The sequence below is a fragment of the Podarcis filfolensis genome (assembly GCF_964270895.1).
Source record: "Podarcis filfolensis genome assembly, chromosome: Z".
NCBI classification, from domain to species: Eukaryota; Metazoa; Chordata; class Lepidosauria; order Squamata; family Lacertidae; genus Podarcis; species Podarcis filfolensis.
Window position 1 is genome coordinate 40,935,102 of NC_139617.1, and position 992,272 is coordinate 41,927,373.

The 992,272-nt window shown below is 45.1% G+C and overlaps 9 protein-coding genes and 3 long non-coding RNA genes across 48 annotated transcripts; 8 read left to right on the plus strand and 4 right to left on the minus strand.

Moving 5' to 3' along the window:
* Nucleotides 1-954: 954 nt before the first annotated feature.
* Nucleotides 955-11,944, minus strand: LOC310754881 (uncharacterized protein). Its single transcript, XM_083597377.1, has 7 exons — nucleotides 11,788-11,944; nucleotides 8,435-8,659; nucleotides 6,279-6,372; nucleotides 5,372-5,481; nucleotides 3,821-3,891; nucleotides 3,102-3,231; nucleotides 955-1,844 (listed from the first exon to the last, which is right to left on the minus strand). Exons 2-7 carry the CDS (start codon nucleotides 8,641-8,643, stop codon nucleotides 1,274-1,276), a joined length of 1,185 nt encoding a protein of 394 aa, XP_083453503.1. The 5' UTR covers nucleotides 8,644-8,659; nucleotides 11,788-11,944; the 3' UTR covers nucleotides 955-1,273.
* Nucleotides 11,945-15,420: 3,476 nt separating this feature from the next.
* Nucleotides 15,421-25,553, plus strand: LOC310754941. The gene is made up of 2 exons (XR_014544089.1): nucleotides 15,421-16,256; nucleotides 23,998-25,553. It is a non-coding gene; the product is annotated as an uncharacterized lncRNA (long non-coding RNA).
* A 2,666-nt stretch (nucleotides 25,554-28,219) lies between these two features.
* On the plus strand, nucleotides 28,220-39,996 carry LOC310754697 (uncharacterized protein). Its single transcript, XM_083596777.1, has 3 exons — nucleotides 28,220-29,526; nucleotides 37,365-37,375; nucleotides 38,650-39,996. The coding sequence occupies exons 1-3, from the start codon at nucleotides 28,601-28,603 to the stop codon at nucleotides 39,819-39,821; spliced, it is 2,109 nt and encodes a 702-aa protein (XP_083452903.1). The 5' UTR covers nucleotides 28,220-28,600; the 3' UTR covers nucleotides 39,822-39,996.
* Nucleotides 39,997-63,512: 23,516 nt separating this feature from the next.
* LOC310754945 lies at nucleotides 63,513-75,203 on the minus strand. Of its 2 annotated transcripts, XR_014544094.1 has the most exons (4): nucleotides 75,158-75,203; nucleotides 71,936-72,091; nucleotides 69,584-69,679; nucleotides 68,002-69,188 (listed from the first exon to the last, which is right to left on the minus strand). It is a non-coding gene; the product is annotated as an uncharacterized lncRNA (long non-coding RNA). The 2 variants fall into 2 exon arrangements; XR_014544093.1 differs by lacking the exons at nucleotides 68,002-69,188; nucleotides 75,158-75,203 and adding an exon at nucleotides 63,513-63,761 and having other exon boundaries at nucleotides 71,936-72,615.
* Nucleotides 75,204-82,422: 7,219 nt separating this feature from the next.
* On the plus strand, nucleotides 82,423-99,774 carry LOC310754885 (glutamine synthetase-like). 2 transcript variants are annotated; one of them, XM_083597395.1, is made up of 7 exons: nucleotides 82,423-82,641; nucleotides 91,111-91,285; nucleotides 93,600-93,761; nucleotides 93,883-94,029; nucleotides 96,449-96,576; nucleotides 97,039-97,238; nucleotides 98,938-99,774. In XM_083597395.1, exons 2-7 carry the CDS (start codon nucleotides 91,120-91,122, stop codon nucleotides 99,287-99,289), a joined length of 1,155 nt encoding a protein of 384 aa, XP_083453521.1. In that variant the 5' UTR covers nucleotides 82,423-82,641; nucleotides 91,111-91,119; the 3' UTR covers nucleotides 99,290-99,774. The 2 variants fall into 2 exon arrangements, with proteins under 2 accessions (XP_083453521.1, XP_083453520.1); XM_083597394.1 differs by lacking the exon at nucleotides 82,423-82,641 and adding an exon at nucleotides 85,119-85,334.
* Nucleotides 99,775-123,983: 24,209 nt separating this feature from the next.
* Nucleotides 123,984-177,449, plus strand: ARRDC1 (arrestin domain containing 1). 2 transcript variants are annotated; one of them, XM_083597373.1, is made up of 8 exons: nucleotides 123,984-124,402; nucleotides 149,092-149,202; nucleotides 169,634-169,684; nucleotides 172,713-172,867; nucleotides 173,142-173,321; nucleotides 174,010-174,186; nucleotides 174,650-175,061; nucleotides 175,878-177,449. In XM_083597373.1, the coding sequence occupies exons 1-8, from the start codon at nucleotides 124,285-124,287 to the stop codon at nucleotides 175,940-175,942; spliced, it is 1,269 nt and encodes a 422-aa protein (XP_083453499.1). In that variant the 5' UTR covers nucleotides 123,984-124,284; the 3' UTR covers nucleotides 175,943-177,449. The 2 variants fall into 2 exon arrangements, with proteins under 2 accessions (XP_083453499.1, XP_083453498.1); XM_083597372.1 differs by having other exon boundaries at nucleotides 123,987-124,402; nucleotides 173,139-173,321.
* Nucleotides 177,450-190,513: 13,064 nt separating this feature from the next.
* EHMT1 (euchromatic histone lysine methyltransferase 1) lies at nucleotides 190,514-328,614 on the plus strand. Of its 25 annotated transcripts, none has more exons than XM_083597174.1 (30): nucleotides 190,540-190,609; nucleotides 192,618-192,736; nucleotides 248,517-248,611; nucleotides 256,525-256,612; nucleotides 258,821-259,362; nucleotides 269,333-269,486; nucleotides 272,641-272,777; nucleotides 273,935-274,117; nucleotides 277,272-277,352; nucleotides 277,585-277,731; nucleotides 282,608-282,728; nucleotides 284,719-284,850; nucleotides 288,227-288,372; nucleotides 291,691-291,834; nucleotides 293,730-293,956; nucleotides 296,000-296,167; nucleotides 296,689-296,771; nucleotides 297,920-298,026; nucleotides 299,192-299,314; nucleotides 303,173-303,274; nucleotides 303,988-304,092; nucleotides 306,181-306,335; nucleotides 309,435-309,602; nucleotides 310,383-310,527; nucleotides 311,752-311,829; nucleotides 313,520-313,635; nucleotides 317,391-317,477; nucleotides 321,840-321,918; nucleotides 323,229-323,404; nucleotides 326,817-328,614. In XM_083597174.1, exons 4-30 carry the CDS (start codon nucleotides 256,534-256,536, stop codon nucleotides 327,007-327,009), a joined length of 3,978 nt encoding a protein of 1,325 aa, XP_083453300.1. In that variant the 5' UTR covers nucleotides 190,540-190,609; nucleotides 192,618-192,736; nucleotides 248,517-248,611; nucleotides 256,525-256,533; the 3' UTR covers nucleotides 327,010-328,614. The 25 variants fall into 25 exon arrangements, with proteins under 25 accessions (XP_083453301.1, XP_083453292.1, XP_083453296.1 ...); XM_083597176.1 differs by having other exon boundaries at nucleotides 192,618-192,733; XM_083597175.1 differs by lacking the exon at nucleotides 192,618-192,736 and having other exon boundaries at nucleotides 190,514-190,609.
* Nucleotides 299,336-303,075, minus strand: LOC310754936. Its single transcript, XR_014544082.1, has 3 exons — nucleotides 302,022-303,075; nucleotides 299,942-301,975; nucleotides 299,336-299,870 (listed from the first exon to the last, which is right to left on the minus strand). It is a non-coding gene; the product is annotated as an uncharacterized lncRNA (long non-coding RNA).
* Nucleotides 328,615-365,182: 36,568 nt separating the features above from the next.
* Nucleotides 365,183-693,354, plus strand: CACNA1B (calcium voltage-gated channel subunit alpha1 B). Of its 10 annotated transcripts, XM_083597106.1 has the most exons (49): nucleotides 365,217-365,723; nucleotides 369,050-369,156; nucleotides 381,501-381,640; nucleotides 478,265-478,356; nucleotides 482,232-482,384; nucleotides 485,547-485,734; nucleotides 509,585-509,688; nucleotides 530,160-530,275; nucleotides 537,854-537,910; nucleotides 539,199-539,273; nucleotides 545,666-545,755; nucleotides 548,002-548,211; nucleotides 557,998-558,110; nucleotides 564,139-564,251; nucleotides 564,393-564,524; nucleotides 566,867-566,939; nucleotides 572,872-572,989; nucleotides 576,268-576,335; nucleotides 584,062-584,168; nucleotides 590,041-590,103; nucleotides 599,761-600,588; nucleotides 606,154-606,371; nucleotides 608,130-608,259; nucleotides 609,324-609,453; nucleotides 609,953-610,012; nucleotides 611,494-611,600; nucleotides 622,583-622,679; nucleotides 623,653-623,813; nucleotides 625,953-626,090; nucleotides 626,251-626,452; nucleotides 627,116-627,280; nucleotides 628,825-628,935; nucleotides 630,070-630,153; nucleotides 645,759-645,875; nucleotides 647,744-647,809; nucleotides 649,481-649,572; nucleotides 653,323-653,473; nucleotides 655,194-655,321; nucleotides 662,936-663,032; nucleotides 672,179-672,287; nucleotides 673,343-673,447; nucleotides 674,456-674,568; nucleotides 675,037-675,158; nucleotides 676,613-676,754; nucleotides 678,555-678,665; nucleotides 682,013-682,048; nucleotides 685,462-685,663; nucleotides 687,006-687,205; nucleotides 688,423-693,354. In XM_083597106.1, the coding sequence occupies exons 1-49, from the start codon at nucleotides 365,420-365,422 to the stop codon at nucleotides 688,960-688,962; spliced, it is 7,185 nt and encodes a 2,394-aa protein (XP_083453232.1). In that variant the 5' UTR covers nucleotides 365,217-365,419; the 3' UTR covers nucleotides 688,963-693,354. The 10 variants fall into 10 exon arrangements, with proteins under 10 accessions (XP_083453238.1, XP_083453241.1, XP_083453240.1 ...); XM_083597112.1 differs by lacking the exon at nucleotides 682,013-682,048 and having other exon boundaries at nucleotides 365,183-365,723; nucleotides 678,555-678,704; XM_083597114.1 differs by lacking the exon at nucleotides 682,013-682,048 and having other exon boundaries at nucleotides 365,216-365,723; nucleotides 678,555-678,704; nucleotides 689,959-693,354.
* Nucleotides 693,355-703,232: 9,878 nt separating this feature from the next.
* LOC310754819 (uncharacterized protein) lies at nucleotides 703,233-852,885 on the plus strand. The gene is made up of 68 exons (XM_083597134.1): nucleotides 703,233-703,514; nucleotides 739,849-739,996; nucleotides 741,555-741,713; nucleotides 744,147-744,342; nucleotides 745,999-746,154; nucleotides 747,964-748,005; nucleotides 768,582-769,391; nucleotides 770,251-770,295; nucleotides 772,756-772,875; nucleotides 775,296-775,334; nucleotides 777,593-777,646; nucleotides 779,044-779,097; nucleotides 779,517-779,624; nucleotides 780,201-780,254; nucleotides 784,448-784,501; nucleotides 785,830-785,874; nucleotides 786,133-786,186; nucleotides 787,517-787,561; nucleotides 790,059-790,112; nucleotides 791,146-791,190; nucleotides 791,588-791,641; nucleotides 792,050-792,094; nucleotides 794,268-794,321; nucleotides 800,388-800,432; nucleotides 801,556-801,609; nucleotides 803,125-803,232; nucleotides 804,917-804,970; nucleotides 805,719-805,772; nucleotides 806,543-806,587; nucleotides 808,014-808,067; nucleotides 809,419-809,463; nucleotides 810,066-810,119; nucleotides 811,329-811,382; nucleotides 811,735-811,788; nucleotides 813,904-813,957; nucleotides 815,907-815,960; nucleotides 817,148-817,192; nucleotides 818,240-818,284; nucleotides 818,496-818,603; nucleotides 819,310-819,363; nucleotides 819,898-819,951; nucleotides 820,680-820,733; nucleotides 822,158-822,265; nucleotides 822,647-822,700; nucleotides 825,702-825,809; nucleotides 826,352-826,405; nucleotides 827,281-827,334; nucleotides 827,534-827,587; nucleotides 831,938-831,991; nucleotides 832,437-832,544; nucleotides 834,095-834,148; nucleotides 834,625-834,678; nucleotides 835,531-835,584; nucleotides 837,576-837,629; nucleotides 838,254-838,307; nucleotides 838,722-838,775; nucleotides 840,711-840,764; nucleotides 841,060-841,113; nucleotides 841,769-841,822; nucleotides 842,428-842,481; nucleotides 843,074-843,091; nucleotides 844,436-844,489; nucleotides 845,357-845,419; nucleotides 846,952-847,117; nucleotides 848,830-848,936; nucleotides 850,229-850,309; nucleotides 851,193-851,381; nucleotides 852,253-852,885. Exons 1-68 carry the CDS (start codon nucleotides 703,391-703,393, stop codon nucleotides 852,400-852,402), a joined length of 5,610 nt encoding a protein of 1,869 aa, XP_083453260.1. The 5' UTR covers nucleotides 703,233-703,390; the 3' UTR covers nucleotides 852,403-852,885.
* A 13,056-nt stretch (nucleotides 852,886-865,941) lies between these two features.
* Nucleotides 865,942-965,366, plus strand: NIBAN2 (niban apoptosis regulator 2). The gene is made up of 14 exons (XM_083597283.1): nucleotides 865,942-866,311; nucleotides 911,654-911,784; nucleotides 927,762-927,890; nucleotides 928,979-929,084; nucleotides 935,508-935,675; nucleotides 948,242-948,357; nucleotides 948,886-948,990; nucleotides 951,465-951,627; nucleotides 953,372-953,559; nucleotides 954,587-954,742; nucleotides 956,741-956,857; nucleotides 959,044-959,151; nucleotides 960,857-960,968; nucleotides 961,685-965,366. The coding sequence occupies exons 1-14, from the start codon at nucleotides 866,257-866,259 to the stop codon at nucleotides 962,422-962,424; spliced, it is 2,394 nt and encodes a 797-aa protein (XP_083453409.1). The 5' UTR covers nucleotides 865,942-866,256; the 3' UTR covers nucleotides 962,425-965,366.
* A 1,717-nt stretch (nucleotides 965,367-967,083) lies between these two features.
* SLC31A2 (solute carrier family 31 member 2) lies at nucleotides 967,084-979,188 on the minus strand. Its single transcript, XM_083597468.1, has 4 exons — nucleotides 979,004-979,188; nucleotides 971,826-971,892; nucleotides 969,375-969,567; nucleotides 967,084-969,129 (listed from the first exon to the last, which is right to left on the minus strand). Exons 1-4 carry the CDS (start codon nucleotides 979,010-979,012, stop codon nucleotides 968,961-968,963), a joined length of 438 nt encoding a protein of 145 aa, XP_083453594.1. The 5' UTR covers nucleotides 979,013-979,188; the 3' UTR covers nucleotides 967,084-968,960.
* Nucleotides 979,189-992,272: the final 13,084 nt, after the last annotated feature.

The window sequence follows — 992,272 nt, forward strand, 5'->3', positions numbered from 1 at the left end:
AGAGTCCACCACCTTCTAAGGGAGTCTGTGTTCTACTGTCAGCTCTGATCCCCAGGAAGTTCTTTCTAAAGCTAAGTCAGAAACTCCTTGCATGTGATTTGAATCTGTTGGTTCAGGACCTGCCCTCTGAAGCAGCAGAAAGCAAGCTTGATCCGTCATCCATGTGACAGCCCTTTATTTGAAGGTGTTGTTTATTACCTGCCCTTCAACAGCAGCTCCAGGTTACAACAATTTCAAATTCAGTATTTTAGAACTGTTAAATCAGTCACCTTGAAAATACCTCGGGTATCAAAGGCAAAGAAGCAAAGAAGTGCATCTTCAGTGAGAAGTGCATGTAAGCATCTTCCTGGATGCAGGGCAGGAAGGCAGTTTAAAGTGCCAAAGTCATGACCCACAAGCTTTGAAGTAGCCCTAGGTGAGTTGGTGGTACTGGCAAGGAAGCACAAAAAGCAACACCACTGCCAGTGTTCCATGCACCCCTCTCAATTGGAACCATAGTTCTTAATTCTCTCCCCGTGGTCCTTGAATAGACAAATGATCCTCTACCAAGTATTCTAAGCTAAGCTGCAAAGAATTAACTCCTAGTCGTACAAGCCAATATATGATGCAGCTATAGCATCCTTGGCAGATGACTGTCCAGCTTTAGTTTAAGTATCTCCAGTTCCCAAGGCAGGCAGCTCCACTGTCAAACAGCTTGTGGTACTAGGAAGTCCCTCCTAATGTTCAGCCTTGCTGTTTCTACCCATTTGCTTCTTATTAGGTGGACCAGTATTCTGGTCCCTTGGGTCTGCAGGTGTTCCTGGGCTACAACTCCCATAATCTCTGGCCAGCTTAGCCCTAAAGCCAGGGTTAGGGTTAGGGTTGTAGTCCAAGAACATCCAGTGATCCAATCTTAAAGAACACTGAGCTAGACTCCTTGCTTTCATTCTCAAATATATATATATTTTAAAATAGTTTTGTGAAATAAGATTTTATTGTTGCTGCTATTGTCAAGCCTTTCACATGTCTAGAGTATATTTTTAAAAAATTGCCCCAACATTGTCCTTGTTCAGCTAGATCCAACAGTGAAATTGGGATTTCTGCATCAGAAGTCCACCAGGTGTCAGTCCCTGGGGGCTTGCACATCCAGCTCCTCATGACTTTAAAAGAGTTTATCTGCCCCTTTCCCTCACGGGTGTGGGGTGCAAGCATTCCAGCCACATTCTCCCTCACTGCAGGCTGGCAAATGGTTACATGCCAGGGGTGGGGGTGGGGGACCTGGGCACCCATGGTGTCAGTTGCCTTCGCTGGAGGAGTCCTGGCTGATATATGGGATGACAATGGCACTCCGGGCATGAGTGATAACGGCTCTCCTGCTCGCGCCAAGGCCAGGCTGGATTCCAGTGGTGTCCACTTCTCCAAAAGTCTCCCCATTCCATTTCTCTCTGCTGCTGAAGAGCTGGGTCAGAGAAAAGCCTTCATAGCAATCCTTTGCCGACACAGGTCTCAGCTTCGGGGGGCTCCCTGGACACGCGTGGGACTCAGTAGGCGCATTCCTAGCACCTCCTTGTATGAACCAGTCTGGGTCATACCCCATATCTCCACTCCATCCTTCTTTGCCCCCTTTCCTTGCAGGGTACCCATGGAAGACGTCTGCTGGGGGCACTGCTTTTTCAGGAGCTGGCTGTTGCTCTGCTGGGCTTGCAGGGTTTTCTCCAGGGAACGCCTCTGTCTCTTTGTTGACAAGCACCAATTTATTGATTTTGTACGTCAGGCTGGCAAGTCCGTGTGGTAGGGTGTTCAGGGGCATGCTTCTCAGAAACTCACCGCCAATCAGGCATTTGGCATCCGTGCTTGCTTTCCCCCTAGGTGTAGAGGAAGAAGCAAGGGGGTGTGGGGACCACAGAGAGACAGTTGCACTAATCCTTTTTCGTGGACTGCTCGCTGAATTTGGGCCCAGGATAAGTAGCCAGAATGCCTTCTTCCCATCGGTGGGGACTGGTCCATTAGGGCAAATAGGGCACTGACCCCCAACAAGCTCAGTCTGCCAAGCCAGCCCCAACTTGCCCAAATACTTACAAATCCAGGGTGCGTGTTGGATTCCTCCTTAGTGTCAGTGTTGCTCTTGTAAAATTCAGCAGGGAAAAGGATGGGGCGAAGCTAGAATTAGTTAACTCAGCCTATCATTGGTTCTGGTGCCACATACTGTTGGGCTCCCCATCTTCCACCCTACCAGTTTCAACAGCTACCAGCCACCACTGCCTCCCGTACAAACCAACTTCTGTTTTTAGGAAGGAGGATTGCTGTCACTAAGCAGCAATGCTCCCACATGCCACTTTTCTAAGCCGCTGCTCCGAACGACTTACAATCCAAAATTCAGCAGAGGAAGGGTACTGGAAATGGAAGCAGGGGCAGCTAAGGAAATGAAAATGCCTTTACTCCAGTACTAACATTACATAGGCTTCGGGACATAGGAAGCTGCCTTTAAATGCATCAGATAATCTAGCTCACTGTCTACACTGGCTGATAGCAGCTCTCCAGGGTTTCAGACCAGAGCCATTCCCAGTCCTCTGAAATATACTCAGAGTCGCAAAGTGATTTCATGCTCTTTATTCAGCTCATAGTGGTGAGGAGGAATGAATGAATGCCCCCTCAAAGTATCTGCTTTATATACATTATTTACACAATGGGCTGCACATGATTGGCTAATTCCGGAATTCTACTGTAAGCCAATCAGGTTGTGGATTCACTTCTATCTGGAGCATGATTGGGTGGTTCCTGCCAACCAATCATACTGCTGCATTGTTCTAGGACCAATCAGACTGCTGCCTTCTGAATCCTATTGTTCTAGGAGCAATCAGACTGCTGCCTTTTGGATCCTATTCAACTCAGTACATAACACCTCCCTGGAGATGCTGGGGATTGAACGAACCTGGGACCTTCTGCATGCAAGGCAGATGTTCTACCACCAAGCTGAAGCCCTTTCTTAGCCATAGGTACATAGAAAGCTGCCTTATACTGAGCCAGACCTTTGGTCCATTTAGTTCAGAATTCCCCACACTGACAAGCAGAAGCTCCCCAGAGTTTCAGGTTATGGAAACTACCGGTAATCCTAACTGTACCTTTGGGCTTTCTTTGTCTCCTGTTGGCACTGAGGGTTCTGGATCAATGGCTTATGTCTTGCATTTGTTGTAGAGAGGGTACAAGGCTGTTGGTTTTCATTTTTGCCAGTGCAATAGTAAACGGCCTTTCCTGTGGAGGAAAGACAGATTTATAAAACATAGTGGGCGCCGTACTCAGAAGGGTAACAGTCTTGACAGCAAGGCAGACTTTGCACAGGGTGGTGTTTTTTAAATATATATATAACAATCTTTATTGGTTTTTACATATACAGTAACATATATATAACATAATACACATTCATTACAAATATCCGGCCACATATTAACATAGATTATTCCTATTAATCCATACACATAATCCTAATATCCAGCATATAAAGTCCTGAGAACAGCACGAAAGTTGTTTTATCCATTACAAATTGTTCTTCCCAGGGGGAAACACAGTTCAAGCCATACTACTCAGGATAGCCATATCTGCAAAGATACTTTGGAGAGTATCTTGAAGACCAGTTTCATTTGCATAGTGAATAAATGGCCATCATACTGTGTATCATTTGTCCATTGCCCCCCTGTTCTGTTTATCACTTCCAAGTTGTGAGTTGTTTTCTCAGCAACAGCCAATCACCATTTTTAATATACTAAGTCCAGGGACAGTCTTTGTAAAGCATTCCAGTTTCAGCTATAGATAGCCAATGGGTTTACTTTTTGTTTTGTTTTACCTGGATATATAAACTGGTATTCGGAGACTGCCTGATATTGCCTCTTCTCCACAGCGCTGGGTTGTTTCAACCTTTTTGTCCAGACAGCATGGGAGACAAAGGGATTGAATTGAACTGAATGTAGGAAGGGAAGCATTAAATTACATTGAAAGACTTGTCATTCAAGTTGAGCCCACCTATTCATTCTTGATGTTGACTGTATGGGCTCATCCACAACTCAGCTTGTACCACTGCTTTCCTCCAGGAAAACCTGTGGTTTACTTCTGAAGTGGACCAAATGGCAATTGGGTTTCCCATGGTTTGCTGCTTATTCCGATTCAGCAGTGAAGAGTGGGTTTTCCAGGGCAAAGCTGTGGGGCAAATGCAAAACTGCTTGGACCTGTGCCTAGAAAGCATGCGGCAAGTGGAAAACCACTCAGCCCTGTGCTTTCTAGGCACAGGACTAGGTGAAGGGTGGATGAACCCTTGCAATCGTACTATGTGTTAAATGTGCCAGAGAGCTATTTCTGGCTGGTGATGTCAAAAGCACTTCTGTAAAGCAAATCCTGCTGTGCACAGGGACAGTGAGTTAGATGCTCATGGAGTCCTTAAGTACAGGCTCTAGGAGACCATCTTGCTGCAGGCTTGTGTTAAGAGCCCTGACAAGGAGCTGCATTAAACACCCTCAATAAGCTCCCTATGTTATCAGCAGCTTCATGGAGTGTTAATCTGTCAATCATGGTTCAACAGACAATGTGTGGTTTTAGAAGTGAGTTAAATGTGATCCGTAATCAGATATCCCAGTGTGCTTTTAGAATCTTAAAAGCACCAGTGGATGCCTCTGATGTTGATGAAAACTGTAGCACAAGAGGAGGGTGGTGCGTAACCTTGGTGTTTTCCTTCTCAGAATACCCACCCCCAAAGTTGCTGTTAGCCCTGGGGTGTGGAGCAGGAGGAGACAGGTACAATATTTAACCTACAGGGTCCTTCCTCACAGCAACACACTGTGGGCAAAGTCACCTAGAAACAGACACACATTTTGCACAACAGCAGCTAATTAAAGTTTGAAATGTCCTTAAAGCTTTTAAGGATGACTTTTAAAAGTTTTATAGGGCATTGGGAAATTTAGTTTGCGGCTGTGACAAGAGTACAGGCACCTCTCTCACAATTCCGGTCTCTGAAAGGGGACACCATTCCCATCCTGGGCATGCAGGATTGCAATTTTAAATTAATCTTAAAATTGATTTTTGGATCATAAAATCTCAGAATGGCATTGAGAATAGGGAGATGTTGTTGGGTAACTTCTATCCAAGGGCTATAGCTCAGTGGTAAAACACTCACTTTGCAAACAGAAGGTCCCATGTTCAGGCACTAATTAGTGCTGGGAAAGACCCCCATTTGAAACCCCAGAGAGCTGCTGCCAGTCAGTGTGGTCAGTATTGAACTGGATGGACCAATGGTCTGACTCAGTACAAGGCAGCTTCTTATGCACCTGTGCTAAGGACAATGGGGATAACAGTTTCCAGAGAGCACCACACGTTTATTCAAAACACTGTCTTGTGGTTGCATTACCTTGGGTTTTCTCTTATGCTGATAACGTTTTTTTGTTTTTCAGAACTCTCCACTCTTTTGCTGGGCACATTTTTCTCCTTAGCGTTCACCCCAGGAATGTTTAACTGTCCCTGTGTTTGCAAAGGAAAGGAAGAAATGAGGAGGAGCAGGACAGCACATCTGCATCACAAATCTAAACCAGCTTCAAGCCTGATTGGCTGCTATGGCTCTGTGCGCCTGGATAGGCATGCGGAAGGTTTTCAGCAGGCATCTAAAACAATGCAGTCAAGGCACCTGACTGGCGTCAATAGGCAGGAGTTCCAGAGCACTGGTGTTGCCACACTTAGCATTAAACTGTTATCCCTGTGACTTAGACTTGTTAGTTGCTTGTTACTCAAAGGTTGCCAACTGACTTAGATTTAAAACATAAATATAAAGTTACCCCATCCAGGGAGTCCTCCACACCTGCCAGCCCCTGTCCCCCCAAAAAAGTACTTCTGTCTTGTCAGGATTCAACCTCAATCTCTTGGCTGCCATCCATCCTCCAACCACCTCCAGACGGTTGAAGAAAAAGACTCCTTGCCCTCTGCTCCGCTCCTCCTTTCTTCCTGCCCAGGGCAGCGCTGCCCTCTGCCTGCCCCTCAGAGCCAGCTTGGCACATGGTGTTGGGCCTCAGCAGTGGCAGCCTCTTCTCCTCCTTGCTCGCCCCCCAGCAGCTGTTACAAGCTGCCCAAGGGAGGTGTTTGGCGAGCGCGACTGTAGAAAGGCCACAGAGAGGCCACAGGATGCTCCCTCGCTGCCACAGCTAGGGACAAGCGCTGGCTCATTCTCCTCCCTGGGCTGTCGTGGCGGCAGCACTGGCGGGGGGGGGGGGAATAGGGACATTCTGGGGCCGAAACTGTAATCATAATTCATGTAGTTTGGATACCTTGAATGGAAGGATTTCAACTTTGGGTTCTGGAGTGAAGTTGACTATGGCCCCCTTGAAACAGCAACACCTCTCTTGTCTTTGGAGTGGCAGCCTGTCCAAGGCAAAAGAGACAAAAAGCAAATAAACATCTGCTAGGAATCATCTGTACTCCTGGCATTACAACAGGCATCCTTTTTACCATGCACTCATGGTGCCACTCGCAATACTGTTTGTAGCTGCAAATATTCCAGGACAGACATGCTGCTTTGTTTCCAACCAGTGCATGTCCTGTAACTTCCTGCTGAAATTATTGCATTTGTTTCCATACCACAAATGCTCTGGTTCGTTTTATTTTATTTACTTTGCTCAGTTTTTATTGTGCTTATAAGCAACAATAATGCAGTAACACTGAAGAAGCATCCCGGAACAGCTAATAAAGTGGAATGACACGTGGATGGTCCAGTATAAACCCACCACTAATGCACTATTAATGCACGTGGGTGGCACTGTGGTCTAAACCACAGAGCCTAGGGCTTGCTGAGCAGAAGGTCGGCAGTTCGAATCCCCGCTATGGGGTGAGCTCCTGTTGCTCGGCCCCTGCTCCTGCCCACCTAGCAGTTTGAAAGCACATCCAAGTGCAAGTAGATAAATAGGTACCATTCCGTTGGGAAGGTAAATGACGTTTCCATGCACTGTTCTGTTTCACCAGAAGCGGTTTAGTCATGCTGGCCACATGACCTGGAAGCTGTATGCCGGCTCCCTCGGCCTATAGAACGAGATGAGTGCGCAACCCCAGAGTCGTCCTCGACTGGACTTAACAGTCAGGGGTCCCTTTACCTTTAATGCACTATTATTGGATCAATGACATGTTGCAGAATACTCCCACAAAAGGCAAAAGCTAAAGCCCTTAGGCCAACGTGCCCTGTATCCAACCTTCCCTAATCTCAAAGTGTACCATTATCAAGACCTGTGTTCCAGAGCGCCTTTACACGAATTGTGAAGGTTGCCATCCCATCCCGTGCTGGGAATTCTAGCTCTGTGAGAGGGAAACTCTAGCTTCCAGCATTATTTAGTGAAAACTGATGTCCTTTAAGTGTGTGTTAAATGTGTTTTATCATGTGCTTTATCAAGCTTCTGACCTGGGATTTGGAACAGATCCATTATCCCAAATTTTGACCTAACTCCCAGGCAGTATGTCATCTGCATTCATTCATTCATTCATTATTTTATTTTATTTAATAAGCTTGGTTGGAGAAAAAATATCCTCAATGAGATAAAACAATAACATTTTCATTAAAAGATTTTACAACCACAATTTAAAGCATACAGGAAGTTAAAACGGCAATAAAATAGACTAAAACAAATAAAATTACATGCTAACTTTCTAAACACCTGGGTAAAAAGCTAAAGGTAAAGGACACCTGACAGATAAGTCCAGTCGCGGACGACTCTGGGGTTGCGGCACTCATCTCGCTCTGCTGGCCAAGGGAGCTGGCGTTTGTCCGCAAACAGTTTTTCCAGGTCATGTGGCCAGCATCACTAAGCCGCTTCTAGCAAACAAGAGTAGTGCACGGAAACACCGTTTCTAAACTTTCTAAACATCTAGGTAAAAGGTAAAGGGACCCCTGACCATTAGGTCCAGTCGTGACCAACTGGGGTTGCGGCGCTCACCTCGCTTTATTGGCCGAGGGAGCCGGCGTACAGCCTCCGGGTCATGTGGCCAGCATGACTAAGCCACTTCTGGCGAATCAGAGCAGCGCACAGAAACGGCGTTTACCTTCCCGCCGGAGCGGTACCTATTTATCTATTTGCACTTTGACGTGCTTTTGAACTGCTAGGTTGGCAGGAGCTGGGACTGAGCAACGGGAGCTCACCCCGTTGCGGGGATTCGAACAGCCAACCTTCTGATCGGCAAGTCCTAGGCTCTGTGGTTTAACCCACAGCCCCACCCACATCCCTAAAACATCTGGGTAGGCTTGTCTAAATAAGAATGTCTTCAGCAGGCTCCAAAAAGAATACAGCAAAGGTGCCTGCCTGGTATCAATAGGCAGGGAGTTCCAAAGGGTTGGTGCTGCCACACGATACAATTGAGTTCTTACAGATGCAGTGCAGGTATTAGGTGCCACTTGTGAAGAGTTGTAGATGGGAGAAGCCAACGATAGGTGGCCCTTTACCTAAGGGCTGAGCAGCTTCTGCCTTGCACTTTGAGCTTGCTGGTGCGCTTGGTCCTTTGCCGTTGGGAGCCGCAAGATTTTATCCGCCGCCTCCGAATGCGCTTCTTCTTCTTCCGTGGCTGCTTAATGATCTGTGCTGAGCTGGGTTCCACCATGGTGGGCTTGCTTTTTGCCTTCTGGGCAACTTTCGTTAGACTTCCTCCGTACATTTGGGTACCCAGTGACCTGTTTGCAAAGATGGGAGTGATTAAGTGCACAGCAGGGAGGGGAGGGAGAAAGAAGTGAGCACCTGAGCACAATAGGGCAAGAGGAGGTTCTGGCAAAAGTATGCTTTCTAACAAAGGAATGGGGAACCTCAGGCTCAGGGAATGAATGAGTGGTCCTCACAGCCTCTCTGTTGTTGGAAATGCAACAGCAGGGATCGTTTAGGTTGTAATTTAGAGTATTAATTCTGTTCTCTGTAAACTACATAAGGAGTGGTGGTGGAGGAATGGCTTAGCAGCCAGGACTTGTAGCATGATCTCTAGTGAGGTATCATGTGCTCTGATTGGCTGTGTAGTTCTGTGGGAGCTTTCCTCTGCATGTTTGGTTGAATGTCTCCTTGCTATGTAGACGGCCTGGAGTAAGAAAGAGAAAACAGGTTACCACAACCCTCCTGCAACCATTCAGCAAACTGGTTGTGCTGTCCTGCGATAAGTGTGTGGTCTAGCACTGTGTTTCCCAGCCAGGGACCACATGGCCCCCTAGGGGCCCCCAAGATATTCCAAGGGGACTACAGGTGAAAAATGCATAAATGGGGGGCCAGAGCATGGGAAAAACTGGTCTAGCTTCTTGGTCTCAGAACTGTGCCCATGACCCAATCAAACCCAGTGGGTAGACAGAAAGGGGGATTGACTTCTTATCTGGGCCAAAACGTTTAATAAATGGAACTTAATTAATTAAAAGCCTTTGTAATCAACTCAAAGGGCGTCTCCAATTCAGCAGGCAACATGTTGCTTTTGGGTTGTACTAAGCTGAGCCAGTGATGGTGGTGGTCGGGACTCCTCTAGGGCAGGAGGCTCACTTGTCATTGGTCAATCGGACAACATTACTGGATGACATTGGCTGATAGGCAGGGTGGGGCAGGGTTCAATCCTGCTTGGTGCAGCTTCGTCAGTGGGTCCCATGCAGGAAATGAGCTGTCAAAGCAGAGAGCAGTACTGATGTCTCTGTGCATTAGCAAGAAATGCACCACCAAAGCTGATACCTCTCCATGGGTCAACTTTCACAGATGGGTGGGACTGCCCACCCAATAGCCACCTGATGTCATCATGATGTCAGAAGATGAACAAGTGAGTTGCCCCTGTCCACCTCCCACAGTTGACCCAGCTAAGCAGGGTCCTGTATGGTTTCAAATTGGATGGGCCCCCATGTGTTGAGATTCCTGCATTGCAGAGGGTTGGACTGGATGACCCTCAGGATCCCTTGCAACTCTGCCGTTCTATGATTCTATTATTCTACCCTGTCCAATAAAAGGTTCCCCACCCCTGAACTAAGTTATACTCAGAGGAGGCCAATTGGGCAGATCTAAGCCATGTCTATTAATTTAACTGGGCCTATTCCAAATGTGACTAACATTGGAAGCAATCCTTTGTTTGCTAATGTTAATTGTTTTTAACACAAGTGTTTCTGAAAACTGCAGATGGAACAGAAGAGATTACCACTCTTCCCTATCTACAGGCATCTGCTGTGACATACATGCACTGTCTAAAAACACAGAACGTATCATTATTTCTTAACAGTCTTGTCTTGATTCATATGCAAATGAATGCAGATGTAATTGGTTAAAACGGATTAATAAGAGAGCCAGTGTGGTGGTTAGAGTGCTGGACTAGGGAGACTGGGGTTCAGATCCCCACTCAGCTACAAAACTCACTGGGTGACCTTGGGGCAGCCATTCTCTCCCAGTCTGTCCTACCTCACAGGGTTGTTCTGAGGATATAAGGCAGAAGGGGAGAAGTGTGTAACCAACCACGTTGAGCTACTTGCAGAAAAGGTGGAATATAGATGTAATAATAAAATAACAAGTAATAAAATAAGTTTTCATTAATAAAAATTTTTAAATAGTTTTAAAAAAACTGGTCTACATTTCTTCTTGTTTCGGTGTTAATTACTGTATTTCGTTTTTTTCAGTTCAAGTGCGGTGCTAGGTTTTATTCTTAACTCCTGTTGTTTAGCTTTTCTAATCACAGTTAGACCGCTGTTATGAAATGTTTGTTTCGTGATTGCTGTTGTTGCAAACGAAGTCTGTGTTACGTGACTGCAAGCTGGTTTTGTGAATGAATGAATGAATGAATGAATAGGTGTTCAATGATGCTCCTTCTCAGAGTAGACCATTGAAGGTAATAGGCATGAATAGCTTAGGGTGAATAATTTTATTCAGTCTGAGCAGGACTTAGTTGAATACAACCGATAAATAAACCAGCTAAGATTCATTGAGTGACAGTCACTCTTTCAGTCCCTATCTGCTCATTCTAAGATTGCATCCATTGTGAGGAACAGAATTGGCTGGCTTATCAGAGAAGCAGACATCTTCTCATGTGTAGAAAAGGTGGCCAGGGAGGGTGCCAAGGGGCAGCTTAAAGGGAAAAAGTACTTCCAAAGGCACCAGAATGATCAGATAGTAGGGTAGAGCTTTCTAACAATGAACATTCTGTCCCCTTGACCTGTTGCATCACAAGACCATCCATCCATCCGTCTTCCTACATTTATATCTTACTAATACTGTCCCACACTGATTTCATAAGCCCCCTGCATTAGTTTAGAAAATGAGCCACTCCAATTCCCCCTCTCCTGAGAGAAGTTGCTTGCTTTCTGGCTAAACTGACACGGCATATGAATCACGCATCCCTATTTTGAAAGAAGAATGAAGAGTTTAAAATCAGATAGTGCCCAAGTGAGGGCGAATGGACATCCAGAAGTAGAAGCAGAAACATTTAAGAATGGTCCTGGTGCGCTCAGGGTTGGACCTTCAGGGCAAACACACAGATGTTCAATTTACTCAAATGATACAGGAGGGTGTGAAACAGGGGTTGGTAAGGGTTGTGGCTTGGGGAGAGTCCTCAGGGCCAGTTAGAGAGGCCTCTGGGCTTCTCCATCCCTGATCTAAAAAGAAGAGGCATCAACAAACCATTGTGATATTTAACATTTGCGTAACTTCAGTGAAGTAATCATATTCTATAAGCTAGTGGGATTCCCAAAGGCATCTGGTTGGCCATTATGTTAACAGACTGCTGGGCTAGATGGGTCATTGGAGTGATGCAGCAGAACACTTCCTATGTTTAACAAAAAATATTGATGCTGTCCTCACTCACCTTGGGCAGGTTGCCGCTTTCACTGCCAAGACTGAAGGAGAGACTTAATAACAACAGCAGAACCCATGGGCTGAACTGGGCCATGAGGGGGACCACTTGCACAATGGGAGCAAGGATGCTGCCAGTTATACCTTTCTCAGGTAGCCTGGCAACTGCCTTTGTTGCTATGGGAACCGGATTCTAACTTCCTTCCATGTGGTACTCTGTTTCTCTGTTTATAAACTTTGCTCTGGATTAGCTGCTTTCCACGCATATGGTTGGGTCCACTTAAACGTCACATACTTGATTCATTTTTTTAATTAAAAAAAAACTTTCCCCCTTTCCACACAAAGTTGCCACACCCCCAAAAAAGGAGAAGCAGGAAAAGAAATGAAATATACCACTACCAGCCACAATGGCTACATTCTACCCTTCATTACTGGAGGCAGTAGGTCTCTGTTATGTACTGAGTTGAATAGGATCCAAACTGCAGCAGTCTGATTGGTCCTAGAACAATAGGATTCAGAATGCAGCAGTCTGATTGGTCCTAGAACAATGCAGCAGTATGATTGGTCCGCAGGAGCCACCCAATCCAGCTCCAGGTGGAAGTGAATCCACAACCTGATTGGCCTACAGGAGAATCCTGGAATTAGCCAATCACGTGCAGCCCATTGTGTAAATAATGTATATAAAGCAGATATTGTGGGGGAACTTCCATTCCTTCTCACCACCATGAGCTGAATAAAGAGCATGAAATCCACTCTTGACTCTGAGCATATTTCAGTCTCTGAATGCCCAATTCCTGGGATTCGCATGTGGGGAGAGCGCTGCTACACTTAGGTCCTGCTTGCAAGTGTTCCCCACTGGGACATCTGGTTGACCACTGTGAGAACAGGAAACTGGACTAGGTAGGCCTCTGGCTTGATGTTCCAGCAACCCTGTGAGTGCCCTGCTACCAACAGTGAAAAAACACTGGTTTGGGGCCACAGCACATTCATTTTGGTTGAGATATTGACTGAAGTTGCATGAGATCTTGTGGAGCGTGCAATATCTCACACGATTTTGGGCGAGAACTTGACATTAGCATGGTCTTGATTGAAATTTGCACCGCTGCTCTACCAGTAGCAGACACAGCAAGGCAAACAGCAGTGGCAGAGCAGGTGGGTGGTGCTGGGAGTGGTGGCAGCAGCGCATGGATTGCTCATGTCATCTGCTTCCAAATGTGTCCCTGTTGGGATGGGAGGAGCAAAACCTCAGGATGTACCTTCCTATTACACACGTTGCTGAACATATGGGAAGGGTCTGCAAGTGTCGCCTGGGGCTCTGTAGTGCTTCAGCTAGACAATTGTCTCTGAGTCCCTCCTCCTCATTCCCATATTGGGCATAATAACTGAACAAACCTTCCAAGTACGCTGTAAGCATTGCAAGAATCTGGCATGTTTAAGCAAAATGCTTACCCCAGAGAATCTTGTGTAGCTTATTTTCACAAAGCTACAATTCTGAGCAACTTTTAAAAAGCTACAAGATTAATTGGTAGTGGCGGTGGGGAGATTGGTATGTTTTAAATGCAGCCTGCATCTGGAGTAGCAGTGGGATTTTTTTAAAAAAATCTCTGTGGCCAGCTTATCCACACAGACTCCCCTGCTCCCCACATTCCTGTCTTGTACTAGGTATCAGTGAGAAGCAACTCATTCCCCACACGGGCTCCACTCAAACAATTTCTGCATATTAAGGTAAAGGTAAAGGACCCCTGACAGTTAAGCCCAGTTGCAGACGTCTCTGGGGTTGCGGCTCTCATCTCGCTCTATAGGCCGACGGAACTGGTATTTGTCCGCAGACAGTTTTTCCGGGTCATGTGGCCAGCATGACTAAGCCGCTTCTGGCGAACCAGAGCAGTGCACGGAAACGCTGTTTACCTTCCCGCTGGAGTGGTACCTATTTATCTACTTGCACTTTGACGTGCTTTCGAACTGCTAGGTGGGCAGGAGCTGGGACCGAGCAATGGGAGCTCACCCCATCGCGGGGATTCAAACCGCTGACCTTCTGATCAGTAAGCCCAAGAAGTTCAATGGTTTAGACCACAGTGCCACCTACATCCCTTTCTGCATATTACCTGCATTGTTATAATACTGTGTAATTATAAGCACATTATTATACATATAATAATATACAGATGTACATTCAAGTTTTCCTGAAGTAGCCAGCACATGAACATGTGCATACCACAATAGATACAGCTGTGTACCAAAATACTTAGGTATTGATGCTTACAGTTTATACTGCAGAAGTCTATTATATGTGTTGTGCACAAGACACATCATATGGGGACTCGGTGTAGGAGCTGAAGACACGCTGCCAGGCGCCACCGCTGGGCGAGAGCTGCGCAGGGGTCACTGCAACTTGGCGCTCAGCTTGTCGTTGACGCCACTGTCCAAGACCGGCAGCTCAGGCTCTGGCTTGGCCTCCAGGTGGTGCTTGGGCGGCTGTGGCTGCTGCTCGGCTTTGCCATTGTGCTTCTGAACTTGCATGCAGTGGCTCAGCTTGTCAGCCAGCTCGTCACTGGCCATTGCAGATGAGAGGCGAGCAGGAGACAAGCTGATCCGGCCCAAGTGTGCCTCCTCCCACTCGCTCACCACCGGCTCTGCCCCGGACACACTGACTGGGCGCACCATGGCGTGGATGGGCAGCCACCGGACAATGCCTGTGCAGCAGATGCCCAGACAGGTGGGCAGGGCAGCAGCAGGAGGAGGGGGTTTCTGCTAACCCTTACTCCTGAGTAAGTCTGTAGGGGATCGCATTGCAAGGAGGGAGAGAGAGGGAGGGAGTGGGGAAGCACGGCTAGCGCTCCAAGAAAGGCCGGGACCCAGAGGAAGGCCACACAACAGAGGAGACCACAGAAGAGAAGATATTACTTCTTTATTTTCTTCATAACTATTCCCCTCTTTTATATATATATATATATGTGTGTGTATTGTGTCCCTGGATTCATTGAAAAAAATCTGATAACTTTCTGTAAAATTCTATTTTATAACCTGTTCCTTCTCCTAGAGCATTGTGGATAAAGAATGCCAATATAATCATTAGGAAGTAGGGATGGGCAGCTTCGTCAATTTTGGTTTCTCCCAGTTCCCCATGTTTCCAGTCTTCAATTCAATTCAACTTCCACATCAGTTTGCAATTTCCTTCCCTTTTTTTTTAAAGGCCTCATGAAAATTTATCAGCAATTTAGTGCAAATTTCTCCTAATGTACAAATTATTATATGCAGTTTGACCTACTATACACTATGACAAGCAATTTTGCTTAATATAATGCACTTTTGAATGTTATTTTAAGCAATTATGCATTTTAATGTGCACTTTACTTCAGTTTATCCGTTTTCACATGCTTTACTTGGCTAGAGAACCACACTGCAAAATTCAAGGAGCTGTAAATTTTGAAGAACTGCTATGTTCCAGCTCCTGAATTGTTTTGAAAAGTACAAATTAAATGCAAACTGAACTGAATTTCTTCTCAATCCTTAACAGACAGTCAAAAGTAAGACTGGAGCAAGACTCAGGAGTTTGACTGAATCTGTGGGTGTAAGGGTGTGAACAAAGCCAGATTTAAACTCACAGTACATTGTTTAGGCGATCACCATACTAAACGCACAGAGAGGCGAGAGAATAATGCCAGCGTTTTCCTGCCTTGGTGGTGAATCTGCAAACATAGCCATTCTTCTTATAAGAACCCCGTTCCCAAAACCTTCATTAGTCTTTAAGACTCTGTAGCTTTTGCTGCAAGAGACGAACATGGCTACCCCTCTGCAAAATATTTGCAGAAGGCTAATGTCCGTAGAAGTCTAGGTCCTCCTGATAAGCTGACTTTGGACCCCTGCAGCACTGTAAGGGAGGCAGCTAACCAGTGCTTTTTCTGCTCCTGCTCCTCCCAATGGATTGATCTAGAGACAAGCTTGTTTTGTGTCTCAAGAAAGATGCAAAATGCTCCTTTGTTCTTGCGTCTGCCTGCACAGGCATCCGCAGAACGATGCAGTAAATAGCACCAGAGCGGAGGACAGGAGCCAGCCTGCAGACAGACGAGAGATGGTGGTGGAGGCAGAGGGGCAGACGGAGACAACATGTGTGGCCACATCAGAGCTGCTCAGCGGCATGGAAAGCACCTGCCTCCTGCCTCCAACAGCAGTAAATCACTCTGCACGGTCCCAGCCAGCAAGCCATCATTTATGACAGCTGCTTTTGCATCCCCACTCCTCCTGTTTGCCAGACAGAGACGGAAGAGCAGACAAGAATTATCCCTCCTCTGCCTTTTGCTCCGTTGCATCCATGTCCCCCGGGCCCAATGAAGCAGACCCAGAAGTGCCCCAAATGGACCCGGCCATCCTCATCTTCCTCCTTTATCTGATGATCATCCACGAGCTGGTGAGTGGCTGGATGGAGTACCAGAAGCAGGCAACCAAACCCAAGAAGCAAGCCGGGCCTCTCTGGTCATCCAGGTAAGTTGATTAATGCTGAAGTATAAAGGCAAGAGAGGATTCATCCAGCACACCAAAACGTAGGTTTCTGCGTTTGCATGTGAGTGTGTGTGTGTGCACGTGAAACATTTTGCATGCCGAACATGTGCTCTGCCACTGAACTAGGGCTCTTGTCTCCCCCTGAGGCTCTCTGTCTGTGAGACAGATTTGGGTGGCAGAAATTTTGGCTGCCAGCATGTACTGGTGCTACAGATGCACGCAATATCACAATGATCTGTGTTAATTCATCTGAAACAATGAAGCCACCTAACCCTGGTTTTGACACCCCAGATTACTTCCAGACAGCGTGCTTATTGAGCATTCATCCTGCTTTGCTTGCACACAGCTTACAGTGGGGTTAGACCATGTCCAATCTTTATTGAGCATTTGTTTGGATTTGTTTCCAGAGCAGCATTAGGACAATGAGCATGCATCTTGCATCCATCCTGACTTGCTTGCAGGGTGTTTACACGTCTTCCTCCTATCAAGTCTCCTGCACCAGGCATCCTTTTAATTGTGCATTCATGATTATTTGTGCTCATGATGGCCTCAGGATGGATATACACAATCCTGCTTTCAATACCATTTGCAAAAGTTTTTGGACAGACATGCTTCTGTGCTTCTCATTGGTGCATGTTCCACAACTTCCTGCTGAAACCTGTAACTTTTTATACTACAAATGTTCCCAAGGGGCGGGGTGTCACACCTTTGCTGCACTATAGCACAAGGTGGCAATAATGTGGTGACATTGGGGAAGTCTTGCAGAACAACTAACAAAGCAGAATGATGTGTGGATGTTCCAGTATAAATCCACCACTAATGTACTATTATGTCCATGGTATATTGCTGGGGGGGGACCAGGGACCACCAACCTAGAAGGGACTTCCTTTGGCCAACCCAGTTTTCAGTGCTTTTCCCTGCAATGTTTGTAACTGCAAATAGTCTGATGAAAGGGGTGAAATCATCAAGCTAGTGTGACAGAGAGCTTTAATTGCACAAATCTAAATTAAACTGTATGCACTTGAATCCCTCCTGAAAAATACTGGTAATTTTACTCTAATGCAAAACAGTCCACCACCACTGAGTCAAAAGGTTGGCAAGAAAAATGAAATCCAGAATCACCAGGCTCTGAATGTTGCAAGTTGGCTAAATGACCTCAAGGAGGGGAAGGGCCATAGCTCAGAAGCAGAGCACCCACTTTGCATGCAGAAGGTCCCAGGTTCAGTCCCTGGTGTCTCCAGACAGAGCTGGGAGAGGCCCTCATCTGAAACCCTAGAAGCCCTCAGCCACTGCTGATCAGTGCAGAGCAGAGCTTTTCAGACAGTAGATCAAGACCACCAGGTGGGTTGCAAGGCCATCTCAGGTGGGTCAAGGCAAAGCTCTTGCTGCCATGTCTGACTCCAGGTAAGCCTGACCAAACCAAAGCAACACTGCATGCACTGCTTGAGCTACAAAACATTCTTCTGACGAGACACACATTTTATTAATTTCCATGGATGCTACAAAGTGGCAGGAGAAAGGCAAGAGCCTTCTTCAATAGAGAATACTGTATAGTCTTCCTTATCACCTTCCTGTAGCTATGCTTGTAGTGAGGGAGCTCTCTGTGGAGCAGGGACAAGTCTGTTTGCTTTCTAGTCTGTTTCTATGGCTTTCTAGACTTCTCCCAGTATGGAAGTATGCTAGGGACTAGAATGCAGAAGTGTCCACTGCAGCTGGCAGCTGGGCAGTTGTGCAGCACCTACCATCATGAGTCTTAAAGAAAACCCACTGGGTTTCAATAGCTTCTCAGCCTTTTGGACAAGAACAAGTGTAAAAATCACTGGCTTTCATTTGTGTAAGCTGCCTTGGGTCTAGGGGAAATGTGGGATATGAATACTACTACTACTACTACTACTACTACTACTACTACAACACTATGTTGAGAGGGAAGCTCTGACCTACTCCTTGTACAGTGGTACCTAGGGTTAAGAACTTAATTCGTTCCAGAGGTCCGTTCTTAACCTGAAACTGTTCTTAACCTGAGGTACCACTTTAGCTAATGGGGCCTCCTGCTGCCACCACACCACCGCCACCCGATTTCTGTTCTCATCTTGAAGCAAAGTTCTTCACCCAAGGTACTATTTCTGGGTTAGCGGAGTCTGGAACCTGAAGCGTCTGTAACCCGAGGTACCATTGTACTGCTAAATGAAGCTGTGTATCATCATATGCCTCTAACTTCTGTTTGTCCTTTGGTTTCTAAACACGGATCCAAGAGGTTTTCCTTTTGCCCTCCCACTTTCCCCAGGAAAACCCTTGGTTTACTGCTGAATCAGAGTGAAAGTCGACCGGGTTTCCTGCTGATTTATGTTTGTTCCGTTTCAGCAGGAAACAGTGGGTATTTCTGGGAAAAGCGGTGGGGCAAAAGATAAACATCTCAGACCCGTGACTAGGAATCAAGGGACAAACAGAAATGAGCCCTCAGTTGATGGGCAGCAACAGCAGAAGGCCCCTGCCGTCATGCCCACAGGGTTGCCACACATCCAGAATTTCCCAGACATATCTGGAATACTGTAGTCGGAAGCAGTGTCCAGGCGGAAATCGCTAAACTGCCTGGGAAAATCCAGGTGTATGGCAACCCATGTCAGCGGTGTAGTTTTTGGCTCAAAAACTCAAAAAGCACAAAACTTTTTTAAATTTTTTTTGCCAAAAAAGCTCAACAACTTTTCTGGTGGATTTTCAGAGTTTGAAATATGGCAACCCTAGTCATGCCTTATCTGTGAATTTCCTGATATGTTTGCCGGAGCTCCAGTCTCCAGGTTTTCCTGGCCCCCTCCAGGTGTAGGGCTTGAATCTCCAAGTGGGTAAGAGTCCCTCTTATATTAGTAATACAGTGGTACCTCGGGTTAAGAACTTAATTTGTTCTGGAGGTCCATTCTTAACCTGAAACTGTTCTTTACCTGAGGTACCACTTTAGCTAATGGCGCCTCCCGCCGCTGCCACGCCATCATCATGTGATTTCTGTTCTCATCCTGAAGCAAAGTTCTTAACCCGAGGTACTATTTCTGGGTTAGTGGAGTGTGTAACCTGAAGTGTATGTAGCCTGAGATACCACTGTAGTAATAGTAATACTTAAGACTACGCACAAAGCTAACAAGCTTCCTCTTGCAGGAGCTGGCTCCTGGTTACATACCCCAACATTCCTCAGATGAAAATAGGGACATTTCTCACTCTCCCCACAACTGACCTCCTCAGCCTACCATTTTTGCGTGTGTCCTCCTATCTGAAGAAGGGCAATATCATCACCACTACTACACCAACGGGACACAGCACACACACACAGGCGCTTCATCGTCCCGAGAAACCCCTTAATCCCAGTTTTGTTTTGTTTTATTCTTTGGGAGATTTACAAAAAGGAAAACACACAGCAATAAATAAATTCTAGAACGGGGCAAGATTAAAAGTGGATGCACAAAGCATTTATTGTTTTTATTTTTAATCAATACTCCTTGCCCTCTGCTCTGCCTTTCTCCCTGCCCAGGAACCTCTGCCCTCTTACTGCCCCTCCGAGCCAGAGCATCACACAGGGCTGGTGATTGACAGTGGCCGCCTCTCATTCAGGCAAGCAGCATGGAGAGGACGGGGGGGGGGGAGGGCATAGCCCCAGGCACATGATTTTTGAGGGGGTGCAAATCAGGTGTCCCCCAGTGGTGTAGGGAGCTCCAGTGGCACCCGTGGTGCATGCTGGCACACACACGCCACACCATGCAGGCGGGACATGCCAGGGTAGGGCGTGCTGGGCTTGGCCGCCAGAGCTGCGTCCCTCACTGGCACACTCCACCTGGAGGGGGGGCTGAGGGGGACGTGGCCTGCATGTGCTGATCCCACGCTGCCCACAAAAGCAGCACGGGGCTTGGGAGCCAGTGTGGTGTAGTGGTTAGGAGCGGTAGTCTCGTAATCTGGTGAACCGGGTTCGCTTCCCCGCTCCTCCACATGCAGCTGCTGGGTGACCTTGGGCTAGTCACACTTCTCTGAAGTCTCTCAGCCTCACTCACCTCGCAGAGTGTTTGTTGTGGGGGAGGAAGGGAAAGGAGAATGTTAGCCGCTTTGAGACTCCTTAAAAAGGTAAAGGGACCGCTGACCATTAGGTCCAGTCGTGACCGACTCTGGGGTTGTGGCGCTCATCTCGCTTTATTGGCCGAGGGAGCAGGCGTACAGCTCGGTCCGGGTCATGTGGCCAGCATGACTAAGCTGCTTCTGGTGAACCAGAGCAGCGCACGGAAATGCCGTTTACCTTCCCTATTTATCTACTTGCACTTTGACGTGCTTTCAAACTGCTAGGTTGGCAGGAGCAGGGACCGAGCAACGGGAGCTCACCCCATCGCGGGGATTCGTACTGCCAACCTACTGATCGGCAAGCCCTAGGCTCAGTGGTTTGAACCCACAGCGCCACCCGCATCCCTTGGGGTAGTGATAAAGCGGAATATCAAATCCAAACTCTTCTTCTAAAATAAAATAAAATAAAATAATAAAATAAAATAAAATAAAATAAAATAAAATAAAATAAAATAAAATAAAATAAAATAGCAGCCCAGGGCTGACACCCAAGCCGCCACATTCCCATAGCTGTCAACTTTCAGATTTGAAAATAAGGGATCAGCAGCCTCACCTGTCCCGGGGACGGTCTATGGGATATCTAACAATCCGGGATAGCAGCGGGAAACGGCACTGAAATAAGGGAATTTCCTGCAAAAAAAGGGAAGGTTGACAGCTATGCACATCCCTCCCAGGCACCCTTCAGGTGGAGCACAGCTGAGGGGGAGGCGGAGGACGGAGGACGCCCAGGAGAAACGTGCTGGCTTGGGCACACTGCAGGCCCATTGCTGCTTCCAGGGGCCAGTGTGCGCCGGTTGTGTCCTTCTCAGCTAACCTCTGGAGGCTGGGGGGGGGGGAGGCAGCAGCTTGGTGCACTGTGAGCCCAGCCCTGGGCCACGGTAATTTGGGAGTGGTGCGCTAGGCTCTGGGGCACCTGGGCTTGCATGCCAGCTTGAGCTCTGACGTACCGCCTCGAAAGGTAAGTGCTGCCGGGGCGCCCCTCCACTCTGCCCTCTAGCTACACTACTGGAGCTCCTACACTACACTCCTGGGTGGTAGCAGCCACAGCAGCAGATGTTATAGGCCTGTCAGGCCCCACCCTGGGCCAGGTGGTAGTGGCAGGACTTGGGCTGGTATGGGGGGGGTTTACCCTCTGGGCCCAGCCCCTGGTCCTGTCTGGTGCATGTGCATACATGTGTGCACACTGGGCGCCAGCAAAGGACGCAATGCTGCTGCTCTCATCCTCTTCACCCCCTATCCAGCAGTCACTATGAGCGATTTCATTAGATCATTGGGAAAAACTTTGGAAATCAGATATTAATTTCACCGCTTGTATTACTATCAAAGAAAACATTATGAAGATGTTTTACAGGTGGTACTTAACCCCTGTAAAACTGGCTTAAATTTATAAACTTAACATTGAATCTGTATTGGAGATGTAAGGTATCAGAGGGATCCTTATGTCATGTCTGGCGGGGATGTGATAAAATTAAAATTTTGGGGAGGAAATATACATGAGGAACTGAAAAAAATGTTTCAAACAACAATTGCTAAGAAGCTGGAAACATTCCTTTTAGGAATTATAACAAATGACATCCGCAAAGACATGAAGAGAATCTTTTTATACACAACAGCCGCCACAAGGTTATTGATTGAAAAAAATTGGAAATCAGAAGAAGTACCAACATTGAAAGATTGGCGACATAATTTTTTTGAAATGATTGAATTAGTGAAAATGACGGCAATTAGAATGCAATCTAATCAAAATCTCAAACAGGAATGGAAATGTGTAGAAGAATAGATGACCAAAAGATGCTCCACCAAGAATTTATTGATATGTATAGACTGATTTCACAAAGTTAAGCTAAGCAGATATATAAGATTGAATGTTTAATTATTAAGATACGAAATTACAATATCTCAATAATAAATTTACAAAATAATAAGAAGGAAGTCACGCACGGGTGGAGGGAAGACACAGAAATAAGAAATGGATAAGCGTTGGTACATAATGAAATGTGAAAATGTGAATTTACGAATATAATGCGTATGCATCATTATGTAAAGATTTCATATATGTATCGCAACATTAATAATAAATAAATAATAGCTGCCCAGTAGAGGAGGCCAGTGGCAGTCATGGAGAGGCAGCAGGGGTCTCCCTTGCAGCAGCCACAGCCACCTTCGCCATTGCTTGGGACAAGCACCAGCTCATCCTCCTTTCTGAGCTTTGCGCTGGCAGGGCTGGCGGAGGGAACAGGGGCGTCCCAGGCTCAAATCAGAAGCTGGGGTGGCTTTTGTAATTCCTAGGACTGTCCCTGGAAAATCAGGGTACTTGTGGGAGGCTATGAGATTATAGAATATACATGCTGGCTCAGTCGTGTAGGTATATGATATATGGTATATTGTACACCAAACTTACTTACTTATTCACTTGTTTACTTAATTTGGGGTTCAGGGAATATTCACTTTGATTCTCATTTAAGTTTTTTTTTTACAAGTTTACTGCCATCTTCCTGATCCTTTGGGCAAAGTTGGCAGGTGGCTTATATGGCATTTGAATGAATGTTCAGAGAAAAGCCAACTAGTTTCCAGGGAGGTTCGATGATGTTGCCTCAAGCAATTGTTATCTAACAATTTCCAGAGCATTTTTACATCTGTAACTTTATTGCAAAAAGTCTGATTTCAGGCAAGTGGGTTTTGCAAAAGGTGCCAAATCAGCTTTAATTGTGCAACCTAAATGTGGTGGGATGCGCTTAGAACCATAGAATCACAGAATTGTAAGGCTGGAAGGGAATCCCAAGGGCCATCTAGTCCAACCCCCTGTAATGAAAGAATCACCCCTGACAGATGGCTGTCCAATCTCTGTTTAAAAACTTCCAGTGAAGGAGAGTCCACTTTCCTGAATCTCAGGTGAAAATACCAGTGGTCTGACTAAGTTGCATTTTGAAGTTTTGTGCAAAGAAGGAACTCAAAACTAGTAGCCAACTAGAGCATCATTCCAGCAGGGCTCTTCTTGATTTTCTCCTTTTGCTTTTTCCCCCATAATAATTTTTATTAAGTTTTCCATTTTTTCATGTTCACATTTTGTTACATAATTCCATATCCTAATACATTGCTCTAACAGAGCATCGACCTCCTTCCCTCCCTCTTTCTGACTTCCATAGTAAAGGTAAAGGGACCCCTGACCATTAGGTCCAGTCATGACCGACTCTGGGGTTGCGGTGCTCATCTCGCTTTATTGACCGAGGGAGCCGGCGTACAGCTTCCGGGTCATGTGGCCAGCATGTCGAAGCCACTTCTGGCAAACCAGAGCAGCGCATGGAAATGCCGTTTACCTTCCCACCAGAGCAGTACCTATTTATCTACTTGCACTTTGACGTGCTTTCAAACTGCTAGGTTGGCAGGAGCAGGGACCAAGCAACGGGAGCTCACCCCATCGTGGGAATTCGAACCTCCGACCTTCTGATCGGCAAGTCCTAGGCTCTGTGGTTTAACCCACAGCGCCACCCGCATCCCATACATCTGACTTCCATATATCTTACTAAATTCTTAGCATTTCTATAATCACTTTTTTATCTTTCTTCAATATTTCACCTTATTTTTGGTAAGTCAGTTCCTTATATACTTACATCCTTTTGCTTTTTTTCAGCCATTTCTCACGGATGAACCATTCAGGCTTTTCTCAGCCGCTGGTTTACCCACCACGGAGGGACCGGTACAAAGACTGGAGGAAGCCAGGCAGAATCCTCAGGAAGGTATAAGGACTCCACTTGAGGGCCACAAGGGGGCTCAGCAGAGCAACTGACTGCAAGGAACACAAGAACATTTTCATGCCGTTCATGACCACAAATACCTTCCATCTTCCAGCAACCAAGTCAGGAGCATCCCATGAACAAGATGGACTTTTTGGAGCTCCCCTCCAGCTTTTCCTTCTTGTGGCTCATGGTGCTTGATTGTTCCCAAGCAGCTGAGACTAAAAGAGGAAATGGAAATGAGAGACAAACTCACCCATTGCAAGAGCAAACAGTGGCAGAAGTGAGACAGGATTATTTCTGCTGCTCTTGCAAACAATAGCCTACCAGCTCCATCATTTGTCTGAATATTGTCCGCCCTTCCCTCTGCTGCCACTGGTCTGGTGCACTCTGTATCTAAAACAGAGTACAACATGAGAATTCAGCATCAGTCCATCTGCATTTGGGTTCCAGGTTTGAGGGCTAGATTGCGGAACTGTTGGCAAATGTAAAGGACAAACGACATTTGGAAGGACCTGCGAGAAAACGTGGCAGGGCAGGGCCCTTCCAGACAGCCTTTTCATTGTACACCCGTGATTATTTGTTCTCATAATGCTAGTGGAGTGGCCGTATGCAAATCTGCTTTCAGTGCTGTCTGCTACCTGTGAAAAGTTCTGGGGTGGCCACACGGCTTCATTTCTCATCTGTGCATGTCCCATAACTTCCTTCTGAAATCCCAGAACTTTTCATGCTCACAAATGTTCTGATTTTGTTGCTCTATAGTCCCCACCCTGCTCTGGACAACCAAAATATGGTGCCATTGGGAGCGCATCTCAGAACAAACTAAGGCAGAAATATACCCATCACTAATGCACTTTTTTGTGTCAAGAACACGTTGCAGAATACACTTGCAATAAAACCCAGGTCTAGAGGGGCCCATAGAGTGCTGCTCTTCAGGGTCCCAGTGACTCCATTACATTCCCCTACTCACCTCTCTGCTCCACTCCCCATCCTTCAATAATCGGTTTCCTGTGTCCACCAAACACACTCCATCCTTGCTGAGGGTTTTTTTTGGGTTCCCCCATTAGGGTCCCTCTCCCCAAAAGATGCTTGTACTTCTGCAGACTTTGAGTTCTCCCAAGGCTGCTGATACCTCCCTCCTGTGTTTGGGTGGTGCTGTTTCGGCTACATAAGGAAAGGCACACATACACTAAACACTAGAAATAGTGGGAAGGAGTCCAAGCTGAAAGAGGCTGTGTGGTTGCAGAGACAATGTGAATCATCAATATGAACCAGTACAGACTTAGCACTTTGACATTTCTCATCTGAAAGCTTAAAAGTGAGAAAGGAAGTCTTCTTGTCACACTATAAAGGAGAATGCATTTATTGTACAGTAAACTTTCACTGGACAGAAGCCTCATGGTCAGATGGAACCTTACGCTACAATAAACCTGCTAGTGATTGTGGCAGACAATCCCTGCTTGTTTTAGCTTGCAATGGGTGAGGGATCCGAAATTTCTGACTTGTGAAGGCTGATAATGAGGAATTTGTGCATGCATAATTGAGGGGGGGTGCACCCCCCCAAATCTTGCCAAATATTTTTAAAGGTTAACTCTTTATTTATTTAATAAATTAAGTACTTCGTACTTAAGTACTGCACAGCTCATGTCAGGACTGAAGCCCACAATGGATCTCCAGCTAAGAACTGGAAGTATGTTGGGGCCAAGAATTAAATTGTGCACCCTCATTAAGCTCTGGTTGATTGAGGGGAGTTGGAGATTCGTCTTAGGAGTCTTCTTTGCGGCAATAGGCCAAAGGGTTCAGGTGACTGCCCCTAAGTAGAAGATCTGCTCCCGCCAGCTAGAGAGAGCTCACCCTCCTTTCTCGTGAAAACTTCGAAGAATATGATCTGCGCTCCCCACCCAATAATGATTGCAATCCACTAACCATCTACCGTGACCTTCAAAGTACTCGCACTCCCAGGTAATCAGCCCAAACAGATAGCTTGTTGAACACCTGATTGACCACCACCCAAGGCTCACCAGGAGCTCAGTGTTTCACTCTTTAACCCATAGGTGGAAAGCTTTTTCAGCCCAGGGGCTAATCCCCTTCCAGGCAATCTTCCAAGGGCCACATGCCAGGCAAAAGCAGGTGGACGCTTAATGTATATTTTCCCTTCATACAGTAGGCCGGTTTCCACTCTCTCACACAAACACACACCCCTATCCTCAATCTAGACAAGCAAGAGGGTTCAGAGACACATTCCAGTCAAACAAAAACATTCAGGGGGCAAAATAGGAGCAGCAAGGGGCGTGGCCTGGGGAGAGTGCTGAGGGCCAGATAGAAAGCCCTGGAGGGACACGTGTGGCCCCCAGTCCTAAGGTTTCCCCATCCTGGCTTAACCCATTCTCATACCTACTTGCATAAGCAGCAGGCTTGGCTCAGCTCACAGGAGAAGTATTCCAGGTCACTTTGTTCTTAATTTAATTTTTTATCAATTTAAACCGTACAAAGTACAAAGAAGCATGACAAGACCAGCCACCAGTAAAGAGAAGCATAGAAATAAAGTGCTGAGTCAATGAGGAATATTTATAAAAAGGCCACTGTAGGAATACTTTGGATTATTAACTAAGCTTAATTGTATAAGAAATATCCCCTCCACTGTGGGGCATGGTTCGCATGCTTCACATGCTGCCGAGTTTGCCCTGTTAGGACAAATGGGGCAGTGCCCTATACTCCATCTGCCCTCAGCTTGCTCTTAGCTAGCTGTCGCCTGCCTGCCTGCCTGCCTATTTAAAACCTGTCTGGGGCAGACAATGCCTATCGGCTTCCTCCTCCTTAGTGCTGCCCCTGTAGAACTGGAGAGACACTGTGGTGAAGTGGTTAGAGCAGGGGTCAGCAAACTTTTTCAGCAGGAGGCCGGTCCACTGTCCCTCAGACCTTGTGGGGGGCTGGACTATATTGGGGGGGGGGGAGTGAACGAATTCCTATGCCCCACAAATAACCCAGAGATGCATTTTAAATAAAAGGACACATTCTACTCATGTAAAAACACGCTGATTCCTGGACTGTCCGCAGACCAGATTTAGAAGGCGATTGGGCCGCATCTGGCCCCCAGGCCTTAGGTTGCCTACCCAGGCAGGGGTTAGAGTGTCAAGCTGGGAGCTGGGGGAGACCAGGGTTCAAATCCCCCACACAGCCATGAAGCTCACTGGGTGGCATTGGGCCAGTCACTGCCTCCCAGTCTAACCTGTCTCCCAGGGTTGTTGTGGGAATTACACAAGGAGGGGGAGAGCCACATATGCCACCTTGAGCTCCTTGGAGAAAAGCATGGAGTATTAGTGCAATAAGTAAGTAAATAAGTGAACTCAGCAGGAAGGAGGATAAGAACAAAAGTAGAATGAGTTGACTTTGCCACTCATTATCTCCGGCGCCACCAGGGATCCCTTTCTCCTGCCCTACCAATTCCAGTGGGCACCACCATCTTTGCTGGTACTTGGCACTTCAACCTCTCCATCTGCACTGAGGTAGCTCAGCTGGTGGAATATGAGACTCTTAATCTCAGGGTCATTGGTTTAGGCGCTATGTTGGGCAAAAGTTTCCTGCATTGCAGGGGTTGGACTAGAATGACCCTTGTGGTCCCTTCCAGTTTTCCAGCACTACAATTCTATGATTCTATGCATCTGGACCTGAGCGATTGAGAAGTGTGGGTGCACAGGGGAATGGTTGTAACCAAGTGCAATTTCGACACTGCGCAATGTCATTAGTAACCACAGGTAGGGATGGAGGAGAAATTCAACTCAGGTGACATTTTAGGATGACAGGTGTTTTCAGCGCTGTACATTTAAAACAGTATCACATCGTTGCCAACAGTCTTGGCTTCCCTGCCAAAAGGATTATGGGAACTGTAATTTGTTCAGAATGCTGAGAGTTCTTAGGAAACCCCCACTCCCCATGCAGAGCTACCATTCCCATAATGTTTTAAGAGTCAATCCTTTTCCTCAGGAAACTGGCAATTGCAGCTCTGTGAAGGGGAACAGGGGGTCCCCTAAGAAATCTCAACACTCTGAACAAACTACAGTCCCCAGGACTCTTTGGGGGGAGCCATGAATATTTAAAGTGGTATGGTGATGCTTTAAATGTACGTATAATGCAGATGGGGCCTTAGATGGACTCAGCCCCATGCTTTTAAAGTTCAGTGTTAAACTCTCTGAAATAAAAACAAAAACCGAAAGACTTGAAGTGTCAGTGCCAGATTTCCGTGCAAGAGAAGCAACACAAGTTTCAGTCTTTCTTTTGGGTGTGAAACTGACTCAGAAGAAGCCCCGAGAAAAATAGGAAATGGGCAGGGGAGAAGGGCCCCACCTCAGCCACACTTTCAGGGCTGTGACAGAAGGGCACTGCTAGCAGCCGACTTCACCTACCACAAGCAAATCATCATTCCTCCTGCTTGCCAACTCTGTATTCTGAACTGGAACGTGTACGGACAACTCTACTTAGGCCACCTGTCTCCTTCACCGAATGAACACCACCAACGTGACACAATGCCAGCCAGAGGGGATCCACTTTGCCCTCCCAGTAATTTTGGGCATCGTCTCAGTGGGCGGGTTGGTCTTCAACAGCATCAGCCTCTGGATCTTCTGGTTTGCCATCAAGCGCTGGAATTCTGGCATCATGCTTCAGTTCAACCTGGCCTTGGTAGACATCATTGTCCTTCCGGTCATGCCATTGATGGTGGCCTATTTCAGCTTGGGAAACCACTGGCCCTTTGGGCAGTTTGTCTGCCAGCTTCAAGTTTTCCTGCTCAGCACCCATCTGTATGGAAGCATCTACTTCCTCATGCTCATCAGCATCCACAGGTACCAAGCCATTGTCCACTACAACACCAAGACCCTCTGGAGGAAGAAGTCTGCCTTGAGAAAGCTGGTCTTGGTCTTCTGGGCTTTCCTCTTCCTGCAGGGGCTTCCACTCTTCTTCTTCCTCAAGACTTCAGTCATCGGCAACTCGGTCAAGTGCCTGAGCATCTACCAGTCAGAGCTGACCTATCTCTACCTAGCCTATGGCATCTTCCTGGGGATCTTCTGCTTCCTCATTCCCTTTGCCATCTCTCTGGTGTCCTACGTGATGCTGTGGGCCTACATTGCTAAAATCAGTCAAGCCAATCTCCGAGGCCAGGTAATGAAGACTAAGTCGAAGCAGATGATCACCATTGCCCTGGTCATCTTTGCCACCTGCTTCACACCCCTCCACATCTGTGGGTCCATGGCTTCCATTGTGAGATATTATGGTGTGTCCTGCAAGGTTTTGTACCACATAGAAGTCACCTATTACATTTCTTTGGTCTTCAGCATGGTCAACTGTTGCTTGGATCCCTTCATCTACAACTTTGCCAACGAGAAATTTCACAGGCTCTTTTCCAATTCCCTAAGAGGATTATTGGTGTCCAAGTGAGAAAATGTCCTTCGGAAAAGGAAAGGTAAAAGATAAAACACTATGGGGTTGTAAGCAATGTTAGATATTGTCAGGTGCCGGGATGCTGACAGGATCTGAGCCACATAAACTCTATGTGGATTGTGCCAGCAATCTGTTGACAAGAACTGCTGCTTATATACATATGTTAACTCTACCTACCTCATAGGGCTGTTGCAAATATGAAGGTGGGGAGGATAATGTACACAACTATCAGCATCTGGGAAGAAAAGCAAGTTACAAAGATATAGCGCCATTCACAGATCATGAAAAGAAAAATAAACATGCACAAAGCCAGAAAAGCAGCTTAAATGCAACATGTGATATTTACAGCAAACTACCAGACCCCATGGGACGTGGGTGGCGCTGTGGGTTAAACTACAGAGCCTAGGACTTGCCGATCAGAAGGTTGGCAGTTTGAATCCCTGCGACGGGGTGAGCTCCCGTTGCTCGCTCCCTGCTCCTGCCAACGTAGCGGTTCAAAAGCACGTCAATGTGCAAGTAGGTAAATAGGTACCGTTCCGTCGGGAAGGTAAACGGTGTTTCCGTGTGCTGCTCTGGTTCGCCAGAAGTGGCTTAGTCATGCTGCCCACATGACCAGAAGCTGTACGCCGGCTCCCTCGGCCAATAAAGCGAGATGAGCGCCACAACCCCAGAGTCGGTCACGACTGGACATAATGGTCAGGGGTCCCTTTACCTTTACCAGACCCCAAATTGCCTGATAAATAACCACAAGCAAAGCAGTTTCACAGTTTCGGGGACTGAATTACCAACTCTCAGCCTAGCCTACCTCGCAGGGGTGCTGTGACCATAAAAAGTGGGGAGAGGAAGACAAGATCCACAGCCCTGAGTTCCTGGGAGGAAAAGCAAGGCACAAACATGCAGCAAGCAACACATCCTCTAAGTGTATGTAGTTTTGGATCTCTTAGCAAAACACAAACACACACACACACACACACACCCCAGCCTTGATAAACAAAAAATATATCCCTGTGTTAAAGTATAGTTGATAGGGATCTTAACTTGCTGCAGCTGCATAGTGTTTTATAGTTTTATGGTTGTATTCGTTGCCTTTTGGTGGTTTTTTTATCTGTATACAGACATTTATTGAAATATGTGGAAATTTAAAGCTGCCCATCTGCTACCATCGAGGCTGAACTAAATAAAATCAGAGGATATAAATAAGCAAAGAAAAAGGAACAGAAATCAGCTTTCAATGTGAAATTCTTAATAATATGCACACTCAGACTCATGAGAGTTTCTGTTTCTGAGTTGGAGGGTAAAGAGACTTAGGGGAATGGGGAATATTGCATTAGTCTTCCTTATAATGCTAGCTCCTCTCTCATGTTTTCTAATACTCCTTTCACACTGTGGTACCCGTTGCATTAGACCAATATGCTGACATGTCATGCTAAATTTCATTCACACCAATGAACATCGGTGGTCAACATTGCTGCTCCCCCACCCTGTCCGCTCGGGCTTGCTTCTGTTCCCCTGTGACTCTCCCATGAAAATGGCAGGAAGGAACTGTAAGCTGCCCCAAATTTCCTCACTTTACTTCTGAGTTTTCTGTTTTAAGAGGGCTGCATAGAGATACTTTCTGCAATCAGATAACATAGACGTGAGCACTAAACATGAACTACAGTCCATTTGCTTCCCAGAAATGGCTTTTACATTGCGTGAAAGCTCAAACATAATGTGAAAATTAAGATAGGGAAATGGAATAAACTGCCACATGAATGTGACCTCCAGTTTTAACCACAGGTATATTTTCTTTAAAAAGTGAGGCATCAGCAGCATACCTATTAAGTTTTAAGACTTGCCAGGTGGTTGGCAAATAAGCAGAATGCTCTTCACGTTCATGGCTCCTGGCTGCTTGATTCATTGTGCACAGTTAAGAGGAAACAGCAGGCTCTGGAGCACTGTTTGACTATCTCCTATATTGGCAAATATTGTGAAAGGGGGAAGCAGAACATCTTTATCTTTACTCAGTAGGGTACATAGAGAAACCAGTTTGCAATCTGGTTGTACAGAAGGAGAGGGAAAGGGAAACAGCAATCCACTTCCCACAAAGAAATCCCACATTGGTTTGCAGACCTGGCTCTGTTACGGGGCCAAGTCTGCAACACACTCTACATACAGCTTCCCTTGTACAGTACTTGATCCAGAAGCTGCAGTTGGTGCAGAATGCTGCAGCACAGTTGCTGTCAGAATGTGACCTGCTTCTGTCTGCCTATAACACCTCTGCTCAGACACCTGCAACGGTTGCTCACTTGCTACTGGGCCAAGTTCAGCTGTTATTATTCGTGTGAGAAGCCATTAACAGCCTGGGGTCAGTTTATTTGTGGGATTCACCTTACACCACTCGAAAGCTTCGATCTGCAGAGCGGGTACTATTACAGGTGCCACATACCATAATACCCATTGTGCACTTCTAAGGAATTCTTCTTTCAGTGTAGCAGCACTTACACTTTGGAACTCCCTGCCTGTTGGCATTAGACACGCATTTTCACTGTTCTCTTTTCAGTGCTTGCTTAAAACAATGTTATTTAAGCAAGCAAGCAAGCCTACCCAGACGCATAGAGGATGAGCCGACATGTTTTAGTCTCTTTTTAGTTTAATGCTGATCTTAATTGTTTTCAAAAGGTTTCTAATTACCTGTTTTTAAATATATTTTGTCGATAATTTTAATTTTAGTTTTTTCCTGTAAACCGTCTTAGAGGTTTTATTACAATCAAGCTGTGTATAAATGTTGTGAAATAAACACACACAGATTCATTTCGACCCAGTTAGTAACTGGCTTTGATTTGACCTCTGGCTTAACTTTTCGTTATGACCATGCCTTTTCAGGTAACTATTCATCGTTTGGGTGTTAGGGGAGGGGTAGTACCTCTGGTGGGGGAACGGTCATTCTCCATCTGGGCTAGTTTGTCCACCTTTGGTCAATACCCTGCACACAGCTCTCACCTGTAGCATCCTGACAGGCAGGATAGTAGACTAGAAGGGTCTTCCTTGGGCTGATTCAGCAGGGCTCTGATTATTGCTCTTGTTCCAAAAAAAAGTCCCACCCCAACCCTGGATGAATCACCCCAGTTTTTGTCAGCCACCACTGGCACTGTGGGTTAAACCACAGAGCCTAGGACTTGCCAATCAGAAGGTCAGCGGTTCGAATCCCCGCGACGGGGTGAGCTCCTGTTGCTCGGTCCCTGCTCCTACCCACCTAGCAGTGCAAGTCAAAGTGCAAGTAGATAAATAGGTACCACTCTGGTGGGAAGGTAAACGGCGTTTCCGTGCGCTGCTCTGGTTCACCAGAAGCGGCTTAGTCATGCTGGCCACATGACCCAGAAGCTGTACGCCGGCTCCCTCGGCCTATAGAGCGAGATGAGCGCCGCAACCCCAGAGTCGGCCACTACTGGACCTAATGGTCAGGGGTCCCTTTACCTTTTACTGGCTTACCTAGGATGGCAAGAGAGAGGGACAAAGACCAGAGGCGGCCAGGCCAAATCCTAAGGGAGGTGCAAAGGCCCCACTTGTCCCCAGACATGAAGCAATGGACCCCAAGGACCCCAATGCGCACCAAGGAAGCATCCATGCTCATCATGCCCACAGGTACCTCCCTCCTTGCAGGAGCCTCATGTAAGCACCATGGGCTGCTGGCATTCTGCCTCAACCTTATTTTCCTGTGACTGACGATGCTTGATTGTTCTCAAGAAACCAAGCCCAGTAGAGGAAATAATGGTGAGAAATTTCTAGGGCTGTGGCTTGTCAAACCACAGGAAACCTACCGTGGGACCCATTTATTTCTGCAAATAGCATTCTGGCAGGTCTACTCCTTCCCAAAACCAGGGAAGCTTCTACCTGGCTTAGAGAAGGAGGCATGATGTCCATGTGCACAATGCCAATGTCACATGTGCAACAACACCCCCACCAATTGCCCTCACAAGCTGGCACCTCTGGTCCTAACTGCTCCCCTGCAAAAAAATATAAAAAAATTCACTGCAGCTTGCTATGTCTCTTCTGCCATTAAGATGTGGTATTATGCATGCTTACTCAGCAGCAAGCCTCACTGAGCACAACAGGACTTGCTTCTAACTAAACAAGTCAGGTTGGGCTGAACACCACTTAGTTATTACATTGTCACAGGACTCTGTTGGGTTTTTTTTCATTGTCACAGCCCTGGCTTTTTAAAATGCTGCTTTTGCAGAACACTTGGGAAGCCCAGGATATGAGTTTTTTTAATTTACAAACACTAAATCTTGTTGATCAGCTCTTCAGATGGAATGGTGGGGAACGGGTGGCCCCTCAGATGTTGACTGCTGGGAGCTGAAGGACAACATCAAGAGGACAGCTGTTTCCCCAGTCCTGTTTTAAGGCCATTAGATTTGCTTCACAGTCACACCAGTTTGTGACTTACTGGTCCAGATCACAAGCAATGGCACAAGCCCTTATCTTGCAAGTTCCTTCTGCTCCTTCCTCTATGCATGAATGGAGGAAATTAGAAGGTTCTGCTTCTGGGTTGCACCAAACCGATACTTCTTGCATTTTGATGCAGTGGGAAACAATGGCTTATCTCAGGGGTGGGGGACATTTTTCAATCCAGGGGTGTCACATTCCCTTCTGAACAAATGTTAGGGGCTGCATAGCAGTGGTGGGCTGGGCCAGAGGCAAAAGCAGCCCCCCAACCTTCCCTTAAAGGTAAAGGGACCCCTGACCGTTAGGTCCAGTTGTGGCCGACTCTGGGGTTGCGGCGCTCATCTCGCTTTATTGGCCGAGGGAGCCGGTGTACAGCTTCCGGGTCATGTGGCCAGCATGACTAAGCCGCTTCTGGCGAACCAGAGCAGCGCACGGAAAACGCCGTTTACCCTCCCGCTAGAGTGGTACCTATTTATCTACTTGCACTTTGACGTGCTTTCAAACTGCTAGGTTGGCAGGAGCACGGACTGAGCAACGGGAGCTGACCCCCTCACGAGGATTTGAACCGCCGACCTTCTGATCGGCAAGTCCTAGGCTCTGTGGTTTAACCCACAGCGCCACCCACGTCCCTCAACCTTCCCTTAGGCACAAATAATTAGATAGAGGTCTGAAAGCAAAAAGTGAAGATCTACCGTAATTCCAATATGGGGAATATTTTGCCCTCTAGTTGTTGCTGAACTACAACCTGCATCAGCCCTGACCATTGGCTGTGCTTGCTGGGGCTGATGGGAGTTGTGATTCAGAAACATCCAGTGGCGTAGCGTGGGGGGTGCAGGGGGGCCGGCCGCACCGGGCGCAACATCTGGGGGGGCGCTCGCTCGCACTCGCAGCTCTCTGCCCCCTGCTAAAATCCACGGGTTAGTGGACGCAAATTACTTGCCTTGCCCCAGGTGCTGACAACCCACGCTACGCCACTGGAAACATCCATAGGGCCAAAGGCTGCCCACTTCCATGCAAGTTGCCAATAGGCTAGTTTTGTTTTGGCTCAGAGGTGGGCATGGATTTCAGGAAGTACATACCCCTATTTGATTTCCTGCTTCTGTTCTGGCTTGCAGGAGAATATGTCACAGAGGAAATGGATTTTGGAAATAGTGAACCCGGGTGGTCATAATTAGGGAACTGAAATTAGTGTTGTGTGTGGGCAGTATTTGAGTCTGGACTCAATGCCTTATAGGGAGCAGCAAGGAGACTCTCTATGGTAATGTGTGTTGCTTTGTGTACTTCAAAATGTGGCAAGCCAGCTCTGCTGCATTGTGAGGGGAGGGGGCTTCTTCTTGTTATGCTAAGTGGGGCCCCTGGGCATCTGACCTAAAATTCAGTCCTGATGGCGCCACTGACTGCAATGGAGTTAAAGAAACACATGTATACAGTCTTGTACCAAACATGTCTCACACACATCTTTTCCTTCTCTTTATCCCTATCCTCAGCAGGGGAAAAAATAGCAGCACTGTAGATGAAATATACTCGGAGTTGAGTGTAAATTTCATGCTCTTTATTCAGCTCGTAGTAGCAATGAATGAAACGTTCCCCAAAACGTCTAGCTATATATACATTAATTACACAATGGGCCCCGTGTGATTGGCTAATTCCGGGCTGCTCCTGTAGGCCAATCAGGTTGTGGATTCACTTCCTCCAGAAGCCTGATTGGCTGCTCCTGCAGGCCAATCAGGTCGCTGATTCACTTCCACCTGGAGCTGGATTGGGTGGCTCCTGTGGACCAATCAGACTGCTGCATTCTGGATCCTATTGTTCTAGGATTCAGCTCAGTACATAACAGTAGAGAACTAGGGAAATGTGTTGGGCAGTCTGTCACTATTTTGCAATGGGATTGAATATCACCAAATTAAGGATTGCAAAATTGAAGCTGATACATATGACACAAACACAGAGACACAGAGACAGACAGACAGACAGACAGACAGACAGACAGACAGACAGACACACACACACACACACACACACACACACACACACCGTATACTTAAAGCACATGGCTTCCCTCCAAGAATCCTGGGTACTGTAATTTACTCCACATTGAGCGACAATTCCCAGCGCCTGTAACAAACTACAGTTCTCAGGCTTCTTTGGTGAAAGTAATGTGTTTTAAATTTGTGTTGCATGTGATTTAAATGTATGGTGTGGTCCACAATAGCTTTTACTACACTGTTTTAAAAGTAAAGTCTTTCCTTTCTCTGTTTAATTAAACACAACATTGGACAAAAAAATGTATATACTAGTGCAGTTAGCCTTTAACACAAGAGCATTTTATAAATACATTGCAACCAGCCATGCTCCCCACCTCCTATTGTCTTCTGATTTCCTGTAGGAGCTGTAGATTATGCCACACTGAGTTACAATTCCCAGCACCTGTAACAACCTGCAGTTCCCAAGCTTCTTTAAGAGAAGCCATGTGCAAGGCCAGTATACCTCCTAAATCCCAGCTGCTGGTGTCAGACATTAAAGGGTTCTTTGTGCATTAGGAGTGTCCCGGGGCACCAGGCCTGCTTGGAAAGAGGATGCTGGGGAAAATCCCTGCATTGCAGTGGGGTTGGACTAGATGACCTTTGGGTTCCCTTCCAACTCTGAAATTCTATGACTCCATGTGCTTCAAAGGTACGGAGTAATGTGACCTAGGGTCTACATATAGTCACTCCTCTCTAGTCTCTGTCCAGACAAGCAAGAGGCATGATCACAGTTGAAGGACACATCCCAATGAAGCAAAAATACTCAAGGAGGGTGCAAGGTAGGGCCAGTGAGAGGTGTGGTCTTCTGTGGAGGAAGGGTGGGATGTAACTAGTGTTTATGTGTGTATTCTTTTTAAAGAAAGCAGAAAACTAGCCAATGGGAAACCATAATGTGGTATGGGCAGACGGGGAGTAAGAATGCTCTTGTTGCCTCAACCCCCAATCCTTTAAGGTTTGTTTAATGTTATTTATAGTAGAATAAAACACCTTTTTTAGAAATAGGAAGAAAAGAAAAGAAAACCAGCCTTTTGTCTTTGGGAGTGTATTTACATCATTCAAGACACCAGTGTCCATGTGTCATAGACTGGCTAGACTCAGAGGAATGGTGGGAGAAAACAGCTGGGGAACCCCCAAGAGAAAAAGGCTCAGAGCCCATGGATTGGTGGTGGAATGATGATGAGTGGTTAGAGGGGGAGCCTGGGAGGAGGTGGTGTCAGAAGCTGAAGGGTCTGTAGCAGAGAGAAGTCCCGAATCAGAAGCGGAGGAGGAAGCTGGAGAGGAGGGAGGCCAAGAGGCAGAGATGAGTCAGGCTGGTGAAGAAGCCAGGAGGGTCTCCCCCTCCTGCTGTGACAAGCTCTCTTCCCACCTTGGTCTCCCAGGACTGGGAAAGGTATGAGGCAAGAGGAGCAGGTGCCTCATAGGTGTAGTCTCAGGTTGTTTGGGAAGGACTGGGAGGACGAGGAGACTTAGCCATGAGAAGGCAGGGTCCTTTTGTCTCCACAACTGCCTCACAGGGGCAAGACCTATCGTGAAGAGTTGCTGTGTTCATTAGGCCTGCCTCCCCTGAGAAGACTGTTTCTTTTAATAACGAGTTAACTTCACTTACTTTGTGTGATTTATTTCTGGCTGGCTCCCTGACAATGTGCCTCTTTTCAGACCTGGATGGTGATGATGATGATGATAATAATTTATTTATACCCCACCCATCTGGCTGGGTTTCCTCAGCCACTCTGGGCAGCTTCCAACAGAATATTAAAGTACAATAGTCTATTAAACATTAAAAGCTTCCCTAAACAGGGCTGCCTTCAGATGCCTTCTAAAAGACTGGTAGCTGTTTTTCTCTTTGACATCTGGTGGGAGGGCATTCCACAGGGTGGGTGCCACTACCAAGAAGGCCCTCTGCCTGGTTCCCTGTCACCTGGCTTCTCACAGCAAGGGAACCGCCAGAAGGCCCTCAGTGTCCGGGCAGAACAATGGTTCATCATCATCATCATCATCCCACCCCTCACCCTAAAGCCTGAACCTTCTATAAGCCTCTATAGGAAACTCACAAGCAGGACCTGAGCTCAAGAGCCTTCTTTCCACCTGTGGTCTCTAGCAATCGGCAATTGGAAGCACTGCGGCTTCTGGCTGTGCAGGCAGATCATAGCCTTCATGGCCAGTATGTTGCACATTTAGAGCCCATTGGGAGCTCTCACATGGCAAACCCACTCCCCCTCGAAATTAGAAAATGCACTGCAAAGTCTGGGATAACATTTGCTTTGACACAGCTTCATCTAGCCTCTGTGCAAACAAATGTGAATGCATGCTCCAAAAATGGCAATTGTCATCAAATCTGAGCTGCTGCGCACAGGTCCTGCTTTGCAGGCTTGGCATTGGGACATCTGGCTAGCCACTGTGAGAACAGGTTGTTGGGCTAGCTGGGCCACTGGCCTGATCCAGCAGGGCTCTTCTTAGTTTTTCTGCACACAAATCAGGACGAATGCTCAATAAACAAGTGTTCTAATTGAAGTGCCCTAGTTTTAAAGACGTTCTCAGATTTCTCTAGCATTTGAAGGACCAGATAATTTCTGAGAACACCGCAAAGGTCATGAAATGAACAACAGGTTCCACCTTTTGGGGTTGTTTCCCGTTGTCTGAGGACATATTAGAAGACCTTAAAAGGAAATGTACCTTCACCTACAACATACAAAAGGGGGTGGGGGACACACAGCACAACACAACTACACAACAGAAAGGACACAGTTGAACCATATCTTCTAGGAAGTGGCAGGGAACTGAAAACCTGTCTTTTGTTTCTCCTCTTTTCTTCCTGGACGAGCAGTCGTGTGGACCTCTCTTCCAAAGCATCTGGAGCCACCTGCCTCCGTCACATAATGAACACCACCAACGTGACACAATGCCTGCCATGGGAGCTCCACTTTTCCATCCCAATCCTTTGGGGCATCCTCTCAGTGGGCGGGTTGGTCTTCAACAGCATCAGCCTCTGGATCTTCTGGTTTGCCATCAAGCGCTGGAATTCTGGCATCATGCTTCAGTTCAACCTGGCCTTGGTAGACATCATTGTCCTTCCGGTCATGCCATTGATGGTGGCCTATTTCAGCTTGGGAAACCACTGGCCCTTTGGGCAGTTTGTCTGCCAGCTTCAAGTCTTCCTGCTCAGCACCCACCTGTATGGAAGCATCTACTTCCTCATGCTCATCAGCATCCACAGGTACCAAGCCATTGTCCACTACAACGCCAAGACCCTCTGGAGGAAGAAGTCTGCCATGAAAAAGCTGGTCTTGGTCTTCTGGGCTTTCCTCTTCCTGCAGGGGCTTCCACTCTTCTTCTTCCTCAAGACTTCAGTCATCGGCAACTCGGTCAAGTGCCTGAGCATCTACCGGTCAGAGCTGGCTTACCTCTATCTAATATACAGAATCTTCCTGGGTATCTTCTGCTTCCTCATTCCCTTTGGCATCTCTCTGGTGTCCTATGTGATGTTGGGAGCCTACATTGCTAAAATCAGTCAAGCCAATCTTCGAGGCAAGGTGATTAAGACCAAGTCCAAGCAGATGATCACCATCACTCTGGTCATCTTTGGCATCTGTTTTACACCCCTCCACATCTGCCAGACAGTGGGTTTGATTGTGAGATATTACTGGACATCCTGTGGGCTTCGGTACCGTGTAGAAATAGCTTATTATGTCTCCTTAGTTTTCAGCATGGTCAACTGTTGCTTGGATCCCTTCATCTACAACTTTTCCAATGAGAAATTTTACAAGTCTTTTTCTGTCTCCCTGCAAAGATTGTTCTTTGCCAAGTGTAAGAAAGAAGTCCCTCAGAGTAGAGATTAGACACCATGAGAAGGAATGTTCAGTCAAGCATCAAAGAAGGGCTGAGATCGAAGCAAGAATCTCTGGAGGGTGAATCCTCACATTTTGTTTCTTTGTGGAGCTCCAGTTTGGATTAGGAAAGAATTATCTGTCCATATTGAGGTACAACCACAAAAATATTTTTCTAGGTAATCTTTGTCCTACCTTACATTTTGCTTCTGCTAATTGTGCAGAAAATGTTTATTCAGCATTTTTTCCAGCTTTGCAATATTTCTCTCCCCAAGCCCCAGCAGCCATGAAGGAATTGGACTTCACTGTACTCTTTGAATGGGCAGATGCATACTGTGCATGCGTGGACTTGCATGTCATACAAACATGTCTTTCTTGCTTGTGCATTGGGAATTACAGGGATATCTTGGAAAGCTACTGAATGCCCTGAGGCTCAGATGTCAAGGGAGGCATCTCAAGCAGGGCCAGTGCACCCATGAGGCAAGGTGAGGCAACTGCTTCAGGCGACACAATGTACAGGGGCAACAGATCTGACCTTCAAGGATACATAGCGGCCACAGCTGTGGTGTGCTACTTGGGGGCTGGGTGTACTGCCTCCTTGGCAGCCTTCTCCAGTGGCCTCTGATGGTCTTCTCCACCCCACCCAGAAGGAAATGGTGGGTCTGCCCTCTGAGGTCTCCTGGGCTCTGCATCTACCTGGCATGATTCTGAGTGGGCCCCTTCCCCTACCCCCCGACAACCTTTGATTCCACTTCAACCATCAGTTAAGGCTGATTTGATTCCACACACCTTGCCTTGTTCCTGATGTAGATCTTCACTCACCCCTTCTTCCCGGGGGGGGGGATGCCATTTTGTGGTTTGCCTTAGGTGCCAAAATGCATTGGGCCAGCCCTGGTGAAAAGTATGTGAGGGGTGGAACCTGGAAGGCAAGGGGTGGAGCATGAGGTTGACAAGGAGAGCCCATGTTAACCAGGAAGCAATCCTGGAGGAACTCAATGTGATAAGGAACAAGGGAAATAAAGGGTTGTTACTCAGGAGCAAGATTCTTCCGAGAGTCTGATATGTTATGGATTGTGGAAGCCCAGTGAGGGTAGATTGCATTTTAATCTGCTTTATTTTGGTTTTCTTTGCTCCAAAGAGAATATCATGGTTTTCTGTAGCTTAAGCATTGCATATCTTTGTCTTAAAAGTCCTTCTTTCTGTTTTAGTAAACTTCAGAACTTGTTTCATAAACCTGTTGTAATGGCTTCTTGTTTTAACATCAACACACTAGGACACTATATACCCCACTACCTCGAGATGCCCTGGGCCTAGGGGAATTTGGAGGCTGGTAGAGAAGGGGCAGACTTGTGGGAATATTTGAGCCCCTTGCATGTTGGCAGCTGTGAACTTTAAAGGGGGCGAGCGGGCCAAGCAAAGGGGTGCACTCTGTGTTAGCCACAAACGCCCTTCCCTTGGATGGCAGGGGACCCAATGCAGCTGGGAGGTGGCCAGCACACAAATCCTTAGAAAGGGGGGGGGTTATTGGAAAATTCTGTAGTTTAACAAAAATACAAATATCATGGGGAAAGTAGTAGCAAGCAAAAACGGGTTACAGAATCAGATAGTGCATCTGTTGTAAAATAAATACATTAGAAGTGTTACAGAAAAATCTAGGTGCGAGGCTGCTCAGTCACCCAGCTCGTCAGGCAGAGCCCGCGGGTCCCTGCGGAATAAAGGAAGGAGTCCAGCCACCAACCGGAGCAAATAGCTGTAGACCAAAGTTTATTGCGCAACAGGTTCAAAGAGGAATTTTGAACCCCGAGGGTGGGGTGACAAGGACTTTTAAAACTTTCCCACCATATCCCAGAATACAGTTCGTACAGCAACATTGATACATCATTGGAACATCACTGACATGAGACAAAAGGGATGGGGTAGACAGGGGTTACACTAGTTTAACCTTGGCAAACATGTCCAGACAAGTCCTTGGTAGAAGATTGATACAAGCAGACATGTCAAAGAAAGACCCAGGTATAAGATTAGCCTCTGAAGTCCCACCACCCAAAGTACAATAGAACCTCCTTTGCATGTCTGAAGCCTGAGACAAGTCTGGTGATGAGATTTGGCTTCCCTTGGAGAACAATGAGCCCAGCAATTGTCACCTCTGGGCGTTTCCTGGGGTAGGAGGTGTGTATCCTGGCTTGGGGAGGTGGCAGGGGAAAGAGTCCTTTTTCCAAGGGCAAAATGGTGTTGGAATTGAGGTGTGGATTTTATCTGATTCATAAAGCTAGGTATATTCCCTGAGCTGTCAAGTCGAAAGGATACATTCAGGCATAATATTTGTAACTGTTAACAGTTACCCTTCCGTAATTTCCGTAATTACCGTAACAGTAATGAGATGATTTCTTTGTAAGTTAAGTCCTCAAACTCAATTTTTAAAGTTATTTAGGACCATTGTTTACTGTCTAAAAATAACCTTTGGTTTCCAAGATAAGAGCATAATGAAAACCAGCTGGATCAAGCTAAAAGGCCCATCTAGTCCTGCCTTCTGCTCTCACAGGGGCTGCCCAGATGCCTATGGAAAGCCTGAAAGTAGGGCCTGAGTGCTAAATCACTTTCCCCACATACAGTTTCCAGCAACTGTTGTTCAGATGTAGTAGCAGCAGCAGTATTATTTGCATTTTACCCTACCTTTCCCCCCAAAAGTTCAATGTACGTAGTTCCCACGGACTGTCTCGCCAGAGTGCTGCATGCTCTGGTTATCTCTCGCTTGGACTACTGCAATGCGCTCTATGTGGGGCTACCTTTGAAGGTGACCCGGAAACTACAACTAATCCAAAATGCGGCAGCTGGACTGGTGACTGGGAGCAGCTGCCAAGACCACATAACACAGTCTTGAAAGAACTGGTTTCCGAGCACAATTCAAAGTGTTGGTGCTGACCTTTAAAGCCCTAAACGGCCTCGGTCCAGTATACCTGAAGGAGCGTCTCCACCTCCATCGTTCTGCCCGGACACTGAGGTCCAGCGCTGAGGGCCTTCTGGTGGTTCCCTCATTGCGAGAAGCCAAGTTACAGGGAACCAGGCAGAGGGCCTTCTCGGTAGTGGCGCCTGCCCTGTGGAACACCCTGCCACCAGATGTCAAAGAGAAAAATAACTACCAAACTTTTAGAAGACATCTAAAGGCAGCCTTGTTTTAGGAAGCTTTTAATGTTTAATAGGTTATTGTATTTTAGTGTTTTGTTGGAAGCTGCCCAGAGTGGCTGGGGAAACCCAGCCAGATGGGCAGGGCCATAAATAATAAATTATTATTATTCTCTCCCTCCTCATTTAATCCCCACAACAAACCTTGTGAGGTGGGTTAGGCTGAGAGTGAGAGTGACTGGCCCAAAGTCCCTCAGTGCGCTTTATGACCAAGTGGGGCTTTGAACTCTAGTCTACCAGAACCTAGTCCAACACTCTAGCCACTGCACCACATAGCCACCAGGGCTAGCAGCCATTGATAGCTTTATCTTTCATCAGTTTATATAACCCTCTTATCCAAAGCCATCCAAGCTGGTGGCTATCACTGGCTCTTGAAGGAGGGAGTTCCGCAGTTTAACTATGGGGTTCCATAGTTTAACTAATGTGTTTATCTGTTCTTATTTTATCTGTAAGCTGCCTTGGGTCCCTGTCAGGGGAAAAGGTGCTGCATGAATATATATATATATATATATATATATATATATATATATATATATATATATTTGTTTTTAAAAAATATTTATTGAAGTTTTACAAAAAGCAGAAAACTACAGAACAAAAAGAAAACAAGAGAGAAAAAGAAGAAAAATAGAAAAATACAAAAATACACAGAAAAAGACACAAAACACAGAAGAAGCAAATAGAAAAAATTAAAAAAAACAAATCCATTTTTCATATCTTGAATTTCGTTTGCTTATTTCCCTGACCTCCTCACACCTCCCTTTTTTGTATTCCCGTTCACATAGTTAGTTCAGCAAATCCTTACCCTCTTTCATTTATCTTAACTCTATATCTCAACATATTATAACTATATATTTTCATCCGTTATCAATCCATTTTTACATATTCTTATTAACCTTGTTGCTAAGGCCGCTTAATTTCAATCCAGCATCATTTTAACATTCATTAATTTTACAATGTTTCTGCAAATAGTCTTTAAATTTCTTCCAATCTTCTTCCACCGACTCTCCTCCCTGGTCTCGGATTTTGCCAGTCATTTCCGCCAGTTCCATATAGTCCATCACCTTCATCTGCCACTCTTCCAGGGTGGGTAAATCTTGTGTCTTCCAATACTTTGCAATGAGTATTCTTGCTGCTGTTGTAGCATACATAAAAAAAGTTCTATCCTCTTTTAACACCAACTGGCCGACCATGCCCAGGAGAAAGGCCTCTGGTTTCTTCTGGAAGGTATATTTAAATACCTTTTTCATTTCATTGTAAATCATCTCCCAGAAGGTCTTAATCTTTGGGCATGTCCACCAAAGGTGAAAAAAGGTACCTTCACATTCTTTACATTTCCAACATTTATTATCGGGCAGGTGATAAATTTTTGCAAGCTTGACTGGAGTCATGTACCACCTGTAAATCATTTTCATAATATTCTCTCTTAAGGCATTACATGGCGTAAACTTCATACCTGTGGTCCATAACTGTTCCCAGTCAGCAAACATAATGTTGTGTCCAACATCCTGTGCCCATTTAATCATAACAGATTTAACCGTTTCATCCTGTGTATTCCATTTCAACAGCAAGTTATACATTCTTGACAGGTTCTTAGTTTTAGGTTCTAACAATTCTGTTTCCAATTTTGATTTTTCCACCTGGAAACCAATTTTTTGGTCCAAATTATATATCTCCCTTATTTGATAATAGTGAAGCTCCGCCACTGACTGCAGCTGCATGAATAAGTACTGTCTTTTCCCCTCTCCTGAACCCTCTGACATTCAGCTTCACCACCTGCCCATGAGTTCTATCCAGCATTATGAGCAAAACTTTTCTCTATCCACTTTCTCCATGCCATGTGTAATTTAATAAACTTCTACCGTGTCCCCTCTTGCTCATCTTTTCTCTAAACTGTTGTTGTTGTTGCTTAGTCGTGTCCGACTCTTCATGACCCCCTAGACCAGAGCACGCCAGGCACTCCTGTCTTCCACTGCCTCCCGCAGTTTGGTCAAACTCATGCTGGTAGCTTTGAGAACATTGTCCAACCATCTCGTCCTCTGTCGTCCCCTTCTCCTTCTGCCCTCCATCTTTCCCAACATCAGGGTCTTTTACAGGGAGTCTTCTCTTCTCCTGAGGTGGCCAAAGTACTGGAGCCTCAGCTTCATGATCTGTCCTTCCAGTGAGCACTCAGGGCTGATTTCCTTAAGAATGGAGAGGTTTGATCTTCTTGCAGTCCATGGGACTCTCAAGAGTCTCCTCCAGCACCATAATTCAAAAGCATCAATTTTTCAGCGATCAGCCTTCTTTATGGTCCAGCTCTGACTTCCATACATTACTTCTCTAAACTAAGAAGCCGCAAAGCCGCAAAATATCATTGGGTATATGACACCCCCCCACACACAATTCCAAGCAGATATTCACAGTCATGATGGCATACAAAGCCGTTTCTCAAAAAAAAAAAAAAAGCTCAAAAACTGAGATTCTCAGGGATTGAGATTATGTGTGCAAAATTGCAGTCCCCTCCCATTTTCTCTTCCTTCTTTCTCTCTTTTTTATTCACATTTCCATAGAATTACAGCACACACCGGCATTACAACCAAGAGGAATTTCTGCCACCCTCTGGTGTGAAACCATGGAAACTGGATTCTGTATTGAGGGTGGAATCCTAAACACACTTGCAAGGGATTAAACTCCGTTGAACACAGTGAGGCTTTCTCCTGAGTAGGGTTGCCCAGGATTTGAGCACAAGCTTTCCTTCAAGGTGCATGGTGTTTTTTTTTAATTGAGCATTCATGACACCGTGTGTCGATGATGATATCAAACCTGTCACACATGTTCCTGCTTTCGGTACTGTGTGTACCTGGGAAAATATCAGAGGACATTCTGCTTCTTTTCCAGTTTCGACATGTGCTGCAACTTCTTGCTGAAATCCTGGAACCTTTTGTGCCACAAATGGTCAGGGCTTTTTGTTATCTGTCTGCTCATGTTCTAACACAATACTGTATTTTTCACTCTATAGGACGCACCCGACCATAGGACGCACCTAGTTTTAGAGGGGGAGAACAAGCAAAAAAAATTCTTTCCCTCTCTGTGCAGCGAAGCGGCAGGAGAAACGGAGCCCCTTCAATTTCTCCTCCCACTTCGCTGAAGGGGCGCTGCGCAGAGAGGGAAAGCTGTGCAGTGCCTCTCCAGGCTTCAGCGAAAGCAATGCAAAGCCTCTGGAGTGCGGCAGGAGCTTCCGCTGCGCTCCGGAGGCTTCAGGCGGCTATCCCTGAAGCCATGGAGCCTGCATTCACTCCATAAGACGCACACACATTTCCCCTTAATTTTTGGAGGGGGAAAAGTGTGTCTTATAGAGCGAAAAATACGGTAGTTCCTCTCTGCGGTAACAGTGCAGAAGCATCACAGAACGACTAATAAAACAGTATGTTGTACTGTATAACAGCTCTCCTGGTTCTCAGTAATCTCTCCCAGCCCTACTTGGAGATGCCAGAATGAGGTCACCTTCTCAGAGGAAAAGCATGCCTGTGTTATCTGAGCTGGGTGCCAGATTCAGCAAGAACAGGGTGCCCGCTCTCTATCACTCAAGGCGGGGTTTGACCTGCATAAACATTCTTTACAGATTCTTAATATCTGTATTCTAGTGTTAGAAACTGAGATATGAAAGCTAGGAACTAAATGGCACCTTAAACCGAGGTTACGGGCACAATAACAAAATGTCTCCCCACTCCCCTAACATTTTTTAAATGGTCTCTTCTCCAGTCTTCATAGACTAGCTACAAGTGGGAAGGCAGAAAAAGGTCCTCCTTTCCTTCCACTCTGCAGTTTTAATCTGAAATCTTAGGCGCAGTACTCCACCCAGAGCTCACGCTAATGAAATCCCCTGTTGCAAAATGCGCCTAGAACAATGGGAGTTTTGAACACTGCTATATTCTTATATCTAATATTCTTAATATGCTTTGAGAAAGCTGATTCTCCTAATAGCCTTTCACACTCTTTTTTTTTTTTTACAGTTTTTACATCTCTTCACATTTAGTCTATCAAAGTGTATACTATAATTCCTGTCCTGTCTATTTAGTTCAATGGATATACTCTCACTAGGACTAATCATGGGATGCAATCCATGCTGGTTTTGTTGTCTGTTACATGTGGTCTTTGATGCAAACTGCTCATCTAAGTTTGCGTCTTGGGGCGGTTTGCTGCTAAGAGACAATAAAGCAGAAACAAAGCAGTTACAATGGTGTCTTCTCCTTCTTTGTGTAATGCTTTTAGTGTGCATGACACACTTCAGGATATAAGGACAGTTTCCTGCCCTGGGGAGGGAAATATACTCAGAGTCGCAAAGTGATTTCATGCTCTTTATTCAGCTCATAGTGATGAGGAGGAATGAATGAATGTCCCCTCAAAGTATCTGCTTTATATACATTATTTACACAATGGGCTGCACATGATTGGCTAATTCCGGAATTCTACTGTAAGCCAATCAGGTTGTGGATTCACTTTTATCTGGAGCATGATTGGGTGGTTCCTGCCAACCAATCATACTGCTGCATTGTTCTAGGACCAATCAGACTGCTGCATTCTGAATCCTATTTTTCTAGGACCAATCAGACTGCTGCCTTTTGGATCTTATTCAACTCAGTACATAACAGGGAGCATGCAATTGAAAATTCATAACATGGTGCAACAACAGGAGAAAGGGCGGTACGAGAGCAAAAATATTTTCTCAGCAGCAGCTGGGGAAAACGCAATGTCTCCCTCAAAGCAGGAAGATCTCCCTCTTCATCCAGAAATGAGCAACAATCTCAAAAAAGCTTTCTGGGTTAGTTGTAAATATGAACTTGGCCACGAGGTGTTGCTCAAGGTTAAATAATGTCTTGAACTGGAGTTGTGGGGAGCTACAGGGACTAAAGTTTATTGTGGGGGGAAGGGAAGACCTGGGGCTTTCCAAACAATGTTTCTGGTCTCCAGCTCCCATTAGCCCCAAGCCAGCATGACTGGTGGCCAAGGGTGAAGGGATTTGTAGTCCAGAAACACCTGGAGGGGCACAGTTCCTCCCACCCCAGTCTCGTTGTTATTTATTTAATGTATTTATATCCCACCTCTCTCCCAAGCTGGGATCCAAGATGGCTCTCAACATCTCCCAACCTTACAAAATCTAATGTTATAAAAACAGACCGGTTAAAAACAATAATTATAATGGCAGCCTGGTTGTCAGCATCACCTGCACCTTAGTTGTCAAAAGTGTGTCTTGAAGAGGAAGGTCTGAGCCTGCCGTCAGAAGAATAACAAAGAGGGAACCATCCTCTTGGGAGGAAATCTCACAATATGGAGGGACAGCATGGAATAGCCTCTTTCTCATGTCACCACCAACTAAGCATCTGATGTAGATGGGCAGGGGTGCCAACTTGAATAAAATATTGTGGGGGCCCAGGTAAGCCCCGCCCTCCATAATCAATCGCATGATGCAGTGCACACACACCATTTGAATGGGAATGACCATCAACTTTGTGGGGGCCTGGCCCTCTCAAATAATTTACTGTGGGGGCCGAAGACCCCACAGCCCCCAGGAGTTGGTTCCTATGTTGATGAGACCAAGATGAGATGCTCATCCAAGGATCTTAGCACTCAGGCAGTTTCATATAGGGAGTTTGGTCTTTCAGGTAACCTGGGCACAACCTTGCCATCTCTCCTCCTCCTCCTCTCTCTCCCTCTCTGTGTGTGTTTCCCTGAATACCTCCATGTACACTTTGAAATGGATGTATACAAGAAGTATGCTCTCTCTCTGTGGGTTCTTTTACTCCATTATTGTTTACCGTTTAGGGTAATTATGTCCTCCCATTTGTTAAAAAATTATATGGTTCTGATCTCCATAATCAATCAACACTTTTTGCTGTGTTTCATGGCATTTTTATTTCTTCAGCTGCTGTTGTTAGGAGGGATAAGGGAGACATTTAATTCAGTTCACATTTAAAGGCAAACCTACCTAAGTCTGCAATGTTCAAAAGCAATATGTAAACTAGAACACAGCCATCCAAAGTTCACTCCAAATTATGCAGTGCCAGAGTCAAGCAATATAAAAATGCACATACAGTGGTACTTCAGGTTACATACGCTTCAGGTTACAGACTCCTCTAACCCAGAAATAGTACCTCAGGTTAAGAATTTTGCTTCAGGATGAGAACAGAAATCGTGCTCCGGCAGCACAACGGCAGCAGGAGGGCCCATTAGCTAAAGTGGTGCTTCAGGTTAAGAACAGTTTCAGATTAAGAACAGACCTCCGGAGGTACCACTGTATTAATGAAAACCTTTGTCACTCGAGGCACAGGAGGCCTTGATGGTTAGGAATGCCTTCTGCCAGCTTTGGCTGGTTAAGACTGCTAGGACCATTCCTGGACTGAGATGGTTTGGATGCTGTGTTCTTGGCATTGCTAACCCCAGAAATGGATTATCACAGCACAATATATGTGGGGCATCTCTTGGGCTTCACCGCTGAGAGTATCATATGCCCCAGAGGTGCACCTTGCTTGTGCTAGCAACCAGGCTTTTAGTGTGGCAGCTCCAGCATTCTAGAATCAATTGCCAGCTGAAATTAGACAGGCACCCAGAGTCAAAACATTTAGGCAGCTAATGAAGATGTCAGAGAGAGGACAGGGAGCCCAACAGTAGGTGGAGCCAGAGCTAAGGACAGGCACAGCCAACTCATTCTAGGGTTGTTGTTTTTTTATATTTTATTTGCTATTGCATTCCTTTTACACCTTACCTCCAAGAAGCTCAAGGCAGCACATATAGTTTCCCAATTATATCTTCACAACAACCCTGGGAGACAGGTTAAGCTGAGAGGCAGTCACTGGCCCAAGGTCACCTAGTGACCTACATGCCTGAGTGGAGATTTGAATCCTGTTCTCCCAGGTCCTAGTCCAACACTCTAACCACTGCATCACACTCCTCCTCCTTGCTGCTTTGTACAAGGGCAGCACTGACACTAAGAAGGAGGAAACTGACAGTCAGGGCCACCCCCTGGGTTGCTTGTAAGAAAGAAGGCAGGTAAGTAGGGACAAGCTAAGGGCAGGCTAAGGTTGGTTGGGGAGTGCCCCATTCACCCTGGTGCATCAGCCTTCACTGGCCTTGGGTCAACTCTGCTCCTGGATACAAGCACATGTATTTATATACGTGGAGGATTAGGTTGGGAAGTCCAGGGTTGCATCTTCTGGCCCAACCCCCTGACTGCAATTGACTGACACACAGCATAGGCTCCACCTGTGACTCTAGGGTAGTGGTGACTCTAGGGTAGGCATCCCCGACTTTGGCCCTCCAGATGTTTTGGCCTACAACTCCCATGATCCCTAGCTAACAGGACCAGTGGTCAAGAGATGGTGGGAATTGTAGTCCAAAACATCTGGAGGTTGGGGATGCCTGCTCTAGGGCCTTACAGGTGTTTGGATGAGATGTTGTTGGGCCACAGTTCCCAACATCCTTGATCACTAGCAATACTGGCCAGGCCTGATGGGGAATGGAACTCGGTGACACTTGGAGGACCATGGTTTTATTTTGCATTGTTATTTCTTAATTTTTTTGTATTTTAATCCCACCCTTCGTCATCCTGTCTCAGGGCAGGTTTGGAAGCAGTTAGAAAAACAAACAATAAACAATAAACTGTTCAGGGAAGTTTTTAATATGTAATGCTGTACTGTTTTTAACACTTGATTGGGAGCCGCCCATAGTGGCTGGGAAAACTCAGCCAGAAGGGCAGGGTATAAATAATAAATTATTATTATTATTATTATTATTATTATTATTATTATTATTAACCTAAAGCAAACTGAAGAATACACACACACACATATACACTGGACCCAAACCCAGTACTTCCAGCAGCAGAAACTAAAGCTATGAAGTCAAAGAGTCTGACCAAACAGATAGGTCTAAACCTGCAATGGAGGTTCCCAATCCCTGATCTATAGACACACCTAAATGCAATGAAATCTGATCCATTGTGCCAAATGGGGTGAGACAAATCCAAGCAAATCAGGATTAATGTGAGATGAAAGCTCAGTGACCTATAACCTTCCTGAAAACAAATAAAAACAAATGCTGAATAAAGAGCAGAAATTGTCTAAGCTCCATGTGAGCTTTGGAAAGGGAAATCTGGGGGAATGCTCGATGGATGTGTCATCTAGAGGAGCCCTCACAGAGTGGGGAAGGAGGGGTCCTTGAATCAAGTCCACACCCACGCCCCTACCAGAGTTGCAAATTGGCATAACAAAAAAAGTGTGTGCTAACTGCAGTCACACAATTTCACAATCTCATCTAGTTTGTCTCAGAGTCAAAGCAAAGCCCAGCTCGGCCCTGTCCAGCCATGATAATTGCCCCATTTGCACCAAGCAGCAATTAAAGGCTCTTTCCTAATGATCGCAGAGCATTCTAATTAGGGTCTCTGTGGATGCAAAGAAACCACAAGTGTTCCTTCCTGCTTGAGTAAGGAAAAATGAGGGGAAAGTGGGTCAGACCCACAGCTCATGGCTACAGTGCTTTCTTTCTTTTTTTAAGTACATAGATGGGTATCTTTGTGGACCACCTGCTGGAAGGGGAGTTGTGCATAAACCCACATCTATAGACACTGGGACAGCACCCTGCTGTCAGTGGTGGTTAGAAATGAATGGGGCAGTGAGCAGAGTAGCTAATAGGAGCTAGAGACAGGTGGTTCACTGGAGGTGGAGTCCTCTTATTCTGTTTTTCTCCCCCATCCTCCTCCTCTACAAAAACACAGGGGATGCTTAAGCAATTGTCAGATGCAAGCATCAGATATTTAAGACCCAAACACCAAGCAGAACAGCCAGACACCAATGAATTTTACAGTTCTACAAAGTCGGCATCAAATGCCTAGATGTACCTGTGGTTATTCAGTTCAGCTGATCCCAGGCTTCTGAAACTAGAAGTATTACCGTATCTCCTGGGATCCTTCTTTGTTGCTGAGCTGTTTTTACATGGCTGCTTCTTGCTAATATTTAACCTACTTCTTCCTTCCTCAGAGGCAATTGGGAGCAATTAACTTCCCTCTCCTCCAGGGTAAATGGTAGTTACACTAAACCATTACCTGATTCCATTGCAGCCTGATTTGCTCATAAACTCCTTAGCCAAAAGAGTTTACCAGGTCCGAGATATCTGCTCCGTGTCCTGGGCAGGGTCGTGAGCATTTTTATTTTTCTCTTTGTGCCAAAGAATGAATGAATAGACTTTATTTGCGTAGCCAACAGGCCATAGCATCAAAGGACAAACACCGACAAAAATACATTACGTTTGTGCCAAAGACAGAGAGGTAAGTTTACAGCTGGAGACACAACACAGCATACACCTTGTGTTATATTCCTGTATTTAGAGGAAGGCACAGAAGGGAATGTGAGCCTGCAATAAAAATGATTCGAGTATTAATTCTGCAACCGTAGCTTCAGCTTCACTGGTGAAGCAGGATTTCTACTACTGGTATATGGGCAGGAGAGGGTTGTGCATTGAGTCTGATTCTTTGCATTTCTAATTAAAGACTCTACCAGCTTGCAGACACCAACTTCAATGGCTTTTAAAGGAAGGGGGCTCTGGCCCCATCTGCACTATACATTTAAAGCAGTACCATACCACTTCCCCCAGTTCTGGCTTCCCCCAAATAATCCCGGACACTTTAGTTTAAAGTGGCATGATACAGCTTTACAGTGTTGACGGAGCCTAATTCAGGGGTGCGGAATCTCTGGCCAATGGGCCAAATTCAGCCCACATGACCTTTGAGTCCAAGCCACACTCATCTGATTGGTAGAACTTGCCTAGTGCAGTACCTTGCCCAGGCAGTTTGTTTTCAGATCATACAGGCAAAACCTGACACAACTGTGACATTATGTGACTGACAGGTGACTGACAGGCCCACAAATGATGTGGGAAGATAAGGTCCTGGCCAACTAGATCCAGTTCCTTGTTGTTGTTGTTTAGTCGTTTAGTCGTGTCCGACTCTTCGTGACCCCGTGGACCAGAGCACGCCAGGCACTCCTGTCTTCCACTGCCTCCTGCAGTTTGGTCAAACTTATGCTGGTAGCTTCGAGAACACTGTCCAACCATCTCGTCCTCTGTCATCCCCTTCTCCTTGTGCCCTCCATCTTTCCCAATATCAGGGTCTTTTCCAGGGAGTCTTCTCTTCTCATGAGGTGGCCAAAGTATTGGAGCCTCAGCTTCACGATCTGTCCTTCCAGTGAGCACTCAGGGCTGATTTCCTTCAGAATGGATAGGTTTGATCTTCTTGCAGTCCATGGGACCCTCAAGAGTCTCCTCCAGCACCATAATTCAAAAGCATCAATTCTTCGGCGATCAGCCTTCTTTATGGATCCAGTTCCTTACGCCTGGACAAATCTGTGGAAGATGTCACTATCAACATATGCTACTCATTGTGATGGCTATATGATACTGTCCAGGTCCAGAGACAATTTGACTCTGAATATCAGCTGCTGAGGGAACAGCAGCTCAAGATAAGTGGACCACTGCTCCAATGAAGAGATTGAGTTCCCTTTTGGCTCCACGGATCTGCTCCTTTTCAGAATCAGCCTTGTGGGTCAAAACTGGATAATGGGCAGGGAGCCGCCTACTTTTCAGGCACATGACATCACTGTGATGTGACATAATTTGACAGGTGGGCAGGGCTACTCATCCGTCAAATTCCCTTTTCTGGGGTTCCTTCTTGGAAACCACACCGCAAGGGTTGCTGTCAGCCCCATGTCTGGTGCTTTGTGATAAAGATTGAGGCGGGGTTGGTGGCTTAGATTCTGTGCACATTTGGAAGCAAGCCTACCTAAATCTGCACTTTCTGAAACAATGCATGAACCAAAACACAGCCATCCTTCAGAATACAGACTTCTCCAAACATTGCTTTGCAGTTCTGCAGCCATGTAATGTGTACTAATTCGCACACAGAAGTGTGTCTGCTGGGATAAATTCATCCATGAAACACTGGTGATTTTTCACTAGGGCATTAAAAAAAAAAAGAATTTGCAGACTGACGCAGAAAGGTGGAGAACAGAAGATTAGAAGAATGAGAAGCAAGGAAACCTGCTGACAGATTCACCCATTCCCATTCTGCTGGGAGCTGAACCTGGGACCTTCTGCATGCAAAGCAAATGATCTTCCACTGAGCCATAGCTTTCCCTCTGCGGTGAAATGTTAGGCAATTGATGACACCTGTAGAACCTGACGCTATTCAGAGCAGAAATGAAAACTCTAATCAGGGTGCCTGTGTTGTATCAAGTCCAACAAATCATTAAAAATATAATAGCAATAGCAATAGTAATAACAGCTCACCTGGCAGCCTATGAAACAACCCCACCCAAAGCTGATCTCCCCATCTGCCAGCTTGGGTGTTGACCTGACAATGTCTCAAAACTTGTTGGCTGCTTAATTCTTCTGAAAAACATAGATGATGGACACCTCCCTTGAGCTTTCTACATCTGCAATAGGTGTGTCCTGAATATAACCTACTTGGCCTGGGAAAACAAGAGAAGGAGCGGTACTGATGCCAGTCTTGTAAAACAACAGTAAGAACAGCACAATGTTATCTTGAGAAGAGTCTAAGAACCAAAGGCCAAAGGCAGAAATAAGTGTCTGGGAGAATTGGGGGGGGGGGAATTAAAATTTGCTGCATGTTACATATTGAAGGAAAACTATATCAAAATGATCTATAGGTGGCATTTAAAACCAAGTAAATTAGCTAAGCCATGCAAGACTGAAACTGATACAGTGGTACCTCGGGATGTGAACGGGATCCGTTCTGGAGCCCCATTCACATCCTGAATAGAACGTAAGATGCGATGGCGCATCTGTGCGTGCGCAGGTCACGTTTTGCCGCTTCCGCGCATGTGCGTGATGTCATTTTGAGCGTTTGCGCATGTGCGAGCGGCGAAACCCAGAAGTAACACGCTCTGTTACTTCTGGGTTGCCAAGGAGCGCAACCCGAAAGCGCTCAACCTGAAGCACATTCAACCAGAGGTATGACTGTACTTGTTGGAAATGTAAAGAAAAAAGAAGGTACATTTTATCATTTGTGGTGGACATGCAAAAGGGTTTTAAAAAATTATGTGAAATGATATATAATGAGTTGAAAAAAAAATGTTTTAAAAGCCATTTGTCAAAACCCCAGAAGCTTTTCTTTTAGGTATAACAGATGTAAATATACCAGGGAACACAAATCTCTTTTTATGTATGCAACTATAGATGCACAAATGGTGTATGCTCAGAGATGGAGGGAAGATGGAGGAAAGAAGAATGGCAGACAAAGTTAATAGAATATATAGAAATGGCAAGACTGACAAACAGAATAAGAGATCAGGATAAAAAAAAAGTATTTGAGGGAGACTGGAAATATTTTATGGAGTATTTAGAGACATATTGTAAACAAATTAAGTAGTTAACAGTAACAAAATAAATTCAGCAGTAAAATAAAAATAAAAATTGGGTGCCTCCTTTTTTACTTTTTCCTTCTCTGCAAAATTATTGCACGTCACCCCAATCTCTGAGCGGTGTGAGATTCCAGGGGTTCCGGGCACTTCCAGGGCTCGTGTTTCCTTTGGAATTAGAGACAGCAGAGACTGTGGTGTCGTTTGGATATATGGTTCATTTACACATTAAAGAACCTGAGCCTGCAATGGAGGAGTTCACAGCGTTAACACTCCAAGAGAGACTTGCTTCCCTCCTAGCTGCAACCTTGGATTCAAACAGAAATCCGACTGCTTTTAAGCCAACAGCTTTTCTTCCAACTTCTAGCTCCCATCATTCAACTCTTATCTCTGGCCTTTGTCTTTCTAGCTACCTGCAAGTTGAGGGAGGCATTTGCTGCCTGGCACAGAGCTACTCCCTTTACTTCATCAGGTCCATTACCTCACCAGGAAGCTAGCCTGGCTATTCCAGAAATTGGAAGGGGGCCCAGGCATTAGAAAGGTCTCAACATCAACCCTACCCACCCATCCCCAAAAACTCAAAACACTGTCCTTTGTGGGGCAGGGCAGCCTGGGGACAATGTTGAGAGGAGACGTTGTGCCTTGTGGCAGTGAAGACTTATTAAAGAGCCCTAAGATAATGTTGTCAAAGGAATTTACAGTATTGCCCAATGCTAGGCTCCCCCACAGTTCCTCTGCTATCTTTAGTTCATGCTGCGGTAAATCCACCATATTTTAACTGCACAAAGTTAACTTGTTTTTAATGTTTCTATTATGGATAGTGGAGGAATGTGATGCAGTTTGCATTTACAGTGGCACCTCGGATTAAGAACTTAATTCGTTCTGGAGGTCCATTCTTAACCTGAAATTGTTCTTAACCTGAAGCACCACTTTAGCTAATGGGGCCTCCTGCTGCTGCCACGCCGCCAGAGCACGATTTCTGTTCTTATCCTGAAGCAAAGTTCTTAACCCAAGGTACTATTTCTGGGTTGGCAGAGTCTGTAACCTGAAGCGTCTGGAACCCAAGGTACCACTGTAAAGGCGAATCTATTGATATTGCACTTTCTGAAATAATATACAAACTGAAACAGAGCCATCCTCTGAAATATGTACTTATCTGAATTTTGCAGTGCAGTTCTCCATCCAACCAGTGTTAACAAAAAAATGCATATATCAGGTAAAAGTGTGTATATAGATGAAGATATTGTTGAAAGGGACGCGGGTGGCGCTGTGGGTAAAACCTCAGCGCCTAGGACTTGCCGATCGCATGGTCGGCGGTTCGAATCCCCGCGGCGGGGTGCGCTCCCGTCGTTCGGTCCCAGCGTCTGCCAACCTAGCAGTTCGAAAGCACCCCCGGGTGCAAGTAGATAAATAGGGACCGCTTACTGGTGGGAAGGTAAACGGCGTTCCGTGTGCTGCGCTGGCTCGCCAGATGCAGCTTGTCACGCTGGCCACGTGACCCGGAAGTGTCTGCGGACAGCGCTGGCTCCCGGCCTCTAGAGTGAGATGAGCACACAACCCTAGAGTCTGTCAAGACTGGCCCGTACGGGCAGGGGTACCTTTACCTTTATTGTTGAAAGCAACATAGCAAAAATGCATTAAATTAGAAGAAATTGCCTTTTTTTTTAAAAAAAAAAAGTCTCTTAGTGAAAGCAGCATAGGAAAATGGGTGTTGAATGTTCAGGAGAATTGAATTTAAGATTGGGAAAATCTTTCTTTTGTTCTCTTAAGGACTCATCACCCAGGCTGGCTTGGCTATTCCAGCAATTGAATCCTTGCTGGATCCAGGAATCAAAAGAGGACTCATTCAGCCTAACATGTCCCCCCCCAAAAAAAACCCTAACACTCTTTAAAATCCATGGAGTGAGTCAGGCTGCCAGCCCCCAAACCAACCTTTGTTCCTGCACCTTTACAGCAGTAGCCCATCTGCAAAAGTTTAGTAGTTGAAACCTTTTAACTCCTATCATTCTTGTTCTACCTCTAGGCCAAGAAGTGATTTTCTGGCTAATCTTCTCTGTGTTTGGAATGCAACCTTGATTACATTTACAGCATTAAACCATCACACAACGGCAACCTTTCCCATGAATACTATTGCAAGCTTCTGGGGGGGGGGGGCAGAAAGGGGCAGAATTTGTCTGCATCAGCACCATACATTTAAAACACAGTTAAAGAGTGTACACCCACACCCACACACATGCCCAATAATTTGTGGACCCTGACCATTAGGTCCAGTCATGCCGACTCTGGGGTTGCGACGCTCATCTCGCTTTATTGGCCAAGGGAGCCGGCATACAGCTTCCGGGTCATGTGGCCAGCATGACTAAGCTGCTTCTGGCAAACCAGAGCAGTGCACGGAAACACCGTTTACCTTCCCGCTGGAGCGGTACCTATTTATCTACTTGCACGTTGATGTGCTTTCGAACTGCTAGGTTGGCAGGAGCAGGGACTGAGCAACGGGAGCTCACCCCCGTCGCAGGGATTCGAACCGCCAACCTTCTGATCAGCAAGCCCTAGGCTCTGTGGTTTAGACCACAGCGCCACCCGCCCTCAGAACTACAATTCCAAGCAACCTTAAAAAATTTGTTCCTCGAGTTGGGGAGGTGATTTAAAGTGTGTTTCAAATGTACAGTCTGTATGTACATGGTCTGCCTGGTGGTTCATGGTCTGCCTGGTACCTAAAGATCCTAACATCATGTATTTTAACTTCAAATCTATGGCTATGCAGAGGCATGAAACAGCACCATACAGGAGCGAGGCCAAGGATTCAAAGCGAACAGGAAGGGTAAACCCTGGAAAAACATGACTGGCTCGTTGGAACTCAGTCACACTTCAACTGCATGCTTATTCCACTGTATTTCCCCCTGATTAGCCCTCTCCAGGAAAAGCTGCCATCAGGAGACACTTGTTGTGCAGCCTGAGGCTCCCAAGGTACTTTCCTGCTCCCACATGGTACACTGTCAGGACCTGCACGGTTGTAGGAGGTTCTGCGTGGGCATCACAGATGCTGCGCATCAGACTAAGCATCACTGGTTCCTTTTGCAAACATTTGCTCTGCATTACCTGCTGAGGTTGTTTATCAACTGACTGGGGGAGAAACTGATCTGCTCTGCTCACAGGTCTTCAACAAGCACTGATGTGCAGAAATGTATGCATATGTCTGCATCATTTAATCATTTAGGATCAATTTAAGAAGGATCTTGACAAGCTGGGGCATCTGCAGAGAAGGATGACTGCAACATGGGTGTGGCCAAGGGGGGGCAGGGGGCAGCTGCCCCCAATCAATACAAATCTGAGCTTCTGCCCCCCCCAAAAAAAATCCTGGCTACGCCCATGGACCATGATGATCAAGGGTCTGGAAACCAAGCCTTATGAGGAACAGTTGAGGGAGCTTGGTATGTTTAGCGTGGAAAAGAGGGGACTGAGAAGAGATAGGATAGCCATTTTCAACACACCCAAACCTACCTCACAAGGTTGTTGTGGGGATTAAATGAAAAGTAGGAGAACCATGTACGCCATATTGAGCTCCTTGGAGAAAAGCGTGGAATACAGTGGTATCTCGGCTTAAGTAATTATTTCGTTCCGGAGGTCCGTTCTTAACCTGAAACTGTTCTTAACCTGAAGCACCACTTTAGCTAATGGGGCCTCCTGCTGCTGCCGCGCCGCCGGAGCCCGATTTCTGTTCTCATCCTGAAGCAAAGTTCTTAACCCGAGGTACTATTTCTGGGTTAGCGGAGTCTGTAACCTGAAGTGTATGTAACCTGAAGCGTATGTTACCCGAGGTACCACCGTATAATGCAATGAATAACAATAAAAGCAACAACAACAATTTAATTTTCAGCACCCTTAACAAACGACATTTCCAAGATTCTTTGGTGGGAGCCACGTGTTTAAAATGTGATTTCCATGTATGGAGTGGATTTGATCAAATCCTCTGTTCCTCAGAAAACAACAGCCCCTCCCCATCATGTTAAGACAACATAAGCATCAGACGAAGCCCCTTAAAGACAATGAATGGAGGGACATTTGCCTCTGTGTTTTGTTCCATCCTCTCAGTGATCTCTTCCTGCTTCCTGCTTGCTCATTAGACAATCTGGGCTGAAACACGGAAACATGCTCACCTGTGGGCATAACATACATACACTCCTCCCTGGAGCAACAGGGTGAACAAGTTTAACAGTCCTGTGAGCTGTTGGCCCCACCTTTGAGCAGAGGCATCTTCTGTCCTCATCCATTGCAGAAGAACATGGGGGTGGGTGCATGAAAGTAGGGGTGACAGATTCACCTAAGCTGTTTGGAGGGATGGGTGCCAATCCTTACGGCATCTGGCTGTTTCCTGGAAAAATGCACAGTGATCTGTTACCCTGATCAGAAAAGCTCCACTCCGCAACATTCTAATGCATTTTAACACTTCTCCCTGCTTACCAAGGGCACTCCCTATTTAGAGGGGCTCTGTCCTGGATAAATCATGGTTCCTATTTATTGTATTCTAGCCTTCTGGGGTTGCTAGGAATCTTTGAGTTGCTAATATTGCTAAGCTTCGGGATTCAGTTTCTCCCTCCAGGGTGTTTAGAAGGTAAATCTCTGGGTGGCTGAATGAGCATGTAAGGGAAGATCATGCATATGAACACTGATGCAGTTCGCAGCCTGTTAATACTAACACAAATACTGGCCATTGACCATGATAAAGAGATTTTAAATTTAAATACTTTACTAATACAGTAGAGAGCCTGCCTGGTAAACATGAACCAGCAGCCCATAAGCAGCCAGGTGAATATGAACACTATGAAGCATACAGACTTTTAGGTTAAAGTGCGCACATCAACACTAAGGCTGTACACACTCTAACCTGTTTGTAGCACAACAAAGCAGCTTTTATCAATCCAGAATAGTTCATGCTCATCCTCAACAAGCTATTTTCATTTAAAACACCTTACCCCTTCCCTGCAATAAGAATCACTGAGCTGCAGTTCCCAATATTTTTTGTTGGGGAAATATGCTTTAAATGTATGGCGCAAGGGGGGATGTGACCTGGCTTGCCAGTTGACCAGACTTGAAGGGTGGGGTGGGATGGGGAGAGAGACAAAGAAAAACTGGAGACAAAGTCTAGCAAAACAAAAACCCACAGACTTTCATTTCTTCTTTTGGGAACATTTAAAAGCAGCTGCAAAGGGGCTTTCTAAGTTTTGGCAAGAGGTTGCATTACTTGTTTGCTTGATCTTAACGTCAGACAAGACAGATAACAAGGATGGAAACTCCTTGAGGCAAACTGTCCTCTGACAAACAACAAGCAACTCTTGTGACAGCAGAATAAGGGCACATTATTATCTATACTCTGTATTAATTATACCAGCTGTCGGTGTTTACCAGGAACTGCTTCCTACATCTCCTGTGTAGTCTGGAGAAGTGCTGGACTCAAGGCCCCATCTGCACTTAAGGCATTTAAAGCAGCACCATACCCCTTTAAGCAGCAATAAGGTAAAGGTAAAGGGACCCCGTGACCGACTCTGGGGTTGTGGCGCTCATCTCGCTTTACTGGCCGAGGGAGCCGGCGTACAGCTTCCGGGTCATGTGGCCAGCATGACTAAACTGCTTCTGGTGAACCAGAGCAGCGCACAGAAACGCTGTTTACCTTCCCACCAGAGCAGTACCTATTTATCTACTAGCACTTTGACGTGCTTTCAAACTGCTAGGTTGGCAGGAGCAGGGACTGAGCAACGGGAGCTCACCCCGTCGTGGGGATTCGAACCGCCAACCTTCTGATCGGCAAGTCCTAGGCTCTGTGGTTTAATCCACAGTGCCACCCGCATCCCTTAAGCAGCAATAGGTTCTCCCAAAGAATCATGGGAGCTGTAGTTTGTCAAGGTGCTGAGAGTTGTTAAGGTAAAGGTAAAGGGACCCCTGACCATTAGGTCCAGTCGTGGCCAACTCTGGGGTTGCGGCGCTCATCTCGCTTTACTGGCCGAGGGAGCCAGCATACAGCTTCCGGGTCATGTGGCCAGCATGACTAAGCCGCTTCTGGCGAACCAGAGCAGCGCACAGAAACACCGTTTACCTTCCCGCCGGAGCGGTACCTATTTATCTACTAGCACTTTGACGTGCTTTCAAACTTCTAGGTTGGCAGGAGCTGGGACTGAGCAACAGGAGCTCACCCCATCGCGGGGATTCGAACCGGCAACTTTCTGATTGGCAAGTCCTAGGCCCTGTAGTTTAACCCACAGTGCCACCCACATCCCTTAAGCAGCAATAGGTTCTCCCAAAGAATCATGGGAACTCTAGTTTGTCAAGGTGCTGAGAGTTGTTAGGCAACCCCTATTCCCTCCACAGATCCACAATTCACAGGGTGGGTTGACAACAAATTTCTCTTCCCAGGGGATCCTCTCTTTCCTCCCCCCAGGGAAAGCTCTCTGCTTTCTATGAATGGTCTGCATTTGGGCACCTCCTGACAGTGGTAGAGGAAGGGGGATGCGGTGGGTGCAGTCCGCTCTGGGTGTCATCCCTGGGGGAGGGTGACATTGCCGTGCCACCCCCTGGAACACTTGTCACAGGCGGCGCCCCCCACCCTGGGACTCTCGCCGCTCACTGCAGGCGGCTTGCCCCGTCCGGGGTCCACACCATGTGTGCCGCTCCAGGTGCCAGAGCAGCTAGCTCCGCCTCTGCCTCCTGACCAAATTTTGCACGATGGTTCCTGAGGTGAAATAACAGGTTTCTGTCTATATCTGGATGCAATTGGGCCAGTGGCGTAGCGTGGGGGGTGCAGGGGGGCCCGGCCGCACCGGGCGCAACATCTGGGGGGGGGCGCGCTCGCACTCGCAGATCTCTGCCCCACCTGGCTCACTCACTCTCTCTCACTGCAGTGCTGGCTGTGCGAATCCGATCCAAGCCGCCGGGTCGCCGCCCACTGTGGAGGGGGTGGGTGCCAGGCGTGCGGTGTGGAGAGAGAGCGAGGGACTATCTGGGGGAGGGACAGTGCAGCGGCCGCCCAGCGCAGCGCTGAGCGCAGGAGAGAACCACACCAGACCAGACCAGGCAGCAGCAAGAAGAAGCTAGCAGCGGCGGCAGGTTAGGGGTTAGGGGGCGCAAATTACTTGCCTTGCCCCGGGTTTGGGGGCGCAAATTACTTGCCTTGCCCCGGGTGCTGACAACCCACGCTACGCCACTGAATTGGGCACCCATTTAACCACGATGTCCAGGCTCCCCCTTGGACGAAGAACTCAATACCAGATTACGTTTGCTGCCCACAGCACTAATGTTCAAATCAGTATAATGCAAAAGCAGGGCTAAAGTCAAAGGCACAACAGATGCAACACATGTCTAGGCAAGTTAAGGCATTGATCCAACAGCCAACACACTCCATGGACCCTCCTTATGTAAAGGTGAGGTGGGCATGACTTTAGCGTGGCAAGTGGGCTGCATCTTTGGCCTGGGTAAGCAGATGAGAATTCCTTCTAGCAGACTAGGCCTGAGCAGTCTGTTTGACATCTCCATGTCCTACGTGACAGAGGTAGAGACTCAGCCAGTTCAGAGCTAGACTTGGCATCAGACATTTTTGTAGGCGGAGACTCGCCAGCAACAGGGGCTTCAGGTTGAATTGGCATGAACTGATCCAGTGATAGCCCACTGAGCCCCTCCATAGGGAAACTCACCATACTAATAATTAGGGCTTTTTTCAGTCGGAACTCACTGAAACTTAGTTTTGGCACCTCTCAGGTGGGCACCATTGCTATTCAAAGAGAACAAGGTACCTCTTTTTCTATAAAAACAGCACCGCTAATAATCCATTTCAAAGATGCAGAATCTGAGACATTTCCTGTTAATCTATTACAGTTCTTCGTATCTTTAATTTCTGCAGCAGCAAAAAAAAAGAAATCAGTTCCATAATTATTTCAGTGAAACATAGACTAATATGTATATTTCTCTCTCTGAATGAACTACATTTGTACTGATAGGGTGCCTAAAGAAAGCAAAAGCCAGTACATGACCGAATTCTTAGGGAGGTCATTCCAGAGTCACCGAAGTTATTTCTGTGTATGCAAAATTATATAGGATAAGATGATTAATCAAACTCATAAAATCATTCAGCAGAGAGGCCTTTAATCAAACAAAAGATCTAAAACATTTCAAAGGAAAAGTATAAATGGAGCTGAAGTATGCTTAGGCGCCTGTCAAAAGGGCACTGCCGCCACCAGCTCTGGTTCTCCCATTCCTCATTTCCAAAGACAGCCGTTACATACTCAGTTGCAGTTAATTGGTAACCGTTTCCATGGTGATCCCCAAGTTGCTTCAGATGGAGAAGGAGGAGGGGGTTGAGATGACCAGCAGTTTTCTGCATAGAAGGCAATGTGGAAATTGGAAAAGGGAAGTTTTCTCCAGCAGGGTGTGAAACTCATGCAATGATATGACAGATACAAATGTGTTTTGAACAGTAACACAATATCTGTGGGAGATGGAAAAAAACACTTAAGCACTGATGCAAACTGAAGGGAGAAGTATTGATTTAGAGAGGAGTGTCATATATCTGGAAATTGTTCCTGAAGCCCAAGTCACCCATGAACTGGGAGATACCAGCCTGTCTCATTAACAGCAGATTGAATATTGGGCATTGACCATAATAAAGAGATGGATTGAATGGTTGTTGTTGTTATGGCTATTGTTGTTGTTGTTATTAATAATATTTGAATTTATATACTGCCCTGTACCCAGAGGCCTCTTAATCTGGTTAGCAGCAGATTAAGCAGAAACTTAATGGTTTCCGATTTGATCCCAGAATGTCCCGCTTTTCCTTAGGACGTCCCTATTTTCACCAGAGAAATGTTGGAAAGTATGGCAGAACATCAGCGGGTATAGAGTTATGTGACCCCCGAGCCAAGGAGATAAGTAACTATACAACCTTTAGAAGACATCTTAAGGCAGCCCTGTATAGGGAAGTTTTTTAATGTTTAATGTTTTGTTATATTTCTATATAATGGTCTAGACCACTGAGCCTCTTGGGCTTGCCGATCAGAAGGTCGGTGGTTTGAATCCCTGCGTTGAGGTGAGCTCCCGTTGCTCGGTCCCTGCTCCTGCCAACCTAGCAGTTCCAAAGCACATCAAAATGCAAGTAGATAAATAGGTACCGCTCCGACGGGAAGGTAAACTGCGTTTCCATGCGCTGCTCCGGTTCGCCAGAAGTGGCTTAGACATGCTGGCCACATGACCCAGAAAAACTGTCTGCGGACAGGAGCCAGAATCTAGTACCAAAAGAGTTTTAGAATTAATTCAAGAATTTGGTCAGGTGGCAGGATTTAAACTGAACAAGTCCAAAACTAAGGTTTTAGAGAAAAATTTGACATTGTTTGAAAAAGAGAAATTTCAGAATGAAACAGGTTTGACTGTGGTGAAGAAAGTGAAATATCTGGGGATTAATATGACAGCTAAAAATGGGAATTTATTTAAAAATAATTATGAGAAATGCTGGTTAGAAGTGAAAAAAGATTTGGAAATATGGTCAAATTTGAAGCTTTCCTTGATGGGTCGAATTGCAGCTATAAAGATGAATGTATTGCCTAAAATGTTATTTTTGTTTCAAACATTGCAAATTGTTGACAAGATGGATTGTTTTAAGAAGTGGCAGAAAGACATTTCTAAATTTGTCTGGCAGGGCAAGAAGCCCAGGATAAAATATAAGATTTTAACTGATGCAAAAGAAAGGGGTGGTTTTGACCTGCCAGACTTCAAACTTTACTATGAATCAGCAGCATTCTGCTGGTTGAAAGACTGGCTGCTTCTTGAAAACACAGACATTTTGGATTTAGAAGGTTTTAACAACGTTTTTGGATGGCATGCATATTTGTGGTATGACAAGGTTAAAGCACATAAAGCATTTAAAAATCACATTGTTAGGAGATCTTTGTTTAATGTTTGGATCAGATATAAGGATTTACTGGAAAATAAGACCCCAAGGTGGTTGTCACCAATGGAAGCGAAAGCCCAGAAAAAGCTCAATATGGAGGCCAAATGGCCGAAATATTGGGAAATCTTGGAACAAGAAGGAGACAGATTGAAATTGCAGAGCTTTGAGAAACTAAAAAACAAAGTGCGAGACTGGCTTCATTATTTTCAGATAATGGAGGCTTACAATTTGGACAAGAAAATTGGCTTCCAAGTGGAAAAATCTAAATTAGAAACAGAAGTGCTAGAACCTAAAACTAAGATCATGTCAAAAATGTATAACTTGCTGCTGAAATGGAATACACAGGATGAAACGGTTAAGTCAGCTATGATTAAATGGGCACAAGATGTTGGACATAACATTATGTTTGCTGACTGGGAACAGTTGTGGACCACAGGTATGAAATTTACGGCATGTAATGCCTTAAGAGAGAATATTATGAAAATGATATACAGGTGGTACATGACCCCAGTCAAGCTTGCAAAAATATATCATTTGCCCGATAATAAATGTTGGAAATGTAAGGAGGTTGAAGGTACATTCTTTCACCTTTGGTGGACGTGCCCAAAGATTAAGGCTTTCTGGGAAATGATTTATAATGAAATGAAAAAGGTATTTAAGTATACCTTCTTGAAGAAACCAGAGGCTTTTCTCTTGGGCATAGTCGGCCATTTGGTGCCAAAGAAGGACAGAACTTTCTTTATGTATGCTACAACGGCAGCAAGAATACTTATAGCAAAGCACTGGAAGACGCAAGATCTACCCACTTTGGAAGAATGGCAGATGAAGTTGATTGACTGTATGGGATTGGCAGAAATGACCGGCAGAATCCGCGACCAGGGAGAAGAGTCGGCAGAAGAGGATTGGAAGAAATTTAAGGACTATTTACAGAAATATTGCAAAATTAATGAACTTTGAAAGGTGCTGGATTGAACTTATGTGGTCTCTAGCTGTTATGATAAAAAGAACTGGGATTAGTTTAAGTTATAAAATTTAAAACGTTGATTGGAAAAAAAGGTGTTAGTTAAAAGGAATGTTAAGAGATTAGGATTTGCTGGATTAACAATTTGAACTAGAAAACAAGAAGGGGAGGTATGAGGAAGTCAAAGAAACATGTTATTGAAAAATTGACATTGAAATTGATTTGTTTTTAATATTTTTCTTTTTCTTTTTCTTTTTGTGTTTGTATAAAATTGGAAAATTGAATAAATATTTATTAAAAAAAAAAAACTGTCTGCGGACAAACACCAGCTCCCTCAGCCTCTAAAGCGAGATGAGCGCTGCAACCCCAGAGTCGTCTGCGACTGGACTTAACTGTCAGGGATCCTTTACCTTTATATTTCTATATATGTTGGAAGCTGCAAAGAGTGGAGCAGGGTATAAAGATGATGATGATGATGATGATGATGATGATGATGATGGAGGTGATGATGGACATCCCTTTTTTCATTATAAAAATGTTGGCGAGCCACTGCCAGTCGGTGTTGACAGTGCTAAGTTAAATGGACCACTGGTCTGATTCAGTATAAGGCAGCTTCCTATGCTCCTACATTGAGGAAGGGCTGGAGCTCAGTGGTGGAGCATCTACTCTGCAGACAGAAGCTCACAGGGTCAATCCCCAGCATCTCCAGACACACTGGGAAAGGATCCCTGTCTGAAATCCCAGGGAACCAGTACCAGTCAGTGTTGACAGTATTGAGCTAGGTGGACTACTGTTCTGACTCCATGCAAGGCACCTTCCTATGTCCCTCACCTGGGGCTCTATTGGAAGACAGTGGAATGCACTGCTGAAATGCTTTGTGCCCCTCAGGGGGCCCCTGATATATGCTGGCTCTCTTACCATCTCTGCAATGCATAATGAGGGTTATGATGCCACATGTTCCTAAGCACCCTTTTCTTCTGAGCAAGATAAAAAGTGTTGCCCTTAAGCAGCCTCAAAGGCAAGGTCAGCACCTCTCTGTTTTGCTGCATTTCTTTCTCTCTCTCTCTCTTTAAAACAGGCTTAACAAAGAACGCCTCTGTGCAAAGCCTGGGTGTTTCCCTTCTCAAAGAAAACTGGAGAACAAAAGCAAAACTGTCCTCTTTCATGCAGATTAACTTACACTCATCTTATCCACGGCTAATATTAAGCAAGGTTTACGTAACTCACCTCAGAGCACAATCAAAGGGCTGTGGGTCAGCAAGCATTAGCACATGTGAAAGTTTCCCAGTTCAATTCCCAGTGATTCCAGCTTTGGCTGGTGGAGGGCAAGGGAGGCTCAATGTCTGAAACCTGGGAGAGTCACTGCCAGTCACTATAGACCAGGCTTCCTCAGTCTCGGCCCTCCAGATGTTTTCTTGGCCTACAATTCCCATGATCCCTAGCTAGCAGGACCAGTAGTAAGGGATGATGGGAACTGTAGTCTCAAAACATCTGGAGGGCCGAGGTTGAGGAAGCCTGGTGTAGACAGTGTAGAAGCCCCATCTGCACTATACATTTCAAGCTTTGTCATACCACTTTGTATAGGAATGGCTTTCCTATTATTATTATTATTATTATTATTATTATTATTATTATTAACTTGTAGCCCACCCACCTGAGTGGGTTGCCCCAGCCACTCTGGGCAGCTTCCAAACACAGCAAAACATGATACCTTAAAAACGTATGGGAACTGAAGTTTGTTAAGTGTATTGGGAATTCTAAGGAGTCAATCCCTCTTCCCAAGGAACTCTGGGAATTGTAGCTCTGTGGGAGGAACAGGGGGTCTCCTAACATTTGTCAGCACCTAGAGCAAACTACAGTTCCCATGATTCATTGAGGGAAGCCATGACAGTTTAAAGAGGCATTCCTATGTTCTTTTGAGCATATGGCAAACTGGAGGTTCAAGGTGTGGTGGCACCTGCTTCTCAGTAGCGGACCCCCAACCTCTGAAATTTCTTGCCCCTAGATTGCACCCAGTTGCCTACATTGTACACATTCTGACAACACAACCCAGACATACATTTTCACCTAGGCTTTTGCAGGCAATGAAAAAAGCATACAGCAGATGGACTAGAAACTTTAGCAATATGTAGCTGGTGGCTACAAGGAAATCGGACAGCATACCTCAGTCTAGTGCTCTTGCCAGTTTGTAATGTTTGTAGCTGTGAATGCAGCATTGGGGAACCCATGGCCTTGGGCTAAATCAGGCCTGCCAAGATTTCACATTTGGCCCTTGATGCCTATGTAGCCAAGCCACACTTACCTGCCATGTAACCTCCTTCTGCATCAGCTTTGTGGAAGCAGACCAGTGCTCATTGCCCTGCAGCTTCCTTTGACAGCTTGGAGGCGGCTTGGGAATCGCAGCATGCCGAATGTTTGCCATGGGTGGCTTGCTCCACCCCCATGGGCGGCTCGGTGCGCCCCTGGCAGATATCCCGCGCCTGGGAGGGAACCCTCTATGCTACGCCCCCCTCAGGAGCGCACCCGCCCTGGGTAGCGTGGGCATATGCTCCGCTGCTGGGATAATCTTTATGCAAACAAATCAGGATGAATGCTCAATAAACAAATGTCCAGAGGAGTCCTTAGTTCCTATGTTACCCAACGATGCTCCAAGCCCTGCTGGGAATGGGATAAGTTGGCAACCTGATAAGCAGAAACTGCTCCCAGGTTGCTGACACCCAGAGTTCTCTAAAAAGGCATTTTCTGTTCTGAGTGTATGTATCAGGCTTGCTTCAACAGGCTGGCTCATCTGCTGGTTTTTCAGTTAATCTCCCCGCACATCTGGAGTTTGATATAGGGGTTATGGTCAAAGGACGGAAGGAGGAGAGTCAGCTCCTGAGGCTGGGCCACGGGTGCTGACTCTGAAGCAAAAGATGAAGAATTTCATGATCTGCAAAGTGAGCCTCAGTTTCCCCAGTGTGGGAGAAAGAAGAAAGGATTTTTGCTCTTTGGCTAACTTCCTCCTACAACTCAAAATAAACTTTTTTTTTGAAAAGGATAAGGGGAAAGGTCAAAGGGCAGGCAAAGGGGAAGACTTGACCAGCATAAACATCATAAAAGGATCAGAGGGTGAGATAACCTTCTCAGAAAGGACTCAGGATGATGGTACCCTCAGCTCCATCCTACGCATGTTTACCTGGAAGGTAAATCAAGCTGAGTCAGTATGCATAAGATCAGTGGAGGCTGGTACATTAGGGTGAATGGGACATTGCCCCACCAAGCTCAGTCTCTCTTCAGCCAGACCCCACCTGCTCACCTTTTGCTTACAGTCAGTCCAAGAAGTAGCACTGGATACCAGATCCCTCCTTCTTAGTCTCAACTCCGCCTCTCACAGAACTCAGCAGGGAGCAGGCTGGGGAGAAAACTAGAATGGGTTTGCTCAGCCTGCCGTTGGTCCTGCCTCTGTTTGTCATTGGCTTCTGCCCCACCCACTTTCCCAAGATGTCCCAACAAGTTTCCCCATCCTTCCTGCCAAGCTTTTAAAGATAAGGCATGGCACGCTCGCTCGCAAGACTCTTTTGACCTGTGGGAATGTCAGGATTGCAAGCACGGGCTCCCATTGGGATGGGCCGGTTCTGCTCTCACCTGAGAAGGCAGCGACTTGGTTGCAGGTGACAAGACTGCATCCCCCCTCCCCTGCTCAGGCTTCTGTTCAGCCTCCCCTCTTGACTGATTAAAGATATCCCCAGCCTCCCACTCTTCAGGAAGATTGTAGTGGGGTGAACTGGCATCCCTGTTTCTTCTTCCAAAGCAACTGAAATCAGGATGGAAAAGGGAGACCTCCGCTCCTCCAACGCAAGTTCCTACAATACAACCCCTCACTTCCTCCCCATCCACCTGTCTTCCAAGCCCTATCATACCAACATTGCGGGGCTTAAGATACCTGGGACATTCTACATGCAAGGAAGATGCTCTGCCAGCAAGCTGCAGCCCTCCCCAGATTATTTGTGGGGGGCAGAGGGAAGCAGGCTTGTTACACAAGATTGTGGCTGACTCCCACCCACAAAATAGAACCCAGAGTGTCAAGGAGCTGCTGGGATCTCTCTGGGTGTGACTGACTTGTGTGAGCAATTGGGGAGCTTCAGGCAGCAGCCTTTTCCAACGGAGTCTTCCTGAAGGATTCTGCCCACACAAGCTGGTTTCTGGGTTCCTTTGGGCAGGAAGGAGTATAAAGGTCTCTCTTTCCCAACCAGCAGCCATGCTTCAGCAACATGGCCTGAGAGCTGTGGGATCAGGGCCAGCCTGCCCATGAGGTGGGCTAAGGCAGCTGCCTTGGGCAACTGAAGCACCTCTGACGCCGGTGGTTTATCATGAGATCTTGCTGAAATCTCCATGAGATCTCACAAGAGCTCTGCAAGATCTCACCGGAACCCACTGTTGCTGTTTCATGGGTGCTGCTGCCCAGGCGAGGTAAGAGAAGCAGTGGTGGTGGGTGGGTCAATGTGGCAGCCCCCATGTGGGATGTTCCTGCATCCTTAAGGCCAAGGTCACCCTTTACGGCTGAGTGCAGGGTTCGAAACTTGGCCTCCTGGCCCATGGTCTAGCATTGTAACCACTGCCCCACACTGACTCATCCACAGTTTATGGTTCCCAGCTCCTTACCCTGGATTATGGCCCACAGAGCCCAGCCCTGACACAAGGGGCTTCCCCAGACTTACATGGAGATGCTAGGAATTGAACCTGGAACCTTCTGCACCCAAAGCATTTGCTGTATCCCTGAGCTGGAGCTTTCCCCGGACTTCTTCCCTTCCACACCAGATCACAGGATCAGGCTTTTAGTTTTTATATTTCAATTTATCTCTTCAGTTGTTGTTTTGTTAGTGCCCTTCATCCCAAGAGATCCCAGGACAGATTATGAAATATTATATGGTAGGGAACCTCAGACCCAGAGGCCAAATAGGGCCCTCCAGTTCCTTCTTTCTGACCCTCAGGACTCTGCCCCAAGCCCAACCCAGCTTTGCACCCTCAGTGAGTGTTTTTGCCTGGCTCGGATGTGTCTTTGATTATCCTCCAGGCAAGGAAGAGATATTAAGTAGGAGGCCATGTGCAGAAATTGTTGTTGTTGTTTAGTCGTTTAGTCGTGTCCGACTCTTCGTGACCCCATGGACCAGAGCACGCCAGGCACTTCTGTCTTCCACTGCCTCCCGCAGTTTGGTCAAACTCATGCTGGTAGCTTCGAGAACACTATCCAACCATCTTGTCCTCTGTCACCCTTTCTCCTTGTGCCCTCCATCTTTCCCAACACCAGGGTCTTTTCCAGGGAGTCTTCTCTTCTCATGAGGCGGCCAAAGTATTGGAGCCTCAGCTTCACGATCTGTCCTTCCAGTGAGCACTCAGGGCTGATTTCCTTAAGAATGGAGAGGTTTGATCTTCTTGCAGTCCATGGGATTCTCGAGTCTCCTCCAGCACCATAATTCAAAAGCATCAATTCTTCGGCGATCAGCCTTCTTTATGGTCCAGCTCTCACTTCCATCCATCACTACTGGAAAAACCATAGCTTTAACTATACGGACCTTTGTTGGCAAGGTGATGTCTCTGCTTTTTAAGATGCTGTCTAGGTTTGTCATTGCTTTTCTCCCAAGAAAATTTAGTGCAGAAATTAGCTTACAATATAAAGTTACAATTTTCAATAGCTGCCAGGGCCAGCCCACCCATGAGGCAAGGTTGGGTGATTGCCTCAGGCGGGAGGATCCACAGGGGCAGCAGAGCCAATGCAGATCTTTATTCTCTCCTTGCTCCTGCTGTAGATCTTCACTCTCAGCTTCTTCCCTGGAAGGAAGCAAGGCACCATTTTGTGGTTTGCCTCAGGTGCTAAAATGTATTGGGCTGGCCCTGATCATTGCCTCTGGCCCCTCCTACCCCTAGCATGTGGCCCCCAGAAGGTTGCCCAGAACACAATACAGGTCTTGGGTTGAAAAAGCTCCAGCCTTTTCCCAGATAATGGCTCAAGAAACACTATTCAGCGGCTCAGAAGAAGAGGATCATAGATCACTGATAGAAAACACCGTAAAGCTGCCCAGGACTAACAACCAAACATTAGGCCTGACTGATAAGCTCAGAAACTGAATAGATCTTTCCCTTTCATCAACAGGAACTGATAGCCAGTCCTGACCAGTTTCTTAGTGATGATGCTTCTAGAGTAGGCTTGTCAGCAAAGAGGCTGATTCACGTGAGGTTACTCATTCAAGCCACAAACATCAGCATATCTACTAGGAAGTCAATGAACTCAGTGCCTTTTGTTTTGCAGCAAGCATCTTCGGGTACCTCCAGACTGTCAATAACTGGAACTTGAGGTTTTGTGCATTTATAGTGGATTAAAGCACTCTGGTGCACTTGTGCAACAAATACACTGAGAACACTGGCTTTTTGCAGGGGGTTGGGGGTTGGAAAGGGTTGGAGAAAAACATTGAAAGGTGTGGAGTGGATGGATGGATGGCTAAGAAGAAGATATATAAACACCCAGCAAGTAAATAAGGATGAATGCAGGACAATGGCTCATCATCGTATTACCTCCCACAGACAAGTTAGAACAAATGCTCAGCAATGACTGGACATAGTCTGACCTCTGCGAAAGCTCTGTGCAAGAAAATCTGGGTGAATTTTAATCAATAAACTGTCTGGAGGAATTATTTGTTTACATATATACTTCTTTGAGGCCTCACAGACTGCGTCACCCTTCCAACATGTTCAAGGTGACTTTGCAACCTACATAACAAAATCACAAGCATTTTGGAACAATATTTAGAAGAGAGCTATTACTACTACTACTACTACTACTACTACTACCCCACCCATCTGGCTGGGTTTCCCCAGACACTCTGGGTGGCTCCCAACAGAACACTAAAAACACAATAAAACATCAAACATTAAAAACTTCCCTAAACAGAGTTGCCTTCAGATGTCTTCCAAAAGTCAGATAGTTGTTTATTTCCTTGACATCTGATGGGAGGGCGTTCCACAGGGAGGGCGCCACTACCGAGAAGGCGCTCTGCCTGGCTCCTTGCAACCTCACTTCTTGTAGTGAGGGAACTGCCAGAAGGCCCTCAGCGCTAGACCTCAGTGTCTGGGCAGAAAGATGGGGGTAGAGACGTTTCTTCAGGTATACTGGGCCGAAGCCGTTTAGGGCTCTAAAGGTCAGCACCAACACTTTGAATTGTGCTCGGAAACATACTGGGAGCCAATGTAGGTCTTTCACGACCAGTGTTATATGGTCTCGGCAGTCACTCCCAGTCACCAGTCTAGCCTCCGCATTCTGGATTACGTAGCTGTAGTTTCCCGGTCACCTTCAAAGGTAGCCCCACGTAGAGTGCATTGCAGTAATCCAAGCAGGAGATAACCAGAGCATGCACCACTCTGGCAGGACAGTCCATGGGCAGGTAGGGTCTCAGCCTGCGTACCAGATGGGGCTGGTAGATAGCTGCCCTGGACACAGAATTGACCTGCGCCTCCATGGACAGCTGTGAGTCCAAAATGACTCCCAGGTTGAGCGCCTGGTCCTTCAGGGGCACAGTTATCCCATTCAGGACTGGGGGGGGCATCCAAATCGGTCCCACCTCCCTGCAGAGGGGAAGGGTCGCAGAGAAGTCCAGTTGCACCAGGAAGTCATGCAACCATGGGACTTCTTTTGTTTAAAACAATAAAAGTGTCCTAGTGCAAATGCACAGTGCATTTGGCCCCGTCCTACAAAATATCATCTGGGAAAACTCATGGGCATAGTGTGGTGGGTGCCAGTGGGGCCGTGGCCCGGGAGCATAGTTTTTGAGTGGGCACAAACCAGGCGCCCCCATGCAGGCCAGTGAGGCCCAGTGCTCCTTTCAGCCTGCCAAGGGCCACATTGGCTGGGTCGGCAGGTGAGCTGGTGGCTCAGCGCAGCCCCGCTTTACTCTAGTGAGGGGAGGTGGTGGGCAACTGGCTACAGGGCTGGAAAGACACAAAATAAACATCAGCAGTAACAAAAGCAAAATTACAGGAATTCAGACTCACAGGTAAAACTTCAAGTTCCATGGCAGCATTAGCAGGGCGATACACCTGATGCACTGCTGACGCATCTGGTTCAGTGTCATTTGGTTTTTTCACTCTTGAGACCCCAAGATGTTGTTGGACTACAACCCCCATCATCACCAGAAAGTTTAGCCAATGGTCAGGGATGATGAAAGCTGTAGTCCAACAACATATGGAGACCCAAGGTTGAAGAGCACTGCGTTACGGAACCATCAGGCAAGTTTTCCCGGGGAGAAGTCTATTTGCTGCACCTTCTATCCTTCAGCCAGGAGCCCCTTAACATCTGTCAGCAAAGATGCCCAGAGAAGGGCTTTTGATGATGAGCTCAACAAATGGAGAAGCTTGCCAGAAATAGATGCCCAGTGACTGTTGCCACCTTTTTATTCTGCTCCTGCTCTTCTGCCTTTAACAGCAGCATGATGCACAGAAACTAAGCACAGAAAATACTTACCAGACCAGAATATTCATCTATTATTATTATTATTATTATTATTATTATTATTATTATTATTTCTATCCTGCCTTTCATCTGAGGATCACAGGTCATTTTACAGCCCCACTTATAACTCATTGCAGTAATCCAACCTTGAGGTTACCAGAGCATAGACAACAGTAGTTAGGCTATCCCTGTCCAGATAGGAGCGTAGCTGGGTCACTAGTCGAAGCTGATGGAAGGCACTCTGGGCCACTGAGGCTACCTGAGCCTCAAGCAACAGCAAAGGATCCAGGAATACCCCCCAAGCTATGTACCCGCTCCTTTAGAGGGAGTCTAACCCCATCAAGAGCAGGCAATCTCCCACCCAACTGGTCTAGGTAACCACCCACTAACAGTGCCTCAGTCTTATCTGGATTGAGTTTCAGTTTGTTGGCTCTCATCCAGTACATTACTGAGGCAAGACACCTGCCCAGCACTTCCATTGCCTCACCTGCAGAAGTAGGAGAAATAGAGCTGAGTGTCATCAGCATATTGGTGACAACGTACTCCATAACTTGGAATGACCCCACCCAGTGGTTTCATGTAGATGTTAAACAGTCTGGGAGATAAAATTGAACACAAAGGAACCCTGCATTGAAGACTCTATGCAGCAGAACAACACTCCCCAAGCATCACCCTTTGGAAATGATGATCCAAGTAGAACCAGAACCATCACAAAGTGGTGCTACCCACTGCTAATTTGGACAGCTGCTCCAGAAAGCTACCATGGTCAATGGTATCGAAAGCCACTGAGGAGTTGAGGAGAATTAACAGGGATACATTACGCCTCTCTCTCTCCCAACAGAAGCTATCATTCAGGGAGACCAAAGCAGTTTCTGTGCCAAAACCAGGTTAAGCCCCCACTTGAAGTGGATCTAGAAAATCAGCATCCTCCAAGAGCACCTGGATCTGGCCCGTGACCAGCTGCTCAGAAACCTTGCCCAAGAAGGGGAGATTAGCAACCGGCCAGTAATTACTTAGATTTTCTGAATCCAGGGAGGGTCTCTTGAGGAGTGGTTTTATCTCTGTCTCCTTCAGGCAGGTAAGGACCAGCCCTTCTCACAAGAAGCCATTAATCATCCTCCTGGCCCAGCCGGCTGTCCACTCCCTGCTAGTTTTTTTAATCAGCCATGAGGGGCAAGGGTCCAAAGTGCAAGTGATCACCTTGGCCAATCCAAGCACCTTGACCTCAAGCCTTACCAACTGCAACTCATCCAACACAACAGGACCAGACAGTACTCTGGACACCCCATGAGATTCATCTGCTATAACAGAGGAGTCAAGATCCTGGTGAATGCAAGTGATTTTATCCTCAAAATGCTTTGCAAATAAGTGACATTGAACTACCATTTGTTCTGTCACCTCCTTCAGACTGCAAAAGTCCCTGCTCTACCCAAAATAGCTGTGCTGGACAACACAATGAGGATGCAATGGAGGCAGCAAAGAAGGCATACTTTCACTGCCACTAGGTAGGCTCAATGATGAACCCCCACTAGTGTTCAGTTGCATTCGACTGGAGTTTTCCTCCACTTATGTTCAAGCAATCTCCCAGCTTGTTTCTTGCCTAAACTCTGGAGTATACCAAGGAGCCAAATAGGCTCCATGAAGCAGGAAGAGGGTTCTGGGGCCATCATGTCAACGACCCAAGCCATTTCCAATGTTCCAGAGGTCAACCAGGGCTTTGACAGGAGTGCTAGTTATATCAGCCAGAAAATCCGATAGAGCAGTCCACCAGCCTCCAAGGTAAGACTGCCCTCATAAGTTCCCCGCCTCTGCAAAGGGGAAAAGGTGCTGAAAGCCTCAATCAGGCTTCCTCAACCTCGGCCCTCCAGATGTTTTGAGACTACAATTCCCAGCATCCTTGACCACTTGTCCTGCTAGCTAGGGATCATGGGAATTGTAGGCCAAAAACATCTGGAGGGCCGAGGTTGAGGAAGCCTGGCCTAAATATCAGCTGGAGGTGGTCCAGAGGCCCTCCAGGGTCTCAAGAAGATGGGAGTATTTCTCATCACCTGCCACCTGATCATAACAACATAAGAAGAGTCCTGCTGGATCAGGCCAGTGGCCCATGTACTCCAGCATCTGTTATCTCAGAGATCAACTAGATGCCTCTTTGGAAGTCTGCAGGGATGCGGGTGGTGCTGTGGTCTAAACCACTGAGCCTAGGGCTTGCAGATCAGAAGGTTGGCGGTTCGAATCCCCACAACAGGGTGAGCTCCCATTGCTCGGTCCCAGCTCCAGCCAACCTAGCAGTTCAAAAGCACCTCAAAGTGCAAGTAGATAAACAGGTACCACTCCGGCAGGAAGGTAAATGACATTTCTTTCTTTCTTTCTTTTTATTTTTTTTATTAAAGATTTTCTTGTTTTACAGAAGTATGTGTCATGTCTCTCATATTTTTCCATGTAACATTTTTACAAATCAATTTCCTTTGTTGAGGGTAAACGACGTTTTTATGCGCTGCTTTGGTTTCAACAGAAGTGGCTTAGTCATGCTGGCCACATGACCTGAAAAAACTGTCTATGGACAAATGTCGGCTCCCTCGGCCAGTAAAGCGAGATGAGCGCCACAACCCCAGAGTTGTTCGCAACTGGACTTAACTGTCAGGGGTCTATTACCTTGACCTTTTTTGGAAGTCTGTAAACAGAACTTGAACACAACAGCACTCTGCGCTCACTCTGGAGCAGGCCCAGAGACATCTGTGGCCTGGAAAGAAGGGGTGCTGCCCAGGGAGATTACTGACGGCTGGACCACAAGACCCGAGCCTCAGGATCACCGTCCCTGGTCTACAATGACCTAATGATACAATGGCCTTCCTCCTCTTTCAGTTGCAGAGAGCCTCAAGCAATGTCACTATACTCGTTAGTCTGATAAATGTTGGTGCTATTCACATTCTTATCTCGGATGAGCAATGCTTCATTGTATAAAGGCCTGCAGCTGAATGTGTGAACGAACTCCGTTTAAAAAAGAGTAAGTGCAACGTCTGGACTTGTGTCTACAATTCCTTATTCAGCCTTGATGCAAATTCAGCGTGATGAGTGATAAACAGGACTGTATGAGTCACCCCATACGAACATAAAAAGGAAGTCCAACATCAGTGACCAACTGCATCAATAAGGCCACTGATGCATGGCCAAAAAGGAGGGCATTCATTTGCATAAAATATTCATATGCTAATTAAGGGCAGGTCCACAACACACATTTAAAGTATAGCGATCACACATTTAAGGCTGTTCCCCCCCCCAAAAAAAATCCTGGGAACTGTAGTTTGTTAAGCCTGCAGTGCACTGTAGCTCTGAGGGGAAAACTGCATTTCCCAAGATGCTTTGGGGGAAGTAATGTGCCTTAGATGTGCTCTAAGTGTATGGTGTGGATCTGATAGAAGCACATTTAGAAATTATTACTACAATTGAAATACATCTGAAGCTAACGGGAAAGATGTCTGAACAGGTAACATGTGTGCCTGCTCAGTTTGCTGTTGAGGTGCTCATGAATGATGGGCATTCATCCATTGTTTTTCTAAGAACATTTAAACTAGACTAGGACCAGGCTTCAAATAGAGCAAGGATGGAGACTCCAACTCCCAGCAGCCAGAGGCCAGCAGGGCTGACAACCAGCAATGGTGGGATCTGGAGTCTAGCAACATTTGGAGGGCCACCATAAACCTGGGAGAAGAGTTGAGCAGCTTCAAAGAAAACAAAAGGGAAGGGCTCAGGGACAGGGCATCTGCATTGCATGCAGAAGGTCCCTGGTTCAATCCCTGGCATCTTCAGGTAGGTCCGGGAGAGCCTCTGTGCCTGAAATCCCAGAGAACTTGCTGTCACTCTGTGTCAACAATGCTGAGCTAGATGGTCCGAATCAGCAGAAGGCAGGTCCTGGTGTTCCTAAATGAGGCTGGCGACTAGTTGTCTCCAGACTGAGGTCACTCTCTGCAACCTCCTCGCAAAGACACAACAAAGGGCTTTCAAGAACACCCCTCGATACGAAGCCCCCTTTGGATTCTTATCAATCTCTGCAAACCAGGCCAGTCATTAACTGCCAAGCAAACAAACCAATTCATTTTCATATTTGATCTGAACAGCATGAGCACACAGACACACATGCACACACACCCTCACCCAGTTCTGAAATCCTTTCTCCTAAAAAGGAGAAGCCTGGGACAACTGGGCCTTTTGCAAAGGGGGAGGGGGGAAGCGAGGCTGTCTTTCCTCTGACAAGGTCCTTTTTCAAGATTTAATCTATCTGACCTTTTGCCAAGAGGAGGGAACACGCCTGTTTCAGTTCTGGCTCCACCAGCATGTCTCTCCATGCGACCTTGGGACCAGTGCCTTGAGCCACACTTCGCTCACTTGCTCTGCTTTCAAGTGTAATATTTGCTGTACCTGCCTGGCCATAGCACCACTGAGCTCAATTCATTCCATGTTGAGATCACTGGGCAAGACAATTTCTTTTACCTGCTTATCCTCTCTGCTTTTCCCCATTCGCAGCACAAATCCTCAGTACAGTGGTACCTCGGGTTACATACACTTCAGGTTACATACACTTCAGGTTAAAGACTTCGCTAACCCAGAAATATTACCTCGGGTTAAGAACTTTGCTTCAGGATGAGAACAGAAATTGTGCAGTGGCGGCGCGGCGGCAGCAAGAGGCCCCATTAGCTGAAGTGGTGCTTCAGGTTAAGAACAGTTTCAGGTTAAGAACGGACCTCCAGAACGAATTAAGTTCTTAACCTGAGGTACCACTGTAGAAGTAAGACTCAGTGAGCTCAAGGGGACCTAAAGGTAAAAGTAAAGGGACCCCTGACAGTTAAATCCAGTCGTGGACGACTCTGGGGTTGCGGCGCTAATCTCGCTTTACAGGCAGAGGGAGCCGGCGTTTGTCCACAGACAGTTTTTCCAGGTCATGTGGCCAGCATGGCTAAGCCACTTCTGGCGAAGCCAGAGCAGCACACGGAAACGACGTTTCGCTTCCCGCCGGATCGGTACTTATTTATCTACTTGCACTGGTGTGCTTTCAAACTGCTAGGTTGGCAGGAGCTGGGACCGAGCAATGGGAGCTCACCCCATTGTGGGGATTCGAACTGCTAACCTTCTGATCAGCAAGCCCAAGAAGCTCTGTGGTTTAGACCACAGCACCACCCGCATCCCATCCAAGGGGACTTAACCACCAGTAAATATGTATAGCCTTAAACCATGTCCACACATTTAAAGCACATTTAAAACTGGGAAATTATATTTTGTTGTGGGTGCTGGGAATTGTAGCTTTGTGAGCGGGTGAACTACAATCCCCAATATTTTTTAGGGAAAACCATGGGCTTTAACTGTATGGTGTGGAGCCACATTTACAGAACCATGATTTCTCTAATTATAGTAGATGATTTCAAACAGCTGGTTGCCTTATGCCTTGTTGAATAAATAGGTGCCTGAACTCACCATGAATGCTTCCCTTGTTCTCTTATTTTTTTTAAAAAAAAATATTTATTGAAGTTTTACAAACATAAGTTTACAAAATAAAAAAGTCATATAAAAAGAAAAAGATACAAAAAAGAGAACATAGAAAAATACATGAAAAAGAAAAAAAGGAATAAAAATACAAAAGACAAATAGTTAACAAAGAATTAAAAACAAATCCGTTTTTTGTAACTTTGAGCTCATTAGCTTATTTCCTTGGCCTCCTCACACCTCCCCTTTTTGTATTCCCATTTAAATAATCAAATCAGCAAATCCTTACCCTCTTTCATTTATCTTAACTCTGTATCTTAACATATTATAACTCTATATTTTCATCCATTATCAATTCATTTTTGCATATTCTTATTAACTTTGTTGCTAATGCCACTTATTTTCAATCCAACATCATTTTAACATTCATTAATTTTACAGTATTTCTGAAGATAGTCTTTAAATTTCTTCCAGTCTTCTTCCACCAACTCTTCTCCCAGGTCTCGGATTCTGCCAGTCATTTCCGTTCCCTTGTTCTCTTATAAGGACAATGGCGCACACCTGAGAGATGCCAGAACTGAGTTCTGGTGAGTTCCGGCAGAAAAAAAGCCCTGTCCTTATCACCCTTTACTTTCCGTGGTGTGTGTGTATGTGTGGTTGTTGCCTGTTTCAGTACATATGTGCCTCAGTGTCTAAGGCTGGGAGATGCAGGGAAACAGACAAGTCAAGATAGCAATGTTTGTGGTTCAGTGGCTTCCATGTTGTGTTCAATCAGAGAGATAAAATGTATGTGCAGGGACTCCAGGTGAGCTAAGGACTAATGCTCTCTGAACAGTATGAGGCTGTCCTATGTGTTCTGGTTTTTATTTTAGGCATCTGACGTTAGAGGTGAAAACAGAACTTGGGGCATTTTATCTTCCACCCCCCTCTGAAAAAGATTTTGGTTCTAATGATACAAAACAGTAGCAACAGCACTGATAGAACACCAAATATTTCCTAAGTACCGTGCCTATTGTTGTTGTGTCATTTAGTTGTGTCTGTCTCTTCGTGACAACATGACACCAGAGCACGCCAGGCACTCCTGTCTTCCACTGCCTCCCGCAGTCTGGTCAAATGCCATGCCTATAGTTAAAGATTAACACAGCCCCTTCCCCCACACTCACAATCTAGCTGCTGCTGGTGTAGTGGTTACCTAACATGCAGTGTTCAAAACTCCCATTGTTCTAGTCGCATTTTGCGACAGGGAATTTAATTAGTGCGAGCAGTTTCTGAGCTCTGGGCACAGTACTGCGCCTAATATTTCAGATTAAAACTGCAGTGTGGAAGGAAAAGAGGGCCTTTTTCTGCCTCCCCACTTCCAGCTGCTCTCTGAAGACTGGGGAAGAGACCCTCTTGAGAATACTAGGGGGGTAGGCAGGAGAAGGACTAGACCATGTGAAAAATGAACATATTTTAGCTGTAGTTCATTCATTTTCAGCTTTGTATTCTTGTTACAAATAAGCGCACCTAGACATTCCATTGTTGTGCCCGCACCCTAGGTTTAAGGTGCCATTTAGCTCCTAGCTTTCATATCTCAGTTTCTAACACTGCTCACAAGACTGTTGTGAGGATAAAAGGAACTCTGCGTGCCACTTTGAGCTGCTTGCAGGAAAAGATAGGATACAAATTAAGTAAGTAAGTAAATGTAAATAAATTGCAGTTGTCCTCAACTTTTTCAGGCCTGAGGTCGACCTTTAACCCAAATATATAATTGAGGTCCCATTTCTTAATCCTGCACGCATATCTTGATGGTGATAGTGCAGTGGTAACTCATTTTGGATCAGGCCACAACCCAGTCATAGATCCTGAACGACCAGTTGAAGACCAATGATCTATTGGATACAACACAAAAAGAAAAAGGAATGGGGAGAGGAGAGGAGAGAAGAGGTGAGGAAACACAAGCATCAAGAGTAGCTGTTCCATCTCTGGCTATTGGATTAAGGCAAAGTTAGCCTCCCCTTACCACGACAGTGTTTCTAGGAAGCAGGAAGTGGCCTGGACAGTGGTGGCAGAGAACATACCATGCCTCCCGTTAGTTCTCCAGACCTTTTTATTATGGTCCTTATTACTCCTGGTGTCTCAGCTCCAGCTGTTAAAGGGATCAGATTGTTACTTCCCAGGCTGCCTCTAGACCCCAGAGCCAGGAAGCAAACCTTTTATGACATCATGGCTTTCCTGCCCTCCTCCCTCTAGCTTCCCCCAGTCTGTCTCCACCTGAACCACACACCTGGAGAAGGCAACTCACCTGGGCACCCTAGTGCCACCCAACAGCCATCATGAGGGAAGCTGATCAAATCCTGGTTGATTGACTTACTTGTTAAGCAGGGAACCACCTCTTTCATCAGACACAATGAAATCAGGTCAGTAGAGTAATGCAGTCCCTGGGGACTGGTTCCTACAGTAGAAGACTGTACATCCAAGCTGCTGGGTTTTTAAAACATAATGTATGAATGAGACGAAATTGTGCGTCCTATAGGTCAGGAGAGGGGAACCTTTTTCTTCTGATAAGGGCCAAACTCCCCTTATAGACTCCTTTGGAGGCCATAACCAGAGCACAAAGTGCATGGACCCAGAAACAGAATAGGGTAGAGACAAGAACAGAAGTAGCTAGGGCACCCCCTTTTGTCTCTTTCTGCCACCCCTTTTCCCCATTCTCCTCACCACAACCATCTGCATGACATCAGGCCACAAGTTGCCCGTTCTATGATTTCTGCTCTAAGTACACACACATCAGGGAGTCAGGATTGGCTGGTGCTGCTTGTCAGGTGTGTACACTCCTCAGCACATCCTCAACTAACCAGCTACTTTCAGGTGGAGTGGATAATTCTGGCCCATGGCCCATTGGCTTCTGTACTATTACAGTGTTTTGTGGGAGGGGGAGATTTTTGCCTTTGATGTCAGGTGGCCAGACTTATTTACCTGCTCTTTCATTAAGCTACCTGGGCCCTGCCATCATCATCTAAGGCCCTTTTCCATATACATCTTCAGAAGGAGGTACAGAGGGTGGCAATAGAAGAGAAGAAGAGGCCTTTTCCGTGAGGTCTTCCTATCTGCAGTACACTCTCCCCAGAGTCCAACTTTAGTTAGTATTTAGACACAAGACTAATATATTCCACTTTGGTATTTAACTTAGATCACACTGCAGGGTGATTTATGCCATTTGTGGTGCTCATCTTTTACTGGGGTGCAGGTGGGGTGGAGAGTAGGATTCGTACCTTATATTCATTTTGGATGAGCACCTCTATTCATTTTGGTTCTGTTCTCTTGTCACAAGAACATAAGAAGAGCCCTAGTGGATCAGGCCAATGATCCATCTAGTCTGGCATGCTGTTATCATGGTGGCCAACCAGGTGCCTATTGGAAGCCTGCAAGCTGGAAGTGAGCTCAACGGCACTCTGCCCACCTGTGACCCCCCAGAAACTGGTATTTGGAGGTACAATGCTACTGACAGTGAAGCTGGAATATAGACTTGTCCTCCATGAGTATGTCCAACCCTCTAAGTTTGGTGGCCGCCACATGAAAAAGTACTTTTTCCTCTTTGGGCAAGAGTATTCCAACACTCAGCGTCATTGGATGTTCACAAGTTATACTCTTATGAGAGAGGCATAAAAACTTTTCTCTATCCACTCTCTCGGGACGCGAGTGGCACTGTGGTCTAAACCACAGAGCCTAGGACTTGCTGATCCGAAGGTCGGCGGTTCGAATCCCCACGACAGGGTGAGCTCCTGTTGCTCGGTCCCAGATCCTGCCAACCTAGCAGTTCGAAAGCACGCCAGTGCAAGTAGATAAATAGGTACCGCTCCGGCGGGAAGGTAAACGGCGTTTCCATGCGCTGCTCTGGTTCGCCAGAAGCGGCTTAGTCATGCTGGCCACATGACCCGGAGGCTGTACACCGGCTCCCTCGGCCAATAAAGCGAGATGAGCGCCGCAACCCCAGAGTCGGTCACGACTGGACCTAATGGTCAGGGGTCCCTTTACCTTTACCCACTCTCTCCATGCCATACATCAGTGCTTCCCAATTAGCTAAGTACTGTGAACCCTCTGTTTTTCATAAGCCGAACCATGGACCCTCTACATTTGAAAATTTTTATTATCTCTATGGTAGTTTTTGTTACGTGAATGGAACCCCTGGGTGGATTATGCGGACCCTCTGAGATCCACGGACCACCAATTGGCATCCACTGCCATGCATTACTTCGCAGATTCCTATAATGTCTAACTCTTCTTGCCCTATCTCTAAACTAAAAGGGCTCAAACGCTGCAGCCTTTCTTCATTTCGGCTGCCCATTTCCTGAATCTTTTCCAACCCTACAATATGTTTTCCCCTCACTGTCCTACGGATTTGTTTAAAAACATACGGCTGTATCCAACTAAGTTTTACTCAGTCAGCCTATTGAAATCAATGTACCTACGTTAGTCAGTGGGTCTACTCTGTGCAGGACTAGCATTGGCTACAGCTTGGGGGAAGAGTCAGGCTGGACCAGGCAAAAGGCTTCTCTCTTCCAGCATCCTGTTCTCACAGTGGCCAAAAAGATACCTTTGACTGTTGTTGGGGGATTTGGAAGAGACCAGGGTTCAAACTCCCCTCCTCAATGAGGCTCACAGGGTAAACTGGGGCCAGTCACTGCCTTACAGGCTTGTTGGGACAATTGGGGAAATCGCGTGCGCCACCTTGAGGTTCTTTGGAGGAAAAGCGAGCGATAACCGCAACGAATAAATATTAATAATAATTAGAAAGTACTGGCGATTCCCACCAACTGGCATCGAGGCGCGCGCACAAAGGCTCTGACACTGGCAGTAACCAACCTGCGTCTTTGCCGCTGATAGCCTTCGCCCATGAAAACAGTATTTCCAGCGCCGCACCCACACTGGTTTGGGGGCGCCCGCCCTCTTCCCCGCCCCTCGCTCCGCCTCCGGCCTCTGGTCCGCAGGGGGCGGCTATAAGAAAGGCCGGCAGGAGCCGGCAAAGGTGCAGCTGCTCCGCGAAGCTTGTGGGTTGGGATCGCGCTTCTGAAACCATCCGAGCGCGCCAGAGACTCCCCCACAGCCGGAGGTAAGTGCGTCCCCGTGCGCTCCCGCCGCGTTCCCCGCGACCCCCTTCCGAAAGCGGGCGAAAAGCGCCGCGACTCGGAAGTCAAGTCCCGAAGTGAATCCGTATATTGTTTCCGAGTAAAGCCTCACGGGCGCCGCAGCCCCAGAGCCGCGTTCCGCCGGATGGAGAGGTTAATCGGGGTGAAAAGGAGATGAGATCGGGGTTCTCCTTTTTAGAGGGGCTTCTTCTATTTCTCGCCTACCCATCTCTGCGTCGAGGTTACGCGCGCTCGCGCGCTCGCACCGGGCTCGACCCACTTCCTAGGGGGGAAATGCACGGTTTTCGCCCAACTTCTGATCCACGAGGGCTCTTGGCGCGGTTTAGGGGGCGTCAAGTTGCTTTCTTCCGAGTAGCCCCCACTGAAATCGCTTGGGACGCCCCCGCGTAAAAGCACCCAGGGGGTTGCCGTTCAACAAGACTTTTGCTTTTGTGTCCAGCCAAGTTCTTCTCGGGCTTGAAGTTGTAGTTCTCGGGAATGTAGGCGAAAATCGCGCCGGCATTTTCTGCAGCTGTGTGGCGCTGCCGGCTGGTGATTGACCAGCCCTGGGGCCTTTTTCAAAAGGAAGCTGAGCGTGAAAAACTCAAAACGTATTTAACGTATTTACATTTACTGGTGTTATTAGTGGTTGTATTGGCCCTTTAGCGGGTTTCATGAGGGGGCATGCTTTAAAAAAATTAAAATTAAAAAAAGATCTTATTAGTTTACAAAAGTACTGTACATGGATTGTTTTCATGTTGTTTTCTACAGATCAATTACATTTGTGGAGAGACATTAGTGTTATATGCAGTATAAGGCTGGAGAAGAAAAGGGGGGAGGGGTGGTGGTAAAACCTATATTCTTCCACTCAGCTCAGTGTTATGTGTGGGGTTTTGTGTCAGTGCCCCTTGGGTAGGTTCCCTGTCTATTTGCTTGTTATATTTCCTTGGTAGTGAGAGGTTGGAGGGGGGCGCATTTTGTAAGTCACTCAGGCATCTTGTGAAAAGCTATGAATTAATGTAATTAATCGTAACAGCAGTGAGTGAGATTTTGAATTCAGTAAGACTCTTTTATCAGGCTGGATGATGATTTAAAAAAAGGGGGTTGTGAGAAATTTATTTGTAGTTTCTTTAAAATATTACCTGGGACGTGGGTAGCACTGTTGTTTAAACCACTGAGCCTCTGGGGCTTGTGGTCCAAGCTTCTGCCAACCTAGCGGTTCGAAAGCACGCCCAAAAGTGCAAGCAGATAAATAGGTACCACTCCGGCGGGAAGGTAAACAGCATTTCTGTGCACTCTGTCTTCCGTCAAGGTGTTCTGTTGCACCAGAATCTGTATTTGATGCATATTTAAAACTTAATGTAGAACATATGACGTAACACTTGTGACGTAAAGAGTCTTTTGAGGAAAAGAAACTGCAGATAAAAAATCATATAATATATTCTGAAACCGAGATGAAGGGAAGTCAATTAATGTTGTGTGTTATTTAGTTATTTAGTTAATGTAAGTTAATTAGTTGGTGTTTTATGTTAGGAGATGGTTTTTTTGTTTTTTTATTATTTCTTTTATTTATGTACTCCTTTTTTGTATGTATGTGTTATGTATGTTTATTTTTTCACCTGTTTTAATGTTGGATGTAGCAAAATGAATTAAAATCAATAATAAAAAAATAAAACTTAATGTAGAACAATGGTTGAATAAAATAACCACTTAAATGAGTGTTTTTAAAAAAATTATACAAACTAAATTCCACCACGTCATCAACACAAACTGTTAGCCTATTTGAATGCCTCTGGGAATAGGTTTTAAGTGCCAGGAAAGAGAAAAGCTGGATGAATAACCATCGAATACAAAAGATAAATTACTCTTTAAATACCGTTTTGAAAATATGTAAAAATTAATCAACCCCTGATTTCCCTGGAGAGAGTGGTAAGCAATTCTACCGTCATCATGAAAATGATATTGTGGATTGTATAAAATGTCAATCTTAATTCAGAATTGACTTGTTGAAATGAATGGATGCAACAAACTTAAATACCACTCCATCTCTGCTAATTTTTAAAGTGTAGAATCTTTTGTTACTATTATTTAGTTATGATTTCTTTATTTAGCTTTGTATACAGTCCTATATCTGTAGATTTCGGGACAGTTGACAACATAAATTTGCAATATAAAAAACACAAAATACTGTACATAATAAAAATTTAAACAAAAACAATCCAGTAATCCCTCTCACCCCCAAAAGCCAACAACTTTAAAACATGGCCATAAATATGGTAAAATTACAAATATTTTGAAAACTTTGTATAAACTGCCCAAGAACAGGGTGAATGATAGATAAATTGAAATAACTAATCATCAAGAAGAGCCTGACTGCTGGGTTGAACAAAAGGCCCCTCTAGTCCAGCTCCTTGTTCTCAGATGCCCCAATAGGAAGCCTGCAATTAGGCCCCAAGCCAACAGCAACTCCCCCCCCCCCCAACTCGTGACTTCCAGCAGCTGCTACACAGAGGCACATAAGGAGTGCAAAGACGTCTTGCTGTTTTTCTGCTGCACAGGTGAAGCAAGGGACCCCATCCAGGAAAAGAGACCTGTAGCCCCTGCATTATTACTTCTCTCACATTTTCTCAGAATGCTAGAACACTAGAAGGGAAATGGCTTTGTTGCTTGGAGTGTTGGAAGAAGCCCAGAGAGGGAGCCTCCACTACAGTGGTACCTCAGGTTAAGAACTTAATTTGTTCCGAAGGTCCATTTTTAATCTGAAGCTGTTCTTAACCTGAGGTACCACTTTAGCTAATGGGGCCTCCTGCTGCTGCTGCTGCGCCGCCGCTACACAATTTCTGCTCTCATCCTGAGGTAAAGTTCTTAATCCAAGGTATTATTTCTGGGTTAGCGGAGTCTGTAACCTGAAGCGTCTGTAACCTGAGGTACCACTGTACAGTTACATATGCTTCAGGTTACAGATGCTTCAGGTTACAGAGTCCGCTAACCCAGAAATATTACCTCAGGTTAAGAACTTTGCTTCAGGATGAGAACAGAAATCATGCTCTGGCGGTGCAGCAGCAGTGGGAGGCCCCATTAGCTAAAGTGGTGCTTCAGGTTAAGAACAGTTTCAGGTTAAGCACGGACCTCCGGAACGAATTAAGTACTTAACCTGAGGTACCACTGTACTGCCTTATCTGCCTCAAGGCCCTGGAATGTTGTGCAAGGGGCAGAAAGCCTCAAAGGCTGACCTTAAGGCACTGGTTTAGTCTGTGGGGGTGCAGTTGGTTTTTAAGGTAACAAGAGTTCTAAATTATTTACATTAGGAATGTGGCATCCCAGATGTAGTTGGATGACAGCTCTCTTCACCCCCTGACCATTGGCCATTTTGGCCAGTGCTGGTGGGAGTTGGAGCCCAACGGGGGGGGGGGGACACACAGCTTCCCCATTCAAATTTTCAGCCTTAAAAGCCCCCATCATTTCTGTTTAACGGATGGAGGAGGGGGCAGAGTGAGAAGTCAATGGGTGTGATTTTTTGCCATGCCCCATAAAAAAAAAATCTTCATCTTTCACTGCCTCCATTCTCTTAACATTCAAACCTGTTAGTCTCAAAATCTTCTTTGCCTGCTTTGCAACATAAGTTCAGTCGGCCCTAAGATATATATTTTGCCCAGAGGTGAAAAGAAGATGTGGTAGCAACCAAGGAAGAGTGGCTAATTAAATTAATGGGATTGTGCTTAAATGGCAAGGGTAACGGGTGTAATAAGAAACCGAGAAGGGGGGGGGGGAGTTATTAAAGATTGGGGGGAAATTGTGGAATAATGGAAAAATTCATGTATGCAAATATGTTCATTAACAGGGTTTAATATGTAATGTTAAACATATTACTAAGAGAAACTACAGAATATTTTAAAGATGGAGTAATGTGGAAAATAGGGACGTGGGTAGTGCTGTGGTCTAAACCACAGAGCCTAAGGTTTGCCGATCAGAAGGTCGGCGGTTTGAATCCTCGTGACGGAGTGAGCTCCCGTTGCTCGGTCCCTGCTCCTGCCAACCTAGCAGTTCGAAAGCACGTCATAGTGCAAGTAGATAAATAGGTACTGCTCCGGCGGGAAGGTAAACGGTGTTTCCATGCGCTGCTCTGGTTCGCCAGAAGCAGCTTAGTCATGCTGGCCACATGAGCCGGAAGCTGTACGCCGGCTCCCTCGGCCAGTAAAGCTAGATGAGCGCCTCAACCCCAGAGTCAGACACGACTGGACCTAATGGTCAGGGGTCCCTTTACCGTTAATGTGGAAAATGCAGTATAAAAAGTAAAACAAAACAAAAAACCACAAAGGGGAGGGGAGGGAAGCCAGACGTGTGTACAGTATTAGAAATGTAGGTGATTTGTCTTTTTGTAAGTTGTATGTCTGTTAATTTTTGAAAACCCAAAAAAATTTAGATTGAAAAAAAGAAAGATATTTGCCTAGTGTCACCTTAAGGTGGGCTCTGCTTCTTCCTCCAGCGTTAAATTGGCCTACAAATTCCAGTGTTTGTTTTCCTACTTCCTTGCTGGGTGTTATCTTAGTGGCGGTTGGCAAGTTCCTGGATCTCTACTGACTGCTCTAGGAGAAAAAAAAACTTTAGGCTGAAAACTTGTTTAGGAAGCCAAACCAATACTTTAACAAGCATAGCTGCCACCTTCTCCCAGTTCGGTTTAGTGCAGGGATGCAGACTTATTTCTTGTTTTGATTAAGCTCTTTATCCATTTTAATGCACCGGCATCAGCTTCCCTCCTCTTCCCAATCTCCAGGTGCCAATTTGTACCCTTATCCAGGGATGGAAGGAACCTGTAGCCCTTCATAGGTTGTTGGACAACAACTCACATCGTCCCTCACTATTGTTCACGCTGGGTGGGCCACTGGTGGGAGTTGGCACCCAAGATCTGGAGGGTCAGAGGTCTCCCCCCCCCCAGTGAAACTGAAACTGTGGATATTTACATTGCTTAATTTTAAAAATTAAAATTCTGTGTGCATGCAGAGTGCAGTTGTGGAAACTTTTTGATATTACTGCTTATTAGCACTATGTGGAATTTCATGAGTAAATGGGGAAGGTTTTTTGGGTGGGGGAGGAAAGAGACGGGGGGGGGCCCTCCCAGGAAGAGTCTGTTATATAATTCTCCTTCCAAAAGTTACCAGCTTGTATTAACCCAATCTTCAACCACTGTGAAAAATGGACCTGTCTGATATCTCTTTCATTGTCTCCCCTGCCCGCAGATCAATCTTGCATTGCCCTAGAGCAGGCTAGCTAGTAGGGGTGGGGTTGATTCACAGCAGATAACTCCTTCTCAGCTGTGATATGTTTGAAATAACAATCCTATTCACTCCACCTCTGATCTGAGCCCCTGCAGCCACACTCTTATGCCTGGGGTGTGGTTAATCCAATCATACTAAAAACTCCCTACTCCAAAGCGTCTATCTCCTTCACCTCTTTCAGGGAAGACTGCTGAGGTTCCAACTGCTTAAAGAGGAGTGAAGCTGGGAAAGGAGATGTTGAGGGGAAGAGACCAGTTGTGCAAGCTTGGTGGTGCTTTCATTTGTCTAGGAATACAGGGAGCTGCCTTATACAGACTGTTGGTCTATCTAGCTCAATATTGTCCACTATAAGCAAGCCTTATTATCACTTTGTTCACCTAGCAGCGCAAGGAAGGTTTGGTCATTTACCCCAGCAGATGAGCTCTGAAACTCCCACCCAGAGTTTGAAGGGGATCTAAAACGTCTTCCTTCCTCTCCTCCCTAGGTTGCCACCATGTCTGTGTCACACAGTTCCAAGCTGAACAAGGTGGTCAGGGACCAGTACATGAAGCTGCCCCTGGGAGACAAGGTGCTGGTCACATACATCTGGATCGATGGAACTGGCGAAGGCCTTCGCTGTAAAACCAGAACACTGAGCCAGGAACCAAAGACCATTGAAGGTAAGGCTGGGCGGCGGTTGCTTTCATCCTCTCTTGCAGGGGCAAGGAACCTTTTCTTTCAGTTCCCCTCTGGAGAACCTTCCAGGAGGCCACATGCAAGTGGCAGGAGGAGCCAGGGGCAAAAGTGGGCAGAATTTTGGGTGTTACATGTCACCTCTGTAGTGTAGGCTAGTTTCTGCACAGCAAAGGGCAAGGACTCATCCCACCAAGGCAAAAACACTCAGGGAATGGTGCAAAGCAGAGCCAGTAGGAGGTATGGTTTGGAGAGTCCCGAGGGCCAGATAGAAAGGCTTTGAGGGCCACATTCAACCTCTGGGCCTGAGGTTCCCTTATTCCTGCTCTCTTTGGTGGCTCTGCTTGTGGTTAAAAGTCGTTCCAACACCTTGTGCAGTGTGGCTTCCTCTGTTCTCTCTACCTGTTTACAGTCCAGCTTTGGATCTGTCGACTCCCAGCATAGTCACACCCAGGTAGCAATCTAGTGTTAGGAGCTAGAAACTTGCAGAATCCTTTTTAAACAGGCAGGTCTCCAGACACCTGGCTTTATTATTATTATTATTATTTTCTACTTTGCTTCCTGAAATGTTTGCCAATGTAATTGGAAGCGACTTTTTACTTCCTTTTGGGGATTCTCAACTGCAGGCTGGGCTGCAGTTAATGTGGATGCCACTTGGCCTATGCAAATCCTCAGTGACAGGTACATGAATGAACCGGCCAGGCTTTGATTACAGGAAGTGGAAGAAGCAGGGCTGGGTTCCTTTTGATGCCCTCTTGTGCATCTTAAGGAGAGTTATCTGTTAGGCTTTTTTACAGGGAAATGTCACCCCAAGGTGAATAACCCGTTCATTTAATCATGTGTGAGGAACCTCTAGACTGCAGGCTTAATGAGGCCTACCAGTCCTCACATATTTGGCAAAGTCTCATCCACCTGACGTCATAGGAACATATGAGATTTACTTGTAGTGTATCAAGGCACTGGTCAATGTAGTTTAGTTTTTTTTACACTGATTTGCAGCAGCTCTCCAGAACATTCCCAACTCTTCCTAGACATCCCAGGAATGGAACCTGGGGCCTTCTATGTGCAAGACAGATGTTCAACCTTCCCTCTGAGCTACAGCCCTTCCCTCTGATGCCTGAGGTGTGGAAAGGCAGCTGAGTTGGCCCAAAATGGGCTTCTAAAGTGCCGCTGAACTGTTGATCATCGGGACTTCAGGTCACAGCGAATGGGTCTTTTCAAGCCCCTTCCTAAGCATGATGCTTAGAAGACTGGATGATCAGCTGGTTTTTCAGGGCTCCGGAGTGCAAGGCAGGGCTCTTTGCAGGCCCCTTGCAAAGTGACCTATGCTGTTCCGTCAGATTTGGACCACAGCAGGTAGGGGAGATAAGGATCTGTGTTGCTGACCAGGTCCAGTTTTCCCAGCCGATGGTCTGAACTGAACCGAGAAAGCTGCCTTATACCACCTAATGCCACATACTGTTTGCTGTGCGCTGGCAATGTGTTGCATCTTTTAGTGCAGAAGCACCTCCTCTCTGGAACTCGCTGCCTCTTGTTATTATGCAGGGTGCCTTTAATGTGTTGTTCCTGGAACCTACTAAAAACTGGTCAGCTTGCTTAAGTCAGGCTCCCCAGACATCTAAATTTATTATTAGGCATAAATGTGTTTAAAAACAAAAACAACTGCTGGTTTTATTTATATTTTGATAAATGTTTCTGCTTTTCTAGTTTTTCTGTTTTTTAATATTTTTTTACTCCCTTAAGTGTATTTTCTTTTTGTTCTATGCAAACTGCTTAGGGGTTTTAGTTTATGTATATATAAACTCCCCACTCCAAGGAGTTGATTAATTAATAAGTTAGTTAGTTAGCTAGTTAGTTAGTTAAATAAATAAATAAATGCAGGATCTGTCTATGGCAGGCATAGGCAAACTCTGCCCTCCAGATGTTTTGGGACTAAAACTCCCATCATCCCTGACCACTGGTCCTGTTAGCTAGGGATGATGGGAGTTGTAGTCCGAAAACAGTGGAGGGCGGAGTTTGCCTATGCCTGGTCTATGGGTTCACGTAGCTGAGTATTATTGCTGCTCACTAGAAGCGACTCTCCAGGATATTTCCACACCTGGGGCAAAAGCAGGGTGTCTCCCCTTGTCCTACCTGTAGATGCCAGGGATTGAACCTGGGTTCTTCTGCATGTAAAGCAGGTGCTCTACCTCTGAGCTATGGCCCTTATTCTCACCAAGCATTTCCCCCCGGCCAGCCTCTAATAGGTCTGGATTCAGTGGAGTGATACCTAAAACACCTTTATTTCAATCCCTCCTGCAGATCTCCCAGAATGGAACTTCGACGGATCCAGCACAGGCCAGTCTGAAGGCTCCAACAGCGACATGTTCTTGATCCCCGTTAAGATATTCAGAGACCCTTTCACCCTTGACCCCAACAAGCTTGTCTTATGTGAGGTTCTGAAATACAACCGGAAGCGGGCAGGTGAGGTCTTATTCAGTGTTCCATGTCCTCTAAGTTGGACAACCAATAATAGCCTTTGCACACCTGCAAACCTTGGGCTTGAAGCAAAATTCCGTGTTGACATAACTTTTCTTCCTTGCAGAAACCAATCTGAGGAGCAGCTGCAAGAAAATCATGGACATGGTCAAAGAGAGTCAGCCTTGGTTTGGGATGGAGCAAGAATACACTTTGCTGGGTGTCGATGGGCACCCATATGGCTGGCCCAAGAATGGTTTTCCAGGCCCACAAGGTAAGAAGAATAAGGCTTTCAGCTGAAATGGATGGATGCAGGTAGGGGTATGAGAGGACGTGCCTTCTGGCTGGCACCATATCAGATATACCGCAAAATTCTTTGGCTTTAATGATATATTACATATATACTGCAAGAATGAGCGGCTCCTGTAAATTGTCCTTGGACTACTTGATTGATTAATTTATTTGAAGCATCCTGACCTGCTCTTCAGTCAAATAAGGCTTCCAGATTTCATTTCACCCTTCCTGCCTTCAGGCTTAACTATCTAAAATGCATGACATAAAAGTAAAAAGGGATGGGGAGGGAGGAGGAAAAAGAACCTTTCATGTGCTTCTTGGCCTAATTTAATTACTGTATTTTTTGCTCTATAAGACTCACTTTTTCCCTACTAAAAAGTAAGGGGAAATGTGTGTGCATCTTATGGAGTGAATGCAGGCTGCACAGCTATCCCAGAAGCCAGAACAGCAAGAGGGATTGCTGCTTTCACTGCACAGCATCCCTCTTGTTGTTCTGGCTTCTGAGATTCAGAATATTATTTTCTTGTTTTCCTCCTCCAAAAACTAGGTGCGTCTTATGGTCTGGTGCGTCTTATAGAGCAAAAAATATGGTGGTATGGTGAGGAGGGGGAAAGGAAGCGGCAGAGCTACAGACAAAAGATGCTGCTTTGCCAAGCTTGGTGAAAATGCCATTGCAGCAAGGGTGGGGTTTTCTGACGGGGGCCAGGGGAGCTCAGTCTTTGAACCTCTGCCTGTTGCTAGCAGGAGAATTCACAAATAGTCCCCTTTCCCCTAAAGGTTTTGGTAGATGTTTGTTATGCCATAAGTCAAGATGGTTGCCTGCCAAGATCCTATATAACTCGGAGATGAAAAACATTGGTGGTAGTTCACCTGCTTTGCATGGAGAAGGTCTCAGGTTCAGTTCCTGGCATCTACAGGCAGGGGTGGGAAACCGTCCCTGACTCAAAACCTGGAGAGCCGCTTGCCGTCACTGCAGACAATAATAAGCTAGATGGACCAAAGATCTAACCTATATGAGGCAGCTTCCCATGTTTCTATGTTCCTGCCCTGTGGGACCAAATGCACTGTCCAGGCCTCTCCACCTGGTTTCCTGTTTGCCAGGATGGATGATGGAAGAGATGTGAGTCAGTTAACACTTGTTGCTTCACCCACTTTTGGCTGTTCCTGCCACTAGTAGGTGGCTCCCAGAAGGTTCCTTCAGGAGGGAATGTGGGCGTTGTCTAAGAAATGTTCCCCAACTCTGTGATGAATTGATGGGTCCCTGCTGCTGAGTCACAGATAAGGGCCTCAGAATGCTCATGTGATCAAGTACTGTCTTGCTGATGCAAGCAATACACATACATACGCGTGCACACACAGATATGCATGCTGCCTTGCAGTTGCCATCTGTGCATTGTGTATCTTGCAAATCATCTGACCTTTCCCTCCCTGACGTTGCTTGCCTGACCGGGCATTGCACAAAAGTTTCCACTCGCTAACCGGTTTGGTTGCGAAATCTTCCTTCGTGTGAGGGATTACTGAAAGGTGCATGCCAGGCCCTTTCAGCAAAGAGTGTTCTGCCCTTGCCATGCGCCTTGCAAGCAAGTCTCTGAACTGGGGCAACTAGTGGAGGCTGCTTTGTTAGGGCAAGTAGAGCACTACCCTACCAACTTAAGCCTGCCCTCAGCCAGCCCCCTCAACATTTTTCTCTGTCACTGCTTTCCCCCTTCTCAGTGCACCTCCCTTCTTTCTCCCATGCCTTGGCCACTGCTGTTCTGTTGTAGCCTGCCTTCGCTTTTGCTCCACTCTCCTGCCCTGACTTCACGCAAATCCAGATTGCGACACAGTGCCTCAAATCCTCCAATGGGGGAACCTTATGTTTTTATTATATAGAGACAAGTGGCAGGGCCCCTCTGACCCTCCATATATTGTCGAATTCTTTCTTCCACCAGCCCTGGCCAGCATGGCCAATGGTCAGGAATGATGGGAGTCCTAGTCCAAAAAATCAAAAGGGCCACAGCTATAAACAGAGGTAATGTTTGGAAGTGTTACTTGCTATGTCATAAATAAATCTTGGCAAGTGCTGGGACCCAGTGCTTTTTTTCTGGAGGTACTCAAGGGTACTTAATACAGCACTTTCTGTAACAAATTCATGTTGAGTACTGGCACCTTTTTTTCTTCTTTTTAAAAAGCAAAGGATGGACCTAACATTTTAACAGGTGAAGACTGTGTGTAAGGAAGAGGAGATAGATCCCAATGGTGGTTTTTCCAACTTAGGGGAGACATTCCCTTGTCCCTGTCTCTCTGTCTTTGTTTCTTATGCAGTTCTTTCCTAAGATGGCACCTCCTGTTGGATATGCACATATCTCCTAACAAAGCAGCAGGCTAACTGTATGTGTCATGTGCTTTTTCTTTCCTAGGACCTTATTATTGTGGCGTTGGGGCCGACAAGGTGTATGGGCGTGACATAGTGGAGACCCATTACAGGGCCTGCATTTATGCTGGTGTGGAGATCTGTGGCACCAATGCTGAAGTCATGCCTTCTCAGGTATGTAGAAAGAGGACCTATGGGGCATATGTTTTGCATGCAGGAGTCCCAGATTCAACCCCAATACCATCTCCAGGTGGGGCTGGGTGAGAAAGGAAGCTGCTGCTGGTCAGTGTAGACAAGACTGAACTAGATGGGCCAGTTGTTTGATTCGGTATAAGACAGTTTCCTGCATCCCTGTGATGAGGAAGTGTGCATTCCCTGGGTCCCCTTACAGAAGGTGGGAGGAGTGATCAAGAGCTGGATATGCCCACTAAATGTGGCCTGCCAGTTGTTGGCTCTTACTACAGCTTATTGCTTCCCCTTATTGCTCTGACTTCCCAGCCTGAAGCTTTGATCTACCACCTGCTCCAGCCCTCTTTTCTTTTACGGGCACCTCTGCCCTGGCAGAGTGTGTTTGGCAACCTTGAAGACTAGGAACCTGTTTCATTTTGCACTAACAGCATCTCTTTCTACCTGCAGTGGGAATTCCAGGTGGGGCCTTGCGAAGGTATTGAGATGGGTGACCACCTGTGGATGGCGAGATACATTTTGCATCGGGTCTGCGAAGACTTTGGGGTCATCGCCACTTTGGATCCAAAACCAATAACCGGCAACTGGAATGGCGCTGGGTGCCACACCAATGTCAGCACGAAAGAAACAAGGCAGAAAGGGGGTATCAAGTGAGTGGACTTTCCCTTATAGGACACTTGAGTGGGTCATTTGAGAGTCTGTGGGTGGAGCTGGAGCCTCCCCAAAACACTGCAGCAATGTTGTCTCCATTTGCTTGCTTAAGTTGTTTGCCTTCTGGCGGTTCCCTCACTGCGAGAAGCCAAGTTACAGAGAACCAGGCAGAGGGCCTTCTCGGTGGTGGCACCCGCTCTGTGGAACGCCCTCCCACCAGATGTCAAAGAGAACAACAACTACCAGACTTTTAGAAGACATCTGAAGGCAGCCCTCTTTAGGGAAGCTTTTAATGTTTGATGCATTACTGTATTTTAATATTTTGTTGGTAGCCACCCAGAGTGGCTGGGGAAGCCCAGCCAGATGGGTGGGGTATAAATAATAAATTGTTGTTGTTGTTGTTATTACCCCGGTGTTTTTGCTGTAGCCCACCTACTCCATTCTTTCCACTTCTGCCATCCTCTCGCTCCCCTTGGGCAGAGAAGATGAGTGGCGACGCCATGCAGAATGCCAGGCCTCTTGGCAAACAGGTGTGGGGGGCATTCTGGAGTATGGCTGAAGTGGTGGGGGAATAGTGGGAGTGCCCAGGAGGTGGCGCTTTCCCATTTTGCCTCGGGTGGCAAGGCGGTACAAGCCACCTCTGGCTGTTTGACTGTCAGGTGTGCTTCTGTATTTGCCAGGCTTGTAGCAAGAGCATCCTTGGAGGTGGTGATTCCGCTTGCGCGTATATAATGAACAAATGCCAAATTGTGCAAAAAGTGTCTGGAGGCTCCTGCTCCTCAAATCGTGTGTAATTTTCCCCATTAAAACTATATTGCAGAGGGAGTGCCACCAAGCTTCCAGTGTAAGATTTGGGGCTGTCCCTTTCAGGGGAAATACATAAGTTAATATAATAAAATATTTCTGTTGAGTTCCAATTACAATTCAAGTTGCCAAGATCATACATAGTATCAATTCTTTTGACAATATCTACCATTTGTACAATCAAAAATATTCAGAAGCACTAATTTTGGACGTGATCAGTGGTTTGCTTTTGTAAAATTTATGGTCACTGTCAGAATAGGTTTCCAGAAATCTTCTACCAACATATTCCCATCTTAAATTTATATACAGTGGTACCTCCGGTTAAGAACTTAATTTGTTCCAGAGGTCCATTCTTAATCTGAAACTGTTCTTAACCTGAGGTACCACTTTAGCTAATGGGGCCTCCTGCTGCTGGTGCGCCGCCGCCGCACAATTTCTCTTCTCATCCTGAAGCAAAGTTCTTAACCCGAGGTACGATTTCTGGGTTAGCGGAGTCTGTAACCTGAAGCATCTGTAACCCGAGGTACCACTGTATACAAAATCAATCTCTCTCTCTCTCTCTCTCTCTCTCTCTCTCTCTCTCTCTCTCTTTCTCTCTCTCTCTCTCTCTCTCTCTCACACACACACACACACACACACACACACAACCATTTTTGACATTTGCAGAGGAGAGTGTGATGTCGTCTGCCATAATTTCAAGAAGTTTTCCTGAACGTTAATACTTGCTTTTCTAATGTGCTCCATCTGATGCTTGACTCTGTGATTGTCCTGCTCTCCAGAGACGCACTGTCTCTGCCCTGCCATCACAGTCGCCCCCAATACTTTTTGCTTATTTTTCCTTGGTGTGCCTGCAGTTCCTCAACACATATTTTTTTTTCTGCCTCTCCTCTTCAGGTTCATTGAAGCTGCCATAGACAAGCTGAGCAAACGCCACAAGTACCACATCCGCATGTACGACCCTCGCGGGGGCCAGGACAACTCCCGGAGGCTGACGGGCCAACATGAGACCTCCAACATCTTCGAGTTCTCAGCCGGCATTGCCAACCGTGGGGCCAGCATCAGGATCCCCCGCCAAGTTGGGCAGGATGGCTGCGGGTACTTTGAGGACCGCCGCCCCTCTGCCAACTGCGACCCATATGCCGTTACAGAGGCCATTGTGAGGACTGTCCTCCTCAATGAGTCCGGGGACGAGCCCGAGGTTTATAGCAATGAGGAGCGGTTGCAGAGTGAGGCCACCAAAGACTAAGCCCCCATGGCCCCCTCACTCCCTAAAGTGTTGTCCCGTAGCAGTTAGTAAATGGCTGACATCTTTGGAACTCCTCGCATCGTGACATGTTGACTTACAGAACATATTTCTATATGTATACATATATATTTTTAGGAGAGAAAAATTATTTTCCTAGTGGGCTTAACGAGTTCCCTGGTTGTTGTTGTTGTTGTTTAGATCATAATGTGGGCTTTTGAAGTAAGGGTGGGGGGAACTTGTGGCCCTCCATTGGTTGTTGGACTATCGTTCCCGCCAGCAGGGCCAGCGCTCCTGGATGATGGGAATTGTAGTCTAGTGGTATCTGAAGGGCCTGCATGCTCCCCAGCCTTGCTTTATGGTTGGGCTTGTTTCTTTGTTTAAATTGACTTTGTTAAGTGGGAAGATCGAGTTTTGTATAAATTTGTACACTCCTCCCACCCTTTTTCTGTCTCCACTACAATGAAATAATAAAGTGCAAGATCTTAGCTGCTGTTGGCCCCAGTGTTCATTCGGTTCGTGCATCCTTGAGCCAAATCATTTAGAACAACATGCCCCACGATTGCAAAGGTGCGATCTCCCATTCCCTGGCCTTGTACCCTGAGTGCATTTGCCAGGCTGGAATGTGTCCTTAAAACCTGATTGTGCCTGTTGTGTGGGTGGAGGCCAGAGGGGTCTCTGAATGTGTGCAGAAGCTAGCCTATGGTACATAGGCAAAACTTAGATTTGTTCTCCTACAAATGGACCTTGAGCTTGTTTGGAGGTTCTAGCAGGGGAGCGCAGCTATCGTATACCCTTGACCGAAGAACAGTACACTCCTTCTATCTGGGATGGTCGTCCTCTTCCACCGAGCGCGCAGCTTCGGGAGGGACGCACATGGAGCGGTGAGGGAGGAAGGGGACACCCGCCTAGCCAGCCAGATCAGCCGAATCAACCCTGGCGATCAATGGGGTGACAGATGTCGCAGCCAGATCGCCCTCACATCCACCCACTTTTGCCTCCGGCCCCACCCACCCCTGGCATGTAGCCAGGAATGTGGCGCTCAGGCAAAAAAACAAAACAAACCCTTCTGTACCCTATGAAGATGACTGGCAGTCAACAAGTAAGATTGCTGCTGCAGCCAAGAATTGAATTGGGGAAGCATATTCTCCCTCACACTCGCACACAAAACCACAACCCTGGGAGATATGTTAGCGTCTCCACCCCCATTCTTCTACCCGGACACTGAGGTCCAGCGTCGAGGGCCTTCTGGCGGTTCCCTCACTGTGAGATGCCAAGTTACAGGGAACCAGGCAGAGGGCCTTCTCGGTAGTGGCGCCCGCCCTGTGGAACGCCCTCCCACCAGGTGTCAAAGAGAAGAACAACTACCAGACCTATCTGAAGGCAACCCTGTTTAGGGAAGCTTTTAATGTTTGATGCATTACTGTATTTTAATATTTTGTTGGAAGCCACCCAGAGTGGCTGGGGGAGCCCAGCCAGATGGGTGAGGTATAAATATTATTATTATTATTATTATTTATTTATTTATTATTATAGGCTGTGATTGGCCCAGGTCACTCAATGAACTTCATGGCCAAGTGGAAAGAGATGAACCCAGGTCCTAGTCCAACCCTCTAGACCAAGCACACACCTGCAGTCCTGTGCTATGACATTAAGCCCTCGTAGAACAAAGGGTGCCTAGAGAATTGGGGGAAAGGGAATAACTGAAAACTCTGCAGGCACCTGATGGAAGTTTGCCAAGGAAGTGAGAGGGCAGTGCTGAGTTTTCAGAAAGACTTGCAAGCCTTGTAAGGAAACTCTACCACCTGTCCTGTCAGCCCATGGGCAGGGGACCAGATGCAGGCCAGCAGGTTCCCTGTGGGTGCAGCTACCCACCTGCAATCACCTGACATTACTGTTGTAGCATGTAACCAGTTTTTTTACATTGGCAGCCTGGCTTGAATTCAAAACAACTGGATTCCTACCACATGTAATAAGATTAACATTTGGTCCTGTTAAAGTAAAGGTAAAGGGACCCCTGACCATTAGGTTCAGTCGTGACCGACTCTGGGGTTGCGGCGCTCATCTCGCTTTATTGGCCGAGGGAACCGGCATACAGCTTCCGGGTCATGTGACCAGCATGACTAAGCTGCTTCTGGCGAACCAGAGCAGCGCACGGAAACGCCGTTTACCTTCCCGCCGGAGCAGTACCTATTTATCTACTTGCACCTTTGTGCGTTTGAACTGCTAGCTTGGCAGGAGCTTTTTGAACTGCTAGCTTGCACATATTTTCAATTTTCATTTTTTTCAACATATTTTGAACATGAGCTTTTTGAACTGCTAGCTTGGCAGGACCGAGCAACGGGAGCTCACCCCGTCATGGGGATTCAAACGGCTGATCTTCTGATCGGCAAGTCCTAGGCTCTGTGCCACCCGCTGTGGGTTAAACCACAGAGCCTAGGACTTGCCGATCAGAAGGTCAGCGGCGGGTCCTGTTACCTGCCAACAAAAATTGCGTGTGGGGGTGTGTGTTTGTGGCTGTGTGTCAGGATTTCCTTGGGTCCAGCAGCTGTACTGTTGGTTGGAATTACTACACTTACATTGCAGGAGTGGAGAACGTTTTTCCACCTTGAAGGGCCACATTCCCTTCTGGGTCTTCCATGGGGCCATTTGCCAGTGTTGGGCAGAAAGTGAGGCAAAAGTGGGCAGTTAAGGAATCCAAGGGCATATTCCAGCAGGGCAAAAGCAATCAAGGAATGTGTAAATCATGGCTGAGTAAGGGGTGTGGCCTTTAAAAAGTTCCAAAAGCCAGATGGAAAGACTTGCAGGCTGCATTGTGCCCCCTGGTCTAACCCTTTGCATCCTCAGAAACACTTTTAAAAAATCCAAATAATAGTTATTGTGCAAGAGTACACCTAGAATAATGGCTTGAGCCAGCTCTGAATTTTCCCTGCTGCCTTTTTAAAAATCTCCCTTCGTCAGAAAACTAGCACTACACAGAATAAGCCATGTGCCAGAATGCTCCCTTTTGGTGGGCTAGTTTAGAAGCACTCCAACTGTGGTCCATGAACTTCATCCAGCTCACACTTGGAAAAGTTGCAGAACAAGAGAGAATGTGTTTACTTGGCCTGAGACCTCCTTTCCCTCCCTGGTAACGGAGATATGAAGCTCTTTTGATCAGGGCCAGATTAACAAACAGGTTTAACAAAGCCCTGCCCAGGGGACTCTGATACTCATATTACATTTGCAGGTGAAGTTGACTCATTTGTCTCTTCCAAATGTACCAGGGACTAGGGCACCTCTCAACTGCCCTGGCTCAGGCATGTGGTTTTCGGCACAGGAGTCAAAAGGGTATATTGGTGGTCCACCAAGACACGTGGCAATTTCCAAGTGGTCCACAGTTCATTAGGATAGTTTGGCAACTGCTGTGTTGATAGAATATCTTCCTATATACAAAGAAGTACAGCTGTTGTCACGCTCTGCAGTGTGGCCACCGCTAGGTAGTGTGGCCGTACCAACTGCAGCATAAGGAACGGCAGGCAGACCCAGGTGAGCCGTTTAACAGAGTGAGGGAGGCACCTACAGTGAGATTTAACAGAGCAGGTGTGTCACACAGCAGTTGTGTGAAGAGCTCCATTAAACAAGCCTGCAGAGATGTTGAAGAGGGAAGCTACACAGAGCAATTTAGAAAGTAAGCAGCATTAGCGAGTAGAGCAAGCAGTCCCTAGCAATATCTCTAGGAAATCATATATAAATGACATTCCTTCCCTGCACCTTGAAGGGGTGCAACCTGTTCTATCACCTCTGGATATCCACCACATTCAGAGGCAACTTTCGAACACCATAACCAGACACTGGAGAGACCTGTCAGGAATAAGCATGGACCAATGGTACCAAATAGTATGGGAAACAGCCCTACTAGAAAAATTAACCAACAAACTGAAACTGACACAGGGACAAACGGAAGAAGATGCCTTCATCCCGGTATGGCTCCCCTTTATCACATACACAGCCCAACAAGTCAATGACAATAATCCACCAACAGCATACAAATCAATATGGCTGACCTGATCCAAAACACCCACCCACCCAACTCACACATGAAAACAAAGACCACCACAGCCAACCGCAAACAAACAACCACACCCTAGGCCAACCCCAACCTCTCTCACCACCAAAGGAACACAAGTGAACAGCAGAGAACCTGCACGAGCAACGCTGACACCAAACCCTACATACATTAAGCAAAATAGAAACATCGCCACCAGACCCCACCCCCACCCCCACCCATCTTCCCCCCCTCCACCCCTTTTCTTCCTAATGTCTCAACAAATGAAACTGATTTGCAGGGCACACTGTGTGGAGCCTCTCTGCAGCCTCCCCCTCAGTTGTAGGGTGGCTGAGGCAGTGGGCAGATGCAAGCCCTGCGCTGCTCAAAAAAGCAGCGCAGAGCTTGCAGGCAGTCTGCCCTTCACCTCCCCCTCAGGAGAGACATGTGGCTCAGGCATGCTGCAGGCCCCCCGGTGTGACACCCAGTGCCCCCCGCCTCACCTAGCTACCAGTTTTGTAGGTAGGGGGTGCGGTGGGTGTGGGAGTTTTTTTTTTCTTTCAAAAAAAGTGCCATGAGCCTAGTTTTTAATTTTTTTAAAAAAAAATTTTTTACCAACAACCAAACACAGTGAAAACCCCCCAGGCGGCTGATACATTGGGTATACATAATCAATAATAACATATTCAAATCAACCATATGTACAATTTTATATACGTTAACACTCCTCCATCCACAAGGTTTATTTAACTTTTAACATTTTAATTTCCCCAAATTGTTCAAACCTACCCAAATAATTCAGTATCTTCTCAAACCAATCCTCCTCTTTCTCACTGACCTTAAACCCTTTCATTCTGTGTATCTTCACAGTTAGATATTCTAAAATTACAATATTATTCTGTTTTTTCCTCCATTGGTTCACCCCTAGCTCTTCTGCATTTTTCCAATTCCTTGCTATAACCTGTCTGGCTGCAGTTACCATCAATTTTACCCATTTACATTCCTCTTTTGTTTTTAACTTGGTGCTACTCAGACTAATAAGAACCATTAATTTAGATATTCCCACCTTCATACCCACAATTCCCGGTATTTCTATACCAATCTGTTTCCAAAATTCATTAACTAACAGGCAATCCCACCACATATGACTGTACGTTCCCATCACTCCACATTTCCTCCAACAATTCTTACTTCCAGATTTTGTAATAGGATATAACCTTACAGTACCATTTTTGTACCAACTTCAACCCCTGTTCCTGGATTATCCTAGAGACCGCAACAAAGGGTTGCACCCTTTGGTGAGCCCAGTTTTTAAAACAGATATTTTTGCCATTTTGTCACCCCCTCAATGATGACACCCGGGGCGGCCCGCACCCACCACACACCCCTTCCTACACCACTGGTTGGCTGGGGCTTAGTGGGAAGTGGATGCTGCAGAAGGGTAGACAAAGTTCTTTTTCCCTAAGCATATAGGAGTGTAGCTGGATCTGACAAATCTGCAAAGTGCTTGGGATGTGGAGGAGTGTGGACTAGCTGACTGACTCAGCCAAGGGAGAGAGCTTCTTAGATGCTTCCTTCGTGTCACGTGGCTTCGTCCTGCAGTCAGATGAGAGCCATGGATTGCTTCACCCCTCCTTAAGCACATCAAACAAACAGAACAGGAGGCAGACTCAGTAAGGATCGCTGCGTGTTCACACACCAGCTGTAAAGAGGGGGAAGAGTTTTTGTTATTTTAAAACATGTATATTTTTGCCTTTGCTTTTGAAAAAGAAAGAAAAAGATATTCAAGCAGGTCAACTGCAAATTGCATAATAAAAACACAGGATCAAGTTACTAAAAGAAAAAGAAAAAATGACATGGATTGGCATAAGAAGAGCTCTTAGTCCAGACTCTGGTTCTCAGCCAAGTGCCCCTGGGAAAACAACAAGCAGGAAGCAAATGCAACAGCACTCTCCCCATTTGAGACTCTGAAAAGCAACTGCAACTCAGAGGCACATTTCCTCCTTTCTATCTAGGAGAAGGAAAACTCTGATCCTATACCTTTGCTGCCCTATGGGATATCTTCGGGAGAAGAAAAGGTTCAGGAGCAAACCATACACAAATTCAAAGTGGAGTCCCTAAGATGGTTGGATAATAATAATAATAATAATAATAATAATAATAATAATAATAATAATATATTATTTATACCCCACCCATCTGGCTGGGCTTTCCCAGCCACTCTGGGTGGCTTTCAACAAAATATTAAAATACAGTAATGCATTAGACATTAAAAGCTTCCCTAAAGAGGGCTGCCTTCAGATGTCTTCTAATAATCTGGTAGTTGTTGTTCTCTTTGACATCTGCTGGAAGGGCATTCCACAGGGTGGGCACCACTACCGAGAAGGCCCTCTGCCTGGTTCCCTGTAACTTGGCATCTCGCAGTGAGGGAACCGCCAGAAGGCCCTCAGCGCTAGACCTCAGTAGAACGATAGGGGTGGAGACGCTCCTTCAGATATACTGGACCAAGGCCGTTCCTTGTATGTATGTTTCCGTCTGGCAGTTCCTGCAACCAAGCCGGTACCAAACGTATTGCTCTGCTTTCCTTTGGACCACATCAGGTAGGCTGAGAGGGAAGGTCTTGTCGCCTGAGCAGCCCAGGACCTCCATACACACTGCCCAGGCTTCTGTTTCGAAGAGGTCACTACAGGGCTGCTAACACAGCAGTTCAGCTTCAATCCATTGAGACAAATGGATGCCAACAGCTCCCTCTGAGAGTGGATGGAGAACGTGGCCATCATTGGTCTTATCTTTCTCCATGAATTTGTTGAAGGCATCCAAGTTGGTGGCTCTCCCTGCTTCTTGTGGGAGCAAGTGCCATAGTCTAAATAGCCTTCCTTGTGCCCTTCCAGCAAACAAACATGGTGTACAATCAACACCAAGAATTCGTATTTGGCAGTTGGCCATCACCCAGAAGACATTACCAAAAAAGAAAAGAAGAAGAAGACCAAGCCAACCCCATCTCACCATAAAGCACCAATCTGTGAGCAAAGACAGCTGCCATCATCACTCACAACTTGGCTGCCAGATGTGTGCACTGCAATCCCACAGGAGAATAAGGAAGAAAAGGACAGAATCAATGTCAGAAGGGTTAGGAAATTTAGAGCTTTGTCCTATTGCAATAATTTCTGCGAATTTGCAGAACAATAGCAAGGAAGAAGAAGAAGAAGAAGAAGAGTTGGGATTTGATATCCCGCCTTTCACTCCCCTTTTTAAGGAGTCTCAAAGCGACTAACAATCTCCTTTCCCTTCCTCCCCCACAACAAACACTCTGTGAGGTGAGTGGGGCTGAGAGACTTCAGAGAAGTGTGACTGGCCCAAGGTCACCCAGCAGCTGCATGTGGAGGAGCGGGGATGCCAACCCAGTTCACCAGATTATGAGACTACTGCTCTTAACCACTACACCACACTGGCTCTAAGGAACTTTTTTTTTCAGCCAGAGGGCTGAGGGGAGCTGTAGTTCAGCAACATTCGGAAGGCCGAAGGATCCCCACACAGCTGTCCTCAAAGCTGAAAATCCCACCCTCTTCATTTAAACTTCCTTTAAAGGTAAAGGGACCCCTGACCGTTCGGTCCAGTCGTAGACGACTCTGGGACTGTGGCGCTCATCTCGCTTTATTGGCCGAGGGAGCCGGCGTACAGCTTCTGGGTCATGTGGCCAGCATGACTAAGCCACTTCTGGCGAACCAGAGCAGCGCACAGAAACACCATTTACCTTCCCGCCGGAGCGGTACCTATTTATCTATTTGCACTTTGATGTGCTTTTGAACTGCTAGGTTGGCAGGAACAGGGACTGAGCAACGGGAGCTCACCCCATCGCGGGGATTCGAACCGCCGACCTTCTGATCTGCAAGTCCTAGGCTCTGTAGTTTAACCCACAGCGCCACCCGCTTCCTTTAGACATGTTAATTTAGGAGATCTGGGCAAGTGGAGGGAATTTGCCTGAAAAACTTCCCAGGGGTTTTAGATTTCTAATTCAAAAGTTGGTTATTTCAACATGAGTGATTCCCATATCAGTCACAAATCTTAAAAAGCAGCTGCTGTAATATTGTCTCTGCCCACTGGAGGGAGGCAGCGGTGCTTTTTTTAAAAAAACAAACCCCGTGCTCACCTTTCAAAACCAAAACACATGGGCTTGAGAGACAGGAAAGTGAGTTGTGATGGGGAATGTGGCTAAGTTCTCTCTATGTAGGATCAAATATGTGGAAATGCTTCACCCTCGTCAGTTGATGCTGAATGCCTTTGTTAATTTTTAAAGTGCCAGGAGGCTGCATTTTGCTAAATCAACACAGAAAATTGTGATCCCTTAATTTTAAAGGCTAACAAATCTGCTCTTCAGGTTATGCATGGATATTCTGACTTCCTGGTACACACACACACACACACACACACACACACATGGGTGGGGAAAGTTGTAAACAGCAACATCAAGAGGAAACAAAATGCAGAAAAACTCCAGATGGTGATAATTAAGTTATTAATGGTAGCCATTTGCAGGCGCGCACACACTTAATGATGTTGTTGATAACACAGCCATCTTGGCACTGGTAATCCTGTTGACACCTGTAGTGTGATTTTAAAGAAACCTTTATCCCAATTCAATCCACAACTGAATCCAGGACTGAACCTAAGAGGAAATCACATAAAGGTATCATCAAGCAGAGATGGGAAACTCTAGGCTGTCCAGATGTTGTTGGACTACAACTCCCATCATTCCTGGAGATGCTGAGGCCAATGGAAGTTGGAGTCCAGCAGCATCTGGAGGCACCCCCACCCCCGCCATCACTTTCAACAATCAAGAGTTTTGTATGTTTGCCCAATACATTTCAAGCTTTTTGTTCTATCTCCCAGCAGGGGAGAGCAGGACTTTTGTTGGGGGTGGCGGAACTGACATGATTGGTCAGTTTGTTAAGTACCATATTTTTTGCTCTATAAGACTCACTTTTTCCCTCCTAAAAAGTAAGGGGAAATGTGTGTGCGTCTTATGGAGCAAATGCAGGCTGCGCAGCTATCCCAGAAGCCAGAACAGCAAGAGGGATTGCTGCTTTCACTGCGTAGCGATCCCTCTTGCTGTTCTGGCTTCTGAGATTCAGAATTTTTTTTTCTTGTTTTCCTCCTCCAAAAACTAGATGCGTCTTGTGGTCTGGTGTGTCTTGTAGAGCAAAAAATACAGTATTTCTATTGTTTTACTTGATCAAGGGAGCAGCTGCCTGCCCCACCCTGCCCCCTTGGCTACACCCATGCAGGGATGGGGATTCTCAGGCCCACAGGCAAAATATGGCCCTCCAAGTCTCTCTGTCTGGCCCTCAGGACTGTCCCCAGGCCACACCCCTCACCAGCCCTGCTTCTTACCCTCCTTGAGTGTTTTTGCCTGGCTGGGATGTGTCCTTGAACTCTGATCATGCCTATTGCTTGCCTGAATAGAGAACAGAGAATATGTGAGTTTTGGAGGAGCTAGCCCACTGCACAAAGGTAAGGTGTGCATTCATTGCTTTACCCACTTCAGTTCATAGCCCTGCTCACCCCGGTATGTGTCCCCCTCCCAAGGGATCGAGGCCCTCTGGCTGAAGCAAGTCCCCCAGCCCTCTTCTCTACCAAGAAACAAAAAATACATGAGCATCCCTGAAAGATGGAGACATTATTCTAGTTATCATGCCTAAAGAATGTGTTCAGTATATCAATATTTGTGTTTTTAACTAATTATGGTCACTGCAACAACAATTATAAAAAAATAAAATGGATGATCAACAATACTCAAGAACACTCTGTCTGTGGAACAGAGAGAATTGAAGTCAATATGCTTCACATTCAAGATACACAACAATCAAGGCATCTGCATTGATTTAAAACAAAAACAAAATGGATTTAAGGAGAAGTTATTAAAATGACTGGATCATTTTTATTACAGTGAATGTTATAAATACATACCTATTGATTTGCACATACATTGGAAGCTTCTTTAGACGTGATAAAGGATATTCTTTCAGCTGTATGTATTCATTTTGATTCCATGGAACCCTCATTAAAGAGCAGAAAGCTTTTGAAAGAGATGTGGAGCATGTGTGTAAATTAACAAATTGTCCTTGTTTTGCCCTCCAGCACATTCTGGATGTCCTCTTCTCTTTATGAACAGAAGGGTGGGGTGGAATTTTTACTCCCAAATTGGCATTAAAAAGGTAAAGGACATCTGACAGTTAAGTCCAGTCATGAACAACTCTGGGGTCATCTTGCTTTACTGGCCGAGGGAGCCGACGTTTGTCCGCAGACAGTTTTTCTGGTTTATGGGGCCAGCATGACTAAGCTGCTTCTGGCGAAACCAGAGCAGCGCACGGAAACACTGCTTACCTTCCCTCTGAAGGGGTACCTATTTATCTACTTGCACTTTGACATGCTTTCGAACTGCTAGGTTGGCAGGAGCTGGGACCGAGCAATGGGAGCTCACCCCATCACAGGGATTCAAACCGCCAACCTTCCGATCGGCAAATCCTAGGCTCAGGGGTTTAGACCACAGTGCCACCCACCTGCCCTTTGATTTCACCACCAAATTATGCCTATCCGTCTCACGTAAAGAATACCTGAACTCAGAGCCATTCAATCAGTGATGTAGTGTGGGTTGCTGGTGCCCACAGCACGGCAAGTGTTGTGTCCCCCTGGTGGACTGGGCAGCTGGGGGAGCAAGACAGGGTGGTGTGCCAGGGCAGCCCATGCGGAGGGTGAACTGAACCCACCTCCAACAGACTCCTTGCCCGTTGCCTCCAATAGGGATTGGGTGGTGCTGTGGTCTAAACCACTGAGCCTCCATCATGAGGACTACAGGATCCAATAGGGCTCTTCTTACGATTACTTTAGTTGGTGGGTCGGGCAGGAGAAACCTTTAGTGGATTCATGGAGGTTAAGGCTATTGGTGGCTAGTAGCCACAGTTAGTATGTTCCCCCCACCCCACTGTCAGAGGTGGTATGCCTCTGAATGATGGGAACTGCGGGTGGGGAAAGGACAGAGGTTGGACGGCCATCTGTCAGGGATTCTTTAGTTGTGACTCCTGCATTTCAGGGGGTTGAGCTAGATGGCCCTTGGGGTCCCTTCCAACTCTACAGTTCTGTGATTCCACATTACCATCTGAAGAAGCACACATACTGCCTTGAAGACCGTTAAACTCTTATCTACTCTGAAACTAAAATCACCTAACTGTAGCACTGGTTCTGAGTTCCCCTTTGAAGGGAAGGGCTCTCATTTTGTAATAGCCTAATAACAGTCCTTTCTGCCTCCCAAAGCCGGCCTTATCTCACCAAACGCTAGAGGATCACCTGTGTTGAATCATCAGGGTCATATCCTGCCTTCCTCAGTAGAATCCAATGCATTGAGTTGATCATGAGACTGGACACCAGGAGGTGCTACTCAGCAGTCTGAATCACTCTGCAGGCTTGGGGGAAAGATCATGTCTCCTTTGTGTCTCATCCTTCCTACCTGGGAAATGGGGAGAGTAGCATTTGTCTGTTTCATAACCTGGGGTTGCAGGTTATTCATGGCCATCTGCTTTGGTTCCTGACTCATAGGGGTTGTTTTAAGGATCATCCTATGTGTGTCCCAGCCCCAGCACCCACCTCCCAAGGACCAGATTCAGGTATCTAACTGGCAATATGAAAGGTGTTTTTCCAAAGCAACATTAGTTTATTTTTCAAAATGAGCAATTCATCACAGTAAGCTGTAGTTTGGTCCACCAGCTCAAACTTCACAGATCTTTCTGAGTTGTCTACAACCAGTGCTATTTTTCTAGAGAAAAAGATGCTGGAACTCACAATGAACACCTCCCTTGTTCTCTTAGAATGGCAATGCCGCCCACCTGAGAGATGCTGGAACTGAGTTCCAGCTGAGAAAAAGCCCTGTCTACCACCATTTAATTTAATTGATCCTTATTAGTCATGTCCATTAATTTTAATGGGCCTGCTCACGGAAAACATTGGCTACAATCCTGTTTTTTGAAGAGTAAGTGCTGATGTCAGCCTCAGTCAGTGCCCTTTAGCCCTTCAGGTAGGAATTAGGTAGGAAGATGAGGCAGATAAGAAAAGGGACCACTTTGATTTTGCTATATTCCTGCCGTTACAAAGACAACTGCAACAATTTACAAGCAGAGGCAGCAGCATTCATATATGATATTATGAGGTTTGGGGGGGACTAGATCTCCCTAAATGTGATTTAGTAAAAATTAGAATTAATCGAAGTTTGATTAAACTTTTTCGAGCAGGGAAACCCCCTGGATTTATGCTAATGAGCCAAGCCAGCTCCTAGAAGTATCTGAATGAGCCATGATTAGACAAAGTCCAATAATGGTCCATCCAGGAAACCATCAGAGGACAACAGCCAGGCAAGGGGGAGTTGGGCCCCTTCTTTGCAGGGTGCTAGTTGTTGTTGTTTAGTTGTTTAGTCATGTCCGACTCTTCGTGACCCCATGGACCAGAGCACACCAGGCACTCCTGTCTTCCACTGCCTCCACAGTTTGGTCAAACTCATGCTGGTAGCTTTGAGAACACTGTCCAACCATCTTGTCCTCTGTCGTCCCCTTCCCCTTGTGCCCTCCATCTTTCCCAACATCAGGGTCTTTTACAGGGAATCTTCTCTTCTCATGAGGTGGCAAGAGTATTGGAGCCTCAGCTTCAGGATCTGTCCTTCCAGTGAGCACTCAGGGCTGATTTCCTTAAGAATGGAGAGGTGTGATCTTCTTACCATCCATGGGACTCTCAAGAGTCTCCTCCAGCACCATAATTCAAAAGCATCAATTCTTCGGCAATCAGCCTTCTTTATGGTCCAGCTCTCACTTCCATACATCACTACTGGGAAAACCATAGCTTTAACTATTCGGACCTTTGTTGGCAAGGTGATGTCTCTGCTTTTTAAGATGCTGTCTAGGTTTGTCATTGCTTTCCTCCCAAGAAGCAGGCATCTTTTAATTTCGTGTCTGCTGTCACCATCTGCAGTGAGTCTTTGTAATACATGGTTTTATTTACACATATATACAACCTGCACCTAGATGGAGGGATTTCTGAGCATTCACGTGCTATGAGGTTCTGGCTGCTTCTCCCATAAGTGCAGCATTTACTTCAAAGGACAGCAAAAAGCCATCTTCTGTATCTCATTGTTCAAGCCTCTGGGGATATATCATCCCCAGCTCACTTGGAGTTCTGCCTCTCCTTCTCCTTCTTGCTGTTAAGTGACTCCCAGGACCTCCCTTCAGCATATATCATTAAATGTTGGAACACTAAACCTGAAGATTTTTCTTCATAAACCTCCAAGAAATGTTGTCAAAGGCTTTCTCCGCATCTATAAAAATTAAAACTGCTTTGGTATTTATATTCACTTGCAGCTTCTCCAATATGTTAATTATATTCCTCGTATTGTCAGACAAGTGTCTACCTGGGAGAAAGCCAGCTTGGTCCTTATGAATCTCTTCCACTAATACTTTTTTTAACCTATTAGCCAAAATATCAGCAAATATTTTGTAATCCACATTAAGCAGGGATATGGGGCGGTAGTTCTTAAGTTGCGTCTTTGCAGACTCAGTTTTCGGTATAAGTGTAATATAGGCTTCCTGCCACGACTCCGGTGCCTTTTTCCCCTCTAAAATTTCATTGCAGACCTCCTTTAGTGGCCGAATTAACCAATCTTTCAAAGATCTATAGTATTTGGAGGTTAGGCCATCCGGCCCTGGAGATTTGCCCAACTGCATATTCTGAATGGCACCTTCCACCTCCTGTTCTGAAATTTTATGGCTCAACATTGTCTTATTTTCTTGAGAGATTTTTTGTAGTCCATTTTTTCTCAAAAATTGGTCTAGGTCAGTCTCTTTCCGTGGCCCTTGTGTGTATAGTTGTTTAAAATATCTCTGGAAACACTTTCTAATTTCCAATGGATTCTGTATGTTCTTTCCATCTACATCCAGATTTGTAATAGTATTTAATTTCTGTCTTTTCTTCATCTGCCAAGCTAGCAGTTTCCCACATTTATTAGCCAATTCAAATGTCTTTTGTCTCATCTGCTTAATTTTCCATTCCACTTCCTGGTTTATCATTTTCATATATTGTACTTGATATAACTTGATTTCTCTCAGAATCTCTTGCGATTTTGGTTTCACTCTTAGTTTCTTCTCTCCTTCTTTTATTTTTTCCAAAATTTTACAAGGAGAAGGGGTCCGGCAGAGGACGAGATGGTTGGACAGTGTTCTGGAAGCTACCAGCATGAGTTTGACCAAACTGCGGGAGGCAGTGGAAGACAGGAGTGCCTGGTGTGCTCTGGTCCATGGGGTCACAAAGAGTCGGACATGACTAAACGACTAAACAACAACAACAACAACAACAACAACATTACAAAGACACCACAGTCTCTGTTGCACCTCATTCTCCAAAAGGGAACACAGACCCTGGCAAGCGATTCTGCAACCGCTGGAATCTTGCACTGATCATGGAGCTTGGGGTTGCAAGTAGCAATACACACGCACATGCCTGCAGCGCATTCATCTAAAATCCTGTGTCAGGTAAAATGCACTTGTGCAACAAGTACTAATTAGCTAAACTTCTGCTAATTACAGGGAGGAGCTATGACCACCCCTCCCACGAGTGTTGGTGATTTCATCAGTGACAGCTCACACATTTCTTTCACGAGGGCCAGAAACTTGAGCAGTGAGTTTCTCAAGATTGCTGAATTCTCAGCTTGGTATCAAATGCAGTGCTGCCCTGACCCGTTGCATGGGCAGAACAACTTCTGTGGGTCCCCTTATCTTGCAAGAAGCAAGGGGGGTGCCAAATGAGAATGCGCCTAAGCTGCCTCCAATCTTGAACAACCCTGTGCAAAGTTAGAATCACAGATGGTGGGTTGGAGCACTGGTTTCGTAGCCTCAGTTATTAGTATTGAACCTGTTGGCTGATTTGAGAAACCTTGATTAATCACTGAGGATCATATTCAAGTAAGCTTCACTCAGAGTCAAGCCATTGAAAATTATGGACCAAACTTTGTCATGTTCATTAACTTTAATGGGTCCACTCTGAGTAGAACTTAGTTGGGATACTACTCTGTTTTAGTTGATTAACTGTTTCATTGATTAATCCTGTATCCCTTTTTACCTGTCAAAAACTACAAACGGTCCAAAGTGAGGAGAGCATCCTTTGTTTATAAAAGATGGACACATAGCGGCACTTACCGTAAGTTGTGGGTCAAGACAACAGTGTTGTTAATTAAAGGTGTGTGTGTGTGTGTGTGTGTGTGTGAGAGAGAGAGAGAGAGAGAGAGAGAGAGAGAGAGAGAGAGAGAGAATATAATGCCTCTTTTCATATGTCACCAGTCACCCATCTCCCTGTGTTGCACAGTTATCCATGCACATGTGAGTGCAGGTATCATATTAGAAGTTTCCTCTCTGCTAAAGGAAGAGGGAATGTCTTTTCTTGGAAGAGACTGTGCTGAGTGGGGTTCTGTGTATGTGTCACAGCCTGCATCCTATCTCTTCAGATAACACCCTCCACCACCACCCCTACATTGCCTGTAGGTCTTACAACAAGCCTTGTCTATGAAGAAGCATTCTCTCTTCTGAGGGAATAAAGCCTCTAAGACAGGGCTTGTCGCCTGAAGCTCTTTCAACTCACAATAGTCAATTAATTTTGTCATTAATTGATATGGTTGCATGTTTATTTTATGATTTATTTATTTTTTTTTTTGCTAGGGGCTAACAGCTCTGGTTGCATCACTTCCCATGAACGTAGCCAGGATTTTTTTTGGGTGGGGTGACAGGCCCTTTGTTAGAGGGGGCAAAAAGGTAAAGGTAGAGGGACCCCTGACAGTTAAGTCCAGTTGCGGATGACTCTGGGGTTGCAGCGCTCATCTTGCTTTACTGGCTGAGGGAGCCGGCATTTATCCGCAGACAGTTTTTCTGGGTCATGTGGCCAGCATGACTAAGCCGCTTCTGGTGAAGCCAGAGCAGCACACGGAAACGCCGTTTACCTTCCCACCAGAGCGGTACCAATTTATCTACTTGCACTTTGACATGCTTTCATACTGCTAGGTTGGCAGGAGAAGGGACCCAGCAACGGGAGCTCACCTCATCGCGGGGATTCGAACCACGACCTTCTGATGGGCAAGCCCTAGGCTCTATGGTTTAGACAACAGCGCCACTCGCGTCCCAATTAGAGAACCTCAGTTTGTATTTTTTTGCATTGGCGGGCAGCTGCCCCTCCCTGCCCCCCTTGGCTGCACCCTATCTCTTTGCTGTCCCCTCACACTTGGCCAGACCTTGCTCCCTTTACACCTTGCCCCCTTCCTCACCTATTCCCCCATTGCTGGCTTGGCTTGGCCCAAGCTCCACCACCCAGCCTACCTTTAAAAGACCTGGAGGTGCTTCACAGAGTGGCTTGCTAAACGGGTGTGCGTAGTGCCCCCCCACTCACCCTGCTGCAGGCATATTTAACAGAGGTTTGGAAGAGGCACATCTCAGCATGCAAACCACAGAGCATGATGGCACCTTAAATTTATATAGTAAGATAAGAATATTTGTATACTGCAATTTCATTTATTTTTTTAAAATGTGGCTAACAACAATTAAAATAAGAGCAATGCAAAAATTAAGCAAGCCACCAGCTGACTGTTACAGAACAGTATGTTTTTCTTAATTGTCCTCATAATGGTCATATAAATCAAACCGAGTTGTTTGCTGGATTGTCGAATTAAAGTTTCAAAATGATTTAGTATTTGAATGTTATTGTAACAATTGACTTGCATTTTTATTGCTCTGTTGTCAGTCACTTTGAGCCTGTTTATAGGGAATGTAGCATTCAAATTTAAATAATAAATTAAAAGTTTCCCACATTCATCTTAATCATTTGGGGGGTTTTTTAAAAAAAATGTTTATGATTATCTGGGAGTGATTTTTAGCTGACCAAAACTTTTAAAAAATTGATGTTGTTGGACAACAACTCCCATCATTCCTGAGCTCTGGCCTTGCTGGCTAGGGGTGATGGGAGTTGTAGTTCAACAACATCTGGGGACCCATGGGTTGAGAAAGGCTGGCTAGCTGATGAGCCAGTTCCAACATGGCAGCTTTCATTCCTTTACGTGTCCCATGTCACGACACTGACTGATAGCAGACCGTTCAGAGCTGACTCAGGTGAAGAGATGACATAATCTGCCATCTCTTGTGGGTCACTGTCTTGTGGGTTGTGACATGGTAGGAGTGTGCCCTTCGTAACTGGGCCACGCGGAGAAACAGGTTCCTCCTGCATCACCTCACGAGAGCCCTCTGGCAAACACAGTTGTGAGCTCTGGAAATAGACCCGATCATCCCTAATTGTTATTCCATGTCTACTCCCAGTCCCAGTTAGTCCTACCTAAGGAAGAGCTACTGAAATTTATGGGCAACTAACTTAGGTTCGTAGGACGTGGGTGACGCTGTGGGTTAAACCACAGAGCCTAGGACTTGCCGATCAGAAGGTCAGCGGTTCAAATCCCCATGACGGGGTGAGCTCCCGTTGCTCAGTCCCTGCTCCTGCCAACCTAGCAGTTCAAAAGCACATCAAAGTGCAAGTAGATAAATAAGTACCACTCCAGCGGGAAGGTAAATGGCATTTCCGTGCGCTGCTCTGGTTCGCCAGAAGCGGCTTAGTCATGCTGGCCACATGACCTGGAAGCTGTACGCCAGCTCACTCGGCCAATAAAGCGAGATGAGCGCCACAACCCCAGAGTCGGCCACGACTGGACCTAATGGTCAGGGGTCCCTTTACCTAACTTAGGTTCATGAATTCCAGTGGGTCTGCTTTGAGGAGGACCTAGTTGGAATACAAATCACAGCTGCTCTGGAAGACGAGGAGCCTTGGTACAAAACCGAACCGTTCTTCCAATGTAGGCACAGAGAGCCTGAATTCAGATTGAAGTCATAATCTCTCTGTGTGTCTGTGTGTATGAGAGAGAGAGGAGGAAGGATGAAAGCTCCCTACCACCTGGGACCTGATATACATTGGGGTTTGTCTACCCCCACTACTTGCCTTTTTAAAATTCCATGCAGTTGCCTTGCATACATTGGTGGAAAGGCAGGGCAGAAATCTATTTTTGTTATTAAGTAATATTAAGGTTGCTGCTGACCCATGACAGAGCCTTCTCAGTGGTGGTTCCCTGGTCGTGGAATGTCCTGCCTAGTAAGATGTGCTTGTTTCCATTACAGTCATACCTCGGGTTAGATGTGCTTTAGGTTGAGCACTTTCGGGTTGCGCTCCGCGGCGCTTCTGGGCAATCTCCGCTTCTGGGCAATCTTCTGAGGGCCACATGCCAGGGGTTGGCAGAGCAAAAGGCAAAAGCGAGTGGAGCAAATTAATGCTAGGACCAATGGGTGTGGCCTAGCAAGAGTTCTGAGGGATACACAGACAGGCTTGGAAGACCACATCCAGCCCTTGCCCTGAGCTTCCCCACTGCTGCTCAGTACTGTGCTAGCTTTTCACTGATCACCAGAAAGCTTTCACACAGCTGTTTCTTTCGGACATGTGCATTTATTTTCACACTTTGGTCACAGCCACGTTAATTGTGGTGTCCGTTTACGTTCCAACTGCTTGTGATGCTCCTCTCAGATGTGTTGTCATTGAGAGCAATCTTCAGGGGCCAGCCATAGACCTGATGTGCATATCTGCAAGTTTTTGCTTTGTGTGTTCAGTCAGATGATTATCAGCTACTTTCATCACTTGACGTGCAGAGGTGACTAAGGAGGAGAGGCGTGTAACCGTGTACTTGACAAAGAGCCTTGGAGGCTCAGGATTGATCCGCAAGGCTTCGGTCCTGCATTCCTGGACTTCCCCCTGCTTTGTTTGTGTTTTGTAAGGCAAACCTGCTTTGTCACCATTCCTGATCACTGATCATGTAAAAAAAAATTCCTGGAATCATAAAATCAAAGGCTGTGAAATGTCTTCTCAGCAGAAAGGAAAGCACGCTGGTTGCGTCTTTTAAACAGGCACACCTGAGTGTTGTAGAACAGCGGTGGGGAGTCCTCAAGGCCACGTCCCTCACCACCTTTGCCCCACCCACTTTTACATCTGGCCCTGCCCATCCCTGGATTGCAGCCCCCAGTCTATAAAAGTACAGAGGTATCTCGGGTTAAGTACTTAATTCGTTTCGGAGGTCCGTTCATAACCTGAAACTGTTCTTAACCTGAAGCACCACTTTAGCTAATGGGGCCTCCTGCTGCCGCAACACTGGAGCCCGATTTCTGTTCTTATCTGAAGCAAAGTTCTTAACCTGAAGCACTATTTCTGGGTTAGCGGAGTCTGTAACCTGAAGTTTATGTAACCTGAAGCGTATGTAACCCGAGGTACCACTGTACAGTGGTACCTCGGGTTAAGTACTTAACTCGTTCCGGAGGTCCGTTCTTAACCTGAACCTGTTCTTAACCTGAAGCACCACTTTAGCTAATGGGGCCTCCTGCTGCGGCCACGGCGCCGGAGCACAATTTCTGTTCTCATCCTGAAGCAAAGTTCTTAACCTGAAGTACTATTTCTGGGTTAGCGGAGTCTGTAACCTGAAGCATATGAAACCTGTATTCCATCCCTGTTGGGTTGAGAGGCTGTGTTTGTTTCCCCCATTATTGCATCTCTCCACTGCAGGGGGAATGTCACTGTCAAATAATCTATGCCTCACTGGAGATATAAGAAGAGGCAGTGCGGTTTAGGGGTTGGAGTCCTAGGCTATGTTTGTGGAGTCCTTGATTCACTGCTGCACTCGGATGCAAAGTTTGCAGGCTGTACGTTGCTGAGCCAATCACTATCCTTCAGCCTAGCCTACCTTGGAGGACTGTGGTGAGAATAAAAGGTGTATGGGAATAAAAAATGAGGTGTGTGCACACCTTCCCACAGTCCCCCCCCCCCACATTATAATCCTTCAGCAGGAAGGAGGATGGGGGCAAAATTAAAATTAGTTGGCTCTGCCTATTCTCGGCTGTGGCTCCACTTCCTGTTGGCTGCCCTGCCTTCTGCCCTTATCAGTCCCATATAAAACTGCAGAGTCACCCGTCACTGAAAGCCCTCTTGAAAAATAAGTTCTGCAAAACTAAAAGCAAAAATGTTAGACAAACTTGTCAACGCTTGACCAGGAGCTGATCCATAGAAATGGAGCCACCACACCGAACCCCCAGTTTACAGAATTCTTAACAACACTGCTATGGAAGCGTACAATTGCAGGACAGGTGCTTATACAGTGGTACCTCAGGTTACAGACGCTTCAGGTTACAGACGCTTCAGGTGACAGACTCTGCTAACCCAGAAATAGTACCTCGGGTTAAGAACTTTGCTTCAGGATGAGAACGGAAATTGCACAGCGGGAGGCCCCATTAGCTAAAGAGGTGCTTCAGGTTAAGAACAGTTTCAGGTTAAGAACAGACCTTCAGAATGAATTAAGTTCTTAACCCGAGGTACCACTGTAGAGACAAGGGGGCGCTTCAGGTAACCTGGCCCCCAAGCTGCACTGGGCTTTAAAAATACTGTGCTGAAAACAAAACATTGAATTGAGCCCAGTAAAGTAGCCATTTAAACAAGCAAATGTTTTGCACTCCTCTGTAAGTGTGCAAAAGGCAACAGGTTGTATATAAAGCTTGTTGTATGCCGCAGAGAGCCATTGATAAATAATGGACATGGCCAACTTAGATCAGGGTCTACTCTGAGTAGAACTTAGTTGGCGACACCCCTAAGTTTGCAGTGGAAAGGGCAGTCAACAGTAGGCTATTAACACACACACACACACACACACACACACACACACACACACACACACACACCCCTACATTACCAGTTTGTTTCCAGGCCAGGTTCAAGGATTTTGTGTTAATTCCAAAAGCCCTAAGCAACTTGGATCCAGAGAACTATCTAATCCCTTATATTCCACCTTAATTCTCTGATAGGGCACTTATGGGGTTCTCCATACTCTTCAGGGTTTGGTTGACCTTTACTACGTAGGTGCCCTGTGGAACTCACTGCCACTAGAGGTTAGGGCAGGAACCGTCCCTGCCTTTTTTCAGACATCTTCTGAAAACTATTGTTTAGACCTGCCTTTGCTCTATGAATTTCTCTTTTTGACCAACTGGTATCTACTTATCATTTTTTGATGTTTTTTTTTAAAATTAATTTTACAGGTATTTATGTATCAATTTCATTCTGTTTTGTAACCTGCCTGGAGATTATAAAGGTGAGATTATAAACATTTAAATAAGATATAGAATATATAAATATAAACTTAGGGATGCTGGGGTAGTGGAATTCCTACATTGGCTGGGGGGTTGCTAGATGACCTCTGAATTCCTTCCAGCTCCCTTATTCTGTCTACCATGTGCCTAGCTGATCTCTTTTCAATCTTTGCTTCAGCTGGGTTCCACTTCGGAGAGCTATGAAAAAGGTCAGAGGGTGGGAAGTGAGAGAGGATGTCCTGACCCACAGGCCCAAAGGAGGTGGTTTGGTGCTTGGAAATGAAAGAAGGATGTCAAAACCACCAGAATGGCCAGTTCTAGTGCTTTATTAATGAAAGGTGTAAACTTACAACACAGCCCTTTACAGACTCCAGAGGGATGCCAAAGCACCAAGCTGTCGCCATGACTTGTCTGCTAGGTGCCATTAAAGATTCAGGGAGGTAGCCGTGTTGGTCTGACGCAGTCTAAATAAATTAAAAAATTTAAAAAATGTCCAGTAGCACCTTACAGACCAACTAAGTTTGTTCTGGGTATAAGCTTTCATGTGCATGCACATTTAGGTGCTGTTAAGTTACTCATTAAAAGGTAAAGCGACCCCTGACCATTAGGTCCAGTGCTCATCTCGCTCTATTGGCCGAGGGAGCCGGCGTACAGCTTCCGGGTCATGTGGCCAGCATGACTAAGCCGCTTCTGGCGAACCAGAGCAGCGCACGTTTACCTTCCTGCCAGAGCGGTACCTATTTATCTACTTGCACTTTGACGTGCTTTCAAACTGCTAGGTGGGCAGGAGCAGGGACCGAGCAACGGGAGCTCACCCCGTCACGGGGATTCGATCCGCGACCTTCTGATCGGCAAGTCCTAGGCTCTGTGGTTTAACCCACCGCGCCACCCGCATCCCTTAAGTTACTCATTACTTATACACAAAGGCTGGCATCATTAGCCCACCCCTGGCTTAGAGGCCCATTCCCAACTCTTCATCCATCTCCCAGGTAAGGGAGTAGCTACTGGCTCCTCCCCCACTTACCTAAAACTAAGGCTTCAAAGCAGGTAAACGTATATGAGCTCATTCTTGCAGCTCTTAACTATTAAGATGGCATTTATAGGCCTTCTGGAACATTTTCACCATTTGGTTCTACACAGGGGACCACTTGCTTCTGTCAAAATTAAGTAATTTATCCATAGGAGGGGGGTGTTATTTCACCCACTCCTTGACTTACATCTTGTCACTGCAGTAAATGAATAGAGAGAGACAGAGAGACAGACAGAGAGAGAGAGAGAGAGAGAGAGAGAGAGAGAGAAAGAGAGAACACATGCGCTTGGCTGCCCTTCATGTGGCTAAACACTCTTGTTGCCGATAACCACCAGCCACTAAGTTCCTGGAACATGAATCAGTGCTCTGAGCTCAGGAGCCTGTCATTAACCGTGACAGAGGAGACAGCTCTGGGACAATGTGCAGCAGGCTAGCTTTTCCCTTTAATAGGGTTATCAATGGTTTGTGTGCCATTATGGTTTACTCTAGGGGTGTATGGGGGGGGGGAACCTTCTATCAATCCCTTCCAGGTGAAATCTACATTTGTTGCTCCACCCCACCTTTGCCCCTGGCTCTGCCTATTATTAGCATATGGCCCCCAGTCGGCTGCCCAGAAGGGAATGTGGCTCTCAGGCTGAGAAAGGTTCCCCACTCCTGCATCAGGAGCTCCTGTGCAGAGCAACATGGGAACAGGGAGGAAAAAGTGCACCCCCATAGCCACAGCTCTGGCATCACGATTGGTGTGTTTCCCTGCTTCCTGGTGTCCATTCTCACAGCCCTTATCGCGCATGGTTCCAGGTTTCGTGGAAACTTCCACATGTACAGCTGTATGCTCTAAAGCTCCCCTTCCCTGCAGTACTCTGCACTTTGCACATGACACGAGAAGCATGGCTGCTTGGTCTGGTTGCGTCCAAGCACTCCTCTTTGTGAGTGCTATAGCACTCCACTAATGCTTAAGCCATTCTAATGCTTAAGAAGTAATTTTAGAAGTCATTCTAAGGCTGGGGATAACAAGTTAAAGGTAAAGGACCCCTGACAGTTAAGTCCAGTTGCGGACAACTCTGGGGTTGTGGCACTCATCTCGCTTTACTGGTCAAGGGAGCCGACGTTTGTCCACAGACAGTTTTTCTGGTTTATGGGGCCAGCATGACTAAGCCACTTTTGGCTAACCAGAGCAGCGCACGGAAACGCTGTTTACCTTCCTGCTGGAGCAGTACCTATTTATCTATTTGCACTTTGACGTGCTTTCAAACTGCTAGGTTGGCAGGTGCTGGGACCGAGCAACGGGAGCTCACCTCGACGTGGGGACTTGAACTGCCGACTTTCTGATCGGCGAGCCCTAGGCTGCACAAGGGCATGAATAATTCCCAAAATATAATTACAAATGAGCCTCTTAAATATGTAAAAGTATGCATTCAATGAGAGGCGTGAACTTGCTTTTGCTGTGTTATCTCATTTATATTAGGTCTAACTTGAGACAAACAAACTCTCATCTCCTCATCAACACAAATAAACCTTTCTATTTTCTGATCTTTAATATTTGTCAGAATTGAAAATCCCTGTTCCCAACAATGCATCGTGGAGAACTATAGAAGAATAGCCAATGCTCTTGGAAGGAGGCATGGTTACTGCTTCCATACTACATGGAAATCTTTGATGTTTCTTTGATTGTCCCTGAATCTTCCTGCCCCACTTACCATCCTCTCCTTCCACACCAGTGTGGGGCATTGCACCCTTAAAAACCACTATAAGTTTATAGTATAGAGAAACTTCCAGCTCTGAATGGCTGGAATGTAGTCTACTGTAGAAAGGGAAGAGGCATGTCCATTTTCCTGCCCACTTTTGCCCTTGACCCTGTCCGTCCACGGGCATATGGCCCCTGGAAGGTAGTTCACAAGTGAATTTGGCCCTCGGACTGAAAAAAGCCCCCACCCCCAATGCACAGGATATTGACTAGAGGGACCGATGGTGTGACTCAGTACTAAGGTGCCCCCAACCCCCGCGCAGAAGACTGGGTGAGATAGGATGGCAGGCTTTGCTTCTGTTAACTTGTTAATTCTGTGGTTTTCTGAAGCTGTGCAAGGGTGATGATTGAGAGATTCAGCAACTATCTTTTGCACTGGACTTGAGTGAGAATGGCCCCCAAAGCCCTGTCCTGACGGCGCTGCTGCTTGCGGCCGGGCGATAGACTGCCTCCGAGTCGGGAGGCTCTATCCTCAGCTCTTCTGTCTGGAAGATAAACCTGAACAGCGTCTTATGAATGCGGCCGATCCTCGTGTGTTAAACACACACAGACCCAAGCATAGACCCAACTTCCAAGATAAATCCATCATCACATCTCGCGGGGATGAAATCCAAGCGCGTAAATAGCGGCGGCGGCGGGTTAGTGTTTCCTTGACTGGCTGCCTCTGAAGCTGAACACCAGGATTAAGGAAGGCAGGAGGAGAGGAGGCGGGGCCACGGGATGGCCCTTTAAGGGGCCGGCCATGCGCAGGCCGTCCCCTGAGCAAGCAGGTAGAGAGCGAACGAGAGACGAGCTGCGCCTTCCGCAGTTTTGCCCGGAGAGGCGGAGAGAGCAGAGCGGAGCGTAAAAGCGCAGCAGGCATCAGCCGCCGCCGACCGTCGTCCCGAAGTAGGAAAAAAAGAGGAGCCCGTAGCTACAGCAAGAGCGCAAGGCCTCCATCGTCCGACCCCTTCCAGCCCCGGCTCGGCTATGGGGAAGATCCAGCTCTTCGAGATCCGCCTGGGCGACAGCCGCGTCGTCTACAGCCCCGGCGAGCCTCTGACTGGCACGGTCACCGTCCGCCTGGCTGGAGCGCTCCAGTACCGCGGTGAGCGAGCAAGTAGGGAGGGAGCGCCGGGCGGAGGGGAGGGGGACTCCGTTTCCCACGTCCGTTCCACTACCCTCTCCACGTCTTCCTATTCACATTAACCCTCTGCGCGAAGCCTGCCTGCGAATAGGTGCAAGGGTTCACAGCTGTCGGGACACTTTTTTGGGTGGGTGGGGGGAACCTTTCCACCTGTCGTCCATCTTCTATCACTCTCTAAGCCCCCTTGCAGTTAGGTGCCGAGGCTCACAGTCGCACCGTGTAGCGCCAGGATTACTTTCTTCTTCCCACTTTCTTTCGTGGGGGAGAAAGAGGAGTGGCTTTGATGTGCGCGCAGCGGGGGGAAGTTTAATTACGGTTGAGGGAAATATCCTCTGTCTATGCTCAGGGACTGTGTATTGTATCTTTGCCTGGTTTGAGCAGCGAGACTTGATTTTGGGGCGTTGAAGGAGGCCTTATCGTCAAATAAGCCACACCCCACAACTACCTGTCTGAAATGATAACTTTTTTTCTGTTGTCTGTGGCTCTGTCTCCCTCTGTCCCATGTCTTTGCTGCCATGTAGGTGTATTTCTGTCTGTGTCTCTTCTGTAGACCTATGGTGGTAAAAATCCGCTGAAGTGGGGGGATGAATCTTAAAATACTTTAGGACCTACATTTTTATTATTGTAAGTTGTTTTAAACTGTTGTTGACATTTCTTTTTAGTGTTATAACCTGCTTTGGGACCCTAGGGTTAAAGGCAGGTAATAAATTAATAATAGTAATAGCCACACACAAGGAAACCCCCCCCCCCCCAATTGTCTGGCTAACTCTTCAGCATTCTTTCGGAAAGGAGTGCCCCAGAGGCTTAACTCCTGAGTGAGTGGTCAGGTCTGGTAAAACCACTTTCTGTATGCTTTGCCTTGTGACGTGATTGTGTTAGGAGCTTCTGAACATGTGGAGAGTGCTTCAAGTTCTTGGTGCTTAAGTAATCTTAAGCATCTGAGCTTAATGGGCTCAGTGCTTCCAGACTTGGTGGAATAGGAGAGTGACAGCACCCCAGAACTCTCTTAGTAGAACTTAAGTGTGTTCAGCACAGTTAGGGAGTTTGTGTGAACTTGGGTGGGGAGTGGTCTTCTGGAAGGGGACAGTGTTCTGTTTGTTTTAAGGCGGGTTGGGCAGGAGACAACCTGTGGTCCTTCAGATGTCACTGAAGTCCAACTCCCACCAGTGCCAACCAGCATGGCTAGTAGTAAAGGATTATGGGAGCTGTGGCTCAGCAACATCTGCAGTGCCTCAGGTTTCCCCACATGTATAAGAAGCAACCCTGAGCATTCTGAAATATTGGTTGCAGGGGAGACAACTTTTTCTATATTCAGCTGAGCCAGAATGAATCAAATATACCAAAAGTCCAAGTTGCATCCCTCCTTGTTGATGGTTGACTGAGGCCACAATCCTGTGCATGTTACCTGAGAGTAAGCCCTACTGAGCATAAAACAACTTGTTGTAGACATGTATATCATTGCTCTATCTGTGGCATAAACTCCGGACAAACCTTTTTCTGCACGAGGAGAAAAAGGCTGGGTGAGATATATTATTACATTGACTTCTTGAATTTTATGGCTTCCCACCAACCTTGCATGGTAGGTGGGTGACTGGCCCATAGTGACTAGGTGAGTTTTGTTGAGTGAGGATTTGAACCCAAAGCTCCCTAGCTCTGATCCAATGCTCTTAGTCACTACCCCAGAGGTAGCCAATGTGCCCGCCAGATGTTGCTGAAGTGCAACTCAACCGTGACCATTGGCTGCACTTGACTGGGCCTGATGGGAGCTGGAAGTCTTGAAACATCTGGCAGGCACCAGTACACCACTAGCTATACCTGCACTATTAGACGCATGAATAGCCTCTGGAGGCAGAGTGACTTGCTGTGCCCTTTGCGTGGATGCGCATAATGTGTGAAATGTATATAGCATTGACATCTGGAAATTGGAACATATGGTGGACTTGGATAAGCAGGTTAGGCTTGCGTGTTGTGTGGCCAGGTGGTGGTTGGGGAAGGTGTAGAGCAGAGCTTTCCAAACTTTTCATGTTGGCGACGCACTTTTTAAGACATGCATCATTTCGCGACACAGTAATTCAGTTTTACTAGCAAACCAGAAGTTAAACTAACCCCTTCCCAGCCCTAGAAGGGAGTGTGGGGAACATTTGCGTGACACACCTACACACTGCAGCCTGACACATTAATGTGTCGCGACACACAGTTTGGAAAGCTCTGGCACAGAGGAACCTGGATAAAACAGATGCCTACTTTGGGAGTGGATGTGGAAGTAGATTTCCTTCAACGGTGCGGATCTGCAAGGTAGGGATTGAAGCTTCCAGTTTTCTTGTTTTCAGCCTCTCCCAATGAGATATAATGCCATGATATTCATCAGCAGGTAGGGAGACTTCTACCAGCCTGAGGTCCGCATTCCTCTCCTAGGCAGTGTTCCAAGGGTTGCATGACAATGGCGGGCACAACCAGAACCCAAAAGTAAATGGAACAATGGCTTGTACAGTAGGCTATAGTACACCAAAACCAAGATCAAGTTCAGTCTATAATTTTTATTATGATGACCCACCCTTTAGCAGCAGGTCCCAGGGCAGGTTACAATAATTTAAAATCCAGTATTAAAAGCAGTGAAAACAGACTGCAGTCACAGGAATGGGGTGAGCTTTAAAGTCACATAGTTCAGGTTTGTCTGCATATACACACAATCTTCCATTCTTCAGTCACACAGAAGCACTCAAGGAGGACACAAAGTGGGAGTGGAAAGGGGTGTGGTCTGAGAAGAGGGGTGTGGCTTGCAGAGAAGGAGTGGCCTAGGAAGAGACCCAAGGGCCACATCTGGCCCTCTGGTCCTGAGATTTCCCCCTTCCTGATACTTGTAGTGCAATTCTTGAGCGCTCAAAGTGATTTTCTTATATCTCCAGTTGTTCTCACAGTAGCCCTCTCAGGTAGGCTGATGATATTAACCACATGGTGCAGCTTGTGTAGGTTGGACTTGAGTTGTTATTATGTTATTATTATTTATTAAGTTTATATACCTGTACCCACGCTTCACAAGATAAAATCGCAATATAAAAACGCAAAATGCATAATCAAAATAAGGCAGCTCAGTGAAGTCCCTGTTGGAGGTAAGGTTCCAATGGGGAGGGTACTTCTTCATCATACACAGCAAATACTTCCACATGCTTACTGGGGGAGTAAGTCCCCCTGGGGCTTAGTAAATTGACTTGGTATAGCTCAACCTCAGCATGTTTACTCACAAGTAAGCCCCTCTAAGTTCAATGGGAATTCCTAGTAGGTGTACTTCAGGCTGCAACCCTAATATCTCTTGGCCACCTTTGTTAGAACTTTTATTGCAAAATATAACCTATATATCTTCTGAGTATGCCTGGTATCTGAAATGGTAAGTATCATTGCAATGTCCTTGCAAAGAAGTAGGATAGACTGAGAGGTGGTGATTTGCCCAAGGCCACCTACTGAACTTCAAAGTTGAGTGGGCATTTGGACCTGGTGTGACACTCTAACCGGAATGGCCCATGGTCAGAGAGGATGAGAATTTTAGTACAACAGCCAGTTGTGCTGTGGTCTGTTGTCAGAGACCTGTTGCTATTTCTGCAGCAGGGGCCCTGCTTCTAGCATTATAGAGCCGCTCCATCAGCATGAAAGGGGGCTTTTTAGCCACTGTGTACTCCAAATCGGGATGCAGGTGGCCCTGGGATGCAGGTAGCACTGTGGTCTAAACCACAGAGCCCAGGGCTTGCTGATCAGAAGGTTGGCGGTTCGAATCCCCATGATGGGGTGAGCTCCCGTTCTCGGTCCCTGCTCCTGCCAACCTAGCAGTTCGAAAGCACGTCAAAGTGCAAGTAGATGAATAGGTACTGCTCCGGCGGGAAGGTAAATGGCATTTCCGTGCGCTGCTCTGGTTCACCGGAAGTGGCTTAGTCATGCTGGCCACATGACCCGGAAGCTGTACGCCGGCTCCCTCGGCCAGTAAAGCAAGATGAGCGCCACAACCCCAGAGTCGTCAGCAACTGGACCTAATGGTCAGGGGTCCCCTTTCCTCCTTACTCCAAATCTAAGTATTTAGGATTACTGAAAACACAAGGAGCTCCATTTTCAAGAGCATGGCATGCAAGCTCTTTTAGGTACAATGGAACTCCACAGGAATCACAGTTCAAGTCATTCTGAAAGAAGATATTGGATTACATGCCTACTGCCCCAGGAAATTATTTTCTATGAAACATTCCAAAATTACACCAAGCTTAACTCTGCATTGTCATGCAAGACAATGTCAAGAATACTGCCCTATGCCAATCATAGTGTACATAGGGTGGGGTTTATACTCCCAGTGCCTTATATATTTCTAAATACACTATGTTTTGGGCAACCAGAAACCATACACTTGCAGAGCTCAGAGAGTGCCTTATATATTTCTAAATACACTATGTTTTGGGCAACCAGAAACCATACACTTGCAGAGCTAGGAGAGTGTTTCCTCTTAGATGTCCCAGTGTTGTCTCTAGGTCAACACTAAGTTTTCTTTCCAGGGTAGGGAACCTTTTCCAGCCTGGGTGCCGCATTCCCTTCTGGGAAAGCTTCCAAAGGTCAGTGGTTGGTGGGGTCAGAGGCAAAAGTGGGTGGAGCAAGTAATGTAAATCATTTAATGCACGGTCGCCAAAATTCTACACTCACTTGCATACCCTTCTCCATCCTTCAGCTAAACAAGGAAGAGGCATGATAAGAATTCAAGGACATACAGCGGACACTTGGGTTGCGAATGTGATCCGTGCAGGAGGCACATTCACAACCCGCAGCGCCGCGTCTGTGCACTTGTAGATCGTGACTCGGTGCTTCTGCACATGTGCAAAGCGCAATTTAGTGCTTCTGTTCATGCGTGAGTGCCGAAACCTGGAAGTAACCTGTTCTGGTACTTCTGGGTTTGGTGCAGTGCGCAACCTGAAAACGCGCAACCTGAAGCGTCTGTAACCCAAGGTATGACTGTATTCTAGCCAGGCAAAAACACTGAAAAAAAGGGGTGAGGCATGTGATCTAGGGAAAGTTCTGAGGACCAGATAGAGAGGTGTGGAGGACGACAATGGGATTCTGGGTCTCTCTGTTCCTTATTCCTAATGGTTCCTGGGTCTGAAAAGGTTGACGACAACTGTCCTGAAGGATACATTCTTGGTTGTGTCATTGTAGGATAGGATGTTGTTCAAAGCTATGGGACAAGGATAACTGTGACTTTAAAGGTGAATGGGAACCCTTTACAAAGTATTTGAAGACGCAACAAAGCGAACTGGACTCCTTGGCTGGCTTTGAATAAACATTCACAAACTTTTTATTGATAATAATCAGCTAAAGAGTTTGAGGATCTATACCACTTTGTAACATGCAGAAAACAGCATTCTCAGAGAAATCAAAGATTGGAACTGAGGGAAGCCGGGGGGGGGGTGAGTGGGGGGGAGGGAGAAAAAATGGGGGGGGGGATAAGGTTGATATGTTTCTGGATAATATGTTTTGTTTTAATTTTGAATTTTTTTTTTAAAGGATGATGTTCAAAGCTTAGGGTGCATCCCTCCACTTCCTTACTTTTAAGTGTGTTTTGGGGTCACCCCAGGTTTAATAGCATAGAACTAACAAACAGGCTCTTACTGAAGATTGTTCTTCTGCATTGCACATGGGACAGGTCCTCAATCATGGAGGTGTATTGGCTATGGGAAAGTTAGGTCATATAAGCATCAACTTCTTATCGAGCCTCTGCACTTTTAAAAATGTATTCTTGTTATTTCTGAAACACATGCAACAGGCAAACATAGAGAACAGCAATCATATTGTGGCTGATCCCTAAATGGGGATGCATGGAGAAAATAACAGTCTTGAAAGGTATCAGACATGTATATTCATTTCTTAAAGAATTCAGTCCAATAAGTCTCTCCACAGGTTATAGTGGAGAGCGTGCTTTGTTTTGAACTTATGTGGGAATCTGGAATGGAGAGCTAATAACCCACTTTGACCTTGTGAAAAGTGAACTATTTTGTTGTTTTTAAAGTTATCCACTTCTTGGACATAAGGTGACTTGAAGGCAATTCTCTGTAGTTAGCAGATAAAACCGTGCTACTATATATATATATATATATATTGCAAAAAACCAAAACCACCATATCTTCTTGAGTTTTCCTCTGTCCCTATAAACAGGTGGAAAATCTGTGGCTCATCAGGTGCACAAGAATATTAAGATTTGATTGGTAATTTTGCTGATGATTTTATAGTTTATATTCTTTTTGTAAATTGATTTGAGATATTTATTATTTATTTATTTTTACAACCAAGTGGCATATAATTGTATGAAACAAACCAAAAATCCACATGGCTGGGGGAATGCCTTGAGTCTTCCAGAAATCTTCATCAGGTGTGATCAAGGTTAGGGAGCCTCAGTTCCAGGGGCCAATTGTGGCATTTCCAAACCTTTCTGCTTGGCCCTGGGATGCACCCCAGGACATCATCATCATCATCATACCCCGCCCAACTGACTGGGCTGCCACAGCCACTCTTGGGGGCTGTGGAGATGCCTTATGCTTTTCTGGAAGGAGGAGGGTGAAAGTATATATTTAGCTGGTGGTGAAGCCATCACTGTCTGTATCTTGGGTTAAGAACATAAAAATAGCCCTGATGGATCAGGTCAAAGGCCCATTTAGTTCAGCCACCTGTTCTCACAATGGCCAACCAGATGCCCCAATGGGAAGCCTGCAAGCCAGACCTGAGGGAAACAGCAGCTTGTGATTCCCTGCAACTGGCATTTAGAGGCATATACCATATTTACCAGGGGAACGCAGGTGGCACTGTGGTCTAAACCACTGAGCCTCTTGGGCTTGCTGATCAGAAGGTCAGCAGTTCGAATCCCTGTGACGGGGTGAGCTCCCGTTGCTCGGTCCCTGCTCCTGCCAACCTAGCAGTTTGAAAGCATGTCAAAGTGCAAGTAAATAAATAGGTACCGCTCTGGCGGGAAGGTAAATTGCATTTCCATGTGCTGCTCTGGTGTCAGTGTTCCAGAAGCGGCTTAGTCATGCTGGCCACATGACCTGGAAAAACTGTCTGCGGACAAACGTCGGCTCCCTTGGTCTGTAAAGCAAGATGAGCGCTGCAACCCCAGAGTTGTTCGCGACTGGACTTAACTGTCAGGGGTCCTTTACCTGTACCTTTTTACCGTATTTACACAAATCTAATGCACCATCGAATCTAATGCACACCTTGAAACCAAAAAAGTATTTGCTGGCGAATGTAAACACGTCCTAAAATCTAATGCACACCCTAATTTTCATGACATAATTTGGCCAAAAAAGGTGTGCATTACATTTGAGTAAATATGGTATACTGCCTCCAGTACAGGAATTGGTCCACAGCCATCAGGAATAGTAGCCATTACCCTCCTCCATGGGTTTGTGTAACCCCCCCACCCCCAATCCTTTGCTAAAGCCATCTTAAGTTGATGGCAATCACCTACATTCTGTGGCAGCAAATTTCCAGTGTATAATTCTGTGTTGTGTGAAATATTTCCTTTTGTTTGCCCTGGATCTTCCAATATTCAACTTCATTGGATTAGTGCAGGTTCTAATACAATGAAAAAGGTAGGGGGAGAAATGTAACTCTGTCCGGTTTTATATACCTCTGTCTTGTCTCCTTACTACCTTTTTATACAGACTAAAAAAGCCCCAACTGTTCCTTGATCGGGAGTTCCTCTCACCCAGTGATTATCTTGGCTGCCCTTTTCTGAATCTTTTTTCCAGCCTTACAATGTCCTCCTTGAGATTCAGTGACCACAGCTGTACACAGGATTCAAAGTGTGGTTGCACCATAGATTTGTATAATGGTGTTACAATATTAGCAGTTCCTTTTCAATCCTAACGATCCCTTACATCGAAATTGTCTTTTCGGCAGTGGCTGTACACAGGACCAGCATTTCTGCCAAGCCACCCACCGTAACGCCATAGCCCCAATATATTTCCTGTGAGTCACACTGCCCTTTGCAGACCCTATCAGTGTATATTTGAAACTGGGGTGTATTCCCCCCCAGCATGCATCGCTCCACGCTTCCTTACATTGCATTGCATTTGCCTCTTAATGCCCATTCACCCAGTCTGGAGAGATCCTTTTGGAGCTCAACACCAGGACAGTTACATATATGTTGGAAAGCACAGGTCTCAATACTGATGCCTTACTCCACTTTTTAACATCCCTCCTTTGTAGGCACCATTAACCATGCTGGTTGGGAGCTGGGAGTCAGATATAATGGAGGGGCCCTTGATATGGCCGGCTGTAATGACAGATAAGCCTTTCTCAGTAGTCACACTCAAGGTAGAATTTATTTCCCTTTTGAGTTTGGATGGCTTCCTCTTTAACTGCCTTCCAAAGGCTAGTGAAGGCAGAATTAGTAGTAGATTTTGCCCAGCCGGGCATATCACCATCTTTTTATCTTAGAGTTTTGTTTGTAATCAGTTTTGCCTACTCGTGTTCTGTATTGTATGGTTTTAAAAAATACGTGTGTGTGTATATATGTGTTTGTTTTTATAACGATTCTGTGAGTTTAACTGTTATAAGCTACCCTAAGTGATGCATCTGCATTAACAGGGTAAAATTTTACAAAGATACACATATATTGCATTTATATCCCACTTTTCTTCCAATGAGCTCAAAGTGGCATACATGCTTCATCACAACCCTGGTTAGGCTGAAAGACAGTCACTCACAAGAGGTTACCCAGTGATCTTCAGTATAGCTGACTGGTGATTTGAACCCTGGTCTCCCAGTTCCCAGCAGGGGCCTGTAACCACCATACCACTGGCTAATAAATAGGTAAATACACTTGGGGTGTTTCCGTACCACAAATCTACATGAGTTGTTCTGCCTGGCTTTGCATCTGGCCCACCCACAATTGGCATATGGCTCCTGAAAGGTTTCCTAGAAGGGCATGTTGCCACAGACCGAAAAAAGTTCCCCATGCTCTTGATTTGGAGCAATATGAATGGGCTTCTGAGTTCTCAACTGGCTAACGGGAACCAAGGAACCTTTATAAAGCAAGCTGCCAACTGAGGCAGGGAGCCAGGACCACCCTCCTCTCCTACACAGGGATGGCCTTGGACAAATGCAGATGCCTTGAAGTTGGGAAGGGACTGTTGACTCAGCAGCTCCTGGAACATCTTGGTCTTTTCTCTGGCTGGGGGCTGCAAAAACAAGGGAGCAGGCTGGCTTTGCCTCTTTCAGCATGCTATGTTCTGTTTCTCTCTCTAGGATCAGAGCTGTGAATATTAACACTTTGGGTGGTGTGGTGGTGAGAGAAATTCTCTTGGGTAGGCTTGGTGAGAAATCGCCAAAGCAGGCAAGAGAAGCCCTCACCTCATACCCTGGCTTCAGATTTTTGCATTCAGTTTGCATTTCTGCCCTGCCTTGTAGCATAAACAGAGATGGCAGCCTTGGCCTGAGGTCATGCATGGGGGGGGGGCTGAACCCCTGTCCCAAACCAGCATGGTTCACTCCTCTTGTCGCAGCAGCTAAGGCAGTGTCTGGTTGGCTAGGGTGAGGTGTGCCAAGTTGCCTTGGCAGTGGTGTGTGTGTATATATGAAGGTGTTTTGGAAAGAACACCCAAACAACTGCCAACTTTTTGGGGGGTGGGAATGCTGGAATTGCTTTTATAAATAGCTTTTTAACGCTGCCTGTGGCAATTATTCTGGAGTAAGAGCTAGCAAAGGGACACGGGTGGCGCTGTGGGTTAAACATCAGAGCCCAGGGCTTGCCGATCAGAAGGTCGGCGGTTCGAATCCCCGCGACAGCGTGAGCTCTAGTTGCTCGAGCCCTGCTCCTGCCAACCTAGCAGTTTGAAAGCACACCAGTGCAAGTAGATAAATAGGTACCACTCTGGCAGGAAGGTAAACGGTGTTTCCGTGCGCTGCTCTGGTTCGCCAGAAGCGGCTTAGTCATGCTGGCCACATGACCCGGAAGTTGTACGCCGGCTCCCTCGGCCAATAAAGCAAGATAAGCACTGCAACCCGAGAGTCGGTCATGACTGGACCTAATGGTCAGGGGTCCCTTTACCTTTACCTTTAAAAGCTAGCAAGAAATTGGTAGCAGATTCCAATTTTAATACCTCACCTCTTCTCCCCATGATCCCTTGAGCTGGAACAAAGGCCTTATGTCAAGTCAGACGACTGGCCCCTCTAGGTCCCTCTATACTGACTGGCATCAGCTTTCCAGGATTTCAGACAAGAGGTTTCTCCCCACCCTATCTGGAGATGCCAGGGATGCCAGTGGGGGGGGGATGAGTGTTTAGACCCCTGGGCTCTCACTTGTGGGTTGCCTCAGGGTTCTGTCCTCTCCCCCGTGCTTTTTAACATCTACATGAAGCCGCTGGGGTGTTTGGACTGGTACGCAGATGATACCCAGCTCTACCTCTCTTTCAAATCAGAACCAGTGAAAGTCCTGTGTGAGTGCATGGAGGTGGTTGGAGGATGGATGGCAGCTAATGGATTGATGTTGAATCCTGACAAGACAGAAGTACTGTTCTTGGGGGACAGGGGGCGGGCTGGTGTGGAGGACTCCCTGGTCCTGAATGGGATAACTGTGCCCCTGAGAGACCAGGTACGCAGCCTGGGAGTCATTTTGGACTCGCAGTTGTCCATGGAGGTGCAGATCAATTCTGTGTCCAGGGCAGCTGTTTATCAGCTCCATCTGGTACATAGGCTGAGACCCTACCTGCCCACAGACTGTCTCGCCAGAGTGGTGTATGTTCTAGTTATCTCCTGCTTGGACTACTTCAATGCGCTCTGTGTGGGGCTCCCTTTCAAGATGACCCAGAAACTGCAACTAATCCAGAATGCGGCAGCTAGACTGGTGACTGGGGGTGGCCGCCGAGACCACATAACACTGGTCTTGAAAGACCTACACTGGCTCCCAGTACGTTTCCGAGCACAATTCAAAGTGTTGGTGTTGACCTAAACGGCCTCGGCTCAGTATATCTGAAGGAGCGTCTCCACCCCCATCGTTCTGCCCGGACAATGAGGTCCGGCTCCGAGGGCCTTCTGGCGGTTCCCTCATTGCAAGAAGCAAAGCTACAGGGAACCAGGCAGAGGGCCTTCTCTGTAGTGGCACCCACCCTGTGGAACGCCCTCCCATCAGATGTCAAAGAGATAAAGAACTACCAGACTTTTAGAAGACATCTGAAGGCAGCCCTGTTCAGGGAAGTTTTTAATGTGTGACATTTTAATGTATTTTTAATCTTTGTTGGAAGCCACCCAGAGTGGCTGGGGAAGCCCAGCCAGATGGGTGGAGTACAAATAATAAATTATTATTATATTATTATTATATTGAACCTGGGATTTTCTCCATGGAAAGCAGATGATTTGTCACTGAGCTGCAGTTTAGGAAGGTTGTTGGCAAACTGGAAGGTGTGCAAGATGATAAAAAATCTGGAAACCAAGCCTTATGAGGAAAAGTTGAAGGAGCTGCGTATGTGTCAGAGCTGCCCAAGGTCCCAGCTCACAAAGGACCAACGCTGCTTCGTTGTTAAGTACAAAAGTCTTTATTGAAGTTCAGTTTCACTTCCAGAGCCGCAGCGCGCAGCTCTACGTCTCACTGTCAGACCGCTGATGATCCCTCTGAATCTCCTCCCCCTGTACACCAGTTTAAGACCCTCGCCTTGCTCCACCTTTTCCGCTGCTCTTTCCTCCTCTGGGTCCGCCTGCCCGCCGGGGTCTCGCCCTTTCTAGCCTCTTCTGACGCTGATTCCCCTGAGCCTTCTCCCTCCCTCCGGCGGGCTTTAGGAGCTGGTTCCCCATCCGGGTCTCCTGCTGTCCCCCGCGCCTGCACATTTGAACTTGGCGCGCGCGCCCAGCCAGCAGCTTTCCTCCTGACCGTTTCACTGCTGCTGTCACTGCTTCCCCCTTCGGGGGGGGCTAGCTGCAACTGACCTCCCCTCCATTCCCCCACTCTCCGATGGAGGCGTGGTCAGCCCTGACTCACCTCCTCTGCCGGCTGGAGGGGACGCTGGCCCTGACACATGTGACTCTTCCCCCCCACTACGCTCTGGTGGGGAAACTGGTCCCAATCCCCCACTGCTGCTTTGGGGTTCCCCTCTGGCTCCTTGTTTCTGGTGCGTCCCCTCTGGGACCCCCCTTGCTCTGACCATCGGCGCCCCCTTCTGGGAATCTTCTGATTCGCTGGAGAAGCTCATGGAATCTCTCGGGCCACTGTCATACTCCCCTACGCTTCCCTCGGATTCTTCCCCTTCGCTCTCCAATTCCTCTCTCCCCAGTGCTCCTGCTCCTGATTCCCTGACAGTATGTTTTGCCTGGAAAAGGGGGAGACAGAGGAATTATGATAGCTGTCTTCCAATGTCTCATGGGCTTTCACATGGAAGATGGAGCAAGCTTGTTTTCTCCTGCTCTGGAGGGTAGGACTCAAACCAAGGGCGTCAAGTTACAAGGAAGGAGATTCCAACTGAACATCAGGAAGAACTTTCTGACAATAAGGAACGGACTTCCTCCCTCGGGAGGCTGTGGACTCTCCTTCCTTGGAGGTTTCTAAGCAGAGGTCAGATGGCCATTTGTCATGGATGCTTTAGCTGAGATTCCTGCACTGCAGGGGGTTCGACTAGATGACCCTCAGGGTCCCTTCCAACTCTACAATTCTATGATTCTAAGACTTTTGCTGCAGAAAGGTTTGTGGTTCTCTGTGCCCAACCCCAAAAGAAATCAATGGCTAGGACATTTGGGTAGTCAGTGGAGAATTAGTGTGATGTCCCAGGATGTGGAAACTTGTTGAAAGCTGCATTTAAATGGGGGGGGGGGCAGCACTCAAACATGTGACTTGCTCCACCTGCATTCTAAAGTAGGGTTGTACCACATGCTCTATTCCTGATTGTATGAGTCTGCTTGCTTGTGCATCATCTGAACATGGTGCTAAGCTGATGGGGCAGCAACACTTAACCATTCTGACAGTGGGGGAGGAATTTGTGATGACTCCACTCACGTTTACCATTGGTGACTCATGAACATGCATGATGTGTGAATTGGACCTTGGAACCTGTGGCAGAAGAGTGACTCAGCTGCACCCAAGTTTCCAAAGGTGCTTACAGGTGTGGACGTTGAACAGTGTCCCAATTATTGCTGCTCTCCTTTAAGCTGTGAGTGGAATAGCTACTCTAGTTCCATATTTCTTTAATTCAAATAACAGCCTTCCCCTCATTAGCCAGTGTGGTGTCCCCAGTCACGTAATCTGGGGAACCGGGTTCGCGTCTCCGCTCCTCCACATGCAGCCCCACTCACCTCACAGAGTGTTTGTCGTGGGGGAGGAAGGGAAAGGAGATTGTTAGCCGCTTTGAGACTCCTGAAGGGGAGTGAAAGGCGGGATATCAAATCCAAACCCTCCTCCTCCTCCTCCTCCTCCTCCTCCTCCTCCTCCTCCTCCTCCTCCTCCTCCTCCTCCTTCTTCTTCTTCTTCTTCTTCTTCTTCTTCTTCTTCTATACATTTAAATCACTGAACAGGTGAATATGAGGGGGATGATTTGCTCGTGATGTCTTGCAGAAAAAAGGGAGCCTGGCAATTCTGTGTTGAGTGCCCAGTGTAGAAGTAAACCTAGACTGTGGGTGGAGAACCTCAGTCCCAAGGGCAAAATGCAGCCCTCAAGGCCTCTCTGTTTGGTCCTTGGAACTCACACCTCACCAACCTGGCTTTGCAACCTGAGAGCTCTTTTGCCTGTCTGGAATGTGTCCTTGAATGCTGTGCTTGCTTGCCTGGGTGGAGAATAAAGAGGTGTGTGTGCATGCATTTGCATAGAAAGTAGCCGACTGTACAAAGGTGAAATTTACATCCCTTGCTCAACCCATTTTTATCTCTGACCCCACCCACCCTCAGGCACTGAAAAAAAGACTTGAAAAGATTATCCAAATCACCAGTCATCACAATTGGGGCAGGATAAGAAACTGCACTCCATCCTAGCTACATGAACAGGCTTACGAGTGTGTACAAAACAGTTTCCTTCAGACTTGCAAGATAATCAAGGGTGGCTGGGGAGCTTGATCTGTCCTGGTGCTAGGAACTGATAATAGGAGTAGATGGGTGGGGGTGTGTGTGTTTCTCTTTAGAGCAGTGGTTCCCAAACATTTTTGGGCCACCGCTTCTTTGGTTCCACAAACTCATCCCCTGTGTCCTCTGCCCAATAAAAAGCATTGTTCAGAATAGCAGCTTGCATGACCCACTAAAGACGATAGCAACACAAGAAAATACAGTATTTTTCGCTCTATATGACACACTTTTTCCCTCCTAAAAAGTAAGGGGAAATGTGTGTTCGTCTTATGGAGTGAATGCAGGCTGCGCGGCTATCCCAGAAGCCAGAACAGCAAGAGGGATCACTGCGCAGCGCTCCCTCTTGCTGTTCTAGCTTTTGGCTTAGCTGCGTGAAGCCTCTTCAGGGCATGGGGAGCCTTCATCCCGCTGCCCTGAAGAGGCTTCGTGTGGCTGTTGCTGGCTGAGGGCCGCCCCTCATTCTATTCCCCCACCTCCCAGAAAAGCCCGCAAGAGCCGTGCTCTCTTTAAAGAGCCACGCGGAGCGTGTGTGTGGCTCTTGGGGGCTTTTCCCCGAGGAGGGAGAAGCCTGCAAGCACCGCACACATGCTCCTTGCGGCTCGTGAAAGGGAGTGCTGAGCAGAGCCTGGGACGCATACAGGCTCTGCTCAGTGCTCCCTTTAAAGAATATTTTTTTCTTGCATTCCCCCTCTAAAAAGTAGGTGTGTCTTACGTTCAGGTGCGTCTTATGGAGCAAAAAATACGGTACTAAACAATAACCAATAATCATAGATTTATTCAAAATTCAATTAAAACTATTCAGTTTAATTAACTCAACAAAACTGATGAACTTGACCCAGTCATACCAGCTTTTCAAAGCCTGATAGTCACTTACACCTCCAGTGGCCTCTTGCTGCCCCCTTGCCTTTTAGCTCCCCACCCCACAAGGTAATCCTACTGTCCCCCATGGGGCAGTACCACCCCTTTCGGGAACCAATGCTATTAGACCTTTGTGACTTCTAATGTCATGTTGGATTAATGTTTTGTTGTTAAAGCTGCACAATGGTGTCAGTGGAGCCGTGGTGTCTTGCAGTGTTGGTCCTGCTGTTTGAAGATAATCTCTCTCCCATTTGCTCAGTGGATTCTGAAAGGTGGGGGGAGCTTAGGCAGAGAAAGAGAAGCCAAATATCGAAGCTGGTCAGCAGATCTGTTCTGTGATTGTGCCCTGTCCCTTGTGCTCAGCCTCAGTTTGTTATTTTGCTGAGATTTGAAGTGGGTGAGTGTGGAATCGTAAGCTTCTGGCTGCTCATTGCAATCTCACAAAACCCCTCCCGTGTCTTGTGAATGCTGGTCATCCAAATAAAAATGAGTTGATTAAAATTGAGGAATAGCAACTTAATATTGAGGCGTTGCAGGACTAGACAATTTATTCTGTCAAAGAAGTGGCAAGTTTTTAGGGAACTAAGAGTGCATTAGATTAATCAGCTCCAGTCTACCAAAGCTGGTGCCACAATAAATTGCTGTGTGTTTTTAAGAGTGTTTTATGGGTCCTCATTGTTAAGCTGCCATTTCTCATGTTTTTATCTACTCTCGTTTGACTGTAGCTTAAAATTTATTTCATTCATATAAACTGACGCATGCCACTGTCCTGGACCCTTGCATCTTATTTATAACCAATTGTTGTTAAGAACATAAGTAGAGACCCTGCTGGATCAAACCAGTGCCCATCTAGTCCAGCATCCTGTTCTCACAGTGGCCAATCTGATGCTTATTATGGGAAGCCCACAGACAGGACCTGAGTGCAACAGCCAGTACTTGTGATTCTCAGCAACCTTGGTAGTTGTGATGATTTAGAGTTCCAATCTGTTAAGTATCTGGTGAGGACCTTCCTCTTCCAGTGAGCCTTTTAAGTAGATGTTTTCCCCAGTCTTTATCTGTACTGGAACTGTGTTTAGATTAATAATAAAAACAATTTGTTACCTGTCCTTCACCCTAAAGTCCCAGGGCGGGTTGTAACATTAAAACACAATATTAAAAATTGTTTTCAAACAACTTACAATCACAAATGTTGCATGATATAAACTTAACTTATATAGGGTGATAACTTATACACTACAGGGGTGCCCAAGCTTTTTCAAAGAGGGCCAGATTTGATAAAGTGAACATGTGTGAGGGCCGACCAAAGTTGAGCTTTTTTTTTACAATTTTACCCTAAAGTTGTTGAGCTTTTTCTAGGATTTAACCCCAAAGCTGTTGAGCTGTTTTTTAGGATTGAAGCTGTTGAGCTTTTTTACCGCAGGACATATATTGCCTGTTATGCAGGGTGTCTTTTGGGATGGTACCCAATCTTTGTTCTACTCAGAGTAGACCCAATGAGACCAATGGACCAAAGTTAGCCATGCCCATTAGGAATAACTATTGGATTCAACTCTTGGAACCAGCACTCTCGAGAGGACTTATTGAAAAAGCCTTTGGGGTACAGCCGCAGAACAGATTGTTTGGGGATCAGACCTGAGTGGCACATCAAACGCTTGATTGGTTCTCTTATCTGGCATAGAATTGGTATAAAGTTGGTCTGCTCCCTGTTTGGTTTTGCACAATGAGCTCTGGCTCTCTGTGATCCCCCCTGTGCCTGCTTTCCAAAGACAGCGGCAAACTAGACCTTCAATCAGCATTTTCCATCCCTCTAACATTGTCCTCTTGCTTGGGGAGGGATGGAGTGTCTGCTGCACTGGCTTTGCCCCAGAGGCACCACACAGTTCCCTGTAGCCATTGCACACAATCCAGAGCAGCCTGCTCCACTGCTTTGTGTTGCAGGCTGGTATGAAGTGCATTACTCATTTTGGAATGAAGTGCCTAGGAGGGAGACTTTCAGAGGGTTTGCTGTGGTAAGTCTGTTGTTGCCAAAAAAAAGAAAGAAAAGAAAAAAAGGTCACACAGCACCTTTTTATGAACTAACAGGTGTTGTGGCATAATGTTTGTGGAGTAGAACCCATGTCATCAGATGTATGTCTACAGCACTGGAGGCTGCTTCATTAAGGCGAATGGGGCACTGCCCCATATCCTCAGTCCTCCCTGAGTCACCCCTTGCCTGCCTGCTATTCTTACTTACAAACTAGCTCAGGGGGTGGCCAGCTTCCTTCTCCTCCTGAGGGCTCATCCAGACTTCTGCTTCTCCTGCCACTTTCCCCCAAGGAAGACCCCATCTTTACTGCTGATTTGGAGCAAACATCAGTTGGGTTTTCCACAGATTCATATTTGCTCCAATTCAGTGCTTAAAGAGCAAGGTTTCCAGGGGAAGCAGTGGAGCAAACAGAAAACTGCTTGGACCTGTTCCTTCTAGAACTAGAACAAGCGGAAGTGTGGAAGAGTGTTAGTCCTGGTAGAACTCAGCAGGGAGGAAGATGGGGACAAAGCTAGGATTGGTTGGCTCATTGACTCTGGGTCCTCCTATCATTGGTTCTGGCACCAACAACTTTTGGGCTCCTTGCTTTCCACCCTACCAGTCTAGTAGCCACCAACTGATACTGTACCCTATCTACCAGGGAGTTTCTCTTCCTCCCCTCTTCCTGTTCCTTTATTTGCCTTGGGTGGGGGGTGCACCTTGTTTGATACCACTTTAAACAGTCATGACTCCCTACCCCCCAAACATCAGGGAGCTGGAGTTTAAGGATGCTGAAAGAAGCCCCCCATTATTTGAAAGAAGCCATGACTGTTTAAAGTGGTGTCATAGTGCTTTAAACATATTGTGTGAATGTGGCCTTAGCCGTGTTTGATGACAGAGGGGTAGGACCAGCTTGCAGGTGAGGGTAGCCCTTCCTGTCTGAATGTGAGCGTTGTCAGAATACCATCTGCAGGGAGCAGCAGGGTCACAGTATGGCTGTGGCTCTTCAAGTTTGCTTTCTTGTTAGCACATAGACGGGCGGGTGGTCTGGTTCTGGGCTCCAAGCCAGCCATGCCCTTTTGTACTTATAGCCATTTGAGGTGGTGGGACGTCGTCACAAACTCGAAGGGTCTCTGTGTCTGTTGCTAAGGAACTGTAGAGTTGACTGTGGCAGTCCTTTCTCTTTGAAAGGCTGCGTGTCCCGCCCCCCACCCCACCCCCCATTTCTGTCAACCCTAATCTCATGCCTACCCTACAGGACTCAAGGCTTGCTGTTTTGATCATGCATGTAACCCACCGCTCTGGTGAGCAGCAGCAAAGATTTGGCAAACCATCTTGAGCCAGGTTGGGCCGCCTGGCACATTTCCAGGTGGCCCGTGTGTTTGTTCCCCCTCCTATTTGCCTGAATGCTGAATAAAACCCCATTGGGTTAAAAATAATGGGTGAATTCATGCACCTTGTGCTGGTGCTGGCTTTCCATCGTCTTGGAAGGGGTGGGTGATGTAGAGCCATTGCTGCCCACAACCCAGATGCTCTTTTTAGTGCTGGAAGTGAACGAACATCGGTAGCTGCCTCCTATTGAGTCAATGCTATCTCTAGCTTAGCATTTGCTACACTAGAAGATAGCAGCTCTCCAAGGTTTAAGGTTGCAGACTTTCCTAGCTCTACCCAGAGATGCCAGGGGGAATTGAACCTGGAACTTTCTACCTCTACCACTCTACCCTCTACCACTGAGCTATAGCCCTTGTTGTGCTCAAATGTGTTTTTTTTGCCTGCACTTCAAAATAGTAACAAGAACACCATCTGCACTGTACTTTCAAGCAGTGTCACACCACTCTGGCTTTCCCCACAAAGATTCCTGGGAATCGTAGTTCACGAAGGGCGCCAAAAGCTGCTAGGAGATCCCGATTTCCTTCAAAGAGCTACAAGTACCTGTGTGGTTCATAACAGCCAGTTGCTCTTCCCAAGGAACTATGGGAACTGTAGCTCTGTGAGGGGAAAGGAGGGTGCTCTCAGCATTGTTAGCAAACTATAGTTCCCAGGATTCTTTACAGGATGCCAGAGCTGTTTAAAGTGCTATGATGATGCTTAAAATGCATAGTGCAGATGGGGCATTACTGAAACGCTGTCTTTTATTGCCAGAGAATGCCGATATACAGCATAACATAAATCAGTGTAAAACACACTGTCCCTGTGAAGGTATATTAGAGATAGGCTTCAAAAGAGAAATTAATCAAGGAAATCTTTGCTATTTGGGTTGCAGAAGTCTGGAACCAGACTTGATATTCTTCTTACAGATTAAAGGAGAGCAGCAAAAATTGGGCACTGTTCATCACCCACACCTGTAATCCTAAGACTCAGAAAATGGGCTCAAGGTGTATAGTGGTTGACAGCTGGGTGGAAGATTTCTCAGAAGCCCCTTATAAGTTGCAGCAGGATAGAAATACATAAAGTAATACACAAGCAGAATTAAAACAAAAAACAAAAACCAGAATCCCACTTGAGAGGCAGTGTGGTGTAGTGGTTAGGCTGAGTATTGGAGGTGGTTGAGAACAAAATGGGTTAACCCAGTGATTTCCAACCAGTATGCTGTGGCACCCCAGGGTGCCTTGAATGATGGTCAGAGGTGCCATGGGCAACACTGGCCTCTGCCACTCTTAGCTTCCCTGCTCTGATGCCCTCTCTAGTCTCTGCTTCCAAAAGGCCTGCACAGCTGTTAGTTGCAGCAGCCCTGGCTACAAGCTCCCTGGGTGAATAGTGCTTCTGGGGATGGCCAGGAGGTGCTTCCCAGGCCCCTGTGGGGCAGTGTGAGGAGGCACCTCTCTTTGGGGTGGGGAGGGCAGCTCAGATACCAGGGGTGGCAGCAGTGCCTGCCCAGAGGACTCCCAGGGAGAGGGGAGAGGAGGTTGAGGAAACACTCCACAAAGGAGGGTGTTCGAAAAGGGGTGAGAGGCTGCCAGCTTGGCTGGCAAAGGGTGACATAACTGGGTTCCTGAGCCCCACAGGGGTGCCGCAGAAAGCATGTAGTTGGTCAAGGAAGCTGTGGACTCAAAAAAGTTGAAACCCTATGGGATAACCCCATGGCTCCTTGTAAGAAGGATGACAACACGACTTCAAAACATTCTCTCTTTTTCATTTCTTTCAGTACCATTGACTATGGTATCCTTCTGGAGCAGCTGTCCGAGTTAGGAGTAGGTGGAACTGCTTTTTGGTGGTTCTGGTCTTACTTGTCTGGTTGTTTCCAGAGGGTGATGCTTGGGGAGTGTTCTTCAGCCCCGTGGAGCCTTCAGTACAATTTTATTCCTCATGCTGTTTAACATCTATATGAAACCACTGAGTGGGGTTATTCGGAGGTTTAGAGTATGTTGTCAGCAGTATGCTAATGACACACAGCTCTACTTCCACTTTACCTCTGCAGGTGAGATAGTGGATGTGCTGGATCATTGTCTTGCCTCAGTAATGGACTGGATAAGAGCCAACAAACTGAAACTCAGCCCAGATAAGACTGGAATAGCGGGTGGTTCACTAGACAGGATGGAAGGGAGGTTGCCTGCTCTTGATGGGGTTACACTCCCTCTGAAGTGCTGACCTTTAAAGCCCTAAACAGCCTCGACCCAGTATACCTGAAGGAGCATCTCCACCCCCATCGTTCTGCCCAGACACTGAGGGCCTTCTGGTGGTTCCCTAGCTGTGAGAAGCAAAGCTACAGGGAACCAGGCAGAGGGCCTTCTCGGTAGTGGCGCCCGCCCTGTGGAACGCCCTCCCATCAGATGTCAAAGAGATAAACAACTACCTGACATTTAGAAGACATCTGAAGGCAGCCCTGTTCAGGGAAGTTTTTAATGTGTGACATTTTAATGTATTCTTAATCTCTGTTGGAGAGATGGGCCAGATGGGCAGGGTACAAATAATAATAATAATAAATAATAATTATAATTATTAATCTGTAGGTGCCAGACAAAACAGTTCCTCTTTCCCCATGCCTTTGGCTAATTAAATAATCTATGGTCATTTAAACTGTATTGGGTGGTGTTCTGGTTTTTGTTTGTTACTATGCTATGTATTTTTGTGTTTTTATATTTAAAACATTGTGATCCTCGAATGAAGGGCAGTATAAAAATTTAATTAATTTAACAAACAAACAAAGAAATAATGAGGTGTATGGGTTGTTAGGCCGCGTTCAAAATTATCCTGCATCTCTAACTAAGAAAGATCAGGTACTGAGAAAGGCTTCTGCCTGAGATTCTGGGCAGCTGCTGCCAGCCAGGGCTGGATGAACCAACTATGGTATGTGGCAACCCTCTGTGGTCCTAGGAGACTCTGGTAATCAGTTCCAGTTCTCCTTTTTAAAAATCTCCTTTTGTGACTGGATCGAAATGTCCTGGCGCCACCCTCGGTGCCTGGCACCTTCACTTGCCTGGCTGCAATCAGCTGGTCTGTCGAGCACAGCGGTAGCAAAAGACCTTGCGCCTTTTGCTGTCGCGCTACCCCCACCAAACCTCTGATTTGCCTGGCAGCATAAATGAATAAATAAATTGCTGCTACCCTGCAGACCCCCTGATTTGCCCAGCAGCAAGTTAAATAAACAAATCCCCTTTCCCCCCGCTGCCGGGTGAATCATGTTTTTTGTGCAGTAGTGCCATAGCAAAAGACGTGGCAAAATCAGCAGACCACCTTAATTCACCCAGCAGCATTTGGGGGGGGGTGTCTGCATGGCTGCCTGGTCTGGTAGCAGGGCAAAAGAAGAAGAAAAATACATTGTTTTGGCGCCAGCAACCTAGGTCCCTTGAGCCCCATGACTCCTATCAGTCCTATCCCAGTTTCTAACACTGGTGTTAGGGGAGGGGTCGTATCTCTGGTGGGGAGCAAATTGTGCTTCTTCTGGGGCAGTTTGCTCACCTTTGGTCCCCACTCTGCACTCAGCTCTCACCTGGGGCTCCTGGAAGCTGTCAGCTTATAGCAACAGCCACACCCTAGGAAATGGCTTTGACTGGCTGGCTAAACCAGGTGAGGGCAGCCGATGGGTCTGAAATCCTTGTTGAGTTAGGGTCTTCCTGTGCACATGAAGACAGGCTCTGGAAGATTGAGTGGACAAAAAGACCAAGAGTGGCTCCAATGGTCAGGAAGGCAGTTTCTGCATGTGCTGTAGAGCAGGGGTCACCAAACTTTTTCAGCAGGGGGTCAGTCCACTGTCCCTCAGTCCTTGTGGGGGCCGAACTATATTTTTGGGGGGAGGGAGTGAACGAATTCCTATGCCCCACAAATAACCCAGAGATGCATTTTAAATAAAAGCACACATTCTACTCATGTAAAAACACGCTGATTCCTGGACCGTCTGCGGGCCAGATTTAGAAGGCAATTGGGCCGGATCCAGCCCCCGGGCCTTAGTTTGCCTACCCATGCTGTAGAGCAGTGGTTCTTAACCTGTGGGTCCCCAGATGTTGTTGGACTACAACTCCCATAATCCCTGAGCTCTGGCCATGCTTGCTGGGGCTGATGGGAGTTGTAGTTCAACAACATCTGGGGAGCCACAGGTTGAGAAAGGCTGCTGTAGAGGGAAGTGCGGGGCAGATGGGGCTCACCAACCTGGGAAGGTAGCCCCACTAGGAGAAGGAAAACTCTGATTCTAAACTTCTGCTGCCTTGCAGGAGAAGATTGGGTGGTTGGGTGGAGCCTTGTATACCTCCTTCTGGCAACTCTGCAGCCAAGCTGGTGCCAAATGTATCGCTCTGCTTTCCTTTGGACCATGTCAGTGAGGCTGAGAGGGGTGTCTTGTCATCTTGGCAGCCCAAGACCTCCATACACACTGCCCAGGCTTGCATTCCAGGGAGGTCATTTTAGTGCTGCTAATGCAGAGGTTTGGTTTCATCCCCAAAGGCAGACTCTATCGTCTCTCAAGACAGACAGTTGCAAACAATAATTATGGGTGTGATTTTTTTTTTAAAAAAAGCATAATTTCTTCATAACTGATTTCTGTGTTGTTTTCTTCCTGCTTTCGCTTCCTTGCAATGAGGGTGTAGCTTGGCATACATTTCCTGGCTATGTGGGTGAAGAGCTGCAGCTCAGTGAACTTGGCATGCAGTAGGTCTCGCTTTTAATCCCAGACATCTCCAAGAAGTGCTAGGAATGCCCTCTTTCTGAAGCCCCAGAGAGAACTGTTGCCAGTCAGTGTATATACTACTGAGCTGATGGGCCAAGGGTCTCACTCTGTGTTAGGCAGCTTCCTATCCTTTTTAGTTGACATGGCATTCACTGAAAGCAGTGGGTATCTAACTTAAAAGCTGATTTAATTCATTGGGACTTTGGAGCTGGTTTGCAGACTTAGTTTGGAGCACAATTGGTGGCTTAGATACCTACCTTGCTTAACTGAAACTCTGTACTAAGCTTTGTCTGCAATGGGTGGCATTATTGACAGATGGCTGTCTGGTCCAGCGGAGGATTCTGTCAGCAACACTGCAGTGGGAAGCCATTTTTTTGCCTATTCCCTCTGTCCCCAGTCATGCTGTTCTGCCCTACCACCCATCTGCAGCAGATTTTGGAGGGTGCAGGGGCACGTGGACAAAATATCCCCGTGGTACTGACAGAACCCTCTATTGGGTCAACAAGCTGCCAGGACACTGTGAAGGACATTGCTATTGGATATGTGCTAAAAACTGCTTGGTTCCACCCTCCCAGCCTACCCCCGCCAAGAATAGCATAAGAGAGAAAGGCGTTGCTAGGAGACGTACCTAAATCATAAATTGGGTGATTGCTTTATAGAGAAAAGATACCGTATTCTAATATTTGGGTTGCAAGTACAGTGCATGTTTGTTTGTGTGTGAGAAAGAGAAAGGGAGGGAGGGGAGGGGGGGGAGAGAGAGAATCTCTTCCAGTGCCAAGTCTGTATGTTCATCATTTGGGGCAGGACACAAGAAGAACATTTTGGGCAATATGGAACTTCATTCTGTCCCACTCTTAACATGGCATACAGACATGGTATTAGGGTAGGGTGGCCCAGCACAAAGCCTGTGGGGACTTTTTTGGTGGCCGTTGGCAACATTTGATGGCCCACTGCCCTCACACTGCCTTCCCAAAGCCTGGTTATTGAGATGCTGGGCTTTGGGAAGGAGGCATGAGGGCTCTAGGACCGTGCCAGAGCCTCAGGCCTCCTTCCCAGAGCCTGCTGCCTCACTTACTCAGCTTTGGGAAGGCAGCACAAGGGCTGGAGGGGCATCAAATGTTGACCTCACTCCTGTCCCTCCCCACAAGGCAGTTATTGTGGCCCACTTGGTATGAAAAGTTGGACAGGTCTGTATTAGAGGAACCTTGGGTATATTTGTACCACTGCTTTAAAACACCGAGAACACCCTGTCACCAGTGGCGTAGCGTGGGTTGTCAGCACCCGGGGCAAGGCAAGTAATTTGCGCCCCCTAACCCGTGGATTTTAGTAGGGGCAGAGAGCTGCCAGTGCGAGCGCCCCCCCAGATGTTGCGCCCGGTGCGGCAGGCCCCCCCTGCACCCCCCACGCTACGCCACTGCCTGTCACGGCTCGGTGCCAGCAACATCTGGACTTCTAACAGAGCATAGTTAGGGAGCCACAAGGTTCCTCAACTTCAGAGAATTGATTGCCTTACTCAGCACTGGGCAGCTTCTTAAGTTGATATGCTGATAAATACTGATACTCTTTATTTTGGCTTGCCAAGAAAGCTAATATTTTCTCCTCCCCTCTTCTTCTTCTCTTCTCCTTTCCAGCTATCAAGGTGAGCTGTGTGGGTTCCTGTGGGGTCTCCAGCAAAATAAATGACACTGCGTGGACTGTGGAGGAGCAGTACTTCAATACAACCCTTTCAATGGCTGATAAAGGTATGATTGGAGGAGGAAACTCTGGATGTAGATGGGTCTGGTTGTTGAAACACTTGTGTGGCAGCAAGGACTTGTATTGTCTCCTGAAGAGGTCTCAGACTCTTTTCCTGGTAGCTGGTAAAAGTCAAAGCACAGCTATGCATAAGTCTCTAACTCTGCCTTTGGAGTGTCAGACTTGGACCTGGAAGACCTGGGTGCAAATCCCCACTTGGCTATGAAGCTTGGTGGGTGACCTTGGGCCAGTCACTACCTCTCAGCCTCACCTACCTCACAGGGTTGTTGTGAGGATTAAATGAGGATGGGGGAAACCAGTAAGGCTAGCTCTGAGCTCCTTGGAGAAAAGAGGGGGGAGGGGTAGATATGCAATGGGTCAATCTGTTTTCCCCCTACCCCGGTATTATGAGGCCATTGTGCTTCTCCCCTTATATTGAGTCAAACCATTGGCCCTTTTGCCTTTTATTAGAAGATGCTATAAAACCAAGTGTCTGCTTGGCAGGGGGGAAGAGCTTAACAAGTGGAAAATGCTCTTCTTGCCTTTCCCCTTCTAGTTGCCACCTGCCTTGCATCTTGCAGGGCATCCTGAATACAGCATTGGCAGGTGACCTTGGTTTGCAGGTGGGTTGGTAATGGGAGTGGGCAGGTCCCAAACCATGTGGGATTTTACAGCAGGTGCAAGAAGCATATGGTCCTCCAGGTGTTGCTGAACTTTGACTCCTGTCATCCCTGGCCACACTGACCATGCTTGCTGGAGCTGATGTGAGTTGCAGTTCAACAAACTCTTGGAAGGCCAGAGGTTCCCCGCACCTCCTTTAGAGATGAGCACCAGAACCTTGGGACTGGAAACGGATTGGAAGCCGGAGGAACTATTGAGCGTTGGCAAGGTTCTGTATTTAAGAGGGTCTTCCTCTGGTGCCCATGAATCTCTTGAGTCCCCCACTCCCCTGTGTCCTCTTGGTCATGAGTGATAGCCCTTGAGGTGTTTCACTTGCACCCACTCCCCACCTACTATCCTCTTGGTGGTGAGTATTGCTTTTTAACTTCACAGTACCAGCCCCTTTTTCTTCCAAATGTTAAAAGTGTAGCACTTGCTGTAACAGCTTCGTGGTGAATACTGACACCTTTTCTTCTTTTTTTAAAGCACTGGTTTTGAGGGGCGTTACCTCTCCACCACCACACTTGAGAAGTACATATTATTATTATTATTATTATTATTATTATTATTATTATTATTATTATTTCATTTATACCCCACCCTTCCCGGTTTAAAAATCGGGCTCAGGGCGGCTAACAGCAAATATAAAACAATGATTAAAAATAGCATAAAATACAACGTAAAATGCAGCATCAATATCAATAAAATTCAAAAATTCTGGGGTCATTTTGGGCGGGGGGGGGGAACCCAGGCAGTAGACATCAAATGATCACCAGGGTTAACTGGCCAAGTTGGTCCTACTAGGGCCAGCAAGGAGACCAGGGAAGAATTTAAATGTGGGGTCCCAAAAAGGGTTTCTTCATAGAAGAGAAAAGGGAATAGAGGATCAGGCTAATTCAGATTGAAGGCCAGGCAGAATAGCTCTGTCTTACACGCCCTGCGGAAGGAGATCAAGTCCTGAGCTGAAGGAGGAAGTTGAGAGAGTGACACCCTTTCCCACTTCCACTTTCGGCTCTATATGCTTTTCAAGGCTCAGATTAATTCCACTGGGTATACAGCTTTTAACAAGAACTCTTGGAAAAAGCAAAACGTTTGTGCGCTTTAAATTTAAAATTCCTTATAATACTGTGCTTTAATGCTGTAACCTGTGCTGGGACCTTAGGGTGAAGGGTCATACCTTGGATGAATACGCTTTAGGTTAAGCATTTTCGGATTGTGCTCCACGGCAACCCAGAAGTAACAGAACGTGTTACTTCCAGGTTTCGCCGCTCGCGCATGCGCAGATGCTCAAAATGACGTCACGCTCATGCGCAGAAGCGGCAAAACGCAACCCGCATGCGCGCAGTTGCATGTTACATTCACTTCAGGATGTGAACGGGGCTCCGGAACGGATCCCGTTTGCATCCAGAGGTACCACTGTAATCATTTGTCTCTTGCTAGTTCAGAGAAGCAGAGAGAAAGGTGGCTGGGCTGGTGGCGCCTACAGAACTTTCCCAAACCCCCAAATGTGCTCAAGTGGGCCTTGGAGGGTTGGTGGCCCCTGCTGTACTAACTGCAGTTCCCCTGCTGCCTTCAAGGGCAGCCCCATGTACAATGTAAGGCAGTATCATATTAAAGAGAACCAGTGTGCTCCCAGCAATAATGCAAACTCTCCTTTTTGCATGCATCCTGTCCCCCAGAAGGAAGGACATTTAACTAGTACAAAAAAATCGCTTTTCTGGGCACAATGGCTTCCTCCCTGGTGGGAACAGCATCTTTCTTTGGGGGCTGCCTCCTCTTGAAAAGAGCCCCAGCCCACCTGAAAGATTCCTGTTAATGAGCCACTTGGCACAGATCCATGGTGTAAGGTGGATGGGGGACCTGGCCACGTTCCAGAGACTCTCTAGGGTTGAATGATCGGCGCCTTCCACTGGCTGGCAAACAGGTTGCAAAGGGCACAGATTAATTTTGAGCATCGAAACTAGTTGGTGAAAAACAGCAGCAGCCACTGCTGCACAGTGGTGCTTTGTTAGTAAATGTACACTGGAGGGGAGGGGAAGGGTGTGTAAGAGCAGAGGAATTTCAAATGACGTACTGAAAAAAATGGGATATGTGGCCGAAGGGAGCAGCCAGACTCGCTTGGCAACTTCTGCTTGACTGCGGACTTTGAAGCAAGGTGAGGGGAAGCTACTTGTGCACCCTGAGCCGAAGTGTTGCTCCAGCTTCGATCCTCAAGCCCCACAAGGTGGTGTTCCTTTGCTGTTGCAGGTGGCCTTGGGATCTTGCTTAGAGCCCTGTTTGTGTGTGTGTGTGTGTGTGTGTGTGTGTGTGTGAGAGAGAGAGAGAGAGAGAGAGAGAGAGAGAGAGAGAGAGAAAACAAACTTCAGGTTGTTGCTTTCAGTAGGAGGTTCCTCTTCTGCCTTTAAATGCCCAGAGCAAAACAGAAGAAACCAGCTGAGGATTTCATCCCTCCAAGTGTTTTGGCAAGTTCTGCAGCAGACGCATACTCCAGTCTGAATCTGGATTGCTGGGCTATGACTCTTTAAAGGGCACTGGTTCTTGAGAAGCTATAGGACATATTTCTGCTGATAATTTGTCAGTATGCTGCCTCTGAACGTGGGGGTTCTACCTGGCTATTGTTTGCCAAAAGCTATTGATTAGACATCTCGTGTATGGATTTGTCCAACTCCTTTTGTGTCTATCACACCTTGTGACACCAAGTTCCTCTATAAATTTATTGTTTCATGAAGCAATTTATTTTGCTTTCCCTGAATTTACCTGGTCTTTAGGTTTTCATTAGGTAACCTCCAAGTGCTAGTATTATAGTGAAAAACAGCCTCTGTGGCCACTGTCTTCTGGTTTTGTAGGGAAAACATGCCGTAGTGCTCACAAACTACTAGATAATTCGGAGCATTGTTGCTTACGAGAGGAGGTAAGTTTAGATGAAAATGTAGGTGGTTTATCTTAACCAGGCTTAGTGGTTACATTAGAGGGAATGGATGGCACTTTGCTCTAAACCACTGAGCCTCTTGGGCTTGATGATTGGAAAGTCAGCGGTTCAAATCCCCGCAACCAGGTAAGCTCCTGTTGCTCTGTCCCAGCTTCTGCCAACCTAGCAGTTCGAAAGCACATCAGTGCAAGTAGATAAATAGGTACCACTGTGGTGGGAAGGTAAACGGCATTTCTGTGCACTCTGGCTTCCGTCACAGAGTCCTGTTGCAGCAGAATTGGTTAGTCATGCTGGCCGCATGACCTGGAAAGCTGTCTGTGGACAAACGCCAGCTCCCTCGGCCTGAAGCGAAATGAGCACTGCATCCCATAGCTGCCTTTGACTGGACTTAAACGTCCACGAGTCCTTTACCTTTTTTCTTTTTCTTTTAACCTTTAATGGTTACATTAGTCCTAGCTTTACTGCAGTTCTGCTAATTGACATCAGGACCTGGGTGGGAGCCCAGATCAGTGTTAACCAGGCATAGGCAAACTCGGCCCTCAAGATGTTTTGAGACTACAACTCCCATGATCCCTAGCTAACAGAGCTGATAGTCAGGGATGATGGGAAATGTAGTCCCAAAACATCTGGAGGGCCGAATTTGCCTATGCCTGGTGTTAACCATTGTTAACTTGATGGAACAAGTAGCCAGGGATAACTAGCCAGTTAGGCAAACAGAGGGAATTGGATATGTGAGCAAGGGGAAAGTATGTGCAATCACGTGACCCTCTTAACCACAATTAAGACACATCCCTAGCACAGCCTCATTTGCAGAGCTAAAGGAACCTTTGGCCCTCTAGATGTTGATGGGCTATAGCTCCCATGATCCCTAACAATTGGCCACGATGGCTGGAGCTGATGGGAAATGGAGTCGAAGTACTGTACTAGTTTTATGGGAAAGCAATGCAGTTGATGGGTCCCGGAGAGGCAAAGACCGCATAGACTGGTATAGGTGTAATTGTTCTTTTTAACATTTTAAATGTGGTTTTTCTTATATGGTTTTATGTTTTATTTGAGATATACAGTGGTACCTCTACTTACGTGCCCCTCTTGTTATGTATCCTTTGGGATACGCACGTGGCAAACCTGGAAGTATATTTCCAGGTTTCGCCACATGCGCAGAAGCGCTCTACCACGCCGTGCGCATGCACAGAACAGGCACCTCCAGTTGCAGAAACCGTGGGATCCGACTGGAGTTCCCATCCACAACCGGAGGTACTGCTGTATATGATGATGTTGCACTAGATAGATAGATAGATAGATAGTAAGCCAATAAGCCCAACATTAACTTTTAACTATGCTCAAGACCGCACACCCTCCCCTCTCGTACAGAGATCCCTCCCCAACCTCCAATTGACTGCACAATTTTGGGGACCTGTCAAATAAAATGGGCCATGTTTGCATGGGGCAGTATGCCAAACCTTGGCTATGGGCAAAAGTGCAACCCTGCTGGCTGCTAGAGAAGGGCTCTCTCCTGCTTTCTCCTCCTTCTCTGTTGAATGCAGAACTGCAGCTCAGACTAGGATTATTTGGGACCAAGAGGTGGTGATGCCATACAGGAACAGGAGGTGCAAGGCTCTGGAGCTCCCTTCTTGCTTCCACTGGGTGTTATACAATATATGTATAAACAATTTTTTGGTATGGAACTACCTGCTGCAAGGTTCAGTGACCATAGGCTTAGATGGTTCTCAAATGGGATTAGAGAAGATACCTGGTCAACAGCTTTTGGCAACTGAGGATTGGAATTAAGGTCCCCCAAGCGCAACCAGCAACTGCGGGACAAAACTTGGTTACAGAATGTGGCACCTAAACCATGACCTCGAGATTGGATGACACATTAAGTCAAACCTTGAACACAGTTAAAAAAGCATTTGCTAACCATCACCCACCACCCAGTCCCTGGAGTCCTTCCCATTCTGGCCTGAAGGGGCTGCACTCTCCCACTTCATCTCATCAGATTTATTTTGGAGCCCCTCCTGTCAGTTTTTTCTCTGCCATTTTTTCCATCTGGTTGCCAATACGCACCTGGAATGTGGCTTGGTGAAACAACTGAATTTGTCCATTTTGGGTGTAGCAGAACCACAGATACATGGCCCCATAAACCTCCTTGAAGGTCACTTCCCTGACTTGCTCTGCACACTGCAATGGTTTCGTCTTGGGCTTTTGAATTGGACTGCGGGAGGAGTTTGCAATACCCCCCCTTTCTTATCCACTTCTTCCTACCTGTATGTGATGACACCAGAACACTCTGTCTGCCATTCCCTTGCCATATAACTTCCTCATGACCCGCCTGGGGGTGGGGAATAAAAGTAAAGGTAAAGGTACACCTGACCGTTAGGTCCAGTCGCGGATGACTCTGGGGTTGCGACGCTCATCTCGCTCTATAGGCTGAGGGAGCTGGCGTTTGTCCGCAAAAGGCTTCCAGGTCATGTGGCCAGCATGACTAAGCTGCTTCTGGTGAACCAGAGCAGCACACAGAAACGCCGTTTACCTTCCCGCCGGAGCGGTACCTATTTATCTACTTGCACTTCGACGTTCTTTCGAACTGCTAGGTGGGCAGGAGCTGAGACTGAACAACGGAAGCTCACCCCGTCATAGGGATTTGAACCGCTGACCTTCTGATTGGCAAGCCCTATTTCCTCCCCTGCCCTCACCCCCCCATGCACAAGTGGCCACCCTCCAAGGGATTGTTCCCCACCCCTTAACTTTAGTTTTTGGGGACTGCACCGCTGGTTCTTCTTTAATTTTCTTAAAAAGGTTGCTGTTTTCTTCCCTACTTTTTGCTTTTTTTAATGCTTGGTAATTTTGTGTTTTTATGGTGAGGTGTTTTTAGTTGCTTTTGAAGCTGCTCTAGTTGCTTTTGATGTGCAGGGTCTAAAAATATTGTTTTTATTTTACGAGAAGTGCTTCCTTTGATGGTGCTGTTGTGATCCTTTCTGGGTGGTTATGAGGCTGCTGGTACTTATTGCTACTAATACCGATAATGATTATACATAATAACAGCGATAATTTAAAAAAGAGAACTGGAATTGATTACCAAAGTCTCCTGGGATCATGAGGGAGTTGCCACATACCAGTAGTTGGTTCATCCAGCCCTGACTGGCAGCAGCTCTCTGGCAGAAGCCTTTCTCAGTACCTGATCTTTCTTAGTTAAAGATGCCGTGGGCTGAACCTTCTGCCACTGAGCTCTGGTCCCTGACTGTTCTCAAACTTTATTTTATTTACTTATTTCATAATTTTTTTACTACTACTGTACTTGATTGCAAGACAAAAACAAAAGAACCTCAAAGCTGTTTACAAAAAAACAAGAAAACCAGTTTTGTTGATTTTTTTTTTAAAACCAACTCAGTTAGAAACAAGAAAATTTAAACTTGCAAAAATGGTTAAAACCAGATTAAAATACAGGTCAGCGTTCTACATGTCTGAGTAAAGATAAAGGTAAAGGGACCCCTGACCGTTAGGTCCAGTTGTGGCCGACTCTGGGGTTGCGGCACTCATCTCACTTTATTGGCCGAGGGAGCTGGCGTACAGCTTCCAGGTCATGTGGCCAGCATGACTAAGCCACTTCTGGCGAACCAGAGCAGTGCATGGAAACGCCGTTTACCTTCCCGCCGGAGCGGTACCTATTTATCCACTTGCACTTTGACATGCTTTTGAATTGCTAGGTTGGCAGGAGCAGGGACCGAGAACGGGAGCTCACCCCGTCGCAGGGATTCGAATCACGACCTTCTGATCAGCAAGTCCTAGGCTCTGTGGTTTAACCCACATGTCTGGGTAAGCTTGCCTATACAGAAATGTTTTTAGCAGGCACTGAAAAGAGTATGGTGGAAGTCTATGCTTGATGTAAATAGGCAGGGAGTTCCAAAGTGCAGGTGCTGCCGCACTAAAAGATTGATTTCCTACAAATGCGGAATGAGTGTTACGTGGCACCTGCCTGCTCTGCAGAATGGAGCGGTTGGACAGGCCTTTATGGGGTAAGGTGATTTTTCAGGTAAACTGGTCCCAAGTTAATGGGAAGTTGGTAGTTCTGGGTGCACCTGGACCTCCTTAGTTCCTGTAACACATTTCACAGAGTCTTTGGGGAAGCAACACTGACCCACTGGCTGGGTAGTCTGTCTGCACTCCAGAAAGCAAGCCAGAAAGGGCCCTTCCTTCTTCCATGCCTTCAGACAGCAAGCTGAAGCCACGTGTGCAGATAAAAGCCTGGCTATGTCTAATCCTCTGTGTCTGAATTCCCATCTTTCCTCTGACATCACCTCCATTTGCAACCAGGTGTTGTTCGTGCGTCACATAAACCTCTCAACAGCAGCTTACTACATGCACAAGAGCTGAGTCACCAGACGGACTCAGACCACAGAGGTCCATCAGCAGACCTTCTCGGAGGCCCAGAGAGGCCTGTGCCACTTCCAGCTTTCAATGCCCCTGGCCATTTTTTAAAAAAAGTATTGATGACTCACGGGGGTGGGGGGAAGAATGCATGTCTCTTGCATGTCTTCTTGCTGAAATTTGGAGCTTTAAGCTGAAAGAGTGCATCACGTTTGGGCTGATGTGTATAAATATATAACAAATGTCTAAACTTGTGACTCTCGCCCAAAGGCCCTCCTGGCTCTCCCTACCTCACTCCCACCTCCTCTAATTGGCACCTGGATCTAGAACAGGATGCAGGCCTGACCCAACAGGTGGTTCTTGGTTTCTTGTATAAACAGGTGGATCTTCACATGTGAAACTGGGTAGAAGTCTCCCTCCATCCCTCGTGTCAAAAGTAAGATTGGCTGGGTTGGTAGCAGAGGGAGTTTTGTATTGGAGCTGTTTGCTCCACACACAGCTATCCCTTTTGACTTTGCTGCATCGTCATTTGTGCCAAGTTTCTTTGTGTGTGTGTGTGTGTGTGTGTGTGTGTGTGTGTGTGTACCTAATGACACACACCATACACTACCAAATTGGTTTCCAGTAAGGTTGTATGCTTGTTAGTTCAACTAAGCCTTTGGTTTATTCACTCGTGGAATGGAGAATGTAAGACTGCTTCTTTTCAACCCTTGATTCTGTCATTCCACTTTCCTCAAAGAACCCTGAGAACCATAGTTCTGAAAGTTGTCAAGAGACCCCTATTCACCTCACCAGTTGTTTTTCCCCTGAAAAATAAGGTGGGGGAACTCACCACAAAGTTGCTTGGTTAGTTTATTGTGGGGCCAGTCATAGTGCCACCCCCCTACCTGGTCAGTGGCTAAATGTAAGATATGAATAATAAACTCAAGCAGACAATGGTTTGGATTAGAAACGGCCACAACTTACTGATTATTGATATAAGTGGATTTTTGGCTTTGGGAGTATATCCATTCCAGCCCCCGGCCCCATACAAAAAATAATTATTATTTAATTTTTAAAAGGTAAGGGGAAAAGGTTACCTCAAGTTTAAAAATAAATAAATTGCACCTTTCAGAGGTACAATTTCAGGATAGGTCATCACACTCAGTCCCTCTTCCCAAGGAACTGTGGGAACTTTAGCTCTGTGGTGGAGATACAGAGTCTCCAGTCAATTCTTGGGACCCTTAATGAGCTATACTTCCCAGGATTCTTTAGGGAAGCCATGACTGTGTGATACAGGAGTGTCGCAGTGGATACGACCAGCTTGCTTTTGCTTCAAATGATAAGCTTTCTATCTCATTCTCCTTTTCCACCTTCAGATGTAGAAGCCAAAACAGGTTTGAATATATGCAGTCTTAACTGGTTGGTGGGCAGATGACTAGTGAATAGTAAGACTGGAAGCTGCCTTATACTGAGTCAGACCATTGGTCCATAAAGCTCAGTATTGTCTTCATTGACTGGCAGAAGCTCTCCAGGGTTTCAGACAGGGGACATTCTCAGCCCTGCTTGTTGTTGTTTAGTCGTTTAGTCATGTCTAACTCTTCGTGACCCCCTGGACCAGAGCACGCCAGGCACTCCTGTCTTCCACTGCCTCCCGCAGTTTGGTCAAACTCATGCTGGTAGCTTCGAGAACACTGTCCCACCATCTTGTCCTCTGTTGTCCCCTTCTCCTTGTGCCCTCCATCTTTCCCAACATCAGGGTCTTTTCCAGTGAGTCTTCTCTTCTCATGAGGTGGCCAAAGTATTGGAGCCTCAGCTTCAGGATCTGTCCTTCCAGTGAGCACTCAGGGCTAATTTTCTTAAGAATGGATGTGTTTGATCTTCTTGCAGTCCATGGGACTCTCAAGACTCTCCTCCAGCACCATAATTCAAAAGCATCAATTCTTTGGCGATCAGCCTTCTTTATGGTCCAGCTCTTACTTCCATACATCACTACTGGAAAAACCATAGCTTTTACTATACGGACCTTTGTTGGCAAGGTGATGTCTCAGCCCTACTAGCATCATGTAAATATATGGTAAAGGATTAAGCAGTGGTTACCCAATGCAAGCTTGGGTTAAAACTGGGTCCTGGGGCTGAAACAGTTGGGACAAGCCTGCTCTGTACTGAGCTAGAAGGAACATAATAAGCTGCTTTGTTCCCAAGTGGGTGTTCCAAGCCGCTTGACTGTTGCTCCACGGAATGCAGTTCCTCTTCTCTAGCAGACAGGATCTGGCCACTCTTGGCTCCTTGCAGCTCCCAAACAGCCTCCCTCACAGAAAATGATGAAGTTACCTTTGCTGCTCATGTTTCGAGTGTCTCTTCTCCTCTGAAACCAGATCGCCTCCTCCAAAGCATCCAACCTGTGCCTTGTTATTATATTCTAGAGAACAATTCAGCAGTGTGGCCAGTGAGGCAGGTAGCAGCCACCTGGATGGGATGGGAAAGGCGCAGAGATATGCTTGCATTCAAAGCCATGGAAACTTGGCCTCTATCCCACAGACTTATCTGCACCTCAGAGGGGAGAGGGTGAAGGAGGTAGTACTAGGGGAGAGGGTTCTTGCTTATTTAAGGGTCTTACTTATATTTCTTGCTTATATTTTGACCTTCAGGGTCGAAAGAGGCCAAATATTTCTATTGCCATTTCAAAAGATGGATAGCAAGTTTTTGTGTTTTGTTAGCTTACTATCAGTGTGTATTTTACTATTAGTATTTTAACAAAAGAGAGATTCCGCTTAACTGCATATAAGTCCTCTAAGCAGTTTACAAAGTATATCAACATTGGAATTATCAGCAAAAAAAAAAACTCGTAAGAAGAGCAGAACGAGTAAACTCAACAATTAAAAGTATGCGTTATAAGGTAAAAATACGGATTAAAATATATGTCAACTTCACATGTCTGGGGAGGCGTGCATAAACAGAAGTGTTTTTAGCAGGCACACAAAACAAGACAGCAAAGGTACCTGCCTTATGTCAATGGTAATTGGGCAACAATCAAACCAAAAACTTAAAAGAGTGGGAAAGTATGGAAGAATATATTATAAAACATTGTTCCCAAATCAAACCCTTGATATGCATTGACTAAATTTCACAAAGTAAAAATTCAGATAGATATGTTATTTATTGTGTGCAAATGAGATAACAAAGGTAATCAACACAACTGAAAAGAAAATAGAATAGAAGAAGCTGCAGTGTGGTTGTGGGAAGTCACGGGTGAAGAAATGTGGATATTATTTGGATTTGTTTTACACTTAACATAAGTTAAAGCATAGATTGGAATATGTAATTGTATAACGAAAGAAAATCAAATAAAAAGCATCACAGGAAAAAAATGTCATGGGCAGAGAATTCAGAGCTTAGGATTTTTTGATTGTTATTTTATTGGTTAATTGCGTTATTGTGGGGGAGATGTTTCAGTGACACTTAATAATGAAATAAATTAAAATAGATAAAATTAATTAAAAGCCAAATTAAAATGATATACAACACAAAATTCCCCCCAAAACCCCCAACTCTCATCCAGCTGTACATACAATAAAAAGAACAAGCTTTCTCCTGTCACACTCCCAACAATTAAAGGAAAACAAAGCTGGGAGACCTTTGACCCCTCTTGATGCTGATGGACTCCAGTTCTTACCAGCCCCAAGTTTTAGAGTTGATGGGAGTTATAGGTCAGAGTTTCCTCAGCCTTTGGTGTGTTTTGAGTTGGCATCTGTTTGCCTCAGGAAACAATGGAGGAGTGCATCTTCGGGGGTCAAGTCAAACTGTTGGGCAGTTGCAGCGCCTGCTGTGGCTGTAGAGACTGAAATGGGAGAGACATGTTCTGTTGCAGATGGGGCAGGTGAAAGTGGCTGGTTGTGCTGCTGCAGATGCATCATGGCATTTTTCTCTCTCTGCTCTCCTCCCTGTGGTCATTTCTCCTTTGGTCACTGCTGTGGATTGAATGATTGTCTCCAAGCCCTGTGGTAATCTGCAAGGAATTCCCACTATAACTATTGAGGCTGTGTACACACCACACATTAGAACGGATTCCTGGGAACTGTAGTTTAGGGTTACTGGGAATTGTAGCTCTGGCATGTTCAGTCTTTTTAAACAATCTTTAAAACCTCTCCTTTCCTGATCTTGCTGGCTGGTGAAATCTGTGCAAGTACAGTGGTACCTCAGGTTAAGTACTTAATTCGTTCCGGAGGTCCGTTCTTAACCTGAAACTGTTCTTAACCTGAAGCACCACTTTAGCTAATGGGGCCTCCCGCTGCTGCCGGAGCACGATTTCTGTTCCCATCCTGAAGCAAAGTTCTTAACCTGAAGCACTATTTCTGGGTTAGCGGAGTCTGTAACCTGAAGCGTATGTAACCTGAGGTACTACTGTATCTCAATTACCTCAACGATAAATTAGTGTGTAACTTGACGAAAAACCAACAAATCATCCTTCAAAATATTTGTTGCTTTTATTGTCTGTGCCTGGAGCAGGGGGAGGGGCTCGACCGGAAAATCTTGCTCTAAGCCTTGCTTACACTGGCAGACCATCAATATATACTGCTCAGTTTTCTTTTCTTTCTAAATGAAAGCTCCATATGGCTTTCTGCAGAAATAAGGCATGACGCTCTCCAAGAGGTTTCCTAGCTATCTCTCCACAGAGTTCACTGCTCCCACCTAAGCCCCTGCCTGTCTCCCTCCCTGGACAAAGGGGACAATGGGAGGGGGCATTTACAGGTGGAATCTGACCTAGCAGCCTCTAGGCATAATGACTTTCTCTCAGAGGTATTTTTAGCTGTGAACAAATTTCAGGAAAAGCTTTTGTGTGGGGAGACACTGAGCCCTTTGTTCAGGCTTCTGGGAATGAAGTAAGCCCTGAATGGTTTTTAGAGTTTTATACACTGAACTCCTGTCTGCCATGATCAAGACTTTTTTTTATTTTTAATGGGGCAGAAATGGCATTTTGAGCAAATCTTGGAGGAAAAAAGGGCTGTTTCTCTGATCAAGACTTCTTGGACCAAGGTAACTTGAGGAGAGTCAAGGTGACTTGGGAAGAGTCTAGCCCAATAGTATCTGCTTGAGTTTTGAACTTCTTTCTTAGGCCCTGGGGATGAAGTCAACCCCCAGCCTTTGTGCTTGATGCCCTTAGCTGGAGATGCCAGGGGGTTGACAGTGGTGCTTTATGCATGCAATGCCAGGGGCTTTTACCCACTGAGCTATGGGCTTCTTTACAGTCATACCTTGGGTTACAGATGCTTCAGGTTGTGTTTTTTCGAGATGCGGACCGCCGAAACCTGGAAGTACCGGAATGGGTTACTTCCAGGTTTCGGCGGCTGCGCATACGCAGAAGCTCTAAATCACACTTTGCGCATGCACAGACGTGCCAAATCACAACCCGCACATGTGCAGACATGCCGCTGCGGGTTGCGAACGTGCATCCCGCACAGATCACATTTGCAACCCAAACGTCCACTGTACATGGATCCAGCATTTCCTGCTGCTAGCTCACATTACTTTTATAAGCATTTTACAACAACCCTCTAGGATAGGTCATTGTCATTATCTCTCCCCCCCCCCCCCATAACACAGACAAGAAGCTGAAAGTGGCTTTGTTGCAGACTTCCTAGTGAGAACATAGCAGGAGTGGGGTTCAAACCTCAACCTCTGAGAACAACACCAACCGAGTATTGCTGTTGGCGTCTAGCACAGCACACTTTAGAATGTGTGAAGAACTTGGCAGACATTCATTCATCTTTGCAACAACCCTCTTGTAAGGCAGGCTTGCATTCCCCTGTACAGTGTGCAAACCTTGGCCCATCACCCCAAGGCATCTCTCAAATGCATCACTCCCTGGGCTCATCCAAACTTCCACTTGTCCTATGCTTTCCAGGCATGAGCTTGAGTGGTTTTTCATTTGCCCTGCTGCTTTTTAACCCGCTGATTAACACTGAATCAGAACAAACATAAAAGGTAAAGGGACCCCTGACCATTAGGTCCAGTTCCAGGTCATGTGGCCATAATGACTAAGCTGCTTCTGGCGAACCAGAGCAGCACACGGAAACGCCGTTTACCTTCCCGCTGGAGCGGTACGTATCTACTTGCACTTTGACATGCTTTCGGACTGCTAGGTTGGCCGGAGCAGGGACCGAGCAACGGAAGCTCACCCCGTCGTGGGGATTCGAACCGCCAACCTTCTGATCAGCAAGTCCTAGGCTCTGTGGTTTCACCCACAGCGCCACCCGCGTCCCATAAATGCACCCCACTGATGTTTGGGGACAGGCAGAATTGTGGATGAGCCCTCTCTGTCTGCTTAACCCTCCTTGACTGTGACGTTGCCTAAAGTCACTAACCAGCAAGTCTCTTTTTATTAACAACTCTCAGTGTTTGAGAGCTGCTGCTTCACATATTGTGAGTGCTGTCAATTGCATCTTTTCCTCTTCCCCCTCTGGGGTGGGGATTAGGCTTTTGTTTGCGCTGTAAACAGAATACACAGTAGACTGTAGACACCAGGTTTTATTCTGTTCTCTCAACAATCAAGGAAATATTTTGTTGGGGAGTGGGGAGAGAGAGAGAGATTTTGCTGGGCTCAGTATGCAAATAATGGGTGGTGGAGAGAAGGTACCGTAGTTGTCCTGCTGTAAGCATTGACCTCTGCCACAGCAAGGAGATGCTAAACTTCCTTGTGCAAGGCTCACACTAAATGCCAGAAGAGAACAAAGATACAGTGTTGGGGAGGGGAGGGGAGGGGAGCAGAGCTCTAATGTTGCTTCAGCAACAGCCAGCCTTATACTGGGCCCTATATAGGAGCAAGCAGTTCTTCTTAAGTTGTATAACTTGGGTTAAGTACTTAATTCATTCCAGAGGTCCGTTCTTAACCTGAAACTGTTCTTAACCTGAGGTACCACTTTAGCTAATGGAGCTTCCAGCTGCCGCCGCGCCGCTACTGCATGATTTCTGTTCTCATCCTGAAGCAAAGTTCTTAACCCAAGGTACTATTTCTGGGTTAGCGGAGTCTGTAACCTGTAACCTGAAGCATATGTAACCCGAGGTACCAATGTACTCTACTTTCACATAAAGGTACTTCTTCAGTTAAATAGGGGCCACCAGTGCCGGATTTACGTATAAGCTAAACAAGCTATGGCTTAGGGCCTCACTCTCTTGGCCCCCCCCCAAAAGTTTAAAGGAAAAAACAAACTGGATGTACATTTCCAAAATACAGTGGTACCTCAGGTTACATACGCTTCAGGTTGCATACGCTTCAGGTTACAGACTCCGCTAACCCAGAAATAGTGCTTCAGGTTAAGAACTTTGCTTCAGGATGAGAACAGAAATTGTGCTCCGGCGGCCCGGTGGCAGCAGGAGGCCCCATTAGCTAAAGTGGTGCTTCAGGTTAAGAACAGTTTCAGGTTAAGAACGGACCTCCGGAACGAATTAAGTACTTAACCTGAGGTATCACTGTATAAGATGAAAAACAAATAAAACAAAACCTACATATAGCAACAGTGTTTTGTGTTCTGTAGGCTCCTATGATGTAAGTAATGGGCCCCCCGCCTGCTAGCCTGCTCCCTAAAATATCACATTTAAAGGGCCCCATTACCTTCGGTAGCTTAGGGCCTCATCGAACCTAAATCCGGCCCTGGGGACCACCCTGTTCTAGCAGTCTTTGCTCAGCTGACCTCCTTCACATGCTTTAAAAAAATCTTAGCAGTTTATTTTTCCTTTTACAGTTGTAGGGGATTTGCATTCCCCAGTGGTTACAAATTTGGAGTCATGTTGGGATGCATTTAGCACAGCGCTGCAGCTGTTTCCTCCACAAGTTGCACAGAGGTCAAGGGGTGGCTTCCCCTTTAAGCTGTGCTCCTCTATACACCTTTCGGAGGAGGAGTCATCGGTGCCATCAAGGAAGGCCTCTGGGCTGGATGTACAGAGTTGCACTAAGCAGAATGAGCAGGAGGGCCCCCAGACACAGCAAGGCTTCAGCAACACAGGAAACTGCCTTATACTGCATCAGGCTATTGGCACATGTAGCTCATTATTGTCTACACTGGCTGGCAGCAGCTCCTCCGGGGTTTCAGGCAGGGATCTCACCCAATCCTACTTGGAGATGCAGGGATTGAACCTAAGACCTTCTGCGTGCAAAGCATGATGCTCTGCCTGTGAACTATGGCTCTTCCAGCTGTGAAGCAATATGCATTACAGTGGTACGTTGGGTTACATGCGCTTCAGGTTACAGACTCCGCTAACCCAAAAATATTACCTCGGGTTAAGAACTTTGCTTCAGGATGAGAACAGAAATCGTGCAGCATGGCAGCAGGAGGCCCCATTAGCTAAAGTGGTGCTTCAGGTTAAGAACAGTTTCAGGTTAAGAACAGACCTCCGGAACGAATTAAGTACTTAACCCGAGGTACCACTGTACTGTCTAAGGAGGGGATGGTGTGGTGTACAGGTACAGTTAATTTTTCCAAGTATGCCAGAACTAGACAATAGGTGACTGCACCGAGCTTAATTTATACAGGGTGAGTCTTTTAAAAGAGGCCCCGTGGAACATGTGTACTCTGTATCCACAGGACTTCTTTTAAAGGACTCACCCTGTATTTATACCTATATTTGAAAAGCTACTGCTGATCCCCCTAGTGGCCAGGCAGGGTATTATATTTCAGCCAATTTGTAGGACAAGAAGAGCCTGAAGCTGAGCACACTGGGGTAGCCAACATTGTTGGATAACAGCTCCCATCCTCCCATCATGGGATCCTTGGCCATTGGGCATCCTGTGCGGGGCTGATGGGAGTTGGAGGGATGAAAAATCCACCCATGCATGAAGGCCTTTTAGCTTCCTGCCCAGTCTCGTAAAGGTAAAGGGACCCCTGACCATTAGGTCCAGTCATGGCCAACTCTGGAGTTGTGGCGCTCTTCTCACTTTATTGGCTGAGGGAGCCGGCGTACAGCTTCCGGGTCATGTGGCCAGCATGACTAAGCTGCTTCTGGCAAACCAGAGCAGCGCACGGAAACGCCGTTTACCTTCCCGTCGGAGCGGTACCTATTTATCTACTTGCACTTTTGTGCTTTCAAACTGCTAGGTTGGCAGGAGCAGGGACCGAGCAACGGGAGCTCACCCCGTCGCGGGGATTTGAACCGCCGACCTTCTGATTGGCAAGTCCTAGGCTCTATGGTTTAACCCACAGCGCAACCCGTGTCCCACATGTCTGGGTCCTAGGGGGACCTCATCTGCATCACTGCTCCAGGACAGTCCACTCTGCTCTATCAAGGAATTCCTCCTCTTGGCCAGTAGCTCAGAGTGTGGCTAAGTGAGCTCAAGCTGCTGTGCCTTCTCGTTCAGCAAGGCAACCGAGTGTAGTTTTGCACCTTCTCGGGCAAGAAGACAAACATGGCACAGGTGTTGCTGGTCACTGCAGCAGCTCCCTCACCACCCACGTCTCTTGGTCCTGGGTACCCCCTGAGGCAGCACTTGGGACCTTCACCTCAAACCACCCTCACAAATCCCCCTGTTTACAAGTTCATATCATAATATCACACAATAATGATATTATACAACCGTATTTTGCAGCCATATCATTAAATCATGCAACCACAAGATCACATTATCATACAATCGTAAGATCCCAATACAGTGGTCCTTCGGGTTAAGAACTTAATTCGTTCCGAAGGTCCGTTCTTAAGCTGAAACTGTTCTTAACCTGAAGCATCACTTTAGCTAATGGGGCCTCCTGCTGCTGCCGTGCAATTTCTGTTCTCATTCTGAAGCAAAGTTCTTAACCCGAGGTACTATTTCTGGTTTAGCAGAGTCTGTAACCTGAAGCCTCCGTAACCCAAGGTACCACTGTATCTTACAATCATAATATCATACGATCATACAAATACAACACCATATAGATATCACAACATCACAAGGTCATACAATCTTAATATCACAAATCACTATATCATAATATCATATCACACAATCACATCATAACATCATCAGATATAATAGCCCTCAATGATACCCCCCACATATGATTGGATGAATGTGTGACAGTGTGATATGATTTTATGATATTGTTATTTTGTGATATTGATTGTATGATATGATGATTGTGTGATAATCATATTTGTAGCGTGTTAATTATTTTTATAGAGACAAGCTAACCAGATTCATTTTGCACATTTGGCCATTCTGTTCCCAGGATGGACCATGGAGTGGTTTGTGGCTTTTCCTGACCACGAATATACAGTCTTGTGGGACTGAGTCAGTTGTGAAGTCTGTCTGGTTGCCATTCTCAGTTTAAATGGGAATAAACTCCATTAAACATATTAGGACTTAGTTTGCATTTCCTCTGATGTATGCAAATTGTGTGTAATTTTGTCTAAAATTTGCACTTTTGCAGCCAGTTTCCCCTAATATAGTATAGGTAATTATATTGCTTTCATCAGTATTTTTATGTACACTTTCCCCAAGTATATACTCTCTTTTTTTACATACTTTTAAAAATTGGAAATCCGCCCTGCAAAATTTGGAGGGGTGTGAATTTCAAATGATAGATGCATTGGGTTCATCTGCTGCCTTTGGGAAGTGTTAATTGGGTAGAGTCACAATGAAATGGGAACTGATTCAGTTTCTCACATGTCTTCATTTGCATCCCAAGCTATGAAGATCTACAAGCAACATTTAGAGTGTACTTGTATTACTAAAGGGTATGCTGGTGACAGCATTTATCCTAATCTTTTTTTTAAAAAAAAAAATTTGAACAGTGAGAAATACATTTTTAGTTGGTGTTCTTTTTATTTTTTTTAACTGAGCTTCCTTCACCCTCGTCGTATGAAGTCAAACATTTTCATGTGAGATGTTGAAGGCCTGTGGATTATTAATTAACTTGAAGTAGCAACTAGTAAATTTCCTACAGTCATACCTCATGTTACGTCCGCTTCATGTTACGTTCTTTCAGGTTACGTCCCACAGCGACCCGGAAGTACCAGAAAGGGTTACTTCCAGGTTTTGCAGCTCCCGCATGCGCAGAAGCGCTAAATTGCACTTCGCGCATGCACACAAGCACCAAATCGCATCGTGCACCTGCGCAGATATGGCGCTTCAGGTTGCGCTCTTTTGATGTTGCGAACGGGCCTCTGGAACGGATCCCGTTCGCAACCAGAAGTACCATTGTACTCTATGTAAGAGGCAGAACGTAAAAAGAGACCTGCAGCTGGATGAGGCCAGGGGCCCATCTGGTCCAACATTCTATTCCTACAGTGGCCATCTAGAAACCTCAATAGGGAGCCCACAGGCAGGACCTGAGCCCAACAGCCCCTCTCCCCACCCCCTTGTGATTCCCAGCATCTGCCACTCAGAGGCAGACTGCCTCCAACAGCGGAGGTGAAACAGAGGCATCGTGGCCAGCAGCCTGTTCCTCCATGAATATATCTAATCCTCTTTTGAAGCCATCCAGGTTGGTGGCCCAAATTTGATTAGGGTTGATAATCTAATCAAAATCCATCTTACGGGAGACTTGTAAGCAGGACCCAAGTGCCACCCGACTATTCAGAAAATGAAGAAATGGGACAGATTCCGTCATACACGTGCTGTTACAGCTAATGTCTTGAAAGGTAAAGGGACCCCTGACCATTAGGTCCAGTCATGGACGACTCTGGGGTTGCGGCACTCATCTTGCTTTATTGACCAAGGGAGCCGGCGTGCAGCTTCCGGGTCATGTGGCCAGCAGGACTAAGCCGCTTCTGGTAAATCAGACCAGCGCACGGAAATGCCGTTTACCTTCCCGCCGGAGTGGTACCTATTTATCTACTTGCACTTTGACATGCTTTTGAACTGCTAGGTTGGCAGGAGCTGGGACAGAGCAACGGGAGCTCACCCTGTCGCAGGGATTCGAACCGCCAACCTTCTGATCGGCAAGCCCTAGGCTCTGTGGTTTAACCCACTGCGCCACCTGCATCCCATCTCATATATGTATTGCAACATTAATATATATATATAAAAGGTCTCCAGTAAGATGGGGCATCTGGTTGGCTGCTGTGAGATCAGGATGCTGGACTAGATGGGCCTTTGGCCTGATCCAGCCGCAGGGTTCTTTTTACATTCTACCCCCCACCCTCTCTGAATAACAGTTCCTGGGATTGCAAGTGCAGAGCATGCTCTGGTCCTGCCTCTGGGCTTCCCACAGGTATCTTGTTTGTCAAGGTGAGAACAGGATGCTGTACTAGATGGGCCACTAGCCTGACCCATGCTCTTCTTTCGTTCTGTCTCCTCTGTTGGAGGCAGTATATGCCTCTGGATAGAAGCTGCTGAGAATTACTAGTGGAGAAAGGGTGTTTGCATTCAGGCCCTCCTTTTGAGCCTCTCACTGAGGCCACCTGGCTGGCCACTGTGAGGCCAGGATGTGGGTCTAGATGGGCATGTGGCCTGTTTCTTCTTAAGTCCTGTTTTACAGTTCCCTGCTGACTTCTTCTTTTACCTACACTTATTCTGCATTTATATTTTGCAGGGGTCCTGGCAGCTGGGGAGCACACATTCCCTTTCCAGTTCCTGCTTCCAGGTACAGTGAATTTATTCTTTTGCTCTCTTGTTCCCATTGATTTCCAGGACTGCGACTGAACAGTGACTTCCTATAACCTTGGTTTTAATGTCCTGTGAGCACAATCACAGGGTTGCCTGGGGTGTCATTCAAGTGCTTAACTGCTGTCAGATATTGCTATTATTATTGGTAATTTTATTTGGATTTCTTACCTGCCTTTCACCCTAACTTACCATGGCAGGCTGCAATGATTTAAAATACACTGTTAAAACAGCTTACAACTAAGTTAAAAATCATAGGAGTGTGGTGGGTCTCAGCTGCATCAGCGGACAGAAAAGGAAGGTTTATTTTCAGCATACGACAAAAACTATGCAACAAAGGTGTCAGATGCACCTCTGTGGGGTGGGAATTCCAAAACCTGTGCAAGAGCTAGCCATGGTTTTGTGTCAAGTGAATGAATGTGAATGAGGTGTTGTTCTGATGACCCCAGTCTGCTTTCAGCAAGCCCCCACCTGTCTACCTTGCTGCTTACTGCCCAGTCCAGTAGCTGTCAGATTGCGCCGCCGCCTCCTCCATCTCAATGTTGCCTTTGTAGAGGGAGGAGGAGGAGGAGGAGGAGGATGGGGACAGAACTAGAATGGGTTGGCTCTTCCTCCCCTTTGGCAGCACCTCCTGTTGGGCTCCCTGTCTTATTTATTGGTTTATTTATTAAATATATATATATATACGACCCTTCATCTGAGTTCACATGGTCACAAGTCACTATGGGCTCATACACACTAATGGTTCACTGTGCTTTTTAGGCACAGTTCTGTGCTTTTCCAGTCTGTGTCGTAGCATATGTATTTTAATTTTTTCCTCCTCAGCCGCTTTCCTCACAGAAACCCACTCTTTAAGGCACTTGGCAACTTGCAGAAAAGCCCAAATTGTCATTTGTTCCAATTCGGCGTAAAAGATCAGGTTCTCTTGGGGAAAGTGGTGGGGTTGGGGGAAAGTACTCTAGCGCAGACCAGGAAAGTGCAGGTCTGTTGCCTAGAAAGCACGGGGCAAAAGCTAAGTGTGAATGAGCCCTACAGCTGAATATGTGGAGCAGAAGCTGATCTGCTGTGCTCCCCCCCCCCCCAATTTGCACCCATCGGGGTCTTAAGGTTCAAATCATGCCCTCCATTCTCTCTCTTAATTTTTAAAATTGGTTGTTTCTATATAAAACTGTGAAACATTAAACAAGAACATTATTCCCCCCCTCCAAAAGAAAACCCTGCTTATTCATCATAGGGTTTTTTTGTTTGTTTGTTTTAATTGAATGGCTGAACTTTGTGTGTGTGCATAAGACCATCTTCTCTGTCATGAAGCTCACTGGGTGGACTTTGGGCTGGTCACACCTTTCCTGCCTAGCCTACTTGAAGAGTTGTTAGGCTGGTGTCCATGGGGGTGTTTACAGTTTGTCTTGTTGTTTGTTTGTTTGTTTAAAGGAAGATTGGGATATAAAGAATAAACAGTTAACTAAAATAACTAGTAACTTCTAAATCAGTAACTTTCTAAATCTCTTTGAAAAAGAGAGTTTAAAAATGCTTAGAAAGCGGGGCTGTTGAAGAACGTGTCTGTCTGGGGCTGTTCATAGTCCATGCAAACACCAAATTAAAAACAGACTTTGATGCAAAGCACAGAACTGAACATTCCTAAGAATATTTACATTCTGAAATTTGATATCTATACTAATTATGGATGGTATGGATTTCATCATGCCGTTTCTGGAACACCAATTTTATCATGTCCCTTTTTTAAAAAAATGCTGTACCGTTTTTGGTACTATGTATGTTCCATATATTATTCTGTAATGTACATTGCTTAGAGAGCTATGATTGCAGGTGATTCATGAATATTTTAAACAAATAAAAACAATTGGCATTCGTAAGGCAGCTTACAATATCCGCCTGCTTTTCCTTTTTTTAAAAAAGAAAGCAACAATTTTCTAGTCCTTATGACCTGCACAACATACGGCCCACTTGCAGCTCCCCCAAGGATGGCCTGCAAAAAATGTAAAAGAAAGTAAAGATGTAATGAGTGCTTTTCCATGTGCCACTTGAACTGCCTTCTGCTATTGTGCCCAATGTTTTTCTTCTAGGGGAAAAAGGTGTTGGTACTGCATGCCCCTGAGTAACCCCAGAATATAAGCGCTGATTGTGCCCATCATGTAATTTGGTAGATGGGTTGCCACTGAACATTCTCTCCTGTTTGTCACGTAACCCACGGCAACCAACCATTGCCAATCTATCTCTAGTCCGAGAGGAGTGAGAGTCATATATTTCCGCTGTGTTTTTGGTCGTCAGGGACCAACGCAGCTGACACCTGCTATGCGGTGAGCGGCAGCAACATGAGGGCTTCTTACCCCACCCTTGCTGCGCAGCAGCCCACCAAGTTAATTTATCTTAATTGAAATTTCCCTTTTTAATAATATGGTTTATTTGCAAAACAGTTTAATCATTAATTATACCTTTACTTGGAAATTGGTCCGAAGAAGTTTAGCCTATTTTAATTTTGGCCCCTACCTACTGCCAAGTTGTGCAGGTCTGCCTTATGGTCAGGGCCGGCTCAGCCGTGAGGCGAAGTGAGGTGACTGCCTCAGGTGGCAAGATCCACCAGGGCAGCAGATCCTGATGTCAACCTTTCCTCCCACCCCCACCTTATTCCTGATGTAGATCTTCCCTCACCATTTCTTCCCTGGTGGGGAGGGAAGTGCCATTTTGGGGTCTGCCTCAGGTGCCAAAATGTCTTGGATTAGCCGTGCTTATGGTTGTAAAATGCCCCACATCACCTTCCTCCCCAAAACCATCAGAAATCAAGAAGATGTACGGTTTTGGTTTTACTTCTAATGTTTGCAAAACATATGCATGTCAAAACCTTTTCCTAGAGTAGAATGAGATTTTGGCAAAATATTTTTGTTGTTCTTTTCTAGTGCAAGTCATAAGAGAGTGTGTTTGTGTGGGTGTTTAAAAGGTGGGTGGAAGTACATTATATGCCATTTGTCTCTTTTCTCTTTGGAAAACAGCTTCAGCTCCTACATCCTTTGAGGGTCCCTTTGGGAAGGTCTTGCACCAGGTCAAAGCTGTGATAGAGACACCACGGTTTTCCAAGGATCACAAATGCAGCAAGATATTCTATGTCCTGTGCCCGCTGAACCTGAATGATATCCCTGAGATTGAGGTAAGGGTTGGTGGGAAGGAAGGAAGGTGGTAGGCACCCCCACACCTTGCTTTTCAATCCCAAGGAATAGATCATTAAACCACTTTGGGAATTCCGTGAGGGGAATAGGAATCTCCTCGCCATCTTCAGCAACCTTAAACTATAGTTCAAAGGTTTCTTAGAGGAGGAGCCAATGGCGGTTAGTGCTTTAAATGAATAGTGCAGGTGGGGCCTAACTCAGTGGGAGGCAGGCTGTGTTTTCCCTTCTCATCCTAGTGTTCCTTTTCTGCAGCAGCCAAACACAACGTCGATCACAAAGAAGTTCAGCTACAAGCTCGTGAAAACTGGCAACGTGGTCCTGACAGCCACCACAGACCTCAAGGGCTACGTTGTAGGGCAGGTCATCCAGTTGCGGACAGACATTGAGAACAAATCAGGCCGGGACACCAGCACCATTGTAGCCAGCCTCATCCAGGTAACCGGGCTAGGCTTTTGATAGTGTATTGTAGGTGCTCAGCTTTGCTTGAGGGGCACTTGTTCATTTTTCGTTCCCTTGCTGCAGATGCAATCTTAGGAACTTAGGAACATAGGAAGCTGTCTTTATGAAGAATTAGGATTATCTGTTGATGAGTCCAAGGCAAAACTATAGGGTTGTATTCAACTGAGTTCTTCTCAGAATAATAGGCCCATTTTGGAGTACTTGGAGTAGGTCTGGATGTTGTTGTTTAGTCGTTTAGTCGTGTCCGACTCTTCGTGACCCCATGGACCAGAGCATGCCAGGCACTCCTGTCTTCCACTGCCTCCCGCAGTTTGGACAAACTCATGCTGGTAGCTTCGAGAACACTGTCCAACCATTTCGTCCTCTGTCGTCCCCTTCTCCTTGTTCCCTCAATCTTTCCCAACATCAGGGGCTTTTCCAGGGAGTCTTCTCTTCTCATGAGGTGGCCAAAGTACTGGAGCCTCAGCTTCAGGATCTGTCCTTCCAGTGAGCACTCAGGGCTGATTTCCTTCAGAATGGATAGGTTTGATCTTCTTGCAGTCCATGGGACTCTCAAGAGTCTCCTCCAGCACCATAATTCAAAAGCATCCATTCTCCGGCGATCAGCCTTCTTTATGGTCTGGATACAACCCCTTATTTTCCCCTTCTCTTCTCCCCAACCCAGAAAGTTGCCTACAAATCCAAGCGGTGGATCTATGACCTGAGGACCATAGCGGAAGTGGAGGGTTCGCCCGTGAAGGCCTGGAAGCATGCAGAATGGAGAGAGCAGATTCTCGTCCCAGCGCTGCCTCAGTCCATCCTGCAAGGCTGCAGCCTCATCCATATTGACTACTACATCCAGGTAAGGTCCAAGTTCTGCTGAGGATTATGAACACAGGTTGTGGGCTACCAATATAGCAGAGGCGGCAGCAGGGGGTCTTTTTCAGCCCGAGGGCCACATTTCCTCCTGGGCAGCCTCTTGAGGGCCAGAAGCAAAAGTAGGCGAGGTAACAGGGAGACAGGGGTATCAAGCAGCACATATATTTTGTAAATAATAAAAAAGCCCTTCCAGGCACCAACATCCCTAGGGAGGGATGAAATGTAGCCCTGAGTAGAGTCCTGAGGGCTAGACAGAGAGGTCTGGAGAGCCATATTCAGCCACTAGAACTGACACTTCCGTACCCCTGATGTATGAGTCCTTGGTCTGACCCCACAGGACTGCTCCTTATAGAGTCATAGCATTGGAAGGACTCTAAGGGCCGTCCAGTCCAAACCCCTGCAATGTCCTCATGCTTGCTGTCATATTGTTGTCTCCCTGCCCCTAGGTTTCCCTGAAATCTCCTGAGGTTTCTGTTGCTCTCCCGATCTACATTGGCAACATCGCTGTGAACAGGATCCCCCTCAACCCGACCCGCTCGGTCCCTCACGTCCCGTCGCCCGTGATCCCGAGTGCACCGCCGGTGGACGAGGAGGCTGCCGGTGGCTACCACCCCATGGACAACATTTCCATCCCAACCAAGAGCCACTCCCAGCAGCAGCCTTTCAGCTATGCACCAGGCTTGAGCTTCCCGGAAGCAAGGCTGGACTCTGAGCAGGGCAGCTTGCCCAACCACCCCACACTCTGCCTCTCGACAGGAGCAACGGTCCCTTACTATGCCGAGGGGACGGTGGTTCCGGTTCCCACAGCCAGCTCCCTCATCCTGCCTCCAGAGTATAGCACCTGGGGTTACCCCTACGGTAAGCGCCTGCCTAGCCTCAGATAGGATTCCCTGGCTGGGGCAGAGACCCCAGGGGTTGCGCTGTTTCCCATATGGGCAGCAGTGTGTGGTGCCTATGGGGACTGGTGGGGCAGAAGGGCAGGGAGGTCAGCAGCCACTGGCACCAGAGCAGATGACAGACAAAGCCAGTATATTCTATCTTTGTCTCCTCCTCTCTGCTGAGTTCTGAAGGGCAACACCAAGACTAAAAAGGAAGGCCCACAGCTCTGTGACAGAGCACCTGCTTTGCATGCAGAAGATCCCATGTTCAGTTCCCAGCATCTCCCAGAAAGAACGGGAGAGTCTCTTCCCTGGGGAATTTGCAACTAGGCAGCCTCAACAGCACTGAACTGAATGGACCACTGGCAGCTTGTTATGTTCCTCAGGCTGCAGACGGTTAGAGCTCATGGACCACTGATCTGTGGACCATAAGAACATCAGAAGGCCAGTGGCCCATCTAGTCCAGCATCCCATTTTCGCAGTGGCCAACCAGATGCCTGCAGGACCTGAGCTCCAGAGCCTTCTCCCCTTGTGTAGGTTGCAGCAACTGGTACTCAGAATCATTGCTGCCATGGAGGATAGCCATCATGGCTAGTAGACACCATTAAATTTACTCCTCTGTTAATTGGTCTAATCCTCTTTTGAAGCCTTGCAAGTTGGTGGCCATCACAGCCTCCTGTGAAGTTAAGTTCCGAAGAATGACTAGGGAATGACTAGGGACTGACTGTGTGACCACAGTTTGAAAACTCTGAACTAGATGGCTTTCAACTTCTCTCTCTCTTTTGCTTCCTTCCAGAGGCACCCCCTTCATATGAACAAAGTTGCAGCAGCGCAACCTCCAGCCTGAGCAATGGCAACTAGCCACGAGCTCACAACCTGATGTCTGGCATGCCAAGCTGGGAGAAAGGACAGTACAAAACATTGCCTGGAGGGGGCGCTCTCTCCCCCAGCAATAGTTCCCTGGGCCATGGCTGCCTTGCACAACAATCTCTTTCCTTGTGCTGTACAGTTCATCATCTTACTTGCTGCTTTATAATCCGAACACCCGTGATGCCTTATCTGAAATGTGGGAGTCATCGTGTATGGAAAGATAGAGGTGTGTGCAGATCAGTGTGTGTGTGTGTGTGTGAGAGAGAGAGAGAGAGAGAGAGAGAGAATGAACGAACGAACGAACAAATGAATGAATGAATGTACATATGTATATATTTTGAGTGCCACCCCATATCTGTTGTGTTCTAACCAGAAAAGGTGTGTGGGTGTAGACAAATTGCTTCTCTGCTGGGCATCCCGTGATTTAAGCCCAGTGCGCCCTTTTGCACTAGCTTGCCCTCTAGAGAACAGTACAAGCAGTGCAGGAAGAGCTGCTATCAACATTCCTTCTGATGTAGGGCAACTGGCATTTCCCTGCCATTTTTTTAAAAAAATGTGGCATAGCACATCTGATTTTTACTCTGGGTGCTTGTAGTAGTTCCCTTTTTGGCTCTTGAGTGCTTGTAGTAGCTACCATTTTCCCTCTCTCTGCCACCCCTGTAATCCACAGACTGGAGACAACTGACAATCACAATTCTAGCCTAACTCTACCTCTTGACTTTGCTTCTCCCAGGAAGTGAGTCCAGATGGAGGAGGGGAAGGAGGAGAGCTTTTTGGAAAAGAAAAGAAAAACATACAGTTTGTTAAGCAGAATTCCAAATAGTTAGGAGCTTTGGGTAGTGATGCACTTGATCCATTGGATAACAGTGGGTGGGAACAGGTCTCATGCTGTGCTCCACAGTGAGTGCCTCTGCAGCTTTGCAGCTCATGGCCAGTGGAGGTGGGAGGCTGGTTGGCTATATTCCTTCTGGAGTTTCTTGCCTCCTCCTTCAAATAGAGAGTTCTGCCTGCTTACTAGCATAGCAGTTTTAAAAGTGGACTAGCTGTTGCCCAGAGAGGCTCCCGGCCTCTGCAATCTCAATGTTACAGAACAGCCAATGTCAAAGTACTTTTAAAGCAGGGCTTCTGACACACTGTGTGTGTCTGTGGGCTTGTGGGGGGGTTATTTTTTCCATGGCTATTTACCACATTGGGCGTTAGGTTTTTCTGTGTGTGCAAGTCTGATCTGCTAAGCACCACCTCTGGAGTAGTGAAGCCTTTTTCCTTTCTCTCGGCCAGCCTTTCTTCATGAGCTCCTTCAAGTTTGCTGGGTGGCTGATCCAGCAACATGGACATGCAAACGTTCACATTCCCAGCACCACGTGGTTTTTATAGGACAATTGATCCTCTTCCACGACCCTTTTTATTTGTGTCTTTTTCCAATCAGCTTTGTTTAAATGGTGAAACTTTGAAAACACAGATTTTAAATGTATTTAATAAATTATTCTGAGACCTTGAATGTAAAAATGTCTTCTTTGCTTCACTCGCACGCCCCCCCCCCTGCACTCCTCTCAGCAGCTCTGATTGAATCAGGAGTTGGTCCTCTAAGTGCTGTTCCGAACAACTGCCGGCCTCATCCTGCCTGTGTGTGACAAAGAGTTTTCCAGCAATAGAGGGCCAGAGGTTCCCCATCTCTGGATTTAACCATAAATGTGAAGCAGGAGTCATTCTGCCTGTCTTGGCTTATTTTGCAAATCCCCCCGTTTCTGAAGGGATGCAGGTGGTGCTGTGGGTTAAATCACAGAGCCTAGGACTTGCTGATCAGAAGGTCGGCGGTTCGAATCCCCGCGACGGGGTGAGCTCCCGTTCCCTGCTCCTGCTAACCTAGCAGTTCGAAAGCACATTAGAGTGCAAATTGATAAATTCGTTACCACTCTGGCAGGAAGGTAAACGCAATTTCTGTGTGCTGCTCTGGTTCGCCAGAAGCAGCTTAGTCATGCTGTACGCCGGCTGCCTCGGCCAATAAAGCGAGATGAGCACTGCAACCCCAAAGTCGTCCGCAACTGGACCTAATGGTCAGGGGTCCCTTTACCTTTTACTGTTTCTGAAACAGAAGAATGCTGGTGCTAATGTAGTCAAATCAGCAACACCCCCCAAGAGGGGGTGTATCAACAGGAGGTATGAGAATTACCAAAAGTTGGCAGCCAGTGTAGGGTGGAGAGGAGAGAGAGAGACAGAGAATCTAGGTGCCCACGGTGAGATCTGGGTATGTTCAATGGACAATTGAGTGTCTGTAATGGGGATATGATGGGAAATGATTCAGGATAGATAATGGAATGGAGCAGCTGGAATTATGGAGAGGGAGCCCTTGAAATACTGTTGTTCCATTGCAAGCCGTCACCTGTCTTTAATTTGCAATGAAGTAATTCATTTGATGTATTTCATTTAATGAAAAGGCATATACACTCCTTGAATGTAAGAAAACCTTGAAACAGTTTAAAACATTCAAATTATTGCTTGAAAAGGAGCATTGTTTTTAAGACAAACAAAAACAAAAGATGATTGAAATCAACAGGTAAAACCAAACTCAGCCTTCATTTGCTACAGTGCTGAATGGCAATCCTGTACAAACTGTACAATTTCAGCTGAGGCATAAACCCAAGATGTGCGTGTCTGATCCACGTCAGATATAAGGCTCGTGCCGGAGGACTTGATTTGCTTGTGAGGCATCTTCTGGTATCTCTTCCCTGCCATCGTCTCCTCTGCCAGTGTTGTGGCATTTCCAAAAGCCAGTTCTTCGTCTCCAAACCAGACGCCTACCAATCACAGCTGTCTGTCTGTCTTGCCCTGAAGGGGCATGGAGGGCATCCTTCAAATATTCATAGGAAGTACCGTATAGGAGGCAGGGCTGGCTGATGTTCAGAGAGAACCAGGCAGCGGCTGGATGGCTGGATGGTCTTGGCTTCTGCTTCCTGTAGTGGGAAGCTCTGCAAAGTCTTGTGTCAGCCATTTCCTCTTCTGGTTTTAATCAAGTGGATTCTGTAAAAGCAAGACCCTATTAAGCACATATCTGGCATCTCTGAGCTGGGGTCGCTGCTAACACTTTCCCTGGCATTCCCATTAATAAATATGAATAGTCCAGCTTGGTGATTTGAGCAGTGTTGGGTAGCTGGGTGTGGTGGCCATATATTTCACAATGTCCCTGATCTGAAGGAGGGTGAGGAGAACTTTATCATAATGGGGGCCACACGCCAGTCTTGGGCAGGGCCACAACAATGGGTGTACATTACCTTTGTAAACCATAGGCTAATTTCTACATACACAGACACAGCCCTCTCTGTACCCCAAACAGGCTACCAAGAGGTGTTCTCAGAGTTTAAGGATACATTCCAGCCAGGTAAATACCCTCTAGGAGGGTGTGAAGCGAGGGTGGTGAAGGCATGGCTGGGATGCCACATTTGGCCTCTGTTCTGGATGTGGGTGGCGCTGTGGGTTAAGCCACAGAGCCTAGGACTCAGAAGGTTGGCGGTTCGTATCCCCGTGACGGGGTGAGCTCCCGTTGCTCGGTCCCTGCTCCTGCCAACCTAGCAGTTCGAAAGCATGTTAAAGTGCAAGTAGATAAATAGGTACCGCTCTGGCGGGAAGGAAAATGGCATTTCTGTGCGCTGCTCTGGTTCATCAGAAGCAGCTTAGTCAAGCTGGCCACATGACCTGGAAGCTGTATGCTGGCTCCCTTGGCCAGTAAAGTGAGATGAGCACCGCAACCACAGTCGTCCGCGACTGGACTTAACGGTCAGGGTCCCTTTACCTTTACCTGGAGCATTCTGGGAAATTAAAATGGCCATGTAGCTTGGCCATGCAGTGCTCTTTAGTATTCAGGCAAACCCTGCACAAAAGCATATTGTATTGCCCCTGCTTCTGGAAACTGCCACACCGCTGGCTTCTACCTGTGCACATTCCTATGTGCACTCTATTATCTAGGCTCCTAATGATGCCCAGGTAGCCTTTTTTTTTTTAATGCACCTTCTAAGTCTTCCACTTGTCAATGCACTGTGTTTTCTGATATCGCTCAGTGCTAAATCACTACCGTGTGTGTGTGTGTCCGTGTGTGCCTCCATGTGTGCCTCTTATGAATGCCTTTTAAAACATTTTGTCAGCTGTGGTGACTAGCAGCAATCCCCCAGCTAGGTTCTACCCATCTCCAAGCCTAACTTCAGCCCTTGAAGGTGGCAGATTCATCCTGACCCTAGTATATGTGCAATGATTTTATCCACAATGATTAAAGAAGAAAGCCCTCCTTAGTGTCTTTGGGGGGGGGGTTGGGTGGGGGGAGTTCACAATTGGATAAGATCAATTAGCAGAGCACCAAGAGAGCCCTCCTGGATCACACCAAAGACTAATCTAAGAGAGCATCTTCTTTCCACTGCAGTGGTAAACCAGATACCCCGGAAAGCCCATGGCCAGGACAATGGTTCTTTCCTGTTCCTCAGCAACTGATCATCATGACTAGTAGCAGTTGATAGCCTTATCCTCCCTATAAGCTAGACATGTCCAAAGTCCAAATAGGGGCCTAATCCCTAAAAAAAAAAAAAAAGCTCAGCAACTTTGGGGTAAAATCCTAAAAAAAAAACACCTTCAGTCCTAAAAAAAGGTCAACAACAAATCTGGCCCTCTTTCAAAAAAGTTTGGACACCAGTGCCTAAGCCACTTCAGCTGGTGGTTCCCACATCCTGGGACTTCCATACTTTAAATGAACAATGTGACAAATTCCTTCTGTCTGTCCTGAATCACCCATCATTCAGCTTCATCAGATGGCCTTGGGTTCTTGAGTTCTTACAGAAAGAAAACACCATCACCCGATTTCTCCACAACATGTGTAAAACTCTACATCATGTATCTCCTTAAGTTAAATTAATATATTTAAAAGTACAAAAAAAAGTTGGTAGTTTTAGCTAACGTGGCTGAAAGCAGGAGCTTGGAGGCATGGCGGAGAGACTCATTAGGTGCAGAAGAAAATATAAAAGATTGCCTCCTTTGTTACAGAACTCCCACCTAGAGGAGGCAAAGAAAGTGACCATACACAGAGCATCCTCTTTAGGAAGTTGAAGAACTCTGTAATTGTCTAGCAAAACATGCACTTGTGATTTTGGCTGCAAACCCCACACCTTCTGCATGCAAACCAAGTGTACTACAGTACCACTGAACTGTGGCCATATCCTTGAATCTATTAAAACCGAACTGAACAGCTGAAGACCAGTGTTCTAGGATCATATGTGGCTATGCACTGCTGGAAACAGAACACTAAGCTGGAATGGATCTTCATTCTCATCTAGGAAATCAGTTCTCGTGACCTGGAAAACAAGCATGTCAATATCTTTGGGCTCAGTCATGTACCAGCAAATTCAGGATGTGCAATTACAGTTAAATTGGGAGCTCTTGTACAGCACACCTGCTTCCTCTGAAGATCAGACTTTTTCTGATGAGGAAACAGGTGAGGAAATGATGCAAAGGTCCTCTAACCTCCCTGCAAACAATTCAGAGGGTTGTAGCCTGCTAAGTTATACTCACGAGTAGCCCCTATGAAGCTAAAGGATCTAAGTTAGGTACATCCATTATTTTCAGTGGGTCTACCCTGAGCAGGACTAGCAATTGGCTCAACCAAGAGCTACCAGCCCATGTCATCTTATCTCCCTGCAAACAAATCAGGAATACAATAAACAGGACATCCTGCAGGCGCCCCCCCCAGATGATGCAGTCATTCCAGGGTACCATTGCCCACTGTACCCTAAGTCAAGCGTCCTGGTAGGTGGGAGGTGGGCAGCCTGGTGAAGGCATATATCTCTTACCAATGGATTTTGCAGTCGGGAAAGACTTTTATTTTGGCAGCAGCTTTGGGATGGGCCGTTCTGCAAAGCCACCATTGGATGGCAGCAGCGTATTGGTTTTTTTTCCTCCTGCTTGCCTGCAAAGGGTTGGGCTGATGGCCTACTTCAGCTAAGAGCCAAGGTCTGCAGCCTGGTGCCTTTTGTGGGGGACTCATGGTTTTGCCAAGAGATCTAAGGCGGGCTCTCAACACCCTCCTCCCCCACCTCTGGGGTGTGCAGTATTTGTTCCCGGAACAACCTCTTAGGCATCCCCTGTTGGATAAACCCAAGGCAGTCAGCCACAGAGGCCACCATGCCTGCGATGCAGAGCTATAATGGGCAATGGGTGATCATGGCTGCACCAGTGGCTTCTTTGGGTTATATAATTTTTAACATCATAATCGAGTTTGGCAATTTTATCTGCTTAGCAATGTTGCTACGTCCCTATTTTGCATAAAAAAAATTAACATTTCATATTTTGATTTAGTTTGGTAATTTTACCTGCTCAATAGGCTTTCCATATTAGTATTTTAAACTCAAATTGGAAAGTTCCTGTGGCTGATGCAAACATCTACCGATCTATCTAATTTATTTATTTATCATCTCTTCTTTATTCTTCCTTGTGCACACCACCTAAAATCAAACTCCACTTTGGCTAACACAATCCTGACGAATGCCATTTCATGCCTGATTTTATGCTGCTCAATATCATTATATTCCCCTCCCCCCCCCCCCCCGATTGTCACCATCACCATTCGTTTATTTTGGCTGTTGGACCAAAAATAAGACTACAAATAAACCAATTAAATCTTAAATGCAGGACAAATACTATAAAATGTATTTTGTTAAAAAGGGGCAGTGGCGGCTGCATACCATACATTTAAAGCACATTCCCTTCCCCAGGAAGCCTGGGAACTGTAGTTCACAGCGCTACAATTCCCGGCAGCCTTAGCAAATGGCCAGTAGTTTCTAGGATTGTTCCGTGGGAGGATTGGGGGTGTCCTTTAAATGTGTGTGATGCCATAGTAGCAGCCATAGCTCAGTTATATACAAAATAACAAATAACCTCAGTTGTCCCTGGAAATCACTCTTCCAGCTTCAAGTGGTAAACTACCTTCTTTCTCTCTCTGCCAGTACGTAATAGATATTTGGTCACTGTCAACCACCCCATGGGATTTTATATCCCAGCAAATATTTAACTTAGAACTGAGCTGCCCCTTCTGGTAGTTTTGGCCAGTAAAGGTAAACTGACCATTAGGTCCAGTTGCGGACGACTCTAGGGTTGTGGCGCTCATCTCGCTTTACTGGCTGAGGGAGCAGGCATATAGCTTCCGGGTCATGTGGCCAGCATGACTAAGCCATTTCTGGCGAACCAGAGCAGCGCACGGAAACGCCGTTTACCTTCCCGCCAGAGCGGTACCTATTTATCTACTTGCACTTTGACGTGCTTTCGAACTGCTAGGTTGGCAGGAGAAGGGACCGAGCAACGGGAGCTCACCTCGTCACGGGGATTCGAACCTCCGACCTTCCGATCGGCAAGTCCTAGGCTCTGTGGTTTAACCCACAGCGCCACCCGCGTCCCTGTTTTGGCCAGTAAAGCACCAATAATTTTGCTGAGGAGCTGCAGCCTAGAAACTGCAGAACAGAAGAACCCCTTCCACAGATGCCACCTGCTGGTTGTTGTTCTTTTCTTAAACGCTGGTACATATTTTTTCTTGCAAATAAATAAATAAAACACATGAGGGCTGCAGTCCTGCAGGCATGCCAGAGGCTGGCTGAGGCCACTGGTATGGTACTAGCCATGATGGCTATCTTCAATCTCCACTGTCAGAGGCATTATTCCTCTGAATACCAGTGGCTGGGAGTTTTGGGTGGGTGGAGGGCTAGGGAAAAAAATTACGATTAGTTTCATCCACCTGTCATTAGCTGTGACTCTGCCTACCTTTGACTCTGGCGCCACCTCCTGATGGCATCCCTGCCTTCTGCCCTACCAAGTCCAATGGGCACCAGCCACTAGTGATTGACTGGCAGTGCCTCTCCAGGGTCTCAGACAGGGGACATTTCCCTGCCCTACCCCTGCATGCAAAGTCTCCGTTTTTATTGCAGAAACACCAGGACAATATCAACAATTGATAGCAGAGTATGTGAAAGAAAGGTTAAAACAGAGTAGGTCAAATAGGCCTCACAGGGGAAGGAGTTCCACGAAGCTGAGGCCTCGCCTGTAAAAGCCTCATCCTTGGTGCCCGTCAATAAAACCAACATTGTTGTTGGCATCTGTCTGCCTAAGGAGACAATGGAGGAGTGCGCCTTTGGGGGTGGAGTCACACTGTTGGCAGGTTACAACGCCTGCTGCGGCTGTAGAGACCAATACAGGAGAGACATGTTTTGTTGGAGCTGGGGCAGATGGAGTGATGGGGGAAGGGTAGTACCTCTGGTGGGGGCATGTCATGCTCCATCTCAGGGTAGTTTTTCCACCTTAGGTCCTGACCCTGGAGAGGTCATTTAGGTGCTGCAAATGCAGAAAACCAACGTCAATGGTGGGTTTTCTTGTGCATATCCCTTTGCCTCTACCTTATCACCCATCTCCTAGCTAGTGCTACAAGGACAGAAGCAGGTGGTGGGGTTAGGGGTGGTGTATGCATCATCACTTATGAACCATGGCTCCACTATTTATTTTGCTGCAAGTATATTTATGTCAGGGCAGGATGCGGAGGGGGTCTGTGCAGTATCTGAGGCCCCACACAACTGAATGTGGAGGAGGATACCATATGCAAAAGACAGTGCTGGATTAAACCCTGTGGAGGCCCCTAGGCAGTTGAACTCTTGGGGGTGGGGGGCCTTGTACCTGTGCTCTAGAGGGATAGCATTGATCTAAGAAAGCTTGATTATAAAATTATTTCAAGATCAAATCAATATTATTTTGATTCATTGTTGCAGGGCCGCTAAAAGGCACGGAGTTCATAGGCTGCTGCCTACTCTGCCTATATGGCACTGATGAACCAGAACCACCTGAAGGGCATGCCAGAGCCCTCCCGCCTCCTCCCCAAAGCCTGCTAAGTGCTTGCCCAGCTTTGAGAAGGGTGAAGGGCTCTAGGACCCAGAGCCCTGGAGCTTCCTTCGCTGAGCCAGGCGCCTTATTACTTAGCCGCAGTGCGGGATTTAGGGCGATGGCGGCAATTCCGCGGAGCTGAGGTGGCGCAAAATTGAGAATATCCATTTGGGGGCGCCAAATGTCCTCCCACAAGGAGCCATTTTATAAAAGACTACAAAAGTTCCACCATTTTGTCTGGCTTTTGGGAGGGCGGTGCTAGGGCTCTAGGATGCTGCCAGAGCCCTGGCACTGCCATTCCAAAGCCGGGCAACCTTGTGCAATCGCAGCTTTGTGCAGGTATATGTGGGGATAAATGGGACAGTGGGTATCCCCTGCTCTCCATTTATTTTTAACCCCACCCCCATAAAGATGCAATCACGTAAGTAAAATAAGCGTAGGATGTGAGTTACCTGTAGTGCTGCCATCAGGGCAGGATTGGGGGTGGGGGGTTCAAATCTGGGGTTCAATTCCACACAATAAGCTGGAGGGTTCCTCAAGCACAACCAGACTGGCCTTTTGAAGTTAGTGAAGTACTGTAATGTAGCCAACCAGTGTGTGTGTGTGTGTGTGTGTGTGTGTGTGTGTGTCTGTGTGTGTGTTAAAGACCCTTTTACAGATTCTAAAACAAGCTTTGTCAACCTAGCACCCTCCATATATTGCCAGGTGGCATCTTCCACCATCCCTAACCATTAGCCATTCTAGCTTCATCGTGAGGGGGGCTGGACTAGATGACCCTCGGGGGTCCCTTCATACACTACGATTCTGTGAAATAAAATAGAGATCTGGTGGTGGTGGTGTAGTTAGAGTGCTGGACTAAGAACTAGGAGGTTGATGTTCTATTCTGCATGCAACTATGAAGCTCACTGGGTGTCTCTCAGCCTAACCTATCTCGCAGGGTTGTTATGAGGATGAAACAGAGAGTGGGGGAGAATGGTGTGCACCACCTGGCGTTCCTTGGAGGAAACGTGCAATACAAATATACACGAATAAATAAATATCTAGAGGACACTAGGGTTGGTGAAGGCCTGTCTTAAAATTACCAACCTGCACCATTGATCTACGTAAGGAAAACATTGTGCACACAAAGAAGCCCACAGTGGGATTCCGGAAATTCAGGTTCTTGGTCTGCATGTTTTGGGGGTTAAACATCCGAAAGTGATGAGCTCGCCCACTGGTTGCTGATTAATAGGTCTGATTATGAATATTCCTTTCTCCTCTGTGAGTCCTGCTGCTATCCTTCTCACCTAAGCACATCTTCTCTTGATTGGCAAAGGCATCAATCAAGGCTGGATGCTTCTGATAGCAGCCCACTATATGGAGAATGAGAACCACCCTCTTTGTCTCGGTTAAGGCTGTTAAGAGGATTAATTGCTGCCCTATTTGAATGGCTGGTGTTTATTGTTCTCCCCAGAGGAGCTGAAGGATGGAACGTCATTTTTAATTTATTTTTTTAAATTTTGCAATTAAATCAAAACACTTCTGAACAGCAAGAGAGGTTTGAGGGTGCTGCAGAACATAAACCTCATTTCAACATTTGCAAGAGTAGGATGGAGAAGGCAAAACCCTTTTATTGGGTTAAATTTGTTTTGGCCGCAGATTTTCTGCTGGGCATTTACAAGCTTAGGACTCAATTCTGGCCAAATTAGCAGCTGTTCCAGAAATCTTTTATTAACCCAGGAAGTGTTAGAAAAAAACACGATGTTTTAATAAACACCCTCCCTTGTAGGATTTTACAGCAGTCTTATGGCCTTCTGGTGGGTTTTCCTTGTATTTTGTTATTAAGAGATTTCTATACTTCCCTTCACCAAAAGACTGTCACTGTTTTTTTTTAATGATAAAAAGTAAGGTATTATGAAAACATAATAAATATGATTAAATAATCTATGGCCTTTAAATCTCTGTGTCTTTTTGTTACTATGCTATGTATTTCTGTGTTTTTATACTGTAAACTGCTCTGTGATATTCAGTTGAAGAGAGGTATATAAATTTAAATTGTAATCATTTAAGTAATTCTCATAAATTACATAACTGACATCATATAAATGACTTAACCCACCAGTCCCTAAAAGCCTAACAAAAAAGGTGGGATTTTTACAATTAAAAGGGTAAGAGGTTGGGATAAGATGTGCTTCAGTGAGGAATTCATTCTACATGTGTGGAGCTGCCACTGAAAAGTCTCTTCTGTAGACCCCCCCCCCATTTACAGTCATACCTCATGTTACGTCCGCTTCATGTTACAGTGGTACCTCTAGATGTGAAAGGGATCCGTTCCGGAGCCCCGTTCGCATCTAGAAGCAAACATAACCAGTGATGGCACGTCTGCGCACGTGCGCGTCGCTTTTCGTCACTTCTGCACATGCGCGTGATGTCATTTTGAGCGTCTGTGTATGCATAAGCGGCGAAACCCGGAAGTAATGTGCTCCGTTACTTCCAGGTTGCCGTGGAGCGCAACTCGAACACGCTCCCAAAGCACACTCAACCCAAGGTATGACTACGTTCTTTCAGGTTTGTCCCGTGGCAACCCGGAAGTACCGAAAAGGGTTACTTCTGGGTTTTGCCGCTCGTGCATGCGCAGAAACGCAAAATGACGTCACGCACATGCGCAGAAACGGCGAATTGCAACCCGCACGTGCGCAGATGCACTGCTGTGGGTTGTGCTCTTTTCATGTTGCGAGTGGGCCTCTGGAATGGATCCTGTTTGCAACCAGAGGTACCACTGTACTTCATTTAGTGGAGGGAAGCTCCCTGATTTTAACGCATGGGCAGATTATTCAGCCATATTTTAGCATTTGAAAATTTTGATATTGTTTTAAGTGTATTTATTACGATCATGTCTTGCACTAACCTGCTGTTGACGGATTTAGGTGGGACAAAAATTATTATAAAAAATTAAACATATTTACTCAGAAGCATGTCCTATTGAGTTCAGTGAGACTTAATTCTCACATGAGTCCTTCTCAACTCTATATGGAAGGCCACGGATTGAACCCAGGACCTTCTGCACACAAAGCATATGTTCTACCACTGATCTTGGTCATTCACTTAAAATACAGCAACAAGGGAAGCCACCATACACAGATTGGTTCATCTAACTCCTTATTATCTATGATGACAGGCAGAGGCCTTTTTGTAGTTCTACAAACACTGGGATTCCGTGCAGCGTTTCCATACTCACTTGTTGTGAGCGGGTGGTACTTACGCACAACCCCAACCTCTGAGCAGTGCGAAATGGAAGGGGTACCAGGTTTATTTGCACATATATACAACATGAGCCTGTGATGGAGGGGTTCAACAGCATTAACACCCCAAGAGGTTCTGGCTTCTCCCATAGCCACAGCAGCCTTGGACTTTAACAGATGCCAACCACTGCTCTCATATATTGCTCTCTGATTCTCTCTCTCTCTCCCTCTAGCCCACTGCTTCATATTTCCTTTGCGTTGTTTTAATGGCTCATCCCCAGGCTATCACCTAAAAAGCAAATTAGGCAGACTTAATTAGCTTTTCACACTTCTTTATTCCCTGGGATTAAAGAGGTGTCTGACACAATGCTTAAAACACATGGGTCTTGATTAGATACTAGCATGTGGGTTTCTGATATGCAGTTTTAACACACAAGCCTTAATTAAATTCTAACACTAGCTTGATTTGGAATAGTGGTACCTCGGGATGCGAACAGGATCTGTTCCGGAGCCCCGTTCGCATCCTGAATGGAATGTATGATGCGACGGCGCGTCTGTGTGGGTCGCGTTTTGCCGCTTCCGCACATGCACGCGACGTCATTTTGAGTGCCTGCGCATGTGTGAGCGGCGAAACCCAGAAGTAACGCGCTCAACCTGAAAAAGCGCTCAACCTGAAGCACATTCAACCCAAGGTATGACTGTATAGGGTGTATTGGACCCAGCAACTCATAACAGTACTATTTTGCCTGCACAAGTATCCAAAGTTAGAGAGTACGCTGGCTCCAATTTATAGTATACAAAAACGTAAGAACCCTGCTGGATCAAGCCAAATGCCCTTCTTGCTTTAATTTCTTACTTCCAGGCATGGGGAAGGAAGGGCCTCCCCCCCCCCCCCGGAGAATACCAGAATTGTGTACAACCACACTCCACATACCTGTACAACAAAAACAACACCCAAATGCTTTTATATAAACAGGAACCCAATACTAAGAATTTGTCAAGAATGTATAACTTGCTGTTGAAATGGAATACACAGGATGAGACGGTTAAATCAGCTATGATTAAATGGGCACAAGACATTGGTCATAACATTATGTTTGCTGACTGGGAACAGTTATGGACTACCGGTATAAAGTTTACGGCATGTAATGCCTTAAGAGAGAACATTATGAAAATGATCTATAGGTGGTACATGACCCCAGTCAAGCTTGCAAAAATTTATCATACGCCCAATAATAAATGCTGGAAATGTAAGGAAACTGAAGGTACTTTCTACCACCTTTGGTGGACGTGCCCAAGGATCAAGGCCTTCTGGGAAATGATCTACAATGAAATTAAGAAGGTACTTAAGTGTACCTTTCATAAGAAACCAGAGGCCTTCCTCCTGGGCATGGTGGGCCAATTGGTGTCAAGGAAAGATAGGACGTTTTTTATGAATGCTACAACAGCAGCAAGAGTTCTTTTAGCAAAGTATTGGAAGACACAAGAACTACCCACGCTGGAAGAGTGGCAGACGAAAGTGATTGATTATATGGGATTGGCTGAGATGACTGGCAGAATCCGTGACCAAGGGAAAGAGACGGTGGAAGAAGATTGGAAGAAATTTAAAGTTTATCTTAAGAACTGTTGTAAAATTAATGAGTGCTAAAATGTCATGGGTAATGTAAAACAGAATTGCAGTGATAAGTAATTGGATAAGAGGAAAAAGATCAGAAATTGTATTACAAGTATTGAAATTAGGGGTTGCTGGGAAAATTTAAAACAGGGATGCAGAAAAGGGAGGTATGGGGAAGTCGTTGAAACAGGGTTTAAGAAAGAGAGGTTAAGAAATTATATGTGTTTACATGTTTGTTTGTTAATGTGTTATGTTGTGAATTGTTAGTTGTCTTGTGTGTTAATATATGTTGTAAAACCAATAAAAATTTATTACAAAAAAAAAATGCTTTTATATAAACTTTTTTTAAAAAAATAAAAAACCCCATTTCCCATAGGTGCATAGCTGTCAACGTTTCCCTTTTTTTAAAATTCCCTTATTCCGAATAGGATTCCTCGCAAGAAAAGGGAAAAAGTGACAGCTGTGCATAGGTGAGATCGATTTGGGAAAGCAGAACAAAAAATGCAACTTTTTTTTAAAAAATGCGCTTTTTAAAAAATATAAAAATGCATTTTTAAAAATTTATTTACAAAAATGCACCCCACGCTGTGCAAGAAAGCACGTAAGCTAATTCTGTAGTATTACATCCCTCCTCCCCTCTCCTTCAAGAATTTCCCTTTCTCCCGGATCTGTGGGCATTCCTGGCCCGGCGCGGTACTGTACGGACAAACGGAGTTTTCATGGGCGCCGCCATGACAGCCAGAGAGGAGCAGTGGGCGCTGCCATGCCATGCAAGGCGGCGCAGGCGCAGCGGGAGCCTCCCTAGCGAATGAATGGAAGGGGGCGGGGCGCGCGCGCCTGAGAGCGTTCAAAAGGGAGAAGGGGGGAAAAACTAAGTGGGCGGAGTTTCGCTCTAGGGTTGCTCCGGCCACGGCCACAGCGGATGCCGAGGTTGGTAACACTTTTGGGGCTTCACTGGGGAGGGGTGCTGTGGGAGGAAGAGGAGGAGGGAGCTGGGAGGAGTAAGAGGAAGAGGTGTCGAGGGGCAGACCCGGGGTGCGGGGAAAGAAGGGCCGCTCATGGCATTGCCCCAAGTCAGGCGCGACCTGGCAGCGAAGCTTCCACACGCGCTGTTCTGTACTCGCACCCACCCTCCGGCACCCCATGGTTCGGTCCAGTCCCTCCAAAGGAAAGCCGGCGTGCTCGCCGCTTCCATTGTGGGCGACGGGGGGGGGGGAAGGGGAGAAAGCAGCCCGGGAGAGGATGCCCACCCCCGTAGCCCTGCATAGAGCGCTTGGTGGAATAGAGGGTGGTGTGGCTGCTATGCAGGTTCCGGGGTTCCTCCGGCGGTGGCAGACTATGCAGAGTCCTGGGGTCGGCGTGGAGAGGCCTCGGGCCCGGGTTCTCGCCGGAGGGGCGGGGCCAGCCGAAGGGGAGGGGGCGGAGCGTGTGCTTGTTTGCGTGTGGCCTTTGGGATAGCGCACGCAGGGCCGCCTTATGCCTGAATTCAGGGCGCGGGGTCCACGGGCTGTTATGAGGTGTCCAGGCTGCGGGGCTCTCAGTGGGTCAAGCCGAGGGCGGGAAGGGTTGGGGGAAGCCAACCCTTCCCCGCTCCCCCTCGTTACTATTGGTTGGAAAAGCAAGTTTTTTTAAAAAAACCAAACACGTTTAATCTAAATCTTACGAAAAATAAAATGTGTTTGCGGTTTTTTTTTTAAAAACTTGCTTTTTAAGACATACAAAAAGTTTAAGACGCGTAAGGCACATTAAAGTCACTTCAGCCATTTCTAAGCACCTGAGTGGGGTTGCCGAAACGGGAACGTTTTTAACAGCAGGCGCCGAAAATAGCACAGCGGAAGCGGCCGCTGGGTATCAAGGGGCAGGGCGTTCCGAAGGTGTGGGAACCACCGCGCTATAAAGAATTGTGTCCTTTATAGGTGTGTCCTTCACAAGCGCACTTGCAACGGTGTGGATTCCGCCAATGGAGTTGAGGCTACACCTGCATCAGATTCTCTTAAAGCTGTTGCTCCGCCCCCTCCTTTTAATGGGGTAGAACTTGTATTTGTGTATTTATTTATTTTAATTCAGAGATTTATTTACTTTAATTCAAAGGTTGTTGTTGTTTTCATAGCATAGAGTGGTTAAAACCATTTCCATTTCCACCACTAAATATTTCACCTCCTGGGGTAAAGTCAAACTGCTGCACCCCGGCAGCACAGAAGGGACTTCCCTGGGGTCAGTTTGTGGGGAGTTCCTGGGCTGCCCTCACCAATGTTGTCCAAAGGAAAGCAGAACAATATGTTTGGGACCATCTTATATTCAGGAGTTGCAGGAAGGAGGCATACAGGGCATCATCCAACTCTTTGGGGGGCTCCACTCTGGAGCAGCCCCATCTGCCCCTCATTTCCCTCTACACTACAGCAGGTGCAGAAACCACCTTCTTAACCATTGGATCCACTATTGCTTTCATCTGCTCAATCCGTGGGATTGTATGCAGTCTTTGTATGCAGGGGAAGGATTTGAAATTTACTAATTACTTTCACCTGGTTTAGCTGGCCAATCACAGCCATTCCTGGGGTGTGGCTGCTGTTGCATGCTGAGAGCTTCTAGAAGCCACAGGTGAGAGCTGAGTGCAGCCCATACACACTCCAGTTAAGTGTTATTAACACTACTAATATTTATTAGTCACTTTACTCATAGAAATAACCAAGAGCAACTTCTAACCGCAACAGGAATACTAACAAACACAGCAGGGCCACTTAATAGAAACAATTGATTGCTCTAATTTTTCATAATCACATAAAATAGATTAATTCTGTTTCCATCCAAATCAGTCAGATTTTATATATATATATGTCAAAAAATTAAGGTTAAAAAATGCTTTGAGGGTGTTTTTTTTAAAGCGGTGTGTAAATTTTATGAAACAAGCAAACAAAATAAACAAATCCTGTTCTCACAGTGGCCAACCAGATTCCTGTGAGACGCCTGCAAGCTGGACCAGAGTGCTGCAGCCACTCTTCCCTGCACTATTTTCCAGTAACTGGTATTAAAAGCACACTGCCTCTGACAGTGCAGGTAGTAAGTATTGCAAAAATATTTTTGTTTCATGCTCAGGTTCAAGAAACTTGCCCAAGATCTTCTGTTTCAGTTACAGGCCTGGCTTAGTAGGAGCGTTGGAACCACGATTCTCATTTTAAGATCCAGTGCCTCTGCCTTGGATACATTTAATTTGATAAATAACAGAAGAAGGACATGCCAAACTGACCGCTAGAGAAGGGTGTTTCGCTGCCAATTTTAGATGGGGCTGCTGTTCCTTTGACTTTCTCATTGTGCCCTTTTTGGGAATAATTCACACAGCAGCACACGCAGATCAGGTTTTGCCAGGCTTCGGCTTTGTAGATTTAAAGCATGTGTCTTCTCCCAAAGAATGTATTGGGAACCGTGGTTGGTTAAGAAAGCTGGGAGCTGTAGCTGTAGCTCCCAGCATGGGTTTTTTGGGGGGGTGGGGAAGCCATGTGCTTTAGATGTATCTTGTGTATGCAGCTTAAGGAAGAACATGTTAAAAGTTGCTTGGCTCCTGAGCAGGAGTGGAGGAAATTGGCCGAAAAGGGACTTATCTCAAGGTGAAAGAAGACTATGCATCTTTTTACTAGTGGTCTTTACAGGGTTTTCAGCCACGAGGAGGCTTTGTGTGTGTGTTCTAAACATACTGGTACCCATTTATAGAACACTCAGAAACACTGAAGAAGATGCTACATCTGGGTGCCAAATCTTTCGAGAAAACTGTGCTTGCCAACTTCCTTGAGCGCGCCGTCTCAGTAGCTGTCACAGTCATAATTCTGAGCATCTCTGGAGATTAAAAAGCGCAGCTTCTAAATGTAGCACCAGGGACAGGAAGTTTAACATGCACAAAAGATTCCTTTCCCTCTGCCTTCCCCTTGAACTGGAGGCTAGGGTTGTAGTACAGTCATACCTCATGTTACGGACGCTTCAGGTTACGTGTTTTTGGGTTGCGGAGTGCAGGAAACCTGGAAGTACCGGAACGGGTTACTTCTGGGTTTTGCCACATGCACAGAAGCGCTAAATTGTGCTTTGTGCATGCGCAGAAGTGCCAAATCGCACCTGCGCTGACGCGGCACTTCAGGATGCGAATGCTGGAGGTTGCGGACGTGCCTCTGTCACAGATTATGTCCACAACCCGAGGTTCCACTGTACTTGATACTTTGCAATATAGAGCATGTCCACTGAAGTTTGTGCAACTGTTGCAGTGATAAAAGTGGGAATGTACAGATAATTGGTGGCGGATTTAAAGGTATGTGCAGTATGCACAGAATTGGGGGCCCCCAGTGGTTTAGGGCTCCCCATGTTATTAGTATACATAGTTAGCAGAGAGGATACCTTTGAAACAAGATGGCAGACAACTGCTAATACTTTTTAGTATTTTAGTGTATTGTGGTGTTTTCACTTTTCATTTCTCCTACTCCCCAAATAAGCCAGTGGGGTCCTGCTCTGTAAGGGCAGGGGTTGCCAGTAGATTAGTCAGCTAAATCAGAGGTTTTCAACCTTTTTGAGTCCACGGCTCCCTTGACCAACTACATTCTTTCTGCAGCTCCCCTGTGGGGAAACATGTTTCAAAATTCAGAATCCTAGTTATTTCAACCCTTGCCTGCAGAGCTGGCAGCTTCTCATCCTTTTTCAAACACCCTCCTTTGTGAAGTGTTCCCTCAGCCTCCTCTCCTTGGGAGTCCTGCGGGCAGCCACCATGACCACCCCTGGTCCCTGAGCCTCTACCCCTGCACCCCAAAGAGAGGTGACTCCTCATGCCTCCTCACAGATGCCTGGGAAGAGAATGCGCCCAGCGTTAGCGGCCAAACGGAGACTGACAGAAGGTGAATGCGAGGCCACCATCTTACTCACCTTGAGAGGTGGCAGTGGTAGCTGCAGGCACCGCTGGGCCTGTGTGGCGAAAAAGCTCCCCTTTGGTGCCAGGCACTCAGCTCCCTGGCAGGCCTTGTACACAGCAAGCACAAGAAAGGCTAGCACAGCGCTTGCCTGCCTGGCCTCCCAGTTGTCTGTCCATTCCCAACAGCAAGGGCTGGTGGACTGGCTGGCTAGGCTCCCTCACCCACGTGCTTGCTTAATCTAAGGCCGCTTCAGCTCCTGGCAACCAGCACCCCCTGGCCAGCCCCAGAGGCACCACTCGCCTGTGGAGCATGTAGCCATGGCTTCAACAAACAGCCGTGCAATCCTTTGGGAGGCAGAGACACAAGATGGCATCAGAGCAGCGAGGTAAGGAAAGAAGGACAGAGGCCAGTGTTGCCCGCGGCACCCCTGACCATCATTCAAGGCACTGCAGGATGCCATGGCACACTGGTTGAAAATCCCTGAGCTAGATAGTCTGATAGTCTACATTTGAGAGGGGCAACTTCTAAAGAAATAAACCGCTTGCTTACTTTGTTCCCTGTCCTCTCCATTCCATTGTTCTTTCATTTTTTGGATAGGGTGGGGCTTGCTCAGGTTCGTGTGGCAGCAGGCCTTTGGTTTTGATGATGCGTATTTGTGTCATAGTTGGCCTCATTGTAGAAAAGATCCATCCCTGTGGGAGATACTGGGAAACTTGGTATTACCTACTCTGACTGTCAGTGGCTCTCTAGGGTTCACGGTAGAGGTCTTCCCTGTTCTTTCACCTTATCCTTTAAGCTGGAAATCCCAGGAATTGGTTTTTTTATTATAAGATTTTTATTAAGATTTTTACATTACAAAAAATAAAAACAAACAGAAAAAGAAAAAAAAGTCTTTCCATCACATTATTTTTCATTTACTTGTTTCTTGGACCTCCTCATACCTTTCTTTTTTGTATTCCAGTTCAATTTATTAGCTCAGCAATTTGTTTCCCTCTTTATTCTACCCAAATCTTTATTCTTAAATTATTATGATCTTGAAATTTTACTTTTATAAACCCATTTTTTTCATATTCTTTTAACCCATTACAGCTAGAAACCTCTTAATTTTAATCCAACATTATTCTAAAGTTCATTAATTTTACAATATCTCTGTAAATAATCTTTAAATTTCTTCCAATCTTCTTCCACTGACTCTTCCCCCTGATCTCGGATCCTGCCGGTCATTTCCGCCAATTCCATATAGTCCATCACCTTCATCTGCCATTCTTCCAAAGTGGGTAGATCTTGTGTCTTCCAATATTTTGCAATAAGTATTCTTCCTGCTGTTGTGGCATACATAAAGAAAGTTCTATCCTTCTTTAACACCGATTGGCCGACCATGCCCAGAAGAAAGGCCTCTGGTTTCATCAAGAAGGTATATTTAAATACCTTTTTCAGTTCATTATATATCGTCTACCAGAAAGCCTTAATCCTTGGGCACGTCCACCAAAGGTGAAAGAATGTGCCTTCATTTTCTTTACATTTCCAACATTTATTATCAGGCAAATGATAAATTTTCGCAAGCTTGACCGGGGTCATGTACCACCTATAAATCATTTTCATAATATTCTCTCTTAAGGCATTACATGCCGTGAATTTCATACCTGTGGTCCACAACTGTTCCCAGTCAGCAAACATTATGTCATGTCCAACATCTTGTGCCCATTTAATCATTGCAGATTTAACCGTTTCATCCTGTGTATTCCATTTTAACAGCAAGTTATACATTCTTGAAAGTATCTTAGTTTTGGGATCTAGCAGTTCTGTTTCTAATTTTGATTTTTCCACCTGGAAGCCAATTTTCTTGTCCAGATTATATGCCTCCATTATCTGATAATAATGGAGCCAATCTCGCGGAAATCCCAGGAATTGAACCTCTCGTCTTCTGAATGCAAAAAAGTGCTTTACCAATGAGCTTTGCTCCCATTCCTCACACCTAGTTAGTCAGATATAGGTTTTAACTCTTCAGAGATAACTGAGCTCATTGTGGCATAAAAGTCTTTTTTTCTTTTTTAATTTTTTAAATTTTCTTCCATATTACATCACAGTGCAAATATACCATTGTGGCATAAAAGTTTCTTACGCATTAAAAGTGTAATAAGATTCTGTTGAATGAGGTCAGATTCATCTAGTCCTACATCCTGTTTTCACAGAGGCTAACTAGATACACCTGTGGGAAGCCTGAAATCAGGACCTGAGTGCAACAGCCATTTGTGGTTCCCAGCAACTGGGATTTAGAGACAAACTGCCTCTGGAGGTAGAATATGGCTAATTGCCATTGATAGCATCATCAACCATGAATTTGTCTAATCAACATTTAAAGCCATTTAAATAGGTCACCACTGCTACCTAGTGAAAGAGTGAATTCCATATCTTAACTATGCCCTGTGTGAAGAAATATTTCCTTAGCGTGGGGAATAGTTCACATGGAGTTCAGTGCTTGGGGAGGGGGTCAGCCTAGCTGATCAGATAAGAGCTGAGTTTGTCAAAGGCCAAAAGCCTGAGCATGCAATGTTGAACCAATTCCTTTTATTTTCCCTTTCAGTTATGTCAGGTGGAGTGGTGCATCTCCAGGCCAATGAATGACGATTTATGTTAAGGATGGGGCGGGGGGGACAGAAAGTGGATTGAAATATAAAAGCAGCAGAAAAAGACCTGTCTTTTTCTGTGGATGTGAATAGCCAGCATGCAGCTTAAAGGGATGAAATTTGGAGTAGTGTGGCTAGACTAGGATTATAGCCAGGTAAGTGGCTTATTCTATGCTTTGCAGACGAATGCAGGAGAGGACAAAAACACAGGAATGCATTCCTTACTTGTCCATACAGGAAAGGAGAGGGGTTTGGAGGGTCAATTGTTTTGAGTGATTGGCATGAAATCCCAGGGCTCACCAAGTGGATGCAACTTAAATGAGGAGATCTCCATCAGATTTGGAGGAGGCCAGGAGAACATGACTGCTGAGCTCCTGACTCATTTTGGAATTGTTCTTTTTGGAGATGGATTGCATTTGCCTCTAGTCCAGATACTGCAGGCTGTATTTTAACTGGCATTTGCAAATCAAGGCTCAATACAGATTATTTTCTCCAGTTGTAGTTCTCAGATCTTTTGCTGTGATCTCTTGCTGGACCATCAGAGGAACAATGTCCCTTTTTTTATATAGCTTGGGATATGGAAGCTGTGGCCCTCCAGCTCCCATCATGCTAGTCAGCATGGCGATTGGCCATAGTTGACTGGACTCATAGGTACAATAAATGTTGCTGCCTGAGGCAAAGGAGCAAATGGTACCCCACAGTCAAGGTGCACAGTGTGATTATGAGTTTTAAGCATCAATCCTCTGGGAACGATAGCTCTGTGAGGGGAATAGTGGGTATTCCAACAGCTCTCAGCATGCTTGATAAGCCACACTTCCCAGGATTCTGTGCAGGGAGCCATGGTTGTGAAAAGGTTTGTGACAGTGTGGATGTGGCCAATTGGATTTACTTCTGAGTTAAAACACAGGGTTGCCCTGAGCAATAATCAAGCTGGCTGGCTCTAAAAAAAAACCCCCAGTAATTTCGCTACCACTTACCTGAACTGTGGCTGATTGTGAGGGGGATTCCCACTTTCCCACATCACCCTCCTTTTAACTTGACTGGTGATCTCTGATGGGGAAATGCTTGAACTCCTTGCCTTTTATTCCTTTCTAGTATTTTAACTTGAGCCTGACCTGCTGTGAGGTAATTTATTGCTTTCTCACATTTTGACTTCATAAAGAATACCTGAGCCATTTCTCTTCTCTTGTCTCGGTTTAATGCTTTATGTACGAGGAAGCAGCTTTGGACACCCCACTGGATGACCTGCTGCTTCCCTTGAAAATGGGACCTGATTCAAAAAAGGACCTTCTCATCCCAAGACCAGACTTTGGTCACATTCACAGCATACATTTGGAGCACTGTTTAATGTCACTTTTATGGCTTTCCCTAAAGAATCATGGGAACTGCAGTTTAAGGGTTCTGAGAGGCATTAGAAGACAATTCTCGGAGCTACAGTTCCCAGCAGCCTTAACGATCTACAGTTCCTGGGATTCTTTGTGGGAAGCCATGCTGGTAAAGACTGTTTTGGGTGTGGGTTAAGACAGTGTTCCCCAACCTTGGGCCTCCAGCTGTTTTTGGACTACAACTCCCATCATCCCTCGCTAGCAAGACCAGTGGTCAAGGATGATGGGAATTGTAGTCCAAAAACAGCTGGAGGCCCAAGGTTGGGGAACACTGGGTTAAGAGACAGTGTAGCGGCAGGGTGACCAAACATACTTTACTTCTCCCTCTCCCTCTCTCCTTTGCCTACAAAAGTGGCAGCCTTCACATGCACCCAAAAGCTGATAAAAGGGGTGAGTGATACGTGAGGGTGTAAAACCTCTAAAGGTTGCCTACATTGAGCCCTCAAGATGTTGTAGTGACATGTCCACACCATGCATTTGAAACAAATATAACCCCTGGTAAGAGCTGCTTGACAGTGATACACACTACCTTGGAAGGTGGTAGATTCTTCTTCATTGGAGGTTTTTAAGCAGATGTTGGGTGGCCATCTGCCAGGGACTGTAAGCCTGGCCATCACATGGGTGGAATTGGTCCCTCCCCAGTATCCATTTCTGTGGTTGTATAACAGACCTAACTTCTCCTACACTCTTAAACCACTGTGTGTGTCTCCATCGCCTTTCTTTGTTATCCCTTCAAATTTGTTATTTGGAAAGGGAAAAGGTGCTAAGCTGTTTCTATTCTCGCAGTTCCCTTGGAAAACCACAAAGGTGAGTTCAGTGGTTGAAGGCTGCAGTTCTGTGCACAGCTGCCTGAAAGTAATCCTCGCCGAAACACAGTGGGATTTCTTCCTGAGTGAACATGCACGGGTTTGCGTTGCACAGGAAATGTTTATTAAGTTGGATAGTGCTGGTGTTTAATGTGAAGTGTATCACTGGGATGTGGGTCTGAAATTCCCAATGCAAAATCAAGTGGGTCATAGTGATTGGGAATTAATGGTGACAATTTAAAAATATCCGTAGTCACTGTCATTTCATTTGTCCTCCTAAACCTGTCAAGACTATTACTGCTATTGTTGTAATTTATTCAGTTTATTTCTCAAGAACACTTTATGCAAAGATACTTGGGCAAACAAAAGTTTTCTTTTACCTGTCTCCTTTCCTTGCAAAGTATTGCAGTTACGAAGTGACAACTATTAGTGCGGCTAATCTTTATTAGACAAACAAACAAACAAACAAACAAACAAACAAACACCACCAGTGGTTTCTAGCCCTGCTTTTAAGGTGGTCGGGGGAGAATTTGCTTGCATTGGCATTATAAGATGAACGTGGGTTTTAATGTTCCAATTCATTTCCTCTGTGTCTAGGCCTGCAAGTGGTGATGGCCATTGTCACGCAATCACGTATTATCGACTGCTCATTTAGGCCAGTGTCTTTGAAAAAGGAAATCCATAGGAACCAATTTCCAACTTTCAAGGAGGGAAGCTTGTTCTAGATGGGGATTAATGGGCCAGCTCATCTTCTTATTGATGTCCTGACTTCTGACAGGTTACAATCAAGGGTGGAGCCAGATCTCTTGGGGCCCCTGGCATGACATTGCTGATGAGTGCTGCAACCTCTCCCCGTTTCCCATCTATCTAGGCTATAATAGGCTATCTAGCAGAAATTTCCAAACTGTGTGTCATGACAGGTTTAGTGTGTCAGCTGCAGTGTGTACGTGTGTCATGCAAGCTCTTCCTGTGCTCTTCCTGGAGCTTAAAAGGGGTTACTTTAACCTCCAGTTTGCTACTAAACCTGAATTACTGTGTCACAAGGTGATGCATGTCTAAAACGTGTGTCACCAACATGAAAAGTTTGGAAAGCTCTGCTACAGAGCTATGAAATCAATAAATTTCATAGATCTATTGGCCAGGGCATTACATTTGAGGTAATGTAAAATGGTGAATGCACACTATAAATGGGAACTAAGCTTGGCTCTTGTTCAAAAGTGACACTGCTGGACTGCAGCACAAGAGTTTATATGATTTCTGCAAGTGAAGTTTTTAGTATTGTGATGGAAAGCTTGGAGGACCCACCTGTCAGGAAACCAAATCAGAACTTTATTGTGTCTCTCAACAAAAACAGGAAATTCAAATACTGACTATACCCAGATCTGATGTATAGTGATTAACCCTGTTTTTTCAGCGTAACTCACCTTAACTCAGTTCCGGCACCTCTCACGTGGGCACCATTGCCATTATAAGAGAACAAGGGAGGTGTTCATGGTGAGTTCTGGCACCTCATTTTCTAGAAAAGTAGCACTGCCTATTATGTTACTAGCCACACAAATTGGAATAAGGTAAAATATTGTGGGTTATATGCAATGTTAGTGCTACTCAGTATTTGTTGTTGTTTAGTCGTTTAGTCGTGTCTGACTCTTCGTGACCCCATGGACCAGAGCATGCCAGGCACTCCTGTCTTCCACTACCTCCCGCAGTTTGGTCAAACTCATGCTGGTAGCTTCGAGAACACTGTCCAACCATCTCGTCCTCTGTCGTCCCCTTCTCCTTGTGCCCTCCATCTTTCCCAACATCAGGGTCTTTTCCAGGGAGTCTTCTCTTCTCATGAGGTGGCCAAAGTATTGGAGTCTCAGCTTCACGATCTGTCCTTCCAGTGAGCACTCAGGGGTAATTTCCTTAAGAATGGATGTGTTTGATCTTATTGCAGTCCATGGGACTCTCAAGAGTCTCCTCCAGCACCATAATTCAAAGTTCACCTTGATGTTCCTTAGCACAGTATAGGCCCATTGAAATTAAGGAAGCTATTGAATCCAGCATATAAATGTCTTCCAGATTTCATCACCTTTCCCCCCAAAGCATTGATGAGTCAGGTTTTTAGAGATCTTTAATTTAATATATATGGGTCTTCTTAAAAGATTATCAGTTCTGCAGTTACCTTTTAAAGAGCAAAGAGAAACCAATATAGATTAGAATAAAAGAACAGAGAAGGAAAAATCCCATTGGCCCAGGGACTGGGAGGGGAAAAACCCCCAGTTCCTTTTCCCAGAGTTTGCAGTGTGTCATACTGGGCTCATAACGAGGTCCAGAAATAGGCGTCAAAGGGAGCAGCCCATCAATAGCTCAGTGGCAGAGCATTTGCTTTGCATGCAGAAGGTTCCTGGTTCAATTCCCGGTACCTCCAGGTAGGGCTTTGAAAGTCTCCCTGCCTGAAACCCTGTAGAGCTTGATTGGTGTGACTTCAGTTTCAGATAGCTTCCTATGTTCATCAGTTTTTTAAAAATCCCCCAAAACAACAAAAACCTCACCTTTCTGTGTTTAGTGAAAAAGTCAAAGGCAGACAAAATAATCACCAGTCTCCTAGAGGGAGAGAGAAAATACAGAATTATATCGAAAGACATACAGCTTTCATGAGACGGAAAGCACATCTGAGACTGAAGATTGTTTTTTCAGTCCTTGGGAAGTAAATAGCACATGGTGCTAAGGAACATCAAGGTGAACTTTGGAATTGTTTATGGGCTGATACGTGTTGTGTGAACTCTATTCTTGAAATGGCATTTCTTAATGTCCATGGCTGCAGTTCTCATTTCATGAAATGGGTGCAATGTCTGAAAGGAGAGAGAAAGAGAAAGAAATCTTGCGGGAGCATGCACACTGGAAGACTAATCCTTCAGAGGGAGTTGGCAAGTTAAGCCACTGTGTTTCTCTGCAGTTGGCTGCAGTAAACAACTGTTCAAAAGACATGGGGGGTGGAAATGGATGGACAGATTGACATACACTGTGCATATCTCCCTGCGTTTGCTTTTGATGTGGAGAGCTTCAGAAATGCCTTTTTATTTAAAGAAGAAAGCCATTAAAACATGGGTAGGCAAACTAAGGCCCGGGGGCTGGATCCGGCCCAATCCCCTTCTCAATCCAGCCTGCACACGGTCCGGGAGTCAGCATGTTTTTACATGAGTATAATGTGTCCTTTTATTTAAAATGCATCTCTGGGTTATTTGTGGGGCATGGGAATTATTTCATTCCTCCCCTCACCCCCCCCAAAATATAGTGTGACCCCCCACAAGGTCTGAGGGACAGTGGACCGGCCCCCTGCTGAAAAAGTTTGCTGACCCCTGCATTAAAAGATCAGTGCAGTATTCTCTTGGGTGACCTTCGCAATGTATTTGTCTCTGTTTCTAGGCCAATCTAATCCTATTTTATAGGACGGCCATGCTAACACTCTGGAAGTAGCAGGCAATGCAGTGTCAGGCTCCAGCTGCAGTCTTAATCATTTCAACAGTGCAAACCTAACCGTGTCTACTTAGAAGTAAGTCCTTAAATGGGGCTTGGTCCCATTTATGTGGGTTTAGGATTTCAGGCTATGGTAGGAAGGAAGCCCCATGGAATGCATGGGGACTTTGTATCTGAATACATTTGCATAAGATTGTGCTGTGCAGGACATTTCTAGGTACAGTGTGGTACCTTGGTTTTCAAACGTTTCCGTTGATGAACGTTTCGGTTTTCGAACTCTGTAAACCCGGAAGTAAATGCTTCAGTTTTCGAACACGCCTCGGAAGTGGAACATGCCACGTGGCTTCTGCTGAGTACAAGATCCTGAGTGCAATAGCTGTCGGCTCATGAGTTTTCGGTTTTCGAACATTTCAGAACTCGGAACAGTCTTCCGGAATGGATTACGTTCGAAAACGGAGGTACCACTGTAATGCCTATCAGACAATGTTCTGTAGTGGTGGTGGCGCACCTGTAGCACTTGTTAAAGGTAAAGGTAAAGGGACCCCTGACCATTAGGTCCAGTCGTGACCGACTCTGGGGTTGTGGCACTCATCTCACTTTATTGGCCGAGGGAGCCGGTGTGCAGCTTCCGGGTCATGTGGCCAGCGTGACTAAGCCGCTTCTGGCGAACCAGAGCAGCGCACGGAAACGCCGTTTACCTTCCCGCCGGAGCGGAACCTATTTATCTACTTGCACTTTGATGTGCTTTCGAACTGCTAGGTTGTCAGGAGCAGGGACTGAGTAACGGAAGCTCACCCCGTCACAAGGATTCGAACCACCGACCTTCTGATCTGCAAGTCCTAGGCTCTGTGGTTTAACCCACAGCGCCACCCGCGTCCCTTTGTAGCACTTGTTACTACTTCCTTACAATTTTGTGTTTTTAAAAATAAATATATTCCCTTCAGGCGTTGCTGACAAATATGTAAAGAGATAGACATGGCTGTTTGGAAAGGAATTCAGTTTTTACTTATGCTTAAATAAATTCAAACTTACTACTTCAGTTGGGAACAGCCTATGGGAGTACGTCAGTTCTCCTGTGTGCATACTTCACACGCCAAGGTTTATTTTCCTGGCCTGGTTGAATTGTGTCCTTAAACATGGATAATGCCTCTTTCTTGCCAGGACAAGAGTGTATGGTAGAAACTAGCCTACCATACACATGTAACATTTAGCTTTCTTGCTTCACCCAGTTTAGCCTCTGGCACTGACTGCCACTGGCATTTTGCCCTTGGAAGGTTTCCTAGAAAGAAAACCAGCCCTCTGGCTGAAAAAGGCCCCCCACCCCTGCTTCTAAGAAAAGCAAATTGTCTTTCAAGTTTAAAGTGAACTTTAAAAAATAAAATACATAGTTTGGTTCATTCTTGTTCTTGATAGGGATGGAGAAAACTATGAGGCAATCTACCGCTAATGAATCCTTCCGGGAGATGATGAAATTGGAGTGAGCTGATTGTCAACTGAAAATGCTGAGGGATTTGTAGGGAACGGGCATTGAGGGTTATAGTTTTAGCATAAACTAGTGGTATCTGGTACCCACTGGGGCCTGTGGGGCTAAGCATGGTGCAGAGGGCAGTTATGGGGCTAGTGGGTAGGCAGAGCCAGAGATCACATAAGGCATGTGACACACTCGACAATCCTGCAACTCTGATGGTGGGGTGGGGAATCAAGCAACTGAAATGGGGGCAGTGGGTCTTTCCCCTCTATGAGGTCAAATCAGAAATAGGAAAGGGGAAAAAAGGTTTGAAGTTTGATTATGGAAGGGAACTTTATCAAATTTGGGGGAGTAAGTGCTTTTGCCTCTAGGACTGAATCATGAGACTGGTTTGATGCACAAATTTACAATAGCACACAAGGTAATTATTTGCTGGAGAAGCTGCAAAGCAAAAAAAACAACAACAAAAAACATAGGAAGCTGCTATGTTGGTCTGGCTAGTTTAGGATTATCTAAGTTGATAAGGGACGCGGGTGGTGCTGTGGGTTAAACCACTGTGCCGCTTGGACTGGCCGATTGGAAGGTCGGCGGTTCGAATCCCCACAACGGGATGAGCTCCCGTTTCTTGGTCCCTGCTCCTGCCAACCTAGCAGCTCGAAAGCACGTCAAAGTGCAAGTAGATAAATAGGCGGGAAGGTAAATGGCATTTCCATTCGCTGCTCTGGTTCACCAGAAGCGGCTTAGTCATGCTGGCCACATGACCTGGAAAAATTGTCTGTGGAAGCGGACAAACGCCAGCTCCCCTCGGCCTGTAAAGCAAGATGAGCACCGCAACCCCACAGTTGTTCGGGACTGGACTTAATAGTCAGGGGTCCCTTTACCTTTATCTTTAAGTTGATATAGCTGGATGTTGAGGGAAAAGAGCTTTTGGGATGGGGGGTAGATATAGGGAGAAAAGTATATGATTTAAAACAGTGAGGAAGAAAGGCTGATTTAAATTGAAATAGTTTCCTATTTCTATTTCATATATTTCGTAAACAGTGTTCGAAATCTGACCACTCAAGCCATGTTAATTTGCAATGAAATAGAATATTATTTAATTCCCACGTTGTTGTTGTTTGTCTGACTGAACACAGGTTGCATAATTTCTTTTTTTAAAAAAAGCTATAGAGTGAATGTCTTAAAAATATTCTCCTACAGATGTTTCTCATGACCAGGTATCAGATCATTTGTGAAGTTAAATATGGGAATACAGGACCTGGGTTGTTCTTCTACTGTTCCTCCTCCTAGTTTTTCTCCTTTCTGCTTCACTTTGCCTTGGGCCCAGTCACACCTTTCCAAAAACAAAGTTGTGAACAAAACTGTAATGGCAATGAAATTAAATGCATGGGATGAGGGGGGACTTGGTTTGACAGTATTATATGTGAAAAGAATCTTGGGGTTGTACAATGTGATGCAAAAAAGGCTAATGTAATTTTTAGCTGCATTAATAAGAACCATAATTTCTTAGGTCACAACAAGTAATAGATTATTATTATTATTATTATTAGCATGGGGCTTCCCCCCCCATTGTATTTTTCAAATTGCAGTACATTTTTGATCATTTGTCACCTCAAGACATCAAGCAATTGAAATGAGTAATAGCAATGGTGATGATGATGAAATTCTGAAAAATGATGATGAAATCCATAGCAATAACAGCTCCACTTTATCCTACAGTAGCTTAACCTCTCATTAAATACTGGGTCCAGTTCTGGGTGCTGCAGTTTGAGAAGGAAGTAGGCAGCTTGCACACCATACACAGTGGTACCTCGGGTTCCAGACGCCTCAGGTTCTGGACTCCACTAACCCAGAAATAGTACCTTGGGTTAAGAACTTTGCTTCAGGATGAGAACAGAAATCATGCAGTGGCAGCGGGAGGCCCCATTAGCTAAAGTGGTACCTTAGTTTCAGGTTAAGAACGGACCTCCAGAACGAATTAAGTTCTTAACCCGAGGTACCACTGTATTTAAAGCATGTGACTTCCCCCCAAAATTCCGGGGAACTGAGTTGCCCTCTCACAGAACTATGATTTCCAGCATGCTTAGCAAACTACATTTCTCATGATTCCTTGGGGGAAGTCACATGCTTTAAATGTTTGGTGGCCTTACAGAAATTGGAATGGGTTCAGAAGAGGGAAAACAAGGATGGTATGGAAAGCAAGTCCTATTAGGAAAGGTTGAAATAATTGGATACACTCAGAAAGTGCGTCATTCCAGTTCCGTGACATTTCCTTACCTGGTAATTTTTGTGTATTTTATGTGATCTTACACATGACATAAAATCCACTTATGGAAAGCTAGCGGAATCTAGCTTAGCAATCATTTTCCTGTTAATTGATTCCAGGAAAAATCCATTTGTAACCCCATTAGCCTGGGAAATTGCATGAGTTTTAGACTCCTGCAATTTACCCATGCTTTTCAAAGGTCTTGACATGACAAAATTTGGAGCACTATTTGAACATGCAGTTCTTTCCTGCTCTTTTTCTGGGTGAATCATAGGGGTACGAAAGTGTACATGCGCACAGTGGTGACATGTCCAGCAAGGCCTGCTTGTTGTGTCACATCGTGCCTTCTGGTGGGAATGAAACGTGAAAGGTGATGGTGGTATGTTGATCAAAAAGCCATAACCCAGAAAGAAAGAAAAAGAAAGAGCCATAACCCAGTAGCTAACGCAGCATAAAATGGATATCTGTAACTGGGGTATTGTAACCAGGAAAAATAATGCAATAATCCCCTCATCTGCTTGCACCTTTATTCTCCAGAAATAAGAACTAGAGCTAATGTGTTAATGTTACAGGAGGGTAGAACTTGGGAGCAGAAGCTTGACTATGGAACCAGTTGTCTAGAGGGGTGAGCTCTGTGAGGTCGTCTCCAGGTTGACTGGAGAACTGGAAAATCAGTTGAGGATGCCTTTCCTCTGAGTTTCCTGCTTCAAGCAGAGAGATTTGGACTGTAAAATGACCTACAGGGTGGCCTTTTATTGGTGGCTCCCTGCTTGTGGGTTACCTCTCCCTGGGATGTTTGACTCGTGCCATCATCCTTAAATATAGGTGCCAGGCAAAAACTTCTTTTTCACCAGGCCTTTGATTCTTAACTATCTGTGATGCCCTTAGTTGGGTGGAATGTTTTAACCCTGCCCTAAAAAGCTAAAGGTAAAGAGACCCCTGACCATTAGGTCCAGTTGTGGCCGACTCTGGGGTTGCAGTACTCATCTCACTTTATTGGCCAAGGCGGCGTACAGCTTCCGGGTTATGTGGCCAGCATGACTAAGCTGCTTCTGGCGAACCAGAGCAGCACAAGGAAACGCCGTTTACCTTCCCGCCAGAGCGGTACCTATTTATCTACTTGCACTTTGACCTTCTGATCGGCAAGTCCTAGGCTCTGTGGTTTAACCCACAGCGCCATCCGCATTTTAGAGTTTAACTCTAAAACTAGGATTTTAATGTACATGTTTGTTTAATATATTTTGTAAGTCACTTTGAGTAACTTTGGCAGTGAAAGCGACCAATACACTTAAGTAATAGTAATAGCATTTTTCAGTTTTCCCCCTTGAGTTTTAATAATGACAGGTAGGTATTGATAAAAGAAACGAAAGAAAAATTCAGGTTAGTTTCTAAAAAAATAAAAAAGTTTAGTTGTTACAATTGTCAATGAAGAAATATAGGACACAGCTCTGCGACTTTATAAATAATATAACATTCTATCTCAATACTTTGCATCAACTCTTTTTTTCTCTTCTTCCTTCAAATTTTTAACTAATAACTTAGTTTTGTTTAAATTAAATCCTGCCACTTCCCCAAATTCTTGAATCTTTTTTATAACTCTAGGGAGAGAGTTTTTTGGATCCTCCACCGTAATTACTAAATCATCAGCCTAAGCTTTCAATTTAAATTTATTTTTTCCAGTTTTTATCCCTGTGATCTTGTTATCTGCTCTTATATTTCTTGCAAGTACTTCCAGGACCAGAATAAACAACAGCAGTGATAACTGACATCCTTGTCTAGTTGCTTTTTGTATCTTACATTCATTCATTATCACCTGATTTACAATTAGCTTAGCACTTTGTTTGCTTGTATTCCTTAAAAAAATTTAAATCCACAATTAATTTCTTCAACCAATTTTTTCATAAAAACCCAAGAAACATTGTCGAAGGCTTTTTCAGCATCTATAAACATCATTGCTGCCCCCCCCCCATTTTTTACCTCCAGATATTCTATTACATTCAGAATATTCTCTTTCATTTGTCTACCTGGAAGGAATCCTGCCTGATCTTGATGTATATACTCGCTTAATATTTTTTTCATTTTGGTAGCTAAAATGTTTGCAAATAATTTATAATCATTATTTAATAGAGAAATAGGCCTATAATTTTTTATTTGCAACAAATCTGAATCTTGTTTTTGGAATTACTGTAATATAAGCTTCTTTCCATGTTTCTGGGATTTCACCTGTTTTTAAAATCTCATTCACCACATCTTTCAATGGGTTTACCAATTGTTCACTTAATTTTTTATAATATTTTGCCGTTAGTCCATCTGGTCCTGGAGACTTGCCACTTTTTGTCCAATTAATTGCCTCTAGTACTTCTTGAGCTGTTATTTGAGTATTTAAAATCACCATTTTTTCCTCTTTTATTTTTGGCAGATTACTATTTTTTATATATTCTTCTATTTTACAATCCCCCCCCCCTTCCTTTGTTATACAATTCTGAGAAATACTTTACAAATGCTGATCTTATTTCCTTCATCTTATCTGTAATCTTTCCATTTATATTAATTTTATTTATGGAGTTTTTTGTTCACTTTTTTTCAGTTGCCACGCTAGCAGTTTTCCTTATTTATTGGCATTTTCAACAGATTTCTGTTTCATTCTTTTTATCTTCCAGCTAATTTTTTCATTAACTATCATAGAGTATTGGGTTTATAATATTCTAATTGCCTGCTTGACTGACTCTTTATTAGCTTTTTTTGACAATTGTTTCTCCTTTTCCATAATTTCATCTAAGATCTCTTTTTTCTTTTTTTCTTTCAATTTCCTTTTGAATGAATTTTGTTGTACAGTAGTACCTTGGGTTAAGTACTTAATTCGTTCCGGAGGTCCGTTCTTAACCTGAAACTGTTCTTAACCTGAGACACCACTTTAGCTAATGGGGCCTCCAGCTGCTGCCGTGCCGCCGGAGCACAATTTCTGTTCTCATCCTGAAGCAAAGTTCTTAACTCGAGGTACTATTTCTGGGTTAGCGGAGTCTGTAACCTGAAGCATATGTAACCTGAAGTGTATGTAACCCGAGGTACCACTGTATATAAGTGTTTTTACTTTCTACTCTGCCAAAGTATCAATCTGTCAAATTCTGTCCAGCTGGCAATGTGTATCCTACCTTTATCCAAAGGACAACTTGACACAGTTGTAGCCAATATGTACCCAAGAGAAATAGTCTCTCAAAAGTCCAAAGTCAAACTGTTACAAAGTCTCCAAAGCTGCAAATACTATGTTCTGCTTCCATTCATAAAAAGTCCCCTTGCAGAGCCTGTCCGCAGAAATCGGAAGCTGACTTCCTTTTTGGCTTCCATTTCACCAAATCAATCAATTTAAACCTGGTTTCTTCTCTTATTCTTATTTGGTTTTTACCTCTTAATTGGGAGATCCACTGCTTATGGTGGCGGTGTGTGGCTCCGGCTGTAGAGTTCGCTGGAGCCGTGAGTGGACTCAAGCCTCTTCCTTTCCCCCGCGCAAAAACGGCAGCTGGGGGATCAGGGCCAGCGGGTTTGTACACTCTGCTGGACCCCTAGAGTCCCCACTCTTTTGTGGGGAGTTTTTTTGGGGGGCACCTAGCCCTGGTGTGCGCCCCCAAGGCTCTATCAGCCTGAATCGTGTTTAGACAGATGACACAGAGTGCACCACCATTGCCTCTGCAGCGAACCGGAAGGTCAATTTACCAAGTCTTGGAATTCCAGTCCATAGCACCTGTAGCACCCATATTGCTGAACTATATGTCACTTACCTTAAGGGAAGAATACAAGGAATATATACCCTTGTCAGTGGCTCAAAACTGGAATGTTGGTGGCTCAGAACTGGAAAGTTACATTACTCTTATTGGAAATAATGGCTTAATAAAGTTTGAGATTTGTCATAATGGCAAAAATAGCTGAGAATTGCAGCTGACTATAGAAATTAATTCTGGGAAAACTGGTTGCTCCATATACAATATTGTCAATAGAACAATTACTTCCTGCAAAAGCAAATTCAAGTAGGGTTCTGTTTGTTTTGAATTTTGAAATTTTATATTAAGCCATATTTTTTGCAGAATATTATGATCTGAAGTAATTTTATCTGTGCCGAGTTTTGTGGTGGTGGTTAATCATTGTCAAATGATTAAATTAAAAAAGTTCAGAAATTAATGGATCTAAGTCAGTCATGTGCATTACTTTCAGTGGGTCTACTCTGAGTAAGACTAGCATTGGCTGCAACCCACAGTTAGCCACCTGCAGGTTAAACCCACTTAAATTACTGGGCATGGCTTACTTAGGTATGATAATTTCACCCTATGGTGAAATTACCCTATGGTAACAACTGGTTGAAGCAAGGTCTAAAAGCTAACTGGGCAGACTTCAGAACATGAGATGAAAATGAAATGCAGGTAGAGTGCAAATATTCATACTCTTGTTTTTAATTGTTTTCCTAAGTCACTTGGAGTTTGTTTATGGACCGAATTCAAGGTGCTCATGTTAATGTTTAAAGCCTTAAACGATTTAGGCCCCAAATATCTGAAAGACCGTCTCCTACACTATAGTACTAAGATTGGCAGAGGGGGCCCTCTTGGTAGTTCCACCACCCTCAGAGATGGCGGCGGGGTGTGTGTTCCCCAGGATAGGGCCTTCTCTGTGGTAGCCCCTAAATTGTGGAGCTCCCCACAGAGGTTCATCTGGCACCTTCATTATACAGCTTCCAGTGAATTCTGAAGGGGCACCCACTTAACATGTGTTTTTGCACTTGAGTATGTTTTTAGGAACGTGGGTGCTGCTGTGGGTTAAACCACAGAGCCTAGGACTTGCCAGTCAGAAGGTCGGCGTTTCGAATCCCCGCGATGGGGTGAGCTACCGTTGCTCGGTCCCTTCTTCTGCCAACCTAGCAGTTCGAAAGCACGTCAAAGTGCAAGTAGATATATAGGTACCGCTCTGGCGGGAAGGTAAACGGCGTTTCCATGTGCTGCTCTGGTTTGCCAGAAGCGGCTTTGTCATGCTGGCCACATGACCTGGAAGCTGTACACCGGCTCCCTCAGCCAATAAAGCGAGATGAGCACCGCAACCCCAGAGTCAGTCACGACTGGACCTAATGGTCAGGGGTCCCTTTACCTTTACCTATGTTTTTAGGACCCACCTTATCCTTGTGATGGTAAGTTGTTTTAAACTGCTTTTAGTTTTGTAACCCACACTAGGAAATTCACACCGGCTTATTTATTCCGAATGTTTGCAAGTCATGCCAGTAAAGGTTTGATGAGGACAATGACTAGGACATTAAAGTGAAGGGTGGGATAATAATAATAATAATAATAATAATAATAATAATAATAATATAATGTAACAAGATGATGATTGTGTCCATCAATTTCTGTTAGATTGCGCTGAGTAAGGCACATGTGAAAAATGGTAATGTTCCCTGATTCACTCAAGGTGAATCTCCTGAATAGCCAGTCTTGCCAAGATTATCACCCTGAGCAAGACAGGATAATAGGGTGCTTAAAACACCTAAGGAGAAAGGGAAAGTGGCAAATAGGCTAGGCGATGCCTTGTCTTCAGTCATTACTTGTCTAATAAGGACCATTGGAGGCTTGTGGCCTTTTCTGCAGTCCCTTAACTCCTTTAGCTGCTCATTATCCAGTTGATGACAATCTTAAATTCTTACGTTATAGCTCTGAGGACTGTAATTATGAGTGGTGATGAGTCCTCTTTATGCCAAGAGGGCTTTAAAAAAAATGTCTCGAAAACAGGAGCTGTAGTCATCTCCCTGGCAATTTTATCTCCCTCTTACACTCCCCACCCTTTTGCTTTATGTTCCAGGAGAAAAAGTCAGTCTATCTTGCTAGCATTCCCTAGCTCAGAGTGTTCCAACACAGAACCTTCCTCTTAAAGTACCTCTGGTTCTCTAACCTTGTTCAGTGCCATGGATGAATATTTAGGGGGGAAATGTTGCAAGGGAAAGAGCTGAAACTTTTGAAAGCTTTGCTTCTCTTTTGTTCCAGGGACACATTATCTGTATGCTCCTTGATGATTTTTACATGTTCCTTGATGACTTTACGTTGAAAACTGCCCTGAAATCTATAGATGAAGGGTGCTACAAAATTTTAATAATAATGATTTTCATCTGAAATATGTAAAAACAGGGAGATGTCTGCAACAGAAAGACATTTATGTGAGGGAGGCATGCTTTTTGTTTGCCTGCTGAAGGGAGCTAAACAAGGATGCTAATAAATGCACATGCAACACATAATTATTCTGAATAAATCCAGTCTTTGGCTAGCAGCCTGCAGGAAAGTGACCCCAAATTCACACTTAACAACTTTATTAAGGGATTATGATTCCTGCCGTGATTCCTACGTCATGGAGAGTGGGCTTAGTTCACTGCTGGAGCTCATGCTAAAGGCCTCGGGCTCAGTGCCTACCACTTTCGGGTACTCCTGGGAAAAACTTCTGTCTGCAGCTCTGGAGCACCACTGCAAGGCAGCATGGGAAGTCCTGAGCATGAGGGACCTCATGGCCTGACTCAGTCTAAGGCAACCTCTTCAGTTTCCATTTAGATACAGCGCTTTATTTGCCTCCAAGACGACTGAACTTCTATTTTTAGGTCAAGGACAACAGTTCAGTGGTAGAACATGTCTGTTGGAATGCAGGAGGACCTAGGCAGTGTTTCTCAAACTTGGGTCCCCAGCTGTTGGACTACAACTCCCATCATCCCTGACCACTGATCCTGCTAGCTAGGGATGATGGGAGTTATTGTCCCAAAACAGGTTTGAGAAACACTGACCTAGGGTCACTCCTTGGCATCTCCCAGGTAGGGCTGGGAAAGGCTCCTGTCTAGAACCCCAGAGAAGCACTCCTGATCACTGTAGACTTGTGCTTCTCAAGATCCACCCCCCATGGTCCGCTTGAAAATTGCTAAAGGTATTGCTGGACCATATAGTGATTTTTCTGCCTGTTGGAGCAATTGTAATACACTGTGCTAGGTGCTGTATGAATTTTAATTTGTATTGCTTTATTTCATTACAATTTGCCTTCCATACATAGAATTCAAATTGTAATACACTCCAGAACGAATTAATTTCTTAACCCGAGGTACCACTGTACAATACAAGAAATGCAAGAAACAATAGAAATATAATTAAAACAGATATTAATATTTTAATGCAAACATACAGTGGATCCCAGGTGGTCTACAGACCATGGTTTGGGAACCTCTGGACTAAACAATACACAAGTAGATAAGCCAGTGGTCTGACTAGGTATAAGGTAGCTTCCAAAATAGAAAAGCTGTCTGTTACAGTACACAAGGAAACTCCTCAGTAGCCCCATAATGTGTTATTACTATCAAATACTGTCCATTTTTATCTAGCTGCTAGCCTAATGCATGTGTGCTTTAAGCACATAAGAATAGTCTGTTGAATCAAGCTAAAGACCTATGAAGTCCAGCATCCTGTTCTCGCAGTGGACATACTTGTGGGAAGCCTGAAAGCAGGACTCAAGTGCAATAGCACTCTCCCCACTTACAATTCTCAGCAGCTGTCATTCATTACATCCTCTGACAGTGGAGTGAGGAAATCTTCTCATTGGACTTTACTCTGGCTACCTTCATTGGAAGCAGTGTTAGAAACTGGGATATGAAACTAGGCGCCATGTGGCTCCTGGGACCCGGGGCTTGGCAGTGAGTTGCAAAAAGGACTCACTGGTGAATGCGTTGTCGTGGTGGTGGGGAGTCCCCCCCCCCGATGACTACTGTGTCCTAAAATCCCCTCCATGAAAACAAAAATGTTCTGCATATTGAAAACTCATCTAAGCTGATTAATTTGTTTACTCCTATGATCCTCTCCTACACATAAAACAATGCCTTTTTTTTCTGAAACCCAGTTGCCCTTCGGATGTTGTTGCTTGCAAAATGCTGAACTTGGTTGAAAAGATGGAAGCTGCACATTGAAAACGTGCTCTTGCTGTAAGCGATGATTTATATTTCAACAGAACTAAGCCTCAGTAGGGTCAAAGAGGACCCACTGATCTTATAATCCTTCTACAGATGAAGAAGGGATGGGTGGAAGGGGTTGAGCCTGTTGTGAAAGTGATGTGCCTTCTCAAGTTGGAATTTGCACAAAGCAGTGACAGACTAAATAGGAATCCTTAAAACTACACAGTGCCAAATCTAGACATAAAAGAGATAATGTTCTTGGGACCAGCCCAGCTGCTTGACGTGAAGGACAAGATGGTGTTCCCAGTTCCATGTATAGAAGCCAGCTAGCCTAGGTCCCATCTGCGCCATATTTTTAAAGCCTGCCATTGTAAACAGTCATGACTTTCGCCAAAGTTTCATGCGAACTGTAGTTTGTTGATAGTGGTGTGAGTTGTTAATAAAGGTAAAGGGACCCCTGACAATTAAGTCCATTCGCAGACGACTCTGGGGTTGTGGCGCTCATCTTGCTTTACTGGCTGAGGGAGCCGACGTTTTTTACGGGTCAGGTGGCCAGCATGACTAAGCCACTTCTGGCACAACAGAACACCGAAACTAGAGCAGCGCAACGAAACGCTGTTTACCTTCCCGCCAGAGCAGTACCTATTTATCTACTTGCACTTTGACATGCTTTTAAACTGCTAGGTTAGCGGGAGCAGGGACCGATCAATGGGAGCTCACCCCATCGTGGGGTTTGACCTTCTGATTGGCAAGCCCAAGAGGCTCAGTGGTTTAGACCACAGCGCCTCCCGCGTCCCTGGTGTGAGTTGTGAGACTCCTATTCCCCTTATGGAGCTATAGTTCCCTAGGAAGAGGGATTGATTCCTAAACTTGTTTGTTTACTTTTGCAAAAAGTGTAAGTCCAAGGGAACAGCATCTTGCAAAATAAAACCATGCTGGATGTTGGAAATAGCTTCCCCAGACAATATTTTTCTAGTCTACTTTGCACCAGGTGCTATCTGTAAAGTGACATAAGATCATAGCTTCGTTCAGAGATATGCTGTTGAAAAGTGGCAAACACCTGAAAGTGACCTCGAAACTTTAAGCAAGCTGAATTGCATGCTCTTGGGTTTTGTTTTGTTTTTAATACTGTTTCCCTCTCCCTCCCTCTTAAAGAATTACAAATCCATGTTGTCATAGAAACTACAGAGGTTGATTGAAACACCTGAATTTAGCTTTTTTTTTGGGGGGGGAACCATAAAGAAAGACCCACCGTCTTATGTCACAGAGAAAGCTGGCTTGATTTATATGACTGATGCTCTTCTTTTTACACAGGAAGAATATTTATTCGCATATTGTTGGGGAGTTGACTTTGTCCTCAAATGTCTGAGCTTTTCCGTTTTCATTTGAGGCTCCAGAAATAACCTTGATTTGGTTCAGGGATAAAGAGCATGGTGGAATTCATTTGTTTCAGCCTTCCTCACTCAGGGAGGAATGCATATTGTGTAATTAACTTGAATGGGTTTTGTTTCTTGACAAGCTTTGTCTTTGTGTGTAATTACAAGTGTGCATCACGATTTGGCTGTCTGCTTCTTTTTAAGATGCATTTTAGGGTCTGTGGGGGTATAAGAACCAAATACTCTATAATGTGTATAAAACTACCCCTCCCAACTCTTTGCAAGGAATACTGTCTCTCCTGTTCCTTCAATTTCCTTCCTCCTTTTTTTCCTCTCTGACTGGTAATGCAATCATTGGGCCTCTGGGGGCATTGTGAGATTGCACTACAGAGCATGCTCCTGAGCACCTACTGTGGCTTTGGTTGGAACGCGTGGAGGGAGTAGATTAGGCCTCTGAAACGCCTTGACAAGAATCCCAAAGGCCTGCACAGACAGACTTGAGGTATGAGCACTTCCAAGTTATATTTTAAAGGGCTGGTTTCTCTCTCTCCCCCACCCTTGTCCTTGGGAGGGTATTTCGGAAGGAAATGCCTCTGTACTGAAATAACTCTAGCAGCAAAGCAGTGCCTTTCTGTTATCAGATCCTTTTATCTACTCTGCTGGAAGGGGGTCCTTGTAGCCTGGAACCTTTTCCATTTGCACTGAATGGCAGAGCGGGCTCTGAATTATGAGGCATGCTTCTGTTTTACTTGAAGGCAAGCTGCTCTTGCAAACGTTTATGGAGTCATGCCTCAAAGCAGGCAATGCCATACTCAAAGCAGCAAGTTGGTTGCTGCTCCTGCTGTTCTGTCTGCCCAGCTTTTCTCATTCTTTGCTATAACCTTTTCCTTGTCCATTGCAAATTACATTGTTCTCAACCTTTTGTGTAAGGGGCAGCAAGAATGTATTTCGAGAGCTCCAAAGAGTAAATAGCACAAGGTAACCAAAACCAACCAGCCAGACAAACAAACTAGGGCTCTAGGGGATTTTGTGGCTACTTTGTTAGGCATGTTGCTTTTTAATGCAGGATTTTGACATAATTGCTTTAACTGGACCTTATCCCTTCAAAATGGCTTCTGTGTGTTAATTTTAAAAGTATAAATGGTCTTCTGTTTTACTCAAACAATAATTCCAAATATGCCCAGTATTGGAGATGGAGCAGCAAGCTCTTATGGTGCCAAACATTTTTATTTGAAGTTGGTTTATTCTGGATGAGGTTTGCAAGGCTACCTTCTTTTGTATGGTAAATAGTTTTCCTCGCATGAAGGTAAATAAAAGGTAAATTGTGTGTACAATGACTTTTAATGGGCCTGTCTTGGCTTTGATTTCCTGATTGTATTGATAGAAGTGTAGTACACTTGAAGTTAGAATCTGTTATGTTTAGAAAACAATTCTAAATGTACCTGGCTTTGAAGTCAAAGAGGACCTAGTTTAGAGCTGAGCAATGTTGCCACCAAGTCATCTGTGCCTTTTATACAGTTCACAGTTGATTGTATTTCAGTCACACTTAAAATTGATGCTATTTTAGGCTGGCAGGCCCAGGTGAAACTAACACTTTTAAAAACCCACGTGCTCCTCTGGATCATCTGGGGTAATGGTTTTCTGCAGGGTTCCTGTGCAAGACTGCTGGGAAAGCACAAAATAAGGAGGGAAATTCACTAGCACTGTCCAGGCATTTGTGAGATGCTGTCCATTCACAAATCCAGCCTGTGAAGTGTTTGGTTTCAGCCTTTTGTTTTACTTTCATGAGTCTCCCAGGTGCCTGCCACCATAATCAGGTCAATCACCTTTGGATAACATACTGCGGTTACAATAAGGTGAAACAGAAGTAACTGTGCTTTCATTTTGTTCCTTGTTGAAACAGGCCTCAGCCTCTGGCATCCATCTTGGAAAAACAGCCTGAGTGCTGGAGCTTGTTCTGTTTTAACTTCCTAGACAAAATTATTCACCTCTTCGCCTGCTGTGTTGCATTCTTCACCCTTTAGCTTATAACAGGTATACATGCATGAATTAGAGGAGCCCGGGGGGAGTGGGGAAGAAGAGACAAAATGAATAGAGTATAAATGAACTCAGTATATACTGCTGTACATGCAAAATCCATTTAAAAAAATGCCTGCCTTATATAACAGAAAACTATTGTGTTTATAAATCCATTCCTTCTCTAGGTTTGGGTTTGGAATAGTGTAGTACAGGCTTTGCCAACCCAGTGCCCTCCTGATGTTTCAGACTACAACTCCCTTCAACTCATGCAAGCAGCAGTCTTCTGCAAAATAACACAAAACCCTCTTCCTCATAGCACATAAGCCAGTATGGTGTAGTGGTTAAGAGCGGTAGTCTCGTAATCTGGGGAACCGGGTTCGTGTCTCCGCTCCTCCACATGCAGCTGCTGGGTGACCTTGGGCCAGTCACACTTCTTTGAAGTCTCTCAGCCCCACTCACCTCACAGAGTGTTTGTTGTGGGGGAAGAAGGGAAAGGAGACTGTTAGCCGCTTTGAGACTCCTTAAAGGGAGTGAAAGGCGGGATATCCAATCCAATCCAATCCAAACATACGCACTGGAGTACAATGCTGTCAGATATTTATTCTCTTATTCAGAAGACCTATAAACCTCTTGATCAAAAAAGCTCCCTAAACAGTGTGCAAATAAGATTGGAGATAAACCGCAGCTGAAATCCATGGTCTTGATTGAAAGCGTATAGACATAATACCATCATCATTAAAAACAAACATTTTTGGCACAAAAGCCCATACAGCAGTGAATAGCACATTAATGCAAAAATTATTGATTGATTCCATTCTCTCAAAGGAGCCTAGGCTAGCAAAACGCATAAATGATACACATTTAAAAGATGTAAGAACAATTTCAATATAGCCCGGGAAATATTTATTCTTAAAAGGCTTGATAGAAGATAAAGGTCTTCAGTAGGTGCTGAAAGGGCAACTGAGATGGCACCTGTCTTAATATTTAATGGGGGGGGGGGAATTCCAAAGGGTGGTGCCGATAACACGAAAGGCCCAATACAAAGGGTAAACCTATCTTTCATGAATCCTGGTCCCACGCTCTCTGGGACCTTATATACCCAAACTAAACCACCCAAACCAGTACCTTGAACTTATAATAATAGTACAACCCCTTCGGCCCTCCATTTGTTGCTGAACTCCCATCATCCTTGGCCATTGAACTATCATGCTTCCTAATACTCTGAACTTTGAAATTGTAACCACATACAGCAGAATGAGGCAGAAGAGTCTTTAAGGGGCAAAACTGAAGGTTACAATACAGACATTTGCATGCAGAGCAGATGCTATACCACTGAGCTACATACAACACTTATTTCAGAGGGAGCAAACTATTAGGGAAAATGAAAAGGAGATAAAAGCAGCAAAATGCAACAGACTTCAGGGAATATGGAATTCTAGTGAGTCACAAGGCTCAGGATGCTTAGCGAAAATCAAAGTAGAGATGGTGGTGATTGGCTATTTGAAGGAATAAGGGGAATTTGAACATGTACAAAGAGAGAGAGGAGAGGAGACATTTTTGCAATAATGCTGAATGTTGTGTTGGTATTCAGGATCTCTAGCAATGCACATAAAGAAAGATGGCCATGGAGGTTCTTGTTTGCTTATTGCATTGACATCCATCTTTACTCCAAGGAATTAAAGGTGTTATATGTAGTTCTCATCCTCCCCATTTTATCCTCCCCACAACCCTGTAAGGTAGGTTGACTAGCCCTCAAGTAAATTTTCCTCAATTCTAAAATTGAAAATAGACTGAACTGAAAGCTGCTTGTGACCTGGAAGTCCATCTTTTGAGCTTCTTCTCTGCTAATTAGCACAGTGTCACAGTCTGCTTTTATCTCTCTCAAGAGGTGCTCTGGTGTTTCCATTAGTAACTGCCATTGCGATACACAGCAGTAGGAGATCTGGATTTGTGGAGAGTTTGTGGCACGATGATTTTTGCAGTAGTTGGACAACGGGTTTACGTTCATCTTTTCTGAATGATTTGGAGTACCAGAGCAGAGCAGCACTGGATGTGCTGGACTGTTGTCTTGCCTTGGTAATGATCTGGATGAGAGCCAACAAACAGAAGCTCAATCCAGATAAGTCTGAGGCACTATTCGTGAGTGGTTCCCTAGGTCAGATTGCCTCATCTTGATGTGATTACACTCCCTCTGAAGGAGCAAGTGAATAGTTGAGGGGTACTCCTGGATCCTTTGCTGCCACTTGAGGCTCAGGTGGCTTCAGTGGCGCAGAGTGCTTTCCATCATCTTTGGCTGGTGACGCAGCTGCGTCCATATCTAGACAAGGGATAATCTTAACTACTGTTGCCTGTTCTTTGGTAATCTCTACAATGTGTTATGTTGGAATCTCAAGCCATATCAGTCAGAGGAATGGGTCTGTCTTTGAATACAGTTTGGAAACATCAGCTGGTGCAGAATTCATTGGCTAGGTTGCTCACCAGTTTGAGCATATTACACTGATCTCAGCCCAACTGCACTGGCTGCCAGTTAGTGTCTGGTCCCAGTTCAAAGTGTTATAAAGCCTTAAATGGCCCAGGACCACAATACATCTAGGACCGCTTCTCCCCATAGGAACCAACCCGGATCCTGTGATCACCATCTGAGGCCCTTCTTCATGTGCCCCCTCCATGAGAGGTCTGGAAGGTGGCAAAATGATAACAAGCCTTTTCTGTGGTGGAATTCTCTCCCCAAGGTGGCTTGCCTGGTGCCTTTGTTACATATCTTTAGGCACCAGGCAAAAACGTTCCTCTATAACTAGACCTTTGGCTGATTAAGCATTCTATGGCCTTTAAAGCTGGAGGAGGAAGACTATTGTTTTTGTTCGTTTTTGGTTTTTATTTGTTTGTAGACCTCATCGGGAGACTGACTCTTTCCTGCATATTTGTCAGATCAGTAGAAAGGAAATGGCATTAATAGGCTGCAGATATGCTACAAATGTGCCGTATTTTTCGCTCTATTAGATGCACCGGACGATAGGACGCACCTAGTTTTTAGAGGGGGGAATGCAAGAAAAAAAGTATTCTTTAAAGGGAGCGCTGAGCAGAGCCTGTATGTGTCCCAGGCTCTGCTCAGCGCTCCCTTTCATGAGCCGGGTGGGGCGTGTGTGTGGGGGGGGGCTTGCAGGCTTTCAGCCATGCGCTCTGTCCCTTCCCCCACCTGCCGCAAAAGCCAGGGATAGCCGCACGAAGCCTCCGCAGGGCAGTGGGGTGAAGGCTCCCCGGTGCCCTGCAGAGGCTTCGCGCAGCTAAGCCGGAAGCTAGAACAGCTAGAGGGAATGCTGCATAGCGCTCCCTCTCGCTGTTCTGGTTTTTGGATAGCCCTGTGAAGCCTCCGCAGGGCAGTGGGATGAAGGCTCCCCATGCCCTGCGGAGGCTTCGCGCAGCTAAGCCAGAAGCTAGAACAGCCAGCGGGATCGCAGCACAGCAATCCCGTTCGCTGTCCTGGCTTCTGGCTTAGCTGCGCAGCCTCTCCCGGGCAAGGGGAGCCTTCATCCCCTGCCTGGGAGAGGCTGTGCGCGGCTAAGGCTCCCCCAAGAGCTGCGCTCCCTTGAAAGAGTGCACGGGAAAAGCCCCGAAGAGCCGCACACACGCTCCACGGCTCTTTAAAGGGAGCGCTGGGCAGAGCCTCCCGCCTGCACTTGCTCCATAAGACGCACACACTTTCCCCCTTACTTTTTAGGAGGGGGAAAGTGTGTCTTATAGAGCGAAAAATACGGTAAGTGCAGACTCCTGGATGGGTTGAATCACTATGCTTTGGGGGATTTAGCCAAAGCTCTTTTTCTTTACAGATTAGTGCATGCGAATTCTGCACATGAATAAGATTTGTGTTGTTATTTATTATTTCTATAGCACCATCTGTGCATGGTACTTCATAAAGAATAGTTTCAATAACACACACTTTGTGATCAGTTTCACATTACCAAATATAGAATGCAAACTAGTTTGGAATGGGATGGGTATAATTAGATAACTTCCATGATTTGACGAACTTCACAGTTCTTTGTTTTCTTGAGCACTGACGAAAAGTACCAAAACTTTGCCTCCTTTTAGTTTTTCCTGTTAAATCAGCCTTTCAAAGGGATAAAAATAGAAAAAAGGTTGAGCACAAGGTTTATTGACCTGTAATTTTTTCTCCTCCTTGGTTTTATACCAGCGTCCAAGGGGATGTCAGAATCTTTTCCCACTGTAATTATGTGAGCTAGTAAAGTTGTCAGCTTTTTGCACTCAAGTTGAGGCTTCCTTATTTTTATCTCAAGTTGAGAAAATCTCACACTACTTTCCTTTGACAGAAAGACCTGCTGCATGGTTGCATTTTTGCAAAGTCAACCTCTCTGCAAGGCTGCACAAGTGTATACCATATTTTAGTTTGCGTCCACCACGAGAAATGCATTGCAGAAATGCATGCAACTTTTTAAAGGTTTTTTGCTGATAAGAGTGTTGGGGTTCCTTTGAGTAGCTTGATTCTATGGGCACTTTGCAATAAGGTTATGTCATGCTCAACTTGATCAAAAGTATGAGTCACTTCTGTGTTTCATACATAGCTTAAGGCTGCAATAAGCCCCACCCAAGGTCATAAGAGTGACCTTATTGGTGCTATTTGGTGACAGTCATCAGAAGCAAAAAAAGAAGCATGTTGGCCATCCTTGGTAGAGTATTGGTTCTTGGCATACTGATAGATCTCCGGTGATTTGAAGTGGATTGGCAAAGATGCCAGAATCCTGATACAGTGAAGACAATAACAAAATGATCTGGAGGTATTCTACTTGTGCAACCTCACCCTGCAGAATATACAGTGGTACCTCGGGTTACAGACACTTCAGGTTACTTACTCTTCAGGTTAGAGACTCTGCTAACCCAGAAATAGTGCTTCAGGTTAAGAACTTTGCTTCAGGATAAGAACAGAAATCGGGCTCCGGTGGCTTGGCAGCAGCAGGAGACCCCATTAGCTAAAGTGGTGCTTCAGGTTAAGAACAGTTTCAGGTTAAGAACGGACCTCTGGAACGAATTAAGTACTTAACCCGAGGTGCCACTGTAATAGGTTGTTGACTCCCAAAAGGATACAGTCTGCATTTGTCCCTGAACTGTGGAATGTCCTCCTCTCTGTCACACGTGAAGCAGTGACCACCAGTTGCTTCAGATGTCTTGCAAAGATCTTGCCTGTTTGCCCAGGCTTTCCCTGGCTCTTAAAACAGGACCCAGTTTGTGTGTATGAATCCCCTGAACTCTGTTTCATTTGCTTTTATATCTTTTCATACTGTTGCATTGGTTTTAGGTTGCATTTTTGTTTTAATGGTTGTTGCTTTTACATTGCTTGCAGTGCACACCTGTTTAGATACTGGTTGTTTTTGGAAAACACTAAATGTTTTAGAAATGCTTTTAAATAAAATGAATAAACTAAAATGACACTGACCCCACATTATATTACCGAAGTGAAGAGTGGGGGATAACCAGGAGTGGATTTGTGTGGGGGAGAAGTGCTGGCTCAATTCAAAAACAAAGTCCTGGCTTCAAAAGGATTTAGTTCTAAGTATGCCTTTTGCAGCTTTTTTACACTTGGTGGATCTTGAGTTTCCAGTTAAAAAACCCAAAGTAGACCCCACAAGCCTGATACCTGCCTGCTCTGACTTTAAAGCAGCTTCTTTGGGCGAATAGCACGTAGGCTCAGAACTATTCTGCAGGCCTTTGAAGGAGTTCAGCATTCTAGTTTCTTCAAATCAAATAGTTCAGCCACAAAACAAGAAGAGTGTAAAAACAATTTAAACCAGTTCCACATTAAAAAAAACTAGTTCCAGAGCAGAACCAGATGGGGATAAAAGAATTCTGCACATTAGGCTGGTTGGAAGAGGAAGGTTTTTCCAACAGATGCTGAAAAGATAACAGAGATAACACCTATTATGTAGTTACAGATAGGTAGCCGTGTTGGTCTGCCATAGTCAAAACAAAAAAATTTTTTTCTTTCCAGTAGCACCTTAAAGACCAACTAAGTTAGTTCTTGGTATGAGCTTTCGTGTGCATGCACACTTCGTCAGATACACTGAAACAGAAGTTGCCAGATCCTTCTATATAGTGAGAAGGTGGGGAGGGGTATTACTCAGAAGGGTGGTGGGAATGGGTGGTTGGCAGATAGCTGAGATGAGCCTGTTGACGGCTCTTAACGACTGCAATAGGTCTTACAGGAAAAAGCAAGGGGTGAGAAGGTGAAAAATGGCTTTGTTATGTATAATGAGATAAGAATCCAATGTCTTTGTTCAGACCAGGTCTCTCCATGGTTTTAAGTTTGGTAATGAGTTGCAATTCAGCAGCTTCTCTTTCCAGTCTATTTCTGAAATTCCTTTGTAGTAATACAGCTACTTTGAGATCTTGTATAGAATGTCCTGGGAGATTGAAGTGTTCTCCTATGTAGTATAAGAGCAGGTGCTGGCCACACTAAAGGTCTAATTCCTATATCACCTGGAATTGACCTCCTTATAAGATGGTACCTGCAGGAAGTCCTCTCCTGCAGAGCACAGGGATTGGCGGGGTCTGTAAAGGGTGACACAGTCTTTCTGGTTCTTAGCTTATAGGGCTTTATAAACAAATACCTGCACTTTGGTATTATCTGGGTCAGTATGGTGTGTGGAACTTCATTGAACATGCTACAGCTGTGTTCCAACTCTGTATGCTTCTTTGCTTCCATATTTGTCTGTTCTGTGTTGCCAACTGTAGGAACTAAGTTATTTTGATTATTAGTATACCTTTTGGTTAAAGCCTTTGCTTATTTAAATGAATATCTGCACTTGTGGGGTGTGTGAGAGCAGCCTTTGCCTGCTTGCTAAATCTAATCTTCTTCTGAAGACAACAGAATAAATGGATAAAAAGCCTGTAGGCTGATATTGAACAAATCAACAGAATACACAGCAGTCTCATGAAGGGCTGGTTCTGCTTTTGTGGAAAGCTAACTAGATGATGATGATGATGATGATGATTATTATTATTATTATTGTTGAATTTATATAACTGAACTCAGGGGGACCTTGCAATGAAGGTTGCGCAACAGCTGAAGAAGAGCATCATTTGGCTTCAGTCAAATGTGAAATTGCTTAACTCTGAACAGAAACACACATCTTACCCCTAAGATCAGCCTCTGCAACAGAGGACTGGAAAGTAGCCAATGTAATTTTTAGAAAGAAATCAGAGAAATTTATATGCTTGTTAGCTTGAAATGGTAGAAAACACAATTTTTTAAAATCAAGTGTATAGAAGAACAAGTCTTGCTGAAGAAGAATCAGCATGGCTTCTGCGAAGGTAAGTTCCAACTCGCTATTTTGTGAGTGCTAGTAGGCATATGGATGAGGTGTGATCAGGTGGACATAATGTATTTGGACTTTTGAAGAACTATTTGCAAAGCCTCTCACCAGAGGCTCATGAGTAAAGACAGCTGTCATGGGAGAAGAGGACCAGCCCTCTTATGGATTTAAAATTGGCTGAAGAACAGGAAGCAGAAAGTATAATGGACAGTTCTCCCAGTCAAGAGATAGAAGAAATGGGGTTCCCCAAGGCTCTGTAATGCCTTCTTTGCTTGTTCATTTATGACTCAGTTGGGGCAAGCAGTAAGGTAACCGGGTTTGTGGGCAGTGTTAGAAACTGAGCTATAAAAACTATTTGCCATATGGCCCCATAAAGCTGAAAATAATTTGTGTGTATTGCCAGCTCCAGCTAAGATCTGACCCGTGCCATAGCATGGCAGCAAAAAAATGCTTTTGTGCACCAGCTAGCCAGATGGTGGAGGTGTCAGACGCCATCCTGGCGCCCATGCTCCTTCACTTGGTCACAAGTGGTCGATAGTCAGGTGCAAAATGCGCCTGCTGCCTGGCTAATTTCGAACACCGTTTGCAGGTGGTTAAAAACAAAAAGGAATTGTGTGGAATCTCCAAAGGGATTTCTTCAAATTGGGTGGATGGGCAAAAAGGAGCACTAATGGGTTCTGAATGTCAGTGACTAACCAGGAAAACTTTTTTCTACCTCTGGGTTGTGGATAGTTAAATGAAGACATTGACCCCAATGGCTATGAAAAGGCAAATTGTGTGCTAAGGATCATTGTGAAAGGAAAGGAAAATAAAACTGCTAATAACATAGTGCCTTTATAGCAATCAATGCCGTGACCACGCTTTGAATACTGTGTGCCTTCCTGATCACTCAAAAAGAATATTGCAGATCTGGAAAAGGTGCAGAGAGGTTGCTGGAGAAATTCCCCCACGAGAGCACAGTGTTTTGCATGCTTTAACTTAGGAAAAAATGTGAGAAAGGGATGTTTATAAAATAATGTACGCTGTGGAGAAAGTGGACAAAGAGATGCTTTTCACCTCCATTTATAATACGGGAATCTGAGCTCATCCACTAAAGCTGAATATTAGAAGTTTCCAAAAAGACAAAAGGAAATGAGTTCTTCGCTCAGTGCCTAGTTAAACTATGGAACTGACTTCCACAAGGCGGGAAGATGGCCACCAACATGAATGGCTTTAAGAGAATATTAGACAATTCACGGAGGAGAAGGCTACCAGTGGCCGTGGACATAATGGCTATGTTCTCCCTTCACAGAATGCCTCTTGAGTAACAACAGCTGTGTATCGCAAATGGAGGGAGGATTGTTGCACTCTGGTCTTATTTGCAAGATGTGGCGACTGCCAAATTAGACAAATTAGTGGATGATAAGGCCATCTGTAGCTACTAGCCAGCTACCTCCAGGTTCAGAGGCACATGCCTTTAAACACCAGGTGCTGATAATTGCAAGAAGGAATATTGTTTTTGTTTTGTTTAGGTCCTTTGGCTTTGTCATAAAAGGGATTGGACACGTTCCCAATGAGGAAAGGCTGAAGTATTTGGGGCTATTTAGCTTGTGGGAGAGGCTAATAAAATTATACATGGTAGGAAGAAAGTGACTAGAGATACGATGTTTTCCTTTTCATAGGGCTGGCACTTGTATCAGGGTTGGTCACTGAATAAAGGAGGGTGGCTGGATGTTCAGAACAGACCAAAACATGCACTGTGCTTCTGTGCAATGCAAAAATAATTTATGGGATTTGCTGCCCCAGAGTGTGATGATGGTCACTGCTTCAGATGGCTTTAAAGTGAAATTAGACAAATGGCATTGGCCATAATATCTAAATGGGGCCTCCATGTTCAGAAGCGGCATATTGTGGAATAACTTCCTGGGCAGGGAAAGGGCATCAGTAGAGGAGCGGCTATTATTGTTAAGGAGTTTACAAAATAATATTAAGATCTTCAACCTGACCTGGTAGTGTAGGGGCAACCAGCGCAAACTTTTGAGCACTGGAGTTATGTGCTGATGGCAGCCTGTCGCTGTCCACAGTTTTGTTGCAGCTGGAGTCTCCAAACCAGGCCCAAGGGTAGCCCCACATAGAGCACATTGCAGTAGTCAACTCTCGAGATTATCAAGTTCCTGCAGAGGCAGCCTTAAACTCTGGAACCTGACCTTTTAGCAAAACCCACCTGGGAAACGGGAAAAATGCTCTTTGATGCATCCTTTCTCCACTCTGCAGTTCAGGCAAATCTGTTTTTCAAAAAATGGTGTGCTAATGTGTAACCTTTGATGTTAAAAGGCCTTTACATGGTTTTCTACTTAAATTGTTCATCCACTGGAAGCAGAGTTCCTGCTCTGTTATAAGCAACAGAATCTTGACTTGCATGCTTTCCACCTCATCCCCGAATACCACGGAAGAAAATGCTTTTGGGCACACATCTTCTGAAAGAGGTAGCCCTAATCAGCTGGCTGGCTGCTTTAATCTATATACAGTGGTACCTTGGGTTACAGACGCTTCAGGTTACAGACTCCACTAGCCCAGAAATAGTACCTTGGGTTAAGAACTTTGCTTCAGGATGAGAACAGAAATCGTGCGGCGGCGGCAGCGGGAGGCCCCATTAGCTAAAGTGGTGCTTCAGGTTGAGAACAGTTTCAGGTTAAGAACGGACCTCCAGAACGAATTAAGTTCTTAACCCGAGGTACCACTGTATTTTAATAATTCTGTTGGTACCTAGCTGGTTTTCCAAAAAGGTTCATTCCAACCCCGCCCCCGCCCCCCCGGCCGCCCTGTACTGACAAGAGTTGAAAGCTTATTTTCATTATGTAACCATTAAAAAAGAAGCCCTTCTTGCAAGATTTGCAAGAGCCCCCCTCCTTGGTTTCCAAGGAAACAAGCTGGAAATGCTTGAGCTAGGTGTACATATAATCATCAGATGTGCCAGTTTCTTATGGGATCCAAATATATTTAATATGATATTTTAGGGTTGAAAAAGGAGAGTGCTAGTTTTGTGGTGGTCTTTGTCAGCAGGACCTATGAGGTTTAACATAAGAGGGGCTCTCCTGGATAAGACCAAGGGCCCATCAAGCCCACATGTCACAGTGACCCACAAGCAGGACCTGAGTGTAACAGCTCTGACCCCAATTGATATTCCCAGCACCTGTCACTTATTGCTTCTGACAGCGGAAGCAGAACAATAGCCATCTTGTCTAGTAGACTTGTCCTTCATGAATTTGTCTAACCCACCCTTAAAGTCACCCAGTTCAGTGACCATCACTATATCATGTGGGAAGATTTAGGCTGGCAGACTATGTATTTTGCCCAAGAGAAAAGCCTATGTCCAGATCCTGAATTTGGAAGTAGATGACCTTCCCAGGAGAGGTGGCTTTGTAAGACCCAAATGACTGCCTCAAGGCCTCTGCATTGCGAACAGGATAAATAAGCTTCTTTCGGAGAAATAAGAGGCCCCACAAAGTGCACATTTTAAATACCATTATGGTTGACCTTCCAGCGCTTGGCCAAGTACAAGGTCTGAAGATACCTGGTAAAGGTGTATAGCCTTGGTCTTGACATTTTCCTCTGATCAGGAGTGTGCTGTGAGATGAACGGCTTTCAGAAAGAGGAGCCAGCTTTAGTGTAGGATACTTGGGGTCACTTGGGGGATGCAGAGTAGCTGCCTCTGGCCAGGACTGAATTTTGCTGTTTTGGTTAGTTTTGTCTTTAGAAAACGAAATGAAAATTGAGCAATGGTTGCCCTGGCTTGAAATGAAGAGGAAGCAGTGCCCAAGGTGCTCAGCCCAATCTTGACACATGTGCTTCAATTTTAAGCATCTAGTTCAGGGGTCAGCAAACTTTTTCAGCAGGGGGCCACTTCAATGTCCCTCAGACTTTGTGGGGGGCCGGACTATATTTTGAAAAAGAAGAACGAATTCCTATGCCCCACAAATAACCCAGAGATGCATTTTAAATAAAAGGACACATTCTACTCATGTAAAAACACGCTGATTCCCAGACCGTCCGCGGGTCGGATTGAGAAGGCAATTGGGACGGATCTGGCCCCTGGGCCTTAGTTTGCCTACCCATGATTTAGATTGAGTACAGAAATATCCTCATAGCGTTACTAACGCCCTGCTTGCGTGCATCTGGCATGCGCATCACCACCAAAGCGCATTGTTTTTGGCCCTGGAAGGGGGTGGGGTGGGGTTTATGTGCACTCTGCTGAATGCAATCCCTGTGCAAATGGGAGTTGCCTGTATCCCCTAGTGCAGGCTTCCTCAACCTCGGTCCTCCAGATGTTTTTGGCCTACAACTCCCACAATCCCTAGCTAGCAGGGCCAGTGGTCAGGGATGATGGGAATTGTAGTCTCAAAACATCTGGAGGGCCGAGGTTGAGGAAGCCTGCACTAGTGTGTCTTTGCATTGCATACTGATGATCTTCCCCACCAGCACCTGAAATGTTTTGTTACCTAATAGGAGAAACGAGTAGTAGACAGAAAGGGGCAGAACTTAAACAAGTATTGGATGGATATTTCTGATTGCCCAGTAGAACTTGGAAGAGGCAAAGGGAAGAGTGGGGCAAGTTGCATTTTAGAGAATTGATCACAGTAAAACGCTTTGATTCTTAATTCTCCTGTGGTTTCCTTCTTTGCTCATGTAAGTAGCGCCATTGATTCTAAACAGCTACTCATGTAAACTGGAAAGATGTCTAGCATTTTACTGTGGGAATTGTTTTGTGTGTGCACGCGCATGTGCATTATCTTTTGACACTCGGGTTCCTTGATTTGCTTTTTGGCATTCTGAGAAGGCATGTGGAATACAAATTAAAAATGAAGGAGTAATTGTATTGTGAAATCCCCTCCTCTGTTATAAAGATGGTTGCTAGCAATAGCTCAATTAACAAATCATAGGCTGGATCTTTATTTAGTAGTTCTTTTTGTGCTTCTGTACATTGCATGTGTGTCCCCCTCTAAATATGAACATGAATTGGCTTGGGATGGGTTTCTAGGCATCGTGTGAAAGATTCCATGCTTAGGGTTAACACGGGAACCTCTCTCACTATCTGCATTTTGAAATGTTTGTATCAGTTGGAACATTCTTTAATGGCATCTGATGAAACTTGTGGCCTAGGGTTTCAAACATTTTCTTCTAATGGATGTGCATTCTTTTGAACACAAGTTCTTGAACTCATTCTGCTGGAGATGCATGGCTGCTTTTTGTTGCCTTCTGCCTGTCACAAGTAGGGAGCTGAATCCTGCATTTTTATATGCCTGAACAACTCACCTTGATAGGGGCTGTGGATGTAACAAGGCGAGGTTGGCTGAGTCCCTGAGTCTTTCTGAGCTTAATGGCACTTGCTTCTGCTTACGTTTCATTAAAGCTCTGAAATGGCTGAAGATCAGCTTCTACTGAGCATGCTCTGTTGTGGAAACTGCACCCATAGAGGGAGATGGAATTGTGAACGAAGGAATTAGAGGCCTGGAAGGAGATTTCGCAGCTTTCTCCAGACAGAACCAGAGGTAGGGGTTATCTGGCAGCTTCATTCTCTTGCCAAGGGGGCTTCAGCTGACTATGGGGCTCTAATTGCTTCTTTTGAAGAAGCTGGAATCGGTTTTGAAAGCAGCACAGCCAAGCAGTTGACACGAGATGGCTTCAGACTGCTTCCTGCTGATGTATGTGTGTGTGGAGGACTTGAACACAAATATATGTAGTTTGGCTGGCCTGTTCAACCAGCGCAAAGCAAGGACCTGCTTTTCCAGTGTTTTGGAGCGTGGGCTGGTAAACTAGGAGAGGGAAAGAACTGGCAGAGATGGCTTATGATGTGTTTCTGAGCTGGGCCTCTACATCTCACATGGGAAGCCTTCGTGGTCAAAGGCACGAAAGCAATTTAAGTTTCACACCAAAATCTGCTGACTGTTGTGAAGCTACGGAATGCCATTGCAATAATCTTCTTTTCTTCTGCAGATGATTTATACGATTTACTGACTTATTTATTTATTTTAGCATTTGTTTTGCTTTTCATGATGTGGTCAATAACATTATACCATGGCAAAGCATGCAGGCAGGTGAACAAAAGGAGCCATGCAGAGACATGGGATGGTATATTTGTGTGTGGTGCATGTGGCCTTGGTTTGATGCATTGTTTCGCTCTGATTGGCATGTCAGTTCAAGGGGAAAGAACAGCTTTGTCACTCCAAGGCTTTGCCAAAAGGTGGTTTCTGTCATGGCTGGGTTTCTGCTGTTGCACTAGACTGGAAAGGGAGGTGGTATCCTAAAAAGAGAGGTCCATAACTCTAGGCTTGTTGCTCCACAGTTGTTCTTTTGGATTATTTTGATTTTGGCGTAGGGTTTTGGATTAGCAAAGATTGACACAGGGTCCTGTGTGGCTTCCCAAGCAATCAACCTTCCAGGCAAACAAAAACCCTCTTCACCGAAAAAAAGGCCTTAACTGGGGTTAGTGGTTTATATGCTGTTTTGTGTTTGATTCCCAAGATTGCGCCTGCTGCTTGGAAATGTTGCTTGTGTGTAGATCAGCAAAGCTTGCCAATTTGCCGTGCATTCGCAAATGCAAGCGCAGCAGGGGATTTGAAAAGGACAAGACATGAAAATCTTTCAGTTTCTAGACAGCGCCTACCTAACCTAAGTCAGACGTCATGGTTCAAAGAGGTTTCTCTTGCAGTAGCTCTGCCAGAAACAGGCTTTATTTCAACTTTCACAGGCAAAAGGTTCACCAGCTGAATCTGGAATGGAAGAGCAGTTTTGCAGACTTGGCTGGGAAGAGTTTGGGATATAATTGACCTAATTTACTCTCTCTTATATAAATGGTAAAAGAGTCGCAAGAGCTGTCTGGAAAAGTTGGCAGCCCTAGGCCATCCCTAGGGCTCAGACCATCCTTCGCCATTGTGGTGCCCTGCAGGTGTCTGTGGACAACAGCTGTCATCAGCCCCAGCCAGCATGACACAACTGCCTTGTGTGGTTAAGTCTTTCATGTTAGGCTAATCAGTAGAGTTACCTGGATTAATCTATGTGGGGCAGTGTATATAGATTTAAAGTCTCAAAGTCTCTAGCTATGTACGAGGTGACACTCCCTTACACTGATAATTGTTGTAAGTCAGGAAACGGCACAGTCATTCATAAATGTATTTTGAGCTGTGAAAATAAGGCTAAGCACGAGGGTCTGTGAACAGAAACTAGATCTGAAGTCAATGCAGGAGGCGAGACTTTGCTTGTGTACAAAGATCTATTCTTTACTCAGGTCATTGGCTTTTTATTACTTTGCTTCAAAATAGTTTCCGCCCACGTTTTCCTGTACATTTGCCTTCATGGAAAGAGGACTTTACAAGATGCTCGATGTTAAAATCTTATGAAACCATTTTTGCTTTTGCATGAAAAAAAAAAGTGAGCTAGACTTTCACTGGTTCACACTGCCTCCTTGCAATTACTTCATCACTTTTATTTTTGGAAATTGCAAGGGTGAGTTGCAGTCCCCACCCATGGGTGTTTTTTCTGCTCATTATATGTGGAGTAGAGGCCTCACCTTTTGCCTGGCAGAATCCATTGCTTGGTTGACTAACAGAATCAACGCCACTCAAGCCAACTGCAGGCATTACAAATGTCAGCAGACAATTGAGAAGTTTTTTTTTTTTAAGGGGGCGGATTGCTAGGACAGAAACAAAAAAATCAGGGTTTTCTGCAAAGAGCACAAGAGTGTACAAAATTTAAGTGGTTGAGATAGGAAGGGAAGTGATGTGGGGCGGGGGAGACACCTTAGAGCCCAAGAGAATTGGAAGCAGAGCTGTTGCTCCTGTTATCTGCAGTGTTTTTGTAAAAAGCAGCATGGAGGAAGCCATTTTGTCTGCCTCTTTCACTGTCAGAGTTAAGATCACATCCAACATGGCTATGCCTTTATCTCACTGTACAACACCTCTGATTATTTCCATCTGTCTCCTCCTCCTTAGGTAGTAGAGAAACAAATTCCCTTGGCTGAATGCAGTCCCATTGATTTAAAGCAGTATTCTTGAAGCACATTCTTGGAAGTTAACAAAGAGTGTGTGTGATTCAGATAAATAAAGTACTCTATTTAATGTGTTGTTGTTTGGTGAAGTTCACAGGTTTTGCACGTTGAGCCTTGCCTATAGTTTGTTTTTCAGATATAGTATAGCAGTTATATATTGACCTGATTAGGTTTCATTGAGTTGACGATTCTCAACTTGCATTGTCAGATCAGAACAAGAGCATTGTACACCAGCAGATATTTATTATGAATGTTTTAAGAGTGCAATCCATTGTATTGTGCGCACACCATTCATTTAAAGCACATTACTTCTTCCCAAAGAATCCTGTGAACTGTAGTTTGTTAAGGATGCTGGGAATTGTAGCTCTGGGGCAGGGGTAAACAACAGCAATTCCCAATATTCTTTCGAGGAAGCCATGTGCTTTAAATGTACTTTTAAATGCATGGTGTGTACAGAGCAGAAGCATTGCTTAAAACTGCTGAAATGAATAGGACATAGGTTTTCTTAGCAGTGACCCTGATAACTTCCCCATCTTCCTTTGCCCTCCCAACATTTACATTTCTGGTGGATTGAAGAATTAAGCAAATGCAGGTCTTGCCAAGCTTTGACTTCACCTGTAAAAATGGGTGGCCTTTGAATGGGGCAGAAGTTTGGTTCCTCAGTCTCAGATGCTGAATAGGAACGTAGGAAAGCTGTCTTAAACTGAGTCAGACCACTGGCCCATCTACAGTAGCTCAGTATTGTCCACAATTACTGGCACTGGCTCTAGGGTTTCAGTCAGGAGACCCCACGTCTCTAGGGTTTCAGGCAGCTATGACACTTACCTTTCAAAACGGTTTGTGGAGCCTTGTAGGTTTAGAATACCAATCTCCTCCTGAGAGTTATTTCAATGGTAGTAAACAATGGCACTCAGTTTTTTTTGCAGGGATGGTCATCTACACACCACCCCCCCCCCCCCGAGTATACAGAGGAAAATGAGGTTTCTGTGGCATGGGCTGAGTAGCTTTAATTTAATGGGAAAAATAAAAGATGCAGGAAAAATGAATTTTTCTCCCCTTGGGAGTCCTTTGTTTGTTGCAGTCTCTTTATGTACGTTGTGCTGCATTATAATTTCAGTTAAGACTTGAAAAGTGACACATAGGTCTTGGAAGAGATAAGGTCAAGAGGGAACTGAGAGGTTTGTGCAGGGTGTGTGCAGAAGGCTGGATTTGGGACCTCTCCCCTTTTATACCTGCCGGGAAGGAATCTCTGAAAATTACGTATTATTATGATGTAATTAACCAAAAGCCCTTAAGGAAGAATGTGTCCTTTTTGGAAAGGAATGTTCTTGTTTTTTCCTTTCTTTCTGAAAATGGGAGATCTTGAAAGGAAGAAAGAGAAAGTAAAAGAAAGAAAGAATTTCATGCACCACTTTTCAGATTCTAAAGGAGCTTGATAGCTATATGGCTGCTTTCAGAACACATTGTGAAAAGAAGCTGTACAGTGGTACCTCGGGTTAAGAACTTAATTTGTTCTGGAGGTCCATTCTTAACCTGAAACTGTTCTTAACCTGAAGCATCACTTTAGCTAATGGGGCCTCCCACTTCCGCCGTGCCGCTGGAGCACTATTTCTGTTCTCATCCTGAAGCAAAGTTCTTAACCCAAAGTACTATTTCTGGGTTAGCAGAGTCTCTAACCTGAAGCGTCTGTAACCCGAGGTATAACTGCTTTTCTTGAACTGAAACTTTCCCTTGATAGTAGCAACTTCCAGGAAGGTTGCCCTGTTTCTTTGGTTGCAGCAAAAGCAACTTAGGTTGCATACACACTGTGTATTTAAATCACACGGCCCCAAAGAATCCCGGAAACTTGTTGTTACCCCTCACAGAACTGCATTCCTTAGCAATCTAACAAATCACTCTTCCCAGGGTTTTTTGGTAGGTGGGATGGGGAGACGAGCTTTAAATTTTTGGTGTGTGTGTAGCCAAAGAATCTTGTGGCACTTCAAAGACTAATAAAACTGTCATGCATTTGAGGCTCCATTAGGCCCCATTCTTACCTGGAAGCCTATTTTGGAGGTGTTGAGGCTTTAGAACAGAGCTTTCCAAACTGTGTGTTGCAACACATTAGTGTGTTGGCTGCAGTGTGTAGGTATGTCACGTGAACGGTCCCTGCGCTCCTCCCAAGGCTGGAAAGAGGTTACTTTAACCTCTGGTTTGCTAGTAAAATGGATTTACTGTGTTGTGAAATGATTCATGTCTAAAAAGTGTGTCACCAGCTTGAAAGGTTTGGGAAGCTCTGCTCTAGAGGCTTCTAAAATAGGCTGTCTTCAAGTCAGAACAGAACCAAGGGCAGGCATAGGCAAACTCGGCCCTCCAGATGTTTTGGGACTACAACTCCCATCATCCCTAGCTAACAGGACCAGTGGTCAGGGATGATGGGAGTTGTAGTCCCAAAACATATGGAGGGCCGAGTTTGCCTATGCCTGACCTAGGGGATATCTTAGTTACTAGTTTCTAAGGCCAACTCGCTTAACACTAACCGTTGTTTAGCCAGTACATCCAAACTAATTTCATCCCTCTTGAAGGGGAAGAGTTATATTTCTCTCTCTGGGAGGAGGAGAGCAGGAATGAATTCACAAAGTCACAAAGCAGATTGAATAGTTATAACCTACTCAGCCTTTTTCCCTAAAATGCCAGTAGTCTCCCACCACCCTGCCACCTCCTTGTGTGTGAGAGGTGATCATTGAAGTGTCGTGGTGACCTTTGTTTTAAGAGCATGGTTTGTGCCTATGAAATGGCTGCTGTTTCAGCAGCAAGGAACGTTGGAAGGGAAATGGATCTCCTTCCTGGACAGACTCACTGTGGTGCAAAAGGCCTGTAGAGGGAGCCCTGCCCTGTGTGGCCTTAGCTATGTCTGTTTGCTCATGTATTCCTCTTCTGCTACAAACAGCCTTTGTCCTGGGCGTCGGACAATGAACGCAGGAACATTTGGGCCATGTTCAGGAGGACACAGCTAGAGCTGAATGTAAAGACTGGTGATGAGCTTCACTTCTGGGTATTGCAACAGATCATTGTAGTAAGTCATGCTTGCAGTGCTCCACTGAATGAGGGTTGGTGGTGTTGTTTTTTAACCCCTCTCCTGTCAACTGTGCACATTAAAGCTTTGGGTTTAGGGCAGTAGCCATTGAATGGCAGGGCCTGGAGCTAGCAACACGTCTTAATCTTTCCAGGGCTGCTCTGGAGCAAATGCTTTGCATTTCGACTTTGTGAATTGATCATGCTTTCAACACCCAAAGCTGGGAATCATGCACCTGGCAAAGTGGGCTCTAGTTCACCAAAGCTGGTGCTGAAATAAAAAAGTGTTGGGTCTTTAAGGTGCTATGGGACTCTTTCAGTAAGGAAGGGAGACCTGTTGAATTGCTTGCAACTTGCATCTTGCTTAGAATTGGGCTATTATAACATAGACCAAGATATGACGGGCCTGGGCAGGGAATCAATAAGAGGTTAAAAAGGGCTTAGGATGGGAAAAAAGTTTAGTGTGGAAAAATTAATTAGTGAGTCTCAGACATAAAGGGCATAAGCATGTACAGAGTGCACCTTCTTTGCCAACGAGGAATTCCTCTATTTAAAAAGATTACTCCATAATACAGCAGTATTTCTTTATTTTTAACATTTTTTGATTCCTAGTAATGGTGACTGATGAGGATGATCGATTCTTTATAAAAATAATAAATATTATTGTTTACTAGCTCAGTATTGTCCTTCCTGAGGTCTCATTTGCACTGTAGAGTGGTACCTCGGTTTACATACGCTTCAGGTTACAGACTCCGCTAACCCAGAATTAGTACCTCAGGTTAAGAACTTTGCTTCAGGATGAGAACAGAAATTGTGCTCCGGCGGCACAGTGGCAGCAGTGGGAGGCCCCATTGGCTAAAGTGGTGCTTCAGGTTAAGAACAGTTTCAGGTTAAGTACAGACCTCCGGAACGAATTAAGTACCTAACCTGAGGTACCACTGTACATTTAAAGAGGTAACACGCCTGTCACTGGGTTCCCCCAAAGAATCCTAGGGACTGTAGTTTGTTCAGGATGCTGAGAGTTATTAGATGACACCCCCTAACCCCCCCCCACATACAATGCCCAAAGTTCTCTGCGAAGAGGGATTGATTGTTTAACTGTAGTTCCAGTTCCACAGATTGATGCGGTTGATATGGTTGGGCATATCTGTGGTAAGGCAATTGCTCAGGTAAACTGGTCACAAGGTATTAAGGGCTTATTGATAAAGAATAGTTGTGCACCTTTCTATTGCCAAGAGAGCACCAAAATTGATAGATTCCGCCTGTTCCATTTAAAATAAAAAATCATAGCCCCACAGCATATCTCAGCTCTGTCCTTCCCATCTCCTCTTTCTGGTATTTGGAGAAAAGCTAAATCTTTAGCATCACTGCAAATACATGTTGAATTTTCTTTTTTCATTTGTGCTTGTCTTTAGCCTTAGCTTTTTCTTTGGTAGCGTGTGTGGATTTTTATGTATATATGTAGGTAGTGCTTTGACTGTCACGAAGGATTGCAATGATACGAGCTTTAACAGTGGAAACGGTGGGAGAACTGCCTGCGATTTAGAAGCCGTGTTTATTCCGAATTCCCATCCAGTTTGTTTGGTTGAATTGTGCGAGTTGCTGAAGCATTCTGTGGCTGTTTACATTTATATCGTGTTCTGCTCGTGTGTCCTCATTAACCCCCCTTTAAAAAAAAGCATATGTTTTTGAACCTGTTGGTGATTGAAACAAAAAAAATTCAAACTGAGAACAACTGCGGCCATACAACTTGATGCAGCTAAAATACACTTCAAGCTGGAGTTTGCAAACACCTTTTTTTTTGCATTTATACTCATGTTGGGAATCTTAAATTCGAAGCTCCTCCACCATTTTGCTTGTTGCAGTTGGGCCACTGGCATAAAGAGCTTCTCCATAAAACCTTTTCACTGTACTTTCCTTCTAGGCGAGTGTAATCTGCCTCGAGTTTGGCATAGTGTTAGAACGTGTGCCGATTATCTTGGTTAACTGCATATCATATCTAGAGAGAAGGGCAGTGTCCTTGTATCTGTGTTGCCTGAAATACCAGCAGCTACCAAGAAGCCTGCAAGTTTCTCTTTGAAATGGCTGGAGCTTTGAAGGGTGAAATAGTTCTCTACCGAGCATGCTCACTTTAGAGGGAGCTTTAATCACATGAGCAGCAACTGAATGAGGATCTGGTTGAGTCTTCCTCAAAATAAGAAGACATTTGCTGTGTTGACAGGTACAGTATCTTGTCACTTCAACCCTTTCCTTGTGCCTTCACTAGTAGATTCCTTCCTCTTGCAGGAATACTGCCAGCTGCTAAAAGGAGGGAATCTTGGACACAAGATTTAAAAGATGATCATGGCTGGATTTAGTTACTGTATTTTTGTACTGTCCGTTCCCCTACTCAAGAAGTGAAACAGCAGAGCAGAATGCTGCCTCTTGCAAATCGGTGCAGGATATTTTAATGGTGTCTGGGACTTGGGTTTTAGGGTTAAAGAGGATGGAGTGTCTGGAGAGTATCGTAGTAAAATTACCTGCTGGACTTTTGTTGTTGCTGCTGCTGCTGTTCAGTAGAATGGTATTTATAGTTGAGTGAAAAAGTACCAGTTTTAGAATGGTTGTGCTGAAATTCTGTAAATAATTGTGATTTTACGTTTTCCTGCCTCATTTAATGTACATTTTGGGGGGGAGTGGGGGAGAGGGCTGGGAAGGGGTCGGTTAACAGGAAGTTATAAACTATTCCTTAAGCATGTTGTTTCTCACTGGAATGGCCAGTTTTGCCCTCAAACCCTTTAATACACACACACACACACACACACACACACACACACGGATAATGGGAGGTTTGAGTCTCTTGGAGGACTGGGGAGGGGGAAATGGCCAGTAGTTTGATTTTCACTTGCCTGATGTGAAGTGTTAAAAAAAGAAATAACATTTCTTTGTGTCAAGAATACCCACAGTTGTGTGTTCGGAACAGTGTGATGTAGACCTGGTGTCTTTGCTTTGAGAAAGAGCAAGCCGGGTATCAGTGGGGCTTGCCTTCTCTGGGGCAGGTGGCGTAATATCTCTATTCAAGATGAAAGGCCCAAGCATAGAGAGCTATGTACAAGGTGTGACTGGAAAGTTCAGTGAATCGTCACAGAAATCGGACAGCGAGAAATAATTGAACATACATTCGGCATCGGAAACCCACGAAATACTCACAATTGTGTATGGAGATCAAGCTGTAACTTGAAAGACAGTGTATGAGTGGTTTAAGTGTTTCTGTGAAGGGCGGCAAACCATCGAAGATGACCCTCAGTCTGGCAGACAGTTGATGAGCAGAACGGCAGCAAATGTTGACAGAATTCGTTAGTTACTGATGTGGGATCAGCGTTTGTCCGTCCAAATGGTGGCGGAAGAATTGCATATTCCGCGTGAAATTGTTACTGAGGTTGCTGAGTTGTCACACCCTCCATATTCTCCTGACCCGGCCCCACCGGATTTCTTTTTCCAAAACTGAAATCTGCACTGAAAGGGTCTGGTGCGTCTTATAGATCGAAAAATACGGTACTTTAGTGGAAGAATTGTGGAGTTGGAATGGTGGCGGAAGAATTGCATATTCCGCGTGAAATTGTTACTGCGGTTGCTGAGTTGTCCCACCCTCCATATTCTCCTGATCTCGCCCCACCGGATTTCCCCACCGAACTGGGGAGTCAGAAGGGACCCTGAGTGTCATTAGTCCAACCCCCTGCAATGCAGGAATCTCAACTATATCATGCATGACATTTGGCCATCAAGCCTCTGCTTCAAAACCTCCAAGGAAGGAGAGTCCACCATCTCTTGTGGGAGTCTCTTCCACTGTTAAACAGCTCTTATGGTCAGAAAGCTCTTCCTGGTGTTTAGTTGAAATTTCCTTTCTTGTAACTTGACTAGGGCTGGGCAATATCTTGATTTACAGTCCAAAACCTATTTGAAGTCCATATTATGATGTCAGTTTCGTAATTTTTGACCTGGCAATATATCATGAATCATGACATGTGTGTGTGTGTTTGCATGCATTGCGAAAACCACAATGCAGGAAAAACTGAAGCCAGCCAATACTTCTACATAGCTCCATCTTTATTTCAGACATCATGATGTACTTCTGTTGATGTAGCCTAGAATAGCATTTCTTTTTGCTGCTGCATCACATTGCTGACTGATGTTATGTTTGTGGTGTGCTAAGACCCTAGATCATTTTAACATTAAGCACAGGTATGCTTCCTAAGTCTAGATCCTGAGATTTGTCCCTGTTGAATTACATTCTGTAGCCAGTAAACCAATCTAAGGTTTTGAGGGAAACATTTCCACACACACTTCATTTATATTCTTGCCTTCTTTAATGGTTTCATGATCTGTCCATATGATCCGCAAGTCTATCTTTATAATCTTTTATAAATAATTTTTTATTAAATTTTACAATTTTATTATCATCACAATCATTATTTCAAAAACAAAATACTTTATAAATCCTCTGCCCCCCCCCCCGTGACTTCCTTCAACTTCCTTTTCTCTTCTCATGAGGTGGCCAAAGTATTGGAGCCTCAGCTTCAGGATCTGTCCTTCCAGTGAGCACTCAGGGCTGATTTCCTTAAGAATGGATACGTTTGATCTTCTTGCAGTCCATGGGACTCTCAAGAGTCTCCTCCAGCACCATAATTCAAAAGCATCAATTCTTTGGCGATCAGCCCTCTTTATGGTCCAGCTCTCACTTCCATACATCACTACTGGGAAAATCATAGCTTTCAACAATATATCTTGGAAATTTATGAAAAAAACCATAAAGTTAATGGGATTAGGAGAAACTTTTAGCAGAAGCGTAGAAGCATTTTTCAAAATCAGAAAGCAAAACTGATCATAAACAACGAAGTATCTGACAGCTTCAATAAAAAGAAAGGAACTAGACACAGCTGTCCATTATCCCCATTGCTATTTATTGTAGTCCTGGAAATATTGGCAATGATAATTAGAGAAGATAAGAAATTAGAGATTAGAGATAAAAAGAATAAGAATAGGAAAGAAAGCCTTTAAATTAAAAGCATATGCAGATGATTTAGTAATAACAGAAGACCCATTTGAAAGCTTACCAAAAATCTTAGAAAGAACCCACGAATTCGGCCAGGTAGCAGTATTTAAATTGAATATAGATAAAACTAAGGTCTTGGCTAAAAAATATGAAGGCTCAAGATAAATTACAATTGCAGGCGTCGCCTGGTCTATCAATTGTCAAAAAAATTAAATATTTAGGAATCTGGATCACTGCGGAAAGCATAAATTTATATAACAACAATTACATTAGGACATGGAAAGAGATGAAAAGAGAATTATTAATATGAAACAGATTGAATCTCTCATTTTGGGGGAGAATTTACACAATCAAAATGAATGTGCTGCCCAAAATGTTGTTCCTATTTCAGGTGATTCCAGTGATAGGCAGGGCAGGATGCTTCAAAGAATGGAAGAGACACTTTTCAAATTACATCTGGCAGGGCAAAAAGCCCAGAATAAAACATAAGTTACTTATAGACATTAAAGAAAGAGGATCCTTTGTCCTACCAGATTTGAAGATCTATTACGAGGCATCATGTCTATGCTGGTTAAAAGAATGTTTTTTTTTTTAACTATATAATAAGGAAAACACTATACACAGTATGGGATAAATACAGAGGCCTATTGGAACAGAAAACTCCCTGATGGCTTTCACCGTTAAAAGTCATTTCGGTAAAGAAAAAAAGCATTAAAAAAAATTGGGCAACCTATAAAGAATTATTGAAAGAGGAGGCAAATCAATTGACGTTAAAGAAATTTGAAGAAATTAGGCATTATATGATAGACTGGCTGCAATATCATCAATTGAATGAAACCTTTAAATTAGATAAGAAAAATTCAACAGAAAATTCAAAGCTAGAAAAAGAATTAATACAAAATAAAAGCAAAGTGTTATCCAAAATGTATAGATTATTATTTGATTCGGAAGTAAAGGATGAAGAGGTAAAATAAGTCATGATTAAATGGGCAAACGACTTTGGGCATATGATACAGATGGATGCATGGGAAAAATTGTGGACCAGAGATTTAAAATTTACGGCGTGCTACACACTAAAAGAAAATGTTATGAAGATGTTTTACAGGTGGAATTTAACACCTAGTAAACTAGCAAAGTTGTACAAAACAAACTCAAATAAATGTTGGAGGTGTAAGTAGGTAGAAGGAACACTTACATATGTGGTGGGGATGTAAGAAAATTAGAAACCTTTGGGATAGTATTTATGAAGAATTGAAAAAAATGTTCAGACAAACCTTTGTCAAAAAGCCCGAAGCATTTCTCTTGGGTTTATTATCATCAGATATCCCAAGCGATAAAAGGAGGATATTTTTATATGCCACTACAGCGGCAAGAATGCTTATTGCCAGAAAATGGAAAGGCGAAGAGATTCCAACAAAAGAAGAGTGGCAAATAAAGCTATTTGAATGCATTGAGCTGGCCAAAATGACAGAAATTATTAGGAACCAAACAACCCAAAGGTTCAGTAAGGAATGGGAGTGTTATAAAAATTACCTAGAAAAAAATTGTTCTCAAATAAAACCCTTACTATGCTTTGATTAACTTTTGCAAAAGACAAAACAGTTGTTATAATTGAATAACTTATAATTAATTGAATAACTGAATAACTTAATACCAAGAAATGAAAAACATCTACAGAAGGCAGTTAAGGAAAGAAAAGAATAACTCAAATTGAGGTGGTGGACGGAAGTCAACACAAAGGACTAGAGTGCTTAGGTTTGATAATTCAGAATAGTAATCATGGGTTATTGATGGAGGGAAAGATATTTAGTTGTTACGTATTTTTATGTATTTGTTTATTCTTAGTTTTAGTTTGAATTTTGGATGGCATTTTTCTGCGTATGTATGTAAAGCAAAATTCAGTAAAAAATATTAAAAGAAAGAAAGAAAGAAATGTAAAGTAGCTACAAATCCAAAGAAACCTTTTGGCATTATTTTTAACCTCCCTTGCAAGCCTGAGCTGATTCTGAGCTTTGACCAACCTGGTTTTCTCCATGCATCTGTGTATGCTGGAACTGGAAGTCTATAACAGACACTCACAGTAAGGTTACTGTTATTTCTCTATCCTACAGTTTTTACCCATATACAGTGGCACCTCGGGTTACAGTCGCTTCAGGTTACAGACGCTTCAGGTTCCAGACTCCGCTAACCCAGAAATAGTACCTCAGGTTAAGAACTTTACCTCAGGATGAGAACAGAAATCACGCGGCAGCAGCTGGAGGCCCCATTAGCTAAAGTGGTTCCTCAGGTTAAGAACAGTTTCAGGTTAAGAACGGAGCTCTGGAACGAATTAAGTTCTTAACCCGAGGTACCACTGTACTCTCAATCTGCCTTCCACACTCTAAGTGTGGATTTCTCCACAAGTGTACACATTATTTACATATAATTCTTCTACTTCTCCCTTCCTGCTTGACCTATTCCTTTTAAGCAGATTGTACCCCTCTGTTTCTACATTCCAGTCATGAGTTTCAGTAATGCTTATTCGGTCATATTTTCCACCATGTATTAAGAGGTCAAGTTTTTGCTTGCTTATTTATTATATTCTGTGCATTTGTGTAGAGGCAACTGAAATGCACACTGCTGCCTCTGTCCCACTCCATAGGGAGTCACCTGCCATCACCACTTGATGCAGCAACACTTGAGGGTGAAGAAACTGGACTCAGAATTGGGAGTCACTGCACACATGATGGGAATTGTTAACCCCAACTTGGTGCAGCCATTTTATCTATTTATCTTCAACTCTGTTGTTGTTGTTTAGTCGTGTCCGACTCTTCGTGACCTCATGAACCAGAGCACGCCAGGCACTCCTGTCTTCCACTGCCTCCCTCAGTTTGGTCAGACTCATGCTGGTAGCTTCGAGAGCACTATCCAACCATCTCGTCCTCTGCCGTCCCTTTCTCCTTGTGCCCTCCATCTTTCCCAACATCAGGGTCTTTTCCAGGGAGTCTTCTCTTCTCATGAGGTGGCCAAAGTATTGTAGCCTCAGCTTCAGGATCTGTTCTTCCAGTGAGCACTCAGGGCTGATGTTCAACTCTGATCTTCAACTCTTTTAATGTGATTACTGATCTGTCTTTCCTCATTTATCCTTATAATGGTGCCCTCTGAGATGTGAATAGTACTGTACTGGAGAACGAAAGAGATCTTGCAGAGAATTCTTTTTTTTTCTTGCAGAAGATACCTTGTTCCTTCTGCCTGAAATGTGGATGTTCTGCTACTGAGCTGTGGCCTTTCCTCAGTGGTCAGGGTCAGGGAGTTGCAGCCCAACAGCATATTTGGAACCCAAGGTTGCAGAACTCTGTGTTAGGGCAAGGGATATAACTCAGTGGTGGATTCTATGTTTTGTTAGCAAAAAGTTCCAGGTTTGGTCCCTGACATCTTCAGTTATAAGGATTGGGCAATAGATGATGTAAAAGACTTCTGTTTGCCTAAGACCATGGAGTGGTCCAGTGACCATCCAGTGAGGCTATGTAAATATTAGCAGCTGGAAACGCTGTGAAATTTATTCCCCCCCCCCCATGTTTCAATTTGTTTTTCTTTACTTTGCTGCACATGTCAGAGAGGTGGCAAGGTTGTCTTCACCCAATGCATGTTACCCTATTCATTTCCTTGTGCCAAACTTCTATTTGCTGAAGCTGGCACCTGCGCAGGTATACTGGCTGCCTGAAATCTACTTACCTCAGCTGCGCTGCAGCTTCCGTTTTCTAAGTGTATGGATATTGATTTGAGGAGAGTGCATGAAAGAGGAATCCTGAAGAAGCTTATGGGAGACAGGTAGATAACAGCTAACATCATGCTTAAAACAGCTTAAAACACCAAAGGTTGGGAGGTGGCACAAATGGTAACACAACTTCTAAGGAGATGATTGTGGGCTAGACAGACCAATAGTCTGACCTGTTGGAAGGCAAACAGCTCTGTGTCTAGACTAGTGCTTTTCAAACCTGGGTCCTCAACTGTTGGACTACATCACCCATCTTCCCTAGCTAGCAGGACCAGTGGTCAGGGATGATGATGATGGGAGTTGTAGCCCAAAAACCGCTGGGGACCCAGGTTTGAGAAACCCTGGTCTAGATCATAGAATCACAGTGGATCATTTCCTCATAGTTGTCTTGTGCAGCACACAGCACACCCTGTAAATTAACCATCCAGGTAGGTTTCTCCATGTTATCTGCTTCCTGGTCCCTTTGAGCACATTCTGTTAAAAAGCCAAGAGCCTCCAGGAGTCCTATAGAGGATGAGGATTTTAGGACCTGCTGCTATAGAAAATTTCCTTTTTACTCCAAGCTCTTACTGTCTGTCCATCCTTCTTGTGTCCAACAAGGGCTCTTGGGTGTTCTGCTGATGCCAGTTCTGTTTGTTTTTTTAAAAAAGCAAAAGCTGGTTCCTTGGTGTGACAAGCTTTCGAATTTAATGTCTTGTGGAAGAGCAGGGCTGGCCAGGTGTGGTGTTGACTGTCTACCTGGGGGTGCAAGAAGCTACCTTACACAGAGTCAGACCGTGGTTCCATCAAGCAAATTACATGGGTAGGCACTCTCCAGGGTTTCAAACAGGGAATCTTTCCCAGTCCTACCTGGAAAGGCCAGTGACTGAATCTGGGACCTTCTACATTCAAAGTATTTGCTCTGCCAGTGAGCTACAGTCCTTAACACAAAAGAACTAGGAGCATAGTGTTATACAGGGTCATACCATTGGTCCATCTAGCTCTGTATAGTCAGCACTGACTCGCAGTGACTCTTCGGGGTTTCAAAGAGGGAAACGCCAGAGAATTTAATCTTTGCATGCCAAGCAGATGCTCTACCCTTGAACTGTTCCTCTTCCTGTACAGCTACTCCCCTCTCTTGAACACAGCTCTTGGGTTCTGTGATGGAAGAAAGGCAAGATATAAAAGTAAAAAAACAAGCTGATAAAACAAGCATTTGCCTGTTTCTAGAAATCAACCCCCAAAAACATTTGAAGTAGGGGTTTTTTTTGGGGGGGGAATCTATCCCTGAGTCTTCAAAGATGCGGTGTTAAGTAAGTTCGAGAATTCCTTCCCTTTTTAAAAGTCACCTGGGGGCTTTAGCAAGCTTTTGTTTTTTAACCCTGTATTGAAGTGTGTGTGAGACACACGCTAGCAATTTTGAAATTTCATTTGTACAGATTTGGTTGCCGCTAATCGCTGTGTTTGAATTGCTTTAAGAGGGTGGCAGATTCACTGTGCCTAACAGTCTCCAGAACATACGATAATCTGGTAAATCCCTCTGATCTAACTGCACAGTATATGCCTGCACGAATGTGCTTTTAAAAAAAGAAAAAGAAATCGTTTGCACAAACTATACATGCCCCGGAAAATTGCTGCTTTGGGGTGTCCTCAACCTTCTCCTATTGCAGACAGTACTGCTGATGTCCAAATTATTAATGCCCAGAAAGAGGAACCAGAATGGTGCTAAGAGGGAATTAAATGGGAAAACCACCCCCCTAAAATGCACATTCCTGTATCTTTTTTAATTTTTGAGAGGATCTGTGCTTTCCTCCCTTCCTTTTGGTTTGGGGCTTTAGTTTAAGGTAATACTTGGTAGGCAGGTGGGTTACCTGTGCCCAGAGGAGATGGCTCTTGGCTACCTTGTAGGGCTTTTTTTGCACCATCCACATTGGGGATGCCTTCTTTTGTTTGCCACTGCCTCTTGCAGACGTGTGTGTGGGCTTGCATTTGAAGATGGAAGTAGCTGTTTTGCTGGAATTTAGCAACTCCATTTGTTGAAGGGAAATAACACATAGGCAACCCTTTCTTCCTCTCTCTACTCCCCCCTACGCCCCAAAAGAAACCCCCCACTGGAAGGCATCAGAGAGGATTGGCATTCAGTCACAAAGGAAAATGCCACCTGGAAATCTAGCTTCCCATTTCAAGGGCAGCTCCTGCAGGACATGTTTTCTATTGGGCTGGATTCTTGCATTCCTTTTCTTCCTTTTTTAAGAGCCCAAATAGCTTTAGACCTGAAAACGTGGAACCCGCCCTGTTGTTTCTTAGCTGGCTTTTTTTTTAATTTTTATAAAAAACAAACAAACCAGCAACTCAGACCAGGATCTTCTCTACTTTTTCAGAGAGAGGTGCCTTTCTAAACTGGGCCGGGGTGTTGAACAGAGAGAGAGAGAGGCTCTCCTCACGTTGCAAACACTAGCTGCTTCTTCTGGCAAAGAAAGAAAGAGAAGGGGGGAAAATGGCAGGTCGTCGTATGTCTGTAAACAATGCAGTTATGAAATGGCAGTCCTCAGCTGAGCCGGAGCATGCTCACAAAGCAGCCTGTAGGGGGAGGTGATCTGAGAGGAGATGATCTAATTCAGAGCAATTTTGGGGATTGAAGGGAAAGGCCAGGCTCCATCCCCCATGACAGAGCAGAAACGAGACTTCTGGGAGTAGGGCCTTGTAGGCTGTGTCTGGGAGCTTGTAAAGGGGTCTGCTGCTCTTCCTGGGGTCTTTTTTGGCTACTGGGTGGTGAAGATGCCTTGTTTTCTGCTTGGGTTTTGTTTGCTTTGAAATGCTATTCCAAAAGGGACCAAGTCTTAGCTGATGACTTTATCTGGGCTTAGTGGGGATATAGACCTTTGGGTGTAGTTCCTTCCTCTTAGTCCTCCCCCTCCTCACAGCTTTTCTCTCTCTGTTCCTCATGCTGAAACCCTCCCCACCCCCCTTTAGCTAGAGTGCCTGGTTTACTTTGGCCTTTTCCTCCTACTGGCTGAGTCTCATTTTGAACATTTTTTTGCACTCCTTGGTGGGGAGGCCTTGCACACTCCATTTCACAAGCACATGTTTGGGGGCAATGGGGATGGGCACCCATGATTGTCTTTTATCTCATACCTGTCTGAATTCTCTCCATCTAATCTTCTGAAATTTAGAATCAGCCAGGTACAGGGGAAGGAAAGGAGAAGGGCAGTTCTGATTATTTGGGGGTGAAGGGGGGCAACCTTTATTCAAAATGGTAACTTCTGGGAAGTGAATATTCTCTCTCTCTCTGTGTGATCTTTATCTATCTAACATCTATCTCGCTATATATTCTCATATTCATTATTTGTATTTCTATGGGCCAACAATCCTAGTTGGGTTTGCATTGCCTCTTCTCTTCCTTTATAATGCTTTGTTCTTGTTACTCTTGTAGGTCTTCTAGTGGCCTGAGGTTTTCGAAATGGACTGTTTCCTGCCATCAAGAAGGTCCTAGTTTGCGAGACAGATCCTAAGCATGTTTACCCTTAAGTAAGTCCCATTTTATATCCTTGAGACTTACTTCCAGGTAAGTGTGCTTAGGATAGCACCTTAAATGCTCTTCTTTCATCTCCTCCCTTCCCGATGTGTCTTTCCCTTACCCTTAGGGTTATGAGACCAGAAGTTCAGGATAATACTGCAGTATTTTTTGCGAGGGAGGGTAGCAATGACAGCCTGAGCAAAGAGACATTCTCCCTACTGTGTGTTTGGGCATGGAGTTCTGCATTGACCCTTGCAATTAATGCTTAATAGCTCAAAGGGCCTCTGTGATTCCTTTCCTTTTATGTGTGTGAATGTGGGAGGGGGGGTTTAGTAGCTGTGCTAGACAAGAGGTATTGTCTTGGTGAGCTGGCCTTATGAAATGGTTTTGAATATTAAAAGGCACACCTGAGAACAATAGGGAGGGAGATTTCTTTGTTTGATTGCTGTGGGCCCCATGCTGCAAAAGGGCCTCAACCTGCAAAGAGGCAGTGGGGAAAAATGATGATGTAAACCAACGACCTTCCCTTTTTTTGCATCCTCCATTTTTTTGGTCTTATTCAGGAATGTGCAGCATCATTTATGGGCATCTTCGGTGTGCTTGGGGTATCAAAAATCACGCCTATAAAATGCTTTTCAAAATATCCTTCTCTGGAACTGCATCTGCATTTTAATTATTTTAAAAAATAAATCAATAAAATTAATACTGGTTAATAATTGGCAACGAAAACACTTTGCTTCCTTGTTTCCCTTCCTGCCCTGCCAGTATTAAGGAGGCCAGTTAAATAATAATCACCAAGGTATAAAGGATGCTGCGAGGTTTTAATCTCTATTTGTTGGGAGTTGCATTATTTTATTTATTATTAAGGGCTTTCGTCTACCAGTTTTGCCTCCTATACATATTGCATGCTTAGGCTGTTTTTCCACAGTACGTGAATAGTTTCTTTGGCGAAACAAAATCCTGGAGTACGTGATTAGAATGCGGTGGGTTTTTGTGTTGGTGTGGGGTTTCTTTTTACTAGAAATTGAGGTGTGACGTTGTGACTCTAGAAAGCATTACACCCTTGTGTTGGGTGGGATGTGGGGCTGTGTTGCAAGAGATGGGAAGGGCAGCCCCGCTCTTCAGAATCATGTTGCTCCATGCATCTGTGTGTGCTCTATAGGCCTTTCAGAACATTCCTTCTGGTTGTTTTTTGGGGGGGTGGGGGTCCAATTTCCTGCATGCAGATTTTGCTCTGGCTGGGTACAGTATTTTAATACTAGCATAGCTAGATGTTAGCCTCCCCTTGATTTGTTTCCTGCATGTCTTCTGTGGGTTGACCTATTTCAGTTGAAATAAGAAGGCGTTGCTTCTGGGTTTCCCTTTTGTGTGTGTGTGTGTGTGTGTGCGCGCGCACTTCCAAATGATAATTTTAAAACAACATCATCAACAAAACCACAGACCAAGAGAAGCCCAGTTAAGGATGGCACCTTAGCATATTGAACACCTCCTCTGTGTGAGGAAGAGTGTGGGGAAGAGTAGGAGGAGTGAAGGCCGAAGGAAGCTGTGCTTTGCTGTTGAAATTCATGTGTAGTGGTTCCTTTTAGTACGTTCTCATTAGATAGATGCAAGTTGCTTCAGGATAGGGTTTTGAGGCTTTGCTCTTAATGGATCTGGTTCAGCGTTTGGATAAGATGCTCATCCTTGGGGTTTGGGGTCTTCAAGAGCATTCCTTGCAGGCACCTTCTGTCATTCCAAGGTAGCAGCAGAGAACGGGACTCAGAAATGGAATGGAAAACCATTCCTAGCTTGAGCTCTTTGGATTGCCATACCCCCCACCCTCTTTCTTTAAAAAAAAGCCTCTACAAAGGGGCCTCACCAGCTCTAGGCTTTGAGATGCAATGATTTTTCCACTGTGTTTCTGTGTGTGCATGTCATATAAATGCATATGTATGCCTAACCTTTGTGATGAATCTCCAGCAGCCGAAGATTAATAATCACTCTGTTGTGGGCAGGGAGAATGGAGGAAGACAGCTGTAGGAAAAGGGAGGGAGGAGAGTGATTAGGAGACTCTTATTCTGAAGCAGTCTTTGCTTGGCCGTTGGCTTTTGTTTGGGAGTGCTGTTAGAGCAGACATTTCTCTGCATGGGAGGGTTGGGTATAAGATTTCTCTGCCAATCAGGAGCCGACAGATTGGGGCATGGTGGAGTGTGAGCAGAAGGGAAGTTTGCTTTGCATTTAAGTGGGTGTGGGAGGAGAAATGGAGGTACTGTCACAGTTGTTGGGGGAAACATGTTGGGGTGGGCTTTGGTGGGTGTTTGGAAGGAGCTAGTGGGGCATTGCAGTCTGTGGCTGATTTGTGGGGAGTAGTGTGTGGCTCGAGTGTCGTCTTTGGGGCAGGGTGTAGGGTTCTCCATGGCTCTGTTTTGTGAGAAATACCATTCAGGCTTGCAAACGCTGGTTGCAGTTCATATTTATGATTTGATCAAGGTGGAGGGAGTTTGCATCCTTGGCATTTTCATGGAGTTGAAGCAAGTGCCTCCTTTGGTTATAATACACTTCAAAACCTGTCGTTCCCCACTCCCCTTCTCCCTACAAGACAAAGAGATAAAATAGTGCTCATTTAAACACCACTGTTGGATTTGGGATGTTGTCTTTTGGTGGAGTGAAACTTAATTCTAAAAGAAAATAAGGAGCTTTTGGAAGAATGGCTGCAAATGGTGCTCAGTGCATACAAGGCTGGCAAAAGTGTCTAATGGGATAGCTGATTTTGCATTCCTGGAGGTAGGGATCGTGAGCACATTGTGCATTGTCTTTGAAAAGCATTGTTGCATGAACTTTGTGGAAGTGTTCAAACTGTTGGTTACAGCTTGCTCTGTCTTCATAGCCTACTCTGTTGACTACCTGCAAAAGCCTTTGCCAGCTGTGTTGGCTGGGGCTGATGGGAATTATAGTCCACAATATCTGGAGAGCACTAGGTTGGTGAAGGCTGATCTACAGTATGTTCTGGTTTCCCAGGAACTTCAGAGAATTCTGAATTTCCTCTCTGTCCCTAAACAATACCTACCTTGTTTGATAGGGGTATCTGTTTCAAAGATCCTCAAGTATAGCAGTCAAACCAGCCACCTCAAACCCTGTGGCGTTTTGCTGGAATTGAAGCACACAAATGAAATGCCTGCTGCCAATTTTTATTATGGGGCTGGGATAGTGAGAGAAATTGCTCTTGGTGAGCATAGATGCAAAAGGGCCATAGTCCTGTGTTAGAGCTCTTGCCATGCATGTTGGTTGTCTCAGGTTCAATCCCTGGCATATCCATTTGGAGCTGAACATGTTCCTTGCCTGAAACCCTGGAGAGCCTCTGCCAGTCAGTGTCTATACAGTACTGAGCTGGATGGACCAATAGGTCTGACTCAGTATAAGGCAGCTCCCCATGTTCCCTGTTTTTATGCTAACATGAAGTGCCCTGGTTTTTCTTTTTCGTGGCTTGCACTTTGTTCGCAGCCATGAAAAACACCTCTTAACAGATGAAATATTGGATTAGTTTCTAGGATTCTGGGTCTCCCTTGAAAGGGAGCTGCTTCAGTATATGCTGCACACCTGATTCATGTTTGCTCACCCTCTGATGCTGCGCCTGTTCAGTGTGTCCCAGACGGACACTGGGACTGGCAAAAGGGGGGCCTCTTGGAAGGCAAATTCATGGAGGACAAGGCTAGCAGTGACTATTGGAGACATTGACTGTGTTCTTCTTCCACTGTCAGAGGCGTTTTGCCTCTGAGTGTCAGTTACTGGGAGTCTCAAGTGAGAAGAGAGTGCTGTTGTGCTCTGAGGTGCTGCTTGCAGGCTTCCTATTGGCACATCTGGTGAGAGGGAAAAGCAAAATGCTCACTGACTGTAGCAGGAAGGATCTGGGGGGCAAAAGGACACATACCTTCTTGTCTGCAAGAATTCATTTAACACAGTGCACTTGCTTCTGAGCACAGCCAAGTAGTTTACAGTTATAACTCGGGTTACAGACGCTTCAGGTTGTGTTTTTTCGGGTTGTGGACTGCCAAAACCCGGAAGTACCAGAACGGGTTACTTCCGGGTTTCGGCAGTCGTGCGTGTGCAGGAGCGCTAAATCGCGCTTTGCGCATGCACAGAAGCACCGGATCGCAACATGTGCAGACGCGCCACTGTGGGTTGCGGACACTGCGGGTTGCAAACATGCATCCCACACAGATCATGTTCGCAACCCGAGTGTCCACTGTACTCTATCAGGAGCATAAGAAGCTGTCTTTTGCCAGGTGGAACCATTGGCCCACCTACCTCAGACCTCGCCCAGCCCTACTTGTGGCTGCCGGGGATTGAACCCGGACCTTTCTGCAGGCAAAGCAGATGCTCCAGAACTGAGCTGTGGGCCTTTCCAGGAACCTATGAACCAGCGTTATACAGAGTCACACCATTTGTCAGTCTTAGCCCAGTATTGTCAACTCGGACTGGCAGCAGCTCTTTGGGGTCTTGAGTGGAGACAGGTTCATTTCCCACATTTTGTTACTTCATCCTATTATTTATTATTATTATTTTTTGTATAAACACAAAAAACTGGTGATGCCAGGGATGGAACTTGGGTTTTTCTGCAGGCAAAGCATATAATATTCTCTACCACTGGGTTATAGCCATTCCCCCAGATCTCTGGGAGATAGGGAGGATTACTTATATTATTTCTTCGTAAGGTACCTTTGCCATAAGATCCCAAGGTGGTTTGCAGCAATAGAATACAGTGGATGCTCGGGTTGCGAACGTGATCCGTGCAGGATGCACATTTGCAGCCCAGAGTGGCATGTCTGCGCATGCGCAAAGCGTGATATAGTGCTTCTGCGCATGCGCAACTGCCGAAACCCAGAAGTAACCCGTTCTGGTAGTTCCAGGTTTTGGTGGTCCGTAACCTGAAAAAACGCAACCTGAAGCATCTGTAACCCGAGGTATGCCTGTATAAAATTATAAAAGCAAATGAAACCATTGCAATTATAAAACACACAAATGGAATGGAACAATACAAATTCAAGCAGAAGAGTGGGTTCTGCAAAACAAAACGCTTTAGCTTTTGAATTTAGTTAATAGTTGTATTTTGTTTTTCCAGTGACAATCTTCAGCTCAAAGCAGCTCACAATAATAGCAGTGACATTAAAGTTAGCCAGCATTACAATAGCCACAACCACGTCATAAACACAATAGGATATAAATACGGCAGAAAGTGAATGAAGTAAACAGTGCCATTCAATACAAGCTCAATAAAAGAAATGGCTGCTGAGCACTAGCCTTGTGCCAGGCGACATATGGCTTTTGCTGCACTGGACGCAGAAGCAGCGCATGTCCAGGCAGCAAAAACCTTTCATAGTTGTTCGTCTAGACTTCTTTTTCACCTTCGAAGAAAGGAATCAGTTGCTTCTGTGTTGTTTTTGGAGGAGTGGAGCAACAGGTTCCGAAGAGGAACCAGATTGTCTTCCTGTCCATCAAAAAACGATAAAGGGTATGCAGCAGTTCACCTCGCCTGCGGTGCCTGGGACTTTGTAGCTTAGAGGAAAGGCAAGTCAGAAGTGACATGGTTTATGAAACTTTGCAAGGCACGGAGAAGGTGGATAGAAAAAAGCTTTTGCCTCTCTCTCCAAACACTGGAACTAGCGGACATCCAATGAAGTCCGACGTTGGAAGGTTCAGGACAGGCAAAAGAAAATATATTTTTTTTACACCGCACGTGGAACCCTCTCTTACAGGAGGCAGTGATGGCCACTAACTTGGGCTGCACAGATTAATGGAGAATAAGGTTGATCAGCCACTGCTAGCCATGATGGAGGCTGTGTTCTGCCTCTGTGGTTGGAGGTAGGGATGCTTCTGAATGCTAGTTGCTGGAAACCACAGGATAGGGCAGGTGGGCTCTTGTGCTACTTTAAGGGTTCACACAGGCATTTGGTTGGCATCTATGAGAATGTGATGCTCTACTAGATGTGCCATTGACTGATTGAGCATGGCTCTTCTTAACGTTAATTACTTGGAGGTTTTGAGTTGGATGCGTTGTCTAACTTTTAGATCGCCAGAGTTTGTTTCAAACACTTAACTCTGCTGCACTATAGGACTTAAGTGATTATTTTTACTGTTAGCTTAGTCTTGCTTTTTTTGGAAATATTTTTTGTCGTCGTCGTCATCCCCACCCCCTCCGGATACTTCATTTCATTTTTATGTTCCTATATTTGGCCTATTATTTCCTGTATTCCTAAGTACAAAGACTGGAGAAAAAGTTATATGGAAATGTGAAGCTGCTTTATTTGTTTATTTCTGGGTTAGATAATTGGTCTACAAAAGGTAAAGGTAAAGGGACCCCTGACCATAAGGTCCAGTTGTGGCGCTTGCGGCGCTCATCTCACTTTATTGGCCAAGGGAGGCAGCGTACAGCTTCCAGGTCATGTGGCCAGCATGACTAAGCCATTTCTGGCGAACCACAGCAGTGCACGGAAACGCCGTTTACCTTTCCGCAGGAGCGGGACCTATTTATCTACTTGCACTTTGACGTGCTTTCGAACTGCTAGGTGGGCAGGAGCAGGGACCGAGTAACGGGAGCTCACCCCATCGCGGGGATTCGAACCGCCAACCTTCTGATTGGCAAGTCCTAGGCTCTGTGGTTTAACCCACAGCGCCACCCGCGTCCCTACGTAGCCCAAAACTATTGCTCTGAGTGGGAGCAGCTTTTGAAGATCGGAGACTTCTTAGCAGAGACTCTTTTTACATCAGGGGTAGGAAACTTCAGACCTAGAGGCCAAATGTGGCTCTCTAGGACCCTGCCTCACCCTTGGGAGCCTCCTCAGACCAGTCTTTCTGAACCTTGGGTCCCCGTATTTTATTGGTCTACAACTCCCATCATCCCTAGCTAGCAGGACCAGTGGTCAGGGATGATGGTTGTTGTAGTCCAACAACTTACAGGGACCCAAGGTTCAGAAAGGCCGCCTTAGGCAATGGACTCTCCTCAGCCACATATCCTCCATGAGTCTTTTTGCTTGGCTGGCAAGCATCTTGCTTTCCTGGCTGGAGGATAGACATATAAGGAACACCAGGTTAGGGTGAGAGTTCTAGCTTGAATTAGACCCATCTAGTGAAGATTATATGGGAACGTCAGAGCATGCCGTAAACCCTTATATAACCAGTGGTCTGCAGGTGAGTTTGTCCTGCAAGTTCCAAAGATCTCAGAAGCCCCACTCTGCAGTAACTCAGAGCAGAGCTTTTGAAGTGGCTGCCCCCATTGTGTAGATTAGCATTCCTATTGAGATACCCACTATCTTCACTTTCCAAAAACAGTTTGCTTCTTGTTTCCCCAGCTGGATAAATGGATCTTTGCCACATGTACCTAGTTTATATTGGTTTGGTTTTGTTTTAAATGTGTCGGCTGCTTTTTTGTACTTTTAACTGTTAGTTTGTTTGTTTTGCTGCTTTTATTGTGCATCATCACCTTCAGACAATTTTATAGAAGGCAATTGATAAATTAATGGTGATAACAGTAATAATAATTTGAATCGAAGTTATTCTACTTCCCAGCAGTGGGAAACCACTAACTCACTTTCCTAATTAGTCCCACCAAGCCTCTCCATGTGGCCAAGCCATGTTTATATATGATGTCAGGGTTGATGGGAGTTGTGGGTCTTGCACAGTTGGCATTTGTCAATGTCAACAATCAGCTGATCGTTGTTGCTTCTATCCATTCTCCAATGATCATCTGGTCAGGATATAACCACTACACTTCCTTGTAACTTTCTGGCAGTTTCTTGTTGCAGCTACTTGGGAGTAATTTTTTTTCTTTTTGCCTATGAGACTCAGCTCTGGTTTGGGGAAGAAAGCATGCCCTACTCAGCAGTGTCTCTTGCTAATTTATAAGCATAAAAGAATCTGAATTTCCTCTCCTCCCTTCTATTCCATTTAGCAAGCTCTAATGAGTAAAGGAGAAGCCAGAAGAGAGATTTGTATGAAGACAGAGCTGCTGAAAGATATCACCAACAGCAAGGAAGAAGGTAAGCAATGCATTCTGCTTGAGGCTGACCTTATGGGCATCCTTTTCAGGCCAGAACACTTGCACTTCTGGGCCCTCTTGTAAACCTTAGGGTGCCTGGTGTTTAAGGGAGGAAAACCTTACATTAAAGCAAGAATGCAGGCAAACAACCATGGTATTTGACCTGGTGAATTCGTTATCGGCATATATTCAGGCAGTGTGCAGAAGACACCCCAAATAAATGTAACACAATCCTACGCGGGTCAACCCAGAAGCAAGTCCTATTGAGTTCAGTGATGCTTATTCCAAAGCAAGTAGAATGGCGATCTAGGTCTTGGAGCTATGGAGTGGGTTTAAAACACGCATTTTTTTTCCTTTTCTGAATCTCATTGGTAAAAAAATACGTTTTGGGTCTGCACTGGTCAAGTCCCTAAGAGAGGACAATGTAGATCTTAGATTTTTAATTGTAGCAAAAATTCCTTTAGCAGGAGTGTTCAACCTCTGTGTCTTACAATGCTCCCTGTCAAGGGGAAACCATTTAAAAAATGAATATAAACCACCACAGGTATACACACAACTTGAAATGTTTATAGTGTTACTTAACAGCTGCAATACTCTTGCAGTTCAGTGACACAGATATCTATCAGAATTCCTCAATGAAATGTGAATTTGAAGAAACCACCAGAATGTTTGTTTTCTGTTGAGAATGTCCACCTTGTTTGTCTACTTACAGTTGCATACTATCTTAAATTTGAGGCAGCATGTGTGGAATTAGCTCATTTTATATCCCCGTGACCCTGTTGTGGCAGGGTAGACTTGCCTGAGATTAATCTTGAGGGACAAATTGATAAATGTCCTTTCTTATAAGCGTAAGAACTCCCATGCTATAAGGTGGACAAGAGTGTTGGCTTTGAATGTGGGAGATTTTGGTTGAGCTAGTTTCTGGTCATCTGCAGAAATAGTGTCTGTAGAAAAGGTGTGAAATTGTTGAGAATATTTGTGCTCATCCTTGTACTTCATCGATCCTCCCTCCACAAATATACACACAATGAAGATCAAGATAGTTATGAGCAGCACCCGGTGATAAAACAGACTAACAAGGCCCTGGAGGACGGGCCATAATTTTCATAATACTGCACTGGTTTTTGATGAAAATGAGGATTGTAGTGCAAAAGGGGTGTGTGTGTGTGTGTGTGTGTGTGTGTGTGTGTGTGTGTACCCACACCCACACCTGTATACATAAATACACACACACACACTCACACACACACACACACACACACACACAGACAAAGAGAGTATTCCGGAAGGGCATTCATTGCAGTAGAAAAGTAATACTATGGTTATTAAAATAATGAGTTGCTTTATGAACTTTGCTTTGTAGAACAAATAAAATAAAGTTGATTAAAACCATATTTGCAAATACTGTATACCATAAGTAACCCATATTGTGGAAAGGCATTCTTGAATAAAAATATCTTCAGTGGGTGCCTAGACAAGTTTCCCCCTATATTGGTATAGTTATCAAAGGAGCCAACTAGTTTGTGCGTTAAAAGAATAAGCAATACTAGAATCATTTTAATAAACTGTTAAATAGCACTGCCTTTACAAATTCTAAGAATAATAAAATAAATTCTTCAGATGTATATTTGAATTGTTGCATAAATGACTGGGGCACACTTTGGGGAAGTGTATATTTAAAATATTTCCAATATAGATCCAGATTGGAATATAAAGATCACTTATAAAAGGCTGGGTGAAAGAGGAAGGTCTTTGATAGGCACTGATAAAATGACAGAGACAGCGCCTGTCTGACATGAAATGGAAGGGAGTTCCAAAGAGCAGGAGCTCTCTCTTCCAGGATGCTGTTGAAAACCAGTAGCTGGAAGTCATAAGTGGGGAAATACTGTTGCACCAGGTGCTGCTTTCAGGTTCCCAGAGTCATCTTACTTTGAGAATTGGATGGTGGAGATGTGCTTTTGGCCTCAAATAGCCAAGGTTTCCTTATGCTTGGAAGAACATAGGAAGTTGCTGTATATTGAGTCAGACCAGTGGTCCACCTAGCTCACTATTTTATACACTGACTGGCTGAGGGGATTGTACCTGGAGTTGCTGGAGTTTGAATCTGAAACTTTATATGCATAGAAAGCAGGTGCTCTGCCACTGAGCTGTGGCCTGTATGTTCCTTTCAGCCTTCACTCCATCTATCCCCCTCTTTTTCTGCCTCCAGGATTTAATGCTATGGCAGCAGATGAACATGCCATAGAGAAGCAAATTGGAGAGCCAAAGATGGCCCCTGGAGGTGAAACCAATGGCTCCTATGAAAGCAACGAAGCCAAGAGCCACACAAATGCAGCTAAGAACCCTCAGGACAGTGTAAAAGTGAGCCAAGGGGCCTCCACTGCGAAGCTGAGCAGAATAGCAGAGAATGGCATTTCTGAGAGAGACAGTGACACTGGGAAGCAGAACCACATAAAAGCAAACGATTTCATGCATACTTCGGTCACGGGGAGCAATGGCTACATTTTGCCGAAGCAGATGGCTCATGGGCCGCCCAAACGGACTTCTAGTGGGGCTTTTGCCACGAAGACACTTCCCGCAGGAGGAGGCAAAGCAAAGGCGATGAGCACCTTCTCCCAGGCACAGGCTGCTCTGCCGGCTAAGTCTGGGGAGGGTGGGAATGAAATGGAGGCTAAGAAATCAGCAGCGGCGCCTGCCAGCGTCAAGATCCACAGAGCTCGAAAGACGATGCCCAAGCCGTCCTCTAGCCTGGTAAAGTATACATAAAGTATGGTGGCGCTGTGGGTAAAACCTCAGCGCCTAGAACTTGCCGATGTTCAGGTCGGCGGTTCGAATCCTCGCGGCAGGGTGCGCTCCCGTTGCTCGGTCCCAGCGCCTGCCAACCTAGCAGTTTGAAAGCACCCCTGGGTGCAAGTAAATAAATAGGGACCGCTTACTAGCGGGAAGTTAAACGGCGTTTCCGTGTGCTGCGCTGGCTCGCCAGATGCAGCTTGTCACGCTGGCCACGTGACCCGGAAGTGTCTTCGGACAGCGCTGGCCCCCGGCCTCTTAAGTGAGATGGGCGCACAACCCTAGAGTCGGACACGACTGGCCCGTACGGGCAGGGGTACCTTTACCTTTAATAAATTGTGGGGCGAGGTGTGTGTGGGGTGTGTAGAGGTTGGGTGTGTGTGAGTGTGGGCTAGTGTAAGCTTGAGGCTGTTGTGCAGCATTTATTCTCTCCCCAGGTGTCTGTCAAACTTGAATGTCTCTGTAGAATTCTGGGGGTTCCCAGATCCTGAGAAGAATGACTTCTGGGGCAAACTCAGTCTAGAGTTACTTTATCTGTAACTTTGATTTAGAAAAAGATTTTGTGATCTTCTAGGACAGGAGTTGCCAATGTGGTGCCAATGAACACAACAGCAGCCTTCAGGTCCTGCCCTGGTTCCCATTCTCTGAACACACACATACACTGTCCCCTTGGCCATGACGAGGTGAGGTGGTTACTTCTTTTCTCGCTTGAAAAGTGCATAGAGCTGAAGGAGGAAGTTGGAAGAGGGGCACTCTTTCCCACTTCCTCTTCAAGCTCTATGTGCTTTCCCAGGCTCAGGTTAATGGGTCCAGCTTTCAAACAGATCCCTTGGAAAAGGAAGTGAATGTGTGCACGTTTTCTTTCTGCCTATTGTTTGAGGAGCGGCGGCTGATTCAGGGTCAGTGAGAGAGACTTGATCAGAAGAGTAATATCTGTAGTACTCCCTCAAAAAATCCAAAGGTGCCCACAGATGTTGCAAAGGTTGAGAACCCCTGTTGTAGGAGCACCGTGACCAGCAAGTGTCCTTGAAGTGGTTTTTTTTTGCATTCACCCATTCATTTCCTTCATTAAATTGTATAGCTGGAACATTCTGTGCTCATCCTGTAACAAGAGCAGTTGAGATATCTCTCCCTCCTGCTTCGGAAGAGGATGATACCTGTGTTTCTCCCATCGCTTGCAGACAGTGCACAAGGAACTGGCTTGATGGTTTCATGCCTTTAAGATCTGCCCTGGTGTAATTGTATCTCTATTTGTATTTTTTATATACAAATATCTGTCTATCTATCTCTAGAAGATCATGTGGCTGAGCTTTATACAGCCAGGCACCCAAGACATTGATCGATAAACATTTACACAACTTACACATGTGTGATTCTTGCATGAAGCTCAGGTCTTCTTTAAGCTTGCCAGTAGATTCTTGGTTCTTGGATTTATTGGCTCATCAGCAATCCTTCCACATTTTCCAGAGCAGCTGCCCTGGGGCAGGCTGTAGATATCTGGCATTGTGTTCGGGAGGCTTTGCTCAGAGTGCATAAACAGCTCTATAATTCTTCCACCTGGCATTGATTTTTAAAGGCTCCTGCACTTGTGTGTTGTTAACAGGGACCTAGGATTGTGGTAGTGGTGGTTCACCTTTCTGAAATGTGTTTCCAACAGCCTATTCTCACCTGATGCCTGGCAAGTGTATTTAAGGTGCAGGAAGGAATTGCTTGAAGTTGTATAGTCAGAGCACGTCAAAGTGCAAGTAGATAAATAGGTACCGCTCCAGCGGGAAGGTAAATGGTGTTTCTGTGTGCTGCTCTGGTTCGCCAGAAGCAGGTTATATTTGCTGGCCACATAAACCGGAAGCTGTACGCCGGCTCCCTCGGCCAATAAAGTGAGATGAGCGCCGCAACCCCAGAGTCGGCCATGACTGGACCTAATGGTCAGGGGTCCCTTTACCTTTACCCTTACCTCATGTTATGTTTGTTTCAGGTTGCACGTTTTCAGGTTGCGTCCTGTGGCGACCCGGAAGTACCAGAAAGGGTTACTTCCGGGTTTCGCCACCCACGCATGCGCTGACGCACAAAATGACGTCACGCGCATACGCAGAAGTGGCGAATTGTGATCCGCGCGTGCACAGATGCGGGTTGCGTTCTTTTCAGGTTGTGAACGGGCCTCCGGAATGGATCCCATTCGCAACCAGAGGTACCACTGTATATATAAGTCATTCAGGTAAAAGGCTGCTGAAGATGCCTTGATTCTTCCAGCAAATCATGAGGGTAAGCAGAGAAACTCACCAGCATTGAGCCAAGGTTTAGAATGGAGAAGGGCTATGTATTGTAGATGTTAGTGCATAGGTAGGGAACCTCAGGGCTGGAGGCCAAGTGCGCCCCTTGAAGCCTCTCTTTCTGGCCCTCGGAACTCCCCCCAAGCTACTGATCCTCACTGATACTACTTCCACCTCCAGTGTTTTTGTTTATCTGGAATGTCTCCTTGAACTCTCATCGTGTCTCCTGCTTGCCTGGATGGAGGGTAGAGAGGGATGTGTGTAGAAACTAGTTTATTGTACGGAAGAACAAATTTACATTCGTGCCCTGCCCACCACTGGCATGTGGACCTCTTAGCTGAAAAAGGGAACTCCAGGATGGAATGCGGTACTTGGACAGCTGCCAAAATCTCCCCACTGCCTTGTTAGCTGAAAATAGTGGCAGCTAGGGATTTGTGATTTTTCTCTTCCCTGGAACAGTTATGGACAGCCCCCCCCCAATTTATGCACATTCAATAAGCGCATGACCATGTATATGTGAATCTCACTGAACCTGGAAGTCACCTGGAAACACCATAAACACATCACTGAAACATCATTTGGTGCATAGCTTATTATATATCTGAGTTTCTGGGTATACCCCCTTCACCAGCAACTTGTGAGTCTGCAGCCTGTTTGAGTTACATGTCTCTGCATTGACCTGTGTAGAAAGCCTGTTGGTTTTCATAAGAATCACCCAGGTTTTCATGTTTTTTTAGGCTGCCTTTTGAAGCAAAGGCACTGTGTGTAAACAAAGGGTTGTATCAAAATGTTCGTTTGCTTCAGATTAGACCTACTGAAATAAATGTGCTTTTAGAAGTACCATATTTCTCGCTCTATAAGACGCACCACAAGAAGCACCTAGTTTTTGGAGGAGGAAAACAAGGAAAAAAATATTCTGAATCTCAGAAGCCAGAACAGCAAGAGGGATCGCTGCGCAGTGAAAACAGCAATCCCTCTTGCTGTTCTGGCTTCTGTGATAGCTGCGCAGCCTGCATTCGCTCCATAAGACGCACACACATTTCCCCTTACTTTTATGGAGGGGAAAAGTGAGTCTTATAGAGCAAAAAATACGGTAACTGACCCAGCTATGGGTCTTATAGAAGAACAGGGATAATGTGCTTTCTGCAGCGAAAGCTTCTGTTTGGGCACTGTCATCATTGGAGGTTAACGCTGAACCTGAGAAGAGTGTCACATTTATATTTTCAGCCACAGATTTCTGATGGTAAAGAGGGAAGGGAGGAAAAACCCTGACTGCAACCCTGGAGAGCCACTGCCAGTCAGCGTAGACCGGCAGTTAGATGATTTGATTTGCTATTAAACACTTTATTATCTTCCTAGAATGAACTGTACTGCTTCTGTTTCGCAGGTGCGGATCAGATTTTTAAAGTTCTCACTATGTTAAAAACACATCTCCAGTAGGTAGAAATGAACAGAGCAAGGGATTTATCTGATTATCAAGAAGTTTTCTGGTTCCTGCGGGTTTAATACTTGAAATGTGAATTAGGCTGGAAACAAATGAGGCATCAGATTGTCTGGTTATGGCAAAAATATTATGCATGATCTTTTTCTTCCATTTGATTTCGAGGCCAAATTAGCTGATAATAATAATTTCATTATTTATACGCCACCAATCTGGCACGGTTGCTACTTAATTTTTGGTGCCTGAAAAAAAAGTTAGGGTAGTTAATTCATTATTTTCACCCCTTTTCTGTTTTCAGCAACTTTCCTCTATTATCCTGAAGGGTTTCCTTGGATGTTTATTTTACCGGGAAGCAAATTGCCTTAAAACACAGGTGGGGAAATTCAGGCCTGGGAGCCAAATCCATCTCCCTGAACCCCTCTATCTGGCCCTTGGAATTTCCGCCAGGCCACACCACTTACTGACTCTGCTCATGCCCTGAGTGTGTTTTGCTTACCTGGAATGTACCCTTGAACATGTCTGGATGAGGTTTAGGAGAGCAGAGTGTGTAGGAGATACTCAACTACGGTGGTACCTCTCGTTGCGAATGGGATCCGTTCCGGAGCCCTGTTCGCAACATGAGCAGAACGCAACCCGCGTCTGCGCGTGCTGCAATTCGCCGCTTCTGCGCATGCGCATGATGTCATTTTGAACGTCTGTGCATGCGCGAGTGGCAAAACCTGGAAGTAACCCTTTCCGGTACTTCCGGGTCAACCGCCGGACGCAACCTGAAAAGATTTAACCTGAAGCAAACGTAACAAGAGCTATGAAAGTAAAATTGCTCCAGCCACTTTTGTCTCTGGCCCTACCTACCTACCCCTGGCATGCAGCCCTTGGAAAGTTGCCAGGAAAGAATATGGTCATGGAATTGTAGTGTTGGAAAAGGGACCCTTAGGGTAATCTAGTCAAACCCCCTGCAGTACATGAATCTTTTGGCCATTGTGGGGCTTGAACGCTTAGATTAAGAGCCTCATGCTCTACTGACTGAGTCTTCTCAGTTCCTCGGGCAGAAATTAAGTTCCTTACCCCTGGCCTTAAAGAAAGGGAAGATTTTGGGAGAAACGTCCATCTGTTTGGTTTTTTCCCCTTTCCCCCTGCAGCATTTTAGGACTTAAAAATAAAGGTGTACGTATGTAAATGTCTGTGTGTTACAACTGAGCTTTCCATAGAATCGTAGAATCTTATGAGTTGGAAGGGACTCCAGGGGTCATCTATTCCAACCCTGTGCAATGCAGGAATCTCAACTAAAGCATCCATGACAGGTGGTCATGATCTTGCAGGTTTACTTCCTTTCTGTTATATAAGGACTATCTTCTTGTTTTTGTTTTCGATCTGGGATTTTTTTTGTCTCTTTGGCATCTGTTGCATTTGCTTCTTCCTGCGAAATATAAGTCTCCTTGCACTGAAATTGCTGTTGTCACTGTTTTGGCTCTGAACTGGCAGCCAATTTGAAACTCTTAGTTGAGAGCAAGACTCCAGGAAAACACTCCAGGGACTTTTCTTTAATCAGTTCATATAACAGACTGACATGTATAAGTGACCCGGTCTTGTCCCTGGCTATTGCAATGCTGGTGGAAGACAGCTCTGTTGTTGATTTTGCTATTATATTATATTATTATATTATATTATATTATATTATATTATATTATATTATATTATATTATATTATATTAATTTGCTGGTCACTTGTTATGCAAAAAGGTCTCTAAGTTAGGGTTGCCATATTTTAAAGAGCAAAAAGAGGACACATTTGATAATAAAAAGAAAAAATGGGGGAGGGGTGGTATTTAAGAGATACCAATGAAAGTAGAGTAAGAGCAAAAAGAAGATATAGTTAAAAGAAAAGTATTGCCCCCCCCAAGAGAAAGAATTAAAAATAGAAATAATAAGAGGGAATTATTGTTTTTAATAATATTGAAAATAACAACAGCAACAACAATAATGATGATGATGATGATGATAATAATAATAATAATAATAATAATAATAATAATAATAATAAACCAATATATATGTGTATATATGTGGAGAATAAAGAAAAAGAAAAAAGGGGGTAGAGGGAAGGGTGTGTGTTTGTATATAAAAATAATATATATCTGAATGAAATCGAACTGTAGGGTCCAATCGATGTCAGAAATCGAAAGTTAAAGAAAATTTAAAATAGAGAATTATAAGGTCAAATTAATGTTAAAGATCAAAGGGGGGGAAATAGACATAAAATTCAAACCCAAGGGTGGTCCAAACTGCAGAAGCAACAACAGCAGGCTTGCGGGGTTCAGCCATGTGTGAGAGAGTTTGGGGGTGGTGGCAATCTTGGGGAGTGGGGTTGGGTTAGACTTTTCCCCTCTGCCCCCACACGGGTGGGCTCTGCTCCACGGTCCCGGGGGGTGGTGGCTGATCCCCCGCAAGCAACTGGCATGAAGTGGGAGAAGGAGGGAAGGCCTCTCCGGCCCCCTCTAAATGTTGCTCAGAGGCTGCAGCTGTGGGGGGCCTCCTTTCAGCGTTGCCCTATTCCCCAACGCTTGCCCCTGGTCGTGAAGGCCACAGAGATCCTGCTCGCGAGTAGTGCCCGGGAGCGCTGCTTGCCTGCCGGTGTAGAAGCAGGCCCTTGCCCGGGCAGCTGCTCTGTCTCACTGGCCTGGCAAGCTGGTCTTGCCGTACCTGGAGGTGGGCTGAGGGAACCCAACAAGCCTGTCTCCTGCTGCGTACCTCTCAGTTGGGTGAAGGTGGCGGTGCCAAGCAGAATAATAATAATAATAATAGTAATAATAATAATTTTTTATTTACAGTGATACCTTGGGTTACATACGCTTCAGGTTACATACGCTTCAGTTTACAGACTCCGCTAATCCAGAAATAGTACCTCGGGTTAAGAACTTTGCTTCAGGATGAGAACAGAAATTGTGCTCCGGCGGCACAGTGGCAGCGGGAGGCCCCATTAGCTAGAGTGGTGCTTCATGTTAAGAACAGTTTCAGGTTAAGAACGGACCTCCAGAACGAATTAAGTATGTAACCAGTGGTACCACTGTATATCCCGCCCTCCCCAGCTGAAGCCGGGCTCAGAGCTGCGAACAACAATAAAAGTAACACAGCATTCTAAAATCAATTCATTTTAAAATCAATTCAAAAGCAAATTAATGGCAACCATTGGGCTAGAGTTCTGTGAGGATTACCAAAGGAGGGGAGTCAGGCTGTGCCCTGGCCAAAGGCTTGGTGGAACAGCTCTGTCTTGCAGGCCCTGCGGAAAGATGTCAAGTCCCACAGGGCCCTAGTCTCTTGTGACAGAGCGTTCCACCAGATTGGGGCCTCGGCCAAAAAAGCCCTGGCTCTGGTTGAGGACAGCCTAATCTCTCTGTGGCCTGGGACCTTCAAGATGTTTTTGTTTGAAGACCGTAAGGTCCTCCTCTGTGGGACATACCAGGAGAGGCGGTCCCGTAGGTACGAGGGTCCTAGGCCGCATAGGGCTTTAAAGGTTAAAACCAGCACCTTAAACACACAGATCGAGAACGAAGGTGGTAAAAAGAGTGTGTGGATTGGGCCCGGGTGGGTGGGAGAAAGACTTCACGGATGTGCTGCTTTCCTGTCCTGAAAAGTTGAACGGCATGTTATTCAGAAATGCCGCTTTAAAACCCGGACTTTTGGGCGATTTCTAAGAATTTCTCCCCGCCCCTTGGATGGTAATTCCACCTCTGAAAAAGAGGACATATCTGAGAAAATCCGGACGTATGGCAACCCTCTATATGTGACGTGCAGTGAATTTACATTTGTAAGTGTAAGTGAAAAATACATATAATAAAAAGCACATATAAACAAAAACACTCACAATCCATTAAAAAAACCCACAAGGCAATCTGCAGCAACAGCAGCAGAAATCTTCAGTTGCAAAACACCACCAGAGTCCTATAAGATGCCTAGGAGTTGTATTCCACATTAGTTCTACTCAGAGTAGACCCACTGAAATTAACAGACGTGACTGAGGTCTGTTAATTTCAATACTCTTAACTTGATTGAATTAATACTATGGGTTTTTATCACTCTTTGTTTGTTGGTTTACCTATGATCCACTACCATTCTTTCATGTGAATTGCTGCTCTTAATAAGATACTTATCACTGCCTGTACTTTTCTGGTTTCATTTCCTGGTCTCACAATTGATGATTCTGACTGCATGCCCCTCCCCAGGCACCCCAATATGTGTACATCCTTGAAACTCAGGACACTTAATTGATTTGATGAAGCATACTCTATAAAACCTTATGCCATAATAAATTAATGTGAGACTTTTTTGAGACTCGATGTGAGACCTAGTTTGCTTGCCTAGTTTGCTTGCCTAAAGAGGAGAGACACAGAGCTTGCCATTCCATACTAGAGGTAGAGAAGAAGGCTGCTTCTCTGTTTGATTGTCATCATGGGTGCAGTGAAGGATAATCTCTCTTCTGTCTGCCCACTGACCTGCCCTCATGGAATTCCATACACTCTGTCCGCATGCATTTAGTGTTCTCCTGTGGCAACCAGGCTACCCCTTATATACCATGGGTTGTATCCAATACTCAGAATAGGACCCGTTTAAATGGATGGACATGACTAACTTAGGTGCATGAACTTCAGTTGGTGTACTCTGAAGTTTGATGCAACCCAAAGCATCTGGTTGGCAACTCTTAGAACCCAGTGTTGGACTCGATGGACTGCATTGGTCCAGCAGACTCCTCTTCTGTTCTTAAGACTGCTTAAATAGCTCATTCATCTCCCAGATTGTTCTGAAGCCATTAACTGTAGTTTTCTGGCTTGGACGTAACAGGAAACTCTTGTTAGCTGAAGGCTACCTAGTTTGTTTACTTTCTTATGCAATGGGTAGGGGAGCAGAGCAACTCTGTTCAAGACCATTAGTTCCGTTCATATCTTATTAACCTGAAATATGAGCATCCAAACATAGCCCCTGCCTGCCAGGTTCATAGACTGCCATTCCCCATTCCCTCTTCTTGAGGCCTTAGCACAGGAGTAGCCAACATAGTGCGTGCTAGATGTCGCTGGGCTGCAGTTTCCACCATCCATTGGCCTTGTTGGCTGGGGGCTGATTGAACTACAGTGGCACCTCTGGATACGAACTTAATTCATTCCAGAGGTCCGTTCTTATCCTGAAACTGTTCTTAACGTGAGGCACCGTTAGCAAAAGCGTGTCTGCCGCTGCGTGCACTCAATTTCCGCTCACATCCAAGGGCAAAGCTCACAACCAGGAGCAACTGCTTCCGGGTTAGCACAGCTCATAACCTGACGCATGCTCAACCAGAAGCGATCGTGTCCAGAGGTACCACTGTAGTTTCCAGCAACATTTGGGAGAGTACCACATTGGCTGCTCCTGTCTTACCACACTCTGCTCCAGTGCAAGCCACGAGTAGCTGCCTGATCCGTCAGTCCAGAGGCCCATCTATTCCAGCATTCTATTCTATTCTTAACCACACACCCTGATGGAACGACCCACAAGCAGGACTTGCATTCTCTTGTGCTGGCAGTGGAAATTCTGCCTGATCACCTGCGCCCTTCAATATCAAAACACAGTGCAGGGTCATAACCTCTATTCATATGGTGCAGTAAGGATTGTTTGTCCCAGTATTCACTGCCTTGGACTATTTTCTAATGGAGGGGTGTTTTAAGCAAAATGAGTCTGAAGTGTGTCCGTTCCTAGCCCAGTACATGTGTGTTCCATTAAGCAGATGTACTGAGTGCCTAAACCTCTGCCAATAGAACCATCAACAGGCACTTTTCATTATTGATGGCTGCTTTAGATGAGTGCCTCTTAACTGCCTCCTGTAATTTCACTTTGATCCTTCATGCATTTTTTTTTATTTAAAAAAAATGAAAACAAAAAGAAAGAAGGGCACCTTATGTGGCTGAAAGAAAGATTGTGGGCTTTAGGTGTCTTTACTCATCGGTTGTGCTCAAGTTCTTTGCTTTGGATGGGGGGGATTCCATCTCTCTTTGTGCAAGAGAAAGGTTTGGGAGCCGGGTTTACATATTTACAAGAATATGTGCCTTTTTAATGAGGATTAAACATCCTTTCTTTCCTTCCTTCCTTCCTTCCTTCCTTCCTTCCTTCCTTCCTTCCTTTTTAAAGTAATGTTTTCTTAAGGTAGTTGATTTTCACCAGAAAAATATAAAGAGTTCTTTTTGATTTCTGTTCCCAGCACACAAGTAGAGACCCCAAAGAAACACCCAAGGAAGATGGAAGAAGGGAACTTTTGGAATTTGGGAAGCCCCCCTCTTTGCCCCCTGTTCCTGGCCTTCATTCATCTCTACCTCAGAACCAGAGCTATGTGGCAGCATCAAAATCACAGACAGGTAAAGAATTAACAGAGCATACCCCCCTTTCTATGTTATTTTTGTGGGGAAGCAAAAGCTCAAGTTGGGAGTCTGCTGGCCTTTTCTGTAACCCAGGGTTTCCCAGATTGTGGTCTGCAGACTACCAATGGCCCATGAGCTTCACCAGGTGGTCCACAGGGTGTCCACAGGGTGTCCATAAATTAAAAATTATACCACATCTAGCACAGAGCATTATAATTGCTAAAATGGGGGGGGGGAATGTAAGTGGTCTGTCAAGACCCTCAGCAATTTTCAAGTGGGGTGGGGGAACCACTGTTGTGGCCACTTTCACTACCGCCATCTGCCCCCTTTGATTGGATTATCAGCCCTTGCAATTTAAGCAGAAAATTGCTGGAACATTGTGGAGGTGGAGCTGAAGTTCCATGCACCTAAAGCTTAAATGAGGGACAAATTTGGCTTAACACACCAATAAACAGAAGGTCAGGGGTTTGTCTGCTGTTGTTTTTTAAATGTAACAGTGTTTGTGTCTTGTGTATTTTCAAATGAACCATAGCATGCAAGAAGGGGAAGCTTAAACCCTTCCCTCCCCAGCCAAGATCCTGACAAATAAGAACTGCCATAAGAAAATAAGTAGAGACCTGCTGGATGAAGCCCTTTAGTCCAGCATCCTCTTCAAACAGTGGCCAGCCAGATACCTTTGGGAAGCTTGCAAGCAGAACCCAGCGTAACAATGCTCTCTTCACACTTGCAGTTCTCAGCAGCTGGCATTGGAGGAGGGGTGAAAAACAAAGCACATCTAATCCTGTTACCTAATGCTTGTTTCTTTTTACTCCTCCACCAACTCTTACATGCGTGTTTCCCCAGGAAACAATCAGTTTTCCCTTTCCTCTATGCAAGGAGCAGAGGTGCCCCAGTAATTCTCAGAACCCTTAACAAACTACAGCTCCCAGGATTCTTAGGGGGAAGCCATTACTGTTTGAGTTGTACATTAGTGCTTTAAAAGTATGATGTAGATACAGCTTTGGATTCTAAGGGCCCATATATACCTCACATTAATGTGGACTGTGAACCTTTTGTGTCTCCTTTAATTGCCTCTTGTATATGGGGCATTCTCCTCCAACTTCTTGGAAGGAATTCAGTGGCGCTGTGGTCTATAAACCACTGAGCCTCTTGCGCTTGCTGATTGTAAGGTCGGCAGTTCAAATCCATGTGACAGGGTGAGCTCCCATTGCTTTGTCCCAGCTTCTGCCAACCTAGCAGTTTGAAAGCATACCAGCAGATAAATAGGTACCACTGCGGGGAGAAGGTAAACGGCATTTCTGTGTGCTCTGGCTTCCGTCATGGCCTCCTGTTGCACCAGAAGCGGTTTGGTCATGCTGGCCACATGACCTGGAAAGCTGTCTGTGGACAAACACCGGCTCCTTCGGTCTGAAAGCAGAGATAAGTGCCACACTCTGTAGTCAAATTCTACTAGACAACCATCCAAGGGTCCTTTACCTTTAAAAGTAAAGGTAAAGAGACCCCTGACCGTTAGGTCCAGCCGTGACTGACTCTGGGGTTGTGGTGCTCATCTCACCTTATTGGCTGAGGGAGCCGGTGTACAGTTTTCAGGTCATGCGGGCAGCATGACTAAGCTGCTTCTGGCAAACCAGAGCAGCGCATGGAAACACTGTTTACCTTCCTGCCAGAGCGGTATGTATTTATCTACTTGCACTTTGGCGTGCTTTCAAACTGCTAGGTGGGCAGGAGCTGGGACCGAGCAACGGGAGCTCACCCTGTTGCAGGGATTCGAACCGCCAACCTTCTGATTGGCAAGCCCTAGGCTCTGTGGTTTAACCCACAGCGCCACCCGTGTCAAAATTCTGCTAGACAACCGTCCAAGGGTCCTTTACCTACCATTAACTCCAGCTTCTGCTATCCCACTCTTTCTCCTCCCTAAATCCAAGGATCCCCTATGCCAGTGTTTCTCAGACTAGCCAGCAGGACCAGCGGTCAGGAGTGATGAGAGTTGTCATCCAACAACAGCTGGTGATCCAAGTTTGAGAAACACCACCTATGCTTTCACCTATGCTTTGAAAATCTCGAGAGGAGAGCTGCATCAGGGAATCTCTGGATTTGGGGAGGCAGGAAATACTTTGCATCACAGCCTAATTGCTATTCTGCATTGGGGAAACTTTTTGGTGGTGTGGGAGGAGTGAAACTGCCATTGGACGCAGCCTGCATCTTTATCATGAAGAGGCTTGACATCACCCCTAAATGTGCACTCCTCCATTGTCTCCCAAGACAGATGGATGCCAACTGTATGATGCAGATTTTCATTAGTTGGATGTTGCCTTTTAATAGCTTTTAATCAGTTGCTTTGCTTGTCCTCAAGGCCGTATTTACATAAGAGTGCATTTCAAGCACTGCGAGATCACTTTAAGCAGTCATTACTTCCCCCACAGAATTCTGGGAACTGTAGTTTCTTAAAGGAGCTGAGAGTTGTTGTATCTCACAGAGCTACAATTCCTGGAGTGGTAGAACAGTCTTTTCCTCTTCCCAAGGGATTCTCAGAATTGTAGAGGGGGAATGGCAAGATCAGTATAATGCAAAGAAACAATGCAGGGCTCCTGACCTCCCCACTTGCCTCCTAATCTCCTGGTAAGCAGCTGCAGTGCAACCAAACAGAGGCCAGGTGAGCAGTGCAGCTCCACCAAGCGCTCTTCTTCTCCTTATAACTAAAACAGGGGGAGTGAAAATGGGACTTGGTGTTTGATTGTGTGTTCCTTTGTACTTACCGTATTTTTTGCTTTATAAGACTCACTTTTTCCCTCCTAAAAAGTAAGGAGAAATGTGTGTGCGTCTTATGGAGCGAATGCAGGCTGCGGAGCTATCCCAGAAGCCAGAACAGTGAGAGGGGTTGCTGCTTTCACTGCACAGTGATCCCCCTTGCTGTTCTGGCTTCTGGGATTCAGAATATTTTTTTCTTGTTCTCCTCCTCCAGAAACTAGGTGCGTCTTATGGTCTGGTGCGTCTTATAGAGCGAAAAATATGTTAGTTAGCTGTTTACTGAATTAAATGTTGGATACTGCATCTGATCCACCCACCCTCAGGAAGGCTCATATACCTTCTTGTGTTTCTGCACCCTACTTTCTGCCTCCTGATTATTTTCTCTTTTGTCCCTCCCGTCCAGCTGCTTCAGTATCTAGAAAGAAGAAGCGAAGAATGGGAACGTACAGCCTGGTTCCCAAGAAAAAGACCAAAGTTTTGAAACAGAGGACTATGATTGAGATGTTCAGGAGCCTTGCCCATTCCACTTCAGGTGGCAAGGTGAGGGCTGTGGAAGAGAGCGAGGTGCTTGGTGGATGAATGGAAGGTGGTGTCAGCCACTCTCGTAGCCGGAGATGGTGGTCCAGATCAGCAAGGAACTTCTCTTTGTGCGGTGTGGCTGTATAATCCAGGGAATTGTTTCTTTTAGAAGAAATGTGAACAGGCGATAGACTGTTTTTGGGCCTGCTTTCTTAAGAACCCAGTGGTTCTGCTGGATTGGAGCAAAGGCCCATCTAGGCCAGCATCCCTCCATCTCACAGTGATGCCCCAATGGGAAGCCTACATGTAGTTTGTGAGGGTTAACAGCCCCTGCAGATATCTGTGGAGAAAAGGAAGACAGGGGAGCACCCATGGTCAACCCATAAAATGATTATATATATTCAGTAAGCCTAGTTATAGACCTCTTCATTTTTAATTACTTCACTATTGCATTTTAAGCTTACCCTTTCTCCAGTTTGCTCAGGGCAGTGTGCATAGGCCCCGTCCCAACTTTATTTGTTCAGTACAGACAGGGTAGGGGGACATCTGTGGCCCTCTGCTTGTCATTAGGCTCCAACTCCCCACCAGCATCAGTTAGTATGGGCAATGGTGAGGTGTGATGGGGGCCCACTGACATTCCCTGCCCCTGGTTTACAGGACTGCAGCCTGAAATAAGCAAACAAGGAGTGGGAAACCTTTAGTCCTCCAGATGTGGTTGGACTCCAGTTCCTATCATGCCTTGCTGGATCCTTTTTTGATGGGAATTGGAGCCAAACAACATCTGGAGGACTACAGGCTCCTTGTCCCTGGTTTAATGCAAAGTGGAACCTGTATATATTTGTAGCAGGGGAGGGAAACCTTGACCCTGGTGGCCAAATTGAGCCCTCCTGACTTTTCTGCCTGGGATTCAGGGCTCTCTGCAAGACACAGTCCTCGCCAGCTCTGCTCCATGCCTTCCTCAAGTACTTTTGCCTGACGGGAATGTGTGATTGAACTGTGGTAAGGCCTCTTGCTTCCTGCATGGAGAGGTTTGTGCAGGGGTGTGGCGTTCTGTGTTGCTGCTTGAAGCCACTGCGTCTTCACCGTGGCCCTCAGAAGGTTCCCACCAGTGAATGTGGCCTGAAAAATGTGTTCACTTCCCTTTCAATTTAACTGTTTGTCCACATGGGTGCATTCAGGTTGAAAAGGGTGATTCTAGCCCTCATGTGAACGGGGAGAGCTTAGATGCGGATTCTGAAGATGAGGACTCAGATGAACTGGAAGAAGACAATGAACGTGGAACTGAGCAGCAGGCTGCCTTCCCTGCAGAGGAGAACAGAATGGCTAAGGAGGGAGTTGTCGATGGCAGCCGTGCCAGAAAGGTGATTTGAATGCTTGTTTGAGATGCTTGAGGACAACTTTTAACTTTGATTAATATAGGTGGGAGTACGCGGGTGGCGCTGTGGGTTAAACCACAGAGCCTAGGACTTGCTGATCAGAAGGTTGGCGGTTCGAATCCCCGCGACGGGGGTGAGCTCCCGTTGCTCAGTCCCTGCTCCTGCCAACCTAGCAGTTCAAAAGCACATCAAAGTGCAAGTAGATAAATAGGTACCGCTCTGGCAGGAAGGTAAACGGCGTTTCCGTGCGCTGCTTTGGTTCGCCAGAAGCGGCTTAGTCATGCTGGCCACATGACCCGGAAGCTGTACGCTGGCTCCCTCGGCCAATAAAGCGAGATGAGTGCTGCAACCCCAGGGTCGGTCACGACTGGACCTAATGGTCAGGGGTCCCTTTACCTTTACCTTTAAAGGAAGCGACAAGGTGAAGCAAGAGTTTGTGGTGTAGCACAAAGGTGCTTTCCACCACCACCTTCAAGATCTCAGGTGCCTGAGTGTTCTCCAGATGTTGTTATATCCAGATGTTTCAAGGAGGAAATGGGAGCTGCAATATTATGTCAGTTAATTGGGTTGATGGGTCAGTTAAAATATTTTGTTCATTCTGTTTTAAAAGTCCTGGATAAATTGGAGCACAGGCTCGTTATTTTTAAATACTTGTTTTAATTGCCATATTAAAAAAACAATGTTTTATTAAAGAGTTATATTATATTTGCAAGCTGCATTTCTCACCCCCTTCCATGCCATCACTTACTCCTCTGCATAGTCACCAGTCTGATTAGCTTAAAGTCCTAGAGATTCACGGGGGGCATAAATGACAAAAACCAATCTAATAGCCCTTAAACGTTTCCAAAACAAGTGCACATTTGTAAATCATCATTGTGGATGGCAGCTGTCCATCTTCACATTGCTTCGTTTTCAAAATGTATTCTGCCCCTCAATGAGAAAGCAAAAGTTTTCCCTGGGTGGCTTTAAAGAAATTTAAATAAAATGCCAGAAGTCTGCTTCCACCTTAAAAAAGAAGCCCTTATACGGGAGGCAGCCATTCTTCTCTGAGAGTTCCCACTGCAATATGTGGGGTGGGGGCATTATCTTAAAAAAAATTAAATAGAAACTTGATTCCACTCCCCACCTTTAAGAATTTCCAATTTGCATGCAAACATATGCAGATTTAATCAGCGAAAACCTGTACAATAAATTGACAAAAGGCTTCTTTTAATCAGGAGGTTAAAAAGTTTATGGCAGATTTGATCTCTCTATTTTTCTCTCCTCCTTCTCCTTCAGTTGGATCTTTTTAAAATTTGAAACATAAAGCAGTAAAGAGAGATGTATTGGTGATTATTGGTTCACTTGGACCCAAATTTATTTACTCATTTATTGCATTTATGTCCCACCTTTCCACTCCAAGGAGCTAAACATGGTGTACACTGTTCTCAACCTCCTTGTTTTTTATCCTCACAACATCCCTTTGAGGTAGGTTAGGCTGAGTGAGCTTCACACCTGAGTGGGGATTTCAATCCTGGCCAACCCAGATCAAATTCCAGCACTCTAGCCAATACAGCATCCCTAAGGAACATCCATTCTTAACCACTGCAACACCCAAAACGACTATTCATTCCATGCACCACAACATCTACAGTGGAGGTGAAAGGGGCAGAAGGCTCAGTGGCTCAGTGCTGATTCCTTCCCCTGGTTTTGTGAGGGCGTGGGGTGGGAAAATAACACCCATATACTCACATAGAATACCAAAACCAAACCAAAACAGAGCTCATAAACATTACAAGCTTGTTACTGTAGTTAACCTACTTTTAACCTAATACAGTGTTTATAAAAATAAGTTCCAAATATCGTTAAATTTGCCCATGTGTGACAGATGTGCCCAGTAAGGTGCACAACTTGCTACCCGGTCCGTGGCATTCTGTAGCAGCTCTGGCCTCTGGGCTATTCTGGCTCCACTATCTAATCTCTGAAGACCAACGTACAATGCAAAAACACAGCTGCCCGCAAAATGCAACAAGGCTTATTTTGCTGATGGGAATTAAGCATCAAGACCACATCAATACTGACCTGTTGCCTAGATATAAGCTTCTGCCAGCGGGAGTGAGCCTTGAAACTTGGTGCTTCTGTGTAGGAGTTGCTCTGGCTTCTTCCCTGGAATGGAATCTCTGCCTTGGGAGTATCTGTGGTTTGGTTTCTGGTGTAAACTACAGATAAAGGGAGGAAAACAGTTCCTCAATTAGAACTGCAGTGTAGATGATTCATGGCTGCCACATGCCACACGAGCCTGAAGGTGCATTCCAAGCTGTGTGCTGCTGCTATTATTATTATTTAATAATTTTATTGCTTATGCCCCACTCATCTGGCTGGGTTGCCCCAGCCACTCTGGGCGACATACTGCACATACATAATAAAACATCAAACGTTTGAAACTTCGCGATGCAGGACTGCCTTCTAAAAATTCTTTATAGTGTAGTTAATTTATCTCCTTGATATCTGATGGGAGGGCATTCCACAGGGAGGGTGAACAAAACGAATAAAACAAAAACCTAGGAACCAGAACCAGGGACCATGAAACCTGCTTTGTGTGTACAAATTTAAGGAGAACACCCAATTTAGGGTTGTAGCCAACTAAGGTCTACGAACACCCAGTGGAACTTAGTGAATCTATGTTAGTCATATGCATGAATTTCAGTGAGTCTTCTCTGAGCAGGACTAAAGCACAAACACAAGGAACTTCTATTGCAGTAGTCCTTCAACCAAAGCAGAACAAAGCAAGGTTACAAAATCTAAACCAGGTAACAGAATTTACGTAAACTTAAAAAAACAACTCTATTCACTATTTAAAAGTAGAGATTAATAAAAGTAATAATTAAGACTAATAAAATGACAACATATTCCTATTGAAACATACTAAAACACATTTTAAGAAATAAAACACTTTACTTAGTATAAAGCATAAATCTATATTAAGGTGTGTTTTTCATAATACTGGATGCAGCTGTTGGTTTGCTGCACCCAGCAAGTTGCTTCTGAGTCAAAACAAATAATCTGACCTAGCATAAGCTAGCAGCCTTGGTTCTTTAAGTGGGTGACAGCTTTTCTCATCTGATTTACTTTCTTGCTCACTTTCCTTTGGCCACCACAGATTGTCCATGGTGAGTCCGAGGATGAGCAAGACTCTGTAGACTCCGGGGAAGATGAGGAAGACGGTGACGAGTCTGACTTGGTGAGCTGTTCCTCCTGTATGCCTTCCCACCTCAGTTTATGTGTGCAGCAAGAATGATGGTGAGGAGCACCCATGCAAGGCTTAGCATTCTTCCTGATAATAACATTTAAAAACAAAACAAACGTATTTTTTTGTTACCCAGTTGCTCTGCCTGCTTTTATGGGTTTCAAACAATGTTTTCACCTTCTAAACAGTTCTGTGTTACAATAAAAGTTTATTGATTTCTTGTTAGGCCTCAGCAGGGGTCTGCCCTTGCTTGCCAGATGCCAAGACAAGGGCGTGGTCCAGACAGGCATGGTCGAGGCTGGAGCAAGCAGGACAGAAGCAGGGGCTTGGTCCAAACAGGGACTATCCAGGGCCATCTTTCACGGGAGGCAAGGCAAGGCACCAGGAGTCTGCTGCTACTGTTGTTGTTGCTGCTGCTGTTGCTGCTGCTGCTGCTGTTGCTGCTGCTCATAGTGACCCAAATTGCTCAGACTGACGAGGGAAACCCTGTGGCAATGGCTTTTATCAGCCTCAGAGAGCCAGGATTGGCCTGTAGATGATCAGCTGATGCTTACTGCAGCCTAGGGGGTAGTTCCCTTGTACTGTGGCACTTAGACAGGTTTGTAGGAGAGCACTAGATGGCATAGCACCAGGGATGCAGGAGGTAAGGCTCTGGTTCCTGACGACTGGGTGCTTCAATTCAAGACACAAACACACAGCATCACAGGCACTGCACTATACTGCACCACACCCCATATATATGCACAATTTCCCCATGTGCTTTTCTTTCTTGTGTTTCAAATTCTGCTTTGGCCTTTGATTCAGCCGTTTTCCCTTTCTTCGCCTTCTTTGCTGATTTCAAGCGATGGGAGCTGCACTGGAATCCCGAAGCATAAAGACTTTTGTTGGGTTTGGATACAGGGGGTCCCAGGTTTGAATGCTTGCTCTGACACAGAGCCTGTTTGGCTTGCATTGGGCAAGTTGCTGTACCTTGATAAAATCAGTGGTAAGGCATATTGCTATGCAAAGTGGTAAGGCATCTTTGCTATGCAAAGATGAATATTGTCCTGCTTGCCTCAAGCCATAGTCTGCAGCTATATCTGAACCAGTCAACTGTGGTTTGGGTATGGATGTACATCCCCAACAAAATACTGAGAATGCACTTCTGGAAAAGATTTCCACTGTGCAATCTTATGCGTGCTCCCTCAGAAGTAAATTCCATTGTATTCATTGGGGCTTACTCTTAGGAAAGTGTGCACAAGCTTGCAGCCTTGTTTTTCCAGTTAAGTTCTTCGTTTGATGTAGTGTTAATACAGGCACAAAAAATGCATTTGCCACTCAGTGTTTGTAACAGATCTAAGATCTGTCAACTGATTAAAGAATTACTAGTGAATCAGTAAGCTGGTTTTAACAATTATTAATTAGTGACCTTCTAAAAATTTGCACAAATTAATATATTACCGAAACTGTTCATGGAAGGTGATAAATACTTTAGTTTTGCAGGAGGATATTAAAAATGAAACAGCATTTGTTTCCATTAGTTGCACACAAGTTGAACTGTTAAAATGTTCTCTTGTTGAACTGGTATTACGTTACCAGAATCTAATCCACTAGATACATATAGGCTTAACATTTCCAGTTCCGTGGTTTGGAGGATCAGACCTGAGACCAATCTTGGCTTACTGAACGGTTTAAACAAGCCCTCCAAACCAAGATGGCAAACCACAGTTTGTTCCTGGTTTAGAGGACTCACGGAAAGCAGACTTTACGGGTTCTGGTGTAACTGTAAACTATGGTTTGATTAAATCCTTAAATTATTAATTAAGCTGAGTAAGTGATGGGAGGAGACAGCACACAAACACAGGGCTTGTTTCTTGTCCTCCTAACCACAGCTGAATGATCTCCAGGAATTTTGTTTTATCTCCCCCCCCCCTTTGTGTTGAATGTGCTGATTAATTGAGTGGTGGGGTGGATTTTCATCTGGTATTAAAAGTCTTGTTGATTTTAATCAGTGAACTCCTTCAGCCTTCCTGGCTTAGTGAAATGCACAAGTATGAGGGCTCCCAGAATGCAGTTTTCAGCCACTTTGCTCCTCTGTGGACTTTTTTATTGTTGCACTTTGCTGAGCTAATCCAAGGTTTGGCTTAATATGTCTCCTGAACCTGGGACTTGTGGTTAAGCGCTTGCCTCTCAAGAAAAAAACTTGGCTGCAGCTCATGATTAGCAAGCCAGAGACCTTAGCCAAACCATGGCTTGGTTCAACATGACATGGGAACCTGAAAGGAGCAGAGAGGAGCAGAACCAGAGGGGTGTGGTTGAAAAGGAGATGTGCCCTGGGGAGAGTCTCAGGGGCCAGAGGAAGAGGCTTGGAGGGCCACATTCAGACCCCAGGCCTAAGATTTGCCACCCTTCATTTAAGCATCAAAAGAGGTTGTAATCAGCCCATCCCGAAATATTTCGGCTTCAGTCCTGCACAGACCTGGGCTTTCTTTTTAAAAAATCTATTCAGTGGGACTTAAGTGCATATAATTGTGCAACAGGATAACACCTTGTTCCCAGGAGTTAGCTGACAGACAGTTAAGGATTTTCTTTTTTACTCCTTTGGTTTAGCCTTGTTTTAAACAGTTATAAATGCAGATAGGATACCTCTAGATACCATATTGTCTTACATTCAGTGTAACCAAAAGACTTTATAATCTGAACAAAAAAAGAGAGACATTGCACATTCTTTCGCAATTCATGAAAATATTTAATAAAAATTATTAGTAAAAAAATAATAAATGTAGATATGAGATAAATGTCCTATTTGCAAATTTTTGTTCCAATGGGACAGAGTCCTTTGCCCATGTGAAAACACCTCAAGCTTCAATTTCTCTGGAAGGGCGAGTTTTGCCTATTAGTAAGTTGAGTCAGACTGTCCAGTATTGAATCCCTGCTGTACTGATGATCAGGCTGCAGCTGTAGTCTTCCCTTTCAGTACAAAGCCCAGTCTGTGCTCATAAATATGGGCAGGGATAAGCAGAGCATAGATTAGGATCTGCTGGAAAATAGCTGGGTGATCTGCGGTACAATAACAACAAGAGGTTCTCCTCTTACATTTTAAGACATTGTTATTTCAGTGTTCTTTTTTCCTGGGTGGTAACCATCTGGCCTGTTCCCGACATGATGATCCTGGCTTCTTAAACTGTGGTTGGGAATTAATAGGTGCCTATGCACTCCTGTTGCTTACTGGCTTTAGTGCTGGAATCCTTGCTCAAACTTCATTTCCTCATTGCATTAAAACCAGGGATCTGTGGTTTAATGGTGGTTTACCAGGATAAAAGATCCCTTTAGGTGAATCAACATTAAACCACAGTTTTGGGTATCAAGACTTAATCGAGAAGAGCAGTTAAAAGAGACATGGATCTAAACGCTGAAGGTGATAAGAGGTAAGTGAATGACCTTCATAAACCATGGTGCAACCCAGTATGGCCTGGTTGACACATGATGCTAAACCATAGCTTTGTGTGTATGCGCTATGCACAGGCACAAATGAGCCGCAGTGACTCCTGGGATTATTCTCCTTTCCCCTCTCCTCCCACACACATACAAGGGGAGCAGTTCAGAATCTTTCTTTTCTGCTTTTGGTTAACTGCAGTTTGTTGTATTGTTTTGTTTGACAAATTGTGGTTAACATTTACTGTGGCTAGTTTAAAACAAGTCAGTTTCAAACCATAGTTTCTGAAGCAAGCTTTTGAAAATTAAGCAATCTAAAAAAAATAATGTTAATCACAGTTCTGGGTCCCATTGTCAGGGCAAGCTGGGGTTCACCAAAAGTATGTGCACCTGAATTTTCTGGAGGCCCCCTGTGATTTATTCCTGCTCATGCACATTTTGCTAAATGAACACATGAAGACAGATTGTCTGGATTTGTTGCTCTTTGGTTTTGCTCCTTTCTTGTGCTTTCCTGATCAGCATTTTATTTGTAATGATTATATCTATCATCTCTCTGTGATTACTTTTGATTATTGGGTGCTTTATAAAGTTCTTTTTCAGCAGAAGAGTGGGGCAAAAATATTTTTAAAGAAACAAATATGCGGCTAGAAACCAGAAGTAAAATGCTTTTATACTATGTGCCTGCCCTGAATAGTAAAGATTACATGATATAATAAAGTGCAAAATAAGTGAGGTTGGGCAAAGTTGCCTACATCCCATCATATGGATCAGGCCAGTGGCCCACCTAGTCCAGCATCCTGTTCTCAAAGTGACCAGCCAGATGCCTCTGGTAAGCCTGCGCGAGCCTTACTTCTCCGGATCCATCACCATCCACTTCTCAGCCCAGGTAGATATTCTCCCAAACCACCTTGCAGTTAAAAATCTGAACAATCATAAAGTTCCAAGAGAGAGTCTTCAGGTCCCTGACAGGTGGAGCTGATCTTCTCATCAAGAAGTCCCTGATAAGATTCTGAAGGACCTCAAGATGCCACAGAAAGCAGTTTTAGAACTTAAGAAAAGCCCTGCTAAATCATGCCAAAGGCCCACCTAGTCCACCATCTTGTTCTCAGAGTGGCCAACCAGACTTCCCCCTCCTGTGATTTCCGGCAGCTGGTGAGAAGAGGCATACTCCCTCTGACAGTGTAGGTAGAACATAGATGTCCTGGCTAGTAGCCGTCGGTAGCATTGGGTTTCTCTTGGCAGAGAAGTTGGATTGGCTGGATACACACAGGTTTGGCTACAAAGGAAGCAGAATACAGGAATGAGTCTGAGACTATAGTGATTTCTTTCCAAGCTTGCAGATCTCTTTGTACTACCTTGGCATGTGGTGGCAGTTCTGTGGTATTTTCGTGGAAGGAGCTATATTACGCAACACAAGACGTGCCAGTCTCTGTGGCTGACCTAAAAATGGTGAAGGGAGAGGCAAGTTCAATAATAATAATAATAATAATAATAATAATAATAATAATAATCAGTATGAATATTGAATATAGTCAGGCCAAGGACCAGCTGAATGCAGCTCCAAGACCACCGTGTGGTCCGTGGGCCACAGCTTAGGAACCCCTGATCTAGGCAAGACTCAAGAGGCTCAAGCTTTCATATTGCCCCTGGTGGGTAGCGGGGAGAGTAGAGGATTGTATTTCTGAAATACGTTGGGCTTTTTAAAAACTCAGGTGCTTCTGAGAGCATTGCCTCTCTCCTGTTGCCTTCTAATCACAAAGAAAGGTGAAGGGCATAGCTTAGGATCAGTCAGGCCACTGCTTTCCTGAAGCAGATGCCTCCTGTGGTTTTTGCAGAGTTCGGAATCCAGCCTCAAGAAGAAGGTGATGAAGAAGAAAGGCAAGATGGAGAGTCCCTGGCTGAAACCCACCCGGAAGAGGAGGCGGAGGAGTAAAAAGAAACAAGCTGGTGCATTGGGTAACAGGATCAAATGTGTCTTATTTTCTGTCCCTTCACCCCAGTAGCTTTTGTTCAGGGGAGACTGAGGCCCCAGTCATACTATACATTTAAAGTAGCATCATGCCACTTTAAACAGCCATGGCTTCTCCCCCAAAATATTCCTTTGAACTGCAGTTTATTAAGGGCGCTGAGAGTTGTTAGGAGACCCCCTATTCCCACCGAAGAGCAGTTTTAACAATCCATTCCTTTTCCCAGGTAACTAGGAATTGTAGCTCTGTGATGGGAACAACTCTCTGCCCCCTTAACAAACTACAACTCCCGGGATTCTTTGTGGGAAGCCATGACTGTTTAAAGTGATGTGATGTGGCTATAAGTGCATAGCACAGATGGGGGCTGAGCAAGTTCTTTCCTCCTTCATTTCCTTTGCAGTGGGAGCACAAGCAGATTGGCTTAGGATAGGGGATCCAAAACTGAGACCGCAGAGCCATCATGAGGAGTACCACCTGACTCCTCAGTTTCCAGCCAAGATGCAAGAGTAGTAATGTTCAGAAGGAGATGAGATAAGACTCAGCCTTTCCCATTTGCCATTTCTCCTGTCCCCAAAACTTCAAAGGTGGCTTTCTAAGCAAAGTAGTTGCTGCTCTGGGACTTGCGCTTAGGAACCAGGGGGTCTACTCTTTCATTCTTTTTAAGGAACATAGGAAGCTGCCTTGTACTGAATCAGACCAATGGTCCACCAACCTTGGTATTCTTGCCTACATAGACTGGCAGGGGCTGTACAGAATTTGATGCAGGGAGTGTTTCTCAGTCCTAACTAGAGACGCCAGGGATTGAACCTGGAACCTTCTGTGTGCAAAGCAGAAGCTGTTCCACTGAGCTAAGGCTTTTGCTTCCCAAATCGTGTTGCTTTGACTTTCCTCTCCTGGGCTGAGAAGGGCAACTGGTGTGTCTGGCAAACCTTTGCTTATAGAGAAATGATTGGAAGAGGTAGTATCCTCCATGGGTGAGGGCAATACTCCTCTCCCAAGAGGCTCAAGATCTTACAGGGCTTAAGGGAAAAGTTCTGCAGGCCCTCCTCAGTCTGTCTCTTATCCTTGCACCAATGCTTGGTAAAAACAGCTTTGGTCGTTCAGCATCTGATCCGTGACCCTCAAGTAGCTCAGAGCATTTATTCCCTCCTCATACTGGCTCTTGGACAGTGACACAATTTTAGGAGAAAGAAGAGGCTTTTAAAAAACCATGCAGGGTTAATGTCTGGCTCTAGATCTCCTGACTCACTAGGCTGGCATTGTGCTTTGTTGGAGGGAGGAGGGCAAAATATTTTGGGGTGAGGAGGGGAGTGTGTGTGTGTGTGTGTGCACTTGTCTCTTGGAATAGGAAAAAGAGGCATGAACTAAATCCCTGCTAGAGGTTCTCACATTTGTTTTCATTAGCAAACCCTGCTTTGCTCATTGAGAAGCTGTACAATTGGCTCTGAACACTCCTTTTTTTTTTTTGCCTTGAGCCAGATGTCTCCTGTCCCCTTCATCTTGTTTTCTACACCATTGGGTCTCTTTTTAAGCATTGCTGAGATCTAAAGTCCTTTTGCATCAGGGTGTGTAGGGTGAGTCAAGGCAAGCCCAGGTCCTTCTCCCTTCCTCTTTCTCATCCACGTTTCTGCTGCTAATGCAGTGCAGCAGCAGACAGATGTGTCTGAAAGGGAGGACCTCTCTTCCTGGTAGCTGGCACCTTTTTTTTCCTCTCCCAAAAAGCAGTGCAAGGGTGGGGTGAAATCTGCCTTATTCAGGCAGAGAGAGTAGGAAGAAGGGCTGAAAAGATCAATTGGCCCAGTTGTTGCATTTTAATTATTCTATTAGCATCTGTATTTGCTAGAGATCCATCAGCCTGTAGCCTGCATACAGTCTGCTAGAGATGAATGTGGCCTTTAAGAGAGAGAGGGAGAGAGACACACACATACATGCATAGTTCTTTTCTTTGCTATATAAATATGTGTATATTTTAAACCCAGGTTCGGAAGCCTACAAGTCTTCCTTAGACAGTGGAGAAGGAACTGGGGTGGAGAATAACATGGAGTACATGGAAGTCTCTCTGGATTCCTTGGATCTCCGAGTGAAGGGAATTCTATCTTCGCAATCAGAAGGTGAGTGTCAGCGTTCTAAATATGGCCATGTACCATTTTGGTTCTTTGTTTCCTTGGATTTCATTTCTCTGTATTAAGATGATGCCCCCTGGTGGCTGCCAATATTGAGAATGAGAAGAGGCCAAAAAGGCATATCAATGGATCAAATGGAGAGTGAGACTAGAGCAAAGGAGAGCAGCTAGTAGATCACCTTTGACCCAGCAGTGTGTGTGTGTATTTGTGTGGATATTGCAGGAAATAACGCTGATGGGAATATCCTGGGGAGTGTTACGGCTTTAGAACACTTCTGGGTGCAGTTGTGATCTAAGACAATTTGACTAATCCCTGTGGCTTTGTCCCCTTGGTCATGTCTTTGGTTTTTTTGCTTTTTATTTTCCCCTTGCCAAGAAAAGAAAAAGAGTTGTTCTCCCCTTCCGGTTTCCTCCAGTGCTGCTCCCTGTTCTCAGGCAAGAGGCATGTGACAAAATTCCAGAAGGGCTCCTTCAGAGAAGTAGAAGGCGGCACACAGCTGACACATGCCAGAGGACCGCTTTGTAGAGCAGATGGGAGATTCCTGGCAGTCTGGCTGGGGCGTCACTGAGCCACTGCTCAAGGCAGTCTGGCAATCCAGCCTTTTCATCTGGGCAGGAGCTGTGCCATTCCCGCATAGTATTGGCTGTGTGCCCCCTTTTGCATTTAAGAAGGTCCGTGGCTCTGTGATGCAGCACCTGCTTCTGGACCAGTGGGCTGACTCTGCAGGAAGCAGTTTCCTATGTTCCAGAGGGCAGGACCTGGGTCAACAGGCTCAAATTACAAGTTCACAGCTCCAGTAGATAGGAATGCACTTGCTTGTGTCTCACAAAAAGGCCGCAGTGCCGCAGTAGAGCACCTGTTTTGCATGCTAAAGGTCCTGGATTCAGTTCCCGGCAGGGCTAGGAAGCAGCCCATCTGAATTCCTGGTGAGCTGCTGTCAGTCAGTGTAGACAAAAACAAGATGGACAAAAGGTCAATCTTGCAGGATTTGTTTGGAGAAGTACAATGACAGTGCAGACCATGCAAGAAGGTTCCCAGTTCAATCCCCAGTACCTCCAGGTTGGACAGGGAGAGAACCCTGTCTGAAATCCTGGAGAGCGGCTGCCAGTCAGTGTAAACAAGAGGTGGACCCAGGAGTCTGACTTGTTTATAAGGCAGCTTCCTACATTCATAAGAACTTATGGATGGGTTCAGAATTCCATTTGGACCTTCACCCTTATGTTTCCCATGTTCTTTTGTTGATGATGATGCTTGTTTGTAACCTGTTCACCCAGTTAGGCTGCAGTAGGCTGAGCAGACTCTTAACGATGCATGCTCCACAATGCTTTTATGCTTAAGAAAAGCGATTCAGAAAAATCTGCCCTCTCCTCTCCTCCCTCCTCCTCCTTCCTGCAGTTGTTACCTCTGGAGAGGAGCTTGATGAGACAAATAACATTGATTTCAAGAGGGGTGATTGCACCAACACTGCGACCAGTGCATTGATTTCAAGTGGCAGCTGTTGAAAACCTGATCCAGGAAATGATGGACCGGTTTAACAATTCATTTTTTAATGGCCTCTGTATCATCCAATTGCAAACATAAAGAGTCCTCAAAAACAAATCTAGTTTTGAGCATTGTTCGGATTAGAAAAAAACCCAAAATAAAATAAAAGGGGAAAGAAAGGCTGTATAAGAATGTAAAAAGTAGTCTTGCTGGAGCGTGCCAAAGGGCCAGCATCCTGTTGTCTCACTGGCCAACCTGATGTCTCTGGGAAACCCATAAGCAGGACCTGAGTTATCTCATGCTGGCACTGGAAACTCCGCATGGGTCTAGGCATTCTGCAGAGCATGAGACTGAGTCACCAGGCCTATTTTTGTAGTGTAGGTGTGTTGCCTGCAGGGAAGGCTGTAGCTCAGTGAATCATAGCTCATCTGCTTTGCATGCAGGAAGGCCCAGGTCGAATCCCCAGCATCCTCAGCACTGGGAACATTGGTTGTCTGAAACCCTGGAGATGTGCTGTCAATCAGTATAGACTGAGCTATATGCACCAATGGTTCTGTCTTGTTATAAGGCCACTGCATAATATAAGGCAACTTCAAAGCCAGCAAGCAGGACCTGGTTTTTGCTCCCTTAACAACTGGTATGCAGGGGCATACTGCCTATGATAATGAGTGTAGCATGCAGGTATCATGATTGTCAAGGCCCTTGACAAGCCTTATGCTTCATGTGTTTTTCCAGCTTCCCTTTTAAGCTGTCGAAGCAGGTGGCCATCACTGCGTCTTGCAGGAAATTCAGTTCAGTGGTGAATAGTGAAGGAGAATAGCTTTCCCCCCTGGGTTGCTTCAGGTATCCCGACTTTGATTGAAATAGGCTAGAGTTTGGAAGACTGTAGAGACTTAAGTGGAACCATAGAATTGTGGTATTGGAGGGGATCCCAAGGGTCATCTAGTCCAGCCCCCTGCAGTGCCAGAATATCAACTAATGCATACATGACAGATGGCCATCTGATCTCTGCTTAAAAGCCTCAATCAAAGGAAGGAGAGTCCACCACCTTCTGAGGGAATCCATTCCACTGTTGAACAGCTCTTGCCATCAGAAAGTTCTTTCTGATCTTTAGTCACAATCCCCTTTCTGTAGCATGATGCCATTTGTTTGGGTCCTACCCAAACTTGATTCCCACCCCCCTTAGGGAGCTTATACACCTAATCCAAAAGAAGTGAGTGTGAATCCACACTGAGGGAGGCAGATTATGTACACCCATACATCTGTGTAGGTCAGAGCTGCTGTGCTAGGCTCTCCACAGGTGGGCCACTGTTGCTTATCACAAGGGAGAGATGACAAGAAGGTTGGTGGTGTGCTGGTTCACCAACAAAAGCTCCAGATTGTCTCTGCGTGGTGCATTTGCACTGCACTGTCCCCTTCTCTTCCTTCACTTAGTTTTGTATATCCTTTCCATCCTGTAGGTCTGGGAAGGACTGCCAGCCTGCCTATGTGAAGATGCAGGCTGAAAGAATTGTAAAACGCTTGGGGTGTCTTGCCTATATGGGGCCTTCAGAATGTCAGACATTCTTACACAGCCTTGACCAGGCTTCCTCAACCTCAGCCCTCCAGATGTTTTTGGCCTACAACTCCCATGATCCCTAGCTAGCAGGACCAGTGGTCAGGGATGATGGGAATTGTAGTCCCAAAACATCTGGAGGGCCGAGTTTGAGGAAGCCTGGCCTTGACCAAAGAATAAAATAAAAATGAAGTTGCCAGCTAGTGACTGTTTACAGCCTGTGTTACCATTGTGCTGAGGTTTCCCTCCCTTCTCAGTCTCCTTATGTGGATTGCAGGAGAGTTGGGTGGTTTACTTACTCTTTGTGTGTGTTATTTTTTCCTGCAGGTCTTTCCAATGGCCCTGAAGCAATGGAATCAGACAGCCTTCAGGAAGCGCCTCTCTGTAGCTGTCGAATGGAAACTCCCAAAAGCCGGGAGATCACCACACTAGCCAATAACCAGTGCATGGCAACCGAGAGTGTGGACAAGGAGGTAGCGTCACCCTTCTTTCTCTCTTTTTCTGTTGATCGTTGTAGTTGGCACATGGCACCCTCCATTGGAGTGTCATCTCTGCTTGGCAAGGGACTTGGTTGGCATGTCCTACAAAGGCACATGCTAATCTCCTCCCCTTCCTCAAAATAACTAGTGCTTGCTACACACAGACTTGAAAACAGTCCACACATGGGGCTTCTTCCTTGCTCAGGTTCTGAAGTGTGCAGCTCATCCGCAAGGACCAGGGTGGGTGGGATCCCAGGCAGAGAGGGCATTGAAGTCTGGTTCCAGTGAGTGGGGTTTGGCATAGGATGTGGAAGAGAGGTAGCTATTATTGGGGGATGGAAGCAGTCCGTAATATCCAAAGATAAGCCCTGCCAGAACTGGCCAAAGTGCTTTCTAGTCCAGTATCCTGTTCTGGCCAACCAGATGGAAAGCTTTGCAAGCAGGACCTGAGTGCAACAGCACTCTCCCCACCTGCAGTCCCCAGTAAACTATTCAGAGGCACCTCCAGCAGTGCAGGTATTACACAGGGACAGAGAAATCTGCCTTATATGACCAGATCATTGATCCATTTAGCTGAGTATTGTCTACACCAGGCATAGGCAAACTTGGCCCTCCAGATGTTTTGGGACTACAGCTCCCATCATCCCTGACCATTGGTCCTGTTAGCTAGGGATGATGGGAGTTGTAGTCCCAGAACATCTGGAGGGCCGAGTTTGCCTATGCCTGGTCTACACTGACTACCAGTTGCTTTCCGGGGTTCAGGCAGGGAATCATTCCCAGGCCTACCTGGAGATGTCAGATTGAACCCGGGACCTTTTGCATACAAAGCGTTGGTCTTCCACTGACCTCCCCCGAGTCATTGACCTTACTAGCGTGTTGAGAACAGAAACTTCCTGCACAGAGGTAGCTAATGCTTTAGCTCACTCTTAAGAGCATGAGACACGCCTCTTTGCTGGAATTTGCTGTTTTGTTTTGCCAAATAATAATGATGATGATGATGATGATGATGATGATGATGCCTCCCATGTTTTGTGCATGGGTGCATAACCAAAGCACAACAATTTAAGTTGGGGTGGAATGTGGATGCCTTGGTTTCTTCTGAATTGTGCAGCCCATGAAGTACGTCAATATCTTACACTTTTCACAAAGTGGAATAATTGTGGTTTGCACAGGGATTGTCTCCCCAACCCCCAGATCTTGCATATGTCCTATGCTTGTGTTTCCTACCTCCCCTCCCCATTCTTTCCCTTTCTAGTGCTGTCTCTGATGAGCTCCCTCCATTTAGTCCGCTGCCACTGGCTGTTCTGTAGCCCAGTAAAGTTCTCTGATGCTGTTGCAGACTGCATGCCAGCAGCCGCCACCCCGTAGCTTCTCAATTAGCCACCGCTGGGGGAGCCAAGATCTAATGAGTGCCTGTAGTCAGGAGATAACTGGCAGATTCTTCTCCTGCTACTACGGCTTGGATGGCATCTCCTCAGGACTGATAAACAGGGCCAAAGAGTCAGGCTGGATGCTTTCTCAGATTGATGGCATCCGTGTTTGGGAAGAAGGGTGGCTGTGTTCTACCTCTACTGCTAGAGAGAGGGTGCCTCTGAATGCCAGTTGCTAGGGAGAGAGTGTTGTTGTTCTGAGGTCCTTTTGGGGGGCTTCCTATAGGCATCCAGTTTTCCATTGTAAAAACAGGACACTGGGCTACATGGATCTTTCTCTTCTTAACAGCCTTAAAGAGTTCCAGTTCTAATCCCTGATGGATGAAGTCCAGATTCTAATGGCTTTTGTATACTTAGGAGGAGTGAAGAATAAAGGATTATTACGTTCTTAGGAATGCTAGTTACATCTTTTCCTCCTCCCCCCCCCAATATTTTATTAGCCATAACTTCCCACCTTAAAATAGGGTGTTTCCAGGGGGCACGTTATGTTCAAACAGAGTGGACAGGAAAACACAGAGGGTTTTTGGAAGCCCAAGTGCAGGTGCCCTTCTTGTACAATTTCAGGCATATTAATGTTCAGGAAGGAAGTGCTAGGGCTGGTTCATGTGTGCACAGTCATCACTTGATGACTGCAACAGGTACAAGAGAAAACTGCTCTTAAGGGAAGGGCTGTGATTCAGTGGTAGAGCATCTGCTTTGCCTACAGGGTCTGATCCCAGGTATGGGATCCCAGGTATGAGACCCCTGCCTAGAACCCTGAAGAGCTGCTGTAGGCAGTAGATGAGTGAATGCTTTGGCTCTGTATGAGGAAACATCCTATGTTCCAGGCATCTCCAGGTAGGACTATGAGATTCCTGTCTGAAACCCTGGAGAGCAGTTACTGGCCAGCATAGTCTTGAGTCTACATAAGTTTCCTGTGTTCCTGACATCAAGTGATGACTTGCATGAGCGATTAGGCTATAACAGACTGTTTTGAATTTGAGCTCACCTGTTCAGGTGCCAGACATCAAATGTAGAGAAATGAAGTGATGTGCAGTGTACAGTCCTGATCGCCTCAACTCAAAAGAAGATACTGTAGAGTTGGGAAATGTTCAGGAAAGGGCAACCAAAGTGATCAAGGGAATGGAGTGAAAAGGGACTTTGTAATTTTGATTAAAGGCGAGTAAGAGGTGACATGATGGAAGGCGAGTAAAGATTAAAGATGGATTAAAGGCGAGTAAGAGGTGACATGATGGAAGCCATCCCACCCCACCCGAAATCCACCCTCATCAATTAGGAAAAAGGCAGCTACATCCGTCACCACTGCACTCACTCACAGAGAGAAGCTCTTTGCTCCTTTCCCTTGTTTAGAATGGGAGGGAGGATGTGTGCCCAGACTTGGCCCCCCGTGAAATGTGGGTGTGTTTAACAGGATGTTCAGTTCAGGAAAGGCAGGGCCAATGCGAACAGGAACTGAATAGAAAGAGCAAATGGGGGAGATAAATGGTGAGGCCTTTTGCAGGTGCCATAAGGAGGTACTGGCAGACACACTTGTTCCTGCAGGTGCTGCTTTGGTAAGTCTTGGTGCAATGCACCTCTTCTTTAAACTGGACTGAGCAAGAAGTAGAAGACGTTGCTCCCACGTGGCTTGCCTTTGGTGATTCTGGAACTGTGTTTAGTCCTCGTCCTACAGCCATGTGCCAAAGAGAGTAAAGTGGAACATTTCTTGTGCTGATATGAAGTATTAAGCTGCTTGGTGTGCATGTCTTTGAAATGGGGGCTTTCAGTTCAGTCAGTTCAGTGTGTGAACTCTCAATGCACAGCACAGCATAGCAGAGAAGAAGAGTTTGTCCCCCCCTCTTTCTGGTGCACTCTCCAAGAATGACGTCTTTTCCTCCTCCAGCTAAGCCGTTGCACAAGCCAGGTGCTGAAATATGAGCTGATGCGCCCTTCTAACAAAGTCCAGTTCTTGGTACTTTGTGAGGACCACAGAGGCAGGATGGTGAAGCATCAGTGCTGCCCAGGTTGTGGCTTCTTTTGCACTGCGGTAAGTTTCTCTTTTGGGCCGGAGGGTGGGTGGGCCAGGGGTGTTTGTGCTGGGCTGGCAGGAGAAGAATGACAGTGGCCTTTGTAGGAAAGGGCACTTTGCTCCCCACTTTTGTTGCATTCTTTAAAGAGGACAAAAAGAATTATTGAAATGCAGGCAAGGTAAAAAGCTATGTGGCAGTTGTGGGGAGCCTGTGACCCTCCAGGTTCTGCTGGAATACCACTTCCACCAGCCGCAGCCAGCATGGCCAGTGGTCAGGCATGATGGGAGCTGAAATCCAATGGTGTGTGGAAGGTCACAGGCTTCCCATCCCTTCTCTGTGGTATGGGTTTGCAAACTCTATTGTAGGAATGTAGGACTCAGTCAAACCAAGAGTCAGTCTAGCTCAGTATTGCCTACAGCAGGGATAGCCATTACGGTGCATCACAGATACTGTTGGACTACAACTCCGATTGTCACTGACCATTGCCTGTGCTGACTGGGACTGATGGGAGTTGTAGTTTAGCAACATCTGGAGGTTACTACATGCTGCTTCTGATCTGGCAGTGACTTTCCAGGATTTCATATTATGTATGAGGAAGTTTTCTTAAAACACAGGTTCAAAACCTCTCCTAGTTGTAGGAGATCGTTGCATTCTGAGGTTGCAGCATTCTTTAATGTGGTGGTGGGGTTGGGGTGGCAGGAGGGGCACACACTAATGCAGGTTTGGAGAACCTGTTGCTGGACTGCAGCTCTCGCCATCCCTGACCACTGACCATGCTGGCTGGGAGTCCAGTAGCATCTGGAAGTCTAGACCTTACCTATCCTTGACCTTTGAGTGATGGAGGGCTGTCCCTCAGCTCACTGTAGAACTACAAGCAGAGCATGAGAAGCCACCTGTTTGGGGATGGTCTAAATCTTTGGATTTCCTGCATCCACAGGGAGATTTGACTAGAAGCCCTGCCTCTGTTGTGTCATATGACTCTTTTCTAGCTTTCAATCTGGCAGTCCTACAGCCCAAACAATATTTCTTTCTGGCTCAGGGTGAATTTTTCCCCATTGCTGTAAGAGATGCAGGAAGCTGTGGGCCAACCACTCTCATCATCCCTGATAATTGGCCATGTTGGCTGGGGATGGTTGGAGTTCGTTGGAGCCCAGCAATGCCTGAAGGACATTTCCTGCCCTATTGAAATCAAAGGGTGGCATCCAGTGATACTTGTCAATTCATCGAAAATAATGAGCCTGTGTTACTCACACCAATAAATGTCAGTGTATCAGCTTTGGATGAAAGCCAAAACTTTTGTGTAGGATAGAGGCTTTGATTTGTGGCACTGACCACTTCATGACAAGGAATAGGGCATCTAGTTGTCTCTGTTGCAGGGATAGGGAACGTGTCCCTCTGTATATTGTTAAGAGACCCCGGCTCCTTCCATCCCTGACTATTGGTCAAGCTGACTATGGTCCATGGGTGTTGGAGTCCAGCGACACCTGGAGGGCACCAGGTTCCCCATCCCTGCTCTTACGAGGCAGCTCCCTCTCTCAGAAGGGAGTAACTCAGTGCTAAGTAGACCTGTTGGCCACTGTGGGAACAGAACTTGATGGGTCTATGGCCTGATCCAGCTGGGCCCTTCTTACATTCTACCTCCGCTATTGCAGGCACTATGGCTCGGGAGGCCAAGTAAGGAGTGCTGTTGCACTTGGGTCTTGCTTGCAGAGAACAGAATGCTGGACCCAGGTGAGCCTTTGGTTTGATCCAGCAGGGCTCTTCTTAAGGTCTTCTGTAAAAACTGCAATCAAAGGACGATACTCTCCAGAAGGTAGAGGTTGAAAAACCTCAGCCAAAGGCGAAGCACCACTTGGAGATGTGTAACTCACGGAGATTCCTTCTTTTCATTGTGTCTCTTTCCTTTAACCAGGGCACTTTCATGGAGTGCCAGCCAGAAAGCAGCATCTCCCACCGGTTCCACAGGGATTGTGCCTCCCGGGTCAAAGGCACAAGCTACTGCCCACACTGTGGGGAAGAGGCCTCGAAGGCCAAAGAAGTGACTATAGCAAAGGCGGACACAACCTCCACGCTTCCGCTGAGCTACGAGCTGAAGAAACCTGGGACTTCTGAGGGGAGGGCAGACACGACAACTGGAAGGTGAGTCCAGAGGATGGCGGTGCTGAGCATGTGTTGGGGCCCACTGCCCACCTCCCCAGCCACACTCAGCACTGTTGTTCCTTTCTGTTCATTTTCACTCTTTCAAGAATGAGAGGGGTAGGGGGGTCTCAGGTCCAGGGCAAAATGTTCCCTGGTACCTGCTGCACGACACACGTCCTCACCAGCCCTACTGTACACCCTCCTTGAATGTTTCTTCCCTTGCTGGAATGTGTACTTGAGATCTGTCCAAATGGAAGACAGAGAGGAGTGGTTTTGTGTGTGTCTTTTTTATGATGAGGATGCATAGAAGCAAGCCGACTGTGCGAAGCTAACAATGTGCACTTTTTGCCCCGACCAATTTTGCCTCTGGCCCCACTGGCACATGGCCCCTGGAAGGTTGCCCACGTATGAATGTGGCCCTTTGGGGTGGAGAAGGTTCCTCACCCCAGGTCTGCTTTGTGAAGTGCTACCCTGTTTGGTATGCCTTGCCTTGCTGCTCACAGCCAAGGCTGCAACAGCTGGCAGCCGTCCACAGAATCCACTTGCAAAGCTGTGACCTCAAATGCCATCCTCTCTCTGGCCATTAAGTCTCTCGTAGGATGCGCTATGCACTTGGCTCTCTTGGAATGCACCACTTCATCCTGTAGGAAAGCGGGTTGCATGTTTTGTCCCTACATTATAAACTCAAGCTTGGCAAGTCACAGGGAGAAGACCTATGTGCTTCTGCCTCACACGTTAACTTTCTGCTGTGAGAGTTATTATTTTTTAATAGGGAGGGACGGATCTAGGTAAGCTGCTTCTCCTACCTGCAGCCTGAAGGGAAGCAATCCAGTGAGGGTTGTACTGTCCATTTTCTCTGCCTTTCTGCTAAAAAGAGAGAATGGAGAGAAGGATTTTAGGTGGAGCGGTTACAAAACAATGGTGTGATGCTACTGAGTATTTGCGAACTATTTGCCTTTAAGCCTACATCTTTTCCCTTGCTTGATGCAAAATGCGAGAGTGTTATTAATGGTTTGTGAAGTGTGCATTTAACAGAGAAAGCATCCTCATACTGAGTCATCACTGGTCCATCCAGCTCAGGATTGCCCACACTGACTGGCAGCAGCCTTCCTGGTTTCTAGGGATGGAACCAGGGACTGAGCGAGGGACCTTCTGAATGCAAAGCAGATGCTTGTCTTGCCCCTTATATTTATTGAATTGATTCCTGCTGTCTTCAGGTTAGATTCCTCTGCAGATACCATCTTATCAGAAAGTCCATTCCACACAATGCAGGAAGGCGGCCTTTTGTGCTCCCTTAAAATACACAAGGAGCTGCCTTATTCTAAGTCAAACCACTGGTGCACATAGCTCAGTGTACTGACTAGCAGTGGCTCTCTAGGGCAGCTTTTCTCAACCTGTGGGTCCCCAGATGTTGTTGAACTACAACTCCCATCACCCCTAGCTAGCCAGGCCAGAGCTCAGGGATGATGGGAGTTGTAGTCCAACAACATCTGGAGACCCACAGGTTGAGAACCGCTGCTCTAGGGTTTTTGGACAGGGAGTGTTTCCCAGCCCCATGTGGAGCTGCCTGGGATTGACCCTGAGACCCTTTGCATTCATTCATGCATTCATTTCATAAAATTTATACACCACTTGGCTCTGAAAAATCTCAAAGTGGTTTTTAAAAGACAAGACAGTAAAACCAAGAAAAACTCACAACTATGCTTTAGAACATGCAAAGTTTAAAGTATTGAAACAGATAAAATCACCTGAGCTTTCTAAGCCACCTGGGTAGGCTTGTATAAGTAGGAATGTTTTTAGCAGGTGCCAGAAAGAGAACAGTGAAGGCACCTGCTTGATCTCAACAGACAGGGAGTTCCAAAGTGTAGAGCTGCCATACTAAGCAATCAAGGGCTTACAAATGTGGAACAGGTGTTATGCGGCACCTGTAGCTGTGCCCGTTCCACCAACCGAAGCAGTCAGGTGGGCACATGTGGGCTACCCACATCATGCAAAACAAATGCTATGGCCCTCCCTTAACCCTTCCTCTTTTTTTGGTCACAGTGGGACTGGAGCACAGCTGTCTGAAGAAGTCCGGTCTGAGACTTCGTCTGCTGAGGGATTTGACTTGGCCGGGACATCTGCCTTTCCCAAACCTGCCCCAGCCTGTCTCTCCCAGGGACCAGTGAAAGAAACCTTGGAAAGCGCCTTGATCGCTCTAGATTCCGAAAAGTAAGAATCGTCTGGCTGTCGGCCCATGGGAATTGTCCTTGTAGTTTTTGTGGATGTTACCTGGGTGTGGGCCCAGTCAGTCTCTTGGAAGCCAGGACATATTCAGCAGTAACTCAGAGAAAGGCTTTTGGTGTGGCTTCTTCTGTTCTTTTCTTTTTTCTTTTAAAAATAATTTTTATTAAAGATTTTCACGAAGTACAAAAGATCGCACAATCTCTCTCTTTTTTGTTCAGATTATAACAAATTATAATATAACCATATAACAGATTATATGGTTCCATTCAGTATAAGACTATGGTATCCGGGGACAATGGTGTGGACAATAACATGGGGGAGCTGAGTTCAAATCTCCACTTGGCCACCACTGAGCTCACTGGGTTACTTGGGGCCACTCACTGTCTCCTCAGCATCCCTAGCTCATAGAGTTGTTGTGAGGATTTTTTAAAAAGCTGGGGTGGGGGGCAGGAGGAGATGTTAAAAACTCTTCAGTCATACTAGTAATGACTGTTTCCTTTTGACAGACCCAAGAAATTACGGTTTCACTCAAAGCAGCTGTACTTCTCTGCCAGGCAAGGGGAGCTGCAAAAGGTTCTTCTCATGCTGGGTAAGTGATTCCCCCCATGTTTTTCTTAACTGACGGATAACTCCCATCACATGGCAGAGGCGAGTTTTGCTCCTGCTGAGAATGTAGCCTTGATTGATGCTACAGCCTTGGAAGAGGAAGGGACTGCACTTTCGAAGAGAGTATTTGTGCTAAGACTTCACCAGAAGGCTCATAGAACGAAACCTCAGTTGAACCCCTCCCAAAGTATTCAGTTATGTCAGGGCAATTATATCAGGGCTAAATAAGCAGATATATTGTTCTGCCTTGTGGTGGAGCAAGGCTCAACCAGGGTGTAGAATAAAAGTGGGGTTCAGGTAGGCCAGGCCAGTGTTCTGGTTGTGCTCTGGGGAACCCCAAGCTCTGTAGTTGCACCAGCAGCAAAAAGGCTGAACTGAAACTTTTCATAGCCGTAGCTTGTTTGCATTTCACCTGAACTGGGAAACCTGAAGTTAACAGTGTTGGAAGAAGCCAGGATGTTTAGCCAGCTTCAAGGTACAGGCTAGTCTTCTTGCAAACCTTAGCTTATCAAATTTGGACAGCATGGGTAACCATAGAAAGCATAGTGGTGTAGTGGTTAGAGTTTTGGACTTGGTACCTGGGAGATGAGGGTTCATCTCCGCACTCAGCCATGAAACTTCTTGGACCAGTCGTCTAACCTACTTCCCAGGGTCCTTATGAAGATAAAACAGGGAGGGGGAGAAGTTTTTGTGCCACCTTGAGCTCCTTGGAGGACAGGTGGGCTAGAAATGTAATAGCAAGTAAATAAAATATAGTCAGTAGAAGGCTTCCAGGTTGATTGGTGGTCGATTTACTTGCGTGTGTGGCCAAAAGAGTAATTCATATCTCTGCTTATTAAGCTGAGGTGTGATGATCCCAGGTGTGCTCTGTTCCTTTAGTGGGATGCTGCCTCACAACCGTGGCAGAATCCCGAGCGAGAAAAAGTCTTTGCTGTCATCAGGACCGTCTCCTGTAGGTCATGAGACTTATTTGGTATCCCAACTGTGTAATGGAGCAATTCTGTTTGCCTATGGAGGCTTCGTGATAATCACCTCCAGATACAATCTTGCTCCAGGTGCCCCATCAGAAACAGCCCTACTATGACTCCGTTCCCCTTGACTTTACACTGTGGGCCTGTGTTTGTTTTGTAGTGGACGGGATCGATCCGAACTTCAAGATGGAACACCAGAACAAGAGAACTCCTCTCCATGCAGCAGCGGAGTCAGGACACATGGACGTTTGCCACATGCTGATCCAGGTTTATCCCAGTTTTTTGGGGGGGGTGTGGGGGGTGTCAAGAGGGTGGGTGTGTTTCCTTGTCACTGCTCCTGCCAGTGCATCTCTCTGCCAACTCCCACTGCAGAAGCCCTGTCCCTGTCCAATCAACCAGTGGTTTCGGGTTTTCTATTCTTCCACTTAAACAGATGCTGAGCCTGTTCTAGTTTAGAAAGAACGTATTGCGAAATCCTGCTAGGGATGAGTCATGCTGATCTGGGACTTTAGTTAAGTGTGAATTGATAGGATGTTAAGGACCCCTCTGAGGTTTTCACAGGGTGTTTTGGCTGCCCTTTTAAAAGAGAGAATTAATTAACCTTTCAGCCTGTGTGGTGTAGGTTAGAGTGCCAGACTAGGACCTGAGACATACAGGTTCAAATCCTCATCTGGCCATAAGGCCATGATTTTGTGTGTGTGTGTGCGTGTGTGTGTGTGTGTGTGTGTGTGTGTGTGTGTGTTTGTCCAAATATTATAGTGCAGTTTACAGTATAAACCCCCAAAAAGTATAACATAGCAACAACAAACACACCCACTCCCTGACAAATATAAAAAGTCAAAGATTGCTTAATCAGCCCAAGGTAAAGAGGAATGTTTTTGCCTGGTGCCTGATACAGTGGTACCTCAGGTTAAGTACTTAATTCGTTCTGGAGGTCTGTACTTAACTTGAAACTGTTTTTAACCTGAAGCACCACTTTAGCTAATGGGGCCTCCTGCTGCTGCTGTGCCGCCGGAGCACGATTTCTGTTCTTATCCTGAAGCAAAGCGCTTAACCTGAAGCACTATTTCTGGGTTAGCAGAGTCTGTAACCTGAAGCATATGTAACCCAAAGCGTATGTAACCGGAGGTGCCACTGTAATAGGTAACAAAGGCTCCAGGCGAGTCTCCCCAGGCAGAGAATTCCACAAATTGCAAATATGGAAGGCCACAGGTTAGCCTCCCCAGTGCACTAGATGAATGACAATGTGACTTGCTCCATTTTGCGTTGATGAACTTATCTGGTTTCGGGTCGCAGTGGCCCAAGCCATAGGCTCAGGGGAACAGGAAGCTGCATATTTCTTAGTGACACAGGATAAGCTGTTAATCAGCCATAAGCCCAGCTGTGTGACTCTCTGCAGTAACTGTTACCGTGTGTATCTGTCTTGGCACAGGCTGGCGCTAATATAGACACCTGCTCTCAGGACCAGAGGACCCCCCTTATGGAAGCAGCAGAGAATAACCACCTGGAGACTGTGAAATACCTCATCAAGGCTGGAGCATTAGTGGATCCCAGGGTACTGATGGCATCTGGATTTTTTATATCTAAGGTGGCAATGGTCTCATTGGCATGTCAGATTATGACTCAGTGCAAATGCACAGGAAACGCAGGCTCTGAGAGGAGAGAGCGGACACTTTGCTGCTCAGGTTGTTTTGCTGCTGAGCTAAGCAGTGACTTTGCTATGTCATCATCAAAACCTGGGTTCATGGTTTACATTTATCCAGACTAACCACGACCCATAACCAAGGTTTGTCATATGCTTTGCAGCTTGTGGTCTGTCTGGAAGAGCTAAAGCACAATCCTTGGCTCCGATGACGCGCTAAACTGAACCTTATCTTTTGTCAGCAGAGTGACTGGGAGGAGGAAAGCAGATGCAATCTCCTTTCTGAGAGTCCACGCACTCATGTGTTTGTGCTGAGACACTAATTGGCTTAGTGTGACGTGCAAACCAGGACATGGTGCGGTGTTCTGCCCTCATTTGCAATGAGCTATTTGTTGCAAGATTGCAGGTTGTTTGCAATCTTTTTTTAAAAAAATGTCCTAGGACAGAGAATTTTAAAGCAGTTCCGGGGCTGTATTGGCTGATTCATAGAATCATAGAATCATAGAGTTGGAAGAGACCACAAGGGCCATCGAGTCCAACCCCCTGCCAAGCAGGAAACGAATTCAATTTCTATACCACCCTTCATCTAAGGATCACAGGGTGGTTTACAGTATAAAAACACAAAAATAAATAACATAATAGCAAAGAAAACAATATGCTGTCCCCCTACAAGGTTTGAAAGGCCATAGGTTGTTTAATTAGCCAAAGGCCAGGGAGAGGAAGAATGTTTTCGCCTGGTGCCTAAAGATATGTAAAGAAGGTGCCAAGCAAGCGTCCCAGGGGAGAACGTTCCACAGATGGGGAACCACCACGGAGAAGGTCCATTCTTGTATTGTTACCCTTCAGTCCTTGCATAGAGGGTCCTAAGAAGGGTCCGAATCAGTTCATTTGGGGAGGGTTTTGCCTTGCGGTTTTGCAGTCCTGAGCCATTTCAGGCTTTATAGGTCAAAACCAGCAATTTGAATTGGACCCAGAAACCAATTGGTAGCCAGTGCAGTTGGGCCAGGATTGGCCTTATAGGCTGAAACCATTTTGCCCTGGTGAGTAGCCAGGCCGCTGAATTCTGTACCAGCTGAAGTTTCCAAACCATCATCAGAGGCAGCCCCACGTATAATGCATTGCAGTAATCTAACCTAGAGGTCCCAGAGCATGGACAACATATCAAACACACCTCTCATTTTCCCCTTTGCTGTTTCTTCCTTTTCGCTTGTGGCAAGCTGTAGCATGGATGACAACAGGCCAGTTTCTGCTCGCAGCCATTCCCTCCAGCCTCAAGATTTTGAGATTTAGTGTGTGGGATACACCTGGGGCCATGGTAAATGCTAAGGACAGAGACCTGCACATTCCACCATGTTACTCTGCTGCTGCAAGAATTGCACTGGCTGTCAATTAGCTACTGAAGGATAGCCTGATGTCATCCTCCACCAGCTCAGCCTGAGCAGAAAGGTCTGCCCTGGCAGGACATGAAAATGGATACAGCAATGAGGCCAGACAACCTCGGATGGGAGGGCATTTTGCACCATAGGGGCCACTAAAGAAAATGTCTCGCATGCAATGTTGCCCCACAAACTTTACAGGGCAGCAGACCTGCTAGCAGGACCTCCTTCTTCCTCTGAGTGGGAAACATCTAGCCATTACTAAACTACGAGCCCATTAACCCTGACCATTGGCCATGCTAGTTGTGACTGGTGGAAACTGTGGTTTGGGATCACTGGCTGCCAGTAAGCCACCAGGCTAAATTCAAGGTGCTGCTCTTGCCCCGTATATACCCAGCCAATCAGGGTGCTCTGCAGGGGAGGGCCTCTCACAGACACCAGGCTTTCTTGCTCACCCATATGATAACAAGGAAAGTGGGGGGAAATCAACATCTGTTACCCTCACCACTTTTACTTCTGGCCCTGTCCACCTCTTGCATGTGGCCACTAGAAAGTTGGCTAGAGAGGAGCACGGCCATCTGGCTGGCAAATCTTCCCACCCCTGCTATATAACAAAACCTGAATCTAGACTGGTTTATTCATGTACAATCCCTGTAGCCTATTAATCATCCTTGAATGGTGACCTGATCTCTCTCTCTCTCTCTCTCTCTCTCTCTCTCTCTCTCTCACACACACACACACACACACACACAAACGCCCTGCAAAAAAGCAGCCCATATGATTTTAATTGCTAATGAGCAGGAGTTAGTAGGAGAGCCAGAGATAATAGATTTCAGACAGGGGCAGTGTGCCATGCCCTGCAGGTGGAGGTGAGCCTCTGAGGGATAGGGTTTAAGTTCCCTGGCAATCAGTGGATCAGTGCTGCCAGAATGAGGTGGGCATGAGGAGCTGTGCTACTGAAGTGGTAGAATAGTCTCGTGTCACTTCAGGCTAAGAAGTGGGGGAAATCACATTTTTAGATGTGCCAGCTTAGGCTCGTTGATTTGGAAAGCGACCTTAGAGGTCCTCTACTCCAACCCTCTTCTCAACGCGAGATGCATCTACAGCATACCCAACAGATGACCATCCAGCCTCTGCTTAAAGAACCTTCACCACCATACCCTTAAACCAGTGCAGCAAGGGGAGACTGGCCTGGAACCTTTCTCCTTGGAAACCAGTGCAGCAAGGGGAGACTGGCCTAGAACCTTTCTCCTTGATATACTGTACTACTTTTGTAGTAGAAAAAAAGGAAAAGAAACTAAAAGACTGGTGCACAGTAGCACTTCTTGCCTGTGTTTCTTCTCTTTTCCTGCTCATTCTCTTGCCTGTGTTTCTTCTCCTTTCCTGCAGGATGTCCCGCAATACTTCTTTAGCAAAGGGATTACCAAGGCATTACAGTCAACAGCCCCACCTCCTTGCTGTTTCCAGCCCAACAAGTATTTATATTTGCTCTGGCAAAAAATGAAGTGTGACCAGTGGTGGAGCATCCACTTTGCATTCAGGAATAGGGCGCGTCAGATTTTTAAGCTTTCAGATTCCCGAAATGAGGGATGCTAAAAGGTTGTAACATGACCTGGGAGTTCAAAATGTATTTTAGTTAAATTAATATAGTTTAGTTTTGCTTGCTAAGTAAAACATGTGTAAAATTGCATAGGAATAATTTAAAATGATTGCCAAGTACCTGCAGTTATTATTATTATTATTATTAAGCATTACCTGATATTCTCAGAAGATAACATTAAAATTCTTCGGTTTTCTGAAAGCAGTGTGTGTTCCTCCATCAAACGTAGACTTACCAGCTAAATGTTGTCCAATCACCAAAATAAAAGATTAAAATTCCTCACACCCCAAAACATATTTTTAAGACCCCTCCCTGAATAAATTTGCAAAAAATTAAGTTTTGCCCCTGATTGCAAGAGGGTTTCAATCCCTGGCATCAGTAGAGAAATCGGAGTCTGAAATCCTGGAGGGCTGCTGCCAGTCAGTGTTGACAATACTGAGCTTGATGCACCAGTGGCCTGGGACTGTATTGGGCAGCTTCCTATGTTCTCTTTGGGATGGGTCTCTAGCTCAGTGGTAGAGCATCTGCTTTGCCTCCAGAAGGTCCCAGATTCAATCCCTGGCATCTCCACGTAGGTCTGGGGCTGTTCCCTGCCTGAAATCCTAGAGAGCTTCTGCTAGTCAGTGTAGACAATACAGAAATAGATGGACCAGTGGCTTGACTTAGTACAGAACTCTGCGGTTTCTACTGCAAACGTATTGGGTCTCCAGCGTGCTTTCTTCCAGAAATCCACACTGAAAACATACCAGTAACTTGAAGTGATACATATTCCTGCTTTTGTGTGTCCTTGTTCAGGATGCGGAAGGTTCCACCTGTTTGCACCTGGCAGCCAAGAAGGGCCATTATGACGTGGTGCAGTACCTCCTGTGCAACGAGCAGGTGGATGTCAACTGTCAGGTAAGTTGCTGCCCATGTAGTCCTTACAAAGCATCAGGACAATGAGCCATGTGTGGCAGACACTTGCACACTCAGAAAAATGCCCCCTCCCTAGACTCCCATATACTGGGATGGGGGACCCTTTCAACTTCAGGGCCACACTCCCTTCTGGGCAACCTTCCAGGGGCCATGTGCCACTGGTGGGCAGAGCCAGAGGCAAAAGTGAGTGGAGCTACTAATGTTGGTTTTACCTTAGCACAGTAGACTAGTTTCTACACAAACAACCTCTCTGTCCTCCAACCAGGTGAGCAAGAGGCGCTATTAGAATTCAAGAACGTGTTCCAGCCAGGCTAAAACACTCAAGGAGGTTGCAAGGCAGGGCTGGTGAAGGGTGTAGCCTGGGGGAGAGTCCCAAGGGGCAGGACCTGAGGTTCCCCTTCCCTGCTCTGGGGTCTGGAGCTACGCAAGATAGGTATGGTAACACCACATTCTGCTGCTGGTGGAAGTGCAACATATCTGCGGACTGCAGCCCATTAGTAGTAATAGAACCTGGAGATGTTCTGCATAGCCAACATTCTCCACTCCTGGACTGTCTTAATGCAGTACGGGAGCACACTTGTTTGGAGTGATTAGTGCAACAGCCTGAAGTTTGCAGGCCTGAGGTTCCCCACACCTGGGCTGCCACCAGATGGAGCTTGGGGTCTGATCAAGCTGGGTTCTTCCTACATTCCCAGGATGATGGAGGCTGGACACCAATGATATGGGCCACTGAGTACAAACACGTTGAGCTGGTGAAGCTGCTGCTGGCCAAAGGGTCAGACATCAACATCCGGGACAATGTAAGTCTTGGGCTCTGCTCTGCTTAGTATTTGGTAGCAGTTTAAATTGTCAGGCCTGATCAGACTGCAGTTTCCATCGTTGCTGGGGATGGTGGGGGTTGGAGTCTAGCAACATTTGGAGGGCTCCAGGTTCCCCATCCATACTCTTTAAGAGCCCCCTGCCCCGCCCTCAGGAGGAAATGCATTTTCTAAATAGGGACATTCTCCATTCCTTGCATGCAGTATAGAATGCTGCTCCTTAGACCCAGGGTGGGAAACCTGTGATCCTCTAGGTCAGTGCTCTTCAACTTTGGGTTGGGTCCCCAGATGTTGCGTTTATCATTCCCTCAATCTCCACCCAGTTTAGCTAATGATGAGGGATTATGGAAGTTGCAGTGCAACCCCTGGGGCCCCAGAATTCATGAATACTGCTCTGCGTGTTGCTGGACTATAGTTCTCGTCATCACTGGCTGCTGGTCAATCTGGCTGCTGGGAGTTGTAGGCTGGGAAACCCTTCCCGATTAACACTCTTCCTTGTATTGAGAACCAGGATTGGCCCAGCGATTGTGGTTCAGGGAAGAGGGGAACATTTTTCAGCTCAAGAGCAGTGTTGGGCATTATAACAAGAGCAACTCAGAGCCTTTTTACTCATGAGTAACTTTTGCCATGTTTGGCGAGGCTTACTCCCCAGCAAGGGCTATAGGTTTGCACAAATCTTTCAGGTGGAACAGTGAGTGGGTTGGCATTTGCCTCTGATTCAAGGGTGGGGATTTTTTTATCTCGGCCAGAGGTCCACATTCCTTCTAGGCAGCATTCCTGGAAGTATATACACTAGTGGTGAGTGGGGCCAGATGCAAAAGTAGGTGGAGGGACAAATGCACATTTTCCCTTTGCACAAGAGGCTAGATTCCACACAACTCATAAACTCCTTCTCTGTCTTCCATGCAGACAAGCAAGAGGCATGATCAGAGTCCAACAAGGCCCCTGGACTTCAAGTTCCTCACCCATGACCTATACATATGCATTTGTCTGTGCACAGGTCTCTCTTTAGACTAATGCCAAACAGACAGGTAGTAAGCTGGCGGTGACACAAGTGTGTCAGGGATCCTGGTCATCGCCAAGGTCCTACTTCTCCCATGTCCACAAGAGCATTTGTCTGGAAAGCCTGTATTTCAGTATCAACAAGGTTACGCCTTGAACACCAGGCTGCCAGAGGCAGCACAGAGCAGACACAACCACTTCTGTTGCCATTGCACACCTCTGCAGGATGAGGTTCATTTGCTGAGTCTCACTGCGATGGGGGAGCAGAGCCCTCAAGGAAAACACCCTCTCGCTCCAGGGCAGCTGCTAACAGCTTTGGCCTGTGATGTGAATAGGGAAGACGAGATTTGGTCTTGTTTCTGTTCCTCCACTCCCACCCCGTGAAAGATTTGTCCTAGTAGAGCCCTTAATAATAGCCCAGGAGGGGCTCCAGGCTGCTCTCCAGAGCTGAGCAACAGTAGAAAAATCCACAGGCTCAATTGATAAAAAAAACCCCTTTTCTGCAGCAGGCCAATCAGTATTCAAATCTTTCCAGATCTGGAGGGAAACTCTACAGCCAGGAGCAATCAAGGGTTGCCCAGAGGCAGCCTCTAACTGAGTATGGTGGAGGCACTGCTGCCTCGCTCCATCCCTCTACAAATTTGCCAGCTGCTGGCCCCCCTTGGGGGACTTGTCTTTTCGAGACTTCCACGGGTGTCCTACATGTCTGGGTCACACAGTTCCTCTGCTAATACCTTCGTGTCTGTGGCAGCGTCTCCCCATGGATTCACCCAGATCATGCTGTGACCTGCAGACAAATGACTCATCTGTCCTTATAAGGCAAGGAGGGCAGCCCTCGCTTCAAGCTTCCCCCTCCCCCACCATCCTCAGTGAACTCGGAGGCGGCTGTTGCTGGGAGCTCCCTGCCTCACATGCCTGAAAGCACAGCTTGAGCAGCCTAGAAAAGGCAGCCCACGTACTGCAGGGAACAAGAGCTTAAGGACAGGGTAGTCCCCCCGCTTCCCTGGTGCCAAGGATGAACACACTAAACTTTCTGTTCTCCCCCCCTCCCCCCTGCCAAATTTCCAGGAGGAGAACATTTGTTTACACTGGGCTGCTTTTTCGGGGTGCGTCGACATTGCGGAGATTTTGCTGGCTGCTAAGTGTGACCTGCACGCAGTGAATATCCACGGAGATTCCCCACTGCACATCGCGGCCCGAGAGAACCGCTACGAGTGTGTGGTGTAAGTACGCCCCACCCCCCAGGAGTCCCCCCCCTCTCCCTTCATTGCCCTCCTCATGGGCGGGGGGGAGGCTCCCGGGATGGATGGGCAAGGGGAAAGGTGATGCCTTGTGGTACCTTCCCATTTCTTCCACTCAGCCTCTGCTGAACATGATAAAGGTAAAGGGACCCCTGACCATTAGGTCCAGTCGTGGCCGACTCTGGGGTTGTGGCGCTCATCTCGCTTTATTGGCCGAAGGAGCCGGCGTACAGCTTCTGGGTCACGTGGCCAGCATGACTAAGCCGCTTCTGGCGAACCAGAGCAGCGCATGGAAACGCCGTTTACCTTCCCGCCGGAGTGGTACCTATTTATCTACTTGCACTTTGACGTGCTTTCAAACTGCTAGGTTGGCAGGAGCAGCTGAACATGATAGAGGTGTATAAAAGCTTTCCCCAAATGCACAATTTTGTACACTAAAAAGTTTTTCTTAGTCTCACAACCCTGGAAAAGCTGAGCATTGAAGAAACAGCTTTTATCGTGCCATGCCTACTGTACTTCTCTATTTCTTTCACGGCCAAACCAAAACTCCTTTAAATTTCTTGCTTATTGTTGCTTTAAAAAGGGTTGGGGGATGACACAGCACATAACTGGAATTCGCTTCCACAATAGGTAGTGATTACCACCAGTTTGGATGGCTTTGAAAGAGGGTTAGACAAATCCATAGAGGAGGAGCATGTCAGTGGCTGCCAGCCACAATGGCCACGTTCTCCCCTCCACCGTCAGAGGCAGTGTACCCGAGAATTGCAAGTTGAGAAACCACTGTTGCGCTCAGGTCCTGCTTGTGGGCTTGTTGTCAATCTTTTTTATTAAATGATTGCACATAGGGCAGACGTTCAAACATTAGATCTCGGTCTGAGAATTGTGCATTCAAAGGCCAAGTGCATGGCCTCAGGCAAGCTACTTGAATCTGAGCATGAAACGAGGGTATTTATGTAATATATACTGCTTTCACTGTCAGACGCAGAATGCCCATGAATACCAGTTGCTGGGAATCGCAAGCGGGGAGAGTTCTGTTGCACCCAGGTCCTGCTTGCAGGCTTCCCATTGAGGCATCTGTTTGGCCACTGTGAGACCAAGAGGCAGGGCCAGAGGGACCTCTGGACTGATCTGGCAGGGCTCTTCATACGTTCTTAAAAATGCCAAAAGTCAGGAAGAGAGCAGTGCTTTGCTATTTCCTTTTGTTAAAAAACTCTGGCATTGGAGCAGTACATTTGACTGCCATTCTGCAAACAATTGCAACCAGTGATGCTGCGATTTCTGCCACTGGAGGGCAAAGCAGCCTTAGGTTGCCCCCTAAGTGTTTATCAAGCAGGCAGACCTCCAGATGCCAGCGTTATTGCTCATGTATCAGGTCAGACTATCTGGGCCTTTAGGGATGGGGAGCCTATGCTCCCTCTGCCCCCAAATGCTGTTGGACTACAGCTGTCACCATCCTAACCATAGAGCAGTGGTTGTCAACCAGTGCTCCTCAGCACCCTGGTGTGCCTTGAATGATAGTCAGGTGTGCTGCAGGCAGCACCGGCCTCCATCCCTCCTCCCTTCCTTCCCTCCTCTGATGCCCCCTTGTGTCTCTGCCTCCCAGAAGCTCGCACAGCTGTTCATTGCAGTGGCCCTGGCTGCAAGCTCCCCAAGTGAATGGTGCCATTGCTGCCTCCTGAGATGAGTAAGTTGCTGGCCTCACATTCAGCTGCCTTTGATCAGGGGCATCCATTTCCCAGGTCCCTGTGAGGTGGCGTGAGGAAGTGCCTCTCTTTGGGGTGCCTAAGGGGGTGCCTTAGAGATTAGGGGCTGCTGGTGTAGTGGCAGCAACCACCACCACTGCTGCAAGTACTCCCAAGAAGGGGAGAGGAGAAGAGGCAAAGCTACAAGGGAAAGAGGCAGGAGGCTGCCAGCTCTGCAGGCAAGGGGCAACATAACTGTGCTCCTGAGGCGTGAGTGTGTTTCTTCACAGGGGAGCAATAGAAAGAATGTAGTTGGTCAAGGGAGCCATGGACTCAAAAGGGTTGAGAACCTCTGCCCATAGGCCATGCTGACTGTGGTTCATGGGAGTCAGGCGTCCAATAACATTCAGAGAGCCTCCCCTGTGATAGAGCAGTTGGCCACCTAAAACATGGAAAGGGCTTCCTCTTAGACAGGTCCACTTCAGCTGTGTGAAGGGAAATGGCTGGAGCACAGTGGTGGAACACATGCTTGGGATGCAGAAGAAGGTCCCCCAGGTTCAAGGGCTTAGTGCAGCCTCCCCCAATCTGGTGTCTTCCAGATGTCGGAATGCAACCCCTCTCCCATCATTCCTGGCTACTGGCTCTGATGGGAGCTGCAGTCGAGCAGCACTTAGAGAGCACCAGGTTGGGGAAAGGTGGTGCACATTTTGAAGTCCAGTGCCTCTTGATGACTACTCCTCTAGCCACCCAAGGAGAGTTAGGCAGGCAGCTGTATTGATCCATTAGATACATTGATAGGCTTCATTGTGTATAATATACAGCAATTCTGCACAATCCTGTGAAGAGTATCTGGGTATATGCTCCATTGAATTCAGTGGTGATTCCTTCTGACTGCACAATTCAGAGTAGAGGGACCTCACTCCAGGCCTCTCTGTCTGACTGCTGGAACGCTTTCTGCGTCATTCCATTTTTAAGCTGCCTTCTACTGAGTCAGACCATTGATTCATCTAGCTTGGCATTAACTAAGCTGACAGCTCTCCAGGCTTTCAGACAGGGAGACCACCCCAGCCCTACCAGGAGAGGCCAAAGATTGAAACTGGGACTTTCTGTGTGCAAAGTAGATGCTCTAACCACTGAGCTATAGTGGTGGTGATGATGACGTTGATGTTAATTTTATTTGTACCCCATCCATCTGACTGGGTTGCCCCAGCCACTCTGGGCGGCTTCCAACAAAGTAAAAAAACACAGTAAGATATCAAACATTAAAACTTCCCTATACAGAGCTGCCTTGAGATGTCTTCTAAAAGTCATATATAAAGATAGCTGCTAGATGACTTAGGGCTACATTAGTTTCACATCTTTTTGGCTCCCACCCTCTTCCCCCCCCCCAATCTTGCAGCCTCTTTCTTTCACGTGGTTCGGACGTTGCCCTGAAAAACAAAGAAGGCGAAACTCCCCTGCAGTGTTCAAGCTACAACACTCAAGTCTGGGTTGCTCTGCAAATGAACAAGACCCTCAAGGATTCGATGCCTGACAAGCCCATCCCGGTGGAGAAGATCCTGAGCAGGTGTGAGAGGTTTGCCTGCCTCACGCATAGGCCACTGCCCTCTGCCGATGCAACTCTAGAGCGCCCTGGTGACAAGCTTAATGTTGGGCAACCAAATGTGTAATTCAAAAAAACCAGGGATCTCTGGCGGCAAAGGGTCATTCAGAGAGTCTTGGCAACAGATTTTCGAGATTGGAAACACCAAGATGAAATGTCAGTATGCTCTGCCTCCCCAGTCAGAGACAGCAATGCTTCTGAATATCAGTTGCTGGAAACCACAGTAGTGGGAGCGTGCTCTTGTGCTCTGGTCCTCCATGCAGGTTTCCTACAGGAGTCCAGGAGGCCACTATGAGAAGAATATGCTGGACTAGATGGGCCATTGTCCTGGTCCAACAGGGCTCTTCTTCAGTAATTAAAAGCAATGTCATACTGGTTCATTTATTGCTTTAGGACAGGCATAGGCAAACTCGGCCCTCCAGATGTTTTTGGCCTACAACTCCCATGATCTCTAGCTAGCAGGACCAGTGGTCAGGGAAGATGGGAATTGTAGTCGCAAAACATCTGGAGGGCTGAGTTTGCCTATGCCTGCTTTAGGATGACTCTGAGTTGTACCCAACTAAGTTCTATTAGAGTAGACCCATTGGAATGAATGGATTTGTGTTAGTTGCATCCATTGGTTTCAGTGGGTCTACTCTAAGCAGCACTAGCACTGGAGACAATACACAGGGAAGTGCTCTCGCTTTGTGTATCTTTTATTCTTGTAGTTTAAAAGTGATTATTTTCTTCTCCCTGCTGCGACAGAGACATTGCCCGGGGTTATGAACGGATCCCGATTCCTTGCGTCAATTCTGTCGACGTCGAGCCCTGTCCTAGCGACTACAAATACGTTTCGCAGAATTGTGTGACGTCCCCCATGCACATTGATAGGAACATCACTCATTTGCAGGTTAGACAGGCTGCTTGCAGCTACCTTTTTGATCTTCCCTTTTTCTTTTCTCTATCCTGCTATTTATATGATAGCCCACTTTGCATGAATTTCTTGGGGTGGCTTATGAAGAAAAGAAAGGAAGGCATACAATGTCCAGAATGAATGAATGAATCTTTAATTGCATCAGCCATCGGCCATAGCAATAAAACAACACAATATACAGTACAGTGTCCAGAGTTTAAAACATAGGTTGAAAACCCCAAAGCAGCATTCATGGTGCAAAAGCCCTCCTGAAATAAAAACTGTTTGGACTTGAAATTTCTCCCCTTTCTCCTCATCGTGAAAGAGGGTGCTCTCTGCTCAGTTCACACCTGAGCAGGCTGCTCAGTCTCCCCCTCTTCTTTCTTGTCTACTCCCTTTACTCCTTCGCAATTTGTGTGGGAACTGATGCACTCAGTTTTTCTTCCTCTGTCATCTCCTTTTGGAACTTAGGAGCTCATCATGGAATGTGAATATAGAATAGCCAGTTCCACCTACCCTACTCCCAATGTCTATTATGGCTGAAGCTGTGGAGCAGCTTAAGAATGGGACTGGAGCAAAACGGGGCTTGTAGACAGAGGATTGGCGGCAGCTGCATAACCCTGCGCACTGCACTTTGGAAATGCAGGCAATCAGCTGATCATTGGGAATTGTGGAGTGCTGTGCCCTTGCAGCCCTACATAGTCTGGTGAACAGGCAAAGATGAGTCCTCTTATGCCATTGCAATGTCAGGTGATTGGCAGGCAGTTTTACACCACCTGCCTTTCAGACTTGGGCTGCAGTCGGTGAAGGAGCTCAGGATCCACTACCACTTTGAATCCAGCTCCTCAGCCCTGATCTAGAATAAGATTGCAGAATACAGATGTCCATCCTGACAAATGTCCATTGCCTTCCTAAAACCCTCACCCCACCAAAGGGGCCCCAGATATTTGGTATTTCCCCCTCTGACAGAGAGCTTGAGCTCCAGAACCTTCGCTGGCTTTCACAGCAGGATCCCTCCTCCTTATAATATCCTTTTATCCAGCACTACACACTAGTGACATGCAAAGCCTACATGATGCTTCTTCGTAGATCAACTAGCTGGGCCCCACAAGCCCAGTGGTGGATCAGCTCCTTGCATGCCAGCATCATGCAAACCTTTGGATTATATGCACACACACACACATGTGTGTGACTTGCTGCTTCTTGCTGTTTTACTTGCAGTACTGTGTGTGCATAGACGACTGCTCCTCCAGCAACTGTTTGTGTGGACAGCTGAGTATGCGCTGCTGGTATGACAAGGTGAGGACGTTTGCCTGCTTTCTCAGCTTTGTGGATTTGGAGGGTGTGGGTAGTGGGACTGCGGGGGATCACTACTGCTCAGGCCTAGCGGGGAGCTCCTCTTCCCTGTTAAGAGAAGGGGAATCCTCAGATGAGTTATCTCTCCCACTTGCAAATTAAGTTGTTCTTACCCCTCCAAGTTCCACCCTGCCTAGCACAATGTGCAGGGTCAGCTGAAAGACATAATCCTTTCCCCTTGAAATGCATAGTTTGATTTCCTAGGGGATTCACAGAGGGTTTGAGGCTTGATTTGGACTCATTGCTTCTGCAGAAGAATCCATGAAAATGCTTGTGGGCAGTATGGAGGGGGAAGGAGGGAGACATACAGGTGAGATGTTGGGGAGCAACAGCAGCACTGTAGCTCTTTGGGGGAAGGGGAGCAGAAGCTTTTTCAGAGGCAGGGCTGTAGCTCAGTGTCTGTGCTTCTGCTTTGCCTGAGGAAGGACCCAGGTTCAGTCCCCAGCAGCAGCTCCAGGTTAGGCTAGAAAAGTACCCCACCTCTGAAGGCTTGTAGAATGACTACCAGTCAGTGTGGACAGTACTGAGTTAGAGGGACCAATGGCCTGAGTCAGCATAAGACAGCATTATGTGCTCCTATGTCTGTAAGTACGCTATGACTTGAGGGAAGGGATCAGTGGTAGGACATCTGCTCTGCAAGAAGAAGAAGAGGATAAGTTTGGACTTGATATCCTGCTTTATCACTCCCCTTAAAAGGTTGGGCTGGCAGCGGCCATGGCATGCAGAGCAGCCTGCGCCCAAGCTAATAATAATAATAATAGTAATAGTAGTAGTAACAGGAGTAAAGGTAAAGGGACCCCTGACCATTAGGTCCAGTCGTGACTGACTCTGGGGTTGCGGCGCTCATCTCGCTTTATTGGCCGAGGGAGCCGGTGTACAGTTTCCGGGTCATGTGGCCAGCATGACTAAGCCGCTTTTGGCAAACCAGAGCAGCACATGGAAATGCCATTTACCTTCCCGCTGGAGCGGTACCTATTTATCTTGCACTTTGACGTGCTTTCGAACTGCTAGGTTGGCAGGAGCAGGGACCGAGCAACGGGAGCACCCCCCGTTGCGGGGATTCGAACTGCCGACCTTCTGATCGGCAAGTCCTAGGCTCTGTGGTTTAACCCACAGCGCCACCTGCGTCCCATATCACTCCCCTTAAGGAGTCTCAAAGCAGCTAACAATCTCTTTTCCCTTCCTCCCCCACAACAAACACCCTGTGAGGTGAGTGGGGCTGAGAGACTTCAGAGAAGTGTGACTGGCCCAAGGTCACCCAGCAGCTTCATGTGGAGGAGCGGGGAAGCGAACCTGGTTCACCAGGTTAACAGTCCACCACTCTTAACCACTACACCACGCTGGCTCAAGGCCACAGGTTCAATGCACGGCATCTCAAGGTAGAGCTCGGAGTGACTCTAGTCAAATGCTGCAGAGCTGCTGCCAGTCAGTGTAGACTTCTGAGCTACGTGGACTAGTGGTCTGACTCAATATAAGATTAATTCCTATGCTTACTTGAGGAGCAGGCCGGATGCCCTGGACCAGGATAGACCAGAGCTGTGGCATAAGTCCTCATTCCTCATTAAACATTGCAATCCTTCCTGTGCACAGGTGTGCACCTAATGCATCCCTTGTCCACTTGCCCTCTCTGCAGGATGGCCGGCTCCTGCCGGAATTCAGCACTACCGAGCCGCCTTTGATCTTTGAGTGCAACCATGCCTGCTCGTGTTGGAGGAATTGCCGGAATCGTGTGGTGCAAAATGGACTCCGGTAAGACAGTGAACATTGTTTTTTGTGGCGGGGGGGGGGATGACTGCTCACCCTGTTCTGTGACTGAGAGGCAGTGGGGTATAGTGGTAAGAGCAGGAGAGCCTGCAGCCCTTCAGATATCATTGTACTCCACCTCCTTTCAGCCCCAGGCAGCGTGACCCAGTGATCAGGAATGATAGGAGCTGTAGTCCAGCAAATATTTGTGACTGCTGGTATGCAGTGCTGGACTAGGACCAGGGAGACCCAAGCTCAAATGATGCGCTGGGGGTAGTAGACACATTGAAACAGATGGACATCACTCACTTGAATGCTTCAATATCATTGGGTCTACTCTGAGTAGAACTTGAATGGGCACATCTCTCAGCCTTGGGATTTAGAGAAAATTGCTTATCATGAGGGAAGTATCACATGCAGCATCCTGAGTTCCTTGAAGGATATAAATTGAATTAATTACCTAAAACCCAAGGAGAATTTTTGAAATGGAAAGGAAGTGGGGACCAGGAAGCCCAAATGCCTTGGATCACTGTTGTGAACCAAAGCAAATTCCGAAGGTTGGCTAGGATGAGGAAATGAGCGGATTGTTAGAGCTGCTGGGATATTCTTGTCATGCCTTATGCTGACCCCACTTAGCCATTTCCTCTGACAGGGCCTTAACAATTAACAACAATAATTGCAATAATTGTATTTTTATGGTACAGTGGTACCTCGAGTTACATACACTTCAGGTTACATACGCTTCCGTTTACAGACTCCGCTAACCCAGAAATAGTGCCTCGGGTTAAGAACTTTGCTTCAGGATGAGAACAGAAATTGTGCTCCAGTGGCACGGCGGCAGTGGGAGGCCCCATTAGCTAAGGTGGTGCTTCAGGTTAAGAACAGTTTCAAGTTAAGTACAGATCTCCGGAACGAATTAAGTACTTAACCCGAGGTACCACTGTGTATGATGTGAACTATGGTACAGTGGTACCTCAGGTTATATACGCTTCAGGTTACAGACTCCGCTAACCCAGAAATAATACCTCGGGTTAAGAACTTTGCTTCAGGATGAGAACAGAAATCGTGCTCCAGTGGCACGGCGGCAGCGGGAGGCCCCATTAGCTAAAGTGGTGCTTCAGGTTAAGAACAATTTCAGGTTAAGTACATACCTCCGGAACGAATTAAGTACTTAACCCGAGGTACCACTGTATATTTGAAAGTTGCACTTTCATTCCATCTGAGTCTATGGTGGAATTTGTAACCTTTTGCTCACTGTTCTTTTGATACTTGCCTCTGTCAGCTGGACGGATGCCCTCAGTATTACTATATGTAATTGGATCACTACTGTATTTTGATCACCCTGTTGAATGTGTGCTTTATCACCTCCTGATGTATATGATTTCCCTTGCCTTTTTTTTTTTTAAAAAAAAGGGGGGAATCCCGGGTGCTTTTAAATGGAACTGTTCTATCACGGGTATTTTAATTATTTGTTTAATTATTATCTCTCCTACATGGTCGATTTAGGCAGAGGGAGGGAGAGCAGCCATCCCAAGAATCACCCACTAAGCTTTGTAACCGGGTTGAGATCAGAAGCTGTTGCAAGTCCAGCACCTCCAGCCTCTACTAGTTGCTTATCTCATCCTAACCTTCGTTGCCAGGTTTTGAAGCCCTTTTTGTGTGGCTTTAAGCTGTACTTTTGCCATCTTCATTTCCTGTGTTGATTCGAGAAATGCCCTGGGCCTTCCTTTTAATGTATTTTGAAGGCGTTTTCAGGGCTTTGGTGTAGGAATGCTTAAATTGAGGTGCCGGCGGCGGAGGAGGGGGGACTTCCAGTTAGGCTGGCGCAGCAGGTGTATTCTAAGGTCTTCTTGGGATTTCTACAAATCCAGCGGAATAGCTTAAAATGCATTAACATTTCCCCTTCATCCCTCTGCTCCTTTCTCCAGTTATAAAAATGTAGCTTTGAAGCAGGTCATTCCACAGCATTCTGTTCATGTTCTGGCCACCTTCTTGATAGTGTGGTTTGTTTTAAGCCAGCACACTAGACTGCTAGGGACTGATGGTTTGACACCCTTCTCAAAACAATCATCTTCATAGAACCATAAGAGTTGGAATGGGTCCCAAGGGTCATCTAGTGCAATGCAGGAATCCCAACTAATGCATCCATGACAGATGGCTGTCCAACCTTTGCTTAAATACCTCCAAGGAAATAGTCCACAGCCTCCTAAGGAAATCCGTTCCTTTTCTTCCTAATGTTTAGTCAGAATCTCCTTTCTTGTAACTTGAAGCCCTTGATTCGAGTCCTACCCTCCAGAGCAGGAGAAAAGAAGCTTGCTGCATCTTCCTTGAGACTTTGGAAGATAGCTATTGTATCTCCTCTCACCTCTTTTCCAGACTAAATATACCCAGCTCTTTCAACAGTTCCTCATAAGGCTTGGTTTCCAGACCCTTCATCATCTGGGTTTCCCTCCTCTGCCAGTTTGTCAATATCCTCTTAAATTGTGGTACCCAGAACTGGTTGCAGGACTCCAGGACATTATACTTCTGCTGATACTGTCTAGAATAGCAGTAGCTCCCCGCCCCCTTTTTATTTTTGCTGCTGTATCACATGTTGACCCATGTTAAGCCTTGTGGTCTACAAAGACCTCTAGATCCTTTTCACACATACTACCTGACGAGCCAGGTTTCCCCCTTCCTGCATTTGTGCAGCTGGTTATTCCTGCTTTTAATTCTTGCAATCTTTTATCAGATTGTAAATATTGCCTTTTTACTTGGAAGTGAGTCCCACTGAGTTTATTGCATAGGATTGTGGCCTTAATGAACAAGGGAACCTACAACAAAACGTTACAGTGTAAGGTTGCCAGCCACCATAGAAGTGGATTCTGGAAGTGCTGATGCTAGGGAAGCCATATCGGTTTCCTGCAATGATCTGCAAATATTTGAAGAATTTCAAGCTGGGGAGGGGGGAATAGATAAAACCAAGAGAAAGATTGTGTAGGTGGCACATCAAGAATTATTCCTTGAAGGCAGCCTACATGACTCACCTGAATTCTGATCGGTAGCAGAGACTGGATTCTGTTTTGAGTGTTTGGCTGGGAGAGTAAACTAGTCTGAAATGAGTCCTGTGGGCTGCAGGCTGGCAAACAGCTTCAAGACATGTTGAAGAAGAAGAAGTGTCCAACTGAGTTCAGCTCAGAGTAGACCCGCTAAAATGAATAGATCTAAGCAAGTCATGTTCATTATTTTCAGTGGGCCTTCTCTGAGTAGGACTGGCATTGGATGCAGTCCAAAATAAAATGAAAATGATTGGTTTCTGCATAAAACATTCAAGTTACTTTCAGTTGGAAACACAAGTCCATAGAAATTAATCTGGCTGTGTCTGTGACACACATCGCCCCTGTTCCATGTAAAGCTGATAATACTTTATGCTGCAATTTTAGCTCGTGGGATAGTTTTTAAAACAGTTGATTTTTCTGATATTCCAGTTTTTAAACATGTTGACTTTTATTTTACAATTTTTCATATAAATTTTACATTCTTTAGGTTTCATCCAATGCTAGGCCTTTTCAGAATAGGCCTGTTGAAAATAATGGGCACAACTAACTTACATCCGTTAATTTCGGGGCATGTGCTCTTTAAGTAGAACTTAGTTGGACACAACTTTGAACCCTCAGAGGTTTTGTTTGCAGCTAAGCAGGGAACTAATTCTGTTAAATCTACAAATGCATTTTTAAAAAAATTGAGTGGAGGTTCTCACAGGCTTGATCTTTGCCTTCCAGGATTCGATTACAGCTTTATCGGACGCAGAAGATGAGCTGGGGCGTGCGGACAATGCAGGACATTCCACTGGGGACCTTTGTTTGCGAGTGAGTGCCTTGCCTTTAGAAAAAAACTGTTGGAAGTGTGAGCCAGTGTGGTGTGAGAGCCAGTGTGGTGTAGTGGTTAAGAACGGTGGACTCGTAATCTGGTGAACTGGGTTTGATTCCCTGCTCCTCCACATGCAGCTGCTGGGTGGCCTTGGGCTAGTCACACTTCTCTGAAGTCTCTCAGCCCCACTCACCTCAAAGAGTGTTTGTTTGGGGGGGGGGAAGGAGATTGTTAGCCGCTCTGAGACTCCTTAGGGTGGTGATAAAGCAGGATATCAAATCCAAACTCTTCTTCTCTTCTCTTCTTTCAACATAGTAGGAAGAGAGAACTCTCCTTAAAGCTTGTGTCACAAGGGCTTAACCTTGCAGCCCCCCCCCAAAAAAAAACCACACACGCTTGCTTACTCAGTCTCTGACCCTTCCGTATGTGGACCCTTGAGTTTTAGCCCACGTGCCATTAGGCTCATATCTTGGAAGAGGCCATGGAATGTGGGTTCATATTCACCTTGGGCTCAGGTTTTATCCAGTTGAGATTGTGTCATATGGACTTGGAAATATCCCAGGCACAAATTCATTCCCCATAAGAACTGTTTTGTGTGGCCGTTCTCTCCCCTTTCTTAACGATCAGGCAATCAATAGGAATGCTGTTGAAATAAATAAATAAATTCTGCAAGGTTGCCAAGTGCCATTCACCAGCATCTTACGTGATCTGTTGCACTACCTAGTATGTGACAGTGACAAACACCTCGTGTGGTGGGTAGTGATGCACGTGCACACTCACTCACTCACTCCCCCCCCCCCAGTTCACTGCAACTAGTTGCCCATGGGCTTAAAACGGGTAGGCAACATGCTGAACCACCCCTGCCCTGGTCCACTGCTAACCATGCTCCTCATTGTCCCTGTTGCTTTCTATTCGGCTGCTCTCTGAAAGTAGGGCAAGTGCTTGGGCACCTCAGGCCTGGGGGCCAAATGCAGCCCATCACATTTCTCTATCTGGCCTTTGAGACTCTGCAGGCTACACCCCTTCTGGCCATGCCCTGTGGACTGTGGTAATGCCTCTTCTTTCTCTACACGTAGAGGTGTATGAGAGTGGAGACCTTTAATTTTTGCATGGCTTTGAATGTGGCCTGATTCATAAAGGCATACCACCTCTGGTTTGTGGCCCTCGAGAAGTCTGCCCATGAGGGTATGTGGCCCCCGGGCTGAAAAGCATTCCCTAACCCTGTCTTCATTCAGCCTTGCTTCCAGAGCCTCCTTTTCCCCCCACAGTAAAAAGAAATATCAAGAGCCCCTTGTGAAACCTGGTTCTTCAGCACAGCGTTAGGGAGGTTTGCTGCATTAGAAATTGGCCATGTTTTTACCCTGGGAGTTTCAGAAAGCTCTTCCTGGCCATCATTTGTTTCCCTTGGACTATCTTAAGTGGAGAGGAGATTAATCACGTTGATGTCTGGAGCCTGCCTGCTCTGGTGATTAATGAGCCTTCCTGGTTCTGCCCTTCACATCAGTGCAGGGCGCCTTTGGTTTTAGCGGCTAATCGCTCTCCCGCATTTGATGTCATAATCCTCTGTATGACATCACATCTATTTCTGTGGAAAAGAAAAGGAAGCACAGTGCCTATGGTGGAAGTGTGGGCCTTCAATAACAGAAGGGGACAACTGGCTGTGAACTCATACATGTGGACTTCATACATACAATACTTCGTGGAGTTAAGGGAGACCGTTTGCTTCCTTCTGTCCTGTTTTATGAATAAGAACATAACAAGAGCTCTGGTGGATCCACATCTGCTCCAGCATCCTGTTTTCACAGTGGCCAAGCAGATACCCCAATGGAAAGCCTGCAAAGCAGGACCTGAGCACAGCAGCAGTACTCTCCTGACAGTTGGCAGTCAGATGCAGTAGAGGTAGAGCATACCCACTGCAGCTAGTAGCAGTTGACAGCCATGAATTTGTTTTACTCCTTTTAAACCCACCCAACTTGGTGGCAGGATTCTATTAGCTTCCAACATTCAGCTTCATTGGGTGGTCCCAGGTTCTGGTATTTTGGGAGAGGGAGAAATGTTCATGTTCTGCTTTCTCCACACCATGCATGGTGCCATACGCTTCTGTCATTGCCTCCCCCCCCCCTAAATCAGGTGGGGGGGGAACCTGTGGCTCTCCAGATGTTGCTGGACTCCCATCTCCTGCCGTGCTCTAGCCAGCATGGCCAATGGTCAGGGATGATGATAGTTTTCAGTCCATCAGCATCTGGAGGAGCACAGGTTCCCCATCCCTTTTCTAAACTAAAACGAAGAGCACATAAGGTGTCTCCTCAAAGGGTTAGTTTCTGCAGCCCCTCAATCATTTTAGTTGCCCTTTTCCTGTACCCTTTTCAGGTGTGCAGTCAAGCTCTCACTTGAAGTCACAACAGCTACAGAGAAAGCCTATCCGAAAAAGCATTCCTTAAAACAAAACAAAAATGGCCACCTAAACATCCCTAATTGATTCCAGAGGGCTGGAGGTGCAACACTAAAAGCCTGGTTACTAGTACATAGCTAAATGAACCTCTGGGGTATGTCACACTCTCAGCATTACCCCGTCAGAGGAGCACAGTTGCCAGGCAAGAGTGTCCCTTAGGTCTCGTATATTTCTTAATAACCTTTGAACAGCCCAAGGCAGTTTGAACCTCCAGAGCAAGCCTGATGGATGTGACTTTTCCTCAGCAGCCCAGGTGAATTTTTTACAGCCTCTGCAATGCTACAGAATCGCTTGATGAGATGCAAAGTCAGAGGCTCAAAAGACCTGAGAAAGGAGGTATGCAGCGTAAAGGCAGCCTAGCTAGCAACCTTTAAAGTGTGTGTCTGTTGATTTCATATATTTACTGAATCTATATCCAGTCCTTCCTCCGCAGAGGAGCCCAGAGCGGCAAACAGATACACAATTTAAAAACAGAAACATTCTAAAACAGATTAACACATTCTAAAAACAATTACAGCTAAAAGTGATCTAAAAGCAATTACAGTTAAAAATGTTCTTAAAGTAATTACAATTAGAAATGTTATTCCTAGCACATCTTGTTAGAGTTGCTCTGAACCAGATTATTAATTTCTAATTAACCTGGAATGACACATTAGCATTATTTAGGAGAAGGTGGGTGGAAACAGTTTCACTCTTAAATGTGCCCATATGTTTAGGAGGCTCACCTTTTAACCACACTCACCAATGGATCTGGAAGAGATTGTGATGCAGGAGGGACACTCCAGAGTGGAAGGCTCCCGACTCCCATCAGCCCTGGCCACCATAGCAAATGGTCAAGGATGATGGGAGTTGTAGTCCAGCAGCACCTTGAGGGCCACAGGACCCCCACCCCAGCTTTAAAGGATGCTAGGAGGCAACTCTGTGAAGTGGTCTCGCTGTGTCTTGGAAAAGCTGCAAACAGAAGAGGTGGAGCCTTTAGGGGTGACCAGATACCTCTGCAGCCAGAGCAGGAATGGGAAGACCCTCTGGTCTCTCCCTAGGCCACACCCCTCACTGGTCCAGCTTCACATTTTTGAGTGACTTTGTCAGACTGAAAATGCTTTGGGAGCATCTCTAACAGACTCGTTGGTATAGAGCAGGCATCCCCAAACTTGGCCCTCCAGATGTTTTGGGACTACAGTTCCCATCACCCCTGACCACTGGTCCTGTTAGCTAGGGATGATGGGAGTTGTAGTCCCAAAACATATGGAGGGCCGAGTTTGGGGATGCCTGGAATAGAGTAATGGAGGCTGCTCTGCTGGGAAAATGAAGCCCAGGCTAAGCAACACTCGTCTGCCCTCAGCCAGCCATCACATGCCTGTCATCCTACTTACAACCAGCCCAGGATGTGCTGGCCTTGCCTGTAAGCTTCCTCTTGTTTAGTCTCAGTGCTGTTCCCATGTAGAACTCAGCAGGGCAGAGCAGGACAACATGTTGGCATCACTTGTCATTGCCTCTGGACCCACCTACTGTTGGTCTCCCTGCCATCTGCCCTACCAGTCCCAATGGGCACCAGCAAATGCCTTCAGCCTTTTCGGACCCAGGACCCTATTTTAACCCAAATATGCATTTGGGGACCCATTTATTGATCTCTTTCCATGTAGTCTAGCTCCTCCTACAGTTCATTAAAGGCCACTGCTCTGGAGTAACATGCCAGGCTGTGGCTTTTTGCTTCTGGGAACAGAGTGCAAGCTGACCCCTTGAGGGGAGCAGTCATTCAGGTCACCCAAAACTTGTCAAAATGGAGAGGACCGGGTTTTGGGATGTTAAGGAAGGAGGTTCTTTTGAATGCATCAACTACCATATGTCCAAATCTCTTGCAAAAAAAAGGTCATTAGTCTCCAATTCTGGTTTCTCATTTCTCCTGCAGGTATGTTGGAGAGCTAATTTCTGATTCAGAGGCAAATGTACGGGAAGAAGACACCTACCTTTTTGAACTTGGCGACCAGGTAGTAAATTTGAAGGGCTCGTAGGACAAGCAGAAAGCGCTAAAACAAATTCTGCCTCTTCCCCCCGCCCCACCCCCCATTTCACCATCTGTAAGTTGGTGTGACAGGAAGCTCTTCTCGCCTTTTAGGAAAAGCAAAACATCCTGTAGAATTGGGAAGGGGAAAGGGCTGAGAGACTCAGGGGACAGATGATGGGGGAAACTGGGACATCTTCTTCTGGGCCACCGGCTTGTAAACAGCCTCTGCTGAGCACGACTCTTTGCCCAAAGGTGATTGGGGGGGGGAGGGGAACAAAGATTAGTTACCAAGGATTGTATCCCACGCTAGTCCTGCTCAAAGTAGACTCACTGAAGAATAACAGACACTATTTAACTTGGATCCAGTAATCTCAGTGGGCCTACTCTGAGTAGAACTTAGTTGGGTACAACCCTGAAAGGCAAAATGCCTCATGCAGAGCCACTTCCACCATGGGGCATTAGTTGGAAGCTGCCTCTTAATAACTTTTAATTTAGCTGTTTTGCTTGTTCTTAAGGCCATATCTACACTATGCGTTTAAAGCAGTGCGACACCACTTTTAAACAGTCATGGCTTCCACCAAAGAATCCTGCGAACTGAAGGTGTTAAGGATGCTGAGAGCTGCTAGGGACACCTACTCCCACTCACAGAGCTACAATTCCCAAAGTGTTTTAACAGCCAATCCTTCTTCCCAAGGAATTCTGGGAATTGTAGAGGAGAAAGGGTCAGCATAGTGCAAATGCATCTCCTCCGCTCACAGGGTACTCTGGGGATTGTACCTCTGTGATGGGAATAGGGAGTTCTCCTAGCAGTACTCTGCACCCTTAACAAACTATAGTTCCCAGGATTCTTTGGGCGAAGTGGTATAAAGATGCTTTTATTGTATACTGCAAATGGGACCTTGATCTCTATTGAATGAAAAGTATTCAGTGGGGGGGGGGAATGGAAAATGAGACATATTTGATCCTGTTTCCCAACTCTAGGAACTGTAGCTCTGTGAGGAAGAATGTGGGGGGTAGGAGAGTTTCTTCTAGCAGTACTCTGCACCCTTAACAAGCAACAGTTCCCATAATTCTTCAGTGGAAACCATGACTTTCAAAGTGGTATAAGAATTGATTTAAGTACATGGTGCATACGGGGCCTAAGTGAGTGGCTAAAATACCTGCACAGGATAACTCTTCAAATAATTTCCTCCAGCTCCAGCAGAGATTGATTTTACATAGAACAAAAACTCAGGTCTAATCAGAGGTTCTCTCTGTGTCTCCCCCCCCCCCCCCCCCCGCCAACTTCCTCAGAACAAAGACGTGTACTGCATAGATGCCCGCTTTTACGGCAACATCAGCCGCTTCATCAACCATTTCTGCGAGCCCAACCTGACCGCCGTACGAGTGTTCATGTCCCACCAGGACCTGCGCTTCCCCAGAATTGCATTCTTCAGTACCAAGAATATCCAGGCGGGAGAAGAGATTGGGTATGTGTAAGAGGAAGAAGAGGAAATGGCAGGAATGGAAAGCAGGAGGAGGAGGGAGGAAGAAGAGTTGCTTAAGCACAGGGATGGAGGTAGCCCTTGGTCTGTCAGGGACAGCCATTCCTTCAGGGATAATATTTGTGTGGTGGGGGGTCAGATTGTGGGCATCTGTGGGTATAGTGCCTGTACATCATGTCTAATCTCCAAGTGCTAGAAACTCACTCTTTGGGGGAAGGGAGTGGATAAGTGCTGGGAATTGGGATTATGGTTCATCAGTTCACGGGGAGGGGAATTGCTCCCCCTTGACCTCCTGCCCCATCTCCATGGACGCCCATGGGTCACATGCTAGCAGTGGGGAGGTCTGAAACCAGCAGAGGTCTGGGTCAGAACCTACCCATTTCCATCTCCCTGTTCTGCAGGCTCCTTCTCTTTGGGTTGCATTCAACAAAACAAGGTCACACTCGGACCATACATTCAATGTGCATTTCATTGAATCGTGGAACTGCGGAGTTGGAAAGAACCACAAGGATCATTAGTTCAACCCCCCTTGAACCCACAACCCCAAGATTAGAGTGTCTCATGCTCTATTGACTGAGCTATATCAAAGCTCATGGCTTTTCATGGCTTTTCTGGATCTGCTTTCAAGCGTTCCTCCAGCTCTGTGCATGTGTTGGCCTTCTTCAGATCTGCGCATGTGTGTTCACGCCCTCACCCCTTGCCCCAGCTTACTCGCACAGAAGCCATGAAACAGATGTTGAGAAGTAACACTAAAAAGCAAATCAATCTACATAAGGAGGCGTCTGTAACTTCCTGCTCATGGGAACCCATTGCACCACAGTAACAGACTGTCGGCTATGCATTCTGAAGGTCACAGGCAGCGTTCGAATTTAGCTGGGTGCCATTTGCACTTTGTGACCAGCAACTGGCCTTTTGAGACTGTTCGGATGCCACCCTTGGCCCCTAGCATCTCCACCTGCCTGGCTGCAGCAAAAAGATGCACGTTTTTTGCTTCTGGACTACCCCACAAAACACCTGATTCACCTGGCAGCACAGCAGCAAAAGACGTTTTTTTTTTTTTTTTTTACTGCCAAGCGAATCAGGTGTTCTGCACTCATCTTTTGCTGCTGCCCTGCCCTGCAGAACACCTGATTTGCCCAGCAGCAAAAAATAAAAAATACTTTTTTTGCCATCACCGCACTGCCAGGCGAATCATCTGGTCTGGTAATGCGGAAGAAGGAAGAGAAAAGTGCCTAGACATTTTGTTTTGGTGCCCACAACCTAGTTCCCACATGGCTCCTAGCTTTCCTATCTCAGTTTCTAACACTGGTCAGAGGTTCTAACCCCTGGTATCTCCAGGTAGGACTGGGAGAGACTCCCAATCTGAAAGCTTAAGGAGATGCTGCCAGTCAGTGTAGACAATACTGAGGTTGATGGGCCAATGTTCACATTATAAGGGGCCATGACTCAGTAAATGCAGATAGTTGCTTGTTCAACTATTTTTTGTGGTTGAGGTATGGGCTTGGTGTGGGGGAAATGAATTTTGAAGGTGTGGGGGTCATTAATAAGCTTGAACTGAGCTTGATTAAGCTTTCCTAGCTTTCTGCTGGCTCTTAAGATTCTGTTTCATTTTTAAAATGTATTTTGCACTTCCCTTTTAAAAAATCACTGTATTCCTTGTTTATACTGGAACCCAACTTGGAAAGTTTTTCTTTTAAAAGTCAGTATTATAGGAACAGACAAAGCTGCCTAATTACTGATTCAGACCATTGGTGCACTCAGCTGATTACTGTCTACACTAGGCATGGCCAAACTTGGCCCTCCTGCTGTTTTGGGACTACAACTCCCATCATCCCTAGCTAACAGGACCAGTAGTCAGGGATGATGGGAATTGTAGTCCCAAAACAGCTGGAGGGCCAAGTTTGGCCTTGCCTCGTCTACACTGGCTGGTGTAGTCTTCAAGCTGTGCATATTCCATCAGCTTAAGTTGCCATTCTTCTTTAATTGGAATCTCGCTCATTTTCCATTTTTGGACTAACAAAACACGGGCCACAGTAGTGGCATACATTTTTTGACACCTGAGAAATTCTGTCTGAATTATCCCCAACAAAAAGGACTCTGGTTTTTGAGCGAAGGTCCTTTTAAACTTGTTTTTCAATTCATTATGGATCATTTCCCAGTACCCTTTTACAAGTCCATCACAAATGGAAAAAATGTTCCCTCGACCTCCTTGCATCCCCAGCACTTATCTGATTCAGTCTTATACATCTTAACAAGTCTACTCGGAGCTAAATACCATCTGTAAATCATTTTCATGTAGTTCTCCTTCAAAGAATTAACATGCCGTGAACTTCAAATAACTTTTCCAAAGTTTCCCCCCAAGGTTAAAGTCTATACCAAGGTCTAGTGCAGGCTTCCTCAACCTCGGCCCTCCAGGTGTTTTTGGCCTTCAGCTCCCATGATACCTAGCTGGCAGGACCAGTGGTCAGGGATGATGGGAATTGTAGTCTCAAAACATCTGGAGGGCCGAGGTTGAGGAAGCCTTGTCTAGTGTTTCCATCCAAGCTGATCCTTATAAGAACTACTAAACCCTTCTTCAGGCAGTCACCCCCACTTTGGCTTTTGGCCCCACCCACTTCATACATGAGTGGGACGCGGGTGGCGCTGTGGGTTAAACCACAGAGCCTAGGACTTGCTGATCAGAAGGTCAGTGGTTCGAATTCCCATGCCGGGGTGAGTTCCCGTTGCTTGGTCCCTGCTCCTGCCCACCTAGCAGTTCAAAAGCACGTCAAAGTGCAAGTAAAAAATAGCTACCGCTCTGGTGGGAAGATAAATGGTGTTTCCACGTGCTGCGCTGGTTTCGCCAGAAGCGGCTTAGTCATGCTGGCCACATGACCCGGAAGCTGTATGCTGGCTCCCTCGACCTATAGAGCGAGATGAGCGCCGTAACCCCAGAGTCTGCCACGACTGTACCTAATGGTCAAGGGTCCCTTTACCTTTATACCTGCTTTATTCAGCCTGCTTTCTACCACAGTCTATACATTGGTCTACCTAGCTCTATCTTGCCTACACTACACTACACTAGCTCTATCTTGCCTACATACACTACACTACACTTGCCTACACTACACTACTCTACACTATAGAGCGAGATGAGCGCCACAACCCCAGAGTCGGTCACGACTGGACCTAATGGTCAGGGGTCCCTTTACCTTTACCTTTACCTTTACTTCATACATGTAGCCCTTGGGAGACTGCTTCGAAGGGAGTGGGGGCCTCAGTCGGTTGGTGGGGGAGCCCATTCCCCTGTGTTGTTTTTGGTGGTGTTGGAATCAACTGTGCAGCTTCCTCCTGTGTATATTTGCCCAGAAATACAACTCACCCTCTCTCTCTCCCTCTCTCTCCCTCTCTCTCTCAGGTTTGACTATGGCGATAGGTTCTGGGAAGTCAAGGGCAATTACTTCAGTTGCCTGTGCGGCTCTCCCAAGTGCAGGTACACCAGCGCCATCCTGGCTCAGAGGCAGGCCAGCACTTCCTCATCCCAGGAGGTGTTGGAGAGCAGGCTCCCTGACACGAGCTCTACAACAGCAGTGGCAACAACCTCCTTTTGAGGGCTTTCTACCCACATAGAAAGAAAAACAAAACACCACCACAGATTGTAAGATATTTTTTTTTATATATTTTCGAGAAAGGAGACTTCCCCCTCCCGTTAAAAAACCCCAACACAAAATACCACCCCACAGCCCTGCAGCAGTCCAGCGTCGAGGCGCTGCTATTGAGTGTTACTGGAGAAAGGAACCAGGCACCTTGTGCTTCGTCACAGATGACGCAGGTCCGCCCTGCTTTCTTCTTGCACCCACAGCAGACCAGGAAGTAGCTGGCTTGTGAACCAGGGGCAGCTGCTCTCATCCTTCCATGCCGAGAGGCCCTTTAGAGGCCTCTCTTAATGTGATCCCTGTTCTCCGAGCCAAGGAAGAGGTCTTCCGCCCACCCACTTGACTCCCCCACCTGAAAGGACAAGATTTGAATGGACTGCTGATGTTGCATCTCTCCAGTTGTAGTAGAACTCTGAATACTTGATGAAATGTGATGATGATTATGGTGATGACGATTTCTTGAAGCCAAACCCACCTCCTTGGCACAAGCACCGGGGCCAGCTTAACCTTTGCAGGCAGAAACTTCCTTTCTCGCTCATCGTCCGAGGATTGAAACGGAACTTCTTTCGAACAAGGTGCCTGCCTTAGCCAGCGTATTTGCTGTTCTCCGTCACAACCTCTTAATTATTTGTCCGAGCCTCCCAGAGGTTCTCCCAAGTCCAGATAGGGGCTTCTCCATTACAGAGAGTTTTCGTTTTTTTCCAGTGTTTCGGCGCATACACCCCTATCGTGCAATGGGAGGCTTGGAAGGATTCCTTATGTCTTACATAACACTAACTCTGGAAAAGGAATCGAGGATTTTTTTTGTTTGTTTTCCCATATGGAGAAACTGGCACTTACAGAGAGGCCCTCTTCCAGGCATTTCCTGAAGCAAAAGCTCAGCCTGGGCACCCCTGAGAACATGGTGGCAAATGTGGTCTATCTGTGCCATCGCCGTTTTTCCGATTTCATTCATTTCCTCCCCATGACTCCCCATGTAAAGCTACATATTTGTGAGGTTGACGGTTGGATTGAACTGATTTCTCTTGTACCATACTGGGGGGAGCTGAACAGAAAAGCAACTCACCCGAGCAACTCAACGGTGCTGATTTTAGTGTGATTTTTTTCTCACTGCTACGTAAAATGAAATTTTCAATTGTATAATAAAAAGAAGAAAAAAAGAAAAGAACAAAGTGATCTTAGTATAAAATGCAGGGACGACAAAACCCACAAGACCTTTTGTTAGTATTGTAGTGGGAATAAAATCTGTCATCACCTTTTGTGCGGTGGTAAAGCAGATCATCTTTTTCCCCATTTATCTCTTAAATACTGTAATTAGTGCAGTACCAGGTTTGGGGACTTTTTTGTTTTGTTTTTTGTGGGGTTAATTTTTCTTTTTTGGAGGGGGAGGGGTGCATCTCTTCTAAACCGTTCATATTGCTGGGTGGTCTTTTCCCCCCATTTCCTTTCTGTTAAATGTTTTTTTTTTTCCTTTTTTGTTGAGTTTCAAAGGTTCCCACCTTTGGGCTCCTGTCATTTCCTTGTTCTGTTTTCAATGAAATCAATAAAAAGTGCATTAAACATTTTGCCCCCTTTGGCCTCTTTAGTCTTTACTAGATTAAATTTTTGCAATACTTCCCCTTGCGTTCCCTAGTATGCACAGTTTTATTCTAGTTTAATTAACCCAGGAACAATATCATCCTCAGAGCAGGGTTCACTGTGCAGCTATATCACATGTTTATAAGCAGCTCAAAAATCAGGCAATAACAATGGCATTTGAACATTTCTGTAACTTTTTTTTAGGTGCTCATAGGACTTTGTGTTACGTTTTTGTATTGTGTTCCCAACAAAAACCCTGAAAGGCAAGTCACTCATGGCTGTCCTCTAAATCTGAGGCTGAGTGGCTAGTCAGACACCACCTCCTCCTGCAAGTGGGATTCCAAGTCTAAATTAGAAAGTGAAGAGAGTTGCAGGTGGGTGTGCACACATATGCGACTTTATAAGAGAGAGACAGGCAAAGCCCCAGACCTTAACGAAATGATTACTTTTTCTGTGCCTCTGAAAAGGGCATAAAGCTTTTCTTGCCTGTTATTTACCTTCTCCATTCATTGCCTTCTCCAAACCATAACTCAGTGCATCACAATCTACAAGTAACAACCGCTCAGTGGTGCGGCATCTACTTTTCATGCAGAAAGTACCAGGTCCAGTCCCTGGTATCTGCAAGTAGGACTGGGAGAGACCCGTGCCTGAAACCCTGCTGCCAGTCGACATAGACAGTACTAAACTAGACGAATCAACAGTCTTGTTAAATATGAGGGATATTTCTATGTTCCCAACAGCTGCACCTGATGCACATTTTCCCAGGCGGTTTGCCTTCCTTCTGTTTACCCAAACCTTCCTATTACCCATATAGGATTCTCTATTTCTGCCATTTGTATAATTCTTGTCCTGGCTATAAAATGTGGATCATATGGGATTTAAAAAAAATAAAATAAGTAGCCCCACTAAAGACTACTCATCCACATGCACCTTGGCCAACTGGAATGAGCTGCTTACGTTTCAGTGGGGGTATTGGTGCTACTTAAGTGGAAGAAACTGAATTTAGGGAGATTTTATACTCTGCCACTGATGCGGTTGCAGGCAAGGGAGAATCCTAGTTATAGGAAGCTTTGCAGTAGGGGTGGGTAAACTCTAGGCCTGAAGGCTGAATGTGGCCCTCCAGACCTTTCTGGCCCTCTGAGCAATCACCACCACCTCAGCCACACCCATTCTTCCCAGGCCACACCCACAACCAACCCTACTTGAGTGTCCTTTGCATGCCTGGAATCTGTCCTTGAACTCTTGCCTCTTGCTTCCCTGGGTGAAGGAGAGGGAGGGTTGTGTATAGAAACTAGCCTGCTATATAAAAAAAGAGAGTAACATTTGTGGCCCCCAGAAGGCTGCCCAGAAAGGGGATGTGGCCCTATCCTGGCATGTAAATAATACTGAGCTAAACTGGACCCGATGGTCTGCCTCTGTCATGGTGCTTTGCAGACTAAATAGTACAGGTTCCAGTTTGCCAATGGATGGTTCCTATCTGCTGGTTTTCCTACCACCATTTCCCAAAACTAAAATATATCAGAGTGAATCTGAGGCTGGTGGGAGACCAGACCGCTGCTCTGCAAATGTCACTGGCAAAAAGCATTTTCACACACCAAATGGTGATGCTCTGGGGTGACAGTGGAGGCGGAGGCCCTGCCAGTCTGTGATGGCTTCCCCTAGGAGTAGCAGCCTCTTCCCATTGGCAAAGCTCAGGTTTGAGGAGGCCGCAGGCTATTCACAGCTGACTGCCCTCCTGCGCAGCCTCAGTCCGTGCTTGTTTACCTTAAGATAGGAGGAAGTCCATTTGAATTACAGCGAGTGGGATTCTTGCAGTGCTTTTCTGCAACTGCTCTCAGTGTGGGGAAGGCACAAAGCAATAAATATCCTGCAACTCAACTAAAAAACCACCCCGTGTTGTCTATAAGCAAAACAGCAGCAAGATCTGCCTAGAGGATCAGCCTTTTGGTGCTGTTCTCCCTTTGCTACTGGTGCCAACTTGGGGTGGTGAATCGTTTCCCACCTGAGGGCCCTGTTTTCCTCTGGGCTGTCTTCCAGGGGCCATACACCGGTGCTGGGTGAGGCCAGATGCAAGGGAAAATGGATGCAAAAGCAACTGGAGTTGTTATCCTTGTGCAGTGGGCTAGTTTCTATACATAGGCACACCTCTAAGATACAAGCAAGCAAAAGTCATTATTACAGTTCAAAGTCCACATTCCAGGCTTGCAAGAACACTCAAGGAAAAAGAAGGCTGGTGATGTAAGTGGTCTGGGGAAAGAATGTGGCCAAGGAAGGGGTGTGGTGTGGGGAGAGTTCCAAGGGCCAGATAAGAGAGGCCTGGAGGGCCACATTGAGCCCCTGGGCCTGAGGTTGCCAAACCCTGATCTAAAGACTCGAATGCAGGTTTCCTCATCCACTAGGAGGCTGGTCCCATTTTATGGAATAACAACAGCAAGGCCAAATAAACTCATACAAAGCCCGTTGCAGATCTCTGATAATTTGTCGTTCCCAATTCGACATCCCCATAATTTGAAGGAAGGCTTAAATGCCAGCCAGTCTTAAGTTTAAAAGCAAATTTAGGATTGCATATAACTCCGAGTCAGCCCATTGACATGAATGGACCCAGGCTAGTCATGTTCATTAATTTCATGGGGCTACTTTTGAGTACGATTGGCTTTGGTTGTAGGGGGAGGAGGACACTTATTGAGAGACCCAAACCCACAAATGTTGACAATGATTCCCCCCTCCCCAAAATGACCTGGGAATTGTAGCTCTGTGTGAGGAAAACTAGAGTTCCCACTGTTCTTGGGGATAAGGACACCATGTGCTTTAAATGAATGGTGTAGATTTGCCTACAGTTTTCCTCCTCTACCTCCCACCCCACACATATGTAAATCTACATTGACTGGAGGCATGAACCAAAGGGTGAGAGCAAAAGGACTCTTGGATGAAGGCAGAAAAGAGCACAAAGGGGGTTTCGGCCTGAGGCTCTCAGCAATGGGCCAGAGGCTGCTGTGCAAGCCATGAACCAATTGGAAGAATGGAGAGGGAAATGGTTGCATGCCAGTTAAGAGAACCAACCTTCCTTCCTTCCTTCCTTCCTTCCTTCCTTCCTTCCTTCCTTCCTTCCTTCCTTCCTTCCTTCCTTCCTTCCCCTCCTTTGCAGGCATTATAGTAGATGAGATGGAATTGATAAATGCACTCTGAAAATGATACTTGAATTATAAGCAATACACGCTGAGGCAGGATCCCCCTGTACCTGCAATTAACAGCAACTCTTTTCCCCCCTCCATTGTTTTCAGTACAAGATGGTTGCTGCTTTCTTAAAATTGTGGTTTTCATCCTTACAATAACTCTGTTAGGTAAAGTTAAGAATATGCTCAAGGCCACAGCATGAGCCTCAGGGATTTGATCCTGGCTCTCCTGCAAGCCAGGCTTGAGACTGGATTTTGACAAGCTGTGTTTGTGAAATTGTTCCCCGGCCCAACCCCAGCTGATGACATTTCTGGCAACTGACTGCCATGGAGTTGAATTAAACTGGTTCAATTAACAGTTAATGGCAGCAGTTCATTGTTGATAATAAGGCTGTCAGGCTCCCGTCCCAAAACATGACAGAGACTTTTACTTAAGTAATAAATCTTCACTGCTAATAGTATAGATTCAAGGGACGCGGGTGGCGCTGTGAGTTAAACCACAGAGCCTAGGACTTGCCGATCAGAAGGTCGGAGGTTCGAATCCCTGCTCCCGTTGCTCGGTCTCTGCTCCTGCCAACCTAGCAGTTCGAAAGCACATTAAAGTGCAAGTAGATAAATAGGTACCACTCCTGCGGGAAGGTAAACGGTGTTTTTGTGCGCTGCTCTGGTTTGCCAGAAGCGGCTTAGTCATGCTGGCCACATGACCCGGAAGCTGTATGCTGGCTCCCTCGGCCAATAAAGCAAGATGAGTGCCGCAACCCCAGAGTCGGCCACGACTGGACCTAATGGTCAGGGGTCCCTTTACCCTTTACCTTTTAATAGTATAGATTCAGTCCTGAGCAAAAGGCCAGAAGCGAAGATCCCAAGGTATGAGCAAGGCAAGATGTTCATAACCAAATGGAAGTGATGAAGTTGTCCCAACAGTTGGCATACCCTTCCAACCAAGCTTTTAAAGACAAGATGTAGTGAGCTCACTTACTGGACTCTCTTGCCCTACAAGTCTCTTGTGCATGCACACTCATGCTCTGGGTAGATGCAGCTAATGTCCCCACTACAAAGGCAGTGTCTGATCCTTGGCAACCAAACTTATGTCTGCCTCTCTGCCTCCAGCTCCACCACCACCTCCTGTTCAGCCCCTCCCCCTGGGTGGTCCAGATCCTCCCTGGTGGTAGCTCTGTCCTGAACCCCGGTGTACTTATTGACCAGTGCCATGGGTGTATACAGTCCCAAAAGTAAATGCTAGCAAGTAGTCTGGAACTCCAGCAGTCAGGAAAGACAGTCAAGGTTCAATACAGCAAACCCAAATCAAAAGTCCCAACAGTCAGGTCAGGTCAGGTCCTGCCTCTGCAGCCAGTCCAGGGGCAGGGAACCTGCAGTTCAGTTCGGAAAAGCATGGTCCTGTGGAGCTCTTGGACACCCAGGCCATGGTCTATTAACATGGGAAGTTGAGCAGACACAGTACCTCATCTTTGCTTTGAGGATCTAGGCTTGATGAGACGTGACCCTCACCTGTTCTGAGCCTACTCCAGCTGAGGAATCACACACCACCGCCCTGAGCTAACGAGCCCCACCTGGCCAGCTAGGGAGTTGAGCTGTGGGCCCATACCTGCCTCAGCCACCTAGAGCATATCTCCCGCTGCTCCCTACGCCTCAGAGCCCACTGTGTTCATGCAGACTGGGGCCCCTCTGGTTCCCCATCCCCTCTGTTGCCCCATGGGTACTTTCTATGCCCCCAACTTCTCCATCCCCAGCTTGCCATGGTGTGTACCGGTCGCAGCTACAGCTCTCCCCAGAATGCTCTTCCTCCTCCCCCTTGTCTTGCCAGTTCATGACACTCTGCTTCTCCCTCTCTGACATCTAGAGCAGCAAGGGGAGGACATCTCCATCCATGTGTGCCAGCCTTTCATCCCCATGTCTGTTTCTTCTTCCTCTTCCTCCTTGTCTGTCTGGGACTGCCAAGGGACCCATGCACCAACACACAACTGCTATTTACTCCAGGTTTGGATTGCTGCCCCACCACAAGAGCTGAATTAGCATTGTGGCATCCAACAGGCATCAACTAGGATTGCCATATGTCCGGGAAATCACAGACGTGCTCTCTTTTGGGGGGCCAGCATGCCCATCTGGGGGATTTTTAAATTTTAAAGGGAATGTCTGAGTTTGGGGGAGATTACTATTATTATTATTATTATTACTACTACTACTGTTACTAAAGGACGCGGGTGGCGCTGTGGGTTAAACCACAGAGCCTAGGACTTGCTGATCAGAAGGTCAGCGGTTCAAATCCCTGCAATGGGGTGAGCTCCTGTTGCTCGGTCCCTGCTCCTGCCAACCTGGCAGTTCGAAAGCAGGTCAAAGTGCAAGTAGATAAATAGGTACCACTCCGGCGGGAAGGTAAATGGCGTTTCCGTGCGCTGCTCTGGTTTGCCATGAAGCAGCTTAGTCATGCTGGCCACATGACCCGGAAGCTATATGCCTGCTCCCTCGGCCAATAAAGTGAGATGAGCGCCACAACCCCAGAGTCGGCCACAACTGGACCTAATGGTCAGGGATCCCTTTACCTTTACTCCTGTTACTACTACTATTACTATTATTATTATTAGCTTGGGCGCAGGCTGCTCTGCATGCCATGGCTGCTGCCAGCCCAACCTGGGGGGAAAGGCGTGTGGGTGCGGTGGCCACCCCACACCTGCACCTGTGTGCCTCTTTCCCCTGCTCGGGCTGGCAGCGGCTTGGACTGTCCTCTTTTTTGCTCTTCAAGATATGGCAACCCTACATCAACGAGAGTTCAATGACATATTCCAGACAGACAGAAAGCACTTGGAAATGGTGCAAAGCAGGGCTGGCGAGGAGTGTGTAGTTTGGGAGAGTTCCAAGGTCCTGACAGAGGGGCCTGGAGGGGCTGCAATCAGTCTCTGCGCATGAGGTTCCCCACTGTTTTTCCATGGAAAAAAACTGCAACACTGGAGGCAAGGCTGGTCAAAGGCTGCAGATGAACCACAGACATCTTGAAGTGAGCAACTTGCTCTGGGTAAGGCTGGGAGCAGACGGAGGCCTTCTGTCTCCAGACTTCCTCCTCCAGGCTGCACCCCATTAAGAGAACTTCAGAGCCTTATAAGTCCAACCTTGTGGCCTAAAGATGGACACTCCTCCTCTATTCCTATTGTGCTCCCTGCCCTGCCAGACCAGTGATGTGCAGTGGGAGGCATCTGGTGCTCATGAGGGTCCAGAGCTTTAGTCCCACAGACCTTGGTGGTCTTGGTGGTCTCCAGCTTTCTAGTAGCCTTTGGCACAATTTTCTCCCCATCTTCAGCAGCTGGCTCTGAGCCCTGGACCTGACCCATCTGCTACCTCTGCATCTTTGGACTGTGTCCAGATCACTACTAGATTCAGGGGTCATGACACTTAACCCTGCTGTCAGGCATACTTAGATATGACTCCAGCAATGCCCACCATTTGCTGTGGCTTCCTCCGCTGTTGGCTGAGGGCCCCTGGTCAGTGGCCCTTTCATAGGAAAAAAATAAAAGGGTCCTCCCACCATGGACATAGCCGGGGGGGGCAGCTGCCCTCATCAATAAAAATCAAAAAGACACAGCAAACTGAGGTTCTGCCCCCCAACAAAAGGCCTGCCCCCCAACAAAAATCCTGGATACACCCATGCTCCCCACTGCTTTAATCGCATGGAAAACAATAATTCTATAGCAGGAAGCTTCTCCCTGACAGATTGATGCCCAAAAGCTGGTTGACCACTGTTGGCTGACTTCGAACTGATGTTTTTTTGCCTTGCCATGGCAATAGGAAAAATGAAATGAACATATCTTCTTGCCACTTCTCTTTCTTCTCTTGCTGGTGTTGATCAAGCTGCAAGCTAGACTCTTCCCTTGGGAAGGCTGTGACCCAACACTAGGCTGTAAGCTTTTTGAACTGGTGTCTTGTTCATTGATTTCCTAATAGCCTGGTTTAGATTAAAGCCTACCCTGGCCTTTTTGTCTCATTAATTATCCTCTTCAGCACTTTGGGGAGTTAGCAGAAAGGAGGTTTGGTGAACTCTGCAAAGCTGCCCTCCTTTGGGGAGAAAGTTGCGGTTGGATTGGCAAGATCAGCTCTTCACCTTGAGGAGCAGGGAGGAGGAAGGGTAGCTTGCATGGGGGTAAGCTAAGTCTTTGGGTAAGCTGAAGATAGGTGGGAGTCAGCCTACTCCTCTGTACCCCTGGGGATGGAAGATCACTTGTGTGCTCTGCCAGCAGATGATCATTTCTATTGCTCTCTCCAAGTTTATGCTGTTCTTTAAACAGTGGGCTTTGAGGAAAAGGTGACTGCCTAGGCTCATAAACTTCCAGGTGTCCCTGCCCTGTGAGGGGTGCATTACAACAGTCATGGCCAGAGCACTCTGGGACTGGTAGGGAGGCAAGGAGTCCAGCAGTAGGTGGCACCAATGAGAGGCAAAGGCAGCTCCTAGTTTTGTTTTTTTTAAAAAATGATATTTATTCAAAATTTCATCAATACATAAAAACAAGAAAAACAGAAAAATACAGCAAAAAATAAATCAAAAAGAAAAAACCAAAAAGGAAAAAAGAAAAATACAAATCTCAAATTACAACTTTTCATTTGCTTATTTCTTGAACTTCCTCACACCTCCCTTTTTGTATTCTAGTTTAATTCATTATTCCAGCAAATTCTTCCCATGTTTCTCAATTTTAATTTAAATGATTAATCTTCATAATCTATCTTATTTATTAATTCAGCATAACCTTTCCATCTTTTAATTTAATCTGTTATTCAATTTACCTTAATCTCTTTAACCTTATCTTATCTTAAAAATCTTAAAATTTCAAAATTTACATCATATTCATTCATATCTCCTTAAATCATTTCTTTTAAAGCCAATTTAGTTCCTTTCCAGCATATTCCCTGGTATTTCATTAATGTTGCACTAATTCCAAAATTAACAAAAGAATTTCCCTTGGTATCTCTAATTTTTATCCAATGTCCCTTCTTCCTGCTTTCGGGTCATGTCAGTCCTTTCTGTCCATTACATCCAGTCCATCAATCTGGTGTTCTTATGTCCGAGGCCCTTAAGTCTCTTCTAGGCCCCTTCTGCACATTTTCTTGTCCTTGTTTGTGCTTACGCACTTCTTTGTCTGTTGTTGGTTTCTTGGGGAGTGGGTCTCCGGAGGGTTCCATCTGATAATTTCCATTTTCCTTCGTCAGACTGGCCCCTTCCCCCCAGTCCCACTCCCTGTCGTCATCTTTGTAATCCAAAAAGTATTTATCCGAAAGATGGTTGTTCACCTGTTTCATAGTCCCATTAGAGTTAAGAGCTTCCTTGACTTCAAACACATCCCAGCACTCTCCAAGTTCAATCTTCCAGCGCAGTAGCTTTTGTTCCTGCAGGACTTTGAATCTCTCCATTAGTGTTGTTTGAGGAGTAATCACTGCCTCTTCCTTCTTCATCTGCCCTTGGACTTGCCTTGTCAAACCAGATTCTTGAATTGGTCGCTGTATAACTTCTTTATCCTTATTCCCTGTTAAATCATATTCACTGGCCACAGCACTCATCAAGTCCAATTTTTCATGCATCAAATTCATTTTCTCATGCAGCTGCTCCAGCAAGACATTTGTCATGCCAAGGGCAGACACCAAACCTTCCTTCCAACTCATTTCTGTTCAAGGTCAAACGGCTGGTCCCACGATCCAAATCTCGCAGCTGTAGAGTCCAAGTAAATTGCAACAACAAACTGACAGGCTCCCTCTAGGGGACACAATTTCTATTTGTATCCACTTTTAAAAAGTATCCAACAAAGGAGATTACTTTCGATTTCAAATCCTTTCGATTTTCAGATACTTTGTATCTTTAAAATACAGAAATGCAGAAGGTAGCGTTGAAGTTAATTTGTTTCTCTTCTTCTTTTTTTACTATCTGTCAAAGTACTCCACTTTCAATCAATGGACGTCACAAACAATTTCTGTCCCGACACCCCGTCCCCAGGTTTGGGACGATGGAAACTTAAATTCCTTTACTCTCCTCCTGCAGGATTAAACAGTCAAATCCCCCCCCCTTTTCTCCTGCTTCCAAGGGGGTTTTATTGGTTGTAGATGCAGGAAATTTCCAACTTTAAAGCAGTTTTCCAGGCTATTAGGTTGCAAGGTCTTTGCTTCAGTCTATATACAAAAAGCGGAAGGCGGACTTCCTGTTTAAACCTTCCCGCTTGTGCCTAATTCATAAATTTTGCGAATTTCTTGATCCAATTCTCCGTTTTTACTCACGGGTACTTGATTTAGAGTCCGAATGTCATCAGGAAAAAGTCAGCGCTCTCCGGCGATGGCTGTGCGGCTTCCCTCCATGGAAATAGCGATCGGTTCGCAGCACCGTGCTGCTCACCCCACTTCACTCCGGAGCCCCGAAAAGGGGTTTCCTCGTGAGTAGGGGAGGCGCTCTTGGTGCTCTGCCGAACCCCATGTTCCCAGGCTTCTCCGCCTGGGATTTCTAGCGGGCCCCCGCCTTCGCCGCGGCGGGAAGACCCAATTTCCACGGAGCCCGTTCCTCCAATCGGAGGAACTCCGCCATTCATTGTTGGCGCTAACCCGGAAGTGGCAGCTCCTAGTTTTGCCCCCATTCTTCCTCCCTGCCAAGTTCTACAAGGAAATAATAATAATAATAATAATAATAATAATAATAATAATAATAATAATTTATACCCCGCCTTCCCCAGCCAAGGCCGGGCTCAGGGCGGCTAACAAGCAATAATAAAAACAAGTTGAATGAATACAACTTAAAAACAAGATTAAAATACAACATTAAAATATTGAAACATTAAAATATTAAAATGCAGCCTCATCACGGGAGGAGAAAGGAAAAAGAATAAAGAAAGAGGGGGAGGGAATCAAATTGGTTCCAAGCCAAAGGCCAGGCGGAACAACTCTGTCTTACAGGCCCTGCGGAAAGAAATCAGATCCTGCAGGGCCCTGGTCTCATGAGGCAGAGAGTTCCACCAGGCCGGAGCCAGTGTTGAAAAGGCCCTGGCTCTGGTTGAAGCTAATCTAACTTCCTTAGGGCCCCGGACCACTAGGGTGTTGCTATTTATGGACCTTGAGGCTCTCTGTGGGGCATACCGGGAGAGGCGGTCCCGTAGGTACGAGGGTCCTAGGCCCTGAAGGGCTATTAAGGTCAAAACCAGCACCTTAAATCTGACCCTGTACTCCACCAGGAGCCAGTGAAGCTGGAAAAGCACTGGGTGAATATGCTCCCATGGCAGAAACTAAGGAGAGGATGCTGACAGCCACGACTATCCCCTGCACTGGGAAAGGTGGGGATGGTGACCCATTTGCCCTCATGGACCAATCTTCACTATGTAAGAGAGGAATTTAGACCTCAAGGAGGCATTGGGAACGGTGGCCATGCAAGACATTTGCAAGAAATTACTGAAAGAAAATGACTCCAGCAGAGATTATAGTCACCAGACAAAAAGGCTTCTTGTAGCCAACCAATCACAGGCAGAGCCCACTAACTCCACCTGTGTCCCCACCCTCCTCCCTATTCAGTTCTACAATGGCAACACTGAGGCTATGTGCACACTAACCCTTTCATAACACAAATCATGTTTCTCAATCCAGAATCATTCATGCTTGCCCTCCACATGCTGCTTTCAATCTAGATTGGTTTTAGATCCAATTGTCCACAAGGTTGAGCAGTGGTTGGTTAAGACACATTTGGTAAAGCCGCCCTGGATTAGGTTACCTGTGTCTTTTCCTACCTGCGAGTTCCCCCAGGTGAATGAAGAGGAAAGAAACGACGACTGCAGTCTGGGTCTACACTCACCCACAATGTCATGGGCAGGTGTGGATACAACCCCCTCCCCCTCCATTGCCAGGACCACATGTATCAGTTTTCTAATACACAGGGGGGTAATGCAGAATTGATTTGCAACAAGATAGATGGTGGGTGTACCACATAGGAAAAAAACCAAGTACTCTATTGCCATTTACTCCAGAATAAAATGCTGTGGGTGTGCAGCCTGAGACTAAGGAAGAGGGAACTGACAGTCCCCCCCCCCCGGACTGCTTATAAATAAGAAGACAGGCAAGTGGCAGGGCTGTGTGTGTGTGTGTGCGCACACGCTCTTCTTACATTCATACTCTGTGGACAGAAAAGGGGGAAGTGTGGGTACAGCTCGCAATGGGGCGCTCCAGATGTTGGTGCTCCAAACAATGACTCACATCTTCCCTGACTATCCTGGCTGGGGTTGATGGAAGCTGCTGTTCACCTGCGTCCAGAGGGCCACAGATACCCCATCCCTGCTTCACAGTAACCCCCCCCCCAAGCTTTATGGGACTAGAGTGAGCAACATACAGTGCTACCTCAGGTTACATACGCTTCAGGTTGCAGACTCCGCTAACCCAGAAATAGTGCTTCAGGTAAGAACTTTGCTTCAGGATGAGAACAGAAATTGTATTCCATTGGTGCGGCAGCAGCAGGAGGCCCCATTAGCTAAAGTGGTGCTTCAGGTTAAGAGCAGTTTCAGGTTAAGTACGGACCTCCGGAACGAATTAAGTACTTAACCTGAGGTACCACTGTACATTGGAGCAGGCTTTTAAGTTTCTTTTTTTTTTTTTATAAAATATTTATTGAAGTTTTCAAAAGAGTTAAAAAACACACACACACACACACACACACACACAAAAAAAAAAACAACCAAAAGCAAACATATATCTTTCATTAACATTTTTCCTTGACTTCCCCACATCTCCTCTTCTTGTATTCCAATTCAATTTTTAATTCAACAAGTTCCTATCCCCAAATTTTACCTTATTATATTTAAATCCTTTTGTTTAACCAATTTTGACATAATTCTCAATCTTGATACATCAAATCTTATTCTTAATATCTTTTTCTAAAGTCGACCCTAATTCCATTTCACGATTTCCCCATTTTAATCTAAAATAGCAAAACAGATTATTTACAAAAAAGAATATATTTATACCGCCTTTGGATACCCAAAACCCCACTCCCCACTTTTCCCGGTTTCAATCCCCAACCAATGTCCATCAATCCATCTGGTATCAGCCTGGTGATCTCACATCCGAGGCCCTTAAATCTCTTTCCTTTCCTCTCTGCCGGTTTTTCTGATAGTCCTTTATGTTAAACGCCAGATCTCGGAGAAGCTCTGTCCCCATAAGGTCCATACTTCTTCCTGCCAGGCCACCATATTTAAAATTGTAATCCAAATCTTGTTTTTTACTTCTTTTAAGACCAAATGTCCCAAAAACTCCTGCTTCCACTTTGGTCAAATTTATCTTTCCCTTTAAGTCCATCTTTACAGGCCTCTGGCCTGCCAGGTCTCCATATTTATGATTGTAATCCAAATCTTGTTTTTTGCTTCTTTCTTTGATCCTCTGCTGCATTATAGCTCCTCCTTCCTTTCCCTCTAGGTTGTCATATGTAGCTTCTTCAAATTTCTCAAGTTCCTTTTCTTGTTCAGCTGCAAGGGTTTTTAGTTCAAGGGCACAGTCTTTTTGTTCTGGTACAGAGACTTGAATCAAGTCCCTTCCAATTTCCACAGGTTTGTTTGCTTTTTCATTCAATATTATGACATTTTTAGCCAAAACAATGCTTTGTTCATGAAGTTTTCCCAAGCTTTGAAATATCTTCTCAAGTGCCGTCTGTATTTTTCCACTTACAGCCATTCTGTAATGTCCCAGAGCCCCCTCTAGGGGAGTGCTGGTTACTTAGTATTCCTTCCAGTTGTAAATCCAAAAGTCCTTTATTTTCCTTGGTTTTCGACAATTTGTTACCTATATGTAACCAATATAACCAGCCGAGGCAATAGAAACAAAGTTCTCTCTCTTTTTTCCCTTTCAGCTTTGACAGCTAATTTGACAGCTGTCAAAGTCTTTTAAATCTCTCCAACAGGCTCCCTCGCGGATCGCTCCCAGGTCCTGGGGGAGGGGTATCAATCCACTTTCAAAATTAATTCTTATCCTCCAGCACATTCACTTATACTGCCAAAACGTGAAATTAGTTACTTTTGACTTCCCACGAAGAAAATGTTTTTTTTTTCAACCTTAGTTATCTAGTCCTTGCTTTAAAATGTTTACAAAAGGGGGAGACGGACTTCCTCTTTACGCCTTCCCCGCTCGTGCCGAATAAAAAAGGGGTGATTTTTAATGTCCAATTTCCGTAATACTCACGGGTTGTTACTTTTAGTCCAAATTTCAAAGGAAGAAGTCAGCGCTCTCCAACCATGGCATGCGGCTTCGCTTCGCGGAGACGGGTAGACAGCTCTCAGCTCCGCGCCGCTCACCCCCGGTCTGTTCCGGAGCCTTTAAAAAGGCTCCTTTGCAGCGGGGGGGGGGGATGCAAATGGAGCCCGCCGAGCCTTCAGTTCACAGGCTTCCCCGCCTGTGATTTTTTTCGGGTCCCCGCTTCGCCGTAGCGGTAGAACCCTAGCTCCACGAAGCAGATTTCCTCCGGAGATCGGAGGAAATCCGCCATTACAGTTGCTGGCGCTAACCGGAAGCCTGAGCAGGCTTTTAAGTTTCATGCATGACCATACCCTTGTCTTATTTAGAAGTCAAAGGATTTTTATATTGTTATTCCAGAGATGGGGAAATTGCATCCTTTATTACGTATGATGTTGGACACCAAGCATTGTTGACCATGGGGCTCCCTGGGATTGGTGGGAATTATTATTTTCTACACTGACTGCGTGTGGCTACCATCCTTCCCTATAAATATAGGAATCTGCCCTACACTGAGTCAGGCCACTGGTCCATCTAACTTAGTACTGTTGACACTGACTGGCAGCAGCTCTGCAGGGTTTCAGATAGGTGACAGTCCAAGGCCTACCTGGCAATGCCAGGGGCTGAACTTGGGATCTTCTATATCAGGCATGTCCAACCAATCGATAACGATATACCGGTTGACCTCAGGACATCCCTGACCGATCCTGATTGACCGCCCAAAACAACAACAACTTTGGGTCTTCCTCCCCAAAAGAAGCTCAACAACTTTGGTGGAGGGTCTCCAAAGAAAGCTCAGCAACTCTGATTAATCATCCCCCCCAAAAAAGCTCAACAACTTTGGTCAATCCAATGGGTAGATCACTGCCAGTTTCTTTGTTTTTTTTATTGTGGGAGTAGATCACAGTCTCTTGGGAGTTGGACGTGCCTGTTCCATGTGCAAAGCAGATGTTCTACCCTTCCTTTCTGCAGCCATCCCCTTAAGGCATAGGAAGCTGCCTTGTACTCGGACCATTGGCCCATCTAGCTCAATATTGCCAACACTGACCAGGGGCAGCTCCCCAGCGTTTCGGGCAGTGTCTCTCCTAGCCCTACCTGGAGATGCTAGTGCTTGAACCTGCAACCTTCTGAATGCAAAGCAAATGCTCCAACCAGAGCTACAGTCATCGCTCCAAGGCTCTGGAGGTTCGAAGGTCCACTGTTCTTGCGTCCTTGAAATGTATTCCACCCCCACCCCATCCTTTCCCTCTCCCAGTCACAAAGTAGAGGACTACTTTGATACCTTTGCTCATTTCGCATGTAGACAGAGGCTTCAAAGAGTTTCTTGGAAATTAAAAGCAGTTGCTTTAGAGGTGTGTGTGTGCGTGCATGCGCTTGCGTGTGTGCAAGCAATGCCTGTGAAAATGTCTTTGAGCCCAGGCTGCCTTATGCTGATTTCAAGCACATATCCAAGCGGAAGTGTTGCTGGAGGATCCTTATCTCTCTCAGGCTGACATATTATGAGAAAGCTGATGAGGAGGGGGCGATAGGACAGCTGCCTGCGCAATTGGCAGGTGAGGATGGTTCTGCCTATACAAATGTGAGCCATTTCCTCACACAAGAGGCTTTGCAGGGCTCCTTGAGAAATATTAGCTCATCTTCGCCCCGCACCCTCCGCATAGTAGCTCATATTCCATCTCCACCCCTCACCCCCGAAAGAGAGACTGGCTATCAACTTTTTAATTTCCTTTCGTGACAGTGCGTGCACATTGTCTCGGCTGGGTAAGTAAAACTGAGGGGATCGTTATCTTTTATCAGAAAATGAAGGCCCCGCTCTGGAGGCATCCGTAGTCTCCCTTGCCATGCAGACATCTGCTCCGAAAATGGCTGTGATCCTTGGTTTGAAGATGGTTTGCCGAGCGCTGGGTGAAATTCAAGCAAGGCAGCTCCCCTCCTAGAATCTTCGTTGGTCAGGGCTTGGCTGCAGGCGGCAATCTGATGTGAGTCTGGAGCCATAGAAAAACTAGCAAGCAGTGTGGTGTAGTGGTTAGAATGGACTAGGACCTTGGAGACTAGGGTTTAGGACCCCCCCCCCCACTTAGCCATGAAGCTCACTGAGCAGGGCCAGCCCAAGACATTTTGGCATCTGAGGTGAAGCTCAAAATGGCACCCCACCAGGGAAGAACAGGTAGGTAAAGATCTACATTGGGAACCAGAGGTGGAGGGGGGTGGGAATCAAATCAAGCTTCCCTGATGGTTGAAATCAAATGGCAGGGGGAGGGGGCAGGGAAAGGGCCTGCTCTGAATCATGATGGGCAGGTGTAGACCCCAGAGGGCAGCCCCAGCCATTCCCTCCCTAGGGGTGGGAGGAGACCAGCAGGGGGCTGCTGAGGAGGGAGCATATCTGGCCCTCAAGGAGTGTTCCAATGCATTCCTTGAAGGCTGGATCTGTTGCCCCGTGGAACCTGCTGCCTGAGGTGGTCACTTCACCTTGCCTGGCACCTGTGATTCAGGCCACAAGTTTAAAATGCAACAATACCACTTTAAACAGTCATGGCTTCCCCAAAGAATTCTGGGAGTTGTAGTTTGTTAAAGGTTCGGAAAGTTGTTAGGAGACCCCTTATTTCCCTCCTAGAGCTGCAATTCTCAGTGTTTAAGAATCGATCCCTCTTCCCTGGGAACTCTGGAGATTGGGCAATAGGGGGTCTCCTAAGAACTCTCAGCTGCCTGACAAACAACACTACCCATGATTCTTTGATTCTGTTTAAAGTCAGTCATGCTGCTTTAAATGTATGGTGTGGATCTGGCCTAAGCGATGCAGCCAGATTCTACCAGTGATCGCTTGAAAGCTAATCCAATTGTATTCAGTGGTGCTTCCTCTCAGGTGTGTGTGTATAGGATTGTGCTCTTAAAAGTTTGATTAAACTGCTTTAAAAACCAGGTTCCTGCTGCTCTTCTTCTTATGTACAGTATTTCTTTTATTTACATGTGAGCTGCCTTTAAGTGTGATCATTTGGGTAGAAAGGATTTGGGTTGCATCTTTGTCTTTACCATCATTTTTCTCTGTAAAAACCAGACTTTCCACCCTTTGTCTGAGGACAGCACTGAGGACAACTGTTACCATTTTGTGAGTTCTCAGTCTGGAACATTATTGCAAACATAAATTTCTTGCAAAACTTTGTGTACTGTGATAGTTTATTACCACCACTGCTGTTAAGCATGGAAGCATTCTTTGTAGGCAAAAAAATACCTGGAGGGGTGAAAGGAAAGGAAGACTCATGGCCGGTGTGTGTGTGTGTGTGTGTGTGTTTCTTATATCAAGTAACTTATAACTAAGGAAGATGGGGTATTAAGAAGGAAAAGAGATTCAACATGGGCAGAAAATGCAAAGGGGTCAGAAACCTCTTGCACATGGGCCAAATTTAACCTATGATGCTGTTTTCTAAAACCTGCATTCACCTGCTCCACACTCATTGTCATATGAGGCAACAGATGTGGGACAGGTAAAGCTGTGGGTGATGAGCTGGGGGTTCCCATCTTCCTTTGTCAATATGTCCCTTACATCTCTGTGGGTCACCTGCTACCTACCTGCCAAACAGGGCCAGAAAGGTAAAAGAAGATAAACATCTGGCTCTTAGTAAAGGTAAAGGGACCCCTGACCATTAGGTCCAGTCATGACCAACTCTGGGGTTGCAGTGCTCATCTCGTTTTACTGGCCGAGGGAGCCGGCGTACAGCTTCCGGGTCATGTGGCCAGCTTGACTAAGCCGCTTCTGGCGAACCAGAGCAGCACACGGAAACACCGTTTATCTTCCCGTCGGAGTGTTACCTATTTATCTACTTGCACTTTGATGTGCTTTTGAACTGCTAGGTTGGCAGGAGCAGGGACCGAGCAATGGGAGCTCACCCCATCGTGGGGATTCAAACCGCCGACCTCATGATCGGCAAGTCCTAGGCTCTGTGGTTTAACCCACAGCGCCACCCGCGTCCCTTCTGGCTCTTAGAGCACAACATAAAAAAAGAGAACACAAGATACATAATAAAACAAAAACAAACCAATAATCCACCCTCCCACAAACACATTTAAATGGCCATAGAATGTTTAATCAGTCAAAGGCCTGGTTATAAAGAAACATTTTCACCTGGCATCTAATGAAGGAGCCAGGCAAATTTCCCTAGGGGAACATGCCACTAAATGGGGAGCCACTGCAGAAAAGGCTTGTTCTCATGTTGCTACCCCCTGGACCTTTCGTGGAAAAGGCACATAAAGAAGGGCCTCAGACGATGAGTGCTGGGTCTGGGGCAGTTCATATAGGTTGAGGTGATCCTTTAGGTTTTGTGGTCCTGAGCCATTTAAGACTTTATAGCTCAAAACAAGCACTTGGAATTGGGTCCAGAAACTAACTGCATACCCTCCAAGTGTCCCTATATTCCAAGGACAGTCCCAGAATTATGAAAGCCATCCCAGATTTGATCCTAGAATGTCCCTATTTCTCCTGCCAGCACTGCTACCACAAAACCCGGGGAGGAGGATGAGCTGGCAATTATCCTGAGTGGTGGCGGTTGCAGTGGCAGTGGTGAGAGAGCACCCTGTTCCTTCTCTATGTCTCTTCATAGCTCCTTCTGCAGACCTCCTCCATTGGGCAGCTCATAGCAGCTGCTGGAGAACAGGTGAGAAGGAGTAGAAGAGGGTGCCACTGCTGACTCCCATCCCCGTGTAATGCATTACCTCTGAGGGGCGGGCAGAGGGCAGGGCCACCCTGGGCAGGAAGAAATGGGGAGCAGAGCAGAGTGCAATAGTCTTGATTATGGACTCACAGCTGTCCATGGAGGCGCAGGTTAATTCTGTGTCCAGGGCGGCTGTTTACCAGCTCCACCTGGTACGCAGCCTGAAACCTTGTCCCTTTAAAAATTTTATTTATAAAATTGGATTTAAGGGGTTTTCTCAGGACTGGGGTGTGTGTGTGCTGTAGCCCGTTGGTGTAGTGGTGGCGGCACTTGCCCTTATCCCGATAGGAAATGCTCTGAGGGGGGTGGGGGTGTGTGATTGGCAGCCAGTGCAGGATCACCAGGATTGGTGTCATGTTCAGACGTGGAGCTGCCTCTGAAGGCAGTTTGTAAACTGGTGCAGAATTCAGCAGCCAGGTTGCTCACTGGGGGACAGCGGGTTGAACATCTCATGCTCCTCCTGGCCCAGCTACACTGGCTGCCAATGGCTCAGGACCACTACCAGAAAAATAATTAATTAAAATTAATTAATTAATTAATTAATTAATTAATTAATAATTAATAATTAAAGCAGGGTGGTACAATGAACAAGCCTTATTCTGCAACAATATATTTTAAGGAAACCATGTTAGCTTCAGTCTTAGCTTCTGTATGAAACAGAATTTTCTCACCACCATCCCCTTGCCTGTAAAAATCTGATTATTGTCGGGAGGCCATCTGGAACAGAATGGCATTGGGGTCTGGGGGCTGCAGCAAGAGAAGGGATCTCTGAAATGGAGACTTCCCTTCCATAAAGACATGCCTTCCATTTTTTCCAGTATATTAACCATTGGATCCAAACTATAAGCGAAATGATTTCCAGCAGTGAAGTGGAAGTAAGTCTAGCTTTTCTTGTCTGCATTTTCTTGAGTGAGCCAGAATCCCAAATTATAATTTAATATGCTCACTCACAAGATTCTTTTCATCTAATTCTGCCTCTCTGCAGAGGATGTCAGCTGCTAGCTCCATGTCTTCATCCAAAATTATGATGGAAGCAGTAGTTTCTGGTCTGGTTCTTTGATGGCCCAGTTTGGCAGACATAGTCTCTAATTGTTGTACATTGCTCATTTGCTATTGAGATTGACCTCATAGTTTTTATTCATCTTCTAAATGTATTTGCCACTTTTATCACAGCAGTCTATTTTAACAGACCCATAAAGTAACTGTAAAACAAAAACCAAACTGTTAAACACAGTAACCATAAAGTTTATATGAAACTTATAAATCAGAAAGGAAATATTTCAAATAGAAGCTCAGCAGTTTCATAGGTTAGTTTTATAAGAACTCATTGGCATCTTGATGAAATTTACAGTATAACCCAATGCATGTATACTCAAAAGTAAGACTCTGTTTAGTGAAATTTTTCCCAATTTCACATAGGAATGCAGCCTCAAAAGTATTAATGGCTTAGTTTTGTATCACGATATGTGTGTCACAGTTGTTTGATGAAAGATGAAAACGTCAACCCCAAATGAGGGACCATGCCAGAATGATAGCAGACACAGGATACCTGCTTCTAGTATATGAAAACTAGACGTAAGGTCACCAGACAAGGACAAAGAATGAGAATGCCTAGTGCACTTTTCTCATGGAGATGGAATGTTGTACAAGTGCAGAAATGCACCTTGGATCTAAGTGTGTACAGAGGCGCCAATTTGTGAGGGTGTTAACATTGTGCATGTGATGTCACATCATGCGTGTGATGTCAAGATCTTGGGAAGAACTAGGGGCAGAGCCGAACACGGTGACTGTGCAACTTCAATGGCCAGCAGCTGCTCCTCTACCTCCTCTTAGTGCCGCCACCAATGGGAGGCTGCTTCAACTCTTTCCCTTCTGCAGCAGCAGGAGGGGAAGGGGCCGGCCACTGGAGCCATGCAGTAGTTGGTGCCACACTTTGCCTCCATGCTTTTTGAATATTGGGGACCCCAGCCCCCACCCTTAAAATATATTTGGGCCTAGAAATTGATGCCCCTGGTGTTTTACATGTCTATACAGGTCACTCACAGCTTTAACGTGTGCACATTCAGATTTTTGGGAAGGAAGGAAGGAAGGAAGGAAGGAAGGAAGGAAGGAAGGAAGGGGGGTGGAAGGGGGGTGAGTTTCTGGTGAAAATAATCTTGGCAATTCCACCTGACACTGAACCCAATGTATATATGATTTTGGCTTTACACACGATCCCCGGAACATAACCCCCACATAAGTTGAGAGTCAGTTGTATGGAGGAACTATTATTGTAGATTGCCTCAAACATCTTCATGCTAAACATTCTACAGTCAATCATTCCAAAACAGAGAAAATTCATCTGAGTTCTTCAAAATTTTCATTTTTTACTCTTGAAAAAGCTGGAAAAAGAGTATGCAGGGAGGAACAGGTTTGCACCAAATTTTGGGTGAGTTTGGATGAGTGGGGATTAGTACAATCTCTGTTACAGTGCCATGTAAACAGTTACATTTACTTAATTTTTATCACACTTTGTGATAAAACAATTGTTGTCCCAAAGCTGCTCACCTCAGTTGAAAGGAAGGAAGGAAGGAAGGAAGGAAGGAAGGAAGGAAGCTCTATGCCAGGGGTCAGCAAACATTTTCAGCAGGGTGCTGGTCCACTGTCCCTCAGACCTTGGGGGCTGGACTATATTTTGAAAAAGAAAAGAAAAGAAATGAACGAATTCCTATGCCCCATAAATAACCCAGAGATGCCTTTTATGTGTGAAAACACATGTGTGAAAACATGTGAAAACACCAGGCAGGCCCCACAAAGAACCCAGAGATGCATTTTAAATAAAAGGACACATTCTGCTCATGTAAAAACATGGTGATTCCTGGACCTTCCGTGGACCGGATTTAGAAGGCGATTGGGCCGGATCCGGCCCCCAGGCCTTAGGTCGCCTACCCATGCTCTAGGAGATGGGAGGAAATAGATTTGTCCTTTTGGTCAGCATAAGCATGTATTTACATCCAGTTTGGGCCTAGTTGATCTTCACTTGCTGGTACTGTATTCTTGCTTGAACAGGTTCAGAATGTCACTTTGCCTTCCTTCTGAAGGGGATAACTGGAACCTGGAACAAGGTGTTCTTTCTGTCAGGGAGGGGAATTATGCATTATTTTGCAGATTGCAATTTTAATAGAAAGAAAGAAGCTAAAATATGTTTGAAAATGGCTTGTTAGAAAGCAGTCTTTAAATCCTGCTCTTCAGCTTTATTTTAAGGGACAAAACAACAAAGTAGGCATTTATGCATGAATTTTGGGAGTACTTCACATAGCCACTACAAAAGAAATGAGAGAGCACGTTATTTTGTCAAACTTGCTCACCTTTTGGTGTGGCATTGTTAGCAAGGTCAATGAATCTTTATAGAAGCCAACATTAAGGTGTGTACTGTATTGTTATAAAGGGGCACAAAGAGGATCATACAATCATGTCATACAATCATCAGTCACAATATCATACAATTATAATATGCAATCATAATATAATATAATATAATCATGATATGTGAAATTGTGCTGTCATATCATATGGTCATGATGTTATAATATTATACAATCCTGACCACATGTAATAATCCAATCCTGAAATACAATTATATCACACAATCATACAATACAATCATGCAATACAATGCAAACATGGCATTGGCTACCCCTCCTATTCTGAATTCTGTAGCACTCCACTTGTCACTTTTATCCAGGATGATGAGGAACCATTGGTGACTTCATTAGTAATATCACAATATTGTACAATCATATCACAATATAGAATCATAATATCATACAATCATAAAAGATAACACCCTACAATTACACAGTTACACCACAATATCACACAATCATAACTTCATATAATCGTTATATCCTATTACACAATCATATATTATCAACACCAAATATCATAGCCCTGAAGGACATGCCACACACAACCTACACACCCAGGCTGTTCAATGCAAAGTTAGTTTCAAGGAGAGGGAAAGGAAGCCTCTCCCATTTTATTCTGGTCATCAGCAACATTTGTTGGGGTAGCTGGATAGAGGAAGGAGTAATTTTCTTCATTAACTTTTATGTAATAAATGATTGACATGATATGATTATTAATGTATGTTATTATTGTCTGATATGATATGACCGTATGCTATATTATGTTTAGATGATTGTATGATATTATTGTGTGGTATGGTATTTTGATAATGTGATATGCTTGTATGACTGTGCTTGTGTGATATTAATTGTATGATTGTGTGATCCTATGATATTATGATTTGGTGATATGATATTATGAATCATTGTATCATTGTATCATATTATGTTATGACTGTATAACATATTATGTTATGAGATTGTGATTACTGTATATGGTATTACATTGTGATTTTATGAATGATCATATATTATAGTATGATTGTATGGTTTGATATAATTGTATACTATGATATTCTGATTATATTATAACATGGTTGTACAATATTGTATGATGACTGGGGGCAGGGAAAATGGCAATTGGAGTGCAACAGAATTCTGTCCTTGGCCCATTTGTTCAACATCTTTATAAATAACTTGAATGAAGGAATTGAGGGGATGTTCATCAAAATTGCAGATGACACCAAACTGGGAAGGGTAGCCAATGCCACAGAAGTCAGAATCAGGATACAAGATGACCTTAACATATTGGAGAACTGGGTCCAAAGTAACAAAATGAATTTCAATAGGGAAGAAAGAAGCAGCTGGACAAATATGAGATGGGAGGCACCTGGCTTGCCAGTAATACAAGTGAAAAGGATCTAGGGGTTTTAGTAGACCACAAACTTAACCTGAATCAACAGTGTAATGCAGCAGCAAAAAAGCTAATGCTATTCTAGACTGCATCAACGGAAACATAGGGTCCCAATCAAGGGAAGTAATGGTACTGCTCTGTACTACCTTGGTCAGACCACACATGGAATACAGTGTCCAGTTCTGTGCACCACAGTTGAAGGAGGATAATGACAAGCTGGAATGCATGCAGTGGAGGCAACCAATATTATCAAAGGTCCATACCATTGTGAGGAATGGTTGAAGGAGTTGGGTATGTTTAGCCTGGATAAGAGGAGACAGAGACAGAGATATGATAGCTTTCTTCAGATATCTAAAGGACAATCACATGGAAGATGGGGTCAGCTTGTTTTCTTCTGCTCTTGAGGGTATGACCCAAATCACTGGGTTCAAATTACTAGAAAGGAAACATTGGGATGAACTTTTTGACAGTAAAAGCTGTTCAACAGTGGAAAAGATGTTGACACACAAACTACGGGACGATGTAACTGTGATTTTAAAGATGAACGGGAACCTTTTACAAAGTACTTAAAGAAACAACAGAGTGAACTGAACGCTTTGGCAGGTTTTGAATAAACACTCACAAATTTCTTATGGACAATAATCAGTCAGACAAATTAAGGATCTATACAGTTTTGTAACACTTGTTGATAAACTGGAGATTGGAGCTGAGGGAAGTCAGGGGGGGTCATTTTATGGGGGGAGGGGAAAAAATGGGGGTGGAAATCAAGGATGATATGTTTTAAGATAACATGTTTTGTTTAAATTCTTAATAAAAATATTTAAAAAAAAAACAGTGGAAAAGATGCCTTCAGAACATAGTGGCTCTCCTTCACTGAAAGTTTTTAAGCAGAGATTGGATGGCCATCTGTCAGGGATGATTTAGCTGAGATTCCTGCACTGCAGGGGGGTTGGACTGCATTACCCTCAGATTTCCTTCCATCTGTACAATTCTATGATTCTGCATCTTTAGGCACCAGGTGAAAACATTGCTCTTCTCCCTGGCTGTTGGCTAATTAAACATGCATGCATGCATACATACATACATACATACATACATACATACATAAAGGTAAAGGGGACCCCTGACCATTAGGTCCAGTCGTGACCGACTCTGGGGTTGCTCATCTCGCTTTATTGGCCAAGGGAGCCGGCGTACAGCTTCCGGGTCATGTGGCCAGCATGACTAAGCCACTTCTGGCAAAGCAGAGCAGCGCACGGAAACACCGTTTACCTTCCCGCTGGTAGGTAACAACAAATCCCTGATCATTATTTCCACAGGAGTCTCTTCACTGTGGTCATATATTAAAAGAGTATTCCATAGATATTTACTTCTTATATAGTCATTAATTCACACCCAGGTCCATATCTTCCTTTCCCATTTCCATTTCCTCTTCTTCCAAGAGTGTTTGGATATGTGAGTGAGGTCATAAGTACCAGCCCCCACCCACAGTTACCAATCCATGCACATAAATGCATCAATATGGCGCGGGTGGCGCTGTGGGTTAAACCACAGAGCCTAGGACTTACCGATCAGAAGGTCGGCGGTTTGAATCCCCGCGATGGGGTGAGCTTCCGTTGCTCTGTCCCTGCTCCTGCCCACCTAGCAGTTCTTAAGCACGTCAAAGTGCAAGTAGATAAATAGGTACCGCTCCGGCGGGAAGGTAAACGGCATTTCCATGCACTGCTCTGGTTTGCCAGAAGTGGCTTAGTCATGCTGGCCACATGACCCGGAAGCTGTACGCCGGCTCCCTCAGCCAGTAAAGCGAGATGAGCACTGCAACCCCAGAGTTGGCCGTGACTGGACCTAATGGTCAGGGGTCCCTTTACCTTTACTATGTCTCCTCAAAGCACTACATCCCATTCTCACACCCTGAAAGAACCCTGAAAAACCCAAGTCATTTCCATAATGACTCATGCCCACAAGGTATTTAAAGTTTAAAGAGACAAACTGTCCACACCTCTGCTGTCAAATGTAAGTTGTGCCACAGCTCCTCTAGCAGCCATTCTGGGGTAGTAGCAGGCAAGACCACTGATTTCATGAATGAAACCTCCCACAGCAAGCAACACAGAGACTAAGCCACTTCTGGCAAAGCAGAGCAGCGCACGGAAGCGCTTCCAATATAAATGCTTCCAATATAAATTATTATTGTTTGTTATTTTGGTACATTTTTGTGTTTTTATATTGTAAACCACCCTTTGATTTTTGGATGAAGGGTAGCATAGAAATAATAATAATAATAATAATAATAATAATAATAATAATAATAATAAATCATATTGCCCCTTTGAGCATCCTAATGGCTGAATTTTGCACCATCTGAAGTTTCCAAACCATTTTCAAAGGTAGCTCCATGTATAACACATTGCAGTAATGTAACCTAGAAGGTTATGCATGGTTTCAAAGGGCCATTTGCCCACTTTTGGGCACATGGCATTGGATGAGTGATAGATGGTGTGGTTGATTGAGGACGGCTGTGTGGAACAAATGATCCAGTCTGAGCCATGCACTTCAGATTTTCTAATGCTTGGGCTGGCCTTGTTTAGGGGAATAAGTCATTAGATGGACTGGCAGGGGGTTAAAAGAGCTGTCTGTATTTTTGTTCTAGACACTGATAATCACAAGGGGGGGGAGCTTAAGGATGGAGAGGCCTCTTGTTTGATTAAACATCAGCTCCCCACTTCTCTCTCTCTCTCTCTCTCTCTCTCTCTCTCTCTCTCTGGCTCGGGAGCATGTGAAGCAATAAACATCAGCTGAAATGGATTTGGTGCCCAGGGGAAGTTCCTCATTTTCTGCAACTCTCCTCCCAGATGAATTGTGGCTTCTGCCGTCTGTGTGATCTCATTGTCTGCCACTGGACCATGAATTCAGCCCCCAGAAGCAAAATTGTCTTATCGCACAGACAGGCGGGTTTTGCTTGCAGCGATTTTCCCAGAAGAAGAATGGGGGTGGCAGCAGGTAGCCTCATTAAAGGCTACTCCATCCGTAAGCACCTTTGCCAGCTGGGATGAGCTGTTTAGGTTTCAATGGGGCATTGGTGCTGCTTAAATGGAAGGAATTCAATTTAGGGACATTTTATACCCTGGCACAGATGTGGTTGCTGGCAAGGGAAAATAAATCCTGATGTCACAGGAAGCTTTGCAGCCGAGTTGGGGGAACTCAGGCCTGCGAACTGAATGTAGCCCTCCAGGCCTCTCTGTCCGGCCCTCAGAACTCTCCTCAGGTTATGCCATATTCTCAGCCCCACCAACTCTACTGGTCCTTGTTCAAACCCTCCTCTTGCTTGCCCGGATGGAGGGTTGAGAGGGGTGTGTGAGAGAGAGTATGTAGGAGAAATGAGCCTGCTGCACAAAAGTAGCTCCTCCCACTTTTTTCTCTGGTCTCACCTACCATTGGCATGTGGCCCCCAGAAGATTGCCCAGAAGGGAAAAAGGGGTGGGTGTGTCTGTTTACATGGCAATTCAGTGGGATTAACTTCCAGGTAAATATACAAAGGCGGAAGCCATGCAAATAATAATAATAATAATAATAATAATAATAATAATAATATAATATTATTTGTACCCCGTCCATCTGGCTGGGTTTCCCCAGCCACTCTGGGTAGCTTCCAACAAAGATTAAAAATACCTTTAAATGTCACACATTAAAAACTTCCCTGAACAGGGCTGCCTTCAGATGTCTTCTAAATGTCAGGTAGTTGTTTTTCTCTTTGACATCTGGTGGGAGGGCGTTCACAGGGCAGGTGCCACTACCGAGAAGGCCCTCTGCCTGGTTCCCTGTAGCTTAGCTTCTCACAATGAGGGACCCGCCAGTAGGCCCTTGGCGCTGGACCTCAGTGTCCGGGCAGAATGATGGGGTTGTGGATAATTTATTATTATTTTAGATAGCCCTGGTGGATATCCCCACCCCCACTGATGGATGGACACATTCCCTTCTAAGCAGCCTTTTGGGAGCCACATGCAGGCAGTAAGTGGGGCCAGAAGCCAAAGTGGAGGTGAATGCCTGAAGAGGGCTTTAGTAGTTCTTATAAGGGTCAGCCTTGGGTAAGGAGCCCCTCTTCAGGCCAAAGGCCACATTCCCTTCTAGGTAGCCTACACCCATTTACAATGTCCCTCATGATCTCTTATCTGTTTCAATGCAATAGTAATGAGTCAGTCTTAATTTATGCAATGTCTTGGCGGCGGGGGATGAGGGGATGAGGATGACCTGCTGGACTCAACAATTTTGGTCATCCTCCCCCCAAAAAGCTCAACAACCCTGGTCAATCCAATGGGTAGATCACTGCCAGTTTATTTATAGTGGGAGTAGATCGCAGTCTCTTGGATGTTGGACACCCCTGGTCTAGACTATTGGTTCCCTTCTCCTGGTTGCAGGCATCAACACCTCCCACAGGGTAAAGAGCTGTCAACGAAGATGCGGAGAAAAAAGTTCTGCACTAGGAAGAACTATAGTGTTCCAGGTATTTCTCTTGGTTGTCCTTCACCTGCACTTTAACTGTATTTTTGGGGGACGCGGGGGGCACTGTGGGTTAAACCACAGAGCCTAGGGCTTGCCGATCAGAAGGCCGGCGGTTCGAATCCCCGCAATGGGGTGAGCTTCCGTTGCTCAGTCCCTGCTCATGCCCACCTAGCAGTTTGAAAGTACGTCAAAGTGCAAGTAGATAAATAGGTCCCGCTCCTGCGGAAAGGTAAACGGCCTTTCTGTGCGCTGCTCTGGTTCTCCAGAAGTGGCTTAGTCATGCTGGTCACATGACCCGGAAGCTGTGTGCCGGCTCCCTCAGCCAATAAAGCGAGATGAGCACCGCAACCCCAGAGTTGGCCATGACTGGACCTAATGATCAGGAGTCCCTTTACCTATTTGGTAATAAGTTTTGTGCTTCTCTCATAATACTAGAACTCAGGGCCATTCATTGAAGTTGAATGCTGGGAAATCCAGGACAGGCAAAAGGAAGCACTTTTTTTTCAAAGTATAATGATGTCTCTGCAAGAGGAGTAATGGACACTCACTGAGATGGTTTTAAAAGAACATTAGATAAATTCATGGAAGATGAGGCTAATAATAATTACTAATCATAGTAGCGATGTTCTGCCTCTGTCAGAGACAGTATTCCTCTGAATACCAGCTGCTGGGAACTGCAAGTGGGAAGAGTGTTTTTGCATTCAAGTCCTGCTTTTCAGCTTCCCACAGGCATCTGGTTGGTCACTGTGAGAACAGGATGCTGGACTAGAGGGGTCTTGGCCTCATCCGTTAGGCTCTTCTGATATTCTTAAAAAATGCCTCCCAAGAACTTTGATCAAGCTTGTTTTCTGCTGCTCCAGAGGGTTGGACTTGAACTAATGGATTCAAATTATAAGAAAGGAGATTCTGACTGAACATTAGTAAAGACCTTTTTACAATAAGAGCTGTTCAACAGTGGAATGGGCCACCTCCGAAGGTGGAGGACTTTCCTTCGCAGGACGTTTTCAAACAGAGGTTAGATAGCCATCTGCAAGAGATTCTTTAGCTGTGACACCTGCATTGTAGGGGGTTGGACTAAATGACCTTTGGGCATCCTGTCCAACTCTATAATTCTTTGATTATAAGTCAAGGGCCTTAAATATGCAACTGGTTAATACAGGTATGAGATAAACGACACTTGTTTTGCACATTGCTTCAATGGTGAGAGAACAAGATCCATTGATTTTCGCTTTTCTTTCCCCAGCCAGCCCAGAACTGTGCCTCCCGCATGAGCCTCGCCTGTGACTGGGTCTCGTCTGCTCCTCATTAAGCCATTGAAAGCCCTCATCTCCTTTCTGCTCCATGGCTGCTCTTCCGGAGTAGGGGAAAGGAGGGGGAAGAACAAGCAGCTGCCTGCTTTGTGAGCTGAGCCAGCGTCTGAATGGAGGGAAAAGGGGAAGAACATGTTGATGCTCTTCGCGCTGACATAGAGGGCACTAGAGGACAATGAAATTGTCGCGGCAGCTGCAAGGTGAGGGGGCTGAGGGCTGTGAAATGTGCTGCTACGACTCTGCCTCCAAAACTTTACCTCCTGGGTTTGTATTTAGATTCTGGACTTGTGGAGACAGGCACTTCAGAGGCAGGAAAGGCGAAGAGGGAGGGACTTTTTGACCACCTGCTTATAGAATAGGAAATCACATTTGTTTGTTTGTTTGTTTGTTTAGCTATTAAATTTATGTCCTGTCTTTCCTCCCAAAGGAGCTCAGGGCAGAAAACAAGAAATTACAAAAGAAGAAAAGTATGACTGTTATTATTATTCCAATCTTTATTAAGGCATCATGCATGTGAATAGCTTAAGATTGGACAAATGCATGGAGGACAAATGCATGAGAAATGCATGTCAATAGCTCCTGGCCTCTATGGCTATGCTCCAAGGCCCTCTGAGACAGTAATGCTTCTGAATACCAGTTGCTGGACATCACAGGTGGGGAGAGGGCTTTTGTGCTCAGGTCCTGCTTGCAGGCTTCCCACTGAGACATCTGGGTGACCACTGTGAGAATAGGGTGCTGGAGTGGATGAGCCATTGGCCTGATCCACAAAGGCTCTGAGAGCCAGTGTGGTGTAGTGGTTAAGAGTGGTAGACTCGTAATCTGGGGAACCGGGTTCGTGTCTCCGCTCCTCCACATGCAGCTGCTGGGTGACCCTGGGCCAGTCACACTTCTCTGAAGTCTCTCAGCCCCACCCACCTCACAGAATGTGTGTTGTGGGGGGGGGGGAGGGAAAGGAGAATGTTAGCTGCTTTGAGACTCCTTCGGGTAGTGATAAAGCAGGATATGAAATCCAAACTACTACTCCTCCTCCTCCTCCTCTTCTTGTTCTTCTCTTCTGATGTTCTTAGATATCCAGAAACAAAAAGGATCGCTGCATCTATTGTAATAAATCTTCCAATAAACCTAAAAACATGTAAGGCTTGCTCCACTACTCCATAAACAAATTGTTTTTTCTCCTATCATATCTAACCCCTTTTGATAATTTAAGCATATATACTATATCCCAAAGTTTCACAATCTATTCCTCCATCACTGAGGTTCTTCCAGTCTGCTATCATTAACACGAGCAGCTGTTAAAAGATGTAGTTGTATATCTACTGGCAGCACCAAGTCTTTTTCAAAGCCAAAGGGTATAATTAGGGGATCTAGTAGTAGTCTGTAACCTGTTATCATTTCAATCTCATTTTCCAGCTCCTTCCAAAATGTCTTCATCTTGGGACAGAACCAAAATAATGCGGGTCTTATCTGCTTTTGCTAACTTACACCTCCAGTGTGTTATTAGCATTTGCATAAATATGGTGTCAGATATATATATGTATGTGTGTGTGTGTGTGTGTGTATTGGAATTGCTTTAAATATTATTTTAACACACACACACAATTCCAGTACAAATCCAGACTGTGAAAGATCTCAAAAGTCTTGTTGGAAATGAAGGTCTTCAGTAAGTGCCCAAAAGACAAAAGATAGAGTGTTTGTCTAATATTTAATGGAAGGGAATTCCAAACAGCGGATGCCACAACATTAAACATCCAATTTCTATTTTGTGCAGGATTGACCTCCTGATAAGATGACATCTGCAGCAGGCCTCACCCACAGAGCATAGTGATCAATTGGGCAACCAAGGGGTTAGGTGATCTCCCTTGTGAGTTGGGAACCCTGAGATGCTGCAACTCCCATCATCCCACACCATTGACCGTGCTGGCTGGGGCTGGTGGCAGTTGGAGTCCAGCAACATCTAGAGGGTCATAATTCCCCCTCATTGCCATATAAGTACCAGTACATATCTCCATCCAGGCAAGCAAGAGACATTCTCATGGTTCAAGGAAACATTCCAGCCAAACAGAAACATGGGAGGAGGACATGGAGCAGGATCAGTTGATTGTGTGACCTGGGGAGAGGAAATGGCCAACTGATTGAATGTCCCTCTTTCTTGGTTGATTGAGTCTGATACCCAGCAGGCTTTGGGATCATTTAGTTTTATTTTGGCAGTGCCAATGCTGTACAATAGGGATGAGGAACCTATAGTCCTCCAGATGTTCCTGGACTACAACTCACATCATTTCTGAGTTTTGGCCATCCTGGCTGGGGTCGATGGGAGTTGGAGTCCAAAAGTATCTGGAAGGAACCAGGTTCCCCATTCCCCTTCTAAGAAGCATCCCCCCTCTCTCCAGAGGGAATTAATCTTCTAGACATTCCTTCATCTCTTCCATACAGTAGGGAATTCACCTTCTTAGAGCAGGGGTGAGGAGGCTGTGGCCCTCCAGGTGTTGCTGGATGGCTACTCCCAGAATCCCTAATCATTGGGCATGTTGTATGCTGCTGTGGTGGGAGCTTGAGTTCAACAACATCTGGAGGGACACAGGTTTCCCACTCTTGAAGGGAGGAACTGGAACCTGGACTGCATCACCAATTGCCTGGCACCAGAAAGCCTCCATACCCACCTATGTACATATCCTCAATAACATTGTAACCTTGTTTGGATTTTAATTGTAAACCACAATGTGGGTCTATCTTGGCAGCAAAGTAAGGTGTACAAAAATGTGGTATATCTACAGTTCCAGACGACAGTAGCTCCTGAATCATTGCTGAATTTGGAATGGGGAAACCTGGGCAGGTCACTCTCCTCAGCCTAGCTTAAGTAAAATAAGAACTCCATGAACTTCTTGGATACAGGAGTGGAATAGAAATGGAACCAATTATCACTAGCCCAAAGCATTCAGAGACCTCTGTATGCTCTGCTCCTTTGTTGAAATCAGGCGCATTGCAGACATAGTCCCCCCCACTGCTTAGGGCTTTCCCCCTATTTATTTTGTGTAGTTCTCTGAACACTGGTATCCCCCAAAATCTGCTGATGCTACATTTTAGGAGCTGCCCAGTTGGTGCTCACCCATTTATTTACTGCATAAGATTTTTATACTGCTTGATTAAAAAAAGAACAACCCTCAAAGATGTGCGGTGCCATTTCTACAAAATCACTGGCACTCAAAACCTGGACATTGGAAATAGAAGGGATGGCAAGGCCAGCCAAAGACAGTTTGGCACCTGAGTCAAACCACAAAATGGTGCAAACACCCCTCGCCAGTGAAGAAGAGGGGAGTGATGACGTACATCAGAAACATGGGGGGGGGGAATAAATAAATAAAGATAAACATGTGGGAATGGGGTGGGAGGAGACCAGCATTGCCTCCTATCCACCAAGAGGTCACTGTAGAGGCGATATTGGGAGCAGGGGCTGCCAAGGAGGCAGCAGATCTGGCCCTCAAGGAATGTGTTGCAGCTGTCACTGGCACCATGGCAGAAGCAGCAGCGGGCAATTTGGCATTCGTTGGAGGCTGGATCTGCCACCTCTGTGGATTCTACTGCTTAAGGTGGCCACCTCACCTTGTCTCATGGGTGGGCTGGCCCTGAGGGATAGGGATGGTGATGTGTAGTATTAGTATGAGCAACTGAGTTCATTATGTTGTTGTTTAGTTGTTTAGTCATGTCCGACTCTTTGTGACCCCATGGACCAGAGCACGCCAGGCACTTCTGTCCTCCATTGCCTCCTGCAGGGCACCAAGAGTTCATTATACTGGCCTTAATGAATCATGAGTGGGGAAGCTTTTTCATTTCAAGGGCCACATTCACTTCTGAGCAACCTTTTAGTGGGCCACATACAGTGGGGGGCATGGCCAGGGGCGAAAGTATATGGGACAATGAATACTTATTTTGCCTTTGTAGAATAGACTAGTTCTACACACACCTCTCTATCATTCCTGCAGGCAAGCAAGAGTTGTCATCAGAGTTCAAAGGTGTATTCCAGCCAGGCAAAAACACTTGTGAAGCCAGGCAAAAATATGTGAAGTATGGCTGAAGAAGGGTGTGGTCTGGGGAGAAACCTGAGTGCCAGGTAAAGGGGCCTGGAGGGCCACGTTTGGGTGAAGTTCCTCACTCTTTCTATAAATTAATGAGTGGCTTAATCTTTAGTTTTGTAGCTAGGTGGGGTAATTTGGGAATGAAGGAAAAATAGATCAACACTTTACTTTCTATTTTGTTCTAGGTGCTGTTATGTGGCATTTTGGACTCCAGAGTTTGAGCAAGATCATTCTGAGCTACTGAAGCACACTGTGAATCAGCTTGTTAGGTGACAAATGGCTGCCCCAGGGTTAGATGCTGGCTTAATGAATGTATTTAGCCTGCTAGCAATCAGTCTTCTCACAGGAGGAAAATAATAAAAAATATAGATGTACACGAAAGACAATAGTCTATGCTGAAAAGCTATACTCCTTGCTCAAAGGTTAATGACTAATCACAAAAACATGAACCAGCAGCAAACACAATGGATTGAGAACAAACAAATCTTCAAACACAGAGAAATTGAAATCATTAAAATGGGGGAGGGGGAGGAAGCCAAAAACATAATTACCAAGTATCAAAGAATTAGATGAAAATATCCCATTTGGAAGGATAAAATTCAATTCAATTGTTTTGACTTTTGCCTTTGCCTATGGCAGTTCTGGGAACCCCTTTTATCCCGAGGGCCATATTCTCTCCTAGACAACATTCCAAGGGCCACACGTCACTGGTGGGTGGGGGTAGAGGCAAAAGTAGGTTGAGCAATGAAGGCAAATTTTTGTACTGTTTTCATACAGTAAGCTACCTGCCCTCCATCCAGGCAAGCAAGCAAGAACACACTCCAGTCAGGCAAAACCCCTCCAGGAGAATGTGAAGCACAACAGGTCAGATGAGGCCTGGGAAGGGAATGTGTTTTGGAGGGGAGAGACCTACGGGCCAGAGGAGGAGACTTGGAGGGCCACATCTGGTCCTCAACCCGAGGCTTCCTATGCGGGGTGCCAACTTGAATAAAATATTGTGGGGGCCCAGGTAAGCCCTGCCTGACATAATCCATCTCATGACACAGTGCACACACGCAATCTGAATGGGAATAACTTTGTGGAGGCCTGGCCCACTCAAATATTTTATTATGGGGACCGAAGCCCCGTGGCCCCTAGGAGTTGGCTTCTATGCTTCCCATACCTGGCATTGGACTTGAACCAGCAGCAACAATCTGTGAAACAAAAGGGCACTGCCAATTCTTGATGTGAGCATTCTATAAACATAGATCTAAAAATGAGGGAGTGCGATCAGTATGATTCAGTAATGCCATAAGGAATATCACCATAAGCTTAATTTCCCCCCCAAAAAACTGCAGAGTCATGCACATATCACTGCTTACTGCATTGTTCTTTCTGCTGAATGTGCCTCTTCTAATTTCCCTTTCCTACGGAATTTATCAGTTTGGGAAAACTAATATATTTTAATTTGTAATCTGTTTGAACTCCCATTTCATTAAGGCTGGCACCTGATTATCAAAACTTCAAGCTGCAAGTCTATGCATGTCAACTCAGAAGGAAATCCTGTCGAATTCAATGGGGCCTGCTCCCAGGTAAGTGAGGATTGCAGCCATAAATCAATGAATCATATACAATCAACAGCGCAAGCTGATCCGTGAATACTCAGAAGCCTCACCAAGTTAAATGGGACATACTGTACTCTCACTCGAGTGCACAAAGGATTGCAACATGAAAGCACAGTCCTATACATATCTACTTAAAAGTAAATTCCACAGAGTTCAATGGGGCTCACTCTCAGATGTATAGGATTGAAATCTTGGGGCCCGTCTGCACTATGATAGCACTGTAAGCAGTCATTGCTTCCCCCACAGAACCCTGGGAAGTGTAGTTTGTCAAAGATGCTGTAAGTTGCCAGGAGGCCCCAGTTTCCCTCTCTCACACAGCTATAATTTTCTGAGTTTCTTGGAAATTGTAGTTTTGTGAAGTGAATCTTGCATGAATCCTGCAAATACACTTGCAGTTATATCGTTGCTATTAATTTAAAAACTCATCATTCAAGAATTCTAAAATAACTAACTAACTAACTTGGGTTGTATCTTATCTCTTTGCCCTATGCACAATTCTGAAGGTGGTCCAAGCAGGAAGAAAGGAAATTTATTCCAGCAGCTTGAAACAGAAGGACATTGTTCTGTTTGCATGTGTGGAAGGTGGTCTCTTGTTGCATGCCAGGCAACCCCTTGGCCCAAAGGTAGCCCACTCAGTGCCTTCCAATTGTCATCATGGGCAGTGGTCAGGGATGATGGGAGTTGGAGTCCAACAATATCTGGCTGTCATTGTGTTGTCTCCAACACTAGTCCTACTCAGAATAGACCCACTGAGTATGACTAACTTATGGCAATTAATTAAAACGGGTCTCCTCTGTGCAGGACAAACGTTGCCTGCAGACTTTTAAGCTGAGAGTCTCAGGTGGGCCACTGAACTAGCTCCAGAGCTTGCCTAGGCAGGACGAGGTAGGGAGGGTGGCTGTGCCTATCGGGAATGGTGGGTGTGCAGTCAGGGAGGCCAACAGAAGGTGGAGCGGGAGCCAATGAGAGGCAGAGCCAGTCTATGATGGTTGTAATAAGGCAAGCAGGTGAGGGCAGGCTGAGGGCAGTGCCCCATTCTCCCTCAAGCCCAGACTCCACTGGGAAGGCGACCCTCATCTTGAGAGACTCTGGGGAGTAGTTGCTAATCGAAATCGCAGACAGCACTGGCCCAAACTGAGTAGATATCCCACTCTTGTCTAATGTAGCTACCCTGCAGAGCTGGCTTGCGCCTCCAACATTGATTTCAGCACCTGGACAGCTCCTAGCGCAAGAGGAACGCGGCCGCCTCGCTGCCTGCCTTTCTTTTCTCGCACAATGAACTTCGCCGCCACTGACGTTGGCGGGACGCCTCCCTGGCGCCCGGTCTAACAAGCAAGCCAGGAACCCGATACGCTCGCAGCAACCCCCCGCTCGCTCGCCCCACACTTTCTCCTCTCCTACGATCAATAGAGCTCATCAACCACCTTCTCTGCTTAGGCTGAAAATGCCTAGATGCCTGGCGCTTTGCTCGTAAGCGTTAGCAACCCGCTCCCGCCAGCCAGCCCAATCCGCCCCTTTTCTGGACACCAAGCCCTTGGGAAGGGGCGTCTCCCCTCCTCTCCCCCTCCCTGCTGATTGATACGGGGCTTGGCTGGGAATCCTTGTAGCGCTGGGTGGAGTAGGCGCCGGTGATTGGCTACCCGGCAGTCAGCTGCCTGGGCTTTTTGTGCGCTCGCGTGTGCGAGTGTGTGTGAGTGTGGAGGGGCGAGGTTCACAAACCGGTTGCTCTTGACGCTTCCATTTCATTTTCTCCAAGGCTGGAGATCTTGGACGGAGGAAGCCCTGGAGGAGGAGGAGGAGCGGGGCAGCCGCAGCTGCTGCCCCGTCTCTGCCTCATCGCCGTTTTCTCTACCCAGCAATAAAGGGAAGAAGCCCCAGAAGCACAAGATTTTCTCCTCCTTCACCCTGCCGGTGCAAAAAAGAAAGAAACAGAGAATGAATAACCCCAGGGCGCCGGCGGATCAGGCAGGCTGAGCCTCGGGAGGGGAAGCCCTTCGTGCCTCCTACGAACAGCCACGGGCGAGACCTGAAAAGGGCCGTTGCGGGAAGTTGAGCCCTTCCTCCAAGGACTGAGCCTCGCCCTCACCTCCATCGCTTGACGGCTCCCTCCCTTTTCCTTCTTCTCCTCCTCTCCTTCTCGCCGAGCCTCGCCCCTGCGTGGCGGCGGCGGCGGCGGCAGCAGCTGCTTAACCGCCTCCTCCTCCTTTTGCTGCCTTCAAGCTCCAGCCGCAGCCAGCCAACCTTCGCCAGGATCGCAGCAGCAGCAGCGGCGGCGGCGGCAACCCAGTGAGCCTCGCTCCCTCCCTCCTCCTCTGGCGCTGGGATGCGTCTTCCTCCTCGCGGCTCGGCTGCCAGCTTGGAGTGCTGCGACGCGCTTGGAGCACTATGGCTCGCTTCGGAGACGACCTACCCAGCCGCTATGGAGGTGGTGGCGGGGGTGGCGGCGGCGGCAGCGGCGGCGGGCCGGTGGTGGGCGGCGGAGGCCGCGGCAGTAGCCGCCAAGGACCCCCGGGCCAGCCCGGCCAGCGACCCCAGGTGTACAAACAATCTAAGGCCCAGCGGGCCCGGACCATGGCAATTTACAACCCCATCCCGGTCAAGCAGAACTGCTTCACTGTCAACCGCTCCCTCTTCATCTTCAGCGAGGACAACGTGATCCGCAAGTATGCCAAGAGGATCACGGAGTGGCCATATCCTTTGCTTGGCGGACGGTGGGGGAGAGTTTGGAGGGAGGCGGTTGGGGTCCGAGACTCCAGTAACGCGCGGGGACCGTCCTCCTCCTCCCGTCCCGTGGCCTGAGCACAGGGTAGGCTGAGGGTGCCTCTGATGAATCTGGACCGCTCACGTGTCGAGGGAATGGGGTTCAGGGACAGTTGCAGGTGTTCTTTCAGGCGTGGTTGTATTGGGGAGGCCGAGGGTCGCATTTCATGTGGTTGGGCGTGCCTGGTCCTCTGGGTGAGCCAAGGCCGGACTCCTCGCCCCCATCCCCCAACTTTACATCAAACTCTTCTTAGACTAGATAAATGATTTTTTTTAAAGTGGGAAGGGGCTTCTCGCTGCAAGCCGCCCCCCTCGCCGTGTGTCTGTATAGATTCCCTGAGACACTTGAGGAAACATGAATGGGGTCTTCCTGTCCCCTAGGGAGAACTAAGAGGTTTGCGGCACAGTGTGCTCTCCTCTCAGTCTCTGGAGTATTTTCTGTCACCTGAAGCGACAGGTTAACCTCCCTAAACGTTGCCACACCTGACTTGATTCACTTTCCTTCTTCATCCCTCTCTCCAGCTGTTTGTGTGGGTGGGTGGGTGGCAGAAATCTGAGGGTGGGGTGCTGGTTTATTGCTGTCTCCTTTAGGATCAAGAAGGCTGATGAAACTTCCCTCTCTCCCCTTCATTTCAAAGCCTTAAGTTGTTACCACCCAAAATAAGTTGGTTCTTGATACCATACATTTATTAGGATTTAAAGAAGTTGGTTCATGTCTCTTAATAAGCCACTGTTTTGAGTAAACTGTGTGTCACACAATATCTGCATTTGGGACAATGCAGTTCAAAGCCTTTCTTGAAAAGACTGGTGTAGCTGTTGATTTTGCTGTGGAGTGTGTGTGTTTTTATATTATGTGGTGTGGCTCTACTTCAGTTTTGCACATTTCACTGTGGCATTGTAGAAGCAGTACCTTTCTTCAGAATTCCTGCATGCTCTTGTTAGTTTTAGCTTGTTCTTTTCATTTGTGTTATATGTCAGGATAATCTCACCAGTGCTGCCAAAGTACTTAGATTCTTGTCCTGATAGTTGGGCTGTGGAAGACTTTCAGGGTGATCATCTCACTAGCTAAGAATATCACCACTGAATTTTTTAAACCAGTTCTGGTATTTGGATTAGATCCATCTTCTTCTTTTTTTAAGAATTGGGCATGTTTCAGTATATTGTCACCAATCGTGAGTTGTAAATTGTTGACATGTTATTGATGTCTGAAGGGGATGCATTTTGGCAAAACTTACATCAAGCCAAAATCCCTAACTGAAGAAAGCTACACAAGTGTGCCTGCCTTCTACTATGTAAATGTGTGTGTACACAATTGTATATGGACAGAGCAAAAGCTTCTGTGTACACACACACATTGTGCCACAGCCAATTAAATTTTACTAAGAGCAGACCCACTGAAAATAATGGACTTAAATTAGTTATGTCCATTAATTTCAATGGATCTGCTCTGAGTATGTTGAAACACTGGATGCAACCTGATGTGTGCTATGTCAGCACATATGGCAAGCAAAATATCTCTGTTTTTACACCATCTGAACCTTTTGCACAAGTAAATAGCCCTTTTTGCTATTTCAGAAGCCCGCTCAATTTTGTATATCAGGCGTGCCCATGTCTGACTTCTATGGAGCTGAAAGGACCACAGTCTGTGCACATTTCCTCTGTCTCTCCACTTGACCTGACTCCAGAGGAGTCCCATCCTAGGAACAAGTCAGACTGTCAGTTCATCTGGCTCATTGAACATGGTTGAACATGGGACCTTCTGCATGTGAAGCAGATGCTGTACCCATTGAGCTATATGGCCCTTTCCTGTGCCTTTCTTCCTTTCATGTTGTAAGCAATTGTGGCCATGGTAGTGGAACTGTCTGTAGCAGAATGAGCAAAAAGGAGGTTCTTCCACCCTGAGCTTAGGGTTAGGTTGCTAAGTAATCCCTCCCTCCCTCCCTCCCTCCCTCCCTCTGTGTGTGTCCAAATATGTATTGGCAGATCTGTACTAGTGTCAGGAGTGTGCTTTCATGGCAGCATTCCCAGGGGGGTCTCCTGTTGTTTTCTTTTTATCTGAAATCATATAGCTAATAATGCTCGCAGAACAGCAACCAGACCTGCCCTTAGCAACATGGCAAGCTGTTCCCCTTCCCAGTTGAAACTGTGTGCATGCAGGGGAAGTATTGACAGGGCAAACAGAATCCACCAGATTGCTGGAAGAGGCGAATTGGAAGGCATCTGTGCTGCAGCCAAGCTTGGGATAAATGTACCTCAAAGAAAAGCCTTGTGGCAATTCAAGTGTTGCATTTCTGCAAGGCTAGATTCTTTCATTGCATGGTGGTGGGGGTGGGGTGCAGAAGCTTATTGGGAACTTCAGAAGCTCTCTAGTAATGCATGGTGACTGTAAGGCAAGCTTCATTTGGAGTGTTTTGGTTGGGGGTGGGTAAGTCTGTTCCAGCACAAGCATCTAGGAGGGCGGGGTGTGTGCTAGTGTGCTGGTGTGCCTACGGCGGTGACTGGTGCAAGGTTTAAATCAAGCCGTCTCTGGTACCCAGGGGAGCTCTCTGTGCTGCTGAAACACTTCCCTGCCATCTGGGCCTTGGCCTAGAATTGGGCATGGATCCAGTGATACACACGCTGCAGAGAAGGGAGGGAGCTCGCTATAGAGGCACAAGGCTACTCTGACATAAATCCTTGCTTGGAAATGAATTAAGATCCATTCTCTATGGTCCCCCCCCCTTTCTTTTAGTCAAGCCCTTCTGCTACAAGGCAGCACAGATTTTGCTTTCTATCCTGGCTTGGCAAGGCTGTTGTTGTGTAGTGATTCAAAACATGATCTGATATGTGCTGGTTCACATTTCAGCAAAACGCAGAACTTGTTGTGTGGCCTTTTTGGACAAGCTGTCTGCTCTTAACTTCAGCTCTTTCCCAGAGAGGATAAGAATAATGCCAGGCTACTTTACATGGTTTGTGCCAGGATTTGGCCAATGAGTTACTTTTAAAGCTGTTTGTCAGCAGAATGGACTCCCTTGGGAGGTGGTGGACTTTCCTTCCTTGGGGGTTTTTAAGCAGAGGTTGGATGGCCACCTGTCATGAATGCTTTAGTTGAGATTCCTGCATTTGCATGGGGTTGGACTAGATGACCCTTGGGGTCCCTTCCAATTCTACAACTCTATGAAAATGGCATTTGAAAGAATTGGATACACATACACATGAGTCCAGTTCTCTTGCATACTTCTGTTGATCAGTTTTTTTCTTTAACTCTTGCTTCCACTCCTTTTGAATATATGATCTTGGCTACAATCATTGCTAATTGCATCGTCTTGGCCTTGGAGCAACACTTACCAGTTGACGACAAGACGCCCATGTCAGAGAGGCTGGTGAGTACCATTTATTTTGTGGGGGAGGGCAATGTTGTCATTCTTACCCTCTTACTTAATTGTATTTATCTGATTCCACTTATGAAGCACTTCCTGTAAAATCTGTGTCTGTTGTTGGCATCTGTCTGTCAGTAAAGGCTTCAGCCATAAGAAATATTATTATTATTATTTATCTACATAGCAAGAACAATCCCATAAATAAAAAGGTTTAAAGCAATAAAAAAGAATAATTTCCCAGTCCTGTATACATGCAGACTAAGACAAAAATCTCCACTTAAATGGCTCATTGGAAAAAAAAGAAGGTCTTCAAAAGGCACCATGCCTGATGTGTAATGGGAGGTAGTTCCAAAGGATCGGTGCCTACTACACTCAAAGTCCAGCATCATGTAGAATCAGGAGTGCCAATTTGGCCCTACGACTGTGGGTGTCCAGGGTCTTGGGTGCCATGCACCCAAGGCTCTGGCACCAAAATTTGTGGGTGCCTTGCACCATCATGGGATTTTTTGTGGGTGTTTGGGCACCCAGAGCCCCAGGGAATCGGCACCAATGTGCAGAGAGGACCTCCTGATGAGATGGTGTTGTGAGTCACAGGGGATACTGCTATCAGATGGCTATGTTCTGCCATCACCATTGGATGCAGTATGCCTCTGAAAGCCAGTTGCTGTGAATCACAAGAGGGGAGCATGGTGTTGTGCTCAAGTCCTGCTTATGGGCTTCCCAAAGAAATCTGGTTGGCCCCTGTGACAACAGGATGCTGGACTAGATGGGCCCCCTTTGGTCTGATCCAACAGGGCTCTTCTTATTTCTTAACCAGATCAATGTTGAAAGCCTTATCCAATGGATAACCTTATGTAATGGAGGATAAGGCTATGTTCTATCTCTACACCCACTGCTGGAGACAGCATGATTCTGAATACTAGTTGCTGTGAACTGCAGTTGGGAGAGCACTGTTGACCTGTTTGCTCGTTTCCCAATGGGACATCTGGAAAAACAGGATACTGGACTAGATGGCCCTTTTGACTGATCCAGCAGAGCTCTTCTTATGTTCTAACTCTTTATTAGCCTACAGAGAGTAAGCAAAGTACAGTGGGAGAATGAGCAACTAACTGGTTATGAAGCCACCAGAGTAAGCATCTGGGGAGAAACAGTCCTAAGATGGAATGCAGGAAGGGTCAGTGTTTTGGGTAAACGTTGGTTGGGGAGCTGCATTGTGAAGTTCAGAGACGTGTGAATTTCAAAGGATGTCAGTGTTTTGGTTCCTGGACTGTTTTGGAAAATGCGAATTTGATTGGTTCACACTCAAATGTGAACGGAATGTCATTCTTCCTCATCCCTATACCAAGGCCACTGGCTGGCTGAGGCTAATGCAAGTGGTGTGGTCCAGGGCAGTGGCGGAGGAAGCCGCTCGGGCGCCTGGGGTGGCGCACCCAGGGGCAGGGTGAGTCGCCCATAGGGGCGAGGCTCACCATGGGGCCTCTGGAGTCTGCCTGCCTCCTCCCACTCAGCCGCCCTACAGCTGGGGGAGAGGCAGCGGGTGGACCGTTTGGTCAGCAGGGAGCCTGTGTACGCCCAAGCCACTGCATCTCATCCCAGGAGAGATGTGTGGCTCAGGTGCGCTGCAGGTCCTGCAGTGAATGCTGCCTGGCATTTTGTCACCTCAGTGGTGACACCCGGGGTGGCCTGCACCCACCACACCCCCTTCCTCTGCCCCTGGTCTAGGGAGGGGTGGGTCTATGTTTGAAGGAAGCACCAATTCTGTTTTCTCAAACAGGGTCACATAGAGGCATTTGATAGTTTTGAACTGCTCATGTGAAGGAGAGAAGAAGGGGGGAGGGGGGGTCTTCTTCTGAAGATGAAATTTGATGGATTTACCATATTCCCTTTAAGAGAAAACAACACTGGGAGCAGCCCACTCACAAAGAAAATAACTTACCAGCAGGCTTTATGGTAATGAGGCAATTATAATATTTCAAATGCAAAGCAGAATGATTTTTGGGATAATCTCTTCATTCTTTATCAGCAGGCAGGGAGGGGGTGGAGGAGAGAAGCAGGCAGCCAGGGGTAGACATTTTCCTTGTTTTTTTAAAGGATGCTTTGGAATGTTTCCGAAGCTCAACCTGAGTGGGTATGGCTGCTCCTAGCACAGGGAGATGAAACCTTGAAACCTCCCTCCTTTGAAACATGTTAAACCTAAAAAAAGAACATTGGGGAATGAAGTAAAAAGCTGAGGGTTTTAGGCTATTCCTTTTGCCTGTTTTTAGATGGTTCATTCCATATTTCACAAGTCAGTTAAGATAACAGTTCCTGGATTTCATCTACTATCCTAATGTGAGAGTGTATCCAGACTGCCATGGGTGAGGGCCCACTCTTCCCGTGGGTAAAAGGTAAAGGTAAAGGACTTCGGGATGGTTAAGTCCTGTCAAAGGCAACAATGAGGTTGCGGTACTCATCTTGCTTCAGGCCGAGAGAGCCGGCGTTTGTCCACAGACAGCTTTCCGGGTCATGTGGCCAGCAGGACTAAACTGCTTCTGGCACTCGGAGGACTGTGACGAGTGCCAGAGTGCATGGAAACGCCGTTTACCTTCCCGCCACAGTGGTACCTATTTATCTATTTGCACTTTACCTTACCTTTTTTCCCATGGGTAGACCAGGTCTGTGGACCAGTTACACCTGGATGGACAGTTACACAAGGCCCTATTGAAGCCCTGGTCTACAGCCCATTGGTCACAATGGGTAGACCAGGTGGCCAAAATTCCCAATGTGTTTCAATTGAGAAAGGGTCTTAGCTCATGGATAGAGCATCCGCTCTGAATGCAGAATGCCGCAGCTTCAATCTCTGGCATCTCCAGGTAGGACTGGGAAATAAGTCCTGCCTGGAACCCTGGGGAGTTACTGTCAACCAGTATAGACAATACTGAGCTAGATGGACCAATTGTCTAATTCAAAATGAGGTAATTTCCTACATTGCTGTGCTCTGTGGCCCATACAAGGGCTCCTTCACATATTGATACTGATCTGGAGGTCTGCACATGGACCACTTCTTTAAAAGTAAACTGATTCACTTGCCTAGCATGAAATTTTAAACCATGTGGTTCCATAAGTTTATCTCTTGGAAGAATGCATTAAAGGTGAAATCTAGGGCTTTTAAAAAAATATCCAAAACCCTTAACTGAGTATATGAGTTACCATCAGTTAGTTGATTATAGCTGTATAAATGTGCATATCATTAGAACAATGTTTTGAAGTGGAATATCATACTTTTAGATGGTGGGCATTAAGAGATGTTGTAGCAGGTAACATCTCAGAAGAAGCATCTCCTACCTGTGATCTTAGAAAAGGCATTCTTCCTTGTATGTGAGAGTTAAGAAAATATGCCTTTTCCAGGTACATGTGTGTGTGTGTGTGTGTGTGTGTGTGTGTATGTATATGTATATATGGGTTGTATTCAAAGTTAATCTTACTCAAAGTAGAGCCATTAAAATATTGGACACGACTAACTTAGGTGAATTAATTTCATTGGGTCTACTCTTGGTAAAACATAGTTGGATGCAACTCTATACATTTTTTGAAGTGTTGCCAAATTAATTGAGGGTGTATGTTTAGCCAGTCATCTGTCATCTGTCTTCTTTATTAATTTATTAATTTTATTAATTTATTAATTTTATATAAAGATGTCTTTCTCACCCATCTGCTGCCACTTAGGGAAGTTACTAACAATTTAAAATCACAGTGCAATAAAAAAAAGTTTAAAAGGGAAAAAAATGAAATTAAATACCTAGCATTTAAAATACACAATCATACAAAATATAGAGGCAAGAAATATAGAAATCTACAAGCGTCTTAAAATGTGACCGCTAGATTGGTTATTTTTTGGTTTGAGACATATTGCTATGGTTGCCTTAACTTAGTTCCCTGAATTATGGTGAAAAATTTCTTATGATTAATAATCATTAGAAAGAAGCATGTTGTTATTAAAACAATTATTAGTTTTTAATAGTAGACTGATAACTATATAAGCCCTCCTCTACAAGCTTTTTTGTTATTTGTAAAAAATCCTACCCTGCCAACAATAAGAAAAAAAAATATCATGGTGGTTAATGTGAAATCAACATTAAAATTATTATTAGTATTGTTATTTATAAAATTTGTATAATGCCCTTCATCTGAATATCTCAGGGTGTTTCACAGCATAATTAGAGTGGCTTGTGAATAACATTCATGAAAGAAATCCCAAATATATCACAAATCAGTAGGTCAGATTAATAGAGCAACATGGCTGGATTACGCATCAGAAAAAGCCTGGAAGAACTGTTGCATATGTATTGGATACAGAATATTGTCAATTTTACAATATTTTGGATGAGAAAAACCATACTGAAAGCCTTGATTTGCCATCTTATTTGCCTGTCTGAAGTAATGAGAATATAAAATCATGATTATGATGAGAATTAAATACGTATCTCAGTCACCTTTCATCAGAAGGTTCCAGGGCAGTATATGAAAGTGTGAAAATAATTCAAGCATATAAATATGATATATTTGGAACAAATGCACATAACAAGCAACAAAACAAAGAGCAGATGAAAACTTATAACAAAAGGAACAAAAGTAATTTTATCCAACGTGTCATTATTTTGAGAGATGGATTCAAGAGCATCATTGAAGCTCCTAATTTGCACCATTAAAGTAAAGCACTCTGCCTGCACTAGAACAAGAAAGGGGGGAAATGCTAAGAAAAAAGGATCTGCAATGAAAATCTTGGGATGAAGGCATTTTAAACACTGCCTGAGCAAACAGGGATGAATGCTTGTTGTCACATAATGACCCTATTAACAAATCAGAATGAGTGTTCAATAAAGGCCAGATATAATCTAACCTGCGTGTGAGCTTTGTGCAACAGATCAGGATGAATGCTCAACAAGTAAGTCATCTGGGAGAGCCCTGAAGGTCCCAGCCCTTCTTAAATCCAGTTGATCCACTATTTGGCACAGAAAGTGAGTAGGAAATGACTTCAATTAGCATATAAAAAGAATCACAAAAGGAGGCTAGAGAGCTTTGGAGATGGAGATGGTTGCCAATGCATTTCAGTAAAACTCTTTCGCAAAAGAAGGCAGTGGTGGCCACCAATTTGGACAACTTTACAAGGTTAAGTCCAGTTGCGGATGACTCTGGGGTTGCGGCGCTCATCTCACTTTACTGGCCGAGGGAGCCGACGTTTGTCCACAGACAGCTTCCGGGTCATGTGGCCAGCATGACTAAGCCGCTTCTGGTGAACCAGAGCAGCGCACGGAAACACTGTTTAGCTTCCTGCCGGAGCGGTACCTATTTATCTACTTGCACTTTGACATGCTTTCGAACTCCTAGGTTGGCAGGAGCTGGGACCGAACAATGGGAGCTCACCCTGTTGCGGGGATCCGAACTGCCAACCTTCTGATCGGCAAGCCCTAGGCTCTGTGGTTTAGATCACAGCGCCACCTGCGTCCCTTTACAAGAGCACGAGACAAATTCATGGGGGGGGGGAAGGTTATCAGGGTCTTCCTGTCATGATGGCTATATTCTGGCTTCACAGAGGCAATATGCCTCTGACTATCAGTTGCTGGAAACCACAGGCGGGGAGAGTGTGCTTATTCCTGCTCCTTCTTGTCAGATTCGTACAGGCATCATCCATTTGGCCATTGTGAAAACAGGATTCTGGACTAGATGGGCCATTGGCCTAATCCAGCACACTCTTCTTATGTTCTTAAAATAAACTTGCTTTAAAAAACAAATCCAATAACCAACCATCAATATAATACTTAGAAATAAACACAACATTATCTAACCATAATATACACAGCTTACAGTTCACTCTTCTGTGTTTATTCAAAAGTAAGCCCCACTGTAGGCAATGCTAGTCCTACTTGGAGTAGAGCTGTAGAAATAGATGCACAAGACTAAGTTAGGTGCCTTGGATTGTATTCAGCTAAATTCTACTCTGAGAAGGGTAGACACTGAAATCGATGGGTCTAAGCTATTGGATTGTATTCAGCTAAATTCTACTCTGAGAAGGGCAGACACTGAAATCGATGGGTCTAAGCTATTTATTCCCTTTAATTTCACTGAATATACTCTGAGTAGAACTAACATTGGGTACTACCCATTAACTTCAAAGGGTAAACTCTGAATTGACCTTAGTTGGGTACAACCTGTTGACGTTAATGGTGTTTACACTTGAGTAAGCAAATACAGTGTTATGGCCTTAGATCAGGCATGGCCAAACTTGGCCCTCCAGCTGTTTTGTGACTACAACTCTCATCATCCCCAGCTAACAGGACCAGTGGTTAGGAATGATGGGAATTGTAGTCCCAAAACAGCTGGAAGGCCAAGTTTGGCCATGCCTGCCTTAGATGCTCAATGTTTAAACAATTCAGTGACTGCTGAATTGTTTAAATGCTGAGTGTTTCAGCTATGTGCACTGTGTATTATGGTTAGATACCTGTTGATATTTTTTCTTATTTTAATAATGGCCAGCTGCTCTGAGACTAGTTTTCCACAAATAAGGAGCTTTAAATTCCCCCCTTTTGTCATATTATGTGTGCTATTTTCTCTTCCACCTTAAGCTTGGAGGATATAATATCTCAGGAAGCCTGTGTCATTATATCTTGATTGAATAGCTTAGTCAGGTCATTAGTGAGTATACCAGGATTTGAAAGTGCCAATTTGTACCCAGGTGAGACCAGCGGCGTAGCAACCGCCTGCAGCACCCCACACACTAAACAACTACTGTGATCCCTCAAGCTCCCCTGCCACCCAGAATCCAAACCCCCAATGCACAGAATCCAAACCCTCAATGTGTCGCAGTACAGACCCCCCATGGCACCCTATGACCTGCCCCCCCACTGGCCTGGTGCGGACCTCTCCTGGCTAGCTACACTACTGGGTGAGACCAAAACAGTTGTTCAGTAGCAACTTCTGCAAAACCTTTATTGATAAAGGTTTAAAGATGGGAGTTTTGTGAGGAAATTACATTTTTCTTATGCCTTTTGGTTTGATGTAAGACCAAATCTGCTTCTTGAACCAATGATACAAGCATAGCATATTTTCAGGTGTGCTTAAGAATTCTGCATCTGGTATATGGTGCCATTAGGGATAGAAGGAGCTGTCATTTTTTGTCTGTTTGTTTCTCTGTTCCTCTCCTTCCAAACCTTACGTTCACTTCTCCACATTCTCACAGCAATTTTGAAAAGTCCTTATTTGTCAACATTTTAGTTCAAACTTCTCCTAATGAGCACACTATTGTGTGCAGTTTTGACTAATATCCATGCTTTACACACAATTTTGACTAATATCCATGTTTTATATGCAATTTTCTGCAGAATGGATGTATTTTTGTATGGCATTCAAATTTATGGAGGGGGAGTAATTTTCAATTTGGGTGTTCCTCTTCTGTCAGCAAAATGTCTTTGGTCCAGTTCTGATGCTGCCCTGTTGACTGATGGTTCCATTCACCCTTGTCCTACAGTAACTCTTGCTAGACTCATCTCTCAGGAAGGGAAAGGATTAATTTGCCAAAGTTGTTTTCTCATCCCCACTCCCAATCTTGAAATCCAGTTCCTCACACTTCTGTAGCATCTTGCACTTGTTGGGCGGGGGCAGCGGGGCAGGTGGGTGGGGATCTTAATGAAAACTTACAAGCCTTTTAGAGTCAAATTCTTTCTAATTTTCATCTGTGGTTTTGACTAATAGACACATTTTATTTTATTTTTGCAAAATAGTTTCCCCTAAAATGATACGCATGCTTCCTCTTAATTTTGGCCCATGTTCTTTGCTTGGAAGATATGCACAACCAAAACCACAAAACTGTAGATTTCAAAGGGTAGCTATACTTTGTTTTGTGTATTGGTTCACAAAGTGGGAATTGATTCCTTCCTCTTTAAAATGCAAACGGTATGGAAATTTCTCCCCCATCCCTACTCCCAGTGGCATCCTGCTTGCTTGCGCATGCTGCCCATCCCCTCTAGACCAGAGAAAAGATTGGAGCACATGGTCCTCATTGTAAGTAATCCATGCAGAAGGCTTCTCATTTACCCAGGATGTGCTGCTTGTTGGTTCTGACATGGAGGCAGGGCATAGCAGCTTTCTCCCTTATTTAACATGACAGCCTTTTCACTCGGCTAATGGGCCTTGTTCTGTATCCTAACCACAGGCTCTTTAAAAGCAGCGAGGCATGAGCCAGTCATATTAACCTCTGTTGAAAAGAGGAAGTCTTTTCTTTCGCATGGCACACCTAAGCCTTTTGGGATGGTCTTTTTAGGGGCCCAGGTAGCCAGCTCTGGGATTAGGTTGTGAGGGATGCTAATGAGATTTATTCTAGGCTGCATTGCTTTGCTGCAAAGAACACCTCCAATGAGACTTTTGTTTTTGTTGGGGGGGGGATAAGTGTGTTTGTGTCTTGTAGCAAAAGAAGTGGCACCATAAAGACTGACAAATATATTATGACATCAGCTTTTGTGGACTACAGGAAAGCTTATGCCATAATAAATCTGTTAGTCTTTAAGGCTCTGGAAGACTCTCTGTAGGACTCTAAACTTTGAGTTGTTCATCTTTAAGTGAGATGGGCAGGCATTGCTCTTTTGTCATATGATTTTGGATTAGCACTTTAGGTCTTCTTTGTATGCTGTTTTTACATGGAGTAGACCTACTCAAGTTTATGAGCTTAGCCATGGCCATTAATAAATGGGTAGAAAAAATACTAAATATAACCCAGTATTTCTTATTGCCCTTCTTCAGAGGATCACAGGTCAGTTTACAATATAAAAACAGAAAATACACAGCATAATAAACAAAACAACGGTCCCCAACACTTGTTTTTATCCTGGACAATAGTATGATATATTATGATTGTATGATATTATGATGTCACAGTTATGTGATATTATGATTTTATATTATGATTGTATGGTATTGTATCATGATTGTATGATATTATGATTATGTAAGATTGATTGCAGCCTCCGGGAGCTCATAATCAGGACTTGTAAACAGGGGCATTTGTGAGGGTGGTTTGAGGGGAAGGTCCCAAGTGCTGCCTCAGGGGGTACCCAGGACCAAGAGATGTGGGTGGTGAGGGAGCTGCTGCAGTGACCAGCAACACCTGTGCCATGTTTGTCTTCTTGCCCGAGAAGGTGCAAAACTACCCTCGGTTGCCTTGCTGAACGAGAAGGCACAGCAACTTAAGCTCAGCCACACTCTGAGCTACTGGCCAAGAGGAGGAATTCCTTGATAGAGCAGAGTGGACTGTCCTGGAGCAGTGATGCACCTAGGGAGGTGGAAGATCTCCCCATGCAGGAGACGAACCTCTGGAGGAACATGACACGCGGATGCAAGACTGCCAGGATCCATATATTGCTGGAGCTGCAAGGTTGATTCCATGCCCTCACCTTGGACTGCCTACGGGCCTCCACAGGGTTTAATCTGGAACTGCAGACATGCATTCTGGACCTTAAGAAGGCTGATTTCAAATACCTTAAGGAACTACTGGGTGAGATCACATGGTCAGAAATACTTCAAAGATTAATGGGAGTTTCTTAAAGGTGAAAGATGGAAGACACAGATGCAGACAATTCCAACAAGAAAGAAATTGAGAGGCATCTAAAGAAACCAGGGTAGCTGCATAAGGAGCTTACAGATGAGCTTAGATTTAACAAGGCCATGAATAAGAAATGAAAGAAAGGGGAAATCACGAAAGAAGAGTATACATGAGTAACTAACAGTCTCAGAGAGAAGGTCAGGCAGGCCAATGCTCAGAATGAGTTCAGGCTTACAAGATACATTAATAATGATAATAAAAGGTTTCTTTGGCTGTGTTAGAAACAGGAGGAAGAATGAATAATAATAATAATAAATTTTATTTATACCCCGCCCTCCCCGGCCAGAGCCAGGCTCAGGGCGGCTAACACCAGTAAAATTACAGTAAAAAGATAATAGGAAAAACAAACAAACGAAAACAACCACTTTAAAATACAGGTTAAAATACAATTTAAAATGCAGCCTCATTTTAAAAGTAGCCCATAGATCAAAACCGTAAGGGGAGGGAAACATAAGGGTCAGACTGAGTCCAAACCAAAGCCAGGCGGAACAGCTCTGTCTTGCAGGCCCTGCGGAAAGATGTCAAGTCCTGCAGGGCCCTAGTCTCTTTTGACAGAGCGTTCCACCAAGTCGGGGCCAGTACTGAAAAGGCCCTGGCCCTAGTTGAGACCAATCTATCCACCTTGCGACCTGGGACCTCCAAAATGTTGTCCTTTGTGGACCTTAAGGTCCTCCATGGGGCATACCAGGAGAGGCGGTCCCGTAGGTACGTGGGCCCTATGCTGCATAGGGCTTTAAAGGTCAAAACCAGCACCTTAAACCTGGCCCTGTACTCCACCAGGAGCCAGTGCAGCTGGTAAAGCACTGGATGAATGTGATCCCATGGCAAGGACCCTGTAAGGAGCCTCGCCACGGCATTCTGCACCCATTGGAGTTTTTGGGTCAGCTTCAAGGGCAGCCCCACATAGAGCGAGTTACAATAATCAAGCCTGGAGGTGACCGTTGCATGGATCACTGTGGCCAGATCAGGGTGAGAAAGGTAAGGGACCAACTGCTTAATATAGCGGAGATGGAAAAATGCCACCTTTGGTGTGGCTGCAACCTGCGCCTCCATGGAAAGCAAAGTTCTCTGATTGGAAAAGACGGAGAAATGCTATTAGGTGATAGAGAGAAGGCAGAAATGATCAATGCCTACTTTGCCTCTGTCTTCATCCAAAAGGAAAGTGGTGCCCAAGCTGGTGATAATGGAATAAACAAAGCAAGGAGGGAGCTGCAGCCCCAGAAAGGAAAAGAGGGGGTAAGGGAACATCTAGCTACTTTAGATGAATTCAGATCTTCAGGGTCTGATGAGCTGCATCCAAGGGTACTAAAGGAGCTTGCATAAGTAATCTCAGAGTCTACAAACTCTGAGAATTCCTGGAAACAGGTGAGCTCCCTACAGTCTGGAGGTGGGCAAAAGTTGTATCCAACGTCTCAAAAAAGAGGAAAAAGAAGACCCAGGTAACTACTAACTGGTCAGCTTGAAACTGATACCAAGAAAGATCCCCGAACAAACAATTTAATGGTTGGTCTGTGAGCACTTAGAAAAGGATGTTGTGATTACTAAGACCTGGCATGGTTTCTCAAAAACAAGTAATGCCAAATGAGTCTCATTACTTTTTTTGATGGCGTTGCAAGCAGTGGCGGACTTTAAGCTCTTCAGCCAGGCCTCTACCATTGCACACACACACACATTTGCACAAACAACCTTCCAAGTTGTCCTAGCCAGTTGCCTGAATCTAAGAAAATGAGGGAGGGGGGCACATCTAGGGAGACAGGTGCTGTTGTTCTTTGCAACTTCACAGGTGGTGAACATGGCTGTTGTCAAACAGGTATCTGTTCAGAGCTGCTCTGAGTTGCCCTGCAACTTTCTGCAACAACTTCATCGTGAGTTCTGGCACCTTTTTATCTTGGGGTGGGGGGGATACTGATGACAACTCCCAACATTTCTGAGTTCTGTCCATGCTTGCCAGGGCTGATGGGAGTTGGAGTCCAACAATACCTAGAGCGAACAAAGTTTCCCACCCCTACTCTAAGAAGCAACTCCCTTTAGGAGGGAATCCTTTCATACGGTGGGGAATTCTGCTTCTTTGAACAGGGGTGAGGAGGCTGTGGCACTCCAGATGTTGCAAATCCCAGCATCCCTGACCATTGGCTGTGTTGCCTTCTGCTCTGATGGAAGCTGCAGTGCAGCAAGATCCACCTGCTTTATTCCTGTCAAGCTGCTAACAATACTCCCTCTTTGCTTCTTAGCTGACCTCAATTCTGGCTCAAAACGGGGAGAGTGATTGTGTAGATTCACTCTGCAAAGGGGGCAGAATCAATGAGGAAAGTAGGAAATCAGGAAGGATTTCGGGAAATGGGACACGAGGTAGTGATTCCAGTTTCAACTCATAAAAAGGCCTCAGATTATATGCAGAAGACACTGGATGACTCTACGATAACATAGGCTTGGAGGATAACACACTCTCCTTTCTTTTCAATCTTCATTTGCTTCACTATTTCATAAGTTTGAACCTAAAACACAAACATGAGTTTGAGGTGACTCACAGGAGAGGAAATGCAGGGTAGGATGGCTGAGGGTGAAGTTTACAGTCTGTACAGTGTAGAAAAACCAAACCAAACAGTGAACTCTTGATAGCAAGAAATAAAACGTGAATTGACTATCCCAGCACCTGTAGAATTGTAGCTCTTTGCCTGACATTGCTGCTCTTCCCCTTCCCTCCTCTTCTTTTTAGGATGACACTGAGCCATATTTTATTGGAATATTTTGCTTTGAAGCTGGCATTAAGATCATCGCGCTGGGTTTTGCTTTCCACAAAGGCTCTTATCTCCGAAACGGCTGGAACGTGATGGATTTTGTTGTCGTCCTTACAGGGTAAGTGATCTCCCCCTCTCCCCGCTCTCTCTCGCCCGTCTCCACAATTCGTAGAAATTATGCTGAGAGTGAGTTGCTTTGATGCTTATTATTATCATCAGCAAGGTGAAGAAGAGAGTATGATGCTATTAAGATTCTATAGTAAAGCTATATTTGAAGAATTACAGAGGAGCTGTTGTGGAGGTGAATTTGGGCAAGCCTTTGTCTAGCCCAAGTTTATGAACACACTTAAAAAATAATAGATGGTTGGCAGATCTTAACTCTGAAGGCAATCCTTTTCATTTCTTTCTTCTTCTTTTTAATGCCAAATCGTCTTCTGAAAAGTACAGAACAGTTTTAAAAGCAGGAAATGTTTTAGAGGTGGATTAGATTGGACAATATGTGAACAAAAGGAGGTTCACTTTGCCTTAGAGACCAAGAAGAATGCAAAGGGGTAGGAGTCACGAAGTAGCAGAATACTGAATAAAAAGATCAATATGCTGGATATTTTGGAAAGATGATGATTTGCTCTTCAGTTATGAAACATCTATTTGTGCCCTATTTTGAGCTTCTGGATATGGTATAATAAGGAGTGGGTGTCCATTTTCCTCCTTGTACCTTTACAGTTATTGACTGGTATAAACTGAGAAGTACCTCAGGCGTGTTGATGAGCTGAAATACCCAACTGGCATCTTTGGATCATTTGGGGGATTGGGTAAAGGAGGGTGAGGGCTTGGCAAGGGGAATGGGGTTGTCCTAAGTAGGGTTGGCAAGCAACATAAGCAGGGTCTGCATCTCCAAATATTTATATAGATGGCAGACTGGCTTAGAGCTATTCTTCCTTTACTCATGGACAGGCCTGTGTGTTTGTCTGCTGTAACATGTGCCATTGTACTGAAACTAAATAAAGTGTACACCTGGCTCTTCATAATAATTGTTTTATTCACATGTGAAGTGATTCAAAGTGGCTAATCAGTTAAACTCGTATGTTCAGACAGTTTAGTCTTAAGCATGCTTGCTCCAAAATAAGATTAGCATTCATGTTCAGTTAAGGAAGCTATTGTATCTAGCTAAGTTCTACTCAGACCAGTACAATCATACCTCGGGTTACAGATGCTTCAGGTTGCGTTTTTTTTGGGTTACAGACCGCTGAAACCCGGAAGTACTGGAACAGGTTACTTATGGGTTTCTGCGCTTTGCGCATGCGCAAAAGTGCTAAATTGTGCTTTGCGCATGCACAGAAGTGCCGAATCGCAACCCCCGCATGTGCAGATGTTGCGGACGTGCATCCCACATGGATCACGTTCGCAACCCGAGCGTCCACTGTACACAAATGAGTCATGTCCATCCATTTCAGTGTGTCTGCTCTGAGATGGGATGAATAATGGTTACAAACCTTAATTCTTAATGTAGTTAAAATAAGCACACTAAACCAGAAATACCTAATAATGGCCTAGTTGGATCAGGGGAGTGCTGTGAACATAGCGTATCTTGCTGTCAGTAGGTTTTTGACTAAGTCCCCCATGATATTCTTACGGAGATATGTGGGCTGGACAAGGTAACTGTTATGCGGATTTGTAGCTGGTTGACTGACCGAACCCAAAGAGTGCTCACCCACAGTTCCTAATCATCCTGCAAAAAAGTCACGGTTGGGGTGCCACAGGGTTCTGTCCTGGACCTGTTGTTGTTCAACAACTTTATAAGTGACTTGGATGAATATATGGAGGGGATGCTCATCAGATTTGCAGATGACTGGAAGGGGATGCCAGTGATGCAGAAGACAGAATCAGGATTAAAATGATCTTAACAGGTTGGAGAACTAGGAGAAAACTGACAAAATGAATTTCAATAGGGACAAATGTCAGGTTCTACACTTAGGTAGGAAGAACCAGCTGCCCAAATCTAAGATGGGGGGCACCTGGCTTGCCAGTAGTACATGTGAGAAGGATCTAGGAAACTTAATAGATCACAAGCTTAACATGAGTCAGCAGTGTGGTGCAGCAGGAAAAAAAGCTAATGCTATTCTAGGCTGCATCAATAGACATATATTGTCATGATCAAGGTAAGTAATATTACCACTCTATTCCCCCTTAGTCAGACCACACCTGGAGTACTGTATCCAGCTCTGGGCACCACAAGTTATGAAAGATATCGATAAGCTAGAACGTGTGCAGAGGACAACCAAGTTGATCAGGGGTCTGGAAATCAAGCCTTATGAGGAATGGTTGAGGGAGTTGGGTATGTTTAGCCTGGTAAAAAGGAGACTAAGAGGAGACAGGATTGCATTCTTCAAATATCTAAAGGGCTGTCACATGGAAGAGGGAACAAGCTTGATTTCTCTTGTTCTGGAGGCTAGGACCTTAGTTTACAAGAAAGGAGATTCTGACTAAATACAAGGAATAACTTTCAGACAACTATCAGCGGAACAGCCTCTCTTGGAAGTTAGTGAACTCTCCTTCCTTGGAGGTTTTTAAGCAGAGGTTGGATGGCCATCTCTCATGGATGATTTAGTTGAGATTCCTGCATTGCACAGGGTTGGGCTGGATGCTCCTTGGGGTCCCTTCCAACTCTACAGTTCTGTGGTTCTAAAAATGTCAATAATAACCTCATCATGTTTATATGAAAACATCTAAGAGTGGAAAACATATTAACCCAAACAGGTCTTTCTCAATGGTAATATATTTCCATTTACAGCTGAGTGGAGGAAACTGGTGACCCTTCAAATGTTGCTGAACTTCAGTTTCTGTTGTTGCCAACAATTATGCAGGTGGTAGTCCTACAAAATCTGGAGAGCTGCATCCCTTTATTTAAGACATTTCTATGCTGCTTAATTGGGATGTGGGTGGCGCTGTGGGTTAAACCACAGAGCCTAGGACTTGCCGATCAGAAGGTCGGAGGTTCGAATCCCCGCTCCCGTTGCTCGGTCCCTGCTCCTGCCAACCTAGCAGTTTGAAAAGCACATCAAAGTGCAAGTAGATAAATAGGTACTGCTTCAGTGGGAAGGTAACTGGTGTTTCCGTGCGCTGCTCTGGTTTGCCAGAAGCGGCTTAGTCATGCTGGCCACATGACCCGGAAGCTGTACGACAGCTGCATTGGCCCATAAAGCAAGATGAGCGCTGCAACCCCAGAGTCGTCTGCGACTGGACCTAATGGTCAGGGGTCCCTTTACCTTTACCTTTATGCTGCTTAATTATTCACATTTCTAAGCAGCGTACATGAATACAATCCACAGAAATGGGTACAATTAAATAATCAAAAATTATAGGAAAACCAAACACTTCCTTAAAATGCCTGCTGGAACAAGAAAGTCTTTGCCATGTGCCTGAAGTTCACCGAGGTGTGTGTGTGCCTGTTTAATCTCAGTTGGGAAGGAGTTTCAAATGCACCTTTTCTAGTAGTTACAAGCCAGCCATCTGAGCCATGGTAGACCACCAACAGAGATTCCTCCAAAAATCATAGTGATCAGGCATGGAAATAAGGGATCAGGTGGTCCCAAAGATTTCCTAGACTCACAGTGCAAGGTGCATTGTAAATTACTACAAGAATCTTTACTACAATAATTTTTTTCCTAAACCGTATGTAGTTCTTGGTGCTCTTATTTGAGGATATTCCCTTTTGCAAGACTCATTGAGTTTGAGTGGACTTACTTCCAAGGAAGTTCAGTTGGGGTTGCCATTTTAAGGTTTATTTTCTTTGGATTACAGCCCAGACTTAACTCAGAGTAGAGCTTTCTCAGAGTTAACTGAAGCTAGTAAATTTCAACTGAGTGTTCAGTGGCTCAAACTCAAGACTGCTTAATGCCAATAAGTTTCTCTTCAGTGCTCCAAGTGAGTATATTATGTTCATAATCAAGGTGGATCCCCTCCCTGTTCTTTTAAATATATACCTATAGGTAAAATGGGATTCTGATCTGTGTCTATGACAACGAGAACAGCTTGGTTATGTTTGAGTTGTTCCAGATTGATTTTCTGTTCTGAACTATGCTTTCATGTATGTGGCATAAAACTTAAAATACTGTATTTTTCCATGTATAAGACTAGGTTCCCCCCCTAAAAAATAATGTCAAAAATTAGGGGGCGTCTTATACATGGGGCCATCTCCCCCCATTTTCTTAAATCTGAGTCCCCCAAAATAGGGGGCGTCTTATACATGGGGGCGTTTTATAGACGGAAAAATACGGCGGTTGCTCTACCTTGTGGAAAAATCATGAGTAATGGGATCTATTGGGAAACCCTCCTAAATATTATAGTAGGTTGTGTGTCTTCATAGCTTAGGGTTTTATTCAAAGTTTGACCTGCAGCAGTAGACTCATTAAAATTGATGGGCATGACTGACTTGGAAAGGACACTTGCTCTAGGCTTAGAGCATTTGCTTTGCATGCAGAAGATCTCAGGTTCAATCTCTGCTATCTCCAAGTGGGGCCATTGAAGCACCATCAGGAAGTTCTTCCTATTTAGTCTAAATCTCTTCCCTCTTGCGATTTGAACCCATTAGTTAGGATCCTACCTTGGCGGAGGGACCATAGCTCAGAGCTAAAGCAGCTGCTTTGTGTGCAGAAGGCCCCAGCTTCAATCCCAGGTATCCCGAAGTAGGGCTGGGAATGTCTCAGCCTGAAACTCCAGAGTTGTTGCTAGTCAGTGTTGACAGTACAGTGGAAGCTTGGGTTGAGAACGTGATCCGTGCGGGAAGCATGTTCGCAACCTGCAGCATTCGCAACCTGCAGTGCCATGTGTGTGCATGCGTGGGTTGCAATTTGGCACTTCTGCAAATGTGCAAAGCGCGATTTAGTGCTTCTGCACATGCGCAGCCGCCAAAACCTGGAAGTAATCTGTTCTGGTACTTCCGGGTTTCGGCGCGTCAGTAACCCGAAAAAACGCAACCTGAAGCGTCTGTAACCCTGGTCACTGGTCTGATTTGAGTTAATATTAGTAGGTCTGCTCTGAGTAAAATTTAGTTGGATACAACACTTTTATTGCATAGGGGACTCTTAAGAGAAAGGAGCCTGGTGACGTGTGGGGCAAGGGTATTTTCTGTTCCATTGCTTGAAAGAAGTTAATTATTTTCTGGGGTGCTGCTGATGGATGCTGTCTTAGTCATAGGATCATAAACAAAGATGTGATGTTACATATGCACACACGATGTAAGCGATTCGTTTTAGAAAAAAATGCCAGCCTTTTTTTTGGTATCATTATTGCAAGTAGTTTTAAGTGCTGTTTGATCTTTGAATATAATTGCACAATAGCAAGTTTGATTAGACAGCTGTAATAAGAAGCCTTGTTGCTCTCATCAAACACATGCATTCTTTTGAAGTGCAAGAGTGTTAATGTCAAGGCTTCTGGCTTCTCCTGCTGATCCTAGCTGGGATGTATTGAAAGTGTCTTGTACATGGGGCTTCCTACCAGGCGGGCAGCAGGGAGAGGACTTTGTATAGATAGTTGGTGACATTTCTTCGCAGAGAGGCTCTCTGCGGGAAAGAGGTTGCTACATTAACTGTAATGCCTGCCATTTCAACTTGCAAGACCAAGAGCAAAAACCAAACAAACACCCCTCCACAGCTTTATTTCAACACCACCACATATTGCTGAAACATCTAGAAATTTATAACTGGTTCACTGAATGATCATTACCTAAATACAGTGGATACTCAGGTGAACGTGGGATGCATGTTTGCAACCCACAGCATTTGCAACCCAAGTGGGTTGCGATTCGGTGCTTCTGCGCATGCACAAAGCGCAATTTAGCACTTCTGCGCATGTGTAACCACCAAAACCCAGAAGAAACCCGTTCCGGCACTTCCGGGTTTCGGCGGTCCGCAACCTGAAAAAACGCACCCCGAAGCGTCTGTAACCCGAGGTATGACTGTAGTGGGCAAGGGTCATTATATTCAAATATCTAAAGGGCTGCCACATGGAAGATGGAGGAAGCTTGTTTTCTGCTGCTCTAGTCTAGAGGGTAAGACCCAAGCCAATAGTTTCAAATGACAGCAAAGGAGATTCTGACTAAACATTAGGAAGAACCTTCTGACAGTAAGAGCTGTTTGACAGTGGAATGGACTCCTGTCAGGAAACTGACTGTCAGGACGCTGACGAGTGTGCACCAGGGAAAGGGAGGCTGGAGTCTGACTTGGGAGATGGGGCCTGTACCAGGCAGGAGGCAAGAGGCAGAGGCAGGAGAAGCTCCATAGCTGGAGGGTGGAGCACAGGATGGGTTGGTAAAAGAGGAGGAATAGGCAGGCCAGGCAAGTGAAGGGCCAGGTGTTCCTCAACCCTTTCTTTCACCACTGTCTCTCGGAACCAGGAGAGGATTGAAGTGGGAAGAGCAGAGGCAGCGTCCATGCAGGCAAAGCCTCCAGCTATGTGTTTTAGCCCCGGGGGGGGGGAGGTAAATAAATGAGTGGAGGGAGAGTGCCCCCCAATTGTTGCAACTGCTCCATAGAGCACAGACTGGGGATTAGCTACCTATACACTAGACAGGTGTGCCATAGAAATGATTGTAAGGGTCAGCTTGGCAATAAACTTTCTGTCCTGTTCATTCCTTTGGCAGGGGAGTGCATTTCATAATTCCCTAGAAAGGCAGACCCTCCAAGTGTCCCTATTTTCCAGGGACATCTCTGATTTAGAGAAGCCATCCTGGTTTCTGATTTGACACCGGAATGTCCCACTTTTCCTTAGGATGTCCCTGTTTTCATTTGAGAAATGTTGGAGGCTATAGAGTTATCTGACCCCTGAACTGTCTGAAGGCAATCCTGTATAGGGAAGTTTAAAAAAAAATATTCAATGTTTTATTATGTTTGTATATACGTTGGAAGCTGCCCAGAGTGGCTGGGGCAACCCAGTAAGTTGTGTGGGGTATAAATAGTAAAATTATCCATATGGAATGGGACGTTCCTATTATCGAAGAAATGTTGGAGGGTATGGGAAGGTGGTGGAATCTCCTTCACTGGAGGTTTTCATACAGAGGTTCGGTGGCCATCCGTCAGGGTTTATTTAGCTGTGATTCTTGCATTACAGGGGGTTGAACTCTCCAAGTCTATGATTCTATGATCATCAAAGGTTGCTACTAGATGGTCAACATTTTCCAGGAGGGATTCAAGACCATAGCAGAAGTTTACATTTGCACTATTAAAGCGTTTTAAAGTGCTTGCCATGGTGCAAAAACTCAACTTAAAATGCAATTGATGGCAGGTATGGCCTGTAGCTCTACAGTTGTAGGATCCTTGTTTCTATCAGCCCCAGTAAGTTTGGCTAATGACTAGGAATGATCATTGCTGAGCAGATGCATAAACACCCAATGAAGAGATTAGGATGAATGCTCACTGTCATATAACATGCCTGTAAATAAATTGGAATGAATGCTCAGTGAAGAAGTCCAACGGTAACCTCTGCATAAGCTTTGTCCAAGCACATCTGGATGAAGGCTCAATAAATAGTGTTTGATGGAGCCCAAAATATCATGATAAGCCAGGTTTTCTGGTTTACCATGGCTTATTATGTGTAAGCAGCAAGCAATTACCGTATTTTTTGCTCTATAAAACTCACTTTTTCCCTCCTAAAAAGTAAGGGGAAATGTGTGTGCGTCTTATGGAGTGAATGCAGGCTGTGCAGCTATCCCAGAAGCCAGAACAGCAAGAGGGATTGCTGCTTTCACTGCGCAGTGGTCCCTCTTGCTGTTTTGGCTTCTGGGATTCAGAATAGATTTTTTCTTGTTTTCCTTCTCCAAAAACTAGGTGCGTCTTGTGGTCTGGTGCGTCTTATAGAGTGAAAAATACGGTACATTCTGCCTGATTACTCTTCCTTGGTCATGAGAAAGAGAAACTAACAGGAATCTACAATGAAACTTAGCTTCCCATTACAGCTAAGCCTAGAATGGCAGTTTCCTTCTCCCAAGCCAGTTGGAATCACAAACCAGACTTCAATAAACCATGGTGGTTTTTTTAGCTTAGGAATTCTGGCTTATTAAGGAGAAACAAGCCACTATCTCAGAGCCATATATAATGGAAACCCAAGCAGTAGCGAGGAAGTAAGTGCTGGTGCATGAGAAACCATGATAAGCTGGGAACTCAGGTGTGTAAATAAAGTGCATTGTCTTGGAACAGACGTAATTCTGACATGCTGAACCTGCAATTGCTTCTTTGCATGACTATAGAACACAGGAAGCTAACTTATTTTGAGTAAGGTAAAAGGTCCATATAATTTGGTGTTCTCTATAACAAGGGTGGAAAGCCTCAAGCCTCAAACACTCTGACCCTTGAGACGCTTTCTAGGTCACACCCCTTTCCTCAGGCTAAACCTCTCACTAAAAACTCCTTCCCTACAGTCCACCAGCCCTACTTTGCATTCTCCTTGAGTTTTATTGTCTGGATGAAATATGTCATTGAATTCTGGTAGTGCTTTTGGATGGAGGACAGAGAGGAGAGTGAGTGAGAAACTAGCTGAATGTAACAAAGTAAAATTTACCCTGTTGCTCCATCCCTTTTGCAGCTGGCCCATCCAACCACTAGCATGTGGCCCCCAAAAGGCTGCCCAAAAGGGAATGTGACACTTGGTGTGACCTCTGTAGCAGCTGCTCTCCATGGTTTCAGGCAAAAGTCTACCCCAAGTGTACCTGTACAATCCTGGCTATTGAAACTGGGGGCCTTTCATTAAAGAGAGAAACCATGAAAGGAATCAAGTCAAACCAAAAAAGCTTTCTTCTTTTTTGCAGAAAACTCTGAACAAAGAGGACTGGATTAGAAAGGGATGAGCATGGAAATATTTGGCTCTGGCTACTTTTGAATAGAGCCTTTGAGAAAATAGCTTTGTTTGCTGGTGTGATGGATTCCATTTTGATTTCTTTTCTAAGACAAGGTGTCATTAAGCCAATTTCTTTTCAGCATCTCCAGCTGTGTGAGAGAAAACAGCAAAATACCGTATTTTTTGCTCTATAAGACTCACTTTTCCCCTCCATAAAAGTAAGGGGGAATGTGTGTGCGTCTTATGGAGCGAATGCAGGCTGCACAGCTATCCCAGAAGCCAGAACAGCAAGAAGGATTGCTGCTTTCACTGGACAGCGATCCCTCTTGCTGTTCTGGCTTCTGAGATTCAGAATATTTTTTTCTTGTTTTCCTCCTCCAAAAACTAGGTGCGTCTTGTGGTCTGGTGCATCTTATAGAGCGAAAAATACGGTAATCTACAGTAGTGAGGTTACTGTGGATACAGTATTTAATGTATGGAACTTTGATGACTTGGTTATTCCCAACCCTGACTTCCAACTTTGAATTGCATTGAGTACAGATTTGTAGTGGTGCATATCAGGGACGCTGACTTGCCCCCCACATTGAGGGGCCCCGGTGTCGCATGACACGTCCAGCCCTCACCCAACATGCCAGCACTCTCCCGGTGGCAGTGGGGGATGGGGAACACGGAGCGTGATCTTCACCCTCCATGTATCCTGCCCCTGCCCAGGGCACTAGTGCTTGCCCAGTGGCAGCAGGGGATGGCACCCCCATCAATATTGGGCAGGAACTCAGCCCCTGTCCACAGATATTGAGGTGGTCGCAACCCCTTCCACCCCTTATAATTTGCACTCCTGGTGCATATACGTAGAAGCCGTGTTTTTAATGCATTGTTATTGTAGCAGATTAGAGACTAAGCTATGACTCAGGAAATCCTTGTTTTGACTTTGCCTCTACCATATGCTTGGGAGCTGGTCTTGCAAAAGGGTTTCAGCGACCTCCCGAAAAGCAATTAAAGTGGCCACATTGCATCATTAAAAAAGAGGATACAAATTTACAAAGGCTGATCTGTGTTCAGATGCAGTTTTATAAATTCCTATAATTTAAGTAGAAATGCAATAGATCCTTTCATCATAGTGGGGGATGACTGTAGCCAGTATCCCTGCTCAGTCTGCTGACCAGATGCTACTCTTGTTGGGCTGCTTCAAGGCCCCTTCCTGCTCTCCATTCTAATGGTTCTTTATTTTTAAACCAGACTTAGGCTGGACTGCCCTTCTAACAGAGAACATCTTCAACCAGAAGAGTGTAAAGCAGAGCACATGGCCATCTATTCTAACTGAAAGCATTTTATGCCCAGGGTTGGTTACAGACTGAGCGTTAAAAAATATATATATTTGACATATGCTTTGGTCTCAGTGTTGTCTTCAACATTTCATTTTAATGGATTTTATGTTTTAATGCAGGATTGGGGAACCTCTTATCTCTAGTCTAGGCCAAACTTGGCCTGCTGGGCTTCCCCATGCCGAGCCATGACCACCCACCCTACACATGGTGTCATACAGGTAAGGGTGGAGCTTGGCCAAATTTGTTCGAGTGGCCAGAGGCGTACGAAGTGGGGGGGCAGGCCACCCTGTGTACCACTCTGGGTGTGTATGTTACAAGATGCCCCCTGCCTCCCCCCAGCTGTAGAGTGGCCGAGGGTGCACACAGTCCATATGGGCGCCGCTCACGCTGTGTCCATACGGGCTGCCACTCTTATGCGCCGTCCATATGGGCTGCTGCTCTCTCACTCTGTCCATATGGGCTGCCGCGTGTACACACTCCGTATGGGCTGCCTCTCTCATAGCCATCATACGGGCTGCCTCTCGCATGGCGACCGTATGGACAGTGCATGCGAGCAGCAGCCTGTACGGACTGCGCATGTGCGGCATCCTGTACAGAGTGTGCATGCACAGGATGCCGCACATGCACACTCTATACAGGCTGTCCCGCTCTGGGTCCCAGAGAAGGTTCCTCCACTGCTGTGAGTGGCTTCTCAAGTACCTTGTTTGCTAAAAGCTTTTGAAGTGCTTTGCAAAGCAGGAACCCAACGGTAAGCAAGATCACCCCTCCTCTTGTATTGGCAGCTGTGAAGGTAGGGTGATTCTGCTTGCTCTGGGTGTCCCCCTTTCCTTTGTCTCAACAGCTGTTGAAATGAAGGTGGGGGGAGGGAAAACCTTGTTTTTAGCAGCCCTCAGCAGCAAGTCGCTTGATTGGACCTGGGACCTTCTGCATGCAAAACGAATTCTCTATCACTGAGCTAAGGCTCTTTTCCAAAATAGTGTAGGGAGCTGCTTTATACACAGTCTGCCTGCTTTATATTTGTTGTTTAGTCATTTAGTCATGTCCGACTCTTCGTGACCCCATGGACCAGAGAATGCCAGGCATTCCTGTCTTCCACTGTCTCCCGCAGTTTGGTCAAACTCATGCTGGTAGCTTCAAGAACACTGCCCAACCATCTCGTCCTCTGTCGTCCCCTTCTCCTTGTGCCCTCCATCTTTCCCAACATCAGGGTCTTTTCCAGGGAGTCTTCTCTTCCCATGGCCAGAGTACTGGAGCCTCAGCTTCAGGATCTATCCTTCCAGTGAGCACTCAGGGCTGATTTCCTTCAGAATGGAGAGGTTTGATCTTCTTGCAGTCCATGGGACTCTCAAGAGTCTCCTCCAGCCTGCTTTATACCTGCTTTATACCTGCTTTGGGATGTGGGTGGTGCTGTGCGTTAAACCACAGAGCCTAGGACTTCCTGATCAGAAGGTCGGCGGTTCAAATCCCCGTGACGGGGTGAGCTCCCGTTGCTTGGTCCCTGCTCCTGCCCACCTAGCAGTTCGAAAGCACATCAAAGTGCAAGTAGATAAATAGGTACCGCTCCGGTGGGAAGGTAAACGCCGTTTCCGTGCGCTGCTCTGGTTCGCCAGAAGCGGCTTAGTCATGCTGGCCACATGACCCGGAAGCTGTATGCCGGCTCCCTTGACCTATAGAGCGAGATGAGCGCCGTAACCCCAGAGTCTGCCACGACTGGACCTAATGGTCAAGGGTCCCTTTACCTTTATACCTGCTTTATTCAGCCTGCTTTCTACCACAGTCTATACATTGGTCTACCTAGCTCTATCTTGCCTACACTGTCTGGCAGCATCTCTCCGGGATTTCATACAGGAAATTTCTCCTGCTAGACATGGAGACACCAGGGACTGAACCTGTGATACTGGGGCTTTGTCTGCTGCCAACTTAAATAATGGTTGGTGTGACTATCAATGCCACTCATTTCCCTTTATCTTGCAACTAAGTATATTTGTATAAAACACCAGTTACTGCATCACTGATCCTGGGGTGTTGAGAATCTGCTTTGTCACAATGGAAAATTCTTTATGCTCTAAGCAGTCAGTCCCCTGCCTAGTCCAGGTTGTTGAAAACCAAAGAGTAAATCCTGTGGAAGGAATACTCATTTGGTGAGAATGCATCTGTACTGGAGAAAATTGTGTGTTAAAACATGGATACTAGTCAAAACTGCACACAAAAGTGTGCTCATTAGGAGACGTTTGTAATAAATAAAATAAACCCTCCCATGGTTCTCCACAAAATTAGTTTGGAATACGCCAAGCTATTTCCCCTTTTATTGTTTGTGGGGGTGGGGGGTGGGGAGCCATAGGAGGAAATAAGCTGGTTTTATTTGGGCTCCTCTCTCTCCTCATCAATGCATAGCACTTGATTCCAAAACTGCTCCCCTCCCAAATGCCCCCTATCTCTCTTCATCTTCCCTGAACCCCCAGTTTGAATCTTAAAACATTTGCTTTGGCCATTGCAACATAATGACCACGGGTTTTATTTTAATTTTTTTGGTCTGTCAATCTCAGACATTGGAACTTGTTAATTAGAAAAATAAATCAAGAGTTCCAGCGTCTTCTGCCAGGATCAATATAGCATCAAGCTGAACAGAAGCCTAATACATTGCAGCTGAAAGCAGCTTGTTCCAGAAAGCATTCGCTTGGTGTCTTAGAGCAAAAGGCTTTTGGTGCTGCTATCTTCTCCACTTCCCGGGAAACCTGGTGATTTGCTGTTAATAACAGAATGAGGGACATAGGCTTGTCTCCTCTTGACAGAGTATCTTTCCATCAAATGTGCCTTTTAAAATTCCTTTGGGGCAGCTGTGCACCAAGGCAATGGCTCACCCTGGGGGAAGCCAACTTCCAGGTGGAGGAGAATAGGAGGGGGCTATTAATTTAGTGCCTGTTCAATTTACATGTAAACTGCTTAGAGGTTTTTGACTTGTCATTGTTCTTTCTCTCTCTCTTTTTTACAGTCAAGTGGCACATAAATTTTACGAGATAAGTAAATGATAAACACATATATTTCTACATCTTGGGATTTGGGTGGACCAACTCATAGGAACATAGGGTCCTGAGTCAGAACTCTGGCCCACCTAGCTCAGTATGGTCTGCACTGTCTGACAGTGGTTCTCTAGGGTTTCATACAGGGGTTGTCTCCCAACCCCACCTGGATTGGGATGCTTGGGATTGACCCCAGGGCCTTCTGCATGTAAAGCAGGTTCTCCACCCTTAAGTCGTGTTTTGCCTTTTTGTACCCTGAAAATTCAAGTATGCAACAGGGTGTCAGAAAGGTGGTGGTGGGGCTTGTTGAACTTGTGGGCCAAGGGAGAAATAAAATTGGAGTCTGAATTTTTTCCCCTAACCCTGCTGTTGGACATCAGCAAGCTTTATGCTGGGCAAAATACAATAGTTGAATTGCTATTGGCCATGGTAGGGGGAGGTTGTTGGGTTCAGCTGTAATGCCAGTGTGAACAGGAAGCCAGGATGATGCACTCAGCTCTTCTGTTTCCATACTTACAATTCATCCAATCTTGGTTCCATCCAAGATTATTATTTGTGTTTGTCTGCAAATAGGGTAGTTGGGCATTGCCAAAACAAAAAGTACAAAAATAGAACACAGGGATTAGCATAAAATGTGCATGTGCATGGATTCAAGCTTATAAAATATCTGTCATGTAAATAAAAGCACAAAGGGAGGGTATTGAATGTTAGTCGTACTCAGAGCAGACTCATTGAAATTGATGGAGAAGGCTAACTTAGATCCATTAATTCAAATGGTTCTTTTTTTAGTAGAACTTAGTTGGATGCAGCCCAGCATGTCTCAGGATAGTGAGGGAGACTGTTGATCTTTGTAGTGGATCCCAGTGCTAACCACCAATTAATACGTAGTGGATTTACCCTGCTAACTGCCCCAATCAAATATAGCGGACCCACCTAATGGTATAACAATTAAATGAATGTCTACAATTTACTACAAGCTAGCTGACTGTGTGTGTGGGGGGGGGTCTTGTGTGAGTGAAACTGTGATTCAGGGAGTCTTGAGCAGGAGTTAATCAAACAAGGGAAGTTTTATTTACAAGAAAGAAAGAAATTGGTGAAACAAAGTTGGGTCAGGAGATTAACATTACTAAAGTAATTACTTAAACTAAATATAAGGATGTCACAGGCTTAAACACAGTATTGCAAGCACAGCTGCTCACAAATTCCCTTTACTCAAAATCACTTGTTTCACTTCAGTTTCTGTTACTCCTTTCTAGTCCCTTATGCTTTGTTCAGGCAGATACTTCAGGTCAATGCTTTTAACAGAGTTTATTATTTTGGTTCACAAGCAAAGGGTCACTTTTTGTCAGTTACCCACTCTCTTAGCAATCCTACTCCTGAGGTATTCCATTTAGTATAACAGACCCAGGGGATCCCCTCACCCCTTGTTACTGGCCTGGGAGTCTTCTTTACCTAGAAGATCTCTCCCCTCCTGGCTAGAATGAGACTCAAAGAGTCTGTATTCACACAGCTATACCTCTCCTGGCTCAGACTGAGCCCTCCAAGTAACTCCTGTTTGTATACCTTCCCAGACCCTCAACATGGTCTTAATACCCAAGCTATGAGACTCCTTCCTCTAGCTATCGATATTCTCCTCAGTGTGGATGTTCAACTCAAATCAGAACCAGTTTTCCCTCAGTCAAATCGTATCTCCCATTCAGTGCTATTTTTCTAGAAAAAGAGGAGCTGGAACTCACAATGAACACCTCCCTTGTTCTCTTAGAATGGCAATGGCGCCCACCTGAGAGGTGCCGGAACTGAGTTCTGGTAAGTTCCAGCTGAAAAAAGCCCATCTCCCATCTCAAATCAAGCCCTATCTCTGTCCCTATCTAACTTGCTCTCTCAGAAACTGCTCCTTTTATTCTCCCTCCCAAAGTGCTCCTCCACTAGGATTGCCACCTTTGGTCAGGCAAAGTAAGGGACAGCTTGGGCAAAGTATGGGACAAGTGGGGGTTGGGGGGGTTGGGGGACTAAACATTACTTTACCAGGTGCAGAAATGGCTTCAAAACAATCCATTACAATGAGTTGTTTCCAGTGCTGGTCATACTAATAGAGTAAACCCAATGGAATTTATGGATCTAAGTTAGCAATGCACATTAATTTCAATGACTCACATCCTCCCCACCTGCTGGATTTCTGCTTGTCAGTAAATGTTGAAACCCAGCCAGAGAAAGAAAGGTGGAGATAGCAATAAATTCTGTTTCCTAACAGAGTTTTGCCTCCAACATCCTGTTCCATATAACTGCTAATGCCAATTCATTCACACACACATGCATCATATTCAGACAAGTTCTTCCAACCACTAGGGTTACATCTTCTCCTGTCACATATTTGAGGCATTTTAAAAAGAATTCATCTGTTATCCATAGGCTTTCATAGTAGCATTGAATTGTAGAGTTGGAAGGGACCCTGAGGTTCATTCTAGTGCAACCTCCTGCAATTCAGGAATCTTAAGCATCATTTAAAGCACGCTTATACCACTTTAACCCCAAAGAATCCTAGTTTGCTTGGGGACCCCCTATTCCTTTTCCAGAGATATAGTTCCTAGAGTCCTCTGGGATAGATTGCTATGCCACTGTTCTTTCTCAGGTAGAAAAATGTCTCGGGCCAGCCCTATCCTGCCTATTTAAACAGACAGGAATGACTTCCTTGAGCAGGTCACCACGTGGAGTTTCAGCATTTGTCTAGGCAGCCTTTCTCAACCTGTGGTTACCCAGATGTTGTTGAACTACAACTCCCATCACCCCTAGCTAGCAAGGCCAGAGCTCAGGGATGATGGGAGTTGTAGTCCAACAACATCTGGGTAACCGCAGGTTGAGAACCGCTGGTCTAGAGGAATGTCACCAGACTCTGGCCAGGCTCTGCTCTCCATCACAGTCTTCATCTGAGACTTTCCTCCAGGCGCTTCCTCTGGCGAAGGCTTGGATGGTGGTGATAAGGAAGAGGGTATTTTCGGTGGTGGCTCTCACTTGTGGAATGCTTTCCCCACGGAAGGCTGTTTTTGGCACCTGTTAAAAGCTTCCCTTAGGCACCTAATGGATTATGAGGCTGTCACTGTTTACTGGTTGTATGTTTTTGTCGCTGTTTCATTGGGTTTTAAAAAATGGTTTGTGGTATGGTTTACATTGTAATTTGCTCTCCTTTGTGCTCTAATTCTTTTGCAAGCCACTTCCAGCATCAGCCAAAACTCACCTCTCCCCCATAGCCCTCCTTCACCTATTGTTTTATATCCTAGGATGATGTGGCATCCGGCCAGGCGAATTGGAAAAGGCCTATCTATTTGTCTCTATGGCAACGGCAACCTCTTTGGACATATAAATGGAAGTGCTTAAGGGTCAGCTAAGTCTATTATCTTGCAAAAAGACTGGTCTGACTGGTTCAACATTTTCTTCTACTAGATTCTAAACCTCACTGGTTACAGAATCACAGGCTTGGAAGGGACTTGCAGATATCCCAGGTGATCCCCCTCCAAAGAATATAACAATGATATTGTGAGTTTGGAGGCGGGGGTTCCCTGGATCCTGGAGGCATTAAAATCTAATGGAAAATTCAATTGTTGAATTAGCCAGGCCAGCTTCTAGTTAATGGGCCCGAAGTATGGGTCATTAGTATAATAAAAGAAGTTGCTTTGTGCCAGAGGGCAAACGAGTGAGCCCTCTCCCTCACCAGGCTGGAAGTTAGAAGGACAAAATCCTGTGTGTGTGAGATATATATATCTATATCTATCTATCTATCTATCTATATATATATCTATATATCGATATATAGATATATAGATATATAGATATATAGATATAGATAGATATAGATAGATATAGATAGATATATCTGGGCTAGAAGTAGGCTGCAGGCAGAAATCTGAGAGTGAGAGCCATGCTTGGTTTCTGCTTGAATCCAAGGCTGTGGCTATGGGAGAAGCAAGACCTTCTGGGGTGTTAATGGTATGAGTATATCCATCACAGGCTCTGGTTGTATATATGTGCAAATAAACCATGTATCACAAAGACACCACAGTTTCTACTGTTCTTCCAAGGAAACTGAACCCTGGGTAAATGCCTGGAATCCCTGGAACCTCGTGGTTGGAGTAGTGTGCAACACTAATAATGCATCTCCCACCATAGTGGACTGCGGATAGATGATTCATGTGCCTGCTCAGTCTGCTGTCAAGGTTCTCACTGTTGGCAGGCAGCTTCAAGGCCCCTCTTCTGCTCTCCCTTCCTTAAACCAGACTTGGACAGGACAACTTTTCACATAAGAGGACTGTCCTCTCTAAGGTAGGGAAAACAGCCAGTCTCCTTGCAAAGCAGATTGCAAGATGAAGTTGAAATAAATGAATGACTATTAGGGATAGGGGAGAAATTTGGTTCAGTTTGCATCTAAAGGAAAACCTATCTAATTTCTGCTTCTCAAAATAGGACACAGATCAAAAGGCAGACCTCTTTCAAAAAGTGCATTTCTCCTTATTTTGGAATGCAGTTCTTGTCAAGTAATAGGTACCCCCTCCAAAAAAATACAAACACTAGTGTAAAGTGTGTGTAAGAATGAATATATTAGTGAAAATAACACATAGCAATGCATTTTTGTAGGTAAATTTAATTGTTATTTGCTTTTCTCCACTCTTCGACCAAAAAGGCTCCCATAGCAGCTTACATACAATCAATTAAACTAAGACAGTCCCTGACTGTCATCTTATAATATAAAATCAGAACGCACAAGGGAAAAGGGACAGGAGGGAAAAAATCAAACTCAGGCATGAGTTGTTCTTACAATGACCAGCTTGACTAATTTAGGGGTAGGATGTGACTGATGAAGCTGGTCTGTCACAGCAAAGCTGATGGAGTGAGCGCTGATTCCCATTTCTTCCACCAGTGGGATGAAATTGGTTGCCAAAAATGTGTTTTAGTCAAAGCTGCCTACAAAAAGAAAAGAAAAAGTATACATTAGGATAAATTTGCATGAAAATGCTGACAGATCTTCATGGCACCTTAAAAAAATCACAATCCCAAACTGATGTGGAAACATGCAGGGGATTTTATGAATGAGGAATGTTTGGCGGGAATGTGAAACTGAAATGGGCAGCTTGGCCCATCCTTAATGAAAACTCAATTCTTCCTATGTGCAAGGAGCCTCTGTACGTAATTCTATACTGAGCAAAAAACACAGGAGAGGGAAGTGAGTAATTTTATTCCCTCTCCTTTACCATTTATTTCATTCCTGTCTCCCTGCCTGCTGTGATCTAGCAACAAGAAATGCATATTGAGCTTGAACAGCAAAGAGTCTGCAGCACTCAGCATGTTCTCATCATTCGTGTTGTGTTTTCCATTTTATTACCAGAGGTTTAAAGATGTTGTGTCGCTCTAAGTGGGGAGAGGATAAATAAATGGTCATTATTCAGTGAAGGACGAAGGGAGAGCTGCTTCCCCAGCAAGGCGAGAGGAACCTGATGCAATCATTCCCCCGTTGGGTTCCCTGGTTTTATTTTCTGTGGGTTTTTTTTGTTTTACTGCATTTATTTATTTGCATTGCAGAAAGGTGGGAAATAAATCTTGATTCCTGAACAGCAATGAAACATAGGAAAGTTGTCTGTTTTGATGCTATAAGGGTGTTCGTCAACAAATCACTGTAGATCCCAGACTTCCAATACGGGCAGGACCCACACAGAGATTGCATGAAATGGAAGACCTCCTTTTCTGGTTTGTTTGGCTCCTCTTGGCACCTTCGGGACCACCTTCCTTCCTTCTTCTTTAATTCCAGAAAGAAAAAGTTGTTGGTGTTTCACCAGTGATATTATTGGAGAGTGTTTGTAAACAGTGGTGGAGCTTCATCCTCCAGCATCGGGGGGGTGGGGGGGGGTGGAGAGCAGGTGGGGGCCATAGCTGTCAACGTTTCCCCCTTTTTAAGGGAAATTCCCTTATTCCGAATAGGATTCCTCGCAAGAAAAGGGAAAAGTTGACAGCTATGGTGGGGACGTGGCTGGCATGCACCCTGGGGCGTGGCACATGTCCCAGTGGCTTGGCTCTCATCCTGGGGGAGTGGCACACCACCCTGGGGGCATGGCACACTGCCCACAGGGGTGTGGTGCCCAGAGCGGGTGGGGGGAACAGCCGCAATGGCACCCCACCGGGATCGCGCTCCCCCTGCTCCCCTCTTCCTCCGCCAGTGTTTGTAAACTCTGCATGGAAAAAGGAGAGAGAGAATTAGAATTAGAATTAGCCTCCTCTTAGTGGCAGGCTCCTTCCACAAAGCTGGTAACCCAAAACGCACTCATTAGTTAAGGCATTGGTCTTGCATGATTTGGTGCTATTTAAAGTGGAGGCTGGGGGAAGGGAATTAGCAGTGGTGTAGCGTGGGTTGTCAGCACCCGGGGCAAGGCAAGTAATTTGCACCCCCTAACCCGTGGATTTGCGCCCCCTAACCCGTGGATTTGCGCCCCCTAACCCTAACCCCCAGATGTTGCGCCCGGTGCGGCCGGGCCCCCCTGCACCCCCCACGCTACGCCACTGGGAATTAGCAGCCATTCTGGGCTACTTAGTCCACAGAAGTGACTGCTCATTTTTTTTTTTGCAGCGGTTGCAGGGAGGTTGGGCCAGTGGCGGAGCTTCATTTGTTGCCTGCGGGGGCATGGCGCCCAGCGCGTGTGTGGGTGTGTAGCCGCGTTGACACCTCACCAAGATCATGGTGCCAGGCCGGTGCGCTCCCCCTGCCCTTCTCTTCCTCCCCTAGTGGGTTGGGCATCCCGCCCTGCTCATTATGCCTATTGTCTATTTGCCTGCCTCCCCTCTTTTTTGAATCAAATTCACAACACTGTCCAGGTTGGGGGCAGGAGATCTGTGGCGCTCCAGCTGTTGGTGGAAGATGGCAATGCTAATTTAGGAGTTTCTTCCTGGGAATCGTCTCAAAGCAACTTCACAGTAAAATAAATAAATGTGTATCATAAAGTCATTTGTAAAGACAGCTAAAACAATTTCATATAAATATAAATGATTCAAATGGTGACTGAGCATATGCTGTCTAGGTTGGGGGCAGGTGGGTGCATCCCTGAGGGATGCTAGGGCATGGAGGGAGTCTGCTGCAAAGCGGCGCAGGGGGTGCGCTTGCGTGTCACAGTCCGGGGGAGTGTGTGGCAGCGTTGCCGCCCACTCTCCTCTCTCTATCAGAGAGGGCCTGTTGTGAGGAAGCGGCAGCTTCCTTGTGTGCCACAGCCTCTCTCTGTCACTGGTTCTGGCTTGACTCAGGGATGGAACTGCTGCTGGTGGCATTGGGCTGCCACAAGGAAGCTGTCTCTGCAAATGCCAGGATCCAATGAGAGAGCCTTTTGTGGGGGTGCCTGGTCATGCTCTCTCAAAAAAATGTGCTCAGGGCCACACCCCCGGTCCCCCCCTCAATGCTACACCACTGGATTCAAATCTATTACAGTCATATCTCAGGTTACAGCCGTTTCAGGTTGCGGTTTTTGGGGTTAAAGGTAAAGGGGCCCCTGACCATTATGTCCGGTCGTGACCGACTCTGGGGTTGCGGCGCTCATCTCGCTTTATTGGCCGAGGAGCTGGTGTACAGCTTCCGGCTCATGGTTGCCAGCATGACTAAGCCGCTTCTGGTGAACCAGAGCAGCACACGGAAATGCCGTTTACCTTCCTGCTGGAGTGGTCCCTATTTATCTACTTGCACTTTGACGTGCTTTCGAACTGCTAGGTTGGCAGGAGCAGGGACCGAGCAACAGGAGCTCACCCCGTTGCGGGGATTCGAACCGCCAACCTTCTGATTGGCAAGTCCTTGGCTCTGTGGTTTAACCCACACAGACCACCAAAACCCGGAAGTCCCGGAACAGGTTACTTCCAGGTTTTGGCAATTGCGCATGCGCAGAAGCGCTAAATCGCAACCTGCACATGTGCAGATGCGGGTTGCGAATGTGCATCCCGCACAGATCACTTTTGCAACCCGAGCGTCCACTGTACTTTATCCATGGGATAAAAAACTCTCAGAAGGCTTATTGAAAGAGAAAGGCTTCAGTAGGCACCAAAAAGACAAGCAGCCGCAGCTGTCTGATATGCAATGGGAGGGAGTTCCAAAGGGTTGGTGCTACCTCATTAAACACATTATTCCTATATCTTACTGATAAGATGGTATCTGTATGAGGCCCTCTCCTGCAGGTCACAGAGATTGTCTGTGTATATAAGGGATGATATGATCTTTTAGCTATTCTGAAACTAGACAGAGCTTTGCACACCAGTACCAGCACTTTAGATTTAGCCGGGTAGCTAACTGGCAGACTACCCAGACTACCATTCCCATCAGCCCCAGGCCAATGGTCAGGGTTAGTGGGACTTGTAGTTCAGTAACCACTAGAGGGCCTGAGGTTCCCCATCCCTTGGCCCAGAGGAAGCTGTAAGAAGGGAAGATACTCAGAGGAGACCCTCCTGGCAGGGCTGTTGCCCTCTGCATATCATGGGGCAGCGTTTCATGAGAGGGGCTTGTACTGTGGTGGCCCCAAGTTGTAGGATACCCTTCCATCTGGTGCATCTGGCCTCATCATGGTATCCATTTTGATCACCTGTCAGGATGTACCTTTTTGCTCAGGCTTTAAGGGAGAAGGATGAGATGAAATTATCGCTCCCATTGAATGTTTATGCATGGCATGGTTCAATGGCACTGAGTTGTGTGAAACTTCCCCTCTGATTAATTGGTGAAGGGTGGGCTATAAATAAGGAAAATGAGAGTCCTGCTGTGTGCAGAATCCTTTTTCAGCCTGATGGCAGCATTCCCTCTGCCAACAGTGAGCAGAGCAAAAAATGTACATTTACCTGTGTACAATATGCTAGTTTCTACACACTCAAATCTGAATCTTCCATCCAGGGGACACAGGAGGCATAATTAGAATTCAAGAACACATTCCAGCCAAGCAAAAATCACTCAAGGAGGATGTGAGGCAGGACTGGTGAGGGGTGTGTCCTGGGACGAGTTCTGGGGGCCAGATAGAGAGGCCTGGAGGACCACATTGGACCCCCAGGCCTGATGTCCTCCAGCCCTGGTCTCTCTGATCCAGCTTCCTGTTTCCCACAGTAGCTAGCCAGATGCCTCTGTAGGAAGCCCACAAGCCAGCCTTGGGGAAATAGCTTCTCTCCTACAACTGGTATGCTGCCTTTGATCCTGGAGAAAACTCACTGGATGCTTTATCTCCACAAATTTCTCTAATCACCTTCTGAAGCTCTTCAAGTAAGCGTCCATCACTATATATTGTGGGATGGAGTTTCACAGAGCAACTGTGCAAGATATGAAGAAATATATGCAATGGTGCAAGATATGAAGAAATGCAGCTTGCATTACTTTGCACTAGTTTCTTAGGGTGGCCTTCTGTTGGATCAGACCAAAGGTCCATCTAATTTCTGACTCCAACCCACCCACCTTGGAGCAGCCAAGCTGATACTTCTAGGAAGTCCACAATCTGATGTGTGTGCATGTATTGTTGTTGCTATATATATAAAAACACACTTTTGGTTTTATCAAGCTTAGCTCCTGGTCAATATACCTTTTTTAAAAATGGGCAGTAAAGTTGCTTAAGAAACTTAGACTGTCTATGTGCCATACATTTAAAGCACACCCCCAGTCACAGGAGTTGTAGTTTACCCCTATCTAAACTAAGATTCCCAGCACCTTTAGTTCACAACCGTTTCCAGGAATTTTTCTGGAGGGGGAAAATGTGTATGTAGACAGAAAAAACCTAGAGAGTGAAGTTGACTAGACTACAAGGCCAAGATCAGCTCTGCAACTAGGAAGGAGCACCTTGTTAATCTCAGATTAGGATGAAATGGCAGTTCTGGTGCAAGGTTAATAAAGGAGTGATCCCTTGCTCTGCAGCTGTTGTATAAAGCTCCTGTCTCAGTGGAGCGCCAAGGAAGGCAGCAGGGTGAGGCTTCATTTCAGAGATCCCTGTTAAAACATTAACATCATCACTTTGAAGACACCGTTAAAAGTCAATTACATTAATGGGGCTCGGTTGGAATTGTGCTAAGTGTGGCTCTGGTCAGAAGCAAGCAACTTTGCAAAATTGGCCCCTTGATACTGCAGCACATTCACCCTCTTTCTCATGTTTTCTCTCACTCTTCCCTTGATTTTGGCATCTTAGTCATACTAGCTCATTTTTTCACTCAGTCAAGGTTATAATTATTACTGTTGTTGTTGCTATTACTGCTACTATACTGGAGAGACACAAGATTCAAACTGCATTCCCAGGGCAGGATGGAATTTCCTCCCTTCTCCATAGTAGCAGTTGTAATAATAATATTACACCATAATCCACTGCGTCTTACTCATATATAATTGTTTTTGGGGATACAGCAGTGAGCCCTTTTGCTGGTTCCAAGATTCTGCGCAAGTGCACAAAATCTGCAGAATTTTGTTTTGAGTACAGAATATTCCTGGGAATCTTAGTTTCCTTTAAAAAAAGAACAGAGCCCAAAACCCAAGTTTCTAGACCACATGGCTTCCATCATAGGCTTGAAACTTTGCGGGTAATTCCTAGTGAAATCTCTGAAGGCAGTGGAGAGTTTGATTTAGCCTCACAGTGGTATTTGTAGGGGTCATTGCCTTGCATAGCACATTACAGTTCCTCAGAACTACATGAAGTAGATCACATTATACACCAACACAAGTGGGGTCTACAACAAAATGTTGCAGTGTGGAGTCAGTTGATGGGTGGTGTGTGTGTGCTTTATTCCAGCAAAGGAATGACCGGGAGATTGGATTTGGCAACTGTGAAGTCCTGTCTTTACTTGCCCCATACATGACATCATGTATGATTTACGGATGATGTACAGTATGTATTATGTCAAATGTAGGGTGTAGCTTACCAGAAATGGCCTTGTGGGACAGGCGGACAGGTAGTCCTGGTGGGCCAAGACTGGCCTGCAGCTCAGAGGTTTTCCACTCCTGATTTGTTTAGACTCCAAATTTGTTGTTGCTGAAGAAGAGCAGCCCATGTTCATTTGCAAAAGAGCAATAAAGCAGTTGGTACTGTGATGATTTAGAGCAGGTCTTTAGGTTCTTTTTCAGCCAAGGGCTGCATTCCTTCCTGAGCAATCTTCCAAGGGCCGTATGCCAGTGATGGGTGAGGCCACAAGCAAAAGTGGGTGGAGCAACAGATGTAAATTTTACCTTTGTGCAGTAGGCTTGTTTCCACACATACATCTCTCTTCCCTCCTTCTGGGCAATCAAGTGGCCTTATCATTCCAGCCAGGCAAAGGACAGAGCTCTGAGGGCCAGAATGTGAGGCCTGGGGCAAGGCAGGTATTAATGAGACCCCAGGCTGCTGTGCTACATCTCCTCTTCACAGGGGGCCTCCAGTAAATATTTGCTAACCAGAGATCCCATTGACACTCTGGTTTCAAACCAGGACAGTTCTCACTGTTCCCAGCTCTTACAGGACCTTGCCCTTTGAAGAAACCCTGCTCTTTCCAACCACGAATTTTCAATTATTGCTGTGCTGAATTTTAAATTGGAGAGGTGCTGAATTTTCAGTTTGCGCTGTGCTGAAACTTGTCCTCCAACTGGCCAATTCTTCACTCATAAAAGGCTTCTGTTCTGGGTTGCCTTAGGATTTTGCTATGTTTCTGGGGTGTGAGACTGAGCTTGCTTTTATTATTGTGAGGTAGCTGCATGTTATGAAGGGTGCATTTCTGCTCTTTCTCCATTTTTTGCTGTAAATATTTAAATATTTTTTTAATAATACAACTGTTTTGGACAATTCTGTATATTCAATACAATAAGCTTTTTTTTAAAAGAAGTTAAAATATATAGACTATAAATATTTCAATCTACATCAACCAGATATATACTTTTACTGTTTCTACTTGAATATATTACTAATCATGTGCCCTCTAACCTGCATTTGTATTTGAATTTTTTTAAAAATAGCTATTTTAATTGTTTGTGTATTTGGGCTCCTTAGGAGAACTGGTGGGATTTAAAATTGTTAAGGATAACAGCAGCTTTATTTTTACTGTTAAAAATTTATACAGCCTGGTCTGTACTCCCCATTGTTAGTTAATTAAACAACATTAAACACACCCCAGCAAAGAGTACAGATTGGCCATGTCCTGCACTTAATTGTTCCAACACAAAATAAATAACCTCAGTTCCTTGATGAAGTTGTTGTATCTTCTCTCTAATTTTTTTTAGTTTCATCATAAAGTGATGCCAAATGCTAGGGGGAAAGAACACATAAGGGGTTGTTGCTGTTAATTACATGTCCTTCACCCTAGAGTCCCAAGCGCTAGTCCTACTCAGAGTAGAGCCATTAAAATGAATTGACATGATTAACTTAGGTCTATTAATCTCAATAAAAGGGACACGGGTGGCGCTGTGGGTTAAACCACAGAGCCTAGGACTTGCCGATCAGAAGGTCAGTGGTTCGAATCCCCGCGACGGGGGTGAGCTCCCGTTGCTCGGTCCCTGCTCCTGCCAACCTAGCAGTTCGAAAGCACGTCAAAGTGCAAATAGATAAAGAGGTACCACTCTGGCGGGATGGTAAACAGCGTTTCCATGTGCTGCTCTTGTTCGCCAGAAGCGGCTTAGTCATGCTGGCCACATGACCCGGAAGCTGTACGCCGGCTCCCTCGGCCAATAAAGTGAGCATCGCAACCCCAGAGTCGGTCACGACTGGACCTAATGGTCAGGGGTCCCTTTACCCTTTACCTTTATTAATATCAATGTGTCTACTCTGAATAAAACCTAGATGGCTACTACTCAAATTTTCAGCACAGCATTATTTCCAATATGAGCAGCAAACAACCATTAGTTATTGAGGGAATCACACCCCTTCGCTGCTTATCTTTTATTGTTAAAATTATATATTGAATAAAATTATATACTGAAATTGTTGATATTGGGGGAATATGGTGGGTGTAATAATATTTATTGTTTGTTTGTTTGTTTATCACTTCTCTATCCCACCTTTCCTCTAAGGAGTTCAAGGTGATGTGCATAGCTGTTCCCTTCCTGTTTCATCTTCACAACAGCTCTGGGAGATGGGTTAATCCATGGGTAGGCAAACTAAGGCCTGGGGGCCGGATCTGGCCCAATCGCCTTCTAAATCTGGTCCATGGATGGTCCGGGAATCAGCGTGTTTTTACATGAGTAGAATGTGTCCTTTTAAAATGCATCTCTGAGTTATTTGTGGGGCCTGCCTGGTGTTTTTACATGAGTAGAATGTGTCCTTTTAAAATGCATCTCTGGGTTCTTTGTGGGGCATAGGAATTCATTCCTTCCTCCCTCCCCCAATATAGTCTGCCCCCCCATGGTCTGAGGGACAGTGGACCGGCCCCCTGCTGAAAGAGTTTGCTGTCCCCTGGTTGGTCCATGACTGACTAGTGCATGATTTCTAAGTGAATGGGGATCTGAACCCTGGTTTCCCACCATCTCGACTATCCTCTTTCTCTTTTTTTGTAAACATGGTGCCTTCCTATGGATTTCTGTTCAGAAGTGTCTCACAGCATTCAATGTGTCCAGTGTTTGTTGAGTTGCAATCTTATTTGTTTGACTTCCAAGAATGCTTCTGAGATGTCAACAAAAGGTGAAACATTCCACCACCAGATATTATATTCTCATTAGATGTCCTTTTTACAGTTCTGGCCATCTTAATATGATTATGCTGGCAACTATTATGGGTTTGTCAAGCCAAAGTCTAAAAAAGAGAACAGAGAAAAAAAATTCCTTTGGGTAGCATTAAGGACACAGTTGCTGCTAAAATGGTTTGCATGCCAGATGGTTTTCAAAGCCAGGAACCAATATAGGAACTGCCTTTAGACTGAGGCAGACTATTGGTGCATCTAGCTCAGTATTGTCTGCACAGATTGGCAGCAGCTCTCTGGGATTTCAGACAGGAGTCTTTCCCTAGGGAAGTTGGATGAAGCATTGCCAATGTCCAGGGATGATGGGAGTTGGAGCCCAACAGAATCTGAAAGGCCACAGATTTTCCACTGCTGATTTGAAGGGTTTTTAACTTGCTGCATATGACATGCTCCCTGCATGAGGAGAAGTGGGGTGAGCAGAACCGTTTTGAGAGTTTCACATCAGCAAGTTCAGTTTTGCACAAAAATCAATTATGGCTTTTTTTTAAAAAGCTGCCCAATTGCTGGGTGGGGAATGGGGTGTGTGTGAGCATCTTCTGGTTTTCAGCAAGAAAGCCCTGAACTCACTGGTGAATGACTTCTGATTATCCAGATCTGAAGCTAAAGAAATGGAGACTTCAGTGTTGGGCGGGAAAGGAATCTATTTTAGCTTTACAGTCATTCCACATTCAGACAGGATGAGCTGCCTCCTGGCTGTGGAAACACACAGGGCTTATACTTCCTTTTATGATTTTAAAAGCAGCCTTGGCATGTGTTTTATTCAGAAAATAGTGGCCAAGGGAAGTGTAATTTTTATGCTGAAGATGCAACAGCAGCACAAGATGGGCCTATCTCTTGCCTGTAGAATGCCTTGATTCTTTTCAATTCAGGGGCCTATCTGTTCCGAACTTAAAAATGGAAAGCGTAATGCTGGTGGTCAACAAAAGAGGTTTAAAGACTGTCTCAAGGCAAATCTTAAAAAATGTAGTATAAACACTGACAACTGGGAAACACTGGCCTGTGAGTGCTCCAGTTGGAGAACAGCCTTTACCAAAGGTGTCATGGGCTTTGAAGACACTCAAACTCAGGATGCAAGGGAGAAACATGCTAAGAGGAAGGCATGCCTGGCAATTCCACACCATGGTCAACTCCCGCCCGGAAACCTATGTCCCCAGTGTGGAAGGACATGTGCATCCAGAATTGGCCTCCACAGTCACTTACGGACTCGGTTATGAGTGATCGCCGAAGATGATGATGATGAAGAAGAAGATGCTTACTTTGAAATCTTCTGTTCCATTTCCCCACTGATCCCAGTTGGGATGGGAGAGGTATCCTCTTACAAGGCTGAAAGATGTTGGAACTGATAGGTGTGTCATAAAAGCTCTTTGGTGATTAGTTGTCTACTGAGTTTTGCTCAAAGTAGAATAATTGAAATTGATGGACCTGGGTTAGTCATGTCTATCAATTTTAGTGGGTCTACTCTGAGTGGAATTAACAGTGGAGACAACCTACTGTCTTTCTTTTATTTTCCCCAAGAAGCTCAGGGCAGCACCTATTGTTCTATCCCTTCCCCCACTTCATTCTCACAATGACCCTGTGAGGTAGATTAGGTGGAAAGAGGACCACTTGGTTCAAGGGTTGCCCAGTGAGCTTCATGGCTGAGTGAGATTTCAAACTCTGGTCTCCTAAGTCCTAGTTCAAAACTCTAGCCACCATGACTCTATAGTGCCTTAACCCAATGCTGAGTAGCTGGTTAGCTTTCTTTAGTGCACCATAGTGGTGTGGGACAAGGATTCGCACAAACATTTTATAATTTCACATACTGTATATAACATATCGCAGGATGGGTCTGTAATAGCAATTCTAAAAAGTAGCATCAGGATATAGACCAGGTACAATCTGGGCTGCTTACCAAGGTTTCTGGCAGGTGTTCGTCGAAGCTCCTTACGGTGTTTCTGAAAAATTCTCTGTACTCCCTTCCCTGTGGATTCAATGGCATCTCCAGGTACAGGAGGGAGAGACTCCTGCCTGAAACCCTCTGCCAATCAGAGTAGGCTTACCTGGATGGAGATGTCTCTGTGTTTGTGTAAAGGTAAAGGACCCCTGGATGGTTAAGTCCAGTCAAAGGTGACTTTGGGGTGCTGTGCTCATCTCACTTTCAGGCCGAGGGAGCTGGCCTTTGTCCACAGACAGCTTTCTGGGTCATGTGGCCAGCATGACTAAACTGTTTCTGGTGGAAGCCAGAGAGCACAGAAACACCATTTACCTTCCCACCACAGCGGGACCTGTTTATCTCCTTGCACTGGTGTGCTTTCGAACTGCTAGGTTGGCAGGAGCTGGGACAGAGCAATGGGAGCCCGCCGCGGGGATTTGAACCGCCGACCTTCTTATTGGCAAGCCCAAGAGGCTCAGTGGTTTAGACTACAGTGCCACCCGCATCCCGCGTGTGTTTGTGTAGAAGCTTCTGATTTCTGTGTGACTGGAATGTAACCAGTACTTGTGGTTTTCTCCTGCCATGTTGCAGAACTAGTTTTCATCTAATAGTAACACCGAGGCAACACTATGTCTACTGCTTTGTGAATTGCCATTCTAGGGTTAATAATGTGTGTTATTAGCACCTTTAAGTGTAAATCAAAAGTGACAATGTGAGAGTGGGTCCTATGTTGCAGCTAGGGAGTCAGAGGTGGCTGTCAGATCTGGATTGGCTGAAAAACAATGACAATATCATTAAAAAAAAAACCACACACACACCCATGCGTGGCAACAGACAGTTTCCAAAGGCTATAACAAAATACGACCACTGCTTACTAACACAGTGAAACACCAAAGTACTGGCACCAAAAGGAAATGATGTTATATATTTTAAACTGTCAACAATAAAATTAGTCGAAAGACTAATCCATTGAAGGAGAAGCGCCCTCAGTGGAAACAGTTTTTCAACAATACACTTACCCCATTGCACCCTCATTCTGCCTCCTAAGGCCACCTTCACACCCTACATTTAAAGTGCCATGTTACCACTTTGAAGAGCCACAGCTTCTCCTAAAGAGTTATGGGAGCTGTAGTTTGTACATGGGTGCTGGGAGTTGTTAGGAGACCCCTTATTCAGAGCTATCATTCTCAGAGTTTCCTGGGAAGAGGGATTGACTGTTAAACCACTTTGGGAATTGTAATTCTGTGAAGGGAATAAGGGGTTTCCTAGCCACTCTCAGCACTCTTAACAAATTACAACTCCCAGAATTGTTTAGTGGGGAGCCATGGTTATTTAGAACAGCACCATTCTGCTTTAAATGTATAGTTTGAATGTGCACAAAATCTGCTCTGGAGCATCCCCGGTGTGGCTGCAAGGAAAAAGAAAAGAATAACAAAAAAACTGCAAGCTAAGTGTCACCCTTCATTTGCTTTGGACCTTTTAAGTGTGTCAACAGTTTTGATTTGGAGAGGTGTGAAGTAGGAGATGTTGGAGAGGGTGGTTAATGCTAACAGGCCTTAGCTCCTCCCGCTTCACCGAAGAGGTTGGCGAACCATAGCAGAGTGATGTCTCTCTCCTCCTTTCCCCTCAACCCTGACTGCTTGGATCATTTTCCTTTTGTTGCTGAAAGGAAAGCACAGTATCAAGGGAAAACAAGTGTGATTCTCCTGAAGGACAGGAGAGGACACCCTCCAAACAAAGGGGATGCTGCCTCAAGGACTCTTCTCTGTTTCATTTGCTAAGCCACTTTTGAAAGGAAGGCAGAGGGGACAGGACTCTCTAGAAATAGAGCACACAGTGGTGTCTCTGCATCAGAAGCAGGGAATTTCAGGCCCTGAGGAGGGTTGGAATGAAGCTTTCCAGAACTCACTGTCCAGTCCTCTGAACTCTCCCAAAGCCACACACGCCACTCCTCAGGCTCCACTGCTCTCTGACCCTGTTTCATTCCCAGAGAGTTTTTGCCCGGCTGTCACATTGCATGCACGCATGCTGCTTGGCCTCTGCTGCCGCTGCTCTGCCCTCTACCTTACTTCCACTGGCTCTACGTCACTGTGGCAGCAACTTGGCTGGGGCCTCTGCCTCTGCCGTGGGGCCTCTGTTGGGGCCCACTGCTGCAGCCAAAGTGCTTCTAGGGCGTGTCTGCAGCAGTGCCCTTCCCAGTGGTGGTGGTGATGGCTAAAGCTTTGCCTTCTGGTCTGGCACGCAGTCAGGTGGTACCAACCTTGAGCTCCAGCAACTGGCAGTGCTGGCAGGAGACTACCCTTTCTGCTCCACCCCACCCTCCAAGGTGCATTTGCTGCTTGTCCAAGGGTATATTCCTTTTGCTAGAGGGAATGATAAGAAATGCCTGGAGAGAAAGCAGGGCTCCCATGCTGATCCCTGGAGGTAATGATGCGACTGATAAGCCTGGGGGTCAGAAGGAAACACAGTTTTTGTAAGAGAGGGTGAGTTTGTGCTCTGTTAGTATCTTATCTCACTTCCAGATTGTCAGTCTTCTGTGGGGTCAGATATCCAGGTTTTATATAATCAGTGTGGCACTGTGCTTAGAATGTTGGACTAAGACCTGGGAGACCAGAGCTCAAATCCTCCTGCTCAACTATGAACCTCAGTGGGTGACCTTGGGCCAGGGACTGCCTCTCAGCCTAACCTACCCCACAGGGTTGTTGTGGGGATTAAATGAAGAGGGGTATAACCATGTGTGCCACTTTGAGCTCCTGGGAGAAAAAGATGGATGATAAAAGCAGAGGATGGATGGCAATCTGTCATGGATGCCTTAGCAACCCAGCCAGATGGGCAGATGATGATGATGATGATGATGATGATGATGATGATGATGATGATTTGAGATTCCTGCATTGCATGGGGTTGGGCTAGATGGCCCTCAGGACTCCTTCCAACTCTACAATTCTAGGATTCTATGAAATATTTTTTTAAAAAATCAAAATAGTAAAAAAATTAATGCGTCTTTTAACAAAAACATACATTTTTGCTGTTTAGAAACAGACAGGGAAAGGCATTGAGAAGCATGGGGTGAACAAATGAGGGGAAGGTACACCCCACATTTAACAGTCCTATTTTAAAATAATTCATTGCAGTAACATTTGAGGGCAATATTCCACTGTGTTTTTGCTTTTTATGTTAAGCTTTTGAATCTGAAGCTGCATTCCCCTCCCCATGTAATTCCAAATATTCTTCATTAACATTTTAGCCTATCATATCCTTACCCATTGTCTAGCTATCTAAAGCAACAGCACCTGTAAATCCATCAGGCTAAACTAAACAAAATGATTGTGTATTTGTTTACATTTGTATGAAAGGAGTGCTCTGAGGTATGCAGTGCTTGTGTCGGGGCAGTTTATGAACACCCCACAAGCCGATGCTCATTGTCTGATAGCCACACTGTTAAATCAGAATGAATGCTGAATGAATGTAATCTATTTATTTAATTACATTTATATTCTCCAAGGAGCTCAAGGAGCTCCCTCTCCCCATTTTATCCCATTTTATCCCCACAACCAACCTGTGAGGCTGAGAGGCAGCAACTGGTCACCAGTGAGCTGCATTGTTGAGTGGGGGCTAACCCCCCCTCCCAGGTTGTACTCTATCCACCTTTTTTTAAAAAAAATACATACACCACTTTGATTTTTTAAAAATAAAAAACCCCACAAGGTGGTTTGCAAACAGCTAAAACAATAAAATCAAGAAAAATCTACAAACCTACTTTTAAACATGCGAAAGTTAAAATACTAAAACAGATTAAAATTACCCCAACTTTCTAAGCCATACTGCAGTGGCTTTCTAAATATGGGACATAGTCTCATCGCTGTGTGCATAAGCAAATTGGAATGAATGCTCAATATACGAGTCCCCTGGAGAAGGGCTTGGGGTGCTGCTTCCATAAAGAGAGCAAATGGGGGAACAGTGGACCTTAGCTGTCCTTTGGGGTGCTTTAAGCTGCCCTCCTCCACCTCTGCTCAACCTGTATAAACAGAAGCCAATAATATAATAGAGTTTGGAATGCAGAGCTGTATCCAGCACACTAGCGATCTCATTGTCAGGAGAAGCTGCGTTGTAGAGGAAGCCTACTGGTGCTTACAGAAAGAAGCCACCTACAGACAGAAGCACATTAAAATATTTTGCACATTCAAAATAATTTGAGATCTGGTTCTCCCAGCTCTGGGACTTAATAGAAAAATTGACAACCCATGCCCAAGAGAGCTGAATAGACAAGAAAACTACAAGTTTTTGACCAGCCAGGCATAGTATTATTACACCAATAAAATATAGTTATAGACAGTGTTTTTTTTTCTGGGGGGACGCGTACTCCTAAACATTTTGTGAATCTTTGTACTTTGGTCCATTTACTGTATTTATTTTTCCTGATTTGAACTATAAAATGGTGGTTTTCTTGAGTCAAAATGAGAGCACCCCTAAACATTTTTTTTGGTTATAGGCATCCGATATCCAATATCTTTGTTTAAAACTTAAATGATGTAAGAGTTAAATGCAATTAAACAGACATTTGCTGCCTCTGCTAGGGGTGGGTGGGAATGTTCACTGTTGGTTGCTTCTCATATAAAGAAGTGAAAACAATTTTTTTTGGGGGGGGGGGAATCTTTTGTGAAAATGAAAATTCAGCCTTCTGGGTTTCCTGCATGTCTTGGAGGCTCCCAGATGTCTTGGAATGCCCCACCCTAAATCTATTGAATCATCCTTTCTTCTTTGCTTTTGCTGGAAGAGGAACATCACCCTTGCCTAGTTTCTATGGTGATCTTCCACTTAGCTTGGGAGTTTGCAGCACGGATGCTTCCAAGCGGTGTGCTTTGTATCTGTTCTCTTTCCTGCACTATCTTTTCATTTCTGTGCATAGCTGTCAACTTTTCCCCTTTCTTGCAAGGAATCCTATTCGGAATGAGGGAATTTCCCTTAAAAAAAGGGAAACGTTGACAGCTATGTTTCTGTGTATCTACTCAAGTATGGGTCCTCCAAACAACCACGTCCTACAGAGGGTGCATTTCGCAAGAGCTTGGCAATTGCCTGCATTTCATCCTGCAGAATAATATTTTTGACTGTTGCAATGTGACCGGGTGATGTTTGTATGCTGGAAGACTGGTCCTGCCAATGGCTTTGGGAAGAATGCATGAGTGACAGCACCTGAATGTGTGTGTGTGGAGGGGCCACCCCAGAAGATAATGATAGGAAATGGAGAATGGGGTGCAATTTAAATAAGCAATATGTGATGTGCCATTCCTGGGCTGCAACCCCAAAGGAAAACAAGGGGCTTGGGAAGCTGCCTGTTGTTCCATGTAGCTGAGTATCTCTGTCAATAATGACTGGCAGCAGCTCTCTGGGATTTCAGGCAGGAGAGACATCCAGCCCTATTTGGAGATGCCCAGGACTGAACCTGGGATTTCCTCATGCAAAGCTCTGTCACTCTGTTACAGCTCTGAAATTGTGAGTAAGATCAATGTTTGTGAAATGTGTTCAGCAGGCGTGATGGGGCACTCTGTGGTTCAGGAGTTGTGCCCACGGAATTTTGGCTCTAGGTTTGGGAGCACCCTGAGCAGCCTCTCCTTTGCCTGCACTTGCCCCCATGTAAGTTCAGGCCCAGGGGCCAAATGCATCCCACCAGGCTTCCAGGCCACACTTGCCAGAGTGGTGCATGCTCTAGTTATCTCCCGCTTGGACTACTGCAATGCGCTCTATATGGGGCTACCTTTGAAGGTGACTTGGAAACTGCAGTTAATCCAGAATGCGGCAGCTAGACTGGTGACTGGGAGTGGCCGCCGGGACCGTATAACACTCGTTCTGAAAGACCTACATTGGCTCCCAGTACGTTTCCAAGCACAATTCAAAGTGTTGGTGCTGACCTTTAATGACCTTGGTCCTATATACCTGAAGGAGCATCTCCACCCCCATCGTCCAGCCCAGACACTGAGGTCCAGCGCTGAGGGCCTTTTGGTGGTTCCCTCGCTGCGACAAGTGAGGCTACAGGGAACCAGGCAGAGGACCTTCTCAGCAGTGGCGCCTGCCCTGTAGAATGCCCTCCCATCAGATGTCAAGGCAATAAACAACTATTTTAATTTTAAAAGACAACTGAAGGCGGCCAAGTTTTTAATATCTGACGCTGTATTGTTTTTAATATTCGGTTGGAAGCTGCCCAGAGTGGCTGGGGAAACCCAGCCAGATAGGCCGGGTATAAATAATAAATTATTATCATTATCATTATCATCATTATCATTATTTTCTTACCAGCCCTTTTTCACACCTTCCTTTGTGTGTATTTTGTGTCCTTGAGCTCTGATCATGACTCTTGCATCTCTGGATGGAGGATTGAGGGGAGTGTGTAGTAGAAACAACCCATACAAAGGTAGCATTTACATTCATTGCTCTGCTTTTGCCTCTGGCCGCACCCACCACCGGCATGTGGCCCTTGGAAGGCTGCCTAGAAGGGAATGTGGCTCTCAGAGTGTTAAAGGTTCCTAGCTCTGACTTTGAGTAAAGCGAGACTACTTGACTTCCAGTTTATTAGAGTGTTTTTTTTTAATAAATATTTATTCAATTTTCCAATTTTATACAAACACAAAAAGAAAAAGAAAAAGAAAAATATTAAAAACAAATCAATTTCAATATCAATTTTTCAATAACATGTTTCTTTGACTTCCTCATACCTCCCCTTCTTGTTTTCTAGTTCAAATTGTTAATCCAGCAAATCCTAATCTCTTAACATTCCTTTTAACTAACACCTTTTTTTCCAATCAACTTTTTAAATTTTATAACTTAAACAATATTAATCCCAGTTCTTTTTATCATAACAGCTGGAGACCACATAAGTTCAATCCAGCATCTTTCAAAGTTCATTAATTTTGCAATATTTCTGTAAATAGTCCTTAAATTTCTTCCAATCTTCTTCTGCCGACTCTTCTCCCTGGTCTCTTCTGCCGGTCATTTCTGCCAGTCCCATACAGTCAATCAACTTCATCTGCCATTCTTCCAGAGTGGGTAGATCTTGCGTCTTCCAGTGCTTTGCTATAAGTATTCTTGCTGCCGTTGTAGCATACATAAAGAAAGTTCTGTCCTTCTTTGGCACCAAATGGCCGACTATGCCCAAGAGAAAAGCCTCTGGTTTCTTCAAGAAGGTATACTTAAGTACCTTTTTCATTTCATTATAAATCATTTCCCAGAAAGCCTTAATCTTCAGTTTATTAGAGTGTTGCTGCCGCCAGCACCAGGTAAAGTCCTGCACTTGGTGAGAGGGAGGCTAACAGTTGCAGCTGCAATGTCACTCGAGGGACCAGGAGGCAGTGGAAATGGTATGAGTCCTACTGGGGTGTGTGGGCTCTAGCATTTGTCCAGCATGTCAGGTGCAGGCTCTGGCAACAAATATTTCTGGATGTCAGCTCCATCACTCATGGTCAGAGTGCATTTTTGTTTGCATGAATAAAGTCCCCTAGGATTTCCAGCAAAAGGATTTCAGGCTATTGAAAGCCCTTGCATGAGCCCTTGGAAAGTTGCTGCCAGTCAGAGTAGAGAGCTTGTGAATGAGGTGGATAATAATAATAATAATAATAATAATAATAGTAATAGTAATAATAATAATAATAATAATAATAATAATAATAATAATATATTATTTATACCCCGCCCATCTGGCTGAGTTTCCCCAGCCACTTTGGGCAGCTTCCAATCTGTTAAAAACAATACAGCATTAAATATTAAAAATTTCCCTAAACACGGCTGCCTTCAGATGTCTTTTAAAGAGAAGATAGCTGCTTATTTCCTTCACATCTGATGGGAGGGCGTTCCACAGGGCAGGCGCCACTACTGAAAAGGCCCTCTGCCTGGTTCCCTGTAACCTCACTTCTCGCAATGAGGGAACTGCCAGAAGGCCCTCAGCACTGGACCTCAGCATCCGGGCAGAACAATGGGGGTGGAGACTCATGGAGAAGGAGGCTACGGGTAGCTACTAACTATGATGGCTATTCTCTACCACCACAGCTGGAGGCGATAATGGTTCTGAATACCAGTTGCTGGAAACTGCAAGAGAGGAGACTACTCTTGTGCTCTGGTGCACTTGCAGGTTTCCCCAGGCATCTGGTCGGCCACAGGAAGAACAGGAACTGGACTGGATGGACTCTTCTCATGTTCTTATTGTAGCTCAGTTATAGGGTTTTGCTTTTCATGCAGACACTTAAGCATGCTTAGCCTCTCCCATGAAATTAATTTCAAATAGTAAGTTGGGAAAAGAATGCCTGGCAGAAGCTGCCAATCAGACTAGAAAAAGGGGTGGGTCTCATCACTCTCCTCATGCCCTCCCCTGGCACACCCCCTCTCACTAGTCCTGCTTTATTTTATTTACTTTATAAAATGTATGCACCACTTGATTGTGAAAAACCTTGAAGTGGTTTACAAAAGATAAAACAGTAAAATCAGGGGGGGGGGGAAGGGACTACAACATACAAAAGTTAAAATACTGCGGGATATAGCTATTTATGACAAATGCATACAAAAGTGCTATATGGGGGAATAAGCAGGAGAAATGATTTTGAGGAGATATGGAAGGTATTTGTAGAATTTGTACTGTTAAAACAGAAAGGGGTCAAAGCATCACAAGAGGTGTTGAAATTTTGGGAGGTTGCATAGTTACAATGGAATGGTCCCGGGGGTGGGGTGCACATTTTATTTATTTATTTATTTATTTATTTATTTATTTATTATTACCTTGTCATGTTAGGGATGCGGGTGGCGCTGTGGGTAAAACCTCAGTGCCTAGGACTTGCCGATCGTCAGGTTGGCGGTTCGAATCCTCGTGGCGGGGTGCGCTCCTGTTGCTCGGTCCCAGCGCCTGCCAACCTAGCAGTTCGAAAGCACCCCCGGGTGCAAGTAGATAAATAGGGACCGCTTACTAGCGGGAAGGTAAACGGCGTTTCCGTGTGCTGCGCTGGCTCGCCAGATGCAGCTTGTCACGCTGGCCACGTGACCCGGAAGTGTCTTCGGACAGCGCTGGCCCCCGGCCTCTTAAGCGAGATGGGCGCGCAACCCCAGAGTCGGACACGACTGGCTTGTACGGGCAGGGGTACCTTTACCTTTACCTTGTCATAAAAAGAAGAAGAGGAGGAAGAAGTTAAAATACTAAAACAGATTAATAGGAATGTTTCTAGCAGACACCAAAAAGACTACATTGAAGGTTTGCACCCTGCTTGCATGTTTTGCCTGGCTAATGATGCTTCCTGATTGCCTAGGTGGATAGAGGGGTGTGTGTGTGTAAAGACTAATTCACTGTAGAAAGGTGAAATTTACACCATTGCTCCACTCACTTTCACCTCTGGCCCTGGCATGTGGCCTCTACAAGCTTATTCAGAAGGAAATGTGGCTCTTAGGTTGAAACAGGTTCCCATCTCCCAGGGTGAGATGGACCAATGATCTGATTCACTAGAATGTGATACCACTAAAATATATGCTGAGTGCGCTCAACTTTGATTTATTTTTTTCATAGCCCTGGCAACATATTTGTGTCCCAGAAATGTATTTTCTTTGGTGCCTCCCTGACAAATTGCCCATAGTAGCATGCAAAACAAAACACAATCATTTACAGTGAGAGCAAAAGCAAATAAGAGTATAGTCAAGATTAAAGAGCAGACAAAAATCATATGAATGGCAAGAGCAGCAGAGAGATCAATTAAGCAGCCCTGCCAAACAGGAAAGCCTTTACTGAAAGGCAACAGAAGAGTGTCTGGCTTTGATTCACACACACACACACACACACACACACACACACACACGGGACTCAGAGGAACACATGGATATGGATGTGGCACCTCTCAGGGAGTCACCATCCCCTGCACCCTCCTGATCCATAGCTGTGTTGCCCATCATCAAGGGAAAACAATGGCTCAAGCCAGGATAGAGATCAGTGGGCCCAGAACAGCTGGAAAGCTAAGACAAAGCAAGATCAGGACCTTGGACAAGGAACAGGGTGCTGGTTCAGGACCATGCCCAGCAGCCTTGCAGCTGAGGCAGAAAAACCAGGTTGCATCAGCAGCATCTTTGGAGTGCCTAGCAGAGGGAGTCTCATGAAAGGTGCTGCATCTGGCTGGAAAAAGAGACATGTTCCGTTCCTCCCTGCATCTGTAAGCTTCTTCTAGGCTTGGGGTAGGGGACTAAATATCCTAACCTCCTCTACTCCCAAAGGGTCACTTTGACAGGTGGGTTCAAACCTGAAGGGAACCCTGTTGTTGTTGCTGCTGCTGTCTTCCCTGCCCATCACCATGATGTCCCTGGATGGGTCACAACAACTTAAAGATGCAATATGAGATTATGCATGGTGTAGAGAAAGTGGATCTAGAAGGGATTTTCTCTGTTTCACATAGTATTAGGACTTGGGGCCATCCAATGAAGCTAAATGCTGGATGGTTCAGGACAGGATTTTATATTTTTAAAATAAAAATTTATACTATTGATTTTGCTCCCACAAGAGGTAAAGGTAAAGGTAAAGGGACCCCTGACCACTAGGTCCAGTCGTGGCCGACTCTGGGGTTGCGGCGCTCATCTCGCTTTATTAGCCGAGGGAGCTGGCGTATAGCTTCCGGGTCATGTGGCCAGCATGACTAAGCCACTTCTGGCGAACCAGAGCAGCGCATGGAAATGTTGTTTACCTTCCCGCCGGAGCGGTACCTATTTATCTACTAGCACTTTGACGTGCTTTCGAACTGCTAGGTTGGCAGGAGCGGGGACCGAGCAACGGGAGCTCACCTTGTTGTGGGGATTCGAACCACCGACCTTCTGAACGGCAAGTCTTAGGCTCTGTGGTTTAACTCACAGCGCCACCCGTGTCCCACCCCAGAGGTAGTTATGGCCATTAATTCAGATGGTTTTAAAAGAGGATTAGACAAATTCATGGATGAAAAGGGTCTCAGTGGCTACTGGCTGCAATGTTCTGCCTATGTATGCCTCTGAATACCAGTTGCTGGGAATCACAAGTGGGGAGAGTTGCATCTGCACTCAGGTCTTGCTTTTGGGCTTCTCATTGGAGCATCTGGTTGGCCACTGTGAGAACAGGATTCTGAGCTAGATGGGTCCTTGGTCTGATCCAGCAGCCAGGCTCATCTTCTGCAATAGCAGAAAGATTTCATAGTAGATTCTGACAGCCTTGACTTGAATCCCTTGTTACTTATTTATTTTTAAGGGATTCTTCTTCTTCTTTTTTTTTTTAGGCTTGGCAAATAGACAGCCCATGAGCCATAATCAAATCTCATGCTCCAGGGCATAAGATAATTACCTGCAAGGACTAGGAAGGAAACATAGTGTATTCTCTAACAGCCCCTTCTCCCCGTTTACTTTAAGGAGGAAAGTCCTGGACTGAGTTTTTTTTTAATTGACATAACTATTGGCCCAGGAAGCTTGTGTATGCTCCAACTCTCCTTAATTATTTATTTGTTTTTATTTATTTAAAGTATTTATAAAAATATTTTGGGGCACAGCTCTCCCCGAACAGATACAGCACTGAGATGAGATATATTAATGTCTCTCATACATTTCTGATGACCTGTTTATTGAGCATTTATCCTGTTTTTTTTTGCACAAAGTTTTCAGGAAGGTTAGATGGGTTAAGCATCCATGTTTATTTGTTCACAGTGAGGTTAGACAGAGTTGCATCAAGCAAGTGCTACCCCTCCTCCATTTTGCAGTATATATGTATGTGTGTGTGTGCGCGCACGTGCGTAAAGGTAAAATGTAAAGGGACCCCTGACCATTAGTTCCAGTCATGATCGACTCAGGGGTTGTGGCGCTCATCTCACTTTATTGGCCAAGGGAGCCAGTGTACAGCTTCCGGGTCATGTGGCCAGCATGACTAAGCCGCTTCTGACAAACCAGAGCAGCGCACGGAATTGCCGTTTTACCTGCCCGCCGGAGAGGTACCTCTTTATCTACTTGCACTTTGACGTGCTTTCAAACTGCTAGGTTGGCAGGAGCAGGGACCGAGCAATGGGAGCTCACCCTGTCCTGTGTGTGTGTGTGTGTGTATATGTATATGTATATGTATGTATGTATGTATGTATGTGATTGAATCCACCCTGAAATTAGCAATTGTCTCAAAGTGCCCTAGATACACCTGGCACATCAAAATGCATTAGAATATAATATTGTAAAGAAGCACAGATTCTGAAGAATCAGGAGCAAAAACACTGTGTAGTCTTGAATAGATGCACATTACAGGCATAAAATCTGCACTGTAGGGGAAATTAGTAGTTCAGGTGGAAGGAAGCTACCATGATCAAACCACGCCAGATCCTGACAGAGTGGAGGGGCCCGTGACATATCCACAAGGGCCCTTTCTTCAGCCGAAATTGTGGGCTATGCACCCACTTAAAAAACAAATCAATGTAACCACACAGGCAGATGGGATCAGCATATTCTTTGATTCCTGCCCTGCAGTCCTTTGCAAGAAACAGAGACTCTTATAGCTTCCAGCTGCCTTCTTCTGTATGAGCTATAAATGTGTATTAATGAGAGAATATTGCCTCAAGCACTTCCTGTGGGAACTCACATCAGCAGAAGAGTTACTGTGAAGGTGTCAGCGAAAGGTAGTTGAAGGAGGGGGGCGCCACCAGTGTCTTGGCAAAAATAGAGGACACAGACTCGTATGAAATTTGCACCTGCAAATTTGTACCTGTAGATGCAAATGCAGAAACTACTACTACATTTTTTATTGGAAATACTGTATTTTTTGCTCTATAAGACTCACTTTTTCCCTCCTAAAAAGTAAGGGGAAATGTGTGTGCGTCTTATGGAGTGAATGCAGGCTGCGCAGCTATCCCAGAAGCCAGAACAGCAAGAGGGGTTGCTGCTTTCACTGCGCAGCGATCCCTCTTGTTGTTCTGGCTTCTGAGATTCAGAATATTTTTTTCTTGTTTTCCTCCTCCAAAAACTAGGTGCGTCTTATGGTCTGGTGTGTCTTATAGAGCGAAAAATACGGTACATCTCACTGAAGATGCACTAGGGGTGACCTGTGTGCCTGATCTGTCTGCTGTCCAGGAGGTGTTAAGTGTTTAGGGGAAATTTCCAGTCTCCCCTGCTTCTTAGGGTTCTTTAAACAGGACCTTAGGTATGTAAGAAACTTTCAGACAGAGAAACCTCTGACCCAGGGGTCGATTGTGGCCCTCCAAACCTCTCTCTATTCTCATAACTTTTCTCAGGGCCACAAAGTTCCCAGGCCCTACTTTGCACCCGGGCAGCTGGAACACATCATAGAACTCTGATAATGCTTATCTGAATGAAGGATAGAGAGGGTGATTACAAAGGTAAAATGCACATTTGCTGCTCTGCCCCCTTTTGCCTCTGGCCCCACCCACTGCCAGACATGTGCCCTCTGGCAAGTTGCCTAAAAGTTCATGTGGCCCTTGGGCTGGGAAAAAAGGTCCCTCTATCCTTGAAATAGAAGGCTGCCTTTTTGAAGCAGAACACATAGACACCATATTCGTTTGGGGGGAAAGGGCCAAACAGATGTAGCTGTTGGGGCTACTGCTTAGAAACAACTAGATTTCTGTCCAATGAGAAGCTATCCTTATTACTAACTGTATTTTAAAATGGCTTACCACTCCTTCCCTCAGACAAGGTACTTAAGGGACCAACAGAGCTCTTTAAAATGTGCTGGTAAAAACATAGCTTTGCAAAATGCATGATATGGCACTGAAGAGAAGCCTCACAGAAGCAGCCTAATTAAGCATGGTGAGTGTGTGCATATACAGTATGCTAGGAGAGTGGCAAAGGTTTCTTTCTATCCTGCTGCTCTGCCTCTTGCTCCTGGTCATACATTTGAGTCCAGATGGAATGTAGGAAGCTGCCTTCTATTGAATCAGTCCCTTGGCCCATCTAGCTCAGCATTGCTTACACTGACTGGCAGCAGCTCTTTAGGGCTTCAGGTTCAGACTTTCTCCCAGCCCTACTTGGAGATGCCAGGGGTTGAACTTCGGCCCTTCTGCATGCAAAGCAGGTTTAAAAGATAAAAACTTCGGCCCTTCTGCATGCAAAGCAGGTTTAAAAGATTAAAAGAATTCCCCCCCCCCCAACATGTAGCTTAAAAAATCATACATCAGTGAACAAAGCTTCATTCTGATATTAGAACTGAGTTGTGTCTTACACACATTTAATCTTTTAAACCCAAGGTCCACGTTACCTTGTTGGCAACCTTCATGCGACCACTTGCCATTTGTGGGGAGTGATAAAAAACAGAAAATCTGGGCTCTCTATCCTCCATCCAGATAAGCAAAAGGCCTTATTGGAGTCCAAGACTAGGGCCCTGCGGGACTTGACATCTTTCCGCAGGGGCCTGCAAGACGGAGCTGTTCCGCCTGGCCTTTGGTTTGGACTCAGTCTGACCCTTATGTTGCCCTCCCCTTATGGTCTTGATCTATTGGCTACTTTTAAAATGAGGCTGCATTTTAAATTGCATTTTAACCTGTATTTTAAATTGGTTAGTCCCCTCCCCCCATTATGTTTTTACTGTGATTTTATTGGTGTTAGCTGCCCTGAGCCCAGCTCTGGCCGGGGAGGGCGGGGTATAAATTATTATTATTATTATTGACACTCTGCAGGCAGGTGAAGAGAATGAAGCAGGGCCAGTGAGAGGTGTCGCCTGAAGAGAGCCCTGAGGGCCAGATAGAGAGTCTTGGAGGGCCACATTCAGCCCTCAGACCTTAGGGCTCCAACACAGAGTTATAGCCTATGGTTCTTATCATTAGTTAGGGTTTAGCGGCCCAGTAGGTCAATGTGCAGATTTTATCCCTGATTCAGACACTCAGTTAACAGGTGGGGCTTCCTTCATGCCTGGGATTTTGCTAACACTGTACAGAGGGAGGCAAGTGTTAAGCTCCAATATATTTCAGCATCTTTCTGCCTCTCCATTCTCTTAATTGCTGGGTTTTGAGAAAAGAAGTAAGTGATGTTTCATTTTGAGGGAGAACTTATCTGGAAGGACATAGAAGACTGCCTTCTCCCAGTTTATCTAAAGCTTCCTATTTTTAACATGGCACACTGACTGGGATAACAAGATTAGCAATTTGATCATTTATGTTAATTTTCTCAGTGCCAAAATATCTTTCATTGGAACTGTCATTCAGGAGGGATGTTAAATTGCCCATTCAGTATTAATCCCATGCTTTGACTGTGGATGTGGTGTCATTTCAGTAAATGGGTTCTGAGCCCATTCCCCTCCCACATCCAAAACTGTAGAGATAGCACTTTAAATTATGTCCCCAAAATTTATCTTTCTGAGCACACCTGGTTTATACATCAGGGTTTTGCTTTTGTTTTATTTTTTAAAAAAGCCACGGAAGATTAATAACTGAATTTGGGGAAAATAATGAATTTGGGAGTTTTGATACGGAATTTGTAGGTTGAAAGAAGCTTAAGTTTCAGTTTGATAAAGTCATAGACTACTTTTTATGACCCACCCCCCAGCAATGTACAATAAAATAAAAACAACCAATATAAATACCACTTAATACTTAGTGTTTCTTGATGAGTACGGCTATGTGTGGCACCCTCGATCTGGAGCCTAATCAGGACAATTTGGATTGACCCGGGATTCAGCCGCATCAAATTGAGGCAGCCCCAGCTTATCTGTCCTACTGTTCTACATCTGCTCTACAGAACCCCATACCAGATCAGGGAAGCTCATATACAGCCCTACTTAAGAAGTCAGCACACAAAATTAGTCCACTAGCCCAGCATAAATTCAGCATACAATCTAACAACTGGAAATGCAACTCTGCAGTCCAATTTAACTCAAAATTGCAGTGAAAAGACAATGTGGGTCTGTGGTCGAAAAAGGTTCCTTGCTCCTGATTTCAGGTTTCTGGTAAAAACAGCAACAGCCCAAAGTAGATCTCGCAATCCTGAAGTCTGGATGATCCCACTGTACTTCTGAGGAAGGTTGGAAGTTTCCTTAGAATTAGCAGCACACTCCGGTGTATCTGAGGTACCCACCGTGGTGTCCTTCAGAAGTTGTTGGAGTCCAGCAACTTCTGGGGAGCACCACATTGGATACACATGATATATTGGATAATGCAGTAATTTCCAAACCTGCTTAGAAGCAGCATGAGATCATTCAGTAGAGTGCTCCACTACAACTCTCATTGTCCATCACTGACCATGCTTGCTGGGGCTAATGGGAATTGGAGTCCAGCAATATATGAGAGAGTCACTATGTTGGCTACTTTTGCTGTAGATTCTGTGCTGGGGTGGGAATTTCAGGCTTGAAGGCTAAATGCAGCCCTCCAGTCCTCTCTTTCCGGCCCCTAGGACTCTCCCCAGGCCACACCCCTTCCTAGACCTGCTCTGTACCCTTATCAAGTGGGTCCACCTGGGCCCTCTGTTATTTAATAAACGAGTTGGAGGAAGGAATTGAGGGGATGCTCATAGAATTTGCAGATGACACCAAACTGGGAGGGGTAGCTAACACCACAGAAGACAGATTTGGGATTCAAGAAGACTGGACTCAAACTAACAAAATGAATTTCAATAAGTACAAATGTCAGGTTCTACAATTAGGCAGCAAGACTCAGCTGCACAAATATTACTTGCCAGTAGTACATGTGAAAAGGATTATGGGGTCTTAATAAATTACAAGTTAACATAAGTCAACAGTGTGATTCAGTAGAAAAAAAAGCTAATGACATTCTAGGCGGCATCAACAGAAGTATAGTGTTCAGATCAAGGGAAGTAATAATCCAGCTCTATTCTGCCTTTAATCCAGCTCAATTCTACCTTTAATCCAGCTCTATTCTGCCTTGGTGTCCAATTCTGGGCACCACAGTTTAAGAAGGATATTGACAAACTGGAATGTGTGCAAAGGGGGAAATCAAGATGATCAAGGGTCTGGAAACCAAACCTTTTGAGGAACAGTTGAAGGAACTGGGTATGTTTAGCTTGGAAAAGAAGAGAATGAGAGGAGATATGAGAGCCATTTTCAGATATCTAAAGGGCTGTCACATGGAAAATGGATCAAGCTTGTTTTCTCCTGCTCCAGATGGTAAGACCAATGGACTCAAGTTACAAGAAAGGAGATTCTGACCAAAAATTAGGAAGAACTTTCTGACAATAAGAACTGTTTGACAGTGGAACAGACTCCCTTGGGAAATTGTGGACTCTCCTTTCTTTGAGGTTTTTAAGCAGACTTTGGATGGCCATCTGTCAGGGATTTGAGATTCCTGCATTGGAGGAGATTGGACCAGATGACTTTCAGGGTTCCTTCCAACTCTACAATTCTATGATTCTATGATAAGTGCTTTTGCCTGGCTGGCCTGCATCCCTGAACTGTGGTAATGCCTCTTGCTTGCCTGGATGGGGAGTTGTACAGGTGGTGGTGATGGTGCAGAAACCTCTGGATTTTGCATGGCTACAGTATCATCTACTATACAAAGAGAAGAATTGAATCTGTTGCTCTGCCCACCTTTTGCTTCTAGCATGTGGCCCCTGACAGGCTAACCATGAGGCAATGTGACCCTCTGCCTGAAAAATCTTCCCATTTTTGCCCTGTTTCTGTAAGACAGTAGTGTAATTCTGAGGCTTTTGAACCTGCTGAAAAGCATAATGGGGTCACCCATGGTTATTGCATGACTCCCTCTAGGCAAATAGGAAGGTAGCCCTGCAGAGAACTTGCTGCCCCTCTCCCAAGAATTATTTCCCTTTTATGCACATGTAGCATTATCCACAGGCTCCTTTGATGTTCAGTGACTGAAGGGGGTTGGAAGCCATATAAAAGCCGTCTATGTGCCACATTGATGTGGGGGCATTCATATTTTATGTCTCTTACAGAGCTGCCTCTCTCGCTTAGGCTCAGCCCCTTGATTGTATATATTGAGAATGGTTCCCGCCCTTCCATTTTTTTCCCCCAGTGGCTGGGCCAGTATTTTTCAGGTCTCAGGCCACATATTACCAGAGAGGGCTTCTTTCTAGCTTGCCTGAATGATGGCCAAACAGCTCTTGAAAAGCGGTCCAGGTTTTGTTTTGTTTTTTCCTTTTTAAGCTGGATCGTTCTTCTTCTGTTCCTCACTCTCTCTATCCTTTTTCTTTTCGTTCATTCAGCAGCCTTAGCACAAAATAAATAATTCAGAACTAAAAATGTAAAAGGGAGAGCAGTGTTCATGCATGATGGAGGATGGGAAGAGACAAATGCTGGTAGTGGCAGAGCAGTGAGGCAATAAAAGGAATCTGAAGATGGAAGACATTCCCTTGCCTAAGGAGACAGCGAAGGCCAGGGTGTCTCCTGGCTAGGGGGTAGCACAGTGTCTCTCTATACATTTCCAGGAAAACTTGACTGCCTTCCAGAATTTCCATTAGTATAGCAAACCTGGTTTTTCCTGCATGAGTAAGAATACAAGAGCAGCCCTTCTGGATCAGGCCAAGGGTCCATCCTGTTTTTTTTTATATATGGTATTTATTAAAGTTTCAGAAAAAATTACAAAAATAAGAAAAGGAAAAAAAAAGAAGCAACAAAAAATACATAATACAGAAAAAATAAAAACAATTAAAAACAAATCCATCTTTCCATATCTTGTCTTTCATTTACTTGTTTCCCTGACCTCCTCACACCTCCCTTTTTTGTATTCCAGTTCAGTTAATTAATTCAGCAAATCCTTTCCCTCTTTATTTTTATCTTAATCCTTTATCTTGATATAACTTTACATTCTTACCTGTTAACAATCCATTTTTGCATACTCCTTTGTAGCATTACTGCTAAAACCAGTTAACTTCGTTCCAACATCATTCTAACATTCAATAATTTATACATCCTATCCATCTTTCACCATATTCTGTTATTCAATTTACTTTATCTAACCTTATCTTACCATAAAATACCTTAAAACTTAAAAACTTAACGCTTATTTATACATAACTCCTTATATCATTTCTACTAAAGCCAGACAATTTCATTCCAACATTCTCCCTAATATTAATTAATTTTACACTAATTCCCAAAATAAGAATTTTTCTTAATAAACTCTTCCAATTTTCATCCAACGTCCCTTCCTCCTGGTCTCGGGTTATGTCAGTCCTTACTATCCATTCCATCTAGTCCATCAACCTGGTAGTCTTATGTCCGAGGCCCTTAAATCTCTTCCATGCCCCTTCTGCGGATCTTCTTCTTGTTGTTTATATTTGCACTTTTCTTTGCCTTTTGTTGGTCTCTTTCTTAGTTTCTTTCCTTTCTCATTGAGGAGTAGGTCTCCGGGGGATTTCCGCCCATACTTATCTCCATCTCCCCTCGTCAGACCCATCCATTCCCCACAGTCCCACTCCCCACAACCATCAATATAATCCAGAAGATCTTTAACAGCATATTTCAAAATCTCTCCAAAGTTAAGAGCCTCCTCAGCTTCAGACTCCCTCTGGCCCATTCCAAGATCATTCTTCCAAAACAGCGGCTTATGCTCCTGCAGGGCCTCGGGTCTCTCCATTTGCATTGCTTGAGGTACCACCGTAACTTCCTCCATTATTATCTGCCCTTGCATTTGCCCAGTCAAACCAGTTTCCTGGATTGATCCCTGTATGATTTCTATGTCAGCATTCCCTATTTGTCCACATTCACTGATTACAACAGTCATCAAATCCAACTTCTCATTCATCAAATCCACCTTCTCATGCAGCTGCTCCAACAAAGCACTTGTCTTGCAAAAAGCAAGCACCAGGACTTCTTCCAAACACATTTTTATTCAAGGTCACAGTCTGGTCCCACGATGTTAATCTCACAGCTGTGAAGTCCCCAAGTAAACTGCAGCAGCAATTTGACAAGCTCCCTCTAGAGGATACAATTTCTATTTGTGTCCATCTTTTTAAAGCATGTCCAACAAAAGAAAGTTACTTTCAATTTTCAAATATTTTGTTTCTTTATAATGCAAAAGGCAACACTGAAATCAATTTGTTTCTCCTTTTTTTTCTTTCTTTTTTTTTTACTATCTGTCAAAATGTTCCGTTCACAGTCAATGGACGTCTCCGATAATTTCTGCCTCTGACACCCCGTTCCCAGGGTTGAGACGGTGGAAACTTATTTTCCTTTGCTCCCTCTCCTGCAGGCTTGAACAGTTAAATTCCCCCCCCCTTTTCTCCTGCTTCCAAGGGGGTTTTAGTGATTATAAATGAAGGAAATTTCGACCTTTGTAAAACAACTTTCCAGGCTATTAGCTTACAAGGTTTTTGCTTCAGTCTATTTACAAAAAGCGGAAGGCGGACTTCCTGTTTTGAACCTTCCCGCTTCGATGCCAAATTAGGATATTTCTTGATCCAATTTTCCGTTTCTACTCACGGGTACTTATTTAGAGTCCAATTGTCGACAGGAAAAAGTCAGCGCTCTCCAGCAATGGCAATGCGGCTTCCCTCCGTGAAAATAGCAGTCCGTTCGCAGCACCGCGCCGCTCACCCTACTTCGCTCTGGAGCCCCAAAATGGGGTTCCCTGCGAGTAGGGGAGGCGCTCCTGGTGCTCTGACGAACCCCACATTCCCAGGCTTCTTCCACCTGGGATTTCTAGCGGGTCCCCACCTTCGCCGTGACGGGTAGACCCAGTTTCCACGGAGCCAGTTCCTCCGGTCGGAGGAACTCCGCCATTCGCCGATGGCGCTAACCAGGAAGTCCATCCTGTTCTCACAGTGGCTGACCAGATGCCCAGGTGGCCTGCAAACAGAAGCTGAGTACAACAGCACTGCCTATCTGTGAATCCTAGCAGCTGGTATTCAGAGGCATATTGCCTCCAAAAGTGGAAAGGAAAAATAGCCATTGTGGTTAATAGCTAGGTAAAGGTAAAGGTATTGGGACACGGGTGGTGCTGTGGGTTAAACCACAGAGCCTAGGGCTTGCCGATCAGAAGGTTGGCGGTTCGAATCCCCGCAACGGGGTGAGATCCCGTTGCTTGGTCCCTGCTCCAACCTAGCAGTTCGAAAGCACATCAAAGTGCAAGTAGATTAATAGGTACCGCTCTGGCGGGAAGGTAAACGGCGTTTCCATGCGCTGCTCTGGTTCACCAGAAGCGGCTTAGTCATGTTGCCCAGATGACCCGGAAGCTGTCTGCGGACAAACGCCGGCTCCATCGGCCAGTAAAGCGAGATGAGCGCCGCAACCCCAGAGTCACCCATGACTGGACCTAATAGTCAGGGCTACCTTTACCTTTAAAGGTAAAGGGACCCCTGACCATTAGGCCCAGTCATGACCGACTCTGGGGTTGCGGCGCTCATCTCACTTTACTGGCTGATGGAGCCGATGTTTGTCTGCAGACAGCTTCCGAGTCATGTGGCTAGCATGACTATTGATAGCTTTATTACCCATTGATTTCAATTTAAATTGGGATTTTCAGCCTAGAACCCAAAATGCAGCCCTCAGGATCTTTCTGTTTGGCCCTTAGGACTCAGTCCAGGCCTCACCCTCTCACTCTAGGGGCCATGCCCCTCACCAGCTTTGCTTCACACCCAGTGCCAGATTACCAAATAGGCAGAAAAACGCATTACAGTGGTACCTCGAGTTACAAATGCTTCAGGTTACAAACTCCACTAACCTGGAAGAGTTACCTCGAGTTGAGAACTTTGCCCCAGGATGAGAACGGAAATGGTGTGCCGGCGGCGCAGCCGCAGCAAGAGACCCCATTAGTGAAAGCACGCCTCTAGTTAAGAACAGTTTCAGGTTCAGAACGGACCTCCGGAACGAATTAAGTACGTAACTAGAGGTACCACTGTAGGAGATAATTTGCAGGAGGGAGGCAAGATTTTGACTGCCTAGGGGCCTCCACAGGGTTTAATCTGGTACTGTCCATACCCCAAATATTTTTGCCTGGCTGGAAAGGAATCATTCACCTCGGATAACACCTCACACAGAAAGAGGGTTCCCAAATGAGTCTTCCATCCAGGCACTAACCATACCTGCTTAGCTTCACCTAGAATGCTGCTTCATGTTCCTTGAGAGACTGTAGGCTTAGTCAAGGGGTGGGAAACCTCAGGCCAGAGGGCCCAATGCGCCCCTCCAAGCCTCTGTAAATGCCCCCCAGGGCTCTTCCCAGCTTCACCCTCTACTGCTCCTGATTTGTACCTTCCTTGAGTGTTTATACTTGGCTCCAATGTATCCTTGAATTCTGATAATGCCTCTTGCTTGCCTGGGTTGAGGCTAGAGGAGGGGTGGGTGACTTTCTGTAGGAGCTGGCCTACTGTGCAGAGTTAAATTGGCATTCATTGCTCCACCCAGTTTTGCCTCTGGTTCCACCCACCACTGACCTGTGGCCCCTAGAAGGTTGCCCAGAAGGGATGCAGCCCTTTGACTGAAAGAGGCTCGCTGCCTGTGGCTTTAGGGACCACCCACTGGTGTAACATGAGGAACCTTAGACTGTTCCATCCCAGTTGTCAATATGGCTGCTTCAGCTTTCCTTCCGCTTCTCCACACACTCTCTGCTTCAAATTAAGATGTCCTGAGATCCTTTGTTAGCAATTCTATCCTTGGCATTGTAATTAGTTGTATAGCTTTGACTGCTTCTCAAGCACGATGAAATTCTGATTCAAAGTGAGCAGTGAAGGGGAGCTCCCTGGGTGCTCGCTCACCTCCGCTGTGCTTCGCTGAGTGCTTGACTGAAGCACTGTGGCCAGGTGGACTTTGTCAAATGCAAGCAATGTGTTGGGATTTCAGTGTTTTACCAAGGACCCATGTTTAAAACTTCATTCCTTTTCTGGGTGGGAAGGAACATATATCTCTACCCTGGTTTTTGACATTTGAGATGCATATTTCCAACATCCACTTTTCTTGTTGTTATAATCTTAAGCTGTTTATTTCAAGGGATGCGGGTGGTGCTGTGGGTTAAACCACAGAGCCTAGGACTTGCTGATCAGAAGGTCGGCGGTTCGAATCCCCGCGACGGGGTGAGCTCCCGTTGCTCAGTCCCTGCTCCTGCCAACCTAGCAGTTCGAAAGCATGTCAAAGTGCAAGTAGATAAATAGGTACCACTCTGGCGGGAAGGTAAACGGCGTTTCCGCACGCTGCTCTGGTTCGCCAGAAGCGGCTTAGTCATGCTGGCCACATGACCCGGAAGCTGTATGCCGACTCCCTCGGCCAATAAAGTGAGATGAGCGCCATAACCCCAGAGTCGGCCATGACTGGACCTAATGGCCAAGGGTCCCTTTACCTTTACCTTACTGTTATTTAACACTCTGTTTTAATATTCATAGTGCTTTTAATTATTTTTGCTAACCTGCCCTGCAGGTGTTGTGGTGCCCAAAGTGAAATGCTTCACTGCTGCCTGTTCAATTGTGTGTGCCTGTGTGTGAGGCTCTACAAGGACTTCCCCTCGAAGAAATCCCTTTGCAAAGCCTTGCCACACCACTGGCAAGGCTTTGCAAGGGGCTTTCTTTGAGGGGAAGTCCTTCAGGAAGGCTTCTCCTTAAAGAGAAGCTCTTGCCTAGTCTCCCTCCAGTTTGGCAGCAACCTTTCCCGCTGGCCTCCCGAGGGAAGCAGGGCACTGGAATGTCCCACTCTTGCCGAAACTCAAGGCACCACTCCTTACGCTTCTGCTGTCTGAAGCAGCTGATTCACCACTCCTCATCTGTGGGCCAGCTCTGCTGTCCTGGAACCTAAGGGTGAAGGGCAGGTAATAAATTATAAATAATCATTATAATGCACTTCTTCTCTATACAGCCAAGCAAGAGGCATTTACTGAGGTTCAAGGATACAGTCTAGCCAGAAAAACACTCAAGGATGATGCCAACCAGGGTCAGTAAATGGTGCAACTCAGGATAGTGTTATGGCCTGGGGAGAGTCTCAGAGGCTGGACAGAGAAGGTTGAGGGGTTCTTTTGCCGTCCTCCCTCCGGCATGAGGCTCCCCACAGCAGCTGTGCTTTAATGCCTTGTCCATCACTTGCTATGCCCCAGTGTCTACTACCTGAGGCATCTCCTTTTGCCACCTGGCAGGGCTGGCCCTGATGCCAGTGGATGAAGGAAGCAACATGCTGAGAGAGGAAGCCAGGAAGGAGCGGCGTTCTAAGCATGTTCCTGGTTTCCACAGAATTAAAATAACGTTAAGCAATGTTAAAACTGGAGCCAGAGTTTTGTCTGACAGCCTCTATGCAATGCAAAGGTTGCAAAAACATGAAGGCAGCACCACCTAACATTCTTCAAGTTGGTGGGGTGGGGCGGCCAATTAAAATTCTCCAGTGGTTGAGGGAGGAGTTGAAACAAGAAAATGTTTAAGATTGTTTCTCCTGTGAATTTCATCTCAGCTCTATTTTTGTGGCCTGCCAGGGCCTGGCTGTCTTCCAAGGCTGCTTAGCTCTGTTTAGCTGCAGACCTGGTTGCCCTCAGGGTATGATTAGCCAATGGGATTTTTGGCTAATGATGCAAAACTTTCATGGGGGCATCCCCCCCCCCCGATTTGTGAAGGGAAGGAGCAGAGAAAGAGAGGGAAGCACAGCACAAGCAGAGATAGAAACATTACAATTTCCCCTGTTATTTGCCCTTGTTTTGTTAGATTTTTGAATTTTATTTTTAAAGGCAAGCTTTACTGGGGGCAGTAGTTTTCAAATCCCGTGGGGTAGGAATGCTGAAGTGATTATAGGATTGCTGTGGACCCTGCTTTATGGACAACAGTCATCTTTTCGAAGGCGTCCTCTGTTTCAGGGGTGGGGAATGCATTTATCTCAGGAGCTGCATTCCCTTTTTGACATCATTCTGGAAAATCCAGACACAAAAGTTGTTGAGCTTTGCAAAATCTCCAAAACAATTAAGTTTTAAAGCTGTTTTTAAGGAAATTCGGCAATAAATCAATACTTCCGACATGGGTTGCCATACACCCAGGTTTTTGCCTGGACGTTATTCCCATTGGACAAATCCCAATAATGTCTGGGAAATCTCAGACACATGGCAGCCCTAATTCCGGGGGCCATGTGCTGATGAAGGGAAAGGGCAGGGAAAATACTATAATTTGCAACCATTGCACCATCCACTTTTGCTTTTGGTCCCCAGGTGGTTGCTTGGAAAGGGAATGTGTCGCTTTGGTTGACAAAGGGCCCTCATCCTTGCCTTATTGTAACCTGGCCACAGGTTGCTTTGGGCTTTCAAAGGCTATTGCCAGCACTTTAAATTAGCCCAGAAACAAATTTGATAACTGGCACAGTTGATGTAGGATTAGTTCAATGTGCTCTGACTATGCTATGAACCCAGAGTCTAGTAGCATCATGGTACAGCTCAGAAGGTGGTAAAGTCCTTTCTTAAGGAGCTGGACCAAGTTCAGGGCTCTTAGGGTGACAGACAGGAGGAGCCCACAGAAGGACCTGTCATAGCACCAGGGCCCATAGAGCCAGACTAAGAACCCTTCCCCCAAGGAAGCAGAGGACCCCACTAGTCCAGGGAGCATGCTGAGAGTGAGGCCATGGGGTGTAGGAGTGTAGGAGGTGGTCTGCCCTAGACCAGAAGGTTGGTCCTTTAAGAACCTGTATAAGAAGGCAGATCAGGGATGATGACCTGAGGCTTAGGAGCCAGTTGTGGCCTCCTGGCTTCTTGGTCTGGCCTTTGGAACTGTTCACAGGCCACACCTCCTCATCCCAGGCCACGCCCCTCACAGGCCCCACTACACACCCCAAGTGTTTTTGGGTGGTATGTGGATATTCTGATGACCGCCTGTTGTTCAGTCTGCATGGAGGAGAGAGAGGGGCATGTGTGAGTTTATTTAGCAACTTGTGTACCCTGCAAAATGTGACATTTACATCTGTAAATGTAGCCCCACCCGCTCTTGGTTCTCTTTGTGTTCAACCATTGTTGGAGGTAGCTTCTCACTTTCAGGGCTCTCTGTGGCTCGGCACACCTCACCCTGTCTTTCCACAAGGGCTTTGATACAAGGACAGAACAGAGTGGCTGGTGGCTTTTAAACAAACACAAAAGGACCTGCAGATACTGGGGAACTGAACCTGGGACATTCTGCATGGAAAGAGGGCACTCTGCTACTGAACTGTGACCCTTCCCCTAAAAATAAACTAGGGTACCTGGCCTCATGGTTCTGAATGAAGGACTGATTTAAATAGGAAAACACAGGAAGCTGCTCTATTCTGAGTCAGACCATTGGTCCATCTTGCTCAGTATTTTCTAGGCAGGAGTCTCTCCCAGCCCTTCTTGGAGATGCCAGAGATTGACTCTGCGACCTTCTGCATGGAAAGCAGGTGCTCTGCATTTGCAGTAAGTACCTCTTCTTTGTTTAGTCCGAAGAGGCCAGTCCCATGAGATTTTTCCTCAGAAGCAGATCCGCCCCAGGCGGCGAGTCATCTCTTGCCAGGACACACTGCACTTTATGGTTCAGGTGCAAGGGGGAGTCAGAGATCCGTACGGCTAATCTGGTTTGCATTTGTGTCTGAGCCACTCAAAATTCCTAGACATTTTGCAGCAGGAGGTGGAGATTAATTTCTGTCTTCATGGGTTAGGGGAGGTTTTCTGGATGAGTCTAATTAACTTCCACCCAGAAGGAGACCCCCTGAAATTAATGTACCTAACTGTATTGTGCCCATTAATTTCTGTAGGGCTCCTCTCAGTAGGACTAACATTGGTTTTAATTTGGAGTTGACTTTCTTGGAATTTCTTGAGAAAAGACTCAAGTTTTATAAGGAGTCTGACTGTTTTCTCTAGCAGTGAGTTAAGTCTCAGAATCTGCGGTTGAGCAGCTGCTTTCTGCATCTTTAGTTTTAAACTAAATAGCACAGCCCTCCTTTTATATGGGACGTTGTTTAGAATTATAGAATTATTTTATCATTTAAAAATATTTATATACTGCTTAGTTAGATAAAGGTCTACACACATTAAAAAAATAATGGAACATAAAAAGCTGTTTTATACTGAGTTGGGCCGACTGTCCATCTAGTTCAATATTGTCTACACTAACTATCAGCAGCTCTCCAGGATTAGGAAATTAACCAGGAAAATTAACTGGTTTTTTCCTGGTTTTATATGTAGATTTTTAAATACATTTTTTCATACATAATTGTTTTTAATCATTTTGAATATGGAAATGTTTCTAAATCAGGGGTGTCAAACTCAAATTCATCGGGGGCCGTGGCGCCGCTAGAGGGCAGACGTTCTCTGGCTTGTAGGCTGCCGCGCATGCGCTGAAGAGGCGGCTTTCTTGTGTAAAAAAAAAAAGCGAGAATAAAAGGTGAAGGCTGGCGGCCGGCGGCGGCTACACGGGCCACATGACGAGGTCTGGCGGGCCGGATTCGGCCCACGGGCCTTGTGTTTGACACCCGTGTTCTAAATGTTCTTACATTTTTCTTTGTTTGTGAGTTCAGTGATTGGATTTGTTTTATGAATGTACTCTCTATTGTCATAACCCACCCTGGGACCTTTTGGTTAAGGGCAGGTCAGAAATCTAATAAAATAAATTCTGAAATTCTTTCTATTTTGCTGTAACAAAAATTAAACAAAAATAAAACAAGGTTCTCTTAGGCGGCTTCTTTGAAACAAATTTGTAACCTCAGGAAATAATTTTCTCAGTGATAAGCCAGATAAATGATATGATTAATACAAACTGGTTTATCTGTAGTAGTTAACATTACTAAAAACATTGTCAGGCTACTTTTAACAGAAGAGCATTGGCCATATTGTTTATCATATGTTTCGTAGAGGTCGCCCTTGCAATTTAAAAAAAAGAAATCTTACATATTGGAATGGCATGTAAGAAGGGGAAAAATATGGTGTTACATCTTTTTCATCTATTATTTTAGGGGCATAGCTTTGTTATGGTTTACCATGACATTGCTAGAACTTTAATGGCCCCATCTTCTTTGCACATTCTCCCTTGCTCCATTGTTAGCATCTGTTACTTCTCATGTTAACAGTCCTGCAATTCAAACAGTACTTACCTGGGAGTAAGCCCCCAGTGGAACATCTCAGTAGGCATGATTTGGATTGCAGCCTTAACAGGTTGCCTGGATGGCTGGGTGCTGCTTCCCACAGTCCTTCTCATAATATATTTTCAAAGGAGCAGCTTGACTTCATGAAAGCTGAGCAGTAATATAGGGAGGGTGTTTGATCTACAAAGCTGGTTCTTTGCTGAGAATGAAAAATGCAAGGCCATTTTCTTTAAGTTGGCTTCTGATGTGTGTTCTTAGGGGCTGTTCCCTCCCTTCCCTCCATGCACCTTTGATGTTTTGCTGCTGTTGCCCTTTCTGAGTTGCCTAGATTGACACTCTCTGGTTCCTGCTCTTCTTCTGCGGTTCTTAGGGAATGTTTTGCTGCATCTCTGAATACCAGTTGCCTGAAGCCACCAGGACAGGGGTTGCTCTTGTGTTTAGGTCCTGCCTGAACGTTTCCCACAGGCATCTGGTTGGACCGCGTGAGAACAGGATGCTGGACTAGACAGGGCTCTTTTATGATTATTAGTTCTACTTCCCCAATGTTACTGAATCATTGCTATTTGGAGGGGTGCATTTGTAGTGTACCACAGTGAAAAGGGGACAAGAGCCTCCAGCTTGGACAATTCATGGTATGAAATATTGCATTTTGCATTATATATATGGGGGTGAGGGTACACTTCACGCTGTGCATGTGGGGTGGGGTGGGAATGAGAGGTTTTAGAATCATAGAATCATAGAATCATAGAGTTGGAAGAGACCACAAGGGCCATCGAGTCCAACCCCCTGCCAAGCAGGAAACACCATCAGAGCACTCCTGACATATGGTTGTCAAGCCTCTGCTTAAAGACCTCCAAAGAAGGAGACTCCACCACACTCCTTGGCAGCAAATTCCACTGTCGAGCAGCTCTTACTGTCAGGAAGTTCTTCCTAATGTTTAGGTGGAATCTTCTTTCTTGTAGTTTGGATCCATTGCTCCGTGTCCGCTTCTCTGGAGCAGCAGAAAACAACCTTTCTCCCTCCTCTATGTGACATCCTTTTATATATTTGAACATGGCTATCATATCACCCCTTAACCTCCTCTTCTCCAGGCTAAACATGCCCAGCTCCCTTAGCCGTTCCTCATAAGGCATCGTTTCCAGGCCTTTGACCATTTTGGTTGCCCTCCTCTGGACACGTTCCAGTTTGTCAGTGTCCTTCTTGAACTGTGGTGCCCAGAACTGGACACAGTACTCCAGGTGAGGTCTGACCAGAGCAGAATACAGTGGCACTATTACTTCCCTTGATCTAGATGCTATACTCCTATTGATGCAGCCCAGAATTGCATTGGCTTTTTTAGCTGCCGCGTCACACTGTTGGCTCATGTCAAGTTTGTGGTCAACCAAGACTCCTAGATCCTTTTCACATGTACTGCTCTCAAGCCAGGTGTCACCCATCTTGTATTTGTGCCTCTCATTTTTTTTGCCCAAGTGCAATACTTTACATTTCTCCCTGTTAAAATTCATCTTGTTTGTTTTGGCCCAGTTCTCTAATCTGTCAAGGTCGTTTTGAAGTGTGATCCTGTCCTCTGGGGTGTTAGCCACCCCTCCCAGTTTGGTGTCATCTGCAAATTTGATCAGGATGCCCTTGAGTCCATCATCCAAGTCATTGATAAAGATGTTGAATAAGACCGGGCCCAAGACAGAACCCTGTGGCACCCCACTAGTCACTCTTCTCCAGGATGAGGGGGAACCTTTGGGTTCGGTCAGTCAGCCAGTTACAAATCCACTGAGTGGTAGCATAGTCAAGACCGCATTTTACCAGCTTCTTTACAAGAATATCATGGGGCACCTTGTCAAATGCCTTGCTGAAATCAAGGTAGGCTACATCCACTGCGTTCCCTTCATCTACCAGGCTTGTAATTCTGTCAAAAAACGAGATCAGGTTCGTCTGACATGACTTATTTTTCAGAAATCCATGCTGACTATTGGTGATCACAGCATTCCTTTCTAGGTGCTCACAGACTAAGTTATCTAAGTTCTACCCAGAGTAGAATCATTTAAATTAATGGACCTAATATAGTCATGCTCATCTATTTCAATGCATCTACTCTGAGGGCTCATCTACATCGCCGTTCACCCTTCTGCTTTCCCCTGAGAAAACCTGTGGTTTACCACTGAATCAGACCAAATAGCAATCAGGTTTTGCACAGATTGTCATTTGTTCCCATTAAGCTGTAAAGAGTGTGCTTTCCAGGGGAAAGCTGTGGGTCAAATGCAAAACTGCTTGAACCTGGGCCTAGAGAGCATGGGACAAGTGGAAAACCACTCAGATCCATGCTTTCTGGGCGTGGGAGAAGTGTGGACAAGCCCTGAGTAGGACTAACATTGGTTACAACCCATGATCTATATTATTATATCTGTGAACTAGATTTATTTAAGTTATTGTGTTAGTGGAATCCAGCATGATTTGAATGAATGAATGAATCTTTATTGCTAAAAGCTATAAGCCGTCACAATGCGTAGGATACAAATAATTGATTTAAAACTGAACAAACAACAGCAGCAAAGCAAACATACAAAAATCACTCTTGCATAAGTTAAGCACCCCACATCTCACACTCCCCCTTAAGATACTTGTCTTGGTGCCTAGCTCTCAACTTACTTGCAGCCAAGGCAAATTTTGCAACCCGTGCAGTAATAAATACGTTATTGCCAGCCAGAAAAATGGAGATTTGCTTGAGGTGGAGTTCGGTTGGAAAGAGAGCAAAGGATGTAATCGAGGGGTTTTTGTCTAGGGGATGTATATAAAAAGGGCATCATAAGAAATAGTGTTGAGTGTCCTCCATGTCTCCGGACTCACAGAGGCAGAGTCTTTGGTGCACAGGGGCATTCTTGAATCTTTCCAATAGATATGCGGAGGGCATACACTGAAGACGCAAAGCTGTAAATGCTTTTCTAAGTGGTGCCATCGTGAAATTAATAAAGTACTTCTCCAGCCCAAAAGATGTTTTCTATATTGGATACCAGGATGAGAATGCCATCTGGGAAAGTGAGTCCAAATTATTTAGAGTCCAAATAATTTTTTTCTTTCATGAGTTGTTTAACATTGTTAGAGGCAAAATTTGGTAGGGAGTCCACATTAATCCCATAATCATGGAGAGTTTGGGGCATAAATTGCAATTGCTCTAGGAAGTATTTTTTTAGGGAGCCTAGTATTACTCATGCTAGCCAGCTTCAGCCAGTATAGGGCTAGCGCTACATGGACTCTGTAAGGAGATTAGCCCTGTTTTAGCTCTTAAAAAGGGGGCAGGTGTACCTTTGGGGACAATCAACAGTGATTTCAGGAAGGAGTTCTGCACCACTTCTAACAGGAGGACATTACTATATCCCCCAGATCTCTGCACCGCACAATAATTGTGGCACAATCTTCTTTTGAAATACCTCAACTATGCTGGCAACTAAACTCCCCTCCCCCACAGACTCTGGAATACTGTAAGAAAGAGTAGATAGAGTGAGAGGATTTCAATTTCAATTGTTTCCTGCTTGGCAGGGGGTTGGACTCGATGGCCCTTGTGGTCTCTTCCAACTCTATGATTCTATGATTCAATTTAGCTGCAAGCTTCCAGGACAGTTTTGAATTAAAACCCAAGCCCAGGGACCTATTATTGTTCAATAGGTTTATTGTCCAAACTCCATCTGTGAGGTTTTCCACTTCTTCGTCCAGCATGATTAGTTCTGCTAGTTCAACTTTCCACCATGTACTTCCTCAAACTGTTGGGGTTTGCAGGGGGTGGGGTGAAATCAGGGAGACAATTCGGTCTGGAAAGCAGAAATGCTTGCACTGATGGAAAGATCTTCTTAGTGAAACACTGGACTCCACTCTATAGGTTATATATAACATGCAATATGCGCACACCACTGGGGGACAAATGATAGTATTTTTGGTCTGCATCACTTTTATATAATTCTGTTCCATCCTGTTTTGCAGTTTTGCAGTTTTGTTTTAAATTCACATAAAATTTGCATTTAGATATGTATTATTGAAACCACACATTTTAAGCTTATTTTAGATAAAATATTTTTAGCAAAGAATTGCACTATAGCAGTGTGAAAGTTGATAGATTCCTGTCCACAAAGTCATCCAGTAGATGTGGATCAAGTTGGTTCATAATGGAATTTGTAAGGACCAAATTTCCCCAAGCATCGTGAAAACAAACACAAATTCACAGTCTCAAATTAGGAAGAACCAGCTCTCTTCAATAACATCATTAGATGCCTTGTAGCGTGGAGAAAAAGTGAGTAACAGGCAACAAGAGGTGTATAAGATTATGCATGGTGTGGAGGAGGTGGATAGGCAGAAGATGTTTCTCCCTCTCTCATAATACTAGAATTTTGGGTTTTGCAGTAATAGTAATAATAATAATAATAATAATAATAATAATAATAATAATAATAATTTTTATTTATACCCCGCCCTCCCCAGCCAAGGCTGGGCTCAGGGCGGCTAACAAGCAATAATAAAAACAAGTTGAATGAATACAACTTAAAAACAAAATTAAAATACAACATTAAAATATTGAAACATTAAAATATTAAAATGTAGCCTCATCGCAGGAGGAGAAAGGAAAAGAAAAAAAGAAAGAGGGGGAGGGAATCAAATTGGCTCCAAGCCAAAGGCCAGGTGGAACAACTCTGTCTTACAGGCACTGTGGAAAGAAATCAGATCCTGCAGGGCCCTGGTCTCATGAGACAGAGCGTTCCACAAGGCAGAGCCAGAGATGAAAAGGCCCTGGCTCTGGTTGAAGCTAATCTAACTTCCTTAGGGCCCGGGACTTCTAGGGTGTTGCTATTTATGGACCTTAAGGGCCTCTGTGGGGCATACCGGGAGAGGCGGTCCCGTAGGTACGAGGGTCCTAGGCCGTGAAGGGCTTTAAAGGTCAAAACCAGCACCTTAAATCTGACCCTGTACTCCACTGGGAGCCAGTGCAGCTGGAAAAGCACTGGGTGAATTTGCTCCCATGGCAGAGACCCCGTGAGGAGCCTCGCTGCAGCATTCTGCACCCACTGGAGTTTCTGGGACAGCTTCAAGGGCAGCCTCACGTAGAGCGAATTACAGTAGTCAAGTCTGGAGGTGACCGTCGCATGGATCACTGTGGCCAGTATGCCTCTGAATGCCAGTTGTTGGAAACTGCAGGGGAGGGGAGTGCTTTTGTGCTCAGGTCATGCATGCAGGCTTCCTGCAGGCATCTGGTTGGCCACCGTGAGAGCACAACACTGGATTAAATGGACCTTTCGTCTGAACCAGCAGGTAAGATGTGTTCTTATCTGCAGTCTCCTTGAAAGCAACCCAAGGTAGCCCTTGAGAGAAGGATGACATAGTCTCAAGATTATTTTCTTTTTGACCAGAATTCTTTTCTTTTTGTGTGCCACCATATTTGATATTTAAGATCTCATATTTGATATTCAAGCTGCCTGCTTGAATGAACATTCAACAGCCTTTCTAAGGGGTTGGTGGATGCTGAGGATGCTTTGAACTTCCACCGGACCTGCAGCACTGTCCCTATTTCTTTCTTCATTCTCTCTCTCTCTCTTTTTAAATTTATGGCGTGGATATTTTTAGGCCAGGGATGACAAATATAGTTAATGCATTCGGGTGCTGACGTCAAAGCTGGAGCGAGTGAGTAGGTGGAATGGCAAATGTTTGATCTATCATCTTCATACGGATACTTCCCCTCTGTTCTTCCTCCCTCTCTCCCTCTGCTTTTCAGCCAGAAAGTAAAGTTCTAGAGCTTCTGTGGTAGTCTGGACTTTTCTAGACGTAGATGTGATGCAGTTTCATATTGTGGTTTAAGTGGCTTAAGTGTCAATGCCTCTTCGCAGGGAGCACTGAGAAGTGTAGCTCTGGGAGTGGAATGGGTGTAGAGTCTCCTAACAAAGCCACTTCCGCCCTACAGAGGAGGTGGGGTTGTGGGCTTCATGGCTCCTCAACACACACGGTGGGTGGAGGCCAGCCCCCGCGTGATTTGGATTCCTGGCCACATCACGTGTGGAGGGGCCGTGAAGCCCGCAAACCAAACCTCCTCCGTAGGGCGGAAGTGGCTTTGGAAGCCATGACTGTTCAAAGTGGTACAACAGCACTTTAAATGTGTGGTGTGTGTATGGCCAAAGGCTCTGTGAGAGCTCTCTCCTGGAATATAGGAAGAGCCTTGCTGGATCAGACCAAAAGCCCATCTAGTCTGGAATGGTGTTCCCACAGTGGCCAACCAGATGCCTAGAAGAGGATCCACACCATCTGGCAAGAAGGGCTTCCCAAAATATAATGCCTGGTGTACATTAGGTTACTGTACTGGGCAGAAATGGAAGTGGAGGTGAGGAACATAGGAAGCAACTTTATAGTGTTGGACCATTGGTCAATCTAGCTCAGTATGACACTGACTGGCAGGTTTTCAAATTCGAGAACCCACCACTACCTTGAGATGCTGGATATTGCACCTGGAACCTTCTACATGCAAAGCAGATACACTGCCATAGAGCTATGGCCCTTCCGCTGAACGATGCCCCCATACATTCTGCAGGTGGCGAGAGAATAACGCCACACAGCAAAATGCTGCAGTGTGGAAGGTTTCCTGTTCAGAATTCCAGCCACTCCACTCAGTTCCATTCCTCCTCTCCAGCTTTCCCACTCAGCTGTCACTCAGCCTTCTTTTACCACTGAGCATGCTCACTCTGCCTTGGGCTGTTTGGGGACTGGTGCCCCCACCCTCAGGGTTGTGTATACAACTAAGGTATACACTGAAGTTAATGAACCTAAGTCAGCCATGCCCATTCATTTCCCCCCCAAGCCTGCTGGTGGTGTGTGTGTGTCAGAGAGAGAAAGAGAGATTGAGGAGTGCTATTTTAGCTAGATAAGCAATATAACTCACCTCCCAAGTACTGGAAATGGGGGGATAATGCACAATCAATTACTACAGTTGTTAAGCTGCCTCCGGCTATTGATGGTCAAGTGGTGCATTACATGTTAATAGATTATTTCTTGAGAGAAATATTCTGGATATTTGTGAGAAGCAGGGAGTGCTGTGAAACAAATTCTTCATTGTGAGAAGGTTCTAGAATTGACTCCATCGACAAAGTAGTGGTACTCTTCTGTGTTCTTCTCCCCCACCTGCTTTAAGGCAGCGTTAGTGAACCTCAGCCCCATGGGATGAATGCAACCCTCAAAGCTTTACTACTTTTACCACCATTATTATTATTATTATTATTATTATTATTATTATTATTATTATTAATTACATACCCTCCAACATTTCTCCAATGAAAATAGAGGGTGCCCTATTTAACAGCAGCAGCAGCAATAATTTTATTATTTATACCCTACCCATCTGACTGGGTTGATCGAACCATTCTAGATGGCTTTCAACATATATAAAAACAGAATAAAACAATAAACATTAAAAAAAACCTTTCCCTATACAGGGCTGCCTAAAGGTTGTATAGTTACTTATCTCCTTGGCTTGGGGTGTGTGTGTGCGTGTCACATAACTCCATAGCCTCCAACTATTAAAAGATTCTATACACAATAACTATAAAAAGCCTGAAAGCAGTTAAAAACACTCACAGTCAGGAAGCAAAGTTCGAGAGCTTCTGTGAAAGTCTAGACTTTTCTAGACGTAGATGTGATTCACTCTTTCAAATCACACACTGTTAAGCAGTGCTGTTTGTGAGGAGGTGTAGCCGATAGGAATTATGTAAGGAGTGTGGGCTTCCGTTGTGCTTTGCTAAGTGAAACAGTTAATAATGTGTATTTTCCTTTGTTAACAGATGCAGGATTCCCCCCCCCCCCCGCCAGTGTGGCTAAAAGCTGCTGACATCTCCTGTGCCTCTGCAGACACCCCCTGCGGATAATATTTTTATAGCATGTACTTGTGGGTGGTGGAATTTGTTTCCCCCCCTGTTTTACCCCCCTCCTTTTTTAGAAAATACTTTCATTCATGCAGGAGAGTGCTACGCATCGCGCTCATGAGTAATGATGTCAATCCTGGGAATAAAGCTGTGATGCATAGAGCTAAATGACCCCCCCCCACGTGTCTGAGCCAGTGACTGAAATAGGGCGGGGAGTGAAGATGGAGGGAAGTGAAATGGCTTTGTTAAAAAGGCTTTGATAAACTTCTTAATAGGCTGTCTTAAAAAAAATAAAAATCTATAAGTGGTTTGCAACATTTTTTAAAAAAACATAGACAATCAGTTATACCCATTGTTAGGACAGTGGTACCTCGGGTTAAGAACTTAATTTGTTCTGGAGGTCCGTTCTTAACCTGAAACTGTTCTTAACCTGAGGTACCACTTTAGCTAATGGGGCCTCCCGCTGCCGCTGCGCGATTTCTGTTCTCATCCTGAAGCAAAGTTCTTAACCCAAGGTACTATTTCTGGGTTAGCGGAGTCTGTAACCTGAAGCGTCTGGAACCTGAAGTGTCTGGAACCCAAGGTACCACTGTACTACTCAGAGTTATTATTCCAGAAAAAGTGGTGCCAGAGTTCACCATGAACACCTCCTTTAGAATGGCAATGGCATCCACCTGAGAGGCGCTGGAACTCAGTTCTGGTGAGTTCTATCTGGGGGGAAAAAAATGCCCTGGTTCTACTCAGAGTAAACACACAGAGATTCATGGGCATTACTACCATTGGTTCATTGGGTGGGACTCAACAAATGAACCCTGTCAGCAGAAGCTCATGCAGGGACTTCAGCTTATGCAATGGGGCTTTCCCCCCCTCTTCCTTTGCTCCCCCTGAAATTGGTTCAGGTGTGTGTGTCAGGAGAACCCCCAAAACAGTGCATGGGGGGTGGGGAGAGGGGGGCAATTATTCTCTCTGGCAAGCTGAATGCTTGCTCTGACTGAACCACCAACACAGCACAGTGTAGAATTCCTCCTGTTAATTTCCATGGGTTTACTTTGAGTTGAACTTAGTTGGAGACAACCTGCTATCATTCGAACAGAAATAATAAAAAAATCAGTAAAGCAGTAATATAAAAGTATACAAAAGCATGGATTCATTAATTCTTTGTGGTTGGGGTGGTGGTGGTGGGAAGCCTTGTGTTTTAAATGTATATAGTGTGGATGTGACCAAGATGGTGTATGCCGCTGTTTCTCCCACAAGTATCCTACTATCTAGCAACAGCTGCAGGGCACCACGTTGACTACACTCACCCTGTTTCCACCTTAGAACCTTGACCAGACTGGAGGTGTTTATGGAGCTAGGGAAGGCGGCAGAAGACAAAGCACTGCAGAGGCACTTGGGATAAAATAGCTCAGGAGGAGAGCACATGCCTTTAATGTAAAAGACCCCAGGTTCTGTTAGTTTCCAGTTGGTGTTTCTTATACTTCTGATTAATCTGCATTCCATTTTGTTTACCTCTTGATTTGTGATTTAAACCTAAGCTAAAATCCAAAACCACGTATTTTTTATGAGGTCTTAGGGCTAGCGATGACAAACCTAGAGATCATCTTAAAAAGCAGAGACATCAGCTTGCTGACAAAAATCTGTATAGTTAAAGCTATGGTTTTCCCAGTAGTGATGTATGGAAGTGAGAGCTGGACCATAAAGAAGGCTGATCGCCGAAGAATTGATGCTTTTGAATTATGGTGCTGGAGGAGACTCTTGAGAGTCCCATGGACTGCAAGAAGATCAAACGTATCCATTCTTAAGGAAATCAGCCCTGAGTGCTCACTGTAAGGACAGATCGTGAAGCTGAGGCTCCAATACTTTGGCCACCTCATGAGAAGAGAAGACTGCCTGGAAAAGACCCTGATGTTGGGAAAGATGGAGGGCACAAGAAGGGGACGACAGAGGATGAGATGGTTGGACAGTGTTCTCGAAACTACCAACATGAATTTGATGAAACTGTGGGAGGCAGGGGAAGACAGGAGTGCCCAGCATGCTTTGGTCCATGGGGTCACGAAGAGTCGGACACGACTAAATGACTAAACAACAACAACAAGGGCTAGCACTTCACACATCAGCATTGCTGACCACATGCTTAAGGTGGTAAATGATGTTGTCTACCTGGACTCTGCCATAACTAGCAACCTTTCCATCAACATTGAGCTGGACAAGCATTTTGGCAAGGCAGCTACGGCAATGGCTTGCCTCTCCAAAAGGATATGTGGGAATGTGATGATAATGTCCAATACCCAGATGAAGGTCTATCAGGCTTGCATGCTGAGCATGCTGTTTTATGGAAGTGAGATACAAGCAACTTACACCTACCAGGCTCAATGCCTTCCACACCAGTTGCGCCAGGAAGACTTTGGGCATTAAATGAAAGGACAGAGTCTCAAACAAAGATGTGGCACCCAAGCCCACAATCCCAACATGTTCACACTTCTGCCTCGGTGACGTCTGCACTGGCCTGGTCATGTCCACAGAGTGGAAGATGGCATATTCCCAAGGACATGCACCAGGCCTGTTGGCAGACCAACTCCGTGTTACAAAGACATCTGCAAATGTGAGAGGAAGTCTGGCAACATCAACCTTGCTGTGTGGGAATTCCTTGCAGACGACTGCAGTGCCTGGAGACGGGCAGTCAAGTCATGGATCCCTAGCAGTGACCAGAGAAGGAATGATGGCTGGGAAGAGCGCAGAGAGAATAAACGCCATGGTGCGTCTGCAGCAGCACAACCGGACACCTTCCTCTGCCCCAGCTGCAACAAAACCTGTCTCTCCTGCATCAGTCTTTATAGCCACAACAACTGTGCTGCAACTGTCCAACAGCTTGACCTCATCCCCAAAGGTGCACTCCTACTGGAGTGGCAGGGTCGGAGGCAAAATTGGATCATATAATTGAAGAATTGTAGAGTTGGAAGGGGCACCAAGGGTCATCTAGTCTAACTCCCTGCAATACAGAGGTCACAACTAAAGAATCCCTGACAAATGGCCATAGAATCTCTGTTTAAAAATGAACAAGAGTCCACCAACTTCTGAGGTAATGCTAAACAGCTCTTACCACCAGAAAGTTCTTCCTAATGTTTAGTTGCAATCTCAAAGCTTTCTGAGACTGTTATGGGGGCGGGGGCGGGGTTTGCATGTGTGTGTATGTGTGTGTGTGTGTGTGTACAAGAATGGTAAGTGTGTGCATGAGAATGATATATGATATTTTAATGGTATAATGCACTTGTATTTTTAATGGAAGTTGCTTGGAGACCTTGGTAGCAAGTGACTAATACTTCTAAGAAGTAATGACAATTAAAGATGCATAATGTCTGCTTTTTCACCTGACATCCTTACGGCCATTGCTTTAGCCATAGGATTAGCACCAAGGCTTGTCTGCTGTCACCCCCCCTCCCCCAGGGGGACACTTTTTGCAGAATTACTGTTTTGTTTTGTTTTCTTTTTTTTAAAAAACACCAACCCTAAAGAGTAATGCCGTCCTCAAAAAAAGAAGAAGATGAAGAAAGCAGAATGAGAACAAGACATGCTGAGTAGCTAGGAAGTGTTGAGTATCAGTTGGGGGCAATAGGAAAAGGAGGAGTGGAATGGAGTCTCCTGCAGGGGGTCATTGCTGACTGGCTGGTAGAAACCCCAGGCAAGAATCCTCCTGCTACAAGATGAGATTAGATCACAGCATTTTGTTCTGGGCCATTATTTGTGTGTGTGTGTGTGTGTGTGTGTGTGAGAGAGAGAGAGAGAGAGAGAGAGAGAGAGAGATCATCCTAATCATTAATGCAGGTGTGGGGAACATTTGGCCCTTCAGATGTTCCTGAACTAGAACTCCCATCATCCCTGGTCACTGCCCATGCTTTCTGGCGCTGATGGGAGTTGTAGTCCAGCAGCATCTGGAGGACCAAAGCTTCCCCGTAGCTGCTGTGTTATAACTAAGCCAAATGATGTCCATTGCAGGAAATTGCGTCATCTCGCCCTGCCTACCTGTGCTATCATTTCTCCCCTTCTGTTGCCTCCCTGTGCCTAGCTCAGTACTGTCTGCCCTGGTAGGTCTCTCCAGGGTTTCAGACAGGCAGCCTCTCCCAGCCCTTACCTGCAGAGGCTGGGAATTGAAGCATGTAAAGCAGATGCTCTACCAAATCTACCAAATCCCACTGAGCTACAGCCCTTGGGAGTAAGCCCTTTGGGGGGGATAAGGACCTTTCTTCACAAAGTGTCATGCACGTAGATAGTGCTCTATAAATAATAGATAGAGATTTGCCTTTGCCTCTGTTGTAGCTGACCCACTTCACCTACAAAGCTAACACTTCTTGAAAAACAGGGTGCTTTACTGCGACTCGTGCAATCGGCTTCTAGGCGTAAGAACAGTAAAATTAACAACCGTGGAGTTTTTATTTTATTTTATTTTGAGGGGAGGGTGTGTTCCTTGGCTATTTATTTTAGTCTGGGTGCTCCTCCAGTTTGTTGCCTATTCTACAGCGCTTCTTCTTTTCCACCACCCACTTCCTAGCATGGATTGGGCCTCTCCTGTTTGGAGTGTGGCATTGTAAACAGTCAGTCGCTGTCACTTTGCATCACTTGGGGCTTGATTGCTTGGGCGGACACGCCGTTTGCCGTGTTGGTGGTGTTCTATGAACAAACACAGTGAATCCGTTAAGTGCTTAAAAAAAAAAAAAAATCTAAGCAGCATTTCCCTCCTCTCCTTCTCCATATAGCAGACTTCTGAGTGCAGCTTTGCTTTTTTTATTTTTTAAAAAGTTACCTTGCCTTTTAGCTTTGAGAGCATTGCTGATTGAGGGCCCTTGGTTTGTGTGAGCCCTGGAAAGTGAGCATCTATTGATACTTTCCCACATCGGCTGGAGTTGGCAAGCTAGCTCTAGTTATTGTAGGATTAGTTGGTAACTCTGAACAGATTCATAATTGGAATTCCCCTGGAGGAGGCAAAATGTGCAGAATTCCAACTCTGAACCATAGGAGGTAGATACAGCACTCCTCATGAGAACGGAAGCCTTAGGAGCATATCCAACCTTATCTGTCTGCTAGTGCAAGGGATCTTGTGTTAGTGGAAAGGTGAATTTTAATTTTAATCTAGTGCAACAGTTGCACAACAGAGTGTGCAATCTTGGTTCCCAGAAAATTCACCAGCTACCTGCTTGCGCATTATCTTAACAATGTTTCTCTGGCATAAAACATTTCACCAGTGAAACAAATATACAGCTACATTGCAACAACCCATGGTGTGTGTGTGTGTGTGTGTCCCAAGAGATGGGTACAGGTGGTACAACTGTACCTGATTCCATGCTAGGAAGAGCAGTAGCTGCTGCCTGCCTGAGTTACTTGTGAGTAGATCAAAGGGAGCTGGAAATGGGTAGATTCTGATTTTCCTACCAGAGCTACAATTCACAGAGTGGTTTAACAATCAGTCCATTAGAACTGTAGCTCTGTGAAGGGAATAGGGGGTCTCCTAACAAGTCTCAAGCTACAGCTCCCTGAATTCTTTGCGGGGAAGTCATGTCTGTTTAAAAGGGCTATGATACCGCTTTAAATGTATAGTGCAGATGGGGCCTAAATCTGTCTGATCCATGACATGGATTTCAAGCCAGAGCCATGCACTGTTTTTCCTCCTCGTCCTAATTGCTGGTGTTCCTAGGGCAGGCTGGGAAGCTAATTGGAAATTCTGACAGCAGGCAGCTAGACTGACTCCACAGGGCAGGCAGCAAGCTGGAGATGAGTTCAGAGGTACATCAATTTTTAGCTGCAAGCCTGACCCATTTAGTGGAAGTTTTGGGCTCTTCCACCCACTTCTCACTTGTAAAGAGCCGTGGTGGAAGATGCTAAACTTGTTCAAGTACAGATTTTGTCTAGAGAGATGACTCCCAACCCACTCTCCCCTGCCCAATCTGAAAGTTTATCTCCTAATACCTAGATTGCTGAAAGGTCTTTGGAAATCTCATACCAGTTGCAACTGCAGCTTGTCTGACATGCTTGTTATTTCTTGTCTTCTTTAAAGCCAAATCCATTGCGTTACTACTTGTATAATATTACAGTACAATTATAATACATCATCATCATCATCATCAACAACAACAACAAAGGAAGCTGCCTTAAACAGAGTCAGACCATTGGGCCACTTAGCTCAGAACTGTTTATGCTGACTGGTGGAGGCTCACTTCAAGGGTGGAGATTTGCCCACTGTCTTGAACAAGGTGGTGATTTGGCCCTCCTCCTCCTCTTGAAGAAGAGGTCTTTCCTGGATCTAGATGTTTTTGAAAACTGCTACCCAGTTTCTAAGATTCCTTTCCCCAGCAAGGTGATTACAAAAAAGTTGGCCATACAGCCATAAGATGAGGAAGAAAAGAAAGATTATATTCTCCCACTGAAACAGATTTAAAAGGCCCTCATTTCAAAACACTTGTGGTTAGAGTCTTTCTTTCTTTCTTTCTTTCTTTCTTTCTTTCTTTCTTTCTTTCTTTCTTTCTTTCTTTCTCTCTTCCCTTTTGTTTAAAGGAGTTTTCCTCCTCCTTCTCTTTTCATCAGTCTGAGGAAAGCCCACTCTGTCTCCTCGCCCACTTTGGTTAGAAGAAAATGGAGACATCAGAGATCTTCAAAGCAAGAAGGGTGAAAATGGCTGGTGGGTGTGTTGATGATGGAATTTTGACAGGAGGGAAGGCAGACATGCCTTGGAAAAGGCAGCTTGCCATTGGAACATAGGAACCTACTGCATACTGAGTCAGACCATTAATCCATCTAGCTCAGTATTGCTTACACAGACTGGCAGCTCTCCAGGGTTCCAGGCAGGAAGCCTCTCCCAGCCCTACCTGGTGATGTTAGAGTTTAGATCTGGAATCTTACGCATGCAAAGCAACTGCTGTATTATTTAATCTATATATTTGTTTACAGTAAAATACATTTAGAGCTAGCAGTGGAATACCAGTTGGCCTTGATCACAGCTTTGTGATCAACATCATCTGCACATTAGTTTTCAAAGGCCTGTCTAAATATGAAGGTCTTGGCCTACTGGCAGAAGGCTAACAAAGAGGGATCCAATCTAACATCTCTTGAGAGGGGATTCCACAACATGGGAGCAGCCACAGAAAATGCTCTCTCTCATGCACCACCCATGCTTCGGTGTTAATCAGACTGAGATTAGGTGCTCATCCAAGGATCTTAGGACCTCAGCAGGTTCATAAAGGAAGATAACCTGGGCCCAAGCCATATTGCACTGTGAGAGCTCATGAAGGAAGAAGGAGCCTGTGTGTCTGCTCAGATGGGTGAAATTAGTGCTTTCCTATAGCTTGAATTGGTTGTGATGGATGAGCTGAGGAAACAGGTTCAATCTGTCTCCCTTCCCTCCAGCATTCTTGGTGCTTGGCTTAATCTCCTGGGCCTGATGGATGGGATTGGAGTATCATTTTTCTGTCTTCTGCTTTGGAGGGGGGAGGGGCTGCATCCCATTCTCCAACTGAGGAAGAGCTCCTTTGTTCTGACAACATAAATTGACTGGGGGGAGTGGGCACTTTGGGGGGGGGGAGGAGGGCAGTGAGTGTTTGCTTTCTTCTTACAAGGCAACCCTATGACAAAGTGTTAGACCTGTTCACCATGTGGCTGCATTACAGTGAAATATGGGTGTGTAGCAGCCACTGTTCATTAAAGCTCCATTAATAAGACACACTGGGATGTCAGTGGAAGAATCTCACTGTTGTGTTGCATGATTAAAAAGTGAAGTAACTGGGAGCCAGAGGTTCAGGACGTGTAAGAGCATTGCACAGGACACCCTGCTGCAATTAGAGGTGGAACAATAATCAAAGAGGAATGAGAGAGAAAGAGAGAGGGGGAGATCTAAGTCCCTAAACCTCAACATTTTTTCCAGAGAGATGTTTTCTTTCTAATCTGAAAGTTTGACTTACCTATTAATACTTGGATTGTTGAAAACTCTGTCAATTTCAAACCCTTAGAGATTGCTGTGCTTGTTACACGTTGTTCTCCCATAGCCAAATCTTTTGTAATAACTATTATTAGGCATTGTACCACTCCAGTGAGACAGTCTGCAAGCAGCTAGGGTCTCAGCCAGTGTACCAGAAGGAGCTGGTAGACAGCTGCCCTGGACACAAAATTGACCTGTGCCTCCATGGACAGCTGTGAATCCAAAATGACTCCCAGGTTGTGCACCTGGTGCTTCAGGGGTACAGTTACCCCGCTCAGGACCAGGGAGTCCCCCACACCTGCCCACCCACCGTCTCCCAGAAACAGTACTGTCCTGTCAGGATTCAATCTCAATCTATTTGCCACCATCCACTCCCCAATTACCTCCAGACATTCACCACCTTCACTGGTTCTGATTTAAAAGAGAGGTGGAGCTGGGTATTATCTGCATACTGGTGAACAGCCAGCCCAAACCTCCTGATGATCCCTCCTAGCAGTTTCATATAGATGCTGAAAAGCATGGGGGAGAGGATGCAACCCTGAGGCACCCCACAAGTGTCCAGGGGTCCAAAGACTCACTCACCACCACTACTTTCTGGACATGGCCCAGGAGAAAGGAGTGGAACCACTGCAAAACAGTTCTTCCAACTCCAAGCCCTCCTAGATGGTTCAGGAGGATACTGTGGTCAACAGTATCAAAAGCTGCTGAGAGATCCATCAGGACCAAGAAACAGCTTTCATCTCTGTCCCTTGCTTGCTGGAGATCATCAACCAGTGCTACCAAGGCAGTTCCAGTCCCATGTTGGGACCTGAATCCCTATTGGAAGGGGTCCAAATAGTCTGCATCCTCCAGGCATGTCTGGAGTTGTCCAAATATGGTTTTTAAAGAAGTGGTGTGATGATAGCTTCTATAAGGGGGTCCGTCACAGACGGAAGCATTCACCAACCCACAGAGCCCATTGCCAAGCCCTGCCTGGCTCACTTTTATGAACCAGGATGAGCAAGGATCAAGGAGATAGGAGGTCGGTTTCACTTGTCCAAGCAGCCTGTCCACAACCTTGGTAGTAACAGGTTGAAATTGATCCCACACAACTTGACTAGACAGAGCTCTAGCACTCTCCCATCCTGGCCCTGCTACCACGGTGGAGTCTACCTCCTTCCAATTCTGATCTGCAAAAAAACACACCTTTGCATAACCGTTACAGGAGTCCTTATCGGACCTTTATGGTTTTAAATTTTAAACCACCTGAAAGAGTCTCCTGGAACTGTTTTCTGCAGAAGCAGACACAATACAGGCGGTGAAGAAGGTCCTCTTTGCTGTTGCTATTGCCACATGGTAGGTTCGATGTTGAGCTCTAACCCGTGTCCTGATTCAGAGTGAGTTTTTTGCTACCAGCACTTTAACTGTCTCAGCGATTGTTAGCTCTGGGGAAAACCACGGGGCCATCCGGGCTCCATGCAATTGAAGAGGACACTTTAGAGCCAGACAATCAGTAGCCCTGCTTAGCTCTAAATTCCAGCAGGCCACCAGGGAATTAGCTGAGGCCATCAACATGGGGTAATACATCCCACCCCCACTCTCTGGAAGCCATTTGGATCCATTAAATGGCAGGAGTGGACCATTCAAATTTATCTCACCTCCCTGCGGAGGGGAAAAGTCATGGAGAAGTCTAGTTGCACCAGGAAGTGATCTGACCATGGCACTTCTTTTGTTCTACTGGAACTTAGTGTCAGACCACTGATGTGCATAGAGGTAAATACAGTGGACACTCGGGTTGTGAACGTGATCTGTGCGGGAAGCACATTCACAACCTGCAGCATTCACAACCCACAGCGCCGCATCTGCGCATGCACGGGTTGCGATATGGCATTTCTGCGCATGCGCAAAGTGTGATTTAGCGCTTCTGCGCATGCGCAAGCGGTGAAACCCAGAAGTAACCCGTTCCGGTACTTCTGGATTCGGTGTGCAACCCGAAATCACGCAACCCGAAGCGTCTGTAACGGCATTTCTGCGCATGCGCAAAGTGTGATTTAGCGCTTCTGCGCATGCGCAAGCGGTGAAACCCAGAAGTAACCCGTTCCGGTACTTCTGGATTCGGTGTGCAACCCGAAATCACGCAACCCGAAGCGTCTGTAACCTGGGGTATGAGTGTACCAGGTTTAAAGCAAGCATAGAGTTCTGCTGTGGGGAATTTTCAACTGTACCAGACGGGTGGCATGAAAGAAGCACTCTCCCTGAGCATGGAGCTTTTTTCATGGTGTTTTTTCCGGGGGGTGGGTGTATTCTCACCCTAGGGGAAAGAGGCCCAACCCTCCATAATAATTATCTATAGAGCTGCAGGTGGCAAATTGCTGTACATGGGCATGTCTAGGAAGAACAGAGGGTTAGAGGAGAGGCTGGATCAAATAAGCACTCTGAAGATCACACAGCTAGTTACTTGGAGGTAGAAGATGGCAATTAAGCTACACATTCCGAAAATGAACATAATTAGTACAATTAACTGCCTCCAATGATAATTAATTGCCTTGAACAATAGTCACAGGGGATGTGGAAGGATTTGTTAAACAATCAATGCAACATCTGTAAATCTGCATTTCCTTATCTTGATTGGGACAGCCTGTCCTATCTTGAAATGGAATTTGCACCATTGGTCCTAGATAAATGGTTCATGATTATGTTGCTCTCCTCTCCCTGTTTTGGGGACCCAGAGGGGATTAAATGGGCCACCCATTTTCAGCATGCTACCTAAGGATGCTTCCAAAATTCAACTCTTCTGAATTTCTCCCCAGATTTCAAAGTTGTAATTTAACTGGCCTTGTTTCCAAAGTGAAAGCTTTGTGCTAGGAATATTCTGATGTTCTGAGGTCCTTTTCCCCAGAGGAATGCAGCACCAAAAGAGGGCATAGTTTTCCATACAATGCACATGCAATAATTTATACACAACCCTCTTTTACAGTTATTCATAAATACCATAGGAAGCGCCCTTCTTGACTCCACCTTTATCCTTTGGTCCTGATGTGTTTTTGCCTCACTGCTTCTGGTTCCTGGTTCCCCTCATATTGCAGTCCAGTCGGTGTGCATGCAAAGCCTTTCCCTACTTTGAATCACTTTACTGGGTCCACCACACTGTCCTATGACAGAAAAAGGCTATGTTGTTTAGGGGTGAGGATGCCTTTTCAGCCTGAGTGCTTCATTTCCTTCAGTGCAGGCTTCGGAGAGCCACATGGCGGGAGTGGGTGGAGACAGAGATGGAAGTGGATGGAGCAATGAATGTAAAATTTGCTTTTGCACAGAAAACTAGCTTCTATGCCCACTTGCACACCCCTCTCTATCCTTCACCCAGGCAAGCAAAAGGCCTGATCAGAGTTAAGGACACATTCCAGCCAGGCAAAAGCTCTCTGGGTGTGAACCAGAGCCTGCGAGTGGAATGGTCTGGCAAAAGTTCTGAGCGTGAGATAGAGATGCCTAGAGAGCTGCATTTGGCTCCTAGGCCTTCAGTGCCTCACCCCTGTTCTGCTCTGTTGCTTATGTGAGAAGAAGCCGAAAGACTTTCAACTAATATGGGTATGGGGAACTTTTGGCTCTCCAGATGTTGCTGGACTGCAACTCCCATCATCCTGGACTATTGCCCACACTGGGTGGGTCTGATGGGAGTTGGAGTCTTAACAATTAGAAGATCTCTTTCTTCTTTTAAGTTCCATATTGAATTTCCCTTAAATTCATATCTGTTGTTTGCTTGTGTGCACATCCACTCGTTTTGTGTGAGAGGCTCTTTCATTGCTGGAGACTGTCATCTGGAAACTTTAGTCTGCAGAGAGAAGAGCGCAAAAGTCTGGGGAAAGAGCATATAATTACCTTTCTAATATAATTACAGACAGGTCAGCGATCCTTTTATTTCCGAATGCATGTATTTCTGGTGCTAATCCAATAACAGACCAGATTTTAAATTTGCGAGGTTATCAGTTGCCTGGAGCAACCAACCCTCTTCTCCGTGGTTTAGAGAGATCCGTCATAGGAAACAACCTGCAAAAACATTATGGAAGATGATACCTCATTGTTGACTTTCTTCAAGCCACAATGGTGGGAAGCCAATTAAATAAATTGGCTTGCAATTGTTGAGGCTGCCAGAATAACAAAACTGGATGGATGGAATCTAGGCTTGCTTCTGAATTTGACATCCAGGACTCCACTTCCTTTGGAGGAAGAGAGGCCATGGCAGGAGAACATCTGCTTTGCATGTAAGAGGTCCCAGCTTCAGTCCCCAGCATCTCTAGGTAAAGGTAAAGGCAAAGGGATCCCTGACCATTAGGTCCAGTCGCGGATGACTCTGGGGTTGTGGCGCTCATCTCGCTTTATTGGCCGAGGGAGCCGGCGTACAGCTTCCGGGTCATGTGGCCAGCATGACTAAGCCGCTTCTGGCGAATCAGAGCAGCTCATGGAAACGCCGTTTACCTTCTCGCCAGAGTGGTACCTATTTATCTACTTGGACTTCGTGCTTTCAAACTGCTAGGTTGGCAGGAGCTGGGGCCAAGCAACGGGAGCTCATCCCACCACGGGGATTCGAACTGCCGACCTTCTGATCGGCAAGCCCTAGGCTCTGTGATTTAACCCACAGTGCCACCTGCTGTGAAACTGTCTGAATCTGGAGAGCCAGTGCCAGTCAGTTTCAACACTACTATGCTAATTCCCCCAGTAAAGTTGACTGAGCAGGATGAGATTTCTCCAGTTGTTTATCACTTAGGCATGGTAGAATAGGCATGCCTCTCTAAGGCCCTGGGCATCAGAGCTGTCTTGGCTCTATAAAATGATGCAGGGACATCTTGGCAGTGGGGCTGCTGCCCATTGGGGCAAGGCTGGTCAGAAGTTGCAGGACCACAGAAAGCTCCCAGTAAGCACTTCCTCAGTCAACACGTGGGAGCAAACTGAAGCCCTTCCAGCCTCTGTCTCTAGACTACTTTTTCTAGGTTCCAGCTGCTGGTGGAGAACTTCAGGGCCTTGAAGAGCCAACCCTCTGGCCTGAAGACAGGCACTCCTCCTCAATTCTATTGCCTTCCTACTGTTGTGCTCCCTGCTCTGCTGGACCGGTGAAATACAGTGGGAGGCATCTGGTTCCTCAGGGAAAGGTAGCCACAAGTGTTTGGCCTCTGGCCCTACAGACTGGTGGTCTGGGATGTTCTTCAGGGGACTTCTGTCTGGCAGCCTCAAGTGTAGTAGCCCTCTGACCTCCAGCAGCTGGCTCAGAGCCCTGAACTTGATCCAACTCTTTTGCTGGTGCCTCTTGCAGCCTCTGATTTTGTGTCCAGATTGCTGCTGGATTCAGGGGTAATGGCAGGTGCTGCCTCTACTGCAGAAGGTAATATATTATCATTATGGCTAGTTGGCATTGATAGCCTTATTCTCCATTAATTTGTCTCGTCTTTGAACTCAGTAGTCATCACCACATCTTGTGGTAGTGAGTTCCATAGTTTAACTATGTGCTGTGTATGAAGAAGTATTTCCTTTGGTCTGTCCAGAATTTCTGCACAATACACTGAGGGCTGCTGTGTTGTTGTTGTTGTTGTTGTTGTTGTTGTTGTTGGTTAATGTATTTATAGGCCACCCAAGTTGTGATTCAAGGTGGCTTACAACATTTAAAAACATCAATTATAAAATACACAAAAACAAGCTAGAGGGAAACAGTGATTAAAGTGTATCCGAACACATTTAGAACCAGCAATTAAAAGACATCTTGCCCAGATAGCAGCCCAGTTAGTGCTCAGCATCAACTGCACCTTAGCTGTCAAAAGCCTGTCTGCAGAGGAAGGTGGGAGACTGCCTGTGGAAGGATGGCAAAGAGGGAGCCAGTCTAACCTATTGTGGGAGGGAATTCAACAATCTGGGAGCAGCCACAGAAAAAGACTCTCTCTTGTGTCACCATCTTTTTTATTTATTTATTTTATTTATTTACGGCTATTAGCCCATAAAATATGTACAAACATAAAAACACAGGGACATAAAAACAGATATATCCGACAACGGGAGGTGAACACCACGATGCAAGGGTGGGTCATTGAGCAGAGCCAAGTGACAGCTTGGGGCCAGGAGAGCTCCAAGGGACGGATCACAGAAAAGGAAAACTGAAGACGAACTCCGACATGCACTCTCATCATAACAGTTCGATTAGTTTTGATGTTGTTGTTGGTTTTTGGTGGTTTTTGAGTGTGAGATAACCGCATTCAGAAATCTCGCCACCTGCAGAGTTACAGAAGGATCTGTATCCTGCAAAAGCAGTGTGGCGTGTGACTCAACAGGCCTGCCAACCAAGCGCAGTAAAGCAGGACCCAGGAATTTAGCCCTGGCTACGCTATGTAGGGGACAGTTGAACATTATATGTGAAAGAGATTCAACAGTTTCCCCGTCACACACACATAGCGGAGACACCAAACCCTTGGAAAATCTGTGGTTCAGCAGGTTCGATGGAAAGACATTGAACCTTGCACGAATAAATGCACGTCGGTGTGGTACTGATGAAAGAGATGACATGTATGATGGAAGGCCAAGTGGTGGGGTGTGTCACCATCAATAATAATAATAATAATAATAATAATAATTTATTATTTATACCCCACCCATCTGGCTGGGCCTCCCCAGCCACTCTGGGCGGCTTCCATAAAAACCAAAAATAGAGTAAAATATCACACGTTAAAAACTTCCCTGAACAGGGCTGCCTTAAGATGTCTTCTGAATGTCAGGTAGTTATTTATCGCTTTGACATCTGATGGGAGGGCGTTCCACAGGGCGGGCGCCACTACCGAGAAGGCCCTCTGCCTGGTTCCCTGTAGCTTTGCTTCTCGCAATGAGGGAACCGCCAGAAGGCCCTCGGCGCTGGACCTGATGTTGATGGAACCTAGAGTGGGTGCTAGGCCATGGATCTCAGCACCTAAGGAGGTAGCCTGGGCCCAAGCCATATAGATATATATTAGTCATTTCTACCAAGGTCTCTAAGTGACTTCTGCTTAAGCATAAATACATTTTCACCTGCTTTGTCCATGACATTTCAACCAAAGGAGCAGTTTTCTCCAGAACACCCCAACTGAGATCACAGTGGAGCCATAAAGGAACAGCACCAGCAGGCCACATTGTTCAGGCCGTGTCCTCCGTGTGTGAGCATGTTGGAGAGAGATGGTTTCTTCCTCCTTTTCAGCTGTTTCCAAGGGTTACCAGAAGGGAGAAATCTCTGTGATAATGAAAAATGAGAGGAAAGCAAAATGACAAAGCAAATGTCAGAATTGCTTGCTGTGGAAATGAGATGTTCCTCCACCTTGCTCCAGGCGTACACTTCATGCTCTCAGGAATGTACCATTTCCAAAAGTCATGCTCTGTTCTACAGGGATCTCCAGTTAGCCTTGGATCATGCTTGAAAGTCTCTGTTTTTGGTGAGAGTTGGGATGAAGTTCCCCAATGATCTCTTCCCCTTTAAGGGGATCAGGACAAAGGTCCATCTAGTCCAGCATTCTCTTCTCACATTGTCCAACCAGATGCCACAATGGGAAGTCCACAAGCAGGACCTGAGTGTGATTCCCAGCAACTGGCATTGAGAGACATGCAGCCTCTGACAGTAATCATGGCTTTTAGCCCCTGAGAGCTCTATCCTTCCCAAATTTGCCTAATCTTCTTTGAAAGCCATCCTGGTTGGTGGCCATCATTACCTCTTGTGTTAGCAAAGTCCATACAGGCCATGACCATTTTAGGCACGTCCCATTGATGCATGATCGCCAATGCACAGATCCTTTTCGACCCAAAAGAGGATGGGATGGGGCAGGGCAGAATGGGGCAGGGTACGCGAGGGGCTGGAAACAGAATCCCAGCGGAAAATGGTCACTGCCTGTAGTTTAATTGCACACCCTGTGAAGAAGTACTTGTTATTGCATATCCTGACTATTCCAAGGTTCTGCTCTGATTCCTTGAAAACTTTTCCTTATTCACTTTCTCCTCATCATGAATAATTTTATATACCTCTATCTCTCCCCCCCCTCCGTCTCTAAACTAAATAAATTCCTAATGTGGTAACATTCCCTGATGGGGAAGTTGCTCCAATACCTTGATCACTTTTGGTTGACCTTTTCTGAATCCCAAACAAGGAAATGGGGCAACACTTGTTGAATCCAGTGATTAGAACCCATATATCTCTTCCCTTGCATGCTTAACCAGGGTTTAAAACCTTTAAAATACATGCTTTGGGAGGGGGTGAGGGCTGAAGGAGGAACTTCATTCAGTTCTGCTGGGGGGCTACTTCACCAATTGAGATCATACTTCACCTATGGGGATCATGAAGCAGATCCCTGCAGAGACCAGAACTGACCCTTCTGCTCACCAGTTGAGACTGCCTGCCTCTCCTCCCCCCTGCCCCTGCCAACCCACCTTCTGACATTTCTACATTGCTCCGGGTAAACCACCTCAACTTGGAGTGATCTGGGACTGTCTAAGCCAAATCCATTGGAAGCCTGGATTGGTCTGAATTTGGCTGTTATGGTTCAGCATCTGGCCCTTGACTGGATTGATTGCATGGTCCAAGTGCTAAGTGCATACAAAATTCACTGATGTAAGAAAAGGAACCATCGGTAGCCTCTTTGAGCAAGCAGGGCTGAAATGTGGGGCTGGCCCTGGAGAGTATCCAGAGTCCCTTAAGTATCCAGACAGCCTTCTTCCTGGCAGCTCTCAGTTACCTTACAACAGGGTTAGCTCATTCCTAATAGCCTGGAAGAGATTACTGCAGAAAGTCTGGAAAGGATGAGTAGTAGGTTTTGACCTGCTGCTGCTGCTGTTATTTTACCATGGATATCACTGCTGGAAAGCTGAGATTTTCCTTTCATTTCTATACACTCTGAAAGTGCTGTGCTTAAAGCAGAAGTAACCACCAAAACCCACACAAGTGAATAAACAAATGAAGCAAAACTTTCTGGCACCCTTCATCAAGCCTGCAAGTCCCATCACTGCCCCCAAGCCAGCCACAATGGGAATTTGTCACCCGAAACATTGGGAGGGCACTGGTTTGGTGAAGGATGTTTTTGGGATGCTTTCTTTCTTTTTCTTCTATTTTGCCAAGGATAGCACTGGTGATTACATTGCTATCACTGGACCTTCAGCTGGGTGGGAGAGATGGCTTAATGGTTTTTCAGGAAGCGAATGCCATCGGCTAAAATGTATTATTGGTTTGCTCACTGTTACTTCCCCACTGCTGTCTGCTTGCTTGCATCTCCTCTGTCCAGGACCAGCTCCATGTTTGATCCTGCCTGCACCAAGGAGCCTCTGATGGTCCCTGTTCTTACACCAGTATATTTTGTGTGGTCTGCATTTTTTTTAGCAAAGTGACATCATTTGTGTATTGCCTGATATATGGATTGGAATATAATTATCCTTCAGATTGCACCAAAATGCATTAAACAAGCCTGTGTAGTTTGGGATGGACTATGTTTAAAGAGGGACGTGGGTAGCGCTGTGGGTTAAACCACAGAGCCTAGGACTTGCCGATCAGAAGGTTGGCGGTTCGAATCCCCACGATGGGGTGAGCTCCTGTTGTTTGGTCCCTTCTCCTGCCAACCTAGCAATTCGAAAGCACCTCAAAGTGCAAGTACATAATAGGTACCACTCCGGTGGGAAGGCAAACAGTGTTTCTGTGCGCTGCTCTGGTTTGCCAGAAGCAGCTTAGTCATGCTGGCCACATGACCCGGAAGCTGTACGCCGGCTCCCTCGGCCAATAAAGCGAGGTGAGCACCGCAACCCCAGAGTCGTCCACAACAGGACCTAATGGTCAGGGGTCCCTTTACCTTATGTTTAGAGAGGCATACATTGAGTTAAAATATGCATGGGAATGAATGGCTGGCAGATGCTTGCTCAAATAGTTTTTGGCTGATAGCTAGTGAATACACCACATGCATATCAGGATGTCTGTAGGCGCAGTGGTACCCTTAAGATATTCATATGGCACTGGATGGGCCTCTGAACTATCTCCATCCACTGCCTCCCTTGGTCATGCAGTGATGAGTACACAGAACTGAAGGAGGAAGTGGGAAGAGTGATGCTCTTTCCTCAAACACTTTTCAGCTTTATATACATTTCAAGACTCATGATTAATTTTACCTAATTTAACTTTTGGCACTTCAAAAAGTGAAGTGTGTGAGTGCACACTTTATCTTTCTGTGCCTGTGGGAGGCGAACTTGGGGGTGGAGGGAGAAAAGTCCCCCAGGGCCTAAAATGTTTGAAAACCCTTGCTGCACATGCTTGAGCACTTGTGAGTGTGGACTCTTGAAATTGTTTTCTACCAGAATTTGCTTATGTGAAATTTACATAGCAGTTGGACTGTGCATGTTCTTTATTAAGCATTTGTTCTGATTTGTTTGTGTGTGGAGCTTACATGGCAGAAAGCTGAATTAACCCAATTTGCTTGCATGGTGGTTCTGTGTCTCCCCATTAGTCATTTTGTTCACCCCACACTTTTCAGTGCGTTTCCCCATCATTTTCCTCACTACAAATACATCAGTTTCTTTTTAAAAGTGGGTTTGTTGCACTAGAGCAACAGAGCATCTTAATTCACATTAATTGCACAAAACTACGTTTCTAGTACAGTTATATGACTGAATTCGGCCTGCAAACAATGGAGGCACCCCGTGTCTCTAAAATAACAACAACCCCCGTCTTTATACTTCTGCAGAGTTTCTTTATGCTGAAGGAAACGTGTTGGGTGGAAGACTCCCCCCACCCCATTCCACCACATCGGAGTGAGATGAATGGTTGTTGTACGTTTTTGATCTCTGATCTTGGGGGAACGGAATACAAAATACTGTAGCAAACATGTGGGCTTGCCTGCTTCAGTGATTCTGTTGGTCATCACAGTTTTGCTGCAGAGCAAATGCCATCCTCTGAGAACAGGTTCAGCAGTTGTGTGTTAAAATCTACAGAATGGGCAGATCTCTTCACGGGCAGATCTCTCAACAGTTCCCATTGAGAAAGCAAATTTGAATGTCTGCTTTTTGCTTTCCTGGGATGCACCAACAGCAGGTATTTAACTGTAACATAGCCATGGCTTGCTAGCTCACTTTTTAAAGTGGTGTGTACATGGAAAGGGTGCATGCAGATGGCATACAGTGGTACCTCAGGTTAAGTACTTAATTAGTTCCGGAGGTCCGTTCTTAACCTGAAACTGTTCTTAACCTGAAGCACCACTTTAGCTAATGGGGCCTCCTGCTGCTGCCGCGCCGCCAGAGCACGATTTCTGTTCTCATCCTGAAGCAAAGTACTTAACCTGAAGCACTATTTCTGGGTTAGCAGAGTCTGTAACCTGAAGCGTATGTAACCTGAAGCGTATGTAACCTGAGGTACCACTGTACTTCATCTGGAAAGATTGGTAGGTGGAGCTGGGAAGCAACTGATGTTCGTGATTAGGGGTGGGTGAATCTGCCAATCTCAGTTTATCTCCATTTCTCATTATTCTAATCTTAAATGCGCCACATTTCCACATCAGTTTGCATTTTTTTTTATTCTTCATGACAATGAATCATTAATGAACTGAAGACGTTGTTAAACAAATTCATAGGCCGCCTCACCTCACATCATAGAGGCAATGAAGCAGCGTACATGATAAAAACAGAGATAAAGAAGAGAAAGAGAAGCTCTAAGAACAATAAAATCAATTCAACACACTCTAGAACAAGAGATCACCTTACACCCTATATGCCCACTCAACTTCCTTCTCTCTGTGGAACTCGCACTGTTACAAGTGCCACACGTTCTGCATTGGTAAGAGCTTGTTCTTTTATTGTGGAACTCTCAGCCTCTCAACAACAGGCAAACACCTTCATTGTGCTCTTTTTGGAGTCTGCTAAAGTTTTACCAAGCCTCTCTAGACATGCAGAATGTTGACATGTGTTTTAATCTGCCTTCTAGCTTATCATTGATTAAGATTTAAAAAAAAAACGTTTAAAGTTGTTGTTCTTTTTTAAACTGATGGTTTTATGGTTTTATTCTATTTTGCAAACTGCACTTAAAAAGGTATTTAAATATACTTTCCCCAAGAAACCAGAGGCCTTTCTCTTGGGTATTGTCGGCCAAGGGGTGTTAAAGACGGATATAACTTTCTTTATGTATGCTACAACAGCAGCTAGAATACTCATTGCGAAGTACTGGAAGACGCAAGAACTACCCACACTGGAAGAATGGCAGATGAAGGTGATAGACTATATGGGCTTGGCAGAAATGACGAGCAGAATCCGAAACCAGGGAAGAGAAGCAGCGCAAGAAGAATGGAAAAAATTCAAGGACTATTTAAAGAAATATCACAAAGTTAATGAAAGTTAGAATGATGTTGGACTGGAAAGTAAATGGTTACTATTAGCAATGGTTAAGACAAGGAGAATAAGGAAGAATAGTCTAAATTTAAATTAAAATAAGGGAAGATTTGCTGAACAATCGATAAGAATCTGGAATACAGAAAGGGGAGGCATGAGGAAGTCGGGGAAGATAGGATATGAAATTAGGATATGAAATGATACATGTTTTTTGTTTTGTTTTTGTTTTTGTATGTTTATGTTTGTTGTATTGTGTTTATATGGAAAAATAAAAATATTATAAAAAAAAACTATTTTGCAAACTGCTTTGAGGTTTTATTATAACCAAGCAATTTATAAATCTCTAAAAAAAACCTGTCCGGGAAAGCTCTAACGAAGGTGAAATGATTTAATCAGATATCAAATTAATTTTCCATAAATGATTAGGTAATACCTCAGAGAAAGCCTTCCTAAACAACAAAAGTCTTCAATGGGCATATGAACATGCTAGGCAATGGGTTAGCCTTGCCCATCGATTTCAGTGTGTCTACTCTGAGCTCTGAGTAGAACTAACACAGAATACCACCCTAAGTGAAAATTACAAAACATATAATTGAGATAAAATCAGTTAAAATTAACCATAAATCTGAAAATTTACTTAAAATGCCAGAAATGATGATGGTCTCCCATGGCTTGGATGCACAGCTTATATCCACCAGGAGCTAATGATGATGGTGGTGGTGGTGGTGGTCTTCACCAAGTCTTTATAGCTCAACAGGGAGGGGGCCTGTTTGATCTCAGCCAGGAAGGAGTACCACAGAATCAGGCCTACAATACTGAATGCGCAGCTCCTGGTGGATATAAGCTGTGCATCCAAGCCATGGGGGCCCTCCAGTGACAAAGATCGATCCAAGAACATCCAAGAACAGGATGGGTCCAAGATATTTTGGCACCTGAGATAAACCACAATATGGCACTTACCCCTGGCCTGGGGCGAGGCAAGATTTACACCAGGAACAAGTGGGGAATAACAATCTACATCAGGAACAAGGGTGGGAGGAGACCAGCAGTGCCTTTTGTTTGCAAAGAGGCCACTTTAGAGGCAGCAATGGGACCATCAGAAGCCAACATAGTAGCAGCAGAGGACAGTGCATTCCTTGGAGGCCAGTTTGCTGGGAGTTATATACCACATATTTAACATCTTCAAGAAATTTTCCTTTAGTGTATAACAGGCCATAAATTTCCATTCTTTATTCTTTATTCCATAATTTTTCCCATGCTGACAACTGGATATTCTTACCAAAAGTTTTTGCCCACTTAATCATTACTTCTTTCGTCTCTTCCTCTTTCACCTCCCACTCTAAAAGAAGCTTGTACATTCTAGATATTACTCTTATTTTGTATTAATTCTTTATCTAATTTTGATTCTTCTGTTGTAAAACTTTTTTTCCTGTCTGTCTAAAAAACCTCATTTAATTGGTAACATTGTAGCCAATCTGTTAGGTTATGTCTGATTTCTTCGAATTTTTTCACTATCAATTGATTATCTTCTTCTTCTAGGTGGCCTAGTTTGTCTCCATATTTTTTCTTTTCACTGCAATGGCAGAGGGGATAGCCACCAGGTTTTTTTTGTTTTTGTTTGTTCGAATAAATCTTTATACTTCTCATATATCTTATATAGTGGCTTCCTTATATGATTCAGGAAGCCTCTATGAATTTTAACTTTTTCACATCCCAGGTAGGCACGCCACCCAAAGCGATTATTTAAACCTTCCAAATCTAGTAAATCTGAGTTCTGCAATGTCATCCATTCTTCTAGCCAACATAAGCAAGCCGATTTGTAATAAAGTTTCAGGTCTGGCAGTGCAAATCCCCCTCTGTCCTTACTGGCTATTAATAATTTGTGTTTAATTCTAGGTTTTGCATTGCCAGATAAACCTCGATAAGTCTTTCTGCCATGTCTTGAAGCATCCCATCTCCCCTATCACCGGGATCATGTGAAACATGAACATCATCTTTGGGGGCACATTCATTTTTACTGTGGATACTCTCCCCCAAAGCGACAGGTTCAGCCTGTTCCATATTTCTAAATCCTTTTTCATTTCTTTCCATATCTTTGTATCATTATCGCTGAATAAATTACTGTTTTTAATTGTGAGCCAGATTCCCAAGTATTTGACCTTGTTAACTATTGTCAGACCCAAAATTATTTGCAATTCTTCTTTCTCTTGTGCTTCCATATTTTTTTGCCAACAGTTTGGTTTTATTTATATTTATTTTAAATCCCGCCACCTTCCCAAATTCATAAATTTTTGGTAAACTTTCTGCTGAGTTTTCGGTAGTTATTATAAGATCATCCACGAAGGCCTTTATTCTGTAAGATTTGCTATCCAGTACTATTCCTTTTATTTCTGGGTCTTTCTTTTTGCGATTGCCAGTGATTCTACCACCATAATAAACAATAGAGGTGACAGTGGACAACCTTGCCTAGTTCCTTTCATTATTTTAAAACCTTCTGTTATTTCATTATTTATAATCAATTTCACTCTCTGATTTTGACATAGTGTCCCTATGCCAGTACAGTGGTACCTCAGGTTACATACGCTTCAGGTTACAGATGCTTCAGGTTACAGACTCCGCTAACCCAGAAATAGTACCTCGGGTTAAGAACTTTGCTTCAGAATGAAAACAGAAATCGTGTGGTGGCAGCATGGCAGCAGCAGGAGGCCCCATTAGCTAAAGTGGTACCTCAGGTTAAGAACAGTTTCAAGTTAAGAACGGACCTCTGGAACAAATTAAGTTCTTAACCCGAAGTACAACTGTACTGAAAGTCTTCCCCAAACCTGTAATTTCTATGGTTTTTTCATATAGCTCTAGGATATATTATCGAAAGCTTTTTCGGCGTCCATGAACATCAAAATTGCTTTTTTGTCTGTTCTTGTCTTTAGATATTCTCCAGAGTGTTTTTTACTTAGCTGGAATGTGTCCTCAAACTCCGATAGTGCTTCTTGGGTGGATGATAGAGGTGGCCATATAGTAGAACGTAGTCCAGTGTACAGATTTAAAAGGTGTCTTAACTGCTCCACTCACTTTTGCCCCTGGCTCTGCCCACCATTTGGTTCCACAACCTTGGATGAATGCTTGTACTTTGGATCTTTGGAAAGGCTATGCAAATGTTAAATCCTACTATTGATATTGTGTTGCATTGTGGCATTGTGTGTGAAGAAAACCTTGTGGGTAAATGCAGACAACCAGACTGAAAGAGTCTTTGGGCAAATGAAGCTGAATAGAGTTAGGGCAGAGAAGAAGTAAGGAAAATGGCATTGTGAAGAACAGTGCTGAATGTGCAAGAATACAAATAAGTTTGCCACAAGTGTAGAAAATTGGTGGTGCTTTTCAATGTGGAAATGAACACAGAATGAGGTAGAGTTTTTTCAGCACAGCTCTCTGTGGAGCCCATTCAGGATGGCTACAATACATTTGCTGAAGTAGCTTTGCTGCAAATTGGTATTCATCTTCCTATGTCAATTTGCACAAACCAAAGCAACTGGTAAATTAGAATGCAGGCTGTCTCTAAAACCTTCAGTTACCCACCAAGAGGTAATTTTGCCTGACTGAAGCAATTTTTGGAAATAAGAAACTGAATCTGAGAGTGTAAAGGGCTTTTACTGTAGCTCAGTCAATTGGGGTATTGGCCTGTTTAAGTTTTGAAAACTCTCTAGGCTACAAAACCAAACCCAAAGAGAATCTTTGTTCATTGAGAGTCTACAACCAAGGGAAGTGATGAGTCTGGAAGTGATTTAGAACACAGATGTTGAAATTAACAAACACTTTTTAAAAGTTTATATTTAGTTAGCCAAATATATAATAAAGCTAATATTTAGTTTGGCTCTTTAGATGTTGTTGGACTACAATTCCCAATTGCCAGGAATGATAGGAGTTGTTGTTGTTGTTGTTAATTCAGTTGTATACCACCCTTCATCTGTAGATCATAGGGCAGTTCACAACATAAAAATACAAAATGAGAACACAAAATACATTATAAATCAAGAACAAGAATGAACCAATAAGCCCTTCACACAAACACAGTTAAAAGGCCATGGAATGTTTAATCAGCTCAACACCTGATTATAGAGGAATGTTTTTACCTGGCACCTAAAGATATGTAATGAAGGCACCAGCCAAGGCTGCCCAGGGGAGAACATTCCACAAATGGGGAGCCACCACAGAAAACACCTGTTCTTGTGTTGTCACCCTCCAGACCTTTCATGGAGGGAGTGCATGAGGAAGGGCCTCAGATGATGATCACAGGGTCTGGGTCAGTTCATCTGGGGACAGATTGCGGCTTAGCAACATCTGGAGGGCCAGAGGCTTCCCACTCCTGCAATAAAGTCAGCATCTGAAGGTGCATGGGCAGTGAATGTTGAAATCATAGAATTATAGAGTTGGAAGGCACCCTGCGGATCCTCTAGTCCAAACCCCTGCGATGCAGGAATATACACCTGTCCCATGCGGGGATCAAACATGCAACCTAGGTGTTAGCAGCTCCACACTCTAACCAACTGAGCTATCCAGGCAGCTTAATTATCAGAAACCAAAGTAATTCAAGCAGATGATGCAGAATAGTAAAACACAAGATACTGCTGGGTACTGTCCAGAGTTCCACCCAGCCTGGAAAAAGGGGGGCTTAGTCGATATTTATAGAATTATGCAGGCTGTAGAGTACTGAGAAAGGGTTTTCTCCCTTTCTAGAGTACTAGAACCTAAGAGTTAAATGGTGGGAAATCAGGAGAGATATACAGTGGCATTGTTAATTTTTGGAATTTGGTCTTACATCAGGCAGGGATGGCTGCCATCTTGGATGGCTTTTCAAGTGGAACCAGACAAATTCATGAAGGAGAAGGCTACCATGATGACTATGTTCTGCCTCTATGGTTGGAGACAGTAGAATCATAGACTTGTAGAGTTGGAAGGGACCCAAGGGTCATCTAGTCCAACCCCCTGCAATGCAGGAATCTCAGCTAAAGCATCCATCCAACCTCTGCTTAAAAACTTCCAAGGAAGGAGAGTCCACCACTTCCTAAGGGAGACCATTCCACTGTCAAACAGCTCTTACTGTCAGAAAGTTCTTCCTGATCTTTAGCTGGAATCCCCTTTCTTGAAGTCATTGGTTCAGGTCTACCCTCCAGAGCAGGAGAAAACAAGCTTGCTCCATATTTCATGTGATAACCCTTGAGATATTTGAAGATGGCTATCATATCTCCTCTCAGCGTCTTCTTTTCCAGGCTAAATATACCCTGCTCCTTCAACTGTTCCTCATAAGGCTTGGTTTCGAGACCCTTGATCATCTTGGTTGCCCTCCTCGGCACATGTTTCAGCTTGTCAACGTCCTTCTTAAATTGCTGAGACCATAATTGGACACAGTTATTACAGGTGTGGTCTGACCATGGCAGAATAGTGACGCTGTGGGTCAAACCACAGAGTCTAGGACTTGCCAATCAGAAGGTGGGCGGTTTGAATCCCCGCGACGGGGTGAGCTCCCGTTGCTTGGTCCCTGCTCCTGCCAACCTAGCAGTTCAAAAGCACCTCAAAGTGCAAGTAGATAAATAGGTACCACTCCAGCGGGAAGGTAAACGGCGTTTCCGTGTACTGCCCTGGTTCGCCAGAAGCGGCTTAGTCATGCTGGCCACATGACCCGGAAGCTGTACGTCGGCTCCCTTGGCCAATAAAACGAGATGAGCACCGCAACCCCAGAGTCGGTCACGACTGGACCTAATGGTCAGGGGTCCCTTTACCTTTACCTTATTACTTTCCTTGATCTGGACACTATACTTCTGTTGATGCATGATTCTATACATGGCCCTGATTAGTCAGCAGCATGTGTAGAGGTGGGGTGATTTCCCCTGTGATGTCAGAGACTGGTCCACAGAGACAGCTCCAGCCTTGAGAGGGCACTGGAAAAAGAGCCCCTCCGGTGCACACCTTGGAAATAGTCTGTTCCACTGCCGAGCCTCTTATTGACACATAATTCTTCCTAATGTTTGGTGGGAATCTCCTTTCCCCTCCTCATTTGAATCCATTCGTTCAGGTCCTACTCTCTTGAGCAGCTCCATCTTGCTCCATCTTCCATGTGACAGCAGACCTTAAGATATTTGAAGATAGCTGTCGTATCAAGTCTTCTCTTGCCCAGGCTAAACATATCCAACTCCTTCAGCTGTTCCTTGTAAGGCTTGATTTGCAGACCCAAATGCAATAAAGATAAATAAAATGAAGTGGCAGCTTGATCCAAGTGCTCAGCAGGCTATGTATCTTGCACGAAGGAATCAACTCAGGTTGCAGAACTGAATATCTAAATCTTTATTCCTCATATTGGTGCGTCATAAAAGTAGGCCAAGGATAGAGGACAGCTCAGGTGGCAGGCAAGGCTGGGCAAGCTAAAACGTTGATCCAGCAAGCTGCATTCCCCCTGTGCCTAGCAAATGGGATTGTGTTTTGGACTGGGCAAGCAAGTGGAAACTCTTCCGGGAAGCCTGAACCTGACCTGTCTGCTTTGTCTATGGGCAAGCCCTCCCCCTGCTTCACCTGGACCCAATGGTGTCTCCTCAGGGCCCTAGATATATTATTTTCTTTAAGCCAGGTAGGAGTTTGCTTCAGCAGTGGGCCCTGCTATGGCATTGGGGCCATGGCACTATCCAAGTATTCCAGATGCTGGCACAGGCTTTGGATTCCCACCCTTTCCATTCCCTAGTTGTCTTCTTGTTTAATCCTCAGTGGCTTCTTAGTGGTTAGTTCTTTCTTACATTTGCTCCCCTCCAAGCATTCTTGTCATTTGGCTCCTTTGATCTCTTCCATGCTTCTTCATCTGGTGTGTGTGTGTGTGTGTGTGTGTGTATGTTCTCTAGCTATGTTTGCTTCTTGAAAGAGAGGCTCCAATGGGATCACTGGGGGTGGGTAGGGGAGAAGGAAGCATGCTCCAATGAAAGGCAGCACTCGAATGTGAATTTTACCGAGTTAGCAGAAGCCCTTTTGGTTAATTACTGCTCCCTTCTCCCTTGGGGACTGGCATTATTTTTCCCGTGAAGGAGTTCAGAGCAGCATCCCAGTGAGAGCTAGCTGTGAAGGAGCTGCCTCTTGTTATGCAGTCTGGCAGGAGTAATGGCATTAGCTCTCGGTAATAATCTGCAAAATGTTTTCCAAAAAAAGAGAGAAGTGCTTACTCTCATTTCATTTAAAGGTAGGGTGGATGAGGCTAATGGCAGATCAGCCAATTCTTGTTCCTTGTCGGTTATTGCATGCATTCTCGTTTGGGAAGGGCTTAGTGGTAGAGCATTTGCTCTGTAGGCAGAGGTGCCTCATTCAGCCCCCAGGTTGCCCAGGCAGGGCTGGGAATTTCCCCAATCTGAAATCCAGATCAGCTGCAGATCAGTGCAGGCAGTACTGAGATAGATGGTCCAAAGAGCTGATTTGGTTTAAGGCAACTTCCTGCTTTGCACTATTCTTTTTCTGCAGGGGGAGGGGGGGTGAAGGTTACTGGCAGAGCATTTTCTTTGCATGCAGAAGATCTCCAGCATCTCTGGGCTGGGGGCTGGGAATGTCCCCTTTCTGAAACCCCAGAGATCAACTTCCAGTCAGTGTAGGCAATATTGATTTCAATACACCAGTGGTAGGACTTGGTATAAGGCAGCTCCCTATGTTTCTAGATCCATTCTGCACTTTTAAAAAAGCACCAAAATTGCATTTAAGTTGTGTGCTCTTTACCATAAAGTATGGATAGATTGGGACACGGGTGGCGCTGTGGGTTAAACCACAGAGCCTAGGACTTGCCCATCAGAAGGTCAGCAGTTCGAATCCCCATGACGGGGTGAGCTCCCGTTGCTCGGTCCCTGCTCCTGCCAACCTAGCAGTTCGAAAGCACATCAAAGTGCAAGTAAATAAATAGGTACCGCTCTGGCGGGAAGGTAATCGGTGTTTCCGCATGCTGCTCTGGTTCGCCAGAAGAGGCTTAGTCATGCTGGCCACATGACCCGGAAGCTGTACGCTGGCTCCCTCGGCCAATAAAGCGAGATGAGTGCCGCAACCCCAGAGTCGGTCACGACTGGACCTAATGGTCAGGGGTCCCTTTACCTTTTTATGGATAGATTGTCCTCTCATTGTTGTTTCTATCAGTTTCTCATTTTTCCAATCAGTGGCTGAGCACTTGCTTTGCATGCAGGAGACCCTGGCTTCCCTCTCCAACACCCCCAGAAAGAACAGGAACTGCCCCCAGTCTGAAACCCTGGAGTGTTGCTACCAGTCAGTGTGGACAGTAGAGAGCTCCTGTTTCCAATGAGCTAATGCACACAGGATCTGAGCATGAAGAACAGAGTGTCTCTCAGGGATTGTGAACTTTTAAGGGAATATTTACTGAGACATTCCACAGGTGACTTAGGAGGCACTGGTATGAACACTGGCCAATTCAGGGCTGACTTCATCATTTTCTGGTGTACTGAGTAGCTCCCCACTTCAAGCTGCAAGGAAGCCAATATTCTGTTCCAGGTGATGGCTCTAATGGAGTGTTCTGGTCAAGACAGGGTGTAGCATTCAGGATGGACAGCTCCATGTTGAGATACTTTAGAATGGTGCTTCAGCAACAGATAACCCCAGGATGAGCAACCGAGCATTAAATAAGACTGCAGCTCTGCCCCCCAGGGGGAGAAGGGGCACTGCCTGATTCAGCAGCCATAGGCTCCCACCATATAGGGGAAAACAATTGTTCCATTGGAGCTTCTCAACTGAAGTCCTCAGAAGATGGCAATGAGACCCCTTCAGACTAGAGAGGTGTTGACAGAATGGCCCCCTCCTGGATTAGGGCTGCTAAGGCAATGCGGACCATAATGACCATATTTTCTCATGCTGTCTGATTCTTCCACCAAATCCACAGCCTTGTAGCCTGAAGATGGAAAGTTGGACTTTGTGGCTGTGACATCTGGCTGCGAACATGTTTCCAGGAACATAAGAATCTGCCTTAAACTGTGTCAGACCCATTGGCTCCTCTTGCTCAGCATTGTCTGCATTGTCCATATTGATTGGCAGCTGTTCTCCAGGGTTTCAGAAAGTATACCCTCCCAGCCCTACCCGAAGACATCAGGGACCTTCTGCATGCAAGGCACATGCTCTACCATTAGCTATGGTCCCTCAAACATAGTAAGATGCTTCATACTGTATCAAACCATTGGTCTATCCAGCTCAATATTGCTCACATTTAATAGCAACAGTTTCCCAGGTTTTCAGACAAGTCTTTCTCCTGGCCCCTGAGACTTTCCGCATGCCAAGCAGATGCTCTCCCACTGGGCTATGGCCCTTCCCCATTTGGCTCTTGTGTCTCTGTAGTTGTGTCTGTTAAATCTAAACTTTGAGAGCTGATCAGCCTCCTTCACTGGCTCCTAAGTTTGGGTCCCTGGCAGAGAACAGCACAACTTCATCTCAAAAGCCACCAGAGACCAATTCTGTCATTGGTGAGAATATCTGATGATTAACTTTTCCAGTGAAGTGTTTGCTTCTGCCAGGCAACCGATGTTTTATAAATGAGCAATTAAAAGCAGGGAGGAAAGTGAGCAAGTGAGCTGGCGTGAGAATCTCAGAATGAGATGTCTGTCAGAGTGTGATCGTTACTGGTTCAAATGACTTTCAGTGGCTTGGGCTCATGTTTTGGCAGCTCACGCTTTCCTATTCATTCTCTCCAGGTTCCTCCCCACCCCCGCTAAATATAATTGCTTCCATTTATGGTGTACATTTGATCCCAGTGGAAAACTAAACACTGAGCATCTCGGCTGGGGATGGGTGTCACGCTGCAAGGGGCTTGGCTGCTCACACCTACCTCTTCTATTCAAGTTCAAAAGTAGGGGTTAGGAACTTCAGGCCTGTGGGCCAAATGTGGCCCTCAGAACTTCCCCCAGACACACAGATTCCCAGCTTTACCAGTCCTTGTGTGTTTTCGCCGGGCGGGATGTGTCCTTGAACTTTGATAAAGTTTCTTCCTTGCCTGGATGGTGGGTAGAGTGGGGTGTGTATGTGCGTAGAAATCTTATAGTGCAAAGATAACATTTACATTTATTGACCTGCCCATTTTTACTTCTGGCCCTGCACACAATTGGCTCCTCCTTTTTTCCTAGGAGCACCACTGGAAGACTTCATGGGTGCCACTGTGTCCTTGGGCACTGGGTTGGTGACCCTGGTCTATATTTACCAGGAACTGTCCCTATTTTCTGGCACCTACCTGCTGGGTACATCACGATTTCCCTTCCCACCGCTTTCTGCCTTTTTGGTTAAAAAGTTCTGGAATTTTCATTCTGCGGAGTTCAACTCTCCTCTTTTGGCCTCTACAAGTCAGATATTTGAGAAACACACACACACACAGAAACATGCATGAACATGGGGAGGAATATTGGCATCTTATTATACTGCTGCTGAAATACTTGCACTGGTTTCTAATTAGCTACTGATGTTGGTGAGCAAGGTGTTGATGTTGGTGAGCAAAGCCCTATATAGCTTGTGACCAGGACACCTAAGGTAAGGTTACCAGATTTTTTTCAATGAACCTGGGGACACTTTTCAACTTCAATGGATTTTGTATGGGGACTGATTTGTAAATATGGCGACTGTCCCTGGGAAACGGGGACGTCTGGTAACCTTAACCTAAGAGATTGCTCACCACTTACATACCCAACCAATCACTACGTTCTTCTGGAGAGGGCAGATATCATCCTATCAATAGGTTCATTCTGCATAATGCTGGAATCAGGCCTTTAGTGGTGGGCAACCAGTTTTCCTACCCCTGAAGTAGAGTCTTCAGTAGTGCAGAACAATTATTAGTTGGGGACTGAGGAGCAGTCTTTGGCCTCACCAAAGTGATACCAGGCTGCCTCTGAAATGATGGATGAGCAAAGGTTCCAAAACTGGGGCCTGGCTTAAGGTGCTTTTATATATAAGGAATATTGCATTAGTTTTCCTGCTAGTGCTTTTGTCCTGTTTTCTAACCCTCCCTTCACACTGCAGTGTCTGTTGCATTAAGGAATTCTGGCTTTTTGACTGAAATAGTGGAATGTTGCTTTCAATTTCATTCACATGTGGGGGGGGGGGGATTTGTGATGCAACAACCAATGTCACTGGGAAATGTTGCTATTCCCTCACCCTTCTGTTCCCCCATGATTCCCCCATGAAAACAGCAGGAAAGAACTGTATGCCATCTCACCACCCCACATTTTCATAGAATCATAGCCTGACCAGCAAGGGTCTTTATGCAAAAACTCCTAGGTTAGAACAGAAAGCCACTGCCAGTCAGTTTAGGCAATACTTGCTCTCAAGAGTTTGATCGGTCCAGACTTCTCCCAAACCCTTCTTTCCCCACCTACGCATGAGCTGAATTAAAATTTGAGCCAGCTCTTTCTGTTGGAAAGTATTTCCTGATGTTTAGTTGGAATCTCCTTTCTTGTAATTGAATCCATTGGTTTGAGTCCTACCCTCCAGAGCAGGATAAAACACACATGCTCCATCTTCCATGTGAAAGTCCTTGAGACATTGGAAGACGGCTATCACATCTCCTCTCAGTCTCCTCGTTTCCAGGCTAAACATACCCGTCTCCTTCAACCACTCCTCATAAGGCTTGGTTTGTCACTTTACTCCCATAATCTTTTGGGGTTTATGGGGTTGCCAGTGGATTTTTTTCCTGGAAATGATTAACGTGGAAATGAGTGCTGAACTTCCATTATATTCCACTAGAGTTCTGAAGGTGGCTTTTGCATTGTGTGGAAGCAGAAATTAACAGTTAGGGAAACATCAGGAAGACAGAATAAACTGCTTTGTGCACACAGCTTTAGTGAGCTAGTCGGCTCCAGTGGTTTAGGGCTTTTATTCAGAGCCCTGAAAACTCTCATCTTAACACAATTTCTTTCATTCTCTCTCCTTCTCCCATTAGGATTCTGGCTACTGCTGGGGCTCAGTTTGACTTGCGGACGTTGAGAGCTGTCCGAGTACTGAGGCCGCTGAAGCTTGTATCAGGAATCCCAAGTGAGTACAATATGACTTCCATGTCCCACTTTTGCCTCTGGCCCCCCACCAGGGTGTGTCCCACTCAAGGTTGCTCAGAAGGGGGTGCAGCCCTTGAGCCAAAAAAGGGTTTCTCAGCCCTGACTTTTCCAAGAGCTAGGGAATCTTTAGTCCTCCAGATGCTGCTGAACTACAACTCCCATCATCCCAAGCCATCAGCTTTGCTTGCTGGGGCTTATGCCTGGCCCTCCAGACATTGCTGAACTGCAACTTCCATCAATATGATACCAAATAATTATGGGAGCAGTAGCTTGTTGAGGGTGCTGAGAGTTGTCGGAGACCCCTATCCTCCACACAGACCTACAATTCCCACAGTAGTTTAACAGTTGATCCCTCTTCACAGAGAACTCTGGGAATTGTAGCTCTATGAGCGGAATGGGGGTGTGTGTTCCTAACTCCTAGCACCCTTAACAATTTACACCTCCCAGCATGCTTAGCGGGAGCCATGATTGTTTAAAGTGGTATCACAGTGCTTTAAATGTATGATGGCTTAAGTCAAATTGAAAAGAGTTTGCTCAGTGCTAAATTGTTCCTATGGATTTCAAGCCTGTGCCTGGAGTTTTTATAGCCTGAGCGTCTCATCAGTGTTTCCTGGCACGCGAATGGGGTCCTTGCAGCCAAGGAGCTCCTATCCGCTGGCTGTGAAGGCAGCTTTGTTTCATTCTGCAATGTCTGCATAAAATTATCTGACTCTGCCGTCTCCTTGGCTTCATCTCTTATCTCCTGTGCTTTAATTTAAAGTGTCTTTTTTGTTTGGTGAAGGGCATGGGAGTTGAGTGACAGCTCCGCAGGTTTGTGTCTCCCCTTTGTGTGTCTAGGGATGGTTCTGTACAAGGGATAGGCAAGCAAAAGGAACCAATGAAATGGGGAGGAGCAAACATAACTTACTGCAGGGGTCAGGGACCTCAGTCCTGGAACCCAATATGGCCTCCAGACCCGTCTCTCTGTGGCCCTCAGAACTCCTCTGGGCCACGCCCTCTTTTCTAAAGCCAGAACCCTCACCACCCTTGTTTTGCTTCCTCCTTTATTTTAATTTTTTTGGGCTCTATTAATGACTCTATCTTGAATGTGTGGAATTTATCTTTGCTCCACCTACTTTTGCCTTTGACTCCACCTACTACTGTCATGTGACAACCCTCCCACAGAAGGCTGCCTAAAAGGGAATGTGGCCTTTGGGCTGAAAAAGGGGCCTCTGACCTTGACTTAGCCCATGTTCCCCCCTCTTAAATTGCTGATAATCATATAATTGTTGATTAGTGGGGAAATGGGGATTGTGGTCTGCAGAACTAGTTGCGTGCTCAGAGGATGGGAAGGGAGCCTTGATTTCTTTTGTCCCTGTGGCAGCTTTATGCTTCACATCAGCTGTATTTGCCTTGAGCCGTTCCCTGGCTCCTGGTCTATTTTGAAGCCTTGCTCTGTTTTTACGGGGTAGGATGTCACTCAGTACTAGAGAAGATGCTTTTCCATTGAGGATAAGGCTGTTCTACCTTCACTGATGGAGTGAATACCAGTTGTTGGAAATCACCAGTAGACGGAGTTCTATTCTGCTCAGGTCCTTTTTGTGGGCTTCCCAATGGGGCATCTGCTTGACTACTGTGAGAAGAGGATGCTGGACTAGTTGGGCCTTTGGCCTGGTCCAGCAAGGGCATTTATGCAAAAGGACCTAGGTTAAAACAGACCCCTGCCTGAATCCACAAAAAGCCACTACTTGTCAGTTTAGGTAACACCTGCTCTCAAGGGTGTGATGGATCCAGCCTCCTCCCAAACCCTTGTCTCCCCGCCTATGCATGAGCTGAATTAAAATCTGAGCCAGAGATTCAGTGGGTCCTATCGTAATGTGATGTTCTTTGAATTAAAACCACAGCAACTTAATGATGCTTAAGTCTGAGTCCCTGTATTCTTTCCTAGCTACAAATCAGGAGTGCTTATGGAATTTGATTCTGTGAATACTGAATCAGATGTATCTGGACTTGTGTATGGATTATAGTACACACACCATTATATAGTGCATACATAGTGCATACACCCCTCAGAATTTGCACTTCTCTCAATTATGTGATACAGTTTTCAGCTGAAAAAAGTATACCAAGGTTGTGTTTAAACTGCATATGTTAGGATAAAATGCATTAAAAAAATTGTATATTTGTAATAAGATACATCTTTAAATGCTAGAGGAGTGCAACAGATCTATATGATATCTGAGGCATCTGGTTGAAACAAGACACCTCAGGTGTTTCATTTTTTTTTACTTGCCCAACTCAGATTGGAATGTTAACAAAGCCTCCTGAGTTGGTGTGACAGTCCCTTTGAAGCCCCATGTCGCTCTGTCAACTTGTTCACCAAATAAAATTTCTGTAGACATTTTTGTTGTTGCTGCAGTTAAAAGCAAAACCAAGTTCCTGTAGTGGAAATGCTCTGGTGCAGCTCAAGTGGGGAGTTAAGGGGTGGGGGTAGTTTGTTTTGATGGACACATATAGCTTTTAATCAAGAGGGGAATATTTTACCAGGAATCTCCAATCATAGCACTTCAGCAGCAGATGAAAGTAGTTTCACTTGCTGGCTCATAGCTCTTTTCCAAGCTCTGCCACTCCAAAGCAGGAAAGTTTGAAGAGTGGTGGTCTGTTTGGGCTCCATGTCAGCCTTTCCAATTGCTTTCCGTTGACAGCAACCCCTTGTGCTCCAATATCTACATTAATTGTTATGGGTTACACCAGATGTTATCCCTGCTGAGAGTAGACTTACTGAAATTGATGGACGTAATTAATTGTGGCCCATTCATTTTAATGGGTCTGTTCTTAGCAGAACTTCATATCTTGTTTTCAGCTCCAGTTTGCATTTACTTGTGCAGCCTTTTTCAACTTTGGGCCCAGATGTTGCTGGACTACAGCTCCCACCATTCCTAGCCAGAATGGCTAGTGGTCAGGGATGATGGGAACTGGAGATCAAGATAATCTGGGGACCAAAAGTTGTGAAAGACTGGTTTAGAGCATAGTGTTATCCCCAGTCCTTTAGTTTAGGGCTGGTGGGTGATAATTCCATTTCACTTTGTGAAAAAAATATTATGTCTTCCCTCACTCAAACCAGTTTTCAAGACTTCCAGCACAGAAAACTGTGATTGGACATATTTGGCTGCAGTTTGACAGGTTTGCTTCCCGGGGGCAACCTAGCTCACATGTCAGCATTTTTCAGACTGATTGCCAACAGACACTAGGAGAGGTTAAGTGATTCCTGTTGTCCCCATCCCAAAATTTTACAGGCTGTCTTTGAGAGACAACTACTGCAATTGCCCTTCTGAGGATTGGTGGGGATCCTGCGACCATGGCTGCAAATTCCATCAAATTTCCCCCATAATTTTTTAAAAAATTAAATAATTAACAATCCACCTGACCCCAGCCCTCAAATCTCTGGATGTTTATGTGTATGCCTGTAGTTTGGCCTTCTGGAAGGGTTGTTACACCTGAAAATTTCACCTACTTCTGTCAAAATCTTCACAAATCAGCTTATTTTATTCTCATAATAATGAATGGTGGAAATATAGCTTGAATTGGACAGACTACAGAGTGACTTGGATGATCAGGCTGCCCTCTGAAGTGACAGATATGAACAGGATCTTGTGGCTAGTCCACACTGCTATTAATTACATATTTAAAACACATTTCCATGTTGTTATTTTTTAAAAAATGTAGATTAATGTGGAAAGAGTGTGGATGAAACTTAAGAGTGGAAATATTTAAAAATGTCACTGCCTGTAAATAGATCAACTCCCCTAGTTCCAATCTCTCTTCTCCTTCTAAATATCCCCAAATAGCTAACATTGCTTTCTGCTTCTTGTTCAGGTTTGCAGGTTGTTCTCAAGTCCATCATGAAGGCAATGGTACCTCTCCTGCAGATCGGGCTCCTACTCTTCTTTGCCATTGTGATGTTTGCCATCATTGGGCTGGAGTTCTACATGGGGAAGTTTCACAAAACCTGCTTCAACAATGAAACAGGTGAGATTAATCAATATCCACTAGGGGTGTGGTGGGGATGGGACTCAGAAGGCTATTTCTAAAATAAAAAAAGGCAATGGTTTTTGGGGATCGGATTGGGGCAGGAAGCAGAATTAAAACAAGTCTGTTAACCAGTCATTTTGTGGGTAAGGGAGCTTCAGTACCATGGATAGCTCTGTGCCCCTTGCCTTGCCTATCAGCGGCGGAATCTTAGTTTATTTTGCAGTGTTTCACATCCATCTTTGTGTTGTGTTAAGCTGTTCATGTTTCTCTGCATCATGGTCCAGTTCTCCACTCCATAACACATACTGGCAATATGCACATATTGAACACTTCATCTTTCAAATCTAATGAAATGTTTTTATTTTTCATTACAGGGCTGAGTTTTCCAACAGCCACCCACAATTGTTTTATTCTCATCTTTATTTATGTTGTTTGGTTCCCGCCCCCCCACCCAGTATGATTTTATGTCTTAAATAGATGTGTTCTTCAACTTGCTAGGTTTCTTTACCTTCTATATAATTGTCTTCATTAAACATTACTTTAGTCTAAGCTCGATTCATCTTCAGTCCTACATTTTTTAATTCTTCCAGCATTTCTTGCCGTTTTTGTTGACTCTTAGCTATTATAACTTTATCATCTGCATATCATAGATTATTTCAATATCTTTTGTCAACATTGATTCCTTTTTCTGACCATTCCAGCTTTTTGGGGATTAGGTGATAAGCTATCTCTTTTTCTTACGCTTCTTTTCAAAGGTATTGGGTTGGTCTTTATATGGAAATTATATGTTGCTGTCGCTTTCTTTGCTATTTCTTTGCACTTTTGTCTGCTATCAACTCTGCAGTTACATCATGCGTGTTGTATAATCCAGGTTTCAATAATATTGATGGCCTTTTCATAACCAGTGAATGCAATGTATACGTATGGGGATGCATATGGGAACATTTTTCTATCAATATTTTCATAGCAGATGATCTGCTGTAGAATATCATTTTATAAACACCACAATAGATTTTGCAAAAACAAGAGAAACCATGCAAATTTGCATAATGCACGCAGGCTGCAGACCAGCTTTAACCTTCGCAAGACTTGAGTTAAATGGTTATAGCCTCCCCACACCCTACTTTGTATAACTCTGATTACTGGTGCAGTTAGGTAAATTCAGACTCTGGGCTTGCTCCCTTCTCCTCCAAAATATATTCTGTTACTTAATTAGAAATGTGGTGAGCCAGCTTTGCTGCATTTGGGGGCCCTCCTGTTTATTCTTCAGAGTGGGGCATACAAATACAGGAACATAGGGAATTGCTTTAAACTTAGACCATTGATCCATATAGTTGAGTTCTCCATACACTTACTGGCAGTGGCTCTGCAGGATTCAGGCAGGAGTCTCACAACGTCTTACAAGGAGATGCTGGGGATTCTATCTTGGACCTTCTGTGTGCAAAGCAGATGTTCTACCATTGAGGCATGGCTCTTCCTCTAAAACATAGGAACCTTGAAAGCTGCCTTTTAATGAGTCAAACTGAGCTCAATCTAGCTCAGTATTGTCCACACTGGTCAGCAGGGACTCTCCAGGGTTTCATGCAGGTGCCTTTCTTAGCTCTAACTGTGCTTCATTCATTCCTTGAACCTCCCTGCACTGCCTCTGTTCTGACAATCTGTTGGGCACTGCCCCACCAACCTCAGTCTGCCCACCTGCCTGCCTTCTTACTTACAACTGAATGTCAGCTTCCCCCTCCTCCTTAGTGTCAGTGTTGTCCTCTTATTTAGTTACTTATATAAAATATTTGTGTACCGCTGTACCATAAAGATATAGCGCAGTGATTTATAACAATATAAACCCATAAAACCATACAGTAAAATCACAAAAAGTTAAAAGAAAAATAATTAAAAATGAACATCAATAGACCACCGGGGATGTACTCTTAATTGTCTGCAGAGGCCTGGAGGAATGGAAAAGTTTTCAGCAGGTGTTTAAAAGGCTCCTGCTGAATCTCTATTGGCAGGAGGTTCCACAGGACTGGGCCAAGGACACCAAAGGCTTGCTCTCTCGTTGTTGTCAAATGAGCCTCACCATCTCTGGGAGCAGCTAGAGATGCTCCTGCAGATGACAGAAGGCTTCAGGCGATCTCTGAAGTATCCCACACTCAAGATGTTCAGGGGGTTGTAAATCAACACAAGAACCTGGAACTTGGTTCGGTAGAAGATGCAGCTGCTCTAACAATGGTGTCACATGTTCTTGACCAGCAATCTGACTGCAGCATTCTGCACCAGCTGGAGCTTCCGAGCCAGATCCAAGGGCAGCCCCACATACAGTAATCTAGCCTCAAGGTTTTCAGTGCATGGACTGCAGTGGGCAGGCTATTCCTGTCCAGGAATGGACATAGAACTCAGCAGGAATACTTAGGTGGCTCTGCCTGTCCTTAGCTCGGGTGCCACCTATTGTTGGCCTCCACGCCTTCTGCCCTGCTAGCTGCTACCTTCTCCCTACCAATGAGAAGCACAGTAATGATATTCTTTAAAAGGCCACTGGTCCACTGGAGTTTCCTGGAGCTGTAGTCCCTTGTGCAACTGGGGAGGCATATGAACCCAACCTGCTCTCATTTGCTCAAGGCAACGGGAGCTGTCCTTGTGGAGAAGCAGTATTCCAAGCAGGAGCATAATTCACTCCTGCTTGGTGTTGGACTAGAAAAAGTGTGGCCTCCTGGTTTTGTAGGGATCCCTACAAGGAAATGAGAAGGGGTGAGGGATGGGGAGGAGTTAGACTCTGAGCTCACTTGTGAGAAGAACAGGTTTGTGTGTCTCCATGGAGATTTCCCAAAGAGGGAATGAAAGAGGTGCATCTGTTTTACACATAGAAGGTTCCAGGTTCAATTCCCAGTGTCTCCCAGAACCATGGACAGCTGCTGCCAGTCAGTGTAGGCAATACAAAGCTAGTGGTATAACAGTATTCTGAAGGGCAATATCCTGGCAGAATGGTAAAGTTTTCAGCAGGCGTTTAAAAGTTGACATAGAAGGCAGCCCACATTGGGTAGATCTTGTTCTCCCATCACCATCCCATTGTCCAAAATTTGCTCCTTGGACTTGATGTGCTCTTCAACTCTGCTCTAGATTACTTCTGTTCACCCACCACCCTTCTTTCCCCTTCCTTCTTCATAGGGGAGAGGCTGGGAGATTTCCCCTGTGGAGAGGAGAGGCCTGCAAGGCAATGTGAAGAAGGAGAAATTTGCAAGCAATACTGGGAGGGCCCCAACTTTGGAATCACCAACTTCGACAACATCCTCTTTGCTGTGCTCACTGTTTTCCAGTGTATCACAATGGAGGGTTGGACTGACATTCTCTACAATGTAAGTATCACCAGCCATGTTGGTGAAGCTTGTTGTTGCTATTGCGGGGATTCCATCACTCTGTTGCACTGCAGAACAGTCTTCCCTGGCCTGGTGACCAACCCAGGCTTTGGGTTGTATCAAATGTAGACCCATTGATGCATGTGACTGACCTAGATGGATACAACCCTAGTAGACACAATTAACTTAAATCCATTGATTTGACTCTGAATATAACTTAGTTGCATTTCATTTTCATTGGGATGGTTTTCGTTGCTGCCTCCTGTATAATGTTGCGAGCCTCCATCCATAGTTCTTCAGGCACTCTGTCCACCAAATCTAAATCCTTAAACCTGTTCCTCACTTCCACTGTGTATTCATAAGGGATTTAATTTAGATTGTCTCTTACCGGCCCAGTGGTTTTTCCTACTTTCTTCAGTTTAAGCTTGAATTTTGCTATAAGAAGCTGATGATCTGAGCCACAGTCAGCTCCAGGTCTTGTTTTTGCTGACTGTATAGAGCTTCTCCATTTTTGGCTGCAGAGAATATAATCAATCTGATTTCGATGCTGCCCATCTGGTGATGTCCACGTGTAGAGTCGTCTCTTGTGTTGTTGGAAAAGCGTGTTTGTGATGACCAGCTTGTTCTCTTGACAGAACTCTATTAGCCTTTGCCCTGCTTCGTTTTGCTCTCCAAGGCCAAACTTGCCAGTTGTTCCTTTTATCTCTTGATTCCCTACTTTAGCATTCCAATCCCCTATAATGAGAAGAACATCCTTCTTTTTGTGTCACTTCAATAAGGTGTTGTAAGTCTTCATAGAACTGGTCAATTTCAGTTTCTTCGGCACCAGTAGTTGGTGCATAAACTTGGATTACTGTGATGTTAAAAGGTCTGCCTTGGATTTGTATCGAGAGCATTCTATCATTTTTGAGATTGTATCCCAGTACAGCTTTCGCCACTCTTTTGTTGACTATGAGGGCCACTCCATTTCTTTTGCGGGTTTCTTGCCCACAGTAGTAGATATGATGGTCATCCGAACTGAATTCACCCATTCCCGTCCATTTTAGTTCACTGATGCCCAGGATGTCAATATTTATTCTTGCCATCTCATTTTTGACCACATCCAACTTACCCAGGTTCATGGTTCTTACATTCCAGGTTCCTATGCAATATTTTTCTTTACAGCATTGGACTTTCCTTTCGCTTCCATCCAACGAAAACCAATGAAAATGAAATGCAAGAAAGCAAAGTGGTTGTCCAGTGAGGCCTTACAAATAGTGGGGGAGAGAAGGCAAGCAAAATGCGAGGGAGATAGAGAAAGATACAGGAAATTGAATGCAGATTTCCAAAAAATAGCAAGGAGAGACAAGAAGGCCTTCTTAAACGAGCAATGCAAAGAAATAGAGGAAAACAACAGAATGGGAAGAACCAGAGATCTGTTCAAGAAAATTGGAGATATGAAAGGAACATTTCGTTCAAAGATTACCATAATAAAGGACAAAAGTGGTAAGGACCTAACAGAAGCAGAAGACATCAAGAAGAGGTGGCAAGAATACACAGAGGAATTATACCAGAAAGATATGGATGTCTCGTACACCCCAGGTAGTGTGGTTGCTGACCTTGAGCCAGACATCCTAGAGAGTGAAGTCAAATGGGCCTTAGAAAGCACTGCAAATAACAAGGCCAGTGGAAGTGATGGTATTCCAGCTGAACTATTTAAAATTTTAAAAGATGATGCTGTTAAGGTGCTACACTCAATATGCCAGCAAGTTTGGAAAACTCAGCAGTGGCCAGAGGATTGGAGAAGATCAGTCTACATCCCAATCCCAAAGAAGGGCAGTGCCAAAGAATTCTCCAACTACCGCACAATTGCACTCATTTCACACGCTAGCAAAGTTATGCTTAAAATTATACAAGGAAGACTCAAGCAGTATGTGGACCGAGAACTCCCAGAAGTGCAAGCTGGATTTAGAAGAGGCAGAGGAACCAGAGACCAAATTGCAAACATGCGCTGGATTATGGAGAAAGCTAGAGAGTTCCAGAAAGACATCTACTTCTGCTTCATTGACTATGCAAAAGCCTTTGATTGTGTCGACCACAGCAAACTATGGCAAGTTCTTAAAGAAATGGGAGTGCCTGATCACCTCATCTGTCTCCTGAGAAATCTCTATGTGGGTCAAGAAGCTACAGTTAGAACTGGATATGGAACAACTGATTGGTTCAAAATTGGGAAAGGAGTACAACAAGGCTGTATTTTGTCTCCCTGTTTATTTAACTTATATGCAGAATTCATCATGCGAAAGCCTGGGCTGGATGAATCCCAAGCCGGAATTAAGATTGCTGGAAGAAATATCAACAACCTCAGATATGCAGATGACATAACCTTGATGGCAGAAAGTGAGGAGGAATTAAAGAACCTTTTATTGAGGGTGAAAGAAGAGAGCGCAAAATATGGTCTGAAGCTCAACATCAAAAAAACGAAGATCATGGGCACTGGTCCCATCACCTCCTGGCAAATAGAAGGGGAAGAAATGGAGGCAGTGAGAGATTTTACTTTCTTGGGCTCCTTGATCACTGCAGATGGTGACAGCAGCCATGAAATTAAGAGACGCCTGCTTCTTGGGAGGAAAGCAATGACAAACCTAGACAGCATCTTAAAAAGTAGAGACATCACCTTGCCAACAAAGGTCCTTATAGTAAAAGCTATGGTTTTCCCAGTAGTGATGTATGGAAGTGAGAGCTGGACCATAAAGAAGGCTGATCGCCGAAGAATTGATGCTTTTGAATTATGGTGCTGGAGGAGACTCTTGAGAGTCCCATGGACTGCAAGAAGATCAAACGTATCCATTCTTAAGGAAATCAGCCCTGAGTGCTCACTGTAAGGACAGATCGTGAAGCTGAGGCTCCAATACTTTGGCCACCTCATGAGAAGAGAAGACTCCCTGGAAAAGACCCTGATGCTGGGAAAGATGGAGGGCACAAGGAGAAGGGGACGACAGAGGATGAGATGGTTGGATAGCATCTTCGAAGCTACAAACATGAGTCTGACCAAACTGCAGGAGGCAGTGGAAGACAGAAGTGCCTGGCGTGCTCTGGTCCATGGGGTCACGAAGAGTCGGACACGACTAAACGACTAAACAACAACAACAAAATAACTTAGTTGCATTCAGTGCTTTATTTCTTCATTGAGAATGGTTTATAGACCAGTTAATCATAAAACATTCTAATATCCACAAAACTGTTTACCATTTAACCTCCCTCCCTCCCTCCCTCCCAGTATACCTAAGATAATTATCAAGACAATGCAGATGATATAAGGAGAGTTTTACTGGATCAGGCCTGTGAAGCAACTTTGTTTTCTGCTGCTCGAGAGTGTAGGATCTGAACCAATGGATTCAAATGACAAGAAAGCAGAGGCCAACTAAACATTAGGAAGAACTTTCTGACAACAAGAGCTGTTTGGCAGTGGAATGGATTTTTTTTTTGGAAGGTGGTGGATCCTCCTTCATTGGAGATTTTAAACAGAGGCTGGGTGACCATCTTTCAAGGACTCTTTAGCTGTGATTGCAGAGGGTTGAAGTAGATGACCATTGGTGTCCCTTCTAACTCTACAATTATATGAAACTATGAATTTAGAGACCAGGGTTCAAATCTTCACTCAGCCAGGAAGGTTGGTGGGTTACCTTGTGGCAGTCACTATCTCTCAGCCTGAAAAAATTGAAGCTGAAGAAAGCTTTCTAGCAAGACTTTAGAGACGTGATTTATGCTGCAGGCAGGAAGATTGAAGCATTGATGAGGCAAAAGGGCTTTCAGAAGAAAACCTTGGAGTGGAGAGCTCCATTCTTGAAATGGTGATGTGATGAGCGGTATTTTGTGTGTGTGTGTTGGGGGGAGAGGAATAAACATTCCTGCAATAACTTCTGTGCTTGCAGCCAGAGCGTGACATAGGATTTTAGAGAGATGCATTCTGGAATGGGTCTTGAAGGGTCCAGTCCACTTACTGCAGTACACGATCACCCCCCATCCACTCTCTTGCAGCAGCATCAACATACAAAAAGGCAAATAAGAACATAGGACGAGCCCTGCTGGATCAGGCCAAGGGCCCATCTAGCCCAGTATCCTGCTCTCATAGTGGCCAACCAGATGTCTGTAGGAAACTGACAAAACAGGATTTGAGCACAAGAACCTTCTCCCCTCCTGTGTGTGGTTTGTTGTTGTTGTTGTTGTTGTTTTGGCAGCTGTTTTTCAGAAGCCTTCTGCCTCTGTGGAAGCAGAGCATAGCCATGACGGCTAGTAGGCACTGATAGCTATATCCACCATGAATTTGTATAATCCTCTTTTAAAGCCACTCCTGTGGTAGTGAGTTCCATAGTTTAACTTTGTGCCTTGTGAAGAATATTCCAACATTCAGCTTCATTAGATGTCCACAAGTTCTAATGTTATGAGCAAGGGAGAAAGAAAAAAACTTTTCTCTATCCACTTTCTCCATGACAGGTATGTTAATTCCACTGGGCCTATTGTGGATAGAACTTTTTAAAATACAACCCTGGAGCTTTAACTTTCTGACATTCTAGGGGATGGGAGAGAATCTTGACTTGGTTCTTACTTTATTGCAAAGCTACCTAATTCTCATTTTCTGAAACTATATGTGCACCAGAACACAGCTATCCTTTGAAGTTTGCACTTTGGGGTGCAGTTTTCCAACCACAACATGTGTGCAAAAATGCAAAGTGGATACCCTGTCCCAGAGTTATGGCCTTTGCAGTGGCTGGTGCAAAATAGCAAGACTTGGTGTGCAGCATTGGACAATCTTTCCTTTCCTCTCTGAGCTTATTTAGCATTGTGCTCCCAAAAAAACTACCATAAAGGGCTATTGGAAACCAGTCCATAATATGCTTTGGCACCTTAGTTGTTGTTGTGTTTTTTTTTAAAATGCAGTTACATTTGTCAGTGACACCAACATATTGTCAACAAGCTAGAAGGGGGTCTTATTTAAAAATCACAGACTCACAAAGATATTGGCTATAAGCATCCTGCTGCTATTTGCTTTGTCCCTAAGTGTATGGTTTAGAAGAAATGGCCAATTTAGTAGTTATTCTGGAAATGAAGTTGCTGGAAGTTGTTTTGTATGCCAAGAAATAATTTTGGGGCATATGACAGATCTGGCTGTTCCCAAGATGTGCAAATGCTGTCAAATTGTGAGTGAATTTCTTCAGCTCTACCTTCTGTTTCTTGGCAAGCTTTCGTTGGGTTAAGTAGCAGCACTTAATTGTGGATTAGCTTTTTAAAAAGAAGTTTCTTTGAATTGATTTGCCCCAAAGGCCACTGTCCTGACGCAAGTGTTGAGCTCAGGTGAGGTAACATCTGGTACAAAGCAAGGCTCATGCTGGATGCAGGGCAGGGCAGGGCAGGGCAGGACCAGGCATAAGCCTGGGCATTAGGCAGTGGCTTAGGAGAACAGTTCTCTGCTGTTGTTACAGCAACCACCATGCTGAGACCGAGCTCTATAAAGTAGCAGCAGCTGGAAATGTAAGAAGGCATCACTTTTCTTTTCACCCTGTATTCATCACATGCAGCACTGCTTCTGTTATGCTGCAGTTCTTCTTATTTCGGAAACATATTTATTAAATCTCAGGCCCAACTGTGCAACCTTCATAATTTATGTAACTAATTATGCAAGTTGTGTTGTCATTGTGCTATTCCACCCCGTTTTGTTCAGGGCGAAGGAAACAGTGTGTATGAGAAGATAAGTGTGGTTAATCATGTATCATTTGTGGACTGATCATACTCGCTGGATTGATTTCTGTTTTGCACACAGGGCGAATAACACTTTCTTCTTTTTTGGCCAAAACCTCCTCCCCTTCACTTCATTTTTAGGCAGGTCATGCTTCATCCTTGTAAATGCCCTTAAAGGACTCCTGTCTTTGCACCTGTTCGTTACTGAACTAAGGCAGATTGATAGAATCATAGAACTGTAGAGGTGGAATGGACCCCAAGGCTCATCTAGTCCATCCCTTGCAGCTAAAGAATCCCTGACAGGTGGCCATCCAACCTCTGTTTAAAAACCTTCAGTGAAGGAGAGTCCACCACCTTTCCAGGAAGCCTCTTCCATTGTTGAGCAGCTTTTATCATCATAAATGAATTGTTGCTGTTGAGTAGGTAAGAACTACCGACCCCTAAGGAGACTCGGCTAAGGATACAGGGTGTAAGCAATGAGATGCTTTCTATTTGGTTGGTTTGTTGTTGGGAATTGTTGTTGTTGGGAAATCTGCTTAACCCCTCTCTCACTCCACCCACCAAACATCTGGTTCTATACTTTCAATAAGTAACACTGTTTAGAATTGCACAACATGGAAAGCATGGAAAAACTAAATGAAGTTGCTACTCATTGGCCACACTGATATTTTTGGACGGGTTCTTGAATGTTCTAAAGTTTCAGTATAAAACAAAACCATCACCACCCTTTCCCTCCTCATACCATTAATTAGTCTCTGTCAGTGATTAATAATCAAAAACAAATCACAGATCTCTACTAATAAGCAGATATTCTCATGTAAACATGTGGTTGAATGCAACTAGATTTTGCATTTTCCAAGAACTCTATTAATGGTCACTAATTTTGTGAGATACTGTTTTATTTGCAGTCCAATTTTTACTTATTGCAAAAGCTTATCCACCATGAGAGTGCCCACAATTTTTTTTAAACCCACCAATAATTTCCAAGCCCATGTCAAAGTGCTGATTTTAACTTCTGAAGCCCTAAATCATTGGGGACCAGGTTAATGATGGATAACTTTCTCCTATCTATACAAGGCCAGCCTTAGTAGTGATGCCCAGTTTCTGGAATGCTCTGCCTACGGAGGTTCACCTGGTGTCCATGCCATAGTCTTTTAGGTGCTTTGAGAAGACTTTCTTGTTCTCCCAGACCTTTTTACCACAATCCATCTGGTGTTGCAGCATTTTTGTATAAAATTCCCTTTTGCTGGGCTGTAGGATGGTTTTAAATGGTTTAAATTAGGATAATAGGGAGTGGTGAAACTGGGACCTTCTGCAAGAAAAGCAAGTGCACTCCTACTGAGCTATGGCCTCAGTTTAAGGCAGCTTCCTAAGAGCCAGAAAACCCTTGGATCACTTGTGTAGTACAACTCCATAAGTAGGAGCAGACCATGCTCAGAAAGGTCTATAGACATTCAATTTAACCTGCATGTTTACACTGCAGTCTGTCCTAAGGCACGTTTCAGACCCACTTTGGTTTGAGAGAGAAGAACAGCGTCATCCGCATACATTAAAACTGGTGCTTTTCTGCCGTTAGAGAACAAGGGGGGTGGGGGTGGGTTTCGATTTCACGGCAACATGTGACCAGGGAGTTAACATAGATGTTAAATAAAAATGGGGCTAATAGGCATCCTTGTCTAACTCCCCTTTGGACTGGGATTTCTCTAGAGAGTCTGCCGTCCTGTGCGAGTCTTATCTGGAGGGTCTTTTTTTCTTTTCTTTTTTCTGATGTTGTTGTTTAGTGTCACTGGCTTTTGCCGCAATAAAACTTGAACTTGAACTTGAACTGCAGTCTGTCGGATATGCCACTGCATTTCAAATAAACTAAAGTTAAGATTTTGGTCCTCGTGGTCCTGAATAAAAGGCTGGATGAAACAGAAATTGGGTGGTCTATTTTGCATTTTAGTTAAAAAATGAAATAGGCATAGGGAAATAAAAAAAGAATTCCCTGGGTGTCTAGATCCAGGTCTGGAGTTAGTACTCTTTGGTGAGGGAGCCTTAGCAGAGATTTGAAATCATAATACATGCAGCAAGGTAAAACATAGAAATATAAGCTGTCAGACCTTTAAAATATCCCCTTCTATATTGCTTCCAAAGTTCCCCAATTTTCTAGACATAGAAAGTGACTACACATTTGGTAAGTTCAAAATTGTTTACTTACAAACTTTTCAAAGGTCAGATGTTCTTTTCCACACAGCAGCAAGAAAAGACGGGCAGTATAACTGAGGTTCTAAAATGGCAAATGTTTCTGAACTTTTTTTATAGAAACACAGAGATAGCTTGCGTAAGCCACATGGTCTAAGCTTGGAGCATACAGCTTAGACTTCCTTTCTGGTAGTGTTCTTGTGGAAGTCATTTCATATGAAGTGATCCAAACTTTTTTACCTCATGTCATCTAAATTTCTTAATATTTTCTATAATTTCTATACTTGTTGAGTGATCAAAACTAAGTTTAAATCTAAAATTTTAATTTTTCATCTCATCCCATTTTTGAGGGTGTGAATTATTGACTTTTAGGTCACTTGATATGGAATGACCCATGGTGGGATGTAAGAGAACAAAGTAAGCCTTCCTTCCAAGGTGAAGGGGAGTGACCTATCTAAGCCTGGCAAGGCAGACATGTGATCTCTATGCTCTTAACCCCTTCATTCATTAGAGTTAAGCATGCTGGTTATATGAGGCTGGATATCTCACAACAGAAACACAGGAAGTCACTTAATACTGGGTCAGGCCACTGGTCAATCAGCTCCATGGTTTCTGCATTAACTCACATTGCCTCTCTGGAGTTGTAGAGATGAGTCTTTGCCTTGAGATGCTGAGGGCCTTCTGCATGTAAAGCAGAGACTTTACCACTGAGCTGTGGACCTCCCCTGCTTTTTATGCCACCCTCCTCCAGCAGCAACTGATGTTTGCTTTGATAGTAGTTTATTCTTAATTAACATGTTAGGCGGTTAAAAAAAAGGCAGTGGGAGGAGAGGGAGAAAGATAAAGGAAACAGTTCTTAGCCAGCCTATAATTCCTGATGGTGAATTAAAGCTTAATAGTGGCAGGGAGGCAGTCTCATGAATACGGCAGCTTAGTAGGTCTGCAGGAGCACCAAGGTGAATGAATTTTGTATCATTCATCCTTGTTAGTGCCGGGGCGTATTAATGTATTGACACCTCCTAATGGTTGTAGCTTTCACTCTGGAAGGGTTTCCAGATGCCCCTTTTATTGTACATTCATGATAATTTGTGAACTGTGGTTTTATGTGATCCTGCATTGAGTACTATTTGCACGTGTAGAATTGTCACGGTACTCTCCACTATTTTTTGATTAAACCACTAACCTTAAAAAGGTAAAGGGACCCCTGACCATTAGGTCCAGTCATGACCGCCTCTGGGCTTGCGGCGCTCATCTCGCTTTACTGGCCGAGGGAGCCAGTGTACAGCTTCCAGGTCATGTGGCCAGCATGACTAAGCCGCTTCTGGTGAACCAGAGCAGTGCACAGAAACGCCATTTACCTTCCAGCCGGAGTGGTACCTATTTATCTACTTGCACTTTTATGTGCTTTCAAACTGCTAGGTTGGCAGGAGCAGGGACCGAGCAATGGGCACTCACCCCGTTGCGGGGATTCAAACCACCAACCTTCTGATCGGCAGGCCCTAGGCTCTGTGGTTTAACCCACAGCGCCACCCGCGTCCCTCACTAACCTTAGCTGGCTTTAAAAGAGGATTGGACAAAATCATGGAGGATACGGCTATCAATGGCTAGTAGCTGTGATGGCTGTGTTCTCCTGCCAGTGTTGCAGGCAGCATGCCTAGCAGTATCAGTTGATGGGACTCCCAGATGAGGAGACAAGCTGCTGTACTCACCTGTTGCTTGTGGATTTCTGATGGGCATCTGCGTGGCTGTTGTGAGAAGAGGATACTGGACTGGATGGGCCATTTAACACAATCCAGGAGCCAGGCTCTCCTTATGTACTTAAAATGCCAGCTCTGCAATGGAAAAGGGGTTATGCGAGGAGCCAGTGTAATTATTTCCATCTACCTGGCAGGAGCAAAAGCACTTCATTTGCTGGCTGGGTCATGTTGGGAAATAGAGCCTCTCTCTACAGGAAAAAATGTAAGAAATGTTAAATAAAACTGGCTAACAATAACACAACAATTTTTTTTTTTAATTATACCCCACTCATCTGGCTGAGTTGCCTCAACCACTATGGGCAGCTTCCAACATATATAAAAACATAATAAAACATTAAACATAAAACTTTTCCCACTACAAGGTTGTCTTCAGATGTCTTCTAAAAGTTGTGTAGTCTTGATCTCCTTAACATCTGATGGGAGGGTGTTCTGCAGGGAGGGTGCCAGTGTCAAGAAGACCCTCTGCCTGGTTCCCTGTAGCTTCACTTCTCACAGTGAGGGAACCAGCAGAAGACCCTTGGAGGTGGACCTCAGTGTCTGGGCTGAATGATAGGGGTCAAGGCTGTTTAGGGCTTTAAAGGTCAGCACCAACACTTTGTCTATTAGCCACAAAGACTATGCACTGCCTCCATGGTCAGAACCAGTAATGCTTCTGAATAGGACTTGCCAGAAACCACAGGAGTTGAGAGTGCTCTTGTGTTTGGGTCCTTCTTGCAGGATTGGTTTGAGAACACAATGTTGGTCTAGATAGGCCATTGGCCTGATTTAGCAGGCTCTTCATATGTTCTTTTTGTTTGTTCCGGCTGAAGGCAGATTCTGAGGAGTCAAAATGTAGGAATAACTTCTGATGGAAGGACACAAATGGCCTCAACCCATTTTAGAAGAAGTGGTTCCATCTTAGTGTATTTAGTAAAGAAGCAGGAGGTGTTGAGGAATCCATGTAGGATTAATATGGTGGGAGAAGGAGACCCTAAAACCAGCCTATGGGTCTTACATCTGGGCATCCAGGTTTCTTCTGTCTCAGCCTTGAGACTCTCCTCAGGCCACACCTCTCACCAGTCTTGCTTTGCAACTCACTGAGTATTTTTGCCTGGAAGGAAGGAAGGAACTCTAAGCATGCTTTTTTGCTTGTTTGGATTGAAGACAGAGGGGTGTGTGTGTGTGTTTGTGTAAAAACCTTACTGTACAAATATAAAATTAAATTCTACCCACTTATGCTTCTGGACCATCCCACCCCTAGTCTGCTTCCCCCATAAAAATTGTTAGAAGGGGATGTGGCCCTTGGCTACAAAGGTTTTCCCACTCCTTCTGCATTTTCATTGGGCACTCCCTTTGTTGTTCCTCTTGTCAAGACTCCTTCCTTTCTCTCCCTGCAGCTGGCATGCTGGCAAAACTTAAATCACATTAGCCGGGATGGATTCAGGACAGACAGTGTCAACCTCATGCCCCAATTTAGTATTTATAGTTGTGGGTTGTTTTCTTTTTCTTTAATACCTGATTTAATACTTGTGTTTGTCTGGAAATTTATAGAGCTTGTCTTTGCCCATTAGCCATGTTTACAAGATGATAAATTCTGACAGCACTATTAGCAAATTCATCTCCAGCTACTTGCATGGATGGCAGATGGGACTTCCATCGTGCTGCTCTGGGAGTTTGGAATAACCTCTGCTGTGCTGCAGATGAAGGACTTATCTCTCTTTCTTGTGTGCCCTACATTCCTGATTGAGCAAAACCTTGCTTTATCCATTGGGCTGGTCCAGTTAGAATTCAGGAGCTTGACAGTTTGTGTGTATGTGTGTGTGTGTGTGTGTGTGTGTGTGTGTGTGTGGTATTCTAGCTTTCTTCACTAACCCTGATGCTGCTCATATCATGATTAGCCCAGTCGCTTAATTGTCTTAGAATTGAGGCATCAGTAGTTATGGGGAGAGGGGGACAGACCCAGGATGTGGAAAAACAGGAGTTGAGTCAAAGATTAGAACTGGGAGGTCAAAGCTAGAGAACATGCTAAAAGCCAGGACAGACTGTTATTGGCCTGACAAATTCTTGACCTAAACAGAAAGCTTTTACAGCCTTTTCCCATTAAGGAGAACCAACAGTGGAGGCTGATCTGTTAGGACATGTGAAATGCTATCCCACTAACATCAGTCTGCTCTCAGCCAGCACCTGCCTGTCTGCTTCCTTATTTGCAAATCTGTCTAAGGATCTGGCCCTGGCTGTCAGCCTCTTCCTCCTCAGTCTCAGGGTTGCCCCTACAGAACTCAGCAGGGAAAGATGGGGGCAAAACTAGAATTAGCTGGCTCTACCTTTCATTGGCTCTTGCTGAGCCTATCTTTGGTTCTGGCACCAGCCACTGTTGGTGTCCCTGCCTTCCACCCTACAAGTTCCAATAGGCACTAACCACCAATGAGAACCATAGAACTGTAGTGTTGGAAGGAACTGCGAGGGCCATCTAGTCCAACCTCCAGCAATGCTGGAATCTTTTGCCCAACATGGGGCTCAAACCCAGAACCCTGAGATTAAGCCTCACGCTCTACTGATTGAACTAAAAACTTGCTTGGTTAGATGGTGCCACTCCAGTCCCCAAGACCACCACTGTCACCCTGCATAGTGGGAGGAAGGCAAGAAAGCGCCTGAGGGGGGAAGCCCCCCCAGTGTACACCTCCACCCCAGCTGCCCAGTCAACCAGCAGGGTGCAACATTTGCCCCACCCAGGGTGCCGGTAACCCATACTTCACCTATGTATTTGCATCCTGCCAGTTCCTCCAGGCTTCCTTGTTTGTGAGCCAGAATTCTGGTCTTGCTAACAGTCCAGACTGACAATGAACTCCCTCTAATAGTAAAATCCTCCAGGGACTAACATCAGCGGTGGATTTGTTTGTTTTTAGTATTGCTGCCCACAAAATAGAGTTCAGCACAGCTTCAGTGGTTGGCAGTTTAAATTTTCCATTTATTTAAATAAATAAAAACATGGATGGAACATGCAATTAGTTCAGCCACCTTGCAGGCTGATTGGCAATTGCTCACCTGCCCCAGGGGACATGTTCTATTCCAGCATCCTTTCTGAATGTGATTTGTTGCAGTCCTCTTTGGTTAAGCCCCTTTTGCTGCTGAGCACGGTTACTGGACACCGGGTGCCTGATGTTCTTGCTTCTTCTGTAGATGTGAAAAGGGGGGGGGGGGACCGGCCCTCTCAATACTCGGCTCTCTCTCCGTAGGCCATGCTTTTCCTTGTACCCTCCTCTTTCCAAAGAACATGGCTAGAAGGAAGCATGAATAGAGAAAATGACAGGCAAAGCATTTGCTTAGATTGGAAATGGTATCAGGGACTGGAGTGGTTCCATCTACCCAAGCAAGCTATTGGCTCTCGGTGGTGGCTTGTGCCAATTGGAACTGGTTGGGTGGAAGACAGGGAGACCAACAATAGGTTGCACTAGCACAAAAGACAGGTTCAGCCAAAGCCAATAACAGGTGGAGCCAACTAATTCTAATTTTGTCACCATCCTTCTCCCTATTGAGTTCTCTAAGAGGCAACAGTGAAACTTAGGGGGAGGAGTATCATTGGTATTTAACTCTTGAGAAACTATTTGGAATGTATAAATATGTTTTAAATGTTTGCTGGAAATGACAAGGGGGGGGGGAAGAATATGAAGGGACATTTTATCATGCCTGATGGACATGTGTATACAAATTTACCAACAGCAGCAGCAGCAGCAGCAGCAAATGCTTAAAATATTGGATGCAAATACGTACATTGATACAGCAAATTTTAAAGGTTAATATCCAATTGCAGTCAGAACTATTTCTTTTAGGGCTTATAGACATACAATTAGAAAAGGATTATGGAAGATTACTCCAATATATGATTACTGTGGTGAGACTGCTCTATGCACAAAGATGGAAAGATACAGCCTTATCCACTATAGAAGAATGGCTGATAAAATTACTGACCTTAGCTGAGAGGGCTAAGCTAACATATTTAATTAATCACTAACATTTGTTAAGGATTGGAAATTTCTTGTGGATTTTTTTTGCGTGAAAGAGAAAATGAACTTGTAATATCTGGATGTGAAGAAAAAATACTGGCTTATAGAAGATAGAATGGTTGAATTCTAAAGAATGAATATCATATGTAGGTGCAGACAGCCAGAAGTCCTTTTATTCTACTCTAGCTTTCTTTAGTTTTTTTCTTTCTTACCCTTCTCTCTTGCTTTCCCCTCCTTTAGATTTCTCATTTTCTTCTATTTTCTTCCTTCTGACTTTGCTCTTTTTTAGATTAAGTTATCTGTTTTATATCAGTTTATTATAAAAAGATACTTTGTAATGGGTATGTATTTCTGTATGTCTTTGCATAAATATCAACATTTTTTAAAAGAGACTTAGTGGGAGGAGGAAGATGACAGTGAGTGCAGCTGCTGGTTGTAAATAAGGAGGCAGGTAAGTGGGTGCTGGCTGAGGGCAGATGCACATTGATGGGACAATGACCCATTTGTCCTCATGCACCAGCCTCCACTGGCCTTCTCCTCTGAGAGCACACCTTGGTGTGTGTGTGTGTTTTGTTTGTTTGCAGAGTGCTACTGGTAGGAATGGCTGGGGCTCACACTGGCCACCTTTGGGCTACTGTATGGTCATCCTTTTCAGTGAGCTGCTGAACCTAGTACTCCCAGACCCTAAACCAAGGGTCACCAACCAGTGTTAGAAACTCAGATATGTAAGCTTGGTTCTAAATGGCTCCTTAAACCAAGCTTACAGTTGCCAAAACAGAATGTCTAGTTGCCATTTTGGGGCAAGGCAGCTCTAAAGTCTTATTTTTCAAAGGATGGACTGACTGGGATTGATTATCAGTTAAACATCCAGCTGGTTCAGATGGCAGCCTTGACCTAGGTCAAACTTAGCTCACTGCAGATTCTGGAAGCTCATGAACAGAGCTCGCAAACAGGGGCATTTGTGAAGGCATCTAGCGGGGGAAGCTCAGAGTTCTGTCTCTCAGTGTGCATAGGACCAGGAGACATGGAGGGTGAGGGAGCTGCTGTAGTGACCTGCAACACCTGTGCCATGTTTTTCTTTCTGTTGGAGAACAAGCAACAGTACACATTGTAGCAAGTGCAAGCTGGTTGTGTTGCTGGAGGAGAAGGTCTAGCAACTTCAGGCCCACCTACCCATGCATTGAGCAACAGGAAAACATGCAGAGTTTCTTGACAGAGCTGAGCAGCAAGACAGATGCAGTGCCCCCAGGAAGGAGGAAGATCACCCATTGCAAGAGATGAACCCCTGAAGGAATGTGACACAAAGAAGTAGGACAGCCACAAACCAAGCTTTGGCATTGGAGTTGCAAAATAACTTCTATGGACACTGATTCTGGGCCAGAAGAGCTAAGGCAGCAGCTGCTGACCTCAGAATACACCAGGGTGACTGTGAAAGGTACAGTGCACAGAATGATTCCTACCACCCCCCAGAGAAGAAAGAAACAGGAGGTGGACTTGGAGGAGTCTTTCTCCATTCTTGATCTAATCCCTTTGGATCCAAGGCTCCTGATTGTAGATGAGTATGCTGATAATCTCCTTCTACTTTCCATGGAGATTATATTGAAGAAAGGGAATTACAGTCTAGAGAGGACAAGGCAAGAGGAAGTATTCAAACAATAAGGTTCCTGCCATTGTAACTTATCCCAACAATATCAATATAATCTCCAACGGACAAGTAGGAAAGATTCAAGAACAGCAGGTGCAGATGTTAGAAAACCCCAAGCTTCAGATATCTTAAGGGCTGTCACATGGAAGAGGGATCTTCCTTGTTTTCTCCTGCCCTTGAGGATAGGATTCGAGGTAATGGCTTCAAGCTCCAATATAGGAGATTCTGACTAAACTTTCAGAAAAAAACTTTCTGATAGTAAGAGCTGTTCAGCAGTGGAACAGATTCTCACAAGAGGTGGTGAACTCTGCTTCCTTGGAGGTTGGGTGGCCATCTGTCATGGGTGCTTTAGCTGAGATTCCTGCATTGCAGGGGGTTGGACTAGATGACTCTTGGGTCCCTTCCAACTCTAAGATTCTATGAAAAGTCACTTGATCCAGGGACCATCCACATATATATTGGCCTATTCCTACCTCCTTTTCTTAATGGTGACATGGACCATTCATAACAAGAATATTTTTCACAGCTGTGAGCAGGGCAGTGGGGTGGGATAAGAGAAGACAAGCTACCTCAATTAACTATTATGTTGCTCACTGCTCCTGCTCAGGCTGCACAGAAAAAGCATTTGGTTCCTGAAATTCATTCCAGTTGTGCGGATTGGATAGAATTCTATAGAATTGTGATAGAATTCTATAGGATGTGATATTAGTGTATGTAAACAGTTCAGATCCAATGACCCCCAGGCATGCTTTTCCAGATGGTGATGTCAGGGGGGAAGACAGTCGGATAACACTCGCCCTGGGCTTTGGAGGGTTAGACTGGTCAGGAACCCCTGTCAGGGGCCTGCTGGCCTTATGTTGCCATGTCAAGAATGCCCTGTGCTACTTAATGGACGAAGTGGCCATGGGTAAAATGTCCATGCCTGTCTGTAGGTACTGCAAGGTTTCAATAGTAAAATCTGGACCAGTGTTACTGTGTACTAGTGTGTAGCATCAGATCAGATTAGGTGGTGCCACTGGAGCATGTCATGAACAAGACTCCTGACCTGGGCCTCAGACTGGGGTGCAAACTCAATGGGGCCAAGGTGTTTTGGACCCCAATATCTGTTGGGAGGGGGCTAAGCCCCCTTAATGTTGAGGTGGTGGAGGAGACCAAGCATGCTTTACCTTAATGTGTGCATTTCTATGTATGTTACTTGGCAGGAGAACTGCATTTCAAAAAGGGGAGAGGTATAAATTTTGAAAGATGGCTGTGTCTCAGTTTTTGTGTTGTTTCAGACAGCATACTTTAGTTAGGTTCACCCTTAATTGGATTTCTCCCCTGTAACTAGAAATAGCCCTACAAATGCTCATCGTAACTTACCAGTGAAACTTAAAAAATTTTGAGCAGAGCATTTGTGCTGAGAAAGTCCGTGGCCCACAAAATGCCTCCGATCTTGACTCTAGATAAATCTTTTGCAGCTTTATTGGTAAGGGAAAAAATCAGGGCAGCAAAGTGAAAACTTGGCTCTTTCTCTGAACACTGAAGTTGCCAAAGTTTTAAGCGGAGGATGCCAGAAATTATCCTCTAGTAAAAAATGTCACCGTGGACCTAGCTATTGGGAGTCCTATTAAAAAACAAGCAAGGGGGAAGAAACACTCAGATTATTGCTCAGGCCAATTTTAGGGAACAAAGACAGCAAGGAGCAAATCCTGTAATGAAAGGCTTTGTACACAGACTTGCCTCTGTGCCAAAAGGGAAACAATTCCCCAGGAAGAATGCTAAACATAAGGAACAACCCAGAAGCCTATAATAACTACCGGGTCAGGGACCTGCCCAGCACCTGCACTCATCCTACTTCAAGTACAACATCTCATGCTAGGGGGAACTAATTTAAAGGATTTGACCACCACAGCATAAGAAGTTGTTTTATAAGTCAAAGCCTTGGTTCCATCCAGCTCAGTAGTAGCAACAGCTTTTCAGGATTTCAGACAGGAGTCCTATTCTCAGCACTGTGTAAAGATTTCAGGGGTTGATCCTGGGCCCTTTTGTGTGCAAGGCAATTGCTCTACCACTGAGCTATGGCCCTTTCTACAATAAATATGTGGCAATAACTACTAGCTTAAATGCATTTTGGAGGGGATTAGACCACTGTCCCCCAATCTGCATCACTCTGAATGTTTTTATTCATTCATTTATTGTGCTTACAGAGTCTTTTATCCCAATGCACCCAAGGCAATTTACAGTTTTAAAGTTTGGAAACAGACAAGTGATTTCAGATGTGGAGTAACAAGAGCCCTCTCCAGTTGACTGGAAGGTGATGGCAGAAGTTCTGTGGCCTGGGCCTTCCTGCTCCTGTGTTCTCTCAGGGCAGACAGGTCTTAAGCAGCTGCAGGGGAGTTGCAGATGGGGCTGCCTCAACACGTCTCTCAGGCCCTTGACATCTCTTCAGGAGTAGATGGTTAGGCACTCAGTTTCATCTGCCTTCCCTCAGATCACATGGCTAAGATCATAAGAGCTTTGCCAGGTCAGATCAAAGGCCCACCAAGTCCAACATCTTATACTCACAGTACCCAACCAGATGCCTCTGGAAAGCCTGCAAGTAGGATCTGAGTTCAACAGTACACTCTTCCCACTTATGACTCTTGGTAACTGGTATTCAGAGATATACTGCCACTGACAGTAGAGGCAGAACAAAGCCTCCATGAATTTGTCTAACCTTCTTCTAGACCATTAAAGCTGGTGGCCATCACTGCCTCATCTGAGAGTGAACTCCATAGTTTGACTACCTATCTTAAGATCTTTCTTAAGCAGACCCAGAACAGGTTTGGCTGCAGCACCCTGCATTTCTGACCATTGGCTGTGGTGGCCAGGGCTGGCAAAGACAGGAGTCTACCTGGAAGGCTAGAGCCCAGAGAAGCCTAGGCTAGACATATTCATGGCTATGCACAATGATAGCCACGTGGAATTATCCAGGTTCAAAGGTGGTGTGCTGCTTACTGGCTACCAGTTTCTGGGCGCAACAGCAGGAGAGAGTAGTTGCATCCAAGTCATATCCTTTGGCTTCCTGGATACCTCTGGTTAGCCACTGTATCAGGGGAACTTTTTGCAGCCTGATGGCCACATTCCCTTCTGGGCAACCTTCTAGGACCCACATGCCCATGTTGGGTGGGGACACAGGCTAAAAGTGGGCAGAGCAACGCATGTAAATTGTACCTTTCTACAATAGGCTGTTTCTACACTCATTGACATCTCCCTTTCTGCCCTCCATGTAGGGAAGCACGTAGCAGGATCAGAGGTCCAAGGGCACATTATTCCAGCTGGGCAAAAGCTCTGAGGGGGTTTGCAAAGCAGGGCAGATGAGAGGTCTGGCTGGGAAGAGTATGTGGCCTGGGCAGAGTCCTGAGGGCCAGAAAGAGAGGGCTACAGGGCCACACCCAGTTCTTGGGCCCGAGGTGCCCTACCCCCAGAAAAAATGTAAGGATCTTTTAGTTCTACCCTGCAGGCAACTTCTTATGTATTTACGTTCTTAAGTACAAAGAAGGGTGTTGATTCCTCACCTCAGATGGAGTAACAGCTGCTTGTTATTTGCACTTAAAAATAAATAAAAAATTAACACCTGGGAAGTTCCCAGCATGCATGGTGATTTCTGGATTTACTTCTGTGTGGAGTTCAACTGGGATGTTACTTCTTTGTATATGTCAGGTCTGTGTGTGTGTACCCCAGAGCTATGTGTGGGAATAAGCTGAAATAAATAATGTGTAAATAGCTTTGCTAATTAGCAGAAGTGGCAAACAAACCTGCAAAAGCTCTGAAGCTCACAAGCGGGACAGAGCTCTTCCTACTTTTGATTCCCAGCACCTGGTATTCACAGGCATACACCAATTGTTGCAAGCATATAAGGGATACCTGTTGCCAACTCAAAATGTGTCCAAGAATCGACAGACGCAGCAGTGGAGAAAAAGAAGGCAAAGTTTATTGCTGAGTAATAAAGACCCAGTGGAATGTTTTCCAAAGCCTGGGCCCTGAAGCCCTTGTGCATTGGGTTTTTATACCTGAGAACAATCAGCATAAAACATGACATATTCATATATTGCAGCAAAATCAAACCAATGAGCGGGCACAAGCTCTTCCTCTGCCCATGTAAAGAATACTTCTGCTTTTCTCAGATGGTGCGTCAATTTGCCCTTTACCCTAATTTTCAGCAATAAAGAGGAAAAGAAACCTATTTGACTGTTAAAACCTGAATAACCCCCACCATCTGCTATCGGCTTAGAACATTGCATTGTGGCTGACTGCTTTTTCCTGTTCCCCAACTCACCCCCCTCTCATGAGCCCAAGAAGCCGCCTGGAGTAGGTTCCCTATAGAAAAATGCCAACACATCATATTTATTGTTTCCTTCAAGCACAATAGCAGGGCAGAGAGAGAAATAGGGCAGAGGGCAACTTTTGGATTTTTAAGATTTAAGCATTTTTGCTCTGCTGAAGCTTTAGCGATGCAAACATCATTAGGATACATGGATAAAAAAAATCACCATTAGGATATATGGTTATATATGGATATATGATAATATAGAAATCATAAAGGTAAAATTCTTCCAGGTGGTCTTGCCACACAATCTTTGGGGATAAGAGTGCATTTTCATTTTCCCTCCAATGCATCTGATGTGACTAGTGGTGCTGATCAAGGTCATGGGTTCGATCCCCTTACAGTCCTCCTCCATTGCAAGGGGTTGGACTAGATGATCCTTGGGGTTCCTTCCAACTCTACAATTCTATGATTCTATGAAGTAAATTGTCTGTTCACTGGAAAGCTGAACAACCTCAGAGAACCTTGTCTAGCTCTCTCTAAGTCAGAGGCTATCTTAAAAACAGCAAAAAAATTACCATTGGGTCAAGTAGATTATTTGATATAACAGTGACCGTTAAACAGATAATCTTTGTCTTTTGGTGCTCTCTGGATGTTCTGGGGTGGAGCACATTTCTGTTATTGGGCAGGATCTCCTCCATCAGTCACAGAGCTAGAAGGAAATGATGTTGTGGAGGGCAGGGTTTGCCTCATACAGGCCTTGTATGGCTGTGCTGCTCTCTGAGGTGGTGAACATCCCATGTGAGTGTCTGAAGGCAGTTGAAGGATGGATGGTAATTAAAGGATTGAGGTTGACTCCCAATAAGACAGAAGTACTGTTTTTGGGAGGCAGAGGGTGGACAGGTGTGGGGGACATCCTGGCCCTGAATGAGGTAACTGTGCCTCTAAAGGACCAGGTGAGACCCTACCTGCCCACGCACTGTCTTGCCAGAGTGGTACATGTTCTGGCTATCTTCCACTTAGACTCCTGCAATGCGCTCTATGTGGGGCTACCTTTGAAGGTGACTTGGAAACTCCAACTAATCCAGAATGCAGCTGCCAAACTGGTGACAGTGAGCGGCTGCCAGAGCCATGTAACACCAGTCCTAAAGGATCTACACTGGCTCACGGTATGTTTCTGAGCACAATTCAAAGTGTTGGTGCTGACCTGTAAAGCCCTAAACAGCCTCGGCCCAGTATACCTAAAGGAGTGTCTCCACCCCCATCGTTTTGCCTCGACACTGAGATCCAGCTCCAAGGGCCTTCTGGCAGTTCCCTCCCTCACGCCTTCCCACCAGATGTCAAAGAGAACAACAACTATCAGACTTTTAGAAGACCTCTGAAGGCAAAAAAATTATGCGCCTGTGAATAAGTTCTTCCTTTTCTCCATCCTGAATCTTCCAATATTCTGTTTCAGTGGATTGCCTTGCATTCTAGTATTATGGCAGAGGGACAAAAAGCACTTCCCTCTTAACCTTCACCATGCCATCCATACTTTTACAGACTCCTGCCATGCCACCTATTTCTCACATTTCTCTCCTCATAGGAGAGTTGCTCCATCCCTGATTTTACCTAGGAGCACTTAGCTCCTCATAGTGGAACCAGCTTTTGGTCATCACAGGATTGTGTTTGACTGGTGGTAGCGTGTGGATCATGGCAAGAAATTAGATGGCCAGCATTGAGTGAGCTCCAGTACAGCAATTATTTTTCTTAATAGAATGTTTGTTCTTAAGCAGCAAGGTGGTATGTAAAATCAATGAGATGTATGTAACTCTTAAATGCATGATGTAATTTTTTCCCCATGCAATGCAGATGTCCGGAGCCTCCCAAGTGTTTTACAATGTGAAACACCATCAGAACATTGAAAGTATTTCCATTTTCCATCTCCATTGTATCTGATTAGTTCTGTGGTTGGGTTGGGAGTTGAGTGACATAAACAAGTCACCCAATCATTAAACCATTAAAGTATTTTAAGGGAAGGCATAAAAATTGATTTTGCTTCATGGCTCCCAGCCCTTAGTGAATGAGACAGGAGTCAGCACAAGATCCCTTATCCATCACCCTCTAATGGGGTGAGGATGGAAGCTGGTCCTTAGAACCATAAGGTTGCCGCCAACTACCGTATTTTTCGCCCTATAGGATGCACTTTTTCCCCTCCAAAAATGAAGGGGAAATCTGGGTGCGTCCTATGGGGCGAATGCAGGCTTTCGCTGAAGCTTGGAGAGCGAGAGGGGTCGGTGCACACTGACCCCTCTCACTCTCCAGGCTTCAGGAAGACATCCGCAGCCTAGGCAGCCCTGCGGGAGTTCCCGCAGGGATGTCTAGGCTGCGGATAGCAGCCTGCTTCCCGGAGCGTCGGGCGCCCTGCAAGCAGAGTGCCCGGCGCTTCGGGAACACATCCGCAGCCTAGGCAGCCCTGTGGGAGGTCCCGCAGGGATGTCTAGGCTGTGGATAGCAGCCTGCTTCCTGGAGCGTCGGGTGCTCTGCTTTCAGGGCGCCCGGCGCTTCGGGAACACATCCACAGCCTAGGCAGCCCTGTGGGAGGTCCCACAGGGATGTCTAGGCTGTGGAAAGCAGCCTGCTTCCCGGAGCGTCGGGTGCCCTGAAAGCAGAGCGCCCGACACTCCGGGAAGCAGGCTGCTATCCGGAGCCTAGACATCCCTGTGGGAGGTCCCGCAGGGATGTCTAGGCTGCGGATAGCAGCCTGCTTCTCGGAGCGTCGGGCGCTCTGCTTTCAGGGCGCCCGGCACTTCGGGAACACATCCGCAGCGTGGGGAGCCCTGCAGGAGTTCCCCGCAGGGCTCCCCACGCTGCGGATAGCAGCCTGCCGCCGGGCGGGGCACCCTGAATCAGAGCGCCCCTCGCGCTGGGCAGACATCGGCCAGCCCCACAAGCTCGGGGGACAGCAGGGAGGCGCAGCGCCGCCATCCCGCTGTTCCTCTACCTGGTTCGGTTTCTCTGACCTGCTTTTTGGGGGGAAATAAAGGGGGAAAAAATTCCTTTATTTCCCCCCCAAAAAACTAGGTGCGTCCTATGGGACGGAGCGTCCTATGGAACGAAAAATATGGTATGTACTGCTCAGGGTTGACCTACTGAAATGTCCCTTGGTGAGTCATGGCCATAAATTCCAGTGGGTCTACTCTGAGTAGGACTAACATTGACTACTACCCACAGAGATTGGAAATAATCTGATCCAGCTAGGAGGCAGAAAGAGAAGTCTGGAGGGCTGTTATTCAGCCATCAAGCCTGAGGTTGTTCACCCATGGTCTGGGCACCCATCTGTCTCAAGGGACAATAGAGTGTACCTCCAGGCGTGAAGTCTAAATGCTGCATTAGCAGCACTGAAGCAATTTCCGTGGGAGGCAAGCCTGGGCAGTGTGTATGTGTGGAGGTCCTGAGCTGCCCAGACAACAAGACACCCCTCTCAACTTCACTGATGTGGTCCCAAGGAAATCAGAGCAATATGTTTGGCACCAGCTTAACTGCAGGAGTTGCTGGAAGGAAGTGTACAAGGCCTTAGGGATTCCACGCTGAATTTGTGTAGGGTTTACTCCTTAGCTTTTTCTTCTCCCGAATATGTCCCACAAGGCAGTGGAGGTTTAGTGTTAGAGTTTTCCTTCTCCTAGATGGGCTACCCTCCCATGTTCATGAGCCCCATCTGCCTCTCACTTCCCTTATAGCACGTACAAAAACTGCCTTCTTGACCACTGGACCGACTATTGCTCCCGTCCTCTCAATCTGGGAGAGCCTGGGAAGTCTCCTGATGTAACAAGTAGTGAAGTGCAGGGCTTTTTTTCATCTGGAACTCACCAGAACTGAGTTCCAGCACCTCTTTGGTGCATTCCAGCACCTATTTGTTGTGTACCAGCATCTGTATAGTGGCAAAGTGCCCAGAGCTGCGTGTCGGAGTCTTTGGGCTGCATGCTGCTCATGGCTTTGTGTTGGAGGCTGTGGGGCAGCATGTTGGAGTCGACATTGAAATGCGGCTGCAGTGATGCTGGCAGTGGGGTGATTGAGCGGAGAAATGTTCCTGCCCCCAAAGCGTTGTTTTTCCCCTAAACAGCTTTGGCTCTGTCAAAAAAACCCTGAGCGTTCCTGCACCTCATTTTCGAGGAAAAAAAGCACTGCTGAAGTGTAGTATTAAAAAAAAACAGTAAAAAAGAAATGCTTGTATGCTGGACATGTGGGTTTGGATTAAAGTCTCTTTCTCCTCTTCCCCTTTTCTCTGTCTTTCTCCAGACTAACGACGCAGCAGGGAATATGTGGAACTGGCTTTACTTCATCCCCCTCATCATCATCGGCTCTTTCTTCATGCTCAACTTGGTCCTTGGTGTCCTATCAGGGTAAGGACCCAGTTTCTTTTCCACTAATGATAAGATGGAGAAGGTAGGGAGCTGTCTTATATCGAGTCAGACCACCAGGTCCATCTAGCACAGTATTGCCAGCACAGGCTGGCAGTGACTCTCCAGGGTCTCTTGCAGCCTGTCTTGGTTATGCCAGAGATTAAACCTGGAAGCTTCTCCATGCAAGGCAAAAGCTTTACCTCTGTGCTCACACATAGGAAGCTATATTATACTGTAAGACCATTGGTCCATTTTTATTTATTTGCTTATTGGTAATCCACACTTTCCTTTAAAAAACACCACCACACACATCAGGGTGGTGTGCAACTTTTTTTTTTATTGCCTTAAGAAAATTATACAGACAGCAAAACGAAGAAGCCTAAATTAACATTGCCTTCTACTGATAAGAAATAATAATAACTATTACAATAATGAAAATACTAAAAATACATTTGCTTCCCCTTTTGAACTTCTATTCTGGTTGCAATATATTACTATTCTATAAGAACCTATTATATCCTTTGCTGTCCCAGATATTATTTTATTTCCCAAATTCAACCTAACCCTCCCCTCCTCCCCACTGCTTGTCTTCACCTGTGTGAGATCTTCCCATCATAATATTTGCTTTAACAAAATAGAATAACATGAAAACTGTTAAATTATAATTACTTCTTTTGTGCTTACACGCTTAACAAGTGCCTGCTAAGAGTTCTGCTGTGCAACTTACAAAAATAAAATCAGCATAAAAACATCAATAAAAATTGATTGGTTAAAAAAGAGAAATAAAGAAAATATATTGCAGAGGCCTGTCTAAAGAATATATTTTCAAAGGGCATCTGAAAAAAGGGAGGGGTGGCTTGCAGCTCTTTCTGGTTGCAGGTGAACAGGAAGGTTGAAGTGCCGCCAAAGAGGAGCAGGTCCAAAGGGCTCTTTTAAGTGAGCCCACAGCCTTAGGATGTGCTCTATCAAGCCAACACCTGGAACCAACTCAGTTATGCAGGATTCCATTTCCGCTACAGCTCTTTCCAGTTGCATGGTAAATATCTGGAATCAGGTGAAGCCTTTGGAGGAGAAGGCATTATTATTAAAGCTCTCAAGTACCCAGTTGGCCTGGGGGTGGAGAAGGAAAAAGATATAAGGCTGGAAAAATCAAGAGTGGGATTCAGATCCCCCCCCCCTTTTTTAGTGCATGTCGGACAAGTAAATAATGCTCAGTTGATTAATCCATTGAACGTTCGTTGACAATGAATTGGATCTGTATGTGCCTGCATTTGCGAAAAGGAACCAGAGGATGATCCAAGTGAACTGTGTGTGGGGGGGGGGGGGAGGGAGGCCGCTGGTGTTGTTCTGTAATTCAAGAGTTCACACCGTGCTCCAGTAGCCAGGGTCTGTGGCAGATAGGAATGAATGAATCTGCCTGTTTCCCTTTCTCTCAGTCTCTTGATTTTCCAGACTTTTAGTTTGGTTCACTGCATTTCTTCCTCATTTTGCAATTAAATGAAAAGGTCTTAAGTTTCATCAGCATTTTGGTGCAAATTTCTCTTGTTATACAGAATTTTGCACCCAGTTTTGGGTTTTGTCTAATGTGGTGCATTTCTGATCTGTCATCCACTAATGCAGTGGTGGGGAAGCCTTTCACCCTCTGGATGCTGCTGGACTGCAGCTCCCATCAGCTTTGGCTATTGGCTGTGACGGCTGGGGCTGATGGGAGTTGGAGTTCAATCACAAACTAAACAACTCAGTATGTGGTTTACGAAAATTCATTTAAAATATTGTATGACATTTCAATACCTTCTTTTACACGAAATCTTTAATAATATATACAAGTGCCAAAATAATCATGACATGCACAACTCAGTATCTCAAAGCCAAACAGTCCAAATATTCCTGAAATAAGTCTAGGAGAACAACTCTCTATGTGTATACTTGTGCTGGTTGCGATCCCAATGGAACTCCGGCACATACACATGGGAGATGTTCAGCAACATCTGGAGGGCCAAAGGTTCCTCCACCCCAGGTTAATGTGTGTATCTTTAGTCATGCATTCCCCTAGTATGTACATTTTTGCATGCATTATTTGGTTGGGGAACATCATCACAAAATTTGGAGATTTCATGATAGCCATCTTCAAATAGCTAAAGGGCTGTCCCATGGAAGATGGAGCAAGCTTGTTTTCTCCTGCTCTGGAGGGTAGAACCTGAAACAATGGATTCAAGTTACAAGAAAGGAGACTCAGATTAAGCGTTAGGAAAAACTTTCTGACAGTAAGAGCTGTTTGACAGTGGAACAGGCTCCCTTGGGAGCTGGTGGACTCTCCTTCCTTGGAGGTTTTTAAGCAGAAGTTGGATGGTCATTTGTCATAGATAGTTCAACTGATATTCCTGCATTGCAGGGGGTTGGACTAGATGACCATTGCGGTCCCTTCTAACTCTACAATACTATGATTCATCTGTCCTAGCCATTTTACACAGTATGATACCATTTTGAACAGTCATGGTTGCTCCCCAAAATCCTGGGCAACTGTAGTTTGCTAAAGGTGTTGAGGGTTGTTAGGAAACACCCTATTTCCTCCCACAGAGACCTACGATTCCCAGCATTTCCTGGGAATGGGGAATGATTGCTAAACCATTCTGGGAATTGTAGCTATGGGTGAACACTTTTTAACAAACTACAGCTCCCAGGTTTCTTTGGGGGAAGCCATGGCTGCTTAAAGTAGAATGATGCTGCTTTAAATGTATAGTGGCAGAGGGGCCTTAGATAGGTTCACATTAAAATCCTAATTGAATCAAATTCATCTTCTATCTCTAGTGGTGACGGTGGCAGAATCTCTAAGTGCCTGATTGATTGAGCCAGGGCCTGGTCCTTCCTGAGATAAATGCCAGCTATTAGTGAGTTCTAGCATCCAGGCTAGCAGGGTCTCTTCTTTCTAGATGCAACCAGGAAGCTGAACTAACCTCTCTTCTTTTCTCAACATGGGTTCGGATATTGTGCATGGATAACCAGCATGGTGCCCTCCAGGTTTTGGGCCACAGATCCCATATTCCCTAACAGTTGGCCACACTCCCTGGGGATGATTGTAGCTTTAGTTCAACAATGGCTGGCCACAGGTTCCCCACCCCTGGGGAAGCTCCCCAAAAGACACAGGTGTGGTATGGTTGCATCCAGTCTCAGCTTTTCAGTTCACATTCTTGTACACAGCTATTTTTCATGAAGTGATAAAACTGTCATGATATCTCAACTTCACACCCTCCTGCAGTCTTTCTACTCACTGTGATGTGTCTAATAATAATAATAATAATAATAATTTATACCCCGCCCATCTGGCTGAGTTTCCCCAGCCACTCTGGGCAGCTCCCAATCAAGTGTTAAAAACAATACAGCTTTAAATATTAAAAACTTCCCTAAACAGGGCTGCCTTCAGATGTCTTTTAAAGATAGGATAGCTGCTTATTTCCTTCACATCTGAAGGGAGGGTGTTCCACAGGGCGGGCGCCACTACCAAGAAGGCCCTCTGTCTGGTTCCCTGTAACCTCACTTCTCGCAATGAGGGCACTGCCAGAAGGCCCTCGGTGCTGGATTTCAGTGTTGAACTCTGATAATGCCTCTTGCTTGCCTAGATGGAGGATAGAGGGGTGGCAAGAGAATGTATGTAGAAACTAGCTTAATGTACAATGCTGAAGTTTACATTCATTGCTCCATTCACTTTTACTTCTGGCCCTGTCCTACCACTGGCATGTGCCCCCCCCCCGCAACGATTATCCTGAAAGGAATGCAGCCCTTGAGCTGAATAATGTTCCCCACTCTTACTGTGCATTATTTTCGCAAATAGACCACTCTACATTATTTTCTGAGCTTCAGAAATGAGTAATGACCTAAGGTAATGTTTGCATCCTGCACTTAGGTCTATAGTGTTCCTAAAACAGATTTATAATTAACCTCCCTCATCTCTATTCATTTCAACATCATAAACAAGACCTATGTTTCTCCCTCTGTTTCCTGGAACATAATTACTAACTAACAAGCATCATCCAGTGACCCATCCCGTCTAAGGCGCTGTTCTTTGTTTTCATCGTACTGAGATACAGGGCACTTTGACCTTGTTATGCTGATGGTGGGTGGTGGAAGTGGTAAGAGCGGGATGGAAAGTAGCAAAAAGCAGAAGTAAAGTTGGGCGAGGGGAAATGTGGCTCAAATGAGAGACAAAAGGTGACCTTAACCTATGTTTTTAAGTATCTGTGACGCAGGTATCCCCAAATATTTTCAGTCTGAACATACAGTTCCTACTGCTTTATTTAATAAACTTCCCCCATCTAACTCATTAGGCAGAGAACTTGACTTGCCAACTAATTTACTGCTTCTGCTTCTCTGCCTTTAGCAGCAGTTTGTCATGAAAATAAAATATGCATCATGGAAAAGTTTTCCTAACAGCAGTATAGAGAATGCAGACGAAGTGTCCCCTATCAAATGTCTATGTGTCAAGATGCTGTTAAAGGCACTGGAACATAGCTAGTAAAAACAAGCAGGCAACCATATAAACTGGGGTTGTGCACACCCCCCATACTCTGATCTGATAGAGGACCCAATCTGGCAGTTTGGATTGGTCTCAATTTGACATTGGCTGATCCAACCTAGAACTGGTCCCCAAACTGATTCAGGGGTCCTAATGCTCAATTAGGGTCTTAAACCCTATTGATAAACATGTGGCCAGGAGGGGTGGGAGAAGAAGGAGAGGCTGTTTCTCCTTCCCCTTCTCCTGACTGCAATACAGAGAGCAGGACTGAACCTAAGTTGGGGATTCAGTCCTCAGTTTGGCTACGCATGCGTGTTGCCTACTTGGAAATAGGCATATGCAACTGAAATGAAGTGCAGGGCTGTTTGAAAGCCCTTTTGCACACTGTTTCATGGTACTCTTTGCAGAGGCTGTCACCTGCCTCATCTCCCACACCCCTGTTTGCCTGTATGCCAGCCCTGAATCACTCTGGGAAGGCCAACCCAATTTGGGGTGATCCCAAGCTGTCTCAGCCTGATCTGGCCAAACTGCAAACCAATCCAAATCAGCCCAGATCTGATGCATAGCCCAAACATATACTATCCCCAGGACCTCTCTCAGTGTCCTATCCCGTCCAACATTTCCCAACCCAAATAGGGGGGACACCCCCCAGGCCACCTCCATCCTAGACCACCTCCATCCCCACTGCCACCCACAGGTGTGCCCAGGCCACACCACTATGACACCACCTGCAAGTTCGCTGCCCGCCTACCACGTTACCTTCACTGGCTCTCCTCTGCTGCCTCCACCATGACAAGACCGAGGCCCACTGTAGCTGCTTCCATATTTCCAGAAGTGTGGCCCGGCTTCTTTGAGTATGTTTGTGGCTGCAGCAGGCCTCAATGGAGGTCTCACAGCAGCAGTGGCAGAATAGTTGGGACATCTGAGATTTGAAACAGGATCTGAGATGTCCTGCTCAAAGTGGGACAGGTGGCAAGTATGTGTCTAGGAGGGGAAACGTTTTGTGTGTTCTTGGTGACTTCCTACAATACTCTTTTATCTTTACCTCCAAAGGAGGTTGTGCTAGTGGCTAGGGAATGCCCTCTTGGGATGTGGGGGGGGGGGGAATTTGTTTGAAAAATGTGTTGAAAAATATTGACTTCAAGCAGTGATTTGTCAACTTTTGGCTTGCTGGGGAACAGCATCACCAGATTTAGAGAAAGTTGAATTGCAAAGAATAGTTGGGGCTTGGTTTGCATATTGCATATGAAACCTCAAGCTTGGGGGCCAAATGCCTCTCTGTCTGGCCCCTGGGACTCTCCCCAGGACAGACCTCTTTTCCAGACCACATCTCTCACCATCCCTGAATGTTTTTGCCTGGCTGGCTTGTGTCTTGGAACTATGCCGATGCCTCTTCCTTGCCTGAATGGAGGATAGAGAAGGATGTGTGAATAAATTTATATTTGTGGTTCCACCCCCTGTTGCTTCTGGACCCACCCACCACTGGCACGTGCCTCCCCTCCAGATGATTACCTAGTAGGAAATACAGCCCTCAGGCTGAAAAAGATTCCCCGCTCCTCATGTATTTGTTCAGGAAGCATAAATTAGGTAGCTTCGCATGTAAACACAAACCAAATTAATCCCCCCATATCCCTAATTACTCCCACATCAAGTCTCCAGGGAGACAGTCTTTCTCTGTGTATCGTTCTTTGTACAGACCTCCAAATTGCAGCTGCTCTTCACATAAAAACAACTGGATTACATCATTCTTAGCTGGGATTGGAAGAGAGGTATTTCCTAGCCTTTCATGCAGTGGAGGCTAGTTTTGTTTGGGGAAATGGGGCAGTGCTTCACCAACCTCAGTCTGTCCTCAACCAGCCCTCACTTGCCTTCCTTCTTGCTTACAACCTGTCCATCGAGTTGCCTTCTTCCTTCATATCTTGGTGCTGCTGCTTGGAGAACCCAGCAGGAAGGAGAATGGGGGGAAAAGTAGAATTAACTGGCTTCACCTGCCATTGGCAGGCATTGAACTTTCATTCATTGGCAGTTTTCAAATTGTGGTTGGATGGCCACCTGTCAGGGATTCTTTAGCTGTGATTGCATTGCAGAGAGTTGGAGTAGATGGCCCTTGATGTTCCTTCCAATCCTACAGTTCTTTGATTCTGTGAATCTCAAACTGTTTCATATTAATTCTGGTCAACCCATGGTGTGGTGAGAGCAGGTTGAGATGGCCCCAGGTTGCACCTGGAGCAATCCAGGCTTGTCAAAATGGTGGCTAGTGGGTGGCCAGGGGCATGGAGAAGAAGATGCACACAGATAGTATGTGTGCATCTCCTACTTTTCTCTGGACGTGTGTTTGTGTGTGTGTGTGTGTGTGTGTGTGTGTGTGTGTGTGTAAGGGATGTAAGATGGCACTTTAAAAGAACTCTGTTTGCAAACAGTATGTGTCCATTTGAAATGACAATATGAAGCACTGGCACTGAGAACTTCATTCCCAGCTTCGGCCTATTCAAACTTCTGATTTCTCACCTTCACCATTACTATTTTTGCCAGCCAAGTGTTCTCCTGGCATACCCATCCCTTCTCAGCAGCTGCTTTTGTGTTGGAGAAGAAAGGCATTTCCCTGCTCCTTGTCTCCAGTATGAATAATTCAGCAGCTGTAGAGTAGCCCTTTGTTCTCCCAGCAGGACTTTCATGTGAGATGCCCAAAGGCTGATGTACATAAGATGGCAGGACCAAGGCTGTCCTGCTGAGCCCTGTGAAGGCAGGCCCAGGCAGGGGTCCCTCATGGCAATTGACATGACCTGATGCTTCAGCTTCCCTCACCTCAAAAGGGGACCCTCAGGTGGGGTGGCCAAAGCATGTGTGTTTCTTTCACTATCCAGCCTTGTTGAGAGAGAGAACTCCAAGGGGACTAGGACCTTGCACTTGGTTTTCAAGTGGTGCTTTCACTTCAGAAAAATCCACCAGTCAAAAGCCAAATGGACTTGAAATTAAAGGTTAGGCACTGTCTTGGGAGGGTATTTCAAACTGGGTTTCCATCCATCAGGTTTATGTGTGTGACCTCTTCCAAAAAAAAATATGAGACGGACTTGACCCTTCTTACCCCAGTATCCTGCTCTCACGGTGGCCAACCAGATGCCTGTGGAAAACCCATAAGCTGTACATGAGCACAACAGCACTCTGCCCACATGTGATTCCCAGAAACTTGTGTTCAGAGGCATAATTTCTCTGAGGCAGAGCACAGCCATCATGGCTAGTAGCTGTTTATAGCCTCCTTCTCCATGATTTTGTCCCATTCTCTTTTTAAGCCTTCCAGAGTGGTGGCCATTACTGTTTCTGGTGGGAGGGAGTTCCACAGTTTAACTATGTGTTGCATGAAGAAATACTCTTTGAATGTTCTGAATCTTCCAGTATTCAGCATCAATGGATGGCCGTGAGTTCTACTGTTATGAGAGAGAAGGAAAAAAGCAAAACACTTTTCTCATTAATTTTTTCCATGCCATGCATAATTTTATATATTTCTGTCATGCCACACTTACTCACATTTTCTCTAAAGTAAAAAGTCCCAAATACTGCAGCCTTTCCTCATAAGGGAGTTTCTCCAGCCCCTTGATCAGTTTTGGTCACCCTTTTCTGAACCCACAGTAGCAAGAACCAAATCCTCCTCAGGCCACACCTCTCATCAGCCCTGTTCCACACTCTTCTCAAGTGCTTTTACTTTGCCAAAATGCGTCCTTGACAAGCGATGATGCCTCTTCCTTGCCTGGATAGAGAGTCATGTGTGTAGAAACCTTTGTCTTTTGTGTGGCTGGATTGTACCCTTCTGTGCAGAGGTCAGTGTCACACCTGTTTCTCCACCCATTTTTTTGCCTTTGTACCTGACCACCTCTGGCATGCAGAAATTTTCCTACGAGCAGATGTGGGCCTTGAGTTGAAAACATTTGCTTACCATTGATCTATGCAGATGGATGCAACTGGAATAAGCTCTTCCTCTCTTCCCATACCCTCCAAATCTTGCCCTGAGTTTTCCCAAGCAAAGAGAGCACAGGTGCATTGGGCGGAAGTTAAAGCCCAGATTTCCTTTCAGTTGCATCAAAACAGCTGGAATTGCAAAGCATCTGCTCATCGCTGGAGTCCCAGGAGGAATTGCACAATACAAAGGATGGGCTATGCTAGGGGAAGATGAAATGTATGGCTCTGAAACCTGAGAATGAATACTCCCCCTGCTTCCTGCCCAGATGGAGGATTATCTTTTCATGAATGTGACAAACTGTTAATGCTTGAGCTGAAGCGAAGCAAGGGGAGCATTAACTCAGGCCATTTCTGGGTGTGTGTGTGTTGCACCATCAGGGGCATTAAAAAAAACCATGTTGATCTACATTTGTCGGGTGCCAGAATGGCTTAGCAATCCAGTGTGTGCCATAGAATGCCAAGCATCTTCCAATAGTCACCTGCAGCAAATGCCAGTCAGTGTTGTGTTAGAAAGAATGGGGATGGCATTATTAAACTCTGGAATTGGCTCCCACAAGGGATAGTGAAGGCCACCAAATTGGACAGCTTTAAAATAGGATCAGGGAGGATAAGGCTATCAATGGCTATTGAGCCTGATAGCCACTGCTATTTTTCTAGAAAAAGAGGTGCCGGAACTCACCATGAACACCTCTCTTGCTCTCTTAGAATGGGAATGGTACCCAACTGAGAGGTGCCAAAAGTGAGTTCCAGTGAGGTGAGTTCCGGCTGAAGAAAAGCCATGCTGATAGCTATGCTCTAGCCAGTGGCGTAGCGTGGGAGGGTGCAGGGGGGGCCGGCCGCACCGGGCGCAACATCTGGGGGGGTGCGCTCCACGGGTTAGGGGGCGCAAAATCCACGGGTTAGGGGGCACAAATTACTTGCCTTGCCCCGGGTGCTGACAACCCACGCTACGCCACTGGCTCTAGCTCCACTGTTAGAGGTGGCAATGCTTCTGAATAGCAGATGCTGGAAACGGCAGGAAGGTAGAGGGTGGTTGTGTTCAGGTCCTGCTTGTGGGTTCCCCTTGACTGTCTGGTTGGGCCCTCTGAAAACAAAATTTTGGAATAGATGGACCACTGCCCTGCCCTGCAGGGCTCTTCTTATGCTCCTATGATTATAACTCAGTGGCCGAACACATGCATACCTGGCACCTCCAGTTAATAGGATCTGGTAGCAGGGTAAAGCAGGGGACAGAGAAGAAATTCAATGTGGTTTGCATTTTAGTGATAAACTAACCAATTCATACTTCTCGAACCAAGACACAAAACCAAAATAGTTACCCTGTGAAATTCACACTCCTCTGGATTTTATGATGCAGTCCACTAACCAAACAATGTGTACAAAAATGCATATATTTGGGGAAAGTGTGTACCCAAATAAATGCACATTAGTGAAAATAACGCAACAATTCATTTTGCTAGGGAAAATTGATTGATTGATTGATTGAGAGAGAGAATATAACTCAAACCTCATATGAAAGGGGTGTATTTTTGGACAAATCTGCACTAAAATGGTCATGAATGGATTCAAGCTGATTGTTTCTGTTTTGTTAAATGTACCAATTGCTCATGAAATGTGCAGCACTGCAGCTGAGACTGGAAAAATGAGAAATTGAGGGAAACAGAAATGGACAGGTACACGCATTCCTAGCTCAGGTTGTCTGACGATAAGTCTCCATTTTCCCCAATGTTTCTCTTTTCCCATTGAAACAGCTGGCTCTTAGGGATGGGGAGATGTGTCAGGGTTCATCAACATTGTCCCACCACTTTCCCAGGGAAGCCCTCTCTTTACTTCCAAATCAGAGCAAATGTTAATCTGGTTTTCTGCATATTGAGGTTTGCTCCAATTCAGAGGTAAATAGTGGGTTTTCCTGAGGAAAGCAGTGGGTCAAGCAAAACACCAGGCAGAAGGCCTTCTTGGTAGTGGCGCCCTCCTTGTGGAACACCCTCCTTTCAGATGTCAAGGAAATAAAGAACTCCATAACTTTTAGAAGACATCTGAAGGCAACTCTGTATTGGGAAGTTTTGAATGCATGATATTTTACTTTGTTCTATATATGCTGTAAGCCGCCCAGAGTGGCTGGGGAAACCCAACCAGATGGGTGGGGTATAAATAACAACAACAACAACAACAACAACAACAACAACAACAACAACAACAACAACAACAAACACTTCTTGGACCCATGCTTTCTAGGTGTGGGACAAGCAGGTGTGGATGAGCCATCAGTTTTGGCTTTTTCCTTTTTTTTGCAAGCGGGACAGAGGAATGCTGATTGATTTGGAATGATTGGAAGGGTGCATGACTGTCACGTCCTCAGGCTGCCCTGCAACTAGCTCTGTGCCACTTTGCAATGGCAGCTGCATTTTGCTGCTGGTGAGCTCTGGTGAGCAAAGGGACAGCTAAAACCCTGGGAGAGGGTATAGGCTGGGGAGAACAGTGGTCGATACGTGGCTTCCCCCTTCTCCAGCTTCCTGGATTTTTAATGGCATTAAAATGGGGCAGAGGGAGCAATGGCATTAAAAACCTGGGAAGCTGAAGGTCTCTCTATCTGGTGGGTGAGCATCTGGGAGCTTCTTGAGGGCTGGAGTGAGTCTGATCCTGTGTGTGTGTGGAAGGCACCATCAGAGAGGCTCTTGCTTAGGAAAGCACATCCTTGCTGCCACCCCCCGCCCCAGGCTAATGTGATTATATACGCACCTTGATCCCATTATCAGAATAGCAAATAGTGTGGTGGGAGGAGGGCCTGGAGGTGTGGCGGTGCGTAATGGACCCATTGGGTGGAGGAGAGCATGGGCAAGCAAGTGAACACAGGTGACCTGAGTCCAGAAGGCACTTCAGGAAGCAGTGCAGTGGGCCCAGAGGGGAACCTTCCTCTCTCCTCCCTCTCCAGTGGGGAGCACACCCACGGCCCGCCTGCAAGCTCCCCCCCCACAGTGTATGCCCTTTTCTGACTCCAGCGCAATCTTCCTGTGCAACGAGGTAAAGGAACAGTCAGCACACAGCCCCCACACTATTGCAGCCCCTGCCACCATTCCCACCCTGCTTGTCTCCCATGCCAAGCCCTTCTTGCCATATTCATCATCTTCCCCACCCTACAGCAACTCCTGGTGGATCCAAGGAACTTGGTAAGTGAGGAATCAGGGAGAGAGAGAGGGAGAGAGAGAAGGGGCGGGCGAGTGGGCAGCTCAGGTATGGACCCAAAGAAGTTGTGGGGAGATTATCCCAGGACCTTGGCTGGGCGCTTGGCCACTGGTGGGGAGTTGCAAGCCCTGCTCCAGGTGTTGCTGCTTTTGTTGACTGTAGACAGAAAGTCCTTCTACCGACCTCGGCTTTGTGTGTGCGTGCACCATAGGTTAGATAAAATAGAGGCTGTAAAGCATGCCTTGATCTGGGCACTGGCAATCCACGGTATGCCACTGTTACACACACACACACACACAGAGAGAGATTTAGTCTTAAAAAAATGATCACTTCCCTGATTTTTGCAATGCACCCCTCCAACCAAGCAGCAGGTACTAAAATGTGTACAAAAGGGAAAACGTGCATATAAATGCACATGTCTGTGAAAATAACATACAAAAATGATCTATATTTGGCAAAAATGCACTATATCACTCGATTTATTGCATGGGCTTAACAGTCTTTTATTTTGGTAAGTGATGTATACATTTTGTTAAATGAAATCTGAAAAACTTTTTAAAAGAATATGGGTGACTAAAGGATTATCTTTGGGTAGGCTTGCTGAAATAAAATAGAGTGGTACATCGGGTGACAGACGCTTCAGGTTATAGACTTCGCTAACCCAGAATAGTGCCTCAGGTTAAGAACTTTGCTTCAGGATGAGAACAGAAATCGTGTGGCGGCAGCAGCGGGAGGCCCCATTAGCTAAAGTGGTGCTTCAGGTTGAGAACAGTTTCAGGTTAAGAAAGGACCTCCGGGAGTAATTAAGTTCTTAACCAGAGGTACCACTGTATACCTCTGATTTAAAATGAAGGCTGGTCCATTAGGGCAAATGTGGCACATCAGCTACCAAGCCCAGTCTGCCCTCAGTCTGGCTCCACAAGCCTAACTTCTTACTTATGACCATTTCAAAGGTGTGTGCATAGAATGTCAGACCCCTCCTCCTTTGCAGGGCAGTAAGGAGGAAGATGGGAATTAAAGGAGGATGAGGTGGCTCTGCCTGCCATTGGCTCTTACTCAATGTACTATTGGCCTCCACTGCCTATCACCCTATTAGTCCCAATGAGCACCACCCCCACCCTGTGCTGCCAATATATGCTTTATTCAGAGGTGTAGTTGGAGATTGGTGAAACTGGCCCCTGCCAAGCATTGCAGAGGATATTGGTGCCAAGGATTCCAGAGGTGTGTGCGTAAAAAATCACCATTGGAGATTGACAGGGAGAGGAAGTGACACTAGACCCCATTTGGATGTTGCAGGAACCCTTTTGACCTGGTGGGAGCACTTTCAAAATACAAGCCTGTGCCTGCTAGGAAACTGGAAGTGCCACTGCTCTCCCCCTCCCCTGTCCCTGCCACCTTTCAATCAAAGCTAGTGAGTTGGCAAATGTCAGCAGTCATGGGTCAGGAAAGGCTGCTGGCAACAATGAACCCAAACAACGAATACTTCCGCTGTTCCCACAAGCATCTCAGGAGGAGGTGGAAGGGCAGAGGCTATGCAGGAGTGCCCCCTGCTCCTGCTGACCAGGATTGTTGCTGACTCTGGGTGGGGTGCCCTCTCTCAAAGCCCACCCCACTCACAGGATACTGGTGCTCTCAGCACAAGAAATGCAGGGCCAGGTACAGTGGCGTAGCGTGGGTTGTCACACCCGGGGCAAGGCAAGTAATTTGCACCCCCTAACCCGTGGATTTGCGCCCCCTAACCCTAACCCCCAGATGTTGCGCCCGGTGCGGCCGCCCCCCCTGCACCCCCACGCTACGCCACTGGCCAGGTAGAAAGAGAGCAAGCACCTGCCGAAGCCTGCAGAGGTTTTTCCTCTGCCCTGGATCTGGCGCCATCCAGGCCAGGGGAACCCTGAGCCTGATTCAGCCTGGCAGTGGCCTACCAAGGTACATTGCTGCCCACAGTGCTCCTCTCCAAACCAGGAGGAATAGGAGGAGGAGTGGATCTTGCTGTTCTTTCCTGCCAGGGGTGCCTCAACTGGAAGTGGACATATTCCATTTGCTGCCCTTGCCTGAGCTCATGAAAGGGCTCATGTCTTCACATGTCCTGCCAGTTCCTCACTCAGAGAAGAGGGTCTCCCCCCTCCACACTTGTTACATGACCATTTAAATCACTAATTACGGCAACCATTTACTGTTAAATATCATTTCATAGGCAAGTGTAACCCTGTGCACAATGCGACCAGGACTTTAATAATAATAATAATAATAATAATAATAATAATAATAATAATAATAATAATAATACTTTATTATTTATACCCCGCCCATCTGGCTGGGCTTCCCCAGCCACTCTGGGCGGCTTCCAAAAAAATATATTAAAATACTCTAATACATCAAACATTAAAAGCTTCCCTGAACAGGGCTGCCTTCAGATGTCTCCTAAAAGTCTGGTAGTTGTTGTTCTCTTTGACATCTGGTGGGAGGGTGTTCCACAGGGAGGACGCCAATACCGAGAAGGCCCTCTGCCTGGTTCCCCGTAACTTGGCTTCTCGCAGTGAGGGAACCGCCAGAAGGCCCTCGGAGCTGAACCTCAGTGTCCGGGCCGAACGATGGAGGTGGAGACGCTCCTTCAGGTATACTGGACCGAGGCCGTTTAGGGCTTTAAAAGTCAGCACCAACACTTTGAATTGTGCTCGGAAACATGACATACTGGCTCTGACGGACTGGCAGAGGGCAGGGCAGCCTTGGTCAGGAAGAAAGGGGAAGTGGAGTGGAGCACAAAGAAGTCTTGGTTGTTTTTATATTTAAAAAATGCTTTGTGCATCCATGTTTAATCTTGCCCCTTTCTAGAATTTATTTATTGCTGTGTGTTTTTCTTTTTGTAAATCTCCCAAAGAATAAAACAAAACAAAACTGCGATTAAGGGGTTTCTCAGGACGATGGAGTGTGTGTGTGTGCTGTGTCCTATTGGTGTAGCAGTGGTGACAATCACCCTTCTTCAGATAGGAGGACACACACAAACATGGTAGGCTGAGGAGGGTCAGTTGTGGGGAGAGTGAGAAATGTCCCTATTTCATCTGAGGCATGTTAGGGGGGTTGGGAATTTCCTCCACCACCGGCTCTGCACCCCCATTTGGGGCTCTAAGCCCTTTTTTTTAATTTAGTGCCCCTGCCTTATTTCACCCCCCCCTTTCACCCTGCCATGCTTGTCTCTGTGCCATTGGGAGATGTTGTGTCATTAACATATATCAGCAGAGTAGAACTATGTCTCTGTTCTTGGACACCGTTCTACAGGCAGCAACAATAAGTTCCAAATTTAGCATCTTGCAAAACTCATCCATCTCTTTTGGCCTGCTTTAATGTCCCCACCTGGAGAATTTATTTCAGCTCAACACCTGCTTCATTTGCCAGTTCTGAATGAGCAAGGGGCGGGGGGTGGTGGTGTGTGTGTATGTGTGCGAGATCTGGCAAATGAGTCTTGCTGGATTTGTGCTACTGGCAGGGACACCTTGTACTCTTCTCCCTTTGGGGCCAATTCACAGGTCAAGTAACAGTTTGGCAAGGAAAGATGCCAGCGGAGGCTGCTCCATTAGGGCAAAAAGGGCACTCCTGTATCAGTCCCTGGGTGCCTTCAGCCACCCCCCACCTGTCTGCCTTCTCATTTACAACCAGTCCAGAGTGTAACTCTGCCTGTCAGCTTCTTCCTCTTTAGTCTCAGCATTGCCCCTTTGGAACTCATCAGGGAGGAGGATGGAGGACAAAACTGGAATTTGTTGCCTCTGTTTGTCACTGGCTCTGGTGTTGCCTAATCTGGGCTCCTTGCCCTACCAGTCCAGTGGGCAGCAGCCACCACGGAAAGACCCACAAGTGAGTCCTCTTACAAAATATAGCACTCTCCCCAACACCTGACAGGGTTCTAGTCACCCATTCCCTCTTCTTGGATACTCCATTCCACACACCCATGCTTTCCCATTTTTCTTTTCCAACTGATACTCAACATTTCATAACATTTTCTCCTTCTTATGTTCTTTTATTGGAGGGTTATTTTATAAGGTTTCCTTTCAAGCTTTCATCCCCTATAGTGATTATTTTAAAATTGTGCTTCTGCCTCCCTGGCATTTAGGGAATGGTTGCAGCTCAGCAGCAGAGCATCTGCTCTGCATGCAGAAGGCCCCAGTTTCTGTCCCTGGCATCTCCACATAGGGATGGAATCGCCCCCTGCCTGAATCACTGGAGAGCCACTGCAGTCAGTGTTGACAATACAGTAATGCTTCCGCGAACGTCCGTCTTATCTAGCATCCATTCCAGCAGATGTACGCGGCAAACCCGGAAGTACCGGAACGGGTTACTTCTGGGTTTGCTACTTGTGCATGTGCAGAAGTGCTACATCGTGCTTCACGCATGCGCAGAAGTGCAAACCGCTCCACGTGTATGCGCAGATGCAGCACTTTGCCCTACGTCCTTTTCGGCTAGCAGCTGGGGCTCTGGAACGGATCCCGGCCACAGAATGAGGTATGACTATACTGAATCAGATGGACCCAATGGTCTAGTTCAGAATAAGGCACCTTCTTATGTTACTCTGTGTATGGTGGTACCTCTCTCACAGTGGTCCAACTTGGGCACCCATTGCCTGAGTTTGCTGTTAGAGGGCAGGGCATGACGACTTAGTCTTCTGTTTTCTCCCACAAAACATAGTTTGACCCCTTGGATCATACCTGGGGCCTGTCTAGCTGCCTGACGACCTGCCTCTCTGTCTGGGTCTACTTCTCTGTTCCCCACTATCTGCCCTTTGGAATATTTGCTTGGCAATAGGCAGCAAAGTATTTACTTGGCAACACTTTCTGGCTTGGAATCTATGGGCATGCTCAGGAATGATGTGGCCTACTCTGAAAATGAGGGACATTTGGACGCCACACTCTACAAGCCTGCCTTCCAGAATCCATTTTGTATTGGGCCCAAGTCCCTCCAGAGTCTAGGCCAACCTGAAATGGATTTGTTTTGGCCTGTGCTTCCCTTGAGCCCCAAAGCTTGCTACTTACTAAAAGCTTAAATTTTCAAAAGAAACCCAAGGCAACTAACAAATCCAAATGTCACACAATACAGTCGTACCTCTGGTTGCGAACGGGATCCATTCCAGAGCCCCGTTTGTAACATGAGCAGAACACAACCCACGTCTGCGCATGCATGGGTTGCGATTCGCCGCTTCTGTGCATACGCATGACATCATTTTAAGTTTCTGCACATGCGTGAGCAGCGAAACCCGGATGTAACCCTTTCCGGTACTTCTGGGTTGCTGCAGGACGCAACCTGAAAAGATTTAACCTGACGCAAACCTAACAAGAGGTATGACTGTTTTAAAATATATTGCAGTCCACCTCTCTAGCCCCAGTTGATCTTCCAACTGGGGCTAGAGAGGTGGACCGCAATATATTTTAATAACCACCTGCACCAGAAATCAGTGGAAAAAAGAAAGTCAGCCAAAGTATTTTTTTAAGGCCACCTAACAATGTAGTGACGGGCCTTAGAGACACCTCACTCAGCCAGGCATTTTGCAGTATGGGGCCACCACATAAAAAGCCCTGGCCCCAGTTACTACTAGCCATGTTTCACAGAGGGATCTTGGCTTTTAATGATAGCCCTCTCCTTCATGCATTTGTGTAACCCACTTTTAAAGCCGACCCACTTTGTGGCCATCACTGCTTCCCGTGGGAGTGGATTTCGTAGGTTAACTATGCTCTGTGTGAAGAAGGACAATCTTTGATCTCTCCCGAATCTTCCAACATTCAACTTCATCGGGTGTCCACAAGTTCTAGCGTTAATGAGAGGGGGAGAAAAACTTTTTCGCTGTGCGATTTCTCCATGTCATGCATAAGTTTATACATTGTATCCAGTGCTCCCCTCCCCCCAGAAAAATACAGTATTTTTTGCTCTATAAGACGCACCAGACCACAAGATGCACCTAGTTTTTGGAGGAGGAAAACAAGAAAAAAAATATTCTGAATCTCAGAAGCCAGAACAGCAAGAGGGATCGCTGCGCAGTGAAAGCAGCAATCCCTCTTGCTGTTCTGGCTTCTGGGATAGCTGCGCAGCCTGTATTCTCTCCATAAGACGCACACACATTTCCCCTTACTTTTTAGGAGGGAAAAAGTGAGTCTTATAGAGCAAAAAATACGGTAGGTGCTGTTTCTCACCATGAAGTTATTACATTAAGTGACACACTTTTTAACAACAAAAGGAGGTGCTGGTACTGTGCACTCTTGAGTATCCCCTGGAAAATAAAATCACTGCTTGTATCATGTTACATCTTAATCACCTTTTCTGTAAACCTCATAGTGCAGCCACACTGTCCCCTTGATGCTGCCCTTTTCTGAACCTTTTCCAGCTGTACAATATCCTTTTTGATGCGCGGTGACCAGAACTCTATGCAGTATTCCAAATGTGATTGCACCATAGATTTGTATAATGGCATTATGATAGCGACAGTTTTATTTTCAATTTCTTTCCTAATGAGTCATAGAATCATAGAACTGTAGAGTTGGAAGGAACCCCAGGTGTCATCTAGCCCAGCCCCATGCTGTGCAGGAATCACAGCTAAAGGATCTCTGACAGATGACCATCGAACCTTAGGGGAAGCAATTTTTTTGGGAGGGGGGCGGGTAACAGAGGCAGGGTTCCACTCTTGAAACACATCTTAAGTGCTTTTAAATGTTTCTGGATTTCTATTAACAAACCTTCCTGGAAATGGGACAGGACTGAATTACCCCCTCCCTTCTGAAAACAGTACTGTTTCTGAAAACCAGTTTAAGCCATTTTTATGGTAAGTTTGTATATTGCTTTGAGATATATGTAAAAGGTAAAGGTAAAGGGACCCCTAACCATTAGGTCCAGTTGTGGCCAACTCTGGGGTTGTGGCGCTCATCTCGCTTTATTGGCCAAGGGAGCCGGCGTACAGCCTCGGGGTCATGTGGCCAGCATGACTAAACCACTTCTGGCAAACCAGAGCAGCGCACGGAAATGCCGTTTTACCTTCCCGCAGGAGCGGTATCTATTTATCTACTTGCACTTTGATGTGCTTTCGAACTGCTGCGTGGGCAGGAGCAGGGACCGAGCAACGGGAGCTCACCCCGTCACGGGGATTCAAACCACTGACCTTCTGATCAGCAAGCCCTAAAAGGTTATAAATGAATGAATCTGGCATACTGGTTAGAATGCTGGACTAGGACCTGGGAGGCTTGGGTTCAAATCCACCCCTCGTCCCAGTATGAAGATCACTGGGTGACCTAGGGCCAATTACTCTCAGCCTAACCTACCTCACAAGGTTGTTGTGAGGATAAAATGGGGAGGAAGTAGAGCTGCATGCACCACCTCGAACTCTTTAGAGGAAAGTTTGGATAGAAATGTAATAATAAATACTTATAATGTGGTTTTATTGGGTCCATCCATTCCTTTGGAGAGGTGTAGATGCATCTATTGACCTTTCCCTGTCTACCTGCCACAGTCCTGTCCCCGTCACCTGATTTATAGCAGGTAATGCAGGTCACTGGCACAAGAAAGACATCTCTCTCTTAACCAGGCAAATTGAGTATGCAGGCATTTGCTCCTTCCTAGCTGTCAGATCCCTTTCCTCTTCTCAACGGAAAATCAAAGCTGAGTGATGGAGCCACCATCTGAAGCACTGAACCAGAAGGGAGGGCATTCATTTTAAGAGAGTGAGAATGAGAGAAGGAAATGCTTGCTGAATGCCAAGTTGGGTGTTTCATGCTCAAGAGGCAATTCTGCCTTGTACCCTGAGCCGAGGGCCAGGGGTTAAAGGAAAGGGGAGGTGGGAGGCAGGTAAACACGGGGCCAGGAAGTGCTGGTTGCCATTAACAGAGTGCTGTGGGGTCGCTTGGAACACTTTGGAGCTGCTTGGGGGCAAACCCTCCAGGCTAAATGGAAGTGACAGTTTTGACAGGAACAAGGAAGACCATGATTAACACCCCTCCTACCTGCACACATACAATGGATGCATGTATACGTGTTTGGATCATAGGCTCAGGACAGGAGCCGCAAGAATGACAGTTGAGAATAGTTGTCAACCGGCCTCTGCAAAATAGGGGCTAATGAGAAGAGTCGGGATTTTAGGGTGGGTATTTGGAAAGCAGTTTCCTCCAGTGGTGTAGCAATTGCAGTTCCCTGTGAGTGGGATCTGGCCAGACTGGATGCAATGTGGGAAATATGTGAGCAGGGATCCTTCTGCCTCTTCTGCATTGTAGCCTCCAGCTAAAAATATAGGTAGACCCTTCTGAATCAGGCCAAAGGCCTATCTACTCCAACATCCTGTTCTTCCAGTGGCCAGCCAGTTGCCTCTGGGAAACTGTTAAGCAGAACCTGAGTGCAACAGCTCTCTCCTCACTTGCAATTCCCGCAATTGGCAATCAGAGGCATACAGCCTTTGAGAGTGGAGGAAGAACCATAGAACCATGCTGGCTCCGTTTGCAGAGTTAGACCCATGAGACTAAGTGCATGGCAGCTGGTACATGCCAGCCATGTGTCTGAGCCCGGGGGGGGGGCAGTGATGGAGGCTTTCCATGCATCCTCTGTGTTTGGGCAGGGATATCAAGCAGTCCTTGAAGTATCCTAGACTCAAGTCATTGTGGACTTTATAAATTTATGCAAGAACCTTGAACTATGCACAGTAATATATGGGCATCTAATGCAAGCTTTTAAGCCCTAGGCTGATGTGCTGCTGATAGCCTCTCCCCATCCAGAGCCTAGCTGTTGGAATAGTCCCCTGGAAATCTGCTGGGAAACTCAAAGATGGGCAAGAGTTGTATTGTTTTGTCCATTTCCTTCCCTGCAGTGAGTTTGCCAAAGAACGAGAGAGAGTTGAGAACAGGAGGGCCTTCCTGAAGCTCCGGAGACAGCAGCAGATTGAAAGAGAACTCAATGGCTATTTGGAGTGGATCTTTAAGGCAGGTAAGGAATCAAGGGTCTCTGGCTGTTTTGTGTTGGGATGCGGGAAAATAAATAAGAGCAACCCCCCCCCCCATCTATGCTGTGGGTCCTTTCCCCTAAAAATCCCCTGAAGTGCAGCTTATAAAGGAAACCAACAAACCACATCATAAAATGAACAAAGTCACATTTATCAGTGAATTAGATGATGTGCACTAATGCAGAACTCGATCTGACCCAGCGAGCCCAAATTAATACAAATTTAAAAGTTGACTTCAGCTCCCCCATCGATGTCCCCTCTATTTTCCTCCTTCCTTTGTTGCTCCCAATAAAACAACTTTTCCAGCTTTCATCCCTTCTCCCTATTAATAAATAAACATAATCCATATCTCTCTTCTCTGTCTGAAAGTCTCAGAAGCCATCAATATGTTACACGCTGTGGTCCATCCTGTCCCTTTCACTGTTCTTATTTCCAGCTTCACGCTTCAAAGGGGGGGTAGGGTGATATAATCTCAACAAAATCTATATCTCCTCTCCATCCTCCCCCCTAAGCTAATACATCTCCCTGCAGTCCATCCTGCCGATGATCAGTTCCATTACCTCCGACTCCACAGTTTACTCTCTTCAGAGTGTGTAACAGACAGTCCATACAGTTGTTACATATCTTTTTTACCTTTACTATTTTTATTTCACAATACGAAGTTCCAAGGGTGGTCAAAATCCCACAAAAGTCCCTCAAGGTTGTTACTGTCTGTCACCTTTCAGGCAAAGTCCTTAGTTATAAAATAAATCCATCGCAAAGAGGTATCTTTAAAGTCCACTCTTCCAGAAGACTTTACATTCCATTGCTTTAGGGGAGGGTAGATAACACAGATCCCAAGGAAAAAACGTGACTTAAAATACTGCCTACCCCTTGCCTTTCACCGTTCAAGCAAAGCAGAAATTAGTGTCTTTCATTCTTTCCAAACAGATGATTTTCTCCTGCAACATAAATCAGGATCTTTTTTTGGGAGGGTGCCTCTTTCCACAGCTCACTACAGTAGCTTGCTGAGGCTGTCCTTGGATGGAGCCATTGAGTCCAGCACCTTCACCTTCTTGCCTGGGAGACAGGGCTTTCCACCCCTGCTCACAAACAAAAAAAGGCATGGTTGGTTGGTATTGCTGGTTTTCCAGCTGCCTCCTGACTATCGTGGAAATCTCAATTTATTTCTGGTGTCATGCAGCCGCTGGGTTGGGTAATATCTCTTGTCACATGATGAGGCAGGAGCAGAGATTTCTGGGAAGTGGGTTGCCATATCTCCAGTTTTTTCTCCTGCCTTGTTGAGAGCAGTCAGCCTTTTGTTTGCTCCACACAACTCACAGCAACTCTTCCCAGTTGATCTTGCCCCAATGAGGCAGTTGTGAGAACTGAAGGTCCACACTTCCCACTCTCTAAGGACTATCCCCCGGTTCCTTCCCCAGCAGCCTAAGACTCTGTCATGTTGTCTCTTGTTCTTCCACCCTCTTCATTTCTCTGCATGTTCTGGGAGACCAGGGGGGAGGGGAGCTGGTCACAGCAGGAGGGGGAGACTCCCTGGATTCTTCAGCAGCCTGCCTCATCTCTATTTCCTGGTCCCTCTCCTCCCTGCCTCTGAGCCTGGACCGTTCTCTGCTTCATCCTCTTTCTGCTCACTAAACCCTGTTGCTTCTTCAGCTTCTGACATCTCCTCCCAGTCTGCTCCTCTTCTCCCTCTGACCACACATTGTCATCCCACCACCAATCCCCGGGGTTCCCTTGGGGGTTCCCCAGCTGCTGCCTCCTTCCACTCCCCTGCATCCAGCCCATCCATGACACCACACTTGCGTGAAGCCAACGTCTCCTCCACTCTTTCCATGTCTCTTCTGGTTCTGGGTGACAAAGGTTCTGGGTGGCTTGTCACCACAGGAGGGGGAAGACACCTGTAATTCTCCACCAGTCTGATTCATCTCTGCCTCTTGGTCCCCCTCATCCCATCCTCCTGCTTCTGATTCTGATTCTGGACTCTCTGTCACTGAATCTCCCAGCTCACTAAGCCCTGTTACCTCTTCAGCTTCTGATACATCCTCCTCCTGGTCTTCTCCTTCTCCATCTGACCACTCATCTTTTCCCACTACCATTCCCTGAGCTCTGAGCCTTCTTCAGCTGGTTCCTCCCACCATTCCCCTGTTTCCAGTCCATGACATCCACACTCCTTCTTCCCAGGACATGCCCCTCACCACCCCTGCTTTACCACTTCCTTGAGTGTTTCTGTCTAGCTAGAACGTGGCCTTGGACACTGATAATGCCTCTTGCCTGCCTGGATGGAGGAGAGAAAGAGGTAAATTAACATTTGTCACTCCACCCCCCTTTTGCTTCTAGCTCCACCCAACACTACTACATGACTCCCAGTAGGCTTCCCATAACAGAATAAGGCCCACAGACTGAATAAGGTCACCCAACCCTGCTGTACAGCCCAATTAGTGCTGCCCTTTCTTCCCATTGTTGTGTCTGTATATTTGTATATAAGGGACTGTCTGGCTCCATTCAGATCAAAAGCAGGTGGAGGGGTGCATATGGAATGGTTGGGCTATTGGAGCAAATGTCAGTTTATATCTTAAGTGGTCCTTGGAAATGGGCAGCTTAGGACAGCCTTCCTGATTGCTGTTGCTCAATGAGAACTGCTTATAATTAGCAAACCTCAGTTTATCTCTGCATGACAACTCTACAGTTTCCCGGCATTCAGGAAAAAGAGCCATTCATTTTATATTCACCATTCATAAAATGTACCTTTGGTTTGTTGATAGCTCTGGCTCTGTTTCCAGCTCAGAGTAATAGCCACTATTGCAAGTGCTTTATAATTTATATGGCAGTGTTTGAGGGGTTTCTGTTTGGGATGGGTTTTTTTGATGTGTTGTTTTTGTGTGTGTATTTTATTGCAATGTAATTTTTAGTCTTGATTGGGTTGGGTTTGTCCTTAGATCAGCCAGGCTGAAAGGTGGGTTACTGGCAGTTAGAGGCATACTGCCTCTGACAGTGAAAGCAGAACATAGACACCGTCGCTAAGATGCACACACTAGTCTCAACTAGGGGCAGGGCCTTTTCAGTACTGGCCCCGACGTGGTGGAACACTCTGTCACAAGAGACTAGGGCCCTGCGGGACTTGACATCTTTCCGCAGGGCCTGCAAGACAGAGTTGTTCCACCTGGCCTTTGGTTTGGACTCAGTCTGACCCTTATGTTTCCTTCCCCTTATGGTTTTGATCTGTGGGTTACTATTAAAATAGGGTTGCATTTTAAATTGTATTTTAACCTGTATTTTAAATTGGTTCTCTCCCCCCCATTATGTTTTTATTGTAATTTTACTGGTGTTAGCTGCCCTGAGCCCAGCTCTGGCCGGGGAGGGTGGGGTATAAATAAAAAATTATTTATTATTTATTATTACAGCTTGCCTTGCTAGATCAGTCAGGAAATTTTATTGTATTTTACTGGGTGGGGGAGGATTGCACTGAAGCCCATCTAAAGAGGGAGCCACATCAGTGTTAACAGTGAGGGGAACTGCTAATACTACACTGTGCACAGTGAAAAAGAAAATGGGGTCAGCTCCCTATGGCATCATCAACATTTTACCCACACATCCATCCACTGGGGCCATCCCTGCTGCAAACGTGCCACCTCCCTGCTTGAAATTAGACTTTAAAAGAAGCATTCCTTTGTAGCCAGCGAAACTGCTTGAAGTCATTGTATGGTCTCATGGTTTGGTTAAATTTGGGAGGAGTGCACCAGAGGAGGGGGAGAGGAAACATTCTGTTGCACCTATGGAACTCTGATTCCTCATTTTCAATATCTGTATCTTCTCAGCTGTTTCACATCTGGCTCATCTTCCCAGATACTCTCCATCAACAAGCCCTGCTGAATAATTCTCTGGTCCTGCATCCATACAAAGGCAGTCAAGGGAGCCATGCGACGGTTCCTTGCTGTCCTTCACATAGACCCAATACTTTTTGAAGTGTGGCTTCCATTAAATTGGACTTAAGAGTGGGCCAAACACTTCTCCTGATCTTGATAATGACTTTGCACGCAGGGTAGTTCACTGATGACTTTTTAGTGTGTGGCCTGTGACACCCATATATATAACCCCTTTAAGAGGGGGACCCCGGAATCGCCGCTGCGGAGGGGTGAGTCACTACTTCATGCCCCCTCCCCATATAGGAAAGAAAAGACTAAAGAATTCCACCCAAGGCCTTAACTGCCAAAGTTGTGACGAATTGCTGCGAGGAAGACAAAACCTGCCAATGCAGGAAAATTTCTTCCCGGTCCTTCAACAGCAACCAGTCGAAGACCGTAGCAGCACCCGCTAAACAGGAAGGAAAAGTTAACCTGCAAACAAGAAACATTAAACAAAGGGAGGGTAGGGAGGGTGAATCTCCAGAGCCGATTGCCTGGCTATTGTCGGCTCCACCCCCTTTTAATAAATGGGGCTGGCCCCACCTCCCAGCAAGAAACTTGATTACTGAGGCTGGGCGTGAACCTCCAAAAATTAACACTGATAGGCAAGCCAGCCCCTGTTTGCTAGTAAGCTCCCTGGGAACTGTAGCACCGCATGCAAACCCACAGAGGGCACCCACAATGTAAAGTGTGAATGCTCATTAATGTAAATATCAGAATACAACATAAATCACCATAATGCTGACGTCTGTGACTGTGTGACCTGGGTGCCTGCTCCGGCTACTATGCAGGTGCTCAGAGCTGATGGGCAACTTCCCAGCCCATGAACAGAAAAACATCAGAAGAACCCAGCTGCACCAGGCCAAAGGCCCGTATAGCATTCTCTTCTCCCAGTGGCTACCCAGGTGCCCTGATGGGAAGCCCATCAAGCAGAACCTGAGCACAATGGAACTCTGCCCACCTGCGACTCCCAGCAACTGGTTTTCCCAACATGTCTTCTCTGGCAGGGGGACGTGGTGTGACACAGTAACGAACATAATCAGACATAGGCACTACTCCACCTCTTTCTGCACATGCATGCTTCTGTTGCCCCATGATTTCCCCATGAAAACAGCAGGAAAGTTCCGTATGCCAGTATACCACCCCAAATTTCATCACTTGACGTGATTTTCCAGATTAAGGAGGCTCTAAATGGATTTTTATTCTGGAATCAGATGACACAGAAATGAGTGCTCAACAGACACTATATTGCATTAATTTTCCAGAAGTGGCTTTTATGTCATCTGAGAGCTCAAATATAATGTGGATATTAACAGCTAGGGAAATGTCGGGGAAATGGAATAAGCTTCTGTGTGAATGCAGCCCTGGTCTTCAGTCTTAGGGTTCTTTATCTTTAAACTGCACTTGGACATTCAAACAGAGGACTCTTTCAAACAGAAGACTGGCCTGTATCAACCCTTCTCTTCAAAGAGAGGCTTCTGCTCTGTAAGGCAGGACAGTCTGTGCTCTGTTACACCCCCCACCACCAGATTTACTATGGATTTAGAAAATAATAATCATTGGCTATATTTTAGCTTTTTCGTTTGACACATATGCCCCCCGCTTTTTTAATGACACTGCTGTTGTTTTGTCTGGAGAGAAATCCACTAGTCCAATCTTTCCCCAGGCATTCAGTGTCCTTTGTTCCCAACATTTAATCTAAAATGTTGCTGCTGAGTCAATCTCTAAGAATTTAAAGATGCAAACAAATGAGATGAAATCTCGACATCCTTCCTTCCTAGAAAAAGGACACAAGCCTTAAAAGTACAGAATAAGCATAGTTATGACCTGAGAGAAACCCACAATCTTGCATTAATCGGAGCTCAGGGCAAAAGGGGGTGATGTTCAGAAGTCATTGTGTACATCTAGCAGTAGCACTTGATGATGTGGGAAGGCAACACCAACTGGGTGGCTTTAAAACAGGATTGAACAAATTGATAGAGGGTTAGACTATCAATAGCTAGTAGGCATGATGGCTATTCACAGTCGGTGACACTATGCATCTGGTGACCAGGTTCTAGGAATCATGGGTGGGGAGAGGCAGTGGTGTAGTCTGGGTTGCCAGCACCTGGGGCCACATGGAGGGGCTAGGTGGGAGAGAAGGAAATGAACAGAGTACGCACATGCATTCAACTGCCTAACAGCATCTGCGTCACCCATGAGATCACAGCCACAGAAATAATTAAAAAAGAGTTGTTCCATTGTCTGGAGAGGTCACTTCCTGGTTCTCATGGAGATGCCATTTTCAGTGGAGCCCAGTAACAAAAGTGCGCAGCTGTAATGAGGCAGCACCAGGTGTTGAAATTTTACGCCTCTAGTAATTTTGCATCTGGGGCAACCACCTGTCTGCCTCCCACGCTGCGCCACTGGGGAGAGGGCTGTTGCCACCAAGTTTGGTTGTGAATATCTCATATGGATCTTGTTGGCCACACTGAAAACAGAAATGATGTCACTCATTCGACAGGCATGGGGAATCCAAGGAACACCACATGTTACTGGACTGCAGCTCCTATAATCCCTGACCACGGATGGAAAGATCTATCAGTTTTGTCTTTCACATTTTTCTCATTTTTCCTATCTTAAATTTGGTTGTCCACATTGTTTGGCATTTTTAAAAAAAATTAAAAAATCCTCGTGTCATAAAAATTCACCGGTGTTTTAGTGCAAATATCACCAGATATGCGCATTTTTATATGCTGTTTTGACTACTGTGCAAATTTTAGCAAGTCATTCCCCACAATGCATTGCATCTTTATGTGCTATTTTCACCAATATGTTTGTTCTTATGGAAACTTTTCCCCAATATATGGATTTCCATAAAACTTTGGTTGGTGAACTGCATAGTAAAATGGATGGTTTAGTTAAGATTTTTGCATTGCAGTGGGTTGGTCTAGATGACCCTTGGGCTCTCTTCCAACTCTACAATTCTGTGATTCAATGGAAATGTCAAAGCTGTGTTTCAGTTTATATATCATTTGCAGAAGTGTGAATTTGATTCAGATACACACACACACACACACACACACCATTTTCAACATTGTAAAACATACTTTTATATCTTGTACATTTTTTTTTACTTCCATCGATCACATCTGAAAATTTTCTAATCTTTTCCTCTTAATTTACATTTCTTACTTCACTATTACTTTTGAATATCATAACTAATGTCTCTCTTCTTTATCTTCTTTGCAATATTTCATATATTCCTCCTTACAAAACTTCTTGTAGTCCTGCTAGCGTAATTTGTTGATTACAATTGCTCTTCAAATAGTTCACATATTTATTCCAATCTTCTGTGAATCTCTGGTCCTGCAGGTTTCGAATCCTTCCTGTCATCTTATCCAATTCTGCGTAGTCCATTAACTTTTATTTGATTCAGTGTTAAATGAGCTGGGAATCAAATATCTCCCTCCTCCCCTATCACTGGCCATTGGCCATGCTGACTGGGGCTGATGGGATTTGGAGTCCAACAACATCTGGAGGACCACAGCTTCTACATCCCTGCCATTGGGGAAGAGTGATAGTTGTTGAACTGACTTTGATATTCCCAACTAAGCAGGGTATATATATTTTTTACAGTGTGTGCACTTTTTTCTTTTACTGTTCTTTCTCTGTTTCCAGAGGAGGTGATGTTAGCAGAAGAAGACAAGAACGCCGAAGAGAAGTCACCCCTTGATGGTAGGTTGCTTTGTGGTGCTTTTGGCTTCTTTTGCATAAGGTTTGTATGCTCTGTGTGTGTCTCAGCAGCTTTTCATGAAACAAAAAAGGGTGGATGCTGTGTTTGTTGCTTGGAAGTGCAATAAAATAGTCCATTTCAGCTTCTCTCTGTTTCTCATTCAGCAACCCCCCCATCACAGATTCGATTCATCACATTTTCACAGCAATTTGTGTTTTTTTTAAAAAAGACTTATAATACCCCCCCCCCAGCATTTTAGTGTGAGTTTCTCAAAACGAACAAATTTTCACAAGCCATTTCCCCAGATATAATGCGCTTTTTGTAGGCTGTTTTCACAAATGTGTGCATTCTTACGCACACTATGCATTTAGTATATGTTATTTTCAAGAAAACATACACCCTTAGGCACACTTTGCCCTAAGATAATGCATTTGTGCTCACTTTTCTTGGTAAGAGAACTGCATTGCAAAATTTAGAGAAAGGGCAGATTTTGAAGGACAGCTGCGTTTCAGTTCACTTAATGGTTCGTGAAGTGCAAATTAGGCACTTTGTCATTAAAATGAAAACAAACTCAGATTTCTCCTCGCATCCCAAGCTGGATGTCCCAAGAGGCATTTGATGCAGCAGCAGTCAGGCTTGCTATGCTGGTGTTCCCAGCTGCCAACCCTGAAAACTTGAAGGATGGATAACAGTATTTGAATATAATGTGGACCTGTCAGTGACACAGAATCTGTAGTCCATCTCAGGATTCCTTGACATATGTATTCAGGCACTGAGAAGCAGACACCTGTGCATTTGCTGTGGGGAATTCTGGTCTAGCTGTAGGAGAGGCATAGGTCGCACCCACAGCATAGAAGCATAGAATTGTAGAGTTAGAAGGAACCCCAAGGGTCATCTAGTCCAACCCCCTGCAAGGCATTTAGAGCACTCACTATACATTTAGAGTTATCCCGTCCCTATACAGTCCCAGACAGCCATATTTACTTTTACCATTTCCCCAAGATAGAGAATCTCAAAGCTTTGGTGCTGTGGATGTAGTCCAGCAACATCTGTGTGCTTCTGTTGCTTCTGAAGCCCCTCCAAGATAACTGGGAACTTCTGTCTCCTTGCTGCTCTTGGCATCTGGCTCATAAGATGTTAGAATTCACTAAAGTTCCATTAAAAGACTTTTCCCTCTTCCTTTTCTGACTGTCTTTCCTCCTCTCGTGTCTCCTCTTCCTCCTCCCTGCTGTCTCCCTTTCCTCTGTTGCCTGTTCCCTTCTCCCCTTTTCTCCTCCTGTTCACTGTCAGGGAGGGCCACTTCTGAAGGCCCAATCCTGCGAGGCATGGCAGTGGTGGAGATTAGCGGCGGAGGCACCTATAACAGTGAGTGGACGGCAACTTGTCAGGGTTCTAGAGGGCATCAGTTGTGGCTTTAAGCTCCTGAGCACTATAGGTCATTCACACCTAGTTAGTAACATCATTGGTCTGGCTGATCGGTGATGAATCAGCAAAGAGTTCATCTTGAATGAGGATGACTGTGGGCCAGATTACATGAGACTTGGATAGCGCAGTTTTGTCCTTCAATGCAGGGTTATGGTTCACAAATTTCCAGTGTGGAGTGATCAGGGTCCTGGGATGGGTCCTTTAATGTTCCATTTCCCCCACTGTGGTCCTGATCTAGATTGGGATCACCTGCAATTACATTGCCCCCAAAACTCCCATTGAAACCAGTGAGTGGGACTGATCAAGACTAGTACTTCAGTGTAAGGCAAGAATGGGGGACCTGCGGCCCTCCAGATATTTATTTATTTACTCATAAAAATATTTATATACTACGATTAATAGAGGGGGAAAAACAGAGTGAAAAATCATAAAGAAAAATCATATAAAATTGTTAAAATCAGAAATCAGCTAAATACAATGGGAAGATGTATTCTTAATGGCCTGCGTAAGCCTCTGACAGAATAAAAACATTTTCATTGGGCACATTAAAGTTGATGCAAAACACTACTAAACCTTAGGTTACGTAAATACAATCCTGGTAACAACACACACAACATAACAGGCTGTTTTTGACTATGCAACTTCTATTTCAAACACAATTCAACATGTAATATCTCACAAAGTGTAATTCCATAGACCAACACACAATGCAAACAGAACATATCAAGATAAATTAAAGCCCAATGGATGGTCAGGAGATAAAGTCCATTCAGTTCCTAAATTGGCATATTGGCAATAACCACAATATGGTATGCTTATTTTATGATGTTCCACGTATCGCTGCTTTGAGGATTCTTATGTTCCTTGTATGTAGATATGGGTAATTTTGTTCTATCAGTTGAATTTATTTTGTTCCATGTTTCTGTCGTACAAGAATATGAGTTTGCATGGCTGACGAAGCACAGTTGGGCGAAAAAAGGTATTATCTCAGAATACTTGTCGTGCCATACCTTCAGGTTTTCCATCTGATTCTCTTGATATGTTCTGTTTGCATCATGTGTTTGTCTATGGAATTACACTTTGTGAGATATTACATGTTGAATTGTGTTTGAGATAGAAGTTACATAGTCAAAAACATCCTGTTACATCGTGTGTGTTGTTACCATGTTAAAGTTGAAACAAAAGGTGCCTGCTAAATCTTAGTACTGAGCCAATGACACTAAAGACTCAGTTTCTTGTTATCAAATGAGCCTCACCAACTCAGGGAACAACCAGTGATGCTTCAGCAGTTTATCTCAATGATTGAGGTTGGATATGAGGGTTCAGGAGGTCAGTGAGATACACTGGACCTATGTTATTCAGGACTTTGTAGATTACTACAAAGACCCTGAACCTGACTCAGAAGTAGATGGGTAAACAGTTCAGATGTTTTAATAATGGTGTCACCTGTTGTTGGCCAGGTGGCTTCATCAGAGGTCTTATCATGGCATCTGGACCAGCTGGAGCTTCCAAGCCAGGCCCAGGGGGTGCCCCACATAGAGTGCATTGCAGCTATCCTGCCTCAGGGTTGCCAAAAGAAGGACTACAGTGGTCAGGCTATTCCTGTCCAAGAATGGTTGTAGCTGCTGAACCAGAGTTAGTAAAAGGCACTCCTAGCCTCTAGTGACAAAGATGTATCCAGAAGTACAGATTTTGCTGGACTGCAAATCCCATCAGCATGGCCAGAGTTCAGCAATAAGGGAAGCTGTATTCCAGCAACATTGGAAGACCACAGGTTCTACATCCCTGTCCTACACTAAAGTACCTACCAGTCTGGATTGGGCCTCTCATGCTGGCAGTTTGTGTGTGTGTGTGTGTGTGTGTGTGTGTGTGTGTGTGTGATGAGCAAGTCTGACCCATGTGGTCTTTTGGGGCAAGGTTGCTGGTATCTCAAAGGGGTTTGAATCAGAGACTGAATCTCAGAAGCCTTGGGGGTTTTTTTTATCTCTGACTCTAACCTGGAGCTGAATGTCAACCTGACCTTCCACGGAATGAAGACTTGGAGGAGCACGGAGAGTCCTCCTTCACCAGGGCTGCCTCAAGAGGATACTCTTGAGCAGACCTTGGGGTGGGTTCCAACAGAAGAGCCCCCCTCAGAGGATCACGCCTCTGGATCATGTTTGGATTGGATTCATATCAGTTTTCAATGTTTGATGTTTCTTTGGCTTGGCTTGGCTTAGCTTGGCTTGGCTTCTATGGTTGCTTGGTAATATTGTGTGTGAGGCCTTAACCACAGTGGCCTCCACAGCTGGGCTGCCAACCCTGTGTCCCTCCATATGATGCTGGACTACAACTTCCACCATCTCCTGCCCATTGGCCTTCCTAGCAGAGGCTGATGGGAGTCAAAGTCCAATCACTTCTGGAGGGTCAGGGAAGGAGAAAACTCAGGCACTCCACATGTTACTGGACTGTAGCCCCAGAGAGCATGGTCAATGGTTTGGGAGGATTGAAGTTGGAGCCCAGAACCATCTGGAGAACCAGATGCTCCCCATCCCTACTGTAGGTGAAACTAGAAATGGGCTTGACTAGGAACATAAAAAGAGCTCTGTAGGTTGAGACCTAAGGTCCATCTCATCCAGTATCCTGTTTCCAAGAGTGGCCAGCTACATGCTTCTGGCAGTCCTGCAAATAGGACATGCATGCAACATCACTTCTGTATGGTTGCCTCCCAGTAGCAGGCTTCTGATATACTGCCTCACCATGGAGGGTCTTTAGAGTCATCATGGCAAATAGCAAATAGCCATTGGCAGACTTCTCTTCCTTCATAAAGTTGTCAAACCTCCCCATAGAGCAACTTGAGAGCAAAGATAAAAGCCACTTGAAAGCAATGGGCCACTTCTATATTTTGCAACAGCAAATTCCATAAATCTGTTTTGCATTGTGAAGAAGGAGTTCATTTGATTCACTTTGTTTTGTCCTGAAATTACTGCCAGTCATTTTCACTGGGGAAAGCTTATGGGGACACACAGGAGAGAACTCTCTTTAGATGTCATGTAGGAGATGAGCAGGCTTATTGTTCTCTGTTGTTCTGGGGAGCAAGACTTTTGGATGAAAATTGTAGGGAAGTAGACCATGGCTAAAAATTAGGGGAGAAATGTTTTAATGGGGTGAGCTGTTTGACAGGAGGTCTACCTCAGGAGGTGGTGGGCTCACATTTGCTTGCAGCATTTTAAGCAAGGGGTGCACAGTCATCAGTCAGTGATGCAGTAGTTGCACCCCGCATTGCAGTTCCTGAACTGAATGGAAGGGCTGAACTTGAAGACGTCTCTTCCAATTCAGTAGTTCTATGATGCACTCTGAGTTGCAGCGCTATGACAGAGGTAGTAGTACTATACAGATCTTTCTCTATTTTCTTCTCACCAAGCATACCTTCATAGCCATCATCTACATGAACAAAAAATACTTCTGCCTTTTATAAGAACATTAGATGTTTAGATCACCTGTTCAGGTTTCTACACAATCATCATTACTGAATATGTGGACAAATAACATGAAAGCCTGTCGCTCTAAATAACTTTTGATATGGATGCAAGTTGCAGCTAGGATTTCAAGAGTCTACTCATGGAGAACTTTGCAAAATCTATTTGTCTTTGTGGTATAAGAACTTATGGATTTGTGCTGTTGCAGAAGCAGTAGCAAATATATTATGGGTCCCTAGAGGAATGAAGGACTCAGAATGCTTCTGTGTCATCTGGTGAAATTTTAGTTCTTATGCTTCACATTTAGATGCCCAACATTCACCATCCACACCAGCTAGGGAAGTATGAATATCTTGATTCTTCTTCTTCTTCTTTTCTTTTCTTTTCCTTTTCTCTCTTCTGCTACTGCACTCTTGGATTTTCAGTTATAGTCACTATTTGTTATTACAACTTTCAATACAAATAAATATATTTTTCCTAACAGATATGAAGTGAACCTACTTCATGGCTTAGTAATACAAATTCATAAAGTATTACATCCTTCTCTCTCTCTCTCTCTCTCTTAAACATTTTTTTTATTAAATTTCAAGGAAAAGAAACATTTCCACATATACTCCTCAATACATTTTTTAAATACTTTCCATCCTGTTTTCCAGGGTGATTTTATTTTCTTCCCCTTTGATGCACTCTGTCTTCTAGCTCTTATAACAATATCAAAGTAAGTTCTAATTCTTTCTGTTGCTCATGCCTCAAATCCTCCTCGTGAATTCATCATACTATAATATTTCTTTAAATAGTCCAAAAAAGGCTTCCATTCTTCCACAAAGCTGTCATCATTAGGTTCTCTTAATTCAGCTGTTAACTTTGCCATTTCTGCATAGTCCATCTTCTTATAAGTTCTGCTTATCCATTCTTCTTTTGTAGGAGTTTCTTGTAGGAACATATAGAATCCTTGCTGCTGTCATAGTATACATAAACAATCATCTTTTATGGGACTTGTGTTCTTCTAATCCCACCCAAAAGAAAGCTTCAGGTTTTTTGGGGGGGGTATAATCACTTTAAACATCTTTTTAATCTCATTATATATCATCTCCCAAAATGCCCTTTCTTTCCTACAATTCCACCACATATGAAAAAAAGGATGTTTCAGCCCTTTTGCATTTCCAACAGTTATTAGAAACCTTCTTATATGTTTTAGCCCAATTACTAGTTGTTAAATACCATCTATACATAATTTTCATATAATTCTCTTCTATAGCAAAACATAAATTTTTAATCTGTTTTTCACAACTTTCCCCACACATTTATTTCTATGTTATGTCCTAAATCCTTGGCCCATTGTATCATTACTGGTGTATTTCATCCTTCTATCTCATTTAGTTTTCTGGTGAGATTTTAATTTTAAAATTTCATAATACGGTAAAATAAAGACTATCAAAAATACAAATGGAATAAATGGAATACGGGGTCTTCTCTTAGTATTTCATAGCCTTTGCCACCCACAGACGACAGTAACTCCTCCCAGCTTACCTGGGATCTTTCCTTGTTTTCCCAGCCTCAACCAGGGAGACCATCATTTCCCTGTCTGTCACCTAGGGTCCTCCATCAGCCATCTACAATCCCTGGACCTTGATATATAGGACTCCAAAGAAAGAAGAGAAACAAAGAAGAGAGACAGACAAAGAAAGTAAAGAACAATGAGAAGAGAGAGAGAGAAATACAATAGAAAAAGAAACATTACAAAAAGAAAACTTCAGATTTTCCATCTGCCGATTACATAAAAGAAGAAAAAAAGGATTATTTAAGATATTCAGTTCATGCTAGCGTCCATCTTCCTCCTTTCTGCTAAACAATATTTCTTTTAAGTCAAGGCGTCTCAGGTTCATTTCTTTTCCCCATGAAAAGTCCAAGATGAGTTCCCGAATTGTTATTACTATTGGTAAAAGTCAATCATATTTTTTTCCCTTTTGATTTACCTCTTGTCTAATTTTAATTGTAGACTCTGTTTATCAGAAAGAGGTTTATAATAGGGGCAATAGCAGACAAAACACCATGCATGTCTTTGCTCTCTGTTTCACCATTTCCCCCACATTAGCTGTTCCCAGAGTTTGCCCCATTTCCACGTCAATTCCCAGCTTGTTACTTTTGTTTTTTGTTAAAAAGAAGCCTGCCCAGAATAATACAGTGCATTTGTGTATGAATGCACTTTTCACTCATGCACACTTTTTTGTGTGATTTTGGCTTTTTTTGAGGGGGGGATAGAGGACACTGGAAAATTTGGAGGAGCAGAGGTAGATAGAACACATTCATAATGACCAGTACTCATAGACGGCCTGATATCACAAGTTCATTTTCCTTGTTGCACAGAAAGTCCCTAAGGAATGATGGATTTTTCTATGTTTTGAGTGGTTCTTGTTTTACCTGTAAGCTGCCTTGAATTCAGTCAAAGGAAAAGGCAGGATATATATTAACAACAACAACTCTTTCAAAGGCATCCAACATCTTGTGGGAGCAAACTCTATAGGTTAAGCTGGCATTTCACTGATCCTGTATGTCTGGTAAAGGAAGAAGTAACATGTGATGCATCTGCAAGGCTGCCCCACCCTCTCTTTTCATTTTAAGATGTTCATGGGCAGATGGAGAAGGCTGAGCATAGCCGAAAGGCTAACTAAATTATGACCCCTGGCACAAGAATCTGTGAGAGACGCTGTTGGCTGATTGATTTCTAATGGCTTAGTGGTGTGTGGCTGTTCTGGCCTCCAGGTGGAGAGGCAATTTGGGTCTCTAAGCTTGTGTGAGTTGAGAGGGTTTATCTGTTGCTGGATGCTAACCACCTTTTCTTGTCTTTTTCCCTCCCTACCCCTTTTGCATTAGTGCTGAAAAGAGCCACAATCAAGAAGAGCAAAAATGACCTAATCCATGCTGAAGAAGGGGAGGACCACTTCACAGATGTTTGTTCTGTTGGTAAGTTTATGGTTTAATATACCACGGTGTTGTTGTTGTTGTTGTTGTTGTTGTTGTTGTTGTTGTATAGATTGTCTCATGAAACAACAAAGCCAGGTAACCTCATGAGAATGTGGTGAAGCCTAAAGAGAACCCAAGGAAGTAGATTGAACCTGCAATCTTAGTCTCATAAGTGAGCAGAGTTTGCTACTGAATTGACCACTGGCATTCCACCTTGTTAATAGGAGATGGGTGTTGTGTAGGCTTCTTTTGAGTTCCATCATAAAATGTAACCATCTTAGAGCAGGCATGTAGAATCTCCAGCCCATGGGTCAATCTTGGCCTGTCCAGGGATCAAATCTCCCCCAAACCACGCACATTTGCCAATCAGCTGACATTACTGTAAGGGTGCAATCCTAACTATGCCAATGGCCTGGTAGTAGAGCATCTGATTGCATGCAGAAGGTTGCAAGTTCAATCTCTGGCATTGTCAGACACGGCTGGGAGAGACTATCTTTCTAAAACCCCTGGAAAGCCACTGCCAGTTAGTGTAGGGTTGCCAAACAAAACAAAACATATGCCTAGGGATCTAGGGCATGCTGTGACTTTAAGCAATCTGGTGGGTTTCCTCCTTGCCCGTTTGCACAAACGTCCCCTCCCAGCTCCTCACTCATTCCCTGCCCCATCCTGCTTTCTTCTTCCCCTTCTCCTTTTTCAGCTGTTCTCTCCCCTCTCCAACCCCCTCCCTTGCACTCGAAGTGGAGGCTGCGAAGGTCTCCCTTTAAGAGGGAGCCGGCAATGACAAATTGTTGAAATTTACACCCCAACTTTACCAGTGCCTCCCGGCTGCTGCAAGAGCCACGTCTCTCTCCCTCTCCAGCCTTTGTTTTCCACCATCCTGTCCAGTTTGCACCCTGATCTGCCCGATCTCCCACCCAGATCACCAACCCTGCAATCAATTAGGTGGTTGCTGCAGAGCCCACCATACTGCTGCCGGCGCTGCAGCTTGCAAGCTTGCAAGCTGCTGCCTCAGCCGCTGGAGCTTCCCTGGCAACTTCAGCAACCTGCCTATGATAAAGCTGCACAGCTCTCTAAAGCAGCAGCAGTGCTGCTGCCAGGTGCCCAGTGCCCCCCCTTCATCCGGAGCAGCCACCGCTGCCAACGTGCAGGGCCAGTGGCCTCATGGAGCACATGGAACAGACATAATCAGGCGGCAACAACAACAAAAACAAAACTGGACATTTTGCATAATTTTAAGAATCCACCCAGACTGAAATTGTGAACTTTAAAAAGAAGACAAATCTGGGGGAAACCAAACATATGGCAAGCCTAAGTTAGAGTAAACAATATTGAGCAATATGGAGGCGTGGTCTGGCATGGAATAAGGCACCTGCCAATGTTCCTATGTCTGCTCAGAAATAAGTTAATTCAATGGGATTCAATTCATTTAATTCAATGGGATTTATTCATTCATTCAGTTAATTCATTTATTCATTCATTCAGTTAATTCATTTAATTCAATGGGATTTATTCCCAGGCAAGTGTGTTAAGATTGCAGCTGTAGTGGTTGTTTTTTTTTAAGGTGCCACTGTACATGCCATTTTTTTTCACTCATGTTACCCACTTTTTAAAAAAGAGTCAATTATCATAATGCTTTGAAAAAGTGATTGTGAGGTGCTTGCAGACAATTTTCAGGGAATTACAGTGGTACCTCAGGTTACAGATGCTTCAGGTTACAGACGCTTCAGGTTACAGACTCCGCTAACCCAGAAATAGTACCTTGGGTTAAGAACTTTGCTTCAGGATGAGAACAGAAATCGTGTGGTGGTGGCACGGTGGCAGCGGGAGGCCCCATTAGCTAAAGTGGTGCTTCAGGTTAAGAGCAGTTTCATGTTAAGAACAGACCTCCAGAATGAATTAAGTTCTTAACCCAAGGTACCACAGTACTGAGCAACTTGTCTGGTTAACAACCAGCAAAAGGCTTACACCCCTGCTGGTCAGCATATTTTCATGGAAACTTGTAATTATATAAAAGTTTTCTATGAAGCCTTGTAACCAGCTCAGTAAAATTATCAATGTAAAAATGCTATGGAAGTCATTTCAGTGCAGTGTTCCAGAGAAGCATGGCTGGGCACATTTCAGGTGCCTGAATATCCAGATAGTTGAGCAGGTTCCTATGTATCTGGGTTGGGGTAGTGCAGCCTTGGTGGCCTGAAGAAAGGTCTCTCAGCTCTGCTCTAAGCTTTGTATCTTTCCAATGCTCACAGGTTCACCATTTGCCCGGGCTAGCCTGAAGAGCGGCAAGAATGAGAGTTCCTCCTACTTCCGTAGGAAAGAGAAGATGTTCCGGTTCTTCATCCGGCGCATGGTGAAAGCACAGAGCTTCTACTGGATGGTTCTCTGTGTTGTGGCTCTCAACACCCTGTGCGTCGCCATTGTGCATTATGACCAACCAGAGGGGCTCACTACTGCTCTGTGTAAGCAAAGCTCTGGGATTACTTTGGCCTTGAACATTGATATCATCTCAGATTGGGGAGCTAACCCAGGGGAACTATGAACAAATAGCTTCTTGGATTTTTCAAAAAGAATATTCAGACTCACTGATACAATAATCATATGATGCCCTGCCATTCTGCCCCCCCCCCATTGGACAGAAGTCAGCAGACCTTTTCAGCAGGGGGGCAGTCCACTGTCCCTCAGACCTTGTGGGGGGCCGGACTATATATTTTTTTTGGGGGGGGGAATGAACAAATTCCTATGCCCCACAAATAACCCAGAGATGCATTTTAAATAAAAGCACACATTATACTCATATAAAAACATGCTGATTCCCGGACTGGCTGCGGGCAGATTGAGAAGATGATTGGGCTGGATCTGGCCCCCGGGCCTTAGGTTGCCTACCCATGCCATTGGATATATATATATATATATATATATATATATATACACACACACACACACACACACACACACACACACACACAGTGGTACCTTTTCAGGTTACATATTGTCAGAGCTACCCTAGGTCCCAGCTCACAAAGGACCAACGCTGCTTCGTTGTTAAGTATAAAAGTCTTTATTGAAGTTCAGTTTCACTTCCAGAGCCGCAGCGCGCAGCTCCACGTCTCAAGTGTCAGACCGCTGATGCTCCGTCTGAGTCTCCTCCCCCTTGACACCAATTTAAGATTCTAGCCTTGCTCCACCTTCTCCGCTGCTCCTTCCTCCTCTGGGTCCGCCTGCCCGCCGGGGTTCCGCCCTTTCTAGCCTCTTCTCCCGCTGATTCCCCTGAGCCTTCTCCCTCCCTCCGGCGGGCTTTAGGAGCTGGTTCCCCATCCGGGTCTCCTGCTGTTCCACGCGCCTGCACATTTGAACTTGGCGCGCGCGCCCAGCCAGCAGCTTTCCTCCTGACCGTTCCACTGCTGCTGTCACTGCTTCCCCCTTCAGGGGGGGGGCTAGCTGCAACTGACCTCCCCTCCGTTGGAGGCGTGGTCAGCCCTGACTCCCTCTCTGGAGGAGACACTGCCCCTGACACATGTGACTCTTCCCCCCCACTACGCTCTGGTGGGGAAACTGGTCCCGATCCTCCACTGCTGCTTTGGGGTTCCCCTCTGGCTCCTTGTTTCTGGTGCGTCCCCCCTGGGACCCCCCTTGCCCTGACCATCGGCGCCCCCTTCTGGGAATCTTCTGATTCGCTGGAGAAGCTCATGGAATCTCTCGGGCCACTGTCATACTCCCCTACGCTGCCCTCGGATTCTTCCCCTTCGCTCTCCCAATCCTCTCTCCCCAGTGCTCCTGCTCCTGATTCCCTGACACATACACTTCAGGTTACCGACTCCGCTAACTCAGAAATAGTACCTCGGGTTAAGAACTTGCTTCAGGATAAGAACAGAAATCGTGCTCCGGTGGCGCGGCAGCAGCGGGAGGCCCCTTTAGCTAAAGTAGTGCTTCAGGTTAAGAACAGTTTCAGGTTAAGAACAGACCTCCGGTATGAATTAAGTACGTAACCAGAGGTACCACTGTATATATATAGGCCAACCAGATGCCTGCAGGAAACCCAAAAGCACAAGAGCACTCTCCCCCATTGCGGATTCCAGCAACTGGCATTCAGAAGCATTATTACCTACAACTGTAGAATTTACAGAAGGGCAGGGGAAAGATGAGGGCAGGAACCAAGTGCTCAATGAGTGTCCCCAAATACCAACCTATGCATGTGGGGCAAATTGAAATTACATCTATATTGTGCCAGAGACATAGAAGTCAAAGCAAGGCACATGTGTGAAGCAAAACAAACAAACAAACAAACAAACAAAAACTAACTAACAAACAAAAAACTTACCTCTTTTGTAAGGTTCAAACTAGAGAAGAGACTCTCTTGGTTTGTGAGCTTTCTGTTCTTTTTCAGAATCAAACAGCAGAAGTAATAAGGCTGTGGGGCCCAGACAGTTTGATATGATATGCTTCCTATTTCATTTGGGGCTAAGTGGGGTGGGGGTGTGGGTGCCACCATCCTTTTATAACCCCACCCACCCACAAAAGAAGGGGAACCATTAGTTTGCTTGTAGAGAAATGCTTTCAGTCTAGCTTTTTTTTTAAAAAAAAATAAATAACTTTTATGTGCTGATATTCATCTCCCAGCTGGTGCCAGAAAGAATGTTCTTGTTAATTACAAATTGAGTGAAAAATTAGACGGGCTGACATACGGGGCGGGAGGGGGGGAGAAGGGCCATTTTTATTGCAAAGCGGATAAAAGAAAAAAAGGAATTCAGCAGCTAGATGTGGCTGAAAGTAGATATTGCTAAAAGAGAAGAGCTAATGTGGGAAGCTTGTCGGTTCTTTGATCAGTATAGTGAGGAGGAAGCTAATACGGACATTCCAGCTCATAACTAATCAATAGAGCATCTGTTCTTCATGAAGAAGGTCCCAGGATCAATCCCTGGCACCTCCGGGTAGCACTGGAAGAGGACCCTCTGATAATCCTTGGAGAGTCACTTGCAATCACTGTAGACATGAACCAATGGTTTAACTTGGCAGCTTTCTATTTCCCTGTGAAGTGCATTTGTTGAAGAGGCCCAAAGAATAGCAACAGCTAAAAAACAGACTTCCCAACTACAGTCGAATGTTTTGGCTCCTGAACGCGGCAAACCTGGGAATGAGTGTTCCAGTTTGCGAATATTCTTTGGAACCCAAATATCCGCCACAGGTTCTGCACATTCCGGTTGGCTGCAGGAGCTTCCTGCAGCCAATCTGAAGCTGTGCCGAACTTTTTGGAAGTCGAACAGACTTCTGGAACAGATTCTGTTTGACTTCTGAGGTATGACTGTACAAGTTTAGAAGGAACATCTGGGGGGTGTCTGTCCATCAACAGGGTAGCCCTGTCGGTGTTCCTCAGCAGCAAGAACAGCTGAAAGATGGTTTGCCCATCAGTTGGCTTGGTAGAGAAATTTGAATTCAGTTTATGTGGGCAAACTTACCTGTAATGGTTATAGGGGTTGCTCGTGCGTAAGTTGCCGCCACTCCTGGCTAGGTTACCTGGTTAAACCCTTTCTGTCTGGACAGCCCTTCACTTCGTGGCTGTTTCAGTCGCTGGCAGAATCCGTCAGTGGGCGTTTCTTGAACTTCTTCCAGCAAAGAAGTTCTTTGACGCCAAGTCTCCGCCTACTCTCCCTGCGCGGAAGTCTTCTGCGCAGGGTGGGTGTGGGCAGCGGAGGACCCATGCTCTCCCCGCTGGTCTCCGGCAAGGAGTCCTGGAGCCCCTTCGCCGATTCCCCCATCTGCCCCCTTCACCCCTGGTGTTACACTGATTTCCTTCCCCAGCAGATGGGCTGCCTCTCCCCCTGCTGGGCCCCTCTCCAGCATCGCTCTGGAGCCTTGCCTCCGCCTCTGGCTCCGATGGCAGTTCCCTGACATTACCTAATCCACACTTTCAGAAACTGAAATGCGAACTGAAATTTGCTTTGCTTCAGATTATACCCATGCAGTTCTCAAACCAAGTAATTTGTATGAAAAATGCATCTAACTGGGGTAAAATGTATATGAAAATGCATATATTAGTAAAAATCAATGAATACTTGTTTTATTAGGGGAAATTGCATTGCAAAAATGTGTATATTAGGCAAAATTCCATACCGCTGAATGCATTAGGAGAAATTTGCACTAAAATGCTTATGAATTTCCACGAGGGCCTACAAAATCATTCCCACCCCCCAAGAACAGATGTGGAAATGTGGTGAGCTGAATTTAAGACTGGGATACTTAGAGAAACCTAAATTGACAGAGTCGCCCATCCCTATCTACAGTACCAGTCACCTGCTTTCCAGGTGGATTCTGTAACATACCTTACTTTTCCTTGTATGACAAGTTTGTTTTTTTTAAACTTTAAAGTAATGTTGAGAAACAGGGGTTGTCTTATACATGGATAGTGCATAGTAGTGACGGGTGATTGGTTGGAGCTGCGAGCAGTCGCTTGTCAGCCGTGATATGGTGGATGATTGGTGGCTGCAGCAAGGGCTGCTTTCGATTGGCTGCTGCTGTGGTAATTTGGTGGGTGTTTGGTTGCTGTGGCAAGGGCTGCTGTGGATATGCTGTTGCTGCGGCAAATGGGCATGCAATTGCTGGCTGCTGTTGGTGAGCGGGCAGACGCTTGTTGTCTTCAGCAACACAAGCGATTCTAAGCGTTTTATAGTCGGGTTAGTGATTTTTGGCATCCCCCCTGCAAAAAGCTCCACAACTCTGGGCAATCCCCCCCCAAAGCTCATCAACCCCAAAACTAGGGGTTGTCTTATACACGGGGGGTGTTATACATGGAAAAATACGGTAAATGGAAAGGATTTAAAGTTTTAGCACAGTTTGGTTGAAAAGTTTCCTGATTTGGTTAGATAAGTTCCAGATTGACACAGCTGATGTGACTTCCTTGCCCCCAAAGCCCATGAGGATCCTTTAGCTGTGTTTTGCAGAGCCTTCAAAACCAGTCTTTGGGGATCTCTTACACAGATTGAACTTTAGGTAGTTGCTGGAAACCACAAGAGAGGGAGAGTGTTCTTCTGCTCTGTTTCTCTTTGTGGGTTTCATACAAGCATCTAATCGGCCACTGTGAGAACAGGATGTTGGAATAGATGGGCCACTGGCCTGATCTACTAGAGCTCTTCTTATTTTTATGCTCAGTTGGGCCCAAAGCAGAGGGACACCATTTCATTTGTGCTATTTGCCCTGCTCTTTAGTGAAATATTTTCATTTTCTCAACACGAACCCTTTGACAGGAGAATCAAAATTCATTGAAATAGGTCCCAGCTCTGTTTATCTAACCTCCAAGTACTTCTGTGGGTTCTTTCTTTCTTTGATATTGATATATTTGAACAAAACCAAAAGGTTCATCCAGGTCTCTCTAATGTCTACAACATGGAGAAAATTAGTTGGGGTGAGGATGGTTCTTAATTACCTAGGTTCTAAGAGCCTCTATTGGAAGTGCCCTTTCTTTGTTTAAACATATGGCTTATAACTGGCAGTTTCATTTACACGCCTATCTGGACTTCCTTTTATTAATATATATCCTTAAATCAGGTTTGATGGAATATAATAATAATAATAATAATAATAATAATAATAATAATAATAATAATGATGATGTTTAATCCCCTTCTACACACTTGTTTCAAGGTGATGTAGAAAATATAATAGAGAAACCCAGCTAAAAACAGTTACAAAATAGCAGGGGGCAAATAACAGCAGATTTGTTTATTTTTTAATGGCAAAGAGTAGACATCCATGGCAAAAATGTATGCAACCAGCTGGGGGAGATTGGTAGGGGGAAATGTCTTCAATTGTTTCTGGAAAGTACAGATAGTGGGTACCTTTCATATCTTGACAGGAATGATGTTTCACAGCATTGCTTATTATTAACGTCAACTGGCAATGGTTGTTGTTATTTAATTGTTCTTAGTATTTTTATTATTTTTGTTCTATGTTTCTGTTTGCAAATAAAAAGAATGGTGAGGGTGGGGAGTGGGGAGAAATGGCTCTTCAGAGACTTAGCAGTGAATGCAAAAATAAAAAATAGAAATGTGCTAGCTTTGACAGTGTTAAAGACATGTGTTTTCCCAGGACAGTTTTTGCTTAGGCACAGCTTCAGAGTGATGTGAGCAGATTTGCCGTAGTCTGATTCAGACTATGGCAAATTCAACCCATAGTTTGCTTCAGCAGGATATTCTTATCTTCCAGTGGATTAAATCTGATAAAATATTAGGAGCCAAGAAGGGGAGAACATTTTTGCACAAGTAGCTTTAGCATCAGTGCCCCATAATGCTTTTCACTGGCAGCACATGGGAAGAGCAGGGGTGCCTCCTAATTAGACAGATTTCTAGAAAGTGATCGTAATTGGACTTTGGACAAGATGTGTGAACTTCAGCCAGGAAGGGAGCAGAGTTTGCTCTGGGAGGATTGGTAACACCGTACGCGTGATTTGGGCACCTCTAATTCAATCATGTCTCTCCCTCTAGGGAGAATTTAATTATGTTACAAATCAACTTCAATGCTGCTGAGAGCCTGTGGGTCTGCAGCGATTCCTCAGAACTCCCCGTCTCTGCCTCCTTTCTACTTTCTGCTTGTTGAAATGCCCTGATTAACTTTCTCAGCTTGACATTTCCAATGGTTTCCAAGCATTTGGAAAAAGGAACTGAAAAGGTGCTTAGCAAAAAAAGGGGGAAAGGGAGAAAGGAAAAATATGGCATGTGTCTCGTTTCATCTCTGTATAGCCAGCATGCTAACCCCACTGAAGAGAATCTGGTTTGCACATGTTTGGATTGTGTGGATTTCCACAATAGCAGAACACTGATTCCACTGGTGTTTATAAGCATGCTTTATGGAAGAAGAGACTTGAGTGTCTTATGAAGGAAGGCTAACAATTTTCAGAAAGAGTATTTAACAATCACCTGCCCCACATATGCCCACCTGGCTGCTTCAGTCTATGGAACTGGTACTTTTACAGATACCCATTCTACATTGAAAAGAAAGTGATTTTAGTGTGGCATCACCTACACTTTGGAACTCCTTGCCTATTGACATTAGGCAGGAGCCTTCAATGTACTCTTTTACGCACCTGCCGAAACCCTTTTACCTTTAGGCATGTCTACCCAACTACACTGAATGCTGATGTGTGTTTTAATCCGTTTTTATCTCATCATTGGTTTTAATTATTTTTAGAACTATAGCGGTACCTCAGGTTACAGACGCTTCAGGTTACAGACGCTTCAGGTTACAGACTCTGCTAACCCAGAATAGTACCTCAGGTTAAGAACTTTGCTTCAGGATGAGAACAGAAATCGTGTGGCGGCAGCAGTGGGAGGCCCCATTAGCTATAGTGGTACCTCAGGTTAAGAACAGTTTCAGGTTAAGAACAGACCTCCAGAACGAATTAAGTTCTTAAACCGAGGTACCACTGTATTTAAATAGTTTTCCACTGTTGTTGTTTTTTTTTTTACTGATAATCTCATTGTTTATTCTTTGTGCAAACCACATTGAGGTATATAAATTTTGTGAAATGAAGATTAGGATGAATAATGTGGCATACCTAGTGTCGTCCAGGGAAATCAATTAGTTGGAGATTCTGGACAGATGAAGGAAAGGTATCCTTCACACAAACCATGGTGAATAGAGTGGCCCTAATGATGGCATTGGACTCCAGCTCCCATCAACCCTAGCCAACATGGCCAAGGTCAGGCATGATGGAAGCTGTAGTCCAGCAACCACTTGAGGACCATGGGTTGCCCCCTAGAAACCTTATGACCAGAAGCCATCCCATTCAGCTGTGCAATCTATGCAGAGCCTACGTTAATGCAATTAGTTTCTTGATGATTTTGTGTTTGCCTTTGATGTCTCAGCCTGGTTCCCTGTGGATATCAGTATGCAGAGCACAGGGAAGCTTCAGAAACAAGCATGCTTATTTATGTCTGCTGAATATTTTAGGTGTCATTTCAAGAAGTGGGTCAGCCAAAAACTGGATGCTGATGGATCTCCTTCTCTGCACAAGTGTTCACAGTCTTTGTGGGACAGGAAAGACCTGTAGTACCATCTCTTGTGCCTGATCCTAATGACCATGGACTAAGTGACAGCATGAAAATAGAATTAGTCTGTCGCTGATTGACACACACACACACAAGATGCTAATTACCTAATTCAAATATATTGTGTAGGAAAGTAACCAGCATGGCCTTTGCCAGGAGCACAGGTTTCTAAATTAAGTTAAACTGTTTATCACAAACTCTCTCCCCTGCCTTCTGCCATGCACTCCCTTTTCCTCATCCCGTGGTTTTATGAAATGCTTCTGTTTAAGGTAGTTTAAATTAAATCTAGAGTAAGACCAGCAACCAAGAATTGCATTTTTCAATCAAATGGGCCAGGGCCATGTCAAAACAAATCCTCATCCTGACCTGTCAACTGAAGGAGAGGGTAGAAATAGGAGCCATTGGCAGGAGTAATGGATGGGTGATCACTGGAACCAATCTTTGCTCCCTTGATTTAAAATAATCTGCTTCGTAAAGGTTGGCCAATGCCAGGGCTCATAACAAATAGTGGTGCCAGGGATGCAGGTTGATCATGCAAACCAAAATTTTCCTAGAAAATTTTGAGATTTTTCTCTTTCTGAATGACTCTGTTCTGCTTCCACTGATGGAGGCTGCATGTCCCTGAAGTACAAGTGTGGAGTAAGCTGTTACACTCAGGTCCTACTTGTGGGTTTCCCATTAGCATCTGGTTGGCCACTGTGAGAACAGGATGATGGACCACTTGCCTGATCCAGCAGGTTGTTCTTATGTTCTCAGCCCCCTGGAGAAAGAATACCAATCTGTAGAATTTTAAGGACTTAAGAAGAGTCCTGTTTGATCTAGTCATTTAGTCTAGCATACAATTCTTTCCATGACCAACCATGGCAAGTCTGAAAACAGCTTGTGAATGCCACAGATTCCCCCAATCTGGTGCTCCTCAAATGTTATTGGACCTCACTTCCCACCAGTCCCAGCCAGCATGGCCAATGGTCAGGGATGTTGCAGGCTGTGGAAGGGAAGGGAATATTCAGATAATACAGTATGTCTCTGATTGTTCTCCAGTATATCTGTGAAGGAATTGGACCTTACTTGTATGGGATGCTTTGTTTTAGGTGGGATTCATGTTAGCAGCTCTTTATTCATTGGACATTGTAGGGCTGACTAGCTTCCAAATATCAAGGCATTGAAATGACCAGTGTGGATGGGAGGAAAATCACATCCCAGCCTGGGGTTTCATGTCTTCCTATAGTCTACTGCGAGGAGCTTATGGTTGACAAGGGGAGTCTATATCTTGGGATAGCCAACTAGGGAGGCCTGAAATTCAAGGTGGAGTGCAGCATGACAGATAATATTGGTGTGCCTGGAAGAGGCAAAAAAAGGAGGAAAGGCTGTTGCTTGAGAGTAAGAGCCTCCTGAAAACCTGATGAGTTTAGGGGTAGTTTAGTCCAGAGAAAGCAGCTGACATTTTAAACTGCCCCCCCCTTTTGCTCCGAAGGGAATATTCTGGGTTTCAATGACATTTGCATTGTGTATCTTTTCCTTAATCTTCACATCTGTTCCCCCACCCCCACCCCCACCCTAAGTAAAATCTTTACTGGTGTGTTCTCACTTTAAGGCTATCACACCTGGAGGCCAGTAACCTACCCTAATTGTGGTGGCTTCAGAGGGAACCCCGGGAAACTTGGAGACTGATTGATAAGGCTAGCTTTGTAGAAACTATTGCCCTCTAGTCTGGTGGCTGCTGTCCATCAGAGGGGGAGACTGAGCAGAGGGGTACACTGTGTTAGCCAGGAACACCCTCCCCTCAGTTGGCATGGAACTCAGTGCGGCTTGCGTATGGTTGTAGGGCCACACAGCAATGCTAAACACTGAATAGATTCGAATCTTTGACCAGAAACAGCAACATCCTTTTCTAATGGAGGACAGGAATTTGAACATCCCCGATAATTTGGATGGCTGGTGGACATCTCTGGTCAGCTCTCCATCTATGCTCAGTCCATCCCCATTATAAGTTGGACAGGATGGGTTCTTGGAGACTCAGCACATCCAGATTTGGGAGCTCTAAAAAATACTTCACCATTATGTACTAATTATCTGCTTTCCAATGCAGCAGAAAGTTATTTTCTGCTGGCAGGATCTGCTCCACCTCTAGGAAAGGTATCATCCTAATATCAGGAAATAATTTTGTGGATATTTATCATTGATTTGACCTTCTGCTGTTTCTTCCAGATTTTGCAGAATTTGTCTTCCTTGGCCTGTTCCTCACAGAGATGTCTCTGAAGATGTATGGCTTGGGGCCAAGGAATTATTTCCATTCCTCATTCAACTGCTTTGACTTTGGGGTAAGAAGTCTTGGGTGAGAATAGATGGGTTGAAGTCAACCCTTTGCAGGCCTGATATTCTGCATACTCTACTCCCTGGGTCACTCCTGATTCTCAGCATAGGAAGTTGTGTTATACTGAGCCAGACCACTGGTCCATCTAGCTCTGCAGGATTTCAGGCAGGGGACAGAAGCTGCTGCAGGATTTCAGGCAGGGGACACTCCCAGCCAGTCCTGGAGATGCCTCAGATTGATCCTGGCCCCTTTCCACTGAGCTATGTCTACAGAGGAAGCACTTGGATAGATACGCCATTGAGGGACTTCCTTGTTCTGTCATGTCATGGGAAGGCATCTGACCATGAGATCTCCTGCTCCTGCACCCGCACCCAAAGTCAGGGACAGGCAACATATGGCCTGCAAATGTTGTGGATTACCACTTGCATTATCCTCAGTCAGCACCATCCAACCAAACAGGAGCAGACTACGGTAATATGGCGCCCCATGCGAAACCAAAAACCCACCCCCCACCCTGCTGCAAGTGTTGGCCGACCAGTTGCACTCACGTAGTGGGAAGCTGGTGTGATCTCGCTCTCACTCTCACTCTAGTTCTCCCTCCCCTCCTCTCCCTTCTCCTCCTTTTTTTCTAGCCTGATTTTCCCTCCCAGGCAAACAAACGGCTAAGGGAGGAACGGCTAAGGGAGCTGGGCATGTTTAGCCTGGAGAAGAGGAGGTTAAGGGGTGATATGATAGCCATGTTCAAATATATAAAAGGATGTCACATAGAGGAGGGAGAAAGGTTGTTTTCTGCTGCTCCAGAGAAGCGGACACGGAGCAATGGATCCAAACTACAAGAAAGAAGATTCCACCTAAACATTAGGAAGAACTTCCTGACAGTAAGAGCTGTTCGACAGTGGAATTTGCTGCCAAGGAGTGTGGTGGAGTCTCCTTCTTTGGAGGTCTTTAAGCAGAGGCTTGACAACCATATGTCAGGAGTGCTCTGATGGTGTTTCCTGCTTGGCAGGGGGTTGGACTCGATGGCCCTTGTGGTCTCTTCCAACTCTATGATTCTATGATTCTATGATTCTATGAAACAAACAAACAACAACACTTGCAGTCATCAGAGAGGTCTCTCTGAATACCCTCCCCACTTTCCCTCATTCCTGCTCCCTTCCTTTACATCTTTCTCAGACAGAAATAAAAATTCAAGGCTTTAGAAATCCCCCCTTTTTTTCTTCCTTGTTCCCCCCAAAAAGTCAAAGGAAAAGGCCAATGACTTTTTTAAAAAATCCCTTCGATTTCTGGTCTCCAAACCTGCCTTACTGCTTTCGTGCAAAAGGAAGGAGGAAGGTATTGGGGGGGGGGGGGAGGCACCCTACTCATAACCTGGAAGGACAAACCTTTTGGATTTTCTGGACCTTCTCCCTGCTTCTTTCATTTTAAGACATATCTTACTGTAAACTGAAAGGTGGAGGATTGGGGGGAGACTCTCAAATACAATTTGCTGCTTTCTTCTCCTCTGCTCAGTTCAGTGCCCTGTGTGTGGGAGCCTCTATCACTGTTCTAAATCTGGCTCTTCGGATATTTCTTTTTTTTTTTTTTTTTTTTTTTTTTAAAATAATATTTATTGAAGTTTCCAAAATACAGAAAGAGAAGAAAAGAAATTATGAAGATACATTCAGAACCTTATTTTCAAACATCCACTTTCTGGGACTCCCCCCTTCCCCCACCCCTACCGTATTCCCCTTTCATGGCTCTTCGGATATTTCACAAGGTTTCCCCTGTGCACTTTTAAGCCCATATTCATCGTTAGCAATGAGGTCTGGAAGATTGCTGTTCTGCTTATTTGTATTTTATTTCCCCCCGCAAAGCTGCACTTCCGGATTTTGTAATGCAAACAACCCTGGCCTCTTGGTACCTCTTCTTTCTTCTTCCATTTTTCTTTTCTTTTTGCAGCTGACCTGCACGACGAGTGTCCACAGGAAGCAGACTGGCAAACTATTGCAGTTGCCTATTTGTGAGCTGTTGCACTCTGTCATTCTCACATTTCACAGTCATCTCTTGTATGCAAGGCCCGCAAAATAGCCTCTGGCAGGTGCCCACTTGTGCCAGCAAAACTGACATTAATTAGCTGTTTCTTTGCAGCCTTCAAAGGAGAAGGCTGCAACACTATCAGGTCCCACGAGGTTGGGCTGGCCCTGTTGTCAGCACAGATGGCCTGCACAAAATGGGAAGATGCCATTCTAGCTGGCCACAGTTAACAAAGGTCAAGTGTTTTGCTCTTGTCTGAGCCTCTGAATCTCACTTGTTAGGAATCACAAGTGGGGAGAGAGCTGTTGCACTTGGATTCTGTTTGTGGGCTTCCCATTGAGGCATCTCATTGGCCAGTGAGAGAACAGGATGCTGGTCTAGGTGGGCCTTTGCCCTGATTCAGCAGGGTTCTCCTGATGTTCTTATGTTCTTTACAGCCCCGGGCTGCCACTTACCTTTGGGAGTAAGCTCCCTTGAAAACAACAGAACTTCCTTTCTCTGCATACGATTTTGCTGTCGAAGAAGCTGGTGTTGCACAATGGAGCCTAAGCAACAAATCAGGGAGTCTCAGGTTCAAAACACATGTTTTGGGGTGCCGCATGAGACTGAAGCCCCAGAAAAGTGCTTATTTGGGGTGAAATCATGGTACTCAAAATGAGCACTGTGCTCTTGTGTGGAAAAAATGGGATGTCCCAGTTTTACCAGGACAGTTGAGGGGTATGCCTGCAGATATCCCAGAAGTCACCTGACTGTATCTCCTACCACTCTTACTCATCAGCCATGCTAACTGGGACTGATGGGAGTTGGAGTCTGGTAGCATCTGGGAGGCCACAGGGTTCCCCAGCACTGCCTTAATTAATTGAAATGCCAAGGGGGGTGGAGAGAAAGAGATGGGGGAGGACCTCCAGTCAATAGAGTTTTAAAAATTCTAGTATTTAGAGCTCCTGAGTTGCTCCTCTGGGTGCAGCTGTTTCTGTCTTGCTCCACTGCATGCAGAGCTGGTAATTAACTCTCCAATGTGGGCTTCCTATCGGGTAGGGAAGAGACATTTTATCACTTGCTAATTCATCATCATTTGCTGATCCCACTGGGATCAAGCACTATCTCCCTCTGTTATTCCCATTGCTCATATTATGTTTCCCCAGTTCTATCCATCTCCCAGTTGTATACATTCCCATTTGTTGCTTTCTTGTAGCCTCTCGAGGGCTGGCAGTATTTTGTAGTTTGGTTCAGTTTGACAAAGCAACATGATGGAAAATGTATAAGAGCACCCAGTGTGATATGAAGCAACAAGGCATTCCAAGGTGTAAACGCAAGAACATGGATATGCTCCTCCTAAGAGGTCTTCTTCTCCTTCTCCTTCTCCTTCTTCTTCTTCTTCTTCTTCTTCTTCTTCTTCTTCTTCTTCTTCTAATTTGTATTCCACTTTCCCACAAAATTTTACCCAAAGTGGCTCACAAGATGAATAAATAAATATACAAAAAATTAGTCCATGCAAGTTTGCATAAAAGAATACAAATAAACCAACCTAATTTATCACCATAAAAGTTACTAGAAGAGAATTTCTCAAAACAGCAATACAGGTAAAAGGTAGTTTCAAAGCATCCACATACTCCAGACGGATCTGTTTCCACTGGTTTGGAACCAAGACTCAACCTTCACACATTCAGGTGCTCTACCCTATTTCTCACCTGGGGTACTGCAGGCAGTCCCACTCTGGCTCTCAAAGTGAACCATTCACAGTGGGATCAGGCGTTAAACGGGGATGTATTATCATCCCAACTATTTCTTATTTTCATCGCCATGATCCTACCTATTGTCAAAGGGAAACTCCCCACTGGGGTAAAAATCATATATATATCGAACAGATGGAAAGCTCTTCAATTTGAGTAGGCTGAAAACAAAGAGTAAGGTTACCATAACCTCCATCATAGAGCTTCAATATGCTGATGACGTAGTGTGTGCACGCTCAGAGGACAACCTCTAAACCACCCTAAATATCTTTGCAGAAGCTTACAGAAAGCTTGGTCTATTGCTCAATATCCAAAAAACCAAAGTGCTGCATCAATAAGCACAAAACAACCCGTCCACTGTACCACAGATCCATCTTAACAGTGTAACATTGGGAAGTGTCAATTGCTTTTCCTACCTGGATAGTTATCTTTCCATAAGGGCCAACATTGATGCAGAAATCTAGCATCAACTGAGCTCTGTGAGCACAGCTTTCTCCCAATTGAAGCACAGAATGTTTGAGGACCAAGACATTCACAGGGAAACCAAAATGCTTGTTTACAAAGATATTGTACTTCCAACTTTACTGTACTCTTGTGAAACATGGACCACTTATAAATGTCATTTCCAGCTCCTCAAAAGATTCCATCAGTGGTGTCTCCAAAAATTTTTACGTATCACTTGAGAAGACAGGCAAACTAATGTTAGCGTATTGGAAGAAGCAAAGATCACCAGTGTCAAAGCAATGATTCTTCAACCTCAACTTCGTTGGGCAGGTCATGTTGTATGGATGCCTGATTATCATCTTCCAAAGCAACTACTCTATTCCCAACTTAAGAATGGAAAGACAATCTTACTCGGCTATGAGTGATTGCCAGAGAAGAAGAAGAAGACTTTTAGCCTTATGGAAGGACATAGGAACATAGGAAGTTGTCTTCTACAGAGTCAGACCATTGGCCCACCTAGCTCAGGATTGTCTACACTGGGAGGGATATCCCCAGTCTTACCTGGAAATGCTGGGGATTGAACCTGGTACCTTCTGCATGCAAAGCAGATACTCTGCCACAGAGCCACAACACTTATCCCCACTTCAAAAGACTAAGCAAAGGATGGTGCACCCTGCACTTGTATTACCTGCCCTCTTCCTTTGACTTTAAGACAATGGGAGTTCTAATCCACATTAGTGGTTGCAAGTTTTTCTGAGAGGCTTTATTGAGATTTCCCTCCCCTCTCACACACCTGGCCCTTCAGAAAGCAGACCGTTTTGCAGGGTTTTTGATGGTGGTGACCACCTACCCAACCCTTGTCACAATGGCCCTGGATGGTGCTAGGCCTGGGCATGATTGTGGAGGATGCAAAATAGTGCCTGGTTGCCAACACAGTTGCTACTGCTGCTGTCATTTATAGCAGCAAAGAGGGGAGGGGGCTGGAGGGAGGGGAGAAAGAAACAGTGTGGCTATTGATGGTGAGCCTCTTGTCTGCCTCCTAAAAAAGTAATCATAATAATGTTGGCAATTTCTCCTCTCCTTGAAGGAATTCAGTGGAATGAAGTGCTTCTTACCCACCCCAATCCTTTGCTCCCAGATCGGATATATAATTTACAGAAGGTCTTTCAAACCTGTGTTTATAATCTTAAAGAGCTAGAAACTTTAATTGTCACCATTTTTAAAGCTGAAATTTTTCTGGACACCAATAACCGTAGCAGGAAATAAACACCAAATCATGGACTAGATAGATACAGATAAGCATGTATGTACTCTTATTTATATTATTTATTTATATTATATATTTATATATTAGTTACATTGCTGCATCACCCTACCTCCCAAGGGAGACTAGGGTGATGTGTGATAAGATATAAAAAGGCAAAATGTAATTTGTAAATAAAGCATCACAGTTAGCAGTAGAACTATGAAATATCATTAGATCCATTAGTAAACCGCCCCCCCCCAAAGAAACCCTCTGGGTATTCTGTTTGGTATTAAAACAACTTTACCTCAGTTTGTGAAAGCCTCTCTCTTGTATAGAAAGATTGAATATACAGTCCTTGCCTGAGGCAGACACTGAAGAAGCTTACAGAATTAGGCTATTGGGTTGGTGCCAATATTATTCCTGTTCAGAAGAGACCCATTGAAATCAATGGACATCTCTGGGGTCCATTAATTTCAGTGGGTCTACGTTGAGTAGGACTAACCTTAGTTCCAACCCCTTCTTTTTGGAAATTGCTCATTGGCCATGATCAGACCTTCTTTTCCCCCCACATCAGCCCATCACTCCTTTGTTTCTTGCAGGTGATTGTGGGGAGCATCTTCGAAGTCATCTGGGCTGCAGTGAAGCCCGGGACCTCCTTTGGCATCAGTGTGTTGAGGGCTCTCAGGCTGCTGAGGATTTTCAAAGTTACCAAGTATGTTTTAAGTTTCTTCTTCCTTTTTCTTTCTTTCTTTTTAGTGTGGGATGTGTGAAGGGGAATTTATGCACTTGGAAAACCCACTTTTAGAAATCCTGATGCATTCATTAACTGGCTTGGTTTGGTTTGGAATCCCAGGTACTGGAACTCCTTGAGGAACCTGGTGGTCTCCTTGCTGAATTCAATGAAGTCCATCATCAGTTTGCTGTTCCTCCTCTTCCTCTTCATTGTTGTGTTTGCTTTGCTGGGAATGCAGCTTTTTGGAGGACAGTAAGTTCAATTCACTAAATTAATCTCAATAAACTTTTGACGGGCGTCTGGCTGCAAGGAACGGTACTCTCCCCGCTTGTGATTCCTAGCAACTGGTATTCATAGGCATGCTGCCTACTGGACTTGCGATAGTTTTGGCTCCAGTTTCAGATTTTTGCACTCTGAATGTTTTGCTAATCTCTCACAGCAGGTTGCAGACGGACTTAGTTTCTCCCGATTCCAAGCTGGACAGAACCAGCTGGTTCACCACTTTTAAATAGCTCTGTGGGGTTGTTTCATGTCCTGCATTTCAGATTTCTGTAGGCATCTGGTTGACCATTATGAGAGCAGTATGATGGACTAGATGGGCCTTCAGCCTGAACCAGTAGGGCTCTTATGTTCTTACCTGTGAGTACTCTTTGATTCAAATCTCTCACTGGAAGCTCAAGTGTCTTCAATGACAAGGAATATTTATGCCCAGCTCTAGCTGGTTCACTAGTTATGGCCACTGCTAGACGAAGGCTACTTGGCCTCAATAATCCATGCTGGAGATCACTAACGTCCAGTTTGGACTGCTTTGATGCACTATATATTGGGCTACCCTTAAAAAAAATTTTTTTTATATAAGAAGGGGATTCCAAGATTTGAAGAAGTAACCCAGAATGGACAGTTATTAACAAGGCAGAATATTACTAGTAGAATGAAAATATGTGCATATACACATACAGCATATACATATAAAGCATTACATACAGATTGTTAAAATAAAAACATCAGAGCACCAGCTCTTCCCTTAAAAGTAAGCGGTCCTCATAGAGAAGAACGTGCCAAAGGGCTGATTGTGGCAAGCTGCTGATTCTCTAGGTTCATTCTAGCTGCACTGAAAAACAGTCATGAAATCAGGAAGAATAAAATTTTAAGATAGTAAAATAATAATCATAATAATCATACAAAGCTTAGAAAGAACGAATGACTTAAAATATATTCATTAGTGGAACAGAATCCCATAACGGCTCAGGACCGCAATGCTTCAAGGACTGCCCCTCGCCATATGAATCAACCTGGACCATGCATTCACTCTGTGAGGCCCTTCTTCATGTGTCTCCTTCATGAGAGATTCGGAGGGCGGCAACACAAGAACAGCCCTTTTCTGTGGTGGCCTCCTGTCTGTGGAATGCTCTCCCCAAGGAGGTTCGCCTGGCACCTTCATTACATATCTTTAGGCACCTGGCAAAAATGTTTCTCTTCAGCCAGGCATTTGGCTGATTAACATTCTGTGGCTTTTAAAATGTGTCTGTGGGGAGGTGGTTATTGATTCGGTTTTGTTTTATTATGTAGTTTTTATTCTTATTTTGTATTTTTCTGTTGTTAACTGCCCTGAGATCTTCGGACGAAGAGCAGTCTACAAATTTAATAAGTAATAATAATAGTAATAACAACAACAACACAAGATTCATACTTGCAGCAAACATCCCAAATATTCATGAATGTTGCCAATTAAGCTCATATTTAGTTGGAATGTGCCAACCATGAAGATTGTTTAGTCATATAAATCACCATCAGCCCCCAAGCAGAAGCAAAGTTGGATGGGTCCACATCACCCCAGTGACATGTATTTTATGACAGTTTTTCAGAAATGGCAAGAAACACAACTTCTTTAAGCCTTATATCCATAGAGTAACAAGCTGCACCCTTCCATCCACCATAGGTCATTAAATGAGTGGCTATCCTTGAAGACTGTCTGGAAACTGCAGTTGGTGCAAAATGTGGCTTACCAAACTGTTGAGCAGAGCAATAAGGTGGGACCATGTGCCACCACTCCTGAAAACAAGGCACTTGCTTTTTTTGCCCAATGGACCAGATTCTTATCTTCCCCTCCACTCCACAGGCCACCTTTGACAGTTAGGAGGACCACCCACCTGCCAAACATCTGGTGTCATAATGGTGTCAAGTGGTGTTCTTGGAGGGAGCAGGATCCCCCACCCCCACCCCCAAAAACAGACTATTGAAGACTGAGCATGCTCAGACAGAAGACTGGTGGAAGGGAGAATGTTATGGAGCATCCTGGAAAAAGGGCATAGCTGTCTGGCTTGAACCCTGAACAGGCACACTCCCTGCTCAACATTTTATTGCAAGTCCCAGTTGTACCTCTGAATACCAGTCACTTGGGGGGAGGCACAAATCATGGGGTTGTTGTTTGCCTTCATGCCCTCCTTGGAGGCTTCCCAAAGGCATATAGGTGCCCACTGTAAGAGCCCGGATGCTGGAGTAAAGGGACCTTTGGTCTGATCCAGCAAGGCAGCTCTTAAAAGATTATTAGCATTCTACCCTGCCATTAATATTCATTTTCTGCCTCTTTCTAGGTTTCATTTTAGTGACGAAACACCAACCACAAACTTTGATACTTTCCCCACTGCTATTCTAACTGTGTTTCAGGTAAGGGCACTCTTGACTTGGTGCAAAAGAGCTGAAGGGTCCTCAGAGAGCATATAGTCCTCCCCACTGCTGATGCAGGAAATCTGCTGCTTCTGCATGTCTGATAGGGGGTCATCCAGCCTCTGCTTGAAAGCTGCTAATCAAGGATAAGCCCACTGCTTTCTGAGGCAGTCTGTCCCACTGTCAAACAGCTTGTGGCATCAGGAAGTTTTTCCTAATACTTAGTCATATTCCCTTGTAATCTGAACACAGTGACTCAAGCAACTGAAAACACATGTCTGCCATTGTCTATGGAACAACCCCTTCAATATATTTGAAGATGGCTATGAGACTGTCTCTTAATCACACTTCTCCTCCTCTAGGCTAAAAATATCCAACTTATTTAACCTCAGCTCATCATTCAACCTTAGCTCCAGGCCTCTCAGCCACAGCCTTGTCAAATAGGCCATATTGCAATTAGTTTGGGACAGAGACTGAAGCCAAGAGATAAGCAAAAGGTGAGGAACTGGATCTGGCCAGGCGGCCAGATGGTTAAGTCCCCCACCTCTCGTTGGCCAAGTCTGAGAGGTGGGAAGAGCCAGGCAACTGTCAGTCGTCTGATGTCACAGACTGGTTTGTCAATGCCGGCCCCTGTTGCTAGGAAATCTATCTGCTCCGTGGAAGGTGCAGGGCAGGGAGCCAGCAGGAGTGCTTCTCCTCCCCTGTACTCTACAGGCTGTCCACCCCTGAGGGCATCCTTCTCACCTTCCTCCTCACCTTCCTTATTTGGCAGCAAGTGCCAATCCAGTCATGATCCAGTTGAGCTCATGGGGATCATGACAAATGCTATCTTGCGCAGCACTTTGAAAGGGGCCTTTCGTATGTGATGTGCAAACAACGCTAGTGGGGTTTAAAGAAGCACTGTGAAAGTTGAGATATATTGTTAAAAAGAAATAGATAGTGGGAGGGAAGACTAATGGCAATATAAAACAGAAGAAATGCGTAATTGAGAGGTTAATACGGATGATTGTCAGAGAAGCTGAAGGAAGTCCAAACAGTTAAATTTGTGAAAATTTGGATAAGATTTTATATTTGTGTTGAAAATTAATAAAAATTATTTTTAAAAAAAAAGAAAAGAAAGGGGCCTTTCGTGACTTACCTAGCCTCACAAAGTCTCTTTCGAAGTGTGATCTTGTGGCCAGCTTTGCATAGGACTTTGCAGCAGATCAGCAGGTCCTAAAGCCCCTCTTATCAGCTGAGCCAGGTTTATGCCTGCCCCACACCTCGTACCATATATGACATCTGTTACAATAGGGCAGGTGTATGTGCTTAGGCTGAAATGGCCTCAAGGGCTGAACAAGGTATCTGGCAAGCTTAGCTGGGACTGGAAGTAACTCACCCCTGAGACAGGCTTCTGGCAGAGGAGAGATTTTAATTGGGGTTTTAATCTCATTTTCCTATTGACTTGGGGTTTCTTACAGGAGTCACTGGGTAGTCAAGCAGTGGAACTGGATATGTAAATAAATGTGCAATGATGGTGTCCTTGCCATTATCCCCTACTTAGTTGGGTGGAGAATTCAAAAGACAGAACTCTCAGAAAACAAATGTCCAATAGGTGTGGATGAATTTGTTCAATTTCAGTTTCTTGTTTTTCCATTCTTAAACTCAGTTTGCCATATTTCCACACCAGTTTACTTTTTAAAAAACAAAATCCTCCAGAAAAGTCATTGCCATTTCAGTATGCATTTCCCCCCAAAACTACCTTTTCGCAAGTAATTTCCCCTAATATAACACGTTTTTGGTATGTCATTTTCCTCAAATATATGAGACCTGGATTTTCTTTCCCCATCCGTAACCTCCAGCCGATATCATTTGTAACTAGGCAAGAGTGTGGTGATTTCTGTCAGCACACAGAACCATGGCCCTTGGCTTTCTGTCATGTCACCAGAATCCATCTCTGTGGCCCTTGTCTGCCGTGGCACAGTCTTGGTTAGCTGATGATGTGACCTGCTTTTCTGTCTTCACAATCAGCTCCCTAAATTAACAAGGACAATAGCCTGAGAGACGGATCTGAGTTCGTAGGAAATAATGAAAAGAGTGGAATGCGGGACCCGTTGCATTTGACATTCTGGTTTCTGTAGAGCATTATAATTGGGGACAGGAATGCTAATCAGGCAGGAAGCAAATGAGAAAGGCAAACCCTTACTCAGCAAGGTAAGAGGAAATGAGAGACATTCTATGCTCTGGAAGCTCAAGGGATGGGCAGCCTTTGCACATGGGAGGAGGGCTTCCTGTCAAAGTCATGCAGAAATCGAGGCCAACAAGGGAGAGGTGCTTCCTCTCCAATCCCAGACTTACCCTCTCTGGCCTCTGAATACCAGTTGCTGGGAATTTTGAGTGGGGAGACTTGCTGTTGCACTTGGGTCCTGCTTGCAGGCTTCCCTTAATGAACATCTAGCTGGCCACAGTGAGAACAGGATTCTGGACTAGGTGGGCCACCAACTGTACTTCTGATGCTGATGGAATGGAAAGAAGATACGATAGTCCAAATAAATCCATATTAGCCCCTTTTCAGCTACTCACAACACCTCTTACATGTGTGCATAACCTTACAAAGCACTGTGTCATCATCATCATTGCTTATCTGTGTGCTGCCTTTCCAGACTAAACCAGGCTCAAGTCTTCTGACAACATCAAAATGCTTTACATAATTCATTTGCTGTTGCAAGACCTCAGCTAATGAAAAACACATTCTATTAACAAATGTGCAATAAAATGAAACAGTCCAGTGATTGTTCAAAATAAGGCCTGACAATTAACCCCCCCCCAACAATTTAATCCAGATTAAGATTATGGAGTGATTCTTACTATGCGCTGATCTACATATTTAGGGAAACAAGATGGTTCACTCCTTGGACTTTACTGCTTCCAGCTGCAGGTGGAAGAAATTGCATGCTGGTGGTGGGAACAGGGTGAGGTCATTCCTTTCTCTACAGGCAACATGGAAACACACAGTTCTATAGACACAACACAACAGTAGCAGCAGCAACAACAATAGAAGAATAAAAAGCAGGATAAGGTCTTTATTGAGCCAATCTCTTCAGAGTCTTTACAGGTTAAAAATATATTCACCAGCTCCCAAAAGATGACATCAGAACTAGCTGGGAGAGCCTTCTCCTCCTCCTCCTCCTCCTCCTCCTCCTCCTCCTCCTTCTTATTCTTCCTTGAATAATATTTATTGGTTTTTTCACAATTAATTTCAAAAAACAATTAACTACAAAAAACAAATCCCCCCCATCCCTATTCACAAAAACATTTCAAAACCTTATCTTTGAGGTTCTTTAGACTTCATGACTTCCCTTCATTCCCTCTTCTGCTTTCTTATATTAACAAAAACTTCTGCATTTCCTTACACATACTTCATTGCTGATTGCAAGTGTGAAGTCTGAGCCTGTCAATATATCAATTTATTTACATTATTTTGCATATATACAATAAGTGCTTCCCATTCTTTTTCCTAACTTTGTCATATTTAAATTTCACTGGAAGGCAACTATCAGTTAAGTCAGATTCAAAATCCTGCTCACCTTCCTCACAGTCTCCTCTTAGTCTCAGAGGCTGTAATTTCTGCCACCAAGGCATTCCCAAATATTTCCTGCCTACCCCCCATGCCATTCATATCTGCCCCAAGTGTCTCCTGGTATTTCTTCATATCAATCATAGTTTCCATTTTTCTAAAAATTTCCTCCAGCCCTTGCATCAAGACCTCCACCACTTCTGTTTTCTTTGTCACTAGTTCTATTTTAATAATTAGTTACCATTTCAGTATTTTGGTCCATTTGGGCTATAAGTTTATCTGCTGTCTTATCCAAATTTTCCTTTATCTCCTTAATCAACTCATTTCTCAGTTCATAGAAGAATTCCACCCATTCACCATGAGGCTTATCCCCCGTGTCCTGTACAGAAGTCCTTCTATCCAAACTTGGGGTTGGTTGCTTTTTAATTGCCATGTTCAATAAGTTATTATTAAAACAATCAAAAATGGTCTGAACAGAGTGAAAATATCCAATACTCCTTCTACTCGATTCACTCTGCCCTTTCCAAGTTTCTCATTCCCTTGTTCTCAAGACAACCAATTTTCCAGCCGTACCTTGTCAGTTTTGTCAAGGCCACCAAGTAACACTTTCCCAAGGAACACGGTCTTTTGTACTTTCCCACTCCCTCCAGCCCGATTGCCTGTTACATGTATACAATTTGAAATAAAATCCAGATTTCAAATTAACATTCAAATTAAACAGATATCTACTTTAAAAAGAAAACAAAAGCAATTTGTCCACACAAAATCACAACTTAATAATCCAGAGGAGCGTAAAAGATTTTCACTGATCTAGTTCTCTAAAAATGTCTTGAAGTAAGATAAAGAGTTACAGACAGTTGAAGATCATTATAATGCCTCTTTTCTGGTACAGTCCAAATGCCTTTCCTTCCCACAACCAGAGAGAGATTTACCAGGCTTCTAGCTCTAGAAAGGTGGCGTAGGGGTTCTCAGATGTTGTCCAATATCTGGCACTGTTGATATTCAGCCTCTATAGCCAGTTCCAAACTTTAAAGTTCCAATTTATCTTTTCACACACACACACACACACACTCACACCAGGAGCAAGCTCAGTCTTCTTTAAACCACTCCAACCAAAATGTGCCTTGCAAAGCCCATATATGCTTCCATACCCTCACCCCACAGAGTACTTCATTAGTCTTGTTTCAAGCTTTCTCTGCTGGGCTCGGATTCACCTATGGCTTTAGTCATGCAAGGTCCTCTTCCCAATTCTCCATTATAAATCCAATAAAAGGTAGTAAAGAATGGGTTTCAGTTGCTTTTAATCCATCTTTCCCATCGGCAGACATATATCTAATAGAGTTACATAAAATTAATACCATTCTCACTTGCAAGTTGTTTCCATGCAGCGATAATTACTCAGAAGATGGGGATGGACTTCCTTTTTACTCCTCTGTCTAGCACCGAATTCAGCCTAATTAGATCCAATAATTAATCTTCTTTACATTTCCATCAGCCAAAATGTAGTTCTTGGAAGATCTCTGCTGCAGGTAGGAGTTTGAGGCTCCACTCCCGTGGAGTTGTGATATTGCCATGTCCGCAGGCTCAATCACAGGCTTTTTAGGGGGTGCACCTCACCTTGGGGCTTCCCCCTGTGTCTCTGCAGGGCTTGAGTCTGTCAGTCGATCAGACTGGCACTCATTTTCACCATTCGCAGAAACCTGAAGTCCGCTGGGAGAGCCTTCTTAATGAAGGCACCACCACAGGGGTGGGAAATGACCTTAGTCATTTACTCTAGATCATTTTCATCCCAAGGACAGCATTCGCTCATGGGCAGTCTTTTAGGGCCACATGCTAGGGGTGGGCAGGGTCAGAGGCAGTGGATGGAGTAATGGAAATGGCCCAAGGCCACATTGTATCAATGCAAAAGTCAGAAATAGATGGACACACAGACCTATGTGCACACATCTCCCCATCCAGGCAAACTAGAGGCATTGGTCACATCCACACCATGCATTTAAAACATATTTATACCACTTTGGCAGTTACAGCTTCCAGCAAAGAATCTTGGAAATGGTAGCTTGCCCCTCACAGAGCAACAGTTCCCAGCACCCTTAGCATGCTGCAGCTGCCAGGGTTCTCTGCAGGAAGCCATGTGCTTTAAACATCTGGTGTGGATGTGGCTATAGTTACAACTGAGCACTTAAGGAGAGAGTGGAGTAAGACCAGTGAAAGGTGTGGCCTGGGGACAGGCCCAAAGACCTGACAGAGGGAGCCAGAGGGCTGAGGTTCCCCAGAACTACTCTAAACAAACCAAGCTATCTGGAAAAAGGTTTATATTATCTTTCCCACCCTCCCCTCACACTTTCTTATTTTTTACTCTAATTAACTTTACAGATTCTGACTGGAGAAGACTGGAATGCTGTGATGTACCAGGGGATAGAATCTCAAGGGGGCGTCCACTCAGGAATGTTCTCATCCATCTACTTCATTGTCTTGACACTGTTCGGTAACTGTATCCTTGCCCTGCCAAAATCTGATTTGCTAATGGCATTTTGTGCTGCTCCATTGCTAAAAAATGCATATTCAACCTTAGCAGCCACGTGCTAATGGGCAGCTGGTGGAAACCCATTAGCAGAAATATTGATTTATTATGAAATGTAGTAGTATTTGTGAAGTGTGTTTCTTTGGGCAAGGGGAGCATCCAGCTGGTGAAATCCTAAACTTTGGTGGTCCCATTTATGCAGTGCAGGTTTCCTGTGAGCCAGTGTGGTGTAGTGGTTAAGAGCGGTACACTTGTAATCTGGTGAACCGGGTTCATGTCTCTGCTCCTCCACATGCAGCTGCTGGGTGACCTTGGGCTAGTTACACTTCTCTGAAGTCTCTCAGCCCCACTCACCTCACAGAGTGTTTGTTGTGGGGGAGGAAGGGAAAGGGGAATGTGAGCCGCTGTGAGACTCCTTTGGGTAGTGATAAAGTGGGATATCAAATCCAAACTCCTCCTGTTGTTGTTATTCTTCCTCCCACCTGAAAAAAGGAATACACATACATTATTTTTTTCAACCTGCATACACACATAACACTAAGTCATGTGTTGTTGGTTTTTAAATGCTGGTTTGTTCATCTCACAGATGAGCAAATAAGCCTAGATATATTTTTCCAGATTGGTACTTCTATGGCATGGATAGGCAACCAATCGCCTTCTCAATCTGGCCCGCAGACGATCTGGGAATTCATTCCCCCCCCCAAAATAGTCCAGCCCCCCACAAGGTCTGAGGGACAGTAGAGCAGCCCCCTGCTGAAAAAGTTTGCTGACCCCTATTCTATGGTTTGGGGGGCATCTTGGGTGAGGCAGTAGCCAAAAGACCATAGCTGAGCAAGGCTATTTGGTTCAGACATAATGCCAAACCATAGCAATAGTTTGTAAAGCAACAAGAAGCCACGTTTCACGTTATGGTTTGTTGACAAAAAGCAAACCTTGGTTATTCTGCTGGGCTGGGATTGGATACTCCAACAAATCACACTTGGACTAAACAAACCATGACTTAGCAGAGAGGGGAGAAATATTTTTTTAGCCACACTCTCTTCTGGAAAACCTTTGGCATATGTCAGTATGATGATTGGCATCCATCAGATAAGCAAGAGGCATTATCAGAGCTCAAGGGCACATTCTCACCTGGGTGGGGGATAATCTCAGGGAGGGTGCAAAGCAGGACCAATGATGGATGTGATGTCTGGCTTGTGGAGATTCCCAAGGGCTAGACAGAGAGGTATGGAGGGTCTCATTTGCTCCCTGGGCCTGGGCCTGAGTTTCCTCACCTGGCTTAGCGTTACGTGTGAGCCAGACCATACAGAAGCCACCCCTTCCTTTAAAATGGCAAGAACATTCTGTTGCAATCTTTCACTGTCCGGAGTGACTGTGTGTGACTCCAAGTGCTGTGCTAAGTGCATACTGAATGTTGTGCTTTGTACAGCATAGAGGCACCTACAAAGGCATTGCCTTTGGCAACCCTGCCCTTATATACCTGGTAAAAGCAAGATAGGTGAATTCCATAGTTGAGTGGCAGCAGCAGTCAATAGAGCCCCCCCCCCCAACATTCATCCAGGCTTGTCATTTATTTTCTTGAGCAGATGAATTCTAACAGAACTGGAAAATCTATATAGATGATGGTGCTCAGATCACAAGTGGCTCTACACAAAGATCTACTCTTCGCATTTAGCTTTTAAATCAGCTTCTCCCCAACCTTCATATTCCAGGTGCTGTCAGACTCCAACCCCCAACCCTTCCCAGCCAACAGAGGGTGGGAATTGTAGGCCAGCAGCATCCAGGGACAAAGGCTCTCTATATACAGACTCCCCATGATGGACCATTTGTTGCCCTAAATGTGCTTGTTGCCCCCCTTTTCTTTTCTTGTCTTTTAAAAAAGAAAAATCAAACTCTGACCAACTCTCTCTTTGCAGCCTTTTTGTAGAAGTCGCCTTTGTGCTGAATTGCTTTTTGCCCTAAATTCCAGCTACCTGCCTCAATTTGAATACAGCTGCTAATGCTCAAGACACACTGCTGTCTTTCTCATCGCTTCCCAGCCTTATTAGCTGCCAAATGAAAAGTTAATAGAAGCATCTAAAAAGATATGTAAAAGTTAGCTGGCTGAGAGAGGTTGGGGGGGGGGGACTTCAGCCTATCTGTTCAAAACAGACTTGACTTGAAATAATTAGGCCGCATCAAGCAAGGTGAAACATCCATGCAGTACAGTCAGAGCAGGTAGCTGGAGGTGAAAATATGCAAGAGCGCAATGGTGGCAATTTTCTGACTTGATAAATTTCATGCGCAGCTCAAATACTGACTACAAAGCATTTAGAGGGCTATTCACAGTGCAGAATTTAGGAATAGTCGAGGGATTTGATCATGGTCTGTTTTAGGGAAAAGGAACCTCAGGCCCAGATGCTAAATCTGCCCGATATGCCTCTCTATCTGACTCCTAGATTCCCCAGCCCTGAAATATGTGATGTTTTGAATTATTTGAATTATTGTAGCCAATACAAACCCAGCACTAGTTTTATGCCACTTCTTGTTCCATAGTCTACTGATAACATTAGATGGTATCCAGTGCCAAACTAGGCCCACTGAAATTAATAAACTTACGTAACTTAGGTTCATTAATGTCAGTGTGTCCACTCTGAGTTAAATGTTTCTTGAATACAACCAATTATACTAAAAACAAAGGAAGAGCATGCAATGTATCATCTTCATATTTACAATTGATAGTCTTCCTACCCAGGGGACCTTTACTTATAACAATCTATCAAGGGCCATTTAAATATACTTTTATCATTTATTATGATTATAATTAACCAGGTTTTGCGCTGATCAGTTATCCAAGCTCTGAAACAACAGATTGAAGTCTCCCACCATGTAATTGGACATGCTTTAAATAATGTTTTCCAATATTCTTTATGTTATATAACGCAACTGTTCTGATTTATTCAGGTTGATCATATAACCAGATCTGGCTTCAAAATCATTTAATAATTGTCACTTTTTAAAATGTTTTTCAGTGATCACACATTATCAGAATTATGTCACAAACATAGGTCACCTCATGATGACCTGTTTATTGATCGTTCATCCTGATTTGCTTGCAGGGAAGTTAGACAACTCAGACTGTTAATTGAGTATTCATCCTGCTTTGATTGTGGAGAAGTTAGACAATGTCAGACTGTTTATTGATCATTCATCCTGATTTGTGGGGAGATCAGGGTTTTCTTTAAAAAGATCCTTAGCAGCTTAACCAGACACGCTCCTGAACGTCTTCTTGGCCATTGCTGTGGACAACCTTGCCAATGCACAGGAGTTGACCAAGGTGAGTGTAAGAATGCACCAAGGCTCTCAGCAGCTGTTGGAACCACTGGTCCTTTGGTGGAAGAAGCTGGTAGTTTGTCCTTTTTTTTCATTTAAATTGCTGCCTATTACCCCAAATACGATTGAGCTTTGGGCTCCACAGAGCTTCTTTCAGCTTCTTGTACAGATGGGGAAGTTGTGGTCTTCCAAGCATTGCTGAATTCCCATCATCCCTGACCATTGGCCATGCTGGTCACAAGTCCCACATCCTTGTGTACACCCTCTACTGGTTTAAATATAAGAACAGCCCTCTAAATCAGACCAAAGGCCCATCTAGCCCAGCATTTCCCCCCCTCACAGTGGCCAATCAGATGCCTATGGGAATCCTGAAAGGAGGATCTGAGGGCAACAGTGCTTGAGATTCCTACAAATGTGTTTTCAGAGGCATACTACCTCCAGCCGCGGAGGGAAAACATACACATTATTGCTAGTAGTCATTGATAGAGCTTTATCTGCTATGAATTCATCTAATCTTCTAAAGCCATCTAAAGCATCTCACGGGAGAAAATTCCATCATTAGTCTACATCCTGTGTGAAGAAATATGTCCTTTTGCTTTCATTAACATAAGAAGAGGCTGCTGGATCAAGTCCGATGGCCCATCTAGCCTAGCATCCTTCTCTTACGGCAGCCAACATAGGTGCCAACTCCCTGGGACCCTGGGTGCCCGAGCACCCACAAAATTCCCCATGAAGGGGCCGGCCACTCACAAGTTTTGGTGCCAGGGCCATGCATGCCACATGTCACCCATGGCCCCAGGCACCCACGGTTGTGAGGCCAAGCTGGCAATACTGGCAGCTAACCAGATGCATGTGGAAAACTCACAAACATGATTTAATCACAAGAGCACTTTCCCCACCTCTGTAGAATCCAACAACTGGAATTCAGAAGCATTTCTGCCTCCAACAGTGGAGGCAGAACATTGCCATCACAGCTAGTACCATTCCTATGACAGTTTATTCCATTTTACTTAAGTGATTCTCTCCATGTTATATTTGAGCTTGATGGACTCTTCCAGAAATCTAGAGGAATCTAGTGCATGTTTAGGGCTCATTTCCAGTTAACCCAGAAAATTGCAGGAGCAAAGTGACAAAATTTGGAGTGGCATACTGGTGTATCATTCTTTCCTGCTGTTTTTAATGGGTAAGTCATGTGAGAACAGAAGCACACATGTGTGGAAGGGCTGGAGGAACAGTGGTGCTGTACAGTGGAATTATTTCTTGTGTCGCACCATGCCCATTCATATGTGGGGCTGGGCGATGTCAGGTTTTCAACATCGCAATGTATCACCAGCTGAGCGAGCCCCATGCCCCATATGTGAGGCATTGAGGCATGCTCAGCTGGGGTGGGGGGTGGGAACAGTTTAAAGAAGCCGAGGGAGGAACAAGCTGTATTGGCCTGGTGCTACATCTTGCTTTTCCTTCTGCTGTTCCCTGGCTTGTTTGAACTGCTCACAGTGTAACAGGATATGCTTCATATAGTTGACACCCTGAGAGCATAAGAAGAGCCTATTCTGATAGGGTATACCAGACAGCCTGCCATTTAGTACTTCTGATGGAAATACATTTAGTCTAGCTTTGGTGAATAATCAGCAATAGTTAGGTACAGACAGATTCATGAACTAGGATGGTAACCGAAAATCATGACAATAGTGGATTCCAGATGCAAACCGACCACAGGTTACATAGGATCTAGAGTGAAGATCGCTGTGTGAAATGTCCCATAACATCTGCCTCAGGGATTTAAGGGCAATATTCTAGCCCAGATGGTGTAAAAAGGATGGTGAAAGACCAGTCAAGGAGGCTTTTTGGGCCATAGTTTTCGACCATGAGCTGATAGACTCCCCATCGGATAGATGTAAAAGTAATCCCTTCCCCAGGGGAATACTGAGATCTTTAGCCAGTATTTCAAGGCAACCCACCACACTTTGGTGGAGAGTGGGCATTCACCCGTTTCCAACAACAAAATTGATTTAGGGACACTCTGGGACCTGAAGTAGGGACCGAAGGAACTTAGCTTGGAACCCATCTAACTTAGAAAATAGACCATTGTACCAGACTTTTGAAGCATAAAGGAACTGGGAAACAGATTTCGCATTAAAGACCCTTATGGCTGATGGAAGATAGTGACCTCCCTTTGTGAAAATGAAATGGAGTATGGCAAGTTTGCTCAACTCCGCCTCCTGACAGATAGTCTGCCAGTGGCAATTCCAGGACTTTGTGTGGTGAAACAACAGCCCTAGGTACTGGAAGCCTTTAGTCTGCTCTAGAAGATGGCCACCTAATACCTATTTACAAGGGGAATATTTTTTCTTAAAGACCAAAATTTTGGATTTCTCATAGCTGATGGGTAACCCATTTACAGAACAGTAATCTGAGAACTTCCTTAGTTGGTATTTCAAACCAGGTCTGGAATGAGAGACAATGGCCGCATTGTCCGCATATAGCAAAAGAGGGGTCTTTCCAGTGATGACCATCTGGATCCATTAGACTTTCCTCTAAACCATTTAGGGAAAGGCTAAACAATGTGGGGGCCCAAGTAAAGCCCCATCTCACTCCCTTAGCCATCTCAATACAGTCTGAAAGCTGGTCCTGCAATCCACATCTAACCTGCAATTTGCCATCACTGTACAGAACTTTAATAGGAAGAGTCATTTATCCTGCAGTAATGGCTGTTATTTGGTCCATGGTTTCGATCTGGGAATAGATTCGGAAGGAGATTTAAAGTCCATAAAGGCCACAATTAGTTCTCCCTGCAGAGGGCTGGTGTATTTCTCTGCTAAGTGGGGCAGCACGACACAGTGATCTGATGTTGAAAGGTTCTCAAGAAAGCTGGCCTGGGCTTCAGATATTATATTATTATCATTTTAAAAAGAGTCAGTTTAATAGAGAGGAATCAAGTGTAGAGCTTTCCCATTATAGAAAGAAGCATGTACTGCTAGTAAGCCAGGTGTCCCCCATTCTATATTTGTGCATCTGGTTCTTCCTGCCTAAGTGCAGAAACTTACATTTGTCCCTATTGAAATTCATCTTGTTAGCTTGCACCCAGCTCTCCGATCTGTTAAGGTCATTTTGAATTCCAATTCTGTCTTCTGCGGCATTAGCTACCCCTTCCAGTTTGGTGTCATCTGCAGATTTGATGAGCATTCCCTCAATTCCTTCATCCAAGTCATTGATAAAGACGTTGAACGACAATGGGCCCAGGACAGAACCCTGTGCCACCTCACTTGTCACTTTTTTCCAGGATTATGAGGAATCATTAATGAGTACTCTTTGGTTTCAGTCACTCAACCAGCTACAAATCTATCTAATGATTACCTCATTCAACTCACATTTTACCAGTTTCCTCACAAAAAGTCACTTCTTGGTTTGCATGGAGAAGCCATTTTCAGTGGAAACCAGTTACAGAAGCATGCAGCTATAGTAAAGCAGCACTGAATGCTGAATTTTTGTGCCCCTTAACAATTTTGTACCCAGGGCAACCGTCTCTGTGCCACCCCCACATGCTACGTCACTGATGCCCAGCATAATGTTTGATGTTTTATCATGTTTTTAATATTCTGTTGTGGCTGGGAAAACCCAGCCAGATGGGAGGGGTAAATAAATAAACATCATCATCATCTCCAGGTAGGGCTGGGAGAGATCCCACTGTCCCAAACCTTGGAAAGCTGTTACCAGTTAGTATAGTAGACAAAACCAAGCTAGACTGACCTGACTGTATATGTCAGCTTGTTCCTTGAATTTGCTCTTTGTTCATAACCATGAGCACTGGGTTCTTACTTTATATTTTAGATGAAAGGACCATAGGTCAGCAGCTGAGCATCCACGATCAACCCCAAGCATCTTCAAGTAGGGCTGGTTATGTTCCCTGACTGAAATTCTGGCCACTGCCAGTCAGTGTAGACAACACTGAGCAAGATTAACCCACTGGCCTGACTCAGAATGACAGCTACCTATACTGCTATGCAGAGAGGCCAATAGCCACCCACAGGCAGAATCTTGAACTATGAGCCTCTGCTGTGTCCTTCTGCCCCTCTTAGCAAACCTTCTTGTATAGAACGATTTTATACTGTCTGAAATTAAGCTCCTTTTCCTGCTTTTTATAAAAACTGATGAGATTTTTTTCCTCTTGGGGATTTGTTATTGTCTATTCAAGGAGCCCCAAAAGATTTGTAGGAACACTTTGGCTTGGGGCAAAGAGAGGCTCCTTAAGGCATTGAAAAAAGGAGTTCAGACCACTTCCTTTTCAAATTTCCCCTTTGAATTGTTCTGAATCCAATGGCTTGTCCAGAAAGCTGCCTTTTGTTAGTGTTATGGTGGAGGGCAATTAAATATTGATGGCATCAAAAGCACTGATAAATTGCACAGCTTCCTTTGAAATGCTCTCAGTTTAAATCAGACCATGGATCTGGAAATCACTAGGGCTTTTCAAAAGAGGGAAGAGGTGGAGAGGGAAGAGGCGCATCAAAGAGCTTCAATTATGTGGTGTACTTAGGAGAATGCAAGGGGTTTTATAGCTGAGTAAATATGATTACATGTAACACATGCAAATTAAGAACGTTAGAAGAGCCTGCTGGATCAGGCCAATGGCCCATCTAGTCCAGCACCCATTTCTTGCAGTGGTCAACCAGATTTCGCTTGTGCGAAACCTGCAGGTAGAACCTGAGCACGACATCATTCTTCCCTCTCCCAGGTTCCAGCACCTGGTATTCAAAAGCATTGCTGCTTCTGACAGTGGAGGCAGAGCATAGCCATCATCCCTAATAGCCACCAACAGCCCTCTTCTCCATGAATTTGCCCAATCTTCTTTTAAAGCCAAAAGGGCAATGTAACCTGGCCTCTGCAAAACTCTTTGTTAACTGCCCCCTCCATCATCTTCCATTCATGTCTTCCATTCATGCATTGACAAGCCTCTGGTCTCCCAGTAGGAATGAACAGATCTGTCAATTTCATTTTCGGTCAGTTTCTTAATTTTTGCAGCCTTAAGGATGGTTTGCCCCATATCCTCATTAGTTTGCATTAAAAAAGAGAGAGAGAAGTCCTCATAAAAATTCATCAGCATCTTAATGCATCTTCCCCGAATGGAATACAATGCATGTTATTATTTGTATTGATATATACTTTTTCGTGCACACTTTCATGTATCTTTTATAAAAATTCTGAGTATGTGGAGAACTGCATCATAACATTCAGAGAAGTGTGCCTCTTGAAAGATGGCTACCTTTCAGTTTGCTTATTAGGCAAAAGTGCATTAAATTCAAATCCCCCATCCCCACCCTCCAGGTGTTGCCAAACTATAGCTCCCATCATCCTCGGCCATGCTGGCTGGGGCTGATGGGAGTTGGAGTCCAGTAATGAGAGCAGTAATGAGTCCATCCAGCTCAGTACTGTTGACACTGACTGGCAGCAGCTACCCAGCGTTTCAGACAAGGGATATTCTCAGCCCTACCTGGAGTTGCCAGGGATTGAACACAGGACTTGCTGAATGCAGTGGATGCTTTACCAGTGAACTATAGCCCTTCCCCAAGACATCAAGGGTACTTTATGACAGTCCATTTTGAATATCTGTACCAGACCATTGCCAAGCAAGTCACTGATATACCGTATTTTTCCGTGTATAAGACGACCCTACGTATAAGATTACCCCTATTTTTTTTGAGCCCCAAATTAAGAAATCAACATTTTAAACATCAAACAGAACAACTTTGATAGTTTATTAAATATTCAAAGCTCTGGCACTGGCACAGCAACCCCAACCGGCACCTGGAGTGGCAGGATGTGTGTGTACACCCAAAGTTGTTGAGTTTTTTTGAGAGATAGCTCAGGAGGTACAGTGGCTCCGGCACTTCTGGCACCTTCTTCAAGGCAGCCATGGGCAGGTAAGTAGTGTTTTGTTTTGTTTTTTGCCCCTGAGCATTCACCATCCATGTATAAGACATCCCCCAATTTTTGACCAAAAAAAAAAGTTAGCAAAAAACATCTTATACACGGAAGAATATGGGATGTACTGAAAGTTGTGAAATAATTGACTGTGTGCAATAATTTAATGGTCTGTCTTTCACTTAGTCTGGCTTGAATTACTTCCTTACCAACCACAGCAAGGGATCAGCTCGTTATGTGCCCACTAGCCCATTCGTGAAAGGGAATAGCAGTGTTTGATAGTCTAAAGGCAAAGCAGCCCTTCCACTGCTCTGATCTGAGTGTTTTCCTCTCTGAAAAGGGAAGAGCTGAACTTAGTGTTGATGCGATTGACAATGCCAAATATATCAGCAGATCACTGAAGAAAGCTGCCTCATACTGAGTCATAGGATCATAGAGTTGGAAGGCACTCCAAGGGTCATCTAGTCCAAACCCTGTGCAATGCAGGAATCTCAGCTAAAGCACCTGTGACAGGTGACCAACCCAAACACAGCTTAAAAACCTCCAAGGAAGGAGAGTTTCCAACCTCCAGAGGGAAATTGTTCTTCTGTCGAACAGCTCTTACTGTCAGGAAGTTCTTCCTGATGCTTAGCCAGAATTTTCTTTCTTGTAACAACAACAACAACAACAACAATTTATTTATACCCCACCCATCTGGCTTGGTTTCCCCAGCCACTCTGGGTGGCTTCCAGCAAAGTACAGTAGTCTGTTAAACATTAAAAGCTTCCCTAAACAGGGCTGCCTTCAGATGTCTTCTAAATGTCAGGTAGTTGTTCTTCTCTTTAACATCTGAAGGGAGGGCGTTCCACAGGGCAGGTGCCACTACCGAGAAGGCCCTCTGCCTGGTTCCCCATAACCTCACTTCTCACAGTGAGGGAACCGCCAGAAGGCCCTCGGCGCTAGACCTCAGTGTCTGGGCTGAACGATGGGGGTGGAGACTTGAATCCACAGGTCTAGGTCAGTACTATCTGCACTGACTGGCAGTGGCTCTCCAGGATTTCAAGTAGGAGTCTTTCCCTGCCCTCCCAGAAGATGCCAAGGATTGAACCTAGGACTTTTTACATGCAAAGCAGATGCACTACCACTGTGTTACAACCCATCCCCAAAAGGACACAGGAAGCTGCCTTGTACTGAGTCAGACCACTGGTTCATCTAGCGCAAGATTACCAACACAGACTGGCAGCAGCTCAACTGTGTTCCAGGCAAAAGGGCTCCCCAAACCTACCTGGAGATGCTAGGAATTGAACTGGGGACCTTTTGCATTCAAAGCAGCACAGAGCCATGGCCCTTCCCCAAAAGGACACAGAAAGCTCCCTTATACTGAGTCAGACAATTGGTCCAATTAGTTCAGTATTCTCTTCATTGACTGAGAGCAGACTCTTAGGTGGGAGTCCCTCCCTCCCTCCCTCCCTGCCCCCTGCCCTACCAGGAGATGCTGGGGATTGAATCTGCAGGCTTTTGCATGCCTAGGAGATGATCTACCACTGAATGGCAGTCCTTCCTCAGAAGTATTTTATCATCATTATTTTTAGTTAGATTCCTCTTTTCCATTAACTTTGGTTTCATTGCATCTGTAGTCATCTCAAAAGACAGGAGGTGAATTTATGGGTGCATATATTTACATTGATTTCTGCAACAGGGTTGTGAGATATGTCACTTAATTCCATGTATAGATTGGGGAGGGAGATGGGATAGTCCTAGACACACCCACTCAGAAACATGTCCTGTCAAGAATAATGCATTCCTGCCTGTGCCATTGTCTTCCAAAACAGGACGAAGAGGAGATGGAAGAGGCCACCAATCAGAAACTTGCCCTGCAGAAGGCCAAGGAAGTAGCTGATGTTAGTCCCCTGTCAGCCGCTAACATTTCCATAGCAGCGTAAGGGTTTCTTTTTCTTATTATTTTGGAAATGTCATGCCCATTTTATTTCTTCTTTGTGTCCCCTGGTCGCCATTCACGTCTTATTTGTTCTGGTCCAGAAAGAGTCCATGCCCACCCCCTTCCACAAACAGGCCCCCCTGTAGCATCTTGTGGACGAACCATATAACCCCTAGAACAATGAAGGACAAGTTTTCTTTTTTCAGCCTGAGAGTTGCATTTCCTTCTTGGCACATGCTAGTCGTAGGTGGGGGCGGAAGCAAAAGCAGACAGAGCAACAAATGTGAATGTTACCTTCAGACAGGAGGCTAGTTTCTACACACAGAGGCACCATCTGGGGAGGTGAACTCGCCCAAATGTTAAGGAGGGGCTGGTCCCCTCAAAATTCTGCTCCAGCCTTTTGCTTTTCTTGTAACTTGAAACCATTGGTTTGAGCCCTACCCTCCGGAGCAAAAAAAAACAAGCTTGCTCCATCTTCCATATGACAGCCCCTGAGATATTGGAAGATGGCTACCCTATCTCCTCTCAGTCTCCTCTTTTCCAGGCTAACCATACCCAGCTCCTTCCACTGTTCCTCATAAGGCTTGGTTTCCAGACCCTTGATCATCGTGGTAACCCTCTACACACATTCCAGTTTGTCAATATCAACTGATGTCAGGGATTAAAATCCTTGCAGAAGCACTGTTTGAAGCAGCTCACATGGTTCCTTTAAGTGGACAAGTGGGTGGGTGGTGGCAACAGGGAAAGGTGGGGGGAGAGGATTCTCCCACACCCACCCTACTGCTGCTGCTGCTTCTATTGCCACCCAGTTGCTTGCTTAAAGGGGAAGTGTGAGTTGCTTCAAATAGTGCTGTTGCAAAGTTCTTTAAAGCAGCCCCAGCACTCCTGCTTCAGCCGCTGGAGAAAGGTGAGCTGCTTCAAAGTGCACTTTTGCAAAAGGCTTCAACACTTTGCTAGTCTCCTTTTAAACCTCTAAGAGCAGGGGATTAAAGGGGGATTGCAAAGAGAGTTGCAAATCCATGGGAGGGATTTTGACCAACCTGTCAATGATATGTTGTTGTACTCCTGATAAGGATCTGCCCCATCAAGTAAAAAAAGTTTTCCCACCTCTGCTTTATCAGATGCTGAGGAAACATTCCACATCCAGGCAAAAACACTCAAGACGGGTGCAAAGTAGGGCCAGTGAAGCATGTGGCCTGAGACATGAGTGTAGCTTGGGAGAGTCCTGAGGGCCAGATAGAGAGGCTTGGAGGGCCACATTTGGCCTATGGGCCTAAGGCTCCCCACCCCTGCCCTAGAATAAACAAAACCTCTGAAAATAATACTGGTGACTCTTAGAGATTTATATCACAGGGAACCACCCATTGACTTCTTGTGCATTTGAAATGTCTTTCCTGTCCATGTTGTTTTTATTTTATTTTATTTTGTTTTATTGCAACTTTTTTTTTTTGCTATCTTTCATCCATAACAAGATGGTTTAGAAAAACAAACTACAGTGAAAGGATCCAGAATAAAACTGTAGTCAGGGATGGAAAACCTGTAGCACTCCAGATGTTGTTAGACTACAACTCCCATCATCATCAACAAGCATTGTCAATTGTGAGGGACAATGAGGGTTGACACCAGGAGGGCTGACAACCAATGGCACCTAGAGGGCTGCTGGTTGCCCATGCTTGCGATACTGGCAGACAGTTACAAGGATTCAACTGTTGTTAACTGCTAGCAAATGATACAAAAATAGAAGTATTTCCAGTTCAGTGCTGAAAATTCATTAATGTGGGTACTTGGTTCAGTTCAGATGTTCCAAAGGAAAGGTGCCTCCCTTTAGTCAGCACTAATTGAACCTCAATGCATATTACAGCATGATTGGGAGGGCTTCACTCAACAATTTTATTGCTGGGCAAGTTGACATGAAGAAAGATGCTCCTCCTGGCTAAGTGGTCCCAAGTTGCTTGGGGTTTTAAAGGGGAAAACCAAAACCTTAATCCTGGCTTGGTGGTATATTGGCAACCAGTGCACCTGCTTTTGGGAGTGGTGTAACATGAGGACAGTAGGACTCAGTGCTCTGGCTTGACTGGTGGAGCCCCTGGACCACCCTTAAAAGCAGTCCCACAGAGAGTGCATTGCAGTAGTCCAGCCTTGAGGTTACCGATGCATGAATCACAGCAGCAAGGCTGTCCCAGTCCAGGAATTATCCATATTTAGCATACCAGCTAAGGCTGGAAAATGGCGCCCCCTAGTCACTACTGCCATCTGTGTCTTCAGGGACAGAGATGACTCCAGGATCACCCACAGGCTATGCAGCTGCTCCTTTGAGGGGGAGGGTGACCCTGTCCAGAGTAAGCAAACATCTAAATTCTCAGGCCCAACAACCACCCACTTGCAGGATTTCCATCTTGTTAGGATTCAGCTTGCTTATTTATTTATTTATTTATTTATTTATTTATTTATCTATCTATCATCTATCTATCTATCATCTATCTATCTATCTATCTATCTATCTATCTATCATCTATCTATCTATCTATCTATCTATCTGTCTGTCAGTCAGTCTGTCTATTTAATGTATAAGTAAAGGTAAAGGGACCATTTAGGACCATTAGGCCCAGTCATGACCAACTCTGGGGTTGCGGCACTCATCTCGCTTTATTGGCCAAGGGAGCCGGTGTACAGCTTCTGGGTCATGTGGCCAGCATGACTAAGCCGCTTCTGGCGAACCAGAGCAGTGCACGGAAACGCCATTTACCTTCCTGCCAGAGTGGTACCTATTTATCTACTCGCACTTTGACATGCTTTCAAACTGCTAGGTTGGCAGGAGCAGGGACTGAGCAACAGGAGCTCACCCCGTTGTGGGGATTTGAACCCCGACCTTCTGATCAGCAAGTCCTAGGCTCTGTGGTTTAACCCACAGCGCCACCTGCGTATATATATATATCCCACTTTTCCTCCAAGCCACAAAAAAGACTCTCTCTCATGCACCACCAGCCATGCTTTGGGTGTTGATGGGACCGAGAGAAGGTGTTCACCTGAGGTGTTTAGCTAGCACCCAGGTAGGTTTGTAAAAGTAGATACAGTCGGGTAGCTTCTTCTGACTGGCCCTTATCCAGGCCATCTCTGCATCCAGGACTTGCACAGCAGCACCTGACTCAGATATAATAGACAAATGGACCTGAAGTTTGCTAGTAATTGGGAAGGGCGCAGAGCCTCCTAGCAGGTGGGGCATGGTTGCTAACTGGGAGGGAGAGAGCTAAGTGGTAGAGAAGGTATTGCAGTGCAAACATACTGGTGGTTCTGGCAGTCCTGCTGGTGTGTTTGCACTGTTCCAGCCTCCCTGTTGCCTCATCATTTAAAATGAAATAACATGCCCAATGCATGAAATGGATATTTTCCCAAGGTCACTGTGTATAGCCAAATGTTTCAACTACTTGGCCTTCTTCAGTGGCAGTGCAATGTACAATTGCAGAGAAAGAATACAGATCAACAGCTGTTGTTGTGTATTCTATATCTGCAGTTGTACATTGCACATGTTGAAATTGCATTCACACATGTTGTTGCATTGTAATTTATTTATATATCCAGTTTGTCACTATCACTGCATATGGTGAAAGGGCCACTCGGCTATGATACTGTTTTGTTTTGTTTTGGAAAAAAAAAAGTATAGTTTTGTGTATATAATATATGTATATTTAATTCATAGGATTGTAACCAATTAATTCTACTCAAAGTGGTTTAAGAATCAATCCCTCTTCTCAGGGAATTCTGCAAACAGTAGCTCCATGATGGGATTGGGGTCCCCTAACAACTTGCAGCACCCATAAAACACTACAATTCCCAGGATTCTTTGGGGGAAGTCATGGCTATTTAAAGTGGTGTGATACTGCTTTAAATGTATTGTGCAGGTGGGTCCTAGGACTCAGGTAGACCCATGAGCAGAGCCCGACTCATCCATGAAGTTTGCTAGTTGACCTTGGACCAGTCAACCACCACTCAATCTAACCCACCCCACAGGGTTCTTAATAGGACAAAGATGTGAAGGAGAAACTTGTAAGTGAGCCAGGACTGGCAAATGAGCTGAGATCAGAAGAACCTAAGACAAGCCCTGCTGGATCTGACCAAAAGCCTGTGTAGTCCAGTATCCTATTTCTCAGTCTCTAACCAAATGCTTTTGGAAACTCAGAAGCAGGACATTATGGCAATAGTCCTGCTCCCCCCCCCCAGCAACTGGCATTCTGATCCTGAAGGTACCTAGCAAAAGCCCTGCTGGATCAAGCTGCTGGTCCAGCTAGTTCCAGCATCCTGTGCTCACAGCGGCTAGCTAGATGGGTATGGAAAGCCCACAAGCAGGGTCTATGTTCAACAGCGCTTTCCTCACTTGTGATCCTCAGCACCTGTTATTCAGCCATTCATAGCCATATTCTAGTGATGTAAAAGTAGCATACAGACATAGTGACCAGCATCCACCGACAACCTCATCCTCCATTAATTTGCCTGATCTTATTTTAAAAGCATCTAAGCTGGTAGCCATAAGCAAATGTAACGAATGAAATGAGCAAGAGAACTTCTCCAGCCATTTAATCCCTTATTATTATTTTTAAAAATAATAATAATTAACTTAAATATTTATTAACCACACTTTCATAGAAGGTGTAACAAGAAAACCAAATGCAGCTACAAAAGCAGGTTTTTAAAAGTTAATCAAAATTGGTTTCGAAGGGTGGGAAATCATGTTCCAAAGGCCTTCTGGACAATACAGTTCAGACATCTGTATTTGATCTGTATCAGAACACATCTGAAAGAAAGCAGGGGTGACCAGGCAAGCTTCTATTGGCAAAGAGTTCCAAAGACAAATCTTGATCTCTGGTAAAGGCTTGATCTCTGTTAAAGTCTGACTAGACCTCAGAGGCATGGGAGGTACCTGTGCCAGTGCACAGTCTATCCATTAGGCATCAAAATAACTCCTCCTTTGGATATATATTTTTAATCACTTTTTTTTTATTTACAACAGCAGCAGCACCACCACCAACAACAACACAAAAGTCCAAACCACCAGCTGTAAGCAAAAAATAAAAATAAAATTATTTATTCCTGAAATCCCAACTCCCATCAGCACCAGCCAACAGGGCTAATGGTCAAGGTTGATGGCCCTTTAAGTGCAACAACATCTGGAGGGTGTCAAAGTGTCTGCCCCTTTCAGTACAGCCTGGGGAGGTCCTTTGGGCTCCTACTTCTAGCCCACCTTCTAAAGTGTGTCTCTTGATTTTCACCCATACAGTAACTGTGGCCTAGGACAGGGGTTCCTAACATGGTACCCTCCAGATGTTATCAAACCACAAACCAGAACCTCATTGCCCATGCTAGCTAGGGCTGTTGGGAATTGTAGCCCATCAACATATGGAGGGAACTATGTGGGCACTCCCTGCTTGACAATTCCTAGAGTATATACTTCAGTTGCACCCACAAAGATCTGTGATGGTGATGTGGTTTATTGGAAATAGCCTTAAATGTCCACAAGTGCAATCTACACTATTTTTAAAATATCTCTTGGTTGGCTTCTGGGTCCACCTTTGTATGGCTTCCATTGTTATTTTGATTTGATGTTTTTTGCATTGGTTTAGTTTCTCTCTCCTCCCCTCTCCTCTTTCAACACAGAGATGGTGTCTCTGTGAATCTCACTTTCCCCCAGAGCTTGCCTGGGCTCTGTTTTGTTTTGTTTCTTAAGATGCACGTTCCAGCTTGCAACCTGATGGGGGACCTGGGGAGCCTATCCAAGCCTCCCTCTTGATACAGCTGTTTTAATGTTCCTAAATTCTCTTGGGAATTGTTCCCTTCCCCCCCTCTCACCTTTTTGTTCTTCTGTTTCTTGCATGTGCAGTTTTGTAAAGCAAACACGAGGTACTGTATCACGCAGCTCGTCGGTCTCCAGCGTTAATTCACCGTGAGTTGCTCTCTGTATACAATGTTCCATAAATGGATTTGATGAATGATGAATATATACATACAAGTAGACTTCTCCCCCTCCCCTTCCCTTTGCTTAAGTCATTCACTTCATTGTGGAAAATCTGCTGGAGGAAAAGGTGGACAGCATCACCTCACCATGCTTGTGAGTTGCTTTGGAGCAATTCCGTCATGTGGTGTTGTTCTCTCTGTTTCGTTTCTTCGTGTGGTTGCATGCATATGATGTGCACTTCCATTAGTCTTCCTCTTCCCATTTGACCCTTGTGTTGTGGCCTGTCTTGATTCCAAGTTACTTGTCTTGCTCCCTCGCCTCCCCACTTCCTCTGTCTAATGCACTTCTTACTTTGGTTTTTCCACCAGGTGATGGGATCAGAGCTGAGTTGTAGGGAAGCCATTCAACAAGTGATGACCAATGGTGGCTCCAGGTTTCTGGAAGGGGCCTTTGGGGAAGATCCATGGGGTTCTAGCAATGATGGCTACATTCTGCCTCCATGGTCAGAAGCAGCAATGCTTCTAAATACAAGTTGTTGAAAACCACAGGAGGGGAGAGTGCTTGGAATCCTGCCTGTAGGTTTGCCACAGGCATCTGGATGGCCATTGTGAAAATAGGACTACATCAGCCATTGATCTGAACCATTGGCCCCTTCCAATGTTCTCATGCTAAGGGGTTGAAGCAACTTCTTTACGAGGAAACATTGGAACATCTGGGGTCTTTTTACTTTAGGAAAAGAAGGCAAGTAAGAGGGAACATGATGCAGGTGGATAAAATTAAGCACATTGAGGATAAAATGGATAAGGAATTGCATTTCATAGAGGATTAGGTTATCAACCCTCAATATCAAAGGTACTGATTTGGGCTTCCCAGAGGCATCTGGTTGGCCACTGTAAGAGCAGGATGCTCAACAAGCTTTGCTTGTGTTCTTAAGGTGTTTTTCTCCCTCTTTCATAGTACTAGAACTTGTGAATGTCCAATGAAGGTGAATGTTCAAACATTCAGGACAGACAAAAGAAAGTACTGAAGTTCAGCCTTGAGAAAATGGGGGGGGGGATAGAAGATAAAACAGCTAAAGCAGTGAAAACGGGTCAGGAGCAGATGTTAAAAATTTAAAAACCACAACAGCAGAGCAAAAGATAGAAGCTGCTTATCACACTGTCATATTGTTGAACACTCCCTGCAAAGTACTTTGATGTCACTTTAAACAGTCACAGCTTCCCCCAAAGGATCCTGGGAGCTGTAGTTTGTTAAGAGTGTTGAGGCAGTGGCGGAGGAAGGGGGTGCAGTCCGCCCCTGGTATCATCACTGAGGGGGTGTGTGACAAAATGAGTTTTAAAAAATAATTATATCGGGCTCATGAAACTTTTTAGGAGTGAGGTGGTGGCTTAGGCGCCTTGCAGGTTCCATGCTGCCTGAAATGGCAGCGTGGGACTTGTGTCTGCCTACTGCCTCTCCCTCAGCCGCCCTACAGCTGAGGGGGAGGCAGCTGAGAGGCTCCAAGTGTTGGAGAAGCTCACCACGTCCCTATGGGCAGCTCACCCTGCCCCCAGATGCAGGACATGCCCCCTCATGTCCTGAGCGGCTAGCTACACTGCTACATTGAGGGTCATTAAAGGTCAAGGTCAAGGGTCCCCTGACCATTAGGTCCAGTCGTAGCCGACTCTGGGGTTGCTTTTCTTGCTTTAATGGCCAAGGGAGCCAGCATACAGCTTCCGGGTCCTGTGGCCAGCATGACTAAGCCGCTTCTGGTGAACCAGAGCAGCGCACGGAAACGCCGTTTACCTTCCTGCCGTAGTGGTACCTATTTATCTACTTGCACTTTGATGTGCTTTCAAACTGCTAGGTTGGCAGGAGCTGGGACTGTGCAACAGGAGCTCACCTCGTCGTGGGGATTCGAACCCCGACCTTCTGATCGGCAAGCCCTAGGCTCTGTGGTTTAACACACAGCGCCACCCGCATCATTAGGTGACAGCTATTCCCCTCAAAGAGCTGTGAAGAGGAATTCTGGGAACTGGCTCTTCAAGCAGCAAACTCAAAAGTGTGAATCAGATAGGGGTGGGAGAAGCTAGAGGATTCAAGTGGGCAGGTCCTCCCTCAGTGCTGCTGGTGTGGCTGGAATACTGTCCTATAATGGGGGGGGGGGGAGAAAGAGAGATAAAATCATGGAGTCTCTTGCCTCACAGTCCTTGAAGAGGCTGCAAAGAACATTCAGCGGGCCTCTTAATATCTGAGCGATTATGCCTCCTGTAAATTTCCTACTGCATTCTTAGGGGGAGTTGAGTTCCATTTGTAGAGTTCCAAAGCCCAGGTGCCAGGATGGCCAGTTTACCCACTCTGTGTTAATTGCCTTTTAAGTAGCTGCTGTGTGTTCTTTAATAGGAATGAAAACCAACTTGAAACAGGCGCTGTTGGTTAAGACAAGGCTTTTTTCTGTGCAGTATTATTTCCAGCTCGGTAGGTATGATGTTAGAGTCCATATATATGCAAACTTTAAAGGCAGTTAGCACAAAAACCCTGAAGCTACCTGTCTGCAATTTGGCATGGTTAAACCCCTCTTTAAGGGTTGCCATGTGTCCAAATGTAATGCCCCTGTGTGAGAAAAAATAAACATGGCTGAGCCATATTGTTGAAGTGCAATCTGAATTGGCTGGATTAAGAGGTTTTAATCAGCTGGTGTAGCCGGTGTTATTTTTATATGGTCTCTCTGTGCCTAGGGCTCCTTCCTCTTTTCTTTTTGTTGGAGTTGCTTTTATCAATCTTTTATGACTCTCTTAATTGTTGTTTTTAGAATGCATGCTTTAGTTTTCAGCAGTGACATCCTTCCAGAATTTGGGATAAACTGAATCATTAATAGGGCAAACCCCAAATGGGAAACAGGAGAGGGGACATTGTGAAGTCGTTTGCAGGGGACATGTATGTAAATGGAATTCCTGCAGGCAAAGGCTGGGGAAGCTGCACACATATAAAGTCCCTTCACATACTGGCTGAGTAAAAGTTTGGAATCATCTGAATTTCACTAATGTATCCTGATGTAGCATCATTTTGTGGAGGTTCTGGGGAACCTAAAAATCAGAATTTTTGGGGCCAAGCAACAATCCCCTACTTTCTGGTACTACTCTTTCATAATGATGCTGCAGGTAGAAGCAGAAACATCCATAATCAGTGCTCCAGAACTCTTAATCTCGTGAGTTGTTTCAGAAGGAAATCCTGGTCAGTGGTATTGAAAGCTTCTGAAGTAGAACCAATAAGAGCCATACTCCTCCTATCACTATCCCAGTAAAAGTAATCAGTGGCTGTTTCAATGCTAAAAAGTGGTCATTGGAACCAGACCGTAATGGATCTAGGTAATCTGCTAGCTCTGGGCTTAGACCTGAAATAAGCTGGCCCTCTCATTCACCTGGTGGAATGCTGTGTTCCATGAGACCAGGGCTCTGCAGGATTTAACTTCCTTCCACAGGGCCTGTAAGACAGAGCTATTCTGCCTGGCGTTTAATTTGAATTTAGCCTGAACTTTTATTCCCCTTCCTTCCCTCTCCTTTTTATGAAGATTATCCGCTCTGGATCCCACAGCTAATTCTCCCCTGGTCTCCTTGCTGGCCCAAATAGGACTAATTTAGCCAGCTAGCCCTGGTGATCATCTAATGTTTATTGGATGGATTTTTCCCCTAAATTGATTTTTGAATTCTGAATTTATTGTTATTCCCATTTTATACTGTATTTTATGCTGTTTTTGTTGCATCAATTAAGTGTTTTAAGTTTGTTGTTAGCTGCCCTGAGCCCAGTTTTCTGAACCGGGAAGGGCCGGGTATAAATAAAAATTTAATAATAATAATAATAATAATAATAATAATAATAATAATAATAATTTATTTATACCACACCCATCTGGCTTCTGGATCCAGGGAGGGCCTCTTCCAGAGGGGATGTACCACCACTATCACCTCAGGGGAAAAGCAGTGGGCCAACAGTTTCCATGTGTGAACTTCCAGCTCAGCCCCAGACTTATTGGTACCTGCCCAACTCAATCAACAATTGAGAAATAAATAATCTGTCAGTCATAATGTCTTCTCATTCTTGGAGAGTTACAGAAAGAAGGTTGCTTTTACCTTTAAACCTGTAGACTTCCAGCCTTCCTTCCTTCCTTTCAAGTATTTTTACTCCCATCTTCAGCCGGTGCCCATTGGGGCTGGAAGGGTGGAAGGCAGGGAGGCCAATAGTATGTGAAGCTAAAGCCAACAATAGGCAGCTAATTTATTCTAGTGGTAGTAGTCAGTGCTTTTTTTGAGATGGTACTCAGCAGTACACCGTACTGCCACCTCCCCCAACCCACCCCTGGCCACTATCTTGCCAATGCTGCTTGCCCACTCACCCGCTTGCACCTTTTCCACTTCTGCTGCTGCCACTACTTCCTGTGGCTGCAGGCACAGCCTGCTAAAGCACCACTAGGAGGCACCTCCTGGAAGGCACTTAGGTTGTGCCAAAGCACTTCCGGGAGGCTGTGCCTACAGTCATGGGAAGCAGTGGCAAAGGCAGCAGCAAAGATAGGAGGGGGGAGCAAGTTAGCACGGGGTGGGTGGACATGTGGTGGTGGCAGTGTGGTGCATACCAGCACCTATTTTTCTGGGGGGGAAATACCGGTAGTACTACTGGTAGTAATACTACTACTAGTAGTAGTAAAGGTAAAGGTAAAGGGACCCCTGATCATTAGGTCCAGTCGTGACCGACTCTGAGTTTGCAGCGCTCATCTCGCTTTATGGGCCGAGGGAGCTGGTGTACAGCTTCCGGGTCATGTGGCCAGCATGACTAAGCCGCTTCTGGCAAACCAGAGCAGCGCACGGAAACATCGTTTACCTTCCCGCCAGAGCGGTATCTATTTATCTACTTGCACTTTGTGCTTTCAAACTGCTAGGTTGGCAGGAGATGGAACCGAGCAATGGGAGCTCACCCCATCGCAGGGATTCGAACCGCCGACCTTCTGATCAGCAAGCCCTAGGCTCTGTGGTTTAACCCACAACGCCACCCGCTTCCCTACTACTGCTACTACTAGTAAAACATGTGGTGGTGGTGGTGGTGGTAGCAGCAATTTATTATTGTACCCTGCCTATCTGACTAGGTTGCTCCAGTCACTCTGAGTGGCTTCCAACAGAATATACAAAAACAACAGAACACCACACTTTAAAAGCTTCCCTATGCAGGGCTGCCTTTAGATGTCTCCTAAAAGTCAGATAGTTGTTTATTTGTCTTACATCTTAGGGGAGAGCATTCCACAGGGCCGGCATGACTACCAAGAAGGCCCTCTGTTATGTTCCCTGTAACATTTTTTCCTGCAATGAGGGAATTACCAGAAGGCCCTTGGAGCTGGATCTTAGTGTCCAGGCTGAACAAAGTGGGCAGAGGCACTCCTTCAGGTGTACAGGGTCAAAACTGTTTAGGGCTTTAAATGTCAACAGCAACATTTGAATTGTGCTCAGTATTATATGGTCCCAGCGGCTGCTCCAAGTCACCAGTCTATCAACTGTATTCTGGGTTAATTGTAGTTTCTGAGTCACCTTCAAAGGTAGCCCCACATAGAGTACTTTGCAGTAGTCTAAGCAGGAGATAACCAGAGTATATACCTCTCTGCTGAGACAGTGGACAGGCACGTAGGGTCTCTGCTGGTGTACCAAATGGAGCTGGTAGACAGCTGCCCTGGACACAGAGTTGGCCTGTGCCTCCATGGACAGCTGTGAGTCCAAATGACCCCAAGGTTGCACACCTGGTTCTTCAGGAGCACAGTTACCCCATTCAGGACCAGGGAGTCCCCCACACCTGCCCACGCCCTGTCCCCAAGAAACAATACTTCTGTCTTGTCTGGATTCAACATCAATCTATTGATCACCATCTATCCTCCAACCACCTCCAGAAACTCACACAGACGTTCACTACCTTCGCTAGTTCCAATTTAAATGAGAGGTAGAGCTGGGTATCATCTGCATGTTGGTGGATACTCAGCCCAAACCCCCTGGTGATCTCTCCCAGCAGTTCCATATACATGTTAAAAAGCATGGGGGAGACGACGGAGTCCTGAGTCAGTCCACAAGTGAGTGCCCAGGGGTCCAGACACTCATCACCTAACACCACTTTTTGGACATGGCCCAGGAAAAAGGAGCATAACTGTGCCCCCAACTCCCAACCCTCTTAGATGGTCCAGAAGGATACTGTGGTCAATGGTATCAAAAGCCACTAAGAGATCCATCAGAACCAGGAAACAGCTTTCACCTCTGTTCCTAGCCCACCGAAGGTCATTGACCGGTGTGACCAAGGTGGTTTGAGTCCCATGGTGGGACCTGAACCCTGATTTGGAAGGGGTCCAAATGGTCTGCATCCTCCAGACATGACTGGAGTTGTTCAGCAATCACCTGCTTAATCAGACTGGGCAATAATTGGCCAGGATGGCCAGGTCCAAATATGGTTTTTTGCAAAGCAATTTTATAACTACTTCTTTAAGGGGGACTGGGAAGACACTCTCAAAGAGGGAAGCATCCCCGCTCCCAGCACATTGTCTAGCCCTTCCTGGCTTGTTTTTATAAGACAGGATGGACAACAGTCAATGAGACAGGTGGTTTCACTTGTCCAAACAGCCTGTCCACATCCTTGGAGGTAACAAGTTGAAATTGATCCCATACAACTTGACTAGACATACTGCTGGCAGTCTCACAACCCAGTCCTGTTACCATGATGGAGTTTATCGTTTTATGAATTAGAGCAATTTTATCTGCAAAATCAGGAGATCTTGGAGTGCCTACCAGACCAGAATGGCAAAGGTGGTTCTGTTAGACTACAAACCACCTGAAAGAGTCTCCTGGAATTGTTTTCCATGGATGCAATAGAAGCAGCGAAGAAGATCTTCTTCACCTTCACTATCTCCACTTAGTAGGCTTAGTGTTGAGCTCTAAGTCATGTTCAGTCCAATTCAGAGTGTGCTTTTCGTCACTGGCACTCTTGCCATCTCATAGTCAGATTGTCAATAGCCTGGTTAACTCCTCACTCCAGCAGGTCACCAGGCTGTCAGCTGAGAGGCCATCAAAAGGGATAATACATCCACTACCATTCTCTGGAAGTCATTTGGATCCATTAAGTGGCAAGCATGCACCATTTATAGAATCATAGAATCTTAGAGCTGAAAGGAACCCAAGGGTCATCTAGTCCAACTCCTGCAATGCAGGAATCTCAGCTAAGGCATCCATGACAGATGGCCATCTGATAAAAAACCTCTGATAAAAAACCTCCAAGGAAGGAGTGTCTACCACCTCTCGTGGGGGTCTGTTCCACTGCTGAACAGCTCTTACTGTCAGAAAGTTTTTTTTGAATGTTTAGTTGGAATCGCCTTTCTTGCAAATTGAAGCCATTGGTTCGAGTCCTACCCTCCAGGGCAGGAGAAAACAAGCTTGCTCCATCTTCCATGTGAAAGCCCTTAAGATAGTTGAAAATGGCTATTATATCTCCTCTCTGACTCCTCTTTCCCAGGCTAAACACACCCAGCTGTTTCAAGCATTCCTCATAAGACTTAGTTTCTAGACCCTTGATCATCTTGGTTGCCCTTCTCTGCAAACATTCCAGCTTGTCAACATCCTTCTTAAATTGTGGTGCCCAGAACTGGACACAGTGTTCCAGGTGTGGTTAGACCAAGGCAGAATAGAGTGCTACTATTACTTCCCTTGATCTGGACAATATACTTCTGTTGATGCAGCCTAGAATAGCATTAGCTTATTTTGCTGCTGCATCACACTGTTGACTCATGTTAAACTTGTGGTCCACCAAGACCCCTAGATCCTTTTCACATATACTGCTAGTAAGCCAGGTGTCCCCCATCCTATATTTCTGCATCTGGTTCTTCCTGCCTAAATGCAGAACCCTGCATTTGTCCATATTAAAATTCATTTTGTTAGCTTGTGCCCAGTTCTCCAATCCGTTAAGGTCATTTGAATTCTGATTCTGTCTTCTGTGGCATTAGCTACTGATCCCACTTTGGTGTCATCTGCAAATTTGATAAGCATTCCCTCAATTCCTTCATCCAAGTCATTTATAAAGATGTTAAACAACAATGGGCCCAGGACAGAACCCTGCACCACCCCACTTGTCACTTTTCCCCAGGATGATGAGGAACTATTAATGAGTACTCTTTGGGTTCAGTGCTCTTTGGGTTCGGTGAGTCAACTAGCTACAAATCCACCTAACAGTTACCTCATTCAACCCACATTTTACCAGCTCCCTCACAAGAATATCATGGGGGACTTTGTCAAAAGCCTTACTGAAATCAAGATATACTATGCCCACACCATTTGTCTGATCCATCAGGTTTGTAATTCCATCAAAAAAAGAAATGAGATTGGTCTGGCACAGCATCCTTTTCTAAATGTTCACAGACCGACTGTTGAATTATCTGTTCTAAGACCTTCCCTGGTATCAATGTTAAGCTCACCTGGATCTTCCTTTCTTCCCCTTTTGAAGATGGGGACATTTGCCCACTTCCACTCTGTAGGGACCTCACCTATTCTCCAAGAATTCTCACAGTTCATAGATAAAGGCTCTGAGATTACATCCACAAGCTCCTTTAGTACCCTTGGATGCCGCTCATTAGGCTCTGGAGATTTGAATTCATTTAAAGTAGCTAGGTGTTCCCTTACTACCTTTTTTCCTATCTTGGGCTTCAGCTCCCTCCTTACATAATTTATTGTGTTATCTCCAGGCTGGGCATCACTTTCCTTTTGGGTGAAGACAGAGGCAAAGTAGGTGTTTAGTAATTCCGCCTTCTCTCTGTCACCAATAGCATTTCTCTGTCTTCTCCACACAGAGGACCTACCACTTGCTTGTTTTTCCTCTTACTTTGGACATAGCCAAAGAAACCTTTTTTATTATTTTTAAACTCTCTTGCAAGCCTGAGCTCATTCCAAGCTTTAGCCAGTCTGACTTTTTCCCTGCAACTGTTGTCTACTCCTTTGTGATTTCCCCTTTCTTCCATTTCTTATACATGCCCTTCTTAACTCTCAGATCATCAGTAGCTCCTTATGCAGCCTCCCCTTTTTCTTTCTTGTAGGTGTAGCCTGCAATAGAAATCTAGTAGCCTCAGAAAATAATCTGACCATGGCACTTCTTTTATTCCATTTGATAAATAGAATCACCCAGGTCCACAGAGGTAAACAGAGGTAAATCCATGGCCATGAGAAGGGCCAGATTTATGCAGGGACAGCCCCATGGAGCCATGTATTCCACAAAGTCCCGAGCGGTTCCTTGTAAGGTTGCGTTGGACCACCAGACTAGTAGGAAGCCAGGCCAGGGTTGACAGGGCAGTGGCTCCACTGTCTGTACTGCATCTTCAGCCAGAAAGGTTGCCTGAGTGACTTGTGTAATATCAGGAGCAAACAGTAGCAAAGAGGACATCTACAGTTTTCTGGAAGATTCTACCCTTTCTTATGTATTCTACCAGCCATCTTGTCATTACCCCCACGTTCATTTTTCCTTCACCTTGTAGTCCCAGATCTTGCTGTTGTAGTGCTGTGGATAAGATGGTAACCACCTTTCCCCCCTGCTTCCCTTCCTCCTTCTCCATCTTCCCCTTCCCGCAATTGCTCCTTTCTTTCTGCCTCTCTCTCTCTTCTATAGCAAGCAGCAGAATGCCTCCAAGTCCAAATCCGTGTGGGAGCAGAGAACCAGCCAGATCCGAATGCACAACTTCCGGACGAGCTGCGAAGCCCTGTACAATGAGCTGGACCCAGAAGATCGAGTTCGTTACGCTACCAACCTTCACATCCGCCCAGATATGAAAACTCACTTGGACCGCCCCCTAGTGGTTGAGCCAAGGAGTGACAGCCGCAACAACAACATCAACAAGCTGAGTCCCGTTGATGTGCAAGAGGTCGCGGAGGAAGTGAAGCCCCCACCAGCTGTGAGCACTGAGGGGCAGCGGAAGCATCACCGACATCGAGATAAGGACAAGGGGGGAGAACAGGAGAAGAGCAATGTGCCGAAGGATGAGAATGGAGAATCTGGCCCAAACCATAAAGAGGAGCGTCATCGAACACACAGGAGCCGCAGTAAAGAGGGCGAGAGGAGTGGGAAGGAAGGGAAAAGCGAGCGCAGCCGGGGCCAGGAAGGAGGTAGGAGGCATCACCGCCGTGGGTCAGTGGAGGAAGGAGCCGAGAGAGAGCACAGACGCCATCGGGGTCACCGGCACTCAGCCGAGCGGCAAGCAAAAGAAGGCAATGGAACAATCAATGGAGCCAAGACGGAGCGTCGTTCACGTCACCGGGGAGGGTCCAGGCCTGGGAACCGGGAAGGTGACCCTGGCTCGAAAGGGGAAGGAGGGGAAGAACCCCACAGACGGCACAAGATGCGGCACAAGGCCCTGTCCACATATGATTCAGTGGACAAGCCAAACGGGGAAAAGGAGGGAGAGGCAGGAGAGAAGGAGCTGAGGAATCACCAGCCAAGGTGAGTCAGGTTCTGTCCCAATGAGGTGCTTGGTCTGTGAAGGACGAAGGTTGTCTCAAGGGCTGGGTCCATTCTTGGGGCTCAGGAAACATGCTGAGTCCCACAGTTCAGTGTACTGGTTAGAGTGTCAGACTAGGACCTGAGAAAGTGTGGGAATGTTCAGGGAGGCAGGAGAGGACCTATTGTTTAATAATATCCTTCCCAATTTGTGTTAGCAAGATCTATAATCTAGCAGAGAAACATTCCCCTTTTAAACTTACACAGCGGATAACTTGTTGCCAGGCTTGCATAAGCCTCTAAAATAGGTTTCCTGGTAATTCCCATTTATTCCCTCCTAAAAAGAATAGACAGGACACAGTCTTGTATAAAAAGTATAAAATAGTTTACTCACACATTCTGTTCACAGATGGATCCCAGAAGGCAGACCTAGGTTATAAAATGCCTGTATACACACTTGGAATCATAAGGAGATAGTTCTTTTGACCTCTCTTGGCTGGAGGCCAAGAAAGCATCTCAGGCTAAGGAGATGTTGCTTCTTCAAGGAATGGAGTCAGAGAGAGAAATGGCTGCCTGCCCTGTGCTATTTTGTTACCTGCACAGGTAAGGTCATGCCCACCTCTGGTCACATGTAGAGGAAGTTTGTCCCAGCCCAGGAGGAAACAGGAAGTTTATCTACTGGCTGGACAAACATCCCTCTCTAGGAATGTTGTATTTGACTGCTCTGTGTTTCACATCCCACAGAAAGTATATTTCAAATCCCCACTTGGTCATGAAGCTCAATAGGTGAACTTAGGCCTGTCACCTGCTTTCAACCTACCTGACCTCACGGGGTTGCTGTGAGGATGAAATGAGGAGAGGGGAGGAAACTGTCTATGCCACCTTGAGTTCCTTAAAGAAAATGTGGGATGTCAAACAAACAAACAAACAAACAAACAAACAAACAAACGGTACTCTTTGCCAACTCTTGCAAGCAGGATAGAGGCAAGAGTGTAAACAGGGTGGCAGTTCCCAGTCCCAAAGATGTAGACATTGGAAATAATTGATTTGACTAATTTAGGTCTATTAACTTCAATGGGTCTGCTGTGAATAGAACATACTGGATAAAGCCTTCCTGTTCCATGTTGCTTACATTTTTATTTAAGTATTTAACAACATTCTTAGTCAGCTCCAATGATGGCAGGTTGCCTCTGTGGCCAAAAGGAAGTAACCATTAGAGGCTAACTATTAGAGAGGTAAATAAGTCTGCTATATTCCTTGTTTCCTTTCCTACATTGTCTTTATACATCCAAATTAACAGACTAAACAATAACCTTTGTAATCCTTCATATAATTGCAACCAAACAATAAGGCTAAAAGTCAGAACCTGTTTCTACCTAAGAGCCAGTGGGAGTTGGTCAATTTGGGGACAAAGGCTGTAGCACACCACACTTGGTCTGCCCTCAGCCAATCCTCACATGACTGCTTTCTTAATTACAATCAATCAGTGGGAGGCTCTGCAGTTCTTCAGCTTTGACTCTTACTCTTGGTCTCCCTGCCAGACCCAGCCACCACCAATTGTAGGCAATTGTTTTTCCCCAGAGGTGGGGCTATCCTCCATCCACTACCACAGTTCAAGCATGCACTGCAGCCAGACAAGTGCTTTGAGAAGAGAAGAGGGAAGAGCTGATGGACAGGGGCAAGTCTCAAAGGAAAGAGAAAGAGAGAGACAGAGGGGTGGAGGCCACGTTTGGACCACTGGGAAGAGGTTTTCCAGCCCTGCTGGAATTCATTCATTCATTCATTCATTCATTCATTCATTCATTGCATTTTCATCCCACTTTTTTGACTCCAGTGATCTCAATGCGGTGAACATGGTTCAAATCCCCATTCAGCTATGAAGATATCTGGGTGAGGTCTTCTGCCAGACACTACCTCTCAGCCTAACACAGGGTTGTTGTAGAGGTTTACTGAGGAGGGGGGAAAGCTATGTTAACCTCTTTGGAGAAAAATGGTGGGATATAAATGCAATAAATGAATAAAGTGGCTCCAATCAGAGGCTTAATGATCGCTGCAGATCTCCCCGCACACACTTCTGATTTCCCCAGCATTTATGATAACTTGGGAGAATTGCTTCATGGCCAAGGTGCCAGCTCAGCTTTGGAGGAAAAGCTTAGCTCTGGAGGAAAGGGGGAACGCATGCAGGGACTGCAATGTAATGATACTGCTGCTAGGTACAAACTCTGATTAGGAATAAATGGCTCCCCCAGGGTTGCTGTTAGCTGCTTGCATAGGGACGAGCAGGGCTGGTATAGATTTTGGCTGCTGGAGTCTCCTTGCAGGGTCTTGTTTTTAAAGATTTTTGGATTTTTGGAACAGTTCCTGAGCTATAATAATACACTTGAGAGCAATTTACATGCCACAGCCAATTAATCAGCAGGACTTGAGAAAGCCTTTTCTGCACTTTGCCAGACGATGACTGTGTGGTTGCCCTGGTGTCCCTGGGGCCAGTTTTGGCACCCCTTCGCTTGGCATTCTGGGGCTGTGAGCTTAGACTTCCTTAGCAAAAGCCTATTCCTAGTGAATATTTTCTATGTCTCTGGATCAGCGGCGACTGGTTCATTTGAGCACTAGCGCACTGCTCCACCAAGCTGAGTTTGCCCTCAGCCAGCCCCCACTTGCCTGCTTTCTTACTTACAGCCAATCTGGGGAGTGGCACTGCCCGTCAGCTCCCTCCTCCTTTGACTGAGATTTGCTCAGGAAGAACTCAATAGTGAAGAGGAGATGGGGAAAAACCAGAATTAGTTGACTTCTCCTGTCATTAGGTCTGGTGCCACCTACTGCTCCCCCCCCAGCTTCAACCCTCCCAGTCCCAGTGGGCACAAGGCCAGTACTGACTTTCTGGGGTTTCTGATGGTTTCTGAACCATCACCAACCCAATATTCCATGCTAGAGGAAGGGATAATAGCTGCAGTTGTAAACTTAGCAAAGTCTTATAAAAACATCAGCACCACAAAAACTCTAAATAGCAAAATGTAATCCCCACTGCAAAGAAACAGCCCCCTTCACTGCTGTGGCTTTACCTTTATGGTGTCAAATGAATGACAGGTAGACAAAGCAGCCCCCAAATCTGCTAGGCAGGCAAACTCAGGTTAGTCTGCTTTGGAATCTGAGTAGGGCAGGTTCCTCCTCCGTCCTTATCTGCTGCCCTTACATGCAGATGAGGATGCTACCCCATTACCTGAAGCCAGACTTGCCTGTCTGTCCAATAGAATTCTATCTGGAGAATGTGTGCAGGTGTGGAGGGATCCATCATGCCAAGAGATGGGGAACATCAGCCCTCTGGGCCTCTGTATCTGGACCTGGTGACCCAGGTCCAGGTCACATGTCCTTCCTCACTCATCCTACTCCATACCTTCATTGGGTGTTTTCCCCCCTGGCTGGAATATGCCAATTCTCAGAGTTTAAGAATGACTCTTGCTTGCCTGGATGGAGGATAGACGAGAGGTGTCTGAGTATGTTGTAGAAACCACCTACTTTTGTCTATGACCCTGATGGTTGTCCAGAAAGGAACATAGCCTCCAGGATGAAAAACATTCTCTGCCCCTCATCTTGCCCTTCACTTCGGGAAGGGGGAAAAAATGTTTCAGGCCAGTCCAGGTCATGCCTGGAAACAAAGTAGGAAACAGCAAAGCAGATTGAATAAGCTCATGACAGCCAGCCTCTGTCAATAATCTGGCAGCTCTGCTCTTCATACTGTTTGAAGCTGTCCAAAGGCACGTAAATGCATAACGTGAATCAAGCCTGGGAATCTTGCACGACAACAAACCCTCTGCTTAACATGACTTGAGAAATCAGAAGTCACTGCTATCATTGATTCACAGTTCACAATGTAGTGAGAAAGGGGTATGGTGGCAATGGTGTTTCTCTGTGTGCTCTCAAGCTGGGTTCTTCAATCAAATAACTTCCTCTCAGGAGCCTGTTACACCTAAACCAGCCACAGAAAGACTCTTCGGTTGCAGAATTTAATTTTCCTTTCATTCCATGTTTTGCAGAACAAATGAGTTCTGGTACCAATCACCACAATTTGTTGTTTATTAAACCACCTCTTCCCTCCGAAAGATCTCAAGCTTTGTTCATGATTCTCCCCCTCCTCATTTAATCCCCACAAGAACTGGCTCAAGGTAATCAAATGGGAATTTGAACCGTGGCCTTCCACATCCTTCTTGTTGTTTAGTCGTTTAGTCGTGTCCGACTCTTCGTGACCCCGTGGACCAGAGCACGCCAGGCACTTCTGTCTTCCACTGCCTCCCGCAGTTTAGTCAAACTCATGCTGGTAGCTTTGAGAACACTATCCAACCATCTCGTCCTCTGTCATCCCCTTCTCCTTGTGCCCTCCATCTTTCCCAACATCAGGGTCTTTCCCAGGGAGTCTTCTCTTCTCATGAGGTGGCCAAAGTATTGGAGCCTCAGCTTCATGATCTGTCCTTCCAGTGAGCACTCAGGGCTGATTTCATTAAGAATGGATAGGTTTGATCTTCTTGCAGTCCACGGGACTCTCAAGAGTCTTCTCCAGCACCATAATTCAAAAGCATCAATTTTTCGGCGATCAGCCTTCTTTATGGTCCAGCTTTCACTTCCATACATCACTACTGGGAAAACCATAGCTTTTACTATACAGACCTTTGTTGGCAAGGTGATGTCTCTACTTTTTAAGATGCTGTCTAGGTTTGTCATTGCTTTTCTCCTAAGAAGCAGGCGTCTTTTAATTTCGTGGCTGCTGTCACCATCTGCAGTGATCATGGAGCCCAAGAAAATAAAATCTCTCACTGCCTCCATTTCTTCCCCTTCTATTTGCCAGGAGGTGATGGGACATCCTAGTCCAACACATCCTAGTCTACATCCTAGTCCAACACTAATCATTACACCACACTGGGTTACCATCATTATATTCACACTGGATCATCATTGTCATGTGTTTGTATGCCACCTTTCCATAGTTAAACCATATTCAAGGTGGCTTACAACATGGACAGATTTACACAATTAAAAAAAATCCACAAGCAGTCATAAGCAATAAATAAAAACAGCTGAAGTAAGTACACAATTAAGCAATCCCCTCATAGGTTATAATAAGATCTCACAATTAACATACAAAAAAATCAGTACTGATAACAGCAAAGCTAAGTATCTCCATAATTAAATCTTGACTCTAAAAATCCCCCTGAAATGTACCCCAAGAGCCTCTAGGCATCCTGAGCAGCAGGTCCTGCAGAACTGTACAGCCAGGTACAAAATAGGGTGGGGAGGGACACGGATCCAGATGCAAAATGACAGCTTAGGGGGAAAGAACAGTTACCTACTTACCTCCCTGGGTAGTAGAATTACAACTCCACATACAGTTCAGGGTAGGATTTTTATAAGCTTTTTGTTGATGCAAAGAAGTATAAGGAGTTTTCTGACCTCCTGCAAATCATCCAGGAAGTCAACTGGTAGATCCTGGCCTGAAGAAGTTATGGAAGGGCTTCAGCCCCAAAGACCTGACTCACAGTGATGTTTTTGTTGTTGTCTCTGTTCTTGTAATCTCAGGGAAGGTCAGTGTGACACAGAGGCAAGTGGGAGTGTGACTGTTGCCCCTCTGCACACCTTGCCTAGCACTTGTCTGCAGAGAGTGCTTGAACAGCCTGAAGATGCTGACAATCAGAAGAACGTCACTCGCATGGGTCAGCCATCTCTGGACAAATCTGCAACTGTGAACATTCCTGTCACTGTCACGGCACCTCCTGGGGAAGCCGCCATCATACCAAGTGAGTTACTCCAACAGACTATTATTCCATCCATTGTTCATGCTTTGATGACCTCCCACCTGGACTATGGTAATGTGCTGTATGTGGGGCTTCCCCTGAAGATGATCCAGATGCTGCAGCTAATGCAGAATGCAGCAGCTGGGCTGGTAAGTGGGGTAGCCGGATGGGTGGTGTGTCACTGTTTCTGAAAGTGTTTCACTGGCTGCCAGTGAGCTGATGGCTCCAGTTCAAGGTGTAAGTATTAGCATTCAAAGTTCAGAAGGGCCTGGGACCCAAGTACCTAAAATTCTATAATCGGCAGGCAAGGCTTTGATGGTCCTGCCACCAGCGGCGTTGCACCCTTTGCAGGACCAGGGGATAGTTGCAGAGAGTAAATTCTGGGAGGATTTAAAAAACATGCCTGTTTACTGAGGCATTTGATGGCTGAAATATACTGTTTCTGCCAATTGTAAGACCACTGGTTGGAGAATGTTTTAATACACACACACACACTGCTGTGTTTTTTACCCTGGGCTCCTTCAGGGAGAAGGGCAGAATATAAAATGAAATAAATGTTCAGCTCAGTTTTATCTACTCAAACTGGCAGTGGTTTTCCAAGATCTCGGACATTGGTCTTTTCCTCCATTGCATTGGCCATTGACTGATGGAGTTGTGGTTCAGCAACATCTGGAGTCCTAAATGTTCCCTGCATCCTTGCTACTATAGATGCTCTAGTACTGAACTATGTTCCATATGGTTCTTTCTGAGATGGGTTAGGACTCTGAGTTCTGGGGGCAGAGGGACACCACTCAGGTTCTGAACCAGCTGTCTCCAATGAAACTGTCACCACCTCCAGATTGTCAGTATTTTGTAGGAGGGATTCTGAGTAGACCTGGTTAGGATTTCTCTACAACCAATTAACTGGCTAAAATCAGAGAGTTAACTAGCCACATCATTACAACATCCTTCCCCAGCTTGGTGTGTTCCAGGTGTTGATGGATTCCTACTTTCCTCAGTTCCAGCCAGCATGGCCAATGGTCAGGAGTGACAGTAGATGTAGTACAGCCAGATCTGGAAGGCCACTGGTTCCCCATCTGTGCTCACCAGCTGGAAGGGCCCTAAGTTGGGAAAGGCTGCTTTACTGTCATGTTCTAGTCCAGTGTCAGATCCCTTAGAGAAACCAGAGGCAAGGCTGGTCAAGAGTTGCCAGACCATGTACAGCTCCGAGTGAGCAACTTGCTCCCACAAAGCTTGGGAGCAGACTGAGGCCTTTTAAGTCTGTGTCTCCAGACTACCTCTTTTGTATTTTTTGTCTTTGTGGAAGCTGCACAGAGTGGCTGAGGTACAAATAAATTATTATTATATTATTATTATTATTATTATTATTATTATTATTATTATTATTACTACTATTTTGGCTCCACTCCTTATGAAGAGAACTTCAGAAGGACCAACCTTCTGGCATGAAGATGGCCACTCCTCCTTTGTTTCACAGTCTCCCTCTTGATGCGCTCCATGTGCCACCAGACTGATGGTGTGTGTGGTTCCTCAGGGAAACGTGTCTGTGAGGGTCCTGGCTCTGGACCTACAGGTTCTGGTGCTCTGATATGTTCCTCTTGTGGTTCCTTTCTAAGAGTTTCAGGCACAGTGGTCTCCCTATCTTTAGCTCCCTGTCTGATGTCCTGCAGCTTCTGACCCAGTGTCCAGATAGCTGCTAGTTTCAGTAATTAGGAAGCCCCCATTTTGATGCTTTGTTGTCAATGTGTTTGTCAACTGCAGTGAACAACATTGAATTTGAAACTAAAACAGAAGAGAAGAAAGACATGGATGTGGATGATGACTTTACAGAGAAGGGACCAAAACCTATCCTGCCATATAGCTCCATGTTCATCTTAAGTCCTACAAACCCGTAAGTCCTCACAGCTGCTTTTCTGCATTGTATGTCTAAACTGTTTTTAAAGGGTTGCAGTCAATGTTAGTCCTACTCAAAGTAGACCCATTGAAAGTAATACACGTGATGAACTTAGAGCTATTGAACCCAATGGCTCTACTCTGTGTAAAACAGAGGGCTTATCCAGACTTCCTTCTGTGCTGCGTTTCTAGGCACAGGACTGGGCTCTAAAGCTCTGTGTCCAAGCAGGTTTGTTTGTTTTTTATCTTGGCGCTTTCCTTGGGAAAACCCACATTTTACAAATGGCAACCAGGTTTTCAGCAGATTGCCATTTGCTCCAATTCAGTGGCAAAACCTGCATTTTCCCAGGGAAAACACAGGAGTGAAAAAGGGTTTGGACACAGAGCTTTAAAGCACAAACCTGTGCTTGGAAAATGCAGCACAAAAGAAAGTCTGGATGAGCCCTTAGTTGTATACAGCCCAATAAGCCAGTGACAGATTTATGGTCATCATGGCATTGTACCCAGCCATTGGGTGAGGGTCCTCTATTTTTTTCACCAGGTAAACTGGACTGTGTCAAAATCATGGATTGCCTCTCTTGGGCTGCCGCCCCTTTTGACTCTGACCTTTGGCTCCTTGGATATCTACTATATATTTTGGATTGACACTCAGTATGCATTAGGACACACTATGTTTAGATGCAGTTGAGTGCCATTCTGAATCAATATGGCAGACTGAACCATTGAAAACTGCAGATTTCCACCGATTAATTTCAAAACTGCATAGATATTTTGGTTCCTTGAAATTCCTGAGCAATGCCAAGCACAAGCCTGCTTACACAGAGATATGAATATTTAGGTCCCATCCTATTCTTTTGACTGTGATTTGTTTTAATTGATTTTAGCATTGTGTTTCTATTTAAAACAATAATTGTAGCCTACATGGGGACTTTATGTTGAAGGGCAGGTAAGAAATCAAATAAGTAAATGAAAATGAAAATAAATATAGCTGTCACATGTGGCAAAACCAGTTCTTTGTTGTGCTCTTAAAATACGTATACATAAATGGTCTGGCCCTTACAGAATCCGGCGCCTGTGCCATTACATTGTGAACATGCGTTACTTTGAAATGGTCATCCTCATCGTCATAGCCCTCAGCAGTATTGCCCTGGCAGCGGAAGACCCCGTCCAAGCTGAGTCACCAAGGAATGAGGTAAGGAACAGCATCTTATGAAATTTCTGCAAGGTTGCTGTTAAACTTGCCATTCCGAGTAGGTGGGGTGGATGTTTATAGGAAACAACCCTACAATCTCCCACATATTTTCTGCATATTTCCACAGGCACCATGCACCTGCAACTCCCATCAGCCATGGCTATTGGCCATGCTGCTGGAGGTTGATGGGAATTATGGTTCAGCAATATCTGCAGCACCAAAGTTTTCCCATCCCTGGTGTAGGGACATCCTCCAGCCTGGCTCACCACCTGGGGCACATGTGCAGAGAGCTCAGGATTTCTAGTTCAAGCCTAGGCAAATCCTATCACTCTCTGAGTACTCTAGGAGGAAGTGGGGGAACCCTTTAAAGCCTTGAAGCAACCCATATGGAATCCCAGTAATAAAATGTTCTACCTCTTTAGAAGCATGAGATTTTCTCATCTAATTATATTTTCGCTGCCTCCTTTTTTTAACATCAAACTTCCCATTCTGATTTTAGGCTCTCAAGTACCTGGATTACATATTTACAGGTGTCTTTACATTTGAGATGGTGATAAAGGTAAGAATATCTCTCCAGTACTCTTATGATCTGTCTGCACAGAGGAACAGGAAGCGAGCTGGGCCTTTGCGGGAGGGGAGCTGCATGGCTAATGTAGCAGTCAAGAAGACTGCTGATTCTGTATTTAGACCACCCTCATGCTCTTTTTGGAATGGCATGGCACCCCTTTTTTGTGCTCCTCACTATAAGCCTTCAGCAGAAGTCATTTTCAGCAAAATTTCTCTGGGGGTTAAGCAGCTGTCAGACCCACCAATGCTTTTGGTGGTACTTTGGGGGTGCTCCTTTGCTGATGAAAGGGTCACTTGAGGGTAGATTTGTACTTCAAGGAGTTGAAACTTCTGCAGTGCTTGGAAGCTGGTGCAGAAATTCAACAGCTTAGATGCTCTCCATGTTACACTGGCCTTAGTTCAACTGCACTGGCTTCTGGCTCGTTTCTGGACCCAATGCAAGGTGCTGGTTGCTTACCTACACATCCCTAAGTGGTTTGGGCTCAGAATATCTGAAAGACAGCTTCCCTTCATATGAAACTAACCTTAAGTTATGATAATCTTCCCAGGAACCTCAAGCTGTGGGGCCAGGTGCAACCCTCCAAATCTTTCCATTTGATCCTCAGCCACACTTATCACTGGCCCTGCTATACATGGTGCTGGAGTGGTTTTGCCTGGATGAAATGTGCCCTTGAACTGATGGGGCCACATGCTTGTCCTTACAGAGCACAGAGAAGGGTGTGTGAGTGTGTGTAGAAACTAACCTGCTGCACAATGGTAAAATTAACACGTGTTGCTCTGTCCACTTTTGCTTCTGGCCCCACCCAGAAGGGAATGCCACCCTAGGCTGAAAAAGGTTCCCTACTCCTTATATATGCTAATACTCCTAACAGATTTGTATTGTTTGTAAGTAGTAGCCTTTGTACAAAATAAATGGCCAGTGGTCTCTGGACATGGACTTGATTGTCCGGGGGGGGGGGGGGAGACTGAAATGTAATGTGGGATAATGCAAAAATAACTGTTAGCCATGATGGCCACTTTCTCCCACGTTCAGTGTGTCTGAATACCAGTTGCAGAGAATCACAGGTAGGCAGAGAGCTGTTGCTCTCATGTCTTGCTTGTGAGCACCTAGTTGGTCACTGTGAGCAAATGATGCTGGATAAGATGGGTCATTGGCTTGATCCGGCTGCAGGGCTCTTTTTATGTTTTTATGAGAATGAGCATTCCGCTCATTTTATTGCACCTCTTGCTTGTGACTCTCTAGTCCAGGGATGGAGAACTTGTGGCCCTCTAGACTCCAATTCCCATCAGCCAACAGCCCACATGGTTAGTGGTCAAGGATTATGGAAGTTGTAGTCCAGCAAGATCTGGAAGGCCATCCCCCATATCTGCCCGTGTCTTTTTTTCTATCCGTCTCTGCATGCCACACAGAATCTGTTGTACCCTTGAATATCTCATGCTGTGCTGTGCTCTGCTTTGCTTTCTTCTCTGAAGATGATTGACTTGGGCCTGATACTTCATCCTGGTGCCTATTTTCGTGACCTCTGGAACATCCTGGATTTTATTGTGGTCAGTGGGGCTCTGGTGGCTTTCGCCTTTTCGTAAGTAGTTTTTGCTTATGGACTTTGTGGGTTTACTGGATCAAGAAGCAGGGTGACACGGAACTCAAAACGTCAATGGGTGTGACAGCTTATTTTTTGGGGTGGTTAAGTTAAGCAATTCCCATTTCAGTTTGGTGACCCCAAACATGTGCAGACTCTGGAGTCATGGATTGCCTCCAATTAAGTTTTACTCAGGGAAGTAAAACAGCTTTTAGCCCCCTTAACAAGCTGCAGTTCCCAGGATTCTTTGGGGGAAGCCATGGCTGTTTAAAGTGGTATGATACTGCTTTTAATATATAGTGCAGATGGGGCCTTAGTTATGCTCATTAATTTCAATGAACCTACTCTGAGTGGGACTATAGTCTCAATGTATTTATTTATTTTATTAGATTTCTTGCCCACCATAAATTTCCAGGGTGGGCTACAACAATATAATATATAATTATAAAAAGTGATAAACCTATTACAATTATAAGACATATAAAGTCATTGCAAATGGAACGGAACACCAAATTCAACTAAAGAGGTGGGTCCTACAATGCAAAATACTTTACCTGTCAAAGTGTGGGGTGGGTTAAAGAAGTGCAACTTAAGCATCACCTGTACAGTGAAGATGCTAGATGCTAGATGCACCTCTGTGGAGGGGGAGTTCCACAATTTAGGGACCCTGCCCTGGACCTCCATTCCTTGCACTCTGAGGGTGATGGAACTACCAAGAAGCTCTACTCTGCAGATCTTAGCACCTGAGGAGGTCATCAGGGATGGAGATGGTCTTTCAGATATATTTCCCCCCTCCTTTGCATAGTTTTATGGGTTCACATAGGATGGGGTAGATTTTGTGGCTACTTCATGCATGGCCAAAAAGGGGGCAGGAAAGACAGTGGATCTGCATAATATATGCATATGTATATTTAAAGGCTGTTAGGTGGCACAGTTTACAGTCAGAGCGATTGCTATTACAGCATTGGATTGTCTTAAAGCTTAAGACTTTCATAAGCAGTCTTGGGAAATGTACCTGAAAATATTCTAAACATCAAATATGAAATAGGCCACCGAAAACAGTGCCATATAGCCATGGAGGTGGGTGGGATGTATGTTAAAATTATTCCATGCTACCAAGGCCATCCTTAGCATATGCATCACCAGGGTACAAAGATCCTCCCAGAGCCCCCAAATTTAGTTCAGCCCCCAAATTAACTTTAGCATTTGTCGTAAAATGAAGAAAAAAATGCAGCTCGTGGAATTCATAGTGTGTGTGTGCTCTGGGCATGTTTTTGCGGAAATGGAAAACTAAAATCGCATGCTGAAATGCATGTGTAGTAGAGCCCTAAGTACTAAGTAGTTAGTCAAAGAAAAAAGAAAATGCCGACAAATAGCGAAAATAAACATTATTTTTTAAACGGTTTCTCTAAATGAATTTGAACTGTAAGTGATGGAATTAAAATGCAATTTGCAATGTTTCACTCGGGGTCAGCGGCACCTTTGACATGACTGATCTCGCGTGGCTTGCATGCAGCCGGGAGGCAGCTCAATACAATACGTAACATAATATTTTGTAAGAGTTAATTTTGTGTGCACTGAGCCGTTGAGAATGACAAGTGCTGTTGTTGACTCGTCTGACAAGCGCCGCCGTTGTGAATGACAAGCACGTCTTTGGTAAATGAGTGGACAAAGTTGAAAGTCCTTTAGTGAAGCAGTTCACCCTTGTGCACATTAATTGAAACAAACAATGAATTAGTAGTTTATTGTACAAAGCTCACATATACATGTACAAAACTCACATATATTTAAATTAGTAACAGATATGACCGCTATTTTTAAGCAGCATTTGAACACAGTTTGGCATGGAATCTATTAGTTTCGAACAGTCACTGTTGATTTTCAGATCCCTGTACCACACTTGAATCAGCGCCAGAATGAGCTTCTGCATAGTCATACAATCTACAGCACAGAGGCGACTTTTGCATATAGCCCACAAATTCCCATTTACGTCTAGGGAATTCCCTGGCCAATCAAGTACCTGTATTTGCTGCTCTGTCATGAATTTATTTTGATGTGTGACAGGGGGCTAGGTCCTGCTGCAATATCCCAGTACCGTTAGGATACCTCTTTTCCAGCTCTGGAATAACTCTCTTTCGTAGAACCTCAATATATTGTGGCGAGCGCATCATTCCTTCTATTGGCTGCAGGCTTCCGACACCATAATGATCAACTGACTTTTCATGTTTGTTTTGAGTACAGGATTATGAGTAAGATAGAAAACGTGCTTTGTTTCAATTAATTTGCACAAGGGTGTAGTATCCATTTCGGTGATACCTAGGTATATATGTATTTTGTTTTTCTAGCTTGATCAAAATTATTTATTATTTCATAACAGGTAGATAGTTAAGAGCTTAGGTGGCTTCAGCAGTGGGCGCCTGGCACCCCCCAGAATTCAGCGCCCGGGTGCCCTGCACCCCTTGCATCCCCGGGTAAAGATGGTGCTGTGTGCTACCCTTACAAACTGGGAGTGTTGTGATATAAGTTGGGGCCCTTCCTGGTGTCTTTTTTATTGTGCATTCAGGATGATATGGGGCATTTGATTGGGGGTCCCGCTTTCAATACTCTTTGTCCCCACAAAGGTTTGTGGACAAATATACTGCTTTGTTTCCAAACGGTGCATAGCCTGTCACATCCTGCTAAAACTTTTAATATCAGAAATGTTCCCAGGGGTCAGGTGGGGGGCATTATCCTGCGTTCATTGTGCAATAGTGCAAGTGTCCCTCCAGACGTCAGTAGTGTAGTGACGTTGGGTTAGCACTGGCAAGGCTGATCCTGTTCCTCGATCACTCTCAACCTACTTTGCTCAGCAAGGCACTTCAATTGCTCTGCATAGTAGGGGTGCCATATTTCATAAAGTGGAAACCAGGACACCCCAAAATTGTTGGGCTTTTTGGAAGTTCCCCCTGGACACCAGTTCTGCCTTTGATGGGAGGGGAGGGGAGGAGGTCCGAATGTTCAAAAGAACCTTTTTATTTTTATGTTTTGAAATGGTTAAAGTTTATAATGTATAAGTTTATGTAAAACTAATTAAAAAATTATTATTGTTGTTTTAAAAATTGCCTTTCAAATCCCGGTAATGTCCGGACATATGGCAGCCCTAGCATATAGGCACTACCACTGAATAGCTGCTCGTAACTTTACAGGGGAGGAACGTGGATCCCTTCTAATTCTCTCCCCCTCAAAAATATATATGAATAAATCAAATTTAAAGGGGCCCAACACACACACACAAAACAAGACCCTGGAGCTGTTCGTCTGCAATTCGGTGGGTTTCTTACCCAAGCATACGTGTCTCCTGCCTGCTATTTTCATATCAGTTGCCCACAAAACACTAGTGAAGAAGGTAATAATTCCTTGACCTCTCTGACTCTGTAAATGCTGCCCTTTGGTGTGTGTGTGGGGGGGGGGGGAATGTGGCTATCCTTCTGAATTTCAACTTCTGTTAGCCTCATCCAGCATGGGGTGGGATTTATGTATATCTGTATTTATTAATTAAAATATTTATATCCCACTTTTCTTCCAAGGAACTCAAGGTGCCCTGCATGTTTCTCCCTGTCCCTATTTTATCCTCACACTAACCCTGCGAGGTAGATTACATTGAGAGATTATGCCTGGCCTTAGGTGAGTTTCATGTGTGAAGGGGGATTTGAACCTTGGTTTCCCAAGTCTTAGTCTGACACTCAGATCACTTCACTATACTGGCTCTGAATGATAATGCGAGTTGTAATCAGACATGTTGGGTGCTCCAGTCTTAGTGCAACATGCTCTCGATGTATATATACCTTCCTCTCTTCTCCCACAACGCTGAGAGGAGGACTTCAGAAGCTTCCAGTTTTAGTTAACCACAGTCTCTCATTTCCATCAAACCAGAGATCATGGTTCATGCTAACCATGATCTCTGGTTTGATGGAAATGAGAGACTGTTCATTTAAACAAGCCAGCTTCTTGACCCATGGTTTGTGATGAAACAAACCATTCTTAGTGTTTGGGCAAAATGGAATGCTGTGGTTCAGTAAAATAAAAAGGAAAGATTCCAAAGTTGTCCTCTCTGCCATGCAGGAGGAAGAGAGGGGAGGTACGTGGCAGCTTGTAAATTTAATTATTTACAATAGGCCAAATAACGAATGTTTTGTTCTTGCAAAGTGTTACACAACTCCTGCTTCCTACCTCATATCAAGATAGCTGGAACGGCAGCTGAAGAAAAGAAGCATATTGACCTGACTCAAGTGGAGGCTGCTTGAGTCAGGGCAAAAGCCAGCCTCAGTCTGCTTTCTTATTTATAAGTGGTCGAGGGGGTGGTAGTGCTTGTCTGTTTCTCCCTCCTCCTCCTTAGTCTCACTCTTGCCTTTGTCAGAATCAAGAGCAGTCAAGGATGCTCGCCTCTATCTTTCCCCATCCCACTCCATTCTGTGTTTGTGTCTTAATAGATCAATGACAGATACTTGCTGTTCAAGTGCCCTGCATTCTGTTTTCTCCAGTCTGGGCCGCAAGAAAACACTTTTGTGGTATTTGTGATTATACTGCTACTAGTAATATTGTAGCAATGTTCTCCTGTTTAGTAATATACTTTCGACGCTGTAGAGCTTTCAGAGTAAAGATTTTCCAAATGCTGATCAATATTTCATCTGCAATGGTGAAAATGGAGGAGAAGGTTATCTTGACATTCTGTTAACAGTATCAAATTGAGCAACCTTACCATACAAATCAATGCCTTTTGCTAGGAAGAAAGCCCAATGATGTTCAGTGGTGCTTACCATTAAATCTGCAGGTGTTGGGGACCCATTCTGGATGGGAACCTCATCACGGAGAGTTTGGGCCTTTGTCTCCTGCTGTGGTCCTGATCTGTATTGGGATGGTGGAGGGCATGCCTGTTGTTTACATTGGGTTAAAGTTCCCACTGGAGGGAATAGATTTTATCTCCCAGAAATGCAAATAGGTATAGAGCCCCCAGTAGGGATTGGCACCCCAACACAGAGGGGACTTTTGTCCTTCCTGCTACCATTTACCAGATGCCTGATTCATATCAGGTTCTTATGATGGCAGTTTCCATTTTGAAAGCTGCTCATGCAATAGCTTAACTGCATACATGACATAACGTCTAGGTTGGTCCCAAGACTCCAGGTCTGCCTGTTTGCATTTATAATTGTATTATGGAAAGGAAATTACTTCTCCATTTTCAAGTGTCTGTATCCCAGAAATCATGCTTTCTTCTCTGATGGCTTTTTACACACAGGTCCAACTTACCAAATGCAATGCAATTCCTGGAAACTGTTCCTTAGGCGAGTGTTCACATAACAAATTCCTGATTTCAGTTGATTCCTATGGGAACTTAATCTGATCCAGGATTTGTCTGATCTCTCCACCCCGTCTCTCCAGGGTTTCTTCCTGAAATGGCTGGAGCCAACCAGCAAAAGAGAGACAAAGGAAAAACTGATTTGTCCCATCTCTCCTGCTCTCTAATTTTCCCCATCTTGCTTTCTCCCTCCCTCCCTGCATGGTTTTTGCCCCAAAATGGCTACCACTGACCAGAAAAGCCCAAAAAAGTAAGGAAATGGGCAAATCCCAGCTGTTCATATATCGGAATCTATGGTGTATAGTGAGCTTTGGGCATAATTACCTACCTTCACATAAGTGCACTGCAAGCAGGCAGCTAGTGGAACCTGTGTGAAGGTGGGTGGAGCTGATTTCCGAACTAGGGGTGGAAGAGATATTCAGTGCAGTTTACATTTCAAGATGAGCCTACCTAATTCAGACTTCTCATATGAATCAAAACACAGCCACTCTTCAAAATGCACACTTCTCTGAATTTAGTGTTTGAAAATGCTCATGCCAGGGTAAAGTTTGCGTAGCAATGTATCAGTGGAAAATGCATGATAATAGGGTGCACATGGGGAACCCTTGACCTGCTTTATGTTGCCGAACTATACCCTCCCATTATCCCTGGCCATTGGTTGTGCTTGCTAGGGCTGATGGGAATTGTAGTCCTGCAACATCTGGAGGGCTGAAGGTTCTACACCCTTGTAATAGGGGCAATTGCTTGTAGAACTGCGTATACCGGTATCTTAAAAAGCCACTTGCAAAAAAGTATCCTTCAAAAGAAATGCATACTAAAATGGTGGTGAATTTTCATGAGGACTTAAAAAAGAAAAGTGAACTTATGTGGAACTAAAATTATGTTTAGAAGAATAAGAAACTTGACAGAAATTGATGTTAACAGTGAAAACCAAAACTGCCTCACTCTCATATAATTTATCCTTTGCCTGCTGTTCCGTGGCTTGAACCAGAAGTGATGAGCAGCAATGGATGGATGAGGAAATGAGAGGAGAGGCTAACTCCAGTGGGATACCTGCTAACATAAAACCTACAATCAGTGTATAGAATTATTATTGCTGACATTTTGTTTAACCCAACTTTCCTCAAAGGTGCTCAAGCTAGTGTATGTGGTTGGGGAAATCTCCCCTTTAGCTGCAAAGCAACCTTGTGAGGTAAGTTAGGCTGTGAAAAAACAATTGGCTCAAAATCACCTGATAAATTTCACAGCCTGAAGAGACATTTGCATCTGGGGCTCCCCAGCCCGAGTACAACCTGGGGCCTGTCAGTTCTTGTTGGACACAAACTCCCATCCACCCCAGTCAGTATGGCCCATGGTCAGAGCGGATGGGAGGTCAGGAGTAATGGGAGCTGGATGATCTGGAAGGCCACTTTGACTGAAAAGGACTTTCCATCCATGCCACTAAACTGAAAATATGTCTTTGGCCAGCTTTGGCTATGCAAGCACATGGTTGTTTCACTTTCCCGTTTGCTTTGTGAAAATGGGGAGGGTGGAGGTCTGATTTCCTTGGTGTTACTTTCTGTGTCATTGCTTTGGAGTTGTTGCATAGATGTGTGTTTCTTCCCCACCACTGACACTCTGCTCTTTCTTTCTCTTCTTCTCGCTGGGATCTTCTCTGTAGGAGTTTCATGGGGTAATGCATTACTGTTGTCCCTTGCCAGCTTGTTGATTGCCTGCACATTCACACAGCCACACCCTCCCGACAATCTGTGTCATGCTGATTCCATCACTGCCTGTCATTTTTCTCAGTATCTGGTGACATTGCCTTTCCTTGGCTAATGGGCTCATGTTTTGCCCATGTTAGCTTTCAGCTGGGTTTATGCTATTGCAGCCATGCCCTCTGTTCTGCCCCAGAGCTTAGCTGTTCTGGGAGCCATCCACGTCAATGACTGCAGTGCCTTTAAAATCAAGCCTAGAATTGCAGCAGGACCAAAATTGGATTGTTAATTGGGCCTGGACATTATGCGAGTTGTAATATGCAAATGCTATACTTGCCACAATGGCTCCCAGGATCTTTCCCAGTGCTAGCTTCAACCTACAAACCAACCTAAAGAGTTGGCTTTAATCTTTGGAGTCATAAAAACTTATCTGAAAGATGACTCCCCCCCCAAGGCCCTCTTTAGAGGCTGTGATCCAGGTTTCTCTGCTAAGTGAAGTGAGGTACATGGTCGCCAAGCCTAGAGCTTTTCAGATCATGGCTCCTTTGCTGTTGTTATTAACAGTACTGCTATTTAATTTGTACACCACTTAATGTCAAAAATAGGCTTCTAAGCAGTTCACAGGTAGACTCAAGCATTAAAATCCATTAAAATACAAACATTCATAAAACATACAATACAGCAATCTCATTAATGCAATATGGAAGTCAAAAGAGGAGACTCAGGTGAAGAGAGGGAGGGTACATCCTCCCCAGAGAGCCTCACCTGCCACCTGATTTGTGCAGTTTATTTTTTAGCATAAGGTAGAGACCTTCCTATTCACCAAGGTTTTTTTAACTATGATTTTAATGTGGGTCATTTTATCTTGCCTCCCTCCATTGAAACAAAAGAGGTTTTGTATGTGAGGTTTTGTATAGATATGTGTATTATAAGTTGCTACAGATAAGTCTGTTTTCTATTTAACTCCTGGGTATGGCTATCCCTAGACAAGATGTGGGGGACCTTTAGCCCTCCAGATGTTGCTCAACTGTGATACCCATCAGCCCCAGTAATGGTCAAGTATGGTGGGAGTTGGGGTTCAGGAACATCTGAAGAACCAGAGATGTCCCACACCTGCCCTGGATGAAATTGCCTCCTTTTAAGAGGCCAAACTACCTGGTCTCCTCTGTCTGCCTGGAGAATGAATTGACTGTACGTCATCAAAAAATGACAACAAGCAAACTGGCTTTTTGCCAGTTAAGAAATTCACTCTAGCCATAGTAAGACTTAGCTGCAGCTGAAGACTACCTTCAGACTGGAGATTCTGGTGGGAGAGATTCTATTCAGTTTGCATTTAAACCCCAAACTACCTAATTCACAATTTACAGAACAATACACAAAATGAAACAGCCAGCCTTCAAAATTAGAACTTTGCAGAACTTTGCAGTGCAGATCTCCAGATAGGTAATGTGTGCAAAAATGCACATAACAGGGTAAAGTGTGCATATGATGTGCAAAAATGCACTATATCAGGAGAAACTACTTCGTAAAAACATGCATATTAGGAAGAATTGCATACAGAATTGTATATATTTAGATAAATGCTCACTAAAATACTGATCAATTTTCTGAATGACTTAAAAAAAATTGCATACATGTTGAAACGTGGAGAACTGACCTAGATTTGAAAAATGTGAAACTGAGAGAAACCAAACTTGACAGAGCCTCCCATTCTTACCTCCACTGCTTCTTAACAAAGAGCCCTTCTGAATGGCTTCATTTACTTTTCCCAAGCAGATTGACCTGTCTCACTACTTTAATATAGGAGTGGGGGACCTTTCCCCTCCCATTCCAGATGCTGATATGGAGGCAAAGAGACCTTTGCCTTAAAAATGAACTTTGCACGCATGAGAAGAAAGAAATGCCACCAACCTCTGTTGGCTATAACTCCACCATTACCACCACCACCACCACCACCACCTCTCAAACCCCACACATGTGCATGAACAGTTCAGAGGTTACCACCACTTATCACTACAGGCATGTAATATGTGTGCATATATTACATGGCTTGGCATGGTTTGAGTGGCATGCCGTCTTAAGAGGAAACTAGGCAGGGCCCATGAGATGGAAAAGCAAGCAAACCAATGGAGTCTTTCAGACTGAGGGACATGTGTCTTCTTTGGTTCGCCATCATGATCTCCTTTCTCTCTCTGTTTGCCTAGAGCAGGGATGAGACACTTATGAGCCTTCAAGTGTTGTTGGACCAACTCTTGTTAGTCTTAACCAGCGTGGTCAATAGGAATAATGGAGTCCCAGAACATCTAGGTGGCCACAGGCTCCCTAGTCTAGGGAGGCATTTCGTTGTGATGCATCCTTCAGGGTAGCTATACGTCACCAAAAGGTTTCTCCTGTGAGGGGTAATATATTTATAGCAGTGGGTGAGGAACCTCTAGCCTGTAAGCTGGATTTGGCCTGCAAGGCTGTTTTCCAAAGACCATGCCCATCTGTCCTAGACCTGCCATGTAGAAACATGGCTGGACTAGGTGCTTACAACGCCGATCCCTGGAGAAAGCAAGACTGAACCCCTGATATATCAGATGATGCATGTGGAGTTCAGTCCTGCTTGGTCACAATCTCCCCACAATCTCTCTTCATTGGCAGGTAGGCAAGACCACCCGCCTGGGAATCACCTGCCATCATTATGCCAGTTGACTGACAGGTGGGTTGTCCTTGCCCACCTACCCAAGTTGTCCCAGGGGGTGGGGGAGATGAGGATCTGGCACACTGCGCCAAAAATATTCCCCACCCCAATTGAAAGGGAAAGGTTAGATTTGATTCCACCACCACCCTCCTTCCATTAAGAATCGTAGGCAGTGGTGCAGATGGGTAATTTTAGACTTAGGGTTTAATGGTCCTACACCTCCACCACTCTACAGATGGTAATGTATGTAACTTAACAATGCAAACTGCTGAGTTCATGCACCTTCCAGCTCATCCTGCTGATGGTGGCCATGGGCGTCTGCCCTGAAGTCCTGCTCTGATGGTGACACGGATAACAACTTTGCTGACTCCTTCCCTTTGAAAATAGATTTTCCTCCTCCCCTACATTTTGTGAAAGGGTCTTCATCAAATGCCTGGGCATGGTTGACAAACGTAGGCTGTTACACATTTTGATAGCCTGGAGTGTGAGAGAGTGGGCATAAATAGGGGCATTTTTAATCTATATGAAACAGCAAACATCTCAATATAAGAGGTATGCTGCTTGAATAAGTTATTTGATTCATTGGATTAATTTTAATAAAATAAAATTTAATCTCAAATTATTTTTAGGTACTTATTGCCTAAGTACTTGTCAATCATCCCAGTGCCTTTGCATTCATTGGCTGAAATATTAGGAGGTGGGAGCAACTGGGTGGAACGTCTGGTTGCATGTATTTCCTTTGAGATTCTGTATAGTGGGGGCTTTCTGGGGTGGGGGTAATGAAAAAAGCTGAAAATTCAAATATAAGGCTGGAATATATTGGGGGCAGTTGGGGCAGAAGTCCCCAGCAGGAGCTCCCATAACCATATCCTCATATGTTGTACCTTCTGTTTCTTGTTCAGCCTTGCAGAAAAGAAAATTTACCTGCATTTTGCTATGTTGTTATGCCACACCAAAAGAGATTGAGCCAAGTTCAGGGGGGAGGGGAGGGCTTAGTCTGCAATCTAACCCCACTTGCCTGCAGGTAAGTCCCATTGGATTCAACAGGACTTATGCCTGAGTAGACACAGTTAGGATTGCACTGTTGGGCTTCAAACCCCACTTACACACAAATAAGCCCCAATGAATACAGTAGGACTCACTTCTGAGTGGACCTGGTTAGGTTTGCAGCAGTGTCCAGCCTGGGGTGAGGATTTTCCAGGCTTTTGCCTGAATCTTGCAAGAATCAAAGGTCTTCATTTGTCCCTTGTGTGCTCTTGCCTTGCAGAGGGAACAAAGGCAAAGATATAAACACCATCAAGTCCCTGAGAGTTCTGAGAGTCCTTCGGCCTCTGAAGACCATCAAACGTTTGCCAAAGCTGAAGGTATGATGTGATCCTCAACCCATCTGCCCTGGCAGATGAGGTAGTGCATAATCTCATTTCTGAGTATGCATGTGGGGGGTGGGATTTGATTTGGTTCACATTTCAATGCAAACTGACCTAATTTGCCATTTTCCAAAACAATACAAGGACCAAAACACACTCTTCAAAATTGGTCAAATTTTGTGGTGCAGTTCTTCAGCTAAATCATGCAGACAAAAACTAGGGGAAATAATGTGGACAAAATATTAGTGGAAAGTATGCATGAAAATGTACATATTAGTGAAGGGACATTCAAAAGTGAACATGTTATGGGAAAATGTAAATACTGGGCAAACTGGTATACAAAAATGTTCCTACTGAGAAAAAAATACCACACTAAAATGCTGATGAATTTTCATGAAGACTTTTTTTTTGAAAGCTGATGAGGAGCTGCTCTTAAAATAGGTAAAGTGAGAAATGAAGAGAAATGAAAACTGATAGATTTGCCTATCTCTGTTCTTCATATCCATCCATGATTACCTTAGCCTCTCCAGTTGCTGGTGCTCCCTTCCTCTCTACTGATTTGTTACCCTTGACCCGTGCTGCCAGTCCCTTCTTCCACTTTCTGCCTTGCTATTCCTTATCCCTGGACCTGCCTCTGCAATCACCTGTGCCATATATCTTCATTTCCACCTAATCCCACTTCACAGACAGAAGGAGCTTTTCCCATTGCAGAGGGCAGGATCCAAGCCAATGTGGCTTTATAAGAATACTCTGCCGACTTCTCTGCCAACTTTTAAACACCTGCTGAAAACTTTTCTATTCCACCAGGCCTATGCAGGCAATTAAGAATACATCTTTCCAAAATGGCTAATTGCTGTCCGTTTTGAATGATTTTTATTGTATGGTTTTATGTTTTTATTGCTGTAAATTGCTTTGATTTATACTTCATCATGGATTCTGTTTCTGAATCCCCCTCCCCTCTTATATGCAGGCAGTCTTTGACTGCGTGGTGAATTCTCTGAAGAATGTCCTCAACATCCTCATTGTCTACATGCTCTTCATGTTCATCTTTGCAGTCATAGCGGTGCAGCTTTTCAAAGGGCGATTCTTCTACTGCACGGACGAGTCCAAGGAGCTGGAAAAAGACTGCAGGTGCCCAGATCAAACAAATAAATATGTTTTGATGCACAATATGACCTGATTGATAAGGCCTGAGCTAAGGTGGGGCTGGAGGGATGGGGCATCTCCTTTGCTGTGTCCTTCCTTGTGACTAGTGTGTGAGAAGCTCAGGGACCTGGTCACTAGAAGGTGGTCAAGTGCTTTTTCATAGAATCTTGTAACTGTAGCGTTGGAAGGGTCCTAAGGGTAATCTAGTCCTGTTACAAGTTCTAGTGTTTCTCCCTTGCAATGCAAGAATTTAGAGCTTGAGAGCAGCTCCAGTGTGAAGGGTTGGGATGGTTGGGCTCCTGCTGAGGTCCTGTACACCTGCAAGAGCAGTGAACTCAGGAAGCATAGGTAGCTTGTACAGTCAGACAACTGGGTCTATCTAGCTCAGTTTCTCTGTACTGACTGGCAGAAACTTTCCAGGATTTGGGGCAGAGGGTCTCAGGCAGAGATGCCAGGACTTGAACTTGGGACCATATGCATGCGAAGCCTATGCTCAATCACTGATTTATGGCTCTTACCCCAGAGCTTGAAGTGAACTAGTTCAGATTAATGAAGTTCAGTGAACTAATGCCAAAAACTCTGAACTACAGCCGAAAGTTCTCATAACTGCTGGGTGAACTGAACGTGGATTAACTTTTGGAGAACTTTGAATGATTTCTAGTTCATCTTCATGTTTGTTCTCTTACATGTGTTTTTCTACTCCTTATAGAACGCCTTTAAACTTAAAAATAATAATGGTTGGGGAAATAAACAATTTATGTTCCGTTCTGTATGTGTGTTTTGATGTTTTCTTACTTCTCCTTTTATACTTCAGCACAGCAGTTTGTAATATTCTGAACGCTGGGGGGGGGGGAGGTTCCCCAATGACCATTTGGTTGAACTATTAACTGAGCATGAACTGGTTTGGTTTGTAAAAGGACAAATATGAACTGGAATTAGGTCCTTGGGAGACCAGTTGAACTTTAACTAGTTCTTCCAAGGTCTGAGCAAGAGGTGCACTGACAAGGGCCTCCTGGATCTCCTGCATCTCTTTACTATTTGCAGACCGCCGGCCTCTCCCTCATACCCAGAGGGAGTGAACAAGCAGATAACAACAACTGTAGTGGTGAGCAGGAAGAGGAGAAGGAGCTGCCATTGCCTACTTGCTCATTGGTTCCATGAGTGGCAAGCAGACAATGATTCAGAAGCATACCACCCACCAACTGTGGAGATAGAATGTAGCCTTCAGGGTCAATGGCTATTAACCCTGATGCCTATATTCTATCCCCACTATGAGAAGCAGTATGCTTCTGGTGACCAGTTGATGGAAACCTCAGGAGGAGAGAGGGCTTTTTTTGCTCAGGTCCTACTTGAATGATGGAAGATTTAGGACAAACAAAAGAAGATACTTCTTCATGCAATGCAGAGTTAGACTATGGAACTCGCTCCGACATATGTTAGTGATGGCCATCAACTTGGATGGCTTTAAAGGACAAATTCATGGAGGATCTTTATTAATGGCTACTACCTGTGTTCTGCCTCCATAGTCAGTATCCTGAAGAGGAGTTGCTGGAGCAGAGAGCACTGCTTACAGGCTTTCCATAGGCTTCTGGTTGGCCATTGTAAGAACAGGATATTGGGCTAGATGGGCCACTGGCCTGATCCAGCAGGCTCATCTTCTTCTATTCCTAACACAAACACCCCATTCAGAAGTTATCACCCACATGTTGACCAATGCATGAATGAGACCATGTGGCTGCCTCCAGCCTTGACCACATGGGCATCCACACATATATAGCATGAGCATCTGCAAGAATAAAGCCCTTGTTTATGCAAAAAAATTCCACACAATCTGGAGCAATCAGGTTTCCGGATCATACTGAAGCCTTTGAATATGCAGTTGCAAACAGGATTCTGCCATATACAGAGTCAACCTTTGATGCTATATAGCTTAGCATTTGTCCACACTGACAATGCTAAACTTACATTCTGAGGAAGAAAAAGAGCAGTAAATAATTACAATAGTGGTTAATGGAGGCAGCATATTTGAGGGATGGTAACCCATGGAGGGTGTCAGCACCGATCATAAGTGAGGCCCAGCTCCACATTCTCCTGTTTTGATTCTGTTTCCCATCTTCCTTCCAGGGGCCAGTATCTCGATTATGCAAAAGATGATGTGCAAGCTCAGCCCAGGCAATGGAAGAAATACGAATTCCACTATGACAATGTCCTCTGGGCTCTGTTGACACTCTTCACTGTCTCCACAGGAGAGGGGTGGCCAACGTAAGTTTATATGGCACGTTAGTGCCTTGTGGTGGGGTGGGGGGTGGGGTTCAACAAGAGTATTTCCCAAGCCCTGGGTCCTTCTGCATGCAAAGTTGATGCAGAATTACAGCCATTCATCCAAATCTCTGCCTGCTCCTTCTCTGCCTCCTTCTCACAGTGTTTTAAAGCATTCTGTTGATGCAACGTATGAGAACCAAGGCCCAAGCCCTGGGTACCGGATGGAGATGTCCATCTTCTATGTGGTGTATTTTGTCGTCTTCCCCTTTTTCTTCGTGAACATCTTTGTGGCTTTGATCATCATCACCTTCCAGGAGCAGGGAGACAAAGTGATGTCTGAATGCAGCCTTGAGAAAAATGAGGTACTCTCTCAGGATACCAGATGGAGAAAGGCTCTTTTTTCATATTTGCAGGGTTAGCTAAGCATCCAGCCCTGAGGGATTTTTGCCTCCCTGACAAAATTAGATATCTCGACATCAATTTGCAAATCAAAGTATTTCCATTGTATGCCAGGACATCTGCAGTTTAACCCATCCCATTGTGCTAACATTACAGAGTCAGACCATTGGTCCACCTTGCTTGGCACTGTCCACACTGGCTGGCAAGGTTTTAGGCAGGGAGTCTCTCCCAGCCCTGCTGGGAGCATGCAAAGCAGATGCTCTTACCCCTGAACTATGACCCTTCCCCTAATAAGAAGCTGTTTTATACGGAGTCAGACACTTTAAACAGGTAGCCCAGTAGAGTCTGCCTTGACAGGCGCATGACTCTCTAGAATTTCAGGCAGAGTTTTCTCTCAGCCCTACCTGGAAATGCCAGGGATTGAACCTAGGACCTTCTGCATGCAAAGCATATGCTCTACCACTGAGCTATGGCCCTTCCTCATAGCTTACTCCATAGCCAGGGCTAGGCATGTAAAGGAGCCAACTGTGGATCTGGAAGCTTTTCCTTAACTCTGAATGCAGGTGAAAACTGTGAGCAGATCTTTTTCTCTATTGATTTCCCCCACTCTCTTCCTTTTGTTGTAGAGGGCCTGTATAGACTTTGCCATAAGTGCCAAACCCCTGACCCGCTACATGCCTCAAAACAAGCAGTCGTTCCAGTACAAGATGTGGAAGTTTGTGGTGTCTCCTCCTTTCGAGTATTTCATCATGGTCATGATCGCACTCAACACCATCGTGCTGATGATGAAGGTTGCTGATTTCCTTGCCTTTTTTTTTTTAAAGCAGGGGGCAGGGGAGCTAGCAGTTCTCGTGAGAGTTGCAGTGACAAACCATGGTGTGATAATTCAATGAGTACTTAGTGAAATGGGTTATCAACTGCTACTGTCCTTGATGGTCATGTTCTCCCTCCACCATTGGAGGCCATAAGCTTCCGAATACCAACTCCTGCAACCTGCAGGAGGCAAGAGTGATGTTATACTCAGGTCCTGCTTTCAAACTTCTGATAAGCATCTGGTTGGCCACTGTAAGAACAGGATGCTGGACGTAGATTGGACACTAGCCTGATCCAATAGGCTCGTCATATGTTCTTAATGCATGGGCAGGGAACCTCTGACCAGCCAAGTGTTGTTTGACTAACTCTCATCAACCCCTGCCTCCATGGCCAATGATTAAGGGTGATGGAAGTTGTAGTTCCACAACATCTGGAGGGCCACATTTTTCCACATCCCTGCTATGATGCAAACAAAGGCAATACATCTCCTGGCTCCTGCATGAACATTAACAAACTTCAACAATAAAGAATAAGTAGGAGGGTGTTTCTTGCTGCTGTGAGTAAGTGACTTATGAGTTCCTTGTCATGTGCATGTATGTTGTTATCCTGGAAGATTTTTAATAAGGCTAATTCTGGAGTTACTTCTACTACCTGTTTTGTTACTTTGGAGATTTTTCTGCAGCACTGATATCCAAAAGGATTGCACTTTGGGGCATTTCCAGCACAAGTGGAGGTATGTGCCTATGGAGGTGCAGCCTCTCCAGCATTTAGATGAGGTTTCTGGGTATATTAGTGAAAACTTCCTTGGTGTTAGGTAGCATCGTAGATAAGTTTCAGAGTGTTCTCTCTTTTTTGACTGAGATGAATTTAAATGGTGGTTTAGACCACGTTTTTGACCATTGGGTAGAGTTTATTTCGTATCCTATGATATGTTCTCATTGATTTTTAATTGTGGTGTCTTGGAGTAATATTTTATATATTGTAGATACCAGTGTTCACTCCTGATAGGTCTTTCCAGTGTCTGGAAACTGCCCTACTAGAAAAGTTAGCCAGAAAACTTAAATTAGCACAAGGACAAGGAAAAAAAAGGATGCCTTTACCCCAGTGTGGTTCCCCTTTATCATATACACAGCACAATAGGTCAATGACCTCTCCCCGCCGCAACAGCATACAAATCAATGTATATACAAAGGACCTATCCACGTGATTCTGACACAAACCCCTACATTAACACTAGGCAGTAGAACGAAAGAACAACCCCCGTCACTCTTCCCTCTTTACCCCCAGTTGTACTCCACTTATTTGTCTATTTTGTAACACAACAAAATCATTAATAACAACTATTTTTTTTAAAAAAAGAATAACGAGGATGAAACTAAACTTTAAAAAACCCTTTAAGAGTTTAAGAATAATAGGATTGTATGGTTGGGGCCGTAAAGGCCATCTAGTCCAACACCCTGCAATGCATGAGTGATTGCAACCCATGTTTTCCAGTAACCTGTTTTCTTTCTCTTTGATTTAGTTCTATGGTGCCCCACAGCCATATGAAGATATGCTGAAATGCCTCAACATTGTGTTTACATCCATGTTTTCTCTGGAGTGTGTGCTGAAGATCATTGCCTTTGGCGCCCTGGTATGAGCTGGCTTTTTTCATTGTCCTCTCTCATCTAGCACCAGAAATGCTACTGAAATTCCACTTCTTCATATTTCTCCCTGGGTTTTTGCTGTTCCCAATGAATTTGGTTTTGTTTCAAAAGTGTACCATTCTGTTTTGTTTTATTGCTGAATTTTGTCAAGCAGGAGTGGGGGAAATCTGTGGCCTTTCCAAAGTCATTGCCTCACAATGGCTATGTTCTGCCTCCACTATTGGAAGCCTGGAGGCTGCTCCATTATGTCTCTTGATCAGTGGAGGCTGCTGCATTAGGGTGAATGGGACACTGCCCCACCAACCTCATTCTGTTCCCAACCAGTCTCCATCTGCTTGGCTTCTTACTTAAAACCAGTGCAAGAGGAGCACTGCCTGTTAGCAATGAGGATGGCGATGGGGAGGAAACTAAAATTAGTTGGCCTCTGAATACAAGTTGACAGGAATCACAAGTGCTCAGTTCCTCCTTGAGGGCTTCCCATTGGAGCACCTGGTTGAGAAGACGATGCTAGTCTGGGTGGGCTTTTTTTGTGTTCTGCTCCTTCCCTAGTCAGGACCATAGATCAAACTAAGAAGGATGCCTCCCCTTCTCTGCAACCAGCATCAAAAGTTAGGTTCCAACCTCTTAGCAGATGGCGTAAAATATTTTGTAGGCTTGTAGCATTTGTGGCTTTATGAGGCTGCTGCAATTCTGCAATTCGTTTTAGAGATCCTCCTAGCTAAATTGCAATTCAGGGGTGGTGTAACATAGGAAACTCACTCTTCCCATCAAACTACATGGTGCACACAACAAATTATTGAGGTCTGTAGTTTCCAGAGAAATTACTTAGATCAGCCATCACTAACCTGGTGCTTTCCAGATGTCATTCAACTTCTGCTTAATCTGTCCCAGCCAGCATAGCTGATGGTCAGGGATTATGGGAGTTGTAGTCCACCAACATCTGAAAGGCATCAGATTGGAGAGAACTGATTTAGGATGCAAGCCTACCCATGTCTGCTCAGATGTAACTCCCGTTGAATTAAATGGGGTTTACTGTCAGGTAAGTGGGGGTGAGGATTGCAGCCTAGCATGCAGTTTAAACTTCTGAGTAATGCTGCTTGTTGTTGCTTTTGATCTTACAGAATTATTTTCGTGATGCCTGGAACATCTTTGATTTTGTCACAGTCTTGGGAAGTATTACTGATATTTTAGTAACAGAGATTGCGGTGAGTACAGACTGTGCAAACTTGCTTTCTTTAGCTAACAAAATGGTGTTGGGGGGGGATGCAGGCCAAATGATCTTCTCCCCAGTCTGTTGGCGGGTCATTATGAAATGATGTCTGTCAGAAGACTGGGAGAAATGATAGAAGGAACCTGAGCTGCAAAGCCAACATTCAACAATTGCAATGTAAATTTAGGATAAATATTAAGAGCTTTTGAATAAACTATCTAAGGGGGAATTTATTTACTCCTGGTGTAAATGGTATATAATGTTAGATTGTTACTAGAGTAAGTAAACAGGAGCAGCTTATGGAATCACATGCCCTCTTCCCCTTCCTCTCAGCCTCTCTCCTCTCACATGCAGGGGATTTTCCCATGCTTCTTAACCATGGCTAGATGTTATGTCCCATAATTAGTATTGGCTTTGTATATTAACCATGGTTAAAGTCAACTTCTCCTCTCTCCTGTACAAAGGCCTCCAGAGAATGAGATTCCCCTTTGCAGGATCACCTAATTCCCAGGACCATGAGGATTCCACCAGAGTGACCACTGTGTCTTGTCTCAAACTGCCTGGTTCCCTCCTCCAACCATAGTAAAGGGGATTAGTTCAGGAATTTGTCTGCAAAGGGGGGGGGGTTGTCTGCAGTAGAGGAGAGTCTGGGGCACAGGGTCTGTGTGTAATTTCCCAACCTGGTCCCAGTCCCTTAGTGCTAATTTGAGGGTCTGTGTTACATAATTACACCTGCACTGACCTTCATATTGCTCTTCTGTCACTTAGCAGAGTGATTTAGATGGAAAGAGGACTGGGTCTATTCTGTGATTCCATACAAAAGTAAGCCCAAATACGGAATTTGGTATTTGGGTGTATAGTTCAATACCTTGGGTTGTATCCAATGTAGTCTTACACAGAAAACTGATGGTCATGACTAACTTAAGTACGTTCACTTCAGTAGGTCTACACTGAGTAGAACTTAATTGGATACAATCCACTGGGAATTGCACCGTTTTGTTTTCTTTGCTCCCCCCCAAATGTTTCTTGTCCTCAAGAAAATGAAGATAAGTTTGAACAATATTTCAGGAAACTAGGAGGAGTGCTGTGCTTGTAGAGTTCCTATGGTCAGGGTATAGGGTTAGTTGCTGTCAAAGCACTTTCCCAATCCCTCTGATGGACCAGGAACCCAATTTCAAATGCATTTAATTTGCATAATTTATGCTGGAAGGTGCCATAGCTGCATTAAATAGTCCCCAGCATCTTCTTTGAAGTCAATGCCATTTTGTAAACCCTTCCCAAATAGTTCAGGTCATCCTTTCCAAAACCTGTTGCCCATCCAGAAGTTGGCCATGCAGGTTGGGCTAGATGGGAGTTGGAGGCCTCTTGGAGGCCTGTGGTTGGTAAAGGCTCAGCTGTCGCTGGACTCCCATCTCCCACCATCCCTGACTGTTGGATGGCTGATGGGAGATGGAATCCAACAGCAGATGGAGGGACAGAGTTTCCTCACCCCTCATATTTGCTTCCTTCTTGACCATGTCCTTCTGCTTTGTTAGGAACAATTGGTTTCGTGCGCGTCTTTGATATATGTATGTTTTTATTTCAATTGCCCTTTCTTAACCTCTTTCTCCTGTCTATGGCAGTGCATTTTTTTGGTCATTCCCCAGCAGGTCCTGCAATCCCAGATCCTTCTCCTAAATTGCACACAGAATCTGAGGGCCTGACAATAACAATGTGATGAGCAATCTTGTCACCGTTTTTTAAATAAATAAATAAAATTCCAGATGCAGAGGAGAATAATCATCAGCTCCACAGCACATGAAGAGAGAAGATTTTAGCATTCCTTTCCCAGCTGAGTTCTTGGTGAACACACACCCTAGTAATTAGCACCAGTGGCACCAATAGGGGGGGGGGTTTCCCCCTCTTTCCATACTAATTACTACATAGCAAATTATCTTTTTACCAATCAGTATTCACTGAGATTTTTATTGATGTTTCATTGCTCCTCCAAATTTTGTGTAGTGTAAAAAAGTCTTGTTACATTTTTACAAAAGGCATTTTTATAAGCATTTAAATGGAGGACAGATTCTTTACTGAGACATCAGCTGGGAAGAGGCTTAAAACTCTTCTTTGAAAAGAAACAGTAATAACAAAGAAAAAGAATAAAGGGTGGTTACTGTAACACAGGCTAGCTGGACCCTGGGAGAATGGATGGGGTGGGAAACAAAGAGATATTGGCTGAATTGTAGACAGTGCTGGCTTTAGGACTGGCAGCAGTTATGGGGACTCCAGCAGAGCACTTTCAATGTGCTCCCTTAATCTGCAAGAGGAAGTTGACTGTTGCAAACTGAAGCATCCTCAGCCTTCTTAGGCACCCCTTGCACTGTGGTAGAGCCAGAAGCAGCTCACTGTATAGGGAAGTGCCACTCTATGCAGCTTCCCAGCAGATGGATCGCTGTTGCTTGCTGGTGAGTGAGAGGGGCAAGACAGCAGGAAGATTCATACAGGGAAAATCCACCAGCAGCAGTGCCAGATTGACTTTGCCAGTGCATTTGCACCATGCTGACCTGCCTGCCAGCTTGCTCCTCTCCCTACCAGTAACAAATGGTGACTCACCTGCCAGGAAGCTAGCCTTGCAGCTCTGACCCACCCAGCCAAGAAACCACTTTGGAGAGCTATGTACCCTCTGCTAGCCTTGGAAGCCATATCCTTTCCCCCCTCTGGAGCTGGCCACCCAGCCAAGAAATCATTGCTTGTATAGATGTATAGGATTGAAATGATACTTTTGTAAACCCTCCAATAGCATTATCCCAGGCAGTACTGTGTATATTTTGAATTGGTTTGGTCACTGGTACGATGATGTATTTTTCAACCATCTGTGGTTTGAATTTATTGTATTTTACTGTCAACATGCCAGTAATTTATATTCTTTTACTGTCAACATGTCTTTTATGAAACTATGTCTCTGAACAGTGAAGGAAGGTAGGAGGTATTTGTGTATGCAGCCATTCCCACCTCCTCTGCTCTCTCCCAGTTGCTCTGTCCAAGCTCAGCAATTTTGGAATGTTCGGACCCCATTTTTATGATGTCTCCATTCAGGAATTTTACTCAGAGCTGAGCTAAAATTTCTCAGTAAACAGAATTGCTGAAATTTACTGTCTCTTTTGCACACATCCCCCTCATGCGTAGAAAATGTGGTCCACTTTGCAGGATTTCTCTGAATATTCTCCACTGTTTTTGTGTGGCCACCACACACATACCACACAATATCTTGCAGCAACAGAAGATTTTGGGCAGCACAAAGGATTCAAAATGGCAGCCAACATAAAATAGCCACTTGCCAAGACCTTAGGAAAATATAAGGAAGTTGTTCTATTTTCACTGACAATAGTAAACCCCACCCCAGAAAAAAAAAACAACTGTTGGTGAAATTCAGTGAAATGAAATTAAAATGGAACAGGGCTTTTTGGAGGGAGAAGAGGAATTCTGTCTGAGACCCTAGAAAGCCACTACCATTCAAAGTAGACAAAAATTGAGATAGTTGAAAAACATGATTTGCCCTAGAAGAAGGCAGTTTCCTATGGTCAAAGCAAGACAAATGGAAGACTAATACCTCAGTGTTAGAGCATAGGAGTGGTCCCTTTCTGAAATCCTGGAGAGCTGTGACCAGTAAGCCTAGACAAAACTGAGCTTGATGGACGTATGGGTTGCAGCCAACTAAGTTTTGCTCAGCGTGGGTCTGTTACTGTACTTGAGTTAGCCATTCCTAAAAATTTCAGTGGGTCATCTCTAAGTAGAGTTAACACTGGATACCCTGTGTTCTCACAAATAGGAAGGGGAATCTTGGGAGATAATCTAGGCATGACTTCAGTTTGACCACACAGCTCACTGCTATGTGGACAGGGCCACTTCTGAGAAGAATAGCAAGCTTCAGGGAGCTCAGCTTGTATTCCAGGGCAGCTATCCAAGAGCTAGTATCTTCGTCCAAGAATGCCAGCTCACCTGGTCATCCACTGCCCTTTTTTCCCTAGGAGTGGCTCAGCAACCAGCAGAAGTGCCAAGGCATAAAGATAAAAGGAGAGAAAAATGTGTTGATAAATTTGTTTTTCTTTTAGCATCATTATTGTGTCATTTGTAATTTCCTCTGTGAGTGCTTTGAATTATGTTTCTTTCTTTCTTTCTTTCTTCTATCTATCTATCTATCTATCTATCTATCTATCTATCTATCTATCTATATCTATCTATCTATCTCTGCAGGCAAATAAAAGGGAGGTATGTCAGTTTCCCTGCCAGCACTCACTTCAAACTGATTTACAGGGAAGACTTTTAACTTTGATTACTGCAAAGGATCAAATTGATTTACACCACTAACTGCTTTTGGGGCAGGATTCAATTGCATTTCATAGGGCAAATTTTAATGTAGAAGGTGTTGGACTCCAACTCCTATCAGCACCAGCCAGCATAGCCAATAGTGAGGGATGGTGGGAGTTGTAGTCCCAACAACATTTGGAGGAACCGTGCTGAGACAGGCTAATTTAGGCTCTGGTCTGTGACTCCAATGGGAGTAAAAGAACATATTCATGACAAGTGTTTCCTCTAACAATTAGTCGTAGCTATGTTTGATTAGCGTGTAAGCATGCATGTTTAGCATGGGGAAAGAGAAGACTAAGAGGTCATCTTTAAATACCTGAAGGGCTGTCACATAGAGGATGGAACAAGCTGCTCCAGAATACTACTCAAACCAGGAGATTCTGATTGTTAGGAAGAGGTTTCTGAGAGTAAGAGCTGTTTGGCAGTAGAACAGACTACCTCCTAAGGTGGTGGACTCTTCACTACTGGAGGTTTTTAAAAAGAGGTTGGATAGTCTTCTGTCAGTGTTTCTTTAGCTGTGATTTCTGCATTGCAGAGGATTGTACTAGATGACCTTTGGAGATCCCTTCCAGCTGTACAATTCCATGTTTGTCTCAGAGTTTCTTTCAGTGTCCTCAGAAAGCTACCAATAGAATAAAAAAGAATAATCAATAAACAATGGGGAAAACCCTGCAATTGTTGATGGTCCTCCTGTTTCTGACTCTCCTTGCCTCTTAGCCCAAGCAAGCACCATATAAGAAGGGCATTTGAGAAACCGCAGGGTCTCAGGGCACAGTGATTGGTGCCCATGGTGTGTCCCTGCAACTTAATCAAACTATCCTGTAGGATGGCATTGTGTTGACTGCATATGCCACTGGCTTTCCCACCACATGTGTTAAGTGTAAATGGGCACACACCAGGTGCTGCCAGCTACCAGTTCATTGAGTATTCCTCCTGATTTGTTTGCAGCAAGATTACACCATGTTAGCTTTTTAAAATGAATGTCAAATCTGATTTGTTTGTGGAGAGATTATATGATGTTGCATTGGAGCCGGGGTTGGCAACGTGTGGCCCATGGGCCAGATTAAGCCCACAAATACTGTTTTACCGGCCCACAAGCCACCCCCAAACCGAGCTGCCTGCTCAGCCAGTCCCCCGTGCACTGCGCTAAAGCAGCACAGCGCAGGGACTCACAGAATGGCGCCAGAAATCGCGTATGCACATGCGCAGATACCGGAAATTGCATCTGTGCATGACCAGACGCCGAAAATTGCTTCTGCACGGGTGCAATTTTTGGCATCTGGGCATGCGCAGAAGTGATTTCCGGTTCTGTGGACATGCGCAGACATGATTTCCGGTGTCACACTGCACCAGTCCAGCCCACAGATGATCTCCGTGGGAGTGATCTGGTCCATGGCCGGTAAGCCTTGCCAACCCCTGCATTAGAGCAAGCATTATACTTTCCAGTGCATTTTCCTGTCACTTTCCTTATCATGAAAGGTTCATGGGGGTGGGGATCAGGCTTGTTGTGCAAGAACTCCTAATCAGCTAGAACTGAGCAACATGAATCTGACATGTGATTGGATCCTGTTCCAAAATAGTGACAGCCGGGAAGCGTCCACAGTGGTTTGAACTGGCCTTTAGCCACATAAGGAAACTGTAGAAACATTTGTGACAGGATCTCTCTGAATGCAAATTATGAAACTGGCATCTCTCTCTTTGCCTGGGAATAATAACAATATTAAAAAGACAGCCCAAAAAGGTGTTTGTTAAGTGTGTGTTAATTTGCATTATGGTACAAAATGCAAATGGTTTGATTGCACTGTGTTTCCTTGCAGGCCTTTATTGTTCTTAGAAAAGTAACTTTTTAAAAATAAGCACCTTCACTCCCCTTTCCCGTACAAAGTTTATGCTTTTGTTCCCAATGACTCATTTTCTCTTTTTGTTTTTCTGTTTCTGTTTTATTTCTCCCTTCCCTTCCTGCTGAATCACGCCATCCAATCAACAACATACAATGCGAAAAACCCATGTCTCCGTCTGTATGTTGCCTGCCCTGCCGCTCAAAACCCAAAAAACCCAAAAAATATTATCTAAATTCAAAAACTTGTAAATAACCTTGCAAAATATTCATCCATGAAAACGTCAAATATAGGACACGGTTGGTTGCATTGAATTTCTTCTAAAACAAAATATTTAAATTTCTTGCTTTTTTATTTTTCCTTAATATTTGTTTCGCTTTCACTTTCCTTGTTTGTGAGATTTCTGATTGCACTGGTGATGGGGAAATAAAGCTTCCCTGTCTGTCTAGCTGCATTGTGGGTCATGACTGGGCTTTGCTTTGTACCATCATCTTTCTATTGGCTACTTGGTAATTGGATAGAATCTGCCATTTTACCAGTAGCCATTTTACTCTTTCTTCATTCCTTGTCTTCCTATAACTGATGAGAGGGGGAACTCGCATCTGCATTGTAAATTAACAACATTATTATGCTTTGCTTGCTGCATTCACTGCCTTGTCTTTTCCGAGGTCGGCTTTTAAAAGGCTAGTTCTGGTGTTAAACGTTTTAGATTTGAATTATATTAATAGTTTCTTTCTTGGGCTGTGTGCAGAATGCACACATAGAAATCATTGGGCTTCAGACAGCCATGGTTAATGTGGATCCATTGGTTTCAATGGGTCTGTTCTGATTTATTGAAACTGACAACATGGAAATTGCTGGGTACTTATAAGACTCAGAACACAGGCCCGCAACACATTTCCATAACATATGCATATGCTAATGTATATGCATAGATGCAAATTTCAGCTGATTTTCAGAGAGCAGTGGAAAAACCCCCAACTCTGACTGAGTTATGGTGTGCCAACAAGATTTTCTGGGCCCTTTACCCCAACTGCTATCTATTTGCAAGAAATGTTAATAGTCTACATATGAAAACTTAAAAGTTTATTTGCCTCCATTTAAATTATAAATTGGGATGCGGGTGGCACTGTGGGTTAAACCACAGAGCCTAGGACTTGCCGATCAGAAGCTCGGTGGTTCAAATCCCTGTGACAGGGTGAGCTCCCGTTGCTCGGTCCCTGCTCCTGCCAACCTAGCAGTTTGAAAGCACGTGAAAGTGCAAGTACATAAATAGGTACCGCTCCAGCGGGAAGGTAAACGCCATTTCCGTGCGCTGCTCTGGTTCGCCAAAGCAGTTTAGTCATGCTGGCCACATGACCCGGAAGCTGTACGCCGGCTCCCTCAGCCAGTAAAGCGAGATGAGCGCCGCAACCCCAGAGCCATCTGCGACTGGACCTAATGGTCAGGGGTCCCTTTACCTTTACCTAGATTATAAATTATAAATTTAAATTATAAGAGGGGCCAGGGGTGAACAAAGACGTCATGCCACCCGGGGCGGGACATTGCTACGTAGGGCACATGTGTGGCATCGCTACGTATGACGCATGTGCTGTACATAGCGACGCTGCACATGCGCTGTACATAGCGGTTTGCCGCCAGTGCCGGGATCCTCTTTTCATGGTTGCAGCCACGAACGGAGGATACTCCACATGTGGTTGCAGCGGTGTGATGGCTGCTCATGTTGCCGCGAGCCCCGTGGGGTGCCTTCTTGTCACCTCCCCAGACATGGCACCCGGGGTGCAACCCCCCACCCCCCCTTGCGATGCCACTGCCTGGGGTTTGACTGCACTTTACAGATTTTTGAGCAAGTGCCTTGAACACCCTCTCTAGTCACTTTTCTCTCCTCTCCAGCACATGCTCACCCACTTCACTGTTCCAAGGCTTTTACTCAGATCCAGATCCTACAGATCTGGTATCATTCTAAGTATCATTCTTCCCACTTCCTCCTTCACATCTGTGCATTTCAGGGGAGGAAAAAGGTAACCATCCTTGCCATGTCATGACCAAGAGGACTCTGGAGGGGCTCAGACACTTCATGGGTGCCATGGGAAGACCCCAAGAGCAAATTTTCACTCACAGGAATCACGCTGACAATCTCTGCTGTAATCAAAGCTTTTTTAAAAAAAATAAATTAAAAGGTAGTGAAGGAATAGGCAATCCGAGACCAGGCATATGAGTCCTGGGTCTTGAGCCACTCTTGACTGACATTATACTCAATATTGTTGGAAACTAGAAATACAGATGTATTGAGTTACCTCTCTCTGTGCATGCTGACTGCCTAGACTTATTGGACAGGAGTTGGTTCTGCTGGCTGTTTCTGTTGCTCGAGCCACTGAGTTCTCTGCAAACTGATGCTGAGAATGGTCCTGTGAAAGCTTTGTAAATGCTGATAAACTCTAATTTTCCAGGGCTGCTACTTATCCCCAGTTTTTTATGTAGTCTTCAACAGCAGACAACAGTTTACGGAAAGGAGCTGAATATGCGGAATAAACAGCAGGTTTGGGAGTGCAGCTGCCACAAATCCCCAAGTCCAACAGAACCCCAAGTAGAGAAATTTTCTTCCACTGGCTGCCCTAACAATGTAACATGATGTGGACATTTCACCCGCTTCACATACACCTACTCAACAGTCTAGCATCCTGGCCACATATTGATCTTTAATTTGATAGCTGAGAATTTAAGTTTGCTAATTGACTTGTCACAAAGAAGATATTCTTCCTCTAGCTCACTTTTAGTCTCAGAAGCTGTAGCTCACATTTAAAGAAAGTAGTTAGGGGAGTGTCTTTGAAAAAAATATGAATTGGGTGTGTCATATTGAAGAATGCTCTATTAAAACTATTTTGGAGCAGCTCAAAATTTTTACTTGCTCTGATGTTATGCCAAAGGGATGCCAGGGCATCAGCAACTGATAATGGTCACAATTTAAAGTTACGTGATTAGTAAATTCATTCATCAAAACTGAGTTTACAAGGACAGAATTGCAAGTGGAATTCCACCCTGCATATATATTCCTTTTCTTTCCTAATTGTAGTCTTCAAATGCAGATTAGAAGCTGCTATTATTACTACTACTACTACACAGCTATTTAAAAAGAAAATAAAGGCAACTTGAATTTATATTTTTGCTAAAAAGTACCATTTTTATGTTGTTTTGATGCTGTCAGAAACCTTGAACCTCCATCAGGAAAGAAAGGCAGGTGTATTAACTTGAGGGCAGAGGTGGGTGGGACACAAATGAACAGCTTAAAAATAACACAACTGAAACTAAGATTTCTTAGCTTTTCCATTTGTCCACCTTGAGCAGCCCAGGAGAATTCTTGCTTGCTTTGCTTTGCTGTGAGCTTGCTCGGTGTTGTCTACTCATTTGGTGGGCATCTCTTCTTTTTTTTTTGCTTTTCTCTTTTCTCTTTATTTGAGGATTGAGTCCCATGTATGGTGTAGACACCCTACTCTGAGCTGCTTACCTCTTTAAAAAGAAACAAACAGAAAACTGCCGGCCAAGCCAAATGCATGCTTAGCGGCTGTTTCCCTTGAATCTTGACAGAGCTGGTGGAATGTAGCACTGCTGGTGCAACCATCAGCTGACTGGCATATGAATAAATAGCCGGATAAACCTGTGAGTCTCTTGAGCTTAAATTAGCAAGGTGTGTGGGGTAGGGTTGGGGAGGCAGCTTTCATCCTGGAAGCCATCTAATAGTACAGGGGTGGGGAACCTTTTTCTGCCCAAGGGCCACATCTTCTTTTTGGCAATCTTCCAAGGGCCACCTATCAGTGGTGGGCAGGGCCAGAGGCAAAAGTGGGTGTAGCAATGGGTGTAAAATTTGGCCTTTGAATAATAGTTAAGTTTGTACATACATCTGTCTCGGTCCTCCATCCAGGCAAGCAAAATGTTTTTTTTTTTTTTTTTATAATATATTTATTAAAGTTTTCAAATAAAACATATATCAAATAAGCACTTATCGTTGTCCATTTAACATCTTTCAATTGTTACATGGGACTCCCCCACACCTCCCGCATACACTTACATCATTATTAAATTATTTTCAAGCAAATTATCATTTAACTCATCTTAATTAATAATCTTAATTTGGTTTGACATATAATTCGACTTTAAATCTATTTTAATGGTAGACAATTGTCTGCACTGGCATCCTATTCAGCACTCAGCCAGATTACAATATTTTTGTAAATAAGTCTTAAATTTCCTCCAGTCTTCTTCCATCCTTTCTTCTCCCTGGTCTCGAATTCTGCCGGTCATCTCGGCTAGTTGCATATAGTCCATCAGTTGCATCTGCCATTCTTCCACAGTGGGTAGCTCCTGAGTTTTCCAATTCTTGGCAATTAATATTCTTGCTGCTGTTGTTGCGTACAAAAAGAATGTTCTGTCCTCTTTTAACACACTCTGGCCGACAATACCCAGGAGAAAGGCCTCTGCTTTCTTAGTAAAGGTGTATTTAAACACCTTTTTTAATTCATTATATATTTTCTCCCAAAAGGCCTTCACTCTAGGGCAGGTCCACCAGAGGTGAAAAAATGTTCCTTCATTTTCCTTACACTTCCAACATTTGCTATCAGACGAATGGTATATTTTAGCCAGTTTGACAGGGGTCATGTACCATCTATACATCATTTTCATCACATTTTCCTTCAACGCATTACATGCAGTGAAGTTCAGCCCAGAGGTCCACAACCTTTCCCAATCTTCAAACATAATATTATACCCAATATCCTGCGCCCATTTTATCATTGTTGATTTTACCATTTCGTCATGTGTGTTCCATTTCAGCAGCAAGTTATACATTCTTGAAAGTACCTTAGTCTTAGGTTCTAACAGTTCAGTTTCTAACTTTGACTTTTCCACTTGGAATCCTAACTTTTTGTCGTTTTTAAACACTTCTTTAATCTGAGCATAGTGTAACCAGTCTCGCACTTTGTCTCTCATCTTTTCTAAACTCTGCAATTTCCAGTTGTCACCATCCTTTTCTATTATCTCCCAATATTTTGGCCAATTGGCCTCCATATTGGCTCTTTTCCGAGCCTTAGCCTCCAGGGGTGACAGCCACCTCGGAGTTTTATTCTCCAGTAAGTCTTTATATTTTGTCCAGACATTAAAAACTGATTTTCTGACAATATGGTTCTTGAAGGCCTTATTTATCTTAGCTTTATCATACCATAAATATGCATGCCATCCAAACGCATTATTAAAACCTTCCAAATCCAAGACATCCGTATCTTCAAGAAGTAACCAATCTTTTAACCAGCAGAAAGCTGCAGCTTCATAATACAACTTTAAGTCTGGCAGGGCAAAGCCCCCTCTTTCTTTCGCATCTGTTAATATTTTAAATTTGATTCTGGGCTTTTTGCCCTGCCAGACAAATTTAGAGATATCTTTCTGCCACTTCCGGAAGCACTCTGTCTTGTCTACAATCTGCAGTGTCTGAAACAAAAATAACATTTTTGGCAATACATTCATCTTGATGGCAGCTATTCGGCCTAGCAATGAAAGTTTTAATCTTGACCAACTATCCAAGTCTCTCTTAATCTCTGACCAACATTTTTCATAATTATCTTTAAATAAACTCAGATTTTTTGCTGTTATGTTTACCCCTAGGTATTTAACTTTTTTAACCACATTTAGTTCTGTCTCTTTCTGAAGCTGTTCCAACTCAATATCTGTCATGTTTTTCCCCAGAACTTTAGTTTTTTGCTTATTTAACTTAAATCCTGCCACTCGACCAAAGTTTTGAATCAGTTGTAGTACTCTTTTCAAACTAGACTCCGGCTCCTGTAATGTCAGAACTAGGTCATCTGCAAAAGCTTTAAGTTTATATTGTTTCGCTCCGACCTGAATCCCTTCCACCAACCGGTCCCCCCTAATCATATTCAGGAGCACTTCCAGAACCGAAATAAACAGTAATGGGGAAATCGGGCAGCCTTGTCGTGTACCTTTTTCAATTTTAAACTCTTCTGTAACCACATTGTTAACTATCAGTTTAGCCTTTTGTTCTGAATATATTGCCTCAATCCCGTTCTCAAACCCCCGTCCCACTCCCATTTCTTTTAAGTTCCCCTTCATAAATTTCCAAGAAATGTTGTCAAAGGCTTTCTCCGCGTCTATAAAAATTAAAGCTGCTTTGGTGTTTATGTTTGTTTGTAAAAGTTCCAATATGTCTATAATGTTCCTTGTGTTAGTAAACATATGTCTGCCCGGGAGAAAGCCTGCCTGGTCTTTATGGATTATCTCACTTAAAACTTTCTTAAATCTTCGTGCCAAAACATCTGCAAATATTTTGTAATCCACATTTAAAAGGGAGATGGGACGGTAATTCTTAAGTTGTGTCTTTTCAGTTTCTGACTTTGGAATCAATGTGATAAATGCTTCTTTCCACGATTCAGGCGCCTTCTTCCCCTCCATTATTTCATTACTGACCTCCAACAAAGGTTGTATCAAATAATCCTTCAATGTCTTATAGTAGTTAGAGGTCAGTCCATCTGGCCCTGGTGATTTGCCCTGTTTCAGACTCAGGATGGCCTGTTCAATCTCTTGTTGTGTTATTTTGCCATTTAAAATTGTTCTGTTTTCTTCTGACAGCTTTGCTAATCCATTTCTCTCCAAAAATTGTGTAATCTCTATTTCATCTTGTGGCCCTTGAGTATATAACTTTTTAAAATACCTCTGGAAGCACTTTCTAATCTCTCCCGGGTTCTGAATGTTCCTTCCTTCAACCTCTAAGTTTGTTACTGTATTTAATCTTTGTCTCCTTTTCAACTGCCAAGCTAGCAGTTTCCCACATTTATTTGCCGATTCAAAAGTTTTTTGTTTCATTGTTTTAATCTTCCATTCTATTTCCTGATTTATCAGCTTGGAATATTGCGCCTGATAAAGTTTAATTTCTCTCAGAATCGGTTGGGACTTCGGGTTAGATCTTAACTTCTTCTCCAACTCTTTGATACTTTCCAGAATTTTATCTTTCTTTTCATTTTGCAGTCTTTTCTTTAAGGAATTCTGTTGGATCAAGAACCCTCTCATCACAGCTTTACTTGCATCCCAGATAATTCTTTTTTCCACCGTAGTGTTCAAATTAATCTCAAAATAGTCCTTTAAGGTTTTTTGGGCCTTCTTTACAATTCTTTGATCTCTAAACAGGCCATCATTCATCTTCCATCTAAAGGAGCCGATTGGGATCAATGTCATATCCATTCTCAAGGCGTTATGGTCGGAGCATGTTTTGGGGCAGATTTCCACCTTCCTCACCTTAGGTGCCAGACTTCTAGTTATCCATATTTGGTCGATTCGTGTCCAAGTCAGTTGAGCTTCAGAAAAGAATGTTCCTTCTCTTCCCAAGGGGTTTCTAACTCTCCAGATGTCAACCCAGTCCATATTGTCAGTCATTTCAAAAAAGGTCTTAGGTAGTCTTCCCTCTTTAGTAATGTTCTGGTTCTGTGACTTATCCATATTTGTTGATACGACCCCATTCATGTCCCCCATCATGATGACGTTGTTGTAATCCAGATAGTCCAGCATGATCTCATGCAACTTCTTATAAAAATCCGATTTTCCTTCATTTGGAGCATAAATTCCTAATGTCAAAATTTTTTCTCCTTGATACTGTATTTCTATTGCGAGGATTCTTCCACTTTCGTCTTTAAAGAGAAATTTTGGTGAAAGGCTCTCTTTTGCATAGATCACTACACCTCTCTTTTTAACTGTATCCGATGATATAAATTCTTGACCAAGCCTTTTATTTATTAACACCTTTCTATGGAGCCTAATCACATGCGTTTCTTGTAAGCATATAATGTCCAATTGTTCCTTTTTTAAAATATGAAAAATTTTAGACCTTTTTTCGGGACTGTTACAGCCATTTATGTTCCAACTCAAAAGCTGCAGAGACATCCTGGATAGATCTGGTTATTCTTTCTGGGGTGGTACCTTGTTCTCCGGTCCTTGAGGATCCGAGGGGGCGGGCTCCCCTGGAGGTTCTGGCGCTGGCAATCCAAGTCCTTTGTGGAGGTCTTCTCCGTGTGCTCCCAAAAACTTGTCTCTATCTTCCACTGTTTTGATTTTGATCTTTCTCCCTCTGTAGGTAAAGGATAATCCTTGTGGAAACTCCCACCTGAAGATAATTGCGTTGCTTCTCAACAGTCTTGCCAATTCCGTGTAATTAGATCTAAGGTCCAGCAACTGCTTAGGAATGTCCTTGTAGATTTCAATTCTCTCAGGCAAGCAAAATGAATGATCAGAGTTGAACGACATTTCTTAGCCAGTCAAAAGTGGTCAGGGTGCAGAACAGTGCCATTGTGAGCCAAATAGAAAGACCTGAGGGGCCCTGGGCTTGAGGTTCCCCACCCCTACAAATGGTAAAAGATGAAGGGTGGTGGGGAAAAAACAAGTCTTTAACCTGCTTAGCTTTCCTTCAAGGCCCCTGTCTGACTGTGGTACCTCTCCCTGCTCTGTTCTTGAGGAAACCCAAAGTGGGCTTTTATATGTATAGAAAGGAAACAAACTGAAATGAGGCTGCTAAAATTTCCCATTCTGATTTAATTGGCTTCACACCAAACCCAGAGACTATTTGCCGAATAGATGGGAAGTCCCCTGCTCTCATACACCAACATCATTTTTGTTGGATTGGATAGTTAGAGGACTTATTTGTTGTTAATCAGAGAATAAGGCAGAATCAAACAAGAACACCACTGGGGCGGTGGAGATATTTTACACAAAATCCAAGCTCAACTGCTAACATGGTTTTGAACTACCTCAAAGTAAGTTGCCCTATCCCTTTATATAGCATTGAGGAGGCTCACACCTGATCTTTCTTGACATTGATTTTAGGCATAGGTAGGTTCATTTCATATGAGCCTTCCCTGGCTTGGTGCCTTCTAGACGTTGTTTTGGACTCTGACTCCCATCAGCCCCAAACCAGCATGGCCCAATGGTCAGGTTGGGTGGGTGCAGTAGTCCAGTCACATATGAGGGGTCCCTGGTTGACACAGGCTGCTTTAGACATCCCCTAATCACAGCCTACACGATCACAGCTGATAATACTTCCCCATTACTTTCCCTTAACGTGTAGGGTGGGAGGGTTGAAAGCCCAGGAATCCATAAGAGGGATCTCTCCCCTCCGCCTTTCTCTTCCTTTTTTTTTGGCTACCTTCTCCATAGCCAAGGGAGGGACTCTTGTGGAGAGGAGTTTTCTCAAACATGCTGCATGTGGAGTGACCTGCACTGACAAATGTTTCTTTTGGAAGGTTTTCTGGTGGCCGATTTGCTGCTTAGAACGCGAAGCTGGTAATTTTCTTTTCTTTTTTGCGGGCTGTGGCTTCCGATCCCATCTGTGTCTGAAGGACACAAAACCCTTTCCTCTCCGCAGGACAATTTCATCAACCTCAGCTTCCTCCGCCTGTTTCGGGCAGCCAGGCTCATCAAGCTTCTTCGCCAGGGCTACACCATCCGGATCCTCCTCTGGACCTTTGTCCAGTCTTTCAAGGTGAGGTAGAGGATACTTTCTCAGCAGTCTTCCCAAGAGCCAAATGCCATGGGTGGTGGGCAGGACCAGAGGGAAGAGTGGGTGGAGCAACAGATGTAAATTTGACCTCTGTATAGCAGGCTGCTTTGTACCTACACTCACACAGCCCTATCTATCCTCCATCCAGGCAAACAGGAGGCATTATCAGAGTCCAAGGACATGTCCCAGCCAGGCATAAATCACTCAAGGAGGGGACAAAGCAAAGTGGCCTGGGAAAAGTTCAGGGGGTAAATAGAGGGGCCTGGAAGGCGACATTTGGCTGAGGTTCCCCACCTATGGTTTTAACAGAGTGTAGGTAGCCACCTGGGACGCAGGTGGCGCTGCAGATTTGGGATAAATTTGAATACCTAAGTTGACTTTTTAATGGTGAATCCAACCTAACACATACTTCCCAAAACAGTAAGTTAACCGAATCACAGTTACACTTTGAATTTCATGCTTCCATGGAAGAATGAAAGCATTTTTCAAACTATTTAAAGACATATGATAGATACGTGATCAGGATTTGAACTATGAGCAACAGAAGAACTTAAAAGATCATAGCGGTGTTAGATATAAGAGACAGAAGACAAGGTGCTGCAGAGGGAGAGAAATAAGCCACCATGGATAAGGAGGTGGGAAGTCAACAACAACAACAAAAACAAAGAAAAATGTTTCACTATGTATTGAAATGTATGTGTTAATTTTTTGGGAAATTTAATTTTAAAAAATGATTTAAAAATGAAGTTTGTGGTTCGTTTAATTGTGCAATGCGGTTATCCAGCCGGTTACATGTATAAGAAATACAGAAACACATTTACTAAAATACTAATACATTCAAAATGTTTGCAAATGCATATATTAGTAAAAATAACATATGAGGTATTATACTAGACAAAATTGCTTTGCAAACATTTTGAATAACAGGCCATATAGCTTACAATAATATGATGTGAGGCAAAATTTGCACCAAGACCAATGTGAATTTTTGTTAGGAAACAGCCATGAGTTATGTGAGGAAACTTGAAACAGTCAAGGCTTCCCTCAAAGAACCCTGAAAACTGTAACTTGTTTAGGGTGATGAGAATGGTTTCTATTTTCCTCACAGAGCTGTAGTTACCATAGCTCCCTGGAAAAGGGATTGGCTGTAAAACCACTTTGGGAATTGTAGCTCAGCAAGGGAGAAAATAGGGGACTCTCAAGACAACTCTCAAGGGGACGCGCGTGGTGCTGTGGGTTAAACCACAGAGCCTAGGACTTGCCGATCAGAAGGTTGGCTGTTTGAATCCCTGCAATGGGGTGAGCTCCTGTCACTTGGTCCCTGCTCCTGCCAACCTAGCAGTTCGAAAGCACGTCAAAGTGCAAGTAGATAAATAGGTACCGCTCCAGCGGGAAGGTAAACGCTGTTTCTGTGTGCTGCTCTGGTTCGCCAGAAGCAGCTTAGTCCTGCTGGCCACATGACCGGGAAGCTGTATGCCAGCTCCCTTGGCCAATAAAGCGAGATGAGCGCCGCAACCCCAGAGTCGGCCACGACTGGACCTAATGGTCAGGGGTCCCTTTACCTTTACCTTTAACAACTCTCAACACCCTTAACAAACTACAGTTCCCAGGATTTTTTGGTAGAAGCCATGAGTGTTTAACATCCTATGATGTTGCTACTTTAAATGTATAGTGCAAAATTGAACTTTAGCCTGGATCCAACCCATTAGGATTTTTATATTCTTCTGGGGTATCAATAAACCTATGCTTCTATGTGAAACCTTGTCCAGGTGTGGCCACATACTAAACATTCTTGTTCTTAGATGTATCATTGCAGGTGTTGATACTTTCCCCCTTTTTTTCACCCACAGGCGTTGCCATATGTGTGTCTTCTCATTGCCATGCTCTTCTTCATCTATGCCATTATTGGCATGCAGGTAAATTGCAGCAGTAGTCATACCAAATGCTCCAGGCTGGAGTAGGGATGGGGGAGAAATTCCAAATCTTTGCATTTTAATGCGAAGCTGCCTGATTTTCCAAACCAATCTGTGAACTGAAACACGGGTACCCTCCCCGAATCACATTGTTTTGTGATTAACTTGGTGGTGCAGCACTGCAGCCAACGTGCTATCCAGTTATCCAGTTGCTGTTGTTGTTTTCAAAAAATGCATATATTAGGAAAAAGTGTGCATAAAAATGCATACCTTACTGTTTTATTTAACAAAATTTAATATGCCACTCAATTGATTGTTGCAAATGATAAATAGATAGATGATTGATAGATAGATAGATGATAGATGATAGATAGATGATAGATGATAGATAGAAAGATAGATGATAGATGATAGATAGATAGATAGATGATAGATAGATATAGATAGATAGATTTCCATCTATAAGACACCCCCCATGTATAAGACGCCCCCTATTTTGGGGGACTCAGATTTAAGAAAATGGGGGGAGATGGCCCCGTAGACGCCCCCTAATTTTTGACATTATTTTTTAAGGAAAAAACCTAGTCTTATACACAGAAAAATACCGTGTGTGTGTGTGTGTGTGTGTGTGTGTGTGTGTGTAAGAGTTTACAACATTGCAACACCAACACATCTGGAGAGGCTTGCAGAAACAAATTGTTTTTTTAAGCAGGTGTTGAAAGGAGAACAGCAAAGGTGCCTGTCTGATGTCAACATCTTAGGAGAAGTAAATAACATACATATATTATATGAGGGAAAATTGCTTCCAGAAATGTGTACCTGAGTCAAAACTACGTATACATATTTGGAGAAATTTGCACAAAACTGCTGACAAATTTTTCATAAGGGTTAAAAGAAGTATCCAGCAGCATGCAAACTGCTGTGAAAACATGGACAACTGGATTAAAGATTAAAGGGGGAAACAGAGAGAAACCAAAATTGACAGATTTCTTTACCCTGATCTTGAAGTTCATTTTCAAGATAGTAGTTTGTATCCAGTACAACTCTGATCAAGGCTGCATACAACTCAAGTCTAAGAATGCTTGAGGAATTTTATATCTGTGCATTCCAAACTGACCTGATTATTACTTACTTTGGGATCTACTTATGTTCTGGATTTTGCATTTCTCTAAATTCTTTGATATAGTTCTCATTTCAAGGCAGAAACAGAAAAAGCTGCAGAGTTCCTGTTTTAGAATGTGTCATTGCATAATGTAGGTTGGGGATCTGTTCACAGAAAAACCTTAGTACCTTCATCAAGCTAAAGAAACTACAATGGTTAAATTGGTATAAAGCAGATTTAATACACTGCTGGTTTAGATCCTCAATTCCACCCTGCTGGTGGAAAGGAAGATTTATCCTCCCCCAATATAGTAGGGAAAATGTACGTGACAAAGCATAAAAATTTTCATGCAGATTTTAAAAGAGGAAAAAAAAAAAAAACCAACAACAAGCAAACTGAAGATGGCAGGTAGTAAATTGAGAGAAACTGAATTTGAAATATTTTCCCATCGCTAAGCAAAATGCTTGCTGCTCAGAACCACCGTCAGTGCTGCTTGCTTCTCTGATGACTTTGCCTCCAATTGGATTTCCATTTAATCTGCTTTTTGACCATTTCCTCTCCCCCACCCCCAGGTCTTTGGAAACATTGCACTGAATGACGACTCTGCCATCAATCGACACAACAATTTCCAAACGTTTTTGCAAGCCCTGATGTTGCTTTTCCGGTAAACAATAAACCATCTCTCTGTAATCAAATTCATTGACCCTTCTGGCAGTGGTGGAGCTTCATGCTCCAGCATCGGGGGGTGGAGAGCAGGTGGGGGTGTGGCTGGTGCGCAACCTGGGGCGTGGCGTGGGGGTGTGGTGCCCAGCGCTGATGGGGGGGGCAGCTTCAATGGCACCCCACTGGGATTGCACTGCCAGGGGCAGGTCACTCCCCCTGCCCCCTCTTCCTCCGCCAGTGCCTTCTGGGGTGGGTGTCAATGGGAGGAGATGAAGCCCTTCATAAGCAAATTATCATCATCTGTGTGTTCACCTAAAATGAAACAACTCCCAGGAATGGGTCAGCCAGGACCAGCATAGTTGGACCAATTCACACCAACAATTTGACAGTAACGATGACACACCAAAGTTCCCACCAGTGCCTGCTTGTTTTGTGTGATGGTCTTTCTTGAAGTTGTTTGTGCAAGGTCCCACCTCATCTGTCAGTGCATAGGAACATCAGAACACTGGGAGCATGCTCTCTTGCATCCAGTGCTCACTTGATGAGCCCTCATGTTATTATTGAGCACATATAAAAAAGTAGTTATTCATGGAGGACATAGTTAAACCATGGATCTCACTCCCACTGACAGGAGTCAGTGATGGTCACTAACTTGGATGGCTTTCAGAGAGGTTAATGGAGGAGAGAACTATTTGTGGCTACTATCCATGATGGCCGTGTGTTGCCTCCATAATCAGAGGCAGTAATGCTTCTGAATACCAGTTGCTGGAAACCCCAGGAGGGGAGAATGTTCTTGTGCTCAGTTCCTTCTTGTGGGTTCCCCACTGGCGCATCTGGTTGTCCACTGTGAAAACAGGATGCTAGACGGGCCACTGGCCTGATCTAGCAGGTTCTTCTGGTTTTTTTTATGTCTGTCTGTATGCTTTATTTCCTCCCCTGGCCTTCCTTCAGCATAGGTTCCCTACCTTGTGGAATACCTTCTCAACTGCCTGGAACTCACTGGCTTCCCCTCTGTTCACATCTTCAGTTCCCTGCTTTCCTTCCTCCCAGTCTCTTTTTCTCATAGTATCTCCATCCTCCACCTTTCTGGCTTCCCCATCACCAGAGGTAGGACCTCTGCCTGCTTCCATTCACTCTTAGGGATTATCCACATTTTGCAGGCACAGGTCCATACGTTAAAGCTCCATCTCCAAGTACCTTTTCTTTTTCTTTTCTCTTTTTGCCCTGGAGCTTTCCCTGAAAAAACACCTTGTTCTTCACCACTGAACTGGAGCACATGTCAATTTGGATTTTCTGTGGATTGCTGTTTGCAGCAATTCAGTTTAAAGAGTAGGTTTTCATGGGTTCAGACAGAGCTTTAAAGTGTGGACCATGCCTGGGAAGCACGGAGGAAAGGTAAGTGATAAGCCCTCAGTTAGGGACTGTCTGGGGACATGCAGACAGCTCCTTCTCTGTTTTTCAGCTGCATGCTTTCCTCAGCACTGACTGCACTGCTAGAAGGTGGATGTTTGCTTTCCAATTGGCTGAACAATCTCACTGGCAGTTGCAGAGCTGGCTCCTGACCATATGTTTATGTAAATACTTAAATCTTACCTCTCAGCCTCTTGCTGGGACTCCAGCACTCCTGACAAACATCCATTAAAAATGATTACCAGCCAATTGAAAGATTCAAATCGGCCCGATATTAAAGCCACAGAAGCTGGAGGGGAGGAGTAAGCACAAGGAAACAAAAAGATTTGGAAGCATGCAAAAATGTGGGTAAAGAAGGCCCTGCCCACAATTAGCATGTGGCCCCTGAAAGGTTCCCCATAAGAGAATGTGGCATGAAATTGTCCTTAAATGATTATGTATTATGTATCCAGTTGTTTAGCTGGGAGGGTGATGGGTGTTAGTATAATCTGTTCTCATGCTCAGTTTATGTTGATAAAAGCTGCGCTGGGCCTTGCCTCTACCTGCCCCCTGCATCTTTCAATTCCTCCCAAGCAGAAGTTAATGCAAACTTAATTGTTTACATCAGACAGCTTGTGTTCATTAATACTTCAGCATTACCTGGCATTAATCTTGTGGTATTCAAACTGTTAATGAACACAAATCCTTTATGTGCACAAATCCTAACTTAATTTAATTGGGTCTTTTATTTTCCATAAAGAGATTAGGTGCATTGCTTCTAAGCTTGTGAGATCTAATTTCTCTCCCCCACTCCCCGATATGACAGAAAACACAGGTCTCTTTGACAGAAAAGCCCAGTTCAAGCAATCTGTCTCTGTGTTCTATCTATCTATAGCTATCCATCTATCTATCTATCTATATCTATCTATCTATATCTATCTATCTATCATCATCATCATCATCATCATCATCATCATCATCAATCTATATCTATCTATTTCCCAGCCTCCAACAGGAAGTCCCAGGGCAAGTCACAGCATTAAAAACAACATTAGAGGGTAAAGGTCTAACCAAGGGAGCACCCTGTACCCATGACACTCCCCTGGGTGATTTAGAACCCAATTATGCAGGCTTCTAAACTGTGGAAGTGGGGGAGGGCTCTACCACTTCAAGAAGCTCCTTACCTCTGCCCCAGTTGGTGGACAACTGGGGCACAGCAGAACCTAACACACACATCTTTGCTCTCTCTGCTTGTGTGTAGGTTTTAACGCATGAGCAAAACACCTGTATGGGCCAAAGTTAGGAAAAAAGCCTATAGCAGATCAGGTCTGGGGAAGCTCACTTGTGTGGTCCTTATGTCTTGCTCCATGTCTTGCTGATAGGACCTCAAGTCTCTTTCTAGACCATACTACATGCTTCACCAGCTCTCCTTCACAGCTGGAATGTGTTTTTGAACTATGATAATGCTTCTTGCTTCCTGGATGGAGGATGGAGGGGTGGATGAATCTCTCTCTCTCTCTGTGTGTGTGTGTGTGTGTGTTGGGGAACCTCTATCTTCTATGTGGGTCAAATGTAGCCTTCTGTAAAAAGCTAAGAATCGCATTGATAGCTCCACCCACTTTTGCCTCTTGTCCCACCCACCACTTACATGCATTTCCAGGAGGTTCCCCTCCGCCAAAGAAGTACCACCCTTGGGCTAAAAAAGGTTCCCAACCCTTTTGATATATTATACAGTGAGGGAGCTATTGTAGATGTGACTTTTGCTTTCTCTAGTTCTACTGAGATTGCTCCCTCTTGCACATTCTTTGCCACCCACTAAAGAATGTTAAGGTACACCACAGGCAGATGGCTTACTCGTGCAATACATGTACAAGGCCAATAAGCAACCATAAGAGATCTGCTGGATCAGGCCAGTGGCCCATCTAGCCCAGCTTCCAGTTCTCACAGTGTCCTGCCATGTGCCTATGGGCTGTCCAAAAGCAGAACAGAGCTCAACAGCATCCTCCCATTTTGTAGTTGCCATCAATTGGTATCCAAAAGCATTACTACTGTCATCAGTGAAGGTAGAACATAGCCATTGAGTTAGTGGCCACTAACACTCCATGCATCTGCCTAGTCCTCTGTTAAAGCCATCCAGGTTGGTGACCACCACTGCCTCCTGCAGGAACAAGTTCCATACTTTAACTCTGCATCCTTTTGCCTGTCCTGAATCTCTCAACATTCAGCTTCATCGGGCGTCCACGAGTTCTAGTGCTTTGCGAGAAAAGGAGGAAATGTTTTCTCTATTCCCTTCTTCACCCTATGCATAATTTTGTATACTTCTTTTTAGTTCAACAAGACAACTTCTTTTTTCTGCTTTCAGGAGCGCCACTGGAGAAGCTTGGCATGAAATCATGCTTGCATGTCTCAGCAACCAAGCCTGCGATAAGCTCTCCAACCTTGGCAAAAATGAGTGCGGCAGTGACTTTGCCTACTTTTACTTTGTCTCCTTCATCTTCCTCTGCTCCTTTCTGGTGAGTTGGTCATTCTGCTTGTCTTGCTTGCCCATCCCTGTGCTGCAACTACCCTCCACGTTCAAGGTCCTCAGCCCCTCAGAGATATGCATCTTAAGTATCAAAAGCCAGGGTAAATAAGTATTTATGGGTGCACCCAGTGTTTTTTTCTGGGGGTACTCAGTGGTACCCAGTACCCGCATCTCTTTTTCTTGTTTTTTAAAAGTGTGGCACTTACATTAACAACTTCGTGGTGAGTGCTGGCACCTATTTTTCTAGAGGAAAAGCACTGGCTGCATCACTGCATCCTTTAATCAGTAACACTCTGCCATATTGGTGAAATAGCACATCACAAACAAACTATCTAGTTTCTTTCTGTGTGTTGTTTCACCAACGTGCAGGTAGTGTCACTGATTAAGGAATGTTTCAATGCAGACAGACAGACATGCTATCATATCAAAACAGCTTCTTCTTCTTTTTTTGCAGTGTCCTATCAACATCAAAGCTGCAGCACTCTGCACATGCTCCAATTCTGGAATTTTTTTTTTTAAAAAAACTGCAGTTCTCCTAGTTAAACTGAAATTTGAGAGGAGTTATATTGTAGCCAGCCCTACCGTTAGGCAGAGTGTGGTGACAGTTGCATAAGGTGCCAACATGCTGGGAGGCAATTACCAGTGGTGAATTGCTAGAGGACAGTGTTGTGTGTATCATTCAAGCAGCTCCCTGCCACTTAAACTAGCCTACTGTCCTTAGGCTGAGTGGAGGAGGATGACCCATTGGCAGTATTGAAGTAACATTCAGTGACCAGTCTGGCTGGCTTTTATTCATGGAGTGGGAGGTTGCGGTTATTTCGCCAGGCAGTAAAATGTTCCCAGTGTGGCTCTAGGCAGGATGTAGAGCAGAATTCAGCAAAGCCATAGAACAATACGGACAAGGAAATGGAGAAACCCCCTTTTCACTGTAGCTCAGAAGAGGGACAATCTTTATCAGCCAGAGTGCTGCTTTCCAGGGGTCGCACGCTAGTGGCGGGGAGGGTCAGAGGCAAGAAGTTGGTGCAGCAATGGACAGGACAACCTTTCCACCCACCAGTAGGTTGTATTCCAGCCACACAAACTCAGTGGTTGCTATGTGTACACACCTCATATCTCTCTCTCTCTCCATCCAGGCAAGCAAGCAAGGGGGCTTAGCAATATTCAAGGATGTGTTCAAGGATGCTTCCCAGTTGGGCAAAAGCGTGAGAAAGGCATGGAAAGGAGACACAGGACACATTCACACCATACATTCAAAACACTATGGAACCACTTTTAAAAGTCATGACTCCCCCAAAGAATACTGGGAATTGTAGTTTGTTAAGGGTGTTAGGACGTCCCTATTCCCTACAATTTCAGCCCCCCTTTCCCCGGGGAACTCTGCGAATTGTAGCTCTGTGAGGGGAATTGGGGCCTCCTTAGAACTCTCAGCACTGCTAGCAAACTACAGCCCCCCCCAAAAAAATTGGGATGAGCCATGACTGTTTAAAGTGATATAGCATTTTCAGTGTATGAGCGAATGTGTCCACAGATTTCTGCATTTGACACTTCAGACTCCGCCTTTTTCTCTTCAACAACAACAATAGTTTATTTATACTCCTCTTGCTTTTTGAGTTATCCTTTTGTTTTTGCATTGATTCCTTAATAAGAGAAGCTAATGTCTTTCCTCCTTCCCACCCCCAATTTCATCTCCCTCACCTTCCCCTTTGCAGATGTTGAACCTGTTTGTGGCTGTAATTATGGACAACTTTGAGTACTTGACACGAGACTCTTCCATCCTAGGACCCCACCATCTTGATGAGTTTATCCGCGTCTGGGCTGAGTACGACCCTGCAGCCTGGTACGTATGCTCTTGCAAGCGCACCTTAAAATAATAGAATAGTAGAGTTGGAAGTGACCTATGGGTCATCTAGTCCAATCCCCAGCAATACAGGGATCTCACCTAAGGCATCCATGACAGATGACCATCCAACTTCTGCTTAAAAACCTCCAAGGAAGAAGAGTCCACAACCTCCTGAGGGAGACTGTTCCCCTGTCAAACAGCTCTTACTGTCAGAAAGTTTTTCTGTATGTTTAGTCAGAATCTCCTTTCTTGTAACTTGAAGCCATTGGTTTGAGTCCTACCCTCCAGAGCAAGAGAAAATTTGTTCCCTCTTCCATGTGATAGCCCTTAAGATATTTGAAGATGGCTATCATATCTCCTCCCAGTCTCCTCTTTTCCAAGCTAAACATACCCAGCTCCTTCTACCGTTCTTCATAAGGTTAGACTTCTAGACCTTGATCATCTTAGTTGCCCTCCTCTGCACACATTCCAGCTTGTCCACATCCTACCTAAATTGTGGTGCCAAAAGCTGGACACAGTATTCCACACAGTGTCGTCTGACCAAGGTAGAACAAAGTCGTACTATTACTTCCCTTGATCTGGACACCATACTTCTGTTGGTGCAGCCTGGAATAGCATTAGCTTTCTTTGCTGCTACATCAAACTGTTGACTCATGTTAAGCTTGTGGTCCACCAAGACCCCTAGATCCTTTTCACTAGTAGGCCAGATGTCCCCTATTGAATATTTGCGCTTCTGGTTCTTCCTGCCTAAGTGCAGAACCTCATCTTTGTCTGTACTGAAATTCATTTTGTTAGCTTGCGCCCAGTTTTCTAATCCATTAAGATCATTTTGAACTCTGATTTTGCCTTCTGTGGCATTAACTACTGCTCCCAGTATGGTGTCATCTGCAAAATTGATGAGCATCTTCTTAATTCCTTCATCTTACCAGCTTCCTTTCAAGAATATCATGAGGGACTTTGTCAAATGTCTTACTGAAATCAAGATACACTATGTCCACAGCATTCCCTTGATCCACCAAGCTTGTAATTTCCTGAAAAAAAAGAAAGAAAGAAAGAAATGAGATTGGTTGGGCATGACTTATTTTTGAGAAACCCATGCTGAGTATTAGTAATCACAGCAGCATTTTGATAAATATATCTATTCTCACACATCAGGGTAATCTGTGCATTTCGAGTTCACCCATTAATCATCTCACCCCCTCAGTCCTCTTGCCACTGACATTTTCAGAGATTAAAAGAAGTGCTCAAATTATGGGGGGGGGGGATGAGCAGAACACTCTTTTAATGCTTCTGAATGCCATATGCAGATAGGAAGAGCACTGTTGCACTCGGGTGCTGCTGGTGGGCTTCCCATTGGGGCAGCTGGTTGGTCACTGTGAGAACAGAATGATGGACTGGATGCGCTGCTGGTCTGTTCCATTAGGGCTCTTCCTATGTTCCTTTTTTTAAAGGCTGCCTTAACTAACCATCTCAGAGGGCATGCAGTGGGCAGGACTGAAAATGAAGGAACCAGCAGATTAGTTTGTGGATTTCATTAAGGGCATCTCTATCTCCCTACCCCAATAATTTGAGTACTGATGATAACTTGACCTATGTCAATGTGAATATTGATGCAATTAAATATTTAAAATGCAACAAACTCATTGCCTGCTAATTTTGTCTTGTAAATCAGGGCCCAGAAGTTACAAGTCAGCATATTTATCCAAACCTAATAATAGGGCTGGGGGAGGAATTCAATTTAATTTGTATCTTCATAGAAACTACCAAATTTGCAGCTCTTGAAGCAACATGTGGACCAAAACAGCTCTTCTTCCAAAAATTGCAGTTCTCTGAATTTTGCGATGCAGTCTCCCAACCAAACAACATGTCACAAAAAACGTACATATTACAGGAAAGTGTGCATGAAAATGCATATATTGGTGAATAAAACATACAATATGCATTATGTTAGGGAACATTACTTGCAAAAATGCATGTAATAGCCGAAACTGCAGACAAAAATGAGTTTAGTAAGAAAATTAGCACTATAATGCTGATGAATTTCCAGAGGATTTAAAATAAAATAGAACTAAATAATTGATAGATGCTGTGGAAATGCAAAACAAATTTAAATTAGAAAAATGAGAGGGAAACTTAAATTGACCGATAAGTTCATCCCTATCTAAGAGGCTCATAGGCTTCATTGCCACCACCCAGAAGTCCCCTCCCTGCTAGCCAGGATGTGTCTTCTATGAAGTAGACTGATGGAGGAAAGGAAGATTGCTACATTTCTGTGCTGAGTGTGGGAGGGTGCGAACCACTTTCTCTGGGTCCAGCATAGCAGCCAATGAGTTTGGCAAGCAGGGGTCAAGGCAGTCTCTCCTTCCTCCACCAGCCTGCTCACTCCCTCTGGATAGAATTCCAGGTAATCTCCCAGGTGAGTTGTTAATTGCAAGGGTGCACTACTTGCAATGATCACATGAATAATATGGTTGTCTGACTCCACTCACAGGTGGAAATCAATGGAGAGGTAAGTAGACATGGGAAGTCAATTTTATGGGACCTGGGAGAATAACAGCAATGCATAGATCCACAAACTTCCTTTCTGCTGATGTGAAAAGAAACTTAAGAAATAAAACAAAGAGAAATCGAGCTAATGATGTTTAGGAAAGATGCTTAAGATTTCTAGAAATGTGATGAAATGCCTTTTTGCCTCTGCTTTAAATGTTTTCTGTGTGAGGTGGGTTGATCTAATAACATTTTGATCTTTTAATAATGCCATCTTCCGGTTGTCAGTTTCTGGACTTAAAAGAACTTTATTTGAACTTGTTCTGTTCTGAGAAGAATATAAAGCTATTACTTGGGTTCTATCCCTTCCTCCCTCCTTGTCTCTCTCCCCCTCTGCTTCTTCCCCCTCCCCCCTTTCAGAATATTACTGGGCCCCTTCCAGATATTCTGAATGATGACTTTCATCATCCCCAACTGCCAGTCATGCTGACTGTGGCTGATGGGAATTGTAGTCCAAAACCTCTGGAGGGCATCAGGTTGGAGATGTCTAGTATTAAAGGATATATCCCTCCTTTTTTAAAAGAAAAGAAAAGAAAAGAAATGTATGCTGATTATCTTCTCAGCTGCCAGGTGAATTGGGATGGTTATTAAGCTGGCATGGGAAGTTGCCCATCTCACAGGTGATAACCCAATCCACAGATGGAATGATTATGAGTTGTAGCCAATGTTAATTGTACTCAATAGACCCACTGAAATTAGTGGGCAAGGGCCACTTAGGTTCATTTATTTCAATGGGTCTACCCTGAGTCGGACTAGCATTGTATAAAATCCACTAGGTTGCATCCAACACTTTGAGTAGATCCATTGAAATTAATAGACCTAAGCTAGTCAAGTTTATTAATGTCAGTGGGTTTACTCTGAGTAGGGCTAGCATTTGATGCTCCTGTTATTGGGTGTTTTGCAGTTCATTTCCATGCAGACAGTATCATATGAGGACTTTTCACCATAATTATAAACAGATTTCAAACTACACTGCCTCCCCCAAACAACCCTTGGAATCATAAGAGTTCTATGCTTGGACTATACCATTTCAGGTTGTAGGTAGAGGCTCACCTGACTGCATGGGCGTAGAAAAATATAGATACCAGGATGACGGATTATAGCATAACCATTACCCTGATATGCACACTGCCATATGAACTCCCACCTGTACAATGCTGTGGTACAGTCCAGAGACACCACATTATTCCTTTTATTTCCAGTCTTCAGGGTCGGAGTGCCATTGTTATATAACCAAACAGCAACAGACATACCAAAATAGTCCCATGCATGAGATGGAGGTTCAGCAGAGGCTGGATGGTCATCTGTCAGGGTTAATACAGCTTCACCCTGCATTGCAGATCCTGCATTATTGGGCAGGGAGCGTGAACTATATGACCCCCAAAGACCCCATCCAAATCCATGTTGCTGTGATTCCAAGAGTTGCTCTTGCTCATGACAGTTACTTTTCAGCTTCTCAAGAATGTAATATGAGCCCTGTTGGATGCCACCTTCTGAATGTTAGTCTTCACTACAATTTCTTGCTGTAGAGATGGGGAACCCACAGATGTTGCCAAACTTCAACTCCTACCATCTCAGATTATTACCATGCTGACTGAGGTTGATGCAAATTGTAGTCCAATTTTTTTGGGGGGAGGGTCAGAGGTTCCCCACCTCTATCCTAGCAAGTCAGTTTTTTGACAACTCAGGGACTCTTTTTTTTTTTTTTTTTGCACTTCCCTAACATTCATATCACTCCATTTTCATGTTTTGTTAACTGGTTTAAGCCATAAGAACACCAGATTAGCCTGGCTGATGGATCAGGCCAATGGCCCATCTTATCCATCATTGTGTTCTCACAGAGACCCACCAGATGCCCAAATAATAATCCCCAAGTAGAACATGAGTGCAACAGCACCCTTTTGATTCCCAACAGCAGGCATTCAGAAGCAAACTGCCCCTGACAGTGGAGGCAGAACACAGCCACCATGGAAGTGAACTGCAAAACTTGCAGGCATGGAAAACAAAGCTACAGTCCCTGATTTACCTGTCGTGGTTGACAGTAGTAGTGCATTTGCTTTGCTTGCAGAAGAAGCTGGGTTCCATCCCTGACATCTCCAGGTAGGGCTGGGAGAAATCCCTATCTGCAGTCCTGGAGAGCCGCTGCCAGCCAGAGTAGGCAACACTCAGCAAGATGGACCAGTGGCCTGACTCAGTACAAGGCAGCTTGCTCCGTTCCAGCGCGCCTTTTTTGTATTCATTTTTTTTAAAAAAAAACCTTTTCCCCTTATTGTTTTAATAATTAATTTACAACTGAGGATGTTTTTAAAATTCTTCTAGGGATTGGGTGGATTTAATAGGACTGCTTCTGAGTGGATGGCATCATGCAGTCCTATGTCTATCTTCCACTGCTGCTGAAATATTTCCCTCCACAGCTTGTTGTAAAGGAAATCTGGAGACTCTGAAATTGAACACGACTCTCCCATTCTTTCTTCTATTTTTTTTTGGGGGGGGTGACATCAGGAGGGTCTGGAATGGAGCCATCTCTCTTCCATATATTTCTTTTCCCCCCCCTTTTGGTCATAACTCATGATTTTTTTTCCTTTCCAGTTGCCGGATACATTATAAGGAGATGTACAGTTTGTTGCGAGCTATTGCTCCACCTCTGGGCTTAGGAAGGAAATGCCCTCACAGGGTGGCATACAAGGTTTGGCATTTCAGCGGGGGGAAACCCTTCCAGTATATTTCTCCTCTATTTGTTTGCCTTGAATTTGAACCTTTAATTTGATAAAAACAAACAAACAAACCTGAATTGCAAAGGCAAAGAAAAAGAAGAATAAACTGGACTGAACTAACCCCTTTGCCTGAACAAGAATGATTGACAAGCCCCCACCCCCACCCTTTGATCTTACCCTTTCCCATCTAGCATCTCTCCTGACACACAATGATGCACACTTGCCTGGACATGGGCAGCTTTATGAGACAGTCAGCTTTGAAAGGTTCCCTTCTCCAGAACAGGGGTGGGAAGAGTTGGGGGCGGGCTACCCCATTCCAATAGTTTTGAGTTAATTGATTGAGGAGGTGCTCATCAAATTTACAGATGGTGCCAGGCTGGGCTAGCAAATAGAATGTGGATTCAAGATGACCTTAACAGATTTGAGGGCCAAAAGTAACAAAATGAATTTCAATAGGGACCAAGGTATGGGTCTATACTTAGGCAGAAATAATCAGATGCACAAATATAGGATGCGGGACACCTGGTTTACTAGCAGTACATGTGAAAAGAATCTAGGAGTCATAGTGGACCACAAGTTTAAGATGAGTCAACAGTGTGATGCTGCAGCAAAAAAAAAAAAAAAAAAAAAAAGCTAATGCTATTCCTAGGCTGTATCAACAGAAGTATAGTGTCCAGATCAAGGGAAGCCATAGTACCACCCTATTCTGCCTTGGTCTGACCACAGCTGCTGACATGGAGGTACAAGCCTTGGTGCCAGGGGTCAGCTAGGTTAGGCACCGACTAAGGGTCCCTTGGCTGGGTTCCTCACCAGTTCAACCTAACCATTCACCACCCTCCCTGCTAGGGCCCTAAATGGTTTTCACTGATGGATGGCAGAGTTGCTTTTGAACAAAAAGGCAATCCGAGTTCTCCTCCAAGCAGGCTGCTTGTCCATTTAAGTAAAGGTAGAGGGACCCCTGACCATTAAGTCCAGTCGCGGATGACTCTGGAGTTGAGGTGCTCATCTCGCTTTATTGGCCGAGGGAGCCGGCGTACAGCTTCCGGGTCATGTGGCCAGCATGACTAAGCCACATCTGGTGAAACCAGAGCAGTGCACGGAAACGCCGTTTACCTTCCCGCCGGAGCAGTACCCGTTTATCTACTTGCACTTTGACGTGCTTTTGAACTGCTAGGTTGGCAGGAGCTGGGACCGAACAATGGGAGCTCACCCCATCACAGGGATTTGAACCACCGACCTTCGGATCGGCAAGCCCTAGACTCTGTGGTTTAGACCACAGCGCCACCCACCTCCCTGCTTGTCCATTTATGTGTCCCCAAATGTAATGTCCTGGCCTATCAATCTCTGAAATCTGTTTCTTGGCTCTATAGACAGGGCTGAAAAAAGTCTGGGGATCCAGTGGAAGTTGAGGAGTGCAGTTGTTGCCCAAGGCGTGCTGGCTGAGAAACCATGTGGCATCCACCATCACAAGCAGTGCTGGTCCCTGCCTTGGTTGGCAGGGACATTGGGAGGCGGGAGCATTGTTGTCACTATGCCAAGGTCCCTCTGAAGTCTGATGCCAGCCTTGTGTTATTGAAAGTGGAGATCTTCCTTATTTATGCCTCCATTTTACCCATTATGAGCCTCACTTCCAATCTAAGCAACAAAAGCCTGGCCAGGAAAGGAGAACCATTTTATTAAAGCCTTGTCTGACTGTCCCATAATGCTGTGTATCGCTTCTCCTCGGCATGATGAGTACAGCCCCTTGACACCTGCACAACCACCTGTTTGAGAATATATGAGAATGCTCCCCCTCCCACCCATGGTTTCAAACCTCTTTCCTTCCCACCTGCTTTTGTCCACACTCAATCATTCTGTACTGCTACCGCAGGGATTTGAACCTCTTTTTTTTAAAGAAAAAAGAAAAGACGATGAGCACATGGAAAGAGAGATGCTCAGTGACAGGGATAGCCAAGGTGGTGCTCTCCAGCTGATGCTGGACTCCAGCTCCCATGCTGGCTGCAGCTGATGGCAGCTGTAGTCTGACAATGGCTAGAGGGCACCAGGTTGGCTACCCCAGCTCAAAGAGATGAAATTGGAAAAGAAACCATCTGATTTAACCCTCCTCTTTGTTATTAACCTCCCTTTGTTTTGTTTCTACTCCCTGAAAACAATCTAATTAATCAGATCTCTCTCCTTCTCTCTTGCTCTCTTGTCTGCTTTCCACTTCATCCCTGGTCCCTCTCCCCTCTGTTTGACACTTGGCTCTAACTTGGTTCTTCCCCCACCTGTGATTCCCTCCCCATCTTCTGGCTTCTGCTTCTTTCTCTCTCTCTCTCTCTCCCTCTCTTTCTATCTCTCTGGTTCCAAGTGGGCGTATCAGTTACACGGACATGTATGAGATGCTGAGACACATGTCCCCACCACTTGGACTGGGAAAGAAATGCCCAGCTCGCGTTGCCTATAAGGTTAGACCAGACAACCAGTGCCATCTGTTCTGTTGTTGCTAAGGCTGAACTGCCTCCATTTCCTGTAGTATTTGTGGTGTCTTCTAAGCTATTTCAGATGCTTCATAATCTCCCTAGTTCAGGGGTGTCCAACACATGGCCCAGCCCATAGCAGCTGTACAACAAAGAGGCTACTGGGACAGGAAACACACTGGCAGCAGAGGCTGGTGCTAACTGGGACTGGTAGGGTGGAAAGCAGTGAGATCAGTGGCAGGCAGAGTCAGAAAAGATGGCTGGGGTTGAGCCAAAGTCAATAATAGGCATAGCCAACTAATTGTGACCTCCCCCCCCCCATCCTCCTCTTTGCTGAATTCTACAAGGGCAAAACTGAGACTGAGGAGGTGGAAGCTGGCAGTAATAGCCACCCCTTGGGCTGATTGTAATTAAGAAGGCAGGTAGGTGGAGGCCATCTGAGGGCAGATTGAGTTTAGTGGTGGCACTGCCTCACTCGCCTTAATTGGGCAACCTCCACTACCATCACACAGCTTTCAGAAATGTGGAGCTGTGCCCATAGGGTCCTATAACTGGAATTCCTACTTGGTCCTTTGGCTTCAAGCCGCAGGCAGATTCTAAGTGCCCCCATAGGCATGCAGAGTTCAGGTAGGAGCTTTGGAGAGTTTGTGTACTCAAATCCAAGTGCTTGAAGGCTTTTAAAAGGGGTTCATGCCCCACTAAAGCGTTACTGGTGGAGGGGCCATAGCTTATTGGTAGGATATCTCTCTTCAATACAGAACATCCCAGGTTCACTCCCTAGCACCTCCAGGTAGGTCTGAGACAGACTCCCCTCTGAAATTCTGTAGACTCATTGCCAATCAGGATAGAAAATTCTAAGCTAGATGGACCAATGTTAGTGCATTTGTCTTGCATGCAGAAAGCCCCATGTTCAATCCACTGTGTCTCCAGGTAGGGCTGGGAGAGACGCCAAGCTTGAAACTCTAGAGAGTAGCTGCCAGTTCAGTGTAGACAATAATGAGTTATCTGAACCAGTGGTCTCACCGAGTACAAGGCAGCTTCCTATGTTCCCATAGTTTGACTCAGTGTTCTCCTATCAATCTGTCACCTTCCCTTTAAGAGACCTGGAAGTCCACCTCTATTGGTGCCTCTTATGCAAGATGGCAAGGAGGGAGAGAGAATGTAAATTTAATATTTTATGCGAAGGGGAGTTTATGGGTGAGTCTCCGGGCTCCTGTGGGTTAAGAAATGAAGCCATTTAAATCCATTTGAGTTTGACACCCCTGTTCTAGTTTGAAACATTCTGCATCTCTGACTAAGTCATTACAGCTGTGGTGCCCATTACACCTTTCTAGCTAGCTGAGTTTCTACCTGTCCATAAATATATTTATATCCTGGTTCATTTTTCGGATTCTACCTTTCCCCTTCCTTTTCTGTCTGCATCAAGTGAGAGATCAATTATTCCCAATCAAGGCTGTCTTCATGGCAACATGTGCTTAGACTTAACAAATCCTTAGGGTGCATTGCCTCCAGCTCTGTGTTCACTGAAAGCCAACATGTTTCTTCAGAAAAAGCATGTGATACAGTTCTCCTAGGACTGTACCACTTCAGAATGCAAGGGAAAGGCACTGCATCTGGAATGCAGGGATAGACAAGCTGTGTCCTCCAGGTGTGTTGGGCTACCATTTCCATCAGCCCAAGACAACATAGTCTCTGGAGTTGTAGTCCAAAACATATGGAGATTACTTGATCATCTACCCCTGCTATGTAGATTGAGAACTGATTTTCCATGGCACTACTTTCTGTATTAATATGTTCAAGTCAAAGCAGTAGATGTGTTCAACCCTGGTACACCCATTCTAGATTGTACCTGCCTGAGGATGTGGTTCACCCATCTGGGAGTGACATCCCTGCAGCTTCTCCAGCTCCTCAAACACACAGGCACATGGAACTGAAGATTCAGCTACAAATCCTTTAAGGATTGTAGATAGTTCTTGCAGGCAATCAAGCCACTAGAAAGAAAAGTGCTGCAAACCTTCTTAAACCTTCAGGTGTCTGGCTCTTTGCTGGGACAACATATTCTACAGCTCATCTAGGAAGACCTATTGGGAGCTGCCCGGGGTCCTGAATTGACTGGAATAAACTCTGCTAATTGCTACCGCTTCCCCTGCAGGACCTAAGTCCAAACAGAAGGGGATCTTTGTCTTAAATGAACATGATCCTCTTTGTAGAATGGAAATTATTTCCTGCAGAGAAAATTTGTTCCTAGAGAGCATGGATGTAAAACAATCCTCCAGTAACTACAGAAACAGTGATTCACCTTTGCTCCAGTGAAAGCAGAGTAAGAGATTCCCATGTTAACAAAACAGCTGCAAACTTTTGCATTGCCTTTCTGCAACAGTCTATTCAGATCAGATCAGGTTTGTTTATTTGTATTTAGTCATCAGACCATCACAAAACAAAAGGTTAACATTATGGAAGTAACACAAGGTAACACAAATAGAACTCAGCTCAAGTCCAAATACAACTATATGCAACAAAAACAAACTTAAAATGCGAAGTCCATCTTTGACCAATCCTCTGGCTGATTGACATCCAATGCCATTTTAAAATGTATTGGGCAGGGGCGATTACTGGGTTGTTATTTTTATTTTTATTATGTATTTTGTGTTTTTATGTTGTGAACCACCCTGATACCTGTGGGTATAGGGCAGTATACAATTTTAAAATAATAATAATAAATTACAATTGCCCCTCTTTTAATAAATATTAATATAAAATAAATTTATACAAATCTGAATGAAATTATATAATCAACCAAAATGAATAGAAGCTTTAAAAATATATGACACAGCATTCTGTTTTAAGAGACTGACATATATTTTACATTTCTGGATAAGGATCAGTGTAGAGTTTAAACTTATTTAACTCGTTGCTAATTAGAAGAGGTGGTTCTGAAGGAGAGAGTAAATTAAACATAGGTGACACCTTAAAAGCTTCCTTAAATACACTCTTAAGAAATAAATGCTATAGAATCATTGGCTCACTTGAGCTCAGTGAACTCACTAATGTATTTTAATTTGCTCCAGACAAGGATTTAATCAATCAGAAAGTGGATTCTGCTCAGTTGTATGACAGTTTCTTGCCTCTCAATTTTGCAGTCAAGAACGCAGTGAGAAGGCAAGCAAGACACTGATGAATTTACATTGATGAACCCAGGATATGCAAGATTCAGTTGCCTGGGATTCCAGTTGCATTCATTCAGTAACTCCTTCTTACCATGGCCACTATCTAAGTACATCATACCATTGAGAGGCTCATAAAACCTGTACCCTGTTCAGGGCTTTAGGTTCACAGGAGAAGCAGGTGCAGTGAAAGCTGGATTTCTTCTGGGAGACATACTCAGGTCAAGTCATGCAAAATCTTGGTGAATTTTTAACAGAAGTCAGTGAATTCAGGACCATGGACAGCTCCCAGTGGGCCCCACTGGCTGTATTGTAGCTATAGCAGGACGTTGTCTCAGCAGAGAGCTAAAGCTTATGTAGGCTGTCAATTGCAGTTTGTCCTGCTTCCATAGGGGAAGCCGACTTTTCTTTTTTAATCATCCCTTGCACAATTTTGCATCCATTGACTTCTGAGAGATTGGGAAGATGGAGATGCTGCAGGAGGGTGATGGCAGAAAACAGCACCTACATAGAGCAGCCTAGACTTCACCCTCTTCTGAGTATTGTTAGACCCTGGGGCCACAACACTAAGGAGCAGAGTAATGTAAATGGCCTTGAAAGCTCAGAGCCCTTTAAGGCTTGTGGCTGTGCATTGACCCTCATGTCACTGTCTGCAGGTGGAGTTTGGGGGAAATGATTTCATGGGCCAGATTTGAAACCCTGCTGAATCATCTGAATGAGTAAGGTCCCAATAGAACATGTGCAGTGGATACTTGCAGAAAGTAGAGTTCCGCTGTTCTGCTCATCAGCTGATTGGTAGTAATATTGAAGCCTCAGGCCCTTTAAAGCACTACACAGTGTTAATTTAAAGTGCCTGATCAACTAACATCATTGTGACATCAGATGACTGACAGGTGGGCAGCCATACCCTCCTGTCAATTTTGTGCTACAAGATTAATTTGGATAAAGATCTGGCCTGTGGAGTAAAAAAAGATACAACTGTGCTCAAAAGTGGTTCACTAAAAAAAACAAAAAACTGTCAAAATACAGTAGTACCATAATGAACATAATTTTTAAAAGTATAGCACTGCAAAATAATACACAAAATCAATGCATTTAGCCTGCATTAAAATGTAAGTGAGCATAAAGCAAGGATAAATCTCATCAAAAGTTCAAGTAGAATCCAAAAGTTCAAGACTTTGGATCCAAAAGTACATCCAAAGCTAATAACAGTAGCACCTACCAGTAAACCCCACCCATCCTATACGCCTTGGCCCAGATTTCTGTCTTATAAAGGATGTTGGGGCTGGAGGATGAAGTGAGGCAGGTGCAAATAGCCATCCCTTGATAGCAAGCACAGAAGTTTATAGTCAGTGTTAGCCTTACTCAGAGTAGACCAATTGAAATGAACAAGCATGGCTAATTTAGGCCCATAAATTTCAATGGGTCTGTGCTGAGTAAAACCTAGTATGCTGCAATCCAGAGTTTTGTCTCCCCCATCCTGGTTCCTCCCTATCTTTTTCTGTAGCAACCACATTCCTATGCCTAGGTGGTCTTTTCTCTTCTAGGACCTTCTTAAGAGCTACAATCTCCCCCTTTATACCTCCTTCTGTTGCCCCATCCCTCTCTGTGCTTGTATATTCTCGCTACATCTGGCAAGAGCCAATCCCTGCAGAGTCGTCATGCATGACACTTTATCTTGCTTGCCTTGGTGTGCATGCAGTAATATCTTTACAGCTTTGTTCTATGGTGTAACAGGAGAGCTGCATCCCAGAGATGTGCTGGGGCTTCCCAAAGGGGGTAGCATGGTTCCGTTTTTAATATTAGAATCTGTATTGACTGCATTAAGAAGAGGGTGGGCTTATGCCACACACTTCACTCAACATCCATGTGTACAGGAAAAGACATGAAAGGGGTTCTGGGGTAGGGATGTTGGAGAATCCCATCGGAAACAGGAGCAAGATTTCTGCAATTTACATGTTCGTCAGAGCTAAAATGGGGTCATTGAGGAGCAATGGTGGAGGTATCAGCATGCTTGAGGAACCCTAAGGCTTTCAGAAGTAAAGGAAAAATAAAGGAAAACATCCTAAGATGACACATCTGCAAACACCACCACCAAGCACAAGCCCAATGATGACTGAAATTCCTCAGTAGTCATGGAATGTGGAGTGACAGGAAACATAAAATGGAAAATGGGGGAGCTAGACTGTCCTTCATTTACCTGGAACCTTGAATTGAGGTGAGAAGTTTATTAGTGATCCATTGGGTAGACTATTGCCTGCACACTTCTCCTTATATCTTCAGTAAGAGGGCTGGTAACTTACTTCTATTTTAATAAAAGGTGAACAGACAGATAAAGGGGTGGAATATTTCACACCAGACCTTGTGGCTTACCTGATTTTATGGCAGAGATGGTCACTCGGTTCTCATTAGCCCCAGCTAGCATGGCCAGTGCTTAGGAATGATGGGAGTTGGAGCCCAATGAAACATTTGGAGAGCTACAGGTTTTAAGCCACAAGATGCTTGCAGGTGTAACCAGATTTCTTGTCTTGTGTGGTTTGAGAGAACAGACCTGGGTGTTTCCCCACCCCTTTCAAGTAGTTTATGCACATTTAATAGTAAGTTCCCTTAGCAGAGAAACTCAGTCTGACCCTTGCTCACAACATTAACTGGAACAAAGTTTTCTCTCTTGTGTGCGGTTTGGTTGCACTCTGAATGATTTCCTTCCTCTGTCATAAAGGATGGATGAGAAAACGCCAGGGAGGAAACATGTACAGTGAGCACTTAAGAAGCTTCCCTTCTGAGAACCAGTCTTTTCTCTTTTTTTGAATTGTAGAAATATGAATGGGCACACATTTGACTTGTTAGCCTCTGTCCTGCTTGCCTTCTAAAGCCCAACATGTAGGCAAAGCAGCTTCTACTTCAGCTATAGGTTTAGGGCTCCTTTGACTGCCATCTGAACCATCTCAGAAAATGCTCTGATCACACACAGAGAGAAAGCTGTTGCAGTAGATTCCCTAGATCACATCTTTCATTCCTTTTTGTGAGTTATCATAAGAAACAAAATCTGGCAATGGGGTGAAACATGCAGCAGTTCCTCATTCTTGCAGGGCTTATCCACACTTACCTTTCCTCTGTACTTTCCAGGCATGGTTCCCACTTTTAAGCTCCATGTCCAAGCAACAATCTGCAGAAAACCCTAAATCCTGTTTGTTGCACTTCAGCTTTAAAGACTGGGTTTTTGTGAGGAAACACTGGGGCAAATAAAACAAGTGCTTGGACCCAGAACTTTAAAGCACAATCTGTGCCTGGAAAGGTAAAGGTAAAGGGACCCCTGACCATTAGGTCCAGTCGTGGCTGACTCTGGGGTTGTGGCGCTCATCTCGCTTTACTGGCTGAGGGAGCCGGCGTACAGCTTCCGGGTCATGTGGCCAGCATGACTAAGCCGCTTCTGGCGAACCAGAGCAGCGCACGGAAATACCGTTTACCTTCCCGCCGGAGTGGTACCTATTTATCTACTTGCACTTTGACGTGCTTTCGAACTGCTAGGTTGGCAGGAGCAGGGACCGAGCAACGGGAGCTCACCCCGTCACGGGGATTTGAACCGCTGACCTTCTGATCGGCAAGTCCTAGGCTCTGTGGTTTAACCCACAGCGCCGGAGCAGGGCAAAAAGTAAGTGTAGATAAATTCACAGGCAGGAGTTGCATGGATCTGGATAACAACCTCAGATTACTAACAGCACAAAAACCAGGTCTTCTGAGGTTTGGGGGGGGGTATAGGCTTCCTTCTGGCTAATTGATGCTCATTTCCAAGCCCCCCACCTGGATTAGGATACAGCTCTCCTGAGAGAAATACACACACACACACACACACACACACACACACACACACTGGCTTTTCTTTCACTTCCAAGCATCTTTTCCCCTTTCTTTTTCCCTGTCACTCACTGCAATGGATACAGTGGGACTGTCTGAGTAAGTTTGGACCATGGGGCTGCATTGAAGAAGGTAGGATTCTGCTGCTAACATTTTCTGTGCTGACGACAGCAAAAAGTGGGTGGCAAATTAGATCTGTGTTGTGGGGAGCTTAATTGGAATTTAACGGGTGGTATCTGATGCCCTCATGCCATTAATGCAATGGAACTTTCTCTTCTTTTCCCAGACCCACCCTATGCACTCTCTAAATGTGCTCCGAGGGGTAAGGGAAATCCCAGTTCAGGTTTAGAACACAGGGGAACTTCTGTTGTACAAATGTAAATACTTAGCACTACAAGAGATTTAGCACTACTTTGCATTCAAGCCAGCATGTTTTGAATTGCTTTGGCACCTAGGTGTGTTTCTCATGGACTAAGGAGGTGGCTGCTATTCCTGAAGCACTATCACTCATTTCATGCCTTATTTCCTCTTTGTCAGCAATTATTCCCCAAGAGCTCACTGTCAGTTCGCTAGTTTCCAGATAGCACCTTTGAGGACATACTTCGTACAGGCAATAGTTTATCAATGGTTTCATGTAGAGGTTTTCAACCTTTGTGAGTCCACGGCTCATTGACCAACTACATTCTTTCTGTTGCACCCCTGTGGGGCTCAGGAGCCCACTTATGTCACCCCTTGCCTGAAGAACTAGCAGCCCCTCACCCCCTTTCGAACCCTCTCCCTTATGGATTGTTCTCTCAGCCTCCTCTCTTCTCCCCTCTCCTTGGGAGTCCTCTGGGCAGGTGGAGCTGCCACCCCTGGTCTCTGAGCTGCCCCTCCAAAAGAGAGCTGCCTCCTCCCACTGCTCCACCCCCTGGCTAGCCTCAAAGGCATCCTTCACCTGGGGAGCTTGTAGCCAGGGCTGCTGAAACAAACAGCTGTGTAAGCCTTTGGGAGGCAGAGATGTGAGAGGGCATCAGAGATGGGAGGGAAGGAAAGAGGCAGGCATTTGGGAGCTGGTTGAGGGCAGACTGAAGCTAGCAGGGCAGTTCACCACCCACCCCAATGCAATGGTCTCCTCTGTTTAATAGTTATTCCGTATCCCCAGAAAGCCCTGGGCAATGCACAATTCCCAGGATTCGAGTTGGGGGGTATTGACTATAAAAGCTTGCACAAAAGCACCCTGTATGGCAAGAATGATATTGATGCCTGCTAGCCATGATACCATCTCCAATAGTAGCTGTAGAAAATAGGTATGTCTTTTGATACCAGTTGATGGAAACCACAAGCAGGGAAGAGTCCTGTTCATGATCTTCCCAGAGGCATCTAGCTGGCCACTGTGAAAGCAGAAAGCTGGTCTAAGATGGGTCTTTGGCTTGATCCTGCAGGACTCTTCGTATGTTATTAGGCCAAAGATTATTTTTTTAAAAATGCTGCCATACTGCCATTTTTGAAGTACTAAAACACAGAAAGAAGAGCTGGTCACTCTGTCCATGGAGGGAAATGCAGGGTGAGATGGTTTTAAGGTATAGAAAGACAGGTTTAGGTTATAGCTGAGAGTTTCCAATACATAAGTGAAGCTCAGCATTCATTCATACATTCATTTTATTTATATGCTGCTTTTGCACACAAAAAAAGAAATCATGCTCCAAGCAGCTTACAATAAACAGGGATGCATTTCAAACAAACACTACAAAAACAACTTCATAATAAGATAGCAAAACAAAAACATAATATGCAAAAGCATATTTCAATACTATAAATATAACAAAATTACTTAACCAGCATGCTGCATCCCATAGCAAAAATAACAAGGGAGCTTCAAAGTTTCACCTTAGTCCTAGAAACACCCCTCCCATGATGTTGGAATATTGGAAGGTATTGAGATTGTGGATATCTGGGGCTTGTTACCTACGTCAGCATATGAAAAGTTAGTATTGTGGAATGTCAGCTCTTGGTAATCAAGCTTACTCTGAGGAGAAACGAAACTGAGTACTAGAAAAGTGGGGTGGGCGAGTATGAGGTTTGGGGAGGGGAAATAAGTTGATCAGCATTGATAGAAGCCTGTCTGTCTCTCAGCGCTTGGTAAGGATGAATATGCCAATCTCAAATGATGACTTGAGTGTCCACTTCACATCTACGCTGATGGCCTTGATCCGCACTGCCCTGGAAATCAAACTTGCATCAGGTGAGACAACAGCAGCTGGCTTAAAAGATCATAATTGTGTGAATAGGAATGAATGGGGAATGGGGATGGGGACTTTGGCCCATACATTTTCAAAATTGATGTATGGAAATGGGCAAATTTCAGATTTTAAAGCAAGATATCTGAGCAAATTTCCACTTTACTAGACCAGGACCTCCAGATGTTGTTGGACTATATTTCCCAGAATCGCTGACCATGCTGGCCTAGGGTCATTGGAACTCTGAGTCAAGAAAACATCTGGAGGATCACAGGTTCCATAGCCCTGCATTAGCTTCATCAAGCTCAGTGGTAGCACATCTACTTTGTATGTAGAAGGTCCCTGGTTCAATACTCCATGTCTCCAGGGACAGACCTCCTATCTGAAACCTGTAGAACTGCTACCAATCAGTGCAGACTGAGCTAAATCAACCAGTGATCTGATTCAGTACTTTGGTGCATTCTGGAAGAACTTCTCTCTTCAGAGAAGTAAGAAGTAAGAGCGTTGACATTGCCCACAGTCTTCTTCCCCTCCATGGAAGAGGAGCTATTCTCTACCGTGCTCTCTTTTTCCCTTTTCAAGCTTCCTGCAGAGAAAGAATAATACCCTTCCTCATAATAATACCCTCCCCAAAGGGTAGGAATAATGCCTTTCCTTGGGGCCATCCAAGAAAGCTGAGTGCTTGCAGATTCAGGGCAGGCAAAAGAAAGTACTTCACATAATAGTTAAGCTATAGGATTTGTTCTCCCACAATCTCATGATGGCCATCAACTTAGAAGGCTTTAAAAGAAGTTTATGCAAATTCATGGAGGATATGTTTTATCAATGGCTGCTAGTCATAGCGGCTGGCTATATTACCTCCAGTATCAGAGGCATATCTGAATGTCAGATATTGGGAATCATGTGGTCCTTCCTGTGGGCTTCCCATTGGGACATCTGGTTGATCACTTCGAGAAAAGACGTACTTTGCTTTATAAGCCTTTGCTCTGGTCCAGCATGGAGCCTGGTCTGTGAGTGAAACATTTTCTTCCTTTGTATCACCTGGCCCATGGCATGGCAGGGGTCCTGCAGCTTCAGTGTGACATCGAGCTGAGGAAGGAGATCTCGCTAGTTTGGCCCAATCTTTCACCAAAGACCTTGGATCTGCTAGTACCACCTCATAAACGTAAGTCCCATATTTCCCTTTGTACCACATTGATGGCATAAGCATTAACATTTACACTGAGAAGTGTTTTAGCAGGGGTAGGCAAGCTATGGGGACGCTTCAGCAAAACAAGGAAAAAGGACATCTTCCCGAATTCCTCTTCTTGATGTGCTGTACAGTGCTTTAAGGGCTTAGGCCCAGGCCTGGCTGTCAGTACTTTATTGCTATATACTAGATGGGAAGATATGGAGAGTAGGAAATAGGTCACTGCGCGAGGGCCTCCACTCTGATCTAGGTGTCAATCTGTTACTTTGCAGTGCCGCTGAATTGACTCGGGGAGATCCAGGTGCTGAATCTGTTCGGGAGTCCTACACAATCATGTGCTTGAGGGGCAGGAGTGAGATGGGGACCTGCTTCTCCTTCTCCCAACCCCCCAGACTTTATTTATTATTACATCTCTATCCCACCTTTCCTCCAAGGAGTTCAAGATAGCATCCATGGTTCTCCTGCTCCCCACCTTATCCTTACAACAACCCTGTGAGGCAAGCTAGTCTAACACTCTAACCACTACACCATATTGTCTCTCCTACACACCTCTTAATTTCGCAATGCAGTTTCCCAGCCAATGGGTACAAAAATTCATATGTTGGGGGAAGGCATGCTTGAAAAGTATTACATTAGTATGCATTATACTGGGGAAAATTGCTTGCAAAAATCTGTATATTTGGATAAATTTTACACTGAAATGCAGATTGCTACAGAAATGTGGAGAACTAAATTTAAGATTGGAAGTGGGAGGAATAATTTTTTGGTGGCCTCATTTTGATTTTAAACAATAGGTACCAGGCCATCTGAGTTTGGTCTAAGAAAGAATTAGGATAGCTCCCCACCCAACTCATGAGAATCTAAGATTTCCATTCATACTGACTCCCCCTCCCACTGCCTTCACCTTTTGCTATTCATCAATTCTCTTCACCCCATCTTTTTCCCCCTCTTATTTTGTTTTTCATTTTTTGTTTCTTTGTCCAGCTGAAGCCATGACAGTGGGGAAAGTCTATGCAGCCTTGATGATATTTGACTTCTACAAACAGAACAAGAACACTCGAGATCCTGCCCATCCAGCACCTGGAGGTCTTTGCCAGGTAAACAGTCTTTTGCACCCTTCACTGCCACTATGTCATTGTGGAGATCAACAATGAGCCAAACTTCACTGACCTGTAGGGGCAGTACAATCAGCTAATAGAATCTTGTTTAGTTTTACCGTGGCTTGTAGCAACATATAACAAATCACATCTAACCTAGAGGTTACCAGAGCATAGACATCAGAAAATTGCAGTAGTTGCTCCTGCTTTTGCCTCTGGCCTTATCCTCCACTGGTGCTCAGGGTGAAAAATGTATCCCACCCTTACACTAAGCTGCAGCTCCCTACTAAGGAACAGATAAGATTTGTACAGCTTCATTGCTGAGGGATTTGCCAGGCAGGGTTAAGGAGGAACCCCTGTCCAGAACAACTGCCAACCTCTACCTCTGTGGCAGCACTGTATTAATTGTTACCAGAGCAGATAATCCTTCCTTCCTTCCTTCCTTCCTTCCTTCCTTCCGCCTTGCAGACTGGAACTGTGTCCCTTTTCCACCCGTTGAAAGCAGCGCTTGAACAAAGCCAACCTTCAGTATTCCCCAATGCTTTCCTGCGCCAAAAGAGCTCCGCTTCTCTCAACAATGGAGGTGCCTTGTGAGTACCCAGAAAGTTCTCATTATTTTTGGCTAAATTCTCACTGAAGTGGCCGAGCTGGAGTTGTGCCTATTCAGAGTGCAGGTGGGGTGAAGGAGCTCACCTGATGGAATTTGTCTCTGCACACCAAAATTCCTTGCATTTAGAGAACTAGCATCACAATTTTTTTAGCCCAAGGGTGGATAAGCTGTGGTCAGTGATCAAGAATGATGGGAATTAAGAGTCCTACAACATACTGAGGGCTACAGCTTTCCCCATTTCTTTTTCTGTCTAACTTGCTCCCTGATATGCTGGTTTTCTAAGTGAGGAGATTGATTTCATTTTTTAAGATAGAGCAGTGCTCCATCATGTCTGTCCCCACCTGCAGTCTGAAGTTGCATGGCTTGAGCACAGGTTTGCCACCTGAGTGATAACTAGGTCCTTCTTAACCTGCAGCTGCTAACTACCTGACTTTGTGGTTTGTTTGTTGCCTGCAAGGAAGGGTTTCCCCAGCCTGCTTTATCTACAGTGTTGCTTTATGTAGATATATGTGTTTTATTATGTATAACATGAAACAATATAAACAGCAAATAATGGGTATCAGTCACCAGGTATGAAGCAAAATACAGCATGAGTATAAAGCAGAAAATAATAGTATCAAATCACAGAACTGTGGAGTTGGAAGGAACCCTCAGAGTCATCTGCTCCAATCCCCTGCAATACTGGAATCACAGCTAAAGAATCCCTCACAGAAATAAATATAAACCAGTCATAATCAAAGTATATTTTGGTATGTTTGTCTGTACATCACTCTACAGCATTGTGTAAGCTTATCAGTCAAAGCCATACCCTATCATACCAGCACCATTTATCAAGAACAAGAGTTGCTGGAACTCACCATGAACATGTCCCTCATTCTCTTAGAATGACAATGGCGCCCACCTGAGAGGTGCCAGAACTAAGTTCCAGGGAGTTCTGGCCAAGAAAAGCCCTCTGCATCTTTCCAATGTTACCCTAGCTCCATGCATGCTGCCAGAAGGAGGTGGTTTATATGATTCTTACAAGACAGATCAATGTTGCCACCTTATGAGTTAGGAGAGCAAAGCTAATCCTGGGTCCATTTCTGTGCTTTTGGATAAGTCCCACCAGAGATGGGGCAATGTACCAAGATTTTGGTATACAGTACAGTGGTACCTCGGGTTACAGATGCTTCAGGTTACAGACTCCGCTAACCCAGAAATAGTACCTCAGGTTAAGAACTTTGCTTCAGAATGAGAACAGAAATTGTGCTCTGGCGGTGCGGTGGCAGCAGGAGGCCCCATTAGCTAAAGTGGTTCTTCAGGTTAAGAACAGTTTCAGGTTAAGAACGGACCTCTGGAACGAATTAAGTACTTATCCTGAGGTACCACTGTATTGCATTCTTTGCAAGTTCTCTCTCTCTCCCTCCCTCCCTTTCTTCCTCCCTTTCATGACAGACCAACGCCAGAGGGAGGAGGAATCAAGGAGTCTGTTTCATGGGGTACTCAACGGACTCAGGATGTGTTTTACGAAACGAGGACACCAGCATTTGAGCGTGGCCATTCAGAAGAAATTCCCACTGAGCAGACAAGCAAACAGGTGAAGGTTAAATGTACTGTTTTGGTACAGGAGGAGGCTTCACTGGGCTAATCCCAAAAGCTCTGCTACACCAATGAAATGTACTTTCCAGTCTGCTGGCAGCTGGCAGAACAGAACAGCAGGCCTGGTCCAAGAAATGTTGCTCCCTAAGACAAAGGACAAGACCTCTCCCCCTTCCCATATTCTGTGTACTGAAGCCAGTGCTTGAAAAGGCAATTTTAAAAATGCAAACAATTTCTGACCGAAGGGAAGATATTCCAACACATGCCCACAGCATGTGCCTTGATGCTTTATCCTGATTACATCACCAGCCCCTAGCCAAGCTGGCCAGTTCCTCCTTATAAAGAAGCTGTGGAATCCAGTGTGCCTGAAACTTCCATTTGTTTGTTGAATCAATCTCAGTTTGAAATCTAAAGAAACATTGCATATGGATGCTAAAACAACTTTCCATTGATTACACTGCATGGAACACCCCATTGCAATTTAATTTATTATGCAATATTGCTTTATACAAGTGAAAGGTGCCCCAAAGTGATTTACAGGAAAATTGAACTGCCAAATTACATAATACAATATCAATGCGTAAGAAGATTAAAAACTGACTGGCAGAGGGGCTGGAGCACTCCCATGCCGCTGTAATGGAGTTGGTGTCATTATCCTTGGGACTACATTACTGAATCAGTGGCATAGCATGGGGTGGGGGGTGTCACTGGGTGCATGTTTTGAGGGGGCATGCAAGGGAGCTGTGGAGACAGCTTCCTCACACAGCAGCCCAATGGCACCAGCCACAGCTCCATTCCTAGGTCAAGCCTAACCTGGGAGCAGAGAGAGGACAGTTGGTGGTAACACTGCCACCGACTTCCTAGGCTGTGGCAGCTTTCTTGCACCTGGCCATAGCTGCTCCACTTCCAGGGCAAGCCTGACCCGGGGGTGGACCCAGGGACGGAGAGAGAAGAGTCAGTAGCAATGCTGCAGCCCTCTCTTCTGGTTTGCAGTGCACAAGGAAGCAGCTCCACTCTCGGGTCAGGTCTGACCTGGGGGCAGAGAGTAGGAAGAAAGCTGGTGGCAGCTCCCTCACCCCTCTTCTCGCCTGGGCTGTAGCATGCAAGTGAGCTCCCCATGCTGCTTTGTGAAGCAAGCCACAGGGGGCTCCCTCTGCTCCCCACCCCCCTAATGGATGTACCCCACATGCATGATCTGGGTGGCTTTAGCATATGCTCCACCACTGTGTTAAATTGTCATGTATATAAATTGAATTGACTTGGGTATAAAAAAGAAGTCACGTGGGTGGTGCTGTGGTCTAAACCACAGAGCCTGGGGCTTGCCGATTGGAAGGTCGGCAGTTCGAATCCCTTCAACAGGGTGAGCTCCTGTTTTTTGGTCCCAGCTTCTGCCCACCTAGTTCGAAAGCACATCAAGTGCAAGTAGATAAATAGGTACTGCTCCGGCGGGAAGGTAAATGGTGTTTCTGTGCGCTGCTTGGTTTGCCAGAAGTGGCTTAGTCATGCTGGCCACATGACCTGGAGGCTGTATGCCGGCTCTCTCGGCCAATAAAGCGAGATGAGCGCCGCAACCCCAGAGTCATCCACGACTGGACCTAACGGTCAGGGGTACCTTTACATTTACCTTTAAAGAGCCAAACACCACTGAGCTCAGCTAAGCATGCAGAGGGGCCCTTTATATCTTACCTCTCCCTCTGAGGATGCAGCAAGTCATTTACCATGATTACTGAGAACTACTTCTTCTTTTTTTGCCAGCTCCCTGCTTACTTCTGTGCTTCTGCCCCTATTTCTCTCTCAGGTAGTAGAAATGCGAGAGATCAGTCCAACAATGGCCAATGGTGAGCACCAGCCTGGCCTGGAGAGCCAGGGGCGAGCTGCCTCCATGCCCCGCCTGGCAGCAGAAACTCAGGTGAGCGCAGGAGGCTTAACTGGCAATGGAAGACTTACAGTAAGTCAGCTATTTAACGCCTTCTTTCTGTCTGTTTGTCTTGTCACCTGGAAGACCTTTGGGAGGTTTAGCAATGTGAGTGCTGCAGTGGGCAATTTGATTATGCATTTACCGATCACATAAATAATTGTGGTGTGATCTGGAGCAAGCATTCCCCATTACAGACAGCTTCTCTGAGATCCATCCGCAGTCAACAGAAAAGCAACAGGCTCCAGATCCTACTTGCTAGGCAACTTTGTTTGCTGGTTTTGTGTATGTAAGTATGCATCTAATCATAGGGATCCATAACTTTTCATATATCTTTCACCAAAAAGCCTGGCATTCTACAGACTCGGCTTTCTTAGAAACAGAATTGTACCACATTTTCCCTGAGCCTGCCTGCCTACAGAGCACTCCTCTTTTGCTAAGTTTCTCTTTTTCCACAGTTAAGATACAGCTACACTTACAAACCTAAACCAGTTTCCAAACCTGTTTAGCCACCCCACCAATGAGTTCCAGGAAGGGGCTGGGACATTCTTCCAACATGAATTCTCAGAAACCTCCTGGAACTACAAGTTCTCACGGTTTTTGTAGAAGAAGATTCAGTGGCTGAAGGCAGCCTCCAACTGTTTTTTAATTTGCAATGCAGACATGCTCCCAGATATTCTTCCAAACCCAATAGAAAATTATATATGTGGAATTCACATGAATCCTGTGGCATAATTAGGTTCAATAAGTAAGGTAGAGTTTTCTAGCTAGCTAGAAGTGGTGGGTACATAGTCCACTGCATGCTGGATCCCCTTACAGTAATTCAGGGCTCATCCACACCTTCATCTGTGCCACATTATCTAAGTCCGTGACTAAGCAGGGCTTTTTTTGTCCCGCCACTTTCTCCAGGAAAATACTCAGTTTACTGCTGAATCATAACAAACATCAATTCATGTAAATGCAGTTGCCGTATTTTCCACTTCAGCAATGGGACAAAAAACAAAACCCTCCTGCTCAAACCCGGACCTAGAAATCACAGGCCTGTGCCTAGAAAGCATGGCTCAGACTGAAGTATGGATGAGCTCTCAGTATTGGTTAAAAGGTAATGTGAGGCATGACACGAGTACCCTAGACAGCTCTGAACAGCGCTTGGGCTGAATAATGCATAAAAGCAGAGCTCAGAAGTTGCTTCATCAGCAGTTATTGCCAGACTGAGCCATATATAAGATCTGTAACTCAGTACCACCTGACCTCATAGGACGAGAGGATCATGGGGTGCTGTGGCAAACAGGAATAATTCACCAACTGATTCTATTGATGGTGGTCATTGATTTAATTCTAGGTGTGAAACTCTCCTGATTTCAGTTGCATTTCCCAAATTGAATTTCTTACTAAGGATCTTCTGCCTTAATAAGAGAACCAGAAACATTTCATCTGCAGGAGATATTTTTTTAATCCTCCTCTTGTGCTTAGATAATGCAGCCTCAATCATCACCTGTGTGACTGAGCATTGTCTAGTCTTTCATTTCACACACCATTCCATCATTGACACATGGCTGGTGATCATTCTCCAGCTGCTCTTGGACAACTTCACTTCCCAACCTAGACAAAAGGATGTCACTGCCCTGGGTTCCTTCAGCTAGAATTAGAGATGTCATTGAAACTTGCTTTTCTTCACTTAAAAATGAGGAAAGCTCATCATTCTAACCTCATATGCATGTATTCCTCAAAGGAACAACACAACATCATGCTGTCTCTCAAACCTCTCATTCCCTTTCTTCAACACAGTCCACCACACCCCTGAGATCCACTTGCTTACCTCCTTGCTTTTCAGTGGTGACAAGCAGGAGGTTTTGCCATCTTTTGCCCTCCATCACTGGTTGGCTGCATCACAGCCTACCATGAGCAATTGGGCTTGGGAAATATAGTTTCCCAAGGACCACAAACACCCACAGCAAGGGTAGGCTCTCTCATTTGCTGCCACTGGAGCAACAGAAAGGTTGGAAGTGGGTGGGAAGGGTGGCTAGAGCATCATAGGTGAGTTGAAATCTATAACAGAACAGAGCTGACATTTCTCAGAATACGTTTTTTCCTGAGACACTTTCTGAGATTTTTTCTCACACACACACTTTGAAAAAGGCCAAATATTCTCCAACTCTTTTCTTGTGGCAGCTGCCATTCCCACCCACATCTGCCTCATCCCTTAGGGGGGAAATAAATTCTGCTCCGGCAATTGCTAATGGTGAACTCTGTCCCCAAGATTTCCTCCTGCACCTAGAGGAATTTAGCTGAATCCTCACTCCCTGGGTTGTGTGTCCATGCATAGGGTAGAAATTTTAAGAGGTCTCCATCTCATGCTCAAAGCCATGATCTCCTTATTCTTGTTCTCCCTTTCTACATCATGCTAGAGCATGGATGAGGAACTTATAGTCTGCCCCATGTTGGTGGACTCCAGCTCTCATCAACCCCAGCAAGAAGGACCAGCTGTAGCCCTGTAAGGTTTGGAGGGCTGTATGTATAATGGGAGAGAGTGAGCAGAAAAGGGATTAAAGAGCAGCTGCTGGTACTCCACCTCCTTCTCAACACCACCCCCAGATTGAGCCAAATAGGAAACCAGTGATGGGAAGGAGCAGGGGGAGCTTCTGCAACTGAGCATTTTCCAGGGACTTTACTATGTAGTGCCTCCCAGTGCATTGCGGTGCACCTTAGCAAGTGACCAACAGTGCTGTCCTTTAGCCCTAAGGCCTGAGTTTCAGAAACTTTTCCATCTGTTAATATTCTGCATGAGTTGGGTGTAAGGCCTCCCTCTGGAGCAGGGATGGGAATCTCTGGCTCTCCAGACATTGCTGGACTCCGACCCCCATCAGCCCCAGCCAACATGCTTCACAAGGTAGGGTGATGGGAAATATAGCACTCCAACATCTAGAAGGCCCACCCTGTTGGGTGTCCCATGCTTGTTGAGTTGGAGTGTGTAAATTGTAGTTCCAGCAACACTTAGAAGGGCCATGGGTATCCACAACCCTGCTTCAGAGAAGTCTGAGGAGATCTAACCTCACTTTCTTCCATTGGAAGTTCCATTTGAATAACCAATCACCAGTCTTGACTCCTCACCAAGTTCCATGGATAACGTTTGACTAACACCCATTTCTGTCTCTTGTCTCTTATTCATCCCCCCTTCCCTTTACCTGTTTGTCTCCCCTCTCTGGTTGCCCCTTCGTCCCCACCCTTTCTTCCCCACCTCTCCATCATCTCGTCTGCCGCACGCACCTGCTGTGATGTCTGACAATGGCTGTGCTGGTGGGGGCTGCTTCCAATATATTTTCTGTCCGAATTTCTTGCAGAGAGGCAAAGTGCGGTCACCGGGGCGTTACCTGGCAGTATGTAGCTTGCTTGAACTTAAAAGTCGTATCCTCTCTAAAGTCTGTTCAGTGAAGGGTGGGGAAGGTTTTTTCCTTTGGGGCAACCTCCCAGGGGCCACATGCAAGTGGTGTGTGGGACCAGAGGCAAAATTCGGGGCAAGCGATAAATGGGAATTCTTCCTTTATACGATAGGTGAGTTTTTACAAACAGCTCTTTCCATCTTCTGTCCCCAGGCAAGCAAGCAGTGTTGTTGGAGTTAAAAGACACATTCCAGCCAGGCAAACACACTCAAGGAGAGTATGAAGCAGGAGGAGTGAGGGGTGTGGCCTGGGGGCATCACAGGGGCCAGATAGAAAGGCTTAGAAGGCTGCATTTGCACCTCAGGCTGTCAACCCTTTTAGCTCCCCTTTCCCCGCCTGGGGTGGCAATCTTCCATTATAATGAAGCGTGTTCTGTGTTCAGATGCAGAGCCAGCTCCAGATTTAAATGGGCCCTGATTGTTCTGGTAGTGCTCCAAGCCCACTGGCAGCCCTAAATAGCCCTAGCTGCTATTTAAATTTCCCATAATTCCCCAGAGCGATGGTAGGTAAAGGCCTTGCAGGAAAGTTGAATGGTGACCATGTACAGCCGTCCTAAGGACTGTTCAGAGTGTGGAATGCTGCTGTTCAGGATTCTAGCAACTCCATTCCATTTCCTGCTTTTCTGGGTCCCGTCCCCCCATGCCAGCCAGCGTGGTCACTGTGCATGCTCAGCCTCACTGGGCTGCTGTTTGGCCCTCCTCCTCTCATGATAGAACTTTCCAACGCCCCTCTCTATATCTATCTTTGTACTTCTGCTGACTCTCAAGGTTTAGTTATTTATTTCATATATTTCTGTGCCACTTAACAGTCTTGAAGGGGCTGAGATTTTCTCTAAGCTTGTTGGCTACCTCATTCTTGTCCATGGGTGGTGCCATTTTGGCTTCAAGAATAACAGCACATGTTGACCTTTGGGAACAGGGGGAGAGGGATAAACAAAATCTCTAAGTGGTTTAAATGATGTCCCAGCCGCACTGAAGTGACAGATGGATAAGTGACTGGGGTGAACATCCTTTTTGGGAGTTGTGTGTTTATAACTTTTAATTCAGAATTTCACAAACTGGGAAAATGTCTGACATGTACCACAGGCTGTCTAGTTGGAAGTAAGTCACTCTTGGGGCTTCAGTTACTCCTGGGCTACAGCCCCGGCACAACTTCAAAATCTAAGATCATTCCTGGAATATATCAGATAAATCAGGCTTCCTCAACCTTGGCCCTCCATATGTTTTTGGCCTACAACTCCCATGATCCCCAGCTAGCAGGACCAGTGGTAAGGGGTGATGGGAATTGTAGTCTCAAAACATCTGAAGGGCTGAGGTTGAGGAAGCCTGTCATAAATAAACGCCCTTCCAGACATAGGGCCCATTTGCACTATAACTTTAGAGCAGTATCATACCAGTTTGAACAGTCATAGCTTCCCTCAAAGGATCCTGGGAACTCTAATGTGTTAAGGGTGCTAAGAGTTGTTAGGAGAAACCCATATTCCCCTCACAGAGCTACAATTCCCAGAGTTCCCTGGGAAGAGGGTTTGATTGCTTAACAACTCTGAGAATTTCAGAAAACAGGGGTCTTCTAACAATTCAAAGCACCCTTAACACTCTACAGTGCCCAGTACTCTTTGGGGGAAGCCACAACTGTTTAAAGTGGTATGGTATATCTTTAAGTATATGGTGGAGATGGGGCCTGACTATAGCGCTATGGCTGCGGTTCATTCCAATGTGGGAGCTTTGGAGCAGACCTTCCACATGACAGGTCACAGATCTCTGTTTTTTGGAAGCTGATGGTGCTTTTTACTGCCCTCACAATGGCAGGATGTGTTTGGATTCAGAAAAGATCTGTGGCTGTAGTCACACCCCTTCTATGTCCCCTTTCTTCCAACCTGCAAGAATCAGAGTTACGAGCAGGTAGACGTATTTTGAATCTAACTCCTGGCATTCCAGATTTCTTTTGGAGATTAGACAAGCAGAAATTTATTAAGTTCCCTGTTTTCGGTCTGAGCTAGGAATACCGTCCTGTCAAAAAGAAAAGTGGGTTGTTTTTTTAAAATTACAGAAGCATTCCAAAACAAAAAATTTTTTTCCTTCCAGTAGCACCTTAAAGACCAACTAAGTTAGTTCTTGGTATGAGCTTTCGTGTGCATGCACACTTCTTCAGATGCATGCACACGAAAGCTCATACCAAGAACTAACTTAGTTGGTCTTTAAGGTGCTACTGGAAGGAAAAAAAATTTTTGTTTTGACTATGGCAGACCAACACGGCTACCTATCTGTAACAGAAGCATTCCAGTTCTTTCACAAAATATTGCATTCATTCATTCATTATTTCTATGATAGAAGAAAAAGTGGTTTGATCACTGCAATATTCTGGAATAGCAAAGGAATTACCATGATGGCATGTGGAAGAGTGCGGGGAAAAACAGAAAGGAAAAAAAAACCCCCAGAGTTCTAGTTTCATAAAGAGTACACCTGGAAAGGCCATAGGAGCAGATTGAGTTGCCCTGAGAAGTAGAGTGCATTTTCTGTCCCCCTAAATAACTGCAGAGAAAACCCCCACATGTCAGGAATAAGGGAGCATGGCCTTCTCAGCATCCCTTCCCCCCACCCCTTTGACATTAAGAACTGAATGTGATGGGTTTCCTTTGCAAGTAAAAATACGTTAGATTGCAACTTGGTGCTCTTGTCTTGGCTTGGGCAGATCCTCTTTACACACAAGTGTAAGGCTTTGAAATGCTGACTTTGAAAAAGGATGGTGAACACCTGTAGCCTTCCATATGTTGGGCTCCAACTCCAATCAGACCAAATTATTTGTAATTCATGTAGTCCAGCAACATATGGGGGGGCCACTGGTCTCCTCCTCACTGTGATACAGGGGGAAAAAAAATATCTCCATCCTTGCCTAGAAAGATCAAGTAGATTAGAAGGAAAGTCTCTCTTGATCAGGTCAATGGTCATTTAGTCCAGCATTCTGTTCTTTCAGCAGCCAAACAGATGCCCATTATGGGAAGCCCACAAGTGGGGCCTAAGTGCAACAGAGCTTTCTTCCCACATGTGATTTTCAGCAACTGATATTCAGAGGCATACTGACTCCAACAGTGGAGGTCGAGCATAGCCTTCTTGTCCTCCATGAATCTGCCCAGTACTTTTACAAAGACATTTAAGCTGGTGGCAGTTGCCGTATCTTGTGAAAAGTAAATTTGATAGGTTAACGATGCCCACCTCCCTGTTGTTGCCTTTAAGGGATGGAAAGAGGGTGCTGCGCTAGGGAGGAGGGAGGCTACACACTGAACCAACAACTACCTTGCGCTCTCTTCTTTCCCCTTCCTCACCCCAACCTCACCCTGCCTTTGTCCACAGCCCATCCCAGATACAAGCCCCATGAAGCGTTCCATCTCCACACTGAACCCACAGCGTCCCCATGCCACACACCTCTACGAGCATTCCCGGCCAGTGGAGCACACCCACCACCACCACCATCACCGCTGCCACAGGCGGAAAGAGAGGAAACAGAAATCTGTTGACAAACCACCCAGCCACCTGGCTGATGGTGATGCTGCAGGTGAGGGTACCTTAAAAAACGGGTTGGGTGGTGTGCTTACATTTCACTACAAACAAGACAGACTGAAAGCATAGCCTTCATTACCTATCTTTAGGCACCAGGGAAAAATGTTTCTCTTCAACCAGGTGTTTGTGTGATTAACATTCTATGGCTTTTTAACTGTGTTTGTGGGAGGATGCTTAATGATTTGTTTTTGTTTTATTATGTATCTTGTATTCTCATTTCATATTTTTCTGTTGTGAACTTCCCCGAGGTCTTCAGAGGAAGGCACTATAAAAATAACAACAACAACAATGGCTACAAGTACAACAACAGCAACCATATTTTACAAAGGAGGGATATTAAAAGAAAATGGACTGGGAGGGAGGAGGAAATAAGACAACTCAGGTACAGGTTTATAGGTTGCAATGGTGGAGCTTCATGCTCCGGCACCAGTAAGGGGGTGGAGAGCAGGCGGGTGCATGTCCTGGGGGCGTGGTGCACGTCATGGGGGCATAGCGTGGGGGCATGGCACCCAGCGCAGGCAGGGGGGCAGCCGCGGTGGCACCCCACCGGTATCGTACTGCCGGGGGCGGTGCACTTGCCCCCGCATTCCTCTTCCTCCTCCAGTGATAGGTTGCAAGTTCTTCCAATGGCCAGTTGGTATGAAAGAGTTCAAGGGGAGAAGGATTGAAAAGTTGCTGGTGTTGTATCCAATGTTTGTCCTCCTCAGCATAGATCCATTGAAATTAGTACACCTAAGTTAGTCAATTGCATTATTTTCAGTGGGTCTCATCTGAGTAGAACTAACATTGGATGCAATTCCTGATCTCTCAGCTGAGCCAATGGAGTAGCTCTGCTTCCCTTCCCTTCTCTCCTTCCCTCTGCTATACTCTGATAGGATGGCTGCTGTCAGGTGATGTTCTTATGATTATTGTCAGGGCTAGTACACTGTCACACCTACAAGAGCCCAGATGCTGTACCTCCTCCACCTCCTGCAAAATTATGTACGTAAGGGATATACCATACACACTGGGCATGCTGGGTATTTCTGTGTCATCTCAATTTAGTTCGGGTCATGGCCAGGGCTTTCTTGGTGGTGGTGCCCGATTTATGGAATTCCCTTAAGAAAGCTGCCTGACAGCCACTTTTTATTTAGGGAAAGCTCAATGTTAGGACATCTGCTTTGCAGAAGGTACAAACCATGGCATCTCCAGGCAGGGTTTACAGAGACCCCACTGTAAAACCCTGGAGAACTGCTGCCAGTTCTCATTTAAGGCATGTTCCCATGTTTCTATGGGAAGCAAGATGCTATCAGATGGGCCTCTGACACCACTGGGATTCCTTTTTGTTTGATGAGTAGGTGAAGCAACATCCAAAACCAAAAAGCAGGAGAGGGGCCGGTCCCAGGAGCGGAAACTTCACTCCTCTTCATCCTCTGAAAAGCAGCGCTTTTACTCCTGCGACCGATATGGGAGCAGAGACCACTCACAGCCCAAGTTATCAGAGCGCAGTCGGCCAACATCACCCAATGGAGGGCAAGAGCATGGAACACAGAAACAGGTGAGGAGCCAGAAGGAGGGTGGGAAGAGGGTGGTGGGTACCTTCTACTGATGACTGAGCAACAGATGCTTTGGCCTTTGTCAGAGCTTCAGAAGCTCATGTACAAATTCTTGGCATTTGTCTTAACTTCATGTGGTTGGAGACATCCTGAAGGGAGAGAAGAAGGCTGGTTGGGCAGCAGGTAATGGTTGGATCACTGTTGCTCTCGTGTTTGCTTGTACATTTGTGATTCAGTTTAAGCAACTCCTTTGTGGTGGAAGAAAGAGGGTTGTAATTTACTCCCTCCCTGTAATAAAATAAAATAAAATAAAATATGTGGGGAAGCCAAAAATGATGGAGCAATAAAAGGGTTAAGGCCCTTGCAAGTGAGCGATTAATATCTCTAGCAAGAGCAATCTGCCCCCCACCAGCAGCCCACTGGACAGAGAGAAAGAGGGAGAAAGGGTGGTATAAAGAAACTGTGAGAGAGAAGGGGTAGCAGAAAGAAAGGTGGCTCTGCCCATTTAAAGCTATGGCTCTGCCCATCAGTGGTTCAGCCCTGCTGATTGCAGGAAGGTGTTTTTGTTTTGACAAGTTTTTTCCAGCTGGATTGTGGAGAGGCATGGAATTGCGTCTCTGTTTACTCTTGAGTGTTTACTTGTATTGTGTTTTAAACCCATTTTTAGCATTTAAACCCATTTTAGTATATGGTTGTGAATCACATTGAAATTTATCTGAAAGGTGGTTCATAAGTTAAACTTGAGAAGGCTGAGCAAACAAGTCCCATAATGTTCAGTAATGCTTCTGGTCATGAAGCAAATCTATTTTGGGCTTTTGAGGCATGTGGGAGGATTTTGTTGGTCAACTTGCATTCCCATTTGCCCCAGAACTGTCTGCTCTCCTACGTTGTCACCCTAACCCACTGGATGTTTTCCCCCCATTTGGAATCCTTTCCTTCTCCAGCCCTTTTGATTTCCTGGGTCTATACCTCTGTTCCAGATTGCTCCTTAACACAGTCGTTCCCCGACTGCACGTCTAAACTCTCTCTTTCCATTTTCTTTCATCTTGTAACATATTCCCCCCACCCTTCTTTTCATGTCACTTGATCTTCTGTTGCTTGGTTCCCCACTATCACCTTCCCTGCCATACACCTCTGCGTTTGTCTGGTGTTCCCCCTCCCCTTCGTTGTTCTTTTTTTCTTTTTTTTGTTCATTTGCTTTGTTCCAATTTTCATGTAGGGCAGTGGTTCAGTTAATGAGAGCCCCTTGCTGTCAACTTCGGGTGCAAGCACCCCGTCCCGTGGCCGGAGGCAACTGCCGCAGACCCCACTGACCCCGCGCCCCAGCATCACGTACAAGACTGCCAACTCGTCGCCTGTGCACTTCTCCAGTTTCCAGACTGGCCTGCCAACTTTCTCCCCGGGACGCTTGAGCCGGGGTCTCTCTGAGCACAACGCTTTGCTGCATGGTGACTCCCAGGGCCCTTCGCAGCCCCTGATGGCCCGGATTGGCTCAGACCCTTACCTGGGGCACCGGGAAGACAGTGACAGTCCGTACCATGCTGTGCCTGAGGACACACTCACTTTTGAGGAGGCTGTGGCCACCAATTCAGGACGGTCATCCCGGACTTCTTACGTCTCCTCCCTGACGTCCCAGTCCCACCAAATCCGTAGAGTCCCCAATGGATACCATTATACATTGGGCCTCAGTGCCGGCCCTGGGACCAGCACCAGAGCACGTAGCTATTACCATGAACGAGATGAAGATGACTGGTGCTAGCAGGAAAAAAACCCCGGAGTTCTTGCACACGAAACTGATGAATATTATACATAAAGCTCTGTGTTTATGTGTGCACACATACGTTCAGCCCCACAGCTTCAGGGCTGGAGGGATAAAGAGGAGGGAAGAAGTGCCTCCTCATGGAAACCCCCCCCCCCCAAATGAAGAAGACTTGTCTCTGTGCATGCGCACAATGCTGTCAAGAGACGACGCCTCTCTCTCATACTGAAACCTGTCTGTCCTTTAGTGCTAAGAAGGCCCTGGATCAGTAGGAATTGCTGTTCTTTGGAAGGACAGGGCAAGGGAGATCTTGCTCGTCTCTTGCTGCATTGCAGTTAACATCGCCCTCTCCTTTCTCAACAATAAAACTGTAAGATAAGCAAAAGACCCGGAGAGAAAACCAAAAAGAAAAAAAAAACTGTTGAACTTTCTGGGACTGGAGCATCATGCAGTTTTGGATAGAAAGAGGGGAAGGAAGGGACAGTCACAGTTACAAACAGAACCTATCATTTCTCTTGTCCACACTTTAAGAGGCAAAAATCACCCATGACGGCATTGGACTCGACATTTGGCAAGGCGAAACCTTTTCAAGGGAGCCAGTAATGGGGCCTTTCAGCTGACAGAAGCCGCCATGCTGCCGTCTGTGACTACTTTGATTGGTTTGACTTCCCATTGACTTTTTGGAAAGCATCCCCTTCACTTGGGAGAGGAGAGCTGTTTGGCAGGCAAGGTTGGCTCCCAGCCTGCTGCTGCTGCTCCTACTGCTGACAACTTAAAAATCAGTTCCTCTGTTTTGGATGTGATATGCCCCCTTTCATAATTTTGTCTTGTTTACAATCAAAGCACGAGAGTGAGAGCGAGAGAGTGAGAGTGAGTGAGAGAGAGAGAGAGAGAAGGGTGGGGTCTGGCAAAAGAAAATGTGTCATTTGGTTTTATATTGAGCTGTTAGATAAACTAACTTTTCATTGTGTGCATTTTTTTTTGTAAATTGTACAGTAAAAGAAGAAGAAACAAACAAACAAACAAACAAACAAACAAAACCAAGAGTCCTTCACTGTAGAGAACTAGTCCTATTGTCATTCCAGCTCCACTGTTGTTTCATACTGAAGGCGCCAATTCTTCACTACTAAGTGCCTGATCTTAGGAATCTCTCATGGTGAAGACGCAATCTCTTGTTCCCGATGCATCAGGAGGATGCGTGTGGTGGAGTGGGGTGACCCACAAGGAGGGTTTGGAAGGCTTCAAGTATTGACCAGTGCTGAGTCAATAATTCCACATAGATTGGAAGGCGGACAAGTACAAAATTCTGTGTGTGCTTTTTTCAGATCTTGTTGTGTGGGGGGGGGGTGCAGGGATATTAGAGAGATTTCGACAAGCATCTAGCAACAGGGGCAAATGTTCTTCTGCCAAAAGCAGGACCCTACTGCTCTACACATCTAAGTCTTAACTTGGTTACAGAAGCTCTGGTTGCTCTTCATGGCACATTGTTGGGTGTTGAAGACAATTGAAGAGACTTGTGATTATTGTCCTTTTTTGTGGTGGTTTGAGGGGGGGGGGATAAAACAAGAAAGCCCCGAGGGAAAACCCTAATTCTGATTCTCAGGGATGAGATTTCTGCTTTTTTTGTCTCTGTGTGTGTGTGTTTCTGTGCATCAGGTGCTTGTTTCCGTGTGTGTGCGTGCGCATGTGTGCGTGTGCTTGAGCACTTTCATGAAAAGCTAAAACATTGTTATTAAAAAAACAAACAAAAATAAAACACCTGCACATAACAAAGCTGAAAGACCCAGCCCAACCTGAGGAGGGCAACATTCTATGTTTTGAGAGTGAGCAGAGGAGAGAGGCAGTGATAAGGAAAGAGACTTGCAGGGAAAAGTGACCCCATCACAAGCAAGACAAGAAGCTGTCATATATGAGTACATTTAGATTAGTCATGTGACATCGACTAGCAGCAGTTCTCTGGTGCTCCAGGTGGGAGGGAAGTGTCTCTCCCCGTCTCACCTGGAGATGACAGGGATTGAACCAGGAGGCACAGTCTCTTTCCGCACCTTAAAACTATCATGTGCTTCATTGCATCATACAGGCACAATTGTGCGGCTGACATTGTCTGTGGCTCCTTGCCAGGGTTTAACACTTTGGGAGCAAATCCAGGTTTGTCCCCCTTAATGTCTGAAATAACTCTGAGGGAGGAAAGTGGGGCAAAATCCTCTCAGGGCTGAACTACATAGGACATTAAAATGTGCCTTTGTTTAACCCTTGCCTCCGTATTGGGAGGAGATTCCCCCTGCCCTGCCATTTAGCACCTTTGGAGAAGGGGTTATCAGCAGGACCACAGCAGGAGTGGAATTTCTTTCTGCTGTGATCCTGGCGATTTTCAAACCACACCTTGACATTATTTGCATTTTTTTAAAAAAAATCACTTGCAGGAGTTAAATGCTAAATGCAAATGCACATTTAAATACATATGCTAAGCTGCACATTACATGTTATTGAGTGCAGGGGGTGGTAGTCAACACAATGGCCTAGATATGTTGCAAACTCCCATCAGCCCCAGCCAGCATGGCCAGTGGTTAGGACTGACGGGAGTTGTTCTCCTTTAAGATGCGATGGCTGCCCCATTGACATTGTTGATTAAGGAGCAAAGCCACTTTTGGAGGGTGGGCAGGCTGTATTTCAAGCAGAGAAGCAGCTGGAGAGAGTGGATATTTAACTCTTTGTCTGTGTTCTCTGAAATGCTACAGCTCTAAGGAAAGGGGAGTTTGAATTGGGTCCCTTCCCGTTTCTCCCGTCTTACCACATCTCTGCTCTAAATCTCCCCACTCCTTAAAAACTGTTGCCAGGGCTTTCTTATCCAGCTTTCTCAGACTGGGCTAAAAAGTGCTTTCCCCAAGGGAAAGCAGCAGGACAAAGGAAGTGTGGCTAAGCCCTGGGTTTACACAAATGACATTTCCAAGTAGGGTGAATGTCAGTTTCCTCTCTCTGTCCTATGGTATATGATCAGTCATGTGACAAAGGGATAGACAACCTGTGGATAAAACTTGTTACTGCAATTTTCATGATCTTGGGCAGCTCCAGGAAAGTGAGCCCTGTGGTCATGAAAGCTGCAGAGGTATCCATGCATCTTTGCTTCATTCACTATCATGGACTAAAATAAAAGTAGGCCAATATGTCTACTGATGTTGAATTCCAAATGCCCATCACCCAAGGGCATTGCTCGTTCTGGCTGGGACGGTGAACTCCAACTAAGCTCTACTCAGTGTAAGCCCACTGAAGTTAATGAGCCTAAGCTGTGCCCATACATTTCTGTGGGTCTACTTGTGAGTAGGACCAGCACTCAACAATGCCTGGAGGGCACCCAGGAGTCCACCCTTGGACTGAAATGTCACTGTGGACTCTACATGGGATGCATTTCCCTATGATTTCTGTACCTTGAGGCAGCTGGGGAGGCTAGTTTGGGGGAGGAAGTTGAAAAGAAATGTGGGAAGAGGCTGCCCTCCTCCCTCAGATGGGTTTGTTTCCTTCATCTGTAACCAATGTCTGTTTCTGAAGCAAATGCGTTCAGATCCACATGGTTGCAAATGAGTCTTTCCACAGTTTTGCCTCTTCCCTGGGAAATTCCTTAGGAGACTACCTTGTGTGGTTGCTCAGTTCTCCCCTCTACTTCCTGGTTTGTGTTAAAAATAATGGACTGGATCAAAAGGGTCCCGTCTGTTAATGGAAATGAATCTTCCTCTCATACAAGCAGCCCCTACATTTGAAGGATCTCACAGAGGGGAATCTTTGGATCTTAACCACAGTGCCTCTTATTCCACTGTGCTGGAGAGGTTTTTCTTGTCAGAAAGAGCAAGTAAAATATGAGCTGTTTTTGAAGGCATTCCCTTTTTAATCTCTACGAACTAATGCATTATATTGTCACTAGGTGCTGCTACAAGTGCAGTTAAGTGCAGTTATTCAGAAGCAGGAGAACTGCAAGAGAAAACAGAGGAAAATACCAAATTTTGCTAGAGAAAGCTGGTTTTGTTTTGTTTTTAAATTGCCCCAACCTTATTTGAGCATCCTGCTGTTTTCTACTCATGCCTGCATGTTAAGAAACCCATTTGACTCAATTTATAATCAGATTTTTAATATCACACTCAAGTATTGAGCACCGCTAATGCCATAGCCTTTCGGGGGAAATCTAGTTATAAATTGAGTCAAATGGGTTTCTTAACATGCAGGCATGAGCGAGGACAATGCTATTTACATTATTCTCTTTAAAAGGAGCATCTTCCAAGTTCAAAGCTATTCTCAACTATTTCATAAAAGAGGAAGCCGCCACCATTTAAATAGGAGGCAGTTATCCCAAACCATTACTGGAACAGTGTTTCGACCACTACGTTTTTATTTAAAGAAAAATAAATGCTGATAAACCAATTGGCCAAGGAAATATAAATACTTCGCTGTACCTTTGAAATTGTCCTATTTTTTCCCTAATGATAATTTGTTCTCTCAAGGCACTTGGGATAACTTTCTGTAGCGTTGTTAGAGGTTTTCCTCATGTATCAATATTTCTTCAAATTTCACCAAAGTGACATCTAGTGACAGATCAAAAGTATAGCAAACATTATGATGCAGTATTTTTTAAAACACCAGCCAAAATAGGAGGTGAGACTACTGAGAAAACGAGTCAGCATCATATCCCAGTATATTCCAACCACAAAAAGAGCTAACTGCAGATTTAGATAGTTTAATTTCACCTTAAGGTCGCACTCAGTGCAGAATGAGCAGCAGCCTGGGCAAGCCAGGGTTTGGGTAGGATTGCTTATTTGACAGGCTGTTTTATTTTAAGAAAGGGATTGATTCTGTAAGACAGCTTGCTTAATGTGCTTGGATTGTTAAACAGAACATGGCATCCTACTGATGATGACAAAAAAGGCCCAAAGGGGGAAATGGAGTAATAGTGAAATGACCAGAGGCAGGTCAACATGGCGCACGCACACGCACACACGCCCCAATACCACCTCAAGGCTTTACTTCTAGAGTATTCTGCCCTTTGTTTTGTTTTCTGATTTTTGACCAATCTCATCCCTGGACTATATTCCAGCACACTCTTCTCTCTCAATTTCTCTTTCTTTCTCTCTCTCTCTCTCTCTTATTAATCCACATGTAATTATGCATACAGAAACTTCATTAACCAAAAGAAAAGAACAGAAAGGAATGGTTAATAGATCATAGATGTGATTTTTTTTTAAAGCAAACAAACAAAAACACTGTAGGGCTATGCAACAAGATGACACTTTTCACAAATCAAATCAAAAATGGAAAAAGAGGTGAGCAAACTTTTTAAAAACATAATTTTAAAAAACATAATCCATTCCACAGCTTTTATATGTTGGGTTCCACAGCCCCCACCCCACACACTTTTCCTTGTCTCAAGCTACAGCATGACCGTGACCAAACATTTTTCTACATTTTACATATAGAAAAGGCACAAAACTTTCTTGGAAATTTTAAAGGGGGGGAATACTCCAATAAATAAAATGGGAGGAGAATAGCCCTCTCTGAGCATGCATGCAAAATATTGAGAGCTGAAGATAAATGGCTTTAACTTTTATTTTGGTTTATCCTTCCTCCTCTATTCTTTCTTTCTCTCCCACACACCCACGCACCCCCACACCAACCCCATATGAATCAATTGGATGTGAGAGCCCCACACAAGTAAAATGGAGGCGCTTCACAGTTGCAACTTACATGTGAAATGTGAATAATTAAATTCTTGCATTAGAAGAAGATTAAGGCTGGGAATCCTCGGGGGAAGGAAGTGTGGCTGGGTGGGTGGGTATTGGGAGAAAGGAGCATGGTGGGTTTTGAATATATTGTTGCCACTGCAAATACCTATCTCAGTGGTTGACATATCCAACCTTCAATTTGCAAACAGCCCTAGATGCTGTCTTGCTTTCAATGCACATGAAGGTTCCAATACAGTTGAAGTTAGCCATGGCTAAGTCTCATCTAAACAAAAGAGGTGCCATTGGAATTTGGGAGCAGAGGTCTAGATTCCTCAGCAGAATGCTCAGGGCTGAGAATACCACATTTTGAAGGAAGACACATCACTGTCTAGGAGGAGAGGGTCCCATTTAAGTCCAGAAACTTAAAAGTACCCAATTCCCCCATTGATTTAAAAAAACAAATCAGCAATGAGACCCAAGTTAGCCGCAACAGGTTTATTCTGTCGGTTTCAGTGGGACGTAGCCAGAGCTAACTTTTGCTAGAGCAGAGGTCAGGGATTTCCCAGAATCCCCTTTGTGCATTGCCAAAACTTGAAATGCAACAACCCATTTTCTGCATCCAGAATAAGTCTAGTGGTGGCTGTACTTTGAATAAGTAACATTTGCATGTAAAATATATACATATTATATAAATATATACATACATATATATAAATCTATATATATATAAAGTATGTGCATGGTAAAAATGTTTATCTTCGTACTTTTTGATACGATGTATTCATCAGTTGTTAATTTTTAATTATATTTGATATGAATTGGGGGGTTTGTTGCAAAATTTATATTTTAAAAAAACAGTGTTTAAAAAAAAAACCTGAAGGGAAGTTCCAAACATGCAACACAACTGGAACTTTGCTTGGGGATTTGATGGGGAGGGCTGGGAATTCTGTGATTGAATAGTTTGCTGCCTGAGTAATATTTATCAGCCAAACTTTGGATTCTGCAGTTGTTTCTACAATTACATTTTGTATGAAGCAAAGTCCTTGAATTAAAATAATAAAACCTTAGGAAAAGAGTGCTAACTGAATGTGGTGTGTGCCAAATGACAAAGAGATCATTCTGTGCTGTTTTGTGCTCATCCCTCTCCCCCCCCCCCCCCGGAATCCAGAAATCACATTTATATAAAGTAGAGGGAGGGGGTTACAAGTAAAATAAAAACAGCCATAGCGGTGAGAAACATATGATAGCTGAAATGATTTTTGGATGAGAAAAGTCTAAAGGAGGTAGCCACTTAGAACTAGTGATGTTGACGAAGTTCTTGTGTGACTGGCATGGAGTTTGAGTTTGTTTGGCCCACAATGCCCAGCACCACTGCAGATAAAAAGTTATCTGGCTTGGATTGGTGACTAGCAGTGCTATTTTTCTAGAAAAAGAGGTGCTGGAACCCACCATGAACACCTCCCATGTTCTCTTATACAGTGGTACCTCAGGTTAAGTACTTAATTCGTTCCGGAGGTCTGTACTTAACCTGAAACTGTTCTTAACCTGAAGCATCACTTTAGCTAATGGGGCCTCCCGCTGCTGCCAAGCGGCTTCTGTTCTCATCCTGAAGCAAAGTTCTTAACCTGAAGCACTATTTCTGGGTTAGCGGAGTCTGTAACCTGAAGCGTATGTAACCTGAAGCGTATGTAACGCGAGGTACCACAGTAGTGGCAATGGCACCAACCTGAGAGGTGGGTTCTGGCTGGAAAAACAAAAACAAAGCCCTGATGATTAGGTACTTGAAGCACATACCTCCCTGGCAACTTGTACACTGTCATGACTATATTACAAAATACCTAGCAAGCTAAACGGGGACGATTTTTATTTTTATTTTTTGATCAACCCAAGGTAAGTATGGGTATGCCAAGTTCACAGTCCCATCACTTTGACCCACCACATCTAGAAGAGGGAGCGTAACCATTAGCAATGTCACTTAAATAATGCCGATGGAATTCAGGGCAGAAAGTCCTGATAGCATTTTACTGAGAAAACTGTTTAGCCATAGGACATCATTGTGACCAGTTATTTATCAACACTGAACTACAGGAAACACGAAGGAGTAATCTAATGCCCTGCTGTGATTCAACCTAAACCAAAGCAGTGAGCAGTCCCAGCCAAAAGAACAGTCTAGTATTAAAAGTATGCAATATTGTAGTTAAGGTGAAGCCTTATACTGTAGGAGATTGCTTCTCAATGTTCTGGGCCAAACAACATCTGAAACTGCTGCTGGCCACATTATTGGACAATATAGATCTAAAATTAGTTAAGAGAATCTCAGATAATTGACACAGTAAACAATTCTTAGATTTCTTAAGTCTACAAGAGGCTTGGCAAGCTATAGTTGCCACTTTCTTTTAAGGGAGGGACAGCAACTGGTAACTTAGTGTGTTATATTTCAACAAATCTTTCCATTTTGGTTTATCTCATTTTTCCAATCCAAATTGAGTTCCCCACATTTACAAATCAGTACAATTTAAAAAGAAAAAAGGTTCCTCATGAAAATTCATCAGCATTTTAGTGCAAATTTCTCCCAATACAAATTTTTGTTTACAGTTTTGCCCAGTTCACACATTTCTGCAAATCATTTCCCCTTAATACATTTTGTATGATATTTCCACTAATATATGCATTTTTGTGCACACTTTACTGTAGTAACATGCACTTTTGAATATGTTTCTTGGCTGGAGAACTGTGCTGTACAATCTGGAGGAGTGTCACTGTACTTTTCCCAGGATGCTTGAGCTCTTAGTGTGTTTCACAGAGCCCCGTGCCTGCTCAGCTCCATTCCAACTGCACCAGCGATTTGGGGTTCAAATTTATGTATTTGGGCTTATGAAAAGGAAAACACTATTTTTTACGGGGAGTGGGGGGGCTAGAAATTGCTTGTTTTTTAAAGCCCAATAATACTAAATACCAAAATGAGATGGCAGAGTTATGTGGCAGCAGAGTTAAAATGAAGGATGAAATCTGAAAGCTCCTCAGAGGTAAGTCACACCAAATTCAATTGATATAGGGCTAAAAGGTAAAGGGACCCCTGACCATTAGGTCCAGTCGTGACCAACTCTGGGGTTGTGGCGCTCATCTCACTTTACTGGCCGAGGGAGCCGGCATACGGCTTCCGGGTCATGTGGCCGGCATGACTAAGCCACTTCTGGCGAACCAGAGCAGCGCATGGAAACGCCATTTACCTTTCCACCAGAGTGGTACCTATTTATCTACTTGCACTCTGACATGCTTTCGAACTGCTAGGTTGGCAGGAGCAGGGACCGAGCAACGGGAGCTCACCCCGTTGCGGGGATTCGAACAACTGACCTTCTGATCGGCAAGTCCTAGGCTCTGTGGTTTAACCCACAGTGCCATCCGCGTCCCGATATAGGGCTACACACCAACATATTTACTATAGGCTAAGATTTTGTGCACTATATCTCATCAGATGAGAGAGAGAGAGAGAGAGAGAGAGAGAGAGAGAGAGAGAGAGAGAGATGGGCCAGGAACCATGCAGCAAACCAGTTACATAACCACCAGCATCCTGCTAATAAAAATCAGGATGCTCAGTGTTTTGGTTCCGAGCTGTTGCAGAAGCCAGCCGATTTGTGTGAGAGCACAAGACCAAAAAACAAATGTATTTTGGTCCAGTGCTCCGGAGCAAGCCAGCTGACTCATGCAAGAGTGCTGGACCAAAAAACCCAGGACATTCTGGGATCCAATCAGAAACCAGCATGGTTTCTGTAATTCTAGGATGTCCTGCTCAAATCAGGATGGTTGAGGAGTATGTAGCCATCAGGCTGAAGGATTAAAGTCATAACCAAAGAATAAACCAGGAAGTAGAATTGAGGAGTGTGAAGTAGGCACAAAGGACAACTAAATATAGGAACATGTCAGAGATCTGGAAGATCAAGTCGCTAAAGCAAAGCTCAGTAGGTACAGGAAGCCCCGTTATACTCCTTCCTGCCTCTGACCTTTTTCCCTAAGAAGGTATCGTCTTCAGTTCAGTGGTTTGCTACTTGGGGCACGCACACCCACGCACACAGATTCCAGCACCTGCTCATCTTCTCTACGTGGACTGTATCTATCAGGAGTGGGGAGCAGGCTGTGCAGCAGGTGGCGAGGGGGAAGCAGCCGGGTACATTTGCCCCAGGCCTCAGAGGACTAAGCCAGCCCGGGACCACTGCTTTTTTGTTTGAGTTTATAATTTTATTCTAACATGACTCCCGCCTCCGTGCCTCAAACATGCTGTGCCCAGGCCTGGTAGGGAGCATCAGGTCTAGGGGCCAAATACGCCCTGCAGGCCTCTTTATCTGGCCCTTGGGATTCTCCCTAGGCCGTGTCCCTCATACATTCTTTGAACTCTTTGGCTCAAATGTGTCCTTGAACTTGGATGATGCCTCTTGCTTGCCTGGAGAGGGGCGCATTTGTGCATGTGTATCAGCATCTGATTTATACTACACAAAGGTAAAAGTCACATCCATTTGCTGCACCTACTTCTGGCCACATCCACAAATTGCATGTGGCCCCTGGAAGATTCCCCACAAAGGAATGCAGCCTGAGGCTGAAAAGACCCCTCACCCTTAGTGTATACACTTATGGATATGATGGACTAAATAAAAATGTAAGGGTAGCAAAATTGCTGTGAAATATAAGAGACAGTTTGTTAATGATTCAGTGTAAAGCTTAAATATTTACAAGGTTAGAATCATCGAACTGTAGAGTTAGAAGGAACCCCAAGGGTCATCTAGTAATGCAGAAATCTCAACTAAAGCATCCTTGATAGATGCACCCAACCTCTGCTTAGAAACTTCCAAGGAAGGAGATGACCATCCAACCTCAGTTAAAAACCGCCAAGGTAGGACAGGCCACCACCTCCCAAGGAAGACCTTCCACTGTTGAACAGCTCTTGCTCTTACTGTCAGAAAGTTCTTCCTTATCTTTAATTGGAATCTCCTTTCTTGTAGCTTGAAGCCATTGGCTCAGGTCCTCCAGAGCAGGAGAAAACAAGCTTGTTCCATCTTTCATGAGGCAGCCCTTCAGATAATTGAAGGTGGCTATTATATCTCCTCTCAGTCTCTTTTCCAGGCTAAACATACCCAGCTCCTTCAACAACTCCTCACAAGGCTTGGTTTCCAGGCTCTTGATCAGTCTTGGTCACCCTCCTCTGCACATGTTCCAGTTTGTCACTATCTTTAAACTGTGGACTGGACACAGGACTCCAGGTATGGTTTGACTAAGACAGAATACCCCCCTGACCATTAGGTCCAGTCGTGACCAACTCTGGGGTTGCGGCGCTCATCTTGCTTTATTGGCCGAGGGAGCCAGCGTACAGCTTCCGGGTCCTGTGGCCAGCATGACTAAGCCGCTTCTGGAGAACCAGAGCAGCACACGGAAACGCCGTTTACCTTCCCGCTGGAGTGGTACCTATTTATCTACTTGTACTTTGACGTGCTTTTGAACTGCTAGGTTGGCAGGAGCAGGGACCGAGCAACGGGAGCTCACCCCGTTGCGGGGATTTGAACCGCTGATCTTCTGATCGGCAAGCCCTGGGCTCTGTGGTTTAACCCACAGCGCCACCCGCATCCAAGACAGAATAGAGCAGTAGTATTACTTTCCTATACTTCTGTTGATGCAGCCTAGACTAGTGTTAGCTTTTTTCTGCTGCTGCATCATGCTGTTGACTTATGTTAAGCTTGTGGCCCATTAAGACCTCACATGTACTGCTACTAAGCCAGGTGTCCCCCATCTTATATTTGTGTACATGGTTCTTCCTGCCTAAGTGCAGAACCTTACCTAGTTTTCGAATCTACTAAGTTCGTATTGAGTGCCGCTTCTGTCTTCAGCAGCATTAGCTACCCCTCCCAGTTTGGTGTCATCTGCAAATTTGATTAGCATCTCCTCAATACCTTCCTCCAAATCATTTATAAAGATTCTGAACAACAATGGGTCCAGGGCAGAAGCCTATGACCATTCATAATACTGCATATGTTGATAACACACTCACCCTAGCTTTCCTGTGTTCATTGACACCCACAGTGAGAGGGGAAACCACCATCTCAAGGGAGACCTAAGCAAACAAGTTTTTTTAGGTTTTTCTCCTGATGCTTGCTGGGAGATTTAAGGGAGACAGGAACCAAGAAAGCATACAAACATGGTGTTGTGCAATTGCAATCTGAAGTGGCAAGCAAGGAGAGCCCTGCTGGATCAAGCCAAAAACCCATCGAGTCCAGCATCCTGTTCTCACAGTGGCCAACCACATTTCCTAATGGGAAGCTGGCAAAAATGACCTGAGTGCAACATCACCTCTTCCCACCTGTAATTCCAAGCTAAGCTGTATGCTTTCTTCAACAGTGAACCTAACCATTACAGGTAGTAAATGAGGGGAATGTCAGTGGGCTTGGAAGAGTCACGGGGATTGCAGGGGTTTTTTTTTTAAGGGAAGGGGACCCAAAATAGCATAATGAGAGGGTGTAGCTGAAGAGAGGGTGTGAGGAGGGTCCTCAAGGCCAGACTGACAAGCCCCATGCCTGAGGTTTCCCACTCTCATTTTAGATGATCAGGGACTGTACTGTGGGTGACCCCACCAAAGAAAGATTGGACAAGAGGAGGGGCCTTTTCAGTGGCGGCTCCTTGCCTATGGAATGCTTTCCCCAGGACAGGTCTGTCTGGCACCAACCCTGAATGTATGCAGGTGCAAGGCAAAGTGTGTGTGTGTGTGTGTGTGTGTCCACCCACCCACCAGGCTTTTGAATGATGAATTGCTGCTGCTTCTTGGAATGGGGAGAGTCTACTTTTCACATTTTTACAGCAAGCACCTCAAAGGTGATGGAATGGATTTTGCGTGTGTGTGTGTGAGAGAGAGAGAGAGAGAGAGAGAGAGAGAGAGAGAGAGAGAATGGAAGTGTGTTTTGCTGATATTTTACCAGAATAAAATTGTTCTGTTGTGTTTTCAGGCGCTGCAATTTTATACGTTTGCATTTCTGTTGTTGTTGCTGCTGCTGCTGTTGTTTTTAAATTCACCTAAAGTCATTGCTATGAGGCAATTAATATGCATAATAAATAATAATAAAACAATAAAGTCGTTGTTGAAGTTGAAGTTGCACACACACTATTGTAGAAGAGCATAGTTAAGAAGTGGAACTCACCCCCAATAGGACGCCTTAAAAGAAAGAAAGAAGGTTAAGAGACATTAACAGGGGATAAGGCTATTGGTGGCTACACATCATGATGTCCATGCCCTGCCTCTACTGTCACAGGCAATAATGCTTCTGAATACCAGTTGCTAGAAACCACAGGAGGGGAAAGTGCTCTTGTGTTCAAGTCAACCACTTAGAGAACAGGATACTGGGCTTGTCTAGGTGGCCTGATCCAGCAAGCTCTTCTTACATTCCTCACACCTGCTTTGCACGCAGAAGGTCCCAGGTTCAATCCCTGGCATTTCCAGGTAGGGTTTGGAATGTTCCTAATCTGAAACCCCAGAGAGCTGCTGCCAGTCAGTGCAGACAACACTAAGTTTGATGGACTCAATAGGAGACACTTTCCTATGTTCCTGGCACTAAGCAGGACAAGAGGAGGGGCCTTTTCAGTGGCAGCTCCTTGCCTATGGAATGCTTTCCCCAGGACAGGTCTGTCTGGCACCAACCCTGAATGTATGCAGGTGCAAGGCAATTTTTTATTTAAATTTTTTTTTTTACAAAACACATGTATTACTGAAAAGTGAAAAGCTCAGTGCAGTTTACATAGAGTCAAGTTGATGGATTTCAGTGGGTCTGCTCTGAGTAAATCTAACATTGCGTACAAATATACATTAAAATTATGAATATTCAAGTGTTGGATTATCCAGTAGCCAACTAAGCTCATGCATAGCTCACCAGCGGAGAAGGGGCGCCTCTCACAAGGGCATAGCCAAGAGGGGCAGGGAGGGGCGGCTGCCCCCCTCTCCAAATCAAGCAAATCCATAAAAATACTTAACTGAGGTTCTGCGCGGCCCCCCCCCCGCAACATGAAGCCTGCCCCCGAACATAAATCCTGGCTCCGCCCATAACCCCTCACCCAATGTTAAAATTGTTTTTGAAATAATTTTGCAACCAGAAAATATGGAAGCATAAGCTCTTTTAATTTCAGCAAACATTTAGGTTTTGCATACATTTCCAAAAATAAAATTTTCTTCCAAGGTTTATTACTATTTTTATTTCGAATTGCACAGCCGGGAGGGGGGCACCCTAATCTTTTCACTGTTTTGGGCGTCTACAGTTTTTAAATCCATTCTTTTATACAAGACACACATCTTCTATCTTTTTTTATTATTATTTAAAAGTGGGAAAATTCACCTTGCTGTTTGAAACACACACACCTCTTATCTACCTGTCTGTCTATTCCGAACACCCTTGCAGTGTTCATTCCTATCCTATTCCAATGTAACAGGAGTTACGCTCAAGAAAGTTCTTTCACCTTAACAGCCACGCTCTCTCTTCCCCCCACCCCCACCGCGCGCGTATCTTAGCGGCTGTGGCTGCGCGGGGCGGCGCTATGCCCCGGGAGGGGAGCGGGGAAGTTTCCCTCAAGCCTTTCTGAGCCGGGTCCACGGGCTCGTCCGACACTCAGCCTCTCGCAAGCATTTTCCGCCGCCCGGTGGGAATCGGTGCTCCTCGGGCTCTCCGGCAGCGCCCTTTGTTCGAGAGAAGCCATCGGTGATGTTGCTCCTTCCGCTGCTTCTGTTCTGGCCCCTGAGTTTGGGATCTGCGACTGCCGGGCAAAGCCATCTAGAGCGGAATGGAGGAGACTCCGCAGCAGGCGGCGGTTCGGGGCTGCCCGCAGGTGAGGGAGGCGCCCCTGGTCAGCGGAAGACGAGCAGGTGGCTCTTTGAGGAGGGGGAATAGACGCGGAGACATTTGTGGGGTATGGGGGTGGCCCTGACACTGCGATCCTCACAGTGTCTACTCAGAAGTAAGTCCAATTGAATTCACTGAGGCTGACTCGCAGGAAAGTGAGGTTAACGATTGTAGTGTTAAAGGTAAAGGTAAAGGGACCCCTGACCATTAGGTCCAGTCGTGACCGACTCTGGGGTTGCGGCGCTCATCTTGCTTTATTGGCCGAGGGAGCCGGCGTACAGCTTCCAGGTCATGTGGCCAGCATGACTAAGCCGCTTCTGGCGAACCAGAGCAGTGCATGGAAACGCCGTTTACCTTCCTGCCGGAGTGGTACCTATTTATCTACTTACACTTTGACGTGCTTTCGAACTGCTAGGTTGGCAGGAGCAGGGACTGAGCAACGGGAGCTCACCCCATCGTGGGGATTCGAACCGCCGACCTTCTGATTGGCAAGTCCTAGGCTCTGTGGTTTAACCCACAGTGCCACCCGCATCCCTAATTGTAGTGTTACTTGAGACTAAATTGCCCTGGGTTATATTTAATTCCCCGGAGTTCCCTGGATAGGAAGTGACCTGTCAGTGTTAATCGTGCCCATTAATTTCAGTGGGTCTGTTCTGAGTAGTACAGACCCATGTGTCTGATGACTGCCTACACCCAGGTAAAAGGTAAAGGGACCCCTGACCATTAGGTCCAGTCGTGGCCGACTCTGGGGTTGCGGCACTCATCTCGCTTTACTGTCTGAGGGAGCCGGCATACAGTTTCCGGGTCATGTGGCCAGCATGACTAAGCCACTTCTGGCAAACCAGAGCAGCGCACGGAAACACCATTTGTCTTCCCACTGGAGCGATACCTATTTATCTACTTGCACTTTGACGTGCTTTTGAACTGCTAGGTGGGCAGGAGCTGGGACCGAGCAACGGGAGCTCACCCCGTCGTGGGGATTCAAACCGCCGACCTTCTGATCGGCAAGCCCTAGGCTCTGTGGTTTAACCCACAGCGCCACCCGCATCCCTCACACCCAGGTAGGCACCCTCAAAATCATTGTCCCTACGGTGCAACCTGCTGTACATCTCTTCAGAATCGAGCTCCATTGACCTCAGCGGGACTTACTCCTAGGAAAGCATGTACTATAGGGCTGCTGCATGCTGGCAGGGTGTCACTCCTGTCAAGAACTGTGCTGCAGGATTCAGCATCCCACCAAGTTCTACTCAGCGTAGACCCACTTAAAGTAATAAATCTAACTCATGCCTGTTAATTTCAGTGGGTCTACCTTGAGTAGGACTAGTGCTGATTGCAACTCTTTGTTAAGAGCAGTAGCACAGCCTTGCTGAACTGGGATCAAGGTATCCATCTGGCCCAGTAACCTCTCACTGCATGCAGGGTCAGATTAAGACCTTTAGAGACCCCAAGCCCTTAAAAGATTTTGGTGCCTCCATATATATCTTATTCAGAATATAAACAATAATAAACTGTAAAAAATGCTATTTTTTAATTGAAACAAAACCTACAATAAGGTGGAAAATAATATTTGCTTTTGTATACTTCCACTTTATTTATGTTTTGGGGGAAAGTCTCCTACTTTTTCTAATTGCAGAGTCTTTGATCGGATTGTTGAATCTGATTTTAAGAGTCTCATGCTCAGCTAGCATTCATTTTCTCTGTTGAAGTATATTAAAAATCTCATCAGAACAACCATGCTATCCCAGAGGACACTGAGCTATCCCAGAGGATTGTTGCATGGTTGTTCTGTTGAGATTTTTAATATACTTCAACAGAGAAAATGAATGCTTAGCTGAGCAATTTGTGACCATTAAAGTTTAAAATCTGACAATGGAAAATAAGCATGTGCTTACTTTGCTTAATGGTTAATCCAGCCCTGACTGCATCAGAGGCAGCGAAGTCTCCCCAGTAGCAGCCACACAATCCACACAGGTGGGTTAAATGTTCCCCATCAAAGCATCCTTGCTGATCTGTTTAGATTACAGGGGTCCATTTGCCCTGATTATCTTAACCCAGGGATGGGGAACCTCAGTCCCGGGAACCACATGCAGCCCTGCAGACCTCTCTGGTCCTTGGGACTCCCCCCTCCCAATCAAATTCCTGTTTCTGCTTCGCACCCTCCTTGAGTGTTTGTGTGTGTGTGGCATGCACCTTTGAACTCCAATTTTTTCTTCTTACTTGCCTGGATGGAGGCTAAAGAGGTGTGTGTGTAGAAACTGAAGGAGGATGAAATTTGCACCATTGTTCCACTTACTTCTGTCCCTGCCCACTACTGGCATGTGGCCTCCAGAGGATTGCGCAGAAGGAAATGTGGCCCTTGGGCTAAAAATGACTCCCTGCCTCTGCTTTGCTTGCAATTTAACCCTGTGTCTCTGGACCATCCTTCCTAAATTGCTAGCAGTGGATCCCGACCCTCATGGGTCCCGGTTGTGCCACATATTGCAACACCTGCCTTTATATGCAATTGGTTGGATGCCTGCAGCCTGGCACTGAGGAGCAGCTCTGAATCCAGAACAACAAAAAGAGATTACCATAAACAAGTCTTTCTTTTGTGAATGGGAAACCTGCAGGAGAATTCTTTGTTTTCCTTCTTTTTTTTAAAAAAAGAGCATCTGTCAAGCTAGGGTGCTTAATGAATGACAGACATCAGACAGCTAACCTTCTGTTGCAAATTGTTGGCTACGCTATGTTATGGTATTTTGCAGGGGAGGGGGGGAGATGGGTCTGTTTCTTTTTTTCTTTTTTTGTGGGGTGGGCTTGACTTGCTGCCCCAAATGTCTTTGTTCAAGGAAAGATCCACATAACTTTTCCAGTCTCATGGGTCTGTAAGGCCTGAGCTCTGTGGTCTAAAGTGCTCCTGGAAATTATTCAGTACCATAGGCTGTGCAGCTGCTGTCCTGGTCTAAAGTGGAGGTGGAAACTTGTGCTTTTGATGTAGGACCATTCTGCACAGCAGTGTGCAAGATCTCAACCTTTTAGAACAGGGCAGAGTAAATCTACCTTGGGATTGTCCCAAGGCCATGCCCCTCACTGACCCCCACCCCACCCATCCTTTGCAGCCTCAGTGTTTTTGCCTGGCTGGAATGTGTCCATAGAACTCTGATAGTACCTCTGTATGGGGGACAAAGGGGAGTATGTAGAAACTAGACTGCTGTACAAAGGTAAAATTGGCCGTGTTTCTCTCCCCACGTTTGCATGTTCCCCGACCCCTGGAATGTTGCCCAGAAGGTACATGGCTTTTGGGCTACAACAGGTTCCCCATCACACACATACAGTTCAAAAGCATGTGCAGAGTTGCAGCCAGGGATTGAGCTACTCAGTAACACAGCACTGCCTACCATCTGGCAGCAGGTTTCAAGGGTTCCAGACAAGGAACCTTGCTTTCCCTGTCCATAGGCAGCTGTGAAGAGTATTGTCATTCTAGCACATGTTAGTGATTGGGTGCTGGCTTTGGCAGGCTAATAAGATTTAACATTATGTTCAATGTCTGCAGTCATACAAATAAGAGGTCACCACAGCTGGAAGGAGGGACAAAGTTTTTTCTTTTCCCCGCATGGGATCTGTTACGTCATTTTAAAACTCCAGATCTTGAAGACATTACTCACTGTGAGATCATATACTGCCCCTTGGGAGGGTAAAAATCCAGAAGCCAAGCTAGCTCAGGTTGGGTGTTAAATGTCTCAGCTGAATCTACATAGAAAGCTTCCTTATATTGAGTCAAACAACTGGACCATCCAACTCAGCACAGTCTATGCTGACGGTCAGCAGCTCTCCAAGGTTTCAGGAGGCAGCAAGTATTCCCAGCTCTATCTGGAGAAGATGAGGGTTCAACCTGCGACAAAGCAGATGTTCTGCTACTGCAATACCACCTTTTCACTATAATGGGTACATAGGAAGCTGCCTTATATTGAGTTGCACCATTGGTCTATCTATTTCAATATTGCCAACACTGACTGCTGGCACCTCCCCAGGGGTGTAGGGAGGATTCTCTCACAGTCCTACCTGGAGATCTCAAGGATTAAACTTGGAATTGCCTGTATGATCTACCCACGGAGCTACACCCACTCCACATTCTGGTTCAGTGGAGTAACTCTGCTTTACAGTGGTACCTCGGGTTACGGACGCTTCAGGTTACATACGCTTCAGGTTACAGACTCCGCTAACCCAGAAATAGTACCTCGGGTTAAGAACTTTGCTTCAGGATGAGAACAGAAATTGTGCTCTGGCGGCGCGGTGGCAGCAGGAGGCTCCATTAGCTAAAGTGGTGCTTCAGGTTAAGAACAGTTTCAGGTTAAGAACGGACCTCCGGAACGAATTACCGTAAGTACTTAACCTGAGGTACCACTGTATATTCATAAAAGTTTGGTTGGGCGATTCTTTTTATCCCTTTTAGGGGTAGCTGCTCTATACTCTCAAAGCATCGGTACTCTCATGACATCCTCTGACTGGGGCTACTTAAGACATTCCTGCATTATATTTACTCTGTGCATTAAATATATGTGCTCACTTGTTGCACAGATCTTGTGTGACTGAAAGGACTAATGTGTTGCAGATAAAGCAAAAGGGCCACAGGTTTAAGCATATCGAAGTTTAATTTAGAGATGAAAACATACTGCTTACAATAAAAAATGTCTGCACTGACTGGCAGAGGCTCTCCAGGATTTCTGACAGTGTCCACTACCATTTCAACCTGGGGATTGAGCCTTTAACCTTCTGCGTGCAAAGCAGATTCTCCAGCTGTGGCCCAGAGCATGGCTGACCCGAGGCATTTTGGCACCTGAGGAACAAAACAACACTCCCCTCCCACCAGGGAAGAAGCAGAGAGTGAAGATCTACATTGGGAACAAGGGGAATAAAGATCTGCATTGGAATCTGTTGCCCCTATGGATCCTGCCGTTTGAGGCAGTTTCCTCACCTTGCCTCATGGATGGGCTGCATGTTTTCTTAGGTCCACTGAGAATTGTTGTAAAGGATAAGGTAGAACCTTTCTCCTATTGTTTACAAGAAAAGTGATATGGGGTGAGATATTAGCCTATGATGGCTGTGGCACCATATGTATGTCATAATGAGATAATACATATACAGGATATGTAAAATTTAGGAAGTGCTGTGCGATCCAGCACCTGAAGCTTTTAGGGACCTGCTTTGCATTCTGCATATAATTTTAATTACACACCTGTCACCATCCATACAGTCCCAGGGATGGACAAAACTGTCAATTTTGATTGTTTTCAAATGCTACCGCCCTGTCATCACATACAGGATTAGCAGACTATTATTTTATTTATTGCTATTTGCAGAACTCACAAAGCTTGATAGGAGAAGGCTTGACTTTCCTGCAGTTGAGGTCAGGTGCTGGGTTCTTCTGCTGGTTTTGGCTGGCTCTGTGGAGGCCATTCCTAATACTATGAGTCAGACAGTTTGGATGGATTGGGCATAGTGCTGGGTGGTGTTGGGTCATGGTGTTTCCCTTCTTCTCTCAACCAGCTTGCGGGAGCTGGGGCACTTTGGTTGATGGTCTAATGCTGGTGGATTTCCCACTTGCTGGTACAGCTGAATGACTGTAAACCTGAGCCAAATGATGTCATTTTGTTCCATAATATGCTAAGGCATAGAAACTGATTTCTGTATATAGGTGTGCCCTGTAGTCTCTCTTGGGACAAAGCTCATGGTACTGATGTCATCTGCACTAGGCTGCGTGTGACAGATATGGATGGTGGGGAAATTAGACTTTGTGTTTGAATGAGAAGCTATCTATTTTCCCTTCTTGGACCAACACATGGACTGAAACCAATGGCTTCAAGTTACAGGAAAGGAGATTCCAACTAAACATATGGAAAAACTTTCTGACAGTAAGAGCTGTTCAGCAGTGGAACGGACTCCCTTGGAAGGTGGTGGTCTCTCCTCAGGGCTGTCTTACCCATAGGCGCTAGGGGTGTGGAGCACTCGGGCACTGGGCTGTCAGGGGTGCCAGGCCAAGAGTCCGGGGTCCGAGAGTTGAGTCCGGGGAAGAGCCCGCCTGTCGGTTGGAGCGCCGCGATGGGCTCTTCTGTTGTGGGTGGCTCTGCGCCGCAAATTCGGGGGCGACCAAGCCAGCAAGACGATGAGGCAGCCAGCTGGCTCCACCCTTCTGCGTGCCTGGGACTGGGCAACCGGGGGGGGGGGGCTACCGGGCAGATCTTTGCACCCGGCACTGCATATGCTTAATGCACTGGAGATTGGATGGCTATCTGTCGTGGATGTTTTAGCTGAGATTTCTGCATTGAAGGGAGTTGGACTAGATTAAGGTTACCAGGTGTTCCTGTTTCCCGGGGACAGTCCCCGGATTTGCAAATCAGTCCCATGACAAAATCCATCTATTTAGTAGGAAGTTGAAAAGTGTCCCCGGATTCATTGAAAAAATCTGGTAACCTTAGACTAGATTACCCAGTACTCCAAATTTAGCAAGCATGTATTTAGCACTGCATGTATTAGTGTGAAAGGTGCACAAATGCATTTTATTAGGTGACATTGTTTGCAGTAGAATTGGTCAAAACTGTGTGTATCAGAAGAAATTCCAACTAAAGTGCTGATGAATTTTAATAAAATTGCAAATTACATCAGAGGTGCGGGGAACCAAATTTAAAACTGGAAGGATGAGAAACTTGACAGAATCACCCATGCCTCTAGTGACAGAGGCTGACTCATTGAATCCTTAACTTACTATTTTATTACTATTTAAATTTACATACCTCCCTTCAGCCAAAGACCGCAACATAAAACACACAAGGAAAACATAAAATATATAGCTTAAAAAAACCACACACACACCCCTGACACATTTTAAAAGCCACAGATTGTTTAATCAGCCAAAGCCTGTTGCACAAATGGGGGGAAATCATTTGTTTAATGAAAAACTGGAAGTTAGTAAAAAATTGGAAATACACAGAAAATTTACACAAGAACAGCAACAATAGTGATTTGCACAGTGGGAGGGGAGGTGGAATATGGAGAAGCAGTAGCCAGAACCCAGGCCACTTTGCATGGCTTGTCAGTCAAACACAAAATAGTATCTGTTTCAAACATGCAATTAATCTGCGAACAAGTTCAGAATTTAAAATTATTTCACAACTTCATTGAATCAGTTCTTAATACAAAGAGATGCCCGCCCACCCCAGCCACCCATTTTCCAATGTTTTACTGAAACAACTTATACATAGAGCTGCCAATTACAGTCATACCTCGGGATAAATGTGCTTCAAGTTAAGTATTTTCAGGTTGTGCTCCATAGCAACCTGGAAGTAACGGAGCGCATTACTTCCAGGTTTTACTGCACACGCATGCGCAGACGGTCAGAATGACGTCACACGCATGCACGGAAGCGGCGAAACACGACGTGCGGACGCGGGTTGTGTTCGCTTCAGGATGCAAACTGGGCTCCGGAACAGATCCCGTTCGCATCCCGAGGTACCACTGTAGTTTCTGGGCCCAATTCAAAGTGTTGATTTTGACCTATAAAGCCTTAAACGGCTCAGGTCAGGACTGCAATAGCTCAAGGGCTGCCCCCTCTCCATAAGGTGGAAGAGAGGAACCCTTGATTTGATCCAGCACATGGCCTAGGATGATGGGAGCTGGAGTCCAGCAGCATTTGGAGGATAGCAGGTTCCACAATGCTGTTTAACACTGTAAATCAGGAATGGGGAACTTTTCGCCACCCAGATGTTGTCGGACTCCATCTCCCACCATCTGGCCCACCTCTGCTGTGGTGCCTTCAGCAAGAGTTTGGGAAACACCCAGCAATTGGAAGCTGTAAGATTTATTTCTGCCTCTCTCCCCAGGATGATGTTAAGAGTTGCCTTTTCTCTCTTTGAAAGATCTTGATGATGGATGTAGGGTGGGTCAAAATACCCCTGGCATCTGCTTCATTTCCATTACCCATGGCTGAGGTCAATCCAAGATTTGCCTTTCATGTCTGGTCTTTCATATATATATATATATATATATATATATATATATATATATATATATTATAACAAAAAAAAATCATACAGTAAAAAATTTTGTTACATGCTGAACCTTGACTCCCCTCCCCTTCTTTCTATGGTTCCTTAAATTTACTCTATTTCCCCCAGAATTTCCTAATTAAATTTATTTATACTTTTTCTCATCTATTTCATATAAATTTTAGCAACTGCACATTTTTACAATAATTCTGCTAATATCTTAATTTGTTTACAATTTGTTTGTATATATTTGATAACAGATTTCCATTTTCCATTAAAGAGTATGTTGTCTTGGTTTCTTATTCTTCCAGTAAGTTTCACCATTTCTGCATAGTCCATTAGTTTCTGTAGTCATTCTTGTCTTGTCGGGACTTCTTCTTTCCATCATTGGGCAAATATCATTCTTGCAGCCGTGGTTGCATACATAAATAAATTTCTATACTGTATTGGTACCTTTGATCCCATAATCCCCCAAAGAAAAGCTTCTAGTTGTTGGTTTTTTTGGTGTGTGTTTTTTACAAATGTTATCTTAAACATCTTTTTCAATTCATCATATATCATTTCCCAGTAGGCTTTAGCTTTATTGCAAGACCACCACATGTGAAAAAGGTACCTTCTTTCTCTTTGCATTTCCAACACTCATTTGATTTCAGTTTATGCATTTTTGCCATCTGGTAGGTGTTAGATACCCTCTGTATAGCATTTTCATATAATTTTCTCTTAAACCATAACATGCTGTAAATTTTATATCTATATTCCACAATCGTTCCCATACCTCCATTTCTATATTGTGACCAATATCTATTGCCCAGTGTATCACTGATGATTTCACTTGTTCATCTTTTGTCTCCCATTCTAGTAGTAACATACATTTTAGACATCACTTTAACATTACAGTCTAACAGATCTCGCTCTCTAATTTAGATACTTGTCCCGCAAACTCCCATTTCTTATCCTTTATAAATACTTTGTTTAAATGATGATTGCATCCATGTTAACATTCTTGATAAGTCCTTCAACTCTTTTGATTTAAATTTTCCACCTTCCTCCTTTAACACATTCCTGTTTTTCCCAGTTTTCCGTCATATTCTTCTTCTTCATCCCTATAGCTTCTACTGGAGAAAACCAAAGTGGTGTTTCTCTTTCCAATAAGTTTTTATATTTATCCCATACTCTATACAATTTTTTCCTAATTATATGGTTTATTTATGTACTTTATGTACATTTACTTTATGTGAATTCTTTATGTAATTTCAACTTTTCATAGCACAAATACGCATGCCAGCCAAGTATATTATCATGACCTTCTAGGTCTAAGATATGTGGATTCTTCAATGACAACCATTCCTTCAACCAGCACAGACAGGAAGCTTCGTAATATAATCCAGCAGGTGAAAACCTCCTCTCTCTTTAGCATCTATCAGTATTTTATATTTTTTCCTCGGTTTTTCCCCTTGCCAGATATATTTAGAAATATATCCTCTCTGGTTTCTCTTCAGATCATATAAATCTTTCACCTTTTACTTTCATGTCTGGTCTTGTTTGATTCATGGCAGGGTAGGCCACAAAGGGTGAGGGGGGCTGCTGGTGGCTTAGCTTTATCATTGCCAAGGGTGCAGGGAGATCTGTGTTAGAAAGTGGGCATTGATGACTTGGAAAGAAATATTTCCGGGGCAGCCAGCCTGTTCACCATAAACTTAGGAGCATTCTGGGAGCTGTTCTAGTGCCCTTCCCAATAGATCTCTCTGTACAAGAGTTTCAGAGCCTGCAGAGACAGCTGTGTCCACGCTTAGCCATGTGCCAATCTTTCAGGTTCTTTTTGTCTTAAAAAGGAAATTGCTTTGGTGGTGGCACTTGCAGGATTGTAATGCTGGCTCCTCTGCCCCAGGAAAGAGTAGCTCAGGGCAGGGATGCATAGCTCATAGAGTATGGTAGACTGGAGATAAAAGTTCAACTACCTCCCCCCCAAAATGAAACTCACTGGGTGATCATCAACCAGCCAGCCTCCCTCAACCTAATTTACATGACAAAATTGTTGTGAGGATACCTCCAGTGGAGGCTGGTCCATTAGGGTGAATGAGGCCCAGGCCCACCAACCTCAATCTGCCTTCAGCCAGACCCCACCTTTCTGCCTTCCTACTTACAATCCAGAAGGTGACCCTGCCTGTCAGCTTTCTCCTCCTCCTTAGTCTCAGTGTTGCCCTTGAAGAATTCAGCAGGGAGGAGAAGGATGGGGACAAACCTTGTAACAGTTGGCTTATATCATTGGCTCTGACTGTTTCATTGGCTGTGGTGCCACCTATTGTTGGTCGCCCTGCATTCCATGCCCCAATGGGTACCAACCACCACTGCCTCTCCAATTGTGTCTAATTCTGGGCGCCACAATTTAAGAAGGATGGTGACAAGCTGGAACATGTACTGAGAAGGGCAAGCAAGATGATCAAGGGTCTGGAAACCAAGCCTTATGAGGAACAGTTGAAGGAGCTAGGTATGTTTAGCCTGGAAAAGAGGATACTGAGAGGAGATATGATAGCCATCTTCAAATATCTCAAGGGCTGTCACATGGAAGAGGGAACAAGCGTGTTTTCTCCTGCTCTGGAGAGTAGAACTCGAACCAATGGCTTCAAGTTACAGTCATACTTCAGGTTACAGACACTTCAGGTTGTGTTTCCAATTTGCGCACCGCGACGAATCCGGAAGTACCGGAATAGGTTACTTCCAGGTTTCGACACTCACGCATGAGCAGAAACACTAAATTGTGCTTTGCGCATGTGCAGAAGCACCGAATCTCAACCCGTGGACGTGCAGATGCAGCGCTGCGGGTTGCGAATGCTGTGGGTTGCGAACGTGCGTCCCGCACGGATCATGTTTGCAACCTGAGCGTCCACTGTACAGGAAAGGAGATTCCAACTAAACATATGGAAAAACTTTCTGACAGCAAGATCTGTTTGACAGTGGAATGGTCTCCCTTGGGTGGTTGTGGGCTCTCCTTCCTTCGAGGTTTTTAAGTAGAGGTTGGATGGCCATCTGTCATGGATTCTTTAGTTGAGATTCTTGCATTGCAGGGTGTGGACTAGATGACCCTTGAGTCCCTTCCAATTCTATTATTCAAGGAGCTCAAGGTGGCATACATTAATTCCCCTCCACTCCATTTTATCCTTACAATAACCCTGTGAGGGGGTTATGCTGAAAGCGAGTTCATGGCAGAGTGGGGATTTGAACCCTGGTCTCCCAGGTCCTGGTCCAGCACTCTAACCACTACACCACAACTGTTATGTTTGCCTGCTGCCACCAGCTGGGCATTCATGATAAATTGGTACTGAGGCCTCAGCCTTGTCTATGTCTCTTAGGTTCATGACGGAGAAGCCTAATTAGTTGAATTGAACTTTGGCTACATCTTTTTTAAATGCCTGCAGGCAGCTGAATTTCTGCAAAGCTAGAGGTCATGAAGTTCTTATGCCTAGGCAGCAGGGGTTAAGAGCCACTTGCCTGGAGGATATTTTAGCTGGCCATTTTCAAGTAGGATGAATAAATGAGCAGGTAGGTGATTATATCTGGGTCAGAGCAGGGGCAGAAGCTGAAGCAAAATTCTCCTCTGCAGCTGTTAATTTGCCTTTTTGTATCTATTGGTCTTTGTTCCTATAGTATCTCCTGAGGTTCTGCAGAGTCTTCAGAGCTTCACAGATAGGGTGGCCATCTGACCTACTTTACAGAGGACAGCCCCCTCTTTGAAGGTGCCCTCTTTTTGAAGGGCTCTCTAGACTAAATCTTGTTTAAAGACAAGTCTAAGAAGTAGGAGCTGCCATGTCCCATGGGGGGGTGGGTGCTGCCGTGTTGTCCACCCACTCACACCTCCCTTACCTGGGTTGTGTGACATAGCCTGCAAAGAAGCAAAAGCAGTAGCTTCCAGCAAAATATTGCATGCGCCACGAGATCTTGTGAGATTTTGGTGCTGCCCCAGGCGCCCAAGCGGCTTCCTCCACCGCTGCGTTACCCTGCCTCAAGGCTGAGCAGGGGGGCCCTTGAATCTGCCCATGCAGACTGGATAGCAGACTGAGGAGACCCACTGGGGCTTCTGGTTGGCTGTTGCAGGAACAAGATGTTGGACTAGATGGGCCATTGGCCTGATTGAGCAGGCCCTTCATATTCTCTCAGGTCTGTCAGTGATCCATGCGACGGTCACCTCCAGGCTTGACTACTGTAATTTGCTCTACAGGGGACTGCCCTTGAAGCTGTCCCAGAAACTCCAGCGGGTGCAGAATGCTGCAGCGAGGCTCCTCATGGGGTCCCTGCCATGGGATCACATTCACCTGGTGCTTTTCAAGCTGCACTGGCTCCCGGTGGAGTACAGGGTCAGATTCAAGGTGCTGGTTTTGACCTTTAAAGCCCTTCACGGCCTAGGACCCTCATACCTACGGGACCACCTCTCCCGGTATGCCCCACGGAGAGCCTCAAGGTCCATAAATAGCAACACCCTACTGGTCCTGGGCCCTAAGGAAGTTAGGTTAGCCTCAACCAAAGCCAGGGCCTTTTCAACACTGGCTCCGGCCTGGTGGAACGCTCTGTCTCATGAGACCAGGGCCCTGCAGGATCTGATTTCTTTCCGCAGGGCCTGTAAGACAGAGTTGTTCCGCCTGGCCTTTGGCTTGGAGTCAGTTTGATTCCCTCCCCCTCTTTCTTTTTCCTTTCTCCTCCTGTGAAGAGGCTGCATTTTAATGTTTCAATATTTTAATGTTGTATTTTAATCTTGTTTTTAAGTTGTATTCATTCAACTTGTTTTTATTATTGCTTGTTAGCCGCCCTGAGCCCAGCCTTGGCTGGGGAGGGCGGGGTATAAATAAAAACTATTATTATTATTATTATTATTATTATTATTATTATTATTATTATTTTGCATCTCCAGACAGAGGAGGAGGAGGAGGAGAGAAAATATATGTGTGTGTGGTGCTGGCACCTAGAGACAGAGGTTCTCCCCTTGTGACTCCAGAGACTGGAAAGAGGAAAGCAGACCCATCAGCACTCTCCATCACCCCTTCTTTGGAACTCAGAGCCTCACTGGGGAGGTGGGGAGGACTTCAACCCCTCAGTGGCAGAGGCTAAGCAGGAGATGGTTGCTGCGGAGCTGGCATCATGGGGGCAGCTGCCCCAGTGGGAAACCTTTAAGCAGGATTTGAGCACAAGAGTTGTCTCCCCTCCTGCAATTTCCAGCTAATGGTATTCAGAAGCACTGCTGCCTCCAACTGTGGAGGCAGGTCATAGGGTCATCATGGCTAGGAGCTACGGATAGCTCTCTTGTCCATGGATTTGTCTAATACTCTTTTAAAGCCATTTAGGTTGGTGGCCATCAGTCGCTTGTGTGGGTTCCAGAGTTTAACTATGTGCTGCATGAGGGGCCCATAACATGGGAATAGTTTAAAGGACCTGAGAGAGAGGTGTTTAGGGCTTCTCCATTCCTCCTGTGGTCCAATAGCATTGTGAGGGCCATAATCTATGCTATAAAGGCACTGTGGGAAATTAAAATGGCAGGTACATCTAGCCACCCACAGCACAGCTGTGCTTTTGACAGCTGTCTCAAGCAGTGTTCACTAACTGAGGAGATGTCTCAGCAGGGAACGCTTCCCCAGTACCCCCTCAAACCTGGTACCAGTCCTGAATGCAAATACAGTGGTACCTCGGTTTACGAATTTAATCTGTTCTGGAAGTCCATTCTTAAACCGAAACCGTTCTTAAACCAAGGTGTGCTTTCCCTAATGAGGCCTCCCGCCACTGGTGCCCTTCCATCTTTTGGATTCCGTTCTTAGACCAAGGTAAAGTTCTCAAGCCAAGACACTCTTTCCGGTTTTGCGGAGTTTGTAAACCAAATCGTTCTTAAACCGGACTGTTCTTAAACCCAGGTACCACTGTATATTAGTGAAGGCTTTTGTGGGTTCCGCCTCACCTCACTTTTTGGAGTTACATATTTCCATTGCTTTTTAAAACTTGTAAATGGTAGCATTCACTTGGACCATGCCAGGAATGTTGTTCACCCCTTACCTGAAATGACATGACATGTTTAATGGCCTTATTGAACAGATGTGTGTCATTATTATTTTTTGCCCTTACGGTAAATGTGCACTGAGTAAAATTTATATGTTTGTGGGCACAGGTCAAATCAATTTAGCCCAGGGGAAGAGCTAGCCTATTTATTAAATTGAAGTCAAGTAGAGGTCGGGTTTGTCCTCTTTAATTTAGATATGCTCCCTCTATTCATCTTGTGACAAATTATTGGCTGCAGTATTGTAGCTCAAGAGTGGCATTTGTGGGATCCTTTTCTCTTTCTCCCTAGAATCCTGAGGTTCATTAAGATTCAGACACAAAATAGTGGTTCAGTACAAATTTGTGTTTTGTATCCAACTTATAAACCACTTTACAGTTTGAGGCTTTAAAATTCAAAGTTGCATGCAACAAGATAAAAAAAAGATAACATATACATAAAAATAGATTCTAAAACTATTCCTACAGGTGTACAAAAATGCATTTATATTAAGGAAACTGCTTGCCAAAAAAAATCTGTGCAATTGGGGGAATAGCATAGAAAAATGTATATGTCTGATGAATTTTAGCAAGGACTTTAATTATTTAAGGTTGAGAAACTGAAAGAAGTCTAAATTGACAGTTTCTCCCATCTTTACCCAGAACTGGTTGAATTACTGCAGAAACAGCATACTGTTTTTTTAGTTCTCATGAGAATTAGGTTAATGGTCAGTTTGAGTATTGTCCTTTTACCTTATGAAAGGACTCAGAGTGGGAAAAGAGCAGACACCTCACCCACAAGCAGAAAAACCTGTAAAGTCACAGAGATGAACCTGGAGGTCCTCAGAACTGCTGTAAATGAGGATCTGATTGCAAACAGATGAAGCCTGTGCTGTAATTGGTTTTACAGATGCAGTAAGCAGGGTCATGGGCTCTGCGCTGGGGAGTTTTAAAGCAGCAGCAATGGGTTCTTGACCTCTGGGACATTGCTAAGCCACTCCTTACTTTGACCTCTCTTGTGAACCTGTGTAATTGAGTCTAAGTGGCCTCAACTGGTCTCTAGATCAGTGAAACCACATTGCTTGGAGTGATTCTTCCTCCTCCTCCTTCTATGGTGTGTGGGTGGAAAGGAGAGGGGAACAAAAGGGGGCTGAGGCATCTGACATCAATTAGAATGCCTCCTTTCCATTTAATCTATTCAGGATGGAAATACCAATGAAGCAGGTGAGTGGAATTCTTATGTATTACCCCAGAATGTCCAGTTCTGGTGGCCTGGGACTGATTTAGATGAAGGAACTCTAGATAGCAAAGATTGTGTTTAGTTAATACAAGAAGCTGATTTCCCTTTTGCAGTGGACCAAACTGTCTTCATTGCTAATAAAAATTCTACTGAGAAATTCTGTACTGATACCATTAAAAGCATAACTTTTTGTTTTTAATGGTTAAGCATTCAGATTTCTTTTCTGAGTTGAAGAGTATCAAGATATCTCCACGCCATCAAACTCCCTCTCCAAATGCCATTTTCGGTGCTTTTTATGCTTTGGATAAAGCAAAAGATTAAACTTTTTTTTTTAAAAGTGTCATGTCCTAGCTACAGAAATGAAACTTTTTTTTCTTTTTAATTGTGTGTCTGTTTTAAATATTAAACACTTTTCTCAAGTCCCTGCACCAGCTTTTTTTATTTTATTTATTAAATTTCTATACCACCAGGGATTTCAGGACCTTTAATATTAGTTGCAAAGTGGTAATACAGCTGTAACAGAATTGGTATAATATTGGCTCCTGGGTGAGCAGCTAGTCAGTTGATGTAAATTACTGATCAGTTAGATCTGTGGACACACACAAATGAAGAACAAAGTAAGCCCATTGAAACCAATGTACCCAAGTTAGCTATCTCTACCAATTTCAATGGATAGGCTCTGAGCAGGACTAACAATAGATCCAAAGTATTATTTCTTAAGCAAGAAGCAAATTTATTCTTGATAGACATACGCAGTGATAATTGGTGCCCACCCCCAGTGAGGGAAAACCACCATCTCAAGGGAGGCCTAAACAAGCAGAATCAAACTTCTGATGTGGGTCATTCTGAAAATTGAATAATCAACCAATACTGATCTAGATGGATCATTCAGTGAAAACAGAATGCTGACTGACTGGGCAGTGAGGGGAAAGGACATGGAAAGTCAGAATAGGAATGGATGGAGCATGGATAGTCAAACTAAGGCCCGGAGGCCAGATCTGGCCCAATCGCCTTCTAAATCCGACCCGTGACTGTTCCGGGAATCAACCTGTTTTTACATGAGTAGAATATGTCCTTTTATTTAAAATGCATCTCTGGGTTATTTGTGGGGCATAGGAATTCGAACATTTCTCCCCTCCAAAATATAGTCCGGCCCCCCACAAGGTCTGAGGGACAGTGGACCAGCCCCCTGCTGAAAAAGTTTGCTGACCCCTGGGATGGAGTATCCAGGAAATGGGCACGGTGGTTGGCCTAGCTCCTGAAGAGGAGCTCCATCCTGCAACATTTTGTTGCAGGCTTCACTAGTTAGTGAAAGAGATAATGAATGTTAAAGATCATCCTGCAAGCTTCATGGTTGAGTAAAGATTTGAACCCAGGTGTCCCCCACAGCATGGGCAAGCTGGACTCTGCCATTGTCTCCCAGTCCTTCTCAGATTTATCTGAAGTGAAAGTTATCCTGTGCCAATTAGCTGGATTTGTCAAAACAAGAGGCCAGACTGGAGTCCTTAGTGTTTCGTCCCCCTTAGCAGACTAAGCCTTTAAGCTGCTAAAGTCACACTGAATGGGCATCTTTGGTGGGTCTTATTTTTAATAAGCAGATTACAGGCCCACCCTTGATAGGTCGCCTGTACAACCTTGTTAGCCTGTTGATATTTTCGTAGCCTTAATTCTGTAAATGAGCGGACACCAAGGCAATCTCATGATGCCATGTAATGGGCCCTTATCTTTCATCCCACAGTTCTGGCTTGCACTTGGCAGATATTGGTTTAACTTGGTTTTTTTCCACCAACCGTTAATGCCTCGACTTGTATCCAATGCAATATATATCTCATGAACAGAACACTTGGGAGTTGCACAAATGGGTGGCAATGTGTCTGTTTGCTTGGCTTAGAGGAGAAATTCAATTCACTTTTAAAGGTCAGCTTGCCTACTTCACACTTTCTGAAACAATAAGCAAACTGCAGAACAATCAGCTTTTGATATTCACACTTTTCTGAATTTTGCAGTGCGGTTCTTTAGTGATGTAACATGTGCACTAATTCATAAACTTGCGCAAAGTGTATGAATATATTAGTGAAAATAACATACAAAATGTTTTATATTAGAGTAAGTTGCGATAAAAGTGTGTATTGAAGCAGTGCTTCTCAGATATGGTGGGCAGGCGATCCTCCCCCCCCCCCATATGTCAGGGTACCATATTTGGTCCCTGAAGCATCCCAACCCACCTGGCACTGTGGTGGAGTCACCACAAACTGGCAGCTGATGACTCACAGTAGCACTGTATTAAAAGAAATCCACACTAAAAAAACCTGGTGAATGTTCAAAAGGACTTTTAAAAATAGAATTCACAAGCTGATATGTGGAACAGCAGGGAACTGAACTTCACACTAGAAAAATGAGAAGAGCAGAGAATACAAAATTGATAGATTCACACCTTCATGTAATTATGATCATGCAAGGGCCATTGAAAACAATAATTGGCTGTAGAATTGGGAAATGATATACAATGAACTGAAAAAAAAATGTTTAAAATGACATTTGTAAAAAAGGCAGAAGCCTTTTTAATATGTATTTTAGGTCAAGAATTACCAAAGGGGAAATGCAAGTTATTTATGTATGCGACAACAGTGGCAAGAACTTTAATAGCTCAAAACTGGAAATCTGGAGGAACACCAACGAAAGAACAACGGCAAGAAAAACTGATGGACTATGCAGACATAGCAAAGTTAACAGTCAAACTACATGAAAAAGATAACAGTGACTTTAAAAAGGAATGGGAACCATTTACAACTCACTTGCAGAAAGAACAAAAAGAGATGGACTCACTGGCAGGATTTGAACAAACTTTCACAACTTTATTGAATTTAAACATAGAGGATGACAATGTAACAACATTTAATAATTTATATACATGCAGAATACAACAAATAATGTAACAAAGCAAAAGGGGGAGTTGAGGGAACTCAGGTGGGGAGGGAGAATTGGAAAATGGTATGTGATATTTGCAATTACAAAATCTCAATAAAAATATTATCATTTTTAAAAAAGAAAACAATAAATGGCATTCATCGTTGTTGAGCATTAGTATCACTGGACATATGCATCACTCAGGTAGCATTTACAGTTGTCCTGTGAGGGCCTATATAGTCTCTGTGTAAGGGGAAACTGTGGTTCTCCAGCTGTTGGACTCCATCATCCCTGACCCAATGGCCATGCTTGTTGGGGCTGATGGGAGTTGGAGCCCAAAAACATCTGAAAAAGCTGCTGGACCTCATTGCTGAACTAGAAAGAGTGAGCACATAGAGCAGAATGTCTTGATAATCAATCCCTCTTCCTGGGGCACTCTGAGAATTATAGTCCTGTGAGGGCAGTAGCAGTCTCCTAATAAATCACAGCACCTTTAACAAACTATAGTTTCCCCAAAAATCTTTGGGGGAATCCATGACTGTTTAAAGTAGTATCATAGTGCTTTAAAGTGCCTGTGCCACAGTACTGCTGTATCCTATCCAGGCACATCCAAAAGGTAGATCGTGATCTCCTGGTAGATCACTGGACGTCTGTGGTAGATCACTGGTTCCCCCCAAAGAAGCTCAACAAGTATGGCTCCCCTAAAAAAACCTCAACATTTCTGCCCTTCACCCCAAAAAACATGGCTTTTCCCTTTCCTTTCCTTTCCTTGACCTGGACCTCTAAAAACTTTGACCTTAACCCCCAAAAAGTGGGTAGATCACTGCCAGTTTTTAACTCTCTTGGGAGTTGGCCACCCCTGATAGACCACTTACTTTAAAGCAGCATTTTATGACTTTTTAAAAGAGGTTGTTCCCTTTGTTCCATGTTCGTGATTACTATGGGTTTCAACAAAACAAAACAAAAAACCTGCTGGAAATAGAAGTTGTAATGCTGGTTGCTTTAATGCTATTGCAGACAACCTTGAATAAGGGATGTGCTTGCAAATTTTGTTTCATCTGCATTTGTAAGCAAGCCAACCTTATTTCCATTTCCCAAACAAAGCTATCCTTTGGATTGTGCAGTTCTCGCGCGTGTGTGTATGTGTGTGTTTGAATCTTTTAGAAGGAAATGTGTACAGTAATATTTAAAAGCAAATTTTCAAGTAGTTAAAAAGAACACAGCCACAGAAAGCAAGACAGACATGGGATAGTATGGAAGCAAAACTTACAGACCAGAAATAGACTGACCTCTCCATCCCTGCATTGAATCAATGTTTAGATAAGAGAAGTAATAATCAGCCTTATGGTAGATAAATAAAATAGTAGAAACAGCTGTATGGGAATGACTTAGAGTGAGTGCTTGAAATAACTATTGGCAATAAATCTGCTGGATCCTAAAGTCTTATGTGCTGACTTTAGGAGGGAAATGAAAAAGACCACAAGGGTCAAAGGTCAGCTTTCACTCTTCATCTCTCCCACCTCCCCCACTTCCCCTTAATTTTAAGTGCTGTCATTAGCACTTGACATCCCTTTCATCTTCTGTGACTTAGTCTAACTAAGTCCTATGTCTGAACTGATCATTTGCAGTATCCCCAGTTCCATCAACCTCCCATCTCCCACTTGTCACTATCAAACTTGTAAATCACTTGTTCATCTTTCCAGCGCATTGTTCACAGCCTTTGCTAAGAATGAAGCTCCTGAGGTTGTTGAAGGCCAAATCTGCAACATATATTTAAAGCACTATAATAGAATCGTTGAATCCCATGATTCAGTTGTAGAGTTGGAAGAGACCACAAGGATCATGTAATCCGCAATGCAGGAATATTTTTAGCCTGTCATGGATTCCCTCAAAGAATCCCAGGAAACATAGCATGTTATGGGTGCTGAAAGTTGCTGGGAGATCCCTGGAAGTGTAATTGATGGTTAAAACCACTGCGGAAATGGGGGACTTCCGGTGTGCCGCGAGCTCGACGCAAGCAAGGTTCTTACCGGGAGTGAGAGCCTGAGCTATTTTGGAGGGAGGGGGCAACTCCAGGGCGCGGAGACCCCCCAAAAATACTTCTGGAGGGTGTTCAGAAGGTCCGGTTCCCAGCGTGACCAGAAAAAGATCAACCCGGCTGCCAGGTAGCCTCGAGAGAGGTGAAGAGAGTGGCGGAGAGATCTTGCAGGTCGAGGGACGCCATTATCCACCTCCAATTAGCGAAGCCCTGAGCTTGCAGAGAACAGCGGTCCGCTCTCAAAACCAAGAACTCCGACACAAAAAAAAAAAAGGAAAATACTTGAATTTGGTGGCCAAGAGCCCAAATACTAACAAGGAAGTCTCGGAGGAATAAAAGGAGTAAACGGAGTTTAGCTGAATCCCGAAATCAACGCAGACGCAGCGCAACGTCAGTGCAGGGGGAAAGTGAAAGTGAGCTGCCCTGGCGGATAAAACACTGCCCTTCGGCTGCTCTCTCAGGACGAGAGAGAATCTTTCTAAGGGAAGTAATATTGTTGCAATAGGAGAGAAGAAGAGGGGCCAGAGAAAAACTTGTTGGATTAAAAGGTCCTTGGCGAAACGGAGGGGAGGAGAAGAGGGGAGGTGCTTCTCGGTTTTGCATGAAAGAACGCAAAGGATTTCGAGCCGGAAGAGAAGCCCCGTCGCCATTAGAAACCGCCTCAGTGTGAAAACGGTGAAAGAAGAAAGGGAAAAAAGAGGAGAAGGCGAAGTAAGTTAGCGTGGACACCACCCCACTGTAGGTGTCTCCCTTTTTCCCTGTGAGGCGTTTGACTTCTTTTCTCTTTCAATTGGAGACGAAAATGCTAAATGCTGACTCATATGAGTAACTAAGACTTGACGAACTAAGATTTGGTGATCTAAGTTATATCTTCAGAAAAGATACAGATATACTTCAGAAAGAGACTTGGATTGCTAGTTGTCTTTGAGGTAGAACTGAGATATCAGAAAATTAATGTTTATTTAAGAACTTGATGTCGCCCAGCGTTGGGATGGAGATTGCTTAATTTTTTTCGGCTGGTTCCTCTTCCTCCTTCCTCTCCCTATCCCTCCTACCTCTCCCTATCCCCCCTACCTCCCCTATTTGTTATTTTTATTGTTTATCTTTCCTCCCCCTTTTTCTCCCCTCCCTTTGCTGTTATGCGATACTGCTACTAACTGTACCTGAGTCCCTGCTCAATTGCGCGGATTAGCCTGTTTGGAGGCGAGAAGAACAGCTGGCTGAGAGATAACCAGATCGGAGAGAAGTGAACTTGTGGGACTAATTGGGAAAACGCTATACTGACTATAAGTGTAATAGAAAGATCTGTATAAAGGTCTGGTAGCCCAGGAGGGGGGTAAGGACGAAAAGTCAATATAGCGAAAGGGAGGAGGTGAAAAATATACAATTAGAACACAAGAAAGAAATAAGGGAGGAAGATACTTTCTGGGAGGTGGGGAAAAGAAAAATCTGAAGGATGTCGCATACGGGAAAGAGGGGTACGAATGGGGGAGTACCTAGTGATAGAAGGGGATCTAAACAAGAAGTGGATTTTAAGACTGATATTTTGAAGGTGCTTGCTGAAATTAAACAGAGTCAAAATAATGTAGAATATAAATTAGAACAAGTAGATAACAGGATTGGGAGAATGGACAAAAAGATGGATGAAACAGTGAGTGAACTTAAAGGCCAAATAAAGGAAATATTTAGGAGAACGCAGCTCAATGAAGAAGGATTAAAAAAGACTAGATTGGAGTTAAAGGATATAAAAAGAGAAAAGGAAAAGGTGAAAGCAGAAGTGATGGATTTAAATAAGGCACAGGAAGAGATGAAGGACATTATAGCAATGAATGAATTGAGACAGAGGGAGGTGAATCTAAGGCTGAGGGCAGTGCCAGAGGCACAAAATGAAAATATTAAGGAGAAATTAGTAATGGAGCTAGCGGAATGGATGGGTATATCAGTGGAAGAAATGGCCAAAAATGTGCAGAGTGCATTTAGAATGCGGGTTAGCTCAACAAGAACAAAGAGATATACAGGCGACTGCCTGATTACATTTAAAGATAAAGATATAAGGAACAAGATTCTTCAAAAGAATAGGGAAAAGAGGTTGAATATTGAGGGGAATTACATCATTATTTTTAAAGACATCCCAATCAGACTACTCAAACGAAGAGACTCTTATAAACCATTGGTGCAGGCACTGAAGAAAAATAAAATTGAATTCAGGTGGGAATTCCCGGAGGGGTTATCTTTTGCATATAGAGGCAAAAAACACAAGTTATTAAATCAGGAGGAAACCGGGAAATTCCTGAGAAAATATAAAGAGTTAAGAGCACAGATGAATGGAAGGGGGGGAGCGGAGGGAGGAGCTTCAGGAGAATCAGAATCGAAAGAGGAAGAGGAGGGAGGGGGGAGTGGACCAGACGAAGAAACAGAGGGCGAAGTAGAAGAGGGGGACCCAGAGAATCCATAAAGAAAAGGAAAATTCACGGGAGAGTTAGGGAGAGTTAGAAATTATGGGGTTAAAAATTTGGAGTTGGAACATCAATGGGATGAATGAGAAAAAAAAGAGGAATAAAATCGAGCAATATTTGAAAAAGAAAAATTTGGATGTTATTTGTCTCCAGGAAACGCATATAGCCAGAAGGCACAGGAAAATATTAATTAACAAGAGATTGGGGAAGGAATTTGAATCATTGGATAAAGAGAAGAAAAGAGGAGTGGTACTATATATTAAAAATAAGATTGAAGCTAGAACAATATTTAAGGATGAAGAGGGTAGGATAATAGGGGTCCGTATTAATTGGCAAGGAGAAAATTTGGTGTTAATAGGGGTGTATGCCCCAAATGACAATAAGTCGGAATTCTTTAATAAATTGGAAGAGAAAATATGTGAATATGTAGATCAGAAAATTGTTCTAATGGGTGATTTGAACGGGGTGGTTTCTCTAGAAGTGGATAGGTGTAGAGAAGGAGGAAGTAGGAACGGGAAACTACCAAAATCTTTTTTTTCAATGGTGGATAATAGTAATTTGATAGATATCTGGCGTCTCAAACACCCACTAGATAAACAATTCACCTTCCACTCGGAACCCAATCAGTCTATGTCACGGATCGACCAGATATGGACCTCAAGTGAATTATGCCCAAGAATTAAACTAATAGAAATAAGACCGAGGGTAATTTCAGATCATAACCCGATAGAGTTAGAAATAAAAAGCCTGGAGCCAAGAAGTTTTAGATGGAGATTGAAGGATTATCTTCTGGAAGACCAAAAAATTGTTGAGACGGCGCAGGAAAGACTAAAGCAATACTTTAAGGAAAACAGTGGTAAAGGAACAAAAGCTAATGTGGTGTGGGACGCAAGCAAGGCAGTAATAAGAGGCTACTTTATCCAGCAAAATGCAATTAAAAATAAGAATAGAGAGAAAGGGAGGGAGGAAATTTTGAGGCAGATAATGGTAAATGAACAAAAATTAGCCCAAAAACCCAATTGTCAGAAAGCAAAAGAAAGAATAAAAATATTACAAGCCCAATTTGCCATAATAATAAACAGAGAGGTGGAGTGGAATATCAAAAAATTAAGACAAAAAAACTTTGAGTTTGCAAATAAATCAGGCAAATGGCTTGCCTGGCAAATAAAAAAGAGGAAGGAACGGAGTACAATAAATAAAATAAAGGTAGGAGAGGAAGAGAAAACAGACCCCAAAGAAATTAGGAGAGAGTTTCATGACTACTATAGAAGACTATACTCTAACAGGGAGAGAACTAATTTAAGGAGAATAGAAAGATTTCTGAGGGACAAAGGGGTGCAGAAAATCTCAATAGAGGGAAAACAACGACTAAATACCCCAATAGGAAGTGATGAAATAGAAGATGTAATAAAAGAGCTAAAGAGAGGAAAAGCCCCAGGTCCAGACGGATTTACTGCAGGTTATTATAAGGAGATGAAAACTGTATTGATGGGACCTATGAAAGAAATTATGGATAATATTCTAAGGAAAGGAGAACTCCCAGAGACTTGGAGGGAGGCATTTATTACGTTCATTCCTAAACAGGACGCGGATTTAACCCAGGTCAAAAATTATAGACCGATCTCACTGCTGAATATAGATTATAAAATTTTTGCAGGGATCCTAGCGAGAAGGTTGAGGAGGTTGTTATCAGAAAATATTCACAGAGATCAAGCAGGATTCCTGCCAGGTCGGCAGATGAGAGACAACACAAGGAATATAATCAATATGTTGGAGTACTTATCTGTTAGGATTAACAAACAAGCTATAATGATGTTTGTAGACGCCGAAAAGGCATTTGACAATGTCATTTGGGACTTTATGCTGAAAAATTTAGAATATATGGAGGTGGGGGAAGATTTCTTTAATGGAGTAAAAGCTATATATACAGACCAGAAAGCCAAATTGATCATTAATAACATAGTGACAGAAGAGATAAAGATACAAAAAGGAACGAGACAGGGCTGCCCGCTCTCCCCGCTTCTGTTCATAATGACATTGGAAGTCCTATTAAATTCTATACGGCAGAACCAAAAAATAAAAGGAGTGTGGGTCGGACAGAATGTATACAAGATCAGAGCATATGCGGATGATGTTGTAATAATGTCAGAGGAACCAACAACTGCAATGGAAGAAATATTGAAAGAATTAGAGCAATTTGGAGAGGTGGCAGGGTTCAAATTAAATAAGAGTAAAACCAAAATAATAAGCAAAAACTTAGATCAGAAAACCACAGAAATAATTCAACAGCAAACACAAATAGAGGTAGTCAAAAAAGTGAAATATCTTGGTATTTGGATAACACCTAAGAACATAGATTTATTTAAAAATAATTATGAACCGACGTGGAGGGAAATAAAAAAAGACTTGGAAATATGGGGGAGGTTAAAACTGTCATTTTGGGGCAGGATTAACACAATTAAGATGAATGTATTACCCAGGTTGATGTTTCTGTTTCAAACTATCCCAATAATTAAAGGAAGCCGAATTTTTAAAGAGTGGCAACGAACGCTCTCGAGATACATCTGGCAGGGAAAGAAGCCGCGGATTCAGTTTAAATTATTGACAGATATAAAAGAAAGGGGAGGTTTCGCATTGCCGGATGTGAAGTTATACTATGAGGCGGTTTGCCTATGTTGGGTTAAGGACTGGGTAAAGTTGGAGAATAGGGAGTTATTGGATTTGGAGGGTCATGACAACAACTTCGGCTGGCACGCCTATTTATGGCGGGAAAAATGGAGGATACACAGGGGGTTTGGAAATCATATTTTTAGAGGACCACTAATTGAAATTTGGGAAAAATATAAAAACTTGCTGGAACCAAAAACGCCACATTGGCTTTCACCTCTGGAAGTAATGTGCGTAAAGGCTATTAATATGAGAAGTAACTGGGCAAGATATAATCAGCTAATAATTAAAGAAGACGGTAAATGGAAGGTCCGACCATACGATCAGGTCAAAGAGTATGTTTTCGATTGGCTACACCATCTCCAGGTGAATCAGATGTTTAAGAAAGATCTTAAAGAGAGAGGCTATGGAGAGAAGGAATCCAAGTTTCAGATGGAGATTATAAATAAAGAAGAGAAAACTGTTTCGAAAATGTATAGGATACTGTTAGACTGGAGTTTAGGAGATGAGGAAGTTAAATGTGTGATGATTCGCTGGGCACAGGACGTAGGACATAGTATACTATTTGAAGATTGGGAAAGACTTTGGAATGAAGGATTAAATTTTACGGCCTGTACAATGATAAAGGAGAACGTATTGAAGATGTTTTATAGATGGTATCTAACACCCATGAAATTATCAAAGATGTATAAGGTGGATAATAAATGCTGGAAATGCAGGGTTAGTGAGGGTTCCTTCTACCATATGTGGTGGGAGTGTGGAATAGTGAAGCAGTTCTGGGAAAAAATTTATATAGAATTAAAGAAGATCTTAAAATATACGTTCTCAAAGAAAGCAGAACTTTTCTTATTAGGCATGTTAGGCCATGAGATAAAGAAAAAAGATTGTAAACTAGTGTACTATGCAGTTACAGCAGCAAGAGTAATGCTTGCTCAGATGTGGAAAAGACAGGAAATACCAACGGTAGAGGAGTGGAGATCTAAACTACTAGATTACATGGAAATGGATAGACTTGCAGGTAAAGTAAGATACATAAGAGACCAAAAATTTACCAAGGATTGGGGAAAGTATGTGGATTATCTGGAACTTATTAGTCAAGGGAAAATAACGCTAAGGGGATTTAGAGATGCACTGTAAGTGAATATGAGTTATTGTTTGAAGATAATAGGAGTACAAATAATGTATAACGAATAATGAATAGTATATATTAAGAAATAAATATAAAAAAGTATAATGACAATATTTACTAAGAAATGCGTAGCTTAAAGTATTATTTCGAATGATTGTCGGGAAAGCTAAAGGAAGTCCCGAAAGTGTTAATTTAAGAAGGAGTAAATGTGAAAATTAAGTTTTTTTTTCTTTTATATTTCTTCTGTTCTTACTTTTTTTCTCTTTAGTGGTGTATGATTGTGTATGATTTCTATTTTTATTAGCTCATGTGTGTGTAGATAATTCTTTTGTTTAATCTTTTTCTTGATGCAAGTAATAAAAAATTAAATGTGAAAAAAAATAAAACCACTGCGGAAATTGTTGCTCCATGAGGGGAATAAGGGTCTCATAACCACTCTCGGCACCCTTAAGATACCACAGTTTCCAGGTTTATTTGTGGGGGAGCCTGACTGTTCAAAGTGGTTTCATAGCCCTTTAAAATGGTATTGCAGAACTTTCAGCACCCTCAACAAATGGCAGTTTGTGGCCACTTCACTGCAGAAGTGGCATTGTCATAGGTGCTACATAATACATACTCTGCAGTTGTAAGAAACCAATCTTTTAGCATGGCAGCCCCCACATTTCAGAACTTCCTGCCTATTGATACCAGGAAGGCAACTTTACAATAGTCTTTTCACCACCTGCTTAAAACATTTTTGTTTAGGCAAGCCTATGCAGAGACATAGATGTTGACATATTTTAATCTTTTTTAAACTTTTGATTTTAATTTTTTTTAAGTGCAGCTTTTTTAAGGTGGGGTATTGATCATTTTAATATATCCTGTGCCATGCTGGCTGAGCCTGACGTGAGTTAGAATCTCAAATCTTCTGGAGGGCTGCAGGTTCTCAATCCCTTCTCTTCATACTTATACCAAACTCTGCCTCCCAGTTGGATCACTGTGCAGCTAAAACAGCCCTAACCACACACAAGGCCTTGCAGAGCCAGGCAGAGGCCCCGGCCAGGTAGATAATGTGACCCCCCCTTTTTTTACCCTGGAGATAACTGAAGTCTTATAAATAAGTAAGTAGACAAATAATTTCCCAAAAGTTACGCTGACAAATAATTTTATTTCATGGCTTAAACCGTATCTGCATATAAAGTCAAAATGGAAAATATAAATATACAATAGTGCTTTTTAAAAATACATAGGGAAAAGGATTATTTTAAGTATTTACATTTAAAAATGCTTTTTTAGCATTGTGAATATGCTGACAGAGGCCCCCTTTGGAATCGGAGGCCCTGGCCATGTCTCCCCCCCCCCCTCTGTCTGGGCCTGACCACACACAAGATGAAGGCACTTGGCATGCCTGGGGGAGCCCAAAGGTCTGCAGGAGTAGAAAAAGAATTTTCCTGATTTAAACTAGAATTGGAGAGCAATGATCTTGGGACAGGGTGAGCCAGAGGAACAGTAGGAGAGTAGAACTGGAGAAATCTGATCTTTTCTGCTGTCTTTCCAGTTAGATTCAATACTTGGAGCCATGGCCAATGCCAGGCTTAAGGGCACCCTGAACAAAATGCGCCCTTTCGTGGTCTCCTTCCTCCACTGGTGGGCCCTGGTGAGCTTTCTTGGCCAGAGAAAGTATAGCTGCCCCCAGTGTTTACAAGAGGGCAGCCATGTGATTTCTGTACGGTTCTAGGACAGGAATGGTCCTCTAGGTTTTGTTTTTTAACTCCAGGACCCAGCAGCCTTGACTTTAGCCCATGCTGATAGGGGATTATTGGCACTGGAATCCCACAAAGTCTGGAGGGCAACTGGATAGCCACCTCAGGAGGGCAGGAATAACCACAGCAGAGGGGGAACAAAATGCGCATGCAGACAAACCATGCATTCCACCCCCCATGTAAGACTGGCATCATGCAGTCCCCACTGGAGGATTTGTAGTGCTGCATCACAGTCCTGCATGATTTCAGGAGGGGAGCAAAAGAGAAGGACGGTTTCGAAAGGTGGTTTCAAACAACAACAAACATTTGAATAAAGTGGGGGGGACACACAGAGGATCTGTGAGGGGGCTGAAGGATATGTGAGGGAGTGGGGGGCTTGAAGGAGCAATGAGAGGAGCAGGGTTTGGGTAAGATGTAAAGGGAGAGGGGCTTGGCAGGTGTGGGTAGGCAGGGCTGGCAGGAACCATGAGTAGAGGCAGCAGCCCCTAGTTTAAAAAGGTAAAACAAAATCCAGGAACAATCAGAACATTATAGGCAAGCACTCATAACTCCTCTTCCCTGGGCTGTTGTTGGTGTCTGCAGTGAGGTAATTACCTGTTTTCTTTAATCTTAGGTTTAGAGTCTGACATTGAAACTGAAATGTAGAAATATTCAGCTCAGTCCCCCAAATGTAGAGAAAGTACAGTACTGGGAAAGATAAATCAGGAGAGAGAAAGAGAGATCTAGCTTACCACCCCAAAGCCATAAAACATTCTTCGGGCCCCTTCGTAAAAACCTGATCTGTCTGTAGCAGTTCCATTCTCTGATAACTTACCAACTCCATATGCTTTAGAGATCAGTTGTGTGGAGCTGGGAGGGGGGCAGGGGGAAAGTCTTGCCTCTGAAGCAACTGGCTATGAGCAACCTCCTCCCCATTTCCTTCCGTCTCATGTAAGACCAGCTGCCTTGTATTGACTTGCATGCTTTAGGGATGGTTAATGTCTAGCAAAAGGGAACAGACACACACACACATAACCTTGCCGCAGTTTGGGATAGATCATGATTCTTAACAGATTTTCCTGCAGGCTTTGGAACATTAGGCAATATAAACACTATAAAACTTTATATGCCTTCATTCACCCCCACCCCCCACCCCAGCTTTTCCTCCCCTCTGAGGGTCTGAAGCCTGGGAAATTCTGCTGAATGATTTTTAACTTTGCAGAGCTGGAGGCAGGAAAATAGGAACTGTTTGCTCCCTGCCAAAACTGGTCTAGGGTGGCTTTGAAAGGGAGGTTGTGACTAGTGGGGGGAGGCAGGGAATTGGACATGACTGGCAGGCCAAATGGTTAGCTTTCTGATCTCCCACTGGGCAATTTTGATGGGTAAGAAGGTCCACCAACCTGTCAATTACCTGATATCACAGTGGCACCAGGTGGCCTGATTTTGTCTGTGTGGTTTGAGATCAAACTGTGTGGAGCACTTAGCAAGCTTTGACAATCTGCTGGTGATCAGGGCTTGTGAAGCCTAGTGCCCTGCAGTCTGTAAATGCTGATGATCAGCTGATTGTCAGAGCTTGTGAATTCAGGTGCACATTGGGTTTTTTGGAAGTTTGGGTACAGCTCAACTACATACCTGAGAAGGGATTACATGCGGATAAAACAGATAGAGTAAGGGACCTCCAGATTCCCATACTGTCCCTGTAGCTTTGATCTCTTTACTGACCTCCTGGTCTCTTTTAAGTTTAGACTGATATGTATTAGGTTGTCACCTGTTTACAGCTTCCTCCTCACAGCCTTCCCTTCCTCCTTGAACCTCACTTTGGATCTATCCTCCGAGAACAAAGGAGCAGACATGGCAGCCTTCTCCAGATTAGTTAGGTAGCTTAGAACTAAAAGCCTTTTCTGTTCAAGTGACACACTACTGCTCTACCAACATCTCTCTCTCAGTGATTGCAACAGCTGAATGCTACTCTCTAACCAGATTCACAGGCTGTATGCTGTACTTTCTGCGTACCAAAGAGCTCTGATAGGGCTCAGTTCAATCATTTTGAACAGAGGTTTACAGGTGCCACCAATCAGCTGACTCTTTCCATGCTCCAAACATGATGTCACATATGATGTCAGACTTCGGTGGGTTTGGCTTCATAGAATCTAATCTTAGAGTTGGAATTTTAGAGATGATCCAACGGGCCATCTAGCCCCTCCCCTTGCAATGCTTAGCTGGAATGGCTTTGCAGTGGGACTAATTTGGATTTTTGGGATTCCATTATTGCACAGGGCTGCAGTGACCACCTTGACCAAAATCTTGGCTGCAGCACACACCACCTTTTTAACTTTGTTTAGCACCTTCCATTCAGTTATTCATTCTCTGCTGTGCTCCATCCAGATTGGCACATTGAGCACTGCTGTGGGCTCTTTTTCACGTTGTGTGTTCATACAGAGTTTCCCAAGGTTGGCTCTTCCTTTCCTGTAAGAGTTGTGCAGAAGGATTGAAGGGGCTACCTCCGACTATAGAGGTAGAGCATAGCCATCATGGTTTGTAGCTGTTGATAGCCCTCCATGAATTTGTCTAATCTTTTAAAGCCATCCAGATTGGTGGCAATCACTGCCTCATGTGGGGGCGACGTCCATAGTTTGACTCCATGAAGAAGTAAAATATAAAGATGTAGCAAAGCAGCATCTTTGGTGCACAGGAAAGAAGGTGTCAGCTGACATTTGTAGAATACCTCCTAAAAATATCAGCAGCAGGGGAAATCCTAATGCAGGTGGGGGGAACCTTTGGCCTTCCAGATACTGCTGCACTACAATTCCCACAATTCCTGGCCACTGATTGTCCTTCCTGGAGTTGATGGGAGTTGTAGTTCAGCAGCATCTGGAGGGTGAAAGAGGAGAGGGTACAAAAAGGAACTCTGTGAGGTCTGTGTCTGCTTAGTTGGCATGTGTAGGGATGGGTGTGTTTGTCAATTTCATCCCCCCCCCCCCCTGTTTCTCATCCCCTCCCCCAAGTTCCTGTTTAGTTCTCCACATTTCCACATCCATGTGCTTTTTTTCTTTTAAGTCCTTGTGAAAATTTGTCAGCATATTTTTCTTAATAGACATATTTGTGTTTAACATTTCTTGCCACACACACATTTTTTCAAAGCAGTGTTCCCTAACATAATGCATTTTTGTATGTTATTTTCACAAAAATTCTCATAACAGCATGCATGTCAGTTTATGTACACATTACTTGAGAATCTGCGTTTTTGTATGCATCACCCAGCTGGAGAAGTGTATTGCAAAATTTGGAGACGTGCAAATTTTGAAGGATGGCTATGCTTTGTTCTGCATATTGTTTCAGCCAGTGTGAATTAGGTGGGTTCTCCTTTAATTGGCAACTGAATTTAATTTCTTCCCTGTCCCAAGGCATGGGGTTCTGTTCAACCATTTCCCATCCAATTTATTTTGCTTTTACACCATAATATTTGCTCCTGGCAGCTGCATTTTGTATGGTGACAGAAAATGCACAGATGCCCTTTTCTAAACTCTGTTTTCAGTCAGCATCAAAACCAAAGCCAGTCTTCTGACTCCTTTGCTCCCAGGCTTGATTTAGTTTCAGCAACATTGGGAAGCCTCATGGCAGTGTGCAAGTGTCTCTTATTTAATGCTACTCAATTTCCACATTCACACCTCTGTGCATACTAGGAGCACGTTGTTTCATCCAGAGGATGATCCGGAGTAATTGCAGATGGGAAATATCTGTTAAGTCATCCAATTCTGTAACGTTGCCAAGCCCAGTAATGGATCATTTCCTTCACCAGATGCTCTGGTGTGCAGCCCAAGCAGCAATGCTTCCAATCATCCTGGAAGACTGCAGTGACATTTGCTTTTTTGTTCATCCCCTTCCTCCTCCCCCTCCTCCCTGCTCTCCGGCCAGTTGCTAATCTCCCTTTCCTGAGCAAGGTTCTGGAGCGAGTGGTTGCAGACCAAATCTAGGCACCTTTGGAAGAAACTCATTTTCTGGATCCATTGCAGACAGAGTTTCAGCCTGGTTTTGGCACAGAAACTGTTTTGGTTGCCCTGTATGATAACCTCTGTCGAGAGAGAGACAAGGGAAACATGTCCCTGTTAATTCTCCTTGATCTCTTAGCGGCTTTTAATACCACTGAACATGGTATCCTTCTGGAGCAACTCTCCAAGCTAGGGGTAGGTGGCACTGCAGGGTTCTGCAGGACTCAATCCTATCCCCCTATGTTGTTTAACATCTACATGAAACCACTGGGTGGGGTCATTCCAAGTTATGGAGTACGTTGTCACCAATATGCTGATGACACTCAGCTCTATTTCTCCTTTACATCTCCAGGTGAGGCAATGGAAGTGCTGGGCAGGTGTCTTGCCTCAGTAATGTACTGGATGAGAGCCAACAAACTGAAACTCAATCCAGATAAGACTGAGGCACTGTTAGTGGGTGGTTCCCTAGACCAGTTGGGTGGGAGATTGCCTGCTCTTGATAGGGTTACACTTCCTCTGAAGGAGAGGGTACGTAGCTTGGGGGGTACTCCTGGATCCTTTGCTGTTGCTTGAGGCTCAGGTAGCCTCAGTGGCCCAGAGTGCCTTCCATCAGCTTCGACTGGTGACCCAGCTATGCTCCTATCTGGACAGGGATAGCCTAACTACTGTTGTCTATGCTCTGGTAACCTCAAGGTTGGATTACTCCAATGCGTTAAACATAGGGCGTCCTCTGAAGATGGTTTGGAAACTTCAGCTAGTGCAGAATTCAGCTGCCAGGTTGCTCACTGGAGCAAGACGGTTTGAGCAAATTACACCATTCCCTGTCGGACTGCACTGGCTACCATTTAGTTTCCAGATCCAATTCAAAGTGCTGGGTTGGACCTATAAAGCCTCAAATGGCTCAGGATCACAATACCTCAAGGACCACCTCTTTCCATGAGATCATCTTCTGAGACCCTTCTTCATATGCCGCCTCCTGGAGAGGTCCAGAGGGTGAGAACACGAAAACAGGCCTTCTCTGCAGTGGCTCTCCATCTGTAGAATGCTCTCCCCCAGGGAAATTTGCCTGATGCCTTCATTATATACCTTTAGCCACCAGGCGAATATGTTCCTTTTTAACTAGGCCTTTGGTTGATTTGACTGACATCCTATGCCCTTTTAAAATGTGTTGGAGGCAGTGGCGTAGCGTGGGGGGTGCAGGGGGGGCGGGCCGCACCGGGCGCAACATCTGGGGTTAGGGCAAATCCATGGGTTAGGGGGCGCAAATCCACGGGTTAGGGGGCGCAAATCCACGGGTTAGGGGGCGCAAATTACTTGCCTTGCCCCGGGTGCTGACAACCGACGCTACGCCACTGGTTGGAGGGGGTTATTGGGTTGTTGCTGTTTTTATTGATTATGTATTTTGTGGTTTTATGTTGTGATTTTATTCTGTGAACCACCCTGAGACCTGCAGGTATAGGGTGGTATATAAATTCAATAAATAATAATAATGAATAATTCCTCTTTCCTGTGTTCCATTGCATATTCCCACCGTACATTGTAAGGCTTCCCTGGAGACAACATAGATCTGCCTCGACTGATTGCACTGGCAAATTTCTGTGTCATTTGTAAGTTTGGAAAGGTGGAGCGAGGGAGACTTGGCGATAGGAAAATAATCAAAACACCAGGACTGTGGATGTCTATTTGGGCTGGTTCCAGAAGGATCAAAAATTTGAAAGGAGCATGTTTCTCAGATGGAATTTCTACTTTGTGGAAATAATTTATGGTCTGAGGGCCACATTCCCTTCTGGGCAACGTGTCAGGGGGCAGGTTCTAGTGGCAGATAGAGCCAGAGTGGGTGGAGCAGTGAATGGCAATTTTACATTTGCACAGTAGGCTAGGGAGCTTGAACTGAAGAGAGGGGAACTTCTGGAAGTCAGATCCAATTTCAATAGAGCAAACCGCTGCTCAATGTAGCTTGATGGAGTGAGTGGCTGCAGCCTGGTGATGTACTAGCTGTAGGGAGATGCAAGATGCCAGCCAGTTTCTACCTGGCCATATAAAGTGGGTGAGAACCCTTTTTTCTGCCTGGAGACTGCATCCCATTCTGGACAAGCTTCCAAAGGACACATCCCAATGGTGGTTGGGGGCAGAGGCAAACATGGGCAGAGCATTTAGTCAAGCAAGAGGCACTATCAGAGTTCAAGCCTGCATCCCAGCTGGACAAAAACACTCAAGGAAAGGAAGGGGCAGAAGGGGGTGTGGTTTGGGGAGAGTCCTGAGGGCCGGGTAGAGAGACTTGGGGGCCAAATTTGCCCCCCAGGCCTGAGGTTGCTAATGCTGCTTCAACATTAGGGAGTAGGAAGTTTACTGCTCTGTTGCACTGGGTGCAAAGTGACCCTGGAAAACAGTTTTTCAAGGGATACTGATATTAAGACTAGGGTTTGTGGACTGGGTAGTATGTAGGAGAGTGGAATTCACTCCACTCAGAATAAAAACCACACTGGAGAAAATTGCTGGGGACACTATACTCTCCTCATCCTTGAGATGAGCATTATGAGCTGTAAAAACCACATATTTCTTAGCTGGGGAAATGATCTTCCTTGTCAACAACTGTAGCTATACTCATGGTGCTGTATAAAGACCCCTGTGGCTCTAAGTAGTAGAAGCCGTGTCTCTGTCATGGATATCTTAACTGTCCAAGCAACTACTGCTTGCCTTGAAGGCCAAAGGCAGAACAGTTACTCTACCCTATGTGCATTGGATTAGAGCCACTTTCTGCTCAATTGACTCATTATCCGACTGAACGGCAAAACCCTGCCTGCTGTGCACTGATGTGTACTGACAGCTCCCAATGTGCTCTGGGGTTGTTCATCTGTCCTGAAACAACTTCCTTGTCTCATCTTTGGTGGGAGTTCAGAGAAGCAGGATCTGGACACTTCCCAAGTGATGGCAGATGGTGCTGGAGGCAAGCAAGGGTGTAAGAGTCTGTCCCCAGACCACCTCCAACACTACCAACTGTGTGTTTGGCTCTGTACAATCCAGCACCTTCATGCTGACTTGGATGCAGCAGAGCAGTGTGTGTGTTCATTATCACCCCAGTCCTCTGGCTAGAAGGGGGTATTTCCATATCACTGGGAGCATGTGGTCCTTGGCAGAGTTTATGGGAAGGGCAAGCAAAGGTCCTACCCGCTACTGGCTTGTGGCTCCCGAGAAGGTTGCCCAGAAGGGAATGTGACAGAGAATTTGTCTATCATCATGGGGTGGTTGGTTTCACATGTGCTGCCTCACTTTCAGCCCAAGGAACCTTCAGAAAGAAGTTGCTGCCATGGTTTTGTCTTTTAATGAACTGAATGGAGTAGAAGATTATGAGTCATGGGGGTACGGAGAGTGTGTGTATGCATTCAGCAGTGCTGAGATTATTTTTTGGTTGCTATCTTGTTAATGGTATTGTTTTATAGATGATGGATGCTCTAGTACTTTGTGATTTCTATAATGTGACTTTTGCTCTAATTGCGGTGTTTAGCTTATTTTTTAGTTGTTTTGTTGGTGGTGTTTTATGGATTGTTTTTGTTGTTTTCTTACTTGTTCTATATTGTTTGTACTGTATTTTGTTCTATTATGTTATTGTTATTTACTGTTTGTAAGCCACATTTGAATGAAAAGTGGCATAGAAATATAATCAATAAAAAAATCAGAGGTCTGAACTGATGGTTTGCAGAACAGCTGACAACGACATCAGATTGCATTGAGGGCCACATGCAGTCTGGGGGCCTGCTTCAACTGGAGATGCCAGGAACTGAACCTGATGCCGTCATGCACTGACCTTTCCTCCCCACCACCACCTTTCATATTGAGAGATGGCTTAGCTGCCCTCTCCCCCCCCACACACATACACCCCCTTTAGAACAGGTGTGGTGAAGCTGGGACCCTCCAGGTGCTGCTGTACTACAACGCCCATCATCCTGGCTTGTGGGAGATGATGGGAGACGTAGTTCATCAACATCTAGAGGGTCTCAGGCTTTGCTCTTCTGCTCTAGATTGTTGATTCCTTCCTTCTGACTTGTTCTGGGGTGGGGTTTTTCTAGTCAGTCAAAGAATATGTTAATGAATATCTCTTCTCTTTTCTCTCTCCCTCCCACCATCTCTCATTCAATACAGTTGAAGTGAATTTGCTGGACATACTAGCCTCCCACAACACAGACTTTGGCAATTTTTCACATGGCTATGATGATGCTAACTGCAGCATCTTGGAGGTTGGACAGTATGCAACGCTGAGCATCCCTTCTGTAGAAGCCTTTGGGGAGAAGTGAGTGTCAGGTGCCCAACATCTTCACCTTTATCTCTACCTCCACATGAATATTGAAGTCACCCAGGTCTATGGTCCTGCGGTCCTCCAACAATACTCCAGAGACCACCTCAGGCAACTCAGTCAGGAATGATGTTGGGCAACAGGGTGGTCAGTAAACCAGCAGTATCTCCAGTCCATCTCTGTGGCCCAGCACCAGGTGCAGGCACTCAAAGTCTGTCCAAAGATGAGGAGGTTTTCTGGTCAATGAGATAATGCTTTTGTGGACAATAGCAGCACCTCCCCCTTGACTCCCCAATCTAGCCTGGTGCTGTACCACATACCCTGGTGGGCACAGCTGGGTAAGGCTAGGCCCACCCAATTCACTCAGCCAAGTCTCAGTAACACACACCAGATCAGCCTTCTCATCCACAATCAAATCATGGATGAGCATGTTTTTCTTATGAACCAATCTGGCATTCAGTAACAGCACCACCAAATCAGAGGGATCAGTGGATAGACCACCAGTATGTTGGTAGAGGAGTGAGAGGACTTGGATGAGGAACTGAGACCAAAGATTTAGGCCTCTGCCCCATATGGTAGTCAGCCCCTCCATTCTAATTGCCCACAATTACTGGAATTGAGGTACCATTTTCACATTCCCTGGTATATGCCCACCCAGGCATATTTGAACACCATCATCCATCACCACATACAACTGGGAGATTAGGGCCACAGGTAGTAAACTAAGACAAAATAGCATTCACATCCCAGCCCACCAAGAGGAAGATGGTCAAGTCCACAACTACTCTCCTCTCCCTGCCTCTCACTCAGGGGGAACCCCACCAAACTAAACTTCTATTTAACCAGGCTCTCGCCATGACTGAGGTTCACAGGCCTGTCTCCTACAGCAACTGGCCTACAATTCTGTATCTTGACTGACAGCAGTGGACACCCATGCCCTGTGGCTCCCCAACCTCTTTGGTGTCAACCCCTTTGCAGTGGACCCCACTGACCACGGCAGGGCCTATTGTTATAATAGTAAGGCAGGCCACGGGCCACACCCACTGCCCAGCTTTATTCAGCAATCAAGCAAAACCCCATACTATAATCACACCACTTTGTCTCTTACCTGCAGGCAGATGTCTCACAGGAGAATCAGACTGACACAGACAAAAACGGCTCACACACTCTTGCTGGCTGGCAGAACAGACCTGGCAGAGGCTAGGATTGTGCAAACCACCCTCTTTCTAGTTGGCCTTCTGTAGGCCTACTCCCCAAACTGATATGGAAATGTGGTGAGCAGGACTTGAAAAATAAGAAACCAAATTGACAGATTCACTCATCCTTATTTCTATACGACTCTACTGTTGTACATGGATATGGGCCACCCTACTTTGTCCTCACAACAACTCTGCAACAAAGTCTAGGTTAAGAGAGAGAGAGAAAGTTACTAGCCCGAGGTTACCCAGTAAGCTTCATGGCTGAGTAAGGGATTCAATCTTCCTAGTCAAGATACAAAGCTCTAGCCACTATTCGACACTGCTATTCTGTTATTCATGCTCTGCTTCTCTCTTAGCTTTGCAGATGAGCTGAGTCTGTTGCTGATGCTCAGGTACTCTTTGAAGGAGAACACCAGTCTCTTGACTATCATCGGTCTTCGCAGCAACATCCTCTTTCAGATCAGGATTACCCCTCACACCTTGGTATTTGTTGCCAGAAGGGGGCACCATTATGAGTGAGCTCAGTGTTATATTTTTCTTCAATATTGCACCACATTGTTGCACAGACAGAAAGCCAAACCTATCTGTGCTAAACTTCGATCAGGGAGCAGAATCAGTGGGACAGTTCTCCTCCAGACAAACCTCTGGGCTATTAAAATTTTGCCTAGTGCTCTTTAACCCAAATCTAATTCTAACCCCCCTCTTCCGTCACCCATCAGACTTTATGTCAGCACAACTTAATAGGTTTGATAGACAATATAAGGTGAAAGAGTCAGGACAACCCAGATGCGTTGGCAGGGAATCATCCTATAAAGTAGATAAGCAGAATGGCTAGCTTAAAAGCAATTACACTAAATGTGAGGGGGGTTGGGAAACCCTATCAAAAGGAAATGCATCACCTCATATGTAAACACCATGACATTGCCTTCCTACAAGAAATACACAATCCACCCAAAGGAACCAAACACCTAAGCAAGTAGTATCAAATAGTATGGAAAACAGCCTTACTAGAAAAACTAACCAATAAACTGAAACTGACACGGTGACAATAGAAGAGGATGCCTTCACCCCAGTATGGTTCCCCTTTATCACATACACAGCCCAACAAGACAACTACAAGAATCTTCCAACAGCATGCGAATCAATCTGGCTAACCTGATTGAAAAATACACACATGCACACACCCTACTCACACACAAAAACAAATCTCACTACCGCCAAACAAAGACAAACAACCACACCCTAAGCCACTCCCAACATCTCTCACCACCGGGGAAATACAACAAGTGAATAGTAAGAGAACCCACACAAGTGACACTGACACAAAACCCCACACATACACTAAGTAGAAGAATGGAAACCTCACTGTCCCCCATCCTCCTCTTCCCCTTCTTTTCTTCCCAACCTAATACTGCATGCAAAACTGTCAAGCAACAAATGAAACTGATCTGTAGAAAACACAACTTGAAAAAGAGACCATTCCTTTTTTAAAAAAACTAAGACAACAACAACAACAACAACAACAACAACAACAACAACAACAATAGCAGCTCTGTTTTTCCCCTGGACCAGGCCCTGCTTCTTACCCTCCTTGTGTGCTTTTGCCTGGCTGGAATGTGCCCTTGACCTCTAACAATGCCTCTTGCTTGCTTGGATGGATGGAGGGAGGTAGGTTGGAGAGATATGTGTATGAGAAGCATGCTGCATGTCTATTTGGAAACCTCTGACTTTATGTGGTTGCAATATATCCTAGTGTACAGGGGTGAGAGTCATGTCCATTGCTCCACCCACTTTTGCCTCTGGCCCTACTCACCACTGTCCCCCTGGCCCTTGGAAGATTGTTCACAAGGGAATGCATTCCATGAACTGAACAAGGTTCCCCAGCCCCTTCCTGGACCATTGGTAGAGATATCTGGAGATGTCAGTGAAAGTGGAGATATATTGGATTGCCAGCATCAATAGAGTTGGGGTGTCAGAGGTCAAGATTGGAAGGGAATGTATCATGCGTGAACCTGAGGCTTGCACAGTCATGTTCTTGTAATGCACAATCAGAGTTAAGGAACCTCAGACCCAGAGGCAAGAACTTCCTATCTGACCTCAGGAGTCTGCTCCTCACCTGCCCTGCTTTGTAATCTCTATGAGTGTTCTTGCCTGTCCAGAATTTATCAATGAATTCTGTTGGTGCCCCTTGGTTGCCTTGATGGAGGACAGAGAGGGTGTGTGTGAGGGCATGCTGAAACTTGCCTACTCTATGAAGGTAAACATTTACAATTGCTGCTCTGCTGACTTTTGCCTCTGGCCCCACCCACCACTGGCAGATGGCTCCTAGTAAGTTGCCCAGAAGGGAATGTGGCCCCTGGTTCCTCAACCCTGTGCTTAGAGCTGGGGTAGCTGGCATGGTGCCCACCAGGTAATCTTGGATTACAACTCCTATCAGCTCCAGCCAGCACTGCTAATAGTCAGGGATGGTGGCAGCTGAACAGCAACATCTGTGGGGCACCATGTTGGCCACTAGTGGTTTAGCGTTAATGCCCAGATATAGTCACAATATGCAATGCTAAAAATGCATTGCCCAGTCTCAGAAACTCACAACTTACACTTGCATGGGAGAATTAAAAGGTCATCCCCCAGTGCTGAAATTACATCAGAGTGGGTGCTGGGCATGGCCTCCCAGGGGTGAGTTTTCTACAGTGGTAGGGCCATAGCTCTCTGGCATGCAGAAGGTCCCAATCTCTAGTATATCTTAGTAGTGTGACTTGGTATAAGGCATCCCTGTGTTCAGAGGCAGCTGGGTTTTGAAGGTAAGAGTGTTGAGGGCTGGCTCTAGCGTTAGGCAGAATGAGGCATGTTCCATCCATTGCCATCTGTCACACCTCTACCAGCATACTTCCCTGTTGCTGTGTGTTGCCTAACTCATGTATTGCTCTTTCTGGCCCTGTCACTTGCAGGTTCCCAGTTTCCTCCCTGTCAGATGGACACTGGCACAGAGTGGCCCTTAGCATCTCCTTGAACAGGTTGGCTCTATATGTGGACTGCTGCCTGCTGGAGAGCGTTGCCTGGTCTGGTTACTTTGGCATGGGGGTGGCCACGGAGGGCCTGGTGGTTATTGGAGGTCTCATCGAGCCCTTTGAGGTCCCTTTTGAGGTGAGGAACAGCATGGGTTTGCAGCTGCATTATTCTTTTCAGGACACTGCCTACTACAATGCATGAAAATCACAAGGAATAAGGCAGCTTTCTCTGTTCCCAAATAGAAAAGCTGTCTATCACAATGCACAAGGAAACTGTTCAGCAGCCACAGTTCCCATAATCAGAGCCATAGCTAGATGATCTTGCGCCCCTGGCAGAACCATCCAGACTGCACCCCCTAACCCCATCTGCACCCCTAGTGGAGGCCCACCTCACCACCTCCTAGCTACAGCCCTGCCCATAATGAGTTCTTCCTAACACATACTGTCCATTTTTATCCAGATACTGGTAAGAATGTATATCAGCTTTAAGGGCATAAGAAGAGCCCTGCTGGAATGGGCGCTTGTCTAGTCCAGCCTCCTGTTCTCAAAGTGGCCAACCAGATGCCCTAATGGGAGGCTTGCAAGCGGGACCTGAGTCCGTTCGACTTCCGAAACGTTCGACTTCCAAAGCGCAACTTCTGATTGGCTGCAGGAAGCTCCTGCATCCAATCGGAAGCTGTGGAAGCCCTGTCGGATGTTCAGTTTCCGAAGGAACATTCAAAAACCAGAACACTTAAGTTCCAGTTTTTGATCGTCCAGGAGCCGGAACATTCAACTCCTAAGGCATTTGGGAGCCAAGGTACGACTGTATTTATATACACCTCTATTATATCCCCTGGCAGCGCGTTCTGGGTGGGGTGCCGTTGTGGCTGCCCCCACCAGCGCTGGGCGCCATGCCCCCGCAGGCAGCATGCCATGCCCTTGCAGGTGGCGCGCTATGCCCCTGGGACATGCGCCACGCCCCTGGGATGTGCGCCAGCCCCACCCCCAGGGGCCGGAGCATGAAGCTCCACCCCTGCTCTTAATTTAACATCTCTGAAATGTTGCAACCAGTGCTTTTCTTCTAGAAAAAAGGTGCCGGAACTCACCACGAAGTTGTTACAGTCAGTGCCACACTTTTAACCAGTGCTTTTCTTCTAGGAAAACAGGGTGCTGGTGCTGTGTACCCTTGAGTGTAGTGGTGGAACTTCATGCACCAGCACCGGGGGGGGGGGGTGGAGAGCAGGCAGGGGCGGGGCTGGCGCGCATCCCAGGGAGGGGGTGCATCGCCCAAAGGGGTGGGGCACATGTCCTCGGGGCGGGGGGCGCCGCCCACAGGGGCGTGGCTGCCTGCGGGGACGGGTCACCCTGCGGGGGGGGGGAGCTGCGATGGAAACTCACCGGGATCACGCTGCTGGGGGCGGTGTGCTCCCCCCACCCCCCTCTTCCTCCGCCAGTGCTTGAGTGTTCCCACATAAAAAGCACTGGTTGTGATCTTTCCTCATAGGAAAGTTGCTCCAACCTCTTGATCGTTTTGGTTGTCTTTTTTGAATCTTTCCCCACTTTACAGTACTTTTCTTGAAATGAGTTTCCTCACACCCACCTTTCAGAAACCTAGAAGGGTGAACAATAGGCAATGACTTAAGTTTGTGTGTCTTGGAACTTTACTCCCCTACAATCTTGTTACTTTTTTATTATTCACTGTTTTATAACCCAAAACATGAGTACGTAATACAGTAATAAAACTTGCATTCCATAAACTTTTGGTGCTCATTATATTTTAACCCTTCCCAAACTCTCCCTTTCTTTCCAGGGTGCGCTGGGACAGCTGAGCTTCTGGATGGGAGATGCTGGAGTTGCAGAGCGATCCTGTCAAGCCTCTTACAGCACCTGTGGCAGCCTCCTGGACAAAGGAGCTCACCATGACAGATCCCACTTCTGGGAGAAGTTTCCCCAAGCTTGGACTCAGGTGGAACTTTGTAAAGGGTTGGAAAAGAAAGGTTGAAGTGGGAAGGTAGAAAGAGCAAAGCAAATGATGATTTGATTACTGCTTAAGAGCTCCCACCAAGTATAGTTGCAATTTAGCACCAAGTTGAAAAGTTTTATGTAACCGGAAGTTGCGTCAGAGGCCTGCTGTCACTTCTAAGGCCATGTGGGGCCTTGGGGGTCACACCCGAGGCCTCGCAAGACCTCCGATGCAACTTCTGGTTTTCTGCTGGAAGTCATGTCAGAGGCTTCGTGGAGTCCCAGACGTCAGGCCTCCCACACAACTTCTGGTAGAAACTGCAATTTGTATTGGAGCCGTGCAGTGTGGGCGCTGAGCCTCCCCACACATACAAAATTTGGGGGCCCAGGCACCCAGGGCAGCCTAGAGTTGGTGCCAATGTTATGCTCTGTCATGTCCCATTAGATCCAAAGGCCATTCTGGGTGGGTGGAGTCAGTCCATGCCCTGAGCTTGTTAAATCACCCAGGCCACCATATGGTGCAGCTGCACACAAGCCCAAAAGCTTCTGATTTTGAGTTCTGGTAGTTTTAAAACCACCTTATATTTATTTATAGCATTTCTACCCACTTCTCAGCTGAAAAGGTAGCCGGGATGGCTAACATACAATCAAAATTTGACAGCCTCTACCTGCAGCCTAACAGGACGCGGGCGGCGCTGTGGGTTAAACCACAGAGCCTAGGGCTTGCTGATCAGAAGGTCGGCGGTTCGAATCCCCGCGACAGGGTGAGCTCCTGTTGCTCGGTCCCTGCTCCTGCCAACCTAGCAGTTTGAAAGCACGTCAAAGTTCAAGTAGATAAATAGGTACCACTCTGGCGGGAAGGTAAATGGCGTTTCCGTGTGCTGCTCTGGTTCACCAGAAGCGGCTTAGTCATGCTGGCCACATGACCCGGAAGCTGTACGCCGGCTCCCTCAGCCAATAAAGCGAGATGAGCGCCACAACCCCAGAGTCATCCACGACTGGACCTAATGGTCAGGGGTCCCTTTACCTTTACCTTACCTGCAGCCTTACCAGTTCAGAGGCAAGAGGTTCCGGATGGTGATGGGCCTCCAGCAAAACTAGTGAAATGAGCTCAGCTTCCATATCTCTCCCTCTGAGGCAGTCTGATGGAACGGCTGCCCCCAAATGATTGCTGAAGGCTGAGGAGGCCTGATGGAGCTGGCCTGTTATGGTGGAACCAATGACCCTTATGCTTGAGCCTCAGGTGAGGAAGAAAAAGAAATGGTGCCAACCAATGTTCACTGCTATAGGAGGAGAGTTAAACTGATTGTGGCAGCAGCAAAAAAAGTAAGGTGGGAATGTCGTCGTCCCCCCAAAAAACCCTAGCATTCACAAAACCTCTGATTTAATGCCAAAAAACGCCCTTTAACCAAAAAAGAGAGTTGTGTTGGAATGAGTTTAGAAAGGTGCTGTGGCTCAGTGTCAGAGCATCCGCTTGGCATGCAGAAGATCTCAGGTTCAGTTCCTAGCGTCTCCAGGGAGGACTGGGAAACCCTGGAGTGTTACTGTCAGTCAGTGTAGACAGTACTGAGCTAGATAGAGCAATGGTCTGATACAGAAGAAGGCAGCTACTTATGCTCCTGATGCAGGGATAATCCATGAATCACAATGCAACAGTAAGCAATGCTTTGCATGCAGTTGACTGTAACCATGCCAAAACCATATATATTTCTGCTTAGTGATGCTCGAGTCATCAGCGGGTGACTGCGAAACATTTACCAGCTATGAAAATATTGACTTCCTTCTCATCTGGCTTCTGCTCTGTTTGCATTAGGTGCCAAATGTAACCAATGAGGTTCACCAATCCTACACAAAGGTACAACTTTTTCTAAACCGCACAGTGCCCAGACTCTACTCTTTGGTTTGCCTTATTAAAACAGGAGACCCAGAGACTGCAGCATTTCTTATCTGATAATGGATGAGGTCATTCTGGATGCTCTGGATAATAAGAATAAAAATAGCAACTTCAGAGAAGCGAGCACAGTTGTGGATGTTGTGAAGTGTGCTAGTGTGTGTATGTTTTGTGAACAGCTGGATTTTGCAAGTGCATAATTTATGTGGCTATCTGTGGATTAAGTAAATTTGATAATTTCCATATATTTGCTTCTTTGCCCATTTCCCTTCCTTCCCCTAAAATACTAAAATCCTTAGACCCTTCAGCCCCTGAGATTATACTTCTGCATTCATCGATGAGGACTAGAAACTTTAACAACATGGAATCAAGATTTGAAGGATGTTCAGCTGTGTGAAGTAATTGCAGAACACTTGCTGTTTGGGCTACAACTGTCCACCCCACAAATCCCATTTAACTTTTCTCCTTCCTTTCCTTTTTTGTTGATTTTTTAAAAAAATACTGAAGCCGTTTCTTTTTAAAAAAAAAAGTAAGGGGAAATGTGTCCTTGTTCATTCTCCCTAACCTCTTCAGTGTCTTTCAATACCATCAGCCATGGAATCCTTCTGGAACGACTGTTTTGGCACAGAAACTGCTTTGGTCACACTATGATCACCTCTGTCAGGAGGCCTCTGGAAACATCCCACAAAGACAGACTTTTTCTATCTCTCCCCTACTTGTTAGCTTCCCAAAATAAAGTGGATTCAGTCTTTCCCGAAGTGATTTATATTGACCACCCTGGAATTGATGGGAATGTGCAGTGAACAAAGATCCAGGGGCAAAAAGTGTGAGGGAAAGGGCCTGGGTGGGGAGAGAGGTATAGTTCAAAAAAGTTTAATTAGTGATCCTCAGTAATGAAGGACCTGGGTCATGTACAGAGTGGTATGGCATCATTATTTTAATTTGCTTCACTCCCTAATCTTTTACATTTTATGATTCTGAGTAACTGATAATGCCTTACACCAAGTCACATCAGTGGTCCATCCAGCACTATATTGTCTATACCAATGGTTCCCAATTGGTGGTCCACAGACCCCAGCTTACACAGAGGGTCCATGGCTTGGCTTTTGAAAAACAGAGGGTCCACACTTCTTATCTATTTGGTAGCCACTGACCTATGATCAACAGTGGTTGTCCAAGGTTTCAGGCAGGGGACTACCCCAGCCCTTGTAAGAAAAACAATGGGGCCTAATTTGATTAGTAGAATGTCTGGCATCTGGTGGGCGGGGCTTGTGTGCTGTGCTGTGCTCTGGAATCGGCCCCTCCCTTCGAGTGTTCAGTTAGAGAGACCAACTGTCACTCTTGCTTCATTCTTGCTCATGTTGCTGTTTTAGTTTCTCTCACAGAGTATGTTATTGTGTTACAGTTTTCTTTATTATTAAAGCTTTGTTTGACATATACATGAGCCGCTTACTTTGCTGAATGAAAGGAACCTCTGCTGAAGGATGCAGGAATATCGTAAACTGTGTGAGTGAGGGAATATTGCCAGTCTGGCTGGAAAATTGATTGATTTTGTTGTTGTTTAGTCGTTTAGTCGTGTCCGACTCTTCGTTACCCCCTGGACCAGAGCATGCCAGGCACTCCTGTCTTCCACTGCCTCTTGCAGTTTGGTCAAACTCATGCTGGTAGCTTCAAGAACACTTTCCAACCATCTCGTCCTCTGTCGTCCCCTTCTTGTGCCCTCCATCTTTCCCAGCATCAGGGTCTTTTCCAGGGAGTCTTCTCTTCTCATGAGGTGGCCAAAGTATTGGAGCCTCAGCTTCACGATCTGTCCTTCCAGTGAGCACTCGGGGCTGATTTCCTTCATAATGGAGAGGTTTGATCTTCTTGCAGTCCCTGGGACTCTCAAGAGTCTCCTCCAGCACAGATTTTTTTTACTCACCCCACCCCTCCACAACAGCCCTACCTCGAGATGCTGGGGACTGAACCTGGGATCTTCTGCATGCAAAGCAGTTGCCCTGCCACTGAGTTTTGGCTCTTCTGTGTTCGAACCCCTTCTGCAAAATACAGGGAGCTTGGGGGCACCCTGAAAATATCCCAGTCTAATTTTGGACTCCCCTCTTCTTTTCCTTAAGCTGTTGTTTGTTTCCGTTGCCTACTAATATTGGCTGCTGCCACCACTTCTGCCTCTGAGAGTTGATTTATGTTTCAGTTACATTTCTGCCATAGTAAGAGTGCTTGTGAGTTTCATGGGCCTGGAGAGAAATGTAATGAGACTCTGGAACTGGGACAAGTCACTCCCCACACCCTCCCTCCCTCCCAAGCTCCTAATCAGAAACAGAAAACTCCTGGGATGTTTTAGAGGTTCAGTTGGACTTGTAAAAATAGGGGGGAAGAATCCACTGCTTTGGAGTTATGGGTTAAGAAATAATGAGAAGCAGCTGAGGTACTCCCCTCCACATTAACTTTTGCCTGCAGCTTCTCCTCCTTTTGCACCTAGAGAGGTAGATAGAGAACGGCTCCATGGTTGCTGTTTTTTGTGGTTACATTGCACAGTTGTACCTTCGAAGTCAAACAGAATCAGTTCCGGAAGTCTGTTCGACTTCTAAAACATTCAGAAACCAAAGCACAGCTTCTGATTGGCTGCAGGAAGCTCAAAAATAGCTCAGAAAATTCATATTTTTTGTGGGTGGTTGGGGGGTTTTTTTGGGGGGGGGAGAACTTGCAGGAAAAGACCAACAACTTTGGGGGAAAAGAAAAAAGCTCAACAACTTTTCACTTTTTAAAATATGTCAGCCTCGATGCAGATATGGTCCTGATTCAATTCAGGGGCTGGCCCTAGTGGTCAGAGACAGCAATGCTTCTGATAAGCAGTTGCTGGAAACCACGGGAGGGGAGGAAGGTCCTGTATCCAGGTTCTGCTTGCAGGCTTCCCACAGGCATCTGGTTGGCTACTTTAAGAACAGGATGCTGGGCAAGATAGACCACTTGCCTGTTCCAGCAGGGCCCTTCTTATGTTCTTCTGAGAGAGGGCTGACTAAGGGCAGTCAGAAGTTGCTGGGGCAGAGCCAGCGTGGTGTAGTGGTTAAGAGCGGTGGACTCATAATCTGGTGAACCGGGTTCACTTCCCCGCTCCTCCACATGCAGCTGCTGGGTGACCTTGGGCTAGTCACACTTCTCTGAAGTCTCTCAGCCCCACTCACCTCACAGAGTGTTTGTTGTGGGGGAGGAAGGGAAAGGAGAATGTTAGCCGCTTTGAGACTCCCTAGGGTAGTGATAAAGCAGGATATCAAATCTAAACTCTTCTTCTTCTTCTTAATGAACCGGTCTCCATTGCCAGACACTGACAACTTTTCACTAGTTTATTGCAGAGCAAAGGGCACCTTAGGACCCTGGGAGTTTTTGGCTGGTGGTGATTGATAGAGGGGGAGGTATATCTTTTCTCCCTGCATCATCTCTGGTCACCGATATGAAGAACAGATGCCATTTGAGCTATAAATCATGTAATGTTTCAAGCTGTTTGAATAGTCACCAAGGGGTGGTTGAGATACACAAGATGTACATTTTTTTCTTTTACGGGTTCCCTTCTGAACATCCCCAGTGAAGAATGGTCACTGTGAACTCAAAATGAACCAGTCTGCTTATTTCCAGTCTCTGGGTTGTATCCAGCCGTCCTACTCAGAGTAGACTCATTGAAATTGATGGATGTTACTTACTTTGATACAACCTTGTACTTCTTAACCCTGTGTTCACTCATGTCCATTCTGTTCTATTTCTGTATTAATCTGTGCATTTAAATTTGCATTCAAATACAGCACATGTTTCAGTATGTAAACTTCTTTTCTTTTGAGGGGGGAAATGGTTAAACCTGTTTCCTCTTAAAATATGCATACGTTTTCAAAACACTGTTAAATTTTATTTATTTTTTGACCCATGAACCTGAACATTTTGCTGCTACCTGAACCTGCAGTCTAACTCCACCTACCTGGGAGTAAGTTCCATTGAATTCAATAGGACTTACTTCTGAGTAGCCATGGCTATGATAGTATTTGAGTTCTGAGCTGTGCATTATTACAAGAGGCGCAGATTTGGTCTGTTTTTGTTGGGATCTTCAAGTGTTCCTGGTGGAGAGATAAGATTCAGTTCATATTTAAAGGCTAAACTACCCAGTTCCCACTTTCTGAAACAGTATGTTAACTAAAAGGCAGCCATCCTTCAAAATTTGCACTTCTCCAAATTCTACAATGCCAGGTAAGGTGGGACAAAAAATGTGGGACAAAAAATGCATGGACTAAAGGAAAGCATGCACAAAAAATACAATTGTTAATGAAACTGACAATGCTGTATATTAGGGGAAATTGCTTTATAAAGATGTGCATCTTAGGCAAAACTGCAAACAGAAGTTAGAAGAAAATCACACTAAAACACACAAAATGTGAAAGAGAAACCAAAACTGACAGAGTTGTTCATCCCTAACCAGAAGGGGTGCCAACTTGGGCCCCAAGTTATGGGTGCCCAGTGGCACCTGCGATGTAATGTGATGTCACAATTTCACGACGTCATGTTGCATCAACCTGCCCAGCGGTGCTTCTGAGGCCTGGCAGTTCACACCCAAGACCTCGCAAGACCTCTGACGTTGCCTCTGCAGTTGTGTAAGGCCTCCTACACAACTTTTGGTACAAAAACTGGAAGTCACACAAGAGCCCACACAGTAGGTGCTGAGCACCTACCAAAAACATGTGGGTGCCTGGGCCCCCTATAGTTGGCGCCTATGCTAACCAGGCTGGGCCAATGCAGGCAAAACTGGAAATATGGTTACTGGATGAAGTGTGAGCAGCAGGGTCACAAGCTCTTTCTACCCAATATTCCCCCACAAATACTCATTTCCCCACCCACACTTCTTTTCTTTATTGTTGTCTTGAGAGACTTAGATGACACATCACTCAGAGCGTTAGACAATAAGTTTATTGTCTCCCTTTATTTTTTTTTGGGGGGGGGGGAATAAAAGACCAGAACAAGTGGGTTATGTTATGGCATTAAATCTCATACAAGTATGGCTTAGATATTTGAGAAAGGAGGTCCAACTCATATTACTGTAGTTGGAAATTTAAGAGCAGCCAGAAATGTTGCTTGCCATTAAACAGTGTTCTGCTCAAATTCCTACTGGAAAGGAGAATGGTTTTAGCAAGGTGCTGCATGTTGCAAAGATAGCAAAATGTATACAATTTGGGATATTGAGAGACGGTGTGGGGGTGGCATAGGGAGAGCAAAATGATTTAAATATTTATTTATTTAAAACATTTATATATTTAAAATTGGAGAACACGTTTATGGTTGGGTTTTCAGATGTGATGAATTGTATTATAAGTTGCATGTTTGGTCACGTATGTTGTTATCGCTAAATAAAAAAGTTTAAGAAAAGGAACAGAACAGAGGCAGAAGACTCCCCCCTGATTATCATGAAGTTAAGCACCACCTGGTGTCTGAACTGCAGAACGCCATGATCCACACATCTCTCTATTTTGCTCAAAGAAACAAATCAGGGCATTTATTTGATTCCATGTATGAGTTGCTTCCCTTAGAATATCTCAACCTGATTTTAGGTAAGAACATCAACATTTTCTTTTTTTAAAAAAAATCCACATGTAAAAACAATGAAAACATTTTATAAATAAAAGTCAGTCCGTACAGTGGTACCTCAGGTTACAAACGCTTTGGGTTACAGACTCCGCTAACTTGGAAGTAGTATCTCGGGTTGCGAACTTTGCCCCAGGATGAGAACGGAAATCTCATGGGGGTGTCACAGCATCAGCGGGAGGCCCCATTAGTGAAAGTGCGCCTCAGGTTAAGAACAGTTTCGGGTTAAGAACGGACCTCCAGAACGAATTAAGTTCATAACCCAAGGTACCACTGTACTACCAATAATTTTAAATAGTTCAAGTATTCCAGGTGTGGGGAACCTTTGAACCTTCAGATGTTGCTGAACTGCAACGGTCCCAGTAAGCAAAACTGCTGACCAGGGGTATTGAGAGTTGTAGTTCAGCAATATCTGGGGGGCCTGAAGGTTCCCCACACCTGAGGTATTCAGACAAACCTCAAAGAGAACAGTGCCATTTATTTTGCCACATTCACACCATACATTTAAAGCACTATGATGCCACTTTAAAATGCCATGGCTTCCCCCAAAGAATTCTGGGAGCTGTAGTTTAAGTGTTCTGAGAGTTGTTAGGAGACCCCTATTCCCCTGAGGCAACCCCCCCCTGCAAACTCTAAACTCTGTTCGTGGGAACTCACACCACCCTAAATCTGGCACTGCACCATTTATCCTATCCAGATTGTTGTGGAGCCTCCAGCAAGCCCTAGACTATGCTGAAATGCCTGTGGCTGGGGACGGAGTGGGCATTTGTCCCTAGTCCACCCTGTGGCAACATGTGGCCTTCCACCACACATGCCAACTCCCCACTCAGCTTCCTCAAGATAGCCACCAATTTGGATCGCTTTAAAAGAGGATTAGACAGATTCATAGAGGATAACGCCTGTTGATGGATACTAAGCTATGGTTTTCCCAGTAGAGATGTATGGAAGTGAGAGCTGGACCATAAAGAAGGCTGATCGCCGAAGAATTGATGCTTTTGAATTATGGTGCTGGAGGAGACTTTTGAGAGTCCCATGGACTGCAAGAAGATCAAACCTATCCATTCTTAAAGAAATCAGCCCTGAGTGCTCACTGGAAGGACAGGTCGTGAAGCTGAGGCTCCAATACTTTGGCCACCTCATGAGAAGAGAAGACTCCCTGGGAAAGACCCTGATGTTGGGAAAGATGGAGGACACAAGGAGAAGGGGACGACAGAGGACGAGATGGTTGGATAGTGTTCTCGAAGCTACCAGCATGAGTTTGACTAAACTGCGGGAGGCAGTGGAAGACAGAAGTGCCTGGCGTGTTCTGGTCCAGGAGGTAACGAAGAGTCGGACATGACTAAACGACTAAACAACAACAACAACTGCAATGACTGTTTTCTCAGGATTCAGGCTCTAATGAGCAAACTTACATAGAGTTAGGAGTCAGGAAAATACAGTGGTACCTCAGGTTACATACGCTTCAGGTTACATACGCTTCAGGTTACAGACTCCGCTAACCCAGAAACAGTACCTTGGGTTAAGAACTTTGCTTCAGGATGAGAACAGAAATCGTGCTCTGATGGCGCAGCGGGAGGCCCCATTAGCTAAAGTGCTGCTTCGGGTTAAGAACAGTTTCAGGTTAAGAACTGGCCTCCGGAACAAATTAAGTACTTAGCCCGAGGTACCACTGTATTGAGAAATCTGTTTGCCAATGATGCTGTCTCACTATATGGCTGTGGAGTCTGTTCTTACACTTGTCTTCATCAACAGCAACAGCAACAAAAATGTTTCACAAGTTGCCTATCAAGACATTGAGAACTGGCACAGATTTTACCCCTAGGTTCTTGTTTAGTTTGGTTAGTGTATGGAATGTGTGAGTTGCTTTCCACAGCAGAGAGTCTCAAAATAAAGTACCAGGTTAAAATACTATGCCACAGCAGAAAATACACAAGCATATCAAAAGTATAACTGGGCCCAGTGAAGTTTCTGGTTGGGGGAAAGTTCCAAGGACCAAATTCAGATGCCTCGAGGGACACATTTGACCCCTGGTCTGGAGATTCCCCATATTTTTTCTATTTTAAAAATTGTATTTTATTATGCTATTTGGAGTTTATGTTTAAATAGATTCTGAGCTATAGCTGCTTCTGCTTTCCATCTCCAGAGCATTATATTTGTACCTTCCCCCAGTACCGCCTTGCAGCTCTTAAACTACACATTCATTCTTGCTTTCCTCCTTTTTATTTTTATTTTATTGGTGGTATTTTAAAATTATACTGTGGGTTTTTTTTATGTTAGCGGTGGCAGTAAAAATAGCTCTTTCCAAATCAAAGGTTTTGTATTGGCCTGCAAGAATGAATAGCAAAATGAGTTGGGTTCCTAATGTGTTTGAGCACCAAATTTTCTCTATTTGCTCTTCTTCTGTCTTTTAGCTTTGCTTCTAAAGAAAAGGCTCCCAATTCTATTCTTGCACACCAATTGCAAAAATAGGTTTTATTCATGTTTGCCTTTCTGGTGCAGCTGCTTTTTTTTTATCCTCCATGTGGCCTGGCACCTTCTTCTTTTTAAAAAATTGCTTATTTTGTTTTAGGCTCTCTGAAAGTGTCTACATTTCCTCCTCACACCTTAGGACCAGTGAGACGTGATGGGATAGACCATTCACATGGTCCTGTAGTCTTTGCTTTATGTGGGCATAGGTCTCACATAGAGCCAGTGTGGTGTAGTGGTTAAGAGCGGTAGTCTCGTAATCTGGTGAACTGGGTTCGCGTCTCTGCTCCTCCACATGCAGCTGCTGGGTGACCTTGGGCTAGTCACACTTCTCTGAAGTCTCTCAGCCCCACTCACCTCACAGAGTGTTTGTTGTGGGGGAGGAAGGGAAAGGGGAATGTGAGCCACTTTGAGACTCCTTCGGGTAGTGATAAAGCGGGATATTAAATCCAAACTCTTCTTCTTCTCCTCCTTCATTTATAGCATGGATGGGAAACATGAGGCTGGAATAATTGAATATGGACCTCCAAGCCTTTTCTGACTGGCCCTCAGGACTCTCCACAGGCCACACCTTCCATGAGTATTTCTTTTTTTTTTTTAAATGAATATTTATTAAATTTTCCAATTTTATATAAAGACAAAAAGAAAAAGAAAAAGAAAAGAATTAAAAACAATTCAATATCAATAACAATTTTCAGTCACATGTTTCTTTGACTTCCTCATACCTCCCCTTCTTGTTCTCTAGTTCAATTTGTTAGTTCAGCAAATCCTAATCTCTTAACATTCCTTTTAAAATATCACCTTATTTTCCACTCAACTTTTTTAAGTTTAGTAACAAAAGCAATTATAATCCCCATTATCTTTATCATAACAGCTGGAGACCACCAAAGTTCAAACCAACATCTTTTCAAAGTTCATTAGTTTTATAATATTTCTGTAGATATTCCTTAAATTTCTTCCAATCTTCTTCTGCTGACTTTTCTCCCTGGTCGCGGATTCTGCCGGTCATTTCTGCTAATCCCATACAGTCAATCAACTTCATCTGCCATTCTTCCAGAGTGAGTAAATCTTGAGTCTTCCAGTGCTTTGCTATAAGTATTCTTGCTGCCGTTGTAGCATACATAAAAAAGATTCTGTCCTTCTTTGACACCAAATGGCCGACTATACCCAAGAGAAAAGCCTCTGGTTTTTTCAGGAAAGTATACTTAAATATCTTTTTCATTTCATTATAAATCATTTCCCAAAAGGCCTTAATCTTTGGGCACGTCCACCATAGGTGAAAAAATGTACCTTCCACTTCCTTACATTTCCAGCATTTATTATCGGGCAAATGATATATTTTTGCGAGCTTGACTGGGGTTATGTACCACCTGTATATCATTTTCATAATATTCTCTCTTAAGGCATTACATGCCGTGAATTTCATACCTGTGGTCCATAACTGTTCCCAATCAGCAAACATAATGTTATGTCCAAGATCTTGTGCCCATTTAATCATAGCTGACTTAACCGTTTCATCCTGTGTATTCCATTTCAGCAGCAAGTTATACATTTTTGACATGATTTTAGTTTTAGGTTCTAGCACTTCTGTTTCTAATTTAGATTTTTCCACCTGGAAGCCAATTTTCCTGTCCAAATTGTATGCCTCCCTTATCTGAAAGTAATGTAGCCAGTCTCGGACTTTGTTTTTTAATTTCTCAAAACTCTGCAATTTCAGTCTATCTCCTTCTTGCTCCAAAATTTCCCAATATTTTGGCCAACTGGCCTCCATATTGAGTTTTTTCTGAGCTTTCGCTTCCATTGGTGACAACCACCTTGGGGTTTTGTTTTCCAGTAGATCCTTATATCTAGTCCAAACATTAAACAAAGATCTCCTAACAATGTGATTCTTAAACGCTTTATGAGCTTTAACCTTATCATACCACAAATATGCATGCCATCCAAACACATTGTTAAAACCTTCTAAATCCAAAATGTCTGTGTTTTCCAGAAGCAGCCAGTCTTTCAACCAGCAGAATGCTGCTGACTCATAATAGAGTCTGAAGTCTGGCAGGGCGAAGCCACCCCTTTCTTTTGTATCAGTCAAAATCTTGTATTTTATCCTAGGCTTCTTGCCCTGCCAGACAAATTTAGAAATATCTTTCTGCCACTTCTTAAAACATTCCATCTTGTCCACAATTTGTAATGTTTGAAACAAAAACAACATTTTAGGCAATACATTCATCTTTATAGCTGCTATTCGACCCATCAAGGAAAGCTTCAAATTTGACCATGTTTCGAGATCTTTTTTCACTTCTGACCAGCATTTCTCGTAATTATTTTTAAACAAGTTCCCATTTTTAGATGTCATATTAATCCCCAGATATTTCACCTTCCTCACCACAGACAGACCTGTTTCATTCTGAAATTTCTCTTTTTCAAACAATGTCATATTTTTCTCTAAAACCTTAGTTTTGGTCTTATTCAATTTAAATCCTGCTACCTGACCAAATTCTTGAATTAGTTCTAAAACTTTTTTAGTACTAGATTCTGGCTCCTGTAACGTCAAAACTAGATCATCTGCAAAGGCTCTCAGTTTATACTGTTTGGCTCCGACCTGTATACCTTTAACCAACCGGTCCCTTCTAATCATATTCAGCAAAACCTGCAGGACCGATATAAAAAGTAAAGGGGAAATTGGGCATCCTTGTCGTGTCCCTTTTTCAATCTTAAATTGTTCCGTAACCACATTATTTACAATTAATTTAGCCTTTTGTTCAGAGTATATTGCACCTATACCGTTTTCAAAACCTTGGCCTACCCCATACCCTGTAGATTCTTCTTCATAAAACTCCAAGAAATGTTGTCAAAGGCTTTCTCCGCGTCCACAAATATCAGAACAGCTTTAGTATTTATATTCACATCTAGCTTTTCCAAAATGTCAATTACATTCCTCAAATTGTCAGATATGTGTCTTCCCGGCAGAAAGCCCGCTTGGTCCTTATGTATCTCTTCAATCAATACTCTTTTCAGTCTCTTGGCTAAAATGTCAGCAAAGATTTTGTAATCCACATTTAATAAGGATATGGGACGGTAGTTTTTAAGTTGAGTCTTTTCAGTCTCTGTTTTCGGTATAAGTGTAATGTAGGCCTCTTTCCACGATTCTGGTGCCTTTTTCCCTTCCAAAATCTCATTGCAGACTTCCTTCAGAGGTTGTACTATCCAATCCTTCAAGGATCTATAGTATCTGGAAGTCAGTCCATCCGGTCCCGGGGATTTGCCCAATTGCATATTTAAGATGGCACCTTCTATCTCCTGATCTGTTATTTTACAGTTCAACAGTGCTTTACTTTCCTGTGAAATTTTTTGTAATCCATTTGTTTTCAAAAATCCATCAATGTCCCTTTCATTCTGTGGCCCTTGTGTGTATAGTTGCTTAAAGTACTTCTGGAAACAATTTCTTATCTCATTTGGATTGTTTATATCTTTTCCTTCTACTTCCAGGTTTGTAATTGTATTCAGTTTTTGTCTTTTTTTCAGTTGCCATGCCAGTAATTTCCCACATTTATCCGCCGATTCAAATGTCTTCTGTCTCATTTGTTTAATTTTCCATTCTATTTCCTGATTCATCAATTCCATATATTGTGTTTGATATATCTTTATTTCTCTCAGAATCTCTTGTGACTTCGGCTTGGCTCTCAATTTTTTCTCACCTTCTTTAATTTTCTCCAAAATTTTATCTTTTTTCTCATTTTGCCTTCTCTTTTTTAATGCGTTCTGTTGTATCAAAAACCCTCTCATCACGGCTTTACTTGCGTCCCAGATTACTCTTTTCTCCACGTTTGTTGGCAGATTTAATTCAAAATAGTCTTTTAGAGTCTTTTGGGCCTTGTTGTATACTTCTTCGTCTCTAAATAAGGTGTCATTCATCCTCCATCTAAAGGTTCCGGTTGTTGTTGACTTCATCTCCATCTTTACAGCATTATGGTCGGAGCATGTTTTGGGGCAGATTTCCACTTTTTTTATCTTTGGAGCCATTCCTCTAGTAATCCAAATTTGGTCAATTCTAGTCCATGTCATCTTGGCTTCAGAGAAGAATGTTCCTTCTCTCTCCAGGGGGTTCTTAGTTCTCCAAATATCGATCAAGTCCATGTTATCAGTCATTTCAAAAAAAGGTTTTGGTAGTCTACCATCTTTGGTGACTACCTGTTTTTGGGCCTTGTCCATATTAGTTGATACAGTTCACAGGCTTCCCCACCTGTGATTTTTTTCGGGTCCCCGCTTCGCCGTAGCGGTAGAACCCCAGCTCCACGAAGCCGATTTCCTCCGGTGTTCAGAGGAAATCCGCCATTACGATCGCCGGCGCTGACCGGAAGTCAGAGTATTTCTGCCACACTAAAATGTGTCCTTTAATCATGATAATGGCTCCTGGGCGAAGGATAGGACAGTGCTGAGAGTTAGGAGAAAATCATGAGGCCTGAGGAGACGTTGTAGAGGCGCTGGTTGGAGCAGGACGGGGGTTGGAGAAGTTGCAGGAGTTGTCCATTGACAACTGTACCATAACCAATTTGAGCATTAAAGATTTCGGCAGAAACTGTACTTCAAGCTTTTCCCTCGGTGGGAGCCAAGACACAAAGCTACAATTCTTGCAGTGGTTAATGATCAATCCCTCTTCCTAGGGAACTCTAGCAGTGTTATCTCTGTGAGGGTAGCAGCATTCTCTTAACGACTCTTAGCACCCTTTTAAAAAACTACAGTTCCCCTGATTCTTTGGGCAGAGGAAGCCTCACTGTTTAAAGTGGTATCATCATACTTTAAACATATACAGTGGTACCTCGGGTTACATACGCTTCAGGTTACAGACTCCGCTAACCCAGAAATTGTGCTCCAGGTTAAGAACTTTGCTTCAGGATGAGAACAGAAATTGTGCTCCAGCGGCGCGGCAGCAGCGGGAGGCCCCGTTGGCTAAAGTGGTGCTTCAGGTTAAGAACAGTTTCAGGTTAAGTACGGACCTCCGGAATGAATTAAGTACTTAACCCGAGGTACCACTGTAGTAGGGATATGGCCTATGTATGCCAACTAGTCCACTGTGCAAAGGTAGGGTTGCCATACGTCCGGACATTACCATGTTTTTTGTAGGCAGATCTGACAGCTTTGTTCCGGATTTTAGGAAAGTCTGTTGACAAAGTCAATCAAAAACTTTAAGGGTCTCCTGGTTTTTACTTTTTGAAATATGGCAACCCTAGCAAAGGTAACTTGTACATTAATTGAAATGCCCTCTTTTCATCTGGCCCCAGCCATCACTGGTGTGAGATTGTAGCTCTCTGGCAAAAAATTGTTCCCCTACCCCTGTGTTATTTAACCTCATAGTCCTTTTAGTAGCCTTTTCAGAGTGGCTTTGGGTTTCCTGGTGGAGCATGATGCTTGATATGACTCAGTTGTTCTGAATCACCAGCAACAGACCCTCCAAGTGTCCCCATTTTCCCTGATTTAGAGAAGCCATCCCAATTTCTGATTTGATCCTGGAATGTCCCACTTTTCCTTAGGATGTCCCTATTTCCATTGGAGAAATGTTGGAAGGCATGAAGTTATCCGATCCCTGAGCTGTCTGAAGGCAACCCTGTATAGGGAAGTTCCCCCCCCAGTGGCGTAGCGTCCCCCCCCCAGTGGCATAGCGTGGGGGGTGCAGGGGGGGCCGGCCGCACCGGGCGCAACATCTAGGGGTTAGGGTTAGGGGGCGCAAATCCACGGGTTAGGGGGCACAAATTACTTGCCTTGCCCCGGGTGCTGACAACCCATGCTACGCCACTGCCCCCCCCCCCCAGTGTTTAATGTTTTATTATGTTTTTATATATGCTGGAAGCTGCCCAGAGTGGCTGGGGCAACCCAGTAAGATGTGTGGGGTATAAATAGTAAAATTATCATTATGGAACGGGATGTCCCTATTTTCTATTATTTTTATTGTTATTTTCAGTTTTACAATTACACCATTTCCCACTCTTATACAGGGGTTCTTTTTACATCTTGTTTAGCTGCATATACATTAAGTCCTTTACCTTATTTTCCACACTCTCTTATCTTTTATGTTGTCAATTGTTGGTCACAAAGTATCCCCTACCTGGAATTTATATTTGTGGTCATTTTTTTTAAAAAAAAAATGTGTTTCCCTAGATACTCCCACTCACTCCTTGTCTGTTTGTCATCTTGATTTCTTATTTTAGATGTCATACTGGCAATTAATTTAGCCATTGTTCTTTCCCTGGGGTCTCTCTTTTGTTTCCAGTACCTAGCATATACTATCATTGCAGCTGCTGTTGCATTCATTTCTCCCATTTTCATTGGATAAATGTTGAAGGGCATGCAGCAATTCAGAGAAAGTTTTTTCAGTGCAAGGTGTGTGTGTAGAGGAAGGGTGGGAGAAATAGCTTTAAAATAAATGAATAAATGCATTTTCCCTCTGTGGCATACAGACGCAGAAAGTAGGACACAGATGGCAGAGGGGCCTGTGGAAGCTTTGCAGGCCTTCCTTGCTGTGGTTTGGCTGTCCTGTTTGCTCCTGATGGGTGGTTTTTGAAAAGAGTGGGGAGGAATGAGTCAGTGGCTGCTAATTATGGCACTTGGGACCCATCTCTCGGATGTGACATAGTTCTCCTCTACCGCTGCCACCAACATGCTGGCCGGTTACAAGCAGCTTTTTCTTCCCTCTCTCATAATGTTGGAAGGTTCAGGACAGGCAGAAGACAGGGCTTCTTCACCCAGTGCATAGAGAAACTACGGAACTCTCTGCCACAAGATGTGGTGATAGCTGCCAACACAGATGGCTTTAAAAGCATATTCTTCTTTTTCTTCTTCTACTGTTGTGTTTTTATATCCCACCTTCCTTCCAAGTTGGGATTCAAGGTGGTTTACAACCTTTTAAGGACATCATTATAAATACAAAGTAGTAAAAATACACCAAAGTAGTTAAAATACACCAATTTAAAACGAGCATTAAAAGTTTACTCTGACAGCAGCCCAGTGGTCAGCATTGTCTGTACTTAGTTTTCAAAGGCCAAGAAAGACCTTGGCGTGCTAGAGGAAGGATAACAAAGAGGAAGCCAGTCTAACCTCACTTGGGAGGGAATCCCACAATCTGGTCAGCCACAGAAAATGCTCTTGTGTCACCACCAGCTGTGCCTCTAACACTGAAGGGACTGAGGGAAGGTGCTCACCCAAGGTTCTTAACACCTAGGCAGGTTCATAAAGGGAGACATGATCTTACAGGTGGACTGGTCCAAGCCATACACTGGTACCTTGGGTTACATACACTTCAGGTTACAGACTCTGCTAGCCCAGAAATATTACCTCGGGTTAAGAACTTTGCTTCAGGATGAGAACAGAAATTGTGCGGTGGTGGCATGGCAGCAGCGGGAGGCCCCATTAGCTAAAGTGGTACCTCAGGTTAAGAACAGTTTCAGGTTAAGAACGGACCTCCAGAATGAATTAAGTTCTTAACCCGAGGTACCACTGTATAAGGCTTGATGGGTCATAACCAGCACTTTGAATTGTGCCCAGAATCAGAAGCCAGCAAAGGTTAGACAAATTCAGGTGTGTGATTGTGGTTGCGGCGATCAGTGGTCACCAGTTATGATGCACTTGGTGAAATTTCCTCTCCTGCAAGTCTGTTACCTTGTTTTCTGTTATACTTCGGGTAACCTCGCTTGCCCCTTTTGGGGCCTGGAGTATTTTAGGGGTGGTTTTGCCTGCCAGCTCTTTATATAGAACCTTCCAGAAAACGGGCCAGCCTCAACTTTCCTTGCGGCTATTTATATGCCTCTGGGTGTTGCCTTGGCCAGTGGATCTTTGTCTGTGGTTCTGTAGAGAAGGCTCCTCTCTAATTACCTCACAAGCAGCTCTTTGGGAGAACAACACACTTGCCTCAGAATGGAAGCATCTGTGCTGAGAGCTATGAGATAAAGGCCACTCTCTGAGGTGGGTCACCACAACAAAGCTTGAGGAAATTCATTACATGGGTAGTGTGTGCTTGTTCAACACGTGTGTGCCTGTTTACATACACCTCCCTTTGTTGGTAGCATAGATGTCGCAGTAGTGACAGGTTTGGTGTCAAAACCTGGGGGGTAGAATCCAGTGTAAGACCTGCTTGGCCCATTAAATTGATGGAGATGATGTGAGTCAGTGTGGTGCAGTGGTTAAGAGTGCTGGACCAGAACCTGGGAGATCAAGATCCGAGTCCCCACACAGCCATCAAGCTCACTGGGTAGCCTTGGGCCAATCACACACTCTTAGTCTAAACTACCTCACAGGATTGTTGTGAGGATAACACAGGGAGGAGACCTGTGTTCAGCTCTTAGAGCTCCTTGACGAAGGTGGGAAATAAATGTTAACAACAACAACAACAACAACAACAACAACAACAACAACATAAAGGTTAACTTCATCCATTTCAATGAGTAGAATTTAAGCCACAACTTCACCATACATTTAAAGCACTCTTATATCATGGCTCACCCTGAAGAATCCTGGGAAGTGGGGAAGGTCATGGCTCAGTGGCAGAGTATCTGCCTTGCATGCAAAAGGTCCCAGGTTCAATCCCCAGCACCTCCAGGTAGGACTTCAAAAGGCTCCCTGTCTGAAATCCTGGAGATCTGCTGCCAGTCCGTGTAGATAGTACTGAACTACATTGTCCAGCGGTCTGACTCAGCACAAACTATTTTTCTATATTCTCCTTATCCTATAATTTGTAAAAGGGAATTGCTAGGAAACTCCTATTCCCCAATCTTTTGCTCTAATGCAGCAGCCTCCTCTGATTCTGCCATGTATACACCTTTCTTCCCCATTGTCACTGTATTTCTGTCTTCACCCCAAAGAAAAGCGATGCCCAACCTGGTGATACAGAATAAATGATGTAAGGAGGGAGCTGCAGCCCAAGATAGGAAAAGAGCTAGTAAGGGAACACCTAGCTACTTAAAATGAATTCAGATCTCCAGGATATGATGAGCTGCAGCAAAGGGTATTAAAGGATCTTGTGGATGTAATTTCAGAGCCCATGTCTATGATCTTTGAGAATTCTTGGAGAACAGGTGAGGTCCCTACAGACTGGAGACAGGCAAACGTCTGACCAGTGAGCTTGACATTGATACCAGGGAAGGTCCTAGAACAGATCATTCAACAGTCGGTCTGTGAGCATTTAGAAAAAGATGCTGTGATTACTAAGACCCAACATGGGTTTCCTAAAAAAAATCATGCCAGACCAATCTCATTTCTTTTCTTGATGGAATTACAAACTTGGTGGAATACTGTGTCCCATTCTGGGCACCACAATTTAAGAAGGATGTTGACAAGCTGGAAAGTGTGCAGAGGAGGGAAACCAAGATGATCAAGGGTTTGGAAACAGCCTTATGAGGAGCGCTTGAAGGAGCTGAGTATGTTTAGCCTGGGAAAGAGGAGACTGAGAGGAGATATGATAGCCATCTTCAAATATTGTAAGGGCTGTCACATGGAGGAGGGAGCATGCTTGTTTTCTCCTGCTCTGGATGGTAGGACTCGAACCAATGGCTTCAAGTTGCAATAAAGGAGACTCCAACTAAACATTTTTTGGGGGGGGGTGTGATTCTGACAGTAAAAACTGTTCAGCAGTGGAACAGACTTCCACGAGAGGTGGTGGACTCTCTTTCCTTAGAGGTTTTTAAGCAGAGGTTGGGTGGCCATCTATCATAGATCCTTTAGCTGAGATTCCTGCATTGCAGGCGGTTGGACTAGATGATCCTTGGGTACCTTCCAGTTTTATGATTCTATGAGTCTGTTTAAGAACTTCTCCTCCAGCAGCAACTTGTTTAGCCAAAATTTTGGTGAGTGCCATGAATTCAGTAAAAATGGCATGCGTACACATCCTGAGATCTTGGCTTCTGGAAACTCCTAACATAGTCACTAAATTGCCAGGAAGAACAAAGTGATGCCAGAGAGTCCTGGTGCGAGGAGGAGGAGGAGGAGGAGAGGGGAAGGAAATATCCTTGCCATCCTCCCTTTTCCCTTGGAATGTTGATACAAATCAGCAGTTGCGGCATCTTGGGACCTAGGCCATCCTTGTGGTTTCTTCTCCCGGTGGTATGACAAAATCCCACAAGGGGAATGGACTCTAAGCTGTGGCCAAGTGGGCAGGTCCATCCATTACCCCCAAACTCTGAATGCCCATGCTGAGCTAGTCCATTGCATTGAGCACCCTGCCCTTGATCAGAGCACCATGGACTTCTTCTGCATGGGCTTTCTGTGGATGGGCTTGTGGGGTGTTGGACCAGCCTCCAGCATTTTCAAGGTAGGTGGGAATCTTAGTATATCCCCTGAATTATTGTTGCTGTTGCTGTTTTAGTACTACTATTTTGTTGTTCTTCATATTGCCCATAACTTTTTATTAGTTAGTAGAGCCATTGTGATGTTGCCAACTAAGTTCCACTCACAGTAGACCCATTGAAATCACCATTCATTTCAGTGGATCTGCTTTGAATAGTACTAGCATTGGATTCAACCCACTGAAATGAATGGGCATGACTAATATTCCAGGGAGTCTACTCTGAGTAACACTTAGTTAGAATGAGCCCTTTATCGTTAAACAGTGATCATCATATGTTCATTGTTACCAGAAAATAATGACAAATTTTGTTACTGAGAGGATAATTAACTCCTCTTGAACTTTTTTTTAAAAATGTGTGGGGGGTGTCTATTTGTGCTCTTTTAGTTGTACACATATTCATATTACTTAGAGAAAATCATCCTGTCATCCGTCTCCCTGTTGCAAACTTGATACGGTTAAGTCAGCTTGAGCAATCACCCATTCCAAATGCTTTGTGAGACAGTTTCTAAAATTAGAAAAAGGCTTTTTTGGGATTTGGCTTGGTATGGTATCTTTTCTCAGTAGCAGTTGAAAAGATTTGCAGCCCCATTCTGTGTATGTTTTACTCTGAAGTAAAACCCAGTTAAAAACAATTGACTCCAAGGTAAGCGTGCACAGGATTGCAGCCTTTGAGTGTAATTCTTTACCCTAGAAATGCGAAGTGTGGATCAGTTGCTGCAGGAGATTTGTTATAGCTACAGGTGGGGGAGAAATTTGATTCCAGCCACATATAAAGGTGAAGCAACCTAATCTGTGCTTTTTAAAACAATACATTAAACTAAACTAAACTCAGCTATCCCCTTCAGACTTGCACTTCTCCACATTTAGCAGTGCACTTTTTCAGCCAACTGATGTGTACAAAATGCATATATTAGGGTAACAGTGCATCAGAGTGTATGTAGCCCTGAAAATATCATACAGTAATGTTGTTTATATTAGGGGAAATTGCTTTACAAGAATGTGTGTATTAGCCAAAACTGTAAACAAAAAAATGTGTGCATTCGGAGAAACTTGCTAAAAAATGCTGGTGATTGCCATTTTCAAAAAAAATAAAAAATCAGAACAATCAATTTAGATCAACAGTGCTGTTCTTTACAATAGCACAATAAATGAAAGAAAAAAGTTTAGGTTGCCTCTAGTGTGGCTGATTCATCAGAGGAGAGAGTTTGGAAGGGCAGAACCTGGTATCGAAAGAGAAGACTGAGTCACTTTTGTTAACAAATTGAATAAAAGTACACTAAATCATCATAAATTTATCAGTTTTGATCTCCCCCAATGCCTTTCTCCTCTCCTATTTAGACCAACGTGCTTTGGTGCCTGTTGAAAAGTGAGGCAGGTTGCCGATCCAATTTCGCCATACAGTGCATAATTTTATAAACTTCTATCAAGCTGCCTCTTACTTACCTTTTCTCCAAACTAAAAAGTCCCAAATGCTGCAACCTTTCTTTATATGGGAGTCACTCTATTCCCTCAATCATTTTGGTGGCCCTTTTCAGAACCTTTTTCAAATCTGCAATATCTTTTTGGAGATGTGGCAACCAGAACCAGTAGTCCAAATGAATATGCACCATAGATTTGTATAACAGTGTTACGATATTGGCAGTTTTATTTTCAATTCTTTTCCTAATAATCCACAGCATAGAATTTGCCTTTTTCATAGCCACTGCACACTTGATTGACATACTCATCAAGCTACCTACTTTGACCTCAAAATCTCACTCCTGGTCCATCACCTTCAGTTCAGACCCTGACTTGCAACTGCTCTACAGCAGTCTTCCTCAAGCTCAGCCCTCCAGATGTTTTGAGACTACAATTCCCATCATCTCTGACCACTGGTCCTGCTAGCTAGGGATGATGGGAGCTCTGGGCCAAAAACATCTGGAGGGCTGAGTTTGAGGAAGCCTGCTCTACAGGGTTTAATAAAAGTTTTTTCCAGCCCTATCTGGGTAGACCAATCAGTGAGTCTCGATCTGCATACAAAGTACATGCTCTGTTATTGATCTAGGGCCAAATGACAACAAAGGCACCTTTTTGCCTTTCTAGTCTGCACAAGCATGAATCACTAGAATGCCATTTTCTCTCTTATTTATAGGGCTCAGAGCTTGCTGATTCAGATGTGGCTTTGAAGTCTCCTATGGTTGAACAAAGGGATCTTCAGAAGAACCCCAGTACATTCCCCAGTAGACGCCCTACAACTTCAGACATGGCTTCCAAAAGACCAAAGGAGGATGGAGAAGAGGAGGGGATTCTCACTTTCAGAGAAGAGCCCCCAAGAGTCGCTTACAAGAAAATGACCAGATCTAGAATGCTTGGCTCAGAGAAGAAAGGAAATACTGATGGCTCCATTGCCAACAGTAACTCATGGCCCTCTTTTGAGCTCCAGGATCTTCATGGGATTAGTAACAATGGTATCCTTTTTCAAAGCCCTTCCAAAGAAAGTCAACTGGGTATCAAGAAAGTGGATATCACAAGAGCCCTGGATAAGAACACTAAAGGAAAGCCAAAGGGGGATATTGGGTCTTGGGAGCAGTCCCCAGTCACCATCATAGACCTTGACAGCCCTCTCACTCTCTTGAAAAGCCCTGAGGATGGGAATGAATTGCCTGAAAACAAACCTAGAGTCTTTCTTCCTAACTCCAGTGTGAAGGGTGCAATCTTTGTGGATAGGAGAATTGTACTTCACCCTTCCAGAGCTTCTGCAGCACCTGATGGTGCCACAAAATCATTGAAGACTCCCTCTGGCATTGTCAAGGGACATGCCCATAGACAAAGGACTTTGACTCTGTTGAAAGGGGTTTCCACTCAGAACTTTCGTCCTACCCACTATTTGCAGTTGATGGAGCAGCAAAAAATCCTCCTTAAACCAGGTCCCCGTGGGCTACCTGGGCCGCCAGGTTTGCCGGTAAGTAGTAGCTGCAGATTGGGCTCTGTGTGGATATTGACACATGCAGTCATGTTCAGTTCTGGGACTCCTGGTGTATCATGAAAAAATAACTAGTGTTGCTCTTCTTTCTAAGTCAAGTTGAGCTATCGGCTCTTTGTTTGGTGCCAAGTACAGTGCCTTGGGAGAAGTGAAGGAGGAATACTTGGTCAATGGGTCAGTCTGACCGTGGAGGAGTTTTATCAAAGTCTGAACATGTATATTGTGTTTTCTGTTTCCCTGTCTCCTGAGTTGTTGCTCATTGAGTCTGATAAAATGGAAGGCAGGGAACCCAACAGGAGGTAGAACCAGAGTCAGTGACCGGCAGAGCCAACTAATTCTAATTTCCCCCTCTCCCTGCTGAGTTCTGCAAGAGCAACCCTGAGAGGAAGCAAGTCAGGGACACTCCTTGAACAGGTAGGAAGGCAAGTAGGTGGCCTGGGGAGTGGGGACTGGTCAAGGGTGAATTGACATCAGTGGGGCAGTGTGCTGTTTTCCCTAATGGATTAGCCTCCACTGCTGGGTTCCCTTTACCACTGAAGAAAGACCAGCCATTTTTGGCATATTACTGGAGATTTCCCCTGCTGTACATTTTTTACTCTGCTTTGGAAAAGCATCTACCACTGAGTGGTCCCTTCCCACAGATTAGCTTAAGATGACCTGCGATGCACCCTTATTCAAGGCCATTGATGTGAATGGAGCTCCCCTGGTGTACTTTGTGAATAAGAAGTAATCTAGAAGACATTTAAGACTGTAGATTGTCAACTCAGCTGTTTGATCTCCTCATTTAATGTTGAATCCCAACATTAAATAACTTGGTGGTGTCTGCGTTGCTTTGCAGGGCTGTCCAGGGAGACGCGGAGCAATGGGACCAAAGGGAGAGAAGGTAAGATGACTGGGAAGTGCTTGAAAATAGGTGAACACTGTCAATGTATAGATTAAAAAGATGAGTTATTTTAAATTCTCTTTTACATTCATGTGTGGTGTCTCCATGAAAACTTCTGAGCTCATAAGCTGAGGCTGGAGACAAAGTCATTTTATAGAGAACTGGAAAATGCATAGTTTTCTATGTCATACACCAGGCATTTTTTTCTTAATCTTGCTGAGAGCCACACTGCCTCTTGCCTTACTTTCTGCATCATAGTTGCAGTGCCCTCAAGGCTCTGTGCCCAGTGTGCCCAAACTAGTCATGCTTCCATAAATCCACCTCTGCTGGCAACCTTCCCTGAAGAAGATTTTTCAATCCAATATCCTAATCTGAAACTTGGGCACAATAAGAACTTTTACCAATGGGCCACTTAATTAATTAAGCTCTTGTCCCCCTCTTCCTCCATAATTGTCTGTCCTTCATCGACTTTTTAATACAGTTTTAATACAGTATTAAAATCAGTCCAAAACAACTGAGAACCCCAGAAATAAGTTGGATGCTAAAAAAAGAAAAATAGAACTCAAGTCAAAAGCCAGGGCAAAGAGCTGCATCTTCAGCAAATTCATGGAGGGTAAGACTATCAATGGCTGCTAGCCATGGTGCTAATTTCTCTCTCTACTTTCAAAGGCAAGTATAGTCATACCTTGGATCCTGAACGCCCTGGAACTTGGACTGTTCCGATTTGCGAACGTTCTTTTGGAACCCGGACGTCTGACGGGGCTTTGGTTTTCGAACGTTTTGGAAGTTGAATGGACTTCCGGAACAGATTCCATTCAACTTCCAAGGTACGACTGTATGCCTCTGAATACTAGTTGTTGGGAATCACAAGTGGCAGAAGAGTGCAGTTGTACTTGAAGGCTTGCCATTGGGGCATCTGGTTGGCCACTGTTAGAACAGGATGTAAGATTAGCTGAGCCTTTGGATTTGAACCATCAGGGCTTTACTTTATTTATTTTTTCTTATAATGTTTCTCCCTTCCTTCTTCTAAGCCAGGCATCATTTTTATACCAGGCATGGAGAAGGAAAAGCTCCCTTATTGTTGTTTAACATAACTACAGTTTTAGGGCAAGGGTGCACACCCTGTGGCTCAGTAACTCATTTTTGTGTGGGCCATGAAGAGTCAGTGGGACCCTTAGGGGCAGAGCACACCAGCATGGGAAGTGAGCTAGGTCTAAGCTTCTGCTCTAAGCTGTTTCTTAGCCACATCTGAAGGAGGCACAAGACCTCCCCATGAAACAGCCCTCTTTAAAGAAAGAAAGAAAGAAAGAAAGAAAGAAAGAAAGAAAGAAAGAAAAGTTTGTGCGGTAACTGAAATTCCTCATGTTATGAAACTGTGTGGTCAAGGCTTGAAACGTCTTAAAGAAATTCCTCTTTGTTGATTTGGTACAATCTAATTGTTCATAGCAGCCCAGAGTGATGCTACATTGGTGACATTGTGAGAAATTGCTGCCTGCTGCTCATAAACTCAAAACCAAAGACCTATGACAAATGTCACTGAACTCTGCCAAGCCCCCATTAACCCCCAATGCTGCTGACCTGATCCAGAGGCGTCTCTGTTACCACAAGGAAGTGACAGCACAAATGGGTCCCCTAAGCCAGCTTTACAGTGGGATAAGGTCAGGACCCTGGACAGCACCAAGGGTGCTAGATCAGAGTTCAAAAGCAAGGGTTTCAGGACCGCAATGTCCTTTGAGGCAGCCATTGGCCCCTGAGCAATAATGTTTGGAGCTGCATACAATACTCCTTCTACTCAGAGTAGCCCCATTGAAATATATGGACATGGCTTAGTTGGTTAGAACCCTTCGTCTGCAGGTGCTTTTCAGGATTTTCTCAGTCCTCTAGGGAGTCAGAAGTCCCTTCCTCAGACTCCATAGCGAAGATATATCATTGGGGTTTGGAGTGGGGAGCTAGGTATGGAATCTGATGCTGCATTCAGGATGGGCCAAGAAGAGCTGCTACTACTCATAGACTCTTATGGCTTTGGGACCAGAGCCCTGACAGATGCTGGGTGCTAACATCATGCCTGAACCTTATCCACCCACAACACCTGCTTACCTTTAACACCACTGTGAATCTACAAAAGGATACATGGTAAACTATACACAAAGAGTGCTATACTGTGCTACAACATTGTGTTGATGGGTGACTTGTAGCCATGATGGCTATGTTCTAACTCCATTGTCGGAGGCAGTTTGCCTCTGAATACCAGTTGCTGGGGATCCCAGAAAGGGAGAGTGCCACTACTGTGCTTGGGTCCTATTTTGTGGGCATCCTGAGAACAAGATGTTGTACTAGATGGGCCTTTGGCCTGATCCAGCAGGGCTGCTCTTATGTTCACATGTGGCAGATTGAAACAGACAAAAACTCTGCTGTTCTACCAAAACCAAAATAAAGAAGGCACAATTTTCTTTTCTTTAGGGATACCCTGGTGGAATTGGACGAACAGGTCCTACTGGGGATCCAGGGCATCCTGGAGTCCCTGGGGTCCCAGTGGTTGTTCTCTGGAGGAACTCAAAGGAGGATTGGCTGTCATTTACTGTAAGTTAAGAATTAGTGACCCTTGGGGGGGGGCTGCCAAGTGTCAGCAATGGGCATAGCCAGAAGCATAAGTGTACACGATTACCGTAACTAGTCCTGGGCCCCAGCTACACTATACATTTAAAGCAGTATCATTCCACTTTAAACAAGTCATGGCTTCCCTCAAAGCACACCAAGAATTGTAGTTTGTTGAGGGAGCAGAGAGCTGCTGTGGTGGTGGTTTAGTCATTTAGTCGTGTCCGACTCTTCGTGACCCCATGGACCAGAGCACACCAGGCACTCCTGTCTTCCACAGAGAGCTGTTAGAAGACCCCTATTTTCCTCACAGAGCCACATTTCCCTGTGTTCCATAGGAAGAGAATGTCAGGGATTGGTTTGCAGGGGAGGGGGGAGAGACAGGAATGTACAGAGAGCCTCCTCCTGTGCTGAGTAGATATACTTCGTCAGAGTCGGGGGAGGAGAGGCTGTCGGGAGACACAGAAGATGAGAGAGGGAGGAACCCAAAGGCTGCTACCAGAGAGAGAAAGGAGCAGTCTCCATTGCTTAGTTTTTCACGTAAGGAGAAGAAAAGAAGGGGGGGCTTCCGGGGTTTCTTTGCTGGAGGGGGAACAGGCATGGAGCACTTCCGGGTTCTGTTAGCAATTGAGGTAGACATGCTTTTGAAACCTCTGCACTGTACTTAGTTTTGGCACTCAATAAATCATGTGAAAGACAGGCGGGAGTCCCGGGCTGTTATCTCCACAAGCAGCCATTAACCATTCTGACAGAGGCACTGATTGTTAAAAAAACTCTGGGTCACAGCTCTATGAGGGGAATAGAGGTCTCTTTCGCAGCACCCTCAACAAACTACAGCTCCAAAGATTTGGGGAGAGGGGATCCATGACACTTTTAAAGCAGTATGATGCTGCTTTAAACGTGTAGTGCAAAGGGCCCAGTATTAAGAGATTGCCCTGTTTCAGCTTTTATCATGGCTGCCTTGGATTAGAACTCTGAGATAGGAATGAGGAAGTGGGTGCAGTGTGGGTCTGAGTGAAGACTCACCCAGAGAATGCCTGTGCTGCTGCTATAATTGCATTTAAGATTAGCTTTAAACATATAGAAAGGGAGTGGCAGCAACAGCAATGGGCGGGCTGATGGACAGGAACAGTGACTGTCTAGCCAATCAGTCCTGGCTGGCACTTCAGGCAGCGGATGGGGAAGTGCAATCCACACCCTCCATCTACCACCTGGGCTGCCTGGCTCAAGATGGGATCAGCCCTGTAAACTATGGAATTCACTCCAAGAGGCAACAGTGGCCACTAATTTGGGTGGCTTGGAAAGGGGTTGGGCAAACACATGGAGAAGGCCCTCATTGACTACTCAACCTGATGTCTGTGTTCTACCCCAAATGATGGAGCCAGCAATGATTCTGGATACCAGCTGCTAGGAATCTCAGGTGGGAAGAAGAGCTATTGCATTCCGGTCTTGTTTGCAGATTTTCCTGGACTGGGCACTGTGAGAACAGAATATTGGACAAGATGGGCCTGATCCAGTAGGGCTCTTCTTAAGTTCTAACGTCCTTGCATTCTTTTCTGCTTAAAATGAAGAAAGCAAGCTGCCACTCCCCTTGTTTTTCCATATTGCCTTTTGATGCAAAAATTCTGCTTTACAGTGAAGATCCCTCAGCCCTTGTCTCCTGCCTCTGTTATTGTTGTTGAAAATAGAATCTCAATGTTCAAGTGAAGGATAATGTTTCTCCTGCTGCCACCCCCATAGTTCTACCCTCATGGCTTTAGAATGAAACATTTCCCAGATCTATAGTTCCTCCTGATGTACAGGAGTGTGTTTAGAGAGAAAAAATATATTTAACTGGCCTGGGAGAAGAAGGCAGGGGAAGTGGGTAGGATATGGTTCCCCAGTCTCTCAGCCCTCCTGACAGATTGTCAGGGTTTTTTAATTTTATTTTTTGCCGTTTCTGTTCACATTAATCAATTTGGGATAAACTTTAAAGGAGCCAAAGGGGTCTGCTGCTTCTTGATCCTGAGCTGAGTTTGCCCATCTGTCAACTGTCCAAGAGCGGCTCTGTGCGTTTTTTTTTATTAGAAATATTTCCATATGTTGAAAGATCTTTGGTTATTTTCCTAGAAGAGATTTCTGAGCTCAGTTTCCTTCAATTCTCCCCTCATCCACTTCCCTCTTCCCCTATTTAGAATGATGTGCAATATCAAGTTTCCGATTTCTCTGATCTCAGAAATTCAGTAAAATAGCAAACATTTTTGCTGCTTTCCCTTTCAAAAGAAATCTGTCTTTTCTGGTTTATAAGTTCCAGAGGATGTTAACCTTGTAAAAATCTTATTAGCTTATTTTTCTTGGAAAACAAAATTAGCAGTGTGTTTCTGTTACCTTGTCCCTCACTCTCCCTTCTTTTCTTTTTTTAAAAGCAAACCTCATTTTATCAGCTTCTTCGTGCGGGCTGGCCAGTAAGTATCCCCCCCCCCCGGTGGTTGTTATAAAGGGTTCTAGCTCACCTTTCAAGGCACGCTGCCCTCATAAGGCAGTTTGCAAAGATTTAAGATACACACCATGAAGACACAATACCCCACTAACCCCTCTAATGTTTTAGCAGCAGCAGCAGCAGCAGGAGCAGCAGCTGATATCTACAAAGCAAATTAAAAGTCTGCAGACACTGGGCTCTATCCAATCTTAGTTCTTCTCGGAGGAGACCAACTGAATTTGATGGACATTCCTTAGGTGCATTTGTTTCAGAGTCTACTCTGAGGTGATACAGCTCACAGAATAGAACAAAAATGGCTTTAAGCTCTCCTTGGAGATCACCAATGAAAGGCCATTTTATTTCCTTAGGAAGAAAGTTTCAAAGGTGTGATGCCAACATAGACAAGATATTGTCCCTGGTAACCACCACAGTATCACTGGTCCCACTCACTGGACCAGAGAGTGGAACCGCCAGTGCAGATCTTAAAGTTTGGACTGACTCATCCATGTACAGGTAGTCCTTCAGATAACCTGGTCCCAAACTGTTCAAGAAATGTCAGGTGCTGCTGTTAGGTCAGACGGGGTGATGCTCCACCAAGCTCAGTTAGCTCTCAGTCTAGCCCCCTACCTGCCTACCTTCTTACTTTAAGCCAGTTTGGAGCTACAAAGATGACCTCCCTCATCAATGAGCTGCTCAGACTAAGGGAACCCAGCAGATCTTGGAGCTTTAAAGCATGGTGCTGATAACACTAAGGTCACAGGTTCGATCCCCATAAGGGACAGCTGCATATTCCTGCATTGCAGGGCATTGGATTAGGTGATCCTCAAGGCCCCTTCCAGGTTCCAACTCTACAATGCTATGATTCTATTACATGTTACAGCAGGCCATAGCACTGGATTGGCTCTCTGCCATCACCTGATTTGCAGGGTCAATAGCATGGGTCGGCAAACTAAGGCCTGGGGGGCCAGATCTGGCCCAATTGCCTTCTGGATCCAGCCCATGGATGGTCCGGGAATCGCCACGTGGATCAGCGTGGGGATTCTGATCGTTCGGGCTGTGCCATTCCCCCCCCCCACACACACACCATGGCAGCGCCTCCTCCCTCCCTCCTCCTGGCTTTCCCCCGCCCTGCCTAGAGGTGGAAGGGGGCTGGGCTTTGTTGAGCCACGGTTGACTGAGTGAAATTTTAAGCAGCCCCTCTCTAGAGCCAGCTCTTTCGCGCCACTCATTGTCCCTCCACCACCACCAGCCCCTGTCACTTGCAAGGTACAGGAGCCATGGTTGGCTGAGCACCATTTAAAGCAGAGCAGCCCCTCTCCGGATGAAATATACTCAGAGTCGCAAAGTGATTTCATGCTCTTTATTCAGCTCATAGTGGTGAGGAGGAATGAATGAAAGTCCCCTCAAAGCATCTGCTTTATATACATTATTTACACAATGGGCTGCACATGATTGGCTAATTCCGGAATTCTACTGTAAGCCAATCAGGTTGTGGATTCACTTCTATCTGGAGCATGATTGGGTGGTTCCTGCCAACCAATCATACTGCTGCATTGTTCTAGGACCAATCAGACTGCTGCATTCTGAATCCTATTGTTCTAGGACCAATCAGACTGCTGCCTTTTGGATCCTATTGTTCTAGGACCAATCAGACTGCTGCAGTTTGGATCCTATTCAACTCAGTACATAACACCGGAGTTTGCCCTTTCATGCGACTCATTGTCCCTCTGCCGCCACTACCACCAGCCCCTGCTGCTCGCAAGGCACAGATAAGCAGGCACCGGGGCTTGTCAGGTGCTGTGAAGAAGGGAGGGGAGAGTTGGGGGGATTTTTTCCCCCCAAAATATAGTTTGGCCCCCCACAGGGTCTGAGGAACTGTGGACCGGCCCCCTGTGGAAAAAAGTTTGCTGACCCCTGGTCAATAGGATAATAGTAAGCTGGCCTGTAACTCCCTCTTCTTGCCACCAGGTGGCATGTGGAATTGGGTGTCACTACCTGACCCACAGGGAAATGCCCTGAAGCATCTGACCCCAGATCACAACATGCTTACTTGGGATTTTGTGTGTTTCTTGTTCACACGCTTGCCTGAAGTGGAGTTGTGGTGGGCGGGGGAAGAAGAGGAGAGAGAAAATAAATGTCTGATTGTAGTGTGTGTGTGAATGGGCCCCAAGTTTCACCAGGTTCATTCTCAGCAGTTTGGTGGGTAACTGTGTTGCTTTTTATTTATTGAATACCATCATCTAGAGCCAGCCTGGACCTCCTGGACTACCCGGTCACCCAGGAAAGCCAGGATTGCCTGTAAGTAGCATTGGGAGAGAAATTATGTTTGGTTCATATTAAATTCACACATTTCAAAACTATATGTGAACTGAAAAGCCACGGCACTTAGAAATTTGCATTTCTCCAACCAAACAATGTGTGTAAACATGTATATAGTAGGGGAAAGTGTCATAAAAATTCACTGGCAAAAACAATGTAACCCCCCCATGTCCCAAAGAAAAGAAATTATTTAAAACTAAATGTCACAGCATATACCAAAAATATTGAGAACCGAAGCAGTGAATTCTAGAATAAAACCTTAATAACAATTGAGCCAAGGATCTACCGAGTCTGTATGTGGGAGCCAGGACAGATATTGCTTCAGCAGCAATCAGCCTGAGACTTAGCCCTGTATGGGAGCAGCAAATGCATCCTAACTGCTAGCTCCTCCTTCATTGGAAAATATTTCTTCAAATAAAAAAGCCCAGTCCTGCTCCATAAGTCATTTACTCTGACGGAGCAGGGATTCTCTGGGGCTTCCCTGATGTAGTCCTCTGACTTAAAGGTCAGCAGTGCAACATTGTCAGGCAGGGCCGTCTTAAGCATATGTGGCACTGGGGTGCAAAGATGTGCCCAGCGCCCCCTCCCCCAGGTTGCCCAGAGTTGTTAGCCTTTTTTTAGGGTGGGCCGGCGAGGCGCGCACAGCAGAGCTGGCCTGGCCAGCCACCTCATCAGCAACCGAGGAGCCCGAGGCGGCAGCAGCAGCAGAACAAGGCTGGGACCAGGCACCTGGGAGGAGGGTGGGCAAGCAGAGCCCAGCACAACAACGGTCGAGCCCGAGGCAGTGGCAGCAGTGACTGAGTGAAGCTGGGCGCCTCTTGTGAGCAGCGTGCACTGGGCGGGCCTCTCGACGGCCCCGTCAATCCCAGGCACGCAAGAGGGCGGAGCTGGCTGGCTGCCTCAGCGCCTCGCTCACCTGCAGCAGAAGAGCTACAGCGCTCCGACGGGCTCTGTTCCACTCGGCAATGGCTGTCGGCTCTTCCCAATCCCCGGACTCCAAATATCGGCCCTGGACTCTCAGCCTGGTGCCCCTGAGACCCCTAGCGCCTATGGGTCAGCAACCAGGTGCCCTGCACCCCTAGCGCCTATGGGTAAGACAGCCCTGTTGTCAGGTCAGAGAGGCACTGGCATTGGAGACTCCTCTTGCAGAAATGTGTCTGGGGCTGATCTTCTCTGGAGTTCCCCTCCTTACCCAACCTCATCCCCTGAAGAAGGGGATCTTGACACCAGGATCATGGCAGGTGGAATATCCAATATCTTTGGGATATATTCTTCCCCCAGTGCAGAATTGTGACCCTTGTTTTGGGGGGCGGTGGGTGAGGAGAGAGGGTTCTGCCTTTGCGATGACTGTATTTATGTTGAGCTTTTATCTGCAGGGACCTCCTGGACATCCAGGGGAGTCAGGTGTAAAAGGATGGATTGGATACCCGGTAAGACCCACACTGTTTCCCATCTCTTAGTATAGTGCAGGGCACCACCCACTCTAGTCACTTACTCTCCTACTTTCCCTGGATCGGTCCCCACAGAGAAACAGTGAAGATGCATGCACATCCACACACATGAATGCTGCTTTTTCAAGGAAAATCGTATCCAGTAGAGTTAACCTGAGTCTCAAAAAAGCACATAGAGCTGAAAGAGGAAGTGGGAAAGAGTGCAATTTTCCTAACTACCCTCCACACTGCATGGTCAAGGGTGCAGTGAATAGAGTAGCTCAGAGGCTTTGTGGGGCATTGGGGGAAGACAGCCACAGGTGGCACTTTGGCAACTCCTGAACTAGGGGGTGCAAAGTAGGACTTCATGCATATCTTCCTTCATTATGGTTTTAATAATAAGCTGCCTCTTTCTCAAGGGTGAACCAGGGCCACCAGGTCTTCCAGGTCATGCTGGGTTTCCTGGTTCAGATGGACTTCCCGGCACAGATCAAAAGCCCGGACAACCTGGCGTCCAAGGTGAACAGGTAGGAGCCCAGATTTAATAAAGCACTGTCAACTTTTCCCACCCCCGCACTAAAAAATGGCTTTGCTTGTGCTGACACTGAAAGGAAGGTTGGAAATAAGTTAGTACCTTGTTTACCCTGCCGCTAACATCCTAACATAAAATCTGCAAGTGGGTCATTTTTCAGTAGCCAGGGCTGCCACCGGAGTTTGGTATTATCTGAGAGCAAGATCTACCACCTTGCACTAGGGCTATTGATGATTCTCAGAGCCTCTACGTTCCTGGCTTGTAACCACTGCTTATTTACCTCCCCTCTCCAGTGTGCATGTAATGATCAGTGTGAAAATTTGACATTACATCCATCTCTTGTCTTGGACTCTCCTGCTGTGTGCACTTTACCCAGAAGAAGAAGTTAAATGAGCAAGCAGCAGCAGCAGCAGCAGCAAGAAGGAGATGGGTGTACTGAGATCATCATGCTCAGGCACCCAGCAAAAAGAAACAAGAGCCAGCCCTGTCAATGGTACCTCCTGGAACCAAGCCTAGTTCCCCAACTTTCTGTGCTTAGTTATATGTGTCTGCCTTTCTCCTTTCCCTGCAGGGTCCACAAGGATTTAGGGGAGACTGGGGGCCTGCTGGAGACAGAGGAGATGAGGTGAGTTGGAACTACAGGCTTGTTGGAAGAGCCCAGTATCTCTTGTTTTACTACCAAAGTCACTTGCTATTAATTTGTTCGGGAGCTGCCAGTCCCATCAGCTGCATCTGGGCAACCAAATCATGATTTAAACTGTGGTACAAGAAAGGGTTCCCTAACCAGAATTAAGATTGCCAGAAGAAATATCAACAACCTCAGATATGCAGATGACACAACATTGATTGCAGAAAGTGAGGAGGAATTAAAGAACCTTTTAATGAGGGTGAAAGAGAAGAGCGCAAAATATGGTCTGAAACTCAACATCAAAAAAACCAAAGATCATGGCCACTGGGCCGATCACCTCCTGGCAAATAGAAGGGGACGAAATGGAGGCAATGAGAGATTTTACTTTCTTGGGCTCCATGATCACTGCAGATGGTGACAGCAGCCACAAAATTAAAAGATGCTTGCTTCTTGGGAGAAAAGCAATGACAAACCTAGACAGCATCTTAAAAAGCAGAGACATCACATTGCCAACAAAGGTCCGTATAGTTAAAGCTATGGTTTCCCCAGAAGTGATGTATGGAAGTGAGAGCTGGACTATAAAGAAGGCTGATCGCTGAAGAATTGATGCTTTTGAATTATGGTGCTGGAGGAGACTCTGGAGAGTCCCATGGACTGCAAGAAGATCAAACCTCTCCATTCTGAAGGAAATCATCCCTGAGTGCTCACTGGAAGGACAGATCGTGAAGCTGAGGCTCCAAGACTTTGACCACCTCATGAGAAGAGAAGACTCCCTGGAAAAGACCCTGATGTTGGGAAAGATGGAGGGCACAAGAAGAAGGGGACAGCAGAGGACGAGATGGTTGGACAGTGTTCTCGAAGCTACCAGCATGAGTTTGACCAAACTGTGGGAGGCAGTGGAAGACAGAAGTGCCTGGCGTGTTCTGGTCCATGGGGTCACGAAGAGTCGGACACGACTAAACAACAACAACAACAAGATAGGGTTTGGTAAAGCCAGGAACCCCAGAACCACCCCACCTCCACAAGATGGGGAGTTGCCTCCCAGAGTTAGCAGCTAACAGCAGTTCTACTTAGCTGCTTACAGATGCTGGGAGCTTGTGACCAGGGGTATTTGTGAGGGAGGGCTCTTAAGAGGGAGGCCCAAAGTTCTGCCTCACAATGTGTGCATACCCTCCAACATTTCTCCGGTGAAAATAGGGACATCCTAAGGAAAAGCGGGACATTCTGGGATGAAATCAGAAACCAGGATGGCTTCTCTAAATCAGGGACTGCTCCTGGAAAATAGGGACACTAAGAGGGTCTGTGTATGTAGGACCAAGAGACATGGATGGTGATGGACTCACCATCCAAATCCAAAAAGGCAGGACACACAATAAAAAAGGGAATGGGAGGGAGGAGGAAAAAAGCAAGCTCAACTACAGGTTCTTAAACTTACAGTTGATATCAGTGGTAGTTCTGACTGCCTTGCAGTTGATAAAGAACAACCCTCTCCTGAAGCATTCTTCCATCACAGAACAAATCACAAAGCAGAGCACTGGACAGGGTCTAGCCCAGGAGGACAGGGGAGCTCCTGTCCCACAAATGTAACAGGAAAGGGAGGACTGGAGAGGCTGCTAGTGGAGAACTGAAGCTGGTCACTATTTCAGTTCATTAAGCTGAGATTTCATCATTGGAGCATTCCTAATGTACTGAGCTCCAGTTTGTTGTTTCTGCAAGCATCTGGGGGGTGGGGGGTAGGGACTACTTGTTTCCCTCTCCTGTTCTCCTGATCATAGCTGTCAAGCGTCCCTTATTTGGCAGGACAGTCCCTTATCCCAGCGCCATGTCCCGCAGCTGTCCCTTATTGATGATGTCCCTTAAATTTCCTGGGTTTCAAAGGAAGCAGCTCCTCTTCCTCCCTCCCTGCCGGCCAGGGAGGAGGGAGACTCCGACTGTGTTGTTTGGCTCACCCAATAAGAAGTCTAAGAATGACTGGGGGGTGGAGCTTGCATGCCTTGTTCTGATCAAATCAGCTGCGTTGCCTGGGGACTCGCCTTTGCTCAGCGCTTCCCAGCGGAGAGGTGACGGTGGTTTTCCTTGAGGCTTGAGGCTTCGTTGGCTGCTGGCTGGGCTTTCTACCTTTCTACCTTTGGCTCAGAGGGGCTCAGAAGTTGAACATACCTGTGCTTGGAAAATCCCTTATTTTGGCTGCTGATCCCTTATTTTCGAGGCTGCTGGTCCCTTATTTTCAAATCTGTAAGTTGACAGCTATGTTGCTGATTAGCTTATTAACCATGTGCAACAGCCATCTTGTGATCTAAATAAGATTCATATTTTTCAACACAGTGCTGCAAACACTTGTGGAGACCAGGTTCACCAGTGGCAGGCAGTTATGAACCATGCCAAGTGCAAGTCATCCAAGCAGCAGACAGGGCATCCAGATGATGCTCAGAGCAGTCAGGGCAGCTGGCTCATAGACTGGTAATTTGTGTAGGGGAGCATTCAAGAACAGTTTCCCAACCCTACTCACCTGTAGTCTAAGAACTTAAGAAGAGCCCTGCTGGGTCAGGCCAAAGGCCCATGTAGCCCAGTACTCTGTTCTCACAGTGGCTGACCAGATGCATCAGTGGGAAGCCTGCTAGCAGGACCAGACTGCAACAGCTCTCTTCCAATAATTTGGAATTCAAAGGCAGACTGCCTCAAACGCTAGAGGGGAAAAAAGAACCACCAAAAGCCTTGTCCTCCATGTGTCTGTATGTCTAATCCTCTTTCAAAGCCATCCAAGTTGGTGACCAACACTACCTCTTTTAGGCACAAATTCCATAGTTTTAACTTTGCACTGTGTCAAAAAGAATACTCTCTGTGTACAGTTCTGTCCACCTCATGTCCAAAAAGATATTGTAGAGCTGGAAAATGACCAAGGGGGTGAAGTAACTGTGGGAATGTTTAGGGATGCGGGGGGTATATATTGTCTAAGATATCCTATCCCAACTTGTCTTTACAAGTTCAACAAAATCAGCAGAGTTAACATTCCCCCCTTTTTTTAAACACACGCACAGCAGGTAGCTTGCTCAGACTCATTAGAGTCTCTAAATATTTCCTGGTATTTTCCCCGTTTAATCCTTCCTAAAATAAGACGCTACGCAGTCTTCTGTAAAGTATAAAACGTTTACTCACAAGTAATCATCTGTTCACACAAAGGTTCCCAGAAGGCAGACTTAAAAGGTTAGAACATAGTTTAAATATGGTGACTATCTCCTTATGGGAGAAAGCCCCCCTTTTCTTCTCTTGGCCTGGAACCAAGGGTGCATCTTAGTAGTGCTGTTGTTAAGATGGCACCGATAGAGACAAGAGAGACAAGATGGTAGCCAGCCTGTGGTTCTTTCTACTTATTGAGAGGCCACACCCATCTCAAGTTACACATAGGAAGTTTCGTCTCAGTCCTGAAAAGCAAGAAGTTCCGGCTGGAGGACTGAGACAACCTTCATGTCTACTCAGCGATGTTGTGTTTGACTGCACCTGATTCTTACATCCCACAGTAACTCCCCTTTGAAGAAAGGTTGCAGCAGCATTTGGGACTTTTTTTTGTTTACAGAAAAGGTGTGTAAGATGATAAGTTTACAGAATTATGTATGACATGGAGAAAGTGGACAGAGAAGAGCTTTCGTCCCTCTCTCATAAGGCTAGAATTCATGAACATCCAATGAAACTGAACGTTGGAGGATTCAGGGCAGACAAAAGAAAGTCTTCCACACAGTGCATAGTTAAACCATGGAACTCATTTCCCCAGGAGGTAGTGATGGCCACCATCTTGGATGGCTTTAAAAGAGGGTTGGACAAATTTCTGGAGGATAAGGTTATAAATGACTACTAGTCATGAAGTCTATGCTCTTCCTTGATGGTGAGAGGAGTAATACTTCTGAATATCAGCTGCTGAGAACCACAGGATGGGATCCCAATATTACAAGAAGGCTGATTTCGTACAGCCACTTTAATCCCCACTGCCTCATCCTTCTGCATGTGTAGATCAGGCCTAACAGTTGAGGAACTGAAAAACGTGCATCCCATGTGTGTGAATGAACTCCGGCATCCAGTATCCAGATAGATAATGGAGGGTGCCTCAATAATTTTATCGTTTTTGTATATGTGTCACTATGGGGCCTTTGAAGTTGGGCAGGACAAATAAAATCAGCTGTATGTGCCTCTTTCAGGGTTTTCTAGGAGATCCCGGCCCTCCTGGAGAAAAAGGAGAAAAGGGGGCAAAGGTGAGTGTAGCGGATGAGACCCCGTCCACAATAAACACATATTTGATTGATTTATTTTAAAAAAAATATTTTTATACTGGTGTTCACAAAATAAAATAAAATAAAAAATAAATCTCAGAGCAGTTTACACAGGTACCAGGCAAAAGCATTTCCTTTTCGGCAGGCCTTCGACTCTTATCTGTGACCTTGAGTGGGTGGGATCCTGCTACTTAAAAATGCTTTTGGATTTTAGATTTTTTTTGTTTGTTTCCCACCCTTTATGTGTTTGTTTATATATTGTAAGACATATGTTGTAATCATCAGCATCATCAGCATCAACATCTGATCAGGTTGCCCCAGCCACTCTGGGCAACTTCCAACAAAATATTAAAAACACAATAAGACTTCAAACATTAAAGATTTCCCTGCCCTCTTTTATAAACTGTGCATATATATTTCCACAATCTCCACCTCCTCCTTAAGATAAAATTGAAGAGCAGGTTAGCAGCCTTCAGAAGAACTGTGAACAACAACAACAATTTTATTATTTATACCCTGCTCATCTTGCTGGATTTCTCCAGCCACTCTGGGCAGCTCGCAGCATATATCAGAACATACTAAAACATCAAAACATTAAAAACTTCCTGATACAGGGCTGCCATCAGATGTCTTCTAAAGGTGAGATGGTTGTTTATTTCCTTGACATCTGCTGGAAGGGTGTTCCACAAGGAGGGTGCCACTAACAAGAAGGCCCTCTGCCTGGTTCCCTGTAACAGTAAGAGAACCAGCAGCAGACCCTCAGAGGAGGGCCAGTTTAAGCCAGCTGTACTCAGCTTCTCTGAAGGAATAACCTTCTGCTTGTTTCTTTCACACAGAGAAGCTTCCAGAACCCTCTTGAATTACCGTATTTTTTGCTCTATAAGACTCACTTTTTGCCTCCTAAAAAGTAAGGGGAAATGTGTGTGCGTCTTATGGAGCGAATGCAGGCTGCGCAGCTATCCCAGAAGCCAGAACAGCAAGAGGGATTGCTGCTTTCACTGTGCAGCGATCCCTCTTGCTGTACTAGCTTCTGAGATTCAGAATATTTTTTTTCTTGTTTTTCTCCTCCAAAAACTAGGTGCGTCTTGTGGTCTGGTGCGTCTTATAGAGAGAAAAATACGGTAATTAGAATATAAAAGATCTCTACACATCAGATCAATACTTTCTGTACCAAGAAATGCAAACTGACAGTTAGATGATCCCAGTTGCCACTCCCAGTCACCAGTCTAGCTGCCGCATTCTGGCTTAGTTGTAGTAGGATGTTTGTATCCTTCATTGTATGTCATTTTTCATTTTATGTCATTTTTCAGGGGGTCAAAGGAGAATGCGGACCTTCTGGACCTGTTGGGCTCCAGGTAAGCAATTTGGCTATATCACTTTGGCTATTTAATCTATCTTCACAGCAGGGATGGGCAACTTCTCATGGTTCCTTAAATCTTTAGCAGAGCAAATGTATTTTGTCAAGACCCCTGAATCTGATAGTGATCTGGGCTTTTGTCCAGATGTTAGTGTGACTCTCGGGTTCAAAAAGGTTCCCTTCAGTGTCATTGTCATCAATAAATAACATCACCTCCAAATATTATTACATGACATTATAGAGGTTTGTCTTACAGGGTTTGATGGGCCCTAAAGGTCTTCATGGTTTTCAGGGTCTCCCTGGGCCAAAGGTGAGTGGTTCCTGCTCTGCTCCTTTAGTCCTCTGTTCTAAGCATGATACTTTTTTTGCAGCCCCTTTTAATTCTAAGCAATATGTACTGATATCACTGTTGCCCATTTGCCTGGTTAATTTTTTTATTTGATTTGATTTATATCCCACTTTGCCTTCAAAAAACTCAAGGTGGTATCCATGCTTTCCCCCCTTTCTATCTTATTCTCACAACAACCCTGTGAGGTAGGTTAGACTAAGAGTTTGGGGCTGGTCCAAAGTCACCCATTGAGCTTTATGACTGAGTGGGGATTAGAAGCATGCTTTCCCAGGTCCTAGTCCAGCGCTCTAACCACTACACAACCCTGGCTTTCTGTTGTACAGGCCTTAGTGTTAGTGCTTTTCCATTGGCAAGAACATTGCTTAATTTTGCAGCAGTCTCCAGCCCTGACTGAGTTTCCTCTTGCAACGGCTTGATGAAGTTTGGATTTCTTTTGTTTTTAATTTGTTTTCAAGCTTTCTAACCTGCCTCTCTGGCAAGATACTTAATAGGGATAAAAGCTGTGTTTACTCTAAACATATTATATTATATTATTTAAATATTATCTATGTATCCCTTCATAATTCAACAGAAATCTCTAGCTAGTTTTTGAATCCCAGCAAAAGGCAACATAAGCAAACAATACAAACTTCCTGTTCACAATCCAGTAACTACTAATCATCACCATTCCACATTTTAAGTAAGATAATGAGTAAATAAATATCTCTAAACAATGCGCATTAATACTTTTTAAGCTCATGAGAGAAACAAAACATATACAAAACATAAAAATGTATCAACCTGCATCAAAATGCAACTTAATTTATAATGTATCAGAGAGGATCTATATTAAAGGAATCAAAACTATGCACTAGCAAAAATTGATTTATGTGCATAGGCATAGTCACTCTTGTTCTGCATGATGTGTTTTGCTTTTGCTAACTATAAAAATATCAGGCTAAGGGTCCATCCTCTACAGAATGCTGTGACCCTCCAGATGTTGCTGGACTATAACTCCCACTATTGGTTGTGCTGGCTCAAGCTACAGAGCAAAGGCCTGTAACCCAGTGGCAGAACATCTGCATTGCACACAGAAGGTCCCAGGTTCAATCCCTGGCACCTCCAGGAAGGGCTGGGAAATATTCCCTGCTTGGAATCCTAGAGAGCCTCTGCCAGTCAGTGTAGACAATATTCAGCTAGATGAACCAATGTTCTGACTCTGTATAATGCAGCTTTCTAGATTCTTCATAAGACTGAAGAAGTTGTTGTTTAGGAAGGTAGTGTCTAATTTAAACATTTTATCCTGTTGTAGGGAGATGCTGGCTCCATGGGCTGTTCAGGACCTGCAGGGCCTGTGGTAATAATTTCACGTTTTCTTTAGTTACTTGTAAAATCCCTCTTGTGCTCATCCTGCCCCAGTGTTTTTCATTAACCTGTAAAATGTCAAAATAAAGCAACAATGCTTTTAATAAGTTACCCAAACAAGCAGGGATGATAGATAGAACAGCAAGCTTTCCTCCCTCACTGATTCCTTCTTGACTAATTACTTGTTAGTTGTTTTTCTCTCAGACTCTACTCCTTCCTCTTTCTTCTCCAGTTCAATTAGTGTTAGAGCTTCCTTCGTTAATCTCCTGACTTCAGGATGGCCACATGCCAGTTTGTACTCATAATAGCCTTGTTTGCCATGAGTTTAAGTTTCTTCTGATTAAAATGATGGGGCTGTTGAGTCATGAGGAGGGTTGAAAAAATTATCTAGCCCAATTTCCAGACTCCGAGAATATCTACAATGCAGATTTAAGTACCTGGTTGGATAATAAATTACTCTCCTTGAGGAATTATCGGAACTGTAATTTTGTGAATGATACAAATATTGTCTAGCAGTTTCCAGGATTCTTTGGGAGAAGCCATGATAGCAATCAGTGTGTAGTTCAGATCGTCCATTAGGACTTTCCTTGGCCATCACTTTATATGGGGCAAGCGTGGGAAGAACTTAAGAGCTTTGGACAGCTGTAAAATAAGCAAATCCCATGCTGGAGATCATTAGGGAAGGAATTGAAAATAAAACTGCTGTTATAATGCCTTTATACAAATCTATGGTGGGACTACACTGTGTATGGTCCTAGTCACCTCAATTCAAAAAGGATACTGTAGAATTGGAAAAGATCCATAAAAGGATGGCCTATATGATCAAGAGGACAGAGAAGATCCCTTATGAGGAAAGTTCCCACTGCACATCACCAATTTAGCACTTTTGAGAATCAGTGGAATTCAGGAGGAGTCTCTATTTAGGCCAGAGGGTTGGCCCTTGAAGGCTCTGAAGTTCTCTCAAGGGGGTGGAGCTTGGAGAAGGGAGTATGGAGTTGCTGACATCATTCTGTCACAAGAAACAATGGAGTGTGGCTCCAGGAGTGAAGTCAAATTGTTGGAGAATCACAGTGCATGCTGTGGCTGCAGAGACCGGTAACTCATAATTGCTGCCTTCTGCAGCACCAAACTGGCAAGCCTGGGCAGTGTGTATGGAGGTCCTGGGCTGCCCAGACGACAAGACCCCATCTTGGTCTCATTGATGTGGTCCAATGGAAAGCAGAGCAATACATTTGGCACCATCTTGGCTGCAGGAGGCATACAAGGTGCCATCCAACCATCTTAGAGTCAGGATGCTGTCAGCAAGTCCCAGCTGGTTGCCCAGGAAAGTATAAAGACAAGGAAAAGTTTCTGTCTTTGAGCTCTTTGCTCTCCTACTTTTAAGGCTCACTGGGTTCTGGGAGATGGAGGGTCTGGAATGCTTTCTAATGACAATGTGTCAGCTGGGTGTTGTTCCGGCTCTCCCAGGATTTCCCAGCTTTTCTCCTCATCTGCCTCTGAGCTGCTACCTCCCTCAAACCCCTGTTGTAAAGCTGGACTGTCTTCCTCTTTCTCCTCCCTGGAAGGGTCAGGATGGGGAGGCAATTTCTGTCCGTACGCCTTTGAACCGGTGCCAGTGACTGGGCTCAATAACTAGTACTGCCCCGACTGGGCTAGGTGACTGGAGCACTTCCAAAGACCTTCCGCTCCTGAAAAACAGGTCTCAGTGCACTGGACTCACAACTGTGCATTGTGAACACCATACTCAGCAGAGTATAAACAACACGGAAGAAAGCTGGGAAGCATAACTTCTTTTATTTCTAATAGCTACTGCAACTAAAACTACTGGCTTGCATGAGTGTTACAGCTCTCACTCAGCCATCTAATCACCACATAGATAACACACAGACTCTACACAGAGTCAGGCAGGAGCAGAAGAAGCGAAGAGCAGTTTCCACCCCCCCTTTCTGAAAACATCATATCAGGAGGTTCTCACAATGGGAGGGGGTGAAAATATCAACAGTTTCCACCATTTCTTCTCTGCCCAGTCCCTGACACTTAGGGACTGCACTCTGGATTTGCATAGGATTTACTCCTTAGCCTTTTCTTCTCCCAAAGATGTCCCTCAAGGCAACAGGTAGGAAGTATGGAGACAGAGACATAAAATGTTTCATTTCCTCCCAAACTTTGTTGGAGCAAATTGCTCACTCAGAGCTATCTCCAGTCCACTAACCTTTGCCCAGCCTTGCCTCAGGTCTTTCACTACTTTCATCATGGGGTCCAGCATTGTTTCAGAACATGACAATAATGCTCCTCATAGCTGTATGTTAATGCTTTTTGTTTTGTTTCATTTCATACATGTAAAAAAATGCTCGCCACAAAGTTTCCCTTTAGCAGAGTCCTCCAAATTTGCCTCAGGAGATATTTGCGGTCAAATAGCACCTGTCAATAAATATTTCTTAATTGCACAACAACAAATTCAGTCACCTTATCTCTGTTGGTGTTTATAGGGTGAGCTGGGGCAGCCAGGACTGACTGGAATGCAAGGAGTTAATGGCTCCCAGGTAAGTGTTCTGGGAACATTGAGGGGTGTAAATGCAAAATGCAAAATTCCATCCTCAGAGAAATTATTTGAACAGCAGTCAGGAGGGAGGTGAGGGTGGGGGTAAGTGGATGTAAGATTAACAAAAGAACAACATGCTGGACCAGGTCAATAGGTCATCTAGTCCAGCATCCTGTTCTCATAGTCCACAACCATATTCCTCAGTGGTAGACTTGTAAACAGGAACTGAGCACTAGAGCACTCTCCCCTCCTGTGCTTTCCAGAAGCTGGTTTTCCGAAACATTACTGCGTCCAATTAAAAATTCCACATTTTGACAAGTGTTAACAAACCATTAAGGTTCTCCACTCCTGATCTGCAACCTAAGTTGTTTGCGTTCGTCTGCCCTTTGGCACATTGCAAAAACATTCATAACTCTGCTCCCTCCCTCCCTCTCTCTGTCTCTCTGTACGTGTTGAATATCTACAACTAGATTTCTTCATTAAAAGCAATGAAAGCCGAACATAGTTTCAGCTCTGCTTACCAGTTCTTGGGTTCTAAAGTAGCAACCAGCACTCTGCAAATGTTGAAAAACATCAACACAGCTGGTGCTGTCCTCTGAAAAAGGGAATGGGCTGTGAAATATTTCCATGTGAGAAGAGGGGTGGGGTGCAGAAACTGTGGCCCCTTCAGTTGTGGTTGGACTCCCAACTCCCAGTAGTCCCAGTCAGCATGGCTGATGGCCAGGATGACTTGGTAGTCCACCAACAATAGGGGAGGGGGGCAGAGGATCCCCATCCCTAGTTTAAAAGGTTTAGATTTTTTTTTTAAAAAAAGGATGAATACACCACTCTCAGCAAGAGAAGGTTACTCAACCTAAAAGTATATGTATCTATGTATTATAATGTGACTGCTTGGCAGGGGGTTGGACTCGATGGCCCTTGTGGTCTCTTCCAACTCTATGATTCTATGATTCTATGATTCTATGACTGTGTGTGACAGAAAGTTGTTGTTGGTGTGTTTTTTTTTGTGTTTTTTTTTTTTTTGTCTGCTTCAGGGAGAAACGGGGCCTTCAGGCCTGCCAGGCCCACCAGGCCGTCAGGTATGTACTCATTTCTGGAATTGCTATGGCAACAGAGCTGAAATGCCCAAGGGGTGTTGGTTTCCTGAGGCAGAAAAGGCAAAATACACCCTGCCCCCTTGTGTTCTGTTCTGTTTCTTCAGAAAGAAAATACTTAATCATGAACTAAATCATTGGGATAGAAAACACAAAGTTACAGGCAGCAGAAGAGTGGGTGGGTTTCCCATTGAAATCTGTGGGGAATTAAAATTAATAGGGATAAAGAAAATGAACGAACTGCTTCCAAATCATTTTTGAAAACAATAAAAAAGTGCATGAATGGAGGAACTAAACAACAATTTCTCTCTCTCTCGCTTTCTTTTGCATACCCTTCATTTGGTCTTGTACCACATCTGGGACTTCCTTTCACTCTCTTTAGGGCCCACAAGGCTTAGAAGGGAGGCATGGGCCCAAAGGACTCAGGGGATTACAGGTGAGTGGTCCATACCTTCCTTAGAGACATGGGACACAATCCTCCAGATGTCTTGCTGCCTGGTGATCCTTTGAAACAATCTCCCCCCCCCCTTTATTGCAAATAAAATAGAAATTTTAAAGCAGCATCGGCTCACATTAACAATGAGGATAATCCATCCATCCTAATTTAATCATCTATATTAATATAAACAGTCCTTATATCCAAACAGAAGTGCAAACAAGATTGGTGATTATAAGCTACATGTTCAAGTGTAGAAAGCACAGTGAGACCTTCACTGAAAAGTGTATGGCCAGTGTTTATCTTTCTAGCCAGGTAGTATGTGGTTTTGTAACAGCTTGCAGGATCCACTTTTACTGTCCATCTGCTCATCCTCATGTCATGGTAATATAATCATTTTCCTTTTAGGGTCGCTTTGGGAGAGAAGGACCCCCTGGAGCCAAAGGACACCCAGTAAGCACAATATCTTTTTTTTTTCTCCTCTTGCCTTTTAAACAACCAAAGAGTTGCTCTTTCTCCCAATAACTGATTGGCACCTTTTTCCATCTTCACAAAAATCATCAGTGAGGAAAGAAAAAAAGAACCACTGATGGTTAATATAGTCCATCTCCACTGCCCTGAAGCACAGTATCTTCTGCCTAACCAAGATCTTATGGGAACCTTTTTTGTCCACTTTTCTTTCTGTTGAAGTTACTGTGAGAATACGATGCTGGAATAGATTCACTATTGGCCTGACTCTCCTTCTATTCCTTTATTATTTTTACTAAATTTATAAGAACATAAGCACATAAAAAGGGCACTGCTGGAACAGGTGAAAAGCCCATCTATTACAGCATTCTGTTCTCACTGTGGTGAACCAGATATCCCATAGGATACCTACGGGACCGCCTCTCCTGGTATGCCCTGTGGAGGACCTTAAGGTCCACAAATGGCAACACTTTGGAGGTCCTGACCCTCAAGGAGGTTAGATTGGTTTCAACTAGGGCCAGGGCCTTTTCAGTAGTGGCCCTGACTTGGTGGAACACTCTATCACAAGAGACCAGGGCCCTGCAGGACTTGACATCTTTCCGCAGGGCCTGCAAGACTGAGCTGTTCTGCCTGGCCTTTGGTTTGGACTCAGTCTGATCCTTATGTTTTCCTCCCCTTATGGTTTTGATCTATGGGCTACTTTTAAAATGAGGCTGCATTTTAACCTGTATTTTAAATTGGGGTTTTTTCCCCCTATTATGTTTTTACTGTGATTTTATTGCTGTTAGCTGCCCTGAGCCCGGCTCTGGCTGGGGAGGGTGGGGTATAAATAAATTATTATTATTATTATTATTATTATTATTATTATTATTATTAGGAAGCCCACAAGCTGGATTACAGTGTGACAGCAGGTCGTCATCCCCATGATTTCCAGCAACTGGTTTTTTTTTTATGAAGATATTTATTAAGATTTTCCATTTTATACAAACAAAGAAAAAAAGGAAAAAATTAAAAAGAAAAAATATTAAAAACACATAAATTTCATAACTTATTTTTCAATAACATATTTCCCTGACCTCCTCATGCCTCCCCTTCCTGTATTCCAGTTCAAATTGTTCATCCAGCAAATCCTTATCTCATAGCATTACAGCTAAAAGCCTTGATTTCTATCCATCTTCTTAAATTATTGTAACTTATACTTTTACTTATATACAAAAAAAACTATTTTTTCATATTCTTTTATACCATTACAGCTGATAACCCCTTAATTTCGATCCAACATCACTCAATATTCCTTAATATTACAATATTTTTGCAAATAGTCTTTAAATTTCTTCCATTCTTCTTCTGCCGATTCTTCTCCCTGGTCACGGATTCTGCCAGTCAATTCTGCCAATCCCATAAAGTCAATCAATTTCGTCTGCCATTCTTCCATCCAGCAACTGGTTTTGGGAGGCATATCATGTCTGACAATGGAGGTAGCACAATAGCTAGCATAACTAGTAGCCCTTTGATAGCCATATTATCCATGAATTTGTCTAATTCTCTTTTAAAGATGGTCCACATCAGTCACAGTCACTACACTTTGTGGGAGTAAATTACATAGCTTAATTAGTCCTCAAGGATTCAAAGAAGTGTGTAAAACAAGTTTGGATGGTTGTGTTCTTGAAGCCAAAAACTTAAAGAGTTCAGCTAGGTTTGGTCCAGTATCCACATCTCCTAGTGGCCTACCAGATGCCTGCCAGAAGCCTGCAAGGCATGTGTAAATGCAAGAGCACACTCGTGATTCCCAGAAACTGGTATCCAGAGGCATGTATCAGCAGTAGGGAACCTGTAGCCATCCAGATGTGGTTGGACTATAATTCCCACCAGCTCCTGCCAAGTATGGTGAGTAGTCAGGGATGGTGGGCGGTGAAGTCTAGCAACATCTGGAAGGCCACAGATTCTCCACTCCTGGTATAAATAATTAAATTCCAGTGCCAAAGGAATGAGAAATAAAACAGATGTGCAGCTGATGCAAAGGACTTTGCATGCAGGAGGTCTTGGGTTCCATCCCTGGCATCTCTGTGTAGGCATGGAAAACACTTCTTGTGTTTGTGTGTCCTGTTTTCTCCATGCTTGTAATCCCTAACATTATGCTTCCTTTGTCATGTTTCAGGGAGAAAGTGGTCTTTCTGGCCTAAGAGGGGTGCATGGACGAGATGGCCTAATGGTATGTGTTGAAATCTGCATGGAGGGGAATGGTGTGCTCCAAGCGTACTAGCTGTTCTCCTTTTACTTACTTATAAAATTATTCACGTACTGCTTTTTCATAAAAAGGAAATATCAAAAACTGTTTACAACAGTAGCACATAAAACATTAGAATAAAAACCATATCAAAGGTTAGAAATTGACATCAATTAACTATTGTGGGAAAGGTCTATTCTCAGTTGCCTGCATTGGCCCAGTAAAATAAAAAGTTTTCAACAGGCGTTGTAAACGTTGAAACAGAAGGTGTTTGCTGAATCTCTGTTGGCAGAGTATCCTGCAGGATTGGGCTGATGACACTAAAGGCCTAGTTTCTTGTTCATAGAAGTAGACAGAGGCACAGGGTCTTCTGAATAACCTGTTTATTCAGCATTCATTCTGATTTAATTCTGCAAAGCTTATGCAGTGAGACTGGGTAGGAGTGGTTTGTGAGTATCTCCTACAATATATTATTGATGCAGCAATAGTGCATTTATACTTGACTGTCAACACAACATTCTGCTTTATTAGTTGTTTCATAATGCTTCCCCAGTGTTATTGTGTTATTCCCGTCTGGAAGGGCCCTCTTCCATTATAGAGCAACAAAAGAAAGAAAGAAAGAAAGAAAGAAAGAAAGAAAGAAAGAAAGAAAGAAAGAAAGAAAGAATCCTGTAAAATATTACAGGATTTCAGCAAGAAGCTATGCTTGGAAACGAAGATTTTAGCTCTTCTAGTACATAAAGGCAGGTTTGGGGCTCTGTGCCAGTCGCTGAAGCAGAATGGAATACTGCCTTTCATTCTACCTAATCAAAATAAGTGAGAGACAAACAATGTGGGGTTCTTATGTTGTTGTTTTTACTGAAAACTATTTGAGAAAGTATTTGATTCCCCCAGTATATAATTTCTGTTATCTGAAACCCTGGAGCGCTGACCCAGGGGCAGAGACTGTGATGATGGGGGGTTGTCCGACGCTGCCACTAAGTGTAGACAATAATGAGTATATTATAAAGCAGTTTTCTGATGTTTCCTATTTAATCCACTCCTTTATTAAGAACATAAGAAAAGCCTGCTGGATCAGGCCAATGACCTGGTGCCAGTGAGAAAACCCACAAGCACCAGAGCACTCTCCCTTCCTGCAATTTCTAGCAACTGTCATTCAGAAGCTTTGATGCCTTTAAGAGTGGATACAGAGAATGAGCACCTTATGAAGAGGGGTTGATAGTTAAACCACTCTGTTTAAAGTGGTATCATAGCTCTTTAAATGCATGACCTGAATATGGCCTTAGTCATGTCCATTAATTCCACTGGAAACGCATAGTCTCTCAGTTAACACGTGGTTGCAAAATGGCTTTCTTCCCGCTCTCATTTTCTCTCTCTATTCTCTGGTCACATCTGCACCAAACATTTAAAAGCACATGCCGTCTCTCAAAGGACGGAGGCATAGGGTGGGTGGGTCCAGGGGAATTCAGGGTCCAGGGTGCACTTTTGTGCTCGTGCCTTCCCATGTCTCTGTGAGGAGAATCAGAGCTTATAGGGTTAAACAGCTCAGAGCGAGCGTCCTGCCCACTGGGGGTGGTCTCCATCCAGGGATCTGTTCTTTGGTCTGTGTGAGACTGGTTTCGGTTTTAACCAATGAAGGGAGATGTTATGTACTGAGTTGAATAGGATCCAAACTGCAGCAGTCTGATTGGTCCTAGAACAATAGGATTCAGAATGCAGCAGTCTGATTGGTCCTAGAACAATGCAGCAGTATGATTGGTTGGCAGGGACCACCCAATCATGCTTCAGATAGAAGTGAATCCACAACCTGATTGGCTTACAGTAGAATTCCGGAATTAGCCAATCATGTGCAGCCCATTGTGTAAATAATGTATATAAAGCAGATGCTTTGAGGGGACTTCCATTCATTCCTCCTCACCACTATGAGCTGAATAAAGAGCATGAAATCACTTTGCGACTCTGAGTATATTTCAGGAGACAACATGCCGTCTCCGGAGTTTCTGATTTATTTATGCTATACAAATAAAGCTTCTTAGAATTAGACCAAGAAGCAGCATACACTCTCTTTTCTGCATGCCGGCACACAGAGCACACGCTGTGTTTGTACTCTGCTATCATCTGGCAAGCTGAGTGGCAGTGGAAGCGTGCCGGACAACCCCCCATCATCACAGTCTCTGCCCCTGGGTCAGCGCTAACCCAGGGGAGGAGAGCAGGAGAGTGGATAGCAATGATGCCACCCACCCTCCTTGGCTGTGGTGCACCTCGCACCCGGCCACAGCAGCTACACCTCTGGGTCAGGCCTGACCCAGGGGCAGATAGCAGTAAGAGAGTGGGCGGCAGCTTGCCTACCCCTCTACCCCTGGACTGCGATGCCCAGGAAGTGCAGCTCTGCCACTGCGAAAGGATACTGAAAGCTGCAGCTTCCCTGTCACAGAGCTACAATTCCCTGTACCCTTAACAAACTACAGTTCCCAGGATTCTTTGGTGGAAGCCATGTGCATTACATGGAAGCCATGTATGGTGTGGCTGTAACTTCTGTTAAGTGGCTGAGTACAGTGTTCCATCAGGGATATCAGGGATCTTTCACAACATGCTTTGCCTTCAGAGGATGCTAGGTTCAATCCCCTCCATCCCTGGGTATGTCTGAGAACCTGGAGAGCTGCTGCAGTCAATGTAGACAATAGTGAGCCAGATGGGCCGGTGGTCTGATAGTGTCCTATGTCCCTGTGAGCAGTGCCAGATTTATGTACAGTGGACGCTCAGGTTGCGAACGTGATCTGTGCGGGAGGCACATTCACAACCCACAGCATTTGCAACCCACATTGCCGCGTCTGTGCACGCGGGTTACGAATCGGCGCTTCTGCGCGTGCACAAAGCATGATTTAGCGCTTCTGCAAGAGCGCCGAAACCTGGAAGTAACCCATTCTGGTACTTCCAGGTTCGGCGTGGTGCGCAACCCAAAAACGTGCAACTTGAAGTGTCTGTAACCCAAGGTATGACTGTATAAGCTAAACAAGCTATAGCTTAGGGCCCCACTCGCTTGGGGGGCCCCAAAAAAAATTAAAGAAAAAAACACTGCATATACATTTCCAAAATATAAGATTAAAAAAACAAAATAAAACCTACATACAGCAGCAGTGTTTTGTGTTGTGTAGGCTCCTTTGATGTAACTAATGGGCCCTGCTTGCTAGCCTGCTCCCTAAAATATCACTGGTTTGCTCATTTTTATATAGAGGGTGCCTACATAAAATATGTATTTTATGATAAAATACATATTTTGTTATGTGCAAATGGGTTTAGATACCTATTAGGCCCATAAATTACCATATAGCATATATTCAACACACAAAAACAGCAACAATTTGTTGTTGACAAAGGAAAGCTGGACATATAAAGGGCCCCATTACATTCAGTAGCTTAGGGCCTCATCAAACCTAAATCTGGCCCTGCCTGTGTGTATGCTATGAGCATATACTTTGAAAAAAACTTTTTTCTGCCTCCAGCTAGACTCCTTTACCCAGGCTACAAATGAGTTCCCTTAGGAGTTTTGCGCCACCATCAGGAGACATAAGTGTGATTGATTAGGTGTAGATTTTGGGTGTTATTCCTCACCTTCCAGCTTGGGTCTGATGATGTTCTAACTCAGATCAGGTTCCTCAGGAATGTTCCCTGTTTCTGCACCCTTTCTTCCTCTGTTTCTGCTTCTTCTCTTGTCCATCAGCTGATCAAAGCCCCAAGGTGACAGATGCTTGACATTGAGAAATGAGGCTACCCCATCTCACTCGCACAAACTGGTGGCTTGAATGTGGTAACAATTTTCCTGGCCTTCTGGCGATTCATCTTCACATCCCCTCCAGGCATTTCCTCCCGCAGGGAAGGGGCCCCTGGAGCTCAGTGGTTCAGCAGCTCAGTGGTTTAGCATCTGCTCTGCATGCATAAGGCCACAGGTTCAGTCCCCAGCATCTTCAAGTAGCACTGGGGATTATGTAGCAGGGAATGTCCAGAGAAGTGTAATAATTAGGTACCTAAGCTGGACTAAAGCTGGACAATATATACTTGCAGCCCTCAAACAGTTTGAGGCCAAATCCATTGTGCAGCTTGTATATGGTGCCCATTTAGGCTCCTTTGCCAACCGCGCACCATTAGAACTGGTACAATCTAAACTGTTAAGATCAGCTGGACAAGTGCCCAAACACATCTCCAGTGCTACAATACGTCTCGAAACTGGATTCGTAAGAATTGAGGCTAGAGTATGGTTCGCCAGACTAAATTACTGGCTGAGACTATTCTTCCTCCCACGTTGCCTTGCTCCCTTAACTGTTAAGGACAGTTTCCAAATGACGTGGAAATGTGCAGTGATAAATGTACAGTGGTACCTCGGGATGCAAATGGCATCCGTTCCGGAGCCCCGTTCGCATCCTGAATGGAACGTAAGACATGACGGCATGTCTGCGCATCTGCGCGTGCACGGGTTGCGTTTTGCCGCTTCCATGCATGCGTGTGACGTCATTTTGAGCGTCTGCACATGTGCAAGCAGCGAAACCTGGAAGTAACGCGCTCCGTTACTTCCGGGTTGCCGCTAAGAGCAACCCGAAAGCGCTCAACCTGAAGCACATTCAACCCGAGGTATGACTGTAATAACAACTCTAGGCTTCACCCCGCAGATCCTACTCAACATGGGGTATTAACAAGCCAAAAAAAACCTATCAAAAGAGCACATGAAAGATACAGAACACCAAGCAAATTTAGCCAGGTCCCTGAAATTTTTAAACAGTGAAATCAGAAGATATTTCACTTCCCAGAAGCCATATATAACCAAACCTGAAATTCCAAAATAAAGTTTGTTGCTGATACAAATCAATACTAATCAGAGGTTCCGCCCCCTCTAACAAAAGCCTGCACCCCAGCAAAAATCCTGGCGATGCCCATGCCACGCCCCCCATCAGTTTTCCCGCAGATGGGGAGATGGTGATGATCTACCTGTTTTGTATGTGCTGATTTCTAGCGGTGAGCCGAAATGTTTCCCCAGTTAAATATCTTAAAGGCTGTCACATGAAAGAGGGAACATGCTTGTTTTCTCCTGCTCTGGTTGGTAGGACTAGAACCAATGGCTTCAAGTTACAAGAAAGGAGATTCCAACTAAACATTCGGGGGGGAATTCTGACAGTAAAACTGTTCAACAGTGGAACAGACTCCCCCGAGAAGTGGTGGACTCTCCTTCCTTGGAGGTTTTGAAGCAGAGGTTGGATGGCCATCTGTCAGGGATGCTTTAGCTGAGATTCCTGTACTGCAGGGGGTTGGACTAGAAGACCCTTGGGGTCCTTTCTAACTCTAAGATTCTATTAATTTTCCTGTACCATTAGTGCAGTAGCTCTCAAACTTCTTTCTCTGGGCCACACTTTCAGAATAATAATTTACTCACGCCACACCAGTTTTTTATTGATAAGAAATACATTGGAAAGCAAAAAGAAGCAACTCCTAGCAGTGCTTGGTTTTGAAAAGATACCTATCCATATTCTGCAAAAAAATTTAAAAATACTATACTGTACTATACTGTACTGAAATGTTTAAATGTTTATTTGATTGTCAATGAATCTTCCCACCACATTGCCATCCTCTCCTGCCACAACAATATGGCACACCACACCTTTTGAGAATCAATGCATTAGCAGGCGGCAAAGATCCTGAGGGTAATCATTTCAGCATTTTTTTGTGTGGTCCTGCTGAACTATTCATAGGGAGGCAAGACTGTTCCCTCCACAGCTGACAGCTAATATTGGTCATTCTCAGGTGTCTTTGGGGAGGGGTAATGGAGGCTGCCACCCCCAGAGAACACAGTTTCCAACACAATATATGGTAACAGGATGAGGGGTATCCCTCAAATTTCAGATCATTTAAAACTTCTTGGATAATTTCCAGCTCAGTCTTATAGCTTTCATGTGTTTTATTGTGGAAAGGAGGGGGTGGAGGGAATGTGAGGGCAAGATTCCATGTCTCTTAAAGTTTCTTTGGCTTTTTTTAAATAAAAAATACCTTTTGTCTCTATTTAAGGGGTTGACCGGGAGCCAGGGCCCTCAAGGACCCCCTGGGGACCATGTAAGTGGCTTTGCTTTCCCCACCTGAAATAAATGTTCAGTGAAATGAAAGTAATAGCAATGGACAGAGCACTCTGTTTCTGATTAATGTCAGTGTCACATGTGTTCAGTGCTAAATCCATCCTGTCCTGTTTCCACCTCGGTCTTCTTTTTTAAAACAAAAGACATGAAAATCGGCATCAACTTTTATCAACTTCCCTACCCATCACAAGATATTAATTTTTGTATACGTTATCCCTGAAATATGCATTTATACACACATAATTTTATCCTAAAATATGCATTTTATTGAAGCCAAGGAGCAATGATATCATTCTGATTCATCTGTGTTAGGGAGACAGGAATCTGTCAGTTTCATTTTTTCTCAGATCCCCATTTTTCCAATCTTCAATTCAACTTCCTACATTTCAGGATCAGTATGCAATTTGGTGGTCCTCCCCACCCCCCACTAAATTTTGCCAGTATTTGAAAAGTTCCATCTTAACCCCAAAGAAATGGCGTGGTTGAAAATTCAGCCCCACTGAGGAATAGACCAGGTATAGGCAAACTCGGCCCTCCAGATGTTTTTGGGACTACAACTCCCATCATCCCCATCTAACAGGACCAGTGGTCAGGGATGATGGGGGTTGTAGTCCCAAAACATCTGGAGGGCCAAGTTTGCCTATGCCTGGAATAAACAAAGAAGAGAGTGCAATTCAAAAGTTGGATTTGCCGAGGCATGAATGGGGCCTCTCAGCCTGGCCCTCGGCCCTCTCCCTATATTTCACACCCATCTCCTCATGAATCTGCCCAACACCCTTCATGATGCTTCAATCTGTCAGCTGGAATGCGTTCTTGAACCCTGGTGATGCCTCTTGCTTGCTTGCCTGGATGAAGCCTGGAGAGAGGTGTATGCACACATGGATGCTACTGACTTTTCTTGTGACTGGAATGTCACAAAGTTGCATTTGCTATTCCACCCATTTTTTACTCTTGCCCCTTCCACCACGGGCCTGGAAGGTTTACCCCAAGGGGCTGGAGCCCTTGGGTTGAAAAAGGGCTCCCCACTCCTGCACTAAAGGATGACCAGGTCATGCTACTGCCTGTTCTCAACGACCCTCTCATTTTACCCTTTACTCTTCCAGGGCAGCAAAGGACCAAAGGGAATAAAAGGGGATCCAGGACCCAAAGGTGACCAGGTATGGTAACATCTCGTGCCCAGGGATGTGTAGCAGTTATTCCAGTGCAAGATTCCCTTTTTGATATTGTTGCATGCTCCCTTACTCCCCTGAGCAAGAAACAAATGCATTGTACGCTGAAAGTATCCGATTCCTGTCCTCAGCCAGTTGAAGAAAGGCCTCTGCTTGGGTCCCTGGAGAACAGCTATAAGTCACAGTGGTGGCTGGTGCCCATTGGGACTGGTAGGATGCCAGGGAGGGAAACCAATAGTAGGTGGTGCCAGAGCCAATGATTGGCAGAACCACCGCTTCACTAGTTGTAAGTGGCAGGCAGGTGAGAGCAGACGGAGGATGGTAGGGCTTTGCCAGCCTCTACTGAAGAGTCTCCAATCCTGGGCTAGGTAGACAAAAATTATATGACCTGATGTAAGGCAGGCAGGGGCATACCTAGGAGTTGTGTAAGTTGCCCCCCCAATGGTGCAGGCCCAGGGGGGGAGAAAAATTACATCTCTCCCCCTTGTTCAGAGTGGCTAGCAGCCCACCCACCCATCTGTGTGCTCCCCAGGCCACACTTCTGTTGCTCTGGGTGGCCAGTCAAGGAACACAGAATCCTCTGGGCACCTCAGCAGAGGAATCTGGTCACTGCCGTGGGCAGTTGCAGCAGCAGGAGGCCCTCCCCAGTTGGCCAGCAGTGCTATTAGAAGTGTAAGCGGAGAGCCCAGCAGGGCTCAGAGGGAAGAATGACAGAGAGAGTGGCTGAGAGTTGCAGAAAGAGAAAAAAGGGAGGGAGGGAACGGGGAGGCAGAAGGGAAAGCAGTGAGTGGAGGGAGGGAGGGAGACAGGCAGACAGATCGACCAATAGAGGAGGAGGAAGTGGAGGATATGGAAGAGGAACACAGCAGACCCAACCCTGATGGTCACAGAGGAAGAAGAAGAAGAAGAAGAAGAAGAAGAAGAAGAAGAAGAAGAAGAAGAGTAGTAGTAGTAGTAGTAGTAGTAGTTTGGATTTGATATCCCACTTTATTACTACCTGAAGGAGTCTCAAAGCGAGAGGAAGTCACTGGTGGAGTGAAAAAGGCAACAAAAGCTAACTTTTTGAGTTTCTGGTCTATGGTCTCTCCTGGCTTCACTGGTGCTGATACAGTTCCTTGCCAAAGGTGCAAGGAAGCCTAGGTATACCTCCAAAGGCAGCATTATGATTGCTGCTGCTGCTGCTGCTACCAATACAGCATGGATGTTTTGCACATGAGCCATACATTTAGGATGAAGCAAAGGAATGGTATAGTTCAGAGGCGGACTTTGGTAATATGGCACCGTGAGCAAGGACAGAATTTTTTCCCCTCCCCTATTTCTTATTTTCACAATTCCTTTTGGTACAGCTGCTATTATTTTGCATCCCCTCAGCTCAGCACCCTGTGGGGAGGGGACTGCCTACGCTGCCCTAAATCTGGCACTGTATAGTTAGATATAATCCTGGTGTTTGCTGCTCCTAAACCTCCACAAATGATTTAGGTCTCCCAATTTCCTCTTTTTCAGGGTACGTTTGGCCTCCAAGGGACCAGGGGACTTCCAGGGCTTCGAGGTGCTACAGGGCTTCCAGGGTTTCCAGGGGCCAAAGGAGCAGCTGGACCTCAGGGACCTGAAGTAAGGAAGGGTTTTTTGTTTTGTTTTATTAAGTTTTTAAACCTCCCAGGGCAGCAAACAACAAAGCAGCAAAATAATTTCATTTTTATTTTTTAAGAAAAGCATTTAAAAACCACTGAACATGCTTAAAAGCAATCTAATATATCTCCAGAGCTGATCAAGATTGCAAGGAACACTATTTCAGTAACAGCTAAATCTATTTAAGTAGTTCTGGAAGTGGAGCCATATTCATGTGCTTGCAGCAAAACCAGACAAGAGTACAGTGGTACCTCGGGTTATATACTCTTCAGGTTACATACACTTCACGTTACAGACTCTGCTAACCCAGAAATAGTACCTCGGGTTAAGAACTTTGCTTCAGGATGAGAACAGAAATCATGCTCCGGCGGTGCGGCAGCAGCAGCAGGAGGCCCCATTAGCTAAAGTGGTGCTTCAGGTTAAGAACAGTTTCAGGTTAAGAACAGACCTCTGGAATGAATTAAGTACTTAACCTGAGGTACCACTGTATTGTGGAACCATTAAATATATATATTTTTTGCCTTGCCATTGGCCATGCTGATTGGTGCTGATGGGAGTTGTAGTTTAGCAACATCTGGAGGGCCATAGGTTCTTCCATACCTGCTTAAGATTCCCAGGGATTTATTTGCCACAGAAGTTTGCATGGTCTAGAGACCATTTTGCCAGAGTGGCTAGATCAGTGTTTATTAATACGGACCTACATCTAGAGCTGAGGGAGAAACACAGAGAACTAAAGTTAAGACTCAAAAAAATGAGCAAGTGATAGAAACTGAAATTGACAGATTCGCACATCCCTACTTTCAGCACAATCCTAACTCAATTCTAACTCAAGGGTAAGTCCTAGTGGACTTAACTGGGGCTCATTCCAAGTAAGTGGAGTCAGGATTGCAGCTTTAGTTGCTACCTGGTGCTCAATCCTCTGCTTTCTCCCATGCATCTCCTATATATTCACAGAGAATAACAATGACATAAGAGGTCCCCCTACTGGTGACTTTCAGGGGATTCAAGAAATCAAGGTAGATACACACACATATACACAGCCTTACTGCTTCCACATACCTGAGCTAAAATGTTTGGTCCCCAATTTGCAAAATTAATATATTCACATATTCATAACTGGAAGAACAAGAGAGTCCTGCAACAAAATGTTGCAGTGTATTCTAACGTCCTAATAGGGATGCTAATGTTCAGGGTCCTGACCAATCTGCAAGCCAGCCATTTAAAGGCAAGCCTACCTAATTTTCACTTCCAAAAACAATTCACCAATCACACCCATGAAATTTGCACTTCTCTGAATTTTGCAGTGCAGTTCTCCAGCAAAGTAACATGTACCGACAAATGAATTTGCTAGTGTAAAGCATTCATTTAAATGTGTTATTGTTAGTAAATGCATCTATTAGGAAAAATTCATACAAAAATATGTTTGAGAGAAATTTTCCACTCAAAGGCTAGTGAATTTTCTTAGGGACTTTTTTTTTTTTTTTAGTGCAAATCAATATGTAGAAAACTGAACTTAAGACGGGGGCGGGGGGGGGGGAAATTGGGAGAAGTCAAAATGGGCAGGTTTGCCCATCCTTAGTCTGAGCTACTTTCCATCCAGTCCAAATAAGCTGTTCCAACATGGTTTGCGGTGATGAGTGTTGACTGAATCTTTTTGCCATTCCAGGGAGAAGAAGGGCAACTTGGTCCCCCTGGCCAAAATGGCACAGAAGGTGCAAAGGTTAGTCTAAACCTCTGTTGTTATCTGTGCTCTTGCTTAATAGTTATAATAAATCCTTCCTTAGCAGGTTCCTGAGACTGCTTGCTGGAATTAGACCCTTGGCAGGGACTCAATGTGTGGTCTTGAGCAGGTTTGACCCTTGATCTGTTTTCCATTAGCAAAAGGAGGATAGCAGTGAACAGGGTTGCTGTGACATCAGATGAGCTGCACCAGGGAAAGCATTCCAGAAGCTGGGACCCATGGCAGAAAAGGCCCATTCTTTTTTTTTTAATAATTTTTTAATTAGGAATTACAACATAACATTTTATCAATAAAACATATCATTCTCATTCCCCCCTCCATTTTTCCCTCCCCCTCCCCAAAATATAAAAACCCCACCCTTCCGCACATCCCTCCCCAGGCTTCCCTCAGTTCCTCTCTCTGATTTTTCCATACTTCTAATTCTCTGCATATTATAAAATTGTAAAAATCCTTAACCTACCTGTCTATATGTTGTTAATAATAAATTTGTGAAAGTTTATTCAAAACCTGCCAAGGAGTCCAGTTCATTTTGTTGTTTCTTTAAATACTTTGTAAAAGGTTCCCATTCTTCTTTTTAATACTAATAATATATATCTTTTAAATCAAGAGATCTGAGTGTTGATCTTCTGGCTCTAACCTGGGATTTAGCCCTGACTTAAAAGGGGGCGGGTAGCTCTAAGGAATTCAACTTTGCATGAAATAACAGAATTTTCTCTCTAATCCACAGGGCAGTTGGGGTCCAGATGGTGCAAAAGGAAGGCCAGGACAACGAGGAAAGCGGGTATGTCTCATGCCTGAAGTACCTAATTTTTCCTCAGGGCGGGGGAGGGTTTCACACAATGGGTTAGTGGGAATGTTGAAAATATGTGAGGGATTTCAGGTATTGCTTTCACTCTGGTTTTACAAGTAATGCGCCCTACATAGCACAGAAGCTTTCTCCCACCAAATCAGCCTTGAGAATTTATGGCAGGGGCATAGCTGTCAACTTTTCCCTTTTCTTGCGAGGAATCCTATTCGGAATAAGGGAATTTCCCTTTCAAAAAGGGAAATGTTGACAGCTATGGGTAAGGGTGAGGGGACCAGAGGACCTGGTGTGGGCAGCGGGAGTGGGTTGACTGCAATCCTCCAGGCCTCTTTGTAGCTTTCAGGATTCTCCCTAGTTAACACCGCACACGGGCCCTACTTTGAAACCACCTTTAGTGTTTTTATTTCTGACTAGAATATGCCCTTGGACTCTGATCAAGACCCTTCACCATCCTGGTTGTCCTCTTCTTGACATCCTCCCAATAGCCAATGTCCTTCTTAAAAATGTGGTCCCATGTCTCGACAAAGTACTGCAGATATGTGATGTTCCCTCCAATGAAAGACACTGAGATAACAATCAAATACCAACACCAGTATTCTTGTGTTTGGTGGAATATTTTGTGTTGACTAATACCCAAACAGCAATGCATTGGTGGCTCAAGAGCACATGGAATCAGCAGCTCTCTGGGTATGTTGACTGATTAATGAGGAAAAAGACTCTTCAGACCACTTTTGGTTTCTCTCCAGGGCCGGATGGGCCAGCATGGGCTTGTTGGAATGCCAGGACCCCCAGTAAGTAATAGGATTCCTATTGTGACTAGCCTCAATCACGCCAACTTTGCTACTGAGGTTCAGAGAACAGTGAGTGACAAGGGAGAAAGCCTTTTCAGTGGTGGTTCCCCATTTGTGGAATGCTCTCCCCATAGAGGACTGCCTGGTGCCATCGTTTGTCCTTCTTTCGGCACCAGGTGGCAAAATATCTGAATGTCATAATATCTCTTAGACTTGCAGTGTTTGTAAGTGTTTTGAAGGGTGGGGTGATTTAAAAAATCAATCCTCCAGCCAGACTGGCAATATCCCCTCACTCACACAGTTTAGGATATTTCTGCATCCTTCAGCAGAGGTTCTTTTCATTCAGCAAAGTAAGTGGCTCATGTATATGTCAAACAAAGCTTTAATAATAAAGAAAACTGTAACACAATAGCATACTGTCTGAGAGGAACTAAAACAGCATCATGAGGCAAGAATGAAGCAAGAGTGACAGTTGATCTGTCTAACTGAACACCTGAAGGGAGGGGCCAGTTCCAGAGCATAATACACAAGCCCTGCCCACCAGATGCCAGACATTCTACTATTCAAATTAGGCCCCAGTGTTTTTCTAACAGTTAGCTCTTGACACCTTTGTTAATCTAAGACAGCGATTATTTGTGTGTTTTTAGTACATATGGTTTTTTTAATTGAAATTTTGTAAAGTAAAAAAAAAAAAAAGGAACAGAACTGATTTGGTACCATAACATAGTACTTATAGTGACAGCATGTGCAATAGGCAAGCTATCATAAAACACAGGTACACTTCAGGGTGGAGTAAAATTATAAACAGTTATCTTTAACTAGTATGTATATAACTCCTCCCCATCATTATATGGCTTGATGGAGGTTGTAGTAAATGTCCATCTTTGTTAACATATGATGTAAATGGCTACCATATTACATCAAGTTTACCTTTCTTAGCAATTCCTCTAGGTACTCAATTTGATATGCCTTCTGGCGGATCCCTCATTGCGAGAAGTGAGGTTACAGGAAACCAGACAGAGGGCCTTCTCTGTAGTGGTGCCCGCCCTGTGGAACGCCCTCCCTTCAGATGTGAAGGAACTAAGTAGCTATAATATCCTTACAATACATCAGAAAGGAAACCTGTTTAGGGAAGTTTTTAATATTTAATGCTGTATTGTTTTTAACACTTGATTGGAAGCTGCCCAGAGTGGCTGGGAAAACTCAGCCAAATGGGCAGGGTATAAATAATAAATTATTATTATTGTTGTTGTTGTTGTTGTTAGTGTGTGTGTCTGGTGTTTTGTACTTCCCTTTAATGGTTGGCTGGCTGTAAATAAATATTTGATTGATTGATTGATTGATTGATTGATTTGCTTTAAACACTCTGCAAAACTTAAGTAATATTGTTATGCATACTCTGCTCCCTTCCATACATTTCTTCCAGGGCTTACGAGGCGTTCCTGGGATTGATGGTCCAGAAGGAAAGCCTGGTACACAGGTTCCCATTCTATACTACCTACTTTGCTATCCTTTTGACTTGATCTGGCCCTTGCTGTGCTAGGCAGGATCTGGGGTTCATTTGCTTGAATAAGGGTGGATGGTCTGTATCCAGCCCAAGTCAATTCCATGCGTATTCATTCGTAAGTCCATTCTGTATCAATCTGCACTTTGAAAAAAAGTAAAGAAAGTTACATTGGGGTTTGTTTTTTTCCAGCTAAGGTATACTCAAAGTAGGAAATCCATTTGAATTAATGCACCTAAGTTAGTCATGCCCATTAACTTCGGTGGGTCTTCTCTGACTATGACTAGTACCGAATGTAACCCATTTTTAAAGAAAGCATTTCCCCCACAAAATACACATTTTTGTATGGTAAGAGTAGTTCCACCCACGTTTTGCCTCTGGCCCTGTCTGCCACTAGCATATGACCATTGGAAGGCTGTCCATCAAGGAATGAAAAAGATTCCATACCTCCTGCTCGCACCTCTAGCAGCAGTGCATTTCCCCCAGTAATTTTGGAACTTGCATCTAGTTACAGTACATTTTAAAATGCTTTGGGGTGCCGCATGAGAAACCATTAATAAATGAAATATAAGATGCTGTTGCTGTTCTTAAGCATCCCTGCATAGCTTCTGCCCTTGGGTGGTAGGTCGGAATGTGGAATGGAAGTCTTCATGCCATCTTAGCAGCAGAGCATCTCTCTGCATACAGAAAGTCCCAGATTCAGTCCCTGACATCATATCCAGATAGGATTAGGAATGACCCCTGCCTGAAACCCTGGAGAGCAGATGCCAGTCAGTGTAGACAATATTGAGCTAGATAGACTCGTGGCATGATTCAGTCTAAGGCAGCTTCCTATGTTCAGTGGCAGACCTACGTCTTGCAGCCCTGAAGCTTGAACTGTTATAGGGGCCCCTTCGCAACCAGCAACAAGGTCTGGGTAACCATCATTATCTTCTTCAACGTGTTTGTTTACAACAGTCTTTACAACATCTGGGCTACTGACTTGTTGAAATATATGCACACACACACAAAACAATCAATTTTCAGTCATGCAACTCAAATAAACCACTAGACCAGGCTTCCTCAACCTTGGCCCTCCAGATGTTTTGAGACTACAGTTCCCATCATCCCTGACCACTGGTCCTGCCAGCTAGGGATCATGGGAGTTGTAGGCCAAAAACATCTGGAGGGCCGAGGTTGAGGAAACCTGCACTAGACCCATTTTTTTAAAAAAAACACCAAGGCCCTCTGAGATTGGGGACCCTGAAGCTAAAACTTCATTAGTTTCATAGTAAATCCGCCCCTACCTATGTTCCTATCCTTAATGTTGTTTTAACTTATCCTACAGGGTGTTGTTGGTGCTGTGGGGAGCTCTGATCAGCAGGGTCTGACTGTGAGTAGAAGTGTGTGTGTGTGTGTGTGTGTGTGTAGTGATTCTGAGCTTTTCCACCAACACCAAACAGAGTTACCTGGTCCTCCCAAGCTGCAACAGTTGTAGTACACTGTTTGGCTACATACCATCAAAACTCCAGGTGTCATTTGCCCTGCAGACTCCTTGGGGGCCAGTAATTGCCTTGCCGGATCAGAAATCACTTGCCAAAGGCTGTTTTTTGTTGGTGCAGGCAGGCTTGCTACTGTCTGGTGGGAATGCTGAATGGATCAACCATCCTGAGAGGGAGGGATGAAAAGACCACACCCGGGCACTGCTCCAGCTTTACTTTTCACCCCCCAACCCTGCCCCAGTATGATCTACCATCAACGGCCCCATGATGTTTTCATATGTTAACGTTGCTTATTCTATTCTACTTCAGTTGTCGCAAGGGCAGGACATAGTGATCACTGCTTCATCCCCATCACCTAAATTGGTATTACATGCAATGAATCCACAGCTAGCTGCCAGCCATCCTTTCTGCCCTGTGTCCATCTGTAACAAAACTTCTCTGCTGCTGCTAGTAATGCCTGCAGTGTTTTTATTTGTTCTCCTCCTATTTTCAGGGCTTTGTGGGCTTTCAAGGTGACAGGGGACATGATGGACCTCCTGGATCAATGGTAAATGGAGTCTCCTACTGTGTGTGGATACAGAAATGTGCAAAAGCTCTCTGAAGCTTGCCTGTGGGAAATGAAGCATCAAGTTGTTGTTGTTGTTGTTGTTGTTGTTGTTGTTGTTGTTGTTGTTGTTGTTGTTGTTGTTATATTTATATACCACCTTTCCTCCAAGGAGCTCAAGGTGGTATACATGGTGCTCCCCCCCTTCCATTTTACCTTCACAAGAACCTGTAAGGTAGGTTAGGTTAAGAGACGGTGACTGGCCCAAGGTCAGCCATTGAGCTTCATGGCTGAACGGAGATTTGAATTCAAGTCTCCAGTGTCCTAACCCAACAGCCTAACCACTATGCCACACTGTAGCCAATAGAAGAGGTTGTGATGTGTGCTTGGTTGCAGTTTTTGTATGGTGTCCCAACAGCTTTTCTGTTTTCAATGTGCCCATGATCCCTAAAAGTGTGATGAGCTTTGTACTGGAGGGGGGAACTGTGCAGAGTCAAAACCTGAGGGTTGTAGAGGGGACCTCTCCAACTTTGCTGGCTCTCTTCATGGGATGGACCCTCTTCTCCACTCTTCGATGGTACCCCTAGAAGGTACCCCTAGAAGGTTTCCATCTCTACAAAAAGTAATGAAGCTGCTCCATTAGCTTTGTTGCCAGTACCACACCCACTTTAAGGTGTTAACACCGACCTGAAGAAACACATTTGGCCTCAAATGGCAGAAGGAGCACCTTCTCTCATCTTAAACTGCCCAGGTGTTAGGATCAGCAGCATAGGTCCCATTTGTAGTTTTGCCACGCGCTTTGCTTCGAAGGATGGTGGCACACAAAAGGGCCTTATTTTCAGTGGCCCCCACATGGTGGTATGATCTCTCCTCTGTAGCGTATTCTGCACCATCACTTGCATGCTGTACAATGATTGGTTAGAAGATGGACCTCTTTACCCAGGCCTTTGTTTGAGTAGTCTTCTCTCCACCATTGTTACTGTGCTGAGTGGTGAATGTGTTGCCCAGGAATCCTGCAAAACTAGAGCTGGCACCGGTGACAGTTCATTGGTGCTCCCAGTGTTATGCATCACCAAAGTCAGCAGGTAGTTTTTCATTGCTTGGAAAGCCCGATTGCTTGGCTAAGCCCCAGATTATGCCCTCTGGAGAAAAACTTCCATCTATTAATTATCCAGCCTAGCACTTGTTTTGATGACTTCTCTTTCTGAACAGGGCTGTCCCGGAAAAACAGGGGTCAACGGAGAACCAGGTTCACCAGGACTGAGGGTAAGAGCTGATAAAAATAGATTAAATCTATTCAGATTTTATTCTCTCTGTATTATTTTGTCACACCCTTCATCCCAAAGGACAGTGCAATTAGACCAGGTAAAAACAGTTAACAATAAATTTCTAAAAGCAGTTAAACACCAGTTGATAACTTCTAAAAGCAATCACTTTCTATCAAATCGAATAATTTCAGGTCTGTCATGAGCAGTACCTTTTATTTTTCAAAATGCCTGGACACATAGGAATGTTTTAAAATTCCTTCTATGAAAGTTATTAATGCAGAAACTAACAATGATTCAAGACAATGATTTGAGTTTCTGGGTTTATCTTTTTTTCCCCCTTCCCATTCCAGGGACTTCCTGGCAAACCTGGTCTAGAGGGGCTGCAAGGGATTGTTGGCATCAATGTAAGTGATGGCTCTTATCCAGCGAAGGGATGAGAGACATTAAGTTCACTCCACATTTAAATGGGAGCTTACCTAATTTGCACTTTCACCGGCTGAACCACAGCCATTCTTCGAAATTCACACTTCTCTGAATTTTGTGGTGCAGTTCTCTAGCCAAGTAATGGGCAGAAAAATGTATGCATCGGGGGTAAAGGTAAAGGTAAAGGGACCCCTGACCATTAGGTCCAGTCGTGGCCGACTCTGGGGTTGCGGCGCTCATCTCGCTTTATTGGCCAAGGGAGCTGGCGTACAGCTTCCAGGTCATGTGGCCAGCATGACTAAGCCGCTTCTGGCGAACCAGAGCAGCGCACGGAAACGCCGTTTACCTTCCCACTGGAGGAAGGTATTTATCTACTTGCACTTTGACGTGTTTATCTACTTGCACTTTGACGTGTTTTCAAACTGTTAGGTTGGCAGGAGCTGGGACCGAGCAATGGGAGCTCACCCCGTTGTGGGGATTCGAACCGCCAACCTTCTGATCGGCAAATCCTAGGCTCTGTAGTTTAACACACAGCACCACCCGTGTCTCTATGCATTGGGGGTAAAGCATGCATAAATCAAGCAAAAATAACTTTTAAAAGCACACCAGGTTATGCCCAACTACATTTTACTGAGAGTACACCTGCTAAAATCAATGGACCTAAGTTAGGTCCAGTGTGTTGGGTTGCACTGGATACAACCTATAATATTAGGGGAAATTGCTTAATATACATAGTCTTGCAGAGCAAGATTGCATACACTAAAAAGTGTTTATTAGGAGAAAATTGCACTGGAAGGCTGATGAATTTTTGTGAGGACTTTTTATATCACAAGCTGATGTAAAATGGTGGCACGCTGAACTTACAATTGGAGAAATGAGAAACTGAAATTGATATATTTGCCCATACTTACTCCAGAGTGGGGAAGATGGATCAACCTATTTCCCTTCTAACTTAGTTCTGCATGTACTCAGTCATGGCCTACTTTCCTGCTGTATGCATGTTTCTTTTGTAAATTGTATGTGTACACACAAAACCATGTTTAAGACATTTGCACTTATCCTTAAAGCACACTTTTTGTTATACATTCTTTTCCTATAATACATTCCTCTACATGCTCCCGAGTGCAATTTCTCCTAGGCATGCATTTGTGTAAGCATTAGTTTAAAAAACTATTTTAAAAACTGTACCACAAACTTCAGAGAAGTCAGTTGGTAGTCAACCTCCAGTCCTCCTGTGCCCAAGACCAGCAGACTAGGAGTTCCCTTTAGGTTGTGGACCAAAAGAAGTTCTGCTTCATCCTCAGAAAGGAGGAGACCTGACCTGTGAAAAGTGATGTGGGCCACCTGGAACATTCCCTTCCCATCAATTCTTAGAACACCTTTTTGGAGTCATAGTATTAGGAATCATAGGATCATAGGATCATTGAGTTGTAAGCAACCCTAAGCGCTATATAGTCCAACCCTCTGCAATACAGGAATCACAGCTTCAGAACCCCGACAGATGACCATCCAACCTGTTTAAAAACGTCTAATGAAGGGGAGTCCACCACCTTCTGAAAGAGTCTGTTCTGCTGTTGATCAGCTCTTACCATTAGAAAGTTTTTCCTGATGTTTAGTCGGAATCTCCCTTTTTTTGTAAGTTGAATCCATTGGTTCGTGTCCCACCATCTGGAACAGCAGAAAACAAGCTTTCTACTTCTTCCATGTGATAGTCCTTCAGATATCTGAAGATGGCTGTCATGTCACCTCAACCATTCGCCACAAGGCTTGGTTTCCAGACCCTTGATCATTTTCGTTGTCCTCCTCTGCACGCGTTCCAGCTTATCAACACCCTTCTTAAATTGTGGTGCCCAGAATTGGACACAGGACTGCAGGTGGGGCCTGACCAAGACAGAATAGAGCAGTAGTATCACCTCTCTTGATCTGGACACTATACTTCTGTTGATGCAGCCTAGAGTTTCATTAGCTTTTTCTGCTGATGCATCACACTATTGACTGTGTGTTAAGCTTGTGGTATACTAAGATCCCCAGATCCTTTTCACAAGCAACGGAGGGCTTATTAACTTGACAAGTGCTGTTAAACCCTTACCTTCCAGGGCTATCCAGGATCATTTGGCGACAGAGGAAAACCTGGTCCCAGGGGCAAAAAGGTAAGGGCTGTCAGAACATTTGGCATCAGGAGATTAAATGTTTCCCAGGGCCAAGCAACATTACAATTTATTTATTTTGCAGATTTATGAATTGTTCGATAGCCAGAAGCCATCCAAGCAGAGCAGAATAAAATCAAATGGGATATGATACAAAAGATGCAGACCCTAAAAATGAGATAAAATTTAAAAGACACAGATTCTTAATAACAATATGAAATACAAAGATACAAAGTGCCGTACTTTTCCGTGTATAAGACGCCCCCATGTATAAGATGCCCCCTATTAAGAAAATGGGGAGAGATGGCACAGAGTTGTTGAGTTTTTTTGTGGAAGATTGCTCAGAATTGTTCTGCTTTTTTTAGGGGGGAATGCCAAAAATCACTCACCCGCACGTGTCACAAAATCTGCTTCTCGTCTGTCCCCTCACTGGCAGAAGCTGCCAATCGCCCGCCCAATTCTCACAGCATCAAAATCACCCATTGACACAGCGACCAATAACACGCACAATAGCCACTGGCAGCCGTGGCAACAACCAAAGAAACGTCCACCCTATGCACTACCTATGTATAAGACAACCCCCATTTTTAGCAGGATTTTTACAGAAAATAAACTAGTCTTATACACGGAAAAGTACGGTATCTACAAGCAATAAAACCATTTCTAAAAATTGTTCAATTAATATTCCGTAAATGATTGTGTGGTTTTAAACAAATACATCGCCGGCTACTGCTTAGTGATTAAGATGCTAAGTACCTATCTTAATCTCAGCTGGTAGCTTATTCCAGAGGGCTAGAGCTGCAACACTAAATAGCATTGTGCATACTATTTAAAAATGTGATTAGGACATATCACCTCTCTTTCTTAACAATAAGCAGCTGTGGAGAGTGTGGGATCTGCGCTGGAACACGGGGAGATTTCCCTATGTGTCGTATGCAAACACTGACCTCATTTGAGGCAAGCCTTGTGCAGGGCTCAGGCTGAATGATGAAGAGGAGCAGTGCTCCAGTGTTGCTTCAGCAACAGCTAAGCATAGACTGAGCCCAGTATAGGAGCAAATAGTTCAGTCTCAGTCATAAGAGCTACCAATACTAAACTGGGCCTTTGCCCAGCCTTCTCCAACACTCTTTCACTCTAATGGAGTGGGGGAGACTCTGGTTGTACTGGTGCTTCTGTGATGGCATCCTCTGAATCAGGGGAGATAGCAGTGTGATTTCCTTGGGCCTGAGGGGGCATTGGTACCAGGGGCACCACTTATGGAAGTGTTTTTTTTTTGTAGCATTGTATGTAATTCTTCTGAGCGAGAGTCTACAATCTCATCTCCTAATGAAGGGGAATTAGATCCTAGGGTTGTGACACCATGGAAATTTCCTGACGAGCTATCCCTCTTCCCCAACATGCTATTTGCTCACAAAAAAACCTACATATTTTTCCGTGTATAAGGCTAGGTTTTTTTAAACCAAACAATTAGGTTTAAAGTTGGGATTCGTCTTAAACACAGGTAGTGCTAAGCACTGGCGGAGGAAGAGGAGTGGGGGGGAGCGCACCGCCCCCGGCAGCACGACCCCAGTGGGGTGCCTTCGCTGCTGCCCCCCTGCCTGTGCTGGGTGCCATGCCCCTGCAGGCGGCTTGCCAGGCCCCCAGGACATGCCCCAGCCCCTCCCCCGGTGCCGGAGCATGAAGCTCCGCCACTGGTGCTGAGGGGTGTTTTGCTTAATTTGGAGTCCCCCAAAATATACATGGGGGCGTCTTATACACAGAAAAATACGGTACATCTATTATGAGAAGGTATTAGTGAGATCTGTGTGCATTTGTGCATGCACTAACCATATGGGAGGACCATAATACCACTGATGGTGCTGCTACTATATGTAAGGAAGTGATCTCATGGTAAACCATGCCTTCCTGTCCTCTCTTCTCTCTACTCCCCCCGCCTTTTGCCATCTTCGCAGGGAGAGCCTGGAATCCGCGGCCCCACTGGATTTCCAGGAAAATCTGGTTCCAAAGTGAGTGTCATTTTCTGCTATGCTCCCTTACTCCTAAATGGTTGGAGGCACCTTCTGTTGTGCGGGCAGGGTGGTCCCTCCCCTTACCTGGCCAATCCCCTGGCAACGCCTCCCCAGGCGGGATTGGGCGGTTGGCTGAGGTGGAGATCTCCAGGTATCCAGCCTGGGGAGGGTGAAGCCAGCCCGAACTACCAGGAGCCACACTGGGATCCGGGGGGCTGTGTGTGACCACGCAAAAAGGCGCCCCCCATTTGATGTGGGGAGAGGTCATTCTCCTGAAAACCAGTTTTGGGGAAGTCACACAAGGGGAGAGGGTTCTTGTGCCCGGGTTTTGCTTATGGGTTTCCCCACAGGCATCTGGTTAGACAGTATGAGGACAGGATGCTGATGGGCCATTGGCCTGATCCAGCAAGGTTCTACTTATGTTCTTAACTTCCCCAGTTCTATTGGGCTACATTGGGATTAACTGGGAGATGAGTTCATTTGCAGGGTTAGAGAGTCCATTCCCTCCAACATTTTCCCAATGAAAATAGGGATGTCCCACTCCAGAATGATAATTTTACTATTTATACCCCACACATCTTACTGGGTTGCCCCAGCCACTCTGGGCAACTTCCAACATATATAAAAGCATAATAAAACATTAAACATTAAGAAGCCTCTATAAAGGATTGCCTTCAGATGGCTCGGTAGTCGGATAACTCCACACCCTCCAACATTTCTCCAATGAAAATAGGGACAGCCTAAGGAAAAGTGGGACGTTCCGGGATCAAATCAGAAACCCGGATAGTTTCTCTAAATCAGGGCTCAGCAACCTAAGGCCCATGGACCAGAAGTGGCCCGCGGAGGTCATTTGACCGGCCTACAAACCGCCCCCAAACCAAGTTACCCACTTGCGCACTGCGCTAAACCAGCACAGCGTGGCGGAGGACTCGCTTCCGCGTTGCCAGAAATCGCATTTGTGCAGATGCCGAAAATTGTGGGCGCACGCACTTGCGTGCAATCTGGCCCACAAAGGGATCTCTGTGGGACCGATCCAGCCCAGGCAAGATAAACCTTGCCGACCCCTGCTCTAAACCAGGGACATCCCTGGAAAATAGGACCACTTGGAGGGTCTGAGAGTCCTGAGTGGTCACTTGGCAGCAGAGGGGTTTTTTTTACCTTGTTTGGCTTTTCTCCCTACATAGGGTCCACCAGGGCCATCTGGCATGAAAGGCCTTCCTGGCCCACAGGTATGTTCCCCTCCCCACAAAGTTTTCATCTCCTTTTTTTTTAAAGTAACATCTATTTTATTTTATTTTATTATTATTTTATTCCGTTCCATCATACATAAGTTGATCTGCTCACCCTTACACTAATCCTGATCACCTGGGCCTGCATAATGTGTGCCTTTGTGTGAAATCATAGCTGTGGGTGAGAGCATGTCTCTACACTAAGGGCGGCTAAACTATGGCCTTCCAGGTGCAACTGAACTATGACTCCCATAGTCCCTGGCCATTGGCTGATGGCAATTGGAGTCCCAAAACATATGGAGAGCCAGCCCCCACAGTTGTAGTTTTAATAAAGGAGAATGAAATCCTTTTCTTCTTATTCTTTGTGACCAAAACAGACCTAACACGGCAGGTAAGTGACTGGATCTTTCCGCAGTGTGGGTGCGGTGGGCAGAGTCTGAGCTGTGGCACCTGCAGAAAAGTTCCCACTTTACTCTCACTGCCACTGTCCATATCAACATGCCAATTTCTACTGATTAGCCACATTATTATTATTAACAGTCATTCATCACTTACTGCAGAAAATGCCTCAAAGCTGTTATGTATTGAAGTTCTCACCCTGGGCCAGCAGGGGGATACTGTAGATAGTTTTCACTCAGGTCCACGTCAGTTATTTTAGGCGGGAAACCCTGGGTTGTTGTTGCTACAATGTTGACAGCCGGCTGCCTATAAAAGCAGGCCGACTGAGCTGTTTGCTCTTCAGTTCTGTCCAGCTTACAAGTAAAGAGCTGCTCTGGAGACATCGCTGTGTCGTCTGCTATGTTCGCCCACAACTTAACAAAAGCAACCTGCAATTATTAAAAAAAAACATACAAATGCAAATGAAATATTATAAAAACATACAACCTATTCCACCTTACTAAAAAATAAACACCACAACATTATCCTGCTAAAAGTGCCCATCCTGCAGTACCCTACCCTAGTCAAAGATGAGCATGAAAACTAGAGGCTAGAGTATGAAAAGATGGTGTCCGCCCTCTGCAGGAATAACCTTCTCATTTCTTTCAGGGCAGAATGGGAGATGTGGGCCCCAGGGGATTTCCTGGAACCTTGGTAAGCATATGGTTACCTGAACATGGGCAGGGGCTCACTTAGCCCTGATCCTGCCATGCCCCTTCCCACAGTCTTGGCAAGAAAGAAGGGGATTTCTGCCATCCTCATCTCTTTATGAGCTTGCAAATGAAAATGTTCTTCTCGTCCTTTATGAAATGCACTTGTGCACCCTGATTTTCCCCACCTAGAAATGTTTTTTCCTACTCCATAGGGACTTCCTGGTCTACATGGACAAAATGGCATGCCAGGAAAGCCAGGACTAGCAGGAGAGGCGGGGTCTATTGGTCCAGTGGGAATGACTGGTCCACTAGGGTGCCCGGTATGTACACATACGTATCTGTGCCTGGATGCTACGTGTTTTGGAGCTTGGTGGCAGCTCCAGGTTCAGTGGGGGTAAGAGGGTCTTCTTAGCCAGGCAGGACTGAAGGGATATCAGCATCAAGGAGTGCCCAGATGGCTTGTGTAAACAAGCCAACCCCTTTGTCCCACAGAGAAAATAATTGCCGGTCTCTCTGTGCTGTGAATGAAGGACAGTTTCACTGTTACATATGCCAAGGACGGAAAGCCCTGGCTTGGGGGGCAAAAGCAGTCCCCCAAGCCTCTTGAGATTCTTCCCAGACTGCACCCCTCACCAGCCCTACTTCACATCCTACTTGAGTGTTTTAACACTCTTGATAATGGGCACCCTTAATAATGCCTGGATGGAAGACAATGATGAGTGAATGTATTACTAGAAATTAGCCTTCTGCACTAGTGCATTGATTTAAGTGATTGCCTCAGGTTTTCCTGATTTAACTATTACCATCGATAACCTGTAAAGGGGGTTGGGGAGCATGAGAAGGAAGCACAATGAAAATAACAACAAGAAATTCATCTGCTATTTCCATGATTTAATTTTAGACATTTTCCCGAGTTTATCCTGGTAGGTAGGTGGAGGAGCAGATTATCATCATACGAAACAATCCTAATGTACAACAGGAGATGTCCACTTGTCCTTAATTGCAAACTGTGTACTGTCTTTACAGGGAAGAGATGGGCCAGCAGGTCTAGGGGGGCCCATTGGAGAGAAAGGAGAAAAGGTAAGTTAAGGGTGGGAGTAAGAGGATCTCACCCACACACTGGCCTTCCAAGGTTGCTACATGTCAAAGAGCTAAAGGCATTCTTTTGTTCTCGTAAGAGCTGGAATACTGATCTTAAAAGATCATCTCATCCCCTGTGTACACAGCTGATCCCTGTGTTCAGCAGGAGAGCATCCTCTGCAAATGCTATCCTTTCAGGAGGTCCTTTCCACACAATGTTGGACTTTTGGTGTCATGTTAGAACTTAGAACTCCCTCCCATTGCATATCAGACAGGCACCTTCTCTGTTGCCCTTTTGGCACCTGCTAAAAACATCCCACTTTCTATATATACCTTCTGAAATATTTATACCAGTAGGTGTCAGTGTTGGATTTGAATTGCTTGCCTGGAAATGCCTGGGATTGAACCTGGAGTTTTCTGCGTGCCAACTAGATACTCTACCACTAAGCTGTGGGCTTCCCCAATCTGAGCAGCACTGCTCTCTGTAAACCCATCTTTTGCAGCCTATATTGCTGAATACCCTTTTTTCTTTAGGGTGCCTCTGGAGGCCTTGGTGCAGCTGGTGTCAGTGGGCTGGATGGAGAGCAGGTATGGAAATATAGTAGAATGCATCCTCTTTCCCTCTCTCTTTTGGTTTCTATCAGGTGCTGCCCTGCTTACAATGCTAGAAACTGGATGGAGATGTATTAAAAAATACCTAAAGAGAACTCTGGTAATTGGAACTCTGTGAGGGGGGTTCTGGTGATGGTGGTGTCCTAGCAAGTCTCAGCACCCTACAGTGGTGCAGATAGGGCCTCGTTATTCTATACACAAACATGCAAACACATTAACTTCAGTTCTCCCATTGCAAAAGAGTCCGCACGAAAATTTGTATCCATTTTCATGCAGCTTTCTCCTAATGTGAGTATTTTTTTGTACATAGTTTTGGCTAATATAAGCATTCTGGCAAGCGATTTCCCTCTTTCAGAATGCAATTTCATATATGTGATTGCACTCTGATAGAGGGAACTTGCTTGTCAAAATGCTTATACTAGCCAAAAGTGTCTCATTTTTATATATTCGACACACACATTTTTATGCATATCTTCTAGTGGGAAATTCTGTGTTGCAAAATGCAGGAGTGTGAATTTCAAATGAGAACTGTGTCTTGTTTGCAACATGCAAATCTGGGACTATCTGGGGAATAAATTTATCCCCTATCCTTAATCCATACCAAAACCTTGTGAAATCCACCAGCCTGTGATATTTGTGCTCTCCTTTTTCTATGTGCATGTACAGAGTGCAGGATTCTTATTGTGTGTTTCTTTTCCCTCTAGGGTGTCCCAGGCATACCTGGAGTGGAAGGTCAACCTGGGTTAAAAGGGGAACAGGTGAGTGCTAACAAGTTTTCTCTTGAACCACCTGGGTTTTGAGAATCTTAAAATTCAGAGGATGTTGCTCTTGTTCTATAGGAAGAAGCTTGATTAGCATTCTTCCACCTGTGGGACTCCCATTTGCCAAATTCATTCATCTGCTCAAAGGTTCTTGTGGCTACAGTTGAGAAAAGGTTGCAGCATTTGGGACTTTTTAGTTTAGAGAACTAATGACATGATAGAAGTTTATAGAATTATGCATGGCATGGAGAAAGTGGACAGAGAAGCACATTCTTCCCTCTCTCATAACACTATAATTTGTGGACATCCAATGAAGCTGAATATTGGAAGATTCAGGACAGATAAAACAAAGGACCTCTTCAGTGGTGAGCCAGTGTGGTGTAGTGGTTCAGAATGGTGGACTCGTAATCTGGTGAACCGGGTTTGATTCCCTGCTCCTCCACCTGCAGCTGCTGGGTGACCTTGGGCTAGTCACACTTCTCTGAAGTCTCTCAGCCCCACTCACCTCACAGAGTGTTTGTTGTGGGGGTGGAAGGGAAAGGAGATTGTTAGGCACTTTGAGACTCATTAGGTAAAGGGACCCCTGACCGTTAGGTCCAGTCATGACTGACTCTGGGGTTGCGGCGCTCATCTTGCTTTATTGGCCGAGGGAGCCGGCGTACGGCTTCCGGGTCATGTGTCCAGCATGACTAAGCCACTTCTGGCGACCCAGAACAGCACACGGAGACGCCATTTACCTTCCCGCCAGAGCGGTACCTATTTATCTACTTGCACTTTGACGTGCTTTTGAACTGCTAGGTTGGCAGGAGCAGGGACCGAGCAACGGGAGCTCACCCCGTCACGGGGATTCGAACTGCCAACATTCTGATCGGCAAGTCCTAGGCTCTGTGGTTTAACCCACAGCGCCACCCGCGTCCCTCTTGAGACTCATTAGGGTAGTGATAAAGCAGGATATAAAATCCAAACTCTTCTTGTTCTTCCTTTTCATACAGCTCATAGTTAAACAATGGCAGTGTTGGCCACCAACTTGGATGGCTCTAAAAGAGGACTGGAGAAATTAATGAAGGAGAAGGCTATCTATCGTAGTAGCCACAGTGGCTCTGCTCTGCCTCCACAGTCAGAGGCAGTAATGCTTCTGAATACCAGTTGCTGGAAGCCACAGGAAGGGAGAGTACTGCTCCGCTTGGTTCCTGCTAGCAGTTTTTTCATGGGCATCAGGTGGCCAATGTGAGAATAAGCTCCATAGATTAATCATGTGATGCATGAAGAAGTACTTTATTTAATCTGTCCTGATACACTGAGTCTGGAGGAAGAACCCTTTGTGGTTTGCAGCTGCGACCACCATCAGTATGCTGTGAGTAAATTCAGACTCAAGTGCAGCTCGTTCCAATGTCATTCTTTCTATTATTATTGCTTTCCAGGGTAACAAAGGAGCCCCAGGGGCCGCAGGTGTTCAAGGTGACATTGGAGAGACCGGAGAGAAGGGGCCAGAAGGGCAGCCTGGTGGACATGGAGAGCTGGGAAAAGAGGTAATCTGCACACAGTTCCTCTGAAGTGGGTTTTTCAGGCCAGGTTATCAACAGCAAGGGTGCATTCAGATGTGGGGGATGTTAAAAGGATTTTTTTCTGATTGTAATGCTAGACTTTCTGCTCTGTTCTTCAGTACTTCTTTCACATTGCAGGGCCTGTCGCACTATGGAACTGTGGCTTTTGGACATGCCACACTAAATTTAATTCACATCAGTGGGCATGGTGTGACACAAAAAACAGACGCCATTGGCCAGTGTCATTGGACTCAGTATCCAGGAAGCTTGATTCATGAATGGGGTTGCTGTGGGGAATTCTGAGCACAGGGTTTGATGTTATGGTGCAAAGCCCCTTTCCTAAAGAGATGTGCTTCTCTTCTACAGGGTGACGATGGAGACCCTGGAAATCCGGGAGATCCAGGGCCAAAGGGAAAAAAGGTGTAGTAGATCTGTCCTGATTTTCCCCTGTCTATCTCCCTAATCTCTCAGAATGTTTGAGTGGCTTGAGGGTATATTCTCTCTTTCCTTAGACTATACCGTATTTTTCCATCTATAAGATGCCCCCATGGGGGACTCAGATTTAAGAAAATGGGGGAGATGGCTCCGTGTATAAGATGCCCGCTAATTTTTGACATTATATTTTAAGGGAAAAAACCTAGTCTTATACACGGAAAAATACAGTACTTAAAACAATATCATGAACCAGCTTGAGCAGAACTGGGTATGATGAAGAGCTGAGACAAAATTGAGAAGTGGGAGGCAGAATATATATATATATATATATATATATATATATATATATATATATATATATATATATATAAAATAATTTATTATTTATACCCCGCCCATCTGGCTGGGCCTCCCCAGCCACTCTGGGCGGCTTCCATAAAAACCAAAAATACAATAAAATATCACACGTTAAAAACTTCCCTGAACAGGGCTGCCTTAAGATGTCTTCTGAATGTCAGGTAGTTGTTTATCGCTTTGACATCTGCTGGAAGGGCATTCCACAGGGCGGGCGCCACTACCGAGAAGGCCCTCTGCCTGGTTCCCTGTAACTTGGCTTCTCGCAGTGAGAGAACCGCCAGAAGGCCCTCGGTGCTGGACCTCGGTGGCCGGGTAGAACGATGGGGGTGGAGACGCTCCTTCAGGTATACTGGACCGAGGCCGTTTAGGGCTTTAAAGGTCAGCACCAACACTTTGAATTGTGCTCGGAAACGTACTGGGGAGCCAATGTAGGTCTTTCAAGACCGGTGTTATATGGTCTCGGCGGCCGCCCCCAGTCACCAGTCTAGCTGCCGCATTCTGGATTAGTTGTAGTTTCCGAGTCACCTTCAAAGGTAGCCCCACGTAGAGTGCATTGCAGTAGTCCAAGCGGGAGATAACCAGAGCATGCACCACTCTGGCGAGACAGTCCGCAGGCAGATAGGGTCTCAGCCTACGTACCAGATGGAGCTGGTAAACAGCTGCCCTGGACACAGATTTGACCTGTGCCTCCATGGACAGCTGTGAGTCCAAAATGACTCCCAGGCTGCGCACCTGGTCCTTCAGGGGCACAGTTACCCCATTCAGGACCAGGGAATCCTCCACACCTGCCCGCCTCCTGTCCCCCAAAAACAGTACTTCTGTCTTGTCAGGATTCAACCTCAATCTGTTAGCCGCCATCCATCCTCCAACCGCTTCCAGACACTCACACAGGACCTTCACCGCCCTCACTGGTTCTGATTTAAAAGAGAGGTAGAGCTGGGTATTATCCGCATACTGATGAACACCCAGCCCAAACCTCCTGATGATCTCTCCCAGCGGCTGCATGTAAATGTTGAAAAGCATGGGGGAGAGGACAGAACCCTGAGGCACCCCACAAGTGAGAGCCCAACATATATATGTTGAAAGCAGTCATTTAAAGCATAGAGTGTTCCATTTTGACCACATTTGCATGTTTATTGCATTTATATTCCACCTTTCCTTCAAGGAATTCAAGGTGGTATACATAGTTCTCTTACCATTCTGTGTTATCCTTGTGAGGTAGGTTAGACTGAGAGAGTGTGAATTACCTAAGGTCACTCAGGGAGCGTCATGAACACTGGTTTGTTTGTTTGTTTTTTAAAAAGTCCAAACTTGGAAAACAATTTATTTATTATTATTAAATATTTATTGCATTTATATCCCAACTTTTATTCCCAAAGAGCTCAATCTGGCCTGCATGGTTCTCCCCTTCTTCATTTAACCCCCCACAACAGCTCTGTGAGGTAGGGTAAGGATGAACTGGTCCAAGGTCACCCAGCAAGTTTCACAAATGAATAGGGATTCAAACCCTGGGCTCTCAGGACCTGGTCTGACACTTTGCACTATGTTCATTCCTAGAGTATTCCTGTGGTTGCAATTTGTTTTGGCCACGTTTAATACTGATCTAAAATTTGTTGCAACACAAATAGGTAATAAATATAAATAAATAAATATAACAGCAACAGCATATACTGTATTGCAGAGCATGGACTAGATGACCCAGGGGGTCCCTTCCAACTCAACAATCCTAGGATTCTAACATAGGACAAAGATAGAGAACCTGTGGCCATCCAGAGGTTGGACTGCAACTCCCATTAGCTCCAGTCAGCACAACCGATTATCAGGGATGATAGTCAGGGATGGAAAACGTAAGAAGATCCCTAAGTGAACCAGGCCAATGGCCCATCTGGTCCAGCTTCCTGTTCTCACAGTGGCCAACAGTTAAAATAAAATAAAATGTTGCAGTGGCTTCAGACAACCAGCAGAGGAGAGTTTTATGACATGGGTGAGGAACCTCAGACCTGGTCCACAGGATTCTCTCTCTCTGCATCCCTCATGACCATAGCTGTCCACCTTCCCTTTTCTTGCGGGAAATTCCCTTATTCCAGCGCCGTTTCCCACTGCTATCCTGGATTGTTGGATATCCTGTAGACTGTCCCCAGGACCGGTGAGGCTGCTGATCCCTTATTTTCGAGGCTGCTGATCCCTTATTTTCAAATCTGAAAGTTGACAGCTATGCTCATAACTCTCTCCAATCACATGCCCTTGGCACCCTCCTTAACTGTTTTTGCCTGGCTTGAATTTATTCTCAAGCTCTGGTAATGCCACTCACTTGCCTGGAGGAAGGATAGAGGTGTGTGTGTGTGTGTGTGTGTGTGTGTGTGTGTGTGTGTGTGTAAACTAGCCTACTGTACAGATGTCAAATTTATATGTATTACTCCACCTATTTTTGCCTCTGGGCCTGCCCACCACTGGTGTATGCCCACCAGAAAGTTGCCCAGGACGGAACACAGCCCCTGAATCAGCAGGTGATCCTTAGAAGGTGACTAGCAGGTGACCCCCCCCCCCAAGACATGGCACACCAGTGGGTTAAAGACTAAGAACCAGTGGAGTAATAATAATAATCTTTCTCCTTCTTCTTCTGGAACAGGGCGGCACTGGCAGCAGAGGACCTTCAGGGCTGCCTGGGCCGCGTGGCACTATGGGGCCAGTTGGTGGAAAGGGTCGCAGAGGAGAAAAGGGACAAGAAGGTTTCTTGGCAAGTACACTAACAGCATTCCAACTAATGATGCAGGGATGGGGACTACAGCCCCCATCAGCCCCTGCAAACCTGGCTGAACAGTCATGGACAATAGGAGAGGGAGTTGAGACCCACAAGTCATCCCACCACTGTTCTCCCGGGATTTATCTAGTTAGTGAACCTGGACATGCAAAATTTATTTGTTTACAGATTTCTAGGCCACCCTCCATCCTGATGAATTCCAGGGCACCATACAATATTTCTTTACCAAAAGAAACAGGAATAAAACATTCCAGTAATATAACATCCTTTGTAACAATAAAACGGAGAAGTGACAAAAACATCACACTGATAAAGCAGGTGGATTTCCCTGCCCTTTGATTAGTGCTGTCACTCCAAAGCTTTGTCTGTGTGCCTAAAAAGCATGCCTGCTCTTGTAAATGAATTTTTTTTCCTAGTGGGGAAGGCGCTAGGGCAGATTCTGTCTCCAGAGTTTCCATCGGGAGAAGCAATTGAATTCATCCTGTGCCTCATTTTCTCTCCTCTATTTTTCCATAAAGGGCCAAGCAGGCATAGCTGGAACTGCAGGACCTGGAGGGGCAAGAGGAGCACAGGTAGGTCACATTTCATAGCTCTGGCCTCACAGAGGTCATGCTGGACCTGCAAATGACACCACCTTGGCAAGGTTTAGGCATTGGCCAAGGTCCTTGGGCTGTGTTCTGGTCCAATGCCGGAACCCGTAGGGAAAGCAACAGAGCTGGTAGTGAGGCACATCCAACTTGTACAGACAACAATTGGGGGCAGACGGAGGCCTTTTATGCTTCTGTCACCAGACTACTTCTTCCAGGCTTCACCCCCTTGAGAGCTTCAGAGCCTTAAAGGGTCAACCCTCTGGCCTGAAGATGGGCACTTTTCCTTTCCATAGTCTCCCACCTGGTGGGAGCCCAACCACCCTTTTCACAATGGTCTCTCTATCTTCCACAGGCAGCTCTAAACCCAGCCCCAGCCCTGCTGCCCCTGCTGCCTCTAACTCTGTGTCCAGATCATTGCAGGATACAGGAGACTGGACATCTTGGACTGCTGAACTGGGCTGCTCAGTGGTACCCCTGGATCCCAAAGCAGGAATAGGAGGGCCTGTGGCCCTCTAGATGTTGTTGAACTACAACTCCCATCAACCCCCAGCCAGCATGGCCCGCATTAGAGGTGGCGGTACTTGTGGCCCTCCAAAATAAACAGTGGTTTGATGTCAACTTGCTGCTGCATGCTGCTGAAACTTCTTGTTGTGTTCTACTGCTGCTGTTGCACCTCCAGGAAACATGCCAGAACAAATGCCCCGTCTAGAGTGGAGTCCAACATTCAAATGAATCAGAGCCTTTCTCAGGCCAACACTGGGGCCCTCAAGCTGGGAACATGACACGCATCAAATCCAGCCATAAGCCAGAGAGATGTGTCTTGTCAGTGACCTCTGCTCTTTTTTTTGGCATTGCAGGGTGAAATTGGAGTCCAGGGGCTTCCAGGATTGGATGGTCCTGAAGGAATGAAGGTATCTCCATTTTTTGCCCATGACTTTGCTGGTAGAGTAAGGGATATGGGACAAAAATACGATTATGGGAGAAGTATATGTGTGTGCAGTGAGTCAGTATCGTCAGTTTAACTGAGGCAGCTCATCTGTTTCCCAGGTAGCAAAATGGTGCTTCCTATTTCACAATTCTTCCCACCCCTCCTTTTCTTCTTCCTCTCAGGGAAAGCCAGGACCTCATGGTGCGATTGGACCAAGTGGTGCTACAGGACTGGTGGTAAGGGCAAGGCACTTGGTACCCAAATCTCATTCTTCTTGAGCTATAAATAATATGTATAGGTGGATCACACTCCCCTCATAATGATAGGTCTGGAATAAAATCAGTAGGTGTTTTGATACTGTAAACCGCCCTGTGATCTTCGGGCGAAGGGCGGTATAGAAGTTTCATAATAATAATAACATTCACAATTTAATAGGATGCTATCGTATTTGCATTTACTGGAATGCTATGCAAATCAAAACACAGCCATCCTTCAAAATTCACACTTCTCGAGTTTTTTTGCTACTAAAATAAATGTGTGCAAAACTAGACGTATTAGAGGAAAGCCTGCATGAAAAATGCACATACTGGAAGAATAAGAAATCAAGATAACATACTTTCTATAAAAGAATGGAAATGGTTTATTGAATATTTACAGATATATTGTAAACACATAGAAACACTGTCAGGATTATAGTAATAACCTGCAGCTACATAAGAGTATATATTTAAAGAAGAGAAATAACTGAGTAAGTTTAGTTAATTTGGATATGCAGAAGATATTAAAAATAAATTTAAGGAACCGCAGAAAGAGGGGGAAGGAAGTCAAGTTTTAAAATGTCAAAATGATTGTAAAATCAGTGAAATGTATATATCTGATATGTATAAAGAAAATTTAAAGAAAAAATAAAAATGATGTGCTGGGGAAATAGCATACAACAGTGCATTCTGTAAAACAATATTGCTTGCAAAAAGTTGTGTAAATCAGATGTATAGCTGGATCACATTGCCCTCATAAAGATCTGGGGCACCAGGTGCTGTCTATTATTATTATTTATTAAATTTGTATATCGGCCTGTTTATCCATAGATCGCAGGGTGGTTTGCAACATAAAAACACAATGTAAGCATGGGCAAGAAATTTGCACTAGAAATAGGAGAACATTAAAATGCTGTCAGACGTTCGAGAGGATTTTTGTTTGTTTGTTTGGAAACTACAAATTAATGGAGAAATGTGGAAAGCTGACCTTCAGAGGGGAAAAAGAAGAAATCAAGAGAAACACATTAGCAGATTTATCCATCCCTAGCAGCCAGTGTTACCACAACCCTCCGGGCAGAGACTCCAGCTAGTAAATGTAAAGGGACCCCTGACCATCAGGTCCAATTGTGACCGACTCTGGGGTTGCAGTGTTCATCTCGCTTTATTGGCCAAGGGAGCCAGCGTACAGCTTCCGGGTCATGTGGCCAGCATGACTAAGCCACTTCTGGCGAACGCTGTTTACCTTCCCACCGGAGCGGTACCTATTTATCTACTAGTACTTTGACGTGCTTTCGAACTGCTAGGTTGGCAGGAGCAGGGACCGAGCAATGGGAGTTCATGTCGTCGCGGGGATTCGAACTGCCAACCTTCTAATCGGCAAGTCCTAGGCTCTGTGGTTTAACCCACAGCGCCACCCGCGTCCCAGCTAGAGGCAGATGTTTTTCATAGAAATGTGGGAAATTGCCTCATCCAGACTAGACCACTGTTCCAGCTATTTCAGTATTGTCTGCACTGACTGGCAGTGGCTCTCCAGAATTTCAGGCAAGAGCCTACCTGGAGATGCTGAAGACTGAACTGGAGGTCTTTTGTATAGAAAGCATGGGTTCTGTCACTCAGCTCTTTGTCTTTCATCAAAGAACAATGTATGTTCCAAGCCCTCTTGGCGCCAGTGGCGTAGCGTGGGGGGTGCAGGGGGGGCGGGCCGCACCGGGCGCAACATCTGGGGTTAGGGCAAATCCATGGGTTAGGGGGCGCAAATCCACGGGTTAGGGGGCGCAAATCCACGGGTTAGGGGGCACAAATTACTTGCCTTGCCCCGGGTGCTGACAACCCACGCTACGCCACTGCTTGGCGCTGAATAAAGAGCTGAATGAAACATGAGCATATGGAGGCTGCCTGACCCAAGTCAAACCATTGGTCCTGTATAGCTCAGTATATCCTGCTCTGACTAGCAGTGGCACTCTGGTGCTGCAAAGAAGTGTCTCTCCCAGCCCCTCCTGGAGATGCCAGAGATTGAATCAGGGACCCTGTGCAAACAAAACGAATACTGTACCATTGAGCTAAATCCCTTCCCCATGCCCTTTCACCAGCCCACCATATATTTGATGGTGGCAAGGAAGCAAAGTAGGTATAAAAGGAGAACTCCCTGGATGCAAAGATCCAGGTTTGAGGCCAGTACTTTTTGGTGAGAGAACACCAGCAGAGATTTAGAAACTCAAAAAATTCAGCAAAGTAAAGTGTGGAAGTATATGCTGTTAGACCTTTAAAATATATATTTCCAAGTGAGTTCCAAAATCATCTCCTCTTCCCCCACCATAGGAAAAGACCATACATTTATTAAGTTACAGTGGTTTACTTACAATTCTCCAAAGTTCAGCTTCTTGTGCCTTTCCATACATCAGCCAGAAAGGTTGCACGGGCAGTAAAACTTAGTTTAGTTTAGTTCCAAAGTGGTGCAAGTTCTTAAATTATTGGTATAGTAACAAATGGCTCATGAGAGCCATGTGGTTTGAGCTTGGCACAATCAGCTCAGTCCTCCCCGCACATTGAGCTTCTTAGGTAGACTGGGGGAGAACAATAGGCTTGAATACCCATTTCCTCCCAATAGAAGGGAAGTGGATGTAGCTAAACCTGATAGGACAGCTTGTTGTTGTTTAGTTGTTTAGTTGTTTAGTTGTTTAGTCGTGTCCGACTCTTTGTGACCCCATGGACCAGAGCACACCAGGCACTTCTGTCTTCCGCTGCCTCCCGCAGTTTAGTCAAACTCATGCTGGTAGCTTCGAGAACACTGTCCAACCATCTCTTTTTTTTTTTTTTTAAATATTTTTATTTTTCCATATAAACACAATACAACAAACATAAACATACAAAAACAAAAACAAAACAAGAAACATGTATCATTTCATGTCCTAATTTCATATCCTATCTTCCCCGACTTCCTCATGCTTCCCCTTTCTGTATTCCAAATTCTTATCAATTGTTCAGCAAATCTTCCCTTATTTTAATTTAAATTTAGACTATTCTTCCTTGTTTTCCTTGTCTTAACCATTGCTAATAGTAACCATTTACTTTCCAGTCCAACATCATTCTAACTTTCATTAACTTTATGATATTTCTTTAAATAGTCCTTGAATTTTTTCCATTCTTCTTGCGCTGCTTCTCTTCCCTGGTTTCGGATTCTGCTCGTCATTTCTGCCAAGCCCATATAGTCTATCACCTTCATCTGCCATTCTTCCAGTGTGGGTAGTTCTTGCGTCTTCCAGTACTTCGCAATGAGTATTCTAGCTGCTGTTGTAGCATACATAAAGAAAGTTATATCCGTCTTTAACACCCCTTGGCCGACAATACCCAAGAGAAAGGCCTCTGGTTTCTTGGGGAAAGTATATTTAAATACCTTTTTAAGTTCATTATAGATCATTTCCCAGAATGCCTTAACTGTCCAACCATCTCGTCCTCTGTCGTCCCCTTCTCCTTGTGCCCTCCATCTTTCCCAACATCAGGGTCTTTTCCAGGGAGTCTTCTCTTCTCATGAGGTGGCCAAAGTATTGGAGCCTCAGCCTCACAATCTGTCCTTCCAATGAGCACTCAGGGCTGATTTCCTTCAGAATTTTTTAGGTTTGATCTTCTTGCAGTCCATGGGACTCTCAAGAGTCTCCTCCAGCACCATAATTCAAAAGCATCAATTCTTCGGCAATCAGCCTTCTTTATGGTCCAGCTCTCACTTCCATATATCACTACTGGGATAGGACAGCTTACTCTATAGTATTAACCCTGTCTTGCCTTAATTAGACTTAGGCATGTTGGTTATAGGGATGCGGGTGGCGCTGTAGGTTAAAGCACAGAGCCTAGGACTTGCCAATCAGAAGGTCAGCGGTTCAGTCCCTGCTCCTTCCAACCTAGCAGTTCGAAAGCACGTCAAGTGCAAGTAGATAAATAGGTAGCGCTCCAGCGGAAAGGTAAACAGCGTTTCCGTGTGCTGCTCTGGTTCGCCAGAAACGGCTTAGTCATGCTGGCTACATGACCCGGAAGCTGAACACCAGCTCCCTCAGCCAATAAAGCGAGATGAGCGCCGCAACCCCAGAGTCAGTCACGACTGGACCTAATCGTCAGGGGTCCCTTTACCTTTACCTTTATGTTGGTTATACTCAGCCACATACACACACAAAATGTTAGCAAAATGTAGATAAGAATCCTGACCTACCTTATATGGTTCTTCATAAGCATTTTAACAAAATAAAAGTTGCTGAAACATTTTGAACATGCAAGCATTGCATAAATAAAATATGACTGTGAATAAATATGACTGTTGTTGTTATTTCTTTATTTCAGGGCTTCGCAGGAGATGATGGGAGGAAGGGAGATCAGGGCAAGCCAGGTCCTTCTGTAAGTACTTGTCTATTATTATGGTTCAGGAAGGCAGAGCTCAGGAGCTGCTGCTTCAGCAGTGAAGCTGCTCAAATTAAGAGGGTTGGGGAACCTGTGCTCCCCCCCCCATGCATTAGATGTTGTTGGACTTCACCTCCAGTGAGTGTGTGCATGTGTACGCACATTCACACATACTCTAGATGTTCCACTAAAGCAGTAAATACAAGGAAGATGAAAGAAAACTGGCAGCAATTGAGAATAATTAAAGCAGTTGCTTGATATTCTTGTTTTGTTTTTGTCGGAGTGGAAATAAGAGAAAAGAATGCTAGAAAAACTACATTTCCCACTATGCTGCTGGGATGGGGGACCATCTCTTCTTGCTGCTCTTTCTATGTACAGCATATTGGCAATTTCAAAAAGAAATGTAAAAAAATGTGCTGTCTCTCTTATTTGCATTCTCTAGGGTGCAGCAGGCCCTGTGGGTATCAAGGGTGTTCAAGGTCTCCAGGGTTTTGATGGCCAGGAAGGATTGAAAGGTGATATAGGTGGGAAAGGAGAGCCTGGCCCAAAGGTAAGACCTAGCTCTTAGCTGATGATGTTGTTGAGTCTTGCCATCTTGATTACAGTGTATGGACCTTTCACTTTGAGTGGGAAACTGGTAAATGCTTAGTTTCTTAAGCAAAAGAATTGTAATGTTCCTTGATATCAGAGAATCTCTCTCCAGCCTTTGGGAGATGACACTGCAGGTTGGATGTTGCCAGAAAAGGGCTTTAGGAAGAAGTTTGCCATTTGATTTTGGAAAACAGAGGATGCATAGGGGGAGACAGCCACCCTCTGGGAATCCCAATGGCAGATTTACCTGTTGCAGGAAGAGCCTCTTTGATTCCACTTTGCTCTGCTTGTATAAATAAAACTGATGCTACAGCCTAGGTCTCTTATGCTCTCTCATCTAAAAAACAAGACAATGCATTAAACCCTTCGGCACTGCCCTTAATTTTCTCTGCTTTGGGAAGTTGCAATATGTAATATGTAGCAATGATCTCACTTTGAGCTCACAACCCCCCTTTAGCAATTCTTGGGGCCATATGTTGGCAGTAGCTCATGCATAAAAAGAGAAACATCAAGGTTCAGACCTGCCTGTGCATCAGAAGATATGGGGAGCTTGATGTACTGGTGGAGCTAGGTGCTCAGGTGCATTCACTTGCTTTTAAGGGCTGAATCTTTTCAATGAAAAGTGTGTATTGCACAAAGAAAACGGTATCTACTTTATCGTATCATAGATCTGAAGAGCATAAGAACATAAGCACATAAAAAGGGCGCAGCTGGATCAGGCTAAAGGCTCATCTAGTCCAGCATCTTGTTCTCACAATGGCCAACCAGATGTCCAGATGAAGCCTGCAGGACTTAAGCACAACAGCACCTTTCCCTACTTGCGTTTCCCAGCAGCAGGACACAAGAGGCAAACTGCCTCTGACAGGGGAGGTAGAACATACCGTATTTTTTGCTCTATAAGACTCACTTTTTCCCTCCTAAAAAGTAAGGGGAAATGTGTGTGCGTCTTATGGAGTGAATGCAGGCTGCGCAGCTATCCCAGAAGCCAGAACAGCAAGAGGGATTGCTGCTTTCACTGCACAGCAATCCCTCTTGCTGTTCTGGCTTCTGAGATTCAGAATATTTTTTTCCTTGTTTTCCTCCTCCAAAAACTAGGTGTGTCTTGTGGTCTGGTGCGTCTTATAGAATGAAAAATACAGTAGCTGATATAGATGGGGCTGTACATCTTTTAACAGGCAGAAGGCTGCTGGCATCTGAGCTGTTTTTAGGGCAGCCACCAAAATTCCATAGCTGCCGATTTCAGGGACGGGAAGTGGCTCCACCCCCCTGCAGTGCCCGAAACACCCAGCAACCACCGTGCCACCCAGATTCCCTCCCCCCAGTGCACAGCAGCCACAGTGTGCACTACAGACCCCCATGGTGCCCTATGCCTCCCCGCCCAGTGCAGACTCCCTACCTCCCACCCCCCAGCCCCTGGCTAGCTATGCTACTGGCAAGATATAATAGTTGCATACTCCGCTTGTGATTTTACAATTGAACATGTTTGTTTTCTCTCCCTTGGATTTTTAGGGCGATTGTGGTCCCCCTGGTAAAACTGGAGCAGCAGGGCTAGTTGGTCTTGATGTGAGTCGGTTCTCCTTGCTGTTTTTTCTATTCATTTAGGGGATCAGTGGGGAAGGATTTCATATAGGACATATATCTCTGAATACATGTGTGTATTCAAATAGAAGACTGTATTAATTAGAGATACATTCTGATCCACCAATGGGCATTCAGGATAAAGGGAAGGCTTTAGAGCACCTGCATTGCCCCCAGCAACTCCAGGTGGGGCTGGAAAAGACAATCTGAAATCCTGGAGAGCTGCTGCCAGCCAGTGTTGACAATCCTAAGCTACATGGACCAATGGATTTGACTCAGTATAAGGCAGCTTCCTATCTTCCTAACCTGTGACCCCCTAGAAGCAACATCTGAAGATGGGAACCTGTGGATCTCTGTTTTAGACAAGCTAAATGTTTTTAGTTGATTCACTGATTCATTGAACAAACTTTCAGCTCTTGTATTACTCTTTTTCTTTCTCTTTCTTCCCTTCTTTCTTTCAGGGGCCCCCAGGCAAGAAAGGAGATCTGGGACAGGAAGGGGCATCAGGCCAACAGGTGGAGTACCATGTATTAGAATCTAAGTCAACTTCTTCCATGGACCTCTCCCCTCCAGAATTCTGTTCGCCCTAAGAAAATGGGTTACATGCTGCAAAAGAATCCCAATATATTTGCTGAAACTATATGCTTCGTGCAGGATCAGTCGGGATGCTTTCCTGTGGCTCTGTATCCCCCGCCCTGCCTTGATAGATCATGCTTATTAGATGTGTGCATACACTTTGCATGAACCCCCAGTCAAACCAGGATGCTTTTGGGTGTTTGGGGCAGTGAAGTCTGGTCCACTAGGGTGAGTGCGGCACTGCCCCTCCAAGCTCAGTGTGGCCTCCTCCAGCTCCTACCCACCTTCTCTACCTTTTTACTTAACAACCAGCCAAGGGGCAGGCTCGGCTGTCAGCTTCCTCCTCCTTCTCAGCCTCAGTGCTGCCCTTGTAGAACTCATCAGGGAAGAAGAAGGGAATGGAACTGGAATTAGTTGACTATGCCTTATATTTGCTCTGGCTCCACCTGTCATTTGCTCTGGTTCCGCTGTTGGCCTGCCTATCAGTTCCCAGTGAGCACCAGCCTCGGGTGGTTTTTTACCTTATACAAGGTGAGGTGGAATCTCTGCTAACCCCACCTCCCAAGTTGAAATGGGACACCCCCCCAAAAAAAACCTTGATAGTGCTTGCCAACTTGGTGGCAAGAAAACCAAATGCTATAGGTGAACAAAAACTCACGGTAATAAGAAAGATCCACCCTTCCTTCCTGCAGTCCTTAGTACCAACTGAGGCAGGGGAGAGAGAAATAAAGAAAAAGTGATAAAGGGTTTGTGCTAACCCCAGATTCTCTTTCTTTATATGTTAATTTCAGGGGCCTCTAGGTCTTCCAGGTCCGGCTGGTCAGAAAGGCCGTAAAGGAGAAAAGGTATTTTTTTTCTACCATTTTTTATTTTATTTGGTTGACTAACTGACTTGACAGACTGACTGATTTGTATACCACTACAGTGTAAAGCAATACAGCCATAAAACTACATAAAATATATATGGATCTCTAAGGGGAGACTGTTCCATAACGACAGAGAACACCCCTTTTTTCTGATTGATGCCAGATGAATCAATTGTAGGTGCTTTGTTTTCTATCGCAGTGTTTTTCATCATGGCTTTGATGGTGAAGCCATTGCTGAGCTGCTTCCTAGTTATTTTTGCTTGTCTCAGGGCTTGTCTACACTTCTACTTCTCCCATGCCCTGAGACAAGCAAAAATAACTAGGAAGCAGCTCAGCAATGGGTTCACCATCAAAGCCATGATGAAAAACACTGCGATAGAAAACAAAGCACCTACAATTGATTCATCTGGCATCAATCAGAAAAAAGGGTGTTCCTCTGCCGTTATGGAACAGTCTCCCCTTAGAGATCCATATATATTTTATGTAGTTTGGGGTTTTCAACTGGTTTCACCTGAGATCGTATAAATCTTTTGCCTTTTACTTGTCTAGGCATGTGTCTGAGAAGTTTTGCCTTTGCCCTGCTGCTTTCCCCTGGAAAATCCACTCTTTAGTGCTGAATCAGAGCAAACGTTAATCTGGAGAAAACCCGATTGGTGTTTGCTCTGATTCAGCAGTAAACAGTGGGTGTCCCTGGGGGAAAGCACCAGGGCAAGTGTAGACAAGCCCGCAGTTATAGACAAGTGTAGACAAACTCCTGCAGTTGTAGTGGGCCTGTCTTTGGTGGGGGCTTAAGCCCACTTTCTCTGCCACCATCTTCTCAGGTTTAAAAAGTGTAACGTGTCATAAAATTGGTGTTGCGGGTGGACATCCCCCCCAGCACCACTAAATTGTTGTTGTTGTTGTTTATTTCATTTCTACACTGCTTTATATATTTAAGGGGGGGAATCTAAAAGCAGTTTACAACACACTGAAACATCAAATAAAGCAATCCTGAATAGAATATTACTGAAAATCAAAGTGTACATTCAACGTAATTAACAGAAAACTAAAAAATTATCTCAAATATTTCAAAATAAAACTACAGAATTCAAAAGGTTGACTACAGAATTCATATTTAATACAGAAGAGTTAACCAAAAGAATCTTAAACTTTTCAAAAGAAAACATTAATAAAAGAAATCAAATATTGAATGCACATTTAAAACAGCATAATTAGCAAGAGAATAAAATATCATAAGCATTGAATCAGTGCCATCTACCACTAACTTTTCTCCTCTCAGATTTTATTCCCCTCACCACACTTTTATCTGTATTGATCTGAAATTGTTTTTGCCAGTTTGGTTTTAATTGTAGACATACATTCATTGCTTTATGTGTGTAATGCTTTTTTTTTTGCCCAAAGCCCCACCAAAGCATTGTACAAATGAATACAAAAAAACACACGTTAAAATTACAGAAAATGCAAAAATGCAAAAGAAAAGAAATTATGTAAAATAATTGAAACAAGGCACACTATGGGATTGCTTTTAACTTTTTACTGTTGGTGCTTTTCCTGTGAAATTGGTTTGAAGTAATTTATGATAAGCTGTTTTTGTTGTTGTGATCATTACTATTAACATGTATTACCTTCAGTTCACCTTAAGGTACTAAGGGCAAGGTGCAGCAATTTTAAAATGCAACATTAAAGACAGTTTTTAAAACTTACAATTAAAAAAAAAATTTCAATCACAAAAAATGGGGTGGGTCCTGAAAATACCTACACTGGGTGTCAAAAGTGAGGGGAGAATGGAATCAAATGATGGATCAACCACTCTTTTTTATGAGCTGCAGAACAGGTTTTTCCTTCCCAAAGCTTGGCACGGGGAAAGGGTGTGTGCATGTTGAATTAAACCTGGTTTTAAAGTTGTGTCTGGAGTAGTCTGCCTTCACTTTTTGCCTCCATCTCTCTTTTCTCTCCATCTCTTCCCTTAGGGGCAGCGTGGATATGATGGGCATCCCGGGTTCCCTGGCAATCCAGGCAGAAAGGTAAGAAATCACACTGTAGCTCCTGCTTTTGCATAAGAGGTTGCTAGGCCTATATAAACTGGGCAGCAGAAGCTGCCTTTATATGGAGTTAGGCCACTGGTCCATCTGCCACATTACTGTTTACACCGACTGGCATCAACTCTCCAGGATATTAGGCAGGGAATTTTACCCAACCCTACCTGGAGATGCTGGGGTTTGAACCTGGAACATTCTGCATGCAAAGCAATGCTCTACCATGGATATACAGGGCGAGTCCTTTAAAAGAGGCCCAGTGGATACAGAGTACACATGTTCCACAGGGCCTTTTTTAAAAAGACTAACCCTGTACAGTCATACCTCATGTTACGTTTGCTTCAGGTTGCGCATTTTCAGGTTGCGCCCCAAGGCGACCCGGAAGTACCAGAAAGGGTTACTTCCGGGTTTCACCACTCACGCGTGTGCACACGTGCAAAATGACATCACACGCGTGTGCAGAAGCGGTGAAACCCAGAAGTAATCTGTTAACAAATTATACTTTATCCTTGGTTTTTATTGTTAAAACTGAAACCCTGAAACTCAGGGTTAGACCCTGAGCTTTGGCAACCCACCTTTTTTCTGTTTCCCTGTTTACCCCACCACCATCAGGGCAAGCGTGGTAAAGCTGGACCCAGACCTCCAAGAGGCTCCAAAGGCCCCAAGGTAGGCAAAACGCTTTGTACTCTTAATAATTATTGATTATTGCTGCTTTTTGTCGCCTTTATTCTTCTGAGATAGTCACTATTCACTTTTATACCCTGTATTTATTTCAGTGGTTGGATGGGTGATATGTATTAATATCTGTGGTGGCCATGACACTGATGTGACCCATCTTAGGTCTAGCTGCAGTGCAGTTGTGGGTCCTCTTCCACATCCTCTGGTCCCTTAATGGCAGTCTTTCCCAACGTGGTGTTTTCTATATGTAATTCTGTTCACACCTGACTATTGGCCCAAAATAACAAGAGGGTGCCAAGTTGAGTAAGGATGGTGGAACAGCCAGAGAGGGAGCTGCTGCTGGGCTTAAGCAAATAGTTATAGGCCTTTTCCCCCCTCCTTTCCCTATTTTCTCCCTTCCAGGGCTCTCAAGGTGAACATGGTCTCCGTGGTCCCCGGGGACCCCAAGGCCCTTATGTAAGTATTGTTCACAAGGGTGGATCATTGCAATTAAGTTATGCATAAGTTCAGAAGTCTAGAGGTAACAGAGAGGCACTAAGAGCCTTCCTGGGACACATTTGTCTTTGTAGCCCAGCTTTTCCTCCAAGGAACTCAAGGTGGTTTACATGGTTCTCACTCTCATTCAGCCCCTACAGCAACCCTGTGAGGCAGGTTAGGCTAAGAGGCAGTGACTGGCCCAAGATAACCCAGTGAGCTTCATGGCCAAGTGGCGATTCGAACCCTGGTCTCGCAGGTCCTAGTCTGTCAGCCGGCCATGCTTTCTTCCAAGATACTCCATTCCATTCCTCCTTCTCCTTGGCTTCTTTCATTCATTCACTCATGCACACACACAGCTACAGCTTTCCGTGGTCAATGAGCATGCTCAGCCCTCATTGGGTTGCCCCCTTAGAGCCGAGCCTGTTGGGATTGGTAGAGAGATCAGTGACAGGTGTTGGCAGCACTGAGGACAGGTAGGTCCAGAGCCCAATGACAGCCCATCCTTCTCTCAGCTGAGTTGTATAAAGCACAACAATGAGATTAATGAAGAAGAAGTTGGCGTTCAGTGACACTCCCTGCTCCAATTGTAAGCAGAAACACAGGCAGGTGGAGCCTGACTGCGGGCAGACTGTGGTTGGTGGGGCAATGTCCCATTAACCCTAATAAACCAGTTGCTGCCCTTAGAGGTTTTTCCCCCATATATATAGAGAGAGAGTTTCTGCAAACTTCTGGTTTCTCCCTGGATACAGGCAACCCCTGATTTGTGTCGGGGTAGCGTTCTGGGTCATTGCACACAACAGGGAAGAATGCATGTCTGCTCTGCCTCATTATGCCCCCACCCCCGTTCCACCATGTTCCATCCCCTTTCCCGACACTTCCGGGTTGCCATGACCACATGCATCAACCGGTCATTTGCCTGTGTGTGGATACTTCCCTCTTGTTTCTCGGTAGCCACCTTTGGGCTGCAAAGCGGTCATAACGCATGAGTTCCCTATTGGTATAGATGTTCAGCGGCATAACAAGTGCAAGGATAGGCTGGTGTAATTTTTCCATAATAAAGATGTGTCATCAGCATGCTCTGCTTAGAAGACAGCTTGGCTTGAAACCTTGCTCTTGGTTTGGAAGTTTTTTCCTCTGACAACAAAAATAATAATTGCAGGTTCTTGTAACTTTTCCTTCCTTCTCTGCCAAAGTTATTTTTGCACCAACAATGCAATCCTAGGTATGCACTCAGAGGTAAGCTCTGTTGCATTCAGTGTGTCTGGGTTGCAGCCTAAGAAACAGATTCCAAGGCAGGACCATGTTTTGATTGGCTCCTCCTCCATGTTTTTCATTGAGTTTGTTGAGTTTGTGGTGCAGTGTGACTGTGAAGGGGAGTTAATATTGGAGCTCTATCCATTTCTGATGCATTCATGCTGTAGCTTCCCAATCTTCAACAAAGGCATCGAGTTTTACCAACGCATGGCCCAATTATGTTTTATTTTTATTTATTAAATTTTGATACTGCCCTTCATCTGATAATCACAGGGCAGTTCACAATAGAAAAACACAAAAAATGCATAGCAGCTTAATAATAAATAATGAAGCATAGTAAGAGAGTTTAAAAAGCCATATATCATTTTATTCACCAAAGGCCTGGGAGAGAAGGCCTTCCTGGGACAGCTTTCCACAAACAGGGAGCCACTGCAGAAAAGGCCCTGTTCTCATGTTGCCACTCTCTGGACCTCTTGTGGAGACATGAGTGCCAGCTGGGCCACTTCATGGGGCCCCAGGAAGTTGGCACATATGTGTGAGGTGTTTTGCAGTTGTATGGTTGGCTTGGGGGAAAATCCATCTGCCAGGTGTGAATACCCTGGAAGTAACTAACTATGAAGCACTATAAATAATTGTGTTATTTGTCTTTTCCATTCACAGGGTGTTCCTGGGCTCAGGGGGGGCAAGGGAGTCAAGGGGCCCAAAGGAGAAAAAGTAGGTGCTGATTGCTACTGTCTCAGCTTGATACTACCAGCCTGCTAATGTACCAGCTAAACTTGCATTCACAATTGACAGCATAAGACAAGAGTAGCCAAGATGGTTCCTTCTATACTGAACTGCAGCTCCTGTAACTATTGACCATTCTGGAGAAGGCATTGCATTGGAAGGCATTGCATTTGCTACCCTATTGTTTGAGTGGCTGTTGTAACACAGGTTACTGTAATTGACTGATTTTTTACATTGTTGAGAATCATTAATCCTTTTCCATTTCTTGGGCATCTTTCTGTAGGGCATCAAAGGCATGATGGGCTACCTTGGTCCCCTGGGGGATAATGGTTTTAAGGTACGTATGAGAATCTGTAGCAATGACAAACCTAGACAGCATCTTAAAAAGCAGAGACATCACCTTGCTGACAAAGGTACGTATAGTTAAAGCTATGGTTTCCCCAGTAGTGATGTATGGAAGTGAAAGCTGGACCATAAAGAAGGCTGATCGCCGAAGAATTGATGCTTTTGAATTCTGGTGCTGGAGGAGACTCTTGAGAGTCCCATGGAGTGCAAGAAGATCAAACCTCTCCATTCTGAAGGAAATCAGCCCTGAGTGCTCACTGGAAGGACAGATCCTGAAGCTGAGGCTCCAACACTCTGGCCACCTCATGAGAAGAGAAGACTCCCTGGAAAAGACCCTGATGTTGGGAAAGATGGAGGGCACAAGGAGAAGGGGACGACAGAGGACGAGATGGTTGGACAGCGTTCTCGAAGCTACCAGCATGAGTTTGACCAAACTGCGGGAGGCAATGGAAGACAGGAGTGCCTGGCGTGCTCTGGTCCATGGGGTCACAAAGAGTCGGACATGACTAAACGACTAAACACCAACAAAACAACAGTGAGAATCTGTTGCTGCTCATACCATGTTTGTGAAGGTTTCGAGATTGGCGAAAAGCAGTTTGAACATACAAAGGGCCTAGTGCTCAGTGATTGCTTTTTCTCTCTTTCAGGGTAAGCGAGGTCCCGTGGGCGTTCCTGGGAGGCCAGGACCAAAAGGGGAGCAGGTAAAAACACGACGTTAAAAACAGTAAAACTGTTATAAGAACAGAAACTCAGAGAACTGAAACAAATAATTGGGGGGGGGGGAACAGGACCCCATCTTCTGTGTCAGGGAAAGCCTGTGCAAAAAGGTGTACTGGCACCAATTCCAGGGGTGCCTGCGCACCCACAAAATTTTGAATGTGGGTGCCCAGCCACTGATGCCCGCTGCCTCAAGTCCAACTCTCCTACGGTGCTGGCAACTGGGCCTCTGTTGGGGCCCACTGTGGCCGTAGATGTGCTTCTGGGTTGAGCCTGCAGCCACAGTGGACCCAAAGAGGCTCTGCAGCAGAAGCAGAGGTTCCAGCCCTGCCGCAGCACTCGAAGGTGGCAGCAGAGGGCAGAGACCAAGCTGTGCATGTCACATCATATCATGATGTCATGTCATGCATGCTTCTGGGCACCCACAGTCTAGGGCCCAAGTCGATGCAGATGTGTATAGTACTTGTTATCTTTCTTTGTCAACTGCTCTGGTATTAAGAGGTCTATAAATATATAAGATATTATAGATAAATAGATGCTTTCACACAGGCCCAAGTTGCCTTTGTAACACTCTCTCCTTCATTTTCAGGGTGTTGTTGGCCCACGTGGTACATGGGGATCTGCTGGGCACCCTGGCACACCAGTAAGCTCCCCTCCTCCTTTTTCGAACTGCACAGCAATAATTTTGCTGGGCTTTGCTTCTTTGTTTCAGGGACTTAATGGGACATGTATTACTTACACATTAGGAAAATTAAATAAATTCAGAATTCTGCACATAGGCAATATTCCTCCCCCCCCCAAATTGGGAACTATTATATTCTGCCACCTGTATAAAGCATGCAGAAGTTAAAAACTGGCATCATTCACTGGTTTTGCTAGTTGTAGGGGAGGGTCCACAAGACCTTCCCCCCCACACACACACTTCAGTGAACCACTATAGCTCAGTGGCAGAAGATGTGCTCTGCATGTCAAAGGTCTCAAACTCAATCCCTGGCATCCAGAACTTGAAAAACTCATTTTTAAAAAGGAACTAGCTCTAATCCAACACATCCAAAAAGGAGAGACTTAGTTCGCATTCATCACATTCATCCTTTTACCAAAACCAAAATGCAATAGCTGGTTCAGTTTATCTCCTAGGATTATTTTCCAACAACTGTTATTTTAGGGTTGGGGGACCTCTTTTGGACAAAAGTATTGTTCCCCACTAGTATTGTCTTTCTTCTTCCTCTTCCCAGGGCACATTTGGACAAAAGGTAAGTAATCCTACCCCCCACGTCCCCGCTGCATACATGCACACTGCCCCACTGCCATTGCTGTACCCAATTCTCTTTATATGCACACTTGCAGTCCTCAATGCCACCACCTTCCATGATTTCACAGTTAGGCACATCAGCTGGTGCACTCCAACAATTTATGCAAAGCTCTTGGCCATTTCTGAATTTGAGAGGGCCCCGAAGCAGTGAGAGCCCCCAGCACCACCTCCACCTACATCAACAGACCCCAGTTGCCATTTTATGTTCCCCCACAGTGGTACCCGAGGTAGTCTTGCACTGGGATATTGTGTGGCAACCCCCACCCCAGCACATCATGGGCTCCAGGATGTCGTGAGAAATTTATCTATTTGTTTATTTATTCCTCCCATTTATATCCCACATCTACTACAAGGAGCAGAAGGTTGCATACATGGTTTAACCTCCCCTCCCACTTTATCCTCACAGCAATCCTGTGAGGTAGATCTAGCTGAAAGGCAGTGACTGATACAAGGTCACCCATTGAGGTTCATGACCCAAGTGAAGATTTGAACCCTGCTCTCCCAGGTCGTGGTCGAACAGTAGCAACACCAAATGACCAAAGGCTCCTAGCCCCAACTGCCTGATGCAGGTAGGAGTAGGGGGTGAGGGTTGCCACACTGGGTTTAAGATGCTTGAGCCCTGGCAGCTACCCAAGAATGACTGGCATTGATGTGAATCCTGCCTGCCTATCCCTTTAGACATCTCAAGCCAGGGGCTCTTGACAGCAAATCTCTGGTTTCTTACTCCCTGCACCACAGTGGTAGCTTCAAAGGCAGGGAGCTGCTGCAGGGGTCCTAGCTGTGCTGTTTGCTTTTCAACCTGCACACCAGGCTTTTGGCACCAGCCCTCTTGGGGACTTGGGGGGCAGGTCCACTCCTCCTCTGACAATCCCAAGAGGCTCTTCCCCACAAGGGGATCCTCTGCATTTGATTCAGGGGGCCCTTGCCTGCTCCCCCAAGTCCTCAAATAGTAGAGTATCTGGTTCTTCCTCAGAGCACTCAATGTCTGGCCAGGACTAGGCATGGCAGTATAGAGCTAGCAGCAGGGCTCACTTTCGATCTGGTGCTTGCTGAAGCAACATCCAAGCTATGCTCTCCTGTAGCGCAGGCTGAGCCTTCCCTGGTCTTCTGCCCTCACTTTCCCTGAAATCAACACCCACCTCAAAACACGCCCCCACCCTATTTCCAAAATCAATGGAGGGCACTGCAAAAGGTAAGGGAGCCAGCCTCCCAACCTGCCTGCCCCACCTTGTGTGTCCAAATCTCAGTGGTTATTTAGTTGTCTCTTCTCTCTTGTTTTCACCAGGGCCTCAAAGGCTTGGAAGGTGACGCAGGACCAAAAGGTCTACCAGGCCTGCCTGTAAGTTAAGGCTGCCCTTTCTGTATTTTTTCTTTCAAACCAAGTACTTGCAAGATTTCCTCCATGCGTACTAAAAACAGCAAGCATTCTTTTTTTAAAAAAAGAAAAGAAATGGTCATTGTTATTTTTACTAGCTGGCCAGTTGAAGGCATTTCCCGGGGTGTGGCTACTGTCACATGCTGACAGCTTCTAGGTGCCACAGGTGAGAGCTGTGTGCAGGGGTGGGGGTCTAGAGGTGGGCAAACTACCCCGGAAGGACCATGACATGTCTCCTACCAGAGGGACTACCCCTCCCTTAACACCCTATACGCTTCACATTTCCCCCTAATATATGTGTTTTTCTACATACTGTTTGGTTGAAGAACTGAACTGCAAAATTCAGAGAAGTGCAAATCTCTCAGGATAGTTTGTGTTTCAGTTTATGCCAAAGGGCTGACCAAATTTGTTGTTGACCTTTTTTTAGGATTGAAGTTATTGAGCTTTTTTTATTATTCAAACCCAAAGGTTTTTTTAGGATTTTACCCCAGGAAATAAATAAACTGCCACAGAGGCCAGATTAAACCGACCGGCGGGCCAAACTAGGCACCTGAAATGGACTTGGGACATGCCTGGATTATGCATTGGTGTGGATTTGGTATTTGTGTATTGTACTAGTTAGATAGTTCCTCATTCAGATGCAAGCAGGCACTTCTTGGGATGTGTTAAGTTTCAGGGCATGCATATTGAATGCAGAAGCATGTGTAATGCATGTCGTTTCGGAACCTCTTTTTCCCAAACTCCAGGAGTACCAAAGCAGCTGCCTGAGGACCACAGCACTGAGCACCAGTTTTCCAAAACAGGATTGATGATACTCTTTCTTACTTATAGGGCATGCCTGGTGTTCCTGGACCCCCTGGTGCTTCACTGAACATCTCCAGGGAAGACTTGAAGGTAGTTATGCCCTGTCAGTTTCTTCCACTTTCTCATTTTCCCAGTATTAAGTTTTGTTTGCTATATTTTTGCACCACTTTCTGACATCATTTTTTAGAAGTTCTCAGGAAAGTTCATTAGCATTTTAATGTGAATACACACATTTTTACAAAACACTTTATTGCATTTTTTTATATTTTCACAAATATATGCATGTTTATGCATAGTTTCCCCTAATAATGTATATGTGTGCATTTTTTAGTTAGAGAAGTTGTTCTGAACTGCAAGCCCAAAGGAGGGCTCATGGGAATGATTTGGTGCAGGATACCATGTGGCATGAGGGATGCGGGTGGCGCTGTGGGTTAAACCACAGAGCCTAGGACCTGCTGATCAGAAGGTCAGCGGTTCGAATCCCTGTATGGGGTGAGCTCCCATTGCTCAGTCCCTGCTCCTGCCAACCTAGCAGTTCGAAAGCATGTCAAAGTGCAAGTAGATAAATAGGTACTGCTCCGGCGGGAAGGTAAACGGCGTTTCCGTGCGCTGCTCTGGTTCGCCAGAAGCGGCTTAGTCATGCTGGCCACATGACCTGGAAGCTGTACGCTGGCTCCCTTGGCCAATAAAGCAAGATGAGCGCCGCAACCCCAGAGTTGGCCACGACTGGACCTAATGGTCAGGGGTCCCTTTACCTTTACCTTTACCATGTCGAAAACACAAGAGTGATCAGTTCTAGTGCTTTGTTCAAGAAAGGTCTAGACTTACAGCAAATCAGCCTGCCAGGTCTCTCAGCATTTACAAATGCAGGACAGACACCGCAGCAAGAAGATGGCTGGTCTGCACCCAAGCAAACATGCATACATTCTTTATACACAAAGCAGCAGACGTCACTTTGACCAGGCCTTCCCATCACTTCACCTGAACAGATGAGGGCATAGATGGCAAATACAGATAGTTCCCTTTCTGGGCTCAGAGCCCAGCATCCCAAGCCCACAAATAAGGATAGCATCGAAGCAATCCAATTAGCTTATATCGAAGCAAGTGAATATAAACATATATGAGCTTGTTGTTAAAACAACTAGCAATTAATTGTGGGGTTATCGTGACTACCAAGATGGTGTTTGCAGAGCTTCTGGAACAGTTTATCTTTGGTTCAGCACAGGACTGCACACCAAAATTCAAAGAACTGCAATTTTCACAAGGACAGGGTTATATGCCATGTGAGTCCTATTCAGAGCAGATCCATTGAAATTTATGGGCATGACATACATTAATTTCCGTGGGTCTGCTTTGAGTAGAACTTTGTTGGATATAACTCACGGCTTCAATTTTTTGGGGGAGGATTCAACTTGCACTCTGATGGAGAGCATGCACCTCCTGTATGCATGATCTGCAGTGGCACAAAGCTTATTGTAGGGAACCCATGCACCCCATTCTTTATTATCTTCTACATGGTTTGATTGATATTGACATGGGACACCATACCTGATAGTAAAAGTCACCTGCAAGTAGCTTGACTTTGTCTTCTGCTTCATTTCCTTTTATTTTTATTTTGCTAGCATCTGATTTATTCAGCAAGCAAGTTGAACTATGACTATGTGTGGAGCCTCATGGACAGCTTGGGACGAGAACTGAAGCTTCTGGTAGATCCTCCAAATGGGACCAGAGACTACCCAGCTGCCACTTGCAAAGAGCTTCTGCTGGCACAACCCCATCTCCCAGATGGTAGGAACATAAGAACTGAAGAAGAGCCCCGCTGAATTATAGTCAAAGGCCCATTGTAAGGATATCAGGGGGGTTACTCGAGAGCAATCAGGCAAATGTCTCCCTGGTCGGCTGTAAAGCCTCATTATTGGTGCCAAAAAACCTTCACCATGCAGAGCGCCACTATTCCGTGGCGCGCTCATTCACTGGCAGAATCTGTGAGTGGGCGGTCCTTAAACCTTCCCCAGCAGAGTAGTTTCTTGACGCCCAGTCTGCGCTTCCCCTCTCTGCGTGGAAGCCTACTGTGCAAGGAGGGCGTGGGTAACAGAGGACCTCTCTCCTCCCCAATTTGCTCAGGCAAGGTGTCCTGGCACCGCGTCGTCTCCTCCAAGCCCTGAAGCTCCTCTCCACTGGAGGCGTGGTTACTCTCCTCCGCTGAGGAGGTGCTGCTTCCCACGATCTTTGGGGGCTCTCTGTAATCCATCCGGCTTTTCCCCTCTCACCCCTGAGCCAATGGCAGTTCCCTGACACCCATCTAGTCCAGAATCCTCACAGTGGCCAACCAGATGCCCCAACTGTTGACCTAAACAGGACCCAAGCACAACAGAACTCTTCCCACCTACAATTCCCAGCCACTAGTATTCAGAGGCATACTGCCTTCAACCACGGAGGCAGAGCAAAGCCATCATGGCTAGTAGCCATTGGTAGCTCGATCATGATTCTTTGTAGGCCTGTTTTAAAACCATCCAAGCTGAGGGCTATCGCTGCCCCCTGCGGGAGCAAGTTCTATAGTTTAACTATGCACAATATGAAGAAGTACTTGCTGTCTGTCTGTCTGTCCTAAATCATTCAACAACAGTAAGAATTACATCCATCGCTCAGCCCACTTGTTTATTTATTTATTACATTTATATACCACCTTTATCTTCCAAGGATCTCAAGGTGGTATACATGGGTATCCTCCTCCTTATTTTATCCTCCCGACCCTGTGAGGTAGGTTAGGCTAAGAGATTGCCTGCTGACCTGGCCTTGGACGACAGGTCGCAGCGCGTGGTGCATACCGCCTGGGAGCTCCACAGAGATGGGCCAATGGAGTGGTTGCTGCCCATCAACAATGCTGGTGAGCAGGCAGCACCAAGACATGCTCCTGAGCGCATGCAGAGTGCGTTCCTCCTCCAGATCTGGAGGCAGCTGCGGGACCGGCTTGCAGGGTATTTATATTTTTCAAAATATAGTCCGGTGCCCCACAAGGACTGAGAGGCAGTGGACCGGCCCCCTGATGAAAAAAATTTCTGACCCCTGAGCTAGAGGAGCTAAGAAGTCCTGATTTGGAAGTCCTTTAAAGCTTGGGTTTTTTCTTTTTACAATTGCTTCGCTTCACTGTTTGGTTGTTTGCTCTTTAGAAAACAAATCAAATAAAAATAAAAATAAATAAATATTACCATTATATTGCAATGCAACTTTCCTAATAGCCTTGGGTTACCAAAATTTCCATGCAGGCAAGTGTGCAGGCTCCTCTGCCAATCAGCTTGGTTCTCAATGCTGACTCGGCTCTGACTCCACAGGCCTGTTTGGTAGGAGGCCCATTTGTTTTATCTGCCTGCTAAGATCCTTGCCACCTGCCTCTCTATGCTGGCTGGGGAGAAGGGGGCTTCCTCTGCAGCCAACATGAAAGCATGATGCTGCTTAGTCTCTTAGCAGGCTAGTTATAAAGGAAATTTGTTTCGTTTCAGGGCATTACTACATAGACCCCAACCAAGGCAGCCCGCAAGACTCTTTGGTGGCATTTTGCAACTTCACGGCTGGGGGAGAGACTTGTATTTCTCCTGTGCAAAACCAAGTAAGAATTCTAAGGTTTCTGAGCAGGGCGAAAGCTCAGTCATGCACCCAGCACCATTGCTGTTGCTGTTACTATTATTATTATTATTAAATGTATGATTCAATGTATGATTCTCCTTTTACATGCATGCAATAAAAACAGCTAACATATTATCCTTTTGCTTATTATTATTTCAATTATTAACCCACCCTTCACTGCAACATCCCAGGGCAGCTTAAAGCCGTTAAAGAATACATTATTACAAGCAGTTAAAATCACTGATTACATCACTGTTATTACTAATAAACATAATGATCACCTTTTACATGCATCTCAAGGTGGTTTACAAACATACCATAAAACAGCTTAAAATTGTTGTTATTGTTGTTGTAGTTATCATCATCGTTATCATCATCATCTCAGTTGGTAAGAGGATAGTGATGATAATGCCAGGGTTGCGGGTTGGACTAGATGATCCTCAGGGTCCCTTCCAACTCTACAGTGCTATGATCATATGTGCCATTGCCACAGTGCTGCTGTGTAATTAATTGCAAAGTGCTTCTTAGTGTTGTGTGTGTGTTTAAAGAATAATATCAAAATACTCTTCCCTGCAGATCAGATGATCCTCAGGATCCCTTCCTACTCTACATTTCTGTGATTCTATTATTACAATTTCTTACCAAACCTTCACCATAAAGTCCTAGGGCAGGTTGCAGCAATTTAAAAATACAATATCAAAAGCAGTTTAAAACAAACTAGCATCACAAGAATAGGGTGCGTCCATACTTTGGCCACCTCATGAGAAGAGAAGACTCCCTGGAAAAGACCCTGATGTTGGGAAAGATGGAGGGCACAAGGAGAAGGGAACGGCAGAGGACGAGATGGTTGGACAGTGTTCTCGAAGCTACCAACATGAGTTTGACCAAACTGCAGGAGGCAGTGAAAGACAGGAGTGCCTGGCGTGCTCTGGTCCATGGCGGACATGACTAAACGACTAAACAACACACACACACATACACACACATAATGTCAAAGGCCAGGATAAAGAGATGCGTGTTCAGCTCGTTATGGAAACTGCATAATGAAGGTGCCTGGCATCACAATGAAAAGACCTTCAATTATTTCCAGTTAATGCAAACAGTGGAGTGGGACTGCCTGTCGTATCTCAACAGGGATGCTGTTCCCACAAATCAGGGGCAGCCACCCTGAAAGCCTTGCTCTGTGTTACTGCTCTGTGCCCAACAGGGGTTTCTAATCACTGTAAAAATCTGTGATCTTTGATGAACTCTCTCTGTATGTTTTTAAACCATCAGGTCCCCATCAAAGCCTGGTTGAGGGCATATGCTTTGGAAAACACCTTCCAGTGGTTCAGTTCCCTGCCTGGTGGTTTCATGGTAAGCTTCTCTGTAAGCAACACTGAAGTTTCCGTCACAAAATTTTCCCTCTGGAAAGCTCATCAGCATTTGGGTACGAATGTCTCGTAACAGGCACATTTCTGGCTGCAGTTTTGGCTAATACACACTCCTATGCAATAAATTTTCCTCTGATTGTAATACATTTTTATGCACACCGTTCTCTAATATGTGCATTTTTTTTCTACGTGATGTTTGCTCAGAGAACTGCATTGCAAAATTCAGAGAAGCAAAAATTTCAAAGGATAGCTGTATTTTGGTTTGTGTATTCATTCAAGAACTGTGAATTAGGTAGTTCCAATGCAAACAAAACCAAGCACCTTCTCCATCCCTACTTAGTTGTCATAACATGGTACCTGACTTGCCTATTAATACATGCAATCCTCTGCATCAGGTGTAGGAAACCTTTGGCCCTGCAGACAGTGCTGAAGTACAGCTCCCATCAGCCTCAGCAGGCATGGGAAATGACCAGCAATTATGGGAGCTGTACTTCAACAAAGAGGGGGGTGGGGCTTGCCTAAGTGACCTGGTGAATTTGAACTTATTGAGCAGAAAGGAGTTTTAGCCTTTCCCCTGACATCCTAGTGTTCCAGGTGCATGGAAATAGTTGTGAGAGAAAGCATTTGCACATACAATCCCTCTATCTGCATTTTAAAATGCAGTCCTAAATGGCAGGAGCACCAAAGCAGGTAGAAAGAAATGATGTGTTTGGTTGGAACCCTTCTCTCCTGACATGCTAGCTTTCTACATGAGGTGTGATGATATCCCCACACCCCTCAACACACACACAAGATAGTGTTCAGCCCTGCAAGCTTGACCAGCTTTGGCCAACTCTTAACCCTCTGTCCTCTCTTGGTTGCTGCAGCTGGAGTACCAGGATACAACCACTGTCCAGCTCCGTTTCCTGAAGCTTCACAGCAGCCTGGCCACCCAGAAGGTGTCGTATTCCTGCAGACCCCATCCAGATGGGGGCAAGCTGCAGCTGGAAAAAGAAATCAAGTTCCTTACCGACTCCCATGAGCAGAGTTACGTGGCTGTCCTTGAAGGATGCACAGTAAGTGGAAGGAAATGCATGACTGACATAGGAAGCTGCCTCTGAGTCAAACCATTCTTCCCATCTTGCACAATATTGTCTACACTGACTGGCAGCAGATCTCCAGGGTTTCAGTCTCTCCCAGGCATGCCTTGAGATGCCAAGGGTTGAGCCTGGGACCTTCCTCATGCAAGATAGTTGCCCTACCACTGAGCTACACCCCCTTCCCTACAATTTTAATGGAGTGGAACAGGGGTGAAAAACACCATCTATATGTCCACCCTAAAGTATAAGGAATTTCTCCTCATGCATAAGGGGAAAGTCAATAAAGAGGACACTAGGAGGGTCCTTTACTTGGTCAAACAGAAAAGTGGCTGCTTGGGAGAACCTACAGAAGTGGAGTCCACAGGCCTATAAATTAGATAGAGGCATCACCTCACCTTAGCTTTATGAATGCATAAAAATGAGGCCACCTTCTCAGAGGAAAAGCATGCCTGCATTATCTGAGCTGGGTGCCAGATTCAGCAAGAAGAACAGGGTGCCTGCTCTCTAGTAGACTCACTCAAGGCTGGGTTTGGCCTGCATAAACATTCTTAACAAATTCCTAATATGATTTGATTAAGCTGATTCTTCTAACAATATCCTTAATGCAGTCTGAGTAAGGGGAATTGGCTGATTCCCCTTACAGTGGCCATGCCCACCTGTCAAAGTTATCTTGCAACAGGTAGGGCAGATACACATCTGACCTGCCAGCACAATGGGAAATTATTCACACACATTTCTTAGCCTATCTTCAAAACAATATAGTCTAGCAAGTTGCATGTGTGAAGGTTTTGTGTTGCAAAATGAAAGATTTGGCTCTTGCCTAATAATTCTGCCTTGCATATTTCAGCTGGACAATGAATCTTCTATCATTGACACCATCTTCCATTTCTCCACGGAGGACCTTACCCTTTTGCCTGTGCGGGACCTAGCTGTGTTTCACAATGGGGACGTCTCTCATCAGTTCGGGTTCACGGTTGGGCCTGTTTGCTTCAGCTAAGATTGACTTTGAACAAATGAGTGCATCTTTCCTCTTGTGGAAGTAAAACTTCAGAGAAAAGAGAGAAAATCTTGTACAGAACAAGGTGGCCCTTAAAAGCTACTGTTCCTATTTATGAGTTCTTTGTCTAAAGTTGCATTCCTTCTGAAGGATACTGTTTTACAACTCATTTCTATATGTAAAAAGGTGTTAATTTAAGTCCCAGTGGAGATGTTATTGAGTTACCTTGAGCATAGCTGTCAACTTTTCCCTTTTCTTGCGAGGAATCCTATTCGGAATAAGGGAATTTCCCTTTAAAAAAGGGAAAAGTTGACAGCTATGACCTTGAGGGAGGCTGCGTACTCTTTTTATGGTCTTTATATTTAACAATCACAGAATCCTGGTGCAATTTCTTTCCTCCAGTGTGCAGTGATGGGGGAAAATTGAACCTGTTGATTTTCAACCTGGTCTGTATCTATTAAAGTTGTTGTGCCTTTAGAAACATATTAACCCTTAATTACATTTGTAAAATTCAGCCAGTAAATTAATGCAGCTTAGTGGAGCTAAATGCAATCAGCATTAGTCCTATTTTGAAGTGCTGAATTGCGCAAATAACCTGTGGTCCCTTTCATAGGGTCAGTCCAAGGTGACTTTGCTGTTGTTTTGTATACTCTGTGGCCCTCTGTTCCCATGAATCTGTTCTATTCTGAGAAGCATAACACTTAGCATGTTAAATTAGAGGTAAGGAACTTGATCCAACCCACGGCCCAGATCCATATATCCCCCACAGCCTGAAGGAAAACTCTGATGGGAATGGGGTAGAACTTCCCACCTTTCATTCACAGTAATGTCAGCTGACCTGTTTTCCTTTGCCCTCAGTGTTTGAATTCAGTACAGTAAGTTAGTTTCTACATGCACTCGCACACTCCTCTCTATGTCCCATCCAGACAAGCAAGAGGCATTATCAGAGTTCAAGGACGCATTTCAGACAGGCAAAAAGGACCCAAGGAGGGTACCAAACAGGGCTGGTGAGGGGCATGTCCTAGGGAGATGCCTGAGGGCCAGATAAAGAGGTCTAGAGGGCCACATTTGTCCCCTGTGCCTAAGGTTCCCTGGCCTAGGGAGAGGCCTGGTGGGCCACATCAGACCTGCCAGCTGGAGGTTCCCCTTTCTTGGTTTAAAACAACTTGAAAAGTGCAGGATTCCAGAACTTGGTTTGGGGTTTTATCTTATTTCAAGGACTGCAAAAATTGAGGCATGTTTTCCTCTCTCTGTGAAAAGGCACAATTGCAAAAACTGGTCCACCACTGCCTCATTTTGTCCTTGTAAAGCAAAAGCATTCAAGTGTTTCTCCCCCCTCATTTTGGAGAGGACTGAAATGTTAACATCTGACTATGTGCTACTGCATGTTGTAAACATCAACAGGCAAATGCAGGAGATCAGTCAATTAAGATGCACATCACAAAGGGGATGTATCCAGGGGCATAGCTAGCTGCTCCGGCACCCGGAGCGGCAGGGGCAGGGCAAGCTGCCCAGGGGGGCGCCGTGGCAAGCTGCCCGTGTAGTCCGCCTAGCAGACACAAGCCCCACGCTGCTGTTTTGAGCAGTGCAGAGCCCCGAGCCACTGTGTCACTCCTGGGGCTCGGGCGCACTGCAGGCCAGGCCCTACGGTAAGTGCCACCCCCCACGGTGTGCCATTTTGTCATCCCCCTCAAGGATGACACCCGGGGTGGGCTGCACCCCATGCATCCCCCTTCCTATACCCCTGGATGCATCACAAAACAAAACAAAGAGAATGAACTAAATTTGCACTTGCTGATATATGTGGATAGATGCCAATTTAGGAATAATGGCTATAATTTAAATAGAAATACATTATATAGTGATCAGTTTTATTACAATCGAGGGGCATTCAAATTTTGTTAAATAAACAGGTAGATTTGGATTTTTGGAACAAGAGAAAGCCTTCAAATAAAGAACTGTCTTCCATAAACAAGGAAGGTCCTCTGTTTCAGGTCCTGTGCCCACCCTGTTTAATACAAATTCCAGAGGAATCTGGAACACTAATGATGCAAAATGCCTCATGTTCCACGAGATACCAAAAAAGTTTGTTCATTTTGACAGTAACTTAATTTGTAGCCACTAGAGAGCATCACAGAGTCACTGAAGCTCCTTTCTAAGAAGGGGGGAATCATGTTTGGAGAGGAGAAGATGCAGAGAAGGAGGAGTCATTCGGATTGGATTTGTACTGCTTCCTATCAAAATGCTTGTTTTTATGGGTTTTTAATAAACGGATTTCTAGCTGGGGGGAAATAGCATTTTCTCTCTCCCTCGTCCCTCGTCCTCATAACCGTGCTTCCAAATAGAAACTAAGTTGGAAATGTTTAATTTTTCATAGGTAGAAATGGACAGTTGTTTCCTTTTATGTTCAAAAAAAGCCTTGCTAGGAAAAGGGTTAAATTGCTAAATTTGATGAGCTTTCTAAGAGGAGCAATGACTCATGGCAGTCCTAAACCTCAGATAGGAGAGCCCTTTGAGATAAGAAGGAAGGCATTTATTGTCAGGGGAGGGGGGTTATGACTTTGGTCTTGAAGATACTAGCTGACAATGAGAGAGGAGAGGAAGAGAAGTAGAGAACCTTTGGTCTTAACAGATGTTACTGAATTACAACTCCCATCATCCCTGGCCATTGGCCATGTTTGCTGGGCTGGTGGGAGAGTAGATTTGGTGCATTCTCTTCACTGCTGTGCTGAAGGCCTTTATTGGAGTTGGTGTGATGTGCTAGTTATTTATGTGCCATCATTGTCTCTTGGCCTAACCTACCTCATAGGGTTGTTGTGACAACAAAGGGAAGGGATAAAGAAGCCATATATGCCACTCTGATATCCTGGGAGGGAGGGCGCAACATAAATGCAAGAGAAAGGCTTTGCAGAGGAAGTCTTGCAAGATACTCTGGTTTGATCCTGCAGTTCGCACCCTGCAAACCACCCAAATGGTCCCAACCTTGCCGCTCACCTCTTGCAAAGTTCATCCCAGTCCTAGTTCATTTTTTGGGCAGAGCTGCTTTCCTCTCAAAACGGATTGGAAGATTTCAGGCTACACACCTTCTCACCAAAACCTTGCCTGGACTCCCCAAGGGGTGCTTGTAGCCTCACAACACCACTTTTCCTAGCAAAATGCACAGCAACCCCTCCAGTAACAGTTACACAGATTATAACGTGTTTTTCAATCCGGAAGTGGCTGGGAAGCATGTTTCAACAGGAGGAGGACGCCTCCCAGTCAAGGGCTGGCAGAATCTCTGAGAATGTTTCCCTGCTGTGTTTGCCAAGGAAAGCAGTGGTAAAACAGAGGAAATGGGATACCTTGTGCATACTGCAGGCACACTGCAGGCTGCAGAATCTTGCTCTCTCTCACCTAGGCAGCTCAGGCAGGGGAAAGCACTGCATTTACAAAGTCTTGAAGATCATACCCAGGAATGGTTTTCGCAGTTTCTCTCCTCCTTTGCTCCTTGGCTACAATCTCAGTCCACATCAAAGGTGGGTGGTGTAAGGGAGGCAGACTGCTTTCTCTGCACGCCCACCCCCCCCCATCTAGAACAGGGATGGGGAGCCTGTAGGCCTCCCTATGTTATCACAGAATTGTGAAGTTGGAAGTGACCATGAGGGTCACCTAGTCCAACCCCCTGAACTCACAACCAGTCCAACCCCCTGAACTTAAGAGTCTCATGCTCTACCAACAGGACATAGGCCATCCTGGCTCAGACGGATGGGAGTTGGAAGTCCAAGAACATCTGGAGAACCACAGCTTGGAAAGGAGGTGCAGGATTTCACCTCCCCCCCCCTCTCCTGTCACTTGGCAGTGGCACCTTCAGCTTGGTCAGTGAACTGGGACAGAAGAGAAGGTCTGGGAGCCTGGAAGAGAATGAGTGCAGGTGTAGGAATCTTTTCTGGCATAGATTGAAATATCAGGTGGGGGAAAGGGGAGGACGGTCTTAAGGATCACTTCTTATTTGAGGTGAGTATTACAGTCTCCTAAGATCCAAAAAGGGCCCCTGCATATGGGTGTTTTTTTCTGCAGGTATGTTCTACATGCCTCCGATGCAGTGATAGTGTGTTAGTAGTGGGCTGTCCCCACAGCATTCTGCTTTATTAGTTGTTCTGAGATGCTTCCACAAGGATGCTTGCCACGTTATTTCCAGCTGGGTGGTGTGCTCTTCCACTCTTCCAAGAAATGAATCCAACAAAGCTGAATGTTGGAAAATTCAGGACAGATTAAAGAGAGTCCTTCATCCAGAATATAGTTGAACTATGGAACTGGACTAGATGGGGCTGGATGCTGGACTAGATGGGGCATTGGCCTAATCCAGGATGCTGGACTAGATGGGGCATTGGCCTAATCCAGGATGCTGGACTAGATGGGGCATTGGCCTAATCCAGCTGGCTCTTCTTATGTTCTTAAAAGTGGGACAAAATGCCCCAATGTAACGTGTGGTATGAAATGTGAAGGATTTCAACATGAAGCGATGGGACATGCACAGACTGGAAACAATGCAGAATGCCCAACACTGAAATGTTTGCAGGTGCAAGCTGTTGAAAGTAGAATTATAGCTGTCCTGAAACCAGTATGGCATAGTGGCCAGAGTATTGGACCAGGATCAGGACATCGGAGACCAGGGTTTTAATTCGTACTCAGCCATGAAGTTCACAGGTAACCAGGGGCCGGCCACTCCCTCTCAGCAGTTCCTACCATGCATGATTAAATGTGGAGGAGGAGAACCATGTATACTGCTTTGAGCTCCTTGGAGAAAAAGGTGAGATAGAACAAAAATAAACCAATAAAGATAGAACAACAAATCAATAAATCACAAGCACAAATAATCACAATTGCACAATAAAAAGGACATCTGGCAGGGTCCAGAGTCTAAGCAATGCTGCTGATTATTTGCACCAGATACACCTCCCTGACCGTTCTCTGTAAACCTTTATGGTTTGGGAAAAGAGAGAAATTCCAATCTTTAGGACGGGTGCTTGCCCAGGTTTACAGACTGGGCTGTGTGTCTACCAGAGAAGGGAGGAGAGTGTCCTGGTAGATTTGCTCAGGATTTCTGTTCAACTCATTTTCAGTTTTAAAGCTGGCCAGGAAGTCTCAAACTATGTACCTCTGTTTGCACAGGTCTGCTCAGCCTTCGCTCTGGTGCCCAATTTAAATGGGAATCTTTAAGAAACGGCTTTGGGGTGGGAGGAAAGAAAGAAGCCAGCACACGAGAGCATTGCCCCCCTCCCTCACTTTTTCCTGTAAAGCAAACACCTCGATTCAGTTTTTCCACTTCTGCATTCATTTGGCACCTACCCACTAGGCCAACAGGAGGAGGGCTCAGACAGGAGACGCCTCAGCCATGTTCCTTTTGCAAAGTAGGTGCTGGAAGAGGTGTGTTTACGCAGAGGGAGGGAGAGCACAGGCCATGGGCCAATAACTCTCCACCTCCCGCCCCCCCGCCCCCAAGTCATTCCTCCCCACTTCTTCGCTTAGGTTGAAGTTCCCACACCTTCCCCTGTTTCTGGATCCTGTCTCTGCAGGACACACCTGGAGATTAGGGCAGGAGGAAGCCTGCACAACTGGGTTTATGAGAACGACTTGGGCAAGGGAACTCTTGCAATCGTGGCTGCGGCAAAGGCAGAAGTGCAGGGTGGGGAGATTTGGTTCCAAGAAGCAGCTGCTGTAGTGGTAGGAGAGGCAGGGGCCCTTTTCACCCAGAGGGCCACACTCCCTTCTGAGCAACATTCCAAGGTCCACATATCCATGGAAGGCGGGGGAAGTGGCAAAAGCGAGTGTAGCAATGAATGTGAAAGTCAATCCTTCTACAACAGGAAAGTTCCTACAAACACCTCTGTGTCTTCCATCCAGGCAAGCAAGAGGCACAACGTGAGTTCAAGGGTGCTTGCCAGTCTGGCAGAAACAAGGATAGTGTGAGGCCAGGCCAATGATGGGTGTGGCCTGGGGAGAAGGGGACTTTCTGCATGCTAAGCAGATGTTATGCCCCTGAGCTACAGCCCTTCGCCTTACCCATGAACTTGGAGCAAAGCTTGCTCCTGACACACTCAGCGACAAGAAAATTGCAGCTGTAGGAGTTCTACACAGCCTGGGTGCCAGGAAGTAATGGGGAGGTGCTTTTTGGGGGGGGGGATATAGAATTGTTCCACTGGGGAGATTTTGCCATTTGTAAGACGGCCTTTACTTCTCAAATGCAAGAACATTTCCCGCCCACCTCAGACAAATGAGGATCTGTAAATAAATGCTGACTCCAAAAGACGGGATTTGATGGCATGTTGTTCCAGCCTCCTGGCTTCTACAAATGGGGAAAGGAATTGCTGGGGCACTGTGACACAGTCCTTTTCCTTGTGAGAGACGAAGCCTTTATGGTGCTTTGGGAACACATTTTTATTTATAAACTTACAAGTTGAGTGGGAAGGGAGGGGTCAGGAAGGTATCCAGCCAGACAACAACACTAGTCGTTAAAGCAACATAGTACCTACCTCCCCTGCCAGTGACCCTGTACTTAAGTCGCAAGGAAAGATATATGATAGAACTATACAGATGTAGAGATTTAAGGGACCCTAGTCCTCCCGCCTGCAATGCAGGAATCTCAGCTAAAGCATCCATGACAGCGGAAATGACTGGCAGAATCCGAGACCAGGGAGAAGAGTTGGTGGAAGAAGATTGGAAGAAATTTAAAGACTATTTGCAGAAATATTGTAAAATTAATGAATGTTAAAATGATGCTGGATTGAAATTAAGTGGCATTAGCAACAAGGTTAATAAGAATATGCAAAAATGGATTGTTAATGGATGAAAAAATATAGTTATAATATGTTAAGATATAGAGTTAAGATAAAGGAAAGAGGGTAAGGATTTGCTGAATTGATTATGTAAATGGGAATACAAAAAGGGGAGGTATGAGGAGGTCAAGGAAACAAGCAAATGAGCCTAAAGATATAAAAAAAATGGATTTGTTTTTAATTTTTTCTTATCTACTTGTTTTTTGTATCTTGTATTTTTTCTTTTTTTTCTTTTTTCTTCGCTATGTAATTTTGTATTTTTTGTATTTTCTTTTATTTATTTCTTTTTTATGTTTTTTATTTATTCTGTAAACTTTTGTTATTTGTAAAATCTTAATAAATATTATATATATATAAAAAAATAAAGCATCCATGACAGGTGGCCACCCAAACTCGGCTTAAAAACCTCCAAAGAAGGAGAGTCCACAACCTCCCGAGGGAGATGGTTCCAATGTTGAATATCACTGTCAGAAAGTTCTTCCTGATGTTTAGTCAGACTTGAAGCCATTCTCCAAAGCAGGAGAAAACAAGTTTACTCTATCTCCCATGTGACATCCCTTTAGATATTGAAAGATGGCTATCATATCTTCTCTCAGACTGCTGTTTTCCAGGCTAAACATACCCTTGATCATCTTGGTTGCCCTCCTCTGCATGCATTCCAGCCTGTCAATATCTTTCATAAATTGAGATGCACAGAACTGGGCATAGTACTCCAGATGTGGTCTGACCAAGGGGGAATAGGTAAAGGTAAAGGGACCCCTGACCATTAGGTCCAGTCGCAGACGACTCTGGGGTTGTGGAGCTCATCTCACTCTATAGGCCGAGGGATCCAGCATTTGTCCATAGACAGCTTCTGGGTCATGTGGCCAGCATGACTAAGCTGCTTCCGGCAAACCAGAGCAGCACACGGAAACGCCGTTTACCTTCCCACCGGAGCGGTACCTATTTATCTGCTTGCACTTTGACGTGCTTTCGAATTGCTAGGTGGGCAGGAGCTGGGACCAAGCAACGGGAGCTCACCCCATCGCAGGGATTCGAACTGCCGACCTTCCGATCGGCAAGCCCTAGGCTCTGTGGTTTATTACTTCCCTTCCTCTGAACACTATACTTCTGTTGATGCATCCTAAAATAGCATTAGCTGTTTGGGTTGCTGCATCACACTGCTGACTCATGCTGAGCTTGTGATCTACTAAGACTCGTAGATCCTTTTCACATGTACTACTGGCAATCCAGGTGTCCCCCGTCTTATCTCAGAACCTGACATTTATTCCTATTTAAATTCATTTTGTAATTTTTGGCCCAGTTCTCCAGTCTGTTAAAGACATATTGATCCTGATTCTGTCTTCTGCAGTATTAGCTACCCCTTCCAGTTTGGTGTCCTCTGCAGATTTGATGAGCATCCCCTCAATACCTTCACCCAAGTCATTTATAAAAATGTTGAACAACTCCAGTCCCAAGACAGAACTCTATAGCACCACATTTGTAACATTTTTCCAGGATGACAAGGAATCATTAGTGAGCACCCTTTTGGTCAGTGAACCAGCTATAAATCCACCTAAGTTTTACCAGCCAAAATTTTATCAGCTTTTCTGCAAGAATATCATGGGGGCTTTGTCAAAAGTCTTATTGAAATCAAGACATACTACATCCACAGCATTTCCCTGATCCACTAAGCTTGTAACTCTAAAAGAAAGGGGAAAAAACAGAGATTTGTCTGGCATTACTTGTTTTTGAGAAATCTATGCTGGATCTCAGTAATCACAGTATTTTTTCCCTAAGTGCTCACAAATGGATTAATTGTCCCCATTGCTGACTACATTCCAGCTACCAATACTCAAGCATTTGGAGTGTGTCCAAAGCTAATAGCCACCAGCTGTCAAGGCTCACTTAAGCAAACAGAGGTATCGGGCAAAACAGACACCGCTGGAAGGTGGAGGACTCTCAGTCATTGAAGGTTTCTAAACAAATGTTGGATGGCCATCTGTCAATGATTCTTTAGCTGTGATTCCCGTGTTGCAGGTGGTTGTACTAGGTGACCCTTAAGGTCCCTTCCAACTCCATATTTATATTATTTAAGATTCTATGAAAACATTGTTGGTACAGAAGTACTGTAGCAAGGAGCAGCCTTTTAACCAGGCAATTTGAGGCAGGTTCCAGGTTCCAGCAAGATCTTGCCAGAAATTGCAGCTACTTCTTTTCACTTCTCTGGCAATCTTGTAGGCACCCCACCACTGCCTGAGAAGCACAGAGAAGTAGCAATGGTGGCAGCTTCTTACAAGAGCCCTGTGAGATCTTGCTAGAAGCCAGAAACCACCACACAACCCCAGTAACTGAGGCTATGACAGCAGTGGGGCAGCATCTTCTCATTTCACCTCAGGCACTGAAATGGAATGGGCCACCACTGCCTGTCACTCCGTGGTAGAGCAAATGCCTGACATGCAGAAGATCCAAGGTTTGATCCCCAGCATCTTCAGGTGGGGCTGAAATCCTGCCTGAAACTCTGGAGAGCTGCTGCCAGTCTGTGCAAGCAGTACTGAGCTAGCTAGAACAATGGGTCTGACTCAGTATACGGCAGCCTCCTCTGTTCCTAATCACCCTGGAAACCCTGCTGAAGGAAGGAGGAGGAAAGGGTCATATCCTGCTGCTGTCAACAAGGTTTATATTATCCCAATTTCTGTGACCTGTATACATTATACAAATCAAGTCGATGTGTATATATTATGTTATCATATTTACATAATTCTACCTTTGCTGGTCAAGGGGAAGGTTCAAGACTCTGAGGTCCCTGCTTCTGCACCCAGTTCACCAAAGTTCATTTAGCTCTAACCTCCCGTCTTCCTGAGTTTCTTGAACTCCCCATTGAAGCCTTAATAGACCCAGAAACTGCAGGCAACTGTTCTCCATGAGAACAGCATGTTTGACTAGATGGGCCATTGGCCAAATTCAGCAGAGCTCTTCTTCTGATTGTTTGTGAAAACGCTTTGACTGATGGGACTCACGTCTGATGAAATGTACATAGGATCAATTTGCAGAAGCACAATCTTTTAATCAAGATGATTACATTTGCCATGGCTGTGAACACCCAGTAGGCCAGAGGCTATCCATCATTTCTCAATGCCATTCCCTCCCTCCTAGAATCCCAACATAGGGATATTTACAGAGGGCTTCCTGGGTGAAATTACTTACAACGCGGGGGAAGCAACGAGTCTGGTGGTACTTGAAATACCATCAAATTACAAAGGGTAACTATTCTGTGCCCTACTTAGTGTTGTCGAGATGATGGACAAGATGCACTTCGATTCCTTCCTAGGAGCACAGTCTACACACCACCAAGCAACGTATGGCATTTGGGATGGGGGAGAAGTCTGATCAGTGGAAGACCTACATTTTGGGGGCCCTGAAGCTTGAACTGTTATGGGGGCCCCTTCACAATCAGCAGCAAGGGCTGGGGAGCCACTGTTATCTTTTTCAACAGGTTTGTTTGCAACAACCTTTTACATCTGTGATACTGACTTTCAAACTTTGGGATTGTTGAAATATACAGTGGTACCTCAGGTTACATATGCTTCCGGTTACAGACTCTGCTAACCCAGAAATAATGCTTCAGGTTAAGAACTTTGCTTCAGGATGAGAACAGAAATCGTGCTCCGGTGGCGCAGCAGCAGGAGGCCCCATTAGCTAAAGTGGTGGTTCAGGTTAAGAACAGTTTCAGGTTAAGAACGGACCTCCGGAACGAATTAAGTACTTAACCCGAGGTACCACTGTATACAACAACAAAATCAAAGAATTTTAGTCATGCAACTCAAATTGGGTCTACTAGACCTAAAACATTTAAGCAATGTGGTTCTGGGGCTCCTCCGGGATTAAGGGCCCGAGGCTTAAACTTCATTAGTTTCATAGTGGATCCACTTCTGCATCTGATTCAGTGTACAATGAAAGGCGACCTTCCGCAGTTCATTACAATACAATATGCAGATCAAATGATGAAAATGCTTCAGCAGTTGAACTTTTCTGAATTTTTGTAATGCTGTTCTCCAGTCAAGCAATGCGTATAACCCGCTCTCTCCCCCACCCCCCATATTTGTGTGAAGCCTACATAGAAGTGCATGTACTGTATTGGTGAAACGGACATACAAAAATGTATCCTATAAGGGGAAATTGCTTTGCAAAAAAATACTAGGCAGAATTGCATACAAAAATGTGTGTATTAGAAAAAAAACATCTTAAAATATTGATGAATTTGCAGGACTTATTTTTTTTAAAAAAAAACTTTTTAAAATCACAAACTAATGTGGAAATCTAGAGAACTAAACTGAAACCTGCAATAATGAGAAGGAAGGAAGGAAACTGAAACTGTCACATTGCAGATCACATGCCACGTGTTGATATAGCTGCTTTTAATTTTTTTATTGACATGTCCAGATTGCTGTAAACCCAACAGAGAGACTGTGGCATATTAAAGACTGACAGATTTATTGTGGTATAAGCCAGAACATTGTCAGGCAAGACTAATCTTAATTCTGTGGCAGCCCGGCCCTTGGAAGCAAGGCCCGCTTGTGCTCACTTCCTCCTAGGCAAATGAGAATGGGATTTTACCCAAAAAGGCCTATCCTGCAAGTGGCTGTTTAGATGCTATGTCCCATGGAATCCAATGGGACTCACTTCCAAGGAAATGTATGCAGGATCGCAACCCACCCCAACCCAATCTTTTGCCAGGTTACATATCCGGATGTTTGCTGTAGAAAAGCCATGTGTGGTATCCAGCTAAGTTCTACTGAAATCAACAGACCCACCAATTTCATTGGGTCTACTCTGAGTTAGGCTTACATTGCCTACAGCCTTGAGGCTGCATTTCCAGGCATGCTTTCCAGAGTGACTCACATTCAGCTAAGTAGGATGTGCTTCTGTTAAGCAACAATCCTATGCATGCTTACTTGGGAGTCCCATCAATCTCAGGGGGACATACTTGCAAGTAGACATGCAAGTTGGGGAAGTGTAAAGGTAAAGGGAGCCCTGACCATTAGGTCCAGTCGTGCCCGACTCTGGGGTTACGGCGCTCATCTCGCTCTATAGGTCGAGGGAGCCGGCATACAGCTTCCGGGTCATGTGGCCAGCATGACTAAGCCGCTTCTGGCGAACCAGAGCAGTGCACGGAAACGCCGTTTACCTTCCCGCTGGAGCGGTACCTATTTATCTACTTGCACTTGACATGCTTTCGAACTGCTAGGTTGGCAGGAGCTGGGACCGAGCAACGGGAGCTCACCCCCGTCGCGGGGATTCGAACCGCTGACCTTCTGATCAGCAAGTCCTAGGCTCTGTGGTTTAACCCACAGCGCCACCCTGGAAGTAAATGCTACTGCCCTCAAAGAGACTTTCTTCTGAGTGAACATGCACTTTTAAAGCTGTTCAAGTTGATGGCCATGGCGGCCTCTTGTGGAAGTGAGTTCCAAGGTTAATTAACCACTGTGTAAAGAAATGCTTTCCTTCATCTCTCCTCGATCTTCCAATGTTCAGTTTCACTGGACGTCCACAAGTTCTAGTGTTACACAGCAGAAAAACGTCTCCCTATCAACTTTCTCTGCACTGTGCATAATTTTATTATACAACCCCATCATGCCCCATCTTTCCTTTTTCTCTAAACTAAAAAGCACCAAACACAATAACCTTTCCTTATAGGGAACATAGGAAGTTTGCCTTACTGGCCATAACTTTGGTCTATCCAGCTCAATACTGCCAACACTGACTGGCAACGGCTCTCCAGTCTTAAAAAGGGACCCCTGACCATTAGGTCCAGTCGTGGCCGACTCTGGGGTTGCGGCACTCATCTCACTATTGGCCGAGGGAGCCGGGGTACAGCTTCCGGGTCATGTGGCTAGCGTGACTAAGCCACTTCTGGTGAACCAGAGCAGCGCACAGAAACGCAGAGTGGTACCTATTTATCTACTTACACTGGCATGCTTTTGAACTGCTAGGTTGGCAGGAGCAGGGACCGAGCAACGGGAGCTCACCCCGTCGCAGGGATTCAAACCGCCAACCTTCTGATCATCTTAATCAACCTCTAATAGTGTCATGCAGTGAGCTGAACTAATTATATAACTAAAAATTAAATACAGTATTAATAATACTAAATAGTGGCAGAGTGCAGGTAGTTTTAAAATCAAATTTAATTGCTGATACAGTAAGCCTGCAGCCAACACACGTTTAACTTGTGCACATTCAGCTTTATGTGCTTGGCAAAAAAAGTTGTTAAAAAATTAAAACGGGGGGGGGAGAATGGGGGCTGACGTCTAGGGGGGGAAAGTCTTTCGCAATCCCACTCGCCATTGCGCCCGATGTGCTTTGACTGTACTGTATGCAATTTTGGCTTAAGGCACGATCCCCAGACTGTAACCCCATGTAAGTTGTAGTTCTTACTGTATTGATAGTGGCACAGCGGAAATAGGTTCTAAATAAAATTTAAATAAGAATACTATTTAGTTTCATAAATTTGCACAGTGCCGTTCGTCCGATGGCCACACTGCGGTTTACGAATAGTGGCACAATTAAATAGTGGCTGTGGCACAGTGCAGAAAGTTTTTTAATAAAAGTTAAATAATAATAATAGGAGTGGCACACCGGAAACAGCTTTTAAATTTTATTTATTTTTAGTAAACGAAAAAAGAGAAATCAAGACAACCACACCTCTTACACGCACGCACGTACAATTCTTTCTTCTCTCGCCGCCGGCCTGTCTGCAAGGGAGCGCAAGAAATAATAAGCAAGAGGCGGAGAAGAAAGGGGGCGGTGTTGAAGGCAAAAGGCGTGTCCCGGGGAAGGGAGAGCCTGGGAGTTGTAGGCGAGTTGGGCGCGAGGCAAGGCCAGCTGGGACCAAACCGCGTCCGCCTATTCCTCGCTTGCTCATGGAGTGGGTTTCCTGGCGGGGCACGTCTTCGTTTTCCTCTCCTCGTCGCCTTTAGCCGGGGCTTGGCTTTTCTCCAGCCGCTGCTTCTTCCTTATCCTCTTCGTCCTCTCCTAGCGTCTCGATCTCTCCTTCTCCGCCATGGGGGACGTGATCTCGGCACACCTGGACGACAGCAGGCGGCAGTTCATCGCAGGTGAGGCGTCTTGGTTCTCGGCGCTAGCCGGCCGAGCATGTTGTCGGCTGCAAAACAACAACCCCAGGAAGTCTGAATTGATTATTATTATTATTATTACTTTCTTTTCGCATCCAATGCTAGCCCTCCTCCGAGTAGACATATTGGCACGACTAAGGGAACCGTGCCTCTCGTTTTTCACTGGATTCACTCAGAGTAAGGCTAGCGTTGGATACATCCGCCGTGTAGCTTGGCGATGGGGAGGGGGAATAAAACCCCCAAAACGAAGGATCAGCTCCAGCCGAGTTCTCCTCCGAGTCATAGGAGCTAACTCCTAGGGGCCGAGGGGTCTTTGACTTCCCCAATAAAATATATGAGTCCCCCCTAAAGTTGATGGGCATTGCTATTGTGTGTGCGTGTGTGTGCACCGCATCATGTGATCGATTATGCGGTGTTGAGCTTACCTGCCCCCCCCCAATTTTATTCAAGTTGGCAGGCACCCCTGCTCAGAGTAGACCCCGTTGAAGTGAATGTGCCTGAATTAGTCTTGTCCTTATTTCAGCGGGTCTGTTCTGACCGCGACTAACTTTGGACGCAACACAGTTTGAGGGTTGTCACTGATGCTCCCCTTACTCGGAGTAGACCCCTTTGAAATTGGTGGGCATGGCTAACTTGGGTTCATTTATTTCACTGGGTCTATTCCGAGAAGAACTTGGTTGGATACAACTTCGAGTCATTCCCCCCCCCCCCATGCATTTTTAGGCGTGGTGGGGGCTGTGCAGGGGAGACTGCCCATGGAAATAATAGTAAGCTAGGTTAACTGAGTATTTCATATTATTCTGGCTACTGCAAAGTATGATATAATGTGAATTTCACTTGAGATATTTTTAGGGGGAGGTGTTAACCGTCTAGCTGAAAAAAAGTTTTCGGCGGGGGAGGGGCTGTGGGGAACCAGTTGATCTTGGTATTATTTCAAATGTCTTTTTGCAGGGGGAGGGGCTACCTACCTATGCAAATGATTGTACTAGTATACTGAATATTGCACGCTATTCTGGTTTGATATAAGGTGACATTATGAGAGATGTTTTTGGAGTGTGTGTGTGTGTGTGTTAGTAATCTGAGAGACGTAAGAAGTGGGGAAACTCCTGGCTGAATTTATTTCAGGCTTCGTACTATCGGAGTCTGATCCCCCCCCCCCCAACACACACACCCCATTTCTTTTTCCCCCTTCTCCACGTTGCAAGTCCTTTGCTTCAATCTCTCCGTCTCCCTTCCCCGCTCTGCCTTTGGAGCGGGGTGAGAAGAGGTACCGCCTCTTTTTAAGAAGCAAGTCTGTGCAAAGGCTTGTTTGGTTTACCTAATCTGATGAAGGGGAGAGTTTAAGGAGGATGGTTGGGGGGGGGTTGCCGAAAAAGCTATAGAGGGCGAATTGTCCTTCCTTTCCTCAGTTAAGGAAGAAGCTGGCACTCAGTTCCTAAAGACCAGCTTACTTCTTCCCTTGAGAATATTTATACAGTGATGTTACAAGTATTTATACAGAGATTTTTGAGAAAACCAAATAGGTCTCTGTCCCAAGGAGCCCACAGATAGTGGGGGAAAGTATGAATATTAAATTAGGATGGGAGTAGATGGGACGCGAGTGGCGCTGTGGGTAAACCTCAGAGCCTAGCGCTTGCCGATCAGAAGGTCGGAGGTTCGGATCCCCGCGACGGGGTGAGCTCCCGTTGCTCAGTCCCAGCTCCTGCCAACCTAGCAGTTCGAAAGCACATCAAAGTGCAAGTAGGTACCGCTCCAGCGAGAAGGTAAACGGTGTTTCCGTGCGCTGCTCTGGTTCGCCAGAAGCGGCTTAGTCATGCTGGCCACATGACCCGGAAGCTGTACGCCGGCTCCCTCGGCCAATAAAGCGAGATGAGCGCCTCAACCCCAGAGTCGGTCATGACTGGACCTAATGGAGGTCTTTAAGCAGAGGCTTAACAACCATATGTCAGGAGTGCTCTGATGGTGTTTCCTGCTTGGCAGGGGGTTGGACTCGATGGCCCTTGTGGTCTCTTCCAACTCTATGATTCTATGATTCTATGATTCTTTAATGGTCAGGGGTCCCTTTACCTTTAAAAGGATGGTGGTGATGATGATATCCTATTCTTTCCTCCAAGGAGTTCTTGGTAAAAAATGTGACTGCACATGTTTATTAACCTCATGGCAGCCCTGAAATTTAGTTCAGACTGAGTGACCTAAGAGCTCCAACTTAAGATCCACTGCCAGCTATGTCTCCCCTTCCCCCCAGGCAGGAATGTCATCACACATACTTTGCACTTTGGGAATGAGGATTATGGAGATAATTGTTCTGAAAAAGGTGGTTTTTGAAGAGGGAACCTGAACAGGAAGGGAGAAAGGTGTCACTTAATGCAACACACTGACCCCCCCCCCCAATTTTCTTAAGTAAGGGCTTTTTGGAGGGGTGAAGCAGGTCTAAGCTATTACAAATGGCATAGCAGGCTGAAATTGAACCGGATGAGCCTCCAATGCCTTGAAGGTCAAGTGATGGGCAAGGTGCCACCTGATGGATTTCTGCCTCTTAATGGTGCAAAGGGACACAATCCTGAAGTAAGAAAGGAAGGCCTTTTGTTTTTAATGTGTTCTTGTGGGGGAATGGAGAGTAAAATGTGTGTTTTGGTGCTGTGATTGTAAAATTAGGGAGTGGCAGGACTGAGGAACGGTGCACAGCAGAAGGGTGCGCCTTTGCTGCTTGTGTGCACATGGAGCAGAAAGTGGCAATAAACTCAAGAAACTATGTGAATAAAGTGCTACAAACCCCTGAGACAGTTTGCTTGCAAGGTGCTTAGGACCACTGCTCGAAGCCCCCTATTTTAAATTTTATTTGAATCATTTCTTATCCACACTTCAACTAAAACCATGAAAGTTCCCAGAGTGGCTTTAAATATATTCTCCATGAAAAATCTTGGGTACCCAAAACTTTGCTGCTGGCACTTTAGTCTCTTTCCCTTGCCTGCCCCTTGTAACCTACCTTCCTTAATGCTCAGGGGTTCATGAAATAAATATGTAATAATCCTTTGAGGACTAGATCATGCGTTCAGATAGGCTTAATCTTGGACTAGGATTAGTTGGGGGACCTCTCCTGAATTATTACGACTGAGCTCTGGAGACAGATAAAGAGTGATGCTTCCCTGAGCATCTCCAGAGGACCTTTCCCACTTGTCTTTACCCATCTGCCATTTCTTTTAAGGCAAAGGATTTCCATTTGAGGAGTAAGGAATAGGCATGGTTCTCAGCGGACTCAACCTGTAGGCATGGCTGGCAGGGGGTTTCTCTTCATCTGACACATAGGGATCAATAAGTAATGTTTTCTTTTCTGGAATTTACTGGTTTGGCTTCTTATCCCAAATCTCCCCCCAAGAAACTGTGGAAAGCATACATGGAGTGTGGTCTCCCTCCCCACCCAAAAAATATCCTCCCAGCAACCCTGCAAGGTTGGTCAGATAGAGACTGGCCCGTTAAACATTGTGGAAGTCCTGGATTGTGCCTTCTCCGTCTAGACTCTCTGGGCACACAGCATTGCCAGTTTAAATTTACTTTTCGTAGTCTGGCCTGTAGGGCTGTTGGCAAAAGCACTCTCTCCCCCTCTCCCTCCCTCCTCCCACAAGGCATAGGGTAACAGGATGTATGGCTCCTTGTTGGAAAGGCAATTTCCCGCCTGCTTTCCCTCCTGCTACTGCCTTTGGGAGCAGACTGTGTTGCAGTCAGACTTCGTGACAATTGCTCTTTTGCCCTTGGAAGCAAAGGGCCTGATTATAGTCTGGGAAAACTGGGTGGGAGACTCTGCTAATTGCTGCCTACAGAGGCTTGGTGGTTCCCTAATAAAGGGTGAAGAGGAGAGAGAGGTCAGGAATCAGTCGAGGCACACTCTCTCTCCTGACTCCCCCCGCTTCCCGCCCCCCCGCCCCGGTAACTGACAAGCCAGCAGCCCTCATCTCCCAACCCTACAAATTCTCCCTTTTGACCTCTTGCCTTTCTAAGCTTCACTTCCAGCTTTTAGAGTTGTGCATCGGGTGTGTGTGTGTGTGTGTGCGTGCGCGAGATCATCAGGCCCAGTGGTGCTTGTATAATGACTGGTTGTGGGGGGTGTAGGGTGTCCTTAATGGAAACCTACAACAACATCTCCACACACAACTGACTCCTTCCCTCAATTATAGCCAAATCATTCTTGCTATCTTTTCTATGTACCTGATCTAAGTCACAGTCTTCTTCTTCTTCTTCTTCTTCTTCAAAACGTTTTTACTGGGGACATAGCAAAGCAGATAAGTGGAATATTTATAATTGCTCTACAATAAATAGTAGTAATCAAGGGAGGCGGGTGGTTCTGTGGGTTAAACCACAGAACCTAGGACTTGCCAATCAGAAGGTCGGCTGTTCGAATCCCCGCAGTGGGGTGAGCTCCCGTTGCTCGGTCCCTGCTCCTGCCAACCTAGCAGTTCGAAAGCACGTCAAAGTGCAAGTAGATGAATAGGTACAACTCCCACGGGAAGGTAAATGGCGTTTCCCTGCGCTGCTCTGGTTCGCCAGAAGTGGCTTAGTCATGCTGGCCACATGACCTGGAAGCTGTACGCCGGCTCCCTCGGCCAATAAAGCGAGATGAGCACCGCAATCCCAGAGTTGTCCGCAACTGGACCTAATGGTCAGGAGTCCCTTTACCTTTAAATAGTAGTAATACTTTTGAGAGAAAAGAATCTTCTTGCGTTTATTTATTTCAGGGCAATGATTTCTATCCCTGATGCAAACTGTGACATGAAGAGGGGATGGATTGAATCTCCATAGCTGCTATTTGCCTGCCTGTCCCCCCCCCCCCCCGAATGCATCTCATTGCTAATTTCACGAGTAATGTTATAATCTTTCTAAAAGAAGTGCAATTCATAAATACAGTCAAACCAGTCATGCCCCCCCCCCCAATAGTACTGTGAAAATTGTAGCTGAAAGATAAGGGAGCTAAGCTCCCTGTTTCCAGCCCCCCACCCATCCAGCTGTGTACACACCACACATTTAAAGCAGATCAGTTCGCCAAAAGAATCCTGGGAACTGGAGTTCACCCCAAAGGCTACAATTCCCAGAACCCTCAACCACGCTACAGTTCCCAAGATTCTTTGAGGGAAGTCATATGCTTTAAATGCGATTTAAACCAATAGTGTGTAGGCAGGTACACATTGTGATTTGAACACAGATCAGGCCCTTTAAGGCTCCTTGGCTCCCTACGCCACCTTCCACACATTCTCATGGCTATTTATTGTACTTCCGATAAATAATAATACCAGTTGCTGGGAACAAAATGCTGCCCTACATGAGCTGTTGGCCTGATCCAACAGGCTCCTCTTATGAATGGCATAGAAGCTATAGATAATCAGCTATTGAAAAGCAAAAGGGCTGATTTTTGCAGGCTAGCGCTTGTGTAGCTTTTTCCATATCTGCCTTACATTTTACTGTATATTTTGGAAAGTTCTTTGTTTGCTCTGCATTTGGATACCTCTTCAGATATCACCATCAAAATTTAGCCACATTTGAGGTCAAGGAACAGGTTTTTGCCTATGTTTGGATGACATTTTGAATCAAGATGGTGGACTGACGAGCAGATTTTACCCACTGATTTCAAAAGTGCACAGATTTTTGTTTGTTTGTTAGAAACTGCTACTGTATTTTAATTTAGAGCATGCTTTGTTCTGTGGTGATGGGGGATTGTGCCAAAGCAAATATCTGAAGCCACTATATTTGATGTCCTGTCATGTGTTTTTACTGTTGTACACCACCCTGGGATCTTTTGATAAAGAGCAGTATATGAATTGAAATAATAATAATAATAATAATAATAATAATAATAATAATGCTATGTTAATCATTTTTAGGGCACAATTTCCAATGTTGCAAAAGTGGGAGAAGAATCTTTATCATCTACTTTTAAAATGGGAATTGCGGTGAATGGTTTGTTATAAAATTCAAGTGAAGATGGTGTGTGTGTGTGTGTGTGTGTGTGTGTGTGTATCTGTCTTATAGGGAACGTAGCCTTATAGCCTGTCAAATTCTGTGTCCATCAAACTAAGGACGCTGCTGATGTGGTGTCTTCCAGAGTTTGTTGGACTACAATTCCAGCCAGCCCCAGCCAGCATGGCCAATGGTCAGGGCTGAAGGAAATCGCAAACAACAACATTAAAACACGGTTTTAGTGACCCACGGTTTTAGTGACCCATGGTTTAACCTAGTGCTGACGGTTCTGACTGGCAGGTTCTCTCCAGCGTATCAGAGGTTGTCTCTATTGTCTGCCACCTAATACTTTTTAAAGTGGAGATGCTAGGATTGAACTTGGGACCTTCTGCATACAAAGCAGGGGCTCTACCACTGAGCTACAGCCCTTTTCCAACATGGGAAGCTTCCCTATACTGAGTCAGACCATTGCTCCATCTATCTCAGTGTTGTCCATACTCATTGGCTCTCCATGATTTCAGACAAGGGGCGCTCCTAGCCCTACCTGGAGGTGTCAGGGTTTGAACCTAAGACCTTCTGCTCTGCTGCTCAGTTGTGCGCTTTCCGCAAATGACTCCGGAGTGCCTAGGAATTTCCGACCCCAATCTGCTTGTTTCCACTGTCCCTTGGAAACTTCATGTTTCTGAAGTGCTGGTTGATATATCTCTGAGCATGTTTAAAGCAATTATCTGCATGGCACTGAAGGCCACCTGTGGCAGGAGCAGTCCTTTTCGTTAAGTATTTCATCTGCTGAGCACCTGATCTGCTGCAGCTGAGCCAAGTACCCAGATGTTGCTCAATGATGACTCGAGCTCCTTTGTGACTGAATGGAATAGATGAGTAGGCCTTTTAGTGGGAAACTGCTGGCTATTCAGTCCTTCCCCCTTGCAGAATTGTGAATCACACTAGGCTTCACTTCTGTGGAAGCTAGACACCTCATAGGACTAACTTTGCTGGTGTTGGTGAACTTTGCATTGCGCATTCACAGCTATTTGTGCCTGTGGTGGTATCAGGGGAGTTATATGTAATCATGCTTTCAATACTGTTTGTACCTGCAAAAGCTTTGAGGTACCCACACTTATTCTTTTCTACTCTACAGCTTCCAGCTGAACTCCTGTAATTTCTCACACCACAAATGTTTCAGGGTGTTGTTCTTTTGCCCCATGTTTGTTGCATTGTAGTGTAAGACAGCAATAATACAATAACATTGGGTAGCATCGCAAGACAACTAATAATTAAATTTAGATCCTGCCCTCCTTCTCCTTGCTTCATTTAAAGATTTTCAGAGACTTTGAGACTAAAGATTTCATTTTGTACTTGTTATGGTTTGAAGGAATTCTATAAAGATTGTCTGTTGCGTATGTACAAGGTCATCGTGTTGCCTAGACATTGCTGACGTACTCTTTGCAACACAGGGGTTTGTTTGGTTACTACTTACTTCTTCTCAAAGTGGCAGACATGAAAGTGATACCTTAATAAAAGCATCTTGAAAACAATTCCAATATAGATGCAAGTGGGAAAGATTACTACTTAAAAGACTTCAGTAAGCACCAAAAAGATAAGAGATGGCATAGAATCATAGAACTGCAGAGTTTGAAGGGACCGTGAGTCTAGTCCAACCCCTCAGTGCAGGAATCTCAGCTAAAGCATCCATGACAGATGGCCATCCAACCTCCGCTTAAAACCTCTAAGGAAGGAGAGTCCACAACCTCCTGAGGGAGACCCTCCACTGCTGAGCAGCTCTTACTGTCGGAAAGTTTTTCCAAATGTTTAGTTGGACTCTCCTTTCTTGCAACTTGAAGCCATTGGTTTGAGTCCTACCCTCAAAAGCAGGAGAAAACAAGCTTGCTCCCTCCTCCATATGACAGCCCTTGAGATATTTGCAGATGGCTGTCATATATCCTCTAGTCTCATCTTTTCCAGGCTAAACATACCCAGCTCCCTCAACCATTCCTCATAAGATTTGGTGTGCAGACCCTTGATCGTATTGACTGCCTTCCTCTGCACACCTTCCAGCTTGTCAACATCCTTCTTAAATTGTGGTGCCCATAATTGGACACACTATGCCAGGTGTAGTCTGACGAAGGCAGAATAGTGTGGGACTATTACTTCTCACAACACTTCTGTTCATGCAGCCTAGAATTACACCAGCTTTTTTTTTTTGCTTCTTCATCACACTGCTGACTCATGATAAGTGAGTGAGAATTTGATCCCTGGTCTCCCAGGCACTGGTCCGACACTCTAACCACTATGCCACACATAAAACGGGATGTGTGGGGGAGGTTAATTAAAAATCCATCATTAATGCATTAGTGTTGCATCAATTAAATATTGCAGAATGCACCTGCAAAACATTACCCCCCCCCAATTTGCAGGAACTATAAGACAGGAGTATGGGACGTGGGTGGCACTGTGGGTTAAACCACAGAGCCTAGGGCTTGGCGATCGAAGGTCAGCGGTTCAAATCCCCTCCGACGGGGTGAGCTCCCGTTACTTGGTCCCTGCTTCTACCAACCTAGCAGTTTGAAAGTACGTCAAAGTTCAAGTAGATAAATAGGTACCACTGCGGTGGGAAGGTAAACGGTGTTTCCATGTGCTGCTTTGGTTCGCCAGAAGCGGCTTAGTCATGCTGGTCACATGACCTGGAAGCCGTATGCCGGCTCCCTCAGCCAATAAAGCGAGATGAGCGCCACAACCCCAGAGTTGGCCATGACTGGACCTAATGGTCAGGGGCCCCTTTACCTTTACCTATAGGACAGGAATGGCACACATTGGGCCCTCCAGATGTTGTTGGACTGCAGCTTGCCATTCCTGACCGTTGCTTTCATCCTGATGCTAAATGTTGGTTCTAGGCACCTCTCTCTGGGCTAGCAAGGGAGGTGGCTGACATGTCAACCTGTGGATGTTGCAGCTCCACATGCGCTATGCAAACCTCCCTGACCACACACACCCAGGTTTGGGAGAACTGAGTGCTGCATTCTGTGGTTTCTTTGTTGTTTTTTCATTTGGCCTCATTCCTATCTGATCTTCCTCCTTTGTGCCCAAACTGGCCCTGTTTCTCCCCCCCCCCCCTCCTTAGAGGGCAGGAAGGGAGGGAAAGAAAAATAGGTTGTAAATTCAGGAGAGGATTTGTGGTTCATCATGCTCCTCCCAAGAAGCATGATAAGCTGTCTCTTTGCACTTTAGTTTGTATTAATTTATTTTTTAAAAACCTATACACCACAATTTATTTATTTCTTAAAAAATCAAAGTGGTTTGCGAACAATATATATAAAATAAAAACATAAATATTAAAATTGCATATAACTGGCTAACTGTAGCATATTTTTTCTGTCTTACTTGAATTGTCTGCATAAACTGGTTGCAAATAAAATAAAATAAAATAAAAATGGTAAATGTTTGTGCAATGCTAACGTGTGATTACTTGGCCACAATCTTGACTTTCCTGCAGGGGCACTTGTCATGTTATCCAAATACATTTGCATGTGGAATGGCCCTAGCTCAGGGTTTGCCATGACTCACTCTAGCAGTAATTACATTAAAGTAATTACTGATTTACTAATCATCATTTTTGAAATTGAAATATCGATAATGAGCAGTCTCATGTCCAGAGTTGCTCAGAAAGTGTAAGAAACCAAAAGATCTGGAACGGATTCTGTTCGACTTCCGAGGTACTACTGTACATAGAGAAGATGTGGCAGGATCCTGACCTCAGAGTTGACCCACTGAAATCAGTGGACTTAAAGCTAGTTATGTTTATTCATTTAAGTGTTCCTTCTCTAGGTCAGCCTAGCACATAGGCTGGATATAACCCTCTGTCTTTATTGTTTTAAATGAATTTTGGTGGGGTGTGTGTGTCTGATTTTGATTAGTGTCTGCTTTCTCAAATAAAAAGCATTTTCCAGCAGAAGAATGAGAGACATTCCCTTTATCAAAAGCATAGCGTGACAAGCACCCCGCCCTGTTTTCACCAGGTCCCACCTTTTCATATAAGTGTTAGATAAAGAACGTATAAAACCAGTGTGTGGAACTTAAAAATTTGCGTCTCTCTGGCAAAGCACAGAATTCTCTCTCCAGCATTTTCTTCTCTCATCAGTTACGGCTGATATAAAAAGTTGCAGTTCTGATAGTTGTTTCTTTATTTTGCCCACTCTGTAAGTAAACTATGGGCGCCTGGTCAGACCTTGCCTCATCTCTCCTTTAAAAGTCTCCAAATAATTCCTCTCTCAAAGCAACATATAAAGGGCAGTACATGGCAACATGCTATAACTTCTTCAGTGTGGGCTAAACCATGAAAAGTATGCCATGAAAAGTGTTCCTTCAACTGTGGCGAGAAGAAACATGGGAGGTGGGGTGAAAGCCACAGTTCTGGGGTGGCATTCTGTTGGGGTGGAAATTGACTCTTTCCCAGTATTATCAGATCAATTATTTGATGAGGAGGGAGGAGGCACAGCTCAGTGAAGGAAGGAGGCTGCGTGCTTGTGCGCAAGAGCGTGGGATAGCCACACCTGTTGCTGGCATGCCACCTCCAGAGGGTTAGCTGAGGGTTATCCTTAGGGCCAAAACGGGTTAGTCACCCCTACTCTCGGCCAAACATACTCTGCTCTCGGCTAAACTCTTAATCCCAATGTGATTCTTGGGGTATGAGAAATGATTACTCCCTTTGAACATATGCACAGTTGGTTTCTTTTCTAGAGAGCAGCCACAGCATATAGCTAAGGTTAAGTGGGAGAGGTTTCTCTGTTAAAATCAAAACAGTTGACTTGCAGGTAGATGTAATCCCCTGGTGCGGTTCTCTTCAGAAATTCCAGCAGGTCAGAGATGTTAACCTGTGGCAAGGAAACCAACCAAGTGCCTTGTGGCACCTGAAAGACTGACTGGTTTTAGATAGCTAGCAAGGCAAATAGACAGATAGGCGCCAGCTCCTAGGAGCCAATGGATTTTTGCCCCCTTCCCCCCTTTCTTAGGGGGCCTGGCCCCCTCACGATGTTGCACAGTGCTCATGGCATCAGAACATTGTGTTAGACCCCTCAATCATCTTGAGAAGATGTTGCCTCTGGATAGATAGAATTTTGTCACGAAGTGGATGAGTGATCTTCAGGTGTCAGGTGTAATTGGGAAAAGAGAGGAGGGGATAGTAAACAATGGGCCCAAAAATCCATGCAAGGCAATGCTAGAGGTATAGTTTGTGATGTTTCTGAACAAGATAGCATGGGGACATAATATACTGCCATATATGATGTCATGCTATTGGTCCACCAAGCTCAGTTTTATTAACTATGACTGGGAGTGGCTCTCCCAATTTCAGACATGGTCTCTCTCTTCCAACTGCCCCTGCAGATGCTCTGCCACTGAGCTATGCTTCCATCAGTAGCTGTGTCACTGCCAGCCTTCCCAACTTTGCTAGATGTTCACTTCATCTGTAATGGAAGAGAGTTTGCTGACCTTCACTGAGCCGCAATTTTCTGCCAAACTAAAGTTAAGCAGTTTGTTTTCCTGTGTGGATATATATTGCCAGGTGAGAATGCTCCATGCATCTGGCAAAGTGGGCTCTGGTCCAAGAAACTTCTGGCCCAATGAGACAGAGTCTTTCAGATGCTTCTAAACTTCTTGCTGAATCACAGTGAGCATGGAACCCAGAGAAAGCTTGGCTACCCATCATCAGCATTGCTCAGCTAGTCACCATAGTAAGGTTATTTAGACAGTCCTAAGTAATGTTATTCCTTACTGGGAGGGTCCTTAGTTCAGTGGCAGAGCACCTGTTCTGCGTGCAGAAGGTCCCAGGTTCAATCACTATATTCCTAGGTTGGGAATGTGGCGGGTTTGCAGTCTGTAATAACATGCCTTGTCTTGTCTTCAGGGACCATTGACTTAGTGCCTTTCTCAGAAGACTGCATTGCCAAAAGTAGGAGCTGCCCAAGTTGGGCAAAGCTGTGGCAACATCTGGAATACTGAGCTCCATTGCATCAGAGTAGGGTGAACACAGATGCTGGCCAGTTTTTGAAACCAGTATGTGACCTGTCAGCACCTCTCTCCTCTCCATCCACCCATGTGTCATACAGCTGGCCTGTTTTGCAGACAGTGGATGGTTTTTCTTGCCCTGCTTCATCTGGGGATGCTGGTTTGAGACTGGAGATGGCTGTGATGCAGAAGAGGAGGTTCACACAGTGCAGAGTTAGATGGTGAAACTTTCCCCAACGAGAGGAAGGAACGGCCACCAGCCTGGATGGCTTTGAAAGAGGATTAGACAAATTCGCTGAGGAAAAAGCTCTCAGTGGCTGCTAGTTGTGATGGCCATGTTCCACGACCACTGTTGGAGACAGTATGCTGAGTTGTTGGAGAACAGAGGAGGGAAGAGGGCTCCTGTGCTCAGGTCCTTTGCTGGGTTCCCAGAGGTACCTGGTTGGCCATTGAGAGGACAGGATGCTGGGGTGTGACGTCCAGCCTTGGGATTTTTGTGGCTCAAGTTGCTTCCTAGGGAATCTGCCTTGAGAAAGTGTCCATTTGTTTCTACTGACTGTCTTCATTTGTGTTTTTTAAATCAAGTGTTTAAAAGATGCCTCAAGTCTAGGAGGAGCCTCCTGTTGACAGGAAATGAAACCTGGTAGCCTTGCAAATGAACATTATGTGAGCCCTGCTGGGTCAGTCCAGTGGCCCATCTAGACCAGCATCCTGTTGTCACAGGGGTCTATGGAAAGCCCACGAGGAGGAGCTCCCTCACCTTCAGTTTCTAGCAGTTGCTATAGAAGCACTGCTGCCTCCCAATAGAGGCAGTAGCCATAACCCTGGAATGTCTCTTTGCTTGACGATGGTTGTGCTGGTGGCTGCTTTATGCAACACCCCTAAAAGAGGGCGAAATAGGACATGGCCTTGCAGATGCATGTTTTTTTTATTCATAGATGCAAATTTAGAAGTAATATATATGTTACATATTTATGAACCACCTTCCATCTAGAACAAATTTAGAATTTAAACCAAGGGAATTTACATAAAACAACTAAAAATAGCTTTAAAAACTGTACCAAAACAACAACAAAACAAGCCGGCAACTAAATACAGGTTTAGAAAAGATATGGAATATCTCTTAGGTTCTGGCCAGGGCAAAACACCTGTCATGCATACTTAACCACCATAAGAATTCTGAGGGTGCTGAATTCTGCACCCAGGACCTAGGCGCAGAGCAGGACAGCAACTAAGCAGTCTCATGTCTTTTTTGCTCTTCCCTTTTGAGACATAGAATTGTAGAGTTGGAAGGGATCCCATCATAAAAATAATCATGTTTTTTTTAATGAACCACCTTTTGCATGCATCTCATGTGATTTAAAAACATACCATAAAACCAGTGTCTAAAACAGTGCAAAGAAATGTAAATAATAAAGAGAAGTGTAAAAACAATGTGGAATAAACACTAAAAGCTGAGAGACCTTCTCAACCAGCTGGAAAAGCTTCTGGAAACAAAAAAATGTTCTAAAGAGTTTAGATAGTGGGGTGCCTGCTGTGTTTCAACAGCGATCCTGTTTCACAGAACAGTGGCCACCACACACAAAGCCCTGCTCTTAGTTGTTCCCTGGAAATCATTCATTAGGCGAGTGTTCGCATAGTGAGCCCACAATGTCCATTTATTGCTGTGGGGAAATTTCTAATGCCTTCCTGACTGTGGAATTTTGAGCCAGCAAAGTTGGGGGGGATGGAATGCTGCTCTCTCATTTGTCCAGTCAATCACCCTCCCTTCTTCTGTTCCTCAGCCAGCCAGTAGAAGGTAGACAGGAAGTACAAAATTCAGATATCTGAATTTTCGGTGTGTATAGCAAGGTTTTCATATACCGAACATTCATAAAGGGGGACCTGTGTGTGCATCTCGCCCCTAGTGGGGAATACTGTAACGTGGTAGCCTGCTTGGGATAGGGTTCCCAAGGGAAAAAATGAACATGTGAAAAGGTTCTGAAGCGGCCCACAGAATGCCAGTGTGTTTGAAGCTGTGTGCTCCTTCGTAGTTGTCACTTTGAATCGGACAGGGAGAAGCAGCTTCTTTTCCTTTGTAATAGCTTCCTGGAGGTTTTTGCATACTTGTGGTCTGCTGGATGGCTCTAAGCTCTTGATGCTGCCTGAAGTGCTGCCATGCTGGTTCTAGCCTGGGTTTTGCCTGGAACATCCTGTTCTGTGTGGTTGCCTTTCCAAACTGCTTGTGATGTGAAAGAGCTGCTTTGTGCCAGCCCCTCCTTTTTTCACTCTTTGTCCCCAAATCCCTGGTTGGTTGCCACTGCTGCAAACCCTGGATATCTGAGTGCATTGGCACCTCAGTGGAGAATTTGCTCACATGTGGCTTCGACCATAAACCCTTCCTAAGGCACATTTTTTATAAGTTAGTCTGCAAGACTAAACTAGAAAACTATTTAAATCCCGTAGTAGCTTTGTAAAAGCCCAAGACCTGTGCAAGTCTGGATTCAGACGCCTGATGTTTGGTATCTATGACTTCTGCGCCCCCGTCATGGGTTATGGTACTTTGAAGCGGGGGGAACACCAGTCTGCTGTTGGTTCGATTAATCTGTATCATGGGTGGGAAACCTCAGGCCCAAATGCAGCCATCCGTGTCTTTATATTTCTCCCTCAGAACTCTTCCCAGACCACACTCTACACCAGCCATCCTGAGTGTTTTTGTTTGGCTGGAATGTGTCTGTTAACTCTGTTTGTGCCTCTTCCTTGCCTGGATGGAGGATAGAGAGCGGTGTGCAAGTGTGTGTAAAATCTAGCTTAGTGTATGGAGGTAAAATTTGCATTCGTAGCCCTACCCACTTTTGCCTCTGATCCCACCCACCACTTGCATGTAGCTCCCATATAGTTACCTAGAATTAAATGCAGTTCTTCGGCTGAAAAGACTCCTCATCCCTAATCTGTATTAACTGGCAGTCAAATGGCCTAGTCTGACATTTTGGAGGAGTGGGGTGGGGTTACCTTCAGCAACGATGCTTATTCCAAGGGTTCCCATTTTTGCATGTCAAATGCTTTCTTCGTTTGAATCAATGGTCCCTATGTGTTTTCCCCCCTGTGCTAAGAATCTTCCAACAAATTCTGTGCCAAGCACAGCTCAGTTCTGTGACCAGTAAGAATTAAGCAACATGAGACATCACTCATGCTAAGAGCAAACTCAGTTGCTTAGTGTTAACAAGATTTAAGCCAAAATGGGACTATTGAGAAACAAGATGGGAGACATTGGCATGCTTGGTGGAGCACTATCATTTGGGAATATATATATTGTGACCCCATGAGTGTGAAACAGAATATGGGGTGGGAGGGAGATGACTGAATGATATGTGTGTGTGATAAGAGAGTAAATGAGCAATTGTCATTGAATAGGTGAAAATCTCAAAACCAAGTTAACTGAAAATATATATTCATATTGTGAAGTATTTTGAAAAGTATTCTTTTGTGTAGGAAGTATGCTAGACTGACATTTATGTATATAATGGGGATAAAATCTCTTCCCAGTTGGATGGGGACCATGAGTGAGCAACTCCTTGTGCTTCAGGATTTCTGTGGCTTGAGCACAGGCATTTCCAAGTTGTTAAAAATAATGGCCTCTAATCTGGATTCTGTTGCCTGCTTCTGGGCTGGAGGAGGTGCTGGGGGAAACAGCTGGGACCTCTTTCTGAGGCTGACAGGGAAGGCCACTCAGATCTGCCAGGAAGACATCTGCTTGAAACTGTAGGCAGCTCTGTAGGGTGAATTTCTTGGTTTAGGCAGCGGTGAAACCTGCATGTCCCCTCTCATCCAAAAAGACTCATCTACTGTATTGCAGAATTCACTGGAAAGCTTGGGTGATGCAGCCATAATCAAAGGGATGTTGTGGAGGTATACCACTGAGAGACTTGTAATATTAGGTGACTTAGACATGGTCATACATAAATAGGTGCCTATCTGCGATTTGATTTTGGTATTAAGCTTGACCAAAGTTCGGCCATGCAGGGGGAGTTCACTTGTGAGTGAATTTCAGACCTCAATACCTCTGAAAATGCCATGTGCCACATGTGTGCAACTTCCTTTCCTATACACCTTTAAACTTTGGTTCTCCCAGGCTCCTGGAGCCCAGAATGTGTGGGAATAATTCATTGACCTGGAAAACGTCACCCAGGGCGAGAAAAGCGATCTACAAACCCAATTTACTCTGCTATGCTCAACCTCTAAGGCTAGAAGATTATATACAAGGATTTGTGTGCAGTTGCAACAGTGCTGTAGTGCATTTAAGCCAAAGTGCTTCTCAGTTGGCCACACAGGTATTTAAGGTAGAAGGTTGCACAAAACTGGATGCTCCCTTGGTTAGAGCGTGGGGCTGATAATGACAAGGTTGCAGGTTCGATCCCTGTATGGGGTGGCTGCATATTCCTGCATTGCAGAGGATAGGACTAGAGGGCCTCAGGGTCCCTTCCAACTCTACATATGTGATCACATATGTGATCATATGCGCAGTTGTCATAATGCTACTGTGTAATTGGTTGCAAAGTGATTCTTTGCTCGCTGTGGAGTGTGTGTGTGTTTAAAGAATATCAGAATTATCTTCCCTGCTGAACTGGCAGAAACCTCTTCTTCATATATGATACTGCTGCATCCCACTTTTATTTACAAGCCCTAAAGGTGGCCAGTAAACACTTGCTTTTTCTTAGGTAGCATTTTAAAAACAAGTGCTGTGTTCTATTGATTTTTACTGGAGCTTAAAATATTCAAAGCGTTATCTAAAATTCAGATACATTCTAAATACTAGCTTTATGGCTTGGTTAGTTTTACTTCACACCGCCCTCCCCCCCCCAATAACTGCCGCTTTCCCATAAGCCACCCTGACTTTTTCTGAGATCACAGGTACTCCACAGCCGAAAGCTGGGACAACATAATATTAACTTCTCTAACACCTGGCCATTGTGGGGGCACCTCAGCAGTAATTTATTTGATTATCTGTTATTTGTTTATTCATATACACTGATGCTGGGGTGGGGAGGGGCACACCATAAAACTCAGGTATTTGATATCCCGTTCTTTGGAGAAAAAAGTACTGAAGCAAAGAAAGACAGCTAAGGAAGGTGTATTTAGAAAGACATTTTAAATACATATTGTTGCAGAATTTTGCATACTACAGAAGAGGAAGTCGTTGTGTAATTGGAATATTGTACTACAGATAAATAAACTACCCCCAGTACTTTCAGAGATAAACAGGATCCAAACCCCACCCCACAAATTACAATTCAAAGTGCAATATAAAATAATTTATATACCATTAATATAAACTGAATAGGCTGTCAAACACGTGGTTTGATTTTATTGCATGTGCTTATACAAAAGAGCTTGGCTGTCGACTACCAGCGACTTATAGCAAATTATGGACAGATTCTTTTATTTATCATCTCTTAGTAAGGTGACTTTCAAACTATAGGTTTTCTGTATCTCATATGAATCTGTTCTTCCATGGGCGGTAGGGGGAGAATTTATTGAATGTTTTTTTTTCTTTTAAAGCAAGATTTGAATATTATAGGTGATTTCTTCCATTACATTTTTACAAAATACAAAATTTTTGCCTGGCAAATAAGGAAAAACAAAATATTCCCCCACAGAATTCAGGATACCCATACCAGTTTTGTACATTATTGGGACCATCCCACTGTGTTCCTGTGCATGTGTATATCTGAAAAAGAGAAACCAAATAGTCATAAATTCATCTCTTTTCTGTTCGTGAAATTTTCTGCAGCAAGTCTGCATGCCAGTTTTTGTCATGCCAGTAGTTCAGATCCTTAAGAAAGACATTTATTTAGAAATATGAACTGGCTTGCTGTGGCCCTCTTCATTGCTTTTGCGGGTGGTCTTGAGAAACCTTCCCTGGCTTCAGGGGGCAGGGGGGAAACAGGGACAGGGAGTGGGGAGGCTACTCTCTGACCATCAGCTTCTGCCTAGCAACTTCATCCGCTGACTTCAGCCTCCCAACTTCCATCTATTCATGCATTTCCCCCAGTTTCCTTGCACACATTCCGTTCATGTGTTCTCTCTCCATTCATTCACATTTGTGCCCTGGCTTCAACCCACAAATATCCACTCTTGATTGGCTTCCAAAGGTGAATTTCAGCCAGCTTACATCAGCAAACAACAGCCTACTTCAGCCTTATGACATCTCCTGGTTCCTGAATGCAAACTTCTCCCCACCTTCTGCCCACTGCCATCAGCCAGCTTCCTCTAGGTCCAATTTGAGACATCAGCCAGCTTGCAATGTGGATATCAGTCACCTTCAAGCCACAACCCCCCCTCACCAAAGCAATCCCGCTCAGCAAGCAAACTTGGCTTTCTCTTGAATCCATAGCATCCTTCAGCCAGATGATTGCTTCCTTTCATTCGACAGTTCATTTCCTCCTTGTGGAAGATGATCAGCCAATATGGCATGTCTCATTTACAGTGTTGCAAACTCTCCCCCTTAACATGGCAGTTGTTCCAGAGCGACTAAGGTGAAGATCTTAACTGTCAGACTCAGTTTCTACTATGCAGAAATCAGGCTCAGGTTTGTCCTGTGCACAGAGCAAAATAGTCACAACAGCTGTTGCCTGCTGTGTTCTGCTGGGGAAGAGGATCTTAATCCACAGAGTTTTCCTTTGGTCCACCTTTATATCCACTCACAGTCATGTGACTTGGGGACGTCACAGACACTCTACAGCCAGTGGCAACACTTGAGGAGGCATTGTCACAATCTCCTCAGGCCTCACAATTCTGGGTTTATGAGAATGAAGCAGAAACTAGGGCTTCTCATTCTCATTTTTGTTCAGGAGGCCCTATTCCAGCTGTGTGAAATCCAGAGGTTTTTTTGCGCACATACCCCCCAATCTCACCCTCCAGTTAAGCAAGAAGCATAATCACGGTTTAAGAAAACATTTGAACCAGGCCAAAGCATTTGAGGTGGAGGCAAAATGGAAGCATAGTTCTGGGGGCCAGATAGAGAGTTTGGACGCCATGCTAGGCTGAAACTCTCCTTAGCTGCTGAGAGTAACCTGGGAGGCAGCACACATTCCCAGAGTCCCATCAAACCATTGTTTGGCTTACTGTGGCATGCAAAGCAGGCCTTTGTTTTGGGATTAGAGAGATCCATAAATTATTAGATAATGTCTCCCTTGGAAGCTTCTTTCTGTGTTTGTTGTGGAACTGTGTATCACTTGGCATGCTACATTGATGCCGGGGGTTTGCTGACGGAAATACGCTGAGTGAATCCTGTTCGGCAGGAAATTCTGCACATTCCAGTGCCTTTATCACCACGATATGGGAGAGTCATCATGGCCTTGAAGGGTCCCAGTGGGTGATGACCACCAGCTGTTCCAGCAAAACATATGGAATCCTATCATCTTGCCATGGTGCAAGGCTAAGAGCGATGTTCATTGACCATGCATGTAGGTTTCTAGCCCTTCCCAGCTGGAAGAGATCACTTTCCCCTCTAAGTACCAGGTGCTAGGAATCACAATTGGGGAGAGGGCTGTCATATTCAGTTCCAGCTGCAGGCTTACCACAGGAATCTGGTGGGCCACTGGGAGAACAGGGTTTTGGGTTAGATTGGCCAGTGGCATGATCAATGAGGTTCCTCTAATGACCTTTTGTGCTTCTTTAGAAACTTCGGCTGTCTGAGAAAACTTCAGCCTTCAGCCTTCCCTCTTAACTATGGGTCATAGGCAATGGTAGTTCTACTCAGAGCGGACCCATTGAGATTCTTACACATGGTGAATTTAGGTCCATTTGTTTCAGTGTGTCGACTCTGAGTAGAATTTAGTTGGCTACAGCCCTATGTTTCTCCTATGTGCCTACTTTTAACTCTCAGAACTGTTGTAATTTTAAATGGCTTCTAAGTTAACTTTTCAAAATAAGATGGATCATAGAATTGTAGAGTTGGAAGTGACCCCTAGAACTTTTTCACATGTACTACTAGTAAGCCAGGTGTCCCCCATCCTATATTTGTGCATCTGATTCTTCCTGCCTAAGTGCAGAACCTTACATTTGTCCCTATTGAAATTCATTTTGTAACTTGGGCCCAGTTTTCCAATCTGTTAAGGTCATTTTGTATTCTAATTCTGTCTTCTGAGGCATTAGCTACCCCTACCAGTTTGGCCTCATCTGCAAATTTAATGAGCATCCCGTCAATTCCTTCATGCAAGTCAGTTCTGAAGATGTTGAACAACAGTAGACCCAGGATAGAACCCTGTGGCACCTTGCTTTTATCCAGGATGATGAGGAACCATGAATGAGTACTCTTTGGGTTTAGTCAACCAGCTACAAATTCACCTAATAGATACCTTGTTCAACACACGTTTTACCACCTTCCTCACAAAAATATCATGGGGGACTTTGTCAAGAACTTTATTGAGATCAAGATACATTGTGTCCACAGCAACCCCCCCCCCCGATCCACCAAGCTTGTAACTCCATCAAGAAACAAAGAAGTGAGATTCATTTGACATGACTTATTTTCGAGAAACCCATGCTGGGTCTTAGTAATCACAGCATCATTTCTAAATGCTCACAGACCAACTTTTCCTGGTATCGATGTCAAACTCACCAGTCGGTAGTTACCTAGATCCTCTCCCTCCCTCCTTTGAAGATGGGGACAACATTTGCCCACCCCAGTCTGCAGGGACCTCACCTGTTCTCCCAAGAATTCTCAAATATCATAGACAAAGGTTCTCAGATTATATCCACAAGCTCCTTTAGTACCCTTGGATGCCGCTCATCAGGCGCTGGAGATTTGAACTCATTTAAAGTAGCTGGGTGTTCCCTTACTACCTATTTTCCTATCTTGGGCTACAGCTCCCTCCTTACATTAGTTACTGTACTTTGTTATCACCAGGCTGGGCATCACTTTCCTTTTGGGTGAAGACAGAGGCAAAGTAGGTGTTGAGTAGTTCCGCCTTATCTCTGTTGCCCAATAGCATTTCTCCGTCTTCTCCACGCAGAAGACCTACCACTTGCTTGGTCTTCCTCTTGCTTTGCACATAGGCCACACCCCCTCTCCTCGGGCCATACCCCTTGCTGCCACTGCTTTGTGCCCTTACTGTTTTGTCTTAGCTGAAATGTATCTTTGAACTTTGATAATGCCTCTTGCTCGTCTGGACGGAGGATAGAGAGGTGTGTGTAGAAACTTGCCTACTATATACAAAGGTACAATTCATGTTCATTGCTCCACCCACTTTTCCCTCTGGCCCCACCAACAATTGGCATGTAGCCCTCAGAAGGTGTGGCCCTCAAACTGAAAAAGGATCCCCAACTAATGTAGAAGCTGCTGATTTGAAGTGTGTCTCTCTTCTTAAACTTTGCTTCACTGACAAGATAAAACCATTTGAGGATATGAAAGCCTTTCCTTACTCAAGAGCAGCTGGAGGCAAAATCGTCATGACAGATCAGTTATGTGGGTGGGGCATTTGAAAATGCAGCTTTCAATATCTTCCCTTTCTCCTGGACTGTGAGGACCTAAAATGGGCCCATTCCAAAACAACTGCTGGCATCATATTAAATCTTTGTAAGATCAAGATTCTGCTTGATGAATCGTATGTAATTTGGCCAAGGATAATCTTCCAAGCTATGTTAGTGGTGTTGTTTTTAAAACACTTTAGCATGTAAAACCATAGGTTCCTCTGGGATGGAAAAGATCCTTCATAATGTTACTGGTAGCTGACTTTCCATCTCTGTAATGTGAGTTATAACTTTTCTTATTGGGTTTCACCAGAGATAGGGAACTTGTGGCCCTCCAGATCTTGTTGCACTCCAGTTCCCATCAGCCCAAGCCAGGATGGGCTCAGGTGTGATAGAAGATATAGTCCAGCAACATCTGGAGGGGCAAAGGTTCCCCACTCCTAGGTCACACCCTTTTCTTTCATCAGTCATGAATTCAACTGGGATGAGAAACCAAGAGGGGGGAATAAAGCAGCCCTGACTTCTTCAAATCTGCCAAAAAAAAGAAGAAGAATACTATATATTAATGGCACATAACAGGAGAATTTAAAATGTTTGATGTGCACCTGCTGAAGGTCTGGCCATCTAAACCAGCAGAGGCTCATCCATTGGTGCAAATGGGGCACAGCCCCACCAACCTCAGTCTGCTCTCAGCCAGCCTCCCATCTGCCTGCCTTCTTTCTTACATCCAGTCCAGGGAGTGGCCGTGATTTTCAACTTCCTCTTCCTTTGTCTTGGTGTTTCCCCTTGTAGAACAAGGAGAAGGACAGGGGCAAAGCTAGAATGAGTTGACTCTCTGTCATTGGCTCTGACTCTGCCCAATGTTCGTTTCCGTCTTTTCTGCCCCACCAGTTCCAATGGGCACTCCAGCAACTAGGTCAATGGTCCCACACTTCTGAATTTGTTCCTGGGCTGTTTCCCCTAGAGCAGTCACCCTCGACTTTCGGCCCTCCAGATGTTTTGGACTACAGTTCCCATCATCCCTGACTACTGGTCCTGTTAGATGGGGATCATGGGAGTTGTAGGCCAAAACATCTGGGGATGCCTGCCTTAGAGGGACTCAGAACAGGTTTTCATGAATGATGGAGTGGCAATAGGAGGCATGGATTAGTTCAAATATATGGCCAGCTTTTAGCAAGGATGGGAAACCTCTGGCCCTCTGGATGCTGCTGAGCTACAACTCTCATGAGCCACAGGGAGCATGGCCAGTTGTGAGTGGTGATGGGAGCTTTAATCCAGCAACCTCTGGAGGGTCACAGGTTCCCCATCTCTGCTCTGTAAGAAGAAGCAGACACCCACCAACTTTTCTGGAAGGGAATGATGATGTGATGTGGGTGTGATGCGATGTTGAGCAATTTGTATTCTCACTTATTTACCGCAGGCGTGGCACTGGGGTGGAAGGCTTGCCCTTGCCGAACTGGTTTTTGCACTCTTATCTGCTCTTGAACCTCATCTGTTGCCCTGCAGTATCTGTCTGAGACTGTATGTGGGGCATTCAGTTTTGCTACAAAACCGGTGTCTGGCGGTGCACTGGTTCTCCAAGCCAGGTGCTGAGGTAAATGAGAGCCATTAAAGGAATAGAGATCAGATCTTGGCACCTGAAATCAAGTTCCACCTCTGCTGCAAACTTCACAGGGCAAAAGAAATTGTATCAACTCCCCCAGACCCCTGTGGAACAGGAAAATTATTTGATTTTTTTACCAGGCAAGTGCAGAAATTGCCCAAGGCCATTAGATACAGACTAAGCAGATGATATATGCAAAACAAATGTGCAAAAATGTATTTAATGTTTGTAACCAACTTTCAGGATGTGGTATACCACTCTGCTTGGTGTTAAATCTATGCTACTTTTTTTTTTTTAAATCCTCTGCCTTTATAAATACTTCAATGTACGTATTACCAAATGTTCAATAGCTTCCTTTATTTATATATATATATATAAAGAAACCAGTTAAGTAAGTGTAAGAAGATATAATTTAATGAAAGAAAGCAACTTCTCACTGGCCTTTGCTTTTTGTGTCTTTAAACAGACATGCCCATAATTCACAACTTGTTTGAAAATCTGCCCCAGGTAGATTAATCAATTTAAGGGGGAGTTGATTAATATATATTTTAAACAAATTGATTGATGCTTTAATTTATTTAAATACATTACAGTAACTCACTACCTAGCAGAGATGGGGAACCTCTGATATTGTACTCTGCTCCTCACCCCAGCCAGTGTGGCCAGTGGCCAGAGGATGGGGGAGGTCTTAGTCCAGCAACACCTGGAGGGTCACAAGTTGCTCACCTCTGCTCTGTGGGTGGAAGCATGCACAAATTATCCCTTTTCGGAAGCGATCCTGAATGATATATCCGGTCAGTGGAACCATTGTGCCTTTGAGAGATCACCTTCTGGATAACCTCTGGTCTTCTGTCTGTATGGGTTATGACATTGATTCTTGTCTTGGCCCTTTGGAGCCCAGTTCCTTTTGGGTAGTGCTTGAGTCCTTCTGAATTCCATTGACTGCTTTCTTAGGGCGGGTGGTGTGGGCTGGTAGAGTCGCTGCCTTGGTGTTTACCTGTGGACGCTTCATGGCCTCTGGAGCAGGGTGTGTTTTTTTAAAAGGGCTCCCTAGCTTTTGTTTGGCTTTGTTTGCATTGAGATAGAAATCTGCTTCCGTCTATTCATAAAGCCGTCTGTGTGTATAAACTAGAAGGCAATGGATAGCAGTGGTGTGTGTGTGTGTGTGTGTGTGTGTAAAATACAGGTTAGTGGCTTAGGCTTGGCAAGTGTCTTGCATATTTCCTGGGTTCCTAGCCTCTCCGTCTGTGGCTTCCACTGTAGCAGGGGAGCAACAGAGATTTGAGCTAATCATTGACTAAATTATAGATTAACCCTGTCCCTTGTGAGACTGCTCCTTGGTTTTGTGCTTGTCACCTGAGCTGGATGCTTTTGATTTCTGTGCTTTGGGTTCTGAATGAGTATTGTGCCAAGGGGCCTTTGTGGCCAGATCTAAAATCCTTGTTTATTCAGAAGTAAAATTTTGGTTTCTCATTCCCCCCCAAAACAAACAAACAAACAAACAAACAAACAAACAAACAAACAAACATCAGTTCATGACATTTCCACATCAGTTTGTGGATTTTTATTTTAAAATGTCATTGGGAAAAATGCATTTTCATGCAAATTTCTCCCTAATCTACACATTTTTGTACGCAGTTTATCCCAAGAGAACACATGTTGTAAAAGGCATTTCCCTCAATGTAATGCTGTTTTGTATATTGTTTTACTCATCTACACATCTGCTTGCACACTTTGCCCTAGTAGATGCCCTGTTGCACACATTACTTGGCTGGAGAGATGTATTGCAAAATTCAGAGAAGTGTGGATTTCAAAGGATGGCTGCATTTTGGTTTGTGTGCTTTTTCAGGAACTACAAATAATAGTTTTTCTTTAAATATAAGCTAAACCTAATTTCTCCTCCACCCTAAAACGTTGGGCAGTTTCATGCCTTGGGATTTATTTCTTTTTAAACACCAAATGTATGTTGCTGAATGATTGCCAATGCAATGTATGGACAACATTTTAAGTACAGTGGTACCTTGGTCCTCAAACTTAATCTGTTCCAGATATGCATTCCAAAACCAAAGAGTTTCAAAACCAAGGCATGTTTTCCCATAGAAAGTAATGCAAAACGGATTAATCCGTTCCAGATTTTTAAAAACAACCCCTAAAACAGCAATTTAACATGAATTTTTGATCTAAATGAATTTTTGATAAAATGAAAGCAATAATCAAGGTAGAGGTAAAGGTACCCCTGACAGTTAAGTCCAGTCGCGGACGATTCTGGGGTTACGTGCTCATCTTGCTTTACTGGTCGAGGAAGCCGGTGTTTGTCTGCAGACAGCTTCCGGGTCATGTGACCAGCATGACTAAGCCGCTTCTGGTGAACCAGAGCAGCGCACGGAAACGCCGTTTACCTTCCCGCCGGAGCGGTACCTATTTATCTACTTGCACTTCGACATGCTTTCAAACTGCTAGGTTGGCAGGAGCAGGGACCAAGCAACGGGAGCTCACCCCATCGTGGGGATTTGAACCGCTGACCTTCTAATTGGCAAGCCCTAGGCTCTGTGGTTTAGACCACAGCGCCACCCGTGTCCCATAATAATCAATGTACTGTACTATAAAATAAATAAGACAGTATTGTAGATAATAAAAATAAAAATTCATTTTTTTCTTCTTACCTGCACTGATGATAGTCATTGTTTGGATGGGGAGCTTATCCATTTCTGCAGTCACATAATCAATCAATCAATCAGTAGCTGAACTGGGTTCCACACAGTCACAAAAACAAATTAATCGAAAAGCCTCAAAAACAAAAACGCAAAATAAATAGCAAAAACAAAAGTGCCAAACTTAATCCGTTCCGGAAGTCCATTGGACTTCTGAAATGTTCGAAAACCAAGGTGCAGCTTCTGTTTGGTGCAGGCGCCCTGGTAATAATAGCCGACAACCGCATCAGATGTTTGGGTTCCAAAAAACGTCTGAAAACCGGGACACTTCCTTCCGGGTTTTCAGCATTTGGGAACCAAGGCATCTGAGTTCCAAGGAGTTTGAGGCTACATTTTAATATTTTAATGTTCCATTATTAATGTTGTTTTTTATTTTTGTTTTTAAGTTGTAATCATTCATCTTGTTTTTATTATTGCTTGTAAGCCGCTCTGAGCCCGGCCTTGGCTGGGGAGGGCGGGGTATAAATAAAAAATTATTATTATTATTATTATTACATAGGTGGAGGTGGAGATCACTGGTTTGCCAGATGTATGTCCACACTTAGACCACATCTGCACCATACATTTCAATCCCTATAATGCCACTTTTCACAGTGATGGTTCACCCTCCCCAAAGAATCCTGGGAACTGTAGTTTGTTAAGGGTGCTGACACAGAGCTACAGTTCCCAAAGTGGTTTATCAACCAATCCTTCTTCCCAGGGAGCTCTGGGAATTGTAGTTCTCCAGGTAGGACTGAGAGAGGCCACCTGTTTGCAACCCTGGAGAGCTGCTGCCTGTCAATGGAGACATTACTGAACTAGATAGACCAATGGACTAATTAAGTGTAAGCGTGCTTCCTGTGTACCGCCTTCTGCCAGAAACTCTGCAAAGCTGTTACAGGAACTCTGTCCCTAAATCATCTGGTCTTGCAACCAAGACCTTCTACCTGCCTCTACAAATTGAATTTCAGCCCCTAAACAAATGTTTAGCTTTGCATTATGTTTATTTCCTCCCAGAGGCTGCTAACAACATCTCTGTCTGTCTCTGTCCCTCTCCCCCTGCCTCCTCAGTTCTTGGAATGGAGACATTCCATGGCTGGCAGGGGGAGAAAAAGCAGGAAATACTGTAAATAGCTGATGTCTGAAGCTGGTTGGAAGTCTTTTATCATTTGATTCCCCACCCCCTTCCCCTTTCCCCTAGAATCCAAAAGTCGGTACCTTCCTTTTCTGTTTTCCCTCGGAGGAAAAGGGACAGGAGTTTTTTTTTTCTTCCCCATGAGGAGATCCAGAAAGAAGTCTTCCCACCATTCTCAAATATAAATTGAAAACATTCTGTTTGAAGTTTTGTGCTATGCTTAAAAATCAAAAATGAAAACTTGGCCAGTTTGCTTCCCACCCACCCCAGCTTCAAGTGTCCCTTTGGAATACTGTGTGTGTCTGCAACTAATCCGTAGTTGTCCATGGTGAGAGATTAAGCACATGGGTGATTCAGACTTGGAGGTGTGAGCTTCTGCTGACATTTAAAAGATGCAGAAGGAATGCTAAGGAGCAGAGGGTGACGTAACTAAGTGGGGAAGCATGTGCTTTGTGTATGAATCCCCAGTGTCTGCGGCTGACCAGGAGTTGATGGCTACCACTTGCAAAGCTTAATGGCAGGGTTTCAGCTCAGTGGAATAGCATCTTCCTTTGCATGTAAAAGGTCCCAGGTTCAAGAAGCAGTGGTGTACCCATGTTGAACTAGGTGAGAAACCTGTCTGAAATCTTGGAAGGCCACTACCAGTCAGTGTAGACAATACTGAGTTAGATGGACCAATGGTCTGACTCTGTAGATAAGGCAGTTTCATGTGTTCCTAAGTGTATAAGTATCCTTTGACATGGGGGAAGGGATGTTGCTCAACAGTGGTGGAGCCTTTGCTCTGCATGCAGAAGACCCTAGATTCAATTGCTGGCATCTGCAGGTAGGACTGGGAGAGAGCCCGGCCTGAAATCCTGGTGCTAAGCTAGCTGGACCAATAATTTGACTTGGTGCAGTAGGAAAAAGGAAATACCTTAGGGCAACATTTCTCAAATGTGGGTCTCTAGCTGTTGTTGGACTACAACTACCATCATCCCTCACCATTGGTTCTACCAGCTAGGGATGATGGGAGTTGTAGTCCAGCAACAGATAGAGATCCAAATACTGCCCTATGGACTAAGGAGGGAAGGGGAAGGGCCATGGCTCATCTGTTTTGCATACAGAGGGTCTCAGGTTCAATCCCTGACATCTGGAGGTAGAGCTGGAGAAAATCCATACCCGAAACCCCGGAGAGCTATTGCCAGTCAGAGTCGACAGTACTGAGTTAGATGGGTCAATGGGTCTGACTCTATAAAACAGCTTCCTATCTGCCCAGCTTCACATCCCTCATGCTGATATCTGTTCAAAACCCGAGATGCTTGTACATGGGAGCAGGTAATTGCCTGAACTGCCTGTTATGAGAATCACCAGGTGGCGGTGGCTTGTTTTTGCCTTTGGGCACTTCTATTTACCCTTTTCTAGGAAAGGAAGGAGAGAAGTTCCTGTGCCTTAAGGGAAAAGAAGAAGGAACTCTTCTTGTTTTGCCTGAAGGCCTTAATCTCTATACGTGGGTGATGATGGGTTGTCTTAGTATCGACAGCCCTGGTGTCAACTGGTAAGACCGGAGACACTTGCTCATCAAATTCTCTTTCCTTCACCTGCCTGGCTTCTCCTTGGACAGAGGAACAGAGGAAGCTACGCTCTACTGAGTCAGACCATGTAGCTCAGTACAGTCTAAACTGACTGGCAGTGGTTCTCTGGAGTTTCAGGCAGGGGGACACTCCAAGCCTTTCCTGGAGATGCTAGGGATTGAACCTGGGACCTTCTGCATGCAAAGCAGGTGCTCTGTCACTGAAATATAAGCCTTATAAGAAGCTGCCTTATATGCTTGATCCACATTGCTCAGTATTGTCAACACTGGCTGGCAGGTATCTTTTCCAGGTCTATCCAGAGATGTTGAGGGTCACACCTGGGACCTTCTGGGTGGAAAGCAGACCCTCCTTAGTCCCTGGGATGTTTCATTCTCCATGCCCCACACCCCCTGCACACACAATTTGTAGTACCCCTGCTATTCTATTTCTCTTGCTAACAACCTGTGTAGGTTTTGGTCCCCCACCCAATTATATGGCCAAATATTCACCCCAGGCAGCCAAGTGCCAGTTGCCTGAAAGCCCAGTTGCCCTTCAAGACATAGAAGAGGCAGTATCAAAATTGCAAAAGCAGAAAACAGGGTATTTCCCCCCCTCCCCTCCAGGAACTCTGTGTTACGACTGGGTTGTAGGCCTTCAATTATTGCAAAACCACCCATTTTTGCTTCTGGAGCAAATGTCTGCAGCATGGCAGTCTGTTGTAATGCTGAACCCTTCTCCCATTTATTGAGCCTAAGTCATCTTGCTGTTCCTGTTCCCAGTGCTGTGTTGATGGCCTTTTTCATTTCATTTCATTATTTACTTACTGCATTTATATCCCACCTTTTTCTTCAAAATACTCAAGGTAGCATACATGATTCTCCCCCTCCTCATTTAATCCCCACAACAACCCTGTGAGGTAGGTTAGGCTGAGTGTCAGTGACGGGTCCAAGATCACCCCTTGAGCTTGATAGCCAAATGAAGATTTGAACCCTGGTCTCCTTGGTCCTGGGACGCAGGTGGCGCTGTGGTCTAAACCACTGAGCCTTGGGCTTGCTGATTGGAAAGTTGGTTCGAATCCCCGCGATGGGGTGAGCTCCCATTGCTCGGTCCCAGCTCCTGCCCACCTAGTAGTTTGAAAGCACGCCAAAAGTGCAAGTAGATTAATAGGTACCACTCCAGCAGGAAGGTAAATGGCGTTTCCATGAACTGCTCTGGTGTCACTGTTCCACTGGGCCAGAAGCGGCTTAGTCATGCTGGCCACATGACCTGGAAAAACTGTCCGCGGACAAACATCGGCTCCCTTGGCCTGTAAAGCGAGATGAGCGCCGCAACCCCAGAGTCATTTGCGACTGGACTTCACTGTCAGGGGTCCCTTTACCTTTACCTTCCTTGGTCCTAGTCTGACACTAACCACTCTCTGATTTGCATTTATCTATAGGTTGCACAGTTTCAATAAGCTCTCTTGGGAGTCTAAAGTTATTCGTTACAGTAGGTTGTATTCAGCATTAGAACTTTCAGCCTCTGCTTGTTTCTTCTAAAGAGCTTCAGTCATCTGTTTTTAAAACTTGGTTTTGTGAACAGCCTTGGATATAAACAGTGGAAAGTTAGCATTTTAAAGTAATAATAAAAAAAATCTCACCACCACCAGGAGCCCCCAGTGTCCATAAACCTAAGCTGCTGGAAGGATGCACTCATCCTAGCAACTGTGGCAGGGTGATGACTGGGTCGCCTTTTAAATATGTCTGAAGGAAATTTCCATAAAAACTAAACATAGTTGTTGGGTTTGGTTTTTTTTTAAAAGCCCCCAAACCAACTGAAGACCTGTTTAAAAATAATGCAACATAAGCACCTTCTTCAATTTTACATTAGATAAATTGAGGTCCCTTCAGACTGGGCTTTTCATGTGTGTGTGTGTGTGTGTGTGTGGGAGCTTGTGCAACAGGGTGTGTTGTGTGTGTTCTATTCTGCAGCAAGTAATTGAGGAAATAATACTGCATTAGTGCTGGATTGATACTGGACCATCCACACATCATTCTGCGTCGTCAGATGTTGTGCGACGCTTCCTCATTATTGCCACATTATTGCTGTCTGGAGGGACACTTGTGCTGCAGCGCGGCAAAAGCAGAACAAACAACAACGCCTGCACCGTTCTTGATTCCAGGGTTTTGGCAGGAAGCTACAGGACTTGCTTTGATGGGAAATGAAACCTCCCCCAAACCTTTCCAAGTGTAAACAGCATTGGAAGCGGGATCATGTATGACTACCCCAATACCCTCATGAGCACAGATCGTCCTGAATACGCAATAGAAAGGATTCCTGGAGAGACCTATTGGTTTTCTGCCAAGCGTCCATAGGAAGGAAATCTCCTCCACTTTCAGTCTGGGGTCATCTGTCGTCTGAGGCTTCATCCACCATTCATGCATCTAACTCTTTAAGTCCCAAGGTTTCCCTGCTACTGGATCATCTGACTGTAGCCAGCTTTGCAGCTATTTAAAGAGCACGTTCAATTTCACATGATTTCTTGAGAGAGAGGGAAGGGGGAACAGGAGCTATTTTTTCTTTCCCTTTGTTGGCTGCAGTCCCTCTCCTCCAAACCTGCTTGTCGGGTTATTAGACTTGGCATCTGTGTGTGTGTGTGTGTGTGTCTCGAAAGTTTGGAGGCCCAAATGTGGAAAATCAGCCAAGGAGAGGTCTCTGGGGTTTGTAATCATATCTTGTCTAAAGAAGAACCCAGGAACAGTGGAGGAACAAGCCGATCGGGCGCCTGGGGCGGCACACGTGCCCTGTGTCCAGGGGCTGGGCCAGTTGCCTGCGGGGGCAAGGCCAGCCGGGGCAGGATGCTCCATGGGGCCTCTGAGGAGTCTGCCTGCGTCCTTCCGCTCAGCCACCCTACAGCTGAGGGGGAGGCGATGGGCGGACTGTTTGGGGCAGCACAGAGCCTGCGGGTGTGCTGCAAGCCCTGCGGTGAGTGCTGCCCGGCATTTTGTCACTCCGTCAGTGATGACACCCAGGGCTACTCACCCCACTGCATCCCCCTTCCTCCTCCCCTGCCCAGGAAGCTCCTGGATAGGCTACCAGGTGCATCCATCTAAGTACTGCAATGTGTATGCTGACAGGCAGAGACTCTGCAGAGTTTCAGACACTGGACATTTCTGGACCCCACCTAGAGATGCTGGGGATTGAACCTGGGACCTCCTTTATGGAAAGCATACGCTCTGTTACTAAGCTACAGCCCTTCCCCCAAATTAGCCAAGTTGCAGGATACGCAGTGCCTTTGCACTAAGTACATAGTGGGGATGTTGCTTATCTTTTTTCCTTGGTACACGCAAAAGTTTGGATATGCTAAAAGTTAAAATACGCAAATGGATTTGATAAGGGATACCAGCTGAAGGGAAGGAGGGGAGTTGCAAGCTCGGCAGAGCAAAAAGGTTTATATGTTGATTAATGTATTTTAAGAATCAATTGTGTAAAGAAAATAATAAAAATTTATAGGGGGGAATTGGATATGCTAAAGCCTATATTTCAGTTGGTGACTGTGCACATGTTGAAACGCCCCCTCCCCCCAAACATCTCATTTTCTGTCACGAGAGAGAATGTGCAAAGGGGACTGAACAGAATCTGAAAAAGCATGTTGCAGTCTTGGAAATACAGTGGTACCTCGGGTTACGGCCACTTCAGGTTACAGACTCCGCTAACCCAGAAGAAGTACCTCGGGTTAAGAACTTTGCTTCAGGCTTTCCTTGTTTGGTCGAATTGCTGTGATAAAAATGAATGTATTGCCAAGAATGTTATTTTTGTATCAATCATTGCAAATTTTGGACAAAATGGACTGTTTCAAGAAGTGGCAGAGAGACATTTCTAGATTTGTCTGGCAGGGCAAGAAGCCTAGAATAAAATTTAACATATTAACTGATGCAAAGGACAGAGGTGGATTTGCCCTGCCAGACCTTAAACTTTATTATGAATCAGCAGCATTTTGCTGGTTGAAAGAATGGCTGCTTCTTGAGAACACAGACATTTTGGATTTAGAAGGTTCTAATAACGTTTTTGGGTGGCATGCATATTTGTGGTATGACAAGGTTAAAGCACATAAAGCATTTAAAAACCATATTGTCAGAAGAGCATTGTTTAATGTCTGGATAAGATATAAAGACTTACTTGAAAATAAAACCCCAAGGTGGCTATCACCGATGGAGGCGAAGGCTCAGAAAAAACTCAATATGGAGGCCAAATGGCCAAAATATTGGGAGATTTTGGAACAGGAGGGTAACAAACTGAAATTGCAGAGTTTTGAGAAATTAAAAGACAAAGTGCGAGATTGGCTTCATTATTATCAAATAAGGGAGGCTTACAATTTGGACAAAAAAATTGGTTTCCAGGTGGAAAAATCAAAATTGGAAACAGAACTGTTAGATCCCAAAACTAAGATATTATCAAGAATGTATAACTTGCTGTTGAAATGGAATACTCAGGATGAAACGGTTAAATCTGCTATGATTAAATGGGCACAAGATGTTGGACATAATATAATGTTTGCTGACTGGGAACAGTTGTGGACCACAGGTATGAAATTTACGGCATGTAATGCCTTAAGAGAGAATATTATGAAAATGATATACAGGTGGTACATGACACCAGTCAAGCTTGCAAAAGTATATCATTTGCCCGATAACAAGTGTTGGAAATGTAAAGAAAATGAAGGTACATTCTTTCACCTTTGGTGGACGTGCCCAAGGATTAAGGCCTTCTGGGAGATGATCTATAATGAATTGAAAAAGGTATTTAAATATACCTTCCTGAAGAAACCAGAGGCCTTCCTCCTGGGCATGGTCGGCCAATTGGTGTTAAAGAAGGATAGAACTTTCTTTATGTACGCTACAACAGCAGTAAGAATACTCAAGTGATAGACTATATGGAACTGGCGGAAATGTCTGGCAGAATCCGAGACCAGGGAGAAGAGTTGGTGGAAGAAGATTGGAAGAAATTTAAAGACTATCTGCAGAAATATTGTAAAATTAATGAATGTTAAAATGATGTTGGATTGAAATGAAACGGCTTTCGCAACAAGGTTAAAAAGAATATGTAAAAATGGATTGATAATTAGATGAAAATACGAAGTTATAATACGTTAAGATATAGAATTAAGATAAAAACAAAGAGGGAAAGGATTTGCTGAATTAACCATGTGAACTGGAATACAAAAAAGGGAGGTGTGAGGAGGTCAGGAAACAAGTAAATGAAATATAAGACATTAAAATATTGATCTGTTTTTAATTGTTTTTTTACTTTTCATGTATTTTGTATTTTTTCTTTGTATTTTTGTACCTTTTTTCTTTTTATTTTCTTTTTTCTTTTTTAATTCTGTAACTCTTTTCTGTCTGTAAAATTTCAATAAATATCATTTTCAAAAAAAAAAAAAGAACTTTGCTTCAGGATAAGAACAGAAATCATGCTCCGGCGGCGTGGCGGCAGCGGGAGGCCCCATTAGCTAAAGTGGTGCTTCAGGTTAAGAACAGTTTCAGGTTAAGAACAGACCTCCAGAACAAATTAAGTTCTTAACCCGAGGTACCACTGTAAGTCCACACAATGTTCTGGTCCTGAGTTTTATTGTACCTTTTGCCTTTCCCAACCTGAAAGGCGAGGTTACAGATAGGTAGCCGTGTTGGTCTGCCATAGTCAAAACGACTCTCGTTAAGAGTCGTCAACAGGCTCATCACAGCTATCTGCCAACCACCCATTCCCACCACCCTTCTGAGTAATACCCCTCCCCACCTTCTCACTATATAGAAGGATCTGGCAACTTCTGTTTCAGTGTATCTGAAGAAGTGTGCATGCACACGAAAGCTCATACCAAGAACTAACTTAGTTGGTCTTTAAGGTGCTACTGGAAGGAAAAAAAATTTTTGTTCTGAAAGGCGAGGGGAAGCTATTTGCAACCCTTGCCTCCTCAACCTTCTGTAGAAAACTGTTGTGCTGGGCATGAAACACTCAGACGGCATTCCCCTTGGGAGAGGGTTCTATGTCCGCATACAGTTGTTTTGTGCTTCTCTCCTTTGCATAACCAGCCCTGGAGGTGGATCAAGGGTTTCTTCTGGGCTTTTCAGATACTCTGCATGGCTTGCAGTTTTGGGCTATGAATCACACACTGCTTTCAGTAGAAAACACAGCCTCCCCACCCCCCACTGCTGCCTTGCCACTCTGTGAGGTCAGTTGGGAAAGAAGCTCTGTGACTAAGCCAGCAAGACTGGGATTCCCACAAAGCAGAACTGAAGGTTGCCAGGCTTCCTTGTTTCAGATGACTTCATGTGGAGTCAGATCTTTTCCCTTGGCAGTTTTGATGACCCACCCACCACGGTACAGATCCCCATCCCCCCTGCCCATTCTCATCCTTCTCAAGGCAGCCCTTAGTCTGAGCTTCTAGTTGCTGTTGTTGTACTACATGAGAACAAGCAGAGGAGCCTGGCTGCTGGATCAGGCCCAAGGTGTGCCTCGTCTAGCTCCCTGTTCTCACAGTGGCCAACCAGGTGTCTCTGGGAAGCCCAGAAGCTGGACCTGAGCACAACAGTGCATTCTCCCCACTTGTGATTCCCAGCAACTGATACTGTCTCTGATCCTAGACTGATGAATTAATCAGTGGTAATAATAATTATCCTTTGATTTCTTAGTAAAGGTAAAGGGACCCCTGACCATTAGGTCCAGTCGTGACCGACTCTGGGGTTGCAGCGCTCATCTTGCTTTATTGGCCGAGGGAGCCGGCGTACAGCTTCCCAGTCATGTGGCCAGCATGACTAAGCTGCTTCTGGCGAACCAGAGCAGTGCACGGAAATGCTGTTTACCTTCCCGCTGGAGCGGTACCTATTTATCTACTTGTACTTTGACGTGCTTTAGAACTGCTAGGTTGGCAGGAGCAGGGACCAAGCTACGGGAGCTCACCCCATCGTGGAGATTCAAACCACTGATCTTCTGATCAGCAAGCCCTAGGCTCTGTGGTTTAACCCACAGCGCCACTCGCGTCCCTGATTTCTTAGTAGGAATTTCACAAAAAGAGTCTGTAAGTGATTTCCAAAGCACAAAGTGCCAGATGGCATAGCATACAAATGGAAGGAATGCATTGCAATAAAACCATTCTAATGACCCATAAGGAAACCCGGCAAAAAACAGCAGCAGAAATCTGGGTTGTATCTAGCTAATTTCTACTCAGATTAGACCCATAGAAATTAATGGGCCTAAATTAGCCATGCTGATTTATTTTAGTGGTTACAACCCATTTTATCATAATCTGTCAGATGCCTTGGAGAAGAGATTGATCTTTACTTGGTGCTGAATGGAGGCTGATGATGGCACCATGTGGAACATAGTGGTTTGTCCTGCCACTATCCCCTGGAGGAACCCACTTATCAGCACTGAATCGGAGCAAACAGATTTTGTGCAGGTTGATGTTCACTCTGATTTAGCACTAAAGAGCACCTTTTTCCTGGGTGAAACACTGGGACAGGCAGACAATCACTTGGACCCATGCCTGGAAAGCATAGGGCAAGCTGAGAACTTCTGAGGGTGCACGCTTTCCAGGCACGGGACAAAAGGAAGTGTGGATAAGCCCTCCCTTGGGAGAGAATTTCACAAGCAGTGAGCCATAACTGAAAATGTCCTCCTGGTAGACTCATAGCCACTGACAGCCTTATCCTCCCTGCATTTTTCTAAACCCATTTTAAAGCCATTTAAGGTGGTGGCTATCACTGCCTCTTGCAGCAGTGAATTCAGTGCTAGATTTATGTATAAGCTAAACAAGCTATAGCTTAGGGCCCCACTCTCTTGGGGCCCCCAAAAAAATTTAAAGGGGGAAAAAACCCCTGGATGTACATTTCCAGAATATAAGATAAAAAAACAAATAAAATAAAACATACATACATACAGTTAGAGCTTAATAATTATTTCACTATTAATATACTTATTATTAATTGTATTTCACTGTTAATATACTTCTTATTAATTGTATTTCAGTTCAACAATTACTTTGAGGGGAAAAACATATTTTGTTATGTGCAAATGGCTTTAGATACCTATTAGGTCCATAAATTACTATATAGCATATATTCAACACAAAAAACAGTGACAATTGACAAAGGACAGCTGGACATATAAAGGGCCCCATTACCTTCAGTAGCTTAGGGCCCCATCAAACCTAAATCTGGCCGTGAGTGAATTTCATAGTTCAATTAACCACTGTGTAAAGAAGTACTTCCTTTCCCTTTCCTTGAATCTCCCACCCTTCCATTTTATTGAGTGACCATTCTAGATTCTTGTATGATCAGCCACTTCCTCCATGCTAGGCATCATTTATTCATCTCTGTCAAGTCCTAAGTAACTTCCCTCCCTGTAACCTTTTCTCATCAGAGGAGTTGCTCCAGCCTGCTAATCATTTTCTTTTGTCAAATTTTATGGCTTTTCAATGTGTGGTTTTTGGGTTTTTTTACATTCAATGAAAGCATTGAAAAACTGGCTTTTTGTTCATGCCAAAGACAGTGGAAAAGCACAACATTCTCTCTTCTTGCCTTTGGATGCTTCAGGACTTCTCTCTTTCTGGTTGTCCGGATACCTAGGAGTGTAAGTGGCCTGCTCAATCAGTCCACTGGCTCATCTATTCCAGTGCGTGTGTGTGTGTGCGCGCACACACACACACAGAGCTTTATTGCGGTCAACGGACCCCAAATGCACAGTACAGCAATGGTATATATCGACAGTTATTGAGGTGTAAGAGCAGCCTTAAAGGTAAAGAGACCCCTGACCATTAGGTCCAGTCGTGGCCGACTCTGGGGTTGCGGCGCTCATCTCGCTTTATTGGCCGAGAGAGCTGGCGTACAGCTTCCGGGTCATGTGGCCAGCAGGACTAAGCCACTTCTGGCGAACCAGAGCAGCGCACGGAAACGCCATTTACCTTCCCGCTGGAGTGGTACCTATTTATCTACTTGCACTTTGACGTGCTTTCGAACTGCTAGGTTGGCAGGAGCAGGGGCTGAGCAATGGGAGCTCACCCCGTCGCGGGGATTCGAACCGCCGACCTTCTGATCGGCAAGTTCTAGGCTCTGTGGTTTAACCCACAGTGCCACCCGCGTCCCAAGCGCCACCCGTGACCCAAGAGCAGCCTTGCTAGCCAACAAAGGAGCTTCAGCCCATACCTACTCCAATATTCCAATACTGCATCCTGTTTTCACAGTGGCCAGTCAGATGCCTGTATGAAACCTGCAAGCAGGACCTGAGCACAACAGCCCTCTCCCCTTTCGCGATTTGCAGCAACCAGCATTCAGAGGCACACAGCCTCCCAACAGTGCAGGAGAAACATAATAATCTTGGCTAGTAGCCATTTGTTGTCTCTTTAAGACTCTTGTGTTTGCCTGTGTACAGGTGAAACTCAAAAATTAGAATATTGTGGAAAAGTTCATTGATTTCAGTAATTCAACTTGAAAGGTGAAACTAATATAGGAGATAGACCCGTGACATGCAAAGCGAGATATGCTTCCACTTCTCAGAGGTCCAGTATTGCTCTATTTTGCAATCCTTGTTTTGCTACTTTCATTGAATATTCTAATTTTCTGAGATGGTGAATTTGGGGTTTTCATCAGCTGTACACCATGATCATCACAGTGATAACAAAGAAAGGCTTGACATATCTCGTTTTGCATGTCATGAGTCTATCTCCTATATTAGTTTCACCTTTTAAGTTGAATTACTGAAATCAAGGAACTTTTCCACGGTATTCTAATTTTTCGAGTTTCACCTGTACCTGTGCACCACAACAGTATAAAACTCTTGACCAGCTAATGTGCTGCACACACACCACCACTGGGGGTGTTTTAAGAGGAAGCTTTATAACTTAAGAGGAGCCCTGCTGGGTCAGGGCAATGGCCTGTCTAGTCCAGCATCCTGTTCTCATAGGGGCCGTTCAGATGCCTGTGGGAAACCTGCAAGAAGGATCACTGCACAAGAGCTCTCTCCCCTCCTGTGGTTTCCAGCAACTCGAATCCAGAAGTATTGCTGCCCCTGACTGGGGAGGCAGAACATAGCCATCATGGTTTGTAGCCATTGAGGAGCCTTTAACTTCCGTGAATTTTTCCTATTCTCCCTTAAAGCCATTAAAGTTGGTGGTTGTCACTGCCTCCTGCAAGGGCAAGTTCTGTAGTTCAATTCAGCACTGAACTTAGTTCACCCAAACACACACACACACACACACACACACACACACACTTTTTCTTTTTCCATCTGTTTTTTGTTGAAAGCAAAGAGCCATTTCTGCATTTTCATCTTGAAACTACTGTGGTTTTTCTATGAACAATAACCGCAGGCAGATGGAGAGGTCAAGTGTGCTTGGTTAAACTCTTGCCAGTGCATCCTTTAATAAACAAACAAATCCAGTATTTTCTACAGTATTCCTGGGTGTTGAACTTATTTTTTCTCCTCTGTTTCTATCTTTTTTTAAATATCGGGGTTTGAATAGTGCAAGAAATGTTTCGTTTTTTTCAGACTGGGATGAAAATGAAAACCTTAGGCATGGATGTCTTCTATACCAGGGATGGGGAACCTCTGGACCGCCTGATGTTGCTGAACTACAACTCCCATGAGCCCTGGCCATGGGCTGTGCTTGCTGAGGCTGATGGGAGTTGTAGTTCAGCATCATATGGAGGGCCGAATTTTCCATGATTTGAGGGTTTTTCTTTTTCAAAAACAATCTAGTGGTGTACAAATTTAAATAAATAAATAAATGTGTGCTAGATGGTGCCTTCTCTCCACAATTTTCAACAAGGTACCTTTTGTCAGGGTTTGTCCAAGCTAATAATAATTATAACTAATTACAGTACTTAATTAACTAATTGGCTTATTTACTTAAATAAAATAGTCTCATCACAGGAGCTGAAGAGCATCATGATGGAGGACTGCTCTGTTGATCAGGGGAGGGCAGATGGATGCTCATTGTGTTAATATCAGGTCTGGCCAGTCCCAGGGAGCGTGTGGCTGTGTATTAAGTATGACGTTTGGGACCTTTTAGCTTAGAGAAAAGATGACTAAAGCGTGGGGACATGATAAGAGGTGCATAAACTAAGAGGTGCATAAACTGGAGAAGGTAGTTGAGGGGAGAGTCTTTTTCCCTCTCATGAGAGGGAACCAGAACTCAGGGCTGTCTGGTGGAAAGAATTTCATATGGCACGTGGTAGAACTGTGGAACTCACTCCCATGAAATGTGGGGATGGGCACCAAGCAGCCTCGGCCCAGTATACCTGAAGGAGCATCTCCACCCCCATCATTCTGCCCGGACACTGAGGTCCCACTCCGAGGGCCTTCTGGCGGTTCCCTCACTGTGAGAAGTGAGGTTACAGGGAACCAGGTAGAGTGCCTTCTTGGTAGTGGCACCCGCCCTGTGGAACGCCCTCCCACCAGATGTCAAGGAAATTAACAACTATCTGACATTTAGAAGACATCTGAAGGCAGCCCTGTTTAGGGAAATTTTTAATGACTGAGGTTTTAATGTATTTTTAATCTTTTGTTGGAAGCCGCCCAGAGTGGCTGGGAAACCCAGCCAGTTGGGCGGGGTATAAATAAGTTGTTGTTGTTGTTGTTGTTGTTGTTGTTGTTGTTGTTGTTGTTGTTGTTGTTATATAACTTGGCTGGCTTTAAAAGAGCACTAGACAAATTCATGGGCTGTCAATGGCAGCTAGCTATGAAGCCTACAGTCTCCTTCCACTGTAAAGGTAAAGGTACCCCTGACCATTAGGTCCAATTGCAGACGACTCTGGGGTTGCAACGCTCATCTTGCTCTATAGGCCGAGGGAGCTGGCGTTTGTCCGCAGACAGCTTCTGGGTCATGTGGCCAGCATGACTAAACCGCTTCTGGTGAACCAGAGCAGTGCATGGAAAGGCCGTTTACCTTCCTGCCGGAGCAGTACCTATTTATCTACTTGCACTTTGACTTGCTTTCTAACTGCTAGGTTGGCAGGAGCAGGGCCTGAACTTGCTTTCTAACTGCTTTCTTGGCAGGAGCTCACCCCATCGCGGGGCCAGTAATTCTTCTCAATACCAGTTGCTGGAAACTGCAGGAGGGGAAAGCACTGGTGCATTCAAGTACTGCTTGCTGTCAGTGTCCCATGAGCCACCTGTCTGGCCACTGTAAACTTTTGAGAAGACCGTGGTTATTTGTCATCTGTAATGCAAAACAACAAATACAGTCGTACCTTGGTTTTTGAACAGCTTAGTTCTCAAACATTTTGGCTCCTGAACGCCGCAAACCCGGAAGTGACTGTTCTCGTTTGCAAACTATTTTTGGAACTCGGAACATCCTCCGCGGCTTCTGATTGGCTGCAGGAGCTTCCTGAAGCCAATTGGAAGCTGCACTTTGGTTTCTGAATATTTTGGAAGTTGAACGGACTTCCAGAATGGATTCTATTCGACTTTTAAGGTATGACTGTAATTACAGGGGTCACAGTGCATGTGTTTCTGGTGTTAGCTTCCTGTTTTGCAGCCCGAAGCCCAAAGTGCTCTTGGGTACCCACAGACGCAGCAGTAGGTTCCAGCTTTGGACCACAACATTCCTATAGAGTTTTTGGGCCCTGCTTTTTACGAAGTATTCACATACAAGTTATACAAACAAGCTGGTTATACCCATGTTTCCCAGTGCAATTTGCTTATCAGGATTTTTGTTGTGGTTAGAAAAACAATGGGATAATTGCACTAGAAAGTCTGGAATAACAACCAAATGTGCAAATAAACAGCCTGTCTGGACACTCCCCTTGTTCCTGATGGCAGCTCTGATTCATTATTGTTAAAATTCTGCCATTTTTAGAATGGGAGAATGCTTCATTTGTATTATAGTACCACCAGCTGCAAGGATGCGGGTGGCACTGTGGTCTAAACCACAGAGTCTAGGGCTTGCCGATCAGAAGGTTGGTGGTTCAAATCCCTGCAACAGGGTGAGCTCCCGTTGCTCAGTCCTTGCTCCTGCCAACCTAGCAGTTTGAAAGCACATCTGAGTGCAAGTAGATAAATAGGTACCACTCCAGCGGGAAGCTAAATAGCGTTTTCATGTGCTGCTCTGGTTCACCAGAAGTGGCTTAGTCATGCTGGCCACATGACGCGGAAGCTGTATGCCGGCTCCCTTGGCCAGTAAAGCCAGATGAGCGCTGCAACGCCAGAGTCATCTGCGACTGGACCTAGCGGTCAGGGGTCCCTTTATCTTTACCTTTACCACCAGCTGCATCTGTAGTGGGAGATGAATGGGCACACACACACATTGAATTTGTGCTGCATGATTTGGGATTGGGGGAGAGGGTGGTAGAGCACCTGCTTTACATGCAGAAGATTCCAGGTTCAATCCCCAATAGGATCTCCAGGTAGGGCTGGGAATCTCCTCTGCCTGAAACCAGTATAGACAACACTGAGCTAGATGGACCAATAACCTGACCTGATATATGCCTATGTTCCTATGTCTGAGTTGTAGAATGCTGGAATATTGCAACTCTCTTGCACTAGCCATCTGCCCTCTTGTACTTTGCAAAGCAATATACACAAAATGTTTGCTATATGAATCATGAAGGAGGAGGAGAATATAAAATTATATTTGGTTCCTTTATTTTGCAACCTGTGGGTCGCATAGAGCCAACATGAAATCTCCCTATCAGGCTCATGAAACTGCTGTGTTTTGGGCTGGGCTGGGTCCTTCCAGGATGTGACTGCCTTCTTTCAAAGATGCTATTTCAAAGTTACTTTTTCCTATTCCCCACCCACCTTCTTACTCTCTGGCATTCCTTCCTTATCCTTGGGAATCATTGTAGCTCATTGGTGGAGCATATGCTTTGCATTAAGAAGGTCCCATGTCCATGTCCTCTTTGAGCTGCGAGAGAACCCCTGTTTGAAAAGTTGGAAAACTACTGCTGGCCGGTGTAGACAGCACTGAGCATTATGGACCAGTGGTCTGATTCCGTATGTGGCAGTGTCCTATTTCCATATTTCGACGAACCATTAATCTGTATTGGTAAAGGTCACTCCCTTTAGCATGAAAGGAGCTGTTTTTTTATCTAGTTCCCAAAAGACCTTGCTCCCACCCTCCCCAAGCGTGCATGTGTATTTGTTCATTGCAGAATGACTCTGAGATGGCAGCCGTTCTCCAAGAGGCCCAGTCTGCTGGGATGTTCTGCAACATGACACCCATTCACCTGTGCTGCTCCTGTATCTGTGGAGCTTGCGTTGGACAACTTCCCAGCAGACTGTGTCCAAAACTCTGGTTGCCTGTTCTGTTCCTCTGCTTGTTGCCCCTAGTGAGGAATAGTTATTTCTCCTGAATTATTCTATATTTGGAGTTCAGGTTAGGTTAAAACCTGTATTAATACTGAGCATTTGCAAGCATGCCGTTGGAGAACATGATCCAGCCAAGCAGGATAGATTCTGACCTGTCCCCCCAGGGGAATTTTAGCTGATGGGCAGGGCCTTCCACCTGTAGTTCAGTTCACAGTGACGTAAAGCAAATAATAATGATTATTTAGCTGCCCCTAAATACCAGACGATGCTTTGCATTGCTGGTTTCAGTTCAACCCAGCAATGCAAAAGGATCTCCGCCAGCTTCCTGTAAACACCAAGCAGCTACCCCCCCCTTTTTTTTTACCTGTCTCACACCGGGCATCATATATGATGTCAGGTGTAGCACAGGTAGGTATTGTCCTGGCTCTCCTCTTTGGAACTGTACTTGTACTTGTTGCCATGCCTGGAAGTTCTGAGAGATTTATTGGTAAGAGTCACTAAAGCATCTCATTCTGGGTCTACAGGTTATGGGCAGGTAAAGTCCCAGCTGACTATGGTAAGGGTTAGGCTCTTAGGTTCTTAACTCCCTGCCTTTGTCGTGGGGTGTTCTTAACTTTCACGGACAAGGTCCAATAACACTAAAAGGAAGAGTTTCATCCACCATTAAAAAAAATGTGTGTGTTTTTTTTAAGAGACATAAATACTTTTGATGTCTGCTGCCCTGCCCCAAAGTCACAAGGTCTTCTGGCCTCCTTCAACTACTCTCTGCATGATCCGTAGGAAAAGTTGGCCAATACAGGGCTGGACATCTTTTCACCATGACGTAAGAACTTGGTTTACTGAGGCGTAAGGCAGCCTCTTGTTTTGACTCATCTCATAGGGAAATGGTGTGTGTGTGTGTGTGTGTGTGTGTACTCCCCCCCCCCTACAAACAAAGCCCTGTTGTCTCTTACTGTTCCCAATTGGCTATTGGTATTAGAAGTTACCTGGTGGAGAGAATCAAAGAGTTAGAAGGTACTCTCAGAGATTATCTAGTCCAGTGATGGCCAAACTTGGCCCTCCAGCTGTTTTTGGACTACAACTCCCATCATCCCTAGCTAACAGGACCAGTGGTCAGGGATGATGGGAATTATAGTCAAAACAGCTGGAGGGCTGAGTTTGGCCATCACTGATCTAGTCCATCTCCCTGCTGTATGCAGGATCCAACTACAGCTGGCGTAGGGAATCCTTTTCAGCTCAAGGACCACATTGCTTTCTGGAAAATCTTCTGATGGTCACATGCTAGCGGTGGGTAGGGCCAGAAGCAAAAGTGTGTGGAGCAACTAATGTAAGTGAATTCCTTTCTGCAGCAGACTAGCTTCGATACACACACATATACACGTCCCTCTCTGTTCTCCATCCAGATAAGCAAGAGGCATTGTCTGGGTTCAACATTCCAGCCAGGCAAAAGACACTCTGGGTGTAAAGCAGGGCTGATGAGGGGATGTCCTAGGGAGAGGAGGGATGGCCTGGAGAGAATCCAGAAGGTCAAAGAGAAAGGCTTGGAGGTTCTCCAAGGGGCAGATCTACTATGAAACTAATGAAGCTTCAGCTTCAGGGCCCCTCATCCTGGAGGGGCCCCAGAACCACACTGCTTAAACGTTTTGGGTCTAGTAGACCAAATTTGAGTTGGACAACTCAAATTGTTTGATTTTTCTGAGGTATATATTTCAACAATCCCAAAGTTTGGGAGTCGGTATCACAGACGTTACGTTAAGGGACGCGGGTGGCGCTGTGGGTAAAACCTCAGTGCCTAGGACTTGCCGATCGCATGGTCGGCGGTTCGAATCCCCGCGGCAGGGTGCGCTCCCATCGTTCGGTCCCAGCGCCTGCCAACCTAGCAGTTCAAAAGCACCCCCGGGTGCAAGTAGATAAATAGGAACCGCTTACTGGTGGGAAGGTAAACAGCGTTCCGTGTGCTGCGCTGGCTCGCCAGATGCAGCTTGTCACGCTGGCCACGTGACCCGGAAGTGTCTGCGGACAGCGCTGGCTCCCGGCCTATAGAGTGAGATGAGCGCACAACCCTAGAGTCTGTCAAGACTGGCCCCTACGGGCAGGGGTACCTTTACCTTTTTATCACAGACATTGTAAACAACCCCATTGAAGACGATAACAGTGGTTACCCAAACCTTGTTGCTGGTTGCAAAGGGGCCCCCATAACAGTTCAGGCTGTAGGTCTGCCGCTGGATTCTCCCACCCTTGAAGCACAGGACCCCTGAAGTAGGACATCCCTGATAAAAGAAGTGCTGTGCCCCAAGCACGTTCCCCTTTTCACTATGACATGTTGAAAGGTGTAACATGCCTTTTCCTTTTCCAAAATCTATGCTAGAGCATTTGAGATATAGATACGACAACAAGCAGCAGAAGAGAATCCTCTGCAGGGTTGGGGGGTACCTTTTGCTCTCTTGATGTATCTGGACTCTAATTTCTATCCTTGTCCATTGTCTATGCTCGTTGGAACTGACGGGAGTTGTAGCAACATCCTCAGGACACTATGTGGGCTACATAGCCAGTGCTTCTATTTGTCCCACTTCCTGCCAAGAACCAGATCATCTCCCCATAACCCGCAAAAGGGTTGATCTTTTGTATTTCTGCTGTTACATCTGTATGTGTTTCTTTAACTTCCAGAAAAGACTGGCAAGGTCCTGGCTGAGTTTTGCCAGTTCTATGAGGAACAGTATGGTGTCTCCCTCTTCAACAGTGTCCGGTATGAAATTGAGGGCGGTGGAGGACCCCAGGCTCAGCTACTGCGTCGCAAGGTAAGTGGACTGAGATATTTGAGGGCAGGGATTGACCACCAACAGTGTTGCTGCTCAAAAAGACAGTAGTTTTATAAGTTGGGTGCATGTAGGTGCATCTGGGTTTTTTTGCCATCAACGTTGAAGGCCTTATGATAATGGACAACTTGAACCAACAGTGAGGCAGCTACTTAAAAATCATGTTGTGTTTTTGTGCTTTTATACTGTAAACCCCTCATAATCTTTGGATGAAAGGGGCATAGAAATTTAATAAATAAAATAAGTGTGCTGCATTGATGAAAGCATAGTGAGAATAGTAGTTCCGTTCTATTCTGTACTTGTCGGGTGAAATCTGGAATACTGTTATTTAGTTCTGGGTGCTGCCTTCTAAGGAGGTCACCAGAGTAGCGTGAGGAGGATGGTGAGGAGCCAGAGAAACCAAGTGCTGAAAGGAAAGCTTAATATGTTTGGCCTAGAGAAGATCAGATTAAGCGGAGACATGAGAGAGTCCCCAAATATCTGAAGAGCAGAAGATGGAGCAAGGCTCGTGCTCCGCTGCCCCAGCAGACAGGACTTTAATTAAATGGGGGCAGTTGCAGAGAAGCAGACCTTGGCCATACATTAGCTGAAGTGTCCTAACTTTGGAAGTAGGAGCTTCTTGAACATAAACTATGGCAGAGATGGAGAACCTGTGGCTCTTCAGTTGCTGGTGGGCTGCAGCTTCCATCAGCCTCAGCCAGCAAGGATGATTGGAGTTCCCCATCTCTAGCCTAGGGTTAGCAAAACAAAATGCTGTCTCTTCCTGTCTACCATCCTCAATGAGAGATGGAGGCTCATAGATTGAGCAGTCCCTTTGTATTTGTAATTGCTAGGGGGCTTTGGTGAAGGAATGGGGGACCCGTGGCCCTTCATAAGGTTTTCAACTCCAACTCCCATCAGCCCCAGGCAGCTTGATCAGTGGTGAGGGATGATGGCAAAGTAGTCCAGCAACATCTGGAGGGCCATCCCCATCCCTGCTTTAGGCAAACTGCCAGCTCTTGGCTTCAGCCTCCTGACTGCAATATGGTGGTACTAATGCTGGCCTACCTTATAGGGCAGTTGTAAAGTCTTTTGAGCATTCAAAATCCCACAGAAATGCTCATTACTGGTTATTAATATGTATGTGTTAGTTGTGAACCAGCGGTTCAGTCCAGTGCCATTTTAACTCTTTGATTCAGATGTGTTGGATGTTCCTTCCCAGAGTGGCATTCTGGTTAGAGAGCTGGACTTGAGGAGTGCCAGGTTCAAGTCCCCATTCGGCTATAAAATTCACTAGGTGACCAAGGGCTGCTCTCTTTTTCTCAGTCTATTTTACCTTGCAGAGTGGAGCTGGTTGTTCTCAAGGGGTAAACTTTGCGCATTTGACAAAAGAGCATAGCAGGATCCCTGCTGGATCAAGTCAGTAGCTCAATCTACTCCAGCACCCTGTTCCTACAGCGGCCAACCAGATACCTCTGGAAAGCCCACAAGCAGGAGATGAATGCAATAGCCACTCTTCCCATTTGTGATTCCCAGCACCAGTGTTCAGAGGCAAACCGCCTCTGACAGTGGAGGGGAGAACATAGCCATTGTGGCTAGTAGTCACTGATGGCCTCCAGGAATTTGTCTTAATACTCGTTTCAAACCGTGCAAGGTGACCATTTTGAGGGATCTAATCCTTAGTTTTAAAATGCCTGCAAGCTTCCCTTTGGGTCATCTAGTTGGCCACTGTGAGATTGGGATGCTGAAAAAGATGGGCCTTTGCCCTGATCCAGCACAAGTAATATCTCTGCCTAGCTCTGGGGAAGGAGCGAAGATGAGATCTTCTGGTGGCCTAGGAGACTGCAGGTGCTGCCATCGCTTTGCTGTGATGCTTATAGGTGTTGGCAGGGATTTTTAACTGGGTGGGGCACAAAGTAAAATACTGAAAACACACACACGAGGGAGGGAGAAAGGGAGGGAGGGGGAGAGAGAGAGAGCGAAGTAGTTCCTGTACATTTTGTCACATATCTAAGGTTCTTTTTTAAGAAAATGAAATCTGGAAGTCTGGGGATAATGGATTGTTCATGGTGGGAAAGCTACCTTTCTTTACCCCCATTCAGTGGATGCCCATGATGCAGTGCATGTAAAGCCCATGACGCAGTGCAGGTGTGTGTACATATGGAAAACCACATGCACAAAAGCACTCCTTTTAAGCCAAGAGAGAAACAGCACCAACGGGGCTGAATGGAATATGAAGTAGCCTATAGCTGTTTTTTATATTAGTCCACAATTTTATGTTACTTTTCGCCTGTGTCAGTTCCCCCCATTCAGATACTTTTGACGACAGCTAGAAATTTGTCTTCCCGTCCCCCTCCTCCCCACAATTAGCTGCTTCTTGGACTTTTTGATGTTAATATAACTGGCTTTTGATGTCTGCCTCTTTCTCTTTTCTCCCTCTCTTCTCTTCTCTTCTCTTCTCTTCTCTTCTCTTCTCTTCTCTCTCTCTCTCTCTCTCTCTCTCTCTCTCTCTCTCTCTCATATTCCCAACCCCCTTCCTGGCAGGCAGCCAAAGTGGTTAATGAGCCATTGTACGCTAAAGTGTCCTCAGTTTAATTTTACACGGAGACCTCTGCAAATAGCACTCAGGAGAGGAAGAGGGGGGTGGAAAAATGGAACAAACCTGAGCCATCATGTACTTGGCGCACTTTGTGAGAATCAAGGGGAGATGCTGGTGATAGACAGACAAGCCTCTGGGAGTGTTGTGTTGAGAGTGGGGGAGGAGATGTGGATGATGTTACCTGACGTGACTTCTGTTAGCCTCCTGGGAAATACGTGTAGATCAGGCTTCCTCAACCTCAGCCCATCAGATGTTTTTGGCATACAACTCCCGTGATCCTTAGCTAGCAAGACCAGTGGTCAGGGATGATGGGAATTGTAGTCTCAAAGCAACTGGAGAGCCGAGGTTGAGGAAGCTTGGTGTAGATGCAGGGGTTTTTTTTGCTTGTGAAAGGGGCTCATTCTGGGCAGTGGTGTGCAGCTCAGTTGTTGGGGCATCTGCTTTGCATTTAGAGGGTTCCCAGGTTCAGTTCACAGCACTCCCTGATAGGGCTAGAAGAGACACCAAAGTCTCAAATCCTGGAGAGCTGCTCTCAGTCTGTGTAGGCAATACTGAGCTATATGGGACAGTAGACGGCAACGTCCTATGTTTGTGGGGAAGAGCTGAAGCTCAGTGGTGTAGGGCAGCTGCTTTGCATGCAGAAAGCGCCAGACTGGGAGAGAACCCTATCAGGAACCCTGGAAAGCCAGTCAGTGTAAGGGAACGCAGAGCTAGATGGGCCTTTGATGTGGCCCTGCATAAGGCAGCTTTTTATGTTCCTGTATTGTCCCTGCTCCCAATGCTCTACAGTAGTGGTTCCCAAAGTGGGGGATATAACCCCTTGTGGGGGTGGATGGAATTAATTAGGGGGCACTAAGGGTGGAATTAATTTGGGACACGGGTGGCGCTGTGGGTTAAACCACAGAGCCTAGGACTTGCCGATCAGAAGGTTGGCGGTTTGAATCCCCGCGACGGGGTGAGCTCCCATTGCTCGGTCCCTGCTCCTGCCAACCTAGCAGTTCGAAAGCATGTCAAAGTGCAAGTAAATAAATAGGTACTGCTACGGCGGGAAGGTAAACGGCATTTCCATGCGCTGCTCTGGTTCGCCAGAAGTGGCTGAGTCATGCTGGCCACATGACCCAGAAGCTGTACGTCGGCTCCTTCGGCCAATAAAGCAAGATGAGCGCCGCAACCCCAGAGTCGGTCACGACTGGACCTAATGGTCAGGGGTCCCCTTACCTTTAAGGGTGGCAGAGAGCAGTGCTGGAGGTGTAAATGACTGTCAGCTTGGGAAAGCTGGTATCACTGGATCAAGTTAATTTTGTTGAATTAATGAAAGTAAACAGTTTTAATGGGATTTTGAATAAATGTGGAATTCATTGTTCCAGTTTTGAATTTTATCGTGTTGCTATCTTCTTTAGTGGGCTGTTCTGAAAAATGCTTTTTCTAGGGTAGAGTAGGCGCCACTGAGGATGAGTTTATGAAAAAGTTTGGGAAGCACTGCTCTACAGGGACATTAATGCCCACAAGGGGAGCAATACTCCTCCTCTGCCTGGCCAGCCATAATACCCGGATTCCCAGCTTTGATTTTTGTAAAAAGAGGCCAGTTTCTAGCATTGTAGAAACTGAGATAGGCACTATTATTATTTTTGGGGTGAGAAACTAACCAGATCTGCACTTTCAGTGTTTTCCTTTCCCTCCCACCACCCCAAAAAATATTCCTATACATGCCTGTGCACAGGGAGAAGCTAGCATGATTTGCAGGAGAAGAATTGGGAATAGATCCCAGATTTCTTTCCCCCCCTCTGTTTGCAAGAGGTAGGAGATCATGCACTTCAAATAAGCATTGACAGTGTTGGGGTTTTTTTTAAGGGCAGGGCAGGAAAGCTTTCTTCCAAAATTTGAGCAGGTCTGTAAGAGGACATATAGATTGAGGGGTTCTGTTTCAGACTTTGGGGGCTGGGAAGGAGAAACTTCAAGAAGCGGGCACGGGGAGGGGTGGCTGGAAAGGGTCTCGCAATAAGGTTCAAAGGAGTCTTGTTGGATTTAGACTCTTCAGCCAAAAATGGGTCCTAGAGAAGCTCAGATAGATTGATAATAAGAAATCCATACCTTTTGTGCCTACTTTCTGAAAGACATGGCGTAGAAGGGAGAAAGGGGATACAGAGGGAGGGGTGGGGGAGGAAACCCAGGGACTTTTTTTTTTTTAGGTAGCAGAGTTATTCCAGTGAACAGGGAAACAGTTTAAGGTGAGGAGGAACCAAAAGTTGCTGGTCTTTCAGCTGAGCTGATGGGGTGACCTTGCTTCCCTTCTCTCCCTCTGCTGCAGCCTGATGGAATGGCTGCTTTCTGGTGACAGGTGAGGAAGGGAGGAGCCTTCTAGAGCACAGCCAGGTCATTCTGGTTTCCTTTGGTTTGCACTGGATCCCAGTTCACTTCAGTTCAAGGTGCTGCTCATTACCTAAAGCCATGAACATTTGGGGACCGGGATACTTTAAATGACTGCCTCCTTCAGTATGAACCTGCCTGGTGACTGCATATATTCTCAAAAGTGCTGCTGCACATCCTAACACCTGGAGAGCTACCTTTGCTTGGGACATGGAGCAGAGCCTTCTATGTTGTGGCACTCCATTCGTGGAAGCCCACTCCCAGAGGAGATTCAACTGGCCCCATGCTCAGTGTGTATGTGTGTGCATGTTTTAGACAGGGCAGTTTAAATACCTTTTTATTCCAGCCAGTTGTGGATGGTTGTGGGGTTTTTTCTTTGGCTCCGTTTAATTACTTTCTGATTTTATGGTTCGCGTCTTTAATTTTCATTTTGAATGTTGAGAACTGCCTTGGGCGGCCTTTTGAGGCTTGCGTGGTGGCCTGTAAAAGACTTTTGTAAAGAAAGAATGATGCATACACCCATCTAATTGTTCCTTACAACAATAGTTAACTCAATTACTATGCAGCACTGACAAGCTGACTGGGGATAGTAACCTGACTCAAATATCATGGGGAGATGTACTTTACAGTGGTACCTCAGGTTAATAACTTAATTAGTTCTGGAGGTCCATTCTTAACCTGAAACTGTTCTTCTTAACCTGAGGTACCACTTTATAACAACAACAACAACAACAACAACAACAACAACAACAACAACAACAACAACAATTTATTATTTATACCCCGCCCATTTAGCTGGGTTTCCCCAGCCACTCTGGGCGGCTTCCAACTCAATATTAAAAACAATACAGCACCAGACATTAAAAACTTCCCTAAACAGGGCCGCCTTTAGTTGTCTTTTAAAAGTAAAATAGTTGTTTATTGCCTTGACATCTGCTGGGAGGGCGTTCCACAGGGCAGGCACCACTACCAAGAAGGCCCTCTGCCTGGTTCCCTGTAACCGCACCTCGGCGCTGGACCTCAGTGTCCGGGCTGGATGATGGGGGTGGAGACGCTCCTTCAGGTATACTGGGCCGAGGCCGTTTAGGGCTTTAAAGGTCAGCACCAACATTTTGAATTGTGCTCGGAAACGTACTGGGAGCCAATGAAGATCTTTCAGGACCGGTGTTATATGGTCTCAACGGCCACTCCCAGTCACCAGTCTACCTACCGCATTCTGGATTAATTGCAGTTTCCGAGTCACCTTCAAAGGTAGCCCCACGTAGAGCGCATTGCAGTAATCCAATCGGGAGATAACTAGAGCATGCACCACTTTAGCTAATGGGGCCTCCCGCTGCTACCGCACCACTGCTACACAATTTCTGTTCTCATCCTGAAGCAAAGTTCTTAACCCGAGGTACTATTTCTGGGTTAGCAGAGTCTGTAACCTGAAGCATCTGTAACCCAAGGTACCACTTTATACTGAGTCAGGCCATTGCTCTGTCTAGCTCAATAATGACCACACTGATTGGCAGCAGCTCTCCAGGCTTTAGGACAGTACCTCTTTCAGACTTACCTGGCAGTGCTGGGTATTGAAGCTGGGACCTTCTACATGCAAAGTAGCACAGGGGTCTGTAGGGTGCTGCAAGGGGTGGTAGAAATCGGCAGCTATGGAAATTTGGTGACTGCCCTAAAAAAAGTCTGCTCCAGGCACGGTTGGAGGTTGATATGCCGCTGGGTATGAGTACACTGGATACAATATACCATATAATTTTGGACTGCCTTCTCTTTGATATTCTTCGGAGAGATCTACTTGTGGCTCCCTTGAAGTTTAAGAACCTGTAATCTAGTATCTGTTGAGGGATGATATACCCGAAACTACTGAGATTGTTTCAGGATATTTAGCCAAGATTTTTAAAGTCAAATTTAAAACTTAATGGTGGCTACTGAGTCTTTTATATGTTTTATGTGTTTAATATGACTGGATTACAAGTGCTTTATGGATAGGTGCTTTTTTTCCTCCCTCTCTTTTATGATTCTGTTGTCTAAATTGTGCCAATAAAGGCTGAATGAATGAATGAAAAGGTGCTCTACCATTGAGCTACCGTCCTAAAAGCTTCAATCAAATCTTTAGTCATGCTGTAGGAACATAGGAAGCTGTACTTAGTCGGATTGTTGGCCCTTCTAGGTCAGTATTGTCTACACTGCACTGACTGGCAGCAGCTGTCCAAGGTTTCAAACTGGGTTCTCTGTAAGCTGAACACAAGAGCACTCTCCTCTCCTGTTGGAGCAACTGGTATTCAGAAGCATTGCTGCCTCTGACCATGGAGACAGTATATCCATCATGGCTGGCACTGTCTCTGCAGGGTGGTGGGTGCCCAGGCACCCACAAAATTTTCAGTGCAGTGGCTAGTAGCCATACCAATAGCCTTGTCCTCCGTGAATTTGTGCAATCCCCTCTTAAAGCTATACAGTCATACCTCGGGTTAAATATACTTCAGGTTGAGCATTTTCAGGTTACGCTTCGCGGCCACCTGGAAGTAACGGAACGCGTTACTTCTGGGTTTTGCTGCTCGCGCATGCGCAAATACTCAAAATGACATCACGTGCATGTGCAGACGCGCAAAATGTCATGCGCGGAAGCGGCGAATTGTGGCACACGCAGACGAGCAGACGTGGGTTGTGTTTGCTTCAGGATGCAAACGGGGCTCCAGAACAGATCCCGTTCACATCCAGAGGTACCACTGTACATCACTGCCTTGTATGGAAGCGAGTTTTGTATTTTAACTCTGAGCTGCGTGAAGATGTGCTTCCTTTGCATTGTCTTGACATTCACTAAGCATATTCAGTCGTCCCCTTGATTTTGGAGTGTAGCTTGAAGGGATATGTTGTTGTTTTTATTTCATAAAACTTATACAGTGCTTGATTATAAACAACAATAACAACAATGACCCTCAAAGTTTGCAAAAAGATAGAGTGGATGGAAACACAGTTCACTTAACAGTTCTGTAAATGACGGGGCTGAACCAGCCAGACCCCAGATCTGATCTAACAGTTCTTGAGTGACCACGAAGGCTTTGTGCATTGAGGGCTATGTTTGGTCTTTCTCGAGCATTCTTTCTTATTTGTTTGTGGGGCATGTCTGTACATCTTCCTGTCATCATTCATCCCACACTTTTCATTACGTTTCCCTGTTAACCCCAAACATCATGGACAAGTGGCTTGCAAGGCAAACTTTTTTTAAAAAATGTTTTTATTAAAGATTTTAATTGGGTTACAAAAGTACATGAATTGCCTCTATTTTCAGGTTGTAGAGTCTTTTTTACGGATCATTTTCATTCCATGTAAGATGTTAATTTTGCATACAGTTTAAGGTTGGGGGAGAAAAGAGGGTGGATGGTGGTGGTAAATGTACTTTCTTTTACTTAGTGTATGTGTGAGGTTTTTGTGTCAGCATCAGTTGGGTAGGTTCTCTTTCTATTCATTTATTAGTTTTCATTGGAAGTGAGAGAGGTTGGTGGGGTATGGCATGGTTGGTTGCCTTTAGTTGACTGCAGTGAGATTTGTTTGAGGGAGGGGAGGGGTTGCCATATTGATTCGTATACTGTTGGTGTGTTCTTGTTCTCTTGTTGGGCTGTGTGTGTAATAAAGGGGAGCCACTCCAGGGATAAGGTGTCCTCTTTTATTTGTCCCCATGTCAGTTTTAGTCTGTTGGTTAGCTTTTCTAGTAAGGCTGTTTCCCCTACAGTGGTCCATGTTCACGTCTCACAGGTATCTTCAGTGTCTAGCTATGATGCTTGTGGCTGCTGAGAGTAGGTGGGTTATAATAAGCTCTTTATAGAGTGAGTGAGCATTATTGTCTTGGAAAATATTCAATAAGGCCAGTGATGGGGTAGCTTCTAATACCTGTTTACTTATTTTGCATATTTCTTGTAGGACTGCTGTCCAAAAGGGTTGAATTTTGGGACAATCCCAACACATGTGGAGGTATGTGCCTGCAGAGCAAGGCAGGCTTTACATGTGAAAACACATTTTAAGTTCTCATGCAGGGACAGCAGTTCTTCTCCCACCTCCCTCCCTTTCCTTTGTTTATATGTGACAGAGAGACTGGGCTAAATCAAAGCCAGAGGCTACAAAACTAATTGTTGTTCAGATTGCATTGTTGGCCAAGTAACTATTATTAGTATTAGTATTTTATTTAGACCTTGCCCATCTGGCTGGGTTTCTTTTCTTTTTAGAAAGAAAGACCCCCGGTTGGATTTCACCAGTAGAAGCAGTTGCAATAAAAAGACTAAATATGGATAGGACTTGGGGGAAATATAAAGGCCTCCTTGAATACCATGAGGGCAACATAAAACTAAGAGAGAGGCAGGATATTTTTAATTGGATACCTGATTGGTCTCAGTATCTCAAAACAAATGAGAAGTTCAAAAAATATAAGGAAATAGGATTTATTCAAGAAAGTTTAGAATTTGAAACACTGATTTTGGGGCCCAATAAAAAACTATATTCTAAATTATATAAGCTATTGCTAGAATGGGAAACTAAAGACGAACTTATAAAAGAAGCAATGATTATGTGGGCCGTTGACATTGGGCATAATGTTTAAATTGACGAGTGGGAAAAATTATGGAGGCAAACAATGAACTTCTGCTTTTTACCAAATTAGAGAAATACAAAAATAATAAAAAAATGCAATACAGATGGTATTTGACTCTAGTCAAACTGGCCAAAATGAATAAAAAAGATTCAAAACTCTGTTGGAAATGTCTGGAAGATGAGGGTACATTTATTCGCTTATGGTGGAAATGTGATCGAGCAAATGAATTTTGGGAAATTTTGGGTGTCCAACGAGTTATTTAAAAAAAAAAAAAACATAAGAAACCAGAAACTTCTTGGCATAATTGGGAATGAGTTACACACCCACCCCAAGCCCATTACTTATTCTTATATGCAACAACAGTGGCAAGGATAGTATACACAAGATATTGAAAACAAAGGGAGACCCCAGGGAAATAACAAAGGATAATAAATTAATTGAATATGTGAAGCTTGCAAGTATGACATCTGAAGTAAGACCTGTAGATGATAACCAGACGGGGAGTGAGTAGGAATATTTAGGGGAATATTTACAAAAATTTGATCTTAAATACAAATTCCAAGTAGGGGATACCTTCTGACCAGCAGTTGACAATAAAGGACACGAGAAGGCTGAAAACAAGATGAATGTATTACTGTATATACAGCTAATTAAGATGTACAAGGGACGCGGGTGGCGCTGTGGTCTAAACCACAGAACCTGGGGCTTGTCGATCGGAAGGTCAGCGGTTCGAATCCCCATGACGGGCTGAGCTCCCGTTGCTCAGTCCCAGCTCCTGCCAACCTAGTAGGTCGAAAAAAAAGTACAAGTAGTTAATTAGGTACCACTCCGGTGGGAAGGTAAACGGTGTTTCCGTGCGCTGCTCTGGCTCGCCAGAAGTGGCTTAGTCATGCTGGCCACATGACCTGGAAGCTGTACGCCGGCTCCCTCGGCCAGTCAAGCGAGATGAGCGCCGCAACCCCAGAGTCGTCCACAACTGGACTTAACAGTTAGGGATCCCTTTACCTAAGATGTATAAAGAACTGTCCAAAAGAATTATTGTACAAGAATGTAAAATGATATGAGTGTATAACTGAAAACCTATAAATAAAATTAAAAATTAAATAAAAATAGAAACTTCCCTGGCGTTTTCTAAAACTTGCATAATTCTTTATCTCCCTGACATCTGCTGGGAGGGCATTCCACAGGGAGGGTGCCACTGCCAAGAAGGCCCTCTGCCCATTTCCACCTCTTGTCTCTTCTGCTGTCCAAACAAGGCAGTGATGTTTCTTTCCAGCTGATCCTCCATCCTTTTCAAGGCATATAAACACCCTTAAGTGCTTAATTGCAACTTTCTCTGTCTGCCTAGAGGCAAGACAAGCTCAGATGCAAAACAGGATACTTGGTGTGCTGTCTGCCTTGAGCCTTTGATCCTGAGGGAACCTGGAGGGCTTCCAGTCTTGTGACCTGTCCCAGCTGCTGGGAGAGGGTGGAGAGCTGGCAGGAGGAAGGCCTCCAACATCTTCATTAAGGCTAGGGGTCACATGTTAATGAAGCTGCCTCCAGCTGCTTTTCAGACCAGGCCAGGTGGTGGGAAGCTATTGGCCAAGGCATGTGGTTAAGGTGCTGGACCCGGAAGCCATTTTCTAAAAGGCTTCTGCAGAATTTGGAGTGAGTGGAAGTAAACCTGACAGTACCCTTATTGGACTAGGAAATGCCAAAGCTCAGATCCACGCCATACTTTTAAGGCACATGGCTCCCCACCAAGAATCCTGGGAATTATAGTTTGGGAAGGGTGCCGGGAATTGTTGCTGTGTGGCTTAAATGTATGGTGTGGGCATTACCAGAGCCTTCTTGGTGGTAGCCCCGTCCTAGCCCCAGAACTCCTCCTGGCACCTTTGCTGATTACAGGCATCCCCCCCACCCCACTTATGCACATTCTACTTGCGTGCAACCAAATATTTGCGTGGTGCCAGGAAATAAATAAATAAACTGAATCATACTCAGAAATGTGAGAGAGCTGAAGCTTCTTTGTGGCTCATGAGAAGACCCTCCCAGGAGCCCTAAGAGGATATCAGTGAGGGCGGAGGAAGCTCCAAAGAGACTAAAGGCACAGTAGGACTTGGTTTATGCTGCTCAGCCTCACCGCCTAACAGCTATTGTGTGGGGTAGCGCAGCAGCCACTTTCCCACATGTCCTCCAGCTTCCTGCTGGCCCCAGAGCTGCAACAGCAGATCGTCTGGACTGCACAAAGAACGAGCAGGAGAGATTGCTGGAGAGCAGGGGGAAATAGACATTCAGAGGCTTTTTAGAGGGCGCTCCCCGCTTTATGCAATTTCACTTATGCATGCGGGGGCCTGGAATGTAACCCACCCATAAGTGGGGGGGGGGGAATCCTATATATACAGCATACATTTTAAGTCCCTGCTCCTAAAAATAAAATAAAAATAATAAAAGATATTCCTAGGAAATGTAGTTTCTCCTCACGGTTACAGTTCCTGGCACCCTTAACAGACTGCAGTTCCAAGGATTCTGTGTGTGTCTGTGCACACGCATGTTAAATGTCCTTTAAATGTATGGTGTGTACACAGCCTAAGGCACAAGATTAAGACTTCTTAAAATTATTATTTGCTCAAGCTTCTTTTAACTTGGATGGTTTGCGAGGGCATTTTACTTTCTCTTTTATGTTCTGTCTTTTAATTTACATGCAGGTTTATTTGATGCTTTTTAAAAGAACTTGCTGCTGCTGTTTGACCTTATTTGGCTGTAATAAACAGGCTGGTTCTTTACAATGGTGTGTACACTGCTTTGAAACAGGGGAGTAGATTGAGGGGGGGCAGAGGGGCCATAGCCCTGGGCACATGGTTTTGAGGGGGCACAGGACAGATGCCCCTGCACTGGAGGTCTCTGGGCACCGGAGCCTGGCCTTACCTTGTCACTAGACCCACGGCCCCCTCACCAGCATCAGCCGGCCAGGCTTCCCCTTATGTGGGTGGGCAGGCAGGCTACACTGCATGGCCCCATGAACCCTCTGTGCCCTGCGCCCGCCTGGTCTCCGAGGTCCTAGTCCAGCACTCTACCCACTACACCACACTGCCCCATGCTTGTTGCTCATTGTGTGGGTAAATGTTTTTCTACATATGTGGCCTGTAGTTTTGCTTTCAAGTCATGCATGAGATCGTGACAGAAATGCTGGCACATTTTTCTCCAGAACGAGGGTGGGGGGTTGGAGAACTAGTTGTGGCCAAATCATAATCCCTCATCCCTCGGAGGCCAAATTTAACAGGATGACCATCCAAATTCATGGCCGTCTTTACATCTTCTGGGAGAGGATGCCATTGTTTTAATATGTGCTGTGCGAATAAATGCTTCCTCTCATATGTGAAAGCGGGGAAGTGTTTCTTGATCTGACTGGCTAAGGTTCAAAATAGCAAATGAGGGGTCAGAATCCCCTGTCCTTGTGCAAAGCAGAGCATCTCTCCACTGTTTGTGTCTGGCTAGCTGCCTCCATCAAACCTGCTTTCTAGTCCTGAGCTGTAAGGGACAGCTGCTAATGACTGCCATCCTATCGCTAGAGCGCAACAGATCCCTCTTTAATTCTGAAGTGCATAAGCAGCCAGGGGTGTGTGCCTTTAAAAAACTGGTGTCCTTGCTGTGTCTGCTGTGGCCTCCTGTTTATTGCAGGATACCTGAAATAAATAAACATTTGGGCTTTAATAACCACCCCTGGGTGTTGCTCGCCTGTGGTTAAGGCTGACCTTGGCAAGGGAGGGAGGATGTTGGCTGTGCCCTGCTTATTACTGGGTAGTTTGTGTGTGTGTCCATGTGCCTGTCATAACCGTGACTCATTCTCACTGTAGCATTGGAACCTGGTCCATTAGGGCACATGGGGCACATGGGGCAGTGCCTCATCAACCTCTCTCTGCCCCCATCCAATCCCTAGCTGCCTGCCTTCTCAGTTGCAGCCAATCAGGGAGCTGCTCATTCTATGCTGTTGCCTCTGGCTCCACCCACAGTTGGTCACTGCCTTCTGCTCCACCACGGTCACCAGCCGGCTGCCACTGCATTGAAGTGCTGTGGTTGCTCACGTTGTGGTATGCTTCTCCTTGCAAACGCATGCAAACGATCCTAGCCACAGTGGCCTTATAACATGCAGACTATCTGTGTTTATCGGCAGAGAGGGAAGTTTGCTTCCTTTCCTCAGGGATCAAATTCAAATAATTTAATGATGAAGTGCAGCTGGACCCTTTGCATGTTTAATCAAGAGTTGAAATCCAACTGTATTCAGTAAGGTTTATTCCTAGGAAAGTATGTGTAGGATTGCAGCCATATCTGTTCACCCTCGACCTTGCAAAAAAAAATTTTTTTTAATTGTCTCTTAGTATTTATGCTCAAATTCTCTGAGAGATGGCTGTGTGTGTGTCTGTGTGTGTGTGTGTGTGTGTGTAAAAGAGATAGATGAGTGGGTTTGTTCCTGTTTATGCTGCTTCGTCAACAAAGCCAGCGCAGGAAGTGACTGCTCCTGACTCATGGGGAGGTTGGGATGTGAGATTCTTCAGGATTGCTAAAGCCGGCCTCAATGAAAAAGAGAATTACTATTAATTTCTGATGTTAAAAGAAAGCAAAACTACAGGATCATCTGAGGAAATGAATGGAAATGGCTTTGTTAAGGCCAATGACACCTCTTTCCATATGGCAACCTGTGAAACTTACTACACCTGGATATTTTGATAGTACAGTGGTACCTCGGGTTACATACGCTTCAGATTACATACGCTTCAGGTTACAGACTCCGCTAACCCAGAAATAGTGCTTCAGGTTAAGAACTTTGCTTCAGGATGAGATCAGAAATCGTGCTCTGGCGGCGCGGCAGCAGCAGGAGGCCCCATTAGCTAAAGTGGTGCTTCAGGTTAAGAACAGTTTCAGGTTAAGAACGGACCTCCAGAATGAATTAAGTACTTAACCTGAGGTACCACTGTATCCTAGCATAATGATTACTCGGCCTGTTTCAAGTGTTGTCAGCACCTTTTGTGCATCTTTGCAGCATCCCTCTGAGGTAGGCCTTTCCTGCTTTCCAACCAAATGTGTCCAGAATGCCATTTGCAGGATATGATGCAACAACTCTCCCCAGTGGTGTTCTCCAGTAAACTGGCATTTGGGAGGTCTACTTCTTCCGAATATGGGGGTTCTGTTTTATCATTTAGGTTAATAGCACTGACAGACCTGCCCTCCTCTCATCCACTCTCTCAAAGTCATCTAAAGCAGCAGCAAAAATCTTGGGAAAGTGATTTCTACAGGGGAATTAAACATGGCATGAAGGAGTGCTTTGCCATCTCTGTCCCAATTTTGTTGGGCAGTTGTGTTTTATATCATTATGGGTAGGTGTTCTTCTATATGCTACCTACCTTGATTTCAGTATTTTAAAGTTTTGCAGAGGGTTTAAAGGGAAAAATATTCTGCTGCATCTAGCATGGAAATGTGCTCTGGCAAAGAAGGAATGAATAGATCACTTCTCCTCCACCAGGGTATTCTCCCTCCTTCAAGGAGTTCCTGATACCATAGTTAGGCAGGGAAACCAAAATGCTTGTTTACAAAGCTATTGTACTACCAACCTTACTGTACGCTTGTGAAACATGGACCACTTACAAACGCCATCTCCAACTTCTTGAAAGATTCCATCAACGGTGCCTCCAGAAAATCTTACACATCACTTGGGAAGACAGATGAACTAATATCAGTGTACTGGATGAACCAAAGAGCACCAGTGTCGAAGCAATGATTCTTCAACAGCAACTTCGTTGGACTGGTCATGTTGTGTGGATGCCTGATTATCGTCTTCCAAAGCAACTAATCTATTCCAAACTTAAAAATGGAAAGCATAATGCTGGTGGTCAACAAAAGAGGTTTAAAGACTGTCTCAAGGCAAATCTAAAAGAAATGTAGTATAAACATCGACAACTGGGAAACACTGGCCTGCCAGTGCTCCAGTTGGAGAACAGCCTTTACCAAAGGTGTCATGGTCTTTGAAGACACTGGAACTCAGGATGCAAGGGAGAAACGTGCTAAGAGGAAGGCATGCTTGGCAAATCCACACCGTGACCAGCTCCCACCTGGGAACTAGTGTCCCCACTGTGGAAGGACATGTGAGTCCAGAATTAGCCGCCACTTACAGACTCATTGTTAAAACCATGTTTATGGAAGGCAATCTTACTCGGCCATGAGTGATCGGCAAGGAGGAGGAGGAGGAAGAAGAAGAAGAGGAGGAGGAGGAGTTAGGCAACTAGGAGGGTTGTTAAAGACTGAATTTGTTACAGTACTGTTGTCAGCTGGCATGCAAGTCAGGGGGGTGAGTGTTTTGCAGAAATGTGTCCTGAAGTCTCATTGCTGCACCTTCTTTCCAGGTTCACTGTATTTTGCTTCTCTCTTTCTCTCTCCCCCCCCCCCCTGCCTCTCTAGGTTCCACTGGAGCCACGTACCATCTTCTCGGGGAATCTGTTCCAGTACATGGAAGAAAACAAGAAGTGGAGGAACCGTTTCTGTGTCGTGCCCCATAATTATGGGCTGGTGCTGTATGAGAACAAACTGGTGAGGCCCCTCACTTGGGTTAACAAAGCATGCATTGTGCTTGCTGGTGGGTGGTATTTGGGCAGAGGCGCTTGTCCCGCTGGCAGCTTTATAGGTAGGGTCTTGAGCACCTTCTCGAGATCTCTTGTGTTTTGAGGTGATCTCTGGGGATGGCTGCTCAAGGAGGCCCTCCTACACAGGAGTAGCAGCTCTCTGAGCTGCAAAGCAAACTTCTCCAGCAGTACAATTTGCGCACACTCTCACTTGACCTGGCTGACTGCTCTTTAGTGAAGGCACATAGCTCAGTTGTAGAGCACCTGATTTGCACAGAGATGGTCCCTGGTTCAATCACCAGGGAGGGCTAGGAGAGAATGCCTGCCTGAAACCCTAGAGAGCCATTGGTATTCAATGTTTACAGTACTGAGCTGGTCTTGTGTCAGTATAAGCCAGCTAACACCAGACCCCAGACATTATATTGGAAAACAGCTGTGATTCAGCAGTAGAGCATCTCACTTGCATGCAAGAAGTTCCGGATTCAATCCCTGGCATCTCCAGGTAGGACTGGGAGAGACTCCCTGTCTGAAATCTTAGGGGGCTGCTGCCAGTTGGTGTAGACAATACTGTGCCATATTGAGTTCAGTCGTTTTCACTTTATTTGGTCTGCAGACCATAAATATCAAATCCAGTATATGGTGATCAAGGCAGCATCAGGGACTGGGGGATGGGGAGCAATATCCATGCATGCAGACTGCCTTTTGAGTATAGCCCACAACATTACAGACCAGTTCTGACTGAGCTCATCTAGTTTTGATGGCAATTTTGGGGACTTTTCTTCCTGTTTGGAGTCTTCCATTAAAACTGAATTTTAGTCATCTTGCATTCCCCATGTGTTACTGGCAGGTAAGTGAGGGGTCTTATACAGCCTGAGATGGATCTTTGACTGATCTTCTAAGTTAATTGTAGAAAGACAGGGTGTAAACATGACTTGATTGAAGGATTTGTGGGGCCTGGATTTTGCTGGAGCAAAGGTCCAGAACCTTGAGTGGCCCAGCAGATCTGATTTGCCTTTGGGACATTCCTGGTATGTGCTTGTTCTCCTCCTTGTGCAGGCCTATGAGAGAGGTCTCCAGCCCCGGATTCTCATCAACAGTGCTGGCTACAAGATCCTCACCTCCTTGGAGCAATACCTGGACCTGGTCAATAGCAATTTGCCAGGTGAGTTCTACTGCCCATCCTTCACCTTCTCGGTGCCAGATGGCTCCATTATCTTAGGGCTCAGAGGAGCATAGCAGGGTTGATGAGCATGCCCATCTAGCTTAGTACTGTCTGCACTGACTGGCAGTGGCTCTCCAGGTTTTTGGCACATAACCTTCCCAGCACTGCCCGGAGACCTGGGGTCAGCTGCACAGAAGGTGGATGTTATACCATTGAGGTGTGGCCCAGGCAGTGACAGTGGCCCGCCAGGCCAATATTCCTGACCCTTGGAACTCCCCCGCAAGCAACACCTTTCACTGGCCCTGTGCACTTGAGAGTTTTTGCCTGGCTGGAATATGTTATTGAACTCTGATGATGCCTCTTGCTTGCCTGGATGGAGGATGCCAGGGAGATGGGGGCATCAGGCAGGCCCCCAGCTGGCTCCGGACGATCACCGGTCTCCCGTGGAACAGCATCAGTCAGTCAGCGACACGAGCCTCAGATACGTTTAGAGACTTGTGCATGCTGTGTCAGCAGAGTGTGTAAATCATCACACAGCAGATGAGGCAGACAGAGGCAGATGTAAGCATTATTTACAGCATTTACTCAGCATAGTTCAGGAACAAAGGAAAACATGTCTGCATCCCTTCGTCTCCAGCGAAACAGCAGTATAGCAAAAGCAACATACAACGGAAGTTCCCAGCAGACAGTGCTGGGAGTGAACAGGCATGTGATACACAAACATCATGTCTGTACCCTTTTAAGGTGGAATGGAACTATATCCTAACAGGAAGGGAGTGTTTGTTGATGTTGCCCTACTGCTCAAAGCTAAAATCTACATTCTTTGCTCCACCCACTTTTGCCTCTGGTTCTGCTTACTACTGGCCCCCAGGAGGTTGCCCAGAAGGAAATATGGCCCTCGGGCTGAATAAAGTTCCCCACTCCTGGTATATGGGTTCCCCGTTCTAAACTGGGCCTCAGTTCTGGATGAGAATGTTGATCCTTCAAGCTGCAGGCAAATTCCAAAGCTCTAATGGCTGGCCAGCTTCTTGTTTTAATTACGATTACTAAGGCCCTTTTGATTATTGGGAGCAAGTTGCTTACTGTTCCCAATAATCATCCATGCTTTCATCTGCCTCTGTTTTGAAATGAGACTGTGAAGAGGCACAGTCTGGACTATTTGATCTAGAATATGATGTGGCTGCATAATACACCTCATTTGGATATAGGAAGTATCTGGGGAGCCTCAGCTAATCTGTTAATGGAGACCAAAGCTATTAGTGGCTATTAGCCACAGCGGATACATTCTCCCTCTTCTGCTGGAGGCAGGGTGTCTCTGCATACCAGTCCTGGGAGTCACAAACAGGGAGAGCTGCTGTTCCATTCAGGTTTCCCACGGGCCTCTGGTTGGCCACTGTTAGAACAGGATGCTGGACTAGATGGACCTCTGGCCTGATCCAGCAACACTCTTCTTAAATTCTTATTTTAATATGTAGACCAGAGATGCCCAGCATGCAGCGTCTTGATCATGACTGAAATGTCATTAATGTTACATTGGACACGATAACTGTATTGTATTGTACTGTACTGTATCGCCATCCATAATGTCTCCAGCCTGCCATCTGCCCTCTCCTTGTTTTGAGTGGGGGTCGGGAGGGGAGGTGTGCTAGTGCCTCAGCTCAGAAGGGAAAGCAAACCTGCTCCCTGGCCCTTGTGTGAATTGCCAGGCTTTGACACAAGCTGTGTGCGGCTGGCTTGCAAAACCACAGCAGTCAGGGAGTGTGGTTAGTGGGTGGGGTACAAGGAGGGGTGTCCGTTTCTAAGCAGGACCTTCAAGAAGCCTGAAAAGACATTTGTTTGGAGAAAGGCCGGCTGCACAGGGCCTGGCAGGTTCCCGCTTGGGATGATGAGGTCACCTCTTCAGGGAACAGCTGAGGCTATTCAGTTGGACCGCCGGCCGAAGAGGTGAAAGTGTGCAGAGGAAAATCAAGGATTGGTGCGAGTAGCACAGGAGATTTATGATGGTTGCAGGGTTTTGTTGATCTGTGAATTTTTATTTAGACCTGCGTAAAACATTGGTCATCCCGTTTTCATCCCAAGAGCTGCATGTGCTTCTGGGCAACCTTCTGTGGGGCACATGCCCCTAGTGCCGTGGGTCAGAATCAGAAGTGAGAGGAGCAACAATGCACAGTAAATGTTGCATTTGTACAGTTAGGCTAATTTCTGCAAACACTCAGCACACTCCTCTCTGCGCTCTATCCAGGCAAGCAAGAGGCATCATCAGGGTTCAAGGACACATTCCAGCCAGGCAAAATACACTCCAGGAGGGTATGAAGCAGGGCTGGTGAGGGGTGTGGCCTGAGGAGAGAGGCATGGCCTGGGGACAGGCCTGGAGGGCTTGCTCCGTGTTATTATGTACACTGACTGGCTGCAGCTCTCCAGAATTCAGACAGGGATTTTCTCCTAGCCCTACTGGGAGCCACTAAAGATTCAGCCTGGGAGCTTCTGTGTACAAGGCAGGTGCTCTGCCACTGAGCTTATATAATTATTAAAAATTTATTCATTTCAACTCATTATTCGCTCTTTGCGCAGATGTATCAAAGTGGTTTAAAGGTAAAGGGACCCCTGACAGTTAAGTCCAGTCGTGAACGACTCTGGGGTTGCGACGCTCATCTCGCTTTACTGGCCGAGGAAGCGACGTTTGTCCGCAGACAGTTTTTCCAGGTCATGTGGCCAGCATGACTAAGCTGCTTCTGGCGAACCAGAGCAGCGCACGGAAACGCCGTTTACCTTCCCGCCAGAGCGGTACCTATTTATCTACTTGCACTTGGCGTGCTTTTGAACCGCTAGGTTGGCAGGAGCAGGGACCGAGCAACGGGAGCTCACCCCGTCGCGGGGATTCGAACCACCAACCTTCCGATTGGCAAGCCCTAGGCTCAGTGGTTTACACCACAGCACCACCCGCTTCCCTATCAAAGTGGTTTAAACCTACTTTAAAAACATAAATACAGTGGTGCCCCGCAAGACGAACGCCTCGCAAGACGAAAAACCCGCTAGACGAAAGGGTTTTCCGTTTTTCGATGCGCTTCACAAGACGAATTTCCCTATGGGCTTCCCTCGCAAGACGAAAGCCCATAGGGAAATCTCCAGGATAGCGGGGAAGCGCAGCGCGTCTTCCCCACTGTCCTCGGACCTCCTCCGAAGGCTGGCAGTGGGGCGGAGAGACCTCCTCCCGCTGCCAGCCTTCGGAAGGCTCCTCCGAAGGCTGGCGGTGGGGCGGAGAGACCTCCTCCCGCCGCCAGCCTTTGGAAGGCTGCCCCGAAGGCTGGCGGCGGGAGGAGGTCTCTCCGCCCCACCGGCAGCCTTTGGAAGGCTGCTCCGAAGGCTGGCGGCGGGAGGAGGTCTCTCCGCCCCACCGGCAGCCTTCAGAAGGCTGCTCCGAAGGCTGGCGGTGGGGCGGAGAGACCTTCTCCCCACGCCAGCCTTTGGAAGGCTCCTCCGAAGGCTGGCGGTGGGGCGGAGAGACCTCCTCCCGCCGCCAGCCTTCGGAAGGCTCCTGCGAAGGCTGGCGGTGGGGCGGAGAGACCTTCTCCCCGCGCCAGCCTTTGGAAGGCTCCTCCGAAGGCTGGCGGTGGGGCGGAGAGACCTTCTCCCCGTGCCAGCCTTCGGATGGCTGTCCTGAAGACTTGCGGTGGGAGGAGGGTTTTCCTTCCCACCGCCTACATTCAGAATGCTGTTTTGAATGTTGGCGGTGGGGAGGAAAAACCCTCCTCCCACCACAAGCCCCGGGAACAGAGGAGAAGCTCTGCGCGCCTTCCCCTCTGTTCCCGGACCTGTCCTGAAGGCTTGCGGTGGGGAGAAAAGCCCTTCTCCGCACCGCCAGCCTGGCAAGCGGTCTCCATAGGAACGCATTAATTGATTTTCAATGCATTCCTATGGGAAACCGTGCTTCACAAGACGAAAAACTCGCAAGAAGAAAAAACTTGCGGAACGAATTAATTTCGTCTTGCGAGGCACCACTGTATACCATAACATTCATAGTCATATGAAAACACATACTATTCATTTAAAAACAAAACTTTGTCCATTAGAAAACTGTGGAAAGCTTTGGCAGCAAAAACATCATCAAAGTCTGTCAGATGCCTGGGGATGGGAAGGTGAGCTTTTTACCTGGTCAGGCAGACCTCACTCAAGAGAGCCACAGGGGAAGGCTGCCTTCTCTCTTGTCACAACCCTCTGAGCCTCACTCAAAGAAGGGACCCAGGGTTGGGCCTCAGGTGACGACATAAAGGTATGGGTATGTTCCCCTTTTGAGAGGCATTCTAGAATATATTGGAATCCTGATCTATAAAGGTTTATAGGTCAAAACCAGCACTTTGTGCCTTCTCAGTATATGTAAGCCTCTAACTTAAAAATAAATAAATCTAACTTTTTAAAAAAATCTATTTCTGCATTTTGGAAAGCCAATAAAAACGCTATTTATGCATTTAAAAAATAAAAAGACAATCAAGCACTATGAATTGGACTGTGTAGCTGTTAACCTAGATTGTGCTATGTGTTCTGTTTGCCTTGAACCTGTCAGCAGCTGGGCTGCTGCACTAATTTGACGCTTCTGCACTGTTTTCAGAGGCAGCCCTATGTAAAGAGCATGGCAGTAGTCCAGTCCTGAGGTTTCTAGAACAGAAATCATAGCAGCCAAGTTATTTATATCCAAATAGGGTTGTAGCCGGGCCACTAGTCTGATTTGACAGAAGGCACTCTGTGTCAGCGTGGCCACCTGTGCCTCAAGTGGCAGCAGTGGGTCCAGGAGCACCCACAAGACAAGAAACATGCTCCCCAAGTCGTCTCTATTAAGCTCCAGCTCCAGTCCATCCTTGTGACCATGCACTGATCCAGTGCACATTAGCTACGGTCCTTCCCCCAATCCCTGCCTCCCAGATGTTCCCATTTCCTTTGCCTGGCCTCCAGGGAGCTTGCCATCTGCAATCAAATCCAGAAGTGGCAGGTGGGCTGCACGTTTGCCTGGCCCCAGCAGCATGTGGCAGACAAATCTAGACAAATCTGCGCCTTGCAGTAGAAACATTTATCTAGTTATTTAGTCTGCTGCCTCTTGCTAAGACCCCTGTTCAAGCTACGGAATCCAAGCATGGCTTCTGACCTACTCCTTGAATGGGTAGGGTGGATTAAAATATGCCAATTCTTTTAAATGGATTTTCTTTTGTTGTTTCTTTTGTTGTGGCAATAATTACTACTGCACTTTTGCATAGAGCAGGGGCAAGGAAGCTTTTTCTACCCGAATGCCACATTCCCTTCTGGACAAGCTTCTGAGGGCCACATGCCAGTGGCGGGTGTAGCAACAAACTTCATTTTTCCTTTGTTGGTTTCTACACACTCCCCTCTCTACCCTCCGCACAGACAAAGAAGAGGCATCAGAATTCAAGAGCACATTGCAGCTAGGCAAAAATACTTGGAGTGTGAAACAGGGCCTGTGTGGGTGTGGCCTGTGGAGAGGGGTGTGGCTTGGGGAGGGTTCCAAGAGCTAGCTAAAAAGGCATGGAGAGCCACGTTTGGCCCCCAGGTTTGAAATTTCCCAGTAATGGTATAGCACTTTCAAGGGTCCAAAAGTGATTGGTGTTGCAGTTCTGACAGTGACCTTGGAAGGAGGAGGGTGGCGAAACTTGTGGCCCTCCCAGATGTTGCTGGAATACAACTCCCATCATCACTGGCCATTCTGGCTGGGACCAATGGCCGTCGCTGGGTCCAACAACATCTGGAGGACACCAGTTTGGGGAAGAGCAAAGTATATGTTGCCAGCACTGGGGGGGGGGCAATTCTCTGTGTGATCTGGATGAATCTCCAATCTAAGCAGTGCTGCTCCACAGAGGCAACACATGGGCATGTGATGGGTAAGCTCTCCTGAAAGTTAAGGTAGTTCTTGCTAGTTGCTACCTCTCTGCATGAGGAGGGAATTTGCACAGTCTGTGTATCAGGCATGACTGGAAAGAACAATGGGCTTCCTCAGCCTCTGGTGACTCCACTTCACTGTGTGAGTTTCTGCTGTGCCCTGGCTTCCTGGCAGAGAGTGGCAGTGTTCAAAAGTGCAATGCACAGTCTTCTTTGAGGCCAGATATTCCTTGTGTTTAGGCAGTGACTGAATTACCCATTTGGGAAGGAGGCAAGATTCAGCATGGGGAATGATGCAGAGTAGCGACAGAGATCTTCCTATCAAGTCCAGCATCCTGTTCTCTCAACCGACTAGCCAGATGCCTGTGTGAATCCCACATAAGCGCAAATGCCCTCGTCTGCTGGCCTCTCTGACTGTGTGTGTTTTTCCAGTCAGGAGTAAATCACATGATGTGTGCCAAGCTTTGAAAGTGGGGGCAGTGATTTCTTCCTAGCTCTGCCACTGTCACATCTGTCTCTTCATGTTTTTTTGTCCCCCAGGTTCTGCACCCAAATCGGGCAACACCTCTGTCTTCAAATGCCCCACAGAGTTCCCTCTCATCCTATGGCACCCTTATGCCCGACACTACTACTTCTGCGTGATGACTGGGAAGGAGCACGAGAAGTGGCGAGCTGTTTTCCAGGACTGTGTGCGCCACTGCAATAATGGTAAGTCAGTCAGAGACTGCCGGTTTAGCCTCTTGGTGGACAGCAGAGGCTGCATTCACAAAACAGCCTATTCCATTTCCCCCATGGTTTCACTTGACATTGTATGTTTGAGCCTGCATATGATGTAAATGCCACTTCCAGAACTAATGAAATATGGCCATAGAAAAGATTCCAGCAAGCGTTTAAAGGTTAAAACAGAAGGCGCTTGCTGAATCTCTTTATGCAGGTTCCCTGAGGATTATGTATTCGTTTAACAACGTTTGAAAGACATTTGACTGTAGTAAAATCTCTAAGCAGTTTACAAGAAATATAAATATAGATTTAATAGTAAATAATAAAAACAAAACACCATTCACAATAATTAAAATTAACAGTAAAAGAGATTCAAACACATTAACATTTCTGTGTCTGGATTGGATTCCCTGAAGAAGAAGAAACGTTTTAAGTGGTCTCCAAACAGAGTACAGTCATACCTCGGGTTGAATACGCTTCGAGTTGAGTGCATTCAAGTTGCGCTCCTAGGCAACCCGGAAGTAACGGAGCGCGTTACTTCTGGGTTTCACCACTTGCGCAAGCGCAGACGCTCAAATTGACGTCACGCGCATGCGCAGAAGCTGCGAAAAGCAACACGTGCGTGCGCAGACGTCCCATCTCTAGTTACGTTTACTTCTAGATGCGAACGGGGCTCCGGAACGGATCCCATTCGTATCTAGAGGTACCACTGAACAGTGAAGGTGCCTGCCTAATGTAAATAGGCAGAGAGTTCCAAAGTGTAAGGGGCCACAAGTATTAATGTGGCACCTGTAATAGTTCCATGGACTGAAGCAGTCAAGTGGGCTCATATGGGGCAAGTAAACTTGTCTCAAGCCATTAAGTGCTTTGAATACCAATAGGAATACCTTGAACTTGGCCTGGTAACAGATTGGCACCCAGTGCAGATATCCTTTTCCATCACTCTGAACATAGTAGGACTTCGTCAACTGCAGCATGACTGACTAATTAATGGGCATGTATCTTCTACTTAGGGATGTGGGTGGCACTGTGGGTTAAACCACAGAGCCTAGGACTTGCTGATCAGAAGGTCGGCGGTTCGAATCCCCACGACAGGGTGAGCTCCCGTTACTCGGTCCCTGCTCCTGCCAACCTAGCAGTTCGAAAGCACGTCAAAGTGCAAGTAGATAAACTCCCTGCAATGCAGGAATCTCAGCTAAAGCATCCATGACAGATGACCATCCAACCTCCGCTTAAAAACCTCTAAGGATGGAGAATCCACAACCTCCTGAGGGAGTCTGTTTCACTGCTGAACAGCTCTTACTGTTGGAAAGTTTTTCCAAATGTTTAGTTGGACTCTCCTTTCTTGCAACTTTAAGCCATTGGTTTGAGTCCTACCCTCAAAAGCAGGAGAAAGCAAGCTTGCTCCCTCCTCCATATGACAGCCCTTGAGATATTTGCAGATGGCTGTCATATATCCTCTAGTCTCATCTTTTCCAGGCTAAACATACCCAACTCCCTCAACCATTCCTCATAAGACTTGGTGTGCAGACCCTTGATCATATTGACTGCCTTCCTCTGCACACCTTCCAGCTTGTCAACATCCTTCTTAAATTGTGGTGCCCATAATTGGACACACTATGCCAGGTGTAGTCTGACGAAGGCAGAATAGAGTGGGACTATTACTTCTCACAACACTTCTGTTCATGCAGCCTAGAATTACACCAGCTTTTTTTTTTTTTTTTTTTTTTTTTTGCTGCTTCATCACACTGCTGACTCATGATAAGTGAGTGAGAATTTGATCCCTGGTCTCCCAGGCACTGGTCCGACACTCTAACCACTATGCCACACATAAAACGGGATGTGTGGGGGCGGTTAATTAAGAATCCATCATTAATGCATTAGTGTTCCATCAATTAAATATTGCAGAATGCACCTGCAAACCATTGCGCCCCCGCCCCATTTGCAGGAACTATAAGACAGGAGTATGGGACGCGGGTGGCACTGTGGGTTAAACCACAGAGCCTAGGGCTTGCCGATCGGAAGGTCAGCGGTTTGAATCCCCCCCCCCCCGATGGGGTGAGCTCCCGTTACTCGGTCCCTGCTCCTGCCAACCTAGCAGTTCGAAAGCACATCAAAATGCAAGTGGATAAATAGATACCGCTGCAGCGGGAAGGTAAACGGCATTTCCATGTGCTGCTCTGGTTCGCCAGAAGCAGCTTAGTCATGCTGGCCACATGACCCGGAAGCTGTACACCGGCTCCCTTGGCCAATAAAGCGTGATGAGTGCCGCAACCCCAGAGTCGGCCATGACTGGACCTAATGGTCAGGGGTCCCTTTACCTATCTTCTCACTTAACCTCCTCTAGGAAAGGAGAGCGCTCCACCTTCAGAGGTTTAACTGCTAAACTGCCTTTTTACCTCTACGAAGTTGCTCTTGACATATTCAGTCAAGATCTTCTTTCTTGCGGTATCAACTGTTTTATTCTAGCAGAGGCAAGAAGGAACAAGTATGGAAGAACATTGTGGAAAAGCGTGTGTGTGTGTGTGTGTGTGTATGAGAGAGAGAGAGAGAGAGAGAGAGAGAGAGAGAGAGAATGCCTTATGGACTGAGGCCAATGGCCCATCTAGTCCAGCATCCTGTTCTCCCAGGGACCAACCAGATGCCCCAGTAGGAAGCCTGAAAGCAGGATCTGTGTGGAACAATGCTCTCCTCACTCAGGATCCCCAGCAAAGGAAAGGTTTCTCCAACATAGGAGGCAGAGCATAGCCATCATGGCCAGTAGTCATGGATAGCCTTATCCTCCACAAATTTGTCTAATTCTCTTTTAAAGGCATTCAAGATGGTGGCCATTACCACCTCAGGCAGGAGCAAATTCCATAGCGGAACTATGTGCTGTGTGAATATATATATTCACAACATGTTTGTATTTTAAATAAACCTGTCTTATTTCTTCCTCCCCTCTCTCACATAAGTGTCCCTGTCCAGCTTTTTTCCTTTCCCCCAAATACAATTCAAAATTCATATAAACAGAGGTAATAATAATAATAATAATAATAATAATAATAATAATAATAATAATACAACTTTCAAAGAAAAACAGTGTGGGGAAATATCCAAATGCCTGCAGGTAACTGCTGCAGAGGTTAAAACAGTGGTTTTCTAACAGAGTTTCCCAGGAAACAAAACGTTTGGGTGCATTGTAGAATGGCGAGCATCTTGAGTTTCGTGAGATCTGGTGCTTCTGGGGTTTGAACCTGGGACCTTCTGCATACAAAGCAGATGCTCTACCATTGAGCTATGGCCCTTGCTGCAAGCTTCTTGAAGGACTGGCATGGCTACAAAGAGGCCATGTAAATTTCAGTCTCTGCTTCTCATCAGCTTTGAGTCACCCTCTGCCAACCGTGACAAAGTTTGTCTGATGAACTTAAATTTTTTGATGGGAACTGTTTTGGATGTTGTGAGTATAGGATTCTGACCAAGCACAGGGAGTGAGCAACTGGTGGAGCAACATGATGTGTCTTTTCCACAGCTGGGTCTCAAGTTGCAGTTTGTTGACCTCCACAGCTTGAGCCAAAGAGATGATTTGGAAGAGAGCAGAGCGGTGCCCAGACTTACCAAGTGGGAACACCTCTCTTATAATCCGGCCTCAGAATTAATTGTTTACCTGGGGGGATGAATTTGTTAATAGTAGCAGTGTTGCAGTTTTGTTTATTTATTTTATTTAACAACATATATACAGTCATGGGAAAAAGAAAGTGCACCCTCTTTGAATTCTGTGGTTTTACATATCAGGACATAATAGCAATCATCTGTTCCCTAGCAGGTCTTAAAATCAGGAAAACACAACCTCAGATGAACAACAACACATGACATATTACACCGTGTCATGATTTATTAAACAGAAATAAAGCCAAGATGGAGAAAACATGTGCGAAAAACTAAGTACACTTTACTGCTTCCATACGAATTAAGAGGCTAAGTAGCAGACAAGGACTGCTAATAAAATGCCCCTGCTTAATTGATCATCAGCAAGTGTGTCCACTTCTATAAAAGCAAAGATGATACAATGCTCTTAGGGAAGCAACTGCTGCCGCCAATGAAACTGGGAAGAGTTCTAAGGCCATCTTCAACCAGTTTTAAGTCCATCAATCTACAATGAGAAAGATTATTCAAAATTGGAAAATGTTAAAGACAGTTACCAATCTTTACAGGAGTGGACGTCACAGCAAATTCACCTCAAGGTGAGACCCTGCAATGCTCAGAGAAATTGCAAAAAACCCAAGAGTTACATCTCAGGCTCTATAGGTCTCAGTTAGCATGTTAAATGTTAAAGTTCATGACAGTGCAATTAGAAAAAGACAGAACAAGTATGGTTTGTTTGGAAGGGTTTCCAGGAGAAAGCCTCATCTCTCTAAAAATAATATGGCAGCATGGCTTTGGTTTGCAAAGTTGCATCTGGATAAACCACAAGACTTCTGGAACAATGTCCTTTGGACAGAAGAGACCAAAGTGGAGATGTTTGGCTATATTGCACTGCTCCATGTTTAGCAAAAACCAAACACAGCTTATCAGCACATGCACCTCATACCAACTGTCAAGCACGGTGGAGGGGTGATTATTTGGGCTTGTTTTGCAGCCACAGGACCTGGGAACCTTGCAGTCATTGAGTCTACCATGAACTCCTCAGTATACCAAAGTATCCTGCAGTCAAATGTGTGGCCATCTGCCCAACAGCTGAAGTTTGGTTGAAATCGGGTCATGCACCAGCAAATCTACAACAGAAGTTTTGTACAACATTTTGTTGTTGTTTAGTCGTTTAGTCATGTCCGACTCTTCGCGACCCCATGGATGCCAGGCACTCCTGTCTTCCACTGCCTTCTGCAGTTTGGTCAAATTCACGCTGGTAGCTTCGAGAACACTGTCCAACCATCTCATCCTCTGTCCTCCCCTTCTCCTTGTGCCCTCCATCTTTCCCAACATCAGGGTCTTTACCAGGGAGTCTTCTCTTCTCATGAGGTGGCCAAAGTCTTGGAGCCTCAGCTTCACGATCTGTCCTTCCAGTGAGCACTCAGGGCTGATTTCCTTAAGAATGGATACGTTTGATCTTCTTGCAGTCCATGGGACTCTCAAGAGTCTCCTCCAGCACCATAATTCAAAAGTTCAGTTCTTCGGCGGTCAGCCTTCTTTATGGTCCAGCTCTCACTTCCATACATCGCTACTGGGAAAACCATAGCTTTTACTATATGGACCTTTGTTGACAAGGTGATGTCTTTGCTTTTCAAGATGCTGTCTAGGTTTATCATTGCTTTCCTCCCAAGAAGCAGGCGTCTTTTAATTTCGTGACTGCTGTCACCATCTGCCGTGATCATGGAGCCCAATAAAGTGAAATCTCTCACTGCCTCCATTTCTTCCCCTTCTATTTGCCAGGAGGTGATGGGCCCAGTGGCCATGATCTTCGTTTTTTTTTTATGTTGAGCTTCAGACCATATTTTGCGCTCTCCTCTTTCACCCTCATTAAAAGGTTCTTTAATTCCTCCTCACTTTCTGCCATCAAGGTTGTGTCATCTGCATATCTGAGGTTGTTGATATTTCTTCCAGCAATTTTAGAGAGAGCTTTCTCTTTTGATTGAATCAACTCCTTTTCTAATCTACAGTAGATGGTTCTGTAGTGAGAACAAAGGAGAAAAGAACAGAATCAAAGCGTTGCAATGGCCCAGTCGAAATCGAGACATCAACCCAATTGAAAAGCTGCGCGGGACCTTAAGAGAGCTGTGCATAAATAAATGCCAGAAAACCTCAATGAACCGAAACAACGTTGTAAAGAAGAATGGGCCAAAATTCCTCCACAACAATGTGAGAGATGGATAAAGTCCTACAGAAAACAATTACTTCATGGTATTGCTGCTAAAGGTGGTTCTACAAGCTATTGAATCATAAGGTGTACTTAGTTTTTCACACATGGCTTTTCCATTTCGGCTTTATTTCTGTTAAATAAATAATGACACAGTGTAATATGTCATGTGCTGTTCATCTGAGGTTGTATTTACCTGATTTTAAGACCTGCCTAAGGAATAGATGATTGTTATTATGTCTTCATATGTAAAACCACAGTATTCAAAGAGGATGCACTTTCTTTTTCCTGTGACTCTATGTTGCTGGATTGTAAGAAAACCTCTTAGCGGTTTACAAAAAATATAAAAACAAAACATCCTCAATTTTAAAAAGAAGACTAGTAAAAGTAAGATATTTTAAAAGATGCAAGAGATCACTAAAATCAACAGTAGCTGAAAAGAGATGAAATACAAGCAACTTCTGCCTGTCTGGATAGCCTTGCTTAAAGAAAAATATTTTTAGCAAGCGCCAAAAAGAATATAGCAAAGGCCTAATATCAATAGGCAGGGAGTGTAGGTGCTGCCACACTGTAAGATTGATTTATTTGGAGTGTGGAATAAGTATTATGCAGCACCTATGACAGTGCTAGTTCTGCAGATTGAAGCAGCCAAGTGGTAAGGCGATTCTGCAAGTAAACCAATCCCAAGGTGTTAAAGGCATTAGTAATAGTAGCACCTTGAACTTAGTCCAACAGCAGATAGGCAACCACTGCAGCTCTCTGAGCAGATGTGTTATGTGCAGACGGGGCCTCACTCCTGTCAGCATTCATGTTGCAGCATTCTGTACCAACTGCACCCTTCAGGTCAAGCTCAAGGGAAGCCCCACATAGAGTGCATTGCAACAATCCAACCTTGAAGTCACCATTGCCGGAACTACTATGACCAAGGTCGTTGGTGCTATTCGTTAGTAGGGCTGGCAGTGTGTGCTCCTGATGGTCACAGAATGAAGAAGGCATGATTCTAGAGCAGATGTTGTTAGGCTCCAGCTCCCATCAGCCCCGGCCAAAATGGCCTGTGCCCAGGGATTATGGGAGTTGCAGTCCAAAACCTCTGAAGTGCAGGTTAGCACAGGCTGGTGTAAAGACAAGCCAGTGCAGAGATTTCACTGGTTGGGCATTTAAATTACTGAATGGAATAACAGCCTTCCCACAGGGCTGGCCCAATACATTTTGGCACCTGAGGTAGATCTCTAAATAAGTGTCCCACTCCCCGGCAGGGGAAAAGGGGGGGGATGGAAGATCTGCATCAGGAACAAGGGGAGAAGAAAGATCGACATCAGGATCTGCTGCCCTTGTGGATCCTGTCGCCTGAGGTGGTTGCCTCACCGTTCTTCATGGGTGGGTCAGCCCTGCCTGCCCACATCCATCAAAGCCATTTCCACTGATGTCCATTGCCTGGAGATTTTCTGTTTAAGGGATTCTCAACACAAATATTCCTACATCTTCCCGATGTTGTTGTACTACAACTCCCATCATCCATGACCATGGCTGAATTGGCTGGGGTTGACAGGAGTTGTAGCCTGACCGACCTCTGGATCAAATCACATGGGCAGCCTTTGCCGGCCTGGTGCCCTCCAGATGGTTTGGAATACAACTCCTATGAGACTTAGGACACAGTTTACCTTTTACTCTCCTTTAGCGCCAACCTTGAAGGAGGGGGAGAGGAGGGATACTCGTGCAATAAATTAGTATTATTTATATGGTGTTTGTGTGCGCTTGCACTTGAATATCTTTTTTAAAAAAATAATAATAATATGGAACTGCAGATCTGTTGGATAGCTTTTCTCTGAGGCAAGCCTCACACCCACCTTCCTTTGAATGGGCACGCAAATATTGATTGATTGATCCTGAGAATCTGCAGGAGCTGTGGGCCTTTTTTCTCACCTGGGGACAAATTAATGCCTTCCCCAAGCTCCAATTAAGGTGAGCTCTTCCCAGCACCTGCTAGAGCCTAAACCGCTGTTAGCTATGCTCCCCCCCCCACCACCCTTTTACTGCTTCCTACTGCAAAGCTGTGCAAGCTTTCTGTCCATAGTGGGCCCTTGGCTTGCTTTGGCAGGTTCTGGCAGGGTCAAGCATCACCACCACCCTCTTTTTCCTCCTCCTCCTCCTGCACCGCTCTGTGGGCTTGCAGCCCTGCCCTGCGCAGGGTGAGGCTTTGCTGGCAGAGGGTGGCATTTTCGATGCGGTGATCCCCGCCCATCCTGTCCTCTCCTTTTCTCTCTTGGCAGGTTTCCCGCTGCCTGGCCTACGTGGAATGCGTTGTGCGGGTGGGAGAGCATTAGAATGCCAGGCTAGAAAGCCATCCATCACCCCTCCCCACCCCCTTGGGGAGGACTTCCCTCTGAAATTCCTTTTCCCACCCTGAACTGGGCAGATCCTTCCACGGTGCTTACAATAAACCACCCTGTCCTTTCCCCTCCTCCCCTTTCCTCCCTGCTTTCTTTCATGCTCCAACGTTTTGAGAGTTCACTCCCAGTACGTGTGCTGCTTTGTTATTTTAAGTTTATGTCCTTTGCAGTCACGTTTTAATTTATTGCTGGGCTCAGATGGCTCAGCGCCACCTCCTTAAATGAAGGAGTCGTCGTTAGGCTGCATGTTGCGCAACTGACCCATGGGACAAGGTCATGTGTGCAAGAGAGATTGCAAGATTGGCTTTCTGTGCTTTTATTTATTTATTCCTCTTTGTGAAAACCTACCACACACGGACACACACACCTGTCCTTGTCCTGGCCTTTCCATCTAGCCCTCAGAAATAGCCCTACATCCCCCTCTCCCTTCACCAGGTCTGTTTTGCACCTTCCTAATGAGTTTTTGCCTGGCTGGAATGTGCCCTTGAACTCTGATCATGCCTCTAGCATGCCTGGACAGAGGGGTGTGCATAGCCTGCAGCTCAAAGGTAAAATCTGCGTTCGTAATGTCTCTGGTCCCACCAGAGTTGCCTAGGAGGAAATGTTCTGCACCCCGCATCACATGGGGATAGACCCACATGGACTGTGCCACCTCAACAAGCACGTGGGATGCTGCTTATTGGAGCCCTCTGCTAACTTGCTGTGCTCCAGAGGTTTTGGACTTCAAAATCTGGGTCTGGGGCTGATGTGAGCTGGAGCCTAACAACATCTGCTCTAAAATCAGGTCTGCTTCATGTTCTGACCTTCAGGAGCATACACTGCCAGCCCTACTGGGCAGTAACAACAACCTTAAGCATAGTTGTTCAGGCAATGGTGACTTTAAAATCTCCTTGTCTTCCTGGAGGGCAAGAAAAAAATGCTAGTCATCCCCAGGCAGGACTGCAGTGGGGTGGCACTGGATCATCTCACCTTCCAGAATCTTTCAAGGGAGATGCTGGGCAGCCAGCCGTATACATGCTGTGTGTGTGTGTGTGTGTGTGTGTGTGTGTGTTCTGCCACATGCCTTGGAAATGGTCATGCTAGCTTTCGGAACCCATCCACGATCAGCAGCCCTGCACCCCCTTACGCCAAAATGGAGCCAGAGAAATGTCCTGAGGTTCATTCTTTCCTCCACCCGTCCTCTTCCTGCCTCCATCCATGGCTGCATTTATTTCCCAAGCCTATCTGAAGGAGAACGGCTGCAGCTCAGTGGCAGACCATCTGTGTTGCATGCAAAAGGCCCCAGGTACAATATCCAGTGGCATCTCCAAGAGGCACTGGGAGTGACCCCTGTCTGAAAGAGAGCAGCTGCCAGTTGGTGTAGACAGTACTGAGCAAGATGGACCAATGCTGTGACTCAGCATAAGGCAGATCCCTGTGTTCCTGTTTCTGTCTGAATTAGGAGGACTAGAACCTTAGTTTATGGTTAGGAGGAAGACTGTAGCTCAATGGCTGGCAATCTGTTTGCACACAGACAATCCCAGGTTCAGTCTCCCAACATCTCCAGGAAGGGCTGGGAGCGTCCCATTCCTGGAAGCCTTGGAGAGTCATGGCCAGTCATTACAGACTGAGCTAGATGGACCAATGATATGGCGAATATATGGCAGATTCCTATTTTCCTAAGGAGATGTGGTTCTGGATCTAGAGATGCATGGTGGTGGTGGTGGTAGAGGAAGTAAAGTCTTTCCATAGGATCTCACGCATGTGCACAGCCACAGAGCTTGGCTGCAGCATCTGGTGTCTCTGAATCCTACTGGGTAGGAAATAGTATTTGTAACGGGGGCAGGAGGGAGTCATGGTCACATTCTGCGTAGCTCCTTGCCTTCTCTGAGGACGGACAAAATATGCTCTTGTGATGTACCAGGCATCCGGTATTCTTCTTCCACCAGTGTTGAAACAGCCCCTTTTGTTGTTGTTCTTAATCCAGCGTCCCTGTTGTTTCCTCCTCTCCCAGAGCCTTGCAAAGAAACCAAAGACAAGGCAGAGTTAACACTACCCCTTCTCAAAGGAGAGAGAGAGAGCTCTCTGCCTGCTTCCCTTTCCTCCGTCCCTCTACGGTTTGTCCCTGCCAACTCCAGACTCGGTCATTAAAAGAATGCCAGCTTTTTCTTTTTTCCTTTTACACCTCTTCTTTCCTTCTCCCATTTCAGAGCGGAGTGTGTGCCCGGGCTATAATTCTTGTTGCTGAAACCTTAGTCCAGACCTTGCCAGATCTAGCCACCTCTTGGCTTAACTCTTCTCATTCCAAAAAAGAAAGCTGTCTACTCCAAAAGGTTGGTGGGGGGAGACTGTGGAGAAATGCTCACAGCCTCCCCCTTCCCCAGCAATGAATCACACACAGAGGAATCTTGGGCAGCTGTGATGCACCCCTTTCTCCAACCGCCTTACGGGGGTGTTGCTTGTGTTAAAAGATTTTCAGAAATCATGTGCTGACTGTGATTCATCCCATCACATTATTTTTAGTCACTTTCTCTTCCTTCTCCTCCCCCCGCCCCATGCCAAAATGTGGCAATTTCCCTTTTGAAGACCTTCCTCCATCTTCGGCTTTCCAGACAGGATTCCTCTTTTGTGGATGTTACGTCAATTTCCAGAGCGCTTTGATTGTAACTCTGACACTGGCACAGGCACAGCCCAGCCTTGCCTGTTTAACTCTTCCTTCTTTTTAACCCTTCTCCCTCTCCCTCAGCTGGTTGGGCTTGTTAGGAAATGTAGGAAGCTGTCTTCTACAGAACTAGGCCATTGGTCCATCAAAGTTATCATTGTTTGCACTGACCAGCAGTGACTCTTTAGGGTTCTAGACAGGGCTCTCTCCCAACCCTGCTTGGAGACAGCAAGGATTGAACCTGGGACCTTCTCTTTACATGCCTATTATCTGAGCACCACAGCACTTTCCCCTCCTGTGATTCCTAGCAGCTGGATTTCAGGGGGTCCAGTTTGCAAGGCTGTGTTATTGTTTTGTTTTATGGAAGATTTGTCTATATGGCATTGGGGCAGAGGGCTCTGTTTGCTCTTTCTGTCCTGTCTAGGAGGCTGGGATAGCCTCTCCTACTGGATAGGATCATTTTGATTGACCCTGATTGCTGTAGGTTGCAGTTTTTCAACCTTGTTTCCCCAGATGTGTCAGACTGCAGATACCATCATCCCTGAGCGTTGAGCTAGGGATGTTGGGAGTTGTAGTCCAACTCCATCATAGAATTGTAGAATTGGAAGGGTCCATGAGGGCCATCCAGTCCAACCCACTGCAACGGAGGAATCACAACTAAAGCATCTGTGACAGATGGCCATCCAACCTCTGCTCATATATTGGAAGCACTGGGGCAACCCAGTTAGATAGGTGGGGTACAAATTATAAAACTGTTGTTGTTGGTTCAAAAAAGCCACTTCCGTCCTTCAAGGAGATGGAGTTGCAGGCTTCACGGCCCCACCATGCGCACGGCGGCTGGAGTCCAGCCCTGCTGATTGGGGGGATTCCTGGCCACGTCATCCCCTGGCCAGCCAATTGGCTAGCTCTGGGGGCGTGGCCTGCCCTACTTAAGGCAGGATACGGCCAGGGATCTCCCTCTTTTTCCCACCTGCCAGCTGTTCCTGCTTAACCCTTCCTGGACTTCAAGCAGACGGACTGAATTCGGATATAGTCGGTTAGGACCAATGCCTAAGCCAATACCCCTCATCACCTGCAACCAATAAAGTTGTGGCCTTATTTAGCCCATTAACGTTAATAATTGTGTCATGTGTCGTTATTTCAACTGGGGGGGGGGCGGGATTCGCCATGCAAAACCAAGGAAGGGGAGTCTTCCACCTCTCGTAGGAGTCTCTTTCACTGTCAAACAGCTCTTAGTGTGAGAAAGTTCTTCCAGATGTTTTGTTGGAATCTCCTTTCTTGTTACTTGAAGCTGTTGGTTCATGTACTAACCTCCAGAGCAGGAGAAAACAAGCTTGCTCCATCTTCCATGGGACAGTTCCATCAATTGTTGCTCATAAGGCTTGGTTTCCAGACCCTTGATTATCTTGGTTGTCTTCCTCTGCACACATTCCAGCTTGTCCATGTCCTTAAACTGTGGTGCTCAGAACTGGACACAGTATTCTAGGTGTGGTACTATTACTTCCCTTGATCAGGATGGGGACAATGGGACTTGTAATCAAATGGCATCTGGCAGGGGATGGTGGGAGTTGTAATCCAACAACATCTGGGAACTCATGGTTGAAGAACACTGCTCACTTCTCTAAGAGACACAGAGTTGACGCTCCCCCTCCCCTTAAAAATAAAAGCACCTTCCCCTTTTCTCTTCCAGGTATTTCTGAGGACAACAAGGTAGAGGCTCCTGCATTCACTGATGCCGTCCGCATGTACCGCCAGTCTAAGGACCAGTATGGCACATGGGACATGCTTTGTGGCAATGAAGCACAGGTGAGTCTTTGAGGGAGCAGCCCAGGAAATTAATTCCTAGGTATGCTTGACAACCTGAGGTCATAAGAACATCGGAAGCAGCCTTGTACTGAGTCAGAACAGTGGTCCTTCTTGCTCAGTATTGTCTACTTTGACTGGCAGATGCTCTCCAGGATTTCAGAAGGGAGTCTCTCCCAGCCCCACCTGGAGATTCACTGCCAGTCAGTGCAGACAGTACTGGGCTAAATGAACCAACAACCTGGCCCAGTGTAAGCCAGCTTACTTTGTTTCTACCTCCCAGTGTTTGACCAGTGCTGTCACCTGCCTTGGCACTGGTTTTGCCATCACTAAGGCACCAGGCAAAGGTATTTCTTTTGTACCTACAGGAGTTCAGGTAGCACCAATGACTGGATGTTTTTAACCCAACTATGTTTTATGGATCGGTCTTATTATATCTTAGTCTCATTGTGAATTGTTTCAGGGCTTTTCGTTGTGGGAAGCAATACAATAAATCGAACCAACCTTTCCTTGCCTTTATACCCAATCCAGGTCTTGAGCAACTTAGTGATGGAGGAACTTCTTCCTGAGCTGAAGAACATGATTGGGCCCCGCCTGAAGGGGAAAATCCAAGAAAGACACAGAGTTTGGATACAGGTGAGTGTGCGCTGAGCATGCACCAGGTCGCACTCTGTAATATGCAAGCATATGGAACTCTCTGCTGCAAGGTCCCAAGTTTGATCCCAGGCATCACCAGGTAGGGTTGAGAGACACTCCCTGCTTCAAAATGTGGATAGCCACTATCAGTCAATGTAGACAATACAGAGTTTGTATAAGGCAGCTTCCTATGTCCCAATGCTCCAGGAATGTGGGAACCTCTGGCTCTCTGAATGTTGTTGAACTATAACTCCCATCATCCCTGACCATTGGCCTGGCTGGAGCGTGCAGGAATTGGACACCTGCCAAATCTAGAACTCTACAGGTTCCTCAGCTCTGTCTCCCTGCTTCCCTTATGAATGGAAAACAGGATTTCTCCACCAGAAATTTCTCCATGCATTTGTGGCCCTGTCCATTTCCAGGCTGCATTCAGTCAAAAAAAACCCAAACAAACAAAAACCACGCATTTAGCTGTAAGATAATTATGGCCCAGAATGTCAAAAGACCTCGGGTGGGAAGAAAATATATATACTGTTTGAAAAACCAGGATAAATATTTCCTTGTGAGCCATTTTTAAAAATAGATTGGCAGAAAACTCCCTTTTAAACAAATATTCAGCTCCCGGTGGCTGCCTTCCAAACACTGCAGTATAATGAGGACATTCCCTCCAGCACACCGGAGCCCTGTGTGGAAGAGTAAAAAAAACCTCACAGGACCCCTTTCGCATGCACCTTCTCCAAATTTCTTAATATTTCCTTATTTATATGTAGGGCTGCAGGTGTGCCCTGTGATTCTGTGCTGGGAGAAGTCATGGGAATTTATAATCGGGCTCAGAATTAATCCTCCTGTACATCTCAGCATTCTTCATGTATCTATCTATATCTGTATATATACATATACATATACATATACATATACATATATATATATATATATATATATATGTGTGTGTGTGTGTGTGTGTATACATATACATATACATACACACACACACACACACACACACACTGCTTTTCTTCTAGAAAAAAAGATGCCAGTACTGTATACTCTTGAGTGTCCCCAGAAAAAAGCTCTGTCTATATCTATACAGTCATACCTCAGGTTGAATATGCTTCTGGTTGAGCGTTTTCGGGTTGCTTCTGGAGACTCGGAAGTAATGGGTTACTTCCAGGTTTCGCAGCTCGCGCATGCGCAGACTCTCAAAATGACGTCATGCGCATGCGTGGAAGGGGCAAATCACAACCTCCGGAACGCATCCCGTTCGCATCCAGAGGTACCACTCTATTCAGGTTTCTAGTCCTTATGAAAGTTTGTGTAGATGTCCTTGGAAGTGCAGCTAAAAAATTACAACAGAGCAGCTGAGCAAGACTTGTGGGCAGTGTTTATTAACATTGAAATTTTAATTTATGGGATAGTCATAGATCACAGAATCAGAGTCGGAGGGGACTACGGGGGTCTAGTCCAACTCTCTGCAATGCAGTCTTATTGTTAATATCAGCTGGCAAGGTTTTGGTGTCCCCCCCCTTTTTTTGTTATGCTCGCAAATAAAAATCCTTTAATAATGAGCGTGTGAGAGTTTAGGTGATATTTCAGGACCTGCTATCATGCCACTGTTTTTTCCTTTCATTATAGCAGTGGGGGAAATATGTGTTGCTTTGCAGAAGGGATGTGGGACTTGTGGCCCTCAATATCTTGCTTGACGTCAGCCCCCATCATCCCTGACCATTAGCCATGTTGGCTGGGGCAGATGGGAATTGGAGTTCAAGAGCACTGGACGGGCCACAGGTTTCTGCCCCTGTTCTAGAGAAAGGAGTATAAAATCACGCAAATGGTAGAGATTTGTGTGGCCTAGTCTGCTCCAATTAAGGGGCACAGAATTTAGATTCCTTGAGTGCACATTTTTTTTATCTCAACTTTTAACAGCTTCTCATTTTATTTTTGCTTTTCCTTAACAATAGAACAAATTAATGATCAGCAAGGGATCATAGCAATTTGTATCATACACTTAAAGTAAATACTATTTGTACAAATTTAAAAAGAAGTAGTAGGTGTTCGGATGGGGGAGGGAAGGAGTAAAAATGGGGGGATGGGTTCCCACAGAGCCTGGTCATGGTCATATACTTTGTGCAAACAATTCTAAGTACAAATCCCAGAATGAAAATCTTTTCACTTTCTCTCTGTTTTTGGTTTTCCCCATAGAACAGATCGTTCTAATTTATTAATCTCCCTACCCCTGCCCATGTACACGTGTTCTGTTGCGAGCTGCAGGGCATATCTTACCCTTGCTGCAATAAGCTTGATGTTTTATTATGTGTTGGAAGCCTCCCAGAGTGGCTGGGGCACCCCAGCTAGATGGCTGGGGGTAGAAGGAGGAGGAGGAGGAGTTGCCTGTCTCTTGATGGCTCACTATGAAGGGTGCTCTCCCTGCAACCTTCCATCTTATCCCCCAAAAATCCTTCCCCATCTTTTCCTAGGTCTCTGACGCTGTGTATAGGATGGTCTACGACCAGACCAAAGTCCAGTATGACGAAGCTGTGGTTAAATGCGAGGTTGAGAAGCCTGGGATGACCAGCACCATCCGCACAGATATGGATCAGATCATCCAATCAAAGGAGCACCTGGCCAGCAAAATCCGAGGTAGGGGATGGAGAGAGAGACCCTTTGCTTTGTGGAAAGGGCCGTGGCTCAGGGCAAAGCCCCTGCTTCTCATGCATGAGGTCCGAAGTTCAATCCCCAATGACATGTCCAGTAAGGGCTGGGAAAGACTCCAGTCTGAAACCCAGCAGGTGCCAGCCAGTGTAGGCAACACTGAATTAAATGGACCAACAGCCTGACTCAGTGTATAGCAGCATTTTATGAAAGGAAGAGATGTAGCTCTGTGGTAGAACATTGGCTTTGCACACTGGTTCAATCTCGGTTCAATCCCTGGCATCAACAGGGGGGTTGGAAGAGACCTCGTTTTGAAATCATGGAGTGCTGCTGCCAGTCAGTGTAGACAATAATGAGGTAGAGGGACCAGCTGTCTGACTTAGCATGAGACATCTTCAAACTGTTAGACTAGTGATTCTCAAAAGCTTTTGCTCTGGGCTACACTTTAAGAATATATTTTTTCTTGTGTCACACAAGAGATTTTTTTTTTTTTTTTTGGAGACATTGGAAAACACAACTAGGATTGTCCACATTGTCATTTGATGCTCTTGATCTCATTTTGAAAAGATACTTATCCATATTGTGCAAATAAAAATAATAATCTTTTTTATACTATACTATACTATACTATACTACACTACACTACACTACACTACACTACACTACACTACACTACACTACACTACACTACACTACACTATATTATACCATACCATAACATACCATACCATACTATACTGGCAGCAACCATTTTAGGCATGTCCAATTGGTGTATGATCATCAACATACCTTTTGATCCCGGAAGTGGGCAGAATGGTGGCAGAGGATGCTTATGCATGCTCCGCCAACATGCGCGGTGACCAGGGATGGATCCCCTGCACAAAATAGTTAGACCAATTAGACCAATTAAACTTTTTATTGCACTAGCCATAGGCCATGGCATCATTCAGAAGGAGAACAAAAAACAAACAAACAAAGAACAATAACCATGAAAATCATCGGGCACCACACATACAATAAAACCAAATTATTTGTTGCTTTCAATAGAATAGAATAGCAGAAGATTCTCAGGTAGGATGTGCCAAATGAAATATCCGAACCCCCTTTGCAGTTGCACAAAATAGTTGCTGTACTATACTACCCTGGAATATTTAAATGCTTCTTTGGTTGTCCTTGAATCTTCCCACCACACTTGCCACCCTCTCCTGCCACACCAATGTGGAGCTGCCACACCCTTGGAGAACCACAGGGGGCAGCATCTCCTTGGTTAATGGTTTTAGAGCACCTATCTGTGGGTTTTCTGCAACATCAGGGCTTGGGATAGATCAGGGGTCAGCAAACTTTTTCAGCAGGGGGCCAGTCCACCGTCCCTCAGACCTTGTGGGGGGGGCAGACTATATTTTGAAAAATAAATAAAAATGAATGAATTCCTATGCCCCACAAATAACCCAGAGATGCATTTTAAATAAAAGCGCACATTCTACTCATGTAAAAACATGTTGATTCCTGGACCGTCCGCAGGCCAGATTTAGAAGGCGATTGGGCTGGATCCGGCCCCCGGGCCTTAGTTTGCCTACCCGTGGGCTAAATGACCTTTTGAGGCATTTTCCAACTCTGGTTGATATCTGTATGATCGATCGTACGGCGTTTGCTAGTTGCCTGCACAGGTGTCCAGATCTGGGGTGCAGCTTTGTGGAGGCAGTTCTAACCTCCCTGACGCTTCTTCATCCAGCCACAGTCTTCTCCAAAGCAGAGATCTGTGTTCGGAACCACGTCCAGCCTTACATCCCTTCCATCCTGGAGGCACTTATGATCCCCACCAGCCAGGGCTTTGCCGAGGTGCGGGAAGTCTTCTTCAAGGAGGTGACCGACATGAATATGAACATCCTCAATGAAGGAGGAATGGAGAAGATGGGGGAGGTAAGCTAGAGGTCTTGGTGGCAAAAGAGGAAATTTGGGGTTGGGGCAAGCATTGTAGGGGAGGGTCTTCAGCATAAGATGCCTCAGACTTCAGCAAAAGGACCTGGAAATTAGTTATTTTCTTTTTACTCTAGCTTTTAGCCCTTAATTTGAAGGGTTTCAATTACCTGTGGCCTCTTTTAGTAGGGCAGTATCTGCAATAACTATTTGAATAGATGTGGGATTCTTCTAAAAGTTCTCATGGGTTGCATTTGCTATAATTGGTTTCATATAGTATTTGTAAGCCTCTTTGGGTTACTTTTTTGAGGAAAGCACTAATAAGTGGCCATGGTAGTAAAAATAATACAAATCCTTCTATATACATAGAAATGTAAGGCTGTCATCATGTTGCAGTGTGGTAGGCAGGTGAGTGAGCAGCAGCGTGGGATGCAGGTGGCCCTGGTGAACTGTTTAATGGAGGTGGGGGGAGGCACTTCAGAGAGCAGTTTGCTAAGCCACTCTCTGAAGACCCTCACCCTCCTTTAAAAGGGGTGGGGTTTTGGGTGAGCTGGGAGAGGAGGGGAAGGGGAGTATGGGCAAGCCGTGAGGGGATAGGCCAGGGGATGGGTGAGGTGTAAAGGGAGGGGGTGGGTGGGGGAAAGAGGGTGGCAAGGGGGTTGGTGTTGTTGAGCAGAGTAAGCAGGGACAGAAGCCTCTAGTAGCAGTTGTAATTAGTAGTACAGTAGTACCTCTGGTTGTGAACGGGATCCGTTCCGGAGGCCTGTTCTCAACATGAAAAGCATGCAACCTGAAGCGCCGTATCTGCGCAGGCGTGCAGTGTGATTTGGTGCTTGTGTGCATGCGCGAAGCATGATTTAGTGCTACTGCGCACGTGCAAGCAGTGAAATCTGGAATGAACCCTTTCCGGTACTTCCTGGTTGCCGCAGGACGCAACCTGAAAAAACGTAACATGAAGCAAACGTAACATGAGGTATGACTGTAATAGTAGTAGTAGTAGTAATATCTTTTCCTCTCCCCGCTCCTCCAGTACATGGAAAACCTTTCCCAGCTGGCTTTCCACCCAGTCAAGATGCAGTCCTGCTATGAGAAGATGGACCAGTTGAAGCTGGAAGGTCTGCAGCAGAGGTTTGATGTGTCCAGCGCCTCTGTGTTTAAGCAGCGGGCCCAGATCCTGATGAGACAGGTAGGGACTGCCTTGCCAGATCGGACCAAAAGCCAGCCTCGTTGACAGTATCTGGCAAGCTTGCAAACAGCATTTTGGATCCCAAAATTCAAAGGGGAGGACATCTTTATTTCAGCCCAAGGGTCATATACCAGGGGCCATGTGTTGGTGGTAGGTGGCATTGGCAATAATAGTGGGCGGAGCAATGGATGTGACTCTTTGTAGAGTGAGACTACATCCAAGAACTCAAGACGTTTCTGCAGACATGCAAACACTGCATCACATTCCTGTTGCTATCTAGATTTAAATACGGTCAGGGGTGGTGTACAACTTTTTTTTTAATCTTTCTACCCAGTGGGCCAGATCCGCATATACCATAATGCGGGCACAGGCAAACTCAGCCCTCCAGATGTTTTGGGACTACAACTCCCATGATCCCTAGCTAACAGGACCAGTGGTCAGGGATGATGGGAATTGCAGTCCCAAAACATCTGTAGGGCCGAGTTTGCCTATGCCTATCCTAATAATTTGTGGGCCAAATTTGGCTGGTGGGTGTGACTGCCCAGCAGTGAAACCCCTGAGAACACAATGATTTATTGAGCGTCTTAGAAGACATACCAGCTTACTTAAGAAGCAGGAAGAAACCACTGATATAATTGAGCCTCCCCTCTTCATTTTAGAAGGCAGAGTCAGTGCCAGCCTCTTCTTGCTCCTGGTGCTGGTGGATAGTGGGAGTTTGCTCCACCCCACCCCCAGCAAAGGAACAATTGTGAGCTCACTGGAAGCTCTTGATCGTTCCTTTGAAGCAATGTTAGTACCCACCCAAAAACTTGTTAATGAACTGGACTAACTGAGAATCATAAAACTGTAGAGTTGAAAGGAGCCCCCAAGGGTCATGTAGTCCAACCCCCTGTAATGCAGGAATCACAGCTCAATAATCCGTGGCAGATAGTCATCCTACCTCTGTTGAAAAACCTCCAATGGAGGAGAGTCCACAACTTCCTGAGGGAATCCATTCCACTGTCAAACAGGTCTTACCACCAAGAAGTTCTTCCTAACGTTTAGTCGAAATCTTCTTTCTTCTGATTTGAATCCTTTGGTTTGCGTCCTTCCCTCTGGAGCAGAAAACAAGAAGGTTCCGTCTTAGATTCTTAGATTCATCATTTTCAGTAGATTATCCCTAACTAAATTCCACGCACCAATTAATGTCAACTCTGAGTAGGACTAGCAGTGGATCGAACCCATTGTTCTGAATCTCTCCCCCCCCCAGTGAACCTTTTACCCCAATTCCTTCCAAAAGGTAGAGATTCACTCAGCTCCCACCCCCATCATATGAATCAACCGAGCTGAGAGAGTAGCCCTTAGTACTATTGTCACCCAACTTCACTAGGTGTCCCAGAGCATTGCCATTTTTTTTAAAAAAAAGGAGAGCTTAACCTTCACTTAATTTAATCATAGGGCCTCCAGTGATGTTTGTGTGTTTCTTTGTTGTAAAATCACCATTTGGGTTACTTTGCTGTTGAAGAAATTTTCAACCTAGCGCAAACCGCAAGTTCTGTTTGGGCAGGGAATTGCCACCACTGCCCTCTAGTGGCCAAGATGATTTGTACGTGTTTACAAGCCATACATTCTCTTTTAAGTTTTTTTGTTTATGTGCAGTTTGGGTTCTCTTTCTACCATGTAATAATTCAAATCAAAAACAACAATGACATCCAAATGAACTTAGGCATGCTGTAAAATTACACAATCGAAAAGTTTAAGAGCATAATTGTGACACTTATTTTAATTTCAGAGGGTATTTTTTTATTTTTTTATTTTTTTTTGCGGCTAAGCTATCAAATCCCAACACCTGTAGAATGTCATAGTGCTTCTCCATCAAGTGTTAATGGCACTTCAGCAAAGAGGTCTGTAGAGGCAGAGCCCCAAGCAAATCAGGGTTTAAAACTCTTATTCTAAAGTAAGTGGTCTTCTAAGCAACATGATTCAGTGTTTTATATCTTTTGTTTTTGGGTGTTGCAGCAAATGGACGATACCGTGTACACCTTTGAGACGCTCCTTCATCAGGAGGTGGGGAAATCGCCAGACAAAGATGAGCTCTGCAAAACCATTCAGCGCATCCTGGAGCGGGTGCTTAAGGTAAGCTTGCCTACCAAGCTTTAGGTCCATTTGCACTGGATCAGACCTGCCAGGCTGGCTTCTGGAAGAAGCAAATAGAATCATAGAAATGTAGTTGGAAGGGACCTCAAGGGGCCATCTAGTCCAACCCACTGCAATGCAGGAATCTTTTGCCCAGCGTGGGACTTGAACCCACAGCCCTGAAATTTAAGAGTTTCATTGCCTGCTGAACTGAGCTGCCCTGGTTGAGAACTGTTGGTAGCCTATCAAGCCACATGGCATTAAGTCAGGAATGGGAGAAATGTTTTCTTTCCTTTTTACATTCTTATTTTGTTCATTACATTTTTATGACATTTAACAACATCGTACACACAAGTAATGAAATATCACGCCCTAATACCAAGAAGATGGTGTTCAGGGAATGCATGCAGAATAGCATCCAAATAGCATAATAAGTTCCTATCCCAATTGTAAATAAGGAGATAAACAGTGTATTTTTAATTTCATTACATTTTATTTATCACTTATTTATCCCACCTTTCATCCAAGAGTTCTAGGTGGCATACATAGTCCTCCTCCCCATTTTATCCTCACAACTCTGTGAGGTGGACAGAGAGTGAGTGACTTGGCCCAAGGTCAGCCACTGAGCTTCATGGCTGTGTAGGGATTTACCGTATTTTTCGCCCCATAGGGCGCACCGGCCCATAGGGCGCACCTAGTTTTTTTTGGGGGGGGGGGAATAAAGAAAAAAAAATATTTTCACCCAAGGCGCGGGGCTGGGGTGGGGGAAGCCCGAGCTTCCCCCGACCCCAGCCCCCAGAACAGGCTGCTCTGCGCAAGCCATGGGAGGGCTCCCACGGTTTGCGCAGAGCTACCCGAAGCCTGGGCGCGACTGCTCAGCGCGCCCGGGCTTCGGGGTGCAGGCAGCTCTCCGCAAGCCATGGGAGCCCGACGGGAACTCCCGCAGGCTCCCAAGGCTTGCGGATAGCTGCCTGGAGAGCGAGAGGGGTCGGTGCGCACCGACCCCTCTCGCTCTCCAGGCTTCAGCGAAAGCCTGCATTCACCCCATAGGACGCACACACATTTCCCCTTCATTTTTGGAGGGGAAAAAGTGCGTCCTATAGGGCGAAAAATACGGTAAACCCTGGTCCTCCATGTCCTAATCTGACACTCTAACCACCTCGTCTCATTGGAGACATTTTCTAAAGTTATAAAATACCTCCATTTTCATTTTTAGCCATGTGCATAACAAATCTGTGCCAGTGAAAGATTCTCTGTGCTTCGTGCCTCGTGCCAATTTTATTTTATTATTCAATTTCCCCACAAGTGCTATTTGCCATACTTCATTGTACCGATTTGTCAGAGAAACACCTTCTTAAGTATCTCGCTGTTACAAGCCTGACCACTAGCAGAGAACTTGATAGACATTCCAGCTGTAAGTGAATATTACTTGTCATGAAAAGATTGGAAAGATTGGAAATTTAGAGGCATTTTGTTCAGTAATGGCTTTTATTTTGGACAAATACTTCCTCCCAGAACCAAGCCAATTTGCCACACGTCCACTGCATGTGCCATTCCACAGCCTCTCCAACAGTTTAGTGAGTAGGATGTTCTAATATGAACTAACCGTATAGGCGTCAGATGCCATTTTTGCACTATTTTAAGTGCTGCCTCTTTTGTCAAGACAGAATTAAAAGGAAATCTGGCCGTTGCCTTCCCACACCTGCCTGAAACCATCTGCTGTACCCATTTGGTTACATGTTGTGGAAATGTTTTCACCCCAAGGAAAGCGTTCCTTCTGGGCAACTTTGTAGGAGGCCATAGCCAGCGGAGGGCAGAGCCAGAGGGGAAAAGTGGACAGGGCAATGGATGCAAACTTTCACTTTGCACAGCAGGCTGATTTCTACATTCACCCCTCTCCTCCTGCCACCCAGACAAGCAAGAGGCATGATAAGAGTTTGATGACACATTGCAGCCAGGCAGGAACCCTCAAGGAAGGGGGGCAAGCAGCGGCAGTAAAGGGGTTGGTGTGGGAGAGGGGGGTGGTTGAGGAGTTGTAGCTCCCCAAGCCCAGATAGTAAGGCTTGGTGGGTTGCATTTGTTAGGCAGACCACTCTTCTCTGACATGGTTTTAAGTCCCTTCCCTCTGTCTCATCTCCTGGTCAGTGGTGTGACTCTCTGCCCCTTCTTTTCTCTCCTCCCTGCAGAAATATGACTATGACAGCAGCACGGTAAGGAAGAAGTTCTTCCGGGAGGCACTGCTCCAGATCACCATCCCCTTCCTGCTGAAGAAGCTGGCCCCCACTTGCAAAGGGGTAAGCACAAGCCCCCAACAGCAAGAGGGGTGCGCACAAATGCAAGGGCAAGCAAAGCCTCCCTTTCAGAAGGAGTGTGCTAGCTTCATGGCCGGGAGGAAGAACCTCTGGCATGAGGGCCTCAATCGACCTACCATACCATACAATAGTTTTTATTGTCATTGTCCCATACAAAACAACGAAATTGAAAAAATCTACATCGGACATTCAAAAACCAACAAGCCTGCTATCCCAGCTATCCAGCCTGGTTAGCCCCCTAAAAATTCTGATACCCCATAATTAGATACAATATACTTCCATAGAGACTACCTTACACTGCATTTAAAACCAAAAACACATTTGGATAGGTAAAGTTAAAGGGACCCCTGACCATTAGGTCCAGTCGTGGCCGACTCTGGGGTTGCGGCACTCATCTCGCTTAATTGGCCGAGGGAGCCGGCGTACAGCTTCCGAGTCATGTGGCCAGCATGACTAAGCTGCTTCTGGCGAACCAGAGCAGTACACGGAAACACCATTTACCTTCCCACCAGAGCGGTACCTATTTATTTTCTTGCACTTTGACGTGCTTTCGAACTGCTAGGTTGGCAGGAGCAGGGACCGAGCAATGGGAGTTCACCCCGTCGTGGGGATTCGAACCGCGACCTTCGATCGGCAAGTCCTAGGCTCTGTGGTTTAACCCACAGCGCCACCCGTGTTCCATTTGGATATGTCTCCTCAATTGACCCACGAGATAATTTGAGCCAAGCCATGCTGTCCTGTTCTGCACTTGACATCCTAGATGATGCCAGGGTGTGGCAGACAATGATCTTGCTTAGCTTAAAGGGCAGTTTGCCATCATAGCTGATCAGAGCATCTGCAAAGCTCTCCACAATACCTGACAATCTACTGATAACCAACTCTTACCAGTAAAAAAAAGTAAGGGCAAAAAAATAAGCATGTATTCAAAACATTTGAAAAGAATAAAATCAGCAATAAGCTACAACCATATTAAAATACATGGCAGCTTCCACATGTCATGAATAAGTTTGCCCAAAGGAAAGTATTTTCAGCAGGCTCCGAGAAGACTACGGTGAAGGAGCCTGCCAGATGTTAAAAGGCAGGGAGTTCCAAATTGCAGGTGCTGCTGCACTAAAAGATCAATTTCTTACAAGTGCAGAATATTAACGTTGCACAGACCACAGGCTGAAGCAGAGTGGGTGCTTATGGGATAATGCGATCCTGCAAGTAAGTGCTAATGGAACAGCCTCCACCAGGCAGCAACTCTCACCATCCCTAACTGGGGCTGGTGGGATTGGAGTTCAACAACATCTGGAGAAGCCACTGGTTTCCTTTTGCTGGTTGTTGTGTAAATGTTGTGCATAATTTTTTAAAAATGACAACAGTAAACCAACTCTTGTCTATAAGGTTCTTCTGGTTGCACTTTGCTTGGGCAATTTTGTCCGGCAGAAAAACTTTCGTAATTTTTTAAAGCAAATACACTACAGAAAGAAAGGAAGGAAGGAAGGAAGGAAGGAAGGAAGGAAGGAAGGAAGGAAATTAATTAAAATAATGTTTAAGGGCTGCTATTATTAGAGAGTCTCTTTCCCAGTCAATTCTATTCTTCACTTAGTTTTGTTGAGTGTGGGTCTTCCTCCCCCCCCCTTTCTTATTTTTCCCTTTTTCTGTTGTTCATTCCAAATATTTTTCTTTCTTTCTCCCATGGCAGGACCTCTCAAGATTCCAGGAACTGATTTTTGAAGATTTTGCCCGTTTCATCCTGGTGGAGAACACCTACGAAGAGGTGGTACTGCAATCTGTCATGAAAGACATCATGATGGGTAAGGAGGAGCGAATGCCCTCCTCATGGGGGATGTTACTATTCTATTGAAGTGGTCGCTGACTGTTTTTGGACCAGTGGGCACATTTGGAGTTGTGAGAGGGCACCGTGGGTGCCAGTCACAGAATAGCCACCATGGGGAGGGTGTGGCTTCACACCAAATGATGCAGGTGCTCCCCATGACCCCCCACATCACTGGGGAGAAAGATGCCTACCCCAGACATCACTGTGCTACACTGTTCCTAAAGTAGTTTAACAGTATATTGTTCTTCCCAGGGAACCCTGGGAACTGTAGATCTATGAGGGGAATAAAAGGTAAAGGGACCCCTGACCATTAGGTCCAGTTGCAGACGACTCTGGGGTTGCGGCGCTCATCTTGCTTTATTGGCCGAGGGAGCCGGCGCACAGCTTCCAGGTCATGTGGCCAGCATGAATAAGCCGCTTCTGGCGAACCAGAGCAGCGCACGGAAACGCCGTTTACCTTCCCGCCGGAGTGGTACCTATTTATCTACTTGCACTTTGTGCTTTCAAACTGCTAGGGGGCCTCTTAACAACTCTCAGCACCTTCAACAAACTACAGTTCTCATAATTCTTTGGGGGGGAAGATATGACTGCTTAAAGTGGTATCATCGCACTTTAAATGCCTGGTGTGGATGTGGCCTTATGCATTGTCCCATTAGTGGTCCTGTTCATGCTCCTTTCCTTTCCACATTTCAGCTGTGAAGGAGGCAGCTGTGCAGCGGAAGCACAACCTGTACCGCGACAGCATCGTGATGCACAACAGTGACCCCAACCTGCACTTGCTTGGCGAGGAGACGCCCATAAACTGGGAGGAAGAGTTCGGCAGGCAGTCGGACTCAGACCCGCCAGATGAGAAGCAGCGCCGGGCCAAGCAAGTCGTTTCCGTCATCCACGTTGACGAAGAGGCCCTTCCCTACGAGGTCACTTCCCTGGAGGGGTCCCCAGGTGCAGCTGAGCTGGAGCCCGAGGGGGTAGACCGCAGTCCTTCCCCTCCTGTGCAGGGGTCCCCTGACAGCGTGAAGGACCTTCGTACGATGCTGGTGAAGGAGATCTGCGTCAAGGCTCCGCTTGAGAAGGCTGATTCCCAGCTGGGCAATGGCACCATTGCCCAGAAGAGCGAAGTAGACCCCAAACACATGGAGGGGGAGGAGGAGGAGGAAGCCACCAGGGAGGCAGGCAAGCAAATGCCACAACATCCCGCTGAGTGCCAGGCGGAGGCGCAGGAGGCTACGGACTCCATGCCCACTTCTCCTGCCCAGTCGCCTTCCCTGGCTGCCGACGGGGGTTCCTGCCTTGAGCCTAGCGATAAGGAGACAGGAGAGGAGACGGGGGTGCAAGTGGAGGTGACCCCAGTTTGTGAGACGAGCAAGGAATCCTTTGTGGAGAACAGCCATGGGGCTACAGAAGGCAGCGAAGGGGTGCAGACTCAGTTCTAGGACAGCTGCCCCACCTCTATGCAAGAGGGTTCCTCTATTGGCTGTGTCAATGCCAAAGGCAGACTCGAATTGGGGGGCCCTGTGGGGGGCGGTGGGGGGGAGAAGGCAGGCAGGGTGAGGGGAGAGCAAAGTGCCTAAAGTTGGTTCTTTGGCCTCCTTAATTTGCATGTGCTCAATCCATCCAGAGAAGTATTGAGGGGGCCCAGGGGATGGGATGGAGGAGCCCCAGAAATAATATCAGTTCTTCTAGCTGTCTCTCTTGGGACTATGCTGACCATTCTGGGCTTCTATAAGCCTGGAATTAGGTTGGCTTCCTCACATTCCTTTCCTTTGCACCTTTCGTTCACAATTGGCTCATCAGGGGTCTCCCTCCCCCATTCCAGTTCTACTGAAAAGACACTTTACCTTGGATGCCAGGGAATGTCTGGGGTACAGGAACAGAATGACAGCTGCTTCCCTCCTCCTTGCCCTCCACTACAGATATAGAAAATGCTTTTCTGCATTTCTTCCAATCCACCTTCATTTTATTGGATCTTGGTTGTGTTTTAATCCAGTCTCATTGCCCCACTGATAACTATATATTTTTTAAGGGTAGTCATCTTCTTTTAACTGTTTCACAAGTAAGAAAATCTCATCACCTGTGCATCTCCACCTCTCTTCCCCAGCGTTGACAGCCATGTCCTAGTGTAGTTCCGCAACTCCCATCACTTGGAGAGATTTGAGGATCTGGGTAGGAATATTAGCTGCAGGGCCTAGTAGGTAGAACCAGTGAGTCCCTTTTCGCTAGAGAATGACGATGCAAATGAAGGTTAGAGAAACCGGATGTGGTGGTTGTTAAGGCTGAGGGAGGTGTGTAGCAGAAAGCAGTGAACGTATGTGGATGAGGGCAAAGCTGTGGAATAAGTTTTCTTCCCTGCCCAGGGAGGGGTCAAGTAACATACATCTTGTAGGTTTACCACCAATGCAAGAAACTGGGTAGATATGTTAATGGTGGTGGCTTGTATCCAATACTCATCCTACTCAGAGTAGGCCTCTCTCTGCGCCCAATTCATAGGCAAGGAAAATTATAAGAGAACTTGCCCGCTTTGTTTTAGAACGTTTTCTTCATTGGTGATGCTGGGTAGATGGGGAATGCAGACTGAATGCCATGGCAAGGGTTGTCCCATTGAAAGTGTGCATGTATGCACATATTGGATTTACAAAAATATCCATTTTTCTTTTTACCCCTGATGGGTAAAAGGAATATGGTTATTGCCTCCTGGAGCTTCTAGGGATTGTGCCGGAACTTAGTCCTTGGTTGGAGGCAGACCCACTGAAATTAATAGACATGAGTCTCTCTCAGAGAAAAAGGTGGGGATTTAAAGCCTGGTACAGGTGAAATTGAGAGGAGATATGATAGCCATCTCCAAATACCTAAAGGGCTGCCACATGGAGGCTGGAGCAAGCTTGTTTTGTCCAGCTCCAGAGGACCCAAACCAACATTAGGAAGAACTTTCTGATGGAAAGAGCTGTTTGACAGTGGAACAGTCTCCTTTGGGAGGTTGTGGACTCTCCTTTCTTGGAGGTTTTGAAGCAGAGGTTTGATGGCCACCTGTCATGGATGCTTTAGCTGAGATTCCTACACTGCAGGCAGTTGGACTAGATGACCCTTGGGGTCTCTTCCAACTCTACAGTTCTACGATTCTGTGAAATAAATGTGTAATATTAATAATATGGTGAACTTAGGCACATTTCAGTGAGTCTGCTCTGAGTAGGGTAGCTTTGGATGCACCGCTGGGTTTTCCTGTTTTCTGAGGGTTAACACACTCATTTCTCAGTATCTCTGACTCTATATGAGGCAAATCAAATTTGAGGAGCTTGTCATCCCAGAAAGTGTAGGGCGGTCATGGAACAGCACCACCTCAGGAGGGCTGTTCTAGATAATATCCAGATGTTGTATACTTGAGAGTGGTTCATTACAAGTTTTTTTCTCCATCAGTCCACCTCTGGATGTTGATGGATGTTCTCCACCTCTGGATGTTATTGGGCTACAGCTGCCACCATCCCTGAATGTTGGCTAAGCTGGCTGGAGACGATGGGAGTTGTAGTCCAACACCATCTGGGTAATCCAAAGTTGACTAACACTGAAGGGGCCTCTTGTACAGGAATGCGGAACCTGTGGCCCTCCAGGTGTTGGTGATGCTCCCACCATCCCTAGTCACTGGCTACACTGGTTGATAGGAACTGCAGTCAAACAACACCCGGAGGCCTTCCGGTTCCGTATCCCCATCACGTTTCCTCTTCCCCAGTGGCCAAGTTGTTGCTTTCGCCTATCAAACATGCTTTTATAGGCGCAGGAGGGCAGGTAAGCAAATGGACACGGGTACATTTGTATGTGTTTTAGTTAAGGTGGTGACAGAATGATGTTTTAGAATGAAAACAGTGGAGGCCAATGGGGCATCTGGCTTCCACTAAAGTTCGAAGGAGTGGGTAGGGAGCAAGCCCACCAAAGGCTCTAGCGACTTAGAAATGGAGTGTCTTAATGTCAATGCAGAACTATTGTACACTTTTCCAAAAGTATGGGAAGACTGAATGACCATGATCCAAGCCTTGCATGTAAATGCACATTGCGCATGCACGCACGCACGCACACACACACACCTTCCTGCAGTTGTGGCACCATTGCCAGTTTCAAAGTGCTTGTTCATTATTCCCTTAATGTCTCTTTAAGAATTTTTTATTTTTTTTGGAGGAGGGGATGGAGACCTATTTAGCCATTCATTTTCACTTTCTCTCTCTGCTCTTCATAAAACAAAAAGTGCCTTAATCTTGGGAACTAAAGCCTGCCATCTTTTTACCTTTTTCCTTCCAGTATACTTTATTGCAAAACTTATACCAAATGTTTAAGAGGGGGGAAATGTGGCTTATATATTATTAATAAAATCTAGATTTATTTAAGATCAGTACAGCCTGCCTCCTCCTTCCCATCGCTTGGGCTCTTGACAAAAAGACGTTTGGAAATTTTGTGTGCTTTAAAGAGAGGACACAACCTCTTGTCAGATAGGCCTCCAATTTGATTTTACTGTGGCTGCATTCACACTGTATTTTATTCCCATTTCCCTGACATTTCTCAAGCTGTTCATTCCCCCCACTGTTTTTGAGCTTTCACACAACACAAAGTTACTTTCAGAAAAGCAATGGGACATAGCACGAAAGATCCATTTGCAGAAAATCAATGGAGCAAAGTAACAAAATTTGGGGTGGTATTCTGGCATACAGTTCTTTCCTACTGTTTTCATAGGGGGGATTCATGGGGGAACAGGGTGGGGAAGTAGCAACATTTCTTGTTGCCGGACCAACTCTGTGTTACAAAGATGTCTGCAAATGTGAGAGGAAGTCTGGCAACATCAGCCCTGCTGTGTGGGAATCCCTTGCAGAGGACAGCAGTGTCTGGAGAAAGTCAGGTTGTGCATCCACAGCAGTGACCAGAAGAAGAATGACCACTAGGAGAAGCACAGAGACAAGAAATGTCACGGCAGTACAACCAGACAGCTTCACCTGCCCCAGCTGCAACAAAACTTCTCTCTCCTGCATTGGTCTCTACAGCCACAGCAGGCACTGCAACTGTCCAACAGCTTGACTTCATCTCCAAAGGTCACTCCTCCATTGCCTCCCAAGACAGACGGATGCCAACACCACCACCCTCACTGGTGGGAATGAAATTTAGCACATGGTACTGGTGTTTTGGCAAAAAAAACACCACTGTTCCATAATGCAACAGGTACTGCAGTGTGAAAAGAACATTAGAAAATGGACATAAGTGTTGGCATTACAGTCAAGAAAACTAATGCAATAACCCCTCACATCTAAATGCACTTGTGGCCCTCCTGCATTCTTCCTCACTTGAGTCTGGTTCAAAGGATGGGGGGGGGGGAATCTATGGACCACCATGTGTTGTTGAACTCCCATAATCTCTGTTTATCTATCCACTGCTATTCATAAAATCCAGGTGGTTTACAATAATCATCAATGTCCATTGGCTTTGCTGCCTGGGCCTTATGAGTCCCAACAGTAGCTGTCTGGGATACAGGATCCTCCCCTGTAAGACTCTCAGACAGCCAAACTCTACTACTGATAACTCCAGCCTCTTTTATTCTCCCCCAGCCAAAACTCTCTTTGTCCTGATTTACAGTTTAAGCATTTTTAATCCTCCCTTAGGATGGGCTCTCTAACCAACCTTGAAACAGCCAACCTGTTTGCTTTGCATGCATCCTGCTCTGTGTGCTAGGTGGTGTGCCATCACCACCTATCTGCTGAGCATCCATTCCGTTTGGTTTGTAGAGAGGCTAGCATATAGCAAACATGATTACCTCATTTTACGATGCCTTTCCATTCTTTCCTTAGCTCAGAAAGTTCATTTTTGGTTGGGGCGGGGCAGGGAAGTCAAGTGGGCATACTGTACAAGAGCATCAGATCACCTTTGATGGCTCGCCCTGAATTTGCCAGCTTGTGATTGAATCCCAGCCAAAAGTAGCAACGGTCTGGAATGATCCACAGAGGTCTGTGCTGAATGTGCTTAAGCAGTTTTGGGGAAAGAAAGTGTAGTTTTCACATGCAGGAACAACCTGAGACACCCTTCACCTAATTTGAAGACCATAAAGAAACTTCTGAAATCTGATGTGTTAAGTAAAATATTTTATTTGACATTGATTTTTGCATCAGATTTCATAGCACATTCATTTTTAATTTAGCCATACAAACGTTTTTCCTTGGTTCAGCATCTGGAGCCATAATGACGCCCTCTAGTTGTGCTGGACAACAGCGCCCATAATCTCTGATCACTGATCATGTTGACGGGGGTCAATGGGAGTTGCAGACGAACAAAATCCAGAAGGCACCACATAGGCTTTCCTTGCTAAACACCCTGTGTACATTTTCCTCCCAACACAGTATTCCAGGTGTGGTCTGACCAAAGCAGAATTAAGTGGTACTGTTACCATGGCCTGACTATGTATGAGGCAGCTCTCTGTCCCCCAAGCATTGACCAGACCCAGTCCTGCAAGGCATTAGTGAGGCTAACATTTGATTCCCCTCTCTTTACAGCCTCACCATGTGGTGGTGAGTCCCTTATGTTAATCTTCCCTTTTGTGCCCTGAATCCAATATCCCCACCCCCAGAAAAATAAAAGAATGTAAGAGCTCTATTGGTCAAAACCAAAGGCTTTACATATAGTCTGGCAGCCTGTTCTCACAGTGGACAAAGGTAGAGCAGCTGGGTCTGACCAGTAGCCCAAATACTCTGGCCTCCTGTTCTGACAGTGGCCAACCAGACACTTCCATTGGAAGCCCTTAAGCAGAACCCAAACACCAGAGTCCTGTCCCCTCCTGTGGGTTCCAGCAACTGGGATTCAGAAGCATACTGCCTGTGACTGTGGCAGGGGGCCACCAGTTGCCTAAGGGAATCCTTTAAGCAGGATATGCGCTGAATGGCTCTCTCCCATTCATGATCCTCAGCAACTGGGATTCAGAGGCGTGTTGGAGGGGTAGGACCTAGTCATCACAACTGGCAGCCACCTGTAACATTATCCTCTGTGAAATTTGTCCAGCTGCCATTTATTGCTGCCCAAGTTGATGGCTATAGCAGTAATGCATCCCATAGCTTAATTACTTATGTGCTGTGTGAAGAAGCACTTCCCTCCTGAATGCTAGAGCCTCCCACCATTCTGAGTTATTGGATGGCCCCCGCTCTAGGTTTATGAGAAGTGGGGAGGGGCACTTCTTCTAATCCCCTTTCTTCCCATTATGTATAATTTTATGTATCTCCACCATTGCCCCCCTACACTAAAAAGCCCGCAAGAGAATGCAACCGAATAGCACAGCATGCGCTTTGAATGAAGTTGGCATGGGTTCCACCCCCTCAGAGGACAGAGCATAGCGGGGTTGGTAAAGTTGCCCCTGCACCTCACTTTTAAGAGTTGCCAGTCAGAGTAGACAGTGCAAGGCTTAGCTGACTACAGTGGTACCTTGGGTTAAGAACGTAGTTCGTTCCAGAGGTCTGTTCTTAACATGAAACTGTTCTTAACCTGAGGTACCAGCTAATGGGGCCTCCTGCTGCTGCCGCGCCGCCAGAGCACAATTTCTGTTCTCATCCTGAAGCAAAGTTCTTAACCCGAGGTACTATTTCTGGGTTAGTGGAGTCTGTAACCTGAAGCGTCTGGAACCCGAGGTACCATTGTAGTTGTTACACATCCTGAAGGTAGAAAGCAAAACATCTCAGTTCTAGCTACTGAGCATTTGTTCCAAGGCACTTAGTAAAGGCAGTTACAAATAAATTCCAGTGAAAGGACAAAAAGTCATTCTCAAAAAGGTAGAAGGTTTAAATTCCCTGCCTGTGGAAGTCAGAGGGTGGGAAGCAGGGGAAAGGATCTTGGAACTACAACAGGGTGACTCCTGTTTACCCAATTCAGTATCCAAGCACCACAGATCTGTTCCCAAGGCAGGAGTCTCCAGTTAATCAGCACTGTTAAAAACCATCTTCCTGCGCTGATGCCAGCGCTGCTATCTGGGACAGAGCAATGGGTATGCTATGTAGTAGCCAATGGCAGAGCCCGCAATCACTCCCAGGAAGATCCACGTGTTGTAAGACATCACCGCCAGCATCACCAGGTAACCGAGGACCACTTGGACCACATGGAGCAGGGTCTGGACGACATGCCACGAAAACCAACTTTTCCAAAAGGAAAGAGAAACAAATGTCAGGGCTTATCTACACTTAACTTTCCTCCATGCTTTCCAGGCACAGTCTGCACTTTAAAGCTCTGTGTCTGAACGCCCCTTCCCCGCCCCCGCCCCTCCAGAGCTTTCCCCATGAAAACCCGCCCTTTAAAGCGGAATCAGAGCAAACGTCAATACAGGTTTTCTGCAGATTGCTGTTTGCTTCCCCTCCCCACCCCATTTTTTTTTTTTTTTTACTTCTTTGGGGAGCTGCTTAGCTGTTCCAGGCCCGTGTTAATAGATGCCCTTTCTGGCTCTCTCAAGGTCTCCTGGCTGATGCTGGAGGCAATGGATGGCGGCATTGTGTACTGAAGCACTTTCGCCTTGCCAACTTTTATGAATTCGTACAACACCGCAAGCAGCATGATCACCAGTACTGAGAACACCATCCCTGTTGGGTAAAAAAACAGATTTATGGTTGGAGATGGGTGGGTGAGTGTAAAAATATATTTGTACACAACCATTCCCAAACCTCTGTGTAACTACAGACTGCATAACTCAACTGCAGGATTCCATTTCCTGCAAACCTTATCTTTGGGGTTTTTTTTTAAGAGTGCAAGTTTCTAGCCCATGTGTGTGTTAAGATAAGCTTACCGTATTTTTCGCTCTATAAGACGCACCAGACCACAAGGCGCACCTAGTTTTTGGAGGAGGAAAACAAGACAAAAAATATTCTGAATCTCAGAAGCCAGAACAGCAAGAGGGATCGCTGTGCAGTGAAAGCAGCAATCCCTCTTGCTGTTCTGGCTTCTGGGATAGCTGCGCAGCCTGCATTCGCTCCATAGGACGCACACACATTTCCCCTTACTTTTTAGGAGGGAAAAAGTGAGTCTTATAGAGCAAAAAATACGGTACTTCTGGGAGGGGGAAATCAAGGAGAATTCATTTTATATGCAGCTTTAGCACTCTGTGGCACAGCTGAAATATTAAAATGCAATAAAGATAATGGTGTGCTGATAATACGCTGATAATACAACTATTAAGAGGCAAGCATGGCAATGATATCCAAAACAGTTACATCAGACCTGCTCATATCAAAAGAGCATTCATTATTATAAATACCCTCTTTATCAAAACAACAATAAGCTGCAGGAGGCTCAGTAAGACGTCCAGAGTGAGAGGAAATGAAGGTGATTCAGGTGGCAACCCTCCACTCACTTTCCTAGGAGTAAGACCTATAGAACTCAGTGGGACTTAATCCCAGATGTAGACATGTGTAGGATTACAGTGCCAAGTTTTCAAGAAGCAACTGGAGCATTCCTTTTGCTAACCATCTTTCAAACGTTTTTACATACCTGTTTTTAATCAACAATTTTAAGGTTCTATTTTATATTTTGTAAATGATTCTAACAACAACAACAACAATAATAAAGCTGGCTTTGACTGCCAAACCCTGCTGGTCTCCATTATGAGATTTTCCCCTAACACTGCTTATATTAATTCCCACAAGCTACCAGACCACTGCTATGGGTTGTTGGTTTTTTCGCTGCTCATCTATAGGGAGCTATTTTTTTATCTCAAGAAACCTACCAGAGCCTCAACAATTATATCCTTGTCCAAGAGGCATGTGCTCTGTGTGTGTGTTCATGTAAATTACATAATTCACTCACGTGCCTGTGTCCATCCTCCCTTAACTCTGTGTCTGTATGCTTTTTAGCTGTTTTTTAACTGTTGTGCATAAAAGCGCGCGGGGGGGGGGTCCTTAAACTTTTATTTGGGGATGTAGGGTGAAGGTTGAGTCTCTTCCAGACCTATTCTACCTTTCACATATATCCAACAATCCCTGATTTAGCATCCAGATGTCCTTGCACAAAGTCCAGCATGGTCCGTAGTAAGGAATTGTGGGACTTGTAGTTCGGCATAATTTGGAAAGCAGCAGGAGGAAGTTCTCCTTAACCACCTTTTCTGCCCCTGAAGGGAGCTGCAGTTCTCACAGGCTCCCCATTCTTTTACCACACCATGAATGATGGAGACGAGAAGCTATCTTATACCGAGTCGCACCAATGGTCCATGTAGTTAGGTAATGTCTCTCCCAGCTCTACCTGGAGATGCTGAGGATTGAACCCATAACCTCCTACATGCAAAGCAGATGCTCTGCCACTGAGCCACAGCTGATATATTATGGACAACTGGTCTCCTATGGGCTTTTCCACACTTACCTTTCCACTGCTCTTTCCATGCACAACAGAGTATTAAAACTCCGTGTCCAAGCGCCTCCCCGTTTTTTTGCTCCAGAGCTTTCCCTACAAAGCCCCAATCTTTATAAGCAAACAGCAATTGCCTTTTGCTCCAATTGAGCACTAAAGAGTAGGTTTTTGCAGGGAAAGCTCCAGGGCAAAGAAAGAGTGCTCAGACACAAGAATTTTAAAGTGCAAGCCTGTGTCTGGAAAGAGTAGGGAAAAACTAAGTACAGTATGGATAAATCCTGTGTTAGTTTGTTTGACTTCTTTCTTGGCCCTCAAAACCATTACGAAGCCAAGCATTCTAGGGAGTCAGTTGCCTAGGGCAGCCTTATGCATGGCACAGAGCAAGCTTTGTCATCTTTGTTTCTGAGGCTAAGGTTTCATATAATCTTCCCTCATCCTCAAGGACCTTTCTTGTTTGCCTCAGCAGCTCATATTTACTTAAGAGATAAGGCTGTTTTCTTACCTGCTGGGGTGTGCGTTTTCCAGAAGTCAAAAAGAAGGACCACTTTGTCCGAGAAATAGAAAAACATCTGTAGAGGATGGATGGGAAGGAGGAAGAATTAACACTGGAAACACTGGCAAGGTTTCTGGGACTAGCTATGGACCAAGGGTGGGTGAATCTGCCAATCTCAGTTTCTCCTCTTTCCAATTCAATCCACTAATTTTTCCTTTACCTCAAGAATTATGGGCCAATGAATCTGTCAATTTCAGTTTCTCACTTATCCGGTCTTAATTTCAGTTCTCCACAATTCCACGTCAGCGTGCAATTCTTTTTTAAGTGCTCGTGATAATTCACCAACATGTTAGTGCAAACTTCTCCTGATACACTTTTTTTTTTTGCATATTATTTTGACACACACACATTTATGCACAATTTACTCTAGTATATGTAAAGTAGCCCCACTAGGTTCCTGGTTGATAGGCCAGTTTAATAAGCCAGAGCCCCAAATCTAATTACCTAAATCCAGGGCAGGCTTATGCAAGATCTTGAACAGCCTCCACTAATCTGGTGCCCTGCCAACATCCCATCAGCCCCAGCAAGCACGACTGTTCATTGCTGGGACTGATGGAGGTGTAGTTGAACAGATCTGGAAGGAACCAGGTTGATGCAAATTGATCCACTGGGACTGGTAGGGCAGAAAGCAAGGAGCCCAAGAGCAGGTAGTGCCAGGGCCAATGAGAGGTGGTGCCCACTAATTCTAGTGCTTCCCCTACCCTCCTCCTTGCTGAGTCCTACAAGGGCAACACCAGGACTAAAAGTGCATTCAGACGTGAGGAACAGTGTGTAAGTTCTCCTGTCCCATTTTCTGATCTTCCTTTCAAACTGCAGTAGTACCTGTTGTGTTATCGGGGGGTGGAGTGGGGTGTTGACTGATATACCAGCATGCCATGTTAAATTTAATTCACACCAGCAGGAACAGTGTGGCACGACATCTAACATAATTGGACAGCGTTGCCACACCCCAACTTTTCCCCTGTGAAAATGGCAGGAAAGAACTGCATGCCAGGTTGCTGCCCCAAATTTTGTCACTTCCCCACACTTCCCTCTACAGCACATGCATAAACCGCTGTCTTGACTGCTGGACCCAATCTTGGTCTCACCTGTACTATTTGCCAGAGCCTGTCTTTGCATGCAGGGGAAGCCCCTCACTCACTGAGGGTCTGAGACCCAGCAGCTACCCTCACCTGGTTTAGCCGGCTAGAGGAAGCCATCCCCAGGGTGTGTCCACTCTTGCATGCTGGCAGCTTCCACCAGAGGTACTGCCCCTCCCCTAACACCCCATACACCCCAGAAGTGCCCCCTCTACATACATAGAACGTGTGATAAGGGCTTGCATCCTATATTCATTGAGAGTATTTGTACCCTGCTGTTCAGCCAGAAAGGCTCCCAGAGCTGCTTACACACAATCAAAACAAGGCAGTTCTTACCCATGAGGCTTACACACACAAGGGAAAAGGGAAGGGAAGGAAGAGGAAAAACAAAACTTAGGTGCAAGTTTCTAAATTGTTGTTCCTATATTGACCAAGAGGGGCAGGAGGTGCCTGGTGGAGCGGGGCCTCTGAAAAAGTTGATTAAATGAGCCCTGCTTCCCATTGCTCCTGGTCTGGTGGAATGGCAGCTGAGGTGAGAGGAGGCCTGATGGACTTGGCCTGTCATAGCAGAGCTGATGGAGTGACATCTGCTTCCCAGCTCTCCCATGGCTCTATAGTCATTCACTATTTTACTCTACTGAGGTGTGTCTGGTACAGATAGGAGCTAGAGCTAAAGACGTTTTAGGGTTAGGAGCTTGGTGGAATAATAATATTAATAATAATAATAATAATAATAATAATAATAATAATAATAATAATAATTTATTTGTACCCCGCCCATCTGCCTGCGTTTCCCCAGCCACTCTGGGTGGCTTCCAACAAAGATTAAAAATACATTAAAATGTCACACATTAAAAACTTCCCTAAACAGGGCTGCCTTCAGATGTCTTCTAAATGTCAGGCAGTTGTTTATCTCTTTGACATCTGGTGGGAGGGCGTTCCACAGGGCGGGTGCCACAACCGAGAAGGCCCGCTTCCTGGTTCCCTGTAGCTTTGCTTCTCACAGCGAGGGAACCACCAGAAGGCCCTCGGCACTGGATCTCAGTATCCGGGCAGAACGATGTGGGGTGGAGACGCTCCTTCAGGTATACTGGGCCGAGGCCATTTAGGGCTTTAAAGGTCAGCACCAACACTTTGAATTGTGCTCGGAAATGTAGTGGGAGCCAATGTAGGCTCTGAATCCAGAAGCTCCTAGTTTGATCCCTGGAACCTCCAGATGACCAGTCAGTCACAGAGCTCGTGTGTGTCTGTCTCTCTCTGTGGATATGTAATTTACCACAGGTGTCAGGGCGACTCAACCAGTAACATAGGCTTTATTTGACAACCTGTACCACTGGTTTGATTCTGTACAAGGAAGTTCTTTATCATGTGCCATTTTCATCATCCCAACCTATGATTATCTGTCATCTTATTCCAACTAATTGTTGGGTCTCTGTTTTGCTTATTAATGTGGAAGCTCTATTACAGTATGGTCAAAAACAGGGTCAGCGTCTTTGCAAATCCCTCATTCACAGGGTCAGTGAATTCCGGGCAGCACCAGTTTCTTGGTGCCAAATTCCACACCTGTGTCGGATCTTCGAACAGAAATTGTTCACTTCAAGTTGAATCTCTCTTGAAACATGCAAAACTGAGAATGTGAAAGGAGAACCAAAACTGTATTATGCAAAGGCTGATTTCCTAAGAGGCAGATTCTCATGGTCAGTTGCAAAAGCCTATGGAGTACATGGAGTATTTGGGTCCCTTCCCTGCCCAAGTTCTGGAGAGCCACTGCCAGCCAGAGAAGAAAATAGGTTATATCAGTGTTCTTCAACCTTAGGTCCCCAGATGTCTCTGGACTCTAGCTCCCATAACCCTTGACCACTGAGCTTGCTGGCTGGGGGTTGATGGGAGATGGGGTCCAAAAACATTTATAATAATAATAATTTATTATTTCTACCCTGCCCATCTGGCTGGATTTAGAGGGCCACAGGCTCCCCACCCTTGCATAATTTATTATTATCAATAACTATGATTGTGTTCTATCACATTCTTCCTCCCATAGGAGTCCAGAGCAGTTCACATCATTAAAAAAGTATATTCACAATTATTAAAGCATTCAAAACTACATCTCTTAAAAGCCATTTTGATGCAATTTCTCAGTAAGTGGGACGTATTTTTTTAATTAAATTAAAATAAACCTAATCTTCTTTGCATACAGAAGGCCCCAGGCTCAAACCCTGCCTTCTCCAGGTAGCACTGGAAAAACTCCTGTCTGAAACCCAGGGGAGTTGCTGCTTGCCTGTGTCAACAATACTGAGCTTTTTAATGCTCAACCTAAAGCAATAAGTTGAACATACACTGTCTGCCCAATAAACTCCAATGGGAGTTGAGGAAATTCACACAAGACTGGGCATGTCTAGGTGTGAGGTCGCAATTATTGGGTTGCTGTGAATGAAAGAGATGGAGGCGGAAACAGAACCGGGACTATTTCTTTCATTGCAAAAGAGCTTGGGAAGAAAGCTGTGGTTTCTAATCAGTGGGATAATCGGGTAAACACTTCTAGCAGATCACATGAAGGGAGAACAGAGAACTGGAGAATTTCCTATGTTTCACTAATTCCTGAGGAACATAGGAAGCTGCCAGACCACTGCTTTACCTAGTTCAGTATTGTCCACAGCAGTGTTTACCAACCTTGGGTCTCCAGCTGTTTTGGGACTACAGTTCCCATCATACCTGACCACTGGTCTTGATGGCTAAGGATGACAGGTGTTGTAGTCCAATAACAGCTTGGGACCCAAGGTTGAGGAACACTAGACTACACTGACTGGCAGTGATTCTCCAGGCTTTCAAGGTCTCTCCCAGCCCTGCCTAGAGACACTCAGAATTGAACCAAGGGTTAGTCTGCATGAGAATCAGATCTACGTTCTCTTCTGGTCAGTGAGGGGTATGGCCTGAACAGAGAACTCACAGCTGAGGAAGGAGTATGGCCTAGGGTGAGTCCCAAAGTCCGATAAAGAACACTGGAGGGAGACACTTGGCCCTTGGGGCTGTTTTCTCCCTTCCCTGGCATATTTACAAAGATACCCAAAGTCTTGTTTGCCCTGTGATTCTCAGATGAAGGTGGTATAGAAATTTAATTAAGAAGAAGAAGTCAGGCATGTGAACTGAATCAGATTTCTCCATCCATCTCTAAAATGAATATAGTGGGACTTCTCATAAAATAAGAATAGCACTCTCTCACATTGAAATCATGGGGAATTAAAAGGACTTTGCTTTGACTGGCTTGTTCTCATAGTGTTTACACTGGGGACTACAATAAACATCAGAGTCCTCTTCCATAGGAAGTTGCATCAGCCTGTTGCAGCAAATGCAAAAGAATGTGACTGGCCTATTGAGACCTACTTCCAAGAATGCATGCACAGGATCGCTCTACTGAGGTGGGACAGTTTGGCACATACTCAAGTAGGACTTCCTGAGTAAACAGGCAGGTAGTCAGGATGCGGAAGCAGTACTGTCTAACCTAATTTCAAGGAACCAAAGAACAGCTTCTGGTTATACTGGGAAAACCCACTGAGGAAGCATGACATGAGTCACCCGACTGCCTTTTTCATGCACACACATACATGTTGCATTATCTTAATTAGCAAAATACTTATTTAAAAGCCATTAGAGAAAACGGGAAGGGGGATGGGATTGCAACAAGAAAATTCAGAGCCTTGTCAAGTTACATCAGATTCACCTCCAAACCCAGTAGTGGCTGGTGCCCTCAGGGAGACAACTTTTCTTCAATTGCTGGCCTTCAGAATGACTAGGAAATACCTGGATGCAGTGGTGATTGGTGCCCATTGAGGCAGATGGTGCCATAGTCAACGAGAGGCAGAGACAACTCATTCTAGTTTGGCCCCCGCCCTCCTTCCTGTTGATTCTACAAGGGCAACACTGAAACCAAGGAGGAAGCTGACTGGCATGCCCTAGACTGACTGTAAGTATGAAGGCAGGGAGTGGGAAGGCTGGCTGAGGTTGGTGGAACAGGGCTCCACTTGTCCCAATGGACCACTTGCCCCCACTCTCCAGCTCTCTCCTGTCCTCCGCTTGCCTTTTGGGAAGACAATAGGATTGGCTTGGATTGAAACTCAGGTTGCAAATCCACACACACCAGTCCAAGGCCTATTTCACATTGACGAAGGCTCTTCTGTTCCTGCTGCCCATTTACCTGGTGATAATCCAGTTTAGGCTTGTCCGGTTGGGCACTGCCCCATCAACCCCAACTGTTCCTGCCTGTCTGCCCTTTTACTTGCAACCAGTTCAGGGGGTGGCCCTGCCTGCCAGCTTAGTCTCAAGTGTAGCCCTTGTAGAAGCCAGAAGGGAGAAGGATGGGCAGGGGACTAGACCAGAATTAGTTGGCTCTGCCTCTCACTGGTTCTGGCTCCACTAGTCTGAATGAGCACCAGCAGTTGTCTGTCTTGTGCTGACCTCTGAAGCAGGAAACCCATCTATCTGGACAGGGGGTTATGGGGATGGGAGAGGAATGAAAGTCTGTGTGGGGGCATTTTACACCCATAGCCATACCAATTAGGTCTCAGGCACAATTTAGCAAGGACCTTTCAAACCCTAGCTTGGGGCCAAGATACTTTGGGGATCACCTCCTCCTGTACTATCCTGTCCTCTCCCAAAAATCAGGAGGAGATAAGTGTCAGACCTAGGACAGAGGCATGGCTGGTGGCAACAAAGGTGGCACTGTAAGGGAGGATTTTGGGGCAGATGCCGGCAGCCCCACCCAGCAACACAAGTAGGAGAGCCAGGGCTCTCTCATTACATTCTGAAGTAAGTGAAATAATACACATCTCCATCTAAAGAGGGTCACCCTTGTAAAACCATAGCAAATTCAGGGTGCACAATTCAGGGTGATTAGGCACGCCTGTGCAACAACCCAATCCAGCCCACCCCACCACAATCATTTTCATAGTCTTCTATATACCATGAAGTTAGAGTCTTCTGAGCTGCCTGCATGGTGCATAGCCACTGGGAGAGCTGGACCAAAACTTTCTTTATAGTGTAAATCTAAAGTTTGTATTCATGCACTCTGGACCCAAGATATATCTCCCCAACCCAACTCAAGGATTAAGTGTCTGTAAGGCAAGGGAATAGCTGCAGCTCAGTGGTACAGCATCTGCTTAGATTACAGGGGTCAGCCAACTTTTTCAGCAGGGGGCTGGTCCACTGTCCCTCAGACCTTGTGGGGGGCCAGACTATATTTATTTTTAGGGGGGATGAACAAATTCCTATGCCCCACAAATAACCCAGAGATGAATTTTAAATAAAAGGACTCATTCTACTCATGTAAAAACACACTGATTCCCGGATCGTCTGCAGGCTGGATTGAGAAGGCGATTGGGCTGCATCCGCCCCCGGGCCTTAGGTTGCCTACCCATGGCTTAGATTAGGCCCCAGATTCAGTCCCTGCCATCTCCAGGTAGGAATGGGAACAGTCCTTTTCTGATACCCTGACGAGCAGCTGCCAGTCAGTGTGCGTAAACAATAGTGAGCTAGATGAGCAATGGTTTGACTCTGCGTGAGGCAGCTTCCGATGAAACTCGCCAGACGGTAAGAGATGTACATCAACTTCTCTTTAAAAGGAAAGTCATCCCCAAATCTCTCTCTCCACCACCACCACCCGCCCCCAATTAAGGGACAAAATAAGGCTCATTGTTTTTCAAGGAACCCAACAAAACACTAGTGTGTTCCTGGTAAACAGGCAACAGATGGAGACGCTGACTCGCCCAGCGTGCAAATTAAGATCGCGATCGAAATTTCATTACGACGCTTTTAAAAGAGCTAAATAAAGGCTACTTTCTGGGCACAGTTACGTTATAGTAAAGTAGTTGTCCGGCATTTGTTTATAAAAATTGGATCAGCATCGATCTCGGCACGAATGAAAGCAACACGAGCCGGGGAGAATTTGTCCACAAACTTTTGTTTTTTAAAAAAACAAGCTCCGCATTTTTAATTTGCTTCCAATTAAATAAGTAAATTAAATAGACACCATCTACAATTTTGAAACAGTCTTGCCTGCATCATCTTGCTGCAGTATTTTCTTCACCTCTTCGTTTTTTCCTCCGGCAGAAGCAGCAGGCGTGTTGCCGTCTGCGCGCAATTAAGTTCGTTCCACTCGATCAGGTTTCGCCTAGATTCAATGCCTCGGTAAAAGATAATGAATTTAGTGAGGAGTCACGTGGGCCAGGGCGCGCAGCATCCTGGGAATTGTAGTCTATTATTCTGGGTTTATTTATTTGCACTCCCGTCTTCCTCCCCAGCCCAGAACAAATACTATTTTACGATTTAGACAAGCGGCACATTGCAAAACCTTGATTGACTGCATGCATCGCTTTGTGCTTACTCTAGAGTAAATAGAGAGTAGGAGTTAAGATCACACCCATATTTAAGTAGCTCTTCAGGCCGATTCGAAAAAAATATTGCAATAATACTGCGAATAATAAATGTAAATCTAGGAAAGAAAGGGTCGGGTAGTCCTAAGGCTCTTTGCAACGATACCGTTTACCTCGGTGCATAGTTGTGGTTCCCTATTTTTAAAGGAGAGAGAGAGGGAGAGTTTGGACACTTTCAAACTACACCTCCCAGAATGCTTTGCTCGGCAAGCCCGGATGCAACAGCTGTAACAGCTGGTAGGGACGCTCAGTGAAGCACTTCCATTCCTGCAATCGCAGAGGGCCTCCCTGCGATTATCTTATTCTGCTAGGCATAATATTAGTTCTATATTTATTTTATCTTATCATTTATAAGCCGCCTTTTAGGCTAGCTACCGTCACAAGGCTCCAGACATGCACCCCTCGAATAACAAACATTTCAGTATCATCCGATTATGCCATTTTAAGCATAATCAAAATCAAATACCAGAAACAAAACCACCATACTAATTAATCTATCGTTCTATTTACAACCAGTAATCTTTTAAATCTTTATAGCCAATTAAAACAAAAAACTACAGGGTCTCACCAACTTTTTTTTTTATTTAAAAAGGGTGAGTCTTAAGCACATAAGACAAGCATGTTGGATCTTGTCAGTGACCCATAGTCCAGCATCCTGTTCAGTGGCTGAGCAGATGAAAAAGACTCAGTTACACACACACACACACCATTATCTTGATATCTGCCCTCTGGTTCTCACCATATATGTAAGCTTAACCACACATACATTATCCCAGATTTTAGTTATCCATTCTCTCAAGAATGGTGTTCTTACCTCCTCCCCAATATGACAATAATAATTCTGGCACAAGGGTGCCAACTTGAAAAAAATATTGTGGGGGCCCAGGTAAGCCCCTCCCTGCATAATCAATCACATGACACAGTGCACATACACCATCTGAATGGGAACGCCCACCAACTTTGTGGGGGCCTGGTGCCCACAAGTATTTTATTGTGTGTGCCGAAGCCCTCGTGCCCCTAGGAGTTGGTTCCTAGGTTCTGGCAGCAGTTAATAGATGTTGATTAATTCCCTGTCCTCTGTTAGTACAATTTTCTTTTAACATATCAAAAGAGGAGAATTAAAGGGTCCCTGGGTAAAGTATAACCAGTTATCACAGTACATTCTTTGTTTTCCATCACTATACCTTCCAAGAATTTTCTGGCATGAACCCCAGATTTCTCAGCATTTGCAGCTTTACACCTCCAGCAGGTACCACCGGCAGTTGGGTCTATTAGGCTAAGACATTAGGTTCCTGCCATTGGTTAATTCGGCAGCCGCCTCATCTCCTGACCCTCTCTGTCTCTCTGCCGATTCATTCCTCTGCAAGAGGATACAGATGCAGCAGGCCCCTTGCAGCTTTGAGGCTCAGTCTTTGCAGCAGACTGCAGCTGAAACCACCTGATGATGCCTTTAGAAAAGGGAGATGGAAGAAAACACAGGAGGGTTCCGCATTTTTCCTTGGCAGCCAGAAGCAGGTTGTTTGGGAGCAATGATTTTAAAATTACTTTAAAAGCAGATTTTCCAGTAGCACGAACTCTGCATCAGACTCCACACACCAAAAAAAGGAAAAGCCAAACAAATACAAAATGTGCCCTGCTCCTTCCTTACACCCTGAATCCGTGGTGGGTTTCTCCATAGGGAGCTTCCAGGGATTCATCCATCTATCCGCCTTAGTTCAATAACAGGTGCAAAACCAGGAGCATTTTAGGAGTGTTTACTTTGATGTGATGAAGCGTTACCTGACCGAAAGGGGAAGAAGAGGAGGTTCCAGCCAGAAAGAAGAAAGTGATTTGATATGGTCTGGGGAGTTTGAGAATGGAAGGAAACTGAGCACATTCTCCCTTTACATAATTTGTGTGTACACTCTGTGTCTGCAATAGCCTGTAGTTAGTAGTTAAGGTGCTTAATAAATGCCTACACCTATGTATTTGATTTTCGTCCACCCCAATTTTTCAAACCACACATCAGCTTTCCAACTTCATGATGGCCCCACTCCAGTCCACATTTTGTATCCAACTGCACAACAAACAAACAAACAAACAAACAAACAAACGAGTCACACTTTTTTCTGTGTATAAAAGAGTTGGAAGGAAAGGATACGGTAATCTGTTCCAACCCCCTGCAATGCAGGAATTTTTTGCCCAACTGGGGCTTGAACGACCATGAGATAAAGTCCCATAATCTACCAACCAAAGTTATTCTTTGAGGCCTCAGCTGAGCTGTGTTTGCAGATTGTCAGTCATGGACAACCCTTTGGTAGGGAAAGAGAAAGGGGCTAATATAGAACTCTAATCAGTGCTAGGAATGGGAGACCTCTTTGGCTGGGACTGCCCTTTACGTTTCATTTTTATACACGAAGGTCTGTACTTGTGTCCAGAGATGACTGCGGCTTTTGTAAGGACATATATTTGCTGGAAGCTGCCCAGAGTGGCTGGGGCAACCCAGTAAAATGTTTGGGGTATAAATAGTAAAATTATCATTATGGAATGGGACGTCCCTATTTTCATCAGAGAAATGTTGAAGGGTTTGTGTACAGAGAATGGGAAAATATCTATAACGAACTGAAAAAGATGTTTAGATTTTCATTTGAAAAAAACCCAGAATCCTTTCTGCTAGGCATCATGTCAGAGGAAATAAAAAGATTGGTCAGGCCAATATTTATGCATGCAACTACGGTGGCAAGGTTAATGATTGCCAAAAATTGGAAAAGCAGCAGCGTCCCAACTAAAACAGACTGGTTATCTAAAATGATAGAATACTTCATATTGCTGAACTAACAGGGAGGATTAGGAGAATAAAGTGAATAAAGAGTGGGCTATCTTTAAGGAATACATCCAAATTTATGTAGAAAAAGTAGAATTTCTGACAGATATTGAGTGAATCCAGAAAATGATTAGAGTGAAAGGAGAGTAAAGTTAAGATAGAAGAAGAGATTAAAGAAATAATGAAATGTGTTTAAGCTAGTTGGAAAAATAAAGTAGTGTAACAAGAACGGCTGGAAGTCAAGTCACTTGGTGGGTGTCTGTGTGGGGTAGGTGTGTAGGTATGTTGATATGTACAGTATACTTAGGTATTATATAGAGTAATGTAGGTATGTTTTATGTTATGAAAATAAGTTAGTGTGTTATGTAAGTGTATTGTGTAATTGTGCAAATGTATATGTATGTGTTTTATATATAATAAAATTTAATTTTTTCAAAAAAGAGAATGGAGGGATTCACAGCATTAGCACTGCAACAGATCTTGCTTTCCCTTAGCTTTCCAGAAAAGCCCCAAAGACATGTAAAAGGCATGTAACAGGCTTGGCTAAGACTGTTAACAAAGAGACAAGTTTGACCACTTCTTGTAGACTCCCATCTTACATACATAAAGTCACAGGATTGGTGGTACCCAAATCTATCATCCAAACCAACTTCCCAATCCTATTATTATTTGTTTCTGTTGATTTATTGGTTTATTAATAGTCTGTATAAGATATTCCATTTTTTAATATTTGATGTTTTATTATGTTTTTATGTATGCTGTAAGCCACCCAGTGTGTTTGGGAAACCCAGTCAGATGGGTGGGATATAAATATAAATATAACAACAACAACAACAACAACAACAACAACAACAGATTTATGTAGTGTACATTAATAGCTATTTACTTCCAGGCAATAGTTATGGGATAGCCATTGGACTTCCTTTCCACATGCTCCTTTCTCTTAGGTAAATAAAAGCTTGAAAATCATATATTGGAAGCACATTCTCTATGAGGAAAGACTGTTCAGACTGAACAAAAAGGAAGGTGGGAGTTAGTTTATAAGACTTCTCCTTCCACTCACAATAACTAGAAACCATGGCCACCCAATGAAATAGACTGGCAGGCAATTGAGGACAGACAAGGGGCAGAAATTATTTATCAGACAAAGTGAAACAAAACAAAACACCCTGCTATCATTTGTTTACCATATTCACTGCTGTAGAATCTGGGAATGAACACTAGATGGCTTCCAAATGGGATTTTGAGAAATTAATGGTGGGCAGAGTCTTTTTCCAATCAGGTGGTGATTAACACAAGGGGCTGTTTGTTTTAATGGAGAACACAGATCCCTCTATTTATGAGCAAACTTAAGAAACATCAGCATTGTAAGTACAAGAAAAAGCAGAGCCAGCTCTAGGTTTTAGGGACCTTGTGGCAAACTGCGCCTCTGACATCAGTAGGTGATGGGGTTGCTAGGTGGTAGGGGATGAGCTGGCCAGCAGCAGTGTAAAATAAGGTGGGCAGGGCAGGTGTAAGCTCATTGGCCTTTTTGTTGGGATTTGATGCTGGGCAGTTAAGACCCAATCTTGAAGGCTGCTGCCCAGCTAGAGATAGCCAAGCACTGGACGTACTCCATATAGTTCTTATTGGTGGGATGGTGGTCCAAAGTCTGGTCTCTTGCCGAAACGGCTTATGCAAATACAAAAGGTGTTGAGGAGCAGAGGCAGGAGGAACTGCTCTGCAGATATGCAAGACCCCTTTCTGCATTATGTTGCTGGTCAGAGAGGTGTAATAATACAACTGTCACTTCTGCAGAATTTTGTTGGATTTACAATTGAGATATTTCCCTGGACAAGCAGCTCCTGGTGGATATTACTAAGTGGTTTATTTAGTGTGCTTGTGAATTTCCCTTTTCAACATGTAGTAAACTGCTGTGCACTGCTGTCAGAGCTGCCCAAGGTCCCAGCTCACAAAGGACCAATGCTGCTTCGTTGTTAAGTACAAAAGTCTTTATTGAAGTTCAGTTTCACTTCCAGAGCCGCAGCGCGCAGCTCTACGTCTCAACTGTCAGACCGCTGATGCTCCATCTGAGTCTCCTCCCCCCAGACACCAATTTAAGACTCTAGCCTTACTCCACCTCTTCCTCTGTTCCTTCCGCCTCTGGTTCCGCCTGGCCGTTGGGGTCTCGCCCTTTCTAGACTCTTCTGACGCTGAGTCCCCTGAGCCTTCCCCCTCCCTCCGGCGGGCTTTAGGAGCTGGTTCCCCATCCGGGTGTCCTGCTGTTCCCCGCGCCTGTACATTTGAACTTGGCGTGCGCGCCCAGCCGGTAACTTTTCTCCTGACCGTTTCACTGCTGCTGCTGTCACTGCTTCCCCCTCTGGGGGGGCTAGCTGTAACTGACCTCCCCTCCGTTGGAGGCGTGGTCAGCCCTGACTCACTCTCTCTCCCCGCTGGAGGAGACGCTGGCCCTGACACATGTGACTCTTCCCCCCCACTACGCTCTGGTGGGGAAACTGGTCCCGATCCCCCACTGCTGCTTTGGGGTTCCCCTCTGGCTCCTTGTTTCTGGTGCGTCCCCCCTGGGACCCCCTTGCCCTGACCATCGGCGCCCCCTTCTGGGAATCTTCTGATTCGCTGGAGAAGCTCATGGAATCTCTCGGGCCACTGTCATACTCCCCTACGCTGCCCTCGGATTCTTCCCCTTCGCTCTCCATTTCCTCTCTCCCCAGTGCTCCTGCTCCTGAGTCCCTGACAACTGCATTTTTATGTTTATATTAAGGTTGCTTTGCAAAGTGATGCATAGTATGATGCTATGTTGTCATGGCAGTGGCAGACTTTGGGCTCTCAAATTTCAGCAGTGCCCTGTGCAATGCTAAAATTCAATGATACTCCACTCCCCAACCCCTCATGCTCCATTCTACAGCATTGTTTTGGTGCCCCCTGAAGCTCTAAAACTGCCTCTGGTCACCCAGAAGTATATTTTTTTAAAGGGGGAAGCTATCAGATAATTTCTAATATTAGGTACAACTTAGGAACACATCCAAGGTTTCTTCTGTGTGTGTGTGTGTGTGTGTGTGTGCACGCGCGCGTCGCAGTTGGACATAAAATGTAGAGTTGGGGAAAACTGTGCTGTCAGAAAGCTTGACAATGTGCAATTTGAAAAATGGGTGGGGGTGGAATTGAGCAATTTAGATGTAGCTGTTTATTAAGCACTTAACTGAGAGCCAATGTCAGGGACAGCATGTACACAAATTATGTAAGGGTAGGATGCGCTTGGTTTTCATACATAAAAGATATTGCCCAAACCAAATTAAAACACTGTATTCTTTTGGGCTGGAAACTCCTCTTCTTCCCCTTCATCTCTGGGCAGGTCATGCTTCATAACACATCCTCATAAATACATTTGAAGTACTCCTGGTTTTGCACCTGTTACTGAACTAAGGCAGACTGATAATGAACCATTGCTTCATAAGAAATACGGGCTCTTGTGGAGACACCACCAAAGATACAGGGTGTGAGGAAGGAGCAAAGCACACTTTTTATCATTTGGCTTTTCTCTTTCTTTTTTTTAGTGGGGTGTGTCTGATGCATAAGTTGTGAAGTTGTAAACAACAACAACAACCCTGAACTGGCTAACAAATCATCACACACTATTTGGGGGAGGCAGACTCAATACTATAACAAATATACTTGTAGTGTATGAGTTCAAAAATCTGTGCAGTCCCACATTCTGAAATTGAAAGTATTTTCTTCTTCTTTTAAGCAGGAAGCCTTAAAACAGCAAAGTCTGCAGACGGAAAGCTTCCTGTGTTACTAATTAATTCAGTCCTGTTTTCAGAGCCACAAAGAGTGGAATCTTTTAAGTGAAGAACAATTCTGTGGTAGTGTGAAGGTGTTATGCCAAAAAAAGGTCCCAGATTCAATCCCTGACAACTCCATGCAGAGCTAGGAAAGTTCTCTGGCATAATTTATGCACCTAATGAGAAAAAAGCAGTCTTCTTTAAAAAATTGGAAACAGAACTACTTGAATTTACAGATCAAAAGATGATTTTAATGGGAGACTTAAATGGAGTTCCATCATTAGAAAAAGATAGATCAGCTAGGAAAAAAGAGACGAAAGAAGGCAGGTTAGCAAAGACTTTCTTTGATCTGGATCAAAATTTGAACTTGATAGATATATTGAGAACAAGACATTTGCTTCATAAAGAGTTTACTTATTATAGCCATGTTTATAATAGCAGTTCAAGAATAGACTCTTTGTGGATATTCAAAATGTTGGAACCTCGAGTTTAAAAAATTGAGATTAATCTCAGGACATTTTCAGCTCATAATTCCTTGACAATGGAAACACAAAAAGAAAGCCAAATTTCATTTAGATGGAGATTGAATGAAGATTTATTAGATGATCAAAAATTTATGGAAAAATCCTAGACTATATGGGACTGGCTGAGATGACTGGCAGAATCCGTGACCAAGGAAAAGAGACGGTGGAAGAAGATTGGAAGAAATTTAAAGTTTATCTTAAGAACTGCTGTAAAATTAATGAGTGCTAAAATGTCATGGGTAATGTAAAACAGAATTGCAGTGACAAATAATTGGGTAAGAGAAAAGGGATTAAAGAAAGTGAATTATAAGTAATTGAAATTAGGGGTTGCTGGAAAAGTTTAAAACAGGGATGCAGAAAAGGGAGGTATGGGGAAGTCGTTGAAATAAGGTTTAAGAAAAAGAGGTTATGAAATTATACGTGTTTATATGTTTGTTTGTTTATGTGTTGTCAGTTGTATTGTGTTTTAATATATGTTGGAAAATCAATAAAAATTTATTTTAAAAAAAATTATGATAAAGGAAAGAGGGGGGTTTGCCCTGCCGGACTTAAAATTGTACTATGAATCAGTGGCTTTTTGCTGGCTGAAAAATTGGCTGCTTCTTGAAAACACAGACATCTTGGATTTGGAAGGGTTCAATAACAGATTTGGCTGGCATGCATATATATGGTATGACAAGGTTAAAATCCACCAAGGTTTCAAAAACCATATTGTCAGGAAAGCTTTATACAATGTTTGGATTCGGTATAAAGATTTGTTGGAAAATAAAACTCCCAGGTGGTTGTCACCAATGGAAGCTAAGGAAGTGAAAAAATTAAATATGGAATCTAAATGGCCAAAATATTGGGAAATTACAGAGTATGAGGAGGGAAAATTGAAATTGCAGAGTTATGAGAAATTGAAGTTTAAAGTAAGAGACTGGCTTTATTACTACCAGATAAATGAAGTTTTTAAACAGGACAGGAAAATTGGCTTTCAGGTGGAGAGGTCGAAATTAGAAACAGAGCTTTTGGAACCCAGTACTAAGAATTTGTCAAGAATGTATAACTTGCTGTTGAAATGGAATACACAGGATGAGACGGTTAAATCAGCTATGATTAAATGGGCACAAGACATTGGACATGATATTATGTTTGCTGACTGGGAACAGTTATGGACTACCGGTATAAAGTTCACGGCATGTAATGCCTTAAGAGAGAACATTATGAAAATGATATATAGGTGGTACATGACCCCAGTCAAGCTAGCAAAAATTTATCATACGCCCAATAACAAATGTTGGAAATGTAAGGAAACTGAAGGTACCTTTTACCACCTTTGGTGGACGTGCCCTAGGATTAAGGTCTTCTGGGAAATGATTTATAATGAAATGAAAAAGGTGCTTAAATGCACATTTGTGAAGAAACCAGAGGCCTTTCTCCTGGGCATGGTGGGCCAATTGGTGTCAAAGAAAGATAGGACGTTCTTTATGTATGCTACAACAGCAGCAAGAGTTCTTTTAGCAAAGTACTGGAAGACACAAGAACTACCCACGCTGGAAGAATGGCAGACAAAGGTGATAGACTACATGGGAATGGCTGAGATGACGGGCAGAATCCGCGACCAAGGGAAAGAGACGGTGGAAGAAGATTGGAAGAAATTTAAAGTTTATCTTAAGAACTGTTGCAAAATTAACGAGTGTTAAAATGTCATGGGTAAGGCAAAATAGAATTGCAGGGACAAACAATTGGATATGAGAAAAAGGATATAAAGAAAGTGCTATAAGAAATTGAAATTAGGGGTTGCTGGAAAGATTTAAAACAGGGATGCAGAAAAAGGAGGTATGGGGAAGTCGCTGAAAGAAGGTTTAAAGAAAAAAAGGTTAAGAAATTATACGTGTTTATATGTTTGTTTGTTTATGTATTGTTTTGTATTGTCCTTTAATATGTGTTGAAAAACCAATAAAAATCTATATAAAAAAAAAATTAAAAAAAAATTATGGAAAAATCCAAAAAGGCCTTGAGTGATTATTTTGAAATAAACACTCAAGGACAGACAAAATTGCAGATGGTCTGGGACACAAGCAAGGCAGTAATGAGAGGATTGTTTATACAACAAATTCATCTAAATAGAAATTGAAAGAAAAAAGGGGAAAGGAGATTTTTGAGGAAATTGCGGACAAGGAGAAACAATTGTCAAAGAAAGCAAATAAAGGGCCAGTCAAACAGGCAATTAGAACATTACAAACTCAATATTCTATGATAGTTAATGAGGAAATTAGCTGGAAAATAAAAAGAATGAAACAAAAATATTTTGAGCATGCCAATAAATCAGGAAAATTGCTAGCGTGGCAGCTGAAGAAAAGTGAACAGAGGAACTCCATAAATAAAATTAATATAAATGGAAAGATCACAGATAAGACAGAGGAAATAAGAGCAGCATTTGTAAAATATTTCTCAGATCTGTATAGGAAAGGAAAGGAGAATTTTTTAAAATAGAAGAATATATTAAAAGTAGTAATTTACCAAAAATAAAAGAGGAACAAATGGCAATCTTAAATACTCAAATAACAGTTCAAGAACTGCTAGACGCAATAAAGTGGACTAAAAATGGCAAGTCTCCTGGCCCAGATAGACTAATGGCAAAGTATTATAAAAATAAAGTGGACAATTGGTAAACCCACTGAAAGATGTTATGAACAAACTGAAGGCTTTGGTGCAACAAAGTAAAGGTACATAAAGGTTTTCTAAACCATGTGATCAGGAAATCTTTATATGAAGTATGGGATCGGAATAAAAACCTCCTGGAAAGAAAGACACCGTGGTGGATATCACCAATTGAGGTGCTGACAACAAAAAAAGTAAACATGGAAGGGTAGTGGCGTAGCGTGGGGGGTGCAGGGGGGGCGGGCCGCACCGGGCGCAACATCTGGGGTTAGGGCAAATCCATGGGTTAGGGGGCGCAAATCCACGGGTTAGGGGGCGCAAATCCACGGATTAGGGGGCGCAAATTACTTGCCTTGCCCCGGGTGCTGACAACCCACGCTACGCCACTGTGGAAGGGGAAAGAGTAACATATGAGGATATTACTAGAAAAACAGACCAAGGGATAAAGCTCAAACCATATGACCAAATTGAAAAGATGTTAACAGGGTGGCTGCAATACCACCAGATCAGTGACTATTAAAGGAAGATAAAAAGAGAAATGGGTTCGAAGACAAAAAATCGAAATTCCAAATCGAGTTAATAGACTGTAAAGATAAAATTTTATCAAGAATGTATAGCTTATTGCTAGAATGGTATACAAAAGACGAAGAAGTAAAGGAATCAATCATAAAATGGGCAATTGATATTGGGCATAACATTGAATTGAATGCGTGGAAAAGATTATGGAAGGAGGGTTTGAGATTTACAGGATGCATGGCTTTAAAGGAAAACTTGCTAAAAATGATGTATAGATGGCATTTGACGCCAGTAAAATTAGCTAAAATGTATAGGAAAAAAGAAAGAAAATGTTGGAAATGTAAAAGGGCAGATGGCAACTATTTTCATATGTGGTGGACCTGCGATAAGGTAAAAAAAATCAATTTATAATGAACTCAAAAAAATATTTAGATATACTTTCCTCAAAAGACCGGAAGCGTGTCTATTAGGCTTAATAGGAACAGAAATTAAAATAGAAGATCAAAATTTGTTCATGTATGCTACAGCTGCCGCGAGGACCCTTCTGGCCCAAAGATGGAAAGTACAAGATATACCAACTATTCAGGAGTGGCAGGCGAAGTTGACAGAATATGCAGAACTTGCCAAACTGTCAGGGAGGATCCGGGACCAGGGAGATCAAAGATACCAAAATAACTGGAGTAAATTTATTGAATATTTAAAGAAGAATTGTAAAGAGGTCAAGACACTAGCAGGATTGACATAATACCTCCAATGTATAATAGTACTAATATGAGAATGATGTGTGTGATGGAAAGAGGATAAATATACCAGTTGTGGGGAGGGAGGGGGGTCGCGACTCAGCAGAGTCAAAGGGAATGTATGGTGCTATTACAATTTGTTGGAAAAGAATATGTAAGGAAAACAATAAAAATTCACTTGGGGAAAAAATGAATAAGATCTTAAACACAGGTGAAATTCCAGAAACATGGAAAGAGGTGTATATTACAGTAATTCCAAAACAAGATTCAGACTTGCTGCAAATTAGAAATTATAGGCCTATCTCATTGTTAAACAATGATTATAAACTATTTGCAAGCATTTTAGCTAATAGAATGAAAAAAATATTAAATGAGTATATACATCAGGATCAGACAGGATTCCTTCCAGGTAGGCAAATGAAGGAGAATATAAGAAATAATTTGAATATAATAGAATACCTGGAGGTCAAAAATGAAAAGAAAGCAGTAATGTTGTTTATAGATGCCGAAAAAGTCTTTGACAACATCTCTTGGAATTTCATGATAAAGTTACTTGAGGAAATTAAATGTGGATCTAAATTTTTTAAAGGAATACAAGCAATTTATTCAGAACAGAAAGCGAAATTAATTGTAAATCAGGTGATAACGGATGAATGTAAGATACAAAAAGGAACCAGACAAGGTTGCCCATTATCACCGCTGTCGTGCATTCTGGTTCTGGAAGTACTTGCCAGGAATATAAGAGCAGATAAAGAGATCACTGGGATAAAAACTGGGAAAAGTGAGTTTAAACTGAAAGCATATGCTGATGATTTGGTGATCACAGTGGAAGATCCAAAAAATTCTCTCCCTAGAGTTATAGAAAAGATTCAGAAATTTGGGGAAGTGGCAGGATTTAAATTAAATAGGAATAAAACTAAATTATTAGTTAAAAATTTGAAGGAAGAAGAGAAAAAAGAGTTGCAGCAAAGTATTGAAACAGAAGTCCATAAAAAGGTCAAATAGGATTATGGTTAACATCAAGAAATAAAACTATTTACAAAGATAATTATGAAAAAGTGTGGCTCGAGATAAAAAGAAATCTAGAAATATGGAGCAGAATGAATCTCTCCCTATTAGGAAAAATAGCAGCAGTAAAAATTAATGTTTTGCCAAAAGTGCTATTCCTTTTCCAGTCAGTCCCAGTAATGGTGAAAGATGATTGCCTCAAAAGATGGCAGAAGGAAATCTCCAAGTTATCTGGAGGGGCAAAAGGCCAAGGATAAAGCATAAGATACTTACAGATACAAAAGAAAGAGGCGGTTTTGCCCTCCCAGACCTTAAATTGTATTATGAGGCTGCATGTTTGGTATGGAATAGGGACTGGTTAAAACTGGAAAAGCAAGAAGCATTGGATTTGGAAGGTCATGATAATAGATTCGGATGGCATGCATATCTATGGTATGCGAAAGGAAAAGTACATAAAGGATTTTTTAATCATATAATTAGGAAATCATTAATGAGGGTTTGGGAGAGATATAAAGATTTAATAGAACAGAAGACACCTTGGTGGCTTTCACCTCTTGAAGCTTTGCTGCTCAAGCCACTTGGTAAAAAAGGAAAGTGGCTTGCATACAGTGACTTACTAAAGGACCAAGAAGGAAAATGGAAGCTAAAAGAGTATGAGGAAATAAAAGATAATTTTCAGAGTTGGTTACATTACAGGCAATTACATGAGATATACAAAGAAGACAACAAGAAAGGATTTAGTTATACTACTTCTAGATTCCAAAAGGAAGTCATAGAAGGGAAAGTGAAGTTGCTGAAGGGTGCATATAGTATTCTGCTAGAATGGGAAACAAAAGATGAGGAGGTGAAATCGGTCATGATCAAATGGGCACA

Bases quoted from the DNA above. Each gene is read 5' to 3' on its own strand.
- ARRDC1 (XM_083597372.1), top strand. From the start codon at position 124,285: ATGGGGAAGATCCAGCTCTTCGAGATCCGCCTGGGCGACAGCCGCGTC. The intron at 124,403-149,091 runs GTGAGCGAGCAA...TCTCCTTTCCAG, and splicing joins TGGAGCGCTCCAGTACCGCG to CTATCAAGGTGAGCTGTGTG. The intron at 149,203-169,633 runs GTATGATTGGAG...TATATTTTGCAG, and splicing joins CCTTTCAATGGCTGATAAAG to GGGTCCTGGCAGCTGGGGAG.
- EHMT1 (XM_083597163.1), top strand. From the start codon at position 236,236: ATGTTCAGGAGGACACAGCTAGAGCTGAATGTAAAGACTGGTGATGAG. The intron at 298,027-299,191 runs GTTTATCCCAGT...GTCTTGGCACAG, and splicing joins TTTGCCACATGCTGATCCAG to GCTGGCGCTAATATAGACAC. The intron at 310,528-311,751 runs GTTAGACAGGCT...TTTTACTTGCAG, and splicing joins GGAACATCACTCATTTGCAG to TACTGTGTGTGCATAGACGA.
- LOC310754819 (XM_083597134.1), top strand. From the start codon at position 703,391: ATGTTGCTCCTTCCGCTGCTTCTGTTCTGGCCCCTGAGTTTGGGATCT. The intron at 703,515-739,848 runs GTGAGGGAGGCG...CATTCAATACAG, and splicing joins CGGTTCGGGGCTGCCCGCAG to TTGAAGTGAATTTGCTGGAC. The intron at 834,679-835,530 runs GTGGAGTACCAT...TGTTAATTTCAG, and splicing joins AAGGGGCATCAGGCCAACAG to GGGCCTCTAGGTCTTCCAGG.
- LOC310754697 (XM_083596777.1), top strand. From the start codon at position 28,601: ATGAACACCACCAACGTGACACAATGCCAGCCAGAGGGGATCCACTTT.
- CACNA1B (XM_083597112.1), top strand. From the start codon at position 365,420: ATGGCTCGCTTCGGAGACGACCTACCCAGCCGCTATGGAGGTGGTGGC. The intron at 530,276-537,853 runs GTAAGGAATCAA...CTCTGTTTCCAG, and splicing joins GGAGTGGATCTTTAAGGCAG to AGGAGGTGATGTTAGCAGAA. The intron at 626,091-626,250 runs GTAAGTTTATAT...TCCTTCTCACAG, and splicing joins ACAGGAGAGGGGTGGCCAAC to TGTTTTAAAGCATTCTGTTG.
- LOC310754881 (XM_083597377.1), bottom strand. From the start codon at position 8,643: ATGTACGGAGGAAGTCTAACGAAAGTTGCCCAGAAGGCAAAAAGCAAG. The intron at 6,373-8,434 runs GTAAAGGGCCAC...TGCCTTGGACAG, and splicing joins AGAAGCTGCTCAGCCCTTAG to GCTGCCACTCCAAAGACAAG. The intron at 3,892-5,371 runs GTAATGCAACCA...CTGGACAAAAAG, and splicing joins AGCATAAGAGAAAACCCAAG to GTTGAAACAACCCAGCGCTG.
- NIBAN2 (XM_083597283.1), top strand. From the start codon at position 866,257: ATGGGGGACGTGATCTCGGCACACCTGGACGACAGCAGGCGGCAGTTC. The intron at 951,628-953,371 runs GTAGGGGATGGA...TTCTTCATCCAG, and splicing joins CCTGGCCAGCAAAATCCGAG to CCACAGTCTTCTCCAAAGCA. The intron at 953,560-954,586 runs GTAAGCTAGAGG...CCGCTCCTCCAG, and splicing joins GAATGGAGAAGATGGGGGAG to TACATGGAAAACCTTTCCCA.
- SLC31A2 (XM_083597468.1), bottom strand. The intron at 969,568-971,825 runs GTAAGAAAACAG...TTTACCCAACAG, and splicing joins GAAAACGCACACCCCAGCAG to GGATGGTGTTCTCAGTACTG. The intron at 969,130-969,374 runs GTAAAAAAAAAA...CTTTTGGAAAAG, and splicing joins CTAAGCAGCTCCCCAAAGAA to TTGGTTTTCGTGGCATGTCG.
- LOC310754885 (XM_083597395.1), top strand. From the start codon at position 91,120: ATGTCTGTGTCACACAGTTCCAAGCTGAACAAGGTGGTCAGGGACCAG. The intron at 94,030-96,448 runs GTAAGAAGAATA...TTTCTTTCCTAG, and splicing joins TGGTTTTCCAGGCCCACAAG to GACCTTATTATTGTGGCGTT. The intron at 96,577-97,038 runs GTATGTAGAAAG...TTCTACCTGCAG, and splicing joins CTGAAGTCATGCCTTCTCAG to TGGGAATTCCAGGTGGGGCC.